At 44.6% G+C, this 966,989-nt stretch overlaps 7 protein-coding genes and 1 pseudogene across 26 annotated transcripts; 5 read left to right on the top strand and 3 right to left on the bottom strand.

Annotated features, from left to right (window-relative positions):
- Positions 1–4,263: 4,263 nt before the first annotated feature.
- On the top strand, positions 4,264–242,054 carry ELFN1 (extracellular leucine rich repeat and fibronectin type III domain containing 1). 11 transcript variants are annotated; one of them, XM_073362006.1, is made up of 5 exons: positions 4,264–4,362; positions 66,493–66,770; positions 67,299–67,462; positions 168,920–169,091; positions 238,451–242,054. In XM_073362006.1, exon 5 carries the CDS (start codon positions 238,922–238,924, stop codon positions 241,310–241,312), a length of 2,391 nt encoding a protein of 796 aa, XP_073218107.1. In that variant the 5' UTR covers positions 4,264–4,362; positions 66,493–66,770; positions 67,299–67,462; positions 168,920–169,091; positions 238,451–238,921; the 3' UTR covers positions 241,313–242,054. The 11 variants fall into 11 exon arrangements, 10 of the variants coding, with proteins under 10 accessions (XP_073218107.1, XP_073218105.1, XP_073218109.1 ...); XM_073362004.1 differs by lacking the exon at positions 4,264–4,362 and having other exon boundaries at positions 66,294–66,770; XM_073362008.1 differs by lacking the exons at positions 4,264–4,362; positions 66,493–66,770 and adding an exon at positions 236,816–236,943 and having other exon boundaries at positions 67,060–67,462.
- A 33,938-nt stretch (positions 242,055–275,992) lies between these two features.
- MAD1L1 (mitotic arrest deficient 1 like 1) lies at positions 275,993–830,545 on the bottom strand. Of its 8 annotated transcripts, none has more exons than XM_073361988.1 (18): positions 830,465–830,545; positions 826,669–826,828; positions 825,617–825,757; positions 823,957–824,136; positions 822,340–822,464; positions 821,534–821,615; positions 819,091–819,221; positions 817,491–817,605; positions 816,425–816,486; positions 777,336–777,422; positions 672,911–673,055; positions 584,265–584,405; positions 534,999–535,055; positions 506,865–506,953; positions 496,637–496,727; positions 447,814–448,021; positions 400,704–400,894; positions 276,024–277,472 (listed from the first exon to the last, which is right to left on the bottom strand). In XM_073361988.1, exons 2-18 carry the CDS (start codon positions 826,816–826,818, stop codon positions 277,314–277,316), a joined length of 2,154 nt encoding a protein of 717 aa, XP_073218089.1. In that variant the 5' UTR covers positions 826,819–826,828; positions 830,465–830,545; the 3' UTR covers positions 276,024–277,313. The 8 variants fall into 8 exon arrangements, with proteins under 8 accessions (XP_073218094.1, XP_073218095.1, XP_073218091.1 ...); XM_073361987.1 differs by having other exon boundaries at positions 276,025–277,472; positions 826,669–826,831; XM_073361989.1 differs by lacking the exons at positions 276,024–277,472; positions 400,704–400,894 and adding an exon at positions 432,136–433,966 and having other exon boundaries at positions 826,669–826,831.
- A 2,057-nt stretch (positions 830,546–832,602) lies between these two features.
- On the bottom strand, positions 832,603–839,035 carry MRM2 (mitochondrial rRNA methyltransferase 2). Its single transcript, XM_073361999.1, has 3 exons — positions 838,954–839,035; positions 836,377–836,666; positions 832,603–833,380 (listed from the first exon to the last, which is right to left on the bottom strand). The coding sequence occupies exons 1-3, from the start codon at positions 838,959–838,961 to the stop codon at positions 832,938–832,940; spliced, it is 741 nt and encodes a 246-aa protein (XP_073218100.1). The 5' UTR covers positions 838,962–839,035; the 3' UTR covers positions 832,603–832,937.
- Positions 839,036–839,080: 45 nt separating this feature from the next.
- On the top strand, positions 839,081–844,238 carry NUDT1 (nudix hydrolase 1). 3 transcript variants are annotated; one of them, XM_073362000.1, is made up of 4 exons: positions 839,081–839,190; positions 840,799–840,959; positions 842,513–842,658; positions 843,122–844,238. In XM_073362000.1, exons 2-4 carry the CDS (start codon positions 840,808–840,810, stop codon positions 843,292–843,294), a joined length of 471 nt encoding a protein of 156 aa, XP_073218101.1. In that variant the 5' UTR covers positions 839,081–839,190; positions 840,799–840,807; the 3' UTR covers positions 843,295–844,238. The 3 variants fall into 3 exon arrangements, with proteins under 3 accessions (XP_073218101.1, XP_073218103.1, XP_073218102.1); XM_073362002.1 differs by lacking the exon at positions 839,081–839,190 and adding an exon at positions 839,381–839,400; XM_073362001.1 differs by lacking the exon at positions 839,081–839,190 and adding an exon at positions 840,274–840,284.
- Positions 843,098–875,038, bottom strand: SNX8 (sorting nexin 8). Its single transcript, XM_073361995.1, is given in 14 exon segments — positions 843,098–848,620; positions 849,733–849,882; positions 850,373–850,522; positions 851,353–851,421; positions 852,550–852,682; positions 853,329–853,489; positions 854,597–854,677; positions 855,416–855,537; positions 859,177–859,294; positions 861,098–861,288; positions 874,662–874,780; positions 874,782–874,822; positions 874,825–875,005; positions 875,007–875,038. Coding segments are annotated over 14 exon segments (1,662 nt in total). The 3' UTR covers positions 843,098–848,506.
- A 6,638-nt stretch (positions 875,039–881,676) lies between these two features.
- EIF3B (eukaryotic translation initiation factor 3 subunit B) lies at positions 881,677–915,749 on the top strand. Its single transcript, XM_073361985.1, has 19 exons — positions 881,677–882,336; positions 894,120–894,312; positions 895,746–895,865; positions 895,977–896,034; positions 896,485–896,613; positions 897,756–897,913; positions 899,246–899,377; positions 899,488–899,554; positions 900,204–900,250; positions 902,015–902,225; positions 902,837–902,909; positions 903,504–903,626; positions 904,585–904,663; positions 910,174–910,312; positions 910,928–911,053; positions 911,626–911,703; positions 912,312–912,420; positions 912,890–913,008; positions 915,195–915,749. Exons 1-18 carry the CDS (start codon positions 881,871–881,873, stop codon positions 912,991–912,993), a joined length of 2,412 nt encoding a protein of 803 aa, XP_073218086.1. The 5' UTR covers positions 881,677–881,870; the 3' UTR covers positions 912,994–913,008; positions 915,195–915,749.
- Positions 915,750–926,849: 11,100 nt separating this feature from the next.
- On the top strand, positions 926,850–936,683 carry LOC140918183 (kinesin-like protein KIF19; annotated as a pseudogene).
- A 13,878-nt stretch (positions 936,684–950,561) lies between these two features.
- On the top strand, positions 950,562–966,332 carry CHST12 (carbohydrate sulfotransferase 12). The gene is made up of 3 exons (XM_073361983.1): positions 950,562–950,641; positions 953,508–953,564; positions 964,636–966,332. Exon 3 carries the CDS (start codon positions 964,730–964,732, stop codon positions 965,987–965,989), a length of 1,260 nt encoding a protein of 419 aa, XP_073218084.1. The 5' UTR covers positions 950,562–950,641; positions 953,508–953,564; positions 964,636–964,729; the 3' UTR covers positions 965,990–966,332.
- Positions 966,333–966,989: the final 657 nt, after the last annotated feature.

The following is a 966,989-nucleotide window of genomic DNA, read 5'->3' as shown; positions in this document are numbered from 1 at the left end:
CCCTCCCAGCCTTGCAGAGCAGGGAAGTCCCCTCCACACCCTGCTCCTCAAACACCCGCTGTCCCCACAGAATGGGAGTCCCCTGCACACCGCACCCCCTCCAGGTCCCACCGGCCCTATACACAGGGAAGGCCCTGCAGAACCCTGCTCACCCCATTCCCCATGGCCTCACTGAGAGGGGCAGACCCTTCCACACCCAGCACACCTTGTACCACTCCACACCCCTGCCCTATACAACTAGGTAGGCCCCTTTTCAACCAACTCACTCTGTACTTCCTGCAGTCCTACAGACCATTATAGACACTCATCATACCCCAACGCAAATGGGGAGGAACCCCAGCTAACCTGACAGCCACAGCCCCATCTCTGGCTTGCCTTGCCCAGTGCCTATGAGGGAGGGTGGTGAGAAGGAAGAGGTCTCTGACCCAACAGATTCTATCCCTCTGAATATAGGCACAGCACTTTCTCCTGAGCTTGCTTTCCAGTCTGGCAAGCCAGCTTTGGTAGCTGCCCTGACCCAACTGTTGAAATGCTGATGTTCCTTGTCATTTAAACATCTCTAAGGCATCATCTGTATAAACTCCAAGGACATTCTGAAGTGGCCTTGACTTCCTTTTGAGCTACCTTCTGCGTGTTTTAAGTTTTTTAATTGCTCTCTTGGGATGTTTTCATCTATTCACTAGCTACAGCAAAACTCATGCTGCAGAAAAGTCACCTGCTCTCTCCAAAGAATTCCAGCTTCCCATCGGTGACCAGAATGTGAAGGTCTGTGTGGAGAGATGGAGGTTGGGATAAGGTGAATCTTAGCTCCAAAGCAGAGAATAGCAATTCGGAAATGGCTTGGTTCCCTGTTTCCATATGGGGTTCTGAGCATCCCCGGCTCTTCTCTTAGCATGTTGGCACCCAAAATGTTAAAGGTCTGACTGAAATTGGCAAACAAGAAGGAACTCAAAACCAGGCCTCTCTCATTTGAATGGAAGGGATTCTTCTTTGTTGTAAGTCCAATGCTCCATAGTGTTTGCATCCTTAGCTGTGTACATTGTTATGGCTGTTTCCTGTAGATTTGAGTGAGTCATTCTGGATGGCAGGGTCTCTCTTTTGGCCATTGAACTCTTTGGGAATGTTTTCAGATGTAGGATGCTGGGCAGAGTAAGGGATCAGGCCACAAATTGGGTAAATCCTGCCTTTTGGCTTGTCATGGTAGACAGCATGGCTAATGTTATAATTATGTATTATTTGCATTATTGTAGTGCCTAGGGGGTCTCAGTGTATGATCCTGTAATGCAAACAGTTACATCCTTTTCAGCAGTTCCACATTCTTCTTCATGTGCCCTAATTCATTTTTTAACCAAAAACTTAATTTAAAGTAGCTTGTCTAGAGTGGCAGTGTGGCCGAATGGGTAGAGCCCTGGACTGGTTCTGTTCCCAGGCCCGACAAGTGACCTTGGGCACTTACATTCACCACTCTGTGTCTCAGTTTCCCCATCTGTAAAATGTGGATATATGATTCAACCTCCTTTGTAAAGGGCTTTGAGATCTACTGCTGAAAAGCCCTAGATAAGAGTGGGGTATTATTAATTGACAGCTACCACACCCAGATTTCATGATAGAAAACAAAGACATTGGTTTGACAGTGCAAAAAAAGAAATACTAAAAATGTAATACATATATAATAAACATCTTAAAAACTAGAGTTTCTTTTTGTTTTCCCCAAATTCTTGACCTTTGCTCAGCCCAGAATAACATTTTTGGCCTAGATACACATCCCTAAAAATTAGGATTTCTTAAAGAATATCCAATGCAACCTTCAGCACTGCTGTATGTAATACTATGAATTATATAAAGCTATATATAATGCTAAAATAAATGTCCCCCAAACCTTTATTTCCATTTCCCCCCTCACATCCTGCCCTCCTACCACACACACCAATCTTGGCAACAAGAATTCTGAATTTCAGATCATCTGTCCAGACATCTTCTTTTTAAAGGCCTAGTGTTCTGAATTGTTTTTGCATGAAAAGTTTAAATTAAACTTTGAATGAATATAACTGTTAGTCATAGCGTTGAGCGTGCCTTAATAGACCTCCAGAGGGCAACAGAGTTCCATGGAAAGGCTCCGAACAGACTAAAGTTGCTGCCTTTGCTTGATACACAGAAGGGGGAGTCTTGATACCTTATCATCTGGCAAATCCCCTGTTTTCCAGCCCTGTGAAGAACTGACATTTCTCTCCTGTTTACTACAAGCATTCAAGGGGTTGCCTGTGTGACTGAGATAATGGCAGCTGCTGTCAATAAGTCCTCCTACCACCTCAAGAATGAAGTTTATTTCCACTATACCTTCCTTGGAGGAGAATTTCATCTTATGAAAATAAAGGGCTAGATCCTTCCTGGCATCCTTTTTTTGCTGTGTCCCTACTAACCTCTCTGGTCTCCTTTGTACATGGCTGGAGGACAGGGGGATCCATTTGATCTCAGGTCATAGGGAAACATCACTCCTACCTGCACCTGAGGGACAAGCATTACTGTAGGAAGTAGCAGCCATGACCCCTTGAATCAAATGTTAATGCCACCCTGTCCAGGACCTGTGGAAAGTCTCCGAATATAACAACCTGTGACTGCATACCAGCAGATACCAGCAGGTGTTTGAACCTTGCATCTTCAGCACCAAAACCCCATAATCCCTTGTCATGTATCCTAAAGAAGTATCTGTCAGTAAGTAGCAGGCTCTTTTTCTTGATGTGAGCCAGCCACTACAGGGAGACTTAACATACACCAAGCCAGTGTTGGGAGACAAATAGTGAGCTTTCTCAAAAAGAAAAGGAGTACTTGTGGCACCTTAGAGACTAACCAATTTATTTGAGCATGAGCTTTCGTGAAAAGCTCATGCTCAAATAAATTGGTTAGTCTCTAAGGTGCCACAAGTACTCCTTTTCTTTTTGCGAATACAGACTAACACTTTCTTTCTCCGGCTCTTTGCCTGTCATCCTGCCTGCACTTGGATAGCTTTGGTGCTGACAGGGATTCTTGTCTCCACAGATGATACTTTGCACTTGTATATCACTTTTCATCCAAAAATTTCCAACCACTTCATGAACATTAGCGAATTAACCTTCAGAAGCACCCCTGTGAGGCAGGAAATTAGTACTTCCATTGTACAGAGTGGGAAACCAAAGCACAGAGACATTCAGCAATTCACATAAGTCATTTACAGAGGCTAAGATAGAATCCAGGAGTCCCTCCCTCCTTCCAGTTTCCTGCTCTAATTACTGAAGAAATATGTACCACTGTCTCTGAGACTGTAGGGAATTGGTGAGACTCCCCCAGGGAAAACTGCCCACCATATTGCAGTTTTACATACAGAATTTGTTATTATTTATCTGAATAATTTCTTCTCAGGGTAATTCTTTTTAAAACAGTTAAGTGTCTGTGTGCTTTTGGATTGGAAGAGAGCTGCTTTTGATTATAATTTATTGTTTGTATTACTGTAGTGCCTCAAAGCCCTTGATGATCATCTCTCTGTTTATATGAAGTGGTATGCAACCTCATGGAGCAGACACCCAGGCTCCAGAGCGCCTTAACGTTTATTCCCCCTTCACTAGAAAACTACGCACCTGATGTTTCAGGACAACCATTAATAATCCCCGCTCTTGAGGGAGCCTCGCTATCAAAGCGTCTGATTGGTTTATTAGTTTACTGTTTATTAGTTTACAGGTTATTACTTCTGTGGTTTAGATTTCTGTCTTGTATTTCTGTGCTGTAGAATATAGACTATGGGCCAGAACCTCAGCTGTGACTGAGCCCTGCTCTGCAAAACAGAAGAGTGGGGAGAGGAATTACTCTACTCCCATGATCCTGAGGCTGTTTGTGGGTGGTTTGGGCCCCTGGCATAGATAAGTTAATGGGCGGAACACTCCTGTGATACCATTCTGCTGGCCAAGGAGTGCCCAAGTGCTCTGTTCATCAGCTTGGTATTCAGAGATTCCCTTAGGCCAAGGGAATCCCCCACTTCCCAGTTAGGAAGCTTTCTGGCTACCCCATGCTGCCTGAGCACTGCAAAGCAGCCAGAGGAGGAGCCAAGGAGGGCCCAATGATTTTTCCAAGATGATTCATTCTCCAACAGTTGGTTTGTGTTGTGGGTGTGGTATTTTTCTGATCTGGGAGTGCAAACAAAGCCTAAGGGCTGCCTTCTTCCTTTTAAATAACAGCTTGTGACCATCATTATTGCTGAACAAACAAGGATCCCCTTATTTTTCTCATTTTGAGCCCACCTATGGCCTTTCTCCTGTGAGCAGTGCTGGAGGGCAGCAGAGCTGTGATAACCAAGTGAAGCTGGCCGGAGGCTATTGGTGTGGGGCAGACATGGTGAGTATACCTCATAGCACTCCCTTCACCTGCTGAGGAAAGTAGTGGAGGGCATGCTTCATGGCAACTACTGCCAGAGGCTAGCAGGCATATGGAGAGTGGGGCCCTGCCATACCCCCAGCCCAACTGGTCATGTCTCCCTGGGGCAATGGAGCACTGCACACACCATACACAGAGGATGGCAACCGCCTGGAGCCAGTGGGAGGTCCAAGTGTGGAGGAATAGGCCCTTTATGTCACTGAGGCCTCTGGTGACCGAAGCCCCAACACGGTCCAGGAGAAGAGAGCTGGTAGAATTCAAGCTCTTATCAGGGCCCACTGAGGCCAGGGTCAAATGGGACTGTGGATGTGGAATTGGGCTGACACTGGCCAGTGAGTTGTGTGTGTGTGATGTGGCACCTCATGTGGTCACACAGGTTGCATAGGCCCAAGGCTGCCCCAAACAGTGTTTAGTTTCTCAAAGATAGTGGCCAAAAGGCACAGTAAATCCCACAGGCATCTAATGTGGGGGTGATGGGCCCTGGCATTGATTTGACTTGGTAGCATGTACAGGATCCAGCTGGGTACAGGGAACCCACCTGGAGGATACGTTGTAGTGGCAAAATGCTGGCTCCATGAAAGCCAATGGCAAAACTGCCATTGACCTCCATGGGGCCAGGATTCCAGGTTAGCAATATTGAGGTATCCAGGTCTTAGTGTAACCATGACCTTTTATGCATTGGGGGGTGTCTCTGTGCTCACTGGAGAAAGGAAGGTTGATGTGATGCCATCTTGTTAAACATTTTCTTGGAAATTAGGTTTGAATTCTCCACCAGGAAATCTATAGCATGTTTTTATTTTCTCTTCTGTGCCTGTAAAAAGTGACCCCTCACCCCTATTCTATGCTTATGTGTGTTCCTTTGTTTCTCTGGGCGACTCTGGGGTGCACTGCTGCTGTTTTTACTAATATGATGTGACCCGCCTTTCCAGGTTCTACAAGAGCACTTTAGAAGAGGTTTGACCTAAACCCTGAGATCAGAGAAGAGCACGGGGTATTAGATTTAAACTTGCTAAATTGAATTAAGCCTCCCACCAAATGATTGTGGCCTGCTCCAGTCCTTCTAATCTTCTTCCGAGTTTAGGATAATTTGTTTAGTTGTGCTGATCAGCTGGAGGTTAATTCAATTGGACTTCAGTTATTTATTCATGCCCGGATTTGCTAAGTGTCACATTAGATACATGAGGTCTCCATTACAGTTATGAGACAGCTTCATTAGTGTGACAGAGATTCCATCTGGATCACTTCTCCCTTTCAGTCCAGTGACTGGCTGTCAGAGCTCTCTCTAGTGGGAGGAATCCTTACAGCTTTCCACTTTCATTTGTATCATAAAGGGATACGGTTGGTTATTGTGCATTGATTATAGCAAAAACACACTTCTGTATGCTGATTGGCTGGGAAGGTCTCACCAATAGTTCGAGAAACCTCAGTAATTTTCTAGCTCTACATTTGAAACTGAGAGCATAGTTGAAAAAACTAAAAGCAAATATCTTATAAAAGCAATTTATTAATAACATAGGCTTGTATAGCGCCTTTCATCTCAAAAAGAAAAGGAGGACGTGTGGCACCTTAGAGACTAACCAATTTATTTGAGCATAAGCTTTCCTGAGCTACAGCTCACTTCATCAGATGCATACTGTGAAAGTGTAGAAGATCCTTTTATATACACACAAATTCGAATGCATACTGTGGAAAGTGTAGAAGATCTTTTTATATACACACAAATGCTTTGTGTGTATATAAAAAGATCTTCTACACTTTCCACAGTATGCATCCGATGAAGTGAGCTGTAGCTCACGAAAGCTCATGCTCAAATAAATTGGTTAGTCTCTAAGGTGCCACAAGTACTCCTTTTCTTTTTGCGAATACAGACTAACACGGCTGTTACTCTGAAACCTTTCATCTCAAAGACTCCCATGGTGATTTAGGGATCACTTTATTCACCAGTGAAATGCAGCCACTTCTGGGGTGGAACATAGTATCGGTTTAACAGTGCACAGCAATACTACACACACATTTAGGACAAAACTGAAGGAGAATACTGTAGCTAGCTGAAACTGCTGGAGGAATTCAGGTTGGCAGAATGTGGTTGCTCACATTGGAATGTGGTCAGGACACCTGGATTAACTCTTGCAAAATGTGTCACTCAATTACAAGTGTTTGGGTAACCTTGGATATAGGTTTTATCCAAAAGCATGTTCCCCTAGCAACACAACCCTCTCGTTATCATGATGGGACATTAGTTCAGAGCTGAGTCAGTGAATTTTGTCATTGTCTTCAATGGACCAGAGTCAGATCTTTAGAGGAAAGAGCACCACCACTTGAATCACTAACAGAACCTGAAGAAAAGAAAAACACCCCCCTGATTAGCTTTTAATGCTACAGAAAATATTGTGATTATGTCTCCCAATCATACACTGCAAGTAAAGGCCGATAGATTCACTTTTATGTAGCTTGTGGGAGAGGGGCTTAGGGATCGACTGGTGGGACAAGTGTGCATTATAGAGAAGGCCCTGGGTCAGATTCTGTTCTCACTTACACTAGAGTGGAGTAATTCTGTTGATGTCAATGCATGAACTCCAGATTTACCTCAATGAAAACACAATTTGGCCTCCTGTCTATATTTTCCCCCCCCCCCCAATGTCTTTTTCCTATCAGTCCTCGAGTATCTGTGTTATTGGCTGGTCAGGATGACACCATCAAGCATTAGCACAGGCCCTAGATACTGCTTTCAGCAATCCTGATGATTAATGGCATTATTCATCATCATATCTTCTCTTTGTCTCTATTTTTCAATTAAATTGTAAACCTGTGCTGAGGATCAGTCATTAGCTTTCAAGGAGTGAGAAATGTTCCCTCACGTTTGGCCTCCTTCAGAAAACACTGTCGCGGCTACACACCGTGAAATATGGTTTCAAACAGAACAATGCTCCAGAAAGCATTACAACTAAGCCTGCTTTTTAGAAAGTTTATTTGTTATTGATTTGGAAGCCAAGTTAGTGCTTGTGAAAGGAGATTTCTGTTTGTCTCCAGGACAAGTATGTCTTTTGGCATCTGCAGTGCAAGCTTCCCTGAGCAGGAGGAAAGAGGGTAGTGCAGTGTCCATCTTTGTCATAAAGTAAGAAGCTGGCCCTTTGAGGGGGAGGGTTTGGGACTCAGCTGCACCTATGCCAGACTTGTTCCCAGGTGACAGGAATGAGTCCAGGGATCCCATGATGGGAGCAGGTGACTCAGAATCAGGCCTGCTGGGAGTTATAAAGAGCAAGCCTGGGCCCCTTTAGGGTGTTTTTCCCTAGCTCTAGTGTTAAAAAGCTGGAGGAGTGCTACCTGCAGGAGTTGGTGAGGAAGGCTGGTGTTCAGAGTGCTTCCTGGGAAGATGGCAGGTGAAGACTCTTTAAAGCTCCTAAGTAGAAGCCCTCGCTCTGGTAGTCTTGAAAAGGACGGAGAGTCAATGGAGGGAAGCTGATGCAATAGCTAGCCCTGAAGCCAGACCAGGTAGGTTCCTGTTACAATCACTGCTATAAGTGCTGGCCTGTCTGGTGAGGTTGCAACCAGGCTGCTAACTGTGGTGATGGATTTTTGTTAGGGAGACTCTTATGAACTACTGGACAGAGACCACCTGATAGAAATGACTCTCTGTGCTGGAATGGATTTGGTGAGCTAAAGGTGCATAGCTCCATTTTCAGTATCAGTCCTGAGTCATCCACTCCCCTTTGTGAAGAAACCCCTGGAAATGAGGGCCTCCGACAAGCCTTCCCACATTGCTCTCTGAATGCATCTCTGCTCTGATCTCTGCCACACCCTGCTGTTTCACTCTTAGGCCCCTACACAATCCTGACCTAAATCTTCCTGGCTGTAGAAGAGTCTGGTTTTGCCATTGACTTTAATGGGAAAAGGCTCCAAGCAGTGAACCACCCCTGATAATCACACCAGCCTGTGATGTGATTTGGGCTGTGGTATGACCGCTTGAGTCTAGGCTGAGACCGCCAAACCTGCAGCCTGATCTGAAGCCAGGTCTCCAGAGGTGAAAGACCAGTGTAGGAGCCCCACTGCATCCCTGAATGCAGCTCTTCTCTTGGGGACTAGTACATCCCTGGCAGTGAGAAAGGAGCAGGAAAGCAAGATAGAGACCTGGGATAACTAGGAGGGCATTGGTGCGTTTGTGCAAGAGGGAATGCTTATGAAGAACCCACACACCCCTCCCCTATTTATGAAGCTGCGCCAGGGAGCTTGTTGATGAAGTTTATTTTGCTGCTTATCTCTGAAGTAGAGGGCAAAATCCACCCTGGTTTTAACCCGATGGATTTCACTGCAGTTACCTTAGAGACGTATTTGGCCCAGGCTGTCTAATACGTGAAGCTATTACCCATCCTATTTGGAGCCAGAGACTTCCTAGATTCTTCTTTTTTCACTGTGGGAGCTGTTGAGCGTCTCCTTGTCCTCCAGTCCAGTCTCCTGTTCCTCTTCTGCAGCATCTCTGGCTTGTGTATATGCTAAATTTTGAGTCCCCGAAGAATTCATTTCATTTAATATTCCTCTTCCCTGTCGTCTTAATTTTTCATTTGTAGGTTAAGCTGCACCTGGGATCCTCAAAGCTTCCTCTAACTTTACTCTGACTGATCAAACTTTTAAATAAACACTTTCACCTTTTCTCTTCAGTTGTGGGGCTCTATTATCATTCTGGATTTTTAAAAAGCAGCAAACATAGAAACGATCACAGATTGCATTTATCTGTGGAGAAACAGATGGACTCGTGTAGAGGATCAGACCTATTACTACACAGACGTAATCTGCATCAGGCACAATGGGCCAAATTCATTCCTCATGTAACTCCACTAGAAATACACTAGGGACGCATATGACCTGCTTGTGCTGTGCCCACAGAGACAGAGCAGGCGGAAATTTGCAGTCAGTTATGTCCATGATGAGTTGATGGAAGCTAGACCGTGTAATTAGGAACAGAATTAAGCACGTGATGTGCAGGCTTAGCATCATTTTACACACCTGGTATGTGCTTACGCAATGTCTGCCTCATGCATAATCCATGTTTGCATATGTATATCATACAGCCATACTGAATTTAGGCATATATCCTTTCACACACACCTTCCTTCTATGTACAGTATCATCACACACAAGATCACATGCACTGTGGGTAGATACATACAATATCTCACAAATGCAGACAAATACAAACCGATATCTACAGATATATACCAACACTCATAAATATCCCCTATGCCCATGTAAACCGTCTCATACAGGGAGGGCCAGAGCCTTGGTTATAGCCAAAATAGAGAATGTAAATCTGTGTGTGAACATAAGAATGGCCATACTGGGTCAGACCAAAGGTCCATCCAGCCCAGTATCCTGTCTGCCAACAGTGGCCAATGCCAGGTGCCCCAGAGGGAGTGAACCTATCGGGTAATGATCTAGTGATCTCTCTCCTGCCATCCATCTCCAACCTCTGATACACAGAGGCTAGGGACCCCATTCTTTACCCATCCTGGCTAATAGCCATTAATGGACTTAACCTCCATGAATTTATCTAGTTCTCTTTTGTGGTGGGGACAAAGCTGGTTTAAAACCTTCCTTGGAACAGCTGTGATCCATGTGCTGCTGGGCACATGCTCTTCCCCTTGTGCAGTGTTAGAGCAGCCTTCAGGCTGCTATGAAATGTATGTAGTCCAGGATTGGTATGGCATAGGGGCAAGGGTGGGAGGCCCCAATATTTGCTGGGGGTGTGTGTGGGATGTATACTTCCCTGTTGGCTCTGTGTTGCTGAAAAAAACACTGTTGCTGATCTTCCTGGGCTGGTTAAATGGCCTTGGCAGTGCAATGCAAAATGGTAGCACCATGCCCAAGCGGCTAGCTCAGAAGCTCTTCCTTTTGCATAGGAACAGATATAGGTGACTTGTACTGCAGTGTGTTCTAGCCAGCACACCCATGAGTCCTTGAGGAAAGCATGCTGCCACCTTTGTACCCTCAAAAAGCAGGAATCCTTGGCAGGGACCATGTAAGAAGCAGAAGACCTTGGAGTTTAACCTTAGGGGAAGCTGGCACCCTGTACAATTAGTCCTTAGGGAAGGCTGGCTGGTGTCCTTGACGGATAGCTTAAAGGGACAAAGAAGCCCTATTTGGTGGGTAGCCTCCAGGGAAAGCATTGTTGGTAGGTAGCCTTTATGGAAGGCAAGCATTCTGCAATTTGCCTTTAGAGAAGGGAAGCAAGATTCACTAGTAGGGGCAGAATAACCACAGCTGCTTGGATCCTATTCCCAGGGTATTGGGTTCCATGGGACTTCCCAGGTACCTATGTGGCTTTAGCAGACTAAAGTAGATTGTTACATGCCCTGTTCTCTGCTTTCTGGCTCTCTCTAGTCTAACTAGGGAGCCAGTCTCCCTTCAGTGTTAATTCACTCATAGCCGGCAACTGTTGGGAAGGGGAAGGCCTTCCTGAGAGGAAGAGAGGACAACACATCTGGATGGTAGCCCTCCAAGGAAGGTGAAGCAGGAACAACTGGCAGGTAACTCTCAGAGGAATGGAAGCAACCCACCTTGAGGGCTTCTTGCCAAGGGAAAGGAAGCAAGTGGCTCCTAGTGGAAGCAGGTGACATTGGCAGGTAGCTCTGTATGCACAGGCAGAAACAAGAAGATTCTGCTCAGAGCTTTGAGTTTTAAATCCTGCTCGTTAATGATGGAGGGCTAAGCTGGTCTGAGAAATGTGTCTGTACGGTATGAAAATGCTCATCAATCACTGAGCTCAGAGCTCTGAAAATTGGTGATGCAGACACACTGAACAGGAAAAAGAGCAGCCATTTAGAGCAGGAAAGATTAAAGCGCTGTCATTCCACTGACAGTTGGCACATCACAGGGTATCAGGCAGTCAAAGCTGCTCTAGCTTCTGGATACAGTTGAGGAGATGATGTCCCACAGAGCATGCTCAGCCAATGCAGAATACACAGGCATTTTAGGGACTGGAATCCATTTTTAAAAGTACTTGGAAGATTTCCCCTCCCCACATTTGCATATTTCAGGCTGGGTTAATTGTGTGACAGGGGAAATATTTCCCTCTTCTCCTTTCTGCCCCCCCCTCCACTTTTTCATCAGTCTTGCCACAATCTTCTCCATATTATTAAATTAAATAAAGAATTAAATATAGTAAAATGGAATCTTGTATCTCATGGGTAAAGAAAATCTTGCACTCAAAACAAAACAAAATAAATGACTAAACTCTGGAATTCAGTCAAATCCTCCCAGGAAAAGGATGCAAAATATCTTTCCAATAAAAAAAATATTTTGACACCATAAATATAAGACCAAATTTTCCTGTACAATCCCACTAGAGTGACACACAATGTATCAGAAGAAAATTTGGACCTTGCTTCATACCAGCTTCCCCCCCAAGAGCTCAACAGACACTCTAGATTTGAAATCGTTTAATTTCCAGTTGTTGCATGAAATCAGTTCGACACTCTTCCACCAGCCAATGGAGGATTTTAATATGCTTTTGGTTATATAATGCGGCATCCATGTCCTAAATCTTGTCCTGCACAGCCAGTGAGTAGGCAAGCATTTACAGAGTCATAGGGGAGACTGCAGATATGGGGGAGGGAAGAATCCCAGTTTGCACTGACTGGAAAAGGGCACGGGGTGTGCTCTGCAGGGAAAGTTACCAGTGGATCAATGTAGTCCTTACACAGTTGGTGAATTCTGGTTGTCCGTGCTCACAGCAGGATCTCTAGGCTGCTAGGTCAGCACTTCCATCCTTATCTCTAATTCAGTACCCAAGGGCATGGGCTGACTTCCAGGAGTGGTGGGCACCCAGAATTCTAGTTAGGCATCTGTTCCTTTGCAAAGCTTATCTGCTCAGTCAACAGCTTATTCCTTTCCCTGGATGCTCTGAATTTCTTCTGCAGGACACTAGGATGAAGTTTACAGACAATACCAAGATGGGAGAGGTTGCAAGTGTTTTGGAGGATAGGATTAAAATTCAAAATGATCTGGACAAATTGGAGAAATGGTCTGAAGTAAATAGGATGAAATTCAATAAGGACAAATGCAAAGTACAGCATTTAGGAAGGAACAATCAATGCCCATGCACAAAATGGGAAATGACTGCCTAGGAAGGAGTACTGCGGAAAGGGATCTGAGGGTCATAGTGGATCACAAGCTAAATATGAGTCAACGGTATAATGCTGTGGCAAAAATAGCAAATGTCATTCTGGAATGTATTAGCAGAAGTACTGTAAGCAAGACACGAGGTAATTCTTCTGCTCTACTCTGTGCTGATATGGTCTCAACTGGAGTATTGTGTCCAGTTCTGGGTGCCACATTTCAGGAAAGATGTGGGCAAATTGGAGAAAGTCCAGAGGAGAGCAACAAAAATGATTAAAGGTCTAGAAAACATGATCTGTCAGGGAAGATTGAAACCATTGGGTTTGTTTAGTATGGAGAAGAGAAGACAGAGGGGACATAACCTTTTATGTACTTGAAAATTGTTGTTACAAGAAGGAGGGGGGAAATTGTTTTTGCTAACCTCTGAGGATAGGACAAGAAGCAATGGGCATAAATTACAGCAAGCGAGGTTTAGGTTGAACATTAGGAAAAACTTCCTAACTGTCAGGGTGGTTAAGCACTGGAATAAATTGCCTAGGGAGGTTGTGGAATCTCCATCACTGGAGATTTTTAAGAACAGGTTAGACAAACACCTGTCAGGGATGGTCTGGATAATAATTAGCTCTGCCATGAGTGCAGTGGACTGGACTAGATGACCTCTTGCAGTCCCTTCCAGTCCTATGATTCTCTGAAGCCACCTCCTGCTTACTTAGGCCAGTTTGAGCTCAGCCCGTGTACAGGAAGATACATGGAGTCAGGGAGTTGTAAGGACACCACCCCGTGCAAGGCACAGGCATAACTGTAGTCCCTGCCCAAGTGCTTCCTACTAGCTCTCCCTAAAGGAGCATGGTGGCCCAAGGCATAGGCTGGGCCACATCCTCACCTTCTCTTTTGCAATGGCTTGCAGAGCTGAGCATGTTGGATGGATCTGGCAGCCCCATCCAAAGAGATGGTGTATGGTACACGTTCCTGTTTCCACCAGGGAGCAATGGTGTCACCTGAGGGACTATCCTTGCCAGCGCACTCCTGGGGTGGTGGATCTCTGCTGCCCTCAGCACAGTCCAATGCCTAAATAGTACAGAGCAGCCAACAAATCACATAAAGGAATGCCACATACCTGAGGGCTGTGCATGCAGGAGGGGAACTTTGGAGCAGAACCTGTCACCTTAACAGTGCAGCTTAAAGGCCATCAAAATCCATAGGGCAGCCAGCTGCAGAGGGAGAGGTTTGCTTGAAACATGAACAAGAAAATATTTTTTGGGGCAAGTAGGATGGAAACTGCAAGTGCTAAGAAAATAAAATGAGCAAGCTGAATTTATGAATTACTAACTTATCAAGTAGGAGCTGTAGATCTGCCAGGAAATACAAGCTATGCTATATTACCAGGTTGTACTGTACGTTTGGAACAACGAGGATCATGCTTGTTTGAAATTAAGACTAACCCAGAGGTGGTGAAAATCTACCATTGCATCACATAGTTGAGAGACCGACCATTTCTATTTGACATTAATCAATACATATGCACCTCTTCTAATTGAGTCGGTCCAGCCTTTCTTCAGGATCTGACAACAACAACCTAACTCCTTTTCCCCTGGGCAGATGTGATTGCCTTGCTGCAGTAAGTATAGAAAACACTGTATATCAATCTGATTTCTCCCGAACATCTGTGCACAAATTGCATTGGGTACAGAGCTGTAGTATGTCCAGGCAGGATACTCTGGTAGCTACCTTTGCTGTGTGATCTTGAGTAAGATACTTAAGGCTAGATTTTTTTTTTTCCAAGTTCATGCTACCCACAGCTGGGGCCACGTTCTGAAAAGGGCTGAGCTCTCATTCAGATGCTTAAATAAGGGGCTGACTTTCCGAAATATTCCAAATCCAACCCCTTCCATTGTGACCCAGACAGCCTGATATTCAAAAGTGTGTGTCACCCAACATGCTGAGCTGTTCTGAAAGTTGGAACATGTATTCTGGTGCCAGAGAGATGCACCCCTTTGAAAACTCTGCTCTCAGGCAAGCTGACATGGACAGAGGTTATCAGTAAAATTAGGATAAAAAAACCAACCTTGCAGAAGGCACTGTGGGGATTACTTAACTAATGTTTGTAAAGTGCTTTGAGAGCCTCAGATTTGCACTCTAGATGTGCAAAATGAGTGGTGTTTAACTCTGGATTCTCACTCACATACACAGGCTTGAAGTGGTGGCCAGATTGAAGATCAGAAAATCTTACAGCAGGGAAAATGGTGGGATTTTAATCTGGCTTCCTCTAGTACCTGGAGTCTGGTCTCTTAATAACTCTGTTATTACAGGGTCCAGCTCTTTTTCTTTTTTCCCTTTGTCAGAAATAAGATTCAAATTTTCTGGATGTGACTCTCCTGCCTGAGGTTTCTCAATCTGTGCGGTGGTATATTATGAAATCTTCCCTCCAAGGCAGAGTGGTGAGAGGAAATATACCAGGGAAGCTGTAACTCGTGCAGAAATTGCAATTAAAGATCGGGAGAAGAAGCTGCTGTTACAAAAGGCCCAGAGGTGTTTAAAGACTCCAGGCAGAAAGGCAAAAGCATGGACCTTTTAACCACTGAGAAGGCTCAACGGGGTTCTAGACATTAAAGATCTGGAATGTGTGAATGAGGGCCACAGGGCTGAGCTGCTCTCAACATTCAAGCGAGGATCTACAGTGTAGTTTCTGAGCTGCAAATGGCTGAATAGAATGTACAGCGGATTTGAGGCTCATCAGTGGGGACTTTGTTAAACTTCAAAAATTGCTGCATTCTTCTGAACCTGTGAGGCTGGTGGAATATTTAATGATTTTCTGGAAGGGCTGAATCTGAATGAAGTAAATGAGGAGGGAAATACTTGACTCTCCTACTACCGTGAATGAGCTTAAAGAGGCTGCTAGGTCCCTGTCATCATGAAAAGCTCCTTGTTTTGATGGGAGCCTTAATAGGTTTTTCAAAAGACTCTTTGAATGCCTCTCCCTGCTCTATTGGAAACGGTTATTTTTGAAACTGGAACGTTGCCACCTCTCTTTCTGTTCAATACTTTATTCAAAAATAACCTCAATTACATTTTCCCAACGTTCAGAGCAGCTCTGGTTATACTGGAAACCGGAGCCAGCGCTGCCCACACAGACACTAGGTGAAAGGCTCTCCAAAAGGCGAAACTCTGACTGGGGAGTAGAAAATCTGCTCTTGCTGCAAGTTTAAGGCCCATACAAAAGACTGAGCAGCCCATTTGTAAGAGGGGACCATTTCTATCTTATCTCCCTGGGGCTCCACAGGCTGTACCCATTGTCACAGTAGCCAGGATGTCAATGATTTGATGCTGCAGTGATCTACCTAATATTCTGGAAAATTAAATGAAAATGGGTGTAAGCTGAAAACTTCGCCTGAGGATCTGGATCTGACCTTCCTAGAGCTTGGAAATGTTCAGGTCCAGAATGTGTGTTTGGCCCCCATCTCTAGGATAAACATCCAGTCTCTCCTGTACACTTTTCCTTGACTGCCTCTCCTGGAACAGCTTGACAGGGCCTCAGTGTGGAAGGTACCATGTAGCAAGGTGACATGTCCTCACTCTTGCCAAGAAAGGGGGATCCTCCAACCAGGCCCAGTCCTGCTCCCACTGAGAGATCTGCCACCTAATTCAATGTGTACAGTGCGAGGCCCACCATGTGGACTGGAGCTAAGGCTTGGTCTACACTACCAACTTATGTCAGTATAGCTAGGTTGCTTGGGGTGCGGATTTTCCACACCCCTGTGTGATGTAGTTATACTGACCTAACCCCCAGTGCAGACAGCGCTTTGTCCATGGGAGGCCTTCTCCTGTTGCCATAGCTACTGCCTCTAGTAGAGATGGAGTACCTGTTGCAGTAGGAGAAGCTCTCCCATCGGCGTAGGTAGCATCTTCACTGAGCACTACAGCAGCGCCACTGCGCCAATGCAGCACTGTAAGTGCAGACAAGCCCCAAACCATTGCTCTTTGCTAGTCAGAACAGAGACCAAACACCATAACCCAACAAAACGTACAAACCATTAGGCTGATTTTAAGAAGCATCAAGGCCGCAGTACAGTGGTTAATATAGAGCACAGCTAACAAGGGCACAAGCGGGTTTCCAGAGCCCTTAAGTGCGTGCAGTGCACCTCATCCTACGATATCATCTGGCCCTTAGTACAAGGAAGATACAAAAGTCGTGTTCTGATGCCTAAAAAGTCAGTTGCTGTGGACCATTTTCTTTCCTCCTAAAATCGTCTGACTTCTGCAACGGCTAAACTCTTATCTGTCCCCTGCCAAATTCTCTCTAAAGAGGTTTATCCAGCTTTTCCAGCATGGCTTAGCATTGTTCATCCAGACCAGCTAGAAATGATCCTTTATTTTGCTAACATAATTAATAGCAATAAGCTGTCCATGGTGATAATGGTATTGATGCTCTAATGCCCTGCAGAGAGAGCCTGGATTTAGTGCAAGTTGCATGCTAAGTATGGTGTTACTTGTCTAGCCTGCTCCCTTCCAGAATGATTTCTCTTCTTACAATCCCACATCCTGTTCTGGAACCACATCTCCTGCTGCTCATGCTAACCGAGGTGTTCTACATTTTAAAAACATGTTATATATTTTTGGCAAGAGAACGTTCCTATGTGTAACAGAAGCTGAAACTGTTAGACTATTACCATTGCTGTTTAATGTAGCAGGATTAGTTTTTCTAATGCCAAAGCTGGAGATAGGGCTCTTGTAAATATTCCTCTTCCTAGCCAGTTTCTTCATCTGTACCCATGTTTAAGCTGATTGGCATATGAACTACCACATCACTCAGCTAACATATCAAAATGCCAGACTCTCCTCTGTTAGCCTTCTCCAGTGATTTGGATCAAATACACACGAGAGGTAAGGAAATTTAAAATCCATTCTTTAAAAAAAAAACCAAAATCCTGTAGCACATGTTTGGTAATATTAGCATGAATATTTATGGTAGGTAATAATTGTCTACGTATTTACGGCACTCGGTAATGCCAGAGCTGGGGAATATGCAGAGTTTATAAACTACCAGGAGAAGAGAGAGTCACAGGGTCTAAGAGAATACAGGATTTATCATGTCTGCACCTGGAGGCATTAAATGTCACGTGCTCCTGACCTCAGATGCTCCATCCTATCTGACAGTTCTATAAATAAGCCCCGGAAAGCTTTTCTATGGCATTCACAGCTATGGTATCTTAGCACCTCACTGTACAAACTGTCAATGTGGTAGTCCCAGGAATTAAACCCATAGCTCCTGAGAATGGTCCCTTAATCACAGAGAGATGCATCCTCTCACCTCTGTAAGTTAATCTGAAAAAAAGAATGCAAGTACAAAATGGGCAACCAGTCACAGCTGATAGCAATGCTGAAAAAGCTGTGGATGGAATAGCTTGGAGTATTCAACGCAACGATGTGGGTAAAAAGGCAAATGCAGTCATGGGATATACAACTAGTGATATTGCATGTAAGACTCAGGAGATAACTTCCCCCGTTACACAGCATTCAATAGATCATTGCTGAACTGCATACAGTTTGGGGCCCTGTACTACAGATGGAATAGAGCAAAAATGGAAACAATAAAGAGCTGCTAGAAGGGAGATTCAAGAGAATTAAATACATGCAGCCTGGAAACATGGAGATGGGGGGAAGGGAGGAAGAGGAGGAGGAGGACACAATCCTGAGATATATGTATATAAAGGGATGATACAGAGAGGAGATGGAGAAATTGTTCTCCTTAATTAGCAACTGATAAGGCTAGAGATAAGGACCTAAACTGGAAGAGGAAAAATTCAATTTAAGTAACAGAAAAGCCCTTTTTAATGGTAAGATCAACCAGAGATTGGAGCCAGCTTTAGAAATAAGCAGTGGAATCCAAATCACTGGAAATACGCCACTTACGGCTGGTGCAGCATGTAGTGGAGATAGTCAAAAGATGATACTGATCAGTGACTGACATTGCTTTTGCACCCCCAGCACTTTACAGACTATGCAGAGGGTTTAACTTCTTCAGCACTGCCCTACAGTTCTCTGGGGTGGAAGGGGCAGCTGTTTAGCAGTGGCCACCATACGCTACAGCCCTTCAGGAAGTAAAACGAAGGTGAATATTTCATCGAAGTGAATTATTAAAGAGACATGGTAGGGGAGGTGATATCTTTTACTGGACCAACTTCTGCTGAAGAAAGAGACAAGCTTTCCAGCTGTAGGCTTGGTCAACACTACATACTTCAGTAGAACTACATCACTGAGGGGTGTGAAAAATCCATACCGCGGCGCGATGTAGTTATACCGATCTTAACCCCCTGTGTAGACAGCACTATGTCCGCAGGACAGCTTCTCCCACGGACATAGCTACTGCCTCTCACGGAGGTGGAGTTATTAAACTGACGGGAGAGCAGGGGTGAAAGTGAGCTGGTACGGGCCGGTACCAGCCCATACCCAGCCCACATTAAAGCGTTGCCGTGGCAGCGCTTTAATGTCCCTGCCCCTTTGGCCTCCCCCCCCCCCCGTCGGGAGCCCTGCTGATAGGGTCCATACCGGCAGGGCCACTGACGGGGGGGTGGGAAGGGGCAGCAACATTAAAGCCCTGCTGTGGCAAAGAACCCTGCATCGCTTTAACGTTCCTGCCTCTTTTGCCCCCCCCCCCGGCTGCTGACGGGCGGGGGAGGGGGGGCAAAGGGAGCAGCTGCCCTGGGGCCAGGAATTTAAAAGGGCCTGGGGCTCCGGACACTGCTGCCACTATGGCAGCAGCGGCGTCCGGAGACCCGGGCCCTTTAAATTAACACGGGAGCCCTGGACGGCATGGGCTAGCCGGACTGGAAGGGCTGGCTGGGGAACGCTGACCCACCAGCCCCACCCCTTTCACCCGAGGCCCCGCCCCTTCCGGGGACCGGAGCCACCCCGCCCCCGAACTGGTAAGTGGCCTCAGTTACTTTCACCCCTGCAGGAGGGCTGCCGGTGCGGCTGCATCGATGTACCTTTGTTGTGCAGACCTGTCCACGCAGAGCTGCTCTTTAGGTCTGGGAAAGGTATGCAGAGCAGCTCTGCTCAATGCAAAGTGGAACAGATTGTTTAGCATAAGTAGTTAACACATTGTACAGGACCATTCAAGGTGAAATGGCCAATTAACACCTCTGCAGTCCTAGGACAAAAAGGGGGAGTCAGTGGGTTACAGATTGTTGTAATAAACCATAAATCCAGTGCCTTTTATTAGGACTATGATTTTTAGTGTCTAGTAAAGTTTAAGCTTCCAGGCTTGTCTTTTGATGGTTTTGTGCAGGGTTCCTTTGAGGTAGAGGACTGAGGGTATGTTTATGCTGTGATAAAACACCTGTCTGGCCTGGGTCAGTGGACTTGGGCTCACGGGCTATAAAATTGCCGCATAGACACTTTGATTGGAGCCTGGGCTTTGGGACCTTCCCCCACCCCAAGAAGTCTCAGAGCCTGGGCTCCAGACCCCCGTATGAAAGTTGGCATTGAAATGTTATAGCCTCACAGCCCAAGCCCTGCAAGCCCAAATCAGCTGACTGGTGCCAGCTGCCAGTGTTTTATTGCAGCATAGACCTGCCCTTAGAGAACAGATATAAAGTGGTCATGAGTGAAAAGTGTTCGCTTGCAAGTGAGATGGTGTCTGTCTTTTATCACTTTTGTGTGTGTGAGCTCATTCAAGAGCATAGTGGTTGTCTGAGTGTCCAACAGTAGTTGTTGGAGTATTACTGCACTGGATGTGGTACACCATGTGTTGTAATAGGCATGTGTAGGATCCATGGATCTTGAAAGGTGTGTTGCAGGGGAGAGGGTGAATTGATCATCATAGCAGTGGAGATATGTCTGCAGGTTTTGTATTTTGTTATGGCAGGATCTGCTGCCACTTTGAGTTGGTGGATCCTGATCTGTGGGGAGCTTGCTTCTGATGATGAGCTTGGCAAGGTTGGGTGGTTGTTTGAAGACCAGTAGAGGGGGTTTGGGAAAGATTTCTTTCGGAATGTGGTCTCCATTGAGTATGGGTTGCTATTGTTTAATGATACAACATATGGGTTCCAGGGTAGGCTGTCGAGCGACAGCTAGGGGTGTCCTGTATTGAAGCATGTTCTCTTGGGGTATTTGGGTGGCCTGTTCCATGATGTGATCTACTTTACTGGTGTAGTGTCCTTGTTTGGTGAAAGCGGTTTAAAGTATGTTAAGGTGCATATCTTGGACTTTCTCCTCAGAACATATTTTGTAGTATCTGAGCGTGTGGCTGTAGATAACAGATATGTTGAAGTATTTGGGATGGTTTACGGGATCTGAGTGGGGATTTGTGAGTTTCTTGTATATTGTCCTAGGTTCCATTGTTCAAGCTGATTGTAGTGTCCAGGAAGCTCACACTGGTGCAGAAATGTTCTTGAGGAAGTTTGTTGGATGGGTGGAGGTTGCTGAAATTGTGGAGGATATCTGAGGAAGTTTAGGTCATCTGTCCAGAAAATGAAAATACCAATGGTTTTGTGGTGTATTTGTCCAGAAATACTTCCTCAAGATGGCCCATGAAGAGGTCGGCATGTTGTGGCACCATCCTAATACCCATGGCTGCCCCCATGGTTTGGACAAAGTGTTTGTGTTTGAGTGTAAAATTGTTATGGATGAGGATGAAATGAATAAGTGTGGCAATGTATTTGGGGTGGATCTCTGAGTGTTGTCCATTGTCTCAAAGATATCTGAGGTAGGCAGGGATGCCGTCATTGTGAGGGATATTCATGTGCAGCGAGGTGGCAAGGATTGTGTTCTGAGGGAGGCTGTTAATATTGTGGAGTTTTTGGAGAAGTTGGTTGTGTCCTGGAGGTAGCTGCTCCTTTGTGTGGTGAGTGGTTTGAGGATGATTTCTAGAAGTCCTAATATTCTTTTAGTAAGCGTGCCATGGCCACAGATGATGGGTCTGCTTGGGTTCCTTTGTTTGTGTATCTTTAAAGCCTATCCAAGGTTTCTGGGGTTTGTGAAGGTAAGGTTAGAGTTTCTCTTGGAGTTGTCTGAGGTAGGATTTGATGATATTTTTGGGTTAATTGTGGTGTGGGGTCTTCTCTGAATTCTTTATAATAGGTGGTGTCAGAGTTGTTGGTTGGCCTCGTTAATGTAGTCCTCACCATGGAGAACAACAATGACACCCCTTCTGTCTGTCTTCTGCTCCTTGCCAAAGAGGTGATTTGGCCCTGGGGCACCATGTTGGCAGAGTCTCCAACCTTCCACTCAAGTGCCAATCCAAATGGAGGTGGTTGAGAATGCCAGATACCAGGAATCCCCACTTCTTGGGCCCACTCAAATGTCTGGGCAAGAGGCTGGAAAGGAGAGAGTTCTCCATTTCATAGGCCAGTTAATAGAATAGTGTGGAGGTCCTCCCAGAAGACTTCCAGCGCTAGGATAGACCAGAATCCTGGAGAGAGAGGGTAGAGAATGTTACTGTAACTTCCTGCCTCACTTCAGCTTGGATTTTCCCACACTTCTCCCCTCAAAGTACTATGGCCTTTGAAAGCTCCAGAGTGCTAAAATATTGAAGACCTGTTACAACACAGTGCGAACAAGTCTCATTTAACTCTACAGGGCTTCTTTGGTGGAGACACATCTCTGAGCACTTCATATTAATGTAACAAAAAAAAAAATTCAACAACAAACCCATTAATCAATCAGCAGAAACACCATGAAACGTACTATGTAAAAGCCACCATATCGACAAACTGTGATTTCCCCAGGTGAGCTGAAGAAACTAAAGCAGATTCTAGCTCTGATACAATTGCTAACCCGTGGACTTCATCCGCCTGTGTAATGGCAGAATGCACTTTCTCCATGCAATCATAATTGGATCCCTGGCACCTGAAGCAATCCTGTCTCTGAAGAATGAGTGTGAACAAGGGCATCGGGGGTAATTGGCTCAGTGAAATATGAAGGTGTGTGACTGCTCAAAGCCTTGTGAACTAAAATAGAAACCTTTACAATCAGCCCCATGGGGAATGTAGGCTGACAGCAAGAACACAGATCGACTGATATGGCAGTTGACCTTATTTTTGGACTAAGTGTGTGATGGTGTTTACAGTTGTTGATTTAACAGCCAGTTCTCTAAATTGACTGTTCTGACAGGGCCACCCATCCAGTTAAAGTCCTTTACACCCTTCCCAGGGCAGAGATGGGCATTCTGATCCTGTACAATTCATACCACTGGCTCGATTTCATGATCTTCTCAGCCTCACGTACCAACTGCACAAGTTCAGTCGCTGGTCCAGCGGAGAGGAGAGAAAGCTGCTGGTCAGATGCTGCCCTCCAGGGGATAGCTGAGCAGTCCAGAAGCTGAAACCAAATGAACCTTATCTTTAGCACCTGGCCTTGAGGGCTTTTGGTGGTGGTAGCTCACAAAGGGGAGAGCAATAGAAAACTCCCTTTTAAAGCTACATTCCACAATTTGCATTGAAACAGAAACCTCTCAATCCTGTTCTTGGCTCTCGTTGGTTTTCCTGTCCATCTTGCAAAGCCAGAACTCGCTTGGCCTTCACTGGGAGCTTGGGGTGCACAAGGAAGGCAGGATCAGGTTCATTTCCTGGCCCCTCTTCCATAAACTACAGGATTGGTCTTAAGTGCTCCAACTTACAACTGTGTCAGGGCAGGATATGGGAGCATTGCTGTAGAATGCTATAGTAATAGAGGTTATTAGAGTAGCTTTTCTAAAGACCTCTCTTGCTTTTCGGTCCTCCAGTTATCAGTGGGGAAGTGTAGTCCATCTGGACAGCTTCCTCCTGACCAAGCACTCTACACCCCTGGTTGGGGCCAGCTTCTGTCCCAAGCTACCAAAACCAGCACTAATACCCCTGGCTCCAGTTGCATAATTGCATTTGTCACATGTCTGTGACTTGTTTAGGGGGTCTCAGTTTTTCCTGTTGCCAGCAAGCCTACATGAACTGAGCCTCATTTGCAACAGGGGCCCTCAGGGAAAGCAGGAACATCCATGCATGTAAATCCTCCAGTTCCACAGCAAAATCTCTGCCTGACCCAGCAATTAATGGCAGGGGAGAGCAGGAGCATCCGCTCATGAGTGTCTCCGATATCCATCGCATGTAGGAGGGGAGGTGGGAGGTCGGAGACCTTAAAGGAACCCGACCCCAACTGCTGATTCACTGTTTTATGTTAATTGTTTTTACTGTCATTTCTACTTAGGGCGTGATGTATCCACTGGTTTTTTGGATGGTCAGATACTAAATAACATGTCTTCAATTTCATCTGATACTGACTGTACAGTGGGGTAATAAGACATTGGAAATAGCTGATTCCGGTAGCGTTTTCAAAGCAAAGGGCAGATCCTTGTCTCAGGCTCATTGAGATTTACACAGATGTGTGCAGCAGCTGTGTGGCAGATCCGAATGGTGTAAATAAGATCCGTATCTAGCCCACACTCATTGCCAGTGCCCCTGGAACGCTGCTAGAGTGTGTGGTGGGTCAACTTTCTCTGCTTAATGCACCTGATGCCATGGCAGAAAGAGGGGATGCAGGGAGCAGCCTGACTCTGCAAAGGCCACACACAATCTGGCTGGAGCCTGTGGCTGGGGTAGGTAGGTTGTTGAGATGTTAAAGGGCCAAATCATTTCTGCACCTGAGCAGAGCTCTGTGTGAAGTCTCAGGGAGTGTATCCATGCAGGTGGCTTTGCACCTCCCCTGTGCTGAAGCTGCCAGGGCTGATCCAGCCCTAGCGAGAGTTAGAGCATTCGTCAGGGCTGCCCAGACTTGCAGCATTACATGCTGGGGCGTAGGAATACCTTGGTCATATCCCACCCTATCATGCAGTGGGGGCTGTTGCCATGGACATCCCAGACAGGGATGAAATTCCACTGGAGTCTCTATGGCTACTTTAAAGCAGTAGCCCAGGGTAAAGTGACTACTGTGCAATGCTGAACTTGGCCCTGTGCACCCAGCCCTCTACCCACTGCATGCTCAGAGCTCCCACAGCATTCAGAGGGGCCTCAGGAATGGGCCCCATAGGCTTGCTTTTTCACCAGTTTCAGAAAAAAAGGCCATTCGTTTGTCAGATACACTGCCACCATTCCAGCTACTGGAACAAACCCACCTGCCCAGGACCCTCCTCTCTGTCCTGGTGTTGTAGGCTGTGGTCACTTAGAACTTCCCAGCAGCAGGGATGGATCCCAGATCCTCTGGCCCATCAGCACAGATCCCTACCACTTCCACTGAAGGAGAGTCTCCACTAGGGTTTAGCAGCATGAGAGCTGTGACGCACAGTTCTGCAGCCAGCCCGCCGAAGGAAAAGGTGTGTGTACATCCTATCCCCAACTCTTTACAAAGCATTTATACCAGCAGAGTGACTACAGCCTAAATCATGCCAATGCTCAGGAATTCTGTTGATACCGTCAGAGCTGATAGAATCAGTGGGCCAAATTTTGCCCTCATTTACCCCGGTGTAACTCCACTTAGAGCAGCATTTGGCTCTCGTGGGGATGGGGCATTCTGCTCAAGCCCCTTCAGGTGTTACCGACCATAGGAATGGGCAGGCCACGGGAGGGTGTCAGAGAGATTTCTCTCCTTTCCCTTCAGCTATTACGTTTGCTGTAGGCTGAACAGGAGCCTTGTGGAGTGTCTCCATGGCAGGGTTAGATTAAAGAACAGAGGCTGGAACTTGTCTGACTTCTACTTATTTACTAAAGTAAAACAAGGACAGCTGGATCCAGGGTCTGTAACTTTCCGCATTTCATGTGGCCCTAGGTCTGCAGGCTAGCAACCAAGCTTCTCTTCCTCCTGGCTGTCTTTCCTTCAGGGCAGCTGCTGACGAGGGAGCGCTCAAGGGAGAGGACAAGCAGAACCTTGTGGGGAATCTGAAAGGCGGGCTGAAGACATTGCTGGGGTAAAACTGCCTTAGTTTCCCCAGAGCTAGCCCACTAACCCTCTCTGCTGTGGCTTGGGTTAGTTCTTGCTCCTTCCTCTTTGCTGAGTTCTGAGGCAAGTGAAAAGCTCCTCAGAGCAGGGGCGTAAATAAAATCATCTTGAGATGTGGTGGATCCCTATTGTGCCAGCTTTACCCAGTGGTACTTCTCTGCCTTTGGCCGTGCTACCCTCCGTTTACCCCAGCATGAGAGCAGAATCAGCTCTGGTGTCTCCAAAGCATCCTCTTGAGGCCTGCAAGCAGCAAATCCCCAGCAGCTGGGATGTGCTTGCTGGCATGTTGAAGGCCCTCTATTGAGAGCTGCTGCTTCCCTACTGTGAAAGGCTGGATGTGGCTGGAAGTTCAAATACCCTCCAGGTCTCGGCCTAGCTTGCCCTGCTCTGTCTCGGCGTCCGAGAGTTCCCTCCTGTGGTGATAAACATGGCTTCCACATGTGCACAACAGTGAGCAAAGGCTGGAGCAGCAACCTGGCCCATGAGGCTGCCCGTTTCTGTCACTTTATGCCACAAACTTAACTTCAGTGTGTGCGAGTAGCGACACTCCTGCTTCTTTAGGCGTGTAACAGTGCGTGCTCCTGGGGGAGTCAGGGGAGGCACAGCCTCAGGGGTTGATCCTGCTCCCACTGAAGTCAATGGGAGTTTGGCTGTTTACTTCATTAGGAGCCTGAGCAGGCCTTTGAGAGAGATTCCCAATATCTTGAATCCTTGAGGTAGAGTCCTTGGCTATTGGCATATGATCTGGGCTAACCTTAATGAGCTGATGGATTACTTCCCAAATATGAAACAAGGCCAGGACTTTCCCTACAAGTGACTTGTACAACAGCAATTCGTCCCACCCCCTGTAGCACCAGGAAACAGGACCCTGCTGTCAATCCCCTGGGATATTCATAAAGCATTCACCTGAGGAATGAGCTAACCAGCCACTGGATGTCATTGTTGCGCCAAACAAATACACCAGAGAGTCTATTTCTGGCATCCAAAAAATGTAACTTTTCAATGTTCAGTGGAAGAAAGCTTTAAATGTATCTCATGGGCATGAATGGATTCGTCTTCCCTCAGGCTGTTCACGTTCTTCTTTGGGGTTTATCTTAAGGGGGTGGGGAGCTGTTTTTTGGAATGAGATTTTTGCTTCTTTATGAGCTGCCTGCTTTTCCCCCACCCACCCAGCACCTGCAGCTAAATCCTAGTCCTGGCTGGCTGGCATCACAGCTGTTTCGGTGGCCACAGAAAGGGGTGCTGTACATCTAGAATTGTTGCAGGACCCGGCAGAAGGAGGGAGCCTCTCTGTACTGCTGAAAGACTGAAGAGCCACTCGAGGTGGGCAGGAGAGATTCTGTTTGGTCTGCGGGAAACTACAATGGAAGGAACTTAGGGAGGATTTCTTTGGACTCTGATTCCCCAGTGTAGACCCCTTTCTCACCACCCTGCTTTGCAGGCCCATCACAAGAGTCTCCCAGATGATTATGAAGATTCAACTTTCTTAGAAAAGAGGCTGCCAAACACGTCCTCAACCCTGGGGGAATTCATGTTTAGCTTCACGGGTTATGTTTCACGCAGGGATGGGACTTCATCTGTGGATGATCTTCAACAAGAAACAGAAAGGACAGGGCTGATTGAGTTGCGTGAGACGGAGAAAGGGGCAGAATGCTACATTGTTAATGAGTTTTTGCCATAGGACAGAGTGGAACAGGCTAGACGAGATTCCAGCCGGCACCTTGCTGAGAAGACCATGAATAAATCCTCACCGCTTTCGTCTTTCATCTTATGTGTAAATTACGCTATTTATTGTTATTATTTTCCATTATTCCAGCACAGCAGGAAAGCACGGGCGGAAAGGGCTGGGACTGAGCTCTTAATGTAAAAAAGAAATAATCACTACTTGGCAGGCCTGGGTTTGAGCGAGGCTCCTACACATAGGCCAGGGTCTCCCTCTGCTCACATTCCAAACCCATGTCGTTTTGCAACACTAAAACGTAACTGCTTTGGAAAGAGCTTGTTCTGTGCCAGCCTCGTTCTTCAGCCCTTCCAGGGGGGAGCTGTGGGAGGGGAGAGGCAGGGATGGGGTAAACATCAGAGAACAAAATTTCCCAGTGCAGTAATAACATTTTGCACATGCCTTCACTTTCTGCTCATTTCAACTTCGCTAGCAATCTTTGCATTCATATGATACATGTATTCCACTCACCGGCAATCACTTTAGGCAGGTGATATTGGATAATTCACTCGGTGGCTGCAGAGAGTTGTCATTTAATTAACAAGGAAAGAGCCAAAATTTCTGCATGAGACGGGAAAAGAGAAGAGCCTAAGGGAGACTCGTGATAATAAAAAGATGACTACAACTAAGTAGGTATTCAGGCTTTTGCTATTCATACAAATGGCTAGGCAGACACTGAGCTCAGTGTCACAAGCACTTGCAGGTAAGCAGGGATAGGCAATACAATTCTCCCCTGATTCTGTCCAAATGGTGGGGACTAACTTTAGGGGAACACAGAGGAAACCCTGGTACAGTTTGCCTCTCAATATTGTTACCGGCACTATAAATTTTCCGCCTTTTAACTTTTTCTCCTGCAGTTTTATCAGCTTCAATTTATTTATGGCCCAGGTAGAAATGCAACATTTTCTATTAGATGTGTAGGGCCAAATTCAGACTTGCTATAAGTGGCTGCAGTTCTGTTTATTCCTATTAAGTGGTGCCTGCCTACAGCAAGGCAGAATTTGGCCCACCAGTCGTCCTCCTGCAGCTAACCACTTGCCAACAATAATATTTCTTTTCATTTGGACCAAGTATCTTAAGTGCCTCCTGCTTCCGACTTGGATTTTTTCTACAGCTAAAATGAAATTAACAGGCTCATTACTGCAACAGGAGAAGTGGGAGGCGGTGAAGCATCTTGGTCCTAGCCAGGCTGGGAAATTGACCATGTTTCTAAACTGTTTTTCAGTATCTAGTTCCCCAGTGTAATAATACAAATACCTTCAAACTGAGCATCCTAAAACACTTCACAAACACAAATGAATGAAGCCTTGAAACTTCCATGTGAGGTCAATATCATTATTCCAGTTTTACAGATGGGGAAACTGAGGCATATGGAGGGAAATGACTGTGATGGAGGCAGTATTTGATTTGTAATGAAAGAGGTGCTGGGGCTCAAGCAATTTTTTTTACATTCATAACTGATGCAGTAAGCCCAGTGGTGCTGGGGCTATGAACGACCAAGCTTAGAGGTTCCAGGGCTCAGTCCTGGCAAGCCCTGGCACAAATTAAGCACTGGATGGAGGTGGGAATGGGACCCCAATCTCCAGACCATCCCATAAATCAATAAACTGTACTGTAGAAGGGAAGGGAATAGTAAATATGTAGATCTATGACAGGTTTCAGAGTAACAGCCGTATTAGTCTGTATTCGCAAAAAGAAAAGGAGTACTTGTGGCACCTTAGAGACTAACCAATTTATTTGAGCATGAGCTTTCATGAGCTACAGCTCACTTCATCGGATGTAAGCTCTGTGGCCTAAAGTGCTAGAAGGTAAGAAGGTAAGCTCTGCTCCCACCTACTGGTGAACAGGAGGAAGGATGGTTACAGTGACAGATTCATTTGCATAAGTTTTCTACCCAGAATTCCTCCATCATCACTGTGGGAACCACTGTAAATGAACACAAACTCAGAAGTGGTTGGATAGTGGGACTAAACTAAAACAGGAAAAGGGCTCCTACCCTTGTGAAAAGAATGCATTTCCAGTGCCAAGGAATCTGCTCAAGAGTGCTACATACCACTGACTCTTCCCTGAGGATCCTGTGCTGTTATGAGTGGGATTTAGTGGAAAAGGAAGGAGCACGTTAAAGGGTATTCACCTATTGGGTGTTCCAACTGGTAGAATGAAGATCAAGTTAATGGACTACTGCCAAAGTTACTGGTGTGTGTGTGTTTTATTTATCATTCATACAGAGTTATTGTTGCTGTGTTTTCCCAAGTCGATGGTGTGTCCCCTTTTCTTTGTTTCATATAGACACAGTGCTTGCACTAAAACATTAGTGATTAGCTCCAAGAACTCACAGAGGATGGGTGAGGTCCTACAGGATTGGAGAAGGGCAAACATATACCTGTCTTTAATAAGGGGGGGGGGATTATAGACAAGTCAGCCTAACTTTGACATCTGGAAAGATACCAGAACAAATGATCAAACAATCAATTTGTAGGCACCTAGAAGATAATAGGGTGATAAATAATAGCCAACATAGATTTGTCAAGAACAAATCATGCCACACCAATCTAATTTCCTCCTTTGACAGAGTTACTGGCCTAGGGGTTGGAGGGAAGCAGTAGGTGTGATCTATCTTTATTTTAGTAACATTTTTGACATAGTCCCATATGACATTCTCATAAGCAAACTAAGGAAAAGTGGTCTAAATGAAATTACTGTAAAATGGGTACACAACTAGTTGAAAAACAGTACTCCAAGAGTAGTTATCAATGGCTTGCCTTCAAACTGGGAAGACCTATCTAGTGGGTTCCCACAGAGACCTGTCCTAGTTCTGGTACTATTCAATATTTTCATTAATGACTTGGATAATGAAGTGGAGAGTAAGCTTATAAAATTTGCAGATGACTCCAAACTGGGAGGGATTGCAGGCACTTTGGAGGATAGGATTAAAATTCACAATGAACTTGATAATTGGAGAATTGTTCTTAAATCAACGAGATGAAATTCAATAAAGACAAGTGCAAAGTACTTCACTTAGGAAGGAAAAATCAAATGCGCAACTGCAAAATGGCTAGTAACTGGCTAGGCAGTAATACTGCTGAAAAGGATCTGGGGGGTTATAGTGGATCACAAAGTGAAGATGAGCCAACAGTGGTGCAGTTGCAAAAAAAGGCTAATATCGTTCTGGGGGTGTAATAACGGAAAGTCACATGTAAGACATGACAGGTAATTGTCCTGCTCTACTCAGCCTTGGTGAGGCCTCAGCTGCTGTACTGTGTCCCGTTTTGGGCCCCACACTAAAAAAAGATGTGTTCAAACTGGAGAGAGTCCAGAGGACAGCAACAAAAATTATTTAAAGGTTTAGAAAAAGTGACCTAAGAGAAAAGGTTAGAAATATTTAGTCTTGAGAAAAGAAGACTGAGAGGGACCTGATAACAGCATTCAGATACGTTAAGGGCAGTTACAGAGAGGATGATAATCAATTGTTCTCCATGTCTACTGAAAAGAGGACAAAAACCAATTGGCTTAATCAGCAGCAGGGGAGATTTTAGGTTAGATGTTAGAAAAAACTTTCTAACTATAAGGATAGCTAAATACTGGAATAAGTTATCAGAAGGTTATGGAATCCCCATCATTGGAGATTTTAAGAACAGGTTGGACAAACATCTGTCAGGGATGATCTAGATATACTTCGTCCTGCCTCAATGCAGGGAGCTGGACTTGATGACCTCTTGAGGTCCCTTCCAGCTCTACCTTTCTGTGATTCCACGATTAAGGGTGCCCAGGAAAGGTTTGTGATTCCAGAAATTATGGTTTGGGACTCAAACCATTTAGTTACTTATCAATGGGACCTTTAGCTGTTTGAACCCAGCTGCTGACAACACCTGAGAGCAGGGTTGCATTTACATTCGTTTGCATTATATATATAAAATCCTAAATGATATTAATTATAAAACTCCATCTGAACAATGAGGAGGTGATGGGGGATCATGGAGAGAAAGGATAAATGAGCTCAGTTTGAGTTAAAAATACTGGGGCAGATCCCTTCTCAGAGCCTGTCCATTGAAGGAAGACAGTGGAGTTACACCAGCCATGAATGTGGCCCATTAAGAGTACACACCATTCTTTACTGTAACATCTTGTTCCAAAAGTGGCACAAAGGGTAAGACCACATTCTGCCTCCTTATGAGGCAATAGGCTGATGCTAAGGGAGATGAACCATCTCTGTTCAAAGCAGTTCAGGAAAAAATTGACATTAAAAAGTAGATCCGGCCCATGGAGAGGAACCGGGATATTCCCCCAGCTTTTAAACAATCAGGATGCAGTATATCCTAATGGACTGACAGGAATGAAGCCTTCCATTGTGCCTCTCCAGCATTCCTTCAGCCTGTAGGTTTTTTCCCTTCCCTTTCTGCAGCCAGATGGAAAGTACTTCTTTCCCCAGAGATCCATAGGGAGGTCCCATGGAAAGTAGGAGGGGTGGATGCACTTTCTAAGGTACAGAGGGGTCTGGTCTCCCTCTGTGACTGTGGGTGGTTCTCTCCAGTCTCCTAGTCTTCTCCCAGCCAGAGTAGACAGGTCCACATTAGTTTGGCTTGAGCTAGCACACCAAAAGTAGCAGCGTGGATGTTGCAGCTCGGGCAGCCACTCAGGCTCTCAAGCCTATCTGACCCCCCAGGGTCTGAGCTTGGGTGGCTAGCCTGAGTCTCCAACAGAGGGCCAATGTGCACACTGCTATTTTTAGCGTGCTAGCTTGAATAGAGCTAGCATGAGTCTGTCTATCCGGGTTGGGAGGCTTGCTTCCTGCTGCAGCATAGACAAGAGGCCAAGTGCAGAGCTGATTTAATGGTTAAACTGAAGAGAGGGTGCTCCATTCTGGTGGTCCTTGTAGCAATAATATGAAATAGTATCACCAAGTGTCCCCTTAGCCATTAAATGCTACTAGTGATGTTTTGGGGTCCCTACATAGTCCCAGAGTCTTCTAATTTAGCTCTGTCTCAGCGAGAAATAAAAACCAAATTTCAGAGCAAAAGCAGATGAAAATCCAGGGGAAATTGCTGGCTTCCCGCAGCACTGACTCTGAGCTGTTTGATATTCTCCTTTTTTTAAGGTTTGCTTGTTTTAAGGCAACATTAATTGGAAAGAAGTTGGAGTGTCAAATAGAAACCACTCCCTGAATAACTTTGCTAATGAGCATGTTATTAAAGCAGGGTTAGGAGCTTCCTAGAGGGCTTTAGCTGGGTAGGATTACATTAAAAAAAAAAACATGAAAACTAGAGGGAAATTCTCTGTTAGTCTGCGGTGATGAATTTAGAAAAGTCCAATGAAAAATGGCTTTGAAAGGTTTAAGCATGCAGCTTTTGAGCTGGAACTGACTCTTTCCATCCCTAAGGACTCTCTTCTGCAGCTAAGAACATTTTAATGAAGTAGAAGGAGGAGAATCCATTACCGAGCTGCGGGTCCTAACCTAGCACACCTGCTCTCTCAAGTCGGGAATGCCTCTGCATTTCTCCTTAATCAGCAGGGCGGGGATGACCATTCCACCACCTTCACCAAAACTGAAGGGCCCTCCAGCAATGCAGCTTATGTGGGACAAAATGATACCAGTGCAGGCCCTTAGAGTGTGTGAGGACACAACAGTGCAGGCCTCTGAGCAACACAGCGTGTGCCTCCCTAAAATCACTTGTGGCTAGTAATTAATAACACGGAGCCAAATCCTGTGATGTTTCTCCACATTTATCTTTGTCTTTACTCAGGAAAAAATTGCATCGTCTTCAGTGAGAATTTTGCCAGAGTAAGAACAGCGGGATTAGGCCCACAGTTGGGGCTTGATCTTTTGAGGGGCTGAACTCCCTCAGCTCCCACTGATCTCTGTTACAGAACCATTCCCTTCATCACTCAGTGACTAGGCCCATTCAAAATCAAGGTGCAGTGGGGTGGAAGCAACAAGTGACACGGTTGTGGCTGTGTCCTATGAGGCAAATATAGCTGGTCCGAGACAGGCAACCCTCCTGCACTCAAGATGTGGATGTTAGACAGGAGTGGCTAATGGGAAACATCTTGGACAGGTTATTACAGGGGTTGGTGTTAGATGCCCAGATTGCTTCTGATTTTGGCAGCCTTTGAAGCAGGTCATGATCTCTTTTTAAGCAGCTGAAGGTAGGTACATGTTTGGTGACTCACTAAATAATATGATAGCGAAAGTGACTCGAGGTTGTACTCCTCAAGCTAATGACCCATCAAGGATTTAGGGAAGAAGAGTTGTTCTCGTACTATCTGTGCATTTGGACAAAGTATTTTAGCAAAGCTTACATACATGCAACAGTAGCTTGCAGAGCTACTCAAGGCCTCTGCTTGCAATCCACAGAGGCCATAAATTGCTCAGATAGGACCATTCCGGACACAACAGGAATAGGATAGACTATGGAGGCAGGCTGGGGTACTGGGTTACTAAATCCAGCAGCCAGCAAGAATCATAGAATCATAGAATATCAGGGTTGGAAGGGACCCCAGAAGGTCATCTAGTCCAACCCCCTGCTCAAAGCAGGACCAATTCCCAGTTAAATCATCCCAGCCAGGGCTTTGTCAAGCCTGACCTTAAAAACCTCTAAGGAAGGAGATTCTACCACCTCCCTAGGTAACGCATTCCAGTGTTTCACCACCCTCTTAGTGAAAAAGTTTTTCCTAATATCCAATCTAAACCTCCCCCACTGCAACTTGAGACCATTACTCCTCGTTCTGTCATCTGCTACCATTGAGAACAGTCTAGAGCCATCCTCTTTGGAACCCCCTTTCAGGTAGTTGAAAGCAGCTATCAAATCCCCCCTCATTCTTCTCTTCTGCAGGCTAAACAATCCCAGCTCCCTCAGCCTCTCCTCATAACTCATGTGTTCCAGTCCCCTAATCATTTTTGTTGCCCTTCGCTGGACTCTCTCCAATTTATCCACATCCTTCTTGAAGTGTGGGGCCCAAAACTGGACACAGTACTCCAGATGAGGCCTCACCAATGTCGAATAGAGGGGAACGATCACGTCCCTCGATCTGCTCGCTATGCCCCTACTTATACATCCCAAAATGCCATTGGCCTTCTTGGCAACAAGGGCACACTGCTGACTCATATCCAGCTTCTCGTCCACTGTCACCCCTAGGTCCTTTTCCGCAGAACTGCTGCCTAGCCATTCGGTCCCTAGTCTGTAGCTGTGCATTGGGTTCTTCCGTCCTAAGTGCAGGACCCTGCACTTATCCTTATTGAACCTCATCAGATTCCTTTTGGCCCAATCTTCCAATTGGTCTAGGTCCTTCTGTATCCTATCCCTCCCCTCCAGCGTATCTACCACTCCTCCCAGTTTAGTATCATCCGCAAATTTGCTGAGAGTGCAATCCACACCATCCTCCAGATCATTTATGAAGATATTGAATAAAACCGGCCCCAGGACCGACCCTTGGGGCACTCCACTTGATACCGGCTGCCAACTAGACATGGAGCCATTGATCACTACCCGTTGAGCCCGACAATCTAGCCAGCTTTCTACCCACCTTATAGTGCATTCATCCAGCCCATACCTCCCTAACTTGGTGACAAGAATACTATGGGAGACCGTGTCAAAAGCTTTGCTAAAGTCAAGAAACAAGAAACAAGTACAAGAGTACTTGTTTGCTCAAGGCCACTCATTGCTTGCATTATTTTGGGGCATGTTTTCAGATTGATCTGCTTTGCCTGTTTCTGGTCAGATAATTGGAACTTGCAGACACAAGTTTCTTTTCTGGAACAAAAGATTTCATCCCCTTTACAGTAGATGGTCAGAATTCATGTCTTTGCAAAGCCCACCCCGACAGATTAATGTAGAACATGCGGGCAACCAAGCTGTGATTTGGTTCTGAACTAAGATGGAGAAAGCAACTGGGTTTTTTTTTCTCTCTTTTCCAGGATATTTTGGTGGGGAGTGGGGTGTTTGAGGCCCAAATTTGGATTCTCTTTGCTCCCCGCACTCTAAGCTGCCACTAGCAATCAGGCAGAATGACAGCTCTGCAAAACTCTCCAAGTTAACAAGTTCAAGCGCTGATGATTAACTAGATTCACAAAGTTGATTGGAAAAAAATAGGGATATAAATAAATATTCCTGGAGATATTCCACCCCCTGTAGTCATGAACTTTGAATAATTGGAAGGAATTATGCTGAGTACTAATCAAAAGTTTTTTTTTTAATTTGCGAATTACGGCTGGGGTTCATCAGTGTCAGGCTCTAATCATCTCAAGAAATCTTAATTGACCCTTGGGAGTTGTTTATCTGATGCTGAAAGTTTTAGATGCGGGGGGGAGGGTCACATAGTCACACAAAGAAATGCAAAAGAAGGAGCAATGACAGAAGTAACATCTCACATCGTTTGAATGTCACTTGACTTAGGGGAAGAGTTAGATTGTGGGCCACTTGGACACGTGCATTGACCATCTTACTGCTTTGCCTCTCAACAGCGACTCATGGATGATGGGACTGATTATTACTGCTCCATTCAGTCCTGCATCTGCTTTGTGGTCCGGATCTTTCTTTTCTTTTTTTACTGCCACCCCTCACTGTAGTATCTGAGCACCTTCCATGTAAAATCAAGAATAACAATGAAGTCCCCTAGGTGACTTATGGCTCTCTGGCATTTCTCCCTTTTCCAGGGTAAATCTCTGCATGGGGCAGGCATGGGGTTTTGGTAGGCTTGGTGGATAGAAGGGGCTGATGGTGTTTGTCATTCTGATGACAGAAAGGCTTTTTGAAAGGGGAAGGTTTTGCAGCATTTCCTAAAGCTGGTCAGACTCTGATCCTTATCTTCAGAGCCCTGTTCCATCCAGGCGTGCCTATGTCCCACCATTTGAGAGCAGGGCAATCAGCAGGGATGGTGAAGCTCTTGGAACTGAGGACACATATCCCCCAGGTGCCAGCAGCAGGACATGACCAGATGTGAGCATTCATGCCACGGGAGGCTGGGAGGACAAGCTTGCCCATTCAGGGCATGATGCACAACTCTCCTCTGTGCGCAGGCCTTCCCTCAATGAAAAAGGCTGCTTAGACTGAGAGATTTTGGAGACTGGGTTCAGAAAAAATCCACCCTGTAATTCCATGGAAGAAACCTCTGCTTGACCAAGAGGCTCAGACATGATGGACACAGCACCACAGGGAATGGAGACATGTCACTAACATCGGCCATGCATATGTGCGGCTATACGAGAGTCATAGATTTTTTAAGGCAGACGGGGACCACTGTGATCATCTAGTTTGACCTCCCCTGCCCAACACAAGCCAGAGAACTTCCTACATTCCGCCCAAGAGCTTTGGTGGCGCTCAAGCATATCTCTTAGAAAGACATCCACTTCCCATGGAAAGACTTCCATTGACGGAGACTCGACTACTACATCCATGGCTGAGCTGTTCTGGTAGTTCTGGAAGCATCACCTAGCACTCCGCTGCCACATGCAGGGCATTTTTCAGTAGTTAGTGCAGAGAAACCCAAAGCAGCCCATTTAAATAAGCAGAAAAAACCCTTGGGCTGCAACCGCCCCCAAACCTCACCGCGCTTAAACAAAATGCAAAGCCCAGCGATGCTTGTTTTCAGACGACTCCACAAGCCGCCGGGCTGATAAACCTTCTTTTGTGATCCAGCCACTAGAGGGAGACAAAAACGCCCCTGGCTTACTGTGTATTACACATAGGACTTTCCACATGTTCACCCTCCCTGCCTAGCAACCTTGCCCACGCTGCGTGGCATACAGCCCATAGGATAATATGAGCTTTAGATTTGACTTGCGGTATGGCCATGTTCGGGTTGCTGTGGAAACACTGCATTTGAACTTCTTCCCTGCTGTCATAACGTTGCATTACAAAGAACAAGATAATGTTGTCTGTTTTGCTTTTTATTCAGCAAAAACAATGTGAAGGGCACAGTTGTATCTCAAATAACTGAGTTTGCTAAATATACACAAACATGCAAGACCTAGCTACACACATATTGCTGCTCTGATTGGTTTCTTGCAGCTTCTAAAACACAGAAGCTGGTGAGAACCACTAGAGGGCTCACAAAGTATTTAAAAGGGGATCTAGGCTCCTGTCCTCACCCGCTTAATTACATGCTTTTTGCAGGTAGTTACAGTCTTTTAAGTCCTTCAGTAAAATATAGCACTAGCGGGTATTTTACAGAGTAATGCTCTTGTTTGGCCCCAGTTTTACATGCCTCTTGCCATGGACTTTCTGGGGCATCTTGGCTGAGGGTTTATGCCTGAAGTGTTTTTTGTTTTTTTTTAGAAAGGATCCCTTCAAAATTCTGCCGAGGGTGAGGCTAGATATTGCAGAGAGAACAGTAAATTAAATACTGGGGAAGCAGAGTCAAGACCTGTGGATGGATGACCCCTGTGAATCTTTGCTTGCTCCATCCTCTGCTTGCAATCACACCTGCACTGTTGGGGTGTATGATGGGTGTCTTAGTGATTCCATTTTCAGAGGCAACATTTGTCCCTGGTTTACACAGTTTGTACCTGTATAACTATGCTAGTTAGGGGGGTGATATTTTACAGAAACAATTAGACCAGTAATGTGCATGCAATTATACCAGTATAGAAATGCTTTAGACCTGGTATAGTTTATTCCTTTTTCTCTATGAAAATAACTATTGTGGTATAAAGCCCCTTTATACAGCTATAACTGTGTAACATCCATATTAGGGAGGTTGTACTGCTTTAACTAGACCAGTACAACTTTTGTATATAGAGGAGGGCCTGAGATGTGAGCATGGTTTTTGAAGAAAGGAAAGCTTATTTCTCATTTATAACAGCTCATTTGGAATGGTAAGTGTTTCTGGGGATGAGCAGAAGCCGTTAGAGAAAGCCAGTGGCTGCATTTCCCAGGAAGCACAATAAATAACTCCCCAATACAGCTTTAAAATTCTTCATGTTGAAGAAATAGAATTTAATGCACTACCACCTTGTTTGAGCCGTAAGATGGCTGCCACTTACCCCTACTTGGCTGCAGTTGATTATACTGCAAACATGCCAGTGGGTGGGTGCATCAAAGGATTAAAAACAAGCGTGAATGCCGTTGTCTGAGGATGAAGCCACTGCAGATGAGCTGCTTAATGGAGTGCTTATTGGGAAGCTGGCAGGTATAAATAGGAAGCACAGAGGTTGGGGAGGAGGGGGGTTGTTGATGAAGGAGCCATGCAAATGTTGAACTATGTGGTAAAGAGAGACAAGATTAAGTTCTCTGTGCTGCAGTGTTTTTTATGCAGTGCAGTGGCAGAGAAAATGCAGTCTTGTTGGAAATAAATGAGCCCAAATGAAATGCATGGGCTGGTCTCTTTTTGCCTCAGTCGTTAGAAAAAACAATAGGTGGGTCTTCCTTCCCCTCATCTCCTGCACCTGTGTAAGTAATTCAGGACAGGGACCACATGTACCTACCTCTGTGCAAGGCTGAGCAAAATGGGGCCCTGGGCCTGGCTGGGGTCTAGAGTGCTACCACAATACAAATATGAAGCAATAAATAGCGAGGCTGGCAACATCTCCGAAGGGAAAGTCTGTCTGTCTTGCACTTTTTAAGAGCACAGACCTGGAAGCTAATTGAACAAAGACATTGGTTGACACCAACCTCCATGTTCTTGCATCAATAGATATCAGGTGAGCACGCTCTTACTCTCATACATACGCTCTCCAGTGTGGCGCAGGGCCTGGGGCAGGAAATGAACTGACTTGTCCTACGGAGCTGCAAGAGTTCTCACTGACCTCCTCATGGGTCACAAGCTGGAGATCTACCCAGAGGCTGCAATCCGGTCACAGTTCAGGATGGGCTTTTGAGGCTCAGCTGCTGCTGTGGTTCCCTCCCTCCCCCACCCCCCCAGAGGGGCACATGTTCTAACAGGACTGAAAGAAAGGCTTGGAGTTGCTCTGTAGGCAGGGAGCATGTGTGATTTCTTTCCGCAGCTTTATTTCCCAAGCCCTTCGAACTGACACTGGAGAACTGGGAAGCAGAGGGGGGTTCTGAGCTGGGGGACAGGCAGCCATTTAAACCCTGGGCATGCGCCTTCTCTCAGCAAGCAGGCTGTCACCTCCTAACATCAAGGAAACCACAGCTCAATGTGTTTCTCTGCATTTGCCAGCATTTTATAATGCTTGTCAGACAGACTGAAGCTGTGAACTTTTGCGCAGTAATCCCCTTCCCTATTTCCCCTGCCTGGAGCTGAGTCTGCAGAATCCAGCTAAATCTATTCCTTTGTTTCTCTGGCTCTTTAAGCCTCTTCTGTTTATTTATTTGATTTCTTTTTTTGCTCCCTCTGCACAAGGAAACAGCCATGCTGTCTGCTCGCTGTTTCCCTTTCTGGGCACCCTGAGACAGTCCGACAAAATGAACTCCCAGTTCCCCTCCAAGACAATCTCTTCCTTGGCTCTAATTGCTCTCTTTTTTGCAGAAACCTGATCCTCAAACTTCTGCAGGAACGTCTATAGTTAACGGCTGTCAATCCCCTTGGAGAACCAGCAGATTCACTCCCTCCTTAGCCAGCCAAGGGAGACGGAGGTCGCTCGCACTGCGGAGCAGCCAGGGAGATGATGCGGGAGAGATCAATTCCACTGGGGATTCAGAGCCCAGGGAAGGGATAATTGGAGCAGGCCTACATCAAAGGCTGGCAGCCAAGAGCTAGCTAGGACTCTCACTGAGCTCCTTCTCTTGCCTCAGTGAGCCTGCTTGTCTTGCCTGACTCATGGCAGATCAGAGAGGGTGGATTTCGTGGCGGGGATGGGAGACTGGTGTGAGTAGGCAGACTACCAGTTTCCACTCAGTGTGCGATAAGGCTTCCCATTGAGCTCAGATACAGCTATGGCAGACAGCCAACATGGAGCCTTGCCTCTGTCACTCTTCAGCCATGTGCCTCTCGGCCTTTGGCTCTGTGTACATTGGACTTTGCACCATTCTTTGGTGTTGGGCGGAACTTCAGGCTCTGATGAAACTCGGGTCCAGTGAAAACCCTTTCAGACACGGTTTTGGTGGCCGGGGAGGAAGCCCTGTTTCTACAACCACATTCAAGTCTAGCAACCAACCTAGGCCTCAACTTCTTGTTTGTAAAGTTTTCAGACTATGCTGGCCAGCGAAACCCTGGAGCACATTCTGACCTCAACCACACAAGGCGTTCGGGGGGTTGTGCTGTGCATCTGAGGGCAAGATTTAATTCCACAGTTCAATTCCCTTTTGTGATCACAGTGGTCACTCACACTTCACTCTTTTGCTTCTCAAAAATGGCACAAAGCCGAGTGAGTCCTGCCAGTCTCACAATAGCCCGTTTCTTCTGGGGCCTGCTAAAAGAGCTGGCTCCCTCACGTCTGAGGAGATGAATTCTTCTCAGTCTCAGGGCCCAGGCAGTTTTCAGTGACAATGACGGAATGGCCCATTTTGCCATACTTGACTGATCATTTTTCACCTCATCTTCACCATCTCCCATTTTCATTTTGATTCCAGGATAATATGTATCAGTTTATGATATGCGAGCATTCAAAAAAACAGAACCAAGCATGAAGCCTGGATGTTATTGACTTGAGGCACATATTTATATGTAGTTATTTGATCATTTTATTTATTTTAATTTTCATATCCCTGTCTCCTTTTCCCCCTTATTGCATTTCTACCTCTTTTTTTTGGGGGGGGGGGGAACAGCTTTTGAAATAAGTATGAACTTTCCTGGTAATATTTTTTAATAAAAAACATCATTTATGATTTTTTTTCTTTGCTACTAACTGTCATCCTCCTCGTCTGATTTGTTATAAACCTAGTTTAGTGCCTTCTCTGGGCTGGGATTGGAATATGAGAGGGACTGTGCCAAATAAATTGGTTAGTCTCTAAGGTGCCACAAATACTCCTTTTCTTTTTACTGTGCCAACTGTGGCTGAAATTGTGTTTGTGCGTGCTTTCTGAGGTGAGGCCCCCTGCCATGGGGACTGTTGCAAAGTCAATGTGGGCGTAGGGGAGGGGGTGGAAGGTCCCAGCTCCTTGCTCACAGAATATTAGACTAGAGATGAAAAATCTCTCTTGAGTGAGCTAGTGCATCTGGCCAGACGTGGATTGTCCCTGGCTCTGTATATACTTGTGCTCTTGATAGCCCTAGTCTACAGCTAAGTCTCACTAACCCATCCTGGCCACTGGTCTTGAGAGGCCTTTTCAGGCTACCTCCCACCTTTGGGGATCCCTCCCACCTGTGTCAACCCAGAGCACCCACACCCTGAGCCATTGCCTGTCTGTTACCCTCCTCTCAGGCAGCAGTACCAGCTCCTGACCTCAGAGACCTATTGGTGAAGCTCCGACATCTCTTTCCTCCCCCTAGACTGGGGAGCCAGGAGGTTGGAGTCAAAGTGCAATGGTCCAAGCAGAAAGGGAGGGAGGGAGGGAATCCAATCTCATCCTGCTGCCAGACAGGACTGAAGATGGACAGATAGTGCTTGGGATAGTGGTGGACTCTGTGTGTGCGCACGTCCAGGCATGCTATAGGGGTGCTCACCAATGGGACCCTCTGTGGCCACTGATGTTGTACACGTATAAGGGCTTCCAGCAGTTCCCGACATTTGGCCCAGTCACCCTTCTCTCCCATCCGCAGCAATCACCTTCGTGATGGTGACGCTGAGTGAACCAATGGATGATGCCTTCCTGTGCTCTGGGGTTGCCTTTTATACAATAGCGGAGGGTGTCGTAGCTTGGGACTGAGATGCATTAGCAGAGATGCATGAGGACTCCAGGACAGGAACAGCAGGGCTGATTCTGCTGGGGTGCATTGGCAGAGCTTCATGGCAGAAGTTTGCACTTCACCTGCCCACCTTTTACCGGGCTCTGTTAGCCCCTCACCTTTACAAACATGAAAACTCATTCTAAGGTGATGAGAAAAGCTACAGATGAGCAATTCAGTGCCCACTTAGGGACCTTACACCTTCCAGCTTCCACTCATCTGATGGCTCTGTGCTGCTGCCATTTGAAGAGGTATATAATATCTAAGATCATGATAGCTGACCCTGCATCTCTTATGCCCAACAGCAGCCACAGCGAAGCCAATCGGGCTACTTGTCTGATGCTGGACCAGCCACTCAGCTCTCGCCTATACACATACGTCATTCAGATTAAAAGTCCAGATGGAAACATCTCATAGATACCCAAGCTGCTGTGTGTAGGATCATCATTTTATGGAAAAGCCTTTTCAGCAAAATGCATAAAAATAACTAATGGCATTAATATAAACACATATCTCCACTGCTGTTTAAAGCTGTCACTGGGTTAAAAAAGATAGCAGCACTGCCTCCCAAATGCATAGTAATTATGTGGCAAGTCTCTTCATTACAGTGTGCCAATCAAGGGGGGAGGTAACTGCAAATAAAATTGCTTGGCTGCCCAATGATATTCCCAAAAAGGAGCTCCGCGATCCCGCCTCTGTGCAACATTTCTTAAGGTCTGTGTGAGTTCCCAGTGGATTGGATCACAGAGAAGCCACAGAGAGAAGAATTGCAAGTTGATTTTTAAGGATGGAACTGGCTCTGTAAAGTTCTGACAATATTTCTTTTCTTTTTCTTTCTCAACATTCAAATAATAGCTCCCTCCCATCCCCTCTGTATATGCAGGACTAGGCTTTGTCAAAAGTAATTTGAGAGAGTGAGTTAAGAGGCAGAGAAAGAGGAATTAATCACTCCTCATGGCCAAATCCACACGTATCACATCCGCGCAAGTCGTAATACATCATCAGATTTCAGTACACGGCTGCCCAGTGGCAGGCACAGAAATACATCCTTAATCTCCCCTGCCATGACTGTCCAGAGCATTCAAGCTGGAATTCATGCAGTCTTTTGTTTCCTCACCCTGACCTCCCCATCAAATCTGTTTCCATATTAGCATGCAATCTTCTATCTAAGAACTCTACACCTGCAAGCTGATTTCAATGCCTCCTTGGTGGATTCGTCAGACTGCCTTTGCCTACCTTGTTTTGAATCAGTTGCAGTGCGAGATCTGCCCGCTGTTGTAAACTCGCTCTGAACAAACCTTTCGGCATATCAGTTTTGCAAACTCACTCTCTGATGTCTTCAGCCTCCATCGTGGCCCATGCCCCCTCCCCATGTAACTCCCACCCCTCATGGCCCCCATCCCACAGCACATAAGAAGGTGCATCACTTTACTGATGCCAATAATCACCAGTGACTTCAATAAGACTAAGCGTGTGAGGAAAGTCATACACGTGCCTAAGGGGATGGCTCACTGCAGAGTTTTAGCTCAGGTATTTGGCGCCCAAGTCTGAGCACCCAGGTTTGCCTAGCAATGCAGTACCTGAGTTACTGTGTCCTCCCTGGTGCTGCCCTCCCCCCGGGTGTGTGTCACTAGGATTCTTTGTCCTGCAGTAAGATGAGCCACTCTATGATTCTTTCCCAGGGAATTGTGGGAGAACGTGTCCTTCTAGGCACACAGAGGGAATTGTGGGAAGGCACTGGAGGACTACCAGCCCTCAGGTTATTTAACCTGAGTCCTCAGCACAAAGTGGGCAGGTTCCCATCCTGAGTGAAAGGAGCACCCAAGCTGTAGCCTGTGTCCCCAGCCAGGCCAGCTAGCTGGGGTTTATTCCATAGGCATGGGAAAAAATAGCGGGTGCTTGGCACCCACGGGCAGCCAAGCTGCCTCCCCCCCCAGCACCTCTCACCCGCCAGTGGCCCCGCTGATCAACTTCTCCTCCTCCCTCCCAGCCCTCCTGCCCACTGCAATCAGCTGTTCTGTGGCCTGTAGGAGGCGCTGGGGGGAGGGGGAGGAGTGGGGACAGGGCGGGCTTGGGGAAGGGGTTGGAAGGGGGCGGGGAAGAGCTGGAGCGGGGGCAGGAAGAAGCAGGGTGGAGTGGGGGCGGGGCCTAGTGTGGAGCAGGGGTCGAGCACCACCCAAGGTATAGAGAGGAAGTCAGCGCCGATGGTTTATTCCACCAGTAAACACGGGGAGAAGGTTTTGTGTGTGGATTTGTGTGTAGAGGGGGCTAAGGGTAAGGGGAGTAAGACCCAGGTAAAAGCCCAAGACATAGCCTAAAGTGTTTGCAGGACTGGGACCCATGTCCCTTGGGTAGGCTCTCAGTTGAAATGAAAAGGAGTACTTGTGGCACCTTAGAGACTAACCAATTTATTTGAGCATGAGCTTTCGTGAGCTACAGCTCACTTCATCAGATGTTTACCGTGGAAACTGCAGCAGACTTTATATACACACAGAAATCATGAAACAATACCTCCTCCCACCCCACTGTCCTGCTGGTAATAGCTTATCTAAAGTGATCAACAGGTGGGCCATTTCCAGCACAAATCCAGGTTTTCTCACCCTCCACCCCCCCACACAAATTCACTCTCCTGCTGGTGCTAGCCCATCCAAAGTGACAACTCTTTACATAATCAAGTCGGGCTATTTCCTGCATAGATCAAGGTTTTCTCACATCCTCCCCACCCCCATACATGAAGACATCCTTCTTTCCAGCTGATTTCTATCGTGTGTCCCTGGTGTGTGTAATCTGGGTGCTGCAGGGTTTGGGGATCATTGTAACACAAGCAAGCCTTCCAATCTTCAGCCGCCCTGTGCTTTCCAACAGGGGCTTCGTTCCTTTCTCTAGTGACTGTAAATCCCTCCTCCACTCACCTCCTCTCACCGCCAGCCTCCGAATCCCCTGGCCACTGCGCCATCAATTACTCCATGAGAAGGCTGATCAATCTCGTGTCTAAATGCAATAATGAGACCCTGCTTTTCATCACAGGAAAGAAAGAGCCCTTTCCTCTGATTAATCTTCTCTTTTTGAGCCGGGAGCAGGAGAACGGCTACAAACACCTGAGCCTCATGGACTCAATTTCAGTGAGAATCGCAGAAATTTCTCCAGCTGGCGGAGGGGGGCTTTCATTTCATCTTATTCTGCTACAGCTGCTATCTACACTACAGCTTTGGCAGGGGAAAAGATCCCATGGGAGATACACGCCACATTCATTCTTCAACAGCCCGGATCCAGCCCCGGCCTACTCCAATACACTGACTCTCCTCTTGTGGCAGAGGATAGGCAAGGTGAAACGAGTTTCTCTCAGCAACCTTCCTGCCCTTTATTCACCAAGTGTAACTCTTTCCCCTTCCCCCATCTCTTCCCTTCCTTCCAATCTGTCTCCCTACCTGTTATCTCTAACGTAGCTTTCCCCACACACTGAGGACTGGCAGGGAAGACAGGTTTTTTAATGGAGATTATGGAAATACCTCAGAGTTTTGTTCCTTGAGCTTTCTGCAAGACTCCAGTTGTGGTGCCAGACGAATGCATTTCCTGGAGCTACAAGTTCAAATCCTACCAGGGTCAACACATATCATAGATCTCGTCCTCCTTCCAAGGTAGATACACTGAGCTCAGTTTACAGTGTGGAAGTCTTTTAGGTACCATAAAAATATTCCCAAGGTCATGTTTTGTGGGGACATGTCAGATCCTAGGGTACTTTCTGCAGAAACCTGTTTCTCTCGTCAAACTTCCCCTTCCCCCAGGATAACAAAGTGCAGTGTTTGCTGGGTTTTTGCCATCCCCAGAGGAGGCTGCATTTTCAGTGATCCTGTCTGAAAGTGGTCATAAGTCGTTTTTGGCATCCTTTAGCTTGAAAGATGCTCTATAAACAGATAACATCACTAAACTCCCTTATTAAAGATAACAGAGGGGCTCACCTGCTCCTCCCAAGGACAGGAGAAGTTCCTGGGGTGAGCAGGGCTCTCTCTCCAGCTCTTCTGTTACAATTTAAAAGTGGTACCGTGGCTATTTAGGTTAATCCCAGATATATTCCCCCCATGGATGTATCTAGGTGCTACCACCTGTTTCCTGTTTAAGGGTGGCACAGTGCCTGGTTAGGTTCATCTGGGCTTGTTAAAGTCCTCTGTAAAGCATTTTGTAATTTTTTTTTTATTCAAGGGATTGAGTTGTAATGCATTCTCCAGGGATACCTGGGTACATATCACCTTGTCAAGGACTTTTCCCTGCAGACTTGTGGGTGTGGTGGCAGCTTGTCTCATTTCATCTTATCGCACTCTTCTTGTAGCGTGACTTTCCTCTGCAGGCATGACATCATTCCCAGGGTGAAATACACAGAAGTCTGGATTTACAGTTCCTAATTCAGGCCGATAATAAATACTAGGAGTGTCGTGTCCCCAGCCAAATGTCACACTACTGGATGGACATGGTAAGCTGCTGCCATGCCAGAGGTCAGCAATGAAAGGCCTGTAGTGGAATGAAACGATACGGGATATCATCTGTCAGACCAGAGGTATTGCTAAGGTGCCTTTCTTTGTGATAGCTCAGCCTCTGTCCTGTTTCTGCTAGATCATAGGGCCTGCTTCCTATAATGAGGGAGTCTGCACCATGTAACTTCTGAGCACTTGTCAAGACTGCTAGCTAGTCCTGTAGCTCAGTGATCCATTCTCTCATTCTGGGGATCTTGTAGGTAGCAATTATGTTACAGAATTGCTTCTCACCCAGCTGAGTCCTGGGTGCCTACCTGCACCAGCTCAGTTTAGCTCCTGGGTCAGAGTCTAGGTGTGGCATCTTATATTTTATGCAAAGCCTCCCAAACAGACTCTGTTTTCATAACATTCTCCTTAATAAGCAAATGCCAGCTACAGCCAAAAGGAGGTTGACACCCACCACGGCCCTGCAGATACTAACTAGCAGTGAATCACACATCACAACTTCCCCCTACCTCCTCCACATACCAAGTGGCTCTGAAGGACACTTCAGGGACCAGCCCACCTACCGCTTCAAAGCAGGAAGTACTTGTCATGGTAATTGCTGCTGGACAATATAATTCAAACATTTGATAGTAAATGCTTTGTGGAAGAAGTTGTCTGAGTCACCAGCTTCTTAATCAGAAAGTCCAGCTCTCCCAGTGACTATTCTGCTTCTTGAACAGCAGGCCAAGGTCAGGATCACCAGCAGACATTTTCCCGCTGTCTCGTTCCTGTGTTAACTGGAAGCTGTCCAGGCACTTGCCAATGCCCTCCAGGAAGGACTCTGGTTTGGGCATTGACGTCATCATGGGCGACAGCATGAAATCATTCTGCTCCTGTGGCCATGTCTGCCTCGCTATGCCCATGCCGGAGGAGCAGGTCTCCTGATTGGGTAGGAGATGGGAGTTCTGGTTGTGGTGGAAGGCTTGGTTTGGAGTGTCACTAAAGGGTGAGCTTCCAAAGGCTTCATGTTCAGGTTTTATGGTCACCTCACGAATGTACAAAATTGGGCTGGGAATCTCATGAGTGGGAGATCTCAGGAGGTTTCAGATAACTGGGTTTGAGGCTCCTCGCTGGAAAGACTGAGCAAACAAGCCTTTCTCATTGTCATTTCTGCTTCCAGCTGGAGGGCTGGAGACTAGAAATGAATAAAACTGGGTCAGCCCCTGAGAGAATGAGGAATGGTTTGAATCAGTGCTCCCACTTAGCACAGCCCTACCTCTGGACCAGTGAGCAAGGACTCCTGAGAGCAGGAGTTCAATGGAGAGAGGTGCTTTTCCTCTCCTCTACCATGGATTGCTTTTCTGCTTGATATCCCACCATCTTTAGCTCCATCTGCCTGAAGTTTTCCAGAAAGTGCCAGTAGAGGGAGCCTGCTTTCTTGCTACCTACATTGGAAAGGTGCCTATGAAGCATTGACAGGACTGGCCAGAGGCAGCATGCCAGCGCTCTCCAGTGTCTGTGTGCTAGAGGCTAGTTCCTGACTAATGCACACAAGGGCCTCAGATGCGTTAACCCCTCTCTCTTTTTTTAATCTTTACCGGTTACCTCTAATGACACAGTGTAACTCAGTCTTGACCCGAAGCAGGATCTGTTGCTCTAGTCCAAGCAGCTCTGCCCGTGTATCTCAGTTCTGGCCTGCAACACCCTGTGCTAGTCCCCTGCTGGGGTCCCCACACTGCTTTATGAATGCACTGTAATCCTGTTTACAGCCGCCCTTACCATTTCAGTACTCTGTGTGTGTGTGTGTGTAAAACAGAAATACCCAGTCATGCAAAACTGGGCCAAATTACCTTTGTGGTTTTTCTGCTGTAACAATTATCCACTAAGAATGAAGCCAAACTCATCTCACTTGTGTGTGGGGATGGAAGGAAGGGATAAGCAACATTCTGAGTATGAATGGTGGAAGCTAGAGGTGATGAGGGACCAAAGCCTTTCGGGACACACTTAGCACAAGCCTCATTTCTGTAGTGTCTTGGTGCCTAGTCCAGAGATGGAGCGGTAGTAATGCCTGCAACAGACAGGCTGAACCTATAGCCAAGGCTCTTCTCGGTAGCTGAGGCGCCAGAGCATTAGTTCAATCTTCTGCCCTTCGCTCTGAGGTAAAGAAGGTGCTTTGGTTTAAAAGGCCCGTGCAGAGCCCAGAATCTTTCCTTCCCACTATTCATTTCCTTCGGGTTTGAAAAATGAAAGGGATCCATGTTTCTGTTGGAAAATGTGACCCTGCTCCTGCTCCTCTGAAGAGGCAAAGAGAGGCAGAAACCTCCTACCCATCCATCCTGGAGTGACCCAGTGAGGGGAGGGAAACATCCAGCTCTGTGGGCCTCATTCTCTGTACACTCACACCAAAGCCACAGCAGTGACCTCAGAGGAGTTACTCCCATGTAAACAGGTTGTGAAAGTGCAATCTGGCCCTGAGTCAGTCATCTGGAGATGAGTTCCTTGTAACTCAGTGGCAGTCTCTCCTTTATCTGGCTTGTATCTTTTCTCTCTCATGCCTTTCCTTTGTGTCTCCTATTTTCCGTCTCCTCCTCCCTCCATCCTCCTCTTTCTACATACCAGATTAAACTGACCTGAACTTTCATACTGTAAACCTCAATTAACATCAGTATTTTGAGATATGACCCCCCGCCCACCATCATCCCCCACCCTCTGTAGGTCATTAAACTACCTTCTCATGGGGGTAATTTCCTCCTTCGCTTTGCGATCCAATGGGCTATGCCACCTCTAACATCTGTAGCAGCTCAGAGGATGAATACCTAATGAGGACTCGAAGCTGGTCCTGTGCTAGAGAACAAACACTGTGGACAGATGGTCGATCATTACCCATTTTTATTAATTACTGCCTCTATAGTCTTTGATTTGGTCCATATGGGAGGTTCTCCTCATCCAAGCAGCAGTTTCAGATATTCGGTGGGGGAGAAATCCTTCTCTTAATTAAGCTGAATGTCCTGTTCCTTCTAGTCTGCTTTGAGGCCTAAAGATTGTTTTCTTTAAATTAACTTTCTCTGAAGAAGAAAAAAGGAAAAAAATGTTTTATCCAGCTGTGATCCAAGTAGACAGCCTTTCTACTCCATCTTTCCATTTAATTGTAACTTCCGGAAGATCTGCCCAAATAAATCTGACGTTTTAGTTTCTGCTTTAAATGACAGGTGGCTGGGCAGGAAGCTATCCCTTGGAGGGAATGCTAGGCCATTGAGACTTACTGGGACAAACTGAATTTCAATGGAGTTGTGACAATTTGTGCCAGCTACGGATCTTCCCCCTTGTTTTTCCAAAAACCGAGACAGGACAGGACAGGACCAAACCCTGGATCCAAACGTCTCTGACATTGAGGACATTTGGATCCTGAGCTAACCTTTGTGCCCATCTCTATCACTCACGCATGCATGCTTCCAAGGCTGGGGCCATGGGAGCTTGGAGAAGCCGGCCGGAGGATTTGAGAGCACCCCCTCCTAGTGTAGAACAAATAAAATGTAATTACTTTGCCACATTTGTGGGAGAGCCGGATCATTTTCATTCACCACCTCCCAACATTCTAATTACGGCACGTAGTTCAGTGCAAGTGCAATAGCAGGGCATGATAGTCTCCCACTTGGTTCAGACCAGTTGTGAGTCATTACATTTCCCTTTGATTTTTGTTGGAGGGACATTTTTTTCCCCCCTCAGCGTCACTTCCCTGCTCATCTCCATCTCACACAAGCCAGGAAATGTATTTTCGATGTATTAATTAAAATGTCTTTGCAGCAGAACATCTGCACTCAGAGCGATAGATCACCGAGTTGTGTGCGTGTTGTGGGCTTCCAGATAACTCATTGCTTTGCATAATTTATTCTTGCCAACACAGCAATAATTTTCATAGCCTGTGATCCTCAAGTATGTGATTATAAATCAGAGGTTTGACTCCATGTGACCTAAATGCTGAATTATATAAAGATAATTCATTTAGCAACGCAGGAAATCTGAATCTTGCTCACCTCTAGTCGAGTGGGTTAGGAGGTCTGCCATCAGGCATTTTGTTTTGTTAAATCCCATTTTGTGTGAGCAATGGGTCTTTTCAGGTATCTGTGACTGGTATTCACTTAGTGGGTAGATGCTCTCTGCCAATGATCATATTCAATTCCCTTATAGTATGGCTTGTAGCTGGCTAGTTTGAAAGATAAATAGGACATGAAATACAGAATTTCCAGTCAATAAAAGGAAACCTCAGAGGCTTTTTATATCTTGCTTCTGTCATACTTTGTTGGTGTTGTAGCTGCAGACCATTTGACAGCTGATCATAAACCTTTTGTTTGTTCTTCTAAGAGAATTAAATTAAGAACATTTAATTTGATTCCAAATAGATTTCCCTACATGATGAGCAATGTAGATCCGTTATTGGCAGCTACACCAAAATTGGATCACTTTAGAGGTCTCTCAGCCTATGGATTAAAACTGATTCTGTTCCCTATCCCCTTCATCTTTTCCTCACCACGAGCCAATTACATACTCTCCATCAAGCAGTAGTGACTCATGGGGCCTGATTATGTACATTAATGCACCTGAATTGCCTTCAGTGGAATTACTTCTGACTTGACGCTGCTGAGAGTGGAGAATCAGGCCCATAGTTCTGTGAAAGAATTGCTGCGCTACTGAAGGTTTTTAGACTACCATCCCTGGAAACTGAAGTCTTCAATTTATCACCAGAGCAGGTACACAAGTGTTCCCCATAATGCCTTGCTAACTTGTCTCACACCTTACCCTGAGGGACTACCTCCAAAGGTGAGAGTAACTGCCTCTATGGGCTATTCAGTCATTGGCTCCTCTACTAGATAATAAAACTGGAATCCATAACCTGTTGGATTTCTTTTACGAGATCTGAGACCAGCCATGCCCCAGATGGAAAGATTCTGTATTCTTTGCTGGGTGTGTTTGAAATGTGTCCCACTTCCTCCTTCAGGCAGAGGGGATACCCCCTTAAAGGCATTGGATTTGAGTGAGATAATGAGACAGTAGCTCGCTGTCTCTGTGAGGTCTGACGCAGTAGTGCTTTTGCCTTCCAGCCAAGGAACAGTTCTGTCCTACCCCTTCCAGGTAACAGAGTCATCTGATGAACCTTCGGTGGGATCCTGCCTTTCTATCCAGGGCTCGTCTCCAAACATCCCCCAGGATCTATGCATCCCCCAGGATCTGGTCATTCCATCTAGCAGGGGTTCATCCTGCTGGCAAGCTAGCTCAGCCTCTGGGCTTCAATCAAGCTTCCCTCCCGTCAAGAGAAGCTGAGCTCTACTCTCCTCCCTGGTCATGCCTGGACGAGTTCTCCTCCTTTTAACTCCCCTCTCCATGCCTGACCTTTGCTGCAGGTTAGTGGGGCAGGACCAACTGGGTCCATGTCCTCTCATTAACCCTCTCGTTACCAGTGTGGGACCTATCTGCCCCACCATAGGCAGTATCTAGCATGAACCACTTGTCCTTTTCTTCCAGACTGCAAGTGTTCCAGGTATTTCTCTTGTGTCTTGCTCCCGGCCAACAGGCTGAGATGCCTCAAGTTAGGACACTGGTGTGTCTTAAAGGTGGTTGCTCCCAGTGATCTGATGAAGTAAATAAACTGTGGCACAGAGAAAGGGGTGTGGATTCCCAGGAGGCTAATAATTATGACAGCAGCCCCAGCTTTGTCTAGGTTAGACCATATCAAGAGAGCACAGACTGTGAATTAACAAGAGTCTGTTCTTGGCTTGAAGATCAATTTTACTGGTTTGGCTGGAGGAACCTCATCCACCAATTATCACTCTGGCTCCAGCTATTTATGGTCACCAAGGTTTAAAAGATAAATTTGGCTGTATGGGGATCCTTCCTTAACCCACAGCTCACAAATGTTACCAAATGTTTACAGGCCTATAAATACCTCGGACAGATAGATTAGGCAATACAAATCAGTGCTTCCCAATGTCCCACAGTATTGGCAGTTCCACCTATACTGCACTTGGCCTGCTGGTGGGACTCCCATTTATGTCAATAGGAATATTTCATGCAGATCCAGGGTAGAAAACAACCATTTTATAGCATGATAGTTCTATTGCCCTGTTGATGATTCTTGCCCCATTATCCCCCTGGAAGGTAAAATGGGTTTAGCCATCCTCATCAACAATCCTGAGTCTTAGTTACCAAAAGTAATGGTTTCTGAGTGATTTCCCCCTTCCCTTTTTCCTCTTCCCATAGCTTTCCCTGCACTCCTGTCCTCATTTGGGCACCTAAATCAGGTTTTTGAATTGAGGATACAGAATTCCTCCAAGCCCCCTATGATCTGAGCAATATTCTGCAAGGGTCTAATTGCAATGGTAGATGAAGGCTCCTCCAATGCTAATAGTGACTCCGCTTCTAGTGACTGATGTACCAGTCTAAGCAGATTAGCTGCTGTTTTTGTTTGGTTGGTTTGTTGCTCTTGCCGGTTTGCTTTGGTTATACGGTATTAGATGAACTCAGCAGATGTAGCCAATTTTCTCAACAACAAAGAATGAGTCTGTATCAACTCTCTTTTATTGGAATTAGCTGGATGTGTTTGCTCTCGACAGTGGCACATTGTACCACATTGTACTGCAAGGGTTTGAACACCGTCAATGAAAAGAAAATGACCAAAGAGATGCACTCAGAGGCCTAGTGCTTTGTTTTTGTGTTGGTGTTACTCCCGGGACTCTTATTTAAAAGCTGCAGTCAGATTGGCTTAAGTACAATTGAAAAGATTAATGTTCTGGAGGTTGCCACTCCATGGTGCTTGGGGGGGGAAATGGCCTGTCTTGTGGATAAAGGTCAATCCAGATTTCCTGCTAACCCTTCTGGGTGTATTAATGATTAGACTATTTCTCTAGTCAATGTTAAAATAAGAGCTGGGCCTGAACCAAATCCCTTACTGCGAAGTTTGGGGTGTTGGAAATCTGAATTCCTGTCTGAAGCATGGGCCCATCTCCAGTTATGATCTGTACTCTGCTCATGTTGTTTACTGCTGTCGCAGTCTCCTGCTTTGCAGACTCAAAGGGCCTGAGTTTTTCCAAACATCAGAGCATCATAAACCCAAGGCTGTGGGCCAAAGTCTGCTAGCAATTGCACACCCAATTTGTGTGCAGATTTGCAGCACTGTGTGCACAAATGGACATTAGATGTCCAGTTGTCCATTTGCAAACACAAATACCCAACTTGCATGAACAATTGTGGTAATCAGTCATGAAAACTGAGTGTGTCATTGCATGTGCATTTTTCCACGTGGCTCTTAGCTTTCAGATGCTTTGAAAATCAAGTCTAAAGACCCCACTGGGGCTTATCTTCCAGGAGTTGGCATCTCTGGTGTGTTTTATTAGCTGTATAGTTACATGGCCTTAGTTGGTATTGTGCTACTTTATTTTGTATGGAGACAAACCCAGAGACAGTTTAATTCATGAACACTCACTCAAAGGTGTCCTTTCATTTACTGCTTTTATAATCAGCAATCTATAAATGCTCAGTGCACCCAAGGGGATTGCTAGGTCTGAAAAGTTTGCATATGTAGTGGAATAACTGTTCCTATTGCCAATGTGCATCAGCTGGCTTGTTTTTTCCCGATCTCAAAGAAATACCATTTTAGCTGGGGGCCTTTTCTTTGTCCTTTCACTCTCCCCGAAGCAGTTCACGTATTTATTGAACTGAGTATAATAATTATCCTTGGGGAGATGTTGCTTTGAACCCAGAGTTGGGAAGCAGCGCCTTAATTCTAAACCCAGTTCTTACACGATTCCCTCTGTGGCTTTGTGCAAGTCATTTAAACATTCCATGCCTCCATTTTTCCCTTCTGTGAATGGGGCTAATAACACGTACAGGAGTACTGATTTACAGATTGCTGAGGATTCATCAGTGAGTGTTTACAAAGGCCTTTTGAAGATGAAAAATACTACATAGGTGCAAAGTAATTCTATTCTTATTATACATTGCGTTTATATAGCCCCTTTCTTCCAAGGATCTCTAAGCATTTTACTAACATGAATTCATGCAGGTACATATCATTATTCTAGCATACCATATATGAGTAAAGTGAGCCCAGAAAGTTGTAATTTACCTATGGTCATATAATGAGGGTAGCCAAGCATGGAACCCAGGAGTCCTGAGTTAAGAACCTAGCAGTTCTAGTAATTCAGCATCCTTGGAATAGTCACCTGTGGCAGGGTGGGCTCGGTCCAGAGGCTCTCTGCTGGAGGCCTCGTGGCCCTGCACCACCCTGTCCCAGAATAGAGCAGTGAGAAGTCCTCCAGACAGCCTAGAGTGGCTGCAGAGGAGCGGCCAATCAGAGGGGCTGATGGAGCAGCCAATACAGGGCCAGACGGGCCCCATATAAGACAAGCAGCAGAGCAGAGAAGTTTAGTTGCTGTGTAGAGCTTGAGGAGCAAAGACTAGGTGACTGGCTGGAAAAGGAGCAGTACCATGGGCAGCTCACTGCGGACAGGACTGAAGCCCAGGGAAGGTTGCTGAAAACTGGGTGTCTGGCTGGTGGGAAGAGCAGCAGAAGCCCAGGGCGACTAAGTATAGAACCTGGCCAGGCCAGTGAGGGTTCTGAGATGGGTCACGTTGGTCTGGCTGAAGACTGAGCCCAGGCAGGCCTGCTGAAACACCATGAGCTGCAGGTACTGAGATGGGCCCTATCTGGGTGGTTGAAGAAGGCAGTGCCTCTGGAAGAAATCTTAGAGCTACAGCCCCATATCATGGATGAGATAAGAACTTGGACTGTATACCCTGGAAGGGGGGACAGGGTATGTGGCTTGGCCAGGGGACTGAGTCGCTGAAGACCCACCAAAAGAACCATCAACCAGGGGGAGGGGTGTTTGTGAGAGGTGGGTGCCACCCTGGTATCAAAACTAAAACCAAAAGCAGGCTCACAACTGACAAAGGGGGCTGCCTGTGAGAGGTGGATGCCACAACTGAAAAAGACTGTGATTGCAGGTATATCTGCCAGAGAAAAGGGGAGACAGGTGAGAGGTGGATGCTGACCCTGTTACATCACCCCAGAGAAGCAGTGTTAAAGCCCTTTGCTTGGGGCTTTTAACTCTACACTGGTCTAGATACTAGAAAAGTCTCATAAGGGACAATCCTGCAGGGAGAGGGAGCCAATGACCTAGCAGATCTTGTCCAGCTCCAGCTTTTGCAAGGCTGTGCCAACAGCATCAACTCAGGTCTGTGGCAGGTTTGTAGAGTTGGGCTGATCTGGGTGGGCTCAGTGGGAATGGGTTCAGAGGGAATAGTTCACAGACCTATTGGTAAAGCAAAGGGTGGGATGCTTTTAGCCCCCACCCCCCAATGTATTTTAAAAAGAATACTAACCCTCCATGTCTGGTATCTATTTTCCTGAAAGGTCTTGACTCTACCTGAAGATAATGAAATTCCTAGGGACTGAGAGGAAGGCACCTAGGATAGATGCTGATAAGGTCCATTCCAACACCTGCTATAACCCCCACTCCACCCCAGCCTACCGCACTGCTATACCTGCCATCCAGCCTTGCACGCAGTTTTGCCCCAAACCTGCATGGGGCCAGTGTCTCTGCTATTCCCCTCCCTCCGGCTTCCCTGCCAGTGTCTTAAGTCTTTACGATGGTAACAAGTCTCTCTCTCTGTATGCCTTTGACAGTGCTTGCCAATTGCCAATGTCAAAAGCCCCTCTGCTATACAAGAAGCACTAACATGTTAACTAATTCCATTCTTTCCTTTAATTCAGCTGTTAAAATGCATCTTCAGCACTGGGTGGTATTTCTGAGCTTTATAGAGTCTCCTTGTAGCATGGATAGGGTGAGATGATTGTCTAACCTTGCCAACAGGCATTCCATTCCGTAACCGTGATTAGACTGACGCTGATACAGGTTGGAATTCAAGGTTGTGTAGCGCTCCCTAAAGAAGAGCTGGGTAACGGTGAGCCAGGGGAGAGAGGAAACCTCTGAACATTCCCCTGTTAGGTGTTGATGGGTACTGCCTCCTACTGGGACCTCCCTTCTGTGTTAACGCTTGTTTTGTCATACCTCTCAAGCATCCGCGCTTACCCTCCTCTCACTCCAGTCTCCCAGGGCTGGGCAATTTATTCAGCTGAAGGTTTGGGATGGTGATAGGGTCTGCCATGCTGTCTGCTGCATCAGTCAGGAAAGCTATAGCATTGCTGACTGACAAAGGCCAGGGGGAGGAACTGAGACCTGCATATGGGGAAGGTAATTTTCAAACTCCGGTTCCTGAACTGGACATTCAAATGCTACCTTGGCATAAGCAAGAGGTGTTTTCCACCAAGCTGCCCATTTGGCATAGGAATGCAGGATTTGGCTGTCCTGTGAAGGCGCCCAAGTTGAAAGTGTTATCACCACCTGCCACGCTTCTACAAATGATTTCTTGAGAATATGCTCCATTTTGGACCGCACACATTAACTAGAACAGTTACCGGCACAGGTAGCCCATACATTCAGGTCATTCAAGTCCAGGGAGGAGATAAGTGGTCTTGTCAGAAGCTATTGATGCAGATTTGGGGCCAGTTTTCATCAGGCCCAATCGATGCTTAGACTTGCTCAGAAAATGGTGGTGGGGGGGAGAGACAGATAATTATTTAGCGCGCTCACACTCTTTTACTATGAAGCTTTTAGTAAAGCAGATATTCTCCAAACAATAGTCTCTGGAAAACGCCAGCCACCCTGGTACACTGAGCATGCATAGTTCTTTCTAGGACTGCCTGACTTCCATTCTACCAGCCAGGTTAACATGACAGACAACAAATACTCGGGAGGTTAGGATTCATCCCTCACTGTCAGAACGACACTTGTCCTCCAGCCGTATCCTTGGAGGTGACATTTAAGGCTGACGTTGACTGTTCACAAATCTTTCCATTTCACATTAGACTTTTATGAAAATACACAGAGAAGCCAAGACAAGGTGGTGAAACTGCAGAGAAGAGCTTGAATTTGCATTGCAGAATTTCCCCAAAGGAGCCAGTTGCTTGTATCCTATAGTCTGTCTATCCTCGTCTATTCTGTAGTGCCTCTCTTGTACTGTATGCAAACTGTCTTCCTTGTAACAACTTGCTATGAGCTGATATTCTTAACTAGAGTATGATAGTGTAACTGGGTGGGTGGGAGGAGGGAGAGTGCATGTTTAAGGGGGATTTGAGGGTTGTAGTAGTGTGGGGTATAGCTCTGGAAGCAGGAATGTGTGGGAGGCCATATGGAGGTTGTCACTGGAGAAAGGCTTTGTAGGAGCAGTCAATGTTTGTCTCAGTTTGAGGCTGCTTGGGGGACAAGACTTTAGGGGCAGGTGGTTGTTGGTGGGAAATGTGATCCTATGCTGGAGGTCAGCACCATGTAGACGTAAGGTGGGACAGGGTACCAGGTGTAGTTGTGGATTTATTTAGAACTGGGTATAGGAAGAAATGAGGGTCTGTGTGAGACTGAGCGTGTGGGACTAGGGATTGGAAAGTGTGTATATGGCAGGGTGTCAGTAAATACCTTAGGCCCTGTCTCCTGAGAAGGCAGTGATGGCCAATTGGTTGCATTTATCCTTTAAGCTGTGACCATTATCTAAAAGAACCTGAAGAAAGATTGTTTTTTTTCCTGGTTTTGTAGCCATGTCTGCAATAGGAAGGCAGCTATTAGGACCAATAAGAAACTTGGTTACAGTATTCACTCAAGGCCCAAGTTCTAATCCCAGCTGAGCTACTGACTCATTGTTTGGCCTCAGGCAAGTCATGGGACCGCCTTGTGCGTTAGCCAACCCAGCTGAAAAATTGGGTAGAGAGCAAGAAATTGACTGCAAACCACATGCTGTGTCTGAGCTAAACATCCTGGATAAAGAGATGGCAAAGCCAACTTTCATGGGAAGTTATAGGGTAATTCCTCCTTTTTTAAACAAATAATTATTACAAGAACATGCCCAAGCCAACTCCATGAAGAGAGCCTTATCTCACAGGATGGCTCCAGCTACCACTATATAACTTCTGTGCAATCTTTCTACACAATATTGCACAATATTACACTGTATTAGTAAGGGGGTGTGTGTGTAACTGCTCAGTATCTTTCTATGCAATACTTCACTGTCTTACTGGCTATTATTCTGACTGCACAAAGGCCCATTGAAATTCATGGTGTAAGTCACCTATTTGTTTCCTTTGAGCTTTGCAGGATTGTTCTATGCAGCTTTATGCATATCGTTTTTACTATGCAAAGTGAGGGTAACGGCTTTACCTGCTTTCTTTTAAAGCCCTGAGAGCCCCGTAGGCTGATATTTTGATTATTTGTTCTAAGGTTTGGGAAGGGGGGAATCTGAGCTCCTAAGAAATTTATGATTTGATGCTGTGTAAATAAAAAAGCCCTTTCCACAAAGAATGTGGTTCTTGTCTGGCAGTCTTCCAGCCAGGATTCTGCCTGCTACAATGGGTGACAACTGAATAGCAAAGGGACTTTATTATGCAACACAGTCCGGGTTTTATGGTGAAAGCACAGGACAGGGGATCCCATTGGTGACACTGGGTTGCTGCAGGACATCTAGGACTAAACTTTCAAAAGTGGCCACAACATTTGGGAGCCTCCATGTTTGTGTCCCCAATTTGAGACCCCTGGGGTCTAATTTTCAGAGGTGGAGCTCAGGACAAGTTATAGGTACTCAGCAGTATGTCCTCAACACCTCAGACAAACAGGTCCTAGGTGTCTCAGACCGGGCACCCAAAATCAGTGGCCACTTTTGAAAATGTCGGACTTAAATCTCACCATGCCTCAGTTTCCCCAGCTGTCAAATGGGGCCCTGATATTATTCCTGTTTCCTGATTGGTTGATTTGCAGTCCATCACAAGTTACCAGGCTGGTTTGTTAACATTGCATCCAAATAGACAATTTGAAATTTGTGCCATGATGATTAGCTACAGAACACATTTTGAATTGAACTGTTGCTTGTAACATTCACAGTTTGAGAGGTTTGGCGAACCAAAATTATTCACTGAAGGAATTTGTGAATAATTCTGAGCAACAAATACATTCAAGAACTTTGCATTCTCTTCACAGATAATTTTCAAACAGGAGAAAAGGTAAAATTCATTGATTGAATTATTCACTCAGCTACTTGTTTGATGGTCCTCAGGTGGAGGGTTCTATACTGTCTGTAATATTAACATGTTTAGGCCCATAATGTAATGCATTATGTAACTCTTGTGTGCCCTAGACTCTCAAATCTTTTTTTAATTCATTATTCTGTTACTCAAAATTTTAGAAAAAACCCCAAATTTGAAAGTGTGGTTCCTGTTGTATATGATCACAGTTCTTTGCCATTGTAGAGCAGTAGTGGGTTTATCAGCTAACACACTCCCACCCTCGGGCCTCATAAAATGTCCCCTGAAACCAATGGAAGCTGTAGCATTGATTTCAATGGGTATGGGATAAATCCCCCCAGAACAATTCTGACAGTGGAGATGACATAATGGACAACTCTTTTGCCAAAATCTGAAGTAAGGCAACAGTGCCATGTTGGCTTGGGCCCGATGGCACTCGGCACCTTCCAACTGAACAAACCAAATCAAGCCTTTGACATTTTATTTCCAAACTTCAGAGTGAATTACAAACAATGGAAGGGAGGGGAATGGGCTAGCTCAGGGCACTGGTAAGAGTCTTCCACCTCTAGAACCTGGGTTGGTAGTTACGGACAGTTTTTACCATCTGGCTGCTCAGTGCCCTAGGTGCAGTACGTTTAGTAGTTTCAATCCAATTTCTAGTGAACCAGTGTCCATACAACTGGATACTTTAGTGCTTCAGAGTAGACACCACCTCACCCAATGGGAGGGGTTCTTCCATCTCTGTAGTATCCCATTGACCTAGCTTCCGCCTCTTGTCAGCGCTAGGTTGAAAGAAGAATTCTTCCTACACTGAGGCCAGGTCGGCACAGATCCGTCTCTCCAGGGTGTGGCTTTTTCACACCCCTGAGAGATGTAGCTATGCCCCATGTAGACCAGCGCTGAGCCGCTCTTGCTGGCAGTCTCAGGATGTCTACACTAGAGCAGCACAGCTGTAGCATAGACACTGGAGCATGACGAAAGGGGTTCTTCTGGGATGAACTAAATCCACCTCTCCAAGAGGTTGTAGCTAGATCGACCGAAGAATTCTTCGGTCAACCTAGTGCTGTTCACGCTGGGTCTTAAGTTGGCTTACCTGTTTCTCAGGGGTGTGGATTTTTCACACCCCTTAGTGACACAGCTAGGTTGATGTAAGTTTTCGGTATAGACCAGACCTCTGCTATCAGACCAAGAGAATGGGCCTAGGGCTGGTCTACACTGAAAATGTATATCTGCAGAGCTACATCTCTCATGGGGTGTGAAAAATCCACACCCTCTGAGAGACACAGCTATGCCAGCCTAACCCCTGGTGTAGACAGTGCAAGGTTGATGGATGAAGTCTTCCATTGACCTGCCTCTCAGGAAGGTAGATGGACTACAGATGGGAGGCCCACTCCAATGGCTGAGTGTCTATACTGAAGTGCTACAATGCTGTAGCTGTTCCACTGTACGATTTTAAGTGTAGCTATATCTGTAGACTGAATCATCCTCTAACCATCCTTCCAGGTCATGGTTGGGCACATTGGCAGGCCAGTGTGCTAAAGCATTCCCTGTCTTTGCCCATGGTGTGCTTAAACAGAGAGGCTCAGTTGCCACACCTGGCCTCTTTCACTAGCACCAAACTGACTTTTAAAAAAGTTTTTGAAGACACAATGGAAAATAAAATCAAAACCAATTATAATCTATACAAATGCATCCAGGCTGCCAAGTTTCCAGCAGATGTGATTTGCCATGGTGCGATATTAGCACACTGAAAAATTGGAGTAATGATGTGCGGAAATATTTATCATCACAAAGACTGAGCATCTTGCAATACAGCTTTCTGAAATATAGTCTTTGTGCAAACATGGTAATTCTTTCCCCCAGCAGAGAGAGTGGCTCTTTTTGGAACATTTTAAAAATACAGTAGGGCTCTAGTCCACTTAGACTAAAAGCCTGTAAAATGTCATCTTTTGTTTTCCAATTAAGCTGATGATTTTAAGATAGAGCCTAAAACTCTCTCTCTCTCTCTCTCTCTCTCTCTCACACACACACATCTCTAACGTTTGGGAGGGAAAACCCATCTTTCTGATGTTGCGTAACTCCCCTCCTCTTTTTGGTGTGTTGCTCATTCACTCTTTCCACTGAAAAGCGTGTTTCTATTCCCAGTTTTTCTTAGAAGGAAGTGACTGGTGGAGATTCAAGATGCAAGGCCAGATCTTCAGCTGGTGTAAATAGACACAACTCCATCCGCGTCCATCACTGGAAGTCTGTCAATTTACAACAGCTGAGGATCTAGCCCACTGTATTTTTATTTGCTCTGGAGCTGGTTTAGACTATTATGTCACAAGCCACGTTTTCCATTTTTTATTGAAAGCACATTGTCAAGATATTTTATTATATGTACACACACACACACCCACACAATCAGTAGTTATATGCATTAGCCTCTTGAAACTAAAATCTGCATCAAGGCCAATTTGACTTTCCTCTGCTGGGACCCTATAATGGTTTGCTATTGTAATGGGTCCCACTCGTGCTGCCTTTTTACATTTATTATTTTAAATTACTTGAAGCATTTGCTTCTGGGGGAAAACTCTTCTGTAATGGAGTGTGAGGTTCACCCAACTTCAAGGTGTGCAGCTATTCTGCTGGTTTACATTGGTAGCCAGACTAGGTTAGTTCCAGTTTGAGAGTATAAGATGTAAGAAATACAAATGTCCCCTTTTTAGTCTTGTCTATGTCAACTTTTAACTATTTTAATTTTTCTTTGAGCACAGAGGTTGTTTTATTATCATGGTAGTGCCTTGATCCCAGCTAATCTGGATCGGGGGCTGGGAGGGGCCACTGTGTTAGGTGCAGCATAACCACAGGGTAATAGACAGTCTCTGCCCTGAAGAGCTTACAATCTAAACAGCCAAGACAAACAAAGGATGGGAAAAGAAACAGAAGCACAGAGAGGTGCCCAAGGTCACATTACAGATCAATTGTATTATTCTACCCAATTTATTATCCAACCCACTTTGCACAGTTAAACAAGCCGCTGACTAGCCACTGTTCATCATGTACATCTTTTGCCAATTACTTTATCCAGTCTCACGTGGACCAATTGATGTGCAGAGGACAGCATGAGAGGTGTGACAAATAGCTCTCTCAGTGCTACTCCACCTGCAAATAATCAGCTGAAACAGAAAATGTTTTATTAATCACTTTCTATTGGTTATTGCTTGATAAATTAGGTTAGGACTCTTTAGAACCTGCTGTGGCAACAGTGTATCCAGCTTTTTCTGACCCCTGATATCTTCATTGTACCATCCTCTCCTCCCCTCCATGAGTGTAAATAGATCAGTCATCTGAACCAGACTATATCTTATTTTACTTCCTGTCTTTAATAATAATATCAATGTCTGATTTAGATCTTACTAAAGACAGGGCTCGAGGCTGCACAGTAGTCAGTTCCTGGTGGATGAATGCATTTGGAGCAGCTTATTCAGAAGTCCCTATTTTTTCCCCCCTTCATTTATCTTGGTTTGTAACGATGTTGTTCTACCAATAGGCCCTGTCCCTACACCTGCCACCCTAGCAGCACTTACAAATGATGTCCTTGTAAAATGTTTTCATTTATCTAGGGGAACATGGGATGGGTTTTTCAAAAATGCCTAAAGGGGAATAAAACCTTGAAAGCAAATGGGAGCGAGGTACAAACCTGACCTCTTGAAAATTCCACCCCTAACAAACTGACCCCAGGGATAAATAGGGTGGATGATAAACACTGACCTTGGTTGAAACTCCCCAGCCCACCTACTTCTTCTTAGGGCCGAGAGAAAAGATGGGCCTTGCAGCCTGTTGATCTCCAGCATAGCAATAGAGCAATACTTGTGCTTACAGTCACCTCCCAGGGGCAGCCTCCTGTGGGGTTTCACGGATCTCCCATTTTAAGGGCCTGATCCTGCCTTCCCTTACTCACCTGAGTAGTCCCAGAAGCAGCACTGGTGTGTTATGCCACCCACTAATGCTGCTGGCAAGGAAGCTGCTGTACCAAACTAGGCTTTGATTAGCTGACACTATATCACAGTGAGAAGGGGAGACCAACAGAGGAAGATGCCAGAGAAAAAGTGCTGAATGGGGGAGTGTGCATGGTGCAGTGAAAACATTACTACACATAATTCACATAATACTGTATCCAGAGGTAGGATCTGACTCAAAGGAGGCCTGGAGCCACAGACCTCTCTGTTTAAGAGCAGGCAAAGCAAGAGAGGCACAGGAGAGTGCTAAACTGGCCGGCTAAAAACCGCATGGGTATGTGTGTGCTTCCTTAGAACATAGAGCCCAGAATGCAGGGATCCACATCTCCATCTACCCTTTTCTGTTCCCCCTTCCCCACCCAGTCTTCTATCCCCCAGTCTTCTATTCCACCAGTGTGCACACAGAAACCTGGAATGCCTTAAAGACTGAGTCGTGAACTTGACTCAGAAAGGTTAGGTGGTGAACAGTGGCTTGTGTGGCCATCTTTTGATGGCCAGTCCAGGGGGAATCCCAATGACAGCCACTATTAACAGGTTTCACTCTACTTTGTTTAACTCTCTTCTCCCCCCGCTACCCAGTCCCTGACCAAGGCATTTATCGAATGCTTCAGAGATCTATGGATCCAAGCAAAAGGCCCAAAATAGCTCACCTGCTTATGTTGCCTGGAAGAAAGGTTATGGGCAAGTTACTTAGGGGCTGGATCCATCACCCATTGAGTTGACTGGGGGGTTTCTATTGGCTTAACTGGGGAAAAGGAAGAACCCTGAACTCCTCTGGGCCTTGTTTTCTTCCCTCTGTAAAATGAGGCTAGCAGATTAATGGTGGGGCCAACCGATTTGTAAATTACTTTCAGGCCTCTGGATGAACAGTGTTAGGCAGCATGATCCCATGGGTATGAGCGGAGTTCTACTCTTGTCTCTACCATTGACATGCCATGAGACCTTGGACAAGTCACTTAACCTCTGTCGTCCTCCCCCACCCCCACCAAAAGGGTGGTAATTATAGCTCTGTAAAATGCTTGGAACTGAAAAGGGGCATATAAAGGCAGCTCTGTACAATGCTCTGTACAAAGGTAGCTCTGTACAATGCTCAGCCCAGAAGGCCCCTGGCCCTGCAGGTGCTGCTGCAATACAAACAGTAATAATTAATGATATTCCTCTCCTAGTTTCAGGAACACATGAATTAGACAGAAGAAACACCAAAGCCCAACGATTTCAAATAACAATACAAGGAGAAGGCTTCCAAGAGGGCCAGAAGGTCAAGCCAGGGCCCCGGAGCAGAGACGTCCTCTCAAGTAGAATAGCGCAGGGTGCATCTTGCTGGACCAATGGTTCTCAACCTGTGGCCTGTGGGCCACTTGTGACCCAATCAGCACAGAGCTGTGGCCCGTGTGACATCTTCAGGGCTCTACAGGTAGTATTGGATGTGGCCCCCATAACACATTGTGAGCCACACGGCACCCACGATGGTAAATCAGTTGAGAACCTGGACAGTCCATTTCATTTGCTTCCCTTTGTTTGGATGCTGCTTTTAGAAGCCTGTGTTTTTTAACTTGACTAAGTGAAAAGCCAGGTTGCCAGCTGTCATTTGGAGAAGCGCCACCCTCTCGCTTGTTCCCAGGCTGTCTCCCAGCTTTATTACATTTTGCTTCATTTCTTGGCTGTATTATTATTATTATTATTGAGCCGAAAGAAAGAAACGCCCAGCTCTTCACTATCTCGCCTACCTCTTTGCACCCCGCACCCTTCCAGGCGGCCAGGGCCAATGCTGCAGCATGCCTGACTCAAAGCCTTGTGTGGCAAATGCGTTGAGCGTTTCTGATGTGTTTGGAAGCCCCTCTGCGATAGACACAAGTTCTCCAGCTCATTAATTTCCAGAAATGAGAGGAGTAATGGAGGGGAAAGCTGCTCTTTTACTCCTAGACAAGCCAAGAGCCCCTTTCAATGGGAGATGCATTTTCTCTCAGCTAAAGGTGTATCGATTTATTTGTTTCTCACCACAAGTAAGTCTCGAGGAACGTGTCTGATCCGCGGCGCTGGGGTGAATTATTCTTGGGATCTTGGCTAATCCCGGCTTTATTTCGGCCATTGGTTGTTAAAGAGGCCCCTTGTCACTTCACCACACGGAGAAGAGGGAAGGGGGCCCATTCGCCTTGGATTTCCTTGGGGGGCGGCGGCGCAGGAGGGGGGGGAGACAGAAAGCAGGGAGCGCTGGGAGAGGCCAAGAGCTTCATCAGCAGCGATCTGCCCCGAGCTGGAAAAGCTGCTCTCGGTGCCCAACACGGGGTGAAGCGCGTGGGACAGAAGCAGGCAGTGAAAGGGAGGGGGCTCCCGGGGGGAGCAGCAGGTGCTGCAGTCAAAGCTGCTCGGGATTTTCCCCTCCTGGGGTGAGAGGGCCTGATGGGATTTGCGGTTTAACAAGAAACTCCATCCTCACCTGGGGTGGGGAGATGTGCTTACCTCCCCACCCCTCCCCCGCCCTAGGAGTTACTAGAGACACGGGGGCTGGGGATCAAGCACCCTGTTACTGCTCCACCTCTTGGCCCGTCCCCGGGCATCCCAGCTCTTCCCTTTCCCAAGCAGAGCATTGCCAGCCGCGCTAGCCTCCAATCCAGCGCGGGGACAAGTCACCCCCCGCCCCGGGCTTGCTGTGGGCTACGCGGGTCCCTCCGGGCTTTGCAGCGGGCTGGGCAACATCCCTGCCGTGTCACTTACTCCCCCGGCTCCGTGTGCGGCGAAACTTCCGCCCGCACGCTGGGGACGGGAGAGCCCAGCCCCGCAGAGCATCCCCCCGCCGGGGCTGGGTTATGCCAGCAGCGCGTTTCCAAGGAGAGTTCTCTGGAGGGACCCGGGATGGCGCTGGGACTCCGGAGAGGGGCCGCTCCCAGCCCTGCTAGCGCAAGGCTCTAGACTTACCTAGCCACGGCTGCCCCTTCCTAACACCCAGCCCACGCTTTGCCGGGCCAGATCCACCCCCAGCGCCGCGCCCCCGGCGAATCCCCAGCGGCGTGAGGCTGGTGATCCCTTTCCTCTCCCTCCGGCTCATCCCCTTCTCTCCAGGACAATTAACGGACAGCTGCTTCAGCCTCGCATCTCTTCCAGACTGCGCCGGCCGGAGGAGTGGGGTGCATCGCTAATTACCCCGGAACCGGCCGGCTAGCGAGCCTAGCCAGGTTGAGAGCGGAAAGGAAACAGCGGCCCGAAAAAGTTACCCGGAAAGTTTGCAGGGAGCCCAGAGCCTGAGGACCGCGTCTGCGCCTCTCCCAAGCCCGGCCCGATGTTAATCTCCCTCCCTCCGAAAGTGGGATATTTACGACAGCGAGCGAGCGAGATGCAAGGTAAGGCCTCGGGAGGAATCCAAACCCAACCTGCCTGCCAGCCTCTCCCTGGGCCCTAGAAGTTTAGGGCTGGGGACTGGGGTAGGGGGCTTTGCCAGCGGGGAGCTCTTCCCTCCCTTCCCATTTATAGACAGTCTTGGCCAAACAATCTGATAAGAAGCGTTGATGCTTCAACTTAACCTAACGCTCCATTGGATCAACCCGCGCCTTGTGCTGAAGTTACACACCCCCTTCCCCCCCCCCAGCCCCCGCCCCGCTCCCAGCCCCTCCCCCCACTCGGACTCCTACATTAAACCTTTGATCACGCTCGGCAAGAATGTGTTATTACCTAGGCGCGGGGCATCGCCGCTGCTGGATGGCCCCTCTCCAGCCCCAGACCCCTTTGGAATAGATTTAAATAAAACCCCCCAACAGCGGAGCCCAGCGCTTTCAACCGAGGCTCGCCTGGCATGAATCCCGTTGCATTTCCTGGATCTTGGAGGTTCCTTGCTTGACGCAGTGAGGAGCTGCAGCCTTCTCTGTTCTCAGGCCGAGTCCAGCCCTGGGATTTGTCTGTTTGAAATTTGCCGTCTGGAGTGTGGGAGCCGCCGGCGCGGGGGGGGTGTGGATCGGCCGGAGAACGTGTCCCCCCAGGGCGGAGATCAAGGACCATCCGGCCCGGCCGAGGGACCTCTCCCCCATGTCACAGGCAGGTAAGTGAGCCGACCTGGGTGGGATTGCGAGGGAGGGGAGCGGGGCCAGCAGCCGGCGCCTTGTCCCTGGCTTCCCTTCCCGTCCAGCCCCTGCCGCAGTACCGGGGGCAGCGGGCGCTCCCTCGCCTTCCCCCGGCGGCTCCGGGATCGGCTGGCGAAAGGGGCCGCTCCGTAGGGCGGTGCGCCGGGAGCAGCCAGCCCCGGTGCCCGCCCACCCAACTCCGCGCTCCCTTGGCAGCTCGACCCCTTTCGTAGCCAGCGCTGCCTCCTTCCCCCGCTGTCCCCCCGCCCCATCCCGCGGCAGATGTTGCCGGAGATAAGCCCTGTCTCCCGGGCGAGCGCTCCGCCTGCCGGGCCAGCCTGAGCTGCTCCTGCGCCCTGGGAGAGGCGCCGGCCCCCTCCCGAGCTGGCCCCTCTTTGCCGGCAGGGCCGCTGCAAACGCCCGGTGCAGCCCGCGGGTGGCCACACGGGCTCGCCCAACTTTCCGAAGGCCGGCCCGGCTGGCGGGGCCAGCTGCGCGCTGACCTCGGCTTGCCCTCCGCTCGCTCCCCACCCAGGAGCCCCCGGGGCTCGGGGGCGCCCCTGGCGGCTACCTGAGTCCTGGGTCCGGGCAGGTTTCAGCACCGGCGGCCGGCGGACAGCTCCCAGCGCCTCTACCCCGGAGCGTCTCAGCAGCGCCACGCACGGTACCCCTGCGCCCTGGCAGAAGCCACGAGCCGCAGCCCCGGGCAGAGGGGATCGCCCCCCTCGCCAGCAGCTAACAGGGCCCCCCAGTTCCGGAGGCCGTGGAGTATAAAGAACTGGGTATAAATCCGCTGCCTGCAGCTCTCCTCTTGCTCCCACACCCCCAGCTCCGAGGCTGTCCCCGCTCCGCCTAGCTCCTAGCCGGAGTTAGGTTTCTCCCTCCCCTCGGTGAAGCCAATGGTTCCGCCTGCGTCTCCCTGCACTTTAGTCAGCCTTAAAGCAGCTCCCTGAGGCCTCGCCCCTAGGAAGGTTAATGCAACTGTTGCCTTCAGCAAGGTCTGGTGATCCGGAGCTAAGTGCGATCCGGCGCCCGGTGCTGGCAGGGGGGAGTTGTAGCCCTTTGGAGGGGGAAGCTCGCAAGGCTTCGCAGGGCTCACTGTCTGCCGGCAGAGAAGGGAAGAGTTTTGCAACCCTGGCTAAAGTGTGTGTGTGTGTGTGTGTGTGAGCGCGCTGGGGGGGGGGGGCGGGTGGATAATAGCGATATACCCAAATGTTGCTTAACAGCCGCTTGAAATCTTCCTGACAGGTTAACTTGTGCTCAGATAAAGCTGTTTACTGATCGCTTTGGAACTTGTCGAAAATGACTAATGACCTGACGGTTACTATTCCTGAGAGAATGCAACTCGGCGCTTGTTAGTCCTGCAGATCCGGAGGGCTTTGCTTGGGTTTTCACATTCGGCTTTCTCGGCGTGTTTGCGTGTGCGTGTTTTATCAATAGATTTCTTTAAATCACACGTTGCTAATTTGCTTCTGAGTTGGCGGCGCTCTGCTCTAACTCGCCACGTGTCCTCTTTAAAACGAATTCTATTTTTGCAGCCAAAAACGTGCCACACATATAGTTTTACTTAAACAAACAAGCACGGGGAGGTGTGTGTGTGTGTGGGGGGGGGGGGGGGGACAACGAGGAACTCTCTCACAAATGTGGGCTTGGATTTTAATCACCTCTTATCCCCGGTCCAACAATATGTGGCTCTAATTGAAATGAGGACTGCAGAGGGTTCTAACCTTGTTAAAGAAAAACGTTACTATTAAACCTAAATGCTCGTCTCTTCTTGGCATCTCGTCCTCTCTCCCCCCAAAGATTCCCCTGGATTGGCTAAGTTTTGAAATAATACTAAAAGCCAGGCTTGGACAGATGGACAGTCCATCTCTTTGATTAGTCTCCAGTGGGTTTTCTCCTCTATTAGATTGTGTGGCTTCAGGTTGTAAAAGAGATGCCGTTGCTATCCGATGAATGCATTGCGGCTTTAATTATAATGACAGATGTTGCTGCAAAGTTCCATCTCGGTAACAGAATTAATGATAAACACAGAGGGCCAAGTAGCTTGCCAATCAGGGAGCTCATTGTTAAGCCGGAACCAGAGTTGCCAAATAATTTTCAGGATGCATTTTAATGAAGTTAGGCCAGTCCCCCCTTAGCCCAGTGCCCAGAACCCACCTCAGCGTGAACTGGATCTTTAGACTGCCCCACACACACACACACCCCCTCTCTTAGTCTGGGCTCTAGGAGAATACTGGACAGGCGATGCACACGGATGGACCCTTGAAATCTCTTCCAGTCTATTTAAAATCTGTTGCTTTACAGCTTGATAGCCCCAGAGTTGCTGTACTTGATGCAATAAACGAGTCATGTCGGTCCTGCTCTGGGTTTATTTAAAGCGTGTGTTTCCTTGTGTGCGGTGAAGGCCGTCGGTCCCTGGTCGGCCTCGCTGCTCCTGGGAGCTGTGGGGAGAGATCGCTGGTACTGTTACTCTCCTTCACACTCGGTTTCACTGGAACAACACCCAGTCTTCACTTCGGGGCTGCCTTCGGTTTAATAACGCCTTCAATCCTCGGCAGAAATAGAACCGGCTGACTCGCAGGTTGCTGTTTTCCTCCCTCTGGAAATGTCAGCTTCTCTGCGAACAACTTGCCACCTGCTCCCGCGAGGCGCAGGGAAGCGACGTCTATGCACGGATTCAAATCCAGCCCTTTCACGTAGAAACCCTCTCCCCAGCCCGCATCCAGTTCACTCCCGCCCTGGCCGGGGCTGTATCCCCCGCTGCTCCAGCTCCTGTGGCTGGGCCATTTCGCAGCTGATGGGGCAGTTACGGTCCTTCTGGCCGCTCCGCGTCCCCCTTCTCCGGAAGGAATCGCTGGGAGAGCCGCATTCGCTGCTGTCCACAGTCCTTGGCTGGCTGCGCGCGTCGCTTACCCCTTCCCCGGCCCTGCCTTCTCCTTCCAGCCTGATTTATCAGCCGGCCTCGCGTTAACCAAACTTTGCATGCGCTCCCTTTGCGCTCTCCCCAGGGGCAGAGCCCCGCAGCAGCGCTCCGGGCGACTAACTTTACCGGTCTGGCTAAATAACCGGACGGCTCCTGTCTCCGGCGCCCTGGGTGCTGCCGGGGGGGCTCCTTGGGGCCAAAGTGTTTGTTACGTGCGCCCTGTTGAACTGGTGTGTCACACTCGGGAGTAGGACTCGGGAGTTAATGACAAAGAATCATGAACTTCTCCCGTTCCGAAACGCAGTTCGGCAGCGCGCTGCGCGCTGATCCCCTCTGGCTCCGCTGCGACGCCGAGCTGTCAGCGTAGCTGCGACCACTGACCTTCCAAACTACGCCACTGCCCCTTACCGCCTCCTATTAGCCTGGGCTTTCTCCCCGGGCCTACAACACACCCAATTCCACCTGCGAGAGAATCTCTCTCTTCCAAAACCGTCGCTCCGTGGCAGGGAGCTTTGGATTTGGAGTGTCAAAGATGATCCAGTCTGTTCTTTCTCTTGCAATGTGAGACTTTTCAAATTGCCAGAGGTTTCCCTCCCTTTCTCAGAGCCTTGGGCCCCCTCTCACCAATCAGCCTGACCCAAAGTTTTTAAAGCCTATCAGTCACGCCCAGTTCCCTAAAGACCCGAGCCCAAGCTCTGGCATACAGTGATGTCACTGAACACACAGACTTTTCGGTTGTGGTGATGTCACTGAATACACCGGCTCTGCTGTTGTAGTCACTTTCCTAGGAGGGTTAGACAGCATCCAGATCTGGGTCCCCATCTCCTTCCATCGTCCATCTCTCTCCAGCTCGGCTTGGTATTTTGCTCCTGATTAAACTCCGTATCAATTACTCGCTCTCATTCGAGTTCTGAGGGCATCACTCCTGCATTAGCCACACGGGCTCAATCGCTTTTCCTAATGTATCTTCGAGAAGCATGCGAGCCCCCAGCCCAGGGGCTCAGCTGTGTTACTCCCAGCTGGACGGCTTTCCTTCTCTTGACTTCCACGCATAAAAGGGTGCTTTTGTCAGGTTTTCAATTTTTGCTATCAACAGGCTTGCTCAGCGGGGAGAAGGTATAAACAACAACTCAGATGACAGTGACCTTTTAACTCACTCTCCATTAGAGTCCACTTTACTTGCCCTTTCTGTAATTACGGTCCTCGAGATTCAAGCAGAAGGCACCTTCTCTCCGCACCAGGGCCAACCTCCTTCTGTTAGTTTGATGCATTTCATTGCCAGTTTGCACTGTATTAAACATTTAGAAGTTTGCCGTGGTGAATAAAGAGATCATTAATATAAATTGATTCCAGTGTTTCAAAGAGGGTGCCACCGTATATACAAATGACATCTATTAAGGGAGCCGTAGAGTGAGCAGTCGGTGCCTGGCGAGGTGAATTTCGAATTATTGCAGAATGTTCCCAAATTAACGGTTTGTTGCTCTGAAGTCTCCGGCAGCGCCAAAACGCAGACGCCGTAAAGGAGGGTGGGCGGAATCAGGACGCCTGGAGGGGATTGCAGGCGGCCGTCTTGGTTTAGAGGTTCCTCAGATCACTTTACAATTACTGTATAGATAATCAGGCAGCTTTTTATCTCGCTCCCACAAAACTTAGGAGGAAGCTGCATGCCCAGGGTAGCGGATGCTGCTGCGCTTGCTGACCCAGGTCTGGCTAGGTCTGCAGGGAAAGCGGAGTTCACCTGACCCCCTATGCCCCCAAGCCACACACAGAGAGCAACAGAGGCTTCCAGTGCAATACTTGGGGCGCGGCGCTGGGAGAAGAGCCTGTATCAGGAAGCGAGGGGAAGAAAAGACAAGGGGAATATTAGTCGAACGGGCCTGCCGCGTTGGCTTGTCTTTATAGCCGCATCCAGTGGATTTCCAAAGGCAGGGACCGCAGCCAAGAAGCGTAACATAAACGAGGTGACAAGGCACGGCCCACAAATCCCTGCGTTTAGTGAGAATCCGACAGGATACAACACTTTCCAGACTTTGCAGGGAAAGGCCAAAGGCTGGGAATCAGGGAGCCAGGTGCAAACAGACAGGGGTCCCAACCAGGCAGACACTTTACAGCTTTGTCTCTCCCACACGATACAGGCTGCACATCCCTGTCCCCTTCTTCCCCCTCCACACCCACTCACCCCGCCCCCCCGGAGTTGAACCTGGAAATGATCTTGCTTGGACCCTTTACTTTGTGGCCGGCCGCTCAAAGTCCTGCAAGAAACTCTGGTTGCGGGCACTGAGCGCTGTGTAAGTAGGGGACTAGGGTAACAGCTGCTTTGCCTTTGCGCCTGGAACAGGGACGAGGGGTGTGAACCCATCGCGGTGCCTGTGCAGATCTGGAGTAGGAAGCCTAGTGATTGTTGTCCCCCTGCCCCCCGGTTTGCAGTGCAGTTCTTCTGCGGGCTGTCCTTCCTCCGGCTCGCCCTCTCCCCCATGCACCAGGATTTATCTCCATTCGCGGTCTCTGGGATTGAGTCAGCTCCTTTGTATGCCGCTTGAATTGGCCAGCTGCTTTGTAGAGAGAGGCTGAGATCGTGCTGTGGGTACAGAGAAAGAGAAAAATCAAAGCCTGGGATGAAAACGGGACAGGAAGCGGGAGCTCGGGGAGGAAAACAAAGAGTGAAGAGCGAGGGAAGGGGAGCTCCCTGGGGAGCTGGCTGGCGAGCCGGCCAGATGGTTCCCGAAGCAGAGAAAGGGGCTGCAAAGGAGGGTCTCCCTCCCTAGCCCAGATGCAGACTGACAGACCCACTACATCATGGGGGTAGTTGGGGACGCGGGTAAGGCCCGCCAGGAGGGGTCTGGGTGTGTGTGTGTGTGTGTGTGTTATCCACTTCTTAACACGGAGCGATCGGGAGCGGACAATGACACGTGGAGGATGCAGCTAGCAGCAGCCAGGTGTGGGGAAGGCAGAGGCAAGTCCGGGTTAGGGCGACCACGGTGATGGGCGCGGTATAAAGAAACTAGAGAGATGGACAGCGAAGGATGAGGACATGACAGGGGCTTATCAGCTGGGGAGAGAATCTGCTCCCCAGCTGGCCCTTGTGCTGCAGACACTCCCCCCCACCCCAAATCCTTCCCAGGTCTAGAGGGACAGGTCCCCGCTGGCTAATGCCCCCCGGGGTAGCCTCCATACCCAGCATCCCGGCCTCTGCTGGCCTCCCCTCCCCCATTTCCAGGGGCTCATCCTTGCTCCCTGGCCGGCGTGTCCCCAGCTCTCCGGCGCGGGGCTGCGAGCGCGCGCTTCATTCTAATGAGAGAGCCGCTGGGAATGGGCGAGGCCTCACTCGCTCTGCCTCCCCGAGGCAGGGGCCGGCCGCGGGATCGATGGGAACGCGCTGGGTGAATGGATCTCCATAAAGAGCCCCGCGCGGCGGTTAGAGAGCGGAGGAGGAAGAGCTGGCAGCAAACCCGGGCTGGCGGGGCGCGCAGGTAAGGAGACGGCTCCGGGGCGGGTAACTCCTGCTTCCAGCGCAGGGCCCGTTCCACCCCGGGGCAGCTCCTCGCACAAACCCGGGGGGAAGGGAGGCGAAGGCAAAAGGTGTGTGTGTGTGGGGGGGGTCCCAGGGGCTGTGTGGGGCTCCACAGCTGTGGGTGGATATTGGCCAGACCTTCCAAAGCCCCGAGCTTGCAGCGGGTTTGCATTGCTCCCCACAGGGCGGTGCAAAGCCAGGCCCTACAGAGGTGGGGGTGGGGTTTCACCCTTCAAACTGTGGAATTGCAAAAACTTCCCAGGAAGTTTCTCCACTGGCTCCCTTCTCCCTGCAGCCTCCCTTTCCCTCGTGGCCTTTCGGTGCGGGGGGGGCGGCTTTGTGTAAGCTAGAAAGACAAAGCAGGGGGAGTAGAAGTGGACGAGCAGGGAGGCTAGTAGCTTTAACTCTCCAAGGGCGGAACAATCTCTTTCTACCCGCGCTGCATTGAAGTGGCTTTGCAGGGTGCACGGTCTATGCGTGTCTAGACCGATAGTTATTTGAATGCTATGTGCCGGGCACGGACCGAGCCTTTCTCAGCGGCGTCACCTTTCAGGCACCCGGGCAGTGCCAGCAGGGCAAGAAGTCTCCCCCTGCCTGGCAGGGCAAAGCACCGGGAGAGAGACACGCAGTCAGGCAGCAGGGCTCCCTGTGGAGGAGGACGTGCAGGGCTGTCCTCACTCACAGAGATAGTTCCCACAGGGGTGCAAGTCCCTGGGCTTGCTTGGGAGCTGGTGCTGCTTTCCCCAGCGGCGCTCAGATCTGGGGGCAGCCTTCCCTCCTTCTGACACGTGAGCGGGGCCCCACGATGGATTCTCAGTAATAATCCAGGGGGGTTATGGGGAGCAGGCTTCCCGGCGCGTGTCTGCTGATGTTTGCACCCTTGGCTACACAAAGCCGAAGGGACAAGTCGCTGGAGCTTGAACACGAAACCATAAGCAGGCAGCGCATTCCCTTCTGAAGGGGAAACCATTTGTACTAATCTTAAATGCGAAATCCAAGAAAAGAGCTCCGAAGGCTTTCCCCAGAGGCACCGGTTTGGGCTTGTAGCTCGCTGCATCTTCATTACACTCCAGGGTGCAGATTTGCGGGTCCCTGGGCTTGCAGCGCAAAGGCTGGGGAGAGCTGGAGGAAAGGCGCTTATTCCTCGCCTGGCTGCAGGCCGGCGTTTGGGAGCAGGGTCCCCCGGCTGTCTCCTTTCTGAAGGCTCGAGAGCGCTAATTTGTAGGGTTAGGGGGCTGGGATCGCTGGGCGGGCAGGAAGCAGAAAGAGGAAGCCCTTGGTCACTGGGTTCCGGACCCTGCAGGGACTTAGCGAGCCGGCTGCTGCCTGCCCAGCGAAGTTTGGTGGATGAGTGGGAGACCCCAGGGCCAGGCCCCAGCTGCCAGGCGGATCTGGCTAAGGGGATGGAAAGGTCTCTCTCCCTAACCCCAGGCGGATGGTACCTTCTTTGGGAGGCCTGTCGTCGGCCTTGGCGAGACAGCAGCTCCCCGACGGCTCCCTCCAGCCTCCAGCTCGCCCCTGCCATCTGCAGAGTGGAGCCAGGGCCCTGGGCACCCGCATTGGATGTTTACCCCGCCAGCCCCCCGTTGGCAGCCACGTCCCCCCAAGCAAGAATAGGCTGGCAGCAATGGATCAGTGTGATTTTTGCCAGGCCCAGTCTGCAGCCTGCACTGTGAGCCGGCGCCTCGCGAGCCCGCTGCTGTACCTGGGGAGAACTCCGGGAGCCGGGGAAGGTTGTAACGCGCGTCCCGCGGGGCTGCCCAGCAGCGCTGCCTTAGGAGCCGGCTTTCCCCGCCTCCCCCGGGCTCCCTCCCTCGGCTTCTCTCTCCTTCTCTGCAGCCCGTGGTCCTCGCAGCAGCGTTTGGTTTGCACGTCCTGGCTTCGGTAGCCACAGACACTGGTGTGCCTCAGGCACGCTCGCCGACTGTCTGACGCTCCGACACACCGTGACATGGACACCCACACCTGGACTCGCACACCCCGACACCCCGACTCTCTCACTCACACACCGTGACATTGACACCCACACCTGGACTCGCACACCCCGACATCCCGACTCTCTCACTCACACACCGTCACATGGACATCCACACCTGAACTTGCACACCCCGACACCCCGACTCTCTCACTCACACACGGTGACATTGACACACACACACCTGGACTCGCACACCCCGACACCCCGACTCTCTCACTCACACACCGTGACATGGACACCCACACCTGGACTCACACACCCGGACACCCCGACACCCCGACTCTCTCACTCACACACGGTGACATTGACACACACACACCTGGACTCGCACACCCCGACACCCCGACTCTCTCACTCACACACCGTCACATGGACATCCACACCTGAACTTGCACACCCCGACACCCCGACTCTCTCACTCACACACGGTGACATTGACACACACACACCTGGACTCGCACACCCCGACACCCCGACTCTCTCACTCACACACCGTGACATTGACACACACACACCTGGACTCGCACACCCCGACACCCCGACTCTCTCACTCACACACCGTGACATTGACACCCACACCTGGACTCGGACACCCCGACACCCCGACTCTCTCACTCACACACGGTGACATTGACACACACATACCTGGACTCGCACACCCTGACACCCCGACTCTCTCACTCACACATGGTGACACTGACACACACACCTGGACTCTCGCACACCCCGACACCCCGACACCCCGACTCTCTCACTCACACACGGTGACATTGACACCCACACCTGGACTCGCACACCCCGACACCCCGACTCTCTCACTCACACACCGTGACATTGACACACACACACCTGGACTCGCACACACCGTCACCGTGACACCCCGACTCCCCGACACTCTCACTCACACACCATGACATTGACACCCACACCTCGACTCTCACACCCTGACACCCCATCACCCCGACATGCTCACTCACACACCGTGACACTGACACACACACCTGGACTCGCACACCCCGACACCCTGACACCCCGACTCTCTCACTCACACACCGTGACACTGACACACACACCTGGACTCGCACACCCCGACACCCCGACTCTCTCACTCACACACCATGACACTGACACACGCACCTGGACTCTCACACACCGTCACACCGACACCCCGACTCTCTCACTCACACACTGTGACACTGACACACACATCTGGACTTGCACACCCCGACACCCCGACTCTCTCACTCACACACCATGACACTGACACACACACCGCGACACCCCGACACCTCGACACCCCGACTCTCTCACTCACACACCGTGACACTGACACACACACCTGGACTCGCGCACCCCGACACCGTGACATCCCGACTCTCTCACTCACACACGGTGACACTGACACACACACCTGGACTCGCACACCCCAACACCCCAACTCTCTCACTCACACACCATGACACTGACACACACACCTGGACTCGCATACCCCGACACCCCGACTCTCTCACTCACACACTGTGACACTGACACACACACCTGGACTCGCACACACCGACACCCCGACTCTCTCACTCACACACAGTGACACTGACACACACACCTGGACTCGCACACACCATCACACCGACTCTCTCACTCACACACGGTGACACTGACACACACACCTGGACTCGCACACCCCGACACCCCGACTCTCTCACTCACACACTGTGACACTGACACACACACCTGGACTCGCACACACCATCACACCGACTCTCTCACTCACACACGGTGACACTGACACACACACCTGGACTCGCACACCCCGACACCCCGACTCTCTCACTCACACACTGTGACACTGACACACACACCTGGACTCGCACACCCCGACTCTCTCACTCACACACCGTGACACTGACACACGCACCTGGACTCTCACACACCATCACACCGACACCCCGACTCTCTCACTCACACACTGTGACACTGACACACACACCTGGACTCGCACACACCGTCACACCAACTCTCTCACTCACACACGGTGACACTGACACACACACCTGGACTCGCACACCCCGACACCCCGACTCTCTCACTCACACACCGTGACACTGACACACACACCTGGACTCGCACACCCCGACATCCCGACTCTCTCACTCACACACCGTGACACTGACACACACACCTGGACTCGCACACACCGTCACCCCAACTCTCTCACTCACACACGGTGACACTGACACACACACCTGGACTCGCACACACCGTCACACCAACTCTCTCACTCACACACGGTGACACTGACACACACACCTGGACTCGCACACCCCGACACCCCGACTCTCTCACTCACACACCGTGACACTGACACACACACCTGGACTTGCACACCCCGACACCCCGATTCTCTCACTCACACACAGTGACACTGACACACACACCTGGACTCGCACACACCATCACACCGACTCTCTCACTCACACACGGTGACACTGACACACACACCTGGACTCGCACACCCCGACACCCCGACTCTCTCACTCACACACTGTGACACTGACACACACACCTGGACTCGCACACACCATCACACCGACTCTCTCACTCACACACGGTGACACTGACACACACACCTGGACTCGCACACCCCGACACCCCGACTCTCTCACTCACACACTGTGACACTGACACACACACCTGGACTCGCACACCCCGACTCTCTCACTCACACACCGTGACACTGACACACGCACCTGGACTCTCACACACCATCACACCGACACCCCGACTCTCTCACTCACACACTGTGACACTGACACACACACCTGGACTCGCACACACCGTCACACCAACTCTCTCACTCACACACGGTGACACTGACACACACACCTGGACTCGCACACCCCGACACCCCGACTCTCTCACTCACACACCGTGACACTGACACACACACCTGGACTCGCACACCCCGACATCCCGACTCTCTCACTCACACACCGTGACACTGACACACACACCTGGACTCGCACACACCGTCACCCCAACTCTCTCACTCACACACGGTGACACTGACACACACACCTGGACTCGCACACACCGTCACACCAACTCTCTCACTCACACACGGTGACACTGACACACACACCTGGACTCGCACACCCCGACACCCCGACTCTCTCACTCACACACCGTGACACTGACACACACACCTGGACTTGCACACCCCGACACCCCGATTCTCTCACTCACACACGGTGACACTGACACACACACCTGGACTCTCACACACCGTCACCCCGACTCTCTCACTCACACACTGTGACACTGACACGCACACCTGGACTCTCTCACACTGTACCACTGACACACGCCGATTCTCTCACAACCCAACACAACGTGACATTGGTACACACACCCAGGCTCACACACTCCAGCACACCTTCACACGGACACACCCACACGGACTCCCTTACACTCACACACCGTGACACGGACACACCACCCCTACTCTCTCACACTCCAAAACAACGTGACACTGGCACACACAACCCGACTGTCTCACACTCAAACACCCCGTAACACTGAAATACACACTCCTACCCCTCTGTGTAACCACGGAGCCTTTTAAAGTAACAGGAATGCGTGAGAAGGGGTCACCTTCCCCTTCCAGTCACACCTTCGGGGCCCTCCAGCTGCTATTTCTCCAGCCAGAGCCCCGGGCTGAGGCTGCAGCAATCAACCCGCAGGAGCTCAGTGAGCACCGCTGCTTGCTGGTGAGAAGCTTCCTGCCCTTCCCTCAGTGAGGTGCCCTGAGAAGGGATTGCTAATGCTCCTCTGATTGGCTTCATTCTCCACTCAGAGCAGTCACTGAATTACGACTTGATTTTTTTCCACCTTTGAGTCCCGGCCAGATTAGATTATGGATTTGGTTGATTTCATGCAACTGGGGGAGGGAGGAGTTAGAGAGAGAGAGAACAGGATCCCCTGGAGGGGAGAGGAATCGCATCTAGATAAGAGCTTGTTCTCCATGTCTGCTTAACGCAATCCTGTTTGATCATCAGGCAGCACAAGATCTAACACCTCACCAGGAAGGATTAAGTAGGAAAGGTCAGGCTCCGTGTTCCTTTGATGTGTGAGGCCTATTATTCTGAATGTTGGGGATTATTTGTTTGTTCCCTAGTCCAAGCAGAAATAAACACTCACACAAAAACCCCTATGGTCACTGTTCCAGAGATTTGTATAATCTAAATCTGGATGTGATACTGCAGTGTAGGGAGGGGAACAAAGCAGCATCAATAAAGTCTTGTCTGTCTCTGGGCTGTAGGGTTGGGTGGCCAGCAATCCGTGCAGCTGCGTCAGTGCAAACTCCTGGGGGGGAGGTGTCTTTTTTTAAAAGTCTCTTTTAAAATCTCTCTGCTCCACCATGATGTGCACTAGCCTTTGCTGGCCACCAGCTACTGAATTGAGGCTAATCCCAAAGACGGGCAAGGTCTGGGATTAGGGGGTTACCCAGCAAAGGCTAATCAGGGCACAACATGCTGGAACAAAGAGACTTAAAATATTAAATATAATAGAAATGTCTTAGTAGAACCATTTTTGGTACGTGTCCTGGCATTGAAATGAGAGGATAATGGTCTGATGTGTCAGCTCAGGAAGGCTGCTCCATGTGGAGTGAAGGAAATCCCATTGATTGGGCCTGTGTGAAAAGCAGACAAATAGGGTGTTCTGGGTAGCATCCCTGGTGGAATATAGGGAATGAGTAGACTATGCAGTCAGAGAGAAATTCAGAGAAGTGGGGAGAGGCAAGGGTAGATAAGACTTTGAGGGCAAGGACAAAAAGGTTGAATTTGCAATGGAGAAGGAGAAGCCAGTGTAGGGATTCAATGGTGTGTGTATGTGACATGGACTGAGAGGCCAGGTCCATCATCCTGGAGACTGGATATTGTGCAGAGTGGAAGGGGGAAGGGGAGGAAATTCCTGTGACCAAAGCAGGAGATGAGTTTTAGCTATCTGAACAGAAAGAAGAGGTTTTGATGGAAGAAGTAGCAGGACTTGGACACCACCCTATGGGAGGAATGAACTAGAGGGAGTCTGAGCTGACCACGGGGTTCAGAACCTGAGTGACAGGGGTAGCAGAGGTGTGATCAGCAGTGACAGAGCACAAAGTGTGGGGGTCGGAAGGGGAAAAACTGGGAGTTCAGGGTTGGCTACATCAAGTGTGAGCTGACGGTGCAACTCCCAGAAGGAGATGTCAGGGGGAGAATGAAAGAGCAAGGTAGGCTTGGGAGTCATCCGCTTTGCGATGGTCATTAGATATGTGTGTGAACAGATGAGCTCACCCAGGAAAAGGGTGGTGAGGGGGAAGAGAAGTCTAAGAGCAGAGTCTGGCAGAACTGCCACTGAAAGCAGCAGCAGGAGGAGGAGGACGACCCACCAAAAAGACAGTGAAGGGCCATGGAGAGGTAGGGGAGAGACAGAGGAGCAGAGCTGTGGGAAACTAAGGCAGGGCAAGAGGTCAAGCATGACCAACAGTGTTAACAACAGCTAGGAATCAAGGAGAATGCCAGCGCACTGACCCTGAGACTTAGCCAGGAAGAGAGCATTGCACATCTTGGTGGGAGCAGTTTCAGAGGAGTGGATAGGGTGTGAGCTAGGATGGAGTAGGGGGGAAGATGGGCGCTCATTGGGTGTGTGTGGAAGCGAATGTGTGGGCAGCACCTAGCACAATGGGGTCCTGCTCCATGACTGAGGCCCCATGCTATTGTAACACAAATAAAGAGAAGAAAGGAAATGGATGGTAGCTGGAGCGGAAAGGGAGGGACCAAGGGTTAGCCTTTTGAGGTTGGAGACACTGGAATATGCATATTATGGTGTGGGGAAGAAGCCAGAAGGGAGTGAGAGGTTAAGTGGGGCAAGGAGGAGTGAGTGGAGCAGTGAGGTCAGGAGAAAACAGGGGCAGGTGAAGGAAATGGAGATAGAGTATCCATGTCAATCTGCATATAAAAAAATCTACCAAATCAGCTGGAGGTTCTCAATCTGCCATTTCAGTTTAGCCTGGCTAAGACAACACCGTCTGTAATACCCTTCTGGCATGATCCCCAACATGGGCGTTAAATGTAAAACTCAAGAGGATACAGCAGCCTGAAAAAATATTCTGAAAGCCATTTGTGGAAATGAAATCACGGTGAGCCACATTTGTCAGAGTAGCTCCTCTCTTCAACGAGGCAGAATGGTATTTCTAGCTTTGGATAGCATCAGGGAAAAACTGAAGACAGAGGTGTAAAAAGAGATGGACAATCTGAAAGGCTGGTGACCAAGGGAGAAGTTGTCCTGGCACAGACCAGAGTGACCCCCTGAAGAATATGCATTTGATAGGCCGAATCCTGCAGCCTTTACTCATGTGAATAGTCCCTGTTGCACACCATGAATATTCCTACTGACGGCAATCGGACTAACATGGTGGTAAGGGCTGTAGGACCTATAACTAATGCTTTACAGAACACAATACACACACGCAACGTTTTAAATACACTATAGATTTATCCAGTGTTCATAATAACACTTAGTAAGCAAAGCTTCAGCAAGTATAAATCAACGTAGCGCTATTGAATTCAATACAATTATGCCAATTTACACATGCTGAGGATCAGGTACGGCCCAATACATTTGAAAAATATTTACATAGTTTGCATCATTTTATAGCATTTAAATCTAGTAGTTGGACAAGTGTAATCTTTTGTAGCTACGTCATTTTAAAAATCAATGGTAATAAGTATATGGAAATGTATGTGATGTACTGTATTGGCTTCTATCCGCTTTTAAGTTTATTACAGTACATGCATAGATTTCTTGTGCCAAATTCATTCATTCATCCAATTAAATTGAGTTAAACCATGGGCATATTTGGCACCTTGTTTCTCTCTATACCTTTGTAAAATGGGCAGGTGGCAATAATAAAATTTTACACTTGATGGCATCGTTCATGGCAAAGGTTCCCAATATCCTTTTATAAATTATGTTCATAAATTGGTATAGTATATGTGTATATTCATGTACATAACAGTAGGATGCATTGGCATTGTCTATGTATTTTGTCATATACATTGTGTGTGTGTGTGTGCACATATATAAATAATACATTATTTTGCTTATGCCACATTACCTGGCAAGTGGAGGACGTTTTAAACAATTTTAATTGGCACTCTCCTCCTCCGGAGCATGGTGTATTTTAGTTACCATGAGTCCAACTCCAAAGTACTCAGAGACAGGTAATACATGTGAAGTCCCTGCTTAAATAGCTTCAAGCAGTTTTTCTAGGCCTAAAAATGTCACACATGCAAAGACTGCTATCTCTGGACCTTCCAAGGGTAGAAGCAACTGTTGTGTGGGCTGTTGGGTAGCTAGGAATCTCCCATTAATGTCCTAGAAATAGGAACCTTAAGCCACTGGAGAGTCCCAAGACACTGGTCCTTGAACTGCTCTAGTTCAGACTTGGATATTACCTGTTCTGGGCCCAGAGCCAGAGTTCTGGGGGATGAGTCACATTTTTTGCAGGAAGGGGGTGGAGAAAGGAAATACATTTGTGGTAATACGATTTATTGTTTTAAAAATGAAGCATCTGAAGCTGTTCAGACGTCTCGATTCTTCGAATAAGTCCTGCGGCGCTAGGTTAGTTGGCCTAGTGTTGCAAGGCAGTTGAAGGCACATACTAAACTAATTTATTACACAGCTCAGTAATTTATCACATGGAAGAGATGTCCACATATGGGGTGTGTGTAATTGCGGAGAGAGGATATAGATATAGAGGATAAATTTTAAAAAATGGTGAGTGACAAAAACATAAATATATCTTGGGATTCTGGTGACATTAAAATAAATTGTGAGTTGTAAACCGTGAAAGAGGTGTGATGTCAAAGGAGAACCCTATAATGTATTTATATCCATGGTCCGGATTTGCTGGGATTTTTTTTATAAAAATGCATTAATTCAATTACACATTTTAAATTAATGTTTGCTCAAATTAGAGCAACACCATCAACTTACTTTTACTGCCTTTTTATATTTATTTTGCTTGGCTTGTGGATTTTGTTTCCAGTTTTTCTCCTTGCTTCATGAGACTCGTAATACACAGCTGTGATGTGCAAAACATGAACTGCCATTTCTCTGATAATATCTGAGTGATGTGTTATGAATATTTCTATGCTAGCAGGCTATCCAGCATGAAGCAAAGCCAGTCATTAGAGAGACAGCCCAGTCTTCCAAGATTCTGAATGTCTCCTACTTAGTGGCCTTAACTCCCTCAGAGCTCAATAAGAGACAAGGATGCGCTGCAGCTCCCAGGAGCCACTCAGCACTTTGTAGGATTGGGCTCTGAGAGCATGAGGCACAGAGAGATCAAATCCTGTGGGCCAGATTCTCAGCTAGAGAGATTTTCATGTGCTGTTTTTTTTTTCTCTAGTATACCCTACCCCTTTGTTATTGATGAAGACCGCTTGCAAGTTATAAGTTTGGGCCACATTTTTGGCTGTAACCTCCAGTTCTGCACTTTACATGTGCAAGACAAGAGGGATATTTGTGACTCGCTGGTGCAGATTTGGAGACCAACTGAAAATTGGCCTAGTTGTTGCTCCATTAAAAAGCAAAGCCCTGTGCAATGTCACTGACTCTGGCTCTCCTGACGCCGACGTTCAGCTACTCACAAAGGTGTCTCAAAGCGGTTTGCTTCACTATCAAAACCTTTGGTTCCTACTTCATCCATAAATGTGTTTCTCTCTCTCTCCATCACTGTCACCTGAAGCTTTTTGAGTCTTGAAAAAAAGAGTGGGAGAAAAGAACAGTGCATTGTGCATACATAATATACTGTAGCTCATTTCTGTTGTGATATTTATCTCCACTTGGGAGGAGAGCAGGGATAACTCATGAGTACCTACATCACTCAGGAATTATCCCTTACCCACTCGATCCTGAAGAAAAAATGCCCCCCAGAGACTTGCTATTATAGTTTTGCTTTATATATCCCTCCTATGAGGAAAAATAGCTTGAGATAGCTATATATCTGGTATACATGCAACATAGCCATATAAATGTTCTCTCTGCACTTACACAATTCAGCTGTCAGAAGATTGCGCCTCTCTTCCTGATCATCTTTTGTATTCTCCCCCATCTCCTCCTTTTCACATCCTTCCTCTGGTGTTTGCCCCCCATATTCTTCCTCCAATTCGGTGTCAGGAAAGAAAGGCCGTCTCCAAAGACCACCACAGCCTGTTGCTGGTAGAAACTCGCAGCAGCAGTGACTCAGCTGACTTTAGGGGTGAGTGAATTTCAAATCATTAAACTCCAGAGTCAGCTTTCCAATATGGCAAGTTGAAATTCAAATCTATAATAAGTATAGTGAAGAGCTGGAACTGACCAGCACTGAGTTGGGGGATCCCTCTTGGGGCCCACACTAGACACAAATGTTGTGGTGACCCTCCCTCGTGAAGATGTAGTTTTGGCAACTTTCCTGTACATATGGGGAAACAGGCCTCCAGTGAAGTTGGGGGGCAGGTGTGATTTACCAAGCCCTTGTCTAGAATAATAACTTCCAAGTTTATAAAGCCTTCTATCTGACGATCTGAAACCACTTTAATTAATCAACTTATTAATTAATGTAAAGAAAACCTTACAACACCCTTGTGAGGTAGATAATTGCTGTTATCCTCATTTTACAGATGGAGATAACCTCTGTGTATCTAAGCTAAGGCCAACAATTTCAGGCTAGGTGCCCAAATTAAGATGCTTGACTGGGGCTCGATTGTTTCTTTCTTTCTTAAGGTGTGCTGATTTCAGTAGCTGTGGCTGCTCAGTATGTCCCAAAGTCTCTCAAATTGGGCATTCCAACATTTAGGTACCCCAAAATAGCAGAGACCTTTGAAGATTTATGTCTAAGGGACTTGACCAAGGTCTCACAGCAAGTCTGTGGCAGGACCAAGTCTAGAATCAAGGTCTCTAGACTCCCAGTCCTGTGCTTTAACCAGCAATCCATTTCCCTGCCAGCTAACATAAACTGTTGAAATTCCATATGTCCTATGCTGTAAGTGTCATAATCTTTATTCACCCACCTTTACCATTACAAAAAGTTTCCACAAACAGAATCTGGCTCCTAGCCCTGTATTCCTCAAAGCTCCAAAAACTTTCTTGGTTGTGTACATTTTATGCATAAGCTGGTGTCTGATTGGCTGACCCCACAGAGCAAGTCTCTTCAGTATGCTAATCAGAATACGGCTTTTCAAGAATGCTACATTGAGCAAATGTCACTCTACAGCACTAAAAATCCATCAAACTGAATGACAGCAGCTGTAATCATCAATCATGTGGGCTCCTCAAGATAAAGTCACTGCAATAGAATATTGTCACAGGATAAATGTCTTGGCTTCACCTCAGCATTGGTTCCTGTTAAATGCCGCCGGTTTGCCAAGTTGTTTAGCAGGCAACTGTAAACCTGTGACCTGTGTTCTAGTCCATTAACGTTATTATGTATCTAGTCTGTCTCCCAATGAGGCAGCCAGGTCAGTCTGTTTCCAAACATTCCAACCTTTGTTTCTGGCCACAGAGCTGGGATCTTTTCAGTGTTTACCCACCTGACACCCAGGTAGATGAGTTTGTTGGCTGCACTGGTGAGGAAAAGCAAGCATGTCACCAGCCTAGTGACCACCCAAGGCGAATCCTAAATCCACTCCTAAGCAAATGGGGATACTCTTCCTGGAGCACAAAAGAAACCACCCCCAAAATCTGCTAAAATCTCTAATCCAGGTAGGGCTGAGCACCACAAGAAAGACACTGATATGAAACAGAGCAACTCTGTTGGCTGCTGCTGGCATTATTGAACAGAAAATCTGGGTTGAAGAGTGCCTATTGCAACTTCACCTTAAACCCAAATGACACTTTATTAAAAAAAAAAAAAGGCACTTACTCCATGTCCCCTCTGCCCCCAAAGTCCAGGCGAGACGTCTCCTATAGACTCCTAGCCAGCTGTGGCACAGAAAGCAGGTAGTGTGTCCATCAGAGGTTAAAGGAACAGAGCTGCTCATGCTGCCGTCACTGAACAGATTAACTCCTGCAAAAAGGGGGAGGAAAAGGCGCTGGGATAATGCCGCCTTGAGCTTCATCTTCTCTCAGGGAAGCTGTGTGGAAGAGCAAATCCCGTGTCCAGCAGGCAGTGGAAGAGGAGAGGAGATGCCCCTCAACTCCTAGATAGTAGCACTACGGTTCTGTTTAAAACCGATAACTAAAATATAACCTCTTGCCTTTTCTGTAACTCCAACCCTTGAACTTTTAACATTGCCTGAATTCGTCTGCTAAGGGCACAGACTTACACAGCTGTTAACAGAGGCTGTGGGAGCCAGGCTGTCAATGGTCCCCAGCCCTGGACTTGGGGGAGGGTTGCACACTGTGGTAGGGAAACCAACAGAATGAAATACAGACAGGGCCAGCATTAAAGTTCACCTGGAATCCCCTTGCAGCGTTGGAAATGATACTACAGAAAGCAACCATCTCTGTCCTCTCCTCGATCCATCCCTGCTTGTTATATGTGTCCGGCATACAGGAGTGCAGGCAAACCAGATCCTTAGCCAGTGCATTATACCAACAAACTGTTGAACATCTTCCTGAATGGACACGGGCTGGACCATGACCTGTAGCCTGTGTATCTAGGAGTTACTTTGGACCGTACCTTGACTTTCATGTAACACTTCACTGAAAATACCAAGACCTCACTGAAAATAAAGACAAAAAAAGAGTCTGATCAGCAAACTCGCTGGTTCTACCTGAGCAAGTGCACAGGCTCTAAGAAATTCTGAGCTTGCCTTTTGCTATACTGTTCCCCAGTGTGCCTCAGCTCTTTTTACACAGGATTAGTAGACGCTAGGCTGAATGAAACCAGGCATATAATAACAGGTGCTGACCGATCAGCCTGGCTGGGCTGCCAATTCTGTCCAGCATCACTCCTCCTGACATCAAGTGACAAGTCCCCATGCAAAATTTGCTCCCTAAGCTGCAAGATATTGCCACATCTAGCCCTGTTTAAAGATGTATGTAATCCACCGAGTTGCCATCTTAGCCCAAGGCACCTTGTATCGACCATTCCTCCAAGGACCCTCGCTATCACCGCCAGATGGTGTGCTAGCCAATCCCATCTCGTGACAGAGCCAACAGCCAAGCCCCTGGGCTTTGATCTTCCACACCATCTTTGGGTAAAGCTCAATTGCTTCAGATGTGGAGTGATCCAATAACTATAAGGGGGGGCTTTTGTGTCTCCCCGCTTTGCCACTGTGATCAGTTAGAAGACATAGGTCACATAGGGTGGGTCCACCCATCAGTGTGTGCTGCCTGGTTTCCTCATGGACTTGCACAGAGCTCTTCCCTCAGCTGTTGGATGGTTCAGCCACTTAGGCTAACACTTTATTTGACTGCATACATGTAATTGCAATATAATATGAAGCGGGATCGCACCCAATTATGCCAGTTGAATATCGGACCCTGAAACTTGCTGTCCGTGCCCCAAAAGGATGATAGAGGTGAGGGTTCCAAAGGCTAATACCCCCTGTCACCTGATTGTATATGTCACTGGCTGTTTTTATTCATGCCATGCAATCTGATGCCCATAGATGCCCATCCCTTCTGTACTCCTTGCCCCTGGATCTGTCAGTTTGCTTCCTTCTTCCTGCTGAAGTGGGGTGGAAAATTTAGGATGCCTGACCTGGTTCCTATTTACTATTCCCTTGGTTTAACATTTTTCATGAGCCACAGAGATTAGTGTTATGAAGTCTGGCGAGTGAGAAATAAAAGGAAACATCAATAAATCATCACATTTCGTCAGCTTTCCTAATTCACAAAGTAACCCAAATCAGAACACAGAGTTTGCATAAGTGATTCACATTAAAAGAAATCAGAGTGGGCTGAACTTCTTAAAACTTCCAAGCAAACCAGTCATAAGCAAAGCCAATGACACCACAGAGACCAAATACTGGAGGTGTTTTTAACATTGCATGTTATTAGGATTGGTTTGCTAAGCCTAAATTTTGCTAATCATTTTCTGCGGAAGGTCACCTTCATTAACCTCTCTTCTCCCTGCTTAGTTGCAAAATCATTTGTAGCTTGTTTCCTCCCAACTGATTTTAAGAGAAAATATGGAGATTTTATTTTCCTGTGAAGATTTACTGGTTGCGTCCCATCCTGTTTTGATTCCCCCCCCAACCATTATCTTAATATCAGAAGCAGCTATAAAAATACTAAAATGTGTACATACCCCCTACCTGCTTTGAGAACACACTCTCTGGTGCACTGTAAATCCAATTTGCTAGGGTGAGCGGAGTAATACACTTTTCATTTTAATTAGTTCAGGATGAGTTGGAACCAAGCACACTTGTGGTCTTGTTTTTCCCTTCCCCACCATTCAATGTTGTGGCTTCTATTTTCTGTAGGGGAAAATCCTGTGTATTGTTGTAAAGCCTGATCATATGCCACAGAATAATATGAAGACAGATATTCAAATGCAACCCAAAGCTGCATGTGGAATAGCCCCTCCTCTATTGGTTAGCCTACTCATTAAGTAGTGGACAAATAGCCTGCTATAGGGAAGAGTTTAGAAGTAGCCTTTAAGTTCTATTGTACCTTCTCTCAGAGAATCTCAAAGGGCTTCACAATAGTGAATTGAGCCTCACTGCCCTCTGTGATATAGGTACAGCTGTTCCCATTTTACAGACAGGAAACTGAGAGGAGCAGTGACTTGGCCAGTGTTATGCAGTGAACCAGTAACAGAGCTGGGACTAGAACCCAGATCTTGTGACTCCCACTTCTGCATTTTAACCACCAAATATGCTTCCTTTCTTTGTCTCTGATTGTACAGAACACTGCATTCACTTCAATGGGATTTAAGTACGGGCTAAACTGAGGCCTTTATGGATATGTCTAAAGAGCCCGCATGGGAGCCAGACCAGGTCGATAGACTCGGGCTTGCAGAGCTCACATTAGCACTGAAAGACGGTGCTTTGAAGTTGGGGCTCTGGTTCTGAAGCCGAGGGAGGGAGGTTTCAGTGCCCAAGCACCGGACGAAGCCACAACTTCAGAGGGTTGTCTACACAGCTATTTTTAGACCACTACCAGGAGCCTGTCGACACAGGTTGGGTGTCTTGGTACTGTGAGCCGTGTAGAGAGAGCCTATGTGGACACATACTAACATGGCCACTATTACAGTGGGTCTTCAGCTTTATGATTCTGTAGACCAGTGAGCAAGAGATCTTCCCCTCCCCACCCGATACTCTGCATTCTCGGTCTGCCTTGGTCATCAGTGTATATAGTGTCGGAACCCCTGCAGTGCTATGCAGAATAACCGAAATTAGAGCTGAATGGACCCGCTCGCTCCTCTGATTAATCATTTTTCCAATTTATGATTATTTCCTACAACACATTCTCCAGTGCTTTGCTCATGTCATTTCTAACTGACTTGAGTGACGTATACGTGCTCATTGCGTTGCTGAACTCCTTTAATCTGATCTGCCTTTTGAAGAAGGTTTAGAAAGTGAAGCCATAAAGTAAGAAGTCCAGTAAAGAATGCCCTAGGTTTTCTAAGGCACAAGGTTAGCAGTGGTAAAGAGCTTCCTTTCTGCTGACATAAGGAGAATTATGCTGCATAAACCACAAATTGGCATTATTCAGAAATAGTGGGTTTTCTGCATTCAAAACCCTCAGTTGTGTACAGCTGGGCTTTGTGCCCATAAATGCATGGCTGAAACCATAGCAATAAAAACACTTATGAGTCAGTAAGTGGGATTCAGCCAGGTCTGCTTAACAGAAAATAATCTTAGCTCAAGGTACATGTAATGAGCTCAGTGTTGCCTTCATTGGAAATCTAGGTCTAAGCATCACTGAGAATACAGGGGCTGGGAAATTCTGGGGTCCTTCCCATTAGATACAGACACTTATACAGCACCTCACATCCCAGAGCACTCTACAGACTGGCTCTTTCTCCTGCACTTGTTCTTATAACAATGTCACTAACCACTAAAATGCAGCTACTCTCTTGTGGGGTGGAATGTAGAAGCTGTATAACATTGTTCAGTGTCAATACCAGTGTCAATACCAGTGGATCAGGACATGTGGTGAAGAATACTTTACTGATTGAAACTGCAAAGTAATTTAGGACATGGAAAATGTAGTTCCCTACACTGAAATTTGGTCAGGATGCCTTTGCTAAAATTGTCATGGACTCTTAAAAGACTACTCATGGTATTACACCCCTTCCACAGGATGGCACCTTCAATCACACAATGCCCCCAAACACCATGACTGGGCACTGGTTCAATACTGACACAGAGGTGAGAGCCATTTAATTATTCTGCAGCATCTGGTTTCCTCTGAGGTCTCCCATCCACATCCTGACTGAGCCATGCTGCTTAGCTTATGACATCTTATCAGAGCCCATAGTGGTGAGACTGTAGGACAGAAGAGTAATAAAAAAGAAGAAGGAAGCTAAAGTAAAATGAAGTCAGATTTATGTGTGACAATGACTCATTTAAATGAGAATGGATAGTTATGTATAAACCATTTAAATATTTCATCCCTAGAGGAGCCCAGAATGAAGATTGTAATATGCATGCATATGCGATGAGCAAATGGCAAAGAGTTATGCGAATATGGTGCACTAGCAAAAGTAACTTTTTAACATTTTGTTTTAATCCGATCCCACTGTATTCATAGTGAAGAACAAAAGCCGGGTGACCCACTGAATGACTGGTTCCTTGGCCAGGATCCTCCTCAGATCCCTCCACTAGTTTCTTCTCTTCTTTCACATCATCCGGTTCCAGCACCTTATCTCCTGTTCAAGGCCCTGTGCTATTCTTTTGCTTATAGATATGTCTAGACTGCAAAAAAAAGTGTGTTCTAACCGGGCTTAGCTAACCCATATTCGCTACCTGGAGTGAAAATAGCAGTGAAGCTGCTGGGCTTTTGATTTGGGTTAGAAGCTTGAGTGTGACCCCAGGCTGCCCTATAGGCTTGAACTCCTGCTGCTAACCTGAGTTAAGAACATAGCTTTTTCTTTCCAGTGTAGTCATCCTCAGACCCTATATTTCTGCCTTTGTATCTCCCACCTCCTCTTCTTGCCCTTTTTGCTCTGCCCAGTTCCCTCTCTTTGCGTTCTCCTTCCATACTGCAATTTGTGCCAGGAGCTTCCTCCTACTGCTGGCCTGCACGGCTCTCTGCATTCAGATCCCTCCTCCTTAAAATTCAGGTCTTCTACCAAGCCCATCAATGCCTGCCTGCCTCAGTAAACAGGCTCTGATGGACCTAATAGACAAAACAAAGCAACTTGCTGTGCTCTAAGAGGTCGCCCTCCCTCCCCTCCCCTCCTCCCCCATGTCATTTTGTGTCTGAAATGCTTTGTCTGACTAACTAGCGTACACTCCTGAGTGTCACTGACTGAAATGCTGAGTGCCCTTACTCCCCCAGAGTTCAGTGGGAGATGAGGGTGCTTGGCATCATGCAAAAAATGATGCTCAACATCTTGCATAGTTGATTTCAATGGGAGTTGCAGGTTCTCATTAAGAGTTTAGTTCCCTGAAGGATGAGGCCCTTTGCGCCAAATCCTGCGAGGTGCTGAGCACCCTGAAGTCAATGGGGGTTGATGTTGCCCACCACCTGGGTGGAGGTGTTCCACACGTCACAGGATTTGGTCCTTCCGCGGGGGCAGGGACTGTGTCATCCGCCATGGTCTGTACAGCATTGAGCATTCTGTTGGCATTTAATTACGATGATTCTTTTTATTTGTTTCTGGGGAGCTGTTGGTGATGCAGGCTGATGAGATGCAAATTTTATGGAAGAGAAAGCTTTTATATTAAGCAAACTCCTGGATTCAAAAGTGTACCATGAAGGTACAATAAATGGGCCAAATTCTTTCCGCCACACCAGTGCAACCCCATTGAGATTAATAAGGTGACTCTGGTATAAATGGGGGAGAGTTTGTATATCTATATCTGTGTATATCTATATATTTAGATAACAAAGTCTACCCTTATAAAACACACTTACTTATAAGTCTAAAAGAAAATGGACATAGAAACTGCAGATTCCTTCTTACTCCTAAAATACTTAGTTTTACTGGTTTTCTATGACCAGGATTAAATAGATGTTTCCCATTTCTGCTGTGGAAAATGCACTCTGATATCACTAAAATGGGATTCTGTAATCTTCAGCAGCTAAAGCGGTTAGTTAGGGTCTAAGGGTATTTTTTATCCTAATTCTGTCCTTTCTTACTGAAGTGTAGGGTTCCTAGCAATGAGTGATTCAGGGCTTATCACCTACTGTATTGCATTTTAGTGGGAAGTGCTGTGAATACCGGGCCTATACTTACATGAGAGTAGAAATGCATGAATTTTTCCAGATGAATAGGAGCTGAAGATTTTTGTTAAAGTTGTCCCCACCTGCAAATACTGAGATACAGCTCTTACTAGGAGCTATAAGAAGTCAGAAACCAGTGTGCAAAATTTAAAAATGGATTTCATGCTTCAGAATGCTGCCTGTGTACAATGATACATTCTATGGGCAATCCTGCCCTTAGATACCCAAGAGGTGTCTAAGGCGATCTGGCAAACCTACATGAGGGGGGTATTTAAATTGTTCTCTTGAGTAAATTAACTCACCCCCAAAATCTACCACAGGGGGAAAAGCTGTGTAAGTCAATATCTGCAGCATAAATAAGCTAGACGTGCTCTGCCAATCATCAGAAAGTGGAAGGGAAGCGAAGATAAAGAAGGAAGTTTACTCAAGGAACACGCTATTCTTGTGTGCTATGATTTCAAATCAAGGCGGCTTCTTCTATTCCTTAGTAGGTATTAATCAGGATCAATGAATCAATGGAGCTATGCTGATTTACATAAACTGAAGATTTGGCTTCAAACATGTAGTCTCCTAACTGAATGCACAGCTTGACATTAAATTTGGTTTGATTAAATATGTGTTTTATCTATAGGTCTAATGACTTTTCCCATATAGTCAGGTATAGCCCTGGCTAAGTCCAGTGTGTGGACAGTCACCAGTCTGCTATATTGGACCCAACCATTGGATCCCATGTGCTTCCAAGCCAGCCGGGTCTGGGCAGAGTCCAGATTCTGTCTCTAGCCTAGCCTCTCAGGCACACTCCTGACATGCTGATTCTCTGTCTGGCTTTCTTCTTTGGGATATGATTCTCTGCAGTCCAAGTACCTTAAGCCCCAAGACCAGTGCTGAATGTCCTAAGTCTCCCCAGTAACTTATGCATATTCTTCCACAGGGCTCCAGCCTTGTGGGCCTTCTGCTTTATAGTTAAACTCTCTGGGGACAGGTAAAGTATTGAACACAGACTTTGCAAAGGAATTTCTTAAATCCACACACTTAACTCTCCTGCACAGTTTACAAGTTATCTCCCCTCTGAGTCTTCACCACTCCTCAGAGTCCTTGGGTTTCGTCAGTGTCTTTGGGGGGTGGGGTGCCAAAGGCCCTCCTGCCCTCACTCCACCAGATTTGGAATGGCTGTCCTGGCTTATAGCACATCTCTTTTTAAAGCAGGCTCTTGTCAGCTGGAGAAAAATTCCACCAGCTCTTCCAGGCATGTGCTCAGGCATAGAAGGATCCCAAGCCCTCTCCCCAACCCAGCCACTCTCCAGGTAGGTTTCTGTGAAAAGCTAGTCTACACAAAGGCCCTGCTAGCAGAAATCTCCTTGTTGAAGCCGGTGAGAGTCATTCAAGGCTGAGGGGCCTTTGATTGCTTTTTCACACCTTTCCAAACTTACCTCCTCACTACATGCCAGGTTCCTGCTACCAAACAGATGATCTAATTCAGAATGACTGTTACAAGTACAAATAGTGTTCATAAAACCACATGGAATCCATAATTGCGCACACACGTTCCCCAGACTGTCATAGCCATATACTATATATATGAGAGGAAAGATGGTCTAGCCTATGAAACTCTGAGACAGTGGTTCCCTGATCTGCCACAGACTTTGTGTGACCTTAGGCTTCTCTGTGCCTGTGTTCCTCATTGGTACAATGGGGATAACAACAATTCCCTCCCTCACAGGGGTGTTGTGAGGATAAATGCTTTGAAGATTGCCAGGCAGTAAGATACTATGGCAACGGTGGCTATATATATATACTTAAAATAGATTGGCTATATGCCAGGGCAGACCAATAAAGTTAGGGAATACCCTCCAAATTAGTGCTGGGTAGTGGGTACACACTGAAGGAAATATAAAGATAATAAATAAGACTGACCTATTATTTATTGCCTTTCAGGTTTCTTTGTTCTAAGGAGCCAGATAGCAGCACAGCTTGCTTAATAATAACACTTAGCACCTTTATAGCATGTTACAGATACAAACTCATTGAAAGTGTGATTTTGTTCTGATGAGGGACTGTCTAAAAATGATACCTCCTTACACACAGAAAACAGATCTGTTGAGTAGAGTCTAAATTGCTTACTGTGGTAACAAAAGTAAGTTCTTAGTACTTTTTATGGCTGTTAACCCAGCATGGTAAATGTCACTTTGGGAGGGAGAACTGAATTCTCCTCCGGCTCACATGCCATCAATAGAAATTTTAGCTACGTTCCAACCTATCCTTGCTTACCCTTGAGTGACGCTATGGAAAACTGTGGGGGACACCCAGCTGTAATCAAGGACAGGGATTTAGCTTGCAGAGTAGTCATCACTCACTCAAAAGAAGCCGGCATGATTGGCAGAGCCCAGGTTCAGTTTGCAGGGGTGATGGTTAGGAAAAACCTCTCTTGACTCATAAACTGAATATGTTTGAGCTGGAGCTCATCGTCCAACACTCAACACACAACTACACCAGGCCATATTTATTTCAATTTTAATCTTCTTGGCACCCTTAAGAGAACAGAGAAAGTGAGTGGCTTGGGCACTAGCTAGGCTGAGAGCTCAAGTGTTTCTGGTTCTTATTCTGCTCACTAGATCATCATGCCTCACTCTTATTAACCATACACCCAGACATCTACACATATTCATCTCTTTCCCATATACACGCCTTCAATACACTGGGTTGTGGCCAGTGCCCCATTGTTACATATACACTGGAGCATTAGTGGAGTGAGGTCAGGGCATGTAGTCTAAAACTCCAAACTTTGAATAGAGCCAGAGCTGTAATCCGGCAGCACCTGCCACCCCTATGGCTGGTGGACCAGCATCATCATCCACCAAAAGAACACATTGGTTCAATCCTGTTCCCTCAGCCTCTCCCTCAAGCCACACTCATCTGCCACCCAGCTAATGCGGGAGGGAGAGCCCAATACAATATGCGTGTATGTGATTTTCACTCTATTTGTACACAATGTAACTCCATAATCCAGTTTGCAGGATCTGGTCCCAGTGCTCTTCACTGTAACTGGTTAATCGTCCCACACAGACAGCAACATTCTACCCCCGACCCATGTTCCTCTGGGCCTCATCTGACTGCCGCTGGTTCCCGACACAACCCTCAGCTTATCTCTCAGATCAATCAGTAACCCACTGCCGGGTTCTGAGGGCAGCATCAGTCAACTGTTGCCATTGGATTAAAACTCTTGGGGTGAAATCTTGGCTCCATTGAAGTCAATAGCAAAGCTACCATTGACTTCAGCAGGGCGGGTGTTTCACTCTTAGACCACACAGTCAGTCTCACTTAGTTTGTAAGCTCCTTGAGGCAGGCATCTTTTCTTCCTACATGCTTGTAAAGCACCATTTATGCCTCTGTTGCTTTATAAACGATGATATGGTTTCCTTCAACCAAGACACAGCATCACTGCAGAAAGGAGTCTATAGTTTACTGTTATTTCCAGCCTCACGCTGTGTAATATCATACCTTTGCGCAGACTGTGAGGAACCAGGATCACTGGAATTCTCTACCTCATAGTGGGTTCTGTGGCCAGTATTAGCATTACAAAACATGCTTTATTTACTATCCATATCAGCCAGAAAATTCTCTACCCCCCACCTCGGAAATTGCCGTAGAATTCAGATGCCCCGCTTGTAGCTAATGATTAATAGTAAAACAATACTCCACTCCAGCATTACTTAGGGAAACGATCTAAGCATTGTACAGTGAATAGCAGCATTGATTGAAATGATATTTAATCCCAGTGAAGCACATGATACATGGTCTAGGATTTCTAGTATCACATAATGTGCACCACTGGGATTAAATATCTCTTCTGTAAAGCTCCCTAGATCTAGATCAGTGTTGGTTTTTTGTTTTGCAAGTGATCCTGACAAAGATGCTGAATGTGATTATCAATGGTTCTTCAAAACTGACCATTATGTCACCAATTATGAACCTCACAGATGCACAACTGTAACATAGTCGGAAGGCATTGGTGGGTAAGAAGATGTGTATCATAATACAGCTGTTCTTGCTATTAAAAATGCGGTTGAAAAGGATGTGACCTATCATCAATTGCATTAACTGACTGCAACAGTAGGTCCAATATGACATTCTGAAAAATGCTGTCTGTTTGTCATGGGGCGAGGGGGCGGGGAAGGGCGGGATTTGAAAATGTAGAAAAAAATGTTTTGAGAGCCCTGGCTATGATAAGCAGACAGCCTAAGGCCCCCATTCAGGTCAGTACATAAGCATGTGAGTCATGTGATGGATCACATGCTTAAAATTAGGCATGTGATTAAGTACCTTGCAGAATCCAGCCCTATATGATGTATATTAGGCAATACATGGGTCTCAGTTCTGAGCTTAAGATCACACTTGATCTAAATGCATACTTGTGCTATAAGCCACATTTATATTTCCCCTGATCTTTGGCCTTCCTGGAGACCAAAACAACCTTCAGCATAGCTTAGAGCAGCCTAAAGATTGCTCCAAGTTGCACTGCTTAGTGCAGTTCTTTAGGAATCTCTCCACTGGCTGAGGATTGTACAGAGTACTGTGCACTCTGGCCGTGTCCCTCCCATTCATGGCCATACCCTCCAGGTGCCTTGTGCTGAGGTATACTCAGCTGGCTGCTAAAGGCAGCTTTAAGTGCCCATTGCACTAAAGAATGGCTCAGAATGGCTGAACATCTGGCCTGTGATATTTGATACACTCAGGAAGATGTACAATGCTATGGATTAAGCCAATTTACCTTTGAAATGGCCACTGTACATCATTTTTGCAATTACAAAATGTTTGGTTATACTTAGTGTCTAGATGAATAATCATTTTGCAAGGACTTCTTTCTAAAATGTTAGGGAAAATATGCCAACATAGCACCAGCCCTATAATGACCCATGGGAAGCCACTCTCATTTCTTTGGACTTCTGCTGCAATACACCCAGGGATCATAAGGAATGGAGAGGTAGCCAATTAAGTTCCTTAGATTGTAAGGTCTTTGGGGGCAGGGACCATCTTTTTTGATCAGTGTTTGTCCAGTGCCTAGCCCAGTGGAATCCCAGTCCCTGATTGGCGCTATCAAAACACAGGGAAGTAATAATACCAACAATGAAAAGAGTTGTTTCCCTGTGATCACACTGGTGATCCATAGCAAAGTACAGAGACACTGAATGCCTTCTTCGAGGCAAATCTGTTCTGATGTGTTTACGTGCTCAGCCGCATCTCACCAGGGGAAATATACATCCAGCAGTGAACACCAGCAGACATGCATGTAAATCAAGAGGGGGCAGGAATGGTCTTCACTTGTCCTCCAGGGTTGCCATAGCCTCTGTGCTCGTATTTTATGGAGCTGTCCAAAGTGGTGAAACGCCAATACATTCCCTATACGCCATAAAATAGTGAAGTACTAAGGGAGACAACATCTTCTGCCTACAGACACCAGCGGAGCCTATTTATTTTCACCCTCTGTTCATTTGTTTTGCCCTACTGTGGCAGGTACATTTTTTATAGAAGCCGCAATTTTTACAAAGAGCATTGTATTTTGAGAATTTGGCACTTAACGATGAAAGGAAGAAGAAAAGATGCGCCTGGTTTGTGTGCCTGATAATATCCTTTAAAGAGCTAACCTTGCGATTTCCATGGATTCCATTCACTCACCTTAGAAATCATTTAAAAAACAAAGATATGTTTAAAAACCAGAAAAGATCCAAAGGGAGTGAGATGCCTAAATACCATTGAAATGCAGTGGGACTTGCTCCCCCACTTGGTCTAAAATAGCCCAGATTTGATGACCTGCTAGGCACGCTGCAAAATCTGTTCCATACAGTTTATGGAGAGGCCTAAGGCGATGCTTCCCATAATTATGAAGGGATGGAAAAAGAATTTCTATATGTGTGAAATTATATTTTTTTTAATGCTGGTGGTATTTTATTGGATCAATAATGATGTGTCAGGGTGCCGAGAGCCTAAATAAATCCCCCTTTCCTCCCTTTTGTGACAGCATTCTCAGGGGAAATGCCACTCCTTGATTCTTGCAAAGTAATGATAATGGAATGATAAATGATCATTTTAAGTTCCCTAGCCATTCTCAATTCTGCCACTGACCTGCTGAGTGACACTGGGCAAATTACTTTCCCTGACTTTGTTTCCTTTTCCTCTCTGTTAGATTGCAAGTTTTCTGGGACTAAGGCCCTCTCTTGCTGTGTGAGTACAGTGCCGAGCATGATGGGGGTGGTGATCTCATAAAACTAATTAGCAATAATGATGATCGCACCTCTGAAAAGCCTGTGAGACCTCAGCAGCGAACTACCTGCAGGGGAAGGTACAAAAATGACTTTCGTTTCTCTCTGTCTGTACCATTTGACTGGCGCATGACCTCAATGCTTGGGTTGTCATGCAGTAGTTTGCGGTGAGAAATGCTTCCCAGTTGCAGTTGATTATGGGGGGCGTAGTAACCTTGACCCTGTTGCCTACTCTAGCAGCTATGCAGGCAGAAAAAAGCTGCATGTCTTCAGCAAGCACAGCAGAAATGACTAGAGTGATTTGCTTGGCTCTTCCATGCTCTTCTGTTTGCGGCTGACTGTTTCAGAGATAGCTGTTGTCTGGCCTTGGGGGAGCTGAAATACTTCGAGAACAGGTCATCCCAGGAGACTTCCATCTGTAAACAAACAAGGACCAGAAATCAGGGTCTTCTGGAACCAAAAACCACAGGGGCTGGTTCAGAACCAGGGCTTCAAAATCTCTTCTGTCCTCCCCTGACCAAAATAATAATAATAATTAATAATAATTCAGAGAGCTTCAAGGAAACTAGGTTTTGTCCCACTGCTATTTATCCCAATTTATTATGGCACCAAACTGTCACAGAGTCAAAGCACGGAATAGGATAAGCAACGGCCTTCTCAGGAGATGAAGATGCACTTTCTCTTTGTGGAGATGTGAATGGATGAGAGTTTTGGCAGGGAAATGAGGTTTTCCTAGCATTTGTTTTAAATGTGGCCTAACCGAATCTCCATGATCAAAAATCTTCCCAGAAGGGATCTTTCACTTCTAAGCACTTCTCTAATAGCAGACACTTCACAGTGGTCAACTCCAGATGTCCACACCTGGGAGAATGATACTGTCTCAGCCCTGTCAGCCCTGTTGTCTCAGCCCAGAGTAGCAGAAACGAGCACTATTTAGGTTGTCATTGTATTAGCACACTGTGGCACTGCGGCCGTGAGATCTGTCACCATATATATGGATTTTAGTAAAGCATTTGAGATTGTGTCTCATGAAATCTTGCATGAAAAATCAATTCAAATTGGCTTGTGTAGAAGCACTTCTGTGTGGATTGAAAACTGGCTAGATGACCCTAAACAAAGACCAATGATGAATAGTAATGTACTGAATTGTGGGGAAGTGTCTGGAGTGGAGGCCAAGACAGGCTCAGTGTTACATAGCTCTGATTGAACATCTTCAGTTCAGATGAGAGGAAATAAACAGGACATTGAATAGCATTTGCAGATGATGCAACACTGGGGTGAGTTGCAAATACCCAGTTTGGACAGAGAAACAAAGCAAAGGAATTTTGAGAGATTAGGAACAACAGAAAATAACCAAGTGAGGAAGCTACAAAAATGAAGGTAGCGAATCTGTGGGGAAATAATCTGCAATGTGTTTACTTAGGCTAAGTCTACACTGCACAGTTAGCCTGAGTGACTGTCACCTGGGTGTGAGCAGCCACCTTGCAACACCCTACCTGTGTCACTGTGTCCTTAGTGTTTCTGCACTCACTCATGTATGTCTGGGGGCATATTCCATGATTGTTCGTGCTGAGATGCTCTAGGATTCTTTCCTAGTCAATTGTGTCCTTTGCCGGAGAACTTGTCGGTCATTCAGGGGGAATTGTGGGAAGGTATTTGAGGACTGTCAGCACTTGAATGATTTAGCTGCATCCTCACTGCAAAGTGGGTGGGTTCCAGCCTGAGTTCAAATAGAGCCCGGGTTCTAGCAAATCCCGCCCCTCCTCCCCCCACCTCCACTAACCTTGTAAACTAGCCTGAGTTTATAGCAACTGCAAACATAGGTCAGAGATTTTTCTCTGTGGATGGTAGAGGGGTTGAGGCTAAAACCTGGATAAGAGCCCAAATTAACTGTGCAGTGCTGACATACCCTTAACGATAAGGAGATACATAGGAAGCAGCAATTCTGGGAAAGGCCTCTTGGTGATAGTAGACCACATATTAGACCTGAGTTTGCAGGCTGACTTGGAAGCAGAAAAGGCCCAAATAACTTGGGACTGCATAATCAAAAGGCATCAATTCATGGAGCAGGGAGGTAATAGAGAAAAGCTATCAGCTCTGGGGTAAAATCCTGGTCCCTTTGAAATCAATGGGAGTTTTGCCCCGATGCACATAGGATTTCACCCCGATGCATACATTCCTGGAATAGTGGGCCAAATTTGTCCTTGTAAATCCACTGATTTCAGTGGAGTTACATGAGGGATGAATTTGGCCCATTGCATTCAATTCTGGCACCACATAAACAGAGCTGGAGATCAAAGAGCTGGAGAAAGGATCAGGAGACTGCTGAGTGTGATTTACGAGGGAAGACTAAAAGTGCTAACAGCTATATAGTTTGGCCGACGTAGGGGGATATGACAACATGTTTGAAGGCTGTAATGTTTGAAGGCTGTAAATGCCAGGGATTGAAAGGGCTCACTCAGAGTAGTGTATGGGGGGAGGGGCTTCAGAAAGGATACACTAAGGCAGAATAGAATTCTTGATAGTGAGTTTTGTTGTCCATGTAACAGGAAGATAGTGGAAGCCCCAGAGCGTGGGGCTTTTTTAGACTGAGACTGGCCCCCATCCTAGAAAACATACAAAATGCAGAGCAGTCCTGCACTGGCGACAAGAGGGGCTGGTTATTTTCCCTGCTGAATAGATATTGTCTATCTACTTCTCCCTTTTTCTGATTTCTGTTTGAACTCCCAGTTCTCAGGATTGATTTAAAACCACCCCAGGTTGGAATTTGTGAGCCCTGAACACTGAAAATATATGACCGCATCTAGGATCACCGGAATTACCATGGCACCAGATTACTGCTGGCAGCATCCAGACATGCTCATACCATGGAGGGGTGGTAATGGTCAGGCCATGTGCCACCATGACCCTGTGCATGCCCAGGTCTGAGCACCATGATATCAGCATTAGGACAGTGACAGGAATTCCTGCCACTCCATGTTACCTATGCATGAGGCAGAGGGGAAGGGGCAGGATGAGGCATGCCCCAAAGGTTAGCCCTGCAGTGTTTTATATGGAGAGGGGATGTGTAGGTGTGTTTAGTCAATGGTGACGCTCAGTCTGAGTTTTTCCCCTGATATAATGAAAACCAAAATGTTATACGAATGCAGAGATACTGACATTTGAAGAGCACCTGCCGATGGTCTCTCTTCCTTTTTTTCCTTTTACTAAACTTAACTTTCAGGGCTTAAGAGTTTAGCCAGTTCAAATCTCATCGAGCTGAAATTTAGTATATCATTTCCTTGCCGAATATTGTTCTAAACAGTTACAGTTATTCTGGGTTTGGAGAGAGCAGCTCAAATGAGCATATTGCACCCATATTTCACCTCAGATTTCTCTCTCTGAGCACTGGGCCAAAAGACTGGGAGCTCAGATGTCAGGCCTTGAGGTGTTTGGGAAGAAAATGTGCCTGCAAACGCATCAGTGCTTGCTTTGCAGTGACGCTGCAGCATTAGACGTGTCGGTTTTACTCTGTATTTATGGGCTTTGGTCTATTTTGCGTCATTAGTAGAAGTGCGGGTGTTTGGGATGGGATGGGATGGATAGCCTAGTGAATGGGGGCTGGAGAGTTCTGAGGTCAGTTCCTGGCTCCTGCCACTGACTCCCTGGATGAGCTTGGACTAGTCTCAAATTCTCATCTGTAAAATGGAGATAGGAGCTCTTCCTTTGTCTCTCTCGAGTTACCTAGATTATAAAATGTTCAGGGCGGGAACCCTCTCTCGCTATGGGTATGGCCAGTGCCTAGCACAATGGACCCCCAATCTGAACTGGTGCTACTGCAGTATTTCTAATGCAATGTTGTTGTAGCCATGTTGGTCCCAAGATATTAGAGAGACAAGGTCAGGGAGGTAATATCTTTTACTGGACCAACTTCTGTCTGTGAGAAAGGCAAGATATTACCTCACCCACCTTCTCTCTCTGCTACTTCTAATAAGTGGTGGTGTTTTAACCTTGCAAAATCCCATTCAAGTGAATGGACATGCTCTGTACTAAATTAAATGTGCTTTTGCTGACACTCGGTCATATTGCACTGATGATACTAATGGCCTAAATTTTCAAAAGTGGCTAGAGATTTTGGGAGCCTCAATTGTTAGGGTGTCCATTTTGAAACACCCTAAAAGGGTTGATTTTCAGGGGGCTGGTGCTGAGCATTTTCTGAAAATCATGCTCCTCTAGGTATTTCAGGTTGGACACCCAAACCCACTAATCACGGTTGAAAATGTAGGCCCTTGCATACGCCCAGTAAGATAGTTGCTGACCAATACACGCGATAAACCATTAAAACGGGACATACATACAGAGCTGGTCCCTTTCTTCGCTGAGGCTGAAGACAGAGGATTATTTTTATTCCATCCCTGCCCTGCCTACCTAATGCTGTTCACATATTAAGAAGTTGGAACAGGGGATCTTCTCTAAGAATGGAACATGACCATGGCCATGAAGTACACGAAGCAGAGTTTGGTTTTGGAATTGAGCACATCCAAAGTTTTGAGGTGCTTCTATCTAGGATTTTGTATCAGGCCTATTTTTAAAAACACTGCAAGTCCAAGGCCTAATGAGTGGAGTTAGGGACAGATTATTATTTTATGTATTAATCATATTTATTACAATAGTGCCTTAAGACCAACCAAGAATGGGGCCCCATTATAGACACTGTACAAACACAGAGTAGTAGACAGTCCCTTCCCTGAAGAGCTTAACCTCAACCTGCCCCTCTCCTCTGAGACCCCATAAATAAAGGGTCACTCCATCCCCAACTCTAAATATCTTGGCTTTGAGTGGGGACCATATTATGGTTTGTTCATTGGTACAAAAAGTACCAAATCTCTCCCACTTCATCTATTTGGTATATGCAGTCTAAATTCTGACCATGGGTACTTGCACGCAACTCATGCTGGGCTGAATGGGAACTGTGCACAGATATCAGAGGGCTGTGAACTCAGAGGCTCTACAAATACTGCCAGATCCTATTGATCTTAGCTATGAGTATTGTCTCTATTAATCCCAGAGTAGCAGGCTCTCCATATCCTCTATAGCATTTTGTTTAGATTTCTATGAGTCTCTTCCGTGTAAGTGCCTATAACTAGGGCAATGATGCATGAGTTTTGGAAATGTGGGGTTATGTTTTGTAATGGACAAAAAAAATCCATAGAAAAAGGGATATTGGAGTGTCTGACTATGTCTTTCAGATCTTGAAAAGAGTGAACCAGATTCTGTTCCCAGCTGCAGTGGTATTCATTTGGAGCAGCTTCATGGACTTCAGTAAAATTACTCTGAATTTACACTGGTGTAACTGAGAGCAGAATTTAGCCTGGTAATTTTATTTATGAAATTCCTAACTGCGTGGACGAAGGCACTCCAAGGTCTCCGAGCCACAGATCAAGGCAAATCGCACGTCATAATATGTTAAACAAATAATGATAATGCAAACTGCAGGAAAATAGAGAGAGGAGGAAAGGAAAATACATTCCCTGCGTTGGAAACTGTTGGATATTTAGAACCAGAGAAGACCTAGCTTAGAGGGGAGGGGATTTCCTAGGCTCAGCTCCCCTGAACCCTGACATAAATTGCTGCTTGATGGTCTGCTTGCCATGAGTCTCGGATTTTGCGTGGTGCTTTTGTGAATGATTTCTAGCTGGTGAAATAGCTCACTCAGAGGCAGGAAAACAGGAGTTAAAATGGAAATCATAGATGTGAGAGATGGGAAAATACCGTGTCACCGTATTAAGAGAACTGCACAGTAAGAAATATTTGTTGCATTCTCAAATTTTAGGATTATTAGGAACATGTATGTTTCTAATAATAGATATATGTTTCTAATAATATATATATGAGATAGGTAATTTCTTTCCTGGAAGCCTTTCAGTTAATAATAATTATGAATGGGAGAGTACATTCCTGATTTATAGGGGTACATTGAATGCAAGAATCAGTTAAAGTCATGTTACTGGAGAGCCCCTGACTCTACTCCGGCTGTTTATTTGCTGTTTGGGTAATAAGTTAAGACAATGAGGAAGCGTGATGAGCTATTTGGCAGTGAAATGAATCCCGAAGGAGATCAGTACAATATTGTTTACTGGCGGGGAGTCTCATGTGCCGAAGGGTCAGGGTTTTGCAATTCTGTAAAGAATCAGGTAAACAAAAAGTCCCTGTTTTAACACTGGCTTCATGACAGGAAAATATGACAAGGATCATTAGTGCAAGGGCCATCATTATCCTCCAGTCAGATTAGTTTTCTCTATCTTTTGAGGCAGAAAGTCTGACCAAAATAATGGCTGGTTCCTGTTAAATCAGATACAATCAAATAATAGTGATACCAGAGAGATTGAGGTTTGCAAGATTTAGTTCTGAAGGGAAGAGAAATTATAGTTCTGAGCCTGCATGCAGCTATACCAGCCGTATGGTTAGGTGGCTTGCTATGCAGATAAACAGGCCAAAATAAAAGGGCTGTGCAGGAAGAGATGGCAAGAAAAATAGGAACTAATCAGCAGAGGCAGCCACTGTAATAATGCACTAAACATGGAAAATTGCATTATATTAGCTCCTCTTTCTCAGTGTATACGTGAGACACAAAATCATCAGTCGACAATTCACTGTAACACTGCAACACTGCAGACTTTCGCGGCTTCATTTTCACCGGGGAAAGAGTTCAAGATGCTGAAGGGGAAAAGGCATCTTCTTGCCCTTCTAACAACGAGCTGGCCAAAGTGGGGCTTGACAAATGAGCACAGCACATTGAGTTCTAAAATGTGACGTGAGGAATAGGTCAGTCTGTGCCTACCTTGGATGCTTCTACAGCTCCAATCATCCTAGTATTGAGGTGCTAACGTGTCCTGTGACTTCATTTTATGGGGGAGGATAAAATGGGTCCATTGCAGGGTTTTTTTAATAGTATTCTATTTGTTTGGGAATTAGGTACGGCCCTCTGACCCCCAGCAAACTGCCGGTGCAGCCAGGGTGTTGCAAGATTCAGGAATCCCGCTGACATTTGTATGGGATTAGACTAGTTTGCCTCGAATAAAGATAATATCACCAGAAGGGAAGAGAGCCAAATTTATACAAATGTAGAAGCAAATTAAAAAAGAAAGAAGGTAAAATCAGGATAAAAAACATCCAAAAGTCAATATTAAAAACGCTGTTTCTCTCCACTGTTTTGATCAGCTGTTCGAACCATGATTAGTACATAAATCTGTCCGCAGCTACAGGATGTTGGAAAGTTACTGAGACTGCCACTTACTCACAACCACTGTGTGTGAAAGGAAGGATGCGGCTTCAGATACAAACTGTTATATGTTGTCAAACCCTACTTTCCTCCTCTCCGAGGAACAAAGCCTGTTAGGTGCAACAATAACAAAAAGAGGTTGTTCATAGCAGCATGAACGAATGCTGAAGAGAATCTCTAAAACTGGCTCCTACAACATGTAAGCAAATGTAGTCACTCTTCAAGGGGAAGACAATGGGCCATTGAAAATACCTGAGAAGCACATAACAAGTACTGCTCCAGTGAGAACAAAGCTGCTCTTTCTTCTGTATATTGATAAATGCAAAGTAATGCACATTGGAAAACATAATTCCAATGATACATACAAAATGATGGGGTCTAAATGAGCTGTTACCACTCAAGAAAGAGATCTTGGAGTGATTGTGGATAGTTCTCTGAAAAAATCTGCTCAGTGTGCAGCAGCAGTCAAAAAAGCTAACTGAATGTTAGGAACTATTAGGAAAGGGATAGATAACAAGACAGAAAATATCATCGTGCCTCTATATAAATCCATGGTATGCCTGCATCTTGAATACTGTGTGCAGATCTGGTCACCTCATCTCAAAAAAGATATATTGGCATTGGGAAAGGTACAGAGAAGGGCAACTAAAATGATTAGGGGTATGGAACAGCTTCTGTATGAGGAGAGATTAAAAAGACTAGGTCTTCTGGAAAAGAGAGAACTAAAGGGGGATATGATAGAGGCCTATAAAATCTTGACTGGGGTAGAGAAAATGAATAATAGAAGTACTTCTTCACCCCACACACAGTCAACCTGTGGAACTCTTGGCCTTCACAATATCTCCTGGCAAAAACTAAACAGGGTTCAAAAAAGAACTAGATAAGTTCATGGAGGATATGTCCATCAATAGCTGTTAGCCAGGATGGGCAGGGATGCAACACCATGCTCTGAGTGTCCCTATTCTTGTTTGCCAGAAGCTGTGAGTGGATGACAGGGGATGAGTCACTTGATTGCCTGGTCTGTTCATTCCCTCTGAAGCACCTGGCATTGGCCAGTGTTGGAAGACAGGATACTGAGCTAGATGGCCATTCTTATGTATCTGTCATGTCTGAACGACAATATAAACTAATGGCAAAATTTTCACAAGCGTTCAATATTGGCCTAATCTGCCCCAATCGAATTTATGGTAAAACTCCCACTGATGACAATAGAGGCAGAATTTCACAGATTGTAAAACTAGGAGGGACCATTGTGCTTATCTAGGAGGACCTGAGATAGACCAAGGCTGACCGTTTCTGAAAATTCCATTCTAGACCAATGCCTGATGCAGCTTTACTTTTGCTCCCTGCAGCATCATTATCAAACAATGCACATTCCCTGCCTTTACCATCTTCCTGAGGTCAAGAGGAACATCCCATCTAAAATTGCTGCCCCCTCTGACCTAGAAACCACTTACGGCTTCTGGTAAAGGTTAAATGAACAGAGCTATGCATGCCACTCTCATCGAACTACATTTTCAAACATAGGTGCCTAAAGCTGGCATTTTCAAAAGGGACCTAAATGAGTTAGATGCAATAAAACTCACAGGGACGTTCCAAGCCCTTTAAAATCACAGCTTAGATTTGCATGGAGGCACCTAAATAAAAGCATCCTATTTCTTCAGAAAAGCTGAGCATTCAGCTTCAACTGGGAGCTGAAGCTACCTTTCACAACCACACCACTTTCCTGTAGGTACCCAAATATGGATTTAGGTGTCCAGCTTTAAGGTTCTAGCTTTGAATGTTTTTGGCCATTAACTCCTGCAAGAAACCCCCACAATGATATTTGGATGATGCCTGTGATCTGCATCATCTCTAGGAGGTAGGTAACATAAGGCTGTGACGGGTTGGATCACAGAAACCCCCTTCGGACTGCCACCTGATGTGCTTTGACTACCTCTGTGTCAGTTTTTCCTGCCAGCTTAGGAGTTCAGTGCCCTGCCTGGTTTGAGACAGACATGCTTGCCTACTGCAAACACAGCCCCAGGTCTGAACCATGTCCCCCAACAGCTGCAGGCTTAACTGAAAACAGCTTAAGAAGTGTTCCTGTCTCTAACACTCAGATGCCCAGCTCCCAGTGGGGTCCAAACCACAAATAAATCCGTTTTACCCTGTATAAAGCTTATACAGGATAAACTCATAAATTGTTCACCCTCTATAACACTGATAGAGAGATATGCACAGCTGTTTGCCCCCCCCCCGGTATTAATACATACTCTTGATTAATTAATACGTAAAAATGATTTTATTAAATACAAAAGGTAGGATTTAAGTGGTTCCAAGTAATAACAGACAGAACAAAGTGAATTACCAAGCAAAATAAAATAAAACACACAAGTCTATGCCTAATACAGTAAGAAAACTGAATACAGATAAAACCTCACCCTCAGATGTTTCAATAAGCTTCTTTCACAGACTGGACACCTTCCTAGTCTGGGCACAATCCTTTCCCCTGTTGCAGCCCTTGTTCCAGCTCAGGTGGTAACTAAGGGATTTCTCATGATTTCAGCCCCCTTTGTTCTGTTCCACCCCCTTATACATTTTTTGGACAAGGCGGGAATCCTTTGTCCCTCTCTGGGTTCCCACCCCTCCTTCTAAATGGAAAAGCACCAGGTTAAAGAGGGATTCCAGTTCAGGTGACATGATCATATGTCACTGTAAGACTCCAAGCCCCCATTCCTCCTAACCTGACTCACAGGAAGGCCTCCAAGAAAACAGGTTTCAGAGGAACAGCCGTGTTAGTCTGTATTCGCAAAAAGAAAAGGAGTACTTGTGGCACCTTAGAGACTAACCAATTTATTTGAGCATGAGCTTTCGTGAGCTACAGCTCACTTCATCAGATGTTTACCGTGGAAACTGCAGCAGACTTTATATACACACAGAAATCATGAAACAATACCTCCTCCCACCCCACTGTCCTGCTGGTAATAGCTTATCTAAAGTGATCAACAGGTGGGCCATTTCCAGCACAAATCCAGGTTTTCTCACCCTCCACCCCCCCACACAAATTCACTCTCCTGCTGGTGCTAGCCCATCCAAAGTGACAACTCTTTACATAATCAAGTCGGGCTATTTCCTGCATAGATCAAGGTTTTCTCACATCCCCCCCACCCCCATACACACACAAACTCACTCTCCTGCTGGTAATAGCTCATCTAAACTGACCATTCTCCAGGTTTAAATCCAAGTTAAACCAGAACATCTGGGGGGGGGGGGTAGGAAAAAACAAGAGGAAACAGGCTACCTTGCATAATGACTTAGCCACTCCCAGTCTCTATTTAAGCCTAAATTAATAGTATCCAATTTGCAAATTGGAATTCATTTGCAAATTGGATACTATTAATTTAGGCTTAAATAGAGACTGGGAGTGGCTAAGTCATTATGCAAGGTAGCCTGTTTCCTCTTGTTTTTTCCTACCCCCCCCCCCCCAGATGTTCTGGTTTAACTTGGATTTAAACCTGGAGAATGGTCAGTTTAGATGAGCTATTACCAGCAGGAGAGTGAGTTTGTGTGTGTATGGGGGTGGGGGGGATGTGAGAAAACCTTGATCTATGCAGGAAATAGCCCGACTTGATTATGTAAAGAGTTGTCACTTTGGATGGGCTAGCACCAGCAGGAGAGTGAATTTGTGTGGGGGGGTGGAGGGTGAGAAAACCTGGATTTGTGCTGGAAATGGCCCACCTGTTGATCACTTTAGATAAGCTATTACCAGCAGGACAGTGGGGTGGGAGGAGGTATTGTTTCATGATTTCTGTGTGTATATAAAGTCTGCTGCAGTTTCCACGGTAAACATCTGATGAAGTGAGCTGTAGCTCACGAAAGCTCATGCTCAAATAAATTGGTTAGTCTCTAAGGTGCCACAAGTACTCCTTTTCTTTTTAGAAATATGAAGTATATCTCTGAGGGCCTACTGTAGTTATGCAAAGTGTGGGCCATTAATGATGGTTTGGAATCTTGATGGCTCCCATCAACCAGGACAATTGACTGTGGATGGCTCTGTTTTCTTGAAAAGAAAAGGAGTACTTGTGGCACCTTAGAGAACTTTAGATAAGCTATTACCAGCAGGACAGTGGGGTGGGAGGAGGTATTGTTTCATGATTTCTGTGTGTATATAAAGTCTGCTGCAGTTTCCACGGTAAACATCTGATGAAGTGAGCTGTAGCTCACGAAAGCTCATGCTCAAATAAATTGGTTAGTCTCTAAGGTGCCACAAGTACTCCTTTTCTTTTTGCGAATACAGACTAACACGGCTGTTCCTCTGAAACCGTTCATATTTCTAGTTTCAGATACAAGAATGATACATACATACAAATAGAATGACCACACTCAGTAGATTATAAGCTTTGTAATGATGCCTTACAAGAGACCTTTTGCAGGAAGCATATTCCATATACATTATATTTTCACACTCATTAACATAATTTCATAAAATCATATAGAGTGCAACGTCACAAAGGCAAACTGGCACGTCAGCAAATATCACAAGCTGGGATGGTGTCTCCTTAGCCTTATAATACAGTCATACCGGTTTGCTTAAAACAAACAAACGTATTTCTGTACTGACCAGGACTCTGTCCTTGCCAACTCTTTACTTTCTCTTCCTTAACCCACTAGTTGGGCCCCAGATTGAACTAACAGCTTCAAGCTGCTTTATTCCCTGAAGATGGACAGAACTGCTCATTTAAATGTCAAAGAGAATCAGGTTTCTGTTAGACAAATTTTCACCTGGTTTTGTGTGCGTGTTTGTTTTTTATCTCTTGGACAAATGGTTTGTAGGTAATATGTAATGCTTCAGTTTGTTTCCTTTAGGCTTTTCTGTTGGTCTGTCTGTGTGGACACTCGTAAAGTGGAACTCCATCTCTGAAAGTAATTTTCTCTGAGCAGTATCACTCTAAACTGTAGATCACTATCACTGATTGGAATTGTGATCTGGTCACTGAAATGAATTGAAACATTCTTGAACTTTCTATAAACAGAAGTCCCTATATCTGCATCTACTCTAAGTGGATTCCACCAGTCAGCCCAATTTTCAAACCTGGGCTGCTTAGTAGACATGTAAATCCCACATATAGAAACCCAAATCAACACCCAGATAAGTAAAGTGTTCTTCACTGAGTGCTGAATTTCAGCATCCAAATGTGGGATTTGAACATCCTATTAAGATAGCCACGTTTGAGACTTGGAGCAGGAGGCTGTGCGTGTGCGTAAAGTGTAATAGATGGCTCTGACCCAAATCTATAGTTCAATTTGGGAAAATGTTGGGGGGGTTGAAATCTAGCTGTGGATTTTACTGCTTGAGATCAACTCAAACACAGTCCCATAGATACAGATAGATGCATCAAGAATTTATGATGGTGAGCAGCGAAACAGGCTCTTTGTTTTTGTGAGTGGGGCTGTTGGCAGAACTTGAAAGGAAATGGGTTAAGCTGAAAGTGGGCTAGGCTTTGCCATGACACTCCTTGACTTTAAAGCTAGAAGTAGGGTGACCAGACGTCCCAATAAAATCGGGACTGTCCCGATATTGAGCAGTTTGTCCCGTGTCCTGACCAAAGTACGGTCAGGACGCCATTTGTCCCGATATTTTGTTTCGGGCCCGTCTTTTTTTTCTCTTAGCCGGCGGTGACAGGCAGGGGGAGCTCTTTTTCAATTGTTATACTCACCTGGCACGTCCAGGTCTTCAGCGGCACTTTGGCAGTGGGCATTTCAATCGCTGACGGGCTTCGGCGGCGGGTACTTCTTTCTTCGCTGGCAAGATTTATTTCCCACCTCCGAACATGCTGGGTGAGTGTAACAATTGAAAAGGCGCTCCCCCTGCGGCGGTCCTGATATTTTGTATTTAGCATCTGGTCACCCTAGCTAGAAGGGACCATTGGGATCTTCTAGCCTGACCTCCTGCACATGGGAGGCCACAGAACCCCTCCAACCCATTTCTGTAATAGACCCCTCACCTCTGGCCTAAATGACTAAAATCCTCAAATTATGATTTAAAGACAAAGAATCTGCCATTTACTCTACCTTAAACCTGCAAGTGACCCCTGCCCCAGGCTGCAGAGGAAGGAAATAAGCCCCCAGGATCTCTGCCAATCTGACCCAGGGGGAAATTCCTTCCCAATCTCAAATATGGTGATAATTTGGACCCTCAGCAGGTGGGTAGGACCCACCAACCAGAAACCTGGGAAAGAATTCTCTGTGGTAACTCAGAGCACTCCTCATCTAATGTCCCATCTCTGGCTGTTGGGAATTTTTGCTACTGGCAGTTGCTAATGGGCCACAGATTATAGGCAGCCCAATCATCCCCTCCCCTCCATACATTTATCAAGCTCAGCCTTGAAGGCCAGTAGGTTCCCCCACTGCTCCCCTTGAAAGGCAGTTCCAGAACGTCACCCCTTTGATGGTTAGAAACCTTTGTCTAATTTTAAGCTTAAACAGTTTATATCCATTTGTTCTTGTGTCAACATTAGCATTTAGCTTAAATAACTCCTCTCCTTCTGACATAAATATAAAGGGAAGGGTAAACCCCTTTAAAATCCCTCCTGGCCAGAGGAAAAATCCTCTCACCTGTAAAGGGTTAAAAAGCTAAACGTAACCTCGTTGGCACCTGACCAAAATGACAAATGAGGAGACAAGATACTTTCAAAAGCTGGGAGGAGGGAGAGAAACAAAGGGTCTGTGGCTGTCTTAATGCTGCTTTGGCTGGGGATAGATCAGGAATGGAGTCTTAGAACTTTTAGTAAGTAATCCAGCTAGGTATGTGTTAGATTATGATTTCTTTAAATGGCTGAGAAAGGAACTGTGCTGAATAGAATGACTATTCCTGTCTGTGTGTCTTTTTTGTAACTTAAGGTTTTGCCTAGAGGGATTCTCTATGTTTTGAATCTAATTACCCTGTAAGGTATCTACCATCCTGATTTTACAGAGGGGATTTCTTTACTTCTATTAAAAGTCGTCTTCTAAGAAAACTGAATGCTTTTTCATTGTTCTCAGATCCAAGGGTTTGGGTCTGTGGTTACCTATGCAAATTGGTGAGGATTTTTACCAAACCTTTCCCAGGAAGTGGGGTGCAAGGGTTGGGAGGATTTTGGGGGGAAAGACGTGTCCAAACTATGTTTCCCAGTAAACCCAGTTAGAGTTTGGTGGTGGCAGTGGAGATCCAGGGACAAAGGATAAAATTAATTTGTACCTTGGGGAAGTTTTAACCTAAGCTGGTGAAAGTAAGCTTAGGAGGTTTTCAAGCAGGTCCCCACATCTGTACCCTAGAGTTCAGAGTGCGGGAGGAACCTTGACACCTTCCCTCTAGTGTATTTACAGAGAGCAATCATATCTCCCCTCAGCCTTCATTTGGTTAGGCTAAACAAGCCAAGCTCTTCAAGTCTCCTCTCATGAGGTAGGTTTTTTTTTCTTCAGATCCTTGTGGTACCCCTTCCCTGCACCTCTTCCAGTTTGAATTCATTTTTCTTAAACCTAGGAGACCAGAATTGCACACAGTATTCCAGATGAGGTCTCATCAGTGCCGTGTATAATGGTGTCAACACTTCCGTATCGCTGCTGGAAATACCTCTCCTGAGGTAATTGTTTAGGTGTTGGGCTATGCCTAAATTATCTTTAATCTCCATCTCATCCTGAGTGCTTCTTCTTTGTTTGTTTTCTTTTTATTTATATGGCTATAGCAGGGGTTCCCAAACTTTGTTTGTGGCTTGTTCAGGGTAAGCCCCTGACGGTCGCGGGATGCTTTGTTTACCTGAGTGTCTGCAGGTACGGCCACTTTGCAGCTCACAGTCGCCACGGTTCGCTGTTCCTGGCCAATGGGAGCTGCAGGAAGCCATGGCCAGGCTTCCCACAGCTCCCATTGCCTGGGAATGGCGAACTGCAGCCACTGGGAGCTGCGAGCGGTCGTACATGCGGATGCTCAGGTAAACAAAGTGTCTCGCGGCCTGCCAGGGGCTTACACTGAACAAGCAGCAAACCAAGTTTGGGAACCCCTGCTATAGAGCCTTTTACAATTGGTTTTAATTCCCTTTGCAAGGTCCAACTCTGCTTGGCTTTTGGCAGTTCTTACTTTATCCCTCCACTTTCTGACCTCCAAGAGGTAGCTCTCCTTACTGATCCCTCCCCTCTTCCATTTCTTGTAGGCTTTCTGCTTTCTCCTAATCACCCGTTTGACATGCTTGCTCATCCAGTTTGGTCTGTAACCCTTCCCTACACATTTTTCCTGTTGCTTGGGATGGTGGCTTCAGCTAGCTTCTGCAACTTGACTTATAGTAATTCTAAGCCTCCTCCACATTCAGATCCTTGAGTTCTTCAGACCAGTCCACTTCCCTAAGTAAGTCCCATAATTTTTTAAAGTCTGCCCTTTTGAAATCGAGGACCTTAGTTGAAGACCTCTTTTTGTTTACCCCTTACCCTGACCTGTATCCTTCCAATTGCATCTCGGTTAACATGTGTGGCTCATCCTACCATGTTTTGTTTTAGTGTGATTTGGAAGGAAAGAGTATTGGCTGTGCACAGAGATTTGTTTTTCCTTTGGGGATGGGGCTTTCCACCCAGCAACTACATAAAGTAATCTCCTCACTGGTAATAGATAAGTTCTGAGATACCTTATTTATTACTGTCTTCAGTGTGCATGGGGTTGACTGTCTATGTGGATGTTTCTTTACAGTATATGTGCATAATTTCTGAGAGCGCAAGAAGGAGGAATTAGAGCTGGAATAATGAGCAATACTTTCATTGTTCCCTGCTAGAGAGGGGGCATGTCTACCACCTCTGGGTTTGATCTGCTCTGCAGATCTCTCCCACTGTTCCCCTCTATAGCAGCTACGGGGCAGTGATGGTCCGTCACCAGGTATTTCATCCATGATATGTTCTCTTCACAGCACCTTTTCTCCTTATACTTTAAGGGTACGTCCACACTGCGGCAGCAAGTCTCAGAGCCCGGGTCAACTGACTCGGGCTCACACTAGAGGGTAAAAATAGCCATGTAAACAGTTCTGCTTGGGCTGGAGCCCGTGCTCTGAAACCTAGTGAGGTGGGCGGGTCCCAGAGCCTGGGCTCCAGCCTGAGTCTGAACATCTACACTGCTATTTTTCTACCTATAGTGCAAGACCCGTGAGCCCAAGTCAGTTGACCTAGGGTCTGAGACCCTCTGTTGCAGGGTGGTTTATTTCAATGTAATTGTACCCTTAGACAGCCAGAGCTGGTTTTGGGTTTCTCCATCCAAACCACTCACACATTGTATCAGAGCATATACAACCTCTTTAATTAAATGTGGCATGATGAAATGCCAGTGACAAAAAGCATCGAGACAGTTTGTATGCCACCAGATGTTGTGATGTCAGGTTCTAACCACCCTTAGTCGCCGCCACCACCACCAGATTTCACCTTCCATTGGTTACCATTCTTGCTGTCTGTGTACACACAGGGGCACATTTTCAGCCCCAGCGCACCTGGTTTTGTGCACTTTGATTCATGTGTGCACGAGCTAGCATCCACAAGTGTAGGTGTGCATCAGACATGCACATGGAAACTTCTTGTTTGCATACACAAATTAGGTGCAATCAGTTGCAGATCCAAAAGTGGAATCACTAAAATGGAGACCGGGGCTGAGCATTCCAATGCCCTTTAATGTTCCAATTTATAATCCTCTCCTTAATTATCCAATGACAAGCTCAATAAAACAAATCACTATAATTTCATACTTGTATTCCCTGACTTTTTCAGTTTACTTAAGAATGTAAGGGCCATTAAAGAGCTCTTTCTCACTTGGGATCACTTTCAAATGGATCATACTTATAAAATGGATTTATGCTCCTATCTTGTGTTTTTATCACAATTTTCCTTGCCAGTTTTGCTAATTACCAAAGACGTTTTGTTTAAACAAGTGCTGTCTCCCTTGCACTCCATCCTTTCCTAGATAATCCAGCTGTGAAGTCATAATGCTGAGTTTGTGACATTCCCATGGCAACTGACTGTGATGTCACAAACAGGGGGTTACAACTTTGCTGGAGGATCAAAGCAAAGGCAAGGGGGCTGGGAGGATGAAACACTTTTCTTCTGACACAGATATATTGAAATAAGGAGTGAGAAAGAGAGAGGACTGAGAATTCTGAAAGTTCCTGGGAAAATAAATTGCTCTTTTAATGTTATCCTTTCCCCTAAATTAGTCCAATAAATGGCTCTATGTGACGCCTAGGAAAAGACCTATTCCATTCAAACCAGCTGCTAATTTCATCAGGTGGAGGAATCCATCTAGATCGCTTGTCAACTGAGAGCTAGTGGGAGTTTTTCATGAATACTAGATGACAAGGTCTCCTGGATTCCTGTGGATCAGGACTGCAGAATCAAGCTCCATAAACCGTTTTGTCTGAAGAAAAGGAGTACTTGTTGCACCTTAGAGACTAACAAAATTATTTGCGCTACAGCACACTTCATCAGATGCATTCAGTGGAAAATACAGTGGGGAGATTTATATACAGAGAGAACATGAAACAAGGGTGTTACCATACACACTGTAACGAGAGTGATCACTTAAGGTGAGCTATTACCAGCAGGTGAGCGCGGGGGGTGGGGAAACCTTTTTTGTAGTGATAATCAAGGGTGGGCAGCAGTTGACAAGAACGTCTGAGGAACAGTTAGTCTCTAAGGTGCCACAAGTACTCCTTTTCTTTTTGCAAATACAGACTAACACGACTGCTACTCTGAAACCTTTTGTCTGAGCATCTCCGAGCACTTTTTAACAGCAACATAATTACACCTCATAATACCCCTGCATTGTGGATAAGCAGGCTTGGCAGACTTTTATTTTTTGTTTTGTTTTTTATAATTTAATATCAGTTTATTTTTAAGCATTTTTAAATTTTTTATTCGTTTTCACAGTTGTGCAAAATTTTGGGGTTTAAGCAGTTTTTATTTTTGTCCATTTAAATTATAACCATTGCAAGAAATGATGGGGGTGGCCAGACAACAGTGGGTGTCATGCAATAATTCTTTAATTACAGCCGATCTTGAGATTCAAAAAGGTAAAGCCTTATAACTGTTGAAACACAAATTGTCAGCATCACCTGTCAAACGATGCCAAGTAAATATCCTTAAATAACACTGTAGTAAGTTCTCAAGCAGCATGTTTCTTACTTTGCCTGTCTCCAAATGTTGATGATTATTGATGGATGTTTTTGTGCATGTGTGGTGAAATCAGCATTCACTGACGTTTGACAATACAAATCTAATCCTTCCAAGCCTACGGATAAGCAGCATGGTCTCTGCTTTACAGAGGAGGTAAATTGAGGCATGGATGGGAAAGTGACTTTCCTGAGGTTTCTGTCTTTGGTATTTTTAGGTCTCCAGTCACTGTGTTATCCAGGCAGGTCACATAGATTTAAGATAAGCATAGCAAAGAATGAACTGGAAGAGTGGCAGTGAATGGGAGTTAAGCCCCCCTATTGTTATTGGTGCCTTTGAAAATCTCCCCTTGGTTCTTACCATCTTGAGATCACTACGGGTATGTCTATACTGCAATAAAACACCTGCGGCTGGGAGCTATCAAGCAGTTGTGTAGATGTTGGGGCTTGGGATGGAGGCTGGACATCTACACTCCAATTTTGTGGCCCTGCAGCCTGACCCTGTGAGCCCGAGTCAGCTAACATGGGCCAGGCATGGGTGTTTTACTGCAGTGGTGACATACCTATAGTGACACATCAGCCTGCTGTAGAGAGGCAGTGTGGTCCCAGGGTAGGGCACCAGACTGGCACTCAGGAGATCTGGGTTCTGCTCTGCCCCTGACCTGCTGTGTGACCTACAGAAGTCACTTACCTCCTCATCCCTCCTTGTTTAAGTTGCCTATTTAGATTGTAAGTTCTTTAGGGCAAGGATTGTCATTTTCTATGTATTTGAACAGCACCTAGCACAGCGGGCTCCCGATATTGCTTTGGAGTGCTGTAGTATTAATAATAAACATAAGAACCCAAGAGTTCCGGTCTCCATTCCCCTGATCTAACCACTTATTCACATTGTCCCATCTCCTAATGTGAACAAATAAATTCATTCCTTGCTTTCTTTAGTGTTTGTTGTCTTATGTTATAGTATTAAAAATAATGTAATGCCATATACACATTCCCAGCTGACATGAAAATGACTTGAGGACAATACCTCATTTCACACTTCAGGACAAATCAGGAGAGAAAGAATGGATCTAGCAACTGACTAACACAAATTAAGTGAGACATCTAAAATGACAAACCCCAAATTTACATAAAAATCAGTTATTTGGCTTCCCTGTGTAACTTCTTTAGCAGGTAATAGAGAACCAAGCAGACAGCAGAATCAATCCGTTTATTTTATTTTTTCTAAGTTAGGAATAAAAACAATATTTCAAAGCCAGCAGCGTCTCACCCAAGCAGTAACGGGGAAAAATAGGCACCGCAGCAGAACATCCTGTCCTGTCTCACAGCTTCTCAGATCATAACTTCTAAGCTGGATTCAGCAGAAATAAATGTTTGTTAGTTCCAGTGGTGGCTCTTGGAAACACAGCTAATGGAACAAAACTAAAAAAAAGTGTTACAGTTTGACAAGCGCTTAAATATTTAATGGTATGTACAGCGAAACCCAAATGGCTGGGAGTTCATAGAACACCTGCAGGAAGCTGTGCCCTTTGTTAAGAAGAAATAGAGTCCCCTTGTGTACAAAGGGGGAAAATTAAGCAAGTGATATTTGAGCTACTCGTTAGTAAACAAGCACTCCAGGCACTGTGAGTTAAAAGCACTGAGAACTGAAAGTGCATCCCTTCAGCCCACTTCTGTAGTTAAACAGCAGAGCTAGTGCTTTCTGCGGATTCATGTGTCTCTCTCTGTGTCTATACGGCTGCTGGTTTGCATTAGAGGGAGCAAGCACGCACCTTTTATTGCTTATTGGGCACTGTAGAAGAATAGAACTTGTGAGAGCATTCCAGTTCTTAGAAGGAGATACCTGGGTGGGTGCCCTACACCAGCTGATGAGAGGGCTGAGGAAAATTCGTAACACTACACACCACAGAGACAGAGGAGACGAAGGGACTGCAGTGATTAAATAGGATCTGCTGAAATCCTTCCAAAGCAGGCTTAAGAATTAAGAGCCAACAATGTCATATTGAGGGTCATTCTCCATAGGATTCCTCAGGCCCTTTGTCTGGAGTTTTGTGCCAATGCTGCTTGGTCATCCCATTTTAGACCCCTTTGGGGAGGAAAAACCATGACTCCAGCAGAAGCCAATCTGGCTTTGTGCAATGGATCTTTCATTCTTTCGCTGCTAAGGCAAATCTCAGACCTCAGAAACAGGAGCCCAGAAAAGGTCATTGGCCTGAGGGGAGGGATTGAACTGTCGTGTATGTTTCACATTTGCTTTGAATTCAGGCATTGTTGGAAACATAGTGACAGGGAGAAGGTGGTGAATAAAGGAGTCAATAAATGTAGCTGCTTCCGTTTGAGTCTCATTCATACCAGAAGGTGGGTGTTTCTGTAGCCCTGCCAGTAAGAACAGACTATCAGCAACAGCGATGAAGAAGTGTATATCAATAACATCATGTGACTTGGAAGGTGTACAGTGTCTATTCTGAGAGACGGGGCATCCAGATCTTACTATTATCTGTTTGCTTTGCTGTAGCACTTAGAGGCCTTGGCCCCATTGTTATACAATCAGATAACAAAGTGGTGATCCTTGCCCCAGAGATGGGGTGTCCACCCCACACCAGGCCTGAAGCAATAAATTAGTCCACTTAACCTATAAGCGACACCTAGAGGACAGCCAGGGAGTGCTATGGTCTAATGGGCTGATGAACTACAGCTGTGGGAGGAGCTGGGCCAGGTTTGTAAAACCAGGAAGCTGGCAACAGAAGGGGGCTGCAGGGAAGTAGTCTGCAGTTACTCCCTGGGAGATGTGTTTGAGGCTACAGAGTTTATAATCTGTAGTTACTCCCTGGCAGGAGGGAGTTTGAGCTGGTACAACCAGAGAGTGTAGGAGGAACCAGAAGGAGTCCAGGAAGGAGCAACTGGGTCTGAGGGAAAACAGCCCACAGTGGCCAGTTATAAGGTGCCTGGACTGGAACCCAGAGTAATGGGCGGGCCTGGGTTCCCCTACCGGCCACTGGAGAAGTGGTACCATTAGGGCAGTGCCAGAGAAGACTGCCCGAGACTATTCATGTAGAGGGACTTTGATACCCCCGGAGGGGGAAACCGCATAGTGACCTGGGCGGAGGGCAGAGTCAATAAGAGGAGGCTGCAGTTCCTGGACTGAGAGCGGGGGCCATAGAGAGAGGAAAAAGTGGAGTAATGGAGTGCCACTTCCAAAAGGGGCATCAGCCGGGGGGAGAGCTAATCCCCAGAACCAGCAGGAGGCAGCGCTGTCCAGGGGTGAGTAGCGCTTTCCGATACAGCCCTGGAAAGCTTACAGTACAAGACTAGCTTTAACAAGAGACGAGGGGGCACAAGGCACCGATAAGACAATTGTGATCAGCACGATAAGCAGTGGTCACAGCAAACCAGCCACCTACCATCAGTCAGTTGTTTGGCAGCATCATGGCAGAATGGAGGAAGGATTTGAGAGGACAGCATGGTGGCTCCGCAGATATTTGATGGGGAACAACTCCCATGCATACATGTGTTGTAATGATTTTGTTTGTTTCAGTATGTGTCTTGTTGTCTTTTTCGCCATGTGAATGAATGGTCTCCAAATCAATCCTCTCCCTATTTGACTCTTAGTGCTCAGGTCTGACCCAACTCTGCTCCCACTGGTATGCTAGGATTTTCATCTCTGCTCCAGCTGTAAACGCCTCTGGGCAAGGACCATATCTTCACATAAGTGTGCACGGTGCCTAGTTCAATCCTGAATGTAGCTTATAGGAGCTACTGCAATGGAACTATGTTTATGTATCCTGTCTGCATTGCAAAGGGCCATGCACACATATGGTATTGCATTAACAAATACTAAACAACTAATCCCTTCATTTGAAAAGAGTGCAAGGAGAGGACATGCCGCAAGCATCAGGACGAATGTACCTGGAGGATACAGATGCTGTATATGAAGTCCGCAACTGTTGCAGATTGTCTGCCATCACTCAGTCCCTTTGATCCTCCCAGTAACCAAGCCAACCAGCTGAAGACGCAAGCTTGATTCCTTTCATCCCCCCGGCAGAGAGACAAAAGCCAGCAGAAAATGATCTTTTCCCCCATTCCTATTACAGACCAAGGGCTTCATCTTTCAGACAGTCAAACTCTTGAGCATGTGAGGTCTCATTGCAAATGACATGCTTCTCTCTCTGATCTGGGTCTCTCTGTGGAATTTTTCTCACTGCAGCCAGGAAGTCACAGCGGGGAGACTTTCACAGATCATTAGAGCTGAGTGTCCGACTTCACAAAGCCATCAACCCAAATCAAAGCAAATTAAAAGGAAAAGTTTCCTTTAATCATTGGCAGGCACTCACATTTGTTAGCATTGCCAAATCTGTGGAGAATCACACACATCCCTACGCACATAGGCCCCTATGAACATAGGTCATCTCCATGGGAAAGGAAGCTTAATCAGCCCACGGTAATGAAATGAAATAGCTCCTTAGCCCTTCCATTATTTATTTGTAGGCCCAGCAGCGGGGTCAGCAGGGTCATCACTGTTAGCTCCATGTTTCATCACTGCTATTGTGTCTCACCCTACAGGGGGATGTGAAGAAGGAGGCCTTTAGTTTACTGTCTCTTCAGATGAAAGTAGGTAGACACAGGATCCTGCCTGGCTGGACAGAGCCCACAGAAGGTTAAAAAGCTCCTCCTTTCACAACCTTGAGTCTCCAAGTAGGAAACGATGTATACAAAGTTTATAAACTGACTAATCACTGGAGCTCATCCTTGGCTAATGCCTCTGGAGCACTAAGTGGAAACATTCTTCTGAGTGGAGGCAGCCGATGACTATAACCTGATTACTGGAGAAGGTGTCACAGAATCCTAGTTACTACATAAGACCTCTACTCCACCCAGAGCTAGCAAGTCACCTGAAATCTTTGAGATGTGCCTTGCCTTTCACTCCCTCAGCTAGCTGCCACATGTTCAAACGTATGTGAAAACATGCTTCTGTGTTCACAATACCTACTCATACATACAATCACCGAGCACTGACTCATTCACACAGAGCCAGGCCCATGTGCGCATGGACACACAGACTGAGTGCATCCACACCCAACTGCCTCTGAAAACATTAGATACATGTACAAAATGCACCCACATCCATAATTGACAATACATACACATGTGTACACAAACAGCTACAGTACATATAATGCATAGTCACTACCATATATGTGCACAGTAATGAGATGCATATAAAACATATGAACACGTGACATATTCAAATGCAGACATGAAAAACAGTCGTACAGTTGCCAGCATGCACCTGCATGCAGGGCCATGAAACATGTCCTTCTGCACGCACAACAGCCAAAATGCACATGTGTGGGCGCACACGCAAATACATTCTTACATATGTATTTGCGATGTCCTTGCATACAAGAAACAAGAGCTGGTTAAAAGATGACATTTTCAAAAGCATTTATTAATTTATGTGAGTGAGTGAGTGAGACACTTCTAAATTTCCCCTTACATTTTTTGGATTTTCAGTGTGGGAAGAAATGTTTCATTTTTCAAAATCCACCAACTGAAATTTTTTTTTCCTAAAAAACCTGAAAATTTTTAGAAAAATTCCAGGATTTGTTTTCTCACTGAAAAGCCATTTTTTGGTCTTTTAAACAAAAAAATGTTGATCAGCTCTGCTAGAAACCTGTACACATGGGTGGACACACACACGCATGTGTGACTGTGTATTACATATATACACACACATGCTTGTACATATAGCTGCAGTTACAAAACCTACACTCAACTGTCAAAAAAGCAGACGTTACCAGGGACAGGAAAGTTCTGCTATTAACGTGTAACAACCCAGGGAATGCGTAGTTGAGATGAAGCAGCCAGGTTGCCATTCTGACCTTAGCTCCTGCCATTTAAAGGTAGAATGACACACAGGTGTAAATCAAGATGAGAGAGCATCCTACGGAATTTTCAGTTTGAGCTCTGGTTTTTAGGGTTGATCTTTCTTTCTCTTTTTCCCAATCATGGTTTTCTAAGAAAACTACATAAAGGAAAGGGAGAAAAAACAGCTGAAACAAGCAAGTTGCCTGGAACTAGAGAGTTTCCTTTTGGAGCTGCCTTCATCGATTGGGTAAATATGAAATTATGGTCCTTGACTGGAACTGATCCTCTAGAGCCATGTTATTCGGCTGGGGAGAGGTGTTTATCTCTGCTTTTCAATGTGGATTATTTTTATGATGGATAGTAATAGCTTCTTTGGCGGTATTAGGGTTTATTATGTCAGGATTTATTTAGGCACAAAGTAATTGGACCACAATGCAGTCGTATAACTTGCACCATTTCATTCTGCTAAAGTGAAATACAAGAGGCCATTTCCCTTTTAGTTTTCTCTGTTGCTGATTCTGAGGCAGCGTCTCTCCAACAGGCCAAGCCTACCAAGATGATATCTGTTCACTGTCTTGGGGCCAGATCTTCCAAACAGGTTTTCACAGGTTCCCTCATGGATGTTGCAGTAGGTTTAGAAGCAGGAGGCTCCTCAGGGTGGGTGTGTGCTACAAACACCACAGTGACACAGCTGCAGCTCCTGCCGCTGTAGTGCAGATATTTATTACAGCAACGGAAGGGGGTTTTCCATCATACTAATAAATCCATCCCCTCTTCCATTAACCTAGCAGTGTCTACACACTTAGGAGTACTTGTGGCAGCTTAGAGACTAACAAATTTACTAGAGCATAAGCTTTTGTGGGCTACAGCCCACTTCATTGGCTGCACTGAATGGAACATATAGTAAGAAGATCTATATATACATACAGAGAAGGTGGAAGTTGCCATACAAACTGTAAGAGGCTAATTAATTAAGATGATCTATTATCAGCAGGAGAAAAATACTTTTGTAGCAATAATCAATATGGCCCATTTAGACAGTTGACAAGAAGGTGTGAGGATACTTAACATAGGGAAATAGATTCAATATGAGTAATGACCCAGCCACTCCCAGTCTCTATTCAAACCCAAGTTAATGGTATCTAGGTATTAATATTAGTATGCAAACTAGATATGTTAAGTATCCTCACGCCTTCTTGTCAATTGTCTAAATGGGTCATCTTGATTATCACTACAAAAGTTTTTTTTCTCCTGCTGATAATAGCTCATCTTAATTAATTAGCCTCTTACAGTTTGTATGGCAACTTCCACCTTCTCTGTATGTGTATATGTATATCTTCTTACTATATGTTCCATTCTATGCATCTGATGAAGTGGGCTGTAGCCCACGAAAGCTTATGCTCTAATAAATTTGTTAGTCTCTAAGGTGCCACAAGTACTCCTTTTCTTTTTGCGGATACAGACTAACACGGCTGCTACTCTGAAACCTACACACTTAGGTTGGCTTAACGACATCTCTCAGGGTGACAGATCCTAGCAAGCTCCCCTTTCTGGCCACCCACCAGGACTGCTCTGAATGGAATCCCAGCCTCTGTGCTTGGAACCCTGGGGTGTTTCAGGCTCCTGGAGTGTGACCAGAGCCCAGCCACTCCCCCAGTGTCGTGGTCCCTAGATACACTCTCAGGGCACAGACCTTGTATTTGTGCCCTCCTCCCCCCCCACCCGAAGTGTCAGAACCCACCATCCAGCCACTTAGCCCCTCTGGCAGTGCTGACCCTTCACACACCCCAGAACTTAAACATCCCTCTCTCCCAGAACTTCACCCCTAAGTAGGAAGTTTCTGGTTGACAGTGTAACTCCCTTAGGGGCATGCAGCAGTTGTGAAGCAGTCCAAACACACCCACGTTGCCAGGCTAACATCTTTATGCTCCTTTGTATTTAATCACATAAAGCACAGGAGAGCACAGATCATAGAAAACAATCAAACATGCTAAACGCAATGCCTATCACTAGCTCACCCTTCCCTTGGGAGATCATCTGTGTTCCATCAGTCAAGCGGAATCCTTCACCCCCTTGCCTAGCCTGTCCCTGCAGCAGCTTCCCTCCTCTTTTCTGGTGCAAAATGGCTCCCCCCTGCAGTTAGTTCCTCCCTTTATAGACTGCTGCTGGGGTCAATGGCTTCTTTTGTCTCCCCTCTCCCCTTCGATGATGTTCCATTACCTCCAACCCCCTCTCCCTTCAGACCAAAGGAGGAAGTGTTTTCTCCCAGCTAGAGCAAACCCATTGTCCAAAGATGTTTAATTTTGAATAGACCCTCATGAGTGCTGATGACTCACCATTCTGTTTGGCCTGGCAGAGATATGATGCAACCCTGTTAACTAAAAGTGGGTCCACATAGATATAGACTTTCCACGACACAGTAATTTCATGATACAAGTTCATAAAACCATCTATAGTTCAGAAGCCATACAGATAAGACACCCCCCACGCCTCCCTCCCAAGTCATCAAACTCAGTAAGGCACATAAAGGACCATATTGGTCAAGGATCTACCTATAAGAAGCAAGAGACCCTCACATATAGGTGTTGGGGGAGGACTCAGGGGGATTGATCACAGCTCTGAAGGAGGAACCCAAATGCCCAGAAGATCTTTGGGGAAGCAAGAGGGTTCACAGCACCAGGAGAGGCATGTGAGCAACATGCTATGTCAGAACAGAGGTATCATATTGAGCTGGATTTATTGGTTCAGATGAAGACCAACCAGTTGGCCACTGTCCTTGGTGCTGAATGAATTGGTGGAACCAAATAAGGATCAGGAAGTATTAACGTCCAGGCCTGCATCTTGTGTCAAGAGCTACACCATTTTGTCACATCAAGTCATTTTGTATTAGGGAAGCACTTAGTGGCATCAGTGACTCCTAGAAGCCTTCAGAGATGCAGAAACTTTGGAACTGCTCCCCTGTGTCCCCATATGTGGGGATTTCTGGAATCACTCCTCACACTCAAATACTTTTTCCCCTTTTAGACTCCACAGAAAGTCAAAATGAAAACCTGATTTTAAACCAGTCAGTGTTGAAGCAGCTGCTTGGTGCCAAGTAGGATGGAGTTGATAGGTCTGGTGGCAGCAGGGGTGCATTACTCAGTGCCATGAAAAAGTCTCCCAGGAGTTAGGATTGGTATAAGCCAAATCTTCCTGGGCTCAAGGAGGCAAGTGAGAAGATGGCTCAGATCCTTTGGCTGAAAGGTTTGCATATGCTAAATAATGATAGCGGTAACTCTCCCAGACACAGAACGCAGAGGGAAGGCTCATCTGTGAAGGACATTTTGGAACATATTTCTCAGCCAGCCTCCAAATTTGCATGCTCACTTTTGTGCACACAGCTGATTATTCCTTCAAAAGTGATATATACAACGTATGCCACCTTGGACTTCACGAAAGCTCCTGGGTGCCTGGAGCAGAGAGAGGCATAGCCACTTGTGTGGATGAAATCGGGTGAGGTGCTGGTGAGCACCCTTAACTCCCTTTGGCTTCTGGGAGAGGTTGAGAGTGCTCAGCACCTCAAAGGATCAGATGTGAAATGAAAAACGCTAAAACCAGACTTAGCTCCAAAGAAGGAACTTCTTTTAGCCTAGTGAAACCAGTCTCAGGTAAAAGAACTGGAAAATTGTGTTGCGGGGAGGAGTGTGCAATGTGTAATGTTGTTGTTATAATTTGCATTACTGTAACACCTAGGAGCCCCTGTCACAAACCAGAAACCCACTGTGCTAGGTTCTGTACCAGTACAGAACAGAAAGACGGTCCCTGCCCGCAAAGAATTACAACCTCCCCGTAATGTCATGCTGTGATTGCTTTGACCTGTTCTGGTGATGCAAAAAGATTGTACACCGCACTGAGCTGGCCAGTTAAAGTGAGTGCAACGCCACTTGGCATTAGTTGACACCTGTGTCATGTTGCTAGAGTGGCACAAAGCAGCAGGAGCCTGTGAGGGAACCAGGCGCTTTGTGTGTATCTGTGAGGGAGTGATGTTATCGACAAGTGGATGGGCTTACTGAGAAGACCAGGGGCCTTCCGCTACACAGAGCTAATAGAGTTCTCCTTCAGTGGATGGGATTAGAGGCCTGTGGCCTGGGAGTGGACCAGCATTCTAGTTCCACTCTCCGAGTACGTGTGACCTGGTCTCAGAGCCATTTGTCCCACAGCCCCCAGCTAGACTCAGCTATTCTCAGCGGCTCCAATCGGTGTGATTCCAAGAGCAGGGATTCTCCAGGGGCAATGGCAGGAAGAAGAACACTGCGTACAGCAGCTGCACATTCCATTAATTTAATGAGGGTGGCTGGAGGTTTTTTTGTTTTTTTTTTTTACAAGGCAGATGGTAAAATAGCTATTTTCCGTTGCCTAATAAATACCATCAGAAAGGCAGAAAATGTGCAATCTCGCCAAGCCTTTTCTGATGCCTCCCCCCATTTACACATTCCCCATTCTCTGCTGGGAGCTTTGGGTGGGGAAGGGGGGAGGGATGCCTAAGACATGTCTGCGACTGATGAGAGGCCCTGCACAGTGTAGCCGCGGCCTCCCGTGATTGGCCAGAGCCTCCACCTCCTGCTGGGAGAGATGCACTCTGGCAGCCCCTCGCAGATCCAATTCTCACTTCATCTGATTGCGGTAATAACAACTTGCACAAATTTCCTGCCTCAACCTGAAATCTTCCAGCTCTGCAATGCAAATAATATAATGTGTGATGAGGAGGACGATGAGGAGGATAATAATAATAATGATGATGCCTTTATTCAATGAATGAGTGAATCAAGCAAGCAAAAATAAATGGCATTCAGGGCCTGAAAAGCAATAGGAAGAGAAATCAGGAGGACATGCTGGGGGAAGGGGGTCTTGGGGGAGGGTAATCTTTAGCAATGGGATCTGCTAGAGAGAAGGAAAGTGTCTACCTGTTCTCCAAAGAGCTCCCCATCCTCAAAGGTCTATCACAGCCATGCGCACACATTTTCCTTTCCCTTTGCTGCGCTCCATTGGCTGGGCTGCCCCTCTGTCTGGAGACCTGGCAGGGCCTGTTCTCTGCCTGCATTCCTTTTGCCCTCCTGTTGTGTGCTCTTTGGACACGTGTCAGAGAGTGCCTGGTTTTAGGAAAAGGAATGAGGAGAATTTGTGGCACCTTAGAGACTAACACTTTTATTTGAGCATCAGCTTTCATTAGTCTCTAAGGTGCCACAAGGACTCTGGGTTCTTTTTGCTGATGCAGACTAATGCAGCTGCCACTCTGAAACCTGGTTTTAGGTCTATCCATAGGTGGGGTGATAGCCACCTTTCATCTCCAGTCTGTGCATTCATCCGTAAAAGCTCCAGAAATCAATCTTACTCTTCTCTGTCATGCCATTGCCATCGGGGTGATCTCTCTCCTCCTTGCCGCATTCTTCTCCCTTTCTCCTCTCTTTCAGGCTTTCCCTTCTTTCCCCACAACTGCTTTCCTTGTCTGCATCTCCTGCCCTCTCCCTTTTACTCCTGCTGCATCTCTCTGTCTCTCTTTCCCCTTTCCACCTTCTCCATTCACTTCTTCCTCTTCTCCCCTCTCCTCAATTTCTAGATGCAGATCATTACGCTCCCAGTTGCTGCTGTGGCCGTGAGGAGTGGTTTCTCTGAAATCCCGGCTCACAATAGCTGGCTAATACAGTAATTCCACTGGAGTCCTTTTAAAAACCTAAAGCCTTGGCGGGCAGCAAAACTCTCCTTTTAACTTGGTTTCCTCTTTATCAGGGATTCATTTCAGACAGGATTTCCTCGTGCACAGCTCTGCCACTCTCTGTTTGCACAAAAAGGATTAATTCCTTCAACAGGTGAACACGTTTTACAGCTCTGATGAGCAGGATGTATTTCCCACTTCCTGCAGGTACTTGGGGGATTTAATCATGTAACACGGTGCTCCTTTTTGTCAAGCGCGTGTTTGAAAGCGTTGCATTGTGCTCCTGTATCTGCACAGAGATCTTCCAATGCCCTATTTTTTTACCCAGCAGGGTATTCCCATGAAACTTCTCCAATCTCAAAGGGATTTCCCTACTCTTGAGGCATGTTCTGCCTGGATTTGAGCTGAAGTTCTGGTTTCTCAGTCAGCAGTGGGCTGGAGTCTGATCTATTAAATCCTTTCCCCGCAATACCATAGGTGTTGCCTGGTGCTCTGAAGAAAATGCACTCCCAGCCCTGCACAAGGGCGTGGGGAAACTGTGCAAGGGCAATCCTTGCACATCTGTGACTGCAAGGACTGCTCCAAGTTGCTGCCGACAGTGATGCAAGCCTCCATAGAGAGGGGAGGATCAGAGCCTTCCTCTGCACTGGCTAATGGAGCTGATCCTGGGTGGTGGGGAGTGTACGCTCCACCCTTTCCAAGGATGGGGTGGTTGCCCCACCCTCACCGCCCAGCTCCCTGCGGGATTGTGCCTGCTTATAGCACAATACCAGCACAACCCATGGAGCTGCCTGGTCAAGGTTCAAGCACGCTGGTGGGCAGTGTGGAGGCTGCATGCATTGCCCCTGCCTGGGCTGCATCCGGTCTGGGGATAAGCAGACCTATCCTCTGCTCCTGCTCTGGCATCTTTCATGAGCATTACATTCAGTAAGAAAAAGAGAGGTCCTCTCGGCCTCTTCTGACGGTGACTGGGTGGATTTGTATTGTATTTAAATATGTGTAAATCTGCCTCTGGCTAAAATATGCAAAGGGGAGCTCTGGGAAATTGATTCCCACTTGCAACTGCACTGGAGAGTGGCACTCTGTAAATTGAATCCGAGGCATCTTCCCTCCCTACCGTCACCTCACCGTGACACCTGCAATGGGGTTACTGTCAGGAAACGCACACAAATAACAATCAACTCCCGAATGGAGTGGCTGTGCACGTCCCTGATGCAGGGTGGGTGATAGCAGAGTCCCTGTCCTTATTAGCCTGGAGCAGTGACCGACCTTCCTGGCATCCTCTCCTCTCGGGGACACCAATGCCTCTACAGCCTAGTGCAGGTGCAAAGGACGGCCCTGACCGTACAGATGCTGGGGTAGCTCCTGGCTCCCTTGGGGAGGTGTGTAAGCGTTCAGGGAGCCCTATGCAAGGGCAGCTGAAATCCCATTGCTCCCACTCTTTTAGTGCAACCCTGGGGTGCTGGAGTCAATAGCCATAGAACAAGGGGCAAAGGTGGGCGTATGGCCCTGCCCCCTTTCTGCACCAGCTGAGGGTTTGGCTGTCACTCTGGAGGAGAGTGAGATGCACCATTTTAGAGGATGCTGCAGTTTCTGCCCCTGCGTGCATTTCCCCTGGTGCCTTCAGAGGCATACAGCGTGCGGGGTTAGAATATCTGCAGCTGCTGGTGATAAGGTTCTGCTCACGCGGTCTTCAGAGCCCCATGGTGGTCCTTATTTCTCTGCTGGGTCTCCAGATGCATGCAGAGCAGGCAATATTGGTTGTAGGGTGCTGGTTCTTTGCTATAGGGACTAAGGGCGGAGCAGCCTTGGTAATATAATTTCCTTGCTTTTGCATTGAGTGCAATGGAAGGTGGCACAGAGGGCAGTGCATTCTTTTTTGCTTTGAGTGCCATGGGAAAGGATGGCATTGACTGGGTAGGCTTGGCTTGTGGCCCTTTGGGCTGGGCAGATCAGATCTGGGCTAGAATTTCTTTGCTAAGCCACCAGTTTCAGAAACAATAAGAACAGTCCTGATGGAGTAAAGAATCTCAAAGCACTTCACAAACATTTAACTAAGTTGCCCAGCTCTTTTGTCTAACAGGGGGAGGTTGCTAACAGGGAACACCGCAGAAAACTCTGGGACAAAGAAGCAACATGGCTTGCCCAAAGTCACGCACTGAGTCAGTGGCAGAGTTGGGACTAGACTCCAGGTTTCTGACACTGAGTTCTGTGGTTTACGCACTTATTAGTTATTCCAGGAGTGCCTAGAGGCCCCAGCTCAGATCAAGGCTCCTCTGCTGCGTACACAAGGTCAGATACACTTCCTGTCACAAAGAGCTCATGTTCTAAGGACACAATCCAAAGCCCAATGAAGTCAATGGAAAAACTCCCACTGAGTCTGCAGGAGGGGCAAATGTTCTGGGCAGAACCTTGGCCGAAAGAAGGCTGTGCCTTGCTCCACAGTCAGCTGGGGGGTGGGCAAGGGTCTGTTTTGGTGCATAGTTTAGCAGAAATGTTGCAAGTGTATATTGGGCCAGATCCGTTGGGGTAAATGGGGCTATGTCTATTTACTGGAGCTAAGGATCTGGCCCATAGATCCATATAATACATTGCAGCTTTGTAGATCCACTAACGAATCACACCAACTTGTATTTGGGAACTACTGCAGGGGTGGAGACAACAATTGTTATTCTGGGGGCGGGGCAGGGACTAGAGTTAAAAATTAATAAAATAATAGCTGTTGAATATACCTTTAAGGGGTAGTTTTGTGCCATGACTACATTTGCCCACTTCTAATAAAGTGAAATAAATGAGCTTCTATTCCAAACTCGGTGCTTACATTATTTATAAATGCAATTTCTTAATTTTGGGGGTGGTGATGTCTAAATCTCCCCCAATTCTCCAGTTGTCTAAGCCCATGTACTGTGTGCCATAAGTCTCCTCTGACTGCCCACCAAGCTGGTGGCTGGGACCCTGGACTCTATCTTATTTAATCCTCTGCATGCTCCATTTCAGTGTTCGCAGCTCCAGAAGTGAGCACACCTGTACTTCCAAAATAAAAGCTTTTACCCTCAGGCGCACCCCAGAACCGACCAATGAGGCCCAAACCTTGGGTATGTGTTGGCTGAGCAGGAAGCAGTAGCAGGAATTCCATCTGGTTACAGCTGATAGCTGGGTTTTGGAAAAGAGCAGCAGGCCTATCTTGCTATGCGTACGCAGTACAAGGAGCTTTCCTGAGGGTACTGGTCCTTCAGGAGAAACTAAGAGACACCAGTTGGCGGACTCAAATGGAGTCGATTGGAATATCCACTTGGGAACTAGCTTTGGCTGCCCGCTGGAAGGGGAATCTTAAGGCTGCCTATGGATACGGTGGCATATTTTGTCTGTCTTTGTCGTGCCAAACAGATTGGCACTTTCACTTGGATCTGTCTTCCTGACGTGAGACGTGTGTGTGGAACACAGATAATTATGTGCTTAACATTATTAGCCACATGAGCCGTATAACATCTGATTCCTAATTTGCAATTCAAGGTGCTGATCTTGAGTCAGAAATCCCCACATTGTCAGCTGCTGGCTGATCACCTCTCTCCCTCCATACCACTGAGTTCAGCAGGGATGCTTCTCTTAACAGGCCTAGATATTTTACTGTGGGGGACTGAATACTCAATGTATTCTTCACGGAGAGCCTTTTGGTCTGGAATTCACTTCCCCTTTTGGTCTAGCAAAACAAAAAACAATTGTACTGGCCTAGAAGGCCTGGTGCAAGGCTCATCTGTTTGCTCTAACTCTCGAGGTCAAATTGAGGCTGTCATTCAGGGGAGATCATTTGGGCTGACAAGTTCTATTGAATTGTTGTATATATTGCATATGAATCCAGAGAGTCTCGGATGGGCGCACTGTGATAAACATAGTCACAGCCAGGTCAGCATCTGGGTCCTGGATAGCCTCTGTTCCTGACCATGTGCTTCCTTTAGCTCACTAGTGTGATAATAAGGGCTATCATGTTTTGGTTAGTTAGGTTCTTGTTCACTTTCACAAGCTCTGCAAGACTGAGTGTTTGTAGTACAGCAAACACCAATTAGTTCCGGAAGCCACACACGCAGGATTGAGCTTGCAGTTATTTCACTCCCAAAGGCAACAGCAAAGGAAACAAGGCTTGAAAATAGGTTGTTTTCATGGTCTGATGCAGAGTGCACAGCCTTTGCAGTGTCTAGGTATGCAGGACATATAGCTTCTTCTAAGAGGGCTGGCACTCTTTACATTGAGAGGGTCCTTCCTTTGTTGACGTTGGTTCAAGAGCTCTGACCTTGGAAAATTGATTTAGCCTTTAAACTTAATCCTTCTTCTCCAATATTCACCCTTCCTCCCAAATCAGCCTCTGTCCCAGGTCAGGGAAGCAGGACGGATGCTCGAAACAAGGGGGAAGTCATAGGTGGACGGAGCCCTGCACACCATGTTTTGTGTAGGACCCCAGGAAAGCATCTGAGATACACAATTGGCAGCATTGTACACAGAGTGGGATTGTCAGGGACACTGCTTATGTGCCTGGTAATGATGATCCAGTGGGAAATGCTCTTGTTACTGATCAGTCACTGATATCCATCCACAAGGGATCTTCTGGTTTTAGCCTGTGGGCAGATTTGGGTAGAGGGGGATGTCAGCACTGGGATACTGGCAAGTAGCGCTCTTTGGTCAGTGGCAAAAATCAAATGCTGATCCCTCAGTCAGAGATGCTCTTGGCCAGGGGTAGTCAATTGTTTTTTGTCAAGGTCCAAATTTTTTGGTCAAGGTATAGTCCAGAGTCCAGAGGAACATTTTTTTCACAGTACAATAATAATAATCATAGAATCATAGGACTGGAAAGGACCTTGAGAGGTCATCTAGTCCAGTTTCTTGCACTCGTGGCAGGACTAAGTATTATGTAGACCATTCCTGACAGGTGTCTGTCTAACCTGCTCTTAAAAATCTCCAGTGATGGAGATTCCACAACCTCCCCAGGCAATTTATTTCAGTGGCTAACCAACCTGATGGGAAGTTTTTCCTAATGTCCAGCCTAAACCTCTCTTGCTGCAATTTAAGCCCATTGTTTCTTGTTCTATCCTCAGAGGTTAAGAAGAACAATTTTTCTCCCTCCTCCTTGTAACAACCTTCTATGTACATGAAAACTGTTATCATGTCCCCGCTCAGTCTTCTCTTCTCCAGACTAAACAAACCCAATGTTTTCAATCTTCCCTCATAAGTCATCTTTTCTAGACCTTTCATGATTTTTGTTTCTCTTCTCTGGACTCTCTACAATTTGTCCAAGTCCTTCCTGAAATGTGGCACCCAGAACTGGACACAATACTCCAGCTGAGGCCTAATAAGGCACAGAGTAGAGCAGAAGACTTATTTCTCATGTCTTGCTAACACTCCTGCTAATACATCCCAGCAGGATGTTTGCTTTTTTTGCAACAGCGTTACACTGTTGACTCATATTTAGCTTGTGGTCCCCTATGACCCCCTGATCCCTTTCTGCAGTACTCCTTCCTAGGCAGTCATTTCCCATTTTGTATGTGTGCAACTGATTGTTCCTTCCTAAATGGAGTACTTTGCCTTTGTCCTTATTGAATTTCATCTGATTTACTTCAGACCATTTCTCCAGTTTGTCCAGATCATTTTGAATTTTAATCCTATCCTCCAAAGCACTTGCAATCCCTCCCAGCTTTGTATCATCTGCAAACTTTACAAAGTGTACTCTGTATGCCATTATCTAAATCATTGATGAATATATTGAACAGAACCGGACCAAGAACTGATCCCTGCGGGACCCCACTTGTTATGCCCTTCCAGCATGACTGTGAACCACTGATAACTACTCTCTTGGAATGGTTTTCCAACCAGTTTTGCACCCACCTTATAGTAGCTCCACCTAGGTTGCATTTCCCTAGTTTGTTTATGAGAAGGTCATGAGAGACAGTATCAAGAGCTTTACTAAAGTCAAGATATACCATGTCTACCACTTCCCCCCATCCACAAGACTTGTTACCCTGTCAAAGAAAGCTATCAGATTGGTTTGACATGATTTGTTCTTGACAAGTCCATGCTGACTGTTACTTATCACCTTAGTATCTTCTAGATGTTTGAAAATTGATTGCTTAATTATTTGCTCCATTATCTCTCCGGGTATAGAAGTTAAGCTGACTGGTCTGTAATTCCCTGGGTTGTCCTTATTTCCCTTTTTATAGATGGGCACTATATTTGCCCCTTTCCAGGCTTCTGGAATCTCTCCCATCTTCCATGACTTTTCAAAGATAATTGCTAATGGCTCAGATATCTCCTCGGTCAGCTCCTTGGGTATTCTAGGATGCATTTCATCAGGTCCTGGTGACTTGAAGACATCTAATTTGTCTAAGTAATTTTTAACTTGTTCTTTCCTTATTTTAGCCTCTTCTGATCCTACCTCATTTTCACTAGTATTCACTATGTTCGATGTCCAATCCCCACCAACCTTCTTGGTGAAAACCAAAACAAAGAAGTCATTAAGCACCTCTGCCATTTTCACATTTTCTGTTTTTGTTTTCCCCCTTCATTGAATAATAGTCCTACTCTGTACTTGGTCTTCCTCTTGCTTCTAATGTATTTGTAGATTGTTTTCTTGTTACCCTTTATATCTCTAGCTAGTTTGGTCTCATTTTGTGCCTTGACCTATCTAATTTTGTCCCTATATACTTGCGTTATTTGTTTATATTCATCCTTTGTAATTTGACCTAGTTTCCACTTTTTGTAGGACTCATTTTTGATTTTTAGATCATTGAAGATCTCCTGGTTAAGCCATATAATGATAGTAATAAGTAAATAAAAAGATTTCATGGTCTGTTCAAAAGTTTCTGGCGGTCCGGATTTGGCTCGCTATTGACTACTCCTGCTCTTAGCTATCCCTGTAACAAAGATCTCCTCCCCCCACACCTTCTCTGGTCTTATGTCAACTGCTTCTCCCTATCACATTTTCTCTCTTCAATGACTTTGATTCACTAATTTTCTGATAAGCAAGAGTTCGTCGCTGAGTCTTAAGAAATTAGCGACAATGCCAACTTCTCATGCCAGGGTAAAAACAGTCCTAATAATTTAAGCAATTAGTTAATTAGCCTCATTCACTTAAAAGCACAAAGCAGCATAGGAAGACTTTGACACAGATTGTTTCAGAGGATAGTTTATGGTCCTACATTCTCTTCATTTTCTGCATCCTTTGCTTTTCCCCATCCACACCCCTTGCTCTCTGATATAGATACCAGGCCCAGTCTTGCAATCCTTACTCCTGGAGGGCCTGATCCTGCTTCCATCAAAGTTAATGGCAAAACTCCCATTGGTTTCAGTGCAAGACCTGGTAGTCAAAACTCACTGAAGTCACATGGTCAATGATATTTGTCACCAATTTAGCACTTTCCTCCACCCCACAAATGTCTGCAGAACAACTGGTGCAGCCTATGGAGACCTGTTCACTGCAGCAGTTCTCTGCACATTATTTGGGGCACATGGTAAGGAATGAAATCATGTGGTACTCTTTCTAATCCCTCATTGGAAGACTGAAACTTTTTTGTCTAGGGAAAAATGAATAGTGAACAGGGCACAAGAGTGGAAAAGCAAATGCCACCCTCCCACCAGTCCGAGTGATCAGAGGATTCATTCATGGCAGCTAGAAGCTGTGAAACATTTAGCACTATTCACAATCATTTTGACACATGCCAGGTGATTATGTAAATATGTATGAATAACAAATGATAGGGTCCCATTGATAAAAGTTAGCTGAACTCACTTTAATCACAAATAGTCACAAATCATTTTTTTTAATATTTGACCAGCTCTAATAAGAATTTCACCAAGTAAGGCCTGCCGGATTGCTCCCTCTGTCGTGATGATCCAAGAGGAGTATTGATTCAGTAGCCACCCTGACCTAAGTATCTTCTGAGCCTCTTCACTTCTGTATTCTGCCTCCCATATTAGCCCTCTCTGCAACTCCATGTGGGCTGCTGGTCCATGGAGCACACAGCTCCCTGCAGAGTTAGTTCTGTCATTAGAACATGAATTGGGCAGTCAGCTGTGAAGAAAAAGAAATGCAGCCAAAATGTCATCTCTACATCACACTGCGATCTCCAGACTAAGCTCTGAGAAGTCTGCGTCTGCCCTTATTGTGTTCTTCCATCTCATGCATGCAATGCCCTATGGAATCCATTGCATCAAACGTGTCTTTTTCTGAACTGTGGCCCTCCCCCATTGTCATGAGGTGTTCAGCTGACAAGGACTCCTCCTTCCACTGGATGCCCTTTCTAGAGACTCTGTTTTCAGTATGAAACCACAGCAGAGTCTCGAAAGCAGGACAAAGTGTGGCTTTTGCCTACAGTACTACTAACAGTCCTTCATTGGCTGGCTATTCCAGCTCAGTGCTTTTCATCTCATCACTCACAAAAACTCCTACCTCTTCCCAGCTAAAGCAAGTGTTCAGCCAGTTAGAACTTATTAAGAATTAAAAGGAGAAAAAATAGACATGGATTTACAAGGGGAATTATGAAAGAAATATTATTAGGGCTTGTGCTTGGGAACTACGAAAGTGTAGAGGATCAGGTCAGATTAGCCTCTCCATCCCAAATGAGTTTCATCATCAAGTCCTTCTTCCTCTGTTGTCCCCTCTCTATGCATGTTTTAGTGTCTTGACATATTCCAGGCAACGTGCACTCACTCCTGACAGCGGATTTCCCGTCCTGTTTAGAAGGGAGTGCAGCATTTGCACACATTAAACACACACACACATAAAGATGCACATGCTTACACTTAAACACAAAGGTGGGCAAACAGCCTCATTCAGAAGTATACATTTGTGCTCACACACAAACAAGTATGCATGCCTGTCTGCACACTCGCATACCTTCAACAAACACATACACATGCATCGCCCCATGTACGCACAGCTCTCGGTACGGTTGTGGTAGGTCCTGACACAGAAGGAGAACATTTGTATTCTCCAGCACACCTGCAGGTCACTCAATCTGCCAATCCTACATCTCCACAGGCAACCCTTTACCTATCCAGATGCAATAACGTTTTCCTGGATATCTGTCAGGATTAATCCCACCACAAGCTAGAATGGCTCCCTGAAAAGAGATTGACAGGCTGAACTGAATAGAATTCATTTTGAGCTGGGAAACTCTTGGTTGAGCAGGAAGGAAAATATGTTGGAATTTGTGAAAGGGCGGGAGCCACGTACATGTGAAAATAGCCACGCCTTCTGTTCACACACGTTTCTCTACGTGCATGAAGGAGAGACGCATCGCATGTGTAGCTGAAAAAGAGATCTCGATTAGTTTGGAGTTGCACAGAGGTCACTGATCTGGCTTGGGAGATTTCATCTATTCAGATCCCACATTGCCCGTAGGCCCTGCAGGAACAGATCTTTGTGTCTGTCAGCATAAGATCACAGGGGTGTTTGTGTTTTCTTGCCTTCCTGATCTAGCCACCACGCAGCTGCTCACTTAAGTCTCGCCTCCCTCTCTATGTGTCAGTGACTGGTTGTGTGTGCATTGGTGGGGCTGAATGACCCATTCTATCAAAGCGTGTTTGGGTGTTTTCTAGAGGCTGCACTTCCACAGGCTGATCCTGTCTAGGTGACATTTAGAAGCTTGCCTCTTCTACCTTCCTTATTTGGGGGAAGAAAAAGTTCCCTTTAATTTAAAGAAATTGGGCAAAAGTCTGCTCTCGGTGACTCCAGTGTAAATCCAGAGTAACTTCATTGACTTTGGTAACTGAGACCAAGAGCAGCATTTGACTCAGCAGAACATAACAATGACACCTCGTTCGGCAAATAGCCCCATTTCTGATGCTCTTCCCAGTGCTAGGTTTCAGCTGTCAGAACTCAAGGGCACACTGTCGTGTCATCTGCTCTCCAGTCATCGGAAGTACGTGGACTCAGCCTGTCAGACCCTGGACTAATTCAAACGCTGCCTTTCTCTCCTTCGGTCTATTCTCCTCTCTCTGTCTCACCTTCTCTGTCACTGTGCCTCTCTCTCTTCTCCTCGTTCTCCCCCCTGCTTGCCAGGGAGTGGGGAGGGGAACAGCACAGTGCTGTTAATCTCAGAACTCGCTGGAGAGACAACCCGGCTGGACATGCTTCCAAGCCAGACTGTGTCTCTGCAGCTCCCCTGCTGAGTCTGCAGAGCCGTTGCTGCATTAGGGACCCTTGGACACCAGTTCGTTCCCCCTGCCCTCAGCTGCCTGAGCACAAAGCCATCTGCCGTGGCAACATGCTCATCTAGTTGAAGAACCACGGGCGATGCGGTCACCTGTTCTATTACCCTCTTCCCCGTTGAATCATTTGGTTGAGGTCAGTGTTCAAGAGTCAAATATTTGATTTATTGTTCATAGGGGGCGTTGAATGAAATCCGATTTCCTGCAATATTTGTAAAGATAACAGATCTTCTCAAATGGCTCATCGTCCGTGGAAGTGACAGCTCCCAAGCACCTGGGAAAAAACCTTCCGTTGTAACAATGTCATTGTTTCTATTCGAGGCATCAGGAATTCCTCAAATCTACCTTCCCTACATCCCGTCCCTAAAACATGGCTGTATTAGCCCTACCCCCAGACAGCTATGTTCACCTAGACCCCCCGCGAAAGGACTGGCTGTACTATGAACTGCAGGAGACCAACGTGCTCGAAGCCAGTCTGGTTACTGTATACTACACCCAGTACGCATGCACGCTTGCCACGACTGCAGCCTCAGCACTTCGGTGACTCTGTTCACTCGGTGCCTTGGGCGTGACAATGACCTCATGCCTCTTTCAAACTGGGGTAACCCCATTAGCTTCAGGGGAGTCCTCCCCAGTTTACCCTGGTATTACTGAGAGCAGAGTTTGCTCCCCTCGCACCGCTGGCTGCATCTGCCGCGGCAGGGATCGCTCCCACTCGCCACAGGCCGTCGCGCGCTGAGCCGGCTTTATTCACGCATGTCAGCACAGTTGTCACTTGCTCGCTGCAGCGATCGTACACACTGCGTAGTCACCATGGCCAGGCACTCTGCACGCGCTCTGCCCAGCAGAGCTGCTCATTATACAAGCACTGAACTCATGCAGGCTGAGTTCATTGCATGGCATTCGCCGGAGCCATGTGGTCTGTACTTGCCACTCACTCTATCCTGGCTCTTTACATTTCACACACACAGGGCCCAGCCCAGCTCGCATTAGGCACTTATCACAGACACTCACCCTGCCACTCTCCTCTTGATAACAACTCGGTTTACACTCATGCTCTGCATTACATGTACTCATCTCATCCGCAGTTTCAGTTCTTAGGATATGTCTACACAGCATAGTTAATCCAGGCTCTTACCTGGCTTTTAGTCTTAAATCTCTAAACCCCTTCCCCCGCGCAAAAAAAAAACAAAACAAAAAAACAACTTCTGACCTGGTTTTGGTGGTGCTTTGAGCCTGGTCCAGCTTACCCAGCTGGGGATGTGGCTTAGAACCCAGGTTCTGCTTGAACCCACCCACTTTGCACAAGGATCCAGATTAAATGCTAATCATCCTCTAGTGACTTTCCACAATTCCCCCAAAAGACAGACAAGTTCTCCCGCAATTGACATAGTTGACTGGGAAAGAATCCTAGAGCATCTTAGCACAAAGAAGCATGGGATATGGCCCCAGACAAACATGAGTGAAGACACAGTGACGTCTTTGCAGTGTGGCTGTTCACACTCAGGCTAAGCTAGGCTAACCTGGGTGCTCAGACCCCACGCGGTGATCACCCCAGTTAACTGTGCAGAGTAGACACAGCCGTACTCACCACAGCATTCGCTTTAATTCTCCACAGCTATTCACACTGTTCACCATGCCCCTGGCTCTCAGTCATTGCACACCTGCCAATTCTCACAATTTAAGCACAACTCTTGTGCTACTGGACATTTTTCTTAAAGCCCTAGCTCCTGGAGTCATGTGAATATGTGAGAATCTCACCTTTCATTTTACAAAATAAGTTTCAGAATTGCCAACACCAAGTGTTAAAAAAATAGCGAGTCAGACCCTCAAAAGACCATGAAATTGGATTAAAAACAATGAATTTAAAAAATAAATAAATTGGGGATTCTTTTTATTTTCCTTCAGCCATTTGTACCTTGAAGGTACACTCAAGTCAGGTCATGCTCTCAAGCTTTCCTCCATGTCTATGAGTGGTAAAAACAAATGTATGTTTCTAAAGAAAAGCTGAGATTCTCACCTAATCACATGACTCCAGGAGCTGGGGCTTTTGAGAAGAACACCAACAATAACGAGATTCCTGAATGAATTGCAAGATCCGTCTAGGCTGATTAATATATAGCCTTTGTGGCTGTGGGGGAAAGGTAGATAAAGGCTCTAAAACCAGAAAACACATATAAAGAACCCAATCTTTTTGTATTTTTACCATCTCCTGATTTTTAAAGCAATCTCGTGATTTTGGGATGCTTGGTTGGCTATACTGCCACCCTAGCAGTCCCCAAACATGGCCCCATCCTCCTCCTATTAAGTTCATTGGCGCTCCCAGCCATTCTGTCTAGGCACCCTCTTCAATCACAGCACATGCCCTCTGTGCTTATCTTTACTTTCCTTGACTGGCATTAGCTTGTAGCTTGCCACTACTGCATTCACCACAGGATTCCATTCACTCCATTTCATTGCATTCATCCTGCGAAGTGCAACATGCCAGGTCAAGGCCACCCAGTTAAAATGACTTTCAGCTGCCCTTTGTTTTTTCTTGATGAGAGCCTCTGGATTTAAAGGAGGACTTGTGGCACCTTAGAGACTAACAAATTTATTTGAGCATAAGCTTTCGGGAGCTACAGCTCACTTCATCAGATGCATTCAGACACACGGCTGCTACTCTGAAACCTCCGGATTTAAGTAGCTCGATCAGCTCTATTGCAGAGGAGCGGTTCCAAAACCACCACTGACAAAACAAAAGACCGATTCTCTTGAAGAAAAGAGTGATGCACAGGAGCACCGGCAGCAAACTTCATTTTCTGGCCCCAGTCACCTGCCCTGGGTCAGAGTTACAAAAGGTAACACGTATGGCGACATGACATGGGTCAGTGTCCATTGACTGCAGTGGTGACTCTTTTTGAATTCTCCACTGCTTTTCACAGTGCCGCTCTGGGTGTTTGGCATATCATCCCTGCTTTGCATTCACTTCCTACAGGTGTAAAGGATGGTGCAAGGCTGTGGTGGACCACGCCATTGTGCAGTTGTCCAGGGAAAGGCCTTCACCACAAAGAGCTGGACTAAATATTTTCATCTAATAGGTATTTTCCTACAGAAAGGACATATTGAACTAGCTGAAGATTTTTGCAGGAAGTTTTTTTTTCGTGGTGGGGGGATCATTCAGTGTTTTTCATCAAAATGAAACATTTTGTTTTGATTAGATTTGAATCTAAATGTTTTATTTCATTTCCTCGTTTTCCCCCCTACTGCCTCCCCCCCCCATTTTTCTATTGGACGGGAAAGAAACGGGGGAGAAGACAGGGAGCCATCCTCCCCCCCAAAACCTGACAACTTTTCATTTCCATGAGACTCAAATTGAAATGAAACCAAAACCATTCATTTCACTGACAAATCAATGCAGTGAAAAGTTTTGAATGAAGCAAACATTGTTTAATTTCCCGTGAAAATTGCCAAAAGCAACAGTGACTATTTTTGACCAGTTCTACTCATTTTCTAGAGGGATAGCCACTCCCTCCCCATAAGAAAAATGTCTGACCTGAAAGAGATCTCGACCACAGAATATTTGGGAGCCTCTTTTGTAGGCTTTCTGAGATGGTCTGCTCTGGGAACAAACAGGGGGTGCAGGGTGATATGGAACTGGAGTTTGAGTTGGTGTTGCACTGGATGCATGTGGATCATTTTAGTCTCCAGATCTGCAATTTCTTATTTCCGAAGGGCACAAATGCTTACCCCTGAGGTTAATAAAACCACTTGCCCTGGCTGGGGCTATGAGTGACAGTTTGAAAGTCGGTGATATTCTCCTGGGCTCTCCTATTAATCCACAACTATTTTTATTGTGCTGCCTGTTTTTTATTGCTTTCCACACTTGCATCACTTTTAGTTTTCCATGCATCATATCCCTGTCTGCTTTCCTACACATATGTCTCTTGTTGGAATTTCTTCTCCCTGCCTCCAGCACTTAAATAGCTGAGCAGTGTTTGTGTGTTTCCAGCAAGTAGCCGCTGAGCTTGAGAAACACATTAACTGCCTGACCTGGTTCCAGCCAGGTGTGAAAAGATTCTCTGGCTCTGGTTCAATTCCACCTTTTAAAACCCTGTGAGGAGAGGCAGAAGGTTCTTCACCTCTCTACTAGTTCACTTAATTCATGTCCATCGATTTACAAAATAAATAAATAAAAAGAGGGTGTTGGTAAATAGAGGCGAGAAGAGAAAGCTTGTCAGGAGGAGAGTTCTACAGATTAAAAAGCATTCACAGGGCATTCTGTACTAGGAGCTAGAGAAAACCCCTTCAATTAGCCATCTGCCTGTGGACTTGAGCAGGAAGGTGGATGACAGCTGAGAGGGCTTTGCACAATTTCAGGGGATATGGAAATGGGAAAATAACTGGCAGCAAAGGGACTCATGGGCTCTGGTTCCAGGCGGCATCGTCAGATAGACAGAAAAGAACGTGTATGGCTGAAAACAGAAATCCACTGGGCTACTTGGGCAGCTTGAATGTGATGTTCCAGAAAGACAAGGGGCTTTGTTGTGGGGATGGTAGGAACCTTAAGCCCACCCTTTCACCTTCCCAGCATCTCCTGGTATTAATCTCCCCTCCATCTCATTGTGGACCAGATCCTGAAGTCCTTAATCAGGATTCACTCAGTGGAAGTTTGCCTGAGGAAGACCCTGTGGTCCTATAATGGTTAACAAGGAGCTATCCTGCTCACTTGACAACTGGGAACCAAAGTGCTTTGGGCCAAGACTTTTATTAACTGCCCAGTCCCAAGAGGCAACTAGACCTCTTCAGAAGTTACCAGGTGGAGTCATTTTTCTTCTCTGGAGAGATTCAGTCACGTCCCCTTCGTGTGAATTCACAGAACATCACGGCACATAGTATAAAGCCAGAGAATAGGGACGTGAGAGTAAGGGTCACAATCTGGCAAAACATGCCATGAAAGCAGATTCCTCACAGCCTGAACAAATGCAAATATTACAATAATCTCTTTTACTCATTGTGCTTCTCAGACTGGGGTTCATGAGCCACAAGGGCTCTATGCATCCCTTCCTGGTGTCCCACAGGATGACATATTTTGGGGCCTACGTAATGTGGATAGGGATGTTTTGAGGATTGGGGTGTTCCGAGGATCTTTCTCTTAAGAAGGGATCCCCAAAATGATGGTGTTTCCCTTACCTATAGTCTTCAGATGCTGAGCTTCACTAGAATGACCTACTGAGTTCCTCAGCAATGGTGCAAAACACCACAGCTTGCAATAGGGACACTACTGTGTTTTGGACCTGGGCTGTAGAATATTTTTTGTCCAGTGCCCTATGGCCAAAGTCTGCACTGACCGACACCAGTGGAGTGGCACAGTGGATAGCCAGTACAGAATCTGGGCCTGAGTGTTTAAGAAAGCATTAGAACCGATGTTCAGAACTTACCCTGAGTAAGGATACAATGAAGGGCAGGGCAAGTGTGTGTTTGCATGTGTGCGTGTGTGTACGTGCGCGTGGAGTACAGGTGAATACACAACTGGATGAGTCAGCCGTGAGTACATGTGTGTGTGGGGCAGATCCCACGCTGTTTCCAGCAGGAATCGCCCTCTCCCAGGCCACTTTTACAAGATGCTTTGCCCACCACAACGGTTCTGCGTAATGGGAATTGCTAAATGTTTTCTATTCTCGGTGCAATATTTGGCAAACCCACTAGAGAAAGTTTTCAGTAACCAGTATAACGGGGGTGAGCTCACAACAACAGACCCTGAGCCTCTGGAGCATGAGGAGGGAGGGAAATGACATTCACCCCAGGAGCTCCTGGTGGAAGGAGGCATGTCAAAGAGCCTCCCACCTATTCTGAGTTTACTATTTGCTACATTTGATTTCCATTGGTAAATTGAATAAACAGCTAGGAGCGTAATGGCTTATTAAATAACCTGCACAGCCACGCACACCCCATCCCCCAGACTTCCCAGCTGACTCCGCACTCTCTTGTGTCACTCACTGTGCAGGAAGGGCTATGTTTTTTTTAATCTCATCACCATTTTGTGAAACAAGCACAGGACCTGGGAAGAGAAGAAACAGCTGTTTTGCTTCATCAGGCTTGCTAGCGTCAGCTCTTTCCTCTTCCACACACGCTCTTCACCTAACTTAGACAATTATTTAACAAAATATGCAAATAGTATAATTACTGTTATTTGTTTAGCTGATATAAGCATTTGAAATGCAAATGTCAAGTGGGGGGGGGGTTGTTGTGCATTTCTTGGTGGTTTTGTTGGGGTTTTTTTCTCTACTGTTTGCAATTTGATGAGTTCCTTCTTGTCCAAGGGGGAAAAAAAAGGTAATGTGATTTCTTTGCGAATACAGCAAGAGATGCTGAAGAGGGATTACTCACAGTAACTTCTCTTACTTAGCCGACCTGAGTGGGAGGAAGGATTCATTACAGCGCAGCAGAAAAACAGAGGAAATGTCTTTCACTTGACTGCTTTATGTCTGTAGAGGGAATCTCCTTCACAGCCATGCTCAGGACTTCCCCTCATGAGGAGTCATGGGGTCAGGCAGAGTGGAGCTGACAGTGCCAGGACCCATGTAATGGGTTCACAGGGACCTGTCACTTACAGCTCCAATGTGCAGGGGGAAAGGCAGGGAGTTTTAAAGCAAGCACTAGTTCACTGGAAGGTGACTGTTTCTGTGCTGGAGGGTTGAGACTTAGAATCATGTTACTGGCATGCTGATCTGTGGGCTTTGCAGGGTGTGTGAGTCCCTACAGCAGTGCTCGGGTGTGATGGTGGTTATAAGCCAGAGATCCTCCATCCGTGCCCGTGACCAGGATTTTGGAACAACCAAAGAGCCCTCTAATCTATCTATCACCGTCACCATAGTTCAGTCCTTGCCCCAGGAAAGCCACTGCAGGTTTTCTCCTGAGCCCAGTGCACACGGGGACAGGACTTGGGGAGTTTAGTCAGTCTTTTGGGCCTTCTTTTACCCTAGAGATTCTTGCCTAAAATTTCTCACCGTAGCTACAGCGGCTCCGCCTCCCCAGCAGTGGTTGGAATGCTGCTATAGACAGGGCTCCCACAGCTGCCACCACTTTTATCTCCATGTCATGTAAACCTACTCTGAGCAGGGTTAGGGGACACAGGAGTTAAAAAGGCAGTGTCCCTGGAGCAGCATGTGCACTAGGCCCTCCCCGCCCCCCCCCCAGTAAGGGGTTTTTACACACAAGGCTAGTGTAGACTATATAGTCGCTAGAGCTCATAGTTATGTCCCTGACTTTGGAAGGACATCAGTGCCTTGATTTCGGGAGCTCCCAGTAACTGCATTCCCAATACAAAGCTGCTGGATTCATAAACTGGAGGCATGCCATCTGGGACCTGGTGCTAGCACCCTACTGGGCAGGGCTGATTGGCCTCAATGGATTACCCTGCAGTTATAGTGAACGTGAAGACTGTGTCATTATTCAGGCTTCCATCCAGCTATGTCCCACCCTGGGTCTCCTGAGCAAATTCTCTCCTCTTAATGCACTTTCTAGGGTTGGGATCTCATGCTTTTAAAGACAGTTCCAGGGATTATTATCAACAGGAGTGTGAGCCTAGGGACCAGGCAGAAAGAGGAAGTAAACACAACTAACTGCTTCACGTCCTGCAGTCCCAGCAGAACACATTCACCTCCCACTCAGCAGAGACCCTGTGAAATACAGAGAGAAACACACAGCAAACTCTGTTACTATAGGCAGCAAGTCCCACCCCTAAGCAGCATAATTATACCAGTACAAAAATCATGTGATGGAAAAACCTCATTGCCTTAGGCAAATATTATGAGATGGGGCTTCTCGCATTAGTTGGCTCAGTTTTCAGGTACCCAACTTGAGACACTTTGGACCTGATCTCCAGAAGTGCTGAGCACCCAGAACTCCAGTGTACATGACCTGTCATTTAGAAAGGCAAGGTCTCCAAAATTGCGACCCAATGGTAGCAACAGGTTCACTGAGCTGACAATGAGGTGTGCGTTTTGCATCTGTGAGTTGGAGTTGTGACCCTTGTGCAGTGCTACATGGTTGTTTACTGAGTGGTTGTGAGGTACAATTTGTGATACACTGAGGAAATGATTGGTTGTTGGGGTACCAGGAAAGACGCAAGCTCCCGACACTTGGGAATTGGTGACTGTTGTGCACTGGACACTCATGAGCTTGGATCCTGACATTTGTGAATCGCAGAGCGCTGGGAGGCTGTTCAGACAGTGATCATTAGTGGGTAGTCACACACTTTTCAGAGTAACAGCCGTGTTAGTCTGTATTCGCAAAAAGAAAAGGAGTACTTGTGGCACCTTAGAGACTAACCAATTTATTTGAGCATGAGCTTTCGTGAGCTACAGCTCACTTCATCAGATGCATACCGTGGAAACTGCAGCAGACATTATATACACACAGAGATCATGAAACAATACCTCCTCCCACCCCACTATCCTGCTGGTAATAGCTTATCTAAAGTGATCATCAAGTTGGGCCATTTCCAGCACAAATCCAGGTTTTCTCACCCTCCACCCCCCCCCCACATAAACTCACTCTCCTGCTGGTAATAGCCCATCCAAAGTGACAACTCTCTTCACAATGTGCATGATAATCAAAGTGGGCCATTTCCTGCACAAATCCAGGTTCTCTCACCCCCCTCCAAAAAACACACACACAAACTCACTATCCTGCTGGTAATAGCTCATCCAAAGTGACCACTCTCAAGGGGAAATAGGCTACCTTGCATACCTGATTGAGTCCCCATCCCGTTACAGAGACTTACTAGTCAATGCCTCGCTCTAGGTTCAGGTGTTGAATCTGAACAGTTAGAACCACTAGCATTGCCACTGGCTCCTCCTCTGGAAGACCAGGCCCTAGGTTGGAACTCGAGGCTTGCTCTTATCTTAATTGCAAAGAGAGCAATCCAGTAACCTTTGGCAGATTTCAGACCCCAGCGACTCATGTAACTGGAGCCAATGATGACTTGTCAAGGCCACAGGCCCTCTTTGTCTCTCCATCTCTTTCCGTCTATTTCATTTGGTCTCTTCCCCCTTCTCCTTTTCTTGCTCTCTCTGATTCTCATTTCTCCCTTCTCTTGCTCATGCTTTCAGTATGGCTGAGCCTCACTCTATGCCCTCTGTCTTACTCTCTCTCCCAGTTCAGCTGCTTTCCAGTCAGAGGAAAGATCTCAGGATCCATCTGGCTTTGAGGGTTATAGCTGTTTGTTTGTTTCATTATTGTCTCCACTTCCTGTCCATTATCCAAGCTAATCTATATCTACCTGTGAGCGGGAGACCGGAGCCTGATAGGAAATTCCATCTCCAGGAGAAATCATAAATAATACATCGTTGCAGTCAATACCCACAAGAAAACACTGACTTTCTACCCCCATCTGATGAGGGATGAAGCTACATTAGTATTCTACCTATCTGTATTTAAATTCCCTCATAAGCGGCAGGTTCAGTGCTATTAACATATTTCAGTTTGAACCATTCTTATTTTAATTAGGTTTAAGTAATTAGTACTAATTCATCACCATTTTTCCTCTCTACATATTTTTAGTTGTTTACATCCCTTGCTAAGTAACAATTTGCAGTGATTATGTGCCACTCGTTCTTTCTATTTACATACTCACTCACCTAAACGGGCTTTTTCCTCCGTGTAAATTTCAGCAGATCCTCTGAATTCCCTCTTAAGTTGTTTTCTGTGTTGTCAGTGATGTGGAAACCGGGACATGGAAAAGAGAAATGATCCTGCTGTCTGCCTGCCTCTTAAGCCTCTGGTGGTGCCATTGTGTTTAAGCACATGACAGCGAAGCTGACTGCTTCTGTGGAGTGGGATGTCTCTCTGTCAGTGTACCAGTAAAAGGAATTTGGCGAGCATATCCTCCTTCCCATATCCTCCCACTGTGCTGCTTCTGATGGTACAGTACAAGGAGGGCAAGATTTTCAAAAGTGCCTAGTAATTTTGGATGCATTATGTACTTTGATGCACCCAACGTAAGACACTTTACGAGGGCCTGATTTCTGGAAGGTGCTGAGCATCCATTCTCTGGAAGTCAGCTCCCTTGAAAGTCTTTCAAGTTGGGCTCCCAAAATCACTAGTCACTTTTAGAAATCTCTACTTTCCAAGACTGCCTGGTACATTAATAAATCTGTCAGTTTCCCAGTGTCTTCTCCTGAAGAAAATCCCTTGTTTCATCCTCTTCCCTTACTAATCCCTCTTCTCTTTACATTTCTGAGATTCTCAGAATTCCAGAGCAGACAGTCTCATGGTATCTGGCTGTTTAACTGGTTTGAAGCCCACTTCTCTCTCTCAAAGCTAAATTTTTTTAATGTAACTTTTTCACTGAAGTCTTATCAATACATCCCATTCTTATACTGTTAGCAAATATCATTAGCTGCCCGAATATGTACATTTGCTGTATTCAAAAATGCTCTGTGTTGGCCTAACTGCCCTCCTTGAAGTCAAAATAAAACTCCCATTGACTTCAAAGTTATCAGAGTCAGGGCAACACTGAGTGCTTTAGAAAATCCCATCCTTAGCTACTGTCATTTTAGGTTTAACACATCTACACAGCAGCTGTGAGATGAAGCTAAAAACAAAGAAGAGGTAACGTGAAAAAAGATCAAACAATGTGAATTGAACCCAGAGAGTATAAATGCTCGATGGCCCATCTTAATAGCTGGAATTCAGTGTGGGTGCAATTCCCCTCTCGTGTGGCGGGATGGGGCAAGGCCCCCTACATCACTTTAGCACTGCCGAGGGGACGCATGAGAGGATGTGCTGGCTAAGCAGCTGCACACCAAAGAAAGAGTCTCTGTGCAGGATGGTCCCACATGGGCCAGTGAGAAAGGCCACGCTGGGGAAGGGCCAAAGGAGGGGCCACATATCCGTGGTTACTCAGATCCTGTTATCCTAATACTCCAGCTGCCCATACACTGGAATTGCAACTGCCTCCCCACGCTCCACCCACATAAGCCTGAATACATGGACCCGCCATACATGGAGGGACTTTCACCCTATGCAGCTTTTAATATCCTTACCTATGTACAAAAGAATGCTATACCTTACTCCATTAACAGAAAGGCACCCAAGGAATCTCTACAAGTGCACACTGGCAGACTTTTTAAGTCAGCCCAATTTCATCTTAAACTGTCCATTCATCCACTTCTCCCTTCATCGTTGCCACAGAGTGTGAGGATATTTTGTCATGTAACCCAAGAAAGTAGACCATCGAGTTTTCATGTTCTGCATTTTGTTGTGAAATTAAGTCCAGTGCTCCATTTCCACAACTTGCTGCACAGTGTTTCATAAATCACTGCAGGAAGGCCAAGCCCTCCATGTCCTTGCCGTGGATCCAAGTCAGCAGAGCTCTTACACACACACACACACACACACACAGAGGCTATAGTCCCATTGACTTCACTGGCATATAAGCACATGCTTAAATTTATGCATCTGCTTAAGTGGTTTACTGAATAGGCATGTGCTTAAATTTAAGAAACTGCTTAACAATTTTTCTGAATCAGGGCATGTTCCCCTGACTGGGACAACATCTCTATTAAAACTTTGTGTTTTAGCATTTGCTATTTCAGTATCACTTATTCCTTAGATTATTTCCAGCAGAGAGAACTGAATATTACTTTTCATTCCAGTCATATTTTTTTGTAACCATTACTATTTTCTGACAATACATCTGTATTTTAGGACAGAACCAAATTACATGTTCTAAGCTCCCTTCTCCATTGCTATTTCTCCAGCGCTACTTATGAGTCAGTAACATCAAGGCCCATAATCTGAAAGAGCATAATAGAAGCTATATTAAGGCTTATTCTGTATTGCTATTAAATTACATGCAATAGCACTGCTGCTAGCTCGTGTTATTGTCTCACTCCATTCTTCCTCTTCCATTTGGAAGTCAATTGCTTTTTCCCCATTTATCTCAATGGCTTATTCTGTTAATTCTGCTCAAACTCTCTATGCATTTATAAATTCTACGTGTGGGTCCTTTCCACTGAGAACCCTGGAGTAAAATGGTCTCCAAATCAGCTAGATTTTGAGATATTTCCATTTTAGTTATTTTTTTCTGTTCCAAACTATACAGAGAGAGAGAGGTCCAAAAGGGAGTTGTGAAGAGCCTTCCCAGTTTTTTTTATTATTATTTTTTATTTTCAAAATATTTTTCTGAGGCTTATAAAGATCTTGACAATGGTTAGGCTGCTGATGTGCTGAGACAAATGCCTATCATGCTGACCAATATTGTCTCATTGTTTCCTTGCACTTGCCTGTCTGTCTTTATTCTTCTATTGTCATTTGTTTTATACTTGGATTGTAAGCTGTTTGTTCTGTGGTTGGACAGCACCTAGCACATTGAGCTCCTGGTCTATCACTGTGGCCCCCAGACACTAGCACCATACAAATAATAATTAATAGAGTACACTTTTCTCAGCTAGGCTACTTTCCCAATTGTTGAGGCCTTCTGGGGCAAAAATTGGAGGCTTTCTAATTGTGGTAACTGGTCTTACCCTGGGTATTATTCCAGTTTCATTTTGTATGAGAGTTCAAATGCCTAACTCTCCATTGCCCTGCACCTTGTGAAGTCATTTGCCCCAGTACAAAGTGGGTGTAACACACTACCATTCTGATTTGGTGGATTTTATAGCCACTCTACACTGCTGTAATTGACTCCACACAGGACAACAGGGAATCAGGTCTCAGATCTCTAGTATTGCCACAGATAAAGGATGCTTCTCAAGATTAGATTCCTTACACTTGGTCATGGTAAAGCCTGGGGAGACTTGGAGATTTTCCTTTTGGATTAGTATGAATCCTTTTTCATCTTTATGTCAGTCAGCTATTGTGCTTAAATTTGCTGCCCAATACGAATATTTAATTTTGGGAAGCCTAATACCAGCCTGCTCCACAGGCGGCAATATAAATTCTTCTTGACTCAAAGACTTTGTATTTTAAAGGCCTGCAAAATTCTACTTGAAGTTTTTTCTAACTTATTGAAGAAGATCTTAGGTATTTTTATAGGTAGCATATAAAACGAGTAGAAAAGAGGCAGAAGCCAGTTCATACAAGTGACACATCATCCACTTAGCAAGGTAACATACATTTGATTCTGGGATATATCCAGTTCATCCCAAAATATTTGTGAGAGGGCTTGTGGAATTAATCTGTTGAAAGAGTTAAATATATCTGTAAAAGTTATATTTTGTAGATGTGCAAGAGAACAGATGTGCCTTTATATATCTGGTTTAAAATCTCTCTGGTTTAAAATACAGATCCCTGTAGTATTCTCATTTGCTCTAATTTTCTTTGCAAGTAGCACCATTGCAAGGGCAAATAGAAGTGTCCTCTTGGGGAGTGTTTATTTGGTGAGGGAACCATCTACCAACACATTAGGTCTTTGGATAAAGTATTTGGTATTTATTTAGTTTCTAAATTTGAGACCAAATCCAAAGAATTTGAGAGCTTATTAGGAAAACCACTCAACCCAGTCAAAGGCTTTCTGTGTATCTCCAGCTACTGACAAGTTGCTGTTTCTTTATCCAGACTGAGTGGATGCAAACCATTATGCATTGTAAATTCTCTGAAGGCTGTCTTCCAGAAATATAATCTGTCTTTATGTGTCAATTGTTTGTTTATGGTATCCAATTTCTTTGTCAATATTTTGTCCTAAATTTTAATGTCTATGTTTAGAAGTGAAATCAGCCAATAGAACCTATGCTTGTTTGTTGGTTTTCCTTCTTTTGTATCAGAGAAATGGTAGCATGCTTCTAAGTTTCCAGGTGTCTGCCCTTTTCTATATTTCTGTACAAACCCTATTCAATAAGGAGATCTATTCCTGGAAAACATTTTTTAAAAACTTAGCACTAGAACTGTGCAGGAACCAGAATTTCCATTTTGCAGGAAATTCCATGATTTCAAATTTTGTTTTTATTGTGAATTGGAATGAAAACAAAGTATTTCAAAATTTCCCATGAAACAGAATTTTTTTAAATACAATTGTTTGAGATCAATCAAAATGTTTCATTTTGGCTATGACATTTACTTTTTAAAAACAAAATATATACTATAAAGAAAAAATGGAAACAAAAATTGAAATGTTCTGTTCCAAAATTATCAGAGGAACGTTTTGACTGTATCAAAACATAATTTTTTATATATTTTTTTTCAAAATGGAATTTCATCAAAATTAATTTGTTCTCACAGGAAGTTTTGGTTTTGACAAACCAGTATTTTCTCACCAGAAAATCATTCTTTCTGAAATTGGTTTGACCAGCTCTACTTATCAGTGAAGCCATCTGGTCCCAAGTGTTTGCCTAGTTTTAAGCTATTTGTAGCCCTTTCAATTTTAGTTTGGAATAGCATTTTCTCTGGCCTAATTGCATCTTCTTTTCTAAATAAGGTATCTCTTCCGAAGAATTTACATGTTGTGATATATATAAATTAGCATAGAAATCCTCAAAACCTGATTTCACAGTTCTCAGATTTTTTTTTTTATTCCCCATATCCGTTTGAATTTAATTTGACAGATAACTTGCCTAGGTGCATCCTTCTTAGAAGGTAAGCCAACCTCTTTTATCTTAATGCCCTTTTCATAGAAAAATCTTTTGACTAGTTTTATTTGCAGTTTTGCCATTTTACTCAGCAATATATTAAGATCTCCTTTTACACTTATTCGTGTTCTGTGTTGCTTTTGTTTTCCTGTGCCCTCATGTAGAGCTTCCAATCTTTTTATTTCTTTCTCAAGGAAGGCAATCCTCTACAATTGTTTTTCTGAACTCCTAGAAATCTTCCTGTAATTACAGCCTTCAGTGCTTCCTATAGGGTAGCATCACTAGTAACCCAGAATCATTTAATTTAATATATTTCAGAACATCTTTATAAATCTGTGACAGTAGCTTTGTGTTCTGTATTAGGGCACCATTTAATATCTAGTGCATTCTTTGCTTTTCCTCCTTTATATTGTGTTCAATAGCCTACACAGGGGATTGTCTGAAAAAAAATATTGTCTTTGTAAGTTTTATAAACTTTTATATGAATGTTTTCAATCAATATACTTAATCTCTGTTATGGAAGATTAATATTGGATATTGAATGAAATTGTGGAGTCTTTCTTGAGAATTTAATTCTGTCCATATATCCACCAGCTGCATTTCAGAGCTTCCTTTTGACTAGTGCTCATTATTTTTAAAATAAGAAAAGTCCCACAATTTTATATGCTGCTTTTCATCAGTAGATTTCAAAGAGCTTTACAAAGGAGGTCAGTATCATTCCCATTTTACAGATGGGAAACTGAGACACACAGAGGTAAAGTGACTTGTCCAAGGTCACACATCAGGTCAGTAGCCGAACCAAGAATAGAACTCAGATCTTCTGTGTCCCAGTCCAGTGCTCTATCTATTAAGCAACACCGCCTATGTTAATTAAAGCTATTAGAATTCCAAGAAACTATTTTATAAGGGTAATTGGTCTCACATATATATATATATAGAAGAGTCAATACTATGAGTCACTAACACCAGAATTGTGTGCCTTCTATTAATGAATATCAGGCCAAGTGGATAGAAAGAATACCTGTTCCCAAATAAGTGCTTCTCAGTGGAGACAGCATTATATAGAAGCAACATCTATCTATCCCTCCTGAGATCATGCTACTGATAGAATAGTTGGATTCTTGCAAAAGATAGAATATCCCTAGTGGTGAACAAATGGATCTGGCTAGTTGCCCAGCTGTAAAATAATTTTCTTTCTTAAGGGTGGGTTTTGGTATTTTTTTGTTTTTAGTAAGTCGGGAGAATCATATAATACTATACACACACACACACACACACACACACACACACCCACACACCAACTATGTTAATAGAACACTACTAAGGTTGCAAAGTCAAGCACTCAGTATGTGATTATGTAATTAAAGACTGTATCATAATGTATGCAGACAATATTGCCTGTGCAACCTTACTTCTGGCATTTCCTAACTTTCAATCTTAACGTGGTGTTTTTTTTTTGTTCGTTTGTTTTTTGCCATCGCTGACCTGATGCTAATTACTCAATATCATCTCAGATTCTAGGTAATTATTTGGGATGTGCTAAACCTATTGCTTATGTCTGTGTGTGCTTAAATCTAATAAATAGTAGTTTTAGATAAGAGCACCCTTACTGGTACCAATCCTTCATCAGCTGGAAGCTCTGAGTTCTCATTGATTTATTCCTGACACTGCCTGGAGTGAAACAGTTAAGTTACCACTGCTTTGGGTTCCGAAAGCCCTGGGTAAGATCAGTTCCCCACTCCTGGTTCCTCTTCCAATTGGCCTTTACCTTCTCCCTTGCCTATTGGTTTCTAGTCTCCATCCTCAGGTTCCTCATCCAATCTCAGTCATGCCCACCTTCCCTCCCCACTACTTCCTTGTCCCAATTCTCCCCTGCCTTCAGCTCCTCATCTGATTTTAGTGTGTTCCCTCCATCCAAATGGCTCCCACTTACACCGTTTCTTTCACCAGCTCCCAGTCCAAACCTCCTTGTCCTGCACCCCCAGCTCCCATTGCCAGTTTCTTTTCCCAGCCCGTCCTAGTTTTTCTTCCTGCTCCTCCAGTCCCAATCCCACCAGCCTCCTTGTCCACATCTTTTCCTTTCTCTCCCCCTGGCCTGTAGGTGCCAGCAGAGAGGGCTATTGAGAGCCCAGCAGACACAGGCTCCCTGCTCTTGGTTCCAGTGCCCAGCCCCACCCCAGTTTGGAGCTGCTGAAAACAGCCATTCCAGGAAAAACTCAGCTTCACCGCTGTAGCTCTGGGCTGGAGCATTTTCAGTTGCCCTGTGGGGATGGTCAGCACTAGGAGCTCTAACAGGCTGGAGGGTGCTCTGTAGGGATGGAATCTATGGAGGTTTTAGCTGTTAAACTCTCTAAGAATTCTTTCCTGAACGTGGATGAATGGTGATTTTTCAAGGCTTATAAATTGGCCAAATTTGAGCAGATTTTCATTAAAATGGCAAAAGACACTTCCGTAAAACAAAGGTTGCTCCCCTGACAAATTTCAAGCCTCTGTTCCAAAGCATGGGGGCATTAGAGCAGTTCAAAGAAAGGGTCACCAGAATTTTTTAACATGGGCAAAACAACATTTTTTTCTTAGCCTTGTTCTCAGAAGTGGTTGAACTGTTTTGATTGAAATCCAAACGGTTAAAACTTGTCAGTTATAAGTAACTGAAAGAGGGTCTTGTAATGAGTTGTAAGGCAACCTTAATTATAGGCAGTGCTACCAGCCCAGCCTATCAGAGATATTGCCCACTCTTAAACAATACAAATATTTTGCAGCTGGCCAACTAGCCTGTTCCTTTCACTCGCTACTAGGGACATTATAATAGTAACTTGGAACAGAACCCAACATTTTCATACCAGCAGCCCTATTTCAGATGTTAGTTACTGATCCAATGCAAATTTTGCATAGATGATAAAGGAAGGGGAACAAATTTGTCTTCCCCACGCATTAACGTATCTCAATATACAAGAATAGCAGAATTATAAAATCACAGCACATTCTCGTCCAATAGCTTTTCTGTGACACAGCCATATTTTCTTTTAAAAAAACACCTCCCTCTTGACCTGGAATATACAGAAAATATAAGACCAAGATTTTAGGGTGAGATTTTTCAGAAGCATTCAGCATTGGCCTTCCTCTGCTCCTATTAAAAATTGAATTCAATGGGAGCAGAATGAAGCTAATAGTGAGCATTTTTGAAAATCCCATCCGTAGAGTTCACCTCTGTTCCTGTCCTCTGGGTTCTCTCTGTAGTGGAGATCTACTGGATTTACCATGGATGAATTAGCTTCATCTTGATTTTCCAGAAGATCCAGGAAACCACAGCAGCTTCTGAAGAATGTCAAAAGATCCCTAAATAGAATTTGATTCCATTTTATCTAGGTTCTTACATTGTGCTCAACACCATAGCATCTGAGTGTCTTCCAGTAGTGCATTAAGGAATGTGATTACACAACTGTCACATATTTGTTCTCTCATCCCCTCTCAAGTGGAAGAAATTTGTACAGTGGTGTATCTTGTTTAGGTAGGGTTTTAGGTTTTGTTTTGCTTTGTTTTGGTTTTGGAGAGGGAGGGGGTTGTTTGTTTTAAATGTACATGTTGCTATGTATTTATAGCAAGGACAAAGAAATGAGGTTTGCACTTGGGGTGGAAGGTGTTGAAATTTGTGATGATCCTTAGCTACTGGGGGAGTTCATTCCAGTATCCTATACCAACCCCTGAGAAGGTTCTGTCTCCTTCACAGACAAACTTTACCCTTATTGTGGAGAGTTCCATTGTGCCAGAGAAGCAGAGTTGTGAGAGTCTTGTAGGAGAACATAAAGCAAAGGAAGATCCTTTGTCTTTCAGTTATCATTTTACAGGAATAAACTGCATCCATCAGCTGAATAACGTAGCTGAAGTTGACATACTTAGATCTACTCACCGCGGTGTCTTCACTGCGGTGAGTCGATGGCTGATGCTCCCCTGTCGACTCCACCTGCGCCTCTCGCTCTGGTGGAGTATCAGAGTCGACGGGAGAGCACTCGGGGGTCGATTTATTGTGTCTACACTAGATGTGATAAATCGACCCCTGCTGGATCAATCGCTGCCCGCCGATCTGGCGGGTAGTATTGACAAGCCCTTAGGGCCTAAATGGCACCACAGACAGCAGGAAAGAATATGATTTTCTCCCTCCCCACCCCCACCCCATTGTAAATTAGTGTCCGTTATTGTGGTTAATTTGAAAACCTGCCTCTTTATTTTGGAATTTCACACATTTTGTTACCACCTCTCTTGGTGGTTTGTCATCAGGTAGTTTTAGCAAAAGGCTGTGGTGTGCTCTTTCTCTTTCAAATACAAGCTCAGAGGCCTCTATGGCAAAGATTTCCTTTAAAAAAGCTATTTATAAAAGGTAAACACCTATCTCCTCTTCCTTCCCCTCTCAGGCAGACCTACTAGCCTCAGATTCGATCTTCTCACTCTGTTTTCCATAGTGCCCAGTTTTTCCTGCACCTTTACAATTTCGGGTTGCTCTCTGTTGATCTGAGCTGCAGCTGGAGTTTCTTTGTCCTCAGTGCCCCTAATGTGGCAAAGCCTTTCTTGGAAGTTCTCCACACCATTTGGAATATCATTTGCTCTTCTGTGCACAAAAGCAGGCTGTTCTCTAACCAGGCTTACACCTTTTGCATGTCTTTTGGGATTTTTCAGCATTGCAGCTTAGGGTTTCCCATGAAGTCCTTGCCATTATAGGCCTGGGCCATGACCAGGCTACAAGGGGGCAATTCTGCCTGGCAGCAGACCCTGTAGAAACTTTGCACTTCCAGCTCTGCTCCCTTGGCTCTGAGAGGTTACCATGTTCTTGATCTAGCAGGGGTACTGAAAATTCAAAGTGTCCTGGTGGCAAACATTTGGCCCCCACCAATGTCAGTTACAAAACTCCCATTGGCTTCAATAGGGCTAAGATTTCACCCCTGGTCCTGGTAAGCAGAGTTGCCTAGTTATCTTCCAGACACCATTCTAGATCATGTGACTCAGACAGTATGACTTCTTTATTTATGCCTGTCTTATTTTGATGTATTAAAGGTGCCCGTCCCAATCTCTAGGCCGGGGTAGCCAACTGGCGGACCATGGGCCAAATCCAGACAGCCAGATGCTTTTGAATGGACTATCATTATTGTTATTAATTTTTTTTATTATTTTCTCTGGGTCTGAACCTTGACTATACCTTGACCAAAAAATTTGGACCGTGACAAAAAATAATTGACTACACCTGCTCTAGGTTGTGTGAATAATAGTACCTAGCTCATTTCAGCCATAAATCTCAAAGCACTTTATAAAGGAGGGCAGTAGCATTATCCGCATCTGTAAAATGGGGATAAACTGAGGCTCGAGGAGGGAAGCAGCTGGCCCAAGATCATGTAGCAAAGCAATGGCAGAGGCAAGAATTGAATTCACATCTTCTGAGTGGCAGTCCAGTGCCCCTGGCCCACACCACCTCCCCTGTGGGGTGTCAAAGTGCCCTGAGCCAGTGGTTCTCAACCTTTCCAGACTACTGTACGCCTTTCAGGAGTCTGATTTGTCTTGCATACCCCAAGTTTCACCTCACTTAAAAACTACTTGCTTACAAAATCAGACATAAAAACACAGAAGAGTCACAGCACACTATAGTGTTACTGAAAAATTGCTTAATTTCCCATTTTTACCACATAATTATAAAATAAATCGACTGGAATATAACTGTTGTACTTATATTTCAGGGTGATAGTTGAGCCTGTTTATCCCTTGTGAACCTTGTCTGAAGTCCGAGCCCCAGGCAGCAGGGCTGAAACCGAAGTCCTGCTAGCCAGGGCTGAAGCATGTAACTTAGCTTCGCAGCATGCCCCTAGCATGGGGCCCTGGATAATTGCCCTGCTTATCTCCCCCAGTGCCAGCCCTGCACTTGCGATCCCTCCTAAACCTACCCTGTGACTGCAACCCTCAGGTTGAAAAACAATCTAAATGAGTTGAGTATCCCCTGGAAGACCTCTGCGTACCCCTATGAGTACACACACCCCTGGTCGAGAAACACTGCACTGAGCCACTTTAACTTGTTCCCCTTTTTATACTGCTCTTGGAAGGCAGTACTGCCAACTCTTGTGATGTTTAGCACAAGTGTTGTATTAATTGGTGTTTTTCCTCTGTTCCTGGAGTCATGTGACTATGTGAGAATCTCAGCTTTCATTTAAAAAAAGTAAGTCTCTAGCCCTCATGACTGCAGAGAAAAGCACGAAAACATGGCCCCAATGGCTCAAAAGCTAGACAACAAATAAAAAGAACCCCACATTTATTATTTTTTATATATCATAGTTAGGGTGGGCCTGACCCAGGATTTTTGAATGCTTGGAGTTGGCAGTACTGGAAAGGGTCATACTTAGTAAGAGGCGTAGCCCTGACCAATCCTCCTTAATGAAAGGCCACACCCACTTTTCCAAGAGCACACTTGAAAAACAGGCAAGACCTGTGCACTGCATTATTTCTTCCCTTTCTCCCTTGGGATTATGAAGTAGCAACTATCTTGGTATAATTTACTCTCTTTTGGAGAGGATTAGATGCAACTTTGTGTCAGATGAGAATGCTGTAGATCAGATGAGACAGTCAGGTGCCAGGAGTTCCCATCTCTCAGTCAGATGCTCAGACCACAACTGTGAGTGTGTGTGAGGGAGGAGAGGGGAGATAAAAAAATTCTATATCTCTGCCTCTTGTCTGACAGATATTTTAAATTCTGTTCCGTCTCTCTTGTGCCAGTTCATTGTAAAGTATTGGAGAACCTGGCCAAAGTTCTCTAACATACTGGGGAGAATTGGAAACAGTTCTGACATTGTCCTGCCGTGCCCTAGGATGCTCTTGAAAGATGGTGAGTGGTCACTGGAGGTAAAGGTAAAAGTTCTGAAAGTGACTTAGGAAGCAAAGTCCTATTTTTAAAATGACTTAGGCACTTAGGCACTGTCGCTTTTGAATGAGACTTAAGCTCTAAGAGCCAGATTTTCAAAGGTATTTAGATACCTAGAGGTGCAGCTAGATGGCTAGTGGGATTTTCAGAAGCACGTAAGTGCCTAACTTCCATGGGCCTAGGCACTTCTGAAAATCCTGCTGGGCACCTATCTGCATATTTGGGTGCCCACATACCTTTAAAAATCTGGCCCTGAGGTGCTTTTGAAAATATTACTGTCAGTGAATAACTTCTAGCATAGATAGATAAATAGACAGATGGATTGATTTAGCTTCTTTCCCGTTTGGGAATTGTCCAGGAGCAGTTTATGATGGTCTCAAAAATATATTTTTATCAACTATTATTTGCTGAATAATTTTCACTGTTTAATCTTGCTGTGCAGCATCCTCATGAGCAGCTCGTTGTGTGTCGTTGATATTCAAAATCTGAGCTGTGTTGGTTAGTTTTGAGTGGAAGGTTTCTGTTCCCTGAATGGGTGAGCTCAGTCCTTAGGCTCATCAAGTTCAAATCCTCATGTTGGCAATTCAGATTTCATGGTCTGAAATTATTCGCTTCAGATTTGTTCTTTTACTCGAGCAAATGAGTTCACTGGCAGGAATGTTCAATTATTTGTTGAAAGCTAACACAACGGTGAATGTAAGCCATGGGTGAGTGTGTTACAGGTGCCCATCTGCGTCCAGTCTGCAGAAATCTGAGTCTGTGATAGCCTTAACTCTGACTCTTTAGTTCAAATCGTAGCAGTTTGTGCTGTTAGCTTTGGAAGTCCCCTCCCAATCTCTCGTAAGTCAGCATGACAGCCACCATATGGACCCACCCTGCTGGAATTCAAGCAAATATTCAAGAAAAGGTTGAGGTATTCTCCCAGCGCTGACTATTTGACACACTTACACACACACACACACACCCCCCCCAGAATTATGGTACATACCCGCCACCATCTCACACACACACTCAGTCACTCTCCCCCACCCCAACAGGAACCACGCTGTACCAGACAAACTCCTCTAGATAGGATCCAGGCAAAGATGTTTGCTTAACACAGCAGCTCTTTGAAAAGGCAAACAAATGGACAGCGAAGCTACACAGACATGTCACTGTGCAGTGATTTCCGTTGTGCATTTGAGTTTGGTGCCAGCGGACCCTGACTCCACGACTGAGATCAGAAGGAAAGGGAGAAAGCAATTGTTCATTATTACAGTTTCAAGTCAGGCATGTGATGGAAATCAGTACTGGAAAATACACAATCCTATAAAGACAGAGGCTGGCTCAAAACACCTGCCACTCCCCAGCCAAGTTGTAATTAAGGCCCCAGCCCTCCAATTTGTACCTATACAACACACCATTGATGGGGATCTGCACAGGCTCATGGGTCAAGCGGTCTAAGCACTAAGCATTGGTCCTACTGAAATCAAGCAAAAACTCTCCTTGACTTCAACAGGGGCAGGATTTGGTCCTAAATATTCTTCAGGATGCTGGGCCAGATTCTGCTCTTAGTCTCACGGCTGGTGTCCCTGTAGATTTAGCTGGAATTTCTCCAGCTCTGTATCAGTGTAACTGACAGCAGACCCACAGTCGAGCAGATTGGCAGAACAGCCATTTAAGAAGTGTCAGAAATAAACAAATAACAACCTAGAGCAGCCTTGCAAGGAAAAGAATCACTTCAGAAAGAAAATCAAAATCGCTGCAATATTTTCAAAAGGAGAGCTTGTATGTAATGGACCCTTGCTTATGTCAAGGTGGAAAAAGCCAAAACCCATTGATCTTTCAGCCATGTGGAATATTCTCCTCTGACTCACAATTGCACTTTGATAGATGCCGAATAACAGAAGCTGCAATGGGTCTGGCTCGTTCGGCCTGACATAAGCAAGGCTCAATTAAATATGCTTTTTAAAGGCTAGGATGATTTAGATGGGGATTGGTCCTGCTTTGAGCAGGGGATTGGACTAGATGACCTGCTGAGGTCCCTTCCAACCCTGATACGCTATGATTCTATGAGCTTTCTGTTTTCCAAGTGTTTCTGGAGGTTGCTTTTTTTTGGTAGTGATTGCTTCCCTCAGAAAGTGAGCTAGTTATCTTAGGCCAAGTTAATGACTAGTGTCAATCAGCAGGGCTGAAACTGTGGTTAGTTGTTTTGGGAGTCATCTGGTTACACTCCAGAAGGGGTTCAGTGACGGTAATAGATGTGAAGCAATTGTGGGTCGGGAGGTGAGAAGATGGGGAAGGGGATGTTCTACTGATTTAGGGACAGGGCTCAGTTTCACAATCTGCTGTTCATATGTCACGCTCAGGACAGCTCAAGGCAGTTAAGAACAAGAAATCCCAATTTTTTACTTAATCCAAAGCTGTCCAGCTGTGCCTTATAAGTACCAATCTATTACTTTGCAACTTGGTAATTCCAGTGCAAGACATAATGATAGCTAATCTAACTGCATGGGGTAGTGGAGCTGCTCAGCATTACACAAACATTAGACAGATATTTCAGGCCTGAAACTGCTGGAGGAGATATGTATAATAGAAACGTCATCACAGGGGCCTCGGGTTGCCTTGTATCCACAGGGTGGTTTCTGCCCAGAGCTAGAGCTGAATATCTACCTGTGTATCTGTTGTCTTTAGTGCCCATCCTCTGAGAATCTAAATGCTGATTTTGCCCTTTGACTCCTGAATGATGATGCTTAGTTTTAATTTTCTAATTTCTCAGGCCCTGGTCTTAACCCCTTGAGCACAAACTATTCCTGACCAAGAGGGAGGATGTCACAGGGCTCTTATCACCCGCAAGCCAGTTACTACACCTCAATGGTATAATTAATGATCAGGGCCCACTGCATGGGCATAATTAAAATTCCTGCTGTGCTTTTAAATGGTTTGGAGTCGGCCTCGTGGCTCACTGCGTGCGCAATAGCCAGCCAGCATGTAAGCAATTCCTGCGTTCTTTGGAGGAGGCCTAGGGCAGCAGCTGAGAGAGGCAGGCGTCCAGGAAGGAACTAGGGGCTCAGTTCTCCTCCCAGTAAGGCTAAAAAGAGAGAGAGATGGTGGCAGCGTAGCGAGCCTTTGGGGCATGTATAATTCATACACACTGAGAGGCAATTGATGATTGAAGTGGCTCTTCCTGCTGCTGAACTGAAGTGTTCCAGAATGAGGCTTGCACTTCCATCCATTTACACTGTCCCGGCCCCTCCAGAGATAAACAAGGTAGAAAAGAAGACAGGGTGAGCCCTTCTTGGGACTGAAGTCTGGGCTCATTCCAGACCAGTCCGCTAACGGCATTCAGGGCAGCCATAGGGATCTGCTAAGAGGTTTTGAAAAATTGGGTGCATGCCCTTTTTGGCTTCTTTCTAATGGCTAAAGAAGGCTTGGAAGGGGAGAGTATGTGTGTGCATTAGGGTGACCAGACAGCAAATCGGGACGGGGGTGGAGGGTAATAAGTGCCTATACAAGACAAAGCTCCAAATATCAGGGCTATAAAATCAGGACATCTGGTCACCCTAGTGTGTGTGTGCGTGTGAACATTTAGGAATGGGATGGAGGATTGGGAAGTTAGGTTCTTGTCTGCAGTTTTTCACCTCAGAAATGTCAAGGATGGTCTTCCCTGGTCTTTCTGGATGTCTGAGAGCACGCATATTGGGAGCTCTCAGACCTCGCTGAAAAGCTTTGGAGTGTTCAATCTTTCCCAAAGACATCATTTCCGTTGTTAATTAGGCATTGAAGAGAAATAGATTTTAACAAAAACAAGCAACAGATTGTTTTCAGCAGCCTCTCAGCAGCTGAGCTCTCCCTCCACTCTCACGAGGGTATCATTTCACTAATTATCCAGCTTCCATCGCTCGTGTTCACACTAGGGTTTTCCTGAAAGTCTCCCACCATTGCACAATCACCACACAGCTCCGCGCTGAAAGCACCAGTGTGCACCAGCCACTGGCTTTGCAGCTGCCGAGTCAGCTCCCAGTGGTGGAGCTGCATTGCTGGTGATGCAGCAGTGGGAGATATTATCAAAAATGCTAGTAGCTAAACAGCCTGAGAGTTTCCAAGGCAGAGAAGGGCTGACTTTCTAATCGAAGAAAACAAGCAGGGGGGAAACCCTGTAGAGAAGAAGGAAAAAGAAACCCTTTGGGCCTTCTTTATACATCACACAGGCAGGAATAAAAAAGGACACGCCTATCTTTTTTCCTTTTTTCAGGTCACCTTGAAAGAGCGAGAACAATTAGGTCGGCCTTCTCTCCCTCAGCCCTCTCCCACTAACATACTAAGGGCAACGGCTCCCATCCTCCCCAGGCTAAAACTGGAGAGTCACAACATTAGTCTGGTTCTCTCAGTATCACGGAGTATTATTCATCTAAAGACTTTTTTAAAAGAATTGAATCCCTGCAGAGTTTGACGAGCCCTTCGAGTTCACTTGGTCTGATGAATTGGTTGGGGTGTGTGTGGGTGTGGGTATGTGTGAGAGAGAGAGAGAGAGAGAAAGAGAGAGAGAGAGAGAGAGAGAGAGAGAGAGAGAGAGAGAGAGAACCGCTCTTTCTGCCTCTCTCTGTGTTTGTATCAGTCTGTGTTTGTTTTCCGCAGCTGCAAATCACTAGGAGCCTGAAGAGGCTTTCATAAAATCCTGCTAGGAGTCAATCTTCAGCACCAGCATTTCCCTTCACAAATACATCGCTAATGCCGGGGGAACTCCAGGAGCTTGGTGGATCATTTAAAAACAAGAAGGTGTTATTAAATGAAAAAAACATTCTTTACAACTGTCCAGATAGAGAGAGGAATGGAAAGGATCCTGTCTCTTTGCTGCCAGCTCGCTTACTCTAATGTCTGTCCCATCGATCTCCTATGTGCTCTGCCTCAACTGCCTGATGTATTGCCCTGGTGCTTCCCTCACCCTCTGACTTTCTTATTTCTGCCTTATGCCTTGTATCTCATTCCATTCTACAACCCATTGTTCTGGTCTCTGTCAGCAGTCAGGCAGGAAGTCCTCGCTGCCCAGGGTACAGCATTGTGCAAGGGGTCAGGTGCATTAGATAAGGGGTGGGAGTTCACCTTCCTCTGAAGAATCTGGCATACACCAATGCCCAAGGCAGGACACCATTGGTTGAATCTGACATTGCTGTATTCCTGGACGGTGGGGCAGATCCCTGAAGCTGGTGCAGTGAGAGGTAAACCACATTTCCCTGGGCCAGCCTGGTGCCTCATGTCCCAGTGAGGGTGGGTGGAGTTACCGCAGCGGCCCTGCAGCAGGTGCTATATGTGGTAGCCTCTGGGGTGAACTTGGACCTAGATGATCCCACAGAGCTATGAAGTGTTTAAGGCCAGAAGGGGCCATGCCCAACCAGACCTCCAGCATCACCCCAGCAAGAGCCCCTCTCTGGGTGACTCTTGGGAAGAAGGCATGGCTCGCACAGTTAAAATGCCTGTCATTTTAGTTTAATCCATTGTTATGATGCCAAGCCCCTTGTTTCACTGCCCATTTTTGCCATGTCAGTGACAGGGCTAAGCAAATCATGGCGTGGGGGAGGAGGTGGGCAATGATCTGTGGATGTTCATTCAAATTTGAAAATGAATTTAATTTCAGTCTCACTTATGGCCTCCTCATGTTTGCCTTCCACACATGGTCCAATAGCACTGCTATGCCGGAAAAACAAATGTGACTCGCCAAAAGCAAATTTCAAATTGGATAGTTGATTGCCAGATTTGAAATTCACAGTGCTGTGCCATTCCATTTCATAAATCATCTGACTGGGGAACAGAAACAGTACCACCTGGGTTATGTAACTAATGAACAGGGCATGAATTTCAAATAAAAAATATTTCCAATGAACTGCTGTGTGAACATCCCGTGGATTGAAAAAGATTGAAAAACTGACATAGATATTCCTTATGAATTGTTCATTCAGCTCCAGTTGCTAAGATCTAACCATTCTTAAAAGACTATGCGATGTCTTTGTAAAATTCAGTTAAGTTCCGTATAGTGACCATACCAATGACTTTGTGCTCAACAGATCTGCTCCCTGAGTGTATTCTGCTTAGGTTAGTACCAGTAATAAATTGTACTACCTTGAACTCCTATCGTCTCTGTTGCGCCCATCCCGTTGTGGGAGAGTGAGCTGGAAATAAATCCTATTCTGGCTTACACTTCTTCAACAGAATTATTTACTGAATTCCACTTGCAGAATCTAGATTTTGAAGTATATAGAGGTATGCACTTTCATCACACCTTAATTACACGTAGATTAGGCCTCTCTTGAGTCAAGGTTACTTATGATGAAGCACGAGCTGGAAAATACCCAGCTTTACTTTCAGATCCTGGTGGAATGTGCAAGGCCTGCAAATCTTTGTCCCTCTCTCCTTAGCAAACTTGGTATGGAATCCCTGAGAGGTAATTAACCCGGAATTCCCCCATCTCATTTTTATGGGCTATTTCCAAAAGGGAGCCACTGTTTAAAGTTTCTCTTGTTCAGCTTTTTTTCCACATAAGGTGTATCTGTCTCTCAGATACTAGATTCATTATTCCAGAGTCGTTCTCATCTCGTGTATGATTTTCCGCACTGACATTTGCTACACTCCAAACACTGCTCCTGCATTCCAATACCTGCCTCGCCTCTCCAATATTGGTTCCACTGTTAAAAAGCAGTCGTTGCTTTTGAGTTATTGTCCTTCTATTTCCAGTTTCAATATTAGACTTCATAACTGACCTCCAAGTATCTGTTGCTTTTCCTGATACCTCTCAACCTTGTCTTTCTGATTGATTATCCAGCTGTGTTCTCCATTGTTCGGATGACTTGCAATTTGCCTGGTATATGTCATTGGCCTGCTCCTGCTCTGTAATGTTAGCCCTTAGTCTTTCACAAGTCTCTAGTGTCTTCCAGCCTCTGTCCCATGACCCTGATCTCTGTCACAGGTCCATCCATCTCACAGATGCCTTTCTTTTGTCTTTTCTCTTTCGGGAGGAGGGGAGGTATGTTATCTCTCTAAAGCCCTGTCCACAATGGGATCAGGAATGTGCTAGTTGAAACCATGTTTAAAACACAGTTGTTTCTAATGGGGTTCTAGCCCAATTTCTCTGACAAGTATGGATGTGGATTTTATGGCTGTATACAATAAAATCATACTGCAGACTATCTGGTCAATGGCATGGTTTGGCAGGCGGAATTCACAGAAAAAATCACCATCCAGACCGGTCAGAGGAACTGTGCCAGAACTCTGTGAGCAACAACTGTATTTAAACATGCTTGTAGCTAGCATGCTTCTGACATCACTGGATATGGCCCAGTACTTGTCCCAGATCTGTCTGTCTCTCGCTGCCTGTCTCAGGTTGTCCATCTCTCTGATATTTGTTCTATGTCTGTTGATCTCTCTGTTGATCTGCATCAGGTCTATCCGTTGCTCTGATGTTTAATTCACTGCCCTGTTTCCCTAAATCCTGCACAGAATTTGTTTTTCTTTCTGAAATATTTCCTGTTTTTATGTCTGTTCTAGGTCTCCTTTTAGCTCCAAAGGTCTCTTTCGATTTCTTCCTCCTCTATGGGCTGGCTTGCTTTCCTGTTAAATTGACTGGGTCCAACAGCTGATCTTGTTGCTAATTGATGTCCCCTCTGTCTTATATTGTTTCATGTCAGATGTCTTTGCCATTGTGTCTGATCCACTGTTTGATAGCTCTGATCTCTCTGCGGTGACTGATCCATTGCTTTCATTGGCACTCCTGTATGTCCCTGATGTATCTCCCTCTCATATTTTTTTTCCTCCAGTTCAAATATTGGGCTTGGTGACCCATCCTCAAGGATCCCTAATGTTGAGTCCCCTGTGCCGGTCAACATATGCACATGATGATTAGGCAACATTCATGACATCAATCGGGAAAAATCCACTGAGCCGCAGTTCTCTGATGTCAGAAACCAGCAGTGAGACACAGGCACAAAGGTAAGAGGAGACTTTTTCAATCACACCAAAGGAGAAAGGAGTGAACTGCAATGAACAGGCAGATGTGGGACAGCTGGGGAATAAGGAAAAGCAGTGTAAGGGGATCATGCAGATATAACAAACCAGAAAGATCAAATCCATTCTTGGTAGAGGTCAGGTACATGGAAACAGAGCGTGGAAATGATGTATGAGGGTGATTTTATAGCTTTAGATTTCAAAAGAGAAACCTTGGGCCAGTTTGCAACCTGGCACAGATGCAGGCAGCAACCCGGATATGTTTCTCTCCCATTCCTTTCTGAAAACCCTTAGAGCCTGGGATTGTTCCCAGAAGGCCTCTTCTCTGTGTGCTATCTAACTATGGATCATGCTCACATCCACAGGGAAGCAATGAAAGGGTGAGATGATTAGCTGTGCACTCTTCTTGGGCCTGCTAGGAGTGGAAAGTGTCATGGTGAGAATAGCACTGTAACCCATGTACTTGGCTACATTGGCTGAAAACTGGGTGGCATCTAGTGGGCCAGCCCAGTGTGGAATCTCAAGGAGAATTAAACAAAGCACTTTCAAAAGCATGCTGTATGCTACCCTCTAACCCACCCTCATCGTCGCTGCATCTGTGTGCGTTCGCCAAGGGAACCACATCCACAGGGTATCAGAGATGGCCCGAACCTCAGCCCTCAATCCCCACAAGTTTGACAGTGTTCAAAATTCAAACTCTGAGCCAATCTTCAATTGAAGGCCAGGTACAGTGGCCACTTTTACAAAGTCAGCCCTCCCTATAGTTAACAAAAGAGTGGTGGAGATCTCAGAATTATTGTCTTTGGTGAGTTTAGGGAAACACTGCAGGACTGCAGACTCCCCCGCCTTCCTATGAGATGCAACTAGTTGAAATAGCAGTCGAGAAACTCATTCGGCAAATTTTGCCTTTGTTATTTGCAATTCTCTTTGGTATTCAACTGCACTTAACGGAAATCACAAGTGAAGACGCAGCAGCATAAGCATTATACAGGAAGGTGGCCAGCCTGCAAGCTTCCAAACTGGTCATTCCAGTTGGTTAATAGGTAGCTGCACATGCCCTACAATACATACCTTAGTTTGTGGTCAAGTACGTGTATTCGCTGAGTACGAAGCAGCTAGAAAATGGACAGATCAAAGTGAATGTTTGAAATACTCCTTCATTTTCCTCCCCTCTCTCACACACACACTATTCAAACAGCTCTGCTGTGCAGTAGCGGGGGATACATCTTGACTCATGAATTATGACCCTTCTATCTAGAATGTGGTTTTTGGGGAGAAAGTGGGGTGGGTTTTTTTTAAGATTGGATTTACATTCTTTCATTGAATTTAGGGATTACGGAAAAATGACTTTTCCAAAACCGAAGTGTAGTTATCTGCCTTCACCCCAACTTGCACAAAACGGTGTATTTTTACAAATTAGAAAGAGAACATTAGGTTCACACCACCTCTATAATTTAGTTTTCTAAGATTAGTCTTTGCCATGTGTTGGCTGTTGAAATATCTGGCTTTAGAAATATTTGTATTTCTTGTCTCCACCTCAAGACCATTTAAAAGGTTTTCATCCATCCATTGAGAGAGATAACTGTTGTATAAAGGCGCAGAGTGAAGTACTCTTTTTTTGCAGGGTGTAATTTTTTGCACACTGTTATTTAAAATATGCTTTTTAAGAGGACAAAAGGGAACAATTTAATGGAAACAAATTTGTATCGGAAAATGCACAGCTGGAGAAAAATATTTTTTTGCATTATTTCTTGGGAAGACAGGCGAATTAGAGCAAGAATGGAATTAAAAAATGAGTTTAAACATTACTTAAATGGGTTGTTGAGACCGAAAAGAATAACAACTTTGGGAATAAGCTTTGCTTAGAGCCTCCATTTCCAGCCGAGCCAGGTTTACGGCAACTACCTTATTTTACCAAACTCCACTTTTTTATTCTTTGCAATAAATGTAGCACTGGTGAAAGGTAGTTGCATCGACAGCCCTGGAGACAGGCCTGCTTTACACCTAAAACATAGGTCAACTTAGTTACGTTGCTCAGGGCTGTGACAAATGCACGTCCCTCAGAGACGTAGTTAAGCTGACTAGGCCCCATTATAGACACCAGCATAGCTACCGCCTCTTGAGGGAGTGGATTTACTACAGGGACGAAGAAAGCCTTTCCGTTGCCGGAGCAAGGGTCTAGACTAGCGCTACAGGTCCATAGCTGCAGCCCAGCAGCTGTGCCGCTGTAGTGTAGACAAACCCTGACAGATGGTTATACAGTCAGCAGTCCTAGGGACAGACAAACGAAGTCCTGGAAATACACGGACAGAGGCAGAGGCCAGATGGAACAAAGAGGTAACAGTCAGGGAGGGTAGGCAGGAAAAGATAGGAAAATTCCTTATCCAGGGGCAACATTTTCAAAAGCACCTAAGTCCCATTTTCAAAAGTGACTTAGCCACTTAGGCTCTGTTTAATTGAAAGTCAGTGGGACTTTAGCACTTAAATCCCATTAGGTGCTTTTGAAAATTTACCCCCGGTTACAAACACATGGCTACTGGCTAGGCAAGACAGACAGACAGCAATCTGTGTATAAACGAAGACAGACCCAGACCGAGGCAGTGAATTACAAACATCAGTGCTAAGACAGCAGGCCTGGGACAGGAAGGAAAAAGACAGTTTTGTTATCTCAGTTTATAAGCCCTACATCTTGAAGGCATTTATATCAAAGACTCCCGCAGGGCTTTCTCAATTGACTGTTATAAAGTCTAATGTTGAGTTATCAAGGATGTAAAATGGAACTTGCGGCAAAAGGAGGATAAGGGCTTTATTCCTGCTACAAAATAGGAGAAAACGAGCCATTTGAGAATCATTAAGTCAAACAGGTTGGGATGGGCCTCTTTGGACACAACAAGAGATGGATTTTGCTCACTGCAGAATGGTTAATTATGATGAATGACCTTCCTCTCCCTCTGTCTGTTCCACCTCCCTTCTGCCCCAGCCTCGGCAGCAACTGCTGCAAGCAGAGCTGGCCAAATACTGCCAACCCAGCATCTGGGACCATACCTTCCGATGAAAGCCACTTGTTGGCTTTGGCAGAATTTGCAGTCTCTCTTCCCACTTCCCACAAGCATTTGTGCAAGCAAGTTTGTATTCACGGGCTCTTTGCAGCAGGAAGGGAAAGTGCCACGAATTCTTGCACAGGTGAGTATTAACACAAGTATCAGCACAGCTACCCTGAGAGCAGTCAGACACCTGGGAGCCATCCCATCAGAAAACAGCGAGAATAGTGTGTGACTATTGCACAGCACAAGCCGGTGAATTTTGGATAGTGAGTACTGAAGGCTGAGGAGTAACCCCTAGGCTGACATGTTTGCATAAACCATTTGCCAAATGATTTCACGCAATGAACGGATTAGTAAAAGTCGAAGCCTTCTTGTGGGGATTTTGCTACATTCATCAATTAAATTGTTTGTTACGAACAGCTTTGCCCTATCTAGCTCCAGGATGTCAGCCTTGTAATTTTGCAGGCATAGGGTACTGGCTGCACATCCATGAAATCTCACTGCCAACCTCTTCTTCCCCCACTTTTTCCAGGCCATCAGCAGTGAAAACCCTGCAAGTAGCCTAGACTGTGGCCCTTCCAGTGCAAGCCGTTCATTTAAACTGAAGGATCTCTCAGTGACTCCGTCTGCTAAGTGACGTTAGGAAAGGAAAGGTTATAGCACCAGTTAGTGCTGTGCCCTCAGAATATAACCTCTTTATCTAACGGGCTGCAAGGAAGGAGGCATGTGATTGGCTGAGGGAGGTTCTGAACCACGTAGGTGTCCTGGAGAGCCGTCAGCCTTGTTATCTTCATTTTTATTAGAGGACTAAAAAGGGCTGGCTAAAAACCATGGCCCTCTGATGGCAGCTTGGTAGCCTGTAGTGTGAAATGAGATGATGTCCAGATGTCCCCATATCAAAAACGTTGCGGATTTCACGGGGGAGACCAGCGTTTCTCAAATTGGGAGTCCTGATCCAAAAGGGAGTCTCGGGGAGGGGGTCACAAGGTTATTTTAGGAGGGTCACGGTAATGCCACCCTTACTTCTGCGCTGACTTCAGAGCTGGGCAGCCGGAGAGCGGCGGCTGTTAGCCGGGCGCCCAGCTCCGAAGGCAGCGCCCCGCCAGCAGCAGCGCAGAAGAAAGGGTGGCAATACCGTACCTGCCATCTTTACTTCTGCGCTGCTGCCTTCAGAGCTGGGCCCTCAGTCAGCAGCCGCCTCCGTCCAGCCACCCAGCTCTGCAGGCAGCAGCGCAGAAGTAAGGGTGGCAACACCATCCCAGGCCATCCTTACTTCTGAGCTGCTGCTGGCGGCGGCTCTGCCTTCAGAGCAGGGCACCCTGCCAGCAACCACCGCTCTCCAGCGGCCCAGCTCCGAAGGCAGCACCGCTGCCAGCAACAGCGCAGAAGTAAGGGTAGTAGTACCGCAACCTCCCCCCTACAATAACCTTGCAACCCCCCCCAACCCCCCTCTACAACTTCTTTTTGGGTCAGGAGCCCTACAATGACACCACCATGAAATTCCAGATTTAAATAGCTGAAATCATGAAATTTATTATTTTTTAAATCCTATGACCGTGAAATTGACCAAAATGGACCGTGAATTTGATAGGACCCTAGTCATAAGGTTCCCCTTGGCCTAAAATTCTATGAAATGACAAATACTAAATTAGTATTATTTAAGTCATGCAGGCCCCATGCATGCCCCATTTGTATATATATAAATGGGGTATGCATAGAGTGTGGGATTAATCTCTGAAAAAAAGTGGAAACTGTACTGTTAGAGACATTGAAAACCAGCCTGGACAAAGATGTGGTGAAGGGGATCACCCTGCATTGCCAGGGGTGGGAAGGGAGATGAATTCAGGTTTCTCCTCTATAACTTGAATGAGTCTGTGATCTGACATCCATGTGTAAAGTATTAGGGCAAATATCTGCCATTGTGGCATCATAGGTAGAGAACAGCAGAAACTGGACTTGCTGCTCCCCAACCACCCTCACCGAGTGTTAGGGTGTCAGATTCTGATGCAAACCTCTCATATTCCGCAGTCAGACTTTCTGTGCTGTCCGGATCAGACCCAGATTCCCCTGTGTCTAGCAAGCAGGCAGTACCAAATAGGAACATGAAATCTCCCATGATGCATGTAGCCAAATATGCAAATAAGGTATATGAGAGAAGGGGATAATTCCTTCCTGCTACTCACAAGGAATTGGTTTACAGCCTGAAGCTCTGATTACTTCTATCTTTGCCTGCCTAACAGTAACTACACATAGCTCCTAAAATTACCCAGATCTTTTTCCAAATGCAGCCACTCTATTGGATTCACTGACCTCTATTGGACTCACTGACCTCCCAGGGGAGCAAATTCCACAGGCTGCCTTTATTATTATGACCTGGCCCTAGAGGCCCCTGCTCAGACACACAGGTAGACACAGTCCCTTCCCCCAAGAAGGTGTTTACCTCCCGGCGCCAGTAAAAGAGGAGGAGATGTGTGACATCTTAAATGTCTGCGATGGGAAACTTCTCAGTGCAGTAACCCAATCTCTCCTGACATTCTGGTCCTGTGAGTCAAATCTGGACAAGAAGGGTGTAACCATCATACCAGAGCTAACCACTCCAGGAGACTCACCAGCAGAGAACCTGAGCCTGGCTGCGAAAGTGTCTCTGAAACGAAAGGCAAAGAGTCAATGCTGACAAGTAAAATTCAGACAGAATGGTTTGGCTGATGGGATTAAACTGCAGCTCCCCCTGGAGAAGGAGAAGCACATGGTCTCACACTGAGACCCACAACGAGACAGAGAATTTGCGGGGATTTCAGCATGGCACTGTGACCCAGAAGGACACCATCCATAGTTCGCCTCTTCCCCATGGCCTGAATCTTCCTCTGAGCTTTTTTTAGTTATTTGTTAAACCAGTCTGTTTGGAAATTAGCCATCAAAGCACCTTTCCCTCCCACTCCCATCCTCTGTGCCTCTCAGCCATTGACATTAACATTGGAATGCCTGCATTGGATTTGAATGGATTTTAATAACCCCATGCAGGCCTACATTAATAAACCAGTGTGAAAGACAGCACACAGCAGCTGAAAATGAGCCTCCTGGAAACGTAGCTATAAAACATGTACATTGGTCTGCCTGTCAGATAGACAGAAAGATACATATGGCAATAGAGAAATAGTCTATCTCATCTATCTAATCTGTCATCTCTCCCATCACGCTCACACTTGAGTATCTACCTTAGTCTCACATCTAGACCAGGGGTAGTCAATAGGTGGACCGCAGGCCAAATCCAGACTGCCAGATGCTTTTGAACAGACCCCAAAATCTTTTCATGTACTTGTTATCATTATTTATTTATTTATTTATTTATTATTTTCTCTGGAGTCTGGACCTCGACTATACTTTGACCAAGAGATTTGGATCTTGACAAAAAATAATTGACTACCCTTGATCTAGACTCTGGATACAGAGCCAGATTCACTTATGGCAGCTTCCCCCAGTGTAGACCCTGACATAGGGCTCTTGGGGGCAGAAAGTCTCCTGGAGAAAGGTAGTGGTGGCACAAATCTGCAACTGTCCTTCCACCAGAGGGGCCATAAGGGGCCAGCACAGCCTGCTAAGTGAGTGGGGCTGGCGAGGATTGGGGGCGTGATTGATTCTGCTAATGTCTGCTGCAGCCTCTGCTGTCTGGGCTATTGATGCAGAAACCCAGAGGGAAGGTGGAGATGGGAAACACAGCTGCCCTCTCCTAGTGAGAGCCTCCCCGCATGGTGCAGCACTCAGGCTGGCATAGGGAGGTGGAAGCAGCCAGAGCAGCTCTGGCCTGGCGCCTGAGAAGCAGGATTGAGCTAGCAGTATTTTTATATTTGATGATTAATATAAAATGAAGGCCTTGGTTTAATACAACCCCATATGTCAGGCGTTCAAATTAGATACAGTGTAACCCAGCTGAGATGCGGGGACAGTGTATAAAATATAACAGGAAGATTAAAAGGTGTCCCCAGGCAGAAGAGGATATTTATTTATTTACAGCCTGATGCAGTACCTGACAATCGTGTAGCGCCAGAATTGACGATGCTGAAACCTCTTCCAAGACTGTCCTGAGATATGAGAACTAAACATGCCCCTGGCCTAGACGCGATCCTATTAGCTTTCCTATGGGAGTCGCCTACACTCATTGATTGGGATGAATACAGGCTGCAGGATCAGACCCTGCTTTACCACCTTGCTGATACCCTGCCTTCTATCTTGCCCGCTTGGATTGGAAGGAATGACACGCCTTGTTCGAAGGGCTTGTAGAGAGCACTCGTATCTTGGCTTCTTCAGCCGCAGGCTTGTCATATGCTCTCCTGAGTCTCCTCTTCCTCTTCTGAGAGCAAAGTGCCACAAATTTGCCCCCTTTTAAAAGAGATGCATCTTCTAAAGACTTACATGGTTGGGCAGTTGAGGCTGCTCTAACTCGTGCTGGGGACTGAACTAGCCCCAGGCTGGGCCCAGGTCCTGGGCGCTGCAAACATGCTATAAAGTCACTTGTCCTGCACCAAGTGCAATTTCACTTGACTAGAAATTATAGGTCCTTAGTGGGGCCAGTTTGAAAATTGATGCATTGCCTGGGGGCAAAGCTATGGTGGTTTCTAGTTGGTATTAAATTCTATATATGTAACCAATCATGGTATATAACACGCAGCTGTAAAGAGTGGTTTGGGGTGCCCAATATGAGACACCTTAACTTACTGAAAATTGGACCCCTTTAGGGTGCCTCACATTGGGCATCCAAATCACTAGTCACTTGAAAATTTTGGCCCAAATGGGCCTCCGTTTTTTCTTGTTTTTTTTTAAGAAGAAATTGGCGCTAACTACCAAGTGATATTAAAGAGGAACATTTGCCCTAAGTAAATGCAAAATGGTTTGATGCATGGAAAGCATTTTCCATTAAGCTCATTTGTACATAAAGAGCTAACAGTTTGAGATTATGATTATAATGACAATGATTACTATTGTTAGTTCGCCTTTAAATGGTGCTATTTTTACCCCATAGTTCTGTCTTTGGGGGAAGTAAACAAGCCTTATTAAAGAAGTCAGTCTTCCTCTACAATTCCTCCCTCTCTTTTCATTCCTTCCTGTCTTATCCCTTCTATATTTCCACCTATCTCCTTTCTTCCCCATTCTTCCCTCCCATTAGAACAATTTTTCAAAGTGGAATTTTGATGCCTAGGATCTTTAAAAATCCCTCCCATCATCTCAGCAGGGTGAGGTCTGGGCAGTGCTTGGCTGGGAGAATGCCGAGAGAAAATCAGACATGACTGGAAGTGGTCTGGATGGAAGTGTGCAGTCTTTCCTCTCAGTGTGGACTGAACTAAGGCTCCAGTGCAGGGTGATGGTGCGTGGTGCTTCAGGATGGTGCTGCCTGTTGGAGGACATATAAAACCTAGCAGATCTTTAGCACTTGTAGCCATTAACGCAACCATGGCAACATGAACCTCAGTTTTGGCCCCATCACAACTTGGGTAATTAGTACATTGCTTCTTGTTTATTTATATTCCCCTCCCATTTTAATAGAACATAAGAACGGCCATACTGGGTCAGACCAAAGGTCCATCCAGTCCAGTATCCTGTCTACTGACAGTGGCCAATGCCAGGTGCCCCAGAAGGAGTGAACCTAACAGGTAATGATCTAGTGATCTCTCTCCTGCCATCCATCTCCATCCTCTGACAAACAGAGATTAGGGACACCATTCCTTACCCATCCTGGCTAATAACCATTAATGGACTTAACCTCCATGAATTTATCCAGTTCTCTTTTAAACCCTGTTATAGTCCTAACCTTCACAACCTCCTCAGGCAAGGAGTTCCACAGGTTGACTGTGCGCTGAGTGAAGAAGAACTTCCTTTTGTTTGTGTTAAACCTGCTACCCATTAATTTCATTTGGTGGCCCCTAGTTCTTGTATTATGGGAACAAGTAAATAACTTTTCCTTGTTCACTTTCTCCACACCACTCATGATTTTATAGACCTCTATCATATCCCCCCTTAGTCTCCTCTTTTCCAAGCTGAAAATTCCTAGCCTCTTTAATCTCTCCTCATATGGGACCCGTTCCAAACCCCTAATAATTTTAGTTGCCCTTTTCAGAACCTTTTCTAATGCCAGTAAATCTTTTTTGAGATGAGGGGACCACATCTGTACGCAGTATTCAAAATGTGGGCATACCATGAATTTATATAAGGGCAATAAGATATTCTCGTCTTATTCTCTATCCCTTTTTTAATGATTCCTACCATCCCATTTGCTTTTTTGACTGCCGCTGAACACTGCATGGACGTCTTCAGAGAACTATCCACGATGACTCCAAGATCTTTCTCCTGATTAGTTGTAGCTAAATTAGCCCCAGTCATATTGTATAATTGGGGTTATTTTTCCCAACGTGCATTACTTTACATTTATCCACATTAAATTTCATTTGCCATTTTGTTGACCAATCACTTAGTTTTGTGAGATCTTTTTGAAGTTCTTCACCGTCTGCTTTGGTCTTAACTATCTTAAGCAGTTTAGTATCATCTGCAAACTTTGCCACCTCACTGTTTACCCCTTTCTCCAGATCATTTATGAATAGGTTGAATAGGATTGGTCCTAGGACTGACCCTTGGGGAACACCACTAGTTAGCCCTCTCCATTCTGAAAACTTGCCATTTATTCCTACCCTTTGTTCCCTGTCTTTTAACCAGTTCTCAGTCCATGAAAGGATCTTCCCTCTTATCCCATGACAACTTAATTTACGTAAGAGCCTTTGGTGAGGGACCTTGTCAAAGGCTTTCTGGAAATCTAAGTACACTATGTCCACTGGATCCCCCTTGTCCACATGTTTGCTGACCCCCTCAAAGAACTCTAATAGGACACAGTATTCTATGTATGGTGTGGCTGTTCACTGTTAAACAGCTGCTGTGTTCCACCTAGAGGTGGCTGCATGTCTGTGGTAAATGGAGTGAGGGCTGTTAAAACATGCACAGTGAGAGCTACACAGGCACAGTGAGGGCTGTTAAAACATTTAGGCTGACTTTGAGGCTGAGATTTTTCAGAGCCATCGTGGAGAGTCAGATACCCAGTCCTGATTAACTTTAATTGCAAATCCCAGAGGCAGCTTTCAAATGCTCAGCCTTAATGCCTGAAAGTAAAATGCTACACCTTGTTTTGAAACGTGTGTGTGTCAGGCAGGGATGGTGTCTTTTATTTATCTGTAAAGTGCCCGGCACTTATGACTCTGAAAAAATAACAGAAAAGGTGGAAATGATGCGCTTGCTGTGGTATTACGTGGTATTTATTCCCTTTACTGAGTCCAAGAATACCTGTAATACTGTGGTAATGGTAATTAACTCTGTGTATGTATTAGTAAAACAAACTGCTTGGAGATGGCAGGGATTATATAAAGGTGAGATATTATTATTCTTTTTCCCTTTGATTGTGTCCCCTCCCTGACAGGAAATGGCCTCATGCTAATGGCTGAATGGAACAAATTGGAAAGGGTGGGACCAGCAGGCCAAGCTTTGTGGCCTAGAGAGGGAGAAATGGGGATTGGATGGAGCAGACTTGTCCTCCAGTCATCTAGCTCATGACAAAGTCCCGCATGCTGCTCCATGAAATTAATACTGAATAACATTCCTCCCCACCCCCGTCCCCACTCAGCACAACAGATGTGCTGTGTATGAAATGCATTAATTCAATACCGCTGGAGGCAGGTCACAGCCCGTGGATGAGCAAATGACGAGGGAAGCCCCCAAAACCCGCTCCTCCCAAGGTCTAAGGACATTGGTAGTGTTGCATGGATGTATGGGGCAGACAGGGACGGGGGCGGTTTTGTGCATTGACTGCTTTGAGTCTTGACTACTGGATGTTAAACAAGACCCTGAAGTTCTTGGTGTCGCTGCCTAGCTCTCTCTTGCCACACACGCAGTGAGACAGTTGGGAAACATTTGGAGGCACAGTATCCGACCCTGAACTGAAGGGGTAGGCAGATTTTCGGGGAGGCTTACATGTTAGCCAGCAGGCGGTGCTCCATGGAGGTTTCTGACTGGACAGAATGCCAGCTCCGTGGGGTGCTCCACCATGCTACCAATGTGCTGTCTCCTTCCAAATGAGATGCTGAGGGATAGGTCCTGGGGGAACTCCCATGCAGTCTAGATAACTAGTCAAAACTGCAGTGTAAAGTCTAGAATCTGTCCTTTATTGAGGGTGTTTGCTGCCCTCCTGGATGGCAAAGAGAAAGGAGTGGGGCATGCTTGGAGAGAGGAGTTGGAGCCATAGCAGCAGGTCGGATGCTCCTGCCTCATTAATTTTCCATTGTCAGTAATGGTTGTTGTATTGTATCCGTCAAAGTGTTCCTGTATCACCCGTGTATCTTTGGAAGCCAAGCTGGCAGCAATCTCAGAGCAGGGGAAAGTCAGTCCTGGAGAAAATAACCGAGGTGGTAACGAGAGAGGGGAACCTGTCAGGAAAGGGGAAGTGTGATGGAGGTGCACCGGGCTGACACTTTCCCAGTGAACCTTCTCTGCTTTCCACAGCACTGTGTCATGGTGTCAGATTCAATACGGCCAGCCCCTTCGGATACACCGGGGCAATTTCACACCATTTAGATGCAACATCCTCCAAACGTCTTTTTTTGTGTGTGTGTGTGTGTGTGTCAGCCAAATGAAGAGTGAGTTATGCAGTCAGGCATGTGTGAAGAATTGTCACAGCTCTCAGTGCAGGCAGAAAATCCCACTCTTGGCCACCCACCATCTCTCCGCTGAGCACGACGGTTTATCTGTAGCTAAGCAGAGAACTGCCCAGAATCCACCTGTGTGATCTGGAGCCGCTGGTGGCCATTGCAGTGCAAGTTAACTCTTATCGGTGCTCAGGTGGCTAATCAATTGTTGAAGCGATGCAGGCTCACAGACACAAAGGTAATAGACTCTGTGTGTGTTGCTTGTATCTCTACTGCACCCTGGAAAGAAGGCGTCGGTTATCTTCCCCACCCCTGAAATTCAGTGGGAACAACTGTTCTTTGTCTGTCTGATAATCACTGTCCTCTGACTTAAAATAGGATTGAGTTGGGGATTTTATAGCGTCTCTCATACTTCAGTCTACCAACGATCTTCACACAGTAATGACTCAGATACAGGCGGCAGTGCAGAGATCGGATAGACATATGCAGCAGCCATTATGTGCTTAGTAATACTGTACATATAACCTTGGATCTCAGAAACTGCCCTTCCTGACTGGTACCAGGCCACAGAACTCAGCCAATGATTCCTGCATCAGGCCTGTAACTTTGGTTTTTGCTAGAGCACGTCTTTTAGAAAGACCTCCAGTCTCGATTCTGTTCAGTCTCCATGCCTGGTCCTAGGAGAATGCCAACAAGGGGGCCAAGTGGGATGGTATGTTTTCTGAGGTGTTTACTGGATTGCTGGGATCTGAAGTGAGACAACTAATTATTTCACATAAGCCAATAAACAGCCATCAGATGACCATGCAGTGTAGTTGTAGCCATGTCGGTGCCAGGATATTAGAGAGACCAACGGGGGGAGGTGATATCTGTTATTGGACCAACTTCTGTTGGTGAGAGAGACAAGCTTTCAAGGTAACACAGAGCCCTTCTTCGGGTCTGGGGAACATGCTCACAGTGTCACAGCTCAATACCAAGTGGAACAAATTGTTTAGAATAAGTAGTTAACACATATTTCAAGAGACCACTCAAGGTGAAGTGGCCCTTTAACACTCCTCCCGTCATAGGGGTAAAGGAAGTGGGAGGGGCAAGGCAGCTGGGGAGAATTGTTAATGGGTTATAGATTGTTGTAACAAGCCATAAATCCAGTGTCTCGAGACACTGCTCCTGCAAATAAAGATTGGTGCAGTTTGGTGGGATTTAAGAAGCCTAAATCCTCTCATACTGACTCCTGACAAAGGAAGACTTGTAAGGGACCATTCGAGATGAAATCCCTTCTGTGCCACGCCATGGCTACATTATAGCAATGTGATTCTTCTTCTTCTGCTGCAGTTTGGTGGGCACAGACAACTGCAGATACATTTTATAACATTTGGGGTGTCATTATAGCTGATGTGCTGGTGCAATCCAGATGCATTCAGTTGGATACCTAAGTATCATAAAATGTACCTGCAGTTATTTGCAGGTGCAAAGATGCAGGAGCATAACTGCAGGTTGCTCCAGAAAATTGGTCACTAAATGACATACAGTGCACCAGCAAAACTGTGAGAGTAAAATCTGAGGTCTAGTTAAGGTCAGGCTGGAAACGAGGCCCTGTATCTCATTACCAATCCAGTCCATGATCAAATATAATCTAGGAGCAATGAATCTGGAATCCAAGGCACAGTGACCTTTAATTGTAAGAATGGGATTGAGAACTGAAAATATCAGGATCTGGCCTTTTAGGAAAGGGTATTTGGAAAGTGAGCTTAGAGGGTTTAGCACTGTAGAGTCAATTGGGAAGTCTCTCTCATGTTTACTCAGCTCTTAGACAGGTAAAACTCCTATTGACATTGCTCGAGTAAGGACGTCAGGATGTGACCCTTAGAACTAGGTGTTTAGAGCTAAGCAGCTGGGTTTCAGAACTCCAAGACCCAGCTGTTGCCAGCAGAACCAAAGCAGTACAATGAAGCAGGCGAAAGCTTTTCTGCTGAAACTGCACTTCATGTTGATCTGTCTCTTCAATTCAAAACACTCGTTTTGAAAAAAAGAGTCAAAGGTCAAATTCAAGGGGCTTCATTTCACTCCAGTTCAAAGAAAATAACAGCCTGGAGTTTAGTTGGCACTGAGTTCTCTGACAAGTCCTCGGGGCAGCCCGTCACACTGTTACCAAGGAAGGCAGGCATGGAGAGCAGAAGACAAGGAGGGAGAGTTCTGCTTGAAGAGTTTTGGGGCTCACCTCAGATGCTTGCCACCCCTCTACAGCTATTTGGAGACATCCTAAATAAAATATTAGTGACCTGTGGGCAGAGGAGCATTCCTCAGGTTCTTATCCTTAATACAACACGCACAGCTCTCCTTTCAACTCTGAATTCTCTTCAACTGATCTTCTGTGCGTGGGATCCATTGGGACCCAATACTGAGTGGTTTGTGCTTGAAAGAACAGCACGGTAATAATGAAGATGTTTTCTTACTTTTTGTATTTTCAAGTGATAACTGCACATCCCATCTTTACTTCTCCTGCCTCTCCCTAGCAGCCGCCGAGCCCCGAGTAGGTACAAATGGCTCTTTATGCTGCTGGGCAGGACTGAGAAAGAAGCCAAAGAGATGAGAACAATCTGTATGAGATCATGTAATCCATTGGGGGGTGTGTGTGTGTGTGTGTGAGAGAGAGAGAGAGAGAGAGAGAGAGAGAGAGAGAGAGAGAGAGAGAGAGAGAGAGAGAGAGATCCACAGCGGGCCTGGATGGAAAGAACAAAGAGTGAAGCCAATTTAATTTCCACAGCCATCTTCCATCCCGATGATCTCCCATTTTTTCTGGGATTTCAAATAACATCTAGGATTGAAAGGCAAAATTCCCAGCCTCCTCCTTTCCATTAGTATTTAACTCTAGATGCTCATTGGAAAGACTCAGGACCAATTAAAAAAAAAACCTCTCAAAAGTGCATGCACATTTCTGTGCATTGGTTTTCTAAACTGTGGGCCTTAGTCATTTGATCCCAGGTCACTGGTTATCAGTTCCACCAGCTAAGTGCCCTGCCCATGACCATTAGTCATTAGACTCACAAGATGAAGAGGCTTCTTAAAGATAAAGGGCCTGAAGCAGCTGTCACTCAGTGTAAATCAGGAATAACTGCTCTGAAGTCAATGGAGTTACACTGGTATAAATGAGGTCAAAGTCAGACTCCGTGTCTTTAAACTTCTGGCCTGGGGTTTGGGCCAGCAGCAGTTAATGCTGCATCTCAGAGGACTCCCCAGGAATAGATTCAGATAGCAGGGAACGTTAAGGCCACGTCTACACTTCCTCTTATGTCGGCAATACTTATGTCACTGAGGGGGTTGAAAAAAACGTAAGTTACATGGGCATAAGTGCTGGTGTGAACAGCGCTATGTTGGCAGGAGAGTTTCTACTGCCACTCGTTGGGTGTGGTTTAATTATGCCAACGGGAGAGACATCACAGCAAACCAACCACCGTGTGTCCTATACCAGGTTACTCTCATAAGTCATGGTCCATGAACATAAAGCGAGAACTGGGAGTCCTGGTCTAGGATCTCAGTGGTAACAGTGGGTAGAACAAGGGGTAAGGTTGGCTCAAAGAAGAGGCAAAACCAGACTGCTTGGATTGGCGAGCATAGCACAGTGAGGCATGGTGGCTAGGCACTGTAGTGACACTCAGATCCCATAGGCAATTTGACTTCACAAGTGGCTCTACCACATGGTGTTCCATCTTTTCCTGTATGAAGATTCAGCATCAGCTCTGTGCCTCTACGGGTATGTCTGCACTGCACATTAAGTCCAGGGCTGTGGGACCTGGGCTTCTGGACTCAGTGTTTTCAAGCCCATGCGTGAGCATCCACACTGCATTGTAACCCTGGATTTACAATTGCTGGACCCAGGTCTCACAGGTGTGCTAATGCATCCATGCTGCACTATGCGGACCTTCTGACTCAGGTCTGCACTGCAAAATGACAGGGCTTGGACCTGTCCCACTGAGTCACAGTGGGACTCAGGCTCTGCCCCCTCAGCAGGATCCTAAGCCCCAGATCCTGAGTGCTTGCTGACCCGAGTCAGGCTGATGTATGTGTGGACAGAAGGGGGCCTTGAGCTTGAGCCAGAGCCTGCACTTAGTGTGTAGTGTAGACACAGCTTAAGGCTCTTCAGAACTCCTGCCATCATCTCTTCCTTAAACTCCTCCAAGAGGCGTTCCCCAAAAAGTCACTCCTGCCTCTCCTCCCTTTCCTGGCTCCCATCACTGTGGCTTCTTCCATGCTCCCCCATATGCTTGGAGCCACAAAGTCAATCTCTATGTACGTTCTTCCTTTCCCATGTGTTGTCTTCTATGTATGTCCTTTCTCATGGCTTTGTAATGACTGGTCTTCTCCTTCTATTGCCCTTCCCTTCCCTCCTTCTCTCTCTCAGGACTCAAGTCTATAGTTAGTAGGTTTATCTTTTCCCATCCTTTCCTTTCTCTGACCATCCCCCTCCTGCATCTCGCAACTTTACACCCACCTTGTGCTGCTGTTCCTTCCGCGCCCTGATGTCTCCTACTCTGCCGTCACTGCGCCCTTACCAAGTTCTCATCTTCTTCACTGACTCTGCTGCTTGGCTGGAATAATCATTCTTTGCCCTCACCGTCGCCACAGCCTCGGCAAATCCTCTTGCAGGACAAAGATGTGATCGTGGTATCATCAGCCTCCCTGTCCTGGGCAAACCATGGCCAGGTCGTTCCTGAAAGGACTGTGGGATTGGTGGTGATAATGGCCAGGAAGCTTTTTATTTACCATGACCTTTATGACATTACAGTAAATGTGTTTTGGAGCCTGAGATGTATAAAAATAAACTGCAGGGAAATCAAGACAGCTAATTAGCAAAAGGTTACTGCTGGGCTCCCTGACTGTCAGCCCTTTTGAAGTTCTCCTTCACACAGCCTGATGTGCCTGCGATTCTCGTGCTCACTTTAATAACTGTCTTGGTTACCACAGTTGCGTCATAGCTCGATGTGATTCAGCATTTGTAAGCCCTGTGAAAGGCAGCCTGCCCAGGAAACAAATGTCCTATAACCTCTCACTTACCAGCATTAAAAGAAATTTAATCTTACAAACTGCTGATCAGCATTCACCTTCGGTTTGTTCACGGACCAATCTGGAGCATTTGGTTAATCCGTTGAACAGACACTGCCATGTCTCACCGGGTGGAAACTAGGCAATACTGTCTCCTGATCAACCTTCTCAACATGGACTATGAGCTAGGGGGAGACAAACTGAGGCCAGAGAGCTTCAGTTAAGTCTTTCACATGGATCCAAGCCTTCCTCTTTGAAATGGGCCTGTCATCGGCCTCTTTAATGTCACCTGCTCCGTTTTTCCACAATTATACAAGATATTCCAAACCTTCCTTTGGATCCCCTGCCTTCATCCCTACTGTTCTAGCCACCACTTGCAAAGCTATACTTCAGACTTCCACTCTGCATGCCAATGGCTGCGGTTTATAATTGCATATCCCATAGTCAGGAAAGGAAAAGTCATTGAGGGCCTGATCCGGAGAGGTGATGAGCCCTGGGAGTTTGCCTGAGTGAGGACCTCCGGATTTACCTCTCTGACTTTAGTGAGAGTTACAGGTGCTCGGCACCTTTTGGGAACTCCATGAGCAGATTTCATTGGACAGTTTTCCTCCCCTAACTTGTTTCACTCTGTTGATTGATGGCAAACAGTTTGCTGGGAGCATAGGATATGCAACATTCCAAATGCCAGCAGCACCATTTGTTTTTGATTGGTCAGACAAATCACATGGTATCATTTCTGTTCCCTGCCTGAATGAGCACACGGCCACTCCCAACACGAATGCACACACGTGCAAATGTAAAGTTGGGTGTCCATGAACGCTGGTGCTAGTGAAACTCCATTCCTCAAAAATTGAGCCCACAAGGGCAGGGACACAATGGCAGAAGCCATTCCCGCCATGCGCCCCTTTACCCCCACCCCAGCCTTGTCCTCTCTGTCTACATCTAGAGTGGGGTAAACTTTGCTTGTAAAAACAAATTTCTGGAAGACCTTTCGATTGTCACCACAATATTAAGGAGCGGGCTTTCTACACAGATCCATTGCCTTTGTGCCACCCAGAAGGTGAGAAACTGGCTGCAATAAGCCAGCAGAAAATTCTCCTGTCACAGGGGAGCTCTCTGTTAGTGCAGATGCACCAGGTCAAAACCTTGGAAGGGGCATGAGGGAGCATGTTGGCATGATAACCCCCACAGGTGCAGTGTATTAAATCCCTAACATCCGTGAGGCAAGTCAAAATTGCCAGGAAGCAGCTCAGGTTCTCAGGAAGGTCTGAGAATCAGGGAGTTGGAACCAGCTTCCGCTCCCACCCTGCCCCAAATACAGCAGAGGCACAGGAGAGAATCCAGGCCAAGTCTCTAGTTAAGGGTGAAGGTTATACCCCAAGAAGGCCCTGTTGAGTCTATCTGAGCAGCTCAGCATTGTGTGTAAACAAGGGAAGAGAAGCCTGAAGACTGGGCAGGGGTATTTCCTCTATCACAGCCTGTGGCTGCTGGGAATGCAGTCCTTGGATAGGAAATCCCAGACACTGCTCAGCTTCTCCAAACTACTCTGGTTGACCCTGATTGGCAAGTCTGTTTGCAGTCTATTTCTCATTGTCACAGAGAAACATTCTTAAATATCCATTAGGGTTGCCAACCCTCCAGGATTATCCTGGAGTTTCCAGGAATTAAAAATTAATCTCTAATTAAAGATTACGTCATGAAACGTCCAGGAATATGTCCAACCAAAATTGGCAACCCTACATCGCATATGAATATCTCTGGGCTGTGTGTCTAACACCCTCCGTCAGATGGGAAAAGGACTTCTCTGGGGTGGAGAAGAGAACAGTCTTCTAAGAGCCAGAAATCGCACCAGCCACAGTGATTGCCCCAGTGTGGCCCAGGGAGACTAGCCCAGCCAAAAGTGTGTTTAAAATTACAAACTATCATTTTAAATTGTAATCGGTTTCCTGGTCCCACTTGCAGGTTGGGGCTCTGTAGGAAAGAATGTGATCTGGGCATTGCTAGAGCAGTTGGTCTGCAGAGAACCAGCGTAGTGCGAAATGGGTGAATTGGGCTTTTTTGGGGAGCAGCCTGTTTTGTCTCTCTCTGTTTTGGAGTGCTTGTGTATTGTCCTGAATTCTAAGAAATAAAGGAGGGTTACTTTGCAACTTCCAGCAAGACTATTGCATGTTTTTATATAACTTGTATATACCATGAACATAACAGAGAGAGAGGGGGGCGGTGGGGACTGATTGCTAAAGGAGAGGGTGTTGGCTTTGCCATACAGAGGGTGGTTCGATAATGAAAAAGGGTAGGGTGGGCTAGCTAAGGGGGCACTGTGCCCTGGCAGGGGACTTTAGTGGGTGAATGAGGGGGTGAAGTTTTGTATGTCTTAGGGAACATTGATTGTAACCCGACATTGGGTAACAGCTAAGTAACGCCATGACTTCATGTTTATATCTCTTCTCCATCCACCCCCACCCCTTTCTCTTCACACCTAGCGTAGTTCTCACTTCTTCTGCCATGGCTACCGCTGGAATATGAGATCATCGGGGCAGGGACTATAGCTGCCTATCTGTTTGGAAAGAACCCTGGACAGTTAGGACACGAGTGCTGTATAAATAACAATGATAACAATCTCTCCCTCTCCCCAGACTCTTTCACTTCCCTCTCAATCCTTCCACCTCCCCTTGCCTCTCTCTCTTTCTCTCTCTCTTTGTTTTCTCTTCCCCTTTTCCACTCCTCAATCCTCCTGTCTCCTCCTTTTCCCTTTCCTGATTTTTATCTTTCTATGCCCGCCCTGCCGGTTTCTTCTCCCTTTCCCCCTGCCCTTTGCTCCCTCTTTCCACTTTCTCTCTTTGTTTCTTCTCTTCCTCCCGCCTCCTGTCCCAGCTTTCTGCACGTCTCTCTGCTGTTTCAGCATCACGCCTACTGCTGGCATTGCCTCCTCTGGAATGTTAATTTACCTTCTCATTTCCTGATAGAATTTACACAACATTTGTGTGACTTAATTAAACAAAACACAATCAAACCAGGGAAACCAGAAAGAGACACAGGCAAGCAGCAATTTCCCGCTCTCCAAGCCTCTGTCTGTCTCTAGCTCTGAGTGCAGCCCTGGCATAGTCTGCTCACATTGCTCAGGTGTGCTGTTACGAACCTTCTGCATCTCTTGACTGGATTTAACTCATTCCACTGGGACCCGAGTACAGTAGTTCCCTTTCCTGCCAGCTTTACTGCCTGAACCTGTGGCTGGTCCATCTAGTGAGGGCAAACCTCAAATAGTTTTGTGGTTTCAGTCAGACAAGCCCGAAGATGTTTGGATGCTCCTATTAATCGTCCCATTTCTCTCTCTCCATTCTTCCCTTCTCCACATATGGTACCATCCTGAGCCTTTCCTCCTTCTGCGTCAAAGCTCTCTCCCTTCAGCCCCCAAGAGGCCTTTTGGCCCCCCAACCCGATTCCTTTTCCAGATACCCAACTGGTTTCCTTAGCCCCTTAACTGTCTCTTCCTAATTTTAAGCAGGCATTCACCTTGACTCCCTCGCCCCTACCCCAACCAACTCCCTGCCTTTGTTGTCATCCTGTCAAGGGCTTCCAGGTTTCTCACTCTCTGCTGGAATCAGGGCAGATGCTCTGTTCCAAACTTCGCATTTCCCAGAGCCTTCCCACATGATCAGAGACATGCCAGAATGCATGGTATCCCCTCACCTCACAACCCCAGAGCTTACAAGATTTGCAGACAGGAGCTGGCTGAGCCCAGTGTGAAACACGGGGTGGAGTTAGGAGGGCCCAGGAGAAATGTGTGTGGAGCAGGCCCTGCTGCGGTAAGGAGATCTGTAGGGTGTCAGGCCACTCCAGCTACTCCAGGCAAATAGCCAAGCACTGTGCATGTCCTGTGGAAAGAACTAGAACAATTCATTGGCCACAGTCACTCTGAAGAACATGAAGAGGACTTTTTACTGTGACCTGCTCAGCCCAAGGACCTTGAGTAGAAATATGCTTTGCTAGAGTATTTTTGAACCTTCCCTCCCCTTCACCACAATACCCAACTCCAGTGCGGGTGACAGAACCATCTACCCCCACCTGCACAACACCCATAATGGCAGCTTGCCCTTGTGAGTGTTGTTCCCTCATCTTCGCCTATGTGGCTGGCCTCTCTGAGAGACTCTGTACTAGCCCAGCCTCTCCCTTGTTAGCTTGCCCCCTCCTCCTCATCTGTCGTTCTCTTCCTTGCTGTTGTCCTTTTTCCCATGTCCCCAGCTCCATTCATATCACTAACATTAACATACCCTTCCTTTCACTTCCATCTCTCGCTCCTTTTCCTCCCCTGAGTCAGTTTCCTCTTTCCTCCCTAGTGGGGGTGGGGGGTGTCTCTCTGACATTGTTTCACTTCACTCCTCTCTGACTGGCTCCCTGGCTCTGTAAATGTATTCTGTGAATCCATCCCTGCCCTCCAGCAAGCCGCTCGACTGTACAGCTGACGGTTAAAGTGGGTCAGTGAGTATGCAGGGAATAGAAACAGGAAGCAAATGCAAGAGATGGCGACTGGCATGTTACAGCATGAGCTGAGGGGAAGGAAAAGAGAAGGGGAGTGAGATGAGGATGTTCTGAAAGTGAAGATTTCAAGGGTTTGTTTGCTTTTTTAAACTGTACTATGATTAATGAAATCCTGGCACTCGGGGCCTTCTTCTTATCTGCAATGGACAGAACAGATCTGACCCTCGGCATAACCTCAGCCCTAGGTACAAAGCATTCCAAGGGCTACTGAAAGGTGGTGCTGTGTCATGTTAATGGAGGTTAGTGTCACTGGGAAATCCCTACATCAAGAAAACCGGCTGGAGAGGGCAATGCCTGGTGTTAATGCTCAGGCTCCTGGTCTCACACTGCAAGCGGGCTGTCTCCAGGCCAGGCTGCTATCCAGCCACATTGAGAAGGGCTATCTCCATACATCTTATCCTCAGCTGTCCTACTGTGGCAGTGGGTCAACTCCATGCTTCTAACCCTATTCTCTGATTGCTAAGGGGGAGGGGTGCAGGACTAGTCCTGCGTTGCCATACACAGGGTGGTTCGATAATGAAAAAGGGTAGGGTGGGCTAGCTAAGGGAGCACTGTTCCCTGGCAGGGGACTGGGGGGGGTGGAAGGCTGTCTCTGAATTGAATTTCTAGCCCTAGGCCACCCCCCTCTTTTACCGCCAACACTGCTTCCTTGGTATCTGGGAAGAGAGATTTATGTACCAAGGCTCCAGCATAATGGCTAGGTGATTTTCATGGTTCTGAGGATGTTCTGCTCATTCTCCTTGGAGTCCCTTCAGAGGGTTCCTCTTCTGAAGCTGAGCTGCAGACTTGGCAGATGTGACATAACACCAGGGAAGGGGTGGCTAGGGCATAGGTGGCCGTGTTTTTGGATATGGTTCCTGCTCTTTGGATGTTCTGGGTGGGCAGTTGGGGAACTGAGCATTTCTATGACATGGCAGTAGAAGGCCAGGTTCTTCTCTCAGTTACACCAGTTTAAATCCAGAGTCATTCCACTGAGTGTCATTCCAGATTTACACTGGGTGTAACTGAGACCGAGATTCAGCCCAGATACTTGAATCCATTGAGTTGGAAATGTCTGATTTTGATCCCAGTGGAATTCTAGGGTTTGTCTGGGCTGATGTTCCTTGCTGCGAGATTGGAAAGCTAGGTGAGAACTTGGTCCTGGCCCCTCCTCCTCATTCCTGGGCTCAGCTGCTAAATCATATTTCTAATATTACTTTTGCATGTAGGCAATTGCTGCACTATCCACTGGGAGGTTAGGTAACTGCAAATGGGAGGGCATGATTGTGACAAGAAGAAGAAGGTGGCTGATGCAGAGAGGAGAGGAGGTAGTCTACATGAAAGTGAATGAGAGAGGACCTTGTCTGCGTGAATGGGAGGGGAGATAATTCAGGACACACTGTTGCTGTTCAGATGTGGTCTGAATCCAGCCTACTTTATTTCTAGGGTATATAGAACCATAATGCCTGGGCACTGATGTCGGCTTCCAATCTCTAATAGAAGATGAAGTAATGGTGCAATCTAAAGACTTTGGTAGTCATAATCCCTCTGTGGCTGATATCCAGCATCTGCATGGTGGGACAATTGAACTTTCTTTCACCCTTATCGGTGCTCCTGTTCTCTGTTGCTAGTAACAGCAATTTAGGAGAAGGTGGCCTGGCTATCTCCTTTCTAATGGCCGGTATTTACAGAGAAAGAAAACCAACTTACAGTCTGTAGAAGTTACAGGTGGTACTCAGGAATGTCTGTCCGCACCAGCCACAGATAGGGAATGCTTGTGTTTAGTAGGAGCATTGTGAGCATCTCTCATCAGAGCCCAGTCATGTAGGGCCTAAAGTGACTAGAGATTTGGGGTGCTTCAGTGTTTAGATGCCCAACTCACACCCCTTTGAAAACTAGTTTCTTAAGTTGGGCACCCCCAAAAAAATGAGGCACGTAAAATTACTAGTCACTTTTGAAAATCTTGGGCCAGAATTAGATGACAGCAAACGTTGTAGTGGATCAGCCCATTGACCTATCAGTGGTCAGTACCCAAAGCTGAAAACATCCCACAATGCCATTGGGGAGGGGGCTATTCCTTCCTGCAACCAGCCTACTCCCTGAAGCATGAGGTTTGATTTCCCTGTCATTAGTAACAGTGGCAGATGTTAATAACATTCATACAATTCCCCAGCCCTTAAGAAAAAAGGCCTGCCACATAGTTTGCCCCTCAGTGCCCCTCTGTAGCAGTGAAATCAGCCAGTTGACCCTGTGCTGTGTAAATAAGCATTTTCTCTTTAAATGCACTGTCTGCCAGTTTCATGGGGTGACACCTTGTTCTTCCATGCTGGGTCAGGATGCAATTCTTTAGAAATGCAATGATCACTGCAGTGTCTTCCCAATACCACAACCACCCTAGTCACACTGGGTTCTGCAGCCTCTACCTCCCCCAGTAACCCCTTGTTAAACAAAACTTGGCTTTGGGGCCTACATGACTTAACATTGTCCCTTTAGTCGTCTGATACAGCAACCTAGAACAGAAAACGGGAACGTTGCAGCCAGCTCCGTGACTGGGTCTGTGCATAAAGCATTGTGCCTTGTAGAGCTGCCATGTGTTGATTTGTTGAGCAAGTGTCCAGATCCTGATGTTGTTGAATTCTAGTCTGCACTGAGCAATCCCCAGCATTGTTAGAAACACAACCACCCCCTTTTGGCTAGTGCATGAAAACCAGGCTTTGTAAACTGCACTGAGCAGTAAGCTAAGAAGTCAGAAAGAAAAGGAGTACTTGTGGCACCTTAGAGACTAACCAACTTATTTGAGCCTAAGCTTTCGTGAGCTACAGCTCACTTCATCGGATGCACGAAAGCTTAGGCTCAAATAAATTGGTTAGTCTCTAAGGTGCCACAAGTACTCCTTTTCTTTTTGCGAATACAGACTAACACGGCTGCTACTCTGAAACCTAAGAAGTCCGGTATCTGAGTGGGAATAATGTTGGATCTCTGTTTTCCAGCTGTGGGCACAATGACTAGCTGGGGTTTGGATGACTCAGGTTATCCATAATGTGAGACTACTTATTTACTGCATATCCTGTTCAACAGGGGGAGATGGTCAGTAGAGTATCTCACATGCACCCAACTATCATCCTCCTAAGGATGAGGTTTAGACTCTCCTGCCACTTACCCAGAATGCTCCCACCACAGAGGACCTGGAGACTGCCCTGATAAAGGAAGGCTAGAACTTCCTTGTGAAGCAGAGAATGAGCGATCCAGTTCCTTCTCCTTGGGGGCACATTTGATCCAGATGAGGTCCTTTATATCTGGATCCTTCATTTCACAGCTCTAGTTCTTCAGACCATATGTACTTCATAGCACGGGAATAAATTTTAGCTGACAGCAATTCCGCAGAATTTCCCATGCATGTTGCCAATGCACCTGAAGCTGTTCCCAGATGTCTCTCCTTATTAATAGCCCCTTAGCAATTTTCTGAGGACCAGCCTCCATCTCCAGCATTAAGAATGGTCCCTTCTTCTTTGATTTATGGATATTAATCCATGCCAGCAGGCAAGTAGCATGGCAGGTCTTTACAATATATTCATTATTAAATTGGTTTTGTTTCTTTCCCTTCCCCTCCACCAAAGGTCCTCCTCTGTTATTGCTCCATAACAACTATCGACGTGGAATATTCAGCACTCAGTGCTAGATAAGACCTCACTGGTGTGAATTTCCTCCCAGCAGTGCCCTGCCAGTGTCAGGCAAAACTCTAAATATGCACCTCCACTCAGACCAGAAATCCAGTGCTAACAATGGTGTCGACACTGGTATGGACAGGGGTGCAGAATATTTTTCAGCACCACAGCATGAAAACCTGCTTTTGATGCAGGCTTAGAGCATGAGTTTCTGTGCAGCAGTTCCTGAAACAGCACCCAGATAAAAATCCAGCATCAGGAGCTGCTTCTGCAGTAATTTGGATTCTGGCTCCAGATTAGTTTTGTGTAACGCTGGGCAGCCCTGTGACTCATGGACTAAAACTCCTAGACTCAGAGTTCGATAAAACAACTCTACCAGCTCCAGCATCCAATCCGCTTGAGTCATTTGCTTGCCCTTGTTTGGTTCCAGAATACTGTGTTGTGCCTGCAGGATGGCCCAGCAGTCAGGGCACTGGCCCTGGATGTGGAAGACCCAGATTCAATTCCCTGATCTTCCCTGGACTGCCTGTGTGACACCGAGCAAGTCACTGAGCACCTTTGTGCCTTAGTTCCCCATCTGTACAATGGGAATAATAGCGCTCCACTACCTCACAGGGGTGCTGTGCTGAGAAATACATTAACAAGTGTGAAGCGCATTGAGATCTACTGATGAGAAGTGCTATCTAGGAAATTATCATTTTATTAAGGACATGACGGATGAGATGGAGCAGGCAGCCGGTAGGCTGCGGGCTCCTTGGAAGAGTGCCGTACGATGTCCTGGCAATGGAGGAAATTAGAAGCGATGCCTTGGGGCCCTGTAATTTATCAGCTTTACTTGGAAGTTTCAAAATGTTACTTTTTTCTTTTTTCTATTTTTGACACTTGTGTGAAAAATTAATCTGCCTGGTGCCCGCCTGGCAGATCCCAGCGCTCCCTGCGGAGCCCAGAGACAGATGCCTGCAGATTCCTGGGGGCAGTCAAGCCCAGGCTTTCACTCTCCTCCCTGTCAGACAATACCAGGGTGAGTGAAACCAAGGCAAGGTTGGGAGAGAAATCCTTGAGGAGGGTGGGTGACTCATGGCCAGGCAGTCCCTTTCCTCTGGTCCGTGAGATGGCTCTGCCATGCACCCTCTGGCTTTGCTGTCTGTCTGTGCAACTTCCTGACAGGGAGCCAAGTTGCTTTTTGTTTTGGGGGTATTTCTACAATCCTGGTGTGACAAACATGGCATGTGCTGTCAGGCCATGAGAGTGACTGGTGCTCTTCTAGGGGACTGGCTCTTCTTTACTTTGCTCTTGTGCAAGGATGGAAGGGAAGAGGAGTTAATATGCCTTGAAGCCACCTTTGCACTCCCTGTGTTCTGAGCTTCTCCAGGCCCTGCCCTGGTCTCTGAGGCTGCTCTGACTTACATTCTGCTTCCCAGAGTCCCCATTAGGTCCTGGGAAGCAGATACCAGCTATAGTGACCACACCCCAAATCCCATATGCCAGGAGCGGGGGAGCAGACTGGAGTAGGGCTCTTACACCAATTCTACACCAGTCACAGAAACCCTGTGCACAGTGGTATTCTCAGAGAGCCATTTCTGCCCACGCTAAGTCCCCTTTACAATGCCAGAGTGGCATCAAAGTGTAACTAAGAATCAGGGCCCTATACACCCAGCCAGCCTTCATGCTGTGAGCTCTTCCCAGGGCAAACTGAGTTCCCCATTATCTGCCAGTGGATCTGTGGCCTCCACCTGCCCTGCCTCCATGGTACAATGGCAGGGGAGGGAGTTTGGAAGGCTGCGGGGCTCAGCCATCTCATGCCTCATTCTGCTGCACTGATTCTTGGGGGTGGAGGCAAGTGGGAGTAGGAGGCCTGGGGATTGCTTGCTAATATTTGCTAGGGTGTGGTCATTTAGGCTGTGGAAACAAAACCGGGAAGGGAGGGGTTGCCCAGAAATTACATGAAAAGTCTAGTGTTCAGTGTATCTCTGCTCCTGGCCACCGGCCCCCACATTGTCCCTGGTGAGTGTGAATACAGGCTGGCCACAGACCCTCACACCATCAGGGTATGTCTAGACAAGGGGAAATGGCTATTTTAGTGAAGACATTCTAACTATCATAGAATCATAGAATATCAGGGTTGGAAGTGACTTCAGGAGGTCATCTAGTCCAACCCCCTGCTCAAAGCTAAACCATCCCAACCAGGGCTTCATCAAGCCAGGCCTTAAAAACCTCTAAGGATGGAGATTCCACCACCTCCCTAGGTAACCCATTCCAGTGCTTCACCACCCTCCTCATGAAATAGTTTTTCCTACTATCCAACCTAAACCTCCCACACTGCAGCTTGAGACCATTACTCCTTGTTTTGTCATCTGCTACCACTGAGAACAGTAGCTCCATCCCCTTTCAGGTAGTTGAAAGCAACTCTCAAACCCCCCCCTCATTCTTCTCTTCCCAGTTCCCTCAGCCTCTCCTCATAAGTCGTGTGCTCCAGCTCCCTAAGCATTTTTGTTGCCCTCCACTAGACTCTTTCCAATTTTTCCACATCCTTCTTGTAGGGTGGGGCCCCAAACTGAACACAGCACTCCAGATGATGCTGTAGTAATTCTAGCATTACTATAGACATAGCTTTGCACTTGGCATACACAGGTAAGTCATGTTTAAATGTGTAGAGCATGACCTGTGCTAGATACCTGCCTCCAGGTAAGTTTAGGTCCTGGAGCACAGTGCAAACGCCATGCCCACAGAATTGCAAAATACACAGGGTCCTGCACCACTGTCCTGTCTCCCCAGTCTGCATGCAGTCGGCCAGGTTACCAGCTCTCTGCTGGCCCAGTGCACATGCACCTGTCCCATTCAGCATCCTACGCTGCTTTCCTTGTGATTTACCTTCTCGCTGCAGTAACTAGTCATTCTTTTACAAAGCTCTATCATGTCACCCTCCTATTCATTTCCTCTCTAAACAGCCTTACTCTTCAATCCCTCCGCATACAGTAGTCTTTCCAGGCCTCTGATCATTTGTATTGCCCATGTCCGGACTGCTCTGTATCTGCTGTGCCTTGTATATGTAGCTATTCAGTCTGACTTCCTATATAACACAGGCCAAAGAGTTTCATCCAGTTGCACCTATAGCAAGGCCAAGATATTGCATATATTTTATTTTAACTATATAACTGTGATGAATCAAATTTTTCTGAACTGCCCCTTTCAAGTTCTCGGAGTCTGCTGTCTGAAGGGGCAGCTGCCATTGTGTGAGCATGCTACAGAGGGGACACCCACACACTGCACGCACTCACATAAACTTTACTTTTGTTCTTTCTTGAGTTGTTGTCTTTGCCCTTTATGCAAAGGAAAATGTTATTCAGCGTGGCATTGTATGGCTACTTCCTGGATCACTCAGCCAGCTTGACGCCTATCCCCACACCATGCCCTGGGGGGAGCTGACCACCAGTTTGGCACCACTCCCACTATGCATGCACCCAAGCCACCAGCTCTGCACAGCTCCCATAATCGGCATACCTGCTCCAGCCAGGCTGCAGCTATGCCCTAACCTGGGGTCACAGTAAGGGGAGCAGCAGGAGTGCAGCTAAAAGCAGAGAGGTGTCCTCCCCCTCGCTTTCCAGCTTGGGTAAGCAGGGCCCCCTGCATTAACCCCGCTCCTCCCTCGGCCAGTGCTACCCTCCTGTTTTCATCTGCTTTAACCACTAGCCCCACAACTGTCCAGGTGCTGCCACCCACGCATCTCAGCCTCACGCAGCTCCCCATTATGAAAGTGCCTAGAAACAGCAAGACGCTGGCAGCTTGAGGAGTCCAGGAACAGTTGGAAAAATATTTGGGTTTCTTTAGGTAAAAAATGTCTCTATCCCAGCAGCAATATGGTGCTTTTGTTCAGCAGGCTTTTAGCGGTGATTATTGTTGTTTTTCAACCTAAAACCAGAAGTCCTATTTATAATGTATAACATATGGATTAAGCCCTTTTTTCCCCCTGTAACCAAACGTTTAAGATCTGCTCTGAATTCCACGGTTGACAATCAGGAAGCAGAGGCAAAAATCTGTCATCGTACTCCACCTACAAAGAACCAAGCAGCCCGAAAGGTTTAACCCTCCAGCTTCCAAAATGAATGTCACAGAGTGCTCTGCTGGGGACAGGAAGTGCTTTGGCATGGTCAGAGAAGAAGTCTTTGAACTATTCACAGTGGTCCAGGGCATAGGTGGGGAACACTATAGGGCGTAGGCAGAAATGGTTGAGGGGGTGAGTTCGGGAGCGCTCCGGGGTGTAGGGCGGAACAGTCCAGCAGTGTATGTGGGGAGTGCGCCAAGGTGTGAATGGGAACGGGCTAGGGGCATAAATGCACCATACTTGGAAACATTTGTGGGTGCTCTTACCTGCTGCATACCCTCATTTTCCCACTTTCCACCCCCTTCTCATTTCTCTATAGGGTTGGTCTTGCATGGGGTAAGACAAGCTCTCCTGTCCAGCATTGACATGTGCTGCATGCCCAGCACCCTCAGCCCTGTGCACACAGGAGGGTGGAGATCAGGGAAGGCATCAAACATTTGTCTCTTGCCTGGCACTAGAGAACTTCATCATTGGGCCACTGGGTTGGCAACCACTCCAGCTGGGTGCTGTAATGTGCAGCAGGGCTCAGGAATGTTAAATGGTAATATGGACCATGCTGGTGTGTTGGCATAGCATTGTCAGGCACATTAACATGGGGTGCCCCATGTGCTGACATGGGCCTTGGCACGGAACACTGGTTTATTGGCATGGAATGCTTGGGCACAATGGTATATTGGCAAGGAATGTTCACACTTGCTGGAGTGAAAATGTTCGGTGTCGTTACACAGACTGTTCTAGCACGGAATCATAGCACGCTTTGGGCACTGGAGGGTAACACGCTGATGGGGGGTGGCATGGAATGCACTGGTTTGCTGTTGCTGACTACTCTGGTACGCTGGCATGGACCACTTTGATGCGCTGGGTGAATTGATATATTCAAAAGCAATCACACTCAGAGTGCCCAGCCAACAGCCCTTCATCTGAAATAGGCATCAACCTGTGAACCAACTGGGGGGTAATGTGCTCAACAGGGAAAACGGGATCCCATTTCGCTGCGAACACTCCTGTACCACGCACCCATCCCAAATTGAATCCCCAGCATGCCTGCCCTTTGAAGACACTTTTTGTGCCAGACCTTGCTGGGAACTTTACTGCTGTCATCTTGGCTGCAGTGAGGTCACTGGAGGTCCCCGGGGCGGTTGGCCATGGTGGGAACGGCCACGCTGTGTGTGCCTTTTGTTACAGTAGTTATTGTATCTTATCTCACAGTGTTTCTCTCTCCCCCCACCCCTTGCTCCCCCTGTTTAGTCATTTTCTTAATTAAATATAGATTATGGCACTGGGAATAAGGGATTATTAATTATTCATAAGCTACTTCGAGTTGAAAGGGTATGCAGAGCAGGGCTTATCTTGTGTCTGGCTCTGCACCGTTGGCATGTCAAGTGCCAGGGCGAGTCTCTCTGGCCCGGTGAGGCCTTCCCTTAATCGCTGCACCCGCCCTGCCCTCTGCCCCGTGGGTTTCTACAGCAGGAAGCGGGCTCTGCCCCATGCTGCCCCTTTCGTGCTGAGTCTCATCAGCTCGTCCTTTTTTGCTGTGGTGCCGCCCGATTAGCCGCCCAGGCCACGACACGGTGTCGTTCCTGAGCCTCTTTCCCACAGAGTCTGAGAGTTTTTCTCCCAGCTGCCTCTCGTCCTTTGCCGGTGTGAGAGCAGCGCCAGCGGATCTGGCTCCCCTTCCCCAGGTGGAAGAGCAGAAACGTAGTAGGCGTTCGCTCAGCAGCAGGGCCCCTTGCAAAGTCTGCGAGGTAGAGCTTCCCCACACCTGGGTAATTGTTCCCTGAACCTCCGCTCACCCTGGGGATGTTGTTGTTGAGCTGTCAGGAGAAGAAGGGGGGAAGAAAGGAAGGCATGGGGAGCAACCATATGTCTGTAATTATCCCCTGAAGCCAGCTGCCTGCTGGAGGCTAGCATGTTCCATAAACAGGCCCAAGTGGAGGACTGCTCTACCCCAGAGAATGGCTGGGGCAGGAGCTGCGCTTCAGGCCTCTTTCTCGGCTACAGGCTTTATAAATAATGGAGCTTCCTGACATCTGGGCTGTGATGAGCCAGCAGCAATCAAGACTTAAAGCCCTTCCTGCCCTTCCCCTCTCTGTGGAGGCCACGTGCCCGGCTGTCCTAGCCATCCAACTCAGGGCAGATTCCAGTCAGACTTGTCATGCTCCCCAAAATGGATGAGATGGACATCTGGGGAGTTGTTGGCTTTGCTCTGTTTCAGGAACAGCCTTGAAATGGGGATGCCCACTGCCTCACTGGGCCACGGAAGAACCACTGTGGACTTGGTTCAAACACTCCCCAGGCCAACGAGCAATGGAGCTGATTGGTTTATGTGGCCTGGGGGAGCCATGTAACATTGGAAGGGGGCTGCTATGAGATTGCCTGGGCAAGGGGCCTGTGTAGTACAGTGGCAGTGAAGGGTGGGAGGGGTGACTTGCTCTTTAGACTGGATGTCCCCAAGAAGGGTGCATTGGGCAGTGATGGGATAGATGTGACCAAAGGGCTGGGATTGTCTGCAGAATTGATACTACTGTTGATACCCCTACATGAGTGAGGGGATGGGATATCAGGACAGATCTCAGGGAAAGGATCGCCTGAAGTGAATGGGAAGAGTTGAATACATGAGGCCCTGGATTCCCTCCATCTGATTTGCATAAGGAAGCAATCTGAGGTAGTGGTGTGTTTGCAGATCAGTAGCTCTGTTCTTGTCAAGGGTTGAAGGCTTTAATCTACTAAAAACCCAAGACACCCGGCCCTACCAGTGCACCACAGCAGTTAACTAGGAACCCATTTACATCTCCCTCATGCTCTCCAAGCTTTCTTTCCATCTGATGCTCTTCTTGATGCTCAGTTGGCTAGCATGTCCACCTCCGTCAGTACTAGCCTGCCAGGCAGACTGTCCAGTATCTTTGCACGTCCCATTAGGTAAGGGCTGCTACAAGCTGCTGGATGACAGCCCTGGGACCTAAAGTCCTTTTGTCAACACAGATCAGTGAGGGTGAAGATTTCTGCCAATGTGCCAATCCAGACCTAGTTCAGAGGAACCACCTCTAACGCTACCAGCAGAGTCTTCTTTCCAGTCCGACTCAGAGTATGTCTACTCTGCAATCTGGAGGTGGAATTGCAGCACATGTAGATATACCCGAGCTAATTTTGGCAGCAATGGTGGTAGCCCGGGCTAGCCCTGTGAAGGACCCTGGGTACATACTTGATCAGCTAGTCTGTGCCCTTGTGGCTTCACTGATACGTTACTTGAGCTAGCTTTCATCTAACTGCTGCAATCCCATCTCCCGAAAACAGTGTAGACAGGCCTTCAGTCTCACTGGCCTCTCTGTTGGGACCACCTGTAAACAGGCCATGGAAGATGATGGCATTTGTGATGTGGGGTATTCCTGTCCACTGGGTCTCAGGCTGAGACCAGCTATTTGTTTCACGCTAGCTACTGAACACCTACTAGATGGTCATGGCCAATCCAACTTGGATTCATGCTGGTGGCCTAGAGGAAAAAAGCTTCTTGTCTCCTTGCTGATGACCTGAACCACCCTGTCCATCTGAGATTCTTGCTTTGCTTTCCTCCCAGTGGTCCCTGTGATTGCTGTTCACAACAGCATTCCAGCTGAGGCTTCGTTCAACTGGGTCCTGGTGATTTCAGCTCTCTCACTTGCAGCGCTCCTGTAAAGCCCGTCTGGGGTCTGGCAGGGTGGAGGGAGATGAGTGCAGCACTACCCTGGACACAATGCATCTAGCCAGCCTGAGTTGTCCCTACAGAATGTGACATATGGGAAAGTCTGAGAGCAAGCCCATGCCACCCAATACTGAGCACCCCATGGCACTGAGCACCCCATGCCTCTGCCTCCAGAAACCTGTCTCATTCTATTTTTATAATCCCAGGCACCAGGTGCAGGCAGGATTCAAGGGGCACCTGTAGCATTTTACCTGGCAAAACTGCAAATTTAGGGCCTGATCCTGTGAGGTGCTGAGCACCCCCAACCCCAATGTAGTCGGTGAGAGCTGAGGGTGCGCAGACCCTTAGGAAGCACAGGGAACACTTTACGGTCAGGCTCCTCCAACATGCTTGTGGCAAGAGGTTTTTTATGTCCTTCACAAGCCACTTTCCCAAATCCTCTGCCAGCGAGCTGGGAAAGCCCAAAGAATCGGCAGCTCGAGAGGGGGTGATTAGAGACAGTCAGTTGCTTGGGGTCCCCTTGGGATCCCCCCCACAAACAAGAAGTGACTTTCATGAGGCGATGCCAGGGAACAAAGCTGTAAATCAGTAAAGCTCCAGGGGCCCTGATCCATGAGGCAGCAGGGATTGGGGACAGGTTGACACTGTTGTTGTTGTTTTAAAAACTCCAGAATGCATCAACCATTCCCTCAGTCTCATACACACACGGTGAAGCAATGTATTTCTACCCCCCCACACTCAGCCATGCTCACACACACACACACACACACACACACACACACACACACACGGTGAAGCAATGTATTTCTACACCCACACTCAGCCATGCTCACACACACACACACACACACACACACACGGTGAAGCAATGTATTTCTACACCCACACTCAGCCATGCTCACACACACACACACACACACACACGGTGAAGCAATGTAGTTGTACACCCACACTCAGCCATGCCCACACGCACCACACACACACACACACACACACACACACACACACACACACGGTGAAGCAATGTATTTCTACTCCCACACTCAGCCATGCTCACACACACACACACACACACACACACACGGTGAAGCAATGTAGTTGTACACCCACACTCAGCCATGCACACACACACACACACACACACACACACACGGTGAAGCAATGTAGTTGTACACCCACACTCAGCCATGCACACACACACACACACACACACACACACGGTGAAGCAATGTATTTCTACACCCACACTCAGCCATGCTCACACACACACACACACACACACACACACACACACACACACGGTGAAGCAATGTAGTTGTACACACACACTCAGCCATGCCCACACACACACACACACACACACACACGGTGAAGCAATGTATTTCTACTCCCACACTCAGCCATGCCCACACGCACCACACACACACATGCCCAAGTGCTGCATTCTGACATGCACTCTCACATGTGCCAACACACACTGAGACAATGCATTTCCCCCTCCCCACCCACACACACACACACCTGAAAGTGATGTGTTCCTACACAGACCCTCAGACACAAACACATATGCATGCACACAGAAGTGATGCATTCCTACAAAGATGCTCGCGCCCTCGCATATACGCCCCGTGAAGCAGTGTATTCTTCTACCCACGCTCATCAGGTGCCAGCCCAAGGGATGCATTCCTACACACAACCACATGTGCACACTGAGGTGAGGCATTCATACAGACAAACGCGCTCTCTCTGAAGTGATGGGCCCCTTCAACAATCTGTTCCTGAATTAGTCCACACTCGTCGTGAAAACTGAGTTCTCTACCATCCACCTACTGTCTGTTTGGGAGACCCATTCACCACCCCTCCGCCCCCGTCATTGCCCCAGCCCTGGCTGCTTGGTATTTAGTCAGATTTGTGACTAACCGAGTACTAGCAGTCTCCACCAGCTCGATCCCTTTCAATAGTCTTTCAGCTATAATTAATGTTTACTGTATAATTAGATTGATTTTTTTTAATGTATTCGGCGAGAGGAGGGGAATTCGCAGGCTGAGTGAGTGGTGGGGGACTGCTGCTGAGATTGCAAAGTGTGAGAGGGATGGGTCCAGCAAGGGGGGCGGCATGGTGGGAGAAGAGAGGAGGCAGATAGTCTATGTCCACCATGTCCACCGGGGCGGGGCAGGGTGTTTGGAAGCCTGGTTGAGGGTTGGTGGTGGGGTCACTGTTACCCAGAAACCCTGTATTTACAGCGCACGTTTGAGGGCTGGCAGCTGCAGTGGTAGGATGTGGGCATTTACGCTGAGGCCAGAAGGGGGAAGTGGGGTTTGCTTGCTGAAACACCTCAGGGGTCAGCCCCTAGGTAGTTGAACCTGGATGAGAACTTGGGCTCCAGCTGCAGCCGATGCGCTGAGGCAGGCTGGTAGGGATCACCGACCTGGGGACCAAGCAAAGCTCTTGCACCTCTCTGCACCATGAAGGTGGGGCACTGGTTAGAAACATCACTGCCGGCCGCTCTTGCTGCCGAGGTTCTGCGTGTCTGCCTGCCAAGCTGTTGGTTTGGTGCCCCTGGTCTTCTCAAATGCCTGCAGCCTCCTGGCTCTCCCTGGGGATGCCACGAGCGACGAGTCGAGGTCGGGGGATGGGATGGGTCATTAGTAGAACCAGCAGTACTGTTCTTGTTACAGCGGGTAGTAAGATTCTGATCTTACATTAGGGGAGTGAACGGGAGGGACTGCAGGATCAAGATGGAGCGACAACAGGGCTTGCAATCTAACCCAGACAGGATTCCAGGCTGATGCTATAGGCTTGAGCAGTCAGCTACCCAACTGCTCACCTTGTGTATGGGCTAGACGGAGTATTACTCACTCACTGTACTTCTTGCTCATTCGTGCCACTGGCAATGCCATAGGCAAATGCATTACATCTCCTTGGCTGCTGTAATCAGTGTCATTCTGCTCCTGTGTAAGTAAATGTCCGGGGCAACCAGGTGTAGAAGCTTACGGCTCAGCAGCGTTCAGCAGAACTGTCTTTCGACAGTGCAACTGAGATGAGCCCTGGCCGAAACCAACTGGCAGCAGGCAGCTTCCCTGAGGGCAGGGGATTTCAAAGGCCCTGTGGGCTGTTAGGCTCCTGGACTGCCAGCGAAAGTCAATGGCTGTTCAGCGTCTGTCTCCCCCTCCATAAAGCCAACCAGGCGATGCAGACCTGGGAACTGAGACGCGATCATTAGTATTTCATCACATGGGTGTTCGTGGCAGCCTCTTGTCATTGACTAGAGATGTGGGCAAGTGAATTTCCGCGCTGCCTGGTGCCTGTGCCCATGATGAGAATTAGGGCCCTACTGGTAAAAGTAACTACCAGAGTTAGTTACTTCTACCAGTAGGGCCCTAATTCTGCAGGTACTCGAGGGCTATAATTTGGGGAGGTGAAAAATCAAGGTTCTGGCTCTTTGCCATCCACGGCTGTCTGTGATTTAGCTAATAATTTTGTCAGTCATCCACAGCAAATGGATTTGTTACACCTTGTCTTCCGCCATATGAGTTCCTGCAGCCCATTCACGTACCTCTGCAGCCATCTGGGGTGGTGGTAACTTACTGCAGCGGGTGGGGATACCACAGAGACCTTGTGTAAATGCTAGAGAGGTGACTCTGAATTACGGATGGTTACCATGGAGATTTTGTGTAAATGACAGAAAGGGAGTTGCATCAACGGAGCCAATGATCCCAGAGAGCTCTGGGGCAAATGCCAAAGTGGTAACTCTGCTATCGGTGGTCCCACAGTGGGTTGGCGTAAAGGAGAGAATGGTAACTCTCCGGCCTTGCTATTGCATGGTGCCATAAAGATTATGGGCCAGACATTGTTCTCAGTGGCACTGGTGTAATTGCAGGTGCATAAATCTGACAGTCAGGCCCTTAATATGTATCGGAACCTGTTTTTCTTAGGAAGAAGTGTCACAAAGTAGTCTCTTGATTGCCTCCGGGCTCTTCCTTGTTAGAATGTCTGCCTCTCATGGCTTTTTAATGTGTCTTTTTTTTTCAAGCTGTATTTTGTTTTGTGTTGCCTGTTAATTATATGCCCTCTGATTATCCTCCCCGCACGAATAGTTCAGAGGAGCCCACAAAGCAAGCTCAGGGCTGCCCAAACGGAGACAATCGACGATGAAAAGCAACCGTGTCGCGCACAGGTGTTGTTCAGCAGCCACAGATGTTAGACAATTTTCAATTAAAAAGCCCCTAAATTAAAAAAAAAATGATGAGACAAGCTGCGCATTCTGCAAAGACAAAGCAGCAGTCCGTCACTAGCAAGGCGCTGGGCACGCTCTCTCTTCTGGGCATCAGAACGTTCAGCTGGTCAAACAATGCGATCGGCTAAACATCTGCAGGGACTTTGTGTTACAATGTTGTTCTGAACATTTGCTTTCTGGTATTGGCAATGGGCCTTTTGCCCGCGGGTGTGTAGATGAGGAGTGTTTGCTCATGGAGTCCAAGCTCTTGGGCCTGACTCTCCTCTCTTTTATGCTTGGGTGCACGTAGCATATAGGAATTGGGTATATGCCTTTAAATAGTTTGAGAGCCCTCTCGTAGCACTCACCGTGTTTGCAATTTGCTTATACTCAGTAGGGAAAGTTATTTGCCCACCACCATGCCCGGTATTTGTACTGTTCCGGCTATCTTAGGCACTTCTGTAGCCACTATCACCATAGTAACGGAGCACCTTGCAGCATCCCTGGGAGGCAGGGAAATATTATTATCCCCATTCAAGAGATGGCGAAGGGAAGCACCAAGAGACAAAGTGACTTGCCCAGTGTCACCTCGGATGTCAGAGCAGGAATGGACCCTGGTCTCCCACAGGCCAGGCTAGTGCTGCTACCACTGGGCAATGTTTCCTGCCTTCCAGCAAAATTGTGGCATAAGAGTAAAAGACAACAGCATAAATTGTGAGTCGCTTCAATAGAAATTACACCATTGTAGAACTGGTGGAGGTGAGACGAGAGTGAGATTTTACCTCTTCTGTGACGTCAGGGACACAGGGGTTGAATCCTCTGCCCAGGCTGGCCCAGTCTATCTTGTGTGACAGTGTAGCTCGGCAGAACAAGGACATGCATCCGAAGGAAATCAATGCTGGTCCTTTAAGTACTTAAACCACTTTTAACCAGCCAAGAACTGCTGAGCTGTATCTTTTTATACATGCTTTTAGCCGCCTCTGACACTTAAACCGCACCCTCCTCCTCCCCTCGGAAGCCCCCATGTGTTGTCATTTAAAACTGGACCTGAGAAAACTCTCATGAATATTCTGTAGGGGGAATTCTTGCATTCACAGGGGATGGGCCAGATGGCCTAACAGGTTTTCCCAACCCTAATGTGTCTGTTTTTGTGCACATACATGCTCAGAGTCGTTTGTCGCCAGGGCACTGCTGTGAGGAAGCTCTCCGCACTGGCATTGCCCTTGCCACTGTGTTATCTCGTCAATGTCTCCCCTGCCCTATGTTGCACCCATTGCCAGCAGTTATGAATAAAACAATATCCAATTATTCCTTGCTGTTTTCCCCCCCTCATACAATATATCATTTTTTAATTTAAAAAATGCCTGGTGGAAGCGTAACAGGCTATTAAATGTTTGGATCCGTAATTAACATCAAACCCCTGACTTAAAATCTTTATGGATTGAGCGAGCTCCATTAGCTGCTACATGAATAATACCTCCATGCTGCTCAGAGTTCCACCAGGTTAATATCGGCTCGTTTCTGTTCAGAATGTTCTAGTTGCGGGAAGGCCCACTCCTCTCCCGCACCTCTTCCCCCAGGAGCTGAGCTCAGGATCTGGGCCATCTGCAAAACATTGACAAAAACAAAACCGTACCAAGCACACACAATTCTGCCCCTGGGGAGAGGACGAGAGAAAATGAAACGCATGTGACTCATGTCACTTAATGCAGGACTGGAAAGCACCCAGATGAGGGCTGGATAAGAACTGATACAGAATAGATAGTCTCCCCCCAAAACAAATCGCTACATGTAAATAAAGTAACCACTTTTCTCAGCCAGTGGTATGAATAGCAAGAAAAAAATAACCGTGCCACTCGCTATCTCTCGCAAGGATCGGAATAATGAAGGAGAAACTCCCATCAGCATGGAAGAGAGGCAACTGATACGGCCTTCTTTAAAACGAGGAGGAAGACAGTGAAACTTGTTTGGGAACTCACAGCACGTTTGTGGCTTGAGACCCCTCCCCCACCCCAAATAAAGGACAGAGAGAAAGCAATTTGTCTTTGGATCTATGCTGGTGTCAGGCGAGGGGAAGGCCTGCTACAGGCGGGAAAGGGCAGGCTGAGATTAAAAACAGAGCTGGAAGGGTTGAGGGGCTGCTGTTCACAGGTTCCAAGAACAGGTTTTGCATCATTCACATGGCACAGCATCACAGTAAAACCAGTCGCAGCTGCTCTTTGGCACATTTCGGTGTGTGTCAGAGGCTGTGTGACTCCACACATCTCACTTGTTGTCTGACTGGAGGACCCTGCCTGCAATCATCTCCAACTGCCTCCGCTTGACATGAGTCATTTATATTCTTCAGCCAAAATTTGGGGTGCCACAATTTTCGGATGCCCAACGTGACAGACCTTCGAGGGTCCTGGTTTTCGGAGGGCAGAGGCTCAGCCCTGGAGATCTGAATCCTCCCTGAGCTGTCAAACTTCACTTTGGGCACAAAGAAGGCTCCATCATCCCTGTCTATCCTGGGCCTCTCTTCGTATGTCCTCTGTGGTGTTCAGTCCCATGAGTTTTCCCTCTCTAAGCACTGGTCAATGGAGGAATTCTTTCATTCAGCCCCTCCGAGGTGTTCTTCCAGCTGCCTCTGGCATGCCTGCTATGGCAGATACTCTGGCTTCATTCTGAACACATGTCCCAGATATTTCCCTCTTCCCTTCTGGATAGCTTGGGGCCTTGTCTAAACTACAGAGTTTTGTCGACAAAAGTTATGTCAACACTTAAAGAGTGCTATAATAAAAATCCATATTGCATGTTCACACTCGCTCCCTCTGTCGGCAGAGCACGTCCACAGTTGGGGCACTATTATGACAGTGTGAGCATGGCACTGTGGGTACCTATCCCACAGTCCAGCTCGACACCTTCTGTCACTAGGTCTTGTGGGAAGGCAGAGCAGATTGCAGTGCATCTTGGAACTGGGCTTAATGTTCCATGATGCATTGTTTTCTGTCCCAGCATTCCATGGGCTTCCGGCTTTCTTTCACGTCATTTTCAACTGCCCTTGTTTCCTGTGCATCTTTGTGAGAAGGGTTAGATCCCGCACTGCTCTCCTATTCTCTGATAACTGTCATTAAGACATTGTGGATGGCAGTGCAATTCTTCAGTTAGGAACTTTGTGATTAAGATTCCCAGTTGCCTGACATGCTGTGTCATATGGATAGGGGCAACTTTAACTTGCTTTTGGCATTCACAGAACATCTGCAGACAGTGGGCCGTCACTTTGGGGCTTGGGAAACAAGCACTGAATGGTGGGATCGTATCGTCATGCAGGTCTGGGATGATGAGCTGTGGCTACAGAACTTTGGGATGCAGAAAGCCACCTTCCTGGAACCGTGTGCGGAGCTCACCCCAGCACTATGGCGCAAGGACACCAGCTGCCCAATCGGTAGAGAAGTGCGTGGCAATCGCTGTGTGGAAGCTGGTGACTCCAGACTGCCTCCAGTGGGTCACGTATCAATTTGGAGTCAGGAAGTTGACGGTTGGGGCTGCCTTAATGCAAGTGTGCAGGGCAATTAATTGCATCCTGCTCGAAGGACCATGGCTCTGGGAAATATGGATGAAATAGTGGACAGCTTTGCAGAAATGGGTTTCCCTAACTGTGGAGGGGCGATAGATGGCACACATATTCCAATTTTGGCACCAGACAACCTTATAACAGAGTACATCTCCATGGTGTTGCAGGTGCTTGTGGATCACCAGGGGTGTTTCACTGACATCAACACGGGGGTGGTCTGGGAAGGTGCATGTCGCACGCATCTTCAGGAACACTGGCCTGTATAGAAAGCTACAAGTGGGGACTTTCTTTCCAGATCAGAAGATTACAGTGGGGGATGTTGAAATGTCCATAGTGATCCTGGGAGACCCATGTACCCCTTACCAGCCATAGCACCTGAAACATGGACAACAGTAAGGAGTGGTTCAACAACAGGCTGAGTAGGTACCAGATGGCAGTGGAATGTGCCTTTGGCATATTAAAGGTGTGCTGGCAATGCCTTTAAGGCAGGTTAGACCCCAATGAGGATAATATTCCCCATGGCCATAGCTGCATGTTCTATGTTGCATAATCTTTGTGAAGCTAAGGGTGAAAGGTTTGCTCAGGGGTGGAGGGTTGAGGCAGAGCATTTGGCTCCTACAATGGGGGAAGGAACAAAGCAGCTCTGCCAAGAAACCTTCGGCAGAGGATTGCTGAGTATCTCCAGGAAACTTTCCTGGAGATCTCTCTGGAGGATTCCAGTGAGATCCCGGTGTGCATCAACACCTGTTCCGCCGTACTGCTTAGCTGCACAGGGAAATGTCCAGCACACAGAAACACAGCCAGCCATGTACATTTCTATACCTGAACCCTCCTCCGCACTACACAAACCACAGACACTTACCAGGTGTCTCCTCTCCTGCTTCTTGCTTGCCAGAGAGCAACTGCTGAGACTGGCTAAACGCCTCCAGAGTGCTGAACAGATCCTGGCTGCTTGCCCCACCAGGCAACCCTGCTGGGAGCTCCACATCGTCGTCTAACTCTACCTCTTCATCAATTACTTCATCTTCTGGGTTAGGTCCTCTTTCCGCTGCCTATAGGCCCGCTGAAGTATCCATGGGGCTCTTGGCGGTGGAGGTAGGGTCACCACCGAGGATAGCATCCAGCTGCTTATAGAACCGGCAGGTCTTAGGTGCAGAACCAGAGCAATGGTTTGCCTCCCTCACCTTATGGTACACCTGCCTCAGCTCCTTTATCTTCGCTCTGCACTGCAGCGTGTCTGGATCATAGCCCTTTTCACACAAGCCTCGAGAAATCTGCCCGTAGGTATCAAAATTCCTACAGCTCAAGAGTAGATGGGACCACACAGCCTCCTCTCCCCATATACTGAGCAGATCCAGCAGCTCCGCAGTGGTGCAAGCAGGAGAGCGTTTGCTGTGATAAGTTGCCATGGTCCCCTGGGAAGATGCAATGAGACCTCTCCATGCCAAGCCAACAAAAATGAAATTTCAAAAATTCCCGGAGCTTCTAAGGGGGAGGGGCAAATGGTTGTTTACCTGTCTGCAGCGCAGTGGAGTTCAAACTGCTGACCAGAGCGGTCCGGATGGGCATTGTGTTGCTTATTTGGAAAATTAATATTAGGAGAGTCTCTCTTGCATATGGATTGCTGTTTGTCAGTGCACTTGGAGTAGAAGAAAATAGGGAGGAGCCAGTACCGTGTGACCAACCAGCTCTCTGCAGCTCACCAGCAAGATCTCTGCTGGCTAGAGGTGATCCACGGGACCTCTGTCTTATTGCGAAACCTGGATGAAAGTTATCATCTGCAGAGCGAGAAAGTGTCTAGCAAAGTCCTAGTGATGTTATTTCAGCTCCCCTCTTTTCCCCCATCCATTCTGACATTAACCTTGCCCTAGAACAGGGTTTCTCAAACTGGGGTCCATGAGGATACTCCAGGAGGTCCATAAGTCATGTCCCGGGCAGCTAATCAACTCCTCCCCCTCCCTCCCAGTGCCTCCTGTATGCCACGGGGTATGCTCAGGGGAGGGGGTGGAATGAGGCGGGGAAGAGGAGGAGCAGGGGTGGGATCTTGGAGGAAGGGGTGGAGTGGGGGTCCTCAGGTTGCTAAAGTTTGAGAACTGTTGCCCTTGAAGAAAGGACCAAATTCTCCTGGTGAAAAGAGGGGAATGCAGCCTTTATGTTCATTTAGGCCTTGGCTGTCCCACCTGGCTCCATCTACGTTGGCAGGGATTTCATCTGGGTCAGCCAGACTCTCATCTATCCCCATAGCACAGACCAGGTCATTCTGGAGCCTTTTTGCACACCTGGCTGCATCTGAGACTTCAATGGGGGATCCAGACTCTGAGCTCTATACAGTGAGGAGCAAAAGACAGATCAATAAATAGAGTCTGATCTTGAGGGGGGCCGGATCCTGAGACGTACTGAGTTCTCCCAGGGGCCCGGTCTCATTGGGATTGAGCATGCTCAGCATTCAGCATAAGGCAATCAGCAATGAGCAGCATTGGGCTTCCAAACTGGAAGATGAAATTAAAAGCCCAGCCTAGACACTCCTGGAGGACCAAACAGTAAGGGCCTGATTAAAAACCCATGGAATCAATGGGAAGAGTCTTAGCAGCTTCAATAGACTTTAGATCAGGTACTAAATTCACAATGGGTAGAGGCCTCTGGAACGACAGACACTCCAGGGCAGAGCTATACCATGAATACAAACACTGAGGCTGGACATAGCAATGCCCAGAAGCTACGATACACTGTATAACACCACCATGGCGGTGAACCAATGCAGCAGGCAGCCCTGAAAAAGGAGGACTGAGGCAGGCTGTGCACCAAGGCCTAAGATAAACTTAGTCCAAATTCTGACCAGAAGTGTCTCTGTTCAGGTGGGGGGGGAACCGCACCTGTCCTGTAGCATCCTGGAGGGATAAATGATGATATTTTAATCAGCTGAGTTTTAGTAACCTCCCCCATCCCAGAGTTTTGCTGAGCAACGAAGCTGAAAATTAATTGCTTACAGGGTTTATTTAGGGAGGTTTGGCTCTTTTTCCCCCCAGCACAGATTTACTGAACTTTAAATCAACAGAGCGCGGCTTGCACAAACCAGAAAAGGCAGGGCACGCACTGGGAACTTCACCTCTCCTCTCTCCATCATGCTCTCTGTCCATCTCTCCATTCATTCCTCTGACTGCCCCTCTCCCATCCCATTGGGAGCAGCTGCCCTGATCTGGGACACCGTTAAGACTGCAAGGCCAGTGGTCAGTCTGATTTCAGCGTCTCGGTTTTAATCCATGCCCAGCAGTGGTGTACGCTCGCTCAGACACAGCTTCAATCGAGCGTGTTCTGCTGAGTCAGGTCCGTGTGGAACTTGGCCTTTACAGGAGACTGCAGCTCTCAGAAACAAAAGCCAAGATTTTATGGATAAATATAAAATGAATGAGGAGGCAGGTTTTAGAATAAAGAATTGCTTTGGAGTCCGGGAGTAGTATTAATTTATCTTGAGACTACAGCATCTCTTAATACCCACTAATGTAACTATGCACAATCCGCAGCCCAGCACCCCAATCCTGCCAAATGCAGGCACAGCCAAAGCCAGGCATGGTCAGTGGCACTGCACCCCGACCTTGCCAAATCCAGGGATGATAAGTGTTGAAACAGCCTATTTCTTTAGGCTCCCCAGAGACAATATCCATTAGAGCTAATCAGACGTTTCCCAGCGGCTCTAGTGCGCCCTCATATCTAGGGTTGGGCATCGGCATGCATTTCTATGTGAACAGAATGATGGCTGGTTATTTTTTTACAGTGCTTTCGTGCCCTGGGCGCTGTACAGCATAAACAGAAAGCCACGGCCCCTACCCAAAAGAGCGTACGTCGGAGCCGCGATGCAACAAACAGGATGGACAATGCAGAGGGAAGGTCGAAGCGCAGTAGGATGGGGCAGATACTTCAGCTAGGCAAGAGCACATTAGGGGCTTCAATTAAAAGGGCTGTTTATGGGAATTATTAGTATTGTCTCACTTCTAGTGAGCAACAGCACAGTAAGTGCTTTCAATGAATACACAAATACAGGCAAGAAACGTGGTCAGTTACATATCATGGATGTGCAGTACCTGGGCCTGAGCCTCCCTTACGTAGTCCCAGACAGAGGTAAGTCCATTTACCAACAGCAGATGGGCATGGCCAGTGCTTAATTTATAATGAAAGAGGTGCCAGGGCTCAAATAATTTTTTTTACTTTCATAATTGACACGGCAAGCCCAGAGGTGCTGGGGCTATGAACTGCCGAGCCTAGAGGTGCCGGGTCTTGGCTCTGGCAAGGCCTGGCAGAAATTAAGCACTAGGCGTGGCCCATTCCAGCAGCCTTCTAGCATGACGAACATAGCTCAGGTCTCTGTGGAGAATTCGTCATAAAGCCAGCATCAGAGCCAGCTACGTCATTATCAGTTTTGTGGGTAATTGTTAGATTTTCAGTAATTCACTCAGCTGGATGTTACATAAAGAGGGTTTCCATGTTGCTATTTTTCCCACCACCAAGACTGCACTCATATTGTCCCTGATTCAGCAAAGCACTTAAGCATGTGAATTGGGGCCATTTTCACATCATACATGTTCTATATATTGAAGAACCACGGTTTGGTTAGTCCCTGCTGTGGTGTCCACGCCTCTCAGAAGTGATCCTGCTCTGAGTGAAGTCAATGAGTAACACCCATTGTTCATGTTCTCTGGGTATATAAATCTCCCCACTGTATTTTCCACTGAATGCATCCGATGAAGTGAGCTGTAGCTCACGAAAGCTTATGCTCAAATAAAGTTGTTAGTCTCTAAGGTGCCACAAGTACTCCTTTTCTTTTTGCGGATACAGACTAACACGGCTGCTACTCTGAAACCTGAGTATTTTGTTACTGAGCTCAGTGGGTTCAGGATTGGGCCGAGGGATTCTCCCCTTTTTACAGGCTAAGCGCTCTCCTATTTCGGAGCTCTAATTGAATTGTATATTTTGAAAATAAAAACTTCCCCTCTGGTTCTATTGGGTAGGAAGCAGCTCCAGCACCTCAGTGTTCAGGAAAGGGGGAGGAAGGTGAAGGAAGAAAGAAAGAGGAAAATTATAAAAAAGGGCAAAACAAGGCTTCTGAGTGGGACACTGAGTGCAGAGCAGGAAATCTAATGTTAATAAACAGTGTGAAAAGTTAAGCCACCACCCAGCACCAGCGCATCCTTGATATTATTGTACATAAGAACGGCCATGCTGGATCAGACCAAAGGTCCATCTAGCCCTGCATCCTATCTTCTGACAGTGGCCAGATGCTGCAGAGGGAATGAACAGAACAGGACAATTTTGAGTGATCCATCCTTTGTCATCCAGTCCCAGCTTCTGGCATTTGGAGATTTAGGGATGTCCAGGGCATGGGGTTGCGGTCCTGACCATCTTGGCTAATTGCCATTGATGGCCCTGTCTTCCATGAACAGATCTAGTTCTTTTTTCAATCCAGTTTTACTTTTGGCCTTCACAACCAGGGCCAGCTCCAGGCACCAGAGAAGGAAGCAGGTGCCTGGGGCAGCCAATAGAAAGGGGCAGCACTCCTTGCGTTATCGGGGCGGCACGTCCGGGTCTTCAGCAGCAAGCCCTCCCTTCCTTTTCAGCGGCACTTCGGCGGCAGCTCAATCGGGTGTTTCTTTTTTTTTTCTTTTTTCTTTGCCGCTTGGGGCAGGAAAATAGCTGGAGCCGGCCCTGTTCACAACACCCCCTGGGAACTGGTCCCACAGTTGGCTGTGCGTTGTGTGAAGGAGTGCTTTCTTGGGTTTGTTTCAAACGTGCTGCCTGCTAACTTCATGGGGCGACCTCTGGTTTTTGTGTTATGGGCAGGGATAAATAACATTTTCCCATTCACTGTCACCACACCATTCGTGATTTTATAGACCTCTGTCGTATCCCCGCTTCGTTGTCTTGTCTAACCTGAACAGCCTCAGCCTTTCTATTCTCTCCTCATACAGAAGCTGTTCCATACCTCAAACCCCCTAATTATATTGCAGTAGAGCCTAAAAACCACAATCGGGATCGAGGCTCCACTGTGCAAGGTGCTGATCATACATGTGATACGAGCCAGTCCCTGGTCCAAAGAGCTGACAAAGGAAGTGTTGTTATAATCCCCCTTTTAGAGATGGGGGAGGGAGGCACAAAGAGATTAAGTGACTTGACAAGAGTCACATAAGGATCCTGAAGCATAGGTGGGATTGAACCTACGTCCCTAGAGTCCTAGTTTAATGCCTTTGCCACAAAATCTGTCTAATCTTTCCTAATAATCTGGCAGGATCTTTACCCCAGCCCCCCAAAATTAAAGTGACTTTTCGAATTGTATCTGGCCAGATCTCTTTCTCTTGCCTCCCTTCCCTCCAAGCGAAGACTTGGTTTACTTCAAGCCATTTGTGTCCAGTATCACAAGCAAACTGGCACGGGTGAATGCTTCTTTGTTGAAATAACTTTCCATTGCTTCATCCAGCAAGAAAGAACCCTCTTGTATGCAATAAGTAAGAGACCGTCTAAATCACTAGCAGTAAACATGATCTATCTTTAAAATATAGTCACGTTAACAGTTATTGATCTATAACTTTTAACCAATTTCTTTTTGACAGTGTTGGATTGAGTCCTAATTTTAGCTTTTTATGCTCAGTGCTTGGCAAACTCTATCCCATCAGTAAGAAAACAGACCCTGTGGGCCAATCTGCGCCTTCCACTCGAGCTGAATGATAGAGGAGTGAAACAATATTTTTAGACAGATCAGTTCCTAACTCAGGGTAGCGGTGGCCATTATGCAAATCAAGCCATAAGAAGTTTAAAAGTCTGGAACCATCATATTTCTTTATTTCATTAACATCAGTGCAAGTGGGAGAGTTAATATGAACCCATTCCGGTGCTTATATGAACAGTCCCTCTATCATTTAACAAGATTGGTGATTTCCCCTAACGAGTGCTCACAACAGCTGTTTTGGGGGCACCTGGGGCTTTTTATGCTGCATGAAGCGGATAGGGAAGGGGAGGGAGGATGAGTGACAAACATCTCTGAACAGGTGAGTCTGCAGGAATCCTCAGTCCAAGCCAACAGAGGGCTGGGAAGGGCCTCGTCTTGGCAGCAGGCGTTGATCCAGAGCACCAGGGTGTGGGAGGTGGATCCATCACACGGGCCCAGTCTCCCAGCACCTTCCTGAGCTGTTTTACTGACACCATCTCCCCACACACACAGCAGCTGCACAAACACACGTATGTATTTGTACCTTCCCTTACACTACCGGTTCTACACAGGACAAACAGGTCAGGTACCCCCACAGGAATACACCAACCCACAAAAACCCAGAGACTTACAGACCAATGCCTCCACACAACAGCACTTGCACAGGTGTGTGCATATACACACACAAACAAATCCTCACCCCTACAGCATGGACATATACTCCTAACCACACATACCAGTGCTTACTCAGAGGCGTGCTCACACACACACGTAATAGAATAGACTTATATGTGCCATGCTTTGCAATTCTGCAGCACGTTTCCTCTGAAGGTCTCAAAGAATCATACAAACATCAGCTTCACAACACTCCTGAAAGTATCTCTATTTTACATGTGGGGAAACTGAGGCATGCAGCTGTTATGTGGTAGCATAGAAGTGTAGGACTGGAAGGGACCTCGGTAGGTCATCTAGTCCAGTCCCCAGCACTCAAGACAGGATTATATAATAACTAGACCATTCCTGAGAAGTGTTTGTTTAACCTGTTCTTAAAAACCTGCAGTGATGGAGATTCCACAACCTCCCTCAGCAATTTGATCCAGTGCTTAAAAAACCTGACAGGAAGTTTTTCCTAATGTCCAACCTAAACCTCCCTTGCTGCAATTTTAGCCCATTGCTTCTTGTCCTATCCTCAGCGGTTAAAGAGAAGGCCACATGGCAGGTCAATGGGAGAGTCAGAAATAGAATGCAGGAGTCCTGAATGCCAGCTCCGCTGCACTAAGATCTTGGACAGCGGTTCTCAACCAGGGGTCTGTGGCCTCCTGGGGAACTGCGAGACCTTTCAGGGGGGCCATGGAGTCCCACAGCTGAAACCCAGTGTCCCGAGCCCCAGCACTGAAACCGGGAGCAGCGTGGGGCTCAAGCCAGCAGTCCCCCCTCCCACCCCAGCTGGGAGCAGCGGGGGGGGGAGCGGGGGGCTGAAGCCGGTGGCTGCCCCAGCCAGGAGCGGCGCACACCCCGCCCCCGCTGGGAGCAACGTGGGGAAACCGGCACCACCTTCCGCCACCCCCTGACCAGCCAGGAGTGGCCCAGGGCTCATGCCAGCACCCCCCGCCCCAAGCCAGGAGAAGTGGGGGGCTGAAGCTGGGAGCCACACTGGGAGCCCCCCAACCCGTGTACAGCCCCTAGCTACTCCCTGCCTGCACCCTGAGCTACCCCCATGCCCGCACACAGCCCCTAGCTACCCCTTCCCTGCACTCTGAGTGTTTTCAAACTTTTTGAACTGAGTCCCCCTTTGAGTTATATTTTTGATTGTGTCCCCCCACACCTCAGACAGGCTGGGTGGTCTCCTGAGTGAGTCAGGGGGTAGAGGTGGCGCTCCCTCCCTGCACCCCGCTGTGCGGACCTGGTTCGAGCCCCGCCAGCACTTGCCCCCCCCCCATAGAGGTAAAACTATGCCCAAGGTGTCCCCCCGCCAGAGCCCTGAGTTCCCCCCACCACTGCTGAGCCCTGGCATTTTTATAGCATGCGGAGGGGGGCCTCAGCAAGAGAAAGATTGAGAACCCCTGATCTAGGAAACTCAGTCTCTTGAAATATGAAAGTAACCAATAACCAGTGTGCTCGGGGGAGAATACTGACTGACACTTTACCAACACACTGCCACTTCCTCCCTTAGACACACCAACATACCATGCAATATTCACAAGCAAAGAACAAACCACATGTACACACTCATACATACATGTATATTTACGTAGACTACTGCAGCATTCTACGGTAATGAGCCACCATGCTCTAGTAACTGTTATGAACAGTAATGTGCAAGAGCATTACTGAAGAATAGTGTACCTTTTAGTGTACAAACTTTTAATTGATTTTAAAATACATAATCCATCACAATTAAGAAAGGGATCAGGAAGATGCTATCATGCATAAGCACCTAAAGATAGCATTTAAAACACAATTAACAACTCGGTTAAATAATAATAGGAACAGAAACGTGATTAATTATTGAATCATATACACAAAGAAATAACAATGCAACAATATCTGAGTGCTAGAGGCCACACATAGCAATATTGTTTCACCACCAACCACAAGCAATAGCTCCGATAGCGGACACTATATGTCTCAGGTTAGAAGTATCTTTCCAATTTAAAGGAAAGAATTCCTTTGAATTTTCATAGCACCTCTTAAAGAAGTGTCATCATCAGGCCCATTTTACAGATGAAGCAACTGAGGGCACGTCTACACTGAGTTTTCAAACCTGGCAGCAGCGAGTCTCAGAGCCTGGGTCTACGGTGCAAAAAACAGCTGTGCAGAGATGGGGCTCAGGCTTCGTTTCCAAAGAAAGACCCCCTCCTCCCTCTCACTCACGTTCCTTCTCAGGCCAGGGCGGGTGGTGGAATTCAGACCCCAAGCCTGAACGTCTACACAGCCCTTTTTAGCGCCAAAGCCCAAGCCCTTCAAGCCTGAGTCTGTAGCCACAGCCTCTGAGCCTCTCAGCGCAGGTTTTCAAACACAGTGTAGAGATACCTTCAGGCACTAAGAAGTTTAGTGATTTGCCCAAGATCACAAAGGAAATCAGTGATCGAGCCGGGAGTAAAACCGAGATCTCCTGACTCCCAATGCCATGTGTTAGCCACAAGACCATCCTGCCTACCACCTCAATCAGGGAAGACTGTCACTACTTTGTTGAGATGGGAGAAGGATTGTAGCAGGCTGCCAAAATTCTGATTTCAGAGCTACCCCAGGCATGCAGCCTGCCCATCCACAGCGCTTTGGAGAGACCATATACCAGCTAATGCCCCCGGCACTAATGCAACTGGCAGCTGACTTGCAGGCATGGCTTTAATTTATAGGATATTGGTTTAAATTAAGACAACCTTGCAACGCCTATTAAAACCAACTCCTCTTGTCGGGGATCAGCACTCACCCTAGCAGCCAAATAGCTGAGCCAGAAATCATCCATTGTTTCTTCATGTCGGAACAACTTGTGACATGTGTACCCACAGGAAAAGTTCCATTAAAAGCTCTAAGCACAACCAGCCCATACAGAACAGCACCAGGCTGGTGGGGAGGGGGTGGGAGGCATAGCCTTACCATAAAACCATTTGCAGGCGCTGCGTAAGAAATGGCACAGCCCAGTGCATGAATTAAATCCAATTCAATTCACATTGCTCGGGGGTGGGAGGAGGTTTAGCCTGGCTGGTGAGCAGAAAAGAGGAGAGATGTTACAGCTGCTTAAAACAACCCCTGCTAGCTGAGTGGTGGCCACGGTGAGCCAAGATTCTCTGCAAGGGGAACAGGTGAGGTTTCCATTTAGGCAGCTCTAGGCCCCCTGAGAAGGAGCGTGAGTGAGAAGGGTGGGAGGGAGGGGGGTTCGTTCTTTGGAAACTGCGCCAGCCGCTCTCTGTTGTTTGGCACAGGTGACGGGCAGGAGTGGGCACAGAAATGTTCTTCCTAAACCGGCTTTAATCTCAGGCCTACACACGAAGACAAACACGGGTGCATGGTGACCTGAACATTGATGCCCTCCCACATGAACACATGCAGAGTCTCACACAGCCCTGTAGGCATACATAAATATGCAGGCACACCTACACAAATGGCCGGGCATGAACACACGTACACGGCTGCTCTCACACATATGAACCCAGACCCATTCTCATGCATACAAACAACCATGAACAGATGTACACCCACAAACACATGCACGTGGATGTATACACACGGAGATGGACTCAGACACACAACCAGCATGAAGACCTGCACACACATATGCAACCAGGTGCACACACAAAGAATGCATACACACAAACACACAAAGTGTGGTTTTTACAAAGTGGCGGTCATTTTTTCTCTTCACAATGATGAACGGACAACAAACGCCTCACACACAGTGAGCATCAACCCCCCGTCTCTCTCAGGAGATGGAAGGCTCAGAACGGTGTGCAGTCCAGGCAGCAAGGGGTGCTGCACGAAAGCGCTCCCCTCCTGTTCAGAACTCCCACGCTCAATGTTCTCTGGAATGTTTGGGTGGTTTGCAGCTCCAATGTGCAAACGCAGACATTTATTTCCGCTTAATTAGGAAAAAACAGCACCTGGGATCCAGTTTCTAGCTCCAGCTCAAAGTCAGAACCGGATGAGGGAGCAGGAAGTGAAAGTGTGTGAGGGAGATGAGGGAAGAGTGACTGCGCTACTGATGGGAAGAAGAAAGGAGTGAGAGGAGAGAGCGCTGGCGAATGAGAGAGTTAACAGAGAGCAGAAACCAGGAGGGAATGCTGCCACAGAAGTGAGATGCATGGTGAAAAGGAGGGAGACAAAGGAATCGAGTGGAACGCAACAGCAAATGAAATCAAACGGAAGGGAAAGGCGATAGGAAAGAGGTTGGGCAAGAGAGATCTGAACCGATGGGAAGCTGGATTCAGCAAGTCAGATCATGAAAGTGGAGGAGGAGGAAAAAAGAGAGCAGAGATTCCGACTAAGGAAGCCAAGCCACGCAGAGATGGATAGGATGGGAGCTGGGAGCCTGTACAGAGCAGGGTTAGAAAGAGGACATGCGCTTCTTTCCTGAGTGCAGCTTCAACTCCTGTCTAATAGAAAGGTCACTGCAACATAGATTTGATTAGCAGAGATGCGTAAATCATGGCCAACTCCTCCATCTTCATGAAAAGGCCCTGGCTGGCACCATGTGCTGATTGTGTGGAGGCCCATGGGCAATGAACTCACAGCTGTGCTTCATTCATCCTGGAAGGCAGGTGTCCCTCTTGCCAAAAAACTCCATCAGATTGGCCCCTGTGCTGGCAGACTCAGCAGAGAGGCCCACGACTGTGTAGACAACTCTCTCCCCTCCCACATCTAGAGGGGCCTCTCCAGGTCTGGAGGGTGGCAGAGAGCTGGGTGAATAACAGGGTTTTTTTCAGTTCATTGGCAATTTCAAAAAGTCAGGAATATGTATCATTCGGGGCCAGCTCCAGCACGAGAATTTTTGAAATTTTCAGTGAATCCAAAAGTTCAGAACATTGTTTTGGGTCGAACAAAACGTTTCGTTTGAACTGAGAGCAAAAACATTTCATTTCGCTTTTGACCACTTCAAAATATTTTTTGATTTTTAAAAATCAAACGAAAGAAAAGCTTGAAACCAAAAGTAGTTTCAAACCAAAAAAAGTCAAAAAAGTTTCCTTTCAAAAGTGTCGCAAGGAAACACTTGGATTTTTTTTTTTTAAACAATTTGCTGTCTGGGAAGGCAAAACCCACACACAGTCACAAACAGGTCTGATGTTACACAACCTGCATTCTTTGCCAAAAAAGAAGGTTTGGCCAAAAAATGTCTCCCAGCTGTAGCGTGGGGCAGTGTGAGGAGCCCTTTACTCCCATGAACCTGTCTGTACAAGCCTTCCACCTCCAGCACGGTCCGTGAGACACCTTCAGCACCGCAGCACCATCCCTGTTATATTTTCAGTTGTCCCAGGATGCCCTCTGTGTCTTTGTGGCCCCACCTCTCCTCTGAGGCCTATGGGTGGAGCCACAAAAGGGAGCCACCCACTTCTTGGAAGTCAAGGAGGCCGACACCTTCCACCAGCCCCAAGGACGTTCCCTGTGCATGTCTCCAAGCTCTCGGTGCTGGGTTTGATAGTGCTGTGCCCTCTAACTCTGAGCCTGTGTGCAACCTTCCTTCCTGAGGAGGATAAGGCTGCATTGCACCAGATGAATTTTATCCTTCCCTTTAATATCTTTCCTTTATTGTTTCGTGCATTGGCCCCGGGATGTTTTATCGCACCGAAGCACATAATACAAATGAAAAACAAAAGGGGAAAGTTTGAATCATTTTTAATATATTCATCCCAGTGCAGAGGAACGATGAGCCGTCTGATTAAATCTGCATGCTGGAGTTTATTAAACTGCCATGGCCTCTCTCCTGCTCTCTCTTTTAAGCAGGGACAGTCTCATTAAAATGAAGATGCTCTTCCCCCACCCCCGTTACTAGTACCTGCTTCAGGCCAGCTCCAGGCTGCTGCTGCCTTGCAGCCATTATTGAGAGGCAGAGAGCTTATGAATGAGCCTGCTCAGTTGTGTTTTTCCCAGCAGCTCGAGTACAGAGGTGATTGACACCAAGGTGGACATTGCTGCCATGCCCCCAAAGGGCTGGGAGGCCCAGGAAGTCACCTGCCAGCACCTGATTAGGATTCAGAGAGAATGATTGAGACAGCGCCAGGAGAGGCGCTCATGATAGATGAGAGGAGGCAGGGAGCAGGGAAGGAGCATGGGCTAGTGGTTGGAGCAGGAGACTAGCATTCAGCAGCCAAGGCTCTGTTCCTGATGCTGCCCATCACTCACTCTGTTGTTTAACCTCTTTGTGCCTCAGTTGTCCCATCTGTAAAATGGAAGTGTTGATAGTTCTCTCTCCTCGAGGGTGTTGATTAATGCTGGGTGGAAAACAGTCTCCCCATCCTGCAAAGCTTATTGAGCTGTCAGAAAAATTCCCATTCCACTGGGACAAAACCAAGGCCTTTTGAAGTTCTCAGTGGCGAGGACTCTAACCCAGGGTGTGAGAGACCAAGGTTCGAGGTCCTGCTTTGAATCAGGCAGAGCAAGGAACCATCTGGGTCTTCCACATCCCAGGTGAGTGCCCAAACCACCACGCTAATGGCTATTCTGGGAGGGGGGTGTCTCTCTCTCTCTCTTGCTCAGCAGTTCCATCCTGGAACTGCGACACCTTTTCCTATGACAGCATCACAAAAGTGTCGCTGTCGACAAATCAGCATTTTCCAATGAAAACATATTTTGTCCGAAAATTCCTGCCCTGCTTTGGGCTATTGTTGTGTCCTAAGGAAATCAGAACAAAATAATGTAAGTAGCACTGAGCCAATGGGCAGGCCCCTGCATGTAGGGTCAGACGTTGCTGTTGCTCTGAAATCCCTGTCTTTATCTGGAATCTCTCTCCTCCCTCTCCAATTACTGAAGTTCACACCCAGATGGTCCTCTCTCCCAATACACAGGTTTTTCCTGACACTCACCCCATAATGCCACCGTGGCTTGCCCAGCCAGGGGTCTCTCAAAGGCAAAGTGAGGTACTACTGTGATTGGGCTCTCGGTCCCAGCAGACCCAGGGAGTGAGGGAAGCAGGCTCTGATGGCATATGGCAGACCAGAGATTCTGCCAGCTGACTGCCAACTCTGGTTCCTCTGCTGCCCTCTGCCAGGGGTGACTCCTGCGCGTTCTACAAGAACAGGCCCCGTGGGCTGCACCAGCCAGAGTTACTATCCGCTGAGGGAGCGGTTCACAACGCAGGTTATTCATACACGTAGCAGTTCCAAAAGGCCAGTAAAGCTGCTGCTCCTCTTCCCCCTCCGCAAGCCTTCAGAGGCAGCTAAGTCTGTCACACACAAGCGATAACAGTGTTAGGCCACATAATCCCTCCTTTACTTGACTTTGGGTTATTCTGAGCAGGAGCTTAAAAGAGATTATCTGCATCACCTGAGATGCTGCACTTTCTATCTCGGCCCCCCTGTCATCAGTTCCTGAGGGCCTGGCTCATTAGCGCATGGAAACCTCCTCACCCCCTCCCTCTGCCACTCCTAAGGCCAGCTGATAGCCTAGTATAGTCCTGCACCTGACTGTCTGACACTAGTACCGGTCAGCTAGTGAAAAGACTTAGGCCAGGCTCCTCGTCATACTGCCTCCAATACATAACATGGCCCTTGGCATCTGGCCACTACCCAGCACTTTATGCCGGGCTTGTCGGGAAGCCGGGCTTGTGCAATGGCTCTGAGAGGGGGGATGGGACACGAGGGAGAACCCAGCTGTCGCATCTTGGCTTTAATCGGGATTATCTCTCTTCAGCAACTCTCAGGAAAGAGCCAACGGCAGCAGAGGGACTGGAGCAGAAGTCTCCATTCTTAGGACTCTAAGGATCCATCCCTCCCCCCACCCCCGTCAGTGGAGGGCTGGATTAAAACGTCTGAAGGGCCAGAGGTGGCCCCCGGGCCATAGTTTGCCCACCTCTGAGCTACAGCAATGTTTTCAAATGGGACAAGACCACACTCTCTGCCCATCAGGGACAATCCTACCTGACAACACCAAAACTGAGAGCAGAACTACTGGTTCAATGTATTGGTAGTGAGCATTTACCCCACTCTGATGAGACTGTTCTCAGGTCACTAAAGCGCCAGTTCAGGAAAACACTTAAGTACGTGCTTAACTTTAAGCACACTCTGAAGTCCCAATGACCTCAATGTGCTTTTCTGAATCAGGGCCTAAACCAGCAGATCGAGTGACAGGGAGCTCGTGACAGGGAGCTCAGAATTCAATTCTCCTTCCCCTTCAAAGGTGAGAAAGAGATTAAGACTCAAGTGTGAGCATCAATCAGGCAGTGGTAACTTTCCCATAAAGCAAACACCCACGTGGCATGCCCATATAGACACACGTGGCATGCACATATGCACCCAGCCTGCATGCCCATACCCACGGCAAGCACACACCTTCACAGGCTGCTGTTCTCGTTTCAAACACCACTCGACTAGAATCCATCTGCCATCCTGGAAATTAATAGCAATCATTAAACAAAAAGAGCTGGTGAACGGAAGCCCGAGGTGAAAAGCAGCTCTTTCTGCCAGAAAAAAAATTAAAACTATTTAGACATACAGCAAGTCATTTATTACTATGGAGTCCTCCCTCCACCTGGGGTTGAAATCTCATTACAATTTGTCCAAAACAGATGTTACCCTTTGAGCAGTAGATTATTAACAATAAACTCCATTCCTCCAGAGAGGGTGGGTGTTCTGGGTTAGCTTGGTTTTTTCATCTTGGGTAACCTCCATCTGAAATGCTTATGAAAATGATAGGCATACTGGCATATCCCAGTGGCTTGTCCTTTAGCTTTCCACGTCCTTTGGACGTTATTGAGTTATCCAGCAGGGTTACAAAGAGGCCTGTCGTGTGATTCTCACTCTCTAGCTATTATGCATCTTTTGGTAGTACAGTAAAGGCCCCAACCAAGACCGAGGTTTCGGTGTCCTAGGCACAGTACATACACACAGTAGGAGCCAGTCCGTGCCGCCCAAGAGATTGCAGACTAAAGAGAGAGGGCAGACGAGGGGAACCACAGTACAGTGAGGGGAAGTGACTTGTGTAAGATCATATGGTGGAGGCAGGAATAGTGTGCAAGGCAACTGACTCCCAGTCCATACTGACTCCCTGTAGCAGCATGCCCACCTCTGGTTGAGGGAGCGTGAGCATTTCCTATGCAACCTCATTTTTCAGAGCTTTACCTCACCTCAGACCAGTGGGCCCCCAGGCTGGAATCTGGCACACAAATGGCCACACTTTTAGCAGGCCACTGCTTCCAACTTGACTTTTTTGCAGGTGTGTTGGGTTTGCGTCCTCAAGATGGGGAACCGTGCATGCGGCTGCCAAGCTGTGAGTACTAGTCAGCACCTGCGTTCACCGCTAACTAATCGGCATTGGCAAAGGTGGGCTTCCCCCCCCCCCACACACAATTAAATATGTTGTACCTCAGCCACCTTGCTCTCATCCAGGACCCAGGATCCAGGATGTTGGCAGAAGTGCTGAACTGCAACATCCAAACTGGACGAAATAGAGAGGCATAGCTGGGTGTCGTCAGCAGCTTGGAAACATCTCACCCCCTGCCTCCTTGGGAGCCCTGTACGCACATGGAACAGGACCAGCCTGGAGCAAGCCAGTGCAACTAAGCATTCTTCCTACAAGCTCGGCACGCAATTGCACAGCAGCCCCAACATAGGGCTACCACAAGCTCCGAGTAAGGGGCAGAGCACAGTTGACAGAGTCCCCCAAGACAGAGTCACATGTCAGCAACAGAACGTCACAGATAGGTGCTTGCTCCAGCAGAGGAAGTAAGCTGAGCTAGCCCTCTACCCAGTACCATTCGCTTCCCCCTCTGTGCGGGCAAGCACCTGTGTGGCGGGTAGGGTGGGGGATGGAGTCAAGGTACCTCCCTGCCCCTGCCCATCCACTCCCTGCCACCAGTTGTCTGCTCTCCTCCATGCTGGAACATGTGATGCAGGTAACTTAGGTAGGGGAGTAAAGGAGCACCTTACATTTTGTTATTCCCTCATATGGAGACATAAGGGGGCGCATGACTGAGCCCATAATTTGCACCGCTGTCCTAACATACACAATCGTGTCTTTTGCCAAGGAGAGGGTGGAGGGACTCGGTCAGGACTTGACTAGTAACTATTTAACACAAGGGAATTCTTTTTTTCTTCTCTTCCTCTACCTAATGGTTCACTGTCAATTTAGGTCAGCCCCAGAAGGCAGGTTTTTGTAAAATGCTAAATAGGTTGGTGGGTGGGATTATCAAACAGAACAGGGAGATTTGAAAAGAAGACAATTTTTGGGGGGGGGGGGGGCGGGGGGGAGGGTTTGTTTTTTAAATCTTCCTCTGCAGCTTTAGGCCAACACAAAATGGAATAGCATTGTGCTAGCAAACAAAACTCAGAAAGTGAAACTTCAGTGTATCCTAAAGTGAACTAGACTAGAACAAGCTGAATGAAATGCACAAAAGCGAGCAAGAGCGAGACAAGTAAACTAGCTGTCTGCAGTTCTTTCAGTTATAAGCAGCTCCACAGGTATTGGTAAGACAGGAAAGAAGTTTCTTCAATATTATTTTTATTGCGACTGAATCCCTTTAAGAAACTGATTTTGTTTCCCCAGTTGTGCCTGAGTTTGGATCTTGGTATCAAATTCTGTCCAGGATTTATATATCTGTTTGTGATGCAAGATTTTTTGCTGCTGTTTTTTTTTCTTTTCAAGTAGAACCTTAAAAGGACACCATCAATTTAGAAATCAGTCTTCGGTCTGACACTTTTGTTACAGGTAATCCTTGATAATGAAAGAGATTAGCAGATTTAATATATTTCAGATTGTACATTTGTTAACACTTCATCTATAATCAGTTTCACTGTTTCCCCTGTATAGTCACAAGGATCTATGCCTATGGATCCAATTGTGGGATTACAACCTGTGTCAGTTTCCCCATATCATATGGGTCTTTTACATAGCAAAAAAGAGGCAAGAGAATCACTTTGTAAAATACTAGGGAAATGTGATTATAAAAGCCACACAAATTTGCAGGACAACTCAGGGGCAGGTATAGGACCTAAACCTGCTTTAAATTCATTTTTAAAAACATTGACTAGCTCTTTTAATATTTTAGCTCCATTGCCAAAAAAAAAATTCTGACCAAAGAGACAAGGTGGTCGAGGTGATATCTTTTATTGGACCAACTTCTGTTGGTGAGAGAGACAAGCTTTCGAGCTGTTCTTCTGAACAAAAGCAGACTTTACTGTCAGATGTGTGAATGATTCATATGGGTCTTTTACAAAAGAATAGATTTAAAAATTCAAGCAGTAAAAACACTATTCAAGTAACAGCAAAGGTTTGAGCGAAGACAACAGCACAGAGAAAAAGGACAGCTTTGCTTCTTTCACCATGAAAGAACAATAGGGCATTTGTTCCCTTGTTTACCTCTTAGCTCACTCCATTGTGCTAAGGCATTGGAGGAGCCTTAAGTAAAAATGCCTTAATCTTTATCATTGTGGGGGAAATATTGGGGCCGATTCACCACTCCATTACTCCAGTTTTATGCCTGTTTAACCTCAGCATAACTTCAGAGTAATGAAGCAGCAAATCAGGCACATTATTTCTAAATACAAGACACATCTGGTCAATTTTAGGGGCATTCTCCCTCATTGAAAAATATCTTTCCTTTCTGTAAATGTTATATCTGCATCTCCCTGATTAGAGTTCTTGGCTTCTCCTTATCCGCTGAAATCTTTGCACCTTCCTCTAATTCTTTTCTTCTAATGGTCATGCTTGTTGCTTCTTTAAGAGCTGGCTGCTCTACAGTAAGCTCGATATGACATTTACTCTGCCCACAGTGATATTTCAGGAGGTTGGTTTAATGCACAGGTAACCAGCTGGTTTTAGAAGGTCAGTTACCCAGGAAAATATTCTGTGCATTTACTTGACCACTTTATATTATTCTACTCAGTGATCTGCAGCTGTACTATCTAGGGCTGCAATCTTGTTAGACCTGGAAAGCTAAGCAGTGTGGGGTGGAATACAGCAGCCTCAATGACGGCAGATGAGAAAATCGGTATTTCTGTTCTCTGACAGGTTTCAGAGTAACAGCCGTGTTAGTCTGTATTCGCAAAAAGAAAAGGAGTACTTGTGGCTCCCTAGAGACTAACCAATTTATTTGAGCATGAGCTTTCGTGAGCTACAGCTCACTTCATCAGATGCATACCGTGGAAACTGCAGCAGACTTTATATACACACAGAGATCATGAAACAATACCTCCTCCCACCCCCATTGTCCTGCTGGTAATAGCTTATCTAAAGTGATCATCAAGTTGGGCCATTTCCAGCACAAATCCAGGTTTTCTCACCCTCCACCCCCCACACACACAAACTCACTCTCCTGCTGGTAATAGCCCATCCAAAGTGACAACTCTCTACACAATGTGCATGATAATCAAGGTGGGCCATTTCCTGCACAAATCCAGGTTCTCTCACCCCCTCACCCCCCTCCAAAAAACACACACACAAACTCACTATCCTGCTGGGAATAGCTCATCCAAAGTGACCACTCTCCCTACAATGACAGGTTTCAGAGTAACAGCCGTGTTAGTCTGTATTCGCAAAAAGAAAAGGAGGACTTGTGGCACCTTAGATGCCTTATATGCTCCTTATATGCTCAAATAAATTGGTTAGTCTCTAAGGTGCCACAAGTCCTCCTTTTCTTTCTGTTCTCTGAGAAATTCCAATATTTTGACATGTTTTCATCCTGATTTGGAATGAAAAAATTGAACGACTGATTTTTTTCATGGAAGGAAAAGTTACAAAACTTGCCCATGCAGAAATGTCTAGTCACGGCTAAATGGCAATATTTTGTTCCGGTGTTTTGTGCCTCATGGGAGTTGTAGTCGAGCCAAGGCGTCTGGCCCATTGGAGAGAATAGGGGCATGCATGGCAGCACTTTAGCAATTTAACGTTGCGCTGACCCAAAATGAAATATTTTGTTTAGAAAAATGTAAGCAAAATCAAAAATTTTCTGTTGAAAATTTTGATTTTATGGAAACTTCAGCAGACTGGACCCTCCATTGTGAAAAGGGACAAGTTTTGAGCTCCACAAACTGGCATTCGCTAGGCCTGATTCTTCACTACCCTGCCCAGAGCAGAGTCATGGCCACCAGTCTGAAGTGAGTGTGAAATGTACCAAACCAGACCGGAAATGGTTGACCTCCACTCGGCACTCATTTCACGTGTCAATGACAGCCCAAAATGCCAACTCCTCTGAACTTCCACTGCATGGGAATAACTTACTGGGCCATATATTGCCCTCAGCCTATATAGAGAGCACCTGCTTGTGTCCATGGCACTTCTGCATACAGACGAAGGGCAACAGAACTGGCCTGTCTCTGTTCCACCTCTTTGCTGCCGCCACCTCTCTAGCCCCTACCTCTTCTGTGCCCCGTCCCACAGTCTCACTAAAAGCCCTCTCTTGTGCATCAGCCTCCCTGCATCTCTTTGCTTCATTGTCTCTTCATCTCCCTTCAAACCTCAGCTGAAAACATATCTTTCCTCCCTTGCCTCTGCCTCTTAAATAATAAATAATAGCAGGGAGGGAGAGTGAAATTGACTGGGGAATGCTATTATCTGACTCTTGGAAGCATTTGGGGATCAACAGTACTTCATTTGTAATGAAAGAGGCACCGGGGCTCAAGCAATTTTTTTTTACTTTCATAACGGGACCGACACAGCAAGACAAGAGGTTCTGGGGCTATGAACTGCCAAGCTTCGAGGTGCCAGGCCTCAGCCCTGGCACAAAAGCCCTGGGGATCAAGTATAGATGGCAGGCCATGATGTTATGTTTATAAGAAGCACACGGGATCTTTTTCAGGGGAAAAGGCAATACACCGCGTTTATTGAAGATACAACAATTAGCATATGCATTCAATCACATGACACACACACACACACACACACACACTGTCCCGCCAGTCGATGTTATAGTTACCAGTCTAGAGTCTGGATCAATCTAGTGGCCAGCTAGGTTGATCACGGGGAGGTGGGAGCCAGGTTCCGTTGGTCACGATATGATGCTCTGGGGAAGTCTTGACAGGATGAACCCAAAGTTTCATGGCCAGGCTCCCTGTTTATACAGGGATTATATATGATGTAACCAATTGCTGTTTGACAAGTGCTTGTTTTTTGAAATTGTCCTTCTCATCCTTTATCTTGTTCTTTCATCAAGTCTCTCAGGGAGTTATTCCAGGCTGGTTTTCATCACCGCTATCTTGTCCCCATTGGTAGGTGCCTGTCTCATCTTTAGAGTTGCCAATCTGCCCTCCTCTGACATTTCAATAGGGGCATGTTGCAACGTCCTGGCGCACCTTGTGTGTGTCTCCGATTTCTCCGTAGAACATCTGGTTCAGTGATGGCCCTCCCACTTATCTCTTAACACGCATTTCTCATTCACACACAAAACAGAACTAATTTACACAGAACATTCTGAACAGGAACATCAAGTTGCAATGCAAAACAAAAACAATCATGGCATTCTTTTACTTATTTTAAAATGCTAAACCTACAACAAAGTGGTGTTACTCAAAGGTCTGTTACTCAAAGGTCTGTTACTGCCTTGAAATCAGTCCAGACACAAAGAAATTCTGGCTGATGCATCTCTACCAATGGCACATTAAGCCATTCCTTTCTGCTACTCAAAAAGCGTGGCTGGCAGGATACAGTCAAATCATACATCAATACATGCTATATTACTATGTTGTTATTCTTTATCCCTCATTCTAAATTATACAAAATACAAACATCAAATCCTACTACTACAACGATGCAAACCCAAGATGTGCCGTATTGAGCTCTTAGCAAGGAATCCAAATGCTACCTTTGTGCTGAAAAGGAACCTGGATTTGATTGGCCTGGGCACCTTTATTATTCGATGGCATGGCAATGCTAACTGATATCACCAGGCAGGAGGAGTGTAAACTGATGCCGGGAATATGAATTAGAAGAAACCCTGCCAGGGAGCACTCTTTCCACACCTGACATATACAGAATGGACATTAAGCCATTTAGGGGAAACTTCATCATTAATAAATGTTTTCTCTGCCATCTTAGAGCTGTCTCCTCATATTATTTTACACATAATGAATAGCCTGGGTTCATTTTAACATTTGGTCCCCGTTAGCCAAATTTTCCCTCTCCACCTCTTTGCAGGATTAAACATTTATCATTTGTAATGTATCACTGCCGTGTCGCAATTGCACTCGTTGTAGTACAGCTCCTTCATTTATTGATAACCTGACCTGTGTGACTGTGAAAGAGGATCTAAGAAAAGCTGACATATGGCCAGAAGGAGTCAGAAGGTAAGGAGACAAACAGAGGTATAGAAGAAAGGATACGCCAAAGAGAGAGAGAGGGTGCGCGCTAATCTGGCTCTTTGCCCCTAGTCAGTATATCTAATCCACAGCTTGAAATAACTCATTCAGTAGAATAATACAATTAAGAATCAAGTGCCAGAGACTGCATGTTATTAGATCTGTTGCCCAGATCCCTCTCCCCACCACTTCCCTCTCAGCTACTTTGTTTATTTCAGTGGTGGCTCTCCTTGCAGCTGCCACTCTGGTCTAATTTACTGATGCCATTAGTCAAGAGATGGAAACAAAACCCAACCACCCTAACAGTTGTTTCTGAAGCCTGGGTGATGCCCCTTTGGTCTGAAAAAACCTGGTTCTGGAGCTCTAGGAGATCAGAAGTGACGAGTTTGATGCTCTCAGTCCAGTCCCTACTGAATACTTGTCCGCACCACAAACCACAGCTGTCCCTGGTTGTGGGAAGTGCCATTGACAGGTATGTGTAAAGGCCCAGGAATGGAATAATAAGGGTATTGCCGATCAGGACTGAGGAGCAGCAAAGCTGTGTGTGGATCCAGGGCTTAGCAGGGCTATCACGGGTCAGGAGTGAGGTCCATCCGCAGAAGGGTGAGAGAGAAATGTACAGAGCTTGTTTCCTAGCCTGAGTGTCCCATTTTCTCAAGCACCCCTCCTAAATGGAAATACAGCAGTATCCATGCTTTGCTACCGGCAATGAGTAAAGTCCTCCTGAAATAAGCTTAGCAGAGCTTCAGCTGTTTTAGCTAGGGAGATTAACGGCTGGTGCCTCCGGGTGAGACTTTTGTCTGTGGTAATGTACAGGACCCATTCACAGAGTCCATCTGCAAGCTGGGGGACTGTATGAAGTGTGCTCTATTGGCTGATTATCAGTTAGCAGACAGCAAAGGTGTCACTGACAGCATACACCCGATAGAATGAAGCCATATTAAACCAAAGGGCAAGCCATCTCTGGTTTCGATTAAATGAATCATGTCAAATCTGTGAGTATTGTTATCCCTACCCTAGGGAGGCAGTGTCTTTGTTCCTTTCTTTTGTTTGTTTCTTTATGATGGGTAAAAAAGATCTGGAATGTTTTATTTTTCCGTTTGGTTTTTACATTAGAAATGCAGGTTCTTTCTCCCCTGTTTTTCCTTGAAGACTTGATGGACGACTGCAAAACTGGTAGAATTATGACCTCACAAGTACCAAGAGAGTGAAAGAAGAGTCATCGGGGGCGGAGGGACTTTTTAGTCAGGCTGGTTAAACCTGTGGAGATTTTGTTGTTTTTTTCTCAACATCAACTCAAACAGCAGGGAGCAAAGATCTCAGAGTGAGATTCAACACTCTGGACCCTTTCAGTGGAGGGCAGGGAGAGCTAACTTCCCCAGGCCACCAAGGAGACCTCCAGCAAAAAATTATATGAGATAGAATAGAGCTGATTACTAGCTGGTGGAAGTTGGTGGGGCCGCCTAGACTATGAGCTATTTTACACCATTTTACGCCAGCCAAGAATCCAGCCCACTATTTCTAAAGGAAGAGCAAACCGAAGGAAACACTTTTTGTGAGAAGAACAGCCCAGAGCAGAGCAGAAGCTGAACACTTCTATGCCTTCTTTATCCCTTATAATAAAACAAAATTAGTAACCCTTTGCAGGCCTCCTTTAACTGCTTCCCTTGCACTGCAAGATGCGCAGCCCCTCGCCTGACATTGGATCCCACCCCAAAGACAGTGCCGGGAAGCACACTCCCAAGTGCCAACGAGATGAGCAATTATCTTCTTGGTCCAAAACAACAAGGCCTGCATCTCAGCTCCCCAGTCATGTCCTGGCAATCTAATAAAGAGGGAGATTAGCCCCTCTTTCCTCTGTTACATCTCCTTAATGCTGTCATTTTATTCACACTTTGCAAAGCAAATAAACCAGTAAATTGCTTGCTTTAATGAGCTGGAATTAAACTCTGCTGCTGATAGAATGCCTTTTCCAGTTTTTGCTGTTGGAGAGAAACCAGCTGATAGGCAGCACGCAGGCAGCAAAAGCAAACACCCAGCATGAGCATTACTGAACCTGTTCGAGTCACTTACAGTCAGCCTTCTCCACCCCGGTTAGACTGGGGAGGAGCTGTGGTTTTGTCTCCAGTTTCTCCTACCCTGGAAGCTCCTGCTCCTTTAGCCAAAGTACTGCTCCGTGGGCCACATGACCCAGAGCTGAGAGAAAAGCCAACATGGAGATCCAGAGCTGAACCTCCCCAAGAGTCAAAGGCTGGGTTCAGAGCCACTCTGGGGGATAGATCCAAGCTCAGATGTCCCCAGAGTTTGAGGGTTCAGCTCAGAAGCGCTGGTTCAGGCTAAAGTGGGAGCTCGGAGATAGGGGAGGCAGAGACTCGGCCCATCAAAGAGAAGGACGGAACTACCCAGGATTCTTCATTCCCTGACCTGATCTCCTGTGTTGTACTGCTGTGCTATGGGCAAACAGTGGGGAGTGAAGGGATTCTTGCAGTGTGTGTAAGGTCAGATTGTGCCTTTAATGCACAGGCCCACGTGGGGGCGGTATTGTGCTGCACCAAGGCAGCAGGAGCTCCAGGAGGTATTGCATCTCAGGGAGGTCCCAGCACACGGGGTTGGGAGGTGGGGTGGCATGCACTGCCATGGCTGGGGGGAGGGTGCACTTCTCACACCATTTTCAGAGTGACTTGCTCCCCAGGGAACAAGTGAGCGATCTCTGAACAGGGGAAAGGGAGGAGCTGCAGTTGTGGCTGGCAGCTGTCCATAAATGGAGTGGAGAAGGCTCTTAGGCCAGCAGAACTCTAACCACACGAGTAAGCAAAAAATCTAAGCCTAGTCAGCCAATCGGCTTGTAAAGCACGTCGAGAGCTTTTGGGTGAAAGGGGCCATATACAGAGTAAAAAACATCAGTCATGACTTCCAACCCCAACTTAACTTGCCTGGCCCTACTGAGAACAAGCTGTGAGCTTCTCTTCTGAGTTTGCTTTGTATCCGGAGAGGCTGCAAAGGGGAGGGGCTTCCAGGGCAGGAGATGGACTCAGAGAGGAAGCCCAGAGCCCACATGGCTTGTGAACAGAGATTACATTCAGTGGCATGTGTTTACAACGTGAGCTCCAGATGAGCACTCCCCATCTTCTCATCGAGGGTTCCAAGTGCTTTAATTCAGCCTCCTACCATCCTGTGAACAAGGGAAGTAGTTTCATTGTCCTCATTTTATTGAAGAAGAAACTGAGGCCAGGAAAGGTTAATTGACTTGCCCAAGTCACAAGGGATACAGTGGCATATCTGAGAGTATCATCTACGTGACTCTCAGACCTGGGCTGTAGTCATTAGCCTCTGGCTCCTTCCATTAGCGAAGGGAGGATGTAAGATGTTTGAGGCTAATCACGGAAACACCCGAGGGCAGAATTCCTTTTCCATTCCATGCTGCGTCCAAGGCCTAGTCTACACTAGAAGATGGTTGCTGGCATAGGTATACTGGCAAACTCTTCAGCTTATAATGCCATGTCCCAAACAAAATAAGCTATACCAGAAAAAGCACCTTTTTTGCTAGTTTAACTGCATCCGCTCTAGGGCTTTCGCTGGTATAGAAATGTTATAAAAAACTCCCCTGACATTACTAGACAGACAAAAGTTTCTTGGATAGACCTGGCCTATATATGGGACACTTTGGTCAGTAACGTTTGGCTTTCTCCAAAGACATTATCAACGTCTCTCCAGTTGGGGGGACTTGTGGCTGGATATTCCACTCTCACAAACAGCTGAAGTTAGAGCAGATTTTGTTATTCATGTAATGTAAAACAAACTGTTCCATTTTGGGATATTCATTGTTCGCTATTCAGTAAGGACCAATAAACTGTTTCACTGCTCATTATTACTGGCCTGTTTACCAGACTATAGTGTGTGACTGGCTAACAGGGTCCTCAGCTTTGAAAAACGTTCTGTTTCATATTCTGTGAGTCTGAGATGGAAAATAAGGGCCAGATTTCAGCGGAACTGCTTGCAGCATGAGGTCCTGCTCAATGGGAGGAGGCAGAATCTAGCCTGAAATTCCCACTGTTGCCATGTTTCATACGACTCATTGACCTGTCCCACCCAGCACAGAGTCACGTAGCTACCCCAGTGCTGGGCGGGAGGTGGGAAAACAGACTGGATTAATTAGAAGTGCACGTTAATGGGCGACAACTCCACTGCCGGACAAGTCCTAGGGAGTAACAGCAGCTTAATTTTTCAATCTGTTATTTCCTAGTATCTGGGAAAGGTCTGGTCCAAGCAGCATGCAGCTACCCTGGGAAGAAGACAACTTCTGTGTGCTTTCCCATGGAACCAGGTTCTACCCCGCACGGATGAAATTGGGGTCTGAAAGCCAGTCAACTTGCTGGTTTCTTTTCCACTTGTGAGTTATGAACCAGTTTGTTGGCTGCTTTCAAATGATCCAGATGTCATTTCCTAACACCTGGGAGCAGAGGACCTGGGCTGTAGTCTAGCTTTCGTGAGAGCTCTACCAGAATGCTGGGTGGGAGTATAATAAGTGAGCAAATGAAATTCGGGGAGCGTGTCTGTTCCTAGGAACAACCACCTATGTGTTCTGCAGAGCCCTTGGTGAAAGAGAGAGACCCTCTCCTGGACCCACCTTCCCTCCCACGTGGTTCTCAAGATATTTCACTGTGTGGAGTTTCAGGAAGTGCTTCACGAGCCACTGGGGGGTTCCCAGACAGCAGCGTGAGTACTAGTGTTCTAGCTGGCAAATATTCACAGCAAGCCTTGACCCCACTCTGAGCCCTGGGCCCACCCAACCTGGTTCCAGATTTGCTAAATTTTGCAAATGTCACAGAAGAAGGCTCACAGGAGATAAATTCACAAACTACCACCCCTATTAAGGCCCAGGACACCCCACTATTTACCAATGATAGCTTCACCGGGTCCTGATAGATTCTGCTCTTCATCCTACTGTTTCCTGGGATGGAGAACTTCCAGACATGGCTTCGGCCCCTGCAAATCTCAAGGGTCTGCTAGGTGGGCCAGGAAGCAGCTTTCTCACCCAAAGATTGGCAGTAAAAGGAAAGCCACTTTCTCCCTCAAGAGCAGTAAGCTTAGAGGCAGTTAGTGCCCCATAAGGCACAGCATGCTAGCTAGTAAGTCCTTCAGGGGTACAGCTGGTTTCAAAATGGGATTTTTTCCACTGAAAATGTCAACTTTTTGTTCAAAAGACAAAACCTAAATGTTTTTGGCCAAAATCTGTCAGAAACTGAACAAATGTTCAAATTTCCATTTTCCAAGGAAACATCATTCTTGGAGAAAAGCAGAGACACTTTCTGCAAACATTTTCCTTTACTCAAAAACCCAGAAAACGTTTCAATGGAAAATGCTAAACAATCCTACTCAGAACTCTGTAGCAAAAGTTAACTAGGAATTTCGGAGGTTTTTCTTAGTACTGTGACGTTACCGGGGTCCTCAGAGGGTTCCCTGTCCACTCTCCTGAGTCTAACAGGGAAGCTGCCTGCCCCTGGCCTTACAGCAGAGACATCTATAGTGGGCGAGGAAGGGTCTCTTTTTGCCCTTTGTATATGCGTTAGGCTACTAAAAGACTGGGGGAGTGACTACGTGGAATTTCCTCCACTCCTGACACTGAACATCCAAGGGAGGAGATACTGGAGACAGCAAAACGGGGAGGAGGGTTGGAAGTCACCCCCACAAAGACAAATATGATGGGGAGTGGTGAGGATCAAGATAGTGGGGGGGCTCGTATGTTCCCTGGAAACAAACATATCCTGGAGTTACCACCCAAGTTCCTAGAAACAGCTTAGGATTCCAGTGCTGGGTTTTATCCTAAGTACCAAGCGGTTACAGGCACAGTTAGAAAGAGGCAGAATTTGAAAGAAGTCTCAACCTGCATCCAATTAGTGGGTGAAATGCTGCCATAACTGAGGTCACAAAGGCCAGGATGTAGATGGCTAACTACCAGCTTTGTGCACACAGATGTCACGTCATTAGATATCTAAATTCCAGTGCCCAAAATTAACTGCAGGCTCAATTATGTGTGACCCCACCCCAAATAAATAAATAATGGAAGCCAGGTTAAAAAACCTGGTGCCTAGTGCTAATGGAAAAGCAGGGCATGGAAAGCCAGTCCCATCGCTGCCCCAGAAGCTGCTGCAGTGTGACAAGTGCTCTTAAACATTATTTTGTCTCGCTTTTGTGTTTTCGGTTTTGTTTGGTTTTTTTGCAGGTGAGTCCATTGACCAGACAAGGGCACTGAGGGGACGGACAGACAGATGCACGGAGAGGCAGATGGAGAAGAAGCCCGGTGCCAACCTGGAGATGGGCAGCAAAAAGAAAACAAGGAGAGGTACCGTAGAAAGTGAAAGAAAAGCCTGTCTCTAAACCCCCTTCCAAGTACCTACCCAGCCCTGAGTGACTTCAGCAGAAGCCCGACAAGATGCCAGAAGGGCCAATGACATAGGATCGCCCCCCATAAGCCTGAGGTGGTGGCACCCTGTGGGTGGTCACTGGGCAACTTGGACAACGAGGTTCTCCTTTTCCTTGGGACACTTCCCACTGGATCCAAACCATGAGGAGAAGGGAGAGAAAAGCAAAGGTGCCCAAGGAACATTAACCCAAGGCTTCCCTGCTCTCCGACCCAGCACCCCTCCCCACTTCCAGCAGATAAGGGAACTCCTTCTCCGCGTTGCCCTTCCAGATGGCAGGTCGTCAGTGGGCAGTGACGTCAGCGCTGTGTGTGTGCGTGGCGGCCGTCTCTCTGCTGCACACAGGCGGGGTGCGGGCAGACTGCTGGCTGATCGAGGGCGACAAGGGCTTTGTTTGGCTGGCTATCTGCAGCCAGAACCAACCCCCCTATGAGTCCATCCCTCAGCAAATCAACAGCACAATTGTGGATTTGCGACTGAACGACAACAAGATCAAAAGCGTGCAGTTCTCCTCACTCAGCCGCTTCGGTAACCTGACATACCTCAACTTGACGAAGAACGAAATCTCCTATATCGAGGATGGTGCCTTCTCCGGACAGTTTAACCTCCAGGTGCTGCAGCTTGGCTACAACCGCCTGAGGAACCTGACCGAGGGAATCCTCCGGGGCCTAGGAAAGCTGGAGTACCTCTACCTCCAGGCTAACCTCATTGAGGCAGTCACCCCCAATGCCTTCTGGGAGTGCCCCAACATAGTGAACATTGACCTGTCCATGAACAGGATCCAGAGACTGGACAGCAACACCTTTAGGGGCCTGAACAAACTCTCTGTCTGTGAACTCTACAGCAACCCCTTCTATTGCTCCTGTGAACTCCTAGGCTTCCTGCAATGGCTGGAAGGCTTCACCAACATGACACGCACCTATGACCGCATGCAGTGCGACTCCCCGCCAGACTACACTGGCTACTTCTTGCTAGGCCAAGGCCGGACCGGTTACCGCAATGCTCTGGGCATGCTCTCCACCCTCTGCACTGGCAGCTCCTACACCATGATACCTCGCTTTATCCCACCCAGGTACCAAGTGACCACAGCTCCGTCAGAAAGCCCATGCTCTGAGGAAGAATGTTTCTCTGGGGACGGCACGACACCCCAGGTCTCCCTCCACACGCCCGCGGGTGAGACGGAGATGCGCCCCAACATCCGAGTGAAGCATCTCACCCACAACTCGGCCACGCTGACGGTGCAGATCCCATACCCGTTCAGCAAGATGTACATCCTGGCGCAGTACGAGAACGGCTTCTCTTCCGTCGTCACCAAGCTGAAGAAACAGAAGGAGGACATTGAGCTGACTAACCTTGTAGCACAAAAAGACTACACCTACTGTGTGGTCTCCCTCCACCACGTCTTAAGGTACAACCACACTTGCCTCACCCTCTCCCCAAACAAAATGAGCAGAGAGGACCCAGTGCCCACTCCCTCCACTGCCACCCACTATATCATGACGATCCTGGGCTGCCTGTTCGGCATGGTAATTGTCCTGGGGGTGGTGTACTATTGCCTCCGTAAGAGGCGTCAGCAAGAGGAGAAGCACAAGAAGGCAGCTGGCAGCATGAAGAAGACCATCATCGAGCTAAAGTATGGGCCAGAGATGGAGACAACCAGTATCACTCAGCTGTCCCAGGGGCAGATGCTGGGTGGGGAGACCGTGACCCGCATCCCCTACTTGCCCTCCGCTGGGGAAGTCGAGCAGTACAAGTTGATAGACAGCAGCGAGACCCCCAAGGCCACCAAGGGCAACTACATGGAAGTGCGAACAGGGGAGCAGCCTGAAAGACGAGAGTGTGAGCTCTCCATGCCGCCTGACAGCCAGAGCTCCGTGGCTGAGATCTCCACCATCACAAAGGAGGTGGACAAGGTGAACCAGATCATCAACAACTGCATTGATGCCTTGAAATCAGAGTCCACCTCCTTCCAGGGGGTGAAATCAGGGGCGATTTCCACTGCTGAGCCTCAGCTGGTACTCTTATCGGAACAGATCTCTGGCAAACATGGCTTCCTGTCCCCCGTGTACAAGGAAAGTTACAGCCACCCGCTGCAGAGACATCACAGCATGGAGGCAGCTCCCAAACGCTCCAGCACTTCCTCCAGCGGCTCCATACGGAGCCCCAGATCCTTCCGCTCTGAGGGCTCCGGCCACAAGTCAGAAGCCAAGTACATTGAGAAGACATCCCCAACCGCAGACACCATCCTCACTGTGACACCGGCGGCGGCCATTCTGCGAGCAGAGGCAGAGAAGATCCGACAGTACAGCGAACATCGGCACTCTTACCCGGGCTCACACCAGGGGGAGCAGCACGACAGCATGGGTGGGCGTAAGCCCTCCATTCTGGAACCTTTGACCAGACCCCGCCCCAGAGACCTGGCCTACTCTCAGCTCTCTCCCCAATATCACAACCTGAGCTACAGCTCCAGCCCAGAGTACACATGCAAACCCTCGCACAGCATCTGGGAACGCTTCAAACTCAACCGGAAGCGGCACAAAGACGAGGAGGAATATATGGCCGCTGGCCACGCCCTGCGCAAAAAGGTCCAGTTTGCCAAAGACGAGGATCTTCACGACATCCTAGACTACTGGAAAGGTGTGTCTGCCCAGCACAAGTCCTGAGTCCTCACGCAGCTCGTGACTTAACACTAACTGGACCAAAAGAAACCCGCAGCAGCTATTTTTATCCAGACTGTCTTTCAAACAAACCAACCAACCAACCATAAATTATGAGAAAAATCTATAATTAGTCTATATAATATAGATAGAGAGAGCAAGAGATTACAAAAGATCTCATGTTTATGAACACAAAGACTCTTAAAAAAACAAACCTGTGGAGTGAAAAAAAAGTTTTTGTTTTTGTTTTTTTAAAAAAAGAAAAAATATAAAAAGGGGTGGAGGTTGGGCAGCGATTTGAGGTCTGGAGTATTCCAATGTTGCATCGCATGATTCCCTATTCCGTGATTTTGTGGATTCTTTGTGTACAGTTTGTCTTCTTCTTTCTCCTTCCCTTCCAAACAAAACCAAAAAGAGACCAGAAGGAGAAAGTTCCTTTGGGCTTTTTGCAAATGGAGTCTTCCAGCTTAGACTTTCATCCAGTCGAAGGCTCATTCATGTGTTTATTCACTGGGAGGTTTTACCACATATTGCATTGTAAACCGAAGTTGTCCTACTGTACAGAGAAAATTTCTATATTTGCAATGTTTGCTGTATAACAAGAAAGAGAGAGAAAAAATAAGATTACATCTACTAAATATATATATATATATATATTCACCTGTTTGTACCAGGTTTTAATCATGGAGTTTAGACAAAGAGGGTGGATTGGATTTGGAGGGTGTTTTTGTTTGTTTGTTGGGGGGGGGGGTTGATGCTGGTGTGGGATTTTGGAGGGTGGGAATTGGTTTTTTTGTTTGTTTTGTTTTTTTTTCCTCCAGTGAATGTCTGTGTCTCGAGTTCTGATTGGTTCCAAGTGCACTCCGAAAAAAGGCACATTCTAATAGAAAACCAGCGTCCCTCTCGTTATTCCATTCAAGGGATGGGAGCCTGCCTCCTCTGGGAGCTGGAAAGGGGACCGGAGTGGAGGGTGCAACTGACCAGTCACCATTTGATTGCCAAATAAACACACCAGTCTCTCTCTCTCTCTAGCTGGATGTATTTAGAAGGCAGTGGAAATTCTGAACATAAAAGGGAACCTATCTCTGTGGGAAGGGGCAAAGGTAGCCAAAAGGTTAGGGTAAGGCTAAGTCATTGGTACTAGAGTATAGCTTGTTTGTTTTTTTTTTTAAGCCAGAAGGAACTATGACACCATCTACTCTGATCTCCTACATAATACACAGGCCAGACGATCTCACCCAGTGATTCCCGCATCCAGCCCATAGCTTGATGGACCCAGAGCATGTTTTAGCATAGCCAGCTACTGGCCCATCCCAGAGATATGGGCCCTGTCCCCTGCTACTGGCCCTCCTGCAGCCTGCGAGTTGTGGTGGAATGATCCTGCCCTGGGTGATGGTGAAACACACCTCCTGCATGTCGACAGCATAGGAGAAGGCAGCGGCAGGAATGACTTATCTGCTATTCCCTAGCGAGAGTGTACTGCATAGTTAATGGATGGCAGCGATTACTGTGAATGAGTCAGCCTGCCTCACCCCCATGCTCTGTAGTGTAGTCATCCGTGCTTCTGAGGGTGGAAGTGAATGGTCTCCTCATCTCCTCCTCCACGAGAGATGCAGTCAGGTGGTGGGTTTTCCCCCCGTATGAATGAAAAGGTGCTCAACATTCAGGACCTGCTCCTGTGCCTAGTGAAAGCGACTCCAAAATTCCCAGGATCAGGCCCTCAGACCCGCACACCCCTTAACCACCTCAGCTCTGCCTCTTACATTTTTTGCCATTCCAGCTGCACAAGATAGCTCCAACGGGTATTGGCGTCTCAGTCTTGCCTAGGGTAGCTAAACTGAAAGGACGTGAATGGGAAGGGCAATCCATGGGATGTCCCAGCCCTGCCCACCCCCGTGAGGCAGTACTGGCTGTTTGAGGGCAATAGACAGCCCTCTCTTCTCCAGAGCTCTGTGCCACACAGAGGGCAGCATCCCAGGCGAGATCAGCGAGGAGAGCACCTCTGTGGTGTCTCTGGGGTAGCGGTGAAAGAGGTGAAAGTCTCTCACATGGCTTTGGAAGGGCACTATCACATGCTGAAGAGCAGCTGAATTTGGCAGCATCAGCATTAGGGACATCAATGGCATTAGCAAGACGACGACGTGTGGTCTAGTACAGAGCCTGGAGGCAAGAGCCCCGGCGTCTATGCCCAGCTCCGACGCTGACCTTGGGGAAGTCCCTTAGACTGTGTCTACTCTGCAGCTGGGCAGACAGACTCATGATAGTGAGGCTAAAGCGAGCAGGCTAAGAATGTGGATATTGTGGCACTGGGAGAGCCTCAGGCTAGCTACCAAGCTCAGACCCAGGCTTAGGGTGGGCTTGAGCACGAGTGGCTCGCTTGAGCACCCACTGGGGCCGCACCATCCACCCAGCTATTTTTAGTGCACTAGCATGAGCTTCACCGGTACATTCCAGCTCCATGGGCTGGGCGGCTTGCTCCCCGCTGCAGTGTAGACACACCCTGCAGTGTAGACGTGGCCACTCATTTTTCACTGCCCCGCAGGAGCCGTAGATTCATAGCAGCTCTAAAAAGTCAGGGTCTCAGTGTCTCTGGTTGAGCTCGCAAATAGTGAGTCGCTCCAACGCAGCAGTCAATTTTGCAAATTTGGGCCTGAATAACAGCTCTGAGCCTCAGTTTCCCTAGGTCTAAAATGAGGCTGCACTATTCCCTACTTGGTGGGGGGCATGTGTTGAGACTCAGTTCATAAATGGGTGTAATACCCTTTGAGAAACTCAGCGGGAATGAGTTGCAGCAGGGCAAACTAGCCCTGAGACAATGGCCAGGTGGAAATTAAAGCACCAGTGGCCCTTCGCAGGAGACAGCCTGTCTGTCAACCAGCCATTGCTCTCACATAAAACAGGTGCCAAGGGCCCAAGTGATTGTATCAGGGCTTCTCTGCACACGTATCTAACCCGCGTGTGTCCAATAAGCCAAGACCTACATTAACAATCTCTCTTCAGCCCCAAGAAAACCTTCAAGAGACAGAGCTCACCATGTCTAGCTTGGATCTTGGGACACTGTGACAGGTACTACCGCTGAGGCTTAAGCCCATGTGCAGGGCTGATGGAGAAGTCCCTGTTGTCAGGATGGGGCTGAGTTGGAAGGGAAAAGCAGCCCCTGAGTGTAAATTCAGACTCACACTAACTCATGGGGAAGGAGTTCTGCCCTTTATAGGAGAATAGCAGTGGATACTCTCAGGATCTTTCATGGTGACAAGCGTGGGGGACAGAATGTGACATGCATGATACAAAACATGGCTAGTACTCTCTCTCTGGTCCTCTTGTGGGTGCAAGTCCCACACCAAGCACTGGGCTCATACCTGACACTGATATTTCAGAGGAGAACAAGTTTGTACGGCATGGAGGCACCATGCTTCAAATGAGACATTAACACAAGCGTGTCATCTCTTGGGCATGCCTGAGGTAGTAACACCGGAACTCTGTCCAATGTGCCCTCTGTCAATACAACAGCTTCTACAGATGATGGTTGCATGATGAGCTCTTTCTGAGGGTATAGCTACACTACAGGGCCCATAGCAACATAGCTGCAGCACCGTAGCTGTGCTGGCATCACCCCATAGTGTAGACACAGCCTACACGATGGAAGAGGTTTTTTCCCATCAGCTTAGGACCACCACCTCCCCAGATGGCAGTAGCTAGGTTGACAGAAGCATTCTTCCATTGCTCTAGCTGCGCCTACACTTGTGGTTAGGTCGGCATAGCTACCTTGGTTGGGTGGTGGGTGGCTATTTCACATCGCTGACCCAAGTAGCTAAGTCAACCTAAATTTAAAGTGTAGACCAGGCGTAAGCCTATAATGGCCATCGCATTTGCTGACACAGTCACTGCCCTGTGGCCACGCGACTTAGGGATTTGAGAAGGCCTGCGTATGGCATCCAACGCAAAGCCCCCTGTGTTCTATTCTCAATGTGTGTCTAGCTACCATTGTCGATTCACCTCTGAGGAGGACATTTTGCCCAACCTGGCAGGCACTAGGGCCCAGGAACAGGCTGTGTCGTATTGTCTTATTTCAATATTTCAGAGTGATTTTGACAGACGTTCTTGCAAAAGGTTATGTTTGTTCAGAAAGTGAGTTGAGTGAGGCAGACACAGAGCAGGCTGAGAAGTGCATGAGTTCATTCCCCGTGGTTCTTTCTGTAGACAACAAGCCATTAACGGGGTTTCATTATAAAAGACAGACAATTTCCCCAGGAAAATAGTCACACAGCATAAATAAAGGCAGGTTTCATCAGCTCCTCAAAGTGCCCCAGAGCCTCTCCCAGGCACACAGCTTCCAGGACCTGCATCTTATTCACCTGTCACAGAGCTGAGCCCTGGGGGTAGGACAGGGAAATGCACCCACCCACTGAATCCCATCCCTAGCTCCAACCCTTTTTCCCATGGTAGCAAATAATCATCCCTTGGTTTAGTACTGACGACTAAGCGAGTTCGTCACCCAAGTTCCAGCCCTTTTCACATCTACGTAGGGCCTCCTGGAGAATTGGGACTGCAGAGGAATCCATCAACAATAGAGACACTGATCGAGGGCAGGGCACCCTTGGCCTGCTTGCAGCGTCTCCTAAGGTGCATGGATTTCGGGCATTCAGGCACGGGGGAGTTTATAATAGACTCAGTTGGCCCTAGGAGCTCAAGGTGAGTTGTGACTATGGGGCAAGGAAGGGAGCACTGCCTAAAGGTATGTGCTGTCTTCATGCCACAACCCAAGTCAAGGAGTTGTAGCTAGCCAGGCAGTTGCACAAGGCAGGAAACGCTATGAAGCCAAGGCTCCGCAGCGGCCAGGGTGTAGTCAATGTAGGTCAGATGCCAGCGCCAGTGAGCGCAGGCTGGTGCCCTGCACCCTGGCACTCTGTGTATAGCAGGCCTTGGCACAGTCTGATGGCTCCTCACAGCCCAGTCTCTAGTTCTAGCCAGTGCGTGAGGGGCTCAAAGACTCTGGGGTCAAGGAGAAAGCCCCACATTGCACTGTCCCCAGTCCCTATAGCGTAGCATAGGGCTTACAAATGAAGGGGCCACTTCTCTCTTTTGGGCCTGAGCAAAAGCAAAGCTACACTCCCCAAAACCCAGCCCCAACACAAGCACTGGTGTGTGTGTCCGTCTCCCCCCCCCCACCCCAGAGCCCAGTCTTCAGCACAAAGGTCTGAGTCCCACATTCCAGGCCCTGGCCACAGTGTTAAGGCATGTGCCCCATAGTCTGTTCCCTGCCCATAGTGTAAGCATATGTCCCATATTCCACTCCCTGGCCGGTAGCATAGGTGCAGTCCATATTCCAGTTTCTGGTGGTAGACAATATGCATGCGCCATCTCCTGGTTCTTTGCACAGCTGAGATGCCACTAGCAGAAATGCTTTCCTCAAACCCTGGTGCACTTCCCCACCACTGCAGCGGGTGGGTCTATCCATAAGCCAGTCCCCCTGCCAAGCAAGACGCTAGATCCCGGTCCATGGTGCAAGCCTGCTCCACGGTCCTTGCGATCGTTCATTTTACTTGCTTTTCTTTCACCTCAAAGCACAAGGTGTCTCAGAGATAGACTGACCCAACTGGAAACAGGGGACTCCAGCTAAAAGCCCCCCTCTCCTCACTTGACCTTCCTCCTCCCTTAGGACAATGAAGGGTGAGGTTCAGAGTGAAAGAGCAGTGCCCCGGGGTAGTAACCCAAACTAGTTCTCATGCACTTCCAACCATACAGCCTCAGCAGGGCTTGAGAGTCCACAGCAAACGCACAAGATGAAGGTCCAGGATCCTGGAACCTCTCACTAAGGCTTTTCCTGAGCAAGTTTTAATACACAAGGGAACACAGAGCCTGGAGCCTCCATGCTGCAGGGGCTGTGATGGGATAAAAGCCACCCAAGGTTTGTGGCCCTGTGAGCAATCCTTCCTGTCAGTCTCCCAGAGGAATCCCACGGCCTTCAGGGACCAAGACCTGGCAAGAAACGTACGAGGGATTCACAGAGAGGAGAGGCAGCTGAAACCAGCCAGAAGACAAGCATCCTACTCTCCAACTACACACAGGAGAGCTCTACTTAGCTGTCCCGCCCCAGCCACAGAAAGTCCAGGCCCCAGCCCATTCTTCGAATGGAGACAGAGGTCAGGGTCCCTCCATGGACCAATGAGGAGGCAGATCTGCCTGGTTCTCTGCCCAGCCCCAGAGAACAACACAGAAGCACGGATGGCCTTGTGATTAAGGCACTGGGCTGGGACCCAGGAGATCTGGGCTCTGTTTGCAGTGTTACCTGTATGACCAAAGGCAAATCACTCCCTGGCCTGATTTTCAGAAGTGCTGACCACCCACAAGTCCAGCTGAAGTCAGTGGGAGCCCTGGCTACTCCTCTCTGGCCTTGGAATTTATGAATCCTTTGCTAGTCTCTGTAGCCCAGATCCTCAAAGATAGGTAGCCCCCTCCTATTGAAATTGATGGGAGTTAGGCACCTAAATACCTGTGCGGATCTGGGCCGGTGTGCCTCTATGGCCTATCTGTACAATGGAGCTAGGACCACTCTCTTACCTCCCAGAGCCACAGGAAACACAAATCCAATCTGCTGGAAGTAGTACTCAGATGCGACAGTGTTAGGAGCCACATAAACTGCCAGCGACGGTGATGGTTTCCACCAGTCACATGAACCCCGGATTATCCAAAGGTGTCTAGTGTATCACCAACCCCTTGGCTTCTAAAAGGTCTAATGTACGAAGACTGGTTTCTAGATAGCTAAGATATCATCCCAAGCTGGAAATCACACTCCTCTATGACATCCCCCACAGCGATGTCATAAATAGCGCGGCATAATGCAGTGCCGACGGGCTAGAACAGGGAGCATCGTCTAATCAGCACAGTTAATACGGGGAACTAGGTTTCACTCTAGGAATGTGGACAAGTCACTTCATCACTTTGTTCCTCAGTTTCTTCATTTGCAAGACATTAATAACTCCTCACCTCACTGGGTGGGGCAGTTGGTGAGGCTTAATTAATTAATTACCCGTTTGCACCCCTTTTAGTTGCTAGTATGAAAGGCGGCATACAGCAGTGACAAGTAATTAGTAGCATAAAACAGCAGGAGCAGAGCAAATGAAATCAAAGGGAGATCCTCTTTTCATGCCATGTTTCATGAGTAAGAAACCAGCAAAGAAAAAGGGGGAAACACATGATACAGATGCATTGTGCAGTCTATGTTAAATGCTTGTCACCAAAGGGTCAGCATCTCTTCAGACAAAATGGGGGCCTGAAAAATGCTAAGGAGCTTACACGTCATGGAGACGTGACTATCTGCAGACTCCTATTCAAATCAATGGGGATCTTTCCAGTGACTTGAATGGGCTTTCGGTCAGGCCTAGAATAAACCTGGGAACAAAAGGCTCTATTCCAGAGTTCCCAAACTCTAGTGGGGAGCTGCCAGTTCTCAGTGTGCAACACCTGCTGTTGATCCTCTTTCTAACTTGCTACAGAGACACCCAGGAGCATGGCCATGTGTTATGTTTCCATGCCTGGGGATGCGCAGAGCTGGGAAGAGGGGAAGCAGAGCGAGGAGTCCAGATCTCACTGTATAAGCACAAAACCCACCGCCTTATTTGTAGCCTCAGCAGAAAGGCCAAGGACTGAAAGCCTCCTCTTACTGCTAGATGTTGTCCTTCCAGAGCAAGGTTGAGGCACACTAGCAGCCAATGGTCTCTGTATGCAAAGTTTACAGGGCTGTTCCAGAACTGCTATTATGTATATAGACTGAGAGGAGACATGATAAGTTTTCAAGTACATAAAAAGGCTGTTACAAGAAGGAAAGAGAAAAATGGTTCTCCTTAACCTCTGAGGGTAGGACAAGAAGAATGGGCTTAAATTGCAGCAAGGACGGTTTAGATTGGACATTAGGTAAAACTTCCTAAATGTCAGGATAGTTAAGCACTGGAATACGTTGCCCAGGGAGGTTGTGGAATCTCTGTCATTGGAGGTTTTTAAGAGCAGGTCAGACAAACACCTGTCAGGGATGGTCTAGATAATACTTAGGGTATGTCTACACTATGAAATTAGGTCGAATTTATAGAAGTCGGTTTTTTAGAAATCGTTTTTATATATTCGAGTGTGTCCTCTCAGAAAATGCTCTAAGTGCATTAAGTGCATTAACTCAGCGGAGTGTTTCCACAGTACTGAGGCAAGCGTCAACTTCCAGAGTGTTGCACTGTGAGTAGCTATCCCACAGTTCCCGCAGTCTCCGGAAATGAGATTCAAAAGTTCGCGGTTCTTTTCCTGTCTACCTGGCCAGTGCATCTGAGTTGAGAGTGCTGTCCAGAGCGGTCACAATGGAGCACTCTGGGATAGCTCCCAGAGGCCAATACCGTCAAATTGTGTCCACAGTACCCCAAATTCGACCCAGCAAGGCCAATTTAAGCGCTAATCCACTTGTCAGGGGTGGAGTAAGGAAATCGATTTTAAGAGCCCTTTAAGTCGAAAAGAAGGGCTTCATCGTGTAGACAGGTGCAGGTTTACATCCATTTAACTCTGCTAAATTCGACCTAAAGTCCTAGTGTAGACCAGGGCACAGTCTTGCCATGAGTGCAGGGGTCTGGACTAGCTGACCTCTCAAGGTTCCTTCTGATCCTATGATTCTATGTGGACAAATAAAGGACTCCAGCATAGACAGTAACTTCCGCCCACACCAAATCCACACAACATCTCCAGTGCTTTAATTTAAAAATAAGCACATAAATAAATGAGAGGAGAAAGAAGCGGCAAAGGCAGGAGAATGTCAGGAGCCAGATCTATTAAGGGGTTTGCAGCCCCATAGCCCCTTTGCAGGTGTCAGTCACCCGGTGTGGAAGATAGGACAGGCCCAGGAGAAAGGGAGCTTGGAGAAGGACTTCTTCCACTATCTCCTTCAGGCTTGGGCTTCTCCTGAAGGGGACCTGGGGAGCAGCGGCCTTCGAATCAAAACAGAAACAGAGCAGGTCGGCTCCTGCTGCCAGCTACAGAAGCAGAAACGTCCACAGAGAGGCCCCAGATTGACAGAGGCCTCTCAGTATCTGTGGAGATAGCAGACCAATGCGGCTGTGCCCGCCCGTTGTCACTCTGCTTTGCAGCCTCGACTGTGCCACTGAAGAAAGGGAAAGAGCAAAGAAAGCCGTGAAGGGAGAAAGGGAGCAAGATGAGAGATAGAGAGTCTGGGAGACACAAGGGGAGAGCCAGAAGAAGCAAGAGAGAGAGCAGCTGTGCCCTGTGTGTTGGACAGGAGGCAGTCTCCTGAGAGGCTGGGGAAGGCGTAGAGTAAAGCCGTCAAAAGAGAGATTTGATGAGTGAGCAGTTGTTTCCCTGAGGCTAGGAAACAGAGAAAAGGAGCAGAGGGACCCATCACTGGTTCTTCTTGAACGACTCCGTGAAATTTCTTGACCTGCGTAGGTAGGGGGAGTGACAAAGACAGAGCCTCGTGCCTGCTCTTTGGAAATACTGACTCCTGGATGAGTTTGAAGGGCATTGTCTTCCGTCATCACCAACCCTGGGAAGGGGGCTCTTCCGCTGGATGTGCTGCCAGCTGCAGAGGACAGGAAGGGTGGGGGCAGAGGCACCCACACTGAGGGGCTCTGGTACTGGGCTGCCCGCAGGGGGCAGAGATTTCCCTGCTAAGCAAACCTGTTCTGCCACCAACGGGAAGGATGTCCCTGTTCCAACAACCCTCACTGGAGATTCACTCTTACCTGCTTTGGCTCGGGAGCAGGGTGTGCACACGAGGGAAAAGTAAACGTATCAGTGACCACCATAATCTTGTGCAGGGGTGCAAGCAAATTCTCTAGCCATCCACCTGACTGAACTGGCTGGTCTGTTTAATGCAACACCGCTCCCTACTGGATAGAATGTCAGATGTGGTTAAGAGTGAGATTACCTCTCTTTTGGAGCAAAGAGGCAGTCTTGTGAACTCACCTTTCCTCCTATTCACTAACGCCTGACTCCTCTCCCCTCCTCTGCTCTGGCATTTGCCATCACCTGGCCAAGTCTCCCCGATATGGGCCTGTCTCCACACCCCCACTCACCACTATACAGACACCCCCTTCCAACTGGTGAGCTCATTGCATCCTGTGAAACTACAGGAATAGGTCTGATGGAAAAGTAATAGGAGGAAACTATTTAATGTATTTTCAGCTATCATTAGTGTGATCAGTGCTTTGTCCTTTCTGGGATAAGACCACACATTTTGTCCATGAACAACGAGAAAGTGACCCCCAGGGCACAGCCTGCGAACCTCTGCTTTAAAGGCTGCAGGAGAGAAGCTCCTAATTCTTCCACAACTCACAGCCTTTAGCTCACGTGGCAAGGGCCCATGTTGACAAAGCAGAACATCCTCCTGAGTTCTGTCCCAACAGAGCTGGTAAAGGGAACATCTGACAGCTGTGAGGTCTGTGACAGTCAAGCCCCCTGCTGGAAGAGGCGAGAATTTGGGGGGTGGGGGCAAGGGATGAAATGCATGCTGGAGAAAATGTGGTGAGGGAGACGAGCCGGGGTGGGAGGCCAGAAAAAAAGGAAGAGGAGGGGAAACTAGTCCTCAGTTCTTTGGGTCTTTTGAGAGAATGGTTCGGAAAGAAGAGTGAGGAAACGCTGGAGAGAGAGAGAAACGAGGACAAATCTTGGTGGTGGCTAGGTCATTAGTGCAGCTCATTCCACAAAGGCTGAAACAGACAGTCCCGTCCCATTGCCCCCCCATCCCCCACTCTGTCCTGCATCTTGCTATTTAACCCTAATTATTCCAAACCCAGTTCCCCAATTTCCAATTCTCCTGAGAGGTCTTTTGCTTTTATAAAACTGCTCTGTTTCCATAAGAATAAAAGGAAGGACCACCGGAACCCGGCAGTGGCTGGGAAACAGCAAAACCTTTCACAAGTTTTTGATTTTGGTGAAACTTTTTCAAAATGTGCACCACACAGGTTTTGTTCAAGGCACCATTCCTCACGGGAAATAAATGGAAAGCCCCTCATGATATCCTGTGCTATGCAAACAACAAACGCTCTTGTCTGAAGGTAATTCATGCCTTGCAACCAACAGCTCAGGACTCACATCACCAGAGACAAAAGGAACTCAAACCTCATGGGTTTCAAGTTCTGTTTGAAATCTGGAACCCACAATTTTCAAGTTTCAGAGTAGCAGCTGTGTTAGTCTGTATTCGCAAAAAGAAAAGGAGGACTTGTGGCACCTTCGAGACTAACCAATTTATTTTCAAGTGGGATCTAAATCAGACAAAACGAATATAAATATATAGAGATACACTGAAGGCCAGCTTTTCCAAAAGGTGCATGCCTATCTGGTTTGCACAGTCCCTGTTCGGGCCCCTCAGACACACACACACACACACACAGTTTCCTGCACGCATACACACGTGCAAACCATGGGTTGTGGCTGTTAGTTGGAGTTTGGGTCCCATTGTAAATTACGAAAGTAAAATTTCCTGGCTGAAACTACAGGCTGGCCAGCAGGGGGCGTAGCAAGCAATGTGCACATGGCTAGGAAGTTTGGAGTTATCTTGTGAGAATACTCCTCAATCACCGCAGAGCAACCAGAGAGGACCCTGGGGTTTACCCCGGTCCCCAAGGAAACAGCGCTGGCAGCTGCTGCTCTCATTTCAGTTCGTTATGGGAATTTGGTTGCTCCGGAGAGGGAAGTCGGATGACATAGCACAGCAAGCAGCCGCACAAGCTTCTTTCCCCAGCCCTTTCCTGGAGAGCACCCTTGGGGAGCGGGGGCAGAGGCTGGAGAATAGTTGAGTCTCCAGGCATGGCCTTGACCTCTCAGCTGAGTCTGCCGATGGCGATGGTGACAGTGGCTCTGGGCATTAGGAAATGGAGGAAGGTCACTCACTCGTTGCACACCTGGAGAGCTGCTGCATAGGGATCAGGCAGACACCAGCAATATTTGGCCTCTGCTAACTTACATCAAACCAAGCCAGTGACCTGGGGGTCCGGGGACAGCTCTGTAACTCCCCAGAAAGTCCCCATCTCACCCACCTCACCCAGGGGGAGTGACTCTTTGGGTATTTTGATTGCACCCATCATGATGACAGCTGTGTAAAACTTCTCTCTAGTAGCCACTGCTTCTCTCTAGTAGCTGGAGAATGTTCTGGCTTCCACAAGTGCTGGAGGACCAGCGCTGCCTACAGCCTGCCATGGCGGGAGGGAGGGGAATTATACTTCAGGCTTCCCCTTGCACATTTCTGACAGGCCAGCTGATACAGCCTCAGCTGTTCCAGATCGGGCCTCCCAAGTGGTTGCACTGGGGCTAAGGACAGGGTTCAGACAAGGAGGGAACACAGGTCTGTAATGTAGATCACCACAGAGCCCTCTCCCCGTCCTGAGCCAAGGCCTTCGGGCACCCTGTAGCACCTTTTGCTATCCCATTGTTTGTTCCCTCTGAGTAGACGCACGCACTGTAAAGATAGGGTGGGCAGGTTCCTAGCAGGCTTCCCCAAAACAGCTCTGTCAATGCATCAGACTCTGAACCTGAAACACCGCTGTTGTTCCTAGCCTGAAGTTCAAATCGCTCAGCAATGCACTTCTAGCTTGCTAGTTTAGGTGCTTATATGGCCTCCATAACCCTAGTACCTGAGCACCTCACAATCTTTAATGTACATAACCTCACAACCTGCCTGGCAGGTAGGGAAATGTTATCTCCATTTTACAAGTGGGGAACTGGGATGCTAAGTGACTTGCCCAAGGTCACATACAAAGTCTGTGGCAGAGCAGGGATTTAAACCTAGGTCATCTGAATCCCAGGCTAGAGCCCTGCCCATGGAACCAGCATTCTTCTCACTCGCATCAACCCTGACTTGCAGGCCCCTCTGATCTTTTCATCCTCAGTCTTGCAAACGCTGCTGTTCCAGCTCCGAGTCTTCTTATAGCTCCTACAATACACCTCCACCCTAGTCTCCTGGACCCCGCCACCTCCACCCTGCACCAGGGGTGGGTTTCCATAGGCAGAGACTGCCAAGTGAGGGCTGGCAACCAAACTCATCTCAGTGACAAACCTAGTGCTGTAGAAGCAATCCACTGCTGCAAGAGCCCACGCTGGTACTCTCGCCCGGCTCTGCATCGCGTTCACTGTGTGCATGGCGATGAATCACCGTGTGTGAATGAGAGGCAAGTTAGCACGGGAGGAGGCGGTAGAGGGAGAGAGATGTCCGGCCCAATCACACAAAGCGGAGGCGGGGGAGTGTAGGTCCTGGAGCAGAGCGCTGTGCTGCTGGACCAGTCCCACGAGCAGGCAGATCCATGAGGGTGACTGAAGACAGCGGGCACTAGGTTGGTCTATTTTTAGTGCAGCCAGCAGAGCAGGAGTTTGGAAACCCGAGACAGAATTTATTTACATTTCCGAGTGCTCATCAGAGTGAGGAATGACAACGCAGGGAAAACAATCCCATCATATCTACACACCTCTGCGGAAGCCCAGGCTACTTCTCTGAATGCAGCCTGACAGGCCAGAGCCCCCTGCTGGTGCTCAGGGACCAGCCACAGAGGAGGCCACACCCAGAGTGGCAGGAAACAGCAGACTGGGAGGGTAGGGTGGAGGGGAGGCAATGGTGATGGGGGCGGGGGGGGGCATCTACATATCTGTAGTGACTCTTTAATTAGCCAGAGACAATATGTACCAAACTCATCTTTCCTGACTAGCCCTGGGAACCCCTTAGCCGCCCTGCTGCACACACATACATACAAACAGGCATGTATAGACGTTCTACCCAGTGAAGACAGGTGAAAAATTCACAGAGACAATGCAGCACAGGATCTGGAGAGGCCCAAACGATCATAATGGAGAGGCCCAAACCCATCACAGACAACAGGGGCAGGCCCACTACCAGGGGACAGACAGTCTTGATCAGTGACTCTTGTTCTAACTCAGACATGTGACCTGTAGTAATGGGTGGCTGGCTGTTCCAGAGGGTCCTACTGCCCAGTACACACCAACTTCTTCCCAGTCAGGGTGAGAGTGACTGGCAGAATGGACAGCCTAAGGGGTTATAGGAAATGTCGCATTACTGGTAGATGGGGACTTCAGACTTGACTATCTCCCCTCTCCCAAACCTGTACAGGAGATACTTCACCTGCTGCCAGCTGACAAACCTTCCGAGCTATTCCACCCGACGTGTCCCAGCTCTGAGGGGAGGTCCCAGCCCCTAAAAGACCACTGTCACCTGTCGTCTCCAAAGTACTGAGTGAGACATGAACTAGGAGACTGGAGATGGCAGAATGCAAAGTATTGGGCAGGGAATAGGCAGGCTACATTTAAGTACCATTCAGTAGGTAAATGTCCAGCCTTCCGTAGAACGATGTGAGCAATGCTTTGGTGTGGGAGCTTGGGAGAGCCCACGCAGAGGTCTGGAAGCTGCTCCCACGGGAAATACCACGTCATTATCCATTTATCAAAAGACAGTGTGAATCACAGAACACACAGAGGAAGGGAATATATATGCCCTGTTACTGAAGGTTTAGAGCCAAGGAACAATCCTCCCTGGCTTCCCCTTTACAAAATCCATCAATCAATGGTGTACAGCTCCCACCTGCTAGCGGAATGGGTGGTTAATGGGATTCACTCTCCACTCCTGAACAGAGATAGGAGCCAGTGCTGTTCTGTTTTTATCTCCAGTGGTTTTGGGCTCAGTGGCGGAACTGTTGACCTACATGGAGTGGGATTCAAAGGCGATAAAGGGCATGGGACAAGTCATCCTTTCGGCGGCTGACGCGTCACCCTTTTCAAAATAGAAGAAATCAAAACAGTGTAAGGTACAGATGCGAGATGCCAGCGAGTGGAGACAGCTTAACTAGGGGGGCAATTTTTGTAAGAGCAAAAAGAAATCCTACACCAAAGTACAGCGTGTACTTGTGATGGGCTGGGGTTGATTTTAAGCAGCAAAAGCAGAGAGAGAGTGGACGCTGGACCCAGAACCAGAACCACTTCAGCCTAATATGCAGGTAAAAGGTATGGGCAGGATTGAAAAGAGCCAGATATCAAGTGGGATGGCTGAACTGTAACTGGCATGGCATTTAATTTGGGTGGAATTGATGGAAACAGTTCATGTAATTGGAGGGGTTATTTAAATTAAATACTCAGAAAAATGTTTTCATGGAAAATAATAATACTTAGCACTTATTGTATGCTTTACAACTTCAAATCCTCGCCAGCCATTAACTAATTGCTCTTCAGCTTGTCCAAAAGATAATGAGGGTTGGGTTGGTTATTTCATAGCTTCTCAGTAAAGTGTAAGGAAAAGAATGGCTTTTGCTAATAAATATTTTGAAGAATAAAAATGAAGAAAGCCTGGCACATTCTATCACACCCTCCAATACAGCAACGTCCAGACCATGCCTAGTATCTGTCCTGACCCAGTCAACTACACAGAAGCCTATGGCAGATCTGATGCTTTAACCTTATCAGAGACCCGAGACAGGCCTGAGTTGCAAACTTCAGATCCAGGTTTCAAACACCCAATGTTCAGGGTGTCTCATTCTGGGACCCAACTGTAGTCACCATGTTTCCACACGGTGGAGTTTAGTCAGGAGCCCTACACAGACACAGGACTGTCCCCACGACTGGTTTTTCAGGGTTTTAGGGTTTAAAGTTATACACAATGTGATGTGTGCATGAGCCTCATTGGGCGTTACCTTGTATTTGTTGCTGCCCTGGCTTCAAGGAAGAGTCACAGGAAAGGTTAGATCCACAGCTGCTGTATACCGGTGTAGTCAATGGAACTGCACAAATTCACCCCAGATGAGGATGTGTGAGCCACTATTTTTAAAAAGGGGAAAGCGAAGGGGGTAGACAGCTGGACTCTGCTGGGTTCATTTCTTCAGGACGAGAGAGGAAGGAGAAGTGTTACTGAGTGAGGAGGTACCGTTCAGTCAGGGTTAAAGGTGACAAGACTATAGGGAAAGGACAGGCAATTGAACGCTGCTGGCAGGCTGTGGGCTACAGAGGATGGCTGGCCGGATTCCTAGGCAGTCCAGTGAATACAGGTCCAAATGTATTTACATCCCCTGTGATGGATGGAACAAGTGATTCAGCCTCTGGTGATGTGGATTGATTAAGCTGCCGCCTTCTCTCCCCTGCTTGGCAAATACAGGAACCGGAGGTACCGGGCAGCTTTTCAAACCGCAATAAAAAACTGAGGTATTTTGTGTTTGTATTATTGAAAAAGTAAACAGCTCACAGTGTTTGATGAGCAAGCGATTTTGTAAATGTTGCTGTGAAAATGGACTCCAAAGTTTCATCATGGTAATTTCCAGCCTGTTTTCTCAGCCACAGCGGAGCAGGCGGAGATAAGAACATGAAGGGTAGAGGAGTGTGATTTCCTAGCTCAGGCTTGCTTAATGGAAGAGACCAATGCACAGGTGCTAATGCTGGTCCTGACATCAATCAAAAGGTTCCAGTGAGACCAGATCATGTGAAACCAGACGTGAATGAGAGACTAAAGAGATCAGAAAGGCAGTTAAAGCAAAACATAGCTATCCTCTCCTCATTGCCTAGGACACAACATTCACTCTGGTATAGTCCCTTCATCATATATCCCAGGTGAGCAGCCATTCCTTCTGAATACCTTGTATAGCTCTGCCTTCTACCCCATGTTCATTCCCCCAGGTCAACGGCTATGCCACCAACTCATCTCTACTTTATTTATTTATTTAGTGTGCACACTAACCCAAAACAACCACCTCCTGTCAATATTGCCCACCACCCAACACCCAGCTCTGACATCTCCCCTGTGCATACTACCCTGAAGAAATAGGTGAGAATCAAGAACAAATTCATTTATACCCTTAATCCAAAATGACAGCCACTGGGCCAGAGTGCTTTCCAAAATGGCTCCCGTTGTGATCCCTGAAATGTAATGCATCCTAAAATGGCAGCCGTGATTTCTTCTATAATACTCTCTCGCATTTTTTTAGAGGTTTTAATAATAAAACACACAGATTGGAGTTTTATCTCAAATGGGTTAGAATACAACTACATGGATGGAAAAAGTGGGCAATGTTTTGAAAGAGATACCACAGACAAAAACTATGACCTGCAGAGAGGGGAATAAGCGCCAGGAGACAATGAACCCTTAACAGTATATGGTCTGATTCTCAGAGGAACTGAGCTCCAACAATATCAGTTGAAGTCAATGGAAGCTGTGGGTGCTCAAGAGCTCTAAAATTCAGGCCCATGAATTCCGTTTTCCAACAGAAGTCCCTGGTAATATAAGAGATCAGGGAAACTGTGTGACCTAGAGGAATGAATGTGAGAGTCAGAAAATCCTCAGTTACAACATCTGTCCTGCAACTGATTCACCTTCCTCAGGCAAGTCACCTCACCTCAGCGATGTGCCCTCTCTGCTTTGCCTAAAAACTTAGATTGTCACTACTACCATGATCACTCCAACCATCCAGGGGGAGAAGGATAGAACCCAGCTCCTCCCACTCCAAAATGACAGGCCCTTACCAGCAGAGTCAGAGACTCTGTTAGCCACTAGCAGCATGGGGCCTATATACCCAGTTGAGCAGTGCAGATTCCATTGAGTAGAGGACAGTGCCTCACATACAAATGAGCCAGTTCACAACAGGATAAAATATTTATTGGAAAAGACTCAGGATTCAATAATAATGTCAGACATTTTATAATTAACGTCGACGAATCAGGTGCACTTACAAGACATATTTGAATGTATTTGTCCCTTTGTAACAACACATTCCCTCTAATATCCCTGGAGGAATGCCTCATTTCTCTAATCAATGGCCCATTACTATGCATCCACACACACAGTCCATATTTATAATTAAAATATCTGCCTAGTACTGTAGCATGCCACATTTCCTGGTGCTACATAAGAAAAAAACACTCTCAATCACACAAAGGGGGTAAAGGTCAGTCCCTAGTGCCCGTAAATTTGATTTTGCTGATGAGTGGGTTTAAAATCTCCAACCTTGCCCTGAAATATTTAATTGTATTCAAAGCACACGCCAAGACTATACAATACCTACCTCCATGGATTTAGCATCATGTGCAGGATTGGCACGTAAGATTTGCTCATCTTATTCAAGGCAAACACCAACTGATGGGAGTTTTGCCTGCATTAGGATTGCAGGATTTCCTGTACATGGTGCTCTCTTCTTTATGTTTGTGGAAATATGTTAAGAACTGGTAAAAAGAACAGGAGCATTTCATAGAATCATAGAATATCAGGGTTGGAAGGGACCTCAGGAGGTCATCTAGTCCAACCCCCTGCTCAAAGCAGGACCAATCCCCAACTAAATCATCCCAGACAGGGCTTTGTCAAGCCTGACCTTAAAAACTTCTAAGGAAGGAGATTCCACCACCTCCCTAGGTAATGCATTCCAGTGCTTCACCACCCTCCTAGTGAAAAAGTTTTTCCTAATATCCAACCTAAACCTCCCCCACTGCAACTTGAGACCATTACTCCTCATTCTGTCATCTGCTACCACTGAGAAAAGTCTAGATCCATCCCCTTTGGAACCCCCTTTCAGGTAGTTGAAAGCAGCTATCAAATCCCCCCTCATTCTTCTCTTCCCAGTTTCCTCAGCCTCTTCTCATAAGTCATGTGTTCCAGACCCCTAATCATTTTTGTTGCCCTCCGCTGGACTCTTTCCAATTTTTCCACATCCTTCTTGTAGTGTGGGGCCCAAAACTGGACACAGTACTCCAGATGAGACCTCACCAATGTCGAATAGAGGGGAGCGATCACGTCCCTCGATCTGCTGACAATGCCCCTACTTATACATCCCAAAATGCCATTGGCCTTCTTGGCAACAAGGGCACACTGTTGACTCATATCCAGCTTCTTGTCCACTGTAACCCCTAGGTCCTTTTCTGCAGAACTGCTGCCTAGCCATTCGGTCCCTAGTCTGTAGCGGTGCATGGGATTCTTCCGTCCTAAGTGCAGGACTCTAAACTTGTCCTTGTTGAACCTCATCAGATTTCTTTTGTCCTCCAATTTGTCTAGGTCCCTCTGTATCCTATCCCTACCCTCCAGCATATCTACCTCTCCTCCCAGTTTAGTGTCATCTGTAAACTTGCTGAGGGTGCAATCCACACCATCCTCCAGATCATTAATGAAGATATTGAACAAAACCGGCTCGAGGACCGACCCTTGGGGCACTCCACTTGATACCGGCTGCCAACTAGACATGGAGCCATTGATCACTACCCGTTGAGCCCAACAATCTAGCCAGCTTTCTAGCCACCTTATAGTCCATTCATCCATCCCATACTTCTTTAACTTGTTGGCAAGAATACTGTGGGAGACCGTGTCAAAAGCTTTGCTAAAGTCAAGGAACAACACGTCCACTGCTTTCCCCTCATCCAGAGAGCCAGTTATCTCATCATAGAAGGCAATTAGATTAGTCAGACATGACTTCCCCATGGTGAATCCATGCTGACTGTTCCTGATCTCTTTCCTCTCCTCTAAGTGCTTCAGAATTGATTCCTTGAGGACTTGCTCCACGATTTTTCCAGGGACTGAGGTGAGGCTGACTGGCCTGTAGTTCCCAGGATCCTCCTTCTTCCCTTTTTTAAAGATGGGCACTACATTAGCATTTTTCCAGTCGTCCGGGACCTCCCCCGATCGCCATGAGTTTTCAAAGATAATGGCCAATGGCTCTGCAATCACATCCGCCAATTCCTTTAGCACTCTCAGATGCAGCGCATCTGGCCCCATGGACTTGTGCTCGTCCAGCTTTTCTAAATAGTCCCAAACCACTTCTTTCTCCACAGAGGGCTGGTCACTTCCTCCCTCCCCATGCTGTGCTGCCCAGTGCAGTAGTCTGGGAGCTGACCTTGTTCGTGAGGACAGAGACAAAAAAAGCATAGAGTACATTAGCTTTATTTGTGACACCTTAGAGACTAACAAATTTATTAGAGCATAAGCTACAGCCCACTTCACTGGATGCATAGAATGGAACATATAGTAAGAAGATATATATATATATATATATATATATATATATATATACTGTGATAGACCTAGGGAAGTTGGGTACAGCAGAGTAGCAGAAGGCAGATATACTGGCCACTGGATTAACAGTTTTCTGTTCCCTGACTGACTAGAGCAGGGGCTGCTCCAGGCTAATGAGAACACCTGACTCCAGTTAACCTACAAAGAGCCAGGTGAGGCCATTATGCTAACGTGACCACCTGACTCTAATTAAGGACCCTCTGATAATATAAAAGGGCTCACTCCAGTCAGGCAGAGAGGAGCCAGAGAGAGGAAGTGTGGCTGAAGGGCTGGTTAATGAAGACACCCTCAGTTCATTGGTAAGGGAGCCCTAAGGTAAGGGTGAAGGGAGAAGCAGGAGAGCTGTGGGGAAGTGGCCCAGGGAAATGTAGCAACACTGGCAGTAAAAGGTTGGCTGCCTACAGCTGCTACCATTAGGGTCCCTGGGCCGGAACCTGGAGTACAGGGCGGGCCCGGGTTTCCCCCAACCCACCACTACAGCAACACCTCTTGGGAGGGGAAAACAGGCCACTGTCAGGACAGGAGGCTAAACTGTTTTGGCATGAGGCTGTAGGAGCAAGAGAGACTATGGGAAGTCTCTCACCAACCTCCGTTGCTGGCTTATGATGAAAAGGGCTCAGTAGACTGTATCCCTGGCCCTAGAGAGAGAAGGGCTACTTGGAGGGTTGCAGTGAGCCTCTGAAGCTAGCATAAACTGCCTGGAAGCGTGGGACCCCTGAGGACAAGATCGGAGCTCTGCCACAATACATACAGAGAAGGTAGAAGTTGCAATACAAACTGTAAGAGGCTAATTAATTAAGATGAGCTATTATCAGCAGGAGAAAAAATGTGTTTCTGTATGTGTATCTTCTTACTATATGTTCCATTCTATGCATCCAATGAAGTGAGCTGTAGCTCACGAAAGCTTATGCTCTAATAAATTTGTTAGTCTCTAAGGTGCCACAAGTACTCCTGTTCTTTTTGCGGATACAGACTAGCATGGCTCCTACTCTGAAGAACTGGTAAGTTAAGGAGATGTGGTAGGTTCCAAACACATGTTCCAGGAGCCATGGACATTTGGGGTGAGATCCGTTAATGGCATCATGCTAGCTTCTTCTAAAGGCTCAAGCATTACCGCTGCATAACACATTCACGCACTATGCAATATGCGGCTAATTTTTCTCTGCAGATTTCAGGCATAACAAAGCCCAACGGGTGTGTATAAACAAAAAGCTACTCACTCCCTGGACCTTATGCATCATTTATACCTATCCTCTCTGTAGCACCAGATACATTTACATATGCCGACATCAATTCCAAACTCCACTTCAAAGCCATATCTGTTTAATGAAGCCAGTGCACAGAAAATTCCACCCCAGAAATAATTAGCAGCTAAGACGTTACCAGGAAAATGCAGCACACCGCTTGCTGCAGTGAGAAGCATGCCTTATTTTCACTTACTAGTATGACCCAGTCTCTGACTCAGGGCTCTGCTTTCGTCTGAGACTTGTGATTGATGCAGTTGCTGTAACTCAGGCAGATATAACATATATTACACCCTGGGAGGTGACACAGTCTCACTCCGTGCAGGAGTCTCTGTGCGTGTGCGAGCAACTATCTCTCTGAGTTTTCCTAGAAGAGCCAGATTGGACAGTGTTGGCAAGGTTAGCACCTGCTGATCTCATGACTGCAGGGGATTGCCAAGAAGGGTGTGTAGTTTGTGTTTGCTATCAGAAGTTGTGAGTGTCCCTGTTTTGAGGTTGGCAGGGTTGCCCTGTGACCTTAGGCCAGGGCTGGTGTTCGGTGTTAATGGACAAGGGTAGGAAGAAGTGAACCTCCCACTATTCCAAATTTCCCACACAGAAGCTAACTCCAGACTAAGACATCACTTAATTCTGAAAACAAGCTGCAGCATTGCTACTATCATGGTCGGACACTGAACACCTGGGAAGTGCCTTATGACATGAGGCCGAATGGCCAGAGGCGGTGGTCATTCTAGGAGCTCTGAACTCTTCAAGGATGTTGCTATGAAGGCAACTCATCAAGCACAATCATGGCTATTTTTATTCAGAGATTCATTGCAGTTCAGTCACACCTCTTCAGCATACAGCAGCATTGTTCATACTAATGTGTCAGTCTTGCTGGGATCCAAAGGGTTAAACAACTCTTCCCATGCAAATTAGATTTAATTAATCCTTTTCATCAGTTGCAAATATACCTTCTGAACCCTATTAAAACATGAATATGCAAATTCAGACCTTTTTTAATTCTCATTTTCAAGGACTTTGAGTCGGGCTTGATTATTCGATTCCAGTTAACAGCCTGTAAGCCTGGTGCAAAATTTAATTTCCATTTTAAGTTACAAAAAATGAATCTGTTGCTAATTAAGCTAATTACAGTGTTACACTAAAGAGGAGACAAACAAGGAGGACAAGATCATTCATTACACTGAACACTGGTTACAGTGATTGTCTTAGGTCTTGTCTACACTACACCGTTTTGTCAGCAAAAGTGGACGTGTCTACACTACAAAGCTACTTTTGGCGACACCACTCTGTTGCTTTGCCGACCAGATACTCGACAAGAGGCATAAAGCTTTTTGTGGCAAAGTTGAAGGATCAGTGTAGACTCTGCCCATTCGTTATGTCAACATAACTGGCCTCCCCAGTATCCCACAATGCTTGCCGTGACCGTGCTGCTCATTGTCTGGAACTCGGCTGCCCTGCAGGCATGTGCCCCTCCCATTTCAAAGCTCCAGGAAGCTTTGACATTCCTCGGCCTGGGAAGCTCACAGAGCTGCTGAGGATACTGCTCTGGGTAGCTGAGGCGGCTGTGGGAGAACTTGGGAATCAGACCCATTACTGTGGAATGTTGCTATGGCAGGCCCGCAAGCAGAGCGGGGCAAAGGGGTGGAGAGACCGCTCAACAGAGGTGAAAGTAAGCTGCTCCAGTCCGGTCTGGGGTACCAGCAAGAGCCGGTACACAGCTGACCATACCGGCAGGGGGCAGCTTCCCCAGGCCGGCAATTTAAAAGGGCCCTGGGTGGCAGCAGCCGGAGCCCCGGGCCCTTTAAATTGGCGCAAGAGCCCTGGGGCTCCCAGCTGCTGCTGCAGTTACCGCTACCATGGGGCGCCGGTGGTGATTTAAAGATCCCGGGGCTCCCAGCCGCCGCTACTCCAGACGGAGCCCCAGGTCCTTTAAATCTCAATTTAAAGATTGAATTTGAATTTAAAGTCCCCGCCCACTTCCGATTGAGGCCCCACCTACTTCCAGTCAAGGTCCTGCCCTCTGCTCAGGACCCCAGCCCTGCCTGCCGGTAAGTCCTTTAAGTTACTTTCACCCCTGCTGCTCAAGCTTCTGTCTAAACTTAAAGCGACAACATGCCGACACACTCTCCCCCAACACACACTCTGTTTCTCTCACATATACACACCCCTCACAAAGTCTCACACACACTTGCCCAACACACACACTGTTTCTCTCACATATACACTTCCCCCCCCACAGTCTCTCACACACTTCCCCCAACACACATTGCTTCTGTCTCCCTCCCAAACACACATGCTCCCTGTCACACACTCTTCCCCTGCTCCCCCCACACACTTCAGTTGCAAAGCAGCTGGCAATCTAGTAGGATGCCCATGGAACCATGGGATTGAGAAACATGCATCATGTGACGCTGTCCCTGCCCAGTGAGGCATTGCAAACCCTTCCCAAAACACCCTACAGCCAATTGCACAGTGGGATAGCTACCCACAGTGCATTGCTCTCTGTGTCTATGCAAGAGCTGCCGGGGTGGATGCGCTCTGCTGACACAAGGAGCATAGTGTGGACATGCAACCGCAGTTTAACTAAAGCGGCATAATTTTTGTCGACACAACTCCATAGTGTAGACATAGTCTTAGTCCAGAGAGAACCATGAAGTCAGGAAATGGGCATGAGGGCAGCTCCTGATACTGAGTGTGGGTTTCTGGCTGTCCTGTGGAGCAGAGGTTGGGAGTTTGTGATCCTGGCCCTAGTGAGATGGCGTGAGGTTTCTCCCCCACACAGGGGACGTCGACACCGCAGTCAGAGGTCTGACTGTTGCACTTGAAGATCTCCTCAATCTAGCTTTGCTCTTGCTAGCTCAAACAGCAGCAGCGAAGATGCCAGGACAGACCAGGCTGTGCAAGCCCACCCGGAACCTGAGTGGCTAGGCCCAACTTGTTGCAGCTTCACTGCCATTGTTATTGGAGCTAGCCAGATCGAAGATAGCTTGGCTATGCCTACGCTTGCCGCAGTCACACCTCTGACAGTCTGCAGTGTAGATATAGCCGAAGAGCCAGAGTCAGACAAGATTTCCACCAGCAGAACAACAAGGTGCCAAACACCTGAGCCGGCCACCCCCGTCATGGCTGCTACAGCAAAAGGTGGGGTGGCCGGCTGAGATCCAGCATCCTCCTAAATGTAGGCGGGGCTGGCCGGGGAAGGGCTGCGGCCAGGGCAGTGTAGCATGCACTGCATTAGCACAATCCGCAGCAGCTTCTGCGAGCGGGCTTTTGACCTGCCCTGCCTCGATGGAAACCCAGAAAAAAGGAAAGTGGAGGTACCAGTACCTGCCCTCCAGGGGGCTTACTCTGCCCTGGGATTCCAGGGGATCAACCAGCTGCCAGCTTGCCAATTACACCTCCCTGTGCCAATGTGGGTATGTGGCCCGAGAGTTTAAATGGTGACACTAGTGCAGTGCTAGATAGTCAATCTACGGTGCTTAGAACCTCTGGGTCCAGGCCTGGCGCTTGTGCTTGGTGTGTGGATCCTATCTAGGGTGACCATATTTCCCAAAGGGAAAATGGGACACTCTATGGGGCTAGCCCGAGCCCTCCCCCACCTCTAGGACGGGCCTGAACTGCTCGTCCGAGGGCCCCCAGGCAGGGCAGGCGCTGCCAGCCCCCCGGGTGAAACTGGGGCTAGAGTTGCTGCTCACCCTGCCTGCTCCCCTGTGCAGGGCTGGCATCGCTGCTCTCCCTCACGTTCCTCCGCACCCCACTTCTTTGACAGAAGTGGGCATTTGCCCTGTTTGCTCTCGCCAAGTGATCAAGTTGGCAAGAGAAAAATGGGACAAATGCCCACTTTTGCAAAAAAAAAAAAAAAGTTGGGCTAGCCAGGACAGGGCTTAAAACCCAGCCAAAACGGGACGTATGGTCACCCTAATCCTATAATACTCACAGGCTGGGAGCTGGAATCTCTTTCCTAGGGCCACTTTTGCACCAGTGTAAATCCATTGTCTTCAGTGGATTAACTCCTGATTCATACCAATGTAACAGCAAGAGGTATATCACTGTGCAGACCCCACTGTGCTCACAGGCTGGGAGCATGAACCTGGCATTGGTGTCCTGCTGCATGGCTCTGAATTCACTCACCAACCTTACACAACCTTGCAGCGCTGCCTGAGTATAATTATATAAGAACTGCTGTTACAAACTGTTAATAATCCCTTAAAATCAGTCATTAGCCTGCTTAAGAGCGATTCTGTATTTGGCATATTCTAATGAGTTAGTGTAGTTAACGTGTGATTTGTTAGAGCTATAATCCTCTCAACATCACCTCAGGGTTGTTCACTAAAAAAGGGCAGCATGCGATGAAGCTATCTGCCGATCCAGCCTGATATCTTTCGGGGGGAATGAATCGCAGGGTCAGACACTTGACTGAGTAATATACAAAAGATATTGTGTCAGTTTTAGAAAGGCCAGAAGCCAGCGTCTGTGCTATCAGGTGGCTCTTGGCATTTAAATGGAACTGTTGTTATCCAAAGGAGAACTCCTAGCCCTTCCCTCGGTATATTCGTTTATTTCAATCTCACCTGGCAGCCAGCATGAGGATGATTTGACAAACTATAACTGCAGGTTTATTAAATCAACCCAAGAGAGAGAGATATTATCTGGGGACCTTTTATCAACCCTTCTCGCTTCAACCTGTCTGTCAGGTTTTTCGTTTTGCTTGTCTCTCCCCCCCCCCCCCCCCCCGCTTTTTTTTTCAAGAAAGAAGAATTCCAATAATGATAGCCGGGGCACTGTCACTTCAGAGCGTGCCAATCAAACGCGGCTCTGTTTGGTAACAGCGCGATCAGATCACAAAAGGAGCGGATCACAAAAGGCTGGAGCGTGACTCCTAAAACAAGCCCAGCAAGCAGAGAGGTGCACACACGGGAAAGGAGAGAGAGACTGAGAAGCACATTGAGGAGGAATCGGGATGGAGGAGGCCAGAGAGAAAGAGAATCACTGAAGGGGGGAAATTAATCTGCCAGAAGTTTAGATGGGAGCACGGGGGGGGGGGGGGGGGAGGCGAGAGATGCCACCATTAAGTTTATTCTTCCTAGACATGAGGATTCTGCTTTGCAACAGAGGAGCCCCCATGAGACTTCTTTCCTGCCTCCATTAGTGGCCGTGCCTGATGCTTCCCCAAGAAGTTGGCATCCTCCCTCCCCAGGCCCATCTAGTGGATTTAGCTAAACGTGTAATATTTGGGTGGGGGTGGGGGGGAGGGAATGATGGGTGGAGAATTGCCTTCTCAGTCCCTGCAGGCAATCAGCTTGGTCCCTGAAGCATAGGATATAATTGCCCTTATTATTTTAGCTTGCATAGCAGCAAATGTTGCTAATGGTCATAAAATTAACCAGTCCTTATTTAAATCCAGCTACTGTCTGTGTGTTGATGACCTCCTGATGGGCTCTGGCATCATCCCAGCTTTGGGAAGGAGGCAGAGAGAACAGATGGGGGGGTGAGAGAATCTAACCCTCCCCCCCCCACACACAACCCAACAAACAAACAAACCAAAGAAGGAATCAATTATAACAAAACATATTAAAGAGAAATCAATCAATCAGCCAGAGACTTCAGAAGGGGAGAGTGTCAAAGAGATGGAAGCAGTATCAGATATAATTAGTAACACTAATAACTATGAGGGATGGTGCCTGGGCCATGAAACAGGGTGAGGTAGAGTAGCGCTGAGCAGATGCGCCTCAGCAAGTGTTATACAATATGTGGGAAACAGGGCCAGACAGAAACTCTGCCACAACTCTCTCTCAGGTTTTGGGGATGGCTTGTCCCGCCCGTCATCTGAGCATGTGGCTTCTCCAAGGTTTGCCAGCTCTCACTTTCAGGAACACCCTTATGTCGCTTACTTTCGGTCCTGATGCTCCCTTTGGAACCATTTGCCATCACGGTTCTCTAGTCTCACCAGAAGGGTCAATCACCAAGGTCAACCAGCAGGAAGCAATTTTATACCCCACTCGTCTTCCTCAGCTCTGCCATGTGCCAGCACTCCACCACCATGGGGAGTGAGAGGACGGAGACAGTATCCAGCACTACTTAATATAATGATTCCGGGCATTTCCCATTGCCGCAGTATCTAAGTACTATATACAAAATCTAGAGCAGCATTCTTTCTGTCTAGGGAAAAACCGTAGTCTACACTCTTCCCCTTGTTTTAAGATGCTTTCCTTAAGTATCATTCATGGGAGTTGTCTTTCAGGGTCTACATTGATAGGCTGCATGCAACATCGAGGGCAAGATCATACAAATAAGGCAAGTCTTGTCCTGTGCCCTGGAAGTGACAATACTGAATGCCTGGCCTCCACTCTCTTCCCATCTCTCTGCAGAGCCTGTGGCTTATCAAAGGGTCAACATTCCACCACTCAGGACATCAGCAGCCCAGATTAATGGAGGATTTCTCCAATGATTTCCCCTCAGTGTCTATATCTGGAGAGAAATCTGCCTCAGTTCTTTTGGATGCTAGAGTTTTTAGATCAAAACCAATTAAAGCAACTCCTTGTCCCCTTCAGACTAACTTCTGACATTCTCCAGAATAATCGAAAATCGTCTGGCAAAAATGTAAAAGAAGAACCGCCCCCCCACCCCATAATGCAACCAAGTTCAAATACAGATTTCCATCAATTTTGTAACAAACCTGCGTCACTAAGTTAAAGGTAGCATCAACACATTTCATATTAGCCAGGGCTCTTTTTCAGAACAGATCATACATTTGTACCCTATTTTTCGAGACACTTGTGTCAATGCGATGTCATCATACACCATTCAGTCGTTCCTCTCAGCATGAAAAAGCTTTTCCATTGGAAAGGAGGGGATTTTAATGTTTTAAAAAGATCTGGTGAGAAAGCTTTTCTGATTTTCTTTAAATGTCTCTTTCCTGGTCAGAGTGGGGGCATTTTGTAGCTTTTAAATATCATGCAATTTTTAGCATTGTCGCTATTCAATTTGAATCCACCGAGATGGCAGACAGCACAAATTGATTGACACTAAAACAGAGCACCCTTTTCCTGCTGTCCTCTCAATCCACTGGGCTCCCTTGCTGGAGACTTACAGCTATTCACTACAATCGCTTCATATCCCACATAACAGTCACTATCCTAACATGTTTTAATAGTGAAAAACTGTAACAGAACCAAACCTGCCTGCATTGCCTCACCAACAGTACCATGTGTCTTTTGCTGACAAGCTCCAGCATTATTTTGGTGATGTCCTAAGAAATCAATGCCCCCTGCCCACATCTTGCTTCAACGTGTTCTCCCATCTGCCCAAGTCACACTGTTCTCTGCGGTCTCTAAGCCCTCAGCAGGGATCGTGAAAATGAAAAGGACTGTGGTTGCATCTCCATCCTTGTTTCTCTGACACGCTGGAACTGTCTACGGCTTTAGAAACCCAAGCCCTCCCTAAACTAAAGCCACCCATCAGCAGAGGGTGCAGAGTCCCTCTTCCTGGAGCCATGAAGGGATTCTATAGCTCTAATACTGCCACCTGTGCCCACGTCTGGCTGCAATATTTTGTCATCCCCTTTGCACGAGGCTAGCTCTTGCAATATGCCAGGGCTCAGGCTGACAGAGCTGGAGAAATCCAGGCCACAAATTGCCTTCACCTTCAATCTCACTCGTGGAACAATGAGATGATGCTAATAAACAACTCGCTGCAGTCTGAGAAGCTCACTGCACTCTGCAAACATTGGTTAATTAAGTCTTAAAACATCCCTGAGAGATAGGGAAGTGTTATTTCCATTTTACAGAGACCTTGACAGAAAGAGGTTAAGTGACTTGTCCAAGGCTGTGCCAGAGCCAGGAGTCAGAACCCTGATCTCCTCCTATCTCCCAGCTCTGGGTTAACCACATGACCTTTCCTATGTAAGCGGTAGGGTGTTGCCGCTCCTTCAGACACTCTGCTGGACAGGGAAGAGACTGGGCCAGACCACAATTCTGAGAGTGGCCCCAACGTGGCTGTTAATCCCACCCTCAGTGATGCTTGGAAGCCCCTGGAATCCATAGGGCCCCGGAGTCATCAGAGGCTGCTCCTCCGCCCCTGAAGCTGCTTGCCTGCCCATCTGTCTGCTACTGACCTGGCTGCTGTGACAATAAACCCGAGCAATGTCAGCTCACTATGATAGCCTCCAGCTTCAGTGGAGTGGTGGACAAAGACACCAAGGGTTAGACCTCTCCTGGCCTTAGAGGAGTCAGGAAAACTACTAGGGTCTTTAGCAGTGGAGGCGGGGTGCAGAAAGACAGTGCCACCACTGGCTGAGGGCCCGATGGCTGACTGTGAGGGTGGTGGGAGTTAAGACACATTTTGGGTGACTGGCAAAAGGGCTCTTTGTAGTTTGCTTGCAGAGGGATGCACGTTGAATTTGCACTTGGGAGCCTGTTTGACTATACGTACGTCCCCGTGCTCCAAGCAGTTGCTCCCGTCACTTGTGCTTGAGCCAAGCCCTGTCTTTAAAAAGGCAGTTACAACCAGAAAAATGTGTCTGAACAAATGTCATCCGGGCACCCTGTATGGCAGGCACTATCCTTCGGTGATCGCCAGATCAGAGTTGCTCAGATGGCAACACTGCCCCAACTGCAACAGAGTTGGAGTCCAGTGGTAGTGCTTTTCTCCTGCCCTGCTCTCAAAGATTTAAGACTCCACTCGCACATATCAACACACAAACCAAACGAGGAGCCAGTGACATGCTCGAATTCAGCAAGGAGCTCAACATCGAGAGCTCACATTTCTAATGAAAGGAATTGGAGTGTTCACTGCCGGCGTGTGGTGTAGAGCGTAGTCTCAACATGGAGGAGACGCTAAAGAGACTTTGCTCCTCTCTGTCTGAATCATTGGGAGCTTCCCAATGCTACTTCGACGGGTGATGAGGCTGTTCTTTGGGAACATGTAGGAACATGCCAACTTGCCGTGCTGGATTAAACCACATCCTTCAGTGGAGGCATTTTGCCACCAACCCTGGCAAACGTGCCATGCTTGCAAGGCAGGCAACACACCCGCCCAACTGTAGCCATAGGCTGGGCTCCTATTGCAAGTCAGCTCTAAGTACTGGAACAGCAGTCTTACAACAGAGAGCAGGTCTTTAATTTGCATATGGAGAGGATGGAGGCAGGAAAACAAGGCTTCTTGCTACCACATACAGTGGGGGAGCCTGAAAAAGATCTTTCACTGCCTTGACCCAAGATGACAAGAAAGAACACCCCCGCGAATGAAAGGTTTTCAGTGCTCTGCCTCCTCTCCCTTCCCAAGTATTGTATGACAAGAATAAAAGGAGAATGGGAAGCTTTTTCCTCCTCTCCTGGCTTCTGAAGATAAAGCAACTGCTGCCCCGTCCTCTCCACCCCACTCTGTGGTGAGCCCTTTGCAGAATTAGCCCAACCAGAGACTCAGAGAGACTTTCAAATTCTTAGGGTGGGGAATGAGACAGGATGTAAAATTCAGGCTGTTTCAACCACTGCACAGATAATAGCATTACCCAACTCGATCTCTACGGCAACGAATGCAGCTGGAGACTGGCATTCACTGTGTGCACTTCAGCAATGGCTGATGGATTTCACCCCACTTCTTTCAGAGACGTCTGCTGGCTGGGACAGGAGTAGCTGAGAACTCCCCAGAAACTCCTGCACTCTTCCTTACGCTCAGAGCAGGGAGGTGAGAGGATTGGGCAAGAGTGACTGAGCTCTCCCAATGCAAGTGACCCATCCCAAATGATCCTCATTGGTGGCCACTGCTGGAAGAGGTGGTGACTGGAGTTAGCGAGCCCCCCATAGCCAATATTCCTCCACGGTTCCCTACACAGACTCTGTCTTCTGTTGGGACAGGCCAAGCCTGGAATGGCTGATTTTCCCAGATCTCCCAGAACAGTCATTCAACAGTAGGACACAAAGCATTTAGGGCCTGGTCTACACTGAAAAGTTACATCTCTCCACACTCCTGAGAAGCATAGTTAAGCCAACCTAACCCCTGGCATAGCCAGTGCTCAGTCAATGGAAGAATTCTTCCCCTGACCCACCAGCTCTCAGGGAGGTGGCAGTGACAGGAGAACTGGTCACTGTTGTAAGTACCTGTGCTAAAGCACTGCAGCTCCGGCCCTGCTGCTGTAGCAGTGTAAATGTAGACACAGCCTTCGTTTAGTTTGTTTTTCTTCTCTTCATTTACAAATCATGGATCCTTTCCCAGCTTCTTCCATCTTCCTGCTCGACACCATCCGTGGCCTGCTGGCCCCATCCTCCTCCTCCCCCTCATCGCCTCTCCTCTTCCTCACAACCCCTGACCCAATGCCCCTTTCATCCCCCAGCTTCTCCTTCAACACCTCTTCACCGTCCCATTCCCACATCCTCACTTCATCATATTCACGCCATCTCCTACTCATGACCAACCCCTCCCTCATCACCCCTCAGCTTCTCCCATTCTCCCTCTCCTCACCAACCCTGCCTTGCTGCCCCCAATATCATCTCCATCTTCCCCTCCTCCTAACCATCCCCCACAGACCCCCTCCTCTCCCCACTATCCTCCAGCTCCTCCTCACACCCCTCTCATCACCAACCCCCCCCATCAGTTTCTTTCACCAACCTGCCGTGCCCCTCAGGTTCTCCTGCCCCTCATCATCACTCCTCTTAGCTTCTCCCACTCCTCACCATCCCTCCATGACCCTCCTCAGCTTGTCCCATTCTCCTGCTCCTCACCATCCCCACCCTGCCACCCCCTCATCATCCTCACCAGCCAAGCTACCCCACCTTCTCCTTCACCACCTCCCCCACTGCTGCCTCCCTCACCTCCTCCATTTCCTTTGGTCCTGATCATTGCTCTCTTTCCCACTCTCTCCTACCCTGATATTCTCCTGCATCACACATCCAAACAAATGTGATCTGTAATTAGGTTTCATGAGCCCGTGATCTGAACTGGAACGTTCTAGCAGTGGTTTTTAGACTCCCCTTTTCTCCGGCATACGCTTTTATCAAAGCGGACCACCCAATGCACAAACAAAGCAAAAACTCCCAAGCCAACAAAGAATCAGGAAAAAAACACAAAGCCAGAGTCTAAGGCTGAAGTTTCACAGGTGCAACTTGCCCTCTTAAGAGTGGCATGAAGTTTGCAGTGGCTGCTTAACTTCTTGCCTTTTAGGGACTTTGTTGCAGAACTTCCAGGTTCTTTTTCCCTGTCAAATATTTATACACGTATGTGGATGAATGAGTCGATCAGCGGAGAAGCACAGGGTTTTGCAAGCAGTTCAAGGGAGAGAAGGTTTGGGAAAGGCTGCCACCAGATCAGTGCTCTGAACATGAGGCCCCATCGCTGTGCATTAATAACTCATATTTTACAGTTTATAGCACATACACCCAGCTAGCATGCACCTAACTCCAAGTGGGATACATAAACTCTTGTTAAAACTTCCTCCACTCCCCTCCGACTGTACATTTATTACTGATTCAGCCAAGGCTTTGGAGACTGCTCTCCAAACGGGACCCAAGTTTCACTGGTGATGACTCGGAGACACATGGCACTTAGATCCAGGAGCGGTTTAAAGCTACAGTACATCAGGGCACATTCCATGCCTCTGTTTTTACTGCCTATGTGATTATTTTGCGTCCCCTTTTAGTACGAGTAACGCAGTGTGAGAGGCAATGCCATCATGTGGTTTCACAGCAGGGGGGCTTCTTAGATGATCATAGAATCATAGAATATCAGGGTTGGAAGGGACCTCAGGAGATCATCTAGTCCAACCCCCTACTCAAAGCGGGATCAATCCCCAATTTTTGCCCCAGATCCCTAAATGGCCCCGTTCAAGGATTGAACTCACAATCCTGGGTTTAGCAAGCCAATGCTCAAACCACTAAGCTATCCTCCCCCCTCCACGTAGCTCAGCGTGTAGTAAATAATCATTGAATTCTTAGCATCAGAATTATTCCTCCCAGCTCCCTTGTGAGATAGGTAGGCATTATAATCCTTACTTTACACAAGGAGGAAACTAAGTCAGTGGGGTTAAGTGATTTGTCCAAGGTTCCACATCAAATCAGAGCCAAGACCAGGCCATCGGAATTCTTAATTCCCATCCCTGACACTTAACCACTTGATAATGTGTCTCTCTCATTTAGTGCAGAGCTGTTTGCAGTCGACACTTTCAGTTGAACGCTCCCGCACCAGTGAGCAAACCACCCAGGAACTGAGTTTCCCAAAGGTCATTGTCTGATGCAAAGCTAATTGCTACTCACTTGCAAGGCCCGGCTCCACAGGGAGCCTCCAAACAGAGCAGCTCTTGCATGCCAAGGCAAGAGCTGCTGTTTGAAGAAAACAGGAGAGCTAATACACTGGCACGTGCTCTCTGAAGCCAGGCATGCCATCTGCAGCGGCAGTGTGTATACAAATGAAGTGCCCTCTGGCCAGCAGCTCTTGTCTGTAGAGAGCAGACTCTTATACACCAGAGTACCCCCTGGATGCCCGGGCAGAAGCCCTGTTTTATAAGGGGCAGAGGCTATAATTCACTGGAGTGCTGGTTTATTAAACCTTGTTAAACAAACCAGCTTCTTTGGAAACCCATGGCTCAAAGCAGCAATTCATCTCAGTGTCTCCCCCCCACAGGGAGGGAGTCTAGGAAGAGAGAGATTTCTTCTAACCCAGCCTATTATCCGTTCACCCTTGGGAGGCAACCTTCTAATGGGCAGGAGGCTCCCTTCCCTTGCCCGTATCCAGCACCGCTTCTCACATCACCTCTGTTTCGCTAAGATAGTGGGTTTATTGTAAACTTATTAATTACTTCATTTCTCCTGCAAGGAGCCAGGAGAAAAATTTCCAAAAGCAGCCAGGCTCCGCTATTATGCTGGCCGAGAAGTCGAGTGCGGCTGATGTCATGATTCATTTTCTCCATGACTGATGAAGGCGGCTCTCAGTTCCATGTTGTGCATACGAAGCAGACAGCATTCCCCTGGCACAGAGTGCCAGGCAATCCATCTTCAACCAGGACTTCTCCAAGCAGCAGAGAAAATGGCAAACTTTTGCTATTGGTTTTCACTCAGATGACGAGGCTAACTTGCCTGTAACCACTGTGTGAATGGGGGAGCTGTGATCACTTATGATAAGCTGGGTCTGGAGCAACTGTTTTCTTCTTCTTGTAGCGCCAACTTTATTTGCTATAGTCACTCCAGCAGGGAAAGATTGGAGCTAGAGTTGCTGTGAGAGTCCTATATGATTCCTGCTGAGAATGGACAAGCTACTGCCTTCCCACATGGTTACGGAATAAAGCATAATGGGATGGCAAGGGGAAGCCATTGTATTGGCAGGATCTCTGTTGTATAATGACTTTGACTAGTATCGTTTCTGGCACTAATGAGATGTGCCTGGAGAACCGAAGGTCTGCGTAATATGCCCTCCCTTCCGGTGGTAAAATCAACCCAAGCATCACTGATTCACCATCCATTATCAAACGGATGCCAGTGACGCAAACGCCCAATAAAAGAAGCATACACCCAGATGGAGAAGTGACACTTTATTCTGAAAAACAAACTAACCAAACCCCTCCATCATAGTACAACATTTCAGAGCTGTCAGAAGGATCCCTCAGCTGAGTCAGGAGAAAGAGAGGTGGCGGCAGTGGAGGTTACACCCAGTAATACAAGAAAGTGACAACTCTGGCTATGGACACTAGGCTACAAAATAGCAATGCAGTGAGTACACCACGAAGAGGCCCTCCACTCCCTGCTCCTTTCCCTGTGTTCCTGAGATAAGCCAAGCAACCCCTGAGAGTCTTGCGCAAGGAAGGAAAAGCACTCAAATGACGTCTAAGCACTGGGCATACAGCACAAGAGGGAGAAAGAGAGAAGGGTATACCAGGTGCTGAGTTCTGACAAACCAGGATCTGGAATTATGAAGGACTAGATCTCGCAAAGTTTTATGTCTTGAAAGACTGTCAACTTATTGATCAGCGAGCTGTATCCAAAGGGCCCCACTATCCATGACTCCAGTCGTCCACAAACATCCTGCACTCCCAGAAGCCAACCCTTAGTCCTCATTAGTTGGTGGCAGCTTGAGCTGTCATCTCCCCTAGAGCCTGTGATCTCTGCTTTAAAGAGCTTTCAAGTGGGAGAGGTTGAGACCCAATTCAACAGGATCCTCCTGCGAGAAGCTGTGAGCTCCCCAAAGCCAGCATTCTCACGCTCTTCCCGACAGCGACTCCTGTTGAGACTGACTACATAAGAGGCTGGCAATTTAATAAAAAGGTTTCAATGTTTATAAATAGCGGGGTGGGGTTGGCAAAAACGCTGGCACTCTGGAGTTATACATGCTCTCCCCTGGAAATATTACTGTGGAAATCTGCATGTGTGTGGTGGGCTCAGAGCTGTCAGAGAGATTGGTTAGTAAAATCAACATTAAAAAAAAGAGGCCTTTGGGTTGGACCAACATTGTCAAGGAGTAACTGGACTTTGGGCCAAAGGAATGTGACTCCAGCTCAGAAGGAAGCAGGAAATGCCTTCTTCAGACTCCTTGGTTGCCTCTTCAAACAGCCCTGAAGTGTTTGGAGAGAAAAGGAGAGAGGGGACTTCAAAAGAAATTGGAAGCAACCAAATGCAGCAGAAGAAACAAAAAGAACTTGGCATGGCTAGCTCATGGATCCCCTTTCCACTGCACTAGGCTGGTCGTGGTGAAACAATGATGGTCACACATCCATTCACGATCCATGCCCAGAAGGCGCAAGGCTAGGATTCAGTGAGGGCTAAGCACAGGTCTGACGGCTGAAGAGTTCGAGGGTTACAGCGCTGAGGAATGCTGGTATGCTGTCCTGGTGCAGCAGGTGCAGGTCAATGAGCTCACGGATTGTGAGAGAGAATTCAGTTTCCAGAAGTTGCATCTTCCCACCAGAAGAGCTGGAGGCCTAAGGAGAGAAGGAAGAGTGGAGAAGGAAGAGTGGAGAAGAGAGAAATGAGGGGAGAGAGGGGAAAAGGAAAAGAAATTGTTAATACAGTAGGGTTTTATTTCACACCAAATGCTGAAGAATTCTAGCACACTCACTATGGAGTCTCCTTCAGTATGCATCTTATTCTAATCAAAGTAACGTTATCTACTGCAGAGCAGGTGTTCAACATATGATTTAATTGGACCATTATTAAGTTCTGCATTTCCAAAATCTCTGAACAATACACCCCGTGTGAGCCTCAAATGAATAATGAATTATAAGGCAGTAGGAAGAATGTTTAAAATATCTTGAAAACAAACTTTAAAGGGTTTGAACAATTAACACATGCAGTCATAGTAGAAAATGCAGAACCAGGGATGCTTTAGAAGAGAAATCTTTGAATAGCCTGGTCGTGGGAGGCAGGAAATATTCAAAAAACTCTTTTTCCATTAAGAATCAAAGTCCTTAAGCCCCTCCTGTCTTGGAGGATAAGGAGACATGTTTTCAATGAACATTCCCTTTAAATGAGCCAATGATCTACCTTTAACTAGCCCCCTTAGTTCGGGTATGTCTACACTGCGATAAAAGACCCAGAGCATGGCTGTAGCTGGCCTGGGTCAGCTGGCTCAGGCTGTGGAGCTATAAAATTGCAGTGTCTACATGCAGACTTGGGCTCGAGCCCGTGCTCTGAGACCCTCTCCCAGCTAGTGCAGTCTCAGAGCCTGGACTCCAGCCTGAGCCCGAACGTTTATGCTGCAATTTTATAGCCCTGCAACCCAAGTACCTGGGCTCTGAGACTTGGTGAGTTATTTATCACAGTATAGACACATGGGATGTGTTTTACCAACCCTGCTTCATATACCCAGGTGCTTTGCTGATGGGAGAAATTATTCCGGAGACACACACACAGAAGGGTAGAATCCCAATATACGGGCACATGGTAAAAATCTCCTCTCGTCATAACATAGATTATAAAAAGGGTAAAGAAGCAAAATGCAAGAGGAGCCAAAGGATGCTTTGAGAGTCCCTCGTGCCACGGGTGGCACAAAATCTGCTTGTTTATTAATAAACCAGCAAAACTATCACAACGGAAATTCACATTTTTCTCCCCAGACATTTCCCTTTTGGGAATGATCACTGCTCCTCATCTGCCCCCTTAACGAAGCAAAGCTACAGTGCAACATAAGCAGTGCAACATAAGCAGTGCAACATAAGCACTGCCTCACAGAGTCCAGCCTGCCTCAGTAACAGGACATTCCCTAGCCACAGTCTATGCAGAAGGGAAACCCTGAAGCAGCTCAGGTGGAACCCCCCTGTCCCAAAAGGGATATCGATGACTTCAGCTGTGGGTGTTTGTGCACGCAGGCAGCATGTATCTTCACCTGCCAGAAGGGCAGCAATAATGTCAGGGAAGCACCAAAAGCCCCGGGGATCTGTTTGTTTCCAATTCCATGTTTTCAGGAGTCAGGATTAATTTCATTATGAACTTCTCATGTAAATGTCACTTCTGATTGTGAAGAGTGCAAGGCACAGAGGAAGCCCCTGTCACACCAATGCCGGGGAGGGGATTTTAACAAGATTTTATAGTGGAAAAGTAAATTAAGAGTTTGTTTAAAGCTCTTCCACTTCTGTTCAGCTTAATGTTCATTTCTCTTTATGAACTACTCCAGATGGCGAAGTTTAGAGCCTTAATCTTTTGTTTAGTGGAGCCAGCCGCCTTGCTTTCTGAGCATCCATCGTGAAACTGGGTCAGATAGGGACAAATTGAAGAGACTGACTGGGAAAGATGAAAAAGTGGCAAATGACAGACAGAAAGGGAATTAGGTCAGTGAGGGATATGCATTTGCAATCTATGCACAAGCCCACGCAGAGTGTAGAGCTCTCATTCAGCCTTGCATTAGACTATAGGCCAGATGCTATCAATCAGAGATGTGCCAAGGCAGCCAGATTTTGGTTTTCAAATCCAAGCCCATGGGTGTTGGATCTGGTTCTATGTGACCTGAAACACTAAAGTTTAGGCTGGTGAGAGGAAGGTCCAAATATTATGGAGGCACCAGTTGTCTTCATAATCAAGGCTGAGCTGAATTTTGCAATTCTCTTTGCTATGTATGAAAAATACAGTGTCTCCTCCCCTAAATTATTGCCCTTATTCTTTGGGCACAGAATTAATTTTCTGAGAATTTACAAGGAAATCCATGTAGGACTTTAAATTAATTTTAAAAGGGTTCTTTAAGAAGTTTAGCACCCACTGTCAGACCGTTTATTTGTTCCTTATGATCTCAGTAATGGAATTACCCAAATGCTTCAAAACTCTGTATAGTTAGAGCTCAGTGAAATCTTGTGCGTAGACTACATTGGAATACTTGTTTATTTATTGAAGATTAATTGTCATTTGCCCCCCATTATTCTGAAAATTTCTGATTCAGCAGAGGCTGAATAATATGTTCTACGACAGAAAATTCCATGAAGAGCTGCATTCTTTCAAAATGGCCGTCATCTCTGACTGTTTTCAACAAGACTGAGGGTTCCTCGGCCTCCTGACAACATAAAGGGACACCATCTTCCCTGATGGTAGCTTGACTTCACTCTCATTGGGAACAATACGAGGTGGTACCTGCTTTTAAAGAGAGCAACTTAACTAAGCTCAGTTTATAACTTCAGTCTTTATGAGAACAATGAGAGAAAAGGAGGAGAAAATTTTACCTACTCACCTCAGCTGACACAAATTTTCATTTATGAAAAATAATGGAAAAAAGTGACCATATTAATCCTAAATATTTCTTTTAAGCCGCTAGTCTGCACCGAATCTGCTCCACGCACCACAGGAGGGAGGAAGAAACCAGGGTGTGCATCTTGGAAAATGTAGAGAGTGAGGAAACTGGAGTGTGTATGTGCAGGGGACTGTGTGGGGAAGGAGAGAGAGAAAAACTGGGACATGTGTGCAGCACCATGAGGGGAGATGCAAGAGGCAGCAGGAATTTGGAGACCAAGAGCAAAGAAGAAATTGTGGTGAACACTCTTGCTTCTTTCTGGTGCTCTGGTCCTTCTGGTGAATCAAAGCAGTTTGCCCATCGGCTTAACTTGCCAGTACACTTTTGTTGCTTCTGTACTGCCCTAGGGTTACATAAAGCAGCCAGAGCGTACCAGTGAATCTGGCCATAAAAGTTGTAATAAAAAATGAATTAAAGTTGATACTTTATATTTTCAAATCACAAGAAATATCACAACATTCTCTTTGCATTTCTTGTTTAGTGTTCATGTACGCTATTATGTACTAAAAAAACCCCAGACAAACAAGGAAATTGCCAAACAAAAAACACTGTTATGTTAGAGTTAAAGTTGAGAGTACATGTCAGTAATTTAGGGTAAAATACATTACAGGAATGTAATTATCATCAAATCAAGCATTAAAAAGCCAGGAGATTCATAGTTAAAGCCAAACTTTTAAAAAAAAAAAAAAAGGCCAAATATGGTCAGGTAAGGAAATGCATAGTTAGGGCACCTAAAGATCTGCTCAGTAGTGATGGCACGTGGGAGGAAAAAAATGTCTAATGTGTCTTTAAAAATTAGCTCAATTTAATCTGGGACCAAAACCATGAAAATGTCTTATTCACAGTCACACAGTTAGCATGTTGTTACTTTTAGAGATGTGAAAGGAAAAGAAGCATGACTTAGAGTTGGCCTGAATATGTGGGTCCACTGAAAGGGCTGAGTCAAAGATAATACCTAAGTTATGGGCCTAGTTTTGTCACTTCTAGTTAATGGGCAAATCACGGTGGTTTGTTTGGGGTTTGCAAAACCAAAGCCAAGGCAGTTCAGATCCAGGTTCTATTTTATCCAACCCACCAACATTTTGGCGAACAGACATTCCAATTTTGGCCTGTTTCCATTATCGCTCCATTCTGCTTTAAGAAATATAAAGGATCTTTATCAGAAAAGCAATTTAAATGGGGCAAAACACCCTCTACTACTACGTACCGGTATGTGCATGACCCAGGCTAGGTGTTTCAAGAATCCCACTGTGCTTTGTGCTTCTAGGGTGCATTGCCCTGTTGAGTGATTACAAAATCAGAAGCAGCTTTTTGGCCACATTGTATTTACGGGACAAATGGGATTGGTCTACTATGCGGCGACATGAACTTCCAGCAGTCGCTTTTCAACCTCCTCAGAGAAAGGAGTCTTTAGTACAATTGCTTTTCCATAAGAGACAAGATTAGCTGTTCCCAGTCAGAAGAAAACATCATAAATCTTCCTTTTAACCCTGGAAATTGGTAAATTATTCAAGGCTTTATAGTTTTTTATATATTTTTTTGAAGGCAGAGACTTGCATTACAGATAAAGCCTTGTGTCAGCACTCAGTCCTTTAAGAGAACCAGGTACCTTAGAACGTGTGCGCCCTTTCCATTTGTTCCACTCTATTTATTTGTCTGTGCAGGAGATGAAGGCTTGAGTGGGATCTAAAGCTAATCATGGAAAGTGAATGCCCGAGAGAGGTGAGCAGCCCAGCGAGGGAGCCGCTGGCTCCCTTTCGGTCACAGGATAAACTTTCTATTTGTCTCACACTCTGCTCGTTCCATCTGCAGCCAAACACGTCAGTCAATATCTGTGTTTCTAGCTGCAGATTTATTTTGGTGTGAGGAAAGGCACGGAAAGTGGAGAAGGGTAGGAGCAGAGTAGCCTCACCCACCCCACTCCTCTCATGAATGCCAGGATGATCAGTCTTGCTGCAGGCCTGGAAAAAGAGAAATACTTGAAGGCATTCAATCTCTGCACTTACAGAGAGGCTAAAAGTCTCTCTGTAACCGTGAGCATCACAGGAAAGCAAACATTAGCTCCTCTCACCTCCAGCAGGAATCACTCTCACGCATGGCACAATCATGGTCTAAAGCCGACTATGCTCACAACACCTACAGACACTAGATGCTGCAAAAAGTAAAGCATCTCCTTGTTAGGAGAAAGAAAAGGAGTATAAATTTGTTAGTATCTAAGGTGCCACAAGTCCTCCTTTTCTTTTTGAGGATACAGACTAACACGGCTGCTACTCTGAAACCTGTCCTTGTTAGGAGGTCACTCCTGGCAGTTGCCAGGACCATGCTGGTGTCTGTAAGTTCTGCAGCCATGTGTGAAGTACAAAGGAGGATCACTCGCCGGTGTCACTTCAGCAGGACATATACGTGCGTTCAGACTGGTAGTGTTGCTATAGGTATGGTTGAGATTACACTTTCTGTCTCAGCCTGTGTTACTTATAAACTTTCCAAAAAAGTGATCTTCTGGGCTGAAATTTCTCTCTCCAGCCTGGTGATGATGATGTTAAAGGTTTGATAACATTCTCAAATGGTTCGATGGATGCGTGGGACAGGGGCAGCAATTCACACGCCCTCTGCCCCCAGGAACACTTTTGCAACTAGAAAATTAAAATAATGTACAAAAATCTATAAACTGAAACTTGGCATGAACTGTCATCAGTTCTTAGTAGACCAACCAGCTGGCGGCAAAAGGTCACACAAGACATGGGTCAGACACAGTGACAGAATGTTGGCCAACACATGGGAAAGGGAACCAAGCATTGTTTGGGCAAACACCACAAGCACATTTAAAAGCTTGCGACCACAAACAAACCTGACCCCATAGTGTGTTGGGCAGTGTCCCCTGCCTCAGTTTCCCACCTTGGAGTGGGCAAGTCTGACAAACGAATGTCCCTTAAACACATCACTGCCCTCTGCCTCCGCTGCACCTCTAGAGTGCTGTGAAGAGAGGGAGGAAGGGGAGAGGGAAGCTGGGCTACAGAAGTCCCAGAAGAAGGTTGGCTGGGGGAAGAAGCAGCGGGGGAGAACAAGGGTGGGGAAAAGGGAGAAGAGGAGAAAATCCCATCATGATGTTTGATACAATTCAGGATTTCACTACAAAGTGGGGTAATCTCCTTTTCATATGAAAATCCACTGCTCTATCCACGGGTGATGTATGAAATAGATGCACGATGTAGGAGCATTCTGTGTGCTACAGGGTCCTCACAGTATGACGTTTTTCATACAAAGGGTTAAGGCCTAAGAGGATGTGCTGCTTGAACTGGATTGGCAGAGAGACTCTCCACCCCCTTGACACAGTGAGGAACTTTATTATTGTGCAGATGAAAGTCTGCAATACTCCAAAGTGAATGGGGCGCCTTTATTTTCAAGGCTATGTTTTATTAGGTGTTTTAATGAACAAGTAACCTGTTGCCCCAGTGACATTTACTCAGGGAAGCTACGGGGGTGGCTCCATCTCATCTGCTAAGATGTCTGCATTACTCTTCTCACTCTATGGAACCACCTGCTGTGCAACCTCCTAACACACTAAGACCCTGAATACACTGCAGGGAACAATCCTGTATGTGGTAGGGGGCAGGACTGTGAAGCCTAATACAGATGGCTCTGTGACACTCTCCATACCGTTCTCTTCAGCCCATGACACTTTTCCTCTTGTGCTATGGACTCATCCACCAAGACACCTGCACTGCTCTCCTCACCTCCTGGTATCTTACTCATCTGCTGACACCTCCTTTCTCCAAAGGCGTTTTTATTCACTGCATGAACTTTGCATATCTGCAGTGACCCTCCGGCTCCCGCATCACACTCCTCACAAGATAGAACCTCCTGCTGCATTACCTTTCCTACATCAAGGCCCCAATTCTGCTGTCTCTAAGCCGGGGAACCCCACACTACCTACTCTCCTTTAATCAGGGCTCTGTGGCACTCTTTTCACTTTATAAAACCCCTCTGGCACCGACCGGGGCATCTCTTAGGAACTCTGCAACGTTCTTACCCCACTTAATACCGCATCACTCAGCAGTGTTATCATAGCCCACTGCACAACCTGCATGCCACCTCCCTAGCTGGACACGACACCAGCTCTCCTGTCTGCCATAAACCCCACCCCCTAATTCAAGTTCTTTAGTTTGCCTCACTTACTTTTTATAGCTTCCTCAGCCAGTCTGCTGGAGGGCTTCTCTTTTTCTGCCTAGCCCAGATCAAATATTCTCTCCATCCATTAGTATGGTTAAATCTTGTCACAGTCCAACAAACCAATTTTAAAACCATTTTTTAAAGCAGTCGGCTCTGACCTTTAAACAAGAAAATATTTTTTTTCCTGCCTCTTGCTTTAGATTCCGAGATTTTTCTAAATGTCAAAGGCCTAGTGTCCACACGCAGCTGTCAGAGAGAGGCAGTACAGCCTCAGAGAGGGCCCTAAGCCTGTTCTCGGGGTCCAATGCCCAGCAAAGAGTACACATTGAAAACAAAGCTCACGTACAAGAGTCTGTATGCGCGCACGCATACTCCCAAAGGAACACACACAAATAAAGGTATTTGCAAAGTCTGACTGCTCAGCTAAAAACACTACAATCAATTCCTCCTTCAAAGCTAGGGCTGATGTTGTAAATTCAGGCCAGGGCAGGGTGGGATGGAGAGGAGATAGGATTTGATGCCCACATTTTTCTCTCTGGAGTTGCTGCACTACAGCCTTCTCCTTAGTGTCTGCACCATGGGACTACTCTGTAGAGAGGGTAATTCTTGCTAAGTATCTTTTCTCCTTTCAACAGGCCTCTAGAAGATCTCTTCAAAGCTGAAAGGATGGAGACACACAGAGGTGGGGGGGGAGGGGGGTTGGATGGGGAGACTGACTGCTGAAGTTATACAATTCAATCAGGAGGGCTCTGAGGATCTGTATAATTGCTCAGACTTGGCTCTCTTGGGTGGCGATATCATTATCAAAATCCCCCAATTGAATTATGCTTCACTAATCAATCTCTCCTAAGCATTACACCCTGCTCAAATATCAGGTCCCCAGGTAGCTAACAAATCACTGTAATTACAGGCTGTTCATTTAAAATGATAGAAATATTAAAAAAAACCACCACCAGCACCCAAATTTGCTCAGAAGATGTGGTTGTGCCTGGAAATATTTATGAGTTTATTGCACTCCTAGTCTATTGCTTTTGTTTGTTAATTTTTATAGCAACCAGCAGCTTTTGCTAGCCTATGACATCATGCTGCCATGCCCTACGGGACATTTAACGACCGAGCATTAATAAGGCTGTGTGGTCGTCCATCAATCAGGGAACACTGCCTTTCACTAAAATGACCTCTTCTTTTCTTCAGCTAAATTCCCTTTCCCCATAATATTCTCTTTGTAACCTAAAAGAGGGAGAACTGGTTCTTTATAATAATTGCTTCTTGCCAAGACCTCTGATCCCCATGTCGCAAGCTTGAAATATAAAGTGGATTTATGAGGCAGAGGGGGACATACTTCTCTATAAAGTGCCTTCCAGGGAACGTAATGAAAAAGCTGCTCTTAACTGCTGAATGAAGAGGAGCGAGTGCCTGGCAATGCCAGGATGAAAATTGAATACTGGGGTACGGTAAGGGAGGACCAACCCCATGCACATGTCGAGATTTATGACAAATACTTCCTGTCTCTTGCTTATTATTCAATATTGAGATGAACCACAACTCCTGTCTCTTTAGTACAGGCATCTAGCTCGCACACTTCCATCTTTAATCTGGAACATGACCCACGTTTTATATACACAAGTGATAAAACTGACTGAGCGCCGGTTATTACACTAACTCAGTGTCAAAGGAAACTAATAAGTGAAGCGCTGCACATGGGCAAGTTCCTTCACACGCTTTGACTTATGTGTGTACATCTGCACAGGCCACAGGAGATGGCAAAAAGGAAAATTTAAACACGAATACCAACATTTGTCAAACTGTATCCACTTCTCTCCTGGGGAGTAAACGAGTGGATGTTAGTCCTGGGGAGAGAAAAAGTGTGTGATGGATGACTTTTCTTCTGTCATGAGGTCTCCCACAAATTGCTGCTGTTTAGATAGTAAAAAGTGATACCCTAAAAACGAGAGGAAAGGTCTCAAGCTTTAAGTAAAAGGAAGAGTTTATAAATATTTATACTATTTGATAAGTACTACTTTGATCCTGAAGGATGTACTTACAAACTATTATTTTCACAACTTCACCCCACCACTGAAGCAGCCACCTCTAGGGCGGAATTTGGCAACTATTTAACGCCACATAGAAACACGACACAACAGCTTAGGATAGGAAGAGACAAATACCATATTCTAATACGATAAAAATACACCCGGGGACATCCCCTAAACAGAATACTCTTGGTAGCCTACAGGTATGCCTACACTGCAATAAAAAACCTGCGGCACAGAGTCTCAGAGACTGGGTCAGCTGACTTGGGCTCACACTGCGGGGCTAAAAATTGCAATGCAGACATTTGGGCTTGGGCTGGAGCCCAGGCTCGGAGACCCAGCCCTGTCATTGGGGTCTCAGAGCCCATGCTCCAGCCCAAGCCTGAATGTCTACATTGCAATTTTATAGTCTCATAGCCCGAGCCCCATGACCCCGAATCAGCTGACCAGGGCCAGCCCTGGCCGCGCTGCAGGTCTTTTATTGCAGTGGAGACGTACCCAGCAAGGCTAAGCGTAAGATCCTATGCTATAACTTCCTACCAGACCTCTGGCTAGTAGAAATAGCTGATGTTTGGACCTACCGCTGAGGTATTTGAAAAGGTCTTTCATCAAAAAAGAAAATGAGTGCTTAAGAGAATAAGGTATAGAATCCACAGATTTTTTTCAAATACCAACCAATAAAAATCCCAAACGTGGGATTGTGTCTTTGAACCAAATTCCCCCTTGTCCTCTCTTAAAAGAGTTTGATGCCTTTTAAAAAACCCAATGCTGCTTCAGTATCTTAATTCTAGAAGCAAGGAAGAGGTACTAACCTCTCAGCCATTGGTACTGCACCTCAGTGGGGGCACCTACAGAGAAAGTGGACATACATGTCCTAACATGACTGGTGTCAAAGTAAAGCTTCTGACTAGCTGGACTGCTAGGATGTCCATGGTGCAACTTCCGGACCACCTGTGAAGTGACCATATTGGAATGGTCAGACTGAGGAGTGAATGGCTAACAAGCTATGAAGGCAGAGTGAATCATAGAATATCAGAGTTGGAAGGGACCTCAGGAGGTCATCTAGTCCAACCCCCTGCTCAAAGCAGGACCAATCCCCAATTTTTGCCCCAGATCCCTAAATGGCCCCCTCAAAGGATTGAACTCACAACCCTGGGTTTAGCAGGCCAATGCTCAAACCACTGAGCTATCCCTCCCCCCAGGTTAACAAGCTTTAACAGCCTGGTTAACAAGCTTTAACAGCCTTTACCACATGTGCTCTGTAAAGTGGAATGCCAACCCACTGTAGGACAGACAAATTAGACACAGAAAAATCTCTCGTTACTTCCTCTAAAACGACTCTGCACTTTTACACTGCAATGCTAGGGGCTATTGTTTAGCTAAATTTACATTTCTCCTCTCCATGTAAATAAAGGAAAATAGCAGCCAGCCACGGACTCTCCTACTGAGATCTCCCATTCAAAGGTATTCTGGAGACTAGTGATAAGATTCTCCATCCCTTTTGATAAAATCAGAGGATGGGGTTCTGGTGCAAGACAGAAACATGGCTGCAATTTCAGCCAGCCAGCACCAGCTCCCCAAAAGACACACTAAGAGGAGACCAAAAACCAGCATGGATCCCATACTGCAGACAATCTGAGGGAGGTGATACGGCCTGGGAACAGAACCCTGTGTCTGAGAGTCTCCAGTTTAGAAGAGGTACTAGCTACAGTAACAGGCAGATTCATTTTTTAAGTTCTTCTCTTTCTCACTGGGAGAATTGGAAGAAAAAAAGGGAAAGAGGATAACCTCGTTGTTCCTGGAAGCAGGTAACAACTGAGAAAGAAGAGGGTAGACTAGGATTATCTGTATAGGCTCTGATTAACAGGTCTTTGTGCTCGCTGCTTCCTGTAACGGGGAGCCATTTAGCTCTGTTCTGAACTGCAGTTCTGAATGGTAAGACAAGTGAGAGAACATGTATAACAAAGCTTGCAAAATATTGTGTGAGCGGAAGAGACGGAAGTGGTATTAAGGTAAATGGCAACATTTCATAAACTACCTTGCTGCTGGTGCAATGAACTGTTGAGCCTCAAGAGACAGGATACAAACCTCACCAATGAGAAAGACCTTGCCTGCATCTTCTCTACTCACTGAGTGATATCACTGATTCCACAGACAGACACCACTCTTCTGCTCAGTCTCTCTGCATTGTGTTCCTGCCAGGGGCCGCTAGTTTCCTTATTTTCCCTTCTCCAAATTATAACAAATAGGCAGAAAAATAGACACAAGCCTGTGGCTGCAGTGATTAATGTGACTCAGGGAGCAAGGGGGTCGTGCAGACTTCAGGACTCACTAGTTACCAGCTAAAAAACAAATTCCTCTCATTTCAGGAGATGGGCTTTTCTCTTTGCAAGAGACAGTGGGTGACTGCACATCAGGGGAGAGAGGGGCTGGGAATGGTTAACTGAGCAGATTATATGAGATGCCTGTGAGGCATGTCTCACTGGAGCTACTGTTACTTTACTATCCAGCAGACACCAGTGTGTGATTAATACGTTTATCTTTCTCATCTCCTTGGTAGCCTTATGGATGTGTTGTCATAAGAAGGGAAAGGATAGAGAATTGAACAAAAAGATTCTGTGACCATCACTGTCCTAGGGAACCCATTGTGATTAACTTAACTACAATCAGACATTAGACCTTAGGGGTTTGACCATGGGACTGGGTGGTGTATAAAAAGTATGCCTGCTCCTATCCATCCAAGCAGTATAGGGTTTGTGCAGGACAAAGTAACAGATGGGCCAGATGGCAGACTACACTGGTAATTTGCATCAAGTTTATTCATTACCCTGTTCTAGTTCTTATTTAGTTGTAATCTGGCTCCCTGGGCAAAAATTGGGTTTAAACCCAAAATCAAGAAAAGCAATGGTGCGCCCTGAGCCCCTTGTATACACATTCTGTACTACACAGAGTAAAATCACTCTTCAAAAAGGAAAAAGAAAAATATAGCCACATGAAGATATAAAAAAGCCTCACAGTCTGACCCCATCTGAGCATGAAATATCAGACTTCAACCTGTCACCAGTTGTCCTTGCATAAAATTGAATCTTGATGCTTTATGACTCCCATATAATCACTGTCTGCCATTGTTAAGTTTTCATTTTGGCATCAGAGTAACAGAAACTTCTGTGGCTCAGTGTTGTCAACTTTCATAATTTTATTGTGAATTTAGAAATTCTGATTTTTTTTATCTGTTTCATAAAAACAACTAAAAGCCACCAACTCACAACTTGTTCCTTATTCAGAACGTCCACCCTCTCCAATTACTGTCTAATTACTTTAAGTCATCAAGATGACTGCCATTTCACTACAATCTATCTGCATGAGGCAGTGAGACTATCACTAATAAAGAAGACTGCCACCTCCCACTTTTCAATGAGACCAAAGACATGCCCACAGGCAAAATGGCTGCCAATCCATGGTTGGAGGGGCTAGACAGGACACTATTAGGACACAGAGAATGTGAGAGCAGTGGCGACACTACAGAAGGATGCATGGGGAGACTGAGGAGGGAGCAGGAGGTAGATTTAGGGGTTGCAGGAGAATGGGGGGGAGGGCAGGAGACTGAAGGGTATGATGAAGTGTGAGGGGCCAGAGGGAAACCAATGTAGTGCAGGAGAAGACTGAGGGAGTGAAGAAGATAGTGGCAGGGAGATGAAGAGGGATAGAATAACAGCTCCTCCACCTGGGGGTACCAGAGGGGAAGGGCAGAGGGACTCTGAGCAGCAATGAGGACACAGTTTTGCATGTGTATTTGAGGCTGGATTTTGACCCTGAAAAGCTCTCACACACTTTGGAGCAGATGGCTTCCTCCTAAAATGTCACAAACCAGAATGCAAATAACTCCCCTCCCCAACACACACACACACACTCTCAGTCCTTTTAGTCCAATCTCATGGGTTTTGAACACATGGGTTTGGTGTTAGTAGTGACTCTACACATGACATGATTCACCAAGACTGGCAAATCCAAGCACAGTAGAAACTGGGGACTGGGACACTAAGCAGATCGATTAACTTGCCACCCAAAATACAGTATGTGTTTTCTCAAAGTCAGACCTGAAATGAATGGGCTTGTACTGTTAAACTGTGAGGAAGTGGGAATTTTCTGTAATATTTTTATGACTCCTATGTATTCCTCAGTTTCCACCTGTACTTTGCATTGCTACCTAGTGCAGGAAAAAGGTTTAAAGCTGCTCGTGGGGGCAGTGCAGTACATGAGGTGTGTCACCTTGCTGTCTCAGCCGCAACAAATGGTTCACTAAGGAACTGGCTGAAACCAACTCAGATCAACAGAGGGTCCAGATATACAACAGAAGCCCCAACAACTGAACAATCAACACTCAACAGCAATAAGCTCCAGCAGTTGGGGCTATGAACTCAGCACAGCCTTGCCTGGAGACAAAGGACTGGGAGGTAACCAGCAAGGGATAAAGACTGGGCTTCTAGAAGAAGCTGGTTTCTTTCATCTGGAACTGACTAAGGGTTCAGAGACAGCCAGAGCCTGAAATGAAATCCATTACAGCTTGGCTGGTGGATTGCTTTGGCTTGGCCAGACGGACTATTATTTTGACCTTCACTTTTCTATGCTAAGGACTTCTGAGGCTGTGTTCCAGTTGACTAATAAACCTACTGTTTTGAATACACAGTCTGGTGTCACTGCAAATACATGCTGAGGTGCACTGGTCCTTGAAGAGTGTACAAGCCTCTAACCAGCAGTTATCTCACTTTGACTCACTGGGAAGAACTCACTGCATGAAGCAGGAGTGCTGGAGGACAGATGCTCAGTTTCAGAGACAGTGAGGCTCCAAGGCCTACCCTGAATGAAGAGTGAGCCCCTTGGGGGCTGGCACACGAAGGAGTTCCTCCAAAAGGCTGTTTAATAGTTGGGGCGTAGCACAGATTCTGTGAATATGTAATAAAAGAGAGGGAATTCCCTTATCACCCAGTAGGCAGTGCCTCCTCCAGCATACACCTAAGATCAGTTACATATGGAAGGAAGCCCATGGCTGAATGAAGAGCAGTTGAATTCCCATCTCACCCTCCCAACAAGAGTCGCAGTTAAATCTGTGAAGGAATAAGCAGGGAACATGAATGAAAAGTAAATTTCATTTCAGCCCTTGAAGAGATGCCCACACAGGCTAGGGCTGAGGTAGATTTACTGAAGTTCCCTTTAAGGGTATGCCTACTCTTTGAGCTGGGGGTGTGACTGTCAGCTCCAAGAGACATACTTGCACTAGCTTTGCTTGACCTACTGTGTTAAAAACAGAGCATAGCCACAGCAGCGTGAGGAGCTAACTGCCCATCCCAGGCCATAGGCACGTACTCGGGATAGCTAGCCCCTCTCGCTGCTTGTGTTGCCATGGCTACACTGTATTGTTTGCACACAAGCTTGATCAAAACTAGCCTGGGCATATCTCCTTGAGCGGGAAATCATACCCCAGCTTGAAGTGTAGACATACCCAAAGAGGCTCCTTGTACTGTCCTTGGTACCTAACCAATGAAGGACTTGGGAGAACAGCACTGCCAGTTACAGGCATTCATGTGGTTACAGCAGCCTCTGAGGAATCTGCCTGTGGTCTTCACCCTCTTTGGTAGGAAGCCTTTTTCACTGACATACATTTGACTAACTCTCCCTCAACGCTGGTGTTTCTCCACAGACAGTCTGCCATCCTCCACTCAGCTCCTGTAGCTGGAGGTGCAGTGAGGGGAAGATTAATGCAGACATCATCTTGGCAATTATGAAAACAGAAAAAAAGACACCCAGATATCATACAAATTGATGCATTTTGCCAGGGGGCCTGTATGCACGATCCAGTAACAGCTGTCATGCTGCAGCCTCTGTCATCTGAGTGCCGATACTACCTCGGCGTTCTTAAACACACTTTAAGGTAGCTCTGTTTCCTTCCCTGGTTTGACTTTATTCTCTGTTCCAGATGCCACAGCAATGCAAACAGCAGCATGGACACAAAGGGGAGAAAGCGTGATTGGTGGCTGTTTTCATAGCAACATTAAAATTGTATGTTCACTTCCTTAGGCAACATGCAACTAATTAGGAATGACCTCAAGGCAGCCAAGCCACTCAAACAGCAATCTCTCCAGCCCTCAGAGCTCTTTAAAATCTGCCCTTTACCTGTGCCAAGTCTTTCAGCAATCTTCCCGAAAACCCAATAGCAATCTACAAATATACATAAATACATTCTATTGCTTCTTGGAGGATGGGATGGCATATGCTGTAAAGGTGGCAAGGTCATTTGAGGAGAACTTGAGCTTTATGTCTTCTCCAGAGCACATCCCCCCTCTGCATAGTGTTAAATGAAAAAAAGGAGATATTCTGCATGTTTATCTGTCAAATCAGCTTCTACGATGACTTCTGCAGACCAGGAGCCCATTTTTTCCCATCCATCTGGTTTTCATCTCTCCATGCTTGGGTTTATTTTTGTAAATAGAGTTAGCCTTTCTAAAATTAACTGTGGACCAGATCTTCTTTTGGCATCAAATCATCTACAGACAGGAGGAAAATATAACATTTTCCAAACATTTTAAATCTACAGACTAAAAGCCTCACATATACCTTGCTTGTTATGTGGAATATTAATGTACTAATTGAATTTAAGGACAGTACTATGGTATCTATGTACATACGTAGTCCCCATCACCATGGTATTGAAGCTTGAGTATTAAAAAGGTGACACTAATAAAATAAGCTTTCTGATCCGGATGTGAACTTTATGGCTAAGAATAATTCCCATTCAAAACTATTAACGTACACATACACAGAGGGCAGTCTGTGGTTATGACCCAGATAAGCAAAACAGAGTATTTGGTAGGGCGCTGCAAAAGCCATCATCTTGAGTTTGTCCCCCACCATGGGATGCTCTTCAGGCTATGTTTGCAATTTGAGAATTGGGCCTCTCACCCAAAATGGAGCTTTTAAACTTGGAAAGTGCCAGCATGGATTTGTTCTGTCTGAAGAACGAATCCAAAATATTACCTGCAAGAAGCATCATGACAATTCATGTTTCCCCCACACTTTTAAAGTGACAGCGCTGCACTGAATGGAGCATTTTATAGTTCTAAAGCGTATCTGTTCCCAAAGGAGTCCAAACTGCACTCTACAAACTGTGCGCATTCAGCGGCATTCACACGCAGCCACTACTGATGTGAGAGACGATAACTAACTAGCGCACAGCACAGTGTACAATGGGGGAGGGATGAGAAATTTTGGCCAACACCATTAGGACCAACCCTTACTGTTACAAAATCCTGCATTGGCAGAGGGGGATCTTGACCTAAAAGGCCTCTTCTATCTCTAATTTCTTTGATGCTACCCCAGTTACCTGGATAGCACCTTTCTCTCTGTACTAAGTCTAGCTGCCTTGGATAGTCTAACACTATCAAATGGCTGAGCTTAAAAATAGTTTTCCACTTTTCAGTAGTTGCCACACCACTGACCAGTCTGGTCATTGGATAGCAGAGGTCACGTAACGCTATTACAAACAAATGTCCTGTGATTTATTTTTTTTTCAGACCAAAAAGACAGACCTACAGTGGGGCAGTAGTTTTACTTTACAACCATCAGCTCCAGCACTAAAGGATTGAAACACCATGTAAAAATCAAAGCTAACAAAAATGCCTTTGCATGCCCCCAAAAGCACCAGGAAGAGTTTCTGTTGTTATATATCTAACAATGATCTTTATGCCTATTTCTCTCTCTCTCTCTCTCTCTCACACACACACACACACGCAAAGAGAATAGCTGGGCAGTGTGACTAAAATGCTGCTATATGTTTAGTCATCTCAAATTCAGAGTGTTTTTGCTCTAAATATACGTCAGACACAGAGCTAACATACTGATAGTCTATAGAAGGTCACAGGGTCACCTAACCCGATCTTAGCAACCAGCTGGTTAGTCAGTTTTTGGTGCACAAAATCAGTTAAGAGAGGGTAGGGTTTTAGATCACATGATCCCATCCTGACCAACTAGATCGTATTTTACAATTCGAATTGGGAGTGCTCGTATGTGTGCAAATAGATGCCTTCTCTCTCTCTCAATCTCTTGTGCACACCAAGTGAAAGACAAACACACATGAGAAAACAAAAGTAAGGGCTATCTCTGAGACTTGTAAACAAAGATGTTAAGACGAAGTAATTTTAAAACAGAAATTGTACTACAGACAAAAGTGAAGTTGTTTTAAGCCCAATGTTTCGCTTGCTTGCTTTTAACATCATTTCTGAAAGCCTTAGAGGCAACCAAAACACTTTCGTGGTTGTTTCTTCGTTTTTATGTTCTCTGGAGAGCACCAATAACTTCTCTTGCTACATTTTGTATATCCAGAATTGCAACAATAAACAAACACACAACAGCAAGTGTAACTATGATAGCAGTAATTTGCACTTCTACAACACTTGTAAGCTGAAGAGCTCAAACTCTTCATAACTGTAAGTTAATTATCCCCATAACACTTCTATGTGGTAGGTAAACATTAGTTCTGTTCTACAGACAGGGAAACAGAGGCAAAAAGAGATGGAATGACATGTCATAGCTCACTCAGCAAGTCAGTGGTAGAAACATGGGAACAACTCAAAACTCCTGACTCCCAGTTGCCTGAATTACCTCTCGCCCAGAGTTTTACTAAACTATCGGGTGGTAGGATTGGAGGGGATTTTGAAAAATGTATAATATGTACATTTTTGCAAACAATAATGTTTAATAGATTTTAAATAACTACACAATATAAGCCATGTCATGGGGCAGCCCTTTGAAGCTAGCATCCTGTTGTAATCTCAGATCTCAGTTGTGGTTCTATGGAGAGTGCAACAAATGAGGGACATAATGACGTGTTCCTTTAAAGGCCACCACATTGTTTTAACCAGAGATCATAGCTATTGGTTCAGTATAGATTAGCAAATGACATGAATGTGTACAACCAGCCTATTCATCCAGAAGCTGTTGTCTTGTCACCACTGACTGTTCCACTGCTAGACAAGCCGACAGACAGATTTTGGATGTCTAGGGGGTGAATCCAGCTTTAGTTGCGGAAAGTCCTTATCTCACTTTTGTCCTTGTATCTCGGAGTTGGGTTTCTTTTCGGTAGTGGCAAGAAAAACTCAGCACTACAATTGCCTGTCAATCGAAAAAGGCCTGAGACTCTCTACTTCTCCTGTTCTGCCTTGTGTGGAACATCTCCCACCAGGAAGACAGGATCATTCGGCACAATGAATTGTGAATGTATTTAAAATACTGAACTCTCCCTTACACTTAAAGTTTGCTTTTCAAAGCTTCATCAGTAGTTATTTCTGTTAAAGTTAAGGTTACAAAAATTCTCGTGCTCATGGCTAGAATTAGAGGTCTTCGGGCAGCCGGTGGCAAAATATTTTGCAGTCTGGACAACAGGCTGGCGGTAAATCCCAATTATCATTTTTGTTTACAGTACTGCCTCGTGGCCCCACCTGAGACTGGAGCCCCATGGAGGTAGGCACTGCACAAATATATAATAAGAGACAATCCCTGCCCTGAAGCACTTACAGCCAACATGGCCAAGATAAAGGGTGAAAGGCAAAACAGAGGCACAGAGAGGTGAAGTGACTTGCTCAAGGTCACACAGCAGGTCAGTGGCAGAGCTGAGAATTAAACTCAGGTCTCCTAACTCCTAGTTCAATGTCCCACCTATTGGACCACACTGCCTCCAAGAGTTTGGAAGAGCCTTTTCTTCCAGATAGAAGCACAAGGGACCCAAAATTATTGTTGTGCTTTCAACCACAACTGTACATTTCTTGACTTTTAAGTGCTTGATTACTCAACCTTAATGCTTCCTTAATGCTATTTCTTAGATGGAATACTACATACATGCTGATATACAAGAGCTTATATCTGATGTGACCTTTATCTTCAAGAGTGAGGACACTAATACATCACAAGGGCTAGCCAGAAGGCAGCTGCAATCATTAAGGTGTCTTCTCAATTTAAGTATCTTATGAATTATTTGTAAGCTATTTTCTCACTTATTTAGTTACAATCCTCCCACACACTCACCAACCAACAAAAATAACTTAACAGCAAATTCATGTTTCGGAAGTCGATTTCTCTATTTTGCTTTTGTGCAGCAGCTGCTGTTGCCATGCTGTCATTGCTATGTTTTCCTTTTTTAAAACAAAATCTATTCCTGAACCTGATTGGTCAAGCTCAGCATATAGGGCCAAAAAAAAAAATCCTGAAGAAAAAAAATCAGTACAATTATAATACAAGGTTGAAACAGAACAGCTGAAAGAGTTAATGAAATAGTGGATATAATTGATTTAGATTATCAAAAGGTTTTCGACATAGTCCCTCACAAAAGCCTATTATGGAAACTTAGTAACTGCACAGTGAGAAGTACAGTCCTGCCTTAAATTAAAAGTTGGTAAAAAGATGAGGAAAAAAAAGATTAAAAATAGATGGACAATTCTCCGCATGGAAATAAATCCATAGCGGGGTGCCTCACAGAACACTGCTCTAAGTTTGTGAGTTAAAGTTTTGTCTCTAAGACTGCCATAAGAAATGCACATCCTATTTTCATTAGACACAGGTGCAAGATGCAAAATTTGGATCAGGATTCCAAGTCTAGATTTGGATTCTTCCCAGTACCCCTTTTCTCACCAGGCACAGAACGTGGGAGTGTTCTGAACTGGGGTTCTAGCTCAGCGCATTAGAGCATTAGACTCTAAATTGAGAAATGTTTAGGTCTGGATTCTGGATTTCAAACTCTTCCTTCCCCTTCCAATATCAGGTGCGTATGGACTATTGTTCTAGACTGGGCCTATTGCTAAGTTCTGTTAGGTTCTAGGGAAGACACCAGTAATCAGAGGGCTAGGACTGATTGTCTTCAATGTTACCATTAATGACCTGGAAAAGAGGGAGAATTGTGAAACAGGAAAATTACTTACGTTAGTCAAGACTGTGTAGGATTCTAAGGAACTCCAGAAGGACCTAACAAGTAAGTCACTGGGCAGGTGAAATTCAGTATAGACAAGTGCAATGTGATGCACATTGTTATGCCAGTTTAAAGGACTTTTAACATGCTGATGCATTTTGAAATGAATGTAACCTCTCAGGAACAAGAACTAGGAGTCATTGTGGAGAGTTTAAAGATGGGAAGTGGCATTAAAAACACCAAAGATGTCAGCCACTGCATAGTACAGAAAAAGACAGAAGGAGAATGTGAAAAATATTATCAAGTCATTATAGAAGTTGATAGGGATCCTCTCCTTGAACACTTTGGTGACCTCCTCATAAAAATGCAGAATGGTAACAGAAAAGGTTTAGAGAAGGAATACAAAAATGACTATAGGATGATGAGAGATGGGGTTCTCTCCAAAACCAGTGATTAGTGATTGGGATTATTTATGGTGGAATGGAGAAGAATGAAAGGAGATAATAAAGCAGAGGTATATGAAATAACAGACCTTAAGGACAGTCAGACACTACTATTTACCAATACAAGATGACAAAAATAAAATAGAATTGTTTATGTTTGCACAATATATAATACAGCATGGAGGAGAAAAGTTAATTCCATTTAACGGAAGAGTTTGATATTTTGAATTTGTTTTCATTCTGATTATGACCCCAAATTTTTGAAATTCTCCACAAAAAGGAAGGGCACCTCCTGGGTGGTCCTTGAACTGTGGCTCCGGTAATCCAGGCTGTTGAGGAGCCAGATGGTCGAGCTGGCAGCTAACCAGGCAGGGCTCTGTTGGAACTTCGGTGAAATCCAACCATCTCTGTGAAACACTTCAAAACACTGTTTCATCGGAATCTTTCCAGCTAGCTCTAATAATTAATCTGTGAAACTCACTTCTATTGAGGTTCATAATTCAGCAGGATTTAAGAAAAGGATAGAAACGTGCATGGATAAGAGAAGCATTACTAGCTAAAATAAAAAGTATAAGCATTATTAATCCTTGTAATTTAGGGTATAAATGTTTACCAACAGTTTACCAACTGTTTTCCAGAAGAAATTTCCCCAAAGTTCTATTATACCTTCGCTGTAGCACCTAACATAGATCACTGTCAGGGGCAGGATATTCGATTAGATGAAGCATTGGTATACTCCCGTATTACAATTCTTAAATTCACACTCATGAGACTAGTTTATACATTTCTATGGGGAATCTTATTTCATTTGGCTGGATCATCTGGATTTCAGAAGTAGGTGTTATTTCATTAACTCCATGTGTGAGTGTTCATTCTTAGGTTTCAGCTAAACAGAAGTTATTAACTGTACTAGGCTGACATGGTATGGATCTGGATTCAAACTGACCTCTTGTTTAGGTGTGTGACTATGTGATGGGGTGTTTACCCCACACCAGCATAGGAGGGGTTAGCCCCAGCAGGGAGCAGTGGAGGTGAGTCCTCCAAGTGGCCTAGAGCGGCTGTGTGGGCCTCAACCATTCAGAGCAACCAATCCAGGCTTATCAGGGCTCATATAAAAGGAGCTATGGGGCCAGAGTCAGGCAGTTGCAGCCTGGGGCTCCAGGGGGTAAGGACAGGGTTCCTAGCAGGTAAAAGAGGCGCTAGCACCATGGACAGAGCAGTTGCTGGCAGAGACCAGGAATGTGAGAGGGAGCTCCTAGCTGGCTGCTGGGACTGAGTAGCAGAGGCCCTCATGTAAGGGTGAAGAAGGTGTTGGGGCCAGGAGCAAGTGGCCCAGGAAAATGTATTTGAACAGTTGGAGGGGACTCAGCAAGTGGCTGCCAACTACAGGGTCCCTGGGTCAGGACCTGGAGTAGCAGGCAGGCCAGAGTCTGCCCCATTCACCACTGAGGGAAGTGACTGGCTGAATGGACTGCGAGGTCTTGACCCCCAGGAGGGGGAAACACAGATGGTGACATGGGTGGAGGGCTGAATCATGAAGAGGACATGGCAGATCCTGGAGAGGCTGCTGGCGGAAGCAGAGACAGAGTGATGGGGTGCAAATCATAGATGGTGGGCATCATCCTTGAGCTAATCTCCAGTGTGACCAGGAGAAGGCACCAGTCCAGTAGTGAGTGTTGCCCCCCATGGCAGTCTACAACCAGGATTTTGGCTTAGGCCCATCTGTAGTACTACTGTAGGTAACTATTATCGTAGAGGAATGAAATACATGTAGAAACTCCAGCAGCTGTAGAATGATCTTTGTTGATCATGTATCTGGAGAGTGGAATTGATAGGATGAGGTAATCTCTTCATTCCCGAGTGACTAGCTTTGAGGTGTTAATGAAAGGCACTCCTAGAGATGTTTCAGAGTAACAGCCGTGTTGGTCTGTCTTTGCAAAAAGAAAAGGAGTACTTGTGGCACCTTAGAGACTAACCAATTTATTTGAGCATGAGCTTTTGCGATGCATCCGATGAAGCGAGCTGTAGCTTAGGAAAGCTCATGCTCAGATAAATTGGTTAGTCTCTAAGGTGCCACAAGTACTCCTAGAGATGATATGGATATATTACAGAATAGTCTGAAGAATCACAACATGATCTAGGCACTGCGAGTCAGGAGCTCCTGAGTTTTAGTCCTTTCTCTGATTCCCCAGCATGGCCCTGAACAAGTCACTTCATCTCTGTCTCAATACCCTCACCTGCAAAATAGGGATGACAACACTTACCCCCTACCAGAGGTGTTGTGAGGATGAATTGATGTTTGTAAAGCACAATGTGTATGTGAAAATTATTCACATTATTAATTGCTGGCAGTCATATTGTATTTATACAACTCCCCATTGCCGCTACATATGAAATCCAGTCAGATGTTGGACTCTCTACTGCTGCTAATCTCTGTTAATGCTAAACTGGTTTTCTGGAGGTGGCTTTTCCTGGCCTGAATGGGAGAAGTGAGGGGAGAAGGAAGACGAGAACATGCGGTGGGAGGGGAACAAAAGGAAGGAGGACCGTTTGAATGGATCTCATGAAAGACAATGAAAAACCCAATGAACAAACAATTCTGTGCTAACGCTTTCTGGATTTCTCTTTCCTTGGTCTTTCTTTTTAACTGAAGTAATATGAAAATATGATCTCTGCTAATTAAGAATTAATCTTCTCCTATGGCTTGAAGATGGACAAAGCCAACTGCATTATTTCTATTCATTAAACTACTTGTTCTGTGCACACTGGTTCAAGAAATGCCTGAATCATGCTCTTTAATGGACTCCTCTTTTTCAAAAGGATGGTGCTCTGTGGGACCAGATGCAGTGGTCTCTCTGTAGGTGAACATATTTTTACTTTACCATAGTACTGAAGACACCATAATTCAGCGTGATTCAAGACACACAGTCCTTGAGAATAGAGAGCATACATCTATACATTTCAGAGTTATTCACATACCGAGGCATGTTCCCACTCCCAGACACGCAAGGTATGTTCTGATTTTCTCAATGTGTTTTGCAAATCTGCTCTTCACTCCCTTGATTCCCTAGTTTCACTGCATCAGTTGCTTGTTTAAGGGAAATGCTGCCTACTGTAAACTGGCAACATTAACATCAGGTCAACAGACTGTTTCTTGTGAAGCAGCTGTGGGAGAAGGAGAGATGCAGCAGTTATCTTCCTGGCTAAGTGCCTTTCTTTTCAATTGGAATATTTATTTCCTTGCTGTGATCTTGCTGCTTGGTCCCCGGGCTGACAAAACACTGCCAATATCTGCTGAGCTGGAGCTCAAGGACGATCAATATTTCACTTGAATCAAATACAATGATTTTTGTTTTCAAAGCTCTACAGTTTGCAATTAAACTTCTAATGTCTGTTTCAGAGATGTAGGAGAGTAAAGGTGGGGTCTCTTTTGGTGAAGGCAGGGGTGAAAGCAGCACAAAAGCAGAAATGGGAGCAAACCAGCAGTGAAGCCAAACAAAAAATGCTGCATTTTTTCTTTCTTTTTAATAATTTTTTTATGAGAAATGAGATCTTAGATTACACTTTTGATTAAGAGAGACAGGAATGGCCCTGCCCTTTGCACAGTGAGTAGGAAGGAAGTCTTTCATGTTCACAGATGTGAGACTTCAAAACAGCCATTCCCAACTCTTAAGAGGATCAGACAAACATGCAATTCAAACTGAGCTGGGGACTTTGATGAAAACAGGTTCAAGGAAGAAGTCACTATCCTTTCTCAGCTACTGGAAACTATGTGATGCACAGAACCTTGCCCGTTGTTGGGCTAAATAACAGTGTCACATTTCTGGTGTCCCTCCACGAGAAATCCAGAAAAATGACACACAAATTATAACAACAATAATAAAGACAGCAGTACTGTAATAACAGGAACCAACACGTAACCATGTAATATTACTGAGGAGCTCCTCGGCATGACTAAAATGCTAGAGTTTCCTCAGAAGCCTCAAACAGAACATACTGAGCATAGTACTGTTAAGCCCAGAACCCCACCAGTCCCAGATACTGGGAGTGGAGTGATGGAACCCTTACTCAAGTCTGATGATACCTCCTCCACAGAGAGGTCAAGGCGTTCCCTTCCTCCCAAGAGAAGGAGGTGATGATGGTGTTGGTTCCTCTTCCCCAGAGACTCAAAGACCCAGCAAGCTTCCAGGATACTGTCACTGAACAGCGTTTAGCTGCAAAAGCTGAGTTGATGGACTAATAAAAAAGTACAATCAGCTGCTATCCACACCCACAGTTACACAGAGTCCTAGAAGCCCCTTCCCTTCACAAGTCATTTGTTCACAGATAACCTACATCAGTCGAATCACAGAAACAAGAGCTTAGAATTCTGATCTTGGAAGACTTACACCAAATACTAATGACTGCAGCACAAAGAGTTCCTACTATCCCACACCATGGCTGTAACAGTCCTAGAGATCCTTCTTTTTGCTATCTTAAAGTCTGTAAAATCCCAACCAGTGGAACTATTCAAGACTGCGAGTCTACTAGTCAAACCAAACTGATTTTAATTCACCCTGGACACAAGTACTTCTTATTGCTAAAGCTTTCCGACCTACTTTGCAGAAAAGATCAGCCAAATCCAGGACATTTTCTCAAGATCCAAGGAAAGTCAAATATGCTGGTGACAAAGACGACTTGCCTGAACAGAGCTGGCTCCACTTAGCAAGCAAATGTCCTGAAAGTGTTGGGTGAAACTGGAGCTCCAAAAATGAATGAACCTATTCCTACAGACGTAAGTGAAAGCCAGAAAGGAGCACCCATGTCCATTGCTGAATGAAACAGTCAGTGACTTCACAAAGAAAGCTACTCTAAATCACCCCATAGACTTGCCAGGGCTCAAGAAGCCATCTCCCATACAATCTTGCCAACTGGCTCCCTATTTCTCATCCTTCTTTACTGAGCAATGTTCTTGAGAAGGCAGCAACATGCACCTGACCACGGCTTTTACCCTAGAGCCCTCCCAGTCAAGCATCTGGCCAAGATATCATATGGAGGTAGCACTGCCAGATGATCACACCATAGTCACTGCGGGAGGCACAGTATCAGTGCGGATATGATTATATCTCTCAGCAGCTTTTGGTACCATTGGCCATGAGACACTGCTGGCTGGCCTACAAAACCTGGCAGCAGTGAACAAAACTTCATTAAGCTGGCTCCACTCACTGCTCTCAGACAGGATGTGATGGGCAGCTGTTCCTCCTGCCCAGAGCTCTTACTTGGCTGGGTCCCTGCAGAATTGTATCCTCTCCCACCTTCCCGATTAACATTTATGTCAAACCATTATGGAAGACTGTGAGGTGCCAAAGGTTTCACTGTCAGTATGCTGACACCCAGCTCTACCTCCTGCTAACTAAACACAAGCGGTGCCATCAGTGACTGAGATAAGTATCTGGAATGAAAAGCATCCGGCTCAAGCTCAGTCTGGATAAAACAGAGGTGCTGCAGGCAAGGAAAGGACCTAGCAAAAAATTTGCTCTGATCTTCCACTAAAGGAACATGCCCCCGGTCTACTCAAGAGGAGTACAGTCTCAGGTTTCTTTTGCTAGACACTCACATAGCAGTAATAACCTCCAAATGGATGTGAACCTAGCCAGTGTGATTTGTGTTTCCCTCAATGCACTCTACCTGGAGTTGAACGTGTAGCAACACGTGGAAGCTTCAGATGGATCATTCAGCCTACTGTGCAGAGAGGCAGGTGAGAGCACATCACACCAGTGCTCCACATTATATTGGCTTCCCATTAAATAGCAGCTACGCTCACATTGACTTAAGTGGAATCAGTTAGACCAAATCTGCAAGTGGTTTTGACAATACCACTCTCCTTGTTTTCTGTTGCGTTATGGTAGCGTTCAATAGCTGTATGTTCTGTAAGATGCACTGGAGAAATCAAGCAATCTAATTGGATTCTACTAGTGCTATTCACAGATAAGCCCAGAAGGGACCACTCTGACCCTCCAGTCTGATGTCCAGTATAACAGAGGACATAAGACTTCCCTGAATTAATTCCTGTTTGAACTAGAGCATTATCTTTTAGAAAAAAACATCCAATCATGATTTAAAAATTCCCAGTGATGGACAATCCACCACAAACTTTGGTAAATTGTTCCAGTGGTTAATTACCCTCACTATTAAAAATGTGCACCTCATTCCAGTCTGAATTTGAATAGCTTCAATTTCCAACCGTAGGATCTTGTAATTGGTCCTTTGTCTTCCAGCCATTGTATCTTTGTCTGCTATACTGAAGAGCTCATTATTCTAGTAGTGGTTGCACCAGTGCCAAATACAGAGATAATATAATCTTCCTAGTCCCACTCAATATTCTCCTACTTATGCATCCCAGGATCTCATTAGCCCTTCTGGTCACAGTGTTACATTGGGATAGAGGTGGGCAAACTACGGCCCGTGGGCCACATCCAGCCCGTGGGACCGTCCTGCCCGGCCCCAGAGTTTCGGCAGGGGAGGCTAGCCCCCATCCCCTCCCCCACTGTCCCCCCTTCCCTGCAGCCTCAGCATGCCTCCAGTGCTCTGGTCCGGGGGGGTTGGATAGGCATGGGAGTCCTGGGGGGCCTGTCAGGAGTCAGGGCAGTCAGGGGACAGGGAGCAGGCGGAGGCTGGATGGGGCAAAGGTTCTTTTGGGGGGTCGGGGGGGGGGGAACAGGGCAGGGTGGATAGGCGTGGGAGTCCCGGGGGGCCTGTCAGGGGTTGGGGGCATGGTTAGGGATCTGGGCAGTCAGAGGACAAGGAGCAGAGGGGGTTGGATAGGGGGTGGGATCCTGGGGGGCGGAGGCACGGTTAGAGGTGAGGGTCCTCGGAGGGGGCGGTCAGGGGACAAGGAGCAGGGGGGGTTGGATGGGTCGGTGGTTCTGAGGGGGGAAGTCAGGGGGCGGGGCCAGGCCATTTGGGGAGGCACAGCCTTCCCTACCCGGCCCTCCATAGAGTTTCACAATGCCTATGTGGCCCTTGGGCCAAAATGTTTGCCCACCCCTGCATTGGGAGCTCATGTTCAGTTGATTATGCACCATGACACCCTGTCTTTTCCAGACACTGCTTCCCAGGATAAAGATCCCATCCTACAAGAATGGCCTATATTTTTTGTGCCAAGATGTATTCCTTTACACTTAGCCTATTGAAACGCAAACCAACCTATCAAGCGATCCAGATTACTCTCTCTTCTTTGTTTACCACTCCCCCAATCTTTGTGTCATCTGTAAACTTTAGCAGCAATGATTTTGTTTTCTTCCAGGTCATGGATAAAAATGTTAAATAGCTAGGGCCAAGAAACGATCCCGGTGGGATCTCACTAAAAACATACCAGCTCAATAATTCCCCATTTACAATTACATTTTCAGATCTGTGAGTCAGCTAGTTTTTAATCCACTTAATGTGTGCCATGTTAATTTTCACAGAGTCATAGAAATGTAGGGCTGGAAGGGACCTTAGGAAGTCATCCAGCCTATCCCTCTGTGCTGTGGCAGGACCAAGTAAATCTAGACCATTGTTCTCCAAGCTTTTTACGCCTAAGGTCACTTTTTAAATTTAAGGGCAACCCAGTTCCTACCCCACCCCTTCCCTGAGGCCCCGCCCCATTCATTACATTTCCCCGCCTCCTGTCGCTCTCTCACTCTCCCCCACCCTCACTCACTTTCACTGGGCTGGGGTTTACAGTGTGGGAGGGGGCTCTGGGCTGATCCTGGGGCAGGGAGTAGGGGTGCAGGAGGGGGTGAGGGGTGCAAGCTCTGGGAGGGATTTTGGGTGCAGAAGGGGGCACCAGGCTGGGGCAGAGTGTTGGGGTGCAGGCTCTGGGAGGGGGGTCAGGGCTGGGGCTTGGGGAGCAGGAGTGGGTATGGGGTGCTGGCTCCAAGAGCGGGCTCAGTGCTGGGGTGCGGCCTCCCACCAGGCAGCACTTACCTCCAGCAGCTCCCGGCGTTGCAGCATGGCTGCTGGTAAGGCAGGCTCCCTGCCTATCCTGGCCCCACACCGCTCCCAGAAGGGGCCAATGCACCCCTGTGGCCCCGGGGTGGAGGAGGGGATGAGGAGGCAGGTGGCTCTGTGCTGTCCCTCTCTGCAAGTACCACCCCCGCAGCTCCCATTGGCCACAGTTCCCTTGTCCCGGCCAATGGGAGCTGAGGGAGCGGTGCTTGCAGGCAGGAGCAGCATGTGGAGGGAGACCCCTGCCCCCCACCCCTGGGGCCATGCTATCCGCTTCCGGAGCAGCGTGGGGCCGGGGCAGACAGGGAGCCTGCCTTAGCGGCAGCCCTGCTATGCTGCCAGAGATCGCGACTGATCAGTTGGTACCACTGACCAAGACCATCCCTGACAAGTGTTTGTCCAACTTGTTTTTAAAAGCTTCCAATGATGGGGACTCCACAGCCTGCCTTGAAAGCCCATTCCAGAGCTTAACAACCCTTATAGTTAGAAAGATTTTCCTAATATCTAAACTAAATCTCCCTTGTAGATTAAGCCGTCATTTCTTGTCCTATTTTCAGTGGACACTGAAAACCATTGATCACTATCCTCTTTAAAACAGCTTTTAACATACTGGAAGACTATGACTAGGTCCTCCTCAGTCTTCTTTTCTCAAGACTAAACATGCCCCGTTTTTGCAACCTTTCATCATTTTTGTTGCTCTCCTCTGACTCTTTCCAGTTTATCCACATCCTTCCTAAATTGTGGTGCCCATAACTGGACACAATACTCCAGCTGGGGCATCACCAGGGCTGATTAGAGCAGGACAGTTACCTCCTTGTGTCTTACATACAACACTGCTGTTAATACACCCGAGAAACATATTAGCCTTTTTTGCAGCTGCATCACATTGATGACTCATTCAGTCTGTGGTCCACTATAACCCCCAGATCCTTTTGAGCAGTACTACTACCTAACCTGGCATTCCCCATTTTGTAGTTGTGCATCTGATATTTCCTTCCTGCATGAAGTACTTTGCACTTGTCTTTGTTGAATTTCATCTTGTTGAATTCAGATCAATTCTCCAATTTGTCAAGGTCATTTTGAATTTTAAACCCGTCATCCAAAGTGTTTGCAATCCCTCTCAGTTTGATGTCATCTGCAAATTGTATAAGCATACTCTACTCCATTATCCAAGTCATTAACGAAAACATTGAATAGTACCAGACCCAGGACTGACCCCAGAAGGACTTCAATTTGACAGCAAACCACTGATAACTACTCTGAGTACCGTCTTTCAACCTGTTGTGAACCCATCTTATAGTAAATTCATCTAGACCACATTTCTCTAGTTTGCTTATTAGAATGTCCTGTGGAACTGCGTCAAAAGCCTTACTAAAATCAAGGTATTTCACGTCTACTGCTTCCCTCTATCTATTAAGTAAGCAATTCTATCAAAGAAAAAAAATAAGCTGGTTTGGCATGATTTGTTCTTGACAAATCCATGCTGACTATTCCTTATAACTCTATTACCCTCCAGGTGCCTACAAATTGATTGTTCAATACTTTGCTCCAGTATATCCTTCCAGGTATTAAAGTTAGGCCAACTGGTCTATAATTCCCTGGGTCTTCCTTGTTCCCCTTTTTAAAGATAGGTTCTATATTTTCCTTTCTCGAGCCTCCTAGGACCTCTTCCACCCTCCAGGAGTTCTCAAAGATAATTGCTAATGGTGCCGAGGTTGCTTCAGCTAGTTTCTTAGGAACCCTAGGCTGAATTTCATCAGGCCCTGCTGACTTGAATCCATCTAACTTACCTAAATATTCTTTAACCTGTTCTTTCCCTATATTGGCTTGCATTTCTTCCCTCTGGTTGTCAGTATTAATTGTGTTATTGGCCATCAATAACCTTTTTAATGAAGACTGAAGAAAAACAGGCATTAAGTATCTTAGCTTTCTTGATGTCATCAGTTATTAGCTCTCCTTCCCTGATAAGTAGAGGACCTATGCTTTCCTTTGTCTTTCTCTTGTTCCTAATGCATTTAAAGAGCCTCTTCTTATTGTCTTTTATTATCCTTGCCAGGTGTAACTCATTTTGTGCCTTAGCCTTTGTAGCATTCTAGTTTTTTTAATCAAAATGTCATGCAGCACCAAGACACATGCCTTATAGAAGTCTGAATACATTACATCAACATGATTAACTTTATCAACTAAACTCATAATCTCCAAAAATGATACCAAATTACTTTGACAGGCTCTACTTTCCATAAATCCATGTTGACTTGCATTAATTATATTACCCTCATTTAATTCTTTATTAATCAAGTACTATATAAGCCACTCAATTGTTTTACCCAGGACCAATGTCAGGCTGATAGATCTATAATTACGTGGGTCATTCCATTTTCCTTTTTTAAATATCGGCACAATGTTAGCTCTTTTTGAGTCTTCTGGAACTTCCCCAATATTCCAAGACTTATTGTAAATCAGCATTAATGGTCCGGAGAGCTCATCAGCCAGCTCTTTTAAGACCCTTGGATGCAAGTTTTCCAGACCTCCTTATTTAAAAATGTCTAACTTTAGTAGCTGCTGTTTAACATCCTTCTGAGTTACTATTTGAATGGAACATGTTTGAGCATCATCATGTAAAATGGCTACATCATCTGTTTTCCCCCTAAATAAAGAACAGAAATATTTATTGAACACTGCTGCATTTTCTGCATTATTAACAACAATTCTGTCATTTCCATCTTGTAATAGACCAATACAGTTCTTAGAATTAATATTAACAGGATCGCAGAAGGGTTGGGAGAATTGTTATTCTCTGACTATCCTGAACTCTTCCCCTCTGACCCAAGAAGTCCTACAACTATGTTTCAGGCTTAGTTTTAACTGGACTCTGGTCAATGCTTCTTTTAAAAAAATCTTTAAAAACTAAAATTAATCATTTAAAGCTTCAAACAGAGCCACTAGGATGTGCTGTGCAGAGGAAGGAATACAAGATGGCCCCAATGTTCTGGCAAACAGGACAAAAAGGTAGATATACTTTCTATAAGATTTGTCCTAAGCATCAAGAAATACACAAATAGTCACAAGATCACACTCACTTTGGGCTGAAATGGTATGACTGTAGATTCTCATTAGTGTAAGTTACATTTTGCCCTTTATCTAAGCATGCACAGGAGTAAATACAGATTGGAATTTGTGGATTCTGTGTCCTTCATGTTTACTGCCTTGGATCTGAAATGTAAATTACAGCACTATGTGCACATATACAGATAGACAGAAATAATATTTGTTATATATACACAAAACACACCGACGTGCAGGCGCACACGTGCACATAAAGGGACTGTGCTTTTCTCAGTTTTCCAATTAGCTGTATGTTGAACTGTGCATGTGCTGTCGAGGGTGGCTCTGATAATGAGAGTTGTGTTCACTTATGAAAACACATTAATAATCAAAACGTCCGGGTGGGCCCCTGAGAACGAGCGAGCGAGGAAGCAGAGATGTGCCTCTCTGGTATATGCAATGGAGTAGGAGTGAAGCAACAAAACAGCATCTTCAGTGGGGAATTCCCAGGCTGTAGCGCTGCTGAGCACCACTGCTCCTCTCAGAGTGGGAGAAGCAGCCAAGAAGTGATTCTGTAGCAGCTGCTATCAGATGTGTGAGGTCCAGCAGAAAAGCTGAAACCATTTCTAGGAAGGATGAAGTCAATGCACAGAAAAAAAATAACGACTGTGTCTTCTTGTGGATCCCACGATGGCCTTGTATAAAACACATGCTCCTCACCACAGCAAGACAGGCTCTCTGTCTCCTTCATAAATGCAGCCTCCTCCTACATGCCCCTTGCCTAGAACCTACCTGCTCCTCCACTGACACCATATAGGTAAACCTACTTTCCAAGCACCTGAGCTGCTTCATGGGAGCCTAAAGATGTACCTGTTGACGCACAGCTAAGCTGTCTTTTCATAACCCCACGAGGGGTAGTAGATGAATAAGAGAAGCTAATAAAGAGACAACGTAACATCTCAAAGAAACATTAGGTGCCTCACTTGCTTTTAAAAAACAGGATTTAGGCAAAAACACAGGGAGTCTGCAGCACCAAAGAGCCTGTAATAAGAGTGCTTACTGGATCCGTTCCAATCCACTTACTCGAGCACTACCCTGACCAATTTACAGGGTCCAGCCGCCCTCCTGAATCACCTCAGTAAAATATCACTTAATTTGCTATGCTAGGGAAACAAAACAGTGTCTTCAAGGTCAGGCAGGTCTGGCTCATTAACTGGCAGGAAAATTCTGCCTTGCGCTGACTTGCCACCCATATTAATGGGCCCCTTGCAAGACCACTGCCAAGGTGAAAACAATAAGCACGCACCTCTGAATTCAGAGCACAGGTCCAGCCTGCTTTGCATGAAAAAATAGCATCTTCACTCTGGGTAACTGTCATGTTCACAACATGGTCGCACATCCCATTCCAGAGAAACTTCAGTTACATTTGTTGCACAATTTGGAAATTGAAAAACAGACCAAGAGATAGGCCTTAGATACCACGACAGTGAAATCTTCCCCCTTCCCTGAGCCACTCAAATGGAATCAGGTTGGGGCAAAAGGCTTTCCCCGCCTTGGACAGTACTTTGATATCATCAGATGCTCTTAAGGCAGTGCTGATAGCATTCTCCCTTTTCCTGAGGAATCCCTGAGCTGAAAACTTTCCCTTTGCCCCAGGTTCCTCTGATGCTGTTAACGCACAATCCACTGGGACCGAGAACTGTGACAGAGACAAAACTATAACTTCTGGTGCCAAGGGACCGGGAAATACATCTAAAATCTGAAAGTGCATCAGGTGCTGAAAGCAGCATGTGTGAAGATCAGGTAAAGAGCCCTTCTGCCAAAAGACATGGCACTCCACTGGATGGCTGCCTTCTACTTCTCCTTTTTCCTTCTATACCTGCTAGACTCAAGGACTTTGGACTGTCCTCCACTACCTGATAAATGCCACATTGACAGGATCATCTAAAGTAAAAATGTCAGAAAATTATAAAGATTTGCCAAGCAAAAATGTGCATAGTGAAAGATGGAGACAATTTCTGCTCCAGCCACAAACGTGTACCCTCTGGAGGAAATGAGAAAGGAGCATGAACTCTGGCAAGTCAAGTGTAAAAGTATAATTAGGCAGGGCAAAAAAATAATTTGAAGAGCAACGAGCAAAAGACTCAAAAACTAACAGCAACATTTCTTTTTAAGAGCATCAGAAGCAGGAAGCCTGCCAAACAATCAGTGGAGCCACTGAACAATGAAGGTGCTAAAGGAGCACTCAAGGAAGACAAGGCCATTGTGGAGAAGCTCAATAATTCAGAGGATGAAAGGAAGATTCCCATACATAAGCCATTCTTTTTAGGTGAAAATCTGAGGAACTTTTCAAGACTGAGATGTCAATACAGGAAGTTTGAGAAAAAATTGATCAGTTAAACAGTAATAAGTCCCTAGAACCAGAAGGTATTTACCCAAAAGTTCGGAAGGAACCCTAACTGTGGCATGTGACCTACTGCTGAAATCAGCTCCCGTACCAGATGACTGGAGGATAGCTAATATGACACCAATTTTTAAAAAAGGCTCCAGAAGTGATCCTGGCAATTTTGGGCCAGTAAGCCTAACTTCAGTACTAGGCAAATTGGTTGAAACTATTGTAAAGAACAGAATCATCAGACTCATAGATGTACACAATTTAGTGGGGAAGAGTCAACATGGCGTTTGTAAAAGGAAGTCATGCTTCACCAATCTACTAGAAAATTCTTTGAGGGGGTCAACAAACATGTGGACAAGGGAGATCCAGTGACTATAGTGTACTTGGACTTTCAGAAAGCCTTTGACAAGATCCCTCACCAAAGGCTCTTCAGCAAAGTAAGCAGTCATGAGATAAGAGGGAAGGTCCTCTCATGGATCAGTAACTGGTTAAATGATAGGAAACAAAGGGTAGAAATAAATGTTTAGCTTTCAGACTGAAGAGAGGTAAATAGTGGGGTCCCCCAGCGATCTGTACTGGGACCAGTAAAGGGGTAAGCAGTGAGATGGCAAAGTTTGCAGATGATACAAAATTACTCAAGATAGTTAAGTCCAAAGCAGGTTGCAAAGAGTTACATAGGGATCTCACAAAACTGGGTGACTGGGCAACAAAATGGCCGATGAAATTCAATGTTGATAAATGCAAAGTAATGCATATTATAAAACATAATCCCAGCTAGACATACAAAATGATGCGGTCTAAATTAGCTGTTACCACTCAAGAAAGAGATGCTGGAATCATTGTGAATAGTTCTCTAAAAACATCCACTCAATGTGCAATGGCTGTCAAAAAAGCTAACAGAATGTTAGGAATCATTAATAAAGGGATAGATGATAAGATAGAAAAATATCATAATGCCACTATATAAATCCAAGGTACACCCACAGCTAGAACACTGCGAGCAGTTCAGGTTGCCCCATCTCAAAACAGATATATTAGAAATGGCAATAGTACAGAGAAGGGCAACAAAAATGATGAAGGGTATGGGAAAGAGACAACTCAGGGGATATGATAGAGGTCTATAAAATCATGATTGGTATGGAGGAAGTGAATACAGAACTACTGTTTACCCCTTCACATAACAAAAGAGCCAGTGATCACCCAATGAAATTAACAGGCAGCGGGTTTAAAACAAACATAAGGAAGTACTTCTTCATACAATGCAGTCAACCTGTGGAACATGTTGCCAAGGGATGTTGTGCAGGCCAAAACTATAACTGGGTTCAAAAAACAATTAGATAAGTTCATGGAAGATAGGTCCATTAATGGCTATTAGCCAAGATGGTCTGGGATGCAATCCCATGTTCTAGGTGTCCCTAAGCCTCAGACTGTAAGATGCTGAGACTAGAGAACAGGGGATGGATCACTTGATAATTGCCCTGTTCTGTTCATTCCCTTTGAAGCATCTGGCATTGACTACTTTTGGAAGACGGGATACTGGGCTAGATGGATCATTGGTCTGACCCAGTATGGCCATTCTTATGTTCAACTGATCAATAAGCAGCGAGACAAAGTTGAACCTAAAACAAAACATATCCATGACTTACTGTGTCTCTCTATATAAATCACCCAGACTCTTAATACTTGCCTTACCTCACAGAGGTGTTGGGAGGCTTAATTCATTCATGTTTGTAAAGTGTTTACAGCTCTTAAGTTGGAAGGCACCACAGAAATGCAAAACATTATAACTGTAATGCATTATTATATGCTATATATAAATAAATAATTTTGCTTACATTTCATAGGATTCTGGCCCTTCTTTAGACTAGCTTTATGACCTTTGACACACACATGTCTGACATTAACCCAAACAGCCTTGATCCTTTATTCCCAGCAGGGCTTTTTTTATCCTCTGGAAAACAGGAGATTAAGAAGAGACCTCATTAAGGTATAAACATCTTCTCTCAGTATAACTAAATTCTCCTAGTCCCTGTATGTCATTCTGGTTGCCCTTTGCTGGACTGCCTCCACTTCTATCATATCATTGTAATAAAGTGTCCAGAACTGCTCGGAGATATCCAAATCTGATTTCATCCATCCTTTATAAAATGCCAGAATAATTTCCTCTGATTTGTGTTCGATATCTCCATTTATGCCAGTCAAATGTTCATGTAATATTTGACGGCTGCTGACAGTTGTGTCAGAGTGTTCAGTCCCAAATATAAGTGTGTTTTTATCCCACTCATCCACAATACCAGATCTTCCAGTTTATCATTGTGTTGTATCTCAGGGAATGTTCCTCTCAGGGAATATTCTTTCCTTTTTTTTTTTTGTCTCTAGCCTCCACGCTTCTCTACCCCAATTTCTAGTCTAACCAAGTCATTCTGAATTCCACAGCCTTGTTTGTACTGACTGTTTTCTCTTCCTCTTCCCCCTTGTCTCCCCCGGTTCTTTATCATCTGCAAATTGCATTTTTATCTCTTGCTATGCTGGAAATCTGATTATGAAAGAGAGACTTTTCTTTTTTCTTTTTTTAATTAGTACTTGGTAATATTACCAAGCTGTGAGTTTATAGCTTTGTAGATCTTATATTTTTGACACTAATTACTCACAAAGGCTTTTTAAGCAGCATTTCGACATAGCAACAGCCATGACTGTAATTAAATAAGAAGCGGCAAATTTTACATTTCAGAAAAAGAGTCTCCATTCATGCCCCTCATCACTGCTCTGCCTATGATATCACTCTCACAAAAAACCCACCAAATTCCAAGAACTTATTACACTTGATGCATTCACAGCATAGAGCAGATTACATCCAAGTCCTCTACAGATGTATGAACAGCTCTGTCAGTGCGTCGAACCCACAGGGATTCACTAGTCGCCTACTGGTGCTCTGAATGGTTCAGTTAATTTTAGACTCGCAGTTCCTGCTCCTTGTGGGAGAATGTTCTTTCCTCATTCATATGCTTGAACCTCAGAGACTCACTTTGAACAAACCATGTGACTGCACTTGATTTATTTTTCTCACTCAATCTCTCTCTTATCATCGCTCTGGGACCCTTGAATTAACATAAGGGAATGTGATGTTATTCTTCCTGGTGCTAAGTGTAGTGCCAGGAAGATACCAGGGCAGCAAGGGCAGGTTTGTAAAGTAGCTATTTTGGCAATGATCAATTAGGATCAGGGGGGTTCAAATGGGAGCATTTGATTCTGTGAGCCAAATTAATTTTTAAATTACTTCCAGACAATGGCTTTTTACTAAAATTCGCTGGTACTAAAGCATCCAAGTTCAGATTTTATTGGCGCACTCCTCATGGAAATCAATGAGATTTCCTGCTTGAAAACAGACAACCCAATATGACTCCCTGCCTTGTCAATTTCTGAGTACTTTAACCCCTTGGAATTGGATTGGTCAGTACCAGCGTGTTATCCATTCACAGCAATCTTCATTTTCAATTTTTTTTATTGTAAATCCCCCAAAACTCTAGAGCTTCCATCTGAGACACCTGGAACACTCCCTGGTAGATTTGTGTATGTGTGTCTGTCACAGAGCCCTGCCAATTCCCACACCTTTAAAATCCACTCCCCAATGTGCTACACCTGGCACAGGGGCCAAAAAGGAAGCAGTTTGGACTCCCCTTTTCTCAGACTGCGGGGGACAGTTGGATGTCCAGTGCCAGTTAGAATAGCCACCAATAGTCTTAACTTTTGGCCCTGAGAGCAATGGCTATGTGGCATAGACCGGGCATAGGAACTCCCCAGCCATGCCTGACTCCTGCACTGGGAGCTCCTGCTGGGAACATGTAGAGCTGTCTACACAAGCTCTGTGCCTGCTGGGCCGGTTTCCTCTGCAGTGGGTATTCCTGTGGGGTGGCAGGTGCTTTTCACTGTGTTAGGGCCACATCACAATCATAAATCACCCACAGCTTGCCTTCTTGTACCATTTCTTCTGCCTTCTACTCACATGAGACAATACATCAGGGTACATCTCTGGCATCCTTTGGCATGACATTCCAGTTGTTTTTGTGCACTTTTTAGATTTATACTGTTTAAAGGAAGGCTTTTTATTTATTGCCTAGCTGGGGTTGGTGTGCGTGCATGCCTATGTTTTGTTTCTGTGCTGGTGTTGGTATTTATTTATGAGGTCAAGTTGTCTATGTTTTTGTTTTAAGATGTATTTTGTTTTCCAATTTGCGAGGCACCCTTATGCGTGCTGGCACCAGGCGCCAGAGGAAAAAGAACAATTTATTATAATATATAAAAGAGCATTTGCACTTCTTATCCTCTGGCAGGCAAAATGAACAACAGAAAAAGTTTGATTCTTGAAAATGAGGCATATTAAACAAAACTATGAATATGATATGTTGCGAGAATCTGTGACAACAGCAAACTGATCCTGCTGCTGGAATATTCATGCAAATAGGAGAAATTTCACTATGATTAAAAAGGCAATTAACTGAAAAAAATGCCAGCAATTTCAGAAGCAGCCTGTGTGTCAGTGAGGCCTCCATGCAGTGCCAAACTGACATTTTGCTCACTTTTATATTCCATCAACGAGATGCTTACTACTCGAGCCTGAGACTAGCAATTACCCCAAACGGAGACCAATGCTCTTAGAAAAGCTTCAAAAAGTGTACATAAGCCACTTCATACACATCGCGTGGAGGGCGGTTGCAACAGCATCATGCTTTTTCCAAGCCCACCCACTTTGCGGCTTAGAAGAAGGATACAGATATACAGAACATTCTCAGAACAAATGGGTTTAAATTAAGACATTTCTGCCCATAATACCGGTGAGTTTAAGGAAAGACGTGCAGGCAGAATTACATGTTACATCCTTTGGCTGGTCAGCTGTTTGGCAATGAGATTGGAGCATTTCACCCCTACATCATGGAGTTCAATCTAGGGCAGGATAACAGTGATGAAAAATCATTGTTGTTTGGTAATCTAAGGTGACAAGTTGATGGTCTATATCCAATTCTTAGTGGACAGATGCCCACATTGCGTGTAGTACTATGAGTATTAGCTACCTTGCTGATGCCCCGAGTACAGGCCATAATGACTGAACTACCTTTTACTCCCATAAATTCTGGCACTCTAGAAGATGATTAAGGCCTATGGGAAGACTCACAGGGCTTCCCATTGCTATCAATCCAGAATCTTTCAAAACTGCTAAATTCACTTAACATCCCCAGCTCTCCAAACCTGACTGATAACCTGAGATCCCAAAATCCACTACCTCTGAATCCCAGCACCTCAAGTGAATGAGTCAGGCCTGTGGGATCCTTACACAAACACAAGGAGCGCTAACTGCAAATCAGCCTGCTTGTCTCCTTTTCTGCAAAAATATCCTTTTTCCAGAACCCTGGACAGTTGCAGAACAAGCACCATGAGTTTTCCCCACAGCTGTTGTTCCGCCAGTATCCCACAGCTAACTAGGGACAGAACCACTGCAGTACGTATCAGGAGATCTCTGACTATGCTTTCAGAAGCCGAGTGTCCTCTGCCTGTCTTTGATGCTTAACTAAGCAAAGAGCTGCGCTCCAGACTTTCCAGGGCTGAGGTATCTCACAACTGGCCACATACTCAGTCTCAGCCCCCATGCAACTAATTACTTCTACTTGATAGCAATTTGTATTGGGTTTATAATTCCCCTCTCAGTTCTCTTCCCCCCTTTAATATCTGGTGTTAAGCATTTTACCAGGAACTCTCTCTTTGAAGGCCAAGGAGGAACAATGGACAGAGCCTTTGGGTTTAGTAAGGAATATGCACAGAATATTAATGTAAAGACGACAAGCCGCTCTCTGACCTTCTTCAATTAAGCCGCCATCTCCATCACCTTCAGATGTCCTGAAAACTTGGAAGTACCATCAAACAAAGAATAATTGTTCTGAGGTCAGGCTGGGACAGATTTAACCATTTATATCCCATACAGAATCTGCATGGATACTTCCTTGACAGAACAATCCCTCTAGACCAGGCAAAGGCAAGGACTGTCTAACAGAAAACAGCTACCATTCTAGGAAAGTCAAATCTGCACTGATTCAGTACCATGTGCTGAATGAGAACATGTCAGAAATGCTGAGAAAATTCAAACTGCATTCAGAAAAAGAAGGAAGATTATTGTACAGGAGTGTGACACAACATTATTAGTCTCTGCCTATGTCACTTGGAGAAGAAACTCCAGGACTGAAGATATAAATAAATCTAATAAGTATCAATTAGAAGGAAACATATTTATCAAGGAGTGGGAAGAGGGCAAATTACAACCCATGGAACTCTACAATGAGGCCCATGGCTCTTTATACAGCGGTACAGCTTGCAGAGACCATAGGTAGGAGCTCCCATTAGGATGGAGCATTGTATGCTGAGTGACATCATTTAAATATATGTCTGGTGGCCACCAACTCCCTGTTATACAAATTACATGCATTCCTCCTTCTTCTGGCAGCTTGTCAATGGGATCCTTGAGTAGGCACAGTTCGGGGACCCTTTGATCAAGAAGAATTCACTAATACCACAAGGGTTTGCTGTATGTTGGCAACAAGGGAGTAGAATGGGTGTACAGAAGATGGTGTATGGGAGCTCCTAAGAATACCCTACTGCATGACCATCAGCTATGCACAGAGCTTCTTTTTCACTTTCCTCCCATGTCCATCAATAAAAGGTACGTGTGTGTGTCTGTGTATACAATGTAAATAATCTCATACTCCTCCGCTCTCCTCCACACAGCAGACACAGTTTAAAGATGGCTACTTCTTTTTTCTCAATATTTTATGAGAAAATGTTTTCCTGCATTTTTTACACGATTCTATGATTAACCTGTGCACCAAAATGTCATGAAAATGTGCAATTCTGGGGGTCACAAAATGAGACATTTTCACACAAAATAATTTAAAAAAATTTTTTTAAAGCATTTCTGTACCACTCTAGTGGGCAGGAGAAGTATGGGGAATATTTCTGCATTGCACATCTGGACAGAGCCTGGCTCAGTGAGATTTCTCCTGTCTCCTCTACATGAGGTTTTCATGGATTGCAGGGGCTTACCTTAAAGTGCTTTGCTAGGTCTACAGCACTTTATCTCAGTGCCACAAAGCTCACTGCAAATTCAGTGGCACCTACTGTTCGCCATGGCTCTCTCAGGTCCAGTTTAATTAACAGTATCAAACAAAGCAAAACAATTTTCCTGGCTCGCTGGCCTGTGGGAAAAACAAGGGACTAAAGGTGTGTGCAGAATTCTCTGTGAGGAAGGGGAAAAGGAAGTCCTTCTCTTCTCTCCCTTAATTAATGCCACTAGAGCTCAGGCTGGTGTGTCGACTGCATTTCCATGGGCTTGGGAGTCTGTGCAGAGAGCAGACAAAATATATAAAATATCAAGCACAGCATGAGTTCTTTATCTCTCCCGCATGTTCTCACTTCCTTTCTAGATGGAAGATTATTTTGTGAGCAGCTCAGGCTCAGCCTTCGTAGCCATTCCTCACCAGTGTTTTGTTTAGAGGAGAAGAAAAACTCCTTAAGCTTTTATTCACGTCTGCCCTCCAATCTCCCTACACTTAGCACTATGGCCTCTTTGCACAGAGTTGCGGAGTTACACACCGTACCTTCCTGGTCCCATTTCAGGCTACGCCTGGAAATGTCTGTATTTGCAATTAGCACTCAACTCCTTTTATGTCTCCAAATGAGCAATTTTAATCACCACCGCAAGAAATCAAAGGATGTGTGGGTAGCAGAATTCAGAGATGCAATTGTGACACACAGAGTCCCTCTCTGAAGTACTAGCCTCACCTGCACAGAGGACCTGCCCTCTAGAAAATCCCCCTCTGCAGGCCCATGTTCCCTCAGCTGTGTCCTCACCCTTCTAATTACAGGGACACCGTTAGCTGCCCCCCTGCAGTTCTGAATCCATTCTGTTGGCTGTACAAGGCAACAGGAAACTGAACTCCAACCACCAGTGAAGGATTATGACAAAATTAATGTGGATCAAACTGCTGCGGGCAGAGCTCTCACACATAGAGCAATACACAGGGGCTTCCAAATACGTGGCTAAGAGAATTAAAAAGAAACTGTTAGAGAGTTTAGTCAAAATGACAGGAGAAATGGGTACTGGGATTCACCCCAAACCTACCATGTATACTCCCCTCCACGCAACCCCACCACACACATGCCAGCGGTTCCTCTCCTCTTCATCAACTCTTGTCCCTGCTTCATTGCCTCTGCCCTCACACTGCTCAGGCCCTGCCACCAGTACGGGGGCCACCCTGGCCTCATTCTCCTCACACCTGCTGACCTTACCTCCCCTGAACCAGGGTCTGTCCTTCTCCCAGGCCCCCACATACCTGCCAACTCGCATAACCAGAACTGGGCTGCTCTAGATTCCCCCCAGACCCTGCTAGCTCCTGATGACTCTGCCTCCCTTCCCCGCCAGCCAATCTCCACTGTCTGAACTGAAGTGGTCCTTGCTCCAGGTCCTGACTTCTCACCTGGGAAGCCTTGGCCCTCCTCTCCATCCTTTCCTGGGTGAAGCAGGGCCATCGTTCCCTCTCCAGCCCCCTCTCTGAACTGGAATGGTGACCACGGCCCCCATAGAGCATTGCCGGAACCTGCTGTTAAATCAAGAACGCACCTTTTAAACAACTGGCATTATTGCAAGTGCTGCTCTGGCTCTTTTAGAGCAGGGGTGTCAAACTCAAATGACCACGAAGGCCACATGAGGACTAGTACATTGGCCAGAGGGCCGCATCACTGGCTCCCCTGCCGCTGCCCTGGCCCCGCCCCCACTCCACCCCTTCCATGAGGCCCCGGCCCTGCCCACCACTTCCCTGCCCCCATTCCAACTCCTTTCCCAAAATCCCCACCCCAACTCCATCCCCTCCCTGCCCCCAGGGGGTGCAGGATGTGGCAGGGGGCAGGGGGTCGGGGTGCAGGAGGGGAACCGCAGCCAATGGGAGCTTTGGGGGAGGTACCTGGAGGCGCGGCCAGGGCAACACACAGACCCCGTGCCCTCCCTCCCCAGGTCCCGGCCACTTCCCGGAGCAGCGCGGGGGCAGGGCAGGCAGGCAGGGAGCCTGCCCTGCCCCTGGTGCGCACTGGGCCGGGCTGGAGCCGCTCTAGGTAAACGCTGGGGCGGGGGTGGCCGCAGGGAGCTGGCGGGCAGCAGAAAATAACCCCGCGGGCCGCATGTTTGAGACCCCTGTTTTAGAACATAAGAACAGCCATACTGGGTCAGACCAAAGGTCCATCTAGCCCAGTATCCTGCCTTCCGACAGTGGCCCCGTGCCCATTCTGGTTTGAGAGGGATTAGCTGAACAAGAATGCATCAATCCAACCTTAATACCCGAGCCACATTCCCATGATGCTTAAATGCACAGCGCCATCTCCATCTAAACTGGGAGTGCAGCACTTTCATCACCAAACTGCGGCCACAAAACCTGGGATGGTGATCCCACTGATACTGGCCCCTGGATCAGTGCAGTAGCCAACTTCAATTGCACAAGCCCCTGAAATCCACAATTCCAGTGAAGGTACAAAAACTCGGCCTAAAACAAAAGCAGGAAACGCTGCCTCCCCTGTGAAATTAGGACAGTTGCTGAAATGGAGGTGCACAAAATGTGTTAGCTGCGTTTTCTGCTTCATCAGCCCCACGTGCCTGCACAAAGCCACTGCTTGTTCTCAACACTGTCACATGGGTCAGGAATTATACTCTGGGATTTTCTTTTCCTTACAATGAGATTTTTGTGCCAAATCAGTAGGCCTCTGATTTCTAATGACCACTTTAATTTAAAAATAATTTTCAAAGCATATCTGGCAATGGACTTCCTCCTTCAGCCTGGTGATTTGTATTCTATTCGCCCATTTCCTACTGTTTGTATCTTGAAGTCATAATATTTCAACTAGGAATATTTTAAAAGAATTATCTGTATGTATGTATCACAGAAAGAGAATTAATTACTGCTCTAATTAAAAGGACACCTTTGAAAATAATCTCTTTTCCTGCTGATTTTGTCCTTTTTTAGTTAGAAAGCTTTACATTTTTCCCTGTATATGTTTCTGAAGGAGTTTGAAATGAAAAAGGCATATTTTACTTATGCACCAGTGTCATCAGCTAGAAGCGTATCATCACAATGAACATTAGGACGATGGCAAAGGCAAACATCAAGGATTTTGTATAGGTCCTGCATAAATAACCTGGCTTTCTGATTTCTTGCTGACGTTTTAGAGAGGTTTATAGGGAACAGAAATCCATTCTTCAGAATGGAAATAATTTTGAAAGTTTGTTAAATTTTAGGTTTAAAAATGTAATTGGTGCCAGGTGATATTCTTGTGATTTATACCATGCTTTAAACACTAGACCCATTTAATCTCCTTTCCCAAAGACACAGGATCCTGTCCATGTGGACTGCATTCTCCTGACGCCTGTCCTGAGTTCATTTCTGGTAGTATGACACACACAAATGCTGAATACTGCCAGCCAGAATGCTGGTGGCTAACCGTCTCTCTCAGCATTTTGCCTTGGGAGGTAGGATGATTCCTTACCAAGGGGAGAGGGGAATTACGGGAATATGACGAGTCCAAGGGACTATGACTAGTTCTAAGGAATTTAAATTAAGCAGGAAAAAAGAGGCGAATACTGGAGATATTTCTTAACATGAATGTCTATTTGACCACAGGATAGACTGTCACTTGAAACGGAACAGAAAATCTGCAAACATACTGTAAGGAACAACCCCAAATTGGCCAGGGTGTGGGCTAGATGAGCTAGGTCTTTTTCATCTCTAATTAGTTGGCCCTAGTGAGATTTCAAATAAAGAACAGAGTGGACAGAAAGAATACCAAGGTTTACATTTAAAAGCACAGAGATGCCACATTTTTAAAAGCCCCAGCACCTCTTTCTGAGTACTGGAGATGCAATTATGACATTCCAATCAAAGGGACAGGCCTGCTTTTCCAGGAATACTCCACTGAGTAAGAGACGGAAGGAGGGGAAATACTGAGACCATCACGGAATCCCAGTGTGCACTGATGGAATGACAGTCATCTCTATTGGATACCTCATTTTACCATTCATCATTCTCAGAGACTGATATGAAGGAGCCTGAGGAACAAATGAGCAAAGAATATAATGGAGGAGGCAACTAGAAAGCACAAGAGGAAGAGAAAAAGGCAAACGGACTGCATCTTCCTCTTATTTATAGAATATTGGGCCAGAAGTGAGTGTGACTGTCATGCATACTCCTCACTAACCAGCTAGAAAGGAAGCAGCAGTTGTGTAGAACCTGTAAGATGTTCCCTGAAATGAGGCAACTCATGGAAAGTGCAGATTGTGTGCCCTCTATTGGCACACAGAGTTGTGACACTTCTCTCTCTCTCAGTCTAAAATCTGGGGATAGCAGTTTCTCCAAGGATTAATAGTTCAATCAGAATGAACATGCCATTAGTGCACACTACTGGAAGAAACAGGGGAATCTCTTCAACAAACCGTGAAGTGAATTTAGGAGTGTAGAGCACATATGCAGAGTCAAGCCTGAATAAAACTCCAAAATAGTCAAGTTGCTGTCAAGTATCTTGAAATATTTGTGGCAGTAGGTGCCTCCAAAGAATAGAGCTCTCACTCATTCTTGCAGTTTTGAGGTAATCCTTTCCAAGTCATGCTTCACATGCCCCAATCCCCCATCCCAAATGTATTATCAAGGAAGGTTTCTTAAACAAATATCATCAAACATATCTACTTTTTCCATGAATGCAGCTCACAGTTGCCTACTTGATTCAGATCCTAGAGAAATTCCAAACATTTCTTAAATCCACAATGACATTTAGAATGAGGAGGTAAAAAGAATGGGAAAAGCCATGGACCAATGTGGAATCATTGCCATCAGAACAGCTCTGGAGTGCTTTGAAGGAGAATGCCAATGATAGTGAGAAAAGGCAAAGGTGCTGTAGAGATCTGGGTAAGTGCTGACAAAAAAAGAAGAAAACCAAGTCCCCAAAGGTCTCAGTTTCCACTACTCTCCTTGAAACATGCAAGTGGATAATCAGTGTTAATGTTAAACAGCTTCTTGTCTTGAAAAGAGACAGTCGAAGAGAGTCTGCCTTGCAGCATCAAGAGATAAGCCAGAAACATTTGACCAAGAATGGTGTCTTCAGACAGTTCCTGAAGCCACACATCCAGTCAAGTCAGCCATGACAGTGGACCACCAAAATCAGTCAGATAAACTCTCACCCACACTGAACTACAAACTGTGCTTCCGCTGAATTCAGTATGCCACATGTCTAGAATATGTGGAAACAAGAGCCGTAAAACACTGGCTATTCCCAAAGCCTACTTTAAGAATGTTTTAAAGTACAACAGAATTTTATTCAAACTACTTTTCACATCCTCCATTTGAAAAGTAAAGCTCTCTTAGTTACCTTGATCCCAACTGTATAGGGCCGAGAGAGAGACAGAGCTCTCTAAAACTGACCTAATAGAGTGTTTCTACACAGGGATATAGGTCTAATATTGGGTGCTTCTAGGGACGGACATGAGTTCTTCGGCTCAGTAGAAAGCTGGGCATCTTCTCTTTCTGATGGGTTGAAGCTTCTGCTCTAGGCCTGCGTGACTGCAGTATAATAGATCTTAAAACCTTGAAATATTTGTCTTGGCTGCCCTGAGCCTTGAGGAGGTATAATTTTTTGGGAGAAATCAGGCAAAGGGTTGGGAGAGGAGTTAAACATTCTATGGGAGGGCACTGATGTTTTTAAACAGTATCTGTTTGACACTACTCAGGGGTTTTGGAATATCAGAATAAAGCCCAGTCAGAGAGATTATTGGGTAGATAATTGGGTATATCTATGCAGTTTTTCTTTAAAGGCATCCTAAATCACATTAATGAAACTGGCTGTTTAACCAACCAAACAATGTGGAATATATTTTGTTTCATTCACATTATCAGGAAAATCCTATATCTAACTAACCCTTTACCTCCAGGTTACTGATCCAGAAGCCATTCAAGGAGAATTCTGGAGTCAACATAAAATAGACAGACATCATTGCACCTCCTCCCCTCCTGCTGCCTTACAAGATGTGTGCTTAAACTCATTCAGCTCCTTCTGTAATACTCTGTAAGAGGACTATTAATTTTTGGCTCTAAAAACTGTACAGTTCCATTATGGTCCTATTCATAAGCAGCCTGTAGGATGCTTGTAATACAGCCAGGCAGCACACGTTGAAAACACAGGATAATTGCACTAAGTTTTGGAAGTAACTCTGCAGCAATACTCTCCTGCTGCTGCAACTGCAGCTCCCGTTGGCCTGTAACCAGAGCAAAATGGCTAGAACAGCATACAGGGAACTCCTCTCTCCCCGCACTCTGTTTGGACCTAGTTCAAGGGGCTCTGCTGTGTTCATGCTTATCCTGAGCTAAAAAACAGCTGAGCACTAATAGATACCATTTCCCAGCCTTCTCTTCCTCCTCCTCCTCCCCTCTCCTCCTAGTTTTGGTATTCACAGATGCATGCCTCCTGCTCCTGTGAAGTCACAGCTGCAAACGCAGCAGTACCTGCCCAGAATTGAAAAGCTGGACATTACCAAGTAGTCCAGTTCTGCTGACTTATCATTTTGCTATCACCTACTCATTATCATGTAGAGAATCACCCTGACTTGGCTTCCCCACCCTCATTCCTGTGCCTGTTTCCCCTTTATATTAAACATGAGCTAGATGTTATCGCACTTCTCCTGTTCTCTTGTCCCCCACATCTCCCTATTGATGGTCTCTTTGGAGCTCCTGCTCGCTACTCCCCCAAGTCCTGCCTCTGATCTTCCCATTAACAACATAAAGAGACAAAGTCAGTATATGCTTGGCAACGCAGAGATGGGAAACAGCCATGTCAGCTCACTCCTATTTCACAGACAGAGAGAAAAAGGTGAAAAAAAAAAAAAAAAGCCTGAAAAGCACTGAAGGTGAGGGATCAAAATACAATGCTCTAGTTTAATGGGCCTGCCTGGTTTTGAGTCTATTGTATTCTCATTCATCACTGAAGAGCAACTCACCACAAAAACTTGCTTCACAAACACCAACCTCTCTCACTATCAGAGATATTGGGGGCTTTTTAACTTGCACATTAACTAGCGCACAGAGGTTCTAGGAGCTTAATAATATCCCACAAATGCATTATCACCACTTCGGTCTGTCAAGAGCCTTATAACAACCATCCCACTCACCATCACATAGCGGGAAGATGTTACACACTAGCAGCCTTGGAAATGTTTTGGTTTGACGGGCACACCAGGTTGTGTGAAGATTTCTGACTTCTGAGGCAGGCAAAATCTTTGTATGTAAAATCTGGGAGTTGCAGAGCATACATAAAACTAGTTAGAGCTGTGCTTGGGGTCCCAGGGAATCAGTATGAGCTGAGGGCTATGTCCAGGATCTTTAATTCTGCATGTCCAAAGAAATGTACTGTTAAAGGGGAGGCCAGAACAGCTGCAGCAGTGTGTACGGCTGACATGAAACCACATTCTCTTTAACAGCAGTGCTGAATCAGTAAAAAGAACCAGCGTAAAGAAGGAACTTTAAAAGAAGATGAAGAGGATGAAGTTAAACTTACGTGAGGCTGATCAGCTCAGTTGTCTCAAATGACAGAGGTGAGATTACTGGAAACAAGATCTTCCCAATCTCTATTGCCAAACCCTGCTTTCCCCGTCACCTTCTATTCTTCAGCATTGCATGTTCTCTCGCCCATCCTAGTACTTTGTTTGGGGATCTCCAGCATATTAACCCTTCTGATAGCTCTCCCTGAAAGCTATTCTCAAATCTCTCCCCCCACCTCTCCTGCTGCCTCCGTGGCCTCTCTTTTTAGATGTCTCTCTGCCACATCAAATTAATTTTCTCCTAACTGATAGTGTTTCTATTGCACTTTGAAAATGTAAAGTGCTGTGCAAATCCCATTACCATCACCATCTTGCCTCCTAATCCTTCCACACTACTCACAATCCTCTTTCTGGATTATTAACTTTATTCCAAAGAGTTATTCCTAAAAGTTATTTTATGAATTCTCTAGGAGGTACACCTTATGCATGGGATAGAAACTTAGCCCTCTTCTTATGGTTTAACTGTGGGACAGAGACTACCTCCCCCCGCCCCCTTTATTCTTACCAAATAGCTGGAAAATGCCCCAGGGATGGATACTACTGCATATATTTCCTGAGCCTAATTGCTCCAAATGTGGGAGGGGCAGGGAGTATATATTTTGCCCTTTCTTATGGGAGGGGATGGGAAGAACATTAGTAAATGGGAGAATAGTGCCAGAGGATTTTTTATGTTTCAATTTCAGACACAAAATTCCAGGAACACTCTCTCCTGTTCCCAGTTTTGCCCTCGATGAGACCCTTGAGCACTCTCGCCGGCCCACGTTTGGTCCTGAGTGTCTGCCTTCTGCTGGGCATGTTCTTCTGGTAATCGCAGAGCATAACAACCAACAGAATTAGAGGTCATGAAACACCCACTATAGAAGTTGGTGTCAGGCTCCACTGAGCTGTCCTGTTAGCTCAGGGACATAAGGACCTCACCCAAATACTGACCGATGAAGCCATATTTTCAAGTCCTTAAGCCACTTCTCATTTTTTTAGAGCCCATTCTTTGAATAAGTGCACTCCTGGCAGCTAGGAAGTGAGGGAGGCTAATGCTATTGTCTCCCGTAGGTAATTTTATCAGGATCAGCATCCTGAATAGAGCTGCAACCACTGCTGCTTTCTCTGAAGCTCAGAGAATTTGGAATTTAAAAAGGTATCTGGGTGACATTATATGATTTAAAAGTTAATTAAACTGAGTGATATAAAGTATAACAGCCCCAGGTGTTTGTTCCAAGCTAGCATGCTTCTACAGCATTTGGAAGGAAAGAAGGGGAGAAAATCCAATAAAAAGCCTCCGTGAAGTGTTCCACTAAGAAGTAATCATGCCATTAAATCATTCCGGTTCTGGAGCACTCCTAATAACTTCATATCTTGGCTATTCTCTCAGGCAAAGGCTCATTTCCATTGTTCTGTTGTCTTCCCTCTTGGGGTTGGCAGATTGTTCCTTTCAAGAACCCCAAGAGAGATTGCACAACATGGTGGAGAGTGAGGCAGCCTGGCGGCTTTGTAGGTTGAGCATGTCAGCACTTATGCCTTTGCTCTAAGGCATGTTAGATCCCTTCCTAGAGCTAACAGGAAAACATGGAATTAGACTGCCACCCCCACATTGCTGCTGGGGTGTAGAAGAAACAGAGACAGAGCCCTTAGAGTGGAAGCACTGTTGGGGCGCACAGTAAACTCTGACAAGGGCTTTAGGAGATTAAAGAATGCTGCTTGGGAGAAAGGGAGGGAAGCAGAGATGGGAGGAGGGACTGAGGACAGCAGCACAAAAAAGGGAATTAGGAGAAAAATATTTTTTCCATTTAAAAACTATGTTTATGGAAGCTGCAGTGACAACCATGCCAGTACTGTCTATAACAAACCTGAGGCACTAAAGCGCCTGCTACTTTCCAGTGAGAGCCCACTAGAATTACAGCACATCCTTCACAGAGGAAGACACCTGTTCCCACGTCCCTGTTGAGATACTGCCATGTTCAGCAGGGTGCTGGCTTCCACAAATCTGCCCATCATCTAAGAAAAGTCCACACTGGACCAACACGATAACCTTCCTGGATAATGTCCCCTTCTCTCCCTTATCACCAAGTCCTGGTTTTAAAGCTTTAGGAGATCATCAGATCTTCTGAGGTCCATGGTCATTGGCCTCTTGTCAACACAGTCTGGTTAACTACCAAAGCCAACAGCATGACGCTCACAGGGTGACAGATCAAGAGGGGAGAGTAGCTGGGTGATCGATGACAGGGTCACTGTGCTGGGGTAAACAGGCAGCTTTCAATGTCAGGAGCACTCATCAGAGCCCATGCAGCTCTTCAGAAGGCATCACGTCCAAAAGAACCGCTCTGCATTCCGAGGAAAGTCCATTTTTCCATAATTTGTCAGGTTAAAAAATGACTCCCTCTCCACCTACAGCATACGACCAATTCTCATGCAGTGTGCCAAAGCCTCCTTTCACTATTAATATCACTCATTGTGAAATGTAATTACCAGGTCTATCACAAAGCGTCAGGCACATTTATCCACTCTACACACTTGCTGACTCTAGACTACATCAGTCACTGGCAGGCTTGATCTGACAACATCGTCCAATAGGAAAAGCAGTTGCACAAGTTCCCATCTAACTTAGCCTACTTAAGTAGAGCAGCCAACAGACTTGGGCTTTGAAATTGGACAAAACAAATGAACAAGAGAGTATGGACGAGAGAGAGAATTTAACTTAACACAGTTTGTTAATTTAACTCCCAAAGAAAAAGCAATGATTAGGAATAGTGGGGTGTGTGGCTAGAGAAGACAGAGGACCAAATGCACTAGAAAACTATCCTAAAGGACAGTGTGAAATGCAGGGCTCCCTCCTACAGGCTGAGCTCAGCGCTGCTGGAAATTAGCTCATCAGGGCAAGAGCTCTCTTTAGCTTTACTCCTCATCACTACACTTTGGTTATAGCCAATGGAAAAATGTTATCATCTTCACCTGTTTGAGTCCCATCCTCTCCTACCTCTTCAAAGTCTTTTCAGACTCTCCCTGAACATGCATGCAGCATATTGACTCCCAATGCTTGCTTCAGTACCTCCCACCTGGCGGAACCTGAACAGCCATTCAGGGTGTAAACTCTGATTCCAAACCAATCACACAATACAGTTAGGGTCTACTTTGGAGATCTTATTATTAGGGGGATAAAACAGAAATCATCATTGCCACCAAACTAGCTTTTATTTTAAGCATTTTAAATTCCCCAGATCTAAATGCCATCTCTCTGAATCAGGCAGTGTGCTTAGAAGATTTTTTCCATCTACCATGCTTAGACTGTGGGCAGTTCCAGAGACTTTTTTTATTTTTAAAACACACAACACCCACCAAGGGAACCCAAGCCCTTTTAAATTAAATAAGAATTCTTATTTATTTTACTTCCCATGTCAGAATGGTCCCAAATTAGAATTAGTTACCTCATAATTAATAGATTCCTTCCCACGGCATCTGGAGAAGAATGCTTACCATCAGGTCTGGGGACAGTATGGCACTCCGCGAAGATCTAATCAATGGCCTTTGCTTACAATTATGCCTTCTCATCTCTGATCATTAATTAAGGTTTTAAAATTTAACTCTTTTGCTGCTACCCTGGAGCCATTAAAGGAGAACAGCATTGCAATAATGAGTCTCAGGTCCTGACATATGGACAGCCCTTCTTCAGCTTCCATGGATGACTGCTCGACATACCATTACCAATTAAAACAAAGAGGAAAAATAAGACGAACTGTTACTTTTATCCCTTCCTCTGTTTTTTACATCAGTCATCTTTTAGTATCCGACAAACACCACCAAGAGAGGAGACTGGAAAGGAGTGCCGTCTCTTTACCCTTTCCTACCACAGCATAACTGTTGGTGCTGTTTTTGATAATTAACCACTTGTGGATCATCTACCTTTAGATTTCACATGATGGTATTTCCTATTCTGATCCAGCCCTTTATAGGCATTATGGTAGCAGGTAGTATGCTATTCGACACTATGGCCACACTGAAGTGGTAGCAGGAAGGAGTATCTACTAAAATAGTATACTTCAAAATAACATAGGTGAAGGCCCACAGAAGAAGCTTTGATTTTATTTTTACACCTCAAACCAGTTATTTGAATGCATTATGAAAGCTGTAAATATATCCAAAGGACTTACTAAATATACATTATTAATTCCCACTCATTATTGATGACCTTATAAATTCACAAGCAATGGAACCATGATGGTTTTAGGGAAGGATCATTAATAATAAGTGGCGCTAAATAATGTATGGGAAGTCAGCTCATACTGTGTTCATATGACTGCAGTGCCTTATATTTATTTAAGTTGATTGTGTGTTGGCTTTTTATTCTTTGCAGGATAATGCTGGAAGTGCTACTGAGAACCAGAATTTCTGCCATTCTGTTACTGATTACAATGGATGGGTGTTCTATTTCTATGCACTAAATCTTGAAGTTAGAGCAAATCTCTAAAATCTCCTCTTCCCTCCATCATTGTTCCCTCCACTAGATAACACCATTGTTCCTCCACAATTCCATATCATTCCTTCTCACCCCAACACACTGAGAATGCTAGATCTTGAAACAGCCATATCTGGAGATAAACTCCAGCCATGCAAGCATGGAAGGTGAAGGAGAAGGAGCCAAAGCTGCAATCACAGAGTTATTCTGAAATACATGGGAACACTGCATTGTTGACGAGTTAGGAAAGACAGGCCTTGTGCTGTGTGTATGTACAGAAGATTTTATTTTGGTTCCATCTGTTGGGACTAATTTGTTAATTATTAAATAGATAATTTATCATTGCTGCCTGCTTGATCTGTGTTTATTACCCATTGTCTGTCGCAAAGAAAGCGCTGTATGAATAAAGATGGGATTAATTAATAAAGAAAAGTTCAGGCAATTGCAAACTTACAATAGCTGCTTCCAGTCCCCATGCTCTGCGGAGCAAATATGGAGTGAGGGGAGAAATATCAGGTGCAAGCTCAAGTCTCTGAATTCCAAATTCCTACACTTCCCCACCATACTAACTGCTCCTGGCTGAAGAAAGGGAAACCTCATTTCTTAAGATGTTAAGTTAATACTAACTCTTTCTACCCAGGCTTCAGAAATATGACACAGCTTCTTGTTACACTCAATCTGGTTATTTCATTAACCTCAAACCTTGAATAAGCAACTTCAGAAGCTTTCTTCTAGAGACCAGTTTCGCTGCTGTTACTTAGAACCCCAGGGGGAGCAGTAGACAAGAATTATGTGAATTATTTCACATTGCTGCTGCTTGGGAAAACAATACACAGCAGTCAACACGTTAGATATATTGCCCCTGGACTTCACTGGTGACCCACTGTGATGGGGGAGAGTGGCCCCGCTCTGGTACAGCAGGGGTTAACCCTTCCTCCTGGCAAAGGAAGCCCCGCCCCGGAAGCCCTGCTGGGCATGCTCCAACTGGAAAGTAGGTATAAAAGCCTGCAAAGGTACTCAGTCTGGGCTGACCACTGGAGGAGGAGGAGGCACGCTGCCAGCTCCTAAGGAAGGACAGCCAACGCTCCAGGGGCCAGCCAAGCCGGGACACGCCCAGCCTCCCAGACGGAGGTCTTGACAGGAAGGGACAGACTGGAGGACCTCCCCCAGAGTGGAGAACACGACGTTGAGGGTAGGAAGTGACCCAGGGGAACTTTAGAGACAAGCAGCATTAAAGCTGCACTTACACTCAGTGTGTTGCAGGCGGATCCCCGCCGAGCTAAGCGTGAGGGGAAACCCCGCCAAAAGGCGAGCCCAGGGTTGGGACCCAGTGGAGAGGGCGGGCCCGGGTCCCCCTACCACTCCAACCATTGGGATACACTTCCCTGCCCTGATACTTGGGGCGCATTGCCTGGACTCTGGCTGTTGGGCCACGCCGCCCTGATACTTGGGGCGCGTTGCCTGGACTCTGGCTGTTGGGTCCTGCTACCCCGACCAAGGGACGAGCACGGGGAACCTGGCCATTGGGCCACACGGGAACGCCCTTAAAGGGATGGGCGTGGGAACTTAAGAGTGGCAAGGCCCTGACACCCCATCCACCCCTGCCACAAAGGGGCGCTGCAGTGCTGGACCCATCACACCCACCTTCTGCATTTTTCCTATTGGCCTCAGGCTGGTAGGTCTGGGCTGCTGACGAGTGCGTATCTATATATTTTTAAAGCGCTGTTCTTTCCTGTTGGACAAAACATTCTGCAGGGCTGTTTGAACAGTTGCTTCCTCCTCCTTGCTTTCATTTTAGAAATTTACACTCCTCATTTTCACTATACAGGGATTTCAAGAGTGGCTAAAGAACCAATGTCCCTGTGTTCGCGTTGGCTGGCCCAGCCGTCTTGCTGCTGGCATGGTATGTAATGTAGCAATAAGAGTTATGGAAGTGTCGCACTCCATGATCGCTTCGTTAATCTCCATAGCAGACGATGGCTGCTATTTTCAACTTTTTACTAGCATTTACTCTGGAGGGAAGTGGGGAGGATGGCAGTGAGTAAGTAAGGGCCTGGAAGTGGTGAGAGTGGGAAGACAGATTTTGTCAAGCACCTTTCGGAAATTCCCTGCTAAAATAAACCTCTTGCTTTTGCAACTGACACATTAAAATGCAAAGGAAATAAAAGACAGACATGGAACCTACCATTTCATTAAGAAAATGTGACAGATCAAATAGTGAAATTCTCTGAATGCCAAAGGAATGTGACCCATTGAACGCCAAGAAAAACTCACGTTTATGGCTTAAGGGAAGGAAAACTGCTCCAAGCAAAAAACCCCCACAAAATTCACAGAAATATGGACATGTGCTTCAGGAAAACACAGGGAATCATTGCTTATTTTCCCTCTGCTAATGCTAAATACCCATGATTAAATGATCATCACTTTTGATGGTTATGTTGTTCAACCATCTCAGCAGACGATGCAAACTTTAACAAAATAAGTCTCCAAACCCCCATCAGATAGGTTCTATTACATCCATTTTCTAAATAGCTGAATTGAAGCAAAAAAGCTAAATTACTCAACTAAGGTAGCCCAGCAAGTTAGTGTCTGAGCCAGGAATAGAACTCAGGAGTCCTGATTGCAAGGCACGTGCTCTTACCATGAAACCACACTGTGTTTGATCTGGAGTAGGTTCTGCATCCAGGATGGGTTAAAAGCCTTCACAGAAGCCTTCATAAGAGAAACCTGACTTCAGCCCTTAAACTTGACTGCAGGGGTCTGTTACTTTAACAAAAAGAAAATGCTGGTGCCATATGCCTCTGTGGGTGGAAGTGCATCTTCATCACCTCAGCTGCTCATGATCAATTTAACAACCATTTTGCACAAACAAAAGTTTCCTTGCTGAATAAATTAATTATGACAGAGTAAACAACAACTTTTTAACAATGCATGTTTCTATGTGATTGCTTTTTTGATTGGTTGGTTTAACATCTGAAATTTAATTTTCAACTTGATTTTCCTCATGAGATTTTCAACACATGGTCAGGCTGACAAATCACCTGGGGAGCTGCCAGGATTCACTAACAGGCTTTTTAGAATCGTGACTTAAGACTTCTACTCCCCGCCATGATATGACCACACTTCTGTGTTATCATTAATGAAGGAAAAAGCCAATCTACTCTATCAACACATTCCCACCCCCCTCCCAGTTTTACCTTTAAATTTATTGAGACACATGTTGCTTGGTGGACTGATCCCAGGTCTGGGAGCCAGGCACTCCTGGCTTTGAATCTAAGCTCTGACCATTTCTCTTCCTATGGCCTGGAGCAAGTCCCTTAACTTCCCTGGGCCTCATTTTCCCCATCTGTAAAACAAGCATAGTAATATTAACTGATCTCACTTGGGGGTGGTGAAGATTAATTAGGTTTGGAAAATGCTTGGAAGATGAATGCTACTGTACACAGGCTCGGTTTAGAACAAAAACCCACAAATGTTCACTCTTACACTAAGATGAATATACAAATATATGAATGCACTAAGCTATCTCCATTGAAGGCAAGCTGGCAGCTTGGTCACTGTTACAGCAGAGCAAAGCCACTTTCAGCCTGGCAGAATTATCTAGCTGTTAATAAAGGCTACAGTTCTGTATGCCTTTCTGTTCAGTCAGTCTTTAGAAAAGGGCTTGAATATGCTTCTCTCTCCTTGTCTCACTCTCATGATTTATATTTTCATTGTCAGGCACCCCACCTGCCAGAGATGTTCCTGCACTTTTAAAGATTCATAGATATTTCAGGTCAGAAGGGACCATGATGACCATCCCGCCTGATCTGCACAACACAGGCCATTGAAATAAACCCAGCAATTCGTGCATCAAGCCCACAACTTCTGGTTGAGCTCTTTTGGAAAGAGAGAACCAGTCTTGATTTACAGACTTCAAGCAGTGGAGAATCCGCCACATTCCCAGGTAAGTTGTTCCAATGGTTAATCACCCTCATGTAAAAATAATTTCCCCTTATTTCTAAACTGAATTTGTCTAGCTTCAGCTTCCCGCCCAATGGATCTTGTTAAACATTTCTCGACTATATGAAAGGGCCCTTCACTATCAGAAATCTCCTGATGCAAGTACTTATAAATGGTGATCAAGTCAGCCCTTCATCTTCTCTGTTTAAAGCTATAGCGATTGAGCTTTAGTCTCTTGCTGCTTTTAGCACCGAAGTTGCAGGCAACAGAAAAGGATGCCACCCAACAAGAAGTTCTGTTGTTTTTCATGAGACACCAAGTCAAAAATGGTAATAAGACAAAATGCCAACCATTGTGCTCTGCATCACTCGTCAGTTCTCTAGGTTATTCTGCTTCCCCCATTTTAGGTCACATTTAAGTCTTTAAATCAAGGTTGAGTGTCTATTTCTAAAAGATGCTAGCCATGTGAATCATGCCACTTGACACTAAAATGATGTCATAGCACACTCTGGAGCATTTAGTGCACGGCAATAGTGTCCACGCAGTCAGTGAATGTGTGGCAGGCTAGAGCGCTGTAGATTTACACCACAGCTTGCTGCATGCTAACTGACAGTATAGGCAAGCCCTGAGAGCAGAGAATTTGTTCAAGGATGAGAGCAAGCACAGGAGCTTAGCAACACTGGACAGCACACGTGACCGAGAACTGGGCGAAGAGGAGAGAACTGTCCAAGAGATCTGGGAAGAAGCTGCCCAGTTAGTATTAGGGGAAGAGATTATTATATTTAGGTAATCGGCATGATGGGCAGAAAAAAAACAAAACAGCCTTGGAGGAGAGAAGAGCTGGCAAAGAGCCTTGAGAGGAGACAGGTGTTGAGATAGCTAGCGACCTCTTAAAGAGCAAAAGCAATAAGCCCACTGTGGGATTTTCAGTAATAAACAGCATTCTCCACAGTGTGTCCCTGATTGCCCCCACCATGGAGGGGCTGAAGCTCTTTGGAGAAGGTGCTGTGTCTGCGCCTGAAGCCAAGCTGTTAATGTAAATCACTGGTTAACTAGAGCATTTTACATTCACACCCTGGCTTTCCATGCACTGGCTGACCGTGTAGACAAGCCTGCACTCTCCTGGACATATTACTTTTACAGCATGTCCTGTCCCCCACCTACTGCTCCTCTGTACGACTATTGATCTATGGGACATCTCTTCTCCAATGCTGCTCTTAACAAGAGCCAATCTTTTCCCTCCACTCAATGCTGCCCTAACCGTGTCCTCTCTTCTCTCGCTGCTGCTAGCTCACCGTCAGTACATGCTCTCCCCCTCCTTGCCACGGTACCTGGAACCCCTGCTTTCTCTGACCTCATCCCAACACTGCCCTCTGACTCTTTCATTCTTTCAGTCAGGCCTGCTAGCACCAACATTAGCTGCTCAGTACTGCTAGGTTTCACCATCGTTTTTATAGGGAAATAGCCTGTGTGAAAGTGATGGAGCCAGTGCCCACATGCAGCACCACAACTCCTTGGTACAACTGCCTCTTCCTCTGTGGGATTCCTAAGGGACATCCTTCTATCATTCACTTGAAGGGGTAGGGAAGCAGGGTGGGAACAGCTGGGCTGGGCTGTCACCTTGATTCTTTGATTCCTCCCACATTTGCACTGCTTCAAGGTAGCAAAAGTGTCTCTTCAAGAAGCTCATGGTAGGCACGAGCAGGCTGCATTTATCATTAATCATCTCTCCTCACTCTGTGAACTGGAGTGCAGTGGCAGGCATATTTTGATTTGCTCTAAATTGACTGGTAATGGTGGTTCCAGACATCAAAAATGACTGTAATTACATCTGTGTCAGGGCTGTGCAGCCATGTGATAATTGTGTCAGTAGAGCGACAAAGGGAGAGGGGTGCCAGGATCTACACTAGGTATTGGCGTGGAAAAGGGGAAGGCCAGTCCAGCAACTAGCAATGCAAGTTTATAAATTCAAATTAGGAGGTACTGGACCATTAACGAGCATCAGATCTCAGCTTAATGGAGTTCAGGATAAAGGATCCAACGTTACAGCAGCAAAGGAGGAAACAACTGGGAAGCAGCAGACATGCTGCAGGTGCTGTGAGTGGCCCGTGCTCTTCCCATATCATCTGAATCTGCTTTATGTAAAGGACGCAGACAGGGGAGGGAAGGCAGAGGTCACGGCTTGGTGTCAATAAAATGGAAAAAATGGTACCAAAGACAATAGGATTTTTTGTTTGTTTCATTCTTCTGCTGCTTTTCTTCCTCTCCTCTGTCTTCCAGGTGTTCTGTACATGTTGAACTGACACTTAGCACAACAGGACTTAACGGTGCTCAGGAAATGGGGGATTTAAAACACTACCTCAGTCTGTTTAAAGAGCAGGATTCCAAAGCCCATAGCCTCTGGATTTTTCCCCAGTTATAAAGAGCAGAGATTTTTTTCTCCCCACCAGCAGTGACAAACATAAAGCTCAGCACATGGGCCACCTGTCCAAGTACCTGTGTTGTTTAATTTAAAGTGAATTTGGCACTGGTGGAAGGAACTGATTGTGAACAGTGGAAACTCGATGCTAATAATCCACAGAACAAGCGCCACAAGGTGGCAGCCATGCCTGCTTTCTCCAAGTGCCTTGCCAGCAAGCCTGAACCCTTGCTCTGAGCAAGGTGCCTCAGTCAAATCCCCAACCTTTCTGCCAACAGCCAGCATAGTGGGGGGTAGTGTGTTGACAACCTGCCAACCAGGGTGGTGGTTTTCGTTTTGAGTACGTTCCTTCTCTCTAGGAACTTCTTTCCCAGAGAGAAGCTGCTGTCCAAAGGGAATGATTTTCTGTCACTAATGACCTGGGCCAGATTTGACCTGATGGCCTACAGCTGACAAGATCTAGTCTCTACTTACCAGTCCTACAGCTGTGCTAACAGTGAGAGCTCATTTCCACCCCCCCCCTTCACTTTAGAATTGTTGTCTGTTGGTTTTCTGGAAGCGGACTGGTATTCAATAAGGAACAGCCTTCCCTCATCACCCCTCTGTTTTTCCTCTTGCCCCTATGATACCCTGACAAAGGGGACTTTGGCAACAAACGCACCTACAGATTAGAGATTGCAAGATACATATTCCTATGTGATTGCTTTTTCAGTTTACTGGTTTAACAGAAGGCTACCATTCACAAATACGGGTGCAAAGAGGCACAACCTTACAGGTGTAGAAGGACAACGTTAACTCCACTCCCAACAACATAGCCAGAGCTCTACAAATGGATCGAGGATGCTCACTGTAAAAGCAGGAGGCAATTAAAGAAAGCAGTGTGTTTCCCACGGAGGCCTTTAGGCAATAGCAGCATGGGGAAGGGAAAGAAATCAACTCTTAAGAGTTGGTTCCCACCAGTACTGCTCAGTACTCTGGACATAAATTTTGTTACATTAACGAGTCACAGTGGTCACATAACCTGCCATTCCATCACTTCTTGCTTTCTAATGGCTCCTGTCGGAGTTCTAATCTGAGTAAAATGCTGGAGGAGCCTCTCAAATGGCCACGCTTTACTGCTGTCAATCTGTCATTGGCGTCCCATGCCAATGGGGCACGAGAGAACAATCTCTTACTTCAGAGATCAAAGTTCCACGTTAATGACCAGAAACTGCTGCTCGCCCCGGGTGCGGACAGGCTGAGAAACTTGCTCCCTCTCAAGCCAAAAATCTCACTTATTTATGGGAGCAACAGTTAATCCAGTTGATGGCTCTCTGTCATCATTATTTATTTCTTGTTTAATGCCCAAATTGCAGCGCATGCTTGCGAGAACGTAAGAGAGGCAAAGTCCCTTCCTTGAAGAGCTTTCCATTCAGGACTAGACAAAACGCATGAAGGGAGACCAGCACAAGGGGTAGAGGGTAGTGGCTGGCAGAATGGGCGTATTCAGATAAAGCACTCCATTGCTCTGTGCTTCTACAAGGCTACAGGGGTATTTCAAACAACGTATTACATACTCTTAAAACATGTCATGAAGTGGGTGGTTTGTTTTTTGTCGGGGTGAGCTTCAAAAGGGGAAGAAGGTGGTGGTGTTTGTGGGGGGTTTTGAGGAGAGAAATTAGAAAAGGGGGATAAGAAAGGAGAGGGGCAATCTGAGGTTTCATCATCCTGCCTTACAAATGTTGGACTAGCCACAACTATGTCCAAATATCAAGAGCCAAGGCTCCTTGGGTGGAGTCACAATATGGGCATTAGGCCCTCATGCTGCCTTAGCCCCACTCAGCCTGCCACAACTTGCTTTGGACTGACTGATTTTACAATGCTGGCAGATCACTCTAAGCTCCTGGTGGGACTGTCCTAATCTTTTTTTTAAAAAATAAATGGCCAAGAAGGGCAGCCAGACAGGTTCTCACAAGGTACAGTATTCCCAGGAGGCAAGGGCCCTGGCTTTTGATCATTCATGTCCTGCACTCTGCAGGTACGAGGATCATACTTTGATGTTATATATCGCTTTTCATTTGATGATTGCAAAGTGCTTTAAAAAGACAAGCAAGTATCATCTCCTTTAGATACAGGGCATTTTTATGATCTGTACTCTATATACAGCTTTGAGGCACAGACAGATTATGTCAAGTGACTTGCCCAAGCTTACACAGCAAGTCAGGAACAGAATTCAGGTCTAATCACTGGACAATGCTGCTTCCTCTGATTTCTGCATGCAAAACACTTGAGTAATTTTCCTGTGCTGCATGCACAAGGGTTCTTCGCCTATGCACAAATTCAGGCACAAAAGGCTTGATCATATCTTATTGAAAAAATTAAGACGTATGACTCTCTTTCAGGCAACCCCAAATACCGAGACAAGACACAGTCAGGACCTGAACACTTCCAATGTTCACACAACTGGTGTGCACAAAACAGTGTCTGAATTTGGAGAGTCACATTCTGTAGTATGGCAAGAGTGCTTGGAAGCTGCAAGTTTAAATAACACCACCGAAGATTTGGCTTCTTTATAGAAATAACATTTATCTCCTATTTGGGTTTGTTGTTGGCATTACAGGCCAGATGCAGTCCTGGCTCGTTTTTGCCTATGGTCTTAAGTTTACCTGTTAAAATTTTTTTTGAAAATGTTTAGCACACCAAAGACCTTGCTGACTGCAGGATCAAAGCTGAGACTATGCAGAAAAGGCAGGGGCAGGCCACCGAGTCACCTCATGGGGCTAGAAGAGAAAAGAATTGTGATGGTGCATGTTAGTGGGTGTCCCTGTGAAGGGGATCAATAAACCTAGAGACTAAGGCCTTCCTAATGATGACCCAGGGACATTCTACTGCTTGCCATGGAACTCTGCTCTTGGTCCTTCCTGTCAGACTTCTTCCCAGGGCTCGGCAGCTACATCTTCCACACGTTAGGGAACAGAGTAGCAGCCACCGAGTCGTGTTTGCCTGAGGTGGAGTTCTGTTCCATGGCAGTTGCGATGCAGGCAGAGGCTGTGCTGCTGTAACAGCCCAAGGCTGTCAGCTGTGTGCTTGTGGATTTACTCTCTGTGAAGCACAGAATTAGTCCTCAGGAGCACAGAGGACTTTATAAACATGAACAGGAGCGTGACCACATCCAGGGAACGTGGTCTCTGTATCAAGATTAATTAGTCTGATGGGGAAGCCATCTGCTGGTAAAAGGTTATAAGCTTGGCCTGTTATGTTACTTTCTCCTGTCCTCTCCCGCTCATCATTCTGCCTTCAACCCTCTCCTCTTTGCTGGTCTAGTTTCAGCCAATTAGTAGGTATCAGATGCCACTGCCTAATGGCATCTGATCCTGCAGCTTCCAGTTCTCTCTGAGATTCATTAAATCCCTCTGACTGCTCATTCTTATTCACTTGTTCAGGTAGCCAAATAGCGAACAATCACAGCTTCTTCCATTGGATGCTACCTGGAGTGCAACTGTATTCCAACCTTCCCTCCCCAAGCTGTCCTTGATAGGTCTACTCCTTGCAGCACCAGCTGATTCAGAGGTCCTCAGTGCAAACAGATCTACTAATGCTGCTTCACTCCCACCTTTTCACACACGGCTCACAGAGGGAAGGAGGCTAAGGAGAAAGATCAGAGGAGAAAAAAAGGAGGCAACTTATTGATAACATTGTACTGCTTCCACTCTCACACAACTCCGTTAAAGACCACACAACTCCGCGCTTCCTCAGGTAGAGATGGCCCTAAACCAAAGGCCTACCCCTGGATCCACATACCACTTCCTTAGCTTTGGGAATGTTTGGATATCATCTTCGCTGCTTGGGCTCATTTCTACTCTAACAAGGTCGCTGCTTACAGGAAGGCTAGTGGCATAGCAGACACAGCTGGACACCGCATAGTTTGGTGGAGGTATGGAAGCGAGGTTCTCCTTACTGATTCATCAGCTTCGTGGAGGCCCATTTCCCCTCCTTATTCCACAACCTTCCTTCATTGTCTCTACCCGTTCCTTCTCAGAGGGGAGCTCACCTCCACTTTAGCCTTGAAGGACACAGCTGTCTTCTGGCTATGCATACACACCTGAGCTGAAGTGAGTGGGACATAGATAGTAGTAAGCACAAGTGTTGGTAATTACAGAGAAACTGCAGTAATGTAAGATGAAAGAGTGCAGTGTGTCTAACTCCAGTTAGAATCAAGACCAGAGGGAACTTTCTTTTCTGTTTGGAGGTATCCCGCATCTTTCAGCTCGGATAAGATGGTTTGCTGGAAGGAAACAAAATCCTGTAGTTTATGGAAACAAACACTCACTCATAAGGACCAGCTGTTCCAGGAAAAGGAATTCCATGCCTCAGTGTAAAGACTATTTAAATACTGCACAACACCACATTTCACTCATGGCTACTTTATATCATACTTTATGAGCCAATCCATATGCTTCACCTGGCAGTGAGACTGTACTGTCATTTTCACTGAGCTAATGGGAGCCAGCAATGTTACCTGCCTCTTGGAGGATGGCATTCTTACCTAAACCAATATTTGTCTAATAAAAGGTCAGCCTATTAGACAGCATCTATTTGCAAAATTAAGAGCCTCTCTCTGGCAGCTAAATGCTTGCTTTGGATTTGGAATTACTGTAATTAAAGTTACATTGTGCTCGGATTGGTGCCAATCACTGCAGAGCTCCAGACATGACCTGCCATTCCCGGAACCAGGCGGCTGAGCATCCCACTCCATTAGCTCTGGGGAATTAGTGTCATTAACGAAGAGATGCACACTCCTTCGTGTTGTCAAACCGCAATCAAGCAGGTCGCAGGTTGAAGAATAAATACTTTCAGAACAAGCCCAATTACACCATTTACATTTCATTACAGAACCTGTTTAATCCACTGATGGGCTCCCGAGTTCTTCTGCCTAATAAACAGCATTTCAGAGGAATTAATAGGCCCTGCAAAACATGCTAATTACACTCTTTTGCATTGCATTTGCAATATTGATTTTTAAAGTTGCCACTTCCCCCTGTCCCGCAGCTTTAACTTTCAGCAAAAGGCGTCTCAAACCAGCTTAATTACTGGAGAGTTTAGAAACTAATGCATGTCACTTGTCAGAGGTGAGCCCTGGTGAAGACAGAGATACCGCGAGGGACTTCATGTCCCTAACTTGCATGAGCTCCTTGAGACGACTATTGGAAACAGCTGCTGAATAGCAATTACAGATGGAGAACAGGCTTCAGCAGAGACTTTACCATAGCAACCAAGCCTAGCTGGACCTGCTCCCCAAAGATGCTTCCTGCTCACAGAGACCACAGCAGCGGAACGGGTACGACAACAGCATAACCACAGCAATCTCGTTTTGATTTGAAACTGAAGCTATTTGATACTTTCCTGGGCACTGAGCTGTTGAAAAACAAAAATTAAATTTATTTCCAAATTGTGGGCCTCCACTAAACCATCAGTGCTGGGAGAATCTCAAGAATAGAACAAATTAGTGGCACTTGTTAAAAACATACAGGCTGGCTGTTTCTTCTCTCTGACTCTTTCTTTTTGCCCACTCAATTTATGTCCCATTCTCTCAACAATTCCAGGATTCTAATCTCCTCCTCTGCTACTCTTTAATCCCAATTCCCCATTCAGCAGCATTCCCCTCCAAACTCTGACACACTGCATTATTCTGTCTGCCTTCACCTACCAAAGTGGCTCAGTAACTGTTGAAACCACTCAGAAGAAATGATGCAATTAAGGACAGCAGAGCTTGCAGGGTCTTTAAACAGAGCTTGCAATAATGGAGGAAACCTTCCACTGTTTCTTTCTTGCTTGCTTTGCAAACACTTGAGAGGGAAGGAAAAGCCAATTGAGGGCACTCTTATGTCATGACACTGCAAAGTGCAGACCTGCTTTGCCTGGAAAGAAGAGGTCTCACCCAGGTAGTAAGATACACACGTCTGGATGCATCCAATAGGAGTGACAGATAACACACATGGGGGGGGGGGGGAGGGAGAAGAGAGACAATCACTCAGAAAGCAATGACATTGTCCAGCAAAATGATGTATAAAAATCAGAAAAGACTGTTGTAAATGAAAGTATATTGACCATGGATTCCTTTTCCTTCCTTCTCTCCCAGCTTCCCATATGCTTTCTCCAACAGATAACATAAGCCCCTGGAGGAACAGAAAACAGAGCAGGGTACAATATAAGCCAACCTAAGGAGCAATCAAAAGTGCAACAATGAGTAAATTACACAGATCAGAAGTGTTGTCTCTTTCTTCTGGCTCAGCCAGAATAAAAAGGTGGGAAGATGACTGAGAATCTGTCCCTCATTTATGCTGCAGCTTTTGAGTGCAAAATGGAATGGTCCCTCCCAAAACATGCAAGGTGACTGACAGTAGGAAAATGTGACCAAGAATTTCACTTCTTCTGTATCTAGTCTATGTGAATGCATATGCAGGAGTAAGCTATTGTATCAGTCAGAATCTTTTGTGCTAGCTCAGTCATCCATGTAATCCACAATCAGAAATCCAAACCAGATGTTTCCAGCTGCTTCTGATAACTACAGTACTCACTGGCCTCACATCTGCTGTTCAAGAAACTTTATGCTATGAAGGGTCTGGTGATTTCCTGATATGCTTCTTGCAAGATTCAAGGAGGCTCCTCCAGTGACCCCATGCCTTTTCCTTGCCTTTCTTTTTAACCAGAACATCTGGGATGTAGGAGGCAGCTGTGCTGAACTCACACAAAATAGGCATCCAAGAAGAGTGGCTGGCACACTGCACATTTTAATAACAATAATAATAATGATGATCACGTGCATGGGACCTTTCATTCCAAATGATCTCAGAGCAATGTACAAACTTAAACTGATGTACAAATAGCACAGTGGGATCACTTCACCCACATAAGCATCAAGCTGGGTTAATTAGTTATTGTCTGAAAAGTGCTTTGAAATACCACTGATATTATTTACCATTCAGCCGCGGCTTAACAGCGTACATCAACACTAAACCAGTTTAGAACAGGAAGCAAAGAATACCATCTATGTCCAGATGCACATACAGGTGGAATTTAGGTAGGCAGAATGCAATTACGTTAACATTTGGTGCAATGCTGGGCCTAGCACCTCATTTCGTTTGAAAAGTGCCTTACAACCTTAAGAACCACAAGTGACTTTTCATCTCTTCTACAGTGCAAAACCTGCAACAACACACCATTTCTCAATGCCATGCTAGGGCTCAGTTCTGACTCAGAAGGAAGAATTCTACATAAAAACCCACACCATTTCCTCCACCATCCGGAGTTTTCCCATCCAAGTGCTAACCAAGCCGGACCCTACTTAGCTCGTGAGATCAGAGAAGATCACAGTCTAAGGAGAAACCATTTTTAACCAGAAGAGATAAAGCTGTCGCCAATTTTTATATTAAGCGAAGAAAAGCAAATAAAGGAAAAGAAAAAGTCAAATAATTGAACCTCAGCCCTTTGCCTTTTTAATTACCTACAGAAAACAACCCACAGCTGCCACGTTTGCCACACAGGTAAGAATGAGGAGTACAGGCAGGTACTTTTTTGCCAGTGGTTATATTGATTAATGTTTTCAAACAAACAGATGTACAGCTGGAAAGCACTAAATAAAAGTTAGTGGTTCGTATTTTCAACCCACTGTTTTCCCTGGGCGTTGAGCCAGTGACTACAGACTGAGGAACGTTGCTATTTAAAGAGTTATCTTGAATTGCAAAGTCCAGTACTGAACACAACTCATTACAATCCCCTCTGCTGGAATCGGGGGCAACCGACAGTGCTCTTCAGAACTTTCCGTCCCCGGTCAATCTGCAACGAGGTAGCCTAGTGATGTGCTTCAGACAACTGTCTCCCTTCCAGCTTCCCCAGATGGAATGAGAACAGAAACTCCAAACCCTCATCAGCAAGGACCAGGAGTCATTCACACACAAGTAACCTTCCCTGTCTGTTGCTGTCAAGGAAGATGCAGTAAGGTTATTCTGGGAAACTGCGAGAAAGGAGGGAACGGCGCAACAGTCGCTGCTGCTAAGTCTCGCAAAGAAGTCAGCACCGTTCCCTGTGAAGCCACCTCTTTCATACTTGTCAACCAAAGATAGCGCTCCTACAACATTTTCTACAGGGACTCTTGCTAGGAGAGGAAGAGGTATGAGAGCTCCTACGCCACTAGTTGCTGCGACAACTGGTAAGACCAGAGTTCTTTTTAAGTCCTGTCAGAGCTAGTGCACTATAACCATAACTATGAGGACTCCGTGGTAGGAGAACTAGGACTTAAGCAGGCAGGAATTCCTCCAAAGCCAGCCTGCATTCCTAGATCATTCCGGTCACTTCGCTGGGGAAAAGCGAGCAGGACAAGCTGGAAGTGTGAAATTGTGATCTTATTCTAAGGAACACTGGACTTGTGGCTATTTGTAAACCTCTTGGGACCACCAGTGTGACCTCCTGCATTGAGGGTTTCCTGGTACTATGGACTCTTCAAAACAGCATGCTGTGTCCTCTCTCATTTCAGTAGGTCTGAGCAGTAATAATGAATTGATGGGACTGCGAGCATCTGCCCACATTTCCAGAGTCCGGGGAGGCCAGGAGGCCACAAGTGGTGCAGCACATGGGGCAGCAGTGTGAGGAGAGCTCCTTCACGGGGCCGGCTTGGGGCAGGACAGCGAGAGGGTGTGTGGTGAGAAGGAGGGGGACACAGAGAAAGTAAAAGGATGGAGGAAGACAAGAGGAGCACGGGAGGGGTGGTGGAGAGGGAGACAGCATGAGGGTGATGCGTGTTTCAGATTGGCACTCAAGGTCGTATCACAGCTAACTTGGGTTCTGGCATGCTGCAGATAAAAGGTGGCCATTGTGGTGTTAGGATGATGGCTCATAAGCATTCTGGGTGTTACCCACACTGGTTGCAGAGAGTGACTGGAAAGCTCCTGAGACTGGAGTACTGGCCATCCTGCATTGCCCCTCGTGCTCCCACGCTGGCCTGCTGAGTCCCTTTCCTGTGAGCCAAGTGTGCCACAGAAGGACCTGCAAGATCACTCATTCCACCTGGTACCTCAGCTATGGCAGAGGAAAGCCTGAGGTATGTCTACACGGCAGCTAGGTGGGCGCGTCTCAGCTCGGCTAGGCAGATGCGCTTGCTCTGCTAGCACTAACCCACAGGGGGCAGCACTGGTGGCAGCTCAGACTAGCTTCCTGAGTACAAACCTGCCCAGAGCCCCTGGACATGCACTTGGGTGGCTAGCCTGAGTCACCACCTGCGTGACCCCTAGCAACACTCCTCCTTTTAGTGTGTTAGCTCGAGCGGAGCCAGCCTGCCTGAGCTGGGAAGCACACTGCCGGCTGCAGTGTAGATGTACCCTCAGAAGCTACAGTGAAGACGTATGATTAATCCTAAGTGACAGCTTCCAACATAAAATAAGGAGAATAAGCTTGAGCTACCCAAATGGCCTCAGTTTAGTTGTTCAGCTCCTTCCTCAATGACTGAACTAACCTGCAGGAATCTGTTCACAGTTCATTTCCATTAACCTATTTTGCCTTCAGGAGCAGAGATCTAGGGCAAAAACTGGCCACTGGATAGTAGTGGAGGGCACTGGGCTACCTCACCATGATGAGAGGCTAGTGTCTGCCAGGCAATGAGGAAGTGTCCACTAGGGAAGAGGAAGCATCACTTCACACATATCAGCACAACCAAATATCAAATGTCCCCACTTGTGTGCAACATGCATTTGACAGCAATACGGCACGCATATGCTTTCATTCGAGTAGGAAGAACAGGGGCTGGACTCAAGACCAGAAGGCTGCTCACAACTTTTCCCGCAAGAGAACAGCAGCAGCAGGAGCCACCACATGGGATGGGACACGAGGCAACTTCCCCTTAGTCTTTATTATTAGTCCTGCTCAGTCAGAATCAGGCTGAACTCTCTGCCCATCTGCTGACCGCTCAGATCACATGCCACAGAATCAAAAACCCTTAACTATAAGCTGGTGGGACCCAGCACACACAGGGTGAGAAGGGGATTCAGTCTCAATGCTTGTTCAGTCCTAGGCTTCTCCTATGCTGCTCTAAACCAAAGCACTTCAGTTCTGCCCTACAGGGAGTACCATCTCCTGCGAAGTGAAGGCAAATGCCAAGGGTTTGTTACGGTCTCAGGTTGCTACTCAGCCTGAAATAGGCATCAGCTGAGGCAGAGATTTATTTATTTATTTAGAAGTAAACATCTTGACTTTGGATAGAGAGTTTGGCAGGGTCAGTCCTCACAAGGCTCTTCTATGCAATATGGGGGCTGTCAGGCACTGCATGCACAGAGCTGTGTCATTTTGATGGGAGGCACCCTCACTTCCAATAGTTTATGGTGTTTAGAGTACCGTGTAGCCTTGAAAAGCTGTACTTCAGCTTACTTCAGCCAGGCTTGGAGGGGAGGTGGGGATGGCACCAGTGCATGTGAAGAAGTCACGCTGGCTGCAGGCCGATGTGGGTAAAAACATCTGACTCCAGGCACTGGCTATGCCCTGAGACAGGACTACTTACCACATCTGCTGCTCCTTCTCCCTGCTGCTTGCTGCTCAGATGGGGTGGAGGGACTAGGCCTTCACTGGTCCCACAGCTACCCTGATAGGGCCAACACACAGAATGAAAAGAAACCATCCAGCAGACAGGACAAAGGGGCAAAACTTGGGACATTTCTATTGACCAATAGCCAGAAGCCATCTTTAATTTATCCCAAAGCTGGGCACAGTGCCCTAGGGAACATCATCATCAACAGCAATTCCTCGATTTGAGGATGATCTCTACCACAGATTTACATATGGGTCTTGAAATGACGCAGGAGTCCAAGCTTGGAACCTCAGATCTGCCCACAGTAGGTAAAAACATTTCCTGGTGGGTCAGTTGCCTGCTGGGAGAAAGTTCTTTCTTTCCCCTTCCTTCTCTGTGTCTTTTCAGCTTCCAGGGCAAGGCGCTTCTCCTCGAAGTGTGTCACTGCCTGATGGAGGATGTGATGCCACTGAGGTCACTTGGTGGCTTGTGATGTCCACATCAGTTTTTTTGTGATATGCTTTCTGTGTCTCTTTGTAGCGTTTCCTCTGACCACCATGGGATCTCTGACCATGGGTGAGCTGAGAGGAGGACATTTGTTTTGGGAGGCGAGAGTCTGGCATCTACACACAATGTCCAGCCCAGCGGAGTTGGTGCATGAAACAATGATCCTAGGGAGCTGTGAGGGGGAAACAACAGCCAAAACCTGGCTCTAAAAGAGGGAAATGGTAGCTCTTCCCCCCAGAATCCAGCTGCTGATGAAGAGTCCATGTCTGATTCCTTTCCCCTTCTGGAGTGGCCCCAGTGGAATCATCCAAGCTGGTGCCTTCTCCACCCACAATCCACTCTGGTTTGTGTGTGTATGAAAGGTGCCGGATTGACAGTTCTGGAGACAGAAGTCCATAGGAAAGGTGCAAGCAGTGCAAACTTCCCCCCCAATAGCGTGCCTCACCCCATCCTTGACTGACCAGGTAGGTCAGTCTCCAAGGCCCATTCAAATCTTTACCCTCTCTGCTGAGTGTGCCGCTAAGGGTGACTATTCAAGCCAGATGTATTGACCCCTTTCTCAGCAGCTCAGCTGCACAGGACAATCTCAGTGACTGCCCCTGTGAACCAGCTCCTCCTCTGCAACGTAACAATCCCTGTTGCAGGAGCAGGCTGGGAAAAAAGCAAAGGACAAGCAGAGCGACACACATATATGCACATGCACACACAGGGTTTGTGACCTAAATGGAAAAAAAAAAGGGGGGGGGGGGATGAACTGATTAAAAATCTTTAGCTTTGTAAGGCAATCACAAGCCAGATCAAGGTACAGCACCAAGACTGCACAGCAGGGTCATCCGGCTCTGCAAAGAGAAAGAAGTGGGCCAAACACAGAGTTCTCGGATGTTAGCCGACGGAATCCGCCTGCCGTGATCAGCCTTTGTGGGTGAGGCTCCCTGCGATTGGTGAGCTGCGCTGGCTGGTTGCCATCCTTTGGTAAGCTGCGCTTTGTACAGGTATTTACATTTGCTTGGATTGTGGGAAGCAGCTATAAACTCTCTGGAGGAAAAATGACGTGTGACCAGGACACTGTGCGCTGCCCTGCTACCTTTACATTGTGCGGAGTCGACAGACTGTGTGCTGCCTGCGTGCAAGAGGAGCCTATTGATTTGACAGCCGACATCAGGCTGCTGAACTGGAGACGATTCCTTCACTGATTTGCACCGAACCTGGGAAAAGTCAGTCCCCAGCCCCATCCTGCTTTCCCCAGATCCATTGATACCACCAGTATAAATCCTTACTGCTGGCTTATTTATCTTAGCTTTTGATAGCATATGCCTTGAAAGCCCAGTGCAGGGATGAATGCCTTCAGTGGACTAGTCTTTGTAGCAAATCTCTGTCGCCCCCCCCACCCTTCGCCCTTTCCCCCCCCCCACCCCCCACCCCCCGGAGAAATCACTTCAGTATTATATACAAAACTGCTGAAAATAACCAGCTAAACCTGGAAAATGCATCTTTTTATCAACACAAGCAAGGTCATCAAAAACCCTGCAATGGGTACTTTCAATATTAATATCACCACCTCCAAGCAGAGTTTGAGCCTCGTGGTAAGCACAGGCTCCCAAGAGAAATGTCTTCCACAAACTTTGATGTGAGCTAATTAAGTTTGCACAGCTAATAAGAGCTGCCTGCCTGTCACAACATAGCCTCAGAATCCAGGAATATGGAAAGTGTTAGCACAAATGTGGTATGAGCTCTCTTATCTTGAATCACTTGCCGTATTAACACACTCCAGACACCCTTTTGACTTTTGAGGCACAGTTGCCACCAGCAAGTGTATCTGGCAAGAATTAAAAATTCACTAAGGTCCGAATTCTAAGACAGAACCTGGAACAGTCCTCTACTGTCTGGCATCTCTCTCCAAACTTTGACTACTGTGTGAACCTCATCTTATTCTCCTTTGTGGGAACATTACCTCTTTCTACATGGGCATCGCACATACTGAGGAAAAGGATGTGGGGGGGTCACAGTGGATCACAAGCTAAATCTGAGTCAACAGTGTAACTAGGGTTGCCAACTTTCTACTCGCAGAAAACTGAACACCCCTGCCCTGCCTGAGGCCACGCCCCTTCTCCCTCCATCCCCCTTCCCTCTGTCACTCGCACTCCCCCACCCCTGCTCACTCACTCATTTTCACCGGGCTGGGGCAGACGATTGGGGTGCAGAAGGGGGTGAGGGCTCTGGAGGAGGGTGCAGCCAGCGATCAGGGGTTTGGGGTGGAGTCAAGGGTTTCGGAGTGTGGGAGGGGGCTCCAGGCTGGGGCAGTGGGTTGGAGTGCTGGAGGGGGTGAGGGCTCTGGCTGGTGGTGTGGGCTTTGGGGTGGGGCCAGGGATGAAGGGTTTGGGTTGCAGGAGGGGGTTCTGAGCTGGGGCATGGGGTTGGAGTGCGGGATGCACTCTCTGGGAGTGAGTTTGGGTACAGGAGGGGGTTCAGGGATGGGGCAGTGAGTTGGGACATGGGCTCTGGGCAGCGCTTACCTCAGGAAGCTCCCGGGAAGCTACAACATGTTTTTCTGGCTCCTAGGCGGAGGAGCAGCCATACCCTGCCCCTGCCCACAGCTGCCATTGGCTGTGGCTCCAAGCCAGTGGGAGCTGTGGAGTCGGTGCTTCGGGTGGGGACAGCGTGCGGAGCTTTGTGGCTGCCCCTCCACCTAGGAGCCAGAGGAACATGTCAATCTGCTTCCCAGGAGCTGTGTGGAGCCAGGCAGGGAGCCTGCCAGCCCCACCAACCAGACTTTTAATGGCGCAGTCACTGGTGCTGACTGGAGCCGCCAGCATCCCTTTTCGACCAGGAAACTCAGGAGTTTTGTAAGCAAGACACAAGAAGTAATTCTTCCATTCTGCTCTGTGCTCATAAGGCCTCAACTGGAGTAGTGTCCAATTCTGGGCGCCACGTTTCAGAAAAATGTGGACAAGTTGGAGAAAGTCCAGAGGAGAGCAACAAAAATTATTAAAGGTCTAGAAAACATGAGCTATGAGGGAAGACTGAAAAAACTGGGTTTGTTTAGTCTGGAGAAGAGAAAACTGAGACATGATAACAGTTTTCAAGTACGTAAAACATTGTTACAAGGAGAAGGGTGAAAAATAGTTCTCCTTAACCTCTGAGGATAGGACAAGAAGCAATGAACTTAAATTGTAGCAAGGGAGGTTTAGGTTGGACATTAGGAAAAGCTTCCTGTCACGGTGATTAAGCACTGGAACAAATTGTCTACGGAGGTTGTGGAATCTCCATCACCGGAGGTTCTGAAGAACAGGTTAGACAAACACCTGTCAGGAATGGTCTAGTTATTATTTAGTCCTGCCTTGAGTACAGAGGACTGGATTAGATGACCTACTGAGGTCCTTTCCAGTCCTACACTCCTATGATTCTATGAATTCAAAACATTTTGCAAAGGCTTTCACTTCATTAGCAGATGTGACATATTTAATATGGCTAAATGTAAAGATATATCTGGCTTCAAGAATAATCTTGATAAGTTTATGGAAGGGATGATATGATCGGATAGCCTAATTTTGGCAATTAATTGATCTTTGACTATCAGCGGTAGAAATGTCCAATGGCCTGTGATGGGATGTTAGATGGGGTGGGATCTGAGTTACTACAGAGAATTTTTTCCTGGGTGTCTGGCTGATGAGTCTTGCCCACATACTCAGGGTTTAGCTGATCGCCATATTTGGGGTCGGGAAGGAATTTTTGTTCAGGGCAGATTGGCAGAGGCCCTGGGGTTTTTTTGCCTTCCTCTGCAGCGTGGGTCATTCGCTGGAGGATTCTCTGCACTTCGAAGTCTTTAAACCACGATTTGAGGACTTCAATAGCTCAGTCATAGGTTTGGGGTTTGTTACAGAAGTGGGTGGGTGAGATTCTGTGGCCTGCATTGTGCAGGAGGTCAGACTAGATGATCATAATGGTCCCTTCTGACCTTAAAGTCTACAACATGTAGTATATATAAGTTATATATCTTGGAACAAAGAATTTAGGCCATACTTACAAGATGAGGCACTGTAACCTGGGAATCAGTGACTGAAAAACATTTGGAGGATCATGGTGGATAATCAACTGAACATGAGCTTCCAAAGTGATGATGTGGCCAAAATGGCTAATACGATCCATGGATGTATAAACAGGGGAAGCTCAAGTAGGAGTAGAGAGGCTACTCTGAAACCTATTTTACCTCTGTATTTCACATTGGTTCAACTGCTGCTGGAATACCATGTCCAGTTCTGGTGTCCACAATCCAAGGATGTTGATAATTGGAGAGAGTTCAGAGGAGAACCACAAGAATAATTAAAAGATTAGAAAACATGCCTTACAGTGATAGACTGTATCAAGGATCTCAATCTATTTAGCTTAACAAAGAGACGGTTAAGGGTTGACTTGATTGGAGCCTATAAGTACCTACACTGGGAACATATATTTGATAATGGGCTCTTCAATCTAGCAGACAAAGGTACAATGAGATCCAATGGCTAGAAGTTGAAACTAGACAAATTCACATTGGCAGTAAGGCCTAATTTTTTTTTTTAACTGTGAGCATAACTAATCATTGGAACAATTTATCAAGGGTCACGGTAGATTTATAACTGGACATTTTAAAATCAAGGTTGGATGTTTTTCTAGAAGAGATGCTCTATTTCAGTGATACTCAGACCTCTGTGGTTCAGGAGCCAAATTAGCAATCAACATTACATAGAGCCACAGTCGTGTGAATTATGGCTACCTATCTATTTATAATCCTCACAGCAAAATGACTGACCAAGTATTATTATTTTATTAACGACGATTGGTTAACAACACAGTATAAGCATCCTGACTGGTGAATAACTTAGATTGGTTAATCATTAAATCACACAGTGTTTTAATATCGTGTATTACAAAGAGCCGCAGGAGACACATTAGAGAGACACTTGCGGATCACACGCCTAAGCCGGAGTATCACTGCTCTAGTTCCAGTGGGAATTATTTCAGGTGAGTTTATTATTATGCTGATGATCAAACTACATGATCACAGTGGTCCCTTTAGGCCTCAGAATTTATGAACTGGTTAGTGAGTTTTCTTCCTCCTGCAAATATGATCCTCTGAAGACCACCCCTGGAATGAAACATCTCCAGGAGAGAACAGAGAAGATAATTCTACGTGAGCAAGAGTGAAACTTGCAGTTTGTGTATTTGGTGCCTCAATACCAAGGTGATTAACACATTAGAAATAGATGAGGAGATATAATTTCTGGATGCTATTTCTGCAGAAACATCAAGTAATGATCCAGGCAAAATACGAGGAGCAAAGGAAGCCCTATTCTTCCCAGGGATCAATCAGTGTTTAGCAGCAGGCATTGGCTTCACCCTTGGAGAGGATTCATAGCAATGCCACCTTACTACACACAATTTATTGAAAAGAGGTACTGTCAAGATAAAAATAATATATTTAGAAAAAATGTACTTATCTGTATTACTACTGCCAACTTAGGAGTGAAAGAAGCTGAAACATCGAGTTTTCTCTTCACTACTGGTAGGCATTGTTTACTTTCTGCACTGCACTCAGTTTAGGCAGAGAAACTAGACTGGCCAGTTTCACTTTCCATTTCAGCTTTCCTTTTCCCGTTCCCAGTGTTGTATTGAGACTTTTAGCATTGCAGCAATTTTTTAAATTCAACCCCATGCCAACCCCTTCCCCACCCCACATCACCAAAGAACAACATTTAAACCTCAGCCTTCCCACTTTTTTTTAATTAAGTAACGGAAAAATCCGAAAATTTTTTGGATGTTTGGTTTCCTATGTTCCCCCTATTATAAAACCCATACATTTGGGGGTTAAACTGCTTCAAAATAGCCCTTAAACAGTTAGGGGAGGGGAAGGTTAGGGAGCAGTTAGAAAGTTAGCCTGGACCATGTGAGAATTGGGTTTAAGTACCTGCTTCGCCACAGACTTCCTGTGTGATCTTGGGCAAGTCACTTAGCCTCCCTGTGCCTCAGTTCCCATCTGTAACATGGGGATAACAGCATTTCCTGACCTCACAGGGGTGTTGTGAGGATAAATACATTAGACTGTGAAGTGCTCAGATACTATGGGAGGGGGGGCGGGCGTATCAGTACGATTGATAGCTGTGGGACAAATCTAACAGGCCTCCCTCTACTCACAAGGTCTGAGTTTTGTCCCACACTGAAGGAACCTCACGAAACACAGCCTATAGCTGGACTAGCTGTGTTCCAGAAAACCAATCTGATCCTTTTCATCATCCTTTGCAGTCTCCTCTTTCTTTGCTCCCAATGAATTTTTTTATAATAACTGAAAAAGTTTACAAGCCTAAATTTAATCGTGGGCTCACCTAGGTTATCATCATTAATCTCACATCCACTGATGGGTAATTTAATTAAGGTACATTTGTAATGAATTACAATAATCAATTAGCACCATCACTTCTAACACGAGCTGAGGGGAGTCTGTAAAGCGGCACAGTTGATCTTGTTAATTACAGACACGCTATGTAAACCTCCCCTTACCCGGCTTCCAAGTCTTTTACTGCTGGGTTTATAGATACAGGAACATCACCATCCGAGACTTTTCACACTAGGCTCTGTAAACATCACTATCTAAATTACTGACAAGCAACCAACTACTATCAGTTCTGGGAAACAGGACCTTTTGATGGAGCAGGTGTCAAATGCAAATGCCTTGGAGCTGAAGTAATCAGGGAAATACAGACTCGTACACAAGTCATTTGTCTTACTTTATCTTCTCCAAAAGCTTGTAATGCTTTCTAATGATTGTGAATGTTTGACTCGGGGTAAGCATCTAGCAAGCAGTCCGAAGACCACAGATCACCAAGAATATTCATTGTTTAGCAAATGGAGAACAGTTTGCATTGAAGCCCCTAAATCTAGCTCTACAATGCAGTGCCAGTGGTTACTACAGGAAAAGTTTGCTATCAGTCACCTCCTGTGTTGTTCTGTTATGAGATAGGTTTCAGAGGGGTAGCCGTGTTAGTCTGTATCAGCCAAAAAAATGAGGAGTACTTGTGGCACCTTAGAGACTAACAAATTTATTTGAGCATAAGCTTTCCTGGGCTAAAACCCACCTCATCGGATGCATGCAGTGGAAAATACAGTAGGAAGATATATATACACAGAGCACATGAAAAAATGGGTGTTGCCATATCAACTGTAACGAGATTAATCAATTAAGGTGGGCTATTATCAGCAGGAGAAAAAAAACTTTTGTAGTGATAATCAGGATGGGCCATTTCAAACAGTGGACAAGAAGGTGTGAGTAACAATAGGGGAAAAATTAGCATGGGGAAATAGTTTTTTACTTTGTGTAATGACCCATCCACTGCCAGTCTTTATTCAAGCCTAATTTAATGGTGTCCAGTTTGCAAATTAATTCCAATTCTGCAGTTTCTTGTTGGAGTCTGTTTTTGAAGTTTTTTTGTTGGAGAATTGTGCCTTTTAAGTCTGAAATTGAGTGACCAGGGAGATTGAAGTGTTCTCTGACTGGTTTTTGAATGTTATAATTCTTGACTTCTGATTTGTGTCCATTTATTCTTTTGCGTAGAGATTGTCCAGTCTGGCCAATGTACATGGCAGAGGGGCATTGCTGGCACGATGGCATATATCACATTGGTAGATGTGCAGGTAAACGAGCCTCTTATGGTGTGGCTGATGTGATTAGGTCCTATGATGGTGTCCCTTGAATAGATTCATAGATACTAAGGTCAGAAGGGACCATTATGATCATCTAGTCCGACCTCCTGCACAACACAGGCCACCCACTCCTGCGAAAAACCTCTCACCTATGTCTGAGCTATTGAAGTCCTCAAATCGTGATTTAAAGACTTCAAGGAGCAGAGAATGTGGACAGAGTTGGCACTGGGCTTTGTTGCAAGGATAGGTTCCTGGGTTAGTATTTTTGTTGCGTGCTATGTGGTTGCTGGTGAATATTTGCTTCAGGTTGGGGGGCTGTCTGTAAGTGAGGATTGGCCTGTCTTCCAAGATTTGTGAGAGTGAGGGATCGTCCTTCAGGATAGTTTGTAGATGCTTGATGATGCGCTGGAGAGGTTTTAGCTGGGGGCTGAAGGTGACGGCTAGTGGCATTCTGTTACTTTCTTTGTTGGGCCTGTTCTGGAGTAGGTGACTTCTGGGTATTCTTCGAGCTCTGTCAATCTGTTTCTTCACCCATTTTTTCATGTTTCTCTGGGTATATGTATCTTCCTACTGTATTTTCCACTGCATGCATCCAATGAAGTGGGTTTTAGCCCACAAAAGCTTATGCCCAAATAAATTGGTTAGTCTCTAAGGTGCCACAAGTACTCCTCGTTTTTTTTGTTATGAGATAGATGACAATATGCAAAATAATGACGCTAAACTTGATTATTTCAGACATTAGCTCTTTAAGTTTAAACTGTGAAATGGGAAACAACCTCTAGGTTGCAAGTCTTAATTCAACCTAAACTTTTAAGGCTTAGTAGCACAGTCTGTTTAATACACAAGTCTTTTACCTCAGGATGTGTGGTAATATTTTAGCTCTGGCAGCAAGTATAAAGCAGTTTTGTGGTCTCTGATGTATACTTTTCCCCATCCCAAAATTGCCAGATCAGCTGGCAACACTCAGCACAATAGGAAAATTTTCTGTTTAGGAAAGGCCCAAGGGAGGAAAAACAAAATTCAGCAGTGATTTGCAGATCAGAAGTGAGGTTGGCATTTTTAGTGTGCCTGTCACCATGGTATCTAGACATCATAAGTGGCTACATCATAAACAGAGATCACATACATATAGAATTCATCATTAAAGCATGCAACAACTAAGCATGCCAGAAGAAGACAGAGTGGCTAATGGCTTTTTAAAATAGGGTGCTAACGGAGATCTTAACAATTTACACTAGTAAGCCATACTCAAGTGCCAGTAAAGGTAGTGGAGAAAATTATTAAAGAAATATCTAAAGTACTATAATACAATCAGAAAACCCAGCATGACTTTGGGTAAAGGTTAATTGTGCTTCTGTAATCTGTTAGAATTCTTTTGAAGAGTTAACAAAATAGTGGATAAAGGAAAACTGCTGGAGACACTTCATTTAGACTTTCAGAAAGCTTTTTGATAAAGTGCCTCCAAAGAGCCTATTAAGAAAATTTAGTAATCACAGAGAAGGAGGTAAAGTCCTGTTGTGGATTAAAAACGGGGTAACAATAGGAAACACAGAGCAGGAATAAATGGCTAGTCCCCTGTGTGGTTTGAGGTTAGCAGTGGTGCACTCGGAGATCAGCACTAGGACTGGTGGTGTCCCGTATATCTTTAATTACTCATATGAAGGGGCTCGGCAGTAAAAATGGCTACCCATGTTAAATTTTTGGGGCTTGTCAAGATTAGGGAGGATTATGTGGAACCACAGAGTTCCCACACTAAATTAGGAAAATAGGGATCATGATGGCAAGTAGAATTCAACCCCAGTAAGTGCAAAATAATGGATGCGGAAGTAACATTACAAAGCTACTGGAACACACTCCTGGGTTCTAAAATAGTTAGAACCTCTTAGGAGAAATATCAAGGGATTGTCTCTCTCAGGAGAAAGAGCTAGGCACCCTGCGCAGGACTTAATGCAAGTGTCTTCTCAATGTGCACTGGTGGTCAAAAACATCAAACACGGCATTGGGCTGTATAAACAGGAGATGGAGAAATGCGTGGAAAATATTTTAATGCCATTTAATAAATTAATGGTATTTCTTCATCTAAAATTCAATTCCTTCATTTAATTAAGGCACAGGAATAGGAAAGGTCCAGGAAAGGGCAATGGAAATGATCACAGGCAGGGGGACAGCAGCTCTCATATAAGGAAAGTCAGTGAGTATTTAGTTTGGAAAGGAGAAAAGTAAGAGAAGCAACAAACACGTGTATAAAATAACAGAACTGATACTGAGGGTTAGCTGGGAGTTCTCATTTACCTGTCCAAGAAAGAACAGGAAGGCACGCAGGATTGAAAGGAAATAAAATTTAAAGGGAATACAAATATTTAACACCACATTAATTTAATTAAGCTATGGAACTCACTGCTGCAGGATATCTGAGGAAAAATATTTAGTAACAGAGATTAAGTATTTACATAACTGAGATGTACCTATGAACAAAAGATCTTGTACATACTTTTAACATTCCAGGGCATAAACAGATTAACAAATGGGGTCAGAGAGAAATTTTCCCCCATGAAACATTATTTCAGCAACAGGAGCAGTGTGTTGTTTTAATGCCTCCCACTGGAAAAATCAAGCACTGCCCAACATTGGAGACAGAATACTGGGCTTGAGAGACAACTGGGCTATTCCATTAGGGCGCTTCCTGTATTACCATTTCTGTGCTCTCTCGAAACTTTCTGAGTTTGAGGGCAAGTAAAGATATTTGAGACATTTCTGTTTTGCTTTTAAAATAGATTGTCAAGATAAAACTCCCAGTTTTAATTCCATACTGGTGTTATCAACCACACTAGAAATTATTAACATTGAGTGAAGTTTGTACAAACCTAGATTTACTTTTCAATACTTATATTTATTTTTTCAGTTCATTCAGCTTGGACAGTGAAACTACAGAGGTGAGTTACACTTTTTGGGGTAGATCTTTGGCTGCTTTGACCAACTCCGGTGGTGAAAAGCAGCTGCAGTGCTGGCTATTCAGCTGGTGGAGGATTCTCCCAGTATTGGGGAATCCCAGTGGCTTAGAACCTCCATATACCACTCTGCCCCCAGCATAGAGGAGTGGCTGGGAACAAGAGGTCATAAGCATAGCCAGCATGTGTCTACATTGCGGTGAACTGCAGATGGCGGAACAGACACTTGGGACCATAGGCAGCCAGGCTTAGCTTAGAGCAGTCAGGGGGCTTCAACACCGCTCTGACACACTGAGCATTGGACTAGTTCCACACTGGACCCAGAATGGGGGAGATACAAAGGTGCCAAAAAGAACCCATCCCATCGCTGTAGTGAGTGACTACAGTGAATTACTGTGTTCAGTGCTGTGCTGCTGTAGTGGTTTAAGTGTATTCATAGTCTTAGCCTTAGATTTTAAGTTTGTTGGGGCAGGGAATGTTTTTTTGTTCTGTTTTTACAGCACCTGGCACAGGGGTCCTGTTCCATGACTAGGACTCCTATATGTTATGGTAACACACACAATAAATACTACTAATAAATCCTGCCCAATACAGGAAGCTGAACTGCAGCTGTTTCTGTATATCTCCATAACGATGCAGCTGCCGCGGAGGGTCTTTACCTTTTAGCTTGCAATTCTAATACATAGTAGTTGACCCGCAGGCCCTAGGGATTGAGAGATATATATATATATATACACACACACATCAATTTCTCTTTGCTGATTGCTTTTTTAATTACAGACTGGGGGAGAGTTTCTTTTTCTCCTTATTAAGCAGCCAAGGAAATTAAATATTAAAAACTTATGATCACAGCTTATTTTAGCTACACGTGCATGTAAGGGGGCAGAAAAAACTGTCTGATGTTCTATTGTGTTATTGGAGACAGAGCGCCTTAGCTTAGCTTAGTTAGAACTCTCCAACTTATGAGGGTCCAACCATACAATCTCAACGTACACTCCTGGAGATTTTTTTATCTGTTAATTTGTTTGATAAATCTACTTTTAAAAAAGCCCCCAAACAGATACCTAAATTACTCAACTCTCCAAGCTTCGCCAACTCTCATGATTTTATCTTGAGTTTTGAAATATTTGGTGTTTTTCTTAAAGTTCCAGCTCCTGAAATCAAGTGGTTAGGTGAGAATCTCAGCTCTCTTTTAAAAAGAAAGTTGCTAGACTTCATGGTTGCAGCGAAAACCTCCAAAATGTGACCTGAGTTTTCTGTTAAGGCTCAGGGCTGGCCTACACTGGGAACTTACATCAGCAAAGGTACATCTCTCAGGAGAGGTGAAAAATCCACTCACCTGAGAGAAATGGCTAGACTGACCTAACCCCCAGTGTAGACAGCACTAGGCTGACAGAAGAATTCTTTTGTCAATCAAGCAACCACCTCTCAGGGAGGTGGATTACCTATCCTGATGGGAGAAACCCTCCCATTGGTGTAGGTAGTGTCTACACTGAAGTGCTACAGTGGCACAGCTTCAGCACTGCCACTGTAGGGGTTTAGGTGTAGACATGACCTCAGATACCAGAAGACGAATAATATGAACCCCAATTTAAAAAAAAAAGAAATCTAATATTTCAACGAGTCTCATGATTCTTTTCATGATTTTTGAATGCCTGAGGTTGGCAATGCTGCTATCCCTTTAATTTCATACATGTTAACATTTATATGCAACAATTTTTACATTTCAAATTTAAATATTTTAATCCCAATCAGGAACCATTTATGTTAAATTTCTGCCCAGAGTAGATTTTACGGACTAGGTGTATTCCTCTGAAAACAGAGGTTTCTAATGAGAAGTGCTGACAACAACCCGAGCTACGGGCAGCACTGATATAACATCCCCTCTCTGCTCCCATTGGGCCCCCTAATTTGATACATTCCTAGGTAAAGATGAGATGGAAGAGATGGAAGATTGGGGCTGGAGATATTAAAGTTTCTTTGAGCAACACCTTTACTTCCCCAGTTGCTCTTTTGCTGCTCATAGCCATAAATCTTCTAGTCATGCAGCTAGGTACCAAGACACTTATTGCTTTTATTAGATAGGCTACGAGGGCTTTGGGATGTATTAATAATCCATCAGGAAAGACACTGACACCAACCTCCAGGAACTTGAGATACAACATCTATGCGCTGAAAAATGATGGAGATGAGCACGGAATGAATGCACAGAGAGAATGTCACCCAAAGATAATCTCCCTCCCACCCCGAGAATTTATTCTCCCTACTGCCCTCTCTTCAAGAAAATGTGACAATCATGCGGAAAGATTCTGAGAACTAGATCTATGTCCTAGGCCCTCAGTAAGGCAGCAGCAGGATAGAGAACACAATGTATTTCTATAATCTGATAGTCAACACCAAACCCACGCCCTTGCCCTCTCTCAGCTGCCACTTACCAGAGCAAATAGTGCCCCTCTCCTCCATGTCAGGGTTCCTTTCCCACTCTGAACTCTACAGTACAGATGTGAGGACCTGCATGAAAGACCCCCCCCAAGCTTATTCTTACCAGCTTAGGTTAAAAACTTCCCCCAGGTACAAACTTTGCCTTGGCCTTGAACGGTATGCTGCCACCGCCAAGCGTTTTAAACAAAGAACAGGGAATTTTCCACTGCATGCATCCGATGAAGTGGTCCCTAAGGTGCCACAAGTACTCCCTCTCCTCCCAGTTTTACCAGTGTTGAACAGTGACTATTATGTGAACTAAACATATCAACGAAGTGACACCCAGGAGAGGTCAAGGTGCCTGCCGCCTGAATGACGAGAGCCTACAAGGAATGAAATGCTCTCAAGCACTGCACAGTGTGCATCTGCACCAGGCCTGCTTTGGTACTGTCTCAAAACTCCCTTGGAAACCTGACGTTGGATCCACCCTCGCCATTGGCAGTTCAGTGACACTGAGTGATGGCGATTAGCAGCCGGGGCAGATCCCATGAAGTTAAATCAGCAGCATAAAGGAGCAGGGGTTTGCACCTGCTCCTCTCTGATTCTGACTATGGTGGCCTTGTCCGCACCAGGTCTGCTCAGAATGCTGCTGCTGCTGCTGCTGGGGATCACTGCTGTGGCTTGCTGCTCTGCCAACTTCAACCCCCTCTTTGAGTCGCTCCATTGGCTCCCTCCTCTTCACATCAAACACAAATTTCTTGTTTCTCACACAGGCTCTTCCCCATTTAGCCCTGCTCTACCTGGCTGCCTACTAATTTACCATGACATCAACAGCCACTGTCGCTCTGCCAAGGATTCCAGCCCTTACTGGCTCCTGGGCAGCTTTGGTCTCAAACATGCCTGTGCTTCGTCCCAAGCACAGGTGTGTTTGAGATCAAAGCTGCCCAGAAGTCTCTCTCTTACGCAAAGGAAAAAAGGAGCCTATCCCTTACGCAAGGGAAAAAACCCTGATATAATCTGAGCATCCCCTGCCCTGTCCTCTTTCAAATCCCTCTACGACTCACAATGGCCGTGAACCCCACAACACCCTGGCTTCTGATCAAGGCTGGGCCTGCCCCTCTTTTCCTTCCTTCCCCCTTACTAACTGTCTCATTCCTGCCGTCTCCCTCGACCTCTCTCTACCCCAGTGAACAAACCAAGCAAACCAACCGCCACAAAACACGTAACTAACAAAATTGCACCAGTCACCACCTTGTTCATTGGTTTGTGTGTTATTCTCCATCCCCAACCCTTCGTTTCTTCTTATTTTTTAGACTGTAAGCTTTCCAGAGCACAATGCAGCCTCACTCTAGATTGGGGCCTTCAGGCGCGACTGTAACATAAATCATAATATTACTGTGAATTACAATAACTGCAGCTAACCTTTGCCCCTTGAAATATTAGTAATCCTGCCCATAAAGCCATGTATGTATTTAGTGACTTGTCAAACCTGCAGCATAATTAAACAGTCAATGCACATAAACCAATGTATGGCAAACGCTGGAAGAGACACAGTCAATATGATGCTTTGTGATTTATTTCAAAATGGAGCTGAGCAAAGGACTGAGCATTCTGAACTGCTGAAAGCAGAACAGCGAGGCAGGGCAGCATTCTCACGCTCTAGTGGCACCTGCTAGGAACAGGTTTGCAATAGTGAGCTGCAGCTACACCTACGGATCGCTTTTCTGAAACCCAAATGACCCCCATGGGTCTGGGAGTTATACAAGCACATTATCATCTACTTCGTTACTCATCAGTCCCTTCCAGGGTCTCCTCTGGGGTTTTCAATTCTGTCTTTTGCTTTCCACACACAGGAGCACTTTTATGAATACTCTTTCTTGCTCTCCTAATGGTTTCTGGCCAGATTTTAGCTCTTTCATTCCCTCTCTTCTTCTTGTTTCACATCAAAGGAACATCAAGACACTCACTGCCTGATGTTAGCTTTGTGTCTGTACTGACTGTTCTCACCGAGCTCACTGATACCAGCAGGCTTTATAATTAAGGGACAGGATTTCAAGCAGCACCAAGCACACTTGCAAAGATTTTTTTACAAATTAAAAGGATATTTCTCCAGTTCTGAGTGATGCAGATCATTCCGCAGCTGCCATTGTCTCTGGGGGCTTAGGAAAACAACACACACCTCCCTCTCCTCATCACAACACGAAGAGTCATCTCGGTGCACAGAAACCCACTGTTCCTGTAAGCAGAAATTAAGGGCTGCAATTCCGGTATAACAACCTACACTGCTTCCTGCTGGGAGAGGATAGTACTGCAGTAACTCCAAGCCAGTAACTACTGAATTCTCCACAGACAGCTCATACTAAAGTTCAGAACTGGAAGAGCCACGTGTCCCCCCAAAGCCAGTACTCCCCTACAGTTTCTTACAGCGTCTGCTGGGAGAGACTGGCCCTGGAGTAGCACACACTTCCCATAGTCAATGCCTCTGCACCACTCACTACAGCAGCTCCACTCTGGAGCAGCTTAAACTGGAGTGAACTGTGCACTCACTGCTTACACGACCTACACCATTTCCCACTGAGCGACCCCAGCTGTACGCACACACGACCTGCAGTTTCACACAAGTGAGAGTTGTTGAGCGACTTCTGGAAGCTAATATTAATTCTTGGAATAATGTGTCAAGGCTGCCTGGCTGATTACCCCTCATTCCAGTCTGCTTACAAACAGTGATTACAGTCTAATCTCAGCACCCTTGGAAAAGCTACAGAGTGCCCTTCATCTACTGTAATTACGTTCCATCTCCCCCAGAGCTGAGGCTCTGCCTCACTCCCAGCACTATCTATGGCCTGATCTAGTCAGCTGGAATGGAGGTAGAAATTACTCCAAGAGCCGATTAAGCTCTTGCTCTGGCCCAGAAGCTAAGTTAGAGGAGCTGAAGTGTCTTGTGATGCCAGAGGAAGACATACAGAAAAACACCCAACACTTACGGTAAAAGGACGTGCTCTCCCCATCTGGCATTAGTGAGTCAGGGGTTAACTTCAGCCAACTCACCAAATCTGCATGTTCTCATAAGATCCATATTTTACCCCCCACCCCCACTCTCCATCTACATCAGCCTTAATATGTTCCCAGGTATCTCTGGCACGATCGATATATAGCAGATGTCTTTTGGGAATAGAAAACCTAGTTCCCAGTGGGTTCAACTGGTATGGTCTTGCCCAAGCTGTTCCCCCACACTTCAATGACATTTTATTGCTGTGATATGAGGCACTGAGTGTCAAAACATCACTGGCTTTTTGGATGTGACAGGAGGGCTTAGACGTTTCCAACACAATAGTCCTAAACATTGAAGCCAAATCTAGTAGATTTCTGAAATTAACTCTGATGTGTCTAGCCTTCCTGGCAACTCGAGGGTGCTGCTTTGCCTAACGCTCACCTCTGTGTAATCACAGGTACAGATGAACTTCCCAGAACTACTCTACTGATTATGGAATCTGGGCTCTGCTCCTTCACGCTATGGGGCAGACGTGGGGGCGTGGTGGTACCATCCATATAGCTCACATCTTCATAATATGGTTTAGACAGGCCTTGGTCTTGTTAAGTAAAATGAGCCTTTAGTTGTCTTCAGCCAGGGAGAACAGAGGGGCCAGTTTGGATTGAGACCACAACGGAAAATAATCTAACCATGAGTTCTAAATGGTTTGACAAAGGAAGTAAAGTGTGGATTATTTGGGGCATAGGGTTTTAAATACTTTACCATGCTGTAATGCTTACATGCTATTATAGTTTCATTTGTGGGTCCACACATGGATATTTACCTAAGTATCCACTGGCAGGGAGGGAGCTTACAGGGGAGCAGTGATGGACTAGAGACATTTATCTGCCTGGGATTGAAGGTACTCCAGGGGTTAAAGGAGCAATAGAGATTTAGAGACACCTCTCTCCTGGATGCTAGTAACACTGTAAAATCAGGGTAGGTTTAGTTATTTGCATTTTCCAAAAGCCTGAGAGAAAATCCCTCATATAAGACTATTAAGGAAACAAAGCAGGCCTGGGGTACGAGGTAAAATTCTACTGTAATCTAGAAATTAGCTAAAAGTCACAGAAAAAAAGGAGGTGTAATATATAGTCAACTTTCTACAAAGCAGAAACATGCAGTGGGGTGCCCCCAGGAATCAGTTTTGTTTAATATATTCATTAACTGTATGGATAAAAGAGTAATCAGAGAGGTGGCAAGATTATGCAGATGACATTACCAGGCAGGGATAGTACTGACCTCACCTAGAGACTTGTATTCACTGTGTTTTTACCTTGGGATAACTCACAGGTGTCAGTTACCTCCAGGTAAAAACAGCAGTGAAGAGAAGGCCTCAATGAGAATATGAAATAATGAATGGAGTAGCTACAGTGTTTACCCTCATTCACAATATAAGAACAAGCAGAAACACAATATATTTAAAACTGATAAAAGGAAACAAACTTTTTTTCATAACATATAATTAACCTGTGGAACTCGTTGCCACAAGGTAGCACGGAAATCAAGAGTTCAGAAAGATTCAAAAGAAGGATTACACATTGACAAGGTGTTCCATTGTTTAGCTAGGTTTACCAAACCCTAAGAAAAAGATAATTACAAAAGGTATCACAGTGGCTCCATAGTTTAGGTTGCACTGAAATTTGCATCTTAAGCAGAAATTAAACCACTTTGTTATATATGAATAATACAGTGTATCCTGCTAGCAATAATACTCAGCACTTCAATAGCATCTTACAAGTTCAAAGCACTCAACACACATTAAGGGCTTATCTACCCGGCACGGCAGCATGCCAGAGGGGTGTAACTTGTAAAGCGCTCTGATGAGTTGCACTCTAACTGCCCAGAGTAGACGCTGCAGGAGCACTCGAAATGGTACCTAGTTCACATTAACATAGTCCTCTCTAACATGCTTTGTTGGCACTGTGTAAACAAATCCAGAGACCCATAATGTATATGTGGGGTAAGTAAATATTATTTTCATTTTACCGATGGGGAAATGGAGACAAATGACTTGCCCAAGGCCACACAATCAGTGACAGAGCTGGGACTAGAATCCAGGAACTTCTGAATTCTTGTCCTGTGCTTAGGTCAGTTGAATACACTTTGAATATATATTTCAGAGAGGCAGGGTAAGGCGGCTAGTACTTTAACATACATAAAAAACACAACTGGTGGCCTGCTGGAAAGATAGAAATAGGAGAAATGTTTTCATTGACTAACTGGCCTGCTTTGATGATCAGGCAGTGTGAAGCAGTGCTAACTCCAAGGGTAAAAGCAACTCTTTTTATAGTTGTTCTCAAATGCTGTATCTCAACCCCCCACTGTATTCACAGCCCAAAATCACAGCAGCTTCCCTTCACAGAATCAGAGGGTTAGAAGGGTCATCTAGTCTAAACCCCTGCCAAGACGCAGGGTTTGTTGTGTCTAAACCATCCAAGACAGCTGGCTCTCCAGCCTCCTTTTGAAAAGCTCCAGTGAAGGATCTTCTACAACCTCCCTAGGCGTCTGTTCCATTGTCCTGCTGTTCTTACAGTTAAGAAGTTTTCCAGGAGGTTTAACTTAAATCTGCTGTAGTTCTGCCTCTTGTCCTGCCCTCTATGGCAAGAGAGAACAAATTTTCTCTAGCTATTTTGTGGCAGTCCTTCCAGTAGTTGATGACCGCTATCATGTCACTCCTTAATCTCCTCTTTTCCAAACTAAACATGCCCAGTTCCTTCAACCTGGGCTTATATAGCTTGCATTCCATCCCTTTGATCATCTTTGTCACTCGCCTCTGGATCCAACACCAGGCACTGAACTGTAGGGTATGTAAGCGAGCCTCCCAGCCAGGGCAGACAGACTAGCGTTAGCTTGGCTCGAGCTAGCATACTAAAAATTGCAGTGTGGACACTGGGGCTTGGGTCGCAGCCCAGACTTTCAAGCTCACTTGACCCCATGGGTCTGAGCTCAGGTGGCTAGCCTGAGTCTCCGCCAGAGCCACAAAGTCCACACTGCTATTTTTAGCACAGTAGCTCAAATCCTGCTAGTGAGAATCTGTCTACCTGGGCTGGGGGGGTCTCACTTCCAGCTGCAGTGTAGACATACCCAAAGTGTCCATTGCACCAGTGTTAACCGCTGGACCAAGTCAGTCCTAAAGCCAGCTCTGCTTGCCAGATAAAGTGCACCTAGATTCTGCTGAGGCTTTACCTGAGAAGGCAGTGGAAGCCTTTGATGGTAATACAAATACATACAGAACACACCCCTAGTAAGAACAGGAGGTCTGCATCCTGCACCCATAGTGCCCTGGGCTCTATACAGTGGCTTTACAAGTGTCAGCACGACTGACACAATGATTTCGTCCATTCAACTAATCTGCTTGGGACTTTCGCTTTAATGTGAATATGTACAACGCTCTAAGGCTGCTAGGCCCAAGGGGGGCAGATCTGACATCCTCCCATTTGTACTGCACAAATGGCTACAAGCACTGTGAAGATCTGGCTCTACCCCCCATCACTCTCTAAGTGACACAGATACGAGGTGCTTGGAGAGGTTGGACACGTCCCCTGTCAGACAGCGAGCGAGTTGCAGTGGATTTCAGCTCCTTTTCGCTAGAGCACATTACACTGTATTGGACAAACGCGAGAAGTCTGGCCTTTACTTGCTTCCTTTCTGCGTCATGCAGACCCTGCTGCTAGCCTTTGGCTTCCTCCACGAGCCAGCACCTCTCTTCTCTCCAGGTGATCATACTTGCTTTCCAGATGCTTTGTCAGATACACATCCTATCATTGAACCACACAGCCCAAAGTTTGCACATATTAGCGCTCACAATCAGAAAAATCAAATTAAAGATGGATTTAAGTTTAAAACCTCTAAAGGCCTGAAAAGGTCTCTAGAGTGAAAAGGAGGGGGACTGGGGGGAGAAGGTGAATGAAAATTGTTAATCAGTGTGGCATTTTCTGCTCTGTGTGTCAAGAACTAGTGAGTTATGAGTTAATCAACTATTCTGAGGTCCCAGGAGAGCAATAAACCTGAAGCCTCTTAATGTAAGGGAAGGAGGAAGATGGGCACAGCTTCCGAATGAAAGCATCTTTAATATTGCTTAACCCCAACGCCCATACTGAGAGCATCTCCGGAGAGGTCAGGATTTGCAGCATTCAGTCCAATTCTAAGGCCTCCCCTAGCCACATCACTGTTGATCTCATTGCTTCAAGGCTTTCATAATGCAGTCTGGTTCAGAGATCCTCCCGAATACAGCAGTTGGGACTTCTTACAGTCTAGGACAGGGCTAGAGAGAGAGTGGAAACAATTATCCATGCCTCTGATTTGCGTTTCCCACTGCTCTTTCTTTTAAGGCTGTTGCAAAACCTCAATGCAAAAAGGCAGAATTGAAAGAGAGAGCGCGCACTCGGAAGAGACCACCAATTCTTCTGTTCAGGATTCTGCATTCCCCTTGCAAGGCATTGCCTTAAGAAATTAATTAAAAGAATCAGTGAGAGAGAGAAGAGGGATAAGGCCCCTCTAAAAATGAAGGGGTTCTGAGATTGAGCATTTCTCTCTTGTAATGAGTCTAGGAAAGAGAAGGCAAATGATGGGTGATTTTTTGCTACTGAACTATGGAAAAATTTAATCTATTTTTACTTCAATTTACTCTGTGCAAATTTAGTCTAAGAAGAGTACATTCTTCTTATCTGCAACATGCTAAACTATCATTAAAGTTTCTCAGTGACTGGTAAGAGAAGAAAGGCTGCAGCTGCTACAGGATCTCTGCCATCACCCAAGAGCTTCCCCAATGGGATAAACAAAAGATAAATATTAAGATAAATATTTATAGCTCAGGACTTCTCCAGACATTGAGATTTATGCTAAAAATATATAAACAAACTCCTCCAGGCTAGAGATGCTGGGATGGACTGGGGTAGGACGTAAGAGGGACTGGCAGGGTGTGAACCCTGGATGCAAACAACCACAACCTACTTACTGTATTTTCCACGCCATGCATCTGATGAAGTGGGTCTTAGCCCACAAAAGTTTATGCCCAAATACATTTGTTAGTCTCTAAGGTGCCACAAGGACTCCTCATTGTTTTAACCCCAATTAAGTTGCTACCCAACTGAATATAGTTGTACTCAGCCAATGTCCCTTTCAGTGGACAATTCTAAATTGTTTTGATGAGTTACTGCAGCAGGTGAAAAAAAGAGAGCCAAGTGCTTTGGCTTGTTAAAAACTTTTGTTTGCCCTGGCTCCCCCAATCATGAAAGCTCCCAAACAGCAGCTGCAGCTTTACACCTTAAAGCAATCAGAGGCAACATGATGATGCTGTACATGTGGCAAATGAGGAAAGTGGGCAGATGTGAGGGCTACCGCACAGTAAATTGGAGCAAAACTGGATGAAATCTTCCCCTAATTCAACAAAGGGGAAAATTACTGCAGCATCTACCTTCTCTTTACTTGGTGCAGTTCAATGAATGAAATTCTCCAGCTCTAGAGTATGGGTGCCCTGAATTTCACAGGGGCAGAGCGCCAGCAGCTTCCGGTGAAGTCAGGAGTTTGAACACAATTTCTTCTTGCATCTGCCCCATTCCCCTTCTTCTTACAGATGTTGTTACATGTTTTTAAATCAAAAGTATTTTCCCCATGAGATTTTTTCTTTCTAGCTGTACTCTATGCATTAGTTTAGGTGACAACTGGATTATTTGACTGTGGCAGAAACAACAGAGACTCCTGAATTCAAGACTTGGCAGGTGAGTGGAAGAGGAACAGATGTTCATATATTTCATTGTGAAATATAATTACTTGCAATTTTGCCCTCCAGAAATACAACAAATTCTTATTACTCCCAGGACTATGAGAGGGGTCTTGGTATCCCTGTGAAAGACTTGGGTGCTCCTCCAGATTATGCTTTATATTTCAATCTTAAAGACTCCATGTTGCAGCTACCATCCTTCAGACAGACACAGGCAACACTATGCTGGTCCCGGCTATGGTGAGGGTTGCTTTTAAGAAGAGTGAGGAACTCTCCCCGGCTGATGGGTATACCGTTTTTACAGCACTTCCAGTTCCTGCTGGAAACCGAGTCTGGTTTCCACCAGGAATATTGGGTAAGCAGATCAGTGCCTTCTACATTTATATGCTATTACTGATTTGGCATCTTAAACTAGTCTTTTCACCATCAACAAATCTTTGCAGCTTCCCTTTAAACTGACAGTCCAAAGTGACATCTAGAAAAATATGCCCCACAACAGCCTGCGCCTCCTCCTACAAAACTCATCTGGACATTTGTAGGGTACATTGGATCCATTGCTGCCCAACACAGCATGTGCTCAGTTCAGCTGGGACAAAATTCCCAGCCTCCTCTCAGAGAAAAAAATACAGTTCTAGCTTCCCCAAGCTTTCATTTCCCCAGTGAGCCCTGCACCTGAAAGTTTGAATACTTATCTGCTAGAATCAACTTGAACATTGTCCTTTACTCCCAACCGCCAGTGGATACTCCTCACTCTCTCCAAACATCAGGTGAAACCACTAGGTCTAGTTACCTCACTCACACGAGAGAGCATAGAATTGCTCTAGCCTCACTTCCAAAACATGTGTGAAAACATCTTAGTCCTTCCCTGACCACCTCCTTAAAGGTAGACATATCCAACAGACTTCAAACCCCTTTCCATCCTTGTTGAGCATTGTCTCTATACCCACAGGAAAACAGAACATCTAAGCAGGCAATCTGGAGATCAGAAATTTTTTTGTTTCTACCAACTAGTACAAAGCCTCCAGTCTATTTATTTCCTTTGACTTCCAACAGCCAATCAAAGCAAAGGAAAGCTGAGAGGGTCAGAACCTTCATTCTGGACACAAATTGGCTGCTGGTTCTCTACTGCCTAGCCATGGAGACAGGGAGAGGAGGTTACGGCCACAGAGTAATGAATGAGATTACACTGCAATCTAGGAACGGTTGTGATCTGGAGGAGACGTGCCGAAGGAAGGAGAAACAGTCCTTAATATAAACCCTTATTGTTCACCTTGTCGCTAGCTCAGTGGATAATCCACCAGACTTTAAACTCCTGCCAGTAGCCAGTGTGTATAATTCCACAGAGCTTTTCCCCTGCCATCAACAATAACCCAGAATATGCAGAGGTATGGGCATCTCAGCATTCTGCTTCTGAGTCATTCTCTAGAGAAGGGCAGCTTTTGGGGGTCTTTGTGAACATCCTCTCCCTTTTGCAAAAAGAAAAGGAGTACTTGTGGCACCTTAGAGACTAACCAATTTATCTGAGCATAAGCTTTCGTGAGCTACAGCTCACTTCATCGGATGCATACCGTGGAAACTGCAGCAGACTTTATATATACACAGAGAATATGAAACAATACCTCCTCCCACCCCACTGTCCTGCTGGTAATAGCTTATCTAAAGTGATCATCAGGTTGGGCCATTTCCAGCACAAATCCAGGTTCTCTCACCCTCCACCCCCCCACACAAATTCACTCTCCTGCTGGTGATAGCCCATCCAAAGTGACAACTCTTTACACAATGTGCATGATAATCAAGTTGGGCCATTTCCTGCACAAATCCAGGTTCTCTCACCCCCTCACCCCCCTCTGAAACCTCTCCCTTTTGCTTTCTCTAGTGATTATTAAGGGTCAGTTAAGCAACCCGAGGACACTTGTGCAAGCTGCACTGTTGAAAATGGAACATTATTGTTCAATGAACTTGGAAAAGAAAACGGAAATGAATAAGGAGCAACAAGTCTTGATATAAGGGATCTTCAACAGCACAGAGGATGGAAAGGAAAATTGGTTTCTGGTTAGGCTAAATCACACCCATCTCATTGGAATGCTTCAGTGAACCCTACCAAGCTGGAAATATCTGCAGGAATAGAAGAGTCCATCTCTGCAGTGAGATTTTTGCATTTCCATAGATGGAGAGCATATGCCTATGGTTAAAAGTGTAGCAAAAACTCCCAGACTCCAATGAAGTGGGGAAATAAAGCGAGTGGATCTAAGGAGGAAATGCACTCCAATCACAGTAAGTAACCTTTCTTTTTCCTTTGAAAATTGCCTCTGCTGATCCCCACTGTTGGAAGACGAGCTAGCAGAAACAAACCTCTTGGAGGAAAGCTGCAGAGTACCAATTAACTAAGGTCTGCTCTCCCAAACCGATATCTGAGCCAGCTCCCAGGCTGGGAGACGGGCTGTATGAAAATGTGACGAGATCAACAATTAGCAGCTTTATAGACCTCAGTGACAGAGGGCACTGTAAGCGTTCCACAGATAGTGCCTCAGAGCTAGCACAATGTGCATTAAGACCCTCTAGTCAAGTGACTCTGCAAGACTGTAACAAGTCTGGATACAGAGCAATATTTTGTACTGTTTATTTAGTCATGTGTCCAACAGTGACAACAGCGATTTGATTCAAAGTCCCCCATCAGCAACATCATCCTTGCTATCACCGCCTGCGGACACCGTCTCATTAACACAGCTGTGCGGTGCTTGCCAGAGAGATGCAATCAAATGTACAAAAGAACGTGGATAAAAACACATCTCATTAATCTCTATATTGTGTCAGGTCTTCCCTTGTTTCTCTTTCCCTTTTCTCATTTCCATTTTTCATTTTGCTTTTCCTTCCTCTTCAGATTCTCTTTCTTTGGCCTGTTTTCTGTCTCTCTCACTTTCTCCTCTCAGCTCTTCTCCATTCACAGACCATCAAAGTGTCCCTCTTCTTCTTCATTGTTCTTTCACCCATCCACTGACTGCACTCAATTGTCTCCTTCTTGCTCCCTAGTTTGGAGGGTTTATTCAGCAGGTATCTAAACAATCTTACATACAGCACATGAACTACAGAGCTCCCCATAACGAATAGCACAAGTACTGCCCCTGTCATTGTGGAGTAAGGCAAAAGTGAAGTTACCCATGTGCTAAACTGAGTAAAAATCCCTTACACCACTCTTCGAGGCTTGCTGAAATCTGGCTCTTCTGGACCTCCAGGACAGTAAGTCCCAAAGACAAAGCTTTCAGGATCTACATTGTAACAGCAGGAGCAGCCCAGATTCTTCCAGCTGTCACAACAGGGAGTAGAGTGAGAAGCAACCTTTCAAATAACTGGGCTTCAGATTATTCGGGATATCAGATTGTCACTAACACCTTGCGTTGCATCCAGAAGAGATTTGTTCTCTCGCTCTTTCATTCATTCTTCCACCTTGGTTCTCTTCCACTGCTCTCTCATTCCCTTTCTTGGTGTTTACTCTTCATATTAAGTTCAAAACACCAGCAAGACACATATTGGTGACCCTGGGTGAAATTTACTTAAGTACTGCTTAATTCATCCTTTGCTTAAGCTATTTAAAATAAGACTTATATGGTGCCCAGGTCTTGCACTGGCTCCCTGAAGACATGGGCATTTCATCCCCAATGAGAAGGCATGGTACTGTCTGACTGTAAATGCCCTGCCCAAGAAGTATTTACCCCAGGGCACCTAACACCTAGGAATTTTGAGCCCCACTGATGGAAGACTGGGCCATCTGAAAATAGTTAATAAGAAATGTTGAGCAACAGTTAGCTCCGGCAGCTGAATTTTCCTTTACTCTTAGCATGTTCTCACTCTCTACACAAATTGCGACTGAATAGACCTAATTATTTTGGAGCTGTTGGTTTGTTTTTCAGTTCCATTGAGTGGGTTTTAGACATGGTCACAGCGAAGCTAGGGCTGGGGTTTGGATGTCAGGAGAGGGACACTTTCCCTTTGTGCAATTCTCTTGAGCAGGTTTTTTCCTACACGTACAAAGAAACCATCTGGGTGCGCAGAACTCAACAGGTCCATTTCAGCCTTTGCTACAGAACTACACCTGGGAACTGTCACAGAAGTCTAGAACCTTCAGGAGCTGTCTCCTCCATGGCCTTAGAGAACAGCACCTCTGCCTTGCAAAACATGTCTCACCCTGAAAACATTCAGGTCTTGAGGTATCATTAATATTCCTCTTATTTCCTTTGAAATGGCCTCCCTTGCCTTAAGGTCAAACAGTAGCTCCCGTTCTCAGGCTGGCAGTAAGAGACTTTGCACAAGCCCATGGCTGGGGACAGGCAGACCACGTTTTCTCCTCTAGCACTGGCTTGTAGGATTTAACTGCAAACCTTCAATTATCACAGCACATAGCTGTAAAACTTGCTGAACTGGAAACAAAACATTCAGCTATTTCTAAACATGCCTTCAATCCCCTTCCTGCCTCTGCCCCCAAAATCATCTCAAATAATATTATCCTGGAACCTCTGTGCAGTCTGTGGAGCACAGAGCCAAATTATAAGACACGATAACTAATAAACAATATGAAAACACATATACCTCTATCAGCACTGAACTGGGAACACAGCTTCTAAGACAGGGGTGGGCAAACTTTTTGGCCCGAGGGCCACATTGGGGTTGCAAAACTGTATGGAGGGCCGGGTAGGGACGGCTGTGCCTCCCCAAACAGCCTGGCCCCTGCCCCCTATCCGGCCCCTCCCACTTCCCGCCCCCTGACTGCCCCCCTCAGAATCCCCAACCATCAAACCCCCCTTCTCCTTGTCCCCAACTGCCCCCTCCTGGGACCCCCCCGCCTTGAACTGCCCCCCAGAACCCCACCCCCTACTCCCTGTCCCCTATTCACACCCCCATCCCTGACAGGCCCCCTGGGACTCCCAAGCCTATCCAACTCCCCACCCCTTCACCATCCCCTACCCCCCATCTACACCCCTGCCCCCTGACAGGCCCCCCCCGGGACTCCCACGCTTATTCAACCCCCACCACACACATTCCCCATCCCCTGACTGACCCCCCCCAGAACCTCTGCCCCATCCAACCACCTCCTGCTCCCTGCCCCCCCGGGGACCCCCTGCCCCTTATCTAACCCCCCGGCCCCCTTACCATGCTGCTCAGAGCAGCATGTCTGGCCGCTGCGGCCCCCGGCTGGAGCCAGACACGCTGCTGCGCTGCCCTGCAGGAGTGCGCACCCCCCACCGCCCAGAGCATTGCCCTTGCAGTGGCGTGGCTGCGGGGGAGGGCGGACAGCGGGGGAGGGGCCGGGGGCTAGCTGAAGGGCCGGGCAGAACGGTCCTGCAGGCCGGATGTGGCCCGAGGACTGTAGCTTGCCCACCTCTGTTCTAAGAGACCAGGTCACTGCTATGTATTACTCACAGCAAGTACCCAGCTGAGAAGGTAGGGCATACAGCACTTCTCAGAGAGCAAGCACATTCTCCTCTTTGTACCGGAGAGCTAACGTGCATCCTTTAGTCTGCGTGTTTTGGGTCTGCGCCTTCCATGGAGCAGTGTATGTTTAGTTGGAGTCATTAAAACGAAAAGCCCTACTTTGGACTTCACCTGCCTGGAAAAGCTGTTGAAAATAGATAGCAGCAAGAAACTGGTAGGACAAGCTCCCACGCCCCATTGAGCCAAATTGCTAGTTTAGTAATTGTGTTTTCTTCTCACTGAGTGGAAGGCGTCTTTAGCTGCTGCATTTAGACTTGTGGAAAAGGTTGTTGGACCAATCCGCATCCTCCAGCTGAAGCTGGTGGTTGGCGGCCACAGAAACTCTCTGCAGCTAGGAAATTTCACCTTGATCTTTTTGCAGTCAAGCTTTCACTTCTAACCAAGACAGGATGAGATGGGCAAGAGGCACTGTAGGGAGGGCAAATCTGAGGCTATTTCCATCTGCATCCAGGGTGAAATTCCAATCTCTGCAGAGGGTCGGTACGAGACCTCTGCACCACTCGTGGGCTTGTAATACAAGGCAGCTTTCTTATGGGAGAGGATTTCTTTTCTAATATAGTCACTGGGGAGCAAGGACAATCCACTGAATCATATACTCATTTCTGTAGATTAGGTTAATGGCGCTAAGGATCATCCACTTACTATGCTACTTACTGGACAGTATGAAGGCCTCGGTGATTTTCTGTCACCATGTGAATGTGAACACATCTGTGCCTGTCCCACTTTTGACACTGGTGAGCATATGCTAATACCAGCTCATCTGTATAGCCTGGAGAGGTTTCCTGCTTGTGCAAACATGCCTACCCATCTTTGAATGCCTGTGTTTACAGGCAGGACTATGCGACAGCAACCATGAGACGGTAGAGAATGATCCTGTTTCTCTGACAGGATTTCTGAAGAGCTCAAAGTGGAAAAAAAAGCCATAATCCATAATCACAGAAAGTCTTAAATGTCCATCTGGGAAATAGGATGAGGAATTGCCCCTCTTTGCACATCAGCTGTGGATGGAAAAGCCCGGCTGTTCCTGATTTGTTCTGGATGATAAAATAAAGACCACCTGCTCTGTCTGAGAATTGGGGAAATTTGTGAGAACATCCATTATGTATAAGATAGCTGTCCACAGGCAAATTGCCTCCAATCCGTTAAAGGAAGAATTCCTAGCCCCCCTCAGCAGTACCCTGGCCATAGGCCTGTTCCACTGATATGGCAGAAAAATCACTTTAATTTCTAATTAATCTGCTGGTCTATATTACCTTTTATTAAAAAAAAAGCACACCCCCTTTGTGAGAGGAGGGAAGCAGCCAGCAATGGAGCAGAAAGACTTGGAATCTTGGCTGCATTTCAGGACTCGTCCCCTTGAAAGCTGATGGAGCAGGTGAACAAACAGCCTGCCGTTTTTCACTAGGCACGGAGAGCGGTTTGTTGGCGCAGATATGACACATGCACTGAAGCCCCCGTAACTCTCCAAGGGATACTTTGGAGATGAGGGCTGGGATTGTGTGTACACAAAAGAGCCATTCCAACCTACTCATGTCTCGCCTACCTATCGTGGGGGGTGGGCGGGAATAAATTCAGGCAGAGTCAAGGGAAAAAAATATAATCAAAAGATGTCCTGGATGGAAATAAAACTGACTCTTCACTGGACAGAGCATGGAAGAGACTCAGGCAGATCTGCAGACTGAAAAGCACAGAGTTGATGAGTTTCAAGACATACATTATCTCTTTAAAACTTAAAAAAAAATTATTCCCCTGCCCCCATTTTCCCAAGCTTTTCTTTCCTCTTCTAATGTTTCTCTTCCCTGTATTAATAATGAATGCCAGGCAGGTGGGACAAATCTACACACTGGTTTCTGAAAAATTAATCCAATGATTATAATTTCAGTCCCAAAGAGATGGAAGAAGCTCGGGCAAACTGCAGATGCACCTTTGCAATTTGGGGGCCTCTGGCATGTTGCCCAAATAGAGGCTTGCAGGTAAAGTCTCCCTTATAGATCTAACTCAAAGGGGGAAGATCTGGTAAGGGAAATGTGTTTTTAAGTTAGTCAAGTTTTATTTTTATGTGAGAAAATGTTTCACTTGTGCTTCCCCATTAACCCTTGATTTTCCACAGAGAGGAATAACCTGGGGTCTTCCCAGGCATGACTGCTTGTGGCTGTTTACACAGTGCAGTAGACAAGGGAGAATCCCAACATGAAAATTAATGAGTAAATGAGATATCTTTCTTATCCATTTTCAATCTGATTTTAGGCCTACAGAATTTCAGTGCAACAAGTAAAATTTTCTATGACACTATATTTTGAAATTGATGAGAGCGCTGGATGGTATCATAAGGGAGAAGTGGCCTCTCGTCTCAAACAGACTATCTTCCCACCAGCTAATGCGCCCACCAATGGCCAAAGTGACAACCAAAGTACTGGGGATTTCTAGGACGGGGGTGGCGGTGGGAGGCGGGGCAACGATCACACATTATCCATTGGTTAGACTGGCAACTTTCCCCCACCCCAGAAAAGCAGGGGACCTGGTGGGACTTCCCCCGGGATCTGGAGGAGCTGTGATTGGTCACGTCACTCTCTATCTTGCCTAGCCCTGTGTCAGAGGTATGAGCAGGCTAAGGAATTATGCTTGGTTACCTGCAGTGGACTCCCTAATAATCAACATTGTTACTTTTGTTTATTTTAAAAGAAACTTAAGAGAGAAAAATCTCTCAAAGCTCCCAGAGGACTGGAAAACCTAGAAGCTCAAAATAGTTTTCAGGATTTAGACAGAGGAGTAACCAGACAGACTCGATTTTCTTTACCAAGATGCTAAAAAATGGCAGAAATAAAACAGGGGGGGGGGAAGCCTGCCTTTCCCATAGTCCTCTGCAAAGATTTAAACATCTGTGTGAGTGAAAACCCATATATGTTTCAAACAGAGAGAAGGCTGCTAACTAATCCAACCCTGGGAAGTTTGGAATATCTCCATTCAGACGTCAGTGCCAGCCTGAGCTGGAGACTGGGAGTAACGCTGCGGCTCAATGAGTCCAATGGCAGGACATTCTCTGTCATCCAACACAAGGGTAGATGGTGGAAGTGATGTTTTTGTTTTTATTGTTATTTTTAGATTAGCTGAAAAGACATTTGAAGCACCCAAATGACTGTAGGAGTAAGAGATGAATTACCCCCAGACCCAGAAGAACAGCACTCCACACAACTTAAAACTTACCTCCCACAGCCAGGTTTGGATGCTATGTGGACCATGCTACTATGCTCTAAAAGTTACTGGTGTGCTCTGACATACTGCTGAACAGCAGACTCCAAATGGCCATTGATAATAAGGTGATAACAGTCAGCATGGATTTGTCAAGAACAAATTGTGTCAAACTAACCTTATAGTTTTCTTTGACAGGGTAACAAGCCTTGTGGATGGGGGGGGGGGGGGAAGCGGTAGATGTGGTATATCTTGACTTTAGTAAAGCTTTTGTCTAGCATGACTTTCTCCTAAACAAACTAGGGAAATGCAACCTAGATGGAGCTACTATATGGTGGGTGCAAAACTGGTTGGAAAACCGCTCCCAGAAAATAGTTATCAGAAGGGCATAATGAGTGGGGACTCGCCGAGATCAGATCTGGGTGCAGTTCTGTTCAATATCTTCACCAATGATTTAGATAATGGCATAGAGAGTACACTTATAAAGTTTGTAAATGATACCAAGCTGGGAGGGGTTGCAAGTGCTTTGGAGGATAGGACTATAATTCAAAATGATCTGGACAAACTGGAGAAACGGTCTGAAATAAATAGGATAAAATTCAATAAGGACAAATGCAAAGTGCAAAGGACAAATGCAAATCCTTCCACTTAAGAAGGAACAATCAGTTGCACACATACAAAATGAGAAATTACTACCTAGAAAGGAGTACTGCAGAAAGGGATCAGGGGGTCATAGCGGATCGCTAAATATGAGTCAACAGTGTAACACTATGCAAAATAAGAGAACATCCTTCTAGGATGCATTAGCAGGAGTGTTGTAAGAAAGACACGAGAAGTAATTATTCTGCTCTACTCTGTGCTGATTAGGCCTCAACTGGAGTACTGTGTCCAGTTCTGCGAGCCACATTTCAGGAAAGATGTGGACAAACTGGAGAAAGTCCAGAGAAGAGCAACAAAAATGAGTAAAGGTCTTGAAAACATGACCTATGAGGGAAGATTGAAAAAATTGGGTTTGTTTAGTCTGGAGAAGAGAAGACAGAGGGGGCATGATAAAAGTTTTCAAGTACATAAAGGATTCCAGTATCTAAAAGGAGGAGGGAGAAGAATTGTTCTTCTTAACCTCTGAGGATAGGTCAAGAAGCAATGGGCTTAAATTGCAGCAAGGGAGGTTTAGATTGGACATTAGGAAAAACTTCCTGTCAAGGTGGTTAAGCACTGGAATAAGTTGCCTAGGGAGATTGTGGAATGTGCATCACTGGAGATATTTAAGAGCAGGTTAAACAAACAGGGATGGTCTAGATAATACTTAGTCCTGACATGAGTGTAGGGGACTAGACGAGATGACCTCTTGAGGTCCCTTCCAGTCCTACGATTTCATGTACAGCAAGCTAGGGTACTGTAGGTTTATGCCCCTGCTTGCCATGCACTAAGTCTCCATGTAGATAAGCCCTAGATTTGAACAGCAGTTCCCAAATATGGAGGTCTGCTGCACATTGGAGCCAGCTTTCAAGACAATGAAGAATTTGGTAAGTCTATATTTAAAGAGCTCTACCAAACTGTGAATTTTTGGAGAAAACAGGGACCTGTCTGGCTCAGATGCTTCCAGTTGCGTTATGTGTTGTATGTGACATCTCCACCACAGTACCTGCTGCAACACCACAGAGCACTGGAAACACACAGGACCCTGCCTAGCGATGCTTTAAGGTGTAAATGTGCAGAATGCTGGTTGCTTAGCTTGGCGCACTCACCACTTTTCTCCTGAAGTTGTTGGCTTTTTTAAATTTCAGAATAGGTGGCCTTTATGTGATGTTTAGTACTCTGGGGATTCTGGGCTGACAGCCCCTCAGCACTACGGTCCTCTAGCCACAGCACAGACCCAGCATCAGTAATGGCAATGCTAGCTTCCCCACATACTTCCAGCATGGCCAACCCTGCCACCTGCAGGACAGGATAATTCATTCTCTACTCTCATTCAGTTCAGGCCTCTCTACTGAGACTTCCCATTGTGGTGGTGGCTATTACATCCCCCTCTCTTCTGAAAGAACCCCAGAGCAGAAGACTCCTTACCTTAGATCAAGGTTAACTTCGATTATGTGCTACTCTCACACACCCTAAAAAGTGGCACATTAAGAGGGAAAAAGACATGCTGCTCTGCGCAGATGCAAGAGGAAATGGAAATGCTGGAACAAGCAGCTTGGCACAGGCTCTTGGCTGGGCCAAAGGTTTATTCCTGGGATGCTGCTTTCCTGCAGACTAAGGAAAATTAAATTTAGCACTTTGCAAATAAATATGTTAAGGCTGAAAGGACACTATTGAGGAATTTATTGCTTACAGCAGCTTCAGAGATTATAGATCCATCACAGTCTATTACCTTGCTAGTTACTGTTTCCATTCTGTCTGTCATTCCCTCTTACAGAGTGGTCCTTTCATCAGATCTTTTTCTGTTCCAGCACCAAACTGTCATCACACTAATGGAATTACACAAAGAAAAACATCTTTGGGCTTCAGCAACTCTCCTGCCAAAAGCCAAGGACATCTCCCCTGCTTTCCCAGTGCAATGTGATAAAATTCCCCCCATAAGAGAAATAAAAGGAGACATAACGACCTTATATGAAGTACAACAAAGGACAGCTGTCCTGCGCCTCACTGTGTCTGCAAACTGGTATCTTAATCCTGACCCCCTCAAAGCATCAAAGCTTTACCAGCGGCACATAAACTTCCTCTTACCTCTGCATCCTTCCTCTGCTGAAGGTTCATCTCAGCTGCAGTAATAAGGACCATATGTTGTAGAAAACGTGAGGAGAAATGCTCATTAAACATAACCACACCATAACTCACCACATCAGGTCTGGATTACATGAGTGCAGGGTCATTGAGCTTCCATTCTGCACACAGTAATACTACTTCCTACCAACATGTAAATATAATCCGCACAGAGGTTCCCTCTCCAGATCCAGATGCAGCTTTCCTGACTACATAAAGTGACACAGCTATAAAAACAAAACACTGACTAAGGCTCTACCACAAAGGATGGCAAACCCCCCACTCTGAAGTTGATGTTTATGGCATCCTCCAGACAGGTTCAAATAGACCCAAGCTCACCAGTTACACATGGAAGTGCTTACCACTACTACTCAAATGATTCCTTTCCACTGAAGTTTAATATAGATTAAGAGCACATTATACTATGCAAACCATTGTTCAGTACACACTGACGTATTCCCCGCAAACACAGGCAGGCTCATCTTCTTTAATTAGTAACTGGTGACAACCCCAAAGGATAGTCCTGGGACTTATTAAAGTCTGAAGACTTTCTCAGCTCTCAGCTTCCCTACTTTCCCCAAGGAGGTGGAAGGAAGTACACGTTTTAGTTAAGATGGTTATACAAAGAGATTTGACAAGAAATAAGTCCCCGAATTACTTGCCCTAAAGATGCTCTCATGAAGCTGGAAAACAAGAGGCATTCTACTTCTCAATTCTGCTTATGAAATACAAGGTCCTAAAACAGTGTCAACAGAGAAATCGCCTATTATGATAACTAATCACGCTCAGATAAACCAAAAGAATTACTGAATGCAGATACTTTGTAAATGCATTTTGGATTGATTCACATATGAGTCAGTGAAAAGAAGGAAATATGGGAACAGGTTAGTTTTTCTATAATTCCAAAGTATTAAATCAACTTAAATCATATTAAATTCTGACACTTATTTCTGTTCCAATTCACCCAACTTATGTATTGAGATCCTTTACAAATATTTGTAACCATGAAATTTCACAGCGTGTTGCTCAGTAACATAGCCTGGGACTCATGTTACTATTATAGCAACCACAGTCCACATCCACAAACGCCTCAGAGTGGTTTCCAGACCACATCTGCATTCTGTACTGTAAAACATATACAGTATTGTGTCAAAGACAAAAAGACTAATAGGTCCATGCTACGCACGGACATGGCACACTATAAATGAATCTGAAGAGACAGCATGGTACATTGTGCCTACGATCACACGTAGTGAAGTGCGTGAAATCTTGAGGCGTGCCATGAATGAACACTTGGTGTGCTTCCAACCATCCTCAGCAATCACTGGCATGGAATAAACTGGAGATGCCTGGAAGCAAAGCAGAAGATGCAAGGGTGTAACAGAGGAGAGCGTTGTTTGGGATTTTTGCTTTCCCTCAGATGGGTTCAGAAAAAGGAAATGCAGGGTAACCCTGGTTAGGGAAAGGCCACCCACCTTTCAGAAAAAGCACAAGTTCAGTTTCAGAAAAGTTTCAGAAAAGCACAACCCATGCGCTGGTTGATAGGCTTTGAGGCATGGGTTAAATGGGTCCCTTTTCCCAACTGCAGAATCCAAAGCCTACAGGTTGGTTTATGCAATGTGCTCTAGATCCTTAGAAACGCTGTGTCAATGTAGCAGTATCAGAGTGCCCAACAAAACTCAGGAATTCCGGGCTCCTTACCCTATTCTTGTTCCTTGGAGTGATATGGCCTCCCTAGGGCTGCCAAAGGGCTGAATGGACAGTGACCTTAAAGTGCCTTTCCTCTGGTGCCTACCAACTCCCCAGAACTTACATTCCATTCTGATTCTACTTCTCAAGTGCCCTTGCTTGTATTCACCCCAGCTGAGCTGGCTGGCCTTGGGAAAACTGGCCAGAAGCCTGGTCATCCAATCCTAATTTATTCTTGATCCTCAGCAAGGAGGAAAGGATGGTGTAGGAGCCACTACGTTCAGGTTATTCTGCTGCAGCTGGCTAAACTGGCTTTAGGGCCTCTTGGCACAAGCAGAGTGCTTGCTGCTATCCTACACCAAGTCAGGGGAGAATCTGTCCTCCTCGCTCTCCCTGTTTCAGGCAGGGACCAATGCATAATGAAGTCCAAATATTTGTTCTTTTTACACATATTTTGATGCCTTGGCATATTATCTCCAATACACTGTTGCTAGGACATGTCGGCGCCATTCCCTCTATCCTCCATTTCCAGGAGAATCTTTCTGTACAGACAACATGCAATTTCTCTTTATTCTTCATTTTTATTTAGTACTTATTCTTTTTATTCTTGTGAATAAGAATATTCCTAAAACGACATCTGTTCAGTCAGAGCTGCGTGGTTAAGTGAGGTTGGAATAAACAAGGTATTGTAATAATTGAACAGTATCAAGGTTGTGACAAATCAACAAAAGGAAGAAACTGAGTTAAAGCGTCCACACAGACCGTGGCGTCCTACCCTGTATGTTAATAGCAAACACTTGCTCACTTCCTTCAGCCCAGGATTTGAAGGGCTACCAGCACAGCCCCAATTTAGCATATTCCCCAAAGGAGTCCTTAATGAAATGAGATATAGTCAGGGAATTGGTAGCTGAGTTGACAATCTGCTGAGATACACTGGTATCAGAGAACTCTGAGCTTCCTAAATCAAAGTTTCCTTCTTTTCATTTAAGGCTTTGTACATAAAGAACTGTGAATGAAACAGTGGGGTTATGGTTTGGTGACACAGCTCGGCGTGTTCTGCAAATTCACAACAGCACCAGGGAAAACGAGAAGCAGGCATCAAAAGCTGCTTTCTGAAAACAACCACTTCATGTGTTCTGTAATGAGGTCTTTGTATTCCCCAAAGTCTCCGGCCTGGTCTACGCTACGAGTTTAGGTCCAATTTAGCAGCGTTATCTCGATTTAACCCTGCACCCATCCACACGACGAAGCCCTTTTTTTTTTTTTTTACTTAAAGGGCTCTTAAAATCGATTTCTTTACTCCACCCCCGACGAGCGGATTAGCGCTGAAATAGGCCTTGCCAGGTCGAATTTGGGGTATTGTGGACGCAATTCGACGGTATTGGCTTCCGGGAGCTATCCCAGAGTGCTCAGTTGTGACTGCTCAGGACAGCGCTCTCAACTCAGATGCACTGGCCAAGTATACAGGAAAAGGCCCGCAAACTTTTGAATCTCATTTCCTGTTTGGCCAGTGTGGTGAGCTCACCTGCACAGGTCACCATGCAGAGCTCACCAGCACAGGAGACCATGCAGTCCCAGAACTGCTGAAGAGCTCCAGCATGGACAGAACGGGAGGTATGGATCTGATCGCTGTATGGGGAGACGAATCCGTGTTGGCAGAACTCCTTTCGAAAAGACAAAATACCAAAATATTTGAAAAAATCTCCAATGGCATGAAGGACAGAGGCTATAACAGGGACCCGCAGCAGTGACGTGTGAAAATTAAGGAGCTGAGGAAAGCCTACCAAAAAACCAGAGAGGCAAACGGCCGCTCCCGTTCAGAGCTCCAGACATGCCGCTTCTATGATGAGCTGCATGCCATTCTAGGGAGTACAGCCACCACTATCCCAACCCTGTGCTTTGACTCCGTCCAAGGAGTGGGAGGCAACACGGAAGCGGGTTTTGGGGGCGATGAAGATGATGAGGAGGAGGAGGTTGTAGATAGCTCACAGCAAGGAAGCGGAGAAACTGGTTTCCCCAACAGCCAGGATCTGTTTATCACCCTGGACCCAGTACCCCCTGAACCCACCCAAGGCGGGCTCCCAGACCCTGAAGGCAGAGAAGCGACCTCTGGTGAGTGTACCTTTTTAAATAGTATACATGGTTTAAAAGCAAGCGTGTTTAATGATTAATTTGCCCTGGCATTTGCGGCCAGTACAGCTACTGGAAAGTCTGTTAACGTGTCTGGGGATGGAGCGGAAATCCTCCAGGGACATCTCCATGAAGCTCATCTGGATGTACTCCCAAAGCCTTTGCAAAAGGTTTCTGGGGAGGGCAGCCTTATTCCGTCCACCGTGGCAGGACACTTTACCATGCCAGGCCAGTAGCACGTAGTCGGGAATCATTGCAGAACAAAGCATTGCAGCGTATGGTCCCGGTGTTTGCTGGCATTCAAACAACATCTGTTCTTTATCTCTCCGTGTTACCCTCAGGAGAGTGATATCATTCATGGTCACCTGGTTGAAACATCGTGGTTTTAGTAAGCGGACATTCAGAGGTGCCTGCTGGGCTGTTTGCCTGTGGCTGAACAGAAATCTTCCCCGGTGTTAGCCACGCGGTGGGGGGAGGGGTGAAGCCATCATCCCAGAGAAGTGGGTATGTGTGGGGGGGAAGGGCTGGGGGAGGGGGTTAGTTGGGTTTCTACTGCACATGAACCCAGAAACTGCAGCCCCTCCTTTTAAACTGCCAACCCATTTTAAATGGCCAACCCAAAAGCTACTTCGTATGGGAAATGAGGGCGCTGCTGTTTGAAACCATTCCCACATGTTATGAAGGTTAAAGAAGCCAAAAGACTGTGGCTTACCAAGGCTGCCTGCAAGCCGAATCCTGCTTCCTGGCCCTGCGTGAGTGATCTCTCACACCAAACCAGCATACCCTCAATAAGAGGCAAAATGCGACCTTGTAATGAAAGCACATGTGCTATGTAACGTTAACAGTAAGGTTTACCATGAAAGAGTGTACCCAATGTTCTACAAAATGTGTCTTTTTAACTACCACTCTCCCTTTTTTTCCCTACACCAGCTGCATATGTTTCTCCTTCCCAGAGGCTAGTGAAGATTAGAAGGCGAAAAAAACGCACTCGTGATGAAATGTTCTCTGACCTCATGCTGTCCTCCCACACTGACAGAGCACAGCAAAATACGTGGAGGCAGACAATGTCAGAGTGTAGGAGAACACAATATGACCGCGAGGAGAGGTGGCGGGCTGAAGATGGTAGGTGGTGTCAGCTTGCTGAAAGAAGGCAGGAGTCAATGCTCAGGCTGCTGGAGGATCAAACTCATATGCTCCAGCGTATGGTTAAGCAGCAGGAAAGGCAGCCGGAGCACAGACCGCCGCTACAGCCCCTATGTAACCAACTGCCCTCCTCCCCAAGTTCCACAGCCTCCTCACCCAGATGCCCAAGAACACGGTGTGGGGCCTCTGGCCACCCAGCCACTCCACCCCAGAGGATTGCCCAAGCAACAGAAGGCTGGCATTCAACAAGTTTTAAAGTTTTAAAGTGCTGTGTGGTGTTGTCCTTCCCTCCTCCACCACCCCTCCCGGGTTACCTTGGCAGTTATCCCCCTATTTGTGTGATGAATAAATAAAGAATGCATGAATGTGAAGCAACAATGACTTTATTGCCTCTGCAAGTGGTGATCGAAGGGAGGAGGGGAGGGTGGTTAGCTTACAGGAAAGCAGAGTGAACCAAGGGGCAGGGGTTTTCATCAAGGAGAAACAAACAGAACTTTCACATCATAGCCTGGCCAGTCATGAAACTGGTTTCCAAAGCTTCTCTGATGCGCATCGCGCCCTCCTGTGCTCTTCTAACCGCCCTGGTGTCTGGCTGTGCGTAACAAGCAGCCAGGCCATTTGCCTCAACCTCCCACCCCGCCATAAACGTCTCCCCCTTACTCTCACAGATATTGTGGAGCGCACAGCAAGCAGTAACAACAATGGGAATATTGGTTTCGCTGAGGTCTAACCGAGTCAGTAAACTGCTCCAGCGCGCTTTTAAACATCCAAATGCACATTCTACCACCATTCTGCACTTGCTCAGCCTGTAGTTGAACATCTCCTGACTACTGTCCAGGCTGCCTGTGTATGGCTTCATGAGCCATGGCATTAAGGGGTAGGCTGGGTCCCCAAGGATAACTATAGGCATTTCAACATCCCCAACGGTTATTTTCTGGTCTGGAAAGTAAGTCCCTTGCTGCAGCTGTTGAAACAGACCAGAGTTCCTGAAGATGCGAGCGTCATGTACCTTTCCCGGCCATCCCACGTTGATGTTGGTGAAACGTCCCTTGTGATCCACCAGAGCTTGCAGCACTATTGAAAAGTACCCCTTGCGGTTTATGTACTCGCTGGCTTGGTACTCTGGTGCCAAGATAGGGATATGGGTTCCGTCTATGGCCCCACCACAGTTAGGAAATCCCATTGCAGCAAAGCCATCCACTATGACCTGCACATTTCCCAGGGTCACTACCCTTGATATCAGCAGCTCAGTGATAGCGTTGGGTACTTGCAGCACAGCAGCCTCCACAGTAGATTTGCCCACTCCAAATTGATTCCCGACTCACTGGTAGCTGTCTGGCGGAGCAAGCTTCCACAGGGCTATCGCCACTCGCTTCTCAACTGTGAGGGCTGCTCTCACCTTGGTATTCTTGTGCTTCAGGGTAGGGGAAAGCAAGTCACAAAGTTCCATGAAAGTGCCCTTACGCATGCGGAAGTTTCACAGTCACTGGGAATCGTCCCAGACCTGCAACACTATGTGGTCCCACCACTCTGTGCTTGTTTCCCGAGCCCAGAATCGGCATTCCACGCCATGAACCCGCCCAATTGACACCATGATGTGCACATTGCAGGGGCTCGTACTTTGTGAGAAGTCGATGTCCATGTCCTCATCACTCTTGTCACCGCGCTGCAGTCACCTCCTCCTTGCCTGGTTTCGCTTTTCTTGCAAGTTATGGTTCTGCATATCCTGCTGGATAACGCGCGCGGTGTCTATAGAGCTCATAATTGCCACGGTGATCTGAGCGGGCTCCATGTTCCCAGTGCTATGGTGTCTGCGCTGAAAAAAGGCACGAAACGATTGTCTGCCATTGCTCTGACGGAAGGAGGGGCAACTGACAACATGGCTTACAGGGTTGGCTTACAGGGAATTAAAATCAACAAAGGGAGTGGCTTTGCATCAAGGAGAAATAGAATAGCCCCCTCAAGGACAGAACTCAAAACCCTGGTTTAGCAGGCCGTTGATTTCAAGGAGGGAAGGAGGAAGGGAGGAGAAAATGAATACAAAACAAATCTGGTCTATTTCTTGTTTTGATCCACTTCATCTATCTTTATACATCTTGCTGGCAGCAGACGGTGCAGTACGACTGCTGGCCATCATCATCTCCTGGGTGCTCGGCAAAAGATGGTGCAGTATAACTGCTGGCCATCATCGTCTCCTGGCTGCTCATTAGAAGATGGTGCAGTAGGACTGCCGGCAGGACTGAATCGCCATGAGACGAAACTTAAAAGGGAAATAACCTGGCTGAGTCACTCCCATGTTTGCCCAGGCGCCCCGACTGACTTCACCGAGGTCAGCTAAAAGAGCACGATGGCTACCAGTCATACTGCACCGTCTGCTGCCAAAAGGCAATGAGCTGCTGCTGTGTAGCAATGCAGGACCACGTCTGCCAGCACCCAGGAGACATACTGTGACAGTGAGCTAAGCGGGCTCCATGCTTGCCGTGGTATGGCATCTGCACAGGTAACCCAGGAAAAAAAGGCGCGAAACGATTGTCTGCCGTTGTTTAACAGAGGGAGGGAGAGAAGGGGGTGCCTGACGATATGTACCCAGAACCATCCGCGACAATGTTTTTGCCCCATCAGGCATTGGGATTTCTACCCAGAATTCAAATGGGTGGCGGAGACTGCAGGAACTGTGGGATAGCTACCCACAGTGCAACGCTCCGGAAGTCGACAGTTGCCGGGGTACTGTGGACACACTCCGCCGACTAAATGCACTTAGAGCATTTGTGTGGGGACACACACAATCGACTGTATAAAAATGCTTTCTACAAAACCGACTTCTATAAATTCGACCTAATTCTGTAGTGTAGACATAACCGGATCCGTCTTGGAGTCATCTCCTTTCTTCTCAAGTGAACCAATCACACAAACTCCAACTGAAAACTATCTTTGAAAAGACTAAGGATGTAAAAAAACAAAATTGCAGTGAATTTAGTGCTGCTGAAAGGTGCTATGTATCCACAGAAAAGAGAGAACAGCTCAGGCAGCAACCAAGCAGGCTTCCTCACAGTGTCCCACCAATGACCCTCAACCCCAAGCGGGATTGAAGGCACCTCTAAGAAGCAGTCTGCTATGTCTACTCACTATTAAAAGCACTTTACACTTGGTATCTCTACACTGCTTTCACCTAAAAAGCCCCAAGCGCTGTACATGTAATTAAGCTTCTCAACCTCCCACAAAGTAAGTGAAGGGTATTTTTCTGCACCCATTTTACAGAAGAGGAGAAAGATGGGTAGATTAAGTGACTAGTCCAAGGCCACAAAGCAAGTTAGTAGCGGAGATGGGAATAGAAAGTATGCAGCACTAACACATATCAGACCTGGGTCGTCACAGAGTTTTACAGACTTAGGGTGACCACATTTCTCAAAGGGAAAATGGGACACCGTGTGGGCTAGCCTGAGCCCCCTCCTTCAAGAGCTACTACCTCCTCCCGCACCCTGCCTGCCCCCCTGCGTGCGATGATGGAGTAGTACTACCCCCTCACCTGAGCCCTGCCTGTCCCTGCGTGCAAGGTTGGAGCTGGCAATGCTGCTCACTCAAGCCCAGCCTCCCTCCTGCCCAAGCCCTGCCTTCCCTCCTTTGCACGGGGCTGGCATCGCCTCTCATCCCCTGCATGTTCCTCCTCACCCAACTTTTTTGATAAAAGTGGGCATTTGTCCCGTTTGCTGTTGCAAACGCGACAAATGCCCACTTTTGGTGAAAAAAAAGCAGAATACAGCTTAAAATAGGGACTGTCCCAGCCAAAACAGGATGTATGGTCACTCTATACCGACCACCCCACTCAAGCACAATATTGAATAGATACAGACACTATTCTCTGCTGAGACAGCCAGCCAAGGTACCAGGTAGATACAATTATGGTGGTGGCTTGCATGTGGTGAACTAGACTGTGACCACATTTTCATACAGGAATAAAGGTTGTTTGGCAAGAAAAGAGTTTTATTTTGACTAAGAGCACTCATCAGGACAGACTTCGCTTCTTTCAGACTTATACTTGACATGAAGGCAGCTCAGCTCATGGGACTCCCTGGCCTGGCCTGCAGTCTTCGTTGTTGTCACAGGATCACAAAGGGTACGTCTCACTTGGAGCTCGAGGGTGAGAGTTCCAGCTTGAGGAGACTCACCTCTGACAGAGGTAGCACACTACAAACAGAGTGTAGCTGTGGTGGCATAAGGTGCTAGCCACCCCAAGTGTATGCCTAGCATCTCAGGTGGGTGCATACTCACGGCAGCTATTCCCTCCTGCAGCTCTGGCTGTCGAGGCTACACTCTGTTTTTAGCATGCTAGTTTGATCAGAGCTAGCACTGGTATGTCTCCTCGAGCTGGGGATCACACCCCCAGATCGAAGTGTAGAAGTCTCAAATGCTAAAAGTCTCAAACGCCCCTGCACCAGTGCAGGCCCCCATGCCAGTCCTGGCTGCTCTGATGTGACTTTCTCCCAACACCCATCCATTCAGTGTAACCCTCCACCCTGGTGAACAACAGCCACAGATGCCTGTGATGCTCCCCAGTCAGAATGCTCCCCACCTCTCCCATTGTAGCCCATTTCACTAAATAAGAGACATTTTAATGAGACAAAGGAGATGGGGGGGGAGGGGGAGAGGAATCAGACTTGTGCAAAGGACCGGCAAATTGGTAATTAGGTTAATTACTGTTATGCCAGGAGTGGAGGAGACAGATGCTGAACGAGGCAGGGGTCCTTCAGCTGGGCCAGCTGACGTCTGCAGTGCTCACTCGTACAGATAAGGCCAATGGGAGTGTCACAAATTGTGCTTGGATGGCTGCAGTCAAGCTGAGCAGAGAACATACAGGGACAACCTCAAGGCTGCCCAGTTGTTTACTGGTTCCTCTGTTGAGAGAGACAGAGAGAATCCAGCCTGAGGAGAGCATGGAGGGAGGGGATGAGCTCATGTTAACCACTTGGCAGAGCTGCTTGGAGAGGTCTCCAGATGCCCAAGGAAATAAATCCATGATGCATCGACAATCCCATCTGTGAGGTCCTGCCATCATGGCCTGAATAAGCATGGGGCAGGGCACTTGGGAAAGCAGCTCCATGGCTAACAGCAAAGATTACAGAGCAAACACAGAGAGAGAGCACGCTGAGTGACCCCACATTAACAACCTAGTTCTCACATCTCCCTCTGAAAATGGCTTTCAGCTTTTAAAGCCAAAGGCTGTGTAACTGGATCGGTACTTAAACATGACAGCCATTTCCTACATGGAGAGAGAAACCTGAATGTGTCTCCATTCTCCCCTGGATTACACCATAAAGCAAAATGCAGGTCCTTCAGAAAACCTCACTCATCCCCTTCTCTTCTCGGTAGGCACAGACTCGGTCTCTGAGACCTGGAAGAATTCTGTCAACTGACACTGACTACCAGCCTACTGGGGTCTCTCTCTACCCTCTGCCATGGTAAGGAGTGACGGGGAGGGTATTCTTCATGGACTCCCTTACACCAGACACTATACCAGATCGAAAGGTGATGGGGGCTGGTGGTTCCCCACACTGGGCTCCTGAGACCTATGCTGAACATTCTGTTGGTTTCTCCTTTGGATTCTGTATCTCTTGAGGTGATCAGACTAGTTTAAAATGGAAAAAATACACACTTAAAACTCAGTCAGGAGGCAGGGTAATTATTTCAGGAAGAAACACATGCAGTCAGATCGAGATTGGGGCAGGAATTGGAGCACGCAGTGACCGGAGCAAGATGAGGACAGGAACAAGATGTACCAATGTGGAATGGAGGCAGGTGTGGGGGATGAAGCATGGGTTAAATACACTGTTTACTCGTATAACCCAACAGATTGATTGCTATCTCCTGTTTTAGAGCTGTTGATTTCAGAGACCACAAAAATTCCTGACTGACCTTTGCTGCAATTCTAATGCAGCACATTTGGCATTAATGCATCACGCTCACACACAAATGGCGTGTGCCTCCTGGAGCGGAGGAGAAACTAAATCCTCAGAAACCACACAGGGAAATTGAAAAACAAAATATAAAAATAAAATAACATGTAATTAACAAGAATGAGGAGTTAATAGAGGCCTGCAATCTCTAATCAATCTCTCTCTGCCTGTCCTGCTCCACCGATGAGCACCACTGCTATTTTTGATTGTGTGTGCAAGAGTGCGAGAAGGCTGTTGGAAGAACAGCACTCTATCAAAACTGTGACTTCTTTTCACTCTTGAGACTCACCCAGGAGAGAGGAGGAGGGGAAAGAGAGAGAGAGACAGACAAAAAGAAAGGAACAGCTGGGGACATGCTACTGAAGGACACTCACTATTGGTGAGTTCAAAGTGGAGGTAATTGATCTTGCAAGCATACTAAGCACATGTACACAGCCCCAGGGCTTCCACACCACTGACAGCTCACGTCACCCACATCCACATATAACGAGCAAGCACAACACTCAGACAGGAAGGACAGATGGGGAATAACAATCCACTTATTACACTGCTCAACTTGAGACATATACAGTAATTATGGAGGGGCCCTAGCTACTCTACAGTTAAGGCTGCATTGAGATTTGTACTTAAAGAAGGATTAAAACTGTCTATTTCACAAATAAATGGTTGCACTTTGTCTCCCACTTTAACCAACTACTTTTTCATAGGCTAGTTGAAATTTCTATTCTAATTTCTAGGTCAAAGATTAAATAACTTTGCCAGAGGAAACATTTAAAAACAAGCCCTTTTCGAAACTACCTCTGAATTCTAATTCTTTTCTGAATCCCTCTGGCTAACCCATGAGAGTCACACAGACTCCACACACATTCTGGTAGCTCAGACATAGGGCAGCTTTTCACGGTATGTAACTTAACCGCAATGTTATTCTTCTTATTCGCTATAACCTCATTTAGTTCCAAAGATGACAATGCTACTATTGCTCACTGAGGGTGCTCAGCCTGCTTCCCTTAATCCAAAGATTAGCCCTACAGGGGTACCGCACCACCCCTAACTCTGGGAAAACCAAAAAGGCAGGCTAGGCCAGCAGGTGGCATGGAGGGGGGTCAGGGAGAGAAGCTGGGCTGTCATGGGGTGAGTGGGCTGTGAGGGGCAGCAAAGTGACAGGAAGCAGCAACTCTCTTCACCATATCATTTTTAGACATAGAACAATCAATTTAGGTCATTTTCTGAGGTTTTTATGCTGCCCTCTGTTCTGTAACATGGCATATCTATGTAGTATTGCATATAGGATGCATGAGGGTGTGATGTAAAGGTTTTATGAGCACTCTCTGGGAACACACAGCTCACTCACGGCTTCTCCATTCAACACACACACACACACCCCCTGCTATGAATCCTGTCTCCCATCTTACTATTGGTTATTTTAATACTTTTATATTGTTTCATGTTTTGGCTTTGTAACACGTGTCCCCCTGCGAAGGGACTATTTCAATTTGCACGGAATGTTGTACCCTGCGAAGGCAATTGAAACAAAAACAATCAATAAGACTTTATGTGAACTACCTAGGCTATCAACACTGTTCATCCTCCTGATGGAAAGTTTCATCACACGTGGGAAAATCCCTTCATTGCATGCACACCAGAATTCACATACATTTTGAGAGAGGAAAAGGGATGAGGATTTAGCACTAAGCACTACTAGGAAGGGGACTGATCCTGCTTACAGTTGTCAAATCTCTAAATAAATCAACCAGCCTTAAATGCTATAAGCAGTAAGCAAAGGAGGGGAAACTCTGAGAGAAGGGAGTTGGAGGGTCAATGATTACCACAGACAGAACAGAAGTAAACGTCAGCAAAACAAGTTTCTGTTAAGCTACCCATAGCTGCTCCCTGTGCCCAGTCGTTAGCAGCACCATAACAGCTACCCTTCAACATTCCACATTTACAATTAGCATCAGCCTGTGTCTGTCCCTACTGACTCTCCTCTTCCATCAAAGAGCCCCCAAAGTGAAGTGACTGTTATTCCTTCCACCCCCTTCACTCTGCTTCAGTAAACAAAAGTAAACCACATGAGAAGCCAGCTTTAGCTCTTCAGATTGCCTTGGAGTTTTGTAGGGCTGCCTGCTTTTTATGCATCTTTAAATCCAGTCCTTTAAATAACAACTTAAACAAGTGTGGTTCAAAGCCTGTCTGAGTGCAGGTGGCTGTTAATTTAGCGCATCACAAAGAAGTTGCTGGTTTTATATTACTCCATGAAACCCACTCCACCTGGACTCGAATAAAGGTTTTATTTGCAGAGAGCAGTGCCAGCCCCATGCTGTCTAGCATTCTTCTCATACGAAGTCACAATGCTTCTGTTTTTATTTTCTCTCTAAAATTTTGGGTAGTCTCCTTTTAAACCCATAAAAGCTCCATCTCGAGGATGCTTCCCAGTGAATCACTATGGGGACTGTGCTCGCTTATGATAAGTTTGGCAGCAAAGAACATCATAACTAAGAGGTGGAACCAGGTAGAGCTCCCCATCCTAGAGGATTAGACTCTGAGGATATGGAAAATGAGGGAGAATGAGACGCTGATAGGCTGATATTTACCTGATCAGGAACGTAACCTCACTGTGATCATGAAAAAAAATTAGAGAGATTTTAACTTGCTTGTCAACCAAATAGGGTCCAAATAATTAATACAAGGATTATTAGGTAATTTGGTCTGGCCTTTTTGAGCAAGCAGAAAACCTGAAACCAGCAAGGTTTCTAAACACTACCAAATTTCACATAGGAATATGGAAATTGTCATACTGGATCAGCCCAGTGGCCCATCTTGCCCAGTACCGAGTCAACAACAGTAGCCAGGGTCAGATGCTTCAGAAGAAGATGCAAGAAAGGTGTAGCAGACAATTTTGGAATAACCTGCCCACAGGGGAAGTTTTGCCTAACCTCCTCCATTAGGGAATGGTTTTATGCCCTGAAGCAAAAGGGTTTATATAACCCTTTTTCTAACCTAATGTAAAGACCGATGTTCTCATTTGGGCTGCATAAATGTCTAATGTCTAACTCTCACTGAGCTTTAACAGTACAGTACTTTGTAGCAGTGGGTTCCAAAAGTTAAATTTACACAGTGTAAGAAAGGATTTCCCTTCATCAGTGTTAAATGGGTTGTCTTTCAGCTTCTTTTGATAGTCCCATGCTCTTATATAATACAAAAAGGGTAAATAAAGGCCCCCGATTTACCTTCTCTGTACGATTCGTTAGTGTGTGCCTCTCATACCACTCTGACTCATCACTTCTCTAAACAATCTGAAAATCTTTTCATTCTCTCTTCATAGCAAGCCTTTTTTTGCCTCTAACAATTTCCACTGCTGTTTTCTCCCTGTTCCCACTGCTTGTTCAGAATCCACCCCGGGAACAGGGTAAACAGCATGATATATATATGTGCTCAACTAAGCTATAGTGATCCACCCTGCAGCTTAATAAAAAGTCAACTAAGCTTACTCTTGGCAGTTTCTCTTGGTCATTTAATATTTGTTTGTTTAGAAATAGGCATCAGACATAACAAATTTGTTATGAAGAAATTGATTAGTGCAGGAAAAATGAAGGCAGTAAGTAAACTAAGTGCAGCCTGTGTAGCTCTTGTTGGACTGCCTGGACTTGAGCTATATTACTTACGCAGAAAGCAAAGAACATGCATTACAAACTAAAGTATCTAACGAACCAGCTACAGTGACAGAATATGAAACTGCCAAGTAACCCAATAATTATAACGTATTACCTTCTGCAAAATCATCTGAAACTAAACTCCTGGAAAGGAGTCTGCACATGACTTTTCATAGCATTTAATTAAAGAGAGAGAGAGAGAGAGAGGGCTGTGAAGTCTGAGATGCTCCAGCCTATGTGCAATCATTGTAACATCCTTCATCTTGATGAGCTCATCTGTTGTGTCTATAGGGATCTCCAATACGCATTGATAAAAAATTCATTGGAATTCAGCGTTCATTTATGGACAGTCTCTTATTCTCATAGCGTGTCATTCTGATTAACACATTCACCGCTGCTCTAACACATACCTCAGCAGCCACTTTCTACATCATGGACTGACTGGAAAGTTACAGCATACTAGCCAGTTTTCAGAGCAACAGCCGTGTTAGTCTGTATTCGCAAAAAGAAAAGGAGGACTTGTGGCACCTTAGAGACTAAACAATTTATTTGAGCATAAGCTTTCGTGAGCTACAGCTCACTTCATCGGATGCCAACTAGCCAGTGTGGCCAACCACAACTGAGGAAAATTCTGCCTGGAAATACCCCACACTTCATTCTGCTATGAAGGGGTTACATCCATTACAGTAGCTACTCTTGCATAGCTGACTCTTCAAGTTTCAATGAAAATTAAATGCCACCAGCTGTATTACTGAAACGTGCCCTAAAGTTTACAGACAAGCTGCAGAAGCTTGTAAAGTGTGAAGGGACTTGTTTGGTCCTAATTATATAGAACCTGCTCCATAAATTGCCTGAGTGAAATAAATACAAACAGTGTTTCCTGCTTTGTGACCTCTCCAGCTTAATGTAATGCACACAAACACCCACAGTCATTACAGCTCAGAGATTCTACAGCACAAACATACAACCCCACTGAGAAGCCATAATCAGGATCCAAGCCTTATTGTATACCTGGGCATCAGCAGTCTATACTCACCCAGGAAAGAATTTGATGTATATATTTTGCTCTTAATCTGAACAATAGATTTTGGGGATGCAACTGGTTAAGACATGAGAAACATTCAGAGATTTTGTTGTGGGGCATCTGTTGTCAAAGGAATTTCAAATCTGCTCTTCTTATACAAAGGCAACCCATTCCTCACCTTTGGGACATGAGGTATGACATGCAAGGGAAGCCTATAAATCAATCAGCAGTTCTGGGAGACTGTTCTTGAGAGGTGTCTCCTGAAAATGCTGGAGCTCTAAACTTCTCCTGCTATGTCTGGTGACATCCAATTTAGTTCCACGGAAACTCTTGGGAATGAAGCCGTAAGTGAAGAAAGTAAAGCAAGATCAGTATTTAGCTATAAGAGTCTCTGCTCACTTAGTATTTTCCAACAACTGGCCAGTTTATTGTGGTATGGCATGAAGAAGAATTTGGAGGTAAATGAATGAGAGCACTGGGTAGCTATAATCAAGGTGGGCAATATGCAATCTTCCCACACACAGCTTTGCTAATGCACTCAGCTCTGACCTACCTGTAACATCTCTGCTAGTAAGCCATTGCCCTCTTTACAGAAAACACTGTTAGTTGTACCAAGTTATATGGTGCTAGGTATAATGTGGACAAAAGACCATTAGGAGCTGGGATGAACCATGTTCATTTAACTTATGACAAGGCATGTTTGAACATAGGATTCCAGAGATGCTAAGGTTATCACATTAATTCATTGTTCCGTCTTAGCTGCCAACTGTTTCTGGAAGGGGTGAAGGTGTCCTCAGGGATCTGATGCATGTGAAGTGCCTTCCAGCCAAGGAAGGTGGGACATGGCTGCTCCTTGGTTGTCCAAGGATAGTTTCTACAAAGTGATACAAAATGCGTCTTCCAAGAGGCAGAGTGTTCTCCTTCTGCAGCTTCTCTTCCCCAGCTGGTCCAGGAGGCCCAGGACAAAATCAGAAGCTGTGAAGCCAAGCATCTTACTGTTGCTAGGCCTTATCCTAGTTCCTACCCAGGTTCCTCATTTGTGTCTTCATTTTCACTGTTAATGCCTTGTGACTGGTGGGTTTTGTTTTGGGGCTCCAATGTATAGTGACAGGAAAATATTAATCTCATTACCTAACAAAATAAGACTTGGGCCCTGCACACACTGGCCTTAAGTCTGCTGAAGTTGAACCCTTGCAACTTTTGCTTGCACCTCCTCCCTTGTTCAATTTCGCCAGCATCCTCTTTCTTCCTGTAAACAAGACACATGCCCTCATGGGACCAACTGGAAGCAGATATGATTTTAAGTGCTAATTGTCATGGCCATGGGGTGAGGGGAAGTGCTCTTCCGTAAAACTCTGTGACCTCCTGGGTCTGGCGTGCGTTAGTGCTGTATACTTTCTATAAAGGCAGAAAGTGCTCCCGCCTGCATTGTAAACTTAGGCTGTTGACACTTGCTGCGATGGGCAAAGTGCTATCACCAGCATTAACAGTGAGACACGAGGGGAGACGGGGGCTGCTTTCCATGATTTGTTTTTAATTATGTCACTTCATGATTTAGAACCGAATGACAAAAAATAAGAGTAAGTCTTACGTATCATGATAGGAGGAGCATGAAGATTAGGATGCAGACGTTTTACTGTACGTGGAAATAAAACCCATGATACTAAACCAGTGTAAGGGTGTAACTAAATTGATGCTTCAGATGACACAGCTCAGTTATCTAATATAGCGACCCAAGACTGCTGCCTATGAGATAACAGTCTCTTACGGAAGACAGTATCCAAAGCTTAGCCATACAGCCAGACCACTGTGGCACTTCCCAGCACAGGACATCAGAATGTTGTATTACTTATTTGTGCTATAGACGTCATGGCACTTCCCAAAAACAAAGATGGGTCCCTGCCCTAGAGATTTCAATGTAAGACAACACAAGAAGAGGAGATGACAACACAGGGGCAGGCAGGAGGATGAAAAGCATAAAAAGGCCATGCCTTTGCATGGCAGAGTCCTGCATGCACCTCATGAGTTATATCGCTTTGAGTTTTCCTAAAATAAACGTATCTAGGCTTGCAAACGAGTGGCCTCCTTCCAGGTGCCGTCTCGGGGCAGCCCTGCAAGTGGACCCTCTGCTCAGTTTCCCTCTTGGGTAACCCAATGGACTCCACTTCAGACGCTTACTTAAAAAAATACTCCTACGGGGGCCAGTTTATTACAACAACCTTGTACAAAGAGTCTATGACAAAAGTCCCAAACCATAGTCCATATCACCCGTGTACATATAGTCCTTGTTCTCACCATGGCCTAGTGTCTTCTGTCATGGTTAGGCTCCTTATACGTTCTCTTCCGTCACTCTGCCAGGACAGCAATCACCTCAGATCTTCTTTCTGGGGTGCAATTCCACTCTTCCCAGTAGGAATGCCCAGTCTCTGTGCTAGGAGAATCCTTGCCAGGGGAGCATCACTCCCTCCCCCATGGCCCTCTTACTGGTCCTTGGGTGCAGCTCTTCAGCAAGAAGGTGGCTATGGGTGAGCCCCTCTCCTGCTATCCCTTCCTTCAGTCCCCTGTGTTGCTTGGTTCTGGCTCTCCAGCTTGGAACCAGCAGGCATCTCCCCCTGCTGATCCTCCTGCCTTCAGCCTTCTCCAGCTCTGTGGCTTGGAGGCCGTAGCCAGTAGACCCCTCTTGCCACTCTCCTGCCTTCAGCCTTCTCCCAGGAACCACATTCTGTCTCTTGCAGCTCTCATCTCCTGCCCCGCTCCTGTCTGACTTCTGACTGACCTTTTATAGCCCTCAGGTGCTGTCTCACCCTCTTAACTGGCACAACTGGGAGCATGTGGACTGGACCAGGAGAACTGAGCCCAGTTTCATTTAATGAGCCAGCTACGCTGTTACAAGGCTACAGTTTATAAGACTCCTTAAAGAAGTGACTTTTAGGAGAAAAGGATGCGATGAAGGTGTGGTGTGGTAGAAGACCACATCATAAACAATTTCCATTGGACAGCACTACAAAATAACCGTCTATTAACCTAGAATGTATAAACAGCCCTCAGTGCCTATGTCTATTCCCCACCACTCCCTTCTTGCCAGAAAACTGCTCAGCCAGTTCAAACCAGCTAATTAAAAAATCATCTGTACTCCAGCAGTTCATAAAGATTTGCAAAAGGGGAACAACGTATACAGAAACTTACTTCTGTAGCTGGCTTTGGCAGTTGGTTTTACATTCCAACTAATCTTGGGTAAATAAATGACACCTAAACGTCTTGTTGATTTCTGAACTAACAACTCTCTCACTCATCTTCTGTAACTAAGATTTTCTTTTGTTGAGCTCTGACACATTCAATGCTTTAGTAATTCCACATTGTCAGAACGTCCCTCGAGCACTGGATACTGCAAATAAACCCAGGAGAAAGCTCCACTTGAAACAATAGCCTGAAATGTTGGAGCAGACGAATGGATGAGGCCCTGTCCAGGGTAACAGGATCATAGAATTGTAGGGCTGGAAGAGATGTTCAGAGGTCATTTACTCCTCTCCTCACACTGAGGCAAGATCAAGCATAAAGAGTAGCCTGCTAAACACACATCCTTCTGGCCAGGTTAGAGGATATGAAGATGTTGCACGTCTCTCTGACGGTAGAAAATGGTGAGTTCTGAGGCTAGGTTCCTGGACCATCATGCGTAGATATATTCTCCTTTCCTCTAAACCGTTGTAACTCCACTGACTTTGATTGAGGGCTAGTCTACATTGAAAACATACATCGGCATAGCTACATCTCTCAAAATCCATTCCCCCTCCCTGCTGAGCGACCTAGCTTTGCTATAGCATTTTAAGTGCAGACATAGCCTAAATTACTCCCGATTTACTCTGCTGTAAGTGAGAGGAAAAATTAGACCCAAAGTCTTCTCACAGAATTATTTAAAAGGAGGAAGCATCTCCACTCTCATTCTATTCAAATATAGAAGGCAGTCAAAGAGGAACAACTGTCATGTAACAGGAGCTACTAACTTGACATTTCTCAGCAATTAGAATGGAGAGACCATTCTGGCATGCTGATCACGATTACCCCAGAGTCAGGTGGGGTGGGGGAATCCAGGCCTACCTTAAAGAGCAAGCAGTCCCCTTGGTGCTCAGCATAAATGGAGGTGAGCCGGTACTGGTTCTCAGTAGTAATGTCAATCTGGTATCCTGTCAGTGTGTAGCACACCTTGCGAAACTCCTGGATCTTGGTCTGGAAAACCTCTTTCAGCCGTTGGTTTTTCAGTTCTGCACTCTCCACTTGCTTCTTCAGCTCTAGGAAAGGGAGGAGAGGAAAAAATGGGTATCTTGGTATAAGTTACATTGCCACAAAATGGATCTTACATTGTAATTAGGGTGTTAGCCAAGCCAAGTGAGATGAAAGGAACAAGCAAGCAAGGTATGAGAAGTCAGGAGCTGAGAGGCCCTCTCCCAGCTCAGGAAGGATGATATGGGGCTGAGCTATGTACTTTAGGGTCATTAGAAAAAGTTAAACTGGGATCTGAGAGACACAGTTTTTTGTGGGGGTGGGCACTGGGAGTTCTTTGCTTGGTTTACCTTTTAGCAATGATCTACAAAAATTCAAAGATATACTCTCCCCTCCTCTGTTCTTGTTTCCTTTACAGATCCCAAGACAACGGTTTATGTTTCTAAGAGGCAGGGCAGTAGAAAAGCTGTTATTCTTTAGTCAGTTGCAGATACAACCGTACAGAAATGTGTCTGGTGGAAGCCAGTACACCTGACTTGACTGTACGTGCTTTGATCTCAAATTGTCAAACTGTCTAGCAATCCCTTAAGATTTGTGGAAGGGGGTTTTATTGTTACAAAATGTCTGATGAACACCATTGTCTCTTCCAGTTAGCTGCCTTAACTGGACTAGTCTCTGGACAAGAGGCTCGTAGGGGCTGTCTGCCATTCACCCATGTATTTTAATACTCCAAAGGGAGCTGCCAGCGCTGTGAATCCTTCAAGAGCGTATATATCAGTTACCAAGAATCTTTCACCAAAGGTGCCTTCTGAGTAACTAAACCTCGATTTATCCCCCATTAATTGCAGAAATTGGCTTTACTTAAATATACACTGGAGATACAGCCTGGTGTATCAACACTGCAGTCCAGAGTTAAGAAAATGCTCATGCTTTTTAACAATAAACCAACAGAATCATTCAAAAATCTCCTGCCTTCTCTTTGACACAGATGTTCACAAGTCACGGGTTGGGAAGGGACAAGGTGTACCCGAGGTTCACCTGAACCTCAGATCATCTGCAGACACCTCATCGGGCTTCAGCATCCTCTTATATTCTACAGTGTTTCATTAAAGCATCTCAGGTGGGCTGAAAGGGTCTACATTAGGACTACTCAGGAAAGTTAAGACAAACTAACATTTAAAGTGGATTAGTTAAACTGCATTAAATCCCTGTATGGACACACTTATTCCGAATTAAAATGGCCTTAATTCAGTCTAGTTTAATTCATCTTAATTTAAAAGTCAATTAAGCTAAAGCAAAGCAAGGGCTGATATACACCGAAAACTTACATCAGCATAGCTTTGTCTCTCAGGGGTGTGGATTTTTCACCTCCCTGAGAGACGTAGGTATGCCGACTTAGGCCCTGGTATAGACAGTGCTACGTAGATGGAAGAATTCTTCTGTCGACCTAACTCATGTCTCTCAGGGAGGTGGATTAACTATAGCAATGGGAAAACCCCTCCTGTTGCTGTCGTGAGCGTCACTGTAGCGTTTTATGTGTAGACATAGCCTAAGGCCACTTTACTTCAGAGGGCATCCACACAGGATATAATGTGCTTACACTAATGCATTTTAATGTCACACTTTTTGTTACTTTGTCTTAACTTTCCTGCATGTCCCATGTAGACAAGCCCTCAGATTCCACATTATTTAATGCACCACCCCTGTGCCCCAACCCTACTTCAAATGTCCAGGAGGGACATTTATTGTGAAAACTTTATTCACTGAGGCACTGCTATAAAAGAAAACTACTGATCACAGGAGGGAGATAAAGCAAGTGAAGTACTACAAAACCCTGTTCACAAGCACAAGAGGCCCTCTTGCTGGTACATTGCACCCGCTCATGAACTTGAGAAGTCGGTGCATCCCTGACCACCCGCTCTTCCCTTTCTTCCACATTCATCACTGTACGACATAAATCAGTCCTTCATGGGATTGTTATTCTGCAGCTACAACCCTTCCCATCATCTACGTTGCTTCTGGCCCCTTGATTAATGGAGTAATCAGCCTCTGAAATCAAGAGGTTAATTGGCAGCTCTGACCTCAATATTCTCCCAGTCTTCATTCAGCTCTGCATTCCGAAGACAGAACTGTTAAGGATAAAATCCTACATATGAAAGTAAAAATTCACTGACCACATTTCAGTGGTCATATTTCACCATTGTCAGAGATGGCATTGGCTTTAATATATCTCAGATATCCGACGTGGATAAAATTAAAAATTTCTAATAAACACAGGACAGCCTTGGAGAAGTAAATATGCCTCTTTTCTGCAGATCTTAAAGTATGCCTTAGCTGAATTTTATAAACTCAGGAGGTTTACAGGGCTCTAATTCATGAACTAGATAAATGGCTCTGTACACAACTGAGGTCTCTTGCTACTCACTGATATAATGAACAGTTAGGGTGTTGGTCCCTTTTTGTTCTTTAAACTAATGTCTCATCATGGTCATTATGCATGTGCCGTGTGCCCACTGGACTGCAGCCCTGCAAGCAGCACACCTTATGGAAGAAGACTCCTTAGTGCAGAACTTGTGATCAGGAGTCTTGAGTGGGGTAGTCTTCAGAGACCATTTCTCTGCTGCCTCTGAGATTAAAACAATGGAGGCATTTTACATAATATGTCCAGTCTCATACACAGCAAGACTTGAGCTAGGTAGGTACAGCTCAGGTTTAACTGGAATACAGTAAAAGCCTTACATTTCTAGAGGGCAGTCTCCTTTTCTCCCCCGCTCTAACCCTGCCTGTCAGGCCCCTCCCTGCTGCTGTTCTTCCCAGTCTTGTTATGCTTTCAGGCTTCTTCATTAGTTTTGGCTTATTATCACATCTAAGGCCCCTGCCAAAGGGCTTTGTCTACAATAGGAAAATGACATATTGCTGATAACAGGTGTCAGCAATTGATACAGCAACTGAATGTGGTTTAGCTGCAAGTGTAGACAAAGACAAAATGTGTTCAGCACTGCTTCAGAAACTGGGGTTAAAACCGGTTTGCCTTTTTCTACACTTGCAGCTAAATCACATTCAGCATCAGTTCAGCTGAGTCCGCAGCTGCTAACGAATGTCAGCAATGACTGGCTTTCCAAAGTGGTGCCTCTCGCTTGGGTGATTCCCAAATTCATTCAGGATTGTGTTCAGTGCAGTGTCTAAACACTTTCAGTTCTGGTTTTCCTCTCCCACCTTTGCATTTTATATTAATAAAAATATTTGTTTGAAGGGTTGTCCCAAAGGGGCTCCCAACCCACATTTGCAATAGCTCCACCCTCCAGGTGATTCTCTGTTGGTAAAAGCCTTCCTTTTGGAAGCACGATACAGTGGTTAGGGTGCTAGCCCATGACTTGGGAGACCCAAGTTCAATTTTCTGCTCTGCCACAAACTTCGTTTGTGACCCAAGGCAAGTCACTTAGCCTCTCTATGCCTCGGTTCCCCATCACTAAAATGGGGATAACAGCACTTCCCTTCCTCACCAGGGTGCTGTGAAGAGAAACACACTAAATTCATTAAACCTTCTGAGGTGCTCCAAGTAACGAGAGCCATATATGCACCTAGAACAGATCACTGAGACTAAGCTGTTTGGGGCAAGGCCTGGCAAAACTGCTTTAAACCACAATTGGTACAAGGTTCAAGAGACACTTCAAGAGAGGAGGGTGCATTCGGGGCAGAGTGGAGGTGTATTAGTAGAACAGGTTTCAGATGACAGCATTACCGCTGCCATCCACTCTATCCACCACTGACAAGAACAGTGAATGGCTTGATTCTCTAGTGTTTCTTCACAACTTTTGGAGAATTACATTTAATTATATCTTTAAAAGACAGCGTTTGAAAACTCAAACTCCTATGTTTGGTGCGCTCATTACAGTCACTGTGTTTGACGGCTGTATATTTGCATGAAGTGGCCAGGAGGAGTTGCAGGTGTGCTCTGCAGAACTCTTGAATGGAGATGGCACATTGGGTAGATGCTCTTCATGTCCCAGAGAGGGGACAACAGGCCATCCTGTGCAGAAGTGCTCTGGGACAACAAGATAGCAAGAACACTATTTGATAGGACTAAGCCTTGCTTCTTTCTTCATTCAGGCACCACAAACATGGTTTATTCTGGTTGGAGAAGATTAAGAGGAGGGAGAAAGAGCAAAGAGCGTGAGAATGAGTTATAAAATTATACTGCCAGGAGTGCTTTGCATTCAGGGCAAACTCATGGACAAAATCCAGCCTATATTGAAGAGGGTCATGGAAAGAAACCCCTCTATGAAAAATCACATTCATTTGTTAAGAAATCAATAGCTCCGAATTATTAACTTCCTCTTAATAACAATACCTCCTCTTCAAACTTCTTGTATTTTCAAACACTCACATCAACTTTAATGAATAATTCACACTATTTTGGATAGATAAATAAATTATGGAGTGGGTGTTTTTTGTCTTTCATATTGAAAATGTCACTGCTTTTTATTCTATTGCTTTTAGTGCTCGCAAAGTTTGAAAATGAGCCACAGATTCAACATGGAAATATTTAGGCTCTGGCTTTCGACCCAAATTACAGGAGTTCAGATAGGTCAGTCCCCAGTCATTGGGGGTGGATTAATGATGTCGACGGAAGAACTCTCTCCCGTCGGCATGGAGCGGCTACACTAGAGATCTTTCAGTGGTGCAGCTGCATCTGTACAGCTGCGCTGCTGTAAGCTCTCTGCTGTAGACATGGCCTGAGGCTCTGCTGTGGAGCTGCCTATAGACCCCACCCTAAGGAGCACACAGGTATCCTGGAAACTGGAGAACAGCAAGAAAGGCACCAGAGCAGATCTAAACAGCTGCTTAGAAATGCCTGAGCTCCACACACGAACTCTGGTTAAGGTTACACTGCTCTGTTTCTGAGCATATGGGGTCACTCATCTAACAGGCTAACTGCAAAACGTATCTCCCTCAACACCATAACCCTCCCTCTCTCTCGGCCAGCGGTAGGCAAACTATAGCCCGCGGGCCGCGTCCAGCCTGTCAGACCTTTTAATCCAGCCCTCGAGCTCCTGCGGGGGAGCGGTGTTGGGGGCTTGCCCCAGTCTGTGCCTGCCGCGGCTCCCAGAAGCAGCAGCATGTTGCCCCTCCGGCTCCTACACATAGGGGCAGCCAGAGGGCTCCGCACACTGCCCCCGTCCCAAGCGTTGGCTTTGCAGCTCTCACTGTCTGGGAAGTGCGGCCAATGGAAGCTGCAGGGGCGGCGCCTGCAGACGAGACAGCACACAGAGCAGCCTGGCTGGCGCCACGCCTCCGCATAGGAGCCGGAGTGGAGATATGCCGCTGCTTCCGGGAGCTGCTTGAGGTTAAGTGAAGCCCAGAGCCTGCACCCCTGACCTCCTCCCATGCCCCAACCCCTGCCCCAGCCCTGATCCCCCTCCCGCCCTCCGAACCCCTCGGTCCCAGCCCGGAGCACCCTCCCGCACCCCAAACCCCTCATCCCCAGCCCCACCCTGGAACCTGCACCTCCTTCCCACAGCTCGTACCCCCTCCCACACCCTAACCCTGTACCTCAGCCCAGAGCCACCTCCAATACTCAGAACCCCTCTGCTCCACCCCCAGCCCCTTCCTGCACCCCAAACCCCTCATCCCTGGCCCCACCCCAGAGCCCTCACCCCCTCCTGCACCCCATCCCTCAATTTTGTGAGCATTCATGCCCTGCCATACAATTTCCATATCCAGATGTGGCCCTCAGACCAAAAAGTTTGCCCACCCCTGCGCTAGGCCATTAAACCACTCCATTTGAAAGATTGCCTTAAGAATGTGTTGCTGATGTCGCTGTCGGTGATGCTTAGTTCCTACCAATCCTATTCTGTGTCAAACAAGGACTAATTAGTTTCATATTTCTAGAAATAGAGAAGTGGAAGTCAGCACCATCTCAGTTTCACGGGGTCTGGGATCAGATGCGGAGGTACTACTCTCGTGGCTCCAAGAAGCAAGACTCTACCAGCCTATTCCTCTAACACTTACCCAGGCTGCCTCTATGCATTTCCATAATAACCTACTGAGTTTGCAAAGTTGCTGCTGAGTTACTCCAATATTCCTCTCTAACTCCCTATCTACCTACACTCTGCCACCCTCTTGTGCTGCCCCATGTACCTCGAACCCTTAGAGTCATTCCCCTTGTTTAAACCTTGGGCTGAAACCTTTGTCAGCTTTAGTTTATGATAGACACGCTCTGTAAAGAGTTTGTGATACCGTGTGAAGGACACCATATAAAAAATGATTGCACTGTATTAAATAAAGGCTAATAGGAGAGAAGCAGAGTATTTTCTGACCTAGGCAAGTTTATGATCACCTCTCTCTAGAAATAAAATTTGCTAGATTTTATGGGACTGTTTGTACACAGGGGTGAGGCGAAGTAGGAGGGGAAGAACATGCAATCTGAATGGCATAGCAGTTCCGTACCAGGCTTATATCTCTCTACGACTGCATGGTCTAGTGGATTTGATTTAGGCTTTGGAAACTTGCAATTTGTAACATTACAACCATGAATTATAACTTTTCTTAGAGGTAAAAAAAAGTTTTAAACTAAACAGACGGCACTGGTTTCTCGCTTCCACTAGAGCAGCTATCAAGTCCTAAATGGTATTTATTTTATCTGTCAACATTAGCTTATTTTTAAACTGCATATACTATATGGCTCAGCCTCCACCTCCCTTTGTGTACTGCCCCCACAATCTCCATCCACAACCAAGTCCTTCACATAATTTAAGGAAGAATTTTCAAAGATAGCTTTATTAACTATATACTTCAGACTATATACTATATCACTATATCCTTTATTAACTAAGTATCTCTACTGTCATGGGTTGCCTGAATACTGACTCTAAGGTGTCACAGAATCATAGGATAAGAGAATCAGAAGGGACCTCTGGAGGCCATCTAGTCCAACCCCCTGCCCAGAGCAGGACCAATCCCAACTAAATCATCCCAGATAGGGCTTTGTCAAGCCTGACCTTAAAAACTTCTAAGGAAGGGGATTCCACCACCTCCCTAGGTAACGCATTCCAGTGTTTTACCACCCTCCTAGTGAAAAAGTTTTTCCTAATATCCAACCTAAACCTCCCCCACTGCAACTTGAGACCATTACTCCTTGTCCTGTCATCTGCTATCACTGAGAATAGTCTAGATCTATCCTCTTTGGATCCACCTTTCAGGTAGTTAAAAGCAGCTATCAAATCCCCCCTCATTCTTCTCTTCCGTAGACTAAACAGTCCCAGTTCCCTCAGCCTCTCCTCATAACTCATGCGTTCCAGTCCCCTAATCATTTTTGTTGCCCTTCGCTGGACTCTCTCCAATTTCTCCACATCCTTCTTGTAGTGTGGGGCCCAAAACTGGACACAATACTCCAGATGAGGCCTCACCAATGTCGAATAGAGGGGAACGATCACGTCCCTCGATCTGCTGGCAATGCCCCTACTTATACACCCCAAAATGCCATTGGCCTTCTTGGCAACAAGGGCTCACTGTGTCCAATGATTGTGTGTGTGTTTTCCCTACCAATATACACGAGGACTTCAAATGCCATTTCCAGTTGCAGAGATCAGAGAGGTTTAAAGACCCTTTGCATATGGAGTTCTACCCATGCAGAAGAATTACACCTGCTCAAATGGCTACTGCCAGGTTTCTGAGAGTCGTGAACACCCTGCCCTACTTTTTCATGGTCGGGAAAAAGCTGAGGACCAGTAGGCTACTGCGGTCAGCACAGAGAAGGGAGGCTGATCAGCTTGTCAGCCAATTCATGAAGCTCTGGGAGTGGGAGCAGATTCAGGCTGAACCTCCTCTCTCAAATTAATACTGCGCTGACATGGCTCCATATAGCAGGTATGGAGGAGTCATCAGGCTACTGAGCTTTGCAGAGGAGTTAAGCAATGGGGGGCGGGGGGCGCGGAGGCAGCCCTTCTCCCCCCCTTCCAGTTGCCAGGGGGAGTGTCCCTGCAAGCTCCTGGACTGTGCAGCGTACACATTGTCCCTGCAAAGTCTAATGTATGAAGTCTCTGCTTCCCCTGGTAGCTGCTGCATGTTCCACAATACTCTAGAATCACTTTCATCCCATCCAGCTTTTCAAGGCCCTACAGAACCTTGCCGCACCATTCATCTCTATTCCCTTTTTCTCTGGCTCCCTCACATGGACCCTTGGTCCTGCTTCCATCTTCTTGCCTTGCTGCTCCCTTTGTTTTTCTTCTGATTTTCCAGCATGGATTGAGAGGGCATTTCATGCACAAGAGACAAAAATAACCCAGCACCTACCTCTCTTTCAACCTACCAGGCAACAGTTTCCCAAACACAAACCTCACCTCTACAGTAATTAACATACTAAAATTGTGTCTCTGTACACATGCACACTTCAAACACAGGAGGGTATGAAATGGTAGAAATGTTTTATAAGCAAGAGGTTACGATTATCACACTAGGCATAAGTGTGAATCAGGGAATGAGTTATGCAGGTCACCCTGAGCAAGTCACAATACAACCTTTTTAGCCATCCCAGCCAGCAAATATTGAGCATGTATCACATACATGACAGACCATCTATGTCAGAGAATAAGACAGATTTTTTTTTTTTAAAAAATGATTGCAACTAGTTCTTGGGCTACAGTCCCAGATAATATGAATAGAGAGCACGGAGGAGTGAATTCTACATTTGGGTGGAGAACGGGAAAAACTTGTCTTCAGTTAGCTATTTTACAGAAAAAGGCAGTGGTTTTGAGGTTGTGGGGACCACACACACACACACACACACAGTAATTACATGTGTTACATTGCAGAACCACCAGATATTATCACAGGCCTTTGACTGCCTCCCCTGCACTCTACCCACTAACTCATTTCCACTGGGACACGACTATTATTGCTACTGCCACCAACATTTAAAGCCTCTGATGTGCATCAAACAGCGGCTATTTCAACAGATAAACTGCACCTGAAATATTTGTTTCTTCTCTCCTCCAAAATGAGGAATTTCCCACAGGGATTACACACTCATCCAAGCTGCAGGGTGGACAACAGCCAATCCTGCACCAGAGGCATGTTTAAAGTTCACTGCTTCATCACTTATCAGGGCTAGAGACGGGAGCTTTATGCCATTGGAAAGGAGCAATTTCTAGCTTCCCACAGGAACAAAGAACTTTTACTTTTATGCCAGAAAGTTCCCCAGATACTGGACATTAAAATTCTGACATTGCTATTTATGGAAAGGCTATTTTAGATCATTTGATAGGTTTCTAAATTGTGTATGTTATAACGTCTCCCTTTCTCTCAATAACCCCTCCTTCCCCCTGGTCTTTATGGCTGGACTCTATGATACTCAAGTAGCCTGTCTGTATATGCAGAGGGATATAAAAATAGTACCAAACCCAAACATTTAAAATGCTCTAACCCCAGAAACCTAAAACAGCTTTTCTGGAAAATATGTGGCATATACAGAACACATGATGGGGTGGGATAGAATAAAGGTGTTATTGGCTCTCACTTGGGATGCAATGAGCAAAAACTCAGGTTGATAAAAACTTTTAACCCCAACCTCACCCGGTATATTTGTTATTTTAGAACATAAGAACTGCCATACTGGGTCAGGCCAATGGTCCATTTAGCCCAGTATCCTGTCTTCTGACAGCGGCCAATGCCAGATTCCTAAGGGAATGAACAGAACAGGGCAATTATCAAGTGATCCATCCCGCCATCCAGAACCTGCATCCGGCAGCCAGAGGCTTAGGGGTTCTCTACGGTTTGTGACGGGGCAAGGCCAGATGGCTATAGTAAAGTAATGGGAGATAGATATATTAGCCACAGGCTAAACAAATCCCTGTTACCAGAATAAGCAAATGGCAGAGGCTCCAGGTCAATTAAGACCTGGGGCCAATTAAGATATTTCCAGAAGGCAGGGAGAATGCTAGGTTGATTGGGACACCTGAAGCCAATCAGGGGCTGGCTGAAACTAGTTAAAAGCCTCCCAGTTAGTCAGGTGGGTGCACAGTCAGGAGCTGTAGGAGGAAGTTGCACTGTTGGAGACACTGAGCAGTACACACCATATCAGGCACAAGGAAGGAAGCAAGCCCTGAGGTAAGGGTGAAGTGGATCTTGAGGAAGTGGGGGCTGCTGTGGGGAAGTAGCCCAGGGAATTGTACACATAGCTGATACTATTAGGGTCCCTAGGCTGGAGCCTGGAGTAGGGGGCGGGCCCAGGCCCACCCACCCCCCTTTACCCCCCTGATTAATCATGGAGACTGGGAGACAACAGAGACTGTGCCAGGGAGGATAGCTTCTCCTCACCACCCTTGCTGGCTTTATGATGAAAATGGCTCAATACGCTGTGACCCTTGCCTCTAGAGAGAGAAGAGCTATGTGGAGGGCTACAGTGAGCCTCTGAGGCTAGTATAATCTGCCAGGAAAAGCGGGACCCACGGAGACAAGGACAGAGCTTTGTCATAGCTTACAGCACTGCAGTGGCGTAGCTGCACTGCTGTTGTGCTTAGTGAAGACGCTATCTTTGTCAATGAGAGAGCTTCTCCCTTTGGCACAGGTACTCCAGCTCCCGTCAACATAGCACTGTCTACACTGAGGTCGGTATAAGTATATTGCTACAAAGTGTGGATTTTCCTTAACTCTAAATCTTCTTTGACCCTAGTTATTTCTTTGGCCTTCACAACATCCCCTGGCAACAAGTTCCACAGGTTGACTGTGTGTTGTGTGAAGAAGTACTTTCTTATGTTTGTTATAAACCTGTTGCCTATTAATTTCATTGGGTTTTAAGCCTGGTTCTTGTGTTATGTGAAGAGGTTCTTTAGTCACTTTCTTCACACCATTCGTGATTGTATAGATGTTGATCATATCCTCCCTTAGTTGTCTTTTTTCAAAGTTGAACAGTCTTTTTAATCTCTCCTCATGTGGAAGCTGTTCCATACCCTTCATCATTTTTGTTGTCCTTCTCTGCACCTTTTCCATTTCTAATATATATTTTTGAGATGGGGTGACCAGAACTGTAGGCAGTATTCAAGGTACCATGGATTTATACAGTGCCACCATGATATTTACTGTCTTATTATCTATCCCTTTCCTTATGGTTCCTAATATCCTGGTAGCTTTTTTGACAGCTGCTGTTATTATTATTATGTTTTCCAATATATATTGCTTTGCATTTATCAACACTGAATTTCACCTGCCATTTTGTTGCCCAGTCACCCAGATCTGTGATATCCCTTTGTAACTCTTCACAGTCTACTCTGGATTTAACTATCTCGAGTAATTTTGTATCAGCCGCAAATTTTGCCACTCGCTGTTAACCCATTTTTCCAGATCACTTATGAATATATTGAACAGCACTGGTCTCAGTACAAATCCCTGGAGGACCCCGCTATTACTACTCCACAGTCTGAAAACTGATAATTTATTCATGTCCTTTGTTTCCTGTCTTTTAACCAATTACTAATTCTTGAGAGGACCTTCCCTCTTATCCCATGGCTGCTTACTTTGCTTAAGAGCCTTCCATGCGGGACCTTGTCAAAGGCTTTCTGAAAGTCCAAGTACACTATATGCACTGTGTTGCCCTTGTCCACATGTTTGTTGACCTGCTCAAAGAATTCTAATAGATTGGAGAGGCATGATTTCTCTTTACAAAAGCCATGTTCATGGAATCATAGAAGATTAGGGTTGGAAGAGACCTCAGGAGGTCATCTAGTCCAACCCCCTGCTCAAAGCAGGACCAACCCCAACTAAATCATCCCAGTCAGAGCTTTGTAAAGCCAGGCCTTAAAAACCTCTATGGATGGAGATTCTACCACCTACCTAGGTAACCCATTCCAGTGCTTCACCACCTTCCTAGTTAAATAGTTTTTCCTAATATCCAAACTAGACTTCCCCCAACTTTTCCCCAACAAATTGTGTTCATCTATGTGTTTGATCATTCTGTTCTTTACTACAGTTTCAACCAATTTACCTGATACTGAAGTTATACTTATTGGCCTGTAATTCCCAGGATGGTCTCTGGAGTCTTTTTTTAAAACTTGATGTCACATTAGCTATCCTCCAGTCATCTGGTACTGAAGCTGATTTAAGGAATAGGTTACATACCACAGTTACTAGTTCTGCAGTTTCACATTTGAGTTCCTGCAGAACTCTTGGGTGAATACCATATGGTCCTGGTTACTTATTAGAGTTTAATTTATCAATCTGTTCCAAAACCTTCTCTCTATTAACACCTCAATCTGGGACACTTCCTCAGATTTGTCACCTCAAAAGCATGGCTCAGGTGTGGAAATCTCCCTCGCGTCCTCTGCAGTGAAGACTGATGCAAAGAATTCATTTAGCTTCTCCACAATGACTTTTGTCTTCCTTGCGTGCTCCTTTAGCCCCTTAATTGTCCAGTGGCCCCACTGACTGTTTGTCAGGCTTCCTGTTTCTTAATTTTTTTTGCTGTTAGTCTTTTGCTAGTTGCTCTTCAATTTTTTTGCCTGCCTACTTATTCTTTTACACTTGACTCGCCAGAATTTATGCTCCTTTCTATTTTCCTCAGTAAAATTAATATTTTGAAGACATACACAAGTGTGCTACACTATACATTAGACTAATTCTCCTTCTGACCCCTGATGGACTTTATGTATTGTTACGAGTTCTAGCACTCATTTCCCAGAGCCAGTACAGCTCCCTCCACTCCCCAGGTAAGCCAGCTTTACCAAAAGGTCAGACTGGCATTTTGTTTGTATTCATGCCCCCAGACTAATGGAACTGCTTCTGCTGTGAGCAGCAAGGAGGCAAGCCAGTGGTTCCTAGAAGATCGAGAGGAAAAAAATGCAAAGCATTTTACCCTCCCAGCAGGAAACAAATACCACTGCCAACTCTTTTTTGTTTGTTTTATTTTTAAACAGAGGTTCTCACATTTTGAACTTTTCAGCGAGAAGGTGCAACCTCCATTAGATCCCTCTATTTATATTTAACTCCTTGATGATATTTAGAAGTAGTGACACCACCTCAAACACATTTCATACCAAGGAAGCACTGCCTCTTTACACCAAACAGTTCAACCTCCCCCCAGCCCCGCCTTTGTTCCTCTTGCTCTAGTAAGGGGTCCATCTGCTAATTAACTACACTAGACATTTCCTTTGTGCACGCTTTAAAATGTCCTTGCCCTCTTCTCTCAAGCTCAAAGAAAAGCAGGTCCTGACCCATTTTATTGGTCCATTTTTCATATTCTACTTTACTTCCTGGAGTCCACTTTATGAAAACAATTCTTTATAGATAATACTGCTGAGGATGAACAAAATGATGGTTCACCATGGAGCAGCGAAGCAGGGGAAAATCCTTTCAAATAGCAAAACTGCAGCAATGTGACAAATGTAAGGGTGAACAATCATGTTTTCCCCAGAGGTTTACAAGATGCTTGGTAACAGAGCCATCATCTGGATAGCGAGACTTTCAATCATATTATCATGCCTTTGAATCCTGTATTTCCATCACATGATCCTGAAGTGTTAATGTTAATGTGAAGGGCTATTCCCATAACTACACACTGCACTAATTCTGCTTCCCTTAGTAATGCAGAACTGAAGTCTCCTCAATCCTGCAACAACTGTCCCAAGACCAGCAGTAGGAACCAAACTAATTGCTAGGCTGGGAGATAAGGTAGCATCATGCTCAGCCCAAAAGCAGAGTCTTATTTTCAGACTTTTGAATTATTCATCACATGCTAACTTTCAAACTATTTCAGTTTTAAATGTTTAAATATTTAATAATTGGGCATTAAATATTAATATAATTTTATTAGAAATGTTGGAAGTTGGGCACTAAGGCTCTAATTATTAAGTTTATCACTGGCAACTGATTGGCTAGGCAGAGTGGCTTTCTAGTTTATTAAAGAGAGAGAGAGAAATAAAAACCAAATACTCAAAGAACTCTAATTCAATATCACATAATGATCCCCTCTAACTGGGCCATTCACACTTTCCAAAAACCCTCTCCTTCTTACAAAAGAATGGAAGAAACTTATGTAGTTGCAACAGGTTGAAAAGTCTCTATCCTTCAGTTTAAAGGATCTGCGTGTCTGATCTAGATATCTCATACAGAGATCAGTCTCAGTTTAAAGACAGCTGAGAAGTCTTTGTCCACCAGAAGAACAACCCCCCCGCCCCATCCCAATGGCCTGTGATAGAATTAAGGGAACATATTACACCTGATTTGCAATAGAAACAAAGAAGAAGCAGATTCTTCCCTTTCTCCTAATATAGTGTTCAGATGAGACAAAACTGGACACAAGAGCAGTACATACTGCTGTCTGTTTCCTCGCCAGCAGCTTCTGCCTTCTATTTTCCTTAAACAGATTACACAGTTCTTTAACCAAGATCCATGCAGAGGGAGAGCCCATCTTCCTGTCTCTCTATATTATGAGCACACAATCCCTACTGCGCTGGAAATTGTATGGTTTACACAAAGATGACACGTAAGCCCTGGAATTATATGCAAATGAACAGATCCGTTCTTCACATCTTACGATTACAATTCTGACTCTCAAACAACCGCATTGGGTAATTTCTGCACCGGCTTTCAAACAAGGGGCACCTCTGTGTTATTAACATCTCACTCTGGCAAGCAGTTTGTCACCTTTCACAAAAATGATCTGAAAAGACACCAGCAATTATCCTCAACGAGATTATTGGGTGACTATGTCCCAGCACAACAGCTGGAGGCTAAAGTGACATAATATTCGCTGGGAAAACTCCCTTCCCAAGTTAAGAGAACATGGAACAAATTAAAGCAAAAATGAACTGAAATGCAAACAAATGCAAAACAAAAAAAATAATGAAGCTTGTTCTTTTGGCCTTGATCACCTCTGTAATTTCACCAGAAATATGTCTTTAGTAGGAAACCTGACCCTCCTGTACTCCAAAACCTCAAGAACAAAACCTTGAGGAGGAGCCCTTGCTGACTGAAGTGTTTTGTGGTTGCTGAACCAGCGAGTTCTTTCTACCAGCTTACAGGGAGACCAGTCTTGAACAATTCTTTTTGGTACTGTGTCTTGGATGCAGACCTCTTCTGAACCAACACCCCAAAACCCATATTCAGAAATCTCTGCTGAGGGACCCAGAATAACACAAGAAAATCCTGACCAGCTGTTTGTGATAATAGGAAAAGTGGATGGGAGAAAGAACCGACACTAAAATCTTCCGGTGCATTTCTGCACTTCTGAGAAGTTTCATCTCCTACAGAATGCGTGAACCCATGAAGACTATGCATAGGCGCTGATTCCATAAGAGCTCCAGGGCTGGAGCACCCATGGAAAAAAATTAGTGGGTGCTTAGCACCCGCTGGCAGCCAGCTCCCCCTCCCTGCCAGCACCTCCTGCCCACCATGGATCAGCTGTTCCACAGCATGCAGGAGGCACTGGGAAGGAGGGAGGGAGAAACCAGGACAGGGAGCACTTGGGGAGGGGATGGAACTGGGTGGAAAGAGATGGGGCAGGGGTGAGGACTTGGGGGAAGGGGTAGAGTGGGGGCAGAGCCTGGGGCAAAGTGGGGATGGGGGCTTGGGTGAAAGGGTGGAGTGGGGACGGGGCCTGGGGTTGAGCACTATGCCCAGTTTTGCACGCTTCCAACCCAGGAAATATCTGTACAGTGCATACTAGTTAAAATGGAGCCATTCATAATATTTGTTTCTTCTTTTAAAAGGTTGCGCCACACAGTCCGGAGGGTGTATTTCAAGTGTTTGAGGAACCGTGGCGTTTTTTACAGAGATGTCATGTCACTGCAATGCATTTCATACAGCTCCTTTTGTGAGCATAGGACAACGATGCAAATACTTAGCAGGATACAGACAGATGAAAGAAAGGGCATGACAGGAGAAGAGGATGTTGAAAACAGCTTACAGAGATAGGCCGTGGGAAATTTAGAATATATGAGAGTGCGCGACCCCCCTTTATAAATTAAAAATACTTTTTTACATATTTAACACCATTATAAATGCTGGAGGCAAAGCAGGGTTTGGGGTAGGGGCTGACAGCTTGCAGCCCCTCATGTAATAACCCTGCGACCCCCTCAGGGGTCCCGATACCCAGTTTGAGAACCCCTTGTCTAAGGGGTCTGCGAAGGTTGTTTTTAACATAAAACAGTGTTTTTCAGCCTGGGAGTCTGGAGACTATGTCTAAGATTTCCAAAGGAGTCCACACCTCCATCTGAAATTTTTTTTAGGAGTCCACAAATGAAAGGCTGAAAACCACTGATCTAGGTTAAGCGTTTAGTGTATGTGTACATAGCAAAAGCTGCACACGGACTAATCTAGTTTGAATCCAGAATCCAGCTGGCCTGGGTGACACAGCAACGAATGCAGTGCTGTGTGGTGTTCGGCACAAGTCATACAATCCCAGCATGGACCCTGGTATATACTTGGCTAGCCAGTCTGTTCTGAAGCCCACACTGCACTATCTTCCCTCTACAGTTACCCATGCTAGCTGGATTTTAGCCAACTCAGGTAAGCTAGCCCGTGCCCAGCTTTTGCTGTGCAGTCATACCCTCTCTCAAAGAGCAAAATGTGAAATATTTTAAGGTTGGTACTAATTCCAGGTGGGGTCAAGCTGGGAAGGGGGAAGAGGATGAGATCAGACCTCTGTGTGTTCAAACTAGCTCTGACAAAACCCCCGTGCCACGGAAGACCCTATGTATTTGCAGCCAAGGAGGGCAGTATGGGCAGATCTAGTAGGACAGGTCAGCTTCCTTCAACCACTTCAAGAAAGAAACACTGTCATGGCCTACGGGGCTTTTGCCATAGTGAAAAAAACATACAGACTTGGGGCTTCAGGTTATACTACAGAAAGCTCTGCATCTCCGACTTAGTTGTAAAGGTGCTGAAAGCCACTAGGTAAAGGGGTCTCTACAGCCTGATAATTTAACTAGAGCTTTTGGCTGAATTTTCACTGAAAATAAAAGTCGCTCCGAGAGGGGGAGCTGGGTGCAGGGAGAAGAGCGGGAACACATTCTAAATGAAAAGCGCATTTACTAGGGTTTTTTTGATGTGCTTAAAAATTCCACTGAGGTCACCATTCTGGAGAGATGACAAACTCCTGGGATAAAGGCTGGGAAATCCTGGTAGTCATGCCACATTTAGCAAGTCAAAGATATGTTTGTATAAGGCTGTACAGGGCTAAATCCATTTTATATGCTGTATGTATTATTAATTTCTGACAGTGGGCTTAGAAAAACCTAATTCCCTGGAATATGAGCTCCCTTTGAGCGGAGGGAAGCCTTTTCAAAACTCATCTTTTATTGACTGAGTCATTTTTGAGTCAATCTGTCTGCTTTTGGCAAGACAAGAGTTTTAAATCTTCTCTCTCTTTTCCTCCCCTCCTTTTTGAGTCATGGCAAGTCTATTAAAACCTGCTAATGTATGCAGCAAGTCTTCCGATTTGAAATGTAATGAATTCCTCAGATAGTGGCAGATTAGGGGGAGAAGACTGTAGAAACAGCTGGAGATGCCAAAAAAGAAAGAAAGAAAAGAGAAAAGAAAGAACTCTCCATATAAAGAGGATGTGGGGGTATGGGGAGGAAGGGGGGGGGGCGAAGAGAGAATTCTTAACCCTTTTCATGCTAGAAGAAAATCCTTAAGATCCATTAATGGAATCAGTTAAAAAAGCAGAACTATAAGTGGCAGGGAATCTTCAGGCTTGCCTGGGGCTGAATGAGACAAAGAATAAATGAATCGTTGCTCCTAGTCTCTCTCATAAGGCTAGGAATTTCCCTAAGTGAAATGAATAACTTACAGGAAATTAGCTCCATGCATATAAATATGCCATTGTATCCCAAACTCTTGACCCAGGGTTTCCCTTGCCAAATGTCCTGAAACAGCTAGTTTTGCTGTTATGTAACAACACACAAGGTCCCATGTGGAACTTTTTTTCCCCTCTTTCTTTTCTTTGTTTGGTTGGTTCCAGCTGCAATGTCTCCCAGATGAGCTTGTGTTAGGAGCAAAAATAAGCATTTTCGCACACATCATAAATCATTTAAATACATAAAAAAGATACTTACATTGTGCTTTTCATCTTTGAAGTGCTGGACAAACAATTATACCATTCAAAAATCTGAGGTAAGTACTATCCCCATTTTACAGATAGGGAAACTGAGGAAGACAAATAAAATGTGTGGCTTAATTCTACGGCATTAAGTTGGGCTAACTCAGGAACTCTTGTCTTTATGGACCTGTGCTCATATTATGACAACACGTCTCTCTCTGCTTACTGGTAAAACTTATAACTTGGCCCTGGAATTTGACAACTTTAAAACCACATCTAAAGCAGAATTCTAAAGCAGCAAAACCTTGGAGATAAGCAAACACAATAGAGATAGTTTGACGGAGCACAAGCAACCCAGTTGATTACAATTAAACTTATGCTCAGCATAATTCAGATGCAAATGAGTAATATGGGGCCTACAGAACTGGATAGAATCAATGTAACATCCCTTTGCTAATGACGAGTGATGGAATTTGGTAACAATGGAGAAATCCCAAACAGCAGATGCAGAATCATTCAATGTACCATCTCAAATCTCTTAACACAGAGAATAGTTATGAAAGCCAACGCATGTCTTGAAGGGAAAGCTCTTCTCTCCCTATAGATATGAGGCTTTTAATCCTCTTCTAAATCACAGAAGCCAAACTGCAGAAGAGAAAAATTCAAAGGATTGCAAAATTAGTTCAAAAACTGCTGAAGGCCATAGAGAACATGGAAGATGAGTGAAAAATCAGGAAAGTGCTAGTGGGAAATCATTACACTGGGATGCTCGACACATGCAGAACTTCTCAGAACAAGGAACAAACAGCGTCTCATTTCTGTTATACCTGGAGGCCAGCAGAACACAGGAGTCACAGCCCCTCTTTTCTCCTCTTCTGCTCTTGCTGTCATGAAAACATTCCTTCTCCCCTTCACCCTAGAACACAGCTGTAGCTTTCATCCACCTCACCCAACCCTGTTGGTGTCATTCTTCCAAATTGGGAAACTGTGCTTTTCTACTAGCCCATTTAGCCTCCTAGTCCTTACATCTGTGCTCCCAGGCACATGGACTTTCATATCTCTGGTATAAGCACTTCCAGAGAAGAGACTAGATTACATTTGCCTTTATGTAAGCAGACACAATTCTGACCTTTTAACTAAGTCTCACCCTGTGATTCATTTGATGGCACTCTGACTCTGAATCAGCACTGAACCAAAAGGTCCCAACATGGTGTTAGGGACCAAAGTGCTCCTGGAGGTTCAGAGATGTATAATGTAGGTCCGGATCATTAAAGAGTCCATGGCATTTTTTGTTAAGAGATGGGATGTTAACTACAACATCCTAAACAAATTCCAACTAAGGTAATAACATTCTGGCTACTTAAATTCCCGCTGAGGTTTCAACTCAAAGGCACTCCTCAATTTCTGCTGTCGGTACCATGTAGTGTTGCTGTCTGGTATTAATTTTCACTCCAGGAGTGAATGTATTTCAGTGAGGGATGAAGTAATCCCTGTTTAGAGTTTGCATAACTGCAAAGTTTACAAAGCACTTTGGGAATCCCTTGGGAGTCTGACATGCTTATCACAGAGAGCTCTGCTAACAACAGCTGTTGTAGAAGGCTCCAAGGATAGCCAACCTGGAATATTTTTGTTAACCTTTTCTATCTGAACTTACACTCCCCATATCCATCCTGCTGAATCCGCCTTCCTTCCTCTCTTCTGTGCACATCTTTGGTTTGGAGGATCTTCTGCTTGCCCCTTGTGTTGCTTCAGTCTCCTCCACCTTGCTCTCCTCTACTCAAACTCAAAGGTGGGCACTTGGGAGGGGAGAGGTGTGGTTATTCTTTACAATATTGTCATAATGAGGTCACCCCAGACACGGAGTTCCATAATCCTGTGCTATTGTGGAATAAGGGTATTTCTTTTCTAGTGCAGGAGAAGAGCTGAGTACTGTACATGGAGCTTTGACTCTTTAGTTCCCAAGAATCATCACACTGAAAGTGTGAAAACACACATACACACGTACGTCTTCTCTCTTCAGTATCCTACATTTCCAAGATCAAGAATAATTTAAACTAAGGGGGTTTTTTTGGTTTTTTTTTTAAAAAAGGGTTTTATTCTGCACTCTCATGAATTCTTCCAGATGGGGTCAATGGAATTGAGTATCATGGACAAAGTGCTGCTCACTGTTAATGGAGCCAAATGCTGGAACAGGTTGGCCGGGGTTTTAGATTAAATCATACTGGTGGGGCGAAGAAGAAGAGGGAGAATGATTGTGACGGGGCAGTTGCCCCTCACTGGCTGGCAAAGGGTTAATAGCAGCCTTTGGAGTGGCTGTGCAGAACCCAGCCCATCAGAGGAAGGCTTAGAAGCAGCCACTCAGGGCCAGGCTGGGTCTTATAAGAAGGGCTGCAGGGCAGAGGAGTAGTCTCTCCCTGGAGCTTGAGGGAGAAGGACTGGCTGCCCGTAGAGAGAAGTACCTGGGACAGAGCAGTGCTGAGCAGGGTCAGGGGAGCAAGTGGAGCTCCAGCCTGGCTGGCTCCCAGACTGTGGCCTTGATACAGGGGCCGAGTCAGTGTTGGCGCTACGGGGAAGTGGCCCAGGGAAAGCAGGTATCAGCAGAAAGGAGGGAGAAGCAGTGAGCAGCTGCCAGCTATAGGGTCCCTGGGTCGCAGCCCAGAGTAGCGGGTGGGCCTGGGCCCCCACTTTGCCCCACTGGCCACTGAAGAAAGTGGCCAGCCAAAGGACTACAGTTTGCCCCTGAGCGAGGGGCTAGATTAGGGGCTGCAGTTTGCCACTGCAGCGAAAGGCCAGGCAAAGGACTGCTGGTTCCCCAGAATGGGGGAGACAATAGGGTTAGGGCACAGCCTGAGGGCTGTGCCCTGAAGAGGATGCCACGGTCCAGGAGCAACGTGGGTCCCCACAGACAGCAGAGACAGTGGAGAAGCAGTGACGGAGAGTGAGACACCACAAGAGAGGGGTGCCCTGCTGATGGACAGAGCTACTTCCTGGAGCAACCAGCAGGAGGCGCCACGGTGGTGAGCACAACCTGTTACAATGACACACACGGAAGTTCTTTGTACACAAGATCTGTAAATAACTGTTAGCAGAATTGCTCAGCTAAGTTTACGCGAAGATGTAGCGTAGTAAATTTGTACGTAAAGAAAAATGACCACTAAAGGCCATGCTATATGCTGGCCTGCTCACACGTATGAGTAATCTCTGCAAAAATCCTGCAACTCTAATCCACAGTGCTGCACATTTGTCCTCTTCCTCTGAAGCACTGAGTGGGAATCACCCACTAAGATACAATGGGCGGTCCCATATAATCAATTTCCTGTGATAATGGGAGCAAGCCTCAGCAGCCCTTGGCCTTTTCCATCTTCTTCTATCCTATTCCCTTTCCATGGCACATTAAAAGCACTCATTTTAATTTTCCATAATTGCATACATTCCGAGGTACCTAGAGAAAACCATACCTATATAATAATATTGAGTTGTCTGTTTCTATGTGCAGCAAGCTACTTCTACAGCTCTATTCATATTTGGATGAGTGAGATGTTATTCTAATGTTAATAAAATAATAATTAATAATACTCAGTCTTTATTTAACAGTTTTCATCTGTAGAAGTCAAAGGGCTTTACATATATTGGCATTCCAATTTTATGAATGGGTAAACTGAAATATATGGAGAGTCAAAGGGACAGGGAAGCCATTGCAGACCTAGGTACAGACCTTGTGTATCTAGATTCCCTGTCTAGTGCCCTATCCTCTGGAGCCATGCTGCCACCATCACCAGGAAAACTAGATTGTTAACAAGTAGAACTAAGATGAGTTTGTAATGAAAAATAAAATTAAAGAAATACTATCAGGTAGATTAGGACCAAGACTACTAAAAGCTTTTAACATATCTAGTATTTATAGAAACTTTTTCATTCTTGTTAGCTTTTTTACATAGATAGTTAGAGATGGAAAACATCTGCTACTTCATCCTCTCCCAAAATGTTTTGATTTAGACATTTTCCTGTCGAGTCTGCAACTTAAACATTGCACTATTGTGCCAGTGCCTTTGAAATAGCAAGGAAAAGGGATTTGAAATAGTAAAGAAACTAAAGTTAACAGACCAAGTCACTGAATAAAATAACGTGTGCAGATTTGAACACTACACATGAAAGTTCTAAACCAAAGTAGTTGAAAATAATGTAATCCATATCTTTTCTTCCAGTGCAATGGGACAGGATGGTGAGGTGAGGACCTGGAGATCTGTTAATGCTTTTTCATCTTTTGGGTATTCTGATCTTTCCTCTGGCTATGCATGTGTCAGTAAATATTAAGTAAATACTCAAAGTATTTTGGCTGATGTACATTATTAACAACTACCTCAAAGTGTACAGTGGGCTGAAAACAAGGGACATCCGCTGTACTTTATTAGGGCTTTTTATCATGCTGCTCTCTCCATTTTATGTATTTGTTCTAAGGTTCTGAAACCAAAAGTCAAACAATGGCTTAATAGAAATTGTAAAGAAAGCACGTGATCGGATGCATATTTTAATTAGCCATAAAAATTTACAGACATGTGTGACAAAGCTCTGTCCTTGCCTCCGTGGGTCCCGCGTTTCCTAGCGGATTTCGCTAGCCTCACTGTGACGCTCCAAGTAACCCTTTTTTCTCTAGAGACAAGGGTCACAGTCTACTGAGCCATTTTCATCATAAGCCAGCAAGGGAGGTGAGGAGAAGTTATCCTTCCTTGCACAGTCTCTGTTGTCTCCCAGGCTCAGTGATTAATCAGGGGGGTAAAGGGGGGTGGGCGGGCCTGGGCCCTCCCCCTACTCCAGGCTCCAGCCTAGGGACCCTAATAGTATCAGCTATGTGTACAATTCCCTGGGCTACTTCCCCACAGCAGCCCCCACTTCAGGGGGCAAAAGGGGGGGGGGAGGGAGGCCCGGGCCCATCCTCTACTCCAGGGACCCTAATAGTATCAGCTATGGTAGCTGACCTTTTAGAAACATGACATGTACAATTCCCTGGGCTACTTCCCCCACAGCAGCCCTCACTTCCTCAAGCTCCACGTCACCCTTACCTCAGGGCCTCCTTCCTTGTGCCTGATATGGTGTGTACTACTCAGCCTCTCCAACAGCACAACTTCCTCCCACAGCTCCTGACATGCACACCCACCTGACTGACTGGGAGGCTTTTAACTAGTTTTAGCCAGCCCCTGATTGGCTTCAGGTGTCCCAATCAACCTAGCATTCTCCCTGCCTTCTGGAAAGTTCTTAATTGGCCCCAGATGTCTTAATTAACCTGGAGCTGCTTCCATTTCACTTAACCTGGTACCAGGGATTTGTTTAGCCTGGAGCTAATATATCTATCTCCCACTACTTTTCTATAGCCATCTCGCCTTGCCCAGTCACATATTCCCCTCTCCCGCGCAACACCATAGAGCTGGGCAACTTGGGACACCAGGCAGTATGCTCATGACAGACCATCAGCGTTGCCATGGTGGTATTCAGCCCTGTGCCGTATGCGGAACTGGAACGGTTGGAGGGATAAGAACCACCTGGTGACCCTTGCATTCTTTTCCTTATTCCGCTGCATCCACTGGAGGGGTGCATGGTCCGTCACAAGAGTAAATCGCTGGCCAAAGAGGTAATAACGCAGTGTCTCCATAGCCCATTTGACAGCAAGGCATTCTCTCTCGACTACTGCGTATTTCTGTTCTCTTGGGAGAAGCTTTCTGCTTAGGTAGAGGATCGGCTGTTCCTCTTCTCCCACCATTTGCGACAGAACTGCTCCCAACCCCACCTCAGAAGCGTCTGTTTGTAAAATAAATTCCCTGTTAAAGGCCCGGGCTATGAGTACAGGGTCATTACAGAGGGCCGTCCGAAGGTCTGTAAATGCCCCCTCTGCTGCATCGGTCCACTTAACCATGTCTGGACCTTGGGCCTTCAACAGGTCCGTTAGGGGACTTGCCCTAGTGGCGAAGTGGGGAATAAACTGTCGGTAGTAGCCTACCACCCCTAGGAATGCACGGACCTGCTTCTTTTGGGTCGGCCGAGGCCAGTTTTGAATTGCCTCTAGCTTATTCATTTGAGGCTTCACTATGCCCCTTCCCACAATATATCCCAGGAACCTAGCCTCTGCTAGCCTTATGCAGCATTTAGCAGGATTAGCAGTGAGGCCAGCCCACCTCAAGGTGCACAGTACTGCCTCAACTTTCTCCAAGTGGGTTCCCCAGTCTGGCGTTTAGATGATGACATCATCTAGGTATGCAGCTGCATAACTAGTATGGGGGCGCAGCAGCTTATCCATGAGGCGCTGGAATGTGGCTGGGGCCCCATGTAGCCCAAAAGGGAGGACGGTGTACTGGAATAGCCCATCCGGGGTGGACAATGCTGTCTTTTCTTTAGCTTCTTTGGTCAGAACAATCTGCCAGTACCCTTTTGTCAGATCCAGTGTAGTCAAGAATCGGGCACTACCCAGTCGGTCAGTCAGTTCGTCGATGCGTGGTATGGGGTATGTATCAAACTGGGATATTTCATTCAGTCGGCGAAAGTCATGACAGAATCTCATGGTACCATCAGGTTTAGGCACTAGAACAATGGGACTGGCCCACTGACTGTAAGATTCTTCAGTAACTACTAACTCTAACATTTTCTTTACTTCGGCCTTGATTGCTTCTCTTTTGGCTGCTGGGATTCGGTAGGGTCTCAATGTTACCTTGGCTCCAGGGATCGTGCAGATATGGTGATAGGTCTCAGTCATCTGCCCTGGTTTTGTAGAGAACACATCTCGGTTGCGATTAATCATGTCGGCTGCCTCGATCTTTTGGATCGGCATCAAGTCGGATGATATCCTCACTTGCTCATGTAAGTTATCCTCCTGGGGAAGGGTCTCCTGCATGACTAAGCATGCCTCTCAATCATGCCAAGGTATTAGAAGATTAACGTGGTAAATTTGCTCCGATTTCCAGCGGCCTGGCTGCTGCACCTTATAGTTCACCTCTCCCATGGCTTCAATTATTTCATAGGGTCCCTGCCACTGGGCCAACAGTTTACTTTCTGCTGTGGGCACCAGTACCATCACCCGATCCCCTGGTTGGAACAGTCGAAGCTTTGCTTGGTGGTTATAATGGGTTCGTTGGGTCTCCTGTGCTCTCTCAAAGTGCTCCCGTACAATGGGCGTAATTCGGGCTATCCGATCTCTCATCTGCAGTACATGCTCAACTATGTTCCTTCCGGGATTTGGCTCCTCTTCCCAGGCTTCTCTGGCTATATCCAATATGCTCCAAGGGTGGCGCCCATATAGTAGTTCGAATGGAGAGAAACCCGTGGAGGCTTGCGAAACCTCCTGGATGGCGAACATGATGTAAGGCAATAGGGTATCACAATCTTTCCCATCCCGGCTCACCACTTTCCTGATCATGCCCTTGATCAATCATCTATCGTCCCTATTGAACATTTCCACAAGGCCATCTGTTTGCGGGTGGTATACAGAGATCCGTAGGGCTTGTACATGGAGCGATGAACAGAGATCTTTCATCAACTTGGACATGAAAGGTGTCAATATCTCCTTGGCTAGCCCAACCCGGGCAAAGATCTGTACTAGCTCCTTAGCTATTGTCTTGGAAGCTGTGTTGCGCAGGGGAACGGCTTCTGCGTACCGGGTTGCATGGTCCAGTACAACAAGCACATGTTAGTGGCCCCAAGCTGTCTTCTCTAGGGGCCCTACCAGATCCATGGCTATCCGTTCGAAAGGAACCTCTATTATTGGAAGAGGTATCAAAGGAGCCCGCAAGTGCGGGCGAGGGCTATGTAACTGACACTCCGGACAAGAGGTGCAGTATCGCCGGATATCTTCATGTACTCCTGGCCAGAAGAACCTCCGCAGGATCCGTGCCTGGGTTTTCTCTCCTTAGGTGTCCTCCAAACAGGTGGCTGAGGGCGAGACTCAATATGGCTTTTTGATGTTTTCGTGGCACCAGAAGTTGTTGTATCTCTTGCTCCTGCATTTGCACCACGCGGTACAGGAGATCTTTCTTCACTATAAAGTAAGGTCCGGGACCCCGGACCTTCCCATTCACGGGTATCCCATCGATCTCGGCCACCTCTTTCCTGGCTTTATCATATTTTGGATCCTCTGCCTGGTCCCACCCAAAAAAGTCTCTCTCCTGGGACTAACCTGCCCAAGCTCCCAGGGGCCGGCTTCTGCTTCTTCCAACAGCTTGCCGCCGTCATGGCTGGGGCAGCTTCTGGCTCACCTTCTGTGGTGGAAGTTTCTCTGTTGGCTGCTCGCGTCCATCTGCCTACTAGGGAGGTCTTCTGGCCCTGGGTCAGGATCAGGGTTCCCAAGGCCTTTGCGGCCTTCCTCTTTTTTGTCTTCCGGGTCTTTCGAGGGGCTGAGAACAGATCCTGAGAAATCTCAGCGAACATTGGGGGTTGACATTTCCCCGGTGACGAGTCGCTGTCCTCAGGGTCCCCCACCTCCCTCCAGCTTCTCCGGGGGGAGTAAATTATCAAACCCTGGATAGTCCCTCCCAATGACTACAGGATATGGAAGTTTAGGAACTATGCCCACAGTCACCTCAATGGGGTTTCCCTGAACCTCTGTCTCCACTGGGATGGTGGGGCAATGGCTCATAGCCCCATGCACGCATGTCACTGCTACGCGTTTGGCTTGTAGCAGCTGACTATTTTTTACCAGCTTACCCGATATGAGGGTGATAGCACTCCCAGAGTCCACAAGCACTGTAGTCTCTGCTCCATTTATCCTCACTGGCCTGGTGTAATTATGCAGGGCTAATGTGACCCCCGCGAGGTGGATAAGGGAGCATGGGACCTCCCAATCCCCCAAGTTACACTGCATAGGCTCCTCGGTGCTGGGACACTGTGCTGCTATGTGTCCCCACTCCCCACATGCATAACATCTATAATTGCTTTTAATCACTCCCCTATCCCGGGGGTTAGGGGTTTAGTCCCGGGGTCCTCCCCACTCAGGCCAATCCCTCCCTTCTGGGTTCCCCGCTGGTTTCCCCCCCCCCCTTCTTCCACCTAGGACTCCCCAGGGGTTTGGCTGCCCATCCTTCCAGGTTTGGGGTCGGGTGCTTGCTTTGAAAGGGGCCTTCCTTAGTCGGGTCAGTTCTCTGGCTGTCATCCGTCTTTCTACCCGTGTGATCATCTCGTTGTATGTGGACAGATTGTTCTGGCCTATCTATTTGCGGAGATCTGGCGGCAGTCCCCGCATGTAATGGTCGATGACCAGGGTCTCCAAAATCTCCTTCAGCCTGCACATTTCAGGCTGTAACCACTTCCGTGAAAGGTGTATGAGGTCAAATACCTGGGACCTTGGGGGTTTGTTCTCCTGGTATTTCCACTCATGGAACCTCTGGGCCCTTACTGCTGCCATTACCCCTGATCGTGCTAGGATCTCTGCCTTCAGACGGGTAAAAGTCAGTGGCATCTGTGGCAGGCAAGTCAAAGTCGGCCTTCTGGGCCTCTCCACACAAAAAAGGGGTGAGAATGCTGGCCCTCTGCTCCTGGGGCCACGCCTCACGCTGAGCAGTCCTTTCGAATGAGTGGAGATATGCCTCTATGTCATCTCCTGACATCATCTTTGGCAGACAACCCGTGGCCCTCAGGGTTCACGTCCCGTCGGACCCCCGGGCCTGAGTGGTGAGGATCTTCAGCTGGTCCACCACCTCTCTCAAGAGGGCATGATCTTAGGTCGCCTGGCTCATCAATAATTGATTGGTTTCCTGCTGTAGCCCCACAGACTCCTGTTGTGCCATTGCCTGAACCTGGGTGGCCTCCTGCTGGGCTGCCGCGGCTTATACCAGAGCTCTTACCATGTCCTTCATTGTGGTACAAAGCAAACAAACAAAAACAAACAAAAAAAATCCAAAACTCCAGTGCACTTTTTCTTTTTAAAAACCTCTTTCTTCTGCCACACTGTGAACGAAATCCCACTCCTGACACCAGTTGTGACAAAGCTCTGTCCTTGCCTCCATGGGTCCCGCGTTTCCTGGCGAATTTCGCTAGCCTCAAAGGCTCACTGTGACCCTCCACATAACCCTTCTTTCTCTAGAGACAAGGGTCACAGTCTACAGAGCCATTTTCATCATAAGCCAGCAAGGGAGGTGAGGAGAAGTTATCCTTCCTTGCACAGTCTCTGTTGTCTCCCAGGCTCAGTGATTAATCAGGGGGCAAAGGGGGGGGGGAAGCGCGGGCCCACTCTCTACTCCGGGCTCTAGCTTAGGGACCCTAATACTATCAGCTATGGTAGCTGACCTTTTAGAAACATGACATGTACAATTCCCTGGGCTACTTCCCCCACAGCATCCCTCACTTCCTCAAGCTCCACCTCACCCTTACCTCAGGGCCTCCTTCCTTGTGCCTAATATGGTGTATACTACTCTGTCTCTCCACCAGCACAACTTCCTCCCACAGCTCCTGACATGCACACCCACCTGACTAACTGGGAAGCTTTTAATTAGTTTCAGCCAGGCTCCTGATTGGCTTCAGGTGTCCCAATCAACCTAGCATTCTCCCTGCCTTCTAGAAAGTTCTTAATTGGCCCCAGGTGTCTTAATTAACCTGGAGCAGCTTCCACTTCACTTAACCTGGTACCAGGGATTTGTTTAGCCTGGAGCTAATATATCTATCTCCCACTACTTTTCTATAGCCATCTGGCCTTGCCCCGTCACACATGCCATACTGAGAAGTAATAGATAAGGAAAAGGTGAATTATGGTTTGTACTGTTTGCAGCTGTTTAATAAGAAAGATTTATTAAAAGAAAACCATATGTACTAATGCCTTAGATGACTTCAGAAAATTTCACTTAATCATAATACTGAAAATAAGAAAGTTACACAGCAGTATTTAAAAATATCTGAAAATGTTTCAGAAGCCCAACTGATCTGAAGTAGGCAGCTGTGTAATAACTGGGGCTGCAACTTTAATGAAAATTCCAACAGGAAATGTAGACTTGATTATATGTATTAAAACAGGAAAGATCAGAAAGCTGCAGCCACACAGGAGAGGGTTTTTTATTTTGCATATTATTTTAGTATGTACATCCAAAACAACCTTAGTAATAATACAGAACTTACATCTGTCTGTCTGCAGCTTCCAGTGCTTCTGGTTGCTGTGCCCTGGTCTTCCTGTCTTGATACATGTAATTAGACACAGCATTTTCAAGAAATAATTAGTGATTCAATCAGGTTTTACACTGGATCAAGTGACTGCAAACTGTTTTATATTCCACTGAAGTTTTCCTTTACCATATTTTAGGGCATGATATGTAAACTTGATTAGCTAATGTTTATACCATGCTTTGAAGATGTAAAGTACTACATAAGGGATAGGTATTACTATTAGAGAGAACAAAGACAGCATGGGCATGAAGAAAGAACTAAGCTCTGAGCTCAGAAACAGAATATCTTTTTTCAGAAAAGTATTGGACTCCCTGAGAAAAATATGTCAACAGCTTCAAGCACCTAAACATGAAGAAAGCAGGAGGTGTAAAACATGGGAAACTGCAAAAGCACTTAAGTGACATAACATTGCTGATACCAGTGTGAGAACAGTGATAAGAAGTGAGGGTCAAGAAAAAAGTTCGGCCTGTGAAGAAAACAAACCCACACCGGACACAAAAGCATAAGGCACTGAGGCTATTATTTGCTTAAGGCAACTTGAAAGAAAGTGAAAAGTTTGAGAACAACATTTTAAGATGTGATTAAACAGAAAAGAACACTTTTGAATAAATCTTTATGTACAGAAGAAGGGAGACAAGCTCTGAAGGGCTAAAGAAAGACCATTTCCTATTGTTAATCAGTAGTGAAGGGACCAGGACACTCACCACTAAAATTCTTGGTAAGGTGTGTTTTACTGGTTATCGTCATTTATTATTTATATCACTGTAGTGATGTACTACAGGATTTGACAAAGAAAATTATCCAGTTGGAGAGGAAAGCTTAGGAAGGTATTTTGTTGTCAAGAGAATAAACATCCAGAGCATGCATCGAAAGGTGTACAGACTGGGAAGAGAGAGTATGAGCTGGATTCTGCCCTTAGTCCCAGTCAGGCAGTACCCAAATCCTGGCACCGTGACCAACGTAGGCATCTCATCCAAACTCAATTAAAGGAATTTAGAGGGAAACAGAGAAAGCAGTAGCTAAATCAACCAAGAACAAAGAGCAACAGACGCAGCATGTAGTGGGAAGCGAGAAAGCGCATTCCTTCATTTGAGAGAAATACGGCATATACACATTGCTCCAGAGAGACACAAGTGTACAATAAAAGCAAATAATGGACAAAGAGTATTGAACAGAATGACTGAAAAGAAAGGCCAGGGATTTTCCCCTTCTTTTCAGTATGTGTCTGTAACTGGATAACTAAATGACGTGATTTCTTTACAAGTTCAATTAAACAGTTAACTGATGCAGATGCCCTTTAGTACCTGGCATTTAAAATTAAGTAAATAACAGACAGAAGTACACACAGTACCCAGCAATAGGTTACGGAATCTCTGTCATTGGAAGTTTTTGAGAGCAGGTTAGAAAAACACTTGTCAGGGATGGGTCTAGCTAATACTTAGTCCTGCCTTGAGTACAGGGGACTGGACTAGAAGACCTCTCAAGGTCCCTTCCAGTTCTATGATTCTATGAATAATTAAGCACAATGTGGGCTCCCCCCATTTCAGCCTATCTACAAACTTTTGCAGATAACTGTCTTTCACCCTCCTCCCTGCCCAACATGCCCACCCATCACATAATGTCATTTGATAACTGTGCATTGCCTCTTGGAGGTGCTGAAGAGAATGTACTTTAATATCTTTTGTATATATCTATATGCAATGGGTTGAATCACAGAAAGCCCCTTGGGGCTGCCCCCTGATGTGCCAAGACTACTTCTGCCCCTGCTTTCCTGCCCTGACCGCTTGCGACTTCAGTGACCTGTCTGGTTTGAGCTAGACCCGCTAGCCTGCTGCAAACCCAGACTCAGGTCTGAACCATGTCCCTAACAGATGTAGGCTTAATTGAAAGCAGCTTAAGAAGTGTTCCTGTCTTTAACACTCAGATGCTCAACTCCCAATGCGGTCCAAACCCCAAATAAATCCATTTTACCTTGTATAAAGCGCATACGGGGTAAACTCAAATTGTTTGCCCTCTATAACACTGATAGAGAGATATGCACAGCTGTTTGCCCCCCCCCAGGGTATTAATACATACTCTGGGTTAATTAATAAGTAAAAAGTGATTTTATTAAATACAGAAAGTAGGATTTAAGTGATTCCAAGTAGTAACAGACAGAACAAAGTGAATTACCAAGCAAAACAAAATAAAGCCCACAAATCTATGCCTAATACAGTAAGAAAACTGAATACAGATAAAACCTCACCCTCAGAGGAGTTCTAGTAAGCTTCCTTGTACAGACTAGTCTCCTTCTAGTCCGGGTCCAGCAGTCACTCACACCCCCTGTAGTTACTGTCCTTTGTTCCAGTTTCTTTCAGGTATGCTTCAGGGTGGAGAGGCTATCTCTTGAGCCAGCTGAAGACAAAATGGAGGGGTCTCCCAAGGATTTAAATAGACTTTCTCTTGTGAGTGGATACCTCTCCCTCCCCCTATGTAGAATTCCAGTTACAAGATGGAGTTTTGGAGTCACATGGGCAAGTCACATGTCCATGCATGACTCAGAATTTACAGGTAGCAGCCATGGTTCACATGCTACCTTGAACATTCTCATGTAGACTTCTTATGTGGATTGGAGCCTTCCAAGATCCATTGTCTGGTAAGTGCTTCTTGACTGGACACTTAACTTGCAAATTCCTTTCTAAAGAAGCTGACCAAATGCCTTACTAAGGTTATTTAAAATTAAACAAGTATACAGCCAATATTCATAACTTCAAATACAACGACACATGCATACAAATAGGATGAATATATTCAGTAGATCATAACCTTTACATTGATATGTTACATGGCATATGTAGCATAAAACATATTCCAGTTATGTCATATATACATTCATAAGCATATTCCCATAATGCATTATGGGGTGCAACGTCGCACTATATACTTTGCATTCTGAATGGAAGGAGCAGCCCCGCCAAGTCCAACCAACTGCAATGTATGTAAAAGTGATACTCAGTTCCCCAGAAACTGGGTCAGATAGGTAGGCTGGCTCAGGTCAGGCTGTTCTATGCCCCCTAACTACTCTATTGCCCTCCATTATTGGAAAAGGAAACTCTCTCCTCAAGCAGTAACAACCATGCAAAACAAACTGCCACTGTTGTGGAACAATGAGGTACAAAGTTCCCTCTGCTCACAAGCCTGAAGTACAATTTCCACAGTACTCTCAAGGAGGCAGAGGTCAGGAGTAAGAGTCCCTTCCAAAGTCAGACCTGAACCTATCTTTGGGCTCAGGGGTCAAAGATGCTTCCAGTTTGAGCCAGCACAAACAGCAGGAATGTCAAGATCATTCCCAGGACCAGATTCCAACCTGTGGTTAACCCCTGTCAAGCTTTTCTTCATAACTGCATCACTGACTTAAATTCACCTGCACTAACCCAAGTGTACGAGGCTTTATTGTTCCCTGAAGCAGCTGGGTAATGGAAGGCCGGAAGGACTTGTTTTCCAAACATTAGTGACACGTTCTCTTCCACTCTGCAAGCAAGAAAAGGGTAGTGTGGAGAACCTTACCTACCTCCCCAAGGATGTTGTGAAGTTTTAATTAACGTCTGGAAAGTACTTTGAGACCCTCGGATGGAAGGTGCTACAGAAGCGCAAAATATTGTCATCATTATGCTTGCTACCGACAGTTCTGGCATTCAAGCCACAGCCTTCACAACAGATGGTGAAGTCACTAGCACGGCTGGCTGCAGTTATAATTTCTCTCATCACAGACTCTCCTTGTTAGAGCAAATAGGCTGCACCTCTTGATTTCTGAAGGGCAAAACAAATTCTGAACTGACAGGACTCCGCTGTACTGGCCAGCGCTGCTGACACACTCAAACCAGCCAGCATTCCAACCACCCGAAAGCAAGTCACCCGAGGGACTCTCTAATTAGAAAAAGCCTCAACGTCATTGCGATACTTCTCCAGCTTGTCACAGGAACCCTTCTGTTGCATTCTGAACATTAAAGGGAAACAACAAAGAATTATCCAGGTTCTGTTAAGTGTCAAACATTCCAATTTTAAACCAGGCACACAGCAGGGGGAGAATTTTTATAAGCCTTCAGCGCAAGTGTATAGATTTCTAACCGCTTTTATCCTACTCTTTGCTAACTGTTCATTTGTCCTACCATTAAGGAACACCTATGCTTACAAAAATAAAGGGGGCAGTTGCTGATGTGGTTATAATACTGCAGAGACTGGTACATGGATGGGTCTCAATTTTTAACAAATATGGGGTTAGAGAGCTGGGACTTATGGCCATCCATCTCTCCAAAGTGTGGTCAAGATACCGTAGTTACCATTTTGAATTTTTTTCCAGCTACTGCAAAAGTTCTCTGCATTTAGCTTAGAATGTCGCCAGCTGGAACTAAACCTTGGGACCTGGCAAATTTTCTGTCTGACTGACAACTCTAACAAGACTCATGGAACGAGTTGGTGTTGTCAGTCCCAACTTAGCACTGCCCCAAATCCAATGATCTATTTTGGGCGTGTGGAAAGGGAAGGATCCTAAAGCAGAAAACAGTGGCTTAGGATGAAGGTGTGCAAGAATTGCCAACTAGGAGCACCACAGATACCCCAGCCCATGCTTTGGGGAGCTAACAAACTCCTGTGGCATATGCCCCATGTCTTAGGGAGGTGAAGACACGTGAGTCAAGTTCTAAGGGAAACAACCCCATCCACCACAGGTTTCTGGCTAAAATGGACTCCAAGGATGAAGCCACCTTGGCATACCCCTATTATGTGGGAGAGGACCTAGGGATCACTCCTGCCGGTTTAAGATCTGCTTTCCAAACCTCGCTCTGCTAAAGTTTGCTCTTTTAAAAACAATTTTTCAAATTCTATCTCATTTCATTATAGTCAAAGATAACAATACAACAAAGTCTAATAAGGGAATTACACATCATCAACATTATCAACCTATTCAAAGTGCCTATCCTAATTCTTTTAGATCTGTCAGCTGCCTTTGATGCCACTAATCATGAAGTTTTGATGACACATCTGCAGTCTCTAGCAAGGATGGATGAAGTCGCTCGAGTGCCTCTGATCCTTTCTTTATGGAGGTCTCTATTCTATATTATTTAAGTTCTTATACTGTGTACCCATCATAGTATTATCTGATCATCACACAGGGTAATTTTGGGCAGTTACCTGCCCAGGGAACCTGCTATACTTGGTATTGCAGGGATGCATTTAGTCACTCCCTTTATTCAATATGCGTATGAGGCTATTAAGAGAATCAGTGAAGGGATATTCTGCAGTCAGCTGCTGTCATTCTGCAGGCTTATTTCATCCAGCTCTGTGCTTCCATTATGTTTGACCTGGCTTGTGCAGTGGAATGAATGACCGATGGTCTGGGCGGGCTGAGGGCTAGCAAACTGAGGTTCAGTCCAGACAGCATTCAGGTGATGTGGAGAAGCTGGGGGGGAGCAGCTAAAGGAGTTGGTGAAGACTGTATCAGCATTTCTTGACTAAGGGAGCGCACGCATCATAGCAGGAGGGTTTGGTTTTATCTTGTCTTAAATATGCTGGGCAGCTCCTAGATGCTCAGATGGAAGCTGTGGCCAAGAGCCTTTTTATCAGACAGAGATAGGTGTGACTTTTGCTCTCTGAGCTGAACCTTGCCACAGCAAGCCATACCTTTGTCACCTTGGGGTTAGACTATTCTTTGTAATGTGATCTGCATATGGCTACAAGATGAGACCACATGGAAGCCAAAGCCTAGCAGAGAATCAGCCACCAACATATTAGGTTGTTGCAGACAGAGAGCTCATAACAGAAGTGCTCTATACTCTGCACTGGTTGCCAATACATTTCCAGGGGGAATTCATGGGGCTGGCTTTCATTTAAAGGTGTTGAGATGGTTTTAAACCTCTTTGTCTCCGAGGGCTTGTCTACACTTACAGCTGTGTAGCTGTAGCGCTTAGTGAAGACACTACCTATGCCTACGGGAGAGTTTCTCCTTTTGGCATAGGTACCTCCCCTTCCTGAGAGGCAGCAGCTGTGTCAACGGGAGAAGCCCTCTCATCAACAAAGCGCTGTCTACACCGGGACTTTGGCTGGCATAACTGTGTTGCTCAGGGGTGTGGATTTTCTACAATCCGGAGTGATGTAGTTATACTGCCATAAGTTTGTAGCGCAGACCAGTGTAGAGATTGCCTTCTTTCCCATTTGAGGCTGCCACTGCTGCTATCAGCTTAGGGTGACCAGAAAGCAAACATGAAAAATCAGAACGGGGGTGGGGGGGTAACAGGAGCCTATATAAGAGAAAGACCCAAAGATCTATAAAATCGGGACATCTGGTCACCCTACTTGAGCTGGAACACACACCCTCAGTGTAAAAGAGACAGGGATGCTGTCTGGATGTTCTCCAGGAAGGGTCCCATACCTTTGAAACTAAATTCCCCTCCCACTGCTCCTCTAGAGTCCTCATTGGTTAACCTTTAGAACCAGCTGCCAAGTCCATCTTGGCATTACCAGTGGAGGGAGGGAGGGTAGGTGTGAATATATTAAGTGAAGAGCGTGCATTTTATCTCTGCACCAGATTCAAAAGGCTATGAGTTTATACAGCATCATGGTACTGATGATAGTGTCATGGTTAAGATGGCATAGTCATTATAATCTTCTATTTACATACACTGATTACTTTCCAAATAGATTTTCTTTTAAACTAAAATTCCACCTGTTTGTTCTCAGCTCAGAAGTGGTTTGATCTGGGAAGTCTGAATAAAACTCTGCTTGATCATTTTTCAGTGGTCTGAATTATTATTCATTATTAGGAAGAAAAGTGTATCCATCAGTCAAACTTTTCAGACATACTCTTTTGTAATCTAATTCAAAGTTTAAAAAAGTCTTCAGACGTGTCACTTGAATAGTTTTCAGTGAGTACAGGGAACAAGCACGGATATATCAGCAAACCAGCATGCAGAGATAATCGTAGCTGTATACTGAGTGTTTACCTGAATATATGATCAGTGCTGCAACCAGTATACACAGCAAGGACTGAATCCATAGACTGATGGATTTCTTAATGGTGCAAGTGTGTTTGTGTGACCTGGCAATTAAATAAAGTTTATTCCTTTAAAAGAAGAGGAGGAGATTAAGGGCCTGATTCAAAGCCCATTGACATAAATGGGAGAAATTTCCATTGATTTCCGTGGGGTTTTGATCAGGCCCTGCCTGCCTGCTTAATGCAACCTTAAGGGTGAGATTATCTGTGTCTTGTTTATATTATTCTTTATTTTTAAACAGAACCACAAACTCTTAAGCTTGCCTCAAAGTCTCAGTCCAGTTTCAAAGTCAGGATATTCAAAGTTATATTTCTTATGATGGTAGGGTGACCAAGTGTCCGGTTTTCAACAGGAACACTCGGTCAAAAAGGGACCCATGGTGGCTCCGGTCAGCACCGCCAACCGGGCAGTTAAAAGACTGGTCAGCAGTGCTGCGGAGCTAAGACAGGGTAGTCCCTACCTGTCCTGGCGCGGTGCTGCACCCCAGAAGTGGCCAGCAGGTCCGGCTCCCAGGCAGGGGAGCCATGGTGCTCCATGTGCTGTCCCCACCCTGAGTACCAGCTCTCCACTCCCCTTGTCCAGGAACCACAGCCAACGGGAGCTGCGGGGTAGGTGCCTGTGGGGGAGAGCAGTACACAAAGCCACCTACCGCACCTCTGCCTAGGAGCCGGACATGCTCGCTGCTTCTGGGGTGCAGCGCAGACTCAGGACAGGCAGGAAGCCTGCCTTAGCCCTCTTGCTGCACCAGTGACTAGGAGCTGCCCAAGGTAAGCCCGCGCCCCAACCCCGAGCCCCCTCCTACACCCTAAACCCCTCATCCCTGGCCCCACCCCAGAGCCTGCACCCCCAGACAGAGCCCTCATCACCTCCCGCACCCCAACCCCCTGCCCCAGCCCAGTGAGGGTAGGGGAGAGCAAGCCACTGAGGGAGGGGGAACGTAGTGAGTGGGGGGCAGAGCATCGGGAAAGGGGCGGGGCCGCACAGAAGGTGCGGGGCTAGGACGTTAGGTTTTGTGCAATTAGAAAGTTGGCAACCCTATATGACAGCTGTAGGTTGGCTGACATTGCATGTGTTTTAAGGCACATTAAATTCAAAATAAATAAAGTAATTGAAACTGCTACATTTGCATATGAGGGACAACCTAATTGCTGTGGGAATCATAGCTTTGACTCTCCTGACTTTTGTGTGATTAAAATATGAATTTAAGTGTTGAATTTATGGTGTTTCTCTCATTTAATATGGAAATCAGTCTCTAGTACCTCATAGCTCAAAGAATGTGTTACTCAGTTTACTTGATTAGGCTGGGAATTGCTGGTCCTGCTGTCATCATGTTTACACGTTAGTGACAAGTTTGCACATCACATTCACCTAATGCAGTGCCATCAATTTACTTGTCAAAAATAAACTTATATCCGGCCACTCCTCGGGAATACTGAGCCTAGCTATATTTCACTTTCACCTGAAGCATTGGAGCAAGAATTTTAAAACGTTGGGAGTACAAACGAAAATGATCTTTCCCAGGGGAAACGGCTTCACAGGCAGGCAGGCACAGCAAACCCAGCAGACAGCAAACCCATATGGCTAGTTTTCCTTTGGGTTATGCAGTTTATCTGAACCTCTCTCCCCCTCACAATTTTGGAGCAAGTAGAGCTGCTCTATTTTTTCCACCTCCACTCATCTGGAATTACAGGCTTGTGGATTTCCTCTACTTCGTGAATGTAGCCAGATCTCGGCTCCCAGACAAGAATGCTGACCTGGAAATTGAAATTCAGGATTCTGGAAATAAAAAAGTGAATTGAGCAAGTTTTTCTGCTGTGCAGGAGCACCACCACCTTGGATTTAGTTAAGCTGGAAACTTTTTGTATAAATTCAATAAACCAAGTATTTTCCCTTTCCTATCTGTCGTCCCTCACTCAGTCTAATAAAATCTGAGCCCAAGAGACCATCACCTCAATGACAGCAGGAGTCTCAGCACATTTTCTTGTACGTGTGACACACACAGCAAACTCTCTCTAATAGATTTCCACCTCTCTGGGCTGTTCACAAGCTTTGATTTCGAGGAGAAACGATACATTGACAACGCGCAGAGCAAAGATCAAAGACTCTCCCCTGATGGAGCATTCTGCCACATTGGCAGTCTGGTTTTTCTAATGTCAGGGAATTTGTATAGGCCCGAATTTGAGACATCAGCACAAGCCTTTCTTGTCATTCCTGCTGATGAATGAAAGAGCATTTTCAATTGTGTACAACCAGAGGCCTTATGGCACATCATCCCTAATCAAAGGCTGCTCTGTGATGTAAACTGCTTTAACAGGCAGCTTATATTACAACCGCACAGGATCCAAAGGGCAGTTTGAGATCACAATGAATTTCTCTTTCTTAAAGGGATCTGCAGGGCTGCAGAGAGGAATCCAGCAGAAGCATCCAGACATTTAACAATGACACCAAGACAGGAGCTGTACAATCAGCATATTTGGATCTGGTTTCAAACACACACAAGGCAAAGCTCTTAAGCAAATAGAACTGCCAAGTTACTGAAGCCTACAGGCTAAACGTATTGACACCTGACATCTTGTATGTGGATTATAAAGAAACCATCACCGGAGACGGACATACAAGAACCATGGACATCATGGGTCCTGTCTACAATATGGCAGATTGCATCTGGTGCCAGATATAGTGGGAAGGAGGGAAATTTGAACATGACGAGAGGGACCATTTGATCCCTTCATTGCTCAATGACTTCTCTCCCCGTCCCTTTGGCATTACTTCCTCCATGAAGAGACTGATGAGGATACTCCTGAAGCCTGAAAGGATACTTTTGACAGCAAGGAATGGGGCTTATTTGTTTCCTCTATGCATTTTTCTCAGCTACTGCTGGTCTGGGAGGAAAGAACCACAATCAGTCCTGTGAGCCCACACAAAGCAGAGATGTAAAAATGTAAAGTTGCTATCATTGTGTCTCTTCTACATCAACACATATAGCAAGGTGTATGTCAGAAACTGGCCTATCCCAGCGTATGCTTCTCCAGCAATATCCACCTACTGTCCTTCAACTTATATGGTCCCAGAAACGAGAATAGTTCCTTCTACCCGTCCCCCACCCAAGGCAAACATCACACCTTCCCTTTCAGAGACAAAAACAAGGCTATGTCATGTAAGTCTACTGTGATTAAAATGGTATCTACATGAGGAATGAGTGACTATTTCACCCCCGTAGTATGTTCCTGAAAGACTGATGGATGTTTGCTAAAGTCTCCATTCGGAGGTTCATCTAGATCAGCAGCAAGGAATTCTGGATTCAGGGTCCCCACCTATGGGACTCCTTCCCTGCCCATCACAGTCCTTTTGTAAATGGCACCAAGGTTCAGTACAAGGTCTTTTTATTTGGGTAGCTTCATCTGCGTCCATTTTATATTTCCTTTTTCATCACCTCTTCCTTTTGGGGCTAGTTTGCTTCCTCTTTTTCTTGGCAAAATGGTTACTTTTCTCTGGGCCAACGGCTCCAGTTTTATTTTAATTATGGTTTTTAACTTTTATGCAGTGCCCAGAGAGATGGCGAGAGGTGCTTTGAAAACATTTAAGTACGTAAAATAGAAACACACTGTATATAATGTGAGGGATCTCTAGAGCTCTATAAACACAGCAAAGCATGGCCCCTCCCCCCCCATATGAGCAAAAAGACTGCTAGCTTTTTAAAAGTCCACATATGAATCCTACTGAAGAGGAGGGGAAGGAAGAAAACTTGCAGCTCCTCTGTTCGCATGGAATGATAAGTGCACTCCATGGGGTAACCTTTGATTGATGCCAAGTATTACAGATTCAGTGGCTACAAAAGGACTAAGTTACAGGATTTATTACAAACCTCTGACTCCCCAGACAGCTGTTGGATTTTTAAAGTCCCTTCAGTGTCTTACCAGAGCCCTCACATCACTCATACAGTTCCAACAACTTGCAAGACGGAGGCATCCCCTGGGATTTATTCAGTTAGTAGCTGCCATTGGATTGCCTATGTTCTCATTCTTCAATGCACACAGACTAAGTAAGGCTCTGGATCCTGTCTCTTTCATTCTTCCATTGACCTGTGACGTGCTGCCATAGAATGGGTACACTGTTTCCACTGAAGAGGTAGATGTATTTCAGTGGTGGGTGACTTCATTCCTGTGCTGTCTATAAAGAGCTTTGGCATCCATCTGGAGGAGAGGAGTTATATACAGTAAAGGTAACGTATTCTTTATCTTGCAAGGTTTCCATAAGTATGCCTGGCTTTTACCCCCTTCTGAGTAGCATGCTTCCACACACATCTGGGGACATGGCTCTTATAAGCATGTGCAGTAATTTCAGTGTCCCAGCAAAAGAAGAGCACAGCATGTGCAATTAAAAGAACATAGAGCTGCTGGTTCTCGGAACGCACAAGGCACTCGCAGAGTTATAGTTTCATTGTGTAAGATGTTTTCCCTGTATTTCTGGGCTGTTCAATTTCATTCGAACTCAGGGGTTCTCAAACTTCATTGCACCTCACCCCCCTTCTGACTATAAAAATTACTACAAGACCCCAAGATGGGGGATCGAAACCTGAGCCCACCCTAGCCCCACTGATCCGGGGGTGAAGGCAGGAGAGGAAGCTGAAGCCCAAGGTTTCAGCCTCAGGCAGGGGGCCTGTAACCTGAGTCCCAACACGCAGGGCTGAAATCCTCAGGCTTCAGCCTCGGATGGTGGGACTCACACTTCGGCCCAGGGCCCCAGCAAGTCCAAGCCAGCCCTGGCGACCCCATTAAAATGGAGTCCCTACCCACTTTGGGGTCCTGACCCACAGTTTGAGAACTGCTGTTATAACATATTATCATTCAGTATAATGTGAAGGGCATTTACAGGCAATTTATAGATACCAGCTATAACCTAGTCAATACTGAAACGCAGGAACCACCACGTCGGGGAAACGAAGGTACACACAGCAATACCAACTAGCCATGTATAGCCCTGGGTTGGAATGATGGGACAGGGTTATGATAGAGAGGGAAATCAGGATGATTTTTCTCTCATGAACAGTCCATTATCGGCTCATTCACAGCTCTAATGTATCATTCAGACCAACATAGGAGCTATCTAGCTTGAATTGGAGAAATTAACTCCACAAGAAGCAGTATAATTATAACACTTAGCTCTGGTATAGCACGTTTCATCTGTAGATCTCAAAGCACTATACAGAGGACGATGGCATCATTACCCCCATTTTACAGATGGGGAGACTCAGGCACAGAGAGGTGATGTGATTTGTCCAAAGTCATCCAGCAGGCCAGTAGCACAACCAGGTCTCCCGAGTCCCAGTCTAGTATTTGATCCACTAGGCAACACTGCATCCCAATAATTCTAACAATAGTCTGCCTTTCTACTGAATCTTTCATCTGGGGGGTCTCCAAATGCTTTGGACATTAAAGCTTCACATCATGTCTGTGAGGCTGATAAGGGCTCAGGATCCTTTCCCCCAACACTGAAATGCAGCCACCTCTGGAGTGGAAGAAAGCAGCAGATTATCAGCGTACAGCAACACTACAAACAGTTTAAGACAGAAAGTGACAGAATGCTTTCTATAAACTGCAGGGGGATTGAGGGTAAGCAGATTTCGGTTGGAATTTGGCCAGGACACCAAGGTTAACAACCTACTCTTCCAAAAAAAGTGGTACGACACCTTTAGTGACAGCAAGTGGCCTGGACTTTGATTTTAGGTCTCATTAGAAATAAGGAACCTGCAACAGTACCCCGCTCCCTATCATTAGAACAGGGAATTAGCTTGTTACTGACTCAGAGGGAAAAGTTTCACCTACTGAGGCCCCAACATCACTTCCTGAAGCACCCACCTGGCACAACCAGCAAGATCTGAGAAAAAACAGCATAGTGTGGTATGGATGCAGGCAAAAGAAACTAAAGCACAGAAAAATCTGCGAACTATCCTCTCTCAGACAGATTCTGTTTTTAATTTACAGGTGCAGGCCCTCTAATATAAACAGGTAACAGGAAACAAGGGGACTAACAGTGGACAACAGGTGCAACTTTTAAATGCCATCCACTCCCTTTCTGGCCTCCTTTGCAGTCAGACACACATTCATCACCAGCGCAGACATGGTGGACAGTGACAAATTTTACTAGCTCTGGCTTGTCACTTCAACAAAATTAGATTATTTTAATATTAATTCATTACCCAATTTAATTCCAATTAATAATCTCCATTACAAGGCCCTGCCTTGGCAGTGATGATGGGGAAAGCCTCTGCTATGCAGCAGACATAGCAGCTCCTTTCAGATCAACCACCTGTTTTATAATGAGATCTCCCAGTCCCTTTGCAAGTGAAGGACTCAAAATTCCATTGGCAACACTCAAACAGAACACTGTACCTATGAAATGGACTTGTAGCTTCCTTTTTCAGTGGACTGTAATGGGGGGAAACCTTGGTCCTTTTTCCAGAGGGCTCCCAGTTTGGCCTAAATGTAGGGAGATGTCCTACTTATACGCTCATCCTTGCAGAAGGCAGTAACAGCCTGGACTGTATGTGGCTTATGGCCCAAATCAGAAGACACCCAGGTCATTCTCTTATCCCTGAATTAGGGTTCAGAACAAAATAGGGAATAGAACTTCCCATAATCAGATTGGAATAAAACATTTTGGGAGGCTATTACCAGATTTAGTATTAAAAAAACACATTTAAAACAGGAAAGAGAGCCCTTGGATTCCTCATGAAAAATATCCACCTTCAGCTAAACACAATACTGGTTTTAAGCAGGGATTACGGTGGGAAAGCAGATACGTATAAGGAACATTCAGCAACCTGAGTATTCTCTCCCTTTCCCACCCCTGGCTAGTGACATAAACAAACTGACCCAGTTGGCTAGTCCTGCCACATATCTATCCACTACTAACTAAGATTAAACTCCACCTCTAGAACGGGTAGCTCTGGAAATGCCAGAAAATAAAACCAGAGGCCAATCATAAACACACAAAAGAGCCAAAAAAAGGAGGGCAGGAGGGAAAGAGGAAACAAAAATGAGGCAAGGAAGGAAAGGAATGGAAGAGACAGCATGGAACAGGAAAATAGGAAAAGGAGTGGGAAGAAATTTAGGAAACAGAGAAGGTAAAACGATTGGAGTTTACTCCAAGCCTGGGCACTGCTTCCCTTCCCCACCTTCTCAAAGCTATTACCGTTTGCACTCCTGTTTCTGGGACAGGAAAATTAGAACTCACCAGATGGCAGCCTGACCTTGGTCCACACTCCACTGTTAGACAATCCAGATCCGAGATGGCACCAAGAGAGAAACAAACCACCCATAAAGTTATAGCCCATTCCAATAATGGGGCTGCCACAGCTCTGCCCCATTAATACTACACGGTCCTGTGTCCCATTTTTATACTGCAGGATAGAGGACAATAAGTGGTTATAGCTCATACTGTCCAAAATTCGCCTTTGCAATAGCCATCTTATCCATTTTAATAGAGACTGTTACGGCATAAATGAGAGAAAAGGACCACTGAACTCCATGGCAAGTTGCCAACTTGTGCTGCAGCCTCCAGTGGTTATGCTCAAAGAGATTTAAAGTCCAATATAACCTTGATTTTTAATAGAGTCACATTTAATGAGCTTTAGCGTCCACCATAATAACTTCCTTATTACCTCTCCAGGAATTGGAACCGTGGTCAGAGAAAACGTGCTACATTCCAGCCCAATGAGAAAATTTAATAATAGCCAACACATTATTATCAAAACCATCAACATCATTGTCCTTAATGTCTTTTTTGGTTGCTGTAATTATAATCCTTCAAACCTTAAGCATAATTGCAGCTCAGACAAGCTTGCTGAACATAGCAAAGACAACTGGCTAAAGGCCACCCATATTTCTCACCTCTGACAGTGACCCATTCAGTGTATATGGGTACTGTTAAAGGACAAGGGTTAGCAGAATGTGACAATCAAACTTTATATTTACGTACCTGCCAAGCACTAGAATGCAAAGTTATACATGGACCTTCATTGTCTTTTTGACCCAGACCTACACAGCCACTTTTTTCCTGTAGGAGGAGGAGGAATCAGTCCTAGGTTTTGACCTATCCAACTCCACCAATACAGTTCAGCCCTGACCTGGAGGGTTTGCCCACCTCCGAAGTTTAGAGTGCTGAACTTGCCCATCTCCTTGCACAGGTAGATACAACAACTGTCCCAAAAAGTGATGCAAATATCATTCCAGTTCATGACATTTTGCATGGAAACGTCAGCTCCCTGTGGCTTCAGTGAAAATCTGCCCCTTACTGTTCACCATAAGCTCCAGTAACACTGATGACAGTCAATGTGAACAAAGAGAGTTTCCCCAGCAAGCCATTCAGTTGCATCTTGTATACAAGCTACACTGGAAGGCACATGGCAGGACTGCTTCACCACCATTTCTTGTAGGCAATGTTCTTATGATTTCATCCCCATGAAAAGAAAAAGAGGGGAATCTCTCATTCCCCACCTTGGGAAAACCTGGGCTTGGTTTTTTGGTGACATATTCATCTATGTTTTCTAAGCATCCCTAGGACTGTGAGTAACAGGCGTAACTAACCCTTTCAGTGCTAAGTGATCTAACAGTATCATGCATGCCTTCAAATAGCGCTCCACCTGAATAGTCCAACATACCTGGCACATCCCAATATTGCCATTCTTTTCAATGGCTACAAGACTATGCCATTGAAAACCAGCATGGTTCTGCAGCAAAATAAAGGTGTTAAACTAATTACTGCATTGTTGTCAGCAGTGTGTCTACATGAGAATGATTCACACGTGGTCATGAAACATGAGAAAAGGGGGCTCTTCTTTTTCTCCTTTATACAAACCAATAACACATCTGTTTCCTCTGATCACACCCTCCATCCAGGGGTCCTCCTCGGTGCATTCCTCTTAGCTATTTTTTCTATTTTGTTTACATGAATACTTCCATATGCACCGAGATGCACCTGGAGGCTCCAAAGGTCCCTCCTGTGACTGTGATAAACAACCGCTAGACTGCAGCCAAAAGCATACCCGACCCCAGCTAGACTGATGGTCTCTCTTCTATACAAGTCAGCAAACAAAAGTCAGAATGACATAGCAGGGGGCTCGGAAGAGAAGGGACACAAACACACTAGACATGACAAGCTGAAAATAAACTGAAACCCAGAGAGCTGTTTGTTTTACTGTCAGAATCAAAGAAAGAATAGAAAACAACTTAAAAATGTATCCCCTGTGAGCTAGAGACAAACTTGGTAGCATTCTGGCACAGAGACGCCTGACGAACAGCTACAAGCAAACTGAGGGACAGGATGCGGAATAAAAATGAACAGGGGGCATACATGAGAAATACACCTCCCTCCCCTCAGAGGAAATGGTCTAATTACTCTATATTATACCCCAGAGATTCACTCAGCAGTGGCAGAGCCAAATATATGACCTCACCTCTTCATCCTCTCTGCCACTGATGGTAACAGCACCCTCTGGGTTTGGGGGGCAGTGACACCCACATATATATCTGCAGCATTAGACACACTGGACTGTGCAGAAGCATAATGGGAGACCGGCACTAAACAGCCACAGTAAAATTCAGATTTGAATTGCACTGCGAACACCATCCCTGAGAATTCCCTCTCTCTGGGACCCTTTCACTGGAAACTCCTTGGAGTGGGAACAGTCTTCCTTAAATGTTCAGAAAGCACCATGACCTAGTTGGTGCTACCACAAATAGATAAACAGTGTGGATGGACTGAGTCTGTACCTGTAACCTCAGTGACCTCTTAACCCTCTCTCCCCACAGAGAAGCAGTTAATGCCATACCTCACTCAGACATGCCACCTAGATTTTCTGTGTAATTATTTGTATTTATTTAGTGCCATAATCCACCGAGATGTTGGGATAAACCCAATAATGAAATACTATCATTTGAGCTAATGGAAAAACTAGCAGGCTACGTTCAGAATACTTCCGTGCCATAACAATGAGAGTCACTTCCGCAGGGGATTTCTTTACACCAAGGCTGAGAAGGCTCATGGGTCACAAATTTCCTACATATGCAGCCTCAGAGAAAAGCACCGTCTTCTGGGCCACACACCTTAAAGAGCAACATTCCCTGCAGGCACTAGCCTTACGTGCACTGCCAACATCACAACACATTAGCTCCCCACAGCCCTTCCTTCCATTGTGTAGATTGGTTTATTTTTCTCTTCAGCTATAGCAAGGGAGTTTTGAGGGCAAGTACATGTGGGTCAGAGATTCAACAGTTAGATCTCTTGGGTTCTCCAGTGTGAATCAACTCTGCCTGGTCACTTCTCAGTGCTTTAGGTGACAAGTCAGACTTTGCTAATATTGTTACCTTGATTTACAGTGTTTTTGACTGTGTACGGGAGGGTGCTGAACCTCACAGCTACTGTATTGTAAGGTCTCAGTCCTGTATTTGAATAGAAGAAAGACTCTGTACCTCAGGAGAGTCTCAGATTCTGTGAAGTGTAGATGTACTTTATTTTCATGCAGTAGTCAATTTCACTGTGATTAATGGGGCACATATATACTGATAAACAATATTTGTTTATTTTAAACCAGGTCAGAAAAGATTTCAGCCACTTATTTCTCCACAGCTGAGTTATTTTCTGCTATCCACGAGACCTCCAGAGCTAAGTCCAGCCATGAAAGGAGGGATATATTTCCTTTCTGCCCTCTATCAATACTGCCCAGCCAAGGTTACTTCATTTACTGTATATAAGAGCTATAAGATAGACACATGGCTAGAGGCCAGCAAAGTACCTGCAATTTCTTGGGATGACTGCAAACTTCCAACCATCTCCAGATTCCCAGGGATGGAGCCTCCTCCTTCCAGGACCCTGACCAGCTCTCTCAGCCTCTCACACTCTTCCTGGAGCTGGTGCTGTTCCTCCTTTCGCTGCTGCTTGGCCAGGCTTGCTGGATTCATGCTGAAGTGAAGCACTTTGGTTTTACTGTGGTCATAGTCACCCTGCAAAATCCAAACACGGTAAGCAAACTGTGTAACTGGTCCGAGTCCCTACAAACTGCACAAGGAGGCAAAACACAGCAGATATACACATGGAACATGGTACACTTACAGAGCATTAATGTCACAATTCCAGCAATGAAAACCAGCCAAAGAAGAGGCTGCTTTCTCCCAACCTCTTAACTAAGGGATTCTCAAACTGGGGGTTGTGACCCCTCAGGGGGTCGCAAGGTTATTACATGGAGGGTCGCGAGCTCTCAGCCTCCACTCCAAACCCCATTTCACCTCCAGCATTTATAATAGTGTTAAATATTTTTTTAAAAAGTGTTTTAATTTATAACAGGGAGTCACATTCAGAGGCGTGCTGTGTGAAAGGGGTAACCTGTACAAAAATTTGAGAACCACTGTTTCAACTGAGCAGAACTTGCTCCTGGATGACACCTTCATTATTAAGTTTAACTCCAGAAATGAAGTTTTATGGTTGCATGTTAAATCCCCTGATAGCAGGAGTTTATAATGAAGCCTTAAACTACAGCAGGACACATAGTGCCAGCCTAATTTATTAGTACAAGTCTGTGATGTCCACAGGACTCCAGTGCTGGAGTCCTTAGTGAGTTGCATCAGTCTGTCCCAAGCAAGTAGAGACATGTCATTTTACACTTTTCTTGAAGGTGAATTAGATTTAGAGCAGTTTAACCTGCGAGTCAAATCCTAAAATAATGGATTAATATGCCTTCAAAGTGAGAGGGCAACACTGATATTATACTTGTGGTTTCAAAGACATGATCTTCACCTGGACTGCAGAAAGCTTTATAACCCTAAAATGAGCAAAACCTCCGCTCACCCTGGCTCTCATTGCATCCTGCTCAGCTGAAGTCCAGAAATGTGGCCTGCATAAAAAGGTGTTTAACATGATAATATTTTACATTTCCATTATATCTGAGTTTCAAAAGTGATTTTACAAACAATAAATAATCTCAGCCCAAGTGTGCGGTAGGTATTATTCCAACTTCATTTTTTCTTTAGCACTAAAAATGTGCTAAATGTTTAAACATTGTACAGACAGACAAACTGAGGGATAGGGAGGCTAAAGGACTTGATCACTATCATACAACAGCTCACTGGTTAAGCCAGGCAGAGAACCCAGGGGTCCTGACTCTCAGGCACTTTTTCTCTCCGCTAGAAACATTCCCTACAGATACCGTGATGCTTGCTATAGAGTCTGTTCCAGATTTCAATTGACGTTGTTGTGTTGCAGGCTCGTTCGGTAAAATAATAGGAACTGAAGTGGCCAATGTCTGCATTTATGAAAAGTAAACACTCTTCTTATATGGCTCTGTTAACCAGAAAGACTGTTCAACCTACTAACTTTGTTGACCACTGACCCTGACCTGATATCGGAGGGTCTATAGTTTTGGGTAAAATAATATAGAAGTTATCAAACTGTAACAAACAAGTACATGAACTAAAATATATGCATTAACAATAGGCTTGGCTATAGGTCTTAAGCATTAAACTGGAGTGAGGCCTAGTGGAAGTTGGCAGTTGGTATAAGATAGCATGAGTATTATTGTGCTTGACGGAAGGTTATGGAATTATATGTGCTTGACCTAAGGTTATAAAATTTAGCAATGTTTCTTGTGATAGTTTAGTAATGCATTTGATAATAAATAAATAAAACACAAAGAGGTAGCATCTTAGGGGATTTTTGTAGTAAGAGCTAACTGTATTGATGTACCTAAATTATTGCAAAACGGACGGATGCAAATGGTTGGGTAAATTGTTGGAAATGTAATTATGGACAACCAGAACCCTAAAATTCGTCTCCCAGAATACCAAATATGAATAAAGGGATGAGACTTGACTTGATTCAATATGGCCCTGGATGTATGTGGGTGGAATAGGGAAAGGTGTATAAGAGGTTGTCAAACCCATCCTGAGCTGGGACACTGGGATGATGCCACGGGACAATCGCATAGGAAGTCTGGCCCCACTCCATCCTCTTGGGGGAATCGCTACTTATTTTTTTCTTTCATTTTTGTTTCTGATGGTTCCCATAAGGTTTAAGTATGCCCAGTGTAAGACTGTAAGTATGACCAATGCAAGGAACCACTTTACTGTACTTATTCTTATGCTTAAGTACATTGATTTTTCTATCATTTCAATTACATTCGTCTGTATTAACTGAAGATCCTAAAGGTTGTGTGTGTGATCCACCAATTTCATCTTATTAACTAACTCTACAGCCATCTGAATAACCTACAGCCTCTTGCCTGACATTTTCCTGACACTCCCTACCCTCTAGAATTCACACTACATCCTTGATCCCACAATCAGTCAGTAAGGAAAAAAACAGCAAATAAAAGACAAATTTTCCCCTCTTTCTTTTTAGAGCAGAATGTCAGTGAGGGAGACAGAACCTTAAGGGTTAAATATCTCACAGTTGTTTTAGTGCCCTCTAGTGGCCTTACTGCTACTCAGCTTCCTTGTTTCAGTAATATTCCCATGGAAAACATGTTGGTGACAGGGACTCTGCAGACAAAGTAGAAGGGTATATAAAGTGCTGAGTTCTGAACATCCATCTCAGGCAGCCCTGGTGTCCTGGAGCTCTTGGCAGGTATGCTCCTCACTCTCTGAAGCTCCTTCGCCACAGGAAAAGGACCAGCAGCTCAAGCCACTCTGCTCCCTGGCTCTGCTTTCCCTCTAGGAATTAGCTGCAACTTCCCTATTGGACGTTGGCTGCTAGGTTTTGTCCTGGCAGGGAAGGAGGGGGAGAGTATCTGTGTAAGTGGGTGTGCGTGACAGCAGGGGTGTTTGTGAGGGAAGGCGAGCCTGCTTGGGTTTGGGCGTGAGAGCGGTATGCATGTGTGTGGGCATACAGGCAGCTAGCTGGAATGCTGCTATACTCTGAGCGCGGTAGTGCCCTATAGCTCCGCAGTGGCCCCCTGCTGGCTGTCTCATCTGTAACTAACATGCACTCATCTCCCAGCACCACCCCTTGCAGCTGCCTCCTAAAGAGGATGAGAGGTCGCCAGTGCTGAGAATTGGCTGGGAAGCCTGCAATCATGGAGACAAAAAGAGTAAAGATCATTCAGAATTGGGGGGAGGAACAGACTGAGGAGCAGAAGTTTTCAAACAGATCGAAGTTGGGGAGGCGCACACACTGGTGAGGATTAAGCTATTCCCTGCCTTCCCTCACCCTTGAAGAAGAAAATAGCCTTACAAACTCTACACCATGTGGCCAGGACCCTCCAGCAGCTGGAATCACAGACACCGCACGCTCCAAGCTTATCAGGCAAGTTGTCCCTGCCAAACATACCACACACTAGCATCTATGAGTGTGGACTGTTCCCTGAGGCGGCGACGTACCCAGGATCATTTGAACACAGGACTCTCCTTCCCCTCCCCTATTACACAGGCAGGCTAACCGGCAGGTCTTGAGTCAGGGAGTTTTCTCCCCAGTCTTCGCCCTCACTTTGCTTTCCAGGGAGGGGAAGAGGTTCAAAATCACAGTTAACCGCACTTCGGTTGCCTGGTGAGAGGACGCTTTCATTCCATGAAAATGTTTACAAGATACAAGGTGTGGCTCCCACTCTCTTCAACTAGGATTTTATGCTGCATTCACCACTGCAGTATCTGAGCACCTTAACCTAGCTCCTTTCACACAATTATGTGCTGGATACTAAACTGAAAAAATCAGACAATACTGGAGATTACCGACACCTTCCCTGTTGAGACCACTTTGACCTGCTAGGCACTAGTTTGTTCACTCCAATTTCTTCCTGTAATACAGTCTAGTTTTTCAAAGGCATTGCCACAAAACTACAGTTCTTATCTCTCTACCAGCCTTGTATATTCCCTCCCTTTTATAACACATGCCCTTGCTAGAACATATTCTTAAATCAGCACTGAAACACAATCTCAGTCCTAGGGGCTCACTAGCTCTCCTGACATAGTTGGTGAATTCATTAGTCTGACGTTACACTTCATTTACAGACAAGCACACATTTAAAAACCTGCTGTGGTATGAAGACAGTATCTTATCGCCATTATAGAATCAATCTCCTTTTAAATTTCTGGGAAAGATCACTATCATATTCGCTCTGTTCCTTCCAGCATCAGGACAGGGACACTGGCTTCCTCTTTATTCTATACAGTGCAGATCACTATTTTCCCCTAGGGCTAAAATGTTTTATATAGTGGTAGCATCTAGAGGCACCAAGTGAGATGGGGTCCCATTGTGCTAGGAACTGTACAGACACACAGCATGACACTGCCCCTTCCCCAAAGAGTTTACAATCTAAATAGACGAGACGACTACGGGTGGGAGGGGAAAGAGGTACAGACAGATGAATCATAGAATATCAGGGTTGGAAGGGACCCCAGAAGGTCATCTAGTCCAACCCCCTGCTCGAAGCAGGACCAATTCCCAGTTAAATCATCTCAGCCAGGGCTTTGTCAAGCCTGACCTTAAAAACCTCTAAGGAAGGAGATTCTATCACCTCCCTAGGTAACGCATTCCAGTGTTTCACCACCCTCCTAGTGAAAAAGTTTTTCCTAATATCCAATCTAAACCTTCCCCACTGCAACTTGAGACCATTACTCCTCGTTCTGTCATCTGCTACCATTGAGAACAGTCTAGAGCCATCCTCTTTGGAACCCCCTTTCAGGTAGTTGAAAGCAGCTATCAAATCCCCCCTCATTCTTCTCTTCTGCAGGCTAAACAATCCCAGCTCCCTCAGCCTCTCCTCATAAGTCATGTGTTCTAGACCCCTAATCATTTTTGTTGCCCTTCGCTGGACTCTCTCCAATTTATCCACATCCTTCTTACGAGTTATCTTGCCCAAAATCAAACAACAGGGTGGTGACAGAGCTGGAAACGGACCCAGGTCTTCCAAATCCTAGTCCTGTTCCTGGCCACTGGACCACACTGCCTCTCATATAAAATATAATAATGCTAAGCACCCAGTAGAAGCTCATTTGGGAAATGTTTAATTTATTTACACTACCAGAGTTTCAGACAAATGGGGGAACCTTCCAATGCAAATTTCGCATAGTAGGGGACATCACAACTTCAGATAACAGGGGTTCAGGTGTGTATACATTAATATTAGACCTCAAAAATGGTATCATGACTCCTTTCACGTGACGTTTTCCTTGAAACTTCAGAAGGCCAGTAGTGATCTGGATTGGCTTTAGGCACAGATATGGTAGCAAGTGGCTACAGATACCAGACTGCAAGGGAGCATCAAAAATCCCAGCACCACTTGAAGGGAAAATGGAGCCTGGAGCCCCATGCTGGTCAGAAGCAAGGGCCTGGAAAAAGGCAAGCAACATACTGGAATCCCAGCAGCTTGACAGAATGTGATTTACTGATTTCTTCCCCCTGCAATAAACTATCAAATATTGCTGCCCCTGTTTTTCATTCTTTTGAATTTGAAGTAGGGGACACAAAATGTTGGGGGGGTTGCACGTAATGGCAAGCCCCACCTGATCTTAAGCCCCACCTGATCTTAAGCCCCGGAGACAGACGAAACAGCGGACTCTCAAGAAGAGGCATAGAAGATGTACAATACACAGGATTCTTTGAACAAGAGACGGGAGCCATCTGCTGTGGCTGTTGCGTCTGTACTGAACCAATGCAGAGTAAGAGGTATCTTTTTATTACATGTTTCAGTTTGATGTAAAACGTGTTCTGTGGTCTCCAGAGAATGGTGAAAAGCTTGTTCGGCGTTCGGATTGCTGGGATTAATGTGCAGAAGCAACTGGCTCTTCCCAGGCTTGGAGCATTTCTTATAGGGAAATGTGAGACATGTTTTGGGGAGAGATCCTACGTGAGACCTGCAGACAATCCTCTTGTTGGAAGAACATAAAATGGCCCTACTGGGTTAGACCAAAGGTCCATCTAGCCCAGTATCTTCCGACAGTGGCCAGTGCCAGGTGCCCCAGAGGGGGTGAACAGAACAGGGAATCATAAAGTGATCCATCCCATCGCTCATTCCCAGTTTCTGGCAAACAGAGGCTAGGGACGCCATCCCTGCCCATCTCAGCTAATAGCCATTGATGGACCTATCCTCCATGAATTTGTCTAGTTCTTTTCTGAACGCTATTATGGTCTTGGCCTTCACAACATCCTCTGGTAAGGAGTTCCACAGATTCACTCTGCGTTGTGTGAAGGAATACTTCCTTTTATTTGTTTTAAACCTGCTGTTTTAAATGCTGCCTATTCATTTCAGAAAAACATAGTAAGGATTCCTCAGTCCATCTGGCAGTTGTGTAGGTGGAAGGTCTGTTCTTCTCAATAGCACATTATTTTGTGACTCAAACTGGGTACGTGTACTGAACATTTTGCTAATAAGTGCAATAAACTTGGTGAAGGGTACAGTGCACTTAGTGCTAGGATCCCCAGCCAGCCATATTTCTTCTGTCTCAGTTCCCTTCAGTGCCCTTGAAATTTGAGAAGCGTAGGAATGAGAAAGTAACTTCAAGAATTAGACACAGTAATGACCTTCACTGGATCTTCCTTCATGGAATAATGTTGAACTGGTAATTCAGAAAGAAGTGCAATGACTTGATTGATTGCTACCAGGTGTGGCAGACACTTGAGCAGTACAGTGAATTATTCATTCTTGGAAAGTAAGATGCTAACTGGTTGATTTGTTGCTTGAGGAAGCAAAACCATATCTGTGCAAAAATGGATCTATATCTTTTACCCATTTCTACGAACGGCTCAGCTCTGGTAGCCTCAATGATGCTCAGACCTCTCCATGGAGATGACTTGATGCCTCTTAAGTTCATATGTTCCACAACTCATAACATGTTGTTTTGATGTGCTGCCTTTAGCTTTCCGAACAGGCCTGCCTGGGAATTTAGTTGAGGGCAAGGGTGGACTCCCACAGAAATCTTCCCACTGAACGCTGAGCAGCTACAATCACCATATCATCTCCGTCCTGCTCCCACACAGACATCTTAAGTAACAGTCATGGAAACACCAGTGACAGGTTCTATCTTCTGAAATGTTATAGGGACACACAGTTGCAGCATGGGTGAGCTACTCAGTGACGTTTGGACTTGCAACAGTCTTCCTGATAAAAGGATTAGGAGAAACATTAAACCAGAAATTGGAATAGGGCTGGTTTGTAGTCTAAAGCTTAGGTACTGTAATCTAAAATCTTAGAGTAGCAATAATTCCAGTGCCCCTTCATCACTTTCTTGCCCCAACTGAAAACTGGGCCCAGAGAAAACTATTGTGCTTATAGTGATTATGCCATTCTTAAAGAACTAAAATCTTAATAAACACAGCCTTTTGTATAGAGTGTATTAAAATCCCAGAGCAACGACCAGTAAGACTTTACATAACTGCCATAATAGAAAAACCTTAGCTTTACAAGTCCATTGATGAAATGATGATTGAGGGCAAGAATCCTCAAAATCTATATAAAAAAAAAAAGACATCCCTTCTATAGAAAGAGTGTGGATGAGAGAGAACTCCCAGTGACGCCATTCTGAATGTGTTTATACTTGAAGATGGTTCTGGCATTTCAGTGTGTGTGTTTGGAAGCTAGATACTCCTGACTCAGGTAGGCCCTTCTCCTAAAGCCATAAAAGCTTTTCTCAAGATGATATCTACTTGCGAATTATTGAGAGGGGTGTATGGGCGTGAATGAAGTGCTTACAAGAATGTGACTCATTTTTATATCAAACCCTGAATGCCCGGCACATGCATTTAATCTTACAAGTATGCTGCAGATATTCAGAGTTCCTGAGAAGAGAGGTCTGCAAGCAAAGGAAGTCGTCTCAACTACTGAAAATTAGTCGGTCTGTTATTCATTAATGAAACTAAAATGCAGAAGGGGAAGCAACATCTGCAACAGCCATCAAGGATTTTTAACAACTGATTTTGCACTGCCATGCACTGCAACTATGTTCCATTGCCTTGAAGAGAAAACAGGTCAACACCCACAGATGAGTCTGATATGCACTTATCACAAGTGGCACAATGTAGTGAATATATTTTTTATATCTTTGATGCCAGTAAAATTTTAAAAAATTAGACTTTCTGGGGAGCACAATAGATTCTGGTGCAACAAATGGACAGCAGAGTTTAATCTTTTCTACCTTGCAATGGAGCATATGGCAATATTCCCAACTGAGAAAGATCGTAAGCTTTTCAGGAAGGGACTGTCTATTCCATTGTGTGGACAGTTCCTAGCAAACTGTGTGTGCTACCAGAATACAAACAACACCACACATTTCTTCTCAACTGAAGAGCCTGTTCATACACTGATTTTTTAACAGAGAAATCCATATGGCTTCTGGAATTAGATGTGTATGCAATCTATGGACAGTGTCAAAGGAACTTAAGCAGGAATCAGGAGAATCTAATGTTGCTTAGTAAATTGTATCAACTTTATAGGAAAGATGGTTTAATACCCACTTGGCAGAAAATCCCAGATGACCTCTGCACCCACTTGCAGGGGGGGATGGTTGGGAAAATTCTCTAAATGGAGAGCTAAAAGGCAAGACAAATGGTCTTTCAAGAGGGGAGGAATGAAAGGCTTCCTGAACACCCTGCCCTACATATGGTCTTTTCTTCTTCTCAGCACTCTCATGCTTACATCTGGAGGCTTCATTTCCATTTTTGTACATTATCCCACATTCTTGCATTGAGTCAAGTCAGCCTGGCTGTGTGGGTGAGCATTTTCCCTCTAAATGGCTTTTCTCTGACCTTTTGCCTGAGTATTTGGTCTTCACTTGTGGTTACTCTGGCAGTGTCTCCGTTTAGTTCTCTGCTGCAAGGGGATAAAGAAGCCTGTTCACCCACTTTATATTAGCAGATGGCAGCCACAAAATAAAGTGGTATCCCATCCCAGAAAACACCAGATTTTAAAGCAATTTCAGTTTCTTGCTTGTTTCACTGCTCAAGCTTGTTAAAAGCGATTAGAGCAAAACCCAAACTAAACCATATCCAAGAATTCCCTCCAGACTCAACTTACATAAGCACAAAACACTGATCAAACCCCAGTTCACTCTATCACAGAAGATAACCACACTAAGAGATCTTTAAAGCCCTCAGAATAGGAACTGTATTCACAGAGATGGATTGCAAAGATGAGACAAAGGAAACTAACCAATCACGAACACACACCACCTGCTCCCTGCAGCTCTGCCAGAAGCGCACACACTTGGAGTAGAAAGAGCTGAGAAAAGAAGGCTGCTGGAATGTCATGAAAGGATATGCTTGTTCAAGCCATATTTCATACATGGTCCTCCCTCTGCTCCAAATTCCTCTTCCTATCACCCTGAGGTGAATGTCCTCTATAGGGGTCACAAGACTGGAAACTGGCAGCAGAATCTGACTAGACTGTCTTTCAATCCTTCCTCTCCCCTTGTCCAGACTGTGTTAAAATCATGTTGCTTCCCCTTCCACAACACTGAGATCCAGCCTTTTATTTCTATCCAGACAATATAAACTCTGGACCACTCTTCCCTCCTACCTTGATTACTGCATCCTCCTCCTCACTGGCCTCTCAGCACCCACACCCCCTCCAGTCCTTATAAACCACAGCTGCTAGGATGTTCTTTGTACCTTTTTGATCTGACTTGGGTGTCTCACACCTCCTCCAAGTCCCTTCATAGTGCTCTTCTCCAGCACATCAGGCTTAAGATTCTTGTCCTCATATTCATGGACCTACATATCTCCTCCCTGCTTACTTATCCAACCACGTCTTCCCTTCACAGACGCCACCCTTGACCCCCTGTTCATCCACAACCATTTCTGCCCTCTGCACCTTCACCTTCTTGAGCTGATCGACAAGGCCACACTACAGTCTCCTCATTGAAATTCCTCCCTAAACGCTCTCCTACTGCGGTGCCTACAGCAAATTAGCAACTAGGCAAAGAGGCAGTTTGAGCTAGATGCATCACAACCAACCCCTTCCCCACATAACACTGTGACGATCATCTCTTTAACCCCAGAATAGATCTTCCTATGTGGCTGGAAAACAGGTAGCACATTTCGAGCACTGCTGTAATGTTCATGATAAATTAAATTTTACCAGAGGTGCTGAAGCCCTTCAGATGCCATTTTCAATACAGGTATTTCTTTTGTACCCAGCACCAAACTGGATATGCTCTAGGGAATGCAATGTACTTTGTACAAACCCCAGAGAGGAAGGGATTTGAATGTGAAATGCAGTCTAACAATCACATGTTCAAACAAATCTGGCAAGAGGATTCAGAGTGGAGATGGTTGGGTAAAAGAAAGAAAAGAAAATCACATACTGCTTAGGCTCACTAGGTTGTCAACCAATGCTTGGAGCTCTGAACTCAGGGTTTGTCTACACTTACAGCGTGGCAGTGAAGTGGAAGTCCTGAATTGTTTCAGTACCTTCCAATGGTCTTTCATTCCCTTTAAGTCATATTTATACTAGGAAACTAACCCTCTGCTGACAGTGGTTTTCAGCAATAGGTTCTCTGAACTAGTGTTGGAAAGGGTTTAACTTCTAGTGTAGAAAAGACTAATCTATTTTCAACACTACTGCAGACAATGGAACAGACTCTGAAGGACCCACTTCTGACAACCATTGTCTGCAATGGAATAATTTCCTATTGAGCTTTACAGAAAACATTCACTCCATATAAACAGGTTCCATGGAGCTAATCTTTAATAATGAAGCCACTCTCACCAACCAGACAGGTGCAAAATGATGCACCGCCAGAGGATTATTACTTCCCACTGCTCCTCTGCTCTGGCTGAACAAAGGGAGTCGGGGAGAGAAAAAGAAATGATCACTTAAGTGGGGATGGGGAGAGAAAGATGAAGAGGAATCCCCAATTCCTCTTTTTATTTTTTACTGCAGCCACTTTCTGTGGTCAGTGAAGCACCAGTAGTCTTGCCTTTCCAAGTGGGAAGATATGATCTTCCACAGCCACCATCCCCCCACCACTCACACACTTCGAATGAGGAGATAAACTCCCCTCATAATGAACTGCTTTGTCTGGGAAAGTCTGGAGGAGGGGATAGCAAGGATGGGGGCTCCAAACACCTTGGTATTGTAAGAGTGTACGAACACACAAACAAGACATCTGGTGAGGCCTCATCTGGAGTACTGTGTCCAGTTTTGGGCCCCACACTACAAGAAGGATGTGGATAAATTGGAGAGAGTCCAGCGAAGGGCAACAAAAATGATTAGGGGTCTGGAACACATGACTTATGAGGAGAGGCTGAGGGAGCTGGGATTGTTTAGCCTGCAGAAGAGAAGAATGAGGGGGGATTTGATAGCTGCTTTCAACTACCTGAAAGGGGGTTCCAAAGAGGATGGCTCTAGACTGTTCTCAATGGTAGCAGATGACAGAACGAGGAGTAATGGTCTCAAGTTACAGTGGGGGAGGTTTAGATTGGATATTAGGAAAAACGTTTCCACTAAGAGGGTGGTGAAACACTGGAATGTGTTTCCTAGGGAGGTGATAGAATCTCCTTCCTTAGAGGTTTTTAAGGTCAGGCTTGACAAAGCCCTGGCTGGGATGATTTAACTGGGAATTGGTCCTGCTTCGAGCAGAGGGTTGGACTAGATGACCTTCTGGGGTCCCTTCCAACCCTGATATTCTATGATTCTATGACATATACACAATTTAACCATGGCTTCTTAGTAATTATCCATGTAGCTATCTATAGTGTTTACTAGCATTGCTCACTAGAGTTTCACTTAACTGTGTTGAAGATACAGATACCTCTTTGGTCTGCTCTTTTCTTCCCAGAGCGAGGGAGCTGTGAATCTCCATTCCAAATATAGACCAGAGGCTTCTACCACTTCCACCTTCTCAATGGAAATGGACGCTGCTGCATTTTTCCGGCCCTCCCCGAAGAATCTCCGTCCTTTTCTCCATTTCTGTACGTTACGTCCTTTATTTAAACACTCTTTAAGAACCTTCAGCTAAATGAACCTCTCTCCTCTTCCTGGAGGAAGGGAATCAAGTGCCTCCTTTGTTCTTCCTTCCCCCTGGAGGGAAGGAGGGAGGTGTCCCTTGGTCCCATGCCTTCTTGTTCCAGTCTCCTGAGAGTGACAGGCTCTGTTCCTCACACAGAAAAGAGATACTTCATCCTTTTATTCTTTGAACACTAAAGTTTCTGCAGAGTTGGGATTAACAAACACTGGAAAGGTCCCAACCAGTGAGAACAGGGCTGCCACACAGCAGCTTGCTGTGCATACAAAGAAATCCTTGACTGAAAGAGTCAGCAATGCAAGGAGAATTAAAAAGCACAGTTAAATAACCCCAAATCCTCATGCATATTTATAAAATACATGGCATCAAAACTAAATCAATACTCCTCCTTACTAGCTATGTACAGCCTGAGAAAGTAGAGCTGGTAACTTACTGGTGCTTTACCTATCATCTTGATGAGACCCTGGAAAACCTCAGCACATTAGAAAAATCCTGAGTGGCTACAAAGGGAATTTCAATTGTAATGTACTAGGATGTGAAAAGTGAGAACGGAAGGGAAGAGAGAGTGAGAGAAAAGTGTGTTGGGTTATATTATGCAGTCAGAACAAGGATGACGACATGGACCTTGCCAACATGGGGAAGTTTTACCAGCTAAACCAACATAATTATATCAATATAAACCAAGGTTATACTTATTCTGCTGCAAGAGTTTGGTTTAGCTTAAACCTCGCTACCCAAGTGACAAACTAAATCAAAGAACCCCACTCCTGTACCAAAATAAGAGTGTCCACATGAGGGGTTGTATCAATATCATTATATCAGGTTACATTCACATCTTAGCTTATCCTGAAAATAATCTTCCATGTAGACAGGCCTGCAATGGGGTTAGCCCCTTGCCTCTCGCAAGCGCCTCCTTTCTCAGGGCCGATACCCCTGCGATCAGTCTTTTTTTGGGGTGGCATCCACCTCTTGCGGGCAACCTCTTTGGTTGGGTGGGTGTGAGCTTTCTTTTGGTTTTTTGGTCTTACAATGGGGTGGCATCCGCCTATGGTGAGTGCCCCCTGGCCAATGGTTCTCTCAGTGGATCTTTGGCAACTCAACCCTCTGGCTGAGCAGCACACACTGTCCCCCATTCCGGGGTATACAGTCCAAGTTCTTATCACAGACCTGGTAGGGGGCTGTAGCTCTAAGGGAGGCACTGCCTTCTTCAACCACACAGCCGGTGCCCATCTCAGTACCCGCAGCTGGTCATGTTTCAGCAGGTCTCCCTGGGCTCAGTCTTCAACCAGACCAGCAGGGCCCATCTTGGTACCCTCGCTGGCCTGGCCAGGTTCTATACTCAGTCCCCCTGGGCTTCAGCCTGCCCGCTGTGATCTTCCGCTGGTCCTGCTGCTCTTCCCACCAGCCAGGCACCCAGTCTTCAGCAGCCTTCCTTGGATTCAGTCCTGCTTGCAGTGAGCTCGCCACAGTGAGCTGTCTGTGGTACTGCTGCTCTTCCAGTCACCAGGTCTTCACTCCTCGAGCTCCACACAGCAACTGAACTTCTCTGCTCTGCTGCTTGTCTTATATAGGGCCCTTCTGGCCTCAGATTGGCTGCTCCACCAGTCCCTCTGATTGGCCACTCCTCTGCAAGCACTCTAGGCTGCCTGGAGGACTTCTCTCTGCTCTATTCTGGGGCAGGATGACACAGGGCCACGAGGCCTCCGGACCTAGTCCACCCTTCCACAAAGCCTTAGCTACCTATCCACCTTTCCAATGAGTAACTGTACTGTACTAACCTAGGCTGACATGACTGTATTCACCTAGACCCAGGGGGTGGGGAGGGGACGACACTGAAAACACACACATAGGCCTTATGAAAAGAAATGCAACACACACATTACATGATTCACTGTGTATGCATATTTATTCCTTGAACATAAAAAGGCACACATTATCCAAAATGAAAAGTTTAATTAAAACTCAACAATACAACAGAGTCCCCAGTTTACTAACTAACTAAAATTACTACTTTTCCAGGACCTGTTCTTCGATCTTAATACATCTTTAACAACATATCTGATTGCTCAGCACCTAGCATATTACAAAGTTTAGACCAAATGAACCTGAATATGCTCAAAATCATGCTTGATAGATGCAAAGTTGTGTGGACAAGACTGTAATTTTTTTTTAAAATGACAAAATTCTCATTCCCAACTGTCCTGTCCTCCATGATTTTACTTCCACAATTGTCCACTGTGTTGAATGCAGTGAACAGTGAAACAATTATCTTCACAAACATAGATTTGTAGTAGAAATCTGGATAGTCTATTATTTTAAATGCTAGAAACAAAACTTAATTGAGGATTATATTCAGCAGCCATGATTTTAAACCTCTATTTTTTTCTGGGATCAATCCATGACTTTTATATTTTGGATCAGTCACACTGGCAAATGAAAGGAAAGGCTCCATAGTTTCTCTGAATCATTTTTTCCATTTTGTCTTTGGGTAGTTTCAGTTTTGTTGTTAATACAGAGCCTCTCTGAAGAATTCCTTGCTGTATAAAATGCAGGCTATGATTTCATCAAGTTTCCTCTTCAGTCTAAAGTTCACCTTTTATGGTAAGGGGATACAAATACACAGACAATCTTCCTGGTGCCCTAGTAGGAAACTGGGGCATCCTTACACCAGAATGGCACTGTTCTGGCAGATTTGTCAGTTGCATATGATACTGTCTCGCATGTAGGGCTAATGCTAAGTTGCAGACTATTTATTGTAAGCCCATGGTGTGATTCATTACAGAAATGATATTGAATCGGAGCTTCATCTTGAAAGCTGGAGACAAATCAGCCAGCTTAGGTGTCTCTGTAATCAATTTCAACAAAGATCCATTCCAGCTCCAATCCTTTTGAACATATATACTTATGACCTACCAATAACTAAGGCTGATAAGTACGTATGTGCAAATAACATCTATCTCACTAAAGTGGGTAAGGATCTACATGATATCCAAGGATCACTCTGCCAGGACATGAATGCTCTAGTCACATAATGTAAGTCTCCACTGACAAAGGTAAGTGAGTCTAAGACCGTGGCCACAACATCCATCTGAACAATCGCCTGGCCAATCAACCCTTTATAGTCATGGTGAGGATAGTCCATTCCCTTTTACAGCCAGCTGCCACTTACTTAGGAGTCAAACTAGACTGCAGTCTAACTTACTGGTCCTATCTAGAATACTTCAAGAAAAAGATCACTTCTCACAGAGGCAAATGTTTTACAAACCTCAGCTTGGTTCTGGTATTTGCTCCAGCAAAATATCATGTGGCAGTTTAGGGCAGAAGTCAGCACATACATCTTGTTGATATAGAGTGGAATATGGCCAGCCATATCATTAGTGGATGCCATAGCCACAAATTAACAGTTAATTTACATGTGTTGGCTCATATAGCTCCCTCAAAACTTTGACAAGATGCCATTACCAGTAAAACTGCATGAAGGGCTTTGATGGATGAAAACAACCTGCTCACACAAGACAATGGTTCCAATAGGTGTAAATAAGCAACACACACTTCCTATTAAAAGATCTGCCTGCCTCCAGAAGAAAACACTTAAAATCTGCAGGACCTGCTGACATGCCACAACTGACTTTGCAATGTCCTTCGGCAGCATCCCTTCATGCACTCCTGTCCAGTGCTGCTGGCCCAGTGCCAATCTCAGATGAACAATGGTATATCAAGGCTGACAGCTATGTCCTCGCAGAGTGGCAGCACCTCTGGGATAGAGAGGTGGGCCTGCTGATGAAATTTCAGAAGCTCTAACCTACATCCACCCTGTTTGCACTTGGGATGCAAATCCTGGACTAGGCTTAATGGCTCACTGACTAAAATGACCAAAGAGGCTGCCACTATATGCAAATTTGACTTAACCCAATCTTCACAGTGTGACTTCAGAGCAGCAATGCAGATGGTCAAATATGAGGTTGAGGAGTGCACAATTAGAAGATTGGAGGGTGGACTACAACACCTTTCTACCCTTGATGATGCGGCAGTTAGATGGCCGAACAATCTACATAGCGACTTGTGATGCATATGAGGGGGAAAAAGGCATTAATTATTTTTAGCTAACCAACCAGGAGGCAGATGGCTGTTGTGCAAAAGTTTCTCAACTTCCACAACATACTTTTGGACTGTGTCAAATACTACTTCTCTCCCAACAAGATTTAAATAAGATGTACACCCATAACTCAGGTTTCAGAATAGCAGCCGTGTTAGTCTGTATTCGCAAAAAGAAAAGGAGTACTTGTGGCATCTTAGAGACTAACAAATTTATTTCCGCAGAAGCTTTCGTGAGCTACAGCTCACTTCATCGGATGCATTCAGTGGAAAAAAGCTGTAGCTCACGAAAGCTTATGTGCAAATAAATTGGTTAGTCTCTAAGGTGCCACAAGTCCTCCTTTTCTTTTTACCCATAACTCAGAAATTCAGGCTGCTGCATTTAAGTTCTCTCATATTTTCCATTTTATTTCTGTTGTCTGCACCAATGGCAAGCTTTAGTCCATCTTTAGTTAGTTTATTACAGCACTGGCTACAAGCATTGTCTTTGGTGAGAAATCTAAGGTACAAACTGACCTGGAGGAAGTGACTGGTCTTGTGGGACTGGGAGCAACTTGAATATATTGTGATGTTCGGTGTAGTATAGCAACCAGCTATCACTAAGTCCAGCTTGCCTGGGTGCCAAAATAGACTGGAATGCCCAAGGGGACTGTCTATGACTCCATGGTATGACTGTTTTTGTGCTTTAGGAGTTCACATTTGCTACCCAGTTGGTGAAATCTAATTATAGTGCATACAACCAATTTCAGATCTCTGCCCTCTTTCTTGACACTCTGTCCTGAGTTTGGCACTCATGGTCACAAGCCACTCATGACAGCATGACCATAACAACGGCATAAAAAGTCTAACTTTGCACAAACTCATCTATGTTCTGCTCTTCCACTTCAACAGACAAAGTTTCATTTCATCAGAAAAAGTGATCCAAAAAAGTAGCAGACGTGATCTTGGAGAATTCAGAGAAAACACTGTTTTAACCATTCTGAAAGGAGCATGAATCCTTACTATCTTCCTGTTTAACAACTCTTGACAATCTTTACATGTTGCTTTAGAAGAATTATCTCTTTTCACTACTTCAATCCATTCCATTGCTTCTTTTCTTCCACCTCCTCTAACTTTAGACATGTTGAGTCAGACAAATTCACACAGTGTTTGGTAATCGCTAATCACCCATTTGCAATATTGATCAGCACATTTCACATTTACTACAGTTAGAATGAGAAACTTCTATATCTAGCAAGTTCAACACTGTGAAGAATGAAAAATGAGCTAGCCAGCTTTATACAGAACCAAGTCATAAGGTGCCTGTCCATTTTCCAGATCACAAATCTGAACTGATATGTGAATATCAACAAAGAATTAAAGGATCTGGAATATAATTAATGCTTCTCAACATGGTTTCATGGAAAATAGGTCTTGGCAAATAATCTCGATATTGTTCTTTGACAAGATTTCAAATTTCGATGATAAAGGTAATGGTGTTGACAAAATATACTTAGAATTCTGTAAAGCATTTGGCCTAATACCACAAGACATTCTGTTTTAAAATTGGCACACTACAAACATCAATATATCACATATTAGATGGATTAAAAACTGGTGAATTGATATATATCAAAAGATCATTGTTAATGGGAAATAACCAACTAGCTTGGAAGTGTCAGAGTGGTCCTATAGGGATCAGTTTTCAGGTTAACACTTCAACATTTTTATCAATGATCTGGAAGCAAATATAAAATAATTACTGGTAAATTATGCAGATACAAAGATTGGCATGATAGTAAATAGCAACAAGGACAAATCTCTGTTACATAGCATTTGGCACAGGTTGGCAGGCTGGGGACCATCAAACAACATGAGTTAAAATACATCCAAACATCTAGAAACAAAGAACATATGCCCACAGTTAGAAGATGGATGACTGTATTATGGAAAGCGCTGAAAAGGGTTTAGGAGCCCTTATTGATAACATGAGTGCCCGGTTGGATGCTGTGGCAAAACAAAGATAACATGAACTTTGCATGTACCTTTGCTGAATGTCAAGCAGAAGCCAGAAAGTGATATTATCTCTGTATATGGCACTGATGAGGCCACTACGTTAATGTGTCCAGTTTTGATGTTCATACTTTAAAAAGGATGTTGAAAATCGGAGGGGGTTCAGATACAAATAAGAAGAAACATTCACGTTCTGGAAAAGGAAAGTTACTTACCTTATAGTAACTGAAATTCTTCACGATGTGTGGTCCCTCTGACTATTCACTGTGGGTATGCATGTGCTCCATGCATCCAGAACCAGAAAATTTTCAATGACAGTGTCTGTTGGTCCACACCTGTGCCCAGTGTCTCCTGGTGCTTCCATCCAGGGGAATAAAGAGCGGCACGGACCAAGAGCCCCCCCCCCCCCCCGCTCTGACTCTACCACAGATCAGGTTGACCTGAGCAGAGGGAAAGGAGGGTGGGTCGAGAATACCCACCAGGACCACATATATCAAAGAACTCCAGTTACTATAAGGTAAATAACCTTCCTTTCTTCAAGTACTCACCCCTATGGATACTCACTGTGGGTGACTCCAAAACAGTACTCACTGAGGAGGAGGGTGAGAGGAAGGATACTATACCACAGAGTGGAGGATCTCTGAGCCAAAGGAAACATCTGCAGCTGAAATTTGGACTAGAACATAATGCCTGGTGAAAGTGTGCACGGAGCCGCAGTTGGCTGGTCTGCAAATCTCAGAGGGGAATAGCTATCAGAAAGGCGACTTTGAAGGACAGGTGCAGGAGGGAACAAGAGGCTAACAGTACACAAGGTGGTCCCATGAGGACACAAAGGACAAGGTTTAGGTCCTAGGCATGGACTGGTGTAGAAACTGGAGGAAATGTCCTTATGATGCTCTTCAGGAATGTTGCAGAGGAAAAATGGAACAGCCTTCCACTTGGAGGTGGAAAGCGATAATAGCTGCCAAATGTAGTGAGCTAAGGGGGATGTCTTTCGGGAGAGAAGATACCCCAGAATGAAAGGAATACCTGACAACTCTTCTGGGTAAAAGAGTTTGCTGATGCCAAAAGAAGAATTGTTTCCATTTAGTAGAGTAGTATTTCATATAATGGGTCTCCTACTGCCCTGGAGGATGGCTGGAATTCTCGGAGAGCAGGCTTGCTCTATGCTCATTGTCCAAAAGCCCTGGTGTGAGATGTAGGATGCTGGATTGAGGTGGTTCACCCTGCCCTTGTTCTGGGCCAGCAGTCCCCAGAATGGCTGCAGGTGGGTGCATGGACAAGAGGCTAGTTGTAGTATGCCAGTGAACCATAATTGCCTTGGCCATCGGGGGCTATGAGGATCACTGTTCCTCTGTTGAGTATAATCTTCCTGAGTGCCCGAGGAAGCAGAGCAATGGGAGGGAAGGCATACATCAGTGATTGTGACCACTGTACTAGGAAGGCATCCCCTCTGGAGTTGAGGCTTTGAGCAATCCAGGGACAGCAAGCAGGGCACTTTTAGTTGTGCTACAATGCAAAGAGGTCCCAACACAGGATGCCTCATAACTGGAAGATGTGCTGCACTATTGATGGGTGAAGTTCCCACCCGTGGTCTGTGTGGAAATGCCTGCTGAGATTGTGTGCTGGTGAATTCCTTACCCCTGGGAGATGTATGGCTGAAATGCCCACTGCACCAGTTTCAAAGGTTGATAGTTTCTCTGCAGAGTGGGGGGAATCTCATTCCTCCCTCCTTGTTCATATAAGTAGACGGTGGTCAAATTGTCTGACCTGACCTGAATATCTGTGGATGACATGATGAGCAGGAACGTCTTGCTAACTTTGAGACCTGCCTGAAGATCGAATAAGTTGATATGCAGCTTGGATTCCTGAGGGGATCAGAAGCCTTGGGCCGTCTAATCAAGATGCGCTCCCCGTTCTAGTAGTGAAGTGTGGTGCATGAACAAAAGGCACCCTCACGCATATTGTGTCTTTGTTCTCCCACTAGTTAGCGGTGTCAGATGTCTTGTGGAAGAGACATCTCCTTGTCCAAGGAGTCCAGTCAGGGCACAGACTGTCTATAACCAGATCTGAAGACATCTTAGATGCAATTATGTGAATGGGGTGACATAGGTGTACATTGTCACGTGACCTAACATAACAGGACCGGGAAGGATTGGACTGTTGTCTGAGGGCTGAGATGAAGCTGACTGTTGAGATCCCTCATTTCTAGGAATTAGTCCAGAGGTAACTAGGCCCTTGCTGTGACTGAGTTAGGTCCACCCCGATGAACTGTGAGGGTGTTAATATGAACTTGTCTAAAGTATGTCTATCAGCTTGTGGGTTGAATCCTGGACCTGTGCCAGAGGAATCTGGAGAGTATCTGAAATTCTCCTGAGAGGGTCCTGGTACTGGTTAAAATCATCTGGAGGTGAAGGAGAGGCAAGTTGATCCTCATCCATCAACTACTCCCACAGAAACTGTGCTTTTTCACCCCGTGATGGCCACTGCTGGGTGCAGAATTCTGGGTCCTCACACTGGAATGCCTGGAAGCATGGATCCCAGGGGCTCCAATGAGGTTGATGTGATGGATTGTAGGGGAATGGAGGTGCCCCCAAGAGGGTACCACTGACTCTTGGGCCAGAGTTGCTATTGGTGGGGATGGGGAGGTAGAGTGGATAGGATACCTTGCCTAGATTGATAATCCTCCATCGGCTAGCTGGAGGAAACATTTGTACAGGCTGGCGTTTGTCTGATGAATGTACCTGTTGTTCCATCATTGGGGCTGGGTGTACCATGGTATCCAGTTCCATGAGATCAAGAGAAGGAGAAGGTGGTGGGGAAAGAGTTTCTGGCTAGGTCCTACCACCAGCAAATGTTGGATTGATGGAATGGGTACCTCCTGCAACAGCATCTGAACCACTAAAACTGGGTACTCCAGGCATGGACAGATAGCTACATTCTCAGGAGAGCACACTGAGGGCCTGCCCAAGGCAACTGCCTGCTGTCCTGGGTTTTGTCTTAGAAACAGATTGTCTATGCACTGGCGCAGGGGAGATACAGTCCCTACTGTCCACATGAGGCACAGGTGTTGTTAACCATCTGTCCATGAGCAGTTCTGGGGCACTGTGAGCTCCCAGAACCATCAGTATCTTTGCTCTGCATGAGTCCATTTCGGGACACAGAACTGGGGTAAGGAGTGAAGTTGGCTTCTTTTTTGAGGACTTATGTGGGGATTTGTCCCTCTTCTTGTGGGGAAGTTTGCCTTGTCTGTCCCATGTTTCCACTTCACAGAATCCTTGCGTTTGGAGGAAGACTCCAAACCACTAGTACTGGACACTGGCAGTGCAACGCCCAGCAGTTCCGAACAAATAGGAGTGGAGTGGTAGGGTCTCAGATCTAAATGGGAACTCAAGGAAAGCTCCATAAGGGGCTTACAGAGCCTGAAGTCCCAAAAAAGAGACACAGCAGGTTCCATCCCAGACTATGAGCAGCAGAAAAAGAACTGGGGCATGGTCACTACACTGCTCTTTATGCCCTCAAATGGAAGCACAAGGAGGTGCAGGGCACAGGTGCGGACCAACAGACACTGCTCTTGAAGAATTTCCATTCCCTGACACACAGAGCACCCACGCACCCACAGTGAATACCCTTAGGGATTCTCACTTGAAGATAAAACGTGCTTTACAATGAGTGACTAAAGGAATTCAACCTAATTTACTAAGAGAGGGTTAAGAGGCAATTTCATCATGGTCTATATTACCTACACAGGGAGGAGATATATAATACTAGAGGGTTCTTTAATCGAGCGGACAAAAGCATAACAAGATCCAATGGCTGGATGTTGAAGTCAGCAAAGTTCAGACTATAAATAAGACAACTATTTAACAGAGTAATTACCCATGGGGATGGATAACCAAGGGCACTGATAAATACTCCATCACTTAAAAGAGTCTTTAAATCAATATTTGATGACTTACTAAAAGTCATGCTCCAGATCAACCACAAGTTATTGGACTAGATGCAGGAATTATTATGGAATTTTGTTGCTTGTCTTATGAAGCAGATCATAATAAATGGTCCCTCTTTTGGCCTTAAAATCTGTTAAGTCAACCCACTCCCCTTTCTTCAATATCCAATGAAATCTGATTACACCCAATAGTAATCAGTTAGACCCGCCTCTCAGACAGCACTGACTCCATCCATTCTCTTTCTTCTCTAGGCTTAGAGACAGTTTTCTATAACTTTCTTATTGCTTTCTAATAGACAAAACAATAACTTAAATGGTAAAGCAAATCCATTTGAACCTTTTGTAGCAAAATTTTCATTTACACACAAATTAAATGAAAACCAATGTTTCTAGCCGAAACATGCTTTCAAACCTGTATTTATCTTCATTTAAATATTTCAGAGTGGCAGAGAAGTTCAAAAACTTGACTGCAGAATGATCCTGAATACACCCACTGGTTGGTTGGTTTGTTTTTTTAAATAATTTTTTCACAATCCCCATGGCAACTAAAATACATGCATTATCATGAATGCAAACATAATCCCCCACCCAGCACACTGGGAAACTATAGTTTAAAAAAGGCTTTTGGTGAGTGAGGAGAAAAACCACAGAGGGAACTATCAGACTTATCACACTCCATCTTGTTTTGAAGCCATGTACTTCAATGTATTTTTCCAGTCTTTATCACATACCCAACTTAATCGCTCACCTACCTTCCTTCTCATTAGTATACCACAAACTCCTGCTTTTCCCGCACTGTACATTCTTCTTTCATTGCAAATCATTCTAGAATGTATTCTTGGGGCCTAACTGTAGTATTGTTCTTAGGAATAATTTCTTGAAGATAAAAAGTCCAAAAGCATTACCTTTCCACTTTATTCTTCGGTCACTTCAGTTCTACCAGGACCATGTCTAGGTAATGAAAAGATGTCTTCTGGTACTTCACGTATATTAAACGGAATTTTGAGTCAAATAGTAATTAATTATTAGCACTTCGTTCAAAATCCATCTTCCTGAAGAACCTTAGAATTTTATGTGGGGGTCCCTGGCCAAGGCCAGCTCCAGCAGCCCACCATAAAATGGTAACTGTCATAGAAAACAAGCACTGGCCACTAAGCTATATGTAGGAGTCCCAACTGCATCTCCTGTGCTAATAATTTAATTATATTTAAAGAAAAAAACCCCTAAAAGTTACTATAACATGACAACTCAAATGTCTATAACCTCAAGTGTGCAAAACCAAAAACACATACCGGAACATGTTAAAACCTCTGCCCCTAATGCCCAGCATGCTGTCCTTTCCCCGATGGGTTGTGGGTTTGCGGTTATTTTTTTCAGCCCCTGTCTTACAGTATGTTTAACTTACATTTGCAAGCTTGTTGAGGCAGAGATCTTACCTTATTTCTACACATGACATGACACTGCTACTTGTTAGAAAAACAGTTTCATTTGTATTGTGGTAGCACCTAAAGGCTGCAACCAGGGACTCACTAAGTCAAGCACTGTGTACACATGTAACAAAAAAACTGTAAGCTCTTTGGAGAAGGGACCATCTTGGAAGGCAACAAGAAAACAGATGACTAAATCAAACAAAGAGGATAATGCTTTGTCCTGCTGAAGTGTCATAAAGCAGTTAGAGTGGACATGGCTCTATGTCACATGGATCAGTGGTCAAACCCAGTGAACACATTTGCTAGTGCATCCTGGGTCAGTAGCACAACATGGCAGCACCCCTCCTTGTTCACATGTGGATTGGAGAAGCAATACCCTGTAATCGATACACTGGAAAACCTGTGTGCTGTCACAGGATAGTGGCTGACAACTTCCTTACATTTTCAAACCATGGAAGGGAAAGGAAGGTGGAGTGTAACATCCATCTCCCACATATATCCTCCTCTGTGCAGCTGCAGCAGGCTAATGCTGAAGGAGTTACTCCAAGGAGGTGCAAAAGGGTAGCATTCCAGGTACAGTTCCCAGAAACTCTGCACTCACTTCATCTAGTCTTACACTGCACGTCACGTCTGCTGAAATCTTGAGTAAAAGCTCAAACTTCCCTACTGCCAGGTGAAGGTAAAATTCCACACGCTGGACTGACTTTTTGAGCAGCAGGGTGCCACACAGGGTTTCTATCAGCACATCACAATTCAAGACCTTTACCGACCCAATGAGGCTCATCAGTGGAGATGATGCTGGCTTTAGGTAGGTCACTCTGACAAACAGCCTATTGGTAAAAAAAGGAAAATGACAGCATAGATACAGAAATAGCACAGAAATGCTAGACACACTGATGGGAACTACCATCTCAGAGAAATATGTGAAGAGCAGCGACACATAGATTAGATAGATAGACAGTACATAGATATTAGCTTTAAAAATACCATGAGTGCCTTTCCTTTTCTGAGGAGGAGAGAGAAATAAACCCCCCTGGAAGCAAAGATGATCTGACATGGTGGCTGAGTGTATTCAGCAGGGCCCCAATCCCACATTATGCTATTCAGAGAAGCACAGCAACAGGGTGATGGTGGCAGTTTGGGGGTTGGTAGAAGAGGGCTTTGGGCTTGTCAATCATTGTCCACAAGCTCCTGGAGGAGTCAGCTTAACGTATGTCTCATGGATGGTCAAACAGAAATCTAACAGGGTGCTCTGGATGTGTCTGTCAACACAGAACCCTTTCCTGCATGTGTAACATCGAATATGTCCCCCTCAACCACTTCCTCCAAGCAGCATTTTAGCACAGCAGCTGCTATCATCAGAGCCCCATGTGCTTACCTTGCAGCACAATGAAACCAAGTTCTGTAGCAACAACCCCTCAATTTCATGGCAACATTAATTAATTTTATTGCCATGGAATACTTCTTGTTTCTCCGCTCCCTCCCCTCCTCCCCTCTCCAGCTATGGTTCATATACTCAAGGACATAAAATCTGTTTGCTTAATTTCAACAGTAATCCATTTTTAGGATGGGGTTTGTCACTCTATTCGCCAGGTATCATTGCTCCACTCCTTGGACCTTGGCTCCTGGGATATTCTCCAATCAGACTAGCATATGGAGTGCAACATAACCCTCCTAACTGAAGTAACACCCACAGAGTTATCTCTGATTCAGGCGAGTGCATTACCAATTTGTTCACTCCAGCCGAGGGTGAGGGTTTGGAAATGAGAAACTATCCCAGGTGTGTGTGTCACTGTGCTGTATGGTCAATCCTAGCATGGGTAGCTGCTCACTCTCTGCTTCCTGAAATAAAACAGTGAGAGACTGCAACATGCACCCCAAAGAGTGAGAAACGTGGCTTTCAATCTGTCCCCTACCTTTATCTTTTATGCATTATTTACCACAAGTCAGATCTCAAGCGGGCAACATCTGAGCTCTCAGCACAGAACAGGCACTAGGAAAATGACGGGAGAATAAAGAATGACAGGGAACTGGGGTGAGGCGGGATACTGACTTCTGGTGCTAATATTTTAAAGAAGAGACTTCAGAAGTTTGAATAAAAAATACTTTCCCACGATGTCATGGGGGTTAGATCAACTGCCAGGGCAGGTCAGACCAACTAGCGTGTTCAGCGCTGCTGCAGAACTCTTGTGGCTATGGCAGCTTCTCACAAGGTTTCTCTCAAACATGTAGCTGCACAGTTCTTAGCAGATATGAAATGCGCCCTAGAGAATCCCCTTTGTACAAGACAGGCAAAAGTCTTTCACATTAGATTATGAGGCAGAGAGAGTTAGCAGGGGATAGAGAACTTAGGGGTGAAAAGCTAGGAGGTAGGTCCATTGTAGAGTATAAGAGAGGGGACACTAGGAACAAGAGGTGAGGAATAAGACCCTCTGCAAGGCTCAGTTGTTACTGTGGGTTAGCATTAAGGAAACAGACTCCTCCCAGGGGAGAGAGAATACAGAGAAATAAAGGTGAAATATTCTAGGCTAGATTTAAACAGTTCCATCCATTGCAATGACAGCTACCAAAATAACCTGAAATCTCCATTTATTACCTACCTAGTTCAAAACTGATCAGTACTGCTACAGTACAGCAATGCTCAGTGGAAGAGGAAAACAAGATGTCCCACAGCCTCTGGTCAATTCTGTCTGTTCCCTACCCGCTTCATACTAACTCTGTCAGTATGTCTGAATCATGCACTGACAATGCTGTAACACTGCCTTAAACAATGCTGCAGCAGCTCTTTTCCTTCCAGCAGCTCAACAAGCCTAGAGCAGTGAGCAGAGAAAGAGCCCCCTCTGCTTGTTTCTCCACAGCTGCAAAAAATATGTGTACATAGACTAAGTGTTTAATGAGAGAGGAAAGTGGCTGTTTTCAGAGGAAGTGTGTGGGGGGACAGGGGCCTGATGACTCAACTGTATTGTTCACATTTACATAATGAGCAGAGTGTGTGTGTATGCGGGGGGGAGGGGGGGCGCGTGGGGCGGGGGAGAGGGAGAGAGAGAAAGAATAAATACTTCCAAAATACAAAACCCCCACACACGCAGGACTTCAGCTGTGAGTGAACAATTGGCTCCAAGTAACTCAGACAGAAGTGGCCAGGTAGCCGAAAGACAGAGAGAGATCTCAACACAAACAGCCCCACCGAGCAGTTGACCAACTGACCGACCACTAGCAGACACACAAAGCTCCCTTTCAGAGCTCTGCTGGGAAAAGATAGGAAGGAGATTAACCAAACTTGGTGGAGTCAAGAAGGAAGATGATGAAGGGGTATAAAGCATGGCCAGCAGTGAATGTGCGAGGAGACGGTTGGGCTGTGTCTACACGAGGATTTTTCAGATCTCTAATTCCCAACAAGTGCAGTTCCACCAATGGAAGCTGTAGGAGGACACGGCTCAGTCAGGGTTAGATGACATGGTAGTTAAAATGCCAGAGCCCAACTTACCCTGATCTGTGCTACAGCTTACACTGAGGGTACTGCTGGAGGAATTACATAACATCCTATTGTAAACAAGGACCTAAAATACTGATGACTTCTCCCCTACCTCAAACAACCTCTCACACACAATCTCTTCCTTGTAATGTGCACATTTAAAACCTCTGAACAACTTCACATATTGCTTCCAAGACATACCCTAGACCCATAACAGCTAGGCCTTTGCATTAAGTTTTGCTGACCTTGTAGGTTAATCAGCACATAAGGAATGGTAGCCCATTATGTAGAATTCAATAATTAGTATAGCTGACACCCAGCCAGAGCCTTTCCCAGTGATCTATGTCCAGTAACAGGTTCATAAACAGTTCAGAGGGAGGAAGAGCGCTGTAGATTTCACTTAACTCCTTATCTATCTGCATTAAAGAGATTAAATGACTGTCATTAAAACGTTTGAGGTAAGCCTTTGATAGTAAGCTTCACATCATTTTAACACTTATTGAATCCGATCCCCGATGAATCTTAGAGTCATATTTCCCTGTCATTTCACTTATGCTTCCATTATTGGTATTGTTCTCCACTATTCCTGGCTCCCCATTTCTGCATGACTGTTTTGTATGCCAGGCCACTGCAACTCCCTACAGACCCAGATTGTATCTGATGATTGCCCAGCCCAAAGAAACAGATGAAGTGGAGGAATTTCATTTGAGGTCAGGTTAGAAGGAGAGAGAAAATAATCCAGGAAATACAAGCCACACAGAACAATCTTTACATATTCACTGCACAGCTGCGTGACTGCAATTCTTTTGTAACAAGCTCATCCTTTTCTTACAGCAAATGGATGGCTCAACTCCCCCGGCTCACTTACTATAGTCTGAAGATACAAACAAAGGGAAAATGGGCACAATGCCCTCCCCACCTCTGTGAAAAATAAACAAATGGTTATTTACTCAGAAGAGGGGTGAGGGTGGGGTGGAAGGAGCATTGCTGAGGTCAGGGAATTTTTTGCCATCACTCATCTGTAGGGCCCTACCAAATTCACGGTCCATTTTGGTCAATTTCATGGTCATAAGAGTTTAAAAATCATAAATTTCATGATTTCAGCTATTTAAATCTGAAATTTCTGTGTTGTAGCTGTAGGGGTCCTGACCCAAAAAGGAGTTGTGGTGTGGTCACAAGATTATTGTATCAAGTATCAGAGGGGTAAGCGTGTTAGTCTGTATCCTCAAAAACAACGAGGAGTCCGGTGGCACCTTAAAGACTAACAGATTTATTTGGGCATAAGCTTTCGTGGGTAAAAAAAACACTTCTTCAGTTGGTTTTTACCCACAAAAGCTTATGCCCAAAGTTATTGTAGGGGGCTTGCAGTACTGCCACCATTACTTCTGAGCTGCGGTTGGCAGCAGCCGCTGGCTGAAGCTCTGAAGGCAGAGCCGCAGCACAGAATTACGGATGGCCAGGTATGGTGTCGCCACCCTTACTTCTGCGCTGCTGCCTGCAGAGCCGGGCCCTCAGTCAGCAGCCGCCACTCTCCGGCCACTCAGCTCTGAAGGCAGCAGCGCAGAAGTAAGGATGGCCTAGTATAGTATTGCCACCTTTACTTCTGTGCTGCTGCTGGTGAGGTGTTGCCTTCAGAGCTGAGCACCTGGTCAACAGCTGCTGCTCTCCAGCTGCCCAGCTCTGAAGGCAGCACATAAGTCAGGGTGGCAATACCATACCATGTCATCCTTCCTTCTGTGCTGCTGCTGGTGGCGGCTCTGCCTTCAGAGCTTCAGCCAGCAGCTACCGCTCTCCAGCGACCCAGCTCTGACACCCCCCTTCCCCGCCTTTTCGGATCAGAATCCCCAATTTGAGAAACGCTGGTCTGAAATCTGTATAGTATAGGGTAAAAGCAGAAAAAAGACCAGTTTTCACAGTCTGTGATGCATTTTTCATGGCCATGAATTTGGTAGGGCCCTACTCATTAGGCTTAATCCATTCTGCTGTCAGGACCTGCCAACCAGCTGACCTGCATCTCTGCCGCACTCAGCAGCTGGGTGATAGCCACAGAAGCATACACTGCTTGGGCTAACAAGCTCTCCCATTCTATATGGCAAACAATAGCCAGCAGCCTAAAGCCAACACAGGGAGAGTCCTGGAAGAACAACGTAGCCCTAGCCAGAAGCAAACAATGAAAATGGACAGAAGCTATGGGGACAAAATGGGGAAGATTACCTATGGAGAAGAGATGCTGTTGGCAATGAAGGGAAATGAATGGTTCCTGATTAGCTGCAAGTAGCAGAGAAGAACTCGGAGGTTATTGCAATGGTCATTCGGGACCTGAAGATCGGCTTCTTAACCCCAGCCACGTACTGAACAGCAGCAATTAAATTTACCCCCGAAGTCTAGCTTCCTGGATCATCTTAGTCTTGAGAAATTCAGAGCTGAGTGAGGTGTCTGGAGAAGGGCTGGAAGTGTGATAACCCATCTCCTCATGTATTTCCATACTGGAGCTCCATTTCTGTACACTAGACATCCAGAAGCTAACTGAAGTGTTCAGGTGCAAGGTGTGACACAAGGGTTTGCTTTAGAAGTCAGTCAGTCTTGGGGCCTCCCCAGCCCAAACTTTTCTTATGTATAAGTGAGCTATCACAGAACCATCTGGGAAGGCATTACTAACCTACCCAGTAACAGCGGAGTCCTTCGGAGGGAAAGGAACTCCTCTGGGGTTAGCATTCCCCTCGCACTCAAAACAGCATGAAAGGAGCCCAAGATGGAGCAGCACCTATTCCTCCTCAACCAGGAGGTTCATTATAATGAAGGGCCTGAAGGCGATGAAGCAAGAAAGCATGAAAGAAGATTATGGGTCGATGCTACAGGACCCTTCCTCCAGCCAATCTGAAATGAGGAAAGGCATGCTGTGTTACCAAAGTACCACATGTCTGTTTCTATTGCAAAATCCCTACCAAGTGTTAAGCAATCCCAGAAATAACAGATATTTGATACAGAAGAGACCTATATGCCAACCTGTACAGTCCCTGTGAATGCAGGATTGTTCACTGCAGCCTTCCCAGGGGCAGTGGGGGCAAAAAACCTAACTGGCGCCAAGACTGAGCTTGACGAATTTTTGGAGAGAATGGTATGATGAAATTACCTATAAAGGCATGTGGCCGATCTGTGACTGCTAGCAATATCTCCAACGTCTGGTGATGGGACACTAGATAAGAAGGGCTCTGAATTACTGCAGAGAATTCTTTCCCAGGTGTCTGCCTGGTGAGTCTTGCCCACATGCTCAGGGTCCAACTGATCACCATATTTGGGGTTGGGAAGGAATTTTCCCCCAGGTCAGAGTGGCAGAGATAGTGGGGAGGGGTGTTCACCTTCCTCTGCAGCATGGGTCACTTGCAGGTTTAAACGGTCAATTCTTTCTAATGTGAAGTTTTTAAACCATGACTTGAAGACTTCAATAACTCAACCAGAGGTCACAGGTCTATTATAGGAGTTGGTGAGCGATGTTCTGTGGCCTGCAATGTGCAGGAGGTCAGACTAGATTAGGACGGTTTCCTCTGACCTTAAAGTCTAGGAGTCAGTACCTTATCCAATGCTTTGTCCAGTCCAATTTCAATCATTCTGCATTCTAATTAATCTCACCACTAGGGCAACTTCCCTGATTATCAACCTACATTCTTCCCCCCCACCCTGGCCCAATTTGATTCCATACTGTTCGTTACATTCCTTTTGCCACCTGAAACAACAACTCTGCTGTTTGTACAAGAACTTACTGAAGGGTACATGATTATATCACCTTTAGTCACACTATTGCTAAGTCAAGTGCTATTAAACAAAGATACGAGAAGGATGCTTTCATTACATCCGTGTGCTTATATGCTGAAGTAGCCAGGGTGTGTTCCAGCTCAAGTGCAAGTTGTGGGAAGCCCACAGACAACCCAGCCCCAGCCTCTGCCAGCACTTGGTCTAGGCAAGGCATAGTGCAGCTCTACTTATTGCAAGGGGAGAGCAGGAAAATTCCTCCTTGCAACTGCCCAGCTGGAATGAAACTCCCCTATTAATTTCAGTGGAGCAAGAAAAAATTTAATTTATTTTCTGCCATACTCAGGAGAGAGGAACAGGCCAGACTCTCACGGTGGCCTCGTTCCTACCCCCAAAGCGTAAATTACTTGCTGCAGCAGATTACACAATTTGTAGATAGGAGCAAAGACACAGACGAGCCCCTTGAACCAAAGAGGCAAGTAGCTCTTTCCGCCTCGTCACCCTCATGTACATATAGGGACATTTTAATTAGCTCCCTGTATCTCTGACAAACATCTCCCTAGATCACACACACACTGAAACAGCCTTTCACTTCTTACTCTCTTGAAGAATTTGGGACCTGTACAAAAATCAGATTCTCCCTCTCCCTCCCCTTCTTTTCACCCAGCAATTCAATGACTTGTCAGATTGTGCGAGAAACCTATTAGTGAAGACTGTATTCTGCATGCACTGTGAAAATATAATGGCGATCTTATCTGCCTCCTGTTCCAACTCCAAGCTCAATTGTTTTTCTTCCTGCCACTGCAAGGAGGACTCCAAGCAGCATGGATGCCTTTCCAAATGGTCAGAGTCATATCTTCATTGAGAATTGAAAAGAACAAGGGAGATTTACAGATAAACTGAAACAAGAAGAATGGCCATGGGGCAGAGCTAGACTACCTACGCGCTTCTGTGGGATGTTATGTAAACTGCTCCGAGCCAGCAGCAGTGAATTCAGCGTTGTGTTGAATCTGACAAGCTACATAACCAATTCTTCAGGAGCACAGCTTCCATGCACGCTGGAGTTCCACAGAGGACATGTGGCCAGGCAGGAGGACACCTATTGCATTTTCCATGCATACCTGAGGGGTCTGTCTCCTTTTTATCCTTTGAAAGCACTTGGACAACTTGTCATACCAATGAAGTTTTACTGAATTGGAGTGAGTGGAGATGGAGATACAAGGATGTGGTCAGAAGCTCTAGAGGAGAAGGGATTCAGCAGGGGATGCATGGGACTGAGCACAGCTGGCTGAAACTCAGGGTTTCCAGTTCACAGAATGTTTGATTATTTCTGTATTTGGTTTTGTCCAGCGGTGGCTGCCAGTTTGCAGCAGTGCAGGCAGCCTAGCACCGCAATGGTCCCTAGGCAGTCTGCATGCTGAGACTGCCCTGGCGCTGAGGGTCCTAGACATGGGTACCCCGCATCCTGCCAGGAAACCTGCCTCTGTTTCAGCAGAAGTTCTGTCAAATCTGTACTAAGTTCAGAGAAACATTTCACCCTACCAAACTGATATTTCCCAACTAGACTACGTTTCTTTGGAAAATCTAAGTTTCTTTGGAAAATTTGGGAATGTCAATGCAATAAAACATAGGCAGTCTTTCGGATAACAAATGTACATTTTTGGATGAAGGTGCACTGGGTCCCACCTTTTGCTTTTCTATAGCCTCGAACTAAATCAAAGATAAAGCAGATCCATAATTGGCAGTTTATGGGCTGAATGGAGATTTTATTCCAATCTGATAATAGAGCTCTTCCACTGTAGAAGTGAATGTAATCAATGTGGCATTAGTCTGTGTTTTGGCTCAGCATTGACTGCCTGGCTACATCATTTGTTTCGGATAAATTCTTGACCTTTGCTCCAGTTACTTAGCAGAGCTGCTGTATAGATTCACTGAGTTTCCAACTGCTCATCTGAGAAAGGCAAGTTCATTTCCCCCTATTTAATTTACATAGAATTCTTTAGAAGGACACATTTTCTTTGGGGAGTTCTCTGGGATTCAGGCAGGTGAGAGACCAGTCTGCTTCTTAGGTATTAAGAATGTTGTCATTGAATACAAATGGTGACATTAAAACTTTACTGTTTTTACTCAGATCAGAATTCCTCACACACCAACAGCAGCATCTTAACAGCCTTCAACCAAATTGCGAACCACAGTTCCAACCAAATTGTGAACTTACTCCATCAATAGATTCCAAGGCCACAAGAGACCACAGTGATCAGTCTGATCTCATGTATAACACGAGCCTCAGAACTCCCCTAAAATAATTCCTTTTGAATTGGAGCATATCTTTAAGAAGAAATTCTTGATTTAAAAATGGTCAGTAATGGAAGAATCCACCTCAATCCTTGGTAAATTGTTCCACTGGTTAATTACCTCACTATTAAAAATTTACTCCTTATTTCAAGTCTCAATCTGTCAAGCTTCAACGGCCAGCCATTGGATTGTGTTGTGTTATACCTTTGTCTGTTAGATTGAAGAGACCTTTATCAATTATTTATTTCCCACGTAGGTTCTTATAGACTATGATAAAGTCTCTCCTTAACCTTCGCTTTATTAAGCTAAATAGATGGAGCTCCTTGAGTCTATCACTGTAAAGCATGTTTTCTAATCCTTTAATCATTTATGTGGCTCTTCTCTGAACCGTCTCCAATTTATCAACATCCTTGTGTTGAACAGTAGACACCAAAACTAGACACAATATTCCAGAAGCAGTCTCACCACTGCCAAATGCAGAGATAAACTATTCCTACTCAAGATTCTCCTGTTTATGCATCCGACGGACGTATTAGCCCTTTCAGCCACAACATGACACAGGGACTCATGTTCAGTTGATTATCCACCATGACCCCCAAATCTTTTTCAGATTTTTTCACTGCTTCCCAGAATACAGTCCTCCAGCCAGTAAGTATGGCCTACATTCTTTGTTCCTAGATGTATGGATTTAGCTGTTTTAAAGTGCATAATGTTTGCTTGCGCACAGTTTACCATGCAATCCAGATCCCTCTGTATAGTGACCTGTTCTCTTCTTTATTTACCACTCCCTGGTCTTTGAGTGACCTGCAAACTTTATCAGTGATGATTTTATGTTCTCCTCCAGGTCACTGATAAAAATGTTACACAACATAGGGCCAAGAACCAATTCCTGCAGGACACCACCAGAAACACATCCACCCAATGATGATTCCCCATTTACAATTATATTTTGAGACCTATCAGTGAGCTAATTGTTATCCATCTAATGTGCGTCATGTTAATTTTGTGTCATTTTAAGGGTTTTGTTTTTTTTTAAAAAAATCAAAATGTCATATGGTACCAAGTTCAATGCCTTACAGAAGTCTATTACATCAACATTATTACCTTTATCAATCAAACTTGTAAGCTCATTAAAAAAAAAGATATCAAGACAGGATCTATTTTCCATAAACCCATGTTGATTGGCATTAATGAAATTAATAAAGAATTAAAGGAGAGTAATCAAATCCCTTATCAGCTGCTGCATTATCTTGCCCAGGATCTATGTTAGACTGACCGGACTAGAGTTATCGGGGTCATCCTGTTTATCCTTTTTAATTATTGATACTACATTATCTTTCTTCCAGTCTTCTGGAACTTCCCCAGTGTTCCAGGACTTATTGAAAATCAACATTAACCATCCAGCAGTCTCATTAGCCAACACTTATAAAACTCTTGGATGCAAGTTATCTGCAGCCTGCTGATTTTACAAATTAGTAGCTGCTGTATAACATCCTCATGAGATACTATTGGAATGGAAAGTCATAATCATCATATAATATTACATCATCTAACTTTTCCCCAAATATAGAACTAAAATATTTATTCTGCCTTTTCTGCATTATTATTGATAATTCTTCCATTTCTACCTAATAATGGACCAATGCCATTGTTAGGATTCATTTTTGTTCCTAATATACTTAAAAGATTCCTCCTTATTATCCTTAACTTTGCTGACCATGGTTTACTAAAAAAGAAAAGGAGTACTTGTGGCACCTTAGAGACTAACAAATATCACACTAGCTCACTTCATCGCTCACTTAATAAGCTCACGAAAGCTTATGCTCAAATATATTTGTTAGTCTCTAAGGTGCCACAAGTACTCCTTTTCTTTTTGCAAATACAGACTAACACGGCTGCTACTCTGAAACCTGTCATAGAGTTTACTGTGTGTCACTTATCAATTTTCCACAGTTCTGAGCTTCTGATTTATATTCATTACTACTGACTTCTCCTTTCTTCCATTTGTTACTGATTGTTTTTTATAGCTGCTAACCCTCTAAGTCAGGCTGTTTTTTGAAACCTCTACAGCCTCAACTGTAGGATTATCGGGTTTGGGGCAATCTAGTAAAGTGTTCTTAAACAATTCCCAATTGTGTGTGATCAATTCATGATCACTTGTACCTAAGCTACCACTAATTTTTAGTTCTGTGATCAAATCCTCTATCTGTCAAGACGAGGTCTAATACAGAATTCCGGATGGAACACTTTTTGAATGAGGAAATTGTCATCCATAATATTTAGAATTTCCAAGGATGTTTTAGTACTGGCAGCGTGAGACCTCCAGCATGTCACTCAAATTGAAGTCCCCAGGATCATGCAGCTTCCCCCCCATCCCCCCGCACACACATGACAGTTAAGGTGTTTAAGGAGCCAATTATCCTATTCCCTAGTGTGACATGGTGGTCTGGATCACACAAAAACTAATACTACATCTTATGCTTTATCTGTTAGGACATAAGCATTCAAGATAATTTCCTTCCGAATTGCCAGTGACTCTGAAACAGGTAATGTGATTTTTGACTCAGTGCTACTCCTCCTTCCCTGTTGCCCTCTCAGCCCTGGTCTACACTACAAACTTGAGTGACGTAGTTATCTCAAGCCATCCCCCGTATAGCTAGCGCTATGTCTATGGGGAGGTGGGAAAGCTACGCTGACAGGAGAAGCTCTCTCGACAGCGTAGTAGTGTCTTCACTAAGCGTTACAGCGGCCCAGCTGTTGCACTGTCAGTGTAGACGAGCCCTCAGCCCTTCCTAAAGAGATTATAACCACTGACTTTAACATTCCAATCATGCAAATCATCCCAGCAGGTTTCAGTAATATCAACTAGATCAGGTTTATGCTCACAAATGAGCAATTCCAATTCCTCTCGTTACCCAGGCTTCTAACACTGGTGGATAGGCAAAGAATTCTTCTCTTTGTGTCCTTTGATTACTTGAATAATTATATTCCCAACATCTTGATTTTGTGCTAAAAGTGTGCTCATTTCTCCCCTCTCTTTACCCTCCCCATGTGTTTTTAGTTTAATATCCTCTTGACTAATGTGGCTAGCCTGTCCCTGAGAAGACTTGTTCGCCTTTTACTGAGATGGAGGCCATCTAATCTATACCGCATGCTTTCCCCATAGAATGTTCCACAAAATCCAAACCCTCCACCACTTACCTAGCCAGGGGTTCACTTCCAACCAAGCAACATTAAAAACTTCAACAACTCAGTATAGGAGAAGGTGGTTCAAAGTACCTCCCCATTTTCTCATCCACCTTCTTCTGACACTACTCTTAACTGTCCACCCTTACTGTGAAACTGGAAATTACCCAGTAACTTTCTTCCTTTTCAATCACTAAGAACCACCTGACAGACTGCAACCTCAAGGGCTGTCCACAGGCATAGGCGCAGCTCCCGAAAATTTGGGGCACCCCTGGGTCTTAGTGTCCACCCACCACCTCTTCCTATCCCTGTTCTGACCCTTCCTGCAGGCTCCCACCACAGGCTCCCATCACAGACTGCTGAAGCCTGGTGAGACTTCCTCTGGAGGGGATCTAGTACTTAAAAGTGAAAAAGCCTTCAAGCCTGCCAAATCTATTAGCACAACACTGAGTAACTGTTAAAGAGCCATTCAAGTGGTAATGAAGCCATTTAACAGGCATTTGCCAACCCCCAGGTATATACTTTCAGTTTCTGAATTTACTGACAAAAACACGTGTGCATTACTGTAATATTTACTCAGAACATGTTAGTCTACAGGACCTTAGTTTAAAATTTGCTTTAAAATATTTTGTTAGTGTGTTGCTGAAGATTATAAAATCACATCTCTAAAAAATCCTTGCACAGATTTTTAGCTGCACATCTGAGTATTCATCTTTAGCCTTAAGTGCTTGGATCTTCAGACATGCAGTTTTTTAAATAAATCCTTCAAAAGACCACCCTTATCTAAAATACACATGCGAGCCCGGGCTGATGTTGGATATAGGGGCACCAGTTTAATAATGCTGCATAGAGCCCCACAAATCCTAAGGACGGTCCTGCCAACTCCCCTCCCAGAACCCTGGTGCATGTCCTGGCTGTTCTTCTTTCAGAACAACAAAAGACTTAGAGGTTTCAGAGTAGTAGCGTGTTAGTCTGTATTCGCAAAAAGAAAAGGAGTACTTGTGGCACCTTAGAGACTAACCAATTTATTTGAGCATAAGTTTTCATGAGCTACAGCTGAATGCATCCCATGAAGTGAGCTGTAGCTCACGAAAGCTTATGTTCAAATAAATTGGTTAGTCTCTAAGGTGCCACAAGTCCTCCTTTTCTTTTTAAAAGAACTAGAGAACATCACTGTAAGCCTGTGATTCCACACAGACCAGAGGGGAAATAAATAAATAAATAAAGGATCAAATGAGAACCTAACAGAAGCAGCAACACTGAGGAAGACAGGAAGGAATTGTGATATCTTTTGAATTATTTGATAAAAATACATAAAGTAATTGGGTCATCAAACAAAGGCTGAAATGACATCAAAGAAACTGAAAACGAAGAGCCAAGTTTGGAGAGAGCTGTAGCTTCCTCTGGACATGGTGTTTATTCATTGAAACCAAGACAAAAAGTATAAAGCCCCAGTAAACAAAACCTTTCTAAATGTTACTTTCCCTAAGGTTCCAAATGACATTCTTTTTTGTGTTTGTGACATCACAATGGAATTCAAAGCAGCAGCAGCAGAACAGAAAATGAAGGAAGAATAATTGAAGTAATTCTTGCAATCAAATGACTATATAACCAGAAAAAAAACACAGAAGTGTAGTCACTGCTAACCTTTAAATTGTTTTCTAAAACTTTGCTTGTTCTTACCTCTGTACAACTCAAATCAAAGATCCTTAAAAGTAAAGTCTCTTTTCGTGTCTATATTTTGTTTACTCCGGCTTGGCTTTACCCCGAGGAGGTGTTTGTGGGGCATGAGTACAGTTTTCTTCTGGCGTAGGAGTCTTTTGCAGTTGATATTAATTAATATTATTAGAGCCACTGTGATTGCATCTGATGATTGTGTACTGGGGGTATTTTACGAATTTAACTATATTCATTTCTGTACTTTATTTGTAATTTGCCTTACTGAACATATTTAGTTCTTATCTGCTTATATCCTGGTTCTGCTCCCTGTACAAATGCCCTCGGGAAGGTACCTTTCCATAACCATGCTTTCTGTTAGTCACAACTGCACTTGTACATGCAGTAGATGCTGGAGTTAGTAGATATTGATCCTTGCCATGAGACAGGCTGTACATTTTTGTAGCCCTGATCTATGCCCTGTGATTAGGCATCAGAAAATAAAGAGAAACCTCAATCCACCACTCCTGCAGGTCCCTGTTGCTGTTCACTATGGCAGCAACTTCTTTGTGTGTGCTAGAGCAATGACCTCTTCTTCGTGCCCGTGCAGCCAGTATGGACGCACTAGCAAAGCCACCTCCTCTTCGTGTGCACCGATGCAGTGACCTGTAATTTGTGCCTGTACCCCACTTGCATGCACTAGTGCAACCACCTCTTCTTCATACTTACGTCACGTGTTGCGAGTGCACTAGACACAGCGATCTGGCAATGCTCTTTGCTTGCTGCTCACACGCACTAGTGCAGTGTGGTTACTTCTCCATGCCAGTGCTTTCTGCTCAGGTAGGTGCAGTGACCTTTTCATGGCTGTGAGCTGCTCAGGAAACCAATGTGCACTCTTGCCCCTTCCGCTCATTAAATGAGCTGTGTGATGTCGCAGGACTGCTGATGTCCTCAGAGACCCTACAAGAATGCTAATACATTTATTATGTATTTTTGTTATGTGATGTTAAATGTATTATGTGAATGTTAATCAGTGCCTGCAGAAATTCCACAAAGGTGCTATATGTAATAAGCAATGCAGTGCTGGCTCTGGCAACCGGGAACTTCAGGGGTTTAATATTCAACGTCCATATTTCTAAAAAAAGTCAGTGCATGTTGATACTTCACCGCACAAACGTGCATCTCTGCACTTGGTTTTAGTCCCTGATGTTAACAAACATTAGCAAGTCTATACTACGGGTGTCCCTGTTTTAGTAGGCACCCATTTTGCACATCCCATTCAGCGGAGCCAACATTAAGCCAACAAACAGTTTGTTGTTCACATGGCAGGTCTACCTGATCACTTCCTCTGCTGATCTTTGAGTTGTTTTGTGGACCACACCAAGAAGGATGTTTTGTATATATAAGATGATGTGGAAATAAAAGACGAAGGTGACTGTGGAAAAAATAATGTGGATAAATTAACCATTGGGTCAACTTACCTAGGGAAGTGAGGATTCTCCATCGCTTGAAGTGTAAGTCTTTCCAAAAGTTCACCCAGAAATTAGGGCCTTGATGCAGGAATCACTTGGTGAAACTGTGTGGCCGATGCTATGAAGCTCAGACTTGGAGGATTCTCTCAATGGTCCCTATGACTAATACTTGAACTAACCTCCACCCCTCAGGACCTCCTGATCCCGCAGCAAGTTTCCATTTCCCCTCAATTCTCAGAGCCCCAGGGCATTCAGATTTAATGTGCACACACACTTGCGGAGCCTTAGCTAATTTAATAACCCATGAGTCTCAAAAAGTTGGATCCCTAACAAGGTAACACCCTTTGCCCCCTCCTTTCCCTGGCACTTGGAAAAACAACTTCTAGACCTTCCCATAAAACACCCCTTTCTCCCCCACACCCCCATTCATGAGTTGTCATCACTTTCGGAACATACAAACCACAAGTGAATTTGCTGGCAGTGCTCCTCCTGCCTGGTTGTGGAATCCACTTCAGCAGGACTCTACACATTGTTAGCAGCCCACCTCAAATACTCACTGAGCCAATAAAATCTTCAAGTGGAATAAGGCCTAGTGCAGACTCAGGAGTGAGCCCTTCTCCTAAAACTGTTGGTGTGATACACACCCATATGCAGGCTAGTGTGGCCACCGTATTTGTGTGGATTATCTGGGAAGTAAACCAAGTTTAAACTAAAATCAGGTTTAAAGACTTGTTTTTTTAAATGTGGAGGCGTCACACCTTTGCAAAATTGTTATACACAGCTGCCAATAAAACTCAGACCACATTTCTATAGAAACCTTGAGTGGCACACAGGTCACAATGGGAGACTTTTAAATAGGGTTAAGCCAGTTGCAAATGCCTGAAAATACATTGTGATGGAGACAGTGAAATAAAAGATCTGCCAGCTATGTGCCTCCGCAATAAGTGATGGATTAGGTCAGTATTTAATGGCAAATACCATAAGTTTGATCAAGGAAATAACAGCTGTATAAATCAGATGTGACTTAGTATTTTGAGCAACTTATTTTGTCCCACAAATAGAGTGCCAGACCCAGAGCTTGGGGTCAACAGACCTAAGTCCATTTACAACAGTGAAGGATGTGGTGCAAAATGTCATGCTCCAAAGAGAATTTTTGCCTATAACTGACATGTAAGAAATGGGACAAAACTCCAGGTAGGAGTTGGGGAGGGAACACAGAGGGTTAGAGCAGTGGTTCTCAACCAGGGGTACACATAATCAGCTCCATCAATGACAAATCATCCAAAAAGCCATGCCTGGTTGAAAAAGATGCATGAAGTTTGCATAAATCCTCTTGCATCCAAGAAGCCCTCACCAAAGAAAGGGGGATGGGCGGAATAGGTATCTAAGTGTGGGTACAGGGAAGGTTTTCACTGATATCAAGCTGTGATATGGAGTCTCATGTGGACTGGGGGCATGTAAGAAAGGACAAAAGGGAGAGAGAGGTGGTTTGTGAAAGAGAAATCACCAGGACAAACTATGCAGGGAATGAGATTTATGCATATTTGATAGGTCAATTAGGAGATCTAGAATGGCTGACAGTGTCCCTTTAAGTTTTATAACTACGTAAATGATTCATCCATTCTTCACATAATGAGCAGTTAGACTATTAAGTGACCTCAACTTGCCTGAGGCCCTTAATTCCCAACTAGTTACTGCCAGGAGGGTGAAGACCTAACTATATAATGAGTCATTAATGCTTAAAAGAGGAGAAACATCCCCCTGATGCTTCTGCATCCTACATGAAGAAAGCATGTGCTCTCCCACCACCAATCAGACAGGTTTTGACTAGGCTCCGATGTAGAGGCATGTTAGAAGGTGTTAGCTACCGTGTGCTAACATATATGTTTTAACAGTCTAAATCAGAGAGAGCAGTTTATTATTTAACATGTGCTAAGCTGGTCAAGTTAAAGATGAGGCTCCTTCCAGGCTTGAAACTGACCAGTTTAGCGTGTGTTAAAGTCTAAACTTCCTTGTCTACATAAGACATTTAGAATGCAGTCATTAGCATCTTTTAGCTAACACCCACAAACAAACCAAAAAGGTCTTGTTTACCTTGGGAAATTGACTGGAATAGCTATTTCAGAATAAGCTATTTCAAATAGCCTCCCCATGTGTACAGCTTTCCAGAATTCTGTTCTGGTCAATTTCCCTATGTAGACAAGGCCTAACTCCTAGTGGAGACCAAGCCGAGAGATCCTTCCACTGTGTGTGATGCTAGTAAGTGGTGGCATTTTTGCTGAGGAGGGCTCTATTGTATGGAATTGGCCCCTCTGAAATCACTCATCCTCAATTTTAAAAAGCACCTTGAATGACGGTATTTCCCACAAAAAAGAGGTTTCACAATCCCCACTGATGGCCCCTTAGTTTGTACCTTCCCTTCAAAAAGAAGCTTACAAGAAGTGGAAGATTGGACAAATGACCAGGAAGAGTATAAAAATATTGCTCGGGGATGCAGGAGTGAAATTAGGAAGGCCAAATCACACCTGGAGTTGCAGCTAGCAAGAGATGTTAAGAGTAACAAGAAGGGTTTCTTCAGGTATGTTAGCAACAAGAAGAAAGTCAAGGGAAGTGTGGGCCCCTTACTGAATGAGGGAGACAACCTAGTGACAGAGGATGTGGAAAAAGCTAATATACTCAATGCTTTTTTTGCCTCTGTCTTCACAAACAAGGTCAGCTCCCAGACTACTGTACTGGGCAGCACAGCATGGGGAGGAGGTGACCAGCCCCCTGTGAAGAAAAGTGGTTCGGGACTATTTAGAAAAGCTGGACGAGCACAAGTCCATGGGGCCGGATGCGCTGCATCCAAGAGTGCTAAAGGAGTTGGCGGATGTGATTGCAGAGCCATTGGCCATTATCTTTGAAAACTCATGGCGATCCGGGGAAGTCCCGGACGACTGGAAAAAGGCTAATGTAGTGCCCATCTTTAAAAAAGGGAAGGAGGAAGATCCTGGGAACTACAGGCCAGTCAGCCTTACCTCAGTCCCTGGAAAAATCATGGAGCAGGTCCTCAAGGAATCAATTCTGAAGCACTTAGAGGAGAGGAAAGTGATCAGGAACAGTCAGCATGGATTCACCAAGGGCAAGTCATGCCTGACTAATCTAACTGCCTTCTATGACGAGATAACTGGCTCTGTGGATGAGGGGAAAGTAGTGGACGTGTTGTTCCTTGACTTTAGCAAAGCTTTTGACACGGTCTCCCACAGTATTCTTGACAGCAAGTTAAAGAAGTATGGGCTGGATGAATGGACTATAAGGTGGAAAGAAAGTTGGCTAGATTGTCAGGCTCAACGGGTAGTGATCAATGGCTCCATGTCTAGTTGGCAGCCGGTATCAAGTGGAGTGCCCCAAGGGTCGGTCCTCAGGCCGGTTTTGTTCAATATTTTCATAAATGGTCTGGAGGATGGTGTGGATTGCACCCTCAGCAAGTTTACAGATGACACTAAACTGGGAGGAGAGAGAAATACGCTGGAGGGTAGGGATAGGATACAGAGGGCCCTAGACAAATTAGAGAATTGGGCCAAAAGAAATCTGATGAGGTTCAACAAGGACAAGTGCAGAGTCCTGCACTTAGGATGGAAGAATCCCATGCACCACTACAGACTAGGGACCGAATGGCTCGGCAGCAGTTCTGCGGAAAAGGACCTAAGGGTTACAGTGGATGAGAAGCTGGATATGAGTCAACAGCGTGCCCTTGTTGCCAAGAAGGCCAATGGCATTTTGGGATGTATATGTAGGGGCGCTGCCAGCAAATCGAGGGACGTGATTGTTCCCCTCTATTTGACATTGGTGAGGCCTCATCTGGAGTACTGTGTCCAGTTTTGGGCCCCACACTACAAGAAGGATGTGGAAAAATTGGAAAGAGTCCAGCGGAGGGCAACAAAAATTATTAGGGGACTTGAACACATGACTTATGAGGAGAGGCTGAGGGAACTGGGATTGTTTAGTCTGCGGAAGAGAAGAATGAGGGGGGATTTGATAGCTGCTTTCAACTACCTGAAAAGGGGTTCCAAAGAGGATGGATCTAGACTGTTCTCAGTGATAGCTGATGACAGAACAAGGAGTAATGGTCTCAAGTTACAGTGGGGGAGGTTTAGGTTGGATATTAGGAAAAACTTTTTCACTAGGAGGGTGGTGAAACACTGGAATGCATTACCTAGGGAGGTGGTGGAATCTCCTTCCTTAGATATTTTTAAGGTCAGGCTTGACAAAGCCCTGGCTGGGATGATTTAGTTGGTCCTGCTTTGAGCAGGGGGTTGAACTAGATGACCTCCTGAGGTCCCTTCCAACCCTGATATTCTATGATTCTATGATTCAATCTCTCCTCCCTGGTTAATTTGCACGCTCAATTGTTTTTGAAGTATCTATAAGGATATTAGTACTATATACAAGTATATATTTGTTATTGTATTATGTTTTAACGAGGAAGGTAGATAAATAAATTCAATTCTAATTCTTACTCCTAGGGGGCTCTCAATTAAAGAGTATCTGGTTCCAGAGTCATCTTGTTCAGAGCCTCTTGGCTTAGTCTAAAGGCTCACAGATAACCAAAAATATTCCTGATTCTGCCCTATACAACATACAGTCTCTGCTATCTTCCATGTTAGCTTAGTCATATTTCCTTGCCTATCAGCATCTATTTCTATTCCAACTTTATTTGATTTTTCTCATCCAGAAACAAAAAAGCAAATTGCACACCCCACTTTGTCTCTCACACAGGAATCAGACTGCTAGTCTGGTTACAGGACTAGACAATTTTCAGAGCCTGAAAATGTACGAATATAAAGACAGGAAGATGTTCTTTATCTTTACAGATCCACTTCTCTGAACTGTAACCGGAGTTTTGTTTTTCTCACCAACCAGCTGTGAACTAATTACAAGAAGTTCTAACTAGTCAAGCTCCCTCTCCAAACATATGGATCCAATTAAGTCAAACTGCAGCTGATTTTAATCAATCTTCCTTGAAGCAGCCAAACTTGAAGAATCTCTTCTCCTTCAGCTTGAAGGGCTGAGGAGAGCAGGAAAAGCAGGAGAGTGGTATTTGCATAAGGAACACTTCACCATCCGCTCCATTGCCTGTAAACAAGACTCCTAGCAGTAATAAATGCTAATTGAGCACTCTTCAGAAGTCTTTCCTCCCATTTTCTCCAAAAAGCACTGATTTGATCAGTCCCTTTTGTTCCTGGCTTCAAGTTGCAGTTTCCCCCAATGAGTAGAGGGCAGATTGCCTGAAGTGTTCTGGACTGTTTAACAAACTAAGCCACTTTCTGAGACAGCAGCAACAGTCTGCCCACAATATGCAAAAGCAAGTCATAGCAGCAGATATGCTCTCCTATTCCAGCAGGGGTTGCCATAGCAGAAATGGATGCAGATGAGCGAACACTTAAATGTATGTGATCCCTCAGCCTTCATACCAGCTGATCTCCCCCTACCTCAGGTTCAAAAGATTTCAGTTAGATGTGTCACGGGAAAGGAGTGATGATGTCTTCCCGCAATCCAAACATTTTTTCAGGTTTTTTTAAATTTGAGGTTTTTATTAGCAGTAAAGATCTAAACAGCAAGTAATATCCATGCTATTGTGTTTATACCAGTGAAGGAAAATCAATCCAGCCCCCAGCTAGGTGTCAAGAGCCAAAGGGATATTGGGAATTGAAGGGTGTGAAAGTTGATGGAGCCTCTAGCCACAATTGAAGATGTCCCCAAGCAAGCAGAGAATACAAAGAGGCAGAGTCTATATACGCTGCTGCAGATATTCATCAATTTCTTCACTTGCTAATACAGGCTCGGGGAGTATAAATCACATACCTCCTAATACAACAATAGCTTTCAAAGCACATACCTGCCCTCTGGCCCAGTTAGTGCCATATAGTTCACTGAATGGCAGTATCACTGCCAGCAGCCAATTCAGGGACAGGCAAAGGCAAAATGGCCATACTCAGACACACAGGCATGTGACAATGTGTGAGAATTTTTTTGAAGATAACTTTTTCATGGGTCAATACAGTCAAACCTTAGTGGTCCTGAACTCTTGGCTACTAAAGGCTGGACATGTCCCTTCAGGTTTGAATTCACTGCATATGGTTTTATGGACTGATCAGACTTCAGTACATAAAGATTGGTGCACTTAAGTTGTTATGCTTGATTTCACTCACTTTCTGTCACACCCCTCTCCCCAACACATCAACAAATTGTGTACACTCTCTTGTAAGTAACTTTTATTTATTCCAATAATGGCTTATTTATTTATTTTTAAAGGAAGTGCTACAGATTTTTTTTTTTTAAAAAAAACCTCTGCCAAATCTTAATCTGTTCATTGTCTTCTACCTCTTTTACTTCTTTATTTTCTCTGATCCTTTGTTTTTCCCACTTCTGAAACTTCACTAGGGGACTTTTTCTTCAGTAAATTTTAAAAAGTTATTTTGTAACATTACCATTTGTTCTCCTTTCTTGCTTTTCTTTCTGACAAAGATATTATTTTAACCCATCATCTCCCGGATTTCTACCTCAGGAGTAAGCAACAAATAATAAACTGACTTGGGCATGTTCCAGTGACTCCATTTGAGTGCAGAATTACCTTTTTCCAACATATTCTCCTTGCACTATCTGACTGCAGAGATTAATAGCTTGATAACCCATATTTAATGGTATTCAGCAGCAGATAACCCAGTCCGCAGCAGTGCCTAGAGTCAACAGAAGTGTTTTCACAGGATGCAATTCTGAGCCTGGGCCTGCTGGGGACTTGGGACTCAAGTAATGAATAATTAATCTTCATTAGCAGGCAGGGCCACTGAGCAATTTTTATACTGAGGGTGCTGAAAGCCTTTGAACAAAACCAGAAACCCAGAATATGGTGGAAGTGGTGCATTCGGTTGCTATTATTACTTCAAGCCAGGGGGTGTTGTTGCACCTCCAGGACCAGAACCCCTGGCTGCAAGGCTGTTTTTACCTTGTAGACAGTTCTGATCTCTTGACCACTCAACTGGGTGGGTACTGATCAGTAATTCACATCTTTTCAGCACTCAGACTTGCACAGATCCGTCTCCACTTGGAGAAATCGCAGTTGCCCAAGGAGTTAATCTATAGTGTTCTCCTTTCCTTGCTATTCACTTCCTGATTCAAAGGAACCAGAACTCCAAGCTCATAGGATATGCACAAACAGTGGGAAGATAAGGAGAAGTTAAACAAATAACTAAGTCCAAGCCTTAGCCCTCCCAAACTAAAACCAAGAATGTTGTTAACTTAGTCCAGTTCTCCTCAGGTGGGTTCTCCACCTAACCTCTACTGATGGGGCTGGTTTCTCCTTCTTGAACCAGCTCAGACAGATAACCTCTTCTCCTTCTCTATGCCTGCCTGTCCTCTTGTCTTCCTCACATCTTTTCCTTTTCCCTGCATTCTTAGGTCTTTTTTGTTCCTCTCCAGTCCCCTCACATAGCCCTGATCTGCACCACACCATTATTAAACTCTAGGGTTCTGAGCACTGCCACTGAATTGCACTATTGTGAGATGCGCTACTAGAACCTGGGATGAGTTCAAACTACTTTTGTTTGAATTGTGAATTTTGTGAAGAATACAACAGTCACTGCGCCACCCAAGTCTGCTGACATGGTGGGCGAGTGGTTTTATTATAACATGAAGGCTCTGTCTCCGCTTTGTCTTTGATGGCCTGATCCCAGCCTTTATCATTGCATCATGTTCACAGCATTAAATGAGCTCAGCTACCAAAAGGACCACACCTACCCACCCACTTCTGTCTAAAATAAGACAATTAGCAAAACTATATGAAAGGCTCTGAACCTTTCCTGCTGCAAACAGACCTTAGAAGCTTGGTGCTTTTAGCGTCTCAAGGGCGGGGCTACTGGCATTGCTGACACTGATTTCAAACACTAGATCTCTCTGAGAATCCCAAACAAAACAGGGAATTACTCAGGCCAGAATGGTGATGCCCCAGTGCTGGGAGCTGGCAGCTAGCCTGAGGCAGTGAGGACAGATTAAATATGATTTGAATGAGTTGTAACCTGCTCTGAAACCAAAGCTGCTGTTGTGTATGTTTGGAGACCGGAGCATCAGAACACCAAACCCAATGTTTTCATCTCCTTCTGATGACAGAAACCCAATTAAAGGAGAGCTGGGTGACAGGTTTCATGCTAACCACGGCTCAGCAGAGGCGCTCAACAGCTCTCAGCTCCCTGCTTTATCAAAGCTGTCACTTCCCCCTTCTCCAGGAATTGGTAATAAAAAAGAGATTTGATTTGCCTCTAATAGGTGTCAAGATAAAATCAATGGTCTGCCTGAAATTCGGGTAATTTCAAACCTGCAGGTTTTCTACCATCATAAAGCAATTTACACAAAAAGGAGAAAAAAGAGAAAGAAAGAAAAATTAAAAGAATGAAATGTTACAAGGCTGGGTTGTTCGGCACATCAGAGAAAGATAACACTGCTCGGAGCAGGATGGCCTTTGATTAAACACAAAATAGGCTTCGCTTCTCGCTCACTCCAGCTTCTTTCAAACAGAAGATGCTTTAAATGTAACACTCCCACCCCTCCCTCTGCACAGAGTAACAGTGTTTCAGAGATGAGAGCAGCCTGAGTAAGCATCCCCTTCTATTACTGCCAGCTTCAGGGAGAGGAAGGCTTCACTGCTGTATCCAGAATAAAAAAGTTGAAACTCTTGCTTATGAGATGGGCGAAGCATCAGCCTCAGCAAAAATATGGGAAAATCCTGCAGTGCCATGGTAAAATCAGCACTTTAGCTTTTCTTTCACTCAGATTTCTTATTTCATACTTTCCTCCTCTTGGGGAGAGTGTGTGGATCGCTGCCACCACAACCTGTTCCTTCCATACCCCATCATCATGTTCTGGACTTGAATAGCTCTTATCAGATAAGGCCGCAAGCTATTGAGCGTTGCTCAGCGTGAATGGTAATGATGGTGGGAAGCTATAATGTAAACAGCGCCGAGGCATTTTTACCAACCTGTCATCATAGTGGAAAACGCAGTCTATACAACAGCTCCCAGCGCTGCTCGAGCTGCAGCAGTGGTTAGTTATGGCTGTGAAGTTTGCTCGCACAGACAAAGGTTTGGAGGCTTCTAAACAGAAGTATACCCAAGTATACTGGAAAAAGCATCTGTTCTTGCATGCCTGAATACAACACCAAAATCTCAATATGAGAACATTGTACACAGATAAGGGTTTGTGGGATGGGCTTGGTTTGGGCTGAAGGGGAAGGATCTGTGGACTGTGAAAGGAACTTCTGGAAGTTTGTCAGTATACTCATCCATCAAGGCTGGACTGTGCCAAGCTATTCAGCCCTTCTGGCCCTGTCCCACTTCTTACCTGGAGAGTGAGCTTCTCCAATTTCATTTCCAGAGTCTTGTTCTCTTCTTCTAGCCGCCCTCGCTCAACCTCCAACTCTTCAATTTTTAACCTGTAAAGACGGGGGGAAAAAATACACTGAAACTCCGAATGCTCTAACCCTGCTTTAGTCCCACCACTGGAAAGAGCAAAATAATGAGGACCCAAAGACAGAAATCACACACCTGTCCAAAAATATTCTTCCAATGGTAAGATACCACATTAAATGAAAAGAATAAAACAACATTATTGCACTGTTAAGTATGCATAGGTAAAAGACCAATTTATCAGGAAATTCAATATTTGCAGTTCCTACACCAATATTACCTTGGCCATGTCAAGGGGGTGTTTTTTCAGAGTGTCTGTGGTTGCTCTTTAAAGAGAAAAAACTAATTAAGCTAGTTAATAATGTTCTAGACACCAGCAACGATTGTACTGCCACCGAAGATCGCGACGGGACTTTGGCGGCAGCTCAACAGCCTACGGCTATTTTCGGAGGCACGTCGGAGGAAGGTCTTCTCTTCCACTCTTCACCTGGGGATGCGCGAGCCAAAAAGATTGGAGACCCCTGTTCTAGATGGTCATAAATATAAAGGGAAGGCTAATCACCTTTAAATCCCTCTTGGCCAGAAAAAAAAACCCTTTCACCTGTAAAGGGTTAAGAAACTAAAGATAACCTAGCTGACACCTTACCAAAATGACCAATGAGGAGACAAGATACTTTCAAAGCTGGGGAGGGGGGTGGGAGGAGGAAACAAAGGCTCTCTCTGTCTGTGTGTTGCTTTTGCCGGGACCAGAGCAAGAATGCAGGGCAGAACTCCTGTAAAAAGCCAGTAAGCAATCTAGTTAGATATGCGTTAGATTCTCTTTTGTTTACATGGCTGATAAAATAAGCTGTGCTGAATAGATATTCCTGTTTTTGTGTCTTTTTGTAACTTAAGGTTTTGCCTAGAGGGATTCTCTATGTTTTGAATCTGATTACCCTGTAAGGTATTTACCATCCTGATTTTACAGAGGTGATTCTTTTACTTTTTCTTTAATTAAAATTCTTCTTCTAAGAACCTGATTGCTTTTTCATTGTTCTTAAGATCCAAGGGTTTGGGTCTGTGTTCACCTATGAAAATTGGTGAGGATTTTTTATCAAGCCTTCCCCAGGAAAAGGGGTGTAGGGCTTGGGGGGATATTTTGGGGGAAGACATCTCCAAGTGGGCTCTTTCCCAGTTATATTTGTTAGACGCTTGGTGGTGGCAGCAATAAAGTCCAGGGACAAAAGGTAAAATAGTTTGTACCTTGGGAAAGTTTTAACCTAAGCTGGTAAAAATAAGCTTAGGGGGTTTTTCATGCAGGTCCCCACATCTGTACCCTAGAGTTCAGAGTGAGGAAGGAACCTTGACGTAGACACTGAAAAGTCATACATAACTCAGGTAAAGAGTGGCTGGCGAAAAGGATGAGAGGCACTCTCCTGTCATTCCATATAAACCACTAACGTCCTGGGCACCTGCTTTTTCCAGAAGCAGTTGCAGTATGACAGCATCTTCAGATGTAACTTAGCGTTACTCCTCACATTGTGTTTAAAAGTGCTTTTAACCCTTCAGGACATACCAAAGGAAGAGAGAATTTTTTTCTGTAAGGAAAAAAACATAGCAGCTACTGAAGGTCAGAATCAGATACCCAAAACATTCAGAGTGAATGACATCCTCATATTCAATATTCTGCATTTTGGCTCAAAACGTCTAACAAATCTCTCAACACTACCCACCCTCCCCAACTAAGGGGTGATATTTCCTACAGAACAAGCACTCTGCCTGTGGTACCAGCTGAGGGCTGCCCTCCAATACCACATGTAAGTGTCTCCAGAGAAAGCAGAGTTTGAAAAAAGATCAAGCTGAAACTGGATTATGGTTGAGCCATGATGTTTATATGGTATTTCAAATGTACTTTTAAGGTTTAATAACTGATTCCTGTCCTTAATTTAATGCCCAGGAAGACATGGTGCTTTATACACGGGTGCTGTTCTAGTGGGATAGAGAATGTGTGTTCAGAATGTTTGTTATAGTCTGAGATGCCTGCCATTTTTCAGTACAGTCTGTCTAATGTTTTCCCCCTCTGGTCACTGAGTGAGATTTTTTACTTGTCTAATGAACATTCAGCTAGTTGAATCGTTCAATTGTTTACATTTTCACTCTGCCTCCTTCTACAAAGAGAGAGATGTGCATTTATGAAATGGAGCATCCAAGGGTATATCTACATTGCAATTAGACACCGGAGACTGGCGTGTGCCAGCTGACTTGGGCTTGCAGGGCTCGGGGTGGCGGGGCTGTTTAATTGCCGTGTAGATGTTCAGGCTCAGGCTTCAGCCCAAGCTCTGGGACCCTCCTGCCTCGCAGAATCCTAGAGCCTGGGCTCCATCCCAAACCTCTGCACCACAATTAAACAACCCCTTAGTCTGAGCCCTGCAAGTCTGAGACAGCTGGAACAGGCCAGCTGCAGGTTTTGAATTGCAGTGCAGAAGTACCCCAACAGACTACAGCCAAAGGCACCTGCTCCCCACCCTCACTGTAATGGAGAACCAGAGTTCAATATCTCTCCTTTATTGACTTGGCACCCAAGCAAAGCCTTGTCTCTTGTGCTGGCTGCTGGGGCCAGCACTGCTATTCTCACTCCTCTACTGGTCTATGTTTGACACTGTAAAGTGCCCTGGATCTCCACTGGGGGATATTGAGAACCATAGGCAAACAGTCTGTGCTACTTGGTCTTTCCTAAACAGCCCACGGGAGCACTTCCCAGTGGCAAAGAGAGAGAGGCATGGGAGAGCCTCTCAGTATATAACATAGGAGAGCACTTGCAGTTCGCAGTTAAACTACCAGAGAAGATACTTACTTGTCATTGACATTTTTAATTTGAGTAAACTCAGACTCAGGGCCCGGTTGGTGTTGTCTTTGGATTCTCCAACGGGCATAAAGGCAGTGTTAACCTACATGCTACCTTGTGCTCCACTCATCTAGGTGCCAACAATAAAAAATATGGCAACCATTTTCTCCCCAATTCTTACCTCTCAACTTGTGCACCAGAGTTACTCTTCCTCAGCTGTAGGTTGTTCTACAGGTGTTTGTAAGGAGAACAATCCAGGTCAGACTCAAATGACGAACGACAAAAAGTAAACTAGAAAGAGATCAGGGCTCAGTACAGTCACCTATCAATTTAACATTTGACCTAGACTGAATACAAATGCAGCTTTTCGGTGGGAGGAGGAAAGAATTGCCATTTACTCGCTACAATATTGATACTATAAATGCTGAGTTTTACTGGCGCAGGAAGCCTCGTTGAAATTCACTGTTGACTATCTACCCATTCATTCGTTACAAAGAAGCTTGAAAACATGCAATTGTTTCAATTCTTGACAAGACTGCATCAAATCTCTTATGGGGCTTTCCTGGAGCAGATGCAGTGAAACTTAAAGTAACTCAAAAGAGAAGACTGTAAAGGCACAATGTTTTATGACACTGCCTCCCAAGCTCTAAGGGGGAGATCTAGTTAGTGAAAGATCACCAAGGAGTTGCATTTGCTCTGACCTGTGTATCTACCCCAATATCTTGGTCTTGCATGTGTCTCCAATTCCAGACAGTTGGAATCATTCTGGTGTTGGGCACACAGCATATATACCACTGTCCCAATTTAGAAGGACAAAACAACAAAGGGGAAAAAACCCTACATCTCCAACAAAGCCTCGTCTACCAGGAAAGGCTGATTCATGAAAGACCTCACCATGCAAATCTCATTTATCTGGGAACTGCTTAGATGCTATGGTGATGGGTGCCATAGTAACACCTGAGGCAGACAGACTGATCATTCCTATTTTTTAAGCAGAAAAAAATGAAGTATTTCTCCAACTCTCTCCTTCCAGAAAACTGTCAGAGTCCAATGGAGCTAACAGGTGCTCCCATTTTTCTCCTTATTGTCCTTATTTATAAGATTAAAATGTTGGCAGCTATAGCAGAGCACAGTGTGATTGACAGCATAGTATTGCCACTGATAGGGGCCTCTCTCACAGTATGCCCATCTGTGAAGAGGGCACTGCCATGTAGAAAAGCTACTGCTGAACTGGAAACTATTGAACGGAACAGAAAATGTATGTGTGGAGAAGACACTATTAAGGGATCCAGATGGCAATGAGATGGTGTTAGAAACAGAGCAGAGATTTCCAGCAAGTGTGACTAACAGGCATTGACAAGGACATGAATTTCTTTTGAATCACTGTAACGCTACCTACTCACTAAATCCATAGACAACACTTAGGATTTACTGGAGTTTCTGTTTGACAGCAGAAAGAAAAAGTTCAGATTTGTTCCAGTTGAAAAGATCCTTCAGCTGTTGCCACTTAAGTCTTTACTAAAGCTGTTTTTTAATGTGTTACTTTTATTTATTCGTTATAAAACTACAGCCTTTGCGGATTTATCATCACCCAAGTAAAACGGGTTACTGACTAAACATGGTTTGTTATACCCTGTGGTCAACAAACTAAATTGTTCGACCACCCTTTCCCATTATGAGAGCTGAACAATATGGCAAATATGATTTACAGGGGACAAGGGGAATGACAGCATTAATAATGTCTTTTATTGTCTCCTCGGAAGTAATAAAGTTGGGAAAGAATTTCACATTTAGAGCTATAAAAGGTCTGAACAAAAGAGCACTTTGTTCTCGGGGGGGAGAGGGAGAAAAACTGATAAAAGTCTTTCAAGCTTCTCACTAAAAATTTACTTTCCATACTAAAGAAAAAGGAGACAAAATATTTTTTTTAAAGCTTTCACTCACTCACAGGACGTGAATACAGATTTAAGGGATTAATGTGGATTTCATTGTCCTTTGTGACTATCCTGCATTTGTTTTCAGAAGTTAGCTTTTAACAGTGAAGTTTATATGGAAATGCCTGGAGGCACACAGTTCTTTCCCGTTCCTTTCTCTGGCTTCTGACGGTTCCCTTCAATTTTTCAGGTTCCTTCAGGAGAGCAGCTAACTGGTGGGGTTGGGCTTAGTCCAGGAGAGTGGGTGCATCGGATTGTAGATGAATGGTGTGTTGAGGCCCATGGTAAATGTTAGCAGTGAAAATAATTCCCTCATGAAGTGTGGGGTTTCTTTCCCCACCTTCCAATTTGGAGAGTTTGTATTCTTCTTCCACCTGTTTTCTGCCAAAGTGAATTTGTAATGGCAAATTGTACGGGGAAAGAATGTAAGTACAGTTGTGCTCCTAGTTCCTGCATCCCCACTGGCAGCAGGCAATAGACTCCAATGACTAGAGACATACCACAAACAAGGAGCAGCAGTGTGAACTGGTGGTGTGGAACCACGCAGGGACAGCTCCTCTAGGACTTTGTCTACATTACCAAGTTTTGTCGCCAAAAACTGCCTTTTGGTGACAAAGCAGTGAAAGCGTACACACTGCAATGTGACTTTTGTCGGAAAAACTCCCGGTTTCGGCGACAAAAAACTTCCACCCCATAGGAGAGACTTTCAGTGTTTTGATCTCTACTGCCCTGCAGGCATGTGCCCCTCCCCTTTCAAAGCCGCAGAAAGTATCTGACAGCTGAGTGTGCTGCTCCCTTTGGGGAACAAAGAGCAAATAATTGGAATGCTCCTGTTCTGCCCTGCACTAGGAATACAGCGGCAGGCTGACGGCTGTCGCAGGGAAGGGGGAAGGAGAGACTGCTGCACTGCTTTGACACTCCTCAGCATGGAAAGCTCACAGAGCTGCTCATGAGGCTGCTCCGGGCACCTGAGGAGGCTGTGGGAGAACTGGGAGGGAATCCTCCCAAGATGCGCAGCGATCAGCTCCGCCTTCCCACAACACTGCACTGTGGGATACATACCCACAATGCATTGCTCACACTGTCGATGACGGTGCCCACAATGTGGACATGGTCTGCCAATAGAGGGAGTAAGTGTGAACACCCTTTGGCGATTTTTGTTTTGTCAACTTTTGGGTGTCGACATAAGTTTTGCCAACAAAACTTGATAGTGTAGTAGACAAAGCCTTAACACTGTAATGGAGAAGGAGGGGAGGGCACAATGATTCCTTCCCCACCAGATTCCCCTTCCCACCCTCCAAAATCTCTCCTTCCTCATCACACCCACCCAACTCATTTTTGCTGCAGGGAGCCACCTGCAGGCGGCCATGTGAAGGGTTCTCCCATGGTCCACTGCGAGAGCAGCTATGGACACACAGAACATTTAAAGACTATTATATTGATTTTACAAATGTTATATGTATCTTTATGGAGCAACTTGTAGTTGTATTCCTGGCTAAATGGGGGGAGTCAAAGGGTTTTCTGCAGGAACTAATATCAAGAGGGCGGGGGTAATTAGAGCAAATTCCTAATGCAGGTATCTACTCTGTGGAAGTTTCACCCCCTAGGGGAAATAGCATGTACAGGTCTGACCTGGTTCAAGAGGCCTGGTAAACAAAGAACATCCTGGAGAGGGCTGATCTTGACCTTGGAGAGGGCCACTCATGCTTAATCCAAGAATGGACATGAGACTGTGATGCAGAGGGGCAGGCCCTGCAGTACTTTGGAAACAGACAGGGTTTCCATGTGGAAGATGGTGACACCTGATAAGCTAGATGTTTACTGTTTGTAAGATACCTTTGTTTTGTGACACCTGGCTGATCACCAGATACTCTGTCACTGCCCCTAAGAGAACAAAACTATGGGTGCTGAACTAAAGTCAGACCTGCTGAGATAATCTCAGTGATTTGCAGGAGTCTGCAGCCTAAGACCCCAGTCAGGAGGGAGTGGATAGCGAGATCCCACCTCAAGAAAGATGATTGGAGGCCTGAGACTAGGTGAGGTGGCCACAAGGAGGATCACAATTGTTCAGAAGTGCAGCTATCTTGGGAAACGTGACAACCACAACAAACTATTCCAGTTCCCATGCAAGGGGGAACCCTGTGAAAATTTCTCATGATTCTGTGACAGCAAGGGTTTACCTGTGTTACAGCAAGCGAGCTCTTTACTGATTCCCAGCCCTAGTGCATGGGGGATGCCAGAAGCAGGAGAGGTGGAACACCATTCCATTCCTAGATTGGGTAACTCTGGAACCACAAACCAAGTGTTTTCTCCCTAATTCTGCAGAGAAGAGAATTCCATGTTCTGCTAGACAGAAAGCAGAAGGAAGACAATGATATTTGAAGTAGGCTGCTCCTGAGAAGAAAACAGACTACAGCAGCAGAGCAGTCCATCTACTTGTGTGGAGAAGGGGATGAGAAGTTGCTCACTAGCCCCAGATTGAAGAAGCCTCCAGCTGAAAGAAAACACTTCATACATGTGTGTTTTCTGTTGGAAACCCATGGCCCACGAAACTTGCACATGCTGAGCAGCAAGAACGGATGAAATCAAATGAACAACTTTATACTGTTTCCATCCACCTTGCAAAGAGAGTCATAAAATTGTGACAAGAAAAGGAAATAAATCTAAGTTCACATCCTTGCATGCCACACCACGCAGGCCTGCTTAATCACCAGGGTTTGGAACATGTTCTGTATTTTATTAAATACACCAGCACCACCCTTGCAACAAAAAACGGTTCAATGACAGACTTCCATCTGAACAAAAAAGGTTTAGCTACGCTGGGAATCTACCAAAAATAATCTTATAGTAGATCTGAAGGGTCAAATGTCTCAGATGACCCTAGCTGCAGAAGTGTGTGGTCCTGGAAGTGTTCGTGGTGTGTGTGGTGGTGGTGGGGCGGGAGGTGGACGGTGCTACTATGAGAGGCAGCCCCAGAAACTTGGCCTCTTAGCCTGACACAACTTTCAATTCTGCCTTCAATTTATTGCTCCTCACTGGAGAACTGTTCCAGAATATAAATGGCTTTGCTGGGGAGGAGCCCACTTCTGGGACACTCTATTTGAATTCTGAAGCACAATTTAAATGAAAGAAGCAGAGTTATGGGGTTGACAGGCAAAGGACTCACACTTTAAAAAAGTTCTATTTAGACTGCCACGCCTTTAAGAGCAGGACAGGGGCTTCCTCTGCTTGCAGAGCACCTAGCACATAACTGGTGCTCAGTAATAGAATCATTGCAAGAGATCTGACAGTGCCATTTGTGAAATCTAGGTTTGCAAATCAGGGAAAAGATGGACAAAGTGAGAAATGAGATCCATTTCCACTGTAAGGCAGACATCGGCAATCTCAGGAAGTCCTGGAATATGTGGAAATCCAGTTGTTTTGTTTTCTGCCATCCTTGAAGTTGCTCAGCTAATAGATGGCAAATGCTGTTTAATGAAGATAAACACTGAATAATGAATCTTGGAGGTGAAAATATAGAGACTGGACTTGCTCCTAAATGGAAAGGGTGCTGCAGTCCATACCAACCGGGAGACTGGGGAGTTACTGTAGAAATCTCCTGAAAGCCTCCAGCTCCCAGAAGACAGCAAACAGGATGCTGGTTTTACTGATAGAGAAGCTAATATTAATCAGAATAAGGGATGAGCTGTATTGCTGCTGGAGAGATTTTGAACACCCCGGTAGCACTGCAAACACCGTGCTTCAGGATAGTCCTATGTGCCCCCTGGAGAAAGTGAAAGGCAGAATGAGATCAAGCCTCAAACCAACACTCACACCATGAATAAGGATTTAGGAAGAACTGATTTACCCTCATGGGAGTGGGGGAACAAAACCATGGTGTGACCAACAGTACCATCTCATTAAAAGATGATTTGGTGGAGGGAGGCCTCCAAAATTCTGCCACTCCATCTTGTGGGAGCTGTCCCTGAGAAATACATCCCAAAGGGCAGTTTAAGAGCTCTCTATTGTATTAAAACAGCTTAGCTGAACACTGGCCATTTTCAAATCCATTCCATTCTAATACTGAACAACGCTTCCAGAGCTGTAAAACAAGCCGAGAAGGGGGGATTTAGAAAATCCATAAAATGCAGGCCAGTAATTTGTGCCTCCTGCAAATCCTGCTTTCGTTCTTGAGAGGCCACAATACTTTTACAGTGATGGAACTGAAAATAGAAAAGAATTAAGAGAAGGAAATCCAGCCAAAATCTCACTTCAGCTCAGAACCACAAATGCAAGTTGTCAAGATCGAACAGATTGGCTCAGTTTAAAAAGAAGGAACTTTATTAAAACATTCTGGATACAGATGAACTTTCTGTGTTCGGTATTTATTGTTTCACCTACCTTGGAACAGGAGCTGTAAATACTTTAATAAATACACTGAAAGGTTGTCTAGTTTCATTGTAGCTTTTGTAAGTGCTTATGTATCCTCTGCTGAAATGCTGTTTTGTAACTTCTCTCTCATTGAATCACAACATGTATCCCTCTACCATCTGCAATTGCACACTAGGAGAACCATTTTTCTTTTCTCTCCAGCACGGGAAGCACATCAGTATTACAAAAGGCTGTTTCTAAGCCTCTCTCCGTGGATGCCAACAGGTCCTGAACTTAAAGTCCAGATCCAGTAAAAATAAAAAACAAACAGCAAAGCTGTTCCACAAAGAGGGAAGTAAATGGGGTGATGAAGGAGCCACTGCAATATGAATTAACAGAGGAAAAGAGACTCAAGCAGATTCCAAAACCAGAGCATGGAGAAACCCCAGGTAGAAAAATGGTCTGAAAATGACAGTGTGTAAGAAAGGCTGGAGGCCACAGGGCTTTTCCCTGGCTCCTGGAATTTTCCTGGGTTTTGGGGGGTGAAATGAGCATGAGGTGAAGGTAGGTGGACAAAGAAGGATTCTACTATGAAAATATCCTATCAGGAAAAGGTCAGTGTAATGACCAGCCCTAAAGCTTAGTTACTTATACTGTAAGCTTCCTGGGGCTGTCTTTTTGTTGTGTGTTTGTATAACCCACACACCACCTGGGTGTGGTGTTCTGTCCCATGTAGGGGCACCGAGACCACTTAGAGATTAATTAGTCTGCTCTACGGCCTTAGCTAAGAGCCATATGGCTTTTAGTTCACGCAATAGAGGCTCATGCACTAAGCTCCAGAGGTCCCAGGTTCAATCCCGTCTGCTGATGACCAGGGTCTGTCGGTATTACATTTGTTCAGATGGGGTTCCGGTCTCTGACCAGAGTTCCTAGGTGCTACCACAATATAAATGATGAGGATGCAGCATTTGTTTCTTTTTATAATACCAACTTGGTCTTTCCCTTCTCCCCAACTGTGTAACAAATAGAAGGAACAGCCCCTAGCACATGCTCACCTGAGTGCGTTCACTTCCTCAGTAGTTATGAAGGTGCTCTGCGCTGCTGTGCATGCCTGAGACTTCAGGCTCTTTAACTCCACCTCCATCTGCATGAATAGGACAGGAGATTAGTTCATCCATCAGAGACATGAAAGACATGGGTGCACACTGCTGAATCACACGACTGAATGCCCTGGACTCTTAGAGAGTAAGGAGTCCTGGAACTTCAATATTTTGATGTATGGACCATGGTGCACATGATTTTCTAATATAAGTTTGCAGTAAGGAATTTATCGTTAGTATTCCTCATGGAGGTACAATTGGCCAGATGCATTATGGGTTTTTTCACCTTCCTCTGAAGTATCAGGCATTTACAACAACCTGATGGCCCATAATCCATCCACTACAGCAAAAACTATGATCCCGTAAGTGTCTTCATTTCCATCAGACAGCTGTGTCCAGTGTCACGTGGTTCTTCAGCTTAGTCACAACGGAAATGGAAACCAACTTCACTTCATAACATGATGTTGAGTAACAGCAGGGAGGCAGCTATTTCATATGCCACAGCCAGCTCCCCCTCAGTTTAGAAATCATTCCAATGTACTTTGTGAAATACAAGTTTTACATGTGCCAAGTACCAGCTCCCCAATTAATACACCCTCTCTTGACACACCTGCAATGATCTCTCCCACCATTTGCTCAAAGGCTGTATGGGGCAACCAAGGGAGAACTGATATTGTTCAAGCGGAGCCATTGCTCTTCTTCTGAATATTTCCCCATCCATTGCCTGGTGAGTAAATCGAGGCAGAGAACTCTGCATGTAAGCAGGAGTTCCCTAGCACCTGAAGTTCTATGCTGGCAATGCAACCTCATTTAGCACCAGTAACTCCCACAGGAAATAAGCTGATCAGACGGCCTTGTCCAGTCCAATTTCTGTTCAAGACTTCTACATTGCACCCATCAGCCAGGGGAGAATTTCCAACCCTTTCAGATACAAGTTACCCAGCTGGGGTGGGGGAGAAACAGTGGATGAAGAATTAAGAAAACAGTTTGCCTCAGCTCCCTTTAGGCTAGGAAACCAAGCCTCAATCTGAGCACATGGTATTTCTTACTCAGGCCCTATAATTGTCAGGTTGGGAGCAGAGGGAGGAATGCATAGAAATCGCTTCGATCTCCTTTGGCTATGCAAATCTGTGTCCCTCATCCAGTGCCCAAAACTCCATGCACGGGGGAGGGAGAAATGGTATATTTTACCTGCTATTAAACTATTATCCTAAAAACCTCAGGCATTCTAAGCAGAGACAACCAGTTCTGAGCGTAAGTAACTTTCAGACACCCTGCGGCCCTATTAGTCTCCTCCCAGCCTGGATACCCTCCCCACTCATTCTTCATTGTCTGTTCTTGTACACCTATTCCCCTCCTCACATTTTGGCTCTTCCTTCAGCATCTGTCTTGTACCTCCTGATCGCTAACTCCCCCCCCATAAATCTATGGCCAGATGCTATGCTTTCCATTTACAGGGGAAATAATAAGCAACACAACCCTAATTAGAGATGCAAACCATATGAACACAGAGGGCTCAGTATTCAACATCAGGGAGATAACACATTAACAAACAGTACCCTTCATCTGTACTGATTAGATGTGTAGAGCATCATAATTCTGCACTGGTGTACCAGGTCCAAATGCAGCCAGCTGGTATCAGTTTCTTGCTTTTACAAGAAGGGGACAGTGGGTAGGTGGGCAAAAAGAATATGCATTCAACTGCAGAGCTATGCCTAGTCACATTGCTCAGCGAGAAACAAAGTTCCAGTGTAATGTATCTTCGCACACCTGTTTGCTGCAGGAAAGGCATGAAAAACATGGCAGCATTATAGCTAGGGACAGGGATGGCCTGATTCCCCACCCCTTTGGATACATCAGGGGCTAAAGCAAAGGAGAAAGACAGGGGAAGAGGTTCTAGCCAAAATCTTCTTTGGAACACTAGATTTTGATATTCTCCCATCATTTGCCAAAACCCTTTCAAGCAAAGAGAAAGAAGCAAAAAGCCCTCCTGCATCATTATGCTGTAAAAAATGTTCATGTATATTAGCCAGCTGACAAGATTATCACAGCGAGGAATGCTTCCCTCAATTTTCTGATTACTGAGCTTATCTGTCCCAGCTCAGTTCATTATAGATAGCTGGGATAAAGCAAGTGCTCTAGATAATTCCAGGGATGACAATCAAGGAACTGGTACCGGCAGCAGACTTCAATTCCAACCTACTTCTAGCAGGAAAACATTCATTATACACTCTGCTTCCCATCTCTGCAGAAGGCTGGGATGAGGTTTGTTATTACAGTTTTGTGCTGCTTTCTGGGCCACATGTGGATAGCATTGGAAGATGGAGCACTGGTAAATATGCTATTTATCAAAGGCTAAGCGGCCTCAGCCTTGAGTCCAACTGCCACCTGCTAACCGACATGAACCAATAAATCACTGCTGGCTCCTTTGGAGAAGATGGGGAGTTAGGAATCTGTTTTCTGTGGTCTGTTTGCATGGGTTTGTTGTGTGCAGAGGGACAGGGTTTGAGTGTATACTGGGAAGAGGAGAGGGGAGATGGGTCTGTGTGTACACACGTGCTCCACATCGGTTCCGGAGGGCACAGTGTTAGCGAAGTCCGATTCGATAAAGAGTTAGTGTCACACTTCTAGTAACCATACAGCGACTACCTCCTAGACAGCTCTATTAGAACCCGGATGAGATTCCACGCTGTGCCTCTATGAGCCACCCAGGGTTGTGGCGGGGTGAGATGAGAGAGCTTTAAGTAACCTTTGTACCCTCCCAATTCTGATCTGCTCCAGCGGCCACAGAAATCCACGGGGTAAATTAGACAGATGTGGGGAGGGGGATGCTGCCAGAAACTCCACAGTGCTACAAGCTGCCTCCCCCCGCAAAATGCTCCTCACCCCCAAACACCAGTGCCTGCAAGTGGGTCTTTGGAAGACAGCTTTTGGCTGTCTTACTCAGCGCCTGCACCAGGAGAATTCTCCTCTAGCTAGACCTGGGGCTTCTTGGGTATGCCTAAGTCAGCGGCTTTTAAACTTTTTGAGCTGAGCCACCCTCTGAGTTACAATATTTGGTTGTGGCCCCCTCCACCCCCCACAACCCAGGCAAAAATAGACACATCCAGAAATATTCTTGACAGCCTGCTCATAAACCTAACACAGACCTTAACACACCTTTAATGATATTACCTGCACCTGTAAGTTACAAATACACAGATACTTACCAACAGCACAGCCAAGGCTTCCTCAGCAGTGGGCTGCTTCTACCTTGCAGCCAAGATGCACCCAAGAGCAGGGCCAATACCTGCCCCTCTGCCACCCCCCCACCCCACCCCCCCGGCTCAGGTTTTCAGAATGGGGGACAGCACATGTGACCATCTCTGGAGGCGGAGCCAGTGCTGACTGCAGAGGCTGCCAGGAATGGAAATCGGCTCAGCCTCAGCAGACATTTACACTGACCCAGAGGCTGGGTGACCTGCTGAGGTGAGTCCAGGGTGCAGGTGGCACTCTCTCCCCGCCCCGCATGGGGGCTGGCACAAGCCGCCTAGTGTTGCCGCTTGCCCCCCCAAGTGTGCCTCCATGCCCACCCTAGGGGGGGCACCCCACAGTTTGAAAACCTCTGACCTACGTCTACACTGAAACCCACTGCCCCAAAATCCCAAAACAAAATGTGGCAGCAGGTCTCAGAACCTAGTTCTGCAGGGGAGTTGGACTCGAGCTTCGGGGCTAAAAACAGCAATGTAGAGGTTCCCACTCAGGCTCTTAAACCTGGTGAGGGGGTGTGTCTTGGAGCCCAAGCAGGAACGTCTACATAGCTATTTGAGTATGACTGCTCAGAGCTCCGGTATGAAACTGCATAAAAACCTGAGTGTCTCTGGATTAAGTTTAGAAGTGTGAGCAACAAGAGTGATGTAGTGGTGGGAGTCTGCTATAGACCACCGGACCAGGGGGATGAGGTGGATGAGGCTTTCTTCCAGTAACTCGCAGAAGCTAGTAGATCGCATGCCCTGGTTCTCATGGGTGACTTTAATCATCCTGATATCTGCTGGGAGAGCACTACAGCGGTGCACAGACAATCCAGGAAGTTTTTGGAAAATGTAGGGGACAATTTCCTAGTGCAAGTGCTGGAGGAGCCAACTAGGGGGAGAGCTTTTCTTGACCTGCTGCTCACAAACCGGGAATAATTAGTAGGGGAAGCAAAAGTGGATGGGAATCTGGGAGGCAGTGACCATGAGTTGGTCGAGTTCAGGATCCTGACACAGGGAAGAAAGGTAAGCAGCAGAATACAGACCTTGGACTTCGGGAAAGCAGACTTCGACTCCCTCAGGGAACTGATGGGTAGGATCCCCTGGGGAATAACATGAAGGTGAAAGGAGTCCAGGAGAGCTGGCTGTAAATTCAAAGAATTCAAAAGGATTCAAAGAATCCCTATTGAGGTTACAGGGACAAACCATCCCAATGTGTCGAAAGAATAGTAAATATGGCAGGCGACCAGCTTGGCTTAACAGTGAAATCCTTGCAAATCTTAAACATAAAAAAGAAGCTTACAAGAAGTGGAAGATTGGACAAATGACCAGGAAGAGTACAAAAATGTTGCTCGGGCATGTAGGAATGAAATCAGAAGGGCCAAATCGCACCTGGAGCTGCAGCTAGCAAGAGATGTTAAGAGTAACAAGAAGAGTTTCTTCAGGTATGTTGGCAACAAGAAGAAAGCCAAGGAAAGTGTGGGTCCCTTACTGCATGAGGGAGGCAACCTAGTGACAGAGGATGTGGAAAAAGCTAATGTACTCAATGCTTTTTTTGCCTCTGTCTTCACAAACAAGGTCAGCTCCCAGACTGCTGCACTGGGCAACACAGGATGGGGAGTAGATGGCCAGCCCTCTGTGGAGAAAGAAGTGCTTAGGGACTATTTAGAAAAGCTGGACGTGCACAAGTCCATGGGGCCAGATGCATTGCATCCGAGAGCGCTAAAGGAGTTGGCGGCTGTGATTGCAGAGCCATTGGCCATTATCTTTGAAAACTCATGGCGATCTGGGGAAGTCCCGGACGACTAGAAAAAGGCTAATGTAGTACGCATCTTTAAAAAAGGGAAGGAGGAGTATCCTGGGAACTACAGGCCAGTCAGCCTCACCTCAGTCCCCGGAAAAATCACGAAGCAGGTCCTCAAGGAATCAATCCTGAAGCACTTACACGAGAGGAAAGTGATCAGGAACAGTCAGCATGAATTCACCAAGGGAAGGTCATGCCTGACTAATCTAATCGCCTTCTATGATGAGATTACTGGTTCAAGTGGAGTGCCCCAAGGGTCGGTCCTGGGGCCGGTTTTGTTCAATATCTTCATAAATAATCTGGAGGATGGTGTGGATTGCACTCTCAGCAAATTTACGGATGATACTAAACTGGGAGGAGTGGTAGATACGGTGGCAGGTAGGGATAGGATACAGAGGGACCTAGACAAATTAGAGGATTGGGCCAAAAGAAAGCTGATGAAGTTCAACAAGGATAAGTGCAGGGTCCTGTACTTAGGATGGAAGAATCCCATGCACCGCTACAGACTAGCGACCGAATGGCTAGGCAGCAGTTCTGTGGAAAAGGTCCTAGGGGTTACAGTGGATGAGAAGCTGGATATGAGTCAACAGTGTGCCCTTGTTGCCAAGAAGGCCAATGGCATTTTGGGATGTATAAGTAGGGGCACAGCCAGCAGATCGAGGGACGTGATCGTTCCCCTCTATTCGACATTGGTGAGGCCTCATCTGGAGTACTGTGTCCAGTTTTGGGCCCCACACTACAAGAAGGATGTGGAAAAATTGGAGAGAGTCCAGCGAAGGGCAACAAAAATGATTAGGGGACTGGAACACATGACTTATGAGGAGAGGCTGAGGGAACTGGGATTGTTTAGTCTGCGGAAGAGAAGAATGAGGGGGGATTTGAAAGCTGCTTTCAACTACCTGAGAGGTGGTTCCAAAGAGGATGGTTCTAGACTATTCGCAGTGGTAGAAGAGGACAGGACAAGGAGTAATGGTCTCAAGTTGCAGTGGGGGAGGTTTAGGTTGGATATTAGGAAAAACTTTTTCACTAGGAGTGTGGTGAAACACTGGAATGCGTTACCGAGGGAGGTGGTAGAATCTCCTTCCTTAGAAGTTTTTAAGGTCAGGCTTGACAAAGCCCTGGCTGGGATGATTTAATTGGGGACTGGTCCTGCTTTGAGCAGGGGGTTGGACTAGATGACCTCCTGAGGTCCCTTCCAACCCTGATATTCTATGATTCTATGATTTTTAGTATCATAGAGAAAGCCCGAGTCTGGCTCTGAGACTCACTCCCACGGTATTTTTTCTGAAGTGCAGATGTACTCTCACAGCTCCTTTATGCTGCTCCAGGCCTTTTACCTGGCATATAGAAGGCCAGAGCAGGGGTGGGAATCTCAGCCCAGGACAAGTATGCATCACTATGTTACTGCATCTCCTGTCATGATAACAACAGGCCTGATCCAGAAAGGTGCTAAGCACAAACTATTTCCAAGAGAGCTTCAGGAGCTCAAACTGCTCAGGATTAGGCTCTCTAATTAATTTGTCCCCATTCCATAGAATATATTACTGGCTCCAGAAGAAGCCAGGCTATTTTTTAAGTTAGCGAGGTCTTTATGACACCGAAAGGGAAGAACCATGAGTAATGTCAGAGACTGTGAATGGTGAGAAAAAATACACTGGTATTTAACATTTTGACCATGCAATGTCCTTTTAACCAGAATACATCAGAGTCTCTTTTCCTCCCCCTTCCTCCATTCAATTTTATCCAGCTCCTTTGCAGCTTTCTTGATGTCCATAATCCCCAATTTCTGGGTAGCTTTAGAGCTATTGATTGGATGAAATCAGGGCACATCCAACATTTAAAATAACTCGTTCATTAAAGGTGCCGTTATGTATATGATGTGCACAAGCCTGAATGGTAAACTGCCATGATGTTTTCCGGAACAGAAAACACATCTCAGACCTTATCATTTACAGAATAGAGGGGAAATTACTAATACATTTAGAATTAAGTGGAATGGTTTTCTCCTCTCCTCCCATTCCCCCACTTTGAACCTGCCAGGGGACAGGAATTCAAGATGGTTCTCCTGAAAGTGTTGATGACCTTACAAACACTACCAGCAAAATAAGGAATTCAGCCTGTTCTATTTCCCTGTTCTGCTTGAAGTGTCTGAGGTCCTTAGAGATGGAAGGAAAAAACACATAAAACTGGGCTACTAACTGGTAAGAAAAAGAGATCCTTCATTTTCAGGTATTTGATTTCAAGTTGCACTTGGGGCATTTGTCATTTTTAAGCTCCATCCCCTCAGATATTCTGCTACTGAGTTAATACCCGATTCTCAAGGTGCTAAGTTCTCACAGCTCCCTGGGGGTGTGGTTGCTCATATTGGTCATTTTCAAAAGCATCTAGGTGACCTCGGGATCTAAGGCTACATCTGCATTACAAGTGCTACAGTGGCAGAGCTCCAATTACACCACTGAAACGCACACACTTGCTACCGCGACGGAAGGGACCTCTCTCCGCCAGGGCTTAGTTTGGCTTAACTGTCTCTCAGTGTGAAATGTAACTCGGTCAACCTATGTTTTAGGTGGAGACTGGGTCCAAATCTCATTTTCAAAAGTGACTTACAAACTCTGGAACTCCCACAGGACTTAAGCGCCTAAGTTTCCCAGTCACTTCTGAAAATGGGACATTTTTGAATACTAACTTGCCTGTGAAAGTCAGGCTACAGAGTTATACACACCGACATATGGATTTCTGTGCCCAGCTTTAGGCTTCCGGATTTCAAAGCAGCCTCTCTGTTTTGCATTTTGTTTAAAAAAATATTTCAGTTCAGTGTTAAAATAAGCATTTGTTTGGATGATGAAAACAATAAAAAGTCAGGGGTTTATTTTTCCACTTTATGTACACATTTCAAACAACATCACATGACTGGAGACATATTGTTACTGTTACAATAATCAATTTACTCTAAATGAATGAGTTACAGCGAGGGGCCGATTCAACAACTGTATACTGAAGATGAAGATTGTCTGCCTCTAATTCAGCGTTTTGGGAATTGTAAGAAAAGGGGAAGTGGTGAATCCATTATCAACGTCTAAAGTTTATTAAATAATGGGCTGAGTGAGGCACCACCTTTTGGAAGGCCTTCCTCAGCAAAAGAGCTGAATTTAAAAGGCGGAGATAAATAAGAAGTGAATTTATATGGAGACAGCATGGAAAGGTGAACTGAGAGGTTGTGTTTGCCACAAATCTCAACACAATTCAATAAGCTATTTAAATACATAAATATTTAAACTATCAAAACAAGGCAGGCTTGGAAGGGAGGAGTCTGGGCCTGAAGACTAGAATGAAACAGAGGGGAGATTCCCATACCTGTGTCATTCTTTTTAGGTGACAAACCTGAGGAACTGTCCCAGATTGTGGGACAAGGGTAACCCAATGGAAATAGTTCACTTGACCTTTCAGAAAGTCATTGACAAGGTCTCTCACCAAAAGATCTTAAGCAAAGTAAGCAGTCATGGGATAAGAGGGAAGTTCCTCTCATGAATCAGTAACTGGCTGGAAGAAAGGAAACAAAGGTTAGGAATAAATGGTCAGTTTTCAGAGTGTAGAGATGTAAATAGTGGGGTCCCCCGGGGATCTGTACTGGGACATATTCATGCTGTTCAACATATTCATAAGTGATCTTCAAAAAGAGGTCAACAGTTGAGGTGCCAAAGTCTGCAGATGACACAAAATATACTCAAGATAGTTAAGTCCCAGGCAGACTGCGAAGAATTACAAAGGGATCTCCCAAAACTGGGCAACAAAATGGCAGATGAAATTCAGTGTTAATAAATGCAAAGCAATGCACACTGGAAAACATAATCCCAACTACACATACAAAATGATGGGGTCTAAATTAGCTGTTTCCACTCAAGAAAGATCTTGGAGTCATCTTGGATAGTTCTCTGATAACATCGGCTCAATGTGCAACTGTGGTCAAAAAAGCTAACAGATTTTTAGGAACCATTAGGAAAGAAACAGATAATAGGACAGAAAATATCATAATGCCACTATATAAATCCATTGTATGCTCACACCTTGAATACTGCATGGAATTCTAGTCGCCCCATCTCAAAAAATATTTCAGAAATGTAAAAAGGGCAACAAAAATGATTAGGGGTATGGAACAGCTTCCATATGAGGAGAGATTAAAAAAGCTGTTCAGCTTGGAAAAGAGACGATTAAGAGGGGATATGATTAGGGTCCTGCCAAATTCACGGCCATGAAAAACGCATCATGGACCACGAAATCTGGTCTCCCACCGTGAAATCAAGCCTTTTTTGTGTGCTTTTATCCTATACTATACAGATTTAATGGGGAGAGACCAGTGTTTTTCAAATTGGGGGTTCTGAACCAAAAGAAAGTTGCGAGCGGGGGGGGAAGGGGGGTCGCAAGGTTATTTTACGGGGGTCACAGTATCGCCACCGTTACTTCTGCGCTGCCTTCAGAGCTGGGCGGCTGGAGAGTGGCGGCTGCTGATTGAGGGCCCAGCTCTGCAGGCAGCAGCACAGAAGTAAAGGTGGCAATACCGTACCTGGCCATCCTTACTTCTGCGCTGCTGCTGGCGGTGGCTCTGCCTTCAGAGCTGGGCTCCCAGCCAGCAGCCGCAGCTCTCCAGCTGCCCAGCTCCAAAGGCAGCACCGCTGCCAGCAACAGCGCAGAAGTAAGGGTAGCAGTACCGCAAACCCCCACTGCCCCCAACGACCTTGCGACACTCCCCCAACAACTCCTTTTTGGGTCAGGACCCCTACAATTACAACACTCTGAAATTTCAGATTTAAATAGCTGAAATCATGAAATTTACTATTTTTAAAATCCTATGACTGTGAAATGACCAAAATGGACCGTGAATTTCATAGGGCCCTAGATATGATTGAGGTCTATTAAATCATGAATGGTTTGGAGAAAGTGAATAAGGAAGTGTTGTTTACTCCTTCACATAACACAAGAACTAGGGGTCACCCAATGAAATTAATAGGAAGCAGGTTTAAAACAAACAAAAGGAAGTATTTCTTCGCACAACGCACAGTCAACCTGTGGAACTCATTGCCAGGGGTGTTGTGAAAGCCAAAATTATAATGGGTTCAAAAAAGAATTAGGTAAGTTCACGGAGGATAGGTCCATCAATGGCTCTTAGCTAAGATGATCCGAGAAGCAACTCCATGCTCTGGGTGTCCCTAAGCCTCTGAGTGCCCGATGCTGGGATTGGACGACAGGGGATGGGATCATGCAATAATTGCCCTGTTCTGTTCATTCCCTCTGAAGCACCAGGCACCGGCCACTGTCAGAAGACAGGATACTGGGCTAGATGGACCATTGATCTGACCCAGTATGGCCATTCTTATGTTCTAAAGGGGCCCTTATATGACCCACACGCTCAGCTTTGGAAATGCTCACTCTCCAACAGATACCTGAGATGTCAGTTATTCTAGTAGCATCAGTTGTAATCATCTATAAAGGAGGCATCAATAAATATGAATTTTATTTACCTCCCTTCCAACATGCCAGTGCAGCAAGTCTGGTGACCTCCTGTCTCAAGTTTCCTCCGAAGAAACAAATATGGTGTCTGAACAAAGATCCCACACCTCTTCTGACAGCCATTTTAAGACTGTCCTGGTAGGAAGGGAGAGGTTGCCTCCTGAAAGTGAACAAGTCCTAGTGATGGGATAGACAGAAACTGCCACATAAGCAGGATCCTAGGGGTGAGGAACAACATGACAGGGAGGGGAAAGTGGCTGCTGCAGGCATCTGGTGGTAACAGCTCCTTCTCCCTTGGCCACAGTCATTTGGGTACATGGCAATAATACCAGGGCTCCAAACTCCATACTCAATCCCTTCTGATCAGCTTTTCTGTACAAAGAAAAGACTTCTTACCACCTTCACCATGAGCCCTCCATGTACAGGAGAATGCAAATGTCACCCTACAATATCAGGGGCAGAAAACATTTGGGAAGAGCCAAGCAGCACCAGATTCTCAATAGCTGAACAGCAAGTTGCTCGCCTTTGACCCAACTCCTTTTCAAAGAAACACAGCAGTATTTGCTAAAAAAATACTATATGATTTGCCATTGAGAAATGGGCTAAAAGGTACAGGATTAGCTAGGGTTTTTTCCTAGGAAAGCTAATCCTTGATGCTATTGTTGAGCATGAGGACCACATGGAGAAAAACTGGAGACCAAATAATGGTGCTTTAGAACTATTTCACACTTGACTGAAACAAAGCAAAAACAACAACAAAGCATTTATAAATGTTTAAAAAACACAAGAGCTAACTGGATCAGACATGCCCCGAATCCCACTGTCTATACAGGCTAATTGGTCTGTAACAACAAAGTCAGTGTCCTTTACCAGTGGGAAGGGAGGGCTAAGGTTAAATAGTCTTCCAACAGATAGGCTCCTAAAAACATATTTATGTCTCTATAATTGCATATATACACACTCAGAAACAGATGTGCGTGTGAATACACACACACACACTGACTTCGGCTTCTCTCCAATGCAATATGGATTGTGTTTTTTTCCTCCTGTTGCTGTTAAAGAGAGCAATTTTTCAAGTTTATACTGAATGTCACTCTATTTCATTTCCAAATATAATCTCCTGGAGAAAAGGTTTGCTTGCCCTATTTCCAATCTCTAAAGCTAATACACAAATTTATATTCCTTTCTCCCACTCGCTCTCCTAAATTAAGAGGCGTAATTACTAGGAGCGCTTGCTACAAGCGAATAAAGTGCCAAGGGAGAAGGAGCTGTCACTGCCGGACGCCTGCAGCAGCCACCTTCCCCTCCCCTCCTTGTCATGTGGTCCCCACCCCCAGGATCCTGCTTATGAGGCAGTTTCTATCTATCCCATCAGCAGGACTCATTCACTTGCAGGAAGCAACCCTTCCCCTCCCGCCAGGACAGTCTTAAAAAACAAATGACAAAATTACTTCAGCTGTCAAGGAACAGTTATCGATTGCAAACATCATTCCCCCCAGATGCACCTTACCTCTGTTCCTTGCTTTTCTGAACTAACGGAGAACACTGGGTTTTGTTACCGCCAGCAACGAAACACAGCTTTGTGATCTAAAATTTGGCTCCAAGGTCACTCTGTCATCACCACCCCACTCCCACCCCCAGCAAGCTCACAAAAGGGAAGATTATAATAATAATCAGACTTAGCACTGAAATAGCATTTGTATTTTTGAAACACAGCATAGGTTTTAACAAATTAATCTAATCCAGAGGTTCCCAAACTGTGGTACGTGCGCTTGATATTCACTTAATTAATTTCACAATTTTAAAGGAAGTGGTACGTGAACCAATAAAGTTTAGCTGATCTAATCCAAGAGAGCCCTAATGAGCTTTCACCCACTCCCTTCTTTGCTCCTGATCTGCAAGGTTCATGGCTTTTCCCCCAAAATATCTCCTTCTACGCTGTGATGTTGCAAGCACATATTGGTGAAGTTGCAAACAAATTTATAGGCCCAATTCAACCCTGGTGAAGAGAGATGCAATTCCACTGGGAAAAATTTGAGTGCATGTACATACAGACATGCATGTGTGTTACATAAAACTAGCTGTCCAAGAGATTTAATACTTGGGCACAAAACCTCAGACCACTATTATAAGCAGAGTCATAGAAGTTATGCAAAAAAAACCAACAAACGAACAACCACCCACCCTCATTCTGGCTACAAATTAATGGAATGCTTTAGACAAACAGAGTTGGGGGAAGAGAGATGAGACAAAAGGACCTCCTCAGATGTAGAGTTCCCTACCCCCATCAACTGATAAATTGTAATTAGAGGTTCAAACCTAACAAGCTGTACTTACTATAATGTCACTCCAGCTATGGTTTTAATCTGCTGAGTTTTTGGTAGTTTCAGTCCCTTCCCAAATGCACGTTGTTGTATTCATGGTCTCTGGGATCGGTGTTAGAGATGACTGGTTGGGGATAAGTAGGGCTGCCAACTTTCTAATTGCACAAAACAAACACCTTTGCCCCATCCCCTGCCCCGCCCCCACTCACTTCAGCCCCCTCTCTCTCCCTTGCTCACTCTCTCCCATCCTCACTCACTTTCACTGGGCTGGGACAGGGGGTTGGGGTGTGGTAGGGGGTGAGGGCTCCAGGTGGGGGTACGAGCTCTGGGGATGAGGGGTTTGGGGTGCAGGAGGGGGCTCCGGGCTGGGGATGAGGGGTTTGGGGTGCAGGAGGGGGCTCCGGGCTAGGGCCAAGGGGTTTCGGTGTTGGCTAGGGCAGGTGGTTGAGGTACATGAGAGGGTACAGGCTCTGGCTGGGCGTGTGGGCTCTGGGGTGAGGTTGGGGATGAGCAGCTTGGGGTATAGAAGAGGGTTCCGGGCTGGGGCCAAGGGGTTTGGAGAGGGGGAGGGGGCTCAGGCAGGGGGTTGGAGTACAGGAGAGGGTGAGGGGTGCTGGCTTGGGAAGAGGGTTGGGGTGCAGGGTCTTGGAGGGAGTGAGGGGGTGGGAGGGGATTCCGACCTGGGACAGGGGGTTGGGGTGCGGGTTCGGGCTCCAGCCAGGCAGTGCTTACCTCAGGTAACTCCCAGCTGGTGGCACAGCAGGGCTAAGGCAGGCTCCCTGCTTGCCCTGGCTCCGCGCTGCTCCCGGAAGCCGTGGCATGTCCCTCTCTGGCTTCTAGGTGCAGGGGCAATCAGGGGGCTCCGTGCACTGCCTGCACCCATGGGCGCCACCTCCGCAGCTCCCATTGGCTGTGGTTCCTGGCCAATGGGAGCTGTGGAGCTGGCACTGGGGGCAAGGGCAGCACTTGACCCTTCCCTGATTGCCCCTGCACATAGGGGTTGGTCATGCCAGCCGCTTCCAGGAGCTGCGCAGAGCCCGGGCAGGCAGGGAGCCTGCCTTAGCCCTGCTGCACTGCCAACTGGACTTTTAACGGCCCAATCAGCAGTGCTGAGCAGAGCTGCCAGGGTCCCTTTTTGACCAGGCATTCCGGTCGAAAACTGGATGCCTGGTAACCCTAGGGATAAGCACTACTGGGTGCTTCCAAGGGAATGAAGCTGACATCAGAAATTCGGGAAGGCCGAGTCAGGGGAGAAGTAACATCCTGAGCAAAGGAAATACAGGGGGCGCCTTCCTCGTGGAGCTAGGAGAAGCTGGCCTAGGCCAAGTGGGCACAAGGAGATTCTTAAGACCGAAGTGCTTGGCATGAACACATGCTCTTTCGTATTCCCATCTTCTCACTTCTAGAGAAAGGAGCAAACATAGATCCTCTCTCTCCTCTTTGCTTAGCTGCACTCCCATCTCCTATTGCCTGTTTTGTGCCCTCCAGCACCAACCATGGAGCCCATCTGCAACAGCAATGCATGCGTCAGCAAAAGCTTCTGAAACAACCCATGTTCAAAACAATTCCCCCTTTCCAGCCTCTAACAGCTCATTCTGAAGGGGGATCATTTCCATGTTCATCAGCTCAGATCCTCTCAGCTGTTATCAGACCCGCTCCACCTCTTTCACCAGCTTTTAGATGACTGTTTTCTTTAATTATCACAGAAAGCTCCTCCCGCCAGGGAGAGCAAAACAGCTGGTGTCCACTGAGAGCAAAGAAGCTCCAGAGTAATTAGACTTAAATGGCTGACACCTCCTTCCCATTACCCCTGGTTAGGAACAGGGTAACACTGAATAACAATCTCTGCAGGGAACCTGACAAAGCTTCTGCAGTCATTAAGCCAGAATCCCATCTAATGCAGTCAGGAGCACCAGTGCATTGTAAGTCTTCCGGCTTCAGACAAAGCAGCAAAAGGGTGCTTTTTTTCCCAAGAGAATAGGATAAACCCCTCAAAGGAGCGGGGATGTCTGCTAAAATTGGGCCTCCTAGTAACTAACTCAGAACCAAAACCACCAACAAAGCTGCAGAGATGTTCCACTTCCTTATGTACAATGTTTGCTCAGTCCCAGTAGATTTTGTGCCCTATTCCTGATAATAAACAACAGAAGAACTGCCAATGCATCCCACCAAAGAACTGTGATTTGATGGTGGCTTACAAGTTCAATTATTTTAGTTTTTTCCATATCCGTTTTCTTGCCAGCAAATCATTAAATAAGTGGTCAAAGTCAGATGCTCGAAGTCATCACTGTTGTTCCACAAACCCTTCCCAAGAACAGCTTGTGGAAGAGTTGATTCAGAAGCACTCAAGTTTTCCAATGAAATGAGCCATCACAAAAGCCTCTTGCTACAGCAAAGAAAGGGAGCACAACACAAAGAATAAAGCAGGTGCTTCCCATTTTATCCTGCAACGGGTGCCTATGGCCCTCTTCAATCAACACGATCCTTACCAAAAGGAGTGGTCACAAAAAGAAAACCAGAGAGCAACACACCATTGAATACCATTGCTTTAGCATGGGTGGCAAAACAGAAACCTGGTTCCCCAGCCTTTGGGACACATGTTCTGACTGCCATCAACAATAACCTCCTAGTCTCAGTACAAAGGGGAAGGGAAAGTGTAAAATGATCTGCAGTAGAAAATATTAGCACGAGAAGCAGCACCAACGGGACAAGGCCTGGCAAGAGCTTGCTTTTATACAGCCAGTCATTAGAGGTTAATGAAATATCCATAAATAAGTAAAAATTCTCCTGACAAGCCAGAGCCTGTAATACAACAAAGAGCTGTCAGCCTCAATTAAGCGACTCCAAAAAAGGTGGGACAAACCCATTCATTATTTACTAAGAGGTCATAGGAAGCGTTCTGCTATATGATCTTCTAGTCTCTGTGGATAAATGAGGTTTTTCAGCTTCTTCCCAAGGACTTTGTTGCCCTGACAGAACAGTTCAGAGAGACCCCCCCCAACTGCCACCACCACCTCTTTGGCAGCCAGAAGCACAGACGCTGCTGACAATCTATTCTAATGCCACAGAGGCACAGTGCAGATGGAAGGTAAAATAAAAATGGGGAAGTCTCTTTTCCTGCACTCATTGATGAGTGCAAAGGCTAACAAGACACATTCTTGAGACCTCATTTTTAGACTTTAGCCTCCCTCCTTTTTTATACACCCACAATCATCTATGGGCATAAACAAAGGCACCTCGTCAGCTGTCTGATCTCTGGACACATCTACAGCACATTATCTCACCCGCCCCCATTAAATCAGATCGCTCAAGGGCTACGGGTGCTCTGAAATGTTTGCAAAACTGCATCCCAGAGAGTCAGAGGCCCATGTCAGTCCCACCACAAGACAGGGGCCTCAGAGGCTCTTTCCTTTCCTGGGGGGACCAGAAATAGGGAAAGAGGACCCAACAGCCATTCCTCCTACGCACTGAAGAAAGCAAAATGCCCTTCCCCAGCATAGCTCGTAAGTATTGTGGAAATGATAAGGGAGATGGGTCTGAGAGCTGCTTCTCCTCCCTCAGGATGACACACAGAGGAGTTAAGGATTACTGCCCCTCCCCCGATGAGCAGTGGTCAGAGGAATTCAAGTTGTGCACTGTTTACATGCATGATCTCTGTGCAGAACTATCATGGCTGTCTCTCCAGGCTCCTTCTCTCTTCTAGGTCAGAGAGAAATGAAATCCCAGAAGAATCAAGGAATTCACACCTGATACTCCTCCCTCCCTCCCAGAACCAACCTAGTAGAGCAGAAAGTCCTCACTCCTCTCTAGAGGAAGCTTTAACTCAACTAATACAATCAAAACTTGTCACCCCGAGATAGCACATGATTCATCACAGACTCAATGATGGTGCTTGGAGAACGGAAAGGCTCTGTATTTAAAGAGCACTGACTTTGCTTTTCAAATCAGGGAACATCTTATAAAGCTCTCCACCCATACTCTTCTGCAGCACAAAGGAGGAAATTCCTGGTGTTTCTGTTCTGGCATCATTTCAGTCATGATCCTGCATTGTAAAGGTCAGGGCATGTTGTGAACCATCGCTCAGTTTCTGAGTAGACATGAAGTTTTGGAAAGCAAGGCTTTCAAATGTGACCCTTTCCAGTGGAAAGCAAGATCTGTTACAGATCGTCTACTTCAGCATTGCAGGACATACCCTTTAGACCACATTCACCTCCCCTTAACAAGGAACACAATATTCTTCACAGCACCAATGTGCGCAAGTAAAACAAATACTCTTCACCAGATTGTACAGAAGCATCATGCGTCCCTCTACTGGCTAATCTACATGTATGTGAGCCCTGTGGCCCGAAGTTCTAGGGTAAGGAGCTCTCTGCCCCTTCTATTGATGAGCAGGGGGAAGAACGGCCACAGAGCTGCTTCATCTGCATAAGCTTTTCTACACAGAATCCCAGATGCATGGAAGCTCCAGATAGGAAGGAGCTCTCTCCTCCTCTTCTCCCCTCCCACATCCAATGTATAAATGAAGAGGGGGAAGAATGGCTATACAGAGCTTCATTGGCATACGCTTTCTACCCAGAATTCTTCCAGTGACAGTTTGTGAGTCACAGTCACTAATATGCAAACTCAGAGTTGTGTATTACAACTGACAGAAGAGGGGAAAGTGTTCCTTGTGTTGTGACAAGGAGTGCTTTGCCAGTGGCAAGGACTCTGCTCAAGGGTCCCATATACTACTGGTTCCACGCCACTGAGAATCCTGTGCTGTTGAGAAGACTCCTCAATAGCAGATAAAAGAGGCAGCTCTTCAGTGCAGTGCAATGTAGACAGGGATCTTGGCTGAAGCTGCAGAGGACAGCAGCAGAACTGAGTGAACTCTGGAGAATCAACTCGTACCCAGCCAAGTAAGCTGAAATCACTACAGCTGGGTTAGGTGGAGCCATCTCAGGTCAAGACCAGGCAGCACTTCCCAAGGGACTGGACTAGAGACAGGTCTGTGTCCATCTGAGTGCACTGCACGACTGGGACTACACTACCCTTTGATCCAAACCATGAATGGGGTTTAGCAGATGGGGAAAGGTAAAGTGACATGGTAAGGGAACATTTGCCTCCTGGATGTTCACAGCAGCACGTAGGGAACAGAGTTAATGGACTACTGCCAAAATCATCATGGAGGAGTGTTTTATTTATCATTCATATAATTATGCTGTTGTGTTTTTCCAAGTTGATGCTGTATTCCCTTTTCGCCCAATACGTTTGTTTTGTAGGCAGACGCAGTGATGGTGAATGGCAAAGTAGTGCCTATTCAGGGCTCCCAGGGAAGGTATTTAATGATCCCAGAAATTATGGGTATTGGGAGGAGCCAGTGGTGTTTGTTACCTAGGCGTTCCTCTTAAAACTCTCTGAACCCAACTCTTATTGGTGCCAACACCTGGGAGAAGGGTTACATAAAGGGTACTAGTTTATTACTGCTACAACTACTGGAATTGTGCTGTTGCCTTAGGCAGTAGTGGTCTGTCTGTGCTTTTGCCCTGAGGATTAAGGGTTCAGTCTCCACTGACAATCCTTGATGGGAGGGTCATTACACAACGATGGATAAGTCATGATCTGAAACTGCATTAATCACACCAGCAGCATCTGACCACAGTGCCAAGATGTCAATTCTAACCCCACAATCACAGGTGCATCCTTCCTCTTCCAGCAGTTCAGCCGCACTGGACTGTGTTCTTGTTCGAACTCACAAGCTCAGCAAGGTCAGGTTTGGTCAGAACCTGAGTGAGAGATGTAGGAAAACCTAAGTACTGAAGGAAGTGGTGTTTGTGAATGAGTAGCTGGCACTTTTCAAACAGCACTAATCTAATATTCCAGAATAATCACAGTAGGCACTCTGCTGTAGAAGATGATGCTTTCAAAGAGGTAAAATGGAGACCTTGATCATTAGAGATTATCAAAGAATCATCTTCAAGAGTGGGGGAGGGATGTCCTAACCTCAGTGTCCTCACCAAGTTCCTGCAGATGCTCTTACAGGTGCAGGCACTAGGAGGGAAAGCCAAGTTAACAGATTTTCAAGTCTATAGGTTTTTCATTCAGTCCAATTAATGAAATATTCCTTTTTGCTATTGCTAATTATCAGGTTTGCCTTGTTTGTGAAAGTCCATTAGGGAGAACACAAATAACCCCAATCAGTTCACTGGTTTCGCTATATAACAAACTCCTAAAAGGCAGAAATATCAACTATGTAAAGAAGGTGGATTTTATTATTAAAGCCTCCTATTACTCTGGTTTGCTTGCAGAGGTACTACATACTGAACAAACCTTTCACAAACAGCGCATTCAGCGAGTAGGGAGGAATAGGTGAAGAGCCCAGATTGAAACCCCACAGCCAGCAGTATTCTCATTATTCCTGTTTATCCTTGTACACAGAGAGATTGCGCTTACAGGATGACACTCACCCCTATGCAGAACACAAGGCCTGTGCACCACGAAAGCCTTCAGAATAGGCCTAAAGGGATTTCAGTGGAGCTGGTCCATTGGAAGAGGTGAATTTCACCCATAATGAGGGAACCTGGGGTCATGGCTGCAGTAGCTTATCAACTCAGACATCAGAAAGACTGAAGAGCATCATCTTCCAACTCCTACATTTTGACAGAAAAGACTGAAGCTTCAAAATCCAGGTGAGATGTGGCTACTGAAATATCTACCTGGTAAAGAAAGGAAAATGCTCATGAATTATTTTGAGACACAACTTCGAAAAGACAGCGAGGAATCATGCATCACCAGGATCCTGAAATTATACCTCCACACAACTGAATCATAAATGACCAGAGATTCCAAGAGCTCTCAAGCAATCAGAAGCATTTTGAATAAAGCAAGTACTACTTCATTACTCTAGAGCAGCAGGGTCCCCAACAATATTGTTAGGATCAGAGAGCAATAATACTAAGTTACAACAATCAATTCTATGATACCACAGCCAGACTCCTGGATGGAAACGCAGCATGAAGCCAACACTGCAACAACTCTGTTACACTACAGTGAAGCTTCCAAGGGTGGACATGAAGCACTGAGGCAAGACTGAATGACCACAGCCACATTTTTTACAATGAGATTGCTCTTCAGGAGCATAATTTGAGCTAGAGCCACCATAGAGTCTGGTTTCAGAGTAGCAGCCGTGTTAGTCTGTATCCGTAAAAAGAAAAGGAGTACTTGTGGCACCTTAGAGACTAACCAATTTATTAGAGCATAAGCTTTCGTGAGCTACAGCTCACTTCATCGGATGCAGTGTCCCTTTCCACATGCCATAGCTGCCTTTCCCATGAGGAGCCAGGAGCCCAAGAAGAAAGAGAAAGGCGCTCTCTGCTTTGGAAACTACTCAAGTGCTTTCCACTGCTGCTTTGAAGTCCTTAACCCCATGTCAGCTGTGATTGTCTTCAATGAGAAAATGTAAACTGTCCTGCTCAAACCAAATGGTACTGCCGAGTTCCATAAAACTTTAATGTTAATGGTTCCAACAGCAGGTTCATTTGTGTAATGGGACTTTTAAACAGACAGTTTATTTCTTTTTAATTTGAGGAGAATGTACTGTTTGATCCCATGTGCCTAGATGGATTTTTAAAACAGAAATAAACCAGTACAATCGAATGACAGAGTCTCCTCTTCTAACATAATTAAAGTAGCACTGATACACCAGCATGTGAAAGTGCAGCATGCTGATCCCCTCCCTGTGTCATACGTGATTTATTCACCTATTCAAGGTCCTGATGTTTCCCTGTCTCTGTTCATTCCATCCCCAGTAATATACAACAGATGTTTTTGATTTTGCCAGTGTCTTCTGTACTGAGCATGAATTTCCAGAGATGGAACTTGAAGCAAATGCAACAAAACCAGCAGAGGGAATTTTGCAAGGGAACATTCATTTAATCTGCTAAAACAGGAGTCAGAAATAGATGCTGTTTCCATGCCTTACAGGTTAGTATACACCACTCCACAGGGAACAGAGAGGGGCAAGTTTCCTATGAATGGTATAATGGGTACAGGTTTCAGAGTAACAGCCGTGTTAGTCTGTATTCGCAAAAAGAAAAGGAGTACTTGTGGCACCTTAGAGACTAACCAATTTATTTGAGCATAAGCTTTCGTGAGCTGATGAAGTGAGCTGTAGCTCACGAAAGCTTATGCTCAAATAAATTGGTTAGTCTCTAAGGTGCCACAAGTACTCCTTTTCATAATGGATACAGAGGCTGAGCTCTTATCTAGGATTAGTACTAGGGTAGATATATTCTCAGAATCATTGTATTTCTTTCCCTTCCCCTAAGAAAGAATTTACCCTAAGAGCTATGGCTCCACATCTAGGTAGAATGGAAGGGGGGGCAGGAGGGAGAGAAGAATCAGACACCCCTCCTACAATATATAGCTTTTCCCCCTTCCCATCAGTCCAACTTCCTGAAAGAACAGAACTGCAAGGGAAAGTGCAAAATCATACCCCTAATTTAAAGGATAAGGGCAGGAGAAAGATTGCAGGGGTAAGATTGTGCAGGGGAAAGATTGCCTTCTTAAATTGTCCTTTAAGTATCTCTCCCTCAATACATGTTTCTAGTCCGCCAGTCAGCATGGCATTTAGGTAATAGTACGCCAAGGGATCATAAACAATGATCTCTTATCAGATTCAACGCACGTGACTGAGGAGTTAACGTTTCTCCTGGTGAGTAGAGTTCACAATGCTGTTCTAGTGGTAATGGTGGTATTGGATCTTTCTCTCTTTACCATTCTCCCTTCTCTTCTGACTCATGCTGTTCATTCCCCCGGTTTCAAATTACAATATTCTTGTATTGATCTCTACAGCACAACCAACAACTTGCTTAACTGATTGATCCTATCGCTTCTGCTCTACTCATGAAGACCTTCATTTGTATCACAGGTACCGTTACGGATATTGTTAATTCTTCCTTAACTTCTTGAATTTGCCCATCTAAATTTGAATATGTGTTGGTTATCCCAGGTATAAAGAAGCCTAGTTTAAATACTTAAACTATCAGGAACTTTTTCAAATTTCCATCCAATCTTTCCCCTTTGTATCTAACCTATTATATTATCTCATCTGGGATCAGTTTTTGCTGTATTTTTATAACAACATTCATGCTTTTCAATCCAATTTTAGCACTGGATACTGCACTAAACTGCCTTACTACATGTTTGTTAAGATCACATTGTTGTTAAATTGAATACCCAGGTAGTCATCTGTCTTGATTTTGCTAGACTTGTAGAAGAAGCTAGGACTTGTAGAAGATATTACGGAGATTTGTTGTCATCTAAATTAGTTTGGAAACCAAAGCCTTGCATTCTCATAGAAGTTGACCTATCTCACTGATCATTCCTTTTTTGCAGCTTGTGTCTGAAAAACAAAAGGAAAAAAAAACCCTGTCCTTCTACAGCCATCTTCCCAGCATGGGTGATGATCTACAAAGGGTTCTATACTAGCTTCAGTTTTATTTATACCTGCAGCAGTTTAGTGCTCTAATTCCTATGGATTTAACTGCCAGCTATTTGTAGATGATCTGGAGGCTTTATCTGTCTCTTAGAACCTTCATCTTTATCACTCTTGTTGTCCTGTTGATATTCCTAACTGCGTGTTTGACCACCTTTCATTATTAAATATGGATACAATGGACATTTTATTTCTTAGCCCTAATGCCCAGCTACCCACCATAGGTCCTTCTATTTTGAGGTTTACTCTTCTGTATTATCACTCCTATTACACACAGACTAAAATGTGGGATTTTCTTTTGAGTTTCAGCTGGTATTTCACTCAAATATTAAATCCAAGACAAGACTTGTAGGATCCTCTATTTACTAAATGTTTCTAATCTATGGATTTCTGCTGCCTAACCCTGGTGCATGCTGGTTCTTTCTCAGCTCAGTTTCTGTAATGGTCTCTACATCTCTTTGCAGTTCATAATTATTGCAGAACCAAAAAAAAAAAAAAAAGCTGTTCACTTCAGTTTCACTATTCCTGTTTCTTCTATGTTCTTTCCTTAATTAAGCGTTCATTTTGGTTACCCCTAAAGACAAAAATACAGTTTAGCATTTTGAAATTTAAGGCACTTCACATTGCTACACCTTCATCATACTCATTATATGATTTGGTCCCAGGGCTATTTCCCAGCTTGTAAACCACCGTGTCTTTGTACTGACCTTTCTATGTACTCTCTCTATCCCTCTTCCATCATTTTCTTAATTTCTTCTGTTGTGGCCTCCAGTTCCTCTAATTTATTTTGTTAGTTACATTTCCAAATCTCCTTTGCTTCCCACCCTGCTCAGCAACACTTCTGACTCCCCTACCTGGGGTCTTTAATCTTTAGAAAGGTAAAAAAGAGAATTCTTTCCAATCACCAGTCTGAAGCCTTCAGAGCTCACATTTGCCCTGGAAGCCATGCTGTCTTTCTGAGACAAAAGCCTGAGATGCTCAGAGCGTTTCTGGAAAACGAAAACACAGGCACACTTGTTTGATACCCAAACACCATCACCGCTTCCCTCAGAGATTAAATGGTGAAAAAAGTCTAGACACAAATGCCACCTGCTAAAGGGACTAAAGGGAGAGGGAGATCACAGACCCCAGCCACTATTTGGATAACGTTCCTGAGCCAGATAATTCTGTCATGCGTACAAGAGGATATGAGTGAAGGGAAACAAAGTCAGGAAGTCAAAAAAAAAATCCTTCTCCAAAGAATACTTGGGTGTATGCCTCAGCAAAGGGAAACAGCAATCAGACTCATGCACTGTCAACCCAATATGCCCACAAACAGCATTAAACTAAATTGCCACACATATAAACATCCTGGAATCACAAACTTAGGGAACTATAAGTCTTGATGAACACACTGAATGATCCCTGATAAACGAGCAAGTTGTAGAGAAAGCTATTCAAGAGTACTAACTTATTTCAAAAACTCCTTAGTTGACATAATCTGCAAAACAAAACTTGCAGAAAAATCGGTTGAAAAGAACAAAATAAAAGTTTCTTTCAACAAGAACAAACCAGCTGAACTTTTTTCTTGCAAAATCAGGAACAAATGGTCACCCAGTTTTGGTCAAGTCCTGACAGATTGGCTGCCGACCATCCTGTAATCAGATGCCACACAACTCCTCTTCAGAAAGTCACACACGCACAATGGGAACACAAACACCCCAAAAAGGCAAAATAAATAACTTAAAGGAAGTGGGAAAGAAAATCAAAGTTCCATTATAATAATTAAACAACTCAATGATGGGGGTATTTTCTCTTAAATGAGAAAAATTCTAGGTTCAAGTTCCCTGAAGGGTGTAAAATATGAGAGCGTGTTTTATGGCTTAATCACAAACTCATTTCTCCAGCCACTACTGGCCATGTCTAATTAGGGTGAAGTATGTTAATGATAGCAGCACAGCCCAGAGACGTCTTCAGTTGCGATATTAATTGCATTTAGGGAAAGAAGCGTGAATTGTGCTTATACGAGCTAATTAGTATGGGTTTGCTAATTAATACTGGAAAGTCAAACTGCCTTTGTCTTGTCAACTGCAATTAGCGGGAGCTGTTTAATTTCTTTTTTTCCAGTAGTAAACTGATTTTTAGCAGAGAAATAATTGAATCATGTGCTGTAATACACTATGCCAGTTAGCTCAGCATGTCCATTACACTTTTTGATACAGTGCATTTTGGCAGCAAGAGGCACATGCCACAACTCTTCTAGAATTCTCTGGGCCCACGTGACTCCCTGAAACAGGGCCCCTCTCCTCCTGGCAGCGTACACCACACAGTCACTCTAGTCCAGGCCACTCTCCCAGTGTGCACTAATGCAGCAGAGGCTTTGATTTAATATCCGGATGTCCAGAATGAGTTACCTACCATGGGCCCATAGTAGAATATCTACAAACACCCTCTCAGACCCATTGGTGAGATAAAATCTGTTATACCACTGAACTCAGAGCACATAATTTCATCTTCACCATTGTGAGCAGTGTTGGAGAACTATTAGCACTCATAAAGGTGGTTGCAGAGATGTCACCTGCAAAGCATCCTATCCCAATCAGCAGCCCAAAGACCCACTGGATTGTGTGATAGTACCTGACAGATGTTTATTCCATCTTACTTACAGCCATAGACCAAGCTCATGCAGAGACTAGCTGGTGAAAAGCAATATCCACTTCTGTCAGAAGATAGGGTACGAAGCAGCCTTTTTGCATCTTCCCAGCCACAGAAGCTTAGCATCAAACTAACAAGAGGAAGATCACTGCTAAATAATGGGGAGGGAGATAAAAGGGAAGGGAGATGTAAGGAATCCAAATCAGGGAAACAACTGCTGAAGTGTCAATTTAAAATGAGTCTGAAAATAAGGCCATCTAGGTGAGAGAGAGAGTTGGAGAAACATGCCAGGAGAGAACATTTCTTCAGTAGCAGGGAGTGTGATGGGGACGATGCTACAATCCTTTGAGACCTCAGGTGGTCTAAAATGGAATGGAAGCATCCAAACGGAACACTATCATGTCACCCCTAAACAAATAAAAGGAGTGACACATGCCTTTCCAAGAGGGAGATGTTATTTGTGCAAGGAGGGGAAACATCTGCAAAGCCAACCTCCATTTCTGAAGAGGAGCTACAATAAATTAGCTTCTTTCAAATGGGATAGGAGGATGGGAAAGAGAAAACAGACCGCATGCCCTGCTATGGAACAATTTTCTCAGGTCTACTGAATGAAATTCACCGATCTAAATAATGCTCATATCTCAGCACTCTGCAAACCATACTCCAAACTACCATAGCCTAGGGCCAGAAGTCAGGACCCTCTTCCTACCAGACTGGCATAGGCTCTGTGAGGATGACCACAAGACCTCCAGTAAGAAAAGGAGTACTTGTGGCACCTTAGAGACTAACCAATTTATTTGAGCATGAGCTTTCGTGAGCTACAGCTCACTTCATCGGATGCATACCGTGGAAACTGCAGCAGACATTATATACACACAGAGATCATGAAACAATACCTCCTCCCACCCCACTGTCCTGCTGGTAATAGCTTATCTAAAGTGATCATCAAGTTGGGCCATTTCCAGCACAAATCCAGGTTTTCTCACCCTCCACCCCCCGACACACAAACTCACTCTCCTGTTGGTAATAGCCCATCCAAAGTGACAACTCTCTTCACAATGTGCATGATAATCAAGGTGGGCCATTTCCAGCACAAATCCAGGTTTTCTCACCCCCCCCACCCCCATACACACACAAACTCACTCCCCTGCTGGTAATAGCTCATCCAAAGTGACCACTCTCCCTACAATGTGCATGGTAATCAAGGTGGGCCATGTCCAGCACAAATCCAGGCTCTCTCACCTCCCCCACTTTTTTTTCCCGGGGACACACACAGAAACTCACTCTCCTGCTGGCAATAGCTCATCCAAACTGACCACTCTCCAAGTTTAAATCCAAGTTTAACCAGAATGTCGGGGGGGGGGGGGGAGAGGAGGAAAAAACAAGGGGAAATAGGCTACCTTGCATAATGACTTAGCCACTCCCAGTCTCTATTTAAGCCTAAATTAATAGTATCCAATTTGCAAATGAATTCCAATTCAGCAGTTTCTCGCTGGAGTCTGGATTTGAAGTTTTTTTGTTTTAAGATAGCGACCTTCATGTCTGTGATTGCGTGACCAGAGAGATTGAAGTGTTCTCCGACTGGTTTATGAATGTTATAATTCTTGACATCTGATTTGTGTCCATTTATTCTTTTACGTAGAGACTGTCCAGTGTTCTAGTTAAATTAAAATTTCACAAGAATATACACTGGGCACTGCTTACTCCTGTATCCCCCTCCTCAACAATAGTGCACAACAGCTTTTCACATATAAACACAATGAACTAAACTTTCCCAATCTTATCTGCTAGCACACTTAGTGCTCCAAACTGTCTATGGGAGATATGCAACTGAAAACTGGAGCTAGAGTAATTTTTGAGATGCTTACAAAAACCACACCGAACCTGGAGGATGTAACAATTTTCTATTCTTATGTCCAGTGAGCACAGGCCCAGTGCTAAATGCACTGAATTTAAAATTGAGAGCCCATGTAATTTAGAGACTAGATGATAAATGGAATTAATACTGTTTTCTCTGGAGATCTCAGCTCACATCTGACTCAAGTCACAGTGAAATTGACTAAATCTTCAAAAAGATCTGTCCACGTCACCCAGCCACCGCACTGTTTGACACAACTGGCAGTCTCTGATCTATTACACTTTTTGATACAGCTGGGTCTCTGTTTATGGAAAGTGCAATATTGGAACAGCAACGAGCGACACAGCCAGACTAAGAGGCTTTGACAGAGGTGTGCCAACTCATTACAAGAATAGCAAGAACATTGAAGATCAAGACCAATGTGCATTAGCAGAGTTGTGTGGAGGCTCATAGGAAGATAACAGAAGCGTCGGATAGCAGTTGGGTTTCTGACCAGAGGTTTCTTCAGCACCTGCTGACCGTTGCCAGTCCTACACGTTCACTTTCATGAGTGTTAAAATTCACTCTGTTTAACATAAAACAATACTATATTGTTTATCTTTTTGTTCTGGACCATGCAGGTTTGTCCATAATAAAAAAAATTCTGCAGCTGAAGCTTTGGGACTTGCTCATTTGTACACCACAAGGACTTGAATGGTTAAATGTTGATGTCTTATTCATTCCTGAACATGAAGGATCATGTATAGTAAAGCAACTGAACTGTATACAACCTCACTTCCCCCTGTTTTCTGGCCCATTTCCTGTCTCTGAGAAGGTTAGAATTAACTGAATAGACAAGTACAGCTGAAAAATTTACAAATAATAAAACCTAGTTTGCAGTTTTTAAAATCTGTCTCATCTAAGATGAACGGCAGTCACCCAAGGAAAATATCTGATTCATTATGAAGTAAAATGCTTATTTTCCTTCTAGAACTGCTAACGAACAGAAGGCAAATTGCCAAGAAGAATACAGGCTTTCGAAGGACAAGCACCATTGAGTAATCTCAGCAGAATGCAGGGTTTGTACCAAGTAAATATGGAGACAGACCAGGGGACAGACCTGTGATATTTTTTAATGGGATACACATTCTCTCCCCCTTGCAAGGTTCACTGCCTGTTCACATCTGGAATTCGGGATCCAAATTGTTAAAAGGCATTTAAAGTTGCACATCACTTTTTCACCACTGTAAAACAAAGAGTAAAAGAAAATGAACACATACCATATCTGCTCTTTGCTTCTGGGTTCCCACTTCTTCCAAAGCTTGGGACAGCTGAGCCTTCAGAAAAATAAAAATCAGAACAGTATTTTTAGCGACTATGATCTTTGTTCAGTAACACTATGAATTATTACAGTTTGCCACCATTAAGTGGCCAGCACTCCAGTTTTGGGAAATGTGGACTGAGCTAAGTAGCACCTAAACACTTCAAACACCGCAGGGCCCATCGGATTGCTTCTGCTTGGATGATGTATGAAAAGTTTGAGGTTTTCAAGTCTCCCTTTCTTTTTTATTTGATTAAAGGAAAAAACCCACATTTATGCACTTTCCTCTCTATGTTTTTCTGAGGCTGGTGAAAGATGTTAGATTTATAGCCTTCAAGATGATAGGTCTTTAGCTATACGTAAAACAAACATAAAACTACTTCTAGAGCTGTGCAGCTGGGTCAGTCTCCGTGCATGTTGTCTTTGATCTCTTTAACAAGACTGCCAAATTTAGGGTACCAATTGTAGTTCAAACACTATGAAAGTAGCCAGACAAGGACCAGAGGTAATCATTTATTATCCTGTAATGAATGAAACTCCCCATAAGAAAAAAATTACAAATGCATGAAATACAGTGTGAACATATCTAATTTTATTATACTGTAGAGAGCCCCCAATAATACACGCACAGGATCTTTTGTGACATATAGGACCATTGTTATTATTTATTTGTATTAATGTGGTAAATAGAGGCTACAATCAAAATTAGTGCCTCATTACAAGGAAAAAGTCCTTGCCCTAAAGAGTTTACATTCTGTAGACACATGAAAGACAAGGCCTTGGTCTACACTAGGAGTTGAGGTCAAATTTAGCAGCATTAAATCGATTTAACCCTGCACCCGTCCACACGACGACGCCATTTTTTTCAACTTAAAGAGTTCTTAAAATCCATTTCCTTACTCCACCCCCGACAAGGGGATTAGCACTGAAATCGGCCTTGCTGCATCGAATTTGGAGTATTCTGGACACAATTAGATGGTATTGGCCTCCGGGAGCCATCTCAGAGTGCTCCATTGTGACCGCTCTGGACAACACTCTCAACTCAGATGCACTGGCCGGGTAGACACGAAAAGGCCCGTGAACTTTTGAATTTCAATTTCCTGTTTGGCCACTGTGGCAAGCTGCAGGTGACCATGCAGAGCTCATCAGCAGAGGTGACCATGATGGAGTCGCAGAATCACAAAAGAGCTCCAGCATGGATCGAACAGGATGTACAGGATCTGATCGCTGTATGGGGAGAGGAATCTGTGCTATCAGAACTACGTTCCAATTTCCAAAATGCCAAAACATTTGTCAAAATCTCCCAGGGCATGAAGGACAGAGGCCATAACAGGGACCCGAAGCAGTGCAGCGTGAAACTTAAGGAGCTGAGGCAAGCCTACCAGAAAACCAGAGAGGTGAATGGCCGCTCCAGGTCAGAGCCCAAAACATGCCGCTTCTATGATGAGCTGCATGCCATTTTAGGGGGGTTCAGACACCACTACCCCAGTCGTGTTGTTTGACTCCTTCAATGGAGATGGAGGCAACACGGAAGCAGGTTTTGGGGACGAGGAAGATGAGGAGGAGGAGGAGGAGGAGGTTGTAGATAGCTCACAGCAAGCAAGCGGAGAAACCAGTTTTCTCGATAGCCAGGAACTGTTTCTCACCCTGGACCTGGAGCCAGTACCCCCCAAACCCACCCAAGGCTGCCTCCCAGACCCGCCAGGCGGAGAAGGAACCTCCGGTGAGCGTACCTTTTAAAATACTATACATGGTTTAAAAGCAAGCATGTGAAAGGATTAATTTGCCCTGGCGTTCGCGGCTCTCCTGGATGTACTCCCAAAGCCTTTGCAAAAGGTTTCTGGGGAGGGCAGCCTTATTCCGTCCACCATGGCAGGACACTTTACCACTCTATGCCAGTAGCACGTACTCAGGAATCATTGTAGAACAAAGCATTGCAGTGTATGTTTGCTGGCGTTCAAACAACATCCATTCTTTATCTCTCTGTGTTATCCTCAGGAGAGTTATATCATTCATGGTCACCTGGTCACCTGGCTGAAAGAGGGTGGTTTTAGTAAGCGGACATTCAGAGGTGCCTGTTAGGCTATAGATATTCAGGTCTGTCTGTAAAGGCCTATACTCTAAGAATTTAGGTGTATTCTTATCACTTGGCTAATTATAGAGGTATAAAAGAGAGAATCAAAATCACTGTCTGCTGGTGTAAGGGCCTTCTCTTACTGTCACAGTCTGAGGCCCTGTTCTTAGGCTAAGGCCTTTGGCTAAGCAGCAGAGGCAGCCATAAGCTGGGAAGCAGTCACATCCTCACATTCCAAACTAGTCACATTGAAAAAAGGTGCTATTGGGCTGTTAGGCACTATCAGGACAGGATTGTATTCCTATCACCTCCAGAGAAAGGGAAGTGCCTAGAAAATGTAAAAGGAAACTTAGTTTGATAGCATCCTGTCTGGCAAGAACACACTTATCAATAGCTGGGATGTGAAATCCTCACTTCTGTATTGTTTTGTCATTATAGTTCCCACTTTGCTGTTGTTTGTCTATATAATCTCTGTCTGGTTCCATGATTGTTCCTGTCTGCTGTATAATTAATTTTGCTGGGTGTAAACTAATTAAGGTGGTGGGATATAATTGGTTACATAATCATGTTACAATATGTTAGGATTGGTTAGTTAAATTTCAGGAAAATGATTGGTTAAGGTATAGCTAAGCAGAACTCAAGTTTTACTATATAATCTGTAGTCAATGAGGAAGTGAGTGGGAGTGGGGGTGGGGTGGGGGTGGGTGGGAGGTGGTGGGTGAGGGTGAGGGAAATGGGAGCAGGGAATGGGGGTAAGAAAATTGGAATCATGTTTTGCTAAAGGGGGAAATGGGAACAGGGAATGGGAGTAAGGACGTTGGAATCATGTTTGGCTAAGGGTAGGAATGGGAACAGGGACACAGATGTAAGGCTCTGTGGTGTCAGAGCTGGGAAGGAGGATACTAAGGAAGGAAACTGGAACCATGCTTGCTGGAAGTTCACCCCAATAAACGTCGAATTGTTTGCACCTTTGGACTTCAGGTATTGTTGCTCTCTGTTCATGCGAGAAGGACCAGGGAAGTAAGTGGGTGAAGGAATAAGCCCCCTAACAGTGCCCGTTCCTGCTGGGCTGTTTGCCTGTGGCTGAACAGAAATGTTCCCCGCTGTTAGCCACAGCGAGGGAAGAGGGTTGAGGGGGTAGGGTAGCCACGCGGTGCGGGGAGGCAAAATGCGACCTTGTAACGAAAGCACATGTGCTATGTATGTAATGTTAACAGCAAGGTTTACCCTGAAAGAGTGTAACCATTGTTCTATAAAATGTGTCTTTTCAAATACCACTGTCCCTTTTTTTTTTCTCCACCAGCTGCATGTGTTTCAAGGATCACAGGATCTTCTCCTTCCTTGCTGAGGCTGCTGGAGGATCAAACTAATATGCTCCAGCATATGGCTGAGCTGCAGGAAAGGCAGCAGGAGCACAGACTGCCGCTACAGCCCCTGTGTAACCAACCGCCCTCCTCCCCAAGTTCCACAGCCTCCTCACCCAGACGCCCAAGAATGTGGTGGGGGGGCCTCTGGCCACCCAACCACTCCACCCCAGAGGATTGCCCAAGCAACAGAAGGCTGGCATTCAACAAGTTTTAAAGTTTTAAACTTTTAAAGTGTCGTGTGGTCTTGTCCTTCCCTCCTCCACCACCCCTCCTGGTGCTTCTCTCCTCTCCCACCCCTCCTAGGCTACCTTGGTAGTTATCCCCCTATTTGTGTGATGAATTAATAAAGAATGCATGAATGTGAAGCAACAATGATTTTACTGCCTCTGCAAGTGGTGATCAAAGGGAGAAGGAGAGGGTGGTTAGCTTACAGGGAAGTAGAGTGAACCAAGGGGCGGGGGGTTTCATCAAGGAGAAACAAACAGAACTTTCACACCATAGCCTGGCCAGTCATGAAACTGGTTTCCAATGCTTCTCTGATGCGCACCGCGCTCTCCTGTGTTCTTCTAACCGCCCTGGTGTCTGGCTGTGTGTAACAAGCAGCCAGGTCATTTGCCTCAACCTCCCACCCCGCCATAAACATCTCCCCCTTACTCTCACAGATATTGTGGAGCGCACAGCAAGCAGTAATAACAATGGGAATACTGGTTTTGCTGAGGTCTAACCGAGTCAGTAAACTGCGCCAGCGCGCTTTTAAACGTACAAATGCACATTCTACCACCATTCTGCACTTGCTCAGCCTGTAGCTGAACAGCTCCTGACTACTGTCCAGGCTGCCTGTGTACGGCTTCATGAGCCATGGCATTAAGGGGTAGGCTGGGTCCCCAAGGAGAACTATAGGCTTTTCAACATCCTCAACTGTTATTTTCTGGTCTGGAAAGTAAGTCCCTTGCTGCAGCTGTTGAAACAGACCAGAGTTCCTGAAGATGCGAGCGTCATGTACCTTTCCCGGCCGTCCCACGTTGATGTTGGTGAAACATCCCTTGTGATCCACCACTGCTTGCAGCACTATTGAAAAGTACCCCTTGTGGTTTATGTACTCGCCGGCTTGGTGCTCCGGTGCCAAGATAGGGGATATGGGTTCCGTCTATGGCCCCACCACAATTAGGGAATCCCATTGCAGCAAAGCCATCCACTATGACCTGCACATTTCCCAGGATCACTACCCTTGATATCAGCAGATCTTTGATTGTGTTGGCTACTTGCAGCACAGCAGCCCCCACAGTAGATTTGCCCACTCCAAATTGATTCCCGACTGACTGGTAGCTGTCTGGCGTTGCAAGCTTCCACAGGGCTTTCGCCACTCGCTTCTCAACTGTGAGCGCTGCTCTCATCTTGGTATTCTTGCGCCTCAGGGCAGTAGAAAGCAAGTCACAAAGTTCCATGGAAGTGCCCTTACGCATGCAAAAGTTTTGCAGCCACTGGGAATCGTCCCAGACCTGCAACACTATGCGGTCCCACCAGGCTGTGCTTGTTTCCCGAGCCCAGAATCAGCATTCTACGCCATGAACCTGCCCATTAGCACCATGATGCCCACATTGCCAGGGCCTGTGCTTTGAGAGAAGTCTGTGTCCATGTCCTGATCACTCTTGTCACCGCGCTGACGTCACCTACTCACCTGGTTTCGCTTTGCCAGGTTCTGGTGCTGCATATACTGCTGGATAATGTGTGTGGTGTTTCATGTGCTCCTAATTGCCAAAGTGATCTGAGCGGGCTCCATGCTTGCCGGGGTATGGCGTCTGCACAGAAAAAAGGCACAGAACGATTGTCTAACTTTGCTCTGACGGAGGGAGGGGCAACTGACGACATGGCTTACAGGGAATTAAAATCAACAAAGGGGGTGACTTTGCGAGAAACAGAATGGCCCCCTCAAGGATAGAACTCAAAACCCTTGGTTTAGCAGGCCACTGATTTCACGGAGGGAGGGAGGAGAAAATGAATACAAAACAAATCTGGTCTATTTCTTGTTTTGATCCACTTCATCTGTCTTTATACATCTTGCTGGCAGCAGACTGTGCAGTACGACTGCTAGCCATTGTCATCTCCTGGGTGCTTGGCAGAAGACGGTGCAGTATGACTGCTGGCCATCGTCTTCTGCTGGCTGCTGATTAAAAGACAGTGCACTGCCAGTAGGACTCAATCGCCATGTGACGAAACTTAAAAGGGAAATGACCTGGCTGAGTCACTCCCATGTTTGCCCAGGCGCCCCTGACCTCATCGAGGTCAGTTAAAAGAGCACCCAGGACTACGTCGACGACGGCTACCAGTCATACTGCACTGCACTGGCAGTCTGCTGCCAAAAGGCAATAAACTGCTGCTGTGTAGCAATGCAGTACCAAGTCTGCCAGCACCCAGGAGACACACGGTGACGGTTAGCTGAGCGGGCTCTATGCTTGCCGTCGTATGGCGTCTGCATAGGTAACTCAAGAAAAAAGGCGCAAAACGATTGCTTTCACAGAAGAAGGGAGGGAAGGGGGGCCTGACGATATGCACCCAGAACCACCCGCGACAACGTTTTAGCCCCATCAGGCATTGGGATTTCTACCCAGAATTCAAATGGGCAGTGGAGACTGCGGGAACTGTGGGATAGCTACCGACAGTGCAACGCTTCGGAAGTAGATGGTTGCCTCGGTACTGTGGACACACTCCGCTGACTACATGCGCTGAAAGCATTTGTGTGGGGACACACACAATCGACTGTATAAAAATGCTCTGTAGAAAACCGACTTCTACAAATTCGACCTAATTTCATAGTGTAGACATACCCAAGGATAGGTGCAGAAACAGAGGCACAGAGAAAGGAAGTGACTTGCCCATAGTCACACTCCAGGTCACTGGCAAAGCTGGGAATAGATCCAGCTCTCCTAAACCCTAATCTAGTTTTCTATTCACTGGACCATATTGCCTCTCATAGCAATGCATGTACTGAAGACTATTCAGAGATTTTTTTGCAGCCTTCAGGCAGAGGAGTTCAAAAGCTCCTGCCTTTGTAAAGCAGAACTTGAGACTAAACAGAGGTATGTTCAGGAACTCCTGTAGAGAAACCCTGATGGGAAGATGCTCTGGTAGAGTCCTTGGAGGTGATGGTGGCTTGGGTTCTCTCAAGGAGACAGTGGCATGGTGAATATTTTGGGGCTGACGAACTCTCGTTGCAAAGCAGGCTAACAGAGTTTTCCTGGCCGAGGCTCTCTCAAAGAAACCCTAAGCTGGATTTGTGCTGGAAATGGCCCAACTTGATGATCACTTTAGATAAGCTATTACCAGCAGGACAGTGGGGTAGGAGGAGGTATTGTTTCATGGTCTCTGTGTGTATATAATGACTTCTGCAGTTTCCACAGTATGCATCCGATGAAGTGAGCTGTAGCTCACGAAAGCTCATGCTCAAATAAATTGGTTAGTCTCTAAGGTGCCACAAGTCCTCCTTTTCTTTTTGCGAATACAGACTAAGACTACGGCTGTTACTCTGAAACCTGTAAGCTGGTGCAGTGACAGAGGAACTAGGTTTCCCTAGGAGAAAGCTGTAAGCCAATCTTGGTTCAGAGATGGCATCTCTTCTGAGTTAAAGATACGCCTATGCAGTTTTGTGGAAATGGTGAACCAACCCGGTGAAGGAGCTTTGGTAGAATCTTATGATTCTTCGGTGATGATGGGCCTTTATGAAAGAAAACACTAGAGGAAACTGGTATTGTAGTATTAGTTCAGAGAAATGACAGACAATACTTTGTTGTCACTTCTTTCCACCTCTTCTGTTCCATGACACCATGCTAGCCTCCGATCAGCCTCCCTGTGGCTAGCACAGAGCGTGAAGGATAGTCTCAAAGGAAGAAAGCAAAACACATTTAAATAGTATAAATAACCCAATACAAACTAAAATTTTTCATACAAACTAATTCAGGCAGATATTCATTAAACCCTCCAGAGTCTCTATAATGACATCTCTACACTACATAATATGGGCTTTACGAGCACCGTATCCAAAAGACATGAATGACAAGCAGTTCATGACAATGAAATGAAAAACATTAAGCTACACAAGCTAATCGCACTGAAATACAAGCAAACTAAAAATTACAGTCTCAGAGTTCAGCATAAAATGTGTAGATCAATTCCCCAAACAAAGAAACAAACACTGCAATTAGGCAGAGCCCAAGTCTCCCTCAGCTCAGTGGAAGGACCAAGAAAGTTACAGGTTCTAGCTGTGCAGACCATATAAGGATGTCATGTTATTAAAGGAACAGGCACCCATACAAGATGAATGTGGTTTTAACATAACCCTGGGTTCTCTTGTGGGGAAATGAAGCACACTCATTAAACACTACAGGAGATGCCAGCCCTCTGCAGACGTAAAGAGCAAGCACAAGCAAGAAAGTAAAACTGAAATTCCCACAAGGATGCTGAAATGTCAGGAGACTGTTTGTAAATTCACCAATGCCTGGGAGCAATTTTTCCCCACAAATATTTCATCAGGTAGAATTCTATCGCCAGATAGAGTCAGAAAAGAGCCAGATATTGCAAGTGCAAAGACATTCTTCATATGCTGGAATAACCTTTGCAACACACACATGGATGGAATGAACACAGTGGATAGAAAATAAATAAACTTTCCAACATCTCTAATGGACTTAGGTCTACATGAAGAGGGTTTTAACCATCAGACAAGGACTATTTGACCATCCTGAGCTAGAAACAAAAAAAGGATTAAGGGTTACATATTAGTCTACAATTGCACCCTGTGGTTCCCAACCCATGGTGCAATCAGCACACAGCTGCAGCCCATGTGACATCCTCAAGGCCGTACAGGTAGTATATATATTGTGTGGATGAGGCCCACATAACACACAGAAAGTTGCATGTAAGGCCCACAATGGTAAATAGGTTGAGAACCTATCAGGGGGTAGCCGTGTTAGTCTGTATCCGCAAAAACAACAAGGAGTCCGGTGGCACCTTAAAGACTAACAGATTTATTTGAGCATAAGCTTTCGTGGGTAAAAACCCCACTTCTTCAGATGCATGGAGTGAAAATTACAGATGCAGACATAAATATACTGACACATGAAGAGAAGGGAGTTACCTCACTAGTGGAGAACCAGTGGTGACAGGGCCAATTCGATCAGGGTGGATGTAGTCCACTCCCAATATAGATGAGGAGGTGTCAATTCCAGGAGAGGCAAAGGTGCTTTTGTAATGAGCCAGCCACTCCCAGTCCCTATTCAAGCCCAAATTAATGCAAATAAATTTAGCTCTGCTGTTTCTCTTTGACGTCTGTTTCTGAAGGTTTTTTTTGGTTAAACCTAATACTGGTTCCAGTCTGTGAGGGTCTATCTTGGACTAAGGAAAAGTCAAACAGACCAAAGACAATAAGTGCTGAAAAGCAATCCATGAACAGATTGAAATGCCCAGGTGTGAGGGCACTTCACTAAGGCTACTGTGATACTGACTGAGATAGGAATCTGACGTTGAAGGCTGTTAATCCAAGAGAATTCTAAATCTAAATGGTTCTTGGAGGAGCACATTAGGAAAGTCAATTACATTTACCACAAACCCTCCCAAACATTTTAACAATGTGTGTTTCACAGGATACTTTCCACCATCCCTGTATTTCCAAAATAAGGAATTCGTCCCCAACCCAAAGTAATAGAGGAGAACAAGTTATAGGTGCTGAGCACGTTTATAACCCGCTTTTTACTTAGAATTCGCACTGTAACTCTCCCCTACCACACGGTGTACATATTCTTTTTCCCACTTCTTTCTTCAGTTTCAAACTTGACCTACACAATGGCTCAGGCTAATATTAAGCTCCTGCAAACTGGCTAAGAGGAGAGCTGTCCAAGATGCAAAAGGTGACACCTACACACCTTCCAAAACTAAGATGCAGGGCAAAGTGCAGTCACTGAAGCAAAGAACCGCATGCAAAGTTCCCGGCTCACAAGAAATTATGACATATATGCACAGTTCTGATAGAAACAAAAAGACTTAAGAGGAACTAAGTGCTTGTCTATAAGACAAGTTACTGTGCAGAACACTAGGCTGGGAATCTATACTGCACCAGCTTGCCATGCAGTAACTGCACTCTGGTACCTTCACTGTGTTGTAGCAGTGTCCACACGGGATACCACTGTATGTCGAGCTGGAGCACTGTAGATTCACACCCTGGCTTGCTGCGCAATAACTGCCTGGATAGATAAGCTCTCCATCCCTCCCACGTATTTGAACATAGTACCTGTGAAAAGTCCAGCCCTGGGAATATCTCTAAACTTTGATTTATTGACACAAAACTTCCTTAATGAGAAATGAGCACTGGTGAAGAGTTCTATACTGAATTCAGGAAAATGAAGTCCTCTATTTTTCCAGAGAACAAATACAGCAGGGATAATATTAGGTCAAGCGTCTCCTCTCTGCCCCACCTAGTTGCCTTAACCCTGACCATGACACTGAGCAACTAACTGTCTGAGATTTGAACCAGTGACCTAGAGTTAAGACCTCATGTTTCATTACCATATCCCTAAGCCTTGGTAAAATTAAACAGTGGGGAAACAAATCTGTTCTGAAAACAAGCAGCATCCATGTGACTCGCTGCTCAAACAAGGGAAATTAATTTACTTGAAGGCTTAATCTGTTATTTGGGCAGCATACAACATGTCATCATGGCAATGTATCAATTAGGGGAATTGTCTGATGGGATGCCATAAGAATGGGAGTTATGGTGTGGTGTTATTTAACATCTTGGCTGAAATTTGAGATGGGGATCCACAAAGCATATTAGCATAATACATAGATGCAAAGTTTGGCAGGTTTGCAAAAAAACCTTTTGAAGAGGTCAAAGAAAGGATCAAGAGAAATTCAAAACATGGACAGTAAATAACATAAGATTTAACTTTAAAAAAAACACACATATGGGTGGAACAGACCTCTCAAACTGTTATGCCAACAGAGACCTAGAGGCAAAAGTGGACAGCAAGTTAAATACGAATTGCAGCGTGCTATGGCAAGCCAGTATGATTTTGGGCTGCAATCACAGAAGCATCATATCACAAAATAGGCTCTCTCTACTGCATTTGTTCCTGGGCAGCTCAGTGCCAAGAAGGGAAGAGGAACTACCGGGAATTCAGAGAATAGCAACCAAACATGATTAGATGGTTGGAGGAAACCATTTATGAAAAAAGACAAACTATACATTTTATCTCTTTTTACTGAGACAGAAGTCTTCAGAGGAGTACTGTACAAAATGCATAATCACCATGAGAAAACATTAAAGTGTCTTAATATCAAGGCTGGAGAGGAATTATTTAGGGTGCTAAAAAGGAGTAGAATTAGATATAATTCATGATCATATTACATCCCTGTGGCAACTACAGCCATTGCTTAAATAAAAATGTAAAGAGAGACATATTTAATGTATTGTTAACTGTCATTTAATATGACCCAGCAGCTAGAAATAAGAAGGTGGCCCCAGCCAGCATTTCACAAGCCAACAGAAAGCGATTTGCATATCGTAATTTGAGAACCTTTGCAAATATACAGTATAGGTATATCAGGAAGACATTATCACCCAACTCTCTCTTCCACATGCACTGGGGGTTAGACAAGCACTGAATGTACCAAACTAGTAGTGGTCCGCTGGGACTGATCTACCAGGCTGTGAAGTAGCTGATCTGTATGTTTTATCACAAGAGCCTGAAATATTAGCCCTACCCTCTAGCCCTTTCATTAGCCCAAATCAAATATTGAACTTAGCTCAGCTGTTACAGGAAAGATGCTTGCAACATCATTCACTACCATATTCCTACTAGGCCACAAGAAAATGCAAACTAAGCAGCAGCATGACACACACACACATTTTTTAATTATGAAGGAGAAATTAGGCTCTGAACTTACCCAACATCTCACTTAATCAGAGCACTTCAGAAAAGCTGGCAGCCACCGCAACAGCTTAAGGAAGCAGCTGGAGGGAGACCTAGAATAGCACATAGCAGCCTGTTGCACCCCTTGATTCAGACACATGTAGGGTATTTACAGGGCCACCTCGGAAGGAGTTGAGGGGACTGTTCTTGTATTGTTTCCTGTAGCTTGCCTTTCAGGTATAGAACAGTCGGGTTGCTCAATTCATACATTTTCAGCCCTGTACCCAAGACTAATTTATGCCACATGGCCTCATGCCACTTAAGACTCTTTGCAATTTATCATGCCACCTCTCCACCTTATTAATGGAAATGTACATCCCCTTCACAAGGTGCACTCTCAGATTTGCCACTCAGGCCAGAAGAATAAAATATGCAACAGAAGCTGGAGCAAAGTTTGCCATTGTAATCTCAGAGCTTTTTCCTGTAAAAAAGCAACATCCCCACATTTAACAGACTTGAGTCTGTTCTATCCAAGTTTTTGTGCTGGGCCCATCACTGTAGTTTCTGGGGGATCTCTCTCAGTAGCAAGGACATGCACACTGAATTTTCAGACACAAATGGAAATGTGTTATCTTTCAGCTCCCAAGAAATTTCCATTACTTAACGTACATGTTCAATTCCCATGGACCACAGTGCTCAAGCTTTAAGGAATCTGAATGTACTGGGTTAAAGAATTGGATAGGCAAGTAAGTTGCCAACCAACAATTTGCCCACTAACCACACAGTGTGGTCAGGGCAACCAAAATCAGTTAAGCAGAGTATGCCAGAAAAACATCCTGCTCAGCATTTAACAAATCTCTTTAAAAAGCCGGGGGGGAATCATCTGTCAATTTAAAACGTTCATCCATTGGGACAACACTGCCTAATGTAAACCAGTTCCTAGTACTATTACATCCTCTTCCTAGGAGGTATGCTAAATTGTAAGCTGACCATATTCTAGATATGCTATCCAGACTTTGAAGCAATAATATAAATGGTTTGAGAGCATGGGAACCAATTCAAATACCAGGGAGACATTTCTGAATTGTTCAGTTTACTTCCCTGTGCTCTTTGAGTTAATGGCTCTTCTCAAATACCTTCCAAAACAGCAATTGTAGCTACATCAGCCATATTTCAAACCTTCATGAGTAAACACAAACATGGGAAATATACCAGACAGGAGTGAATCAAAAAGGTCAAGACCACTGCTCTCCTCATAACTGCTCCTTGTGTCTGTCAAACATCTATTAATGCCAGCTCTGGAGTAGGAAGTGTTTGGTCAGAACTATAGAGCTTTGAGGATTAATGAATCAAGCCCCAAACAATCTGTTAATTACAAGGCAGGTGGTTAAACTGGCCACATCAATGGCCCGAATCTCTCCTCTGGAGCATGAATGTGAGCCAGCTGCCCTATGTTATGGACAAGCTGCTCAAGTGACAGACACACTCGCAGGAAAAATTAAGCTCCTCAACCTCTAGTGAACAAACTTTCCCCTCCATTCTATGAGCAATTAGCAAATCTAAGTACTCCCTTTGTGAACCCACAGTAAATTGTGTGTGTTACACGCAGGTCGTAAATCAAAACAATTTTGACGTGAAGGCATAACACTTTGAAGTCTTGTGTTTTCATTAGGAAATATGAAGAAACTCCATACAATCATAATATAAATGTTTGTACTTGATGATGAATGGAGACATGCAGAAGTCTCACTATCATGGAGAAAAAGGAAGAGTCATAGCAATCAGAGACTATCAGAGTAATATATATATGCACATACATGGCTGATTATTCCTGGCTTGTGCCAACTTTCCTAGTCAGAATTCCAGACCAAGGTCCCCAGGGGAAGACAAGCTACTTCTTGGTGGTGCAGGGGTTTCAGTGGCAGAAGCTATAGTTTGCAACCCCTAGGTGTGCAGCACTTCCTGAAAAGGACACCTAGGAGACACTGATACATTGCACTTTTTGTACAGTATCTTCTCCCAGGATTCCCAGATACACCTTAGAGCTCCTCTCTCCTAATAGAAAGTCTGCGAGGGTGGTGGTGAATTTCCCATCAGGGTAGCTGCCTCATGAACTAACAAGGTGAAGCCAAGCCTAAAGGGGTTATGACATAGCTGCAAAATGTTACATTTTTTGCAATATGAAAAATTTCTAAGTTGACCGTAGCAGTATTTTAAAGAAACACTGCATGCAAATTGAAGAAATCCGTTGTGGTGCTTGGCCAATTTACTTAGAAGGCCCCATATTCCCACCATACAACGTGGCCTTGTGTGCTTCTTTGGCAAATTACCTTAAAAACATTGAGGAATATTTTGTAAGGATCAGAAAAACACTATTTTAAAATCTTGTTTCAAATACATGAAACACAGGAAACCTAAATAAGGCTCAGTTTTTTAGACTCTGATATCACTCTGATGTTTGCTGTGAGCTAATCAAAAACCTATGTATAACTTCGCATATTTACCTGTGTAACATACCAAAAAAAAAATTATATATATATATATACACACACACACAGGGCCAGATCCTCTGACTGGGCTAAATTCCCACAAGCTTGTGGCTCGAGCACGCTGTGCTTTTTGGCTGCTTTAACTTGCGACACTGGTCAAGTGACCCCTACCCCATGATTTGTTTGAGAGAGAGAAGGAGCAGAAAGGCAGTGTCAAACCACCTCTTCCCTTCCCCACTACTCCCCAGGTGAGCCAAGCAGAATTCTGCACATCTGAGGCTCTAGGCCAAATACAAGAGGACACTAAAAAGGTGGGTGGGTTATAGAACACATGCAGGCACTCAACTGGTCATGGAACTGCTATTTGACTATTCTGTAATGTACTAAGAATCTGAAGATGTATATATTCACTGAGTTTATATTTTATCTAGAATGCTTGAACAGTATCATGAGATTATACTGAGGTTAAAATCACATACAAAATGTCCCTGGTGCCCTCCTGCATGTCGATTTTTTGTAAGATTCTGTTCAGTGAAAGAAAACAGGAGGAAACTTTGCTTTCGAGACAGCTGTGAACAGCTCATTCGTGTGGGCGGCAGGGATTGTGACAGAAGTAACTCAGCCAGTCATACTTAGACTTCAGTTTATTTGCATACTGCAATCCTATGTATTAAAATATTGTGAAAGCTGAAATGAAAAGAAATTTTCACTAGTGAAACATGCCAACTTATGACATTGCAGCCAAGAGATGCAACTTTCAACAGCTAAAAAATCCCTTTGCCTGCTTAGTCCTTTGAAGTTATATATTTATACCATGCTATACAATATCTTCTCATCAATCCTTTAGCCCAGTATTGGTGCAGATTATCAGAGATTTGGAGCTGTTTCAGTAATTCCAAAGTGTCCTCCAAATGTACATGGGATTTAATGGTCTAGGACAATTAAAAATATTACTTTGAAGCCTTCCACTGGCGACTGCTAATCTTCCGTGCAGCAGCATTATTTGAGAAACAAAGTGAAGGAGCTCAATATTAGAGACTGTTAAAAAATTTCCATACTGCTTTAATGATTCAAGTCATTTTACTGCTCTCAGGAAAGTTCTTCTGGTTATTAAACCGAGAGCACACACACGACATATGCGGGAAATAACATCTACAAATAAATTATAATAGTCCCCGAAGTGTCAAACACTACCCAATGTAATTTCACAGCAGTTGGGGAGGGGACAGAAGTGAGGGGGGAATCAGTCTCTCTGTAATAACCATAGAGAAGTGTGGAAGAAAATTCCCTACTAACTTTCAAACACACAAGTTTATACACTGCTGCTGTAGAAGCGAAGCTCATTTTGATTTATAGGAATGTTGTAACGAGCAAAACAGAGATCATGTTCTTATTGACAGGTTTCAGAGTAACAGCCGTGTTAGTCTGTATTCGCAAAAAGAAAAGGAGGACTTGTGGCACCTTAGAGACTAACCAATTTATTAGAGCATAAGCTTTCGTGAGCTACAGCTCACTTCTTCAGATGCATATCGTGGAAACTGCAGCAGGCTTTATATATACACAGAGAATATGAAACAATACCTATTCCCACCCCACTGTCCTGCTGGTAATAGCTTATCTAAAGTGATTTCCAGCACAAATCCTTATCACATGTGGAGAGTTGTAATTAAAATGGGTTTTGCAGATAATTGCTTATATGGGTTTTAATGTAGTTTGGTCTCAACCACCCTCTCCAGTCCCTTCAGAAACTGAAGCTACTTAAACCAAAGGAAATTCAAACCTGTGTAAAAAAGTCACCCCAAGGGCTGCCAAGGCACCAGTATTCCCTGTGCCTCCAATGGCAACTTACATAAAGGAGGAATTACATTGGTTTTGTGCAGAGTAATAAAGTCTATTTCCCTCATATAAGCAAGAGCTGCTGGATGTTACAGAGAAATAACTTCCTACTGGACATGATGCGTAGTAGTGAAATGCCGCCCCCAAGTGTGAGACTTATAGGCAGCTGGGTTAACTCCCGGGGCGTGAGATGCATGAATAAAGAAAAGGAACTCTGATGTTAACACATAAAAAATTATACTTGAAACTGGAAAATTGCTGGAGTCACCCTTATAATTACTGAAGACACAGGGAAAGCATCTGCGAGCTACAGGCTCCTGTCAAAGTCACTATCAAGATTTACTGGACAGAGAGATAATGGCTAAATCTTTCCCTTGCTCTCAAGTTTCAAGGACAGACCAATCTTTCTTGCTCTGTTTTGTTTTAAGTGACAGATTCACTAGCTGGTAATGTCAAGAATTGCAGATAGCAAGTTTACTATAATGTTACAGGTCATCCTAAGTTCTCAGTGCTACTACAGTGTGAAGGGGTTCATCCAGAATCAGGAGGGACCATTTAATAGACCCATGTGTTCATAGGACAAAGTGGAATATGATGACTTCAAACAGGAGATAATTTTTTTGACAACCCAGGAAAGTACTTAACCTTGGCCCAAAATCAGCTGCATGGCTCTGTAACGGTCAGGAGATCTAGTTTTTATTCCCAGCTCTGCCAAACAACTGCTGTGAAGCCTTCGCAAGTTATTTAATTTCTCTGAAACTCAGTCTCTCCATCTGTAAAAAGATAACATCTACTCTGTAACGTGATTTGGGATTTTTGGATGAAAGGAGATAGCCAAGTGCAAGATATTATCGCCACTGACACAAAGTGCATCCAGCACAACCCAGATGGCTCAGTCAGTAAAAACACCACACACTTAATTTTAGCCTCAGAAACAACTCTAACATCATAATCAAAAAGGCTGACAAAGGAGGTGCTGTCGTCATCATGAATAGGTTGGAATATGAACAAGAGGCTGCTAGGCAGCTCTCCAACACCACTTTCTACAAGCCATTACCCTCTGATCCCACTGAAGGTTACCAAAAGAAACTACAGCATTTGCTCAAGAAACTCCCTGAAAAAGCACAAGAACAAATCCACACAGACACACCCCTGGAACCCCGACCTGGGGTATTCTATCTGCTACCCAAGATCCATAAATCTGGAAATCCTGGACGCCCCATCATCTCAGGCATTGGCACCCTGACAGCAGGATTGTCTGGCTAGGTAGACTCCCTCCTCAGGCCCTACGCTACCAGCACTCCCAGCTATCTTCGAGACACCACTGACTTCCTGAGAAAACTATAATCCATCGGTGATCTTCCTGAAAACACCATCCTGGCCGCTATGGATGTAGAAGCCCTCTACACCAACATTCCACATAAAGATGGACTACAAGCCATCAGGAACACTATCCCCAATAATGTTACGGCAAACCTGGTGGCTGAACTTTGTGACTTTGTCCTCACTCATAACTATTTCACATTTGGGGACAACGTATACCTTCAAATCAGCGGCACTGCTATGGGTACCCGCATGGCCCCACGGTATGCCAACATTTTTATGGCTGACTTAGAACAACGCTTCCTCAGCTCTTGTCCCCTAATGCCCCTACTCTACTTGCGCTATATTGATGACATCTTCATCATCTGGACCCACGGAAAAGAAGCCCTTGAGGAATTCCACCATGATTTCAACAATTTCCATCCCAACATCAACATCAGCCTGGACCAGTCCGCATAAGAGATCCATTTCCTGGACATTACGGTGCTAATAAGCGATGGTCACATAAACACCACCCTATACCGGAAACCTACTGACCGCTGTGCCTACCTACATGCCTCCAGCTTTCACCCAGACCACACCACATGATCCGTCGTCTACAGCCACGCTCTACGATACAACCGCATTTGCTCCAAACTCTCAGACAGAGACAAACACCTACAAGATCTCTATCAAGCATTCTTACAACTACAATACCCACCTGCTGAAGTGAAGAAACAGATTGACAGAGCCAGAAGAGTACCCAGAAGTCACCTACTACAGGACAGGCCCAACAAAGATAATAACAGAACGCCACTAGCCATCACCTTCAGCCCCCAACTAAAACTTCTCCAACGCATCATCAAGGATCTACAACCTATCCTGAAGGACGACTCATCACTCTCACTAATCTTGGGAGACAGGCCAGTCCTCGCCTACAGACAGCCCCCCAACCTGAAGCAAATACTCAAAAGCAACCACACACCACACAATAAAACCACTAACCCAGGAACCTATCCTTGCAACAAAGCCCGTTGCCAACTGTGCCCACATATCTATTCAGGGGACACCATCACAGGGCCTAATAACATCAGCCACACTATCAGAGGCTCGTTCACCTGCACACATACCAATGTGATATATGCCATCATGTGCCAGCAATGCCCCTCTGCCATGTACATTGGTCAAACTGGACAGTCTCTACGTAAAAGAATAAATGGACACAAATCAGATGTCAAGAATTATAACATTCCTAAACCAGTCAGAGAACACTTCAATCTCTCTGGTCACTCGATTTCAGACCTAAAGGTCACAATATTAGAACAAAAAGACTTCAAAAACAGACTCCAACGAGAGACTGCTGAATTGGAATTAATTTGCAAACTGGATACAATTAACTTAGGCTTAAATAGAGACTGGGAGTGGATGTGTCATTACACAACGTAAAACTATTTCCCCATGTTTATTCTCCCCCCCCCTCGCCCCCGGCACTGCTCCTCGGACATTCCTGTTAACTGCTGGAAATGGCCCACCTTGATTATCACTACAAAAGGTTTTCTCCCCTCCCCCCGTTCTCCTGCTGGTAATAGCTCATCTTAAGTGATCACTCTCCTTACAGTGTGTATGATAACACCCATTTTTTCATGTTCTGTGTGTATAAATCTCCTCACTGTATTTTCCACTGAATGCATCCGATGAAGTGAGCTGAAGCTCATGAAAGCTTATGCTCAAATAAATTGGTTAGTCTCTAAGGTCCCACTAGTATTCCTTTTTTTTACTTAATTTTAGGTCCATGAAGTCCCTCCTGTGTTCAGATGAAGCTCTTTCTTGCTCTCTCTCCTACTCTTTGTATCCCAAAGGCCAAGTCCACCTCCAACTCTGACACAAAATACAAAGCTCAAGATGACAACTGGATCGGGGGCAGAGGGTGGAACAGGACCAGGAGGGGGTCTAATGGGAAAGATTTTGGATTACCCAAAATCCAAAAGGACAACACAGTCCTCTATTTCCCATTGTTGGCATTTATTCAGAGATGTTAAGGAACACAGCATTAAGAGGCAATAGGAGGAGACAGTAGAGGGTAGAAGGATCACTAAAACATACTCAGGAAGCCTTCTCTGGAGATCAGGACCACTGACTTTAGCCTGGAGCAGTTTTCAGTGGAAGGCAGATAGGTGCAGCTACTGATGAACATTGGGGCTCAGGTGTTCCTGTGTTTGCAAAAAGTGCCTGATTTATAAGAACAGCTCAGAACCACAGAAAGCATCTGTTGATTTTGCATTCTGAACTGCGGTGAAATTTTGAGACGCGAGGGAGAAACCCAACAAGAGAGAAACTCATTTCCTCCTGTTTTTCCTTGATGTTTTCCTTCCAGATGTTGGCTATATGGGGAGGAGTATGGAGACCAGAGGATTAGCAAAGATCTACTGGGAATACTATACTGCTTCTGTAGGTCTGTTGTCTTCCATTTGAATCAAACAGTGCTGCAGCCCTGGGGAAGGAATGCTGCCAAACAAAATGTGAGTTTGCAGCTGCTTCCTCACCACCGAAGGGCAGCCTGACTGACGAAACTTTGCCAAGCCTACTGCTGGTAGAGTTATGCAGCAGGCCAGGACAGCAACTCACAGTCTCACATGAGTGAATTCCCAGTGGTGGTGGACTCTAAGGGATTCATTCCACTTCACTGGAACACCACAGGAGAAACTCCACAGCTAATGCACTCCTCTGGGGCACAGAAACATTCCCATATCAAAACAGCTGCTGAATGCGCAATCTTAGCAGGCAGTATGTACATTGAGGGGGTCCCCTTCTCTATTACTGCTCATCTAGCTAAGTTTTTAACCCTTCAGTGGAAGAACAGTCTGGTACAAATTTCAAGTATTCTTGCTCTTTCATCAGGGAGCATTGTGCAGTGGACAGCCGGAGCCGCTCTAGGTAAACGCTAGGGGAGTGGGGGTGTCGCAGGGAGCTGGGGGGCTGCAGGAAATAGCCCCTTGGGCCGGTTGTTTGAGACCCATGGTCTAGACTGAAAAGCAGGGTCCTTATCTCAAAAAATGGGATATGCCACTTGTGTGTCATAAGGTCATGCCTGCACTGTGAAGATAAATGCCATTTGTCGGTACAGTTAAGAATACTCCTTCTGCCTTTTACAGAAATGTAGTGTATACACTAAAGGAATAAAAAGACTGCAGCATTTTTCCATGTGTGCTTTGTTACTTTACAGGCATAAAGGAAAATGTATACATTAGAATCCAAGAGATACTAATTTTACACACATACACCAGTTATGAAACTGAATTACCCTTACATTTGGCTACTGACAATACTGACATGAAAAAATTCACCTTATGCAGTCCAACATCCTTAACACTTGTGTCCCATCAGACACAACATCTGCATCACTAACTATATACTTTACACAGAAAAAAAAACACAAACAAAAATTATACGCACACACACACGCGCATATATATATATGCATGCCTAAATGAATATCCACAAACGAAATAGCTATTCACAGCACACAAATTCTGAGGCTGAAATTTCAACACACTTACTATTCTCATCCTGAAGTGAGAAGTCAACACTTGATGACTTAACACCTCCTACTAATGCCTCCTTCAATTTTCAACATCTCTAAGTCACAGAGAGACACTTTCAGTCTATAGCAGGTGTACAAATTAGGAAGCCCACTCAGAGAAATCTTCTAGTGAATGAAACCAGCAATACAACCAGCAATTCAGTCACACTGGGATACTTACAACCCGTGATATCAGCCCATGTGGGTAAACCATTCTCTCCCCCTCTGGCTTTGTCTGTGTCTACGTACAATGGCACATACAGTACAGGCGCAGCACATTGCAATGAAAGGTGGCTGAATCCACGTCACTGGGGTGCGCAGCTACATGTTTCCATGAAAGGCTCTGGCACCAGGAAGGCAGCAAGGAAAAGGCTCCAGCCGTGGGGAGCTGCAGAAGCCTTTCCCCACTGCCTCCCCGCACCAGAGCCCTTCCATATGGCAGGGAAAGGCTCCAGAAGAGGGGAGGCAGTGGGGAACCGCACTGCTAAAAATAGTAGTGTAGACATGGGAGGCACTGCTTGGGCATGTGGAGAGCCATACAGGTTATACACAAGGCTCACGCTGCCCACCACTGACGTATAGGCATCTCTGTGGTAGAATGAAATAGCTGTTTAGGAAGCGAAGTAAAGTGCTGCATCCATTTAAAACGGCAGGTAAGAACACACATTATAAACTGGCCATCAATAAGTTTAGGCTTGAAGTTAGATGAAGGTTTTTACCCATCAGAGGAGTGAAATTCTGAAACAGCCTTCCAAGGGGATGAGTGGGGACCAAAAACCTCGATGGCTTCAAGACTGACCTTGATACATTTACGGAGTGTAGCGTATGACGAGACTGCCTACAATAACACGCGGCTGATCCGCAACTGCTGGTAGCAAATACCTCCAACAGCCGGTAATGGAACTCTAGATGGGGAGGGCTCTGAGTTACTATGGAGAATTCTTTCCCAGGTGTCTGGCTGCTGGGTCTTGCCTACATGCTCAGGGTTTGATTGCTGTATTTGGGGTTGGGTTAAGAATTTTCCCCCTGGTTCAGATTGGCAGAGACCCTGGGGGGTTTTCACCTTCCTCTGCAACATTGGACACGGGTCACTTGCAGGTTTACAACTCGTGTAAATGGTGGATTCTCTGCCAATTGAAGTCTCTAAACCATTATTTGAGGTTACTCAGTAACTCAGCTAGAGGTTATGGGTCTATTACAGGAGTGTGTGGGCGAGGTTCCATGGCCTGCAACGTGCAGGAGGTCAGATCAGATAATCATGATGGTCCCTTCTGGTCTTAAAGTCTATGAGTCCCCAAGACAGATTTGTCTAAACTACTAGACTTAGTAATTCTGTGTATCATGTGATTTTTAGTGACCAAGGATGACAGTCTTCACCACAGGAGCTCCTAACTCTCTGCTGAGGATTTCAGTTAATACTGAGAGATGTCAGCAACTATTCTAGGGGATTCTGAGAGGTCTCTCTGACCCTGTTTGGCTTGTGGGCTCTGACAGGACAGCAGAACAAATTGATATGGCTGCAGGCATTTGTATTTTATTCACATGCATAATGAAAATGCATAGCTGCGGTCCTCACATCCTCAATTTGTATGAACGTACCTGTAAGAATCTGTCCCTTTACGCATATTTTGTATATAATGAATTCTCTTCACATCTAGATCTAGTCATTCTGTCCACCGCCATAGTCACTGTACCTCTTCATAAATGAATTGTATACATAGTCACTATTCTAGTGTAACATGTCCTCCAACTGTCAAGGTTCCTCCCCCACTCTGAACTCTAGGGTACAGATGTGGGGACCTGCATGAAAAACCTCCTAAGCTTATCTTTACCAGCTTAGGTCAAAACTTCCCCAAGGTACAAAATATTACACCCGTTGTCCTTGGACTGGCCGCTACCACCACCAAACTAATACTGGTTACTGGGGAAGAGCTGTTTGGGCACGTCCTTCCCCCCAAAATACTTCCCAAAACCTTGCACCCCACTTCCTGGACAAGGTTTGGTAAAAAGCCTCACCAATTTGCCTAGGTGACTACAGACCCAGAACCTTGGATCTTAAGAACAATGAACAATCCTCCCAACACTTGCACCCCGCCTTTCCTGGGAAATGTTGGATAAAAAGCCTCACCAATTTGCATAGGTGACCACAGACCCAAACCCTTGGATCTGAGAGCAATGAAAAAGCATTCAGTTTTTTACAAGAAGACTTTTAATAAAAAATAGAAGTAAATAGAAATAAAGAAATCCCCCCTGTAAAATCAGGATGGTAGATATCTTACAGGGTAATTAGATTCAAAAACATAGAGAACCCCTCTAGGCAAAACCTTAAGTTACAAAAAAGATACACAGACAGAAATAGTTATTCTATTCAGCACAATTCTTTTCTCAGCCATTTAAAGAAATCATAATCTAACACATACCTAGCTAGATTACTTACTAAGAGTTCTAAGACTCCATTCCTGGTCTATCCCCAGCAAAGACCAGCATATAGACAGACACAGACCCTTTGTTTCTCTCCCTCCTCCCAGCTTTTGAAAGTATCTTGTCTCCTCATTGGTCATTTTGGTCAGGTGCCAGCGAGGTTACCTTTAGCTTCTTAACCCTTTACAGGTGAGAGGAGCTTTCCCCTGGCCAGCAGGGATTTCAAAGGGGTTTACCCTTCCCTTTCTATTTATGACACCAACATATTGGCTTTTTTTAAAAATTAAAATTAATTGCAAGTTTAGTAACTTTTCCCAAGTACCTACAGTTCAAAGAAAAATGCGTTCTTTTTCGCAAGTGTAGTGGTTTGGCAAGGTGCAATGTTTGTGAATGGGAATATTGGGGTATAGACAAGGGAATGGAGAGTGGATAAAAATCAATGTTTTTTTTTTTAAATTGGTGTTTTTGTGCAGACTTGCACAGAGCTGAAATCTGAATCTACATCTGTCAAAGCTAAACTCACTATAACTATTATACTCATTTAAATAAACTGAAAACATAAATCAGCTCAATATGCTGAACGAATGTCATGCAGTGCATATCTATTATTGTCATCACAGTTGGATTCATGACACATGTACTGTTCAGTATTACTGCTTGTTTTATTAAGCAGCGTAAATAAAATTCAAGAGAAAAAATTTATAGCTTAAACTATGGAGTGACTGCTGGTTTTCTCCAAAACTCAACACTTTCAGATGATTTGCTGAAAAGTTTTTACCAGAACCAGGGCATGTTTGACATTAACACTGATTAAATCAACTGGATAAATTGCAAAGCCTCTGAAAGAACTGAATAGTTCCTTACAATGTACTGGGACCACTAGGTTTTCCAGATCTTTAACTGCAGTTTAGTTAAGTTTTTCTTCATGGCATGGTGCCAACTTCTATAAGACAACATTTCTGTTTTCTCTGCTTCCAGTTAGGCTATTTCAAATTTGAAAGAACTAGCCCCAAGCCAAAGAAAAAAAAAAAGACACGTTTTTAGTGACTTACCTGTAAGGTTTCTTTCCCCAAAGTACAAGTTGCAATAAAGCCACACTCTGGTCCATGATCTCAACATGAAACCAGGCTAGCACTTCCAATCTAGAGATGTGCTGTCCACTGCACAATGCTCCCTGATGAAAGAGCAAGAATTCCTACAGCCCATTTATGAGTTCCTTCTCAATGAGGGGGAAATAGAAAGCTGCAGTGTAAAGAGAATGCCAGTTCTGAGGGAAAGACAGACATGAGCACGGGAGCAACTGAAAATTACACCTCTGGAGAACAATTATTACATGTAGATTATTAGACATTGTCCAAAACACACCAATTGCAATAGATCCCCACCCTTGGGCCCCAATTCAGCAAAGCATCTAAGCATATTCTTAAGTGTTTTATTGAACAGTTATGGACTTAAACATATACTGAGGTGCTTTGCAGGATCAGGGCCTTTTAGCCCAACTAGGGGGTTGCACACTTCATAGCTTCTGTACACTGATCACATTGCACACACCAGGGGCTTCTTGCACACCTCCATTCCTACCATAAACTCTCTGCACTCCTAACCCTTCTACTTCAGGGACTCTCTGCACTTCCCCCATGCCCTCCCTCATACCCAGGGCTTTGTGACCCCCCTTTCACTGTCACCCCACCCCAAATGACAGGAGCTGTGTGTGTCCCTCATTCCTCCATCCCCCCCCATACCAGGGTCGTCCATTCGCCACCCCATGCCAGTGCCTCTGTGCACACTCCCATTTCCCCTACACCATGGAAGGAGCTGTGTGGCCTCCATCCCACCTAATTCAAAATACAACATGGTTTTACAAAAGGTAGATTGTGCCAAACCAACCTGATCTCCTTCTTTGAGAAAATAACAGATCTTTTAGACAAAGGAAGCACAGTGGATCTAATTTACCTAGATTTCAGTAAGGCGTTTGATACTATGCCACATGGGGAATTATTAGTTAAATTGGAAAGGATGGGGATCAGTATGAAAATTGAAAGGTGGATAAGGAACTGGTTAACAGGGAGACTACAGCAGGTCCTACTGAAAGGTGAACTGTCAGGCTGGAGGGAGGTTACCAGTGGAGTTCCTCAGGGATCAGTTTTGGGACCAATCTTATTTAATATTTTTATTACTGACCTCGGCACAAAAAGTGGGAATGCGCTAATAAAGTCTGCGGATGATACAAAGCTGGGAGGTATTGCCAAGTTAGAGAAGGACCGGGAAATCATACAGGAAGATTTGGATGACCTTGTAAACTGGAGTAATAGTAATAGGATGAAATTTAATAGTGAGAAGTGTAAAGTTATGCATTTAGGGATTAATAACAAGAATTTTAGTAATAAGCTGGGGACGCATCAATTAGAAGTAATGGAGGAGGAGAAGGACCTTGGAGTACTGGTTGATCATAGGATGACTATGAGCTGTCAATGTGATATAGCCGTGAAAAAAGCTGTGTGGTCTTGGGATGCATCAGGCAAGGTATTTCCAGTAGAGATAAGGAGGTTTTAATACCGTTATACAAGGCACTGGTGAGACCTCACCTGGAGTAGTGTGTGCAGTTCTGGTCTCCCATGTTTAAGAAGGATGAATTCAAACTGGAACAGGTGCAGAGAAGGGCTACTAGGATGATCCGAAGAATGGAAAACGTGTCTTATGAAAGGAGACTCAAGGAGCTTGGCTTGTTTAACCTAACTAAAAGAAGGTTGAGGGTAGATATGATTGCTCTCTATAAATATATCAGAGGGATAAATACCAGAGAGGGAGAGGAATTATTTAAGCTCAGTACCAATGTGGACACAAGAACAAATGGATATAAACCGGCCACCAGGAAGTTTAGACTTGAAATTAGATGAAGGTTTCTAACCATCAGAGGAGTGAAGTTTTGGAATAGAATCATAGAATCATAGAATCATAGAATATCAGGGTTGGAAGGGACCCCAGAAGGTCATCTAGTCCAACCCCCTGCTCGAAGCAGGACCAATTCCCAGTTAAATCATCAATTCCCAGTTAAATCATCGTTAAATAGCCTTCCAAGGGAAGCAGTGGGGGCAAAAGACCTATCTGGCTTTAAGATTAGACTCGATAAGTTTATGGAGGAGATGGTATGATGGGATAACATGATTTTGGTAATTAATTGATCTTTAAATATTCATGGTAAATAGGCCCAATGGTCTATGATGGGATATTAGATGGGGTGGGATCTGAGTTACTACAGAAAATTCTTTCCTGGGTATCTGGCTGGTGAATCTTGCCCATATGCTCAGGGTTTAGCTGATCGCCATATTTGGGGTTGGGAAGGAATTTTCCTCCAGGGCAGATTGGAAGAGGCCCTGGAGGTTTTTCGCCTTCCTCTGTAGCATGGGGCACGGGTCACTTGCTGGAGGATTCTCTGCTCCTTCAAGTTTTTAAACCACGATTTGAGGACTTCAATAGCTCAGACATAGGTGAGAGGTTTTTCGCAGGAGTGGGTGGGTGAGATTCTGTGGCCTGCGTTGTGCAGGAGGTCGGACTAGATGATCATAATGGTCCCATCTGACTTTAATATCTATGAATCTATTAATCTAATTCCTACCTTTTCCCCATGCCAGGGGCTCTGTGTGCCCCTCATTCATCCCCTTCCCCAATGCCTCCCATTCCTTCCTTTGCACCATAGGAAGGCCCCCAAATCTCCCCCCTTGCCAGGGAATCTGTGTCCCCCCATTGCTCTCTCATCCCATACCAGGGTCCCCTATTCTACCCTCCCCCAGGCAACGGGTTCTGTGTGCCCTCCAATCTCTCTCCTGCCATACCAAGATTCCCCATACCCCCTGCCAGCAGCTCTCTGTGCCCCTCATTCTCCCTATGGCAGGGGCTCTGTGTTTCCTCCTCCCGACCTGCCCCATACTAGGGTCATCCAATACCTGAGCCCAAACATATAACGCTACCATGTTTAGCCCTGCTGCCCGAGCCCTGCAAGCCTAAGTTAGCTGACCAGGCTCTGAGATTTGGTGTCATAGGTTTTTTTATCACAGTGTAGACATACCCAGTGTGACTGAGATATGTAACAAGATTGCGAACTAGCACTTTGTATGGGAGTGCAAGGGTTTAGGCACGACACCATCCTGATGACAGATATTTTAACATTGCAGAGATGCAGGGATATTTTTGCTGACTCACCCCGAGGTTAGATCAGATGGGCTCAATTAGCTCCAATCTAGAAGTATTAGTAGCACTGAAGTTTCTCTCTGAGGCAGAAGGAACTAGGGGTAGATTCAGAGATGGCCTGCAGAGAGACCGTAGAAACAGCCAGGCTTTGGGGGGAAGGCTTAGCCTGAGGTTTGCTTCTTTATTATTCGAGTGTTTTTTTAAACTGACTTTTATATTTTTTTTAAATCCCTGTTTCTTATAGGGTACAGTTTAAGGAATATGCCCTAATATTTAAAAAAAAAAAATTCTTTAAAATTTACAACTTTTTTCTGCTCCTTTGTGGATGTTCATAAAGATCTTCCAGAAACTGCATAACTACACAAAGTGCTGCCAAATGCAAAAAAGAAAAGTAGTAAACCACCAGGAATCTGTCTATAGTGATCTTTAGGTGTTATGTGCAACTACAAATTTCAGGAAGAAGTGTGATTTTTAAGTCAACTGTCCCTTTAAAAGCATGAATTGTAGAAACAAATGAAGCACTAACAGGATGGAACCAAGCTGACTGCAAGGCCTTTTCTAATCTGGTCAGTTTACCTTCAATTATTATGGCTTCCCATTTCCACCCGTTCTTCCCTTCTGGGTTCTTTCCTTTTGTCCATTTTCCAGATTGGATTATTTCTGGGCCATTGGGCCTGGTACTATTTTAATTATTCTAGTAATTTTCAGATGATATCCCAGATTCTTTAGGAGCTGCAGAAGCTGAGATCTTTTACAATCCCAAAACAAAAAAAAAACTACATTAAAATTGAGTTGAGTTTACAGGTTAAAAACATCTCAGGGAAATTCACAGTCAAAATTACAAAAAAGAAATCTAAACATACTACACTTAAAAGAAATCTAAACACGTTAAAGTATGGAAATGCACAGCTAAGGCATCCAAATGACCCTACCTCTGCCTTGTAGTCATGTGAAATGGCAATACTATTGGGATTAAGGCATTTTAGGGTTTTGCTACCAAAGAACTTAAAGCTGACTTCTAAAACCTTATTTTCTCTCCCCTCCCCCGCCACAATTCCTGGCTTCATTACAGGGCAGAGCTAAGAGATTAAAAATAAATTATAACTAAATAAAAATAGGAATGTTGTAATTAATTGTTAAGGTATAGTGCAGGGGTGGGCAAACTTTTTGGCTCGAGGGACGCACCTGGGAATAGAAATTGTATGGAGGGCCATGAATGCTCACAAAATGGGAGGGGGTGCGGGCTCCGGTTGGGGGTGCGGCCTCCGGGGTGGGGCCAGAAGTGAGGAGTTGAGGGGGCTCTGGGTTGGGGTGGGCTCCGGGGTGGGGCTAGGGATGAGGAGGGTGCTCTGGACTGGGTCCGAGGGGTTCAAAAGGCAGGAGAGGGATCAGGGCTGGAGTAGGGGGTTGGGGTGGAGAAAGGGGTGCAGGCTCTAGGGTGGGGTTGTGGAAGAGCGGTTTGGGGTGCAGGAGGGTGTTCCGGGCTGGGATCGACGGCTTCGGAGGGTGGGAGGGGGATCAGGGCTGGGGCATGGGCATGGGGAAAGGCTCCGGGGTGCAGGCTCCGGACAGCACTTACCTCAAGTGGCTCCCGGAAGCAGCGCCATGTCCCTTTTCTGGCTCCTAAGCAAAGGTATGGCCAGGTGGCTCTGCACGCTGCCCCATCCACAGGCACCACCCCTGCAGCTCCCACTGGAGCACATAGGAGCCGGAGCGGGGCCATGGAGCGGCCCCCGATCCTGCTCCCTGGCTGCAGCGCCGGACTGGGGCAAGCCCCAGATCCCACTCCCCAGCGGGAGCTCGAGGGCCAACTTAAAATGGCTGGTGGACCATGGCTGGTGGATCCAGCCCGTGGACCGTAGTTTGCCCACCCCTGGTACACTAGATATGTACTTTCAACCTTAACTCCATCTTAACATAGCCCCTTCCCCTCCCCATGGGAATTTCCTGATTTTTGTAAATTATTAAAACTTTCATATAGTTATACTAACCAAAAAACGCACAAAGAAGGATCCCATTGTGCAACACTTCTAATGATTTGACAGCACATAGTACCGATTTTGTTGTTTTATATTTTATTTCATATTTTTAGGATTGCTTCGCTAGTTCGCCAGAATAGCGCAGAACAGCCAGAGTGGCGCCGACCAGTTAGCTGAATATCACAGCTGAAATGTATTGATGAATCTGACCCTTAGTTTGCAATTGACTTTCTATTTGAGAGGTCTGTGTTGGTGAGACAGCACAACGTAAAGGGGAATGAAGAGAGCCCCAGTCCCTGAGTCATCATGTCTCTAGCTTTAAAAAGTTTCAAAGAGATTGAATCCCTTCTTTAAGTGCAAAATGGAACTCAAGTGTAACTATGCAGGGTCTCCATAATAGTGCAACTCCAGTTCCTTGATGGTGGCAGAGAACACGGAAAACTTGTGAACACCATGAGGAAGTGGACAACAGGCTTTCAACTGCCTGACTTCTGGGTTTACAGACTACACTGGCTGGCTACTGTAAAGAGAAACTGGAGAACAGAGAAAGACATATACCCACACCTATACACTTTCAAGCATTCACCTGTTAAAAACTGGAAACTACCTTGCCCTCTCTCTAGTCCCCTTCCCCAAAGGTGTTTTGGTTGCTAATTTGAGCTTTTCTCCTTCTAAACTGTGCCTATCGGGGCCTTATCATTACAGAGCTTTTTGCATCAAGCATCCAACCACACCATCCCACCCTGCTCGAACACCAGGGGTAGTAAATAGGTGGACTGTGGGCCATCCAGAGCACCAGACACTAGGGTTACCATATTTGAACATTCAAAAAAGAGGACATGCCATTGGGGGGGGGGGGGAATTTGCTTGCACCCCCCACCCCAACTCCACCCCTTCCCCGCCCCCATTCCAACCCCTTCCCCAAAGTCCCCGCCCCAACTCCACCTCCTCCCTGCCCCATTGGACCCCTTTCCCAAATCCCTGCCCTGGGAGGTAGGGGGGAAAAGTGGGCACTCTCTTGAGTGATCAACATTCACTTTCTTTCTCGAATGATCAACAGTCACTCTCTTTCTTGAATGATCAACTCTTCTTTGGAGCAAAATAATAATGGTAAAATCCCAGACTTTTTAAATATTTAAAAATTCCTCCAGGACGGCGATTTAAGAACCAAAAAGCCAGACATGTCCGGGAAAATACAGATGTATGGTAACCCTACCAGACACTTTTGAACGGACCCCAACATATTTTTATTTACTTATCATTATCGTTATTGTTATCTTTTTATTATTTTCTATGGAGTCTGAGCCTTGACTATACCTTGACCAAAAAAGCTGGACCTTCACAAAAAATAATTGATTACTTCTGTCCTATGCCATATATAGCACCAGGTATGCACCATGTTGCAGAAAGGAAGCTCTTCTACTGTGAAGCCTTTATTTGCTGCCATCTGGTGGGGACTGTAAGAATTGTTTTACTAAGAATATATGCTCTCCTCCCGCCCCCGCCCACACATGTAAAGGCATCTAATTGTCAATGCTAAATCTCCAGAAACAGGCAAACAAACTTTACAACACAGAGCACATCAAAACTCTCGGCCCCACATGAATTATTCTTTTACCCATTGTGGTAAATGTGAATGAATCATAAATGTATATTAGTTATCTCTTCCTTCCAAACCGTCACTCAAAAAGCAGCCAATTTAAAATCCTCTATAGAGAGAGTCAGACCTAGTTCTTCATCTGGTTTTCTGGTCTCCCAAGGCCAGATGGATTTAAAGGCTGATCCAGGCTCCCCAGATTGAGCCTCATTTGAATTTGGTTGCTCATAATGTCAGCAAATGCTGACAAATGCCACTATTATCGCTGAGAAGACCACTCCAAACAAACTACATATTAAATAATTTCAAAAGAGATATATCCAAAGGAGTTCAGGATTGGACAGCAAAAAGTGTGGAGCAACTGTATTACAAAGACCAAGTGAATAATGGAAGACCGAGTTCAGTCAGCAGCAGCTTTTTATGCTACAAGAACCTTATCACTAGACAGAAAACTAACTGGTGGGTGGAAGGGAGGGGGTCCTATGCCAGGGACTTTTTTTTTTTTTTTTTAAGTCTCCCACTGTTGCTAACACCATTTCAACTCCATTGTTGTTAGCGTGACAGTCACACATTTGGCCAACATCAGGGACGCCCCCACTCTTCTCCTCCCCTGAGCTAAAAGCATGGGTGCCTCCACAGTTTGAACCAAAGAGCCAAGCCCTCTAGCCAAGAGCTGTGGATCAGACAGAGAGGGGAACCGTAATACATGCTGACCAGTGGATTACAACAACATTGGTGAGAAGCCAAGCGTAGACAGGACTCTTGCTACCACCACCTACATACAAAGCACAGGGTTGATTTGACTTGCTTTGAATACGATCAGAATACAATGTACTTTGTAAGCTGGAAGAAGCAGGAGCCCTGCCTATACTCCCAGGACTACTAACATAGGTGGAAACGAATACTTAGCACCAGAAAGAAATGTTGGAAAAAAATTCCTAGTGCAGGCAAGCCAGGGCATGTGGTCTACTCATTACAACAGAGAACTAGCAACAAAGAGCCCTGGGCTCCAGCTACACTAGTAGGATCAGAAATGCAGGGCTGGAAGGGACCTCAAAAGGTCATTTAAACCATACACACCCCGGTATAATGGTTTTCAGGAAAAGATCCCTCTTGGTGTCTTCCCCACCCCTTAACTGATGATGAAAGTGGTTTATCGTTTCATAGAGTTTAAGGCCAAAGGGGACCATTAAGATCATCTAGTTCGACCACCTGTATATCACAGGCTGTTAAATTTCACCTAGTTACCTCGTTATTGAGTCCAATAACATGTATCTGACTAAAGCATATTTGACTAAACCAAACCATATGTATAACATGTATTTGACTAAAGCATATTTTCATGGGTCACCAAATGAAATTAGGGGTCACCAAATGAAATTAATATGCAGCAGGTTTAAAACAAATAAAAGGAAGTATTTCTTTACACAACGCACAATCAACCAGTGGAACTCCCTTCCAGAGGATGTTATGAAGGCCAAGACCATAATAGGGTTCAAAAAGGAACAAGATAAATTCATGGAGGATAGGTCCATCAATGGCTATTAGCCAGGATGGTTAAGAATGGTGTCCCTAGCCTGTGTTTGCCAGAAGCTGGGAATGAGTGACAAGGGATGGATCACTTGATGATTACCTGTCCTGTTCATCCCCTCTGGGGCACCTGGCACTGGCCACTGTCAGAAGACAGGATACTGGGCTAGACTGATCTTTGGTCTGACCCAGTAGAGCCATTCTTATGTTCCAGAAAGACAGCCAGGCTTGAAGACATCAAAAGATGAAGACTCCACAACTTCCTTGGTAGTTTTTTCAAATGATTAACCCCCCAAACTGTTGAAAAATTGTGTCTAAGTTCTAATTTGAATTTGGCTTCAGTATTCCAGCCACTTGTTCTTGTTCCTTCTTCACTTCCAAGAGTTCTTACCCATTTTAAGAAGGCAAACAAGCCTCATCAGCAACTCAATATTAAGATGAGCGGACAGAGAATTCAATAAGACACACAGGAACATCAGGATGGTATACTTTCTCCCCAGAGCGAAAATACCCGATATAAGCACAAGTCTGGATGGCTTTATGAGGTCACGTGGCAAATTTCTACTGGTGATAACATTGGAATCAATCACTCAGTATCATATGGAACTACACAGATTAGAGAGGACTTCAAGGACCTTGGAAGGGAGCTGAAGAAGAGGAAAATCAATGGGATCTTCTCTGAGTGAGACGAGAGCAGGTAGAAAATAGTGAAGGTGAACCACTGGCTATGTGACCAGTGTGAAACAAAAGGTTTTGGTGTTGTGGAGCCCTGGGCCATATTCCAGTGGAAAAGAGGACTGTTCTAATCTCACATGTCGTGAGGGGCTAATCTGCTCAGTTTGAGAGCAGCTGGAGCAGCCAAGAGGGCATTAAACTAACATAAGGGAATGGGCTTCAAAGGCAAATACTGTACATATTGTGAAGAAATTAAACTAGCATGACAAAGAGTGCGAAGAGAAGAGATTTTTCAGTGGCTTATGTACCTATGCTAGGAGTCTGGGTAACAAGCAAGAGGCATTGGAAAGTCTCACTGATGAGAAGAAATGTGATATAACTGGCATTACTAAAGCCTAGTGGGATGATTTGCGTGGCTAGAATTTTTAAATCACTGGATATAACCTGTTTAGGCAGAATACAGAAGTAAAAACTAAAGGTGGGGGACTGAACTGGCACTATATACTAAAGATATCATTACCTGTTATAGAATTATCGATAACTCAGGCATGCAGGATCTTGAATATATATGGAGCAATTGCTAGTGAACAAAAGACAGGAGGGAGTACTGGTGGGGGTCAGTTACAGATCACCAAATCAAACCAGAGAACATTATTAGTTACTCCTTAACCTCTTGCATAATATGTGCAAAGAAGAACTATGTTATGGGGAATTTCAATTTGGGAGACATATGCTGGAGGTCCCATGCCATCTATAGTAAAACATCATTAGAGTTTCTAAAATCTGTAGAGATGATGGTTTTCTAACAACTACAGGTATTGCACCCAACATGAGGTAACTCTTTTTAACCTTATTATGATGAATACAGATGAATTAATCACTGGACTTGAAGTTGGTGGTTGCCTAGGGACTGTGAGGGCCCACGGGTCTAGAAACCAGTCCTGTAGAGCTGTGAGGCAAGCTGACACCTCCAGGCTACCCCCCAGCAGCTATGGACACAGACTATGGGAAGTTCTGCCTCAAGGGCTCGATAGACAGCAGCCTCAGAGTTTAGAAAAGTGTGAATGAAAATTAGGAGCTCTTTAAGAAGAGTCTATTAGATGGCCAAAAAATCACGAAGAGAAGGACAACTTTGGTTAAAAAAGCCCTTCCTGGTTCAGTGCTCAAGTGAAGGCAGCAATAAGAAATAAAAAAGGGATACATAATACATGGAAAAAGGGGGAAATAGCAATTGATATAAACTAGAAGTTTTGAAGCACAAAACATTGATAAGAAAAGCTAATGACTTGCAAAAATCAAAAGCTAACAGGTCTAAGGACAAATAAGGAGGTTATTAAAAATTATATTCGGAATGTAAGAAATCTTAGCAATCGAAAAGGCCCATTACTAGATGGAGATTGTAAAATTGTTAATAACGATGCAGAAAAGGCAGACGTGTTCAATTACTATTTCCGATCTGCATTTAGAAAGCAGGATGATGTACTCGGATCATGAGGTTAATGAAGTACTTTTCATCACATGAGTAAGCGAACAGGATATTAGACATCATCTACCAGGTATAAACATTTTTCAATCCACAGGCCTAAATAACTTGCAAACAAGAGTCCTAAGAGAGCTGGCTGAGGAGACGCCTGGCCTGCTGATGTTAATTTTTAATAAATCTCAGAATGCTGGGGAAATTCCAGAAAACTGGAATAGTGCTTGTGTTGTATCAATATTAAAAAAAGGCAAGCAGGATGACCTGGGTATCTATAAACCAGTTACCCCAAAATCAATCCCAGGGAAAATAATAAAAAGCTAGTACAGGATTGCATTGAAAAACGATTAAATGATAGGCCTATAATTTAATGCTAGTCAAAAAGGTTTTATGGAAAATAGTTCTTCAACACTGAATTAACTTCTTTCAAGAGATTACAATTCTGGTTGATAAAGGTAACTGCACAGATGTAATAGACTCTTGTAAGGCATTTGACTTAATACTGCATGGCATTCTGATGAAGAAAAAGGAGCATATTATATCATCTCAATAGAGCACATATTAAATGGGTTAAGAACTGGATAACTGACAGATCTCAAAAATTAGATCTTGATGGGGAATTATTGTTGAATGAGGGTGTTTCTAATGGCTTTCCAAAGGGATTGGTACGAGGCCCTTCACGGTTCAACATTTCCATCAATGATCTGAAAGTAAATATCAAATCATTGCAGATGAAGTTGGTAGAAGATACAAAGAGTGGTGCAGTCCATAACGTCAAAAGAACCAAACTCTTTTCAGCACTGCTTAAGAAAGCACAAGAGAGATGTGGCACAACACAGCAGTGTTGTAGGTAGAACAAAACCATTTTCCATCAGCAGCTAGCCAATTTTCATCAATAAATCAGCAACACCAGAAGATACCCACTCCTACCAGATATTGTGAAACAGCTCATTTTCTTAGGGCTTGTCCACACACAAACTTGCACTGGCCTAATTAAATGTGTGTTGCAAAACCGATGGAAGTTTGTGTGTTGACAATTTGATTTCTGCTTGTAGCCTTATTTTGGTTTACCTTGGTAAGGAATTGAGTTCAACTAAATCAACATAAGCCTCTCAAACTGAAATAAAAGAGTGTCTATACACCAACTAAATCAGTTTTAAAAACCCACCTTTAGTTAAAACAGGGCTGGTTTGTGTGGAGATAAGCCCCTAAAAGTAAACAGTGCCTTGGGCTCTTTCTCCAGATCTGCAAGCAACTGGTTTAGCCAAAACAATTGAGGGCTGCCTGGTGCCTATCTACACTGCAGCACTAACCAATTTTAAAATCCCTTTTAGTGAGGAGGGAAATTTTTGTTGCACAGACAAGGCAGCTATGTGACACTGAGCAAATCACTATATGTCTTTGTGCCTCACTTTCCCCACCTACATAATGGGAACAACACTGAACATAAGAGTGGCCATACTGGGTAAGACCAAAGGTCCTTTTAGCCCAGTATCCAGTCTTCCGACAGTGGCCAATGCCAGGTGCCCCAGAGGGAATGAACAGAACAGGTAATCATCAAGTGATCCACCCCTGCCCATTCTCAGCTTCTGACAAAGAGAGGCTAGGGACACCATCCCTGCCTATCCTGGCTAATAGCCACTAATGGACCTATCCTCCATGAACTTATCTAGTTCTTTTTTGAACCCTGTTATAGTCTTAGCCTTCACAAATACTTCCTTTTGTTTGTTTTAAACCTGCTGCCTATGAATTTCATTTGGTGACCTTAGTACTTGTATTATGAGAATGAGTAAATAACACTTCCTTATTTATTTTCTCCACACCAGTCATGATTTTATAGACCTCTATCATACGCCCCCTTAGTCATCTCTTTTCCAAGCTGAAAGGTCCCAGTCTTATTAATCTCTCCTCATACGGAAGCCGTTCCATACCCCTAAACATTTTTAGGGTACTTGTATAAGCTATTACCAGCAGGACAGTGGGGTGGGAGGAGGTATTGTTTCTGTGTGTATATAAAGTCTGCTGCAGTTTCCACGGTAAACATCTGATGAAGTGAGCTGTAGCTCACGAAAGCTCATGCTCAAATAAATTGGTTAGTCTCTAAGGTGCCACAAGTACTCCTTTTCTTTTTGCGAATACAGACTAACACGGCTGTTCCTCTGAAACCTGTCATTATGCAAGGCACTGCATTTAGCCGTATGGAGTGGAAATCTATCAACTGCATGAAGAAACTTGTATAAGCTATTACCAGCAGGACAGTGGGGTGGGAGGAGGTATTGTTTCTGTGTGTATATAAAGTCTGCTGCAGTTTCCACGGTAAACATCTGATGAAGTGAGCTGTAGCTCACGAAAGCTCATGCTCAAATAAATTGGTTAGTCTCTAAGGTGCCACAAGTACTCCTTTTCTTTTTGCGAATACAGACTAACACGGCTGTTCCTCTGAAACCTGTCATTATGCAAGGCACTGCATTTAGCCGTATGGAGTGGAAATCTATCAACTGCATGAAGAAACTTGTATAAGCTATTACCAGCAGGACAGTGGGGTGGGAGGAGGTATTGTTTCTGTGTGTATATAAAGTCTGCTGCAGTTTCCACGGTAAACATCTGATGAAGTGAGCTGTAGCTCACGAAAGCTCATGCTCAAATAAATTGGTTAGTCTCTAAGGTGCCACAAGTACTCCTTTTCTTTTTGCGAATACAGACTAACACGGCTGTTCCTCTGAAACCTGTCATTATGCAAGGCACTGCATTTAGCCGTATGGAGTGGAAATCTATCAACTGCATGAAGAAACTTGTATAAGCTATTACCAGCAGGACAGTGGGGTGGGAGGAGGTATTGTTTCTGTGTGTATATAAAGTCTGCTGCAGTTTCCACGGTAAACATCTGATGAAGTGAGCTGTAGCTCACGAAAGCTCATGCTCAAATAAATTGGTTAGTCTCTAAGGTGCCACAAGTACTCCTTTTCTTTTTGCTAAACATTTTTGTCACCCTTTTCTGAACCTCTTCCAATTCCAATATATCATTTTTGAGATGGAGCAACCCTATCTGCATGCAGTATTCAAGATAACTATTGCACAGGGATGTTTGTGAAGCATAACAGAAGTAAGGTATTTAAAGATCCTCAGTAAAAGGTGCTATATTAGGTCTTAGCATTTCACCCCCAAAAACAACACCCAATGATGGGTAGTGGGGAGAAGAGGAGGGATGTCATGGAAGCTGAGAAACTGTAGACCTGACAGGGATACAGCCAGGGCAAGGAAAGATGCAGTATGTGGAAGTGGGGAGAAAATCCAAGATGACCCATTCTGCAGACCACTGAAGGATGGGGATCCAACCTGCACTCCATCTTAAGAGGAAAGAAACACAAAAGATTGCATGGGCTCATAAGAGACCTCAGGTTTACCAAAAGATGCCAAAGTGTTCATGATGGGAAGGCTGTTTAGGTGAGGTGTGTGTTCTGTCAGATAGCCAGCTCTGTGATTGCTTCAGTGCTCAGCAGTAGCTGATGCATGGAGCACATTAGCATAGTGTCAAGAGTAGTCAATTTTCTCCCTCATGAGCTGCAGATGAGATGCTTCAGTGACAGCAGTGAGCTGGGGGAGTGAAGGCAGTGCCACACTGGAATGGCAAGAAATATCTAGAGACTGGGACTTGCTTCTTTTGGGTATCTAGAGGGACCAAAGACTTCTCTGATGTGCTTGTCTGCCAATCTCAGTTTTCATTGAGGAAAATAGTGCAATAAAGTGGGGTGGCAGCGCTGTGGGGTGGAGAAAGAAGAGATCTGAGAATTAAAATAAACTTCTCTCTCCCTTGCACAGAAGGAAGGAAATTTCTCTAGCAGGTTCCCATCATCACAGAAATTCCTTTCTTCTAAGTAAAGAAGCCATGTACCTTGGGGCCAAGAGAAGCAGAAAGATTCAACATAGGAGGATAGAAGGAAGATCAATACAGAGAAGAGAATAAAGGGTGAGTTAAATGGAAGGGAAAAGCGAGCGAGAAAGGAGATGATGCAAAGAGAGGAAACAATGAGAGGGAGTCTGATTGAGAGACAAGGAGACGCTGTTAATTATCCAAATAAACATTTTATTGCATCTGCATGTAAATTTTAAGCACTTTAAACACAGGGTGACTGCTAAGTACCTCTCTTTGCAAAGACCAGTTTTATGACTAACATTACAAGCCTTGGCAATGCCCAGGCTGCACGACCAGCAGCTGTGCCACAGTTATTAGGTACAGAAATGATGATAATATTTGGTCAGTGAGTTTTGAGGTTACCAGCACAGCTCCCAATCTCCCTGGTGAACAAAATCAGAACATATGGCATTCGATGTGCTGAAACTGTCAGGCTCATAATTAACTGATCAGGGTACATATGGAGCTCACAGACAGTATAAATCTCTCAATGTAAAAAATGCTGGGGACTATTGAACGTGTCAGTGTGTCTCTTCCCTGCAAATCTCTCTTCATTAATGTTTCATATGGAGCCAAATGTGTTGTAATAAAATGGCTATTAATGGAGTTGTATTTATGATGATTTCTCTTTTATGCAGCTGGTGTTAACCTTTCAAACCCTACATTTCACACAGGGCTTTCTCAAAATAATCATCACTGCTGGCACAGAAACCCCTAGGATCTCTTGATATTTCCTGTTCACACGGAGGTTAGGTTAGTGGGTGCTGGGCAAGTAAAAATTCATCAAGTTAGTGGCTGTCACTGACACTGCTGACATCACATGGTCCAAATGAAAATCCATTTCAAGTTACAGACACAGCTTGGATTCTGTTTATTTTAGGTATTTATAGCGCTCCAATTGGCATGGTATCTAGGGGCAAAGTCATTCCATCTCAGCTCTCTGTACTCTCCAGAACACAGACTTATACACATGGTGAGACATGTTATTAACTGCTCAGAACAGACAGACACATCCTGCTGGTTTCTTTGGCCACAATTCTGCATGGCATTCTTCTTTTGCCTGCTTCACATTCAAAGCTTTGGAAAAGAGTATTCTTGAATCTGTGTGTTCAAGATAATAGGACACACAAAAGTATGGAACAAACTGTGCATTTATGGACTTGTGTCTGCATGTGTGGGGATGCGTATAAACACAAACAGGTCCTACTTAACACCTAGCTGTCTGTGAAGGTTTGTTTCTACAGTCCTGATCCAATTTGGATTAAACATGGTGCCGAAACTGCATTTCTCAGTGCATACGTGTGCTTCACGCTATAAGCCATTGGGGCTACGTGGTCTAGATATGTGGAAATTGTGGCTAGTGCAGAATGCCATGGCCCACCTGCTAAGCGGGGTTTTGCTCCACGAGCTCATTACATCTGGGCCACAATATATACCTTGGTTACTGATCAACTCCTCGGTATTGCATACACTGTGTTTTTGATTTATAAAGCCCTAACTGGTTTGGGTTCTGGCTATGACAGATGCTTCTCTGTCCATGCATTATCTCAGCAGTTCAGATAATCTCAAACTGACAGCATCCTCTTGGGACAAACAGGATACCCTCACTGAAAAGCGGGGAATTTGCATGCCCCTTGATTTGCCAGATCATGTATTTGATGAACTTCAACGATATCCTTGCAAGATCCACCTGTTCTCCCACACTTATTCTGGGGGAGAGGAGGTTCTGACAAGGGGGCTTAAGGAAGTTGTTTTGGGTGGTATTTGGGGCTTGGGATTGATGAATGTCAGTCAGGCTGAGTATCCTGTTCTCATGTTTTATTGCAACTGTTTGATATCAATGTTCTAATGTGCCCAGAGCCTGGAAAAAATTCTCTGACATACGTCTGGGTGTCATATTCTCACCACCACCAAATAACATTTCAGAGGGCAAAACCACATGGGAGCACACAGGAGGGAGACAAAGAGAGAGACAGAAAAACTGGAGGATCTTGGGGAGGGAAACAACAATCATTCATAGTCCCAGAACAGGCTGTGTGTTTACACCCCTAACTCTTCTGAATAATAGTAACTCAGGCTATTTCTAATGCTAATAGCTAGGAGTGTGATTCCCTTGCTCACATACACATAGTGTGAGTATAATTAACAGTGCAGTTGTGAGAGCACAAGTAGTGGCAGTGCAGGCAGGGCTGAGCCATGCCGAGTACAAACCCACCAGATTCAGCAGCTGCATGGCCCTTTAGACTTGTGCTAGCATGATGAGAGCTAGTGTGAGTATGTGTACATGAACAGAGAAATCCCCAGCTCAGAGTGTAGACATAGCCCTGGTCTACACTAGGACGTTAGGTCGAATTTAGCAGCGTTAAATCGATGTAAACCTGCACCCGTCCACACGATGAAGCCCTTTATTTCGACTTAAAGGGCTCTTAAAATCGATTTCCTTACTCCACCCCTGACAAGTGGATTAGCGCTTAAATCGGCCTTGCCGGGTCGAATTTGGGGTACTGTGGACACAATTCGACGGTATTGGCCTCCGGGAGCTATCCCAGAGTGCTCCATTGTGACCGCTCTGGACAGCACTCTCAACTCAGATGCACTGGCCAGGTAGACACGAAAAGAACCACGAACTTTTGAATCTCATTTCCTGTTTGGCCAGTGTGGCAAGCTGCAGGTGACCATACAGAGTTCATCAGCAGAGGTGACCATGATGGAGTCCCAGAATCGCAAAAGAGCTCCAGCATGGACTGAATGGGAGGTACAGGATCTGATCGCTGTATGGGGAGAGGAATCCGTGCTATCAGAACTACGTTCCAGTTTTCGAAATGCCAAAACCTACCAGGGCATGAAGGACAGAGGCCATAACAGGGACCCGAAGCAGTGCTGCGTGAAACTTAAGGAGCTGAGGCAAGCCTACCAGAAAACCAGAGAGGCAAACGGCCGCTCTGGGTCAGAGCCCCAAACATGCCGCTTCTATGATGAGCTACATGCCATTTTAGGGGGTTCAGACACCACTACCCCAGCTGTGTTGTTTGACTCCTTCAATGGAGATGGAGGCAACACAGAAGCAGGTTTTGGGGACGAAGAAGAAGATGATGATGATGAGGTTGTAGATAGCTCACAGCAAGCAAGCGGAGAAACCGGTTTTCCCAACAGCCAGGAACTGTTTCTCACCCTGGACCTGGAGCCAGTACCCCCCAAACCCACCCAAGGCTGCCTCCTGGACCTGCCAGGCGGAGAAGGAACCTCCGGTGAGCGTACCTTTTAAAATACTATACATGGTTTAAAAGCAAGCATGTGAAAGGATTAATTTGTCCTGGCGTTTGCGGCTCTCCTGGATGTACTCCCAAAGCCTTTGCAAAAGGTTTCTGGGGAGGGCAGCCTTATTGCGTCCTCCATGGTAGGACACTTTACCATTCCAGGCCAGTAACACGTATTCAGGAATCATTGTACAACAAAGCATTGCAGTGTATGTTTGCTGGCGTTCAAACAACATCCGTTCTTTATCTCTCTGTGTTATCCTCAGGAGAGTGAGATATCATTCATGGTCACCTGGTTGAAAGAGGGTGCTTTTCTTCAGGGGACACTCAGAGGAGCCCGTTCCTGCTGGGCTGTTTGCCTGTGGCTGAACAGAAATGTTCCCCGCTGTTAGCCACGGGGAGGGGGGAAGGTTGAGGGGGTAGGGTAGCCACGCGGTGGGGGGAGGCAAAATGTGACCTTGTAACGAAAGCACATCTGCTATGTATGTAATGTTAACAGCAAGGTTTACCCTGAAAGAGTGTAGCCACTGTTTTATAAAATGTGTCTTTTTAAATACCGCTGTCCCTTTTCTTTTCTCCACCAGCTGCATGTCTTTCAAGGATCACAGGATCTTCTCCTTCCCAGAGGCTTGTGAAGATTAGAAAGAAATAAAAATGCACTTGTGATGAAATGTTCTCTGAGCTCATGCTGTCCTCCCACACTGACAGAGCACAGACGAATGCGTGGAGGCAAATAATGTCAGAGTGCAGGAAAGCACAAAATGACTGGGAGGAGAGGTGGCAGGCTGAAGAGAGTAAGTGGCGGGCTGAAAACAGGGCTGAAGCTCATATGTGGTGGCAGCATGATGAGAGGAGGCAGGATTCAATGCTGAGGCTGCTGGAGGATCAAACCAGTATGCTCCAGTGTATGGCTGAGCTGCAGCAAAGGCAGCTGGAGCACAGACTGACACTACAGCCCCTGTGTAACCAACCGCCCTCCTCCCCAAGTTCCATAGCCTCCACACCCAGACACCCAAGAATGCGGTGGGGGGGCCTCCGGCCAACCAGCCACTCCACCACAGAGGATTGCCCAAAACACAGAAGGCTGGCATTCAATACATTTTAAAGTTGTAAACTTTTAAAGTGCTCTGTGGCATTTTCCTTCCCTCTTCCACCACCCCTCCTGGGCTACCTTGGTAGTCATCCCCCTATTTGTGTGATGAATGAATAAAGAATGCATGAATGTGAAGCAACAATCACTTTATTGCCTCTGCAAGTGGTGATCGAAGGGAGGAGGGGAAGGTGGTTAGCTTACAGGGAAGTAGAGTGAACCAAGGGGCGGGGGGTTTCATCAAGGAGAAACAAACAGAACTTTCACACCATAGCCTGGCCAGTCATGAAACTGGTTTTCAAAGCTTCTCTGATGCGCACTGCGCCCTCCTGTGCTCTTCTAACCGCCCTGGTGTCTGGCTGCGGGTAACCAGCAGCCAGGCCATTTCCCTCAACCTCCCACCCTGCCATAAACATCTCCCCCTTACTCTCACAGATATTGTGGAGCGCACAGCAAGCAGTAATAACAGTGGGAATATTGGTTTCGCTGAGGTCTAAGCGAGTCAGTAAACTGCGCCAGCGCACTTTTAAACGTACAAATGCACATTCTACCACCATTCTGCACTTGCTCAGCCTGTAGTTGAACATCTCCTGACTACTGTCCAGGCTGCCTGTGTATGGCTTCATGAGCCATAACATTAAGGGGTAGGCTGGGTCCCCAAGGATAACTATAGGCATTTCAACATCCCCAACGGTTATTTTCTGGTCTGGGAATAAAGTCCCTTCCTGCAGCTTTTGAAACAGACCAGAGTTCCTGAAGATGCGAGCGTCATGTACCTTTCCCGGCCACCCCACGCTGATGTTGGTGAAACGTCCCTTGTGATCCACCAGAGCTTGCAGCACTATTGAAAAGTACCCCTTGTGGTTTATGTACTCGCCGGCTTGGTGCTCCGGTGCCAAGATAGGGATATGGGTTCCGTCTATGGCCCCACCACAGTTAGGGAATCCCATTGCAGCAAAGCCATCCACTATGACCTGCACACTTCCCAGGGTCACTACCCTTGATATCAGCAGATCTTTGACTGCATGGGCTACTTGCAGCACAGCACCCCCACAGTAGATTTGCCCACTCCAAATTGACTCCCGACTGACCGGGAGCTGTCTGGCGTTGCAAGCTTCCACAGGGCTATCGCCACTCACTTCTCAACTGTGAGCGCTGCTCTCATCTTGGTATTCATGCGCTTCAGGGCAGGGGAAAGCAAGTCACAAAGTTCCATGAAAGTGCCCTTACGCATGTGAAAGTTTCGCAGCCACTGGGAATCGTCCCAGACCTGCAACACTATGCGGTCCCACTAGGCTGTGCTTGTTTCCCGAGTCCAGAATCGGCGTTCCACAGCATGAACCTGCCCCATTAGCACCATGATGCATGCATTGGCAGGGCCCATGATTTCAGAGAAATCTGTGTCCATGTCCTGATCACTCACGTGACCGCGCTCACGTCGCCTCCTCGCCCGGTATCGCTCTGCCAGGTTCTGCTGCTGCATATACTGCTGGATAATGCGTGTGGTGTTTAATGTGCTCCTAATTGCCAAGGTGAGCTGAGCGGCCTCCATGCTTGCCTTGGTATGGCGTCCGCACAGAAAAAAGGCGCGGAACGATTGTCTGCCGTTGCACTGACGGAGGGAGGGGCGACTGACAACATGGCTTACAGGGTTGGCTTACAGGGAATTAAAATCAACAAAGGGGGTGACTTTACATCAAGGAGTATTTCAGGCAGGACTTCACGGAGGGTTCCAATAAGAAATGGTGCACCTAAGTAATTGTTCTTATTGGAACAAGCAGGTTGGTCTGGCCTCTGCTTGATACATGGCTAGATTTACCTCGCTGCACCTTCTCTGTGAGTGACTGCAGTGTGACCTAGAGGAATGAGCCCCCTAGACGGGGGAGGGGGAGAAGCGAATGAGTACAAAACAAATTTGGTCTATTTCTTGTTTTGATCCACTCCATCTATCTTTTACATCTTTGGCTGGCAGCAGACGGTGCAGTAGGACTGCTAGCCATCCTCATCTCTTGCCTGCCTGGCAGAAGATGGTACAGTAGGACTGCTAGCAATCCGTATCGCCTGCCTGCTCACCATAAGATGATTCAATAGGACTGACTGCAGGACTAAAGAGAATGACCTGGTCAAGTCACTCCAAATTTAGTCCCTGTGCCCATGTCTGCCCAGGCGCTCCTGATCGACCTCACAGAGGCGACCAGGAGCACCTCGGACATGACGGCTACCAGTCCTACTGTACCGTCTGCTGCCACAAGGCAATTGGTTGATGCTGCTGTGTAGCAATGCAGTACCATGTCTGCCAGCACCCAGGAGACATACGGTGACGGTTACCTGAGCGGGCTCCATGCTTGCCGTGGTATGGCGCCTGCACAGGTAACTCAAGAAAAAAGGCGCAAAACAATTGTCTGCTGCTGCTTTCACGGAGGGAGGAAGGGAGGGAATGGGGACCTGACGATATGTACCCAGAACCACCCGCGACAATGTTTTAGCCCCATCAGGCATTGGGATCTCAAACCAGAATTCCAATGGGCAGCGGAGACTGCGGGAACTGTGGGATAGCTACCCACAGTGCAACACTCCGGAAGTCGACTCTAGCCTCGGTACTGTGGAAGCACTCCGCCGAATTAATGCACTTAATGCACTTAGAGCATTTTCTGTGGGGACACACACACTCGAATATATAAAAACGATTTCTAAAAAACCGACTTCTATAAATTCGACCTAATTTCGTAGTGTAGACATACCATAGTCTCAGGGTGCATGTTCCAGGCACAGAGCTTCTCACTCAAACTACCAGAACTCAACACTTCTCTCTCATACCTCTCTCTATTTAGCATTGACAGAAGATTGCTCCTCTTAAACTCAATTTACACATCCCGCAAAGGATTATCCCGACCTCATCTCCTTCATGAGCAAAAAGCAGATAATACGCCAACCTTCCTGCCTCCCTGGCATTGTTCACTATATCATTATCAACCACCACTTCATCTTCACTGGATGTCTTCTTTTCTCATACAGAACTGCTGACACAATCCATGGGGGAAAAAAATAATATATATAAGAAAATGCCTGTATAGAAAATCGATTTTTTCTTGTATGATTTCTTTGGCGGAAGCGTGGCTGCTGGTAACAAATCAGGGGGATCATAAAACAGCCTTTTCTCTACAATTCACAAGCAAAAAGCTGACGGAGAGCTATAGGGCTAGCAAAGGAATCCACTTGCTGGGAACGTGTGAATAGATTTAAACAAATGAAAACCTCAGATAAAGAAAAACCCTGGGATAAGACACGACAGGTAAGTGGGGGCATTATTCTTTATATGGGAAAAGAGGATAAATTATTTTTTCTTAAAAATAACGAAGTTATGCTCATTGCCTTTATGCGCTGTACAGACACTGACTCAAACTTTTTCCCCTGAAAGTGTTTTTCTGCCCTTTTTTTTTTTAAAAAAAACATTAGAATTACTAGGTCACACACTCTGTTGCTTCTGCAGGCCAAACACTCTTGCACATCCGAATGGCTCTTACGTTCTTCTATTTCCCATACAAGTTCCAGGTGTACTGTTCTCCCGTCTCCCCTATTTCAGGGACTCTCTGAAACCCCCTACTTCCTCCATCATGCATGTGGCTGTGTTCCCCCCTCCCCTTTTCCCATTCCCCTATGTCAGCAGCCCTGTGTGACCCTCATTTCCCCCTTCCTTCACATGCAAGAGGCTCTGTGTGCCTCCTATTCCCCCATTCCTCACCAAGGCAGGACTCCTGTGTGTCCCCCTTCATTCCTCCCTCCACCACAGTAAGGACTGTGTCTCCTGTGTGTCACCCATGCTAGCACCAGTGGAGCTGCACTGGTTTAGTAAATTCCCTAAAGTTCTTCATGTAGATGTAGCCATAGGGATTAATAGCTACAACTCTAGGTTCTGCCCTATGTGATGTCACAAGCCAAGTCCTCTGAAGACCTTGCAAGGGGTCTGTAATAAAAAGAGGAAAGATGGGTTTCCTGACATGCAACAAGAATGAACACACTTTTGTGGGGATGGGGAGATTCAAACAAAATAAAAACAGTAAAGGGCACTGTTTTTTTCTTGTGTAGTTGACCTTTAAGCCACTGAAGTCTTTACAGCCCTTCAAAGCTTAAAGGCATAGGTAGGATGTGGCGGCTAAAAACCCCCCACTTCTGGTATAAAACCAGGAAATGTTTTAATTTTAATAGGTCTATATCCTTTTTCACACCTAAATTTCCTGTGGTAATAAATGAAAAAAATATATATAGTACCAGTTTTTAAAAATGCAACTAAAGCAAAGTTAAAATTACACAAAAATGCTTTAAAAATTCTTTAAAAGCAATGCACGCTTATAACAGAAAATTACACCCTGGTGGGCTATACCAGTGGTTTTCAACTTGGGGTCCACAGCCTGTCTAATTTCCAAAGGGGTCCTTGCCTCCATTCGAAACTTCTTAGAGGTTCGCAAATGAAAAAGGTTGAGAATCACGGGGGTACACCATAAAATGTAAGCTTGCATCCACTGGTATGTACTTTAAGCCTGGTATCAATAATGGTTCAAATAATTACAACTACAACTACTGTCATCTCAAAAATGTATTGCAGAGTAATAAAATTATAAAAATCAAAAGAAATCAAAAATATAATCCAAATAAAACGTATGCTAATATAGAGAAGAAAAACAAAATCAGTGGAATGTAGGCCTGACTTGACATGAGTAATTGGACACGGGTGAGGCCTCATTTCTTGGGGGATAGGATTAGGGAGGTATATGAATCAGCAGTCTGGAAACAGAATGTCTGTACTAGATAAAACAGGGAGGAACACCCAGGGAACCATTTACAATGGACAAAATAAGATGGGAATGTAAAAATGAGATAAAGTCGTACATGGACAGTGTATGGACAGAGCATGTTGTACAGGGATCAGTTCCTACAAAGTAACCAGCCAATCCCAAAATGGTCAGGCAATGTACAGTAAATGCAATGCAACGTGTAAATGTATCTAAAGGAAGAAGTTTGTAGTGTAACTTTGGATGTGTGGTATGCCCAGAACCCACCCCCTCAGCCGGAGCCTGATCAACTCAAAAGTACTTTAACTGTATGCCAATAAAGGAACCCAAGTGACTAGACTAGAGGCAAACTGAGTTCTTGGGGAACCAAGTGGAAAAGGTCTTGGGAGAACCCCAGTGGGGGGATAGATGTTCCTTCAGGAAATGTATATGGCTCCTGACCGAGGAGTCAAATCTGCTGCCATGAAGACAGATGATCTTTTCTGATACCTCTGTCTCTTTTTGGGTGATTCAGATCTCTAATATGACAAGAAAGCCTGTTTTTGATAGGGTTGAAGCCTAACTGGTCTCTCGAGCGCTGATATATACACTCCTAAAGATCTCAAAATGACTTGAGAATCCTTTAAAGAGTGCAGCTCATCGGCATTAGCATTAAATAATGCACGTGGTTCAAAAGACAGATCCTCTTTTGTCATCTGTACTACTTAAGGTATGCCAGGTGACTGTAACTGAGAGGATGAGATTCTGGAACAGAAGTCTTCAGCAAGGAATGAACTGTGCAACAAATTCTGCTGCCACAGAATCACCAAATACATGGTGCCTTCACTTCTATTTCTGTAGGCATCCAAACTCTACATCTCCCTTGACTTTCTCGTAACCTGTCAAGTCCCTAAGAGCTCTGCCATTGTCTGCCTCTTTGTTACCATCTCTTACCATTCCCATTCATGAACAGATAAATCCCATCTCTGCCCTCGTTTAAGTGCTTTGTGCCTTCTTCTATGCCGCCCCTTATGCCTGTAATTCCCTCCCTGTAGTATTTCAACTCTACTCCATTTTCCTCTTTCTGCTCTTATGAAAGCCACTGTACCCTAGTGGGCCTTTTATGAGAACCATTGTCTCCTGTTCTGTAACACATCCACTCTCTATCCTAGCTCTCAGTAAAGCACCAGGTAATATATCAGAAGCTGGGAATGGGTGACAGGGGATGGATCACTTGATGATTATCTGCTCTGTTCATTCCCTCTGGGGCACTTGGCATTGGCCACTGTCAGAAGACAGCTGGGCTAGATGGACCTTTGATCTGACTCAGTAAGGCCGTTCTTATGAATAATGGTAGGAGATAATACAATTCTATTATGTGTGTATAAATACATATTGGAATGAATAAGTATTGGTGCAGATTTTGCAAGTTGTGCTTTGAGCCCACGCCCAATCACACCTGCTCTTAAAAACTTTTCATTAAAAAGTTGTTTCAAAAGGCATTTTGCAAACTCGGTCTTTGACTTTATGGTTTTCTCTGAATGCCAGTTAAACAAAGGATTTGCGAATGGTCCCAACAGGCAACTGAACCATGTGAACTCAGCATGTGACCACAACAGGTGGCTTCATCCCCCTCCAAATGCACAAGCACGCTGTATACAGAATCAGAGAAACCAGATGGGAAAGAACACCTGCTGTAGCTCCTGACCACAGAGTCTGGGGCCCACTGCTATATAGATTACGTCTATACTGGGGTTAGAGCACAGGGCCTCATCGTTACCTCTATCTCAGCGTTGTGCGCATGCACCTTCTGCACCATTTCTTCTGCCTCATGCATGCGCCGACTCAGCTGAGGAGAGTGCTCCGATGGGGTCAGCTCACTGTCGTACGACTCGAGAATTGCTCTCATTCCATCACGCTCCTGTAGTGAAGAAAGAAACAGACTGGTTAGACTTTCCACTGGATACATGCAGCCTGCATCTTCAAACTGACATACCCAATGAAATTTAACATTTTTTAACATGGTGGAGAGCATTATTTTGGTTGGAAAGTTATTTCCAGTTCTTCCACTACCTCTTTTGTATACACATATCACACATAAATTGAGAGATATAAAAATCTACTGCTCTGAGAGTTGAAAACGTATATAAACACAAACATCCCTTTTAGATGGTAACATGCACACAGTATAACTTTTGCCATTTTACATGTATATACCAAGAACAAATAAAATTAGAGCTCTCAAGTAGAAGATGCTTCTTGGACACACCTCAACGTGGCTGTTCAGGGAAAATAGCAATGAGTTATGGGAGCTAAATCAGGGAACCTTATTCTGCCATCAGTGAAGTCAAAGATGAGTGCAAAAGTCTTCTAATGAAGAGTCCTTAAATATAAAGCAAGTACTTTATTCTCATAGCATAGATGTGTTTAGTGTAATCCACCACACCAAACAGGATTTGGATAGGATTACATGGAGAAAGAGTATTTTATCTTCCAAGTGGAGGGATTAAATTCTCATTTTACGAAGGGTTTCTCAATAATGTGGTCATTAAAAATGTAGGTTAATCCACAGCTGAAGAAAAAAATGAATGGCTACTAGAATGGCCCCAGTGGAAAGCACTGACCAATGAAAACATTAATTATTTATTTCCATAAGCACCCACAATGCATGAGGCAAACAAAGTTGGAAGTGGACCATGCCCCTACAAGCTTAAAATGGACACAGATATGGAGGTTTTCAATTTTATTTTCACTATTACCGTTCCCAGCTAAGAGAGCTGTTCTTTCAGTTTATATGTTAGACACACACTTTGATACTGAAAGACCTGGGTTCAAACCCGTGCAGTCGCCCAGTGGAGATTATGATTGTTTGGGGAAACTGTATGTACAATTTATGAAATCTGGTTGGGACTATGAAGTTATTAAGAAAATTGTTGCAACACTCAATGTCTCTATGTAAATGTAGAATCCAACATGGCTGTCAGGCCTTTTAGCAAGTATCCATCAGACTAGGGACAACTGGAGCATAGTTAATTTAAGACTGTACTCTGACCACACAATGGGTATGTTAAGGAGGTTTGCTAAAACTAGGAGAACCAGTTTTCTCCAATCCTCAACAAGGGATTGGGCATTTGGAGAGCAGAAAATTCCCAAAGAGATGGAGGTGATAATGTAGGGGTTTTAAAAGGACTCTTAGGAAGAGAGAGACACAGGAAGTTTGGGTCACGAGAAGGGAACAGACACACATTTTTTTGTAGCAGGGGGACTCAGTTTAGCTGTGGGACCAAAGAAGGTCTAGGAAGAAAGAGACTCTATGGTTCAGAAATCAAGCCATGAGTTGCAACAGAAGGATCTTGGATTATCCCAGAAGAACCAGACCCCAGCCCAATAAATGCTTGAATGGTGAGGAAACTGAGGCAGGGAAATGCATGTAGGGTTTGTTTGTGTATCCATCTGTATATTTCTCATTCTACTGAGGAAAGGGCAATGATGTTTTAGACAAAGAAACCAAGGTGGATAATGGATGAAGTGCCGCAGTTGAGTGACAAGCATAGGAAGTTAAAGGAGAATAAAAAGGAAGATGCAAGTCTAAGAGCTGAATACAATAAGTTGACCAGAGAGGTTAAAAAAAGAATGCAAAGAGTGACAGAAACAAATGAATAAGCAAACAATGCAAAGAAGCAGAAGAATATGTAGAAGAAATGTGACACAGAGGTTATATTGCAAGATAACAGAACAGAGTGGGACATATGAGTTGAAGATGTCAGCAATGAAAGACATGTTCAGTCAAATAACTGAGGACAAACAAGCAATGAATAACCGATGGAAAGAATATTTTAAAGAGCTATACAAAGTGCAGTACACAGTGGGTGCCAATGTCTCCTCTCGCCTTGTGGCAAGCAGGACAGCACAAGGTGTTGCAAAGAGGTGAGAGGCCACATTGAAATCATCTGAGAGACTGACAGTGAGGCAGGGAATGTGCCACTGTCTAGTCAGTGGAGGGATTGCTGGGTTGTGAAGCTAGACTAACATGATCTTAAGAAAATAGGGGAAAATTTGAATGGGTTGTGCTGGTGAAGAGGAATTGAGAAAACAGGGTTACGGACCACTCGTTGGGAGCCTGAGAATAGATTTTGTTACAGTATTTGTGTTCAGAAATGAAGACCAGAGCTAAGGACCAGGAGCAAGTGTTTTCAGGTACAACTTCTATCTGTTTTGATTTATTATCAGTAGAATTATTGAATAAAACTTGTACTGTGGTTTAAATTATACATTCCCTCATAGCTTGTTTGCTTTTGAAATCAGAGACGAGCCTTGACAGGCAAGGACCCATCCTCTTGTCCCCTATTCCTTGGAGGCAAAGAAGTCAGACCCTCAGAAAGGAGTCTTGATCCCACAGAAACTTTCCGATCCTCACTTTGGCAGCTGAGCAATGTAGGAAGCTACTAAAACATGTCTGTGGATCTGTTCTGAAGTGTACATCATTCACCAGTGGAATGGGACCCAAGTCTGGTCTCTTAAGAGCCACTCTTTGTCCTAGTAATGAATCATCTCTAAATGTGGATGTTTTCTCAATGCAGAGATGGACTGGGACCTCCGGGAAAGGACCCAGACAACGGATATCTTTGATGTTTAAATTTGATGGGGTTCCATTTGATTTTGCAGTTGAAACAGTGCTAAGGCTGTTGGGCAGTCCTTGATATAATGGAGAGAGAACACTGTTCTGTCCAACCATGGCACTGATGAAGGCTGTGCAGTGGAAAACAAGGGCTAGAGAGCTAGGGAGAGGAGAGAGGATGAGAGTCTTGCAACTGTAACTTTAGCTGTAAGCATATCCAAAGATCAAATTTGTACATCCCAGTAAATTCTATGATGTGTTCTAACCCTTGACTCTGGAATAGCTGGGCAAGAAACAGCTTTTTCATCATCATTTTCCCTTAAGTGAAGGCAGTTTGTCTTGAGAAAAGGTAAGTTTCCAGGTGGGCTTTCCTAAGGAGGAGGAACTCCTGCTGCACTGCTATTTCTCTGTTGTATTTGTGGAGATATTTTACAGATAAGGGTGGCTGGTAATGGTACTCTTCCTCCTGGGCCAGCACGGTCCCTTCCCAAGGCTGAACCAACCTCAACCGTCTCAGCTGACTTTTCAGTATGTTAAATGTTTTGAACACATTTTTGCAGCATCTTCAGCTGGCATCCCCCACCTTGCCTTTCACACCTTGAATTTGTACATCCCTCCCTCTCCCCATGCGCACTGACACACACGCTGTATTTAAGTGTTTGACGTTTGGACAGTGAAGCAGGAGACAGCCCGGATATACAGGCTTGCTGGGTGGAGCTGTTAGCATCACATATAGTATTTCGGAAACGTAGCCCTTTTCATTTGGGGAGGGGGGGAACCACTTTTGTGATTCTGTCATTTAAGTAAACTACGCTGATAACTCGACTGGATACCTCCCTAGAGACAGGTTTCAGAGTAGCAGCCGTGTTAGTCTGTATTCACAAAAAGAAAAGGAGGACTTCTGGCACCTTAGAGACTAACACATTTATTTGAGCATAAGCTTCCGTGAGCTACAGCTCACTTCATCGGATGCATTCAGAGTGGGCTACAGAAGAAGCATTTCAGCACTCTTAAGCTGGCAAACTCTGGCAGATTTATCTCTATTTATAGGGCATTGTGAGAGAAAGTTCACATCACAGAGGTCCTGTCTGGTACTTTCCAATGCACTGAGGAAGCGCCTGCTGCCAGCGGCACTGATGGGAGGCACTTTTATGAAAAAGCTCACATTGCCCACGTCCATGACAACCCTGTTTATGTAAAACTTCACACTAAAAATCGCAACAGTGGCCAGGTCTGGAGTCCAAGCTGCACAACTGTAAAGCTAAATGAATTTTTAACACCGTTTTGGCATTTTTGTGATAAAATTTGCCCATGCCTGCTGCTATACCAAGAGGATTTTATGTTGTCAGGGTGAACTGACAACAACATAACAGTCAGTGCAGCGGATTCCTGAGGAATTTTTGCTCTCAGGTTTATTCCAGGAGGACCACACTTATTTGCTTGGCTCTGCTGAATTCTCAGACTTGACAAACATCAAAATTCTTCGATGCAATTAACAGGAGATCAAATACCTTATTGCCCATCTAATCTCTATATGCATATCACTCTCTAAATGGAAACTGCATGTTAAACATACCTGACATTTTGAATTGCCATTCAGACTGCTACTCCCATTTATTTTCTCCATCAGCATCTTAGAGGCAGGCAGTATATGTTGTCTGATGTTGGTGATGTACGGCTACTATCGGCCCCCCCCAGAAAGCTCCATGTTTAGCATATGATAAATCCTGTTTATCAGGAGGGTGTTAGCTCTCATGGAGAAGAATTAGAGACCCCATTTACACAGAAACACTATCTTCTAACTCTTAGCAAGAAGGGAGGCGGCAGCACTTGACAAACACAGTTTTACATGAGCAACCTTTCATTGGAGATGTTTATATTTTGTTCCTGAACAACACACTGAGCAGAGAATAGCCTACTGTTCAACTTTTATCATTTTACATAGGGTGTAGTTTCAGAGGCCTTGTAGGGCAGTGGTTCTCAATCAGGGGTCCGGGGCACCCTGGGGGGCCGTGAGCAGGCTTCAGGAGGTCCACCGAGGGGTTGAAGTCAAAGCCTGAACAATGTCGCTTCATGGGGGCCCCCCGTGGTGTGGGGCCCCAGGCAGATGCCCTGTTTGCTACCCCCTAATGGCAGCCCTGGCTTTTATATGCAGAAAAAACAGTTGTTGTGGCACAGGGGGGCCATGGAGTTTTTATAGCATGTCGAGGGGGGGCCTCAGAAAGAAAAAGGTTGAGAACCCCTGTTATGGGGGATATTCTCTGCCAAGAGGGTTGGTTTAAAATACCTGACATTCAGAGTAATGTGGTCCATTCCAAAAGCGAAAAAATAAATACATACATACATAAACTGCACTTCCGGGTATTTTTGTGAGCCCCAACAGCCTTTGAACAGGGTAAATCACTCCAATCCTACTATTTCATAACAAAATTCTAACAATGCTCACAGGATCACCCACCTTACCTCATCAATAAAGAAAGAGGCGGAGACAACCCTAATTTGGGTGGCATGTACTCCAGCCTTATCCTGGGCTCATTCCTCTTAGTCAGAAGGAGCCACACCTTCCCTGAGAACCATGTATTGTGGGCTTTGTTTTTTTAACTCTGTGGCAGGAAAAATGTTAGAGTGTCTCTGAATGCTTAGATTAAGAAAATTGACTCAATAAAATATTTTATGGGCTGTTTACTTCTCCCTAAGGACGACTGGGTTTCTCAGATCAAAGACTATGAGAGCGGGACCCTGTCACCTCTAAGCCACTGGCTCATGTCTAGCCTGGTTGAGAATCACCAGAAGTGGTCATTAAGCCATCGTTGGATAGAATGAAACAAGCTTGTGCTGCTAGTCCAGTTCTGAGGGGACAAGTCCACATCACAAAACCCATCATCACAACTGACATCTCTGGGATCCAAGTAAATAGGGATTTTGGGTCACCAGCAGATGGTACACAGGGACTGCTCTTTGATTAGATCATTTTGTTCTACAGACATTCCCATGCTAAAAACATACCACTGCCAACAGCTCAGGTATGTTCAACAGAGCGTTTCCAATCAACCTGTTGCTCTGCTCTAGTCCTGGATGGCTCACTCTCCTCTTTCTCCAGCTCACTCCTTTCCACATGTTCAAGGAATAGCTGGATAATAAAACCCAGTTTCGCTGTAGAGAGATTGTTATAGTCTCAGTTGAGAAGCCAGGAACTGTACTGACATAAAGACTGATTAGCCGTCACACAATCAGAAGTGTTTGCTCTCCGATTTATTCCAGTGGACAGTACTCATTTTTTGGCTCTGCTCTCTAACCAGATTTCCCTGACCTGATGAGCATGCGGGGAAACATGCACTAGCTTTCCATGCCATTGAGGTAATAATATAATGACCCCGTCACATGTCTAGCTGACTCCCCCTATTGGACATTCACCAGCCTGCTGGGAAGTGATCCAAATGCTGAATTTTCATGTATTTTAAGCTTCTGCAGTCTGAACAGAGTCCAGGCATTGTGACTGGCTTAGGATCTCTCTTGGCACACTTTTGGGGTGCAAATCCTCTTTCTAGAATCCCTTCCTGAGAGCGGAGGTCTCACTGTCCAACTGCCCAGCCTCTGGGACCAGTGCTGACATTCCCCCCGCCTCCCAAATTGTCCTCTAGCTTAAACATACTCTTTCCCACAACTCCAGCTGTGAGGGCAATATGGATTTACATTTCAGGGGCATGTGATAGGTATAACACGTACACAGACTTTGCACAGGATTCTAAACCACCATATTCTTCTTCAATTCCTGTCTATCAGCTCAGCAGTGACAAAGTGGCCGAAAGAAATCTGTTCTACCACTTTGTATCTTATGCTAGCTTCACAACTTCATTCATCTTTAAATCTTTTTGTTCAATGTTATTTTTCACCATGTCTATCCATCGCATCCTCAGTCTTCCTCTATTTCTAGTTTCTCACACTCTGATGTGAATCATCAGGTACGGTTTCCTTTCCAGGTCCATTCTGGACATCTGCGAAAACCATCCCAGTCATCTTTCTTGAATCTTCTATAACAGCATCATTTCTTGCCCTAGCCATTTTCTTATCACTTCATTTTTTTCTCCAGTCTTGAAGCTTAGTATACCCCTCAGCCAGTTCATTTCTGCAATCAATATCTTTCGTTTACCAGCTTTCCTCAGACTCCAACATTCTGACTCATACAGCAGTGTTGCAACAACAATTGTTTCATATACACTGATTTTCATTTTTATCAAAATGTCTTTAACATCGCAGGTCTTACAAAGTTTTCTGAATACAGCAGTGGCTAATCTATTCTGTTTACATCATCTACAGAATTCCTATTCTTCATCCTGCAAGGTACACACATTTTTCCACTTGTTCTAGTTCTTTGTCTCCAACTTTGATCTTTACCTCTTCCTATTGCCATAATGTTGTCTCCTCCGTACTGATCTTCAATCCAAATCTTCTGCTTTCCCAGTCTACCTTGTCAGCTATTCTGTGTAAATCCTCCTTTGTCAGTACTATATGATTCAATATCTGCAAATATAAGGTTATTTGCTATCCTCTCACATGACTCCTCTCATTTCATCTCCCAGTGCTATAGCCATTACTCCTTCACTACCAGGTTGTACAAATCTGGTGATAGCATGCATTGACTCACTCTTGTGGCTTTCCTGAACCATGCCATCAGCTTCTTGTCTACTCTCATTGCACTCATGGACTTCTTGTAAATGTTTTCTATCAACTTGATCTATTTCTTGGGGATGCCATATATTGTCAAAATTTGCCATAATCCCATTTGCCAAATGCTATCAAAAGTCTGTTTGAAGTCTATAAATTTGTTGTAGCAGGTTCTGGTATGTTCCATGTACTTTTCTGATAACACAAATAGCTCATTTGTTCTACTTCACCCTGGTCTGAAACTGGCCTGTTCTGTGCAACTGCTGCTTCCATGTACCTCTTCATTCTCCTCTGCAACATCTTGGTGAATAAGTTTGAAAGAGGAGATTTCTGAGATCAGCAGGAGGGGAAATGATTAATTATAAGAGATTCACCCAAGAGCCTCTTGTCCTCTCATTGCTGTATGCAGAGTAAATGGGAGGGAAAGCTGTGTTGTAATCCCAACCATGAACTGGACTCAGTCCCTTGGAAACCAGTTACATTCACCTACGGGATCACATCTTCACAGAATACCCTCTTCAGGATCAACTTTCTCTCCATGCTCCTCCCATTTAATTCTTTCCTTACATGAATCCATAACTTGGCTGCCAGGAGAAATGGCTTCAAGATAAGGAAGGTCACTTTCCATTAGAGTGTAGGCACCAGAGAGTACTGATCCAGGAACTGCAATACTATTAGCAGATCCTTCTGCCTCCTACAGGTGGATTGTAGGAAGAGAGACGCTGCTAACATATAAACTACACAGCTACAGTCTTCTCTATTAACGAATCTCATACCACTGATATAGTAACACTGAGTGTCTTGAGTGCCCAACCCATGTCTCCAAGGAACACAAACACAGGAGCGAGAGGGGACTCCTGGGTTGAACAGGAGAAGCAGCTAAGGAAGGAGTAAAACACAGCTTACAAAAATGTTTTTAAAAAGCAATTTGACCCACTCATTTTTGGAGTGTTCCTCTATTCCTGTTGGTGCTTATTAACTCCTCCCCAAACACACATACAGAATCCACCACTGACTTTCTAATTAGTTGTAGAGGGAAAAAAATCAATAAGATAGAAATTAAAGTTACAAATCTAACTGGAGTCAGTCACATACCTAGGGAAAATTTGTTCCTGGGGTAAAGTTTATCTAGTGTCATAATTTTATTGAAATCCTATATCTTCCTATTGACTTTTATAGTTTCAAACTGGATGCCAGAGCTATCATTATTACAGTTTCAGTGTTGCTCACAGGGCTGAGGGGGTTTTTTCCCTTTATAAACAAGCTGTAATTGTCTGCTTTATTGATCAATAAATCTCTCAACTGCCTCACTTCACCAAGGTTCTTTTCTGTTTAGTCTTCTCTACCATTCTCTAAGAGAAAATATCCCCCCTCCCCGGGGGGGGGGGGGGGTGTTTTTGTTTTTTAAGAAAAGTTTGTTTTGTTTTTAGCAATAAAAGAGCAGGAATTGTACTGGTCTGCTTTGATAATGGCTTTTTAATGACAGATTCTAGTCACAGTAAAATCCGCTTTATTTCCACATGAATTAACTTCAAATATTAATCCGAAAGCAAACACACAGTTCACCTGCTCTATCGCTTCTGTGCAGATTGGAGCCTGAAAGAGTCACTTTGGAAAGTAGAATTGTAATGATATTTTCTACTTGGTGCCTTTTTGATGGTATGGGAACATTCCCATTCCTAGTGTTAAACTCGCCTTGCTTAATTAATGGTGATTTAAAGAGAATGTTAATAGACTTTTTCATTATGAGGAAATCCACTGAAGCTCTTTCCCCCCCAATGCCCTTTCAGACTCCTAAGTCCAATTAACGAAAACAAGAGGAAATTTCAAAACAAGAAGCAAGGCCTCAACAGTCACCATTCACAATAGGGCTTAATACAGCCAAATCTCCCTGGCCCAGACAAAACGAACACCATGGAAGTAATGTGGGTAGAATGTCAAGTAAACAAAATCCTTTTCAACGTATTTGATGGATATATATATATTTATATAAAGGGATGGCTTCATATATGGCATACTTTTCAAAGAATTGGGGTTTAGCTTAAATCTTTAGGTTAGATGCTTTCGAACATAAATGTGAAGAAGTAATGGTACAATAAGCAGCAAAATTTGGCTCATCAATTCATCAGGAGTAGATGATATAAGAGTGGGATACATCTGCATCAAATTAGGAACTCTATTTTGTATTGAGTTAAACACAACTCTACATTTGCCTGAGGGCAGTTGGGCAGCCTATTGTACTGCATTCCAGACAGCTGCCCTGCCCAACAAAGATATTGGACACTTCCTCGAAGGACTATCACTGAAAAGCCATCAAGAATGCAATCAGGAGCCATCAATTTTGATGGTGTCTCAACTGCTGGTTATTCCACCCCATGGAACAATGTTTCTTCTACACAGGGGCCCACAGAGAGGAAAGCATGACACGGAAGGGAGGCCCTGGAGCTTCTCAGTGGTGCATCCCAGGAGTTTTGTTATTTCAAAGATCTGTAACTCTCAAGCGTTTTAAGAGTAAAAACACTCTGATTGAAAAACTCCTTTTCTAAGTCTGTATTCTTTGTTTTTCTACCACATTGTCTCCAAACTGTCCACAAATTACAGAGCATGTGCAAGAAACTGGGGGGTGGGAGGGTATGGGGGAGGCTTGGAAGGTCTGAGACACTGGTTTACAGGGTGTGTGGCAGCTGGATGGAGGCATCCCAAGTCCTAAGGAAGGGTGTCGGACAAGGATCTGAGTCTGGGAATGTGCCCTTAAGTTCCACAGCTGGAAACAGTGATAAGACTACCTTGGAAGCACACAGCGTCCTCTCACAACAGCCTGATGACCTATATAGTGACAGACTGGGACAGATTGTAATAGGTGCCCTTTGACTACCACAGTATGTGCATATGCAAGACAATTTGAGTTGTCTGCAAAATAGAATATTTAATAGAAATACATGGCAAATTTCATTCTGGAGTAAATACAAATATGTTACTAAATGTGTGTTTCCAGGGAAATCTAATAACTCACTCTTCTGGAAAAAGATCTTGCATACAAGAAGTAAAACTCCTCCTGGGGGAAGAGGGAGGAGACAACAATTAACTTGCAAAACAACTGGCCCAGCAGGCAACATAAGATGGGAAGAAAGTGAATGGCTTCTGCTAGGCTAGGGTTCTCAAACCTTTTTGTAGGTCAGATTGCATGTTAATAGACAGACCATCTCACAGACTACTACCTCCCCATCTGCGGTCACACAGCATCCCTGCAAGAACCACATCAATTGCTCACAAGTTATATTATAAAAGAGTTTAATCTATTATTCATTGTATTTAGTGTGATTGTAAAGTGGTTAGGTCAGTTGGGATGAAATAATTCAACACACTGGCCAAAATTTTTGAACTTTTATGACAAATTAAGGGAGTGAATTTTAGGAAAATAAGTCTAGTGAAGAAAAGGCCTAAAAGTCTCAACATCTCTCCTCTGTTAGCAGGGACAGCTTCAGACACCTATGATGTACCACCTTGGTTTTCCAAAGATTGCCAAAGTTATAGAGGATAAATGAACTCACAAGCTGCTGTTTTTGCAATAAAAAAGAGCATAAAACCTACCTTTTATTTAGGTTGGACAGACAGATATCTTTGGGGTGCTATTCTAGCATAATCTATTCTATACAGGTTCTTGTACTGCACTCAGTACTGTAGTATCTGAGCACCTTCCAGCAGTACATTAAGTTGGTGTTAACAAAAAACAAAGTTTTAAGTAACCAGTCCAACTAAAAATTCTTTCCCTTCTCAGCTTTCACTCTCTTGTGATGTCATCATTTCACTACAGCATCTTGCAGAGTGGACAAAACCTAGGTTTCTAAATGTAAAAACAAACAAAAACAGAATTGAAAAAAACCTTTCAAACCTTCCTTAGCCATAAAAGTAACAACTACAAAAAAGGCACAAGCCTCTCCTCTCCCTCACCCTTCTCTACCTGTTTTGCTGGTCATCTTTCAGCCAAAGGTTTCTAGTCACAAACCATCAAATAATTTCCTCCTCAGACAACCCTCAACGGTTCTCTCTGAGGCTGACTATTTTCACACTACTTTGTAAATTAGAACGAAAGGCAGACACACATGTGTACACTTATCGACTCCCTAGTTGAAACCTCAATTAAAAGAGTATTTAAAAAAAAACAGACTAACTCCATAAAAATAAAAATATCAAGCAGCTCTCTCTACCCTTGAACTGACACCGGGCAGCTTAGAGGGCTTAATTTTTTTTCCAGATTACTCTTGCTTCCCATATATATCCTTCCACATATATACTATGTGCTTGGATTTTTAATCCTGGAAGAATAAAATCTTATTCTCAGTGGCTGAGGCTATGGTATAACCTGACATGGAAACTCTGAAATATACTGTCTCATTCAACGCAATCAATGCTTCCCTCAGAATCAAATGAATATGTGCTTTTATTATCCCATGTCGACCTTAGCCATTTGTAACTTGGATGGGAAAGACAGGTGATAAGACAAGCAGATGGGTTCTTCAACAGTTCACAGTCTCTCCCGACAAGCTGTGAACTGAGGATCCTCATGATAGCCTTTCCCACAAATTATATATTCCACCACCAAGTTCTCCTCCCACACCACAACTGACATTCTTGCTTCTCTCTGACCCTGTGCCATTTCTGCCTATCTCTCAGTGAAGCAGTTTTCTAGCTAAGAAACATACCATATAGTTATTAAGGAAGGATTAACACCAGCTTTGGGACAGAGCTTGGTGCTGCCATGCCTGAGTCACAAACCCAATATCTCAACATGGACTCAGTTCTGTCTGGGACACCTAACGATAGATGAAGCTCATAATGCCACTTATTCTTACAACACTTCCCATTATAAGACCATGTTTTCAGCTGCTTATAGCTTTACCAAGCTAACAGTTTGGGTTGAAATTTTCCATGCCAAGTGTCTGTCTCAGGCTGGGTTTGTTTGTTTTTTCCTAAGAATATTTCAAGAAAACTGGTTCTCCATTTTCCAAGAATGAGATGAGGGAAAATATGTTTGGCCCACATTTAAAAATAAATAAATCTTACAACATTTAGCAGAAGGGTTGCCTTGGTGTCCAGGATGTGTCTTTTTCCATCCCCATGAAAAAATACCCATAGTTAGACAAGTTATAAGCTTACTGAAAAATCTCTTTTCCCATATGCTCAGTAAAAACTTGCTAGAGTTTGGCAGCAAAATTCTCCAATGCTTCTATCTGCATTGAGCATGCTCTAAGCCTAGAGCTGCAGGACTTTCCCTGAAATTGCTCTTCCACACTGCCAGGGGCCACAGTAGCACCCAGCACAGGAACTGAGAGTAGAGAGATTGTCCCGCCTGTGCTCTCTATGCTCCTTTGGCTGGTACCCAGGCTGTGTAGACAAAGAAATGTAGAGGGGACAAAGAGCTTGGTTGGTGGGACAGAAAGAGGGAGAGACTAGGACTGGGGTGGAGGTACTGAGATCAGATGAGGAACCTGAGTGGGAGACAAGAGCCCAGCTGGGCAAGCAGCCTGGAAAAAGGGGCCTGTGGGGGAGACTGGGACTCGGACAGGGAGCTCGGGGCGGGAGAATAGCACTGGCTGAGCAAGGAGATGGGGTCTGGAGCCATGACTCCGAGGGGTGGTGATTTGAACTGGGAGCTTGGGCTAGGACTCTGCAAACAACCTTATTTTTGGCATTTCCTGACTTTTTTCCTAACTTTTGGGTGCTTGCCTCTGTAATCTGAATGTTGCTTTTTGTTTATAATTTTATTTAAATACCTGAATTATCCATTGATTCATAGATACTAAGGTCAGAAAGGACCATTATGGTCATCTAGTCCAACCTCCTGCACAACGCAGGCCACAGAATCTCACCCACCCACTCCTGCGAAAAACCTCTCACCTATATCTGTGCTATTGAAGTCCTCAAATCGTGGTTTAAAGACTTGAAGGAGCAGAGAATCCTCCAGCAAGTGACCCGTGCCCCATGCTACAGAGGAAGGCGAAAAACCTCCAGGGCCTCTTCCAATCTGCCCTGGAGGAAAATTCCTTCCCGACCCCAAATATGGCAATCAGCTAAACCCTGAGCTTATGGGCAAGATTCACCAGTCAGATACCCAGGAAAGAATTTTCTGTAGTAACTCAGATCCCACCCCATCTAACATCCCATCATAGGCCATTGGGCCTATTTACCATGAATATTTAAAGATCAATTAATTACCAAAATCATGTTATCCCATCATACCATCTCCTCCATAAACTTAGAGTCTAATCTTAAAGCCAGATAGGTCTTTTGCCCCCACTGCTTCCCTTGGAAGGCTATTCCAAAACTTCACTCCTCTGATGGTTAGAAACCTTCATCTAATTTCAAGTCTAAACTTCCTGGTGGCCGGTTTATATCCATTTGTTCTTGTGTCCACATTGGTACTGAGCTTAAATAATTCCTCTCCCTCTCTGGTATTTATCCCTCTGATATATTTATAGAGAGCAATCATATTTCCCCTCAACCCTCTTTTAGTTAGGCTAAACAAGCCAAGCTCCTTGAGTCTCCCTTCATAAGACACGTTCTCCATTCTTCGGATCATCCTAGTAGCCCTTCTCTGCACCTGTTCCAGTTTGAATTCATCCTTCTTAAACATGGGAGACCAGAACTGCACACAGTACTCCAGGTGAGGTCTCACCAGTGCCTTGTATAACGGTATTAAAACCTCCTTATCTCTACTGGAAATACCTTGCCTGATGCATCCCAAGACCACACAGCTTTTTTCACGGCTATATCACATTGACAGCTCATAGTCATCCTATGATCAACCAGTACTCCAAGGTCCTTCTCCTCCTCCGTTACTTCTAATTGATGCGTCCCCAGCTTATTACTAAAATTCTTGTTATTAATCCCTAAATGCATAACTTTACACTTCTCACTATTAAATTTCATCCTATTACTATTACTCCAGTTTACAAGGTCATCCAAATCTTCCTGTATGATTTCCCGGTCCTTCTCTAACTTGGCAATACCTCCCAGCTTTGTATCATCCGCAGACTTTATTAGCACATTCCCACTTTTTGTGCCGAGGTCAGTAATAAAAATATTAAATAAGATTGGTCCCAAAACTGATCCCTGAGGAACTCCACTGGTAACCTCCCTCCAGCCTGACAGTTCACCTTTCAGTAGGACCTGCTGTAGTCTCCCTGTTAACCAGTTCCTTATCCACCTTTCAATTTTCATACTGATCCCCATCCTTTCCAATTTAACTAATAATTCCCCATGTGGCATAGTATCAAACGCCTTACTGAAATCTAGGTAAATTAGATCCACTGTGCTTCCTTTGTCTAAAAAATCTGTTACTTTCTCAAAGAAGGAGATCAGGTTGGTTTGGCATGATCTACCTTTTGTAAAACCATGTTGTATTTTGTCCCATTTACCATTGACCTCAATGTCCTTAACTACTTTCTCCTTCAGAATTTTTTCCAAGACCTTGCATACTACAGATGTCAAACAGGCCTGTAGTTACCCGGATCACTTTTTTTTCCTTTCTTAAAAATAGGAACTATGTGAGCAATTCTCCAATCATATGGTACAACCCGAGTTTACAGATTCATTAAAAATTCTTGCTAATGAGCTTGCAATTTCATGTGCCAATTCCTTTAATATTCTTGGATGAAGATTATCTGGGCCGCCCGATTTAGTCCCATTAAGCTGTTCGAGTTTCGCTTCTACCTCAGATATGGTAATATCTACCTCCATAGCCTCATTCCCATCTGTCATGCTACCATTATCCCTAAGATCCTCTTTAGCCTTATTAAAGGCTGAGGCAAAGTATTTGTTTAGATATTGGGCCATGCCTAGATTATCCTTGACCTCCACTCCATCCTCAGAGTTTAGCGGCCCCACTTCTTCTTTCTTTGTTTTCTTCTTATTTATATGGCTATAGAACCTTTTACTACTGGTTTTAATTCCCTTTGCAAGATCCAACTCTACTTAACTTTTACCTGTCTCACTTTATCCCTACATGTTCTGACCTCAATAAGGTAAGCTTTCCTTGCTGATGCCTCCCATTTTCCACTCCCTGTATGCTTTCTGCTTTTTCTTAATCACCTCTCTGAGATGTTTGCTCATCCAGCTTGGTCTACAACTCCTGCCTATGAATTTTTTTCCCCTTTCTTGGGATGCAGGCTTCCGATAGCTTCTGCAGCTTTGATTTAAAGTAATCCCAGGCCTCCTCTGCCTTTAGATCCTTAAGTTCTTCAGTCCAACCCACTTCCCTAACTAATTTCCTTAATTTTTGAAAGTCAGCCCTTTTGAAATCAAAAACCCTAGTTGCAGATTTATTTTTGTTATAACCATGTCTGTGCAGGCAACTGTTATTTTACTCCTCTTCCCTCCTCTGCTCCCACGGACTCCTCGTCACTGGAGGAGCATCTCTACCTTACACTCCCAGCAGTTGACCAGGTGAGTAAACCCATTGCATCTGTTTTAATGTCTCTCTCTCTCTCTAACAAATCCTCTATTCACTGACTGTCACCCAGAGAAGTTGTACGTAGACTCTGAAAGCCTTAAGTTGCCCGTGGCACGTGTACATGCCACACGGCAACAAGTCATACAATTTATATTCTGTACAGTAAACAATACCATCTGATCAAATCACGTATGGCCTTCTCTCTCTTTTGGCTTCTTTTCATTTCACAGGCATTTTAATGTGACTAGCTGTGCTTTCTAGTCCCCACATTTATAAAATAACTTTATTGTGTTTTTGTTCATTTAACTTCTACCTCTATTAGTCATCTTGGACTAGAATCACGCTCTTATACGCTGAAACAATTACCAGTCACTATTCTCAGTTTATATAACAAAGTAACAATTCTAAAGGAAATTTAAATAATATTTCACCCACAACTTTTCACTGGATTCCCATTACAGCAAAGAGGAATCACATAGGAAAATATTACCTGCCTGGGCACAAAATCTGCTCATCCATATTTACGGAAAACATGAGGAAAACTAATATTTTATTTTTGCATTCAAAAAATATCTTACTCAGCTCACACAAGTATATTTTTGCAAGGCTGCATTAAATTCTGTTCCTCTAGCTGCTTCTAAAGGCTGAACTCACACTTACATATTCCTCTTTTCCTGGTTTTTACTCTTGCCTAGCAAGTAACCTCCCCCTATGATGGCCTCTAAATCTCTCCTGCAACAGCCAGTTTCATATAGTTTTAACTGGTTAAGTGCCATTAACCAACCTTCAGTGGCAGAAGATCAAGAAAATGAACTCAGCTGGATTCTGAGCAGGTGCTACCATAAAAAGTGGATGGGGCCACACATGAGCTAACAACCTAGTAAGCTCCATGCTGAAGACTGCATCGACACTGGAGAAGAAGGGAATTCCAACACTCCTTCATGGTAACGTTCTCTGAAATGCTTCCACTTCCACACACAGGGCCAGTTAGACAGGCAGAACTGCAGGGTCTCAATGAATGGACGAGATAATGGTGTAGGGAGGAAGGCTTTACATTTATTAGCAACTGGGGAACCTTTTGGGGAAGGAGAATCCTATATAGGAAAGAGAGGTTCCACCTAAACCAAAATGGAACCAGACTCCTGGCATGTAAAAAGGCCACAGAGGAACTTATAAACTATGGGCTGAGGGAAAATCAACAGGTGCGGGGGAGTACAAGGTTCAGACAGAGACATTCCACAGGGGAGGATCTATTAACAGGGATTCTCTATATCCTAGTAAAGAGGAGATAAAGCACAGGCAGGAAATGAAGAGAAACAGTAAAATGAAAGAGAGTCCCATTCAATTACATCACATGAAGTCAGGCAACTAAAGAGTGACAAATTTTATAAGTGCTTTTATATAAATGCTGAAAGTCTAAATACTTCCATGGGTGAACTTGAGTGCCTGGTATTAAATTAGGATATTGATATAATAGAAATCATAGAAACTTGGTGGAATGATAACAATCAATGGGACATGGTAATACAAGGGTACAGTATATATAAGAATGACAGAGGAGGTCATGTTGGTGGGGGAATGGCACTGTATATGAACGAAATCAGAGAGTAAAATACATCAAAAATATTAAATGAATCATACTGTACCACAGAATCTTTATCGACAGAAATTCCAAGTTTGAATAATAGTAGGAATATACTCCCGACCACCTCACCAGGATGGTGATGGTGACTGTGAAATGCTTGGGGAGATTAGAGAGGCTATAAAAACAGAAAACTTAGTAATAATAGGATTTCAACTATTCCCCATAATGACTGGGTACATGTCACCTCAGGATGGGATGCAGAGATAAAGTTTCTAGACTCCATTAATGACTGCTTCTTGGAGCAGCTAGTCCTTGGAACTCACAAGAGGAGAGGCAATTATTGATTTAGTCTTAAGTGGGGCACAGGATCTTGTCCAACAGGTGAATATAATTGAATAGCACACATCATATAATTAAATTTAACTTCTTTGGTGGGGAGGGGATACCAAAGAAACTGATCACAGTAGCATTTAACTTCAGAAATGGGAACTACACAAAGAAGGAAGCTAGTTAAATGGAAATTAAAAGGAACAATCACAAGACAAATGCCTGCAAGCTGCATGGAAACGATTTAAAAACACCATAAACAGAGACTCAAATGAAACGTATACCCCAAATTAAAATAATTAGTAAGAGAACCAAAAATATGCCAGCATGGCTAAACAACAGAGTAAAAGCAGTGGTTAGAGGCAAAAAGGCACCCTTTAAAAATTGGAAGTCAAATCCTACTGAGAAAAACAGAAAGGAGCATAAATTCTGGCAAATCAAGTGTGAAAGTATAATTAGGCAGGCCAAAAAAGAATTTGAAGAGTAACTAGCAAAACACACAAAAATTAAGATCAAAAGCAACAGAAGCAGGCAGCCTGCAAAACCATCAGTGTGGCCACTGGAAGATCAAGGTGCTAAAGAAGCACTCAAGGAATACAAGGCCATTATGGAGAAGCTAAATGAATTCTTTACATCAGTCTTCACTGTTGAGGATGTGAGGGAGCCATTCTTTTTAGGTGACAAATCTGAAAAAGTGCTCCAGATTGAGGTGTTACCAGAGGAGGTGTTCAAACAAATTAATAAATTAAACTCTAATAAGTCACCAGCCTAGATGATATTCACCCAAGACCTCTGAAGGAACTCAAATGTGAAACTGCAATACTACTAACTGTAGTATGTAACCTATACTTAAATCATCCTCTGAACCAGATGACTGGAGGATTGTTAATATGCTGCCAATTTTTAACAAAGACTCTAGAGGAGATCTTGGCAATTACAGGCTGGTATGCCTAACTACAGTACCAGGCAAATTGGTTGAAACTATAGGAAAGAACAGAATTATCAGACATATACTGAACATGATTTGTTGGGGAATAGTCAACATGATTTTTGTAAAGGGAAATCATGCCTCACTAATCTATTATAATTCTTTGAGGGGGTCAAAAATATGTGGACAAGCATGATCCAATGGATATAGTGTACTTGGACTTTCCGAAAGCCTTTCACAAGGTCCCTCACCAAAAACTCTTCAGCAAAGTAAGCAGTCATGGGATAAGAGGGAAGGTCCTCTCATGGATCAACAGCTGGTTAAAAGATAGGAAACAAAGAGTAGGAATAAATGGTCAGTTTTCAGAATGCGGAGAGGTAAATAGCAGGATCCCCCAAAGATCTGTACTGGAACCAATACTATTCAACACATCATGAATGATCAGGAAAAAGGGGTAAACAGTGAGGTGGCAAAGTTTGCAGATGATATAAAATTACTCAAATAATTAAGTCTGAAGCAGACTGCAAAGAATTACAAAAGAATCTCACAAAACTGGTTGACTGGACAACAAAATAGCAGATAAAATTCAGTGTTGATAAAAGCATATTGGAAAACATAATCCCATGCATACAGATAAAATGATGAGGTCTAAATTAGCTGTTACCACTCAAGAAAGAGGTCTTGGAGTCATTGTGGATAGTTCTCTGAAAACATCTGCTCAATGTGTAGCAACAGTCAAAAAAGCTAACAGAATGTTAGGAACCATTAGGAAAGGGATAGATAATACAATAGACAATATCATAATGCCATTATAAAAAAAACCATGGTACACCCACAGCTGAAATACCGCATGCAGTTGTGGTCACTCCATCTCAAAAAAGATAGATTAGAAATTGAAAAGGTACAGAGAAGGGCAACAAAAATGATTCAGGATATGGAACAGTTTCCATATGAGAAAATATTAAAAAGACTGGGATTCTTCAGCTTGGAAAAGGGATGACTAAGTTGGGATACGATAGAGGTCTATAAAATCATGTCTGGTATGGAGAAAGTGACTAAAAGTGTTATTTACCTTTTCACATAACACAAGAACCAGGGGTCACCCAATGAAATTAATACACTGCAGGTTTAAAACAAACAAAAGGAAGTACTTCTTCACACAACACAGTCAACCTGTAGAACTCGTGGTCAGAGGATGTTGTGAAGCCTAAAGATATACATGGGTGTAAAGAAGAATTAGATCTGTTCATGGAGGATAGATCCATCAATGGCTATTAGCCAAGATGGTCAGGGACGCAACCTCATCTTCTGGGTGTCCCTAAGCCTCTGACTGCAAGACACTGGGACTAGACAATAGGGAATGGATCACTTGATAATTGCCCTGTTCTCGTCATTCCCTTTGAAGCATCTGGCATTGGCCACTGCTGGAATACAGGACACTGGTCTGACCCAGTTGGCCATTCTTATGTTTGTATGCTTGGTTATACACACAGGCAGACTTGAAACACCAGACTGTGTCTTTTATAGCAGAGATCTTAAGAGCACTGGTAAGTCAGATGAACAAGTTTATCCCTTCAGCTCTACACAGAATGTTAAGTTGCTTTTTAAAATAATTTCCCATTCCTTTTCCAAGTCTCAACAATTCTAGAAATACTGTAGCAGCGGCTTTTTGAAAAGGACAAAGGAAATAAGGGTTTGCACTGATGCTTCAAACATCACCACCAGCCAGGAGTACAATGTCTCAAGACCAGCTATTTATCCCAGCAGACTACAGCCCCTGGCCTACCACAGATAATGCTCATCTCACACCACACTCTGCTCTGCTCATAATTATAATTACACTTCCCATGCTCTCCAAACAAACATACAGAAACCTTATTTTTCCATTTACCCTGTAGGAGGTTTTTTTAAAGTAAAAAATATGAAATCAGCAATATTTTGTGGAAAACTGCTGGCACTAAATACTCTGGTAAAACAGGAAGCCTCTGAGCAAAGGCCATGCGCACAAGGGGAGACATGGATACTTTATTTATAGAATGACAGTATCCCAGGTTCCTTTGGCAAACTTCAGAAATTGCCATTCGCTTTTTGAAATGCAGCTGAAAGGTGCTTAAAGGAAATAGAAGAGCCATAAGGTCGGGAAAATTCCCTATCTCTACCCTTAAGAATTAATTGTCCCAAAGAACAGGGAATTGTTGGATTTAAGTGGGTATGGGGAGAGGGTGCTTATGAAATATCCTCACACAATATTTTTGGATTAGAATGCTGGAGGAAACTGACTGCAGTCAAAAGTCTACACTGGAGGGCAAAATCCCCATACATTAGTTTGGAGGGGACTGTGTGTTGGCTATACATTTATACAGTGCCTAGTACAATGGAGCCCTAGCCTCGAGACACTACCATAAAACAAATAATAAATAATTTACCTGGACATCACATAAATGGACCTGTCTTTGGCTTGCCAAGCTCTCCATATCACAACAGATTGGACCCTAGTCAGTGCTAACTGGTGGGCATCTCAAGTGGGCAGAATACAACAACTACTAAGCAACAGAAAGGTTCCTTGTTAAAAAGTTAAGGTTAGTCACTCATTCATTGATTCAAATTGTACATTTTAAAAACATTCATCCTACTAAATGATATGCCATTATGTAATTCACAATATTTTACCACATTCACCCCCATTTGTACAGATGCACAGTAATCTGAATAAAGACCTGAATTTTGACAAGTTATAAATGACAAATTATCTCTCAGGTCACTGCACACAAAACATCTACATTATCCTTAAATAATTCTAGTTAGGAAATTACACACTGCTCCCTGACCCTGCACTTAGTTTCTTCAGCAAATGCAGTTCATCTCCTCCACTGTACAAATGTTCTCTAAGTCTAAATGGAATGTTATGCAGGGAAATGTCTGGGAGGCGTTTGGCATTCTCCTACTGGATGACTATGGCTTCAAGTCATAGCAATGGGCAACCACAAGGTGGTATATAGACTAGGAAAACGGGCTGTGTTCTAGACTGTTAGGCACAAGAGGACAGCAGATTAGGAATGTATTTATCCATAAGAGGAAAAGCCCCATCTACACTACAGACAGAATATTTAGTGTAACTGACTTATGATTCACTTTATCTGACAGGTGATCCAGTGCACCCACACATCGGCTTTTTCTACTCTCCGCGCATTGGTTTTTACCTGTGTTTACACCTGCCAACACTGAGCCTTGTGGAAGTTTTCCCTCACTATTGTAGCAACTCCACCAGTGCTAGTGTTTTGAAACAATGGTTGTCTGGAGATCTGGTCTGAGCAGGGTTACATGACAAGGGGGTAAAAATGCCAGTAGCTGATTTGCTCTAGTGCTCCCATTCATTGCTTTGAAAATGTGAAGTGCTATTATAAGTAGGAGGTGGCAGTGATGACAATGAAGCCTGAAAGATCAATGCATCATCACACTAATGCACACATGCCATCTACAGGACTAAAGAAACTGATCCAAATGTACTCTCCTGGGAATGACAGTAGCAACATTGTGCCACTTAACTTCATATGCACCCCCAAGACCTATCAGGGACTGCTGAAGAATGATATCCGTGAGTTATTTGGGGTAACCCAAGAGCTATTGTTTCACATTTAAAATTCAGTTACAACTAAAATATTATGACATATATAATTCCACATTACTTTAGTAGGTTAAATGTTTAAAAGTTTATACTTTGAACCTGTAAATGAGTATCTAAATAACCAAATGCAGCACTGAAAAGGGTTAAAAATTAAGTAGGACTGAGCAAGTCTGAATATTCTCCTTCTCAATCTCCTTTAAGAGCAGTTTCTTATTGTTTCACCCTAAAGCAGAGTTCACTCAGCACCAGCACTATGGATCTTATTAAATTAATCAATAGTGAACCTCAGGGCTTGCTTTCAAATAGACAGCAAAGTGAAAGGTATGAAGCGTGACTGCTCTGGGCCCCTGCCCCTTAAGTAGCACTACTGAAATGGCCTTCTGCATGTAATCAAAACAAGCCTGCCAGTTTTACAGTAGGACAGACATTTGCCAGTATAAGCATTCTATTCCAGTAATGAACTTAACTGTGGGCCATTAACTAGGAATGGAACTGCCATGCTGAAATCAGACTTGTGGTATACCTAGTCCAGTATCCTGTCTCTGACAATAGCCAATACCAGATGTTTCAGAGGAAGAAGTAAGAACCTCGCAAAAGGCAGATGTGGTATTATCTGCCCCCCAAATGGGTTCATCCTCATCTGTAATAGTTAGAGATTGACTTAACCCCTAAGAGGAAGGTTTAACAGCCATTCCAAAATTTTTATCATTACTAACAACTCTGAATAGTCTTTTTATCCATATAAATGTCCAAACACTTTTTCAATCTTGATAAATTCTTGACCTTCCAGACTTCCTGTAGCAATGAGTTCCACAGTCTATACACGGAGTGAAAAAGTATTTCCTTTTATCAGTTTTGAATTTGCCACCTACCTACAAGTTTCACTGAACGGTCCCCTTGTTCTTGTGTTTTGAGACATGGAGAACAGAAGCTCCTCATCTATTTTCTCTAGATCAGTCAGTATTTTTATATACTTTCATGATGTCCTCTCTTATTAGACTCCTTACTAAAGCAAACAGTCCCAATCTTTGCAATCTCTCTTCATATGAGTTTTTCCAGACCCTTAATGATTAATACTGCCCTTTGGTCAACCCTCCTCTAATTCTGCAATATCCAAAGGGTTACCAGGTATAAATCAGGAAAAACAATGAACACGCAATAAAGATCATTGGACCTTTTCCTACCACTCCAAATATGAGAGACTCTTCAACCTTCATTAAAAAGACACTACATAGTCCTCCCGATTTTAAATACTGCATAAAAGAATCCATTGTCATTAAACCCCACAAGATACTATATGCAGGACCTAACAATAATGTTACTCAGCATTTAGAGAGCACCTTCCATTTTCAAAGAGGCATGCAAGCACTAGCTAATTCATCCAGACAAAAGACAATATTTTCTTTTGTTCTCCCTCCACTGGTTCTGCAGCTATAGACCAAGAAAATCTTTCCTCAAAATTATGCGGACATCAAGGGTGTTGTGCTTAAACCATCACCCAAAAAGCAAAACAATACCAAGGTCAAGCTTCATTAAAAAAGAATCAGGAAAAAAGTTAGTTTACCAGAAGGAAAAAGGGAAAACATTAGTTGAGAAATGCATAGTTTTTATATGTCTGAGAGATTATGATGATTAAATGTGCAAAAACAAAGCCTATGGGAGCCTTCTTTTAATTAATATCTTATTGTAAAATTATAAACACTCCTAATAATTGTTTACTTCTGTTGTGCTTTCAGCATAGCTACACAGCAATGGAGACTGGAGTAAAAAAGTTCAAAAGCTTATTTTGTCACAAGTTACAATGGATTTGTCTGTTTTGCTCTCATACCAAGCGGAAGTCAGTACACATCAAAGGATCCACCATGTAATCTAGAATAACCTGCGGCGTCTGTTCAAGTTGTGCCCAGGAGTGGAAAAGTAAAACGAGTCAGGTCTGGTGTAATTGCTGAATCAGGAAGCTGTATTAAAACAAGTATAAATGGGCAAAAGGAAAAACTACCATTGCACCAGAGAGCAGAATAAACTTCCGGCCCCATGAGTGACATGATGGAGAAATCTGGTAAATGCCAGAACTGAATTAATGGTGAGAGTGAAATCTCCTTTTTCACACAACAAAACAGGCAGAGGAAGCAAAACTTTCTTAGCATCCAAGAGATCTAGCTTCTAACACTAAATCCACCAGGAGACCAATGCAGAGAACAGTTAATTTATCATTTGCTAGCCAAGATGAGAGAATCTTCTAGTTTGCAACAACCTGAGGTCTCATGAGGACAAATAAAAGGATAAATAGAGTGCCCATTAACACAGCAATACCTGCACACATAAAAACCTTCACAATGCTATATGTTCAGATCTGTAGATGCAGAGGATTCCAATGCTGTGTGTGTTGGCATTTATATCAGAGCTAAATTTTTGTTATTATTCTCAACTCAAGGGAAATTCAACTTTGAAAGGAAGTAACATACCTGATGATATTTTTGGCTCCTCTACTTCCATTTACAAAATGCCATCAGTGTAACTTAATAAAATGCCTTTCCTCTCCAAGTGCCTTAGGATAAACGTAGCCTAACCAACTATTCGGTGACTTAGTGATATCATTCGCTAATACAACTTCATCCTACCAACGTTCCAAGAGGGACTTTGAGAGACCAAGTGTTAATAATAGGCTAATTTGAAACACCTCTAACAGGATTCCTTAACGTCCAATCTAAATGATTCATAAAGCCTCCACAATCAACATAAAATCACTTAAAGCCACAAATACAAAAACATCAGTTCAGAGACTCTGAGGGCTTGTTTTCACTACTTGAGTAAGTTGACTTAAGTTACGCTACTCCAGCTATGTGAATAACATAGCTGGAATCGACATTGCTTAGATTGACTTACGGCGGTATCTTCACTGCACTGCATTGACAGGAGACACTCTCCAGTCAACTTCCCTTACTCTTCTCAGAGAGCTGGAGTACCGGGGTTGACTGGAGAGCGCTCTGCTGTTGATTTAGCGGGTCTTCACTAGACCTGCTAAATCAACCCCTTCTGCATCGATCTTTCTGGTACTGAAGACCAGCCCTGAGATGACAAAGGGAGATAAGACGAAATCACTTTGGGAGACTTTATGACCACATCAAAGCTCCCTTCATTCACCTCAGAGCAAATTCTTTCTATTTCATAGGCCACCATTATTTTTTAGACTCTGAATCTGACTTCCCATCCCAATACACATGAACTCAACACGTTTAAAACCACTAGCATACCAAAAGGCGGCGTAACTTTTGCATTATTCCTTAAAACATCGTTTTGCCACCATCACCATACACTGGAAGAGACTACCCCAAATTACCGGTACATTAGAACTTTCCACACAACTGATGAAGTACACAAGAAAAGGAATGCCTCAAAAGCAGCAGAGAGTTCTGAATGCTTTCAGCTTTGGTCTTTGTGTAAGGGGACTGTTGCCCCCTTACTAACATTCAGTGGGGGTGTTTTGGTTGGCTAGCTCCCAGTACTAAGAGGGGAAGGGTCTATGGGAAGTCAGGACCCTGAGACTGATAGTCCCCAGGAACAATGGAGAGAGGCCAATGCGCCAGGTCAGCCTGAATGACAGGGCAGGCAAGCTAATCAGGGAGCCAAGAGGACAGGGAGGTCCCGTCCTCCATGTGAGCTGGATTGCCTGGGTCAGACAGAGTGGGGCCGAGCTAAGGAAAAAGCAGAGGTGCAAGCTGAGCTGGGCAGAGCTGTCCCAGATCCAGAGAGAGCAGACCCTGTCCTGGGAGCAAAGCTGCAGCCCCAAAGCCAGAGGCACAGCCCAGAGAAAGCAGACTTGCCCTGGAAGGAGAGCTGCAGCAACCAGAGCCAGAGGGGCCAGAAAAGCAGCCCACGAAGCAGGTCAGTGCTGGGAGCAGAGTCACAGAAGCAGCCTGCAGAGCAGACCTGTCCTGGAAGCAGAGCTGTAGCAACCCAGAGGCAAAGGGGCCAAGGAAGCAGCCCAGGGAGCTGGAGGCAGAGAAGCTGCAGCAGTGCTGAGACAGAGTGATGGAGCTGGGGCTCGAGCAGTCTGGAGCTGAGTGCAGTGAGAAGCTGAGGAGAGCAAGGGGGACCCTGGGCAGCAGGCCCAGCACAGGGAGACGCCTCAGCCAAGAGGCTTTCCAGGTCAGGCTTGGATCGTAAGCCCGACAGGGTGGGGGCGACACTGGGAAGAAGAGTCCTACCACTTAGAGCCTGAGAACATGTGGCCACCACCGGAGCAAGTGTCCAACCCACAGCATCCCTACAGCACAGCCAGGGCCTGAGAAGACGGCCTGGGACTTACAAGGAACAGAGTGTGAACTGCCCTGACATTCCAGAGACACTGTTTGTGATGTTCCCTGCCACAGGGCGGGGTGATGTGTTTCCTTTAACCTTTCCCATTTTTCCTTATTCTTTTTAAAATTAATTGTTGATTAAATAACTTGCATTTGCTTTAAATTGTATGTAATGGTCAGTGGGTCAGACAAGTGCCCAGTGCAGAGAGAGTACCCCAGAGTGGAGACACCTTAGCCCCTGTCTTAGGTGACCACAGCAAGGTTGGGGGTCGAGCCCCCCAGGAATACTGAGCCCAGCCTTGTTGGGGTTACGAGGACTCTGCCAGACCGGAGAGTGGAAGGGAAGTCCTCAACGGCAGCGAGGCCACTGGGTAAAGGAAGTGGGAGTGAGGACTCAGAACCTTTCGCTAGCCCACTTCACGGGGTAGTGCAGAAGTTAGGAAAGTTCCCCACAATAGCGGGACTATTCCCGCGCTTACATTTGTATGCACATCACACTATGCAAGACATGATAATCTCAACCAGTACCATATGGAAGCACTGGAACAGCTTGCCAATGGCAAAATATCTGTTTCAAAGCCACATGTGGGCAAGAGAGTTTTCAATGATGTGTTAAGCTTTTTAGTGTTATTTTCTGAATGTGATGAGTTACTGAAAAATAGTTTATAACTGGCACCCACTTAAACCGAGATATACATTAGACAGTAGTCATTATTGAACCCTAGCAAGTTGCAAGTACTCCCATTGTATCTCCTCCCCCATGTATATACCAAAAGTGTATATGTGTATTTCTTTGGAACCATACAATTTCTGAAGATATGCTGGGCTTGGTCTTCTTGCATAACATCTCCAGTGGCATTTCTGAAACACACTGCAAAAGTTACTGGCAAGTTCAAGACTGAATATAAATGAGACAAGACATGCAAAGGTAGGTATCAGACTAACTGGTCTGTCATTGACCACACATTTGGAGCTCTGACAGTTACATTCAGAGAAATATCGATCCTACCCATCTCAGACTCACTGGAATGGACAGGCTAGCTCATAGGATTTGTCATCTGGATTTAAGATAGCAGGAATCCACGGAGATACTTTGGAGGGAGGAGAGGGGAGGACTCCTTGGGCTGTAGATGATGTTCCTATTGGTCTATTCTGCATCTGTTAATGCCAGTGCCCTAGAACAAGTTCACATAACTTTACAGAAAAATCGGGGTGCAGGAAGAGAACCTATTAAAGCCAAACAAAGGTCCTCTCAGGCTTGCAACACAATATTGGGCAGGTGCCAACACTGGATCCTTAGATCTGGTAGCAACCCCAGAAATGGGCTGAATTCCATTCTAGAAGTTATTAAAATTAGTCAGTCTCCCACAGTGTCACGGTACACACACCAAACTTCAGAAACAGCCTACTGAGCAATTTTATACAAATGCAGTGCTATCTCACAAATTAAGTCAGTTTTATTTCTGTCCTATAGAAAGGAATTACCATTTTCCCTTTCGAAGATATTCAACAGAACTCCACAGGAATAGCCCCAAATCACTTTAACTTATAATCATATTTCTGAAATGTTTGGGACACTTCTTGTAGAACGGTGTATCTTTTTAAAAATTAAGATTGACCCTCCTTCTGAAGGTCTGTTCCCATGCAGTATTGGACAACTGTCTCACTACCACCGTAGCTGAAATGTCTGCCAGTCACTTGGGCACACAGTATTTGGTTATATTATGCATGCCAGATCTCCCGAGACATAAAAGTAATTATCTGGGTGGGGAAGGACCAGGTTTAAAAACACATTTTTGACAGAAGTACAACAGTAGCAGCTCAAAAGATAACTCATGTCTCCCGTTACCAGCTGCAGTATGATCAAGTTTCTATTGCCTCCTCTTCCCCTACCAGTATGAAGAGTTCAACTTCTGCCTTGGTTTCTGTTCCTCAAGGACAATGTCATTTCCAGACATTTCTCTGTTAGAATGCTGATCTTTTTTCTCAAAGCAAGGAGGTCTCTTCAGTTCTGTGGCCACACTACCTTGTAGGAAGAGATTAGAAGATGGTACAGTGGTGCTGTATATTTCTCATCTGTATTGGTGAAGCCCCATTCCCATGCCTGAAAAGGCTGGGGGGGATTACACAGAAGTGCTACATGTTTCTTAATAGGCATGTTCATGCAATTTCTACCTTCTAGTAAAATGTTTGCAAAATTTACAGCTAGAAGAAGGAACAGATTTCCTAATGCAATTCCACTTGAATTTCATACTGATCTCTTCTTGCAAATTACAGCCCATTATCGATGAAGTGAGCTGTAGCTCACGAAAGCTTATGCTCAAATAAATTGGTTAGTCTCTAAGATGCCACAAGTCCTCCTTTTCTTTTAGCCCATTTATTTTAATTCTATGATCTACTTCTCTTCCAAACCAGGAATCAAACAGGAGCTACCCACACTATCACTTTTGAGTGGCTTGTGGTCCACATTAGATGGTCAGCAACTTATTAGTTTGGCTCCAAGAACCAAGAGAAGTCATTATAGTATCTCAGAAACACAATCTTCCAGGAATGAATGGGAAGGGGAGTAACAACATAAAAGGACTGAGTAATTGAAAACTCAGAGCATATCACAGAGTAGACTACCATAGCTGCCATAAAGAAAAACACAGGAACCACATGGCATCACACTACAAATCAAAGTGGAACACAAGTGTCAGCTTCTATTATTCTAAACTGTAGTTCAGGGCCCAAATTTTACAGAGCTTTTAAAGCTGCACATCCTACTGGTTACACCCATCTGGCTTTAATATTGATCATTACAGCTTGGAACATAAAACAAATGCAATCTTAATTGTAGCCTCCTCACAATTAAAGCTTTGATTGTGGATTGTGTGCAGATATCTTTCTTTGTGGATACACTACGCAGACTGCAACTGTTTTGCGTTTTTAAATTCTGAGTTGCGCAGGGAGAAGAAAATCAGTTCAGTGGGTATGAACGATAAGGACATGAACAGAATCTGTAGCTGGTAAGAGTCAGGGAAATATGGAGTCTGAACCTCTTGGCAATTCTCTTTTTCATTTCAAAAGAAAAGTCAAACTTTTTACAAAATTCAGGACTCTTGAGAGGAACAAAAGAAAAAAAGGCAGACCATCTCCATTTGCAGTTTGTAAAATTCACACTATTAATATCGGTTTTTAAATTTTTACTGACACACACGAATTTTACATTTTAACAGTTGAATACTATAAATAAAAACCCTGCGGGAAAACCAACCTTTTAGAAACAGCCTCTCCACCTCCTCCTGTGGCAACAAGAAGCAAGCAGCTGCTCTCGTTTTGCAGCACACACATAGCTCTCACACTGTTATACTAATAGGCTCTCTGACAAGGGGAGTTCTAATATTATATACCACTCTTATTAGCTAAAATTAGAGAGAATGCTGTTAAACCCTGCAGGTATCATGCGCTAAGGCGACTGGGCTCTTTTTATTTTGTAAATCATATGTAATTGCCTTCTTAATATCAGCCACTGCATTGAGTTGCGAATATGATTCTTCTTTACATTCAATGCTCTAGTACTTCAAAAACTATTATAGGTATAGGCATATATCCTCACCAACACACCCTGTCCCAAAACCTCACCTTTTAAAACTTTGAGTTAAGGTTGTTGGACTATTTATCCCCCAGTGCAAACAAAGAAAAGCAACACCACATCTGCACTCCAGCCATCTCTTCCCTTTATCAACCTTAATTACCTCCCTTCCACCATTCACAACAAGAAATGAGCAAACTTGAATACAGACTAAGTTTACTGGTTTAAGTTCAGGCGTTTCAATTATTAATATATGGGCAGTGTGTCTTACATAAATTACACCACGTATTTTAGCACGTGTGCGCAAATCATGTTGCATAACAAAGCATGGCTCTGATAAATGTTTGTCCGCAATGTTTTTGTAAACGGGTTATTTATGTTAGTGATTGTTCTCAACTTGATATTAATTTGTATTTAGAAATTACAGAGTAGAGATTTGCACCTATATCCGCTGGTATGTTATAAGTGTAGTCACTTATACTGTTAAGTACACTAACAAAGGTCACAGTGTCTCCCATTGGAGGGGGAAAGAGAAAGATGGAAAGCAGATGTGAAATGGCCTCATTTCAGGGTTAAGAAAAATCCATGTAGCTACGATTGAATTTGTTACCAACATGCATTATACAATCACAAGGCTATTGACCAAGAAATGATTGCTTGTCTGTGCTAGGTGGTTAAGGCAATCATTACACACTTAAATAGTGCATACCTCCAGTTCACTGACAAGTGGGAGGACACTTACTGACCACTAATGCTTCCTTTCACACCACTCTTCCACCTCCAGCTAATGGTATGTTTCAGAGTAGCAGCCGTGTTAGTCTGTATCCACAAAAAGAAAAGGAGTATTTATGGCACCTTAGAGACTAACTAATTTATTTGAGCATAAGCTTTCGTGAGCTACAGCTCACTTCATTGGATGCATGCAGTGGAAAATACAGGGAGAGATTTTATATACACAGAGAACATGAAACAATGGGTGTTACCATACACACTGTAACAAGAATGATCAGGTAAGGTGAGGTCTTACCAGCAGGAGACCTGCCGGGGGGGGCGGGGGGGGCAGAGCCAAGTCTGTCCACATATCTATTCAGGGGACACCATCATAGGGCCTAATCACACCAGTCACACTATCAGAGGCTCGTTCACCTGCACATCTACCAATGTGATATATGCCATCATGTGCCAGCAATGCCCCTCTGCCATGTACACTGGCCAAACTGGACAGTCTCTACGTAAAAGAATAAATGGACACAAATCAGACGTCAACAATTATAACATTCAAAAACCAGTTGGAGAACACTTCAATCTCTTTGGTCACTCGATTACATTCCTAAAAGTGGCAATTCTTCAACAACAAAACTTCAGAAACAGACTCCAACAAGAAACTGCTGAATTGGAATTAATTTGCAAACTGGACACCATTACATTAGGCTTGAATAAAGACTGGCAGTGGATGTGTCATTACACAAAGTAAAACTATTTCCCCATGTTTATTGACTGTTCTTGTCAACTGCTGGAAATGGCCAGCCTTGATTATCACCACAAAAGGTTCCTTCCCTCCTCCTCCCCCAGCTCTCCTGCTGGTAATAGCTCACCTTACCTGATCACTCTTGTTACAGTGTGTATGGTAACACCCATTGTTTCATATTCTCTGTGTATATAAAATCTCCCCACCGTATTTTCCACTGCATGCATCCAATGAAGTGAGTTGTAGCTCACGAAAGCTTATGCTCAAATAAATTTGTTAGTCTCTAAGGTGCCACAAGTACTCCTTTTCTTTCACCTAATGGTATGTAACACTAGGAGGCATTTGACTCTCTTTTGCTTCCTCCTCTCTACAGTCTTCCCCCCTGGTCATAGCAGAATTGATTTCATTACCCTTAAAGCATCCCTAACAAATGGATGCTCAGTTCATCCTTGAATTTCTTTACATGCCCTGGTTTCTTCCACACCCTGGTTTGTCCAATTGACTAAATATTTTAGGACTCATTTTCCCAATTATAGATTAAGCCAATTGTTTCCTCTTCTGATCTCACTGCCTAATGAAAATAATTTATCTTGTCTCCCTTTATAACATCTCCTCACATACTTATTAGAGTCTTTCCACAGGTCTCTCTGTGTTGACCGTGTTTCGTGCTTCCTACCTCATCCCATAGATCTTATTTTCAAAACCTTTCATCTTTGGTACCACAACTCTCCACAGGCAGGAGATATCTAGAGAACAGGCAGGATTAGAGAGAAATGGGCAGAGCAAGCAGGGCAGGCTGCAAACAGGAGAAATACAAGGAGTAAGAAAGCTGGCAAAGATGAACATGTAAAGAGAATGACATTTAAACAGAATTCCCAGCAACTTTTTGTTCTAAATAACTTCTATACTAAATAGCTCTTCTATTGTGCTTTTCATCAGTACATTGCAAAGCATATTACAAAGAAGGTCAATATCACCACCTCCATTTTACAGATAAGGAAACTGAAGCACAGAGAAATGAAGTGACCTGCCCAAACTCAGGCAACAGATCAGTGGCAAAGCCAGGAACAGAATTCAGCAATAATAAAACATATATTTTGATGTACTGGTGAAACTGTGGCTATTTAGGAACAAGCTGATTGCCAGAGTCTGGCAATCTGTGAGATGCTGCCTTTCTTGAGGTGGCTATTGGCGAAAGGCAAGGTAAGAATCAGGCAATTACCCAAAGTAACCATATTTGAGGACTATAAACTTTTCCAAAATACTTTTTGTTCCACCATCCCCAATCTCCTGACGTGCTCAGGAGATTAAAGAGGAGGGTTCTCCTTTCCAGTATTCCCATTTAAGTCACTGGTTAGTACTAACAGATCCAGCCAAATTAAGTTCTGTTAAACTGACCAACAGTAGATTGACTTGGATGATAAACAATAAAGAGGAACCTGAGGATCCATTGGTCAATTGCCCAGCAGAAGAGGGTGGGTTTTAGGTCAAACACCCCCAGGAGATGACAGCTAACATTTACTTTCTCCCCCAGTGGGTGAAGCTAATTACTTGAAGGTGATCTGTTCCTGACTCTAAGCTAAGGGAGGGAGATTTCTGCAGGCTCCACCACAAAACTCCCCTCCTTCAACAGGCTTTTATCAGTGACCTCACTTATGGTCTAACTCATTTATATGCAGTAACACCACCATGTAGGGATCAAATAAAATTAATTCTGTCTATCAATGAATTAATTGTCCATGCCAATCTCTGATGTCTCCATCTTCAAATACATTTCCATGTTATTTACCCTCTATGACTTCCCACAGGGAAGGGAACAAGACAGATGCTTAGATTAAAAAGGGAAACAAAAGAGGATCCCAAACAAAGAGGTTTACATTTTCTGAATGATTGCTCCACTCCAAACTTTAACATAAGAAAAAATGTCTTTTTAAAAAAAATAGATGCATACCATAGAGGTTTAATGTCACTATTCTACTGTCTCAGACTGTAACAGCTTCCAGTGCTCAGGAAAGACTAAATTCCAGGAATAGGTTATGCCCTTATTAGGAGACAAATAAACTGCAACAGACACATGCAATTATTCCTCACACACGTTCCGTATCATTTACAGACATGGGTCACCATACTCCTAATTTCATTTAGTGACAAATATATAAACTCTAACAAGCATATTAGATGGCACAAGCGAAATTTAGAGACCCATCACACCTTTCAGGATGCTAGTAACAGCTCAGGATTCAAGTTTCCCAATACTTTCAAACACTTTACCAGCTACTCTACTAAATGCTCTAATAAACGCTTATGCTCTAATAAATTTGTTAGTCTCTAAGGTGCCACAAGTATTCCTGTTCTTTTTACTCTACAACTGTATTTCAACTCTTCGCAAACACATGAAACCCTTTGTTTGACTGCATGCCAAGGATTATCACTCAAAATCACTATCATATGGCTTGGCTGTACCCTAAAACCAAAGGAAGACTATCAAAATTCAAGTAATAACATTCCCTTAAAATAACATTCTTAAGTGTGGCACAAAGGGGAGTACACATCTTAAGGAAGCACCTGAGAATTTCCTTTAGGGTAAAGAAATCCTCAGCTAATAAATGGTTGGCACAGTCAATCCTATGCACAGAGGCAGTTCTGGGGAAGGTCAGGGGATATAACAGGGGTAAAGGGGCTGAAGCCCAATGCATTCCAGTCATTCTGACTGAAGAACACAGGAATTACTAGACTGGAATTCAAGCTCTATTTAGTCCAGTATTCAATCTCTGATAGTGGCCAACATGATTCAAGGAAAGGAGTAGACCTTCCAACCACATTGAAATCTAAGGCTCTGGCTGCACTACAACTGTAAATGGTTAGCTAGGACCAGGTTTAAAAAATCATTATTGCTAGCAGCGTTTCAGCAGGAATTCCCCTGAAAGTTGGTTTCTTTGTTTGTTTTAACTGTGATACAGACCAGTTTCCCTAGAGACAGGTTTCAGAGTAACAGCCGTGTTAGTCTGTATTCGCAAAAAGAAAAGGAGGACTTGTGGCACCTTAGAGACTAACCAATTTATTTGAGCATAAGCTTTCGTGAGCTACAGTATGCATCCGATAAAGTGAGCTGTACTCACGAAAGCTTATGCTCAAATAAATTGGTTAGTCTCTAAGGTGCCACAAGTACTCCTTTTCTTTTTCCCTAGAGAGTCAATGGGTGGGTTTTATAATATGGGCGTGTGTGTCAGCCTTAAACATAGTCGTTGCTATCCATACCATGGACTGGGCTTAATAATATTCTGATCTTAATGTCGCTGAAGCCATAGAGGAGAGCTAAAACTTACACACAGCAAAAATATATGGCATGAACTCAAAAAAAGTCTCAGAAAATGAACATGTCCTATCAAAGAGGGGTTTTCTTTTCTACTTGAGTAACAGTGTACAATTTTATTTACTCCTGCTGCATTGTTTTTCTAAAAAGCGGAGATTAGGAGCAACAGACTCTCTCTTCCAAAGCAGAATTGAAACAACTTTTAGTTAAGAAATAAAGCAGATGGCCTGCGTAGATTAAAGAGTTGGGACACCACAATGAAATAGCGAACTGCTGTGTACAAATCCCACAGTAATTACAGCAGCAGCATCATTCCACTAATGATGCTATCAGTGCAAACTGGGACAAATTAACACTGAAAGACACGTGCTGGTGACTTGCAGCCCTGGGGAAGGTGAAGATAGGGGAGAGTGAGATATTTAAGAGAATCACAACAGATTAAATGCTGCAAGACTCTTGAAGATAACTGCAACCTCACAAAAAAAGGGCAGATACATCCTCTCTCAACTGTCCTGGTTTCCTCTAGGATTTGCTGCTCTATCCAGGGGTCCTATATTAAGCCTTCTCACCCCTGTTAAGTGCTTGCACATGACCAATGCCATCAACATGGTAACCAAACACTGATCAAAGGTCTTGCAACAAACCCCAGTGCCAACTCTGTCTGCATATCTATTCAAGGGACACCATCATAGGACCTAACCACATCAGTCACACGCACATCGATCACCTGCACATCTACCAATGGGATATATGCCATGTGCCAGCAACGCCCCTCTGCCATGTACATTGGCCAAACCGGACAGTCTATACACAAAAGAATAAATGGACTCAAATCTGACCTCAGGAATTACAACATTCAAAAACCAGTAGGAGAACACTTCAACCTCCCTGGTCACTCAATAACAGACTTAAAAGTGACATTTCTTCAACAAAAAAACTTCAAAAACAGACTCCAGTGTTTCAGAGTAACAGCCGTGTTAGTCTGTATTCGCAAAAAGAAAGGAGTACTTGTGGCACCTTAGAGACTAACCAATTTATTTGAGCATGAGCTTTCGTGAGCTACAGCTCAAGTGAGCTGTAGCTCACGAAAGCTCATGCTCAAATAAATTGGTTAGTCTCTAAGGTGCCACAAGTACTCCTTTTCTTTAGACTCCAGTGTGAAATTGCAGAACTGGAATTAATTTGCAAACTGGACACCATCAAATTAGGCCTGAATATAGATGGGTCATTACAAAACCTAATTTTACTATACAAATTTCCCCCTACTGTGTTACTCACACCTTCTTGTCAACTGTTTAAAATGGGCCATCCTCATTACCACTACAAAAGTGATTTTTCCTCCTTTGGTATTTTACTGTTAATTGAATTGTCTCATTAGACTGACCCCCTACTTGGTAAGGCAACTTCCATCTTTTCACGTACTATGTGTATATATATATATACACACACACACACACACACGCTACTGTATTTTCCACTCCATGCATCTGATGAAGTGGGTTCTAGCCCATGAAAGCTTATGCCCAAATACATTTGTTAGTCTCTAAGGTGACACAAGGCCTCCTTGTTGTTTTTGCAATCTAGAAAGCAATTCAAGCAACAATTTCAAGTGAAATGCCTCTTTTCGGGACAAATATCAAAAGTGAAACATACCCTTCATGTATGCTGCCTCAATGGAGAAGGCCTCTATCTTGCAAAATTCGATTACCTGACCAATCTAGTAAACAAACAGAAGATCAATGTCCTCATGTTTCATGAAACTCACTTATCAGATACAGAAAAAAACATCAAAATATCATAGTCCAGGATATCACTTAGCGTCAAGCCACCACCCAAAACGAGGGCTGGCAACATTTGTGAGACAAGAGCATCTACTCCATGGACTCATACTGTTCAAGACCATATGCATCACAATGAAAAATGGGTGAGCTTACGATAATCAACATCTGTAAGTCACCTAATGTCACCTGGCCAAACCAGTCTTACCAAATCACAACCACCCTTCAATAGAGGACGCAGACGGCAATAGCAATCATACAGCCTCAAATTATGGTGACAATGATATTATGGGTGAATAGCTTCTTGAATGGGTCTCAAATCATCTACTAAGCAGTCAAGAAACCTTCCATTCCACAAGATGGAGAAAAGACTATGTACTGAACTTATGTTTCATGTCCTGTGACCAGAATGCATGGCCCCTCGTGGCAAAATGAACTACCCTCAATGATTTTCCACATGCCCAACACTGTCATACATGTTGGCCTCCAAGTCCCCCAGTCATATCACTACCAAAGCTACACTATAACAGCTACACAGAAAAAGCTGTTGACCAAATACATGAGAACATAGCCAATTCAAACAGGAACATCAACCTCTCTTCAGCATTTGGCAGCGTAGCCTGCTTCTAAAATGGTCAAAAATCACGCATTGCATAACAACACTGCACCTACTAACAGTTATGCTCACCAACCGCAAGTTTTACGTACATCTAATGAAACAGATCAGCTGACCTTGTCAACTAAACAATGGGCTCCCACAGAAATCCATCTTGACACCATCACTGTAATATTTATATCAGCATGCAAATTTGGATGGTCGGTTGATCTCACACTCATCAGCCAATTAAGCACTTTCACCCAAGCGGAACGCATCCTCACAGAAGATCTGAAAAAACTGGAGTACTATTTGTTATGGCAACTCTGACTGACCCTCAAAAAACAGCTGCCTCTGCATCCCACCTGAGTAACCACCATTCAAAGAAGCTCCTGAATGTCATCTTCTACAACAGCAAATTCATTCACAAAGATTTCCCAAAATATCTCGGCGTGGCTCTTGATTTCAGCCTTGCATGCCACCAATATCTGACGAAGACTGCTGCCAAGATAATGGCTAGGAACAATATAATCCACAAACTAGCTGGGACCAGTTGGGAAGCGGAAGCTCAGGCCTTGTGGACAGACATCTTTGCCCTCGTCTACTTAGCAGCTGAATGAGTATGAGGAGGTAACACACGCAAAACTTGTAGACATGCAACTGAACACTGCTATGAGAACTGTCACAGGAGTGCTGCAGAAACATTGATGGTCTGGTTCCCCATCCTCGCACATATCTTACCACCATCCCTCTGAAGAGAAGCAGCAATAATATGAGAACATGACCGCCCGAAAACAAACCCAGACTTGCCCAACTATGAAGATCCCTAAAACCTCCCAAAATGCCACCTTAAGTCCAGGAATCCTTTCTAGTAAGCTGCCAAAGTTCTTAAAATCTCTGGACTGCCACCAACAGACAAGTGGCAGAGGCTGTAGTAAAACAGCGGAGTCAAGAGCTGATCACTGTTCTATAGACCAGCCACCTGCTTTCACCATGCCACATAAGATATGGATCATAGCAAATCACATCAGAACCTCACATGGATCTTGCAATTACCCACTAAGAAAATGGAAAACGAAGGAAAGCCCTACATGATTGTGGAGAAAGCGCCAAAACCATGGAACCTCTAGTGAATCCCTGCTCTCTAAAATCCTTCTCTAGAGAGACACCCTTTATTAATCCCATGTCACAGACACCACAGAGTGGATGACAAACTTGAACATTGACCTGTAATGTTGCTTTTCAACTGCTACATTAAGGAAGATCCCGATTTTTTTTTTTAATCTTGATGTTTATATTGAGCCTCTCCAAAGCTTGAGGCACATGATCAAGCCATTCAAAAAACATATACAAATTTCAGTTGGGCCAATACCAACATAAGCAATAGCTCCCCACTCACCAATGTAACTCCTCCTCTTTCAACTATACCTTACTCAGCCTACCTTGCAAACAAGCACACCTTTTTCAATCCCTCTCAGATCCAAAGACTCAATCAGCAACAGCAGATGCCCATAACTGAGATTGACCAGATCCATGCTATTCCTCCCTCTAAGGGGAGAGGAGACTAGAAGCAAGAACTCCCAGCAAAAGGGACCTGCATCTTAATCCATGTCCTGCAACTTCTTGACAAAACCTCAGAACAGCTCCCTTCCCACTGAGGAGATGTCTATACTGGAGATGGAGAGGTAAATGAGGATATTGATATAAGAGGCATCACAGAAAATTGATGGAAGATAATCAATAGAACATGGTAATATAAGGGTACAAAATACATAGTAAATGACAGAGTAGATCATGCTGGTGGGGGAGTGTCACTGTATGTGAAAGAAAGCATGGAGTCAAATGCAGTAAAAATCTTAAATGAATCAAACTGTATCACAGAACCTCTATAGATAAAAATTCCAGCCTTGAGTAATAAGAGTATACCAGTAGACATATTCTATCAACCAACTGAGCAGGATGGCAACAATGATTGTGATATGCTCAGGGAGCTTTGAGAGGCTACAAAAACAGAAAACCCAGTGATAGAGGATTTCAGCTACTGAAATCACCTCAGAACAGGATGCAGAGATGACTGAGTACATGTCACCTCAGGATGGGATGTACAGATAAAGTTTCTATATACCATTAATGACTTCTTGGAGCAGCTAGTCCTGGAACACACAAGGCGACAGGTAATTTTTGATTTAGTCCTAAGTGGAGTACAGGATCTGGTTCAAGAAGTGAATATAGCTGTACTACTCAGTAAAAGAAATAAAATGTAATTAAATTAAACATCAGTGTAGGGAGTGGAATGTAAAAAAAAAAAAAAAAAATCCCACAACAGTAGCATTTCACTTCAAAAACAGGAACTACACAAAAATGAGGAAACCGGTAAACCAGAGTGAAAAGGAAGAGTCACAAGAGAGAAATGCCTGCATGCTACATGGAAACTATTTTAAAACACCATAATAGAGGCTCTAACTGAATATATACACCCAAAAAAGAAATACAGTACAAGATCCAAAAAATGCCACCACACCTAAACAGAGTAAGAGATGGTAGAGGCAAAAAGACATCTTTTAAAAATTGTAAGTCAAATTCTACTGAGGAAAATAGAAAGCAGCATAAACTCTGGCAAGTCAACTGTAAAAGTATATTTAAGTAGGCCAAAAAAGAATTTGAAGAGCAACAAGCAAAAGATTCAAACAAAAAGGCAAAAAAAATGTTAAATACATCAGAAGCAAGAAAACCTGAAAAACAATCAGTGGGGCCATGGGACTATCGAAGGTGCTAAAGCAGCACTCAAGGAAGAAAAGGCTGTTGTGGAGAAGCTAAATGATTTCTTTGCATTGATCTACACTACAGAGGGATGTGAGGGAGAGTCCCACACCTGAGGCATTCTTTTTAGGTGACAAATCTCAGGAAATGGACCAGATTGAGGTGTTATTAGAGGAGGTTTTGGAACAAATTGACAAATTCAACTGTATGGTATTGACCCAAGAACTCTAAAAGAACTTAAATGTGAAACTGCATAATTACTACTGTGGTTCTACTGCTTAAATCATCCACTGTGCTGTTTGACTAGAGGATTGCTAATGTGATGCCAATTTTTAACACAGGCTCCGGAGGAGATCCTGGCAATTACAGGCTGGTATGCCAAACTTCAGTACCAGGAAAATTGGTTGAAACTATAGGAAAGAACAGAATCATTAGACACATACCTGAATACGATTTGTTGGGGAATAGTCAACATGACTTTTATACAGCGAAATCATGCCTCACGAATCTATTATAATTCTTTGAGGGAGGCCAACAAACATGATCCAATGGACATAACGTATTTGGTCTTTCAGAAAGCCTTTCACAAGGTCCTCACCAAAAGCTCTTCAGCAAAGTAAGCAGTCATGGGAAAAGAGGTAAGGTCCTCTCATGGATCAATAACTGGTTAAAACATAGGAAACAAAGGGTAGGAATAAATACACAGCTTTCAGACTGCAGAGAGGTAAATAGCAGGGTCCCCCAGAGATCTGTACTAGAATCAGTGCTATTTAGCACATTCCTCAATGGTCAGGAAAAAGGAGCAACTAAGTTTGCAGACAATACAAAATTATTCAAGACAGTTAAGTCCAAAGCAGACTGCGAAGAGTTCCAAAGGGATCTCACAAAACTGGATGACCAGGCAACAAAATGGCAGATGAAATTCAACGTTGATAAGTGCAAAGTAATGTAGATTGGAAAACATAATCCCAACTTTACATACAAAATGATAGTGTCTAAATTAGCTGTTACCATTCAAGAAAGCGATCTTGGAGTCTTCATGGATCGTTCTCTGAAAACACATGCTCAGTGTGCAGCAGCAATCAAAATAGCTAACAGAATGTTAGGAAATAAGACAGAAAATATCATAATGCCTCTATAAATCCTACGCTCAACTTGAATACTGTGTGCAGTTCTGGTCACTCCATCTCATAAAAGATATGTTAGATATGGAAACAGTACATTAAAGGGCAACAAAAATCATCAGGGATGTGGAACAACTTCCAAATGAGGAGAGATTAAAAAGACTGGGACTGTTCAGCCTAGAAAAGAGACGATTCAGGGGATATGATAATGGTCTATAAAATCATGAATGGTGTGGAGAAAGTGAATACCAAAGTATTATTTACCTCTTCACAGAACACAAGAACCAGGGGTTCAATGAAGTTAAGAGGCATCTGGTTAAAAACAAAAAAGGGAGTACCTCACACAACCTACAGTCAACCTGTGGAACTCATTGCCCAGGGATGTTATGAAGGCCAAAGGTATAACTGGGTTCAACAAAGAATTAGATAAGTTCATGGAGGATAGGTCCATAAATGGCTATTAGCCAGGATGATCAGGGATGCAACCTCATGTTCTGGGTGAACTTAAGCCTCTAACTGCCATATGCTCAAGGTTTAGCTGATCGCCATATTTGGGGTCAGGAAGGAATTTTCCTCCAGGGCAGATTGGAAGAGGCCCTGGAGGTTTTTTGCCTTCCTCTGTAGCATGGGGCACGGGTCACTTGCTGGAGGATTCTCTGCTCCTTGAAGTCTTTAAACCACGATTTGAGGACTTCAATAGCTCAGACATAGGTGAGAGGCTTTTTGCAGGAGTGGATGGGTGAGATTCTGTGGCCTGCATTGTGCAGGAGGTCAGACTAGATGATCATAATGGTCCCTTCTGACCTTAGTATCTATGAATCTAAGCTGGGACTAGATGTCAGGCGATGGATCATTTGATAATTGCCCTGTTCTCTTCATTCCCTCTGAAGCACCTGGCATTAGCCACTTCCAGAAGACAGGATATTGGATTAGATGGACCATTGGTCAGACCTACTGCAGCCTTTCCTATGTTATGTAATTTTCATCTCTGGTAGACGTCCCTCTACTAGCTCTGATTCACCCAGTGTGCTAGCAATCCCATCCCGCCACTCACACTGCCATAGCTACAATCTGTTTTTAGTGCTCTAATTCAATCAGAGCTAGCATGGGTACATCTACCGGAGCTGGAAATTACATCTCCAGTTCCAGTGTAGAAATACCGTAAGGGTATGTCTAAACTGCAGAGTTAGCCCATGTGACTGGCACGTAGGGTGACCAGATGTCCTGATTTTATAGGGACAGTCCCGATTTTTGGGTCTTTTTCTTATATAGGCTTCTATTACCCCCCCATCCGTTGTCCCGATTTTCACACTTGCTGTCTGGTCACTCTACTGGCATGTGAGTCTAAGCACCCAGGCTAAGTTGTGAGCAGTCTCTCTGCAAAGTCTTACCCATGTTACTGTGCCTCCCCTGCGTGCATCACTAGGACCTTCCAGGGGCAGGTCTCATGGTTCTTTGTGGTGCAATAAACTGAGCCATTCAGTGATTCTTTCCCAGTGAATTGTGGGAGAACTTATCTGTCCTTTTAGGCACACATGGAATTGTGGGAAGGACTATCAGGACTTGCGTGATTTAGCCAGTGTCCTCACTGCCAAGTGGGAGGTTATCAACCCAAGTGAAAGTGGAACCTGGGCTCTAACCTATATCCCCAGCCATGCCAGCTAGCCCAGGTTAAAAGCACCACTAAACTCAGGTGAGAGTTTTAGATTCTTATCTAAGGAGCAACATAGCACAGGACACACTGCAAAACACAGTTTTAATGTGCTAAATACTACAATGGTGATTTGACAATTCTTCCATTTTACACTGTCTCATCTAGTCAGCACTGGGATTGCACTAGTTTACTGGAGAAGCTGGAAAGCCCACAGCTGACTGGCTACACAAAGAGACTTTATTCCTCTCCCAACCCACAAAAGGCCAACCCTACTCCCTCCCACACACTCAGGGGATCAGGTTTCACTGGTGGTGAAATATGAGGAATCCATAAAGGAGGCACATTAAATCCTCACCCATGAAAAACCTATCCAGTTTCCTGTAACTGCCCGTTATTATTTGGGAGCATCCAAGCAGTGGCCAAAATGATCAGCTGCAAGTGTAATAACACGGAAGAATTTTGCACACAATGAGGTTAGTCTAAAACACAAAAAACAAATGAAAGAACCAAGATAAACCCTAAGAGGAGGCTGGTTAAACAAAAGAGCTGTTCCTGGCAGTCAATGCTTTGAATAGCTGTGATCCTGCTTTGAAGAGAGAGGTCAGAACATTTGTACGTGTTTCCCTGTGTTTTGCAGATAACACACAGAGGCTCAGACCACCTGTCCTGGCAACAGGTTCTGCTCCTGTCTCCAGCATGAATGGCCCACAGATCTCTGAGAGCAGTTACTATGTTTTGAAAACATATTTTCCCATAATTAACTCCTAGCAGAATAAAACTCAGGACAGCAGGGTTATAATTAATAAGAGCCTTTTCAATAAGCTTTAAAACAGATGCACTGAATTCTTCCTCTGTCATGCACACGATTAAGCTTAACTATTTTGAATTAGTTACAAAGTCTCTCAAGTGCTGAGGACTGGCAGATTTGTGACAAGCTCTGTTTATCTTCCAGCAATGGTAACTCTTGTTTTTAAATCCTCTCCAGTCAGACTATGGCAAAATTCCATCTCCTTATTCTCTGTCCCATTTGACAGATTGCCCCCCCCAGGCTAGTGTACAAAATGTTACAGCTTCCAGTGTCTACACTTTTCACCAACTCTGGTCCCCCTCCCCCTCATCAAAGGCTGCTCATGGCGCTGAAATGCGCTTGCTTAGTCAACACACAGCCTACTGTCAACAGACTAACCTTTCCAGCTCATCTATGGAATGTAAACAGAATCTGCCTGCTCTTCTGTCCCTCTACACCACCCCTTGCCTGCCCGCATCACTGAAGCGGGGGGCTACAGAACTCTTGGCTACAGTAAAAACCATCCGCGGCATGCCCAAAAGGCACAAGTTCTGACTGTTAATTAGTAATTCTGATCTTGCACAGTGACTAGTCTGACGACAAGTTATTCCATAATGAAAACTCTTGCTAGAGTTTGAAGCAGGCATGCAGAAATATCCTATTTTCAGCTGTATGTATTTTTTTCCCAAATCACTTCACCATGGCACTGCTCTAAATATGTCTTGTGAGATAAGCTTTAAATCCTACTTGGGCAAGTTTATTAAAAATTAAAATTTGCAGGGGGAGTAAAAAAAATGAAAGACCTTCATGACTTAAAATCAACCAAGGAACAAAATAATAGATGCAATTGCTTTCCATTGGCCCACACTACATGAATTCTTATTGTCTGCCAAACCTTGAATTCCCCGATAGCATCACCCACAACAACCCATCCCAAAATCCACACACCTATGCTTGTTGGTCAAAGAAAACAAGCTTCCACCACCATCCAAGCCACCTAAAAATCGCAGATATACCACACTGATGATCACATCCCTTCAAATTAAAGGGAAGCACACGTTCTGCTATGCCTCCTAAATCAAGGGACCCATGAGGGAATCTCTCAGATCTTGACACAAAGTGCTGTCAAGGAAAAAAATACCTAATGTTTTTCCAGCGTGCAGCTATTTTTATTTATTTTCTAGATAAATAATATTTTAAGTGGCTTTTGCTACAGCAGCGTATTGAGTTTTACCTCATTGTTACAGGCAGGGCTAGTAGCATCCCCTATTAAGGTTGCCCACCACTTCACATAATAAAGCCCTATTTTTTGTTGCTTATAACTTTGTCCAACTTTAATTGTTTGGGCTGAAATTTTCCATGCCAGGTGTCCGTCACAGACTTATATAAAATATTAATTTTGGGGAGGGTGGGGAGAGGAATTTCAGCCAAAACACTTCAGGCATTTCTGAGAACAAGGCTAGGGGAAAACGTTGTTTTGCCTATGTTAAAAAATTCTGATAACTTTTTCTTTAAACAACTCTAGTGACCCCATACTTCAGAGCAGGAGCTTAAAATTTGGCAGAGGGTAACCTTTGTGTGCTTTTTCCCTTTCCTGTGAAAATCTGCCCAAATCTGCCCAAGTTATAAGCCCTTAAAAAAATAAAAGTCACTTTGCACATGCTCAGTAGAGATTTTTTTACTTTAGCTGCTAAAATCACCAATGATTCCATCCTCAATGGGCATGCTCAAGAATGCCTTAGCTCCTTCAGCTGATTAGACTGCAAACGTATCCTCCTCTCCCCAGAGCAACTGAGCATGTGCCATTCCAGTTCAACAGGAACAAAACCAGGCTCTCTTGTAATGGCGCTACTAGCTGCTCAAGACCAGGGTGGGGCCAGACACTGAAACTGAGAGCAGGGAGCCTGTCTAAGACCAGATGGATCAAATGAGTGTAAAACAATCAGAAGGGATGGGGAGGATATGAAAAACAGAAATAAGAATAATTCAAATAATAAATATTAAGTATTGATTGCCTTGGCCAGATATGTACACAGCTAACTGATTTTGAATCAGTTTATTTCTTATAAAAAAGACAAAATAAAAACTCTCTTAAATTCTACGGGCCATGTACCTAAGCGCTTACCAGAGGGCAGTTTCCCATAGGCATCATAGTAAAGGTGGTCTTGAAAAAAGATCTTAAGGAGGGCAACATACGGAGCTATGGAATAGTACAGGGAAGGTGTTTCATGCACACAGGGCAGCATGGCACAAAGGTTCTTATAGGTAAATTAGAAAAATAGGTGGACACTTCTGACATTGTTGCAACATAATATGATAAAGAGAAGTTAACTAGAAAGGGGCTAAGTTGTGGAGAGTCTAAGTTAATAACTAGAAACTTGTATTTGATGCAGTGAAGAGGAGGAAGCATGAGGAATAACCCAAACAAGCGAGAGGTATGATCAGCTCAATAGGTCAGAAAGATGATCTTAGCAGCAATATTTTGAATAGACCTGAGGAAGCGATCTGCATGTCAGGAACTGTAGAGAGGCAAAGGTTGCAGTCGTCGAGATGGCAAATGATGGAGAACAATGGTTATATAATGTGCTGGATTAAAGACTTGCCAATAGGTATTGGCATGTTTATTGTATAAATGCTCTATCCAGAGGACATGGGAGAGGCTGTAAAAATAGATGTCCCCTGTAAAAATATGGTGATACCTTCTGGAAACACTTTGTAAAAAGAAATCAGACAAACAAGGAGACATTCAACAGATGGCGTGGATGGTGGGCAGGGATTACCATTTTTCTTTAGGTCAACAGAAGGAAGGCTAGGTAGTTTTAGACTTGGCCCCCAGAAAGAGATGGTAGAAGAATGTGTTAATATGGACTTCTGCCCTGATCCTGCAGTGGAATCCATTAGCATAGAAATTTACATCTGTGCAGCATAGTAACTCAGTGGGGACCCTCACTAGCAGATACCTTTGAAGAACCAAGGAAACAGTGAAGGCATCAAACAGACAAATTCTAACACTGGACTCCAAACCCAATGCGACACAGTGATAACAGCAACATTCTATTCTGGCAACTGGGACAGTAAAATTCTAAGAGCTACAGTGAATCCCAAAGTTGGAAACCACTCACTCGTAACATCTACTCTGATTTTTAACCACCTCTACATGTGAAACGCAGACATATTCAAGGACTATAAGAAAAAATAAAACACCAGACTCACCATCTCTGGTTATAGAAAAACCATGATAAAATCATAAGATGAAGGACCAAGCTGCATTCCTGTCCAATGGCTGAACTCCCTCAACCATAGTACTACAACCCACTTAAAAGGATAAATGAGAATGGAAGGAAGACCTCCAATTCAACCTAGCATGACAAATCTTAAATAAGCATATTCTTATCACGGTTCTTCTTGATGCAAGACTTGAGAGCTCAAGAGGATCAATCAGGCAGTATGTGAATGAGCATTCTCCCATCTCCATTTCCCCGGCCCTAAAATCCAGAAATCAAACTAATGAAAAAACCATCAGAAGATCAACCTGTCAATCGAAAATAATTTAAGTAGTTACAATTTTTCTATCCACCTATATTCTGAAGACCATATGCTGATCTCAACCACCACATACAACGGCACCAATTGGAAATATCTGAGGTGAGGAGAGAGAGAATGAAAAATTAGTGTCCCATAAATGAGACACAAAGGCACTTGATGGGTTATTAGTTCTCTGATGAGATGGTCTACCAAGGTTTGTTTATGCTTTTCTCCCAATGGGAAAAACATGAAGTTTGTCAGGATTTGACATTCCACAGAGATTAAAATGTTGCAGAAAGTAGAAGCAAAATACGCATTTAACATTCATAGGGTCTGATGGGTTTTTCTGCTAGACATCAGGTTACTGGATATTCTGACAAACCCTTCATTGGCTCTTATAGCAGTAATCACTAGTGAAGGCTGAAAACACGCTCAATTTCACGTGACAGGGTCAGACCAGATGGCTACAGGAGAGTGATAGAAGGCAGATATATTAGCCCCATATTAAGTAGGTCCCTTTTCCCTGGGTAAGGTAACAGGGAAGGTTCCAGAACAATCAGGAACTTCCTGGAAACAATTAAGGCAGACAGGCTGATTAGAACATCTGCAGCCAATGAAGAAGCTGCTAGAATCAATTAAGGCAGGCTAATCAGGGCACCTGGGTTTAAAAAGGAGCTCACTTCAGTCTGTGGTGCATGCGAGGAGCTGGGAGTAAAAGGCACAAGAAGCTGAGAGTGAGAAGGCGTACTGCTGGAAGACTGAGAAGTACAAGCATTATCAGACATCAGGAGGAAGGTCCTGTGGTGAGAATAAAGAAGGTGTTGGGAGGAGGCCATGGGGAAGTAGCCCAGGGAGTTGTAGCTGTCACGCAGCTGTTACAGGAGCCACTGTAGACAGCTGCAATCCACAGGGCCCTGGGCTGGAATCCGGAGTAGAGGGCGGGCCCGGGTTCCCCCCATCTCCCTACTAGATACCGGAGGAGTTGAACTGGACTGTGGGTTACACCAGCGGAGAAGGTCTCTGGCCTGTTCCCTGATCCACTAGGTGGATCAGCAGAGACTGCAGGGATTGTTGTTCTTCCTTTCCCCATGCTGGCCAGTGATGAAGCTAGCTGAGTGAATGGCAGATTTGAGCCATGAAAGTGGCCAAACTGAGGGCTGCCATGAACCTCTGAGGCGAGAAAATCCACCAATAAGTGCAGGACCCACCAAGGCAGAAGAGAAACTTGGTCACGACATGTACATAAACTTCAGGGTGGATTGATTTAAATCAAGGCGATTTAAATTACCAAGTAGAAAGCCTCAGTTTAAAATAGCAATTTTAATCAAATTCTCCATTTGTACTTCAATTATTTTCTAAAGCAAGGTGCGTTCCCACTGGTTGACATAAACTGACATAACCACTAAAACATGCTAGTTTACTCTAGATTTGATACATCTTTTTGCTACCTAGCAGGGTCCGCTAAAACTATCTACATTTCTTTAAGCAATTATGTGGCTTCATATTTTCAGATTCTTATTAATTGTACATTTTATTATGTTATACAATGGGGAATGATTTACTAGCTTATTTACTAGATAATTAACTTTTTGCTCATGATTAGTGTCAAGCTACATTAGTATGGTAACTGGAATTTAATTAAATACACAAAACTGCATATAAAATGTATTTTTATTAAACAAAACTACCTTCAATGTTTTGGATACATAAGCTTTTCTTACCAAAACACGTTTCACAAGTACAAATAATTGATTTATTAAACAGAGGGATTAACTGTAGTCAGTGAATTAAACTGATTATTTGAGAGAGACAAGATGGATGAAATAATATTGTTTATTTGCCCAGCTTCTGTTGGTAAAAGAGACATGCTTCTGAACTATACAGAGCTTTTCTCTAGGTCATTTCAGGTGATTATTTCAGGTCAGCCTGGGAAAACTTTTACACATGGGTAAGTGAAAGTGACTTGAATTAAGTTCCTACTCACTTAAGTCTCTTCAAAATGGGAGTCTGCTAAATTATTAAGCTCTGGTCTACACTAGGACTTTAGGTCGAATTTAGCAGCGTTAAATCGATGTAAACCTGCACCCGTCCACACAATGAAGCCCTTTATTTCGACTTAAAGGGCTCTTAAAATCGATTTCCTTACTCCACCTCTGACAAATGGATTAGCGCTTAAATCGGCCTTGCCGGGTCAAATTTGGGGTACTGTGGACACAATTCGACGGTATTGGCCTCCAGGAGCTATCCCAGAGTGCTCCATTGTGACCGCTCTGGACAGCACTCTCAACTCAGATGCACTGGCCAGGTAGACATGAAAAGAACCGCGAACTTTTGAATCTCATTTCCTGTTTGGCCAGTGTGGCAAGCTGCAGGTGACCATGCAGAGCTCATCAGCAGAGGTGACCATGATGGAGTCCCAGAATCACAAAAGCTCCAGCATGGACTGAATGGGAGGTACAGGATCTGATCGCTGTATGGGGAGAGGAATCTGTGCTATCAGAACTACGTTCCAGTTTTCGAAATGCCAAAACCTTTGTCAAAATCTCCCAGGGCATGAAGGACAGAAGCCATAACAGGGACCCGAAGCAGTGCCGCGTGAAACTGAAGGAGCTGAGGCAAGCCTACCAGAAAACCAGAGAGGCAAACGGCTGCTCCGGGTCAGAGCCCCATACATGCCGCTTCTATGATGAGCTGCATGCCATTTTAGGGGGTTCAGGCACCACTACCCCAGCCGTGTTGTTTGACTCCTTCAATGGAGATGGAGGCAACACAGAAGCAGGTTTTGGGGACGAAGAAGAAGATGATGATGATGAGGTTGTAGATAGCTCACAGCAAGCAAGCGGAGAAACCGGTTTTCCCAACAGCCAGGAACTGTTTCTCACCCTGGACCTGGAGCCAGTACCCCCTAAACCCACCCAAGGCTGCCTCCTGGACCCGCCAGGCGGAGAAGGAACCTCCGGTGAGCGTACCTTTTAAAATACTATACATGGTTTAAAAGCAAGCATGTGAAAGGATTAATTTGCCCTGGCGTTCGCGGCTCTCCTGGATGTACTCCCAAAGCCTTTGCAAAAGGTTTCTGGGGAGGGCAGCCTTATTGCGTCCTCCATGGTAGGACACTTTACCATTCCAGGCCAGTAACACGTATTCAGGAATCATTGTACAACAAAGCATTGCAGTGTATGTTTGCTGGCGTTCAAACAACATCCGTTCTTTATCTCTCTGTGTTATCCTCAGGAGAGTGAGATATCATTCATGGTCACCTGGTTGAAAGAGGGTGCTTTTCTTCAGGGGACACTCAGAGGAGCCCGTTCCTGCTGAGCTGTTTGCCTGTGGCTGAACAGAAATGTTCCCCGCTGTTAGCCACGGGGAGGGGGGAGGGTTGAGGGGGTAGGGTAGCCACGCGGTGGGGGGAGGCAAAATGCGACCTTGTAACAAAAGCACATCTGCTATGTATGTAATGTTAACAGCAAGGTTTACCTTGAAAGAGTGTAGCCACTGTTTTATAAAATGTGTCTTTTTAAATACCGCTGTCCCTTTTCTTTTCTCCACCAGCTGCATGTCTTTCAAGGATCATAGGATCTTCTCCTTCCCAGAGGCTAGTGAAGATTAGAAAGAAATAAAAATGCACTCGTGATGAAATGTTCTCTGAGCTCATGCTGTCCTCCCACACTGACAGAGCACAGACGAATGCGTGGAGGCAAATAATGTCAGAGTGCAGGAAAGCACAAAATGACCAGGAGGAGAGGTGGCGGGCTGAAGAGAGTAAGTGGCGGGCTGAAGACAGGGCTGAAGCTCATATGTGGTGGCAGCATGATGAGAGGAGGCAGGATTCAATGCTGAGGCTGCTGGAGGTTCAAACCAGTATGCTCCAGTGTATGGCTGAGCTGCAGCAAAGGCAGCTGGAGCACAGACTGACACTACAGCCCCTGTGTAGCCAACCGCTCTCCTCCCCAAGTTCCATAGCCTCCACACCCAGACGCCCAAGAACGCGGTGGGGGGGCCTCCGGCCAACCAGCCACTCCACCACAGAGGATTGCCCAAAAAACAGAAGGCTGGCATTCAATACATTTTAAAGTTGTAAACTTTTAAAGTGCTGTGTGGCATTTTCCTTCCCTCCTCCACCACCCCTCCTGGGCTACCTTGGTAGTCATCCCCCTATTTGTGTGATGAATGAATAAAGAATGCATGAATGTGAAGCAACAATGACTTTATTGCCTCTGCAAGTGGTGATCGAAGAGAGGAGGGGAGGGTGATTAGCTTACAGGGAAGTAGAGTGAACCAAGGGACGGGGGGTTTCATCAAGGAGAAACAAACAGAACTTTCACACCGTAGCCTGACCAGTCATGAAACTGGTTTTCAAAGCTTCTCTGATGCGTACCGCGCCCTCCTGTGCTCTTCTAACCGCCCTGGTGTCTGGCTGCGCGTAACCAGCAGCCAGGCCATTTCCCTCAACCTCCCACCCCGCCATAAACGTCTCCCCCTTACTCTCACAGATATTGTGGAGCGCACAGCAAGCAGTAATAACAGTGGGAATATTGGTTTCGCTGAGGTCTAAGCGAGTCAGTAAACTGCGCCCGCGCGCCTTTAAACGTCCAAATGCACATTCTACCACCATTCTGCACTTGCTCAGCCTGTAGTTGAACATCTCCTGACTACTGTCCAGGCTGCCTGTGTACAGCTTCATGAGCCATGGCATTAAGGGGTAGGCTGGGTCCCCAAGGATAACTATAGGCATTTCAACATCCCCAACGGTTATTTTCTGGTCTGGGAATAAAGCCCCTTCCTGCAGCTTTTGAAACAGACCAGAGTTCCTGAAGATGCGAGCGTCATGTACTTTTTCCGGCCATCCCACGCTGATGTTGGTGAAACGTCCCTTGTGATCCACCAGAGCTTGCAGCACTATCGAAAAGTACCCCTTGCGGTTTATGTACTCGCCGGCTTGGTGCTCCGGTGCCAAGATAGGGATATGGGTTCCGTCTATGGCCCCACCACAGTTAGGGAATCCCATTGCAGCAAAGCCATCCACTATGACCTGCACATTTCCCAGGGTCACTACCCTTGATATCAGCAGATCTTTGACTGCATGGGCTACTTGCAGCACAGCACCCCCACAGTAGATTTGCCCACTCCAAATTGACTCCCGACAGACCGGTAGCTGTCTGGCGTTGCAAGCTTCCACAGGGCTATCGCCACTCACTTCTCAACTGTGAGCGCTGCTCTCATCTTGGTATTCATGCGCTTCAGGGCAGGGGAAAGCAAGTCACAAAGTTCCATGAAAGTGCCCTTACGCATGTGAAAGTTTCGCAGCCACTGGGAATCGTCCCAGACCTGCAACACTATGCGGTCCCACCAGGCTGTGCTTGTTTCCCGAGTCCAGAATTGGCGTTCCACAGCATGAACCTGCCCCATTAGCACCATGATGCATGCATTGGCAGGGCCCATGCTTTCAGAGAAATCTGTGTCCATGTCCTGATCACTCACGTGACCGCGCTCACGTCGCCTCCTCGCCTGGTATCGCTCTGCCAGGTTCTGCTGCTGCATATACTGCTGGATAATGCGTGTGGTGTTTAATGTGCTCCTAATTGCCAAAGTGAGCTGAGCGGCCTCCATGCTTGCCTTGGTATGGCGTCCGCACAGAAAAAAGGCGCGGAATGATTGTCTGCCGTTGCTGTGACGGAGGGAGCGGCGACTGACGACATGGCTTACAGGGTTGGCTTACAGGGAATTAAAATCAACAAAGGGGGTGGCTTTACATCAAGGAGTATTTCAGGCAGGACTTCACGGAGGGTTCCAATAAGAAATGGTGCACCTAAGTAATTGTTCTTATTGGAACAAGCAGGTTGGTCTGGCCTCTGCTTGATACATGGCTAGATTTACCTCGCTGCACCTTCTCTGTGAGTGACTGCAGTGCGACCTAGAGGAATGAGTCCCCTAGACAGGGGAGGGGGGGAAGCAAATGAGTACAAAACAAATCTGGTCTATTTCTTGTTTTGATCCACTCCATCTATCTTTTACATCTTTGGCTGGCAGCAGACGGTGCAAAAGGACTGCAAGCCATCCACATCTCATGGCTCCTTGACAGAAGATGGTGCAGTAGGACTGCTAGCCATCCTCATCTCTTGCCTGCCTGGCAGAAGATGGTACAGTAGGACTGCTAGCAATCCGTATCTCCTGCCTGCTCACCGTAAGATGGTTCAATAGGACTGACTGCAGGACTAAAGAGAATGACCTGGTCAAGTCACTCCAAATTTAGTCCCTGCGCCCATGTCTGCCCAGGCGCTCCTGATCGACCTCACAGAGGCGACCAGGAGCACCTCGGACATGACGGCTACCAGTCCTATGTACCGTCTGCTGCCACAAGGCAATCGATTGATGCTGCTGTGTAGCAATGCAGTACCAAGTCTGCCAGCACCCAGGAGACATACGGTGACGGTTACCTGAGTGGGCTCCATGCTTGCCATGCTATGGCGTCTGCACAGGTAACTCAAGAAAAAAGGCGCAAAATGATTGTCTGCTGCTGCTTTCACGGAGGGAGGGAGGGAGGGAGGGAACGGGGGCCTGACGATATGTACCCAGAACCACCCGCGATAATGTTTTAGCCCCATCAGGCATTGGGATCTCAACCCAGAATTCCAATGGGCAGCGGAGACTGCGGGAACTGTGGGATAGCTACCCACAGTGCAACACTCCAGAAGTCGACTCTAGCCTCGGTACTGTGGAAGCACTCCGCCTAGTTAATGCACTTAATGCACTTAGAGCATTTTCTGTGGGGACACACACACTCGAATATATAAAAACGATTTCTAAAAAAACCACTTCTATAAATTCGACCTAATTTCATAGTGTAGACATACCCTTAGGCTGACTAGTTTCAGAGTAGCAGCCGTGATAGTCTGTATCTGCAAAAAGAAAAGGAGGACTTGTGGCACCTTAGAGACCAACAGATTTATCTGAGCATAAGCTTTCATAGCTCACAAAAGCTTATGCTCAAATAAATTTGTTACTCTCTAAGGTGCCACAAGTCCTCCTTTTCTTTTTAGGCTGACTATTGTGCCATATTTATGAATCTTGACCTCGGACATCAGACTTTTTCCTAATTATTTCTTTATGTAGAAAAACAGCCTTTAACTCAGAGTTTTTGATAGAGGCTCATGGATTCAGCATATTTATTTTTTACTTAAATGTTTTAAGAGATTCAATTAAATTTAGGCCTTAGTATATTTTGTATTAAATTCAGATTTCATTTTAAACAGGTTTGTTTTTTAAAAGAAAGAAGATATAATTTAAATTTTTTTAAAAATCTAATTTTTATTCTTTTTAAACTGATTTTTAGCCATACTGCTTCTTAACCAGTTGCCTTTGGGGCTCAAATCGACCATATTGAATCTCTGCTTAAAAGTGCTGTTTCATTCATTTTTGTGTTATGGGTGAATGAAAAATTGTCTCATTGTCCCCTGACTCCTTGTCAAAAATGTAATAAAATGGAGGCTACATCCGAGATGGCTGAAGTCTTGTCCTTGGTGTAAGCACACACCCGTGTAAGATCTGCAGGATAGTAAGCACGGAAGGATTGCAAAAACCAGTTTAAAAAATAAAGTTATAAGCAATATTAAAAACCTGTATGTACTAAGATTTTAGCAGTTTAATGTAGTCATGCTTGCTTGGTGACATCACTGCGCATTCTGTGTGACCAGCCTGACGGGTCCATGGACTACTGTTCTCAAGCTATTGGTAGGATATGTGGAAAATAATGGGTGAATTTTGGGTGCCTTACTTGAGTCACCCCGCAGGGGGCTGATTTTTCATCAGAGGATTGTAGCTCAGCAGTTTCTGAAAATCAGGTTCCTTTAAGTTTCTCAAGATGAGCACCCAAAATCTTTTGAAAATCTTGGGTAGGGGCCCTATATTTTCTTTACCCTATCCCCACTTGGGGTAAAGCTATTTAATCTTTTAGGGTTTTTGAAAATCTATTTCAGATTGTTCTAAAAGAATCTGTTAGTGAGTTCATAACGAAATTTCAATCATTTAAAAATCACATCAAGAATGTACTGGACTCCTGCATACTTGTTCAAAAATGACCTTGTGAATAATTACATGTTTGCTGCCAAAGTTTTACAGAAAGTCACACGTACTGAATTGGTGGAAGTCACGAGTTAAATACCTGAAATCAGAGTTTGCTGATGTGCTAAAGCAACTTTTGACAGCAGTAGCCTCTTCTGCAGGTGTCTAGAGAATATTTTCATCATTTCAGCTTACTGAATTAGTTCAAGAACCAGCTCATTCCAAGTTAAGAAACTGATTTGGAGTTCAAAAAGCAGGAACGTTTGTTTCCCACTTCAAATCTAAGAATAAGAACCAGGTATGAAAGGACGAGATCTACTACTTCTAGTTCTATTCACATTGGTTCCTACTTCCTTTAGTTATGGATTCACAAAGGCCTGTCAGACCTCACTATGGGAGGGCAGACAGCTGCATCTCAGATCCTACAGAAATTCTACAGGTTATCTGGTTCCACTTATTTGTTTCCTTCACTGACCATCTCTCTTTTTTGTCTCTCTGTTCCCCTTCATCAATAATTTAACTCTCATTTCTTTCCCACTGGCAGTTAAAACCAAGGTCTCCCACTGAATTCAGCTTAACCATAGGATTTAACCAGTAGAGATACTGAAAATACTATTTTCCCCTGTTCTGAGAAATATATTGCAACATGTTGCCCTCTGATTTATTCAGATCTCCACAGGTCTTGGTAACCAGCCTTTTGCAAATTCTAGATACCAGGGACCACTTTTTCCCCTGATATAATTCAGATGTCTAGTGGTATTACATCAGGGAGGAATCTGGCTGCAAGTCCCTTTGGGCTTGCTTAGGATTGAGCAGATCAAGTACAAGAAATTAACTCAAACGCCAAAATCCCACTCCATCCTTCTTCTGACATCCTTCTCTCAGCATCTGTTTAGAAAAATGAATTAAGACTTTTAAAAGCTGTGGAGAATGACTTGCGACTTTTTTGTGAGGACTGCAGTTTCTCCACCTAGGAAAGGAATTCCTCTGGAGACTCTCTACCTCTGGGCTAGATGGGCCTTTGGTCTGACCCAGTATGGCCATTCTTACGTTCTTCTTTCATGAAATGTCACACTGACTTTCAAGGCCTGAGAAATCCCTAAAATCATTTGGCATGTTACAGCAAAACCATCTTCTTTCCCTCCCATGGCTTTAACTAAAGAGGGCTAAAACAAAGGGAGAGGCATATTCCAACAGAGGCTTCATATCAAAAGATCACATGTAACAAAGGAGAAGAATCACAACTCAGTGTTATCCCACCACAATTGCATCCTTTATTCTACTAAGCCAGTCACTTAATATTTTACTTGCACATTGGAAAACAAGCTGCAGGAAACCATTCTGTCCTTGACTGCCCCTGCTCCTTAGAATTTAATACCCAAAACTATCTGGATTGCTTTGGGCAACTGGAAGTCCTCCTTCTCTATGCCCAGCAGTACAGGGTTTTTGATTGTGTTTTAAAATATAATCAATAAGGTTTATATTTTTTTCTCAAGCATCTATTTCTTTCTGAGAGTTTGGGGTGGTAGGGGGAAAAGGAGCTGATTTTTCAGTTTAAAAAATTACTTTGTTTCTACTGGAGCAGGATGAATTGTTAATATGGATCAATTGTTCAGCCTCTTCTGTAGCGGGCAAGTCTTCTGATCTTTCTGCACAGCATTAAAATGCAACTTGCAGAAAAATGTGCTTGTTAGTAAAACCCCTGAAATGATAGCAAAAGTGGGATGAATAAGGGAGCAGAACACTACCACTTCCTCTTTCTTCATTTCCTCCCCAGGAACTCAGCCCTATCATTCCAACAGAAAGTAAGCACTTATAGCAATCCCACCAGGAAATTAAGTGAACTTTCCTGACAGAATCACTTATTAGTTCTTCAGAAAACAGTTTCTCATTTAGAACTTGGCAATTTTTTTTACCCACTTCATTCTCTTTATTTATAAAATTGCTTATGTTGAAATATTACAACATATAATGTATTAAATTATTCAGTGCAAGATGTAACCTTAATGGAGTGAATTATATTCAGCTAGATCACACTCCCAAAAATATGCAAAAGTACAGTGCTACTGACTTTCAATTGTGAAGTCTTTATATATTTTATATATATATATATATATACACACACACATAAATTGCTCATCTCATTATTTTCTTTTTACGTGTATGATAATATGCCCAATGCTGACACCTCTCCTATTCTCCCTGGCAGGCCCTACATTAGCATGTAAATAGCTGGCAGATACGAGGAAATGAAAGCAAGGAAGAGCTCTTTAATTAACTTTAATCCTCTGCAAATCCCTACAGCAATCTGTTCTGACAGTTTTCTACATAGGATCTTCTTAGGAGGTCCCTCAATGCTGTCTGTGGATCCTTGCCAGACCAAAACGAGGGGAGAGATCAAAAAAGGCAACTTTGCAAACAATATCTGGACATTTTTCCGCTATTAAATGTTGCCCTGTTGACTGCCATCTGCTATTATCAAATCTGTCATCAGTCCAAGTCTGGATGGGAAGCAAAGATGTCATAAGCAAGATGACAGTTCTCTTCATACCAGTCGGCAATCCAATCCCCCTCTACTTCAAAGGCACCAGCGCCAAACCCCATTCTCTCTCACACACACACACACGCCAGCCAGCTAGCCAACCAGCCCTTGGTTCCAAGGTGCCAGTACTATACATCCATCCTCAGCCTGTAGGAAAGGGAGATTCCTAGACACTGAAGAGTAAGGCAGCTTAACTCTTATACTGCCAGACAAGACCTGTACTGTACCAGGGATAGTCAATTATATTTTGTCAAGATCCAAATTTCTTAGTCAAGGTCCAGACTCCAGAGAAAATAAATAAAATAATAATAAGTAGTAAATAAAAATATTTTGGGTTCCATTCAAAAGCATCTGGCGGTCCAGATTTGGCCCATAGTCTGTCTATTGACTACCCCTGCTGTAGACAGTCCTTCAGGACTTGGATAGAAACAAGTAAGACAGTATAACTAAAACCCAACAAACTGGAATTGCTCCTGATATCTAAGAGGCCATCATTATTCATTCTACTCTGTACTAGAGGAAATGTAAAGCAAATTTTGAGGGAGGGAGAAACACAAGACCAAACAGAAATGGAGGGCAGCTGTCCGCTCACAAAGCCTTCTGACAATGGACACTCTTAAATAGCTAAAACCCACTCCCATAAGTCAGCATGATTCCACTTCCAAAGGCAAATCTGACAGGCTAAATATAAGTCACTTGGGATCTCTGTACCTCTTTCCAAAGACCATATTTAGCAGCTCAGATGGCAAATGGAAATGAGAGCAGCAGGCTTCTCCACACTGCCCAACCACCATGTCACAACTCAGAGCTGAAGAGGCCAACTCTAGGGCTGGGTGAGTCATTAAATCTCTTTGGACCATTCAATCTAAGCCCAGTAAGGGTGCTAGTTACATCAGTGGTGTTAGTAGTGGTTATGATGCCCACCAGGATCCAGAGGCCACCAAAGAGCCGTCAGAGGGGGGCAATTCTGTTAGAAATGGGAGGTTCTATCTGCCATTCCCAATCCCCTGAGCCATCCAGTACACCTGGAATGTCACTTGGTCTGTTTTGCACCAAGAAGATGCAAAGAGTAAAGAAGAAAGCCACAGGAAACAAGAGAAAGATGACACACAACAGTGTGTCAGAGAGAAGAAACAGCATTCAGAGTCAGGAAACGGTTATACAGCATCAGTCTGTAACTCTCTCATACACTGCTTCACCGAGCCCATCTGTCTCATCACCATTTCATATTTATCTTTCATTCAACCAGCAATAAGTATAAAGACCAAATGTCAAAGTTTGTGGTGTTCTTTTCCTTTCTTTTATATGCTGTTCTTTTATCAAGAGCTATCACTTCTCTGTATTCACGGAATCAGCTTTCTGTACAAAAAGCGTAAGGGATTAACAGCATGGTAGACTCAAGAGATTTTGTGACCAAAAAGGCCCAGAGGAACAAGTCTTCTAATGAGGCAGTAACTGTGAATTTCAGGATGGTGAATTCCCACATAACCAATTCTGGCTGGTATAAGAGCAATTTCTAATAAGTTAATTCTTAAATAAGTTGTTTACCCACGATCAGCTAATGTGATATTAAGCAAAACAGTTCCCATCTATACTGACTGCTAAACCATGTTTAACAATGTATTAGTTAACATGAATTCGAGTTATGTTCTAACTTAGATTGAAATTTTCTACCAAAGACATGTTCTATCTGTATTAAGCTTGTGAACTACAGCCAAATACACAAAGGAAGGAATTGAAACAACCAGGTTGTTTGGGGTGGGGTAGGAGGATTTGATTGTTTTTCCATAGGCAGCTAAGATTTATAATCTGTTTTCCTGACAAGAGAACATGGGGTTTCCATTTTTGAACTGCAGTCTGACTCTTACAAGTAAAATGAAAAGCAGTATTGCTACCGTTGATTGTCCAAAAACATTTATTTCTCTGCTATCTGCCTTGCTCTGCTTTGGATTACTATGCCACCATCAATCTGAGACCGTACATCAGAAATGAGACTATTTGATTATTTCAAAATCAAGTACAAAGTCAAAGATCTCAATAATACTGTGGATAGTATTTGAAATGTGGATAGGATTATACAGAACAGCACTAGTCTAGTCCTCCAGTAGCGCTGCCTACAGTTGCAGCTGAGTGCCCAATATCACTTCGTTCACAAAAGACAGGCAGTATTGGTAGGGCAGTCACCAGAATCTAGCTATGTTTGCTTTGACCAGGAGAACCTAATTTGCCTACGGATTGCTAGACTGTTAGGTTCATTCTCTGCTATCTCTACGTCAGTGCTACTCAAAGTGGTGGTCCGCAGACCGGTGCCTGTCTGCGAGCCATCGGCTGCCAGTCTGCGCGCACATTGGAAAAAAAATTGCTGGTCCCCCACATCAGATAGCTTGAGAAGCATTGCTCTATGTGACTATGATCATGATACACATCAGTACCTGTGAAATACGATATAGCAAGGGATCCTGGAACCTACAGCTCAATTAGAAAGAAGTCACAAGTCCACAAGATTGACGGTATTTCTTTAAAAACTTTATCAGTTTCATGTGGAGGACTATCTATGTTGAGGGATTCAAAGATTCTCAGTGCCTGGATGAGCATACAAAAAGCAGGTATGGAAATATATTTATTAGGCAACCCAGGGTTTTTTGAATGGAAATGAATATGCAGAAATGATGATTTCCATTTTAATTTAAAAGGCATCCAGACTTACCACAATGTAGACATAAAACACTATAAAAGGATAGCTAAGATGAATAGTTAAAGATAAAGAAAAATTCTCCAAGTACATCAGAAATAAGAACTATGAGTAACTCTGTGGTTGTTGGTCCATCAGGTTATAAAAGGTGACCCATCAAAGATAAGGAGATTGCATAGAAGCTAAATTATTTCTCCACTATGTTTTTCACCAGAGGAGTGATGTAAGGGATGGAATTCCTAACCCCATACTTACTCTTCACAAAATGTGAAGGAAAAGCGTTACTGGATATAGAGACAGCAAAACTTCTCAAGAAATTAAACTGCAGTATGGAACAGATATAATAACCCAAGAGCTATAAAGGGACACAAGACCAGAGTAGCAGAGGTACTTACAAAAAACGTAGTTTGTCATTAAGAACAGCAGCTACTATGGTAGAAAAATATCCTGTTTTTTTAAAATGAGCTAAGGGTGATCTGGCAAATTACAGTCATAAGCCAGCAAATTTTACCTGAGAACCAGGAAAATTAGTTGAGAAGGCTCAGAGAATAACAAAGCATCTGCTACAGTTGAGTGTAATAGGATAAAATATAGACAGGTAAATATGAGCTTTTGTTAGAGTAATGTAGGCCCCTAGCTAGTTAGAATTCTTAGGAAGAGCTAACAAAAAGGAGAACTGGTGGCCACAGGTTTTCAAAGTTTAAATAAACTAACAAGCATCCCTGATTTGATAACCACTGTATGAGAGTTAAACCGCTGTCACTGGGTAAGAGCTAGTTAAAGTAGCACTATAGGATTATTTCTTGGCATGGAAAACAATTAATAGCAAATTGTACTAGGGATTAGTACTAGTAGTTTCATTCAGTATAATTTATTACTGTGGAAGAGAGGGTGAAAAGCAAGATGGCAAAATGTGCTGACACCACAAAATGTTTATAATGTTAACTGAATCTAGAGAGGATTGTGAGGAACTCCAGAAGGACCTAACAAAACTAGTAATTGGGAAACAAGTAAAGGCAAATAAACTGAACACAGGCAAGTGTAAGTTAATAAAAAGAGGAAAAAAATGCCTACTACTTGCACTGTGCACATATACATCTTTTACACCGAGTGCAATCTCTCTCATAAGTGACCTAGGCCTCCCTGTGGGACACTATGACCTGAGAAGATAACTGGTCAATAATCCTATAGCCCAAAAGTAGGGATTTGGTCACTGCAAATACAGAACTCCAGCCAGTCTACATAAATAAAAACCAACATCTCCAAATACAAACCAAGTTCAACAATATTCTTCAATAAGAAAACAAGATTCCCACAGCAATATAGGTTCCCCAAAATGATCCAGGATCTCCCGTGAGATGTGACAGGGCTCAAAGCAGAAGAGGTGCTAATATTAATACTGTGGAAGAGGTGACATCAGGGATGTACAGCGGCATGTATGTGATGCAGCAAAACGGTCAAGTCTTGAAGGAGGATGATTTTCTCAAGAGAGGAGCAGGTAAAAGGAAAAATTGGATTCAGATGATCTAAGCATCATAAGGCTCCATGAGAGAATCAATGGGAGCAAAGCAAGCTTTTATTTTGGCCAAAGATTTAGCAGCTTAGATTTAACTCTACCACAGCCTTCCTGTGGGACTTTGAGCAGATTGTGAGGCGTTCAGGTACTATGGTAATTGGGGCCATATAACTACCTACAATTAATAGACAGAACTTCCCTCCATTAGACATACCATATGGAAAACACTCAACCGTAGCACAGGAGCAAAACAGAAGGGACAGATAAGTAACAAGGGGAATTTCTCTTCCAAGGGTTATTCACAACAACTAGAAAGAAAGCTGTGTGAAAAGGGAATTAGGTATGCTGGATCAATATACCTAGCCATTCTGAAAGTTTTCCATGAAGAAAGTGGCAATTTTAACTAATTTTTAACAATGTAACACACAATATGAGTGATTTCTCAAGTAGAATAGACCACTGTTCTACTGTGCTATAAGCAGATTTATTCACACTTAATGAAATTCAGTGCAGAAGGTCAGCTCAAGGACTACATGCTACTTCCATCCTATTTTGAGTACTTAAATGGGACTTAAGTGGGGTGCAGACCTCATGCAGACCCTTTGCACAGGTGTGAACTTTCTCACTGGGAAGAATGTATTTATTTGATGGAGTAAAATTATCTTAGTTCACATCATCACATACCATATAAGATCACACTTTGAAGGTATTGCTACACTGAATGGCATCTAGTTCTTTATTCTCCTATAAATTCCTCTCCCCTCTGCTTTGTTTGACAACTGATGAACATTTTGGAAGTGACTGCATGCCAGTGAGCCTTCCTGAAATAAGGTACCAAAATTTCCCTCCATCCCCCATTACATATTACAAAGATGGAGATGAGTGAGGCCTTTTGCACAGAGGATTAATAACACTGAATCTATCACAGGAAAAATCTTGCAGAAACACATCAGACAATAGCTTTATATGCAGGTAGTGTAATGTTATTTTTATCGAAACTAAATGTTTCCCTAAAATTAGTATCTAAAGAAATCCATGACTTTGGAAAAGCATCTGGATTTAAAGTACTTCATGCCAAATCTGAAAGCCTAGCTACAAATTTGCCAGATCCAGAGAAGTTATTCTTCCTAAACATTTGGGTATAAATGGACAATAAATTCCATAAGATACCTGGTAATTCAAATCTCAACCAGCCTAGAAGAGCTCTATGATTTAAACGTGAAACCACTGTGTCATAAATATAAAGGGAAGGGTCACCACCTTTCTGTCCACAGTGCTATAAAATCCCTCCTGGCCAGAGGCAAAACCTTTTCACCTGTAAAGGTTTAAGCAGCTAAGATAACCCCGCTAGCACCTGACCAAAATGACCAATGAGGAGACAAGATACTTTCAAATTGGGACGGGCTGGAAACAAAGGGTCTGGCTGTCTGTGTGATGCTCTTGGTGGGAACAGATCAGGAATGCAGCTCAGAACTCCTGTAAAAAGTCAGTAAGTAATCTAGCTAGAAATGCATTAAGATTTCCTTTTGTTTAAATGGCTGGTAAAATAGCTGTGCTGAATGGAATGTATATTCCTGTTTTTGTGTCTTTTTGTAACTTAAGGTTTTGCCTAGAGGGATTCTCTATGTTTTGAATCTGTTTACCCTGTAAGGTATTTACCATCCTGATTTTACAGAAGTGATTCTTTTATCTTTTCTTTAATTAAAATTCTTCTTTTAAGAACCTGATTGTTTTTTCATTGTTCTTAAGATCCAAGGATTTGGGGGTCTGTGTTCACCTGTGCAAATTGGTGAGGATTTTTATCAAGCCTTCCCCAGGAAAGGGGGTGTAGCGCTTGGGGGGAGATTTTGGGGGAAGACATCTCCACGTGGGCTCTTTCCCTGTTCTTTGTTTAACATGCTTGGTGGTGGCAGCATAGGGTTCAAGGACAAGGCAATGTTTGTACCCTGGGGAAGTTTTTAATCTAAGCTTGTAAGAATAAGCTTAGGGGGTCTTTCATGCAGGTCCCCACATCTGTACCCTAGAGTTCAGAGTGGGGAAGGAACCTTGACACACTGCTTCAGCAAACAAAAAAAGTTCTGGAGTGCTGGGGGGAAGTAAGCAAATTCTTGGTTTAGGAAATAGCAACCTTGGCAAAATGTTCATTTTGACTGTGATCTTTCTTGTTTCAAAATCTTTCTAAAATCATCCCAGATAAAATCCTAGCAGGAATACAGGGGATGTTGTTAGAATGTATATGAAAAGATCTAGAGCGAGGGCAGATACCTTGTAGAGACAATTAAACAGTTCTAGGGTACTATCGATATAGCCAGCTCAAAGCAGTAGTGGACTGGGGACACTTTAACCCAGCCAAAAACTCAGTCTTTATTGAACAAGAAAACTGTGGCAGAGTAGACATTACTAGGCTACCATGGATTAATTTAAAAAAAAAAAATCACACACTCCAGAAATTTACACACATGCTTTAAACAAACGTTGCTCTAGGAGTTGGGATAGAACTAGAGATCAGTTCCATTCCCTCGCCAATGACACTCATTGCAAATAATCCAGATCTTAACGCAAATCACGACCCAAAGAGGTTTAAAGATTGGAAGAGCTATGGAATACAAATGATTGGGCAGCTATTTAATAAAGAAACATTGCTCATTTAGAGCTCAAAACTAAATTTAACTGGCCCACACTTCCACAGTACCAGTACTTTCAAGTTAGGCATTATGTTTGTCAACTTTCTAGAAACGTCATTATATACAGAAAGCTAACTTTAACAGATGCAACAGCATCTTGCAAATTAGTAAATATAATTTATAATTTGTATAAATCTTTTCAGACCACTTTCCTAACAAAAAAAATTGTCCATATCTGATATGCTGGGGAAAGGATCTGGATAGGCAAATTATGCCAGAGGAACAGGGTAGAGAACAAGCAACATTCATCAGTAGCACAGTAAAATAAAATTTCTTTAAAATATTATTTCAGTGGTACCTCTCACCAGTCAGGTTATTATAGATATAAATATAGATACTGAATGGGGATAAATGTTGGCAAAATTATGGAGAAATAGGAGATTTTATGAATATGGTAGTCATGTTCAGTGATTAGACAATATTGGGCATTTCATAACCAAATATCACGAACTGTTTGATGTTTATTACAAACGATCCTTTGATAAGCCGCCTGGGGTTGCCTAATGGAAATGGTCACACACAAGAAAATGAAGAATTAATCTCTCATCTGCTAATAGGTGATAGGCTATTGATATCCTTCCACGGGAAAAAGAAAAGTAGTCCAACTCTAGAAGAAAGGTTCAGAAAAATATAGAAGATTGCCGTTATGGAAATATTAATGCACCAAACAAAAAAGACCGACAATAAATAGATATTTATGTATTTGGTAACCATTTTTTCAATAGTCAAAGTACATTCACCTGCACAGAAACAACCATGCCTGTCCAATTTTTCTGAATATTAACAATTGATAGACATGCCTAGTCTGTTAAATATGTGTAATCAGAGATTCCATTCCATTTCATAAACTTTCTAGAAACGACATGTGACAGATGTTGTAATAATGCTCGCTCCGTAATATAGTAATACTTTGTTAGACAGGTCTGATGAGTATAATCCTGTAGAGTGTCTCTTTAAACAAAAGCTTACTGGTTTAATGATTATTGTTTTGTTTTTGATATTTGCATGGCATAGATTTGTAAATCTGTTAAAACTTCTGAAATAAACAGTTAATAAAAAAAAGTAACGGGTAAATCTACATGTTTTAGTATGACCCCTCATGCAAAGCACATAAAGACAGGGAAAGAAACACCAGACATGTGCAACACAAAGGTACAACTCAACAACACATGGACTTCACACCTTTTTTCATTACTACAAATGTATATTCCATGTCTTGAGGATAATTCGGGGGCCTATTTGTGGTTTGTTAGTAAACTGAGATATGCTGTCTTTCAAGAAGATGATATATATGTATAAAAACTGCATTTTAAAATCTATAACTAACTTCATTTTATACAAGAGCTGGCTCAAGTAAGTTGGACCAGAAACATACATTTCTATCACTTTGAGCAGTGTTGACCAACTCAAGCACAGAACAGTCATCACAATAGAGAGCCCAGGAATGGTGGCAATAAAGTGGAGGAACTTCAGAATCCTGGGCCAACTCCCCAGTACCGCTCCCTTCTATAAACAAACCCAAACTCCTTTCTTCACATTATATCACAGGCCTTAATTTCTGAATCTGTTGTCATGTTTCACGTAGACGCAATTCTAATAAGCCAGGTCTGCTGTTGAATAGTTACTGGAATCCAATTAACCCAGTGCTGTATTTTATCATATTTCAGAACAGTCTCAATAGCTTTAAAATTTTAAAATTAAGATTTAAAAAAAATTATACCTATTTTAACAGAAAACCTCTGGGAAAATTATCCTCTGTGAGCTTTTTGAATGCCATAATCAATTTTCACATGACCTACTTTTCTTCAGTGCATGAGTAGTGTCAATATTTACATTTCTTAGAAGTTAGTGAACATACTAGGATCTGAATAAGGAACATGGAACTTGGGGATTTTTAGTGAGCCTTGAAAAGAAGTAGGAACTGAATGAGCTCTGGAAGCAAGCAAGATTGGACTTGATTCTGACAGAAGAGGATTAAGAAGTATAAAAAGAGTGAAACAGCCCAAAAGACATCCCCATCTCCTTTGCAAGTGAAAAGATTTCCCTCCACCATCCTGGTGTCACTGTGACTGAAAGCATTTTTCAGTAGACTGTGCTTTCCTCTGAGTTTTACTACTAACACTCCATGCCAGTGAGTTCACACCAATTAATGCTATCTTCCATATGATAATTTTAACTTTGTATCAAATAGAATAGTCAGTGTCTATATTTATCACCTTTTTGTTATAGATATTTTTTGACCTGGTTTGACAAACCCCAGCATACAGCAGCTATTGTTTACAATTGTGCAGCATTCCACTCAGGAGACATTCACCAATGCCAGCACTTTCAACCTCCTACCTTACATTTATGAGAGTAGAAAAAAGGATGGGGATAGGTGGCCAGAAAGATAGCCACAGATCAACATCTCATGTGGGAAACTGATGTGCAAAGATGTTCAGTGCTAAACATCTTGGCTGATGACAAATATTGATTTTATTTAAAAACTACTTTTCTTTTTTTAATGGTTTCTTTTGATTGGTAGAAGAGGCTGAAGTTGTAGCTTCTAAGATGATAAACCTGGCCCATTACGCACCTTCCTCTATTCTTGCTGACCTACCTGTGAACTGTGCTATTGTGGCAATTACACCAGACTGAGAAGGCAGAGGGGTCTGGCAGCATCAGCCAGCCGCTGCCTCTTGTCACAGCCGATGCAGTCCACTGAAAGATGGCCATTATGTGTTACATTTCTGTTTGGGAATATATAAAACGATTTAAATCCGAGTTACCTTGTAGCAGACAGTAACTAAAGCTCCTTTGACTAAAGCAGCACGAATGGCACACTTATCCAAAGCATAGAGAAGTCATATCTGCTGCCATGGGATTTGCATTGTTCCCCAAGAAGATGCTCTAAACAGGAAAAGTATCGGCTCAGGAAGAATAAAAGGCACAGTCGCCAAACTGGGGATGAAGAAGAGGGCGGAAAAGGGTGACAAGCTTGGCATTTGTTCTGGGAGCAAATGAGAGAACTAAAGGTAAGGTTTTACTTAAAGGGATTGCAGAATGAATTACTTCCAGAGGACTGCTCTGAGCAACAGAAATTCTGTCAAATGCTGTCACATAGCCTTAAATAAGAGGCTTTGATCATTCTCGCTTTCTCGAGTGCATATTCACACCTTAGTCGGAAAAAAAGGAAAAAGGGGAAATCATGGGCTGGATTAGGAGAGAGAGGGGAAGAGATGCCACTGGAGTAAGCAATGTCATTTGTGTTTTCACATTCACTTCATGCAAAAGGTCACAACTCCTCCCCACATCCCCCTTTTCCATTTTTAAACTACTGCCTGAGGCAGCTTACAAGCACCTCTCCTTCCAAGCACCAAACCTCCCACAAACCCTATCTTAATAAACATCTTCACAACTGAGAGGGATAAAAGCATTTTGTTTTGATTTCATTATATTTCCTGAAATTGCTTTTCTCTTTCTGTATTTTTTTCTTCAATGCTAAGTTGCAGCTGGCCTCCTGAGAGATAATGCAACAATATTTCTGAAAGTCAGCTTTCTAATAACACTACAAATGGTATTTCCCAGTAACAAAATAGGCAGGACTTTTGGGGTTTTTTTAAATGACTATAATAGAAATGTCAGCCCAGGAAGGTTAACACCTGAAAATTAAATTTGAAAATGAAAAGGAATTTTTCCTCATTTGTGAAAGTGTAAGGAAATCTTATAAAGTAGAGCAAACGCTAAATTAGTAAGAGTGAGCAAACATCTGCTGTCTGTTCCACCGGTGAGCCTCCCAAAAAGCAGAAGTAGCTAGACACTTTTTTTTTTTTTAAGTTAAAATGGGATATGTTAAATTAGAGCTCAAATGATTTTGGTATTAACACAATTAATAGATCACTATTTCTTTCAGCATGCACGCTGTGGATGCACACTTTATGTAGCATAAATTGGAATAAATTACTGCACATTCATGCAGTTTCTTAAATTAATCCTCACATTTAGCACATGGAATTAATCCTCATAACTCCCACCCAACCTCCAGACAGACCCACCCAGCTGCTAGGGTAAGTCCTGAGCCCTCTGCCCCACAGACACCCACCCCTTTCCATGGGGAGGGACCGGAGGAGAAGGAGAGATCCCTGCTGTTGCACCTGCTCTTCCCAAGAGCCTGAGACTCAAGTTGCCACTACCACAGATTTCTAATCCACACCTGCAGCTCCGGCTGCCACATTCTCTCTCCAGGGCACCTACCTTCAAGATAGGCAAGGGAGGTCCTAGCTAGCCATAAGAAGAGACATACTGGGTCAAACCAATGGTCCATCAAGCCCAGAATCCTGTCTTCTGACAGTGGCCAGTTCCACATGATTCAGAGAGAATGTACAGAATAGGGCAACTGTAAGAAAGCCATCCTCTGCCATCCAGTCCCAGTCCCAGCTTCTGGCAGTTGGAAGTTTAGGGACACCCATACCCCTGACCATCTTAGCTAATAGCCATTGATGGACCTATTCGATATGAATTTATATAATTTTCTTCAAACCCATTTAGACATTTGGCCTTCACAACATCCCCTGGCAACAAGTTCCACAGGCTAATGGTGTGCTGAGTGAAGAAGTACTTCCTTTTGTCTGTCTTCAACTTTTTGTCTATTCATTTCATTGGGCAACCCCCCAGTTCTTATGTTATGTGAAAGGGTCAACAGCACTTCCCTATTCACTTTCTCCACACCGTTCATGATTTTATAGACCATTATCATATCCCTCATTAGTTTATTTCTTCTAAGATGGCAGTCCCAAATCTTTTTAATCTCTCCTAGTATGGAAGTTGTTCCATACCCCTAATAATTTTTCATGCCCTTCTCCATACCTTTTCTGTTTCTAATATCTCTCTTTTGAGATGGGGAAACCAGAACCACATGCAGTATTCAACGGGTAGGCATACCATGCATTTATATAATGGCATTATGATATTTTCTGTTTTATTATCTATCCCTTTCCTAGTGATTCCTAACATCAGCAGCTTTTTCTTTTGACTGCTGCTGCCCATTGAGCAGATATTCTCAGAGAAGTACCCTCAATGACTCCAAGATCATCTTCTTGAACGGTAACTGCTAATTTAGACTCCATCATTTTGTATGTATAGATGGGATTATATTTTCCAGTGTGCAATACTTTGTACTTACCAACACTGAATTACATCAAAGTTTATCTGCCATTTTGTTGCCCAGTCACCTGGTGTTGTGTAACTTTTCGCAGTCAGCTTTGGACTTAACTATCCTGAGTAATTTTTTATCATCTCCAAACTTTGCCACCTCACTGTTCACCTCCTTTCCCAGATCATTTATGAATTTGTTGAATAGCACTGGCTCCGTATAGATCCGTGGGGGACCCTGCTATTACCCTCTCCATTTTGAAAACTGACCATTTATTCCTACCCTTTGTTTCCTATCTTTTAACAGCTTATTGATCTATGAGAGGACCTTCTCTGTCCCATGACTGCTTACTTTGCTGAAGAACCTCTGGTGAGGGACCTTGTCAAAGGCTTTCTAAAAGTTCAAGTACACTATATCCATAGGATCACCCTTGTCCACATACCTACTGACATCTTCAAAGAACTGTTATAGATTGGTGAAGCAGGATTTCCCTTCAAAAAACTGTGTTGATTCTTCTTCAACATATCATATTCCTCTATATGTCTGATACTTCTGTTATATAATATAGTCAACCAATTTTCCCGGTTATGAAGTTAGGCTTACCAGCCTTTAATTGTCAGGATTGCTTCTGGAGCCTTTTTTCAAGAATCCACATTACATTAGCTGTCTTTCTAGAAGAACTGCTTTTCTACTTTATGGCTCCCTTTTACAGGCAGCAGCACAAGAGAATAAGAGCTTTGCAATGCACTCCCCCTTGTGGTGAAAGCTTCACAGAATGAAGAAGCTACAGCCAAGTCCTGGTGAAGCAGAGAGAAATGGCAGATTCAGCAGCCAAAACATGGAATGCTTTCAACAGTGTGCCCTTGTTGCCAAGAAGGCCAATGGCATTTTGGGATGTATATGTAGGGGCGTTGCCAGCAGATCAAGGGACGTGATCGTTCCCCTCTATTCGACATTGGTGAGGCCTCATCTGGAGTACTGTATCCAGTTTTGGGCCCCACACTACAAGAAGGATGTGGAAAAATTGGAAAGAGTCCAGCGGAGGGCAACAAAAATTATTAGGGGACTGGAACACATGACTTATGAGGAGAAGCTGAGGGAACTGGGATTGTTTAGTCTGCGGAAGCGAAGAAGAGGGGGGATTTGATAGCTCTTTTCAACTACCTGAAAGGGGGTTCCAAAGAGGATGGATCTAGACTGTTCTCAGTGGTAGCTGATGACAGAACAAGGAGTAATGGTCTCAAGTTGCAGTGGGGGAGATTTAGGTTGGATATTAGGAAAAACTTTTTCACTAGGAGGGTGGTGAAACACTGGAATGCGTTACCTAGGGAGGTGGTGGAATCTCCTTCCTTAGAAGTTTTTAAGGTCAGGTTTGACAAAGCCCTGGCTGGGATGATTTAGTTGGGCATTGGTCCTGCTTTGAGCAGGGGGTTGGACTAGATGACCTCCTGAGGTCCCTTACAACCCTGATAGTCTATGATTCTATGAATGTTACAACAATTCAACAAAATGCCAGCTTTCTAGGTAAATTCCATTGATTGCAGTCAGAGTACACATGAACTTCACCCAGGACCAAGCAGCAAGTCAGTGTCAAAGGCAGAATTATAATTTAGGCATTTTTTGCTCCCAGGCCTGTGCTCAGTTCAGTATACCAAGGATTCTCAAGCATTTTCACTGTATAGTTCGCAACTTAATAGGCACTGCCTCTCCAGTTACTGATCACCTCCTGTGCAATTCACTATCTTATCCTACAGCCTTGCGGCAACTACACAATTCCTTACACAGAGAAGTAATTTTAGGAAAATATTTACCCAATTTATTCTTAGACATTTAAGAGGAACTGCTGCTGAAAATAAGGAGCGGTAGCTAGAAACCTATGACCAGCCAGATCTCCACAGACCACCAGCAACGAGTGCCCCACACAGCTCAGTGTATACTAAACCATGCTGCCTTCTCTGTTTGAAATACTAGCGTGGCAAATACTTATGAACTAGGGACCATTTAATTTCTCTTTTATACAACAAGTTCGAGTCAAGGATAATTTATCCTGTGTTTCTTTAAAAAAAAGTTACTGACATTCCATAACTGCTCTTCGAGATGTGTTGCACATGTCCATTCCACTCTTCATGTCTGAGCACTCCATGCACAATTGTCAGATTCCTTCTTGCCTGACAACTCCAGTACAGAGGCATAGGACAACAGGTCATGGAATGGACACGTGCAACACATCTCAACGAACAACAGTTACAGAAGATTAGCAACTGTTTTTAATTCTTTGAGGGATTGCACATGGGCATTCCACTCTTGGTGACTCACAAGCTGTCAGGTAGGAGGAGTGAATGGAGTCTATAAACACACAGACTGGAGCACAACTCATCCAAATTTAGCATTGTGCCTAAAGTGCTGAGTGATGGCATAACAGGATGCGAAGGTGTGGAATGAAGACTAGATTGCCGCTCTACAAAATTTCCTGGACAGGGACTTTCACAAGAAACGTGACTGAGGCAGCTAGTGATCTTGTGGAATACTTGGTGTGGAAATGCCTGCCTGAAGTCCCAAAGACTTTAAAGTCACTCTAGAGTCATTCAAGTCATGGAGCTTAGAGTCTGTTTGCTCTGAAAAAGTGAGGATCCTTCAAAGGGCTGATCTTGTATTGTTTGTTGGACCTCTTGCAGAAGCCCCAAGGACTGCATCCAAGAGCTCCTGCACATGGAAACTACAGAAGCCATGGTCCTAGCAGCCGAGTAGGCCACATCTGATGCAGCCTGCAGTGAAGTTCTCACTACAGATTTCTCCTCATAAACTAAAGTGGAGAATTCCTGTCTAGTGCCTTCTGGCAACATGTCCCTAAACTTTAACATGGAGTCCCAAACAATAAAATCATAATGTCCCAAAAGGGCTTGTTGGCTGGCAATTCTGAATTGCAAGCCATCAGTAGAATAATCGTTCTACCAAGAAAATCCAGGGTTTTTTAATTATCCTTTAATTTGGGGGTTGCCACCTGTTGGCCCTGCCGTTCCTGTTCATTGGCTGCTACCACCACCAGAGAACCGGGGGTGGAGAGGGGTGGGGAGGTATTGAGAAAATGAGAGTGCAGATATTCAAATCCCTGAGAGGGTATAACCGTGCCTCAGTGGGTCACAACTGAGGATGCCAAATTCAGGACAAACGGCTAAGAAATAGGGCAGATACACCCCAAGACTGGTGGCTAATCTCGCATACGATATACCAAACCAGCACAAAAATAAATTTCTGTTTCACCACACTGGCTAAAAAGAAAACAGAAGCAGTTTCCTCAGGCATTCCAGTTCTTATATCACCACCAAAAACACTGGATTCAGAGAGGAGTGGTTCTTTACAACCAGACCCATCAAATAATAGGTTCTTCTGATCCCAAAGGACCAGTCACACACCCAGGTCAATATATAAGTTATATCCTACCCAAAAATCACACTGATGCCAATCCTTTAGTATCTAAAATCTAAAGGTTTATTCATAAATAGAAAGAAAAGTGAGAATTAAAATTGGTTAAAAGAATCAAAGAGATACAGTAATTGCAAAGTTCTTGGTTCAGGCTTGCAGCAGTGATGGAATAAACTGCTGGCTTAAGTCAAGTCTCTGGAATACATCCACAGCTTGCATGGGTCATTCAGTCCTTTGTTCAGAGCTTCAGTCTGTAGTAAAGTTCCTCCAGAGGTAAGAAGCAGGATTGAAGACAAAATGGAGGTGATTCCAGGGCCTTTTATAGCTTTTGTCATGTGGAGGGCATCCTATTGTTCTTACTGTGGAAAATTACAGCAACAAGATGGAGTTTAAAGTCACAATGTCAAGTCACATGTTCATGCCCAATTTCGCTCAGTCATTGCAGGAAGCCATTACCTACACTCCAGACAGCATGTCTACAGGACAGTCCACTCAGTGTAGATGGGCATCTCCCATGAGCCACTTAATTTGAATAGTCCCTCCAAGATGTACTGGCTAGCTACCTTGTGGGCGGTACTCCAGGAGCAAACATTCAAAATCCAAGTATAGAGCCAATACTAACTTCAAATACAAAAATGATACACGCCTACAGATAGCATAATCATAACCAGCAAATCAACCTTTTCATAGACACCTCACTTGACAACCGTTGTACAAGATTTGCTGCAAATATATAACAGTGGTGGCAACAATGATCTATTTGGTCATGTTTTAATCAGATAAAGTCACAGAGGGACCATAATATTTACGTTCAGCCCTTTCTGAGGTGGGAGGAAGGGACGAAGGGCTCTGCCTGAGAGACTTAACAGGCTCCAAAATTGCCTTATTAATAGGTAAATCCACCTGTAAAGGCCCTGTGGTGTCCAAATATATCAATAAAGACTCCTTAACCTCCTCCACCTTGATCCCCAAACTTGAGGCCAACCTCTTCAACAGCTCTTTTATAAGCATCAGCAGGGATGGGATGGGAAACAAAGGAGCCAATCTCCAATTCCGAGGACAAAGAATCACCCTCTGCTGACCAAGGAGAGGCTGCTCCTGATGGTGCCAGAGACTGGTGCCACGTCAGTGAAGAGCAGCCAACATTGTGGGCTTTTCCTTTCACGGTACCATAGGTGTGAATTCTGAGACAATGCAGATTGTCACGGTACCGTGTGCTGCACCAACGATATCAGTGCCCCTCTGTCTGCTGGTACCAAAAGCACGATATCCTGCACTGAGAGCGACACCAGTACTGATAGGCTCAGCAGATTTTTCGCTGCCACAAACGCCTTTGGCATGGTCAGTACCAAGATAGTCTCAGATTGCTGAAGTACTGCAGACGTAGAAGTTGCCCCTTTGGGCCCCACACTCCGTGGTACCTATCTGGGTGCTGGAGTCAACAATGCTGGATTCTGCACTATCAGTGTAGAGGAGTGCTTAGGTTTCAGCTGCTTTCTACTCTTATCCCCATGCTGAGAAGATTTTGGTGCCAGCAAACTTTCTCTCTCAATGATCTGTTCAGAGGCCTTATATTTCTTCTTAAGCACTGGGGAGAGCAAGCAGTGCTGGGTCTTATGAACAGAGGCAGCACTCCTGATCCATGCTGAAACACTTGGTGCTGAGTCAGAATGACTAGGCTTTGACAGAGGTCTCAGGGTCACCTCCATGAGCAAAAACTTTAGCCTGGCTTTTCTGTCTTTCTTTGTCCTTGGCTTAAAGTCTTTGCAAATCTGGCAACGATACTGAAAATGAGCTTCCCCTAAACACTTCAAGCAACTTGAGTGTGGGTTGCTCACCGGCAACAGCCGAGCACAAGAAATGCAGGCTTGGGTTTGAAGGTTTTGAGGCTATGGGCTGGCTTTGGAGTTTGACCCTGGGAGCCAAGGATTTGCTCTTTGACCAGGTTACTTGGGGTCCGAGGGCTGCCTTGGTCACCACGCTTGGGATTGGAAAAGAATCTAACCCTATCTACACTATTAATTAAATACTTACCAGCTAGAAAACTATTTACAATACATTTACAATGAGCACCCTGAGACCACTTGCTAAGGCAAGGTAAGCCACACAATTCCAACAGCCATCATGAGGCGGTAAGAATGGTGTGTGGGGTGAGTGCATACCAAGAGTGGAATGCACATGTGCAATCACTCCAAGATGAATCATTTTCATTCTAAAATATTAATCAAATATTCACAACAGTCGAAGAGAGGTGCTGCAAACAGGCACTGAACAAGAAAGTTACTATTGAACAATACTATGTGGAGAGCAATTCTAAAACCCTTAAAGTTCAACAGTGAACACTTGGACATTGTTTGAAAGAAAGATACTCTAACTGGCTGATGGAGTGTGAGGTGTAACTTTACTAAAGCCTCCTATCACACATGAAATAAGACAATTGTGCAATTGCTTGATTGTCTCTCTCTCCACTTGTTTTTTTAAAAGAAAAAGAGTAAACTCTGCTAACCCAATTTTACATCTGAGGATTTAAAAGTGCAGAAGTCAAGAAATTCAAAGTTGTAGCCTTCACAGCAAAGGTAACTCTCTAAAAATGGCACACAGATACTAACACCTTCATACTTATGCTAGAACTGTGTAAACCTCTCATACAGCTGATCCCCTCTCGTAGACACAATGGCCATTGTGACATTCTATATCTTGGGGGAGAGTCTTGTCACCCTCATATTCCTTATTTATATATAATTATGATCTTGCATATAAAGCAGGCAGTGTGAAGTATCAGGGGAAAGGTTACAAGCTGCTCAAAGTCATTGTTCTATCTAAATATGTATATAATTAATGCATATGAAGTTATGAGAGTGTGTTGTATGCTTGTCACTAAAATATGCTGTGGGTTTGAGAAGTGCTCAGATATTCACTCCCCAGACATAACAGCAAGAAAAGTAACCAGCGCCATGGTGGGTTTCAAAGAATCATCAATAGCCACTGTCCAGCAAGGGAGCTACAATTCAATGACTCACCAGCATAAGGCCACACCAAGGGAATTGCTCAACTTTGCATGGGGCTCAGCAATGCCCACCAGACATACCTGAACTTGTGTACTCCAAGCACATGGGACTGAGCCGATAAAACAGAACACAGGGGCCCCACACTTGGCCTTTCTCCTGTCCTCACCTATGCTGCAAGCAACAAACACAATGAGAAGACTGAAGACTCCAACAGAGGAGACTGGCCCAGGTTTAAGGGACAAACCTGTATATTAAGGACTGCAATATCCAGTGGGGTGAGAAAAACTGCTTAATCTAGACGTTGCCCAGTCTAATAGAATTGAGAGTTTAGACTGCACACTTTTATTTTATTTTGGTAACTAACTCTGATTTTTTACCTATCACTTATAATCACTTAAAATCTATCTTTTGTAGTCAGTAAATTTTTTTAACCATTTATCTTTACCAATGGGTTTGTCTGGTGAATCTGCTCAGGTTTCCAAAGGTTGGTGTATATCCACTTTCCATTGGTGAAGTGGTGAACCAGTTAATAAATTTGCACTGCTCATCTTGAGTAGTGTAAAACGATATATTCCTGGGGAGCTGGGGGGATTTGGCTGGTGCCTTACTCTGTGTGATTCATGAGTGGCTCTGGGAGCATTCATGCAATCTAGCTTGGTGTAGGGCGCCACATGCGGTTGTGCTGAGTGATAACAGCACCTGGAGGGGTTTGCTGCTTGTCACTAGCAAAGCATTAAGAGAGAGAGACAGCCCAGGCTGGAGAGTCAAGGGGGCACAGCAGTCCCACAGTCCAAGGCTGCACGCCGGGGATCCCATCACAACCATGCTTTAAATACTTTTGGATCCTACCCAAAAATCATTCCTTTCCCACAATCACCCTTAGACGCTGCCCAAGCCTCTCCCCACCCACTTCAATCAGCTACTACAATTACCAACTCACCCTCAGCCTTCATCTTGCTCACCAGATGTCTCTTCTGTCTGCACTACTTCCCTCAACTGCAGCTCCTCCTCCCTACTTCCAAGCAGGCTTCTCTTCTATCCTCACTCACCACCTTTCATAATTCAAGGCTTGGGGGCTTAAGGCATAAACTGCACAGAACATGCAGCAAGGAAGCAGAGGAGATGCATAAAAAGGTTGGTTGCTGAGAGAACCGTAACTTTGAATTGCCTAACTTTGGTGTGTTTAAATTCTCAGCCATATCTTTGGATTAACCTAGTTTTCTTTTATTGAATATAAAATATTTTAGCTTTTGAGGCCACAAAGACCTTTATTGAGGCGAAATGTGGAGACTGAAGGTTAAATAAATTCCTCTTTTATGAGTGTATTCCTAATTTTCATAATCTAACCTCTTAGAATATATTAATGTTCCTTTGCTAGGGAAAAAACAGAACCTAGTCATCATTCAGGGAGAAGGAATCTTACTTCTAAACCCCGGAGAACAGATCCCATGGTTTGTAGCACATTTAAAAGGCTCTAAACACCTTTGCTGTAATTAAAAATATTGTCAGATACACCACCAATACGAGAAACGGGACACGCCTGTGTTTAAAAAACAGAATAGAGACAGTAATTTAGCATTTCTCTGCACAGAAATCATCTCTGATATTTGCTATAAGTACTTTTGCACACTTTGATGCAAATCCAGAACCCAGCGCAATCTGCTGGAGCTAAGCATTGGGCAGATGCACAGAGGCCAAGAGGAAGAACCCTCTTCCCAGAGCAATGGCTGGAGTCACCTCTATGGGCCCTTTCATGGCTCCCCGCTTACAGAGAAAGTCAGGGAAGATCTGTGTAGCAGTAAATCCCCTGACTCTGGTCCCTTCCTGCATAGGAGATACCACCTGGATGCTTTCTCCAAATCCTGCCCTCCACTGTGCTGCAGAATCACAGCAGTACCTAGATCAGGAAACCTCCAAGGTCAGAGTCAGAGCAGGATTTACCCTCTAGCTGTGAAAAATTAGGCCAATAAAATGAATCAGTTCTGTGAGATATTACCAGGACAAGTCTGAGCAGTATTACTATAGAGCAACAAACTTAAAGAGCAGCAATACAAGGACAGCCCAAGCTTTCAAACTGCTCTAGTGGTTATATGCACTGTTGTTGTAGCCGTGCTGGTAGAGCCCTGCAAATGCACGGACAACTGCTTTATATCTGCAGATATCCGCATCCGCGGATGATTTTTGCAGATCGTGGGTGAATGCAGATGCAAATTTTATATCTGAAGCCCTGCAGATCTGTGCCTATCTGCTTTATATCAGCGGGTCATTTTTGCAGATCGGATGCAGATACAAATTTTGTATCTGCGCAGCGCTCTGCATGTTGGTCCCAGGATATTAGAGAGAGAAGGTGGGTGAGGTAATCTTTTATTGGCCCAACTTCTGTTGATGAGAGACATAAGTTTTCGAACTTACACAGAACTCTGTGTAAGTGCAAAAGCTGGTCTCCCTCACCAACAGGGATTGGTCCAATAAAATATATAACCTCCCCCACCTTGTCTCTCTAATAGTTATAGTAAGTGAAGCAGAGGTAGAAGGAATCATTTCTGGTCTGGAGACCACTTCTGGCCCTAGAACTGCATGAAGATGCAGATGTGAACCAGAATGCCAATCCAATAAATCAGCAAGTAAGGGAGCCTTGAAGCCTTCAAGAGTAATTCTGTGGCAGACTATGGCAGACTAACAAGAGCCTAACAACTACATCCCACTGTCACTTCCTTAGCTGTAAAGTAGAGGAACTAAATGAAATCAGAGCCAGGGACACACACCATGGAATCAGGCAAATAGATTAGGCTTACAAAGGAAAAATGAGGAGAAAGGATGACAAAGGAGAAAAGCATGTCTGTATCAGGGAATATTGATTTCTCTTCCCCACTCAAAGCTCTTCAGGTCTCCAACTAGGTATCCATTACAATATTTTCTTTTTAATTTGAAGATGCCTCCTCCTTCCAATTATACTTGTTCTCGCATACTGCCCCTAAATTACTGCAAACAGCTTCCTCCCAGAACACATCCCTTTCATCTCTTCTGTTCATTCTCTAAAATAAAGAGATTCTGCGGATGTATTGGTGAATGATATTAGTGGCTCTCTTGAAACAGCCTTTTTCAAATAGTAAAATGGTTTGTGTTCACCCAATTCTGGAAGCAATTTCCATTAGCTTAATATAGTCATGATATTTTATCAAGGCAATTATACTCTTAGCTATCAGTAACAATTAAACTCTTAGACTGGAGTTGCTTAATAAAGGTCTCAAAATACAAATCACACATTCAAAATACAGCATATTTAAATGTCAAGCATGCAAATAAGAACTTGCAATGAATATAACGAAGCACAAAGTATAAATCAGCATAATTTATTCTGGCACTAGATAAGACTATTCTAAGATTACATGGAAAGTATTGTGTAATTCTGATCACCGCATTATAAGACCACTGGTGGACAGATTGTAATGGAGCATTGAGAAGTAACCAAAATGACTCCAGGGACTGTTGAGTTTTGTTTGTGAGGGAAACAGGAGTGCAGAAAGATCTGCCTTACTTGGTTTCTAAAGCTTTATTTAATAAAAACATTCCATATGCCATTGAGAAGAGTGGTATATATGATACTAAAAGAGCCAAGATTACACTGATGCAAATCAAGAATATAAAACTTTTCTTTCTACAGCATTCTCCATGCACACTACATCCCCAAATGCTTTACCCTTGAGCTCTATTACATATTTATCAAGCTAAACAAAACAGAGTCTGACAGAAATTCAGAGGTACATGCACGAAAGACAATATCAAAACCTGAAATCTGAAGAGTGATCTGGATTGGAATCAACAACATAGATAAAGAAAAGCTGTTCCAAATGGTAGGAGCTTCAGAGGATAAGCTTGCACTAAGCATGGCAAAATAGTTGAGAGAGATGAACAGGCGAGTCCCACACATGAAAAGGGAGAAAAGAGAGGAAGAGAAATGACAGGCCCAGTTTCTGTGAGCCCTCACAGCAGAAAGTCCTTAGGGAGAAGAGGCACCCACAACCCCATTCTACTTGCTGGCCAGTTGGCAGAACTGGTGGACCAAGGAAGAGAACATCTTCCAGGAAATAGTGCACAGGACTAGGAGACAGGAGTTATGGGTTCTATTCTCAACTGCACCAGTGCCATGCTGCATGACCTTTCGTAAGTCACATCCCCCCATGCCTCAGTTTCCCCATCTGTGAAATAAGGATAATAATGTGTACCTTCCTTTGCACAAAGAAAAGGAGTACTTGTGGCACCTTAGAGACTAACCAATTTATTAGAGCATAAGCTTTCGTGAGCTACAGCTAAGTGAGCTGTAGCTCACGAAAGCTTATGCTCTAATAAATTGGTTAGTCTCTAAGGTGCCACAAGTACTCCTTTTCTTTTTGCGAATACAGACTAACACGGCTGTTACTCTGAAACCTTCCTTTGCACAGTATTTTCAGATTCAATGAGGAGTACAGACTATGTATTAAAGAAGAGGTGGGGCCAATCTCATTCAGTACCTTTCCTAAGGAGCCTCGGTTGGAAACTAATGCCACCTCTCCTGGCAAATCCTCCTGGACAGGGTAGTGTCATCCCATGAGTGACGACCTCCGAATGCAGCTGCCACCCAAACACAGAAGGCGTAACCCTTGCCCCTGGCCAGATAAAAATAAAAGCATGGGGCAAGGGTTTCAGTGGAGGAAGAGTTGCGACTCAATAGAACACAAGCCAGTGTTCAAGATGATCCATAAGAGGTCATAAACTGAATCAGAGGTAGAAACCAGCTGAGAAACAATTACTACTTATTTCATTAAGGACCAACGGGGAGCTTGGCACTATTCAAGACACAGAAGAGTAGGCATGACCCCTGCCTCAAGGAGCTTACAATCTAAACAGAACTGCAACACAAAACACACTGGGAGACCCAGAGGAAAGTCTGTTGCAGAGTTTTTGTTTAACCAACCCATCCGTTATATTGAAAACAATCAAGCTGGCAGAGTTAAATATGTTCACAGCCCAGATAAAATTATTGATCAGTATAAAAGGAGTTAACTCACTGAACTCCGAAGAACCTTTTTGACTCCTTAGGACCAGCCGCAAGAAAAGATCATTCACTATCCCAAGGAAGAGCTAGACACAGAGTCCAATGTGGCAAAGAAACCAACAGTATTATTCTGAATCCTATGCAGCTACAAAACAAATCAGGTGGTAAATCAAGTCAGGAATTCTGAATATGCCATGCTTAAGAACAGTTTAATCACACAGCTCAATTTCTGATGGATCTCTGCAGTTCTAGGCTCTGAGACTCACTCATATAGTTAATATTGACTTTTGAGAAGATGCCTTCTAGGGACAATCTGTGTAAATAATCAGCCAGTGTCTTAGTTAATCAATACTTACTTAATCCTGAACTCAAACCACCACCACAAAAATTATGTCTCACTAAAAGTAGATTTATAAACAGAACACATGATCTGGTTGAACACACTGAAAGGAGAATGAACAAGGAGTACTTGTGGCACCTTAGAGACTAAGAAATTTATTTGAGCATAAGCTTTCGTGAGCTACAGCTCACTTCATCAGATGCATGCAGTGGAAAATACAGTAGGAAGATAGATATAGATACACACACAAACACACACAGAGAACATGAAAAAATGGGGGGTTGCCATACCAACTCTTAACGAGACCAATCGATTAAGGTGGGCAATTATCAGCAGGAGAAAAAAAAAGTTTTGTCGTGATAATCAGGATGGCCCATTTCAAACAGTTGACAAAAAGATGTGAGTAACAGTAGGGGAAAAATTAGCATGGGGAAATAGCTTTTAGTTAGTGTAATGACTCATCCACTCTCAGTCTTTATTCAAGCCTAATTTAATGGTGTCCAATCTGCAGATTAATTCCAGTTTTGCAGTTTCTCGTTGGAGTCTGGTTTTTAAGTTTTTTTGTTGGAGGATTATGACTTTTAAGTCTGAGATTGAGTGACCAGGGAGGTTGAAGTGTTCTACGACTGGTTTTTGAATGTTATAATTCTTGACATCTGATTTGTGTCCATTTATTCTTTTGCATAGAGACCGTCCGATTTGGCTAATGTACATGGCAGAGGGGCATTGCTGGCACATATCACATTGGTAGATGCGCAGGTGAACAGGCCTCTTATGGTGAGGCTGATGTGATTAGGTCCTATGATGGTGTCCCTTGAATAGATATGTGGACAGAGTTGGCAACAGGCTTTGTTGCAAGGATAGGTTCTTGGGTTAGTGTTTTTGTTGTGTGGTGTGTGGTTGCTGGTGAGTATTTGCTTCAGGTTGGGGGGCTGTCTGTAAGCGAGGACTGGCCTGTCTCCCAAGATCTGTGAGAGTGAGGGATCGTCCTTCAGGATAGGTTGTAGATCTTTGATGATGCGCCACTAGCCATCACCTCCAGCCCCCAACTAAAACCTCTCCAGTGCATCATCAAAGATCTACAACCTATCCTGAAGGACGATCCCTCACTCTTCCTACTGTATTTTCCACTGCATGCATCTGATGAAGTGGGACTTAGTCCATGAAAGCTTATGCTCAAATAAATTTGTTAGTCTCTAAGATGCCACAAGTACTCCTCCTTCTTTCTGCTGATATAGACTAACACAGCTAACACTCTGAAACTTGAAAGGACAATTGAAATTTACGGCCTTTCCCGCTGAGAGTAGAGTACCCAAAGGTAAACAATCTACAAACAGGAAGGAGACACTATAAACAAACAGAACAACATTCAGGAAAATAAGACTAATTCACTTATAATGTAAATTCATTAGATGAGAGCAATGAATAAGACCAGGGCAGTAGAAGTTCAAGTCAAAGTCTACTGTCCAGGGATTGATCTAGACTTGCTTGCACAGGCTTGACATATTTTTATCTGGTAGCCGATTCTTGGGATCCAGATTTTGAGCTCTCCTTTTTTTAAATTACCAGATTCTCTGCTGTGCCATATTTCAATTCACCACAGCAAGTGGGGGTCAGGTGCCATCAGGGAATCCCTAGTTCTCAGAATCTGTGCTGGTCTCAGTCTTGGTACAGATTACAAGAGCCCGGGGCAAGCTCTGACCTGTGGCAGCTGGCAATGGCCCAAAGAACCAGCATTGACTAGCTGTGAATATTCAGAGTACACTGCATTCTGGCCATACGCTCAGCACAACCTTCCAGGCCCTGTCGCAATCCCTATGCCAGTGGTTGTTCAAGTGATGCCCTGCACCAGCTGAGAACTCCCCAATATCAAGGGAATTCTCAGATGGCTATATGCAGCTGCTTTCTAGCTCCTTTGTGCTGCCACAGCGAGGCCAGGAGACAAATGCACCAAAGAACTGCCCTGCTTCTTTAGTCCTAACTTTAAAGGGAGCCAAATGTAAAATGATGCCCTAATGTCTGTCCATATCTGTATACAGCAGAAATAATAGTTCTAAGGAAGGTGTAAACTGTCCTTGTTCCCTTCAAGAGGGAGTTAACCCTGAAACTCAATGGCACATTCAATGCCAAAATAGTTAATTGCTGTTTTACTACTGATTAAAACACCAAAGAAAGGTGAGGTAGGATCACACCATGAGCGCCACCCAAACTACTATGAGTGGCATCCCAGTTTGACCACCCCAACTGAGCAGACTCTGGGAAGCGTGGGAGTATACCACCCCTTCTACTTTCCAACTTGACTCCTGCTTCAATTTGTCCTTGAACCTCCACTAATGTCAAAAGCTGTCCTCACATCACACAATAAACAAGCATCTCAGGGCTTTGCTTTTATCAAACCCTGACTCAGTCAGCAGCTTATATTCAGACCAGGGATCTCAAAAAGGGACAACTGTGAGAGAACTAGATGCCATTAAAAAAAAATCTAGGAGACTCAACTCCAGCTATGGCAGCTTTGCCTTTTATTTCCTACAAAGAAAGCAAAGACCATAAGCTCTGTGCAAAACTCTGAAAAGCAGAAAGAAATACACCCAAACTTAAGGATAACACACAAGTCAAACAAAAAGCTACCTTAGTAAATATGGCATTCAAAGCCAATTTGGCATCAAATCAAACAAGGGAGGGAGAGACAAGAGCGGCAGGCTGTGTCACACAGAATTTCAGGGAAATCTCACTGCTACCGTTAGTGGAGCTGCCCCAGAGTTAGAGCCATTGTGAGAGATTTCTCTAAAATTCTGAGCATAAACAAAGCCACACAGAGAAACTTCACCACCACAATAGACGCAGGATTAAGCCAAGGGGAACTGTGGCAGACAGAAAATGAATGAATATACCCCTTCAAACAATTTCTTGTCTAGCAAGGATAGTGGCTTTCGGGGACGCCTTTAAACCAACAGTGATATCTGAAAAATCCTTGGGCGACCAAATCTAGCCTTCATACTTAATTTAAAACACGCATGTAAAAAACTGTAATGGAACTCAAGTCCAGGACACTGCCTCCAGGCACACAGTATAGACGGACCAGCACGTCTTAATTGATTGTTTGTCTGCACCAAGAGCCAAGGATCACATGCTAGAACCTACTCCGCTGGTAGAGACAGAAATGAGAGGGCCAGACTGATGGTTTAGCCCCAGCAATCTGAGTGCTGCTGTACCAAAGAGCCAAGACTATGAAAATGTCATGTACTGAGAGCTGGCAGAGAATTACGCTAATCTTGATTACTGATTAAGTCACAGTGAAGCATCTATAGTGCATGGGAAAGAACAAGGAACCAGTGGGCAAATGAGGCGGGAAGACCCAGAGCAAAGGGAGGACAGGATAGAGACTGAAATAGGGAGATCAGAGCAGCCAAGTGAGGCTGAGATACTGTGGCAGGTGGGGAATGAAAGAGTGAGGCCTAGTGAAGCGGGGACTCTAGAATGGTCAAAAAAATGACTGAGACTAAAGGAAGAGGTCAGGAATGGCTGAGGAGGGGTCAGAGCAGCAAAGCAAGTTGCCCCTAGAGCAGTTTCAAGGAGCAGGAGTGGATACCTTTATTACATTAATATTAAACACTACTGCAATGGAAGGGAAGAACTAGCTTCTCCTTTTTGTTTGATTTTAAATAAGTGATAAACACAGAATTATCACACACCAGGTCTGCCTTGATCCACAAAGAAAGGAAGATACAGTCATTGCATAACATTTTTACTATCAAACCAGCTGGGTCTCCTTATTTGCTAGGATAGGGTAACTGATTCTTTGCCTATTCAAAGGAGCAGGCGGTGACAGCCACAACATACGCACACTACCAGGGAGCAGTAAGGACCATGTCACATACAACATTGCTTCTCCCAAAATGTGATTTTTATAGTCCTGTTTAACAAATCACACTAGATTCACCAGCGAGCTGGATAAGTGAACTCCCCTTCCTTCCCTCCTCCTCTCTATTCACAATGACATAGACAGCAGTACAGCCTACTACTGATGCCACTAATTAGATGATTAAATACCACTCTAGGTGATATGCTTTCACTGTGAAATTATTATTTTTAAAGGCGATCTATTTGCTTAATCTCCTTTTAAACCACAAGATCATAATTTCTTTTTAATTAAATTAAAATTCCTTTTCCTAATTTTGCATGAGCAGAGCAACCATTAAAAGAAACAGCACTGAAGAAACAATGCCTAAATTTCTGCCCTAACTCTCACTGTATGCGTGGTTCTATACAAAGGATCCCATATAATCCTGGACAAAACAGATTTTTTGAGGACAAAGATATCCTTTTCGCCTTTGAAGTAGCTTGGATGAAATATTATATAGCCCACTGAAAGCTTCCACTTTCAAAAAGTAAGTTTATTTGGTATGAATTCAGGACATTTCCAGTGATTTCTCCTTTTCTGAGAGAAATCAAACCACAGAGAAGAACAAATCAAAAGGGTTCCATGTCTTCAATACAGAAATTAGGATATGGACCACCACATGGTATGTTGAAGGGAACGGACTGTGATCTTTCAATCCAGAACTTTAAAAAGGAATCTGTATCCTATTGTTCCACCACAAAACATAAGAGTGGAAATAAGCTAACAAAAGACATATTTTGGTAGTTTACTGGGCAACTGTTTTTATAACCGCTTGCTCAGGTCTGACACTATACTCAAGAACCTCGAACAGCTAAGGAGATTACAATAGAATCTCAGAATTACGAACCCCAGAGTTACGAACTGACCAGTCAACCACACATCTCATTTAGAATCAGAAGTATGTAATCAGGCAGCAGAGACCAAAAAAAAAAAAAAAAGTAAATACAGTACCTTACAGTACTGTGTTAAAAAGACTACTAAAAATAAAAGGAAAGTTTTAAAAAAGATTTGACTAGGTAAGGAAATTGTTTCTGTCCTTGTTTCACTTAAATTAAGATGGTTACAGGCAGCATTTTTCTTCTGCACAGTAAAGTTTCAAAGCTGTATTACGTCAATGTTCAGTTGTAAACTTTTGAAAGAACAACCATAACGTTTTGGTCAGAGTTACGAACATTTCAGGGTTACAAAACCTCCATTCCTGAGGTGTTCGTAACACTAAGGTTCTATTGTGTGTATATATAGTGTATGTGGGGGGGAGGGGAAGGGAGGGGTGAGAGAGAGTGTGTGTGTGTGTGTGTGTGTGTGTGTGTGTGTGTGTGTGTGTGTGTGTGTGTGTGTGTGTGTGTGTGTGTGTGTGTGTGTGTGTGTGTGTGTGTGTGTGTGTGTGTGTGTGTGTGTGTGTGTGTGTGTGTGTACACATACCTAAAGGCTGACAAAGTCTTATCAAGTGCTGTATTCTTTTTCAGAATACCTGGAATTACCCAACTATGTCTGCAACCACAGATATCCCATTACAGACCATACCAAAACCAGAAGTGTATAGGGCTGGGAAAATCCTGTCTATGCTGCTTGTCATTTCAGTGAGCCAAGGGGAGAAATGGTTTCCTCTCATAGTTGCCAGCCACTCAGAATGCAATGCCTGCCGCAATGTGTCAAGAAAAGCGACAGCAATTCTGTCTCTTTCTCACTTACTGGACTCTCCATGGTATCAAATACTGCAGCCAGAAAGAGATTTAACTAATACCCCCTTGTGAAACAGCTGCTTCACGCTCCAGAAAACCCTACTTAGTACACCATACATCACAGCCTCATTGGCTCAGCTCTGACACGGAATTACAGAACTGAGCACAGAACAATGAAAGCAAATCAAGATCCTGTAGTCAACATTCAAATTTCAAGCCTGAAGCAGCAGCAACACATCTCCTTTCTTTTTCCTTTTCTTTTTTTTGAGGGGGGGGTGGGCCACATTCCTATAGCATGCTGGAAAGAATTACTCTGCCCAATTTCAACCTTCAAATCCCAATAATGCATCTATTTAGTAAAGCTGCATCACCACCACCCTCACTATATCTTGTGCATAAGCTCTCATTGAGCTGAGCTACCACATAATCTTATTACCTTCATCTCTCCTTCCTACTGTCTTGCTTCTCCCAGCTATTGGCACATCTAGTTTAGAGCCTGATCCAGTAAACGTACATGTGTGTAAGTTTGCTTATGTGACCAGCCCTATTGACTTCAATGAGATTGCTAAAATAAGTGAAGTTACGCATGGGTGTCTTTGGAAGGTGCAACTCACACCTTTGTGGCTAGAGAGAAGTAATAAATAATCATAATTTGTCTTTAGGCAACAGTACCATCAAATTTAATACAAAACAATCAGGGTTCTACAGGTTTTTAAAACATTCTATAGAAGTTAACCAAAAACTAAAGTCCTGCTACCCAACTTCATAGATTAGAATCCTTTTTACAGATATTTTGAACCAAACGAATTTCGGTAAAACTCTATTAGTTTAACTCCTACCATTAAATCTGAAGAGACTTTTACATACAGGAGATGTGACCATCTCATCGTTCCCTAAGTTCTATTTCTCCACAGGACCACGCACACAGTATAGCACCTATCTTCTAGTTGGGGAAGTGAGCGAGGCAGCTATCAAGGCCATTTTAAACTCCATTCAGTGGCTCAGACACAGAAATACACCAATGGTAACATAACTTAACTCTCTTTCCTAACACAGATGCCAAGGACGACATTAAGTGGTGCGTCAACTACGTAACAGCAGCCTACACAAGCACCACACACCAGCAGGCCAGCACAGACACCCGTGCATTTACTCTGAGCAGACCCAAAGACAAGACTTAAGTCATTGTTACAGCATCCACTACACTGAGACCAAGTAGCACTGAACCATCAACTACGAAGCAGACATGACAAGAAATAAGAGGACTGCAGGAACAGTATCTACGGGTGGGGAGAAGGGTTTGCATTCCTAAATTCGGTCTAGATGCCATACCTTGGTAAGCAGTAGCACTCGTTTCTGCAAGCGCCTGACGAGACCTTCATGCTGCTCACGCTTTTTCTTCTCATCCAGTAGCTGGCTCTGGATCCGTAATACCTCTTCCTGTAGCTGCTGCCGAGCCTTCTCTAATATCCGGGCACTAAAGACAGAAGATACCTGTCAGATCTTAATATTACCTCATACCCATGTAGGTCAGAAAAACTTAGCAGAAGTACAAATAGCAATGGAACGAAATGGAATGAAATTATCAGCATTTTTTTCAAAGAGATATTAGAAATGTCCAATGGCCAAGCTTATTGCTTAGCCCCAAAACAATTACATTGCTTTACATGGGTAAATACTTACTCTTCAGCATCAGTATAATAACGGATCTTAGCCCTTTTAAATATTAACTAGCTAGAGAAGTGATTGCCATTAAACCTAATCTGCATTCAAGCATAGCTAATATTTGGTTAGTAATTGTGGAAACTATCCATACTGTGTTCTTGCCAGCAGCCTAGGCTGGCACATAGTTTGTGTCCTGTGACTGGGTAACAGCACTTATTTTGCAACACGGACAGAACTCCCAGACATGCCTGTGTAGCCAATTTCCCCTTCCTCTCAGCTCTCTGTGCAGCAAGACATCCCAAACAGCATTGACCCACATGCTCTTGGGGCTGCTCTGTGCACGTATCCTCTGGGCACTCTATTCCTTGCTGAGGCACTGGATAGCTGTCTATATTTACCCATAATGCATTAGTACAAGCAGTTAGGCATTATAGTAGATGTTGGCAACAAACCTGATTGATTCATGAAAAAAAGTTGCAGGAATAACTCAGCTTTATTCAAATGCAGGCAGAAGAGAGTTTCACAACCAGAGTACAAAAACAGTGTGAACAAGCCCTGAAAATGAAAATTACTGTGTACCAAACACAAAACTTCAAGCAGAGTAAAAGCACCAATACCACGTGTTCTTTATCATTATAAATCAAAAGAAAATAAATGAAATATCCTTCAACAAATAAAATATCACCATTATTCAGGCACTGTTTAGATATGGCAGGAAAAGTGGCACTCCTACATCCTGATTGCCAGAACAATTTGTGCTCTTTGGGAATTTTACTGGGAAATTGCCATAAATCCCCAATCAGCAATTTCCCGACCTCTGATCCTTCCCTCTAACAACAAATATGCATTTTAAAACTCTAGATGAATTAAAAGGCTATTTAAAGTTCCAGTTCAATTTGGAACCATTCACAGACCAATTTGATAATCCAGCAGCGTGAAACAGATTCTTCATTTGTGTGTTCAGGTGGGAAGTTCATTAAGAGGGCTTTAAATCTGCATTTGAAAATGACTAATTTAATTACCAGAGTCCCACTATTTCCCTGGTTCTATTTTAATTAATTAGTTACACAAAAAGAAATCGGTGCTCAACAGCTTCCAAGTTGATGGGACATAGAGTGGTGTCTGCCTCTCACTAACGGGCTGATTCCCTCTTCATCACAAGCTCAGTGCAAATGTCCCAAGTTCTATGGGATTCTAATAGAAATATCAGTATTTTTCCTAGTCAGCGAGGATTCCAGAGGGTAAACAGAGAATTTTTGTTGTGTTCATTTTTTGGATAAATCTACCATTACATGATAGCCCTCTGCGAATGTACAGAAATCTATCTCCATCAAAAAGATATTCCTCAGCTGTCAACATTAGAAAGCCCCATTCCAGTCCTCTAATACTGTGAAACACGAGCAAGAATCCTGTGGGAAAACAGAGTCCCAGTAAGATGTCACAAGGAGATATGTAAACCCAGATAGAACACATCAGGCTGTTAACCTATGATGAATATCACGTTAACAAAACTATTGTAACCCTCTGGAGACTAAATACACACAAACATTTATTGTCAATCTGGAAAGTTCTACTGTTAAATACCACTTTCACACAAAAAAACCCCCAACCCTTAAATAATAAAATCCTCCCAAGCACATTTCAAATTACATATGATCCGGGGTGAATAACCATGCAAGATCCACCCACTGTCTGACAGGATATAGAAATCCTCTCCTCCATGCTAAATTTACTGGTTAGGTTTAATCTACTGTTCCAGATCTGAGCCCGATGAAGGGTTTGGGTTTTTTTAAATTAAACTGTATGTATATCCCTCAAGGTTTTGATCTCCTTTTATAAATCTTAAGTGCATTGACCGATTGTCATATTTTTTCACTTGATGCTCAGAATGAAAACACATTCCTACCTAGTTTCCTTGTTCGCATTAATAAAAAGTATTTGCAATCCATATACCAGTAGCACTTTAGGGAGAGCACACACATCTAGCTAGCCATGTGTGCTCTTCCTCAATTGCAGTATGGGAGACAAATGAGTAAGCAGAAGAAGAATATAGCAAAGTAAATGGCCACATGGGCAGATTGTCCATTTCTTCTGCATTCGATAGTGTTAAGAGGGAAATTGAGGTAGGTCTGTTTAGGCTTTCGGTCTCAGGTCAATTGTGCTGGTCAGTTAAAATTTAAGTCCTGGGAAGCTGATTGTCCAAGGGAAAGTAAGTAATGCAATTTCATTCCTCTGGACTGAGTTTTAGTATTCACAGGCTACAACACAATAGGAAATGCAATATTTAAAGTCCTCAGAAGTCTTCCAACACACCGCAATCTGGACTTGCCTAAGCAAAGATTGAGTCATTAAGAACAGACTGGTAATTCTACCAACCAGTACAGCAGTCATAACAGAAACAGATGTCCTCTATAAACCAGGTTGACAATATCAAACTTACCCTCCCCAGGGACACAAATAGGAGTCAAAACCAGGTTTATGGCAACAAACTCCATTATGTCACTACCCCCAGACATTCTTCTATACTGATGACATTTCTGGCTCTTTAATGTCACTCACTTATTCAAACCAAACTAAATTTTAAAAAAATCAAAATTCCCAAAGTTCCCTAGTTCAGTTAAACTCTGAGTATGCTGGCACTTTCCAAAACCTTTGCAAGTTCAGAGTAAATCTTCTTGGCCTTCACGTGGAAAATTTGTTTCTGTTTATCAGTCCCAATGCTCCTTGCCCCAGCCACTGAATGAACTGCCTGAGAGTTCTGAACTGCTGAGAATCTCTCCTCATACTTTGCTCTTTCTTTCTACTCTTAAATATAATCTTAATGATAAAACTTCACCTTCAAGACTGTACTTAGCCTTTCAAAGAACAGCAAAGGCAGACAATGAATATAGCAACTAAGATACATTTTAATAACCTCCTTGAAAATTACAAAAGTAGTTGTCAGCTCTCCTTCAATGAACCATAAAATTATCATTGTTTCTATCACTGAATATTTTCAGTAACCAACCTAACACCCAAAGAATACTGGGAAAACCATCACAGAGGGCAAATAAGAAGCTAGAAATATTGTCCTACACCACCAATCAGGGAGAAGATCACAGGGCCAGCCACAGTGCACAGTCATCAACAAAAGGGAACACAGTGTGAGTCCTGCAGCAACTCAGAAGAACATGGTATGGAGACACATTGCCAGGGACAGCAGATAGGAAGGAAAGTGACAAAAACCAGTGCACTGACCACATTGCATACTATGGATGCTAGAAGTACGGTAAAAAACAAAGGGAAAGAAGATGTCAGGGACACGGAAAAAGGAAAATGTAGGAGACAAAGGCACTGCAAGAACTACACAAGCAAAGGTAAACAGGTCACATGCCACACACTAACAAAGTGACGAAAGGAAAGCCAGGTGTGCTGCAGCAATATATTTGCTAGAGGAAAGTTATTCCCCAAATCAGGATCCAGGCTATAAACATCCTTGACAAAGTATCTGTCCATCTATAAATGGCAACAGAAAACAAAGGGACCTAAATTAAACGAGACTGGTAAATAAGAAGGTTTAAGTAAGCTGAAATGTCCCATTCCCTTTCCTGTTTCTCCCCCGTTTTATAAATCAACACTAGAACATGAGAGGCCAAATTGTAGCCCATCAAGATTTCATGTTGCCTACCTGACAACAGAATATTTTTGCCTGTAGCCCACCTGCATGGATCCTATCACATCTGGTCCTCTCCAATGAGACAATGGTTTTGTGTTGAAACAGCTCAGTCTCCAAGTCCAGATACAACAATGCTGCAGTTAAACAATCAGAATATGAATGACCAACACATAGAATAATAGAGACGTGTAAGAGCAACAATGGTGATCAGGTAAGAGAAGGACAAACAAAATGAAAAGGAAGGCTAGAGGAAAAAAGGGCATAAGGAAAAAACCATGAGGCTGAGATCAGTGATACAGAAAATCTTTCCCATGACAAAAAAAATTTCTGTGGTCAGACATTAAGTGCTTCTTTTTTTTTTTTTTTTAAATGGGACAATGCCAGTGTCAGGAAACTGCAGAAGCAACAAGGTTGCCCGAATCAACATCTCTTAAGGCAGGCCAACTGGAAAACAAACATTTGAAAGGAGACCTTATTTGATATATTAAAACCATTCCAGATTGCATATTTCCTTCAGACCCAAAGATGGGGTTCCAAATTCAGCTTCTTCTATTGACACTATTCTGCTTCTCCTCTTCTCCACACAGCTGCCAATCATCTCTAATGGCGGTGCCCATCACTGTTCTCCACCTGGGAGTTACCATCGCACTGCACACCAATGGAAGGTGGTGAGGCCCATAACTCCACCCCATCTACTGCTCAGCTAGCTTACCTTTGTAAGGGGCAGTAACAATAAAAATTTAAAAATAAGCACCCCTATATAATTGTCAAGCTTTGCTATTATTAGTTGCAAACATCAGTCTGAACTAAGAATCACACTGACAAACATTTTCAAATAAATTTCAGGGAGATTTGTGATGCTGGGTGGGCCAAACTTTCCAGTGTGTAGAGTAGCTATCTGGTTCACGGGGCTGCAGCACCACTCTGGTTTCACCCAGAAAAAAGGTCACTGGGCCATTGTCTGGGTGTCCCCACACACTCTGACTTCACAGCGCATTCTGATGTATATGTGTGGCTGACGCATACAACTCTGGGTAACAAAGCAGAATTTTTGAATTTGGCATAAATGGATGCTTGTAGTTATATGTACGTGGAAAATAACATTATTAAATCAGGAGTCAAGAGTTTTTTTGGTTGTAAAGAGGAATCTCCCTGATTTACAGGAGACTTGGTCAATACACTAAGTGGTATCCGACACACCAGCTCAGCAGGGGAGTTGAGTGACTTGTTCAAGGTGACATAGTGAGCCAGAAACAGAAGCCAGCCCCCTTGGTTCCTAGTGCTGTGCTTTAGCCAATGAGCCACACTGAACTGGGTCCCTTCGGATATCCAAACCTTTGGGCTGTGTACTTGCTCCCATGGGTAATAGTGATTGGATGGAAAGTTGGCCAACTTCTCCCCACCTCTTCCCAACAGCTGTGTGCCAATAAGGAAATACAAGGAGTCTTCAGAAAGTCTGCCATGCTTAAAAGTGAGAACCACCTGTATCTTCTCTTTCAGTTATCACTCCAGCCATCAGGGGCCAAGCATTCTGTGGAGGCCTTGGGAGCCTGGGCATGTGAAAGCAAACTTCTTGCAAAAGGAAAGTGAACCGAAAAACACCCCAAGCAAACAAACAAAAGGAAGTTCAAGAGAAACCCTGTCCTCCCGGGTTGTAACACAAGCAGCCTTTCAGCAGCTGGCTTTATTTGCACCATCTAATTCTGATTCTAAATGCTTCAGAGTGTCACTACGGTTTTTCTTTTGAAAACAAAAAAATCAAAACAAGCTGAGAATGAAAGAACGCAAAGACTGAAATAATTACTAATCAAAGGAGAAGCCCATTTATGGGATGGCGAAGCCACCGGCCAGCTCTACCCAGTAATTTTTCTCCATGTCACCTCTGATGAGTTTTATATTTCTAACATTTCATCAATTTGCATCACCAAATTCAATTTGCATTCACAGATAAACAGAGAGAGAACGGTAAATACTCTCATCTGACCTTGAAGTGTGAGAGAGAAAATTGCCCTCACAATTTCAATTCAATCCCAACCATAATGAATAATGCAATTTGCCTCACCAGTTACCAACCAGCAGTCACACACTTGTGTGCTGGAGGAACACTCTTTCATGCCAGGCAGGAGACGAAGCGAGCCAATGCCTGACACTTTTTGTCCTGAGCTCTCACCAGCCCTTGTTGCACTTCCCTGTCAGTCCTGTTCCAGCCAACTGTCTGCTCACAGGGGGATAATGCCCTGAGAGAGGCACCATTGCACATCTCTCCCTGGAGGATCTCAGCTGACTGCATTGTTGAAGTGGAGACTGAGAGGGCTATGTCCCAAAGAGAGGTTATTTTCTCACCCCTTTCACAATTTTCTGTTAACAGCGCTGGAGGGAGGGGATAAAATGGGGACCAGCCATGACCGCCTTTTTGGACCCAAGACTGTGCAAGGGGCTTCCCCTACTCTAGAGGCACTAGGACCCAAGCGGTGCTTTCTCCCACAAGGAAAAACTGCAGAGAGGAGCCAGCCAGAGCCTTGAACTGATAGGAGCAAAAAGCAGAAACCTCTAGACAATCAGAGAACTTTCTACCATTTTGGCAGACTCTCTTCTACCCTGTAAGGACTCTTCATTCCACCCACTCCCTCCCTATCTCCTCACCTCAGTTTCACTTCACCCCATACCTGCCCCTCTCGCTCCTCTTCTCCCCTGCCCTGTCCCCCTCACACCTCCTCCCCTTCTCTTTCCACTTTGCAGATCCCCTTCCTAACTAAACCCACCACACACACCCAAAAATGTGGGACTAACATGATGTTTGCTGCCATCACTTTGTTCTCTCTGCTTGTGTGTTCTAGCTCTGCCCACACCCTGTAGGTCTTGTCTATCTATAATGTAAGCTCTTTGGAGCAGAGATTGTCTACTATTTTACAGTGCATGGCACAATGGGGCCTCACTCTTGGTTGGCAGTTAGGCATTACTGTAATAAATATGATTATAGTAATATTAGCTGAAAATTTCCCTGTACTGCTCCAAATCTGATTAACACTCTCCTTTTCCTCCAGCTGTCAGGCCCAGAACTCAAGTCCACAGTGTCCATGTAAAGAGGAGATGCACAGGGCAGACCGCTGGGGGCTCAAAGATCAAGAGCAACTGAAAATGTTCTAGGGTTTTGTTATAGAGTCAAAGTAATATATACAGTGAGAGGAGAAACATCATTCTGGAAAGAGCAATCTGAGAGTTGAGGAGGCTGTGGGGCATAAAGGGGCAGGGGACTGACAGAGAGGAGTGAAGAAGGAAAATCTGCTTCGAGGTTGGGAATGAAAGGAGGAGGGAAATGGGAAAACAGAACTGACTTGTCAGTAAACGAATCTGTTGAAATTCTACACTCTTGAAAATAGGATAATAGCTTATTTCAATAAAATAAAGAGAGGGTCAGAAAGTGTTTGGATGATAAACACAAAACCTTAAACCCTCCATTGCAATCTAACAACAAGGAGCCCTTACAGACTCATGACTCATTACTGCTTCATGAAGGCTCCACACAACAGCCCGCGATGACCTTTTCCAATCAGACTTCATTTCCAATGCGTATTATAGTATTCCAGCATGAAATGAGCATCATACACTAATGTTCACTCACATTTTTTAGCTGAATGCTTTTCTTAGGCTACTGAATACATTTATAGAAACAGAATTCTCTGAAAGAATACTTGAAAAATTATTTTTTTTACAGCTGGGAGCCCAATCATAATTCTGAGTAAAATGCAAGGCTGTTGCCCAGGAACTAAACACTGGCCTTTTGTCTCTAAAAGTCTGACTCAATATGCAATAAGTATGAAGATCACAACTAGAGTGACCAGATGTCCCAATTTTATAGGGACAGTCCCAATATTTGGGGCTTTGTCTTATATACATGCCTATTATCCTCTACCTCAGTCCCAATTTTTCACATCTGGTCCGAACAGGTACTTGTCCAAAACAGATAACCAGCGCACAATTAGGCACCACTGACAGTATCTGTCCAGAATAGGTGGTTAGGATCAAAGGGCAGAGATGATTGGGAAAGCATCTAGCTAACTACTAGAAATGCTTACATATAGTCAGTGTTTTCTGTCCTTCACTTTCATAGGGTCAAATTAATTTCACTACATATCTCCTTCATCCTCCCCAGAACATCAAAAAGGACTTTCACTTATTTGGACAGCAGTGACTGAAGCCATTTTCTGAACTTTATAGCAAAGCAGTCCAGAGTGACAGTAACTGCACTAAATATAGCTGCACAGGAGGCTGTTGTTCTATTGAAATGTAATGAATGAAAAATATTAAAAAAAAAGTTTTAAAACAACCGATCAAACAAATGCCTCCTAAAAGTCTGCTTTGTCAACCACTAGGCAACTCTGGATTTCACAACATATACCTCACTCCCAGACAAGTCACTCCAGAACTCTTTGGGGCCTCCGTTAAATTTAATATTGACTTGCACCAGCATTTTCACCTGTGCAAAGTGACTGTAACATTACCAGGTCAGAATGGTAGCATTTTACGCCCATGTTTAAAGTAAAGGAGGTAGAGTGGATAGTTCCCCTGCTTCCTTGGCTGGTGCAACAAGAGCTACCTCGCTTGTTGCAATCTACTTTAAATACTTTTCTCATCTACTTTACACAGCTATAAAGCAGAAAATCAGGCCTTAAGTGTCTGGTATCAGCCATCCAGTTAAAAGACAGCTGGAATCTGTTCAAAGGAGAACAATCTGAATGAGTATCAAACTGATTACTTGTAGTTGGGTCTGCTTGAAATGACTCACATTTCTACAAGTCCACTTTTCACAGATCCTGGCTACACAGTGCGACCACAATCCCTTATTCTGCTTGCCAGTTGTGCCCCAGATAGCTAAGCACAGACAAACCCCTTCTCAAAGCCACCACATGTTGTAGTGGCACTGCTTTCTACGATGGAAGGATAGGATCCATTGTTATAGGATGCTAAATTAAAGAACAGTTAATGGAATCCTACCACCCCTACTCCTCAAGGAGCTCCAAATGCACAGCATGCCTTATAAGGCCCAGAAAATAGAAGCCCAAGGTCACTGTGTTACTTGGGTCTTTCACTGGGTTGACACTTAGAATCATAGAATATCAGGGTTGGAAGGGACCTCAGGAGGTCATCTAGTCCAACCCCCTGCTCAAAGCAGGACCAATTCCCAATTTTTGCCCCAGATCCCAAATGGCCCCCTCAAGGATTGAACTCACAACCCTGGGTTTAGCAGGCCAATGCTCAAACCACTGAGCTATCCCTCCCACCCCGAAGTGCCTAACTTCTTGCAAGTTACCCGCAGGGCACAAAGTCCTACCCACTACCAGCTTCATCCCACCCAACTGGCCTAAAGAGCCTTTTAAACCAACACCAGGCCACAAGAATAAACTATCTTGTATAGAAGAATGAACTGTCAGAGCAACTAAATTCAGAGCTCAATTACATCAATTCTACTGCATCCATATTTCTAAATGACTAATAAAACAACATTACATACCATGATGCCTCCCAGCAATGAATATTTCAGACAGAAATCAGTCAGGTGGAGGAGTAAACGGCCCTTACACTGAGATTTTATGTTTCAAGATCTCTACTGGATGAGCAGAAAGGTCAGGCTCTTTATTTTTCTCTGAAGCTGTGATAAGAAGGTGAACTTCAGAGATGTAGCAACCAAAACATTGAAAGCAGATGAAAGCACAGGGAATCCTGGATGCAAATCTCTCTTAGAGTCAATTGCTATGGTTTTGTCTACTGCAGAAACATGTATGTATATTTATTAATACAAAAAACCCCACCCTTATTTGCAATCCAGTTAGCAACACACAACATCCCTGACAATCCCCAAAAGCCAGGAAATTAAAATACATGCCCTCTACCATAAGCACACCTCTTACCATTACCAAGCCAACCGTACACCACAAACCACATACGCCATACTGTTAATTCTCCCTGTCTGTCTGCACACATCCCTTTACCAGATTATTTTTACCCAACTCTTGTAGTTTCGAATGATGGGCATAACAATTGGTGGTTTGGGAAGCAGTTAGTTAAGTAAACGGGTACATGCAGAAGGTCAGGTAAAAGGGTGATAGAAGACTGGTGCCCTTAGGAGGCAGAGCGAAGACTGTGGTGCCTGGTCTGTTGCATAGCGTAGTTAGGATAAGAGTAGTGTGTAGAGAAGAAGAAATTCTGTCACCAAATCAATCATGCTAATCTGTGCCCAGCCCCCAATCAGATTTGTTTGCACAGCACAAACGTTCTGTTATAACGGGATTAATGGACAAAAAGGAATCTGAATCTAATCTTTTTTTCAATATACCTGCCCCAGATTTACTCAGGATCCACTTCTCTCTATGAAATTTTGTGTAGATGGACAATGTTCTTTTTAAGACATTTCAGTCAACAAATGAAAAGAAGGAAAGAAAACAAGCCAGGGAAAAATCTTAGACAGAACCCAACTAACAACATTCTACTTGCCCAAGGTATTGATAGCTGTTTCATTATCACAATACCTTGTATCAGCCTACACAGTAAGACTAAGAGTAGATTAGTGCCTGGCTTGGAAAACTTTAAGGCCCTTTACTTATATCTTTTAAGATAGTTCTCTATTTCATCTTTCTGGAGGTAAAGCAGAAAAGGAACATAATTCTGCTGCCAACCTTATTTTTGTAATAAAACCCTATTGCAAGGAAGAAGAGTTATTTTCCCTCACTCATATCCTGGAAGTGTGTGAAGGTGGGAATATGCAGGTCTCCATCTGTAAAGAAGAGTGTATGTGTGCCTTAAATGAGAGTGTGCACGTGCCAGGAGAGCACATACACAAGGGAGAAAATTTGTTACAAAAACTACAACAGGAATCCACACTGCTCGCTCTCTGGAGCTATCCAACATCCCAATTATCAGCTCTGATATTTCTGTACCCTACATCTCCCACAATCAATACAGACACTTTGGTATCCAACAATAGATTGTCTATGCTCCCATCGATTGCCACCTGTGTTCCATTATAATCTTCCCTGCTGCCTCCATTGTACCTAATTAATAAAGCCCGTTCTCCCTGTTTATTTCCTTATTGATTTTGCTGTCCCCTGCGTAAGCAAGAGAAGTCAATGCAGGGGTGGCACTTGCTTGGAGACTTCACCATACAAATACTTCCTGAAACCTCATCGCCCGCCCCTGCATAATAGGGCTCTGTGGTTGAAGGCACTTCTAGGTAGTGGCATGGTCATAAAATGTAACTTGTGTCCTACTTCATTGCAGCTGACAAACCGTCCACTCCCTGACAGTGAGTTAATGAAAAAAGAAAACTTCTAAATAGCTTCTGATATTTTTGCATTGCAAAATGAAAAGGAGAAAGTGAGCTATTTGAGCAATGTTTCCATTTGATTCCCTACATCCCTAAAGAACCAAGAAGAAAAAGGGAATGCTCCTGCACAATCACCGTATCATCCAAGCAGCTCAATTCTTAATCTCCACCTCCCCCGTGTTCCCTGCCTTGGGGGCCTGGAAAGTTGACACTTGACTTGAAAAATGCCAACCCTAAGTAGTTTATTTCCTTTTGAACTTTAAGAACTGACTGAGACAGGAGTGACCTTTAAAAAGGCAGGGTTAGTTCCTGTAGGCACTGATAAAAGTGTTCTCGTTTTACATAGTAGAGGTACTAAGCAAACACCCACTTCTCACCACAGGCAAGCAGAACACAATGCTCCTCCAGTGTTCCATCAGTTATGGGACACTAGACTGGAGACCTGGTGACCCAGTGTACAAGGCTTGAGAAAAGAAGATGAATTGTGCAATGATGATAATCCTATAATCCAATTTAGAAAGAGTAAACTCTAGACAGCAGTCATAACCTCAGGAAAGACTGACAATCACAAGTGGTAGATTAGGCCACAAGACATCAGAATCTAGAATCTGGAACCAAACCACTGAAACTAGAAAACAAAATAAGACAAGTGTGATTGTTACTTGTAGTGCAGGGCAGGGCACCAGGAGTTAGGACTCTGATTCTATTTTTGAACAGTTAACTGACTTAATGTGAGCTTGGCCAAGTCACAATTTCTGTGACTCAGTTTGCCCATATGTAAAAAGGGAGTGATTGTATTTCATAAGGTGCAAACATTCTGTAAAGCTCATTCATGTTTTTTGAAGAAAGGCACTATGGAAGTGAGAGATAAATAATAGATAATGCTTTTTGCCACACTAACAGCCAGAACACTCCCATTTCCAAGCCCACCATATAGTTAATCCAATCAGATACTCAACTAAAGACAATTCAGGATTTTGTTGCAATAAGACGACAGCCTAAGAATTCTGACAAAAGGAAATTCGTGAGGAGCATATCTGGAGCTCAAATGGATAGGGGAATATATTGAAGAATGGCAAATAAGCTTGTTTTTCTGTCATGTTAATAGTACTTACAACCTATATAGCATTTTGAATATATAACACCCTACACAGACATTAACTAAGTCAGAGGTGGGCAAATTACGGCCCGCAGGCCACATCCGGCCCGCGGGACCCTCAGCTCCTGGCCCTGGAGGCTCGCCCCAGCCCCTCCCCTGCTGTTCGCCCTCCCCCACAGCCTCAGCTCACTGAGCCGCCGACACAATGCTCTGGGCGGCGGGGCTGCGAGCTCCTGGAGCAGCGCAGCTGCAGAGCCCGGCCTGACCCGGTGCTCTGTGCTGTGCAGTGGCATGGCTGGCGCGCCGCCAGCCATCAGTGATCCAGGCAGCGCGGTAAGGGGGCAAGGAGCAGGGGGGCTTGGATAGAGGGCAGGGGAGTTCGGGGAGGTGGTCAGGGGGTGGATAGGGGTCGGGGCAGTCAGAGGGTGGGGAACAGGGGGGTTGAATGGGGTCAGGAGTCCCGGGGCGGCAGTCAGGAAGGAGAAGGGGGGGTTGGATGGGGTGGCGGGAGGCAGTCAGGGGCAGGGGTTGTTGGATGCGGCAGGGGTTCTGGGGGGGCAGTCAGGAAGGAGAGGAGAGGTTGGATGGGATGGCGAGGGGCAGTCAGGGGCAGGAGTTACAGGGGCGGTCAGGGAGCAGGGTGTGTGTGGATGGGGCAGGGGTCCTGCGGGAGCCATCAGGGAACGGGGGGCATTGGATAGGGCAGGAGTCCCGGGGGGGGTGTGGGGAGAGCGCTGTCAGGGGGCAAGAAGCGGGGAGGGGGCGGAGGCCGGGCCACGCCTGGCTGTTTGGGGAGGCACAGCCTCCCCTAACCGGCCCTCCATATGACTTCCGAAACCTGATCCGGCCCTCAGGCCAAAAAGTTTGCCCGCCCCTGAACTAAGTACTCCTCACCACATTTCTGTAGGGCAGGTAGGCATCACCACTCTGTCAATGTGTAAGGCAGGCAAAGAAGGATGAGGGAGTTGCCCAGGGTCACACAGCAAGTCATTGGCAGAGCTGGGATTTAAATTCAGGAGTTTTTGGTTACTGATGTTCTAGATGATGATGCCTTCTAGAATTTAAGGATCTACTCATTCCAGAAAACTCCAATGGACAGTATGAAGTATTACTCGAACATCAGCAGTAGCAGAAAAGAAATGCTTCCAATGTAGGGTGAACCTACTTAAGGATACCCCTGACTTTTACAAGGAGTTCCTAAGGCTGCTCTTGCCAGGACGTGCTATTTCTTTTCTGAATAGAAAGTTTATTTTAGACTTTCCAAGGCAAATAGACAGACACCCGTACAACGTAGGCTGAAGTTATTCATAATGAAGCAGACCTGTAAGCAGTTGTATAGTTTAGTCTGAAGCCTTGAGAAAAATTAGAGGAGAGGAGAAAGGGAAGTGGTCATTTGCTCTGTAGATGGGATCAGAGTCATACAGGAAAACTGTAGTTTTCAGTCAGGTATATTATTTCAGAGGGAGAGATTTTCAAAGGTGGCACCTAACCCACATTGCAAGTCAATTGGAGTTTGGCATCTAACTTCTATTTGTGCCTTTGAAAAAGTCTTCCCCCAAGTATCAGTGCTGCACTAAGAGTATACATATAATACTTTTCAATCCACCATTTTTAGAAATAGTCGTCATTGTTTTATCATGAGTGGTACTGCCATTTTTCTGACTGATACTTCAGACTGGGCTTTCTGCTGAACAGTTGATCGCTGTGGGTCACAGAAAAAGGTGCTCACCACTGGAATGCATGGGAAAAGCTTACATTTTCCAAGCTGTTGTACAATCAATTATTTTAAATAGTTGATTTAACAGTGTTTAGCCACCAACTTTTGTTGTGATTCACAAAATTACAAGTCTGAAAAACATAAGTCCCATGCATAAAGAGTTTAGTTAACATCTGTATGGTAGTTTGAAAATGTAAAGCACTAGTTTTCATACTGTAATTGTATAAGTATTGTAAACTACATTTCCCTGGTCTTAACCCACATGACTAAACATTAGGGGGCCATAGGAAACTGCTATCTTATTATATGATGTGTTTCAAGATTTTTTCTAAGTGGAGATGGAAATTAAGGTGATTAACCACAGTGCAATTTTCCTTTAGCAAGCTCTCTCTCCAGATCAATTCTCTCAAGCAAGAAGAATAAAATTTGGGGGGAGGGGATTCTATTTTATTTTATTCACTAGAATCTGGACTCACTGGAGAAAGAAAGGCAGAGAAAGCACAGTGGGTGGGTGGTTTGAGTAAAATTATGGTGTTTCCACAAAAAAATTAAAATAAAAATTAAAATTCTGCTAGGTTAAATAATTCTTACATGCAATTTCCTGAGTGCAGTTTTCAAAGAAGGAAACACTTATTCTACCTTTGTTGCTTTTCTTAAATGAGACAAGTTGGTTGTTGTTGGGGACAGGGAGAAAGAGGGTGTTCCTTCAAGAGGAAGGTGCAAGAGGAAAGTGGGAAGCAGTATTCAGCAACTCGGCATCCTGCACTTCACATCCTCTCCAGTCACTTTGCAGAATGGCAGGAGGATCTGCAACTGCAATAGGTTAGAGTTATTCCAGATACTTCAGAGGGGTCTTAATGACTCAAAACAGGGAGTTGGTATTCTGCTGGCCTTTTACATTATGACTGAGACAGAAAACAAGCTCCACAAACAAAAAACAGCTCCAGGAGCTCCAGCTTAGGCACAATGAGCAATCATTCTCCATCCCTTTCATTACTGAGCCCCTACAGACAGGAGTCAACAGTGCTTTCACTGGCGAGACCAGGGAAGGCACCCACGTCCATCACTGGTGCATTTATACAGTTACTGCCACAGTTGCATATTGTGATATCTCTATCACTGGAGCCCAAACAACGAATCACCAAAGGAAGCAGCGTAGTTAAAGAGGAGAAAGCTTCTATCTGCACAATTTCTTTGTTGAAAATACCTTTGAAGTATTGCCATCTGCCTGTGAGATTACCACTCTCAAAATCTGGATTCATACGTTACAGACAGATATCTGCTACAGCAAATGTGCCAGATGACGTGTCTCTACTCCAAACCTTAAAGTACATGTGTTAGAACAAATGGATGAATTAACAGTTTCATGAAACTGATGTAAGAATTAATGGTTTCATGAAACCATGACAATATTCATTTTTATATAATTAAAATTCTTCTGAGTCTTGCACAAATATATTAAACCAGTCATCCTATCAAAATCATCAACCCAGTGAAAAAAGAATTAGCCATTGTGTGAAAACACTGAAGGCAATTCCAAGCTGAACTATTATGGCTGGTTTCTTGCAAACATATATATTATGATTTCAGGACACAATTATAAAACTATGGGAAAAGACGTCACCCCACTAATCTCACACTGGAACACAGGTGAGGTTGTTCACAAACTGAATTTTGGTTATGGCTAAACTTCAGCTAAAAAGTACTAAGTGTTAATGATGCTCCAAATTGAGAGCTCTGCAGCTGGGAAACTCTGCATGAGCTCTGTGCTAAAAGTAGTCAAGGATTTGTGAAATGTTCCTATAAGCGTTCTGCATAAAAATGCTCCAGTGTTAAGGGTAACTCACAAAGCAACTCTCATGTCAATACTATTGGTCAAGTCAAAAACACAAGTGAGCTGACATACTGAAGTTATGCATATAGCTTTTCATAGCTCTGAATCAGTTTTGTAAAAGCTGCTGGCATTACCAGTTTTTCAACTCATACAACCAGTCAGTCAAAGTTTTTTCCCCGTGGTAGGTTACTGCCATATAAAAGGTTATCTACCAGACATGTCACAATCACAAAAGTTATATACTTTTCACATGTTCAGTGTATTCTACAAATAGATGTTTTAGTGTAATGCAAATCTGCTTGACATAATGGTCAGATAAGTCAAAAGTCAAACAATTTCACAGGAATGTAGTCAGTTTAATGAAATTGTGAAATATCTTCAATAAACAAAAGTTCCACTCAGAATGATTTTAACCAGTTTTAACAAAATAGCCCTAGTTCTATCAACTTCATAAATCTAATTAGAGGCTAATGATTTTATGGCTCCAATAAAAAAAAATTACTGATTGTATGTTTTTTAAAAGTGAGAATCATTTTAAAGAGATGCTATAAACTTTAAAATTATATGTTACAAGCTCTACGTATGTTGTTTATAAAACTTTGGATTATGTTACACAAATTTTAAAAACCCAATCTACTTGTCTTTATTGGTGCTATATCCTACACTTCCCTCAGCAATGAAAATCAATTAAGTCAGCTTCACTTTATCATCTTTCACTTTCAGAATCTTAATGCTCCAATATTTGTGTTTTTAATATGGATGGGAAAATTGTTTAAAAACAACTGCTTTCATTTTTTTACAAAATATGTGGAAAAATTTCTATTAGCTGTAAGTTATTGAAGAACTTATTTTTGCAAAGAATTTTATTCAGAGTCAAATTTAAAAGGGACACTTCTCCTTTAATGTTTTCTGAATAGAGCTGAAATTCCGTGAATCCAGTTCTTCCAAAGGGTTTGTAAAATAATTAATTTCATCCATTGAGGTGATGTATATGTTATAAAGAAAACACTACCTTGAAATAAGAGAATGCAGATTCCCATGTGGATAATAATCCTTAACATTTACATAGCGCCCAGTGCAGTACAATTAAATATTAACTAAAGGATCCTTGAAAACTTCTGCTCACCTGAGGCAAGTCATTGTATTTTTTTTATTATTTTTTTTATTTTTATTTTTTTAAACAGACAAGTAATGTGTCATTAGCTTTTTCATTATCGTCAACAGGATAAGGATACACATGTAGATTTTGTCCCAGGTAAATTTTCATGGCAATATTCCAAGGTTGAATTAATTTGGGCAACCTGAAAATGAGTATTGTCTCTAGAATGCAATAACTACTCACACCCAAGTTAACCACAGATACAAATTAAAGACAGATAAATGGCCCTCAGCGTTCTAGTGCAGTTGACACGTCAAAAGCAATTAAAATAAAACTCCGTAATGGTATCCAGTACTTTTAACATCTAGCATCTCCATGGAAAGAAAGAAAGCAAGAAGCCAGTGAAACAATAATACCCCATGGATCACTCTATACCACAAAGCTGTGCCAGCTTCCTTGTAGGAAAAACCTTCACTGAGTCACCAGTCATCTAACAATCTCACCTTGTCATCTCCCATCCCAAACCTGAAACAGCACACACAACTACTGTTTGGCTCCTAGTAGTCAACAGTTCTTTTACCTAAAAAGACCTGCCGATGCCAAGTATAAGATCCAGTATCTTCTCCCAGGGCAGACACACTCAATGAAGTTTTCTTTCCCCCTTCCACAAATTGAAGATGGAAAGTGTAACTACATCAGTGTCTTCAGCATCTTTGTTTAAAATAGGATGCTCTCATTTAGTTTACAACTTCTTATGCACATTTAAGAACTGTTATAGGCTAGTCCAAAATGTCCTCAGGTTCTACTTGGTTTACAAATGTTTTGTAATCCAGCACTTTATCAAGAAAAGTGCCAACAATTTGGTTTGAAACAGCAAATACAATTATAAGCTCCCCATGAGGTCCTACAATAATCAGTTAAATAGCAAATACTACACTCAGCACTGTGCATATTCCTCCTGCCCTTGGAGATGCCACTGCAGAAGCAAGTAATGACAGTAGCCATGTTGGCTTTCACTTCATTAGAAGCATCAAGAAAGGAGTGTGTTTGAGAGACAGATATCATGTACAAACTGAACAAATCAGTCTGGAAATATTTCATTTTCAAGTTTCTGTAAGAGCACTGCAAGCGTGTTAAATATAGTCAAACCTATTTTTATAAAACTAGTGAACAGCTATTTTAATTGGTATCTCAATCATTCAGCCAGTAAACAGCAGCCTGAAGAGAGTAAAGCAAACTAATCCATACAGCAGCATGACCAATCTGCACTTGCTTTCATGAGACTCCCTGCTGAATCTTGCAAACAGAGATCAGTTTCACATTATTTAATTGCTGTTATTCTCACCTGTTTCATAAGTGAATGGTGGTACAGAAACCGGGAAGCCAAGGCCTGCAAAGCTGTGTATGGTGGGTTACTGTGCTGAATTGACTGAAAGGTAAGGAGTGCAATTCTATGGGGGAAACTAGGGCCCTACATTTTCAGTGGATAATAGCCAATTTTGGATGCCTTAGTTTTTGATAGCTCAGGTTAAATTATATTGGCCCCAGTTTTTCAAAAGTGCTGAGCACCCATAAATCCAGTTGAAGTCAATCGGAGTTGTGAGTGCTCAGCACTTCTGGAATTCAGGCCCAAAGTTTGACACCCAGAAACCAAGGAACAAAGACCTAGTGGTTGCTTTTGAAAATGTAGCTGTAGTTTTAAATATTAAGGGAGCAAAACAAGGGCTACGAGCAAATAATAACTTCAGTTTTTGCACAACTGAATTTAAGATTTAAAATATGTACTACCTTGGTTTCACCAGTTGGTACAGTAATCTGTGGCCATGTTATCTAAATCCCAGTTTACATTTAGAGAACAGCTCAGATTTGCTTTGTACACAGACAGGTTGCTTAGTTGGTGTGCCTCCACCCAAGGCATTTCAGATCAGGATTCAGAGTAAGATGTTACTCAGGGATACACCACAACAGAATTTCTCCCTTGGCCCTATCCATTTCTCCAGGATTTTAAAGGATGTTTAGCTTATAGCCCATATGGTTGGGAAGGTAACATGACAGATATATAATCAGTACAGTGTTAAAGTCTGCAGACATAGCACAAAGACAAATGTGAAATTCCCCTTTAATCTAGTGTGTTAACTGTGAAGAATAGTAATGATAATTAATTATACTGAAATGTAAATTTCAGAGTCGATAATTTTAGTGGAAACATCCAGCTTCTCTGACTGTGGTTGGGGCCTGGCACAGAGAGTGAAACTGGGAATTTATTTATTTATCACTCTCTCTCACCCATACAATCTGACCTTTTTACTGGTTATCTGAACTCTCACCAAGCGCAATAAACCAAACACACTCAAATTGGCAAGCCTACAACACTCCAAACCTTTTGAATCAGTCTCCAAACTTGTCCATTTGCGAGAGAAATTGTCCATTTCAAGAAAGAAATAATCTCAGACTCCAGGGTGAAACAGACCACCAGAAATCAGGGAATAGTGATGACTAAATTCTATTGCAGGATAGATCACGTATAACATGATTTTCCTCAGCTATGCATTTTTCCATAACTGTTGCACCTTAAAATATGACTATGTATGTGACTGAGTGAGTTATCTGGTGTCACTACAACCATGTGGTCAACTAAAAATTCTCCTTTAGCTAGTGTAATTTCTGGCTTGATAAACCAGATGTCTTTAAAATATCTGGGAAGGTACAGTAAGTCTAATACACCTCTACCCCAATATAACGCTGTCCTTGGGAGCCAAAAAATCTTATCGCGTTATAAGTGAAGCCGCGTTATATCGAACTTGCTTTGATCCACTGGAGCACGCAGCCCCCCCCCCGGAGCGCTGCTTTACTGAGTTATATCCGAATTCATGTTATATCGGGTCACGTCATATTGGAGTAGAGGTATAGGCTACCTTTCGATTGCTTTCTCTCACAAATGAACAAGTTTAGAGGCTGATTCTAAAGGTCTGGAGTGTATCTCTCAATAGCACTGTGTTTCCAAGTTCTATAAGTAATGACTCAGTGCTTTACCAGACCAGGCAAGAATGATACCAATTTAGTCCATTTCATTTTCCCCCCACAGTAAAGAAGCAACTTTGTACAATTCCAGATAAAATAGACATGCTGAGAAGAAGCCACCTAAATGTGTATTTCCCACAAAAGGAACCAAATTAACTATGATAAAGTCACTGAAGTGATCAAGATGAAAGTACAATTTGTGATATTAAAGGTCCCTCTGAAGGGTTTATAAATGCCAGGACTGTAGGATGGGAGTAAAGGGGAAAAAAATTTCCATTTCCTATCTTGACCAGTTAAATGGCAAACATCTTTAAACTTAATGCCTTTTGCTTCTTTATATCTCTAACTTTTTCCCCAACCTTGGCTTTTTATGTTGAATATTTTAAAACTGAAGTAAAAAAAAAAATGTATATTTTCACTGAATCAGAGAATCGTAGGATTGGAAGGGACCTTGAGAGGTCATCTAGTCCAGTCCCCTGCACTCTTGGCAGGACTAAGTATTATCTAGACCATCCCTGGCAGGTGTTTGTCTGACCTGCTCTCAAAAATCTCCAATGATGGTGTCAAGGTTCCTTCCCCACTCTGAACTGTAGGGTACAGATGTGAGGACCTGCATGAAAAAACCCCTAATCTTATTTTTACCATCTTAGGTTAAAACTTTCCGAAGGTACAAACTATTTTACCTTTTGTCCCTGGACTTTATTGCTGCCACCACCAAGCGTCTAACAAATATATAACAGGGAAAGAGCCCGCTTGGAAAAGTCTTTCCCCCCAAAATCCTCCCAAACCCTACACCTCCTTTCCTGGGGAAGGCTTGATAAAAATCCTCACCAATTTGCATTGGTGAACACAGACCCAAACCCTTGGATCTTAAGAACAATGAAAAAGCAATCAGGTTCTTAAAAGAAGAATTGTAATTGAAGAAAAAGTAAAAGAATCACCTCTGTAAAATCAGGATGGTAAATACCTTACAGGGTAATCAGATTCAAAACATAGAGAATCCTTCTAGGCAAAACCTTAAGTTACAAAAGGACACAAAAATAGGAATATACATTCCATTCAGCACAACTTATTTTATCAGCCATTTAAACAAAACAGAATCTAACACATATCTAACTAGATTGCTTATTAGCCCTTTACAGGAGTTCTGACCTGCATTCCTGCTCTGGTCCCAGCAAAAGCAACACACAGACAGAGAGAGCCTTTGTTTCCTCCCCCGCTCCAGCTTTGAAAGTATCTTGTCTCCTCACTGGTCATTTTGGTCAGGTGCCAGCAAGGTTATCCTAGCTTCTTAACCCTTTACAGGTGAAAGGGTTTTTCCTCTGGACGGGAGGGATTTAAAGGTGTTTACCTTTCCCATTATATTTATGACAGATGGAGATTCCACACTCCCCAGGCAATTTATTCCAGTGCTTAACTACCCTGACAGTTAGGAAGTTTGTCCTAATGTCCAACCTAAACTGTGCTTGCTGCAATTTAAGCCCTTTACTTCTTGTCCTATCCTCAGAAATTAAGTACACTTTTATTCCCTCCTCCTTGTAACAACCTCTTATGTACTTGGAAATTGTTATCATGTCCCCTCTCTCAGTCTTCTCTTCTCCAGACTAAACAAACCCAGTTTTTTCAATCTTCCTTCACAGGTCATGTTTTCTAGACCTTTAATCATTTTAGTTGCTCTTTCTCCAGTTTGTCCACATCCTTCCTGAAATGTAGAGCCCAGAACTGGACACAATAATCAGCGTGGAGTAGAGCAGAAGAATTATTTGTTTACAACACTCCTGTTAGTTTTATTAGATTCTTGCAATGCAGTGGTTAATCAGAGAGATCTTGGACCAAAAGCAACATTAGCACTTTAAAAACCAGTGCAGACATTCACACTTTCCAAATGAACTCAGGATCCAGTATGAAACAAAACAGTAAAATCTACAGATCTAAGTGGGCTCCTCATTTTTCATGGTAACAGAGAGGGCAAGCAGCCTAACCACCCTAAAATGAGATGAGAAACCCACCCTGTGCTGAGGGGATTAATTTAGCGTTTCATCTTTCTCTACTTTCATCTCATTTTCCTATGTAAATCTCCTCATGCAGGGTGTTAAACACCCTTTTTCTTTTGTCTCTGTGAAACAGCACATTATTTCCCCCATGTAACCACTATACACTACATGAGCATTAAAACCCAAAGAGCAGAGTCATTTAAACACCCAGTCAGCCAGTCAGCTCACAAAACTTAACTATAAAGCTCTTACTCCAAATTCAAGACCAATGCAACTCTGAAGTCGCCTGCACTGAACTGCACAGCAGTACAAAGACCAGGAAGTTTTACCCTCTGCCAGGACATATAGAAACGAGGTCAAAGTTTTCATTAGAATTGCCCTGGATTGGGGGAAACTGGCATGTGCATGGTATAAGAAGAACAAAACAATACGTACTGCATAGCCTAACTTAGATTCCCCCTCCAAAGGTTTTATTTTAAGTACAACAGTGCTGGTAATATCCATTTGTATCTCAAAAGGATCTTTCATGCTGCATTTTCGAATAGTGTATATATGATAAACAGCAAGTATTTATTAAAAAAGATGTTGGATGAATTCAACATGTATACCCAACCAATTAATTTATACAGTGTTGTCATTCTTGTTGCCACATCTCATCTAAGATGAATCTTAACTCTGAGTTCCAAAAACCTTCAGACTAATCTGCCAGCAACAACGAATAAAATCACACTTCACCCCTAGAGTCCCAAACCCTTAACACACTTACACATATTTGGTGTTAGAAATAACACTCCCGAAATGCAGTCTTCAAACAAACTATTCTCACTCATGACCCAGGCCTTGTACAAAGAAAGCCTGTGCCTCAGTTTCCCCATCTGTAAAATGGGGCTAGGATACTAACCTACTTTGTTAAAGCACTTTGAGATCTATGGATGAAGAGTCAGATACTATTATTCTTGCCTTTCTCCACCTAGCTACATTTCTGTGAGAAGAAAACAGCTTCCTCGGCAGTCACTGTCTCTACCCTGAGCTCTCAATATGGGAGTTTCAAAGAGGCTTAAGGAATATGTGACCACTTCCTTTTGGAAATGGCAAAATGGATGGGAGACCCACAGCATGGAAGCAGTTGAAAGCCACTGATGTAGAGGCTACTAGCACAATATGCAATGTAGTTACAAAGTGTACTCCTAACTGTACACCGTACGTACACTTGTCTAGACATATGAAACAATGTGCCTCTACAGTTGTGCCATTATAGGAGTTCTCAGCATGGTAGCAAAGTTAACGTAGTCAACCTATTAGGTTTTGGGGTTACAAAATGGTAATTTTTGCATATTTAAGATGCTCGTATTTCCTCCTATGGCTAAAAATTATTCTAAAAGCAAAAACCTTCTCTGAATGGTGACAGTTCCTTTGGACAGCCGATACCATTGCGAACTTAGCACATTTTAGAAGGATTTTCTCACACACCTTGGCTGCAACTGAAGTTAATGATCTAACAGGTTTTCAAAAGCATGCATGCAAGCCCTCAGCGAAACGTTATCTGTAGTTTTCAGAGTAACAGCCGTGTTAGTCTGTATTCGCAAAAAGAAAAGGAGAACTTGTGGCACCTTAGAGACTAACCAATTTATTTGAGCATGAGCTTTCGTGAGCTACAGCTCACAAATCAAAATGGGCTACCAACATCTGATATGACTAAATGCAGAGCCTAGCAACCTGGAATTTATTTAGACTGAAGCCATTAGGGTCCTAAGTTTGGCAATTACTTTTGCTTCTGCCATAATACTCCACTTCAAAAAGTAGGAATGAACCTCTAGTTCTTGACAGTAACCTCCATCTGTAACTGATGGGGCAGTAGCTCCTGCATTTGTGCTTTCCCACTCACATGCTTTTATGTTTTGTATTTGTATCAGTCATTAAAAGTTCACTGCAGAAATGACACTAGCAAGAGGAAGGATGGTCCAGTGGTTAAAGCACTAGCCTAGGATTTAGGAGACTGGGGTTCAAGACCTTGCTTCACCACAGTCTTCCTGTATGACCTTAGGCAAGTCACTTAAGACTCTCTGTGCTGCAGGTCTCCTATCTGTATAATAGTGGGTACAATGGGGATAACAGGACTTCCTTACCTCAGAGGGAAGGCATGAGAATAAATGCATTATGAAAACTACGAGCTCAGATATTATAGTAATGGAAACCCTATCAGTAGCAAAAATAGATACATAGGATACAACATAAAAGCCACACTTTTGTTGTAATCACATTTAGGGCAGGAATAATAATACCTCCTTGTGAGAGGCAAAAATCTCATAAAGCACTGAAGTCACAAAGTAAGTGTCAAAAGTAAGACAGGGTGAAGTCTTTGCTCAGTATCTGTAGGGACAATGCAGAAATACAATAAATAAAAGAGATATAGGCCTGGATCTGGACAGCCAGCTGAGGGGAAAAAATCACCATAATTTCAGATAACGGAAGAGAAATGAGAGCAGACAAATCTGGTTAGTGTTGTTCCAAGGTTATGGATGGGAAACTGGGTATCCCCTGTTGTCTCAGTGGAAGCCAAGCTAGAGAGAACACACAGTAATTATGATTTATTGAGGGGAAGGAAAGAGGCGGAGATGGTGGCGACAGGTGGCACACATAGCACAGTGATCTCTTCATGACGAAAAGTATTTTGCTGCTTCTGTCCAGCCTAATGATATGCACAGCACACTTGAGGTTGAATTACTGAAAACAGAGGAAGCCTGAACACTCTTCTTGCAGCCTTCTGTAGGACTCTGGCCAAAGGAGGGGCTTGGAGATTTGGATGAGGTAGAAGGAACCAGAGAAGCATCAGCTTGCTCAAAACTTTCACTATATTGCCTTTCAGCAAAGTTGAAAGGTTAAGTGGTGTTTAAAGCATATTTTGTCAGAAGCTGAAACAGAGGGTCCCATTTTGGGTCCTAAGCATAAATTTGGGACATCCAAGCTGATACTTCAGGCTGGGGGAGAAAGGAGGATAATCAACTTCCCTTTTCCTTAAAGACTTTCCACAAAGTGCTGTCCAAAAGCAGCCAAGAATTGACCAAATGAGCCCAAATATGAGGTTCAGTCACGTCACTGGAAATAAACCAGTTTAAAGAAATGTAGCTCAGTAAGTAAGGACAGACGAAATCTGAACAAATGCAATGCATTTCAAAGGGAGATACTCCGAACAGTCTTCTCTGTGGGCAGCAATACAAGCACGCTGGCTGATAAAGCAGATTCAGCTGCTAAAGAAAATGGAATTCACATTCACATTTAGTTAGTGGAAACCTACTAGATACCCAGGGGTGATAAGCATTAAACAGTGCGAAATTTTATTACATTTTTCAGCTCCCTTCCTGGGATTTTTATGGCAATAACCATTTTTTGCATATAAACAGTGTGAGCTCCAAAAGGTTCATTTTAATTGAAGACATTTCATGAAAGTTTAACATGCACAAGGGCTGTAAGGGCAGGGGTTCTTTTGTGAAGGACGACAGATCATTTAAATGGCTTGTGAATGAAACACACAGTCAGGCTGTAAAGCAGCTGGGTGATTTGGAGGATAACACACTGTGGCTGTGTCTACATTTATGGCAGAGAGTACACTACAGGCACTATACGTGTAGCTACACACCACAGTGAAAGGCAGGCTGTGTTACACTTGTTACAGCGGTGTGTAGCTACACACCACAGTTAAAGGCTCCAGAAGCAGAGGGGCAGCAGGGAAAAGGCTCTGGCAGCGGGGGAGCTGCCAGGATATTTCCCTGCTGCCTCACCTTGTGAGGGCCTTTCCCCACTGCCAGAACCTTTCACCGCAGAGGGAAAAAACCTCTGGCAGTGGGGAGGCAGCAGGACACTGCACTGCTAAAAACAGCATGGAGGCACTGCTTGGGTGTAAAAAGAGTCCATGTCGGCATTCAGTCACAAGGGACACTCTACTCTAAACACTTAAGCAGTGTCTCACCGTTCACACTATTATTTATAACCATGCTAGCTGGGAGTGCAGTGTCTGTACTCTCTACATGCAGCCATAAGTGTAGATAGATCTCAAGGTATGAAGGTTTCAATCCCAGCTAGTTTTAAAGTAAAATGAATTTTCCCTATCCATATTTAGGAATTCATTTGAAAATTAGACACTTGCTTAATACTCTCCTACATAGAAGGTGTACCCCTGATTACTGGATTGGATCATTAAACAGTTCTACATTGTCAAGCATGGAGCTTTACAGGGTTTTTTTATTTGTTTCTTTTAAAGGAAACAGTCCCTTCCTGGAAGAGCTTATAAAATATATTAGACAAACATACAACATGAAGATAACACAAAATATTACCTCCCAAGTGAAGAGAGCACAAATGATCAAAAAGTGAGTAATGAGGAAGGAAGGCAGGCAATAAGGATGAGTATCTCCAGCAGAAGGGAATATATAGATTTGCTTAGAAGCCGAATGCTCTAACTGCATCTTTCTACTACACATTCCAGTGTGCATAAACAAACTTTTCCGCAGAACCCCCACCTCTCCTAGCTGCACATGAGAAGCAGATACAAACTGCACCCCATGCTGGCTATTTCAAGCCCTCTTCTATCCTGATTTTAAAAAACAGAGCACTATCTCACATCTCCCTGCAGTACGAAAGCACAAATACTTAGTGGAGCTTCCCTCTCCTGCATCAGGCATGCCAGAGCTGAAGTGCTGGGACTGGCTAGACCCCTCTGGAGTTAAAGAGAGACCCTGGCTCACCATGCCATCAGATGTCCCTGTCACCTGTCCCACCACGTTTCTTCAGGGTTCACTCCCCTGGCCACTGTCTCCAGCCCCCTTAAAGTATCCATGGGGCTCTTGGTGGTGAATGTGGGGTCGCCACCAAGGATGGCTTGCAGCTCCTTGTAGAAGTGGCATCTCTTTGGCAATATACCAGAATTACTATTGGCCTCCCTTGCCTCTGGGACACCTGCCTCAGTTTCTTGATCTTTGCATGGCACTGATGAATGTCCCTATCATACCCTTTTCTCCATAACAAGAGCAATCTGCCCTTAGATCTCAAAGCTCCTGCAACTGGAGCGGGATTCTGACTGCACAGCCTCCTCTTCCCACAGACCCAGCAGATCCACCACTTCCGGTGTACTCCAGGCAGGAACGTGTTTGCTCCGGGGAGCAGTCATGATCAGCTGCGCAGATGCTATGTGAGTTCTCTATGCCAAGCAAACAGGAAGAGGAAATTCAAAAATGCAAAAAGGGGAGGGGCGCACGCCTGTGTACCTGGCTGCAGGGCAGCAGAGTCCAAGCTGGTGACCAGAGAGGCCACTGTGGGACACCTCCTGGAGTCCACTTAGGGCAACATAAGCAGTGCAGTATCTTCACTGGCACTGCGTCACTCTAACTATGTCGCCCCAAGTGCTACGCCTCTCATCAAAGCGGTTTTATTATGCTGGCATAGCAAGAGAGTTGATTCGGTGGAAGGAGCATTGCAGTGTGTACACCTCCGCAGTTAGGTCAAATTAGCAGCCTTATGTCGACTTCACTTTATACTGTAGACAAGCCATTAGTTATGCATGCGTGCAGCTTAATGGGCATTTTATTTGTGAAGGATTCCACCCTCCCTTGCCCAGTTAAAATATATTTTTAGCTTTTTTAATTTATATTAGTGAGCTATTGGGGCTGAAGCAGGGAAGAAGATATTAAGGAAGGAGTTGGTGAAGGGAGAGAAGAATTGGACAGGAAGAAGCAGTTGGTAGAGAAGGCTTGAGCAGTTAAAGAACTGCATTGATAGGAGACACGTGAGGATGAAGGGGGACCAACAGCCAATGAGAAAAAAGTATCCAGAGCTTAAGTCTCAGAATCAAGTGAATATACTGCTGTTAGGAGGCGATGAAGGTCCCTGGGATGGGTACCACTGAGTCCAGGGGACATGAATTGAAGGGGAGTCAAGGCAAGGTGAGAGGAGTCTCAGGGAGCTGGGAAGTGCCTAAATACTTTCTGTGCCTATATCCATAAGTAGTGCTGCCTGCTTTGGTGAACGAGCTCAGAAAGTCTGGAGCTTTCCCTCTCACATGCAAGTTTCTCCCAGCTGCTGATATGCCTCTTCATACAGAGGATGGGAGGAAAAGCTCCCGGGCTGGGAGAGTCTTTCTGGGTCCTGTATGGGTGGGGGGAAGAAAGCCAGCCCTGACTTACCCCCCATGTCCTTAACTGTTGGGATATAGAACAGTCTCCTTTGAAGAGCGACAGAAGCCCCAGGATTTGGATTTGTAAAACTAGGCTGGACAAAAGAGATTAGGGAATGTGCTGTCGGGAAACAATCCTGCACTGGGTGGAACAGACCGGATGATCTAACATTCTTTTTCATCTCCACCTTCTGTGATTCAGCCTATGGCTCACACTCTCACAGCCCCTAACAGAAAACTTAGGGCACTGCCAATGTGCAAGATCTGAAGAAAGAACCTTAACAACACTTTTACCCAGAGATCGAAGTCAATCAAAAGTGAATCAGTTCTCCCTGATTTAACAAAGTTTATAAAGTATCCAATCAAGGAAGTCAGTCTGACTTCTATCACTTTTACTTTCACAGCAAAAGAATCAAACACTTGGCTAAGAAAGAAACTCCACAGCAAGATCCTCTGCTGCTGCCAATAAACCCATACCTTAAGGTCCTTTGCATCCTTAAATTCATGCAGACGGAAAACATGTATCTTTTATTTATTGTATGTAAACTGGGCATGACGGGTAGAGTTACCAGAAGCCTGCATTAGTAGGTGAAACTGGAAAGGTTCTGTAATCAACACAGCCAGTATTCTCTAAATCACTCCTATAGACCACCACCCTCTCTCATATTTTATTTTGTTAAAACATTTAAACCAGATCGATTTTATGCCTCCTGCCTGGAGACAGGGAATATTCGCAGTTGTGTAAATCCACCTCTAACGGTGGCATTAGCTGAAGCAAAAAATGAAATTTACACTTGACTGCTTTCTTCAACAATGCACGATCACCATTTAATGGGAAAGTAGGGGAGAGTGCAAACGCAAAAAGGAAAGGGCTGATTAAAAACCCACTGGTCACTGAGCTGACAATAACTCGGCCACTGAAACCAAACACGGGCTGAGCTCAGAGGACAGCAAGCCAGTGTTGTTCCACATCCCTCTTTACCACAAATAATGACATTCCAGATCCAAGATTATAGATTAAGCTGATCTAGAGGCACTGAGGAAAGCTTTTTTACCCTCAGTTAGAGAGCTCACTACCCTGATGAGCCAATCTGCCACCTGCTTGCCTCTCCTTTCAAAAAACAAAGCAAGTTCTTTAGCTGTTGAGTCATGAATCCTACTGCATGGATAATGGCAACCAAAATCATTAGGAGAAAGTGAAAGAAAGAGACCTGACCTGTGAATTCCCAAAAGTCTCACTGTGACCTCACTAGAAGTGTGCTGGTGCGTCTCTGGAGAGAATTAACGTAACATAAGTACCTCTAACTCACGTACAGACTCTCTGATCACATAACACTCACTGTTGGGTAATTCTCGGTAATTCTCTTTTTCTAATATAAAGAATCAACAGCCAGCCTATCCCTTTCAAGATATGAAACATTGGTTTGAGGTCGGAGGGCTCTGGTTCTCTGCCAGTAGTATTCCTGGAAAGGTTTAATTCAGGCCTTGAGCAAGTGCAAACATTCCCATCATGGCTATTGATGGCTTTCCCTGGTTCATATTCAACATCTATTCCTCTTTTGCCTTCTTCTCTAGGCTGTGCAGATAGCGAACATTAGAAATGTTATCTCCATCTTCACATGTTCAAACTATTTTTTGGGGGGGCGGGGAGGGAGTGAAGGAAATGAAGTCTTATCTGAAATTTGCAATAAACAGCAAGCATTCCACATGACAAGCAAAGCCTGTATCCATGAACATCCTAGCACCAGCATGCTGCTGTCACAGGACAGGCATTCAACTTCTAGCACCAGTCATGGAAGGCTAAAGCAGATTAATTAGAGTCCATGAGAGTCTCCTATCCCTTATGACAAAAGGGGTGAAAAAGAATGAAGCAAAGATGGATTTTGTGGGTTCCAAAAGCTAAGAGAAGGCCCTTGATTCCCATGTGGCTTCCAAGTTGCCTGGCAGGAGCAAAATTACCATAGAACTGTGGGATCCGTACTGTGAATACAATGAAAAGGCAAAGAGACTGCGAGGATGACCCCTCCCCCTAAAAAAGTTGTATCAGAGTTGATACAAACTCTAAAACTGAACTCAGAAGCAGGAGAGGACTAGCCATCTCAGTACTATGACCCCAACAACAGGCCATTACAACTTCTAGCCCCTCTTTTTAATGTCTTCCTGCTGCTGCAACACCAGCCACAGTAAAAGGAGGCAGTATTAGGATTCCAGATGTACCCCAAATTTATTTTGATAGTTGCTGCCACCAATGTGGGCAACACAACTATGGCACAGTATTGTTTTTACACCAACGATACCTCCACTGTAATAGCACACCAAGCATTCCATGAGTTCCACCACCAAACTCTTATTTTAACTTCATCTTGGCCACACACAAACACACACACACACACGTTTTAAACAATAATTATTTCAGACCAGGAGGAGCTCAGGAAGACTGCACCAAATGACAGATTTCTCACTACTGTCACCAGAGCCGTAAACCCCAGTGACTTATGGGAAGGATTTCTGGAAAGATGGTACTGGCTTGGGCCTAGCATTTCAAGCCTGGTAATCTCAGAACACTCCACTTAGAGCAATGGTTCCCAAAACACTACAGGGGGTTCACCAGAAAAATTTCACTAATAACGGTCAGAGGACCCTGGGCATTGGAGGCAGCAGGTGCGACCCGGTTGCAGGGCAGACGGCCTGAGCCCCAGGGGGAGCGGGACCAGGCAGTTGGGGCTGGCAGCCTGAGCCCCGCCCCCTCATCAGCGGGGGAGCCGGCAGCCCGAACCCCAGTGCTCCAAGTGGGGCTGGCAGCCCGAGCCCCAGGGAGAGCGGAGCTGGCAGCCTGAGCCCCGGCGGTCAGTGGAACCTGCAGCCCGACCTCAGGGGAGCTCAGTTGACTGGGGCGGTCAACTGGGTACAGGAGCTGGAGCCCCACAGAGTGCGGAGCCAGCAGCCCAGACCCCGGTGCGGGGCCAGTAGCATGAGCCCTGTGGTGGGCAGAGCGGGAACTGAGACCCCAGGCATGCAGGTGGAAGCTCAGACCCCTGTCCTTGTCAGACAGGGGAAGCTGGCATCGCGGGCAGAGTGAGCAGGGGCCTCGCTGTACATGGGGAGTGGTCCACGCTAATTTATCCCTCGTAGGGATGGAGCTCATGGTGGAAGAAAAGCTGTTTGCAAGCCAAACCAGCCGGAAGCACGTTGTAGCCAGTGTAGCAGTGTTAAGGTACCTCAGTAATTGTCACTCTCTCTGGAGTAGCAAAAGCATCAGAAGCCCATACCATAGCAGAGAGCTTGATTGGTCCATGTATAAAAGATGCAGTTCGTTGCATGCTCGGAGAAAAGGCTGCAAAAAGGATTGACATGGTACCTTTGTCCCAATAATACATTGTCACGAAGAATTAATGACATGTCAAAGAATGTAGAGACCACAATTGTACATACAGTGAAAAATAGTCCATATTATGCTATACAGTTGGATGAATCAACTAGCTATTTTGCTACTGTTTGTACGTTATGTGAATGAAGGTATGGTTAAAGAAGACTTCTTGTTTTGCTATTGTACAACTGGAGAAGATATCTTCAATCTGACTAATGCATATTTTCAAGAAAAGGAAACAGATTGGTCTCATTGCCTAGGCATTTGCACTGATGGGGTCACATCAATGACGGGGAAGTATACTGGATTTGTAGGTCGAACAAAAAAGTTTGCACCAAAAGTCTCTTGGACTCATTGCAGCATCCACAGACAAGCCCTCACAACAAAACACATGCCTGAGGGACTGAAGGAAGTGCTGGACAATGCAGTGAAAATGGTGAATTTCATAAAATCACAGCCAACAAATTCCAGAATATTACACATACTTTGTGAAGAAATGGGTAGTATACACAATTGTCTGTTGACCCATACTGAAGTTAGATGGCTTTCACGGGGCAAAATCCTTGTGCGCTTGTTTGAGCTTAGAAAGGAAATCCTAGGTTTTTTTCCAACAGACACCCTTTCCACCTTGCCGGCTGTATGGAAAATAATGTCTGGCTCCAGAGCCTAGCTTATTTAGCAGATATATTCTCAAGAGTTAATGACCTAAATTTATCTCATCAAGGCCTCAGTATAACAGTTTTCAATGTGCAAGAGTGAGTTGAATCCATGATAAAGAAGTTGCAGCTCTGGGAAAGTAGTTTGGAAAAACAATCAAACTGGGTGTTTCAGTAATCTTCATGACTTCCTGGCAAAACAAACTTCAGTTGGATCACTGCACTAAAACCAATATAATTGCACACCTAAAAGGACTTTGCACAACTTTCAGGGAATACTTTCCAGCTATGTCAGGCGATGACTGGATTCGCAATGCTTTTGATGATACCACATTCTCAACACAGATACTGAACACTGAGGAAAAAGATAAATTGATTGAGATCTCCTGTGATTACAAACTGAAAAGAAAAGGAGTTTCAGAAATCTGTCACTGATCAACTTTTGGCTGAGTTTAAGAAACGAGTACCCCCTTCCGGCAGAAAAAGCTGCTGCAGTTTTGTTACCATTTTCAGCAACATACTTATGCGAGAAAGCATTTTCCTCGTATGCACATCTGAAAACCAGATACAGAAACAGACTTGATGCCAAACCAGACCTGAGATTTCGCTTTCGCTTTCTCCAGTGGTTCTGGACTTCCAAGAGCTATGCAGAGCAAAGCAAGTGCATCCATCACACTGAGGAAATTTAAACTTAAATCCCTGGAAATATTCATTTTTAGGAGGGGGTTCACAAGATTTCACAATTTAGTGAAAGGGGTTCATGGGCTGTTAAAGTTTGGGAACCACTGACTTGAGCATTCCCCAGAGACTCAGCTTCACAACCTAAGCATACTTGACAAGCTGATTTTTTTGTTTTAATTTTTATCATTTATGTTACAGCTCCGTTATTAACAGATTCTCATTTACACACGTCAGAGAAAGAGAAAAATCACCTAATAAACTGCTTTTCCCATCAGCGGAGGAAAAGGGGGAGAGGAGGTGCCAATTTGTACTCCATTCCTTTCTCTTCCCATTTTGTAAATGTATGCAATTTACAATTCCCTGTCAGATATGAGCTGGAAGAATAATTTTCTAATTACCAGGATTTCTCAACACCAACTTTGAATTGTTAGGTTCTTTTCCTTTTAAATTAGGGAAAGCTCCACTGAGACAATGTTTCATTTTAAATGGGCTCTAACAAAAGTCTCAATTTCTGCTCAGTTTTTAACTGATAGTCACTATATATTATGAATGACTCATCCAAAAGAACCTGGCCAAAGAAAACAAGTAAACAGACTCATCTCAATAATTTACCAACCATCAGAATAAAATGTTTGGGAAAGACTTTTTAATTTTACTTAAATTTGGCAGCAACTTTCCCTCTTTATTTTCCCAGGTATATTTTTATATTCCTAATCTAAGGGAATTTTTAAAAAGATCCAGGTTTGGTAAAATTATTATATTATTAATATATTTTGTTCCTTCCCAGGTTAAGCACACAGTCTTAGAAACTCCAGGTTCATGTAATCTATTATAAAGCCATATGCTGTCCTTTCAGAAGTGTGTTGCCACACAGCTGAGCCCTCAGATCAACATGGACAAGTTGAATATAATTACTACTGTTCCATCGATTAACTACCATTAGACCAGCGTCTCTGGTGCAAAGTTTCTGGCCAAATCATGGTCTCACCAAATGAACTGAAACTATACCACTGATTTCAGCAGGAGCAGGATTTGGCACTACGTGCTTTAGTATTATCAACACATGTGACTCTGAGAAAGCTTCAAACTCACATGCCCAGGAAAACAACATTATGGCTACGGTTAGACCAGAACTTCACTACCCTCTTCTTTTAACCATTGTGCCCTTACAAAACCTAAACCAAAGACAGCAGTGATCCTGTAATGCAAAATCTAAACCAGAAGTGAAAATGCACAAATATTTCAGGAAAAGAGTTATAAATTATAGTTGAGGCAGTAAATATTACAGGCTGCTTTTGCAGTTGTCTACATGACAAACCGTTGGTAATAAACAAATGCCACTGGAGAGAGCGAGCTTCCAAACAATGCCTCAGTTAGAGCAGAAAATTCCACTACCTACTTGGGATAATAGGTTAAGAGTGCTATTAATTTTAATCTTAGTTCTGTTTGCCCTGTACTTCAGAAATACAGATAACATCTCAGTAATACACATCAAAGCTGAACTACTAGCTAGTTGCAATCTTGACAAAACCGGGTCCCAAAACTCTCAGACCCCTTTATACTGTATCTAGACCCTGATAATATCCAAGACTGAGTAAACACCATGGGGAACCTTCACTGCAAAACACTCAAGAAAAGAATCATGGAGAAGGGAATATGTAGCTAGTATCTAGAAACCTAAAGATAAAGATAGGAATTTATCTAACCAGCTGCCTGGAGCGAAACATCTACAGTCAGATAAGTAATGATCAGAGCTTCACAGCCCAGCTTGCATGACAGGCAATATCTGTTATTAAAGTCACTGAGGTTTGATTACAAGAAACCTGTGTTGAAACAAATAAGGATCATCTCCCCATTTTAAGTGAGTGGGGACAAAGGCATCACAGATAATAGTGTCTGACTGCTCAACAGCACAGCAATTTAACCCCAGCTGTTCAGTGGCAAATTCTAGCTCTGTGTGTAAATTATATGTCTTACATTCAATAGAGACAAAACAAACCATGGAAGATTCAACATGCAATAAAATGTTGCTCATTTTCCCAGACTTCTTTTTAAAAAATAATGTATTGAAGCATTCCTGGAAAAGAGCAGAAAATAAGCACAGTTCCAAGACAAGCTGGGCTGAATATGCAAAGTGAGAGCAGCTGAACGCAGACAGCTGACAATGAACTCCAGACCCAACCTGTGCCAGCAGAAGTTACTCTAGTCTAGGGGCAACATAAGAGCACCAGGCTATCCTGGAGTTCATAACCACTCCAGTCTTAGCCTCCCCCAGCTGTAGCAGGCTGAAATTAAAATGAGAAAAAATGTTAAGTGTCAGGGAGAGAGCTGCAGTTACACATTTTATAATCAGGCAGCCTGTTAAGCCATCTCTCGTGGTAAATGAATTTATTCCTTGTTAAGTTCTTAGCCTGAAAACATAACTGTTTTATACTTACATGCCTCATTTTGACTTTCCTAATGTTTTTTATATTAAAGACATCAGTTCCAAATCCCATTTTAATCATCAGCACACAGGTGAATCTGATTTATGCTAGATGTATCAATCATTGTTGTTCCACTCAGCAGACAGCAGGCAGGCAGTTATTTTTAAGTGATACTGATGCTAGGATGTGTCAGCTTCCCAAGCACAGCATCACCCTAAAGCACTATGGAAAATCAGAAGTCCAGAACTGGGACTCCTCCCTTATCCTACCAACAGGCATCAGTAGTAGCCATGAACTGAGACACTCCAATGCCTCACTTTTCAAATTAAAAAAGATTAACAAAGTCAAAACCAGCATTTTGGAAGTATATCGATAATCCTGCACTGAATCAGGTCCAGGACAAGGAAAGTTGCCAATGCAGTTTGCACAAATGCACGATACACTGAGTTACAGAACTGAATTTTCTCTTTCACAATATATTCTACTCTATTCAGGTTCTTATACCATGACCATCACGGAATACCTTTCAGTACCGCACCAAATGCACATGGTTCTTTCCTTTTCTCTCCCTTGCCCCAGAGGAAAACAATTCATGCAATTTTTTAAAATTTGTATTTTATTTTTTTTCCAACATAACGTGTGTTGTTTTATTAGTGAAGGCAAAGTTGAAAGAATGCACTTTGCACTTGTACAACATGGTTGTAGTGGTTCTTAGGATCCAGAGAGATTGTTCTAGTCTTGGGCCAGCCCTTAAGAAAATTGTCTCTCATTTCAAATTATCTTTCCCTTGACAGTAGACATTTTCATTGTGCCCATGGAGCTCAGTTGTTACTGTGAGCAATCTTTTAGACATCTTAGTTCCGGACAATTAATCATCTTGAAGATAAGGCCCAAGACCTTGAAGTTTATTTGATGTTCAGTGGGGATCCAGCATAGAGAGTGGATTGCAGGTCTGATCTGCTCATAATAGACCACATTAATGAGCAAGCATGTTCCTGCATATTGTACAAGTTATAGCTTCCTGAGCGTGTTGATGGTTTCATGCTCTGGTAACCTGCATTGCTCTAGCCCAGTCAAGTAGTAAGGAAGGAATGCATTACTGAGGCTAGGTCATCATCCACCAGGACCAGAGGTAGATAGTAGTACGTATTACCCACAGATGCTGCAAGGTGAGAGCTTAAACACAGCGAGGAACCCAGGAGCAGTGCAAAGGTATAGATCTATTTTATCAATTGTGGGTGTGTATCTTCAACCAGAGGAGAGTGCACAGTGGCTGCAAACTCCTCAGAGTGTATTCTTCTGCCAACCACCATGACTTTTACCATGTTCAAGTTTAACACTAATTAGCTATTCACCCAGGAGCTGGTCTTGGGCAAACATGCAGTCATGTTGTCTTACATTATGAAGAACAGATAGAGCAAAGGAAATAGTAACGGAAAAAACAAACCCAGAGAAGATGGTGGCTTCTCTAAGAGATTTGACCCATTATTTACCACTGAAGGGCAAAATTTAGTTTAGTCTGTTTATCTGTCCCTTTAATTGACCCCCTACAAACAGGACAGGGTGAAAACACTTGATGCCAGGAATTGCAATGATTAATATAGAGCTTAACATCTCCACTTTATCACTCATTCTAGTCTCTTGTGGACCCAAATTTACTTCTGTCACAAGCAGCTGGTACTTTATATTGCTCATATCAGAAAAACTAGATCTGTCCTATTTCTTACTTCACAAATCTACAAGGACACTAGATACAATATTATACTCTATGCTACCTATTACGTCTAGCAATTACTTTCACTGTCACCACTGTCTCTCCACCTCTCTGTTTAGGGGAAAAGTAACAGATCATTCCCCAAAAACATAAAAATCTAAATTAACATTGAATATGTTTTTATTAGTACATGAACCACTCACCATAAAGGAACCACTCAACCATCACAAAACAGATATATCAATAACAGCTATTACAGCTATTATGAAGTTATTTTGCAGAACTTGAAAGACTGAGTATATTGACTAATGGATGCACTCCATCATTACAGTGTACACATCAGAGAGGACATATGCTTCTAAATATAACAAAGAGTCTTTCCTTACAATATAGGGACCAGTGAATAATTACTTTAATTAATTTGAATGAGGTCATTAAGTTAGTCTGTAATAATTTACAGGGTGTGATAATTTCAGAAACATGTAACATATGCATGCACCAATCCTTCGCTTTTAAATTACATTAGAAAGCATTCTTGTCTATATATTTTCTCTTCTACATGTTTCTATTTAGCAAAATAACTTCCAAAAAAAAAAAAAAAAGATGAAACTTAATGCTTAGAAACCATGATTCTTATTGAAGAAATACACCCCTTTACATTTCTTCCCTTATTTGGAGTTGCATATTTGGGCCTTCACAAACTTGAGAGCTATGTAGCAAAATAACAGTTACATCGCTTGGCACTCCATGCTGTATCTTATGTGCATGCAAAAGGAAAATTTAAGCCAACACACAAGGCAAGTCAACCACCTAGGAAAAACTTCTCAGTAGTAATGAGAATATTAAGAACAAAACCAACCAACTTTTACCTAGACTGAACCAATTTTACAATTTCCTGACTAAAACCCCAACAAAATGGATCAAGATTTTTTTTTTTTTAAACTGTGCCTGGAGATTTTCTCATGTACGATAACATTTCTATTAAAACAGAACAAACTTGAGGGATTATATCAAATCAATTCCAGTGGGATTTGTGTCCGCTCTAATCCGCTATTCAGTCTCAATCTCATTAACATACCAGGCTTAATTGGCATTTCATCCCTGCATTGTGTCTCCAGAACGAACAAGGTGTAATTATGTTAAAAAGAGCACTTCAATGGTTTTCGTTTAATTCATGTCATTCATCCGCATCAGAATGAGCGCAGATGTTCTATTGCGGGATACAGCAAGAGATGAGTGGCTTTGAAACCACACTTTTTAGTTGAAAACTTTATTTTAAAAAAGTTATTTAAGTGAAATGTACAACACAGTATTTTCTTCCTTTGTTTCAGTTGCTATACAGCGTTAGCTTTCAAAAGCGGGTTCTGCTTAATTTGATTTTTCATTTTCAAATGAACAGCTGTGTTTAAGTCTAAAATCTCTTTGTTTAAACATACAGAGCCCAGAAAGAGTTTGAACAAAACATCTTTCTGTAAACACTTGATTACGAGGAAAGGCCTGTTTTTCAAAGTAATCTAGGTTTTTTGCTCTAGGTTCTCTTTTGAAAAGAAAAACCTTGCATCACTTTTCAGATGTTAAACAACAAAATGAACAACCATTTTACTAATTGCACAGATTTTTTGTATTCAAGGTAAGTGAAGAAAAATACAAGAGGATTTTCCCCTCTACCAGCAATGTAAGTGAACTGCTACTTTTACAAATGATAGCTTATGGGCATAACATTAGCCTTCAGCAAATTCTTCCATTCTTGGGTTGTTTGTGAGCAGACAGAGTCGCTGCTAATATTAACAGTAATTGGATGAACAAAATATTCAGTTATAAAACCTACTGGGACAGATATTGCAATTTCCTGCAATATCCTGGACTAACTTATTGAATTAAGTTAAGCCTTACTGAATTAAGGTTTGGTATCTTAGGAGCTGGTATTAAAAATGCAAATGTTTATGGGTTATTGTGGGATCATATGTAACATGACTAATCGAAACCTTAGGAAGTGTTATGAGCTTCAAAGGACTATTTGAAAAATGGGCCAAGACAAGAATGAACTTTTAAAGATAAGCTGGTTTCCCTGGATATCTCTAGGAGGATCTATTAAATCAGGACAGATGGGGGAGTGGGGGGGGGACGGGGACGGACTATAAGGAAGGAACTCACAGACTCTCGAGATTCATAGATTTGGCAGGGTGCTGTGCAGCCTGGAAATACCCCAGTCAGAAGGGAGAAAAGCACGTCTCTGCCCAAGAGCGGCAATGGCTGGAGTGGGAGCCCTTGCTGGACCATAGAGGGGAAATAAAAGTGTTCCCTGAACTGTGACACATACTACTTAGTGATTTTTTAGGTCCAACAAACCCACAGAAGCCAAGAATGCTAGAATTAAGGCTCACTTAAGAAGGGCTCTTTAACCAAATGTCACACAGTACATTAAGACAAAAGGTCCACTGGTGTCAATTAAGGGCCCAAATATCTGCCCAGACCTTCAGCTTCAACACCCATTTCTGCAGTGTCACATGTATAACGGAACGGTGTTCATTTCCTACAAGATCTGTACAAAAATGAGAGAGTTTGTTTGTTTTTGTGTTTAACCTCAGTGCAGGTGACTACTGGAGAGAGAAAAAATATTTTGTGGGTTTAAATAGTTTTTATTTGTTTGTAAATACAATAGTTTGTATTTCCTGCTGTGTTATCCATAGTAGAAAGCTTTAAAAAAGCATAATAATTATATAATTTTATATTCCATAACTGCTTGTTCCGCATAATAAAAGAATTTAGACAATCAGGTAAATGTGTAATCAGGGAAATATTAAAATGAGTGTATTATTCACAATACATACTGACAGTAACAGATTCAAAGGAGCAATCAGATCAAAGAATTAAACATGTCTTCAGAACATCAATAATGCAGCATAGTGGCTACTAACTCATTACAGATGAGTCTTAAGTTAGCATGAAAGCCTTAAAATCCAGACCTATTTAGATCACTGGCTCAAAGCCTGACCTAAAAGATCATTAAAATGGCTGTGGCTAATCAAGGACTAAATTAATGTAACTCACTGATGTCAAAATTCTTTCATTAAAATTTTAATTGTGTCTCAATTTTATGGTTTTCATGCTCACTTAAGTCAACTGTAACGAGTCAGTAGCCACTATGGCCTGCTGCATCAATGATGTTTGAAGACGTTTCTATTTAATTCCCTGATCTGATTGCTCCTTTGGATCAATTATCAGTTAAAATTGAGAGAGAGAGAAAGAAAGAGAGAGGTGTGGGGAGGACAGAGAGAGACAGTTTTCCTAAACATTATCAGTCGATGCTTTTCAGACGAAAATAGCTGGCACGTAAAGCTGCTTTATCAAAATAACATAGGTAGTGGGAAATCCATGATATAAACCCCTTCCAAACACAACACATATATTCAATTTACAGAATAAGCAAATTATAGAAATCTTGTTTTTTTCCCCCCCACACTTTTATGAAAGTAAAAAATGACCAAATTTTGCTAAATTCTAGATTTTGTTAAGGAGAAGGAAACAAATTTCCAGGCAAATTTTTACAGTTTGAGCTACAAAATGTACAATACAACTATAAGAGACCTTAAGTCTCACTGGTAAGTACTATGCAAAGTTATAGGTCTAATCACCTATTTAATAACAAAATGCTGAAAAGGGGACTTTTTATAATGATCCTATGCCATGGGACATAATGCAGAAGTATGTGGGCTGCTCCAAGGTAAAAGGAATACAAGTGAGAAAGCTAAAAACAGTTCAAAGAAGGCCCAGAGCTTGGACCAGAGATGATACCTGTGGAAGCTGGGCAGCTATTGACAATATAGACTGCAAATCCTAGACAGTAGCATGACCCCTATGAAGGTTACCATGAATATAAAATGTCATGGAGTGTCACTGCTAAAGAATTAGTACCAGGTGTAAAGAAGATTTACATAGGCGATCACCTAGGCTCCAGAGATCATAAGATGTGAAATGTCAATGAGGATGCATAGAAAGGGTAAGTAAATATGGGACTTCAAAATAATATGAAATTTAAGTCTGTTTTTAAAGTTCTAAAGCTTTAAAGGAAATTGCCTGGAATTCAATAATAATATGTATGGAAAATCAACAGTGGGTAAGTGAAAAGTATTTAATGTACAGTTGGGGAGGTTACAAATCAAGCTTCTTCCTTGTAAAATCGAAAAAGCTGAAAGGGCAACATAAATCAATGTGACTAAGTAGGGAGGTAAATAACAGTACAAGAAAGAACATTTTAAAAAATATATACAAAGAATCTGTGAAAGTAGAAGAAAAAACAAAGGAGCATAAAGGATTAACAGTAAACTTCAGAAAGTACCTGAAATAGCATAAATTCCAATATACAAGGTACAGAGACAAAGGATAAAAGAAACAGTTGTGCCATTTAATTGTAAGTTTTACCGAAGATAAAGGAATATTTTTATTAAATAGGTACAGGTACTCTGTTTCTATCTTTACAAGAACAGACTATGGGATTCTGCTTACTCTGGTAATCAATTTTCCAAGGACAACAGGAGGCAGAGCTAGGTATTGAACAGATAATAGAAAATGTTAGGAAAAGGTCAGGTATACTGAAGGCACAGAAAGCACCAAATCCAGACAACAGAGTACCATCACTTTTTTAAAATCACATGCTCACATTACTGAATCAAGGTTTTAACAGGATCCCACACCAGCTCCAAAGTCCAAAATTTACCTTCAATTCTGTTCAGGTCTCCTTGTTATACAACATGACAAGTAGAAAGGGGAAAACACTCATTAAGTTAAAAAGCAACACATTTTAAACTGAAAAGGGGAAACATTTTAGCAACACACATATTAAAGGGGCTCAGTACTACATCATATTGACACGAATAATAAACTGTGGATAAATTGGAGAGAGTCCAGCGAAGGGCAACAAAAATGATTAGGGGACTGGAACACATGAGTTATGAGGAGAGGCTGAGGGAGCTGGGATTGTTTAGCCTGCAGAAGAGAAGAATGAGGGGGGATTTGATAGCTGCTTTCAACTACCTGAAAGGGGGTTCCAAAGAGGATGGCTCTAGACTGTTCTCAATGGTAGCAGATGACAGAACGAGGAGTAATGGTCTCAAGTTGCAGTGGGGGAGGTTTAGATTGGATATTAGGAAAAACTTTTTCTCTAAGAGGGTGGTGAAACACTGGAATGCGTTACCTAGGGAGGTGGTAGAATCTCCTTCTTTAGAGGTTTTTAAGGTCAGGCTTGACAAAGCCCTGGCTGGGATGATTTAACTGGGAATTGGTCCTGCTTCGAGCAGGGGGTTGGTCTAGATGACCTTCTGGGGTCCCTTCCAACCCTGATATTCTATGATTCTATGATTCTATGAATAGACTAGTAAACATCAAAAAAGAATTAGATATTTCTATGATTCAATAGCATCTACATTTACACTCTCCGGGATAAAAATTCCAGGGTCATGAAGAAATTACCACACAGGCCAGTCCTTGTCTAGGTAGTACTCCATATTTGAACAGATACACTCGTGTTTTTCAAATTCCACTGACGCATTTACTCATTGATTTAGATAACTGACAGAGACAGGACTCCAGACCAGATGGACAACTGGTCTATTCCAGTACGAAGTTCCTGTTTAATCATTCAGGGATCTCTCAAAAGTTATTGCGTTACTGAATTAATTTATAGTATCCCTTTGTTTCTAGATGAAAGCAATGACATATACATACTAGCCCTTGCCTGAGAAGCAAACAAAAATGACTGAACACCATCATTCAAAACTTCATGATCTTCTGGGTATCTTAACAGAAGTGTCAGGTTTTTGAACAAATCTATGGTACTGCTCTATAGGACATATTCAGTGCAAAAAGCCACTCTGATTCTTCAGCCTTCCCAAATAACCTTTGATAAATGGGCTCTCCTCAGATCCTTCCCATTATAACAGCAGCTCACAAGTTAAATGAATGTAATGAGAAACCTCTGAAAAATTTTACGGGTAACAAGTAAGCTCTCAAAACCCAGCATCAACATCTAGATTCCTTCACTGCTGGCAGAATAGATCACTCCTTTTTGTTTTTAATTCTTTGTTTATTTTTTCACATTTCTCTTTCCTCTTATAATTTCATGGGGGAAAACGCATTTCAGAATTCTTCAGACCATACTCAGACCCTATGCCCTGGCTACTTCCCTTAGCTATACAACCTACAATCAAGGACAGGTAATAATCGTAATACTACTAATAGTCAGGTTTATATCTTCCTCCACAGATTGCTAGCTGGATGACAAGCAAAAAACCATGTATTTCCTGTACTAAGATGTGAAAATCTTAAATTTTTCATGGCTAAGTGGTGTTTTTGCAAAAGAAGGTTCTCTCATGCTGTGCTGACAGAGTTTCATTTTTGCAGTGTTTAATTTACTCATGAAGACTCTTCTCTTGCTGAACCACCACTTTTCCTCCAGGGTTAAGCAGGAGAGCACAGTGGTCAAATGCAATCAGAAGCACAAATACTTTCTAAGCCCTGGTCTACACTACAGGGTTAGGTCAAATTTAGCTGCGTTAGGTTGATTTTATAATGAATGTATCTACACAAGCAACCCCATTCCGTTGACCTAAAGGGCTCTTAAAGTCGGCTTATGTACTCCTCCCCAATGAGGGGAGCAGAGCTAAAATCGACCTTGCTGGGTCAAATTTGGGGTAGTACGGATGCAAATCGACGTTATTGGCCTCCAGGAGCTATCCCAGAATGCTCCAGTGCAACCACTCTGGACAGCACTTTCAACTCCGATGTACTAGCCTGGTACACAGGAAAAGCCCCAGTAAATTCTGAATTTCATTTCCTGTTTGGTGAGTGTGGCAAGCTCAGCAGCACAGGTGACCATGCAGTCCCCCCCAGAATCGCAAGTGAGCTCCAGCATGGAGCGAACAGGAGACATTGGATCTGATTGATGTATGGGGAGAAGAATCTGTGCAGGCAGAACTCTGATCAAAAAGAAGAAATGCTAATATATATGCCAAAATCGCACAAGTCATGATGGACAGAGTCTACAACAGGGACACACAGCAGTGCTGTGTGAAAGTCAAGGAGCTCAGGCAAGACTACCAAAAGACAAAGGAGGCAAACGGTCGCTCTGGATCAGAGCCCCATACATGCCGCTTCTATGATCAGCTGCATGGCATTCTAGGGGGGGAACCTACCACTACCCCACCACTGTACGTGCACACCTGCAAGGGGGGAGTCTCATGCAACATGGACAAGAATTTTGTGGAGGAGGAGGAGGAGAATGAGCAGCAGGCAAGCTGTGAATCCGTTCTCCCCGGCAACCAGGACCTTTTCATCACCCTGCAGCCAATACCCTCCCAAGGTGGGATCCCTGATCCTGAAGCTACAGAAGGCACTTCTGGGGAGTGCACATTTGTAACTACAGTACAGGGTTTAAAAGCAATAGAGTTTAATGTTTGATTTGCCCTGAAGACTTGGGATGCATTCGCGGCCAGTACAGCTACTGGAAAAGTCTGTTAACATGTCTGGGGATGGAGCGGGAATCCTTCAGGGACATCTCCATGAAGCTCTCCTGGAGGTACTCTGAAAGCCTTTGCAGAAGGTTTCAGGGGAGGGCTACCTTATTTCATCCTCCACAGTAGGACACTTTACCAAGCCAAGCCAGTAGCAAGTAGTCTGGAATCACTGCAACACAAAGCATGGCAGTGAATCGTCCTGGGTTTTGGTCGCATTCAAGCAACATTTGGTCTTTATCTTTCTGTGTTAGCCTCAGGACAGTGTTATCATTCACGGTCACTTGATTGAAATAGGGGAATTTTTGTAAGGGAACATTAAAAGGACCCCATTCATGCTGGGCTGTTTGTGCTTGGCTAAAAGGGATCATCCCATAGCCACGCAGCAGGGTGAGGGTGAAGGGATCATCCCAAATAGCCACACGGTGGGTGGGAGGAGGTGTGTGCTGCACATCCCCCCGAAAACCACAGCCCCTCCTTTTAAATGGCAAACCCAACCGGCATTGCTTGCTACAGAAAAGGAGGACGCTGCAGTTTGAAAACATTCCCACATGTTATGAAGGCGTTAGAAGCCAAACCCACATACCCTTTGGCTTACCATGGCTGCCTGGAAACAGAATTCTGTTGCCCAGCCGCGTGTGATCTGTCACCATACCGGCAGGCGCTCAATATAAAAGACAAAATACGATCTTGTACCTAAAGCATGTGTGCTGTCTGCTGTGAAAGAGTCTCCCTTTTGTTCACAGAAATGTATCATCTTAAATTTTACTCTCCCTTTTTATCCCCCTTCAGGTGCAAATGTTTCTATGCTCCCCCTATTATCTCTGTCCCTGAGGTTATCGCAGATTAGAAGGCGAAAAAAAATGCACTCACGATGACATGTTTTCCGAGCTCATGCAGTCCTCCCGCACTGATAAAACACAGCTGAATGCATGGAGGCATTCAGTGTTAGAGTCCAGGAAGCATTAAGTGAGGGCGATCAGAAGAGGCAGGATGCAATGCTGAGGCTAATGGGGGAGCGAACAAACATGCTCCATCTGGTGGAGCTGCAGGAAAGCCAAAAAGAGCACAGACTGCCACTGCATCCACTGTACAACTGCCTGCCCTCCTCCCCACGTTCCATATCCTTCTCACCCAGATGCCCAAGAACGCGGGAGGGGAGGCTCCGGGCACCTAGCCACTCCACTCCAGAGGATGGCCCAAGCAATAGAAGGCTGTCATTCGAACAGTTTTGATTTGTAGCGTGGCTACAATAAGCAACGTGCCCTTGTCCTTCCCTCCTCCGCAACCCCACCTGGGCTACCTTATCAGTTATCTCCCTCTTTTTTAAATTAATAAAGGAAGAATGCATGGTTTCAAAACAATAGTGACTTTATTTCCTTTGCCACCTGTGATCGAAGGGGGGAGGATGGTTGGCTTACAGGGAATTAAAATCGACAAAGGGGGCGGGTTTGCATCAAGGAGAAACACACACAACTGTCACACGGTAGCCTGGCCAGTCATGAAACTGGTTTTCAAAGCCGCTCTGATGCGCAGTGCACCTACCTGTGCTCTTCTAATCGCCCTGGTGTCTGGCTGTTCAAAACTGGCAGCCAGGTGATCTGCCTCAACCTCCCACCCCGCCATAAACGTCTCCCCCTTACTCTCACAGATATTATGAAGCACACAGCAAGCAGCAATAACAATGGGAATGTTGGTTGCGCTGAGGTCTAACCTAGTCAGCAAACAGCACCAGGGAGCTTTTAAACGTCCAAAGGCACATTCTACCACCATTCTGTACTTGCTCAGCCTATAGCTGAACAGCTCCTTACGACTGTCCAGGCTGCCTGTATATGGCTTCATGAACATGGGAGCAAGGGGTAGGCTGGGTCTCCAAGGATAACTATTGGCATTTCAACATCCCCAACAGTAATTTTCTGGTCTGGGAAGTAAGTCCCTTCTTGCAGCTGCAATCTCAACTCAGGCCTTCTCTTTCAAGTCACGTTAAAAAATCCTTAGCATCTCTTCATACTTCAGAGTCATGTGAGAAACTGCCTCTTGAAGCACTTGCCACTGTAGTGTTACAGTTGCTAAATATAGCTAGCTTTTTTTATTAGTAGTAGTAGTACAGATTATTTGGGGAGCAACTTCATTCTATTTTAAATTATTCTTAATTATTGGGGAAGAAAAGGAAAAACATGCATATAAATGCCACCTGCCTGTAATACTTCTACCCCTGGTGTTTTGTCAGAATGAATTCAGAATAGGACACACCAGAAACTTTCCTGATAAATCAGGCCCGAGACCTTCTGAATTCACTCACAGCCCTTTAAAAGATCTGCAACCACTGCGGGTTAGGTAGAATCTAGATGAATAATTTGTTCATATTCTGAACATAAATTGTTCCTCAGTTTCAGATTGAGAAATACTATACAAGCAGATCACCTTAGCTCACAGCACATAATTCACACAAAAAACAAGTGCATTTCTCATATATCTAGATTTTCATATTTTTCCTCTCTCTCTACTCTTTGCCCCAATTAAGCCATTCAGTTTTTAGTTTTATAGGTGGCAAAGTATCCTATGAATTATTAGCACACCATCAAAAAATTGTGAGAGAGAGAAATTGTCAAACAGAAGGGTTCTGTTTACACAGGAACAGCTAGCAGTCTCTGCAACCCAGAAAAAGAAAGTGAACCGTGATACCCGGATAAATCCCAAACTGATAACACAAGGCCTAGGAATCAAGGAACAGATTTTAAAAGGTGATGGAAAATTCCAGAATACACAAATAAAGACTTTTGGATGTGTGAAAAAAGTGGCACTATCGATTTACTGCATGCATCTATTAAACCTCAAAAATTAAAATACATCAATATGAAAGGATAGATCCAGATTTCATGTTGCTGGCTCCATTCTTGCCCCAACCTGTTACACTGGAAGGCTGAAATATACATGGTGAATTAGAACATCCACAGTTAGGAGACCCCATACGATACTTAGAGACTATACTGGGTCTACTGACTTCCACTGAGAGCCCTTCCTTATCAAGGTACAAGGTCTGGCTGCATGGACGGACTAACGACAAATTTTTCAAAAATACCAAAGTGATTTAAGGGCCTAAATCTAATTGACCTTCTATGAGACTTTGGCTCCCAGGTGCCTAAGTCACTTTTAAAAATGGGACAGACTCCCAAGCCACTTAGACACTTTTGAAAATTTTACCTTAAATCCTTAGCCTGCTCAAATGAAGAACACACATCTTAGGGCTAGAGCCTGAATTCACCTCTCTTCCCAGGGAGGTTCTAATACTGACATTTGAAATAAGAGTATAAAGCTCAAACTAAGTGAGGCTGCTCCTGGGTTTTTTCCTCCAGGATCTACATGCCCCAGAACCTATATCCTTCTACCCAGAAAGCCACTACCACCTCCCCTATATTTTCATGCAGAGCTCCATCATCTGATCACAGGGTGGATCAACAGAAGATCCTGTTACAAAGGAAGTAGTTTATTTTTTATGAGTCAGTTCAGCACTCATGAAAATGAAGAACTAATATCACTGCTCAGAGCCAGAGGTTATGTGATTTCCCTCACACAACTCTAACAATATGTCTTGTAACACCAGTCCTGGGCAAAGGGTGGGCAAACCCTTTTTTAAATGGCAAACTATATCCACTCACAATTAGCAGGAGACTATGCTAGTTTCTCTTGGAACCAATGCAACATTTCTACCCAGATCTCCAGAAAGGAAAGGCTAATGAGCTAAATTACTGACCAACCTACAGTGTATGGGAAGAGTTGACTCTTTTTGCAATGACAGGTTTCAGAGGAACAGCCGTGTTAGTCTGTATTCGCAAAAAGAAAAGGAGTACTTGTGGCACCTTAGAGACTAACCAATTTATTTGAGCATGAGCTTTCGTGAGCTACAGCTCACTCGAAGTGAGCTGTAGCTCACGAAAGCTCATGCTCAAATAAATTGGTTAGTCTCTAAGGTGCCACAAGTACTCCTTTTCTTTTTGCAATGTACACAAAAGCGTTTCTTCAAAGTTTAATGCAACTCTCTGAGGAAGAAAAAAACCATCGCTCCCAGCCCATCTCCACCCACCACCATCTTTCAGATAATCTCATAAAGTTAGTCACCCAAGAGTGGTTATTCCCAATTTAATAAACTCCCTCTGCAATGCAGTCAAGTACAATGCAGCCGTGCCGTCAGAATGATAAATACCTCAGGACAGCATGGAAGAACCCAAGATACACAGCTTAATTTTGTTTGCTCCTAAGCCTGAAGCCCACATTTTGCTCTGACTAGATATTCGGTATCTGCTCACAAACCTCCCATCCTCTGGGCCATAGCGGGAGTCATCTCTGCACAGCTCTGACTGGAGGACTACAGTGAGCAGATAGGGCCTGTAAACAAACCACATCCCATTTACGACAGGCTGCACAGAGGAGCCATTACCCTCCTGCTTGGCACTGCCCAATGTGTTGCTTGGCATCGCTTCATTGTTCCACGAGGAAAACTTATTAGCAAAATTATTTACTTATGACATTTTTTCCTGCCTTCTCAAGGATTACATCTCAAGATAGAGGTACATGAAAGGGGCTGGAATTAGAGTTCTAGGTTAGGACACTGATGGAATTACCGATGAAGAAATTCAGAGGGCTTCAAATCATTGTGTTCCCATTTAAAATAATTGGGTGAGAAATTGCAGCCATTTGTTGGTCTCCACGCCAGCTTTCGTGGTAGATGCTGTGTATTTCAAACCAACTCAGGAATCTTTCTAAAATGCATTTTAGTGTTATACCCATTCAACCCTATTCCCCTCTGCTAAAATACAGATAGCTCTATGTAAACTCAGCTGCCACGAAATAGATTATTCTTACAAAGAATGTCCTTTTACCAGCATCAGCAAGAGCCTTTGAAAAAGCACATCTTCCTGTTTTCCAAGCTATTTTATCCACAATGCCCAAGGCTGAACTGAGTTTAGAAGATAAAATGTTGGAAGTTTATCTAACAAGCTACTTTTATTCTTTCCATCACTAGCCCTGACAGAAAGGCGGCACACAACCAAGAATGAGATAATATGTATCAAGGTCACACAGCACCTGAGAGGGTAAGAGGGAGAGGCAGCCTACAGTCCCATCAAACATCACAGCCCACTCAGCACTGCTCTAATAACAGCCACTTGATTTTTAAAGATGTCCTGAAAAGAAAATCAAAATTCTATGTGTTGGGGAGAGGGTGGGGGGGCAAGCGGGGGAGGTTTCCTCTTTCTGTTAAAGGCAGATTGTTGAAAAATTCTTGGTTTTTGTATCCACCTTGGAAACACAGGTCTTTTGCTACCCTGGAAGACTGGTGATTGGAGAACTAGTGAAATGATATCACAAGAGTGAGTAACTGAAATGGGAAGGAATTTTCAGTCACACTGCCTAAAAACTCTGGCTTTTCTTTGTTTGTTTTTTAACATATTTAACTCAAGGGACTAATGAACACCCAGGAAACAATGTCTTATTTACAACACTCCCTCACCTCAATTAAGGTATAAGAGCTCAAAAGACATGAGACTCCACAGTTCTCCAGAAAAACCAGGAAACCCCTTGACTTACATTTCAGATATTTCTAAAATTAAAAAAACAAGCAAAATAGTTAACATTTTTTCAGACCTTCTACACACACATTATAAAGAAGCAAAAGAGGGCACAACCCCATTTTTTAAGCCCAATAAATCTACCTGAGAGGGTTATATGATGAATCCTAACTCCCTGTGAGACAGGATGAGGTATTATCCCAAAGTCATTGCCACCAACAGTGGAGACCAGAATTTGACTCTAGAACTTAGCCATAAATTACTTGAGTTTTGTAGCCAAAGCCTCCAACAGATTTGTCTACACAACAAAAGACACCACCACAGACTCAGAATGATTGGCAGTCTGTTCAGAAAAGGCCAGTCACTGAAGCAGGGAATAATGGGGCAAATCAGAATAGAGGGGTAGTGACATCGCTATTTGGAATCAAAGACTGGAATGTCAAGAGGTCAAAGAGATTGGCTGAATTGTATGGAGAACCTGCCTAGCACTGGCTCATGCTATACCTGGGAACAGCCACTGCCACCAGTCCTTCACTCACTAAAGATATTACCATAATATGCAGAACATCATCTTAAATAAGACTGTGAATTCAAAGAACTTTCTTTCTAAACTCAGAAATGAGTACATAAAGTGAAATCTGTTAAAGGGCAAATAAGTGCATTACCAGACTGAGTTCAGCTGGCAGGGGGGAATCAATAGATCCCCCTGGTTCTATGTCCCTGTAAGTAACGAATCAATCAGGCAAGTGCCATGCTCTACTCCCACACAGGAAGCAAATCGGTTTACAATTCAGGAACAAATAAAAAACAACACATAAAAACTCAGAATTATGTAGCACACCCTTTTGTTTCCACAGTCTATGCGATTAACAGCAGTGGGCTTAACAGCAAGCACTACACTCGCACTTCATTAAAAGATAAATGTAGGCTGTCATCCTGTACCAATAATACGACAGCACTGAGAAGAAATAGGGAAATATCAGATATAAACAAACTGCCCACACATTCTTCAAAGGCAGGAAGGGGGACAGAAATAGCAATATTGACCATCCTATGCTTTACCACAGATTTTATACAGGATAGTTCATCACTATAGAGAAAAAGTGGCTGTTGCCAACCTGTTCCACATGCTAGTAATGAACTAGAAGACTCATTCTAATACATTTAACAAAGCATGGACACAACATGCTGTGGGTTTGAAGTTAACGATTGGAGAGAGCCAAATAATAGGCTCAAATGGAATTTAGTCAAATATTATTAATGAAAGATTAATACAACACTACGCACAGAGCCCTGCGTGGATACAAAATGTGTATCCGCATCTGATTCACAATCTGAAAAAAATGGTGTGTGAGTATAAAGCACATATCTGCAGATTTGCAGGGCTTTAGATATAAAATTTGGATCCGCATCAATCCACAAAAACGATCCACAGATATCTGCATCAGCGGTTGCAGATATATGTGGACAGAAAGCTTATATCCATGGATTTGCAAGGCTCTAACTATACAGAATACAAAAAGAATAGATGCTTTCCCACTCCCTGTAGATGGTGAAGGGAATGTGGTTTGGTCACTTCTTCACCTGGTGGAATGCTCACAGTGCTCATTCCCAATCTAACTTTCCAACCCTCTTTCCTTTTATAGAATGAGACACAACTAAACTCCTTTTTTGGAGGGAAAAATCCTTTCCCCTGATTAATTTTATCATGTGTTCAGTTTTATAGTTCTTAGTTTACTTGATTGATTAGTAAAAAGGAATCTATAACCCAGTCATTATTACTAACAGCTGACACAACCAATAGTTCTCAATGAGTTAAAAACATCTTTCAATAGGTCATTATTTCCTCCATTACAGAACTCATCTGCAATAACAAGTAACCCCATTTTGTTTATAACATACTTTTGTGGACACTTTCATTAGTTTGAAGGGTCATTTTCCTGGACAACATTAGTAAAGTCAGGGTAAAATCCAGAGTTAAAAAATTACACACATTCGATTATTGAGTTCATTTTTCCTTCACCCATTAGGTTCAATTGAAGGACAAAGAACTTTTTAGTTTAAAGACATATAGGGCAATAAATATATAGACACAAAATAAAAACGCTTAAATGAGTGTCTAACATACAAAAATTATAAAAGTTACTATTTACTAACATGTATACAGCTAGGGAAAAAGTATGTTAAGTGCTTACAGAAGAGGACAGAGTCTGGACTCTTGGTTTATATTCCTAGCTCTACCACTGACTCACGTGACTTAACTTCTTCACTTCTGAGATCTTGCCTATAGTGCAGATTTACTGTGATACCCATTCACGGCCAGCCATTGATGCAGCTGCACTAGGGAAAACCCCTAGGGTAGACAAGTAAAGCCACTAAGTAGCAGGGGAGCTTACCCGTTTCAACCTGGACTAAAACTACACCAATGTGAATAGCAGTTCTGACTTCCTATGCTAGGGATTTCCTCTGGTGCAACCACATCAGTGAATGGCCACCAACGACTATAATCAGGGCAAAATCCCCAGCATAGGCAAGACCTTACTTTATTCACCTTTAAAATTTAGATAGCATCTACTTCAGAGGAAAGAAACACACTGTTGGCAAAATATTTTGAGTCTCCAATAAAATTAAATATACTCAATGAAAATTACCATATGATAAATAAAGATGCAGAGATACATGCCTCCATGTTCTTCAATACTCACCTATGATTTCTACTTCTGCCTGTCCTATCTTCACCAGTAGCTTTTCAACTGTACATCACTATAGATTAAACCACATCTGATCCAGATAATACTGTGCTCAATATTTATGCATGCTGAACAAGTCAACCAGAGAGAGAGGGGTCATAATCATGACTGTCCGCTTTAGGAGTTTAAGGTGTTGGGAGACCTTCTGAAGGTTCACCCAGTATAATCCATATTTTAGAGACCTAAAATCCCATGAATAGGGATGGGAAAGGTAAGACATCCAGTAGCTAAAAAGTATGTGAAATCCCCAAGCTGACATTCTGTGGTGTTCAGCCAATGAATTACCCAAGCTCAGAATAGTCTCAGCACAGCTCCTTATGCAGTTAAGCTCAAGCAGGTCACAGGCATGATACCAGATTTGGGAAGCACCCAAAACTTTCCTTCCTGTGCTGATGAGACTCATACATGTGCGATTCTGAGAAGGCAAAAGTGAGGAGAAAAATACTGACTTGCCCTTTCTCTTACAAACCACCTACCCAATAGTATTACCACCGCCTAACTTGTATACAGCATTTTTATCAGCTGATCTCAAACACTTTACAAGGAAGGTCAGTATCATTACATCCATTTTACAGAAAGGAAACCAGGGCACATAAAGAGGATGTGACTTGCTCAATATCACCCAGCAAATCGGCAGAAGAGCCAGGAACAAGAACCAAGGTCTCCCAGACGCCAGCCCAGTGCCTTATCTATTAGGCCAAGATGCCATCCAAACGAATCACACGACTGAATTGGTATCAGTCCTGGAGTTCCCCTTCAAACATCCAAGAAGAGACTCAAAAGGAATAAAAAGCTTAACCCAGTGAGTAAAAAAGGATCAGAGAAACCCAAGGGCCTTGTGGGAATAAACTTTACAATTGGGACAGGTATTGCAAATGAAAGACCAACTCAAATACCAATGTGGGAAGACTGCTATTACAAACTACAGTTGCAAGACATAATGCCCAGAAAGACTCCCTAGAGAGGCAAAATCAACGAGGAGTCCTTGTGGCACCTTAGAGACTGAATCTGGATGTACTTGTCGATTCCGCTATTAGTGCCAATGGCAGACAACTTCCTCAACCCAAAGGAAATAAACAGTTTCCCTTATACAATATACCAAATATGTCAATATCCCAAGGGTTTTATTGAGAACTGCATAGTTCAATGATGCAAGAACATGGCTAGGACTAAGGACTTCTTTAGTCCTAATCCCAACTTTGATGACTCTTTTGGTTAGCCTCAGACAAGTCACTGAATTTATGTCTACACTGCAATAAAAACTCCAAGGCACAGAGACTCAGAGCCCAGGTCAGCTGACCCAGGCCACAGGGCTAAATATAGCAGCGTACACATCCAAGTTCAGGCTGGAGCCCAGGCACGCAGAGTCTTAGACCCCAGGGTCCCGCCTAAACCCAAACGTCTATACTGTGATTTTATAGTCTCACAGCCCGAGTTCCATAAGCCTGACTCCGCTGACTCAGACCAACCTCACCCATGCTGTAGGTCTTTTACTGCAGTGTAGATGTATCCTCTATCTCAGCTTCCTCGTCTGTAAAATGGTAAGTGTTCACCAGAGATTTCCGCTATCTTAGAAGTCTTCCCAGGCTTGAAACCATCTAGTTGTGCATACAACTAGTCTATGTAGCTACATTTCTCATCACTCTTACCCTAACTTTCCCCCTCCCATTGCTTTCATTTGTTTGTTACATTCTTGTTACATCTTGTATTAAATTGGATTGTAAACTCTTCTGAGGCAAGCACTGGCTCATATTTTTGTTCGGTGTCTAGTACGCTGCTCTCTTAATACACCTTCAGACAGAAAACCTGACACAGATATGTGGAATACCCCATTCTTCTCAAGGGACTAATAAATTATCAGTAGACTTCAGAGTTAAGTGTCTCTTCACTACTACGCTTCTGCTAAAATTAATTGGGAAAAGTCCAGCTACTCTGGTATTGTGGACAGATCTTGAGTAGAGTATGCATACAACCACACTCCCCCATTTACCCCTGTGGAAAATGTTGTGTAAATAGTTAGCCTGTTTTTATTAAAACTGACACTGTTAGATGACCACCTAAGCACAGTCAGAACTGTGAGAGTGTGCACAAAAGTATCTTTCACTAACAGGCCTCAAAGGAAAATCTGCACAGATGGCATTTGTCTTTTCTGTACCTGAAGTCTCCAAGTTTGCGCTGGTCATCAACTTATCGAGAAATATAAATGAGTGACCATTTTAGAGACAATTTAAGATAGATCTAATTGCATGTTTGTTGGTACTGGTAAATTGATATTGTGTGTGGGAGTGATTTATAAACATATTATACATTCTCACTAAAATGTTCCAGTACAATAATCCAAAAATATCTGTAGCGCTGTTTTTTATACTAGGATATTTTATGGTGTACTCTCTATGTAAAAAGGCACAAATTAATTTCAGAGACATTGTCTGGGGAGACATTGTGGGGGGAACATAAACTTCGTGAGCTATTCAGAAGTGTTGTGCCCGCCTGTCTAATAAAATAACATTTGCAATCCAAGTGAGAGGGTATGTACATATATACCTAGAAAAAAACCAGTTCTCTCTCCTCCTTTCCCACCTGCTGAGTGTGTTACTCTCATTTCTGCCCATATGAGTCAATCCATTCCTGAAATTCCTTAGGTTTCCCCTTTGCAAACAGGTTTCAGAGTAACAGCCGTGTTAGTCTGTATTCGTAAAAAGAAAAGGAGTACTTGTGGAACCTTAGAGACTAACCAATTTATTTGAGCATGAGCTTTCGTGAGCTACAGCTCACTTCATCGAATGCATACCGTGGAAACTGCAGAAGACATTATATACACAGAGACCATGAAACAATACCTCCTCCCACCCCACTCTCCTGCTAGTAATAGCTTATCTAAAGTGATCATCAAGTTGGGCCATTTCCAGCACAAATCCAGGTTTTCTCACCCTCCGTCCCCCCACACACACACCAACTCACTCTCCTGCTGGTAACAGCTCATCCAAAGTGACCACTATGAGCTATTACCAGCAGGAGAGTGAGTTGGTGTGTGTATGGGGGTGGGGGGGTGAGAAAACCTGGATTTGTGCTGGAAATGGCCCACCTTGATTATCATGCACATTGTAGGGAGAGTGGTCACTTTGGATAAGCTATTACCAGCAGGAGAGTGAGTTTGTGTGTGTGGTTTTTGGAGGGGGGTGGGGGGGGTGAGAAAACCTGGATTTGTGCTGGAAATGGCCCACCTTGATTATCATACACATTTTAAAGAGAGTGGTCACTTTGGATGGGCTATTACCAGCAGGAGAGTGAGTTTGGGTGGGGGGGGGGGAAAGGGTGAGAAAACCTGGATTTGTGCTGGAAATGGCCCAGCTTGATAATCACTTTAGATAAGCTATTACCAGCAGGAGAGTGGGGTGGGAGGAGGTATTGTTTCATGGTCTCTGTGTATATAATGTCTTGTGCAGTTTCCACAGTATGCATCCGATGAAGTGAGCTGTAGCTCACGAAAGCTCATGCTCAAATAAATTGGTTAGTCTCTAAGGTGCCACAAGTACTCCTTTCCTTTGCAAACAGTAACTGTTTACATTTCCCACAGGCCCCACAAGACCCAGATGTGGTAAAAGAAGCAGTGCAATCACCTTGTTATGCAATTATATAGCAGAGAAAGGAAGTCAAGGTTTATAATGAAAAAGTAAAAGTAAAAGCTAAAGGAATTCAATGCACACGTAAAACAGTGTATGTCAGAAGGAGCTCACCAACTTTAGGAAAACTCTGCCCTACTACATTTTTCTACCACAAACCGCTTTAAAACTGGCATAACATCAAGCCTGCCACACCTTAAAAATCAATGGGCACATCCTTGGAAGATACAGCATAGAAATTATTCAAACTGAAATGCAGTGATTAAGACATCACAGGCCACTATGAAAAGAGTCAACAGAAAAAAGGTTTAAGAAAATCAACTGTGATCTCAACCTGTTCAGGCAGAGAAAGTCTCTCCAGAGACAAATGTTACAATTAAAAAAGCAGCCATTAGGCAAGATCCCTTAGCTATGGCTCACTTTTCCTGTGCATACAAGCAGCACAATACAGTTTCAAATAGATTTTGTTTCTCTTAAAGCACAGAGGCTGGACTGACAGTCCCAGAAAATGAAGTGCAGGTACAGCATAGGGAGTATCAGGACAGAATAAGCTTCCCGAAGGCCTATCTTACATACACAGGCAAACACCTCATTAATATATAGGAAGATGGAGGTAAGACTAAAATCCAGACCCACAGGCAAATTTTCTGAGCTAAAGATGTAAATCCACAGGTGCAAGCAAGCAAAGGCTCATCTACACATCATCCACAATTTCTAGCTACCATTCTAATCTGAGATTCAACTCATCCATGGAGTTCCTAGACACAAATTCCTGAAACATAAAACAGCCAAGCTGGGCTCCAGATGAGACACTTTTACATGTACCTGAAAAGGCACTGTACATTATAAAAAAGAACTTGCATCACTTACATTTATCCTCAGGCAAGTTTCTGGAAGAACTGGAAGGGTCTGGTGATTAGCAATGGGATACAGGAGTTTTCACTACGAAATGGCTGTTTCAAATCCAGCCATGGTCAAACAGTGACAAAACTGTAACCATCTGTCACTGTGCCTCAGTGGGTCCCAGCTGAGAATACCAGAATCAGAACAAACTGCTGAGAAATAGGGCAAACTCACCCCAAACTGGTGGTGATTCTATCATTAGATATACCAAGCCAGTAACGAAAGTGAACTTCTGCCTCACCACACTGGTTAACAAGAAGTTAAAAATGCAGTCTCCTTTGACATTCCCTCCCTTATTTTGCCACCCAGACACTAGAGTTTATGATGAGTGGTTATCGAAAACCAATTTCCTCAAACAAAGGGTCTTCCAATCTCAAGAGATCAGCCACATATCCAGGTTAATATAGAACTCAGATCTTTCCCAATAATCACACTGCTGCCAATCCTTTAGTAATTAAAATCTAAAGGTTGACTGATAAGAGAAAAGAAGAAGAGGGTTAAAATGGTTAATAGATCATATACATACAATCATTGCAAAGTTCTTGTATCAGTTTTGTAGCAGTGATGGAATAAACTGCTGGTGTGTAAAAAAGACTGGAAGGGCCTCAGTCCATAGATTAGAATGCTTCTTTTAGTTGTAAGTCCACAGGCCAGAGAATCAGAGCAGGAAAGAGACAACATGGAGATGATTCAAGGGTCTTTTATACCCTCCGTGATGTGCTTGGAATTTTACTGTCCCAAAACAAAGCTCACAGCAGTTTGTGGCCCAAAATGGAGTCCAGGGTCACAAGAATATATCACATGTCCTTACATGACTTGCTGACCCACAGGGGCAGCCATTATCCATATTTTGACTGAGATGTCCACAGAAAACTCACCAGGTAGGACAAGCTTCTTCTATGGCCCATTGTTAGAGTGAGGAGCCCTTTAATGGACCATTAAACTTGAATAGTCCATTCACAATGTGCTGGCTAGGCTGGATGTAAATTACCTTGTGGGTTTCAGAGTACCAGCCCTGTTAGTGTGTATCCACAAAAAGAAAAGGAGGACTTGTGGCACCTTAGAGACTAACCAATTTATTTGAGCATAAGCTTTCGTGAGCTACAGCTCACTTCATCGGATGTTATCCCAGGAACAACACATTTAAGATATAGATACATAGCCAAGATTCATAACTTCAGCTAAAGTGATAACATATGGATTTAAACAGAATAATCATATGTAGCCAATCATAACTTTTCCATTGACACCTTACATGACATACTTTGCACAAGATTTCTTGCAATTGTCGAACAGTGGTAGCAACAATGATGTACATGGTCATATTTCAATCATACAGCAACACACCATCCAGCAACAAACATCCACCATCCAGCAACACACTATCCAATTGGCTATTCAGTGACCTGTGAGACTTGGTGGTTTCAGCTCACTTCTTACAGCAAAGAACGAACATACAGGCATAGCAAAACAAAGCAAGTAACTAATGGAAGTTACTCCCAGATACAAAAAGGAGGATTTTAAAAACCCAACCTGCAATGGAACTAGGGATTTTTTATTTTTTTAATGCACACCAAGTTCTGTCCAGGGTCTGAGATGACATGGATGAGCCCCTCTCTCAGTGGAAACTTGCAAGCATACTGCAAAAATACCCTATCCCTATTATTTTAGAAATCTCTTCTTTCTAGCAGAAAGCAATTCAGTACATAGTGGATAAATTTTCAAACCCAGTAATCAGCAACTTTTAGTAAGATTACCCTGAGACATTAACCAACCAACCTGTGAACAATACTGCACCATTTGGACATTTGAAACAAAAAACCCCACTATCTGGCAACCAGAAAAATCACCAAGTCAGCAGAGAGAAATTTTATTTTCAGGCATCTAATTGGGCATTACAAAACATTGGAAAAGTTAAAAGCTGTCATAAATATAAAGGGAAGGGTAAACCCCTTTAAAATCCCTCCTGGCCAGAGGAAAAATCCTCTCACCTGTAAAGGGTTAAGAAGCTAAAGGTAACCTCGCTGGCACCTGACCGAAATGACCAATGAGGAGATAAGATACTTTCAAAAGCTGGGAGGAGGGAGAGAAACAAAGGGTCTGTGACTGTTGGTATGCTGCTTTTGTCAGGGATAGAACAGGAATGGAGTCTTAGAACTTTTAGTAAGTAATCTAGCTAGATATGCGTTAGATTATGATTTCTTTAAATGGATGAGAAAAGAACTGTGCTGAATAGAATGACTATTTCTGTCTGTGTGTCTTTTTTGTAACTTAAGGTTTTGCCTAGAGGGATACTCTATGTTTTGAATCTAATTACCCTGTAAGGTATCTACCATCCTGATTTTACAGGGGTCATTCCTTTACTTCTATTTCTATTAAAAGTCTTCTTGTAAGAAAACTGAATGCTTTTTCATTGTTCTCAGATCCAAGGGTTTGGGTCTGTGGTCACCTATGCAAATTGGTGAGGATTTTTACCAAACCTTTCCCAGGAAGTGGGGTGCAAGGGCTGGGAGGATTTGGAGGGGAAAGACGTGTCCAAACTGAGTCTCCCAGTAAACCCAGTTAGAGTTTGGTGGTGGCAGTGGATATTCCAAGGACAAAGGATAAAATTAATTTGTACCTTGGGGAAGTTTTAACCTAAGCTGGTAAAAGTAAGCTTAGGAGGTTTTCATGCAGGTCCCCACATCTGTACCCTAGAGTTCAGAGTGGGGGAGGAACCTTGACAAAAGCATATTCAATTTTCCTAAGAAAATTACTGAAATGAGCAATGACCTCACTACAAAGATGGTGGAACAAACAAATACACGGTGAACATTTACTCAGTTTTAATCTGATCTCAGAATGAATGTAGAGCATAGCTCAGGTTTAAGACAAGATATACTGAGCATCTGGCCTTTACATGCATGGTAGAACAAAGCTTTAGGATTCTCCAGATTGATTGATCACATGTCAGCATGGCACTCCTCAAAGTATTTGCAGAGCTCATCTCAGTCATGAAACTGTAAATCTGAGAGTCCCTGTTTATAAGAAAATTCAGTGTCCAAGAAGAGCAGAACTCCAGCTAGTTAGCTATCAAGTTCTACTAGCTAATGGACTTGCTGAAAATGAATAGCGTGGCTGTATAGCAACTGCAACAGGGCAACATGCTGTGGGTCTGGGTCACACCCAAAGAGTTTATCTAGTCAACCATGAAAAAAGAAATCTGATGATACTGTTCTTCATTCCAGTTTCCGGACCATGCAAAACTCTAAACGTTTTGGGATTTTTTTTTTCAAAATGTCTCTCTGGTTTCATCCAAAGTATTTATTAATTAACTATAAAACTTCGTGAGAAACTTAAAATCTGAATTTTGCTTCTTTTTCTTGGAGATGCTAATAAACTAGACAAATTTTAGAATACTGTACTAACCACTGCCTTTAACATCCTTAGAGCATTTAACTAACACCATCTTGGTTTCTCAGATGTCCATGGTTTGGGGTTCTCAAAATTTTCAAACAAAGGGCAAAGAAGATTAGACCGATTTATGTTGGAGTTGTCAAACTTCAGGCATGTAAATCCAGAACAGTTAGTTGCCTTGGGAGCACCATGCAATCAGTTACTTAGTAAAGCAGCAAGGTGACCTCATGATTCAGGGCTCTGCCATGCAATCTAGAGAATTATTCTGAGATTGGGATATTACACATTTCTTGATTTACTAGAGCTAGTTCTGACCAGTTTATGATTCAGTTATGAGATTAACATGTCCAGTGAGATTAACCTAGTTCAGGGGTTCTCAAACTTCATTGCACCGCAACCCCCTTCTGACAATAAAAATTACGACATGACCCCGGGAAGGGGGACTGAACCCCAAGCCCCACCACCCCGGGCAGGGGGGCCAAAGCAAAACCCAAGCCTGCCGCCCTGGGAAGCACCAAAGCTTGTGGGCTTCAGCCCTGGGCAGTGGGGCTCGGACTATAGCTTCAGCCCCAAGCCCCAGCAAGTCTAACGCCAGCCCTGCCACTTTGGGGTCCCAACCCACAGTTTGAGAACCACTGACATAGTCCATCCCTCCACATATGGCCTGTATCCTTGACCAATAAAGTCCCTTTTTGATTGCCACCAACGCCCAAACTGCTCATACTCGAGCTACCACAGCAGCAAGGGCATTTTGCCATGACTTTAGAGAAGACAATAGCTATGATGCTTGCTTTTTTTCATTTTTTCCCCCTAAATAGAGGACTTGCGTTATTCAGCTATGCTGAAAATTACTGTGCTTATCAACCAGTCTGTAACTTGCCACATAGCATTTGGTTAAGATGCAGAATTAGAAAAAGGCTGTGCCAATAAAGCCACAAGAACATCTAGAAAGTAACAACCTATGAAATTCCAGTCCAGATTGACAGTCTTTTACTCTGGTACTTGCTTCTCCTACTGGTTCAAAAGCAGCTTGAGTTTATTAACCTTCAGGCCACAATGAAAACCCGATCTGTTCACAAAGGCTTTGCTTTTTTCAGAGACAGATTAACTCGGATGGATGCATTGTTTGTAGGACGGCTCAAGTTTCAGGCTGTGGTTGTCATACTTGTGTGTCCATTTTGTGATGGCAGAGAGTAGTTGTAAATTTGAGGATTGTTCTTGCTGCAGCTGCAGATTTATGTTAAATCATGTTCTATTAGTGTAAATGTGCCCAGAGGCTTAAGGACAGACATGTTTTTCTAAAATCAAATTCTGAAGTATAAAATCTTATCAAAATGTGTAGAAAGTAGCAAGACTGCCTTTATCGGGTTTCTGAATGATCTGGCTAGCACAAAAGGGAGGGAGATGGTTATATTACATCATCTACTTGCAGCTTTCAGTATGGTTGATCACTGTATTCTGCTTGATCAACTGAGGCATATGAATGGGACAGTACTGAACTGGTTTTGGTTAAGAGATCGAGTGGACCCAGCCTCTGATGGAGGGGAATTTTTTGTCAGCTTGGCTGAGACTGTAAAAGGTGTGCTCTCAAACAGTTCAGGCTCCAATACATTTTTGCATCTCTACCTCCTTATGAGTGAGATATCTGAAAGTTATGGTTTGGATAATCATTACTATGCAACCCACAGCCAGCTACATTTCCTCTACTGTCCAACTTTGAGAGGAAACCTATGAGGTCTAAGGAATTATATTACTGAAATTCAGCAGTAGCTGACAATTTGCAGAGACTGAATCTCAAAAGAATTGAAATTATGATAATTGGTTCAGGCAGGTAGTGTGAAGAGAGCAACATTTTTCCCAAGCCTCCTGATTCTGATGGGAAGAAGCTTCAGCAGACTGAGCTGCTCCATGCTTTAGGTGTGATCCTCAGCCAAGTGCGGTCTTTAGAAAAATCAAGCGTCAGCTTGGGGCAGGAGGGACAGGATTCTTTTTTATCTTATAAATATTACCAGATTTCAACCCTTCTCCTTATACTTATCTTGCAGTCACAATGCATTCCTTCACACTACAGTAAAAATGTTGCAATGCATTCTGGATACAGTCAGGTCTGCTAGAAATGGATCCACCACCTGCATCTGGGACAGAAATTCAGCATCTGAACCATTGTCTAGACTCTAGAGGAGACAGGGAAGAGAGATTTGACCTACTTATTGTAATTCTTTTGCATTGCCTGTTGGTCACTGAATAGAGTTTAAGGATGGAATTTTGAAAGGAGCCTAAGTGAGTTAAAAGAAAAGGAGGACTTGTGGCACCTTAGAGACTAACACATTTATTTGTTCATCTCTAAGGTGCCACAAGTCCTCCTTTCCTTTTTGCGGATACAGACTAACATGGCTGCTACTCTGAAACCTGTCATTAAGTGAGTTAAGTGACCAAATCTCTGAAATTCTGCTGGAAATGGCCCAACTTGATGACCACTTTAGATAAGCTATTACCAGCAGGAGAGCGGGGTGGGAGGAGGTATTGTTTCATGGTCTCTGTATAGAATGTCTTCTGCAGTTTCCACAGTATGCATCCGATGAAGTGAGCTGTAGCTCACGAAAGCTCATGCTCAAATAAATTGGTTAGTCTCTAAGGTGCCACAAGTCCTCCTTTTCTTTTTACGAATACAGACTAACACGGCTGTCACTCTGAAACCTGAAATTCAATGGGATTTAGGCATGCATATCTCTTAAAGCCCTTTGAAAAACCCAGCCTTAGGTACTAAAACATTTAAAAACATGAGATGAACTGGGTTCCAAATCCCGTCCAGAGCTTCTGATACCTGCCATCTCACCTCTAGGGGCAGAAAGTGTAAGATTTTCAAAGACAGTTCAGGTATTCTGCATATTTGAGTACCACTAGCCAGCAGTCTGTAGCATGCCCGCCCTTTGTAAGCGAGAAACGCCACAGATTCGGGATATTTTACAAGAAGCTTGGAGACTATTTAGAAAAGCATTTACCATGGTACTTGCTATGATTTAATCTGAATTTATGCAATTTTATCTTCAGTATGTTTTAGGGTTTTAATGAGTTTTATCTTGTTATGCATAGGATTCCTAAAATGCTACAGCTGATATGCACCATACCATTTACTATTATTCATTCAATTGCTATCCTTTACCATGACCAAAAAATACTGCAACATACGCACAAGGCACCATCTTGATCGTTATTACAGTGAGGCGTCTCAATGCCCATTTTCAAGCCACCTCCCAGTAGTTTTAATTCCTGCAAGTAGGTTGTTTCTACTAATACCTGGCAATAAGGGGTTTATACCGGTCTCATCCATGTTGCTTCAGCCACCACCTGCCTCACCACAAGTATGGAAAACTCATCCACTCCATCTATGCACTTCTCTAATGCACTGAGCCACAAAACCAAGAAAACGTATGATGAGGTATTAACTTCACATCAAGTTCTGAACCAGACTGCCACATTAAACAGACTGTGATCTAGCTATCCACTAGTAAGATTGCTTCAGAGTATAATTAAATTAACATTGCCCCTTCTTCCAACTATTCAGGATATTTGAAAATTAAAGGAGCTTGTGCGTGTTTCCTGCCAGATCAACTAAAGAAAATTATAATACTTAACCTTAACAACTCACTACATATGTTTGCTTGTTTGCATATTCTCTTCTCATGGCCTAGAATCAGTGAGTACTAAAAGTGAGACTAGTTCATTCCACTAGGACTAATATCACATATAACATGGAGAAAAATTGGATTTTAAAGGACAACCAAGGCCATGCAACTGATTCCATCAACATTTACTGCAGCAAAACCTCTACAACGTTTCAGAAGATGGTTATTTTTGTGTCTATCAATATCAAGCAAATTTGTAGAGTATCCTTTTTAAAAAAAAAAAAACAACTTAAGTTGGTACCAATGACCACAACAGATTTTGAAATTCAACTCAAATGAACACTGAAGTAAAGGGAACTTTTGCCATAAGGCCAGGATCTCACCCTAGTATCCAAGCTCTAGGAAGAGATATCAAAATATAGCGCCATTTGGGGAAAAGTTTTGATTTTTAGAGGAAACAGACAGCAGAATACTTTTACACTGAATGGTGTGAAGGGAATGTACTGAGGGACTGAAGACTCATTTGTTTTCCATTATTGTTTATTTTTGTGACTGATCTTATTCACTTTAATTTGAGGGGGACACATTCATCAAGAGAATACTCAGGGGCAAGTTTTTCAAGAATCTCACTAGCAAATTAACTGTGTATTCTCCATCTCTTTTTTGTATTCATGTTGATTTACTTTTTTTTAAATCGAATTTCAAAATAATAAAATATAATAGAGAAAAATCTTGCAACAAAACCAATTCACACACATTTGAGAAGACTTATTATTGGCTAGTTTTGTGCCTTCCACAGCATTCTTATTAGGCTACATCTACACTTGCAGAGTTTTTGCACTGTCAGTTTCGTCGGTGATATGGAACTGGTAAAAGAAACACGCTGGTTTGTGTTCTCACTTACTTCCACAGGCGTCAGATCGTGTTCACATTTGCAGCACTTCCATCACCGATGAGAGCCGCGCACTGAGGGCAGCTATCCCACGGTTCAGTTCTCTCCGTTTTGAGGATAGGTCTTATGGGAAGGGGGAGGGGGTAATTGTGGGGCATCCTGGGTCCCTGCACAGCCTCCCCTCCCAAACACTGATCCGCTCCAGTTGCTCAACATTGCTCCAAATAGGGGACCGTTTGCTCTGTGGAGCAGCCATTGTCACTTAGCCAGATGGTAAGTGAGCACTTGACAAGAAAACTGGAAGGGGAGTTTCAAAGTTTCCGTGGCTTTACAGGGGGAGGGGCAGACGTCTGTTTACCTGGCATCAGAGCAGCAGAGCTGCTGGCCAGAGTGGTCACCTAGGCACTGTGGGATATCCTCCAGAGGCTAAAAGCTCTGTAAACAGGAAGAACGTGTCTTCACTTGCACATCACCACAAAAGTATCACCGGTAAGAACTGTACACCTCTCAGGGAGGTGGTTTTCTGTTTTTGGTGAAACTTCTGAGTTTCACCACAAAAAGTCATTAGTAAGTGTAGATACTCCTGGGGTTTTTCCACAAAAAAAGGGACTTTTTGCCCCTCCCCACCACACACACCCTGAGACACAGCAGGAGCATTCTGAGAGTTCAACTAGTTGGAGCCTCATTATATTTTTTTAATGTATATTTGTGCTCATTGCCAAGACACCTGACATCAATAAAAACAATCTGTTACCAATCACCTGAATATAACAGAACCACCTGCTAACTACTTTCTACCAAAAACCACAAAACCCAATTAGAAAACTAATCCAAAGCCTGACCAAATAAATAGACCTTACACTGTACCTACCCAGTGCTTCAGTCTCCTTCCTCCATAAACTATGCCATACATTTATCATCCTGTGTACCAAATAGATCTGCTGAAGCATCCCATTCACTCCTAGCTTCCTAACATTTAATAGAAGCTCTAGATTTTTAATTCCTAATGCATCTGTGATGGGGCACCTACTGCTCCCATCATCTTGGCTATGCACAGACCACCCAGAGACCTTCTCTCGTGTAGCTATCACCATGCAGCTTATTTACAGTGCTTCAGTCCATCACCTTCAACGCTTTGCAGACACACTAGTTACAATATCCTCCAGTTTTACTACCCCTTTTCCAAAGGTGAGGAGAGGAAAGTCTCCTTTAAACTCCCTTTTATTGGGCCCTACTGTTCTTTCTCACTCTCTTCACTCCCCCACTCAGACCTCCCCATCCCGTTCACCACCACCTTTTATCCAGTCTCACTGTTAATAAGCTAATTAGCTCATTAGCTTCCTAGCCCCAATCTTACCTGATAATGACTTCTCTCCTTAATCAGGCCCTACCAGGAGCCTAAGTGGTTAAACAGTGACCAGAGTGCTGGTTCACTTGCTCATTCCCAGCACTCTATCTCAAGAATCTATCATCTAAACTCATATTCTTCATAATTAAAAAGATATGTCTCCTTTCATCTATTTTTCAGTGAGCAGCCAGACCAACTTTCTAAAACTGCCCCAACAACTGCCCCAACAACTTCGGTTCTTTACACTTGCTCTAATGTGTTACCTGAGGCTGCTCTCTGACTAAGCCAATATCAATATCCAGGGCTTAAATTCTCCCCAAGTATTTCCTGGTGCCCCAGGGCTCGGGGCTTCAGCCCTGCAGAGCGGCGCCAGCACTCCCATGGGTTTGAAAATATTTACCAGAGCTCGGTTCCAGCTGACTTTAAGCCCTGTCAATATCCTTTCTAAAATTCACTGACCTTCTAAATGAGGATCCAACAATGCCTTGTACAGTAACACTATCAACTTGTTTGATGTTCAGACCATTTGCTAATGCAACCAAATATTTCACTTGCCTTTCGCACTATTGCTGCATACAAAACCCCGCAAAAATCCTCCTCTTTATCTGTGTATATCACAAGCTCATACTTTTTTTAATTAGTTCCTTTTTCCCCCAAACTATTTGTTTTCAAGCTTTTCCACTTTGCACTGCATATGCCAATTGGTCAATCATCTAAATCAGCGTTTCCCAAACTGTGTTCTGCAGAACACTGGTGTTCCACAATGATGTGAACAGGTGTTCCGTGAAAGAATCGTAATTTTAAAAAAGGGTCTTGCACTTGATTTTTGTACTACTTTATACACGCTTTCCAGTTAGAAGTTGTTAGTTCAAGTTATTTTAAATTTGTATTTTTGCTTTGTTTTATAAAATACCATATAGTGCCAAATCAGGGAGTATGAGGGCCTAAAGTCATTAAAAATACAGGCTCTCTGCCTTAATAAAATGATCCATCAATCAAACAATGACTCATAAAAGAGCAATATGAAAATGGCTTTGTGACAACAAGTCCTAAAAAGGACCACAATCTTTTGACACTAAGCACCACTACCTTCACACCCTACACACTACTGTAATAATGTTTGTACAAAATATGCGTTGTGAAGTATAATTTGGAAACTAATAACTCACTGATCATTAATATTCTTGCACAACGTGGTGGGTATTAAGAGTTATGGATATATGCTAAAATCACGACTAAAGTGTGTTTAAACCAGGCATGTCAGGTGGAATTGTTAAAACAGGTCAATCCTAAACCTCAATTTCCATATAAGCAGTAAACAGGATCATCAGGACCACAGGGAAGAGATGGCAGGAAACAGAACAATCTGCATTTCAGCAAACACAAGTGGGAGAAGAAAAAGCCTGGAGATTCCTTCACCATCAGAGTCCATGTCGTCTCCCTCACAAATTGAATAAACTTTACTTTTGAGAGGCAACCCTCAGAAGAATCCATTTCAAAGGTTTACTGGTCTATAAACACAGGAGGGCTGTACGTCAGTAGATAAGTAATTGAATCAACTGATTGAATACAATATTACATTATTATAAAAGTCTACAGAGTGAGCTGTTTTCTGAAAGCTCAGGACACAGTGGTAATTAATATCATTGTGAAATGTCTGTATTAACACTATATGAGGAAAATATGGATACTTAACGTTATGTTTTAAAGTGGCCAAATAGAGAGAAACAGGTTCCCTCCCAGACAGGAGAGAAGGCAGCTATTTACCCTCTCCTGTGAAAATTAAGCATGGTGGAAATCAAAACAATGGAAACTCCATTTACATATAGCGGGATGGGATGTCCAGAGGAAGGGAAGAACAACATGAAGTCATCCAGTCTCTTGAAACAAAGTCATTGAACTTTGGAATATATAAGCAAAGAGAGAAGCCATCTTTGGCATCCATCACTAGATAGACACAAGGGAACAGAGCTCTTGCAAGCTGAGGAAGATGGGTCTTTCAAACAAAGGGCGGAGTAGCTGAAGTCTCTGGGAGCTGAATATAGGTTAGAAACTTGTATAAGCAAAGATTGTATCTTGCTAGATTAAGCTTAGAATTTTAGATGCTTATTTTCACTTGCGTTTGCTATTAACCCTTACTAACTTTAATCCTTTTTCTTGGCATCACTTAACCTATGTCCTGTTAATAAATTTATTTAATTCTTACTACGTACCAACTCAGTACTGTGTTTAAGTAGAAGGGTATATTTACCCCAGTTAATAAGTTGTGATGTGTTTTTGTATCTGTAAGGAAACAAACCAACCATATTATTTCTCTGAACTGTCCAGAAGATGGCTGAACAATGCAAAGCACGTGGTTTTGAGGAAATTTGTGACTAGGAGTGTGTTGTGGATCACTTTGCTGCTTGTAACCAAGGCTGGTGAACAAGTCAGAGTGGGGCAGCGGGGTTGCAGACAGACTGCTCAGTCAGAGCTACTGAACCATGTCTGTCTAGCACACAAACATTCAGGCTGCAATCTGTATGTTTGTAGGCTGGTTATGAGCATCCCACACTGAGTGCTACAGAAGTAAAGCATTGTAAGGCATCCAGGTTGCAGGGCAAGTGGTGACACAAACCCTTACTGGTCTCGATTGCATTCTGAACCCCATCACAAATCTACACTATTGTAATAACCAAACAGAGAGTAATGGATAAATGTAAAAGTATTTAATGGCTAATGTTATATGACATATATTGATTTGCTGAAAACGAAGAAAAAATATTTCACTCAAAAAGGACTTTATGGCTCTGGGCCACTATGGCCCCGAGTTTGCTTCTCTCTACCTCAGGTCCACCATGTGGTCTGGCCAGCCATTAGCTCCCTTCTGTACTCACCCTTTGTACTGCAATTCTTATTTTACAATCCCTTCTGTCAGAAAATCTCTCTGCTTTGAGCCCAGCCTGTCTTCTACTTCTGCCCTATTAACTCATGTCAATACAGCAAAGAGAGCAAAATAAAGCAACCAAATGGATGCTTGTATGTTACATTACTGTGTGGCTGCTATGAAGAGGAACAAAAAAAGGTTAAGTATCCACAGCCTCACAGAACGCTCGATTTCTGCCCCAACCCTTAGGTCCTAAGTGGTACCTCTTTGTATCAGAGGTGCCCATACCTTCACTTGTCTGTCTAGTAGTCAGTTGCTGTTGTTGTATGAGATGTGTGAAGTGGCTGCAGAAGTCAAAAGATCACTTTTCTTACAGAGTTGTAGGGCTCTGCAACTGCTCAGCAGTCAGCAGAACACAAAACTGCAGGCTGCAGCCAACGGCCGGCTTTGATTACTGTTGCATCAGAAGTAAAAATAAATGAATTGCTGAATAAAAGCTCTCCTTGTTTTAGCAAGATCACCACAATTGGTAACCAGCCAATATCCAGATGTTTCCCTGTCTTCCATCCTATGCTTCATTTTCCCCAACTGTATTCAAGGGTTCGAAATTTGCACCTCCCCACTAGAGTCACGTACAAAATGTCTTTTAGAATCTCTGGGGATAACAGGGTGCATCATTGCTGAACAACTAACACCTAACTGGATGGGATGACCTCTCTTTATCCCCTACCCTTATAACAATGGGGACACCAGAGAGCTACAATTCAGAACAAGGAAGAAAGCATTTATGGAACGGAATGGAAAAAATTAAATCACTTCCAGCACTGACTGAATGACCACAGTATCATATGAAACTCTGTTCCTCCTGCTAGAAGAAGCCAGTGATTGAGATCTATATAAGGGGCCATGCTGAGCGAGGTCAAGGATGAATCCACTAACCAGAGCTCTCCAATCTTCCGCTCTTGTAGAATCAGGGAAATACTTAACCAATGCAGTAGAGAAATGAACATTACATGTCAACCAATGGCAAGTTCAAACTGTCAATTTTAAACCAGATATTGAAAACTTTTTTTAAAAAAATTAAGAAGTTGTTGTGGAAGTTTCTGATCATTTTAAGTAGTGGCTAACTAATACAGAGCTTAAAAAAAAAAGGGGGACAAAAATCAATAGACTGACCTGATACAAAGGAAAAACAAGGAAGGACAATTGAAGGAAGGGGAAAAACCAAAAAGTTAAAGATAATGAATGTTCAAAGTAAAAGCAGAAATTAAAGGAGACTAAGGTAAATTTAAGTAACTCCTGACCTCTGTAATTGAGTAGTGAAATAATGAACAGTCACCCCTTAAAGAGCTTCCTATGACATATATTGCACAAGGGCGTAGAGGCACCACTTGGAACCTAGTACACAAGGGTTACCTCCAGCTTCCCCTTCCCAGGTATTCATTATTCAGGGCAAAGGTTGTAAGGAGGTACTGCTAGAGAGAGGAGGGGGAGAATGCTTGAGGAAAGGCAAGTCTGGGGGGGAGGGGAGGGTGGGTTGATCCCCAGATTAGGAACACTGTCACTTTTCTTCCACTTGTTTTTATAAGGCTCTCTCTGCTGAACAGAACTTTCTGCCTATTGGTTTTTGCTCAGTCATTCTACTCACTTACATATCCTTTTTGCAGAACAGCCTAATACAAGCAATATAAAAGTACAGCTGTGTGTGGAGGAAATATAACAATACATACAGTAACCCCTCCAGACCTCCTGTTCCTGGTTTACTCAGAGTTCAAATCCCCAAAATCATCCAAAACCTGTAACTCCAGAAGGGAAGGCACTGAATTTTGTCCTGGAAGTCAGCAATGTCTTCAGATTTGAACGAATGCTTCAATTTTTGCAAAAGGCTAGAGAGAAAACTCCCCTAATTAAAGAGGCTCTTAGAAACAGGACTAGCAATGGTTTTATCACACTTCCTTCCCCCATTCAAACAGGAAAGACCTGATTCAAATAAAAAAAAAAAAAAGGAGGACTTGTGGCACCTTAGAGACTAACCAATTTATCTGAGCATAAGCTTTCGTGAGCTACAGCTCACTTCCTCAGATGCATATGTAGCTCACGAAAGCTTATGCTCTAATAAATTGGTTAGTCTCTAAGGTGCCACAAGTCCTCCTTTTCTTTTTGCGAATACAGACTAACACGGCTGCTACTCTGAAACCTGATTCAAATAGAAGATTAAGAACTTTAATAATCATTCCGCTCAAGCGAGCGCTCACAGAAGTGCCCAGAGTGCTAAAAATATGCTGATGTCCCATTTTGAGAAAGTGTAGCTTTGTTGCCAGTGCTTGTGGTTTTATTATAAGTCTTGCAAATTTTGGTGTTTTTCTTATAGCCCCAGCTCCCAGAGGCAGCTGATGCAACATGAAAATATCAACTTTAATTTCAAATAAGAGTTTCTAACCCTTGCAGTTGCAGAGAAATGCTTGAAAATGTGACCCAAGTGTGAACCTAAAGACTCAAAACACAGAAAGTAAATAAAAAGAACCCTCAATATTTTTAAGTCAATTTTTTGGAGCCTGACAGGATTTTTGATCTCTTGAGGTTGGCAATGTTGGCTACTCTCATTGATGGAGCACAGTGCCGAGCACAGTGGGGTCTTGGTGCATGACTAAGGCAGGAATACAAATAATGTCATAATAATAGAGACATATCCCTCCCTCACACTCTTTCTGTATAGGGGAGGGAGCCAGCCTCACTCAAAAAATTTCTTGTGGAGATTGACAGGTTTCAGAGCAACAGCGGTGTTAGTCTGTATTCGCAAAAAGAAAAGGAGTACTTGTGGCACCTTAGAGACTAACCAATTTATTTGAGCATAAGCTTTCGTGTAAGCTGTAGCTCACAAAAGCTTATGCTCAAATAAATTGGTTAGTCTCTAAGGTGCCACAAGTACTCCTTTTCTCTTTGTGGAGATTAATATTCTCAAGAGGATTTCAGGCTCCAGTGGCGGCTCGTTCAGTTAGATGGACAATACTTTGTACTTATATAGCATTTTTCAGATAAATATTTTCAAATACTAGTTAAGATTCACAAACACCCTCCGGAATTGAGATATGGGATTTCTTCATCCACTACCAAAATGCACTCACCCTTGCATTTCTACAGTACCTTCCATCTGAAGGATGTCAAAACACTTTATGTAATGAGCTCACATCTTTGTGAGGGAGGTTTCATAGATGAGGGAACAGAGATATGCACAGGTGAAGGGACTTGTCCAATGTAATCACAAGACATCTATGCTAGGGTTTGGAACATCTGCACAGAAACATCCAGCGTGCTACCATGATGGAATCGCTGCCAATTCTAAAAGATCCTCTGACCTGGGACTCAGACTTGTGTTGAGAGGCAGTCATTACACTAACAAGCAAACTTCACTCCCAGCAACATTGAGCAGAAATATTAGCAGGATCCTGTAGCCAGAGGAAATGGTGACTGCAAAGCTCACTACACTTCCTCGTGTCAAAATACTTTATCCTGACAGTTCCAATCTCTTTTGGCAAATTAGTCTGCAAGTTTAGGCTTCTGGAAAATGATTCAATCACCCCTACTGTATCTCACAAACCTTAAGCACTGGGATACAAGCCACACTGCTCAACCTTCTTCTAAAGGGAACTTACTCTTTTGAGGTGAAAGGGGCTATTCAGTTTCCACATTTACTGAACACCATGCTCCACTAACGGACCCTGAGAAATCACCAGATCCAGGAGGTGAAGGAAAGTCAATTCACACTTCACTCCATAATTAAACTTTTTTAAATACAAACTAGATAGCAAAGTACCTATTACAAAATATTCTTCAAAAGGAAAGATTTTAAAGTAGCCCAGTAGAGGATTACCCATTTTGAATACATTATCGCCAGGAGATTCCGCTGAATCAGCAAATCTCCACGCACTCTTATCAAGCAGTATGATGGCAGCCGCTACTGCACAGTCAGTCTTACTGGCCTAGTCGACAGAAAATTAACCACCACTAAAGGATTAAATAGTGAGACACAGGCATCAATTTATGTCCACCCATACTACAGCATAAAAATCAAAATTCTAAACCTAAGCCCTAACAATGCCATCCTTATTGTCGCATGCCTGCCCAATCTTCCTTCAAATGGCCTGAACTTTGGGTCACATCATCTCCCTTCTTCCACTCATAAAATCTCCTCTTATGACAAGATTCCAGGGATCTTATATCCAACCTATGGTCTCCAGAGCAACATTTGCCTCTTCAGGACACTGCATGGACCTCTCACAAACTCACATATAAGATGCAAGTCTGGCATTAGGCAGCTCACCATAATGACTGACAGAACCTCCACAGAGCCCCACAGAGCTCTAGTGTAAGTCAATCTCTTCTTGTCCCACCAGCCAACAGAACCCCTCTTCCCCACAGAGTGCTTTAAACACTGCCTACACATTACAGCTTTTAGATCATTTCAAGGAAAGTAACTTGACACTCAAGGTACAGGCTGCAATCAAGAAAGTAAAAATAAAGTGGTGGGAGATGACCAAATGACACAGAAATGCTAAAAGCACTTTAGACCATCATCCTAATGAAACTGGCCAAACTGTTCAATGAAATTTAGGAAAAGGAGACCCCTCCTGGCCAGTGGAAACATTGACTCATTGTCAGAATACCCCAAAAGAGTGATCTTACTGCCTGTAACAACTGGATGGAGTTACGTTACCATCTGTTGTAGGGAAAGCTTTCTGCAGCTTGATATTACACAGGATGAAAGAGGCAGTGGATGCAAAGCTTAAAGAACAATGGGCTGCATTCAGGACCAAGAGATCCTGTGTAGATCAGATATTCACAATAAGGACCACCATGGAAAAACGTATAGAATGGCAAGCTCCACTCATCTTTGATTTTTAAAAGGCATTTGACAGCCTGCACAGACACATACTGTGGAATATTCTTCAGTCCTATGGAATCCCAGCCAAAGTTGTCATGAAGGCCATGTTCAGAGATGTGAACTTTTCTTTAAAGGTGAACAATCAGACAGCTGAGTGATTCAGCATGGACACTGGTCTTAAACAGGGTTGCAATTTATCCCCACTGTTTAACATTTCCATAGACTGGATAACAAAATGTATCAGCAACACAAACATTGGTATAGAATGGGCAGATGGCAAAAGCTTAGAGGACAAACTATTTATGGTATTCAACTACTGAGCAGCATCCCGCTCAAAAAACACAAACAAAGACAGGCAACCTGGCAACAACTGCAGGACAAGCAAAGTTCAAAATTAGTTATGCTAAAACAAACATCCTTGAAACCCAGACATCAAGCAGTAAACATCACATTAGAAGGCAAAAATATCAAGAAAGTAGGGCAGTTCATCTAAACTGGGCAGCACCATATTGGCCAATAGAGACCTCAAAAAGGAAGAGTCATCAAGGATTGGAAAGCCATCCATAGAAAAGCCATCCATGTATTAATTTAACAATCTATGAAAATCAAAGATATAAAGCACCAGAACAAACCTGAGAATTTTCAATTCAAACAAAAGCTCAGTGCTAACGTACAGCTGCAAAACCTGCAGATCTACCAAGAAGTCAGACAGAAAACCAGATACCTTCAAAAATAAAGTGCCTACACAACATTTTGCACACTGGTTGGGAAGTCTTCACTACCAATAGAGAGATCAGAGAAGCCACAACCAGCAGCTCATTTCTATCAGAAACAGTAGTTTAGGCTTGAAACTAGACAAAGGTTTCTAACCATCAGAGGAGTGAAGTCCTGGAACAGCCTTCCAAAGGGTGAAGTGGGGGCAAAAAACCCAACTGGCTTCAAAACTGAGCTTGGTAAATTTATGGAGGGGATGGTATGACAATGGCATTTAGCTGATCTGCAACTGCTATTAGCAAATATCCCCCAATGGCCAGTGACGGGACACTAGATGGGGAGGGCTCTGAGTTACTGGAGAGAATTCTTTCCCAATTTTCTCTGGCTATTGGGTCTTGCCAAAATGCTCAGGGTCCAACTGACCGCTATATTTGGGGTCAGGAAGGAATTTCTTTCTTCTGGGTCATATTGGCAGAGACTCTGGGTGTTTTTCACCTTCTTCTGCAGCATGGGTCACTTTCAGTCTTAAACTAGTGTAAATGGTGGATTCTCTGTAACTTCAAGTCTTTAAATCATGATCTGAGGACTTCAGTAACTCAGCCAGAGGTTATGGGTCTATTACGGAGGTATGGGGGTGTTCTTTGGCCTGCAATGTGAAGGAGGTCAGACTAGATCATCATAATGATCCCTTCGGCCTTAAAGTCTACCAAAAACACTACACACACTTGGACCATGTACTCTAGTTACCAATACACAGGTTCCCACATAAAGATATCAAATGGAAACCAACTGGTAAGAGGCAATGGGATTCCCCAAGAGAAACCTTCAGAAGAACCCTTAGCATGGAAGGAAGAACAGTCGATCTCAACACCACAGAGCAGATGGAAGCAGCAGCAAACAGGAAATTGGTTTGGGCCCTTTTTTGTTCCTTGAGTATGTATAAAGAAGACCTGAAATATTTTCCTTCCCTCTCCCCCCCAAAAAAGATGTTTTGATACTTCAGAAATATCAGGAATAACAAGTCTTTTCTTTCCTGTTTTGACAATGTTCCCCTTGCAGGACCAGGAAGCTGGAGCAAGTTTCTCAGTCTTTATTAGAAAGAGCAAGAATGCTGTATTTCCTCCAAACTATTCATCAGTTAGAGAGTGTTAAACAATATCAGTGTTTTAAATAGTCTGTCTCAACCCCATTCTTCTCCCAATTGTTAAAGGTTCACTTCCTTCCTACATGTGAGCTAAAAATCCTACCAGTTTTCCAGCCCTAAAGAGTCTTCCAGGAAAAACAGGGTAGACAAAAGCTGAATTTCTTGTTTTAAAAAAAGGGTTTAAAAAGATATTTTGAGACTTTATAAAGCAGCAAATAGGACACTATTTGTTTTCTACTTTCAGGTAACCTTTAAAATATGGGGAGGGGGAAATCTTCAAAATGCAACAAGATGCATGCAGAATCAATAACAGGGATCACTCTCACAGCAGGAAATTAATACAGAGGAGACCGGGGGCATTTCTAGTGAACCCTGACAAAATGCAAGTCTAAAAATGGAAGGAAAGGGTTAAACCACTCAACTACTTGGTGAAATGGGGATATGATCTGATGAATCATGAGATACCTGTTTCATGCATTCCAAAGCCAACCTGAAATGGCTCCCAGAAGGACAGTGTGGATGCCCTCAGCCAGTTGTTAAAATAATTTAACTTAACACAGTTATACAGCTGAAGCTATGTTAAACCATTCGCAAAAACTATTCAGACATATGTGCTCACCATGGACAGTAATCTCCACATCATCATAATCTCAACCCATCACCAAGGGTTTGGGAGTAACAGCTTCCCACTCAGCCCCCACCACATGTGACGACCAAATTTTGTGCCGCTCCATGTGACATTTTATGCAAATATATTAATTAGGTCATTTGCATATTCACAAACAACATGCATACAATCAAACTTCAGTTTCAAAAAGTGTGTGGATCTAATTGTGTCATGAAAGGTGTCAGTTTAACAGCCTTGATTAATTAAATCCTCTGTCTAAAAGGAAGCGGCAAATCACATTTTCCAAACACAATACCCTGGCAAGCAGGCCTCACTTTGATCTGGGGTAGGGGCAGAGAGACTTCCTCAAGAGCCAGACTAAGGCTAGGCTTGTCTCCATGGCCTGGGCATTTCTTGGCCTCTGTTCCAAGTGTGCCAATTAGTGTAAAGTGGATGATAATGGATGCAAGTTTGTAATGTGGGAGCTGGAAATGAGACGCACCGAACAGGCCATTATGGGAAACACTTTTAAATTTCTGCTGAGCTGGGCTGGACTCAAATTGGTGAACTACAGGTGAAAGGCTCTGCAGCTCATTAGCAATGCTCTCAGGTATCCAGTCCCCAGTTAGGGCTAATGTTTCACTTTCAAGAATGAAGCTTCCTTTCTGGTAAAGTAAGTTTATTAAATCAAGCTCCAACCTGTTTGGAACGCACACAGGCAGGGTCTTCCATTCTCAGGACACAGGCAAAATTTCCCACACCCTATTCTGAATTTCCTGCAAACATATCTTACAATCAAGTACCACAACCTGCTATTAAAACGACAGCTCCCATTAACCAAAATATAAACAATAAAAACATAAAATTCACTTCTAAATATGTCTTCCAATGTAATGCAATTTCAACAACTGTAACTATTACTAGATCCCCACACTAACTTAAGATGGGCTCCTATAGATACATAAGATTTTTTTTTTTAAATCTATACTTAAAAAAATGGTAAGGTCGCAAAGCCAAGCACTTAAAATTCGGAAACGCCATAATTAAGGTTATCTATGAAAGTTCAATTAAGTTTCCTCAGTTATCTTAGCTTTAAAATCGGTCAGTGGTAGTTACCTCCACCAGGAAAGGTACATGAGCCTGAGTTACTATGGATTGTGAAGTCTACGGACATACTGACAGCAGCCAGTTGAAAAGCTGCAGCTGTAACTTACCATCTCTTGGCTTGTAGCTCAGTACACATTCCACAAAATACACTGTAGCCCAGGGGAAAGGGTCTCTCTCTTGCCTTATTCCTCCCCCTCTCAATATATTGACATTTTAGCTGCTATGTGGGAAGTTATGACAAAGCTGCCAGATGTATGGCACTCGACACTGATCACAGCCAATTCATAATGTGGGAAAGCAGAAACTGCACACTGTCTACTTTCAGTTTGTAGGCATAGCATCCCTATTGTGCCTGCTTTAAGTAGTGGTCTCTTGTGACTCACTGTTTCTTCTAAGAGTAGAGAAAAATCTGAAGGGAAAACAAATCCAGATACCAAAGGAAACCATTCATAATGCTTGGGCAAAAATGAGCATTTATAACAACTTTCTTGTTTTTATAACAACTTTCTTTCACAGCAACAGCCGTGTTAGTCTGTATTCGCAAAAAGAAAAGGAGGACTTGTGGCCCCTTAGGAAACAAAGGAAACTGATCTTCTCTTCCATCCTACCTTCTTCTCTTCACAGTTGTATTAATGCACAAGAGTGCAAACCCCACATCTGTGTGTGGTAGAAGACAAAAGAGTCACTGGCAGAAGGATGAAGAGGGATTTTTTTAAAATCACAACATGAAACTTGATTTCGACTGCAGGAGAAGGACTCCTGCTTTTTATTGAACAACCTACAATAGCTAGGTGCTGATCCTTTCAGTTTTAAAGCAAGCCTTTCAATAACTAGAGACTGGCCCTGCACAGAGTACATCACTGCAGTGGGCACTGTTTCTGTTCTCCTGTTTCTCACCTTTTTATGACGAACTATATTAAAACTGGTTTAAATGTAATAAAGTCTGCAACCTTTACAGCTAGAAAATATTGGAGGACAATAAAATTAGCCGAGCATAGAAATGAGGGAGTCTTAAACATCCTTTGCTTGTCTTCCAGTGGCAATACATACAGCGCTGGCAGAGACTGCAAAATCAAAGGGACTTTAAGCCAATTTAAAATTCAAACTACCATTTCTCCATCTCCTGCCTAGCACAGCCCCAGGGGACATTACACACACACACACACACACACACCCTCTTCCCCCTCCCTTTCCTGCCCAAGCATTGCTTCCACAGCTTTTCATGCTTGTTTTCTTAAATTTGTTTATGAAATGGTGATCTGAAATATTTATGAATCACTTGTCATCCCCATACCTGTGTTCAACATAGGCTGGTTCAGTGGTAATGAATGCACATTTTCTCTTCAGTTCACACTCCACCCAATTTCCCTTATAAGATAAAGCTGGAAAAAATTACCTCAGCTCCCATCACCATCTCTGTTCCTTCTCTATTTGCACACTGACTTATCCATGCTCACATTCATTGAATATACAGCACCAAGAAGCTTCACAATGCAAACTGAACAAGCAAGTTCACACAGAAGCAAACAGATATAGATCTAAGTAGTAACCAATTGTGTCATTGTGCCAAGACAAAGTTATCCTCACAACCATTCTTACCCCTTTTATCACCACTCCAGAAACTTCTCCTCATAGCATTCCATTGGGCAACTATAGAAGAATGTATCAGATAGATACCTCCTATGCTCTGTCCTGAAGTAGCAAGTGCTAGCAGCCTCCAAAAAAATCCTTTAATGAATAATCAAATAAATATTCGTTCTTTGTACTTTTATAGTACTTTCAATCTAAAGAAATCAATTGTTTTACAGAGATACATATTATCCCTTTTTACAGATTGGAAAACTAAGGCACAGAGGTTAGTTGATTTGGTCACACAGCAAGTCTATCAGAGCTGGGACTAGAAACCCAGGTCTTCTTGTTCTAACCCAGTAGTTTTCAACCTTTTTTCATTTGCAGACCCCTAACAACTTTCAAATGGAGGTGTGGACCCCTTTGGAAATCTTAGACATAGTCTGTGGAACCCTTGGGGTCCACAGACCACAGGTTGAAAACCACTGCTCTAAACAATAGATCATGTGAACTCCCTTAACAATGACAGCAGCTGAAATCAATTGGTAAAACAATGCAGAAGACACACTGTATTCCATGCAAAAACCCTGGCTTATATCATGCCATCAATTTTTAACCAGAACTCCCCATTGAAGCTGAAGGAGAGCTACAGCTAAAAAAGAAAATAAAAAAATATATTGTCTGGTATAGCCCCTTGAGTTTTGGATATTTCTTTACCCAGTCCCTACATCAACCTCTGAATTTTCATCCCAATACCTTCCTCCTCCCTGTAACCTAGAGAAACCTTTCACTCTCTACAAAGATGAGACAGACAGCAATGATGAAGGCTTTCACTACTGAGTACTTTAGGAAGGAACTGTACAATAGTGTCTGTACCACAGAGAGATTGGCTGGGCCAGTCAAGAGTGCACAGTGGGTACACAACATTCCGAAGTGTTGTCAGTCTCCCCCTCAAACGAATTTTGTAAAAGAAAACCTTTTCTCTATCTACTATACTCTCCTCCCACCTCTCCATAACATGTGTTATATATGTCAGCTGCTTTGTCATACGTAACCTTCTCTATGATATATACAGAGTTTGGGTCACCACCTAAGTTCCCTGTAAGCTGCACAGTCCCGCAGCAGCCTATTTAGTGACACTCAAGGGACCTGCTGTGGCTGAGGGAGGGGTGCCCCTTCCCCAACCTAGCCCGGCCTCCAACCTGGCATGGCATCCCTCCCCCAGCCCCGACGCTGCTGCGGCCCGGGTGGCCCAGCCCAGACCCAGGCGCAGCCGGGGCAGCATGGACCCAGACCTGCTGGGGTCAGGGAGGGGTGCCTATCCTGCAGTCCCGGAGTTGCCGCAGCCCAGGTGCTGCTGTGGGAGAGAGAGCTGGGTGGAGTCCTCTCTCCCCGCCACAGCCCCAGAACACCCTCCTGCACCCCAAACCCCTCATCCCCGTCCCCATCCCAGGGCCCTCACCCCCGCACCCCAACCTTCTGCCCCAGCCTTGAGCCCCTCATCCTCAGCCCCACCTCAGAGCCCACACCCTCAGCCAGAGCCCTCACATCCCTGCACCCCGACCCTCTGCCCCAGCCTTGAGCCCCCTCCCACACTCTGAATCCCTCAGCCCCACCCCCACCACATGAATTTTCTTACGTGCACCAATATGAAGACACATCACCTCCATATTGGTGCACATAACAAAATTCATTGTGCACATGGGTGGGGAAAATTAGAGGAAACGCTGGTCACCATGTCTGCTCTCTCATCCAGCCAAATGAAGTGTGCTTCTTTCAATGCAGCCATTTAAGTCAGTGGCAGATAAAACCATATCACTGTAGTATCTGAATGCCTTCCACATAAAATCAATAGCAATAGGAAAATTTTTTGTGGACTGCATGGGGTCTCTGGCTTTTCTCCCTTTTTGAATAAAAACTCTGTTTTGGATATATGGAATGTTTTGGTGGTTAGCTGAATGGTTTGTTTCAATTTGAAACAATAGAAATTGTTACTGAATGCAAGTAGACTCATCACTGTGCTCAACTGCTACCTCTACAATGACAGTGGAGTGAAAGCCTGTCTGGGATTTCACCCCAGGTGGCTTGGTTGCGAGTACAGGCTTCTCATTTAAAGATGTCAGTCTTTCAAACCCAAGGGAGCATTCCAGACAGAACATGCTTCTCAGACCACACTGTGTACATACCTTGTACAGGAAACATTGGTTGGCTTACATTTCATATAGTAGGGACTACTGGGAAGGAAGGAACCTGTACTTTTTAAAGAGCCTGTAGGATGGCCTGATATGTACTACCATTCAAGGAACAGGATTAAAAACTAACTTGGTCGCTCGCTTCCAGATCAGAATTGGCAAGCTCGATATTAACTCCTTCGTTTGATACAGGTCAGTATTCATCAGGCAACTCATGAGTAAATCAAAGTGGATGGCAAAGTTTTGGACCTCTTGAATTGACAAATTCTTCAAGCGCATGAAGAATTATTTCGGAAGTCTATACAAGTTAACAAAAGATGTCACACAAACAGAGTCACTTTATGATATCAATATCAACGGAGTCACCAGCTCTGCCACATTTACAGGGAGTAGATACAACAACTCCGGTCAGTCTGGATGACAGCTTCACTACTCATGAGCTGCTCCCACAGCTGAGTCTTTAGTCAAGTTCTCACTCAAAACTGAAAGAAGAGCTTCAGAGGGTGGAGAGGGGAGACTACTCAAACCTCATCCAGCCTTAGTGTCCCAAAGTCTACTCCAGACTTTACTTCACTAATTTACAGAAGGTGATATTTTTAGATTTCTTTTTTAATAAGGTATAAGAGAAAACACCCCTTAGCTAAGGTCCTACAAGAGCAAAAGAATGTCTGCTGTAAACTTACCAGTATTTGTGTTTTCTCATTCCATAGTAAATGAAAGGCTGCCATAAAGACACTAATTTCACAGTAGGGCTGGAATCATTTCACACTTACCCTGGATTTTTAGAATTAATGTGTGGTTGCCCAACTAATTCAGCTATGTCCCTCTGATACTGTTTATTCCCCCCCCCCCACGAAACATTATAGAATGATACAACCTAATCCCCTTCCTCCACAGGACAATGCTTCTCCTTACAGTTATCAGAACATACATTTTTAATAATATTCTGAAAAAATGAGCTTCTGAATGTACATTCTATAGGCAGAGAAACCAATGGAGGAAGCAGCACTTGAGTTTAATGAGACAAGTGCATAACTTAGGGTGTTACACTGTGATGCGGGCAGTGTAGTCACGCTTTATTGCCGGGGGATAAAAAAAATAACCACCCCAAATGAGGGGTGGTAGCTTTATCAGCAGGAGCAAGCGGCTCCCGGTAATAAAGCGATGTCTATACTGGCGCTTTTCAGCGCTAAAACTCTTGTCGCGCAGGGGGGTGTTTTTTCACACCCCTGAACAACTAACGTTTTAGTGCTGAAAGAGGCAGTGTAGACACAGCATTATACTTTGTTTTCTCTTGCAGCCCAAGCATTTCCTAGTTGAACTCCCAATCCATGCAAAACAAAGATTTTTACAGGAACACCATCAACATGAAATTTAATCGTTTTTTTTCAAAAAGTAGTTTCAGGTACTATTCCGGCCCCAATTCCTCTTTGTGTTTTTTGTGGTTTTACAATCACATGATAGAGCCACAAATAAAACCTGGACCTGACTCATTGACTTGAAAGGTGAAACAGTGAACCTGATTATACACAGTGCTACCAAACAGACAAATTAAACTGGGGGAAAAGTATCTCTTTTTTTTTTTAACCTACATTTTCCACTATAGTCATCTTAGGTATTACATGTAATAAGTGTAGATAAAACATTTTCAAGCACAAGTATAATTTTTTAAATTTAACATACAAACTGCTTAGACCACACCACCAACTTAAAAAGATTGCTCAAATTTACAATTGATTTCGCTACAAAAACTCCCCTTCCAACAGACCTTTCCCAGAGTCAGCATAGCCCATGGTACTGTTTTCACAACTGCCAGAGGCAGAAATAGTTTCTCTTAGAAAACACATTTATCCTAGAACACATTCAAACAAATGAAGCGAGACTCACTCAACAGTCATTGTGATGGCAGGTTCAGGCTGGCTGCTGTGTGCTCAGAGGAGATAAGTCAAACAATTTGATAAAAAATGATTTCATTGACAATAAAGAAAAGAATATTTTTAGTTAATACAAAATTGAAGTTCCAGACCCTTAAATTACAGCTCTCCTAATCAGTTCTGAATCAGTGAACCAAGTTATGTATGTATAGATGACCTCAGTGTAACCACGATACATGTTGTACCTGTGTCATGGCAGCTCTGCTAGACAGAGGGATTCTCCTTTCTGAATGAAATCGAAGTCCATCCAGGTCAACCAGCTCGAACAAACACTGGTGCAAGATTGAGATAAAAACCAGAGAGTGCTAATAAACAAGGCACGAGACATAGTTGAGCAAATTTAACCATTACATTTGGAGGGGTGACCCAGTCGGACAACCTGTATTGCAATTATACCATCAATGGCACATGGGTAAGATTTCAACTGGAAGGGAACCAAGCAGAACTACATTGCAATATACAAGATGCGGGGCTATGGGAGGACTGTTCTTGGAATTGGTGAAGACAAATTTACATAAGATGATCACTCTGATTTCCAGGAGTCAATTAATACAATATACCTCGGCATGCTCAGAGGGGGGAGGAGCAAGGAGAGAGGTTTTTATTACAGTTATCACATGGGTTTGTGACATCTTTCACAACTGAACCCTTTAAAAATTAGTTATACTCTGACAGTGTCTTCTTAAAATGTTTCGGAGGGGTAACCGTGTTAGTCTGGATCTGTAAAAGAGGCAAAGAGTCCTGTAGCACCTTATAGACTAACAGACATGCGTCCGATGAAGTGAGTACTCACCCACGAAAGCTTATGCTCCAATACATCTGTTAGTCTATAAGGTGCCACAGGACTCTTTGCCGCTTTTTCTTAAAATGTGTACACTCACTCTCTCCTTTTAATATATGCCTTGCAACTCTACTGATTAGGTCTGATACTTCCTCATATGGAGATGCCAGAAACAGAAATAAACCATACATTTCCCTGTGTATTTCAAAATCTTATTCCTGGCTAAGAAACAGAAAAGCTCTCCAAAGTTTATTTCACTCATGGGGATTTGATTTTTGTTGCTTGACTAAAAGCAGTTCCATATGTTTACCTATTTACACCTCCTTTAACAATAAAAAATGTTAAAAGACCTATGAATATGTAAATAATGTTTTCAATATTAACATAGAAAATATGTATAAACAGTACATAAATATTAATGGAATTACATTTTTCAAGAATGTTATTCCTAGCTCTAATGATGTATGAGACCTGTGAACTCTGACCAGCCATCAAGCCTTAAAAGGGAATTGAAATGCCAGGTCCCACTACAATACTGAAAAAGAAATGCAATCTTTCTGATATAGACACTAACAGGAAAGAGTTTACATCCATCTGCAGCAAAATAACTTGACCAGTTGCCAGCAATTCCTCCTTAATCTGCAGACAATGAAATGTATGGCTAAGTAAGTATTGAACTTTGGGTAAAAATATTCATGGCAGAAACATAGGACAGCTTCAGAAGATGGCAAACCAATCATTCCAAAAGACAGAAGAAGAGATGCACACGGAAGCTGATCACTGCACTGAGTCTACAGCTTTACTTTATAAAGCCAACCCCCTTTTGCCAAGGCCAAAACACAAAAAAGGGCAGCAAATCCCCTCTGGAGTCCATTGAAGCAGCACACAAAGATAACAAATGAAAGACTGGAGATGAAGAACTGTAGCCCTGAGCACTCATCTTGGAAAACTGGTAAGGTAACAAGTCTTGTCACCAGTAAACTAGTTCACAGGCAAAGCAACACACAATCTAGGGAATGCCAGATGTATGCAGAAGTATGAGAGCAGTTAGAAATTCTCAGGGATCCCATCCAAAAAACAGTATTCTACCAGAAGGTCAAGCAGCAAAGAACTAGTATGCGAGCACTTCCACCTCCTAAAAATCCTTCTCTTGTAATTTAGGAAAAAAGGAGAAACTGACTATGTCACCATATTGCTCCCCTGTGATGCCTGTACATAAACGAGGATGAGATTTGATGGGCTCTCAAGGGTGACCCACCCTGTCCTCCTCAAACTAAAGTTGCCACAGTATTGGATCTCATGAGTGGGCGAGGGAGGAAATATCTTGAAAGCACCAATACACCCATCAGGATCCTTACAATTCCTAATCAAAGACCCTAAAAATAGAGCCTAATTCACACATTCGGCTATTATGGTGCAATTTCCTTGCTCGTCTTCTCCTTACACCAGACTTTCTCCAACTAACTGTTGCTTAATTCAACAGATGCCTTAAGCGTGCCTCATTCTTTGATTTCAGAGTAGCAGCCGTGTTAGTCTGTATTCGCAAAAAGAAAAGGAGTACTTGTGGCACCTTAGAGACTAACACATTTATTTGAGCATAAGCTTTCGTGAGCTGCAGCTCACTTCATCGGATGCATTCAGTGCTTTGGTGGAAGTTGTTTTACAGCTGTAGTGAAAGGCCACATCTGAGCACTCCCCAGGAAGAGCTCTCTGAGACAGGCATATGCACATCAAGATATTCTCCAGTCTTTAGTTTTTTTCCTTCCATTTGTAATATTTTTATCTAATTGGCTCCAGAATTTATAATCCTAGAGACAGCATTCTGGCTGTGCTAGGCAAAAAAAAGTGGGGGAGGGGAGAAAACAGCTGCAAAGGCTGAAGGCACCATCTTCTGTTAAGAGCATGTTACTGCAATAGAACAGTTAAATTCCAGCTGCTGTTCTTTCCACCACCAACATGGTAAGTAAGGCATGAGACATCTTCAAGCCAATCTTCCTGCTTAGAAGTATCATGAGTCACTTGACAAGTTTTATGCAGATTCATGAAAAACAGAGTTTAAATTTGAAGCGTAACTAAAACAACTAGACTTGAAAAGGCCTAGATTAAGCAGAGAGTGGAAAAATGCAATTAAAGCAAAAAACATTGTATTTAACAATCAGCACTCCACAATAAAAAGGTTTGTCAGGCACCAGTTTAGTTTACACATGTTCAGATCTGTCAGCATTTCCATGATAAATCCCAATTTTCAGCCATTGTTGATCAAACTGAACTGAAACTTGGTATGCAAGTTTTCAGCCCAGATGCTCAAATAAATTATGCACACCAATTTAGTCATTTAAGTTTCAGAGCAGCAAAAATGCAGCTTTTTTGGTTTTTTTGCAATTTATGACAATTTAGTTTTTTGCCATAAACAGCTAAAAACTAGGCAGCATACTTTTTTTTTAAATGAAACTTCTCAGGCAATAAGAAGTCTTTTGTACAGACTGGTAAACTGTGGCATTAGGGAAACATTTACAATTGACTAAAAATACCACTGCACATCATCTATGTTTTACCATATTTGCTCCATACTATACATTACACTATGGTCTCCAAATACCATATACAAGTGTATATAATGCAGCGTACTATTTCAAGCATTCCTAATATCAGGCTGCAAGTCTGACAATAGAATCTCAAATATACGAACACCAGAGTTACAAACACCCTGTGAAACCAGAAGTCATCAAACAGGCAGCAGAGACAAAAAAATAATTAAAAAAAAGCCACAGAATATACTGTACTACCTCAGGACTTTAGCCCTGGGGCTCATGGCTTCAGCGGGGGGTGGTGCAAGCATAAAGCCAAGCCAGACGCTGTGCAGTCTCTCAACTGTCCCACTTCAGAATCTCTTGGCTGCTCAAGAAAGCTGAAACAAACTTAGCCCAATACAAATCATCAGAGAGTTACACAATCTAGTTGCCACAGTTCAAGTGTGCTGCCTCGAACACTTAAGGAAAAGGAGTTTGAGAATTATAGCTACAACTCTAATCTTAATTTACTCAGTTATATAAATCACTGAAGCTATTTTTGAATTAAGTTATTTAATTTACTTTAAAAAAAAAAAAAAGTTAAGTAGTGAGGTCCAGACTAGATAAGAAGCAGAGGAGTAGAGATTTTATTTGTTTTAATTTCACAATCACTAATGAATTTATCATCACAGCATCACTGTGAGATATGGGGATATTACTTCCCTTATATATGAGGAACTGAGGCACAGTGTAGATTGAGTGACCTGCTCAAGGGTGAACAGAAGTTTGGCTTAGCCAGACTTGGATCCCACTGCCCTATCCGCAGGTCCATTCTTCCAAACCTAACTTTCAAGTACTAACCAAACCTAAGGGCCTCTTCATTTGCAGTTCACATAAAACTCCCCAGAATTTACTTTGCAACTTTGCTGGAGAAATAAAAGACCCCCTTCAGCAGTTTGAAAGTTAAGTCACTGCAATTCCAGAGCTCTAGACAAACCTTGGCGACAGGCTGAAATCAAGACTTTACATTTTAGTGCCGTTTCAGAGCCAAATTTTTTTGTGCTGTTGCCTGCTGTGTAGCAAGGGATTGTAATTTCTCCTTTTGTATTCACACATCAAAGATGATTTGGACATGGGACATTCTTCCTCTCCCTGACCAGCTCAGAGTTAATCATTAAGTTGATCAGCACACATAGCTATTCAAAAACAATGGTAATGACCAAGATGGGGTAATAAGAAATGGATAAAAGGAAGAGAGGTAATTTAAAGAAGGAGGATTTCACTCTAAATATGATTTCTAGTTTCTAGGAACTCCAGAACAATTTTAACAGTGTATTTCATCTAGGGCCTAATGAATGTTATTTTCACGAAGACAAGGGATTTTGAGGCTAAAATTCATCTTCTCCAACCCATCCTAATCCAAGTCTCCAATATTGCAACCAGTATAGGTAAGCCAGGCAAGGCGGATTAGTTTATCTTTTGTTTTGCTTGTGAATTTTCCCTGTGCTAAGAGGGAAGTTTATTCCTGTTTTCTGTAACTGTAAGGTTTTACCCAAAGGGGAATCCTCTGTGTTTTGAATCTGTAAAGTATTTTCCATCCTGATTTTACAGAGATAATTTTTACCTTTCTTTTTTTTTTAATAAAATCTTTCTTTTAAGAACCTGATTGATTTTTCCATTGTTCCAAGACCCAGAGGTTTGGGTCTTTGATCATTTTGCAACCAATTGGTTAGGATATTATTCTCAAGCCTCCCCAGGAAAGGGGGTGTAAGGCTTGAGGGGATTGCTGGGGGAAGAGAAATTCCAAGTGGTCCTTTCCCCTAGTTCTTTGTTAAATCACTTGGTGGTGGCAGCATAGCTCAGTCCAAGGACAAAGAGATTTGTGCCTTGGGGAAGTTTTTAACCTAAGCTAGTAGAAATAAGCTTAGGGGGTCTTTCATGCGGGTCCCCACATTTGTATCCTAGAGTTCAGAGTGGGCAGGGAACATATAAGGGAATTGTTGCCCTATCCCCACTTCCCTGTGGCTGGCACAACGCAAGACACTGTTGGAATCAGGTATAGTCCCTTTTATTATTTAATATTTATATGACAGTAACATCCAGAGGACACCGGTTGTAATAATTGGGCCTACAAATATAATGTGAGCTCAATTGTGAAAAGTGAGTGAAAGTTCATAAAATGTCACAATAACTTACAACAACAAGCATTGATGGGAAAAGGTGCAAAAGGACAGAGACTGAATTAGTCCAAACAAAAATGCCTACTTATATAACTCAAGAACAGTGTTTATTTCATATCTACTAAACAAGAGAAGCCTGAGACCAGAAATTAATGGACCAAAGTTGGTTAACAAAATAATGAGTCTGGCTTTCGGGGCTCTTAAAATAAATAAATAAAAAAAGACAGGGAGAGGACAGATGGATGAATGTGAATGCAGGCTGACAAAAATGAGAGACGGGTAAGGTACATGCTTTACTGTCACGTCCGCCACCTCCACCATCTTCTGAGACCGTGGGATGCACTATACCACCATTGCACCTTCACTGTCCTGATTCTGAGAGATATCCTGACCAGACCAGGCCAAAGAAATGGAAACTCAAATGACACCACCACCACCTCCACCCGTTCTGGCTCAATCCCAAACACCATCTGGTTTAAGAGACTACCACTCTCCCCCTGCACCCGCCCTCACCTCCCATCTTGTGTGTCCTTTTCCTTGCATATCTTATTCTCTTTCCTCTCTCTCCTTCCTTTTGCCATCTGTTTAAAAAGACAGGTTTCAGAGTAGCAGCCGTGTTAGTTTGTATTCGCAAAAAGAAAAGGAGTACTTGTGGCACCTTAGAGACTAACCAATTTATTTGAGCATAAGCTTTCGCGAGCTACAGCTGCATCCGATGAAGTGAGCTGTAGCTCACGAAAGCTTATGCTCAAATAAATTGGTTAGTCTCTAAGGTGCCACAAGTACTCCTTTTCTGTTTAAAAAGAGTCTGGCTTAGCAGGCCAAGGCTTTGTATTTTACAACACTGCTGTGAGCCTGTGACCAAAGAGGCAGCTAAAAGCAACACGCTACACACTAGATGCTGGTACAAGTTTGCCAGGTTTCGGAGTGGCTGATAAGACAACATGCCAAACCTCTGTTTCTGCAGGTGTGTAGTTGCAAGTGAGAGTCAACACTGGAGACAGAAGCTGCATTTTTTATTTTTGCTGTTCCCCTCTCTCTTCTGATGTGTTTTTATCTTTCTTTGTCTTCTAGGACGCGGGATCGGACTTTAACAGCAACAATTCTGTCCTTCTTAACTTTTTTCCTCTTTTCCCCAAAAAGAATAGTTACCACCATCTATGAGACTTCGAACATGGGATTTTTTTTCTTCTAAAAGCTCTCTACAGCTCAAAGGAAAAGGAACAAGAGCTGTTAAAATGAAAGCCTTATTTAATACTTTACATTTCAAATGATTTAACTGTTTTTCCTCTTTTCTGTATCTTTAATGGAAGGTTAAAAGATTCAGAGATTAAGGCCAGAAGGAAACTGTAGGCTGATCGCGTACATCGCACAGGCCACAGAACATCCCCAAAATAATTCCTAGAGCAGATCTTCTAGAAAAACGTTTGATCTTGATTTAAAAATTGTCAGTGATGGAAAATCCTCCATGACCCCTGGTAAATTGTTCCAGTGGTTTATTACTCTCACCATTAAAAACGTACATCTTATTTTCCAGTCTGAATTTTTCTAGCTTCAACTTCCAGCCCTCAGATCACATTATACCTTTCTCTGCTAAACTGAAAAGCTTATTATTAAATATTTGTTCCAATGTAGGTTCTTACAAAGTATAATCAAGTCACCCCTTAACCTTCTCTTTAAACTCAATAGGTTGAGCTCCTCGAGTTTATCACTATAAAGCATGTTTTCTAATCCTTTAATCATTCTCATCGCTCTTCTCCAAACCCTTTCCAATTTATCAACATCCTTGAATTGTGAGCTCCAGAACTGGACACAGTATTCCAGCAGTGGTCACACGAGTGTCAAATACAGAGTTAAAATAACCTCTTTATTCCTACTTGGATTTAACCTGAGATGCCCATTTTTGCATCCCAAGATCGTATTAGCTCTTTTGGCCACAGTGGCACACGAAGCTCTTGTTCAGCTGATTATCCACCATGACTCCCAAATCTTTTTCAGAATCACTGCTTCCCAGGATAGACTCCACCATCGTGTAAGTATGGCCTCCATTCTTTGTTCCTATTTGTATACATTTATCCGTATTAAAACACATATTGCTTACACCCCATTTACCAAGCAACCTAGATTGCTGATTCGGTGACCAGTCCTCTTCATTATTTACCACTCCTGCAATTTGTGCATCATCTGCAAACTTTATCAGTGATGGTTTTATGTTTTCTTCCAGGTCATTGATAAAAATGTTAAATGGCACAGGGCCAAAATCCAGTCCCTGCAGGACCACCCTGGAAACTAGAGCGCTTAATGGTGTGTTTGCCACTTTAAGCAGGCTAAGGTCTCTGTATACCAAACCCTGACCCCTGCTTAACACTGTTTAACGTTGGACAGTGACCGAGTTATGTTAACACCTTTGGCCCATATATTCCATCTAAATTAATACAACAGTGGCCACACTCAGATATCCTAGCACCATCTCCTCAGGGCATGATCCTCTATGTCTTCATGTGCTTATACAGTGCCTAGCACAATGGGGCCCCAATCATGACTTGGGTGGGGGAGAAGTGGTTGTATTAATTTTGATGGAATATATGGTCCCTAACAGCCAAAGATGTTAACATGACCCTGAAATTCCCTAACATTAAGCAGTTTTTAACAAAGTTCGGAGTTTGGTATATAGTAATGTTGCAAAATACACAGTCCTGGTTAGCTAAGACAGATGCTTTTCAGACAGAGGGAAAAAAAGGAGAGAAACTGGAAAGAGAAGAAATAAGGTAGAGAAGGGAAAGAGACAGCAGAGGAGCAAAGTCTCCAGACTAAGTGGTGTTTGGGATTCAGCCGGAGTCAGTAGAGATGGTGAGGTCTTCTGAGTCCCTCTTTCAGGCCCAGTCTGGTCAGGACATCTCTCAGGATGAAGTAGTCCCGGGGTCCTAGGAAACAGTGAGTGTGGCAGGCATGATGGTGAAGCTCGCTGCAGTAGCCATAGCCAATTTTTCTCCCCGAAGTCTCATTTTCAAAGGACCCCAAAAGGAAGCGATGGGGGGAATAGCCCATCCCCTCGTTATTTTGTCCACCAATTAGACCTAATTTCCAACACACCAATTTTGGTTCATTGATCTGCAGTCTCACACAGTTCTTGTTAACAAGACGTGATCTTAACACAGTCCTTGAATGATATCAGTAGGCCTTTTGGTTTGGACTAATTCAGTCTGTCTCCCTTTCATACCTCTTCCCCATCAACATGTGTCATTATAAGTTACTGTGACATTTTATGAACTTTCACTCTCTTCTTACAGTTAAACTCATCATTAGGGTAAATTTATCACACCGCCCCAGTTGTTTTCCTTAGGATTTCTGAACATTCTTTTCACCAAGCTCAAGGGGGGAAGAAAAGGGGAGGTGAAAAACAATGAAGATGAGTATGATGAGCCATGATCTGGGGCTGATGTCTATGATTCTAGGACAAAGGAAACCCAATGAGGTGGAAGGAGATCAGTGCCTTTATACTGGCCTTAACAGTTCTTTTTTGCCCCCTTGCTTTCCAATAGGGACCAGTGTAGGACAAGGGGGAAATGAAAAATGAACAACAATTTATTATTTCTACAGCACTATCGTTAAGCGTGGCACTTTAGAGACAAATACCATGACAGAACCCTGCCCCGTGGAGCTGACAATCTGAATGTGTTTGCTGAGAGAAGAGTAGGCTGGTCGTTTCTTAAAGAGACAAGTATTTTCAGGCCTGCAATGGCTATTTTGTGCACATTTTTTAAAAACAGATGGGTTTATGCAAAACTTAATATAAACTGGAGTCTTTTTATAACTATAAATGCAGAACATGCTGGAAAGTATTTAATACTGCCCTGAAGTGCTGTGAACATAAACATTAGTCTAGTATTATATAAATGTGCATCCACACACAAACCACACCAAAGTGTGTGCCCCTTATATATAAACCGGGGGGGGGGGGGGAGGAGGAAGAGAGACTGTCCTTGTCATATGGACTCTAGGACACATCAACTGCTTCTCCTGATAGCAAAATAACTTACAGAAACTATCAAAAAGCCAGCACTTTTTCCTCCTTTAAATAAAGGACCTTTCCTTGTAATTAAACATCTGTCCAAGCCTACAGAAGATTAGGGGAGAAAGTATGACAGGCTCCATTTATATTCAAGACGGAAGTTCTCTGGGACGTCCAAGGAAGTGAGGAAAACAGACAGTGGGTGATGGTTTATGACATGGATCTGACTTAATACTTGAGGAGATGGACAGCTCCCAGCTTGTTATAATTCACTCACTGTTGTTTAAAACGAATCCCTGCTGCCTTACTCAAAAACATTTCCTGTGGAATTTGCAGCCTCCCTACCCCTTGCTTTCATTGAAGTGGTTGGTTTGTTTAAGATATACATACACATACACAAAACCAGAGAGAGCAGGTTCTTTGAGAGAGCAGATCAGTAAATCACACACATTTGATTTACACAAATGGAGCCTGTGAAGGACATGAAGAAATGTGACGCTAGTGCACCAACAGAGCAGAAGTCTTCTGAGCACTCTGGGAAGGAAAATGTTTAATCAGCCATATTTTCCTCACAGGAAGCTGCATGTTCAAGCAGGAAGGGTCCTTTCCTCAAGGCCCCTAAAAGGAACTTTCCATTTAAAATAGATTTCTTGAAATAAAGTCACTATTTGATATGTACTTTAGGAGGAAGAACAAGAAATAGATGAAACAAAGATGTCCTACTCTTCCACGTAAAAACTGATTCTGGTTTCTATCTGCCCAAGGTGACTGGTGGACTTCTTAGCACCTTACTTTGGTTCTTCAGACGTTTTGAAGGTTCCAAGTTAAGAATGCTTCCTGATCATAAGAGCAGAGGCAATACAACACACTGTTGCTTCAGAGGTATTGTAGTCTGCATACCATGTGTATCTGGCCAAATCCTAGATCCCCAAGAATCCACTTTCACAGCATGCCTGTAAGGGTCAGAATGAAAATCCACAACAGTGAAGAGTTTATTCCAAAAATGTAAGTTGTAGTTCATGCCATCATTGCTGGACCAACGAGCAATTCACACAGGAAAGAACAGATGAGAAGAAAGACCTTCCCCAGCATTTCAGATTATTGGATGCTTTGTCCTCACATTTGTTTTAGGAGATCTTCCACCCATAGACTTGGCTGCTGGAGCAAAGACATCAGGGAAGGATGCTGGAATTAAATTTTAATCTTGGTTGCAGAGTCCATATCACGTCTCCAAAATGACAAGAGTTTGTGAAGCTTTTGTTAGACGACAGCACCTAGAATCTCCAAACGCTGAGCTAAATACATCACTATCTCTTGGAAGTCCTCACTGAAACCAGAAGGAAGATGAAGAGTTAAAGATGGCATCTTCAAGTGACAAAAATGTTGAAAAGGGAATCCTGTTCCTCTTCTGAATCAAAGATCTATCTTAAGTAGACAAGCTCAGATGAACTTGAAGAATCTGATGACTTCTCAACTCCAGATTTAGGATGCCTATGGGCTATATAATATAGCAATTCTTCCTTCTAATGTTCCTTCCTTTTCAAAGGACGCTCTAAAGAGCAGTCTTAAGGAGGTTTCAAATAAAGCCATATGAGTTTAATGGGCTGTAACAACGACCCTGGCAGCATTTCTGTTCCTGGCGTTGCTGGGAACTTCCAGGAAAAGAGATGGAAGAACCAACACAATGGGAAGCATGAGCCAAGAAGAAAAATCCATCCTGTGAAGAGTCTGGCCTTCACCTGGAAAAGGAGTGAGACATAGACCCAAGGCTCTAGCCATGCTTAAAAAATTCTGGACATATATGGCAGGAGTCTCACATCTGAACACTTTCAGACAGACACACTAGTCTTGACTGAACTAATCCAAGGGACCATGGTGTTTGCAACCAGGCCAAAGGCAAAATGGAAAATACACAGCTTGTGAAGATTTAGCTATATACATTGCTAAATGCTGTAAGGGATAGTTTCCAGATAAGGAATGGACTTTATCAAGGTTTGTGGAGCTGGCTCTTGTAAACAGAATATATTAGGAAAACAGCTCTCACAAACAGAATTATTAACCATGAATGTAAACTGCTTTTTGCTAACTAATAGAAAATAGATGCATTCAGCTGACAAGCAAAATGTATTAATCAAACAATGGAATCAAGTTATGTAATCAGTATACAAAAGTAGCCAATGGTGAATAAGATTTAGAATGCTGAATTATATAAAACTCTAAAACTGTACTACAGTTAGGTGCTGTAACCTCTAGATGATGAGTGCTCTGTATGTAGCATGAGAATACAACCAGAGTTGAGAAATGCACTTAACCCACTAGTCTTTCAGTAGTCTGCAAATATGTATGACACCAGATAAGAGAAATTCTGGAAGGTTTACAGTGTTAGCCAATATTATATACAGCACATATGTTTTTGTGTAACTACTAATTTTATTCATGTTCAGCTTTTTACCAAATGCTTTTTACTTAGGTTAAGCTGTTTAATGAAGGAAAGATGTGAAGTACTGTAATTTCAGTTTTAGGTACAGACACAGAACAAGGACAAGACAAAATTTGGTTGACGTTTGTTGACCTGCACCACGCTATAACTTGTGAAGTAGGTCTCTAAGGTTTTGCTGACTTCTGGAACAGTCAAAACAAGATAATCAACTGGTTACAAACTTTGTCATGTTTACTGAAGGTCTATGCAAGCCTAGTAAAGAATCTTGAAAAACATGTCGAAGATAATAAGAAGTAATGCTCAGAAATGGTGAAAACCCTCAACCCTAGTATATACAGAGGTAGAGTGCAGCTCAGATTCTGAGTCAGCTGGCCAGCTGTACTATCATCTCCCGAGAAGTGGTAACATATTGATCATCCTTTCTGTGCCATGCTGTTCTAATCTTTGACTAATAAACTAGAATTCATAAAGTTGAGTAAGCCTAACTATTTGTCACCTCTTGTTATTGAACTGAATCCAACCATAACATTAGGTTTCTGCAGTCGGTGGCTCAGTTTCTTGGGCTACTGGCCTGTTTTCTCAGCCCAGTAAGGATTAAACACCATGCCTGGAGAGTCTGTTCCCCTGGCATCTATCCCGGTAAAAGCCATGGCACCAGAGAACTCCTGGACCAGTGGAGAGTTTGGTACTGAGAGGCAAAGCAGGCCTGAGGCCGCCTGGTATGCTGCCAGCATGGAGATGGTTAGTGCTGGTGCCGATGTCATCAGTACTGGACTCAACAGATGCCCCATGGCCAGAACTGGAGTCAACAGTATGGGCTCTTGCTGGTCTCGTCACAGTACCAGGGACTAATTGGACAGGCCTGCTCCATCCCATGTGCTGGAGGGAGTACAATGCCGGACAACACTTCTCTGAGAAGATGAGGAGGAGTCTCCCTGAGCCCTGGAATGTACCAACTTGTTTTATGGGACCTTTTTCTCACCGCATCAGGAGGAGGAATGACCCCTCTTCATCTTCAGGGAAACATCAGAACCTGAGTATGGAGTGGGTTCACTTGCCAGATCTGAAGGCGACTGTTGATCACAAGAGGGCCTCAGTGCTAAAACAGGCCTCATAGCCTGCTCTAGAAGGTGCTGCTTTATTCCCAAGTCTCTTGCCACCTGAGTCTTCTTTCTGAATGACATGCAGATGGGGCACTACTCTTTAATGTATCCCTTGCCAAGACACAGCAAGTATCTCATGTGAGGGTTACTGTTGGGCACAGCACCCTTATATGATGGACAATGCTTGAACCCTGGTGAGGGTATGACATAGAGCAGCAAACTAACACTGAACTAAACCTAAGATACTACTTCTACTACTACGAACAAGGAAAATTGAGACCAAAAGTGTGAGGTGAAGACACCACACCGACTCTGTCCATGCGCAATGAGAAGGAACTGAAGGGGTTGAATTGGTGCCGCCCTTATATGGCCAGGGGAAGGGCTAGGGCTGCAGGCCATGAACACTGCCTTTCCAGGTACTGCTAGGCAAAGTTGTCCTGCTCCGGTGAGCTGGGTGTGCGCACACCTACATGGAATACACAACTGCTTCTACTCAAATAAGAACATTTGATGCATTTGTCAGTGTTCACATACCTCTTTCCCAGTAAACCGTTCTCAGACCACAAAGCACTTCATGAGTCTCTTGTAGTAAAAATATGCAGAAATAATTTCCCAAGAAGTAGGTCTGACATCAGGAGGACAGAAGGTAAAATTCCTATTTAAAAGATCCAAACAATAGAAGGATAGACCTCATAATGGAAGGCTTCTCTAAACTCACTACCAGCATGTCTACCTGAAACCCTCAGTTCCAGGAAAAGAGGAGACCAAGGCAAACCTGCAGCAAAATATTTGAAGTCTGTGGCTTAAGGCCTGCCAATGACCAGGTCTATTCAAAGAGAACAGTGAGTCTGCAAATCTTTATGCTCAGAGCTTTCAAGTACTGAGCTTTTCTCCAAAGCAACTCATCTCCTTAGCTACTTGGGCTACCTTCTTTTCTAGCACTTTCTTTGTGTCAAGGTTGCAGCAACACATGCCCTGACACTTGTTTATAAACACACAAGATTGCTGCGCAACATATGAAGAGGAGATTTATTGGCATTTCTCTGACACTCATCACCATAGCATGTGAGCAACCAATTGAGTTTATAAAAATATGGTTGGGAACAAGCAGAGTGGAAAAAGTTTAATGGTTGGCTGAACTCACTAAGAAGAGTAAGGTACAAGCAGCAGGAAGTATTAAGTCTAAGATCTTTCTCTCTCCATCTCCTGGAGATGACATGCATGGGAACTCATCACAGCACATGCTTACGGCGGAAGCCAGCCATGACTGACATGTTTCTAGAACATTAATTTTGTACTCAGAAGGAGCGAAAGAAAAGAGAAGGAGCTAATCACAGTAGCTAAATGGGCCTAGTAATTAAACTTGTTTCTTTCATTATCTACACAGTGCTCCTCCTAAGTAAGGCCAATTTCTCATAGGCTACATCTCATCAAGCTATCCAAGTGATCCCAAAGCAGTCTTCATTATCCTCTGTTCCTCTAAGCCTTTGGATTGTTATCTTTATTCTACAGTTACCCAGGCTCCACAATACCTCCTGCTGCTGCCGCCTAAAGTATAATTTACTCTATTTACACAACTCACAGCAACACGCTCCAAAACAGCGGTGAGATTCCATCATGCGCTATTAATGGCACTTTCTGCTACATTAATCAGCAGTGCTGAAGTAGTTTTTTTGCTGCAGTTAATGTGCCCAGTGGAAGAGTGGCAGCGACCCTCTCCTCCTCCTCACCAGCACTATAGGAGGAATTTTCCTCTCCTACCTAGCAAATGTTAGCAACCTCCGAGAGACTCCATACAATTCAGACACAAGCAAAAAACCAACCCACAGTCAAAAGAAATTGACTTAAATTTACAGATCAGGAAATTCTGGCCTATGGTTGTGTCTCAAGTGCCCCAATTTGCTTAGGTAGTGTCATATATATGATTTGCATCATCACCTATTCTCTACAGTTCCCTGAAATACTGACATACAAGTAACACTAAGCACTGGCTGTGCCTACACTCCCAACAGCCAGAAAAATCAACGCTAAGCCAGAGCTGTAATGTTACAATAATGTAACCTTTTATGGTACAATGGCCTTTTATTATTTTTTTAATAATGGAAACACTGGCACCACAGGAGCACTATACAACTAGAGGGATAGAAATTCAAGGGAAGTGTTAAGTGAAATTGGTTTTGTCTGTTCATTCCTCACAGATGCAATATGCTGTTGTGTACACATTTTACCCATGTCTTCTCCCCTCCTCTCCAGACGCCTCTTTCTAGATCTCCCAGGACAAACTGAACAAAAACAGGCTCCATAGAGAGCTAAATCTGCTCTCCAGTTCTGCAGGAAAGATGTGATTGTGTGTCGCAAATTACCCCCGTTCCATCATTTCCATGCCTGGTTTGTTTTCTGAAGCCCAGTCCTGCTCATACTCAACTACATTAGCAATCAAATCTTCTCCATTAAGGAAACTGGGGGCTGTTTGTTAGACTGCAGGATGAATAACAGATTGAAAAAATGTCTACAATAATCAGAATACAGGAAAGGTGGGAGGAGGTTCCCCCAATCAAAATAAAATACCAGTAAAAATTACACTATGAGGATCAGGAAAATGATACCAGTATTGTAAAAGCTCACACAAGCCATTCCATAAAACTCAACCACCACTAACAGCACCTTCACCAAACATATCCAGACCTAATGAATATGCAGTAAAAATCGTTTGGAGAGTGCTGCCATCCTGGAAGTGGGATGTTGCTGATCAGTTAATTATTAAAGCCCTTTCTTACACCACTGATACTAAAGAGCAAAAGAGACACACTAATGAGGAATAAGTCCACGAGCAGGTAATATCATCACTAACCTCACCTTACACTTAACCCTCTTCTGTCAGCCATCAGGTCTCTCACCATAACAATATGGAAATTGGGCTTATAAGTGACTTCCTGCTCCACTACCCAAAAAGAGATTAAAATGCTGACTCCTGGTCATGATTTTCCTAAGTAAGCCATCATCTTTGAAAACTCGTGGCGAACCGGGGAAGTCCCGGATGACTGGAAAAAGGCTAATGTAGTGCCAATCTTTAAAAAAGGGAAGAAGGAGGATCCTGGGAACTACAGGCCAGTGAGCCTCACTTCAGTCCCCGGAAAAATCATGGAGCAGGTCCTCAAAGAATCAATCCTGAAGCACTTACATGAGAGGAAAGTGATCAGGAACAGTCAGCATGGATTCACCAAGGGAAGGTCATGCCTGACTAATCTAATCGCCTTCTAGGATGAGATTACTGGTTCTGTGGATGAAGGGAAAGCAGTGGATGTATTGTATCTTGACTTTAGCAAAGCTTTTGACATGGTCTCCCACAGTATTCTTGTCAGCAAGTTAAAGAAGTACGGGCTGGATGAATGCACTATAAGGTGGGTAGAAAGTTGGCTAGATTGTCGGGCTCAACGGGTAGTGATCAATGGCTCCATGTCTAGTTGGCAGCCGGTGTCAAGTGGAGTGCCCCAGGGGTCGGTCCTGGGGCCGGTTTTGTTCAATATCTTCATAAATGATCTGGAGGATGGTGTGGATTGCACTCTCAGCAAATTTGCGGATGATACTAAACTGGGAGGAGTGGTAGATACGCTGGAGGGCAGGGATAGGATACAGAGGGACCTAGACAAATTGGAGGATTGGGCCAAAAGAAATCTGATGAGGTTCAAGAAGGATAAGTGCAGGGTCCTGCACTTAGGACGGAAGAACCCAATGCACAGCTACAGACTAGGGACCGAATGGCTAGGCAGCAGTTCTGTGGAAAAGGACCTAGGGGTGACAGTGGACGAGAAGCTGGATATGAGTCAGCAGTGTGCCCTTGTTGCCAAGAAGGCCAATGGCATTTTGGGATGTATAAGTAGGGGCATAGTGAGCAGATCGAGGGTCGTGATCGTCCCCTTCTATTCGACATTGGTGAGGCCTCATCTGGAGTACTGTGTCCAGTTTTGGGCCCCACACTACAAGAAGGATGTGGATAAATTGGAGAGAGTCCAGCGAAGGGCAACAAAAATGATTATGGGTCTGGAACACATGACTTATGAGGAGAGGCTGAGGGAACTGGGATTGTTTAGTCTGCGGAAGAGAAGAATGAGGGGGGATTTGATAGCTGCTTTCAACTACCTGAGAGGTGGCTCCAGAGAGGATGGTTCTAGACTATTCTCAGTGGTGGAAGAGGACAGGACAAGAAGTAATGGTCTCAAGTTGCAGTGGGGGAGGTTTAGGTTGGATATTAGGAAAAACTTTTTCACTAGGAGGGTGGTGAAACACTGGAATGCATTGCCTAGGGAGGTGGTGGAATCTCCTTCCTTAGAAGTTTTTAAGGTCAGGCTTGACAAAGCCCTGGCTGGGATGATTTAATTGGGGATGGGTCCTGCTTTTGAGCAGGGGGTTGGACTAGATGACCTCCTGAGCAACCTTCCAACCCTGATATTCTATGATTCTAAGTATCCAGGTAGTAGAGATTCTAAAATCATTCTCTTAGCAACTATTGAGAAAACTCATCAAAGCTCTTTGGAGCAGGGACCCTGCCTTCCTTTATGTTTTTGCAGTACATAGGCCCATACATATGCAGGTAACACATCTGTCAGCAGGCTCAACCCTATGACCTTCAGTACCAAAAGCCCAAGACCCTACCACTAAACCTAAAAGGAGAATTACTTTAGTAGTAGTATGCATCCGATGAAGTGAGCTGTAGCTCACGAAAGCTTATGCTCTAATAAATGTTTAGTCTCTAAGGTGCCACAAGTACTCCTTTTCTTTTTACTTTAGTAGTGAGATAGTAGAAGGCTGTATAATTGTTGGGACCAACCACTAGAGGGAGTCATGATCACACACACTAGGCCATTGTATTACATAGGCTCATTTTGGACACTACAGGAAACAAATAAAAGAATAGATAAATCAGCTGACGCTGGATATGGTTCAATGAAAAAAGAAAAATCATATTTACTTTCTTTAAAAGCACTTTACTGTCAGAGACTCAAGATTCTCTCCTGGGAACTTTCAAATAATCTGTAATGGAAGATTTTAGAATGTACCTGATTGCCTATACTTTAAGACAGAATAAAATATTAGACAGAAGAAAGGAGAACTTGTCAGTTTTAGAAACTGAACTCACAGGATTGCGTCTTAGAAGATTTTAAAAGTTTTAATATGAGCCAGTTTTTACTGCCTGTTTCATTTGAAGGCGCCTTTGAAAATCAAAAAGTAATTTTGATCATGTTTTTGTTTTTAAGTTAAATTGATCCAGTTGTGACCAGCATGAACAGGCACTTCCAACGAGCTGTTTTCTCAACAAAAAGATTCCTCCTGGCAATTAATAAATTCATTAACAAAATCATTTTTTCTGGCAGGCGGTGAGCAGCAGCCTCCAAAATCAATAACTGTTAAACATTACCACCACCACTTTTATTTTTTATTTTGGTCATTTGTTTTTGTTTTTTTAAAAGATATCAAACTGGTTTTCCCCTTTAAGCCTCTTGACAACAAACCATGAACCAATTTATCTGGCTGCATCCAGGGGATTTTACCCTGGGCTAACAATTTTAACAACTGGCTAAACAGTTTCAGTAGCACTTAAAGAGTATTTATACTAAGCTTTTATTGCCCTGCTTGAATCCTGCACGTCATCAGTAAGGGAGGGCACAGACAATGATCATCCCCTGAACCAGAATCTACCAGACACTTCAGGAGGCATGTTAGTGAAAGTGGCCTGAGATTAACAGAGGATGTTTAACCACTGCTGAACTACAGAATATTTGACCGCTGTGTTTTCAACATGTTTATGCTGAAAGTGGAAATGTTGTACATTGCTGTTGCTTGGACATGTCAGCCAACACCTTGGCAACGCAGAAAGCCACAAACCCAAAAAACCTTTTAGATACTTGTTGTGGTATTGCTTCTAACAAGGACAGACACGTAGATTCAAGGAAATGCCGTGGCTTGGGAAACAGGAGAGAGAGTGCACATGGGTTGAGGGCGAGAGCACACTCTACAGCAGAATCACATTTCCTTCTCGCAATGAGCAGCCATGGTTAATAATATTGCCACCTGTAATCATCTCAGCCTGCGAAGTAAACAGATACAGCATGGCAAACAAACTCAGTCCCCTTATGAAACACCGAAGTATAGTAACTTTAAAGGTTGTACTGCATCAAAATATACTTTTCTAATCTTGGCTGTAGCAGTAACGGTATAGTCAGCAGGTCTCTGGAGAGGGTCCAAGAACAAAGGACTCAGTCATTACTTAGTTTGTAAGCTCTTTGGGAAATGGACCATATTTTTATTCTGTGTTTGTACAGTGTCTAGATCAATCAGGTCCTGGTCCATGATTGTGGCTCCTTACAAAATAAGTCATAATCCCAACAGAAGAGTTCAATCAATTATAAGAAGTCATCGCAGGCCCACTACTGAATGAGGTATATTTCTCATAGGTTAAGTCTGCGTGGGATGCCAGGATCAAGACGACAACTTCTGCAATTCCAAAGTTAAAGCAAACTCCTTCCCTTCATGCCATATCTCCAGGAAAGGTTAAACAAAACAAAAAACATAACCTCTCCTTTTTCTGGGCGTCTGAAGCAAAATATACAATTCATACCTTTTGATGTAGATGATCTATCCAGATAGGGAGTCAAACTGAGAGTTACTTCAAGGAACCAGATCTTAAAGTATTTCCTGCAGAAATCCCAGGATATTGGTCCTCAGGCCAACCTGGTTTGACCAGACTCGGTAACCAAAAAAAGCAGAATTGACATGTTCCCCTCAAATCAGTTCTACATATTCAGGTGCAAGAAGCAGTGTTGGATCTTCTGGGAGCTCTACAGTTCAAACTCTGAACATTGTCACTTAGAACCTGGACTAAACCAAACTTAAATCAGAGGTCTAACAGTGATTAGCGCACAAGACAACTTGTTGCAAAATGCAGCAGATGCACTGATTATATCTCCCTCGTTCCCACACCAGTGTAAAATACCACAGTGACTATAGAGTCCAGTTATGGTGGCAGAGTCTGGATAATTTTATACCAGCTATATCATGGCAACAAATTAGCTTGCAAAAAACACTCCCAACCCCAAATTCAGCAAGAGGGCCGAAGGTGCAGTAACCCAGGCTCCTCTGAATGTCTAAGAGTAGCCTACTATCAGAATGCCACTAGCTGAAGCCAGAAATTCAAAGTCTTCTCCCATCACCTGTCAAGTCAAATTTCCAAGTCTTTGAAGTGCTCTTTTCTACTAGCCTAATCAAAGTCACACGGACCCAAGGATTTTTAATCTTCCTCTACATTCAGGGGACTAGTCTGTTTAGCTGTAATATCACTTTTAAAAGTGAAAAGGGTTGGGAAACCAGCTCACATTCCATTTGCACCCTGAAATCATTTCAGCCTCGGAAGTAAGCATGGATAAAAGTGCTCCACACATTTCTACATCTCCAATCCCCAAGACCCTTCCAAAAAATCTATGGTGTTCCTTTAAGTCACAGTCACAAATGTAACCTTCACCACCAGCATAGTAAAGATAATAACGATACAGAAGATTTCTGGGAGGCAGTAGGACAAAATGAAGAGCAGCAAGTACAAAAAGTATCTGGGACTGAAGCCTTTTATTTTCTCTTTACTTGTATTAAAAGTAACAAATTCCTGCAACACAACATTCTTTGTTGGCAGCACCTACCTGTTTGTGATGGTAGAGTTCTGCTCTTTCAGCACAAGCTCCCTCTGTTGCAGGGCAACAATCTGCCTTGAGAGATCATCAGGGGTCCTAAACAAAACAATAATGGAAAGAGTTAACGAACAGAGACATGCCAGTGGCTGAACAATTAAGTCCCAGGCATGACCATATAAAAATAATGACAGACAGGCAGACAAGATTGTTGCTATAGGCTGAGGCTGCCACAGTCCATTACAACAGCTGAACTATCACAGGTTTGTATATTGTCAAGCACACACAGCCAGTGGTATTTATTCGGACATCAAGTCCCTGCTGCTCTCTAATCCGCCCCCTTCCAATGAAGAGGGCATCAGCTCCATCACACCATATCAAGCCTTAAGGGTTTAAGAGACCACATTTCCTATCCTAAGCTAGTTACGTTTCCCCGCTTGAGAAGAGCGTTTGCCAAAAAGTGCATTGCAATTATCTCTGCCCATACCAAATGCCACAGAACAGGTCCTTCCATTTAGATGGCCAATAGCACGTATGCTATAGGAAAGTGCATACTATAAAGAGAGTCGTCTTATACCACAGTGGAAGTAGATGGTGTACACTGACTTTATACCAGAAACAGTCTCAAGACCTAGAATTTACTTGACAGTGTTGCCAAACCGACTAAACGTTCAAGATAGCCAAAGACTGCAGATTCTACTTGGTTTACTTTTTAAAACTCAAGCAAGTAAAGGAATTTCAATTCCTGACTAAAAAAAGAGACAGAAAATGAATCTTTGAGCCTGCACACAGAGGTTTTGATACACTGAGCAGCACTGCCCTCTGCTGGATGGAACACGTCAGGCTAGTTCACATACCTGAGCTTGAAGAGAAGAGAGACAATTTTTAACACATCTAGTAAGTATTTGTTTTTGGAGTTAAAGGCTTTGCACCTATTTCCAGTGCTGCATGCAGAAGAGTCACAGGGTAACAGATGTGAGTAAATGGTGGAGAGCCAACTTCACTTGCTCCCATAATCTGAAGGAAAACAGATTTAATAGCAAAGACTACTTTTCCTCTAGCTTGATGGGTCATTTGCTATTCAGTTCTCTAATTTCCAATCTGCAGAAACCAGGCTTCAGCCTCTGGGACTCTGATCCAATTCACAAGAAATGCTGATTCTCTTTCCCCACTGTCTACCTAGAAAGTCCTGGGCTGGGGTGGGAATAAACAGAAAAAAGATATGACAGGGGAATTATAATTGACAAGGGGAATTTGCCTTAATACAAACCAATTATCCTCTCCTTTCCACTACCTCCTCTATCACTTAGTGGTGATTCCATAACAGTACTCACTAGACTGAGTAGACATGAACCCCTGCCATTTGACAGGGATATAATCTTTTGAAACCCTGGCTCATGTCTTGTAACTAAGGCCAGGAGATAAATAGTCTCTTACCAGAACTCCTACGTGTCACACATATTACATGGTGCCAGAAGTAAACTGTATCTCTGGCAAAAATTGAACAAATTAAGCCATCTGAATCTCCCAGCTTGGAAGGGAATGAGGCAGAGAACCCAGGAGGGATGGGGAATAGCATCACTTCCAAGATTTAGTGGGAGCAAGGAGCAGTGCAGAGAAATCAAGAGAGACAGAAATCTTCCAGATGCACATATGTGGCAGGTTCAGAGACACTGAAGATCTAAATTCATTCCAGTGGCAGCGTAAGAGGGGAAAGGAGGGGAACCAAGAAAGATGAGCTTGTAAACCTACAGATTAAGGCTTTGTCTACTCTAGGGATTTCAGCCATCAGTGACAGGTCTCCAGTGTAAACCCCTACACTGTAGACAGGCAAAAATGCTGTAAGCCACTATTTGTACCCCTGCCTGATACTGGGATAAGTTGCGTCCATGCAAATCCCCCTAATAGCAGATTTGCCTGCCTGCAGTAGATGTTTCCACTGGCATAGTTACACTGGTGGCTATATATCCAGGATAAATCACCACTGTAATCTAAACTTGTCTATTCAAACATTTCATGAATTCATACCCTGCAAAAATGTCACCTGGGAAAGACAGTTTCGAGAAACCAGGTGCAAAGTGAGACTATTGATCATTATGGATCTTTGTATGGAAGCTAAGACATTCAAATTTAAACAATTAAAAAGATGGACCAATTAGAGTGCAAATTATTTGGTGTGTTACATGCAAAAAAATGATGTGGAAAATATAGTATGTGATCAAGTAATTATAGATTATCATAACACATACACACAAGGAAGATGAATCACATTTGTAAAGGCAACCTTCATTCTGGAATTTTCTAATTTTTGAATGCCTGCCTTTGTAATCTTAATGTTCTTTTTAATGTTAGGAGAGGCAGGGTGTGGGGGTGTGGGTGTGGTGACCACTGCTGTCAAATTCTGAGTTGCTGCGCCAAATTACTAACACTTCTCAGTGAATCAGTTTTAAGAATTTTTAACATGAACAAAAGTTCCCTAATTTCATTCTGAGAAATGCCTGAAATATTTTTGCTGAAACTTAAAAAAAATTCAGCTGTAGGCAGACTCCCAGCATGGAAGATATCAGTTAAAGTTTGGCAAAACTTATAAGCAACTGCAAAACAAGGTCTTTTAATGGAAAGTGGTCAGAAAATCAATGATGTTCAGAGATAGCAACTGCCAACAGATTTCCAATCAGAGGCCAAATCATCCTCCTCTGTCACAAGGTTCAGGTCAACAATCTAACCTCCAACCTCATTTTATTAATTGGCAGCTTTGGGGTTTGTGGTTATTTTTGGTTGACGTGTTTTACTAGCATTTGATTTAAAAGAAGGAGTGTGCAGATTGACAATGAAGTTAATAGAGATTACCTTCTGCCATGCAACAGGGGTATTAGCTTTCTAGAAACTAAACCATATGATGGGGTCCAGGAAGTAAAACCAGTCTCTTGCAAGTAATCATCTATGTCACACCTTTATTACAGATTCCAAAAAACTATTCACATCAAAATCCCAGCCAGGTCACATAAGGTGCCTTCTAGGTCATCAAAGCCAAACTCCGCACACTTTTCCCACTTTGCTTTTTAAACATACGCACATGCAATGAAACTAAACCAGCCCAGCTTTGGTACTGAACAGGGCAGGTCAGGGTCTACATTTCACTCTACTAACAATGGACCTTCACTGATATAAAATGGTCCTCTCTCTTCAGAGGTTTATGGAAATAGTGGTGAATGAAACGATGGCAAGTACTTGTCAGCATCCCAGTACACACTGAACGCTCCTGCATTTGTTTGCCTCAAGCCTTTTCATTAGCCTCACTGAACATACCGCCACCCAGTAACTATAACAGTTCATACCAGTGATTATTAGAGAATTAACCAGATCATTTTTAAAGGACCTGCCTTGTAAAACTAGCAACTAACCTCATATCCATATTTTCCCAGCACCCATCACTACTTCAAAGAAGTTAAAGCATCTAGCGTTTTTCTCCACTTTATCCCCAATATTTCCCAGGCATGCATATGGAACAGGCCTTTCCTCACATTGTGTAACATGTACCCAGTGCAAACTCATGGACAAGGATTTTTCACAGTATAATGGAGAACTCAGACCTGAGCTTCCACAATGCAAGTTTGATTGAATTGCACAACTATACACACAGACTTAGTGACCTGATTTTGGGGTGCAAGGTTGTTAGGTATTTACTCATCCTCTAAATGACTATAAAAATGGACAGAAGGGCAAATGAAAAGACACAAAGCAGCTTCGGTATTTGAATTCCAGTCATTCAACTCCTGTCTGACTCTCTTGAGCAAAATGCAAGGAGCTGAAATCTGGATACTGCTTTTCCCTCTCAGAGATCAAATCTCCTTCTGCAATAAACCTCAAAGCAAAATCCTCCTTTTCAGTATCTGGGAAGCAATAACCAAACAGTCAGGAGCATTTGATACCAATTTAGAAACAAGGTTTTTGCCCTAAGGTACAAATTAGCCCAGCAAGGCTTAGAGCTGGAGTAAGGAAGTCAAGAGACAAAATTACACTTAACCAAAGCACTCAGATTTTCTTTGAAATACAGAAAATTTGAAAAGGAGCAATTTAATAATGATAAAAAAAATCCACGACTGCTCAAATGAAGTGAAAAATTAAACTGAATAGGATGCCCATCCAAACTACTCTGCTTTAGTCAGTGAGCTTTCAGACTACCATTGGTAAACGTTATGCCAAGAATTTCTTCATCCACTCAACTGGAATTTTGTAGAAAATTGCCAGAAAGTTTCTCCATTGTGCTGTCTTAGTTAAGAGGCTATTAGCATTTCTGTTATAAACTCCAATACTTTGGCATTTAGAACTAGCTGGTTTTAAAAGCATTAAGCTGAGACTCAGTAAACAGCCTAGACGCTAACCTTTTTTGGTTAAAAAAAGTAAAATTGGATAAAAATGTTTCTTCATTTAAAATTTATTAGAACATCCACATCTTATTGCAGGTGTTTCAAAGTCATATACCAAAGGGAAAAGATTTGACTTGAGCTAGATCTTTGAAGTTACTCTTTAGCTATGGATATGCAAAGCAAAAATAAGACTAAATTGTTAAAAAAAAATGGGCTATTGTGTTTTGAGGATTGAGGCCTTTTAGATTTTTTGTTCTTAAATAAACTATTGAAGCTACCAAGATATTTACATTTGTATAATACTGTGCATTCCATTTATAAGAATCACTGATATAAGAATCAACCACATATAGTGATCAAAACCACTGGGACAAAATCATTCCTATACTAACTAAAATACACTGCTTGTAAGAATCAAATGCTTATAAGAATCAAATCATCTGGGATGGATGTGATTCTTATAAAAGCAGTGCACTGTACTAAAATGCTCTAAGTAGCAATTTTTGCTTATGCATAACTGCTTTAAAGTCTCTTCATGCAAGATTTCTGCATATTGCTTTAACTCTGCAGGACCACAGACACACACTGCGGGTTCTGCAACTCAGCTAATTTAAAGTCATGTTGAATTGAAGCAAGGCATGCCCAAACTTTTGGGACAAAACTTTATTTTAATCTATTTTTTAAAGAAACCACTTCCATAAGGTCCTATAAAACAGTGACTATTCAACAGACTAGAACAGTTATGGACAAAAGATAGTCACTGAACACTTGTTAACAAAAATAAAATGTTAGGAACAGATTACCAGGCACTACCGCTTCTCTTTGTCAAACCCCCAAATCCTGCTAAAGCTCTCACCCCTTAAAGGCACTTGCAAAATAAAAAAGGTTTGGTTTGTGCCCTTTTCTGCTTCTTTCTGATGTTAAGGCATATGAAAGGATTTCCAACCCTACCAAAAAAAACAAAACAAAAAAAAGTTTTTCCTCTACTTTTACATTTTGAAATCCAGATTCCTTCCCGTCTGGATAACTGATACCATGTCTACACTATAGTGTATGTGTGTCCTACACAGACAGATGGATTTTTATGTCAATGTAGTTAATCTGCTTTGACAAGCAGCGGCAGCTCAGTTGACAGAAGAAGGCTTCTGTTGACCTAGCTGTGTCTATACTGGGAAATAAGGTCGACCTACCTACGGCACGGAGGGCATAAAATTTTTCACAGCCCCAAGCAACACAGCTAGATTGATCTAATTTTTAACTGTAAACCAGTGTTCCAAAATTTCTAAGTGTAGACCAGGCCTCTGATGTCTGAAGAACAACAGTAACATGGCAATCTCACAAGAAGAGTGAACTGAAAGTTGAGGTCGGAAGGGATTTTTAGGGTATGTCTACACTGCCCACGTTACAGCACAGCCGCAGCAGCGCTGCAACGTGGGCAGTGCAGAGACACTTTATCGGTGGGGGGAGAGTTCTCCCAGCAATTAAAAAAAACCACCCTGAACAAGGGGTGGTAGCTTTATCACCGAGAGCCCGGCTCCTGGCGATAAAGCGCTGTCTATACCGGCGTTTTTCAGCGCTAAAACTTTTGTCGCTCACGGGGATGGTTTTTCACACCCCTGAACTACAAAAGTTTTAGCTCTGAAAGTGGCAGTGTAGACACAGCCTAAGTTAGTCTGTTTAAAACTTTTTGTATGTGATTTAACACCTATTTTGGTGCTTTTTAACACCTATTTAACTTCTAATGGTTGACTACTTACATTTTGAATAAGGGAAAATGTCACCTCTTCAAATTTAAGGTTTTAAGAACTCACAAAAAACCTAAACTTATACCTCCTAATGGACCTCCAGTACAATCAAAGATGACAAGTCTTCACATGCTTAATATTTCTGCATTTAAAAAAAAAAAAGAAGTGGGGGGAAGGGGAAGAAGAGCAGTGAATGGAATACTACTACTGTCTGAAAGAAAGAGGGAGCCACAGGCAACCCCAATTTCCAGAGATCTAGAAAATGTTCTCCATATTTGGACAGTAGTATCAGCAAATTCAGTTTCTTCTGGCAAAAGTGAAAACTGAATTCATCTATAAATCCAGCACTTCAAAGTCTGGCTAACCATTTGGAGCAGGAAAGGGACTCACTTGTGTGAAAGTGTTTTAGCAGGACTCTTGGAAAACATAAGGACAATGAATGGCTAACTCTCTGCTGGACCAAGAACAAAATCACCAATGAATCCAAAAATGCATAATTTGGGAACAAGAGTGAGACAAGGGGCTAAGAGAGATTCCACTCAACATCAGAGATTTTGGACCAAAACAGTTTTTCCCCACTTCCCACAAGTTAAATCAGAATGGACATCCCAACAGCTGGTCTCCTGTGTTTCAGTCCTGCTTTCAGCGTATGCCAGGGTTCAACAGGATCTGCTTCATCTTTCATTTTGGAAAAAAAAAATCTAATCAATAGGGAGCTCAACACTTTTTGAATTTTATTGTAGCACCCACCCTATTTTTTGGTCATTCTGTTCAAACGTCAAACATAGAAGGCTGGAACACAAAACTCAGCAAGAACACACATTATACACTTCAGCATACCCTGCAAGTGAAAAGCTTCAGAGTCCTAAAGAAGGCACAATGCTATATTTTGTTGTATACTACAGAACACAACTGATAATAAAGATTGCAACGTTTTCTGTTTATTCTCAAGAACAATGACGTCAATGATGCTTGCCTTCAACGCGGAAGTCACGTCACTCCAGATGACATGATATCCAATCTTCAGTTTTGAGGTGCCCCACAGGGAAAGAAAAGCAGAGCTGTTAAAGTTAGATTTGAAAATGTTTAGGCAGGATTACAATGCTCTTCAGGCTGCAATGAATAAGAGATTTGTCCTTCAAAGGGGAAGCAGCTCAGCCAAGTCATCACTATGGGCTTCCAGATCTCTCTGCAGCCAAACTGGCAGTGATGTATTCTAATAGATGGAACCATCTGGCGAGACGGCAGAGGGAACATGGCAGATGATACAAGCACAAACCCTTAAGAATTTGCGGAGAGGTTCAACAGTGCCTACTTCACCAGAAATCCACTGTTCTTTCCCTACTAAGTAGTGAATATTGCCTCTGGCTTTATGTACCTCCTGGGAAGTCTACTTTCATGTTCAAGAAGAATTCCTGGGAGGTATGTAATGCAAGAGACTATATGCATTGTCACTCTCTCAACTTTAGAGAAAAGAGAGTCATTAACATCTGTCTCTCCTAAGGATTCTCTTTAGTGATAGCAAGACTGGACTTTACTGACAGTCAAAGTTAACTTGAAGCTTCTGTACCCTCTGAGATGGGAATGTGTGAACAGGTTGTTTATCTAACCTTGTGGAGATGTTCAAGAGATTAGATTTATTCCAATTAAATCACTATACAGATTTTATTCCAATTAAGTCACTAACAGATAAGTTTGCTGGAAGCCAGAAATAGACTCCAGCTCTTAATAATGACAAGCACATCCACATATAAGCTCAATTTGTAGTACTGCTAACCCACAGGAGTGCCCTTTAATTGCTCTGCTGTTTCACATTACCAGGATTCCAGCACAAAGTTGACTAGTAAGTCTGACAGCGGCAACCTTTCTTTTCTCTCTGTTTAGCTGAATGGGTTTTGATTTTTCAGCACAAAAGCTAATGCTTTATTACATGAATAATTCAAAAAATACTGCTGAATCTAAATCCTTCACTTCTCCCTGGTATTTATAAAGCATCCAGAAATATAGTTTTCTAGATTCCTGATTTTGAGGCAATAGGAACTATTATTAATGACTCTCTGCAGGTCCTTGCGAGAGTCTACACTATATTTTTAGCCATCTCCTGTATAATTCTTATTTACACCTAATTATAATCACACACCTCTTCTGTCTCTCAGCTAGAACTGCCATTTTCAATAGGAGTTGAAGCTACCGTTTCAGCTAAAACTACATTAACTTGGAAAAATCTTTTTTTTCTTTTTTAAACTCACCCAATGACTTTTTTAGTCACAGGGGAAATTAGATTTAGAATGAAGGTGGGTTTAAATGGGGTGCTAGGATATTTTCAGGTAGGGAAATGGGGCTAAGCCCACTGCTGCTATGAATTAGAAGCTGTTTCAACTTACACAAAGACTACTTAAAAGTTTGTAAGAACAGGTGTTTCACCACTGGTGGAGGCAGAAAGTGAATCATGCTGGTTTCAGCAAACCAGTAAGAAACCTTAGGGGAATATGAAGAATCAATGGCTTGTGCCAATGTTTGTTATTTATCAATAGTGGAACAAAAACAATAACAAACATAGAAGAGTTAAGGAAGCTGTTGGCATAAGTCAGTGACATATTTGTTGCATAGTTATTCGTATTAGAGCAGCACCTAGAGGCTCCAGCTGAAATTGGGACCCCATGTGCTAGGTACAACATATATCTAGTTAAGACTGCTCCTGCCCCAAAGAGCTGACAATCTAAACAGACAAGACAGACGAAGAGTGGGAGAAAGGAAGTAGTCTTATTTTACAGATGGGGACCCTCTGAGGCAGCGAGATTATTTGATTTTCCCCACTGTCACCAAAAAGTCTGTCAGAATCCATAAACTGAACTCAGGTCTCCCAAATCTCAGACCAGTGCTTTAACCACAGGACCCTCCCTTCAAGTGCATTCTGGGAGTCTACCATTTTTATCCTGCCTCAACTTGAGTCTCAAGCTTCTGCATGGCCTTAACCTCCTGTTCAGCTATGCCATGATTTCCACACTGCTCCCTACTCTGTTCATTGGCCATTCACAGCCCATTTGTCAGGTCCTGGTTTTAACAAACACTGTGAGCACAATGAGCGGCCCTCCACCATCAGTCTCAGGCCTCTGACTTAATCAAAGTACCGTTCTCGCTCAGCTGTCCACAAGCCGGCAACTCAGCCAAGCAACTTCAGGAAAATGAATTACACACATCCCCAGACACATGTAAATAAAATGAAGAAATTTCAGATTTACAGTAGCTGCCTTCAAACCCTCTCCCCCAGCTCAGGGAGGATTAAAAGGACTTCAAAGAAGCCCGAGTTCCAATTAAACCAGTGTGACCACCCCAGGGATGCAAGAACATTCCTCTGATTAGTGAGATGCACTCTTTGAACTGTTTAGCTAAAAAAAAAGCTTTCAGAACTTTAAACAAATGCAGTAATTCTCTTGCTTGACTTTTTTTCTTTTTTTAAGTTTACAACCAATTGAATATTCAAAGCGAAGGACAAATAATCACTCAAACCAAAAGTTTTATGCAAGCTCACTAGTACATCAGCACTGATGAATGTAAAATGATTCAGCAAGATCTAATGCAGGAGTTTCAGCACTATTAGGCTGGATCAAGTCTCTAGAATAGAAAGCAGAACCAGAGAAGTGTCCAAATTTTTAATGGGGTGCAGGAACACCCAACATGACTCCCAGGACAGGACAGGAGCAATTCCCAATCCAGTGCTACAAATCACAAAAATCTCACCAGCCCCCTAACCTCTTCTCTTCACTATGGGGCACAAAACATCAGCCCCACTGGCAGAAGACCCATCTAGTTCCAAACTTCTGCCTTATCTCCACAGCATCCATTCTACGGAACCCCAGTTCCAAGCCTCATGGTGCCAAACCCTCCAATCCAACATGCCAGTAGAGACTTTATCTCATCTCATCAGCATGCATCAGTTTAAATGAAATCCTTGTGTCATTTTACGCCTAGCACTACAGATCAAGCAAAACCCCACAACAGCTTTCTGTTCCCAAAAAAATAAAAAAGTTTGCATTATGTTCTCTGAAAGTTTCAACATCAGAAAGAGTGATGGACAGAAGTACACATGGTGGGGAACCAACTGTGTCTTGGTGTGCGCTAAAGGCATTCAGTGCTAAATGGATATAATAAACCCTCCAGTGAAAGCCAAACCCCCATCACCCACAAATAATGAATAATTCATTTCAGAAGGCAACAAACAGATTTAAAGACTCATTCATAGAAAGTGCAACTGCTGGAGTGTAATCGCATTAAAGATGTAAACAGCAGCATTTCAGCAATTACTGTTCTCCTTTTGCCAGCTCACTCTCCATCAAACCCGTACGTCAACTGAGCTGCCTGCATCAAGCACAGGGTTCAGAACAGCCAAAAGCAATTACAACTTCCCTGCGTCTCTGCCACAGGCTTCTGTGACTGGGATTAAGATAAGGTTTGGATTGGTGTCACAAGCACTCTGACACCATCTTGGCTTACTGCTATAATAAAGTTTCAGTCACTTTCAATGCCTGAAGCTATGATGGGAGGCACTAATAAACTTAACAGATCTACAGCCTATAAAATTTGAAATGTATTTATGGAATGGAGAAGAGTTGCACATTCTCCCCAGTAAAGAGAAAGAGAAACCACTGTAACTGCTTTATACTTTACATTGCTGTTTCTCTGCTCTTCCCTCATAAACATAAATTCTGATTTTAGGATTTGATTTGTGTGTGCTGTAAACCACAATATAAAAAGGTACCTATAACCCATTATTCTTTTTTGGGGGGGAGCAGTGAGGCCATTCCAGAGCCAGTCACCATAGTTTCAACTATGAAGAGATTTTGAGCCTCAGACTGGATTTCAGCTAGCTGTCCATTTCCTATTTACTAAGCCCCAACCCTCCCTTGGATTTGGGGCTTGCTGCTCCTGCATGTTAGTAGTGTGGCTACGAAGAGTGTACAAAACACTTTCGTGAGTGAACCTAGGGTGCATCACGTTTGGACAAGTCCTCAGAGACCAGCTGAGGCTGGTCACAGTTGGGAGAGGTTGTCTGAGATTGGTGAGATATTGTAGTCCATCTGTATTTTAGAATGTAGGCCTGGATGAGAGTCCTGTTTAGCATTAAAATTGTTTTACATAAATTTTGTAACAGATGCAGCCCCTGGGATGGGTGCAGAGAACACATACAAATGAATAAATAAAGCTGCCGTGAAACCAGTAGGCAGATTTGAGTCACCAGTACACAGCTGCTTTCATTGGCTTCCTCCCTTCCTCAGTTCCTTTGGACCCCAAACTTTGCTGTTATTTACAAAGGAGTGTTTCAAACCACTTCAGCAGTGCTGGGAATTCAACTTGATCCTCTGTTAGTGGAAAGGCACTCTCCAGTCCCAGAGCAGCCCTCCCTCCTCCACCAAGCCATGCTTTCCCAAATGAAACCCACTGATTTCAGCACTCTCTCTCAAGAATGGAAAGATCAGAACTGCACATTTCCTGTTATGTTTCATAATTAACAAAACTGCCAAAAACATGATTAAAAAACCAGAGGCCTAAGAAAGCCACGTTCCTTTGCTCAAGAGTCACTTTGCATAAATGTTAGTGCTTTATTCACTAGACAGTCATGTAATATACCCAGGATCATTGGACTCAGATAATGATTTGTCCTGAAGAGCTTTATCACACCACTGATGAACAAAATCTGCAGCATGCTGAAGAGAGACAATGCACTCTCTTTGCACTGGATTAGTACGAGTTATAGAAGACCTAATCACAGGTATTATTCCTAGGACTGGATCTGTCCCACAGAACAAAGGAAAATGACCAAGACAACGTCAAGTCTTTTCAGGGGCTCTACCTCTCATCTAAGAGGACACTCCCCCTAAGGAATAAAAGAATATGGAAGGGGCTAGCAGTATTAGCCTCTAAAATAAAACCAACATTATCCTGTATGTTTGTCTCCCAACTACAGCTACCCTTGAAGGTTAGAACCAGATGTGTTCTCCACTAGCACTGGAGGGACCATGCTCAAACTCCTAGTACAGCAAGCATGACCAGAGCTATAGGAGATTCAAATATTTCCTTCAGGGAAGCTCCATCTTCCAACCCTGACCAGCATGTAAACAATCAGAAATCCCACATGCACATTTATCAGAACTTGTGTAAAGCCATCCAGTTAAACATTTTTTTAAATTGGGTAAAGTATACAGCTGCCCACAGAGAAGGAGAGGGAGCTGCTTATTGATTTCACATCAGGGCTACTTCAGGCAAGAGGGTGAAGAGAACATAACAATCAAGTCCCCCTCTCTCTTACATCCTCTCCTCAAAAAAGCATAAAAGCTTTGAATACATGAAAACAGCTCAGCTGTGTAGTCACCCTCAGAAAAGCCATCAATTACCCAAATTGGTTGTGTGACAGAGAAAGGAATAAATATGAGACTGGGTCAGGGCTGCTCTGGAACTAATTTCTTGGGGAAGAGAGAATTTTCACAGGACGGAGTGGTTTTCTCCTCCTCCTTCCCCCTTCGCACCCTCACTCGCCTTCAATCATGTCATGCCCCAAGGAGACGGCAAAAGAGGATTTCATTAATAAATTTATTTCAACTTTCTTTTCAATGGTGCTGAGAAATGTATGCAAATCCATTCGTAATTAGGTTTAAAAATTCCATTTCATGGGATAATCAGACTTCAAAAAACTCAATTTTAGTTTTAATCAGATTTTAACAAGGATATTAAGTCCATTTCGTTCAGAAGAGGGAGAAATGGTGAATTTAACACAAAATGTATTCAAGCTTAGCCCTGGGAGATAATTAAATAAAATTAATTTGGCAAGGGTTGTCTGTAAATGGAAACACTCCAGTCAGCAGAGCACGTTTCCGAAGGAAACAAAAGCAGTTCATTACTGTACAAACAGATACAAAGCTTACTGTTCAGACAGAAGAGAACTGCAGCTCTTCTACAACAGCAAGATGACCTGGGTTCTCAAGCTCCCTCTGACAAACACAGCAAGTTACAGAGGAGAAACAAGCAATGATGGGGGTCGGTGTTTTCTACCCTCTTCAGCTAAGCCCCTTAAACTCACCCGGGGGAGAGTAAGATATAAAAAATGCAAGCAACACACATAGATGTGAGAAATTCAAACCATTATAAACAGGAAAGTTTTAAAAATGATCTGACTGCAGGAGCCTCTCTTTAGGGAAAGAGAAACACAGGTGATTTTAAGAGGTCATTGGCAAAATTCAGACCAGGTGTAATTACATCAAAATCAATGGGGGATGAATTTGGCCCCATATACCATGTCTAAATCCCAATCTGACAAAAAAAAAGTAGACAATGCTCCCCTGGCCACCACAGTCAGACAAGTGGACTTTCTACAAGTAGTAGGAAGAATGTAAACATGCAAATCTGATAAGCACCCACGAGCTGCCAGAAGTTTTCCATTTTGAAAAGTCACAGGAACATTGTTTAGAGGGAGGGAAGATACCAGCAGAAGTCAAAATGCTATGCAATCTCTAACACATTTCCACTCGTTCACTCTTATTCCCTATTCCTCTCTCCTCGTTCCTTTTCCCCCCTCTCAGGTCTATACCTCTTTTCATATTGCTCCTTCGTCTTGAAATAATACCAAGTTCCAATCAACCAATCACTTTCTTTCTCCCCTTTGGGCTCATTTCTTAATCAACAACTTCCTTTCTTGTTTTTATTAACCAATAATCTCTTTGTATCTCATTTACCTTACTTTTAACTCCTGTCATGTTTGTATAAGCTCTTTAGTGCGAGGAACTTGTCTCTTTCTTGCGAATTATCACAAAATTGTAGTGCTATATAAATCCACATAGAAATACCTTAAGAAAATATTAAAACTGCATGGTTAAGCTCCCCAAAGTCAGTAAACTGCAAAGTTAAGATTGTAAGCACAACCTTAGCTCTGCCCCCTATAGTGTATGCATTAAGGTCCTGATTCATTTAAGCACTTAAACACATGCTTAACTTAAATGGGAGTTAAGCATATGCTTAATTATGTGCTGGAATTCCCTTCTTAAGTAGGAACACTTGCCTGAATCAGGGCCTGAAAATAGTTTACTTATGCGGACACACAATTTCTCAAACATATCATATTTTTCTTACAACCTTAGATACACATGTGCGGCACTTTATATTACTGGGTACTCTATGTATGTTGGGGACAGTCAATTAGATAGATTCAGTACAACAATGCAGAATTGTAAGTATGTCATCAATAAGCCACATACTTTGCAGCTTTGTTAGCATCACAAGTAACTGTCACATTCCCTGAATTCTACTTAACTAAGGCTGCATCATGGTTGAAATAAAAACGTACAGGACATGGGAACAAAATTTAAGATACATACCTTAGAGAGAAGAGAAGTTATGGAAGAGTATAAGTTTGTAAGCATACAATGGACCATTACAGTTAAAACAGTGCAAGTTTTTACAAATGTCAACATATCACAAGATGTTTTTTCACATCCACAGTTAAAGAAAAAATGTATTATGTTATAATGTATTAGTTGAGAAATAGTGTGGCGTTCCATCATTGAAGGTATCATAAGGTTTACAGAGAATAGTACATACAGCCACGTAATCCTACCACCTCCACAGTAAGAGGTGGAAATACAATACCATTTTAGACCATTTTCTTTTTCCAAGTAACTATTTCTCACTAATGGACTTTCAGATATACCAGTTGTGGGCACTGCCAACTGCATTCCAACCACTTCCAAACAGACAAGATAGGTACTCGGTCACCAAGACAAGTGGTCCAGTGAAGCAGAAGGCAGGGCACATCTTGCCAAAATCCCACTGGAAGTGATCAGGACTAAATGAGATACTAGTCACCAGCAGGCTTCATGTCATCAATGCCGCCCTGAACTCTGTGAATACTCAATTTGCAGGCAACCACCAGCTGCCACAAAGCATTAAGTCTGGGAATGCAAAAATCACTGACCAACTGCAAAATGTAATTTTGCCAATTGGACGTGCACTAGCCAAACGGAATAAAAGGGAATTAATTAATTGGACTAAACTATCGACTTTCAACTTGAGTCAATAGCAGATCTGTGAAGAATCACAGGAAACTACTCAAGCCAATTGATGAATAGACTAGAAGTTGAGTCCCCATCTCAGGACATCTATATGAAGCACTAACACCTCCAGTCAAGACAGCGAGCAAGATGCCCTGCACTTGCCCTCCCAAAGAAAAGCCAGCAGGATACCAAGACCTCCCTTAACAGCTTTTTGTTTACAACAGAAACAGAGGGACAATTCCTATCCCAACTCATGGCTGAAGAGATCTCATTGAAGGAAAAACTGTTCGGGTTTCCTGTCAGCAGGATGTATCTTGAGAGGGAATCTGGAATTTCAGATTTCTCCCTACCCCATATATTCCATTGCCATGGAGAAAAGTCTTCCTGACAATCTTCACTTTCCCAGGTAGCCTGACCTCTCACATGTAATATCACTGATGTAATCAGGTATTCTAGAATAGAACCGAAATGGTCGTAGAGTTCAACTTCAGTGACGGTCTACAAACTCCAAAAAGGACCTCTTAAGTTTGTTTCTCATCATTGTTGCCTTTTTCTATTACACTGATCAGAAGACACAGCACTTGTAAACCAGGCTGACATCATCAGAGTTCAGGATGTGGTAAGGAGGGGGACAGATATGAACTGAGAATGAGGCAGGAGCCAGAAAAGGAGAGAAGATAGATTCAAGAACAAAGACGACATTTCTAGAAAGGCCAAAAAGGCATATACAGTGGATGGTGCTCAGAGTCAACTCTATATCTTCAAACTCACTTTATAACAAGGTACAATAAAAATTGAGAACTGTTTCAATGTTAGGTAGTTTGCACCTGCCATTCCAGAGCTCATGGGTCTCATACAGCAAAGCTGCTCTGTATAGAACATGACTTCATTATGAGGATATTCCACTGTCAAGTGACTATACTAGGAAAGTTTGCAAAACATATTCCAGTATATCAGCAGCCAGTAGGCAAAAACTACTAAACTTGCAAAAAAAGTTTCCAAGTATGCTCTCTGGACCCCTGACTGCATAAGAGACGGCAGGTATTCCTGCCCTCCCCTCCTATGGTAATTGATTAGGCTGCACTGAGTTGTGGACAGGTTTTATTTGCCTCCTGCTGAGAAGGCTTGGCTCCATTTTCTACACACTTAACACTCTAGTCCCTCAGAAATCCTAATTTAAAACAGCAGCCCTGAACACTCAATTTCAACAGTCCAGATCAGCGCTTTCAAAATTATCATAGGAAACTAATTTATTTCAGGTGTTTGCTAAACACACAGATTCACTGGGGCCTCATCACCTCCCATCTTTGCTTTCAAAACATAAATCTTTGCAAATTTCACAGGCACAATTCCCTGGATGACTCAGTTCAGTGTCTGCTTTCATTCAGCCGGCTCGCTTCAGGCAGTTCTTTCTAGTCTGCAACTCTTCCCCATCAACTCTGGAAGAACAGAGGTGTAAGCCAGCAAACCTACAATACTACACTTAACAGCATATCAAATGAAGCATCGAAGAGCAAGGGAGAGAGGCGGGAAAGCAGCAAGAAATAAATCAGATCAGAAGTTTACAACCAGGTTTGTGTGTTTGATTTTATCTCCTCAGCTAAAAGTACAAGAAGAATAGGATTGATTTCAAGAGACACCATCAACTTAAGAACACTACTTCTGTCTGTAAATCATTTATCTATTATTGTTACACGTCAAGATTATTTATAAAGTTACTTACCTGTACAGTAACTGAAGTTTTTTGAGGTAGGTTGCCTATATGTATTCCACTTCTGATGTACCATATGTATGTGAGATCGGAATTATTTGGTCAGCAGCATATGTTGAGCCATGCCTGTGCCTTACATACCCTTTCACTACCTGAGGGCATAAAAGACAAAGGAAGGCCAACAAATGCATAGTTCCTTCACCAATACAGAGTCCAGATATTATAAGTCTCCATAATAGCAAGGAAGGAGGATGGGGCGTGGAATACATAGACAACATATTTCAAAGAACTCCACTGTACAGATAAGTATCTTTCTTCTTTTGAGTACTTGTCTATTTTATGTAATTTATTTCGCAAGCAGTAACCTGACAGAGGGAGTCTAATTAAAGCCTGTAAAACAGCTCTGCCAAATCATGCATCAGATCATGAGGTCTCTACTAAAGAATAACACCTAATAAAAGTATGGATAGTTTTCCAAGTAGCTGCCTTACATATGTCAACAATAGGGACACTTGTGAAAAAAGCCACAGAAGTTGCTTGTGCTCTGGTGCAACAAGCCCCATCTTGACCAGGTGGATCTAAGATAGCTATCTTATCACAAAGTTTGATTCAGTCTGCAACCCATTTAGACAATCTTTGGGTTGACATTGCTTGACCCTTTGATCTTTCAGAAAAGGCAACAAATAGTCTTGGAGAGACCCCAAATGGTTTTATTCTATACAAATAAAAATATAGGGCTCTAAGAACATCTGAAATATGGAGTGCAGCTTCTCCTCCAGAAGAATGTGGCTTTGGAGAAAAAAATTAAGTATCAGTTTACATTAAAATCCAATACAACCTTCAAGGAGAAACTTAAGATGTGGTCTAAGTGCAACCTCGTCCTTACGAGATGTAATATAGAGTAGTCCAGCCACAAAAGCCTAAAAACCCTTGAGGACAATGTTCAGATCCTAGGGAGGACAAAGTTTTTGTACTTGTAGAAATACGAGTCAGACCCTTTAGAAATGTGACCACCAATAAAGAAAAAAAATTATGATCCTGAATAGGTGTGTGAGGAGCAGATATGACTGCTCAGTGAACTTGCATAGAATTGATAGAAACACCCATACTCTTTAAAGATAAAAGGTATTTAAGGATATGAGGAATCTCAGTTCTAGTAAGGCAGGCTGTGTTGAGAGGACCAGATTGAAAACCTGTTCCACTTAGCAGCATAAATAGTTCTGTAGCATCTTTTCATGCTATGGATTAGGATGTTCTGCACATCTCAAGAATAAGTTCTTTCTAAATCAATTAAACAGACAGCATCCAGGGCAGTGAGATAGTGAGATGGACAGTGTGAATACACAGTCTTCCCTTTATCCTGAGAGATCACGTCTGGGGTAGTAGTAATGAGAGCCTTATCAGTTCTGGAAACCAATACTGCCTGGGATAGGCTGGAGCTAAGAGGATCATCAGTACTGTTTCTTGTCTGACCTTCTTCAACACTCTTGGAATGAGAGGAATCAGTAGATATGCATACATCAGCTCTCAAGACCAAGGTGTAAGGAATATGTCTGCTTGAGATCCAGGACTCCAACTCACTGTGGAACAGATGGTTTTGAATTTTCTCTTCTCATTGGTATTGAGCAAGTCTGTGTCTGGAAATCCCCATCAGCTGAACACTGATCAGCTGAGTAGCCACGTTGTCGAAATCCGGTATAAGACAGACATGGTTTCGTTGTAATGGAGTCTATCAACGTTCCTATAAATTCTAAACTTTGAGTAGTTGTTGAGAGGATTTGCCCTTGTTGATCTTAAGCTCAGAGTTGAAAACAACTTAAGGATGTACTGTGACATGCTGAGAACTTCCCCAAATCAGCCCGTTGTCAAGGTATCCGGTAAACTAAAATGCCTCGCTTTCTTACATGTGCTGCTTCTATAACCAGGCATTTCATAAACACCCTGTTTAGGCTGTTGGCAAGCTAAAAGACAGTGCTCTGTACTGGTAGTGTGCCTTCCCAACTATGAACTTCAGGTATTTTCTGTGCACTGGGTGGATGGAAACGTGTGTCTTGCAAATCAAGAGCTGCAAACCAGTCTAAAGGATCCAAGGTAGGAATTATTAAACCCAGTATCACCATTCTGAATTTTAACCTACAGACAAAGGGGTTCAGACATGGCAGGTTAAGAATGGGATGCCAACCTCTTGACTTGGAGGAACTAGAAAACAACCAGAATAGAAACCCTTTCCAGAGGTGGCACCTCTTCTCTCTCTCCGAGAGGGAGGAGGGACTGTATTTCTTGATCTAACAGTCTCTCATGACAGAGATCCCTGAAAAGAGATGAGAAAGGTGGGTGGGGAATAGGAAGCTCCTGGGAATGGATTGCATAACCTTTCTGTATCATCTCTATGACCACTGATCTTTAGTAATAGCATTCCAAGTTCCCTAAAAATAAATCAAGCTATCTCCCAATGGAGTGGGGAAAGGGTAAGGATCCTCTATCACTGACTTTCAATTTAACCATAAAATGGACTGCCTAGAAGATGGCATCAGTCTTTCTGAGATTCTGGTTATAGTAGACAAAGCCTTCTCCTGTTAAACTTTTGCCTTCTTCTGAGTGGCCCAGTTGGTCTCTGGTAAGATGGGTAGCCTGAAGAAACAGGGGGTTGCCTCAAGTATGGCTGGTGTTTCGGCTGTTTTCTTCTGACCTGAAGGGGTGTAAACGCACAGGGATCTAAGTATAGTCTTAGAATCCTCTGAAGAATTAGTTCATAGTTAGCCTTGGCACTGAAAAAGTTCATTCCTTTCAAAAGGAAAGTCTTCAATGGTATTTTGGACTTCTCTAGGAATCCCAAAAGCCTGAAGCCGGGACAAGCACACAGTTAACGCTGGTGCCACACACTGCCTGACTCATTGATAGCAGCTTGTAAAGTGGTACGTGCAATGATCTAACCTTCTGTGACATTGCCTTAAGGTCTTCTCTTGCATCCTGTGGCATTCTATCCAAGAAGTCTACAGTTTATGTCAACTGAGATTGTTGTACCTGAAAAGGAGAGACTGGTAATTGCTTATTCTAAGTAGTAAACTAGCTGATAAAGAGCTTTTTCTTCCAAAAAGGTTCTAACTTTTCAGCTTTTTTTCCCTTTAGAGTAGATTTTGAAGTCTGGTGCCTCATTGTTTCTTGACCTACGTAACTATTAATAGAAACTAGTGAAAGTAAAAATACTCAAATCCCAAAGAGGAGTTAGTATCTCTTATTTACTTTTTTCAAAGTTAGTGAGATTGATGCTGACATTTGCCACAGCAATTGTGCAGGTTCTAAAAGTCCATCATTTACCAGCACAGTAAGTCCTTCAGATGAAGATGTACAGGAATCTCCAACAACTTGGGCATCCTGCACAGAATGTCTTAGAAAACTCTGTCATCATCATGAAGAGAAATTCAGTTGGTGCAACAGTCTTGCCTGGCAGTTAGGAAGAAATGTGTGCAGAGTTTACATCCAAAGATTGCCAGTGTTCCTATTCTGAAATTTGCAACTGTGAAGTTTCTGAACAGGAGAATTGAGGAAATTATCACTGGTGAGACCTCAAGGATCCCTATGGTGAGGGCAACCTAACTATGGATGGCACAGAAGAACTGCGTTTCCTGTCATGGGGCATGCTCCAGGCTGCCAGTATGGTCAGGAATGAAGACCGTATAGGTAATGAGCAGGTGGCTAGGGTTGGGGGCGGTACTAAACCTCTCTAATATTTCTTACACTCATTATGACCCCTAACGCTAGAATCCCTGTCTGAGAAATAGGGACCATAGGATTGAGGATATAGGAGAGTCTTCTACAGTACTATCTGAGGTATACTCCTCCTGCAGGAATTTGAGGATGGTGGAACCCTAGTCGATGCCAAGGAAGGTCCTGATACCAACACAGATATATTCCACCAATGAAGATAACAGTGGCTCTGCTTGGACAGTCAAATGCACCAGCACTGTAAACCTCAGTGCCAACATCATCTGTTCCAAGAGTAATAAGCTCAAGGTTATTATTACCAGCAACGTTGGCACTGGGGCAGTAAACCCCAATCGCTAGTACTGGAAGCTCATTGGACAGAACCATGGAATCCATACCAAAGTCAAATTAAAACTGAGTTTTAGTATCAGGGTCTCTCTAGGTGCCAGAGGGATCCGGATGAGGCCTTGAGCTATGCTTTTTAGAAGTGGAGAGGGGATTTATCCCTCAGTCTTTTAGAAGCTCCTTGGAACAGAGACCCACAAATGTTCCTTAGAGGAGCAGTGCTATGACCTACTCCTTTCTGACAAGGAGGAAGGCCTGGGAGACAAAGCAGCATAGGATTGCTTCAGTGAAGATGCAGGAGCCCTGGATGCTAAGGCAGAAGTATTGCCTGCCACAGTGTTTTAGCAGATGACTTTTCAGAACCAACATGGTTGAGGTAATATCTTTTATTGGAACAACTTCAGCTGGTGAAAAAGACAAGTTTCAAGCTTCACAGAGCTCTTTTTCAGAACCAGTCAGATCCTGCTTCCCTGGGTCTGAGGAAGGTCTCATTGACTTGTTTACAAACGTTTTAAGCAAGCACTACACAAGCATCTCTCACTTTAGGAGTTTGTTTGGAAAACAAATGACAAAAAACATTTCTCAGTGGCATACCCCTTACAAAAACAAAAAAAACTGAATGTCTGTCATTTAGAGAAATAAGTACTTCCTTTGCATAATGACTAATCCTTAAAACTATGGGATTTCTGGTGAGTAATTAAGGTTGAAAAGCCAGTAACAGGTGATTAAAAAGACATTAATCCAAACTAAAACTTATAATAGTTACCCAACCACTAAGAACCCATCTAACTACACTGAAGGTAACTTTATACAAAATCCACATCTAAATCTCAAGTGCAAGACACAGGAACACTGCTCTCTCAGTTCTATCTTGCAGCCATGGGCCTTATTCTGCCCTTTATACCCTTGAGTGGAGAGTGGGAGCCACAAGGAAATGCGTGGCACAGGTGCAGCTCAACAGACACTGCTAGCCAGAAGAATCTGATATCAAGCACATTGGGCACATGCACACCAGAAGTGGAATACATACACACAAGAACTCAAAGAACTGAAAGATTAGAGAAGTGAAAATATTTCTCTATTTTGTTTGTTAATTTTGTGCATCTGACAACACTTTGTGTATAGTCAGTTTCCCATTTGCCTGGGTCTCCCACACAGCAGCAGGAGAGAGAAAAAAAGAAAGAAGGATTTAAGCAGCTTTCATGCTCCAGGGCATAAGCCATTCTGAAAGGAATTAGGAACACATTTCCCCAATAATTGTCAACTACAGAATTCTTACATGATGCTCAGAAGCATCTCACATGGCCATCATCAGAGACTGAAAACTGGAACAGATGGACTACTGGTCTGACCCAGTATGGTAATTCTTATGTTCTACTTCTTTAAAGAGAGGAAAATGTAATTGGCAGGGGGACTCATGGGCAGAAATCAAACTAATTTGTGCTCATTCTAATTTTTTTAAATTGACTAAGTTTTCATGTCCACTATGTGCCTTTAAAGATATGTTTGAAAATATCATGTCTTTCCTACTAAAGGAAATACATATTTTTTCCACAAAAAAGAAACTGTGTGCACACACCCTTTTATAATATGGGTTGAGGAGGGGGTTTGGTGGCAGGGGAAATCTTCTAGTAAACATACGAGCTTAATTAAAAAATATTCACTGAAACAGGGGCTGCAGGAGAAGATTTCAGTAGTTAAACAAAAAGCTTAAATAACATCACATAGCTCTCAGGTTAGTTCTGCCAATGGGAGCTGCAGGGGCGACACCTGTGGACGGGGAAGCGCACAGATCCGCCTGGCCGGTGCTGCACCTCCGTGTAGGAGCCGGAGGGGACGGGGCAATGCACAGAGCCACCTGGCCATGCCTCCACGTAGGAGCTGGAGCGGGGACATGCTGCTGCTTCTGGGAGCTGCTTGAGGCAAGCGCCACTCGGAGCCTGCACCCCTGACCTCCTCCCGTGCCCCAACCTCCTGCCCCAGCCCTGAGCCCCACCCACCCACCCTCCAAACCACTTGGTCCCAGGCCAGAGCATCCTCCTATACACCAAACCCCTCGTCCCCAGCCCCACCCCAGAGCCCACACCCCCAGCTGGAACCCACACACCCAACCCTCTGCCCCAGCCCACCTGAACCCCTTGTTTCTGGCCCCAGCCTGGAAGCCGCACCTCAAACCCCTGCCTCAGCTCGAAAACCCCCCCCATACTCCAAAACCGTCTGCTCCACCCCTAACCCCCTCCTGCACTCCAAACCCCTCATCCCCGGCCCCACCCCAGAGCCCACACCACCAGCTGGAGCCCCCTCACGCACTCCATCCCCCAATTTTGTGAGCATTCATGGCCCGCCATACAATTTCCATACCCAGATGTTGCCCTCAGGCCAAAAAGTTTGCCCACCCCTGCAAGAGAGTCTTTCCCCAACTCTCCCTTGTTAGGGAACCATTTTTAAATCCTGGTATAAAATGGTTTCTTCATCAATATGAACATGTTTATGCCAGATGGTATCACTGGGGCATAAAAGTGGTTTTTATTAAATCACATTTAATTAGCCATCAAGAAGTGTGTATGTTTAAATACTGTTATTACATGATATTATTACTGCAACCCTTGTCATGCCCATTCCCTGCCACGTTCTTTGTTATCCAAATACTACTTTATAGATTTGATTGATCCCAAGGTCAGATGGGACCATTGTAGATCTAGTCCTATACAGCCCAGGACATAGAATTTACCGAAAATAATTCTTAGAGCATATGTTTTAGAAAGACCTCTTGATTTAAAAACTGGTAATGATGGAGAATCCACCACAACCCTTTGTAAACTGTTATTTGCTCAGATAAGGCCAATAACAAGGTCTTTGGGGCAAGAACTGTGTCTATAGACTCTGAAAGGTGGTAGCACATTTTCTGTTGTAGCATGTAATAATTAAATGAGTGTTTTTTACAATATGTTCTTCTTTCTATCTTGAGAATGGCTTTAAAGAACAGATTATGTGTCATGCTCCACCAACACCATCCGGCATAACCATGTCCACCTGGCATTTGCAGGAGTCATTTTTTACACCTGTGTTAAAACCAGTTCTCGATCATGAAGACTTTTATGTGCTGCACATTGTAGCACAGGGGAGGGGAGAGTACACGGGCAGTGTATGCACTGTAGTTCAAAAGCAAAAAACTGAGGCACACTTAAATAGAAATGGAAGGTTAACATTATACATGAGCTAGCGACTTTAGCAGTTATTGTGTTTGTGGAAATATCAAAATGAAAGGCTGAATAAAAAAAAAAGTCTGAGCATCTGAGCCTTCGAGCCTCCTGACAGCAGCACACCATCCCCTTGCTGATTAGTCTCTGCTATTTAAATGATAATTTCACTTGAGTTACATTAAGCCAGTACCATTTGCGTTAAAGTGAATTTTTTAAAAAGGTCTGCGCTTTGGAAATCTTTCCTTTCACAGCCGAGTGAGCACCAGAGTTCAAGCTATTTACATAACACAAGGGTCACCACACTCTCAAAAGAGAAAAAGCTACTTTCACCCAACTGCTTTTCTACAGTCTCTCAACACCACTTGCAAGAAATATAGCAGCAATGGGCAATGATGTGTCTGATGCACTGATTCCCTCCAGGGTTGGAAAATGGGATTTTGGCTACTCACAGAGGATCCGCTATAGAAAAGACAACATGCGCACACGTTTCTATTCTTAATAGAGGAAAAGTTTGTCCAACACCTGAATAAGGCACTTCAGACCTGATCTACAACATCCTGATTTTACACACTTAAGAGCAGAGGCATTCAGTGGGGTCAAATTGTGCTGTATTTGATGTGGATCAATGACCATTACAGATTAGGAGAGACCAAACTATTTCATTTGTGAACTACAGCAAAAATTTGAAGCCAGACCTCCAGAGGTGAAATGCTGATAAATAATTCCACTAGGCCACCCTTTGGCCTACTGCTTTCCAAAACTTCATTCTGACCACTATGAAAACAAGAGACTTTAGGCTTTGATCTGCCCGAGTGACTTTTTTTTCCTTCAAAAGCCAAAGGTATCCCACAAAGAACAGCTAAATTCCAGGCTACCAGTGACAAAGCAAAGAATGACGTGACTTCTAGCATGAGATGACAGGCTGGCTAAGATGGAAAAGGCTTGGAGCAATCCTCCAGCAGATGCAGCACGTCACATTCTGTACATGATGGCTACCTCCAAGATCTCTCCATATTTAGAATGGCGGCCTCAGCAGAAAGGGCAGAACCACAGTAAGACAACTGTAAGTTTCAGGAGGGAATTAATTCTATGTGATAGATCTAGAGACAACTGCCTACCTTAGACCTGTCCAAACATTTCTGTCAAAGATTTTAAGTTCCCCCAGTTCAACTCCAACTCTTCAGTCTCCTCCTGACCCCAACCTGCGTAAGAGCAGGGTGTAGTCCTGATTTGTTAAGTGCAGGTACTTCACCCCACCAGCGTAACCTCTCACTCCCAGTGCATTTCTGTTTAAAATGGCATCCTCCATGGAGTGTGACTTCAGATGCACACTGCATGGGGGGTCAATAGTGTGGGAACACCATTCCCATACATTCCCACCCCATTACCTTACAATGTGGAAGAGCGTGAGCACTGCAGGTCAAGACTGAGTTGCACTGGCAGAATTGCACATTTGCATAGCACTTATCACTGTGCTTAGCCTGTATCATTTTACTTGTAGTGAAGAACAAAACAATGATATATTTCGCTATTTTTTAAAATTCAACAAACGTTATCATCATCACCACCACCACCGCTCCCATAACAGCATTGGTCATTGAGGCACCATCACTGATGAGCAACCAACCAATTGTCTCCACCTCTGACAACTGTGTGTCAGTGCTCGAGTCTCCGCAAAGTCCATTCCTGTCCGCTCTTACGTTGTCAATCTATTTCTTCATCTGTCTACCTCTTCTTCTCTTCCCCTTTACTGTCCCTGGGAGGATGATCTTTGATAGGCCAGATCTTATTACATGGCCATACCACTTCAGCTTGTGCTTCTTCACGGTCGTCAGGAGGTCTTTATCTGACCCAGAGCATTGGGTGGTGATGTTGCAGACCTCTTCATTAGTGACGTGATTGAAGTAGAAGATCCCCAGGATTTTACGGAAGTACCTCATCTGTACTACTTGTATTTTCCGTTCAAGTTCTGCAGTAAGGGTCTACGTCTCTCACGCATACAGAAAAATGGAGATGACCAAGGCGTGCAGCAGTTTCAGTTTGGATTACAGGGAGAGGTCCTTATTCTTCCAAATTGGCTTTAGCTTTGCCACTGCCGCTGTTGTTTGCACAGTTCTTGCTAGAATTTCTGCCTTGGATCCTTCATCAGTGATGATTGCTCCCAAATACTTGAATGTTTCACTGTCTCCAGCTGATCCAGTCATGTTTGTTTGTCATCAGCTTGGTTTTCTTTGCACGGATTTCCATGCCGTATTTTGCGGAGGTTTCATCCAATCGTTTCACAAGATTGGCAAGTTCATCTCCTGTTTGCTGATGACATTGATGATCTGACAGGCAGTGAAAATTTGAGATTGTTTGCCCCCCCAGTGCTGACTGTGCATATGTTATCTTCTGAGGGCATCAGTCATTATGCGCTTCAAGTAGATGTTGAACAGTGGGGGCGAAAGAAGGCAGCTTTGCTGGACTCCAACAGTGGTGCGAAACCACTCTCCTATTGTGCCATTGACGAGAACTGCACTGCTGGCCTTGGCATACAGTTGTTTAACGGTAAGAATAAGCTTACAGCCAACATTATACTTCTTCATGGCTGCCCAGAGAGCTTCGTGCCATACTCTGTCAAATGTCTTCTTGAAGTCCATAAAGGCGTGGTAGATGTTGGTGTTGTAAGTACGGTACTTCTCACATAGAACACACAAGTTGAAAATCTGTTCTGTGGTACTTCTTCCAGCACTAAAGTCAGCCTGTTCTTCAGTGATGATATTCTCCGCTTGTGCCTTCAATCTGTTCAATATGACTTTCAACATCACGTTGCTGGGATAGCTAATTAAGTTTATGGTCCGGGAATTTTGACACAATTGCAGGTTGCCTTTCTTTGGCAGAGTGATGATTAGTGACTGAGTCCACATGGAGGGCCACTCACTGGTCTGCCAGATCTTAGTTGCAGATCTTGGTGAGTATATCTACTACTATTTCTCCTCTGAATTTCATCTATTCGGCTGGGATGTTGTCAATACCTGTAGCCTTTCCATTCTCGAGTGATTTCACAGCTGTCTCCACTTCTTCACGCAGTACTGGAAAGTCCTCCTCCTCTGTTGAATCTGGGCTGTCTAAGACACTAGGATCTCCATTTGTCTGGTGGTTGTACAGATCAGAGCAGTAGTTTGTCCACCTACTGACGATATCCCTTTCTTCTGTAAGATTGTTCCCTTCTTTATCTTGAATTGCATTAGCTTTGGTCCATCTTTCCTTCATCAGATCTTTCACAATCTGGAAGGCTCATTTGCTATCTTTATTATTGATGCACTAATCAATTTTAGAGCATTGTTTTTCAATCCATATCTTGTTGGCCACCTTCATTCCTTTTTTGATCTTTCCGCCAATCACTCTGTATTTATCAGCTCCCTCAATGCTGTTCTTGTCTCCCAAGTTGTCGTCTAACGTCACACGTTTGTAGTATTTCATTTGTGACCCACGGATTTGTCTTCTTACGACGTTTCCCAAGGATCTCCATTGCTACCTCATTCATTACAGTTTTAAAATTGTTGGTCATTGTTTCTACGTCTTCCTCTAGAGTAAGCAGCAGGACAAATTTTCCAACAATCTGACTCTGTATTCGTTCGGTCTCTTGAGTCTTTCCAAGTCAAACTTGGTTCTGGTGAACTTTGGCCTGGCAATTTTCCTTAGCCGCAGCCAAAAATTTAGCATCACAAGATCGTGATCACTTCCAATATCAGCACCAGGGAAGCTCCTTGTTTTAGATCTGTTAATCCCAGAATGAAATCTGTTTTGCACCATGATGTAGTCAATCTGGCTATGATGGAGACCATTAGGTGCGTGCCACATTGATCGGCTGGGATCAGGGATCTCAAACTCAGGTCACCACGAGGGCCACATGAGGACTAGTACATTGGCCCGAGGGCTGCATCACTGAAAACTTTTCATACAACAACACAAAAAGTATAGTCAAAAATGAAAAAAAATGAGGAGTCATATAATATGCTATTAAAAGTCAATGTATTAACTTTTTTAAAACTGTAATGCGAAGAAGGGTTTTAATAAAATATAAACACCTGTAACTATTCCTTATGTCAGTAACACTGATGCTGATCTACACTAACAGTCAATCAACATAGCTGTAATGGCAGGAACTTTTTAAAGTAACTATTCATACAAAATATGTTGCCACTTTTAACAAACATTCTTCCCAACTACTCACAGCAAAGAATCGTACATGCTGAACTTCATACCTCAGACTGCTCGTCTAGTGCATGAGGCCCCGCCCATGCCCCCATTCCAGCCCCTTTCCCAAAGTCCATGCCTTGACTCCGCCCCCTCCTGCCCCTATTCCAACCCCTTCCCAAATCCTCGACCCGGCCTCGCCTCTTCTTCGCCTCCTCCCCTGAGCGTGCCGCGTCCCCAATCGTCCCCCCTCCTCCTGGAAAGTCCTTAGCACCGCCAAACAGCTGTTTGGCGGCGCAAGCGCTGGGAGGTAGGTGGAGGAGCGGGGACGCGGCACGCGCGGGGAGGGGAGTTTGGCTGCTGCTGGAGTCGGCACCTATGGTGGGCTGCAGAAAATAACTCTGCGGGCTGTGCATGTTTGAGACCCCTGGTCTGGATGCTTTATGTGCTTCTAATGTGTTTGAAAGAACCAGATTGTTAGAGCTGGCAAACTCAAAAAGTCTCAATCCTCTCTCAATGGTTACCGCATTACTGAAAGGGGCACAATAATCTTGCCAATCTGCCTGTGCTTCAGTACCCACTTTCGCATTCCAATCTCCCTGTACAATCAGGATATTTTTCTTGTGTACCTTACTGATAATGTATTGGAGCTGATTTTAAAAATCTTCAATTTGCTCATCGTCATAGTCTATTGTAGGGGTGTAGACTTGTACCCTGTGATATTAAACGGTACTGCCTTTAGATGGATGGAAATAAGCCTGCTGGACATTGGGCGGCATCCTAATACTGAATTATTGATATCTTTATGCACAAGAAATCCTATGCCATTGACATGTTTGTTCTCTCCACTGTAATAGAGTACATAGCCTCGTTCCATTAGTACCCCTCCAAAGTTTTTCCATCTGACCTCAGAGATTCCTAGGAGGTGCCAGGTGTATTCTTCCATTTCGTACGTGAGTTCTTTCAATCTCCCTATTTGTTTCAATGTCCTTACATCCCATGTGGCTATGGTGATGTTATCTCTTCCACGGATCCTCTTTGTTGGGGTTATACCAATAGTATACTTGTCACGTCCACCCTGGTGGCAGTGGATGGTGCGGTCATTATTAACCCGGGCTGTGATCAATCCGGTATGGATATTGTTGACTTGCTCATCATATGGTGTGTCTTGGGAAAATTTCTAACCTGGTGGAGCCCATCCTTCTCCAGGCAGCCCCCTTTTAGTTGCCTCCTATGACGTGCAGGAGCAGCAGTGGGCCTATTCTGTCCCTGGACCCACAGGGGAATACAAATGCTATATTTTATAGTTAACCAAAAGTGTGCATTCATGAGAAGAGAGAGCATAAAATGCTTATTCCATGGGGTTTTCAACTGAGTCTTTGTAAGTGCAAAGAGGTAACTTAACAAAAATAGTAGTGATAGTTTTTAAATTGTTCCCATACATGTTGTATTTGTTTTTCTTTTCTGTACCACCCAGGGAATTTCCACTGTGATGAGACAGCTTGTTGTAGGTGGGAAGCCTTGTCTACAGCAGGCAGGCAAGTTACAATATGTTTGCAGATCATAAATTACAATTAATTACAGATATACTACATGCATTATATTAAGTTTCCACATGCCACAACTGTACTAACCTGTCTTCTTGCCCAATTAGAGCCACTTAGCTCTAAAACAAAGTGATCACCATGACCCCAACCAGAGAAAGAGGTCAAAGGAACACAGACATTGCCATTCAAGATCAGACCAGTGGTCCATTCTCTGACTGTAGCCCCCATCAGATGTTTCAGAGAGAGGTGCATTAATCCCTAAATGCATAATTATGAAATGATCAGCACCGAGGAGAAGTTTCTTCCCAACACAAAGCAGTTAGGGGTTGCATTAAACATGAGAGTTTATAGCACTTTTGTTAGTTTGGCCAAATAAACTGCAGATGGCCTCATTATCCACATAAACATCTAACCCTGTATTGAATCATGCAAAACTCTTGGTCTCAATATTTTGTGGCAATGAGTTCCACAGGTTAATTACACATTAATTACACATTTCTGCTTATTGATTTTCAATTTAGCTCTTCAGTTTTACTGAACTTCCCCTTGTTCTAGTTTTATTATGTCCTTGTGGAATTCCTCCGTCTTTTCGTCTTGATTATCCTTAAAGGGTCAGGGATGCAACCCCATACTCTGAGTGTCCCTAGCCTCTGTTGCCTGAAGCTGGGAGTGGAGGACAGGGGATGTATCATTTGATGATTGTTTGTTCTCTTCATTCCCTCTGAAGCACCTAGCATTGGCCACTGTCAGGAGACTGGGCTAGATGGACCACTGGTCTGACCCAGCATGGCCGTTCTTACGTTTTTCATTTTGTCTCAGAAAATGTTGCCACTTCATGGTTCATCCCGTTTTCCAAACTATTAATGAATATATTAAACAATCCCCAACCTAGTACAATAACCTACTGTTACATTTTTCACCATGTAACAAAGTTGACTGTTTATTCCTATTCTTAACCAGTTTCTGAGGCACAAAAGTACTCTACCTTTTGCCTCAAATACATAGCTTCAAGACAAAACTTGTTGTGAGGGACTTTGACAAAAGCTTTCAAGGTCCCTTTATTTATTAATTTGATGACATAAACATTCTAATAGTTTGGGGAAGCACAATTTTCCTTTACAGAAACCTTCTTCTATCATACATTAATTTAAGTACTATTCTTAAACCTACTGTTTTAATTGGTCTGTGAGGTCCAGGATAACCCCCTACACTTTCTTTAAAAACAAATACCATGGCTGCATTCCACCCCCTTCAGTACAGTTGATTATAATGAGATTGGTGCGTAGTGGATAGAAAGGAGAGAAACTGTTGGACTGTATTCTCAAATCGACAATGATTTTTCATCCAAAACTAAAGTACAAACAAGATGCCACAATATTTTATATAAATATTATACACAAAATATTATCTACAATTTGTCCCAAAGGCAAAAAAGCACCAATAAACCTATATTACACTTTAATACTCCTCCTCGTACATTAAATACAGAAATAGAGTGGGATTTTCCTGATTAAATTTCAAAAATATTGCACAGATTATTTTTAAAGACAACATATAACCACAGGAGCTAGGCAGTTAAAGGAGAGAAGAGCCAAATACCGTGGAGTTTGGGTCAGTCACTAGAGGTAGCTGGCTTCCCAATCTCACATAAATGACAAGAGCCACAACTTGAAGCCAAATGGCAAGAAGATTAGGTAGACAGCACCACTAAACCTGAAGCGCACCTCTGGCTCAGCTGCTATGAGAGCTCAGCCAACGGGCAAGGTGGGCTGCCACTGAAATGCCACTAACCTGTGCCCACTATTAAACGGGCAGTGCAGTGGGAGTATGTTTTTTTTATAATTCCAAGGGCAGCTGCTACAATTTTGATTTGCTAGGCAGAACGTGATGGCATTCAGCTTTAGCAAAGTCATCACATGAGCAGAATTATGCAGAAAAAAATGTATTTATTTTTACTGGCAGACACTTATTTTAGATGGACATTCATAGAAAGGTAGATGGACATTCATAGAAAGGTAGATTACTGCCTTGTGGGAGAGGAGGAGATTATGAGACTTCATTCATGGTTGCAAAGTACATTCTGAGCTTCGGATGGAAGAAATTTTAGTATGGCCGAGTGCAATTACCAGGATTTAAAGTGAAAGATACCGAACTCCTATGCTCTCCTCCCTTCCCTACACTGCAAAAGAAACTCTAATCCACAATCAAGAAATCAGAAATCAAGAAACATGATTCCCTTTTCCTGCCTCCCGACTCCAAAAGGGGAACCTGGCTAGAAGGAATTCTGGTATTCAGTACTGCATCTGTGTAATTACAGATTACAACTGTGCTACCCAGTGTACTAAATAGAGACACCTGCCACTTAATTAGATCCTTTCTTAGAGGAAAATGCACACACCCACATACTTGCTCCTCTCCTTAGTTCATTTCAGACATAGCAGAAAACTAGTCCCCAAGATCCGTCAGCCAGCCAGTACACAGATGTTTCAAGAAGAAAACCAGGTCAGGACTAATAGGTTCACTTCTTTGGCTCTAGGTGACAGGTCAGCAGCTGGCAGGCTCCACAGAAAGTGAAAATGCTCCTTAAGCACTGTCCTGAAATCCTATCAAATCTGTGCTTCTCTTTATACACTTGGACACCAAGCAGGCAAAGCAGCTCCTCCAGCCCTAATGCGATATCTCTGCTGAAACTAGCCAACCCTAGTCCTGTGATTTAAAGATCACAGGCTCTCTCCCAATTGCCTCATTTACTCAGTTAAACCAAGAATTCCTTCAGTACAAGAATAAATCCACTGATACCCCTTTCATTTAACTCAGAGGGCACCCTTGGCACACTAACAGAGTCATCACTACAGAAAGGGACATTCCAGTCCTAAATGTCTCTTGCAGAGAACATCGCTGCTGAATTAAACACCAGACACTGAGATGGGATGGCTTCAGCCCAAAGCAAATGCAAAGATTAGAAATGACGGGGATAATCAATCCCAAGACCTCCATGGGACATCATGCTCCAATGCTGACTGAGGCCTCCTCCTTCTCCTGGCTTTCAGTTTTTAAAAATTAGCTCTTCAACTCACCTGCACTCCTCTCCCTGACTCCCTTCATATGTTACTTGTCTTACACCATAAACATTTTGAGCAAAGACCTGTCTTCCTATGTATTTGTATAGATCAATGGGGCCCAAATTCTGACTGGGACCTCTGAGCATTATCACAGTATATTAAACACAACACAACACTTCTCATTTGATATAAATATACACCTCAGACCTCTCTACCCACAGTTTATCCCTCATCCCCTTTTGACTACACAAACAGGCTAGAACCTTTCTTCCTATGAAGAAAGATGGGCGTTGCTCCTTCCAGAGTCAGCCAGGCATGGAGATAGAAAGGAGGAAAAGAATCCTGGAGAGCAACGCAAAACACTCCATTGCTCTCTGATTCCTGGGCTGAGCAAGCAGACTTCTCTCATAGGAGAGCAAAGCCCATGAAAGGAGGAACAACCAACCAACCCCATAGCAGTTCTGATAGCTGTGGGTCAGCCGCAGCTCTGAAACCTAGTTACCTAGAGAGAAGTTTGTATAAGCCTAAGCTATCCCCACTTCATCGCTCCAGTCAGTCCTCCAGTGTCATAATCCTCCACAGCTTTAAGAGATTCGTTCTACTGCACAGAGACAGATCTGTAGGATTATCCTACCGGTGATACTCAGATTTAGAAATCAGTGCCACCAATTTAAAAATAAAAAAGAACACAACTGTCTGTTTTTTTCTCTGCACCAGTTCTCTTCAAAGAGAGAGATTTCTGGAGTGATCAGAAGTCTATACTTCCTGTGGCTTCTCATCTGTGGGCACCCCTACCCCACCCCATCTGACTGTAGGGATGGGCATAATCTTCCAGGAGTCTTTCCAAACACTAATCTCCTGGTTTTGAGAACATACATGAGGTCACTTCAGAACTAACCATACCAGCAACAACAGATGGGAACATTTTAGTAGCCAGCCTATCTTGGGCTGTACCTCCTTTTTTAAACAAGCCACCTAAAGCAAATCACCCTTACTCTAGTGCTGAACTATTGCAACCAGCATTCTGGGATGGATCTGGCAGTGAAAAGCACTAAGCTATGAGTGGTTTACCAGTAGTTGAAGATAACAGCAGCTGAACAGAGACAAGAAGAGGCAGGTACAAGAGTGAGCTGCAGATGAGCTATAAACATATTTAGATTAGAACAGTGGTTTTCAATCTTTTTTAATTTGAGGACTCTAAAAAATTTCAAATGGAGGTACAGACCCCTTTGGAAATCTTAGACATAGTGTGCAGACACAGACTACAGCTTAAAAACCACTGATCTATGGTAACAACCACCTTTCGTGGATCCCTTAGACATAGTCAGAGGGTTCCCAGGAGTCCACAGACCACAGGTTGAAAATCACTGGATTAGAAGATTTACAGGGCAGGAATCTTGTCTGTGTATTTGCCAAGTGCCGCATAGGCTCTGAGCATTACATAAACAAAGAACAATGGGAAGGAAAGAATGGCAGGTTGATTATATTAAAAACAACATTTCCCTCTTAAGGATGATTCTGTGGATAACAGTGAAGAAGAAGAGAACTAGATTGAACAAGTCTGAAAAGAGAGAAAGGACAGGGAGTCAGGGAGAAAAAGAGGGTTGCTGAGATGGGTGAGAAAGATATGTACTGCACTCTGTCACTGGAAAAACTGTGTCTGAATCTCTGTTCACGTTCAGAATAGCTGCAACAAACAGGAACTCTGCTAGACATACACACAGAGAAAATGATCACACTGGTGTGGTTTTAAAATAGATTTTAAAACATTTGATTTTAACAAGCCAACAACTTTAATTAGACTAATGCCTGACCTTTTTACGGTGCCCAATTGATGTTTGTACAGGAGTCAGAGCATACCAGAATGAAATCAATGTTTTTCTGATACAACAAGAGAAAGTGTGCCATCTAGCGGTGAGTTCCTCACACTGACATCAAAAATAACTGCACTTCTTTTTTACAAACCCAGAAAGCCTACTCCCTTCCAGAAACACTATTATTCTGCAAAACTAATTTCTTGCCTGAGATTTGCAACATTTATTTACATTAGAAGGCGTCTCTGAGGTTACGGTGCCCTCTAGCAAAGGAAATATTCACTGAAGTCTGTGAAAGTTTTATACTGGTGCCCCTCACTAAGTCCTTCTCTGAAAATAACCAACCACCTGGTCACCCAATCCACAATGATCTGTAAAAATCTACTGTCATCAGTGTGCCACAGGGAGAGACACAGAATAAGAGGAACACACTTTACTGACACAGAACAATAGAATCACAGCTCATTCCTAGCAATCAGGAGTTACAATAGTTTATATCAGCCAGCAGTGCCTCTTCTAAAGCGAGTAGCCTGTAGAGCAAAATAAAGAGGCTAATACACTTAATACACAGCAAGTAGATTTATTCTGCAGATGAAAACTAATGTTGCAGAAGAACTGTAGATTTGAGATAACTGAAGGCTTAGCATCTCTGGGAATCCATGACAGAGTAAATATAAAGGGGCTCACAAAATACTGACCGAGTTCCTGCAAACCCAAACTACACCACTCTTAACAAAGAAGCAGAGTCTAGTAAATTGGAAAGTGAACAGCATTAGGACATGAATATAGAGGAACCCTTGGTCAAATGCATATGAGACTGCAGACAGCTTCATGATTTGGGTACAAGTGGAGCGTAACAGATAGAATGCCATGTACAATTTTATGATCTGGGTAAGGAGGGGCACAACTTATACGTCCATCATATTGGTAAACTGTTGAAGTTATGCTTGCATTATATATAGGGTATAATTAAAAATAGCATGTGCTGTTCTTACCACCATAAGAGTAGGAAGAACTTTGGAGAGGATGAAAAGGAGCAGGGGAAGGACAACACAAAACAATTCCAGGCTATGCGACAATGTTAGCCAGTCTTCTACAATTTCTAATGTTTAGGCAAGGGAGCAATCACAGGTTTCAAAGAAGATGGAACTGATTCCCATCACCTGGTTGAGATGGCAACAATTCAGAACTTGTGGTCACTGGACTACAGTACAGTAGAGCAACTTTTGAGTAAGGTATTTAGTTTTTGCACTTTTCATAGTTTATTTCCACCAAAGTTGCAGCACTGGAAGACAACCACCAAATCTCTCATAAAACTCCCCAAAAAGATAAGCACAGAGATGTTTGGCCTTAACACTCCAAGAAGATGCCCCCTCCCCTTCCAAATACTATTACATAAAATTACACACCAAAAGCCCTGCTCATAAACTAATCTGACAGGGAACCTCCAGGGACCACGCAATCAGTGAACAAAAGCCATTGCGAGCAGACACAGAAGAGAAACCCTGAAGAACAGCGGGAGGAAATGAAAAACCATCTTCCCCAAAAGAGCCACAGGCTGCGTGCTCTTCCCCTGCATTCCATGTATAAGTGGAGAAACTAAGAAGAGGAGACACAGGGACATAATGCATTCCCTTTCTTCCTGCTTCTCTAGTTATTAGCAGACAGACAGTACATTGCACTGGCTCTTTGGGATAACCATCCAACTGTTCCCATTCTCTCCTACTCACTGTCTAGCAATTAACTTTCCTCAAGCTTTCACAAGAGGTATGCTTCAGGAATACGATTGGGACAATGATCTCCCTTTATACTTGGTCTCATTTCCTGGCTGAAAATGATCATAATTCATACTGAAAGAAGCCTGGAAAAAAAAAGTAGCTCCAATTCCACTTGGTGCAATCACATGCAAAAGGTGATTTTCTTGAGAGCAATTTGTTCGTCTGTACAAAGAAACGCCCTTAATACTGCTAAACAATGCGGCACAATAAAAAACCTCACTAACACTTCTCATCGAATATTCTGACTTTAAATGAAGAGGTTATCAGACTTCAGCAGGAAGAGTTACTTGGTTCCATTTCCTTTCCACTGTGAAATTACCTCATTAAACCTTTAACAGCTTGAGGTAAGTAAAAGCTTCCATACCACTGTCTGGCAGAGAGAAAGTTTGCTGGGAAGAACTCAGTACTTCACTCTCCTGCAAGTCTGAACATATGAACCCTGAGCAGAGGCAGGAGACGGTCTCAGCATTGCTATCTACCTACGTGCATTAAGGAAAAGGTAGCTCACCACACACATTGGACAACACAAAGAATTATGAGAAAACTAAGAGGACATTGCTTGTGAGAGAACAGGGCCGGCTCCAGGATTTTTGCCACCCCAAGCAATAAAATTTTTGGCTGCCCCCGCTTTTTTTCATTCCCTCCCTGCCCTGCCCCTTCCCAACCACTTTCCCAAATTCCCAGCCCCACCTTCTCTCCCAGACATGCCGCATTCCCCCCCCATTGCTTCCTGCAGCTCCTCCCCCCACCCCCAGAAACGCCCTGCCCTAGGTCATCTCCACTCCGCCTGCTCCCCTGAACACGCCGCCACTCCGCTTCTCCCTCTCCCTCTCAGTTGAGGGAGAGGCAGCGCGTTCAGGGGAGCAGGCGGAGCGGAGGTGAGCGGGGCGGGGGGGAGGTAGAGGAACCGCTCCCCGCCCCAGCGCACCTCTGCTCCATCACCACTCTGTTTCCTCTCCCAGGCTTGCCGCACGCAACAGCTGTTTCGCGCAGCAAGCCTGGGAGGGAGGGGGGAGAAGCGGAGCGGCGGTGCACTCAGGGGAGCAGGCAGAGGCAGAGCGGAGGCAAGCTGGGGCACGTTTCTATAGGCAGCATGGCCAGCGCCGGAATGCCACCCCTAGAAATGTGCCGCCCCAAGCACCTGCTTGTTTTGCTGGTGCCTAGAGCTGGCCCTGTGAGAGACAATCCTCTTTTACCTCAAGTAGCAGCGTACCCAATATAGAATCCCAAATCCAAACAAGGCTAGGCCCAAAGTATGCCATCATTTTGCATGCAAAACTTCCAGTGTTTTTGTTTGTTATGCAGCTGCAATTGATGGGATAGGGACAGGGGCCCGAGTGGGGAAGTTTGATCTGGGGTAAAAGTTGCAGGTCAAGCCTAATTCTTGTCTAAAGCATAGCTCTCAATGCAAGGATGTACAAAGGAAAGCAGTTCTTTTGGGCAAAACACCTCCCTTCCCACCAATAAGCATAATCACACTTGAAACATTGAGAGAGCCACAGCCCTTGCAAAGGTGGCACCTGAGCATGGCCCTAATTTCGCAGATTACTTTTCTTGCAAAGCAGCAGCTATCCCTGGGAAGAAGATGCAACAGATACCACTCTTTGGTTACATCACAGACAAATTAGAAGAGCCAGAACTGTGATTTAGTTCAATGCTAAAAGATGTCAATCTCTGTATCTGTAGCAGCGGTTCTCAAACTGTGGGTTGGGACGCCAAAGTGGATTGCGTCCCAACTTAATAGGGTTGCCAGGGCAAGCATTACACTTGCTGGGACCCGGGGCTGAAGCTGCAGCCCGAGCTGCATCACCACGCAGGGTGGCAGGGCTCAGGCTGTGGCCCCCTCTCCTGCCACCCAGGGCAGCTGGGCTTGGGCTCTGCTCCCCCACCGACCCCACCCCAGGGTAACTTTGTTGTCAGAACGGGGTCGCGGTGCAATGAAGTTTGAGAACTCCTGATCTACGGTGTTACACGTCAGCCCTCTCTTTGACAAGTGTTACAATCATTTCACTGTCCCTAGAGAAATTTTCTCAGCACCAGAAGTGAAAAATGTTTATTACACCTCTACCATCATATAAAATACAGGATAATAAGAGAAAGAGCTGTTAAGTTAAGTTACTACTTTAGAAAACAACACGACAGGTCAGTCTAACGCAACATTCCTGAGATTTCATTACAGGAATTATATTTTCAATAATGCATCACAGGCTCATATATGTGACTTGCCGTACATCTCATGAAACGCTCCACTCTTAATATGGTCACACTAACTCAATTCCTTCTAAATATGAATGTAGTTGTACGTAAGAAGTTTAGAGAACTAAAAGCTGAACCAGCTTTCCACCCACCACAGTCTCAAATGGATTGGGTCAGGCTGTCAGTCACCAGTTCACAAATTAATCCCCAAAAGATACTCTTTGACTGTTTGTATTTAACAAGGCAAAATCATATATACTTCATAGCAGTGAGAGAGAGGAGTACCAACAGACAAGTTTGCACACGGGAGGACAGATAAGGTGGACAGCCTGACAAGCTTAAGCCATCAAGATCACTAAGAAGTAAAGCAAGTGGAACAGGTGGTTTAACTCCATCAGCACCTACCTGATATTTAAGCCAGTGCTCTCATCTAGTTTTTCCCAGCTTTTCAACTTTCCCAGAAGTTTCTAGGGAGGAGGAAAAAGAAGTCAATAAAGAAACCTAAATGAGTGTTCTTACATCTCAACTCCTATAGCTGCATTTTTCATTCCTTCCACCTTAGCCTTTTCCACTTTTTTTCCTGTGGACTTTATCATCTATGCATGGCCCAGTACTGCTGGAACATCATTCTGTGTACCCAAGACACTATGAACAGCAGCATTAATCTTCCCAACCACCACAGTTACATGGCACAATGTACCATTTCTGTGCCATCCATTATCTATCCTTGTGAATTAACCCCCATGCACCAGATCCTGTTACTGCACAGACCAAAGAAATTAAAGCAGTATTCCAAACATGCCAGTTCTATACCAGCTGCTGTGCCCATTTCTCCTCCCCCACCAAAGGGATATGCATCACAACTCTCTATGCTTTCAGTACCAGATTGGATTGCCCAAGTCAGATCTAGCCCTTAGAACAGCTCTGCACCACAACACTTTCCATGACCGGGTAATCATCTTGAAAAATCATTTTACCTTTGAGTAAAATGTGGGTGGGTGAAAGGGGTGATTCAGGCAACAGCAAAACAAAGAAATCAATTGTATTGATACAAGACTGTACAGTGGCCCCTTCTACCAGCAAAACTGATCTGAGGGTATGTTACAGGTTCCCATTATGTGTCTATCTTATACCAACACCTCTGGTAAGCATTGGGGAACCGAAAGGGCATTCATAGGTGGGGCAATGTGAAAGGGAGATGCCACAATGAAGATGCGCTGCTACTTAGAGAAGTCTTTAAGATGAACAATGGACAGACCTTTGTTTTTCTCTCATTATGAACACTCCCCTCGTATGGGTATTCTACATCTTAGGCTACATCTTGGGGTTGGGCCAGCACGAACCACAAACCACAGCAATCACTTTCTGTACCCTCGCTATGTCTAGAGGAACTTAAGTTCCCTAAAAGACCACACAAGCAAGAGCAGTAGCCCCAGTTCTACATATATAGCATATGTTCTTGGCTCCTCACCTCATTCTCCAATTCGAGGTTCACTAGATCGGCCTGAACCTTCTCATAGCGCTCCAGTTTCCTCTGGAGACCTTCCACCTCCTCTCTGAGTAACCCATTGTTTTCCTTCATTTCCCTGAGAAAAAGAGAAAGGGCAAAGCCATTACAAAGCCACCACAACAACTCAATTCTCTTATGTAAACTCCTGGACACACACACACACACACACACGGAAGCATAAGGTATTAAAAAAGCCATTATGACACTGAGCCAAAGTGGTAACCTTCTATAACCTTTGCTACAAAGTGACTGTTGCACAGGAGGTAGCATTCGCTGGGCTAAGTTTTCCCACTCCAAAATGCCCTGAGTTATGTCCAAACATATGAAAATTTCATACCTGCTTTACCGATTGTACAAAAACAGAATTTAAAGTAAACACAACAGCCTTGACATTATGATGCAAAGTCAATATGAATGCAGGTCTGGAACTCAGCAAGTAAGGAAACAGGCAAGAGTTAGTGCTCTTGTCCGTTTACAGATAGTAAGATTTCTTCAGCCCCGAGTTTATTTTAGTATAGGTTTTGTGGGGGTACATTAGTCAGTCCAATGGTGTCAAAAATAAGACCACTAATCTTTCAATGTGCTTCTGTTTCCACTCTGCTATGACACATTTCACATTTCCAAACAGAGAGGATTGCATAGAGGCACCTGGAGAGTTTCCATGATAAATCGTCATTGAATGGTGGTAGTCCACATAAATCAAGAGCAAACTCAAAGGAGCCTGCTTAGACTCCAGTCTTCTAAATTGTGGTAAAGGGAAGTTGGCAAGATCAGATACGCATGTACTTCAGACTTTTTGTTCATTTGTTTTCAGAGATTGAAATTAAACTCTCTCAGTATAACAGCATATCAAAGTAATGCCAGATTACTCCATAAACACAAGACAACCAAGTTTCAAAATTCATTAGTACTTTGGAAGCCTACAGAACAGATTCTAAAAGAGGCAGCACCAGAGCAATTTATAAACTTCAGCAGCCAGTCTTTCAAAATGATACACTGGCACAAGAATGCTTTCAAAACATTAGTGGAAATGCTGACTGGCTGGTAACAAAATAAGAATTTAAAATCTTTGCCAAGATATTACAGGGATAGACATGTTAGAAATGTCGTGAGATTGAAGAGATAGCCCATCACAAATCCCATAAAGAAAGGATTTACTATCAGCAAGTACGTTTAGCATCAAATCCCTCTCCAATCTCCCCTTACTATGCACAACCTTCCCTTTGATCCAAGTTGAAGGTAAATGTGTCTCACCTTCCAAAATGACCAATCCTCATTTCATGATCCCCTCACACTGTGCAAAAGGAGATTATCCAGAATCCTCCAAATCACAATAACTAGTAACCATTACAACACTGGCTCAACCTCATACACAGTAGATACAGAAGACCTTTAAACTTCCTTCCACAGCATTCTATTTGGAAATTTCCATTCTGCATAATGCACTGTATAATGCAAAGCCCCCGAGACAGAAAATGACAGCTATAGGAGGATGGATCACAGCAGAAGACAGCCATTTTTGACATATGCCCCATACTGAAGGCAGATCTTTCCTTCTCACCTGAAGTAGGCATTATCCTCCCTGAGCTGGAACAGTTCCCGCTCCATCTTTGGGAATCGGGCCAGCTCTGTTTTCATGTTCTTCACAATTGCAGCATCTTGTTCCTGCAGGGAGAGCTTCTGTTCCAGATCCTGGAAGGTAAGTGATGACATGAGAACAAGACGACAACTGAGTTTAGCTCAGGAAGGCTCAGAGCTACCTCTCCACCAGACTGCTAAACCTGTCCAAATCCTTTTCTCTCTAGCACTCTCTCTATCCTTACATTAACTCCAACATACATCAGAAATGGGTACTGTTAACATTTAAAAGGACATCTGCCCTCCCTTTTACACATCAATTTCCTATTTGTCAAGGAGTAATAAGCCAAAGGTCATCTCTTCTCACCTACCATAAGGTAATCTATGAGAGAAATTAGTACTCTGATGGACTTATTAGGAGTGGTCAGAACAGACACACACAATGGAGACAGGTTTCAGAGTACCAGCCGTGTTAGTCTGTATCCGCAAAAAGAACAGGAGTAATTGTGGCACCTTAGAGACTAACAAATTTAGCTTATGAGTAAATGAGAAGACATTAATTGGATAGAGAGATTCTGGGATGAGAACCACACCTTCTTCCCCGCACATTGGTTTTTCCAGCAGACTAAGAGTTTATTTAGAGCAGTGCTGCAGTTTGTTGTCCTCTTTCCCCACCTCCACTTCCAGTCACTCTGCCTGCTGTAGAAGTTTCTCTTGACACATCCATAAAGAATTGGCAATGCTGCTGCCCTTCAATCTTGCTCTACCCAATGCCAACCAAAGGAAACTCCACAATCAGCATTCCCTCAAAATCAAGTTTAATTCTCTCCATCTGTTTCTATCTCTACTGCCTCCTATCTCCACAGAAGAGAATCACTCCTAACTGGCCCAGAAGTTAGTTTGGCAGGACAGAGGGCATCTCCATACTTCCCCCAACAAGTCAACCTGCAATCAAAAGCATTGCAGCTAGCTGTACTTTGTATGCATATTAAAAAGAATACCCTGACTCCAGTGGAAAGATTACCCCAGAACAGGAACTGAGCTCAGAGTTTCAAGGCTCACCATCTGCCATGAAAAAGCAAACATGTCTAGAAGTATTGTGCCAGAGCCCTGAGTGACCAGACAAGACCAGGCTGAGCTTGCATCCAAATAATCTGCTATATAACGATGCAAATCAGTTATCTACACAGAAGGGATCTGTACAGCTTCTGACCACTTGGACTCTGTGATACAGAAAAGACAAAAAATGTTATACAGTAAGTCCTCACTTAACGTTGTAGTTATGTTCCTGAAAAATGCTACTTTAAGCTAAATGATGTTAAGTGAATCCAATTTCCCCGTAAGAATTAATGTAAATTTGGGAGGGGAGGGGGGGTGTTAAGGTTCCAAGGAAATTTGTTTAGTCAGAAAAAAGACTATTGTTATATACACACGCACACTACACCTTTTAAACAAACAATTTAATACTGTACACAGCAATGATGATTGTGAAGCTTGGTTGAGGTAGTGGAGTCTCAGGGTGGAAGAGGGTAGGTTATTTCCCAGGGAATGTCTTACTGCTAAATGAAGAACTAGCTCTCAGCTGAGCCCTCAAGAGTTAACACATTGTTCTTAATGTAGCTTCACGTGGCAGAGAGAGACACAGACACACTCTGTGTGTGTGTGTGTGTGTGACAGACAGACACACACACACACACACACACACCATGTATGAGACAGCAAGCCATGCATTGCCCCTTTAAGTATGCTGACCCCACTCTAAGTACACTGACTTTTTAAGTAGATCAGCAAGTTGAGACAGCAACTGCTGCCAGCAAGCTCCATCCATCCTGAGCCCTGTCGTGTCCCCCCTGCTCTGTGGAGAAGGGGTACAGGAGCTGCTGCTCCTGCCCTCCGAGGCAGAGGGCAGGAGCAGCACACAGCAGTGGGGGGAAGGACAGTTGAACTGGCCAACAATTGATAGCCTGCTGGGTGGCTGTCGCACAGGGAATTTAGGGGAGCTGATGTGGGGCTGCTGGTCCACCCTGGTTCCAAGCCCCCACCAGCTAGCTCCAACAGACTGCTCTTTCTGTAAGCAGTGGACAAAGCAGGCGGCTGCCAAACAACATTCTAAGGGAGCATTGCGCAACTTTAAACGAGCATGTTCTCTAATTGATCAGCGGCATAACAACGAAACAACATTAACTGGGACGATGTTAAGTGAGGAGTTACTGTACAAGTGCTGAATATTATAGACTGTGTAATCCACCCTTCTAATTTCTGTGCCTTGACATCTGAATTTAGGCAACTTCAGCTCTACCCACCTAACAAGCAAGGCATTTATATGACAGAGTGGCTCTCAGTTTCTGTAAGGGTAAATCTTCCCAATACTTTTTGTATGTAAAAATGAAAAGTAGACATTCAGCATGGGTCTCACACACTCTCACCTTAATTTTCTGCTCATGTTCTGCCAACAGAGACTGGCTTGCTTGCAGCAACTGGATTTGTTGGTTGGCCTCCTGACATTTTCTGTTTTAAGTAGACATAAGAGACAAATTTACATACAAGAATCACTTGATGGGAACTATCTATTATAGATATAGAGGTATATTGGAGACACACACTTATTCAAGTGTCATTTACCACCACGACCAAGGACTGTTGTGGTGTAAAAGCAAGAACTGCCCCGCAGGACCTTTCTTTAATTTAATTTAAAGTTCTGGAGCAACTGAGACATTCACTGTGGAGACAGATTACCTCTACTTAGGAAAGCAGAAATATTCATTCTTCTAAAAAAATACTGACTCCATATATCCATAGAGATCCTCACGATCAAGTTACCCCATGGCCACACCAACAAATACATGAGTACATTACATAAAGAAAGAGTCATTTAAACCTTGATCCTAAAAAGGAGAGTTGGTACATGGAGCTGAAAGAGGAGGATGCAGCAGGCAGACACACACCTCATGAGATCTTCTAATCACCCCTCAACTACACATAGTACAAAATCAAGTATCAACATGAATATGAGAAGTAAGGGCGGTTTTAAGCTTGGATGTTTTTTTTATGAAGGTAGAATTAAATTGCTGCTCAGCGCTAGTTTCCGGCAAATTTTATAACCTGCACATCCAGATCAAAAAAGCCCTTTGAACAGCAAAAATAAAAAGGCTGTTGAACGTTTTCTGAATGGCAGCAGCTGCAGAAGACTGAAGATTTCTTTTTTCCTGGCAGTTGTTAATCCCCTACTCACTGGTGTTGCAGATCCAGCTGTTCCATCAGCTCCTGCTTCTGAGATTCCTGACTTGTCATTTGCATCTCCTGATTCATTAAACTCCACTGCAACTCAGATATTTTCCCTTTCAATACGCTGATCATCTGGATTCACAGAAAGAAGAGGAAGAACAAACAACAAACAAATAGACCATTGGACCTCCAGGCTGAACATTATGGAATGCAAACTGTTGAGATATAACAACTGACTAATGTGAAACACTGAATCTAGAAATAATTCACAATAAGACCTGCAAACCCACCTCAGAACAAAGTCAAAGAAAATTCTTTGCTCTCTTTCGTCTGCCCTGCCACCCAAATTGACATTTCCATTATTCATTAAGTGTATGACCTCAAACTGGTATGCAAAAAAGCAAACCTCAAAGCCAGAACCTATGCTCACAAGAGGATGTGTCCTACTGTTGACAATTATCCCATCATCACCATATCCACATGCTCCTAAGCAATGGGTTTTCAAAATAGAGACCCAAAAATTTTCAACCAGTCAAGTAATAGCAAAGATAAGCCCTCAGTAGGGGTCTAGCTACCATGGTGATTGGCACAAAGAAGTATGGCTAAGACAGTAATCACAGCAGCATTTGCCATTACACCTTTACTAAGCTACTAGACTCAGCTCTCACTCTCAGACTTACTCAGAATACACACACAGAGGGACAAACATCAGTACTGCCAAGTCTGAAATAAACTAGTTGACTGACGAACCTTATATGGCAAATATAGACAGCAAAGCAGAGGAAGGAACTTCACAAAGTTGAAGAATAAGCCACATTGGCTCGAATAACCATTATTCGTCTGACCCTCATACCTCACTCCCACCTTTAGCATTCTGAAACGTATTGGATCGCACCCAAAATGTGTTAGATGCATTAAAGAGACAAGATCCCTGTCCCAAATTTTACCAATGTGGGGATAAAGGTGGCATAGAAATAGGTCAGCTGCATTTATTATTGGGTTAGTTTTTCTTCCAACCTCCAACAGTCTTCCTATTTTTATTGCCACAAATTCCAATTGGCAAGTTAAATCCACTCATTTGAACCCCCCCTCATGGGCCCCAAATCCCTAAATTTTGGGTGCTTAGCTAACAAATGCTAGTAAAGGAAGTTGCCATTTAAGACATATTTGGAAGATGTCTCCTCTAGGTAGTTTGGTCCGACGTAAATCTCAGCTCCGCTAACTCTCCTGCTTGTTTCCTTCACTCCCTTGGCTCCCTCTCATCTTATCACTCCCTTCACTGCTTTCCCCCACTCTCCACATCATGACTTCTATCCTGATTTCCCCCATGCCCAGAACACTCTCCCTGCCCTTGCCCTCCAACTGTCTTTCTCCTCCAAATCCACCTCTCCAAGCAATGTCGTCTCATATTCCCCATATTCACCACTCTCAAACTGTTATCCCGTCTCCTGTCCTGTTTAGACTGTAAGCTCTTTGGAGTAGAGGACACATCTCATCTCTGTTTGTTAATCACTGTGTACACTGTGGTTCTAATTGTTGTAACAAGAGTGGATTGCTTCAACTCCATGTGACCCTCAAAGTCACCTAGAGCACTGGGTGAAATAAGAAATTGCTGTGCTCTTACTTCATTAGCTTCAGCCAGTTTGCTCTCCTTCTCCTGCAGCTTCTTGCTCACAGTCTCCATGCTCTTCTTAAAGGATTTATTCATCTCCATTTGTTCCTTCAGTTTAGCCTCAGCCTCCACTTCCTTTTCCTGATAGTGCTTTATGCGTGTGAGGAGCTCCTGGTTACGGTCAACCTCTCGCTAGGGAAGGGAAAATGTAAAGGGACTTCATAAAGAAGGAAGAGCCATAACGGTGAAGACATTGTCCTTTCCTCTTTGCCCCTTTCCTCACTATACGTCCCACAGGCAACCCTACCAACCAATGCTTTTCAGAGCCAAGCTCTTTTACCCCCTCGCTAGCAAAGCTAGTATCTCACTGGCAGCTTCTCAATGACCGGGGAATGAAGCCAGGAAATTACCAGACAGATTCCAAGCACTTCTTGAACTGATGTATGGACGTTAGCACACAGAGTTGGCTTCATGGTTTGCACAGCATAATTTACATTGGCTCAAACATGAAAACCCTGGATACATCAATTACCCTTTCACAAGAAGTTTATTTCACTGAGCCTGGGACCTTGATATCTGGAGTAACAAGACAAGTTTCTCTGTGAAATTTCTATTTGCATTAGAGCATTTTAAGTCTAAAATATTTTAATCTTAAATAAGTCAACTTTAATCGTACAACATAAACAACCAGTGCAACGAAACCACCAACATATGGGGGCAGATTTAGGGGTTTTTTTCAGCCATATTTATTTATTTTATTGGCACTCTGACAGCATTTCCCATGCCATTTCAAGTTCATTTCTAACTCAAATTGATTAGCACTTATTGAAAAATGTAAAGCAAATTGCTCTGCTAATCAAAGCAAATCGGGCCACAGATTTACATACTAAGCAAAGATTATGCAAAGCAACGCATGGTTCCTGAAACCTTTATCCACATGACTCATGAAACGCTGAATTTGAGCAGGGTAATTACCACACTGCTGGATTAGTGCTGCTCCCTTTTTGTACCAGTATTTTAAGGGTTTCTGTGACTGACTCAGCTAGATTCAGGTTTGAACTGTTCTTGGCTTAATCCCAAGATCGACTGACTTGAGGCAGAACCAGAAATTTACTCAGTGACCCACCATTTCACAGCTACAGAGTAAATCTGTCTCCCAGCATCCTTATAATACTTTGCTGGATTGACTTTTTTTTTTTTTTTTTTTAGCAGCTGAACTTCGGAGAGATGCTAAGAGCTTTATAGGATGACAAAGCCCACAAACTCTGCTGCTTATTTTAGCGACATAGCTAAGCAAACACATTTGGGCACACAACCAGAAGGCAACGAAACTATTAATCACTGACTAGAGCTCAGTGTCTTATCAATGCAGCTTCTCTTGTATTGCAGTCGCATGACTGGTGTTATCATTCCAGTCAAACATACCAAATGTTTGCAATTGTGCCAAATGAAGTTTAAACGCTTCTGGAAGAAACAAGGTTTAATGCAGCAGACCTGAATCTCCTTTTGTCTTATACTGATGAGCAACAGAGTGCTCAATAAATAAATGTACAGAATATCTGGTGGTCAGATCAATATCAGACTATTTGTCAGCCATGCAACAAAGTTTTAATGATCTCAAGATGCTCTGACTGAAGCCTTGGCTGTCAGACAGCACAAATGCCGTACCCACCTCGTAGCTCCTAGCATTAGTATTAGCTGCCTTCTCCAACTCAATGCGAGCTCTTTTGTGGCTCAGCTCCATCTGCATCTTCTCCCGTTCCACTTGCAGGAGCTGAGATTTGGAACGGATTTGCCCAGCTTCTTCCTCCAGCTGATCAGTTTCCATGTGAAGAGAGACACAAAAAACATACAATCAGCAGAAAAGCAATAATATTTTGCCTTTCTATAATACCCTCCAGCTTCGGCTTTCAAATTACTTTACAAACCTTGATATATTGAAGACTCCACAACCAACGGTGTCACACAAATAAAAGAGTAAGGAGTTTAAAATATTATAGTCAGAACTTTAAATGCAATGGAAATTAAAATAAATATGGCAAACCCTTACTTTACACTCAGAGACATAACCAGAGATCCATAACAAAGCTACAGAAGCTAAGAACTTTAAGGGAGATTTGTCTAAGATATCTTAGGTATTGCTGAAATGCCCATCACCATAGTATCCATAAAGACTGGTTTAGTAAATTAGACATTTACACTTCCAGGGCTACAATTCTGGCCCAGATAGAGGTCCTCAATGGAATGAATTTGGTGATCTCAATTCAGCCCTCAGAGTCACTATCATAAACACACCACCGATAGTTTAGCCCAGCTGACAGTATGTTTTCAAGAGAGAGCTAGGCAAGGCAGGAAAACTTGTCCAACACCGCAAGCAAGCCATCAGTTAAGCTCAGTCGTGGGGCAGGATGAAGGGAAATCGCAATACAGATGCCTGAGTTGGCCTACAGATAACTTAAAGGGGAAGAATTCAAGGGAGCCCCTTGATTAACCAGGACAAAGAGTCAGGCCCATAACTCACTTTTTTTTTTTTTAAATGAAAGGAATGAAGAGTTTTATTTTGGGTGCAAATTATCTCCCTCATTGACAATGTAGGGACAGCAATGTAAGAAGGGACAAGCCCCATCTCCTAACTAAAACAAATCTCCAGGCCTAAGATCAAATGAAATCTAAACTCTTGACTGCAGTGACACTACAGCTGTCAGCAAGCCAGGGATGCCTCACCTGCACCCTCTGCTGGTACTGCATATGCAAGGTACTTTGAAATGATCCTGGTGTGGCTGGACCAGATGCCCCCTCCACACGCTGTGAAATGAAGTTGTTGAAAGATCTCAGGGTGGAGAACACAGTTGTATTATCCTCCAGGTTCTCCATGGTGAGCTCTCTGCTGTAAACACACACACACACAAAGCCAAAAGTGACACATCCAGGACAGCTTACAGTCTTATTCACTGCTGTAACCTAGGGAAGGCATACTCCTTCCTTCAAGTCACTCTGGAGCAGAGTTTCTCAAATGCTGGGGCCACCAGGGCCATATGCAGCCACCAGCAGATTTTTTTTTCAGCCATAACAGCCTCCGAAGCATGGGGGGAGGGGAGGAGCCAAGCAGATTGTGGGGGCAAAGCAGCAATTCCTCCTTGCAGCGCCCAGCTGTTGCTCCTGAACAACTGTTACGAAGGGCAGCAAGTTGTACCACCTTGGTGTTTGCGCTGGCACTGCCAGTGGGGCTCGGGGTACCCTGCACAGCACAGCCTCCTCGGGGGGCCCCGGCAGTGCGTCTGGAGACATGGTGTGCACAGTGCTGGAGGTAGCTGCAGCTTTCAGTTGCTGGAGTGCTTCCCCCAGGCAGCTTCCCCCACTCCTTCCCAGTCAGGCACAGGGAACCGGGGACTCTACAGGCAGCTGGTGACTTCCTGACCCACCTTCCCTGAGAAGGGGGCAGCTCTCACTGAAGGGCCATGGGAGGCAGGGACAGAAAGACAGATTTGTAGGAGCAGCCACTAGCAAGAGTTGGTGGCCACACTCTGAGGCCACCAACAAATTTTTTGTGAGAACTCCTGCTCTGGAGTCTACATTCTTCCCACATGCATAGGGCCCTACCAAATTCACAGCCGTGAAAAACAAGTCACGGACCGTGAAATCTGGCTATTGTAGGGGGATCATGGTATTGCCACCCTTACTTCTGTGCTGCCTTCAGAGCAGTAGCTGCCGGCTGGGCATCCAGCTCTAAAGGCAGCATTGCCACCAGCAGCGGCTCAGACGTGAGGGTGGCATGGTATGGGGGGCATCCCTTTTTGAGAGGGGGCAGGGACAGCCTTATAGGTGGGCAACGTGATCGGGGGTGCGATGGTCACCCACTCACCCCATACAAACAGCCAGCCCAAGGCCCCTTTAACACCCAACCACTTGGGAGGAGCAGAGGTGGGGGCGCCCTGGCCAGGGGCTCCTACTTTGCACCAGGCTCCAGCTGCCAGCCCCAGCCAGACAGTGGAGGGACAGGAACTTCCTCTTCCCCTGCACTGGCCGCTCCTGGGGCCAAGTCAGACCCACCTCCGGTGGTGGCACAGAAGTAAGGGTGGCCATAACATACCATGGCACCCCCATTTCTGCACTGCTGCTGGCAGCGGCTCTGTCTTCAGAACAGGGCTCCCAGCCAGCAGCCGCCGCTCTCCAGCTGCCCATCTCTGAAGGCAGCATCACCACCAGTAGCAGTGCACAAGTGGCAATATCACGACACCCCTACAGTTGCCTTGTGACCCTCCCACAACCCCTTTTTGGGTCAGGACCCCCAGTTACAACCATGTGAAATTTCAGATTTAAAAATCTGAAACTGTGAAATTTAAGATTTTAAAAATCCTTTGACCATGAAATTTACCAAAATGGACCGTGAATTTGGTAGGGCCCTGCACATACAGCATGCAAAACCAAAACTGTCAGCTGCAGTAAAAGTGAGGGAGCCAAAACACACACGCTGCTGCCCAGAGGGGAGGAGCACATTGGTGGCGGGGCCCTGTGCTACTGCCCCGGGGGTTCAGGGCAAGCTCCTGTGCTGGAACTCCTTGCCAGAGGATGTTGTGAAGGCCAAGACCATAGCAGGGTTCAAAAAAGAACTAGATAAATTCATGGAGGATCGGTCCATCAATAGCTCTTAGCCAGGGTGGTCAGGGATAGTGTCCCTAGCCTGTGTTTGCCAGAAGCTGGGAATGAGCCATAGGGAATGGATCACTTGATGATTCCCTGTTCTGTTCATTCTCTCTGGGGCACCTGGCGTTGGCCACTGTCGGCAGACAGGATACTGGGCTAGATGGACCCTTGGCCTGACGCACTATGGCCGTTCTTATGCTGCCCTAGGGGAAGGGGCACACTAGTGGCAGGGCCCTGTGCTACTTCCACAGGGGGGTTCGGTATCAGGGGGCATGGTCCTGGGCTGCTACCCGGGAGGGGTCAGTATTGGGGAGCAGGGCCCTCTGCTAATGTCCCTGGAGGTTCAGGTTTCAGAGTAGCAGCCGTGTTAGTCTGCATCCGTATAAAGAACGGGAGGACTTGTAGCACCTTAGAGACTAACAAATTTATGAGAGCATAAGCTTTCGTGGACTACAGCCCACTTCATAGGATGCATACTGTGTCTTGGGACGGGGCCCTGTGCTGCTGCTGCTGCCGCCGGCCCCCCCCGGGGGGGGTGGGGGTTCTGGGGGGGGCGGGGCCCTGTGCTGCTGCTGGGCCCCCGGGGGGGGGTTCTGGGGGGGGCAGGGCCCTGTGCGGCTGCTGGGCCCCCCCGGGGGGGGGTTCTGGGGGGGGCGGGGCCCTGTACTGCTGCCGCTGCCCCCCCATGGGGGTGGGGGTTCTGGGGGGGGCGGGGCTCTGTGCTGCTGCTGGCCCCCCCCCCCGGGAGGGCGGGGGCTCTGTGGGGACGGGGCTCTGTGCTGCTCCTGCCGCCCCCCCGGGGGGGGTGGGGGTTCTGGGGTGGCGGGGCTCTGTGCTGCTGCTGGGCCCCCCCCGGGAGGTGGGGGTTCTGTGGGGGCGGGGCCCTGTACTGCTGCTGGGCCCCCCCCGGGAGGTGGGGTTCTGTGGGGGCGGGGCCCTGTACTGCTGCTGGGCCCCCCCCGGGAGGTGGGGGTTCTGGGGGGGGCAGGGCCCTGTGCTGCTGCTGCCGCCCCCCCGGGAGGGTGGGGGTTCTGTGGGGGCGGGGCCCTGTGCTGCTGCTGCTGCTGCCGCCGCCCCCCCGGAAGGTGGGGGTTCTGGGGGGGGCGGGGCCCTGTACTGCTGCTGGGCCCCCCCCGGGAGGTGGGGGTTCTGGGGGGGGCGGGGCCCTGTACTGCTGCTGGGCCCCCCCCGGGAGGTGGGAGTTCTGGGGGGGGCGGGGCCCTGTGCTGCTGCTGCCGCCCCCCCGGGAGGGTGGGGGTTCTGTGGGGGCGGGGCCCTGTGCTGCTGCTGCTGCCGCCCCCCCGGAAGGTGGGGGTTCTGGGGGGGGGCGGGGCCCTGTGCTGCTGCTGCTACCGCCCCCCCGGAAGGTGGGGGTTCTGGGGGGGGGCGGGGCCCTGTGCTGCTGCTGCTGCCGCCCCCCCGGGAGGAGGGGGTTCTGGGGGGGGCGGGGCCCTATGCTGCTGCTGCCGCCCCCCCGGGAGGGTGGGGGTTCTGTGGGGGCGGGGCCCTGTGCTGCTGCTGCTGCTGCTGCCGCCCCCCGGGAGGAGGGGGTTCTGGGGGGGGCGGGGCCCTGTGCTGCTGCTGCCGCCCCCCCGGGAGGGTGGGGGTTCTGGGGGGGGCGGGGCCCTGTGCTGCTGCTGCCGCCCCCCCGGGAGGGTGGGGGTTCTGTGGGGGCGGGGCCCTGTGCTGCTGCCGCCCCCCCGGGAGGAGGGGGTTCTGGGGGGGGCGGGGCCCTGTGCTGCTGCTGCCCGGGCGGGGGATCTCTGCGGGAAGAAGGGCCTCGTACTGCCACGGGGCGGGAGGGGGCGGCCAGTCCCGCTTCCGCCCTGGGGGCGAGGCCCGCGGTGGGGGGGCAGCGCGGGCCTCTCACACTCACCCGCCGCAGCTGGCTCCCTTGCTCCGGCTTGGATCTCCCTCCTCGTCCTGCGCCGAGATCTCACGAGAACTCGCGCCCAGCTCCCGCGACACCAGCCCGCCCCCTTGCCGTAATGCTGGGATTATACTTGTATCCTCGCTTGTAGCGCCTCCGTTCTCCTCTTACCGTAATGCTGGGAGCACGCGTGAAACTCCTATGTCCCCAGCGCGGTAAACCAGTGAGTGTCATGGCAACGTTGTGCATGGGAGACCTGCCACTTTTTTGGGGAGTGGAAGGCTGATTTTCTGATTCAGACCCTGGACTGGGGTTTGGGAGACCTGGGCTCCAGTCTCCGCTTTGCCGCGTGAGCTTGCTCACTCTGTGCTCCAGTGGGATATTTCCTCTCTCCCCTCCTTCGGTTGTTTAGACTCTGTCAGCTTTTCCCGGTAGGGACTGTCGCCCACTCTGTACATACAGTGCCTAGCCCCCTGGGACCTGGACTTCCTTTAGGGCCTCTAAGCGCCAGTGCAACACACATGTTTAACAACAAGAGTCATTCTACGAGGGGCCAGAAAGGGCATGAAGCCCCCCTGCAAGGGACCATCCCTTCTCCAACAAGGCAAAAGGCACCACGCTACAGGAGTTGGGCTGCCAACATGCCATAGGGAGAGCGAGTAACGCACCTGGTCCCCCCAGATCTTCACAACTCCTGCCCACAGTAACACCCATGCCTGCATTCCATCCTTTGAACCCTGCAGTTCTGCTATCAGATTGGACCAGGACACCTGCAGAGAACCTTCCCCTGCCCCTTCTTCAAAGTCAGAAGCGTCAGGAGGGACTCCTAGGATCATACACCCCCCAGGGCTCAGGCCAGCCAGACCTGATCATATGCTGTCCTCTACTGAGCACTTTTTTTGCTTCATTTCCAGAGGAGACAAAGAGCTTAGAAAATGAGCAAAATTCTAACCTGGACTAACAACGTTAGTAGCAATATAACCGTGCATGCATTGGATTTGCAATCACATCAGTGACCAGCCTTAGTACTGTCAGGAGTAGAAGAATATGCCCAAAGTGCACTGTTAGCTCTGGAAAACGAAGAGGCCTGAGTGGAATGAAAAGCTGTATCCTTTTGTTGCTGTCCTTCTGCAAGTAGATAAAGAATTCATGAATTCTCACTCCCACGTTCCTTCCTCACTCTTTTTTGGTATGCAATTGCACCTTTGTCCCTTCTGCCTAGAAATGATGGATACAAGGCTGAGAAACTCAGCAATTCACACCCCAATCTCCCCTCTCCAGCAGTAGCACTAAGGATGCCCACTGTTAGTTTCAGTCATTCATGCTCTTATTCCACTCTCGCGGGAGGGTGCAGTTTAATCAAACCAAGTGTTTAAACAGAAATCCAAGGTAAATCACAGTAACTAAAATGTGTACTTTGTAAACCTCTTCACACTGCTCAACTGGGAATCCCAGCTATGCTTCCACTACACGCACAAGTGACTCTGACCAGCTTTTTCCTGAGGCTGCATGAGAGAGCCTCCAGCACTTTGCTTTCCATGACTTTGGGGTGCAGCAGGCTAGAGCTGTAATTGTAGGGAGAATCCTGCTCAGCCCAGGGCTGGAGCATGCCAAGTGAAAACAAACTCTTTGGGGAATTTAGCTACTAAGCTCTAACAGGACTTGACTTGAGTACATGCAAAAACTGATTTTTCAGAGGCTTGTAAGCTGGTTAAATGTGGTTGGATTGTCGTGGGGACAACAAACGGCACATCTATGACAAAAAGGCCACTCCTCCTCCAAGCCCCTGCTCCAAAGCCTAGGCACAACAGACCTTCTCAAAGAATAAGTCACCTGAAGTTTTTAATACAGGTAAAACATGCATTTTTCCTAGCCTCTTTCTTAGAAACAGCTTAACGATTTTGGCTGAAGTTTTCCAGAAAACTTCAGCCTGACGCAGACGTCTGGCATAGAAAGGTTCAGCCCATCTGGTTATTTGGCAAAGAGTGCACTAATAAATTGCACTAAGTCTTAGGAAAAATGCAGAGGAAGTAAAACTGACTCCTAGATCCCTTCTCTTCACTCTCATTGTGAGATCCACCTTATGTTTTGTTCAAAGCATGACTAGAGTCAGAGTAGCAATTTGAAATAAACGTACAGCTGTAAACAAATCAATAACTTTTATTTTTGTTTCCATCCCCTACAGCCAGCTTTTATATCATTTCCAAGAGCTTTCTTCCCAGAGGTGGAGTTAGACTGGATGTTCTTACTTGCCTAGTTAGATTATGAACTCAGTGGGACAACAACCTTGTTTTATTTTGTACCTGTAAAGCATGATGCACACCTATCATGTTATATAAATGACAGATTTCACCAAATTAGGCTTAACCATAAAGCAATTCAATTTCAGAGTCTCAATGCTGGGATTTTTTTTTAAATACACTTCAAATCAAAGTATCCAGTCAGTGACTGACAACCACTGCAATAAAGGCAGACACAATCAGTGTTTCTGATGTTTCACTCCATCATTGTACAGTTTTGCCAAGTAATAGATCTCCGCTGACTCTTTCCGGCTGGACTGAGGCTTTATAGTTCTCACGTCCTGGAAGCGCTCCATTAGTCTGTTTTGGAGAAGATGGGCTTCCCGTCCATCCCAGAATTTACAGAGGATAGTTCCTCTTGGCCGCAAGATGCTTTGGGACAGATCCAAAAGCGTCAAGCACAAGTTAATCAACTTCTGATGATCTAACTCTCGGATCCCTGTGGCATTAGGTGCCATGTCACTCAAGATAACATCTGCCCTCTCTGTAGGAAGGAGCTCCTGGATCTTCTTAAGCGTGACTGGATCTGTAATATCAGCATTGGAAAGGAAGACTGCTCCTTCCAGAGCGGAAATATGAAGAAGGTCAACTCCAAGGACAAAACCAACAGGGGCATTAGGATCTAGGAAACAAAGAGTTAATGCAAGAATGGAAGATGCAAGACACCTCCCTATCTCCAAATTAATCACTCTTATTACAAGAACTGCTAACAATACAAGTCATATTCATGAGTTTCCCCAGAGTTCAATATACAAACCTACACCACACATTGACAAAGTGCCGTCTAGCCCCCCTATAACCAGAATGCTCATCTATTATGCTCATCTCACCCTAGTTATTTTTAGCACATTAAAAAAAATAAAAGCAAGCTTTCTTTAAAGATCACTATTCCAGAAAGCCTCTTCATCCATCTCTACCCAGTGTATCAACAGTAAGGCTCTGCTGGAGTCAGCCAATAAGAACAGTACTTTGCCCTGTTATACAGCACCTTACAAACATTAATGAATTAAAACACAACACCTCTAGGAGGTCAATGTTACCACCACATTTACAGAAAGGGAAATTAAGATACAGAAAAGCTAAGCTTCTTGCCTGAGGTTATCCACTAAGGGATGGTCTCAGAGAAGTGGATTTACTACAGCGATGGTGTATGGGGAGACTTTGGCAAACCAGTAATGTGCCTGAAAGCACTATAGCTTATTGCTAAAAGCAGACAAGTCAGCAGGCTGTAAATTGTCCAAGTCAGCAGGATTAGCTTAACCAAGACCAGGTGGAGGGGGGGTGGTGTCTTTGGGTGCCAAGGAGAGGGCAGCTTGACCCCGCGTCCTTCCTGAGAAGAATTGTGTTGAAGTGGCTGATACATGCATTTTAGAAGAGCAGGATGTGCCCCAGGAATGTTTATTGCGGGCCTCAAGGCTGCAAACTCTGGAAAAACCTACACCTGGTTAATCGATAATCAGAAGGAACCTCTTGCTTGACAATTGAAACTACTTACTTAACAAGTTTTCTTTAAGGGATCTGTCATTCTATTACTAATGTATAAATAACGAGGAAAAGTTTGAGGTAGTTGGACTCTTTTTGGACTCTCCCTCTGGATACATTTTGCAGTCCCCACTGGCAGACGAAAGATTTGGCCACCGGAAGCCTACCACTGTGCCACTCGAAAGTCATACTCAGCTTTGGTAATTATCAAGGGTTGGGGGTGTTTTACTAACGTGTTGCGGACGTGTGTGTAAGTGCTTGAGACTAAGTAAAGTTTAGCTTTAAGTGAAAGCACTCTTGTGTTGTCCTGTTTGTGCCAGCCATCTATTGGTCGGACAGCCGTGTCTCCCCGGATTTATTTCCTGACACCACTTCGCACAGAGTAAAAGTTACCAAGAGCTTTGTGTTGAAAAAACCCCAGGTAACAATGGAACAACCTCTTACATCACTGTAGTAAGTATCTACAGTACAGCATGTTGCTAGCGTAGACCTATTCTAAGCTAGTGGCAGAGATGGGGACAGACCCCCTCTTCCCCTATGCCCAGCCCTTTTCTTTAGCCTTTAGATAATATACCATAGAGTAGCTCAATGTAAGAGCTTTAGCCACTTCTGCAATACATGAGCCATCTCCTTCTGGGTTCTCACAACACATTTTTTGGTGGCCTCACAACGTGGCCACCAACTCTTGCTGGTGGCCGCTCTGACAGTTTTTCGTAAAATACTTAATTGAGTTTAGGAAAAACAAATAAATACACACAGATACGCATAGGCACGGACTCCATGGGTGCTCCAGCCCTGGAGCAGCCACGGAAAAACATTAGTGGGTGCTTAGCACCGATTGGCAGCTAAGCTCCCCCACAGCACCTCCAGCCCGCCTGCATGCAGCCCCACTGATCAACTCCTCCCACTCCCTCCCAGCGCCTCCCAACCACCACGATCAGCTGTTCCACTGCGTGCAGGAAGCGCTGGGAGGGAGGGGAGGAACAGGGATGGGGCATGCTCAGGGGAGGGGGCAGGAAGAGGTGGGGTGGTGGTGGAGCAGAGGCGGGACAGGGATGAGGTCTTGGGGTAAGAGGTGGAGTGGGGACAGGCCTGGGGGCAGAGCAGGGGCAGGACAGGAGTGGGGGTGGGGTCAAGAGCAGGGGTGGGGTCAAGAGCAGAGCAGGCGCTTGGGAGAAGATGTGAAGGGGGGGGGGGCAGGCCTGGGGAGGAAGGGGAGTTGAGCACCCCCCCGGGGTAAAGAGAAAATTGGCATATACATGTCCAAGTCATTGTAATTTATTTATGTAGGATTTTTTTGGCAAACTCAATAATAAAAATAATGTACAGCTGTCTCTATTCTTTACTGGACCTAAACAGAACAGAAACATAAATAAAGGTGCTTTGCACATTGTCTTTTTTTGTTGTTTCTTTCGCTTTTTTGGTAGCTTTTTTTTTTTTTTAAGACTCCCTAGATATTAAGTCTGTGAAAAGTAATATTAACAAACATACAAATATCACTTTTCACAGCAGACTTACTCAGCCCCAGCAAGCCCTGGATGGGGAGGTGGGTTTGTAGGCAGAGGGGGCCAAGGCAGAGGGGTAGTGGGGGTTAACTCAGGGCTAGAACCCACCACCACCTGGCTAGGTAATGAAGCTCAAAGCCCCGTGGCTGGAGCCTGCTACCTGCCACCCCAACGCTGAAGCCTGACCCCACTACCCCCAGGAAGGTGGGGAACTCACTGGAGACACAAAAGCTGGAGGAGGCGGCGGCACCCAGAGGGGAGCAGGGCCCAACAACTGCTGGCAGTCCCGGTAGAGGGGCCGCTGCTTTACCCACCCCTGCTACCAGCCCTGCCCAGGAGGCTGTAGTCGCAAGAAAAGCCCGGGTGGCCGCATTTGAGAAATGCTGGGTACTCCCTAAAGATGGCTTCTCCACTCCAGAGGAGTTGCTCCTCTTTATTACCAGCATGGTTACAAAAAGCCCCGCATACTTTAAACTTTATACAGCTAGTAATGACTGTGCTGAATGTAAGCACACACCCACATTCAGCTTTCTTCAGCCCAGCTAAATCTATTAGTAGAAGACATTCCTCACAGACTGTAGGTTGAGTCAGCATTGTCTAGTTCTTTTGGGTGCTAAGCATGTGCACTCACCAGAGCCCAAAGCATTGACTCGCTGTACAGCAACCTGACTCCAAGCTCCAGGAGCTGCCCCGCAGTCTATCACAGAGAGCCCTGGACGAAGAATCTTATGTTTGTCATCCATCTCCAGCAGTTTGAAAGCACTCCGGCAACGATAATTATGCTGTTTTGTTGCCCGCACAAATGGATCCTTAAGATGCCGCTCCAGCCAGCGATGCTCTGCCCCGGTTTTGCTCTTTAGATATCCTGCAGCAGTGTGGAACCTTTGGCACTGAAGGGAAGCGCTCACCAACCTCTGATAACTATAAAAAAGAAAGGTAAGTTAATCTGTTTCTGCATAACCACTGTGCACTTGACAACCATATGTCTCTAAAGTAACAGACTCCAATTCTAACCTCATTCCTTTCAATCTATCAGTAAGCTCGTCTACAGATGGAACTCCTGAAATTTACTGGCTCATTTTAAGACTATTGGGCACCTGCAGTTAATAATTATAATTATTTATTATTTGTATTGTAGTAGTATCCAAGAGTTTCAATTATAGACCAAAAAGAAAAGGAGAACTTGTGGCACCTTAGAGACTAACAAATTTATTTAGTCTCTAATTTGTTAGTCTCTAAGGTGCCACAAGTCCTCCTTTTCTTTTTGCGAATACAGACTAACTTGGCTGCTACTCTGAAACCTGTAATTATAGACCAGGATCCTATTCTGCATCAGCACTGTACAAACACAGAACAAAAGGATGGTCCGTGCCCGCAAAGAGCTCAGCATTTACAGTGAGATTTTCGTATCCTAAAAACAGCATCAACATTATCCAGTCCTCGAAACAACTCTGCAAGATAGATATTATTGAATACCATGACCATCTCACACCAATCCGGTAGCTTATGTGAAGCTAGATGGTTCTTCTTGGTCCAGTCTTTAGGGAATAGGTGTTCACTTGGCAACACACACCATCACTGTTAGCACACTAGGCACCTTTGTTGGCAGTGGCAAAGGCACTAAGAAACAAATGAATCTGGATGCCCCTCTTTCTCCTAAAAGTAGTTCTTTAAACATAGTGAAAGGACACCATGTTGTAGCTGTTCTGTGGATAGAGAGAGGCATTCAGTCACCAGAGCTGTCATTAAGGAACCTCACCCCAACACTAAATTCACTAAGAAAAAAGGTTAGTTAACATTACTCCTCCAAAAGTCTCCTTTTCCCACTAATAGATTTAGTCTAAATTCTCCTTCATCTTTCCCAATAACAGCTGTTTTATAAACATTGATTCATAGACTTGAAGGCCAGAAGGGACCACCTATTATGATTACCTAATCTCACCTCCTGCAAGACCATAGAATTTCACCCAGTAATTCCAACCCTTATCTTGTGTCTGACCTACAGCATGTTTTTAGAAAGCTATTCCATCTTGATTCTTCAAGTGGTGAAGAATCTACTACATCCCTCTATAAGTTGTTCTAATGGTTAAATCACCCTCACGGTTACAAGTTATATGTACCAAGAGAAATCTGCATGTGTGATAAGGACCCAGACACAGGGTAACAATCCAATCCACTATTTGTAAGCTCTTTCTGATTTTTGATTAGGTAACCCCCCATATAAGTGATGCTTTTGAGACAATCACAAAGGCCAATATCAGTTTGGGGCCCTTGTAGCACTGGCATGTTGTATCACGTTATTCAGGGACCATGACCCATTGTCACATGGTATGCAATGTTTGGTTTCAGAGTAACAGCCGTGTTAGTCTGTATTCGCAAAAAGAAAAGGAGGACTTGTGGCACCTTAGAGACTAACCAATTTATTAGAGCATAAGCTTTCGTGAGCTACAGCTCACTTCTTCAGATGCTGCAAAGGAATATATCAGCTCAACATCACAGTGTCAGACTCATGCGGTAGAATTTCAATCCCAGAACATACCGATTGTCCCCATTTTTGGGACAGTCATAAGTGTTTTAGCATACAATAGTTAATCCTCTGCATCTCTTTCTTTTTCTTTCCGTTCCAGCGATTTCAAACTGAGTCCATTTGAGTGAGCTCAACAATGATTCCCCCCCCTTTTTTCTCTCCCCAACTGTCCCCATTTCTAGATTTCAAATATTAACAAGTCTGAAGTTTTTCCTTCAAAGCAACAAAAGTGGCACCCCTGCCCTCTGTGATGCGACAGGCCTTGGGGAAAGGGGGTTTGCGCGCACACAGACCCTCCAGGCCCAAATAGGGGCTCAGTGGGACAGGCGACGAACAGAACAAGGGATATGGAATGGAGTCTTATCCCAGCCCTGGGGAGCCACACCCCGCCCCCCGCAATGCGCCACGGTGACAGGGAGCACCCTGTGAGCAGCAGCAGCAGAGACACCCCCCCCCTTAAACCCCGCTCCCGAGGGGACGGTACCGTGGCTAGTCACAAGTGTCTCCCGACCGGGCCGTCACTGGGTTCAATCCCCAGCTCCCCGCTGTCAGACTCGCCCCGCTGCACCCCCTGCCCGCCCGCCCAACGCGGGAAGACCAGAGCGACCAAACCGCGCAGGGACCCCAGGGCGGAGCTCCCCGCGGGGAGCAGCCCCCCAGCCCCGCGCCGGGCCCCCTCACCGGCTCATGGCTCCGGCCCACAGCCCCGCCCGGCTCCCAGGCTCTCCTCTGAGGCCTCCCCGCCTGAAACACGCTCTGCGCCGCGGGTTCCGGCTCCGCGCAGCGCCGGGGAGGGGAGAAAGCGGCTTTCCGGCTCCTGCTTCCAGTCGGGCCGTTTTCAACGGAGCAACCGGCGGCGCAGGGGCGCTGCACGTGGGACCGCCAGGCCGGGTTCGTTGGGGGGCTGGGCCGGGCCAGGTGAGTGATGCGGGGCGGGGCCAGGTGAGTGATGGGGCGGAGTGGGCCAGGGGCCGCTAGGTTACTGATGTGGGGCAGGACAGGCTGGGCCGGAGCGGGCCAGGTGAGTGATGGGGGGCGGGCTGGGCTGGGCCAGGTGAGTGATGGGGCGGAGTGGGCCAGGGGCCGCTAGGTTACTGATGTGGGGCAGGACAGGCTGGGCCGGAACAGGTGAGTGATGGGGGGCGGGCTGGGCTGGGCCAGGTGAGTGATGGGTCGGAGCGGGCTGGGGGCGGCTAGGTTACTGATGTGGGGCGGGACAGGCTGGGCCGGGACAGGTGAGTGATGGGGGGCGGGCTGGGCTGGGCCAGGTGAGTGATGGGGCGGAGTGGGCCAGGGGCCGCTAGGTTACTGATGTGGGGCAGGACAGGCTGGGCTGGGCCAGGTGAGTGATGGGGGGCGGGCTGGGCTGGGCCGGGTGAGTGATGGGGCGGAGCGGGCTGGGGGCGGCTAGGTTACTGATGTGGGGCGGGACAGGCTGGGCTGGGCCAGGTGAGTGATGGGGGGCGGGCTGGGCTGGGCCAGGTGAGTGATGGGGGGCGGGCTGGGCTGGGCCAGGTGAGTGATGGGGCGGAGTGGGCCAGGGGCCGCTAGGTTACTGATGTGGGGCAGGACAGGCTGGGCTGGGCCAGGTGAGTGATGGGGGGCGGGCTGGGCTGGGCCGGGTGAGTGATGGGTCGGAGCGGGCTGGGGGCGGCTAGGTTACTGATGTGGGGCGGGACAGGCTGGGCCGGGCCAGGTGAGTGATGGGGGGCGGGCTGGGCCGGGTGAGTGATGGGGCGGAGTGGGCCAGGGGCCGCTAGGTTACTGATGTGGGGCAGGACAGGCTGGGCTGGGCCAGGTGAGTGATGGGGGGCGGGCTGGGCTGGGCCGGGTGAGTGATGGGTCGGAGCGGGCTGGGGGCGGCTAGGTTACTGATGTGGGGCGGGACAGGCTGGGCCGGGACAGGTGAGTGATGGGGGGCGGGCTGGGCTGGGCCGGGTGAGTGATGGGTCAGAGCGGGCTGGGGGTGGCTAGGTTACTGATGTGGGGTGGGACAGGCTGGGCCGGGCCAGGTGAGTGATGGGGGGCGGGCTGGGCTGGGCCAGGTGAGTGATGGGGCGGAGCGGGCCGGGGGCGGCTAGGTTACTGATGTGAGGCGGGACAGGCTGGGCCGGGACAGGTGAGTGATGGGGGTCGAGATAGGCGGGACAGGTTAGTGATGGCGGGAGGGCAGAGCAGCCGAGCTAGGTGCAGCTAGGGCAGTGATGGGCGGTGATTGGTTTTAATCAGCAATTTCTGGGGCTAAGTAGGGGACAGGACCGGGCACAGCAGCATGACCTCCTGGCTATTGTCCCTTCCCTTCCGCACGCAGTCTGTGTACATAGGTGCTGGAAATATGAGGGTGCCTGGCTTGAAGTGGTTTCCATCATACACAGGGTTTATAGTGTGGGCTAATGGCTCTCAGCACCCCCACGATACAAATTGTTCCAGCACCCCTGCCTGTGTGTGTCCCATGCACTGCGGGCACAATTTCTGATCACACTCTCCCAGGAGTGCCCGGCTCAGACCCATCTCCCCTTTGCACAGACAGGGGCGATGTTCACAAGCAAGCTCTTCACCCTGGTGTTGGTGGTGGAGCCCCAGCGGGTGCTGCTGGGCATGAAGAAACGTGGATTCGGGGCTGGGCGCTGGAACGGATTCGGGGGCAAAGTGCAGGCAGGCGAGACCATAGAGCAGGCAGCCCACAGGTGAGATGGGTACACGTGCGCCCTGGGGGTGTGGGAGACAAGACCACATCCTATGCATCCATCTCCAAGTCAGGTGTGTAACTCAGGAGTATCACCAGCCTCCAGCATTTAGAAACCACGAGTCAGCCCCTCTTTTAAAAAAATCATGAGATTGTTTTAAATCATAATTTTTAAAGCCAAAACCCTGGGGTTTTTTATTTGCCGTCTGGGTTTTGAATCTTTCGGGTTCACGTTTTTCAAGCTTTTATCTTCAATGTTGAGGGCTGGAAACTTTCTTTGAAAAATGAAAGCTGAAGCTTTAAGAAAAAGATCAAATATCAGGAGACTTGTGATAAAATCATAGGAGCTGAGCAGGTGATTCCCCGCTCACCCCCCACTTATATAATTTATTACAAAAGCCTCAGCCCAATTAAATATTACTTGTCAGTTCTGTAGTGCCTTTTGTGGGAAGATCACTAAGCACTTCGTAAACTAATTAAGTATGGCAGGTTGCTAAGGGTGATGTAGATAATCACTTCACCCATCACTGAAAATGCCTTGAGCTGTAAGTAGCACCTTTTGCAATAGTCTCTGTGCACTACACAACAGGTGAGGACATGACTGATGAATAGTGTGCTAAACAATTTCATGAATTGTAATTTGGCTAGGATACCAAATTAATATCTATTTTACTAAAAGTGCCAGACACTCTCTGGTAAACCTGTTTTAAGTTTCATCCAAAAGATAAGAAGCACGGTGTTGCCTTGGCCATGTTGCAGGATTGTTTCAGTAAGGGCTCAAAGGAAGAATGGCCGCTGCTGAGTCACTAATACTGACTTCCTGCAGCACTTGGGTCTCTCTCCAATTATTGATTGAACCAGCCCACTCCTATTTATTTTATGGACTCTGTTGGGATTGCAGCAGAAGGTGACATGGCAGATGACAGCTGAATCAATAATTTCATATAAAATTAATGTCCACTTCATATAGAAGAGTTCTTCTGACATAAGCCCATGTCTCCCAACCTCCTGGCCCTTTCACAAATGCCTGAATTTTCCTTTGGATGGGCAGGGAGTTTGGCATTGCTTCAGTAAATCTCTGGGTATGCTACAAGCCAGTTTTACTTGTTTCTGGGTATTCCAAAGCTCCCTTCTGCATAAAGTAGTTTACTTTGCAGAGAACTGGCCTCTCACAGAGCTTCTTTGGTTGCATTTTATATAACAGCCTTTTAGGTAAGTTACTGCCAGTGTATGGAGGGAGGGAGAGAGATGAGCCTCCTTTCTTCAGGGTGCTCTTGGTTTGTTAGGCTCTTGCTACTGCTGAAAATATGGTAGATGGGATGCTTTGAATAATTCAGCATTTAATAATAAGTATTTGAAAAGTTCTCAAAGCACTGCACACACTAAGCCTCACACCAGCACTGAGGTTCTAGTTACTAGAACAACGTGTTTGTGCAAAAGATGCAGGATGTCTCCCTGCCTTCACCCTAGAGTGGTGTGTGTGCAGATGTTAACTGTTGAGTGTGTGTTTCCCTACTGCTCGCCCTCATGCAAAGATATCTGTTCCTCTTGTAGGGAGCTGCTGGAAGAGAGTGGATTGACCGTAGACAACTTGCAGAAGATGGGTCAGATCACCTTTGAGTTTGTAGGTAACTCTGAGCTCATGGAAGTCCACATCTTCCGGACGGACAGCTTTCATGGAGAGCCAACAGAAAGCGATGGTAGGAGTATGGGGCAAGTGGCAGCCCAAAGAAGATTTGTTTGCCCCTATTTCCTAATACTTAAAAGCATACGCGGAGAAGGGGTGATGCTGGTCCCATGCACACGTAGGCCTCTATGATGCACATTGAATTTGTCTTACACACACCCTCAGTATTAGTTTTGGACTCTCAGCCCTCATTCTCCTGGCCAGAAGCATCCTGCCAGGGTTTACTAGAAAGGGGGTGGTGGCTGAGTAGGGCTATGTTGTCTGAGCAACATTAGCAGCCTATTGCCTCCCAGAGTCCTGCTTCTTCCTCTGGACAATTTCCCCTTACAGTCCCTCCAAAACGAAGCCAGCTAGCTGTGCAGGCCTATGAATCATAGTTGTTGGAAGTGCTTTCCTTCCCTCCTAGGACACCCAGCATTAAAACAAAACAGCAGTGAAATAAGTTTACCCAAACCTCTTTATTCTTCCTATTTTAGAAATGTGCCCACAGTGGTTTCAGCTGGATCAGGTGCCTTTCAGTCACATGTGGCCAGATGATGTCTACTGGTTTCCCCTACTGCTCCAAAAGAAGTTGTTCCTGGGCTATTTTAAGTTCCAGGGGCTAGACACTATCCTGGAGTACACGCTGAGACAGGTGGAGGAGGTATAAGAGGAAACAGCAGCATTCCACCCTCATCAAATACATCATTATCCATATTGGGCCAGGCCCCAACTATTAGACATGAACCTGCCATAGCAGTGGCCACTGTATGCAATGCTCTCCTTTCTCAGCAGAGGAGATTTATCTACTGGATGGGTGGAGGAGAAAAAGTGGCTTTTCTCCTCAGGGAGAACAAAAGACAGCAGTTCTTGTGCTGGTGCAGTTCCAAGGTGTGGAGTGTTTCACTTATGGTTTGGGTAATGACTCCCATAATTCAATGGTATCCCTTTCTCCTCTAACAGTTAGCTCAATAATCTGTTCCACATTAAAAATACTAAAATGAAGATGGCATTCATGGTCTGATTCATGTTCCAGGGAAGTGACAAGATGATTTCTGAAAGGCCCTTACAAATAGTCCAGAAGCGGAGACCTGGCCCCAAGCAGCACAGAGACTGGAGTGTAATAGTTAACTTTCTTCACAGCACTGGAATTAGCACTCCCCTTAATTCTTTTCCCCACTCATGCCACAAAGTGGGACAGTGTGTTGCTTCCTTTTCTTCAGAGCCAGCTGAGGCTGGGCATGGAACCGTGCATGGCTCTAGTTCTTTTCCTCTCAAAGCAGCAGGAGGTTGTGGCAACAGGTAAAATAAAGCAAGGTGCTTGCATAGCATTGCTTAGGCACTGCCCAGGTTCTCATTTCTCTTAACCATTTAAACAGTGAATGAATAGTTAAGGTTATTAACTGTCCCTCCAGCTCAGCTTTTCATGCAGACAAGTGAAAATGTGCTATAAAGCTCAGAACCTTCAGCAGGGGCTTTCTAATAGGTTTCACCCCAAGACAGCAGCAGGTGAGCTGTACAGGGCTTGGGTCTGCTCCCAACTCAGCATGCAGGGCAATGAGTTTGATCAGTCCATACCAGAAATAATAAAGCCACTCTCAATGTCTTATACAAGGTTGTTTTTTTTTTGTCTTACAAATACATATTTTTTAAACACAGTTGGAGATATAATCTGTAAACATTTCCAGTCTATCAGTTGTAGTAATAGTTTTCTAATTCCTGCAGTTTGATAAAGTGCTTCATACATAAGACTATTTGAGCAAAGCAAAGATACAGGATTTTCCCAAGCAGGTAAAATTCACATCCTCCAACCAAGCCTGCCTCTTCCTATCTCCGTCCAACTGCTCTGAATAGTCTGTACTAGTCAAAGTGCCATTCCTCATGCACGTGGCAAGCCTTGTGCCCCTGCCATTCATTCTGTATTACAAACACTATTACCTCTGCTGCTATTGCAGAGACCAGTATTTTGAATTCTGTCCTCACCTGAGCTGCTGCTGCATCTTTCAGTAAAGTCACAATCTTGAACTTGTGCAGCTAGCCTGTTACAAATTCAGCAGTGACTTCCATGGGTGATCAAAAAGGAAGAGCAGATGGAGCAGAGACAAGAGGAGAACAAGGCACTGTTTAAACATAGTGATCCCATCAGAAAGTCACAGGTGAGGGGGGGAGTGATATTTTGGAAAGTTTCCCCATCTGTAAACCCTTCTGTGCGGCTGGTCAGAGTGGGCACCGCATGTTGTCCCCTTCCAATTAGAAACAGCGGTGGCAATAGGAAAGGCAGGCTACATGGCTGTTTTGGTGGAAAGGAGACCAATTTCTGTACTAAAGAGTCAGGTTCTCCTCACCGGCTTCGTACTCATCTACAGACCCGGCTTCTTCAAGACATTCTGGTGCAGACACTCTTGCACTGAAAATTGTAAGTCTGGATGCCTTATCTACAAAGTCACATCGCAAATGGGTGGAAGCCCCATGAGATCAATATGTGCAGAGAAAGCTTCCATTCAGAAAGGCACATTAACTCTTTGGTGCTAGAGCTCACAGCAGCAGCAGGCACACCCTAACTGGCATGCCCTGTTGAACTCATTTCCTGTTGTGCTCAACATTAATTCAAAACTAATTCCAGTCATCGGAAAAAATCTGGCAAGTTAATGCCCTACCAGCTCTGGTATTGGGAACTGCTTATTTAATGCATTATGTTTTGTTTTCACTATTTCTCTTTGTTAGTCTGAACACAGCATGGACCATAACAGCACCATGGAAGCAACTGGTTCTGCTTCCTCTACATTGCATATGGGGCACACAGAGAACTGAAGTCAGTTTGACTTTTCTACCCTTCACTCTTCCACAGTAGAGAAGTTGTAATAGACGCTGTCTCTGCGAACTGCATTGACCCCTAAACTAAGAGGAGAATACAAGTGCAGAAGCCCCTTCTCTGCTGCTGGAAGTAGTCATGCCACCACCCATTTGGACTTCAGACCAGAATGGCTAAGTCTGTAAAAATAGGTTTGCAAGTTAAAGCTTGTATGGACCACAGTGTGAAGGGAAGATGCTCCACAGAGAGAGCAGTAACCAAGGCAATCCCCCGGGATGTGGCATTGGCTGTATCAGGTATACGAACACTAGGCACTCTTTCTCTCTTGAAAGCTGCCCAAAACTTAGCAGAAGTTGTTGAATAACAACTGCAGTCCTCAGTGAAGCAGAGTATGCTCATCCCTGTCTTCATTCAGGGGCTAGGACAAGGCGACTGCACGAATAGGTGTATTCTCACTCCGAGCTACTCCAATGAAACATTTCTTTTTAAGATAGGTTAAGCCTGTGACAGATATAAATCTGATTATCCTACTGAATTCCACAGGCAGAGCCTGTAAGGGCTGCTGCTTAAAGAACAGTAATGAGCAGTTATCCCTTGGACCACTAAATATTTAATATTAGCCTTAAGAGTTTTTAGAAATAGCTGTTACACTTTCAGGCTTTTTATAACTGTGAAAAGGGCAGGGTTTCTTTCTACTAGAGCCAATTCTTTGCTATGCCGACAATCAGCCTCTATCAGACAACTGATAGCGGCAATGCGGCTCCCCATTTGATTAAACGGGAGATCCAAACTTTTCAAAGACAATGTACAGTATTTTCTTATTCTGATTATTTGTTTAACAGCAGACAAACTACTCCTCAATTATCAGACAAATAAAAAGATTTATGCTGGGGGCGGGAAGCTAGGGTTGACCACAACCAGGCAACACATCTTTAAAAGTATTGATCCTGTCTGCACACTGTTTAAAAACACAGTAAAATTTAATGTAAGCTAACATAAAGCAACCTATCTTCCTAGTCTAAACAAGGTCAAATGGAGAAATTTTTCCTGTCTGCCACTCAAAATGGTGGTTTATTATTACACTGTGCATACATTTGTGGTCTTAGTAATTTGTCTTAGTTTGTGAATAGAATCTCTTCTGTATTCCTTGGTATTCTCTTCCAAAGAGTCACTGGCACCTGTCTCGGGCTCGTGCAAAGCACGGTAGATTAGTTGCAAGGGAAACATTTTGAGCAAGCGTTAGACAGAGTTAGCACTTAAGCTGCTAACACGCAACAAGCAATGCATTCTATGTAGGACCGGTTTTTACATTCACCGCAGCTCCCTCTAGCCACAGCACCGAGAAATCGACATACACCGGGCATGTTTACACTGCATTAAGAGAGTGTGGCTGCAGTTCACATAGCTAGTTTAATCAAGCTAGCTTGTGTGTGAGGAGGAGCGAAGCAATAGCAGCATGGGTTTCAGCATGAGCTAGTCATCCCAGTAATTACCCGGGTTCTGGACACATTTGTACAGTCAGCGCTGAATTGTGCGCTGCCAGGGCTTCACTGCTCCCAGCAGCTGAGCTAGCTAGAGTATAGCGAGCTTGGCTATGCCTACACATGGTGTAGTCACATCTGATGACTGCAGCGTAGACACACCCAGTGTCCTATGTAGGACAATCTAGTGTAGCCCCTGTCCCACAGTGGTGGTTTCTCAAAGATGGAAGGGCCCTGCCTGTCCCAGACACCAGAACACTGATTAGCTTAGCGACGTAGGTCAAGTAACTTTCGTTATTTCAATCATAGTTCCTCTTGCAGCAGAAACTAAACACTATATATAAGAATCAGAATTCTAGGATTAGAGAGGTTGAAATACTCCCCCTAAATGGACAAGTTACCTGGACTAGGGAAATAATTATGGTCCAAATTTGACAGCTCATTCTTCCTAGCTAGTGTGTTTCCTTTTCACTCACTTAAAGCTTATTGCCTCCTTCACCTCAAGGCGTTTGCCTTCATCTTCAAGAGAAGATGATCATGGTGGTGCTGCCAGAAAAGAGCGGCAGCATCACCATGATAAATACTGACTCTTGCTGATGAACTGATCATTTTCAGTCCTGTCCTGGTTATGTAACAATTAACAATAGATCAGAGGGAACATCAGCCTTAGCCAATTTGGGCTTTTACAGGCAGCCATCCTCTGAGGATACCAGCGTGTAACACAGACACCCAGGAGTGAAGACTCCAGCTCTTCCCAGGAAAGTTAATCACCCCAGAGCTGTCCTGCTTCAACAGTATGAAAAGTTATCCCTTTCTAAGGGGTGTATCATCGTTTCAGTCAGCTATTTTCTATGCATGTGGCAGGCAGACTCCCATAAGAAATGCTGTTCAGCAAGGTAATCTGTGGCCACACATTACTACTTATGAGCAAATATGCCCTGTGCTTTCCTGTGACACAGGTTCAACTCCCACACTGGGAAACATCACAACCAGCACTGACCCACCCAGCAGAGCCAGAGAGCCACCCAGAAGCTTTCCCCTGTTTTGCATGTGGATCTAGCAATATGAAATCAAACACCTAACCAATGAACCTGGGGAGAAAGGGAGGCTAGCCTTCAGCTCTCCTTACCCACATATGCCTCTGGTTTGGGTCCCAAGCTTAAATAGCAAGGAATGCTTTGGACATCCTGTGCGTCTCAGCACTGTAGACATTGGCCAGTATATGTGTAGATAGCTGTAAGAGGGTAGTTAGTATGAGCGGCATGGGACTTCAGCAATAGCTGAACTGCAGCACGTGATGTACCAAGCCACTTCCAGTCCTTAGGCAGAGGACCTCTGGGGCAAAGAATCTCAGTCGTGCCCCAAGTCTTCTTCAAAATAAAGAACAAAAATCAAGAGATTGTCTCTCTCTCTGTATGTGCTCTGTATGTGTATGTGCTTCTGTTTCCAGTCTGTCCATAAGTCAGAGAGCAGCTCAAAGCAGCAGTATAAAAATAGCTGTTTGGAGGATTCCTTTTAATATCTGGAGATAGAGGTCACACCCCTCTCTGGACTGCACTTCGACTTGGTCAGTGTCAGATCTCGGAGCGTTAATTGGAAAAGAAGTTGCCCTCTGGGGGTGACAACGGTGGTGTCGGCATGTTGTGGGGTCCCACAAACAGGCAGCTCAACTTCGGCTTCAGTTCATTCCAAACTTTACTCATCTGGAGGAAAGAAAGCAAAACAGCTTGGTGGGTCATCACCTTGTCACACAGCACACTCAGAAGTCTGAGTTCTTGGCAGCACTAAGCTGTGTTGGAGGTTGGTCAAAAGCCAATGCATTTGCAGAAATGTTATATGGAAAACCAGTAATTCCAAAGCTCCCCTCCATCAAACTGGTGCTTTACTGCAGCTCTCTGAAGATCCTGTCATCCTTACCAAAATAGGTAGATGGGGAAGAGACAGAGTTTTGAAGGCTTGGTTAGAGCCCTCCACTTAAACGGTCTCCCCTAACAAACACTTCCATGAAGCAATGCATGGAAAGAAGTCCGAACCTAGGAAATGCTGAATGATTTATTTAAACACATAACAAGGCAACCTGTTAGGTCAGAGGTGGGCAACCTTTTTGGCCTGAGGGCCACATCTGGGTATGGAAATTGTATGGCAGGCCATGAACAAAGAGCTGTGACCACAATGTTTTTTGTTTTTTTTTTAAATCAGAAAAGACACGCTGCACCAGGACGTAGCCACAGGTGGGCCTGGGTGGGCCATGGCCCCCACACTTATCATCCAGGGCAGGTCCACCCCATCACTTGCCCCACTCCACCACCCGGTTCTCCAGCCAGGGAGCAGGGTCAGGGGCTTGCCCTGCTCCCCCTATCCGCCCACGCTCCTGCTGGGGAGCAGGATCAGGGCGCCGGAGCAGAGCAAGCCGCAAACTCTGCTCCTTGGCCAGAGCGGGGCAATGGAGCTCAAGGGACGGATTAAAAGCTCTCATGGGCCAGATGCAGCCCACGGGCCATAGTTTGCCCACCCCGTTAGGTCCTTTTTCTTGCTATATAATTTCTGTTTAACACGAAGCAAAAAAGCAAATCCATCTAGCAAATATAAAGCATCTGCAACTGAATAACCAGCATTCCACAGATGATTATCTCAGACAGCTCCAAAGCTAAAGTCACCCTGGGGAGTGCGGAGACTGGAAATACACACACACACACGGTTTATCAGCGCCACCTTCCCAAGCAGAGCCCCACTCTTTGAGAAAGAGGGAAAAACAAACAGCTCAAATACATATTTTCAACTGGAGGAAGGGAGGCAAGTTGACTGAAGAACTTACCTCTTTATGGCCCTGGATCTGGGAGTTGACAAAAGCTCCCAAGATGTGGGAAGTGAGAGGCAGGTAGATATGGATTAGCTGTGTCTCCTGGTGCAGGCAGTACAAAGAAAAGTAATTCCGCAGCTCCATGGTCATGATGGCATTCTCTTGCTGAGAGACAAAAAACCCAGTTAACCTCACTGTCCAGAAGGGAGGTGCACGGGGGGCTGGAAGAAATGCATCATCCTCAGTGTGCACTCACACCAGCAGAGCACAAGTTCTCCTCTCTACCCTGTAACTCAAGCACTTGCCAAAAATCAGAAATGCAGTCCTGTGCCCATTTTGCTTGACAGCAACTGGAGAGGTCACATAGCAAGCACTTTCCACCATGCAGATTGTGCATTTCTGCACTTCCTACAGGCAGCTATATTGGACCACCTTGTTTTTGATGCCAAAAACCAGCAGTAAGTGTTCATTAGAACAAAGACTCTTTCCTTGCAGCACAGCACTTAATCTGAATAAGACTAAGATCTATGGGTGACCCTTTCTGCCTCTTCCAAAAACACGGATAAGCCACATTATGGCAGTATTAGGAAGAAGTTTCCATCCAATACACATGCAACCCATCACTCCCACACACACAGAAACATCTGCCCCCTACCTCCACAATTCGGGACTCCAGCTGTTCCACGGACTCTGGCTCCTTGTTCTGCACAGTGGCACTCATCATCTGCTTCTTCATCATGCTATACTTGTGCAAAGCTCGCTGGTGTTTGTGCAGTACTCCCTTCTCGTGCCTCTCACACAGATCCTTCAGGACAAAGGAAAACAACTGATACTGACCCCATGCCAGAGCCTAGACACAGGAAAGTGAGCCATGGGAGAGGGTGGGGAGAAGAAAATGTGCACATCTGGGAGATACACAGCTGAGGGCATGTAAGTTGTCCCATGCAATTTCTAAACTCTGGACTATTTCAAATAAAGCCTTTTAAGACGAGAACCAGAACTGCTCTGAGCCAAAACGGAGGATACAGCAGGTGATCTGAAGCTGCATCTCTGTCAATGTGCCTTGAACTTTACCAACACCAAACTTACTATCTGCATATCCCTTTTCAATATTAAGCATTACTAATTAACCTCTTGTTAGCTTGCAGTGCCCTGCTATTTCAATCCTGGACTGGGCCCCTCTTCAGGAAGGCTGCCAACTGTGTTGAACTGCATTTAGATGCTTTCTGCAGGGTGTCCATGAAGGAGTAGGCTGAGATTGTAAAACTCATTTCAGTTCTAACTGAACTAATGTCTTCACACGTAAAAGGCTGGTCTACTAAATTCATTCTCTTTTCCTGCCCCCAAAATAGCTGACTTATGAAAAAGATTAGCTGATTCCCACAAGTGAAGCAGACGGATATCTTTAACTCCTTGCAAGGTTTGGTGTCCACAAAACTTAATGAGCCAAGAGCAGATCCGTAACACTTCAGAGCTAGCCAAGGGGGAGAATCAATCCCCTCACTCTACATGATGCCAGTTTGCCTCCGAACTGACTGTCCAGCTAGTTTTCCATTCACTTGGCGTTACACCCTCTAAAAAGCACAAAACTGTTCTCAACAACTTTCTCACTGGCAGAGAAACAGCAGCACTCACTTTATAGGACTGAAGTAAATCCAGGAAAAGGTTCAGCTTCTCCACCACATCACTCTCTTCCTGTTTTCCCTAGAAAACAAGAGACAAGTACATTTCATATAAGCCTGGCAAGAGCACACTTCACAGCTCCTCAAACCCAGCCAGTATGTTGACCCTCCACTGTAATCTCCAGGGCACACCAACCATTACATAGCTACATCAAGCAGCTCTCACAACGGGACTGGAGATTTTAGGCTTGGACACTAGGATGAACACAGAACTAATTGGAACAGGAATAGCATTCTGATTGCCTGATCACTGCAACAAGAGGTTGGCATCATGAGTCCTCTGAGGTTTTCCATGCAGCTCTGTCTGGAACCCCTGCACTCATAGAATCCACCAGGATTTAATCTTCCCTCCTTAAGACACACCTATTCCAGGTGACCTATAAACACCAGCACTTAGAAGACTTAATGAAACAGAAAGCAGAGCTGACAAGACACAAGCTAAACTTCAGCACTTGCTTGTTTGTTTATGTCCCATCTCCCTTCCTGTGTCCGTGTTATGTGTGTGGCTCTCAAGAACTTAGGATCCTCGGTGCAGGAAACTGGTTTTATTTATCTGTAAAGCACCCAGAATATCTTTAGCAGCATGAAGTGATGGTTGTAGTGAAGAGAAACGATCACTCGTCTTTCTGGATTGCCATTTGCTCGTGTTATTCCAATGGTCATCATCACATTGTGCTGTTTCAACAGCAAAAAGACCTCTTGTGTTCTGTCTGAATGAGTTTCATGTAGTGTTTAACAAGTGGTGAAGGTCACAACTGGATACAGAAACAGGTTCTGCTGGACTATATTCACCATATGATCTTAGCCAGGCAGAGTACAGGATTTTTGGACAGCTTGGGACAGTCACTATTTACTTTATTTAAACCTTTTAAAAAGGTTCCCCCCACTTTTCCCCTCCTCACTGTGCTTTCCCTGCCTGAACACCTTTGAGTTTAATTCCACCAGTCAGAACATGTAGCCCAGTAGCATACCTGGCCAGTTGGACATGGCTTTAGACTGATGCCTGCATAGCTGCAAAGAAAGGGGAAGTAATTTCTGGGGCACCCATGCCTAGAAGGCCTATGAATCAAGAGGTGACACTAGGCAAAAACACCCCTCTCAGTGCAACAATTGCAATAATACAGGAGAAGCAAATGGCAAAGGAACTCACCTGCTGTACAGCCTTATCGGCCAACAGCGCAAATTCGACAGACAAGCCTTTCAAGGCCTGTTTCAGAGTCCCCCACGTGCTATTGTTCAGAGCAGCCCAGGAGGGAAGTGGTGTAGTGTCTGAGCCCAAAGCACTGGGAGAGGAAAGAAGAGGCAGTGAGTCAGTTGCCACTAAGCAGCTCGGTTAGTGTGATGATTTACCCATCCCAGCAGTTACTGGAAGTTCCCCCTCTCAAAACTCACTAGTAGGCTCTGGGGAAATAGAGTCCCCTAGGAATCAGGTGGCAGTAAGTTTATACCTACTCCCCAAGAAGGGTCAAGTTAACAGCACAGCACAGTGATAGCAGGTTGGGACCCGTATATGTGGGTGAGTGTATGCACACAAACGAGAGAAAATGAAAGAAACTGTGCACTAGCAAGAATATTAGTGTTTTCAATTTAAAACAAAAATGCGGCGTGTGTGAACATATACAGCATGTAAAAGGGTCTATGAATGTGCATGACCACACCCCCATGTACTTGGGGGCTGTACCATTTCACACAAGTGTAAATCAGATCCAAAATGTCAATGCTGTTTTCTCTCCCTCACCCAGGGGAACACACCTACTATGTTTTCTTCTCTCTGCAACAGGAAAACGCGAACCTGGTTTGTGCCATGCGTCTTCAGAAAGACATGTCTCATTCCCATAGACATTCTACTGGTACACCTACTGCTCTCTTCAGAACTCAAGACTGTTCACAGAAGTGTGCTCTAGAGGGAGTCCTCACACCCTAATCTACCTTAGTTCCTTTCCAAATATGAGAAGATCTGAGGCATTATCAATGGCGCGGGAAGCTATTCTTTCTGCACGGTCCCGCAGTTTGTAGAAGCTGTTGTAGATGTTTCGGATAAGCTCTCGACTGGCAGCAAACTGGGCCTGGATGTCGGCTGGGAGGAAGTCCTGAGGCAGCAAAAGAGATCTTAGTAATGGACTCAGTTGCACGATAAATCACAAACAAAGAGATTAGGAGTCTTAACCTGGTGACACTGAAAATGGTTTTATGTTCTGAGAGGAGCCATTGAAAATGGCATTATGATGTTCCAGGCCTATCAGTGACTCCAGGTCAGAACTCTTAACTGTAGCCCTGCAAACTCAACCAGGTATTACAAGCTGAGTTGAGCTGCTTCTGGCTTGTACCTCATCAGTAAAACATTGTGCAACCACAGCTCAGTTAACAATTCTACTGGTGATGCATGGGCCACAGTAGGATCCACCGCAGTCTCCAATAGCTGAGCTTGCTCTGCAGAGGTAACATCAGTAAAAGTTTGAATAGTCCCTAGCGTCAAGCACTGTGAATAATGCACACATAGGGGGCAGGACTGCTGAGTAATAAAGGTACCATCTTTATTATTTATTTCTATTGCAATAGCACGTAGGAGCCCCAGTCACAGACCAGAGGCCCATTATGCGAGGTACTGTAAAGGCCATTTAAAAAAAAAAAAAAAAAAAAAACACAAACCCATAAGCAACATTTAACCCTCACTGGCTGCTTTATTTTCCCCTCACCCCAGGCTGAACTTCCACAAAAGCAAGCAACTCAGGGGAGCAGCAATGTCAGATTCAGCAAGCAAGATACACAACTAAGGTACAGCAGCCTTCCCCAAACAAATGAACAAACCACGGTGAGATTCATAGCTTCTCTCATAGACAAAGAGGGATTATGACACAAAGGAATAGTAAGCGACAGGATGAACTTTCAAACTGTGTAGGTTATTTATAGTTACCGAAAGAATGTGCATTTGGACAAAGACTTCTCTCACACTAATTTTGTATCATTTTACTAAACAGACCCAGGCTGGACATACTGGGCCTGGAAATAACCAGCTATATGTTTTGTTACGAAGAAAACAGAAGATCAAGTCAAAAGAAGGTCCTTTACAGTTCTCTGTGGAAATTGCTCTTTTCCCTTTCAACTACAGCCCCTCTCTTTTACCCAGCAGATACAAGACCTTGTGCACTTGGGCTACTGGTATTAAGACTGCAATTATGCACCATAAAGAAAAATACCTTGGCCCGGGGGGCTAGTTGACAAGTCATGAACTCATCTCCCACACCTTGTACCAACTCCCTCAGCTTGTTCTGCACATCCTAGAAAAGCAAAAGAAACCACCAACCAACCAATTAAACCCATCTGGCAATTCACACAGTGACAATGAATGGCAATTTCAATCCTGTTAAAACCAGGGCCTCCTCATGCAATAAAGCAACAATCCACAGTTGATGGTTGCTTTTATTACACATGGAAAGGGGCCACCTTTTCATGACATTTAACCCTTCCACCTTGAGGGAAAAAAATCAACCCCTCATGCGAATGAGGCATGGAAAAAAGTGATTCCACATACTGAGTCCATTTGTAGGCCCTGACCCATCTCTCTCTATGAATTTCCAACTCCTGTATCACCCTCTTCTCCTAAAATTTAAACACATATAAATGTTAACCCTCCACTTTAAATGCTGCATTCGTCTGAGGAGAAAGTTCTTCCTGTGCTAAAAGTCTGCATTAGGAGACTGAGAAGTCCTAGAACAATGTTTCTTAGCTCTCCCCTGGTCAAATACCTTTCTGGGGAGCATCAGAGATAAGGAGTGGTGTGACATATATTGCCACAGGAAAAATAATTATTTTTAAGGTATCGTGCCTACAGCATTGCAGAGATAACACATCCCACTGTCCAGTAGCAGAGTTACCTAGTGTGGACGATATACTCCACTAGCCCCTGGTAGCCAGGATCACAATTGTGAGGATGACAAATGTGCAGGCAACAGGCAGCTCTAAACTCGGTAACTGTTTCCCAGTGCAAACACGTGGCATCACCAACAAGTACTCACCGAGCCACTAAAGGAGAGAAAGAGCTTCAGGAGCACGTCTTCCGAGAAAGGGGGATGTCGAGCCACCAGATTAATGAAACGCTTCAGAGCCCGCCGCCTAGACTCTATGAATTCTCGGTCAGCTACAGGAGGGAACACTACATTAGTGTTAATGCATCAGGCATTGCAACTGGCTCAGAACGAGGGTAAGGCAGCATCATGTCCCACTGCTCCCTTGCATTTACATCTGCAGCAAAACCCAAGAACAGTACTATCGGTGCCTTCCATCAGCTCCATGCAACAGATCTGCTGGGTTCACTGGTCTAGCCATTACTTATCAGAACACTGCAAACCCCCACACCCTCAAATGGTCTGTTACAGCTTGTCTTAAGTTCTGCAAACCCTTCTGCACCTATTTACCTCAACAGGACTACTCAGGTGAGTCAAGTTAAGCAGTGTGAACTTGCAGGATTGGACCCTTAGATTGCAAGCTCCTATGTCTACACTAGCATTTTTGTCAGTCAGGGGTGTGAAAAAAAACACACTCCTGACCGACGTAAGTTTTGCCAACAGACGCGCCGATGCGGACAGCGCTATGTCGGTGAGAGTGTGTCTCTCACCGACACAGCTACCGCCGTTCGTTGGGGGTAGTTTAATTATGCTGACAAGAGAGCTCTCTCCCCTTGGCATAGAGCAATGACACGGGAGACCTGACAGCAGCGCAGCTCCAGCCACTGTAAGGTCTATAGTGTAGACGTAGCCGGAGTTTCTCTTCCTTTATGTTTATGCTGCATCTGGCACAATGGGACTCTTATCCTGTGTGGAGCATCTGGGAACTACTGCAATACAGATAATTTTTAAAAGCACCTGCTACAAATTCTGGTCCAACTACAAAGTGAATCACCCCATATCTTTAATAGATGACATGCAAAGCAAAATTAACATTTGTACCCTTTTTTGCTCCTTTATGTTGTGGAAAGGTGGCTTCAAAATATTTTCCCCAGAAGTTCCCTTGCCCCATACATTGTTTGGGCTGGGATTTGTTTGTTTGTTTTGGTTTGGTGTGTTGTGTTTTGTTGTTCATTTGTTTTTTGTTTTGTTAAAACTGGTTTTCTTCTTTTCTGTGGAAGACTTTGCTGAGACCTTTGGAGGACGTGGTAGGCAATTCACAATAAACTAAACCCTAAAGGTACAGCTCTCCTAAGTCCTAATTGTCAGGCTACAAGAAGTTCAGCAACTCATCCTCCTGGAAATGGGAGGGGTTCAGATTTCAGACTACTGTCATGTCCTTATGCAAGTAATTCAAACATCACGCTAAAGTCTTCCAGGAAGAAGTGAAGTCCAGAGCTGATAGTTGTAAAGTTGAACAAAAAAAAAAACAAAAAAGGGTAGCAGCTCTTTTTTTTTTTTAAGGGAGAAGAAAGGATTGCAAAGAAAATGATGCAGCCTTCTAAGTACACAAATAGCTTAGTGACCCCCGACACAGCTTATTAGAATGGTCTCTGGCAACATTTTCACATCGTAAAGGGACAGTGAAGGGCATCACAGCCTTTTGCTTCCTCGTTCACCTTTAACTTGAGTTTGTTGGCCACCAGCGGTCCCATAATGATCCTTCCCCACAAAGTGATTTTCAGTTGCTCAAGTCACAAGTCCACTCAGACTCCCTAAAATCTTGTGCTCTGCAATTCTGCTTCCCTGTTTTATTAATCTAACTAGACATAGCCACCCACTGATAACATGCAGTGAAACAGCAATTGCCAGGAAAACTTTGAACAGTAGTTCTGTTTCTTGTAAGGTTTTCTAGGTCATCAGTACTTACTACCATGCATGGAAAGACAAACTCAAGTCCAAGTGCATGGAAGGGAAGGAGAGAGTGGTGAAACTCTGATCCGTTCCAATTGCTACACACTCGTCATCTAGTGGCTACTGCCACCCCCTTTCTTTATGGCTCATGCACAACCCTGGACAGAACTAGCAACAAGGAGATTTTTTTTAAAAGGAAAAATTAAGATGGGGAAAAAAATCAGAAGGCAAATAACTTCCTAAATGTGAGATCTGTTGGACTACAGAATAGTCTCCCATGGGAAGCCAACATTTGGATAATTTAGAAACAAACAGAATAAAGGAGTGGAAGATATACAGTAGAGAATAATCCAGTACTAATATGGGGCTGGAAAAAGATAACCTAATAGATGTTTTGCCTCTCTAACTTCTATGATATCTGTACTCACTGGGAAATCCTCTTAAATAAAATGATCAGCAGTGAAATAGTGTTGACATTCAATATTGTTGCCATTAGTTATTGTTCAGTTTAAGCGTCAACTCTCCACTAATATTAACAGGAGCAGGTCACTCTTCTCACAGGTATTGTTTCAGGCTGTAGGTCTTCAAATTCTCACAGACTGCACTGCATTAGATCATATTCAAGAATTACCTTTGAAACCTCAAGAGTTATATTTTAAAAAAAAAAAAAATCATCCTGACATCTTACATTCTGCAGAAATTGACAACACTACCAGAGTAGCTCCAGAATCATCATTCTGGCCTGTTCTGGTTCACTTTAAACCCTGCGCCAGAACCTTTCACTAATTTCTGATTCTTCTTTTTCTATGGCATAATGTGGACTCCTTAAATTAAATGAATAATTTATTGTGAAATGTTAAGCTTGGCAATATGGGCAGAAGACAAGACAGTGAAAGGCTTGTTCTTTAGCAGATAAAGCAGAAACAAAACAGAACTGTATAAAAGACTTATGTAATGTATTAAATAATAAAAATAAAACTTAAAAACGTGTCAAGATTTCAGACTAGAGAAAGATGTATCCAAAGTAGCTTTGATGTGTAGTCAAGCTTGGAGTATTTCACTATCCACAAGTACATTGTAACCATTAGAATATGGAGGAAATGACAGTCTGATTCCAAACCCATCATTCATCTTTTTAGTTTCTATTTTGACTCTACATAACTAGACACTCTGATTTTAAAGAAGAAAAAAGCTACTCCTGAGATAGGTGATTTTTGTCAGAGAAGAACAAGGATCTCTCTGATAGGAAGTTACCTTTTATATACGGACAGTTACTTAATTCATGTGACCAATATTGGTACAGAAAGGTTTCCGGGGGAGATGACACAGCCTACAGAAGCTATTTACTTAGAGTCTCCATGCTTGTAAATAAAGGCCATAAGCTTGAACAAAGAAAACTTGGAGTAAGACACGCTCTCACTGAGGGGTGTGAACACTTTTTATACACTCATTTCTCCTGGAGCATTTAAACCTTTTCATATGCAAATGATTTCCCCCACTTTCCATCTCTATGGTTCTCCCGCCACCGAAGAGGGAAGGGGTGTCTAAAGCACCTTTCATACTCAGAGCACTTCACAAAGCGCAATGATACAGTAGCCATTCTGCACTCGCCAATGTGCGTCAGCACCATCGACATTATAACCTACTTTACTGGGAAAGAAATAGCTGAAACTCTTCCCTATTCTAGGTCTATCCCTCACTCTAGGGCTAGCCTTACTCTTTTCATGAATGCCATCGGATTTTCAACTTACACCTGGAGAGTCGCCAGTGGAACTTTACATTCATGTCTTATCTGAAAATGACTTCCAGCAATGCAGTGCAGTGCCTCCCCACGGTATGCACTACACTGTCAGCGCTGCTTTTTGAACCAGAGAACAACAAATGCTATGGATTCTTCGAGACATGTGCATTCTTGACTGTATTCTCATGAGCACATGCATACCAAAGCCCATCCAGTCACTAGGAAGACCCAGGTTTACCTCCCAGCATTCTCTTTGGAGGAAGTGCCGGCACCATACGATATGGGAACTTCTGAAGCAGCATCTCATGGAATACCACAAAGTCATTGTATCGCCTGTACACAGAGCACTTGAAGCGCTGCAATAGAGAGAGAAACCTCACAACACTCAGACAGGACAATAACAGCATTTCAGTAATTTCCTTGCAGCCAGGAGGAGTTAAAGCCACATGTGGGACTTGAAGAGAGTGGCTGGTACATTTATTGGATTTGCAGACCACTTGCTTTAAGCGAACAGTAAAAAATAAAGTCACACAGAACCCTCCAGCCACCTCTCAATTATGCACTTAGATAGCTTGCTGGTGGGTTAGGTCCCTTTGGGAACAAGAGTTTCAGCAAAGAGCACATTTCAAATTCCATACACGCAAAACATGGGGGCAAAGACATTTTATAAAGGAAAGGGGAAATGTTTTCTGTGGGTTACTGGAAGGAGGTGGTAGATGTCCCTAAACTTGCTGTCAGTCCACATAATTCCTCCACAAAAAGACATAAAGGAACAATACAATTTTCAATGAGCACCCTATCATCATTAAGGAGCATTTCAATGCTGGTGTTCCTGGTAACATCCACCAAACCAGGTCTAATGCCATGGGAAGCAAAACAGCTTTGAACAAACGTAGTTCTCAGCCCTCCAAAACCCAGCTGTTTGACCTTTTTAGTGAGTCATGCAGCAGAATGAGGAGAAAGTAGGAACTGTTGTGGGATTCCTAAAACAGCGTTAAAGTTTCTTATAACCTTAGTTTCAAGATTTTTGCATTTCTGATGTCAGGTTACAGGAATGAACAGTGAGAACACCCAGGTTTTGGAGATTAATTTGGGTCCAAAATGAGTGATGTAGCACACAAAGAGAGACACTCAAAAGGCACGTTGGCAAGTCATTTAAAAACCACATTTGGCTGATGGAATAGCATGTTGAAAAGACTAAATGTCATCACATCCATCCACGTCACATGTGCATCGTACACTGCTAGTTCTTATTGCAGAGCTGTGCCATTTCAGAAATAACCCAACAAGATTAATAACTGGAGCACAATGGATACAGCTCTTAGGGCTTTCTCATGTCTGCTCGGCAATCAGCAGTCAGATTTGCTCTTGCAGATTTAAGCTGGTGCCCAAGGCATAGCTACTGCCTCTTTATGAAGAATCTCATTACACAGAAAGAGAACTGTCGGAAGAACGATGGCTCAGGGAATTGGTAATGGGATAAGAAGTCTCTCAAACCTGTGATCCGAAGGTGACTCTGGCTGAGGACAGTAGTGACTGAAAACTGCTACAACACTGTCAGACAGTTGCTTCTTTGGTGACCTGTGTGGAGTGAGCTGGTGCTCTTGGGCCAGTTCTTATGGGACAGATAGCCTCATCAGAAAAAGAAAAAAAAAACCCATCACAGAAGACACTAGTGAGCAGTCTCACAAAGGGGACAAAAATTGAATGGGACATAGAAACTGAACTCCCCTCCTGCTCCAAAGGTGGTCCCTACAGTCAGGATTGGGGAAGTGAACTGGGAGAGGTATGGGAGAACCTGCATTGCTGCTGGCTGTGCCATATGTGCATTCATATACAGTCTAGTCTTCAAGTGAGTTTGGTCGTTACGCTCTAGTCCTCAGAGGGTGTCCGTTCACCTTACAAAACGACAACAGTACTTGTCAGTCCCTGCTTTGGAGAGGCCCAGTATCGGAAAAGCAGAGGTTAGGATTGAGCTGCAGTGGCACAACTGTAAAAGATACCTCCATGAATGCCTGACTCAAACCAGCATCACCAATACATTGAACAGATTAAAAAAAAAAAAATGATCTGGCTTTTGAATCTAGGTTAAACCATTGCATGGAAACTCCTGAGGAAACACACATTCTCCCACAGACACCGGTGTTCTCCCGCGTTACCTTGCTGGAAACTTCATACTCCACATGTTTCAGAAAGAGGCCCTTCTTCTCAGGTATAAGCTCCACCTGCACCGTGTCCTTGCTCAACAGCTCCTGTAGGGTGTGGGAGAGCAGCAGTGGGTTTCTCTGGGGCGTCTGCATTAGCAGCTGTTCCGGATCCTTTGGCTCAATTACTGGAGGCTTTGCCAAGTCTAAAAGAAAGAAGAGAAAATTGCCATTTTTGAAAGAAAAACTGAGTGAAAGAAGAAGCCTGTTCCTCTGCTACGTCCTCTCACAGCACCTCAACACAAGTCAGAAGAGCAACCAAGCCACTCCTTCCACAAGAGGCTCTGCCCATTTAACTACCTCCCCTACTCTTAGCATACTCAGTACCTCCCTCTGCACAACGCCCTGAGCATCACCTATTATACCTAGTCATGAAGCCAGCTCCGCGTTTCTGTTACAGGCCAGATTTGTTCTGTGAATCAGCTAGGAGGCCTGCATTTCCTGTCTGTGCAGCTCCCACCACAACAGAATCTGCCAAGCTAAGTGAATACCTAGCTCAGCACTCTTGGATCCTGTCTAGAACAAATTGTGAAAGGAAAGAAACTGTTATTTTACACTGCGGAGTAGGAATTAAAATATTACTTTCATATGTCACTAGAAAGAAAGGAGGCACTTCACTTGACAGAACGTAATTATTCTCTATGATAGTATAGTGGGGTATGTGGAAATTAATTAGTCCCATTAATAGCTTTAGCACCTCCATGCACTGAAGCTCCAGACAAGAGGCTTCTTGAATAGGGCAGCCAACTGGGCAAATTTTTACTCAGAGCAAGCTCTGGATAAGATTCCAACTTCCCGCACCAAGGGTCATGCGTCCTAGGTGGTGCAGCTTCTTACAGTGAAATCAAGCACCCAGCTGTGCAGCTTAGACAGACAGGTTCCCCAATAATTCTAAGTAATACATTATCAGTGAACTAAGAGTGGCTCTGAAATACAGACCGCCTCCCTTGGGAACAACCTAATACAGAAAGGGGATATTAATCTGGGGTACTCCCTTACTAAACAACATATTGCAGCTCAGCTAAACAGCTTGACTTTACTGCATAATTACACATACTGTGCAACAGGTAAATTCATATAAATGCTTCCCGGGTCACAGGAAATAGAGATTCCTTTCCTGTTTCCAATCCCACTGTAAAGGGAAGCTATAACCATGCTATCCTTCCAAGCAGGCAGGACCTGGACCACCTGGCTGAACTGGCTAAACGTTTGTGAGCAGAAAAGATCTGGCTGCTTTAGGATCAATAGACGTTAACATCCTCCAGTGACTTAACAGAGGGGCTTTGAACAATAGCTCAACAGAAGGTAACTGTATAACACCAGGGTATGGAAAAGGAAATTAATTCACAGAAGGCAGAATCAAAGGCTCCTTATCTTAATTTGAAAGCCCTGTCTTTATGATAAGGTTTTACATTCTGTTTGCTGTAAGCCCAGATAAAGCAGAAAACTAGTCCATCTGCAATTCCACCAACACACTGCTTCAAGACATAGAGATCAGGCAGTTTGTTCAGTTTTCCTCAGATATTGGACTTTTTTAAGTAAAGCAAATCAAATCCAGGACAAGTGACCATACCCCACAAGTCTAGTTAGTCTTCAGATTCCTGCTAATGTGACTCAAAGAAGCGAGCCTTGAAACCTCAGCATTGCTCAGGATAACAAATCACCTGGCAACTGCCTATATAATAGCGTCTAGAAGATTTACGTGCCAGAACTTGGAAGAAATCAGTGCAATCTGATTGAATGTTAATAGTGTTTACTCATGGATGACATTGCAACATATCTGTTCTTCCAGCCAAGAGACAGATGCTACAAAGGCTTCTACTGGACTAGGAAAGGGGGAAGGAGAGGTAGAAGACAGTGAGGTCAGGACAAAGGTATTGAGGTAAAAGGCAGGTTCTCTAATGCAGTAGAAGAATCCTCCCCCATTTCATCTTTGATAGGGCAGCACTTTGATAAGTAAATCTTTTATCAAAGGCAGTACCACTTCAGCTTGGTAATGATATTAAATGCCTTCAGTCAACAGTACCCAACAGACACAAATCATCCCATACTGTTAAAATCAACCCACAGAATTAATTCACAGTCCTACAACCAGAAAAGCACCTGAAAGAGATGATTTCTCCTTTCCTAATCCAACACCAAGAGGGATTTTAAATTACTTGGTTGACTCCTTAGGAGGTGTACAATTTGGGGCCACAGCTTCTTTCACAGAGATGCTGTCTCATCAAGGAGACTAATCACTAGTTAGATCAGCTTCAGAAGCTCTTCCCCACCTTGTAACCCTCTATTTCCTCTCCTTCCACACCCCACAGGCCCTCTGAGCCATCCAAGCTTTTCTCCTAACCGCTCTTCAGCGCCTTCACCCACTTCTGACTTCAGGCCTTCTTCCATGCTGCCTCAGACATCTGGAGCAGCCTTCTGAAGCACACCAAACTCACCACCAGGCTTCTGACTATCCACCTATTCCCATGAAGCATTCTAGCAATTGTGACCATACTGGGATAGTTGAGTTTGCTGTCTTGATTTGTACCCTCTCAAGCATTTAGCTTGGAAACTCCTCGGGACAGGGACTGGTTTTCTATTTGGCACAGTTCTCCCAATGCAGTGTACACAGACAGCACGATCTACATGATAAATACCCCAGTGCTTGTTCCAAATTACAGATTAAAGAAGCTTGGCGCAAGGGCATGCTTTCAAGTAACTGTCTCCAGATGCAGAATATACCCCAGGACAAGGGCTGAAATGTTAAGTGAATTCTCCATCTCTTGATGGAGACTGGATGCCTTTCTGGAAGATATCCTTTAGCCAAACACAAGCGAATACATGGATAACTGGGTGAAATTTAGTGGCCTGTGATACACAGGGAGATGAGACTAGATGATCTAATGGTCCTTTCTGGCCATAAAAATCTGTGAATCTATAAAAACATGCAATTAAACATCCCATTGTAGAGAGGGCTTATCTTATCCCTGCTCCATACCTAAACCCAATTCGCTGAGAGTACCCTTTTCCACCTTCAGGTTATTTAATAACTTATTTCATGTGTAGACTCAAGGCTATCTGAGCACCTCACACAGAACTCCATGCTCCTCTGTGCTGTCATGTGAGTAACTCACTTCAGAGGAAGAATGACAGGAAAACAATCTTCTAAACAGAGACTAGTTAAAATGTGACCAACCCATTTCCTGAGAGGACAGGGTCAACCAACACTAATGCAGAACCCCCTCCTCCATATGCCAATATTCACTCCCCATCATCCAGCTTGCTGACATATAAAATAAAGTAAAAATTCCACAATAAGACACTTGCTCTCCTCCAAACCAGAGGTTCAGCAAGAAATGGCAATCCTTAGAAACAGACAGGAGGGGAAAGATGGGCATTCAAAATTTGAGAAAAAGAACCTGCAGGAGGAATCCTGAATCCTCCAACATTTAGCTGTAACCCTCAGAACACTGGCATAAATCCACCCAAATTAATGTTCAGAGCAACCCTATGAAAAGTATTCAGCCTCCAAAGGGTTAATAATGTGAATGGCCCTTAAGATTCCTCATGGGGTTTAGAGCTTACACTGCACAATAGGGGGAAAAAATGCAGAATGAAACCCCACCTTGAGGATCTCTGCAAGACATGTGTTGCCCATCATAATTTTAGGCAATTTTAGGCATTTTACTCCTAAACCTTGCATTACTCTTCCTGTCTTCATCTATTATCAAGCACCCCCTTATTCTCCTAGTCCCCTGCCTAACACCCACTTCTTCAATAAATCCTCTCTCCTCATCAATAATCCCAGACCCAATCTCTCCTGAAATGTTTTGTAGCTTATTTAAATTGCAAGATTGTCTATGCATCCATGTCTATGCATGTGTAAATTATGATACCACACACATAAATATGTATTAACTAGGGCTGTTGATTAATCACAGTTAACTCACACGATTAACTCAAAAAAATTAATAATCATTAAAAAATTGTATCGCGATTAATCGCAGTGTTAATCGGACTGTTAAACAATAGCATACCAATTGAAATGTATTAAATATTTTGGATGTTTTTCTACATTTTCGTATATATTGTATTCTGTGTTGTAATTGAAATCAGTGTATATTATTTTTTATTACAAATATTTGCCCTGTAAAAATGATAAACAAAAGAAATAGTATTTTTCAGTGCACCTCATACAAGTACTGCACTGCGATCTCTGTCGTGAAAGTGCAAATTACAAATGTAGAATTTTTTGTTACATAACTGCACTCAAAAACAAAACAATGTAAAACTTCAGAGCCTACAATTCCAGTCAGTCCTACTTCTTGTTCAGCCAATCGCTAAGACAAACAAGTTTGTTTACATTTATAGGAAATAATGCTGCCCTCTTATTTACAATGTCACCAGAAAGTGAGAACAGGCATTTGCATGGCACTTTTGTAGCCAGCACTGCAAGGTATTTATGTGCCAGATATGCTAAACATTCATATGCCCCTTCATGCTTCGGCCACCATTCCAGAAGACATGCTTCCATGCTGAGGACGCTTGTTAAAAAAAAATGTGTTAATTAAATTTGTGACTGAACTCCTTGGGGGAGAATTTTATGTCCCTCGCTCTGTTTTACCCACATTCTGCCATATATTTCATGTTATAGCAGTCTCGGATGATGACCCAGCACATGTTGTTCATTTTAAGAACACTTTCACTGCAGATTTCACAAAATGCAAAGAAGGTACCAACGTGAGATCTCTAAAGATAGCTACAGCACTGGACCCAAGGTTTAAGAATCTGAAGTGCCTTCCAAAAATCAGACAGGGGCGAGGTGTGGAGTGTGCTTTCAGAAGTCTTAAAAGAGCAACATTCCGATGAGGAAACTATAGAACCCGAACCACCAAAGAAGAAAATCAGCCTTCTGCTGGTGGCAGCTGACTGAGATAATGAAAATGAACATGCGTCGGTCCGCTCTGCTTTGGATTGTTATCAAGCAGAACCCGTCATCAGCATGGACACATGTCCCCTGGAATGGTAGTTGAAGCATGAAGGGATATATGAACCTTTAGCGCATCTGGCACGTACATATCTTGTGACGCCGACTACAACAATGCCATGAGAACACCTGTTCTTACTTTCAGGTGACACTGTAAACAAGAAGCGGGCAGCATTATCTCCTGCAAATGTAAACAAACTTTTTGTCTGAGCAATTGACTGAACAAGAAGTAGGACTGAGTGGACTTGCAGGCTCTAAAATTTTACATTGTTTTATTTTTTAATGCAGTTATTTTTGTACATAATTCTACATTTGTAAGTTCAACTTTCATGATAAAGAGATTGCACTACAGTACTTGTATTAGGTGAACTGAAAAATACTTTTTCTTTTGTTTTATTACAAATAATTGTAATAAAAAATATAAAGTGAGTATTGTACACTTTGTATTCTGTGTTGTAACTGAAATCAATATATTTGAAAATGTAGAAAACATCCAAAAATATTTAAATAAATGGTATTCTATTATTGTTTAACAGTGCGATTAATCGCTTGACAGCCCTAGTATTAACAATAAATTGTTCAAAAACATCAGCATGTGTAATACAACCTGGGTGACCAAGCAGGTTAAACTTGCACTTGTACTGGTTGTGTTCTCAGACCAGCAGTCAGAGAACACAAAAGGATAACTTCAGAACAGCTGCCAGTATTTTGGGAAAAACACTACCATGGAATTAATATTAACCCTACAGAACAACACACTCTAAAACTGCTCAACATTTTTCACTCTGTCAAAGAAACCAGTTTAAGAACAGACCCAAGATTCTTGGCCAGGACTAGTGGATAATGGTGTGAATTCTTTGGTATGAGTAGCTGCATTCAGCCAACTGATAGAAGAAGTTAAATGCACCCCCTTGGAAATAATAAAATATTTAACCCTTCTTGTTATGTATGCCCTGTGTAGAGCTGTACAGCTACACCTGTGAAAACATTCCCTTTGATTTCAGCAGACCACCACATAGTAATGTTTACATATAGCACAGTATATATGCCAGAGACATCAGGTATGAAGTGCTCCATGAAAGCATAAGGGAGTGTTAGTAACAAACAGAAGGAATTTAGCTACCTTCTGCAATCCATCCCTTTACATAGAGAATAACTCAAAGGAAGCTGCTCTTTTTGCACTCTTATGTCAGCATACACAAATTTGGGTAAAAATAGTCACGGATACCATCCATCCCTTGGCAGTTCATTGATAAATTCCCTGTGTGCATACACCTAGTCCAAGACGACAGGAAGACTCCCAATTTGCACTCTCTATAATTGGTCATCTATAGGATCACAAGACCTGCAAGTCTTTATTGTGCAAATTCCACCTGCAAGTACAGGTCGCTTTGCTACACTATATCAATTTTGTATGCATGCGTGCACACACATTTACTTTAAAAAGAGGAAGGTTTGTCTAGTGCAGGGATTGGCAACCTTTGGCAAGTGGCCCATCAGGGAAATCTGCTGGTGGTCCGGGACGGTTTGTTTACTTGCAGCGTCTGCAGGTTCGGCCCATCACAGCTTCCACTGGCCGCAGTTTGTCGTTCCAGGCCAATGGGGGCTGCGGGAAGCAGCATGGGCCAAGGGATGTGCTGGCCGTCGCCTCCCACAGCCTCCATTGGCCTGGAACGGTGACCACGGCCAGTGGGAGCTGCAATCGGCCAAACCTGCAGACGCTGCAGGTAAACAAACCATCCCGGGCCACCAGCGGATTTCCCTGATGGGCCACTTGCCAAAGGTTGCCAATCCCTGATCTAGTGGTTAAAGCACAGGACATAGAATCAAGGGGTAGGAGTTTTATTCCTGGGCAAATTCTGTCAAGTCAAACTCTCCAAACTTTGTTATCCCCATTTTACAGACGGGGAAAACTAACAACTCCCTACCTCACTAGGGTGTTTTGAGATTAAGTTAATTCATGGTTTTAAAGTGCTCAGGCATCCTCAAATGTAAGGTGCCTTAGAAGTATTTATTATGTTAGCAACAGCAGATTTCCTACAAGAAGACAAAAAATGTTCTGGAAGCAACAAAGCTAACCCCTCAGGAAGGGAAGCTGAAATTTCCTCATCATTATCACAGGTCAAAGCCTCAGGGAGAAGAGGTGGCTTCACATCTCAAAAGAGGAAAGCCAGAGCTGTACATTTATGCATGGGGAGACCTCAGATTTCCCCTTGGCAAAAACAGATGTTTCACTCACACTTCTGAGCCAGGAGCATTGAAACAATAATATAAGTATCATTCATCAGCATGTCCCTTCCCCTTCCACAAAAACCTCAGGAGTTACAGATTAAACCTATCATCTATTTACTGGTTTCAGAGTAACAGCCGTGTTAGTCTGTATTCGCAAAAAGAAAAAGGAAAAGGAAAAGAAGTGCCACAAGTACTTGCATCTATTTACTATATCAGTTAACCCCTCTGTCTCCCCTCACCTCTTAATTCCCCCTTTCCTGTCCATACCAACCTTCCTTGAACATCTGGCTTGTCCCCCAACTGAAAATTCAATTTGTTTTCCCTCCCTCATCTTATGTTGAAAGGTCTTGCATAGTTTGAAATGTCAAAGAGAAAACACGTTTCAGAGTAGCAGCCGTGTTAGTCTGTATTCGCAAAAAGAAAAGGAGTACTTGTGGCACCTTAGAGACTAACCAATTTATTTGAGCATAAGCTTTTGTGCATCCGATGAAGCGAGCTGTAGCTCACGAAAGCTTATGCTCAAATAAATTGGTTAGTCTCTAAGGTGCCACAAGTACTTTCTTTTTTCTTAGAGAGAAAACAGTAACTCTAAAAGTGTGTTGCAAGGAAGCCCTTCCTTCCCCCATCAACGGGCCTAGCATGCTTTTGATATTCAAGTGTTTGGAGTTTTTCTTGTTTTTACATCTCCTGTAAATTCATCTGATCTACCAGGACGAGACCCAGGAGAATCCAGTCCACTTTGTCCAGTAGAATTTTCTATTTACTATGCAGGTCTGTGTTCAACATGAAAGAGAAGGCATTCTTCTGACCAGGTTCAAAGTAAGCTATCCATTACGTTTCCCTTCAGCTGTAACTTCTGTTTGCTGAGGGCTTGTGAATTATACTGTCTTTGCTCCCCCCTTCTCTCCAACATACAGCTGCCTGCAACCTCCATCCCATGCCGACCTGCCACACACACCCAAAAAGGACACCTATTCAATTCCATAATAGATCATTACAAAGCATTTATGATGTGGGGACTAGCAAGATCTTGCTCTTCACTTTTCATTTCTCTCCAGCCCAAACATTCCTGGTGAAGATCTTTTAGTCTCAAGCCTGTGTCTTGGAGCTTCAGCACTTGCACGGGCTGCTCCAGCCTTCACTTCTGATTCTGTGGATCAGGCAGGGAGTTAATGGCACCACTCTAAACATTTGGGTACTGTGTTACCTGAAGACTGTTTAATAAAATAATGACACTTCGCATTTCTACAGCGCCTTTCAGTCACAGACTTCAAAATGCTTCACAAAGAAGGATAAGTATCATTCTCCCCATTTTACAGAAGGGAAACCTGCAGCTAAATTAAATCATTTGTCCAATGTCACACAGTGATTGTGAGAGAACAAGGAATTGATCCCAAGCCTCCTGAGCCCCAGCCTTGTGCCCTGTCCACTCAACTTTGCTGCTTGTTCTCCAAGTGATTACGTGATTTTCCAAGTCTCGGTAATACAAGGAGTCCTTATACTGTACACAGAGCACATTCCATCCACAAGCAAGGCAGAAGATCATAGTCCCAATGTGCAGCTACAATAATAAAAATAATAATAATTAACTGAGATACAGCTACAAATTGGAGAAATAACAGGATTATAGGAAAGACTCCATTGAGGAATATTTCCATGGACTACAGAGAAAGCAAAGTCATGGCCAGTGCAGACTTGAGTCCTCAATTCAATATCAATAAACTGTTGCTCTTAAGGTATGGATGTGACAGAAGATAAAAAGCAAGCAAACAGTAACTGAAACAAAGCTTAGCCCTCTGAACTCAAAAGATAACCTGAGCTTAATGACTAGGCATGTAACTGCTGCCCAAAACACTTTCCTCTGTGAAGATGGTTTTCAGGAAGTCACCAGCCACCGCAGCCTTGCTAGAATCTCCCAGCAAGAAGAAACTGCATTAGGTACATTCCACGAGTAGTTCTAAAGTTAGAAACTGTCAAGCTTCTGCAGTCCCCACCGCCCCATTTACTCAGGCCTGGAGAACCCCATCCAAAGGGAACAACTATCCTGCTCTACTATCATTTCTTTCCTCCCTTGCACATGAAGCGGCTATCTAAGAAGAAAACTAGGGACAAAGTATTTTAACTATAGATTTATCATGCAGTAAAATAAGTGCATTGGCAAAAGACCAGTTTGGAGACAACACCAATTAAACCAATCTCTCACCCCGCTTCCAAATATTATTGAAGAGTAGAATTCCCAGCCAGTGCGTTTACAAACCTTATTTTCAAAACTGAAAGCTTCAGGGGGAGGAAATGGGGAAATTCCACTTGCCTGCAACCGGTACAATTCTCTCCTCTCTGGTGCACAAGGTCTGCACACACAGTTAAAGATTTACCACTAGAGAAAAATAAACATCTGGATTTAGCAGTGCACTTGGCTTTCAGGACTAGCCATAAAAATCATCGGTTCCAAACAAGCTGCAATACAGGCATAAACAACCAAAAAATTAATTTACCAGTGCCAGCTATTTTCTGAGAGAGTGACTTGCACCAATAATAAAAAAGTTACTTTTTAACCTTCTATAACCAGATTCTGTTTAAAAGTACCTTTCATTCTAGGGACAAGGAAAGGCAAATAGATTGTCCACCTGTCCCTCTACAGAAAATCCATCAACAGCCTGTCTGAAGCCTCACTACTGTAGAGAAGAGAAGTCTTTGGCCTTCCTAGAGCATACACAGCCAAACTGTGGTGGTTCACAGAAGAGGAGCTCAACCATCTCAAACTAAACAGGGACCATCAAACCCACACCACGATGCTAGAGATAAAAGTAATGGTTCAAGTTCCTCCAGTCTACCCTGCCTTCCACAGCCAAGGCTTCCTTCACTAAAACCCAATTCACTCCCACAGTTTACAATATTTGTCAGAGGAAGACAAATGAAGATGAGCAGGTCAGTCAGTTACAGAAGTACTAGACAGAAACAGCCTATGCCAAAACACCATCACTGTTTCATCATTATAAGCCTCCTAAAACAGCCAGATCAGAACTTTCCACAACAGACACGCCTAACCAAGCTTGTTCTCTGGCACTATAAAACACCATCTCACAAAGACACTTGTTCTAATCTCTTACATTGGTCCTTGGCAGCAACAGCCCAGATTTATTTTACAAACATGACCATGGGGGGGAGAAATGCAGTAACCCCATATCTGTAGGGTTAACAAAAGGACGCACATACCTGATGCTGGAAGCAATCCTACCAAACTTCTTATTTCTTTCATGCATAAAACCTACTTACTTTTTGTTAACTCTACCTTTGTGTGTTTTCAAGTGGACACAAAACACTACCCACAGAACAATAATTAGTGATCAGCTGTCTGAACCTGCTCTAATTAACTGTATCCCTCTCTCCTCCCTCAAAGAGAAAACTGGCAGAGAAGTGTCCTTCTGCAATTGATATCTGATTAATATCCAATAGATCAGCTTTCAGGGGGCTGTACTCTGCCTTTCAGAGAGATGGAGATGATCATACAACTGTCCCTCCCATCTTTAATTACCAGGAGTCTAGTGAATTAAAAAACATATATTAAAAACAAGTAAATAAGACACATCAGAAGCTCCCTCCCGTTCTCATTGCATAACTAACATTAGCAGAATGTGCTGCAAGTTTCACACAACGTCATGATCTTAAGAGCAGCTCCCAATGCTGAAGTTTTAAGAAAATGCAGCTGAATGTCTTTTTCAAGTTAGGATTTATTTTTGGCTTGCCTCAATTGGGAAAGGAGAAGTGGTCCACATCCTGGAGAGTCTGCCCAGACTATCTATGACGACAGTACCTAGCAGACTGCATCATAAATTTCACCAAGTGTTTAAAGTGTCACTGAATCCACTTACATAGCCACAGTAAAACAAAACACACTAAAAAAAATTCATTTTAGCAGCTATGAAAGTGTCCAGCTATATAACTCCCAGTGAGAGTGTTTTACAGTTTGCTAGACTATTCGGTTTTTAGATTAAATTATGGAGAAGGGAACCATTAAAAATGTATCCACATCTTTAACAAATGCAAACAGTGCCCTGAATGTACTGTGGTCTTGTTCACGATTCATTCAGTATAAAAACCACTCGACTTTGCAATCCATTAGCCCTCTCTACCCTCCAGTGGTAACAGCTTCCCTTACAGGCAGGCCCCAACCTCAGCCACGATACATGAGTTCACTACCAGCTCTCTCCCTACACAAGGAGGCAAGCTAAGCACAAGATGAGAATGGACCCAACTCATGCCTGAGGTCAAAACCTTGGAAAGACTAGTCCAGTAAGCCAGGTCCTAACAGACCCCATGATCCACAGAGTCACTGGGCAAGTCAGTTTGCCTCTTTGTGGCTTGGTCATCGCCAAGATATGGGGAGGGCACATCAATACATCTCGTCCCTGGGAAATGGGACTGGCCAAGGCATCTCTGCAGACCAACACTGTGAGCGTGAAGTCTTCTTTGGAAATGGGTGGAGTGGGGCAGCCCTGGTACATGCCATCACATGGCCCCAGCCCAGCTGTCCAGAGAGGGGAGGCAGCTCTGACATGCCTCCTTCTCAGCATTTTTTCAGGGGTGAGGGCAAGGGAGAAGGCAGCCCTGACAAACACCTTCCCCTGCCTAACTTATTTGGGGAGGCCGAGAGGAGCAAGGAATCCCTGACACCCCCAGTTCAACTGAAAGAGAAAGAGACAGCCCTGAATCCTGCCACCTCCTATGTCCATCTCCCAGTTGGTGGAGAGAAGGAAGAGACAGCACCGACACCCCCGCCTCCTGCACCCAGCTCCCTTGGGTTGGGGGGGGGAGACAGACCCCGACCCCCCCCCGCCCGGCTTCCTTAGGTGGGGGAGGGGAGCAGACACAGCCCTGACACCCCCTCCTCCTGCGCCCGGCCCCTGGGGGGGAGGGGGGAAGACACAGCCCTGACACCCCCTCCTCCTGCACCCGGCCCCTGGGGGGGGAGGGGGGAAGACACAGCCCTGACACCCCCTCCTCCTGCACCCGGCCCCTGGGGGGGGAGGGGGGAAGACACAGCCCTGACACCCCCTCCTTCTGCACCCGGCCCCTGGGGGGGGGGGGGGGAGACACAGCCCTGACACCCCCTCCTCCTGCACCCGGCCCCTGGGGGGGGGAGGGGGGAAGATACCGCCTCCTCCTGCACCCGGCCCCTGGTGGGGGGGAGGGGAGAGAGACCCTGACACATACCCCCCTCCTGCGCCCGGCCCCTGGGGGGGATGTGGGAAGACACAGCCCTGACACCCCCTCCTGCGCCCGGCCCCTGGGGGGGCGGGGGGGGAGGGGAGAGAGACCCTGACACATACCCCCCCTCCTGCGCCCGGCCCCTGGGAGGGAGGGGGGAAGACACAGCCCTGACACCCCCTCCTCCTGCGCCCGGCCCCTGCGGGGGGGGGGAGGGGAGAGAGACCCTGACACATACCCCCCCTCCTGCGCCCGGCCCCTGGGAGGGAGGGGGGAAGACACAGCCCTGACACATACCCCCCCTCCTGCGCCCGGCCCCGGGGGGGGGGGAGACACAGCCCTGACACATACCCCCCCTCCTGCGCCCGGCCCCTAGGGGGGGAGGGGGGAAGACACAGCCCTGACACCGCCTCCTCCTGCGCCCGGCCCCGGGAGGGGGGGGGAAGAGACACAGCCCTGACGCCCCCTCCTCCTGCGCCCGGCCCCTGGGGGGGGGGGAAGACACAGCCCTGACACATACCCCCCCTCCTGCGCCCGGCCCCGGGGGCGGGGGAAGAGACACAGCCCTGACACCCCCTCCTCCTGCGCCCGGCCCCTGGGGGGGGAGGGGGGAAGACACAGCCCTGACACATACCCCCCCTCCTGCGCCCGGCCCCGGGGGCGGGGGAAGACACAGCCCTGACACATACCCCCCCTCCTGCGCCCGGCCCCTGGGAGGGAGGGGGGAAGACACAGCCCTGACACCCCCTCCTCCTGCGCCCGGCCCCTGGGGGGGGGAGGGGGGAAGACACAGCCCTGACACATACCCCCCCTCCTGCGCCCGGCCCCTGGGAGGGAGGGGGGAAGACACAGCCCTGACACCCCCTCCTCCTGCGCCCGGCCCCTGGGGGGGGAGGGGGGAAGACACAGCCCTGACACATACCCCCCGTCCTGCCCCCGGCCCCGTGGTTACAGGGGAGGAAGAGAGAGACCCTGACACCCCGCCCGGCTCCCTTGGGTGGTGCGGGAGACGGGCCCCGACACCCCGCCCGGCGCGCTTGCGGGGGAGGACACTGCCCCAGCTCCCGAGGCGAAGCAGCCCTCGCAGCCCCCCTACGCCCCGTTCCGTACCGGTGGCGGCTCCGCCCGAGCCTGCGGGCACCTCCCCGTCCATCTCGCCAGCGGTCATGTGAGCCCGGGATCCCCGCCGCCGCCCTCCCCTTCCTGCTCCGCGCCCGCCCCTCAGAGGGCGGAGCCGGGGGCTGGAGAGTCCGACTCGCCCGGCCTGCCCGGGGCCGGGCTGAGGGGAGGCGTCCGGGGCTCCCGGGCCTCGTAGGCTGAGACGTGAAGGGGCGCAGAGGGGGAGATGGGCCACCCGGTGGGGAGGAGACACGGGGAGGGGCGGATGGGAACCCCATGCGGGGAGGGAGCGGGGCCACATGAAGTGGAGCAGAGAGGGGAAGAAAGAGCGAGGAGGGACATGAGGGAGGCGGCAGAGTCACTTTCATGTTGTCAGGTTTCAGAGTAGCAGCCGTGTTAGTCTGTGTCCGCAAAAAGAAAAGGAGGACTTGTGGCACCTTAGAGACTAACCAATTTATTTGAGCATGAGCTTTCGTGAGCTACAGCTCACTTCATGGGATGCATATCGTGGAAACTGCAGCAGACATTATATACACACAGAGATCATGAACCAATACCTCCTCCCACCCCACTGTCCTGCTGGTAATAGCTTATCTAAAGTGATCATCAGGTGGGCCATTTCCAGCACAAATCCAGGTTTTCTCACCCTCCACCCCCCCACACAAATTCACTCTCCTGCTGGTGATAGCCCATCCAAAGTGACAACTCTTTACACAACGTGCATGATAATCAAGTTGGGCCATTTCTTGCACAAATCCAGGTTTTCTCACATTCCCCCCACCCCCATACACACACAAACTCACTCTCCTGCTGGTAATAGCTCATCCAAACTGACCACTCTCCAAGTTTAAATCCAAGTTAAACCAGAACATCTGGGGGGGGGGTAGGAAAAAACAAGAGGAAACAGGCTACCTTGCATAATGACTTAGCCACTCCCAGTCTCTATTTAAGCCTAAATTAATAGTATCCAATTTGCAAATGAATTCCAATTCAGCAGTTTCAGGACAGGCCTAATAAAGAAAATAACAGAGCACCACTAGCCGTCACCTTCAGCCCCCAACTAAAACCCCTCCAACGCATTATTAAGGATCTACAACCTATCCTAAAGGATGACCCAGCACTCTCACTGGCAAGGCCAGTCCTTGCCTACAGACAGCCCCGCAACCTGAAGCAAATACTCACCAACAACCACATACCACACAACAGAACCACTAACCCAGGAACTTATCCTTGCAACAAAGCCCGTTGCCAACTGTGCCCACATATCTATTCAGGGGACACCATCACAGGGCCTAATAACATCAGCCACACTATCAGAGGATCGTTCACCTGCACATCCACCAATGTGATATATGCCATCATGTGCCAGCAATGCCCCTCTGCCATGTACATTGGTCAAACTGGACAGTCTCTACGTAAAAGAATAAATGGACACAAATCAGATGTCAAGAATTATAACATTCATAAACCAGTCGGAGAACACTTCAATCTCTCTGGTCACGCAATCACAGACATGAAGGTCGCTATCTTAAAACAAAAAAACTTCAAATCCAGACTCCAGCGAGAAACTGCTGAATTGGAATTCATTTGCAAATTAGATACTATTAATTTAGGCTTAAATAGAGACTGGGAGTGGCTAAGTCATTATGCAAGGTAGCCTGTTTCCTCTTGTTTTTTCCTACCCCCCCCCCCCCAGATGTTCTGGTTTAACTTAGATTTAAACTTGGAGAGTGGTCAGTTTGGATGAGCTATTACCAGCAGGAGAGTGAGTTTGTGTGTGTATGGGGGTGGGGGGAATGTGAGAAAACCTGGATTTGTGCAGGAAATAGCCCAACTTGATTATCATGCACATTGTGTAAAGAGTTGTCACTTTGGATGGGCTATCACCAGCAGGAGAGTGAATTTGTGTGGGGGGGTGGGGGGTGAGAAAACCTGGATTTGTGCTGGAAATGGCTCACCTGATGATCACTTTAGATAAGCTATTACCAGCAGGACAGTGGAGTGGGAGGAGGTATTGTTTCATATTCTCTGTGTATATATAAAGTCTGCTGCAGTTTCCACGGTATGCATCCGATGAAGTGAGCTGTAGCTCACAAAAGCTCATGCTCAAATAAATTGGTTAGTCTCTAAGGTGCCACAAGTACTCCTTTTCTTTCATGTTGTCGTGTCCGCCTGAAAGCCCAACGTCTTTCTGTCTCCACGACAGTCACTTAATCGGCTTCAGAGTAACAGCCCTGTTAGCATGTATCCGCAAAAAGAAAAGGAGTACTTGTGGCACCTTAGAGACTAACCAATTTATTTGAGCATGAGCTTTTGTGAGCTACAGCTCACTTCATGGGATGCATACCATGGAAACTGCAGAAGACATTATATACACAGAGACCATGAAACAATACCTCCTCCCACCCCGCTCTCCTGCTGGTAATAGCTTATCTAAAGTGATCACTCTCCTTACAATGTGTATGATGATCAAGTTGGGCCATTTCCAAAACCTGGATTTCCTTTATGCATCATAAAGCATTCAAAAATAAGAAAGCTTGTCCTACAGATGTATTTTCTAAAGGTACATCAGATGAGGATTTCAGACATGCATAACTCACATCTTATTTTACCAACAGATCTTTCTCAATCTGGAACTATATGGCTGATTCTAATATAAATAAATAAGACATATTGCATAATGGTTTTTTTTTTAAACACAGCAAAGAAAGCAGAGGGAATGTAAAATTTAAATGTTTATGAATTGTGAATCTTCTCATTACAATACTACCAGCCTACAATACAATACTACTTTTCACTTTCAATTTACAAACCACTGTACATACATTCACTAATTAAGCTTCATTTTACTTCGGCACGATAGGTAATTAGTATCCCCATTATTACATAGGGAAACTAAGACACAGAAAGTTACTTTACAAAGTGAGACTTGTAGACCTCGGTAATCATGAGCATGCCACTCTCCCTTGAATTTTTTTCATGCTGCTTCCCCACCCAAAAGATGTGAATGACCCAAAGATTCTCCTTTTCCTTCTCCTTCTTGCCCTAGCACTTCTTATGTTGTGCTCCCCCAACAGATTAGGAAACAGAGTAAAACTGACTATTCAATTAAAACAATACAGCACAGATACTCCATTTTAGCAAACCAGTAGGACTATCATGAAGCTGATCAGCCCTTTTCTTGAGGACATCAGAACCGCTGGGTCATTTGTACTTTTTGTAGACAGGAAGGGAGGAGGGAATGGTGAATGTTCAGCACTTCTAAAAATCAGGCCCTATGCTCTTTTCTGTGTAGATATATAATTTGTAAACAAAATGCACAGCAGAATCTACTTGTTCTCATTTAGCCATACGTCTTGGATTGGATTGTACTTATCTTCAAAAACTATTATTATGCCCCAATATGAATATGACATTTTTCACTTAGAATTGCTTTTGCACACTATAGGTGGAGTCGTGCAGAAAAATATTGTGGAAAAACGTAACCCAACTGCAGAAATGGTATTTGAATAGGGTTTTAAAGGTCTTCTTTAGCATAAGCCATTGACGCTTCACTTTTACGATAAACACAATAAGAGGCAACATGGACTGGTGGATAGGACGCCTCTAGGCACTAGTGTAATATAAATAATAAAAATTACTAGAGAGAGGGGAAAAAAATTGGGTCATTTGCACCATGGAGATGGCAGGGGCCAATGGGCTCAGCGCTGCAAACATAGTGGGTATTTACTTACGTTTTCCTGTAGAGAGTTTACAGGGTCAGCCTTAACTGTCAGTACTTAAAACCTTGGGCCTTAGAAACTGCCCCACTGTAACATACCAGTCTACAGTCCAGACTAATGAGTAGCTGTGTCATCCCTGCTCTCTAACCTGGGTGCCCTTTACAATGCTTTGCTGCTTTAGCCCAGTCTGGACTGCTCACAAACAGCTTCCAGCCGGCAAGTTACTCCCAGCTATGTCTCTGTGTGTGCTGCAGATAGCCAGCCATACTTTGGCTCATACCAATCTTAGTTATGCTGCAGGGTGACCCCAACTCACTCTTAGTCTTAGATTTCCCCCTTTCCTCCCCCAGAAATGTATGTCCTGTACTGCCCAGCCCTCTCCTGGACAATTAAAGTTTGTATATAGTCTGTTATTGCCTTTATAGAAATAATATGCACATACTTGACGCTCCAAACAGAGTTTCCAAAACACTTTGGTTTAAACACACTGCATTAGATAAAACAAGTTTATTAAGTACAAAGATATAGGCTTTAAAGGACTACAAATAATGAGGAATAAAAGTCAGAAATGGTTAAAAAAATAAAGATAAAATGCAACTGGTGCCCAACTTAACAAACTATGTTAAATTCAAAGCAAAGTTTTCTGACCACATGTTCTCAACAGTCTTATTGACTAAACTTCTTAGGTCAGGACCCCTTCTGCAGTTCAATGGCTGCTTTCTTTGTCCGTTCTGGTGCAGTGAATCAATGGACAGAAAGAGAGAGGGAGGGTGCATGGGGTGTTTGTTCCTTCTTTTTGTAGTGTCAGTCCCCATCTTGGAAAACATTTCCGGCAGAGATTCAAGACACAGACGGTCTATGGAGAAGGATGTTTCCTGCTGCTTTTCCTCACCTTTTTGAGGTTTCTTTGTCTACCCTTCCTGATTGATCATGCTGTTTACTACTTAAATGCAAATTAAGCAGAGCACAAGTTCCTTTGTTTGAGACAGACCTATTTGCCAGGTTTGGAACACATTAATAACATTATACAGGGAAATCTTATGACTTCACATACAATGTTGCCACACATATTTTAATAGGACAATATGGACCAGCAAATTATGAGTTTTCAGATGATACCTCACAAGACATGCTTTATACCAGAGGTGGGCAAACTACGACCCGCGGGACCCTCCTGCCCAGCCCCTGAGCTCCTGGCCTGGGAGGCTTGCCCCCGGCCCCTCCCCTGCTGTTCCCCCTCCCCCGCAGCCTCAGCATGCCACGCCGCGTTGCGCTCTGGGTGGCTGGGCAGTGCAGTTGCAAAGCCATGGCCTGACCCGGTGCTCTGGGCAGCGCAGCTGTAGAGCCGCCAGCCACCGGTGCTCCAGGCAGCGTGGTAAGGGGGGAGCGAGGGGGTGGGTAGAGGGCAGGGGAGTTCAGGGGTGCGGTTAGAGGTCGGGGGGTCAGGGTGGGGAACAGGGGCGGTGGATGGGGCAGGAGTCCCGGGGGTGCTGTCAGGGGACAGGGAACGGGGGGGGTTGGATGGGGCAGGAGTCCCAGGGGAGCCCTCAGGGGGTGAGAAGCAGGGGGGTCAGATAGGAGGTGGGGGCCAGACCACACCTGGCTGTTTGGGGAGACCCCGCCTCCCCTAACTGGCCCTCTATACAATTTTGGAAACCCGATGTGGCCCTCAGACCAAAAAGTTTGCCCGCCCCTGCTTTATACCAAGATTAGTACAACAGTGTGTAGGGTGTGGACACAGGTACATTCTGTCACACCCACCCAATCCTGAAACTGCTGATTAAGGATGGGAAGAGTCACACTGAAAAAGCAGTGAAAAACAGTTGGCATACGGGCAGAGAAGCAGTTTCTATAGAAAGGGAAAGAAATAAAAGAGAAGAGAAGCTGAAAGTTATTGCAAATGAAGGGGGACTGTAGAGGCAAAGAGAGGGGAGAAAGGTCATGTGTTTAATCTGAGTGGTAACAAAAGGAAAACTGGTTAGTCTGAAGGTAGCTCTGCTCCATCCCCAGCACCTTAATGTTGCTGCAAACTAAGTCAAGATCCTGATATGCAAATCAACAATAATTTTACTGAAAAAAATCTATTATTGCATCCCTCATTGCATAAAAATAGCCCATTCTAAATTTCCTTCTTTAAGAGCTTCAGGTCCTAGATTCTCAAAGTTATTTAGATGCCTAAATACCATTGAGGATCAGGGCCCAGGGGAGAATATGTAACAGCCAGATAAATACAGTACACTAAGTTAGCTAGATTTGAGAGGAGTTAGAGTGACATCCTGTGACTAGTTTGCAAAATAACAAATCTGGATTTCCTGACTTTTCCCCCTCAAGTTTCTTCTCCTAAATGAAAAGGAGTACTTGTGGCACCTTAGAGACTAACCAATTTATTTGAGCATGAGCTTTCGTGAGCTACAGCTCACTTCATCGGATGCATACCATGGAAACTGCAGCAGACTTTATATACACACAGAGAATATGAAACTATTGAAAACTATATGAAACTATAGAAAATATTCATATTCTCTGTGTGTATATAAAGTCTGCTGCAGTTTCCACGGTATGCATCCGATGAAGTGAGCTGTAGCTCAGGAAAGCTCATGCTCAAATAAATTGGTTAGTCTCTAAGGTGCCACAAGTACTCCTTTTCTTTTTGCGAATACAGACTAACAGGGCTGTTACTCTGAAACCTGTCTCTGTACACAGAGAACATGAAGCAATGGGTGTTACCATACACACTGTAAGGAGAGTGATCAGGAGTACACTAGAGTCACTTCAGGCTCATACTTTGCCTCTAGTGTCATGGCGGTCACACGTCCCTATTCCCAGCGCCCAGAACCTCCCTAGGAAGTGTTCTTCCAACCACGTGAAGGGGAGAGAGAGAGCGCTGATGTGGCGACCTTTGTTGGACCGTACCATCCTAAATGTGACCCCTTTTTACTGGGGGTTTAAATAGTCTCCTAAAATGTTTGCTGTGTCTTCTCCTAGTACCGCCCATGATCATGTGCTACCCTCCCTTCGATTGGCGTTGGTAGCGTCCACGCGTTGGCTATGTCCATTATACAACATTTGTAGGGGTACCAGGGATATATTATCCTATTATTATACCGTTTTATCATTTTACCCCCTTATCTTAAATACATTACAATAGCAGATACCCTGGGTGCATTTTATTTTTAATCTATACAGGGAGGTGTATTCGGTATCTCTCCCTTTTCCACCTTCCAAGATGGTTCAGTCAGGCCTCACCTAGTGCTGCTGACGAGGGCTGCCATGTTGGACTAAACCAAACTGGTGTATGAAGAAGGGAGAATTGGTTTTGAGGGGAGGTAGGGATTGAAGTCGCCATCGGCGCTGTAGGGAGCGGGATGGAGAAGAAGGCCAGGTGATTATAGAGCGCGTGGCGAGAGGAAGGTACTGGGTGAAAAATTACACCCCACCCTCCCCCCACACACTAGGAGTTGGTGTGTTCTGCTTCGCCATGCCCGCCGGGTCTCGCGCACATGGCCTAGCCGTCGGAGACTCCCCTCCCCCCTGCCTTTCCCCGGAGAGCCTGAGTGAGCGCGGCGGGCCCAGCAGCGACCCCCTCCCCATGCAGGAGACGGAGGAGAGCCAGGCGCCCGCGGCGGCCGGAGCCGAGGGGTCCGGGGACGAGCCCGAGCAGCCGGACGGGCCCCCCCAGCGGGAGGAAGCGTCTTCGCCGGCGCCGCCATCGCCCGGCTCCCAGGAGGAGCAGCCGGCGCCGCCATCGCCCGCGTCGCAGGAGACGCCGCCCGCCGCTGAGGAGGCCGGCGCCCGCCCGGAGGAGCCGCCCGGCCCGCAGACCCCCGAGGAGAAGGCGGAGGCCGCGGCCGAGGAGCGGGAGGAAGCCGAGCCCGCGGAGGAGCCCGAGGACGACGTCTCCTTCAGCGACCCCGAGGACTTCGTGGACGACATCAGCGAGGAAGGTGCGGGGGCCGGGGCTGTGTGGCTGGGCCGCCGGGGGCCGAGGCCTGGTCAGGCCGGGCCTCCAGGCGCGGGGCGTGGCGGGGGGGGGGGGCCTCCAGAGGCGGCCGGAGCGGCGCAAACCTGGACAGGCGGGAAGGGGCGAGCTGCGGGGCCCACGGGTCTGTGGAGCCGTCAGAGACCGGGGCCTTGGGTGCCCGCCTGGGCATCACGGTGGGTGGGGGCGTAGCGTCCGCCGACTAGGCCGTGCTGCGCTGGGCTCCGGATTCCCGTCCGCCCTGTCCCCGGCGCCGCGTGAGGGAGGCGGGCGGCCTGACGGGCATCTCTAGGCCCGGCTCGCTGAGAAGAGCCGGGCTGGGACCCCGCTGAAGCGGCTCCATAGGGGCCCTGCATCCTGGTCCCCCTGGTGACTAGCTGGTGAGCCGCCAGCGGTGCAGGGGAGGCTCGTGGCCTCAAGACCCCCCCAGGCTCCCGCCCCCCTTGCCAGGCGGTGCCACCCCGCGGCGCTGCCGCTGGTCCGCTTGCACCGTGGGGAGGGAGAGCCGCTCGAGCTGCGGCTCTCGCAAGCCCCTGTGATCTGCTGCGCGCTGTGTAGCGTTCCTTGGCATTTGCACCAGGGGTCCCAGAGCAGGCGTCTCTTCCATCCCGCACATGCCAGCCACGCTGTTCGTATGTGGTGTTTCTATTACAGCAGCTGCTTCAGAATCCTTTTCAGAATAGGGTCCTCACTCTGTTATGCAAACAAATGCACAGTGGGGATAGAGTCTCTGCCATGAAGGGCTCATAATGTTAGCAGATGGCGTCTGTGCACGTGAGAGCAGTAGAGAGTCTCTTCTATATTAGTACTGCTGTATTCCAAGTACACTTAACTTAAACGGTAAGTTTGTTAAAAGCAGTGTTTTTATTATAATATAAAACCTATTAAACCAAACCTCTTAAGTACCTTTCATATTAATGTACCATAAAGTATTTGGTAAACTTAATGGCTTTTCATTCTTAAACCCACTAACATTTGAAAGCATTTGCATATTTGCCAGCCCAGGACAATGATGTAATTCACTTGATTGTTCCCAGATCTCATCCTTTAGTTATTTTGGATTATCTAGCATATGGATTTTCAAACCAGCCCATCAAACACCTCTCCTCAAGGTCTACGGAGTGAAAAGTTTTGAGAATGGTAGGGAGGGGTCATTCCATCAGTGAGTGGATAGGATTGCTCTTATGTGATCTTCAGAATGCAATAGCTGAAGAGCATTTTATTTACTACTAGTGAACCCAAGATGTGTAGCTACATGGAAAATATAGTTGAATGCTATCGTGTGTAATTATCTAGAAATGCATATAATTTGTTGTGTTGTGGTTGTGGGGTGGGGTGGTGAAACTACTCCAAAACCATTTCTTTACTGTAGTGAGACCTTGATAAACCAGCTAAACTTGCACACAATGGAATCTTATAAGCAATGTTGTGCTGTACCTGTATTTACTGTATTGAAACAGACAGTAATTATAGGCTCTCGTAATGTCTAAGTGCGGTGTCAGAACTGAAAAGATCCTCTGATTTTAAAATCTGATTTGCATATAAATTAAGTAAAAATCAGTTATTTCTACGAGTAAACAATGCATATACAGTGTGTATATTGCGGGGCAGTGAGATGTTACTTTACTACATTAGAACAGTTAAACTCTAAAACTGTACAAAAATTGCTTTAGGCTAAGAAACTTATTTGTATGTTTTTTTCTAAACTTGTGCAGTGGTTAAAGCAGACATGGTAAAAACTGCTTGGTCAGGTTTTTTCCCCCATCTTGGGAGAGGCCCTTTAGGTATCTCTACACTGCTGTTAGATACCCTTGGCTGGTCCTTGCCTGCTGACTTGGGCTAAGGAGCTTTTTAATTGGGATATAGACATTCCTGCTGGAGCCTGGGCTCTAGGATCCTGTGAGGTGGTTGAACAGCTCCTTAGCCCAAGCCATGTGAGCCTGAGTAAACTGCTGTGAGTTTTTTAAATTGTGGAGTATATAGGTACCCTGTGCTGAGTTTGGAATGACTGTGTTAATTTTTCTCTTCATTCCATTCCAGAACCAGGTAGGCTCTCCCTTTCCACTTCATTGTTAAGGGCTAAACTCTTTCTGGTGTTTAGGGAATGTCATATAAGTAACCTGGTTACAAGATTTTAATGTAATTCTTGCTGGTTCACCAGCTAGCCTGACTTTTCCATCTTTGCTCACTGCTGCTTCAACTGTTCTCTCTTTCTCTTGAGAATCTGTTTTTGAAGGAAAAAGGAAGTAATATGTCCATCTCAGTCATTGCACTAAGAATAATCTTGTGCTTGTGGAAAGCCATTGGAAAGATTAGCTTTTTTTTTCTGTAATATCTTTAGTTCCTGCCCTCTCCACTCTGATCCACTGACCCTTCACTGATTGTGACTGTGCTGGTGAGTTAAGTTAATTTCTTTTACTTTGCAGTGGACCAAATCCTCTGCTATGTCAAGTATCATGCTTGCCCTAGTTTAAATCAGTTGGTAATGGTCCCCAAGGGACCATCTGCCTCTTGAAGATACCAGGAGCATAACACCCCTCCATTCCAGACATGATTGTCTGCACTATAGGGTAGAGTATACATGCTGGCTATACTAACTCTGTGCACTCTGAGCTATTGCTAGCCTGGAGCAGCATGAGGGGAGCAGGCCAAGGAACCTGGTCTGGTAGGTCTTTCCTTCAGTACAACCCTAATTCAATCCAGATAAAGCTGTGTTTGTGTATATAGTACAGCAGGGAGAATCTACAGAAAACAAGTTTAAATATGCATTACTCAGTCTGTCTAGATGTCTGGAAACTTGATTATGCAAAAGACTTTAAGACATTCAGAAATCTTAACTGTGACATTTCCTTATACCATCAGTGGTTCTGTCTGATCATAAACATGTCTTGCATTTCTTCTCAGTGGAGTTTCTCTTCTTTGGCCTTTGGTTTGTCACTACTTGTTGGAAATGCTTCCATTTCTATCTGTTATATATGAAAATCTTTTTAATTCTTGCTATGGCAAGGAAAAATACTTTAAATAACATATTGGTGTTTGATTAAAATTTATCCTCTCTGGTTAGCTGTCATGTCCCTGCAGAGATTTCAAAATTCCTTCTTTCACTCTGGGGCCTAAAGTGTCTATTGCATTTACAAACTAAACTACCAACACCTAAATCCCAGAGAAGAGTGATTACACTTCTATGTCTTTCATGTATTTTGCTGTCTTGGCTACTAGGAGAATGGTGTTGCAAACTCTGGATGTGCATCTTGAGAGCCCTGTATGCACTACAAAATTAATTTCTTTCTGACACCTGTCATCTACATCAGTTTGTCCTGAACCAGTGGCAAAGAGGTAATGAAAATCGGTTCACCTAGTTTACAACACCACTGCAGAAAATGTGATTTGCGAGTCAGTGCATGGTGGTCTTGATTTCACTCAATAGCAGTTAAATCAGTTTTGGCACCTGTTGCTGATCGCCATTGTCAGCGTTACAGCAGTCACTTTCTTAATGTAGATACTACCTTAAAAGCAAGTAGTATTCAAACTGGTGATGATGGTGTTTAGGAGCCCTAGTCGTGGACCAAGACCCCACTGTACTATGCATTGCAGAAGCACAACAAAAAGATGGTCACTGCCGCAGACCCTTATGTGAGGAGAAATTAACTGCTAAACATGCTTCTGTGTCAGCTGTGGGCTATCAGTAGAATAAGACCACATAAATAACTTACTGGGACAAGATGGAGCAAAATTTAAAGATCCTAAGGGCCTACCATGTAGTGACTTGAAAAGAGACTTGTGACTTACTGTTTCTCTTCCTCTTCTTATTAGCATTGTGAACACTGATATGTTCCCTTACATCAGGGGTGGGCAAACTATGGCCCGCAAGCCAGATCCGGCCTGTCGGGGCTTCGGATCTGGCCTGTGGGATTGCCACCCCCGTGACGCCGCTGGCCCCGCACCGCTCCTAGAAGCGGGCCAGCACCACGTCGCTGTGGCCCTTGGAAGAGAGGCGAAGGGCTCCATGCTCTGCTCTTGTCTGCAGGCATCCCCCGCTCCCATTGGCCGGGAACAAGGAACTGCAGCCAATGGGAGCTTTGAGGGAGGTACCCACAGGTGAGGGCAGTGTCGTCTGTTTCCCTTCTCCCCTCCCCCCCCATATGGTGCTGGCTGCTTCCTGGAGTGGCTTGGGGGCAGGGAGGCTGCCGTAGCCCAGCAGCACTGGGCTGGAGCCTGCACCCCAAACCCCCCCCACCGCATCCCTCCTACACCCCAACACCCTGCCGAGTTCCCTGCCACACCCCTCCCTGCACCCCAACCTCCTGCCCTGAGCCCCCTCATACACCCTGTACTCCTCCTGCACCCCAGCTCCTTGCCCTGAGCCCCTTCCTGCACACACACACACCCTCTCATACCCTGCATGCCCTCCTGCACTCCTGCCCCAGCCCTATATTCATGGCCCTGCATGCAACTTCCCCACCCAGATGTGGCCCTCGGGCCAAAAAGTTTGCCCACCCCATCCTACATGTTGCCCCAGAAATTCATTCAGTCATAGGATTAAGATCTGGGAAATTTGCTATACAGTGCCGAGTGTGATGCCATCACCCGTGGTCACTCTAACTGACACAGTGCACAGCCTACTAAAGACTGTTGTCTCTGGGGTGGCACTACAGGCAATGCCAGGTAGGGTCAGCGTGTGCAGCCCTTCTCGTGTCATTCGAAACTGGAGAGCGCACAGTGTGCTGGGATGCTTTTGTTCATCCCAATGACATGGCTGAAAAGCATGTAATGCCACTTTTGGATATAATGAGTGACTGAAGAAAGGCCAGGGCTTTGTGAGATTGTGACATTTTGCAGAAAGTCAAACCACTTTTTACTCAGAATTTACTTAGCCTGTATAGAATGGCTCTAGCGGCTCTAAGTCTGCCTGTAGCAGGGTCCAGGTTTCTGACACGTATAGCAATATGGGTAGTACTCACATTTGAGAGATCCTGAAATTTGTTAAATGTATGGTCTGTCATTTTTAAATAGGTACTATCAACTTGCTTGGAGTTGGTTTCAACAATTATTTAGAAATAGTTTTAATGTAGTTCACCTATGCTGTGATTCCTTCTGGCAGATTTTACGGTCATGTTTTATGGTTTTACTGTCATATTTGTATTTTGAATGTGTTGGCATTTTAAAAACAGAGAAAAGAAACAAACAGGAGAAACTGACTGTTCAGCAGAAACAGTGACCTAGACTATGCATACTGCTGTCAAGTGTGCAAAGACAACAAAATGGAAGGGAGGAGGTGCGGTTGCTTTCTAACCTTTCCTCACTTATCCTACTTGTTACTTGTATAGTAGATTGTTTGTTTTTTTTAAAAAAGGTTTTTTTTTTTAAAGGTTACCTATTTTAATGTTGTCTAATCTTCCCAGGTTCCACTGGAGGACCTCTGCAGAGTCTCAGGGTGGTTTTGTGACCTCTGTCTAATACCTGAATTGAAGGGGACATATGCGTCCAACCTTTTAACAAATGCATTCTTTATCCAAAATTAGTTTTGTTTTGTTTTTTAATTCAGCTGGAAATGAATTGCATTAATCTCTTATCTTCCACTGGTAGCTATAATTGGGGCAACCCTGCGTTAACAAGGAATCAACTACATAATTTTTGTTCTGTTGGCTCTTATGATGTCCTCGTTTTTCTGGCTTTCAAATAGCCTAGTTTTTCATTTAAGACACTACCTGGATTTTTGATTGAGGGGAGAGGGAGAGACTGAAAAAACTGTGGGAAGGAAAAGGTATAAATTTGGTTGGTAAAGGTAATAGTTTTGATGTAGCATACTTAAACTTCTTTAAGGGATTGATGTGTTCAAAAAAGAACTAGATAAATTCATGGAGGATAGCTCCATCAATGGCTGTTAGTCAGGGTGGGCAGGGATGAAAAACTATGCTCTGAAGTGTCCCTAGCCTCTCTTTGCCAGAAGCTGGGAATGGGTAACTGGATGGATCACTTGATCATTACAGGATACTGGGCTGGATGGACCATTGGTCTGACCCAGTATGGTTGTTTTTGATACCAAGTGACATTTTGATTTTATTTATCAATGACATGGAAGAAAACATAAAATCATCACTGATGAAGTGTGCAGAAGACACCCAAGTTGGGGAGTGGTAAATAGTGAAGAGGACAGTGCTCTGAATCTGGTGACATCTGGATCGCTTGATAGACCGGGTGAAAGCAAACAATATGCATTTTAATACAGCTAAATGTAAATGGTGTACAGCTAGGATCAAAGAATATAGGCCATACTTACAGGATGGGGGACTCTGTCCTGGGAAGAAATGACTCTGAAAAGGATTTGAGGTCCATGGGGCATAATCAACTGAACATGAGCTCCCAATGTGACACTTAGGCCAGAGGGAATTCTATGCCAACAAAATAAAATTTCTGTGCACAATATTTTAAAATTCTACAGATTTTGTCAATACATAAATGTGGAGTCTCCAGCATGGCAGTGGGGGAGCACAGGCCACTGGCTGCATGGAAGTGGGAGATGACCCTGCTGCACCTGACCCTAACGCAGCACCAGGGCCGAGCCTACCCCTCTACTCTAGGTGCACCACGTGTGGGCAGGCAGGCTCAGCCCACTGGGATCCAGGTGTGGGGTGAGGGCAGTTCAGTATGGGATCTGGACACCAGCTCATTTGGGGGGGGGTTCAGGTGGTTGGGACTCATCGGGGGTGGGGGTCGATGTGTGGGAGGAGGGGGCTTGACTGGGGGGGCGGGGTTCAGGTGCTGGTAGGGTGGGGATTCAGATATAGCTGCTTGGGACTCAGTGGGGTGGGAGTCCAGATGCAGGGGGTTCATCGGGGTGGTCCAGGTACAGGGGGTGTGGGTGTTCGATGGGCCTGCTTAACAGGGGATCCTCAGCAGCTGCTGCCAAGAGGACGCTGCGTGCTGGGCTCCCACTTTCCCCTTCCCCTTCTCTTCCATGTCCCATCCTCCTTCCCCCATTTTCCCTGCCCCCCACCCTTGTCCTGCCCCACTGCAGGCACTCACTTTTGTACAGAAAACAGGATGGCTCCCAGCACACAGAAGGGGAGCATGGACCCAGGAGGTGGCATCCAGCTGCAGAGTTAGCAGAGCTGTGCCACACACTCCTTCAGCGAGGCAGCTCTGCGCTCACAGAAATGGCCGGAGCAGTGGCCCATGACCCCGCATGATATCTTTCTTCTCTCTCCCCCTTGCCATGCCTTGCCTCTATTTGGGGGGCAATTTCCCCCCCAAAAAACTATGCACCCGGGCATCCCTAGACTTGCCCCCAACCCCGTATGGCTTTCCTTTCACTTCCCCACAGAACGTGATGGGGAAGCAAGAAATTCTGCGGAGGGACGTGAATTCTGCACATGTGCAGTAGTGCAGAATTCCTCCAGGACTGCACTGTGGTCAAAAAGAGTTAATGTGATCCTGGAATGGCTAAACAGGAGTGTCAAGTAGGACTAGAGGGGTTATTTTATCTCTGTATTTGGCACTGGTGTGACTGCTTCAGGAATACTGTCTGGTTCAGGTGCCCACAGTTCAAGAAGGGTGTTGATAAATTGGTGAGCATTCTGAGAAAAGCCACAAAAATGATTAATGAATGAGGAAATATGCCTTTTAGTGATAAATTAAATAGATTCAAAGAACTCAATCTAACAAAGGGAAGGTTAGGGGGTTACTTGGTTGGTCTATAAGTAGCTGCATGTGGAACAAATATTTAATAATGGGCTCTTCAGTCTGACAGAGAAAGAAAGATATTATATAATCCAGTGGTGTAAATTGAAGCTAGACAAATTCAGATTGAAAACAATGTATACATTTTTGACAGGGAGGGTACTTTACCATTGGAACAATTTACCAATCACTGGCGAATTTTGAATCCAGATTGAATGTTTTTCGAAAAGATATGCTCTAGGAATTATTTTGGGGGTAGTTCTGTGTCCTGTATTATACATATTATACTATATCATATTATACATACATATCATATTATACTAGATGATCACAATGATCCCTTCTGGCCTTGGAATCTGAGTTTATAGACCGCTTGCATCATAAAGAAGCAAAAAAACAAAGCAAAAACCACTTTGCATTTATCTATCCTTCATTTATAATAATACTGTGGTGCTAACACATTTTGCCAAAATCTGTATAGTAACTGTCAATCCTGTGTAATCTTGGTAATGTTTTATGCATAAAACCGAACAGTTTGGAACAAACTATAGCAGGCTTAACAGACAACGTAATTGTATATTCACTAAATTAAAAATAACACAAGGTCTAATATTCTGTTTTCTGGTTGGTTGAAATTGAGTAAGCATTTATCAATGCCAGATATTTCCCAACACTGTCGTCTTTTCTTTCCCAGTTTCAGCCTCTGGGTAAATAATTCAAAAATTCTGATCACGTCAGTTACTAGACAGCTGGCAAAAACTGGTGGTTAAAGCTTTAAGCACTTCCAACACCTTGTCATGTTTTCTGGTATTTAGGTGTTTTCATGATGCTTATTAAATCTTCCTGATTTCTGAATGCTGTCTACACAGTCTGACTCTCCAGACTGCATCTTTAAATTGCAGTTCAGAAGTGAAATGACACCTATCTCTCTTCTGTATTAGCTATATTTTAGTAGTGTTTTTGCAATGATTCATCTTTTTTGGAAATTACAGGCATAAATTGATTGAATTCAGATAATTATTTGAGTATCTGAAGGAACCAGGATTGTCAGAATTATTTCTGCTCTGTTGTTGTCTCCAGATCTTTTTTCTGCCCCTATTTAGCCTTTTTGTCAGTAGACTTTGTTCCACTCAGTCAGATAGCATAACTAGAAGCCTTGGTAAAACTGAAGGAGATATTTTTTCAGTCTTATAGTATAACAAGGTAATGGGATGCACTGGTTATAAATCTTGGGCTTTGCTACATAAAGCAGATATAAAGTGGCACTTAGTCCTTGTTTCTATGTCATTTTGATTAATGGATCTGATGTCAGTGCATGTCTTAGTACTGGGGGATTTGTTTGGGGGGATTAGTTTGGAGTCTGTCAATTTCCCATCTTGGGCGGTGGAGGGCAGGTGGGGGGGGGCTGTTACTAGACACTACCCAGAAATCTGACCTGTATTCTATGAAATGGAAAAACTACATGAATGCAGTGGTGTTGTTGAGGTTCTGTGACTTATGTGCATGTGAAAGTTATGGTTCCCAGAGCAATTGTACCTTGGATACATTGCACATACATAATGTTTATGCCTTAATATATGTGTGTGAAAATGGAGGATTAGAATAGAAGTTCAGTTACAGCTTGAACTACCACTGTCTTCCTAGTGAGAACTAAATTTGTTGTGTCCATGCCATGATTCTGTAGGAACTATACTTCTGAATTTCCTGAGTTCTGTATATGTAAAACCTCAACCATAATATTAGAGTAAGACTATTTTGGTTTTAACTTCCTTTTCCAAATAGAAACTTGAAACACAGGCTCACTGTACCATCCTACCAGCTAAACTTTTTCTCAGGCAATGTAAAGGGTGTTGTAGGAGATGGGCTAGGAGGGTTTGCAGGATACGGATGACCTGTCAGAATGTCAAGAGGGTTGAGAAGATACGTTCAGTTGCCTCGTGCTTAAAATGGCTTAACAAATTTTCCCCACTTCCATATAGGGTGACCAGGTGTCAGGTTTTCGACTGGAACACCCAGTTGAAAAGGGACCCTGGCAGCTCTGGTCAGCACCACTGACCGGGGCATTAAAAGTCCAGTCGGCGGTGTTGTGGGGCTAAGGCAGGCTAGTCCCTACCTGTCCTGGCACTGGGCTGCGCCCCAGAAGCAACCGCTCCTAGGCGGTGGAGGGGCCACGGGGATCCACAGTCTGGCCAGTGGAAGCTGGGGTGTGGAGTGCCTCCTCCCCCCGCCTAGGCGCTGGACCTGCTGGTCACTTCTGCGGTACAGTGCAGATGGCGCCAGGGCAGGCAAGCAGCCTGCCTTAGTCCCAGTACGCCGCTGACCAGGAGCTGCCTGAGGTAAGCCCATGTCCCAACCCCATGCCCCAGCCCTGCCCCCCCCAAACCCAGAGCTCCCTTCTGCATCCCAAACCCCTCATCCCTGGCCCCACCCCAGAGCCCTCACCCCCTTCTTCACCCCAAACCCCTGCCTCAACCCGCAGCTCCGTCCTGCACTCCGAATCCCTCAGCCCCACTCCCCAGCCTGGAGCCCCCTTCTGCACCCCAAGCCCCTCATCCCCAGCTCCAGTCCAGAGCCTGAGCCCAGAGCCCAACCTCCTCCAGAACTCCAAATCCCTCGGCCCCAGCCTGGAACCTCCTCAGGCACCCCAAACCCCTCATGCCCAGCCCCACTTCAGAGCCCTTACCCCCTCCAGCACCCCACCCTGTTGCCCCAACCCAGTGAAACTTAGTGAGAGTGGGGGAGAGCAAGCACTGAGGGAGGGGAAATGTAGTGAGTGTGGGTGGGGCCTCAGGAAGGGCAGGGCTAATGTGTTCGGTTTTGTGCGATTAGAAAGTTGGCAACCTTACTTCCATAGGCAACTTGTACCTGTCAATAATGGGGGGATAATTTAATGGTTGGGGTGGTCACGTGACCACCCCGCATGTCACCTCTGTTGCCCACCCGTCTGCCCTTTACATGCTCCTCTCCTCGCTGTCCTCTCCTTGCTTTGCCCTTTTGCCCCCTACCAGCCCCTGGCAGGAATGTTTGGCACACCTGCAGCCTGCCTGGCAGGTTTCTTTGTCCCCCACTGCCTCTGACTGGGCCAGTGCCCAGGGAGCTGCCCAAGAGGAGTCGAACCCTGCATGTACCAAAGCCGCCTGGAGCACCAGCACAGGGGAGCCTCTCTACCCCTCAGATAAGTGCTGAAGTAGGGAGGGTAAGCAATTTCCAGCCCAACCTGCAGTGGGGGGGGAGGGATGAGCTCTGCAAAGACATGGGCCAATTCTTCCCTTTCCACACCCTCTCCTCCCTCCCCCTTCCCCCCCCCAAGCAGTTCCCATCCCTTCCTGTCACCACAGTGCTGAAAGGCTGCTGCTGGCCACGTTCTGTTGTGAACCCTCCTTGGCAGAAATCTGAGGAGAGGGAGGGATATGGACATACGATCTCTTGCCTCCAATGCATCATCTTCAAAGTTCTAATTAAAGGCTTAGAATGATCATGACTTCCCAACTATAATTACAGTGATGCTACAACATACAGGGCTTCCAATGGAGAATCGTGCTAAGGCTTTTTTGATGTGGGAGGAAAGGTGATGTCAAAATTCTTTCTTGATGTCCGCATTTAGTTCAGTGTGGGTTTGTAGGTAACTGTTGTAGTGCTCTGATTCATAAGCAATTTGGGGGACTTTTAGGACAAGATTTAACTCCTCTAGTTGTAGGCTGCTGAGGTTTCAAATGTCTTTAAATATAAAGTGTTGAGATCTTTCCTAGAGAAACAGACAATGGAAGGTGGTCTGTCATGTCAAGCTAGCATCTGTGATCTTCAGAAAATTGTGCCCTATATTAAGCATGTCCTAGTAGATTACACCTCTGTTAAAATGGTGTGGGAGGGAAGGGGGAACATTTTGGCCTCGTTTTAGTAAACTCAGTCAAGCTCAGTGTTCCATACAGCTTTCAGTTACTCCTGAACTCTTTAAAGGTGTTTGAGAAGGTTGTAGGTAAAATAGCTATTGAATTCTCATCTCTTTCCTCCCTTCCCCATTTACTCCAGAGATTGGTGCTGAGTTTTTCTCCCTCTTTCTTTTTGCAGAATTACTTGGTGATGTGCTAAAAGACCAGCCACAGGAGGCAGATGGAATTGATTCAGTAATTCTAGTGGATAATGTTCCCCAAGTTGGACCAGACCGTCTTGAGAAACTGAAGAATGTTATTCACAAAATCTTTTCCAAGTTTGGGAAAATTACCAATGAATTTTACCCAGAAGCAGATGGGAAGACAAAGGGGTGAGTAATGAGAACTCCTGCTGGAAATGGGATTCAAACATTGCTGAGGTTAATCCTTTGAATGCTAATAGAATTTTAGCCCACAAATGTCTGACCCTGACATAACAGAATAGGATGACGTCCATAGAGGCACTTTGGCATGCTATCTCAGTGATATAGACACAAGATCCTCAGGCAACTGAAGGGCTTAACTGTTTCCTAGACTATAGCCGTACAGGAGAATAAATGTAGCCATGTTGAACAAATGGGTAACAAACGTCTTGGTCTTGGGGGGAAGGTATTTACAGATTTTGGGTGGTGGCATTTTCTCCTGATTATCACTGTCCCAGTTTTCAGCTGAATGAGATTGTTAAGGTGGTTGGAGAGTAGCATATTTCTCCTTGGGGTTTGGAGACCCAATATGGCAGATCCGAGAATGTAGAGAGCAAGTAATCGGTTGTCAAATTATTCAGTATATGCTTCCTGGAGTTGTAGCACTGGAATAATTCCTGTGGGCTGGAGGGCCTTCAGCTCAGTCAGGATAAACTTTACAAAACAAATCCAGGTACCTTGAAAAATCATTTTCTGTGGGACATTATTAGGTCCTAGGTCCAATGTACCGTGAATTCTGGCTTCTGCTAAGTTACAGACTGGACTCCACTTGGAGAGGAAGAGTTTGGTTTAAGTGGAGAGCAAAATTCCCTGTAAACTGCGTGGCTGCACAGCAGGCTGTCAAGGGCCATGCAGCCACAGGGGCCTGGACTGGAGAGGAGAGAGACGTAGGAGGTGTGCATGGCCAGGGAGAGGCACCTCTCCCCTGGCCCTGTGGCAGCCTGCACCCCAAACTCCTCATTCCCGGTCCCACCCTGGAGCCCGCACCCCAACCCTCTGCCCTAGCCCTGAGCCCCCTCCCGCACTCTGAACCCCTCGGCACTATCTCCACCACACATCACCTCTGTATTGGTGCACATGACAAAATTAATTCCGCACATGGATATAAAAAAGTAGAGGGAACATTGGTGGAGTAGTAGTTGTGTTTTGAGGGCCCAGAACTTACAAATGAAAAGCTTTATGTAGCATGCTGATTTTGCTTGCTTCTCAAACATGTCCTGCCTTTCTGTTGGAAAGAGCTGCTTACCCATCCACCTGATGGTAGCACTTATTGCAATTCTGCTGTGTGTGAATTTGCCTTCATAATCTGTTCCACCCAGTTTCAAGAAGGCAGGGAAAAATGTGTTCCAAGTCATGTATGTATGATTAAGAAAAATACTTCCATGAGCAAAGTGGAGATTAATTGCCTTCTCCTCTATGGATTCAGTGGTAGAAATTGCAACTTCTTCAGTCTTGCCTTCTGGATTGAGTACCAGCTTTTCAGTTAGTTCACCCACTGTATGGCTAATGCTGACTACAGGCAGGTTGCTACTGAGTAATCATATTTATCTCATTTAACTAAGGTATATTTTCCTGGAGTACATGTCCCCAGCACATGCACTGGATGCTGTGAAAAATGCAGATGGATACAAGTTGGACAAGCAGCACACTTTCAGAGTCAACCTTTTCACGGATTTTGACAAGTGAGTGTAGCCATCATGTTCTCTCTTTTTTTATTCCTAAAGGCCATGTTGTAGCCTACTTCTGATCAAAGGCATCTGCAATATGTTTAACTGATCAAATCACTCTTCTAGATACATGACAATCAGTGAAGAATGGGACATCCCAGAGAAACAGCCATTTAAAGACTTGGTATGTTTTGTTTTGTTTGTAAGATGAAAGGGATATGTTATATGAAGCTTTGAATAAAAATATTCCATATTCTAAAACTCCTTACTGCTGTGGCATTCATACAAAAAATACAGAACAAAGCTATGTTGCTTTCATAGTGACCGCTACTACTGTTTAGGAATTGTTATCTTCCCCCTCATGGAGAGCTGCAGCTCATCCAAAGAACTTGCCATAGTTCTTGGGCAAAGAGGGAAATGAGGTCCTGATATTTCAAATTGCTAATGTATTTTTCCAAAGTTTAAGCCAAAATAGCTAAAGAATTAAATTTCTGAAATCTGTAGTTAAATAACTTGTGGCTTGTAATTATCTTTGGTTTTTTATCATGTGTTCATAAAGTAGAATTTTCATCCTGGAGCATGAATATGGTATTTTTAGGAATTTGCTTCCTTAACTCCTGACTTCTTCTTTTAGGGGAATCTTCGCTACTGGTTGGAGGACCCAGACTGTAGGGATCAATACAGTGTGATCTTTGAGTCAGGAGACCGCACTTGCATCTATTGGAATGATGCAAAGGAACCAGTCGCAATTGAAGAAAGACCAGTGAGTGTCCCTGAAAGAACAGCTGCATATTCTAAATACAGTATGGTCATTAAGGCTCTAAAAAAGTGGTGAACTCGGGAAACTGGGGCAATAGTGAGATGACAATCTTGTTCAATTTTGATGTGGTGGGGCAGAATAAAGTTGTAACATTCACTTTCTTTGATGAAAACAACTTCTCCATTTCCTACTGTTCAGAGTACATTTTTTTTATTTGTTTTTAACTTTCTAAAGGAGATAATGTCATTCATTTAGAGGCAGGGTTGCCTGTTTTGGAAAGGAAATAAAGTTGAATGTGAACTGAGATGGTCTATTGGCTCTGCTACCTTGCTGTGATTTAAATTAACCTCCCCATCTGTAAATTAGGGATAATAACCAGACTAAGATGTTCCGATCAAAAGACCTAGAAGTGCAAAATCAGAGTTTGAGAGATCTCTGCTCATCAGTGGTGAGCGGGAGATTACTGCTGTCAAGTGCATGCTACTCCCTAGCTCCTCTTTATTGTGTCTCTGCTGAGAGAAGGAGCACTGAAGATTTGTGGTAGACTCAGTGCTGGAGGCAGTCCATCACCAGCAGCTCACATATCTGCTCTAGAGCCCAGGGAAGGAGACCTCAACAAGATTTTTCTGATGACAAGGAGCTCCTCTGTTATGGTTAGGAGAAGGCAAGGAGTAGGGAGAAATTGATTTGGGGGTGGTGAACAGCCTTCCAAATCAGCAGATGCTTATTAACCAAGGTTCATATAGAAGATGCCCTTTTCCCTCACCCTAGGTGAGGTTCAGGAGCTATATTTTGTTAGGAAGATTAGAACACACACTTCCCAGTAGTCCGAGAACAAGTGGCATGCTGAGCTTCTGGACACTGCTGAAGGCTTCCCACTACCATCCACCTCTGGCTCACTAGTTTTATTCTTCTGGTTAGTGAGTGTTTAAAGCTTGGAAGTTTCATTCAAAGGCATTTTCCAGGAAACATTCAGACTAAGGAAATAAGAACTGCACTCCAATCATGTTTAAGCTTGTGTAAATGTGGCTGCTGGATTACTTGTGGAACGGGGGGCGGTATGTGTGTGAAGCTACACACCACGCATACTGAGAGCCGTCTTAATGTAATTCATCTCTGATGTATGCTGTATACTTTGCTTGCAGCGGTGGACAGAAACCTATGTACGCTGGTCCCCAAAAGGTACTTACCTGGCTACATTCCATCAGAGAGGCATTGCTCTGTGGGGAGGAGAGAAGTTCAAACAGATTCAGAGGTTCAGTCACCAGGGGGTACAGCTTATCGACTTCTCACCTTGTGAAAGGTATGGTATAAAAGCAGTTTGAGATCATGTCTTGGGGAATAGAAAACACAGCATGTTTATTCTGCCTTATCTACTTTTAGGTATCATGGGTTTTCAATCTTAATTTCTCTGCTCTTTGGAATTGCCTTTTTTTCATTAAATATTTTTAGAATGTTTGTGTGTATCCGTAATTCTGTTTGACATGACTTTCTACTTTTTAAATTGGAAAAAGTATTTCAAGAACACAATCCAGAGTAATGAACTAAAGTATTTAATAATCTTCCAGTTTACTTCAATTTGTCAGGTACGAGCACCTTAATGCACACATAGACGGTATCTTTGAACTCAGTCTGTGATGCCTGTGAGTTGAGTTCTGGTCTTTCAGCAGAATGATCAGTTTATCAGCATCTTCAGGGGTTGTAATTTTCAGATGAATTAATTCTTTATGCTTTTTGTTTTATGATGGTATCTGTGGAGATTGTGAGGCAAATGGTGAAGCTTTCATTAAACCTATTTTTATCGCTTGTGAAGCTTAAGCTTCTGTTTTTTGTGTTTATGAATGGAAAGCCTGACTTAAAAGTATTTTGGTTTTAGATTTTTATTGTAGTTGAGATGTGCTTGGGCTCTTAATAGGAAAACATGTTCCTGTCCTGAAAGCTCCCATCTGGTACATTCTTGTCTCTAGGCCATCATGTTTTATACTATGTACCTCATTAGTCGTCATACATTGATGATGATTCCCCTTTACAACACCCAGGTGTGGTGGGTTTCTTGCTTGGATTGGGTGGCTTTTTGGCCAGAGGAATCCAGAGGCAATACCATAGTTTGGATGCCCAACACCACATCTGACACATCTAGGTACTGGAAAGAGTGCTGGATCCTGCCTGGGAACACTGATGTAATCAGACAGTCTATCTAAATGCTGATAAAGCTTCATCCCCCCTCTAACTGTTGAAAGAGAAGGGACTCTGTCCCCCTAGAACATCCACAGTTACACTGTGGTACTGCTCCACATCTCCATAGTAACTGCTGGTTCATGAGGTGGGTGAATAAGGCTCTCCACTACTCTACTCCTAGAGAGCTCTCCCTCTATTAAAAAGGGGCGTATGGGTGGCTATCTAATACTCAAGCCATCTCTCAACTCCTTCACTAGTTTGTGTAGGGGTGGACTGGAGAAAAGAGTTTATACTCTGCCCGTTCCCCAGTTCTGTCTGTGTCCTCTTTCAGTGCATGCCTCTTGAACTTTGCTTAGCTGGTTCTTCTCACAATTAGATGAAAGCATATTTGTGCTGAAATGATAATTACACCATATGAAAAGTGAAGCTAGTCATTTTCCCTCTCCCCTTTTTGTAGGTATTTAGTGACCTTCAGCCCTTTAATGGACACACAAGATGACCCTCAGGCCATAATCATCTGGGATACCCTAACTGGACAGAAGAAGCGAGGGTTCCACTGTGAAAGCTCAGCCCATTGGCCCATTTTTAAGTAGGTTGGGTAACAGTAGTAGAGGACAGATCACACTAAATGACTGGCCTCTTCTTACTAGTGAGGTAACATGGTAGATCTGATGCTTCGTCTTCCTCTTATTTGTTCAGGTGGAGTCATGATGGTAAATTTTTTGCCCGAATGACATCAGACACCCTCAGCATCTATGAAACACCTGTAAGTGCTTTTTTACATATAACCTGCTTTATAATGTCAGCTGTACCTGAAGTGCTGCTTTTTTTTATTTTGAAGCAAGTTACTGCTAAAATTTGATTTTTTAAAAAAAATCTGACTCTCCAGTAAATATTTATTAAAGGGTGAGAAACCAACCCTCTCTTGTTTTGCTCTTTCCTTGGGCTCCCAACATCCCCACTGTTCAGGATTTTGGTTGTTTTTTTTTCTTCTTAATTTTCCACTGGGGTAGTAAAGGTTGGAAGGAAGCAGATAAGGAGAGCAACTTAATTTTTTAATGGAGCATAGAAAATACAGCCTTACAGTATCATATTTGTTTAATACTTTTGTCAGCAGATCACTACCAGAAAACCCCCCCAAAATCCATTCATGTAACACTATTGCTTACAACCTGCTTTATTTTCCAGTATGCCTCATCATCCTAATGCATATTTTTAATTTGTAGGGTTATGGGGACTAGAATTAGGATGCAAGAATTAGGATTATGGGGATGCGTAGCAAGTGTTTTTTGTACTATGTATCCAGGTAGTGATGAAATGGGGACATTTCCCTACCTCCTTAAGGGTGTTAATTTAAATAACCTACCTATGTAAGTATTTCTAACTTGCAAATTTATGATTTTTCTTTTTTGTAGTCTATGGGTTTGCTGGACAAGAAAAGTTTGAAAATCAACGGGATAAAGTGAGTTTATTCTCTTGTGAAGAGTTCTGCTCTTTTGTTTTGTTCTTGAGATATTATTGTGTGTTAGGATTCTAGTATTGTGGAGTTCAAGGCCAGAAGAGACCATTAGATCATGACCTATGTATTACAAGCCATTGCATTTCACCTAGTTATCCCTGTATTGAGGCCAACAACTTGGGTCTGACTAAAGCATATCTCACAGAAAGGCATGTTGTCTTGACTTGAAGACCTCAAAAGAAAGATAATCCACTTCCCTCGATGGTTTGTTCCAGGGGTAATCACCCTCACTGTTAAAATAAACCATATATGTGTACTTTACTTTATTTCTCATTTAAATTTTTTTACTTTAGCTTCTAGTTATTTGGTTCTTGTTAGTCCTCTCTCCACTAGATTAAAGAGCCTATTGGTACCCAGTATTTTCTCCCCAGGAAGATACTTATACAGTGTAATCACCTTGCCTCTTAAAGACAAGCAGACTGAGCTCTTTCAGTCTTTCTCGCTATAAGATGTAGTTCTGGGTGGAGAGTGTTTAAATGCTGTTTCCCAGAACATCCCCTTCTCTTAGCTCATGGATCAGCCTTTCAGCCTGATATCTATATGCACTGAAAACTTTGCATTTGTGTAGTGATTACACAATGAAGAATTAGTATCTAGTCCAGAACCATCTGCTGCTTATATTGGTGGTCAGCAGTGAGTCATTAGGCATCTTCCTCAGCAGAAGACAGGTTATGTCAGTGTTAGGTGGCTGTCAGTCAACTGGAATAATGTTAACTCTTCAACTCTTACGCTTTTGGTGCAGTAATAGAATTAGTACTTAGAATTTCAATATGATAGCAAGTTTCTTTTCAATGTTTATACTTTCCTTGCTGATGATCCTGGTCTGCAGCTGTGGAGAAACTACCTATAAGGGAAGAAGTAAAGACATCTGTTTTTTACTCCTTCTCTCTTTCCATGCATTGGTGACAATTTTGTGAACTTTGCAATGATGCCTGAAATATATAAAAGCTTGATGATCTAAGGATCTAACTTGATGTTTCTGTTGTATAAACCAAAATGCATTTAACTCCAAGTTAAGGTTATTACATCAATAAAGGGATATCTTGTCTGATATTTGGCCTTCCATAGTCTTAAATAAGAGTGCACTGTACTTTACCAGCTGGCACTGAGGTAGCTAGGCTCATTCTATAATTCTATATGACTGTCATCATGATTCCTAAAGAAACAACTGACTTTTTCACCTTTCCAGGGTTCCAAAAGGCTTCTTAGAGAATGGGGATCTCTCTGAAGTAGATTTCTAGCTTCCTTGTTAAGGAAGCTAAGTGTGACCGATTGTAGGAGAGAAGTGTACTTTTAACATAGTTTAATGGGTTGTCTTTTTGTAACTCATTTTATCAACCTATCTCCCAAATCACTTGGGATTCTGCAATATGAGATGCGGTACTCTTTCTGCCTTTCCTAGATGTAAGTGTATTGTTTCTGCATCACTACTTGTCCACCTGTGAATGGCAAATCAAACCTGGGTTTTCTGCGGGGTCACCATGCAGGTCCTGGTAAATTTATTTTTAGTCATTCTCATTGCACTTGAATTTAGAGTTAGAATTCCTGCTTGTAGCCTAGCTTTAGTATCAAGCTACCTGGAAACTGACTGATTCACCATAATGTACCAAATGTAATGCAGAATGCTGTTCTTTATGTTGCTTGCAACATATCTTTAACTGATTACTAAATTGGACTTTTTTTTATGACATCTTGCCTCCTTCGTAGGGATTTCTCATGGTCTCCAGGGGGTAACATAATTGCGTTTTGGGTGCCTGAAGATAAAGATATCCCAGCAAGGGTGACACTGATGCAGCTCCCCTCCAGACAAGAAATCCGTGTGCGGAACCTGTTCAATGTGGTGGATTGCAAGCTGCATTGGCAAAAGAATGGAGATTATCTGTGTGTGAAGGTAGACAGGACTCCTAAAGGTACACAGGTATGTGCTTCCTAGGTGTGTTCATAAAACTGGTTCTGTCTCTGCTTTGCTTTGGTTTTTGCATTTCAATATGGATTGATAAAAATGTGTGAATCAATTACTTGGTGTCAAAACCCTCTCATTTTTTCAGTTAGGTTTTTAAGGGCTATGTGTAAGGTCCTATGGGCGCTTAATGAGCATTGGACTTGACATCACTATCCATTGGGGTTCTGCAAGATCAATGAAAGTATGTCTGTCTTATTTTTGAAGCACCTGGGGACAGACCCCCCTTCTTTCAGCATTTGTTGTATTCGTTTCAGCTGGTTTTGGTCCCACACATCTGTGGGACCTACCATATGTTTCAGTCCTCTTGAAATAGTCTCAACTTCTGTACCGTAGAAAGCCTGTTTTTGTTAACTCACAACTTGCTGAAGAAACTCCTGTTTTAATAAAGGTCTTTAGAAATTATTCATGATCTTTCTGTGTTATCTTCCATCCTCTAGGAAAATAAGCCCCAAAATGTCTAGTTTTATCCTCTTGAAGTACTAAAGTAGGCCAGTTGCATAGTCAACCTCATAGTCCTGTATTAAAATGAATTATACTAGATATTTGACCTATGTTGACTTTCACAGGGTGTGGTGACCAACTTTGAGATCTTCCGAATGAGAGAGAAGCAGGTCCCTGTGGATGTGGTAGAAATGAAAGGTAAATCCTAGAGACAAATGTGCTAACTATTTTTCTGACGTTGTGTATTTATACATACAGTATTCATCAGTGAATAAACTGACAAAATATTGTAGTGTAAAATGTTACAACTAATGGGTTTTAACAGATGAAGGACAACTGGATGGCAAACTTGTCTCTCTGTCTTGGCCCAGCTATTTCTGAATCTAAAAAAATTGCCTGGCAAACTGTTTTCTGCTTCAGTTGCTGTACTTTGACAACAAAGGAGAAGCTTCCCTAGTGGGAGACTGATGACTTAGTTAGAGCTTTACCCTTCTGTCTGAGGATATTCTGTACCAGGCTGGAAAAAAGCTGGAGTAGGTGATTGTGAACACCCCATAAGTATTATCCTCTGCATTTGTCTGGTTGGCTCACTAGAAGCAAAGCAGCAGTAGAAATCTTAATACCAAATTGCTCATCATAATGAATGTTCTCTTTCATATCCAGGATTTCTTCAGTCCTGTATACAGTAACTGCTTGGAATTGAAGTTGTGTAGAGAATGACTGACTTAACTCAAGAATTTTTTGTCCCTTTGTACAATGTTGGCTTTTGACACTTCTTTACATCTGTTGCAGAAAGTATCATAGCCTTTGCCTGGGAACCAAATGGAAGCAAGTTTGCTGTATTGCATGGAGAGCCTCCCCGAATTTCTATCTCCTTTTACCATGTCAAAAACAATGGGAAAATAGAGCTCATCAGTAAGTAGAGTTGACAGCAGGAGTACAGGTGAAGGAATCTAGGCATTAAGCACTTTATGTGGTGGTAGCAACCTGTTTACCCTGTAGACTTCTTACAGTTGCTTTTTCATAGACCGTTTGATACTTCTGGGCCCTGACGGAGGGCATGGGAGAGAACATGTCTTGAGCATGCTGCGCTCCAGCTGTCTTGGGCTGGGAGAACAGCCCTGAGAGCAGGGGTATCAATTTATTCTGTAGTGAGGGCCAAATTACCATTTTATTCAGAGTCTGGGGGTTGAAAATGAAAGGTCCACTGGTAAAATATTAATCTTGCGGCCTGTGCCCCTTTTGCTGGCAAAGTTAAATACCACCTTTCTGTGACAGGGCAAAAAATGCATTTTTGAAACTTTCTTTCCTCTCTCCATTAATTCACCTTCTCTACACTTCCTCCCCAGTATTTTAAGGATTTCCGCCCTTTCTCAACTTGGACATTCTCTCCTTCTCCACACCCTCCATTTTGGATTGTGGGCCTTATATTGATTTAACTTAAATCCGCAAGGAATCAGCTTAAACTAAATTGTGAAAAAGCACTCTTATGCCAAAAGAAGTATCCACATAAGGGGTTGCACCAATTTAACTACATCCGTTTCTAAACAATTTTAGTTAAATTGGTACAACTTGTGTGCTAAGGCTTTGGGGATTCCTGATTCTCTCTGCCTGCAAATGCACCTTTTTGAATGTTTGATCATCCCATTGTTTTCAGTTTAATCAGTGAGAGCAGATCCATGTTGGGTTTCATTCTTCCGATTAAAATACGACTATAGTAGACATGTTGCTTGTTAATTGCAGAGCTCAGCGGTGCCTTTTTGAGGACTCTGAGTGCCTGTCAATGTGATTGCTACTAAGCTTCTTGATACCATTGGGTGGAGACTTCCATCCTTTCTATGTTGGCATAAATACAAATTTTGTTTCCTTTCAGAAATGTTTGACAAGCAGCAGGCAAATACGATATTCTGGAGTCCGCAAGGGCAGTTTTTAGTATTGGCTGGCTTGAGAAGGTGGGTATCGCTACTTGGCATTCTGAGAGAGCTCATTTTAAGTCAATGTAATGCTCTCAAAGAGCTAAAAAAAGATAGTCTTGATACAGTAGTGTGAAGGCTATCTGTAAGACAAATAGCCAAAATCTTAACCATCTGTCAGGTAGAAAACCTGCTTGTATTAAGAGGATTATCTTTGTTTGGAAGAATCTAATTTTGACATACAGTAATCTGCCAGTTAGCCTTTCCAGGGTCTACATGGATTTTAATTTGTTTGCAAGTGATTGAGTTTTTCTTGAAGATAAATTTACCTGGTTGTAACTTCTACGTATTTTCTTGCCCTCTTCTGCCTGAAATTTAATTTCCTGAAGTAGCTGGCCTCCTTACATCAAAGGTAGTTAGTGCAGTAGATAAAATAACACCTCTTGTTCTAGAGTAACAGCCGTGTTAGTCTGTATTCGCAAAAAGAAAAGGAGGACTTGTGGCACCTTAGAGACTAACCAATTTATTAGAGCATAAGCTTTCGTGAGCTACAGCTCACTTCCTCAGATGTTTCCACGATATGCATCTGAGGAAGTGAGCTGTAGCTCACGAAAGCTTATGCTCTAATAAATTGGTTAGTCTCTAAGGTGCCACAAGTCCTCCTTTTCTTTTTACCTCTTGTTCTGTGGCTAGCAGAAAATCCAATTTTATTTAGTCTATAAAAACAATTAATGAGATGCCTGTGTTTATATTGGATGCCTCTTCTGCCATCATATCAGATGAGGAATGAGGTTATTCTAATCTCGCCCACCATATTGTTCTCTTGGCTAAGTTTAGAATTCACGTCAGCTGTTTACTTCCTTAGTCTAAATAGAAAGATGAGGGAGCCCCTCAGATTTCTCCCCCAGGCAGCAATACAAATGACTTATTCTATAAGAATTTTTACAATCTCAGATAAAATCATAACGGGGCTTTTTCTGATTTAAATATAACTTGGGGGCCCTGTCAATTTTGGTAAATCTGTCATAGCATTTTAAAAATCATCTTGAATTTCATGGTTACAGAAATTTAAATCTTACATATTCATGATTTTTGACAAATAATAGCATTTATTTAAAACATGTAAAGCCCTTAGGTCAGCATTTCTCAAACTGGGGATTTCACCCAGAATGGGGTGGCAAAGATGGGGGGAGAGGGGGTGGTCACAGTATTGCCACCCTTCTGTGCTGCCTTCACAGGCAACCGTGGAGAAATAAGGGTGGCAATACCATATGCCACCGTCACTTCTGCGCTGCTGCTGGGGGCAGCACTGCCTGCAGCCCTGGGCTCACGGCCAGCCGCTGCCACTCTTCGGCCACCGTGCTCTGAAGGCAGGACAGAAGTAAGGGTGGCAATACCGTGACACCCCCCCCACACACACACACACACTAGTCAGATTTCACATTCTGTGAGGGTGTGTGTTTGTTTTTTTACAGCCATGAATTTGTAAGGGGCCTAAGTGTAACTGATGCTGAAGGGAGCAGTCACTTTTTCCTCAAGTCTGTCTTTCTATCATATAAGATCTCAAAAAGTTAGGGTTTGCATTCAGGTCATGGCTTCTTATGGTAAAGATGTCTTGTATGTCCTTATAAATGCCCTGTACATACCATTTTTCCTTTCATTAACCATACTAATGTTAGTGTAACTTTCTTAGACTATTCTCTTAGCCAGTTATTTAAAATCCTTGAATATATAAACGGGACTCTCTGGTAGGAGTAAGGAGGTTTTATCACCTCTGTATTTGGCACTGATGTGACTGATACTGGAATACAGTGTCCAGTTATGATATCCACAGTTCAAAAAGGATGTTGAAAAACTGGAGAGAGTTGAGAGAGTAGCCATGAGAACGGTTAGAAAATTTGCCTTCTAGGCATACAGCAGTTCTCAAAAAAGCTGGTTTTAGAGTTTAATGTACCCACCTTACATACACCCGCATCATATGTCATTTCAAAGCTTATGCTATGTATGTTTAGCTGAGATATGATATGGAGGTGTCAAGTGGTGCTGTAAGCCTTAGGCAGGGTGAAACAGTGGATCCCAAAGTGAGTGTCCACTTCTGCACAGTTCCAGAAACATTGCAACATGATTGTGACTACAGCTTTTAATGTTCGTTGAATTTAACACCTTAATGTAGTGTTTATTGGTCAGTTACCAAATGAAAATGTGTTGAGACGTTCATTGGATTTGCATTGGTACTATTTTTTTCTCCAGAAATGATGAAGCTTTTTAGCATGTGGCAAAAATGGTGAATATCAATGTTTTGCAATATACTAACGTGAAATGTTCTCAATCACATATTCTTAATTGTCAAAATATCTCTCACGTGATTATAAGTTTTCTATCTTTTCAGTTGAAATTTGCTGACCAAATCAGTCTCTCACTGAGACTGTGCATCAGCAACAGTAGATTGCATGCCCACAGTTTGTGCTGCATAGTGGGTAGATAGACATGTATCTGAATTCATAATGTAATGCTTCTCCATCTGTAAGCTTTTGTGTGTACGGTATAGCATTGTCTGCCTGGTAGAAGATTTTAATTTGTAACTGCCTGTCCATGCAGTATTAACCTTTTGAAATAGTATAGAAACTAGCTTTTTAATTCAGTGACACTTAATGCACATATCAGTGTCAGAGATGACAGTATACAGCTTCATATTATGAATATGCAAAGCTGTGAGAGAAGTGATTTAGCAAAAAAAAAAATAGTGAAGACAAAGTCCTTGCCTCTGTATTGGAAATGGGTTTCAGCTCTTACCAACAATATGACAAACCCTTTTGACCCTGAATCACATCTGGAGGTGCTTTTCAACATATCTACTGAACTGCATGTAACATCAGATATAAGAGTCTCTACTTAAAACAGCAGATGTTGCTGAAGAACAAATTGAAAGATTTGTGAGAGGTGCACTTGATTATGATGGGAGACACCGCTTCAGCCCAGTCAAGAAATCTGGCACTGACATTTACTGGCATGGCCAAGACCACCAAATTGAAATCTGGCAAAGGAGGGACCATCAGAGCAGCTATTAGTCCAAAAATTGTTTTCCACAGTGTACATAAAAGATGCAGTGGCGGTCATACAAATGATGTCTGGAGACAAATTTCACTCATTCAGTGAGTTGGCTGCTGAGCACTTGAGGCAGGTCCTAAAAGGATTTGACAAAGCTAGTTCCATAGTCTGTCTTTGACAGCTATAACTGTAACTGTGAAAAGTGCAGGAAGATTGCACTGGGCAGGTTCCGAAGTGGGATGCAAGAAATACCAAGTAATTGGATGTCCTGTCCTTCCATATGGAGAGATTCTAAAGTTGGTGTCCAAAAAGCAGTCGCTTGTAAAATTCCTCTGTGAATATATGGTTCAAAGTGCACCAGTGTAGGAGCACCCAGAGTACAAACATACCACCTTGCTGGAGGCTTTTCCAGTGGTGAAGTAGTAAAATACGTCACCAGTAGAGGTGTTGAAAGAAGTTCAGACTAGCACAGTACGCGAGAGGAAGCAGAGACAAAGATGCTTCTGAATGCTGTATGTACCAGTATGGCTTTTGGGTCTCTGGATGTCAAAGGAACCATATTAATTAAGTCACTGATGCAGATGTTTTGGTCCTTGCTGTTCATTACTTTCCAAAAATGGAACATGCAGATAAGATATGGATTGAAACTGGCACCATTACCAGCACCACTGACAAGCGTCACTTCATACCTGTGCATACAATTTGATGCACTCCCTCCTGACTTCTGCAACATATTTCCTATTTCCTGTCCATGCATTAATAGGATGTGACTGTCATCCCTAGTTCCAATTGCAGAAATAATCGGAATTTAATGTTGTAGAAACACAGGGAACTTACTCCCAGTTTGGCGAGATCTCTGAAGCGGTGACTGACAAGTGACAATTTCTGCAGCAAGGAATCTGGTAGCAGTGCTGTATTACAAGACAGAGAAAAGGAGACCCACAGAGACCTGAACTGCATGTATTTCAGTGTAGTCATCAAAAAGGGCAAGTCACTGGCCAAACTCCCATTATGTAAGGACGGTTTTGAAGAGCATGTCAGCAGAGCATCTTGGCAAACAAAGATTTGGATGTCTTTGTGCAAAGGCAAACCAAATATTGGACCACCATTGCAACATGGATGGAAAAATATGGATGAACTACTTCCATATTCTTCAAGGGCCCAATGGCATCTAAGCTTCTACAAGACCTTATTTGTGCCATTACTAGTAAAGGGCCACTGCAAAATCAGCTGTCTGTAGTCAGAACAATCTTCACTGCACAGAACTGTGAAGACTGGTAATCCATGTGCTCTCAACACTTCATGCTGGGCAAGATAATAATATTGACTAGAAATGTCACCAACACTGTTACATTTCAATGACACCTGTACAAATTGATTATTTTGTTGTGATGCTGTATACTGTTGCCTCTGATGCTGTGAGGCCTCAAAAAAATCCAATGTTATGCCTTGAAATAATACATAGAGTCATAACACACACTTTTTTCAAAGTGGTCATTTCAACATGTTGATGGTGTCATTGTTTATCCCGGTTTTTATGGTAATGGCACCACTTGAGAGTTCTCATACCTCATCTTAAAGTAGACATCATAAGCTTTCAAGTGATGCTCACATGTGTAGAGAGGGTACACTAAGTCGACTATATCAGTGGTGTCTGCCACTCAGCTATGATAGTGATAGACTTAGGGAGTGCAGTCTATTTAGCTTAACAAAGAAAAGGTGATGGGGTGACTTCATTAGTCTATAAGTACCTACATAGGGAACAAATATTTAACAATGGGTTCTTCAGACTAACAGGTTTAACACAATCCAGTGTAAAGTTTTTTAACAGTGAAAGTAATTAACCATTGGAACAGTTTGTGGTGGATTCTCCATCTCTGACCATTTTTTAAATCAAGATTTAAGATTTTTCTAAAATATATGCTCTAGGAATTATTTTGGGGAAGTTCTATGGCCTGTATTATACAGGAGATCAGACTGGATGATCATAATGGCCTTCTGGCTTTGGAATCTATGAAAAGCAATGTGGTTATTCTATGTATTACTGGGCTTTACACATGTTAATGGTAAAGCCCTGCTTCTCATTTAGAAATCTGTTTTATTTTTTACTTTGTCTTTGCTACAGAAATAACCACATTTACACCATGCTTGTGAAATTTTGGCTGTACCCCAAGTGCATTCATAATGTGGTTTCTTTATGACTTTGAAGGGGAAAAAAATATGTTAAGGAACTTTAAGCCTACAAGGGTTAAAACTATTCCCCATTGTTCACAAAAATATAAAGAAACAGGTGTGATTTTAAAAACCCTTGGGCGAATCCATTTAAACACCAGCAATGGGAAAAATGTTAATATTGATGGGATTTTGTGGGGTGAGTTCATAAAGAATGTCACCTCCTAGTATAGATTCCTCTTCCCACCCCACCTTTAAAAAGGTCAGAGGGAAGTGTCAGCGGGCCTGGATCACATTTCCATCTTGTTCCTCATTGTTTGCCTTTGCAGCATGAATGGTGCCTTAACATTTGTTGATACATCAGACTGCACCGTGATGAATATTGCTGAACACTATACAGCCTCGGATGTAGAGTGGGATCCTACAGGCCGATATGTTGTGACATCTGTGTCCTGGTGGAGCCACAAGGTACTAAAGTTTCTGCTGTGATGTCTCCCTGCATGTTTAAGAGGGTCAATCTGGCTTTTCCTATGTTAACTACAAAATAAAGATATGTAGCGTTACTTGTATCTGTCAGTGGGTAATAGCTCCTGGTGTAATTCTTGCATGCCTATTTCACATACCAACTCATTGCTTTCCTGTGTCAATGAACTACTTCCTTATTATTCCAATCAGTGTACTGTATCTTTTTGATATGCAAGTATAAGGTTTTTAGTCTTTCAGATTAGTTCAGGAGCTTTCTTACTGCAGTTCAGATATCTTGGAAGGGCTGGTGGATACCTCTGCTTTGGATACTTCATAGGTGCTTCATTTTTGAAGTAGTATAACTTTTTTCTTTTTCTTTTTTGAGGAACATTACTTCAACTTAAAGTTAAAATAAGAAAGGGAAAAAAACCAAAACTCACACCCACCCCAAGCAGAGTGTTCACCCTAAAAAGGTAGAAGTTCCAAAGACTGAGTCCCACTAGGGACTTTCCTGTTGCTGTTGATTTTTCCATGGAATGCATTCAGATATATGACAATGGGGTAGAGCAGTATAAAACCCTTAGACATGAGTGAGATTTCTCACTTGCTGTTTTCCAGGTGGACAATGCCTACTGGCTGTGGACCTTCCAGGGTCGTCTCCTCCAGAAAAACAATAAAGACCGGTTCTGCCAGCTACTGTGGAGACCCCGACCTCCAACCTTGCTCAGCCAGGATCAGATAAAGGTATTGTATCTCAGTTTAACTCTTCTGGTGTGGGCATTGGTGTAGAGAATTAAAGAGTGGTCTAGTCACAAAGGGTGTGGCTTAAACTGGGGAATGGAAGACAACTCTACAGCAGTTTGCCTTACCACTAAGCAGAGACAATGTGAGAGCTGTTCACAAATTCACTGGGGGAATCTGTATGTTGAAATGGTTCTGTGTACGTTAACAGTACTCAATTTGAGTAGTCACTATTCCTATCACAAACTTATTTTTTGGTGTGTGTGGGGAGGTGGGAATGTTCTGAGGAAACTAGAAGGAAAGGTAATAGGAGCAGAGAGAACTGTTGAAAACTTGGATAAGGAGCAGACTTTGGCTATCCAAACTCCAGTGGTTGCTCAGGTACAGAAAAACTGAAGGTATCTATAGACCTAAGCAAGGAAGAGAAACTATAAATGACAGACGAGAGGGGATTTTTTTTATAGACATAAGCAAACTTGCAAAAATGCTGAGTATACCTGGGCATATCTGAAGTGGCACCCTCTTATACATTAAGGTGGTCTCTAGTACTGGTTGACATAAGTTCTCTGTTGCAGCAAATTAAGAAGGACCTGAAGAGGTACTCCAAGATTTTTGAACAGAAGGATCGTCTAAGCCAAACCAAAGCCTCAAAGGTAAGAAGCTTCTGAGATCCAATGAATCAATGAAAGGCAGCTGAGGTACTTGTAACTCATATTAATCTCGTGTCTCTGTCTAATTTCACGGACTGGGCCATATACTTTTGGGTCTGCTGCTGCCTCCAAGCTAATCGATGTTGTCCCTTATCTTGAGTAGGAGAAGCCATTGTGTTTTATGTCCAGGTTTCCCAGATTGTCCCCACATGATCCAGCCAGGAACATCATGAACTCAAGCACAAGCATATGTGTAGGGAAGGCAGTAAGGCAGAATTTGCTGGTTCTTCACTTGAAGAAACTGAGGCATGATGTTACTGGCATATGTTGGAGGAGGAATCAGGAAGAGTTTCTGTTAAATAAAGATACTTGAGTAATCTTGGCTGGCACTTGTGGGTTCCTGGTGACTGCCTGTTAGCCAGTTTTAGTATAAAAATTTCACAGAAACCATAAACCCATCTTGCCATGTTGGAGAAAGGTGTCTTAAACACCGATGATTATCTGTCAGAAGCTGCATTCATTAGCAGAAAACCCCTAGATCGCTTCCAAATGCATCCCACAAGGACACACTTTATTGATGGGCTTATTAACCTCTTGTTTTGCTTCTGTAGGAGCTCGTAGAAAGAAGACGTACAATGATGGAGGAGTTCAAGAAATACCGCAAGATGGCACAAGAATTATATTTGGAACAGAAGAATGAGCGTCTAGAGCTGCGAGGAGGTAAACCAGCCACTGGCAGCATTGTAAAGATGTGGCTTTATCAGTTAATTTTTTTTAAAGCACCAAATAAACATCACTCAGGCTATAGAAGCAGTCTTTGGTAGTGGATCAGTGTTTGGGAGTTGAAGACCACCTCTATGTGATGGGTTGGGGTCCCTTTTAACAATTATTCCCCCTCCTGCCAAAAATAATCCCTCGACCCATGCCCTAGCAGGTTTGCTCACTCCTCAGCTATTTTTTCCGTCTGCTATCTTGAGGTGGTGAGTAGTGAGAAGGCTACTGTTGCTGCCCATTGTGGTCAGTACTGATGGCTTTGCATGTAACATGCTGGAGGCCAGTGATTATGTTAAAATACCTTTTATTTTAAAGGTGCTTCTCTGCTGTGTATTTTCCTTTTTAGCAAATGCATTAGGCATTTTTGCCTCCTTGGTGGAAGTATTCAGGACTAATGCCTCTTCTTTTCTTCCAGGGGTGGACACAGATGAGCTGGACAGCAATGTAGATGACTGGGAAGAGGAGACTGTTGAGTTTTTTATCAATGAAGAAATTATTACCATTGCAGAACCAGAGTAGTCCAATAAAACTGTGGTAAGACAGATTTGCCTTTCAATTGAGAAATATCTTTCCTATCAGCTGTTGCAGCGTACCTCCAACCTGTGTAAAAGTACTTTCTGGGAAAGCTTAAGGCTTATAGAGTGCAAAAATGAATGTTTCTATTCCTTTGACGAGGCTTTTGTACTTTGCTCTCAGTTGAAAGGTTCTGAATGGCCAATTGTAGTGCCAGTGGCCAGAAATGATAAAGGCTTTCTTTCTTCAAAGTGAATGGTTAGGTCAGCTCATAAATCTACGGGCACTTTCCAGTGTGATCCTTTCAAAGACTGAGAATCTGAGCCAATTCTTAAACATGATGCATTACAGGCACCTGATGAAAGTGCCTATGCAGTATGACAAATGTTTATAATGATGCTAGTGGAGAGGTAAATTTTGTGTTCTGGTTATTGGAAGGACTATAACCTTGAATTGGTGTAAACAATGTTCTGATGCACTATGTAAGAAGGTTTAATTACAGAACAAATTTGTTGCATACTCTTAAGTCAGGTATTACTCTTGAATTGACCAAAAGTCCTCATGCACTCTGCTACCTCTTCCTAAAAATGCCACTGAGATTTCAACATTTAACAAACATTTGTATTTAGTGTTACTGAAAGCACTTATTCATTATAAGTGTTTATTTGAAGCCTGTTTTAATCCAGAAGGCTGATTATCTTGCTGCATACTCCAACATATCCCCCAAATATTGGCAACAGGTATTGCAGATCTAGTGGAGCTTTCCTCCTTGGACACTTGCCAGACTGTTGTGAAGGAGATCCAAACCCTGAACCCCACTGTAGGCCTCTGGAGTCTGAACAGAGCACCATGTCTGGCTTGGTGTGTCTAGGCACACTTATAGGATGCAGTTCCTCTTTTAGCACCCCCTCCTGAGAGCCTAGCCTCTGGGACCAGTGCTGACTGCTCAGGCTCCCTTGTAGCTTAAACACATCTCTCCCAGAATTCCAGTCATAGTGGATGCTCTAGTTTTGAGTTAACTCTTCAGGGGAACATGAGGTGTAGCACACAACACACAGACTTTGCATGCGATTTTAAAGACACCATGGCTTTTTACTTCAGCAAGAAAGCACTGATCACTTAAAGGATAACACCCTGAATGCACACAACACACAGACTCTAGAACACGCTTACCTTGAGGGACAATCTGTGTTCAGAATTTCTTCCTGCCTCATCTGGCTTCTGCAGCAGCTTCCCTCAGTTTGAGCTGGTGAAAATGGCTGAAGATCCCAAGTATAGCAGCTCCTGCCCTCTAACTTTCTAGTCTCCTCTGTCAAGTTGCCTCTGATCAGCCTCCTCAGGTGATTACAGACCCCTGCAGGTAACTTTGTTACCAGGCAACATCTCCCCTGACAGTTCTCCTGGGTAGGAGCCAGGCTTTTGTCTCAAGATGCTGTTTTTTCAATAGAGGACCATCAAGACTGTTAGCCCTATGCCACTACATCTTGGAGTTTCAGTCCAACATGGAGGTAATAAAAAGATGGCAGAGAAATGAAAGGGCAACCCGTTCAGAATGACATTTATGGCTTGATAAAGTTGCATAGAATTCATACTCTGAGTTCCTAAATCGTACAGACACATTCCCCAAATCATCACAAGAGGATAGCCCTAGTTACTAGATCTGAGAAATGTGTACTTAGAAGGCTTAAATCATTTTTGTGTTGAAGAGGAAATATTGTTCAGTGGTTAGGACACTAGCCCAGGACTCAAGGGATCTGGATTCAATTCCCTGTACCATCTCAGACTTCTGTGAGACCATGGACAAGTCACTTAACTATGTAGTGACTGGAGTTAAGGCAGCAGCAGCAGCAGCTCTGCCCCCAGCAGCCCCATCAGTGTTAGGGCTGAATACTAAAACCTCCTCACCCGTCCAAAAATGCACAAATGTCACTTACATTCTCTAAATATGTTTTTAGTTCCAGTGGCCAGGGATGTCCTCTTGCCAATATTTGGGGGATGTGGAAGAGTGGAGGTAAGAAAGGGGGAGAAGCAGTCTTCTGGATTAAATAGGCTTCAGCTAATGAGTTACTTGGGAAGCACAACAGCAAAGGGTGAGTGGAGTGTAGTTGTAGAACTGCCTTTCCCTTGCTAGCAGCTGTGAGTTTGGAGTTTGTTTTGTGTGAGGCACGGTACTGACTTTGACTTTTCCTTTTTTTCCTTCTTTGCAGCACCGCCATATCTTGTACTGAAAAGGGGTTCATTTATTTTCAGAAAGCCTACACCATCTTCGGAATTTTTAATCCATATTCTCTCACTCTGGACGGTGAATGCACCAGGTTCTCTCCATTCTGACATATTGTAGTGCCTTTAAACCTCACTGTCAGCAGTGGGGATATTTGAAAGGCACTGCTTTTAAATTTTTATTCATTTGGGAGGCGTTGTCTTTCTTTTTAAATCCACCACCAGTATTTGCTGTCTGACTCCTGTGCATTGCTTACCAGTTGGCAATTTTGAACTGTTGCCAGTAGGTGAGCATTATCCGTGCACCTTCCAAAGTCTTGCATGCTCACAATGCTTCTCTTTGCAGAGGACTCTTTTTATGTCCCAGGTGCATGGACAGGTGTTTGTTTTGTATGGGGAAAGATCAGCAGGAAAACCATTTTTCATATGATGTATGTTAGTGTGCTGAAGCAGCACTACAGTGGGCTGTACCCTCCTCCATTCAGATTGTGACAGAATTCAACAGGTTGAACGTGGAAATAAAAGCAGACCTATACTAAAAACAGGCCGTCCGTGTGTTCTGTAGAAATCTTCCCTTGAATGACCAGAGTTGATCATTATCTGAATATTAATCTGTCAGGGTTCAGAATTTGCAGCTTCATTTGCATCCCAGTTCCTTCATGGCTGCACTGATTTTTACATGGCGTATTAGGTGGCAGACCAGCTTACATGTTTTTAACAATTATGATGCAATGTTTTGAAGATCAGTGGATGAATTTCTGAGACCTACTTACAAGGTGTAGCTATTGGCAGCAGCAGGATTATGGGAGATTTCCTGGGTTTTATTTGCAAGCTTTGGTTGAAAATCTATTCAGAGGAACACACTCTTCATGTGTGCTTTTTGGATATACCAGGAAGCCTATATTCTGATGTCTGGAGCCCCATACCTTGTGGTGAAGAAAGTACAGAGTATTTAACTTCTGGTTCAACTCCTCTTGAACAAACTTCCATGCAGCAGCAGCAAAACCAAAAAACCTTAATCTAGTTCTCAGCAGATAAGAGCTCTTAAATGAGCATATTTTATGGTGAAAATACAAGTCAATACTGTTTCTCGTATCATCCAGCTTTTTCATCCTTCAGAAAAATTAATATTTATCATGGATGATGTAAGCAGAATTCCAAATACCCACACTGAATGTAGATCATTAAAATTTTCTAGATAATCCATAATCAAGTAATTATCCCTTAATCTTATTTTTTTAGTCTTTCAGAAGTGATTCTGCAAGGTTATATAACATGTTGAAGGAATACTGTAATTTATTAAAACTACTTCCCTTATTTAAAATCACTTCAGTAGTGAAAAACTGTCTTGTGGAAGTCCAAAGATCAGTTGCTAATAAGATTTTGTTGATGGTTGGCATCCAGGATTTATTATGGGACTGAAGTAATTCATGTAGTGGGGGTGATCTGCTCCTCTACCCATCAACAGTCCCAGAACTCAGCTTGTGAAGTGCATTAATGTGAAATGTCAAACTGTCTGCCATTTTGACAGATAGATAAGTGTTAGTTATATGTTCTGACTATTTCTGAAGAGGAAAATATTCTCCCATAACATGTTGTGATCTGAATTTCTGTTTAATCGTTGGGGTATGGAGAATAAGTTTTAGTCTTGTCCAGTATGCCTTGTAGTTTTTCAGTGACGCATCTATCTTTTGGTATAGGATACTCTATACCAGTAGCTTTCAAACTTTTTTTCTGGTGACCCAGTTGAAGAAAATTGTTGATGCCTGCAGAGTGTTGGGGTGCAGGGGTGAGGGCTGTGGGGTAGGGCTGGGAATGAGGGCTTCAGGTTGGGGTCAGGGCTCTGGGTTGGGGGTGCAGGCTCTGGGCTGGGGCTGAGGGGCTTGGGGTGCGGGCTTACCTCAGGCGGCTCCTGGTCAGCGGCGCAGTGGGGGTGCTAAGGCAGGCTTCCTGCCTGTCCTGGCACCGCGGGCCGCGCATGTGCCCTGGAAGCAGCCAGCAGCAGGTCCGGCTCCTAGGCAGGTGGGAACCAGTGCTTGGGGCAGGGGCAGCACGCGGAGCCCTGTGGTCCCCCCACCTAGGAGCCAGACCTGCTGCTGGCCGCTTCTGGGGCACAGTGCGGTGTCAGAACAGGTAGGAACTAGCCTGCCTTAGCCAGGCAGCACCGCTGACAGGATTTTTAATGGCCCGGTTGGCAGTGCTGACCAGAGCCACTTTGATCCAGTCCCTTCTATTCCGCAACCCACAGTTTGAAAACCACTACTCTATACTTTTTTTTGGCAATAAAGAATAGTGAAACTACTAGAGACAGAGATCTGCTGGACATGTGTGTTTTGGATATAGTAACTTAAAGCATCATGATCCTGGTCATGCTTTAGTGGGCTCCTTCGGGAAGAAAGAGATTTATCTCTGCAGGTCACCATTGAGCAAGGAGTATTTTTAAAATATTTATTTATGACGTAGTAAAGTCTGTTACTTATGCTTATGTTTTATGAGGCACTTTTGGAAGTCCAATTTCAACAACAATTTTTTTTTAACTTCAGTATTGACTACTGACACTGGTGACTCATGCTGTTGCTCTAGATGAGTTTCTTTTTTGTAGCACTTATCCTAAGTGTTTTTACAAACTGTGTAGTATAATAATCTCTCTGCCTGCCCCTAAAGTGCAGTTGTTCAACAATGTGGTAGAGCACCCTGACTCAAAACTTGACTACAGGAAAATTTCTAAGCATTTTACCTGGAACAGGGCTGCAAACACTTTTTTTGTGGGGGAAAAAGTCCATAGAATCTTTTAATCATTAAAGAGAGAGGCTACAACCACTTGCAATGTTTCTACCTAGAGGGAGACTTATCTACATCCCTGTAGTTCCTGCTTCTCCTTCAAGAGTGTCCTGGTCCAGTGTGCTTAGTGTGTGGTAAATCCCTACTATTGTCCATCTGATAGCAGGATGGGAGACTTTTTTTTTATTTTAAAAAAAAAAAAAAAAAAAGGAAAACCAGACCTTTATTGCTATCTCCCATTGTCTAGTAGTTGCTCTGTCCTGTTTTGTGTTTTAAGGTGTGTTTGCCTCAACCACTCACTGTAATTTTTCTGACTTCCGAATAACCTCTAATGCCATCACTGTTAAAATAAGCCAAACAGCCCAGGGCCTGTTATATTAAAAATTGGTTAAGTTCTTTGTTTAAATATAACAATTTTAAAAATCTTTTAAAAAATAAAATGCTTTTCTCTTGAAATGTTTTTTCTTTCATTGGCCATGAATGGAAGTAGATGGACCAAGTTGTTTCTTTATTTGTGCGCTAGCCTCCATGGTTGTATTAAGGCTCGCCCTAGGCTTGAGTCCTGTAACTTCTAAACTAAAGCTCTAGTGTTTTGTCCAGTTATGTCTTGCTTGGTATAATTTTCTATGCTAATAAACCCCAGTAATTAAAATAGAACACACATTCCTTGTTTTCCACTTTGCAGCAAACTATAGAGAGGGAAATCCGAGCGCTGCCGGGCCTACCCCCCTCACATGCCAACGTTAAGCATTCTATATAGGACTATGAAAAAGGACAAATCTTTCATTAGGGCTGCACCGCAAACATTTATCGTTGCTACACCTGAGAGGTTGGTGCTTAAGGTGTCCTTGGGAAAACAGGCATCTTCAACCATGCTGGTGGTGACGCCTGCTGAAGGAAACACATACAGCTAACGCTGGGTTTATTTTTCCTTGCACTGAATAATTTCCAGGGGCCAGCAGGGCTCCTGGTGTTCCGGCTCCCGAATGTTGTTCTTCCCCGCCTGCAAAGGAGCTGGAGGGGCCCAGGCAGCAGCGGAGCCTGAGGCCGGGTTTAACTGCGCTAAAAGCAGGCAGCGCTGGAGCTGCAGGCGCTGAGCAGGCAAGCCCAGCCCTGAGGCGCTTTCACCTGCAGGCAGAGGGCGTGTGGGCTGCACCCATGTGCTGAGCATCTTTGGGCCGGTTCCGTGGCCGGCCTTAGCATGGAATGGCACCGACGGGGCGTGTGGGAGTCGTGCCCAAACCCTGCATCCTCTACTGCCCGGGGCAGGGCAGCAAGCGCTTCTGTCTCGCCCGGTGGCTCCCTGGGGCTGGTGCAGCCCGGAGCTGCTGGCGGCTGCCTTGTGCTGCTACAACCACCCGCTGATGTCACCTGCCGCCGGGGGATCGCAGGTTGCCCTGGGCTGCGGCAGCAAACCGCTCTCCCTGCAGCCCGCTGGCGGGGGCAGCCCTTTCCGGGCGGGGCACAGGCACGCAGGAGGCCTAGCTCCAAGCCCCAGCTCGGCCATGAAGGATCTGAGCGTGGAGCAGCAGCTCACAGTGAGTCCGGCTGCCCCGGGGCACTCAGGCTGCTTTGGGCACATGTGACCTTCCCATCTACTGGGCAATCCCCTGCTGCGCCCACAGACCCCTTCTGCGAGCCCCGTGCAGCTCTGCTGCAGAACTTACTCCAGCCTGGGGGCCTGTAAACAAATCCTCAGAGGGCTGAAAGCACTGGGTTGGACAAAGAAAACACCCTGCAGGAGACAGACCTGTGGATAGGAAACGCTAGCAGGTTTGCCCCTTGTTTTCTTCTGGAGGTCCTGGGATAAGACTTTTCCAAGGCAACTGAGCATCTGAGCTTTTCCATCTGAATTGAAATTGTGTGTTAATACATGCTGAGTAGAAAGTAGGTTGCACTCATCAGAGTCCCAAGATTTTGGCATTTCTGTGTGGATCATGGGAATTTGCTGTTTTTTCAGTAATGATTGTGCACAGAGACAATTCTTTAATTAATCCTGCTCCCAAGTTTCCTGTGGTGTTTTTTTATATATATACATATATAATTTACAAAAATCTCTCACTCCTCAGACTTATTTTTGCCATGACCTTGTGTCAGAAACATGATTGCATCTGCAGAAATCTCTGCTTTTGAGCTCTAAACCACATAGTAACTACTGCACGTCACAGGAATCTCTTCTGTAATAATGTGTAATAGCATATAAAATATTTTGAGTTCCCTTATAGTGCCAGTAAGTCCTTACTACGGAGTCTGATCCTTTGCCACATGCTTTCTTGTCTTCCGTCGGTGGCTACAAATAATTTTTTTAATGTTACCTGCTTTGGGATGTGAGCAGTTACAGACATGCAAGAGAGGCTTGTCAGTCTTACACCATTGCCTGCTCTGCATGAGGAGGAACTGCTATAGATTGGGACTGAGGCACTTTTGAAAATGTTACCCTGAGCTGTCCCTTGGGTAGGGCGAATCAGGATGACTGGCCTTGGCCCTGCACTTCAATAAAATCGGGACTGTCCTGATATTTAGCCCTTTGTCCTGCGTCCTGCCCGATGTATGATTGGGATGCCATTTGTCCTGTTATTCAGGTGAGGAGGCAAACGAGGCGGCTGGTGGGAGGGGGTTGAGGGGGCAGGCGGATGGTGAGGAGGAGAGCGGTGGGCGGGCAAATGGGGCACGCCGGACAGACGGTGAGGAGACTAGCGGGGAGGCAAGTGGCGGGCAGGTGGGTGAGGAGGTGAGTGGGAGTGGGGTGAGGGGACGGGTGGGCGGACGGCAAGGAGAAGAGCAGCGGCATACGGAGGGGGCACGCTGGACGGATGGCGAGGAGACTAGTGAGGAGGCGAGCAGCGGGCGGACAGCGAGGAATGTGTGTGTGAAGAGGAGAGTGCTGGCTTGGTGGACAGCGAGGAGACTACCAGGAAGGCTGATTTGTCCTGGGCCCCGCGCGCCCCTAGGGACGCTCCTCCCTGCTCAGTCCCATGAGACTTAATCTCCAAAGTCACATCGGAGCTTCTAAAATTTCACCCAAAGTCTTTTAGACTTGATGATAAAGGAACAATCTATTCCAGGTCCTCTATGAATATTAAAGATCCCACAGAGTTAGGGTGCAACTCCCTATATCCTGTTAATACTCATCTGAAAGTCAGCCTTACTTTCTCATTGCTAGAGTTTAAAGTGTTGTGTACCAGGTGATACTGGATGGTACCTGGAACTGCCTCTTGACTAGACTAAATCGACACTTGACTAGACTTGTTATTGTGGAAATAGATTTGGGTTTTGTATAAACTCTTTGTATGCGACTACTGGGGCCTTATAGCAAGACTGTTTTGAAAATTGGTCACTCTTCAGATATGACGCATTAGCCAAGTACTTTATATAGTGTTTCACTAGCGTTAACTAATGTTAAATGCTACTGTTGGATAGTATTATTCCATTATACTGATGGGAAATGTACACGTAGCGGTTAAGGCCAACACTCTTAAGTGACCACTGAAGTTGCGTGTCCACCTTGGGATAACAAGACTGGTTCAGACATGCTGAGTACTCACAATGCCAGGTGAAATCACTGGGACCTACTAGTACTCAGCATCTCTGAAATCAGTCCCCAAGCGGGCCAGGTTGGCTGCCCAAAAACTGAGGAATTAGGGGCCACGTTTGAAAATGTTGGGTTAGGTGGGCCAGAGGTTCCACAGTGAGTTAGTGGAAGAGCTGGGCTGAACCCATGTAGTATAGAAGAGAACCTAGTTTCTGTTTTGCATACACATGCCTGATCCACTACTACGCCATGTTGCCGCTCTATTTATTACTTGAGGTGTAAATTCGAAAACTCCAGTGCAGTGAACTACAGTCAAAGGTGCGCTATCAGGAGTCATTTGTGTTCTAATTAAAAGGATTCCTGTCCTTTTTATATATTTTTAATTTCCATATTTATAATATTGTCTACATTTGAAAATGTAGTTACATGATTGACATTGACTGAAATATTTATGTCTAGAAGAACATGCTTGTAACTGGCACTTCATAATGGTTCCAATCCTGCAATGAACTCCAGACTTTGGTGGAATCCCATTGACTCCAGTGGGGTTCTGCACAGGTTAGGGGTCAATCTACACTTAACTCATCCTAGGATCAGGGTCCTAGTGATTGTTACACAGGGATAAGCAACTGGGTATTGTGTTCTTCTGGCAGTAAACTTGGTACAATAAATGTATTTTGTGCAGTACAGTTTAAGAGCTGATGTAAAGAGCTGCCCATAGGAAGCCATTTGCAGTCCACAACAACAAATTTATTAGACTTACAAAATCTCGGAACCATGCTACATATTATTGGACACGATCTTTTGCTACCTTATCTATGAACTATTTACATATACGCAGCTCTAGAGCTCTTTCACAATATATTCTACACAGTGTTTTATGGGCATGGGCACAGTGCAGTGTGTGGGACAACATAGCCATAGATTGCTATGGAGTTATGTATTGTTTATGGGTAACTAACTAACAATTTACTACAGACCCAAGCTGCCGAGTTCAGATCTAGAATATTTCCAAAGTTCAGGGGTGCTTAGATCTGAGATTTTGATTTGGCCCCATCTCTCAACATTACACTAAGCAAAACATGATGTAATCTTAAACCTTTGTTAAATGTTTGCTGTGTCACAGATATAGTGTCAATTGCATGCTGGGTAGCATTTTCTCCAGCTGTTAGGAAAGATATATTTTCAAAGTGTGTCGTCTTTGTTTTATTAATTTTTCTTCTCCCTGAGCTTTGGATAGTTAAAATGAGTGTGGCTGCAGCTGTTTATATGGCAGCATCATGATGTTAGCAGCAGTATTCTAGGAAAAGGATTTGTAAGTCTGTTGCTCATTGTAGCTCCAGATGGGGATGCTAAAGAGCAAAAACCGTTGTGATTTTGTAGGTCCTGCAAAATGGCTAATTTCACCCATATGGTAGTGAAATTCAACAAATAAGAGATTTGTGCGCTCCTCTTTGGTTTCTTCAGCTCATGTTTGTTTTAGTTTTAGCCCTTTTAAATATATAAAGTGGTGGTAATTTTTTTTATGATGATCAAATTCTAAGGCCAAAATATACAAATCTGGGTGCTCACGCAACTTAAATTCCCTTACCCTGACACCACGAAGTAAATAACCTATCATTGTAATCAGTGTTTTGGGGACACAATAGAAACACAATGTGTCTCAGCTCTGCAGCATCCAGAAACACTCCCACATCTGTGAATGGCGATGGTGTTGGTGGGCAGAGAAGTAAGCAAAACAGAATGGTCTTGGGTTTTGTTACTTTAGAAACAGAGCGGGTAGTAGGGAATTAGCACTTATTGAAAGAAAAAGTGAAAATTATTGGGGAATTAAATATTTTAAGCTTCTGTGGTGGTTTAAAAAATCCTGGAGAATAAAAAGATCAATATAAAGTTATTTCAAGTAGGTGATCATGTCACTTGAACAGAGAGAATGACTCAGTGATGGATCAGTCTGAGCTGGCTGGGGGAGTATTTATAACCAGCGCAATTCCTGTGTCTGTGTGCAGGTGGCTCTTTGGATTCGTCCAATCAATGAAGCTGAGCTGGAGGAAAATGCTGCTATCATTGGGTGGGTGACCAGGTGAGGTTGGAGCAGAGCAGCATGGGTGAGTTTACAGCTGAGCTGGTAGCTAGTGGCTTCCTGGAAGGAGAACCCAGGTGCTTAAGTGTTGGTGCCTCTGTCATGATGAAGAACAAACACAGTGACTCACTTGAACATGGAAAGGGTTATGGGGAGTTAAAAGTTCTGCAAACCTGGGCAGTGGTTGTTAGGACAGCTACAAAATTTGCAGACCCCTGAGAAGTCCCCAGATTCCCAGGGCTGGGAGCTAGGAGGAAGGTAGGAGACTGAACTGCTTTCATGACATTTGTTTGGGGGGAAGGAAGGGAAAAAGAGGGGATTACCCTTGAGAGTGCTCCTACAGGAGTTGGTTCATTCTCAACCTGTGGGAGCTGCCTGCAGGGCTAGGTTCATGAAACTGCTCAGGAACTAAACCCTGGAGAATTCACCAGGGCTGCTTGAAAGACATTATGTCCAAAGACAAAACTGTGAATTTTGGAAACTTTACAAACATAGGAATTACCAGATTGGTTCAGACCCAAGATCAATCTAGTCCAGTATCCTGTTTCCAACAATGGTCAATACCAGCACTTTCAGAGGAAGACTCAAGAAAGCTCGCATTAGGCAGATGTGGGATAATTTCCCTCCTGCATCAGGTCTCCAGATCCCTAGTAGTTAGAGATTGGTTTAAGCCAGGCGTTCTCAAACTTCATTGTACCACAACACCCTTCTGATAACAAAAATTATTATGCAACCGCAGCCAGGGGGACTGAATTGAAGCCTGAGCTTGCCCAGGCCCCGCCACCCCAGGTGGGGGACAAAGCTGAAGCTTGAACCCCACTGTCCTGGGCGGGGGGCCTGTAGCCTGAGCCCCGCCAACCAAGGCAGTGTGGGGCTCAAGCTTCGATCCCAGGCCCCAGCAAGTCTAATGCCACTCATGGCGACCCCATTAAAATGGGGTTGTGACCCATTTTGGAGTCCCAACCTACAGTTCGGAGCTTTTAAACCGAATGCTTCATGGTTTATATTCCTTCTAAAATTTATGTTAACATGATCTGTTGTAACACTGGATGTTCTTGATATCCATAGAAATGTTCAATCTCTTTCTGAATCTCGTTAAATTCTTTGTCTCAACAACATCCTGTGGCAATGAGTTCCACAGTTTCAGCCCATATTGTGTGGGGGAAAAAAATGTCCTTTGATCCGTTTTGAATTTGCCATCTTTTAATTTAATGGAATGTCCCATTGTTTGTGTGTTATGAGAAGAGAAAAAAGAAGCTCCCCATCTACCTTCTCTAGGTTATTCATTATTATATAGACTTTCGTCATGTCCCCTTGTATTCATCATCACTTTTCTAAGGAAAACAATCCCATTCTTTTCAATCTCTCTTCAGGTCCCTAATCAGTTTCATCAGCTTTTGCTGAAACCCCTCTAATTCTGCAATAGCCTCGCAGAGATGGGGTGACCAGTACAGCACACAGTATTCCAGATGAGCAGACCTTAGATCTGTGTCATGTGGGAACAATGAACTGCTGTGAAACATGCAGGCTGTCTTTTACATCATAAAGAAGCGAAAAGGGAACAAATCTATTTTTCCCTGTACAAATTCTTACAAGCATGGTTTCCATTTACTGAGTTATTTGTGGAACATCATTCTTTAAAGGCCATCAAGCTGGCTTGATAACAAACTTTATTTTTGTATAGCTTATTTAGAGATCACCTCACCAGCCCTGAGCTCTATTTTCCTCCAGTGGACAGGGAAGGATTCAGATATTGCATTGGTTTAAGGATCATTTTTACCCTGGAGAATCTCTCTCTCTTAGCCATGAAAATTACTGTAACAAATGAAGTGAACATGGGTTCTTTGGCAGTTGAATATCCTTGGTGGTTTCTTAGATAACGTTACTATTCTAATCTCAAGTATAGTTTACTTGGAGCCATTTCCACCCATTCACTGATGCCTAAAACGAAATTGACAGTCTTATGCTTCAGCAGTTCAGTCCACCAGTGAATGGTTTATAATTTTGTGTATGTTTGCACAATGCCTGTCAATCAAACAAGGCATTAACCCTGGATGAATGACACTAACTTTTGTTTTTGCTATCTAATTAAAAATAAACTTTAAAGTGAGGTGGAATACAAGATCCCATTCATGCACTGATCCCGATACCACATGAAATCAGTTGCAGGATTAGGGCCTAAAAGTATTACAGCCCACATTTCCAAAGAAAATGCCTAATGTAAATTCTCTGTGCCCAGGTGCGTGGGTGGAATCCAATGTTAAATCACACAGACAGACACTCATGCATTTACCCACTTTGCATGTGCAACTACAGATTGTGGACACAAATCAGGAGGGTCTTTTGGGTATTTGCCCCCTAGATATTTACTATTTTCAATTCTTTTTTGTCTGCATAGCTCAGAAAAAATTGCTTTTCTCCAGCAAGTGAAATTGTGCAAGTAATTAGCCTGGGATGTTTACTGGATGCTTCTGGAATTTTAGGCACAGGGAGGGGAATGGAAAACCCCGCCAAGCTCTTGAAGTGCCCAGACCAGCTACTGGGGATTTGCCCTACATCTTTCTTATCTAGTTACTAGTTAGACTGCAACACCTGTCTATGACTGCAACACCTGTCCTCCCATCTCCCCAGGACTTATTTGAACATTCCAAACCTGTTAGCCGCTTCACACAGACACTTTGGGGAAGATCCACAGCTGGTATAAATAGTCATGGCTCTGTTGGAGGCAATGGAGCTATGACCTTCATTCCTTTTAGAACAACCTGCCAGACAAGGTTCCCTAAGGGCTCCCCCTGCATGTGGAATGATACCTCTGTCTGATGTCCAGCATGGACAAGATTCAGTCCGCAGCTTTAAAATAAAAATGTCGCTGCATTAAATTCCAATAACTTACAGTCCCGTGGGGAGAGAAATAGGAGAATGGGAGCTTTATACCATTGGGAAGGGGAAATTCCAGCTTTCCAGTAGGTTACAGCCCCTTCTAGCCCTCGAAGGGCCTGAGGTTCTGGACTTTAGAACTGTGATATTTATGTAAAGCAAATCTATATTAGGTCATTTTTTGAAGATTTTACATTTATGAATTTTAATTTTTCTCTCCCTTGGAACCCGGCACAGCCAATTCCTGCTAAGGTGCCTGGCTTTACAGGTAGAGGGATACAAAAAAGAGTTCCAATGCATTTTTATAAAGAATTTTCCCTTAACATATTTAACATATAGCTAATGATGTGTCATGTTGTATTTGGCAACTACGCTATGGTGTGATATGAAGACTTTATCAGCACTTGTTCGGGATGGTCTGTATTACACACATGGTCTTGGTTCTTGTGAGTAATGCAGTCATCTCAGATGAGTGGCGACAGACCCTTTATACTTCCCTGCAGAGTATTCCCTTATATCAGCGGTTCTCAAACTTTAGCAACTCAAGGACCCCTATTTCGATTTAAAATTTTTGCGGCCCCGCAGCTCAGCCCCAGGGCCCGCCCCCACTCCACTCCTTCCCTCAAGCCCCCTCTCCTCTTCCATCCTCTTTCCCCCTGCTCCCCTGAGTGCGTCACTCCTCCCCCTCCCTCCCAGCGCCTCTTGCACGCCCCTGAACATGTTCCCCAGCATGCAGGAGGCACTGGGAGGGAGAGGGAGGAGTTGATCAGAAGGGCTGGCGGTTCCCCTGGTGTTACCCTTGCGGACCCCCAGGGGTCTGTGGACACCAGTTTGAGAGATGCTGCCTTATGATATTATAATTAGTATATTGTATATTTGTGAAAATATATTGTGTGTATGTGTGAGAGAGAGAATGCAGTGTGTGTGTGTCCTCATCTATTCTCTCTGTCGTATGTGACTTCCATATCTGTGGTTATATTCTAATAAAGTATCTTTTGTAAAAAGTGTCGGTGGTGGACTGAGGACTGTAGTATAACTGAACGCTGCCACTTCTCGTGTGTTCTGAATGCTAAGAAATAAAGCAGAGTTACGCTGCAACCTTCCAGCAAGAGTATTTGTGTTTTTATCTAACTTTTCTGTGTGTATGCTGAAAACATAACAGTCCGCTGGAGCATGGATGGCACTAGCGAGGACGTGATCACAAATAGTATTTTCATCTTTGTTCCACTGATGCAAAGACTCTAGCTGAAACGTTCCCAATTCAAAATCTAAGAAAATAATCAAACTTTATTTTTGGACCCTGACACACTGCACGCATCTTTAGATACTTCAGCAAGATGTTAGCCGTTTTGATGATTTGGCAAAATTATTTTGTTCTGTGGAGCCAGAAATGATTTTGGAGCCCACAGAATTTGTAAAGAGAAAATGAAATGTGCTGAGTGAACCGTAGAGAACGAGAGAGGAATGTTGTGGTAAGTTTAGACATGGGGTACTTGTGTTAGGTCAGGCAAAACAATATTTTCCAGCTAAGACCTACGCTCTTTCTGACTGACTAGGAGGAGGTGTACGTGTCCACGACCAAAAACTTGGTAGAAGGAGTCATTTCTGGATACAACACAACCATTTTTGCATATGGCCCAACAGGTAACATAAATATTATACCACAGAGGGAGCAATAGCGGCATGGACTGGATTTGGAGCCGGGATAGGGCAGCGATAAGTATAGGGACTTGATCTGAAGTAACAAGGCCAATTAGTTGATCACGTTAGAACAGAGCAATAAAAATACCATTCTGGCTGCGAGATGTGAATCTTTATTTTAAAAGTTAAAGGGACAGCAGAGCTGTAGTAACTTTGAAAATAGATTTAATATTGGAGAGAAATCTTTCCTTTTAAAAAAGGGGGGGGGAAGGAGGGCTTCTCTATGCAAAGCTGAGTCTGTGTGATGATCACACAGGAGGGCAGATCCGGCTGCTGATAAACTGCCGTGGATTACATTAGAAGATAATTTTTCTCTGGAAGTTGATCTGTGCTGCTCTTCCCTGAATCTTTCACAGGGGCAGGGAAAACCTACACTGTGCTAGGGACAGACTGTGATCCTGGGATCTACATCCGCACCCTAAATGACCTCTTTAAAGCCATTGAGACAACCAGTGACAACATGGATTATACCGTCTCCATGTCGTACCTAGAGGTGAGGTGTCTTTGTTTTGTCATCTGGACCAATTCTGTGTAGAAGATGCTTTAAAAGAATAGCTTAGAGACACTCCTGCTGGGAGAAGCTATAAATCTAGGAGCCGGGGCTCCTGCATTCATTCCCCTATGGTGACTCCTACCTTGGGTCTAGAATTCTTGTTTCTTTTTTTTAATTTAATGCATAACACGCTGGCTAAATGTGACATTTCTCCCTAGAGAGCTTGGCTCACGTAGAGGATAAGAACCTACTACTTTTACCGGCTAATAATTATGCCTCTGGTTTAAGTGGTAAAAGCCTGCGCTGGTGCTGATAATCCCAGGCTCATTCCCGACTTGTGACTCACGGTGGGGGCAGTGACAAATGCATTGCACTCACCCTGTGTATAAATTTAAGATACATAAAGGAGTTGATAAATGGCTTTTTGCCTCATACCACTTTTGCTTTACACTTTTGTTACAGGGAGTATATCTGCTATTATTTCTGTGACAGCTCTCACTGGTAACAGGGATTTGAGTGGTTTCCTCAGTCATCCATTCATGTTATCTCCTGTGTCAGCCATGCACTGGAGTGGGGCTCAGCCTCTCCTCTCCTCTCCAGGGAAATACAACAAGTACAAAGCCAATGTAATGCACAATATATTTTAATCCTTATTATTGACCTAAGGACAAAGGAGTGCAAACATACAAACGTCCTTTGCCTTTCTCTTCCTCCTTCAGATTTGTAACAAAGTGATCCGTGACCTCCTGAATCCATCCACTGGATTCCTAGACCTCAGAGAGGATGCTAGGGGTAGCATCCAGATAGCAGGAATTACTGAAGTCTCCACTACAAATGCACAGGAGGTAAATCTGAAAGAAATTCCAGAGGGAGGGAGATGTTTAGTGCACTAGAATAATGATATTTTAAGAGGCTCTTGCATCTAAATATTGGCATAGCCTTCCTTGGTGTAAGACATCTCACGTAACAGGATCCTATGAGGACTTACTTAATGAAGTGAGTTGCTCAGAAAGGACTAATCAGGCAGGCACAAGAATAGTAGAAACCAGGCTGAAATCTGTAGCTAAGCAGTAAAGATCAGCTATATGGGCCAGTAATAGGCTACAGGTATGTTTACACAGCAAAGAAAAACCCATGTCTGGCCCATGCCAGCCGACTCGGGCTGCAGAGCTCGGGCTGTGGGGCTGTTCCATTGCTGTGTAGACTTCTGAGCTCTGGGACTCTCTCACCTCGCAGGGTCCTGGAGCCAAGGCTCCAGCCTGAGCATGGAAGTCTACATGGGAATAAAACAGCCCCAACAGCCCAAGCCCCACAAGCCTGAGTCAGCTAGCACGGGCCAGCCGTGGGTGTTTCGTTTCTGTGTAGACATACCCTAAGTGACTGCCAGTTTTCTGAAAGGATAGGAATGCCAGGACCTGTGTTCACAAGCCCTGTTAAACAAAATTATTTGTAGGTAGAGAGGAGATAACTGAAACGTGCTTTTGTAATTCACTGATATGTACTGTGAGGTAAGTTATGCTAGGACTTTAACCTGACCTTTGATCTGCAGTTTTTCTAAGGTTATATAATGCTACCAGGGTAGGGAGCATCATGTTATTGTATTCTATTATGTCATGCAGTGTTGTTTTGTGTTCAACGTGAGAGAACATGCCAAGGCACCATGCATCCCAGGAGAACGTACCTCAGCCCATTGTAAAGCCTCCTAAAGTGAAACCCCAATAATTATACAATTCTTTGTCCAATGAGCCAGGTCATGGTCCCAGTGAGGTCAAAGGCAAAACTCCCATCAACTTCAGTGAGACCCGAACTTGGTCCAATGCCGGCAGACACGCGGGATGGTTTATTTTGTTTACTTACTCATTGTAACCCCTCTCGGGTACTGTCATTGAAGGAGAGAGTTGTACTATTACCTGAGCAGGTCTTTAAACTTCTGCATATTTTTCTGCATTGTTTAGATCACGCCGCTGTTAACAAAAGGAAACAAAGAACGCACTCAGGAGCCTACCGCTGCCAGCAAGTCATCTTCCTGCTCACGTGCAGTCCTCCAGGTCACAGTGAAACAGAAGTGTCGGGCGAAGAATATTAAAGAGGACGTGCGAGTGGGGAAGCTTTTCACGGTTGACTTGGCTGGTTCTGAGAGAGCACCCCAGGTACAACTTGCAGTTCTTCAGCCTTAGTTCTTTGGCATGTCATGAAATGAGTAGATATGAAAAAGCTCACACAGTGTGTGTGTGTGTGTGTGTGTGTGTGTGTGTGTGTGTGTGTGTGTGCGCGTGTGTGTGTATTTTACTTTCCTGGAAAACATGACTGCATGAGTATTTGACATTTTAAAACCATTGTGACTACAACATTTCAATTCAGGTGATGTGGGCCATGTATTTTTTTTAGTGCAGGAATTAACTAAATGCATTTAAACTTTCTCCTTTGTGTGTTGTTGACGTGTAGGCCCGTACAAAGACAGCTATGAATATTTTTTTCATAGACTGCATAGAGGAAATACAGATAGGAAATGCAGGAGATCAGAGCCAGAATGTTTCATCTGAGTGCATGATTCAATGCAAAATGTGAGAATTTGAAAATGATACCTAAAAACAGTGGCAGCTATTTAGAAAGAGGAGGAATGGTAGATTGGTGTCATTGATGAAGAGAGTATGGATAAGTAGGTAGCTGGAAGGACAAAAAGGGATGGAAGCCAGAATAAATAGAACCTACGTGGAACACTGGATTGCAGGAAGGAAGAGAAGATAGAAAAGAGGATAGAAGACAATGAATTATTGGAAGGATAGACATGTTGAATACTGCATAGGTGGACTGGTGCTAGAAGACAGAAAGGATGGATGTGCAAGACTGGTATGCAGTCTGTCTGAAAGACAGATGGACTCTTAGGCAAAGGGCTCAGAATGGTAGATGGACATCAAAAGGACAGTGAAAATGTATTGATTAAATATGGAACTGGGTGAGAAAGAGGTGGACAAGCAGGCAGGAGAATTGAAGGCTTTGATCGCCACTTCTTGATACTGTTCATTACCACTTGGTGGGGATAAGTGATATTTAGATGGATGGAAGGAGATACTGAAGGAGAGGTGGCCAGATCTTTGATTAGAGCAAAGCACTGACACTTTGCAGTACTAAAGGCCACCATGACAATTTGCCAAGAGCCCAAGGACTGCACTAAACATGTATGTAAATGTACATGAAATTTTAAAATAGAAAACAACTAGACATATAACAAGCTGTGCAATTGGCAGGATGTACAAAACACACTACACACCATGGCATTTGCCTGTAATTTCCTGAAAGATGAATATAAATCTGTTGCTATTTGAATTAATCAGCAGTAAAAATCTACAAACGGTTAGCTTTGTCCTCACCCTGAAAATGTGTGATGAGGCTGGTGATGGTCCTTGGCTTAAGGCTCCAGGGACTAAATGCAGCATCCAGGTCATGGCTTGGACTCCTCTTGGTTGAAGGGAAAGTTTACAAATCAGTGGGAGGGTCAATGACAAGAAGGGTGGGATAAGCAGATGGCTGGATGCCATCAAGGCACTATATTTGGTTGGACTCAGGAGACCTGGGTTCTATTCTTGGCTCACCCACTGGCCTGCTGGTGACCTTGGACAAGTCACTTCACCTCTCTGTGCCTTAGTTTTCCCATCTGTAAAATGGGTAGCATGATGTTGACCTCTTTTGTGAAGCGCTTTGAGATCTACTGATGACAAATGCTATACAAGTTAGGCATTATTATTATATATCAACAGAGATACACAGAAATGATTGTTGTACCAATAAAATAAAAACCAGCAGGATCTTATTAAAGGGAAAAAGGCAAAATACCACATTTATTGTGAATACAGAAAGAATCATAGTAAGCAGTTAGTTATAGCTATAACATTCCATTCAATCTCATATTTATTCACACATTCATTCATACACACACACACACACACACACACACACACACACACACACACACACACACACACACACACACACACACACACACACACACACACACACACACACACAGGTTCTGCAAGGTTGTTATCATAGTTACCAGCCTTAGAGTTGCTCATGCCAAGCCACTGGCCAGGTGGCCTGGACATGAGGAGGGAGCAGGGCCTTGTCAGATGCTCATCTGATGCTCCTGGAAGTTGGTTTGCAGAATCAGACCCCAAAGTTCTCACTTTTTAGAGTCTATTTTTATCGGAATTTCTTCCTATGCCAGTCTATGGGAATTGCTTCATCATGCTGTTGCTGAATCAATCAGCAGATAGCACATTCCTGACGGCTCCAAGATGTTATCTTGTTCTTTGGTTCTCCCATCCTTGAGGCTGTTGGGTGGATTCCAGTCTGCCCTCCAGGGGGGTCGTCTGGTTATTTCCACTTGACGCCTTCTTCAGCCGATGGACACTGGATTCTTAGGCTGGCACCTCCCTGATCATTCAGTTATTATCCACACCAAGCATCCATCCACATACATCCTCTATCTCTATTTTAATCACAATTGTTAATACAACAAAAGGGCGGGGAGTCTCTGGGTGCTGTTTCTGTTGTTAGAGTATTGCTTTGAGTCTCTCTCTGTGTGAATTGCTTTGAGAACAGACTCTGTCTTAGAATGTACTAACACAGTTAGCAGCTTGCAAGTTTCACACACAGAGGGAGAGAAACAGCACCAAAAACCAAGAGACCTCTTCATTAGTAATACCCTGGAATTTAAACTCTGGGGAATCAAACTCATTTGTGATTTTAATACAGAACTTCTTTAATATGATCCAACATGATTGGCAGCTGAGGAGACCAGTATTGGACTGAATGGATGGAAAGATGTTTCCACAGAAAGATGTTAGATCTTCTATGTTTGCAACCCCAATTGCAGAAAACAAGTCATGGGAGGGTGATTTTTAGTTTACTGCAAAACATCTAATGGAGGCCGTGGGCCAGATTCAGTTCTGTTGTGAGATTTCAGTGGACTCTGTACCCACTTATGTCAGAGCTGACTGGTCCTGGTTTCCACGTAGATTTGTGAGTGAAGCTGATGCTTTGAAATGCAGATCCTGATGTTAATGTTGCATGGGTGAATTCATTCCCACAGTACAACTCTGTCTTTCTGAAGTGACTTCTCTCCCTCTCCAAGCAGACTCAGAACTGAGGCAAGAGAATGAAGGAGGGAGCCCATATCAACCGCTTGTTGCTAGTTCTGGGGAACTGCATCAGTGCCCTGAGTGAGAAGGGAGGAAGTCGGGCCCAGTATGTCAATTTTCGAGACAGCAAACTCACACGCTTCTTGAAGGTACTGTTTGCAACTGGTTAGGAAGGTAATCGGTTGCTGGCTTGTATTGGTGCACAAGTCAGGTGGCACTTGAGAGCTGATCCTCATGTCCTGACCCCTTTATCCTTCCTAAGTTTAGGAAATCAGTCCAGGATCTTGTGTGGGATTTCAGATCCACCCAGTAATTTATTGTGACCACATTACCACAAAAAGAAGGGGTCAAGGTTTGGAAGTCCCGGACTGTGCTAGTGTGCTGTTACTGGTGACGATGAACTTCAAAGGTGACTTGAGTAACCACGGCCATTTGGTGTATTTGTTTATGGATCCTAGGGTGCTTTCACTGCTTTGGGCATGAATCTCAGCCCAAGTACTTGGTGTTGATCCTACTGCTACAGCTGGTTGAAAAATATATTTAAACACACACACAATATTGAAAAAAAAAAACATTTAAAATAATGTGAAACACTTCTGGTATTTTGATGGAAACAGATTTTCCAGCAAACATTCCCAGTTAGTCAAAAAGGCTGTTTTCTGAAAATGTTTTGACCAGCTTTTCCTATAGCCCTTAGTCAATATCCTACACTGGAATCTAAATGAGCATTTTAATTAGTGTTTCTTTAAGGTCTGTATGTTTTCACTTAGTGTGTCTTTCCTGTTTCTTCCAAACATGCCTGGCCTCTGTTCTTTTAAAGCTAAACAGTGGAAATGTTGCATTCCTTTAGGACTCATTAGGGGGGAACAGCAGGACAGTTATGATTGCCCACATCAGTCCTGCCAGCATCTACTTTGAAGAATCTCGAACAACCTTGATCTATGCTTATCGAGCAAAAAACATCAAGACCAGGGTAAGCAAGCAGGCAATCCAAGAGCTCAATTGTGTAGACTAAAAGCATGCCATGGGGAGGGGAAGGTATGCTGGGGGGGAAAGGAGGATACAGCGCATGACAGGGGAGAGAGAGGGCAAGTGGTTTACACAGCATCCATGTTGGAAGGCTTGATGGGAGAGAGAACAAAGGCCGCCTGGTTGAAGGTGGTGAACACAGAAGAAAGCAGTGGGGAGAAGGCCTAACAATAAGGCAGGGAGTTAGTAACATGGCGAAAGGATGGGGAAGCAGGTGTAATGGAAAGGGAGAGGATAACGTACAGCGTACGGGTTGTGATGGAAGTAAGACAGCAATGCGTATGGCAAGAAGCAGTGGGTAGATACCATACTGGCTGAGAGGACAGCAGAAAGAAGTGGGTAGAGGGCAATGAGCAAGCAGAAAGGAGTGAATGGAGACAGAGAAAATGGAAGGCTGATGGGTGTGGCAGAGGGAAAGGCCTGCGGGGTGAAGGTAGATCGACACTGATATACAAACAAGTATCCCAGAGATTGAGGGTTCCTGAATCCCTTTCAGTGATCTAGGGCTCCTCTCCTAGGAAGGGATGTTTTATTTTACAGCCCTTGTGCTACGAAGTGACAGAGCAGGCTGTGGGATTAATGACCATGTGTGTTCTCACCACCAGGTAAAACGAAACCTGATGAATGTCTCCTATCACACTGCACAGTACACCTGCATCATTTCACAGCTACGCAGGGAGATTGCGGGTCTGAAGGCAAAGACTGAAAATCAGGAAAAGGAGAAGAGTGCAATCGGCTCTGACCTCAGGGACGTACAAGGTAGAGCTGGGGGTAGATGCTGGTCATGTCAAGGTTCCATTTCTGTCTATTGTGCCTCTTTGTAATCATCTTGTTTATTGAAGTGATTATCGTACGCCCTCCATACTGTCCCTTTCATGTGTCCTTTAAAGGCATTCCTGTAGACGGGCTCTAGCTTTTCCAGCTGCTGATCATATATTTGTAGCAAATCATTTTTTTATACAGTTATGATAGTATGGGTTCATCAAACTCTCCCCTCTAGTCTCCCTTTATCACATCTGAGTTGTCTTTGTCTCCTTTACAGAGGCTTTCAAGTCTTTTCCCTTGTCCCATCTTTACAGGTACAGAGCTGACACATGGTGCTTTTAAAAAGGTGGAAGAGGCAGCAATGTCTAGTGGTCAGAGCAGAGAACTAGGAGTCAGGAAACCTGGATTCCATTCCAATCTTTACTACTGACTTGCTGTGTGACTCTGGGCAGACACTTAGCCTCTCTGTGTGTCAATTTCCTCCACTGGAAAATGAGGTTTATCTGCTTTTGAAAAGGGCTTTGAGATCCTGTGATGACAATCAATATATAAGGGCAAATGACATCATGTAATTATTATTATTTTGCTGCCCATGCATCTCCAGGCTCTGATACTGTGTCAGGCCAGAAAGCTTTGTTTCAGTTCCTGGCGTACTTTGTTTCCAGAATAACTTTTCAATTGATCTCACCATGGGGAATGTTCCTTCCAATAACAGAAAATAGTAAAGGTGTCTGATAGACAAGCCCCCTCACCCCAAAGGCTAGTAGATCTCAGCCACAAATACCCTGGCCCAATTTTCAGAGAAAACAGCTCCCAGGTAACAAGGAAGGGGAAAGCAATGCAACAGATTCTGATTTTCCTTCCCTGAGAGTTAGGTAAGTGCCCCTGCAATGCAGGCTTCTTCTCACCACTCCCTTCCAAGCAGCACCGATGAAAACTATTTTGGGGCTAACTGGTCATGATACAATATAGCACTTAAGTACATGTTGAAAGTTAATAGTCCCATTGGCTTCAAAGTACTACACTACCACTGACCCAACAGATTGCTGAATAACAGAGGTTCATATCAGGCATGTCTCATAACACATGGAATGGGTGATAGCCCCCAAAGGAATCTCTTCTGGGCCTTATCGGTCCCAAGGGATTGCTCTGAGATGCTGGCAGATTGGAAACAGAAGAGCTGTTGTTTTCTCCCACCGGAGGCGTTCAGCTGGCAAGAGATGAACAAATTACGGGAGCAGCTAACCGGGGCTTTCAAGGAGCAAACAGAGATGCGCCGCAGCCTCATGGAGCTGGAGAACACCAACACTGAGCTACACATTGATACCTCCAGGCATTTGCTAACGATTACCGAGTGAGTACGACCACTGCATAGCTAAGCACTTACTGATGAGCACAAAGTTAATTAATGTGTGGCTCCCTGCCGTCACGATGAGAAACTCTAATGTAACATAACTGCAGCTCCCTGCCAAAGGCACTTAGGGTGTGTCTACATAGCAATCAGGAGGGGTGACTACAGCAGGTGCAGGCATACCTGAGCTAGCTTTGATTGATCTAGCTTGCTAAAAATAGCAGTGCACTGTTGGCGATACAAGTTAGCCGCCTGAGTACAGTCCTGCCTGGGACCCTGAGGACGTAGTCAGGCAGGCAGCCTGTGCCCCCACCGATGCCACCACAGCTACATTGCTATTTTTAGTAAGCTAGCTCAGGGATGTCTGCATGTGCTGCAATCCTGCCTCCCAATTGCAGTGTAGATGTAGCCTACGTTTTCAGTAAGAAATAGTGATGCAGATTTGTTTTTTTGGTTCATGCCACACACCAGTCTCATACATATGCATACAGAACAGCTCACATAACTGTCCCTTTGGCAATTGGTCTAGCAGTTAGAGTAAGTCTATGCACAAGATTGAACCAACAAGGAGAGAGCAACCTTCGAGCCTGATTATGCACAGACATGAGCATCTCTAGCAAAGTGCCCTCAATTCCTACTGCAGCACTGGGTTGTTACAGATGGAGCCCGTAAACAATGTCTCCTGTCCAGCAAGAAGTCAGTTGTTCCCTGCATATCCTGCATGTATTCATTCCCCAGGGAGGGGAAGGGGTTCTGCAGGGCAAGAACTTGATGGCTATCACTCTTTCAGGGCTCTGCAGGGGAAGAGACTCCTTTAAAAATATCTAAATCTGTATCTGAGTTTGTTTGGAAATGAGACTTTTCTAAAAGGTAGAAAGGGATAAAACATCCACGGTAGTTCAACATGGTCTTGAGGCAGGAGAGTCGCAGACCACTGGGCAGAATAACCTAATAGGGGCATAGTGATTTAATTGGGTGCTGCACTATGATAGGAAGAGGATTCTGGCATCTGGACACAAGCACTGGATCCCTCCTAGTGCTTCTGATGGGAGTGAGATAGCATGGTTGAGGTCAGGTTTCAACACGCTGCAGTTATCAGTTACAACATCAATACTGTATGTAGAAACTTAAGGTGGTGTCTTTCCTGAGGGACTGGATCTCCAGCATGGGAAGCTCTGTGGCTTTTAGCCCCCATTGCGAAATGTAAGCCAGGAGTTAGACTAGCTCTTCATTCATAGAGGCTGCATGTGGTCAAAAGTGTCATTGATACAAAGTAATACTACCTTGAGCAGGTGGGTCTGCCAGTTTTCTCCAGCATAAAGTTTAGAGCCACAGCTGAGAGTGCAAATGGTAGATTTCTCCCGCTTCCCCCCCCCCCCCGCCTCTACACACAGCAGAAAAAAGCCTGTGTTCGATCGCTCCCCTGGCCTTGAATTTTCATTGAAATCTATGTTAACTCGTGATGGCAAACCTGGATTGTTGGCCTTAACATCTGCAACTCTGAGGTATCACGCCCGTGCTTCTGCAGGGGTACACTTTCCCATTGTAAATAGAGCTAAACCAGTCCTTGCTATTGGACAAACTATGAGTTGTGGTAAGTTCTGAGTACGGTGCTTATTTGTTATCGGTCAGTCTGTTCAAAACCTCTGTAAATTTTTATAGGACTGTTTTTCTGACGCTTACCTGAATTTTAATCTCCGTTCGATGACGTATGTCCAGTAAATATCTCTATACAGCTGCTGCTGCTACAGCAGCTTGTAGTGATGGCAGAGGCAGTGTGCCCTTGCAGTTTAAATGTATCACTGGAGACTCTCTTTATATCCACCCTAGAAATTAGGATGTTGTTTGCAGGCTGCTCTATGTTATGTTCTTGACCACGGTGCTGTCAGCATTTGTGTAGTTAGTTCAGCTGTTGCCACACAAGAAGAAATGGGGAAAGCACCAGAAGACTGGGCAAATATGGCATTGGATCACTGGCTAACTAGCGTTTGACTGACTGTTGCTGGGCCCTTGGTGGTTAATGGTTTTCACTCATGTATTTTTGCTGGCAGCTGGGAACGAGAGAAGACTCAACATGCTTGGAAGCGTTATAACAAGCTGGTGAATGGAAAGGAAGATGAAAACATGGAGGAGGCAGACAGAAGTAGAGGGGGGCAGGTTCCCTGGAACCTCATGAAGTCACTGTAGCAAGAGAGGAGATCAACGTGCTGTTGGCAGAGCTACGAAAAACAGCAACCTTAAAGGTGAGAGCAAGCATCAAGCACTTACCTGACCTCTCCATAGCCTGGTCCCATGCCCCAGCTGGAGTACCAGGGTGGCTATGATGTCAACAGCGTAGTGGGGCATCGCATGGAGGCAGAGCAAGCGCTTTAGATACTAGAGGACCTGAAAGAGGAAATAGAAAATGCACATGAGCGGTCAGCTCTGTGCAGAGGTCCCCTCGTACGCTTTGGCCACTCAGCAGATAACCCTAGTTCCGAAGGACATTGGGAGCCCTGTCTGCAGGTTGAAGCTGAGAGGTTGAGAATATGGTGTCAGCATACAGGCCGCTCTATAACACAGGCTTGTGTGACACTGCTGCACTTACTATGGTAAAACCAAGGGGAAGAGATTGTACCTGTATTTCCCTCTGGGATGCAGAGGGATATTTGTTATGAGTCATTGAGGAGAGTGGTTTTGGGCAATTACCACACCAGTATTTAAGATGGTCATGCAGAGATGTTTACAGCAACTTAGATATGGGTAACATGGATAGTGAGTGGATGTAGGGGCTAGGAATTCCTGAGCTCTAATCCTGGTTTTGTCACTGATTTCTTCTTACTTGGGCAAGTCACAAACTCTCTCTATCTCTTTTTCCCCACCTTTAAAATGAGGATAATCATGTTTCTGTACCTCCTTCTGAGGAGTGCTAGGTGGATTCCTTAGCCGGTGTTTGTATGGTACTCCAGTAATTCTTTACACTTAGACAGCATTTCACATTGGTAAATTCTTCAGGCCGGGGGCTGTCTCCTCCTGTGTGTTTGGACACTGCCTAGCCACATTGTGAGCAATACCAGAATGTGGATGGTCTTCTTCATCATTGCTAAACAAAATGTGCACATGTCCCATTTCCAGGAAGAGTGAAGTATAATCTCTTGCTGCAAATAGCTGGAACGGATCAGATACCAGAGCTATATCTTGAGCATTTAATAAATAAAAGTTAGCAAACCTCAGTGCAGACCCACGGTGCATGCAAACCCTTATCTTCCTTTTCAGTCAGAGCTGGAGCAGCGCTTAGCCAATGCCAAGAAAAAAGCCTCCCAGATGGAGAAGCTGTTACCCAAACAAATCACCAGTGAGGACCAGCGAGAGGTGCTGAGGCTTCTCTGCAAGGCTCATAAGCTGGAGGTGGGGAACACGGAGTTGCAGGCAAATGCCTTGTACAAGGAGAATCTGCTATGCCAGAAGGATTTTGTCATCCAGCAGCAGCATGGGCTGTTCTGAGAGGAAATCATTCAGCAGCAGCAAATGCTGATCAAAGGTAAAATGCCAGCACCACTCCTGCTCTGGAGTGAGAGCAGCTGATGACAAATGGGGAACATTAGAAATAATTCCATCTAGAGGTCTTCCTGCTTATGGGCCAAATTCTGCACTGTCCTCCCTTGGCTTTAACGTAAGCTGTGGGTGCTCAGCACCTTTGAAAAATCAGGCCAGCTGCTCCTTCTCCCGTGATCCCTAACTTTCTCCCTTCTCATCCCCACTCCAGGCCATGACATCCCTGTCCCAGAGATGCTGGGGATGCTGTATCAACTGCACTGCCGTGAGCTAGAAGAGGGAACCCTGACCCACCTGCTCCTGCTTCACTCTGTGATGTCCAGCACGCTGAGGGTAAGGCAGAGCTGAAACCAGCTCAGCTAATTCTATTCAGTGTCAGGCTTAAGTACTTTTCTGGATTGGAGCCTCGATACCACATTGCATGCTGATTTGGGGGGGATGGTAGGTCAGTCACCATTCAGCAGATGGTCCTCTTCAGCCCACCTCCTGAGGAATGGCTAGTGTTCAGGTGTGACTTAGTGGAGATACTCTTGCTATTTAAAGGAGTACTTGTGGCACCTTAGAGACTAACCAATTTATTTGAGCATGAGCTTTCGTGAGCTACAGCTCACTTCATCGGATCCGATGAAGTGAGCTGTAGCTCACGAAAGCTCATGCTCAAATAAATTGGTTAGTCTCTAAGGTGCCACAAGTACTCCTGTTCTTTTTGCGAATACAGACTAACACGGCTGTTAGTCTGAAATCTGTCATCTTGCTATTTAGTGGATCTACATCTTGTTTGTCTCAGACCTTAAGGTCTACGGCTTCTGGAGGTTGAGAGGAACCAAGAGACAGCTGGAAGGGGCAGGGTATTCCCCTCAGTCCCTATCATGTTGGGTTTGAGGGATATGTATGCCCCTCACTGACAGCTATGACTCAGAAGATTCTGTGGCCAGGCACTAAGCTCCTACAGCGGAGCTCCGTGGAGACAGTACAGTTGGAGAGCCAGAATTACTGTGGGTAAACCTGCTTCCCCTGACAACCAAAGGTGTCCATCACCTCTAACGGCATCCTGGTGGCCTAAACCACAGCCAGCATTCGAACCCTAGGAACTCGTGGTCAGAAGGAAAGGGGAATACGTTGCCAGTCTCTGCTCATTTTGCAGATTTTGTGAGTATTTCTTGTGATAGTGATATTTTACTGGCAGCTTCTTAATGTCTTGTAATAACAGGTGGGACTCCCCAGTGGCAGCTCCTCACATTTATTATGACTCGTCTCCAATAAACCTAACACAGAATTGGTTTTCACTCTGAATAATAAACTTGCTGTCAGTCACGTTGATATACAGGAACCAAAATTATTCCAGACACTCTCTTTAATGTTATTGGGTGATGGCAGGTTGCGGCTTTGAATCCTGGAGAAGGAAACCACACATGCTTCATCAGCCAGCTTCCCTGCATTTGATTAGGAGGCTTGCTCTGTTGCAAAGGCTCCAAGAGTAACTGGGCATGTGTAGGAAGCTGTGCTGTGCTGTGGGTTGGTGCCTTTTGAGCCAAACAAAGCCCGTTAGGTTTATGGGCTGGAGGGTTTACAGACACAGATGAAGTGAGGAAATCCTCTTACATGCCCCTTGCTTTCAGATTTTTCTCTTTGCTCCTTCTTCAGTACCAGGCCAAAGCTACGTCTCAAACTGAAAACAAAATACTTGTTGTAATGAGGGATTCAAGAGAGAGGGCAGGTGGCTATTGCATTAGGAGATCTGTGTGTAAAGAAGCTGACTGAGTGAAGAGGGGTTTGTACTGAAAAAAAATCTACGTTGTGTCTGCCTACAGTCCCACCAACCTCCCTTTTTTCTGTGGCCCCAGGGTGGCTGTGCTCTGAATATAGCTCGGCAGCTGGACCTAAACAAAGAGGCCAGAAAAGGGCTATCTGGCAACAGGAAAGGTCTTCCTTGTGGAGCAAAGTTTGAGCTTCCGTCCATTGTCTTGGAGTCAGACAGGTGAATGCATTTCCATCCGTTCTGTCCACGTGCCCATCATCAGCCCCATTCTCCTGGGCCTTGCAGCTTAGCAGTTAATTACAGAGTGCGACCTATGCTGCTATGGCTAGAGGTCTGTTGACCCTGTCATTTTATACTATGTAACTTGCCCATTGTCTTTTCTGAGTTGGATTGTGCATGGCTGGTGTAGAGTCTGCGGTTATATTTTCAATGTGGCCGAAGCACCAACTATCTGCTGTTATCGGTGGAGATATACTGTGCGGAGATCAAACCAATGACAGAATAAAACAGGAGTGAGAGGCAACTTGACAGACAGTACAAACAGCCAGCTGCTTGCATTGAGCTTTTTATGGGGGCTGGGCAGGGGAGAGGAAAAGGGAAACCAAGATGTTGTAGTAACATACTTACTAAGGTGAACATTGCCCAGTGATGCAGAGCCCAGCAAAGTCTCTCCAACGTGAGTCCTAAGCCAGACTTGGTTCCTAGAGGACAGATCCCCAAATGAGTGACCATGATAGAGGAACCCCCAGAAAAGGGAGCCAATAGGAAAGAAGTCCCTGTTGTATTATGCAATTGCTAGGTAGCTCTGTGTTTTAGTAGGAATTTTCTCCAGGGAATGGGTGGGGTGAGGGGGACTTTGGTTGTAAACCAATCAGTGTGAAAGTGTTTAACCAATGTATATTAATGAAGCTCTTTTAAGTGGGTTCAGGGTCCCCTCAATGTTTCCCTGAGTTCTGAAATTCTCTTTCCACCCTGGATCTTCCCTCCCCACCCCTGCTTTTAAATCAGTCCTGGTTTCCCATACATTTTGGAGAAGTTAATCCAAACAGGTGCCTCCAAACACTCCAGAAGGGCTGACTGGCTTTCCCCTCTCCCTCTAACGGGCCAAGTGCCTGGCTCTTATATATGTAGTTCAATCTATTCACGCCTCCATGTGTGTGTTTTTCACAGTGACAGCTACAGATCATCCAAAACAACACCTACTAGGAAACTGGGGAATCCAGATACTCATCTCAGCCCTACTTTCTTTTGCTTGCCAAGAACCCCACTGCACCAGGTCAGTACTGGCAGGCACCGAGTTCAAGGTCTACCGCCACAGTGAGCACTTTCCTCTGGCAAGAGCAAGGTGCACGCAGCAGTTGGACCCATCGTGGCTGCAAGTCGTATTATGCAGTGAGGAGTCGGAGACTAGTTTTCTAGATGAGGAAGATAAATATCCGTGTGTAATACATTCCATTCCCAGAGGAATAAGGTACAGGCTGGGATCCAAGTGCCATGGGTTCTACTCCCACCTCCATGATCGACATAGGCAAATCACCTGATCTCTACAGGCCCCAGTTGTCTGTCTGTACAACAAGGATAGTAGTAATCCCTGCAACACAGGTGGGAAGGATAAATGAATGTTCATGAGATGCTCAGGTACTCTTGTGATGAGTCATATAAACACCTTGATAGATACAACATAAATTATGGGACAAGGAAGTGATATGACAGATACCTTTAGATCAATAGCCAGTTCCCCTAGACCAATGTATTTTCTACTCGGTGCATCCAAGGCACAAAGTAATATTTGTACGCATGTCTATCTGGAGGGACGAAGATGATGAAGTGACTCTTGCCTGGGTGTCAAGCTTCTCTGACATTTGTGTTGATGTTGCAATACTCAGACCAGGAATGTCGCTTGTTTCCCACAAAAGCTGAAGCTGGATGGCGTTTGGTATTTTCTGGTGCCATATCATGTAATGAGGCCTTTGTAAAATTCTTTTAAGACTCTAATCACATATGATTCCTTTGGGGCTAATATGTGGGCACTGTGGGAGAGATTATGACATGGCCTAATGCCTGAGTACAGGACCAAGAGGCAGTTACTCTTGGTTCTTATCCCAAGGCTGACTCCTTTTGTAACCTTGGGTATTTCCCTTACTCTCTCTACCTCAGTTTCCCATCTGCAAAAATGGATATACTAACATCTACCAACTTCTCTGGAGCGTGGTGGTGATTGATTGATGTTTCTAACATGGTTGGAAGATGAAAAACACCTTAAGTGTTAAGTAAAAAGCAAATCATAGCGAGGGAGCGAGGGAACCTGTTTTGGTGTAATGAGGCCCATGGTCAGAGAATAAAGCCTCCTGAATTGGGAGGTTTAAGTCAACAGAATCCTTGATAGTGTCTTTCAGCTCTGGAAAGCAAAGCATCGGACTCCCTCAAGCCACAATATGGACAGTTTCTGAGGACCAGCTGCCCCGAGCTAAACTCTTCCAGGCGTTGAAGATCATGAGCAACTTATCCCATGCCACTCCTGCTGCCACAAAGGTCAAATTCCCCATCAGTCACCATACAGGTAGGACCCAAGGTTTCCTATGTAAAAGGATAAATGGACACAAATCAGATATTAGGAATGGCAATATACAAAAACCTGTAGGAGAAAACTTCAGTCTCCCTGGACACGCAATAGCATATGAAAGGCAGCCCATCCTGCAGAAAAAAAACTTCAGGACCAGACTTCAAAGAGAAACTGCTGAGCTTCAGTTCATTTGCAAATCTGACCCCATCCGCTCAGGATTAAACACAGACTGACTGGCTCACCAACGACAAAAGCAGTTTCTCCTCCCTTGGTGTTGACACCTCAGCTGCTAGAAGGGGGCCTCCTCCTCCCTGATTGAATTAACCTCCTTATCCAGAGCCTGATTCTTGCTTGCATATTTATACCTGCCTCTGGAAATTTCCACTACATGCCTCCGACGAAGTGGGTATTCACCCACGAAAGCTTATGCTCCAATACGTCTGTTGGTCTATAAGGTGCCACAGGACTCTTTGCTGCTTTTACAGATCCAGACTAACACGACTACCCCTCTGATACAAGGTTCCTGATGTGACTCCATATCCGTATGGCTGCAACATGTGGATTAGTCTTTGAGAAACAAGCCGCAGCAGAGGTTTATGCCGAAAATGAACTTATCTAGGGAGCCTTATACTGATGCACAAAAGCTGTGTTTCAGGTAGACTTGATGGCTCCTGATGAGTAATAGGATTTCAGAAGCGTTTCCTCTGGAAGTCGCTGGCTCAAATCTGTCCCCATACTGCAGTGACCAAAAGTTATCATCTCACTTCTGTTCAGCATCATATATGAAACAAGTTATTGGTTTCTGACCAGTGCCCAGCAGACAGGTGTCCACAACTGGAACCAGCTGGCCTTCATTTTGGCATCCTCAGCAGAGGCCAAAGACTAAATGAGCCTGTGGTATAAGCACCTCACAGCCTGAGGGCTAGCCAGTCCAGGTCAGGCTTGAGGCACATTGTGCTCAAATGCTACACCTGGTCTGTGGCTGAACACAGAGGACTTCAGGGTGGGATTTTCAAAGCTGGTTAGGGGAACTAGATGCCCAATTCCCATTAAATTTTAACTGGAATCTGGCATTCATATCCCTGTGGAGACTTTGAAAGTCTCAATCCCCATCCTGCTCCCTTCCACCACTTCTAAATTCTTTCCTTTTTAAGTTTGTTTCCCACTGTTAACATTTCATTTGCAGCCCTTCCATTTATTTCAGCTGGTCCGTTAGTGAATCCTATACTGAATTGTCATTGCTTGCTGCGTAAGTTGTGTTCCTTTCCCACTATTTCTAGTACAGGTCTCTGTCTTTCTCTCTCAGGCTATCAAGAAGAAAATCCATTACAAGTGCTGGAGATAGGCAACACTCCCCCAAGCACCGTTCAGCAGAGCAATGCAGGTCAGACCAGAGGCCAGGTCCTACAAAAGCGAGTCAAAGGTCAGTATGGAAAACATCAATATTCCACTATTAAATATTTCCTTATGACGCTTGCTCTGTAGTAGGCCTATCTGAATGTGTTGTAGATGCCCCACAAACTGCTGGCTTGGAAAAGCAATCCTGTGGGTATGTCTCTTACAGCCACATTTTCAAGCCACACACTTCAGCAGACAACTCGCAATATTCCAAACATCTAAGTTACATTCCTCCTCCCCTTTGGCCAAAACTAACTCCTTTGTGGGGAGAGAACATTTTCAGATGTGTTCACAATCCCCGTCTGATCCATGTAGGAAGCACTGCTGTAATATGAACTAGCGGTATGAGAATATGCTCCTGCTATTTAATGCATTGCACTAAGATTCTCTCAAATGTTTAAGGAAGTGAATGAAAAAGGTGGCTTTCCATCTGGACCCAAAACAAACTGTATCTCTTTCCACCTCTGACCAATGCTGAGAGTGCCTCGTGCCAATCAGGGAGGTTCAAGGCTTAGTGCTTCCTTTACTCTGGGACACTGAGGCAAGACACTTCTCCTGTAATATGATGATAAAAACATCTCAATCTTCCTTTGCACGTAGGGCCCGTAGATGGTGCCAGCAACCAGCCGAAGAAGCAACCCATCACAAGCTTCAGGAACCTGCCAAGATCAAAATAAAATCACCAGTGAGAGCAAGATTCCATCTGTTCCCGAGGGACAGGGACTATAGGGGTTCTAAAAAGCAGGGAGGGTTTTTCTTAAGATGCATTTTAGGCAGTATGCTCTGAGGCTGGGAAGCAGAAGGAGTGGTGTGCACACTGCTTGGTGCTTTCCCCCACAGCCTCCCTACAGTTTTGTTCTGCACTGTGCTGCAGCTGTTAGTTTCCTTTAAGATGAACTGTGGGTTCTTTTGTTAATAACATGCAAAAGAAAAGGAAACCCCTTTTGTCCATCAGCATTCTTAGTCCTAGGAGACAGCAGTATGGAGTCTACCATCTGGTACTCTGCACGAGGCGCATCCTCTCTTTACCTGTGGAAACCTCCCACATGTGGCGGGAGGGGGCTATTATCAAAAGCAATTGCAGACTCTTTTGAAGTATCCCCTGCCCCCTTCTCTGAGGTTTATACACATTGCCTTGGAGCTGGAAAAGGTGAAGCCTATCTGGAATGCTGCTCAGCTGAGCAGATGTTTGGAAGTGGGAGCAGCCAGCGGCATTCTAAGCACTTGGCCACGTGCAGAGCATTTCAGATCTGACGGGAGTTTGAAAAAGAGTTTTGGTGGCTGGCAGAGACTTTGTTATGAGCTGGGTTGGAGGTGAACAAAGGCAATGTGTTTTTCTCCTTATAAACCAGACCCCTCTTTCCCTCAGTTCTCCCCCTGGTTTCTTGGAGGGACATGCATTTTGTAAATCAATACTAGACTTACCATTTTCCTTTCTTGGCCCTGTTATTTTCTTCACGTTGCAAATAAAGTGGCACAGGGCAGCCATTCCATTGAATAAATGTGGCCTTTATTCCCCAAATATGAATATCTTCTCTCCACACTCGCTTTGCCACCTGCTGGGCATTCAGTGCAAGCATGTAAGGAACTGTCATCTTTAGGGCTTCGTTCAGTTTCAAAGGGGAGGTAAGTTATGAAGGGTCTTTGTGCAGCTAAAGCACAAATGGAGTCAGGATGCTTAGATGCTGTCCCTGGTTCTGCCACTAATTTACTATGCAACCTTAGGCATGTCACTTAACCATTCTGGGCCTCTGTTTCCACATCTGTCAACTAGGGATGATGATAATCCACTACTTCACCTTGGAGTGGGAGGCTTGATTTGAGATCCTTGAATGGAATGCAATACAAGTGCAAAGTATGTAAAATGAAGAATTATTCACTGTTTCAGTATAATGTAATAAGGTCTGATGGACACTCCTCTTTGAATTCTCTGTTAAACAGCAGAAAGCCTGATAAGTCACATTGTAGACAAGAGGGGCCAGGAGAACTTGCGAAGAAATAAAAAGCACACCTAGATAAAATAAACACAGACCATGTGAAAATAAACCCATTCCAGCAGGCCTTGAGCCAGTCTTGTATTTACAGGACACCATGTGAACTAGGTGGGAGCAAGAAACTGAGTGCGATGGATTATCGTGGATGTTCCAAATGTGTACATCTCTGCTAAATACCTTTGGGCTGATTCACTCTGAAAAGTCACAGTGTTCAGAAGCTAGATCCTATTTCCCTCAGACTGCTACTTTGAATCCTGACACTAAGGCACTGGTTTGTGGACATAACTGACTGGAGGTTGCACATTTGGAAACAAATGGAAGCTGATGCTAATTTTCCAGGAACACCACACAGATGAAGATGAATCGGAGCCATTGTATGCAACGCCACCTTTAAATGTTTTTTAATAATTTTCCTACATTTAAAATCCGCAAGTTAAAAAAATATGACTGTAGCGATTTGAGAAAGACCTCAGACGCTTGGAGTCAGTAACTCTGTGTTGCTGCTCTGGACTCCTAAGAGTCGGTCCCCAGTCTCTTGAAGCTGAGTGTATCATAGGAGAGAGAGGGCACTAATGTTCAGAACTCAGATGAATGACATTGCCTCTGACCTGGAATAACGGGCTCTCCTGTTCTTGCCTTTTACGTGTGAGGAAAGAGACAAGAATTTAAACTCCTCTGGGCCTTTTGTATGATACATTTTAGGTGTGTTTAAATTAGGGGAGCCCAAACTTTTGTTCACATGATTGACAACTTGCTGGAAGCCCCAGGGCTGCACCTAATTTGCACAAATGGGATTGCTTGTAGCTGCCTTCATCTTCACAAGAAGTGCAGCACAGCAGAGAGACCTTCCTCAGAGCAGGTCACTTCTAAGTGGTCTCTCTCCCCCAAAGCACCAGCCTGCAACAGCAACAGGCCCCCCTGCACAAACTGGTCTTGCTGTCAGTTCACCTCTAGGCACTCACCATTCCATGATCCACACAAAACTAAATCCTTGCAGAAAATAAACTAGCCTACATTATTTTTTCTCCTTCAAGATGGTTACAAAATCAGTAACCAATTCAACAATGAGGTTAATATAACTACTAAAAAGTTTTCCTACTACCAGTAACTGGTTGGAATACAGTTTTACAGTGCAGTGGGTTTCCCATAAATCTTTTAAGAGAGCTAAGATTCTTTTTGTAATTGTTATACCCATATTCGTCTATCTTTGTCTGCTTGAGAGGAAAATATGAGCAATTCTTGGCTTCCCATTTCCCACAGATTATTTTGAGTACCTGTTGCTATTGGCACCTGAGCCCCAAGCAACAGATCATATTAATGGAAACTGCCTTATAATCTGATGCCAACTACAATCCCTCAGTCTCTGGCCTGGTTTACAGAGAGGAAGCTGTATAGCATTTTTGTTGGCTTGCCATTGCTGCTTGACTGACAGCACTTCAATTCAGATGCTACATACAAACTCTCCTGCTGACTTGAGTCCAGTGCAGAGGGGGAAGTTTTGTTTGCTCTTAGGATGCACATCAATATGTGAGAGAGAGCCACCCACAGGGATAAACAATTTAGTTCCATTAGGAAATATTTGCACCCTGAACGAGACATGGAAAAATCCCAGAGAAGGGAGCAGAACTGTCCCACTAGGCAATGCAGGGGAGAGGGACTGGGCAGAGAGTTGCTTTAAGGCGGTATGAATAGATCACTCAGTGAATGAGACTGAACAGAGAGGCCCTTCAGCCTGGATGGATGAACTCCAAATACTCTGGGCCTTTCTGCCTGGACCCATACTCTGCATTTATATCATGCCTTTCACGTGAGCCTCAAAGCGCTTTACAGAGGCTGGTATCGCCCAGATCTTACAAAGAGGGAAACCGAGGCATGGAAGTTAAGCAGCTCGACCCCGGCTGAACAGCAGGACAGTGGCGGAGTGGAGAACAGAAGCCAGTTCTCCCTCTCCCCCACCATCGTTAGACCGGGTTGAATCCCCCTGGGCCCCTGCAAGGAGCGCCCTTCGAGTGAGAGAAGGGGGCGCAGCCGCTGTCGCGATTTCCAGCCGACTGCAGCATTTGAACCCAGCTGGGCCCAGCGAGTCACTTCCACGTGCGAGGCCCGGGAAGAGTTCGCCCCGGCGGCGGGCCCTGACTTTAAACCCCGCTCCCCGGCCCAGTCTGCACCCGCTGCCGGGCTGGGGGCGCCCTGAGGGGCCGGGGCCGGGGGCGGCGGCCAAGGCTCCGCTCCAGCCCCGCGCTGCAAAGGCTCCAGCGAGCGCGGGACCGAGTCTCCGCCGGGCGGCCGGGGCTGGACCGAGCGGCGCCTGCGCTGCGGCCCCGCTGCCCGGACCCCGCGGCCGGCTTCTCGCGAGAGGCGGTGGCTCAGGGGGAGGAGTCGGGGCTGCAGCCGCGGCTGGAGGCTCCGCTAGCCGAGCGGCTCCGGGCGGAGGTGAGAGCGGGGCTCGGGGCGGTGGCTCTGGCCGGGCGCGGGGACGGAGCCGTGATCCCCCACCCAGGGTGCGAGGGGTCTGCAGTGCCCCCCTCCCCTCCCCTCCGGCCACAGCTGGCCAGCGGTGCGGGGTTCCCCCCTCCGTCCCCGGGGTGCAGTGCCCCCCTCCCCTCCCCTCCGGCCACAGCTGGCCAGCGGTGCGGGGTTCCCCCCTCCGTCCCCGGGGTGCAGTGCCCCCCTCCCCTCCCCTCCGGCCACAGCTGGCCAGCGGTGCGGGGTTCCCCCCTCCGTCCCCGGGGTGCAGTGCCCCCCTCCCCTCCGGCCACAGCTGGCCAGCGGTGCGGGGTTCCCCCCTCCCCTCCCCTCCGGCCACAGCTGGCCAGCTGTGCGGGGTTCCCCCCTTCGTCCCCGGGGTGCAGTGCCCCCCTCCCCTCCGGCCACAGCTGGCCAGCGGTGCGGGGTTCCCCCCTTCGTCCCCGGGGTGCAGTGCCCCCCTCCCCTCCCCTCCGGCCACAGCTGGCCAGCGGTGCGGGGTTCCTCCCTCCGTCCCCGGGGTGCAGTGCCCCCCTCCCCTCCCCTCCGGCCACAGCTGGCCAGCGGTGCGGGGTTCCCCCCTCCGTCCCCGGGGTGCAGTGCCCCCCTCCCCTCCGGCCACAGCTGGCCAGCGGTGCGGGGTTCCCCCCTCCCCTCCGGCCACAGCTGGCCAGCTGTGCGGGGTTCCCCCCTTCGTCCCCGGGGTGCAGTGCCCCCCTCCCCTCCGGCCACAGCTGGCCAGCGGTGCGGGGTTCCCCCCTCCGTCCCCGGGGTGCAGTGCCCCCCTCCCCTCCCCTCCGGCCACAGCTGGCCAGCGGTGCGGGGTTCCCCCCTCCGTCCCCGGGGTGCAGTGCCCCCCTCCCCTCCGGCCACAGCTGGCCAGCGGTGCGGGGTTCCCCCCTCCGTCCCCGGGGTGCAGTGCCCCCCTCCCCTCCGGCCACAGCTGGCCAGCGGTGCGGGGTTCCCCCCTCCCCTCCGGCCACAGCTGGCCAGCGGTGCGGGGTTCCCCCCTCCCCTCCGGCCACAGCTGGCCAGCGGTGCGGGGTTCCCCCCTCCCCTCCCCTCCGGCCACAGCTGGCCAGCGGTGCGGGGTTCCCCCCTCCCCTCCCCTCCGGCCACAGCTGGCCAGCGGTGCGGGGTTCCCCCCTCCCCTCCCCTCCGGCCACAGCTGGCCAGCGGTGCGGGGTTCCCCCCTCCCCTCCCCTCCGGCCACAGCTGGCCAGCGGTGCGGGGTTCCCCCCTCCCCTCCCCTCCGGCCACAGCTGGCCAGCGGTGCGGGGTTCCCCCCTCCCCTCCCCTCCGGCCACAGCTGGCCAGCGGTGCGGGGTTCCCCCCTCCCCTCCCCTCCGGCCACAGCTGGCCAGCGGTGCGGGGTTCCCCCCTCCCCTTCCCTCCGGCCACAGCTGGCCAGCGGTGCGGGGTTCCCCCCTCCCCTTCCCTCCGGCCACAGCTGGCCAGCGGTGCGGGGTTCCCCCCTCCCCTTCCCTCCGGCCACAGCTGGCCAGCGGTGCGGGGTTCCCCTTCCATCCCCCGGGGTGCAACGGCCCCTCCTCTCCTGGCACAGCTGGCCAGCGGTGTGGGGTTCATCCCTTCCCTCGATGGTACAGGCCGACTGCAGCGCACCTGGCCCTCCCCTCCAGGCACAGCTGGACATTGGTGCTGCTGACCTCCGGTTTATTTCTATGCATTTAATGCTGGGTCGGTTTTGTTAATGCGAATACTTATGGGGAAGCTCAAGCGTACCAGTTCAGTTGCTCCTCCTGCTGCCCAGCTTCCTGTCTCTGATCTTGGTGGCCCATGTATGTGCAGAGGGATGGCTGTACGGGGGTGACTTGTGCCTGAAGCCACACTCCGGGCAGAAAGCCAGGTGCTGTGGGTGAGGCTTTCCAAGGGCGCTGCGTTGCCTGTGGCGGCCCTGGGAAAGCACAGAACGGGCTAGGAATGCTGCTGGCCATTTGAGACAATGCTTGGAATGTGCGCACGGTTCCGGGGGGCTCTGGGCAGCATCTCAGCCTGGGTCCAGCCAGGACTCCTGGTATTACCTGACAGAGAGTCGGGAGGGTCCTGGAAGCAGCTGGCTCTCAGGAATGGAGACCATGAGGTAGGGTCTCTGTTGCTCTCAGTCAGACCCAGATGTTGGAACTTGGTGGCATTAAAGCCACGTTTACACTTGTGACCGGATGTTGCTTGATACAGATATGAATGTGAGGTGGGTGATTGCCCTTTGATGTAGTCCAGCTGTTCTTCGTCACTTTGGACCTGCTATATTCCCCCACCCCCTTGTGTGTATTCATCCATTTGTTTTTTTATCTTCTTTGGTTAGATCTGAACAGAAATCAGTGGAAGCTAGAAATAGAAGCGAGATTGCAGAATAATAGAGGGGAGGAGTGGAAGTGCCTATGTGGAGACTGGGTGTTATGCTTTCTCCTTGATGGGAAAGGCCCTAGTCTTCTGATGTGGGAAGCCATGGCCCTGATTCTAGCCCAATCTCATCTTTGGGCTTGATTTGCCACTCATTAGACTGCTGTAAATCAAGTGACCCAGCTGAAGTTGGTGAAGTTACTCTGGTTCAAAACTGGTGTGGAGAGACTCTGTATTTATACTGCAACCATCAAAGGGTTAGCTCAGTGCCTCACTACCCTATATCTGGCTGATAAAATGAGACATTTGCAAGTTCTGGCTACAGTTGGGACAAAAGATCTGTAATATTAGGTCTTTAAGTAACTGCATGGATTTAGCATGGAAATTCAGAAGGGAGCAGAAATCTGACAAAAGATCATCTGTATCAACTGCTGTTTGTAGTAGGTCATGTGTCTTCTTTTCATATATCTAGGCCCTGGATGATGAGACCTTTATGAAGCCCATCCCTTCACCAGTGGATCAGCAGCAGGTATGCTATGCCTAAAAGGGCTGGTAAATCCTTTTGAAGTTGTAATGCTCTTCTGTGGCTAACTCCTAGAGCAGAGTTTCTTAAACTGTGGTCTATGGATCACCAGTGGTCCGCAAGCTCCATTCAGTAGGTCTGCGGATAGTTCCCTCTAAGGTGTGTGTCTGGAGGGCCGCACACGAGAGAATGAAGGGTCACCCACCTAACTAATGGAGCCTCGCAGGCATGACTCCTCTAATTAGGTGCCTGGACCCTGGAGAAGACGCACATGTAAGGTGAGGTGGTGGTCTTGGGGGGAATAAGAGGTAGATGGGAAGGGGCAGAGGGGTGAGAAGAAGGGGTGGGGGGAATTTGGGATGTGCAGGGCTGGGGTGGCCAGAGAAAGAGGTGACTTTCCCCAGCTCCAGGGCTGCGGCTGCTGGGGAGAGACGGCCCTCCTTCCCAGCCCCAGCTCTGTGGTGGGAGAGAGACCCCCACCTCCTTCCCAGCCCCAACTCGGAGGCTGCTGTGGCAGGGTAGAGAAGACACATCCATCACATTAGAAAGGTAAGACTACTGATATTAAAATATGAGTTGTGTGCTTTAATTTGTAGAACAAAAAAAGTTTATTATTGAGGGTTTTTTTATACAGTGCTTTTATCCAACACGCTTTACAATAGATAGCTAACGTTACAAACAACATTTGGAAAGATCATTAAGTGGTCCGCTGAGACCCCTCAGCAATTTTCAAGTGGTTCGCCGGAAAAAAAAAGTTTGAGAACCACGGTCCTAGAGGATCCTTGAGTGATGCAGTCATCTTCCTCCATAGTCCTAGCCCTGGCAGGCTGGGACGTGTTGGGACTCTGTACTTTCAAGTGCAGCTGAGTAACATGTTTGTTTCAGGTTTCAATACATTGTGTAATGGGTTTTGTAACTCAGATGTGTGTTTCCTGTATTAGCCCAAGTCATTTCCATGGCTTTGGAAACTGACAGTCCCGAATTGGTCTTCACCGGTTTGTGGTGTGGTGAATGGATGAGGAAGTCCCTTCTCTGGTGTTTTTATGCTTTTCTTTTTCTCTCTGACTCTTAGGGTTATAATTTTAAAATAGCCCATTTGACATTTTAAAAAGCTTTCACTCTTGAGCTGGGACAGGGTATTAAATAGCCTGAGGTCTGTGCCCCCTCTTCTGGGCTCTAAAGACCAGAGAACAGCAGACTTTGATCAGATACTACAGAAAGAAAACTGGTAAATTACCATTTTACTGGGAAATCTTTGTTTGATAAACATGTGGGCTGCTGCAAGCTAGTGTTGGCCATCAGAACTTGCCCTTTGCTGACGCACTCAACTTCTAAGCTATAAAGCAATTTATTAATTGCACTGAAACCCAACAGGCAAAATTTCAGCACGGAGTAAAATGTCACAGCTGTAAATTATAAATACTAAAGTTATAAACACTTGAAAATTGGCCTTACAAAAGGGGTTTCTAGTGTAAACTCAGACAGTATGAACCGCAGTGTTCTGATACATCAACCTTTGCTCTCTGGACCAGCTATGTAACAGAAACATCCCAGATTCTTGTTGGCTAGGGCTATGGGAACTGAGACTTGCTCAGACTCCACAGTATTTGAAAGGCCCAGAATTGATGGGTGAGTATTGGGCCTTGCAGCAAATGTAATGTACAAATAAAACCTGTTGTATTCTGGGAACCCCTTGTAGAACAAGGCCTAGAAATGTTTATGGTTCTTGAGTTAACACTTCCGAGTAAATAATTAGAGAAGGGGCGGCTGGTACTGCTAAACCCATATGGCATTGGACTTTGTGATAGTGAGGTGGGGAAAAAAGCTTGAATGAATATGAAGGAAAGTGGGTTTAACTTCAGTTGGTTATTGAAGTGCAGCTTTAAGATCCTGTCTAATGCACTGATGTAGCTACACTGATGATGCTATGCTGGTGCAACCCCTCCATGTATATATCCCACACTGGGCTAAGATGCAATAGCAAAAAAAATTACTATACCACCCCAGGATGGGGGACCAAAGCCTGAGCCCATCCGGTCCCAGGGAGGGGCCAAAGCTCCACTACCCCGGGGATGGGGAAAAGCCAAAGCCCAAGGACTTCAGCCCCAGAGAGGGGGCCTGTAACCTCAGCCCCGCTGCCCAAGGCTGAAGCCTTCTGGCTTCAGCTCCAAACAGTGGCACTCGGGCTTTGGCCCCTGGCCCCAGCAAGTCTAAGCCAGCCCTGGCGACCCCATTAAAACAGGGTCACGACCCACTTTGAGATCCTGACCCACAGTTTGAGAACTGCTGCACTAGCGTAAGCCCGATTTGTGTCTGCACTAGGGGTTTGTATCAGTGTGACATACTGACACTGATGTAGTTACACTGATGCAAATTTACCTTGTCTAGACAAGCCATTAGATTTTTGCAGCGTGGGGGTGAAGCAGTTTATTTTGGATGTTGCAGAATGAGCAAAAATCTTTCTTGGTTTTGGCTAAGTCAGCACAGTCCTGGTCTGACTCTGATGTCAGAATCTGCTGAGTTTCCCCTTTTAGAGAAAGCAGATCACTGGAGCTGAGTTGGTCTCAAACGTTTTACACCATATAGTGAAATAAAAACCTGAAATGCGCTTGACTAAACATATCCCACTCGAGGTTTGGTGATTTATGGCTCAGGGGGCTGGATGGCTCAGGTGACGGACAGTAGAGTTCCCTGGCAGTCACGGGGGAAAGATGTGGTAAGTCGTGGCAAAAAATGCAATTGACAGTTTTTCTAAAGTCTCATGTCCTGTTATATTGTGCAAAACCCCTCACCCCCCAAAAAATGTTAAAGGACCAGGAACAGAAGAAAATGGGTCATAGCAACAGCTCTTAAGCCCCATTGCTGAAGGCCTGGTCTGCATCTTCAGCTTCTCTGGAGTGGAAAGTGTTGCACGAAGTCCTAGGAGTGGGGAAGAGGGAGTCATGGAATCCATTGCAATAATAACCACTGGAGTCAGAGGACTCTGACCCCTATGATAAACACCCCAGCTCTATGCCAGAGTTTAGAAGCCACTGTCTCTGGTGGTTTCTGTGACTGTTGTTACCTGAGACAAATTGCCAGGCTTACTAATGAGAGGGAGAGCCAGTCACGGGTTCCAGTCTGGGCCAGGTCAGTAGTAGCTAAGTTATTACCATCCAATGGCTATTACCTGGCCTGTATGAATTGAGTTTGGTGCTCAACCCAGTTCCCACTTGGCAGGCATCCGCATCACAAATACCACCACCTTAATTGGCATTGAAGGGCATTCTTGCTGGCATTCTCAGCTTTGAGACCAAGGGCTGCGTGGGCCATATAGTGTGAACTCCCTACTCACCTGTAGAGGTTTTCTCTTCAGGTTATGGCTCAGGCACCTGTCTCAGACCTTTGTTCTCTCTGTGTGTATATATAGAGACCTTTAGTCTCCAATGTTTTCAGCCTGGCTTCTTTTCTTAGTACTAAAATCACACTGACATTGAAAAAGAGAAAATAATTGACAGAATAATTTTTTTTTCTCCATTAGTTGGCTTAGTTTAACTAAGTCCCATTATGGGTCTCTGATAGAAATCCCATCAGTGAATATGGCACTGACCGAGTTAACAGGAGAGGATTTTGTTTGATCCTCCGCTGATCATTGCTATATATCTTGGAAACTCAGTCTGTGCTCTGGTAGATGTGTGCTGTACCCCGGAAAGCAGGCTTGAGCCCCGGGAGTGGGCTGGGTAAAGCTGCATGAATTCAGTGGCTTTCAAAATGAACATCCTTCCAATGATCCAGAGGGCCGTGAGTGTTTGTTACAACACTAAACTCTGCATTTTGGTAAGGCAAACACTTTTGTTACTTGAGAGAGGGCATCCTGGGGTGGGAGACTTCACAGCAGTGCTGCCAGGCTGCTATAGCTGCACCGTGTTATGGAGGGTGATTGGTGTTGAGTTTGCAAGTGAATGATTCTCTTTGAAACATTTCGGAGTAGCAGCCGTGTTAGTCTGTATTCGCAAAAAGAAAAGGAGGACTGGTGGCACCTTAGAGACTAACAAATTTATTTGAGCATAAGCTTTCGTGAGCTACAGTTCACTTCATCGGATGCATCGGATGAATCGGATGAAGCTATAGCTCACAAAAGCTTATGCTCAAATAAATTTGTTAGTCTCTAAGGTGCCACAAGTACTCCTTTTCTCTCTTTGAAACATTATTATTATTTAATTGCATCCCAGTAGCATCTAATGCCTCCAGTCAGGGTTGGGGGAACCCACTATTCTGGGCACTGTACATACCAGAATAGAAAACAGTCCCTGCTGCAAAGAATTCACAATCTTACCAACAAGACAGGCCGACAGATACAGCAAACAACAAAAAAACAATGTGCCAAGCAGCAGCATTCCAAATCTTCCATTAATGGGCTGAGGCTGCGAGCCTAAGTATCGACATATAAACACGCACACATACACGTAGTGGTGTTGGAACAATTTGTATGGGGGTGCTGAGAGCCATTGAACCAAACTGTAAATCCTGTATATGATGGAAAGCTCTTCAAGTCGGGGGTGCTGCCTTGCGCCCAGCACCCCTAGTTCCAGCAGCCCTGCATACACACACACACTACAGTTTACCCCTCCTTTAGCTCCCTTTGCATCTTCCTAAGCAACTCTTAGATCCAGTCAGTCCCTGTCTTAACTGACCTTGCCTAGAGAATTATTGCTGAGTAATACCTGCCTTCTTACTCTTCGGAATGGAATGTATTCTATCCGCAGCTCTTCCAGCCCCTGCTGACGAACAGAACAAGAGACTGAATCCAAGATCCATATCTCAATGCTTGGTGCTGCAGTGCAAAGCGATAATTAGATCACCAGCCACTCCTGGTCTTTGCCTCTTTCATACCTGATCAGTGCAAGCAAATGCATTGGAAAAAAAATCCCTAAATTGTGCATTTTAAGTGTTTTTGGATAAATTGAGCTAAAACGCTGATTCATAGCTATTAAGGTCAGAAGGGACCATTATGATCATCTAGTCCGACCTCCTGCGCAACGCAGGCCACAGAATTTCACCCACCCACTCCTGCCAAAAACCTCTTGCCTATGTCTGAGCTATTGAAGTCCTCAAATCGTGGTTTAAAGACTTGAAGGAGCAGAGAATCCTCCAGCAAGTGACCCGTGCCCCATGCTACAGAGGAAGGCGAAAAACCTCCAGGGCCTCTTCCAATCTGCCTTGGAGGAAAATTCCTTCCCGACCCCAAATATGGCGATCCGTTAAACCCTGAGCATATGGGCAAGACTCACCAGCCAGATAGTACAGAAAATTCTTTCCTGGGTAACTCAGATCCCATCCCATCACAGGCCATTAGGCCTATTTACCATGAATATTTAATTATCAAAACCATATTATCCCATCATACCATCTCCTCCATAAACTTACCGAGTTTAATCTTAAAGCCAGATAGATCTTTTGCCCCCACTGCTTCCGTTGGAAGGCTATTCCAAAACTTCACTCTGATGGTTAGAAACCTTCGTCTAATTTCAAGTCTAAACTTCCTGGTGGCCGGTTTATATCCATTTGTTCTTGTGTCCAGCTTGGTACTGAGCTTAAATAATTCCTCTCCCTCTCCGGTATTTATCCCTCTGATATATTTATGGAGAGCAATCATATCTCCCCTCAACCTTCTTTTAGTTAGGCTAAACAAGCCAAGCTCCTTGAGTCTCCTTTCAAAAAGACACGTTTTCCATTCTTCGGATCATCCTAGTAGCCCTTCTCTGTACCTAAACAAACTAGGGATATGCAACCTAGATGGAGTGACTATAAGGTGGGTGCAAAACCAGTTGGAAAACCGTGCCCAGAGAGTAGTTATCAGTGGTTCACAGTCATGCTGGAAGGGCATAGCGAGTGGGGTCCCGCAGGGATCAGTTCTGGGTCCGGTTCTGTTCAATATCTTCATCAAAGGTTTAGATAATGGCATAGAGAGTACACTTATAAAGTTTGTGGACGATACTAACCTGTGAGGGGTTGCAAGTGCTTTAGGGTATAGGATTATAATTCAGAATGATCTGGACAAACTTCAGAAATGGTCTGAAGTATATCGGATGAAATTCAATAAGGACAAATGCAAAGTACTCCATTTAGGAAGGAACAATCAGTTGCACGCATTCAAAATGAGAAATTACTACCTAGGAAGGAGTACTGCGGAAAGGGATCTGGGAGTCATAGGATCACAAGCTAAATATGAGTCAACAGTGCAACTCTGTTGCAAAAAAAAAAAAGTGAACATCATTCTAGAATGTATTAGCAGAAGTGTTGTAAACAAGACATGAGAAGTAATTCTTCTGCTCTACTCTGCACTGATTAGGCTTCATCAGGAGTATTGTGTCCAGATCTGGGCACCACATTTCAGGAAGGATGTGGACAAATTGGAGAGAGTCCTTAGAAGAGCGACAAAAATTATTAAAGGTCTAGAAAACATGACCTATGAGGGAAGATTGAAAAAATTGAGTTTGTTTAGTTTGGAAAAGAGAAGACTGAGAGGGGACATAACGGTTTTCAAGTATGTAAAAGGTTGTTACAAGGAGGAGGAAGAAAAATTGCTTTTCTTAACCTCTGAGGATAGGACAAGAAGCAATAGGCTTAAATTGCAGCAAGGGCGGTTTAGGTTGGACATTAGGAAAAACTTCCTAACTGTCAGGGTGGTTAAGCACTTGAATAAATTGCCTAGGGAGGTTCTGGAGTCTTCATCATTGGAGATTTTTAAGAGCAGGTTAGACAAACACCTGTCAGGGATAGGCTAAATAATACTTAATCCTGCCATGAGTGATGGGGACTGGACTAGATGATCTCTTGAGGTCTCTTCCAGTTCTATGATTCTATGATGCTTTGGCTCGCATCTAGGAAAGAGGGAAGTATGCTCGTCTCCAGGGCACACGTACCCAGAGCTGTCATACTGGACCTTGTTGTGTAGTTTTCCCTCTGCGCCATTTTTGTTTTTTGTTTACAAACCGGGGAGGGGTTTGGTTGCTGTTTTCTGTTTATCATGATTCCATCTGAATGGAGAGCAGTGTCTCAAAACAGATGCTGACCCCATGCTACCTTTGCATGCCAACAATCCCACGGCCTCGCTCTCGTCTTGTTTAGATTCTTCCCTTCCCTGCAAGTTTCCCATAAGAGAAAATTCACTACCGATGGTGTCAGAGTTTGTCTCTCCCATCCCAGTCTCCATGCTTGCCCATTGGGTGGGGTGCGGAACATGAGGTTCCATGAAGAACCCCCCTAGCCATGAATCCCAATCCGCTTCAGGTGTTGTATTTTAAATCAAATGAACTGTTGCCAAGCTCTGCTCGGATTTGGCCGATGCTCTTTATTTTTAATTTTTCTCCCTTTACAACGTGGAAATGTTGCTGCCCTGAGAGGCCGTGTGCATGTGAACTGGCTGGCAAACGGCCTCAACATTTTGGGAGGAAAGAAACCCAGTGCTGGTTTTGAAAAGGCTCCTTTCAGAGCTACTTAATGGGCACAAATGGTTTTGTTTTCATAACTGATGTGGATATGGTTTGTTTTGAGGCCGTTAAACAGAATGAGGATGTCAGCAGAAAGGGCTGTTTTTGTGTTTTAGGGAGTTTTTAACTGGTGCTTTTCTGTGTTGATAGCCTCAGTGCTCTTCAGAAGTGAGATTGTGTAGTTAACGCCTTTTTATTCACCTTCCTAAGTGACATCTCATCAGAGAGAGAGGTTTTAAAAAAGAAAAATGATTCTTTCTCTCAAAATACTGGGAACCTTCTAACCTCTCTAATGCATTGCATTTCCCTGGTCCCTGCCTGCCATCCAATGATCTCAAAGGGCCTTATAAAGAATAATGAACTAAACAGCCTAATTACCCCGGTCATAATATTCACCTACATTGTACCTATTTTACAGGTGGGAAACTGAGACAGGGAGGCCAAGACCAACATTTTCAAAAGTGGTCACTTATTGTGGGTAGGTCAGTTTTTGGGAGCCCAACAAGAGGCCGGTTTCCCCAAGCGCTGAGCATCCTACAGCGCCTATTGGAAGTCAGTGGGAGCTGTGAGTGCTCAAGGTGTGTTGAGTTGAGCCTCTAAAATCAGAGGCCACTTTTGAAAATTTGGCAGCAAGTGACTGGCCCAAGTTCCCATGGGGAGCTGAGAACAGAATCTGGATCTCCTGACTCCTGGCCTTTTGTTTTAACTGCAAGACCATTTTTCCCTGGGCTGCTGAACCAGGCAAGCTGCATTGCTACCCTGCTTGCTGCAAACATGACTCTGCTCAGTTTATCTTCCCATTTGTTCTCTTTGCACATATGCATGTAGCACTATTGATATCAGTGCAAGGGGCGCATCACATGGATTTTGCAGGAAGTTAACTTGTGCAAACATGCTCACAGTGTTACAGCTACTTGCAAGCTCTTTGAGGCAGGGATCATCTATTTTGTTCAGTGTTTGTGCAGCACCTCGCACAGGGGGCTTCTTGTCCGTGACTAGGGCTCCTAGGTACTACAGCAATTCAAAGAATAATACTAATTGCTTGGGGTTTATCAATTGTCCTTTCATGTCACCAGCTTAGACTCAGCTCAGTTGTTTGAACTGTTGTCCTGCCCTCACTAGTTTGAGTTGACCTTCATGAAAGGAGCACTGTCTAAGATGGGTCTGAGGTCCTTTAAGGAGCAGACAGAGTGGCTGAATAGTCTTGATATACTGCAAGAGGGCAAGGAGAGGACTTATTTGCAGTTGATCGGGGTGAAGATCAGGAGTGATGACCTTTGAACGACACTAATCCCCAAAACCTCGGTTTTGTTGACCGAAAATAAATAGAATTTTAGGGGGAGGGGGAAACCATGAAAGCTAAAAGTAAATAAATACACTGGTTTCAGTGCAAACAGTTTGGATTTTGTGAGAGCTGAATGCTGCAGAATTCGGTTCCTGCATCACAACTAAGACGTGAAATTGACAATAAACAGAGCTGGCCAGTTTCCCTGTCCATGCTGAGCGAGGTGCAAAAAGGCAACTCAGTGTCTCTCTCCCCTCTTGTGTATTCTTATTGATTGTTTGTACTACAGTAGTATCTAGAGGCCCCAAGTGAGTTGTGGCCCATTTGTGCTAGGCACTGTACAAACCCATTGTAAGAGAGAGCTCCTGCTGTACTGATTCTGTAGTCAAAACAGACAAAGTCGATGGGAGGGGGAACAGAGGCCCAGGGAGGTGAAGTGACTTGTCTGGGTCACACAGCGGATCAGTGGCAGAGCTAGGAATAGACCATGGAGAACCTGAATCCCAGTCCAATGTCCTGTCCACTGGGCCATGCTGCTCTGACACGCTGTCTGTTCCTTGCTCCCTCCTACCTTCTGTCAAGACACTGGAGAGGCTTTGCTTGTGGGGCAGTCCTGAGCTCTCAAGCTTTTTCCCCGCTGCTGGTCTGACTATGGGAAGAGCTAAACTGGGGAGGAGCTGAGGCCGCTGCATTCAGCTTGCTTGGCTCCCCAGCCCTCACCTTGCATGTATCCCCTGATTAGAAAAAATGCATCCGTGCTTGGGAGTGGGGTGTACAGCTGTTTCCCTTCCACAAACCTCCCTCTGGGATCATGTGTGCAGCTAGTGAAGGGAAGTTAGGAAATCTGCATTCTGTTCCATACTCTGACACAATCTATGTTGACAGATATTGGGCGAGTATTTTAACCTCTGTGCTTCAATTTCTCTATCTGTAACTGGGATAGGACCGCCTGCCAAGTGGTTTGCAAGGCTTAGCTAATATGGCTTGGATGGAACCTGCTCTAGAAATGCAAAATATGTTGGGCCAGACAAGAGGCCCCCCTGCTCAACACATTCCAGAAAAGCAGGACAGGTTTCTCTTGGCTGGAGAAAAGTAGATTTGCAGGAGTAACCCTGAAGCTGCATGATCGCAGTAATCAAACAGCCACAGTAAAACCCTAAAGAATGTTAAATATGTTTTTTATCAGGGCCAGGCCCCTTAATAAATTAGAAGCAAGTTTGGATTAAATCATAGGAAAAACTCCTTGTGGCAAAAGCAAATAGACAAGGGAATAACTGCCAAGAGAGGTCATTGAGTTATCATCCGTGGAATACATTCAAACAGAGATTAGATAAAGCATAGCATTGGGCCAACTCGCAGTCTGTGGAGGAAGGTGAATTTTGACCTCTGATGTCCCCAGCAGAGACACCCTTCGCGCCCATTCAGCTGATAGAACCTCTATTTTCAACACAGTATTGTGGCTTTAGGGGCATCTGAATGAAGGAAGTGAGACCACGTTATGGGATTGCTAACGTCAAGTATTCAAAAACCATGAGGCAGGCCCCTGACGTGAATAATATTGGTTTAAAAAATGAGTTTAAAAAAATAAATTCTGGCTACTTTTTTACTTTCTTTCTGATTTTTGAGATTTCAGGTTCATGTTTTCAAGCTTCTCTCATGAGGGCTGAAATCTTATTTTTATTTTTTTTTGTAGTGAAAGTGGAGATTCTCAAGTAATCACATGACTCTAGGAGCTGGAGCCCTTAAGAAAAACGCCAGCTATTGCAACACTCACGATAAAATTGCAGGAGATAATAACTGACTTTGAATCCAACAATCCTCTAAAGTAGCCAGAGCCCTCGCTTAGCAGGGCCAGTCCGCTCTAACCTGGCTGCATGCAGCACCATGCCTAAGAAACTGGTTACTTTCACTTTCTAATCCCCAACCACCTGCAACCCAGTAAGTGGGGTAGGAGCAACTGGTTATGCTATCAACTGGTGCTGGGCACAGCAAGGAGAAAGGCCTGCATTTAACCCCATGAGGGCCAGTGGTCTGCGTGTGGTTGGGTGGGAACAGGATGTTTCATACAGCTCCTGTCACACAAAACCTTAGGGTCAGGAGTACGTATGGCGTATGCATCCGATGAAGTGAGCTGTAGCTCACGAAAGCTTATGCTCAAATAAATTGGTTAGTCTCTAAGGTGCCACAAGTCCTCCTTTTCTTTTTGCGAATACAGACTAACACGGCTGTTACTCTGAAACCTGTCACATGGAAGCTGTTACCCTACAGGGTCACTCTACATCAGAGAGACTGACTAACTTTGTTTTTTGTACCCTTCCAGGCTCCTTGTCAGCAGCACAATGTGGTGTCCCAAGCAGCACTGTGTGAGGCTGAGGTGAACTCAGGAGAAAAAGACCACCCCAGCAACAGCTAGGATGACCAAAGCACGGCTGTTCCGCCTCTCGGTGGTGCTGGGTTCCGTGTTCATGATTCTGCTGATCATTGTGTACTGGGACAACGTGGGGACAGCTCATTTCTACCTGCACACGTCCTTCTCCAGGCCTCATGTCCCGGACACTCCGCCCACCGCTGCTCAGGATGAAGAACGCGAAGGCTTGTTGGACATGGATGAGTTTTTAGAGAAGCTTCTGAGTTCTGGCCTGAGGCAGAATGGTCCCTTGAACAGAAAGACGGAGCAGGCCCCACTGCAGGGCTCCAGCAGGCCTGACTTGGGCAACCTGGAGGAGAACGTGAGAGGCTATGACTGGTCCACCCGCATTACCAGAGTGAGCCTGGACCAGGAGAAGCTGCAGGCTGAGCGGCGGAGGGCACTGCGGGAGTTCTGTGCCAATTCCAGTTTCACCTTCCCCGCTAAGGAGCGTTCCTTTGACGACATTCCCAACTACGAGCTGAACCACCTGATCGTGGACGACCGCCACGGCATCATCTACTGCTATGTCCCCAAGGTGGCCTGCACCAACTGGAAGCGGGTGATGATCGTGCTGAGTGAGAGCCTGCTGGATCAGGGTGTCCCCTACCGGGACCCCCTGGATATTCCCCGAGAGCATGTCCACAACTCCAGCACCCACCTGACTTTCAACAAGTTCTGGCGCCGCTACGGGAAGTTCTCCCGCCACCTCATGAAGATCAAGCTGAAGAAATACACCAAGTTCCTCTTTGTACGTGACCCCTTTGTGCGGCTCATCTCTGCCTTCCGCAGCAAGTTCGAGCTGGAGAATGAGGAGTTCTACCGGCGCTTTGCCATACCCATGTTGAAGCTCTACTCCAACCACACCAACCTCCCCACGTCTGTTAGCGAGGCCTTCAAGGCGGGCCTCAAAGTCTCCTTCCCTGACTTCATCCAGTACTTACTGGACCCCCGGACAGAGAAGATGGCCCCTTTCAATGAGCACTGGAGACAGGTTTACCGCTTGTGTCACCCGTGCCAGATAGACTATGACTTTGTCGGGAAGCTGGAGACCCTCAACGAAGATGCAGCTCATCTGCTGCAGCTTCTCAAGGTGGACAGGCTCCTCCACTTCCCCCCCAGCTACCGGAACAGGACTGCCAGCAGCTGGGAGGAGGACTGGTTTGCCAAAATTCCTCTGGCCTGGAGGCAGCAGCTCTACAAACTTTACGAGGCTGATTTTGTACTCTTTGGCTACCCCAAGCCAGAAAATCTTCTTAAAGACTAAAAACAATTGGAAATTGGAGGAGCGGGGAGGGGGATTACCAAAAATATTTAAAACTTCACAGTATCCTCCTCTTAACCTCCCAACCCAGGAAGATAAAATTCAGTATATTTTTTCTACTCATCCCTTTCCAAATTTGCAAGAATCCAGGATACTCCAGCCAGCTGTAAATCACCAGAATACCCCCCTCTCCCTTTGTGATCAGACGACTTCCTCGTTCCGTCGGTCGGCTCTGTCGTTCCGTCACTTTTTATTAATACTTTTTAAAAATTAATATATTTAAAATATTTAATACAAATTGTGTCTTGTGGGGAAGGAAGAGGTGGAGTAAAAAACAAAGCCCCTGTCCCCGTGTGTAGTCTCAGTGCTTTGTGTGTGCCGGAGGCCCGCTTCCAGGAGTGCCTGGGGTTTACAAGCCACTCGAGGCTAAACTTGGAGCTGGCGTGTGCAGGCACCGCCCCGTTGATCTTAGGGCACTTATCCCTGCTTACGCCAGGTCTGAATTTGGCCCCCAGTAGGTTAGACCCAGCATGACGTTGCACAGCTGGAGTACGAGCAATGACAGGATGGTGCATGGGGACCTGAGCAGGTGACTGGTGAATTGGCAAAGGCAGGTCAGGCAAAGAGAGCAGGTCCGAGAGAGGGGGTGGGACACTTGGTGCCCAAGTGTTAAAGGCCCTGTCTTGTTTCAGGAAGAAATACTCCCTGGGCCTGGACAGAGGGCCAATTGGAGTCCTAATGGGAGTGTATAGGCAGCAGCGGGCATTTCACCCGTAGGAAATCCAGATCACTTATAAAACCTTTTTTCCTCAGTGGTAGCGTGGTGGTCCAGTCAACCTGCATGCATGGTATGGCTTCGTTAACAGCATCCTGTTCTGTGGTACCCGCGTAGGAGTGGGCTGTTATCTCAGATCAGCCTTTATCAGTGCTCTGAGGCTGAACTCCTCTCTTTCATGTGCTGGTTTCTACCTGTCCACGTGTTTGTGTGCTCAGCTTGCTCCTG

Source organism: Lepidochelys kempii, chromosome 10 (assembly GCF_965140265.1).
Source record: "Lepidochelys kempii isolate rLepKem1 chromosome 10, rLepKem1.hap2, whole genome shotgun sequence".
NCBI lineage: Eukaryota > Metazoa > Chordata > Testudines > Cheloniidae > Lepidochelys > Lepidochelys kempii.
Note: the sequence above shows the minus strand (reverse complement) of the source record. Positions and strands in the feature narration are given on the sequence as shown.

Bases quoted from the DNA above. Each gene is read 5' to 3' on its own strand.
- ELFN1 (XM_073362006.1), top strand. From the start codon at position 238,922: ATGGCAGGTCGTCAGTGGGCAGTGACGTCAGCGCTGTGTGTGTGCGTG.
- MAD1L1 (XM_073361988.1), bottom strand. From the start codon at position 826,818: ATGGAGAACCTGGAGGATAATACAACTGTGTTCTCCACCCTGAGATCT. The intron at 825,758-826,668 runs GTGAGGCATCCC...GAAACTGATCAG, and splicing joins AGTACCAGCAGAGGGTGCAG to CTGGAGGAAGAAGCTGGGCA. The intron at 777,423-816,424 runs GTAGGTGCTGAT...TGTTTTGTTTAG, and splicing joins AGCACTGGCTTAAATATCAG to GACCCCTGATGATCTCTCAA.
- MRM2 (XM_073361999.1), bottom strand. The intron at 833,381-836,376 runs GTGAGTGCACAT...TTTGTTTCCTAG, and splicing joins AGTCAATGCTTTGGGCTCTG to ATCCTAATGCCCCTGTTGGT.
- NUDT1 (XM_073362000.1), top strand. From the start codon at position 840,808: ATGTTCACAAGCAAGCTCTTCACCCTGGTGTTGGTGGTGGAGCCCCAG. The intron at 840,960-842,512 runs GTGAGATGGGTA...TTCCTCTTGTAG, and splicing joins ATAGAGCAGGCAGCCCACAG to GGAGCTGCTGGAAGAGAGTG. The intron at 842,659-843,121 runs GTAGGAGTATGG...TTCCTATTTTAG, and splicing joins AGAGCCAACAGAAAGCGATG to AAATGTGCCCACAGTGGTTT.
- EIF3B (XM_073361985.1), top strand. From the start codon at position 881,871: ATGCCCGCCGGGTCTCGCGCACATGGCCTAGCCGTCGGAGACTCCCCT. The intron at 882,337-894,119 runs GTGCGGGGGCCG...TTCTTTTTGCAG, and splicing joins GGACGACATCAGCGAGGAAG to AATTACTTGGTGATGTGCTA. The intron at 894,313-895,745 runs GTGAGTAATGAG...CATTTAACTAAG, and splicing joins GCAGATGGGAAGACAAAGGG to GTATATTTTCCTGGAGTACA.
- CHST12 (XM_073361983.1), top strand. From the start codon at position 964,730: ATGACCAAAGCACGGCTGTTCCGCCTCTCGGTGGTGCTGGGTTCCGTG.